The 1027759-nt window shown below is 51.8% G+C and overlaps 1 protein-coding gene across 2 annotated transcripts; it reads left to right on the top strand.

The window, feature by feature from the left end:
- The first annotated feature begins 64425 nt into the window (after positions 1–64425).
- SLC25A21 (solute carrier family 25 member 21) lies at positions 64426–1021727 on the top strand. 2 transcript variants are annotated; one of them, XM_085627461.1, is made up of 11 exons: positions 64426–65138; positions 115438–115846; positions 473947–473995; positions 757766–757849; positions 881000–881066; positions 920548–920607; positions 929801–929902; positions 946883–947047; positions 1008718–1008899; positions 1016012–1016064; positions 1021356–1021727. In XM_085627461.1, exons 2-11 carry the CDS (start codon positions 115780–115782, stop codon positions 1021418–1021420), a joined length of 894 nt encoding a protein of 297 aa, XP_085483587.1. In that variant the 5' UTR covers positions 64426–65138; positions 115438–115779; the 3' UTR covers positions 1021421–1021727. The 2 variants fall into 2 exon arrangements, with proteins under 2 accessions (XP_085483587.1, XP_085483588.1); XM_085627462.1 differs by lacking the exon at positions 920548–920607.
- Positions 1021728–1027759: the final 6032 nt, after the last annotated feature.

The raw sequence follows: 1027759 nt of genomic DNA, 5'->3' as shown, positions 1-1027759 counted from the left end.
CTGTCTCTACTATTAAGAGCGTCCAATGGTGGCTGCACCCGTTTGCGATAAAAGTCCAGTTCTCTATGAACTTTTGATTTTTAACAAATACCCAGGTTCATTTGTGACTTGTAAGCCTCTGGGTAGAATGCCCTTTTTGCAATATTCGATTAAAAAATCCACGTGCAGTTCTGTTCTTTCTTATAATTCCATAAATGTTTCCATACTTCATCACTATTAGTAATTGTGAGAGAGGAAATATTTTTAGTGTTGCCATTAATAATTTCGTTAAATTGATCCTCAGTGTAACCATATGTTCTGAGGGCATCCATTTAGATTATGGGGTAAGTATACATATTAGATAATGTTTGCAACTCCCAGCTAACAAGGTGTTCAAAACTTAAAAGGAGAGGAGGAACCCTTACTCAATAGGGACAGGGTAAATGTAAAAAAAAAAACTTTAGAGAGTCCTGTTGAAAAGATGATCCTTCAAGGTTGAATAATAAATGAATAACTCTTTATTGGAAGCACATTCAATATGCATCCACAGGGGTGTGGAAATTTGTCAAAAATCTACTTGGCCAATGGACAAACTTTTACAGAAATCTACTTGTCCTGGGAAGATATCTGCTTGCCCCACCTATTCCATAAATCACTATGGTGGGTCTGCACGGCGAGAACCTGCACTGTAATCAGTGCAACATACTGTGTAACATTATTTCAAGCGCAAGTCCAATTATGCAGTGCATGGTCATGCATCCTTAAATGCAACTGTTGTAGTGGCAGGTTGTACAGTATGTGGGTGGATGTGTCAGTGTGCACTGCTCCCAATTATCAACCAGTATGCATGTGACAAAATTTCAATTGTAGAGAGAGTACCTAAAGACCGTCTATGCCAAGTATACTTCAGTTACTTCAATTAATGTAGTCAATTACCAGTCTGCACTGTGTCGGAATATGAACCTGTAGCACAGAAGGGTGTTCTTCATCCTAGGGCGAACTCATAGCTGTCCAGCTTCAAATATACTCACATGTGAACATGATCTGATAAACGTGTGGATAGGAATAACTGCACTTTTTGGAAGAGCTTATGAACTATTCCTGGGGCAACCAAAATGGTGTGGTTCACTGAGGCAGTATCCACAAGTACAAATTCACAAGAGGCAGTACTGGGCAGTTAAATCAATCTCTCCTTTTACATTCCTTGGCAGGTGAGGTGTGATTATACTACTGTGCACTCACTGATAAATCTCCACATTCTTCTCCCACACAAGGAGCATATGCAGCACAGGCAGTAGCAACAGGGTTCTCTTGTGCACAGTAGTGGTATAGTAATGGAACCGGAAGAGTAAGCTCCGAAAACATGAATAGGTGCAGCTCCACAATAGATGTGCAAGTTTGTCTCACTTAAATTTGAGAAGAGTTCACTTTTTTTCTTTAAAATCCAAGTTCTCTGCCACTTGTCTCTCTCCTTCCAATGTCCCCAGCCCCCCACTGCCCACCCAGATGTGCCAGTTATATTCTTGGAAACTCCTGTAATTCTGTTGGCGGATGCTGACATACGAGTATTGGTAAGCCTGGTGAAAGATAAGGTTTTAACGTTGCAGCAAAGTGTGCAATCAGTTGGGTTTTTCAGAAGCTGAGCGTTCTGAGGGTCTAAGTGATGATGCTAGGATATTTCGAAATGGGCATATGCATAAAGAAGGCACAAAGTCCAGCACACTGGACAAACGCTACTTGTCAAATCATGTAGGGAAAGAAAAACAATCCTTTATGTCTACATAGGATGAATACTCACACAGGGGGCAGTGTCAATTTTCCTTGGATCTGGTAGGGGCTCATTTTTACTGCTGACGTAACTGTGCAACAAAAATGCAATACAGCGGTTGCATAAAATTAAGGTGGGAATATTGTATAATTTCATGCAGTTGTCAATAAAACGTGATTGTGAGACCTACAAATGTAAATTCTGATAATTTCTGCTTTATATTGAACTCGGTTCTGCAATTTTTGCCATTTTACATCGTTGCAAATGACAGATGGTCCCCCACTGATGGCAGGTCCTGTGTACGTGCGTGATCTATAACAGTCACTCTAATAATGAGATTCTACAGCTGAGACGTTTTCCTCATAATTTGCCACATAATCATGCTGCCTAAACTGCATATTTTAACAAAAATGTTGATTCTAGCTCAAATAGATCAAAAGTTTCTAAAAAAGAGGGTATACCATCCTGCCACACAGTGAAAAGCCCATGACAAGTAGTGAGGTCACTTTTACATTGCTATTGCTGTATTTGGGTGTTAATCTGAAAGTAATAAGGCAAAACATTTATACTGACAGTGTTAACGTATACAGATGTAAAAAACATGAAGTAATACGATAAACAAAAATGTGCTGCATTCTGCTACATAATTCTACATTTTTTTGGCCACATAATTTAGTCAACCCTGCGCATAATTTAGACCTCTCTGCAGCTTCATTACAGTGGCTCTGTTTATTTAGCACAAACTGCCAGAGCACTTTGCATGGTGGGGGCTGTTTACAGTAGGTAGAGGAGACGGGAAATGCAACCAAATAGAGGTACAGGGCGGCTAACAGGAATGAGCCCAAAATTTGAAGAATAACCGGTTTCTTGCCAGATTAAGTCTGTAAAATTGACACGGACGTGAGGCTCTTCCTCTGCTGCAGTGGCAAGGTTGGAAAATAAAGTGGGGGCACTGATTAAGCGAGAAGCAGTGAGGGAAGGTGGAGGTAATGGAATAAGGAAAAGGCAAGAAAGACTGTGGGGGATGGTATTAGGAACGGAGACTGCAGGCAAAAATGTGACATTGCGATGTTTCAGACACCAAGAGTGGCCCACGTTTCAGTGAACTGTGTGAAATACACTGCACACATAACATTGCCTGGAATGAGAAGATTCTTTCTGCCTGCTTCATTATGTGGCCTTTCTTTTATTCAAATTCAGCTTTATTTTTTAACCCCAGGAAAAAAGATGCCGTTTAAAAAATGTTTCCATTGACAGCGCACGCATAATCTTGCAAGGCTGTCTTTTCTGTAAGACTGCCAGGTGTTAAAGTATAATGGTTAACTCCGTGCCCCCGAATGCGACCTCGTCCATAAAAGCAGACTGACAAAGTAAAGGTCAATGTCTCTAAATAGTGAGACTCCATTTGTTGTGTTTTCAGTCATTATGAAAGCTGAACTGGTTGCATTGTAATAGGCGCCTGCCGCGCCTCATTGATCAGCCCATAGCAGTGGAGAAGTTCCCGCCTTACTGTAAATTATTCCACACATTTGACCCTGCCCCCACGCCCACTGATAACAGTCCATTCCATGGAGCATAACACTTAACATACTTTTCTTAAGGCTCTGACCGCTGCAAAACCCATTATTAGGTTGACTCGCCTGCTGGTGAAGTATTCACTGTGTCAGAGACGGCGACTTTCCGCTCCCGATTCCAGGAAGTGCCTCGCAGCGCACCAAAGATGAGTGGACTGCCCTGGACGGATCCCAATGGACAGGGTGATCGAGCCCTGCATCAATCAGTGACAGAGAGACCACAAGGCCAACCGGCCCGCAGCGCTGGGACCCAGACAGAGGCAAATGTGTTTCGTGCCTCAGCGCCCGCCATTTCATGTTCATCAGCCGGGTTCTAAGAGCAGGTGGGCTGAACCAGTGTGGAACTCACGCTAGAACACTGACGTCTAGCGTAAGACTCCCCCAGCCAATCACTGACTAGATAGAGCCCAGTCATGGGCTTCCAGCCATTCAGAGGCCTCCAAAGGCTTTTCAATTGCCTGTGAGCCCCAGAGCGCCCGCAGCTCATTTCTTTTTTGTGATTTAATGTCTACTTGTCCGCCGGACAAAATAGACAATAAATCTTCTTGCCCTTCATAAAATTCTTGTTGGTTCGGGCGTCGGGCGATATGATTCCCCCACCCCTGCATCCAACTGCTACAGATACCAAGTTCTTTTACCACAACAGTTGTCCTGCCATCCCAGGTCTCCATCTGGAATGTGGAACCCCAATGAAAACATCACATGTCGCATGCAGTGGCATGCGACACTGAACCCGACTTGAAGATACATGCACCTAACTCTTAATGTATGTAACATATCTCCCTTATTTAACAAAATAATAACAGCAAAAAGATAAAAGCATGATAACATCCCAATTAGCAATTACATATCATTTGCATATCTTTTGGGAACTCTAATTTCTCGTTTGCAGTCTTTGACTCTGTGAGCAACAGAATCACCCTTATTGTGATCATCACTCTTGTTGAGTGAAACATCTTTTGTGGCATAAAATTTTATACATTTCGCCAACTTACCCACATTCCAAATTTTGCCATCTTGTGTCATAACACTGTTTTCAAAAACTTTTTTTACTTGAATAGGATCACCAAACTTATTATCACCTTTACAAATTAAACCCTGCTTTAGTATCCTCACCCAATCTCCTTCTTGAAACTCATGGGGCCTTGCCTTCCATTTATCATCATATCTCCTTTTGGTTATAAACTGTTTAGCTTCCACACGTTTAGCAACCACTTCCAAATTCTCCTTATCTGAATTAAAATAATGAGACTTTTACTTTAACCACCAAGGTAACACCAATGAGGCCGGATCCCTTCCTTTAAAAAGTTTAAATGGACTAACTTCAGTTGTAGTATGTGGTGTAATCCTATAAGTCCATAACCGTTCTCTCAAAGCACTTATCCAATCTGCTCCAAACTTTACCGCTTCAGTGACAAAACCCTTCAAAACTCGATTAAATCGTTCTACTTGTCCATTCTCATGTGGTTCGTATAAAGAAGTAAATCTATGAGTAATATTGCATTTTTTTAAGAACTCACCCATTTCTCCCGAGGTTAACTGAACCCCATTATCAGTGACCAAACATGAGGGACAACCTTCTCTGGCAAAAACATCTTTGAAAAATCCAATGACCGCTTGGTGGTAGCCTTCGGGACAAATTTCACTTCAGGCCACTTTGAATGATAATCAACTATCACTAAAGCGTAACGTGAACTTTCTGGAAGAATATGGAAAGGACCTGAAATATCAAAAGCTATTTTTTTCCAAGGTACGGACGGCCATTTGACCATTTTAAGTGGTGGAGTATGAACCTTAAGCGTTCTTTCACTAGATACGCATTCAGGACATTCCCTGACTATCTTATCAATAAATCTATCAATGCCTGGCCACCAGAAAAACAATCTAATTAAACGCTTCATTGATGAAATGCCCGGATGTGTCTTGTGAGCAATTCCCAATATCACTTCATACATTCCTTCTGGTGGAATACACTTTCCTGACTTAAAAATAAAATCACCATCTAGCTCTAATTCTTCCATTACCCTGAAAAATGGTATAACTTCTGGACTTATTCTATATTTCTAGGCCAGCCATGTTTGATGTAGTCTTTTAACAATAACCACTTAGCATCCTTCAGCTCACAATCCTTCCAATGGGTTTCAGAAATGTCTTGAAATTTTCCTTGAAGTACATCTTCAATAGTCATCACAACATCAACCTCACCTACAGAATTAATTCCACTCTGTTTGCACGGTAGGCGTGACAAACAGTCTGCAGTGACATTCTTCTTGCCAGGAACATATACCGTACTGAAATTATATTCCTGCAATTTTGACATTAACCTGGCAATTCTGGCCGTGGAATTCCACCCTCCACCAACCGATAAAATGTTTACTAACGGTTTGTGATCCGTTAGTAATATAAACTTAGAACCCCACACATATAACCTGAAATGCTCAATGGCCCAAACGCAAGCTAACAACTCCCTCTCAATGACGGAATACTTGCGTTCACATTCATTGAGAGTCCTTGAGGCAAAAGCTACATTCCATTCCTCCTTCTTCTCCTTTTGTGACAACACCGCACCCAAACCATATAAGCTTGCATCAACAGTGATGACACATTCACTGTTAATGCGAAAAGGTTTAAGTGTGGGTGCATTGACAATATCATATTTGATCTCTTCCAAAGACCGTTGTTCTGAATCACCCCACAGATATTTAACTCCTTGCCTCAAAAGTCTCCTCAAAGGCTCCATCCTGGAGGCAAAATTCACAACAAACTTACTGTAATACTCACACATTCCAGCGAATGAAAGTAAATGATCCCTATTTTCTGGAGACGGGGCTTTGGATATAGCTTCCACATTAGATTTTTTGGGAACAACACCCTCACCTGAAAGTGTATGCCCTAAATATTCTACAACAAACAAATGATGGACGGAATGCTGACAATGCAGACATTCTCGCCCAGTCAAGAGATCTGGGTTAAATCCATCGTTCTTTTGCCCACTATGCCACCCCAGTTCAGACATGGCCATATGCAAATCAGTCTTGACCCTGTGCCTCATGGGAACAGTCCAGCCCGAACTGCCAAGCCATGTCTTCCCTGGACCGGAATCAAGCATCCTAGGACCGGTTTCTGGCTATCAGCCGTCATCAGCCAGGATAGCTTGACTCCAGTGGCGTAGTGAGCACGGGTCCCACGTCTGGGAATATCCATCCCACTTAGGGCGAAAAGCGTTACAACAAACAAATGATGGACGGAATGCTGACAATGCAGACATTCTCGCCCAGTCAAGAGATCTGGGTTAAATCCATCGTTCTTTTGCCCACTATGCCACCCCAGTTCAGACATGGCCATATGCAAATCAGTCTTGACCCTGTGCCTCATGGGAACAGTCCAGCCCGAACTGCCAAGCCATGTCTTCCCTGGACCGGAATCAAGCATCCTAGGACCGGTTTCTGGCTATCAGCCGTCATCAGCCAGGATAGCTTGACTCCAGTGGCGTAGTGAGCACGGGTCCCACGTCTGGGAATATCCATCCCACTTAGGGCGAAAAGCGTTACAACAAACAAATGATGGACGGAATGCTGACAATGCAGACATTCTCGCCCAGTCAAGAGATCTGGGTTAAATCCATCGTTCTTTTGCCCACTATGCCACCCCAGTTCAGACATGGCCATATGCAAATCAGTCTTGACCCTGTGCCTCATGGGAACAGTCCAGCCCGAACTGCCAAGCCATGTCTTCCCTGGACCGGAATCAAGCATCCTAGGACCGGTTTCTGGCTATCAGCCGTCATCAGCCAGGATAGCTTGACTCCAGTGGCGTAGTGAGCACGGGTCCCACGTCTGGGAATATCCATCCCACTTAGGGCGAAAAGCGTTACAACAAACAAATGATGGACGGAATGCTGACAATGCAGACATTCTCGCCCAGACTCTCTGAATAGCTTGCATTTGTGTGCTTTGAGAGTCAAACCATTTTGTTCCAGTCTTTTACACACTTCTTGTAAATGTATTTGATGCTCATGTGTATCTTTTGAGAAAACCAAAATATCATCTTGGAAGCATTTAACATATGAATCAATATCCTTGAAAATCTGGAACATAATCCTTTGAAATACGGAAGCTGCGGACGCCAAACCAAAAGGCATGCGAGTGTACTGAAACAAACCTTGTGGAGTGATGAACGCAGTGTATTTCCTAGAGTCTTCAGTTAGTTCTATCTGATGATATGCCGATCTGAGATCGAGAGTAGAAAATATCTTTGCACCATGTAAGAATGATACAAGTTCATTAATGTTTGGCAAAGGGTGGCAATCAACGATAATATTAGAATTTAACGCTCTTAAGTCCACACACACTCAACTTTTTGTCAGGTTTCCGTACCAAAACTATGGGAGAACTATTCTGATGACTCTATGGGCCGCCGAGCGGAGACGAGCGAGGACTGCACTACAATCCCCAGAAGCCCCAGCGCCCTGCCGCGTCATGTGCTAGCGCCAGGAGGCGCTCAAAAGCAGCATTACCACGATCGAGTGGGTGGAAACTTTCCTGACTGCTGAACAGTAGAAGCGTGTGCTGCCATTTTTCGTGCACTTACTGCCTGGGGATAATTTCTCTGCCCGTGGACCTCCTACCGCTTGTCTTCCGCCGCCCTTCGCTCTCCTGAAAACTGAGCGGGGCCGCCGAGCGGAGACGAGCGAGGACTGCACTACAATCCCCAGAAGCCCCAGCGCCCTGCCGCGTCATGTGCTAGCGCCAGGAGGCGCTCAAAAGCAGCATCACCACCGTCTCGCGGGACGCCGGGCGAAGCCCGGGCAAAGGGCGGGCCCTCTGTGGCCCTCAGTGGCCGAGGTAGGCCGGGCAGGGCCCTGTTATTTTTATTTTAAGTAAATCCTGACAGTGACCGAAGGCGAGTAAACTGTGAAGGAGATATATCTATTGACTGGCCGCATATTTACTTCTTTTTCTCCGTGGATTCATAGCTTATTAACTGTTTATTTATTCATATAAATGTAAATACATTCACACATTCCGTTTAAAAAAAAAAAAACTGCTGCTTGGTTAGTCATTTTCCACACAAAATGACAGCAAAGAAATTACGCTCTGGAAGAGTCCTAGGGGGGAGGTCATGTATAAAAACCAGATCCAACCCCTTGAGGAATAAATATGAAAATAGCGTACAACTTAAGGGACAGATGCAGTTGTTGAAATTATGGGAAAAACCAGTGAACAAATATATGGAAGTTCCAATAATCACTGATGAGATGATAACAATGACGGAACCGCATTTAGAAGTAGTGAACGATACTAATCCTGTGCTAACTACGGAAAAAAACTCGCCCACCCGGTCTCTGACTAAAGATGTAGACCTCCCAGTATGTTTATCCAAAGGAGACAACTCTGATCTTATGAAAGCAAATTCGAAAGTTCTTCAGCTTAACACTCTTAAGAACACAGAAAATCAGGAGGTGGATATAAAAGAAATCTCTATTCCGTCCAGTATCGATCTTGAATTGTGTGGTCGCTATATGGACGAGAGAATCTTGAAACAGCCTGAACCTAGTAAAACTCCAAATGGAGCAACGCCATCAGGATTACTGTTATATAGTAGCACTCCTTCTATAACATCCAATGATATTCCCTCAATGCAGAGTGATTTGAAATCTCCGCAATTCAATTTATCAGGTATCTGCTCTCTCACTGCATCTGGATATTCAAAAAATGATAAACCAATTTCTGATTCTCTGATAGCACTTGAACATTTATTGGCTTCCATATTATGTTTATTGGGTAAATTTGTTGGGAGTTCTGACTGCATTTTGGGCTCAGTTACTGAGATATTGAAAGTATTAATTGCTAAAAATGCTGAGAATGGGTCTATTTCCCCTATTGAACCTGTTGTCCAGAATGTTCCTGACAGCAATAATTCATTGAGAAAAAATGTACCAGTGGGGATGTCATTAAAAGTAGATATTCATGAGCCCTCTAAGACTCCTACTCCATTCCCTTTAAATTGGAGGAAAGATTTGGAACCGACTTTGAAGGAAGAAAGTTTGGTAGAGGTTAATCAAGCCGCTGGAAACGAACTTTTTCCCATTTTTAATCAGGATAAAAAAGAACCTGAAGGAACCGTAGTGACTAAGGGGATAGTAAAAGAAAAAAGTAGAAAGAACAAAGGGAAAAATAGGAAACCTGTTCGCAAATATAAGAAGAAAAGACAGAGGCAAAGTATTTTTCAAAAGCACGTAAATACAGAAGCACTTGATATTATAGAAACTCCAGATAGTTTATTATTGGATTCTTCATCTAATGGGGATGCTGGTTGTTTCACTAACCCTATAGCAGAAGGTCCCCTTGATGACAGCACTATGAATGGGGGAGTCCTATGTCCTGAGGTTAATGAGATAGAGCCTCCGGCACCAATGGATGAAGTTACAAGAAATATGCCTACTGTAACAAGGGTACTTAATCCATCGGCACCTATTTTTCGGCCCCCAGCTGATGTGACCACAAATTTAACTATTGCACCTCTAAAAAAATTTAATCCATGTGTGGATACCTTGTCACTGGATTTTCTTCCCTTATTTGATTCAGACCTAAATTTGAACAGATCATGGTTGCTCAATTGCTTTAAGGATATTGAAAGCTTAAAACTTATTTTGTCAAGTGATATTGATTTGGTTTCAGTAATAAGGTTTGAAAATGGGCAACGAGCAAGGGTAAAATTCTGTTAAAAAATAATTGCTAATCTTGTCCTCCAACAAGCGGAAACATTCCAACGTAGAGGGATTGACGTGTTACCCTTTTTTAACCCCTTCCATGCTGCGCGAATTCCGCCGCTGTGCTGACGGTTTCTTGCGCGGGCGTGGTCATGACGGAACGGTTCCGTCATGAGCACAGCTCAACCGACGCTCATGACGGAACCGTTCCGTCATGAGCACCGAAGGGGTTAATAATGGAAAGCGTATTTTCTCCAGAGAAGGAGTTTCAAAGTTGGGTTTTCGGCAGGAAGACCCGTCCATCCACATTAAAGATCTAAAGATCTGGGTCTCTAGAGGTAAACGCATGGTTTCTCAGGTACTCCCACCCCCTGAGAATTTGGATATTCCTCTAACAGAAGATAATCAACATTGGAATTGGCTACCAGGAGTCTTATCTAATAACACATCGAATAATCCAAGACTGTTTCAACATCTTTAACAGACAATTAAAAGTCATATCTTGGAATGCAGCAGGATTATATAATTGCCCAGAGAAGCTTGATTATCTATTCTCCTTGAACGCAGATGTGCTATGTATTCAGGAAACATGGTGTAAAAATATCCTATATGGGGGGAAAGATTATTTTGTCTTCGAGGCCGCCGCTATACCCTCAATAAAAGGTCATGCGAAAGGTGGAATTGCCTGTTTTTTATCTAATTCATTACAATGGCAATTTTCCCATTATAAGGACACTAGTAATCTCTTTCAATCAATAACTATCAATAATCTAGCGTCTGTAGGTAGACGGACTTCTCTTGTAATTTTAAATGCATACATACCACCTGAAGATATTTTTAACATTATCTTGAAGCGAATGTTTTCCTATGTAAAACAATTATTAGAGCTTGATCAGCCCCCATATATCTTACCCATGGGTGACTTAAATAGCAAAGTGTCCACTTCAAGTATAGATATGTTTAGAAACAAATTTAAGGAAGAAGCATATAATATACCCCAAGCAATCTTTCCTAGTAAAATAAAAACTAATAAAAGAGGAAAGATATTACTTGAAGAACTTAGTTATTTAGAGGGGCTAATCGTAAATGGTAGGATGCCTTCTGACATTCCAGCTAAATTTACACATAAGTCATTTAGGGGTGAATCCATCCTGGATTATGTAATTACGGACTATGATACATTCTCTTATATTCGAGACATAATGATCTCTCAATCCTTCTTGAGCGACCATAATGTGATTAATATAACTGTCTCATTACAACCTCCAGATACTGACTCTTGGTCTTTAATCAATAAAGGTGTTTCTATTCATTGTAAGTCTGGAAGGTGCTTCTGGGACCCTTCCACTATGAAGGATGTACAAAATATTCTTGCCCAAACTTTATTTGAATTAGATGAATGGCACCGTAGGGAATTCTCACACTTTGAAATTTTTAAGAAGAAGCTTACCATGACAGCTAAGAAATCAAGAAATCCTAAGAAGTTACACTTCCCTCCTAGTATATTACTACCTTTAAATAAGGAAATAAATAAACTTGTGTGGCAACAGTACCTTAGTAGATCTAGGGAAAATGAGCATAAGTTAGCCTTACTAAGAAGAAGGAGGGCCAGACTTAGAACAAAATTAAAAAGAGAAAAAGAAGATTCTCTCTGGATTAGGTTAAGAGAGGCATCGGCCTTTAATAAATCTAGAGAATTCTGGTCCATAATAGGGAAGGGATGTGGTGCAAGAACTTCCCCCATCCCCATCTCTATCGCTGAAGATGTCTGGATACTATTTATATCTAGTTTGTACGCATCTAACAGTGTAGAGGGTGATAACTGGGACCTAGCCCCGAATAGTGAGCCTAATATAGAGCTTCCGACCGAGAAAACCATAGCTTCGGTGATAAAGAGTATGTGCGCTTCCGGAGCTATGGGTCCAGACGAGTTGCCCATGTCAATAATAAAGCAAGATGTCACTTCCTGGAGTAGGATTCTTCTTCCAGTGTTTCATGCATGCTTCCTATCGAGATCAGTCCCGAACTCTTGGAGGGGAAGTATATTAATTCCCATATTTAAAAAGGGAGAGCGGGATAATCCTGCGAATTATCGTCTAATAGCTCTATTGGACTCTATAGGAAAAATCTTTGCTAAATGTCTTTTGATTTTAATTACTGAACGGATAGAATTAAATGATATTTTACCCTTGGAACAAACTGGATTTCGCAAAGAGCATGGTACACTTGATAATTTAACAGCATTACAGGTGATCGTTGATAAATACGTACGTGTTCGAGGTGGTGGAATATATGCGGCATTTATCGATTTCTCCACAGCGTTCGACAAGGTAGATCGTCCAACGCTGTGGAGAAAGCTTGCTACATTAGGCATGCCAATACAGTTACTTGAACTTGTAAAATCTCTTCACTCGAACACGTGGTGTAAGGTACTACAAGGCGGAGAAAGGGGTCTTTCTCAATCTATCCCTTCTCCGAACGGGTTGAAACAAGGGTGCATACTGGCCCCTATATTGTTTTCACTATATACGGTAGACCTACCTACTTCCATTTCAGTGTGTGGTGGGATAGCCCCGATAATTGGAGGATCATCAATATCTGTTTTAATGTATGCAGATGATATCCTCATATTAGATTTAACCCCGAAGGGCTTGTCTAACCGCCTACATGCATTAAATCAATTTGCAGAAGCACATTACATGAAGATTAACGCTTCGAAAAGTAAAATTATGTGCATTTTTGGAAAGAAAAAATGTAGGTCTGAAAACTATAGATGGGCCATAGGAGGACAGAAACTAGAGGTGGTTAAAACCTAAATCTTCTTAGGTAAAATAATTTCAGCAAACCTAAGTGAGAAACCCCACATTGAGCATAATTCGCGTAAAGCATCGGCTCATGGTATGGGGTTATGTTCCTTGTACAATGCTACAGGGAAGAGACATTTCACACTATTTTTGGATGTATTTAGAGAAAAGATCCCTGCAACTCTACTGTACGGATTAGAATTAGTGGAGTTAAAACACTGGGGATTCTTGCATAAAATGGAAGGAAAGGTACTAAGAAGAATTTCTTCTTTTAACACAGCTTGCACTGTATCTTCATGCAGGCTGGAATTCGGACTCCGAAGTTGTTGGGTACAGGGGTTGATTGCCCTCGTAAGGTGGGTAGCTTGCTTAGCTAGAGGTAAATCGGATTCCTTACGGGAAGCCATTAAAAAATGAGCTCCTGGGCAATTTTAACGAGTTTTCCCTGTTAGTAAAAAACTTTAGAAAAGCAGTAACTTTGTTAGAGTTGGATGTAAGCACTTTGTTTTTACTTACTCCCTCTAAACTAAAGTCTAAATTAAAAAGTGCATCTTGGGAACTCAGTTATAAATTGGATATGATTGCCCAACAAGGAAAAAAAGAAAGGCAATTACTCCTAAACACATACACACCAAAGCTGGCACAACAATACCTTACCTGGAATATCCCCCACAGAGTCCGTAGGTTATGGTACCTTTTAAGACAAGATTTGCTCCCACTAAATCTCCTTTTTGCAAAATGGTATGGTGTATCTCCAATATGTAATCTTTGTTATAATACTGTACAGGATCGTAATCATGTCTTGTTTATTTGTCCCGCACTACGCTCATTGTGCTATAAATGGTTAAAACCTATTTGTCTACAATTTGGAATTTTAAATGTCAAAACTTTTCCATGCACTTTATTGTCCGCCAAATGAAATGTTCTGTTTCAGAATTTTTAACTTTTTTAAAGGGTTTTTAGATATTTATTAATGATGCATAGAGAAATGTTAGACGACTGTTCGACTAGTGAATATGAAGTATTACCTTTTTTCTGTCTTTTTTGTGATTTTATTGTAATTAATGTTGTATAATTGTGTGTTTATTTTTTGTGTGGCCCTCATTTGAGAGCCAAAAACATAATAAACTGTGAAACTGTGACTATGGGTTCAATGATGCCCTCTCTAAGTAATTCATCTAACATCTCCTTGAGTTCATCCCTGATGTTAATGGGAACATTTCTAAGTTTTTGTATGACAGGCATGTGTTTACTCTTAAGTACAATTCTATGTGAAAAATCTTTGAGCTTACCCAACTTATCCATAAAGACTTTCCCAAAACTTCTAATGAGTTTGCTTGCTTGGTCCTTATCTATAGTATTTGTTTCTTCCACCTGACTCTTCTCAACTGCCGATACTGAATTCATGAGATGATCCTCACATAAGGAAACTGGTTCTATGGATCTTGCATTTAGTATGATAACAAATTTCCATTGATCCAACCATCCCAACACATTTACCCCTTTTTGTGAAATGTATAATTTGACATTTGGCATTCTGTGTTTGAAATGTAAGCAAACTGAAAAAAAACCAATCATGTCAATCCTTGTCCCACAAAAACTCTCAGCAACTATGTCAGGTTCTTCCAACTTGTCCAACGGAAGAACATTTGCCAAAAAACTGAAATGTAATATTCATGAGATATAATGGTCCAAGGGGAACCTGAATCTACCATAAGCAATAGATCAACACCACAAACTTGGAAAACACATTTAGGAGAACTGATATGCTTTGGAATATGATCGCCCACTACAGAAACAACAAAACCATGCTCTTTGACTGTATTGATACAGGTGTTGTCTTCCTCTGAAATTGACGAAATAGGTCCCTGCTTTTGGAATTGTGCACGTCTGTCTCTACACATATTGCTGAAGTGTCCAATCCTATTGCAGATTTTACATTCTCTCTTCAACGCTGGACATCCTGGAAATGAAGCATAATGATTTTTGTTTCCACATCTGAAACACATTCCTTGGTTGTTAGTTCCTTCAAAATATTTTTGATAGTATTGCTTTGATTTATTAAAACTTTGCTTCCCAAAGTTTTGTGTTGCGTTTTGTTTTGTTGTAACTTTACTGCACATATTTCCTCTTCCGTTATTTTTTGATCAGTATTCTTTTTTATAGTGTCCATCCATAGATCCGACTGTTCTTGCGCTTTAGCTGTGGCAATAGTCTCATTTAAATTTGGGTCACCCATCACCCATAATTTATCCTGAATTTTTTTACATTTAATATGAACTATTATTTGGTCACGTATCATTTCGTCTGACATGCTTCCAAAATTGCAGTGCATGCTCAAAGACCTTAACGATGTCAGAAAATCGTCAAACGATTCCTCCTCTTTTTGTTTCCTGGTGTAGAATTTAAAACGATTTAGAGCTACACTAATGTTTGGTTTGAATCTTTTTTCTAATCTTGCCAGAGCTTCTGTGTAGACGTTCACTGAGTCACCACTTGCATTTGGAATGTTAATCTGAGGAAGTGACCTGAAAATGACTTGACCTTCTGAACCTAAACAATGTAATAATATACTCTTTTTCCTTTACGAACCCATCCTTTCACCATCAATTGCTTTCATATAATTTAAAAACTCTTCTTTCCATCTTGGCCATGGCATGGGTGGATCTCCTTTAACTTGTAAAAATTTTGCAGGAGGATCAAATTGCATTTTTATGTTGCTAGTGACTTCTTCATTTTTCATACACATATTTTATGTTGTTGTTTAAAATTTGAAAGTGTTCAATTTTAGAATAATAGAGTATGAAAAAACCCAAATAAAACTCCTTGACCACACTTTGTATTATATATTTCTACCTTTGCTTACTCATTGTATGTCCTTTAAACGTTTCCAATTCTATACAAGTTGTTGCTCCAAAAATTAATAGCTAACCTTTAGTTACTTGTGCTGTTTATGACGAAAAAAAAAAATCTCTTGTTCTCCCTTTTTTTTTTGTTTAAACGAATAAAAGTTAGTACAGTACTTACTTCACACGCTTTATGCACCTAACGCGTTGCTCTAACTTCGGTTGTTGGCTTGGAAACAACTTGCTTACGTGCGTGTGATCCTTTGCGCACCAACGTGTTGGTTGTTGTGGCCGTTGCTTGGCAACACACCTTCGTGCGTGTGATCTCATGCGCACGTATTCGTCACTCCATGCGTGACGACAACGAAAGGGAATGGAAGGTTGAGGGAGCCGCTGAGTAAGTTTAAAAAATGCAAGATGATGTTATTAACTTACAATTGTGCCGAACCTCTCACAAAAGCTGTCGTATTCTTTGGTCGAATATGAGACATTACATCACCCTGAAATAACGGGCTGCAATGCGTTTGGTATGATGATGATCCCAAAGCTGTAACTCGGCAAACCTTTTCTTCTTCTCATCAAAATTAAACGCCAAGCAATCCAAAATAATTATGTACGCAAGAGTCTTTGAGCTCCCCTGTGCGATTTACTCCCACAAATAGACAACACAAACTAACTTCTGGGAATACGCTGCGTTCTCGGTCTCCGTATTTCTTCCCCGGAACGAAAACATAAACACAGGCAATTGCTGCTGATCAAACGCAGGTGTCACCACTTTTCCACAGAAGCCGCCGGTACTATTAATGTACATTAATTGTTCAAATTCTTTCTCAATGAGGTGAAAATCGCCGAAAATTGTTCAACCACTGAATTACTCTGTGCTGCCCAGTGGTTTCCCGTCGTCGCCAATGTTGAAAAGATGATCCTTCAAGGTTGAATAATAAATGAATAACTCTTTATTGGCAGCACATTCAATATGCATCCAACTGCTACAGATACCAAGTTCTTTTACCACAACAGTTGTCCTGCCATCCCAGCTCTCCATCTGGAATGTGGAACCCCAATGAAAACATCACATGTCGCATGCAGTGGCATGCGACACTGAACCTGACTTAAAGATACATGCACCTAACTCTTAATGTATGTAACATAGTCCCTATCTAATCATTATATGGATCATGTGTTGTATTGAAACAGAGTTATAGATTCACAGCATTACATATTCATACACATTTTCTTTTCATATGGGAAGGATCAAAGGAATCCCTTATGGAATTTATTGAATGGCTCAATCTTGGAGACCCAAATTTGCTTCTGCCATTAACAAACTGAGCTGCGATTTCCTAGATATTAAGATCAAAGATGGCAATGGCCAACTTCAAGTGGAACTTTTCACAAAGCCCACTGATAGAAACAGTATCCTTCATTACAATAGCAACCACCCTACCAGTCAAAAGTATAGTATTCCATTTAGCCAATTTCTAAGAATCAGACGAAATTGTAGCGACATCAATGACTACAAAATACACGCAGATACCCTCACTAAAAAAACTCTTAGATGGGGGTTATCCTAAGAAACTGATCAAACGCGCATATAAACGTGCCAAATATTATAACAGGGATTCTTTTTTTGTACCCAAACAGGCCAACAAAGAGGTACCTAGTTTACTCATAATCTTTGTTACCAATCACCGCAATATCAGTAACAAGGTTAAAAACATCATCAATAGGAACTGGCACCTTATAGGGAACCATGGAAACTCCAAGCTGAGAAAACCCATGTTCTCATTTCGCCGTAACAGAACCATCAGAAACTGTCTAGTCCACACCCATAGGAGTGACAACCCGGACAAACAAATGAGCATCAATAATACACCTTTACCCACTGGTACCTTTCCATGCAGTTCATGCAATAATTGCAAAAACATCATAAAAGGACCAAACATTACCCACAATGATGTCACTCATAATTTTAAAAAGATGGCCAATTGCCGTACCACAAATCTCATTTATATAATCAAGTGCCCTTGCAACTTGGGGTACGTTGGAGAAACATACAGGGAAATCAGAGTTCGAATTAACGAACACAAGTGCGCTATCCAGACTAATAAGAGAAGTGCACCACTTGTAGAACATCGGATAGAGAAGGGACACAAAGTGGAACAATTTAAGTGGTGCGTTATTGAAATCATAGAGAAACATATGTGGGGGCGACCTTAACACCAAACGGAAAAAACGGGAACAGTTCTACATTTCTAAATTTAAGACCTTTAGACAGGGTCTAAACAGTAAAGAAGACTGGGAAAGACTTCTCTAAACTGATAATATTTCTAATTGTTTACACGTTTTTCCCTCTCTATATCAGATGGTTCAGAAAATATATGAAGAGTTGGTAGTGCTAAAAAAAATCTTTTTTTGAGTTACGAATAACAAATAGAATTTAAAAAAAAAAATAATAATTATTGTTAATCTCAGATTACTTGAATATCCTACCATCTCCCTATATTCAGGTTGAGTATTTTGATATAATGTATTGTGTCATCCTCACATTAACGTTGTAAAGAAACCACAATAAGTAGTGGTTTGAATATAATGTAATACACCATCCTTACATTAGCGTTGTTAAACTATAACAAGCAGTAGTTCAGTATTAGATTAACCCTTTTTAGGTCTCGCCTGGCGTAAGACTGCGCAGTCTCGCTGGCGAGATTTAACGTTTTGGTTAGATTTCTCTAGTGGGCTTTTAGCCCCGCCCCTCCTTTAAATTGGCTGTTGTCACCGTTTATGCTAAACGGTGGACAGCCATTGGAAAGGAGCGTCTCGTGACGTACACTTTTCTCTTTTAGAGCCGTCCCAGTTGGACTGGCTGCCCCGACTTTCTGCTGGCGTAAAAAGTTTTTTATCTTTATGGGGCCAAACACATGGCCCCATAAAGATAAGAAACCAATCATGCAAGGCAGTCCAACTGGGATGCTATAAGAGAGTTGTTGTTGGCGTTGCAGCGCGCACCTGCTATGGCGAGGACCCGGGCTCACTCCTCTCGTCAGGCGCTGCAGCAGTTGAACGCAGGGCAGCAGCAGAGGCTCTCCTGCCGGGTTTCCGACGGCGTCTCGGCCTTCGCTTTCCCCGGCTTACCTCCGGTCTTGTCGCCGCAGCTGATATGGCGGACGCGGAGTCTGCGCTGGAGCCCACACCTTTGCTTTTTTTTTTTAACAGCATGACCACAAACGCTCTTGAAAAGATGGTCTTTTATACCATTTGCGAGAACACCGTTTTGTCCCTTAAACCCGGAGTGGTAACAGGCTCTTTTTCGGTTGATATTCACTCACCAGGAAGACCCACGCAATAAGTGTGAGTGCTGAAATAATTTTACACAGACACAGTATCCTGCCAGGTTAGGCACTAGAACATGACATATTCTCTGCAGCCGGGTACCGCGAGCCAGCTTCGAATTCAGCACTCAATGCCTCTTTGTTATCGCCCCCCCTGCGGAAGCTGAGTGGTGTGGTTTGAAGCGGGGGACCCGATCCCAACCGGGTCGTTTTATGTGCAGGTAACTCGCACAGCTACGCAGCATGCGCCTTAACCGAGTGACTTAACTCCCTACAGTACTGGGGCCTGTGGCATGTTAAGATAAACTTCGCAGCTGACGTGAACCTCTTGAGCTATCTGACTGGAATTGAAACCTGTTGAGTTTGGGCACTCGGCTGTCTGCAGTAGGCGCCTTAAGCACCCTAATAGGCTCTTAAAATAAATCCAAAATGTATTAAACGTAGTGCCCTGAAGACCTGGAAAATTCAATAGTATGCCAAAATCAGGGCTAATCAGTGAATATTTCTGTCAGCCGTTTCACCTCGTGGACTTCCGGCCTTGAGCCACACCGTGCAGCCAAATGCACGGAAAACAATAGGGAATTTAAAGGGGGGGGGAGGGCTGGAGGGGGGTGGGGGTCGGGCGGAGTGCAAGCATAGCTTTCATTGACTCTCACCCAACTCATTTTTATGTTCTCGAAGAAGACCAAGCTCCCCTTCCAAGTGCCAAGAAACGTGTTGCCATGTTCCACAGTTGTGTTTTTCTTTGTTGTTGCAGCGAGCACCAGGGTAGATACTGGAGAGGCGAACAGGCGCTGACTCACAAGAGCGTGGCAGGTCCTCGTGAAACAAGAGGGTCACAGCTCCAGGGATCTCCCACCTGGCTGTGAACGGCCCAGACAGCCCTGGGGGTTTCATTATATGGCTTTGCATCCCGGCACTTGTTGCCTACATTTGTAACTGGAAATGCAAATCTGTAACTGGGAGAGCGCAGAGTGGTGTGAGGTACAAAGCCAGGCCTGACAGAATACCTCACATCAGAATTAGGCCAACTTCAGGACATCGGCCCTCCTAGCAGTGTGGTCACTCCTCAAAGCAGGGTGAGCTCCCTCAGGGAACTGTGAAGTCAGGGCTTTAAGTGGGGATGAAAAAACTGGAGGGTCTCTTAAAGGGGCGTGGTCAATGTAATTAAGGGCGTGGTTTAAAAACACATAAGCTAAAAATCTGTCTTTAGCACAGTGTGTCGCCCTAATTGTGTTTTGCTGTTCCTGTCACTGCGTCCAGATATATGATACAACAAGTCACATCATACCTACAAGTCAGGACTATTGGCTTTGTCAATGGTTGCTAGTTGCATAATATAAACAAGCATTGAAAATGCAATGGGCCTCGCCTTTTATTAAGTTAAAGCCATTTGCTTTGCTATATAATACCATTAGCAAAGCAAATGGCTTTAACTTAATAAAAGGCGAGGCCTATTGCATTTTCAATGCTTGTTTACGATAGCCACCATCATTACTATAAAAGATTAGAATATCGTTTTCAACCTTGAGGTTTTACACATCTTAAAAAGGCCGCCATAAACATCGGAAGAGACGAGCAGTGTTCCTCGAGACCTATGTCCGATGCATTATTCAAACATTGAAATTGTTAAACGTCTGATTCTTCCATCTCCCTGAATCTAGGATGAACAATTTTGTACAAAGTAATATTATTTATCTCACTTGTAAAGCGCACTATCACCTAGCAAGCATCCTGGCGCTGACAAACACGAGTGCACAAATTGTGGGTAAATCCCTGGGAGCTAACAACAAACTAGATATTGGGGAATAGCCAGGTTTATAATCTCTTCCTGAAAGGGAAAAGGTCCCTGACTTGTCTCAGTTCCAGCGGAAGTTCATTCCATAGTCTGGCAGCTGATACACCAAAGGCTCTGCCGCCTGATTTGACTTTCTTGTCTCTAGGTATTTTCACCAGTCTAGCTGATGCAGAGCGCAGGCATCTCCCTGGAGTGTACCATTCAAACTTTCTCTGCATGGAGAAGGCCCGGTCCCATGCAGGGCCTTGAACACCAAGCAGAGAGATTTAAACTGGATTCTCTGTCTAATTGGGAGCCAATGCAGCTCCGCCATAGCCAGTGAGGATGAGGAATCTCTAGGCCAGCCTAGTACTAGCTTGGCTGCTGTTGACTGAATCCGCTGAAGTCTGTCTAAAAGATATTTTGGGGATCCAAGTAGCAGCGCATTGCAGTAATCTAATCTGCTTAGTATAGTACTTTGTACTACTGGCGCTCGTGCCTGGGAAGGCATTAAGGGAATGATCTTTCACAGAGTTCGAATAATGGCAAAGCAACTTCCCACTGTTTGGTTAACCTGAGCCTCCAACGTTAGTTTGTTATTACACATAACGCCCAGGTTCCGAACCTTCTCCACCGGTCGTAATGCGGTAGGTGAATCTAAAGGCCAAATGTTTACAGGCAGCACAGAAGGAACCTTCCCGACTGAATAATAAAGGACCTCGGTCTTTCCAGCATTAAATTGCAAAGAGTTTCCCCTCGACCAATGAGCCATGGCCCACATGCAGCTATGAAACACTTCCAAAGAAGTCGACTGATCTCCCTCTTAGGAGAGAATCAGTTGCGTGTCATCTGCATAATTTACTATATTAATATTATGCGCCCTAATGACAGCGATCAGGGGTAACATGTAAATATTAAAAAGAATAGGGCTAATTGCAGAACCCGGAGGTACACCATGCGTGATGTTAGTAAAGGCAGATTGGTAAGGAGGAAGGGCCACTGCTTGACTCCTATCTGAAAGAAAGGATTGGAACCAGCTCAGAGCGAGGCGAGTCACCCCAACCTCCCTCAGCCTCCTCAACAAGATGGCATGGTTGACCGTATTGAATGCGGCAGACAGGTCAAGCAGAATAAGAACTGCTGCCTGCTCTCTGTCTGCCCGCATCCGAAGCTCGTCCATCACGGTCACCAAAGCCGTCTCAGTGCCATGCGCAGGCCGGAAGCCAAATTGTACATCCTCTAAGATTTTGTTTATTTCGAGGTGTTTTGAGAGGTAGCTTCCAACCACTCTTTCTACAATTTTGGCCGGAAAAGGCAAGAGGGAGATAGGTCTATAGTTGTTGGGACTGGCAGGGTCCAGAGTGGACTTCTCTAACAGAGGAGTCACCAGTGCCTGTTTCCACTGAGACTTGACCACGCCACTAAGGAGAGACTGATTACAGATCAGCCGAAGTGTAGGAAACAGCTCTGCTTCAAACTCCTTCCAGAATTTCTGTGGCGGGGGTCCAAAGGTGAACCCGAAGAAATCCCTAGGGCCACCTTACCAAAGTCTTCTGCTGAGAGTATCGCAAACTCAGTTAGATTATCAAAAGGCTGACTCTCCGAGCCTCTAGGTATGGTTTCATTACCACCCAAAGAGCAGCCACTAAGACCGTTGAATTCTGGACTTTCTAACTCAGAGTGCCGAGGATCCTCACCCAGGTCAGCAATAATAGTTTTAATTTTGTCATGAAAGAAACTTGCCAGACTATCGCATAAATCTTCCATCCTTACATTAGCGTTTTAAAACAAACCACAATAAGCAGTGGTTTTGCAAAACTATATCTACCGTTCTTTAAGATGGCCGCCATAATCACGATAAAGGATTAGAATTTTTCTCCTGACCTCTATGCTCCACACACCTTAAAAATGGCCGCCACAAATATTGAAAGAGAAGAGCAATGTTTGTTTGCATGATTTATGTCCGATGCATTATTTCAATGTCCTTTATCATCCAATAACTCAAAGTATAAATAGGGATGATATGATAAAGGTCTTTTTTGTTAAAATACTGTGAAGGTTTTTCTCGCGAAATTCAAGATTTATTGAAGTCACGTGACCCGGTAGTTCTTAACGATGTCACATGACTCATAACCTTAATACTTAAGAGCCTTCCCAAGTGCAGGAAATTCATATATCCTGCCCCGGAAGTTGTTCGTAGAGAGTAGGGAGGCCGTCTCACTTCTATCAGATATGCACTGTCGCTCTGCGCTCGCTCTCATCGTAACCACATAGCTCGGAAACTTCAAGCTGCATAAGCTATCCTTATTTATATAAAGAATCCTAGTCTGTATATCAGACTGTTTGCTTTTTTAAACTTAAATAGAACCCTGCTATAATAGTAAATATGTTAAACACTCCAATTAAAATCATTGCTTGCCTCACTCATGATGTTTAAAGAGCATGCCCACATGGGGTGGTTTTAAACTCCAACGAAGCTGTATATTAGGTTATGCTTCTACGTGGTTTTAGCTAAAATCGTTCTTGCCTTGATTTCTTATACGCCATATAAATATCAAGCTCACTCGGTGTTTCTCAAACTCTACTGAATCTGCAAACCAATCAATGTTTCCACATGTTGACAGTCTCCCGTCATTTCAGGACGCTGTTCAACTATTTAACACCATGTAATATAAATAGTTCAAATATATTCGAAAAGGGACATCTAGGACAAAAAGTTGAACAAATGTTTTCCCTTTTTTCAGATTTTATTTTTCTCCGCTTGGCGTATTTCACAGATAGCGACAAGGTATTTATCATTAAAAACCTTCTATATTAAAATTACAAGCTACTAAAAGATTATTTTTTTTAAAACATTTTAATACTTTAATTTTTGTTTCTGTCAAGTCTCACCCTGTCAAATATTACAGAAGACATCGAGACTTTAACTACAGGCATCATCAAGGCTCACCTGTATTGTGTATGAACGCCCCTGTTTTTTAATGGTAAATTGTTAAAGTCTGTTTTGGGTGATTACCTGCTTAATAGAATCGTAATCTGATGGGTACACCGTTTGAGAATTGTTTTCTAATTTGTTTCTAATTTTTATATTGCAAAGGTCACTATATAAGATATCGGTGCCTCCCTACGAACGCATTGAAGGAATAGTACCACATTTAATAAGGTATGAGAGGGGATAATTTAAACTTCTATTTTTTTTCTCTTTATACATTAGATAATGATGTGGGCACTATTATATGGATAATTTAAAATTCCCTTTGCCTGCTATACCATAATATACAGGCTCCTGGAACATAGAAATTCCACTGACCGCTGTAGTGATAGAGGTTTCATTTCCTCCTTATTTACTCCTTTTTTCAGGTTATTCCTGATTTTTATCAATACCAAAAACAAGGTGGTTCCCTAATTGAACAAGGGATTTGAGACCTTAGTGTCTCCTGCATATGAATAGGTAGGTTAATTTTTAATGGATCATGTGTGGATTTGTTGTAGTAGTTATAGTGTTGTATTACTCATAGTGACGTGACCAATAGATAATATTTTGATCTCGTGTGTAGCAATTGTAATATATGGGATAAGCAAATGTTTTATATGATGATGAATATTCAAGTGTAATATCTAATACATTGGTATATTTTCTAAATTTTGTTTTTAGAAAACTGTCCTGAAGAAGGTGTTGATCTATGTCTCACCAAAACGTTGCGTCGACAACTTTGTAGTTTTCTTTGTTTCTTTTATAATATTGCTGTGCTATATTTTTATCAAATTGTTTTTAATCTGTGTAATGTACAAAGACCCTATGGTCTCTAAAGAAAATCTTTTTAACAAATATGATGAATAAAATTTGATTTGTAACATACCATATGTTTTTCTGCTCTCTTGTGCTATACACTAATTCAAATAAATGTTTTACTGTTAGCATTTTCCCTTGACTAAATGTGTATGAATATTTAATACTGTGAATCTATAACTCTGTTTCAATACAACACATGATCCATATAACGATTAGATAGGGACTCTCTAGAGTTTTTTTCTTTCTAAGAAGCAAGCTATTGGCTGCCCCATCTATGTCTGGGCAGGTAGTGAACCTGGATGGTGGTGCTGAAGGCCTCTGAGGGGCGGTAGGCGTTAGTTCTGTGCTGGAGGCAGAGCTGGATCAAAGCGGTTTCTCTGGACCTGACCCTGGAAGGTCAGACTGAGATCTATAGAAGACAAGGGCTTCAACGAAGAAAGCCCAAGACAACTCATGTAAGAACCTTTCAAAATAACCCCAGGGATGTCGGAGCCATTGGAATCCTGGGTCCAGTGGGCCCTCGTCCAAGTTATTTATTGCTCTCACCGACACTTTCTCATGTTAGCCTGTTTGCATCGATAGTAGGGTAGACACGGTGCTAGAATTTCTTGATTGAGATTTTTGTGACTCGTGGACTACTGTGAGAAACTGAATTATTATTTGGGATGGTGCTTTGCTCCGCCTTTCAGATAATATAGAGTTCTACAAGTTCCACTTTCACAAGGTGGCTCAAACACGGCGGAGCAGGAGACAAAACACAACATAACCTAGAAAAGGGTTTCCCTTTACAAAATGCAAATACTCTCTTCTTAGGTCTCGGCTAGCTAAGGCTGCGCTTGCGCAGTCTCGCTTGCGAGATTTAATGTTTTCTAGTAGTGGGGCTTGAACCCGCCCCTCTTCTCCATTGGCTGGCTTCCTAAACGGAGGCCAGCCATTGGTGGAGAGGGGCGTCTGTCCATTTAAGCCCTGTCTTTTTCGGATTCGGGGGCGTGTTTTTTTAGTTTCTTTCTCTCCTCTGGAACATAAACATTCCAGCCAATGGAAGAGGAGAGAAAGAAAAACACGCCCCCGGATCCGAAAATGACGCTGCGTTTCTCCGAAGCATTTCTGCTTGACCTCGGAGAAAGATTGTGGTGTTCATGGCGTCATCCCCGTCCACCATGGTACCTCGTACACGGCCCGGCTGGTGCTCGTCCCCTGCCCCTGCTCTCGGCTCCCTCTGTGCTCCTGTGTCCGGCTGCTGCTCTGGTCTCCTCCCGCTGTCCTCTCCGGCTGGCGCTGTTCGCTCTCCTCCCCCTGGCGCTCGACTAGGGCAGCCAAGGGCAGCCGACATTGCAGCTGGGGAATCGGGTTCGAGTCTCGGTGAGAGGTTCAATCACTCAGTCTCCCCGTGGCTAAAAATTAATGTGTCCGTCTGTAATGCAAGTGGTGCGCATGCAAATTGCACCAATACCCTCTGTGCGGTACACGCCGTCCTTAAAACCGCGGGGCTGCAGGAACCCTGCGCTGAAAAGAAAGCCTACTGAGCTGTCATGTGACTCCGTGCCCCATGTGATGCCGGCTGCAGCTGCCCAGGCATTTTACCCAACAAAACTTTGCATGCTGGGATTATTACTCCACTCCCCACGAGGTCAAAAGCAAAACTACAACCCCCAGAATGCAGAGTGCAGTGCTTCATGGAGTTCTTTGGGCATCAGTGGCGTAAACCTCCTCAGAACAGGTGTGCCTTGAGCAGACACCTGCAGGTTAATGTGCCTGCTGCGGAGAGGTCTGCCCCAGCAATAGGACATAGTAAATTCTAATGGTAGCGGGGCATAGTCTTATCTTTCCGGTGGAGGATGAAATGAGTGCCCTTGACTTCAGTTCATGCTAATGGATGCTGTTTCACATCTAGGTGCGAGTAAACAGGGCCAGGACAACTGATTCTTGACTCTCTAGTGAACGTTTGTGTTTTTGCTTTCCGGTGTGGTTTTGAGGTATTGCAGCATTTGCATAGCACCTCGTACCCCCAGTTCGCTTCCGGGTGGGCGAGTAAGAGATTACCCTGTTCCTTGTGCACTGTTGGTAGAGTGGGGGTTTATAGTTTGAGGAATGTGTGACGTGTCTTTGTGCGTCACATCCTTGTGGGACGGGTCTTTATGTGTGGGTTTCAGGGGGTGCTCAATATGTGGTGGGAAGCACGTGCTGGTGCCCCCAAAGCATGAAGTGAAGCAGCCAGATGTGGGGGATAGCGCTGCGATGCATGCCCTAGACGTGCTTGGGCAGCTGGGCAGTGGCGTTTGCCTGCTGCAAGAAACAACACTTCTTTTTAAATAGAGTAAAAAGTATGCTTACACCCCTTTCATGAAAATGTTTTGTATCATTATCCATGCAAATGTATTGTCACACCACAGACGCTCTAAAAAGAAACACCATTTGCTAAAATGCTCTAACTTGGAAAAAGATGAGACCATTGCATTGTAAATACTTGTTAGAATAAGGCTTGGGGTTTTATTTACACAATGCTCTCTAACAGAAAGGTTTCCCCAGATATCAAATGAACCACATTCAAATGTATATAGAGATATATATTTATATGCAAGCAATAATAACACACTTGTAAAATGCAACAGTTAAATTGCATGGATCATACTAAATGAATAAACAAGCAACAAAGTACATTCTGCAAGAAATAATCAGAAAGAAATATACACTAAATACATCAAATGAATATTTTGGATGTGCACCTCACTCATTCACACATCACAAAGAAAACACTTCAAATGACCACAGCCACTAGAACCACACATCACAATGGCAATAATCAAAACTCAACACTTCACCTGGTACAAACACTGCATCTTAGCCCACTCCGGACCGAGGGATTTAACAGCCAGGGATAAGAGCCTCAGCAACCAGGGTTCCACTGTACCGAAGTTGACGCGTCCGTCCCCATTCGGATTCCAAAAGCCGGATTTCTAAGTCAACAACCCTCAGCTTTATAATCTCAAATCACACACTAGAAGGTTTCGAGAGTCTTCCCCTCTGCTCCAAGGAAACTTATTAGCCAGCTTCCAGGCAAGCATTCCACGGCAGGAAGGAGTTCCCACGTTCCCTCTAAATTCTCACATGTTCCAGCCTTTATCTTAAACAAGCTTAAGAAAGACTTCCAGGATACAGGAAACCATTTTTCACAAAACAGACCTTGAATGTGATTAACCCAAACAACTTCCAAGCCTGTCTGGGCGTGCAGAAAAGCTCAAGCAAGGCAGAGTCAAAATTCAGGATGACATGCGGCCATGTCAAAGCCAATAGTAAGAACTTCATAATACCTCCCCATGTACAAAACAGTGCACATTTATGCACCACTGCTCATAACACTGCACTTCGAGACCCAAAAGTACATTCCACACCGCTCTTATGCTTTCAAATGCACATCCCATACGTTCTGTTCTTGCCAAGGCTGTTCTACTGTGACAGCTCCCACTGCAAGATTATGAGAGAAAAACCTTTAAGAGAAACAAGGCATATGCAGGACGCCATGCATTCAGGCTAGGATACAGTAAAACACCAAAGTCAATTAAAATGATGGTAGTCAAAGGTCATCACGTGGTGTCAGAACACAAGAGTGCCTCTAGCACTACAAATGGTGACAACCCACCTCAAGAACTAATCACAAATATGGTCAGCAAGAACCCTCAAAGTTACTAAATTAACCGGCGTTCGAGCCTCTACTTGCTATGGGAAAAAGTGTTCAAGCTTAACTTAGGGCAATGAGGAAAACACTTAAGGAGTACTAAAAAAACATTAATATAATCAAAATTCAAGAACCAAAATCAAACTGGATAAGAAAATTAGAGTAATTAATAAAACAAAATGACATGTTTTCAGTAGGCATAGCGCCAAGAAGCACAATGTGCCAATGATACTGAATGGTCATGGTAGAGCAAGGCATAGATGAAATCGGAGGCTGACCACCATGGAGGAGGAATTGGATATACCAACCAGGTTCGTCCTGATCAAAGATTTCAGCTTATGGATTGGTCCTTTAAGCCACACACTGCCACTGGAGTAGACATCTAAAGCCCCCCACGACTTCAGGGGAGATACTTAGAGAGTCACAGGGTATTAGGCAGGGGTCAACAGCAGAGTTCAGCCTAGGTCCAATTACCACTGGTCAGCTGGGCAGTTTTGTATCCCTGTAGCATTAACAGGAAGTCAGCCATGTGACCATTGGAGTCCGCTCCCGTGTCCTGGGCACAAGAGGAAGCAGGTCCAGTCCTTCAGTAGTCCTCAAAGGTCACAGACAGTAAATCCAGTTCTCTTCTGTTTTTCCTTAGGCTCAAGAGAGTTCTGAAGTGGGAGATGCCACATTTATGCCCGACATGAGTTAGTGGGTCAGAATGGCTTCTGGGCTTATCCTAACCAATGGGACAAAAGTTCCCGGGGCCAACCCTACCCACTTTGGGCATTTTCAAGATGGTGGAAGTCTTCGGTCACACTAAACCTGGGCTCTGAGGGCTCGGGTGAATATGGGAAGTGTACTAAGTTTCCTCGAACATGAAATGAAATGATATGAAAAGTAGATTTATAGAGCGCGGTTGCTGCCCAGGGGCGTCCAAGCGCTAGAGACCAGAATAGAAATAGCTTGACAGAGGTAACTTGCTGAAGTTACTGAGGGGGGTTAAACAGAAAGGTCTTCAGCTGTTTTCGGAATGAGGAGAGGTTAGGGTTGGATCTAAGATGAAGAGGGAGTGAGTTCCAGGTCTTGGCGGCATTATAGGTGAACTTCCTGCCGCCCGTCCTTGCCTTTTTTATTCTCGGAGCTATAGCCATAAAGGCCTGGCTAGATCGAAGGTTTCTGCTGGGTTGGTACTGTTTTACTAGGTCGCGGGTAATCATAGGACCTGTGTCCCAAAAGGCCTGATGGGCAATACACATGGCCTTGAAGATGATTCTCTGTCGCACTGGTAGCCAGTGCAGGCTGATCAGACCAGGTTTGGCTGATTGTCTGCGTGGGAGCTGTAACAATGTGCGGGCCGCACAGTTCTGCACTATCTGTAGTCTACGCAAGGTGTACTCCGGGGCGCCAAGGTAGAGGACATTGTTGAAGTCTAAGCGGGACTGTATCAGACCCTGGATGGCCACCTGCTTTGCCTCCATAGGTAAAAGAGGGAGGACTTTCTTTAGCATCCTAAGAAGTCCGAAGCAGGGAGCCGAGAGTTTTGTAGCCTGGATGTTAAATGAGAGGGTCTTGTCCAGCCACACCCCAAGGCTCTTAATATTGTCCTTGGGTACTGGGGGGGTACCTAGACAAGGAGGCCACAAGGAGTTGAAGAAGGTGGGGTTTGAGGGGCCCAGGAGCATCAGCTCCGTTTTGTCCCCATTGAGCTTAAGGGATGAGGAGGTCATCCAGCCCTTTACCTCCTCTAAGCACTTTTTTAGCACATCTGACATCAAAATCTAGCTTGAAGCAGCCACTGTACCCCCAAAAATCAGTGATAAAAGTGTGGTAGTATAATACAGAGTTTATCAGCACCCCAACAGTGGATATACAATAACTTTCTAGCCACCCAGTTTTCTTCCTTTTAAGCGCGCTCCTGGTGTTGTATATAAATCTGGCAGACCAGTCCAGCAGGATTTGACAACGCAGTACCAAAAAGAGGGCTCACATCCCCACCCACATTTTCTGTGAGCTTCAGAGGCATAATGTCTGCTCATTCAGGTCAGCCTGTTTGTTCCTGGGAGGCATTTCACACCTATTCAAATGCTAATTACTGGCTGGAAAAACTTGGAGAGCTAATGCAAATTTAGCCTCCAAAAACTTCAGGCAGGGAAAAGATACTTTCCAAAAGTTACTTTTCATTTATATTTATTAAAACAAATCAAATTTCACCACTGAACTGGATTATTAATAACTATCAAAAGGTGTTGTCCAATTATTTTCTAGCTAGTTTCATTTCCAAAATACAGTATTCGTATTATATACTGTACTCAGGTTTTCTAAATGGAAAAAAAAGTATTTGAATACCACACATCTGGAAAATCATTGAGACTGTCAATCATCAGATTAAATGGTCGTGTGTATGTAAAATCCTTCAATGTGAAATCAGTCCAACTAATGGTGAGACTCACAAACTCACTTGTAAATATTTATAATAATCAAGTCCTCATTTTAGTAGTGCAGGTTGGTAAATCCTCCTGAGTATGAGGTGTGCTATATCAACAATAAATGCGTCCCCAATCATTTTACTGCCCGGAAGTGCTAGACATTATGGACAAATGACTTCCATTGAAAGATCGGCTACGGACGACGGTCATGAGACAATTTACAGACGGTCCGTGTGATACCTTTGGATTTATTAAAAGGATGAACGAGTCTAACCTATTTTCAAGGCTAACACGTGCTATTTAAGATTGAGCCCCTGATGAAGGGCGCAGCCTGAAATGCATTTGGCACATTCAATTTAAAGATATAGGAGTTTGAACTAAAACAATTTTACAAATGAATATGGAAGCTTCGATTTGAAAATGAATTTGATTGTGGAAAGAAAATAAAGGAATTTCTTGCAATAACGAAGTACATTTTGAAAAAAATATTTTGAACTTTAATTTCGAGTGTGGATTGGGGATGCTCCCCACAAGTTGGGTATATCGTATTTATTGGTAAATCCTTCAATGTAACATAGCCACAAAGATGGTGACTCGGGTCGCACAATGTGCCCATTTTACATGTGTAAAGTAAACACAGCTATAAGAATATGCTCCTCGCGCACGGCCCACACAAGAGAAAAGCGGATGCAGCATGGAACGGTCCTTAGGAGGGTCCAGCACACATGGATGGCAGGACTGCTGCATCAACTCTGCAGGAGATTGAACCCAAGGCTCCCAGCACAAGGCAGTATGAACTGGCACTTTGGCTCCTGAAATAGACAGTCTGCTTAAAGCGATCCTGTGTTATAGTTAAAATGGTGGCTTTTTAGGCTCCTCATGATCTAATTCACAAATTAAAATTACTTTGACATTCCTTCAAAAAGTACTTGGTGCGTGGAATTCACATTCCAATAACTGTCCACTTCCAGACTCGATGTGCGGGTGCAGTGACCTCGCTGCAGTGCTATCACATCAAAGATCACCATCTTCCATGAAATCTAACTTCTTTATTGGTTCACTGGAACACCACAAACCAAACGATAGCCTCACACAGCGGTTCTGTCAAACTGGTCACTGACTCCCAATTCCAGCATCCCAGGAATCACAACAGGATTCTGGGATAGGGAATAGGACAGGACTTGTGCCAAACAGAATACTGAAGTGCTAAGAACATAACAGAAGGCCCCACTAGGGACTCCAGGGGGGCCCAGGCAATACTCCACACAAGGAAAGGAAGAAGAATGGACCTAGCAGTGATCTTGCAGGACTGTCCACTGTTTGCAAACCCATGTCCGATGTCCTGAACAAGGCCGTAAATTCAGAATAAAGCTGATGCCGACAACACAAGGCTCTCGTTGAGAGAATGAGCAGTGAACTACATGTCTCTACATCTGTCAAGATTCTAAAAGTGATGTCAACCCATCAGCACTGGGTTTCAGGCTTCCTCATACGCCTGAATCCTGAATGACGATGGCTTCAGCAGCTCAAAGCTTGTCACTTAAAATAATTCAGTCAAATATTGCCCTAATTGGCAGCAACCAGTACTCCATGCTACCGCCTGCCTTGGAAGAACAGCTGCTGCAGAAAGGAGAACTTAGTACAGTGGATTGTTCAAGAAACAATGAAACAGAGGTACAATGAAACTAACAGCAAGAACTCAGTGCATCCGAGAGCATGGTGCATAGAAAGAGCAATCCTTGGCAGCCAAAGAGAAAGCAATTTACCAAAAGATTTATCTCCAGCACAATATGAATGCATGCTATACTAGGCACACTACAAAAGTTATTCACTTACACAGCTTGTACACTTTCTCCCTGAAGGTTTGCTCTTAATCTACTCACCGTACTAATATCAGGAAGTGTTATGTTAGAGTCGCTTTATTTATTTACATATTTTTCTATAGCGGCACAAAATTGTCCTTCTGATGCAATTGTCTTATAATACATTGGATTCATTAATCCCTGTATAAATTGCACGTCTCTAATGTCTATATAAAACAGTGACTAGCGATGTATTGTCACCAATTATAAAGAAAAGACGTCAGAACTTGACTAAGTTATTACAGTCGAGTTCCGACATCACAATGCCTGCTGAGCTGAAAGACAGATCGGGTCACGGAGCATAATTGAAGCAACTGTTTAAAGCAACAAGTGTAACATTGGTTTTCTTTCTTCTGTTATATTTTAATAGCCTAAAATGAGAAGCAGAAACTCACACAAAGAATTGTTCAGAATCCTTAAAGAACTCACTAATCCCAAATCCTGTGAAGAGTCCATCCTGGCCTCTCCGTACTTGGTAGAAGAGTTGGCGGATTTTGTGGATAACATTACTAAATTCTACAACACCTTTGCAAAGGAGAAGGAAAAAACTAAATGAAAATGGAGTATAGTAGGATGGAAAACACCCGGCCAGTTTTACTGAAGGAATTCACTATGGTAACGCAAGCAGATATCAGTGCCTTAATAAATAGGGTTAAGTCAGGATCATCAGAATGCCTTCCTCCTCCTTACATCAGGTCTACCTTGGCCTCTGTCTACTGCACAGCCTTAGCTTAATCGATCACTGAACTTGGAATCCGTTCCAGTAAAATTGAAATAGGCAAGGGTTAAACCTATTCTTAAACAAGCATTTGCAATGCAATAGGTCATGCATTCGCGAGAGTTTAAACTCTTGTAAATGCGAGACCTATTTCACTTCAAAGATGCGGCCGCCGTTCTTCCGTACTGCCTGGAAAGTGAAAGCGCGCTGAATGTTGCAGGAAAGCATGTCGTGCCTTCAGTAGGAGAAACACATTAAAGAAAATAGTGCTTACAGACTAAATAAGACACACCATGTAACAACAGACAAACATTATTCATGGCAATATCTGGTAACATGGCAAGCAGATTAATATGTCCACACACACACTATTAAATTACACCCACATGTAGTGTTGTGGTAAAATCTAAAAGATAATGTTTTATAGCGAAAAATGTAACAATTCTTTCACCAATAAATTTTATAAAGTGGATTCTATTCTAGATAAACGTGGATCAGAAGCATCTTGCAGGCTGCAGGAACCAGGCGGGATAAGAAATACTGATTATGCTTCCACAATATTCCTATAACAAAACAAGTTAGCAAAGGACTTGGGGAAGGCTCTGAGATATCGCTACTCAGTTTGGACTCAACGACCATGTCACACATGAAGCAAGAGTGATCAACCAAGTACTAATTTACCGAAGCAATAGGGAATATTTTATCGCCACCACAGTTATACGGATTCCTTACATTCCACTAAATAACTTCAATTTGAATTCTGCATTCAGCTCTACAACGAATTATGCTCATGCAAGACAAGGTTTTCTTTTGGGAAAGAGGGACCTGTTGGGAACATGTGCGAAGTAAAATGCTTCAGGACAACAACCACACTCCAAATTAACTTTCAACTGCTGCTTTAACACCTCTAAGGCTCTACTTCTTGAAGTGCTTCTAAGGGATCGTACTAGCCCCATTCCACTAATGCAACACAACAGCAAACAACATATATGGACACATGTATAGCATAATGAGCCTGAGAGAAAAAGCCGACCAAGAATAATTGATAAGACCGCTCATTTTTACTAGGCACTCCGAGAAACAAAACTATTTTTTTTAAACAGTTGCTTACTGCGCATCATTACTTACAAAGCCCAAAGTTCAGTATTGTAAAGACAGATTGGTATTGTATGGTTACTTGTTCCCCTGGTAGCGCCTATTGCACATAATTTTCACAACCAAGCGTTACGTGTCTCGACACTTAAGAGCATCGCTGTAAATGTTGCCCAACTAGACGTACATAACACAGAGTCCTGGAACTTGGAAAATAGTGCTGGTACACACTAACCCAAGACCAGTTTGTTAACACGAAGTTCTGGTACTCTCCTATTAAAGTATTTAATCCCTACTGAAAAAATGCAGGTGTTCCCATTTCAAATTTAAGTGCAGATTCTCAGTGCCTGCCCATTTAAAGCAATGATCCCAGGACATGCTTTATTAATTCTAACACGCTAAAACAGTACGCTAGCGGCCTGTGTGCATACAAGAGAGAAGACGTAAAAATACTTATTCAACTTGAAAAATAAACAAAACCACTACCAAAAACTTGCAGGATCCACAAACGACATGGACAAAGATCGGGCTATATCTATGACGTGTATCGGAAATTAGCTCACGGTATTAGGAAGATGTCCCATAGCGGAGATACATTTCTACCTCTGTTGCAGGTCTAACAAGGGCTCTAGTTGGCCTAAGGGACGTGAACCTTCCGAGTGGCATCAAGGTGTGAGCGAAGAGAGGTGGCTACAATCTATATATACTAGAATATGGGCAGTTCTTCGCTGATATCAGAAGAGCATGTTGTAAGCTTCGGTGTCTCGCGTTCACATGGCTGAGCAGATACACGGCCCACCCACCCTGGAGCCACAGAGGGTGTAAGTAATCGAGCAGCGAGGGACGGAAACTGGTGTTCGGGAGACAACTCGGGACTGACTGGAAAAACATAGTGTGTATGGAGTTATATAGGACACCATGTAACGCCGCCAGTACACAATCGAGTCTGGATGGGCCGTCTCAAAAGGCGACAGGGCGGGAACAAACAAGCCTCATTTTAAATCAGAGGCCAGCATTTACCATAAAGGATGACGCCAGTTAATGAAAATAATGGCCGGGGCTTCCACTCCACTTCGGAAATCTGCTAGATTACAAAAAGCCTCGAGCAGCGCATGCGCGCTGCAACGCAGGTCTGCGAGACCTAAAAAACAATGACAGATCCTAAAGAACTAGTACATTTTAGACCTATCTCCTTCCTTTTCTGGAGAAAGATATGGAGCCATTGGTGAACACACAATTGATGGCATTTTTAGAAAGCTGCCAACTGTTTGACCCTTCCCAGTCAGGTTTCCAGGAATGGCACATCATGGAGACAGCACAAGCGGCAGTATCGGACAATATAAGACTTTCTCTCGATGATGAACACTCAGCAATGTTAGTATTATTGGATCTGTCAGCTGCATTCGACACCATCTGCCATGCAGTCCGAACTAAAAGACTAGAAAAGATTGGTGTCAGCAGGAAAGTCATAGGCTGGTTAAGGAACTTTGAGTGAACGGACACATACGGTGCGGTTAGAGTCCTATCTCTCGAGAACCTTATCCCTAGACAGGGGAGTGCCACAGGGATTGGCATCGAGCCCTACTATTTTTAATATAAAACGTGGTACCACTTGCACAAGTGATAAAACCATATGGCTTCAATGTCATCTCTTACACTGAGGACACTTGTCATCACAATGGGACCAAAGCCAGAGGATACTAAAGTAAGGTTCCGAGACTGCATGAATCATATAGCTACTTGGAGGAAGCAGAACTGTCTGCAACTTAATGCAAGCAGAACAGAGGTTGTACTGTTTGGGAAAACCTGCGAGTTCTGAGCAGATGACTGGTGGCATACAAGTCTAGGCACTGTTTCCATTTCAGAGGCAACAGTAAGAAACTTCGGAATTATAGTGGAGGAGAAACTGTCAAAGAAGGAACATCAATGGCACATGTTTTGGTATCATGCACGCTTTAAGGAAAGTATTTTAATAGACACCAGTTCGATCAAGAAAATACCTAGTCCTGGCCCCTATGATTAGTTGCCTTGACTATGGAAACACGTCAATGGCCTCCATGAACAAAGGAGTGTTTCACACATCTCCTTCAGGACCCATCCAAAGAAGCCTATATTGCCTGCCAATAAAAAAGTGTGCATGATATAAACTCCACTGTTTGGCCCACAAATCTATCTAAGGCAATGGTCCCCAGTATTTACAGAAAACCCTCAAAGTCCTGTGGGAAGCATCTGCTACATCCCCTCCAGATTTGTACCACCAGAACTCGGGTAGATCATTTTCATATTTAGCCCCTCAATACTGGAAACAGCCCCCCTTACATCTACGTGCTAGTACCAATCACAGGCAGTTCAAGAAAGCTTTTAAAACATGGATGTTTTAGACCCATCTTAGTTTGCTGTCAATGTCCTTCTCCTGCCTGAAGACTCGCAGCAGCGCTTAGAGACCCTTTCAGGGTGGTTTGTAGTGCTGAATAAGTTCCAATAATAATACATTTATTTTTTACACTACTTAGATAGAGAAAAGCTCAAATCTTTCTGCATGATTCTAAACGTTCCGAGCTACTGCAGCTTTTTTTTTCTAAACGGACATATTGAACTGTTTTTAATATCTGTTTGCAACACATATCTAACAGCCTTTGGAGTTGTTTAATTTTGCAATAAAGGTTTTATTTTTATTCTTCATGTTTGCAAACATGCTCGATCTTTCATTTAAAAGAGCTCGCACTACAAAGGTGACGGTGTGACCATGTATGATATGGTATAAAGACTTCTTGATAGAGTCTAAACTATTGGAATCAAGGCAACTGCCCTGAAGTGGCTCTCCTCCTTTCTGGAAGCAAGAAGCCCAGAAGTTTGGGTGCCTCGTTTTGCTTCCAAGGATCGTCAGCTAACAGTTGGAGAGCCTCAGGGCGGGGGACTCAGCCCTACTTTGTCCAATGTTTACCTCATGCCGTTAACTGTTTTAGCGGAAGCTTTGGGAGCTAAAGTAATCTCCTATGCTGACAATACCCAGCTTCTCATCTCCCGTGGGAAGGGAGAAGATCTCGCTGGGGAAGCCATAAAAAATTGCCTATCTAATGCATTCCACTGGGTTTCTATTACCAATTAAACTAAAACCTGGATAAAACAGAGATTATGTTTTTTGGCCTCTACAGACCTATGGAGTGCATTCTGGCCAAAGGAAGCCCCTGCTCTCTGGCCCACAATAGGGTGCCGTAACAAATGTAGGCTTAAGTTCAACAGTGCTCTCTCCTTTTAACGCGAGAGCCAGGCACTGACAGGTTATGGTCCCTGAATGAGTTACTTCCTCTTCTGTCAGATGACAATAAATAACCTCCAGGCTGGACTATGGGAATGCACTATACCTGGTTTCCCTGAGTACCTGCTTGGCAGGCTTCAGGTGGTGCAGAACACAGTGGTCTGGATCCTCTTTAATCTTCCAAGAACACATATGTCCTCTTTGCCATTGGTCGAAGTGGGGGAAGAAAATAGGGGAACTGTGGACGGAGAATCAGAGGGCGGGACTCACCCGAGGACGGATCAGTGGGTGGAGTCAGAGGCTTGGCCAGAATGCCCAAAACATCCCAATTTTTTGCATTTGTTTGGCATTTCACTGACCAGTTACAGCTTATTATGTTATTTAATTCAACCAATAGATACACGTGATTATTTAAAGTTTAATGAGTTATTGACATTAAAATACATTCACAAAGTGGGATGTTTCCAATCACAGAATGTCCCAAATACGCTTAAAAGTGGAAGCACAAGCCATTTGTCTCTGTGCCATGGAGTTTGTCATCATCACTACTTCCTTTTTCCACAAGAGCAGTTCAAATATGAATGCCAAAATATCCAAGTTTGCAAATGTATTCTATATAATTATGGCTCTGCCATATTTGCCACATAATACAACATCTGCTGCATAATCTGACAATTTTAACTAAAAAATAGTTTGTAGCTCAAAATTTACCCCAAAAAAGAGGGACTTCTTTTGCTGTGAAATGGACAGCCCTTTGCAAAGGTTGACTGATCACATTTCTCACTGCTGCAATTGTATTAAGTCTGGGCAGTGAACTCCGCTGCGCTTGTGGAGTTTTCCACTCTCTGCGTTACGCTGAGCTGGAGCACAGTATGTTTTCCTTGCTTGCGCTTGTCAACATCAAGTTTCAGCATCAAGTTGGTGAGCGAGAAAAATCCACCTCCTGGCAAGATTTTTCCTTATTCGCACTCGTAAACACCAAGTTGGCAAGCGCGAGTGAGAGAAATCAACCTCCTGGTGAGATTTCTCAACGCAGGCAGTCGGATTTCTCAATTCGAGTGGCCGCGTATGCTCACGACCGCTCGTGTTGAGAAACTGTCAGTTTGCTTTGAGAAAGCTGCAGCTCGAGTAAAAGATCTACTTGAGTGATAGAAAGGAAGCAGCGCCCGCTTGCGCGGTGCATGGTGCCATTTGTGAAAATTTCACTGCACTGACAAACACCCGGCGCTGAAAATTACCGCAAACTTAATTTTTTCTAACTCACTTCGTTGCTTGTGGAGCTCTGCGTAGCGTGGCAGTTTTTTTTTTGCACTTCTGTGAACTCCGCCCTTAATTTGTAAGTTACTCTGGTACTAATACAGCAAAATCCTTCCAGAGACTGTTAGCATGTGTAAAAATAATCAAGTATAAGAAACTATACTGCATTACGCTGCAGACGTTTTTTTGCTGCGTAATTTAGTCAACACTGCAGCATAATTCTTTCCTCCTTTGCAGCATAAAGCCAGTGGCCCCAAAGCAAACAGCACATTTGAAAAGTGCTTGTTCATGAAGCAGAGAGACTGAAGTTTGCAAATTTATTTTGGTGTGCATGCAAATCCTGCATTGCTGATCCCTGGCGAGGTGCAGCAACTACTGCTGAAACAAGGCAATGGAGGTACCAATGAGTGAGGCGGACTGACCAAAAGGGCAGGGCCGGCTGTAGCGCTGGTGGCACCTTGTGCAACAACGTTTGTTAGTGCCCCCCAATGACCACCTCTGCCGCAGATTCCCTCACTACCACCCTTTAACAGTGCCCCTCAAGTCTCCATAACCACACTCTCTCTCTCTCTCAGATGCATTTAATTTGATTTACAGTGCCACTCATACCAGTGTAGGGTGTCAGAGCACTTTACATCACACACATTACACAGAGACAATCAATTAAATGTGTGTAAATCACTGTATAGGAAATGCTACATAAGACTAAGGACTACAAGGTGTAGGAATCACATGACAACCATACTAGTAGGCAATATAGTTGGTCTGGAGAAACACAAACTCAGAATGTAAAACGTAATTCCATGGTTGGGGAATTTCTATAATAATCAGAATTGATTTCTATCAACATTCGGGCCGAGCAGGACTAAGACAGGTCCAACGCGGGAGTGTGCGAGCATGGAAATACTATAGCTCACTACCCCCCTCTTGGACCCATGATGTTTGTCGTACAATGCATACGAAATTTAGTAGCCCAGGAATAACGAGGAGGCAAAGCGGTAGAACCGCAAGTTTTACCACTACCAAAATTCCAAAGGTCAGGGTGCGCCTTAGCGTGTGCATACCGCCGTGGATTTTCATCTGGTCCTGAAGAATGCTTCGCTAAATTGGCATTACAAGCAAAAACATGTCGACCATTTCTTTGCACTGACCTTAACCGGACAACCTGTGGTTATCCTAACCAACCAATTCTTGTCCGTCTCACTTGATTTTTAACGGTCTTTGGTTTACCTTGAATAAAAATTGTTATTGGTTAAAACCATCTACCTTTTAAATTCACGTCCATCACCACCTATCCATCAAAAACCAGCTCCGCTGTAACTCAGGCGTCGCAGCACACCAGGGAGGCACTCGGCCTCCTTGGTGGGAACCCGATGATGAAGCATGTCACCAACTAGGTTGGTGAGTGAGGGTTCTTCTATAAAATCCTTTTGGTTTTTCCCACGCTGTTGTTTTACATTAGCCTTTTCTTAGTCCTAATTCACTCTTTCGTTGTTTATTCAGATTTTCTATAATAATCAGAATTGATTTCTATCTTAATTAACATTTTTTGCAACATTAGGATAATCAAAGACTGGGGGGGGGGTGGGGGGAACATAACGCTCTAATTTATACCTCACAATTTGCATGCAGCTAATTGATGACAGGTAATAGCTCACTGCTCTGTTTTAGGATTTAACTTATAAACTGCAAGTAACAAAAGGATCTCTCTGACAAAAGCAGTACGCCACTGACCTATTTAAATTAAGTGCATTTTGTAATCTGCATGGTACATGTTATTGGCAGCAGCCACATTAACCCTATGGACTACCTTTCCATGAGTCAAAACTTATTTTAGACAAAACTGCAATTTCTCTGTAGGAAGAACATTAATCACTGGAGTTATCATGACATTTTTATTGTTGCCGCAAATTGCTGGAGGCTAGGAAGGAAGTAGCAAGCACTTTCAAAACCATAATATACTTGTAAACACGATCCCTACACCCAAAGTCAGCACAATGCTCACACCGGAGCAGGCCCTTCTCAAGGGTCCTGTGACCTCAATGGCAGAGTCACTGTCGCTCTAGGGTGTGCTGCTTCATAGGCCTGCACGCAAGACTGGAGGTGAACTTCAGTATGGATTGTGGTTTACAGGCCTTCAAGGTTAATCTACACTTGCCACTGCTAGGGTCCACCAGCTGGTGCTAAACACCAGGGCTTTTAGGATCTTGCAGGGCCTTCTAAGGTCTAGCATGGGAATGTGCTCCCTCAGGAGTGTGGTCTGGGGGACTGTTCATGAAGGCTGGGCCTGGTTCCCTAGTTGCAAATTAGGCAGCTCTGACCATAGTGCCACATCCTCTCCCCCACAAAACACCAAACTGCCCCACTGAAAGAAACTTGCACTGCCTTTAGCTGCAACCCAATTGTGACCCGCTATAAACACTGGGATGCGAATCCATTCAAATTACACACTCGACAAGAAAAATATGCTGCCTAAAAAAAAAACAAGCATTGGCATAAACAATAGGCCTCGCCTTTGGGACCTTGTAAGTGTTTAGCCATGCAACACTTGATGTTGTTGCACCAAGGATATTGTGCTGGATAACTAAACACTTATAAAGGTCCCAAAGGCGAGACCTATTGGCTATGCCAACGCTTGTTGCAGTTGCAATGGGCTACCCGTGGTTTATGTGGCTTCATGATGTATTGGAATTATGTTCTAAAGCTTCCCTTATTAACCATGTGGAATACATGCTAAATGTGTGGTAAAGCAATAAAATGTCCGCTGTGATTTATATTTTAACTACATTTCTCTTTTGTTAGGTTGGCACAGCACCCAGGATAATGTGCTGCATGGCCCAGTGTGTGGTAATTGTACAGCTCTTCAATCCCTGGCGGCACAACACCCAGGATAATGTGCTGCATGGCTAAAAACTTATGAGGTCCCAAAAGAGAGACCTATTGGCTATGACAATGATTGTTTGGGTTCTGTCCTGACACAGTCCCTGGCCTCGAGCCTATCGCTGGTCCTGTTATCGGTTCTGTCTGAGATTCTGTCTTTTCTCGTGTCACCGGTGCTATGTTCCAGTCCTTGACAGAATCTAAGATTGCGCCTCGAGCCCGCGGCCTGTCCACGGTTCCCTCAATGGTAAGAGACGAAGGGTATAGAGGTATAGCAGAGACATGGTATGGCTGTAAGACATTATGGGGGGGGAGATACGGGTGAGGGAGGCAGGCATAAGCAGGCTAGGGATGGAGGAGAGTAGGAAGGGTGGGTTGGGAGGAGGGATAGAGAGAACAGCACGGGATGAACAGAAAAAGATGGGACGGGTAGAGGAGGAAGAGTCAATGGAGGAAAGAGGGAGAGATTGTTGCGCTAATATAGATAGTGGTTAGAGGAAGACATGGAAGGCAAGAAAGAGTTGATGGGTGGAAATGAAAAGGGAATACCCTCGAGAAAGTCTGGAGAAGGGAACCTACACCGGACAACAGGACCTCCTTCAAGCTTGCCACCCGGAAGCACCACCAGCTGATCCGCGCCGCCCAGAAAACAGCATTCAAAGACCGGCTGGACAACAACGCACACAACTGCAAGGAACTCTTCAACATCGTGAAAGAGCTTTCCAACCCCAGCGCAGGAAACAACGACATCACCCCATCGCAAGACCTCTGCAACTCCCTCGCTTCACACTTCCACAACAAGATCGCGGACATACACAACAGCTTCAACACCCAACCAACGCACACCATGACCGAACAATCACCCCCCACCACCACCCTCCTCGCCTGGACCCCGATCAGCACCGAAGACACCATCCGCACGATGAACTCCATCCACTCCGGATCACCGACCGACCCCTGCCCTCACCACGTCTTCAACAAGGCCGACGCTGTCATCGCACCCCACCTACGAGACATCATCAACACATCCTTCGTCACCGCCACCTTCCCTGAGAGCTGGAAACACGCAGAACTCAGCGCTCTACTCAAGAAACCAACAGCGGACCCCACCGAACTCAAGAACTACCGCCCCATCTCGCTCCTCCCGTTTCCAGCCAAAGTCATCGAGAAGACCGTCAACAAGCAGATGGCCGCCTTCCTCGAGACGAACGGATCCCTCGACCCCTCACAGTCCGGCTTCCGAGCCAATCACAGCACCGAGACCGCCCTCATCGCCGCCACCGATGACATCCGAGCCCTGATGGACAATGGAGAAACAGCGGCCCTCATCCTCCTAGACCTCTCCGCGGCTTTCGACACGGTCTGCCACCGCACCCTAGTACAGCGCCTCAGCAACATCGGGATCCAGGACAAGGCGCTGGAATGGATCATCTCCTTCCTCGACGGAAGAACACAGAGAGTCCGCCTACCACCGTACAAGTCAGAGGCCTCCGAAATCATCTGCGGCGTCCCTCAAGGTTCATCTCTGAGCCCCACCCTCTTCAACGTCTACATGAGCCCCCTCGCGGCCATCGTACGCAAACACAACCTCAGCATAATCTCCTACGCCGACGACACCCAGCTGATCCTCTCCCTGACCAACGACCCCACCTCCGCCAGAGCCAACCTGCACGAAGGGATGAAAGAGGTAGCCGAGTGGATGACGACCAGCCGCCTGAAACTGAACTCTGACAAGACGGAGGTCCTCATCCTGGGCTCTTCACCCTCCGCCTGGGACGACTCCTGGTGGCCTCCCGCCCTGGGCACCGCACCCAAACCGACAGACCATGCACGCAACCTGGGCTTCATCCTGGACTCCTCCCTCTCCATGACCAGGCAAGTCAACGTCTCCTCGGCGTGCTTCAACATCCTACGCATGCTACGGAAGATCTTCTGGTGGATCCCCACCGAGACCAGGAAGACCGTCACCCAGGCCCTCGTCACCAGCCGACTGGACTACGGCAACGCCCTCTACGCCGGTACCACCGCCAAGCTCCAGAAGAGACTCCAACGGATCCAGAACGCCTCAGCCAGACTCATCCTCGACATCCCACGAACCAGCCACATCACCGGACATCTGAGAGACCTTCACTGGCTCCCCGTCAACAAAAGAATCACCTTCCGCCTCCTCACCCACGCACACAAAGCCCTACACGACCAAGGCCCGAGCTACCTCAACAGCCGGATCAACTTCTACGCTCCCAAACGCCACCTCCGATCAGCCAACCACGCCCTCGCCGCCGTCCCCCGCATCCGAAGAGCGACTACAGGAGGAAGGGCCTTCTCCTACCTGGCCGCCAAGACCTGGAACTCCCTCCCGACCGACCTGCGCCTGACCCAAGACCACCTCTCCTTCAGGAAGAAGCTGAAGACCTGGCTGTTCGAGCAGTAGCGGTACCCCCCCCCCCCCCCCCCCCCCAGCGCCTTGAGACCCTACGGGTATGTAGCGCGCTATATAAGTGTCACTGATTGAAGAAATGAGGTAGAGTGACGGGGTGACAGAGGGATGGAGAAGGGAGGAAGGTAAAGGGAGTGGAGAGAGTGATAGGAAGGCAGGGATAGGTATGCCTGGGTATTGGAGTGGGTGAAGGAACGGGGGTGGGGGGTTGCATAATCCATCGAAATAACAGAGATGGTTAAAGATAGGGACAGAGAGGGTAGGCTTCACAGTTCAGCAGATAGTGACGGCTGGGGTACAGGAACTACCTAAAAGAGGGAGAGGAGAGTGTCGAAGCCGGAGAGGATGTGGTGTCTTGGGGGCGTGGCAGTGTTTGAGGTGCCGTGTTTGAAAAAATGAGGGTACCCCTGAAACAAATCCTAAATCAGGGTGCTTCTAACAGTTGTAAGCAAAACAATTTAGGAAGAATGATTAAAATAGAATGGACCTAGAGAGCAAACAAAGAAATGTATACATGTACTAATAGGTACAAAAATATGATCTTCTTTATTTCATAACAATGTGTGTTTATAGAAAAGATTACATATCATCATTGCATATTTTCATATATCCCACATGAGTCAAAACAGAAAAAAATTATTTGGAAGCGGTGGGCGGATTATCGGGGCCTGTGGCTGGAGCCCCCTGCTGTGACTGACGATATCCCAGTGGGAGTGGGGTAGGACTAGAGTGATGGGGGCTGTTCTTTGGGGAGTCGGGTGCCATAGGGGTGCGGGGGCGGCCTGGGTGAGTCGGGTCTCTACCAGGGTGGATAGGTCGTGGTCCTTACTCCCTTTCTGTGGTTACCGGGCGCGGGTGGGTGAGCGATCTTCAGTGAGCGAAGCGCAACTTGGGGGGGGGGGGGGGTGGTGGGAGGGGGGGTGGAGATCCGAGACTATACTATAGATCAAAGAATGTAATTGCTTGGTTTGTTTTCGGTGTTCTGTTTTTCTTTCCCAAAAAACACAAAACAAATTGTCCTTTGCGTTGTATCTCCATGTAACTCTGTGCGGTAGTGGCTTCTGGGGTTAGAGAGCCCTGCCTCTTATGTGCAAATGACAAATAAAATCTGTTGTTAAAAAAAAAAAAACAGAAAAAAATATATGTAAATCACCCATGTAGTTAGCAAATATTTAAACACAAATTCAATTTTTTCAAAAAAAACACATATGGGCAATGGTTCTAGACATGAAGTACATATAGGTTCTAACTTCTATCTATATTAAATCTGTAAGAAGCAATAAATCCATTTTGGCATGGCTCTGTAGATGTTGACTCCTACGCGCGTTTCGGCTAGAAGCCTTCATCAGGACGCCATGTATATATATTTTTCATATGACCTAAACAAAATACATGTAAACAAAAATAAATATCAATGTTGCAAGGCGGTCCTATTTAAGAAGAATTTTATATACATCCCTAACCTGGGTGGAGTTTTTTGGCTAAATAGCCCATCATTGTAAGTAACAATTCTTACAACTTTATTAAAACAACATTAGTCCATCTATTACACAAATACTAGAAAAAAGAGGAAAATAATGTCATTTATACATTTGTATTGCTAAATGCCTTATAGCCCTGAACCCGTGAGAGATTCCATGCAACTAGGAAAGTGAAAAATGTGAAGTGCGTGATTTACCGCCACCAATCTAAACTTCCAAGCAGCATCACACATATGAGATACACCTTTGAAGACTGGTTCAATGTCGGACATTTTGACATATGGAAGATGTGAGCCAGATGATAGTGTATCAAAAATGACACATAGATAATAAGTGAATAGGAAGGTACTTTAGGCAAAAGAGTGGAAATTGTATAAAGGAGTATGAAAATATGAACCGTAGAATAACCTGAAAGTTACCTGAAATAAGTATCAGGATGGAAGAGAGGATATATCAATGCGACAAATAGGTAAGTATTAAATCAAGCCCGACACTGTGGTCTGACCTGGGTAGGTTCTGATCCCTGTAGAGACAGAGCGGTGTATTACTGTCCTAACAATATCAAGAAACACTTTTTTTATTATGCAAAAATCCACTACTCGAATCTAATAGTAAAATATTAGGATGAAGTACCTTAGATGTATATTATAATGACGTTATTAATTCATAGGTCCATGCGTATATATAAATGGACTATTAGTCTCACATATATGCAAATTATTGAAATGGACAAAAGATGGAACTTATAAACCTATGTGTCCACACTTTGGAGTGTAGTTGAAGAAGGAGAATAATAAAGTAAATATGGAGGGTAAAATTGAATATACCTCGAATTGAGTCGAGCAGTGAGTTCCCCTCGCCTTCAGCATGTGGAAAAAGCTAGTTGTTATAAGGTCACCATGGACTGGGGGGGAGAGAGGAGAAATAGGACAATGTTGGCTAAAAATAGTTCAGCAAAAGTCCAAACAAAGTATGTTAAGTAAGTGGAATAACCACTTACCCAGTAGTTTTAGCGTGAAAACCAGGATATGGTAAGTGACTCCAAAGTGAGTACGTTAGCAACGGTTGATGGCGGGTAATAATGGTCTGCAACAATAAAACCCAGGAAGAAGGTATAACAGACTGCTGTGTCTATAGGATCGAAAATAGCCAGTAGTGCGGAACAGTGAAAGACGCGCCTGGTACTTACTTCTACCGTCCGAATGTCCGCCGTCAGAAAAAACAGGCCGTAAGGTGGTGCTATACAAGGGAGGATTGTAATGGACCCCCGCTGCCTTTGAAAATAACAATTGAGCGACATTTCCATCTTTGCCACAGCTAAACAAGCGTGTCTATGTGAACGCAACAAGTGTTCCTCAACTCTGCACAACGCGGACGAAATACACAGCTCCTAAGGACTTAAATTAACAAGAATCACACGGAGCTCTGTTAAAGCTCAAAGAAGGGATACATAAAGGTTCGAATTGAGCCTATGAATTGTCTTGAAAAAGATGGCTCTATAAGAAAATACCATCGAAACGCGTTGACGCAAGTTACATACACAATCCAGGGGACCACCGTAGCGATTTGGAGATATAATTGTGTCTAACATATCACAAACTACGGATACATATCGATGGCCATGCAGGATGTGTAATATATGACAAAGTGCACTGTCTGTTCAGGTTTTCTGTTATGCGGGCTCATAACAGGTTGTGATTTGTATTTTGATTTACAATAGTGTAAATGATGTGTTTTTAACATGTTTTGGGACAATGTATAATTGATTTTAACTGTGATACATGTAAGCTTTTTATAATAAATGTGATAAACATTGGGATATTGAATTGCTTTTGTGTGGTATCGTGTAACAGTATTGTACCATTGTGTATTGGTAAAGGGATTGCCATTGTACAAAAGTATGTAACTTGCCAGGAGTTCAGGATGAAATGGAGTTGATCCGGAAATAGAAACTGAGGGGATGAAGAGCGATGATGTACTTTCATACGAAAGCAGCGGCCATCTTAGAATAGTCAACCTGTATAGGTATATATATCAGTCTAAAGATAGTTGGTTGAACTAAAGAAAAAACCCAAGTGGACACAGAACATGATTGTATTAAAACATCAAAGGTAAATATATTGTTCATGGGAAAATATTCGCATAATTCCTCGAATGGAGTGTAATATAGATGATGGAATTCAGGAAAAGTATGAACTCGAACAGAATTCTAGATACAGAGTGAAAAGTCTGACCAGGCACGAGATCTGGAATTATATGTGCTGGAATTATATGTTCTGGAAGAACCAGGTGTATATATGATGACCGGAAAAGTAGAATCTCAGATCTGAAGTGTGATATGAACTGCTCTAAAGAAGGGGTAATCTGAAAGTTAATTGCAATTATGTTTGAGTACCTGGTCCCATGGAATTTCACTATTCATCCCATTTTGGTAGGTGTTGAGTGAACAAATCCAGAAGACCTCTCGACATTTACGTATGTGTATGCTGGAACTACCAGTATTCATGCGGATTTTCTCCAAGATCAACCATCTTATTTCATCCTCATTGTGTTGTGCTCACATATAGTGTCGCACTAAAGGAGCTTGAATTTTCTGTGTGCGAATGGCTGACCTATGTTCAGTAAGTCGTGTGGCCATGGTGCGTGCAGTCTCACCTACGTAACCATTTTGGCATGGGCACAGGAGTAGGTAGATGATGTTCGATGTTTTGCAATTAGTTAAGGTTTTAAGCTTTAGATTGATTTTATTAAAAGTAAATGTGGGTGTTTCTATTGCAAATTGACAAACTGCATAAGACAGGCATTTGAAATTACCTGGAGGTCTAGTGTGACTAGTCAGTGATGTTTGGATCATCTGCCTAGTGGTGATTAGCATCCGAGAGCGAACAATTAGATCCTTTAAATTCTTGTTTTTCCTATACGCGTATAGGGGTTTAGGTATCGCATTTTATATGCCAGTTGGAGTTTATGATGTGTCGAATCTTTTCGTTCATGGTGGAGTGTCTAGTAACAAAAACCATCCTGGAATTGGTTTGTTTAGGCTGCGTTGTTAACAGATGTTGCCTATCAAAGAATCTCGCTCTTTTGTATGAATCTCGCACTAAGCGTTCTGGATAGCCACGAGCTAGAAACTTTGTTTTCATCTGTTCAGCTTGAGTGTCGAAATCATGCACGTTGGTACAGTTCCTACGAAGTCGTAGGAACTGTCCAAATGGAATGCTGGTCTTGTGTATGAGGATGATAGCTATCAAAATGTAGCATGGTGTTGCGTGCCGTGGGTTTAACATAAAGATCTAACTCTAGGTGATCTGGTCTACTCTGGATAAGGATATCTAGAAACTCTACTTTGTGATTACTTGTATTAGCTGTAAACCGTATATTCTGATCACATAAGTTAAGCCAGGACACAAAATTTGTGATGTCTGTGTTGTCATCTAGCCAAATGAAAAAAACGTCATCTATATACCTGGACCATAAAAATATGGACTCACTGTAAGGGGCAATTTCATTATAGATGTACCCTTTTTCGTAGAGGGCCATGAAAATGTTCGCTACTGTGGGGGCACAAGACGCCCCCATACTGACGCCTTTGATCTGTTTATAAAGTGTCCCATTGAACTCGAAGGTATTTTCTACGAGGACAAGGTGAAGACAGTCTAAAACAAAAGTTCTAGGACAGTCTATATCAAAATTGTTCATGAACCAGGTGACAGCTTCCATGGCTCCTTCTTGTGGGATATTAGAGTATAACGCTTCTATATCCATGGTGACCAAGGTGTGTCGGTTGATATTAAACTGGAGATGTTCTACCTTGTTAATGATATCTCATGTGTCCCTAACGTATGATTGGATCTGTGAGACATAAGCTCTCAAAAGAGTGTCCACATATTTGGACAAAGGTTCTGTGACTGACCCAATAGTCGCAACTATGGGTCTATATGGTGGATTGTGACTGTTTTTATGAATTTTGGGAACCCCATAGATAGCAGCCATTTTGGGTTGTTGTACATTGAGAAATTGCCATTCCTTGTCACAGATCCAATTGTGACTCAGCGCTTGATTGGTTATGGAAAGTATGGATTTTTGTACTCTTTTAGTTGGATCTTTTTGTATAACAACATAATGAAGCTGATTGGATAGCATTGCTTTCATGTTCAGGATGTATTGATCTCTGTCAAGTACTACTATTCCACCGCCTTTGTCGCAACATTTGATAGTTATTTCATTGTTGGAGCTGAGAGTTTGTAATGCTTGATGTTCTTCACAGGATATGTTATACTTTGGTTTAGGGATATATCTAGTGGCAGCCTTGAGTTTGTTGAAAACCACATGTTCAAACGTGGATATTTCTGGCACCACTTGATCTAGTGTGGGCAAAAAGGTAGATGGAGGTTTAAGACCAGACTTATTCTCAATTTGTGACATATCTTCACAGTGTCCATCAAAGAAGTTTTGGAGTCTAATTTTTCTGAAAAAGACCATTAAGTCTTTGAAAATTTCAAACTTGTTGATGGTGTTGTGTGGTACAAACGAAAGACCTTTAGTAAGAAGAGATTGTGTGGCATGATCTAGAATATGTTTACTTAGGTCAAAGATGGGGATTTCTTCTAATCTCGCCAGTATTGTGCATGTCTCGTTACCAGGTAACGATCCTGGTTGGTATAGGTGTTCGGACCTTGCTGGTAATTCTGAGGTGGAGGGTATGACTGATGTTTGAGGTGCCATCGGTGTGAGGCGCCTTCAGTTGCAGAAGGTGAGGTGCCCCACATGTGTCAAAGGGCTCGCCGAAAATGTGCATGGGAGACCTTGGCCTGCGCGTGTGCACTTGAAGAGTCTCCGCTTGCAAGCAGCATCAGCCCCTGTGCTAGGACCCCAGATCTAGGCCAGCTCCCACAGAGAGGTGCCTCATATGGAGCCAAAGGGGTCTCAGTCCGCTGACGCTGATCATTGTAAGACTGTCTAAGAATCCGCTAGGTGCACTTAGCGTTATTTTACGGGCACTTTGTGAATGCATACATGCGCGCAGGATGTTGTGGCATACAGGGAAGGTTGGTGGTTTAAAGACCTGGGCACGGTAGATAAGTTGTTGCCCATTGCAAGTAAAAACAAGCGCGCGCTCGCCACATCTAGAGTTGCCAACTAGTCTCACGAGTCACGCCACAACTGACGACATCAGCCAGCCTTGTGTTTTTTACCAACGGCACTGAACGCTGTGATTTTTGAACCCATAGCCCAGGCCCAAAATTTACTGGCCGAACCAGGACCAACTATGGTCATTCTTCCACAGAAGAAAACGCTGCAGGCCGCACAACTCAAGGCCATTGACAGTCACCTGCTCACCTCCAAACAGGGTCCCACGATGTTTCTATACACCAGAGCACGTGTGAACTCAACGCCAATAAAGCACTGAATTGGTGGGAAGCACACTTGGATTGGTCGAATTACCGCATGTGCTCCAATCGTAGATCACTTTACACAATTTCCTCCGAAACAAAACACTTAAGTTATGTGTTTAACCGTGGGATTGGCTGTTTGCGACCTGGAAGTACTAAAACACCACGGAAGAAAACATACTGTTTCATTAAAGATAACTAATTGTCAACGGACATTAGGCTGAATTTACGAACTGCCCGTGTAAGTAGGGCATGTGTGCTTACTTTACGGGATTTACGTAAAACCTAAAAAGGGATTGCGATCAAAGACAGATGGCGGCTGCATGCTCGCGTGAACGCAAGCGCGAGGCCACCAAAAGCCTGTGGCAGCACTTTGAAAACCCACACACTAAAAGTCTCGCCAGACCAGCGCATGAGCTGGGTCAGGCGAGACCTAAAAAGTAACAATATCCTGGAAAAAGCAAACACTGAAGGGAATGCAAGATTAAGTAAAGCATGTGAAATGCAAGAAAGAACAACATGGTTATCATAACGCTTTTACACTCAATCAGAAATCAGAGAGTGCTTTTCCCTGAAAAGTTAAGGCCATGACTATGGGGCCCGTGAGGGACCAGTTTCAATATTCATTGCTTATATCCTTACAAAATGTAAGCAGTATGGTTTAAAGAGACCACCTCTCTGAACACGGAGCCGCGGTACAAATTGTGTTTTCCAATCCACCCATAAAGCAGGTATTGCAGTAGCTGCAGAAATGGTGCACATCTTCATCAGGGGAAAACAATGCTATTCAAAGAAAGGCAAGAAAACAAAAGTAGTGCTTCACTGGCAAACTCTGTAAAGTGGCGCTAATGTGTTTGGGTGTGAACAAAATCAATCTGGCCGCTTTACGACCACTCTGTGTTGCTTTATTTCGTTATTTATTTTTTGTTCATATTTTTAACCTTTTATTGCCGAGACCGACTTTTAGAATAGAAAAAGTCCACATTTCCAGCAAAAGTGTTTTTCTTTTTTTAGATACATTGCACAGGGGAACAAATAAACGAAAGGAGGAAAGAGAGGATGAGAACTGTTTCCTGAAGTCACGGTTTTCAATAAGTCAGGAGAAGTGAAACAGAAAGAAAGAGGGAATAAGAGGAGAGAATAAGAGGAAGAAAGAGGAAGAAAGAGAGGAGTGCGCCAGCAAAAGTGGACACTGTCCTTATCTTCTCTGGGCAAGAAGGAAAAGAGCCCTTTTTCTTCTCTGCCCACCCACCTATCCCTGAACGGCCACGAACGCCGAGACTTATCTGTAGGCCTTGGCTATTTCTGCCATCCTGGGACGCTACTTTAAAATCAAACAGTAAGGGAACGGAATCTATTGAATTAAAGAGTTAGGGGCATGCTGTGCCCTGTCGATCCCGCCCACTGATCCTTACACCCTAAATCTCTGCACTAGTTTCTTATTTGAACAAGCATTGGCATAGCCAATAGGTCTCACTTTTGGGACCTTATAAGTGGACTACTGTTAACAAGTAGGCAGTAGCGCTTGTATATGCTATGCCTGCTCTGTCTCTTAACTACAGGTCAAACATTCTTCATCGATGACAACTGAGATCTGCCGACTGTGTACCCCAGAAAAAACAACTGAAGAAGAGGGGAGCACACGGATTGAGATTGAAACAACTTCTGTAACATCAGTGCAATGCATGACTAGTTTAATTGACCTATTCGCTCAATTAATTTGACTTAACTGGACGTCGAGCAGCAGACTGCACTGGCTTACAGAAGTGCAGCCCAGGGCTGGGGCATAGTGCTCCTCGTGACCCCGTGCCCTCTGGTAACCCTACTCTTTAATAGAGTGTAAACACACTAGATGGCGGAGTCTGCTCAACGAGGGCAAAGCCATGGTGGAAACGACACAGAGGACCAGTGGAAGGGTCACTGCAAGGGCAAAGCCATGGTGGAAACGACACAGAGGGCCAGTGGAGAGGTCACTGCAAGGGCAAAGCCATGGTGGAAACTACACAAAGGACCAGTGGAGAGGTCGCTGCAAGGGCAAAGCCATGGTGGAAACGACACAGAGGACCAGTGGAGATGTCACTGCAAGGGCAAAGCCATGGTCGAAACGACACAGAGGACCAGTGGAGAGGTCGCTGCAAGGGCAAAGCCATGGTGGAAACGACACAGAGGACCAGTGGAGAGGTCGCTGCCAGGGCAAAGCCATGGTGGAAACGACACAGAGGACCAGTGGAAAGGTCACTGCAAGGGCAAAGCCATGGTGGAAACGACACAGAGGGCCAGTGGAGAGGTCACTGCAATGGCAAAGCCATGGTGGAAACGACACGGAGGACCAGTGGAGAGGTCACTGCAAGGGCAAAGCCATGGTGGAAACGACACAGAGGACCAGTGGAGAGGTCACTGCAAGGGCAAAGCCATGGTGGAAACGACACAAAGGACCAGTGGAGAGGTCACTGCAAGGGCAAAGCCATGGTGGAAACGACACAGAGGACCAGTGGAGAGTTCACGGGAAGGGCAAAGCCATGGTGGAAACGACACAGAGGACCAGTGGAGAGGTCGCTGCAAGGGCAAAGCCATGGTGGAAACGACACAGAGGACCAGTGGAGAGGTTGCTGCAAGGGCAAAGCCATGGTGGAAACGACACAGAGGACCAGTGGAGAGGTCACTGCAAGGGCAAAGCCATGGTGGAAACGACACAGAGGACCAGTGGAGAGGTCGCTGCAAGGGCAAAGCCATGGTGGAAACGACACAAAGGACCAGTGGAGAGGTCACTGCCAGGGCAAAGCCATGGTGGAAACGACACAAAGGACCAGTGGAGAGGTCACTGCCAGGGCAAAGCCATGGTGGAAACGACACAGAGGACCAGTGGAGAGGTCACTGCAAGGGCAAAGCCATGGTGGAAACGACACAGAGGACCAGTGGAGAGTTCACGGGAAGGGCAAAGCCATGGTGGAAACGACAAGGAGGACCAGTGGAGAGGTCGCTGCAAGGGCAAAGCCATGGTGGAAACGACACAGAGGACCAGTGGAAAGGTCACTGCAATGGCAAAGCCATGGTGGAAACGACACAGAGGACCAGTGGAGAGGTCGCTGCAAGAGCAAAGCCATGGTGGAAACGACACAAAGGACCAGTGGAGAGGTCACTGCCAGGGCAAAGCCATGGTGGAAACGACACAAAGGACCAGTGGAGAGGTCACTGCCAGGGCAAAGCCATGGTGGAAACGACACAAAGGACCAGTGGAGAGGTCACTGCAAGGGCAAAGCCATGGTGGAAACGACTCAGAGGACCAGTGGAGAGGTCGCTGCCAGGGCAAAGCCATGGTGGATACGACACAGAGGACCAGTGGAGAGGTCACTGCAAGGGCAAAGCCATGGTGGAAACGACACAAAGGACCAGTGGAGAGGTCACTGCAAGGGCAAAGCCATGGTGGAAACGACACAGAGGACCAGTGGAGAGTTCACGGGAAGGGCAAAGCCATGGTGGAAACGACACAGAGGACCAGTGGAGAGGTCGCTGCAAGGGCAAAGCCATGGTGGAAACGACACAGAGGACCAGTGAAGAGGTCGCTGCAAGGGCAAAGCCATGGTGGAAACGACACAGAGGACCAGTGGAGAGGTCACTGCAAGGGCAAAGCCATGGTGGAAACGACACAGAGGACCAGTGGAGAGGTCGCTGCAAGGGCAAAGCCATGGTGGAAACGACACAGAGGACCAGTGGAGAGTTCACGGGAAGGGCAAAGCCATGGTGGAAACGACACAGAGGACCAGTGGAGAGTTCACGGGAAGGGCAAAGCCATGGTGGAAACGACACAGAGGACCAGTGGAGAGGTCACTGCAAGGGCAAAGCCATGGTGGAAACGACACAGAGGACCAGTGGAGAGGTCACTGCAAGGGCAAAGCCATGGTGGAAACGACACAGAGGACCAGTGGAGAGGTCGCTGGAAGGGCAAAGCCATGGTGGAAACGACACAGAGGACCAGTGGAAAGGTCACTGCAAGGGCAAAGCCATGGTGGAAACGACACAGAGGACCAGTGGAGAGGTCACTGCAAGGGCAAAGCCATGGTGGAAACGACACAGAGGACCAGTGGAGAGGTCACTGCAAGGGCAAAGCCATGGTGGAAACGACACAGAGGGCCAGTGGAGAGGTCACTGCAAGGGCAAAGCCATGGTGGAAACGACACAGAGGACCAGTGGAGAGGTCACTGCAAGGGCAAAGCCATGGTGGAAACGACACAGAGGACCAGTGGAGAGGTCACTGCAAGGGCAAAGCCATGGTGGAAACGACACAAAGGACCAGTGGAGAGGTCACTGCAAGGGCAAAGCCATGGTGGAAACGACACAGAGGACCAGTGGAGAGGTCACTGCAAGGGCAAAGCCATGGTGGAAACGACACAGAGGACCAGTGGAGAGGTCACTGCAAGGGCAAAGCCATGGTGGAAACGACACAGAGGACCAGTGGAGAGTTCACGGGAAGGGCACAGCCATGGTGGAAACGACACAGAGGACCAGTGGAGAGGTCGCTGCAAGGGCAAAGCCATGGTGGAAACGACACAGAGGACCAGTGGAAAGGTCACTGGAAGGGCAAAGCCATGGTGGAAACGACACGGAGGGCCAGTGGAGAGGTCACTGCAAGGGCAAAGCCATGGTGGAAACGACACAGAGGACCAGTGGAGAGGTCGCTGCAAGGGCAAAGCCATGGTGGAAACGACACAGAGGACCAGTGGAGAGTTCACGGGAAGGGCAAAGCCAAGGTGGAAACGACACAGAGGACCAGTGGAGAGGTCACTGCAAGGGCAAAGCCATGGTGGAAACGACACAGAGGACCAGTGGAGAGGTCGCTGCAAGGGCAAAGCCATGGTGGAAACGACACAGAGGACCAGTGGAAAGGTCACTGGAAGGGCAAAGCCATGGTGGAAACGACACGGAGGGCCAGTGGAGAGGTCACTGCAAGGGCAAAGCCATGGTGGAAACGACACAGAGGACCAGTGGAGAGGTCGCTGCAAGGGCAAAGCCATGGTGGAAACGACACAGAGGACCAGTGGAGAGTTCACGGGAAGGGCAAAGCCATGGTGGAAACGACACAGAGGACCAGTGGAGAGGTCACTGCAAGGGCAAAGCCATGGTGGAAACGACACAGAGGACCAGTGGAGAGGTCACTGCAAGGGCAAAGCCATGGTGGAAACGACACAGAGGACCAGTGGAGAGGTCGCTGGAAGGGCAAAGCCATGGTGGAAACGACACAGAGGACCAGTGGAGAGGTCACTGCAAGGGCAAAGCCATGGTGGAAACGACACAGAGGACCAGTGGAGAGTTCACGGGAAGGGCAAAGCCATGGTGGAAACGACACAGAGGACCAGTGGAGAGGTCACTGCAAGGGCAAAGCCATGGTGGAAACGACACAAAGGACCAGTGGAGAGGTCGCTGGAAGGGCAAAGCCATGGTGGAAACGACACAGAGGACCAGTGGAGAGGTCACTGCAAGGGCAAAGCCATGGTGGAAACGACACAGAGGACCAGTGGAGAGGTCACTGCAAGGGCAAAGCCATGGTGGAAACGACACAGAGGACCAGTGGAGAGGTCACTGCAAGGGCAAAGCCATGGTGGAAACGACACAGAGGACCAGTGGAGAGTTCACGGGAAGGGCAAAGCCATGGTGGAAACGACAAGGAGGACCAGTGGAGAGGTCGCTGCAAGGGCAAAGCCATGGTGGAAACGACACAGAGGACCAGTGGAAAGGTCACTGCAATGGCAAAGCCATGGTGGAAACGACACAGAGGACCAGTGGAGAGGTCGCTGCAAGGGCAAAGCCATGGTGGAAACGACACAAAGGACCAGTGGAGAGGTCACTGCCAGGGCAAAGCCATGGTGGAAACGACACAAAGGACCAGTGGAGAGGTCACTGCCAGGGCAAAGCCATGGTGGAAACGACACAAAGGACCAGTGGAGAGGTAACTGCAAGGGCAAAGCCATGGTGGAAACGACACAGAGGACCAGTGGAGAGGTCGCTGCCAGGGCAAAGCCATGGTGGATACGACACAGAGGACCAGTGGAGAGTTCACGGGAAGGGCAAAGCCATGGTGGAAACGACAAGGAGGACCAGTGGAGAGGTCGCTGCAAGCACGTTCAACGAGTGTTCTTACTTCGAATTGGAATGAAATCATTTCACAAAACCGCTGCCTGCTGTTAATGTTTTCATTTCTCCTGGACTTGGACATTGATGAATTTACAGCATCCTTCACTGAGACTTTTTAGGAACCATATTCAAACTGTATTTAGTGCGTTCACAGGAAATGGCCTAGAGAGCAGGAGGTGCAGTGTGTAGATGCATTACAGTGCCAATGCCTTCTCGCTGTATAGGCAAAAGGACACATTTTAGAGCGGCCCTTTGATCTCTAAGAGATGTGCCTGTACAGTGCACCTCCTGTCCATTCTCAAGTCATTTCCCGTTTCAGAAGGTTGAAGACAGTTCAAGATACAGAAGTCAGACTATGACTTAAGAAAATACTTAAAACAATTTAAAATAACCAAGATGGAGAGACATGTTACTGGTAAATCTGGCAGAATGTAAACCTCAGTAGTGCGGCAGCACCTGTTTCGTGAAAGTTCTTGCTTCCTCCTGACATCCGCGTGCTCTGCAGATCACAAGTTCAAATCTAATTCCCAGCCTTTCAAAAACAATACATTTTGTACCCTTAAAATATGTAATAATAATATTTACAGCGCCAAGAGGAGGCTGAAGTGTGGCATGACCTGCACATTATCATTAATGAAACAAATCACCAGATTTTGACTGACAAGAAAGACCGCGTGTGTTTTCTGCAAGGTGGATGCCAGTGTGTCCCTGTTGGATAGCATGGGCAGCGCCCATCTCAAAGGGGTGCAAAGCGCCCTGAAGGGTGAGTCTTAGGCACCATCCTGAGGATGGGCACAGGTACAGACAGCTGGTCCCTCCTGCTGAGACCCAAGGATACAGAAAGGGTTAAGATCATACCCGGCTGGTGCCACCCTGCTCCTTCTGGACTGCAAGGCACAGCCACCATAGTGTGCGCGCGACACATACTACTCCTACAACAGGAAAGCAGAACACAATGCAAGTTACAGCTCTAAAGAGTCAAAAGAGAAGTTTAAGATACGCTTACACATGGACGAACTGGTGATATTCGGCATCTGTGACATGTGATGGAGCGCGTGACTCCCTCATGTCCACCACACAGCACCAGAGCCATGCAGATGGCAACACACTACCAGCTCACAGCACTTCCTGCACCACACGTCTAAGCACCACTCAGAGAATGTTAGTTTAAACATACCATGCCCTCAAGCACCTAACATCGCATCAGTTCTGTTTACCTGGCTGTCTCAAAAACACTCTGCGCAGGTCAGATAGGGACAGTCACCACGGTCAAAAAGAACAAGCAAACACCAATCCGTACACATAACAAGCGCGGCGACGCTAAATAAAACAGATGGCCCCTGCGCGCTGCTGCTGGCCCAGAGAGCAAAACACTCTGGGACTAAAGATTTCACAAGAAGCTTGGACATCGACACGCCTTTGGCCAATTGAGTACTAAAGCCAGACGCAAAGGCCAATAGCGTGTGAGCACCACACGCACGAGCTTCTACGAAAGCTGAAGTGATTTCAAGAGATTGTTTTCCTTGAGCAGTGCATGCGCACTGCCCTATGCTCGACCTAAAAAGGATTTGTTTTAAATGCCTGGTCTTGGTCCACAAAGATCTGCGCGATTTGGGAGCTGGCTATTTGAGAGAGAGGATTCATGACTACGTCCCTTGTAGAAACCTATGCCCCTCCTCTGAGCATCTGGATAGAGTTCCTAAAATCCATAGAGCCAGAGCTGGTGGCAAGCTTTTTTTCCTATCTTGGGCTGGTCACAGGGAATAAGCTCCCTCTGGAGCTTTGAACCACAACAGAATTTTACTCTTTCAAGAAAAAGATTACAAAATGGCTCTTCCAGAAAACCAAACAGGACATGCAGATACGGCATGAAGCAGTGCTGGGACACTCTTGAGTAGCCGTGCGTGATACAAATCCCGCTAACAAAGGACACTCCGGCGTACATGATAAACTCAGAGTTCAATAACCTCTTCAGCCACGTTCCTCTATATGGTTATGGAACTCCTCGGTGACTTGCAACATCCTTGTAACGTACGGCAGGGTGTAATTTGTCCCTCATAATGTGGGCAGGGAGTACTTTATCCCTTATAATGTGGGCACAGCAGGGGGGGTACTTTATCCCTTATATTTTGGACAAGTGGTACTTTATCCCTTATATTCTGAGCAGGGGATACTTTCTCCCTTATATTGTGGGCAGGGGGTACTTTATCCCTTGTATTGTTGGATGGGCATGGGGTACTTTATCCCTTATGATCTGGGCAAGGGGTCCTTTATCCCTTATGATCTGGGCAAGGGGTACTTTATCCCTTATTTTTCTGTGCTAGGCAGGGGGTACTTTATCCCTTATGTTCTGTGCAGGGCAGGGGGTACTTTATCCCTTGTGTTCTGGGCAGGGGGGTACTTTATCCCTTATGTTCTGGGCAGGGCAGGGGGTGCTTTATCCCTTATGTTCTGGGCAGGGGGGGGGGGTACTTTATCCCTTATGTTCTGGGCAGGGGGGTACTGTATCCCTTATGTTCTGGGCAGGGGGTACTTTATCTCTTATGTTCTGGGCAGGGGGTACTTTATCCCTTATGCTCTGGGCAGGGGGTACTTTATCCCTTATGTTCTGGGCAGGGGGTACTTTATCCCTTATGTTCTGTGCAGGGCAGGGGGTACTTTATCCCTTATGATCTGGGCAGGGGGTAATTTATCCTATATGATCTGTGCAGGGGGTACTTTATCCCTTGTGTTGTGGGCAGGGGGTACTTTATCCCTTGTGTTCTAGGCAGGGGGTACTTTATTCCTTGTATTGTGGGCAGGGGGTACTTTATCCCTTGTGTTCTGGGCAGGGGGTACTTTATCCCTTATGTTCTGGGCAGGGGGTACTTTATCCCTTATGTCCTGGGCAGGGGGTACTTTATCCCTTATGTCCTGTGCAGGACAGGGGGTACTTTATCCCTTATGTTCTGTTCTGGGCAGGGGGTACTTTATCCCTTATGTTCTGGGCAGGGGGTACTTTATCCCTTATGTTCTGGGCAGGGGGTACTTTATCCCTTATGTTCTGGGCAGGGGGTACTTTATCCCTTGTGTTCTGGGCAGGGGGTACTTTATCCCTTGTGTTGTGGGATGGGCAGGGGGTACTTTATCCCTTATGTTCTGGGCAGGGAGTACTTTATCCCTTGTGTTCTGGGCAGGGGGTACTTTATCCCTTGTATTGTGGGATGGGCAGAGGGTACTTTATCCCTTGTGTTCTGGGCAGGCGGTACTTTATCCCTTGTGTTCTGGGCAGGGGGTACTTTATCCCTTGTGTTCTGTTCTGGGCAGGGGGTACTTTATCCCTTATGTTCTGTTCTGGGCAGGGGGTACTTTTTCCCTTATGTCCTGTGCAGGGCAGGGGGTATTTAATCCCTTATGTCCTGTGCAGGACAGGGGGTACTTTATCCCTTATGTTCTGTTCTGGGCAGGGGGTACTTTATCCCTTATGTCCTATGCAGGGCAGGGGGTATTTTATCCCTTATGTCCTGTGCAGGACAGGGGGTACTTTATCCCTTATGTTCTGTTCTGGGCAGGGGGTACTTTATCCCTTGTATTGTGGGATGGGCAGGGGGTACTTTATCCCTTGTGTTCTGGGCAGGGGGTACTTTATCCCTTGTATTGTGGGATGGGCAGGGGATACTTTATCCCTTATGTTCTGGGCAGGGGGTACTTTATCCCTTGTGTTCTGGGCAGGGGGTACTTTATCCCTGGTATTGTGGGATGGGCAGAGGGTACTTTATCCCTTGTGTTCTGGGCAGGGGGTACTTTATCCCTTGTGTTCTGGGCAGGGGGTACTTTATCCCTTGTATTGTGGGATGGGCAGGGGGTACTTTATCCCTTGTGTTCTGGGCAGGGGGTACTTTATCCCTTGTATTGTGGGATGGGCAGGGGGTACTTTATCCCTTGTGTTCTGGGCAGGGGGTACTTTATCCCTTGTATTGTGGGATGGGCAGAGGGTACTTTATCCCTTGTGTTCTGGGCAGGCGGTACTTTATCCCTTGTGTTCTGGGCAGGGGGTACTTTATCCCTTGTGTTCTGGGCAGGGGGTACTTTATCCCTTGTATTGTGGGATGGGCAGGGGGTACTTTATCCCTTATGTTCTGGGCAGGGCAGGGGGTACTTTATCCCTTATGTTATGTTCTGAGCAGGGGGTACTTTATCCCGTGTATTGTGGGATGGGCAGGGGGTACTTTATCCCTTATGTTCTGGGCAGGGGGTACTTTATCCTGTGTATTGTGGGATGGGCAGGGGGTACTTTATCCCTTGTGTTCTGGGCAGGACAGGGGGTACTTTATCCCTTATGTTCTGTTCTGGGCAGGGGGTACTTTATCCCTTGTGTTCTGGGCAGGGGGTACTTTATCCCTGGTATTGTGGGATGGGCAGAGGGTACTTTATCCCTTGTGTTCTGGGCAGGGGGTACTTTATCCCTTATGTTCTGGGCTGGGGGTACTTTATCCCTTATGTTCTGTGCAGGACAGGGGGTACTTTATCCCTTATGTTCTGTTCTGAGCAGGGGGTACTTTATCCCTTGTATTGTGGGATGGGCAGGGGGTACTTTATCCCTTGTGTTCTGGGCAGGGGGTACTTTATCCCTTGTATTGTGGGATGGGCAGAGGGTACTTTATCCCTTGTGTTCTGGGCAGGCGGTACTTTATCCCTTGTGTTCTGGGCAGGGGGTACTTTATCCCTTATGTTCTGTTCTGGGCAGGGGGTACTTTATCCCTTATGTTCTGTTCTGGGCAGGGGGTACTTTTCCCTTATGTCCTGTGCAGGGCAGGGGGTATTTAATCTCTTATGTCCTGTGCAGGACAGGGGGTACTTTATCCCTTATGTTCTGTTCTGGGCAGGGGGTACTTTATCCCTTGTATTGTGGGATGGGCAGGGGGTACTTTATCCCTTGTGTTCTGGGCAGGGGGTACTTTATCCCTTGTATTGTGGGATGGGCAGAGGGTACTTTATCCCTTGTGTTCTGGGCAGGCGGTACTTTATCCCTTGTGTTCTGGGCAGGGGGTACTTTATCCCTTGTGTTCTGTTCTGGGCAGGGGGTACTTTATCCCTTATGTTCTGTTCTGGGCAGGGGGTACTTTTTCCCTTATGTCCTGTGCAGGGCAGGGGGTATTTAATCCCTTATGTCCTGTGCAGGACAGGGGGTACTTTATCCCTTATGTTCTGTTCTGGGCAGGGGGTACTTTATCCCTTGTATTGTGGGATGGGCAGGGGGTACTTTATCCCTTATGTTCTGGACAGGGGGTACTTTATCCCTTATGTTCTGTGCCGGGGGTACTGTATCCCTTGTGTTCTGGGCAGGGGGTACTTTATCCCTTATGTTCTGTTCTGGGCAGGGGGTACTTTATCCCTTATGTTCTGTTCTGGGCAGGGGGTACTTTATCCCTTATGTCCTGTGCAGGGCAGGGGGTATTTTATCCCTTATGTCCTGTGCAGGACAGGGGGTACTTTATCCCTTATGTTCTGTTCTGGGCAGGGGGTACTTTATCCCTTGTATTGTGGGATGGGCAGGGGGTACTTTATCCCTTGTGTTCTGGGCAGGGGGTACTTTATCCCTGGTATTGTGGGATGGGCAGAGGGTACTTTATCCCTTGTGTTCTGGGCAGGGGGTACTTTATCCCTTGTGTTCTGGGCAGGGGGTACTTTATCCCTTGCATTGTGGGATGGGCAGGGGGTACTTTATCCCTTATGTTCTGGGCTGGGGGTACTTTATCCCTTATGTTCTGTGCAGGACAGGGGGTACTTTATCCCTTATGTTCTGTTCTGAGCAGGGGGTACTTTATCCCTTGTATTGTGGGATGGGCAGGGGGTACTTTATCCCTTGTGTTCTGGGCAGGGGGTACTTTATCCCTTGTGTTCTGGGCAGGGGGTACTTTATCCCTTGTATTGTGGGATGGGCAGGGGGTACTTTATCCCTTGTGTTCTGGGCAGGGGGTACTTTATCCCTTGTATTGTGGGATGGGCAGAGGGTACTTTATCCCTTGTGTTCTGGGCAGGCGGTACTTTATCCCTTGTGTTCTGGGCAGGGGGTACTTTATCCCTTGTGTTCTGGGCAGGGGGTACTTTATCCCTTGTATTGTGGGATGGGCAGGGGGTACTTTATCCCTTATGTTCTGGGCAGGGCAGGGGGTACTTTATCCCTTATGTTCTGTTCTGAGCAGGGGGTACTTTATCCCGTGTATTGTGGGATGGGCAGGGGGTACTTTATCCCTTATGTTCTGGGCAGGGGGTACTTTATCCCGTGTATTGTGGGATGGGCAGGGGGTACTTTATCCCTTATGTTCTGGGCAGGGGGTACTTTATCCCGTGTATTGTGGGATGGGCAGGGGGTACTTTATCCCTTGTGTTCTGGGCAGGGGGTACTTTATCCCTTGTATTGTGGGATGGGCAGGGGATACTTTATCCCTTATGTTCTGGGCAGGGGGTACTTTATCCCTTGTGTTCTGGGCAGGGGGTACTTTATCCCTGGTATTGTGGGATGGGCAGAGGGTACTTTATCCCTTGTGTTCTGGGCAGGGGGTACTTTATCCCTTATGTTCTGGGCAGGGGGTACTTTATCCCTTATGTTCTGGGCAGGGGGTACTTTATCCCTTCCATCGTGAGCTGGGATCAGGATCTTCCACGTGTCTTGCTTTGGAGACCTCCCTTTGTTTGCTCTCAGGGGCCCACTCTGATAGTGATCTCGAATGCCCATCTCGCCGACAGCCAGGCTGGGTAGGCCGCCCTTCCAGGGGTCACAGAGGGGCTCTGGGGGCGAAGGGGAGCAGCACGTGAGGGGCCTTGGTAGACACGTCCGAGGCGGCGGGGGGGGTCTTCTCGTGAGACCCCCTTCAGCCGCCACAAACTGAACAGCCTCCAGGCTCTGCCAGTGGTGCCGCCCGCTGCCCGCAGGGTCCCTCCTCCGTCCCCAGGCCTCCGGTGCGCCTCCTGCCCCCGCGCCCGCTGCTCACAGCGCTCCCCCGCTCTCACCTCTGACGGTTCATCTGAGCCTCCTCGGCCGCCTTCGCCGGCTGCTGTTGTTGCCCGGTGACAGCGCCCCCACTTTTCCACCAATCGCAGCGGCGTACCTAGGCCACGTGTGTGGTGTGCTTAGGGTGGAGTTAACGCGCACGCGGCGGGAATTGTCTGTTTGTATTAGTGTATGGAGCGCCACCACTGGTTACATTCAGAAAGAGGCGGTCATGCTTTCTCAAAGAGAGGCTTGGCACGCAGAGGTGTGGGCTTCGCTGTACGCAGAATTCTACGGCTGCCCGGAGGGGTCAGAGCCACGTGTGTTCTACAGGAGCAGGTAGGGGTGGGGCGTTGTTAACCCCGCCCATAAGTGCCCAGCTGCTGCCTCTGGGTGCCAGGAAGAGAGTGAGAGAGACAGGCAGGCAGAGAGGGAGAGTGGGGTTTGAGACGTGCATGGTTACAGTGAGTGGAGATCAGAGACACAGGACTGTAAGAGGTAGAGAGTCTGGAAGAGACACCCAGTGAAACTCAGAGAGACGGTCTGAGACACACACAGGGCTAGAGTGGGTGTACATCAGCCTGCTAGAGACACTAACCGGAGTCAGTCTCTTAGAGACACCCAGGGAAACTCAGAGATAGGCAATCTGAGACACACAGCTCTAGAATCAATCTGAAGCTCTCTCAGAGACGGTCTGTGAGAGAGAGTCTGAGACACACAGGACTGGCGGGAGTGTGCATCATCTTGATCCTTAGCAGTAGAGACAGTCTGAGGGACTCAGAGAGGAAGTCGCTGAAACTCAGAAAGAGTCTGTGACACTCAGGGTTAGAGACAGCCAGTGACCGAGAGAGACATCCAGCATTAGAAACCTGATGATGAGAGAGCCTGCCAGATACCCAGCTCAAAGTCACTGCAGTAACCACAACTGATCCACCTGAAGAGCCACCATCACAGCCCGGAGAGCCTTGTGGTACACTTACAGGTGAGAGTCTCAGCACCCCTCCTTAAACTGCTCTTGGAGAGTGTTCAACCATCTCGGTGCAGGGCTGACAAGTGGCCCCATGTCACGTGTGACTAGGGTTGCCACCTCTACCAGAGACAAATCCAGACGTTACACATTTTACATTTCTCAAAGGACCAGACTTGATTCCTAAGTAGTACTTTACAGAAAATAGTCAATATTCATTTTGAGGTCTTTCTGTCTGGGTTATTGTTTACAATAAATGGCCTTCAGCCTCTCTATTGCTTACCATTAGTTGGCTTCATTGTCACTCTTTTTTGCTGCCTCCTAATTGACTAGCATGTGCTATGTGTCACCTTCTTTCTTTCTGTGGAGCATGGGCCAAGCACGGATTGCTTCCTCTTGATTAGTATCAATCCTCTGCTATCTCAGTGATTGACATGCTATTTTTTCTTTCCCTTACACCCACACTTTGTCTTGTTCTTCACCCTCCCACCGCCTCTCTGTTTTCCTTCTTCCATCTCCCACCCACTCCTTCTATGTATTGATGTCCCCTATTCCTACACAATGTCGTTGTTTGCCGGTACACTTAACCCTTCCCCTGTCCTTGCTTGCCCTCCCCACCCCAAAAAAACAATATGCCACGGCCGCAGCTCTGTCCATATCATAGTACTTTTTCTAACTTTGCTTTTATCCATGCGGCTATTCATCATGGCTAAAAGACATTGGCAAAGCTAATAGCTCTTTAATAGGTGAGACTAACTGGCTTTGTCGATGCTTGTTAACTTGGTCTTTCCATCTTCTTCCTTTTTTTTTCCCTATAACTTTCATTATTAGTCCAGGATCATTAAGGTAGCACTGGAACACTTTTTAATTTGCTTTCTTCTTATATTTACTGTATACCTGCTTTAGAAGACTTTCCAATATTACTACCAGTTGTGACATTAAAATACAGGTCATGGCGATAAACAAAACAGCCAGGTGGCAACTCTATAAGATGACACATTCAACCACTTTTGGCTTTGTATCTAATAACGTGCCTTCTGATATTTTAAAGACCACACCTGCAACCTGAAAAGTGAAACTACAAGTGCCGGAATGCAAACTGTCATTGGTTTAAAAGCAGTACTTTTGCAACATTTGACACAAGATGTGTATCACTTTGAAGGTATGTAGGAGAAACTTCATACTTACCTCTAGGTTATCTGTAGAGCAGCTTGATTTATACTTCCCAAGGGGAATGGCTCAGACCTCTCCAATACAAAGGTAGTGATTGTGACGTTTCAAGCAGCTCACAGACTACTATTACCTTTGCTCAGTGCATTTTGGGCCGGATTGTAACCTGCTGTGGTTCCCTCCAAGGTACTGGAGTCTCACTGGGCAGTTCCCACAGTACCATATTTGTGTTTCTGTACAATGTACCAACGTCTTTATGCACAGTTCCTTCTGTATCAGTACTTGCAGTTCTATACAATGTACCATTATCTCCGTAGGCAGCTGTTGGACTTGGCCCTTCTGGCAAGTTCACCCCTAAAACTTTTTGCATTTATCCTAGCCTTTTCCTATGTTGTATTAGTGGTTTTAGGCCTCTTGGCGCTTTTACACTGTGTCCCAGTGGAAAGTGCATGCGCTCTGTGTATGTTTTAGTGAGACTGACCTGCCCTCCCATAGGAATGCATGGGGGATCTGAGTGACCGTGTTAAGACCTGATGTGAGAGGAGTGCAGGGTCGAGTGCAGGGTCGAGTTTGGTATGTGCGAACTCGTGAGATTGAATGCTGCGCGATGATGTGTGCGGCGTTACTGTGTCTAGTGTAGAAGTGCTACTTCTAGAAGCTGGCATGTCTGTGTAATAAATGTGAAGTGACTGTCTGGCTTGTGATTGGCTGGTGTGCCTGGCTCCAGGAGTCAGGATGGGTCTGCCCCGGTGGTGAATGGAGAGATCTGCATGTTGATGGCAGGGAGGAGTATACCTGGGACCTGAATAGGGCTGGGCATTTCCTCCACAATGCTGGCTCCGCCCCCTGTGGTGCGTCTTATGTCCCTGGCCTGTCCTGTGAATAGGGAGAGGGGCTGAGCAAAACAAAGTGCTCAGGAACCAGTTCCATCTGGTTAGCCCCTTCCCAGCACATTTGGAGACAAAGGATTTTGTGTATAAAAAAGGGGCTGTGACCCCATGAAAATGTTCTTGTTCTTGGACTGATGCTGGGGCCCAGGGGAAGGCTGGCCTCTCTGGGCCCTGCCCAGCCCCTGGATGCCTGATGGACTTGTGGGACCTTTGTGGATTTATTTTCTTTGCCCCAGGACCTTTGCATTCTTCTAGCGCCTGGGAGCGCTTTAACTTAATTGGCCCCCTTTGATTTGAGAGGGAGCCTCTGTGCCGTGTCCTTGCAGCGCTGGGCTGCGATCATTTTCGAGGGAATCCCGATATAGGGATTCCCCCGCTGTCGCTGATTTCATAGCGGCAGCCCACCCCGCGTCATGGCCGCATTAAATATGTTCTGTTTCCTGGATGCGGGTGCCCACCCCGCATTGTCCGCCCTAGCGGGTGGCTACCCCGCTTTTATATCATTTTTAACGAACGGGAGCCTACCCCGCTTTTTGTTTAAACTTTGAGAGGGAGCCTACCCCTCTTTTCTGCCGAGATCGCCGCTGCCATCCGCGGCCCGCCTGGTTGTGGGCGGGGCCGCCGGACGGAAGCGGAAGTAGCCGGCGTAACGTGCTGACGCGGGGCTCCCATGCCCGAGGGAGAGCCCCGCGGTGGCGGCCGGATAGAGGAAAAGCCCCGGGTCCCTTTGAGTGTTGAAGTGGCGCCGGCGCCTGTTCCCGCGGAGGGGGCGCGAGGCACATTGTCGGTGCCTGCCCCCGCCGCATCCAGGAGAGGAGTCTCTGTGCCGGAGCCTGGTGAGTAAGGGCTGGGCAGGGGACAGGGCTGTATATCACTCCCCACTCCACAAAGGGAGCAGGTTTTGTTTTCGGTGCGAGGCACCGAGTCAGAGCGGCCCCGCCTGTCAGCGGGCCTATCCACCGAAGGGGGCATTATTATTCTAGAGCCCAGAGAGGCTCCAACGAGGGGCCCATGCTTTGATTGTTTAGGGGCATAGTGATTGCCAGAGCCCCCAGAGGCTCCAACGACGGGGCATAATTGTTCTGAGAGCCTACGTGGCTCCAACGGTGGGTACATTTGTTTCCAGAGCCGGTGTGTGGCTCCAACGGTTGGGGGGCATGTAACTTGTAGAGCCTCTATGGCTCCAACGCTCGGGCCATAGTTATTCACGGAGCCAGTGCGCTCCAGAGGGCGTGCGTATTTCCAGAGCCAGATGGCTCCAACGTGGGGCACATTGGTTTCCTCATATTTGACTTCCACAGCTGCGCAGCACTTAGTGCCAGCTGCAGCGTTTAGGACCTGTTCTTGTCCCCAGCTGCCCAGCAAGTAGTGGGCAGCTGCTACGTTTAGGTTCTGGTGCAACCGGACCCTAATGTGATTGAAGTACTATTGTGGTTTAATGCTTTGGGTGTTAGGAAATGTACCATGTGTAGTATGTTTTGCGCACCCTGTGTTAATGCTATGGTGTTAGGAAATGTACCGTGTGTAGTATGTTTTGTGCACCCTGTGTTTTATACCTCTAGATATGATTTCTGCATAGGAGGTTGTTTTACCTGTTTAGGTTTATGTTAGGGAGAGTATACTTCCCTGTGTGATGTACGCCCCTAATGTAATTATACTTAGGAGGTAGGGTTCAATGCGTTAGACTTGTGAGAAATTGCATAATGTGTTTATGCCCCTGTGATGTATACAGGATAGGTTTTATACCTGATTCTATTATGATAATGCTGAGGTCTTTATTGCACCAGTAGTTACTGGTTGTGCTCTACAGTTATAATTTGTGTTACAGTTGGTATATGTTCTACATTTACAATTGGTGATTTGTGCTAATTCTGACAGTGGTCCATGTGGCCCTGTCTTGTGTAAATAGTCCCCTGTAAAATTCTGCCCAGTGCCAGTTGGCACCGTGTAAATTATGTGATTATCATCTAATGTGTTTATTATAATACAAAGGCTATTTTTTATACATAACCTTGTGTGGAGTTTCTTTTGTGGTGGGCCTAGGGTGTTGTTGCTGTGTGCGCGCGCGCAAACGCTTTACACATTGCCTCCAGGATAAGCCTGACTGCTCGTGCCAAGTTACCAAGGGGGTGAGCTGGGGTTATCTTTGGCGTGTAACTCCCCAGCCCTGACTTGAGTGTTGGTCTCTGCCTGGCTTTGGCGCAAGCCTTAGCCAACCAGAGATCCCATTTCTAACAGCAGCTTTTTGCTGTACCATTGCTTGTGGTTCTATTTTTGTTAATTGGGAAGATATTGTAATTAAGGCCCCTGTTCCTATTTCCTGGTCTGACCACTTTCTTGTGCCTTTTACAATAAATATCCCTCTTGACAATGTTCATAAGATTACCAACTCTAAATATATGAGTCGACTGCTTTCTCTAAATCCAAGTTTGATATGGCCCTTACTAAAGACGGCAAACCAGGAGGTGAGGATGCTACATCTGCATCTCAGAGACTAGAAGCTCGCATTAATAAGGCTTTAGATGATACTGCCCCTCTTTGCCACAAAAATCCGTATAGTAGGCTCCAGAAATCTTCCCCTTGGTACAGCAAAGAACTACGCTCAGCAAAAGCAGAGTGTAAACAACTTGAAAGGCAATGGAGAACGGCCTATCTCGATCAAGCAAAACTTAGATATACAGATAAACGTAGAGAATACCATACCCAGATTAGGCGTGCCAAAACTACTTATTTTTCAGGTAGGATAGGAGAAGCTAATAATTCTACCAAGGAGCTCTTTAAAATCTATAAGGAAATTGCCCTTTGTGGCTCTTTGGTTGATCCGTCCCTGGTCTCAGAAGAATCCTGTAACTGCATCACTGCCTTCTTTTCTGATAAAGTGGTTACTATCTACTCCACTCTCTCGGGAGGTAAGGAAAAAGGAATTGTATTTAACGAGAGCCTATTAGTCGATGTGGGTACGAACAGCCTGACTAATTTCCTTGTTCCATCTTCGGACGAGCTCCAACGGATCTGCCGTTCGATCAAGTCAGGATCCCCACGAGACCCTGCATCCCCTAAGCTTTTGGCAGAGAGTATTGAGATCCTTGAACCTTATATTAGGGATGTTCTGGATCTCTCCTTTAGTTCCGGTGTCGTACCTCAAGGCTGGAAACAAGCTGTAGTACTCCCGCTTCAAAAAAAGCCCAACCTCAGCTGGGATAAGATGGATAATCTTCGACCCATCTCACTCCGCCCCTACATGGCTAAAGTGGCAGAAAAGGTGGCCAACCTTCAACTTATGGCCTTTGTGGAGAAAGCCAACCTGCTTCACGCCACTCAGTTTGGCTTTCGTGCCCGCCATTCTACGGAGTCTGCACTACTCTTGGCCACTGAGACCATTAGAAAAGGGGTCGACGAGGGGCACACTATGGCCCTCATTCTACTGGACCTTAGTGCAGCCTTCGACACTGTAGCACATTCCACCTTGCTACAGTGTCTTAATAAAGGAGGAATCACGGGCTCAGCGCTCAGGTGGATCCAATCCTTTCTCACTGACAGGGGCTTTCAGGTTAGACAGGGAGATCATTACTCTCGTATGCTCACTCTTGATCAAGGGGTTCCTCAGGGCTCTGCCCTTAGCCCCACCCTGTTCAACCTTTATGTCTCCCCTGTGGCCACTATTGTGGAAAGTCACGATCTTCAAGTTGTATCATACGCCGATGACACACAGCTGGTCATCTCGCTGTCACGAGCACCTGATGTTGCGGCATCCAGCTTCAGTGCCTGCATGCAGGAGCTTGCATCCTGGATGTCTAATAACTGCCTGAAGGTGAATGGGTCCAAAACGGAAGTGCTCGTGGTGGGGGGTGCACCGAATGTGTGGTCATCGGCTTGGTGGCCAACGTGCTTGGGATCCACTCCAGTGCCTTGTCAGCAGGCAAAAAATCTGGGAGTGTTGTTTGATATCGACCTCTCATTCACTGCCCAGATTAATCGGGTGGTTGGAATATGTTTTGGCATGCTTAAGAGCTTAAGGAAGATTCTTGATTTACTTCCAGTTAGTGCCAGGCAGACCCTTGTTCATGCCTTGGTCACATCCAGACTCGATTATTCTAATCTTCTGTATCTGGGCGTTACAGCAAAAAGCCTTAACCGTCTCCAGGTACTTCAAAATGCCACAGCCCGGCTGGTACTGAGGCTTCCTAGAAGATCGCCCTCCAAAGCTGCCTTGAAGTCCCTTCATTGGCTGCCGGTCAAGGAGAGAATTATCTTCAAGGCACTCTGCATGTGCCATCGCATCATTATGAATAGGGCGCCTTCACCCCTTCACAATCTCATTACCCCCTATAGACCGGAACGGATGCTCAGATCTTCGGGCACTGGACTAGTAGCTGTCCCTAAAATTTGTAAAGCTCGAATGGGGGGGGGAGATCTTTTAGATTTCTTGCAGCTAAGAATTGGAACTTGCTCCCGATGGAGCTGCGCCTCGAACCCTCAGAGACCAAATTCCGTAAAACATTAAAAACTCACCTCTTCCGCTCTACACTGATGTGACCTCCTTGCTCTAGCCTCCTTTTTCTTCTCAGCGCGGGGACATGCCGGGGTGCGTAACCATGCGCTTTACAAACTGCCATAATAATAATAATAATAATAATACAATGTACTGACGTCTTTGTTGGCAGATCTCGTAGTACCGCTACCTGCAGTTGGGGCAGCTACAAATGGGGGTGCACCAGGTAAAATAGTCCAATGCACTTAAGTTGTATCAAATGCCTGTATTTCAATTTTTAATCCTTTCCTTAGGTTAATAGCACAAACAGTTCAGCCAGTGTGTTTTGTTCCCTCAAGGAGAACTTCATCAGGGCTTAATATCACGTAGGTGTAAAATTCTGTGTTGCTAGCATCCAAGGTCAGCCATCCAGTGTTAGTGTGCTGGATGCAAGGAAAGTTGCCTGCAGTTCTATACAAGTTACTGGAGTCTCCATGGGCAGCTCCTGCAGAAAGTAAGGTTCTAAACCTATAGATATATTGACAATTGGGATGAAAATCAAGCCCTCTGAATGGCCTAAGAGGCTTTGTTAGCATGCACACTCTGGTTTTTGGCCACAACATGAACAGAAATGTAGCAGCCATTACAGGACTTGCAGACTTGGTCCTGAAATTGTTTTTAAAACAGGATATAAGGTGGCGGGGGGGGGGGGGTAACCATACCCAGCTTATGACCTCACATATTGGAACACTCAGGGCTGTTTTGTGTCATCATTGATAACATCTCCGATGGCAACTGAAATGTCATCATTGATGACAACACTGTGTATGGGAGCGGTGCGAGGTAGAGTTACTTGAAATAAATATTAAGTGGTGAATTTCAGTGTTTTTCTTTAGTTTAAAATGTTAAGCTGACATTTTAACTTACTATAACATCACTAATACGGTTGGTTTTTCTGAGGTTTTTAGAACAATTCAAAGTAAGATATTACTATCACACCTAACTGTGTGTGTGTGTGTGTGTGTGTGTATGTGTATGTGTTGGACCTGGCACCATTGGCGTGGGTCTCCCTTCCATTTTTCGCTGTTGTCTCCTCTGTTTTTGCTGGTGTTAGATGCTCTGGGCGCTGTGCCACTGCCATCCAGTGCCACAGCGCGAATGCGCCCTATGGTAAATTGACTGTATGAATTGGTATTCCCATAATTGGCTCATTTGATTTACCTGTTAGTCCCTAGTAGAGTGCACCGTGCGTGCCCAGGGCTGGTAGAGCAAATGCTGGTGATGGGCCTGCAGCGCTGATTGCGCCACCCACAGAAGCAGCTTGAAAAGTGTGTTTCAGACCTGCCATTGCAGAGTCTGTGTGCTGTCCAGAACTACCATGTTGACTGTGAAGTGAACCCACTTCCTAGCCCTGAACCTTCCCTTGGCATCATGTGAGTCAACCCTATGGCAGGGTGCATTGTATGTGAAAGGTAGGACATGTCTTGGTGTGTGTAGCATGTCCTGGTAGTGAATTACAGCCATTTTCGTTTTTCACTACTGCAAGGCTACCTGTTCTCCATTGGCCAGAATAGGCAGTTTGACTATTACATTCTATAGTCCTAACTGACCCCAGGAACATGGTAGAAAAACGAATTTAGTATGCCTGGGCTCAGAATATTAAAATACATCTTTTAGTGAAGTTTATTTTTATATTCTGTGTTTGAAAATACCACTTTTAGAAAGTAGTTCTTTTCCTTGCCTAAGCCTTCCAGTGTGCTCTGCTGTTATGTGTATTGGCTGTCTGGTTTTGGAGGGACAGGGCAGGCTGAGTCAGACCTGGATTGATTAGAGAGATCTGCATTTGGAGTAGGGGAGGGGTGACCCTTTGATCTGAGCAGGGCTGTGTCTGGCAAGGTGAATGCTGGCTCCACCTCCCGCTGTGCATCTGATAGCAGACCCCCTCTTTCTGAAAGGAAGGATCCAGTCTTGTAAACAAAGTGCTCCAGGACTGAGCAGAACCGGTTGTGGCTGGTTTCAGTGACTTGTGACTGTTTAGAACAAAGACTTTTGGGGTATAAATATCCGTGCTGAAAGCCCTACAATTGGTATTACTTCTGGATGTCAAGACGAACCTCTGCCCGTGTAACCAAGGAATCTGCAGGAGTTGGACTGCCCCCTGCGCCAGTGCGCTGTTTCTGGGGTTGGCCTGCAATGGTTACCAGTGGACTTGGAAGAAGAGAGGCAAGGACTTGGAGAGAACTTTCATAGATCTTGCTGAAGCAATCACCCAAGGGCTTGAATTGAGCTTGCCTCCTGTCGAAGTCTCAGGCACATTAGACTTCACCATCAGCCTTCTGAATCCTCCCAGCGAGGACTTCTATTTGCAGGTGAGGCGCCTGTTGAGGATTCCAGGACCGCTAGTTCCACTGCAGAGAACGCGGGGCTGAAAACACGGCTAACACACGTTTGCGAGCCGCTGCAGCCGAAAGCGCCACTTTGGGAATCGCGCTGCTGCCGCCGAGCGCTCGCAACGTAAAATCATCGCACAGCACGTTTGCGGGCCGCTGCAGCTGAGAGTGCCATCGAGAATCATCACGCTGCTGCCGCTGAGTGCTCGCAGCATCAAGATCATCGCATCGCATCAAGAGCGTCGCATCCCAGTGATCGGCGCATCATGACATAGCACCGCGGACGCCATTTCCATCGCATCGTAACGAGCGCCGCTACCGAGCGGAGTGCCCTTTCTTTGCATCGCAACCTGCTCGCAGCACGCATCAGCAGGCCGTCGCATCGTCTCCTCCCTCGCGGCAAGGATTCATCGCATCAACAGCCTCGCGTGCAAAAGTTCAACGCATCGCCTTCCCTCGCATCAGCAGATCGGCGCATCACCTCCTCCCTCACGGCAAGGAATCGACGTATCACCGGCGTCGCGTGGAAAGAATCGACGCTACAGCTTCATTGCGACATTTTGTTTATTTGCACTGCCAATCCAGGTACTTTATGAGTAAAAGGGTCGCAGAGACCACTGCTTTGAACTGAACTCCTTTTTGCACATTTTGAACTATTTTTGCAGCAGTCTAAGAGTATTTCCATTTTACAGTATTGTGGCTTTTTGTCGTTTTGGGTCTTGTGATAAGTCTATATAAAGATACTTATTTTTTATATACCTACTTATGTGGTGTCCCTTTGTAGTGTTCTTCACTGTGTTGCTGTGTATGGTCACAAATGCTTCACACACTGCCTCTGAGATAGGCCTGTCTGCTCGTGCTACGTTACCACAGGGTTGAGCAGGGGTTATCAAAGGGTGTAGCCTCCTTACTCTGACTTAGGAAGAAGGGTCCCTACTTGGACAGTGGGCAGCCATTGCCAACTAGCGACCCCTATTTCTGACAGTATGTGTGTGTGTGTGTGTGTGTGTGTGTGTGTGTGTGTGTGTATATATATGGATATATATATATATATAATAGAAACACCAAAGGTTAAAGGGACATTATAGTTAGTTGAAGATGTCAGTTAGAAATGGCTGTTGTAAACGTACAAAAACATTGAAGTTCACCAGCCCCATCCATGACCCTCCCAAGGGAGCCTGTGTTTTATTTTTTCTTTCCTTAGCTCAGCGCTGCAGATCCGATTTAACAACAAATAATAATGAATTGGCCCAGTACGGGTCCCTTCTGGCGTGGAGAGGCAGGGTTTCCCTTCCCTGACCCCTATATGCTTTTTTAATCCTTTTTTGTAGGACAGGACACTGAGTCCTAAAATGGTTGCTGCCACATCTTTGTTGATGTGGTGGCAGCCAATCAGGTCATATATTTTGAGCCTTTAGATCCCCGGATTTCCACAGCGTGGTAGATACATACTTTTTGAATTTTACTTTCTCAAAAAATACTGAACAGAGTACAGCAAATAACAAAAGGCGGGCTTTCTGGACCAACATCTTGGTTTCTTCCAAATGTGGTGTAAATCCGTTCAGCTGTTTTTGCGGTATCGCTGTTCAATTTTCCCATGGATGATTGCACGGGGAAGATGCATATATGTCTGTGTACATATAGTGTCAGTTTCATTAATGACGTGAAAAGTGTATTTAATCAACTCCATATAGTAACAATAATTGAATAACTGAACACAAAGCAGTTAAATGGAAGAGAGAAGGATGTTAGCCTGCAATCTCTGAAGTGCACGAAAAGCCGTCCTGGACTCAGATCTTGGCTTCCCGACTTGTAGATTGTGTGATCCATGCCTATTGCTTTATTTCACTTTGCATCGTTTCCCTTAACTAACCAGTTTGAGAGCGCATTGAAGTAATTTACATCATTTACATAGAGCTAATCTAAAATAATCTTGCTTCACTTTTAATAATAATATAGGGTATATAAATATATGATGTGACAAGCGGAAACATTTTGGGTAGCTTGTGGTAACATCATCAGGGCTCTGGGCTATTCTTGAATGTTCCATGTTCATAAATGTTAGTTATAAATGTCAGTCAGTTCTGTGATATAATCATGTGTATTTAGTTTAAACACTGAGACATGTTGAGAAATATATATATATTTTTTTTCATTTTAAAGTCTATGTTACATGTTTTCCTGATATTTGCTGCCTGGTTTACATCTTTTGATTGGTCAGCTCGTGCTTTTACATATTTTGATTGGTCGGCTCGTGCTTTTTCTCTTTGCTGTGCTCTCCCCAAGGCTGTCTGCCCCTCCCCCAAAAAGAAAATGTTTTCTCATTTGCCCTTGATACGAGCCCTGTCAATCTGCTTTACTTTTTTCCTGATTATAAGTTTCCAACCTTTATCATGCCCCAGGGATCCTCAGGGGAAAAGTTCTGTGTCTGCTCTGCAGGGGGCTAAGGCCTCTGCAGGTCCAGAGGTGACCCTTGTACCTGTGGTCTCAGGTGACTACCTCTCTCTCTCGCCTGCTGGCTGCCTGGTGTCAGTAGGAAATGGATATCGGCTCCTGTTCTAGAGGAGTTCACTGCACCCTGTGCTCTCACCAGCTCCTTCTTGCCTGCTGGCCTTTCTATGGCAACCTGGGATTGATAGCAGCTCTTGTACTACTTGCTAAGAGGGTGAAGACATCCATTGGATAATGTCTCATAGATAGAATCGCATTGTCCTCATTGTGGTCAGGGAGGGTGAATGTGATCGGATAAGATCCAACGATAGAATCTCATTGGCCCCATTGTTAGCTGTTGAATGTGCATGTAATTGGATAAGATCTGTACAAATAAGGATAAGGGGTAGCCCAGTACCCCGGGAACTGGGTCATCAAGTCCTAAAGAGAAGCAGTGGTCCCTCAAGGGGAAGTGTGAACCTCTACTTCATTGGAGAAAATTATTTTGACCATCAAAAGATCGGTTGCATTACTAAACAAGACTGCTTTTTTCAGTTTATTCAATGATAGAAAAAAATCATTGTGTTTTATAAACTCAAGCCAAATGGAGCTGGAGTCGCGGAACTAGTTAGCATGGAGGAGTCTTGTTCAAATCGGAAGTAACCAGAAAATGGCTCCACCAACTAAGAACGGCCACTCACCACCACCCACAGAATCAAGAAAGAGCTATCCATCCTTGAATCCTTTCCGTGTCCAGGTTGTGTGAGGTTACCTGTGTGCCTGACTGAAATCGCCCACTGGATGAAGACCAGTTGTCTGAAGATGAACACGAACAAGACTGACATTGTGATCTCCAGGGAGAGCACTTCACAGTGGGACTGGTGGCCAACAGAGCAGGGACCGATTCCCACCCCCACCACCTATGCCAAGAACCTAGGGATCGTCAATGACCAGAAATGCAACATGACCGCCCAAGTTAACACCTTCAACCTCAATGTTGTCCCCCATAAAGATGTTAAGGAAGATTTTCAAATGGCACCCAGGAAACCGTCATGCACGACCTGGTCACAAGCAAGATGGCATACGGGAATACCCTTTATGCTGGGCTAAAAAAAAAACTCACAAGAAGGCTGCAGACCGTTCAGAACTCGGCAACCAGAATCACTCTCAACCTCCCACTCCACACTCGCATCACATTACACCTGGAGGAGCTCCGCTGACTCTCCATACACAAACGAGCACAATTCAACCTCCCACTCCACACTCACATCACATTACACCTGGAGGAGCTCCGCTGACTCTCCATACACAAACGAGCACAATTCAACCTCCCACTCCACACTCACATCACATTACACCTGGAGGAGCTCCTCTTGCTCTCCATACACAAACGAGCACAATTCAACCTCCCACTCCACACTCTCATCACATTACACCTGGAGGAGCTCCGCTGACTCTCCATACACAAACGAGCACAATTCAACCTCCCACTCCACACTCGCATCACATTACACCTGGAGGAGCTCCGCTGACTCTCCATACACAAACGAGCACAATTCAACCTCCCACTCCACACTCACATCACATTACACCTGGAGGAGCTCCTCTGACTCTCCATACACAAACGAGCACAATTCAACCTCCCACTCCACACTCACATCACATTACACCTGGAGGAACTCCTCTTGCTCTCCATACACAAACGAGCACAATTCAACCTCCCACTCCACACTCACATCACATTACACCTGGAGGAGCTCCTCTGACTCTCCATACACAACAGAACCACGAGTCTCCTGAGGCGGAAGCCGGGAGTGAGCCTAACTTTTTTAAAATTGTCTGTGCATTACTTTGTTTTTAAAAATACCTACTCACCTCCTGGTCACGAACAGCGTCTTCAGCGCTGCAACGATTTCTATCATCGCCATTACCGAGGGCGAGGCGCGTCCTTAGACACGCCCACCTCAGCTGGCCACGCCCCCTGATACCGGCTATAAAAGTGCGCGCAGCTGATAGCGCGACACAACAGAACCACGAGTCTCCTGAGGCGGAAGCCGGGAGTGAGCCTAACTTTTTTCAAATTGTCTGTGCATTACTTTGTTTTTAAAAATACCTACTCACCTCCTGGTCACGAACAGCGTCTTCAGCGCTGCAACGATTTCTATCATCGCCATTACCGAGGGCGAGGCGCGTCCTTAGACACGCCCACCTCAGCTGGCCACGCCCCCGTGACGCCCCCCCCCCTCAGGCATAAACTATGTGCCTCGCTAGGAAGCGCAGCGGACGGGCGCAGCGGGCGCGCCGTCAGCGCGCCGAAGGCACGCCAAAGGCAAGCCCGTCTGGGCCCGTCCGGGCCTGGACTGGGCCCAGGGCCAGTCCCCCTGTCTGTTCCGCTGATTCCGCTCGCACGTGCTGGACCAATTCCCAACTTCATTCACTCAATCCCTCCCACTGCGCGGCCACAACCCCCTGCAACCCTAACCACTTAGAATCTGCTCCTTTTCATTGCCCTCAATGCAACTTTACTCTCCCGCCCTATCCTTTTCATTTTCCTTCTCATCCCACGCCGCAGCTCCCCGCATCTAACCACCGGATGCTGAAAGCAGGCTTGGTCAACTGCCGGTCTCTCCCCCGTCATGCCAACGACATCTGGCTGTCGATTTCCTCCGACGAGTGGGATATTTTATTTCTCACTGAGTCCTGGATAACTGATTCCTCCTCTCCGGACATCTATCTGGCCATCCCACCAGGCTATGACATAAAATGTATTAACCGGGCTGGGGGTAAATCGGGAGGCGGACTAGCAGTCATTTTCAAATCTCATCTTCAGCTGACCACCACCAAACTTACCAACATTGGTATAATTGAAGCCCTATACTTCTCTGTATCCGATTCTGCGGGAGTTATACTGGCTGGTTCACTAATCTATAACCCCCCCACTGCTGCTTCCCTTTCTCTTATCGCTCTCACCCACCAGCTGGCCAATCTATCCCTTAAACATCAATGCTTTTTAGTTTTAGGTGATTTTAACCTCCACGTTGACAACCCTCTCTGCGCGAAAGCGAATAATCTGCTGGAAATCATGGGTAGTCTTAACCTCACTCAACTAGTCACCGGTCCTACTCATGTGGCTGGTCACACCTTAGATCTTATTTTCGCCAATTTCTCCACTATCACTGTCTCCCCTCCCCTCCCCCTTACGTGGTCCGACCACTACCTCATCCCCTTTTCTTTGGCCTTAGACCGGAAATCTGTTCCTCCTGCACCCAGGAAGGAGCTGGGAAGGAAGTGGCACAAAGTAACATGCGCCACCCTGGACCCGGTATTCCACTTCCAGACGGATCATCTATCCTCTGATATCGACGGAAATATCGCCAGGCTTAATACCGCCCTCATCAATGCTATCGACCACATTGCTCCCCAGAAAATCATTGCCTCTACTAGATCTCGCCCCTCTGCTCCTTGGTTCTCCACCTCTCTCTGTGAGGAAAAAAGCAGATGCAAAGCACTCGAACGGATGTGGAGACTAAATTACGACCCCGAAGCTAAGCTTGCCTACAAAGCTGCCCTGAAAAAATTTCTCAAACATAAAAAAATCACCATGAAAGATTATTTCTCGCTTCAAATTGCCAAGGCTAAAAACTCTTCAAAAACCCTCTTCACCATCGTTAAAGATTTCATCAATCCTCCGGCCAGGGCCACTCAGAACTCAGCTAGTCAGACCCTGTGCGAAGGACTGTCGGACTTCTTCCTTGAAAAAATCAACAAGCTATGCATCTCCTTCCCTAAAGGGCCAATATCCCGGCCTCCGTCCACAAGTCCCCCTGCTTTACCGTCCTTTCTCGCTTTTAATAAACTCACCCAGGAGGATGCCATCAGACTACTCATTCATTGCAAGTCTGGTGCACCCTCTGACCCTGTCCCTGCCAAACTCATGGGTGAGCTGGCCCCCTCGTTAGCCGACTCTCTCCTCACCATCTGGAACGCCTCCCTGCACCATGGCTTTTTCCCTACCACTTGGAAGGAAGCCTTGGTGATCCCCATTCTAAAAAAGGCAGATGCTGATCCCACTGTCTTCTCCAACTACCGCCCCATTTCCCTTCTCCCCAAACCCGCAAAGGTCTTGGAAAAAGCCGTGCAGTTGCAACTCACGGAGTACTTGGAAAGCAACTCACTACTGCACGACTCACAATCTGGATTTCGGGCGGGATACAGCACAGAGACGGCTCTGCTGGAAGTATCGGAGACAATCCGGGAGTGCGTGGACAGGGGCGAGGAGGCCATGCTAGTCCTCCTCGACCTGTCCGCTGCATTCGATACGGTCTCTCACCCCATCCTCCTTGACCGACTAAAACAGATTGGCATTGGCGGCACTGCCTTTAGCTGGATTGAGTCCTTCCTCTCAGGAAGAAGTCAGAGGGTATTGTTGCGGCCTTTTAAATCGGAGGAAAAACCCCTGTCTTGCGGTGTGCCACAGGGCTCTGCCCTCAGCCCTCTGTTTTTTAACATCTATCTTGCCCCACTGGCCGGCCTGGTGGAGTCCTACGGAGTCAGGGTGGTCTCCTATGCTGATGATACCCAGCTAGTGTTTTCCTTCAGAGACCACTCTGACTCCGCGTTCTCCAACTTCCGCCTGTGCCTCAATAACATCAGTGGTTGGATGTCTGAAAACCATCTAAGACTCAATGCAGACAAGACAGAGGTGCTGTTTTTTAACCAGAAAAACTCCATCCCATCCTCCTGGTGGTGGCCCGCGGCACTTGATCCCGCTCCCTCTCCCGTCCACTCGGCCCGCAACCTGGGTTTCCAGTTGGACGACTCCCTCTCATGCAAGACTCAGATTAATAAAGTGACCTCTGCCTGCTTCCTGAAGTTGCGCATGATTAGAAAAATACTTCCCTATCTCCCTCTGGACTCCCGCCGTACAGTTACCCATGCCCTCATCACGTCCCACCTGGACTATGCTAATAGCCTCTATGCTGGTGCTCCCCAATACCTGATTGACCGGTTGCAGATTGTTCAGAATGCGGCGGCCAGACTGATTGGCAATATTCCCTACCGTCAATCAGTAACCGCATATCGTAAGGAACTGCACTGGCTACCTGTGGCCAGCCGTATCCAGTTCAAGATCCTCACTCTGACTCACCGAGCCATCAACGATCGCGGACCAAACTACTTGAAAAAACGTGTCTCAATATCCCGTTCCATCAGATCTTTGAGATCCAATGACCTACGCCTTCTGATTTCTCCCCGTTTCAGACTATCCAGAATGGGTGGCAGAGGGTTCAGTGTCATTGCGGCAAAACTATGGAACGCGCTGCCAGTCGATCTTAGATTCTGTCCCTCCGTATCCATCTTCCGGGCCAGACTCAAAACTTGGCTCTTCTCTGGACTCTGATTTACTACGCTACTTCCCCTTCTTGCTCCTCTCCTCTCCTTTGGAGGTTCAGGTTCTAGCGCCGGGACACCCCTTCGGGGGTAGCTGTGCGCTCTACAAACTACATAAAATAAAATTTAAAAAAATACACAAACGAGCACAATTCAACCTCCCACTCCACACTCTCATCACATTACACCTGGAGGAGCTCCTCTGACTCTCCATACACAAACGAGCACAATTCAACCTCCCACTCCACACTCACATCACATTACACCTGGAGGAGCTCCGCTGACTCTCCATACACAAACCAGCACAATTCAGCCTCCCACTCCACACTCACATCACATTACACCTGGAGGAGCTCCGCTGACTCTCCATACACAAATGAGCACAATTCAAACTCCTCACCCACACTTCAAGGGACTACGTAACACTGGCCCAGCATGCCTCAGTGATCACATCTGCTTTCACAATCCTTCCAGCCTCCTACTTGGATTCATCCAACACATACGGATGGTCCTACATCCCAGGCATACGGATTGTCCTACATCCCTCCTAAAGCGTGGAACAACCTGCACTGCACATAAGTGCCTCCTCCACACTTCTTGATTTCTGCAAGAAGCTAAAGACCTGACTTTTCAAGTAGTCCCACTGGGCCTAGGTTTTTCTGGGCTCTCACCTGCTCAGCGCCAGGATACGCTCCCGAGTGATAGTGCATACTCCTAGTCTGCACAATGTAACATACCGTTGTTGGCACTGGGGTGCGAACGCCACTGGATAAGATCACACAAGTAGAATAGCCTTGTCTCCATCGTTGGTACTGGGGTACAAAAGACACTGGATAAGATTACGTGGGTAGAATACCCTTGTCACCATTGTTGGCAATGGGGTTTAGTTTCAAGTGTTGTCTTCCATTGGAATCTTATTGGAATACTTGTTCTCTAAATCACTCTACCCAACTAAATTACAGACTGCACCATGGGCAACTCTACACAGTGGCACTCCCTTAGTGAAGCATGCAACCTTGTGAAGAGCAAAGGCTGGGCTTGGCATGTGCCCACTTTTCTCAACCAATCTCGAGCAATAGACACGTGTGTGCAGAATACTACCAAACAAACCACCCTCTTGTGAAAGACAAACCACTGCAGGCACATACCCATGAATCATCCCTCCTGTCCTGCAGTCTGCTTATTACTATGGTGATGGCTCAGTGAACTAATGCATCTACTGTGGGGGTCTCTTCTATTCAAATCCTTCTGCAAGCACTCACCCTTTCACCCTCGAAGTTGATAAAAGGAGTACTGATATGTTGTGTGACATTAAACATCTGTTATATAGACCCAGAAGACCCTGCCGAAATGTGGATTTTGTGAATATACATGTTATCTTACTATGGCTCATTGGACTGAGCACTCAGCTGCAGAGCTTTGTCAAGCGTGCGGATGGACCTGGCTCTGCCTCTCTTCCTTCAGCGCGTGTTAAAATGGGTACAGTTAGCCGGTCATGGGGGGGACGCCTGTGCATTACACCTCAGGGGTCACATAAGCTTCTGATAGGTGCCATGTAATATTTAGTTTGTAAGTCCGCCTGTCTAGGACCACTGATAGTGGGTCTCAGTAGCCATGTTCCGCTTTGTCTCACTCTCAGTTCAAGGTCGCACCGGACGCTCAGAGCCTACCTCCCACATGTGTCTCAGGTGTGCTCCAGTGACAAACTTCCCTCTGGTGCCTTCTTCCTTACCACCAGCGACACACCTGTGCCACAGATAACGCCACCCCACCAATGCCTGTGCTTCTGCACAGGCTTTGGTGCCTTCCACCTTACCTTCACTGACACACCTGTGCTGCAGGTAATGTCACCTCCAGTACCTCTGGTGCCTTCCTCCTTACCATCCCCGACACACATGTGCTGCAGGTAATGTCACCTCCAGCACCCCTGTGCCTCTGCACAGGCTCTGGTGCCATCCTCGTTACCATACATGGCACACCTGTGCTACAGGTAATGTCACCTCCAGCACCCCTGGGCCTCTGCACAGGCTCTAGTGCCATCCTCGTTACCATAAATGGCACACCTGTGCTACAGGTAATGTCACCTCCAGCACCCCTGGGCCTCTGCACAGGCTCTAGTGCCATCCTCGTTACCACCACAGACGCACCTGTGCCACAGGTAACGCCACCCCCACCAATGCCTGTACCTCTGCACAGGCTCTGGTGCCATCCTCCTTACCACCACTGACACACCTGCGCTACAGGTAATGTCACCTCCAGCACCCCTGGGCCTCTGCACAGGCTCTGGTGCCATCCTCGTTACCATAAATGGCACACCTGTGCTACAGGTAATGTCACCTCCAGCACCCCTGGGCCTCTGCACAGGCTCTGGTGCCTTCCTCCTTACCACCACAGACGCACCTGTGCTACAGGTAACGGCACCCCCACCAATGCCTGTACCTCTGCACAGGCTCTGGTGCCATCCTCCTTACCACCACTGACACACCTGCGCTACAGGTAATGTCCCCTCCAGCACCCCTGGGCCTCTGCACAGGCTCTGGTGCCTTCCTCCTTACCACCACTGACACACCTGCGCTACAGGTAATGTCCCCTCCAGCACCCCTGGTGCCTTCCTCCTTACCATCCCCGACACACCTGTGCTGCAGGTAATGTCACCTCTAGCACCCTTGGGCCTCTGCACAGGCTCTGGTGCCTTCCTCCTTACCACCACTGACACACCTGCGCTACAGGTAATGTCCCCTCCAGCACCCCTGGTGCCTTCCTCCTTACCATCCCCGACACACCTGTGCTGCAGGTAATGTCACCTCCAGCACCCCTGTGCCTCTGCACAGGCTCTGGTGCCTTCCTCCTTACCACCACAGACGCACCTGTGCCACAGGTAACGGCACCCCCACCAATGCCTGTACCTCTGCACAGGCTCTGGTGCCATCCTCCTTACCACCACTGACACACCTGCGCTACAGGTAATGTCCCCTCCAGCACCCCTGGGCCTCTGCACAGGCTCTAGTGCCATCCTCGTTACCATCAGTGGCACACCTGTGCTACAGGTAATGTCCCCTCCAGCACCCCTGGGCCTCTGCACAGGCTCTAGTGCCATCCTCGTTACCATCAGTGGCACACCTGTGCTACAGGTAATGTCACCTCCAGCACCCTTGGGCCTCTGCACAGGCTCTGGTGCCATCTGTCGCGGCCTCGGATCCTCCGGGTCGTATGTTGCTCTTTATGGTCCACCTCTCGATGCCACCACGGTCTGGTTAGAATTACAGACTCAATGGAGGGATCAAGCGGGGGAAGGGAAGGATGGGAACTGCGGGGAGGGAGACCTGTAAAGGGTAACTCCAAATAAGTCACAGTAATCGCACATAGACAGAGGTAACAAAATATATATACATATATATATATATATATATATATATATATATATATATATATATATATATATATATATATATATATATATATATATATATATATATATATATATATACTACAGACCCCTTGTACTCTGTAATTGTACCTGTAAAAGAAAAAAGTCTTCTGCTTGTTTTGTCAGCAGTCAGTGGTTATCAGGCTTCACGCACATCTATGAACAAAACCACATGTTATTACCACGAGCATACCACCACATTGCCCTAGCACTGTATTGCTGATGACAACACCTACCCCAAGATGTGCAGAGCTTGGCTTAACAGGGGTGCTGGGCTGACTTGTATGCACGTGCCCCTGCAGTGAAACAACACAAAATAGGACCCACTCACCGCTGTTTAAATATATGATGTATCAACCCTGAGTTCCTTGGTGCAGACAATGAGTAGGTAATGTAACTCCTCAGGCAATAATGCTTAACAACATAAATGTTAGACTCACAGGTGTCTGATACGTCTCAGATGACAATTATGACTGAAAGCTCAAGTCGTTCTTTTCTATACGAAATAAATGGCTTCTTTATCACGGTACGTCCACACACACTCAAATTGCTCAACGGAATTGATATCCAAGGAAGGTACACACAGAGCCTTTCACCAGAGCCTGGCCTTGATTTGACTACAACGAGAAATGATGCGTGATGACAGCACAGTTACGCTTTGTCCCTTTTTTCAATCCCTCTGCTTTAGTCCCTGCCAGAGGTAAAAACCACCCTGCTACGAGGGGCGGGGAAAGGAAGGATGCACCTCCCTTAGTAGCGCCTGGAAAAAGCACCCAGCCGGGAGAGCCCCCTTTGAAGCACCAATGTGGTTGAATCGCCCTCCCGCAAGAACCCAACAAAGGGTTCAGCCAACGGGAAAGCACAGCGGTTCTGTCAAAAGCTAGCGTGCCGCTTCCGCTGAGAAGCTCAGAGCAAGACGAACAAAGAATTGTTTTGGTGCGTAGTGCACCCTTGCCGGACCTCTAGAAGCTTCAGCGTCTCAGCGGCGAGAGTAACCGTCACCTGCTGCTTCTACTCTGCCATGGAAATACCTTCCTTCCGAGTGCGCGTTGACGTCAGTGACGCGTCCCCGCATGGATTCCTGGGTAGAGTAGTCCCGGATGCTTATGAGGCTCGGTTGCTTCCTGCTGCCTTGTCAGTGTCTTCTAGCGTGGCCCCTGACACCATCACACCTCCTTCTGACCTCCGGGGCTTCTGACACTTTTCATCATTTCTAAGTCTCGGAAGTCTGAGGTACCAAGGGACCTTAGTTGCTGAAGTCTGAGAGGTCTGGGGCCCCAAGGGACCTCAGAGGCTAAAGTCTGAGAAATGTTGGGTCCCAAGGGACCTCAGAGCGCAAAGTCTCAGAAGGCTAGAGGCCCCAGGGGCCTCGGAGGCTGAGGTCTCAGATTGGAGCCCCTGGGGATTCGAAGGCCGAAGTCTCAGATTGGAGGCCCGGGTGCTTTCGGAGGCTGAGGTCTCAGTTTGACGCCCCGTGGGCCTCGGAGGCCGAGCTCTCAGATTGGAGCCCCGGGGGCTTCGGAGGCCGAGGTCTCAGATTGGAGCCCCAGGGGCCTCAGAGGCTGAAGTCTCAGAACAGAAGACTGGAGGCATCCGGGACCTCCTAGGCTGAGGTCTCAGATTGGAGCTCCTGGGGCCTCGGAGGCTGAGGTCTCAGATTGGAACTCCGGGGGCCCCGAAAGCAGAGGTCTCAGATTGGAGCCCCGGGGACCTCGGATGCTGAGGTCTCATATTGGTTCCCGGGGTCCTCAGAGGCTGAGGTCTCATATTGGTTCCCGGGGTCCTCAGATTGGGGCCTCGGAGGCCGGCGTCTCAGATTGGGGCCTCGGAGGCCGGCGTCTCAGATTGGGGCCTCGGAGGCCGGCGTCTCAGATTGGGGCCTCGGAGGCCGGCGTCTCAGATTGGGGCCTCGGAGGCCGCGGTCTCCGATTGGGGCCTCGGAGGCCGCGGTCTCCGATTGGGGCCTCGGAGGCCGCGGTCTCCGATTGGGGCCTCGGAGGCCGCGGTCTCCGATTGGGGCCTCGGAGGCCGCGGTCTCCGATTGGGGCCTCGGAGGCCGCGGTCTCCGATTGGGGCCTCGGAGGCCGCGGTCTCCGATTGGGGCCTCGGAGGCCGCGGTCTCCGATTGGGGCCTCGGAGGCCGCGGTCTCCGATTGGGGCCTCTGGAGGCCGAGGTCTCCGATTGGGGCCTCTGGAGGCCGAGGTCTCCGATTGGGGCCTCTGGAGGCCGAGGTCTCCGATTGGGGCCTCTGGAGGCCGAGGTCTCCGATTGGGGCCTCTGGAGGCCGAGGTCTCCGATTGGGGCCTCTGGAGGCCGAGGTCTCCGATTGGGGCCTCTGGAGGCCGAGGTCTCCGATTGGGGCCTCTGGAGGCCGAGGTCTCCGATTGGGGCCTCTGGAGGCCGAGGTCTCCGATTGGGGCCTCTGGAGGCCGAGGTCTCCGATTGGGGCCTCTGGAGGCCGAGGTCTCCGATTGGGGCCTCTGGAGGCCGAGGTCTCCGATTGGGGCCTCTGGAGGCTGAGGTCTCCGATTAGATTAGAGTCCCGGGCCTCGGAGGCTGAGGTCTTACTGCGGTCTCAGGTTGGGGCCCCAGAGGCTGCGGTCTCAGGTTGGGGCCCCAGAGGCTGCGGTCTCAGGTTGGGGCCCCAGAGGCTGCGGTCTCAGGTTGAAGCCACAGGGACCTCAGAGCTGAGGTCTCAGATTGGAGTCATGGGGGCCTCAGAGCTGAGGTCTCCGATTGGAGCCCCGGGGGCCCCGGAGTCTGAGGTCTCAGATTCGGGGGCCCCGGGGGCCCCGGAGTCTGAGGTCTCAGATTCGGGGGCCCCGGGGGCCCCGGAGTCTGAGGTCTCAGATTCGGGGGCCCCGGGGGCCCCGGAGTCTGAGGTCTCAGATTGGGGTCCCAGAGGCTAATGTCTCAGATTGGGGTCTCTAGGAGAGTAGGGTCTGCTATCCTATGGTCACCCCAAATTTTTGCTTCACTGGTTTTTGACATATTGAGGCTGTGGGCCTGCTAATCAGACCCCCAGCCTGTTGTTCTCTCTACTAAATTGACACTATGCACTCTAGTTGCATAACCAATTGGAATTGGATCACCCTGTGAGCCCCTGTACCAGTGTACACTAGGTACCCAGGGCATTGGTGTATCTAAGGCCTACCAGGGGCTGAAGCATGTATTGTGCCACCCCTGGCCTGGCCTAGCAATTTGACACAACTGGCTGATCGCTCAGCTGGGGTAAGTCGGTGTAACCACCTCTTACTTAGGTGTAGTATACCTATACCTAACCTTAAATGGGACACATGTTAACCTATAAGTCACTCCTATGGCAGGCCTTAACAATCCTGAAGGCAGAGTGCTTGGTTCCATGTGAGATGGTGCTCTGGCATGAGCTGAGCCTGTCTGCAGTGGTAGGAACAACTTCCTTCTACCGTTTCCAGATATCGCCATACCATATACTCTTAAGTGCATTATGAACCTCCCGGTTAAATGCTATCTTTGGTTTGGCTTTATCAAAACATGTCGAGTAAGGTGTCATACGAATTGGAATACTAACCCCTCGCCAATTCTGGCGACGGGGTTAGCATTCCACCCTTCTAGAGGGACACGACATGTACAGAACCTGAAACCCGGGTAAAATCAGACATAGCCTCAGCTCCACAAAATGGACGCTGCCACCACCGACACAAGTCTGCCCTCCTGCTGCTGGGAGTCCTTCCAGCTTGGGAGACGTGGACCAAGGGTTTCCTGCCAGGGGAGGTGCGTGCACCACCCCAGACAGGATTTTGTGTATTGGTCAGGTAGGGCTTGAATGGAATCAGACATACCTGAGGCTCACAAGGGGCCTCGGTGCATATGCCAGTTCAAACCGGTCTTGGGGCACACCAGCCCCAGACCTGGGGCGAGCTGGACAAAGGATTGGGGGTGTAACCACCCCCCTTCCTGGTCCCACCCTTAGGGAGGGACCTAGCAGGTAGTCCGGCCCCTAGAATCCACTTAAAGGTAGGAGCTGTGTCCTAAGACTTCAGACATCCTGGAATCAACTTAACACTAAGAAGAAGACGGGAACTTCGACGTTCTGCTGCACAGAAGACTGAAGGAAATCTCCCCTATGGTCAGGGAGTGACCATCTTGCTAACGCAAGCACCAACCAGCGAATCGACGTCTGCTTTGCCGCCGCCTCCCGCCGGTGCCCGAGCCCAGAGACCGACAAGACCTGGACCTCCAGACCTCTCGCAGCCCGATCCACAGTCCCTGCACAGAAGGAACCCGTGGAGGCACCGAGACACGTGGAGCCAGCCATCTTGGAAGACACTCGACAAGCTGCAAGCGCAGCAACAGAGGCTCCCTCCAAGTTGTGCTTTGGGTCCTGAGAAGCCCAACATCCGAGCAGCATCTGCACCAAAGGTGAGCCCTCCAGCATCTCCACGATCTGCGTGGGGCCCCTCTGCACTTTGCGACTCGACGCGCCTGCCCGGTCCCTGGCCCGTTGGCTAGTGGCCATTTTGGCGAACCTTATTTAAAACTAGGACGCTGGTCTGGTTGCTCCAGACTGGCCCCTGCTTCCCTCCAAAGGAGCAGCCCCTCTGACCTTGCTTGTCAGAGTAATCAGCTTTCTTCGATTCCTGCGACTCCTGCTTTTGCCAAGGCTTGTTTGCTTCTTTTGAGTCGCCGACACCGCCGACAGTGAGAGCCTGCATGGGACAGCTCGTGAACCGACTCCTGGACGTCGTCGACCTTTAGAGACCACGTGGCTGCAGAGACAAGCTACACCTCTTCACCTGTTTGCACCCGACATCGCCTGGTACCTACCTGGTGCCACACCGGTAACTGGCTAGTGACTGTGAACACTGTCCCCTCTGCTTACAGGTCTTCTACAACTCCGATCCACCCTTGGATCCACCGCATCTCTTCTGGACCGACCGCCTGCAGCATCTTTGTCATCAGGCTCCTTTGAACAGATAGACGAAACCCGACGCACTTCGAGACCTATGCACCCGCTTCCTGTGGGTGAGGTAAAGCTGGCACTCCGGTGCACAAGTGTAGAGAAACATCTCTAATGTCTAGGTTTTAAGTCTTAAGTTCGTAGTCCATCCAGAAGACCCTTCTAGCAGTAACATTTGAACTTTTACGCACCCATTGAAAACCTATGGGAGCTTCCGTGTAACTTTCCTCACTGCACACGCGACCCGTGGACCTCCTGGTCACTAACTGAAGTTAGCTCCTTGTAGGCCCAGCGATTCTAGAGGCCCTAGGCCTTTTCCCTTTCCTGTTCGTGGTACTTATACCACTATTTTAGTATATGGTTTGAGCGGCCACCAGGGCCTATCCATATAAAGTGCAACTTCTGTATATTGTAATACTTTCTTGTTTAACGATTTGTGCTCCTGTGCTCATAAAGAGTCTAGGGCAGTGTTTCCCAAACTGTGGTCTGGGGACCCCCAGGGGTCCCTGACACTTTCCCAGGGGGTCCGCAGGCAGCAGTTTAAAAAGCACTGCACTTGTATAATTAGCAGTTTTCCAGCAACAATAAAAGTGTCAAGATAACACAGTGATTAATGTACCTGCTGGAGAGAGATTAGAGTTTTGTCCTGTGGCAGCTTTGAGTTATCTAATGTAGCACAGAGGGTTAATATGCCTATTGCAAAGAACGTGTACCATGCATTTTAAATAACAGTATTTTATGTGCATAGGTGAGTGGGTTACTGCTTTTGTCACAAAGATTACTTTGTTACTGTGCAGTACATAAGTGACAACCGTAATCTAGCACAGTGACCTATAAACTGTCATCAAAGAGCTGCTTGCAAACTGCATGGTACAAGTTAGTAACTTATGTTTTTTCCCGGTCTTTCATTATCCCGATGCTGCTAAAAAGGTTTATCAGGGTGGAAAAACATTTTTATTGTTAAAGTCAATGCTAACCACTGTCTTATGTTCTGAATCCCGAGTTTTTTGGGCTTCTCCAGACCAAGCACTCTTTAAAAATGCCTACCAGTATAAATGACATGTGAATCCTACACCTTGTAGTCCCCTTTGCCTTATGTAACATTTTCTATACACTGATTTACACTTATGATTAATTGTCTCTATATGTGTGTGATGTAAAGTGATAAACGTGTTGTAGACTGCAGCATTGTTTTCTAAATTTCTTTGGGGGTAGAGACTCTCAAAGCCCCCTTTGTAGTGGTCATTCACACTCAATGCACTTGGTGTGCACCGTATGGGGACTGTTCTGAAAACATTTGCCAGGGCTGCTTTGGGTTTCCAGTCTGGCCCTGGCAGGTGTAGGAGTCTCGTACTGCGAAATAAAACCAACCATTTAAAAGTTAGTCATAGAGATGCAGCACCAACCTTCCCATTAAAATTTTAGTTTTTTGCAAATTCTTTCTGTTGGAAGGCGGACCCCGAGGAGTCGGTGAGACCACCAAGGGGGGGGCCCTCTCACTGCACGAAGTAGCCGAGCGCTGCCGAGAAGTCTCCTGAGAGATCCTTCTCCTATCACGTACTAGCACAGTAACACCACCACACCGGACTCAAGGAGGTTGTCTTGTGACAAGCAATTCTTTATCAACAATAAAAAGGTTACGAGGTCAATATTTACACGAAGGGATCAAGGGATCCACCAAAAGTCTCAGTGTCTCTTTGGAAGGGTCGGGGTAGCGGAACAGTCTTTGGCAGGAATGCGGTACGAGGGTACCTGGGGCCCAGTTCTTATCCTCAAGCTGGAGGACCTCCGGATCTCGGAGGGGTCGAGCCGCGACGGCGTCAGCAGGGCTCTGGCGTACAGTTCGTGGAGAGCCGCGATTCAATCAGCAGGGCTTTCAAGATGGTTTCTGCTCAGCTCGAGCCGCGACGTCGTCAGCAGGGCTCCGAGGGAGGTTTCAGCGAGGTTGGGCCGCGACAGCGTCAGCAGGGCTCCGATGTTCCAGGTGGTTCAGAAAGAGTTCACAAGCAGGAGCCGCGACGCAGTCAGCAGGGCTCGTGATGGTTCCGACAAGAGTTCTTCTCCGTAGGGTCAGCCGCGATTCAATCAGCAGGGCTCTCGACTCCGGGATACAACTGCCGAGCTGTGGTGGGGTCGCCCCAGATATAGGTCTGGAGCCCTTTGATGTCCGGACCTACGCGCCCGAGGGGGCGGAGTGGCCGGGTGGAGGTGGCCAGACGCCCAGCAGGAGAGGCGCCAGGCCCATGGGAGTTGCCGGGCGATCACACCTCGAGAGGGGAGGACAGTTGGGAGTCCCATCGATACTGTCCTCCGCCGGGGGCGATGAATGGTTCCTGCGGCACCCCCTGGCTAGTTCGTGGTGCCTCGATGTCGGGGCTTCGCTGGGGTCGAGGCCGGGTTGAGCGGGGTCGCGCCGGCTGGTGCACGGGGTGACGTGTATGCCACCAAGATGGCGGAGCCACGAGGAGTATGCGACCACGTGCAGCTCCGGGTGAAGGGCCTTGGTGCAGTTCAGACGGGTGGCCCGTGAAGGCCGGGGCGGGGAACGGGCACAATCCAGGGGGTTAAGGACCACGCCACGAGGCCGGGTCCAACAGGCGTCCCCCCCCCAGCCGAAGGCATGGAGAGTCACCCATCTCCTTGGGGATTCTCCTCGTCAAGGCGGAAGAAGCGGGACAGGCCGTCGGCGTTGGCGTGGTCATTGCCGGGCCGGTGTTCGACGTCAAAGTCCATCCCTTGTAGCGAGATGGACCACCGCAGCAGCTTGGGGTTCTCGCCCCGCATTTGCATTAACCATTGCAAGGGCCGGTGGTCGGTCTGGACCCGGAAGTGGGTGCCAAAGAGGTAGGGCCGGAGCTTCTTGAGGGCCCACACCACAGCGAAGGCCTCGCGCTCAATAGTGCTCCAGCGTTGCTCTCGGGGCAGTAGTCGTCGGCTGATGAAGGCCACTGGTCGGTCGAGCCCCTTTTCGTCGGCTTGGGATAGGACGGCCCCGATCCCATACTCGGAGGCGTCCGTCTGTACCACGAACTCCTTCTGGTAGTCCGGGGCCTGCAGCACCGGAGCAGTACACATGGCTGTCTTTAGGGTGTCGAAGGCTGTTTGGCAGCGGGGTGTCCAGTGTACCTTCTTGGGCTGCTTTTTGGACGTTCACTCTGTGAGGGGGCCAACAATGCTCCCATAGTCCCGGATAAACCGCCGGTAGTATCCGGTGAGGCCCAGGAAGGCCCGGACAGCGGTCTGGGTAGTGGGGGGTTCCCAGGTCTGGATGGCATCTATCTTCGCTTGGAGGGGGGCCACCTGCCCGCTCCCCACTTGATGGCCCAGGTAGGTCACGGATCCGTGGCCGATTTGACATTTGCTGGCCTTTATTGTGAGCCCGGCCTGCTGGAGGGCGGCCAGGACGGCCTTCAGGTGGAGGAGGTGCTCGGCCCAGTGGTTGCTGTACACGGCAATGTCATCTAAGTAGGCCGCGCTGAAGGCCTCAAGCCCGGCCAAAACCTTGTTCACCAGTCTTTGGAAGGTGGCCGGGGCGTTCTTCATTCCGAAGGGCATCACCCGAAAGTGGTAATGCCCATCCGGAGTCGAAAAGGCGGATCTTTCTTGGGCGCCGGGGGTGAGCTGGATTTGCCAGTACCCGGCGGTGAGGTCCAGCGTGCTCAAGTAGCGAGCGGCCCCTAGGCGGTCGATGAGTTCGTCGGCCCGGGGTATCGGGTGTGCGTCTGTCTTGGTTACTGCATTCAGGGCTCGGTAGTCCACGCAGAACCGCAACTCCGGGGGGTGACCGGGAGCTGCGGCCTTGGGCACCAGGACGACAGGGCTGGCCCACGGGCTGTCGGACGGCTCGATGACCCCCAGGGCCAGCATCTTCGCTACTTCGGCCTGGATGCAGGCCCGCACTCGGTCAGGCACCCGGTAGGCTCTGTGTCGTATGGGGGGGCTCTCCCCGGTGTCGACGTCGTGGACGCACCAGTGGGTCACCCCCGGGGTGAGAGAGAAGAGGGCTGCGTAGTCCCGCAGTAATTGCTGGCAGTCGTTGCGCTGTTCCGGGGTCAGGGACGAGGCGAGTTGGACCCCTTCGATCGATCCATCGTGAAGGTCGGATTGCAAGAGGTCGGGCAAGGGCTCGGAGTCGTCCTCGCCCCCCTCGTCGGTCGCCAGCAGCAGGCTCAGTTCGGTCCGGGCGAAGTGGGGTTTTAGCCGGTTAGCATGTAGGACCCGGAGGGGGTTCCGGGGGGACTCCAGATCGACCAGGTAGGTGACGGGACTCTTCTTCTCCACCACCTTGAAGGGCCCGGTCCACTTGTCCTGGAGGGCGCCGGGTTCGACCGGGGCCATGACCCATACTTTCTGACCTGGCTCGAATTCTATAGTAGAGGTGTTGCGATCGTACCACCGCTTCATGTCCTCCTGGCTGGCCTCGAGGTTGGCTTCGGCCACGGCTCGGAACTTGCGGGTCTGGTTTCGGAGGGTCAGGAGGTATCGGTAGACGTCAGGAGGGGCGCCTCGGGGCTTCATCTCCCAGCCCTCCTTGACCAGGCTGAGCGGTCCGCGGACCGGGTGTCCATACAATAGTTCAAACGGGCTGAACCCCAGGGACTTCTGCGGGACCTCCCGATAGGCAAACAGGAGGCAGGGCAGCAGGACATCCCATTTCCGCCTGAGGGGTTCTTCCAGGCCCTGGATCATCCCTTTTAATGTTCGGTTGAACCGCTCAACCAGTCCGTTCCCCTGAGGGTGATAGGGGGTCGTGAACTTGTATGTGACTCTGCACTGTTGCCACAGGGACCGCATGTACCTGGAGATAAAGTTTGTGCCGCGGTCGCTCACCACTTCGCTGGGGAACCCCACTCGGGAGAAGATCCCCATCAAGGCCCGGCCTACCACAGGGGCCGTTATAGTTCTTAGCGGGATTGCCTCCGGGTACCTGGTGGCGTGGTCCACGAGGACCAGGATGAAGCGGTGGCCCAGGGCGGTTTGGGGGTCCAGGGGTCCCACAATATCGATTCCGACCCGTTCGAACGGGGTGCTGACGGCGGGAAAGGGCTGGAGGGGGGCCTTGACCCGACCCCCCGTCTTTCCGCTGGCTTGGCAGGTCTGGCAGGACCGGCAGTGGGTGTCCACATCTCTCCGCATCCGGGCCAGTAGAAGTGGGTCACCAGACGACTGTACGTTTTGTCTTGCCCCAAGTGTCCGGCGAGAGGCACATCATGGGCCAGGTTGAGAAGGAACTCCCGGAAGCGGAGGGGGACCACCAACACGCGGCTGGCCCCGAGTTCTGCTACTTTCTGTTCACTGTACAACAGGCCCTCGGCCCAGTAGATCCAGTGGGTGCCGGTCTGGTCACCGTTGGTTTGCGCGGTCGCCTGTTGTCGGACCCCTTCGAGAGAGGGACAGGACTGTTGTTCGTGCTGGAACTGCTCTCGGGTGGGGCCCCCTTCGTGTCGCCATTGTGTCAGCTCTGGTAGGGCGCTCAGAGAAGCCATCTCTTCGGGGGAGGATTCGCTGGGTCCAGGGTCGGTGTCCGCCGCCTCCTCGCTGCTGGTGGGAGGGGGTGTGAGCCCCTTGGGTTGGCCGGTCCCGGAGGTCGAGGATGAGCGGGGGGCCTGGGCGGTCATGGACCGGGTGACGGCGCAGGCCCAATCAGCCAGTCCCAACATTCGGAGGTGCTCTCGTCGCTCTACTTGAGCCCAGGGGGAACTTTCCAAGTCGTTCCCCAGGAGGCAGTCGACCGGGGCGTCGTCGCGCACTGTCACCTTCAGCAGGCCCGTCACCCCTCCCCACTCGAAGGGGACCAGGGCCATCTGGCATAGGCTTTCACTGTTGTCGGCCGTCCGTACGGGGCACAGCACATTCGGTAGAATCTGTTCCGGGGTCACCAGGTGGCAGCGGACAGCGGTGATACTGGCGCCTGTGTCACGAAGGGCTTCGGCCCGTTGTCCATTGACCGTGACCTGCTGCCGGTACTTCTGGGTGTTGGTTGGGATGGGGGTGCAGGGTACCATCTCTCGGCTCCCCAGGCAGACCAGGGACATGGCTGCCGGCTCCCACTCAGTGTCCTCTCGGTCGAGGGCCTCCTCTTCCTCTTCTCCTCCCCCCAAGGCGGCGGCCGTCAGCTGCCGGGGCGGGGGCCCGCCGGCCCCGTTTCTTCGGTTCAGAGGGCAGGCCGGATCGCTGGCAAAGTGTCCGGTTTGTTGGCAGCCGTAGCAGGTCCCTGGTGGCCGTGGTCCGGGTCGGGCCGGGCCCACCCTTCGGGCTAGGCTCGGGGAGAGATGTGGCTGCGGTGGCCCTCGAGGGGGACTCCTGGGGGCCCCGGCGGGAGGGTCTCGGTTCCTGTTCGGCCCTCCCCCCCCCACCGCGCTGGCTGGGGGGGCTGGGTTCCTCTGGTACTCCCCCATTGAGTTCCGGGGGACCCGGGAGTTGACCCATAGATCGGCCTCGACGGCAAGTTTTCACGGGTCGGTCATTTTGCTGTCGAGGAGGTGCTGTCTCAGTTCCACGAAGCAATTGTTGGAAAGGTGTTCCCACACGATGAGGTCGACCAGCTGCCCGTAGGTGGTTACTTTGCTCCCTTTGATCCACCCTTCTAGGGCCCGACTGAAAAAGTCCACATATTCCACCCATGTGGTACCCGGGATTTTCTTGCAGTCTCTGAACCGCTGGCGGTACATTTCCGCTGTTAGTCCGTAGCGGGTGAGCAGGGCCTCCTTCATGTGATCGTAGGAGGTCATCACCTCCTCCGGTAGCTGGAGCAGCGTGTCCCGCCCTTCACTCAGGAACCGCCCCCACAGGCCCGCGCCCCAGTCTTTTCGGGGCACCCGATGAGAGGCCATGGCCACCTCGTAGGCCTTGAACCATTGTTGGATGTCGTCATTCTTGTAATACTCCTTGACGACCTCTTTCGGGATATGTACCTTGGCCTCGGAAGGCGGTAGAGTGTCTCTAGTACCGGGGGTGTCGGTCCCTCCGTTCTTGGCCTTGATCTCGAGTTCCTTGAGACTGCGCTCGTGCTCAAGAGTTAGTTTCTTGGAGGAGCCAAGATGGCGACCGGAGCAGACGCTTGAGCGCCCGGCTCCGTCGGTCCGTGGCCTCGGACTACTATCCTGATGCCCATCCTCGCCGATTCTCGAGGTGCACCGTGTGCGAAGACGCGCTGACCGCGCTGCTGCTTTCCCGGAGTCTCAACCCGCCCGGATGCCCGAGTTCTGGGTGCTTTTGTCCTCGGCACTGAAACCCTGCGCCCTTACGGCCTTTGCCGGCCTCCTGGAAGCTCCGCAGTTACCGGACCAGCTAGCGCTAACCTGAGCCTTGCGGTCCCGATCTCGCCTCGCACCATGGATCGTTGCCGGATGAGCCCGGGGAGAGACGGCCGGACACCTTCTGCACCCTGTGCCTGACGGGCTGGAGCTGTGGGGTGGGCCCCGGTGCTGTGAGTCTCCTGCCCCGCTCTGAGGACCGAGCTGTGGGGGGCTGCTGCCCCCTTTGCCTATTGCCTAGCCAGCGGCGGGGGGGACCGGCGAGAAGATAAGCGACTGTCGGCCTTTCCTGTTGCGGCGTAGACCTGAGGGGAATTGACCCCTTGCCACGACCCCCCCCCCCTGGCCATTGCACCGTATAGCGGCAAAACATGGCGTTGAGTGCCTGCTCGCGGCTGGGGGGTGATACTCCGGTCTCGCCCGCTGCCCACTTCGCCCTCCCTCTTCCGGACACCAGCTCCACAGTGCCGTCCCGGATTGCTGCCGATGTTGGGGCCCAGCTTCCGCTGACATGCGGCTCCGTTCTGGCTGTCCTGCGGGACTTTCAACTACAGATGTGCGCTGGCCTGCAGGCGCTGAGTGAGAGGTTTGACCCCATACTGTCGGCTGCGGGCCGTGAGCGCACTGTTTGTCATCCACAGGGCGTGGGTCTCCCGGTGCTCTTGTCCTCTTGCGGGGACGCAGCGGCGGTGTATGATTGTGCTACACTGGTGCCTTCATCTAGCGCTCCCGGCGCCCAGGGTCCACCGCTCTCCACCTCAACTGCGGATACTTTGTCCCCCTGGTCATGGCTGCCTGCTTCATTGTTCCCTGCCTCACCGCGTCCGCGAGGCTATCCTGCTGAGCGATACCTAACGGCTTCGAGGGACCGTCCGCGGTGGCCCACTGCTGCCTTTTTGTGGAACTCCTGTACCTTACTTGCCAGGTTTGGATTTTATGTGGTGCAACGAGGGACCTCAATCGATGGTCGGCGGCCATTTCGTGATCCTACTTCACCATCCTCTCACAAGTGGCCATCTTGTCTTTGTCTGCTCGGGACACGGGGCCTTCACGCAGGAGCCGGTTTAATCCCAAGCCCGCGATCGGGCCAGGGCTAGACTGACTTCTATCGCTATGGTTTATGGACGGGCTGGCCTGGGACTGGGACTGTATGTATGTTTTGCGCGCACTCGTCGCGACTTGTATCCCTTGCTTAAACTGTGGTGCCATGGTATCTTTGCATGCCGTTTTTTGGCGTAGAGGGCTCTCAGTGTGTGGGGGCCATAACTGGCTGATGGTTCGGGGCGCTCTGGTGTCCAGTGGGCTCCTCCCCACCTTCTTTTCTGTTTTCTTCCCTTCTTTACTCTGTTCCTACTTTCTCTCTTCTCTATATTTCGGGTTCATTGGGCGACAGGCACTATGCTGGGGGGGGGGTAGGCCGTAGCCTCCGCATTGGTGTAGGGTGGGGGGGTAATACTCTGTTCTCAATTAGTTCTATGGGCCTTTCTTCTTTTATGTCTCTGTGCTCTACTTTCTTCGATTCGGGGTCCGGGTGTGGGGTGGATCGAGTGGGGGCGGCTCTGGAGGGGCGCGTACTTGCTCATGTGACAATCCTGATATATCTCTGCACCGCCTCACTGATTGAGATTTTACTCCCATTGTTGTTCTTACTGATGTTGCTGCTCGCCCGTGTGGTGAAGCTATCTTGCGGACTCGAATCTACTTTGCTCTTATCCTTCATTGAATTTTTTTTCTCTGATAAAATTATCAAAAAACTTAAAATTAACCTTCACCTCTCCTTCCCCGGGTTTCGAAGATATCTCCAGTATGTGACTCATAACCTGTTGTTAATCCTGACCGTTGATGCACGGGGGCTGTAATGTGGGTATCAGTGCTTTACTGTATCGTGGCCGGCCTGACAGTTGTAGGCCCGTATTTGTTGTTTTAAGATGCACGAATAAAGGTTTTTAAAAAAAAAAAGAGTTAGTTTCTTTTCCTCCAACTCCCGGTGTCGTCTCTTCTCCTCTATCTCTTCTTGAAGGCGTAGCTGCTCTAGGGCCAGTTTCTTTTCTGCCAGCTGGAGTTCGCCGTCCAGCCGCAGTCGGGCGAGCTCTAGCTCGTGGCCCTGGACCTTTTCCCGCTCTCGTATTTCTTCTTCGGAGAGGCCGGTTTCTAGGCTCTTTCTTCCTCCGGTTGCCGGAGTCAGTGCGGTTGCTGTGGTCTCAGTCAGGGGCAAGGGCCCTTCTTCCTGGGAGGGGCCTGCCCTGGCCTCCAACCATGCCCTCAGAGCTTTCTGCATCTCCTCTTTGGTACCTAGGCTGGTGGTTGCAATGCCTTTGTCTTTGCAGAACTGTTTTAATTCTTTGTGCGTATATTCCGTTTCGGGCTGGAACTCCATTGTCGCGTTGTTTTCCTGGCTGCTCATGATGCTGTTCGTTTGGATGGGTAGCTAGTGGGTACTGGCTGGTACGTACTGCGTTCGGCTCGGATCCCGCCGCTGGCCACCAAATGTTGGAAGGCGGACCCCGAGGAGTCGGTGAGACCACCAAGGGGGGGGGGCCCTCTCACTGCACGAAGTAGCCGAGCGCTGCCGAGAAGTCTCCTGAGAGATCCTTCTCCTATCACGTACTAGCACAGTAACACCACCACACCGGACTCAAGGAGGTTGTCTTGTGACAAGCAATTCTTTATCAGCAATAAAAAGGTTACGAGGTCAATATTTACACGAAGGGATCAAGGGATCCACCAAAAGTCTCAGTGTCTCTTTGGAAGGGTCGGGGTAGCGGGACAGTCTTTGGCAGGAATGCGGTACGAGGGTACCTGGGGCCCAGTTCTTATCCTCAAGCTGGAGGACCTCCGGATCTCGGAGGGGTCGAGCCGCGACGGCGTCAGCAGGGCTCTGGCGTACAGTTCGTGGAGAGCCGCGATTCAATCAGCAGGGCTCTCAAGATGGTTTCTGCTCAGCTCGAGCCGCGACGTCGTCAGCAGGGCTCCGAGGGAGGTTTCAGCGAGGTTGGGCCGCGACAGCGTCAGCAGGGCTCCGATGTTCCAGGTGGTTCAGAAAGAGTTCACAAGCAGGAGCCGCGACGCAGTCAGCAGGGCTCGTGATGGTTCCGACAAGAGTTCTTCTCCGTAGGGTCAGCCGCGATTCAATCAGCAGGGCTCTCGACTCCGGGATACAACTGCCGAGCTGTGGTGGGGTCGCCCCAGATATAGGTCTGGAGCCCTTTGATGTCCGGACCTACGCGCCCGAGGGGGCGGAGTGGCCGGGTGGAGGTGGCCAGACGCCCAGCAGGAGAGGCGCCAGGCCCATGGGAGTTGCCGGGCGATCACACCTCGAGAGGGGAGGACAGTTGGGGGTCCCATCGATACTGTCCTCCGCCGGGGGCGATGAATGGTTCCTGCGGCACCCCCTGGCTAGTTCGTGGTGCCTCGATGTCGGGGCTTCGCTGGGGTCGAGGCCGGGTTGAGCGGGGTCGCGCCGGCTGGTGCACGGGGTGACGTGTATGCCAACAAGATGGCGGAGCCACGAGGAGTATGCGACCATGTGCAGCTCCGGGTGAAGGGCCTTGGTGCAGTTCAGACGGCTGGCCCGTGAAGGCCGGGGCGGGGAACGGGCACAATCCAGGGGGTTAAGGACCACGCCACGAGGCCGGGTCCAACACTTTCAATATAAAATACTAAGGGGGATATTTACAAAAGTAGTGGTGGAGCGTGTTGTTAGCCTCTGTGGCTTAACGACACGCGCCGCCACTTCAGAAACGCAGGGCTGCACCATATTTACAAGAATTTAGTGCAGCCCTACATTTCGCCCTGTGCTGGTGCTACACTTAGCAGTGTAGCACCAATGCAGGCACCCTTGCAACACAGTGCAAGGGTGTCTGCGTGCAGGGGAAGATTGTTTATGTAAAGGAAGGTCCCCCCCTTCCTGCACATAAACAATCTTGAAATGGGGTTTTGTCACTTGTATGCGTGCTGCTTAATGCAGCACACATGGAAGTTACAAAATGCCATTTTTTTAATGATAATTTATGTGCAGGAAGGGTCACCTTCCTGAACATAAACAATGCAAGGCGTTTTGCTTTTTCCATGTGTGCTGCACAAGGCAGAACACATGGAAAAAGCAAAAATGAGGAGAAATAAAGCATTTCTCCTCGTTTCGCCAAGTTAAGACCTGGTTTTCCCTGGTGTTAATTTTGGTGCTGCCTTCTATTTATGCTGCCCCTGTGAATAGGGGGCAGCATCAAAATCAATGGATCAATGGACTGCAAAACCCACTACCCACCCCTTTCACGCTAAGCATTGCGCGAAAGTGGGCCTTATTTAAAAGACAGCGTTAAGCCATGTTAAGTGGCTTACCGCTGCCTTGTAAATAAGGCGAAGCCCCTATTGACACGCGAACGTTGTAAAAAGTGATGTTTCCATGGTGGTAGGGGTTTGTAAATATGCCTCTAAAATCCTTAGTAATTCGAGTATTTGTTTTGTGTGCACACGTGTTTATTTTTTTCGAATTACAGTTTTAACGTTTGAAATTTAAATCATACAAATTGCTTGGGGGTCCCTGACTTCCAGTGGTGACTCAGTGGGGTCCTCAGGAGTCAAAAGTTTGGGAACCACTGGTCTAGGGGATACTTTGAGTAATAAATACATATATATTTTGAATATATATCTGTGTGGTGTCCTTTCATTGGTATAAAAGGGGGTTACATATGGTAAAACAGCTTGCTTCACATGCCTAAACGAGTTTAACCTGAAAGACTGCTTAGCCTACGCTACCACTAGGGCAGCTGGTCCGAAAAGGTTGACTTACAACCACACCATAAGGGTTGCTTGGCATGGTACAAGGTGGTCACTTTAACTAGTGAAAATCATATACCAGGCCAACTTCTCACAGGGTCCCAGAGACTGATGTCTCAGATTGGGGTCCCAGAGACTGATGTCTCAGATTGGGGTCCCAGAGGCTGAGGTCTCAGATTGGAGCCCCGGAAGCTGAGGTCTCAGATTGGAGGGCCGAGGTCTCAGATTGGAGCCCCGGGGGCTTCAGAGGCCGAGGTCTCAGATTAGAGCCCCGGGGGCTTCAGAGGCCGAGGTCTCAGATTAGAGCCCCGGGGGCCTCGGAGGCCGAGGTCTCAGATTAGAGCCCCGGGGGCCTCGGAGGCCGAGGTCTCAGATTAGAGCCCCGGGGGCCTCGGAGGCCGAGGTCTCAGATTAGAGCCCCGGGGGCCTCGGAGGCCGAGGTCTCAGATTAGAGCCCCGGGGGCCTCGGAGGCCGAGGTCTCAGATTAGAGCCCCGGGGGCCTCGGAGGCCGAGGTCTCAGATTAGAGCCCCGGGGGCCTCGGAGGCCGAGGTCTCAGATTAGAGCCTCGGAGGCCGAGGTCTCAGATTAGAGCCTCGGAGGCCGAGGTCTCAGATTAGAGCCTCGGAGGCCGAGGTCTCAGATTAGAGCCTCGGAGGCCGAGGTCTCAGATTAGAGCCCCGGGGGCCTCGGAGGCCGAGGTCTCAGATTAGAGCCCCGGGGGCCTCGGAGGCTGAGGTCTCAGATTGGGACCTCGGAGGCTGAGGTCTCTGATTGGGGCCTTGGAGGCTGAGGTCTCAGATTAGAGCCCCGGGGGCCGAGGTCTCAGATTAGAGCCTCGGAGGCCGAGGTCTCAGATTAGAGCCCCGGGGGCCTCGGAGGCCGAGGTCTCAGATTAGAGCCCCGGGGGCCTCGGAGGCTGAGGTCTCAGATTGGGACCTCGGAGGCTGAGGTCTCTGATTGGGGCCTTGGAGGCTGAGGTTTCTGATTGGAGCCCCCAGGGCCTCGTAGGCTGAGATCTGGGGTTCCAGGTGGCCTCTAAGTCTCAGACGTCTGACGCTCCAGGGAACCTTAGAGGCTTAAGTCTTTGCCTTGGGCCACAGAGAGGCTGAAGTCCTATATATCTGATGCCCCATGAGACCTTAGACCCTGAAGTTTAGGGTCCCGGGGGACCTCATAAGCTGAAATCTCCGAAGTCTGGGCCCCAAGGGGCCTCAGAGGCTGATGTCTCAGAAGTCTAGGGCCCCAAGGGACCTTAGATACTGAAATCTGAAACCACAAAGTGCCTCAGAGGCTGAAGTCTCAGTCTGGTGCCTGAGATTATCTCAGAGGTTGAAGTATCAGAAGTCTGAAGTTGGGTAATTTTCTGTTCATTCCATCTCAGATCAAGCATGAATTGTGGCATTGATTCATCGTCTCCACTCATTGTGTGAAAGTGCCATCTTTCTTGCACGGTATGCTCCCACTTTTTGCTGAATTGCAGATGTACTTTGACTGAGTGTGCCCTGGGCTCCTGCCAATCGGGTGCCCAGGGCCTGTGTTCCTTCCCTAAAACTGTATTGAAGCCTAAACCCAATTGGCATCTCTGGCCACATGTCAGCCCCTGGTAAATGGTACCATAGGTACCCAGGGCCCTGTGACCAGAGAAGGCCCCTAAGGGCTGCAGCACTTATTGTGCCACCCTTAGAGGCCCTGTCCCCTGACACACACACACACACACTGTCTTTGAAGGCTGAGTGTCTTGGTGCAGAACAAAACGGAGAGTCGACATTGCACACATCCATGTGTGCCATGCCCACAAACACTGCCCTGGCATACCTCAGTCACCCCTCTAGCTGGGTGCACTATGCCAGTGGTGTGAGTACAGGTGCATGAGCCCTGTACCTCTACAGTTCCCAGGTCCACTCCTGGGCACTGTAAGTGCAGTGCTGCCATTAAGAGTATATGGTGCTGGGAGGTCGTCATTACGAACTCCACAGCACTATAATGGCTACACTGAACACTGAGAAGTTTGATATCAAACTTCTCAGCACATTAAACCCGCACTGATGCCAGTGTGGGATTTAATGTAAAATGCACGACAGAGGGCAACTTGGAGTTGGCCCCTGAAACTAACCAACAACCCGTGTCCTGACTGAGACGCTGCATAGGCTGCCACCCAGCAGGCAGGTTGCTGGCCCCCTGGGTAGAGAGCCATTCGCTCTTGTGGGCCTGCAACAATGCACATCCTGGGGCGAGGTGCCAAGCCTCCTCCCCCAGGATGGGCAGTGGAAGCTTCAAAGGCATGCTGCCTTTGTGAGCCGCCCCAGACCACTTGCTGTACTCAGCAACTGGTCCCCACCGGTTCTGACCCCCACTCTGGCGGGAAGACTGGCGGGAAAACCCAAGGGAGGAAAGGGGGTGTGCCAGCCTCTGCCAACCCCACTCCTCAGGTGGGGGAGGCGAGGTGAAGCACAACTCCGGGCTCTCGCCATTTCGAGGATGGGGAGCCCTACCAAATCAGGACTAGGCTCCTGCCCCCCTCCCACTGTAGAGTGGCAGTATAGGGGGTGTACCCACCCCAGGGAAGGGACCCATTGGTCCCTGACCTTTCCCTACCTGTAACGCCCCTAAATTTAGACTTAGGGGCACCCTGAACCTCCTTCCTCAGATCCCGATTCCGAAACTACCAAGAAGAAGAAAGAAGACCTCCCGTGCAGCTGCTACCAAGAGGACAACACCAACTGACCTGACCCCAGCCCTACAGGCCTGTCGACCCTTGAACCTGCTCCTGCTATACCCCGGCGTCTCCAGTGGTCAGCAACCTCGAAAATCCCGGCAGACCTGACTGCCTTGCTTATCTAAAGACTGGGACTCCCACGAGCAGTGGTTCTGCTCAAACAGCAACAACCCCTGGTGCCAAGCCAGGAACTGCGAATCCAGCACACTCTGCACCCGCCCAGCCCGGCCTGTGCCTGAGTCACGAGGGCGTCCCCCCGGCAACTGTGACCAAGAATCCAGCACCCAAGGACTCTCCTCGACTCTCCTGACGACACCTGCAGCCTCACAACCAGGGACCCCCTCCAACCGCGACCAGCAGAGGGTAAGATTTCCCGACATCAAAAGACACCCCTGCACCCGGCGCCCTGCGGCCCCCTGTTCCCAACTCCTGGGTGCCTACCTAACCTACAGCTCCCCAACTTACCTCTCGAAGTGGTGGTCGCACCTGAAGAATCTTCGTCCCCGAGCTTGCAGCCTTTGTTCGTCTTGCAGCTTTCCCGTTGAAATACATTGAGCGCCCGGCGGCTCAAAAGCACCCTGCACCCAGCAGCCTGAGTGCCACTGGAAGTGCAATATCTGTTCTATCCTACTTCCCCACTTGCTCTGTGTAAGTGACCAGGAGCTCAGCTCCCACAACCGCGTGGCCTGCTAGTCAGCAGCCACCAATCAAAGGCCCCCTGCCCGCCATAGGCTAACATTGGGCCTACTCTCGCTGCACCCGGCTGCCCCTGTGCCGCTGAGGGTGTAACAACTGTACCTACCTGACCCTGGGAGACCCCTGAGTCTATGCCCAGAACCTTAACTCTGCCAGTCGAGTACTTACCAGAAAGCCGATAACTTGCATTTTCTCCATAGGGTAACATTGACTGGTTTTCACTTGGAGTTTGAAACTCTAAAATATTCACTAAAAATCAACCACTCAACGAAAATGAAATTACTCACCTGTTACCAGTAGAGATCCCAGTGCTGGATCTTTGTGCCCAGGACTGACCCTGAAAAGCAATTACAACTGTGATTTTCCGATAACCAAACCTTCCTCCATAGGGTAACATTGCCTGGTTTTTGCCAGAAATTCTTCTAAGTGTCGATTTTTGAAACCTACAAAGATTTCTTAAAAATCACCTGTGTAACAAAAACGATTTCTTTCAACTGTTTACAGGAGATGCACCAGGGCTGAATCCAGGATCCAGCCCTGAGTAAGAAAAACCTATGCAAAGTAATTGATATTGCGTTTACTTAAAAATTCCCATTGAGCTCAATGTTATAATTGTGTTTAACTTGTGTTGCCTATTGCAACAACTGTAACTATTGCATTTAAAAGTCTGTTGCTTATTGAAAGTATTTATCTAAAGCATCTCATTCTGAGAAAGTATTTTGATACCTACTTGTGGTTCTAAAATAAAACTATATATTTTAATATACAAAACCATTGGCCTAGAGTTCAGTTCTTGAGTGTGAGACCATTTGCTGACTGAGTGTGTATAACAAATGCTTTATACGGTCCTCTGATACTGCCTTACTGCTCTATCAAGCTACCACTTTAGAGAGTAAGGTTATATCTAACTTTAACCTCTGGGGACTGTGGACTCTGTGCACCCTGTACCTTACTTTGGTACAGTATATACAGAGCCACTTTCTTACACTCATGCCCATCTGAAACGAAACATTTCCTCCTCTTCTGCTGCTAAGCTGGTGAAATCCTTGTCCACTCCTGCCCCTTTATAGCACAACAGGTCCAGCAGGAGAAGCCTCCGTGCCCTCCATCGATTCACGGAGGGTCTTGAGTTTATTCGAATCAAATGTCTCCAAAACAGAAAGCTGTATGATTAATTGTCCATGCATCCCTTCACCCATCCATCTATCCATGCATCCCTTCATCAATCCATGCATCCCTTCATCAATCCATGCATCCCTTCATCAATCCATGCATCCCTTCATCAATCCATGCATCCCTTCATCCATCCATCCATCCATCCATCCACCCACCCATCCATGCATTGCTTCGTCCACCCACCCGTCCATCCACCCCACCCATCCCTTCATCCACCCCACCCATCCCTTCATCCACCCCACCCATCCCTTCATCCACCCCACCCATCCCTTCATCCACCCACCTACCTATCCATCCATCCCTTCTTCCACCCCATCCATCCCTTCTTCTACCCCATCCATCCCTTCTTCCACCCATCCATCCCTTCTTCCACCCATCCATCCCTTCTTCCACCCATCCATCCCTTCTTCCACCCATCCATCCCTTCTTCCACCCATCCATCTCTTCTTCCACCCATCCATCTCTTCTTCCACCCATCCATCTCTTCTTCCACCAATCTATCCCTTCTTCCACCAATCTATCCCTTCTTCCACCAATCTATCCCTTCTTCCACCAATCTATCCCTTCTTCCACCCATCCATCCCTTCTTCCACCCATTCATCCCTTCTTCCACCCATTCATCCCTTCTTCCACCCATCCATCCCTTCTTCCACCCATCCATCCCTTCTTCCACCCATCCATCCCTTCTTCCACCCCACCCATCCCTTCTTCCACCCCACCCATCCCGTCATCCACCCACCTACCTATCCATCCATCCCTTCTTCCACCCCATCCATCCCTTCTTCTACCCCATCCATCCCTTCTTCCACCCATCCATCCCTTCTTCCACCCACCTACCTATCCATCCATCCCTTCTTCCACCCCATCCATCCCTTCTTCCACCCATCCATCCCTTCTTCCACCCATCCATCCCTTCTTCCACCCATCCATCCCTTCTTCCACCCATCCATCCCTTCATCCAACCCACCTACCCACCCATCATCCCTTCTTTCACCCATGCATCCCTTCTTCCACTCATCCATCCATCCATGCATTGCTTCATCCACCCACTCACCCGTCCACCTACCTACCTACCTATCCATCCCTCCCTCCCTCCATCCTTTTCCAGATTAGCACTCTCATCATGGCCTGAAGCCCAAAGTCTCTCCTTGCTGAGACGTATTCGATGGCTGAAGCCCTGGGCGGTGCATTCTGAGGAGGGGCGGTTTGTGGGGGTGCAGAGGGCTTTGCTTGGGGCCTGCACCTCTATAGGACTGACCTCTGGTGGCCGGTACCTGCTTCTCGGTGGGCAGTTCATTGATCTGTCCTGAGAGCTTAGGTGTCTTCTGTGCCCCCTGGTGCTGGGGCAGTCTGGGAGTGCAGATGCGGGTGTCGGCACAGGTGAGCCTGGGGATGAAGGCTGCTGTCATCTGGTGTGGGGGCACCAGACCTGGGCAGATGCTCAGGCAGAGCCAGCGTGTCTGTGCCGCTTGACCAGTTCCCCCAGCGGTGTGATCTGTGGCAGCCACAACCCCGGTGCGCATCCCTAGGGTTCAGGAGTCGTGGCTGGTGCCGGTGGCGTTGCATCTCTGGGGTTTAGGAGTCGCGGCTGGTGCTGGTGGCGTTGCATCTCTGGGGTTCAGGAGTCGTGGCTGGTGCCGGTGGCCTTGCATCTCTGGGGTTTAGGAGTCGTGGCTGGAGCCGGTGACGTTGCATCCCTAGGGTTCAGCAGTCGTGGCTGGTGCCGGTGGCGTTGCATCTCTGGGGTTTAGGAGTCGCGGCTGGTGCCGGTGGCGTCGCATCTCTGGGGTTCAGGAGTCGTGGCTAGAGCCGGTGGCGTTGCATCCCTAGGGTTTAGGAGTCGTGGCTGGTGCCGGTGGCGTTGCATCTCTGGGGTTCAGGAGTCGTGGCTGGTGCCGGTGGCGTTGCATCTCTGGGGTTCAGGAGTCGTGGCTGGTGCCGGTGGCGTTGCATCTCTAGGATTCAGGAGTCGTGGCTGGTGCCGGTGGCGTCGCATCTCTGGGGTTCAGGAGTCGTGGCTGGTGCCGGTGGCGTTGCATCTCTAGGATTCAGGAGTCGTGGCGGGTGCCGGTGGCGTTGCATCCCTAGGGTTCAGGAGTCGTGGCTGGTGCCGGTGGCGTTGCATCCCTAGGGTTCAGGAGTCATGGCGGGTGCCGGTGGGGTTGCATCTCTGGGGTTCAGGAGTCGTGGCTGGTGCCGGGGGCGTTGCATCTCTGGGGTTCAGGAGTCGTGGCTGGTGCCGGGGGCGTTGCATCTCTGGGGGCTGCGGGTGGTGGGGTGGAAGCAGGAAGGGAGACTGTCACTTTGAATGTATTTCTTGTGGTGGGGGCTGCGGGTGGTGGGGTGGAAGCAGAAAGGGAGGCAGTCACTTTGCAGGTATTTCTTATGGTCCTGTGGTGGGGGTGGAAGCAGGAAGGGAGGCGGTCACTTTGCAGGTATTTCTTATGGTCCTGTGGTGGGGGTGGAAGCAGGAAGAGAGGCGGTCACTTTGAATGTATTTCTTGTGGTCCTTTGTGTAGGAGAGTAGGATCTGCTTAACATGGGTACCCCCACTTTTTGCTGGTGTTTCACTGTTTTTCGACCTTAGTCTGTCTGTGGCCCTGCTAATCAGGACCCAAGCCTAGCTGCTTCCTCTCTAAAATGATTTCCATGTACATTAGGTACATATCTAATTGGATTCTGGAGTGCCTTATAAGCCCCTAGTAAATTGTATAATATGTACCTAGGGCCTAGGTACCTCAGAAGTCTACCAGGGGCTGCAGCATGTATTATGCCATCCCTGGGAAGCACTCCAAAATGGCACCACATGTCTGCTACTGCAGCCTGGGTAAGGGTGTGCTTGCACCCCTTACAGTGGTATAGGCTACCTATATCCAAATATATATACAGACTCATATAAACCTATAAACCACTTCTATGGCAGGCCTTGACAATCCTGAAGGCAGAGTGCTTGGTTTTGTGTGAGAGGGTGCCCAAGCATGAGCTGAGCCCTTCTGCAGCTTTCGGAAATACTTCCTTATGGCTGTTCTGTGATACAGCCATACCATATACTATTAAGTGCATTATAACCTCGCGGTAAATGCTAACTTTGGAATGGCTGCATCAAAACATGTCGCGTTTGGTGTCAAACATCTTGGAATACTACCTCCCTCGCCAGTTCTGGCGGCGGGGGTAGCATTCCACCCTTCTAGAAGGAGAGACATGTTCACACTGGTCAAACCCGGTAGGACTTTTCTGAGCCCTGGCATCACAATATGGATGCCTCGGCCACAGAAACGGGTCTAGCCTCCTGCTGCTGACTGAAACTCCGGCAGGGGAAGCCTGGACAATAGGTTTCGTGCCGAAGGGAGGTGTAACTGTGAGAAGGTGGCCTGATATATGCTGCCCACTAGTTCTAGTGGGCACCTTGTATCAGTCCAAACAACCCCTTATGGTGATAGGTTAAAGACAACCTTTATTGAAAGCTATACTAGTAGTAGCTATGCAGAGCAAACTTCAGGCTAAGTCTTGAAGGAATGTAAAGCAGCTTATTTTACCAGTCTATAATCTCTTGAATGATCAAATGAAAAGACAACCACACCAGGTATATATTTAAAATATATGTATTTAGGTTAACACACACCCCTCTAGTCTCTTTATGAGACTGGAGTTCGAAGTACTTAGTTTACAAGTCAGCAATTATCAGTAATAGCACAAATACACATTTGGGCCCTAGGGGCGTATCAAACCATATACCAAAAAAGTGGTATAAGAACCACGACTGGGATAGACACTAGGCCTATAGCCTCTAGAATCGCTGGGACCCCAAGGAACCACCCAAGGTAGTGACACAGGGGACCCACGGGGGACTGTATGCAGTGTGTAAACTCAACCGCGGCTTCCCGTTATCTTCTATGGGCAATGGCGCGGTTTGAAATTTAAAGATTAGGGACAATTCTAATCGAGTCAAGACCAAACCCTTTTGGACTGAGGAAGTTCTAGGGCTAGCACCCACGTGAGCTCTGGAGTACTCGAGTTACCTCACCCAGGGAAGCCGGGTGCATAGGTGCCTTTTAGTGTTGGGTCGCGTCGTCTATTTCATTGGGAGCCTCCAAAGAACCGCTGCTGCCGTGAAGAGAAGTGTCCGGAGAGATCCAAGCCTGGATCTGGGATGTAAGGAACCTCAAAGCAGAGGGGACAGAGTCTGGGTCACTAGCCAGTGACCTAGGGCAGGATGAACCAATGCCTACAGATGTTGGGTGCTTCAGGTGAGTTGATGGGTGTCTTGACTCTTCAGCCACAAGGTCCAGGAGGTGTTGACGAAGTCCACGAGCCGGATTCGAGCTGTCCCATGAAGTCTGTCGAGTGCTGCGGTGTCGGCGACCAGAATGGACCAAACAAGCCTTGACAACGGCAAGTCACAGAAATTCAGAGAAAGGACTGCGGTGCAGACCAGCAAGGTCTGAGGGACTCACCCAGCGAGGGTAAGTCAGGGCACGTCTGGAGCAACCAGGAACGCCCAATCAGAAAAGGAGTTGCCTTCGTGGGGACCTGCTAGCCAACGGGCTAGTGATCGCGAAGGAGCCTCGAGCGGTCGCACTTGAAGCTGGCCCACGGGTCACTCGTGGAGTGGAGGCCAACAATAGTCGGTGCAGGAGGTGCTCAAGGCGGGGGCTTGTCGGAGCCCAAAGCACAACATCGAGGAGGACCAGGAAGATAGTGTTGCTGCAAAAGTTCACGGTGTCCAGTGGTCACGGTTCCACGTCACCCACGATAGCCACGGGCGTCAGCTTTGCTGTGGACTCAGGGTAGCCTCGGGGAAGTCTGGAAATCCACCTCTGGGGATGCAAAGACTTCGGCGTCTGGCGGGAGCTTCAGCAATGCAGACCGGTCAGTTGCTTCTTTGGTGCCTGCCAAGCAGGGGAGTCACTCCTTGACCCCAAGGGAGATATCTTCAGTCCTCTAGTCAGGATAGAACGTCGAAGGTCCAGGATGTACGTTGCAGAGTTTCGTCCAGGGTAATCTAAAGTCCTAGGGACTGGATTCCTATACTTATAGTAAGTTTAGGGGATGGACTAACTCTAAGGCCCCACCTATGGGTGGGCTTGGAAAGAGGGGTGGTTACACCCATTTCCTTTGTCCAGTTTCGCGCCAGAGCAGGGGCAGGTAGCCCCTTCAACCGGTTTGAACTGGGCTATGCATAGGGACAGCAAACGTGCCCCCAGTGCAGGACTTCAAAGCACCAGAGAGTGCTCCCGCCCAGCCCCAATACACATCAGCCTGTCTGGGGAGATGGTCACACCTCCCTTCGACAGGAAACCTATTGTCCAGGCCTCCCCTGCCGGAGTTTCGGTCAGCAGCAGGAGGCCAGACCCATGTCTGTGGCAGAGGCATCCATTTTGTGATGCCAGGGCTCAGGAAAGTCCTACCGGGTTTAGCCAGTGTGAACATGTCTCTCCCTCTAGAAGGGTGGAATGCTACCCCCGCCGCAAGAACTGGCGGGGGGGTAGTATTCCAAAGCTTTTGACACCAAACACTATATGTTTTGATGCAGCCATTCCAAAGTTAGCATTTACCGCGAGGTTATAATGCACTTAAGAGTATATGGTATGGCTGTATCACAGAACAGCCATAAGAAAGTATTTCCGAAAGCTGCAGAGGGGCTCAGCTCATGCTTGGGCACCCTCTCACATAAAACCAAGCACTCTGCCTTCAGGATTGTCAAGGCCTGCCATAGGAATGGCTTATAGGTTTATATGGGTCTGTTTAAGGTAGTGATATAGGTAGCCTATACCACAGTAAGGGGTGCCAGCACACCCTTTCCAAGGCTCCAGTAGCAGACCTGTGGTGTCATTTTGGAGTGCTTCCCAGGGGTGGCATAATACATCCTGCAGTCCCTGGTAGGCCTCTGAGGTACCTATGCCCTAGGTACATAGTATACCATATACTAGGGGCTTATAAGGCACTCCAGAATCCAATTAGAAATGTACCTAATGTACATGGAAACCATTTTAGAGAGGAAGCAGCTAGGCTGTGTTCCTGATTAGCAGGGCCACAGCCAGACTAAGGTCGAAAAACTGTGAAACACCAGCAAAAAGTGGGGGTACCCATGTGAAGCGGATCCTACTCTCCTACAGTAACCACCTCCCCAGACAGGCAGATGTGTATTGGGGCTGGGCGGCAACACTCTCTGGTACTTTGAAGTCCTGCACTGGGGGCACATTTGGTGTCCCTGTGCATAGTCTAGTTCAAACCGGTTGCAGGGGCTAACTGCCCCTGCTCTGGCACGAACCTGGACAATGGAAATGGGTGTAACAACCCCTCTTTCCAAGCCCACCGATAAGTGGGGCCTTCGAGTTAGTCCAGCCCCTAAACTTACTATAAATATAGGAATCCAGTCCCGAGGACTTTAGATTGCCCTGGACGAAACTCTGCAACATATATCCTGGACCTTCGATGTTCTACTTTAACTAGAAGACTGAAGAAATTTCCCTTGGTGTCAAGGAGTGACTCCCCTGCTTGGCAGGTAACAAAGAAGCAACTGACCGGTCTGCATCACTGAAGCTCCCGCCGGATGCCGAAGTCTTTGCATCACCAGTGGTGGATTTCCAGACTTCCCCGAGGCTACCCTGAGTCCACAGCAAAGCTGAGGCCCATGGCTATCGTGGGTGACGTGGAACTGTGACCCCTGGACACAGTGAACTTTTGCAGCAACACTATCTTCCTGGTCCTCCTCGAAGTTGTGCTTTGGGCTCCAAGTAGCCCCAGCCTTGAGCACCTCCTGCACTGAAGATTGTTGGCCTCCATTCCACGAGTGACCCGTGGGCCCGCTCCAAATGCGACCGCTCGAGGATCCTTCGTGATCACTAGCCCATTGGCTAGCAGGTCCCCACGAAGGCAGCTCCTTTTCTACTTGGGCTTTCCTGGTTGCGCCAGACGTGCTCTGACTTACCCTCGCTGGGTGAGTCCCTCAGACCTTGCTGGTCTGCACCGCAGTCCTTTCTCTGAATTCCTGTGACTTGCTCTTGCCAAGGCTAGTTGGGTCAAATCTGGTCACCGACACCGCAGCACTCTACAGACTTCGTGGGACAGCTCGAATCCAGCTCGTGGACTTCGTCGACGACTCCTGGACCTCGTGGCTGAAGAGTCAAGACACCCATCAACTCACCTGAAGCACCCGACATCTGTGGGCATTGGTCCATCCTGCCCTAGGTCACTGGAAAGTGACCCAGACTCTGTCCCTCTGCTTTCAGGTTCCTTCCACCCCAGATCCAGGCTTGGATCTCTGCGGACACTTCTCCTCTTCACGGCAGCAGCAGTTCTTTGCAGGCTTCCATTGCAATCGACAACGCGACCCGACACCAAAAGACACCTATGCACCCGGCTTTCCTGGGTGAGGTAACTCTAGTACTCCAGTGCTCCTGTGGGTGCTACACCTAGAACTTCCTAATTCCAAAAGGGTTTGGTCCTGACTCGATTAGAAGTGTCCCTAATCTTTAAATTTCCAACCGCGACATTGCCCATAGAAGATAACGGGAACCTGTGGTTGTGTTTACACCCTGCATACAGTCCCAGTGGGTCCCCTGTGTCGCTACCTTGGTTGGTTCCTTGGGGTCCCAGCGATTCTACAGGCTCTAGGCCTAGTGTCTATTCCAGTCGTGGTTCTTATACCACTTTTTTGGTATATGGTTTGGTACGCCCCTAGGACCCAAACGTGTATTTGTGCTATTACTGATAATTGCTGACTTGTAAACTTAAGTACTTCGAACTCCAGTCTCATAAAGAAACTAGAGGGGTGTGTTTTATCTTAAATACATATATTTTGAATATATACCTGGTGTGGTTGTCCTTTCATTTGATCATTCAAGAGATTATAGGCTGGTAAAACAAGCTGCTTTACATTCCTTCAAGACTTAGCCTGAAGGCTGCTCTCCATAGCTACCACTAGGGTAGCTTTCGATAAAGGTTGTCTTTAACCATTCACCATAAGGGGTTGTTTGGACTGATACAAGGTGCCCACTAGAACTAGTGGACAGCATATATCAGGCCATATATCAGGCCACCTTCTCACACTGTGGTGGGGGCTGGGGGTGGAAGCAGGAAGTGAGGCGGTCACTTTGCAGGTATTTCTTGTGGTCCTGTGGTGGGGGCTGCGGGTGGTGTGTGGGGGCGGTCACTATGAATGTATTTCTTCTGGTCCTGTGGTGGGGGCTGCGGGTTGTGGGGTGGAAGCAGGAAGGGAGGCGGTCTCATTCAGGTATTTCTTGTGGTCGTGTGGTGGGGGCTGCGGGTGGTGGGGGTGGAAGCAGGAAGGGATGTGGTCACTTTGAATGTATTTCTTCTGGTCCTGTGGTTGGGGCGGCGGGTGGCGGGGGTGGAAGCAGGAAGGGATGCGGTCACTTTGAATGTATTTCTTCTGGTCCTGTGGTGGGGGCTGCGGGTGGTGGTGGTGGTGGGGGGGGGGTTGGAAGCAGAAAGGGGGGGGGCATCACTTTGCATGTATTTCTGCTGGTGAGGCAGAGCTCCTGCGGGGAGTGTTCATAGCCCGATGACGTGCAGCGCCGCAGAGGACGGGGCAGGTTCTGAAACGTGTCCTTTCTTTCACAGGTGGAAGAACCGGGAACGGCACCCCCTCCCTGAGCCCCATCTCTGCTAAGAAGACCCCACGTACCTCTCCTGTGGTCCCGCTCTCCCCTTCCTCCTCCTCCTCTTTGTTTCCTTTCAGCTCTCCTGTCCCCTCTGCCCTTCGCCTCTGTGCTCTCCCATCCTTCACCTCTGTTCTGCCTTCTCTTAGCTGTTGACTTCCTCGTCTTCTTCTTCGCCCTCTCTCCTTTACTCCTCCTCTCCCCCTCTCCTCCTCTTCCTCATCCTCTCCCTCCTCCTCTCCTCCGGCTGTTCCTGCCCTCTTCTCTCCTGCCCTTACCTTCTGCCCTCTCCCTCCGCGGCAGGATGCCGGCTGAAGGTGTGAGCCTGGGCACCGAGGCGGCCCAGCAGGTGCTGGCAGGAGGATCTGCAGGTGAGTGCTGCTGGGGGGGGGAGGGGGGAGGTCATATTATATCATATTATGCCACCCGTGGGAAGCACTCCAAAATGACACCACAGGTCTGCTACTGCAACCTGGGTAAGGGTGTGTTTGCACCCCTTACTGTGGTGTAGGCTACCTATATCACTACCTTATTCAGACACATATAAACCTATAAGCCACTCCTGTGGCAGCCTTTAACAATCATGAAGGCAGAGTGCTTGGTTTTTATGTGAGAGGGTGCCCCTGCATGAGCTGAGCCCCTCTGCAGCGTTCGGAGACCCTTATTTGATGCTGTTTATTTGTTTGGTTTCTAACCAAACTGTAAATGCAGGGTCATCCCTCAACTTTTTTGTTTGCCTTCCTCCTGTATTTTTTCTGACCTGTTGTTGGCTGTTTTATGACTCTAGGCACTTTACCACTGCTGATCAATGCTAAAGTGCATATGCTCTCCCTATTGTAAAATGTATATGTTGGTTGGATTCCATGTTTGGCTTATTTGGTTTACTATCAGCCCCTAGTAAAGTGCACCAGGAGTGCCCAGGGCTTGTAAATACAAATGCCGCTGGTGGGCTTGCAGCACTGGTTGTGCCACCCACAGAAGCGGCCTAGTAAAATGTGTCTAGGGTCTGCCACTGCAGAACCTGCATGCAGTCTGGTACTGTCATGCTGACTGGGCAAGTACACCCACTTGCCAGTCCCTAAACCTTCCCTTAACTTCATGTTGGTCACCCCTATGGTAGGCCCAAGGGCAGGGTGCATTGTAAGCATAAGGTAGGACAAGCCCTGATGTGTGTGGCATGTCCTAATAGTGAATTACAGCCATTTTCGTTTTTCACTATTGTAAGGCTACCCTGTACTCATAGGCCAGAATGGGCTGTTAAGATTGTTACATCCTATGATTATAACAGACCCAGGGAACATGATAGAAGATCGAGTTTATTATGCCTAAACTCAGAATAATAAAATACATCTGTTAGCAAGGTTTATTTTAATGTTCTGTGTTTGCAAACGCCACTTTTAGAAAGATGGCCTTTGCTTGCCTAACTGTTAGAAATGAGGGGGCTCTGGTTGGCGCAGGTAAGTACCAGCGACAAGCAGGGACCCTTTACTTCTAGTCAGGGCGAAGGATGGCTCTTTAGAATAACCCCTGCTCACCCTCTAGGTGCGTGGCGCGAGCAGTCAAGGCTAAACTTCAGGGCGTACACAGTTAAGCACTTGCAATTATAAACACAGCAAATACCTTGCATGCACCACAAACGGACACCAGGCAGGTTGTATACAAAAATAAGGCTTTTATATATTTTAAGCAGACTTAGTACAAGACCCAGTAACGGTGAAACGGTGGGGCCACGATCACTATGATCACGGAAAGTTCTTTTATACGGAAATTTCTTCTTATGCGGGGCAACAAGGTGAACTGTGGGTCTTAGCGCGCTTCGCGCAGAAACGGTGACCTAGTAGCACTCGTCCGACGGCAGGGAAAACAAAACGTTGCGGTCCCTGGATCCGACGCGAGCTCGCGGTCGAGTGCGTATGTTACAGTACATTATTTCTTTTAGTAAAGGCGGGTGCAGGGCGTCCAGCGGCTCTTCAGAAGGGCGAGTCGGCGTCCGGGGCTCCCACGCTTTACAGGGGGATCTGGTCCTTCAGGCTCACAGGAGGAGTGGTGTGTTCAGGTTGGCAGCTGAGCAGAGCGGGGCAGCCGGGTTCGTTTTCCACGTCCGGGCCGTCCGAGGCTTTGGAGATGCTCACAGCGCCGATACCGGCGGGAGGGGTGAAGGTGCGCTGCGGGCCTCCAGCGAGCGAGGTGACGGGGGCAGCCCAGCACGGCGTAGGGAGAGCGGCTCGGATTGAGCGAGGCTCTTCCCAAGGCAGGGGTGGCTAAGCAGTCCGGGGGCAAGCTCGCTTCCAGGCCCTTGGAGATCGGTTTTTGAAAGCACAAGGTTCTTGAAATACAAATGAAGCAAAGTCTTAGTAAAGAGTTCCTCTTCTCTCCTTTGGCAGCAAGGTCACCACTGCAGGCCAGTCCCCCAGGATAGGGACAGTCTTCCTCCGTACAGCTTTCCTGGCGCCTCCTCCTCAGGCAGAGATTCTTCTTGGTTCAAAGCGGATCTGATTTCTTAGGAGCAGGGCTCCTCCATTTATACTACATTTCTTTTGTTCTCCCAGTCCAGGGGGGCCCTTGCCTAGTTCAGTCCAGTTCTGGAGCACTTTGTTGGTGCGATGCAGGCTTTTTCTTTCAGGGTGCAGGGCAGAGCCATCCGACGCTCCACAGGGGGCGGAGCCGGCATTGAGGTGGCAGAGCACTGTCCTATTCAGAGCCCAGGTGTACTCCTCCCACCCATCTACAGGTCAATCTTTCTATTCACCACCAGGCTACCTAGCCCTGCCCATCTGGGTTTCCCCAGCCCTGTCACTCTCACAAGCCAGACAGCAGATACACATCACGCATAGGCGGGCTGAAATGGTTAGGCAAGCAAAGGCCAACTTTCTAAAAGTGAAGTGAATAAACCAGGACCTGGTAGTTCTGGACAAAGTAAGCACTACCGGGGGTACTCAATCATGAGTGTTCACAAATTATCCATTCAATAATCTGAATGTTGGAAACGGGTAGCGTGGTGCAGAGCGGGCGGGCCAAACTCCGGAGGAAATGTGCAAAGCATCCATGCAGTACACACAGGCGACACACAAGGCACACTACAAAAAGAGACACCACACCAGTTTAGGTAAAAAGAACTTTTGTATTGTCCAAAACCACAAGGTGTCAATAGGCAATCTCTGTACTGCGCCAACTGGCGCTCGGTTAACATTTACAGGGGGGGAATTATGTACAGGGCAGGGCCAATCGGGCCCCTGCCGGAATCATTGCGATTTAGAAGATATTAAAAGTAAGTCCATTAGCTGCAACCTGCAATAAAGTCAACTCAGGGCATAACCTTAGGCGTTAGTCCGGACCACCTGTAATAAAACACATCATGACCTGACCATATCCCTTAACAACCTGGAGGTCCCCTGAGGCAGGAATCAAAATAGGCAGTTCATTCACCTTAAAACCTGGCATCTAGACATAGCGCTGCATACAACACATGACTAGCACTTTAAATCCTAGCCATTGACATAGCACTTAAGAGCATGACATTTGAATATAGCGCCGCACATATCACGGCGAAAGCGCTTCAAAACATAGCCATTGACATAGCGCTTAAGAGCATGACATTTGAATATAGCGCTGCACATATCACGGCGAAAGCGCTTCAAAACATAGCCATTGACATAGAGCTTAAGAGCATGACATTTGAATATAGCGCTGCACAACTAGCATTGACCATAGCGCTTTAAATATGGCATTATAGCATAGTGCTACACCTGGCAGATCATAGGGCCCTCACTGGGAGCATTCAGCATAGCCAGCTCTTGGGGCAGTAGACTTGGCAAGCTCTGGGAGCATCAACCATGGCCAGCCACTGCAGCGCTAGGCATTGCATTTAGTCCGGGCAGGTCCGTGGGCACTCCGAGGTGTCCACCCCCTCCAGCATCCCTCTAGGCCGTTGCAGCTGCCCACTGTCCTGTGGGGCAGCTGTGCAGGCTCCTGGCACCAGGGCCGGCAATGTACCCCGTTGCCCCCCCTCCTCCACTACCAGTCCCACACGATGCCGGGGGCGGGCACCGACAATGTGCCCCGACACACCCTCCAAGTGCGCCCCCACAAGGTCCCAAAAATGTGAAGGGTCCCCGGGGCGGGCACCGATAATGTGCCCCGTTGCCCCCTCCACGCCACTGGTTCCCCCAATGCCCCACTCACCGGGCTCTCGGCTGCAGGCGTCTCGGCGGCCTCCCAGCAGCAGGCTGTCACTCTCTCCGGCTGCAGGCACAGCCACTTCAAAGATAGCGCTCACCAAATCCAGCGCTCTCCTTCCAGGGGCAGCTTGGAAATAGCGCTCTCCTTTGTAAATAGCGCTCTCCTTCCAGGGGCAGCTTGTAAATAGCGCTCTCCTTTGTAAATAGCGCTTCTCCTTCCAGGGGCAGCTTGTAAATAGCGCTCTCTGGTTCCTACCCCTTGTTTGAGGGTCTCTTGAGGGGGGGAAGTTGCGTTGGAGACTGAAGGCGGACTAATTAGTCTCTGCCTGTCGTCCCTGGATTCTCCTCTCGCCGGGCCAGATCAGTGGGTAGTTCAGGATCCCTCACTCACTTAAAGGGCAGCGCCTAAACCCTGTCACCTTCAGAGGCATAGGTCCCTGACTGATCCTACCGCCTAAAACTCCTGCGAGGGCTTCTCCAGGTTTGCGTTGCCCCAACTATATCTTTCCCTCGCCCTGTGGACAGTAGGGGGGGGTAGGTAGGCTCAGGGCCCAGCACACAGGCCTATGTGGCGGTAACCCCTGGCAGCAGGTCCCCTCTCTCCCTGGTCCACCCTCTGACTGACTGCATGGCAACCCAGCTCCTCCCTTTAGACGCCCCTCATCCCACCTTCCAGACAGTGCCAGAAGCTTCTAGAAGCGTCTGGGGAAACTGGCTCTAACTGGCCTAGGGGGAGGGGTAGAGCACCCTGGATGCCAAGCTTCCCTCCAAAAGCTGGGGCTGCTGGGAAATAACGCCTAGACTGTCAACCCAGCTCAGTCAACCGGCGCAACCACACAGCTTTGGCATCCATTTTAAGTTATATTTTTAAAATGGGGGAAACTCAGTCTGCACACATTCATACAGCATTCATATATCATTTAGTTTCCCCGAAAAGCGAAAAATTTCAGGAAAAAGGGCCAAGTCCAACACTGAACCATGAAAAACAAAGTTTTACATTTAAGTGCGTGAGTCCAAAAGTACAATCTGGTACACAGAGAAAGTAATAATTAATCAAAACGCCGATAGGCGAATTTCTCCAATCCTTCTTTTATTCAGAAGAGAATTCATACATTGTCGTGAAGATCTCAATTTTGATGATTTCAAACAGTTGATATTCAAAGAAAATCTGTTCCCAATGCATTTCGGGTGTGCTAAGCACCCTTCTTCAGGGGAAGTCTACAATGAATATATACAAATTTACATGAATATTTCTGCATAAATAAATACATAATGATAATGTTGCCTTATATTTCTCGGGAGAAAAACATTCAAATATAGAAAGATTTAGTAGTTGGAAGGTGAAAACAACATTCACAAAAGAACAGCCGGATGGAATGACCAGAAACACCACGTGACTCTCATGCGTTGGTTCTGTCGACAATTAGATGATTAAAGTGCAAATAGAATGTGATGCAAAGGAACCTGCAAGCGAACCGTGCTTGCATCTATCCTCTACGAGCCGTACTGCCCAGCGTACGCACCTTTCCCCTGCTTTGGAAAGGCTGCGGTGCGTACGGTAGTCGCGTACGTCTCCCCTGTGCGGAGCGTACTGTTCGCTTGTGTCCAGCACTTCAACTCAAGATTGCCGATTTCATGGTACGGCGCGAAAGCCGCAACGAACATTGAAAGCTCCGTACCTACGCACCGTCCCCTGAAGCTCTGCACACCCAAGATCCAACGTACCGTAGTACGCACTGCACCAGGAGGACAACGCACCGTACAGCGCGCTTGATGCCCATGCAGCCTTCGTGACGAACTCACCGAAGACAAAGGTACCGTGCCTGTTCGCACCGTAGGGTGTACGCTTCATCCCGAAGCGCCAACAGTGCGTGTAAGACCCGTTCCCCAAGCCTATTTTTGACGCGTACAAAGCATACTGAAAGGAACGAAGCGCACAGAACATTAACGCTACGCTAAAGTAAAGAACTCTTTTTGTAAATCTTATTGTGGGCCGTTTAAACGTTATCTGGTCTTGTGCTAAGCCTAAATCTATATATATAAAGTGCAATTTGTTATATATCCCAGTGTGGAGTCCATTTGTGGGGTTGTCACTGTGTTACTGTGTGTGTGTTCACAAATGCTTAACCTAAACGCTCTGAGATAGGCCTTGTCTGCTCGCACCAAGCTACCTAGAGGGTGAGCAGGGGTTATTGTTGGAGTGTAACGCCTGACTAGAGGAAAGGTTCCCTGCTTGACACAAGTACCTACCTGTGCCAACCAGAGAACCCGGATTCTAACATATATGAATTGTGTGTGTATGTATGTATGTATATATATACATATACGTGTGTGTTTATTTATTTATATGTGTGTATGTGTGTGTGTGTGTATATATATATATATTCAGAAGGTCACTATTTTGAGCTGAAATCCATTGACTTTTCGAATTGCCTGACTTTAAGATGGTGTCCTTCCTTGATTCTTATTGTCCGTATTTTTCCTGGTTTCAATATGGCCACCACTGCAAATCCCACTTGTAATCTTGCAGTACTTTGCAAGTTGAGCAGTCAACGACCGCAAACAATATGCCGTTTTTAAGCTTTTTTTCCAGCAGATACACAATTTGACACCTTACCAACAGTGCACACAACAGTTCCTACCTATGTCCAAGTGTCTGCACTGTACATCCTGCAAAACCAGCCCACTGGACACAACCTCCCATCGGGAGACTTGCTTTGGGAGGATTTGACACTCTTTTGTCGCACTTGAGTCCTCAAAGTAAACGTAGTCCTGCTCCCTCATCTCCAAAATTGTAATGTAAGGCGGCAGGAATAAATCAAAGATAGGCTCGTAATATCCTCAAGATGTTTGTTTATTTCAGCAGCTTCTTTCAGATGCTGTCACCTAAGCACAGCTTCAATTATAACTGCCTAGCTTTCTAACATAAACATTCCTAACCTAGCTACTATTCTATATTCCTTGTACCTTAAAGTACCACTGCACAATATCACAGCTATCCTGTTTCACAAATGACTGCCTGTTCACATTAAAGAAACATGGTCTGATGAGCTTGGCGGTTACGTTTTTATGCATATCTGGTCTCCGGCCAGACCTAATCATTGTATCAATCCTCCCCATCCCCCCAGAGGAATGAAACGATCATGGCTAGCATGGATACAACGGCTTCTGGTAGAGTTTGGCTCCCATAAACTCATTGTCGGAGACTGAAACCTAAAATTAGATCTTTTCCATGCGTACCTTGGACCTCCATCTGACCCTTACCAGGGCACAAGCATGGCGACTAAATGCAACACGATCATGATCCCTGGAGGAGATAAGCTGTCTTAAATGATTACCTGGCCCTCAACTACTCCACCATTGACTCTAAGCAGCTCTTCTGGGCAGCAGGGAAAGGCTTAAGTAAACGTGATGCTATTGAAAGACGCCGGCATAGGAAGATCTGCCGTGGCTGTGAAGACTAGGGCACTGGAGGCAGACCTAAAGACTCCTGAGGACGCCTGTCACACCCATGCTACTCCGGAATGCCTGAAAGTCCTGATGAATAAGAAGTTTGACCTCCACAGTATTTACTGCCCGGCAGCAGAAAGGCTCTTCTCCTGCATTAGTCGAGTGCTTATGAATACGGCGAGAAAGCAAGACGACTGTTGTTGATGCAATTTAAACAGAGGGACGCCCATCCTGCTATTTGTGTGGCTTCCGGTGGGCCTCTGGGCCTCATGTGGAAATTTACTGCTTTCTACTCAACGGAATACCCAGCGGACACCACCCATGAAACTGCGTTCATGTTATGCCTCCGGTTACCCACCTGCCGCGCGACCGCTAGAGAGGAGCTGGACCTAAACATAAGTCACAGAAACCACTAAGGCCTTGGATATGGGGAAAGCACCTGGGGAAGACAGCTTTCTGCTAGAATTCTTTAAGACTACGGAAGACCGAGTTGTCCTGCTGCTTACTGAAATGTTCTAAGAGACCGAAATTGCTCACTCCCTCCAGTAGGAATTTAACTGGAAACACTCCTCAATCATCCTCAGACAGGGTAAAGATACTTTATCCTGTGCCATCTAACGTCTCATCTCACTGCTGAACTGTAAAATGAAGTTACTGTCCAAAATCTTGACCACGAAACTTGACCCATGATTTGGCTATTGATACATGACAATCAGGTCAGTTTTGTCTCTTACAGGTCCTCTCGCAATCATCAGTGGACTTCGGCATATATACTTTGGTCCACCAGAAATTAGTGGACAACAAACTCCACATTCTCTTGACGTAGAGAAGGCATTTGACCATGTCGAATGGCCTTACCGTTCCTGTACTATGACTAAAAACTTTATCCAGGTTGTCTTCTGGCTCTGTCATGCCATTACGGCTTCGATAAACTGCAACGGCCTCCACTAAGAACCAATTGCCATCATCTGTGGCACAAGGCAGGGGTGTCCGCTCTCACGCCTTCTCTTCCTCCTTGCCTTAGAACCCACATGGACCTCAGAACATCGACGCTGATCATGGAGATGGACACCCAGACTGGGGAACTGAAACTACTATATGTGGCTCATGTGCTCCTGACGCTGAGTAACTCAAGGGCCTCGATCCTGGCTCTTATAAACCTGGTCAATTTATGTGCTCGCTTATCCGGGTTTATAATGAACGGGGGCAATGCTGCGGACACCCTCGATTTCCAGGTGCTCTCTATTTCATCTGCAAGCTAAATGGATACCGAGTGGATTGACGTACCTGGGCATCCTTGTAAGGACTGACTTCGGTGCTATGATCAAACATGACATCCTACATTTACTGCAGACCTCGAAAGCGGACTTTGCCTAAAGGTCGCCCCTCCAATTATCGCTCTGTGATAGGGTCCAGACTGTCAAAATGGTTACGGCCGCCAGAATGAACTACCCGTTTGCCATTATCCTTTTCAATATCCCTGTCAGAATAATTTTGCTGTCAGTTCTTCATGATACCTAGGACCAACCAGAGCTTACCGACCATGAAACGCGCTGGATGGATACGGTTCTAACAGTGACTTGAGACTGTGGCCGTGTCGGCCAATCATGAAACACGCTGGATGGATATGGTTCTAACAGTGACTTGAGACTGTGGCCGTGTCAGCCATCCATGAAAGTTTAATTTACAGGTTAAAAAATCAATGATATCCAGCACTCCTTCCTTCACTAGACTTTTGCTACAGATCCTACTGTAGATTGCCTTTGTGCACATCTGCCTGGTAACAGTTCTACCCCTTTTGTTTCCATCAGACTTTTCCACATCCCAAAAGGTGCTTTGAGACGACTGTCTTCTTCTATCACCCCTTACTACTTACCAGTGAGAACCGATATCTTGCCGAGATTGGCGTGGCCTTTACACACTTTGTAGGACGCTGGCTCTCTATATTGTGCAGTAAATCTAAGTGCACTGTGCAGAGTCCAGTGGGTCCTAGACTGGTTTACAGAAGCAAAGGTAGATACTAACGCTCTCTTTTGATGTCGTTTGGGCGAGCAGTTAGGCTTATCGGACGGTAGTGCTAAGCATTTGTTGTACTCACAGAGGCTATAAATGAGACGCACTCAAATAATCTGAGACCAAATTGGAAAAACAACACTTCTTTTTATATATTTCAAAACCAAAAACCTCCGTTCAAATGTAAGTACTGTTTTCATTAGAACTGTACACAGGTAAGGAAAATGTTCAGATCTGGTGGGGAGACAGATCTGACCTTCCAGAGCATGAGTACCTTCTGCTGGTCATCTGCAGCATTGATTGGGCTGGGGAACTGCGAGGTGGTGGACCAGACTCTGCTGGTCGGTGCCTGCGGACTGCAGGGGAGTACCTCAGGATACCCAAGGCATTGGTAGCTGTCCAACTTGCAGGACAAGTCACTCTTCTACGATTGTTGAGAGAGTTGCGAGCAAGCAGGGTTACGCTCCAAAAGTTCCCAGCTCTTCTGTTCTTGCAAGGCAGGGACTGTTCTTCATCCTTCGTCTCTTGATCTGTCAAATCTGAGTTCTTGGGTTCAGGGATGCCACCTAATGCTCAATTTAGGGGTGTTATGTGGAGTGACCGGTAGTAGCTAATAGCCTACCTAACTTTAAGGTGTCTACACCCTCTATATGACCGATCCTATAATGCTAATTCTGTCCAAAACAAGATGGAGGAATATGGAAAGTGGGGGCTACACCAGCAAGTCCACCTGATGGGTGGGTCTGGCTTGCTTGATATGGGCACTCCTGATCTTACAAATTTTCCCACCTGTCTTGCCACCAGAAATTGGGGTCAGGAGAGGGTGAGTGGGTGTCTCCACCATCCGGTCCGGAGAGACCTGGGCAGGATGAAAAAGGCAGCTGGGACTTTGAAGCTTTGAGGCAGTTCCTGCATGGAGGAGGTGTGAGCACCTCCGCCCAGAGCAGTCTTTGTTCCTGACCCCTGAGAGCGAAAGCTCTCACCTCGGGGAGGGTGGTCAAAAACGTGTCTAGGGTGCCTTCCTGGTCGAGCTCAGTCAGTGAACACACTAGGGATCAGTAGGTATTCAGGGGGCGACCTGCGTGCATTTATTAATAAATCCAGCGCTGGCATTAGTGTGGGTTTATTAAGACAAGGGGTTTGGTGCCAACCCCTTTAGGTACAGTGAAGCCATCATGGAATCGGGAAATCGTAATACCGGGTGTTGGACTTGGCCCTTCTGGCAAGTTCACCCCTAGAACTTTTTGCATTATCCTAGCCTTTTTCCTATGTTGTACTAGTGGTTTTAGGCCTCTAGGCGCTTTCACACTGTGTCCCAGTGGAAAGTGCATGCGCTCTGTGTATGTTTTAGTGAGACTGACCTGCCCTCCCATAGGAATGCATGGGGGATCTGAGTGACCGTGTTAAGTCCTGATGTGAGAGGAGTGCAGGGTCGAGTTTGGTATGTGCAAACTCGTGAGATTAAATGCTGCGCGATGATGTCTGCGGTGTTACTGTGGCTAGTGTATAAGTGCCACTTCTAGGTCGCTGACATAAATGTGCAGTGACTGTCTGGCTTGCGATTGGCTGGTGTGTCTAGCTCCAGGAGTCAGGATGGGTCTGCCCCGGTGGTGAATGGAGAGAGCTGCATGTTGATTGCAGGGAGGAGTATGTAAGGATTTGATGATGATGATGTTTTAGAATGCAGGTCAGTCATCAGTGACATATGTGGGATCTGGAATGTTGGGGAATCAGAAGTTGGACTGTGCCTGCTGGGGATGCTGTTTATACTCAACTTGGAGCTATTAAACTTGAACTTGGATTTACTTCATGAGAGTAACGACTATCTTTACATTGGCGACGAGTTAAGTAAGGGAAGACGATAATCGACTCTCAACTGTGCAGGGAACAGTGTCTGCATCCTCACCCTGGAAAACGTTCATAACGAGCAAGAAAGAAAAACAAGCTCAAGCGGAACTAAAGTGAAAGAAAACGGAGGTAATTCAGAAGAAACGGAGGCAAGTGAAACCTTATGCTATTTTTGAGGCATTTTATTCACATTTTACAAGTCTTAGTGGCTATTTGTTTACGAACTAAAACGGACTAGCGCGTGCTCGTCATATCTGTCAGCGCATGCATTGTTAACGCGTGACTGCCACCGTGTGGAATATCAGTGAAGCGCATGTTCTTAAGCGCGAGAGTATTCCAAGCACGAGAGGATATGCATTCCATCTGAAGTCACTGAGGACAGCGCGAGGGTGATTGCTAGCACGAGATTGCTCAACACGTTCCCAGCATTCCGAGTGAAGTCATAGAGCACAGCACAAGAGTGATTGCTAGCGCGAGAATTCTGCTGAAATAGACAGAGCATTGTCAGCACATCCTCTACTATGGCGCGCATAATTAAATGATTGCCAGCAGCTTCGTGACAATTCATTGTACTGCTTATTAAATTACAAATATTTTAAATAACTTTACTACGACTGCTGCATTGACTCTTGCCTCCTAAATGCCAATAAATCCCTCCAGGACTGAATATATAAGGCGCATATCGATTTATACAAAGTGACCAAAGGATCAAGAACAATTTAAAACACGTTTGCCATAAAATATTGATCATGGGTGATCAAACAATGGCCTCTCCTCCTCCTTTTTTATCATCTCCTGGTGACCCACCTGTACCCTGGAAGCAGTGGAAAAAACTTTTTGTGACGTATCTTTTAGCAATTGGTGGTGATCGCTACGGACCCCTCAGACGTCAAGCAATACTCCTACATCATTTGGGAATAGAAGGCAGACGAATATATGAGGACTTACCAGAAGTGTCATTGGGCATGGACGATGGACAACCAAACAATCTCTATGATATGTCTATGCAAATGCTTGAAATTCAATTCACCCCTAAGACAAATCTAGTCTTGGAACGCCATAAATTCTTTTCTAGGGCACAAAAACATGATGAGGATATAGCATCGTATGTAGCTACTCTAAGAGGTTTATCCTTAACATGTCGGTTCGAGCAGTTGGCTGATTCTTTGATTAGAGATCAGATAGTCAGATGCACTAATAACAAAAGAATTAAAGAAAGGTTATTGATGAAAGATCCAAGCTTAGACGAAACCATCAAAATTGCTAAAGGGATGGAACATACTGCTATATGGCTTAAAGAGATTGATGGTTCCAGTAAAGAAGTTAAGGAAAATTTGGTCGCAGAAGTGGGGGTGGTACAGAATAAGGAAAAGAACACCCCAAAAGTGGGATCAGAATCAAAAGTAAAACAGGATACGCAGGTTAAACAATCTAGCCAAGAGTGGAGAGAAATAAAATGTTATCGTTGTGGTGCTCCTGGACATATTGCGTCCAGTAGCAGGTGTGCTGTAAGAAATTCAATTTGCAGAAAGTGCGGTAGAAGGGGACACCTTGCAAAAATGTGTAAGACTAAAATGGATTATAAAAAAATTCAAGAAGTGGAATCACATATGGGTGATTTGTGTGACGAGGGTGGTGAATTGATCTCTACCGTAGAAGTTATTTCTATGGTAGATGGTCACGTACTTAAAGAAACATGCGTTATCAGTCAGAAACATGGTGTAAGACCTGATGGGGTGAAATTAGAAAGTACTGGTAATTTGGAGAAACCTCATTGTCAAGTTCTCCTCGATGGTGTTCCGGTGAGAGTGTTGGCAGATTCCGGAAGCCTGTTCACCTTAATATCAAAGAAGGTATTTGAGTTAACATGGGATGTAAATTCGTTAGCCAAACCTGATATTAAAGCTGTAGGGTATGCTGGAAAAAGGATCGAGATTTTGGGTATGAGATGGTTAACTATCGATTTTAAGGGAGAAAAGGTATATGGGAGAGTATACATTAGTGATTATGGCTCGAATTTATTGGGTTGGCGTCACCAACGTGATCTGGGCATAATCATTAATCCCAATGCTCCTGAACCTGTGATGTTGTCAATTCAAGGGGAAGTGAAGGAGATTGATGTTGCGTTCAATGAAGATCTCATTGAAAAATATTCAGATGTATTTTCTGAAAAATTGGGTCTATTGAAAGGTTTTTCACACAAAATAATATTAAAGAGCGGAGTGAAACCTGTGGTGCATAAGGTGAGAAATGTACCTAATGCCATGAGGGATCTCTTAAAAGTGGAGTTAGACAAATTGTTGGAACAGGGAATCATTGAACGCATCGAGGCTTCTGAGTGGTTGGCACCAATTGTTGTGGCACCCAAACCGGAAGGCAAAATTCGCTTATGCATTGATCTTCGCGATCTAAACAAAGCAATTTGGGTAGATAGACACCCGCTGCCCAATATATCGGAAATGATGACAATGAATGGTGGTGGTACGGTTTTCAGTGTCCTGGACATGTCGTCTGCTTATCACCAAGTGGATTTGCATGAGGAGTCCAGGCATTTGACTTCTTTTGTAACGCCCTTGGGGGCTTTTCGTTACAAAAGAATGCCTTTTGGATTGGCCTCGGCCTCTGCAGTGTTTCAGAGGATAATGGATAATATATTTGGAAATCTTAATCATGTGTTATGTTTCCAAGATGATATATTAATCATTGGTAAAAATAATTCTGAGCACGATGTATTGTTTGAAGAAGTAATGTCGAGGCTACGCAAACATGGGATGACAATAAAGAAAGAAAAATGTCAGATTAGGAAAAAAGAAGTGCACTATCTTGGACATACTATAAACAGTGAAGGAATAACTCCAAAGAGGAGTATTGTCAGTGCTATTGAAAAGGCAGGGAGACCATCTACCAAAGATGAATTGAAGTCGTTTTTGGGACTAGCAGAATACTGTGCTAAATTTGTAAAGGGTTTCACAGAAATTGTAGAACCATTAAGGAAGTTGTTGAAGAAAGGAGTTGAGTATGTTTGGTCTAATGAGTGTGAACAAGCGTTCATTAGTATAAAAGAGTGTATTAGTCATGCTCCAACACTTGGACATTTTGATGTTAGTGCAAGAACGTATGTGACAACTGATGCTAGCAAGGTTGGGGTTGGAGCAGTACTATCACAAATTAAGGAAGGGGTTGAGAACATAATTGGATTTGCTTCTAGGAGGTTGCAAGGAGCAGAGTGTAATTATTCAGTGATTGAAAGGGAGGCTCTGGCTTGTTGTTGGGGGATCAACAGGTTCAAGTTTTATGTCTGGGGTATTCCTTTCAGGTTGAGGACAGATCACAAGCCATTGACGTATATTTTTAAAGGAGGGAGAGGACTGGAAGGGAATGTAACACCACGTATATCAAGATGGTTGCTGTCAGTAATGGACTACAATTTTGAAATAGAGTTTGTGAAAGGAGTGAACAATGTGGTTGCCGATTTCTTATCAAGGGCCCCTGAAGATGGTGGAGATACTGAAATTGAGGAAATATCTATTGGAGAGTTGGCTGTAATGCCGGAGGAGTGGATGGCAGCTAGGAGTGTGGATAAGGGAATGGATGTCGTTGAGGAAAAGGTTGTGCATGGGTGGAACAATGAAGATGAAGTGAATTCTGTGTTAAAGGAATATTACAGAATTAGGGAGGAATTAAGTATAGTTGATGGGAAATTAATGAGAAGGAATCAATTAATACCTCCTATGGGCATCAGGAGTAGGATTCTTAATATCGTCCATGAGGGTCATTTAGGGCGTGGAATTATTAAGAGGAAGATAAGACAATCATATTGGTGGCCCGGTATGGATCGGGATGTGGAGGAAAAAGTAAAACATTGTTCGATCTGTGCTAATAGTGATAAATCGAAACAAGTCAAGGAACCTCCGTTGGAGATAGTAAATTTTCCGGAGAAACCTTGGGAGGAATTGGCCATAGATATTTTGGGACCTATAGTAAAGTTGGGTTCAAGGAGCAAATTCATTATCATCCTGGTAGATATTCACAGCAAGTGGTTCGTTTTCAAAGATGTGGGAGAAGTAAAGAGTTCACATATTATTGAATTCTTAGAAGATGTTTTTGTTGAAGAGGGAGTGCCAAGGAGAATTGTATCGGATAATGGAGCGCAATTTATATCTAGGGAAATGAAGGAGTATCTATCGGGTATGGGTGTGCAACATGATAAGGTGGCACTTTTCAGACCTCAAGCTAATGGGGTTGTAGAGAGAGTAAACCGCTTGGTGATGAGTAACATTCAGTTGTCTCTTGCTAATCATCTTCCGTGGAAAAGGGAATTGAGAAGAATGATATGGACTCATAGGACTAGTCCTCACTCAACAACGGGGGTTTCTCCTTTTGTTTCTTTGAAAGGGAGGAATCCTGGAGTGAAAGAATGTCCAGTATGGTTGAAAAAGGCAAGCAGTGTGAGAGTTGACAGAGCGGAAATTTTAAGAAATGTGTTAAGATCACAAGTGAAAAACATGGAATATTATAACAGAAGGAACAGTGTGAAACGTTGTTCCGTTAAACCAGGAGATTTGGTAGTTGTTAAGTTAAGAAGGTTTGTTCACAAGGGTCAGAGCAAGTACTCTGATCCTTGTAAAGTAAGGGAAGTCAAACGCAATGTGGTAATTTTGGAAAATGGGACCACAAGAAGTATGTGTGATGTGTGTAAAGTCTAGACCTAGTAGAATATTGAATATAAATTTAGAACTGATAGGATATTAGATATTAAGTTTAGGCCTAGTAGAATATGGAATGTAAAGTTTAGATCTAGTAGAATATTTGATGTTTTGTAATAATTTATTGTTTGTATTGTTAAGGGGGAAAGATATGTAAGGATTTGATGATGATGATGTTTTAGAATGCAGGTCAGTCATCAGTGACATATGTGGGATCTGGAATGTTGGGGAATCAGAAGTTGGACTGTGCCTGCTGGGGATGCTGTTTATACTCAACTTGGAGCTATTAAACTTGAACTTGGATTTACTTCATGAGAGTAACGACTATCTTTACAGAGTACACCTGGGACCTGAATAGGGCTGGGCTTTCCCCACACAATGCTGGCTCCACCCCCTGTGGTGCGTCTAATGTCCCTGGCCTGTCCTGTGAATAGGGAGAGGTTCTGAGCAAAACAAAGTGCTCAAGAACCAGTTGCATCTGGTTTGCCCCTTCCCTGCACCTTGAGACAAAGGAAAATGGTGTATGTTGGACAGGCCACACAAAGGGCTTGCTCCCCCCCCCGCACGACAGGGCCCGAGCTCCGGCCCACCCGGCATACCCCCGTGACAAGCCCCTGTACTCCGTCTCCCGACGGACCCTCTGCCCTCGGACCCCTACTCATCACGGGGTCCAGCCCCACCGGCTTCCCCGGCCGGGTCAAGCCGCCATCTTGGGCCCTGCACCACGCGGCCGCGTGGCCTCACCTCGACCCTAACCCCGGGCCTGGCCGGCCCCGACATCCCGGCACCACCATCCACCCAGGGGGTGAGCGGACCACTTGGCAGGTCAATGGGAGAACGAAGCGTCAAGAGCTCTTCCCCCGCCAGGTGCCGATCACCTCCAGCAACCCCCAGGCGCTGGCTCCACCCCCTGCTGGGTGTCTGGACACCTTCATCCCGGACCCTCCGACCTCCCTCCGACCTCCAAGTGCGAGGGTCCGGACATCAAAGGGCACCAGCCCTATAACTAAGACAGCTCCGGAGCAGGAAGGCCGTTGTATCCTGGAGTCGAGAGACACCGAGTGAACTCAACCCTGACGGTCTACTGGCGCTGCCGTAGCCCGCTCTTGTGAACCATCGTCCTGCCTGCTGGCGCTGCCGCGGCCTTCTGCTACCTTCATCTTCCTGGGACCTGCTGGCGCTGCCGCGGCCCGTTGTAACGACCATCCTCACCGGGACCTGCTGGCGCTGCCGCGGACCGTCATCTTCCTGGGACCTGCTGGCGCTGCCGCGGCCCGTTGTAACGACCATCCTCACCGGGACCTGCTGGCGCTGCCGCAGACCGTACATCTTCCGGGGACCTGCTGGCGCTGCCGCGGCCCGTGGTATCAACCATCCTTACCGGGACCTGCTGGCGCTGCCGCGGACCGTACCACCTAAACCCCAAGCTCGAGGATTGTGAGCTCATCATCATCTCATCCGAACTACCTGATTGGTAAATAGACTGACCCGCTACCCCCTTCCCTACCTTACGAGACTCTAATCGAGGGGACCCCGGCGTCCAGACCTCCTTGTACCATTCTACCGTATCGTAACTAAGTACCTATAAAGAACACTGAACCGTATCCGTGTGTGATTCCTGTCTGTGGGGGGGGGGAAGTTACTTGTCTGTACGATCGCTGGAGACGGCTCTCTCCGGAGACCTCTCCCCCTGACCCCGGCCGACCCTCCCGGTCCGTCTACCTTTTCTAACATTGGTGGCCAGCGGCGCGATCCGAATCAACGCGTAAGCGTACAGAGAGTAGCTCACCCCACGACAAAAACACGATGTCGACCAAAGATAGCAGCTCCACCGAGAAATTCCAAATGGAGAAATTAGAAGAATACAACCACCGCGAACTGAGACAATTTTGCATAGAACTTGGCATTGCTACCACCGGCCTGAGTACCAAGGATGATCTAAAGCGCGCTCTGGAGTCATGGACAGAAACGGGGGTCACAGGACCCTCCGACCAAACCAGCATCACACCAGAGGGGAACGCCACGGCTCCCGAGGAGCGGGGAACGGGCCTTCCGCAAGAGGAGATCCGAGAAAGAGACAGAGTCAGATTACACGAGTTGGAGATGGCACGACTCAAGATGGATGGGGAACTCAAGTTAGCTGAACAGAAACTTAACCTCGAGCATATGCGGCTTCGAGAGGAACGAGAAGAAAAGCAGAGACAGAGAGAGCTGGAAGAGAAAAAAATAACGCTCGAGCACGAGCGCCGACTAGCGGAAATAGAACTGCGCAAACAGAATAAGGAACTGGGGGTGCCTGAGCGACCACACACCCCGGGGCCAAGTGAGAAAAAAGTTCACATCCCCAAGGATGTTGTCCGCGAATATGTCCGAGAAGACGACATACAACAGTGGTTTAAAGCCTATGAGATCGCAATGACCTCCCACCGAATCGACCGGAGTGATTGGGGAGCCGGACTCTGGGGGAGATTTATCAACGAGGGTCGCGATGCCCTGCTGCAGCTCCCCGATCACCAAATGTCGTCCTACGACCACATGAAGGCTGCCCTCCTCACCCGCTACGGCCTCACGCCCGAGATGTACCGCCAGAGGTTCAGAGATTGCACCAGGATCCCAGGTACAACGTGGGTAGAATACGTGAACTATTTCAGCCGGGCATTCGAAGGGTGGATCAAGGGAAGTCAGGTCACCACTTACGAACAACTCTTCAACCTTATGGTATGGGAGCACCTGTCAAACAACTGTTTCGTCGAGCTCCGGCAGCACCTACTCGACAGTAAGCTGACCGACCCCCGGCAGCTCGCCGCCGAAGCTGACCGGTGGGAAAGCACCCGAGTGGGCCGGAGAGGGCCCCACGACCAGAACAGAGGCAACCAAGGCCAGCACCGTCCTCGAGGAGGAGGGGGCCAGGGGCGAGGGAGAGACGCCTTACCAACAACACCCGTGGCCAGCACCCCGCCTCCGGCCGGCCGGGGCAACCCCCCGTTGCGGCCTGGGTACCGAGCCAACGTCACGTGCCACCGGTGCCAGCGACTAGGCCACTACGCCAATGACCCGAACTGCCCGCTAAATCAAACACCCAAGCCCCGCCAGGTAGCGGCCGCTGCCCTAGGGGAAGAGCAATCCTCGGAGGGACCCGAAGAGTACGAGCCGGCCCAGCAAGGGTGGGAACCGGCCGCCATGGTCCTGGCATGCCTAGGGGGAAGAGACATGGTTCCGCGGGCTCCCCTACCCGCCAACACCAGAAAATACGGTCAGTGGGTGACCATTAATGGACAGAGAGCCGAGGCCTTGCGTGACACCGGCGCCAGCGTGACGGCCGTCCGCTGTCACCTGGTGAAGCCCGAGCAGATCCTGCCGAACATTCTCTGCCCCGTCCGCTCGGCAGATAACTCTGAGAGCATGTGTAAGATGGCCTGCGTCCCGTTTGAATGGGGAGGGGTCTCCGGCCTACTGAAGGTGACGGTCCGGGACGATGCCCCCGTGGACTGCCTCCTGGGGAATGACCTCGAGAGTTCCCCGTGGGCCACCGTCGAGAAAAGAGAGCACCTGGGGATGCTGGGCCTCCCGGACTGGGCCTGCATAACCACCCGATCCATGGCCGCCCGGGCCACCCCCCGATCAGAAGAAACCGAATGGCCGGCACCTCCGCCCCCGGTTGCCCCCGTCGAGGACAACAGCGAGGCCGACCTCCCGGACCCGACTATCGAAGCAGACGCACAACACCAGGACCTTCCGGATCTGGCTCAGTGGCGTCAAGAGGGGGGGCCCACCCAAGAACAGTTCCGCCAGGAACAAAAGACCTGTCCCTCCCTCGAGGGACTCCGCCAACAAGCCGATACCCAAAACGCAGGGGACACCACCGGAACCCACTGGGTCTACTGGGACAACGACCTGCTCTACAGCGAGCAAAGAATCGCCGAGCTGGGGGCCGGTCGAGTTCTGGTGGTACCGCTCCGCTTCCGAGACTTTCTGCTCAACCTGGCCCACGATGTCCCCCTGGCTGGACACCTGGGCCAGGACAAAACATACAGTCGCCTGGTGACCCACTTTTTCTGGCCAAAAATGAGGAATGACGTCCTGAACCACTGCCGATCTTGCCCCACGTGCCAAGCCAGCGGGAAGAGTGGTCGGAAGCTGAAGGCCCCTCTGCAACCCTTCCCGGTGGTCACCACCCCGTTCGAGAGGGTGGGGATAGACATTGTGGGGCCTCTGGACCCCCGCACGGCACAAGGACACAGGTTCATCTTGGTACTAGTGGACCATGCCACCCGCTACCCCGAGGCGGTGCCCCTACGGACAGTGACAGCTCCGGTGGTTGGCCGGGCCCTGATGGGGATCTTCTCCAGGGTAGGCTTCCCCCGAGAAGTCGTCAGCGACCGAGGTACGAATTTCATATCTAAATACATGAAGTCCCTCTGGCAACAATGCGGGGTCACCTACAGATTCACGACCCCCTATCACCCCCAAGGGAACGGACTAGTGGAGCGTTTTTACCGCACTCTCAAGGGGATGATTGGGGGATTGGAAGAGCCTCTCCGTCGCCAGTGGGATGTGCTGCTCCCGTGCCTCCTCTTCGCCTACCGAGAAGTCCCCCAGAAGTCCCTCGGCTTTAGCCCTTTCGAACTCTTGTACGGGCACCCTGTGCGAGGGCCCCTCAGCCTAGTCAAGGAAGGTTGGGAGATGGCCCCCTTAACGACCCCTCCCGACGTCTTCAAATACATCCTGGCCCTACGAAACCAGACCCGGCGCTTCAGGGAGATGGCCAAGGCGAACCTCGAGGCCAGTCAGGAGGACATGAAAAGGTGGTATGATCACAATGCCTCCTCCGTTGAGTTCGAGCCTGGGCAGCCAGTATGGGTGATGTCCCCCACCGAACCACGTGCCCTGCAAGACAAGTGGACGGGGCCCTTCAAAGTGGTCGAGCGTAAAAGCCCCGTCACTTACCTCATCGACATGGGGTCCACCCGGAACCCCCTGCGGGTCCTCCACACCAACCGGCTCAAACCACACTTTGTGCGCTCCGAACTAAGCCTCCTGATGGCGACCGACAGTGGTACAGAAGAAGACTCCGAGCCCCTCCCGGATCTCTTAAAGACTCAGGAGAAGGACGGCTCCGTGGATGGGGTCCGGCTCTCCGACGCCCTCACTTCGGAGCAACGCCAGGACTGCCGGGACCTCCTGCTGCAGTTCGCGGCCCTGTTCTCCCTCACCCCCGGGGTCACCCCTTGGTGTTTGCACGACGTAGACACCGGGGACAGTCCCCCTGTCCGGCACCGGGCCTACCGCGTACCAGATCGGGTACGGGCCTGCATACAGGAGGAAGTGGCCAAGATGCTCACGATCGGGGTCATCGAGCCCTCGGACAGTCCCTGGGCCAGTCCGGTGGTATTAGTTCCCAAGGCCGCTGCCCCCGGCACCGCCCCTGAACTGAGATTCTGCGTCGACTACCGGGGCTTGAACGCTGTCACCCGGACCGACGCTCATCCCATCCCCCGAGCAGACGAGCTGATCGACCGGCTGGGGGCCGCCCGCTACCTTAGTATCTTCGACCTAACGGCGGGCTACTGGCAGATCGGCCTCACACCCAGGGCTCAGGAACGGTCAGCCTTCTCCACCCCCGATGGCCACTATCAATTTAAGGTCATGCCCTTTGGCATGAAGAATGCCCCCGCCACGTTCCAACGCCTTGTGAACCAGGTCTTGGCAGGGCTCGAAGAATTCAGCGCTGCCTACCTGGACGATATCGCTGTATACAGCCGCCACTGGTCCGACCACCTCCGTCACCTCCAAGAGGTCCTCCAAGCCCTCCAGCGGGCCGGCCTCACCATTAAAGCCGGCAAGTGCCAAATTGGCCAAGGGTCTGTGACCTACCTTGGGCACCAAGTGGGAAGCGGGCTGGTGGCCCCACTACAACTTAAGATTGCTGCCATCCAGTCCTGGCAGCCCCCCGTCACCCAGACCGAGGTCCGAGCCTTCTTGGGGCTCACCGGCTACTACCGGCGGTTCGTGAAGGACTACGGCAGCATCGTGGGGCCCCTCACGGGACTCACATCCAAGAATCAACCGAAGCGGGTCCACTGGACTCCTGATTGTCAAGCGGCCTTCGAGGAGCTGAAGGCCGCCCTGTGCACCGCCCCGGTGCTCCAGGCCCCCGATTACAGTCGGGAATTTGTAGTGCAGACCGACGCCTCCGACCACGGCATCGGGGCCGTCCTCTCTCAGCTGAACCCCGAAGGTCATGACCAGCCGGTGGCCTTCATCAGTCGACGTCTCCTGGCCCGAGAACAGCGTTGGAGCACAATCGAGAGGGAGGCATTTGCAGTAGTGTGGGCCCTCAAAAAGCTCCGACCCTATCTCTTCGGTACCCACTTCCGGGTACAAACCGACCATCGACCCCTGCAATGGCTGATGCAGATGCGGGGGGAGAACCCAAAACTCTTGCGCTGGTCCATTTCCCTGCAGGGAATGGACTTCACTGTGGAGCACCGGCCAGGCCAAGACCACGCCAACGCGGACGGCCTGTCCCGCTTTTTCCGCCTCGACGAAGAGAGTCCCCAAGGAGATGGGTGACTCTCCCCGCCTTCAGCTGGGGGGGACGCATGTTGGACAGGCCACACAAAGGGCTTGCTCCCCCCCCGCACGACAGGGCCCGAGCTCCGGCCCACCCGGCATACCCCCGTGACAAGCCCCTGTACTCCGTCTCCCGACGGACCCTCTGCCCTCGGACCCCTACTCATCACGGGGTCCAGCCCCACCGGCTTCCCCGGCCGGGTCAAGCCGCCATCTTGGGCCCTGCACCACGCGGCCGCGTGGCCTCACCTCGACCCTAACCCCGGGCCTGGCCGGCCCCGACATCCCGGCACCACCATCCACCCAGGGGGTGAGCGGACCACTTGGCAGGTCAATGGGAGAACGAAGCGTCAAGAGCTCTTCCCCCGCCAGGTGCCGATCACCTCCAGCAACCCCCAGGCGCTGGCTCCACCCCCTGCTGGGTGTCTGGACACCTTCATCCCGGACCCTCCGACCTCCAAGTGCGAGGGTCCGGACATCAAAGGGCACCAGCCCTATAACTAAGACAGCTCCGGAGCAGGAAGGCAGTTGTATCCTGGAGTCGAGAGACACCGAGTGAACTCAACCCTGACGGTCTACTGGCGCTGCCGTAGCCCGCTCTTGTGAACCATCGTCCTGCCTGCTGGCGCTGCCGCGGCCTTCTGCTACCTTCATCTTCCTGGGACCTGCTGGCGCTGCCGCGGCCCGTTGTAACGACCATCCTCACCGGGACCTGCTGGCGCTGCCGCGGACCGTCATCTTCCTGGGACCTGCTGGCGCTGCCGCGGCCCGTTGTAACGACCATCCTCACCGGGACCTGCTGGCGCTGCCGCGGACCGTACATCTTCCGGGGACCTGCTGGCGCTGCCGCGGCCCGTGGTATCAACCATCCTTACCGGGACCTGCTGGCGCTGCCGCGGACCGTACCACCTAAACCCCAAGCTCGAGGATTGTGAGCTCATCATCATCTCATCCGAACTACCTGATTGGTAAATAGACTGACCCGCTACCCCCTTCCCTACCTTACGAGACTCTAATCGAGGGGACCCCGGCGTCCAGACCTCCTTGTACCATTCTACCGTATCGTAACTAAGTACCTATAAAGAACACTGAACCGTATCCGTGTGTGATTCCTGTCTGTGGGGGGGGGGGGAAGTTACTTGTCTGTACGATCGCTGGAGACGGCTCTCTCCGGAGACCTCTCCCCCTGACCCCGGCCGACCCTCCCGGTCCGTCTACCTTTTCTAACAGTGTATAAAAGAAGGGGCTGTGACCCCAGAAAAATTTTCTCTTTTGGATCCTGACAGAGGGGGGCTTGCTGCTGGTGGGGCCCAGGAGGGACCGCCATGGGGGCTACCTCCCTGCTGGAGGGCCCTGTGTGCTGGCCCCTCGGCCCTACCTTGCCCCCTGGATGCCTTCAGGGCCTTTTGGACCTTTTTGCTGGTCCTTTTACTCTGCCAAGGCTTGATGCTGCCTTTTTGCGCCTAGTGAGCGCTTTATTTTCCTCTCTAGGGAACGCTTTACTTTCTCCCTGCAGCGCTGGATTGCGCGCCGCTGCTGAGAGGGGATCCCCCAGCCTAGGGATTCCCCCCTCCTTGGGGGCCTTTGCGGGTGCCCACCCCGCTTATTTCTCTTCAGTTAAGCAGATGCCCACCCTGCGTCATGGCGTGTATTTTTAATTGATGCGCGGGTGCCCACCCCGCTTCTACATTTATGTTCTATCTCGAGGGAGCCCACCCCTCGTTTTACGCCACAGAAGAAATCACCGCCGCGGCCCACGGCAAAACCGGAAGTCAGGCGGACAGACGCCTGGAGCGGGGCGGGACTTCCGCTTGAGGGAAGGAAGTCCCGCTCGCCGCCGGAGAGCGCGAGTGAGGAGTTCTATGCGGAGGGGACGGGAGCCCACCCCGCCTCCACGAGGTCCAGCGTGTTAAGTTCCGGGTCCCAGGAGGGGGCCCGGGTGAAGGCCGCCGATGCCAGCGAGGCTCTCAGGAGTGAGAGAGCCCCGCAAGAGAGGAGTCCCCGGAGACCAAGTCCTGCCTCCGCCCCCCCAGCCGGTGAGTGTGCAAGGGAGTCCGGGTGGGGAGAGGCAGAGTAAGAGTGGCCCCGTCTGGCAGCGGGCCGCTCCAACGAGGCGGGCATGTTTGTTTAAGCACCCCGCCGCTCCCACGGGGGCACGAGTGCTTTAGAGCCCCAGATGGCTCCAACGTGGGCATAGAGAGTTTCAGAGCCTACGTGGCTCCAGCGCGGGGCACAGTTGTTTCTCGAGCCTGCGTGGCTCCCACGGGCATAATTATATTTAGAGCCTGAGTGGCTCCAACACTTGGGGGGCATTAGTCATGTTTCAGAGCCTGGTGTGGCTGCAACGTTTGGCCCCATTATTTACAGAGCCCCGTGTGGCTCCAACGAAGGGGGCACATTTGCTTTAAGGGCCATTGAGAGCCCATGCCTTATTTTAACATTCCCAGCTGCCCAGCAAGTAGTGGGCAGCTGCACCGTTTAGGTCTTGTTTTTCTGTAGGGGACATGGTTAAGCAAGGAGTGAGACGCACTCCTTTGCCTGCTCAGCTGCGCAGCACTTGGTGCCAGCTGCAACGTTTAGGCCTGTGTAAAAGTGCGCACTTTGACTTTCGCTGCCTTTGCAGCGTGCCCTGACTGTTGGGACACAGGGCATTTGAGCCCCTCCTTTGCGATGGCCAGTTGGCCAGGGGGGCTGTTGGGATTGTTAGGTTTATAGGGCGCCAGGCCCTAATGTGATTGGGGTGTTAGGAAATGTACCGAGTGTAATATGTTTTGCGCACCCTGTGTTTTATGCCTCTAGATATGATTTCTGCATAGGAGGTTGTTTTACCTATTTAGGTTGATGTTAGGGAGATTATACTTGCCTGTGCGATATACGCCCCTAGTGTAATTATGCTTAGGAGGTAAGGTCTAATGCGTTAGACTTATGAGAAATTGCATAATGTGTTTATGCCCCTGTGATGTATACAGGATAGGTTTGATACCTGATTCCATTGTGATAATGCTGAGGTCATTATTGCGCCAGTAGTTACTAGTTGTGCTCTGCAGTGATAATTTGTGTTACAGTTAGTATATGTTCTACATGTACAATTGGTGAGTTGTGCTGATTCTGACAGTGGTCCATGTGGCCCTGTCCCGTGTAAATAGTCCCTTGTAAAATTCTGCCCAGTGCCTGTTGGAACAGTGTAAATTATGTGGTTATCATCTAATGTGTTTTGGTATAATACAAAGGCTATTTTTTTATATATAACCTTGTGTGGAGTTTCCTTTGTGGTGGGCCTTGGGTGTTGTTGCTGGGTGCGCGCGCAAACGCTTTACACATTGCCTCCGGGATAAGCCTGACTGCTCGTGCCAAGCTACCAAGGGGGTGAGCAGGGGTTATCTTTGGCGTGTAACTCCCCAGCCCTGACTAGAGTGGTGGTTTCTGCCTGGCTTTGGCGCAAGCCCTAGCCAACTAGAAATCCCATTTCTAACACCGGGTAACCAGCCCATGTACTCTGTTGGTTTCCCTCTGCACTGGTGACATCTAAGGGTGAACTCCGATATCACAGGGACACATCCACCCATGCCAATATGCCCACACTGGGAGAACAACCTTTACAACGCACTACCATTACAACGAAACTGTTACAACGCGAGTGCATTGACAATGCAGGACATTTCAACGCAAGTCTTTACATCGACTTGCACTAGATGGCGTGCTAACATTAAAAATAGTGTAGTTTACTATCCCAACACCTTCCCTACTGTTACGTGGACTGGAGTTGGAATAGTAAATTACACTTTTTTAATGTTAGCACGCCATCTTGTGCAAGTCGATGTAAAGACTTGCGTTGTAATGTCCTGCGTTGTCAATGCACTCGCGTTGTAAAACTTTCGTTGTAACAGCATGCGTTGTAACAGCATGCGTTGTAACGTCATACATCCCTACACTGTGCACCCTGCCGTAGGGCTCTGAGGCCTGCTGTACAGGTGACTTACCTATACCACACACAATGCTGGGTAGGCATGGCACACAGGGATGTGTGCCATGTCGACTCTTCAGTTTTCTCTGCACCAAGACACGCAGCCTGCAATGGCAGTTTGGATGAGCCTGGACAGGTGTCCCTCAGGGTGGCACAATTTGTGCTGGCGCACTTTAGGTCCATTGCCCTCGGTATCACGGGTACCATTTATCGAGGGCTTGCATGGAGCCTAAAGTGGGGCCAGTTGTGGAACTATGGTGCATCAGATACCAGGCAAAAGGTAGGGCTCACCACGTCACTTTCCCACACACTACGTATGTGACTACTAGACAGTCCATTCCCACCCTCGCTACCTTCCTACCTGCGCTGGATGGCTACATATTCCTAGCTCCTCCATATTAAGATGCTACCCTAGGGCTTGACTAGTCCTGTCCGATGATGTGCAACAGCCAATGCGGGGAATCCCTAGGAGGTTGTGGCACCAGTAATGCTTGATGTTTGTTATGTTTTGTTTTTTCAACGCCAATAAAAAAATTCAAACGCAACATAATAAAAATGCTGGTCCAGAGAGCAGAGCTCAGTTAAAACTGTACCTGTTGTGCAGCAACTTCTGAATGCAGGTTAATTATTTGAAGTTCAATGGGAAGAAAGCTGAGGGTGTCTCAGTCAAGACACCAACCGCTGCAAAGGAAGTGCTCTTCCACTTGGCTGTAACCTGTTTCGCTCCTCTGCGGCCCACAGTTAGGAATCTCAGTGTCAAACTTGTAAAAACTTTCACTTATACCACAAAGTAACACAGTTGTTAATTCCTTCAAAGTCAGCCTAAAAGTGCCCCACAAAGTGCTCTCTCTTCTCCCTGAAGACCAAAGGGGACGAGTAACTATTACTACTGCATTGGAGTATATGTTAGGCCCCTAGAATGCCAACTAACAACATCCCACCACACCCCTGTTCTGGTGGATCATGTAAACACCATTATAACCGCAAGAGCACATGTGAGCCCACTCCATAGCCCCCTTCACTGGCTCCCTGGCGACCCACGGATCCTGCTCGAAGTTCTTAACACAGACCTTTACGCTTCTTACTGCGTAGAACATACGTGTTGTGAGAATGACAAAACTATATCAACTCAACAGACCCCACAGCTCAGGTGTCCACTACCTTTTTCAAATGAAGGAAGCCATTTGGCAGCCTGACAATCTCTGCTGTTCTGGCCGATAACTAGAGTGCCAACTCCCTCTCCCTAAGACTAGTTAATGATCACTGGGAGTTCAAGAGAAGATGAACCTTCATCCTCCACCCACCACCCTCCCCAGTGGATACTCCTTCGAAGCCTAGAGCATGGCAGGTTTTTTTCTTTTAGCACCAGGGAATGATGTGGTCAACAAACTCTCTCCATGACTAAAAAAAATATATATATCCCTCTCCCCTAAGGTTAGACACAAGCTACAACAGAATAAAGCACAGGACCCATGAGCAGACGCATAACACTCCCAGAGATGCACAGAGCAGAAACTGGAAGACCAATAACCAAGCAGTGACTGTAATGACTGCAAAACATTAACCCAGTGCCAGTCATGAGCACACATACAGACACCACTGCACTCAGGCAGCCACAAGCAATTGTCCTAGTGCTTGAAACCACACACAAAGCATTGTCCACAACCAGTTCTAGAATTCACACCAACAAAATACTGCACTCTCCGTTGTAGTCACCCACTGTCAAACTAGAATGGCACAAGGTGCACTCAAACTAACCAGCAGAACCCTGCTCCGAGGCAGCCACACGCCGAGCCCTGCTCCCGGGCAGGTCGCACGCCGAGCCCTGCTCCCGGGCAGGTCGCACTCCGAGCCCTGCTCGCGGGCAAGTCGCACTCCGAGCCCTGCTCGCGGGCAAGTCGCACGCCGAGCCCTGCTCGCGGGCAAGTCGCACGCCGAGCCCTGCTCGCGGGCAAGTCGCACGCCGAGCCCTGCTCGCGGGCAAGTCGCACGCCGAGCCCTGCTCGCGGGCAAGTCGCACGCCGAGCCCTGCTCGCGGGCAATTCGCACGCCGAGCCCTGCTCCCGGGCAATTCGCACGCCGAGCCCTGCTCGCGGGCAAGTGGCACGCCGAGCCCTGCTCGCGGGCAATTCGCACGCCGAGCCCTGCTCCCGGGCAAGTCGCACGCCGAGCCCTGCTCCCGGGCAAGTCGCACGCCGAGCCCTGCTCGCGGGCAAGTCGCACACCGATCCCTGCTCCCGGGTAGTCACTCACCGCTCCCAGGCAGGTGCAGACAGGGCCCCGCTCCCAGGCAGGCGCAGACAGGGCCCCGCTTCCAGGCAGTCGCACACCGATCACCGCTCCCAGCCTTTCGCACACCGCTCCCAGGCAGTCGCTCACCGCTCCCAGGCAGTCGCAGACGGGGCCCTGCTCCCCGGCAGTCGCACAGCGCTCCCCGGCAGTCGCACAGCGCTCCCCGGCAGTCGCACACCACACCCCGCTCGTCGCACACCGCTCCCTACTCCCCGGCAGTCTCACACCGCTCCCTGCTCCCCGGCAGTCTCACACCGCTCCCTGCTCCCAGGCAGTCTCGCACCGCTCCCTGCTCCCAGGCAGTCTCGCACCGCTCCCCGCTCCCAGGCAGTCTCGCACCGCTCCCCGCTCCCAGGCAGTCTCGCACCGCTCCCAGGCAGTCTCGCACCGCTCCCAGGCAGTCTCGCACCGCTCCCAGGCAGTCTCGCACCGCTCCCAGGCAGTCTCGCACCGCTCCCAGGCAGTCTCGCACCGCTCCCAGGCAGTCGCACACCGCTCCCAGGCAGTCGCACACCGCTCCCCGCCAGTCGCACACCGCTCCCCGCCAGTCGCACACCGCTCCCCGCCAGTCGCACACCGCTCCCCGCTCCTGAAGGAGTCGCACACCGCTCCCCGCTCCTGAAGGAGTCGCACACTGCTCCCCGCTCCTGAAGGAGTCGCACACTGCTCCCCGCTCCTGAAGGAGTCGCACACTGCTCCCCGCTCCTGAAGGAGTCGCACACCGCTCTCCGCTCCCGGGCAGTCGCACACCGCTCTCCGCTCCCGGGCAGTCGCACACCGCTCTCCGCTCCCGGGCAGTCGCACACCGCTCTCCGCTCCCGGGCAGTCGCACACCGCTCTCTGCTCCCCGCCAGTCGCACACCGCTCCCCGCCAGTCGCACACCGCTCCCCGCCAGCCGCACACCGCTCCCCGCTCCTGAAGGAGTCGCACACTGCTCCCCGCTCCTGAAGGAGTCGCACACTGCTCCCCGCTCCCGGGCAGTCGCACACCGCTCTCCGCTCCCGGGCAGTCGCACACCGCTCTCCGCTCCCGGGCAGTCGCACACCGCTCTCCGCTCCCGGGCAGTCGCACACCGCTCTCCGCTCCCGGGCAGTCGCACACCGCTCTCCGCTCCCGGGCAGTCGCACACCGCTCTCCGCTCCCGGGCAGTCGCACACCGCTCTCCGCTCCCGGGCAATCGCACACCGCTCTCTGCTCCCGGGCAGTCGCACGCCGCTCTCTGCTCCCGGGCAGTCGCACGCCGCTCCCCGCTCCCGGGCAGTCGCACGCCGCTCCCCGCTCCCGGGCAGTCGCACACCGCTCTCCGCTCCCGGGCAGTCGCACACCGCTCTCCGCTCCCGGGCAGTCGCACACCGCTCTCCGCTCCCGGGCAGTCGCACACCGCTCTCCGCTCCCGGGCAGTCGCACACCGCTCTCCGCTCCCGGGCAGTCGCACACCGCTCTCCGCTCCCGGGCAGTCGCACACCGCTCTCTGCTCCCCGCCAGTCGCACACCGCTCCCCGCCAGTCGCACACCGCTCCCCGCCAGTCGCACACCGCTCCCCGCCAGTCGCACACCGCTCCCCGCTCCTGAAGGAGTCGCACACTGCTCCCCGCTCCTGAAGGAGTCGCACACTGCTCCCCGCTCCTGAAGGAGTCGCACACTGCTCCCCGCTCCTGAAGGAGTCGCACACCGCTCTCCGCTCCCGGGCAGTCGCACACCGCTCTCCGCTCCCGGGCAGTCGCACACCGCTCTCCGCTCCCGGGCAGTCGCACACCGCTCTCCGCTCCCGGGCAGTCGCACACCGCTCTCCGCTCCCGGGCAGTCGCACACCGCTCTCCGCTCCCGGGCAGTCGCACACCGCTCTCCGCTCCCGGGCAGTCGCACACCGCTCTCCGCTCCCGGGCAGTCGCACACCGCTCTCCGCTCCCGGGCAATCGCACACCGCTCTCCGCTCCCGGGCAATCGCACACCGCTCTCCGCTCCCGGGCAGTCGCACACCGCTCTCCGCTCCCGGGCAGTCGCACACCGCTCTCCGCTCCCGGGCAGTCGCACACCGCTCTCTGCTCCCCGCCAGTCGCACACCGCTCCCCGCCAGTCGCACACCGCTCCCCGCCAGCCGCACACCGCTCCCCGCTCCTGAAGGAGTCGCACACTGCTCCCCGCTCCTGAAGGAGTCGCACACTGCTCCCCGCTCCCGGGCAGTCGCACACCGCTCTCCGCTCCCGGGCAGTCGCACACCGCTCTCCGCTCCCGGGCAGTCGCACACCGCTCTCCGCTCCCGGGCAGTCGCACACCGCTCTCCGCTCCCGGGCAGTCGCACACCGCTCTCCGCTCCCGGGCAGTCGCACACCGCTCTCCGCTCCCGGGCAGTCGCACACCGCTCTCCGCTCCCGGGCAATCGCACACCGCTCTCTGCTCCCGGGCAGTCGCACGCCGCTCTCTGCTCCCGGGCAGTCGCACGCCGCTCCCCGCTCCCGGGCAGTCGCACACCGCTCTCCGCTCCCGGGCAGTCGCACACCGCTCTCCGCTCCCGGGCAGTCGCACACCGCTCTCCGCTCCCGGGCAGTCGCACACCGCTCTCCGCTCCCGGGCAGTCGCACACCGCTCTCTGCTCCCCGCCAGTCGCACACCGCTCCCCGCCAGTCGCACACCGCTCCCCGCCAGTCGCACACCGCTCCCCGCCAGTCGCACACCGCTCCCCGCTCCTGAAGGAGTCGCACACTGCTCCCCGCTCCTGAAGGAGTCGCACACTGCTCCCCGCTCCTGAAGGAGTCGCACACCGCTCTCCGCTCCCGGGCAGTCGCACACCGCTCTCCGCTCCCGGGCAGTCGCACACCGCTCTCCGCTCCCGGGCAGTCGCACACCGCTCTCCGCTCCCGGGCAGTCGCACACCGCTCTCCGCTCCCGGGCAGTCGCACACCGCTCTCCGCTCCCGGGCAGTCGCACACCGCTCTCCGCTCCCGGGCAGTCGCACACCGCTCTCCGCTCCCGGGCAGTCGCACACCGCTCTCCGCTCCCGGGCAATCGCACACCGCTCTCCGCTCCCGGGCAGTCGCACACCGCTCTCTACTCCCGGGCAGTCGCACACCGCTCTCTACTCCCGGGCAGTCGCACACCACTCTCCGCTCCCCGCCAGTCGCGCACTGCTCCCCGCCAGTCGCGCACTGCTCCCCGCCAGTCGCGCACCGCTCCCCGCCAGTCGCGCACCGCTCCCCGGCAGTCGCACACCGCACACCGCTCCCCGCCAGTCGCACACCGCACACCGCTCCCCGGCAGTCGCACACCGCACACCGCTCCCCGCCAGTCGCACACCGCACACCGCTCCCGGGCAGTCGCACACCGCACCCCGCTCCCGAAGGAGTCGCACACGGCTCCCGGGCAGTCGCACACCGCTCTCCGCTCCCGGGCAGTCGCACACCGCTCTCCGCTCCCGGGCAGTCGCACACCGCTCTCCGCTCCCCGGCAGTCGCACACCGCTCTCCGCTCCCCGGCAGTTGCACACCGCTCCCCGGCAGTCGCACAGCGCTCCCCGCTTCCCGGCAGTCGCACAGCGCTCCCCGCTTCCCGGCAGTCGCACAGCGCTCCCCGGCAGTCGCACAGCGCTCCCGGGCAGTCGCGCACCCCGCTCCCCGGCAGTCGCACACCACTCTCCGCTCCCCGCCAGTCGCGCACTGCTCCCCGCCAGTCGCGCACTGCTCCCCGCCAGTCGCGCACTGCTCCCCGCCAGTCGCGCACTGCTCCCCGCCAGTCGCGCACCGCTCCCCGCCAGTCGCGCACCGCTCCCCGCCAGTCGCGCACCGCTCCCCGGCAGTCGCACACCGCACACCGCTCCCCGCCAGTCGCACACCGCACACCGCTCCCCGGCAGTCGCACACCGCACACCGCTCCCCGCCAGTCGCGCACCGCTCCCAGGCAGTCGCAGACGGGGCCCTGCTCCCCGGCAGTCGCACAGCGCTCCCCGGCAGTCGCACAGCGCTCCCCGGCAGTCGCACACCACACCCCGCTCGTCGCACACCGCTCCCTACTCCCCGGCAGTCTCACACCGCTCCCTGCTCCCCGGCAGTCTCACACCGCTCCCTGCTCCCAGGCAGTCTCGCACCGCTCCCTGCTCCCAGGCAGTCTCGCACCGCTCCCCGCTCCCAGGCAGTCTCGCACCGCTCCCCGCTCCCAGGCAGTCTCGCACCGCTCCCAGGCAGTCTCGCACCGCTCCCAGGCAGTCTCGCACCGCTCCCAGGCAGTCTCGCACCGCTCCCAGGCAGTCTCGCACCGCTCCCAGGCAGTCTCGCACCGCTCCCAGGCAGTCGCACACCGCTCCCAGGCAGTCGCACACCGCTCCCCGCCAGTCGCACACCGCTCCCCGCCAGTCGCACACCGCTCCCCGCCAGTCGCACACCGCTCCCCGCTCCTGAAGGAGTCGCACACCGCTCCCCGCTCCTGAAGGAGTCGCACACTGCTCCCCGCTCCTGAAGGAGTCGCACACTGCTCCCCGCTCCTGAAGGAGTCGCACACTGCTCCCCGCTCCTGAAGGAGTCGCACACCGCTCTCCGCTCCCGGGCAGTCGCACACCGCTCTCCGCTCCCGGGCAGTCGCACACCGCTCTCCGCTCCCGGGCAGTCGCACACCGCTCTCCGCTCCCGGGCAGTCGCACACCGCTCTCTGCTCCCCGCCAGTCGCACACCGCTCCCCGCCAGTCGCACACCGCTCCCCGCCAGCCGCACACCGCTCCCCGCTCCTGAAGGAGTCGCACACTGCTCCCCGCTCCTGAAGGAGTCGCACACTGCTCCCCGCTCCCGGGCAGTCGCACACCGCTCTCCGCTCCCGGGCAGTCGCACACCGCTCTCCGCTCCCGGGCAGTCGCACACCGCTCTCCGCTCCCGGGCAGTCGCACACCGCTCTCCGCTCCCGGGCAGTCGCACACCGCTCTCCGCTCCCGGGCAGTCGCACACCGCTCTCCGCTCCCGGGCAGTCGCACACCGCTCTCCGCTCCCGGGCAATCGCACACCGCTCTCTGCTCCCGGGCAGTCGCACGCCGCTCTCTGCTCCCGGGCAGTCGCACGCCGCTCCCCGCTCCCGGGCAGTCGCACGCCGCTCCCCGCTCCCGGGCAGTCGCACACCGCTCTCCGCTCCCGGGCAGTCGCACACCGCTCTCCGCTCCCGGGCAGTCGCACACCGCTCTCCGCTCCCGGGCAGTCGCACACCGCTCTCCGCTCCCGGGCAGTCGCACACCGCTCTCCGCTCCCGGGCAGTCGCACACCGCTCTCCGCTCCCGGGCAGTCGCACACCGCTCTCTGCTCCCCGCCAGTCGCACACCGCTCCCCGCCAGTCGCACACCGCTCCCCGCCAGTCGCACACCGCTCCCCGCCAGTCGCACACCGCTCCCCGCTCCTGAAGGAGTCGCACACTGCTCCCCGCTCCTGAAGGAGTCGCACACTGCTCCCCGCTCCTGAAGGAGTCGCACACTGCTCCCCGCTCCTGAAGGAGTCGCACACCGCTCTCCGCTCCCGGGCAGTCGCACACCGCTCTCCGCTCCCGGGCAGTCGCACACCGCTCTCCGCTCCCGGGCAGTCGCACACCGCTCTCCGCTCCCGGGCAGTCGCACACCGCTCTCCGCTCCCGGGCAGTCGCACACCGCTCTCCGCTCCCGGGCAGTCGCACACCGCTCTCCGCTCCCGGGCAGTCGCACACCGCTCTCCGCTCCCGGGCAGTCGCACACCGCTCTCCGCTCCCGGGCAATCGCACACCGCTCTCCGCTCCCGGGCAATCGCACACCGCTCTCCGCTCCCGGGCAGTCGCACACCGCTCTCCGCTCCCGGGCAGTCGCACACCGCTCTCCGCTCCCGGGCAGTCGCACACCGCTCTCTGCTCCCCGCCAGTCGCACACCGCTCCCCGCCAGTCGCACACCGCTCCCCGCCAGCCGCACACCGCTCCCCGCTCCTGAAGGAGTCGCACACTGCTCCCCGCTCCTGAAGGAGTCGCACACTGCTCCCCGCTCCCGGGCAGTCGCACACCGCTCTCCGCTCCCGGGCAGTCGCACACCGCTCTCCGCTCCCGGGCAGTCGCACACCGCTCTCCGCTCCCGGGCAGTCGCACACCGCTCTCCGCTCCCGGGCAGTCGCACACCGCTCTCCGCTCCCGGGCAGTCGCACACCGCTCTCCGCTCCCGGGCAGTCGCACACCGCTCTCCGCTCCCGGGCAATCGCACACCGCTCTCTGCTCCCGGGCAGTCGCACGCCGCTCTCTGCTCCCGGGCAGTCGCACGCCGCTCCCCGCTCCCGGGCAGTCGCACACCGCTCTCCGCTCCCGGGCAGTCGCACACCGCTCTCCGCTCCCGGGCAGTCGCACACCGCTCTCCGCTCCCGGGCAGTCGCACACCGCTCTCCGCTCCCGGGCAGTCGCACACCGCTCTCTGCTCCCCGCCAGTCGCACACCGCTCCCCGCCAGTCGCACACCGCTCCCCGCCAGTCGCACACCGCTCCCCGCCAGTCGCACACCGCTCCCCGCTCCTGAAGGAGTCGCACACTGCTCCCCGCTCCTGAAGGAGTCGCACACTGCTCCCCGCTCCTGAAGGAGTCGCACACCGCTCTCCGCTCCCGGGCAGTCGCACACCGCTCTCCGCTCCCGGGCAGTCGCACACCGCTCTCCGCTCCCGGGCAGTCGCACACCGCTCTCCGCTCCCGGGCAGTCGCACACCGCTCTCCGCTCCCGGGCAGTCGCACACCGCTCTCCGCTCCCGGGCAGTCGCACACCGCTCTCCGCTCCCGGGCAGTCGCACACCGCTCTCCGCTCCCGGGCAGTCGCACACCGCTCTCCGCTCCCGGGCAATCGCACACCGCTCTCCGCTCCCGGGCAGTCGCACACCGCTCTCTACTCCCGGGCAGTCGCACACCGCTCTCTACTCCCGGGCAGTCGCACACCACTCTCCGCTCCCCGCCAGTCGCGCACTGCTCCCCGCCAGTCGCGCACTGCTCCCCGCCAGTCGCGCACCGCTCCCCGCCAGTCGCGCACCGCTCCCCGGCAGTCGCACACCGCACACCGCTCCCCGCCAGTCGCACACCGCACACCGCTCCCCGGCAGTCGCACACCGCACACCGCTCCCCGCCAGTCGCACACCGCACACCGCTCCCGGGCAGTCGCACACCGCACCCCGCTCCCGAAGGAGTCGCACACGGCTCCCGGGCAGTCGCACACCGCTCTCCGCTCCCGGGCAGTCGCACACCGCTCTCCGCTCCCGGGCAGTCGCACACCGCTCTCCGCTCCCCGGCAGTCGCACACCGCTCTCCGCTCCCCGGCAGTTGCACACCGCTCCCCGGCAGTCGCACAGCGCTCCCCGCTTCCCGGCAGTCGCACAGCGCTCCCCGCTTCCCGGCAGTCGCACAGCGCTCCCCGGCAGTCGCACAGCGCTCCCGGGCAGTCGCGCACCCCGCTCCCCGGCAGTCGCACACCACTCTCCGCTCCCCGCCAGTCGCGCACTGCTCCCCGCCAGTCGCGCACTGCTCCCCGCCAGTCGCGCACTGCTCCCCGCCAGTCGCGCACCGCTCCCCGCCAGTCGCGCACCGCTCCCCGCCAGTCGCGCACCGCTCCCCGGCAGTCGCACACCGCACACCGCTCCCCGCCAGTCGCACACCGCACACCGCTCCCCGGCAGTCGCACACCGCACACCGCTCCCCGCCAGTCGCGCACCGCTCCCCGCCAGTCGCGCACCGCTCCCCGGCAGTCGCACACCGCACACCGCTCCCCGCCAGTCGCACACCGCACACCGCTCCCGGGCAGTCGCACACCGCACCCCGCTCCCGAAGGAGTCGCACACGGCTCCCGGGCAGTCGCAGACCGGGCCCCGTTCCCGGGCAGTCGCGGACCGGCCCCGTTCCCGGGCAGTCGCGGACCGGCCCCGTTCCCGGGCAGTCGCGGACCGGGCCCCGCTCCCGGGCAATCGCGGACCGGGCCCTGCTCCCGGACAGTCGCAGACCGGGCCCCGCTCCCGGGCAGTCGCGGACCGGGCCCTGCTCCCGGACAGTCGCAGACCGGGCCCCGCTCCCGGGCAGTCGTAGACGCACAGCTCAGCATACTGTAGTCAGTGTAAAGCTCTACTGACAGGCAGTAAAACACAGCCCTCCCTACAGGTAAACACACAGGTCGACACACAGATGATGGGGTTCATCCCTGCTTGCAGCCGTTTGCAGAGTAGCCGTGCCCAGTAGATCCAGAGGCAGCACATATTCTTTTCCTGTAACATGCAACCTTTGACCCTTGAGGAACCTCCCCTCAGTTGCTGCTTTTCTGTGTACTTTGGAGTTTGAAAGTTCATTTTACTGGGTATTTGATGCTTCTAACTGCTAAACCAGCACACTTGTGCAAAGTGAATCATTGTCCCACATGGCAGCATTCACGCTGCACTGACGAGCTGTCACTGCGTGGCAATGAACACATTCACACATTGGTTTCTTTTCCTGATGAAGGGCCATAGAGTTGGTGCTAAAGTGGAAATGTGTCTGTGACCGCACGAACTTCTGTAGAAGCAGAATAATTGCGATTGACCAGGCAACCCCCTAAAAAATACTTGAAAGGTCAGGGAAAAAGGGGGAAAGAAACAACCAATAATGCAAAAATACTTTCCCTCTACACATACATTTATTTTTTATCGGCTCTACTGAGCTCAGTTTTGGGGCATAGAAAATCTTCTCCACGCAAGGTAATTGGAAACTATTCCATATTTTATTATAATTGATTCCTTTTTTTTTCTTTTTTATATTTCACATTTTAAATAGCATCATTTTATTGACTTTCACAATATTTTACATGAATATAGCTGTCCTAATGGTACATATTGAATAGTATACATACAGTGCAATTAATCTCAACACCTATTGGTAACGGCTGACTAAATACAATAAAATCAATTGACACAACACCCCCACACAGACTCGCACCTCTTTCATCTCTACTAACATATCCCTTGCACACTGTACACTCTCACTCTACACCACAGAGCAACACTGCATGCACAGATGGAAATATCCGGGTGATGAAATCAACCCTCAGTTGCTGTGCTGGTAGCTGGGGTCTCTCTCTCTCTCTCTCTCTCTCTCTCTCTCTCTCTCTCTCTCTCTCTCTCTCTCTCTCTCTCTCTCTGTCTCTGTCTCTGTCTCTGTCTCTGTCTCTGTCTCTGTCTCTGTCTCTGTCTCTGTCTCTGTCTCTGTCTCTGTCTCTGTCTCTGTCTCTGTCTCTGTCTCTGTCTCTGTCTCTGTCTCTGTCTCTGTCTCTGTCTCTGTCTCTGTCTCTGTCTCTGTCTCTGTCTCTGTCTCTGTCTCTGTCTCTGTCTCTGTCTCTGTCTCTGTCTCTGTCTCTGTCTCTGTCTCTGTCTCTGTCTCTCTGTCTCTGTCTCTGTCTCTGTCTCTGTCTCTGTCTCTGTCTCTGTCTCTGTCTCTGTCTCTGTCTCTGTCTCTGTCTCTGTCTCTGTCTCTGTCTCTGTCTCTGTCTCTCTGTCTCTGTCTCTGTCTCTCTCTCTGTCTCTCTCTCTGTCTCTGTCTCTGTCTCTGTCTCTGTCTCTGTCTCTGTCTCTGTCTCTGTCTCTGTCTCTGTCTCTGTCTCTGTCTCTGTCTCTGTCTCTGTCTCTGTCTCTGTCTCTGTCTCTGTCTCTGTCTCTGTCTCTGTCTCTGTCTCTGTCTCTGTCTCTGTCTCTGTCTCTGTCTCTGTCTCTGTCTCTGTCTCTGTCTCTCTCTCTCTGTCTCTCTCTCTGTCTCTGTCTCTGTCTCTCTGTCTCTCTCTCTCTCTCTGTCTCTCTCTCTGTCTCTCTCTCTCTGTCTCTCTCTCTCTTTCTCTCTCTCTCTCTCTCTCTCTCTCTCTGGTCGACGTACGTTTCAATGGAATGAATAATTGTTCTCCATCTTCTTCAGGACCTACTATTTTATAATTTATAACGGATGGAAGGGTAGGGGGTACAATCTGTAACGATAATGGAGAAGAATATTACTCTAAATGTTACTTAATGGGCCCATAGAGATATCTTACATTTCTCCTTTGGTATATTAAAAATACAAGCGAATGTGCCTCTGCAAACCACATATCCGGAGTGTTCACAATTTTTGTTGTGTATGAAAATTACGAGTATTCATGCTTTTGAAAAGTTTTTAGAAAAGAGAATAGTTAGTAGTTCTCTGCTACTTACCATGCAGAGAAACCATATTTGATTCTACCCCTGAAAAATATGGGGCAGATATAGTAAGGTGAAAGAAACCAAAAAGGAACAAAGAGGTGACAAATCCAGTGTGCTTTCATGCATTATGGTGCTAATATCCCAAATCTATGTAAAATAGGCCTACTTTGGAGTATTTGTGTAGCCTGAAAGAGAAAGAAAGAGATCAAATAAAGCGAAGAAGAGGAAAAAGCTAAAGAGAAGAAACAGAAAGACCGGAAAAAAAACGGAGGGAAAAAAGGAAAAAGGAGAAGAGAGGGAGGGAGAGGAAAATAAATACGGGTCATACTGCTAGCCGTAGATCAATATATAGGGCTCCCTCTATTTAACTATTGTTATGCATCTTAATTAAAACCAATTTTGTGGAAAAGAAACCTTCTATCACAGATTACCAACTATAGTCGTAGAAGTTACCTGTTCAAATAAAACAATTCCCTTTTGTGTCTGTATTGATTCACAGTACCAAATAGAGTTTACACTGAACCAAAGGATATCACCTATACTAAATATCATAACACATTTTTTTCTGTTTAAAATTATTTTATTCACACATTTTTAAGTTGTATTATTGTTAAAATGTTTTATGTACACAGTTTAAAACATAAAATCAGTACACAGTATCAGAAACCCAAATGCACATAAGAAGGCAGTTCTATTCCTAATTGCTTACAGTGGGTCAAACTAAAGACTCTAGCCCTACTTAATCGCTCAAGCAAAGACCTACACCAATAAATAAAGGCCCAGCCTTAGTTTGTTAATGCATATTCCATCTTTTGCATTATCAATTTTCATATAGCCTATTTTACAATTTTTAAAAAACAATACATTTATTTCATCACAATTTTAAAATGTAAACCAACTTAAAAAAACAAATGTTATATTTGTCCAAATGTCGACGCGTTTCAGTGTCTTTATGTTCATGTACACCTTCCTCAAGACTTTTTTAACACTCTGTATTTCAACATCCCAGATCAATAATATCTAAAAGTAAATAATACAACAATTCCTTACAATCTTATATCGTGTGTTCTCAGTTTGCATAGTTTGGTTCAGTATATCCTAAATTTATAAATGGTGCTAAATATCCTCATTCATATTTGTTATCCATTATTAATATCTTATTGAAGGGAACATCATACTTTATACGATTTCCTAGAGGTTGGTAGTGACTATTGCTTAACATGTTCCAAAATTCAATCCATCTCTTTACCATCGATGACATTTTTGTTAATTATAACCTGGTTGTCAACCAAATGTCAATATGTCAAATTTCTTACCCTAATTTTGACTTTATTTTTTTATATATTTATTTATTACTCCACAGTATCAAAACAAAATATTACAACAAAATTGTTTCATACATTCATATCGCAAAATGCCCCCAAGATACACATTCCAATCTTCCGTTTCCTTGCCCCTTTTGCCAAATACAAACTCAATTCTAAGCTAAATAAATTTATACATTTTAGCATGCCATCTCTCGAACGGGGGGGGGGGCTCAACCTCAAGCCAATCAGCATCGATGCACAATCGAGCTATGAAAATCAAATAACGATGTTTAAACGTAGGGGTCCCCTTTTCTAAATCTGGCCCAATGCCTAATAACATTATAGCAGGAGTAATTTTAATCGCTATCCCAGTAATCCTTGACATTGACAAAAAAAATTCTATATCATCACATACCTAGACAGCTTACAACAGCTAAAGAAAATTTGTAGACTATCCGCATTGTCCCACCCACAACGAAAACATTTGCCATCATACCTCCTCCCCCCCCCCCCCCATTTAAACATGCGTGCCGGAGTGTAATATAAATTAAAAACAGTTTTAAAGCACTGAGATTTTAAATTAGCAGATGGAAGAGTTTCCCTGGACATTGCAATGGCTTTCCCTATAGATATATTATGTTCCCCCAATACTATAGACCATTGAGCATTATGTTACTCCAAATCATCCGTTCTGAAAGATAGTAACATCTTATATAGCACCCCAATTTTCTCCTGCCGTCTTACAGCCTCAATAAATGGGTTTGATGTCAATACCAAATTTTCTCCGACCAAGAAAATCACGGATTTGAAGAAATTTAAAAAATTGCGTTTTAGGCAAATTATATTGTCTAACTAAATCTTGATACATTGGGAATAACCCCCCAGCCTCCTAGGAATCTCCAATCTGTAAAATGCCCTTATTCCTCCAGCTTAATGCCACCCTATCCCAAAAAATGGGTGGAAGCATCTTTAAAGCATTTGTGGGTGTATAATATGTTAGCCCTTCCAGCAAGAGTAGTTTCCGAGTATTTCTCCACACCTTAAAAGCAGCTTCCATTACTTTAAACCGTGTCCTTTTGAAGTAGTTGCCGTCAATTTCCTTAAACAAACCATTTCTTGTCTCAGAACCCAGCATCAACTGAAATATTGAGGGAGCCTCTGCTATATTACTAACATCCTCCCCAGTCAATAGTACTCGCATCTTTAATAAAAAAACAAACATAATGGTAAAATATGAAATCCGGTATCGCCCATCCCCCCCGCTCTCTCTTGGTAAGGTCATAAATCTTGTAGCATGCCTAAGTTTGCCTGGGGCCCAGAGAAATTTAGTACACAAAGACTGTAATTGTTGAAGCTGGGCCCGCGTCACTTCCAGGGGGATAGATCTAAATAATTATAACACCCTTGGTAAGATGTTCATTTTTATGATGTTACCTCTGCCAACCAATATCAAATGTAATCGCCTCCATCTTTCTAGCGATTCCCTGGTGCTACGTAATATGGCCAACCAATTAGCATGAACCAGTTCTAACATCAATGTTCTAATTTTGATACCCAAATACGTGACTTCTCTTACCAGTCTAACATCGTTTGACACAATGTTACCCGTACATAGCATTTGCGTTTTAGTTACATTGAGTTTATAACCAGATATTTGACCGAATTCATTGGCTAGACGCTCGATTTCCTGAAGTGAAGAGATTGGGTCAACCGTATTAATAGCTATGTCATCCGCATATGCGAAGATAGAATGTGGGATCTCCTGCACTATAGAAGGTTCAATTAAGGGGCTATTTCCCAGCGCATCTAAAAATGGGTTTATGTATAGAGCAAACAACAATGGGGAACAAGGGCATCCTTGCCGAGTTCCTCTAGTGATCCTCACTGGCTCTGAAACCAAACCCATTGCAGCAATTTTAGCAACCAGCACCTGTAAAGCAGTCACAAACCCCCTACCAAATCCTGCCTAATGCATCAATTTCCACAAATAGTTCCACTCCACACGGTCAAATGCTTTTTCAGCATCCAATAAAATTAACCCTCGTTCCCGTTTTTCAGCCTGAACTTAGTCCAAGAGCGTCACTACCTTATTCACATGAGTAACCGTCCCGCGAGCAGGTATAAACCCATGCTGATTCACTGACACTAATGGACAAATAATCTTTGCCAAACGATTGGCCAGAATTTTCGAGTAAATTTTGCAATCACAATTCAACAAAGATATTGGACGATATGATCCCGGCAAATCCGCTGCTTTCCCCTTCTTCCTAAAGACCACAATAGTGGCCTCTTCCCATGATTTGGGAGTTTGCCCGTTCTGTGCTGCCCTAATGGTGGCCAACATTTCGGTCTTAATCTGATTAAAAAATACCTTGTAAATCTCTCCCGGACGTTTGTCAGGTCCTGCGGCTTTCCCCATCGCCAAACTATTAACCGCCGTTTCTAATTCCTCCATAGTGATTGGGTGATCCAATTGCTCCACCTCCTCTGGGTCTAATTGTGGTATATTCCCCCCTATAAATATATTATTGCCCACATCCCCCACTTCCTGGTGTGTGTACAGTTTCGTATAAAACTGATGAAGAATTGCCAAAATCCCTTGAGGATCTTGACATGATACACCTACATTATCCTTTAACTCCAGTATGCGGTGGGAGGCTTCTTTCATACGCAACCGTAAAGCTAGGCCCCGACCAACTGCTTCCCCATACTCATGACATTGCTTTTAATATACCAAATATTTTCTCGCGTTCTCCCTATTCCACACCCCATTAATTTTGGCCCGACATCTAGCAGTATCATTCTCAAGATCCAGAATATTTCCCCGCTGTGCTATCCCCGGAGACAATTTTCCCTCAGCCAATCTCAAATTAGAGTATGGTTCCTGTATCTCTAATATGTTTTTTTTGCATGATATAGACCAATACTCAATACTTCGCCCCTGAAACAAGCCTTAAAGGTATCCCATATGATTGCCAGATGGGCTGATTGTCTATTTCATTAAAAAAATACTTTAATCCAACTAGACATACGCTTCCGATCAAAAGAGAAAGCTCTAGGTATAGAATTAAGAGCTATTGCCTTTATTTCTAATACACTTGGTGCATGATCTGATGAGATCCTAGGGAATAATTGAGCCGAGGCTCCTGCTGGATATACAGTAGATTAAAAAAAAAAAATAATAATCCAGCTGTACCAGTTTCTTATGGGGGAAAGAGTAAAACGTGTATCCCGGATCCATAGGATATAAGTTTCCCCATACATCAACCAGACCATGATCATGCATAAATTTGTATAAGGCATTGAAGACCCGCGGTTTGTGTCCCTTATATCCTCGTGGTCCTACCTGCAGCTCCTTATTAGCCAAGTTAATATTTATATCCCCACATACAATCAACGATGCGAGTTACAAATTTAAATCCTCCAAGACTGCCGACTCATCTAAATTAGACCCATAAATAGTATAAACCGTACATTTACTACTGCCAAACATACACTCAACAATGGCCCAACGGCCTAACTTATCCGCGAGGCAGCGATCAGTTGTCTGCACATTCGCTTTAGCAAGTATTGCAACACTGCGGGTCATTGAAGTTTGCAGAGAAGCCACTAAGAGGGAAAACCCATCTCTTTTAAGATATTACGTTTGCTCCAGGGTATATGCGTCTCCTGGACACATACCAAATCCGGTTGAATAGTACGAAGTTCAGCAGCAACCCTTTTCCTCTTGTTGAAATTATTGAGGCCAGAAACATTTAAATAACACATTTTAACCCCCCTGGAAGCCATAGTAGAACCAGAAAGAAACCAGTGTCAATAACCATTCCAAATATGCTGCATTTACATATACCAAACACCATCCTTGAGGCTGTATCATTATTTTGTTACCATTTATTATTTTTGGTACTGTGGATTTTTTACCCCACCTAGGTGCCCCCCACCAATCCCCCCCCCCCCCCCCCCACCAGTCCCCAACGCCGCACCCCCGCATTAACGAGGCTTTAGGACCCATGGTCCTGTAGATGCCAAGCTTCCGTGCACCCCCTGCCTTTGCTCGCAAGCCCCTCCAGTCATGGGAGAGAATCTGCCCTCCCCCATGATTGGGTGGGAAACACATACACATAACTATCTACTATAGAGGGAGTATAGCCGCTTAAGAAAGAAAAAAAAGAGGGAGGGGCAGGCCCTTGCATTGCACACAAAAACAAACTACTTATGCCTGATCCCATATACCTTATCCTCCCTACCCACTATTATACATCTGTCCTATGGCAGAAAAATCCCTATATAGAATTCAAATACTCCTTAGCAGACCCTTCATTGGTAAAGAATCGAGTACGCCCCTGAAAAATCACTTTTAATTTTGCCGGATTCATCAGGTATGCTTGAGCCCCTTTGCCCAGATTCCGCATCTTGTAGCTGTGTTTGTTTGTCTCCTCCAATATTTGCAGCCTGCATACTGACTACTTCATTACGGTCCATGACACCAAGATCTGAACCTCCTATTGTCAAACCTGTCCCGCGAAGACCAATAGAGATTTGTAGTGGAGCCTCATTGCGACCATCTAATTGCACTCTATCATTTTCTGCCTGATTTTCATCATCCACCACGGGGGTTAATACTGAGGTTGTTAAATCTGTATTCAGCTCCCCAACATCCCTGGTTTCCGTGATTTCTGAACTCTCTGCCGACATATGAGCAAGCTTTTTGCCTTTCAGTTTGTCTTTAGCAACAGAAAATATCGCTGGAATAGTTTTGTTAGTATCCATATCCGTTTTAGCCTTCAAATCACTTTTAGCATTTTACCTTGATTACCAGGCGTTTTATCATTCACCCCAGCATTGCCATCAGTCTGTACCTCTTCTTGAGCCCGCGGTCTCCCGGGCGTTCCTTTCCATTCGCATTACCATCGGGCACTCGACTCTCCCACAGTGCACGCCGCGCTGTCCCAAGGTGGAATCAATCAGCGTGCTCCATAGCCAATGCGAGGCATACGCCCAGCGGCTCCGTCGGCACCTATTCAGCCACACTGCGAGTTCTAGCAAAATGTTCAACATTTACTGCCGGCAGAGGTAACAGCTCGTAAATCAGCCCAACCTGAACCGTAAGTTGTCGAGAATATCACTCTTGAATAGTCATCGGCAGACTGATGGGTTTTTTTAATCGCACAATTAACTCTGTCTCCCTTCAAACTATCACATTTGCGAGCTCTGGCAGGAGCGATCAGCTCACACGTCCACTCGCGTGGATGCCATCTTGCCTCTTGGAAAGATCCTAATTTTGACTTTATAGGATAATCATAATCACTCATATGGTTTTCTAGACTTTTCCATCTATAGCAGCGTTCTCCAAAGTCGGTCCTGGAGGGCCGGATCCATGCCAGATTTTTAAGTTAACTACATTTATCTAAATAGGGAAATGCTAAAAATCTGGCATGGATCCGGCCCTCCAGGACTGACTTAGGAGAACCCTGATCTATAGCATTTCCATCTCCTCGTGAATAATAAAGGAGCTCCTCCTGCAAACAAGATATCTTATATTAGTTGTTTATTCACAATCCATTCTAATGTTTTACTCCTTACATCGTCCCATTTACTTACTTTGAACAAGGTCAGAAATGTAATTCCTGGGTAGTTCCGTATTACTTTTCTTTGGTCGTATACCCTATTAGTATTAAATATTGTTCATAAAATTTTGCTTATTTTTTATACACAAGTTATTACTCTTTAAACGACCTCCAATGCCACTAAACTTACCAAGGTTGGATCAATTCTTCCCTTAAAACATCTCTTGTTGTTGTTTTATTCACGACTGATTTTGTCAATGGAGTTAATTACCATTCTTATTTGAGAGTTAAATGCGGTTGTTCCTCCTATATTGTCGTTTAAAAGAAAAAGGAGAGAAAAGGCAGACGTTGCCAATTGCCCTAATTTTATAATGAAACAAAAAAACATGAGCTCTGCCTATCACTAGATTAGAAAGGAAGCTCTCCTCTATGCCTTTGTTGTCTTATATTCTTATTTCAAACATTCTCATTAAGGTACCGCTCAATTTGGACCATTACTTAACTTGTCACCTTATACTTTGAACATTTATAGCTCGTTTTTGAAAAATCAACTTCGATTCTTTTCTAACTATTTACTTGGTCGAGATGTGGAGCTTCATTTCTATGCCCACACACGTCATAGTGTTGGTGCTAGAAAATTTCATAGCAGGATATTTCATTGTCGAGCTACATTTAGCTTATTACCTTGTATTTTAACATTTGTAGCCCGTCTTTTTTGAAAAATAAAATTGGCTTGAAACACTCTAATCCTAGCGATTCCTTACTGACTATTCTCTTAGCAGGAATGTGGGGCTTCATTTCTATGCCCTCGCCTCCCATTATATTAGTATTAAAAATTTGCATGGCAGGTTATTACATGGTCAAACTACAAGTTCTCGCAAAAGCCCTCTACTCAGCGATCCTTCCTTAATAGCATTACGGCACTCACCTTTTCAATTTGGAGTAGCGTTCTCTCTGACCTGGAGTCTGGTATTATTGTTTGGGGATTTAATAGACTTCCTCCGACTTCCGCTATTTATGCGGGCGATGCGTTATGACGTTTTGCGTACTACGCGGCGGCCATCTTAGGTCTGGATCAAATACGGTTTTCATATGTTTTGAGCATATATCTAAACTACTCATAGACCATTTATTTTAGGATGTTATTTCCTATATTATCATTATCTCCATTTTAATTTAGGGAAAAGTATTTTTTATACGATCGTACATTTATATTTCAATTAAAGTACTTTATTTTGAAGTTTATCATTTCATATAATTGTCTTATTTTGTCCTCTTCATATGTATGCCACGAGACGCATCTCTCTTTTATTAAAACAACCCTGTTCATAAATCTTTTTAGTCCACCCTTAATTACTAAAACTATATTGAGATTACTGTGGGTGCCATATTAGAGTGTTCTAATTGTTAGTTCACACACACTATGTCTGACTACCCCAGTTCTATTTATGGACTCAAGTTGTCATCTTATGAGCACTACAGTTTGTTTATATTCCTATTAGAGTCTTAAAGCAATTTCTTATTCTTTTATTGATCTAATAAGCCTTTCCCATTTTTCTCTGCTGTTTAGCTCCTGATTATATGTTCTGAATTTCGACATAAAGAACTGTTCTCTTTGTTTCCTTTTTTTATCGGTATCTCCTCCTCTTGTTGAAACTTTGCATTTCTCTAAAATGAACCATTTGAGATCATCCTCCTTATGGTTCTTTTCCACCCAATGTTCTACTAGTGGGGCATTCTTTTTCTTAATTCATATGGCAGATCAATGCTCATTAAGTCTGTTTCTCATTTCTCGCCTAGTTTCCCCTACATAGCCTTTTTGGCAGGGACAGATGATCAGGTAAATCACATTTGTGGTCCTACAATTTACCATCTTGTTCATCTAATGTCGACATTGGATGAATGAGATGGTGAATTGCATATAATCAGGGGCTAAACAGCAGAGAAGAATGGGAAAGGCTTATTAGATAAATAAGAAATTGCTTTAAGACTCTGATAGGAATATAGGAATACAAACAAACTCTAGTGCTCATAAGATGACAACTTGAGCCCATAAATAGAACTGGGGTAGTCAGACATAGTATGTGAACTAACATTTAGAACACTCCAATATGGCACCCACAGTAATCTCAATATAGTTTTAGTAATTAAGGGTGGACTAAAAAGATTTATAAACAGGGTTGTTTTAATAAAAGAGAGATGCATCTCGTGGCATACATATGAAGAGGACAAAATAAGACAATTATATGAAACGAAAAAACTTCAAAATAAAGTACTTTAATTGAAATATAAATGTACGATCGTATAAAAAATACTTTTCCCTAAATTAAAATGGAGATAATGATAACCTAGGAAATAACAACATCCTAAAACAAATGGTCTATTTTGAGTAGTTTAGATATATGCTCAAAACATATGAAGACCTTATTTGATCCAGACCTAAGATGGCCGCCGCGTAATACGTAAAACGTCATAACTCATCGCCCGCATAAATAGCGGAAGTCGGAGGAAGTCTATTAAATCCCCAAACAATAATACCAGACTCCCGGTCAGAGAGAACGCTACTCCAAATTGAAAAGGTGAGTGCCGTAATGCCATTAAGGAAGGATCGCTGCGTAGAGGGCTTTTGCGAGAACTTGTAGTTTGACCATGTAATAACCTGCCATGCAATTTTTTAGTACTAATATAATGGGAGGCGAGGGCATAGAAATGAAGCCCCATATTCCTGCTAAGAGAATAGTCGGCAAGGAATCGCTAGGATTAGAGTGTTTCGAGCCTATTTATTTAAAAAAAAAAAGACCGGCTACAAATGTTAAAATACAAGGTAATAAGCTAAATGTAGCTCGATAATGAAATATCCTGCTATGAAATTTTCTAGCACCAACACTATGACGTGTGTGGGCATAGAAATGAAGCTCCACATCTCGACCAAGAAAATAGTTAGAAAGGTGTTGGAGGGAGGACCCCCGGGTAGTCGGAGGGACTATTCCGGGGCGCCTTCCTACCGCAAAGTTATAGCCGAGCGCCGCTGAGAAGCCCCCTCGGGGAGGTCTTTCTCCTAGGATCGTACTAGGCCCAGTAACACCACCACACAGGACTCAATATCAGTTGCGTGACTTGGTTCTTTATCAGCAGTAGTACGTTCAATATTTACAGTGGGATCGAGGGATCCTATAAGAGTCTCAATGTCTGTTAGAGGGATAGGGTAGCGGGACAGTCTTAGTACCAACCAAGTATGGGAGGGCTCTGCGCCAGACCTTGTGTGCTGGTCTCAGAGCGGCTCGGACGTGGGGAGCCGCGACGGCGTCTGCAGGGCTCGGGTGGCAGTTCCGCTTAGGTTGAGCCGCGACACAGTCAGCAGGGCTCCGGTGGTAGGTCCGCTTCGGTCGAGCCGCGACGAGGTCAGCTGGGCTCTGATGGTAATGTTCAACAAGGTCGGGCCGCGACAGCGTCAGCAGGGCTCCAAAGGTTCGTGAAGGTCTTTAAGCACGGTGGAGCCGCGACGTCGTCAGCAGGGCTCAGAGGGTGGGTTCAAGGTGAGTCTTCTTCCGTAGGGTCAGCCGCGATCCGATCAGCAGGGCTCTTGACTCCAGGATACAACTACTGTCCTGTTGTCGGGTCGCCCCAGATATAGGACTGGAGCCCTTTGATGTCTGGACCCTTGTGCCCGGAGGGGGCGGAGAGGCCGAGTAGGGAGCGGCCAGACGCCCAGCAGGAGAGGCGCCAGGCCCCAGAGAGCTGTGGGGCGATCGCACCTAGGTGTGGAAGGACGGTTGGGGGTCCCATCGATACTGCCCTCCGCCGGGAGTGGGAAGGGTTCCCGTAGTATCCCCCGGGCCAGGGGTTGGCGCCTTGATGTCGGGCCTCGCTGGGACAGAGGCCGGGTGAAGCGGGGTCACGCAGGTGGTCACGTGGAGTGACGTGTAATCCAAAATGGAGGAGCCCCGAGGTGCATGGGACCTTGTGCGGCTTAGCGCGGGGAAACAGGACCACGCCACGAGGCCGGCTCCCACATGCGTCCCCCCCCAGCTGAAGGCAGGGAGAGTCACCCATCTCCTTGGGGGTTCTCCTCGCCGAGGCGGAAGAATCGGGACAGGCCGTCAGCATTGGCGTGGTCGTTGCCGGGCCGGTGTTCCACAGTGAAGTCCATCCCTTGCAGCGAGATGGACCAGCGCAACAGCTTGGGGTTCTCGCCCCGCATTTGCATGAGCCACCGCAAGGGCCGGTGGTCAGTCTGGACCCTGAAGTGGGTACCGAAAAGGTAGGGCCGGAGCTTCTTGAGAGCCCATACCACAGCGAAGGCCTCCCGCTCGATGGTGCTCCACCTCTGTTCTCGCGGCAGCAGTCGGCGGCTGATAAAGGCCACCGGTCGGTCGAGGCCCTTGGCGTCCAGCTGGGAGAGGACCGCCCCGACCCCGTACTCCGAGGCATCGGTCTGGACTGCAAATTCCTTGCTGTAGTCGGGGGCTGGTAGCACAGGGGCAGCGCACATGGCCGCCTTGAGAGCATCAAACGCGGTCTGACATCGGGGCGTCCAGCGCACCGCCTTGGGCTGTTTCTTGGAAGTGAGTTCCGTAAGGGGGCCCACAATGCTGCCATAATCCTTGATGAATCGTCGGTAGTAGCCTGTGAGGCCTAGGAAGGCCCGGACAGCGATTTGGGTTGCGGGGGGCTCCCACGCCTGGATGGCGTCGACTTTTAACTGGAGGGGCGCCACCTGGCCACTCCCCACCTGGTGGCCCAGATAGGTCACAGATCCTTGACCGATCTGGCATTTACTGGCCTTAATGGTGAGCCCGGCTCTTTGGAGAGCGGCCAGGACTTCCCCAAGGTGCCCTAGGTGCGCGGCCCAGTGGTCGCTGAAGACAGCAATGTCGTCGAGGTAGGCCGCGCTGAAGGCTTCTAGTCCGGCCAGGACCTTGTTTACTAGCCTCTGAAAGGTCGCTGGGGCGTTCTTCATACCGAAGGGCATTACCCGAAAGTGGTAGTGCCCATCGGGGGTGGAAAAGGCTGGTCGTTCTTGGGCGCCGGGAGTGAGCTTTATCTGCCAGTACCCAGCGGTGAGATCAAAGGTGCTTAGGTAGCGGGCGGCCCCTAAGCGATCGATTAGCTCGTCTGCTCGTGGCAAGGGGTGGGCATCGGTCTTGGTGACTGCGTTCAGGCCCCGGTAGTCGACACAAAATCTGAGTTCGGGGACAGTGCCGGGGGCGGCGGCCTTCGGCACCAAGACTACCGGGCTGGCCCACGGGCTGTCGGAAGGCTCGATGACTCCGAGGGCGAGCATCTTGGCGACCTCGGTCTGTATGCAGGCTCGTACTCGGTCAGGTACTCTATAAGCGCGGTGTCGTACAGGGGGGCTGTCCCCCGTGTCCACGTCGTGGACGCACCAGGTGGTCACCCCGGGCGTGAGAGAGAAGAGGGCAGCAAAAGGTTGCAGCAGCTTCTGGCAATCATGGCGCTGTTCTGGTGTCAGGGTGGCGGAGCGGCGGACGCCCTCCAAGGAGCCGTCTTGGCCCGAGGACCCCAGGAGGTCTGGTAGGGGCTCGGAGTCACTTTTGCCCCCATCGTCGGTAGCCAGCAGTAGGCTTAGTTCAGTTCGGGCAAAGTGGGGCTTGAGCCGGTTGGCGTGCAGGATCCGGTGGGGGTTCCTCGGGGACTCCATGTCGACCAGGTAGGTGACGGGGCTCTTCCTCTCAACTACCTTGAAGGGCCCGGTCCACTTGTCCTGCAGGGCGCAGGGGTCCACGGGTGACATGACCCAGACTTGCTGGCCCGGCTCGAACTCGATGGCTGAGGCATTTTCGTCATACCAGCGTTTCATGTCTTCTTGGCTGGCTTCGAGGTTGGCTTCTGCCAGGGCCCGGAACTTCAGAGTCTGGTTCCGCAGGGTCAGGAGGTACCGGTAGACGTCGGGGGGGGCATCTTGGACGTTCGCCTCCCAACCCTCCTTGACCAGGCTGAGGGGCCCTCGGACGGGGTGCCCATACAACAGTTCGAAGGGGCTGAAGCCCAGGGATTTCTGTGGTACCTCCCGATAGGCGAACAGGAGGCAGGGCAGCAGGACATCCCATCTCCTCCTCAGGGGCTCTTCCAGGCCCTTGATCATCCCCTTCAGGGTTCTGTTGAACCGCTCGACCAGTCCTTTCCCCTGGGGGTGGTAAGGGGTGGTGAATTTATAGGTGACCCCACATTGTTGCCAGAGGGATCTCATGTACTTCGAAATAAAGTTCGTACCCCTGTCGCTCACCACTTCTCGGGGGAACCCCACCCTGGAGAAGATGCCCATCAGGGCCCGGCCCACCACTGGAGCTGTCACAGTTCGGAGGGGGACGGCCTCGGGGTACCGGGTGGCGTGGTCGACCAGTACCAGGATGAAGCGGTGCCCCAGGGCGGTTCGGGGGTCGAGGGGCCCCACGATATCGATTCCCACCCGTTCGAACGGGGTGTGGACGGCTGGGAATGGTTGGAGGGGGGCTTTCACTCGTCCCCCAGTCTTCCCGCTAGCTTGGCAGGTCGGGCAGGACCGGCAGTGCTGGTCCACGTCTCTTCTCATTCGGGGCCAATAGAAATGGGTCACTAGGCGGCTGTAAGTCTTGTCCCGCCCGAGGTGTCCGGCGAGGGGCACGTCATGTGCCAGGTTCAGGAGGAACTCTCGAAATCGGAGGGGGACCACCAGCACCCGGCCGGCCCCTAGTTCGGCGACTTTCTGCTCGCTATACAATAAGTCATTGTCCCAATAGACCCAGTGGGTTCCCGTGGGGTCCCCCGCAGCCTGTGCGGCCGCTTGCTGTCGGGCCCCCTCGAGGGACGGGCAGGCCTTCTGCTCTTGCTGGAATTGTTCGCGGGTGGGGCCCCCGTCGTGGCGCCACTGGGCCAGCTCGGGGATCTCGCTGAGGGGGGCGGCCCCGTTGGGAGACAGTTCGGATGGCCCGGCCTCCTCGTCAGGTTCCTCCGTGCCGGAGGAGGGTGATAGTTCGGGGCCCGTCGGCTGGTCGGGGGCCGTGGCAGCGGCTGGTTGGGCGGTCCTGGACCGAGTGGTGGCGCAGGCCCACTCGGGTAGTCCTAGCATCCCCAGATGCTCTCGGCGTTCCACCTGGGCCCAGGGTGAGCTCTCTAGGTCGTTCCCCAGGAGGCAGTCCACCGGGGCGTCGTCGCGGACAGTTACTTTTAGGGTGCCGGACACTCCTCCCCACTCGAAGGGGATCCTGGCCATCCGGCATATGCTCTCGGTGTTGTCCGCGGTCCGGACAGGGCATAGGACATGCGGCAGGATTTGTTCGGGGGTCACCAGGTGGCAGCGGACAGCGGTCACACTGGCCCCAGTGTCCCGGAGGGCCTCGGCCCGTCGCCCATTGATGGTGACCCACTGTTGGTACTTCTGGGTGTTGCTTGGGATGGCGGCTCGGGGCACCATTTCTCGGGAGCCCAGGCATACAAGCGACATGGAAGCAGGTTCCCACTCGGGGGACCCGTCGTCGTGGTTTTCCTCCTCGTCTTCTCCCTCCCCCAGGGCTGCGGCGGCTATTTGTCGGGGAGGGGGCCCAGCGGTCCCGTTCCGTCGGTTCACGGGGCAGGCCGGGTCACTCGCATAGTGGCCGGTCTGCTGACAGCCGAAGCAGGTTACTGTCGGTCGTGGTCCAGGCCGTGCGATAGGGGTCCCCCTTCGCCCCTGGGTCGGGGAAGTGTGGTTGGTGGCTTGACCCCGTGGCGGGCTTCGGGGCGGCCCGGCCGGGAATTCTCGACTGCGGTGGGACCCCCCTCCGCCGTCTCGCTGGCGGGGAGGTCCCGTGGTACTCCGTGTGTAGTCCCCCACGGGGTTCCGGGGGACCCGGGTGTTGACCCATCGGTCCGCTTCGGCGGCGAGCTTCCGGGGCTCGGTCAGTTTACTGTCCAGGAGGTGTTGCCTTAGTTCAACAAAGCAGTTGTTGGCGAGGTGCTCCCAGACAATGAGGTTGAACAGTTCATTATATGAGGTGACCTTGCTTCCTTTTATCTATCCTTCCAACGCTCGGCTGAAGAAGTCCACGTATTCGACCCATGTGGTACCGGGGAGCTTCTTGCAGTCCCGGAAGCGTTGCCGGTACATCTCGGCTGATAGTCCGTAGCGTGTGAGTAGGGCTTCTTTCATGTGGTCGTATGAGGTCATCACCGCGTCGGGGAGTTGCAGCAGGGTATCCCAGCCCTCGCTGAGGAACCTCCCCCATAGGCCGGCACCCCAATCCTTCCGAGGTACCCGATGGGAGGTCATTGCTACTTCGTACGCTCGGAACCATTGCTGGATGTCGTCATTTTTATAGTACTCCTTGACGACATCCTTGGGGATGTGAACCTCTGGCTCTGTCAGGGGCAGAGCGTCCCGGGCTCCGGGGTTGCTGGTCTCCCCTGTTTTAGCTTTTAGTTCAAGTTCCTTAAGGCTCCTCTCGTGCTCGAGGGTTAGCCGTCTCTCCTCTAGTTCCCGATGCCGTTTCTTTTCCTCGATTTCCTCTTGCAGCCGTAGTTTCTCCAAGGCTATCTTCGTCTCCGCCAGTAGGAGCTCACCGTCCAGCCGGAGTCGGGCGAGGTCCATTTCGTGTGTCCGGACCCTTTCCCGTTCTCGTATTTCTTCGTGGGAAAGGCTGGTTTCTGGGACGGTTCGCTCCCCATCTGTCGGGGTTGGGGTCGGCAGGTTTCCGTCCCGGGCCGAGGTCCTTTCGGCTCGGGGTGGAGTGGTCTCGGGTTCTGCCCAGGCTTTCAGGGCTTTCTGCATTTCCTCCTTGGTGCCCAATCCTGTGGTTGGGATCCCTTTGTCCTTGCAGAATTGTTTGAGTTCTTTGTGGGTGTATTCTTCCAGTTTTTCCAACTGGAAGGTTGCGGCCACGGTTGCGTCTTGGCCGTCCATGGTTCCCTTTTTCTTTTTCCGTCCGGTCAGGTAGTGGGTGCGTTACTTGCCTGTACGATTGCGTCTGGCTCGGATCCCGTCGCTGGCCACCAAATGTTGGAGGGAGGACCCCCGGGTAGTCGGAGGGACTATTCCGGGGCGCCTTCCTACCGCAAAGTTATAGCCGAGCGCCGCTGAGAAGCCCCCTCGGGGAGGTCTTTCTCCTAGGATCGTACTAGGCCCAGTAACACCACCACACAGGACTCAATATCAGTTGCGTGACTTGGTTCTTTATCAGCAGTAGTACGTTCAATATTTACAGTGGGATCGAGGGATCCTATAAGAGTCTCAATGTCTGTTAGAGGGATAGGGTAGCGGGACAGTCTTAGTACCAACCAAGTATGGGAGGGCTCTGCGCCAGACCTTGTGTGCTGGTCTCAGAGCGGCTCGGACGTGGGGAGCCGCGACGGCGTCTGCAGGGCTCGGGTGGCAGTTCCGCTTAGGTTGAGCCGCGACACAGTCAGCAGGGCTCCGGTGGTAGGTCCGCTTCGGTCGAGCCGCGACGAGGTCAGCTGGGCTCTGATGGTAATGTTCAACAAGGTCGGGCCGCGACAGCGTCAGCAGGGCTCCAAAGGTTCGTGAAGGTCTTTAAGCACGGTGGAGCCGCGACGTCGTCAGCAGGGCTCAGAGGGTGGGTTCAAGGTGAGTCTTCTTCCGTAGGGTCAGCCGCGATCCGATCAGCAGGGCTCTTGACTCCAGGATACAACTACTGTCCTGTTGTCGGGTCGCCCCAGATATAGGACTGGAGCCCTTTGATGTCCGGACCCTTGCGCCCGGAGGGGGCGGAGAGGCCGAGTAGGGAGCGGCCAGACGCCCAGCAGGAGAGGCGCCAGGCCCCAGAGAGCTGTGGGGCGATCGCACCTAGGTGTGGAAGGACGGTTGGGGATCCCATCGATACTGCCCTTTGCCGGGAGTGGGAAGGGTTCCCGTAGTATCCCCCAGGCCAGGGGTTGGCGCCTTGATGTCGGGCCTCGCTGGGACAGAGGCCGGGTGAAGCGGGGTCACGCAGGTGGTCACGTAGAGTGACGTGTAATCCAAAATGGAGGAGCCCCGAGGTGCATGGGACCTCGTGCGGCTTAGCGCGGGGAAACAGGACCACTCCACGAGGCCGGCTCCCACAAAAGGGAATCGCTAGGATTAGTGTTTTCAAGTTGATTTTTCAAAAACTAGCTATAAATGTTCAAAGTATAAGGTGACAACTTAAGTAATGGTCCAAATTGAGCGGTACCTTAATGAGAATGTTTGAAATAAGAATATAAGACAACAAAGGCATAGAGGTGATGCTTCCTTTCTAATCTAGTGATAGGCAGAGCTCATGTTTTTTTGTTTCATTATAAAATTAGGGCAATTGACAACGTCTGCTTTTTCACTCCTTTTTCTTTAAAACGACAATATGGGAGGAATAACCGCATTTAACTCTAAAAAAGAATGGTAATTAACTCCATTGACAAAATCAGTTGTGAATAAAACAACAAGAGATGTTTTAAGGGAAGAATTGATCCAACCTTGGTAAGTTTTGTGGCATTGGAGGTCGTTTAAAGAGTAATAATTTGTGTTTAAAAAATAAGCAAAATTTTATGAACAATATTTAATACTAATAGGGTATACGACCAAAGAAAAGTAATACGGAACTACCCAGGAATTAAATTTCTGACCTTGTTCAAAGTAAGTAGATGGGACAATGTAAGGAGTAAAACATTAGAATGGATTGTGAATAAACAACTAATATAAGATATGTTGTTTACAGGAGGAGCTCCTTTACTATTAACGTGGAGTTGCTAATGCTATATATGGAAAAGTCTAGAAACCATATGAGTGAACATGATTATCCTTTAAAGTCAAAATTAGGGTAAGAAGTTTGACATATTGACATTTGGTTGACTACCAGGTTATAATTAACAAAAATGTCATTGATGGTAAATAGATCGATTGAATTTTGGATTATGTTAAGCAATAATCACTACCAACATGTAGGAAATCATATAAAGTATGTTCCTTTCAATAAGATATTCATAATGGATAAAAATATAAATGAGGATATTTAGTACCATTTATAAATTAAGCATACACTGAACCAAACTATGCAAACTTAGAACACACGATATAGGATTGTAAGTAATTGTTGTATTATTTACTTTTAGATATTATTGATCTGGGAGGTTGAAATACAGAGTGTTAATAAAGTCCTGAGGAAGGTGTACATGAATATAAAGACACCGAAACGCGTCGACATTTGGACAAATATAACATTTGTTTTTTAAAGTTTTTTTTTAATTTTAAAATTGTGATGAAATAAATGTATTGTTTTTTAATAATTGTGAAATAGGCTATATGAAAATTGATATTGCAAAAGATGGAGTATGCATTAGCAAACTAATGCTGGGCCTTTCTTGGTGTAGCTCTTTGTTTGAGCGATTAAGTAGGGCTAGAGTCTTTAGTTTGACCCACTGTAAGCAATTAGGAATAGAACTGCCTTCTTATGTGCATTTGGGTTTCTGATACTGTGTATTGATTTTATGTATAAAACTGTGTACAGAGAACATTTTGACAATAATACAACTTAAAAACGTGTGAATAAAATAATTTTAAATAGAAAAAAATGTGTTATGATATTTAGTATAGGTGATATCCTTTGGTTCAGTGTAAACTCTATTTGGTACTGTGAATCAATACAGACACAAAAGGGAATTTTTTATTTGAATAGTTTCGATACCCGGTCCCTTTTTGGTCCTATTAGAGAGTTTGGTAACTCTGATTTTTGGTTGCGTAGAAGTTACCTGTGACAACTGCGTGTGTCGCTTTTTGTAAGGACACCGGCTTGTAGGTGTTTGTAACAGACAAATTGTTATGATGATGACTGTGCAGGTCCACACTCCACGGAATAAAACAAATATCTGGAGAAAATACAATGGAACAAACAGAGAATCCTCTCTATTGAGTCTCAGATGTTAAACAAGAATCTCTAATGTAATGATACTATTTGTCATGCGGACACTCATCTTTGTATCCCATACTAGCTATCTGTGGGTTTGCTGATATGCTCACAGATATAACGGTTTTCTAATACAGAGATATAAGTACAAATGCGGCTCCCTTATAGCACTATGACAACCCTATGTTCACCGATCTCACTGATGGCGATCCTTACTACTTAGTCAGGAGTTTATAATTGTCTCCGAGTCACAGAAAAATGGACTCTTCCCTGCAAGCGTTATATTATCTTAGAACTGTTAAAGCTAGAAACTCGAGGCTCGATGCTGGTTGCACGGTAGGCAGTCTCCCATGCTTATCTCATTTCGCCATGGTGCTTACCCGCAGTAGATGTCGCGTATCATTCGTCCTTCTTCTCCGTTGCACCAAAAATGTTTGTGTCACTTACGTGTCTATTATATACCCTGGGTAATGTATGTACGCTACTGTTTTTCGCGTCTGAAGCGCCGTTGGAGGTGTCCTTTCCGGGGTAGGCGTAACTATTTACGTTAGATGTATCCACGTAAATCTCTAGTTCTAATGATACTTGACGCCATATTGGACTAGTGTTGTTTATTGTAATTCGGCATACAAAAATAACATGTCCATAGAGTACTGTCATGTTTTATTGCGTTTATTGTCCAGCTTCACCTATCAAAGGCACATATATGTTAATGACTGCATGGTACTGACATATGGTACTGTATAGAAAGTGTTTTTCCAAAAAAGAGAAAAACATATATTCGTAAGACTGTGGGGGCCATCTTGCAATGGGGATATGATTACAATGCCCCTCTAATGTTTTGTACTCTGATCTGAATTGTAGACATCCTACAAAAATGTTTTAACAGTGTTTTCGCAGCGGGTATGTGGCTCAATAATCCAAGAAGAAGAATATTTCAAAGAGTATCCATCCTGCTTAACCACAATGTGTTTATATTTAATCTTGAAAGACGACGGGGAACCGCAGATATTGCCAGTCACTCAAAGACTCTGGTGTTATAGAGGTATCCTATCATATCCTCTACAGGATCACACAGTTTGGCAGGCAAATTTAAATAGTGGGCGTGTCACGATGGTGACAGATCAGGCCCACAGATTTTCTTATTTTTTATTTTTTTTACAGTGATGATTTAAAAGAAATCATTATCAAAACATGCTTGCTACATGCTAATCTAGCACTGATGACGATGAGAACCGTTATCAGTGTACAATGAGCACTGTTATCAGTGTACAGTGAGAACCATTATCAGTGTACAGTGAGGGACATTATCCGTATACAGTGAGAACCGTCATCAGTCGAGGTGAGAACCGTTATCAGTATACAGTGAGAACCGTTATCAGTCGAGGTGAGAACCGTTATCAGTATACAGTGAGAACCGTTATCAGTATACAGTGAGAACCGTTATCAGTCGAGGTGAGAACCGTTATCAGTATACAGTGAGAACCGTTATCAGTATACAGTGAGAACCGTTATCAGTGTACAATGAGCACTGTTATCAGTATACAGTGAGAACCGTCATCAGTATAGAGTGAGAACCATTATCAGTGTACAGTGAGAACCGTTATCGGTATACAGTGAGAACCGTTATCGGTATACAGTGAGAACCGTTATCGGTATACAGTGAGAACCGTTATCAGTATACAGTGAGAACCGTTATCAGTATACAGTGAGAACCGTTATCAGTGTACAATGAGCACTGTTATCGGTATACAGTGAGAACCGTCATCAGTATAGAGTGAGAACCATTATCAGTGTACAGTGAGAACCGTTATCAGTATACAGTGAGAACCGTTATCAGTATACAGTGAGAAGCGTCATCGGTATACAGTGAGAACCGTCATCAGTATACAGTGAGAACTGTTATCAGTGTACAGTGAGAACCGTTATCGGTATACAGCGAATATCTCGAGCCCTTATTTTTCCATTTGTTACTTTGCCAATCTGTTGTCTGTTCCTATGACTGTCTGGTACTGCAATCGGCATTCTTGAACTCCCTACTATAGGTATTGACTCGGATGTCGGCGACGCAACTATACAACCATGATTCAGCTAGACCACTGCAAAACACCACACAGCATGTTTACACTCCACATAATACCACTCAACAACCCAATTCAACTCCACCTAATTAGACTCTATGCAATATCACATAAGTCCACTCTATGCTACATAACAATCCACATAAACACACTCTGCACCGTACCACATTCCGTGCCACACAATTCAACTCCTCAAAATTCCATTCCAAACCACCTAATTCCGCACCAAACCACATCATCCAACTACACAACACAATTCCCCTGCATTCCACATATATCCAATTCACAACACATAATTACACACCATGCTACAAAATTCAACACTGCAAAACTCCACTACATGTTACTCCGTGACACACAATACCTTTCCACATAATTACACCCCATGACACTCAATCCCACTCCACATAATTCCAGTACACTCAATGCCACATAATTTCTATCTACATGATTCCACTGCACATTTTAGCACATAATTCCACTACACACAACTCCACTCACACCCCACAATTCAAAACCACACTATTGCACAACAAACAATTCAAATCCAACCCACACAATTCCAAACCACACCACATACATCCAATTACTTCATAACACTTGGCTAAAACACATTAACATTGACCATGCCAATAGTGCTAAAACAGAAAGCTAGCAACACAGTTCCACGCCACACAATTCAACTCCACACATTTCCAATCCATACCACATAATTCTACACCAAACCACCTAATACAACACAACAGCACAATCACCAACACATCACATGCATCTAATCTATACTACATAATTAAACATATTGTTCCACAAAATTCAACCACAGACCACATAATTAAACTCCACGACATACCACTCCACAACACAAAATATCATCCCACATAATTACACTCCATAACACACAATCCCACTCCATATAATTCTAGAACACCCAATACCACATAATTACTATCCACATAATTCCACAACACACCATGCCACAAAATTCTACAGCACAAATCCACTCCACACCATTCAATTCCACGCCACACAACTGCATAACTAACTAATCCAATCCAACCCTCATAATTCCACTAAACACCACATACATGCACTCCATAACACATAGGTAAAATACATTGCCATTTAAAATGCCAATAGCTCTAACTCAAAAAATTGTGAGTCCAATTGCATTTTCATTGCTTCGAATATGAAAAGGCATGTGTGTGATTGGTTTGAGAAGGACTGTAACTTATTAAATAAGATACAGCTTTTTAAATCTAATGTATAAAATAATGGCTTTTTAAAAAAAATGCAGTTCCCTGTTAAATCGCTTTCCTTAAAGAGTGTACTTAAAAAAATAGAGAAGTAAAATATAAGGTTGTCCAACATCGCTCCGTCAGTGAGACTGGATCCGTGCCAGATTTTCAGGACATGCTGTGGCAATGTAAACAGTTGTCATGTAGATTCATGGGTTGTGTTTTCTGCCTGGATGTCCTGTAACTGTGACATGGATCTGACCCTTCTGAACAAAGGCTGTGTTTATTTGCTCCCTGGGTTTTATCTAGCTACAGGGTGACACTGTTCATCATTCTACAAAGATCAGTCCTCAACCGTCAATCATTCTACAAAGATCAGTCCTCAATACATGGTATTTGGCAAAATGTTATAGATCGAAATGAATCAACGAAAGATAAGAGGGTGTATGGCGCTTAGGAGAGCAGGGATGTGACCTCCGTGTTCTAGTGCTTTGAAAACAGTAATCATCCATTCACTCGTGAGTCAGTGCTTTCCTGTGAGATGTCGTCCTCTGGCTCTCTGAGAATCCTCGTCTGTGAGACTTCCTCTCGAGTCAGTCGAAGAGCTGCTGCATTGTGTCAATGGGTGCTGGGCCATGCTGATACAGCGAACTCGGTATCCCCTCGGTTGGCAGCTCCACACTCTTGGCCTCCTGAGCGCAAGTGTTGTGTCCGGACTCGGTATCTTCTCGAGTCTGGCAGCTCCAGACTCTTGGCCTCCTGAGGCCAAGGGTTGTGTCCAGACTTTTGGCCTCCTGGGGCCAAGGGTATGTCCAGACTCAGTATCTTCTCGAGTCTGGCAGCTCCAGACTTCTGGCCTCCTGAGGCCAAGTATTGTGTCCAGACTCTGTATCCCCTCGGGTCAGGCAGCTCCACACTCTTGGCCTCCTAAGCCCAAGTGTTGTGTCCGGACTCTGTATCTTCTCGAGTCTGGCAGCTCCAGACTCTTGGCCTACTTAGGCCAAGGGTTGCGTCCAGACTCCGTATCTTCTCGGGTCGGGCAGCTCTACAGTCTTGGCTCCTGAGGTCAAGATTTGTGTCCAGACTCGGAATCTCCATGGGTCGGCCAGCTCCAGACTCTTGGCCTCCTGAGGTCAAGTGTTGTGTCCGGACTCGGTATCTTCTCGAGTCTGGCAGCTCCAGACTCTTGGCCTCCTTAGGCCAAGGGTTGTGTCCAGACTCTTGGCCTCCTGAGGCCAAGGGTTGTGTCCAGACTCCGTATCTTCTCGGGTCGGGCAGCTCTACAGTCTTGGCTCCTGAGGTCAAGATTTGTGTCCAGACTCGGAATCTCCATGGGTCGGCCAGCTCCAGACTCTTGGCCTCCTGAGGTCAAGTGTTGTGTCCGGACTCGGTATCTTCTCGAGTCTGGCAGCTCCAGACTCTTGGCCTCCTTAGGCCAAGGGTTGTGTCCAGACTATCACAATATCAGATGGGCCCACAACACTGTGTCGGAAGCTCACCGTCTGGGTCGCCCTGCTGTGGTCCTGCTGGCGGACATAGATAAGGCGTACGACTCGCTGAGCTGGACCTATCTTGGAGGCCGTCAACCTGGGTCCTTGCTTTCGGGCCTATGTGAAATTATTATATAAGGACATTACTGCATAGATTCGTGCGGCCGGACATTGCTCGGCCCCCTTCCCCATTCGCAGGGGAACGAGACCGGGGTACCCCCTTTCCCCTCTTTCATTTGCCTTGTCGATCGAGCCATTAGCCGTGTGGGTGCGCATAGACTCTGCTTTTCGGGGACTGGACAGGTCGCCGGAGTGCTCGGACAGGATCGTGCTGTATGCTGACGACGCCCTGTTCTTCATATCAGATCCTTGGGCCTCCGGGCCACGTGTGCTCCAAATCCTGCGGATTTTTGGAGAGACTTCTGGGCTATGCGCTAACCCATCCAAATCTATCCTGTTCCCCATTTGCGGTGAGCAGAAGAGTCAGGCTTGGGCCTCGCAACTCCTCGTCGCTGACGCGGACTTTAAGTACCTTGGGGTATATATATCATGCGGTGACCTAACTAGGCTTGGTCGCATAATATCGCCCCACTGCTCCCTGCGGTCCGTGACTAAACAACGGTGTGGTCTCACCTGCCCCTTTGGGAATACGGCAGGTCCGCCATTTTCAAAATGGTGTCTTTACTGCACATACTGTATCGGCTGCAGAATTATCCGAATCCTAACCCCCCCGCCCCCCCCCCCCCCGTCGTGGTTCCTCCAAATGAATGCACTCCTGAATAGTTTTCTCTGGCAGGGCGGTGCGGTCCGGGTGGCACTTACGTGTATACAGTCTACGTACTGTGGTGGGATTGCGGCGGCCGATGTACGGGCATATTACTGGGCTTCGCATCTCCTGGTAATCAATGAATGGTGGTATGGTTCTCAGGTGGACCCAGCCTATGCCGTGGAAAGGCTCTTCATGGCGGATACCCCACCGCTCTACCTCTTGTACAGCTGCTCGTACTTGGAGGCGTTTCCCCCGGCCTGCCGGACAGTTATTCAGATATGGAGACAGGTGGTCCGGTCTATGAGTTGGTGGGTTATGCTGACCGGGGCTACTCCCCTCTGGCAGGGATCTCACCTCAGGCCTGTCTCGTCACTAGAGGGGTTTCGTAGGTGGGACAATATTGGGATATCCACTCGGAAATATTATGCAGGGGTCCACGTTGAAATCCTTCCAGAGGTTGCAGGATGATTTTGACCTTCACAAATCACATGTCCATAGGTATTTACAGCTCCGCCATGTCCTGTTCCCCCTGATACGGCGTCTCACGCCTCTACCCGAGTTTCACCCGTTGGAGGGTCGGTTGTTGATGGGTGATCTGTGGGCCCACAAAATCCAGCAAATCTATCAAACGCTCACTACACACTCAAAAAACACTATACATCGGACCCTAGCGGCACGGGAGACAGACTTGCCCGCTCTGATAGATAATGATTGGGCCGAGGCGCTGGCTAGCCCTAGGTACTCCGCTGTTTCCACTAAATACAGGCTGATCCAATTTAAATATCTCCACAGGATATATTACACACGCCTCCGCATCTGGAAGATTAGGGCTATTCAGTCTCCGCTGTGACTTGGAAAAGGGGTCGTTTCTTCATACGGTGTGGAGTTGTGGGGCGCTGCAACACTTCTGGTCGGGCGTCCTGTCTTGCATGGGGTGGGTATTGGTATGGGACATTCCAAAAGACCCTAGATTGACACTTCTTCTATAAAAGACACCTTCTGTTCTTGGGCTTTACATTGGCGAAATGAGACATCGCCCAGCACTGGAAGGCTACGTCCCCACCATGTGTAGCGAATTGGAAAAAGGACATGGATAGGTGTATGTCTGCGGAGATTGCGGTGTTTCAGGGGAGGGGCTGTCCACAAACACATGGGAAGATCTGGGCCAGGTGGGCCACATATTGAGGTATTGATTTGTCCTTAATGTTACAACCTGTGAACCAAGATCCCCTTAAAAAACTAGTGGTAAATGACTTGACACTTTAATGTATTAGAATCATATAGATGTGTATGGAAACTCACTCGATGTGTTCGTGCTTCGTTTCGGATGGTATGTATAGTGCGTGGTTGGGGGAGGAGGGCGGGGGCTGTTTCGAGTCTGATGTTCTGCAGATCTTCTGGATTAAAAATCTTCAGTACCTAGAGTTTTTACAATATGCCTTTCAACTGTATGGTGCTTGCCGGGCTTGGCCCAGCTGGTACTACTGAAAATCAATGAAATCTGTTGTTTATAAAAAAAATAGGGGGAACAACAAAGCAAAATGAAAAGGCAGGAGGCTTCCTTGGGGCATAGTTCAGTCACTGTCTGCAGAGTCCTTGTCAGCTGCCGGGCCTGGGTGCTGACTTTTTTTGTAATAACTTTTTATTGGTTTTCTCAGAACATACATTAAAATATGTGACATTGCATACCTCGAGAAACAGTACCTCCGTAACTGTAGTGGCAGTACACATCAAAAACGACAGCACAAACATTATCATGTACTGTAGAGCAAACACATGTAGGATTGCACTGGCTAAGAGCCCAGCTGCACCCGCCCACCCCTCCGCCCGTCCCCCAGAATGCCTAATCACTAAGCTCTTGATCAGAGTTCTCCCTTGGGGGCTCACAGATGTCCCCTAGGTAACTGTTCCATTTCCCCCATATTTGTGTCCATTTCTTGGGACACCCCCTATGTATATACACTGCCTTTTCAGCAACCATGATGGAGTCCATGTCCCTACACCACTTGGGGAGGGTAGGGGATTGACTGGACCCCCACCTCTGCGCTATATTTCGTTTCGCCACCAGCATGCCTATTGTTGCCCACGTTTGCGTTGCGCGGTTGAGGTCGGTGGACTCCCATATATTGAGGAGACACCTCCTGGGTTCCGGGAGCAGCGTGACGTGTGTCGCCTGTGATAGTGTACGCATGACCGCCTTCCAGTATTGGCAAACTACGGGGCATGTCCACAGGGTATGAAAGAGGGTCCCATCCTTCCCGCATCGCCGAAGACAGAGGGGAGAGTCAGTCCGGCCGAGCCTATAGAGGAGAGTCCGTGTGTAATATGTGCGGTGTAGAATTTTGAGCTGTATGAGTTTGAATGTGGATGGTATCGCAACCTCCCTAGGGGAGGCTATGCCCTCCTGCCACTCCGTATCATCAAAGTCGCCAAGCTCTTCCTCCCACCTCGCTTTTAGGGCCACCAAAGGGTCTGGCTGATTGTTTATGATCTTGCGGTACGTCTGAGATATGGCTTGTTTAGTAAGGTGGTCCGTAAGGAGTCTGTCCTCCAAGGGCGATGCCTCCGCCAACTTCGTGCCCGGCGCGATCTGTGCCATAAGCGCATGTCGGACCTGGATGTACCGGAATCTTTCGGCAGAGGCCATATCATACTCAGTCTGGAGCTGCTCGAATGTTATCACCCCTCCCTTCCTCCAGAGGTCCCCCACACGCGAGATCCCTATCAGGTCCCACTGCTGAAAACCTTTGGTATTACGCAGGCTACCCAGCCTACGCACGTCCCACAGCGGCATAGCCTGTGTTATTTTCCCGTCCCAGCCCAGGTCTTTCTGAACCGCATGCCACACCTGTACCGTGTACGCCGTCGGGCCCGTAAGATTATGTCTCTTATTTTTGTTATACAATGCCCCCATGATGCCGCCATCTCCTAGCAGCATCCTGTCCATGCGGTACGCTGGCTCATCTCCCGGCGCGTGGAGCCATTGGTTAACCACCGCAAGTTGCGAGGCCCAGTAGTAGATTTTTATATCTGGGAGGGCAATGCCTCCATCGTAGCAACATTTCGTCAATTTGCGCATCGCTATTCGTGGTGCCTTCCCCTCCCATAATAAGCTGGTAACCTCTGCATTGATCGAGGCAAAATACTTGGGGGAAACCGGAAACGGCGTGTTTTTCAGGATATACAAGAAACGGGGGAGGGCCATCATTTTGAAGAGGGCCGCTCTCCCCAACAGTGTCAGCGGCAAGGAGCGCCAATACTTCACATCACGACGAAGCCGCGTAAGGGGCTCTACAAGGTTCTTCGCGACGAAGTGCGCCGTGTCGGCGGTGACATATATATCCCCAGATATTTGAACCCCTCCTCCGTTATCTGCATCCCGCATCCTTGCGGAAGCTGAGGCGAAGGGGCCCCGGAGCACATAGAGACATGATTTCTCCCAATTAATAGTATATCCGGATACTCGGCCATAGGACGTGCATATGTCCAAGAGGCAATTAATGGAGCGCGCCGGTGACGCCAGGTATAGCAGGATATCATCCGCATATAGGGATATGCGGTCCTCCCATCCTCTTGCCCATTGTAGACCCCGGATAACCGGGTCCTGCCGAATCTAGGCCGCCAGCGGCTCCAGCACCAGCGCAAAAAGAAGCGGCGAGAGGGGACATCCTTGTCTCGTTCCCCTTCCCAGCGGGAAAGTGGAGGACACATGGCCGTTCACTACGACCTTAGCTAGAGGGTGTGAGTAAAGTAATTGGACTCAAGCACAGAATTTTGGACCTAAGCCAACATGCCGAAGAACCGCAAAAAGAAAGGGCAACTCCACCAGGTCAAATGCCATTTTGGCGTCGAGTGACAGAATAACCGCCTTTTCCTCAATAGTGACTCGCCGTGCAAGGACCCCGTGGAGACGCCTAAGATTCAGGGCGGTATTTCTATTAGGCATGAAGCCCGATTGATCCGGGTGTATTATGGTGGCTAAGTGGGCCTGCAATCTGGTGGCCAATACTTTTGCCAAAATCTTCGCTTCCGCATTGAGAAGGGAGATCGGCCTATAGGAGGCACACTCGTGTTGGGGTTTATGGGGTTTGTGGATAGCCACAATCGTGGCCAGTCGCTGATCTCGGAGCAAGGCCCCCCTGTCCAGGCTGTCCGTGTACATATTCAGCAAGTGGGGCACAACCTGTGCCGCCGCCCGTTTATAAAATTCTACAGGCAGACCGTTAGGTCCCAGTGCCTTCCCCGGATGAAGGGCAGCAATCGCCGCCGTAAGCTCTTCGGGGGTCAGGTCTGCGTCTAGGGTGGCCACTGCCGAAGGGGCCAGAGCCGGCATGCGAATATCACGGAGGAAGGCCAGGTTGTCGTCCACGGTATTCGCGGCTTTCGAAGTATAGATTCCGCGATAATGCAACGCAAGCGCCTCTGCTATCTGCTGTGGCTCTGTCGTAGACGTGCCGTCGGCCAGTTGAATTCTCGCAATCCATCTATTGGCCCGGTCCCTGCGGTCCAGCCACGCCAACAACTTTCCTGCCTTATCCCCCATTTCATACACTGTGTGTCGCGTCTCCGTGAGCCTCGCAGTCGCCAGCCCCCAGACATATGCCTTGTATTCCTGCTGTGCCAGGTGCAACTGGTGTGTCGTATGCTCATCTACCTGTAGCGCATGTGCCGCTTCCGCCCGGGACACCCTTTGTTCCAGCCCCTCGACCTCCTTTTTCTGGGATGCTTTGTGATCTGCCACCATATCGTCGGGGACTGAACCGAGCTTTTATTCTCCACAAAGTAGCGTTTCGTAGTCAATAGAAGTCCCTTGGCGATTTTCGGGACTTTGAGATACCCAGGAGACAGCGGGAAGACCCTTCCCCTCCGGGGGCCCGGCGCCGTGTAGGTGATTAGAACTGGAGAATGATCGGAAATGCCTCTAGGGAGGTGCGTCACCTCCGCAACCCCCCTTGTCCCGGTCGCCAATGTGAAAATATAGTCTAGTCTGGAAAGGCTGTTGTGTACCCCGGAATGGAATGTGTACTGTCTTAGAGTGGGGTGGTGAAGTCTCCACACATCCACGAGCCCTAGAGCCTCTGTGAATTCAAGCAGTTTAGTACTGGCAGTGTTAGTCCCCCGGGATGGCTGTCTATCTAGGGACGTGTCCATGGTGGCGTTAAAGTCTCCCCCAAGTATTATGTCGCCATGTGGACGGGATAAGAGAAACTCCCCCAGCGCACGCAAAGTGGTGTGATGCAGCGTGGGGGGATGTAGACCGTCACTATGTTGTACATCTGCCCTTCCCATTGGCAGGTTACCGCCGCAAAGCACCCCTGGTCATCTTTCCGGGAGTCTGTGACTATCAGCAGGAAGCGCTTATTTACCAATATTCCCACTCCCCGCGAACCCATGGTAAAGTCAGAGGCGGGCGCGCAGGGGGTCTGTTCGTGGCCTACCCGTTCAGCCATTGGGGTCTGCTCTCGTAACCTGTCTGCCCCCCATCTCCCTGTAAAACCCTCCCGAGGTGATCGTGGCCCCAGTCGCAGCCGCGCTGTGGGTGTCGTCCATGAGGATCTTATGCGCCACAACAATACTTCCAAGCAAACCAATAGTAACTTTTAGTAAACGTGTCCCCCCCCTGCACCCCCCTCCCTGCTCCCCTGCCCGGCGGATTTCGAACTACCCGCCACCCCAACTCAGCAGAGTGCTTGATTCCCATAACTGTATACTTGCGTAGGGGGGAAAGAGTCACTGCGTGCCGCACTACCATCGCCGATTTGCAGCAGGAGTCTTGGCAGGAGCCTGAGAGTTCAAGAAAATACACGTGTCTGGGACCACCCAGCATATGCCGGGTCACAGTTAGGTCCAGTTGCGGCAGCGTTCACAGCCTGCGCCCATGCGCCAGCCGCACCCCATCATTCCGCCGTGTGGACGTCCCTCATCTGCGCCCCGTCCTCCGGTTCCGGACTGTTGCCACCTGTGGACTGCGACGTCTGGGGCCTCGACACGCGTGCCGCATCTGCACGCCGGATGTCGTGTGCTGGTCTCCAGCCCTCCAACCAGTCAGAGGCCTCCTCGGGCGTGTTAAAGAACCACGTCTTCCCCTCCGCTTCTACGCGCAGTTTTGCAGGATAGAGCATTGCATATTTAAGGTCACGGCTGCGCAGCTCCTTTTTCACAGACATGAAGTCCCGACGTTGTTTGGTCACCGCTGCCGTGTAGTCTGGATATAGCGTGATGGTACTGTTTTCGAGCCTTAAAGGGGGGGGGGGGCGGTGCGCGCCCGCTGTAGGATAGCGTCTCGGTCCCTGAAGTTAAATATTCTGGCCAGGATCGGTCGCGGCGGGCGCCCGGCCTGGGCCTGCCCCCGGGCACCCGATGAGCCCACTCCACTGAAAAGAAATTGGAGAGTCCGCGAGGCTGCAGTTGATCCAAGATCAGCTTCTCGACGAAGAGGTCCAGAGCCGGGCCCCGCACGGTCTCCGGCACACCCACTAGGCATATGTTGTTCCGCCTTGCCCGCCCCTCCTGACCTTCCAGCTTGTCACGCAGTTCCTTCTGCATCTTTTCCAACACTTGTATCTGACTCCTGAAGGCGGCAGCATCTTTGGTCAACTTCTCTGTGGTGGCTTCCACCTCCTTGACTCGGTCGGTCATTTTGGAGAAGTCCGCACGAAGCAGCCCCACATCCGTCGAGATCGTCCCCATCGTGCCATTCATCTGCGTTAGCGCCGCCATCACATCCTTGAGGGTAATCTCTGGCGTCGTCTCAGGCGACTGGTCCGGGCCCGCCGGGCCCGGCGGAGACGACGTCCCCGCACCCCCTTTGTGGTACGCGAACTTTTCCAGCTTGTTGTGGGATGAAGAACGTTGTCCCTTGCTCCCCATCGTGTCCAGGGGCGGGGGCGAGGTCTTACCCCTCTTGGAGTCCTCGATAACGCTGAGACCAGGCTGTCGCCGCCGCCTGCCACGGGGGAGTCCTCACGCGCGGCCTGTCGGTTTCACCGGTCCTCAGTGGGCAAGATTATGTGGGGGGTTCGACCGCCCCGGCCCCTCCAGCCCTTTGCGTGTCTTCTAGTATGCTGCCAGCGTCCACTTGCGTCGTCCGCTTGCTCCCACCACCGATTTCAGGGGTCGGGTCTACGGCGTCCCCGCGCCGTGAGGCTGCACCGTGATGCCTCTTGTTTCACCAGCGCTGCGCCTCTCAAGACCCCCCCGGGGCCTCTGAAGCACCATAGACTCCTATATCCACGTCGTGCTGGGCAGTAGGGTGGCGCGGCAGGTCACCCCCCGCAGGCACTCCAGGCAGCGTCCGCCGCGCGGTCCAGCAAGAGGCCGCCAACCAATGTTCGGGGCAGTTCACCACCTCCTCGCCGGGGCCTGCCCCACCCTCGTTGCGCCTCCTTAGTGTGAGCCCTGGGCCCACTGGTGAGCGGTCTTTCTTCAGCGCACACACACAAGCTCAGTGCGCCGTCTCCTCACCGTCGCCAGGTACAGGCTATCGCTCCTCCAGTCACTCGGACACCCAGGGGGGGGGCCCGCCGCGCTCCTCACCTCGCTCCGGCTCTCTTTACGCCGATTCCAGTGCCTCCAGACCGCCGCTGCGTCTCCCGCCGGCCGCCGTCAGGCCACGCCTCCGGAGGATTGAAACTCAAGGCCCCAGCTTCCACGAGGCCACAAGGCCGGAGCCCGCAGGTCCCGCTCCGCCGTGTCCAGAAGCCCGCCCGGGGCAGATAAGGCACCAAGGTCGGCACCGCGGGCTCTCAGGGCGTCCCCGCCGATCGGGACTCTCAGGCTGGAGTGGATAATCAACAGGATTGTGCGGCGGGCAGAGTTGCGGCACGGAGCTCCTCTAAGCTGCGGCCATCTTCAGTGGTTGCTGGCCACGCCCCCACCCCCTGGGTGCTGACTTGATCGTTTCCTGGTGGTCTCAGCCAAGTCCGCTGGAGAGAGGGAGCTGGGGGTTGTACAGCCCTCGTGGAAAAGAAGCAAAACAATAGTCAGTTCTATAACTAAGGAGGGGGAGTATACTGTCACCTGTACCCGGGGAGGTGGTAGTGCAGGGTCTTTAGGGGCTAGGAGTGAGGGGTTTTAGTGCAAACTATCTGGGGTGTGATTAGACTCCCAGTTTCCACCACCCCGCAGTGAGGTAAGAGATAAAAGGCACTTGCCTGGAGCCACGGCCCTCCTGGATCGTGGCAGAGGAGTCTCACCGCCCTCCTCTTCTCCGGGTCAGCTGGACTCTTAACTCGTTGCCTCTGGGCGGTTCCAGTGGTCGTTTTGGGTCCTCTCCTCAGCAGGCTCCTTCTCCCTCCTCGGGGTTCCGTCGTGATTCTCCTGTCTCTGGTTCCTTCCTCAGGACGACGAGCTCCACTTCTCCTTCCTCTGCGTTCTTTTCAGCCCCGTCCTGCTCCTGCTTACGAGCGCACGTCCCGCTGGGTGCGACATCTAGAACGCTCACCTCTCATTCCTGGCTGCTTACTACGGGCGCCATGTTGGAATCCCAGCTCCGGAACAGCGTGGGATTACACTGCCACAGACTGTTTGTGTACATAGTATTATTTGTGTGTGTCCAGATACCCTCACAGGCGTCCACCCAGCAGGGCGCTTCCTGATAAAAGGGAGCGTCATGAACATGTTCTTTTGTGGGTGCATGGTTTGGAAACCTCCAAGAAGGGTTGGTGCTCAGTGATGGCTCAATCTATCGTTGCCCAGGTTGCTGCTCTTGTTTGGACTTCTGGCTCTGTTCCTCCGGTGTTGCTTGCCCTTTGTCCTCCATCGTAACCTGGGCATGGAGTGGAGCAGGAAGGCAGCTCCATGCGCTCTCCTGATAATAACAATTACAAAGAATTTTATATAGCTCACACCTACTTCAACCGAATTGTCCCGGCACTGAAGGTCCAGCTCCAATGATGCAAAACTGTAAAGCAGACCAGAGGAATAGAACAGCCTATCTGAACAAAAAGGTGTTTACGGAGTCTGGTAGCGCTTCATCAAACCTGCTCCAAAAAGGGAAGCAGAAGACCTCCAAAGTTCTGAGTTCTGAAAATTGTATTGAGGCAAAGAGATCCCTAGTTTACTGGGGCCACCAGTTTATGGATTCTGTTTTCGGAGCTGAGTAGGGCCCAGCTTCAAACCTGTTGTGCTGCCTATTTCCATCTTCAACAGATTGGCCACTGGTGAGGAGTCCACACTTGGATGTTTTGTTATTGACACTCTTGTAACGTGTTTGCATTTATGCTGGATGCTTGGGATGCTTCCGCAGCTCTGGTTGGTCCTGGCGCCTTCACACTTGATTGGGAGACAGATCTGACTTTCTGAAGCATGAGTACCTTCTCCTTGGCGTCTCTGGCATTGGTCGGGATGGGGAGTTGCAAGGCGGTGGAGCGGACTCTGTCGGTGCCTGCGAACTGCAGGGGAGTAGCTTTTCTACTCCAAGGGGAACTGTTTGCCATTTTCGAAGTGCTGGCAGGCTACTCGAGGCTTTCGTAATGGTCCAGCTTCGCAGGATGAGTCACTCTCTTGCGATTGTTAAGAGAGTTGCCAGCAGGCAGGGGTTCACCCCAAAAGTTCTCAGCTCTTTTTTTTCTTGCCAGGAAGTGAATCATCTTCGTCCTTCTCTTGATCCGTCGAATCTCAGTTAATTGGGTTCAGGGGTGCCACCTAAATACTAAATTTATGGCTGTTGAGGGGAAAGACAGGTAGCAGCCAGTGGGCCACCTACGTTAAGGGTGTCTGCACCCTCTGAATGACCACTTCCTGTGGGAAGTGGGCATAACCCTGACCCTAGAATGCTAATTTGGTCCAAAACAAGATGGAGGATTCTGAAAAGTGGGGTTCACATCAGCCTTGGGGGTGGTGCTGGCTTGATGTAGGCACACCTCCTAATCTTACTAATTTTCCTGTCTGTCTAGCCGCCTAAAAGTGGGGCCAGGAACTGGTCAGGAAAGAGGGGTAGGTATCTCCACTATCTTTAGAAACCTGGGTCGCGTAACAAAGGCGGCTGGGACTTTGAAGCTGCCCGCTCTGAAAGGCAGTTCCTGCTTGAAGGTGTCAACACCTCTGCCCAGAGCAGGCTTTGTTCCTGAACTCCGATACAAAGCCTCTCTCCTCAGGGGGTCAGAAACTTGTGTAGGGTGGCTGGCTGGTCGAGAACAGTCAGTGAACACACTAGGGATCTGTAGGTTTTCAGCAGGCACCTCTGAGGTGCCCTCTGGGTGCATTTATTAATAAATCCAGCACCTGCATCAGTGTGGCTTTATTAAGATGAGGTGTTTGGTACCAAACACCTTGGGGTACAGTGAAGCCATCATGTAGCTGGGTAACTCGTAATGATGAGTAACCAGCCGTTGTACTCGGTATGGCTTCCCTCCACACTGGTGGTATTTAAGGATGAGCAAAGATATCACAGGCACACATCCACTCATGCAGATATACCCACTCATAGGTATAGTGCACGCTGCCTCAGGGCTGTAAGGCCTGCCGTCGGAGTGACTTACCTCTGCCACACGCAGTGCTAGGTAGGCATGGCACACAGTCGACTCTTCGTTTTTCTCTGCACCAAGACACGCAGGCTGAAATGGCAGTTTGCCTGAGCTTGGTGTGTGGTCCCTTAGGGTGCCACATTTTGTGCTGCAGCCCTTAGGGACCCTCTTTAGGTCCAATGCCCTAGGTACCAGGGGTGCCATTTACTGAGGGCTTGCATGGAGCTTAAAGTTCCACCAATTCTGCAGTAATGGTACAGTTTTAGGGAAAGAACTCTGGTGCTGGGGACCTGGTTAGCAGTAACCCAGCACACTTTGGTCAAAGTTGCTTCAGATCCCAGGCAAAAGTGGGGGTAACCATGGCAAAAAGGGGCACTTTCCTGCAGGAAAGTCGAGGCCAGGTAAAGAGTTGAATAATCCAGCGATACGCATGCGGTGAACCTCCCTCCTGCCTCAGTTTAGGGCTTTGCCGTGGGTAAGACGGAACAAGGCACCTATCGGGGTCCCCTCGGCTCCCACCTCTTAAAGAAAGAACAGACCGTAGACATTGGCCATGAATTCCCCTCCCCGTTTGCCTCTTGGCTCTGCTTTTACTCCCCCAAGAACATCTTGCAATCCAAACACAGAATAAGCGTAAATGAATGTATCTCGCGGCGTTATCTGGGGCTACGTTACCACTGGTGCCCCGGGGGTACAATGGGTGTTTACACCCTTTTCCTGCACCCCAAAGACAATGATTGTGCAGACGAAGGCACGGGCACTTGTGTGCCGTCTTCTGTAATACATATAGCACCTGTTGTGCACATGCAACACAGGCGCTATCTTCAGCGGATGTTCCCTCATTAGAAAAGGGGCGTGGCCCTGTGCTAATGCAGGGCACACTTTGCCTCTGCGCTCACGTCCTATTATGGACACCTTCAAGAGTGTGCCAGGCGCAGAGGAACAGGGAGCCCTATTACCAGCAATGTGCTACCCCAGGCGCGCCCTAAATGCAAACGTGAAAATATGGAGCGGTGCACTGAAGCAGCTGGTACCCAGAAAACGGGCGCACAGGCCCACGACCCCCCGCCCCCTGGCACTCAGAAAACGGGCGCACAGGACCACGACTCCCCCCCTCCCCCCCCCCCCCCCCCCCCCGGCACCCAGAAAAGGGGCGGACATGCCCACGACCCACCCTGGTATCCATAAAAGGGGCGCACAGGCCCACGACCCCCCTGGCACTGTCTGTAATACGCCCGCGTGTCCTCCCAGCAAAACAGGAGGCTGACATCCCTGAGCTGTGGGTTCCTTCCGCTCCTGTCCATGTTACTTCATTGTCCTTTCCTGACTGCAGGATCCTGCTGAAGGCTCTTGGACCCCCGGATCCAGGCTGCTGTGGGGCAGAGAATGGATGATGCTTGTTCCTACAGTTAAGACTGGCAGATCGACCCCGCTGTGAATGACCCTACACTTCTGCATGTCCTACAGCAAGCACCTATGTGCGGATCGGCGTTGTTCCCGCCCGGGGCAGTTCCAGATAAAGGGCTGAAAAGGGGAGGGAGTTCCGGATTGAGCGGGAACGGCTGGATGATTTACATCAAAGTTGGCATGAAAGTAGAACCTTACTCAAAAAGCGTCTGTTGGACTTGGCCCTTCTGGCAGGTTCACCCCTGAACTTTTTTTGCTTTTTACTGGTGACTTGATGTGGTGATTTTTTTTGGTGTCTGCGCACTTTCCCTGTGTCCCAGGGTAAAGTGCGTGCATGCTCTGAGTGCATGTGGTGAGATAGGCCTGCCCTCCCATAGGAATGCATGGGGAATGTATGTGTCCCAGCAGTTCCTGATGCGTGGGGTGTGCAGGCCCGAGTTTGGTATGTGCGGACTCGTGTGAGTGAATGCTGCGCGATGATGTGTGCGGCGTGCATGTACCTAGTGTGGAAGTGCCACTTCTAGAAGTGGGCACTTCGGTGTGCAGTGTGAAATGTGTGCCTTGTCGCGTGATTGGCTGGTCATGTCATGTGATGGGCTAGGGATTCCCCAGAGTCAGGATGAGTCACCCAGTGGTGAATGGGGAGATCAGCAGCTGGATGGGTGGGAGGAGTACACCTGGGTCCTGAATAGGACAGGGTTTTCCACACACAATGCTTGCTCCGCCCCCTGTGGTGCGCCTGACGACCCTAGCCCTGCCAGTGAATAGAGTGAGGGGCTGAGCACATCAAGGGTGCTCCCCAACCAGCTGCGACTGGTTTTCCCCCTCACCCTGAACCCAGAACAAAGGGGTTTGCTGTATAAAAATGGGGCTGTGTCCCCACAGAAACTGTTCTCTGCCAGGATCTTACCTGAGGGGGGGCTGCTGCTGCTGCTGGACCAGAGGACCGCCACCTGGACTACCTCCCTACCTGGAGGCCCAGTGAGCTGGCTCTGGGTCCAGCCTTGCCCCCCACCCCTGCCCTGCTGCATGCAGGGGAGAACTTTGCTGGACTTGGTGTCTGTGGGCATCCCTAAGCGCCTGGAAGCGCTTTTATTTTCCTTAGCGCTAGAAGCGCTTTATTTCTGAAAGCCGGGGCCCACCCGGAGTTTGCCCCGTATTTGCCGATTCTAGAGTCTCCTGGCAGGTGCCCACCCTGCCAGGAACATTGCCGTAACTGTAAGCGGGTGCCCACCCCGCGGAACATTGTTTTATTATCACGAGGGAGCCTACCCCTCTCATTGCCAAGATTTAAAAATCACCGCTGCAGCCCGGGACATCCAGGAAGTCAGGCGGGCCGGGGGCGGGCTGCCGGGACAACCGGATCAGGAAGTAGGAGGGCGGGAGCCTACCCCGCCTCCCACCGAAGACTGGCGGTTTGATTCGAAGCCCCGGAGCAGGCAGGAGCCTACCCTGCACCCCGGGGCCCTCAGGAGAAGCGCCGTGTCCCCCACCCAGGCGGGATCCCACCCCGCACTGGGACGCGTGGCCTTCGTGTTCGGGGCCCGTAGGCTCCGCATTACCGACCAAGCCCCGCAGTCCAGAGAAGTCGGAGCGCTGTGTGCTCCGCTCCAGATCGGCCCAGCGGAGATCGACCCACCAGCGTGAGCCTTCCCCGCCGCGAAGAGTCTGGTGAGTGGGGGGGGGCTCCTGGCTGCCCGGTGACTGGGGGGTGCGCTCCAACCCCGGGGGCATTGGCGCATTGCTGGATTTAGAGTCCGTAGGGACTCCAACGTTAGGGGCCAGCATTCTTTGCCTGGGAGCCCACGAGGCTCCACCGCATACGGGGGCAGTTCTTTTGGTGCGCAGAGCGGCCCCGGAAGGCAGCGGGCCGCTCCGTTACCCCCCCACATTTGTGCACGAGCCCATCGAGGCTCCAACGGCGGGGGACATTCTCGTTATTCAGAGCCCCGTGAAAGCTCCAACGACGGGGGCATTTCGTTTATGCTCAGAGCGGCCCCGGAAGGCAGCGGGCCGCTCCTACGTTATCTGGGGGCATAATTCTTTCTATTAGAGCCACGAGGCTCCATCGTCTGCCCCCCTCCTTTCTGTAAGAGCCCAGAGGGGCTCCACGCTGGCGATATGTTCTGAGAAGGCACAGTGGTGCCCCAGCATTACTCCAGTCGCCCAGCACTTAGTGGGCAACTGCCACGTGTAGGTTGTGCTTTGTGCTCCTGGCTGGCGCAGCCTGCGCCGCTTGCCCCTGACTTTGCTGGGACATAGGGCGTCCTAGCCCCGACAAGGCCAGTTGGCCTAGGGACTGCCACAGTGGTGGCTTATGTGAGTTTTTGCGCTGTTGTTCCTACCGGCACCTCTGAATGTATGTTTATGCGTCATGTGCCTTGTTTGACACCGCTGAATGTTTTTAGGCATCATGTGTTTTCCTTTCCTACACCTCTGAATGTGATACATCATGTGTAATGTGCGTTTACCCCTACAGGTATTGTGATACTTAGGTGGTTGTTTTCTCCTAGTACAGGTGGTGCTAGTGAGGTCCTGGTTCCCTGCGTGACATTCTCCTAAGGTGGTTAGGGTTGCGTAGGTGGTACTTACCTTTACCAGTAATTACTGGTTGTGTGCTACATGTGTTATTTTGTACTACAGTATTATTCCTATGTTCTAAGAGTGCTAATTCCGGACAGCGGTCCATGTGGCCCTGTCCCCTGTACATATAATCCCTTGTAAATTCTGCCCGTGCCTGTTGGCACATTGTAGAGTGTGTGTTCTTATCTAATGTGTTGTGGTATAATACAAAGGTTATTTTTAGGTCTCGGCTGCGAAAGGCTGCGCTTGCGCAGTCTCGCTCCGAGATTTAATGAGTTGGAGTGACTTTGAGAAGAGGGGCTTGCACCCGCCCCTCTTCTCTCCTGTTCTCCATTGGCTGGCCTCTTAAATGCTGGCCAGCCACTGGAGAAGAGGTCCAGTCACTCCGTTGAAGCCCCGTCCTTTTCGGATCGGGGGGGTGTTTTTTGCGAGAAGTCTCAGGGAGGAGACAACAGCAAAACACGCCCCCAAATCCGAAAATGAGGCTCCCTTTCTCCGAGGCATTTTTGCTGTGCCTCGGAGAAAGGCGGTGGTGTCTTTCGGTGCCCTCGGCTTGTTAATCCAGTCACAAGCTTTACGTGGGGGTGCGCGCGCGCTGCTTTGAGGTCCCCCTTTCCCGCAGAATCGCTGCTCGTGGTTTGGCTGCCTTGCTTCCCGTTTGAGACCAACTTTGATCCCGACCGGGGCGGAACTCTGCGTGTCTCTGGGAGCAAGCACATTGGAGCAAGTTGGTGTCCGAGGGGAGCTCCGGCGATCTTGGGAAAGCGAGCATGAGCCGCACGGATTACTATGTTTATCCTATCTCGGATTACCTCTGAGCTACACAGCCTGCGGACGACGAATACGAAGACCTCTAGGAAACCTCGGACAAACTGCACCGGGCAAGCAAAAACATGGATCTGCGAGCACGTAAGAAACTTCGTCAGCTGTCGCTGCCCCCCGCGAGCCCTTTGCAGGCTCTGCTGGTGGCAGCGTTGGCCCTAATGGGGTGTTTTCGGCATTCAACTGGTTGCTGGCGCTCATTGCTTGTGGGGGAAAGCTGATCTGTTTTTATTTCTGTGTATGATCCGCAGTGTTGGAAAGTGTATTTTTAGCGTGAATGAGACGTGATTGCGAAGAGCTGGTGCAGAGGTGCAGGGACACTTTGTCCCGGTGCTGCACTATTATTAAACGTGTGGAGGGAGTGTAGCTCGAACACACAAGTCCTCGTGAAAGGGCGCACGTCGCTTTCGTAATAGGAAACCTTTGGAACAGGTCTCCGGTGGCGCTGTTAATGTCTTTAGTTTCGTGGTACCGCAGACTTACCTTCATTGTCTGTGCCGCTGCCATCATGATACACTGCGTCTGGTCAGGAAGTCTCGGCCGCTTGGAGGGCTGCGCGGTTATCATGGTAGAAGGAGGCGGCGTTTTCTCTGCAGATACCCCTACAGAATGTCGGTGTCCAGTAATACCAGCACTTTAGTTTTTCGCTAGAGCGTCTGCGATAGTGTTAAATGTAATCACCTAATTAAACATTTAATGGACTTCTTTTGATAAGATACGCCTCTCTTTTACACCCATTCCAACATGGCCGCCGCTTTCATCGGACGCCCTGCAGAAGGCGCGGCGATATGGCTTTTTATCCTTCGCAAGCGACAGCAAGCAACTTTAAAGTAAATTTTGATGGTGTTTCTGACTGTGCGAGTGGGGTTGGTTGCAGGGAGGGAGGTTGTAAAGGGTTTGTGTTTTGTATTGTGATTTACCTGTGTTAGGTTTATCAGAAAAAGTTATCCTGGTTTTTGATTTTTATACTTCAACTTTCCGTTGTTTTTTTTTAATCTGCTCCAAGTTATGTGTTTTTTACTTGTGAGCGTTTAGGAGCAAACCACGAACAGAGGGCGGGAGGCATCGGAAGGGATGAACGGGGGGGGGGGAGGGTCATAAAGACGTGTGCGCGTGTAGGGCTAGGAGTGACCCACAAACTGGACCTTTATTCCAAACCTCGCTGCCGCGAGCCAGGCCGGCCTCTGCCCTCGAAGCCTTCATTCAATGCTGATCATGAATGAGCCCCGTCACTTGTGTTTGGTTTGAGGGGGGAGTGGAGGGGGCGGGCGTGGACTCCTCGGACACAGGTCCACCTCTGCGCCTCGGTTTCTGTGAGCGCTTTTCCCAGAGCGATGGTCGGGCGTGTTCAATGCTTGTTGAACCTGGCATTCTATAAGTTACTTAAATGTCTCCTCGCCTAAAATGTCAATTATGCTGTGTATTTATTTCGTATTGTTTTTTTCAATGAAAATTGCCTTTTTGAACGTTTTTTCAATCGGCATCGATTTCTATTTACACCCGCTGCTAAGTTCTGAATGTTTTATTTCGAAGTTATAGGGGCAAATCAACAGTGAAAACGGGGCAAACAAACGCTAGAGAGCGGTCGAGGGCGATCTCTAAACCCGCATTAAAATGCAGACAATTGCTATTACATTTTTCATATTGGGTTACTTCAAGCCAGCCAGAACTGCAACACCCAGAATGCACTAGGTTGTTTCATGAAATGAGTTGGAACGTTTCAGGCATGGCATAAATCCGTTCTAGTTAAACGCAGCACATTTATGGCGCGTGTTCGGGACATTGGTGTATTCAGGATGGATTTTAGCTCGGTTTCTTGAAGACCCGCGCCACTGGTGAAACGTCACATCCGTTGTAGTGAGCAGGCCCAGACTGACGCATCCCCCGCTGTTCTGGTGTGTGTGTGTGTACTTGCTGGGGTGCAACAGTCACGGTGGGAATTTTAAAAATTCCTGCTTTGAAAAAGCTTGTTTTAAACTTGTACGGCTTGTGCTGAACGGGTGTGGTTAGAAGGGGGTCCCGTGTCCAAAATGGGTAGATTTTGTGTACAAATGGTAGGAGCCCGTTCATACAAGCACAGCATATAAACACAAGTTTCTTAATCTGACATGTTGCTGAGTCGACTGTTCGTTTTTTTTTTTAGCCCATCTCTGGTAATGTGAGTGGGAAGTCAGCCTTCGTGGCAGTGCTTAATTTGAAAAAAAAAAAAAAAAAGTAAATTCAGTATGCTGAGTCATTTCTTCCCTGATTTTGCACTCAGGTTTTCTGATTCTACATCCGAATCCCAACCCAGGCAAAGTTGTTTCTGCAATTTTGCTACTTGCAGTGTACACCATCATACATTCAGGATTAGGATTTTCGGAAGTCATGCATGAAAAATGTGGAAACATGAAATATCCTGTGGTTCAAATATGTGAGAGACACCCTAGGCAAGATTGGGTGTAGTGATCTATGGGAAGCATGCAAGAACCACCCAGCCAACAGCAAATCCACGATCAAACCCAACTATCAGTTTAAATTGGGTCAGATTCCAATATAGGCACTATGAGGGACCAATTTCTCAAAGTTAAAGTATCCAACAGCCTTGAATTTTTCTTTGATGCTATCAAGCCCCTAAAAAAACTGCCTTTAATGGGACGTTTTTGCCCCACTTGTGGAGCAGAGAGGGAAACTATAGAGCATGTATTCTTTCTCTGCCCCACCTATACATTATCCAGGAAAAAGTGGCTTATCCCTATTTGCCAGGTCATGGGCACCACAGCTCATATTATTGCATTCCAAATATTTAAGAACGATGTAAGTTACTTAACTGTCTATGCAGTATCCCGTTTTCAATTGGCAATGTGGAGAATCAGACTGTGGTGTACACAAGATAGAACGTCCCCAGCCCGTAGTGTACAGGCTTCTTTTAACATAAAACTAGATGGGTTTATTCATACATTTTTAAATTAAATTGTCCCAGTCGTGTTTATATTTTCTCCAGTCCTGTGAATTTGCTCAAAGATAAAAGCCAAATAATCATTAAGAAGGGAACTAATGGATGAACTATTACATATTTTTAACATGAGGACGCCTGACTAACAAGGGCTATAATTAGTGACTGCTTGAATTGTGACAAAGGTATGTCAATCCCATGGTTGGCTTACGTGAAAAGCTCTTTTGATGAGGATGGTCTGTCATATACTTTTTCTGATACCACCACACATGTATCCATTAATAAAAGAAAAGTTTCATCAATGTTATTAGCACAATCGCTTGATAAGAGGGTTTTGGAGGAGTATAGGAAAGCATTGATTGGAAAATATCTGTCCGTGAATACGGAGGTTACATCAGGTAGCTACATATCGAAACCAAGGAGGACCTGGGAGCGCTCTCTATTATTTAGATCCAGGGCAGACAGTAAAAGACCTACTTTGCTTTCCAATACGGTATCACACCAACTTAGATGTGATTGCATGCCTGTGTTGTAATGGTGTTACTCAGTCTATGATTCACTTACTCTTATTCTGTAAATTTTACGTGTTATACACGTAAAGCTTCTTGGCTCCATTAATAGGGAGAGAATGTGGCCTAACGGCTAGGGCGGTCACCTCGCAGCTGGGGAATCGGGTTTGAGTCTCAGCAGGGACGCTCCACATTCTGTGATTCTGGGCAAATCACTTAATCGCCCGTGCCTACCCAAAACAAGCATTTACAATGCAACGGTCTCGGCATTGTTAAAGTTAGAGCTATTGCCATTGCTCATGACAATGCCGTTTCTTTAAATGTTTTAAAAACAAAAAACATAAACAAAAATAATGTCATGAGCAATGCCAATAGCTCTAACTTTACCAATGCCGAGACCATTGCATTGTAAATGCTTGTTATATAATACCTTGTGTGGAGTTTCCTTTGTGGTGGGCCTTGGGTGTTGTTGCTGGGTGCGCGCGCAAACGCCTTACACATCGCCTCAGGGATAAGCCTGTCTGCTCGTGCCAAGCTACCAAGGGGGTGAGCAGGGGTTATCTTTGGCGTGTAACTTCCTTGCCCTGACTAGAGTGGTGGTTTCTGCCTGACTTTGGCGCAAGCCTTAGCCAACCAGAAATCCCATTTCTAACAGCGTCCCTTCTCTGCGCTGTGAACCCACTGATCAGCTTTTGGAGATATTAGCACCAGGGCTTTAAGTGGGATGAAAAACCTGGGGCGTGGCCAATGTAATTAAGGGCGTGACTTAAAACACCGAAGCTAATATTTTGCTGTTCCTGTCATTGCGTCCAGGTATGATACAACAAGGCACATCATACCTACAAGTCAGGACTATTGGCTTTGTCAATGGTTGTTAGTTGCATAAGATAAAATGGCTTGTCTATAGTATTGAAAATACTTCCACTCAAAGCCCCGATGACACCACGGCAATGTTGCCGCTCCTAAGTTTCAAAAAGAGAAGGGACATCCAGAGAGAAAGTAACTCTCTTTAAAGGATTTCCCTCCCCTACAACGCTCACCCCGCGCACATCGATGCGCCTGTTGTCGCTGCAGTCCGGAAAAAAAAAAAAACCAGACCGACCGGCCTGCGCCAGGGCACAAAACAGAGCCGGAGAGAGACCCGTTTCAAAGCCACCTTAAACAAGCATTGGCATAGCCAATAGGTCTCGCCTTTGGGGCCTTGTAAGTGTTTAGCCATGCAACAGTTGCATAACTAAATACTTATAAGGTCCCAAAAGCGAGACCTATTGGCTATGCAAAGCTGACGTGCGGCCGCGAAAGTGAAAGTAATCGCGGCGCACGCGCACATGCACTGTAGCTCTAGGCTGGCCTGGTAGCACTTTTTGGAGCCCTCTCAATAAGTCTCGCCAGGGCAGCGCATGCGCTGGGTCAGGCGAGACCTAAAAAACTGCTGGTACTCCGACCCGTTGAGACCCTGCCCACTTAAAGCCCTGATTAGCACAGTAGTCGAAGTCCATTAAAAAAAGTGTGGGAACTGTGAAGTTGTGCAAAATGGGGGCAGGGTGAGCGAGCATGGGGCCGGGGTCAAAGGTGTGGCTAAAACTCAAACTATTCTCAAGCTTTTTAAAAAAAAAATTTAAGCTCTTTCACCTTAAAGTAACTACATAAAAAATACTCGTACCGGACATGAAAAATAAATGCAAGTTAAGTTAATCCGTGGAAAATGCGCTATTGTACATTATGAAGCCTCTACTAGTGAAAGCACTGCTGCGGTCTATGTCTGTGACCGGAGAGACGCGGACTAGAATCCTAGTTGGTGCTGTGGATAATAGTGACTTGTGTGTGTTTAGTGCATGGGTACTCGCAAACATTTGCCCCAGGGCCACAAAGTACGGTCTGTGGTGTGTCCGAGGGCCCCACTGAAGCCAGCAGTTTGACGGTAGGGGGTCTGGGTGGGTCAGGGATTCTATAATGAGGTCTAGAAAAATGTTAAATAAACGGGCAGGCATTTATTTGCAGTTTAATAAATGCGTGACCGTGTATAGCTGTTCACCGGGGGGGGCTGCATGTAAAGGGCAAGAGGGCCACAAGTGGCCCCTGGGCCGTACTTTGAGTATCACTTGTCACAGTCTGGGACCTTGTAGCACTAAACCAAAGACATTGTGAATCCGTAAGTCATTCTGTTAAACTTACATTACACACACTATAAGATAGGCTGTTGCATAATGTGCAAAAGGATTAAGATAACAAGCATTTTCAATGCAATAGGTCTCGCATTATTAAAGTTTGAGCTGTTGGCATTGCTAATAATAATGCAACACCAATAGCAGCTCAAAGATTCAGTAACGTCAGACCTATCGCATTGCAATTGTTTTTTTAAAGTTTTTTTTTTATGTAGCACGAACTTGAGTGAAAGGTGTGTATTTATGTTGCATTGAGTACAGTGTAATTATGTGTTGTGTTATTATGTGGCCCAGAGTGGTATTGTGTGGAGTGTATTTATCTTGCATTAAGTAGAGAGTAATTATGTGGCGTGCAATTATGTAGTACTGAGTGGTATGTGGAGTGTATTTATGTTGTATTGAATACAGTGTAATTATGTGTTGTGTTATTATGTGGCACAGAGTGGTATTGTGTGGAGTGTATTTATCTTGCATTAAGTAGAGAGTAATTATGTGGCGTGCAATTATGTAGTACTGAGTGGTATGTGGAGTGTATTTATGTTGTATTGAATACAGTGTAATTATGTGATGTGTAATCACACAACCACACACACACAACCTCACACACACAAATCCACACACAACCACAAACACACACACCCACAACCACACACACACCCACAACCACACACACAACCACACAACCACCACAACCACACACACAACCACATATACATTTCTAATGGGATTTTGCCTTCCCAGACACCTGCTACTAACAACATGTTGCTTTCCGTGTTATGGAAATACAAACTGCCTGTCGTGCTAAAATGTTTACAGCTCCTAGGAAATATGTACATGATTTGTATACATGGGGGCCTGCATCTATTTCTTCTTGTTTATTCGATTATTTATTTGTTTATTTATTTATAAGGAATTCCAGTTTAGATGGGATTAGTTATTTATTTATAAGGAATTCCATCCAGTTCAGGAGTCCGCTGATGCATTTAAAATAACTCAGACGAAAGCTATCACAGTGTACATATGTCCCATTACAACGTGCATGCTTTTCTATAGGCTGGCTTCAAAGTCTCGTCATGAATAACGCTAAACAAATGCAATTTCAATTCAAGGTGCCCCGAATTAAGTGTCCATACACAGCTGTGGGCTTTAGTGTATAAGCAGCATTGTATATATTTTGAATTCTATGAATTAGGGGAGATTTAAGTACCTTGATCGTAGCACTGGTACTTATGTGTGGATTTAGCTAGGATTTAATGACATTTTTCCATTTTTTAAAATTCTGATGACATTCATTAGACAAAAATAAAAAATGGCAATCTTCAAAAAAAAAAAAATTACCTTAAAAAACAACTGTCACCTATAGTGAAGAACAAAGACTGAGGTAAAGGGCATTTCATCAATGGTCCGTGATCGGCTAAAGGGGTTAAGGGTCTTGACAGTGTTTCTCTGAACACTACTTAGATAACAGAGTACGCTTTACAATAAAAGTGCATTACCAATGCACGACAAGAGGCCAGTAGCGTAACGCAAAGTGATGGGGGGCCCTGCAGAATATGAGGGTGGGCCCCTGAGTCTGCCGTATCTCATTGGGTTTGGGCTGAATGTGAGTCTCCTGACGGGGATGGGGGCACCCTAACAGGTTGGACACCCCTGAATAGTGCCACCCACCCCCCTGCACTGCAAGTGTTGCAGGGACCTGCTTTAAGGCCCTGCTATAAGCAGCGGCCATTTCAGTAGGGTGGGAGCGTATCAGCCGTATATTAAGCAGTTTACATTGGCTAGCAATTGCTGATTAGATATAAATGAGCCTAGATAATGTTGCATGAAGTAATCCATCATGCACTCACCATCACTCCAGTTTGAGGGTCGACACATAGTGTACACAAGCGGCTGCACATCGAATAGAATTTAATTGACCTGCCTTGCTTTTAATGCCTACATCATATCCAGAGCTTGGTGTACAGCTGTGCAGGATGCCGGAAAAGTGGCTTCTGGTTTTGGAATGGAGCATGGGAGACCGCTTAGGTTTAGGGGAGGGCGGTGGTGGAGAGAAGGCGCTCGCGGTATTGTACATGAAACGCGTGCCCTTGTGCTCTGCGCTCCTAATCACCGCCGTCTGGCTGGGTGCTTTTATGGGATCTTTATTAGGGCCATTAATGGGAACAGTAGGCGTTATTGGGGGGGATGACTGCTTTACAGGCTCTTGGAAGTTCACAAAACTGCATCAGGGGGGATGTTACCAGGCCTGAGCAGAGTGGGTCCTCATGTGTGAGCTGCCAGTCTCCCGGAGCTCCTACAGGCCCTGATCAAGCATGTTTAAACTCAAACCTCGCTTTTTACACCTTCACACACCGACCGTGTTTGAGCTGTTCTTTGTTTCTCGCCTTTAGAAGTGGAATGTGATAGGAATGAAATAATAACAAAAAGCACGCAAGACGTCGGCGGTCCTTTCATTTAGTTGCTTCCCCGTGAAATGGGTCCAAGAAGCCCGCGAGTGGTGCGCGCGCACGCCACAGCGAGACATATGTTTTCAATTATCGCGCTCGTGTCTGGGCACGATAATTGAAAACATATGAGCTTTGGTGCGCGTAACAGACACCAATAGGCTGTGGGTGAAGCAATGCGCCCGCCTTTGGCCTTTTGCGTGCTCTGTTGAAACAAAACACGCACTCAAAGCCCAATTACAGACCCCAAAACAGATAACACATGCACAAGCATGTTTGATTCCAGGGTCCATTTCTGAACCCCGGACAAAAAGACTCTCGCCTGCGCGTGCACTGCTGCGCAGTGCAACGCAGGTCGTGAGACCTAAAAAAGTACATGGTGCCATTTTTTATTTTTTTATAATTGAAATAGAAACACAGGCTCCACAGCTCAGCTGGTAACTAAAGAAATAGATCTGTGTCATCAGGAAGCTTCAAGGGCCTCCATCAATTAAAGCCAATACCAGGGTTCCAGGCACCCTTTGCATTTATAGATTGACCAGTTGTGCACATTTACATTTCTTTCAGGCGGCAGTACCCTGGCAGGAAGGCTTGGTTAGCTGTCTGCCCCTCCCTCGGTTTCACAATACAGGAGACTCCCTCCCTTACACTTCAGCTGAAGCATTAAAGGTTTTGGAATTAACTATCACACTGATTGTCTTTTCACAAAAAGCAGGGGAACTGTTTTCTTACATTAAACAAGCATTGGTAAAGCCAAAGGTTACGCCTATATGAGAGCTATTGGCTTTGGCAATGTGTTCTAGCCATTATGTAGTTTAGGGTCGAGTCGGGTGGGGTAGATTGACAAAGAGTGGAGAGGGAGTAGAATGGAGTGAGGTGGTTTGGGGTGAGGTACATTAAATTGGGGTGGATTGGGGTAGATTGGAGTAAAGTAGATTGGGGTAGATTAGAGTGGGATAGATTGAAGTTGGGTGGATAGGAGTAGGGTAGATCGGGATAGATTGGGGAAGATTGGAGTGGGCTAAATTTCAGTGGAGTGAGGTTGATTGGGAGGATTTAAGTAGGTTAGAATGGAATGGGGGTCCATTGGAGTAGTTTGGAGTGGGGTAGATTGGGGTGAATTGAAGTGAGGTAGATTGGGGTAGTGGCATAAATTGTGATGAGGTGGGGTAGACTGGAATTGGGTAGATTTAAGTAGGGTAGATTTGAGTGGGGTGGGGTAGAGTAGTTTTGGGTAGATTGGAGTGGAGTCGATTGAAGCGGAGGGTGGGTAGTTTGAATGGGGGAATGGAGTGGAGTTAATTGGAATGGAGTAGATAGGAGTGGGATACACTGTGGTAGAGTGGGGAAGAATTTAGTGGGGCAGAATAAGGCAGGGTAGGGTGGAGTGGTGTAGATTGGAGTGGGATACATTGGGTGGATTATTGTAGGGTACATTGGAGTGAAGTGGGGTAGATTTGAGTGAGATAGGAGTAGGTAGGATGGGATATATTGGGGTGGGTAGACTGGAGTAGAGTTGGATAGAGTGCTGTGGGGTAGATTAATTTGGGGTAGGGTAGATTTGTTTAGGGTAGAGTGGAGTGGTGTAGATTGGGGTAGATCCGAGTGGGACTGATCGGATGGGGGAGACTGTACTGGGGTAGGGTAAAGTGGAGTGGGTTCAATTGGATTGGGGTGGGGTAGATTTGGTGGCATGTGGTAGATTGAAGTGAGGTTGAGTAGATTGAGTTGAGTGGGTACATTAGGTGGATTGGGGTGGAGTGGAGTAGGATGGATTGCAGTGGAGTTGAGACTGGAGTGGGGTAGATTGGGTGGATTAGAGTAGGGTAGATTTGAATGCAGTGAGGTAGATTGGAGTGGGGGAGATTAAAGAGGAGTTGTGTACATTGAAGTAGGTTGGGTTGGTTTAGAGTGGGGTAGAGTGGTTGGGATAGACTGCAGTGGGGTAAATGGGGTATATTGGGGTGGGGTATATTGGAGTAGGGTAGATTGGGGCAGGGGTGGGGTAGATTGAAGTGGGTTGAGTGGGTTAGATTTGAGTGAAGTGTGGTAGATTGTAGTGGGGTAGATTGGAGAAGAGTGGGGTAGATTTGGGTGAAGTGGAGTGGAGTATGGTACAGTGGTGTAGGGTTGATTAGATTGGAGTGGGGTAGGTTATAGTAAATTGGAGTTGGGTAGATTGTAGTTGAGTGGGGTCGATTAGAGAGGAGTTGGATAGATTGTTGTGGAGTTTGGAGTGGGGCAAATTGGACTAGGGTAGATTGGAGTGGAGCAGATTGGGGTACATTGGAGTAAAGTGGATTGGGGTAGATTGCAGTGAGTGGATTGGAGTGCAGTGCGGGGATTGGAGTGCAGTGCGGTAGATTGGAGCAGGGTGGGTAGATGTGAGTGGAGTGCGGTAGATTGGTGTGGAGGGGGTAGATTAGGGCGGGGGGATTGAGGTAGATTGGATAGAGTGGAGTAAATTGAAGTTAATTGGAGCAGGGTAGATTGGGGTAGATTGGATCGGAGTGGATTGGGGTAGATTGGATCAGAGTGGATTGGGGTAGATTGGATTGGATTGGAGTGGAGTGGAGTGGATTGGGTTAGAGTGGGTTAAATTGGAGTTAAGTGGGGTAGGTTGGAGTGGAGTAGATTGGGCAGATTGTAGTGAAGAATGGGGAGGTGGGGTGGATTTGGGGTGCAATGTAGTGGAGTGGGATAGATTGGAGTGGGGTCAGTTGTGTGGAGGGCGTAGATTGGAGTGGAATGCTGTGGTGTGAGTGTCGTAGATTGGAGTCGCTTGTAGTAGAGTGTCTTAAAGTGGAGGGGTCTAGAGTGGAGTGGTGTGTTGTAGAATGGAGTAGTGTGGCATAGCGTTGAAGGGTGTGGTGTGGCATAGTGTGGAGTATGCATGGTGTGGTATCGCACTACCATTACAGACACCACATTTTCAATTGAAATGACTATTCCATTTGCACCGAAATAGGGTTTTACTGCACACAAACGATAATGTGTTCAAATGTCATCACCTATTGTAGTGATGTTTTGATCCTATTCAAACATGTTTCCACCACAATTCAGATTAAAAAAAAAAGTTGCTTCATTTGTCTGAAATCTGATATATTCAGAAACATTATCACAGTTCATTTTTAGGTCTTGCTTGAGCCAGCGCATGCGCTGCACTGGCGAGACATTTAGTAAGCGGCTTTTCTCAGTGCTACCAAAGCGGCCACCAGATTGCGGTCACGGGCACAAGCGCGCGCCACACTCCGCCTCTCCATAACTGCTGCGCACGCATCCCTTGTTTTCTTTCACTTTTGCGCAAACCGCGGGTGCCGCGATCATAGCAAAAGTAAAGAAATAGATGTTTTTTTCAATTTCTTTACTTTTGCTATAATCGCGGCACCCGTTAAAAGTAAAGCGCTGGTGCTGCGATTATAGCAGAAACCAAGAAATAGAAAAAATATATATTTCTTTACTTTTGCTATAATCGCGGCACACACGCTTCACTTTTAATGTTAAAAGTAAAACGCGGGTGCCACGATTATAGCAAAAGTAAAGAAACACTCTGACATACTCCTCATTCTTGGCCCATACGCTGCAGTCCTGTTTGTGTATATGCTTTGGGCTTCCTCCTGCTGCTTTGTGCTCATAGTCTAGGCGCTATAATAAAGTTGTATGAATAATGCTAGTGAGTTGGGAACTTTCACGTTTATTTACATATTGACTCTGTGATGGGCAACAGAATATGGTGGTCTGGCCTCATGAACAGCAACTTGGCTAAAGCTCAGTCGACCTCAATGTTTTGGAAACCATGTGAACATGAACTGTGGGAGCTGCTACCACCGCAATAAATTGTGTTCTATAAATCTCTCGAGGCATAGTTCCTCTGCTTTGCCTAACCTGACATCTGATACAGGTCTCAAATGTGATGTTTGCTCCTAGCCTAACGCACAGACATCATGGCTGAAACACAAGGCGCACCGTGCTACAAATAAACCATTGTCCACAACATCTTTTTGAGTATAACACATTCTGTTGTTTATTGAAATGTAACTAAATAGGCCACAGACTCTTGATTGGCTTGAACGGTAGAGAGCTTAACCTTGATGTAAGTTAGGCTTGTACCTTACATTTGAGTGAAACCATTGACTTATAAGGTCCCAAAAGCGAGACCTATTGGCTATGCCAATGCTTGTTTTTTGTGCTAGAAAAAACATCCTACACACCTCCCCTCTTACATGGATGCTCATCAGGGTTGCCACATAAATTCTCTCACTTTGAAGTCAGAGAAAGAAAAAGAAGATAGCTTGACGGTTGACCTCTCTCTTTGAATGCACAGCAAATGTGACCAGATAAGAACAGGTTTAAAGGCCTGTTTAATGAAAGTAGTTTAATGGAAGGATACAGTAAACAAGGATTTGGCAAGGGAAGTGGCAAACTCCAGCTGGAGAAGCAAACAAAGCCATCAAATAGAAAGCCAGAAAATGTTTGTTACAAACCACAAAGCCAGTGGTAAGCAACAGACGGAATGCATTCCTAGGTCAGCTTTCTGAACGCCCCCAAGAAGTCTTTCTTCCGCAATCTGGTAGGCTGTGAACTTAAAACCAGGGGCACTTTGTACCCCTCAGATCCTGCCCACTTCGATCACTAGATCAGCATTTTTAAAGTTGCCTGGCGGCATTGCAAGTGTTGACACTTTTGTGCATCTCTGCCGTTTTAACTCCTGTAAATCACTTATTTTTTTATATATTTTACAAAACGTGATTGGTTCAATTTGGGCGCACAAGTCTGTCCGAATCAACTTACAAGTTGTGTGCTATGAAAATAATTCCATGCCCATGGCGGCCAGTCCAAGAGGGATGAACCAGGGGCGCCAAGAGGCTGAAGCTGCGCTTCTCAGCACTGCCTCTGGGGGCACCAGAGTCCACACTTTCATGTGCGTCGTTGTTACCGGTGGCTTCGCATTCGGCACAACAGTGCAGGGTGTATTGTCACGTTTCTTCGCCCTTCCTTTGCAGCACAGAAAATCTGTTTACGTAATTGAAAGTTTTATGTAGCTGCTCGTCGCCCCATGAACCCGTCGGAGCGCTGTGAGACAGCTCTGAGGTCTGGAGGAGGCTGCTCTGAACAGCTCCGTTAGGTGTTTGTTTCCTTGCGATCGGTGTGTTTTTCCCTCAGGGCTGGGGTCCGAGGGCAGTGGAGACTTGAGGTCTTCATTCAGTGGGTTTGCTAGTTAGTGAGGGGTGCGTGTATCTCATGCACACCTGAGAGAGCAGCGTTGGGTGCACACACAACCCTTTAAACACATGTTCAGAGCCCGCCCACCTTATGAGCTCTGCTTTGGAAGTGTCTGCCATATAAACACAAGTGATTTGTTCTTAACGCACTGGAGTTTGCTTATTGTACGTCATCCAGCTACAACACATGTTTCCTTCTAAACATGTTTACGTTTACCAGTGACTGGTGCGCACAATTCCGTGAAAACTCTGCCGATGGCGCCTTTGTTCTAAAGTCACTCCGGGAATTTAATTCATACGGTTACAGTATATAAACACGAAACATCTCCTTCTTCCAGTGTCCCCAGAAATCTAATCGTATCCTTTGTGCACATTTATTGATTACTTTTTCGCATTCATTTAACATGTTCCTGCTGTGCACTTGCTGCGCAGTGCACGCAGTGCACGGTGAGTGTGAGCTCCAGACCCTTGTCACATTGTTCCCTCGTGCTCCAGGCTTCACACTCGTTTGTATGAACATGGGTTTTTTCTTCTCCTGGATGTTATAAGTCCCAGATATTCTGCACCTGATCTCGTGACTCTTCCACTGCCTCCCAGTAACACACTCACGGGTTCTCCTGGTGCACACATCCCTGGTGTTCACAGGGTGGCAGCTCGTGTTGTCCTGGTGCACACATCCCTAGTGCCCACATCCCTGCTGTACACAGATTGCCAGCTTGTGATGTCCTGGTGCCCACATCCCTGCTGTACACAGGGTGGCAGCTCGGTTTGTCCCGGTGCACACATCCCTGCTGTACACAGGGTGGCAGCTCAGGATGTCCTGGTGCACACATCCCTTCTGTACACAGGGTGGCAGCTCCGGATGTCCTGGTGCATGCACCCCTTCTGTACACAGGGTGGCAGCTCGGGCTTTCCTAGTGCACACATCCCTAGTTTACACAAGGCTGCAGCTCGCGCTGTCCTGGTGCACACATCCCTAGTGTACACAGGGTGGCAGCGCGGGCTGTCCTGGTACACACATCCCTTGTGTACACAGGGTGGTAGTTCGGGCTGTCCTGGTGCACACATCCCTAGTGTACACAGGGTGGCAGCTCGGGTTGTCATGTTATACACATCCCTGGTGCACACATCCCCAGTTTACACAGGGTGGCTCCTCGGGCTGTCCTGGTGCACACATCCCTGGTGTACACAGGGTGGCAGCTCAGGTTGTGTTGGTGCACACATCCTGCTGTACACAGGGTGGCAGCTTGGGTTGTCCTGGTGCACACATCCCTATTGTACACAGGGTGGCAGCTCGGGCTGTCCTGGTGCACACATCTCTAGTGTACACAGGGTGGCAGCTCGGGTTGTCCTGGTGCACACATCCCTGGTGTACACAAGGTGCCAGCTCTGGTTGTCACGGTGCACACATCCCTGCTGTACACAGGGTGGTAGCTCCGGTTGTCCCGGTGCACACATCCCTGCTGCACACAGGGTGGCAGCTCGGGTTGTCCTGGTGCACACAAGGTGGCCACGCGGGATGTCCTGGTGCACAAATCCCTGCTGGACACAGGGTGGCAGCTCGGTTTGTCCCGGTGCACACACCCCTTCTGTACACAGGGTGGCAGCTCGGGATGTCCTGGTGCATGTGAGAAGTTTGCCTGATATATGCTGTCCACTAGTTATAGTGGGCACCCTGTACCAGTCCAAACAACCCCTTATGGTGAATAGGTTAAAGACAACCTTTATTGAAAGCTATCCTAGTGGTAGCTATGGAGAACAGCCTTCAGGCTAAGTCTTGAAGGAATGTAAACCAGCTTGTTTTACCAGTCTATAATCTCTTGAATGACCAAATGAAAGGACAACTACACCAGGTATATATTTCAAATAAAAGTATTTAAGATAACACACTCCCCTCTAGTCTCTTTATGAGGCTGGAGTTCGAAGTACTTAAGTTACAAGCCAGCAATCAACAGTAATAGCACAAATACATGTTTGGGCCCTAGGGGCGTACCAAACCATATACCAATAAAGTGGTATAAGAACCACGACTGAGCTAGACACAAGGCCTAGAGCCTGTAGAAGTGCTTGGACCACAAGGAACCACCCAAGGTATTGGCACAGGGGACCCACGGGGGGCGCGTGCAGTGTGAGAAAACAGCAGCGAAATACAGTTTACTTCTATTGGGGAATGTAGCAGTTGGAAATTTAGAGTTTAAGGACACTTAGATTATATCTACGAGCGAACCCTTTTGGGCTTAGAGGTGTCCAGGACCAACACCCACGGGAGCACCGGAGTACTCCAGTTACCTCACCCAGGGAAGCCGGGTGCATAGGTGTCAAATGGTGTCGGGTCGCGTTGCTGTTTTCAATGGAAGCTGCTCAGGAAGTGCTGCTGCCGTGAAGAGGAGAAGTGTCCGGAGACATCCAAGCCTGTATCAAGGATGGAAGGAACTTGAAAGCAGAGGGGACAGAGTCTGGGTCACTTAGCAGTGACCAAGGGCACGATAGACCAATGCCCACAGATGTCGGGTGCTCTAGGTGAGTTGACGGGTGTCTTGACTCTTCAGCCACGAGGTCCAGTAGGCACCGATGACGACCAGGAGCTGGATTCGAGCTGTCCCACGAAGTCTGTCGAGTGCTGCGGCGTCGGCGACCAGATTGGATCCAACAAGCCTTGGCAACTGCAAGTCACTTGGAATCAGAGAAAGGACGTCGGTGCAGACCAGCAAGGTCTGGGGGACTCGCCCAGCGAGGGTAAGTCTGGGCATGTTTGGAGCACCGAGGAAAGCCCAATCAGAAGAGGAGTTGCCTTCGTGGGGACCCACTAGCCAACGGGCTAGCGATCGCGAAGGAGCCTCGAGCGGTTGCACTGGAAACTGGCCCACGGGTCACTCGTTGAGTGGAGGCCAGCAATCTTCAGTGCAGGAGGTGCGCAAGGCTGGGGCTACTCGGAGCTCAAAGCACAACTTCGAGGAAGACAAGGAAGATGATGTACCAGCAAAAGATCACGGTGTCCAGGGGGTCACGGTTCCACATCGCCCACTATAGCCACGGGCCTCAGCTTTGGTGTGGACTCAGGCTAACCTCGGGGAAGTCTGGAAATCCAACACTGGTGATGCAAAGACTTCGGCGTCCGGCGGGAGCTTCAGCGATGCAGACCGTTCAGCTGCTTCTTTGGTGCCTGCCAAGCAGGGGAGTCACTCCTTGACCCCAAGGGAGATTTCTTCCGTCTTCTAGTCGTGATAGAAAGTCGAAGGTCCAGGATATATGTTTCAGACCTCCCTGTGGCAGGATGCCTATTGTGCTGCCGTCCTCTGCTCGAGCTTGGCTCAGCAGCAGGAGGGCAGAAATTTGTCTCTAGTCAGCAGCATCCATTTTGTGCTGACCGGGTCGAGAAGGCTGGCACCGAATAGACCAGTGACTCCACAAAGTTAGCTTCAGAAGGGTGGAATCATACCTCCCACACCGGTTACCGGTGTGGAGGTATGATTCCAAGGTGTTTCATATCAAACACAACATGTTTTGTTTCAGCTGTTTAAGAGATAGCATTTACCGCGAGGTTATAATGCATTACTACCTATATGTCTGGCTGAGTCACAGACAACACGGGAGAATCGTCTCCGAAGGCTGCAGAGGGGCTCTGCTCATGCAGGATCACCCTCTCACTTAAAAGCCAGCACCCTGCCTTCAGGACTGTTCAGGCCTGCTTTAGGGGTAACTTATACGTTTTGAGTGTAGTGACCTATAGATATAGTGAAAATAGATCTAAAGTGAGTGATGCAAGCACCAGCTTACACAGGCTGCAGTAGCAGACTTGTGGTGTCATTTTGAATGGCCTCTCATGGGTGGCATAATACATGCTTCAGCCCATGGGAGGCCTCTGGGGTACCTATGTCCTGGGTACATGAGTACCATATGCTAGTGAATGACAAGGGTACCCCAGTATCCAATCTGGAATGTACATAAAGTACATGCATAGCAATTTAAGGGAGAAAGCAGATAGACTGGGGTCCTGATTCATACTAGTCAAAACAGTGTAACATCAAGCAACAAGCATTGGCATAGCCAATAGGTCTCGCCTTTGGGACATTATAAGTGTTTAGCTATGCAACAGTTGCATAACTAAATACTTATAAGGTCCCAAAAGCAAGACCTATTGGCTATGCAAAGCGGCCATGCGGCCGCGAAAGTGAAAGTGATCGCAATCGCGATCACGATCAAACATCATAGCGGCCGTACGGCCGAGTAAAGTGAAAGTAATAGCGGTAAAGCGCGGCGCGCGCTCCCGCGCACATGCACTGTACCTCTAGGCTGGCCTGGTAGCACTTTTTGGAGCCCTCTCAATAAGTCTCGCCAGACCAGCGCATGCGCTGGGTCAGGCGAGACCTAAAAAGTGGGGGTAACCATAAGAAGCAAATCCTACTTGCCTACAGAGCGCTCACTAGTGTCGGAGGAGCGCTCACTAGTGTCGGAGGAGCGCTCACTAGTGTCGGAGGAGCGCTCACTAGTGTCGGAGGAGCGCTCACTAGTGTCGGAGGAGCGCTCACTAGTGTCGGAGGAGCGCTCACTAGTGTCGGAGGAGCGCTCACTAGTGTCGGAGGAGCGCTCACTAGTGTCGGAGGAGCGCTCACTAGTGTCGGAGGAGCGCTCACCGGTGTCGGAGGGGCGCTCACTGGTGTCGGAGAGGCGCTCACTAGTGTCAGAGGAACACTGAAGTGTCAGGAGCGCTCACTAGTGTCAGAGGAGAGCTCACTAGTGCCAGAGTAGTCTTTACCATGTGTCGGTTGCACTGCTGTCAGAGGGGCGCTCACTGGTGTCAGAGGGGTGCTCACTAGGGTGCTCACTAGTGTCAGAGGAGAGCTCACTAGTGTCAGAGGCACTCACTGCTGTCAGAGGCACTCACTAGTTTCAGAAAGCAGATAGACTGGGGTCCTGATTCATACTAGTCAAAACAGTGTAACATCAAGCAAAAAGTGGGGGTAACCATAAGAAGCAGATCCTACTTTCCTACAGAGTGCTCACTAGTGTCAGAGGAGCGGTCACTAGTGTCAGAGGAGCGGTCACTAGTGTCAAAGGAGCGCTCTCTAGTGTCGGAGGCGCTCACTGGTGTCTGAGGCGCTCACTGGTGTCTGAGGCGCTCACTGGTGTCTGAGGCGCTCACTGGTGTCTGAGGCGCTCACTGGTGTCTGAGGCGCTCACTGCTGTCAGAAGCACTCACTGCTGTCAGAAGCACTCACTGCTGTCAGAAGCACTCACTGCTGTCAGAAGCACTCACTGCTGTCAGAAGCACTCACTGCTGTCAGAGGGGCGCTCACTGCTGTCAGAGGGGCGCTCACTGCTGTCAGAGGGGCGCTCACTGGTGTCAGAGGAGCGCTCACTAGTGTCAGAGGAGCGCTCACTGGAGTCAGAGGCGCTCACTGGATGTTCGAGGCGCTCACTGGATGTTCGAGGCGCTCACTGGTGTCAGAGGCACTCACTGGTGTCCGAGGCACTCACTGGTGTCCGAGGCACTCACTGGTGTCCGAGGCACTCACTGGTGTCCGAGGCACTCACTGGTGTCCGAGGCACTCACTGGTGTCCGAGGCACTCACTGGTGTCGGAAGGGATCACTGGTGTCGGAAGGGATCACTGGTGTCGGAAGGGATCACTGGTGTCGGAAGGGATCACTGGTGTCGGAAGGGATCACTGGTGTCGGAAGGGATCACTGGTGTCGGAAGGGATCACTGGTGTCAGAGGGTGTCGGAAGGGATCACTGGTGTTGGAAGGGATCACTGGTGTCGGAAGGGATCACTGGTGTCGGAAGGGATCACTGGTGTCAGAGGCGCTCACTGGTGTCAGAAGGGATCACTGGTGTCGGAAGGGATCACTGGTGTCGGAAGGGATCACTGGTGTCGGAAGGGATCACTGGTGTCGGAAGGGATCACTGGTGTCGGAAGGGATCACTGGTGTCAGAGGAGCGCTCACTGGTGTCAGAGGAGCGCTCACTGGTGTCAGAGGAGCGCTCACTAGTGTCAGAGGAGCGCTCACTAGTGTCAGAGGAGCGCTCACTAGTGTCAGAGGAGCGCTCACTAGTGTCAGAGGAGCGCTCACTGGTGTCCGAGGCGCTCACTAGTTTATTTAGTATTGCTTGGTTAATTATAACCTTTGTGGGAGAAGTTGGCCTGGCATATGCTGGTCACTAGTTATAGTGGCCACCTTGCACCAGTCCAATTCTACTCTTATGGTAGATAGGTTTAAGACAACCTTTTAAAGAAAGCTATCCTAATGGTAGCTGTGGAGAGCAGCCTTCAGGCTAAGTCTCTGAGGAATATAAAGCAGCTTGTTTTACCTTATAATCTCTTGAATTACCAAATGAAAGGACACCACTCAGGTATATATATCAAATATATATGTATTTATTTCTGGACACACTCTACTAATCTCTTTATGAGATTAGAAGTCAGGAACATGTGCAAAAATCAATGTTTCACAACAAATTAAGCACTAATATGGCTGGGGCCCTAGGGGCGTACCAGACCATATACTAAAAAAGAGGTACAAGAAGAACGACTTGAGAAGGGAGAAGGCCTAAGGTTTTCAGAAGCGCTGGGGCCTCACTAATCCACCCAAGGCAGGTAAGTAAAGGACCCACGGGAGACGCATGCAGTGTGAGAACACAGCCGCGGATCCCAATAGACTTCAAAGGAGCAAGTCGCGGTTAGAATTTTAAAGTTTTAGGGTACTTCGGGAGAGTCTACAAGAAAGTCACTTACAGGGTAAGTAGTTCGAGGTTCAGTCAAAGAGGAGCCAAAGAGGGAAAATGTGCCAGAACGCCCTCCAATCAACAATAGTTTCAACACAAAAAGTACTGGCACACTGTAGCAAACATTTATTTTTATTCTGGAATGAGTGGAGGAAGTGTGTTTTATCACAAACCACCCATGCTCATTATATTGTATAGAATCACCCCATCCAGAATGCTACAAAATTAAAAATTGTATAAGTCAGTAAAGTCAGAATGAAAGAAATGTGAAGTCAGTCCGCAGATAGAAAAACTCTACACACACCCTCGATGATGAAGAGGTGAAAAATGTGTAAGAGAGAGAGTACCTCACGTGCGCACCACCAGAGGAGCTACTGGTTGGTTCTCACCAGCTTGCCCACGTCAATTTCATCATTGGTGACTCTCTCTCAGAAAAAAGTGTGCAGTGTCCAGTGAAACAACACATAACACAAGACGGTGTAGTGTGAAAACAAAAAAACACAAACTGTGCGAACAAGAACAGGAAAAAATGGGGAGGGGTATTAGACTCTCAAATAATTGTTTATTCTGGTTAGGAGTCTATCCCCCTATTTAAAAACACAGCATGTTGCATACCTTAATAATGACGGCCAACATGTTTCATTGCCAGTTGATTTGTGGCAAATTCATCAGGGCAAGAAGGGGTCAAAGATCGCCCTCTCTGGACACACACCTTTAAAAATGGACTGACAAACACAAAAGAGACAACACACAGCTTAATTGGTTCAGCGGGAAATATATACACTGTGCATCCCAAAAAAGGTTAGGATTATGAGCTCAGATCCATTACCTAGTTGGGGCTATGGGCCCACATACCAGCCACCAACCAGTCGCAGGGGCGTTCTAACCTCTTTACTTTCGCCTTCCTGCTCTGCAAAGCACGACCATAGTTAGTGCCTGCACCTGTGAAAAGAGTATGTCGATAATGTATGTCTAACCCAACAAGACACGATCCCTAATCTTGTAATGCTCCTAGAGCTCTCATGGATGCTTCACCTGACGAATCGAAAGAGCAAACTGACGGCAATTCACCCATTTGTATAATATACCGCAAGAATACCCAGTTCGTAGCTATATCTTCCTAAGTCCCCAAGCTGGCTTAAAAACAACCCTCTAGCACGTGCCATGATACAACAAAGCTCGGGTTCTACACACCATAAACTTCCATGCGACACTCTAAAATACGGGCAGCTTTCTCTCAGTGGCTCGTGTACCCCCCGCTTACCCTGTAACTTTACTGCCAGGCGGAAACTCAGCACTGGAACAGATTGCAGCCCGACCGTGTCTGTTTTCAAGACGGCTCTAGCCCCATCTCGCGAGACTCGGCGGTTTCACATCTCGTAACGATATGTTCTAGGAAATGCGGCGGCCATCTTAGAACTATCTCTGGTCCTATTTACAGATAGTAACAGCCTAATTGGAAGGGATGTTCCCAGCCACAGAGGGATAGTTGAGGGTGTGCCATTTTACTTTCCAACTACGGGCATACTCATTACCCATACCAATAACAACCGTAGGGTAAACAAACGAATCTCGACCATAGGGTGAGAAACGGGGCAGCCATCTTTACAGTGTGTTAGATATCGGAAGATATAGTCACCTCAAATTTTTTCAATAAAGTGTACCCCAGACTATAGCACAAAGCTCAATCATGGGTAAGAGGACACGATCATAGACCACTTGATATATTGCATAAAAGAAGGTCTCAGCAGTCCAAAGAAAATTGTCCCACAGGCCCGGAAGAGACCATTTCAGGGACAACATCAACCCCAATTAATCAATTCGGATCATAAGGCTACACCTATTGTGTGTTAGGCTGCACTCAAATTATCACACATAGAACATCAAGAAATGGCGAATGTCGTGGGGTCGTGTTTGCATGATGTTATTGTTGGAAGGCGTTCCCCGGGGAGGCTGCGGAGTGTGCTCCCGTCCACCCTGGGGCCCACTTTTCCCAGAATTAGGCCGAGCAAGAGCAGAGAGGCCCTGCCTGGCAGGGTCTCGCACCTAGGATCGCATGCACTGCGCTTACTCTCTCTTCGGATAGAGGGACACCACACAGTAGGTCGTTTATAAGGCAATAAGTCTTTATCGGTAGTTGTCAGGGATCTTTATGATCCGGTAAGCAGGTGCCAAAGTAAATGCCACAAGCGGCAGCGATTTTGTGATGAGGGAAAGGGGGGTAGCGGGACAGTCTTTGAATCAGTGTCTCTGCGAGTTATCCGGCGCCCAGCTCTCAATCCTCGAGCTGAGGGGATGTTGCTTCTCTCGGCGATCTCTACCGATCTTCTTGGAGGAACGGGCCGCGAGTCACTCAGCAGGCACCGGAGGGTCTTAGTTCAGGAAGCCGCGACGGCGTCAGCAGGGCTCAGATGGATCAGAGTTCGGGGAACCGCGACGGCGCCAGCAGGGCTCAGATGGTCTCAGGGTTCGGGGAGCCGCGACGGTGTCAGCAGGGCTCAGATGGTTTCAGAGTTCGGATAGCGATCTTCTGTTCGGTGATCGATCGAGCCGCGACCAGGTCAGCAGGCTCTCGTCAGTCCAGGTCTTCTCTGCCTCTCGTCCCTTCAGCACCCCTTGTTATACTCCCCTTCCTCTTTGAAGTCCGGGGTCCTCGCGGAGAGGGGTCTGGTGCCTGGGGGGCGGTGTGTCGGGGTTTCCTGTCGCTCAGCCCCTTGATCTGTTCAGATGTGTCCGGGAGGGACTCCAGACGCCCAGCAGGAGAGGCGCCCGCTCACCGGGGGCCTGGTGGCCGATCGAAACCTCCCTCGGGGAAGAGACCAGAGGTGTGACAGAGTCGGCGCCTCTCGGTCTGGTGTGGGGGGGTGTCGTTCTCCCTCGGCCGGGCATGCGTGTTGGGGATCTGTTCGGCCCTCGGGATGTTGGTCCACGGAAGCCGAAAGGCCGTGCCCACGAGGTTCGGCGTGTTTGTAGTGTGACTTGCTGGTCGGGAGGGCCCACGCCACGAGGCCGGTCTCACAGTTATACTAAACTTACAGATGACCACCTATCTGCTCACTTTGTTCCACTCAATTTGGTCATTAAGACCGATGGTATCCCCCTTCTCTGAGTAGATCCAGCGAGCCTCCTTCACAGCCAATTTTTTGTCTATTTCGCCAATGTCGCCAAAAACTTTTTCCAGAATGACCCATTTTAGAGATCTAAAGGGATGTTGCTGGTCTCGATAGTGTTGTACCAAGCGTGTGGTGAGCTTGCCGGCCCTGATCGTGCTCAGATGTTCCTGTATGCGAACCTTGACCTTCCTAGATGTTAGACCAATATAATGTAAGCCACATGGGCATGTCAGTCTGTAAATTACATGACACGTGTTGCAATTGGTAAACTGACGGAGAAACCAGGTTCTGCCACTACCTAGTACAATCTCAGTTGTTTTCTCCGTCAGTCCACACACCGAGCAACTACCACAGGGATGATGTCCTGGGGGAAGGCTTACATTCTTCTTCCCATGTACAGGTCTCGTATGCACCAGTCTGTCTTTTAAGTTTTGCGTCCTTTTGAACGCAAATCTGGGCTGGGGCATCTGAAAATCGCTGGTCGATAGCAGTGACCAGTGTCGCCTGATTATTTGTCTGATCTTGTTAGACAAAGGGTCAAACGTCAGAACTACTGGCAAGCTCTCCCTTGCTTCCTTTTTGTTCCTTTCAAGTAAGGCCTCCCTGGGTGTATTGTGCGCCCTTTTGCGAGCTCTAGTAATGATTCTCTTAGGGTAAGCACGTTGCGCCAATTTCATACTCAAAACTTCTTATTGATGCAGATAGTCTGTTGTAGAGGAACAATTTCTGCGATATCTCAGAAACTGGCCAACCGGGAGGTTATCCCTTAGAGCTGTAGGGTGGTACGACTGGTAATGTAATAAGGAGTTTTTGTCAGTAGGCTTGTGATGAACGCTGGTGCTGAGTCTATCATCAACCACAATGATGTCAAGGTCAAGGTACGTTGCCGTTTCTCTACTGAACTGCCAGGTGAAATTTAAACAGGTATCGAGCGAGTTAAGCCATTCCAGAAATTCACAGAGGCGTTGTTGAGTGCCCGTCCAAATACATAGAACATCGTCTATGTATCTCTTCCAGAGGCAAATGTGCCCCTGGAAGGGATTGGAAGAATGGACCAGGTAATGTTCCTCGAATTGGCCGACATAGATACATGCCAGGCTCGGCGCGAAGGTAGCGCCCATAGACGTCCCAGAGGTTTGTAAATATAGGGCATCTTTGTGGCAGAAGTAGTTCCGAGTAAGGGCCAACTCCACACATTGCATGACAAAAGATTGGGGAGTATCGTAGAACCACTCCTGAGTCTCCAGGGCGCGAGCTGCTGCCACCAGCGTCGCGTCCTGGGGTATGCTAGTGTACAAGGACTCGATGTCGATGGTCACAAGTAACTGCTGAGAGGGATCAAAGTCCATTTCGTTGATGATGTTCAGGATATCAGTCGTATCCTGAACATATGACTGTTGAGTGATCACAGACTCCCTGAGAAAGTAATCAGCAAACTGGGAAAGGGGCTCAAGTACTGAGGAAATTCCCGACACAATCGGGCGACCAGGGGGTGGACGCTGGGCCTTATGAATCTTTGGCAGAATGTAGAATGCCGGTATCCTGGGGTTGACGTTGACAAGGAACTCTGCCTCTTTAGCAGTGATCCATTTCTTCTCCCGCGCCTGTGCTACAATGATGGTAATCTCTTGCAGCAATTCAGCCGTGGGGTCACGTGCAAGAGGACAGTAGTTCCTCCTGTCACCCAACAACCTCAGCACTTCCGCCTCATAGTCGCTGGTATTCATAAGAACCACAGCGCCCCCTTTATCAGCAGATTTGATGGTCAATGCAGCGTTATCCTGCAGTGATTTCACTGCAGCCCAATCCAGTTTGCTCATGTTATTAAAGGTGTAAGTCTGTTGAGATTCCTCAAGTAGTTTAATCTCATTCAAAACCTTGTTCTCGAAGACTGCCACCTCAGGGCCCACTGAGGATAGTGGTGGGCAGAACTGGGAAGGACGGTGTAAATCCGTTGAAAAAACTGAGGCAGGAGTCTGTTCTTTGTTCGCAAAGAATTTTCTGATCTTAATTCTTCTCATCACTTCATGGAGTTCAGTCCGGCATTTAAAAGAATCATGTTTGGGGGTCGGGACATACCCAAGACCACGGTTCAGTACTTTTAGTTGGCCTGCTGTTAGCTCATGATCAGAAAGGTTCACAACAATGTTATTTACATCTACATCGGGGCTCGACCTCGACTGCGAGTTTGACGCGGGGAGAACATTTGCCAGTTCTGAGACTGGTTCTGTCTGGCTCTGCCCCGTCCTCTGTGACCTCCCCCTCTGTTGCCTTGTTGTGCAGATGCCCCAGCCCAGATTTGCGTTCAAAAGGACGCAAAACTTAAAAGACAGACTGGTGCATACGAGACCTGTCCATGGTCAGAAGAATGTAAGCCTTCCCCCAGGACATCATCCCTGTGGTAGTTGCTCGGTGTGTGGACTGACGGAGAAAACAACTGAAATTACACTAGGTAGTGGCAGAACCTGGTTTCTCCGTCAGTTTACCAATTGCAATACATGTCATGTAATTTACAGACTGACATGCCCATGTGGCTTACATTATATTGGTCTAACATCTAGGAAGGTCAAGGTTCGCATACAGGAACATCTGAGCACGATCAGGGCCGGCAAGCTCACCACACGCTTGGTACAACACTATCGAGACCAGCAACATCCCTTTAGATCTCTAAAATGGGTCATTCTGGAAAAAGTTTTTGGCGACATTGGCGAAATAGAAAAAAATTGGCTGTGAAGGAGGCTCGCTGGATCTACTCAGAGAAGGGGGATACCATCGGTCTTAATGACCAAATTGAGTGGAACAAAGTGAGCAGATAGGTGGTCATCTGTAAGTTTAGTATAACATCATGCAAACACGACCCCACGACATTCGCCATTTCTTGATGTTCTATGTGTGATAATTTGAGTGCAGCCTAACACACAATAGGTGTAGCCTTATGATCCGAATTGATTAATTGGGGTTGATGTTGTCCCTGAAATGGTCTCTTCCGGGCCTGTGGGACAATTTTCTTTGGACTGCTGAGACCTTCTTTTATGCAATATAAAAAGTGGTCAAAGATCGTGTCCTCTTACCCATGATTGAGCTTTGTGCTATAGTCTGGGGTACACTTTATTGAAAAAATTTGAGGTGACTATATCTTCCGATATCTAACACACTGTAAAGATGGCTGCCCCGTTTCTCACCCTATGGTCGAGATTCGTTTGTTTACCCTACGGTTGTTATTGGTATGGGTAATGAGTATGCCCGTAGTTGGAAAGTAAAATGGCACACCCTCAACTATCCCTCTGTGGCTGGGAACATCCCTTCCAACTAGGCTGTTCCTATCTGTAAATAGGACCAGAGATAGTTCTAAGATGGCCGACGCATTTCCTAGAACATATCGTTACGAGATGTGAAACCGCCGAGTCTCGCGAGATGGGGCTAGAGCCGTCTTGAAAACAGACACGGTCGGGCTGCAATCTGTTCCAGTGCTGAGTTTCCGCCTGGCAGTAAAGTTACAGGGTAAGCGGGGGGTACACGAGCCACTGAGAGAAAGCTGCCCGTATTTTAGAGTGTCGCATGGGAGTTTATGGTGTGTAGAACCCGAGCTTTGTTGTATCATGGCACGTGCTAGAGGGTTGTTTTTAAGCCAACCTGGGGACTTAGGAAGATATAGCTACGAACTGGGTATTCTTGCGGTATATTATACAAATGGGTGAATCGCCGTCAGTTTGCTCTTTCGATTCGTCAGGTGAAGCATCCATGAGAGCTCTAGGAGCATTACAAGATTAGGGATCGTGTCTTGTTGGGTTAGACATACATTATCGACATACTCTTTTCACAGGTGCAGGCACTAACTATGGTCGTGCTTTGCAGAGCAGGAAGGCGAAAGTAAAGAGGTTAGAACGCCCCTGCGACTGGTTGGTGGCTGGTATGTGGGCCCATAGCCCCAACTAGGTAATGGATCTGAGCTCATAATCCTAACCTTTTTTGGGATGCACAGTGTATATATTTCCCGCTGAACCAATTAAGCTGTGTGTTGTCTCTTTTGTGTTTGTCAGTCCATTTTTAAAGGTGTGTGTCCAGAGAAGGCGATCTTTGACCCCTTCTTGCCCTGATGAATTTGCCACAAATCAACTGGCAATGAAACATGTTGGCCGTCATTATTAAGGTATGCAACATGCTGTGTTTTTAAATAGGGGGATAGACTCCTAACCAGAATAAACAATTATTTGAGAGTCTAATACCCCTCCCCATTTTTTCCTGTTCTTGTTCGCACAGTTTGTGTTTTTTTGTTTTCACACTACACCGTCTTGTGTTATGTGTTGTTTCACTGGACACTGCACACTTTTTTCTGAGAGAGAGTCACCAATGATGAAATTGACGTGGGCAAGCTGGTGAGAACCAACCATTAGCTCCTCTGGTGGTGCGCACGTGAGGTACTCTCTCTCTCTTTACACATTTTTCACCTCTTCATCATCGAGGGTGTGTGTAGAGTTTTTCTATCTGCGGACTGACTTCACATTTCTTTCATTCTGACTTTACTGACTTATACAATTTTTAATTTTGTAGCATTCTGGATGGGGTGATTCTATACAATATAATGAGCATGGGTGGTTTGTGATAAAACACACTTCCTCCACTCATTCCAGAATAAAAATAAATGTTTGCTACAGTGTGCCAGTACTTTTTGTGTTGAAACTAAGTAGTTCGAGGGCCAACACACACAGGAGCACCGGAGTGCGCGAGTTACCTCACCCAGGGAAGCCGGGTGCATAGGTGTCTTTTGGTGTCTGGTCGCGGCGCCGTTTTCAATGGGAGCCAAAGAAGACTTGCTGCTTGTGAAGACAGGAGAAGTGTCTGGTGGACCCGGGGCCAGGAAGATGGATGCCCCCGGTAGTCGGGTGATTTCAGGTGATTCACAGGTGTCTTGACTCTTCAGCCACAAAATCCAGGAGGCGTCGAAGACGACCAGGAGCTGGATTCGGAGTGTCCCACGAAGTCTGCAGCTTACTGAGGTGTCGGCAACCGGATTGGAGCCAACAAGCCTTGGCAACAGTAAGTCTCGTGGAATGTGAAGAAAGTCAGCAGTGCAGACCAGCAAGGTCTGAGGGACTCACACAGCAAGGGTAAGTCAGGGCAGGCCTGTAGGAACCAGGGGAGCCCTTTGGTTCGATGAAAAAGTCTTCAGGGGACACACAAGCCAACCGGCAAGGGATTGCGAAGATGCCTCGTAAGGATACACTTCACAGGAGCCCACGGTCACTCGGGACGAGGTAGGCCTCTGATTTTCGAGGGAAATCCTGCTAGAGGGTTGGACCACACGGGGTCTGTAGGAAGGTGGATATCTGACTATGGTTACCCCCAACTTTTTGCCTAGTGTCTAGCTGGTTTTTCGACTTAGTTGGCCTGAGATCCTGCCATTCAGGGTCTCAGGCTGTCTGCTCTCTCTTTAAAATGGACTCCATGTACCCTAGGTACATAACCAATTGGTAAGGATCACCTTATTGGACCCTGTACAGTGTACCCTAGGTACCCAGGGCATAGGTGTACCCTAGGCCTCCCAGGGGCTGCAGCATGTATTATGCCACCCCTGGTCTGGCCTTCCAATCAGACACAACTGGCTGATCACTCAGCTGGGGCAAGGTCGTGTAATCACCCCTTGCTTAGATATAGTATGCCTATATCTACCCTTATATATAGACACATGTGTACCTATCAGTCACTCCTATGGCAGGCCTTAACAATCCTGGAGGCAGAGTGCTTGGTAACATGTGAGATGGTGCTCTAGCATGAGCTGAGCCTGTCTGCAGCTTTCGGAACCTTGTCCTTATAGCTGTTCTATGATATAGCCTACCATATACTTTTAAAGTGCCTTATAATCTTAAACGGTTATGGTAACTATGGTTTGGCTTTATCAAAACATGTCGTGTAAGGTGTCTAACACTTTGGAATAATACCCCCATACCATTTCTGGTGATGAGGATATTATTCCCCCCTTCTAGAGGGAGAGACATGTTAAAATCCTACTTTGCTGTTTAACTCTAACCAAAGCCTCAGCATCACAAAATGGATGCTGCTGCCACAGACACAAGTCTGACCTCCTGCTGCTGGGAGTGATCCCAGCCAGGGAGGCCTGGACAATAGGTTTCCTGCTTGGGGAGGTGCTAGCACCTCCCCAGACAGCCTTTAGTGTATTGGGGCAGGGTGGGCTGAAAGGAATGAGACATGCCTGGGGCACACAAGGTGTTCCTTGCATAGTCCAGTTCAAACCGGCGCTGGGGCACTCCAGCCCCAGCTCTGGCGCGAAACTGGACAAAGGGAAGTGGGTGTAACCACCCCCTCCCAGGTCCCACCCATAAGGCGTGACCTAGCAGGTATCCCAGCCCCCCAGATTAGTAGAAGAGTGGGAGTTGGGCCTCAAGACTTTAGATTATCCGGAACCTGCAAACTTGAACAGAAACTCTGGACCTTCGACATTCGACGAAAGAAGAAGACTGAAGAATCTCCCTTGTAGCCAAGGAGTGGCTACCCTGTGCAAACAGGCACCATCAAGAGACTACCCTTTGCTTTGCCCACGTTCTACGAGGAACCGACTGCAGAGCCCGACCAGAGCCTTGACTTCCAGACTTCTCCGACCCTGATCCACATCGACAGCAAAGCTGAGATCCGTGGAGGCGACGAGCGACGTGGGACCGGCTACCTGGAAAAAGTGGCTAGTAACTTAAAGCGCAGCTTCTGAGGTACCCTCGAAGTTGTGCACCGGGGATTGAGAAGCCCCAACCCCAAGCACCATCTGCACCGAAGATCAGCCCCCCACACTCCACGAGTCCTGCGTGGGGCCCTTCTGCATTTTCCTGCTTGCCGCGTCTGTCCGGTTGCTTGCCCGCTGGCTAGTGGCCTTTGTGACGACGCTCCCTGAAATCTTCTGCGCTGGTTTGGCTCCTCCAGACTGGCTCCCGCTTCTCTGCAAAGAAGAAGCACCCCAGACCTTCCTGGTCTGCACCAGAAGCAAGTCCTCCGTTCTTCGTGGGTTCAGCTTGCCAAGGCTTGGTGAGTCCTAGTCCAACTTCGACGCCGCCGACAGCAAGAGCCTTCGTGGGACAGCTCGCCTCCTGGTCCTGGTCGTCCTCGACGCTTCCTGGTCCTCCTGGCTGCAGCGACAAGCTTCACCTTCACCTGCAATCTTCACGACATCGCCTGGTTCCTTCCTGGTTCCACGTGGTCACTGGCTAGTGACCTTGACTCTGTCCCTTCTGCTTGCAGGTTTCTCCTCTTCTTGATCCCAGCCTTGGGATCCACCGGACACTCTTCACTGACTGCCTGTCAGCATCTTTCTTCAGGCATCCATAGGAGTCGACGACGAAAACGACGCATCTTCACCCCTATGCACCCGCAGCCTGTGGGCTAGGTAACTTGGGTACTCCGGTGCTCATCAGGATAGTGACTATCCTAGTGTCTAGTTTTCAAGTCTCAACTTCCTAGCTACTCCGGAAGTGTCCTAAATCTACCGTTTTCTAAACTGTACTATTGCTATTGACTTTTACGCATTACGCGTGAGTGTTTCCACTCTGCACACGAATCCCGTGGGCCTCCCACTTCCTAACTAACGCTAGTGTAGTGTAGCCCCAGCGATTCCCTAGGCCTAGGCCTATTCTATTTCCGTGACAGTGGTTCTTATACCCCTTACTTAGTATATGGTTTGCGTGGCCCCTAGGGCCTAACTGTATTACTTACCTGTGTGACTTAATGTATGCTTAAATAAGACTGTGTTGTACTTACCTCTAATCTCATAAAGAGTGCTGAGGGTTTGACTAGAATAAATACACTTTATTTTATATATATATCTGTTGTGGTGTCCTTTCATTTGGTATTCAAGGGATTATATATGGTATCACAGCTGGCTTCACATGCCATTCAGAGTTTAGCCTAAGACTGCTCTTGTCCATGCTACCACTAGGATAGCTGGTCTATAAGGTTGACTTTACAACCAATCACCATAAGGGTATTTGGACTGATATAAGGTGTACACTAGAACTAGTGACCTCATACATCAGGCCAACTTCTCACAGGGTCCAACGCACAAGTTCGTAGAACGTCGTGAAGGGGTTGCACTCGACAATAGTGCACGGTACCCGGGTATTGCTGTTCCTCGTCACTCGGGGGGGGCCACTCGCCTCAGGTTTGCTGGGAACTCACAATGGCCGTCGAAGTCAGGAAATCCACTTCCGGGGCTGCAGGGACTTCGGACTTCGGACTTCGGACTCCGGCGGCAGCGGGAAAGGTTGCGACCATTGATGCAAAGTTTTAGTGCCTGTCAAGCAGGGGAGTCACTCCTTGACTCCAAGGGGGATTCTTCAGTCTTCCAAAGGTAGTGGAACGTCGAAGGTCCAGGATTCTTCTTGTAGAGCGTCGTCCAGGGATATCTAGTTTGAAATGGCAAGGGTTCCCTATCTTGTACTAAAGGAAAGGGAGGGATTAGCTCTATGACTACTCCTCTGGGAGGGTCAGGGGAGTGGGTGGTTACACCCACTTCCCTTTGTTCAGTTTCGTGCCAGAGCAGGGGCAGGTAGCCCCTGAACCGGTTTGAACTGGCATATGCACAGAGGAGCCTACTGCTCCCCCAGTGCAGGATTTCAAAGCACTCTAGGAGTGCACCCACCCAGCCCCAATACACTAACTCCTGTCTGGAAGGTGGTGACACCTCCCTGTGAGAGGATGCCTATTGTTGGGCCTCCTCCACTGCGAGGTTTGGTCAGTGTTGGACCCGGCCTCGTGGCGTGGTCCTGACTTCCCGGGGGTTCGGCCCGTGCCCCGCCCTAGCCCCCACGAGCTACCCGTTCGGGCCGCACGAGGTCACCTACACCTCGGGGCTCCGCCATTTTGCCGCCTACCACGTGACCCTGCACACCAGTCCTCATGACTCCGCTCAACCCGGCCTCGGCCCCAGCAAGGCCCAGACATTGAGGCACCAAGAACTGGCCAGGGGGTATCACGTGAACACCTCATCGCCCTGGCAGAGGGCGGTATCGAGGGGACCCCCAACTACTCCCACACACCGAGGTGCGATCGGCCTCCATCTCTCCTGGGCCGGGCGCCTCTCCTGCTGGGCGTCTGGTCACTCCCAACCCGGCCTCTCCGCCCCCCGGGCGCAAGGGTCCGGACATCAAAGGGCCCCAGACCTATATCTGGGGCGACCCCGCCACAGACCGGCAGTTGTATCCCGGAGTCGAGAGCCCTGCTGATTGAATCGCGGCCGACCCTACGGAGAAGAAACCCTTGCTTGAAACCACCACGAGCCCTGCAGACTGCGTCGCGGCTCCTTCTTGCTGAAACCTTGGAGTCCCCCGGAACATCGGGGCCCTGCTGACGCTGTCGTGGCCCAACCTCGCTGAAACCTCCCTCGGAGCCCCGCTGACGACATCGCGGCTCGAGCTGAGCAGAAACCATCTTGAGAGTCCCGCTGACCTGGTCGCGGCTCCCCACGAACTGAACGCCAGAGCCCTGCTGACGCCGTCGCGGCTCGACCCCTCCGAGACCCGGAGGTCCTCCAGCTTGAGGACAAGAACTAGGCCCCAGGTACCCTCGTACCAAACCCCTACCAAAGACTGTCCCGCTACCTCTTCCCTCCTAAAACGAGACACTGAGACTTTTTGCGGATCCCTTGATCCCCCTTTTCTGTACATATTGATCCCGTAACCTTTTAAGTGCTGATAAAGAATTGCTCATCTTGAGACAACCTCCTTGAGTCCGGTGTGGTGGTGTTACTGTGCTAGTACATATTAGGAGAAGGATCTCCCAGGAGGCTTCTCTGCAGCGCTCGGCTACTTCGTACAGTGTGGGGGCCCCCCCCTGAGTGGTCTTGCCGACTCCTCCGGGTCCGCCTTCCAACATTTGGTGGCCAGCGACGGGATCCGAGCCGAACGCAGTACGTACCAGCCAGTAACCCACTAGCTACCCATCCAGACAAACGGAAGTCATGAGCAACCAAGAAAACAACGCGACCACGGAGTTCCAGCCCGAACGGTTGGAGGAATACACGCACAAAGAATTGAAACAGTTCTGCAAGGACAAGGGCATTGCAACCACCGGCCTAGGTACCAAAGAGGAGATGCAGAAAGCCTTGAGGACCTGGCTGGAGGCAGAGGCAGGCCCCTCCCAGGAAGAAGGTCCCCTGCCCCTGACTGTGGCCACATCCACCACACCGACTCCGGCAACCGGAAGAAGAAATAGCCTAGAAACCGGCCTCTCCGAAGAGGAGATACGAGAGCGGGAGAAGGTCCGGAACCACGAACTAGAGCTCGCACGACTGCGGCTGGACGGCGAACTCCAGCTGGCGGAAAAGAAACTGGCCCTAGAGCAGCTACGGCTACAAGAGGAGATAGAAGAGAAGAGACGGCACCGAGAGTTGGAGGAAAAAAGACTGACCCTTGAGCACGAGCGAAGTCTCAAAGAGCTCGAGATCAAGGCAAAGCAAGGGGGGACCGACACCCCCAGTAATAGAGACACCCTACCGCCTGCCGAGGCCAAGGTACATATCCCGAAAGATGTCGTCAAGGAGTACTATAAGAATGACGACATCCAACAATGGTTCAAGGCATACGAGGTGGCCATGACCTCCCATCGGGTGCCCCGAAAGGACTGGGGCGCCGGCCTGTGGGGTCGGTTCCTTAGTGAAGGTCGAGACACACTGCTCCAGCTGCCAGAGGAGGTGATGACCTCCTACGACCACATGAAGGAGGCCCTGCTCACCCGCTACGGGCTAACCGCGGCAATGTACCGCCAGCGGTTCAGAGACTGTAAGAAGATCCCGGGCACTACCTGGGTGGAATATGTGGACTTTTTCAGCCGGGCCCTAGAAGGATGGATCAAGGGTAGCAAGGTCACCACCTACGGGCAGCTGGTCGACCTCATTGTTTGGGAACATCTCTCCAACAATTGCTTCGTGGAGCTGAGGCAACACCTCCTCGACAGCAAGCTGACCGACTCACGAAAACTCGCCGTCGAGGCCGATCGATGGGTCAACACCCGAGTCCCCCGGAACTCGATGGGGGAGTACCAGAGGAGCCCCACCGGACCTCCCCGCCAACGCGGTGGAGGGGGAGGGCCGAACAGGAACCGGGACCCCCCCGCCGGGGCCCCCAGGAGCCCACCTCGAGGGCCGCCACAGCAACACCTCTCCCCGAGCCCAGCCCGAAGAGGGGCGGCCCCAGCCAGAACCGGACCACGGCCCCCAGTAACATGCTACGGCTGCCAACAAACCGGACACTATGCCAGCGATCCGGTCTGCCCCCTGAACCGAAGAAGCAGGGCCAGCGGGCCCCCGCCCCGACAGCTGGCGGCCGCCGCCCTGGGGGAAGGAGAAGAAGAAGAAGAAACCCTCGACCGAGGAACCACCGAATGGGAGCCGGCGGCCATGGCCCTGGTCTGCCTGGGCCGCCGAGAAATGGTGCCCCGCACCCCCATCCCAAACAACACCCAGAAGTACCGGCAGCAGGTCACCGTCAATGGACAACGGGCCGAAGCCCTTCGTGACACCGGCGTCAGTGTCACCGCTGTCCGCTGCCACCTGGTGACCCCCGAACAGATCCTACCAAATGTGCTGTGCCCCGTCCGGACGGCCGACAACAGCGAAAGCCTGTGCCAGATGGCCCTGGTCCCCTTCGAGTGGGGAGGGGTGACAGGCCTACTAAAAGCGACTGTCTGCGACGACGCACCAGTAGACTGCCTCCTGGGGAACGACCTGGAGAGTTCCCCCTGGGCTCAAGTGGAGCGACGAGAGCACCTCCGAATGCTGGGACTGTCCGAATGGGCCTGCGCCATCACCCGGTCCATGACCGCCCAGGCCCCCCGCTCGTCCCTGGCCCCCGGTGCCGCCCAGCCCGAGGGGCTTGCACCACCCCCCGCCTGCAGCGAGGGGAAGGCGGACACCGACACTGGACCTACTGAACCCTCCCCCGAAGAGATTGCTTCCCTAGGCGCCCTACCAGAACTTGCACAATGGCGCCACGAAGGGGGCCCCACCCGAGAGCAGTTCTAGCACGAGCAACAGTCCTGTCCCTCTCTCGAAGGGGTCCGACAACAAGCGTCCGCACAAGCCAACGGGGACCAGACCGGCACCCACTGGGTCTACTGGGCCGAGGGCCTATTGTACAGTGAACAGAAAATGGCAGAACTCGGGGCCAGCCGCGTGTTGGTGGTACCCCTCCGCTTCCGGGAGTTCCTTCTCAACCTGGCACATGACGTGCCCCTCGCCGGACACCTAGAGCAAGACAAAACTTACAGCCGTCTGGTGACCCACTTCTACTGGCCCCGGATGCGGAGGGACGTGGACCACCACTGCCGGTCATGCCAGACCTGCCAAGCCAGCGGGAAGACGGGGGGTCGGGTCAAGGCCCCCTTCCAGCCCTTTCCAGCCGTCAGCACCCCGTTCGAACGGGTCGGGATCGACATCGTGGGGCCCCTGGACCCCCGGACCGCCCCGGGCCACCGCTTCTGTCACGGCTCCCCGAGTCTCCTTCAGGATCTGGGCGATGCTTAAAGGGGTCCCCCTCCAGACATCCCCACACTCTGATTGAATAAGGCTACAGAGTGTTGAGGCGATCAGGTGAGGGAAAGGAAAGGGTAGGATCTGCGTGGGAAGGGACACCTGCAAAACAAAGAACATGTGATTACTATCTTCTCTCACTGTTCCCTACTCTCATAAGGTCTCACTAGTGGATTCTCATACCTGCCACTGTGGCTCCCTGAACTCCAGTCTTCTCTCAGAAATGGCAGGGCACTATATATACTGCAAAACAAAAAGGCAAACACTGTAACACAGGAATCCCTGACAATTCATTCCTCTACCCCTTCCACACGCCTTCGTCCTCATACGTACCAAACAACTCCTCCCCACACGCCTGGTATTTATGAACCAAAGAAAAAATAACAGAACAGTGTCTTGGAGAACCCTTTTTGTCAGGGCTTCTCTCTCACACCAATAGGTCTCGAATACCTCGATGTCGAACCCAGCTCCCACTCCGTGGTTTTACTGCAGGCTCCAGATATTCATCAAACAAAAAGAAAGCACTGGGCCGGCTCCACCCACATGGCTGCCCGGTGGCCCCTAACAAGAACACAGCTATAACAAAGAACTCCAGCAACGGTTTAGTTCGCCGTGTGCTCGTCCCCGGTTTACCTGACACGGTGTGCGGGTTTCCTAGCAAGCTGCTCCGGAGAAGCTGAGAGAGAGGGAGGAACTCCCCGTCAGTTGAGCCTCAACGGCGCCTTGCCGCGAACCACGCCGTTATCCGGAAGTGTTCCGTTGAAGAGTCCTGGGAACCTCGGCCGATAACCCACGGCGGTTCCCAAACGGTTTTCACGAAAGTCTCCTCCTGGCAGTGGAGGCTTGAAATAGTTGAGCCGCAGCAGCTCACAACTCCGCTGCTGCCTCCTGGTTCCAGAATCACGAACAACGCGTCCGGGCGTTGTTCGTGTCTATAAAGTCATTAGCCCCTCCCCTCCTCTGGGGTTGCTGGGACTTGTAGTTCCGTCGGAAAGATACTCGAAACAATGTAGGCGCCCTGGCTCTCAAACCCTGACAGTACGCCCCCCTCCCCAGCGCCTCCTTGACCCTGGCTTCTCCGGATTGCGGGCATGAAACCTACGGACCGCCTGAGGGGCATGCACGTTTGTACTCGGTTCCCATGAATCATCCTCGGACGGGTACCCCTTCCAAGAGACCAGGTACCACAAACGACCGTGCCTGTATTTCGAGTCCAGAATGCGGCGTACTTCATACTCCAGCTGGCCGTCCCGTACCATAGGCGGCGGCGTTCGGCTCCTGACATTCCTCGCTGGTTTCAGAAGGCTACAGTGAAACACCGGATGTATTCGTAAGGAGGCAGGCAGTTTCAACTGATACGCCACAGGGTTAATCTTTCGTACCACCGCATACGGGCCAATGTACCGGGGATGAAAGACACTGCGCCACCGAAAGCGGATGTTCTTCGTGGAGAGCCACACTCGGTCTCCCACCCGGTAAACCGGCCCCTCTTGTCTGTGACGATCGGCCCATTTCTTGTACTGTTGCTTGGCTCGTCTCAGGGTGGTCTGGAGTTTTGTATGGAGCAGGAGGAGTCTGTCCACTTGTTCCTTTACCGCGGGCTGATTTCGTACGTCGCGAGGGATCACCACCGGCAGCGTTGAGGCATGAAAACCATGATTAGCTCGGAAAGGCGTTTCTTGAATAGAGCTGTGCCAGGTGTTGTTGTACGACAGCTCCGCCAACCACAACAAGGAAACCCACGAGTCTGTCGCTTCCTCTGAAAAACAGCGCAAGTATTTCTTGAGAGTTTGATTGAGGCGCTCTGTCTGCCCATCAGTTTGCGGGTGAAAACTGGTGGACAGAGCGGCCTCCACCTGAAGTGCTTTGCACCACATGCGCCAGAATCTTGCCACGAACTGGGGGCCCCTGTCGGAAATGATCACACGCGGTAGGCCATGCAAACGCACCACCTGTGCCAAGAGCATCTGTGCTGTTTGCCCTGCCGTGGGAAGGTTCTTGCAAGGAATAAAATGTCCCATCTTAGTTAGGCTATCTACCACCACCAAGATGGCGGTAAATCCTTGATCCTGGGGCAGGCCTAGAACAAAATCCACACTGATTGTGTGCCATGGTTGGGGCGGTGTCGGCAACGGCAACAGTTTCCCTCTAGCCTTGCCGTGTCCTCCTTTAGCCCGGGCACAGGTCTCACAGTGAGACACCCAGCGCTTGACATCTGCCACCATACTCTCCCACCAAAAATGTCTTCGTACCAGGTGCAGCGTTTTCTGGTTCCCAGGGTGTCCGGCCAGCATCGTATTATGACACCAATTGAAAGCCTGTATCTGTAGCTCTTGTGTGGGCAGAAACAGCCTGTCCTTGTGGAGCGGAATGCCGTGTTTCAGGACCCGACAGGGGTCTTGTGTCACCCAACGCTGCCACCTCGTCGGGGATCTACTGGCTTTGACTTGATCCACGAACTTCTCCGCTGTGACCACACACACGACCTTCTCCGGAGAAACTATGGCTTCCAAGGGTTGTTGAGGCACTGCCTCGCTTTCTCCGATCCTCGACAGGGTGTGTGCTTTTCGGTTATCCGAGCCGGGACGAAAAGTCACCACAAACTCGTATTCAGCAAAAAACAACATCCAGCGGAGCTGTCTCTGCGATAGAAGCCTTGCCGTTTTCATATATTGCAGGTTCTTGTGATCTGTATATACGGTGACCGGATGAAGAGCCCCCCATAAGTAGTGTCTCCACTCCTGGAAGGCCCTCTTGATTGCCAACAGTTCTTTCTCGGCAACTGAGTAATTGATTTCCGCAGGACCTAGCTTTTTTGACAAGAACGCCACCGGATGTAACTGGCCTGTCTCCTTGTCTCGTTGAGACAACACTGCCCCCACAGCAACGTTGGAGGCGTCCGCCTCTACAATGAATGGAACGTCGATTTGGGGGTGTCGCAAAATGGGGGATGTACAGAAGGCTACTTTCAGTTGATTAAAGGCTTCCATGGCTTCGGGTGTCCAAATGAAGACGGCCCCCTTTCTCAACAACCTTGTGATGGGAGAAGCTAGTTGAGAGAAATGGGAGATGAACCTCCGATAATAATTGGAGAACCCAAGGAAGCACTGTACTTCTCTCACACAGCTAGGCACAGGCCACTCCTGAACCGCTTTCACCTTCCTCTCAGCCATTCTAAACCCCCACGGACTCAGATTCACTCCCAGGAACTCCACTTCCTTAACTCCAAACTCGCACTTGCTAATCTTGCAATAGAGCCGCTGTTCTTGTAAGCGTTGGAGAACTAATAGAACATGACTCACGTGTTGTGCAGGTGACACTGAGAAGACCAGAATGTCATCGATATAAACGATGACAAATCTGTCTATGTACTCTTTCAAGACATCATTTACGAAATATTGAAATGCCGCCGGGGCATTACACAGCCCGAACGGCATCACAAGATATTCGAAAAGACCGAACCTGGTTTTGAACGCTGTTTTCCACTCATCCCCCTGGCGGACTCGGACCAAATGATAGGCCCCTCGGAGATCGAGCCGGGTGTAAATGGTGGCCTCTTTCACCTGGTCCAGCAACACGGGGATGAGTGGCAACGGGTACCGATTCCTGATGGTGTTTTTATTCAACATGCGATAATCTATGCACGTTCGAAGATCGCCGTTCGCCTTCGATATAAAGAAAAGGGGGGATGCGGCGGGCGAGCGGGAAGGGCGAATGAACCCCAGGGCACAGAATTTGTCTATATATTCCCGCAGGTGTTTGGTCTCGGGCTCCGATAAGGCATACACCCTACAAGAGGGCATTGCCGCCCCATCCACCAGGTCGATCCTGCAATCGTACTCGCGATGAGGCGGCAGGCTCTCCGCTTCCTTTTCGCTAAATACACTCCGATATCGGGCGTATTCCGGCGGTAACTCGGTCTCTTTTTCAACTGCCGTGGCCACTTGCCAAATCGGGGCCAGGGCAAGCGTATGTGAGACAGACACCCTATCCCTCATACACTGCTCTAGGCACTCTGTTGAGTTGAAGCAAATGGTTTTATTTCTCCAATCCATGGTCGGATTATGTCGCCATAACCAAGGCATCCCCAAAATTATTTCGTATTGAGGGGCCTCAATGATGTTCAACCGGATATCTTCCACGTGATCTTGTTTCTCACCGTGGAGAACCAGTTCTATCTCCTCCGTCTGTTCGGTGATGGGACCAGAGGCCAGAGGAGTCCCATCCACTGCTAACACTTTCTCAGGCTTGAGAACTGGAACCCTACCCAAACTCAACTTGCGTACCATCCCTTCATCCATAAAGTTGCCCGTGGCTCCTGAATCAATCATAGCCAGAACCGGATGTGAGGTTGATCCGTTCTTCAGGAGCATGGGCAGCACGATATGGGTTTCTGTCGTCTTGTTCTCACCCCCCGCTAGTGAAGGCAATCTCCACTCTGTCGCGCCGGCTTCGCTATCGGCTTTTTCTGACGGAGCGACTTCTCCCCTGGCAGTGACGGCCACCCTTTTTCCCATGAAACCGGTAGGTCTTTTCTTGGGCTTATGGGGGCACTCCCTCACATAGTGGCCCTTCTTCCCACAGTACATGCAGAGTCCCAGGGCTCTGCGGCTTTCTCTCTCGGTTTTTGACAACGGAGGCCGAAGTGCTCCCACTTCCATAGGTTCAGGTACGGTCTCCCGAACTGCCTGCGGGGCCCGCCTGTCGGGCTCCCATCCTCCTGAGACCCTCTCACCTTTTCTCCTATCTCCCCCTCTCTCTGTGATCCTATGATCGAGACGTAGCGTTAGGTTAATTAAATCCGTACAGGTCCTGGGTTGGGGATCTATCTGCGCCAGTACGTCTTTAAGGTCATCCGTCAACCCTTGATAGTACAAGGCCATTCTTTTTTCCTCGGGCCATGCTGTCTCCCCCACTAGTCTGTTGAACATCGTCATATACGTTACCAAGTCTTTCTTGCCCTGGCGCAATTCCAACAGCTCTCTGTCTGCACTAAGAGTGGTAGCCCTTCGGTCGAACACCCGTTCGAACTCCGTACGGAAGGCGTCCCAGTCGGTCAGTAATGGATCATCGTTCCTAACCAAAGGAACCGCCCAATTGGCGGCGTCCCCCGACAGGTACGATACCGCAAACGCTACCCTTGAATGATTCGTTGGGAACGACGAAGGACGACACGAGAAGTGAAGCGTGATTTGTGTGAGAAAGGCCTGTATTTTTAAAGGATCTCCCGCATACCTCTCGGGACTAGCTAAAGGAATGGGCGGGGGTACTGTGACCTGAATTGGTAGCTGACCAGCCCCCACATCAAAAGGGTTCCTAGCCTGTCTATCCACCCTGTCTCGTAAGGCTGCCGTCTCTGCTCGGGAGGTTACCAACTCTTGTTGCACGGCCGCTAAGGCTTGCAACACAGTTTCTAATGTGGCCATCTAAGTTATGAGCCCAGACCGGGAGGAGAAACTATCTTGGGTTCGTGATTCTGTCACGGCTCCCCGAGTCTCCTTCAGGATCTGGGCGATGCTTAAAGGGGTCCCCCTCCAGACATCCCCACACTCTGATTGAATAAGGCTACAGAGTGTTGAGGCGATCAGGTGAGGGAAAGGAAAGGGTAGGATCTGCGTGGGAAGGGACACCTGCAAAACAAAGAACATGTGATTACTATCTTCTCTCACTGTTCCCTACTCTCATAAGGTCTCACTAGTGGATTCTCATACCTGCCACTGTGGCTCCCTGAACTCCAGTCTTCTCTCAGAAATGGCAGGGCACTATATATACTGCAAAACAAAAAGGCAAACACTGTAACACAGGAATCCCTGACAATTCATTCCTCTACCCCTTCCACACGCCTTCGTCCTCATACGTACCAAACAACTCCTCCCCACACGCCTGGTATTTATGAACCAAAGAAAAAATAACAGAACAGTGTCTTGGAGAACCCTTTTTGTCAGGGCTTCTCTCTCACACCAATAGGTCTCGAATACCTCGATGTCGAACCCAGCTCCCACTCCGTGGTTTTACTGCAGGCTCCAGATATTCATCAAACAAAAAGAAAGCACTGGGCCGGCTCCACCCACATGGCTGCCCGGTGGCCCCTAACAAGAACACAGCTATAACAAAGAACTCCAGCAACGGTTTAGTTCGCCGTGTGCTCGTCCCCGGTTTACCTGACACGGTGTGCGGGTTTCCTAGCAAGCTGCTCCGGAGAAGCTGAGAGAGAGGGAGGAACTCCCCGTCAGTTGAGCCTCAACGGCGCCTTGCCGCGAACCACGCCGTTATCCGGAAGTGTTCCGTTGAAGAGTCCTGGGAACCTCGGCCGATAACCCACGGCGGTTCCCAAACGGTTTTCACGAAAGTCTCCTCCTGGCAGTGGAGGCTTGAAATAGTTGAGCCGCAGCAGCTCACAACTCCGCTGCTGCCTCCTGGTTCCAGAATCACGAACAACGCGTCCGGGCGTTGTTCGTGTCTATAAAGTCATTAGCCCCTCCCCTCCTCTGGGGTTGCTGGGACTTGTAGTTCCGTCGGAAAGATACTCGAAACAATGTAGGCGCCCTGGCTCTCAAACCCTGACAGCTTCATCCTGGTCCTCGTGGACCACGCCACCCGGTACCCGGAGGCGGTCCCGCTAAGAACTGTAACGGCCCCCGTGGTGGGCCGGGCCTTAATGGGGATCTTCTCCCGAGTGGGATTTCCCCGCGAAGTGGTGAGCGACCGGGGCACAAACTTAATCTCCAAGTACATGCGGTCCCTGTGGCAACAGTGCGGGGTCACGTACAAATTCACAACCCCCTATCACCCTCAGGGGAACGGGCTGGTCGAGCGCTTTAACAGAACCCTGAAGGGGATGATTCAGGGCTTGGAAGAGCCCCTCCGGCGGAGATGGGATGTCCTACTACCATGCCTCCTGTTCGCCTATCGGGAGGTCCCGCAGAAGTCCCTGGGGTTCAGCCCGTTTTAACTATTGTACGGACATCCGGTCCGCGGACCGCTCAGCCTGGTCAAGGAGGGCTGGGAGACGAAGCTCCAAGGCGCCCCTCCTGACGTCTACCGATACCTCCTGACCCTACGAAACCAGACCCGCAAGTTCCGAGCCATGGCCGAAGCCAACCTCGAGGCCAGCCAGGAGGACATGAAGCGGTGGTACGATCGGAACACCTCTACCATTGAGTTCGAGCCAGGCCAGCAAGTCTGGGTCATGGCCCCTGTTGAGCCCTGCGCCCTCCAGGACAAGTGGACCGGGCCCTTGAAGGTGGTGGAGAAGAAAAGCCCCGTCACCTACCTAGTCGACCTGGTGTCCCCCCGGAACCCCCTCTGGGTTCTACATGCTAACTGGCTCAAACCCCACTTTGCCCGGACCGAACTGAGCCTGCTGCTGGCGACCGACGAGGGGGGCGAGGACGACTCCGAGCCCCTACCCGACCTCTTACAGAACGACGTCCACGACGGATCCATCAAAGGTGTCCAACTCGCCTCCTCCCTGACCCCGGAGCAGCGTATCGACTGTCAACAACTGCTGCAGAACTACGCAGCCCTCTTCTCCCTCACCCCGGGGGTGACCCACTGGTGCATCCACGACGTCGACACCGGGGACAGCCCCCCCGTGCGACACCGAGCCTACAGGGTACCCGACCGAGTACGGGCATGCATCCAGGCCGAAGTAGCGAAGATGCTGGCCCTGGGGGTCATCGAGCCCTCCGACAGCCCGTGGGCCAGCCCTGTCGTCCTGGTACCAAAGGCCGCAGCCCCGGGCCATCCCCCGGAGTTACAATTTTGTGTAGACTACCGAGCCCTGAATGCTGTGACCAAGACGGACGCCCATCCTATACCCCGGGCCGACTAACTCATCGACCGCTTGGGGTCCGCCCGCTACCTGAGCACGCTGGACCTCACCGCCGGGTACTGGCAGATCCAGCTCACCCCCGGCGCCTGAGAAAGATCCGCTTTTTCTACCCCTGATGGGCATTACCACTTTCGGGTGATGCCCTTCGGCATGAAGAACGCCCCGGCCACTTTTCAGAGACTTGTAAACAAGGTTCTGGCCGGGCTCGAGGCCTTCAGCGCGGCCTATTTGGATGACATTGCCGTGTACAGCAACCACTGGGCTGAGCACCTAATTCACCTCAAAGCCACCCTGGCCGCCCTCCAAAGGGCCGGGCTCACGATCAAGGCCAGCAAATGCCAGATCGGCCAAGGATCGGTGACCTACCTGGGCCATCAGGTGGGAAGCGGTCAAGTGGCCCCTCTCCAGCCAAAAATCGATGCCATCCAGGCATGGGAACCCCCCAATACCCAGACCGCTGTGCGGGCCTTCCTGGGCCTCACTGGGTACTACCGGCGGTTCATCCGGGACTATGGGAGCATTGTTGGGCCTCTCACAGAGCTCACCTCGAAGAAACAGCCCAAGAAGGTGCACTGGACTCCCCGCTGCCAATCAGCTTTCGAGACTCTCAAGGCAGCAATGTGCACTGCCCCTGTGCTCCAGGCCCCTGACTACAGTAAGGAGTTCATCGTGCAAACAGACGCCTCCGAATATGGGATCGGGGCCGTCCTGTCTCAGGTTGATGAGAAGGGACTCGACCGCCCAGTGGCCTTCATCAGCCGACGGCTGCTGCCCCGAGAGCAACGATGGAGCACCATCGAGCGCGAGGCCTTCGCCGTAGTGTGGGCCCTTAAGAAGCTCCGGCCCTATCTCTTCGGTACCCACTTTCGGGTCCAGACCGACCACCGGCCCTTGCGGTGGTTAATGCAAATGAGAGGCGAGAATCCCAAGCTGCTGCGGTGGTCCATTGCCCTGCAAGGGATGGACTCTTCGGTTGAGCACCGACCCGGCAATGACCACGCCAACGCGGACGGCCTGTCCCGCTTCTTCCGCCTTGACAAGGAGAATCCCCAAGAAGATGGGTGACTCTCCCTGCCTTCGGCTGGGGGGGACGCCTGTTGGACCCGGCCTCGTGGCGTGGTCCTGACTTCCCGGGGGTTGGGCCCATTCCCCGCCCTAGCCCCCACGAGCTACCCGTTCGGGCCGCACGAGGTCACCTACACCTCGGGGCTCCGCCATTTTGCCGCCTACCACATGACCCTGCACACCAGTCCTCATGACTCCGCTCAACACGGCCTCGGCCGCAGCAAGGCCCAGACATTGAGGCACCAAGAACTGGCCAGGGGGTATCACGTGAACACCTCATCGCCCTGCCAGAGGGCGGTATCGAGGGGACCCCCAACCACTCCCACACACCGAGGTGCGATCGGCCTCCATCTCTCCTGGGCCGGGCGCCTCTCCTGCTGGGCGTCTGGTCACTCCCAACCCGGCCTCTCCGCCCCCCGGGCGCAAGGGTCCGGACATCAAAGGGCCCCAGACCTATATCTGGGGCGACCCCGCCACAGACCGGCAGTTGTATCCCGGAGTCGAGAGCCCTGCTGATTGAATCGCGGCCGACCCTACGGAGAAGAAACCCTTGCTTGAAACCACCACGAGCCCTGCAGACTGCGTCGCGGCTCCTTCTTGCTGAAACCTTGGAGTCCCCCGGAACATCGGGGCCCTGCTGACGCTGTCGCGGCCCAACCTCGCTGAAACCTCCCTCGGAGCCCCGCTGACGACATCGCGGCTCGAGCTGAGCAGAAACCATCTTGAGAGTCCCGCTGACCTGGTCGCGGCTCCCCACGAACTGAACGCCAGAGCCCTGCTGACGCCGTCGCGGCTCGACCCCTCCGAGACCCGGAGGTCCTCCAGCTTGAGGACAAGAACTAGGCTCCAGGTACCCTCGTACCAAACCCCTACCAAAGACTGTCCCGCTACCTCTTCCCTCCTAAAACGAGACACTGAGACTTTTTGCGGATCCCTTGATCCCCCTTTTCTGTACATATTGATCCTGTAACCTTTTAAGTGCTGATAAAGAATTGCTCATCTTGAGACAACCTCCTTGAGTCCGGTGTGGTGGTGTTACTGTGCTAGTACATATTAGGAGAAGGATCTCCCAGGAGGCTTCTCTGCAGCGCTCGGCTACTTCGTACAGTGTGGGGGCCCCCCCCTGAGTGGTCTCGCCGACTCCTCGGGGTCCGCCTTCCAACAGTCAGCAGCAGGAGGGCAGCCCAGTGTCTGTGCTGGTGGCATCCATTTTGTGATGCCAGACTCTTTCAGATTTCTACCGTGTTTCCACAGTAGGTACATGTCTATCCCTCTAGAAGGGTGGGATCATACTACCACACAAGTTACTGGTGTGGGGGTATGATTCCAAAGCGTTTGACACCAAACACAACATGTTTTGATGCAGCCATCCCAAAGTTAGCATTTACCGCTAGGTTATAATGCACTTAAGAGTATATGGTTTAACTGCATCCACAAACAGCCACAGAGAATAGACTCTGCCAGCTGCAGAGGGGCCCTGCTCATGCAGAGGCACCCCCTCACATTGCCACCTTCCCTGAGGATTGATAGGGCCTGCCTTAGGGGTGACTGATAGGTTTATATGTGTGTGTAAGGTGAGATATAGGGAACCTATACCTCAGTGAGGAGTCTTAACACTACCTCACCCAGGCTGCAGTAGCAGGCCTGTGGTGTCAGATTTAGTCTGCTTCCCAGGGGTGGCATAATACATGCTTCAGCCCCTGGTAGGCCTTTGAAGAACCTAGGCCCTTGGTACCTAGGGTACCATATACTAGGGGCTCATAAGGTTACCACAGTATCCAATCACTAGTGCATCTAATATGCACACCAAGTTGTTTAGAGAGAACAGAGAGACTGGGGCCCTGATTAGCAGGGACCCAGCCAGACTATAGCCAGAAACCAGTGTAAACATCTGAAAAAAAAGTGGGGGCAACATAAGTGCAGATCCTTCTCTCCTACACTTACCCTCACTCACACCCCTCTGTGCAGTCACGTCCTGACCCTCCCTCACGCCCCTCTGTACAGTCACATCCTCACCCTCCCTCACGCCCCTCCGTACAGTCACGTCCTGAGCCTCATGGCCCCTCTATACAGTCACGCCCCTCTGTACAGTCATGTCCTGACCCTCACTCACGTCCATCTGTACAGTCACTCCCTGATCCTCACTCATGTCGCTCTGTACAGTCACTCCCTGACCCTCACTTCCCTCTGTACAGTCATGCCCTGACCCTCCCTCACGCCCCTCTGTACAGTTATGCCCTGACACACCCTCACGCTCCTCTGTACAGTCATGCCCTGACACTCCCTCACGCCCCTCTGTACAGTCACACCCTGACCATCACTCACGCCCCTCTGCACAGTCATGCCCTTACCCTCACTCACGCCCCTCTACACAGTCATGCCCTTACCCTCACTCACACCCCTCTGCAGTCATGCCCTTACCCTCACTCGCGCCCCTCTGCACAGTCATGCCCTTACCCTCACTCACGCCCCTCTGTACAGTCACGTCCTCACCCTCACTCATGTCCCTCTGTACAGTCGCATCCTGACCCTCACTCACGTCCCTCTGTACAGTCACATCCTGACCCTCTCTCACGCCCCTCTATACAGTCATGCCCTGACCCTCACTCATGGCCCCTCGTACAGTCACGCCCCTCTGTACAGTCATGCCCTGACCCTCACTCAAGCCCCCTGTAGTCACGCCCCTCTGTACAGTCACGCCTGACCCACCCTCACGCCCCCTGTACAGTCCGCCTGACCCTCACTCACGCCCCTCTGTACAGTCCCGCCCTGACCCTCACTCACGCCCCTCTATACAGTCACGCCCCTCTGTACAGTGACGCCTGACTCTCACTCACGCCCCCTGTAGTCACGCCCCTCTGTACAGTCACGCCTGACCATCCCACACGCCCCTCTGTACAGTCCAGCCTGACCCTCACTCACGCCCCTCTGTACAGTCCAGCCTGACCCTCACTCACGCCCCTCTGTACAGTCACGCCTGACCCTCACTCACGCCCCTCTGTACAGTCACGTCTGACCCTCACTCACGCCCCTCCATACAGTCACGCCCCCCTGTACAGTCACGCCTGACCCTCACTCACGCCCCTCCATACAGTGACGCCTGACCCTCACTCACGCCCCCTGTAGTCACGCGCCTATGTACAGTCACGCCTGACCCTCACTCACACCCCTCTCTACAGTCACACCTGACCCTCACTCACGCCCCTCCATACAATCACACCCCTCCATACAGTCACGCCCTTCTGTACAGTCATGCCTGACCCTCCCTCATGCCCCCTGTACAGTCACGCCTGACCCTCACTCCCGCCCCTCTGTACAGTCACGCCCTGACCCTCACTCACGCCGCTCCATACAGTCACGCCCCTCTGTGCAGTGACACCTGACCCTCACTCACGCCCCCTGTAGTCACGCTCCTCTGTACAGTGACACCTGACCCTCACTCACGCCCCCTGTAGTCACGCTCCTCTGTACAGTCACGCCTGACCCTCACTCACGCCCCTCCCAACAGTCACGCCCCTCTGTACAGTCACACCTGACCCTCACTCACGCCCCTCCATACAATCACACCCCTCCATACAGTCACGCCCTTCTGTACAGTCACGCCTGACCCTCCCTCATGCCCCCTGTACAGTCACGCCCTGACCCTCACTCACGCCGCTCCATACAGTCACGCCCCTCTGTACAGTGTCACCTGACCCTCACTCACGCCCCCTGTAGTCACGCTCCTCTGTACAGTCACGTCTGACCCTCACTCACGCCCCTCCGTACAGTCACGCCCCTCTGTACAGTCACACCTGATCCTCACTCACGCCCCTCCGTACAGTCACGCCCCTCCGTACAGTCACGCCCCTCCGTACAGTCACGCCCGACCCTCACTCACGCCCCTCCGTACAGTCACGCCCGACCCTCACTCACGCCCCTTGTACAGTCAGCCACGCCCCCGCCCCCACATGTGGCTCTGGTTAGCGCCACGGATGCCCCGCAGCAGCCGCGCCTGACAAGGGGCTTTTCATGTAATTTGCCTTAAGTAGCGCGCGGGCCCCTCTGTTGGCTCGGGGCTGACAGGCTGTTTATGCTCCAGAGGCTGGTGATGAATGGCGCGCCCTCCATGCTAATTAGTCCAAATTGTTCCTGGAGATGGCCGCGCGCTTGGCCGTGCTTTTGTTTCTGCTTTGTACAGATTTGGAATAATTGAAGGGCCCTGGAGGCATCCATCCTGGCCCTGGGCCCGGGGAGGGGGTCCACGGGCCCTGCGGATGGAAGACCTCGCTTTCGGCCTCAATGAGGTGCGACGAGGGCCGGAGGGGGCGGACCTGTGAATGTCACGGTATAAAGAGGGACACACGACCCTCGCCCGGCCGCGGAGAGCCTGCGCCGAGCTGGAGGGGGAGTTTGAGGACTCTGCAGGCCTCCCTGCCCTCAGTTCTGAGGGGTCCCTCCAAGCTCTCCTGCCCCCACCTCCCTGCAGCTGTCCTCTCCTCCTTACTAGCTTCCAGGTCTCCTGTCCATCTCCAAGCTCTCCTCTTCCTAGTCCTCAGTCCCTCCCTTCCCTCTGTACCTCCAAACGCCCCCTGCAATTTCACCTCTCCTTTCTGTGCATCTCCCTCTGCAGACCCTCGTGTTTCTCTCCAGACCTTCGTTTCTCACTGCAGACCCTCATTTCTGTCTGTAGGGCTTCCTAGTGCCAATATCGGCAACACTCAGTTCTCATACAGCAGCAAACATGAATTAACCACACGACACCTTGTTAGTGGAGACATTTGCTGCAGGTTTATTTGCATAACAAATATGCCAACATGGTGGGTTATCTTACGGGCGATCTGAGGGCATGCCAGCCCCTATGCCGCCTGCCCATCATTTCTCTCTACAGAGCCTCATTTCTCTCTACAGACCCTAATTACTCTCTGCCGACCCTCATTTCTCTCTGCACACTCTTGTGTTTCTCGTCAGACCCTCATTTGTCTCTGCAGACCATCATTGTTCTCTGCAAACCCTTGTGTTTCTATGCAGGCCTTATTTATCTCTACAGAGCCTTGTTTCTCTCCTCAGTCCCTCATTTCTCTCAACAGAGCCTCTCTCCCAGGTCCTGCCCCTCTCTCTCAGGTCCTGCTGCCCCTCTCTCTCAGGTCCTGCTGCCCCTCTCTCTCAGGTCCTGCTGCCCCTCTCTCCAGGTTCTTCCCTCTCTCCAGGTTCTTCCCTCTCTCCAGGTTCTTCCCTCTCTCCAGGTTCTTCCCTCTCTCTCCCAGGTTCTTCCCTCTCTCTCCCAGGTTCTGCCCCGGTCTCCCAGGTTCTGCCCCGGTCTCCCAGGTTCTGCCCCGGTCTCCCAGGTTCTGCTCCGGTCTCCCAGGTTCTGCCCCGGTCTCCCAGGTTCTGCCCCGGTCTCCCAGGTTCTGCCCCGGTCTCCCAGGTTCTGCCCCGGTCTCCCAGGTTCTGCCCCGGTCTCCCAGGTTCTGCCCCGGTCTCCCAGGTTCTGCCCCGGTCTCCCAGGTTCTGCCCCGGTCTCCCAGGTTCTGCCCCTCTATCCCAGGTTCTGCCCCTCTATCCCAGGTTCTGCCCCTCTATCCCAGGTTCTGCCCCTCTATCCCAGGTTCTGCCCCTCTCTCCCAGGTTCTGCCCCTCTCTCCCAGGTTCAGTCCCTCCAAGTTCAACCCCCTCTCTCCCAGGTTCGGCCCCTCTCTGCCAGGTTCTGCTCCTATCTCCCAGGTTCTGGCCCACTCTCTCTCCCAGGTTCTGGCCCACTCTCTCTCCCAGTTTCTGGCCCACTCTCTCTCCCATGTTCTGGCCCACTCTCTCTCCCAGGTTCTGCCCCTCTATCCCAGGTTCTGCCCCTCTCTCCCAGGTTCTGCCCCTCTCTCCCAGGTTCAGTCCCTCCAAGTTCAACCCCCTCTCTCCCAGGTTCGGCCCCTCTCTGCCAGGTTCGGCCCCTCTCTGCCAGGTTCGGCCCCTCTCTGCCAGGTTCGGCCCCTCTCTGCCAGGTTCGGCCCCTCTCTGCCAGGTTCTGCTCCTATCTCCCAGGTTCTGGCCCACTCTCTCTCCCAGGTTCTGGCCCACTCTCTCTCCCAGGTTCTGGCCCACTCTCTCTCCCAGGTTCTGGCCCTTCTCTCCAGGTTCTTCCCCACTCTCCCAGGTTCTTCCCCACTCTCCCAGGTTCAGGTTCTTCCCCACTCTCCCAGGTTCTTCCCCACTCTCCCAGGTTCAGGTTCTTCCCCACTCTCCCAGGTTCAGGTTCTTCCCCACTCTCCCAGGTTCAGGTTCTTCCCCACTCTCCCAGGTTCAGGTTCTTCCCCACTCTCCCAGGTTCAGGTTCTTCCCCACTCTCCCAGGTTCAGGTTCTTCCCCACTCTCCCAGGTTCAGGTTCTTCCCCACTCTCCCAGGTTCTTCCCCACTCTCCCAGGTTCTTCCCCACTCTCCCAGGTTCTTCCCCACTCTCCCAGGTTCTTCCCCACTCTCCCAGGTTCTTCCCCACTCTCCCAGGTTCTTCCCCACTCTCCCAGGTTCTTCCCCACTCTCCCAGGTTCTTCCCCACTCTCCCAGGTTCTTCCCCACTCTCCCAGGTTCTTCCCCACTCTCCCAGGTTCTTCCCCTTCTCTCCCAGGTTCTTCCCCTTCTCTCCCAGGTCCTGCCCCTTCTCTCCCAGGTCCTGCCCCTTCTCTCCCAGGTCCTGCCCCTTCTCTCCCAGGTCCTGCCCCTTCTCTCCCAGGTCCTGCCCCTTCTCTCCCAGGTCCTGCCCCTTCTCTCCCAGGTCCTGGCCCTTCTCTCCAGGTCCTGCCCCTTCTCTCCAGGTCCTGCCCTTTCTTTCCAGGTCCTGCTGCCCCTCTCTCCCAGGTCCTGCCGCCCCTCTCTCCCAGGTCCTGCCGCCCCTCTCTCCCAGGTTCTGCCCCTTCGCTCCCAGTTCCTGCCCCTCTCTCCCAGGTCCTTCCCCTCTCTCCCAGGTCCTGCCCCTCTCTCCCAGGTCCTGCCCCTCTCTCCCAGGTCCTGCCCCTCTCTCCCAGGTCCTGCCCCTCTCTCCCAGGCCCTGCCCCTCTATCCCAGGTTCTGCCTGTAGTAAGGTGGAATCTGACTATATGGTTGCCCCCACTTTTTGCCTGGTGTTTTGCTGGTTAATGAGTTAGATGAACTGCGATCCTGCTATTCAGGACCACAGCCTAGCTGCTTACTCTCTAAAATGGTTTCAATATGCACATTAGGTACATATCCAATTGGATTCTGGGGTGCCTTATAAGCCCCTAGTATATGGTATACTATGTACCTAGGGCATAGGTACCTCAGAGGCCTACCAGGGGCTGCAGCATATATTATGCCACCCCTGGGAAGCTCTCCAAAATGGCACCACAGGTCTGCTACTGCAGCCTGGGTAAGGGTGTGCTTGCACCCCTTACTGTGGTATAGGCTACCTATATCCACATATATATACAGACAGATATAAACCTATAAGCCACTCCTATGGCAGGCCTTGACAATCCTGAAGGCAGAGTGCTTGGTTTTGTGTGAGAGGGTACCCAAGCATGAGCTGAGCTGAGCCCCTCTGCAGCTTTCGGAAATACTTTCTTATGGCTGTTCTGTGACACAGCCACACCATATACTCTTAAGTGCATTATAACCTCGCGGTAAATGCTAACTTTGGAATGGCTGCATCAAAACATGTCGTGTTTGGTGTCAAACGCTTTGGAATACTACCCCCCGCCAATTCTGGCGGCGGGGGTAGCATTCCACCCTTTTAGAGGGAGAGACATGTTCACACTGGTCAAACCCGGTAGGACTTTCCTGAGCCCTGGCATCACAAAATGGATGCCTCTGCCACAGACACGGGTCTGGCCTCCTGCTGCTGACCGAAACTCCGGCAGGGGAGGCCTGGAATAGGTTTCCTGTTGAAGGGAGGTGTAACCACCTCCCCAGACAGGCTGGGCGGGAGCACTCTCTGGTGCTTTGAAGTCCTGCACTGGGGGCACACTTGGTGTCCCTGTGCATTGTCCAGTTCAAACCGGTTGCAGGGGCTACCTGCCCCTGCTCTGGCGCGAAACTGGACAAAGGAAATGGGTGTAACCACCCCTCTTTCCAAGCCCACCTATAGGTGGGGCCTTAGAGTTAGTCCGTCCCCTAAACTTAGTATAAGTATAGGGATCCAGTCCCTAGGATTTTAGATTACCCTCGACGAAACTCTGCAACATATATCCTGGACCTTCGACTTTCTTTCACGACTAGAAGACGGAAGAAATCTCCCTTGGGGTCAAGGAGTGACTCCCCTGTTTGGCAGGCACCAAAGAAGCAACTGACTGGTCTGCATCACTGAAACTCTCGCCGGACGCCGAAGTCTTTGCATCACCAGAGGTGGATTTCCAGACTTCCCCGAGGCTACCCTGAGTCCACAGCAAAGCTGAGGCCCGTGGCTATCGTGGGTGACGTGGAACCGTGACCCCTGGACACCGTGATCTTTTGCAGCAACAGCATCTTCCTGGTCCTCCTCGAAGTTGTGCTTTGGGCTCCAAGTAGCCCCAGCCTTGAGCACCTCCTGCACCAAAGATTGCTGGCCTCCACTCCACGAGTGACCCATGGGCCAGTTTCAAGTGCGACCGCTCGAGGCTCCTTCGCAATCGCTAGCCCGTTGGCCACGAAGGCAACTCCTTTTCTAATTGGGCTTTCCTGGTTGTTCCAGACGTGCCCTAACTTACCCTCGCTGGGGAGTCCCTCAAACCTTGCTGGTCTGCACCGCAGTCCTTTCTCTGAATTCCTGTGACTTGCCGTTGCCAAGGCTTGTTGGGTCCAATCTGGTCGCCGACACCGCAGCACTCGACAGACCTTGTGGGAAAGCTTGAATCCGGCTCGTGGACTTCGTCGACACCTCCTGGACCTCGTGGCTGAAGAGTCAAGACACCCATCAACTCACCTGAAGCACCCGACATCTGTGGGCATTGGTCCATCCTGCCCTTGGTCACGGGCTAGTGACCCAGACTCTGTCCCCTCTGCTTTCAGGTTCCTTCCATCCTAGATCCAGGCTTGGATCTCTTCGGACACTTCTCTTCACGGCAGCAGCAGTTCTTTGCCGGCTTCCATTGAAATCGCTGACGCAACCCGACACCAAAAGACACCTATGCACCCGGCTTCCCTGGGTGAGGTAACTCTAGTACTCCGGTGCTCCCGTGGGTGCTAGCCCTAGAACTTCCTAAGTCCAAAAGGGTTTGGTCCTGACTCGATTCGAAGTGTCCCTAATCTTTAAATTTCCAACCGCGACATTGCCCATAGAAGCTAACGGGAACCTGCGGTTGTGTTTACACACTGCATGCAGTCCCCGTGGGTCCCCTGTGTCACTACCTTGGGTGGTTCCTTGGGGTCCCAGCGAATCTACAGGCTCTAGGCATTGTGTCTAGTTCAGTCGTTGTTCTTGTACCACTTTTTTGGTATATGGTTTGGTACACCCCTAGGGCCCAAACGTGTATTTGTGCTATTACTGGTGATTGCTATCTTGTAACTAAAGTACTCCGAACTCCAGTCTCATAAAGAGACTAGAGGGGTGTGTTTTGTCTTAAATACATATATTTTGAATATATACCTGGTGTGGTTGTCTTTTCATTTGATCATTCAAGAGATTATAGACTGGTAAACCAAGCTGCTTTACACTCCTTCAAGACTTAGCCTGAAGGCTGCTCTCCATAGCTACCACTAGGATAGCTTTCAATAAAGGTTGTCTTTAACCTATCACCATAAGGGGTTGTTTGGACTGATACAAGGTGCCCACTAGAACTAGTGGACAGCATATATCAGGCCACCTTCTCACACTTCCCCTCTCTCCCAGGTTCTGCCCCTCTCTCCCAGGTTCTGCCCCTTTCTCCCAGGTTCTGCCCCTTTCTCCCAGGTTCTGCCCCTTTCTCCCAGGTTCTGCCCCTCTCTCCCAGGTTCTGCCCCTCTCTCCCAGGTTCTGCCCCTCTCTCCCAGGTTCTGCCCCTCTCTCCCAGGTTCTGCCCCTCTCTCCCAGGTTCTGCCCCTCTCTCTCCCAGGTTCTGTCCCTTCTCTCCCAGGTTCTGTCCCTTCTCTCCCAGGTTCTTCCCCACTCTCCCAGGTTCTTCCCCACTCTCCCAGGTTCTTCCCCACTCTCCCAGGTTCTTCCCCACTCTCCCAGGTTCTTCCCCACTCTCCCAGGTTCTTCCCCACTCTCCCAGGATCTTCCCCACTCTCCCAGGATCTTCCCCACTCTCCCAGGATCTTCCCCACTCTCCCAGGATCTTCCCCACTCTCCCAGGATCTTCCCCACTCTCCCAGGTTCTTCCCCACTCTCCCAGGTTCTTCCCCACTCTCCCAGGTTATTCCCCACTCTCCCAGGTTATTCCCCACTCTCCCAGGTTCTTCCCCACTCTCCCAGGTTCTTCCCCACTCTCCCAGGTTCTTCCCCACTCTCCCAGGTTCTTCCCCACTCTCCCAGGTTCTTCCCCACTCTCCCAGGTCCTGCCCCTTCTCTCCAGGTGATGCCCCTTGTTTCCAGGTGATGCCCCTCGTTTCCAGGTCCTGCGCCTCGTTTCCAGGTCCTGCCCCTCGTTTCCAGGTCCTGCCCCTCGTTTCCAGGTCCTGCCCCTCGTTTCCAGGTCCTGCCCCTCGTTTCCAGGTCCTGCCCCTCGTTTCCAGGTCCTGCCCCTCGTTTCCAGGTCCTGCCCCTCGTTTCCAGGTCCTGCCCCTCGTTTCCAGGTCCTGCCCCTCGTTTCCAGGTCCTGCCCCTCGTTTCCAGGTCCTGCCCCTCGTTTCCAGGTCCTGCCCCTTGTTTCCAGGTTCTGCCCCTCGTTTCCAGGTCCTGCCCCTTGTTTCCAGGTTCTGCCCCTCTCTCCCAGGTCCTGTCCCTCTCTCCCAGGTCCTGTCCCTCTCTCCCAGGTTCTTCCCCTCTCTCCCAGGTTCAGTCCCTCCAGGTTCCGCCCCTCTCTCCCAGGTTCTGCACCTCCCTCCCAGGTTCTGACCCTCTCTCCCAGGTTCTGACCCTCTCTCCCAGGTTCTGCCGCCCTCTCTCCCAGGTTCTGCTCCTCTCTCCCAGGTTCTGCCGCCCTCTCTCCCAGACTCTGTCCCTCTCTTCCAGGTTCGGCCCCTCTCTTCCAAGGTCCTGCCCCTCTCTTCCAAGGTCCTGCTCCTCTCCTCCAAGGTCCTGCCTCTCCCTCCCAGGTCCTGCCCCTCTCTCCCAGGTCCTGCCCCTCTCTCCCAGGTCCTGCCCCTCTCTCCCAGGTCCTGCCCCTCTCTCTTAGGTTCTGCCCCTTCTCTTCCAGGTCCTGCCCCTTCTCTTCCAGGTCCTGCCGCTCTCTCCCAGGTCCTGCCGCTCTCTCCCAGGTCCTGCCCCTCTCTCCCAGGTCCTGCCCCTCTCTCCCAGGTCCTGCCCCTCTCTCTCAGGTCGTGTCCGTCCAGGTTCAGCCCCTCTCTCCCAGGTCCTGCTCCTCCCTCCCAGGTCCTGCTCCTCCCTCCCAGGTCCTGCTCCTCTCTCCCAGGTCCTGCTCCTCTCTCCCAGGTCCTGCTCCTCTCTCCCAGGTCCTGCTCCTCTCTCCCAGGTCCTGCTCCTCTCTCCAAGGTCCTGCTCCTCTCTCCAAGGTCCTGCTCCTCTCTCTCGGGTTATGCCTCCCTCTCCCTTGTTCTCCCCTCTCTCCCTTGTTCACCCTTGTTCTCCCCTCTCTCCCAGGTTCTTCCCATCTCTCCCAGGTTCAGTCCCTCCAGGTTCAGCCCCTCTCTCTGAGGTTCTGCCCCTCTCTCTGAGGTTCTGCCCCCCTTTCTCCCAGGTTCTGCCCCCCTTTCTCCCAGGTTCTGCCCCCCTTTCTCCCAGGTTCTGCCCCCCTTTCTCCCAGGTTCTGCCCCTCTCCCACAGGTCCTGTCTTCTCTCCCAGGTTCTGTTCACTCTTCCACGTTCTCCCCTCTCTCCCAGGTTCAGTCCCTCTCTCCCAGCTTCTGCGCCTCTCTCCCAGGTTCTGCCCTTCACTCCCAAGTTTTGCCCCTCCAGGTTAAGCACCTCTCTCCCAGGTTCTGTCCCTCTCTCCCAGGTTCTGTCCCTCCAGGTTCAGCCCCTCTCTCCCAGGTCCTGCTCCTCTCTCCCAGGTCCTGCTCCTCTCTCCCAGGTCCTGCTCCTCTCTCCCAGGTCCTGCTCCTCTCTCCCAGGTCCTGCTCCTCTCTCCCAGGTCCTGCTCCTCTCTCCCAGGTCCTGCTCCTCTCTCCAAGGTCCTGCTCCTCTCTCCAAGGTCCTGCTCCTCTCTCCAAGGTCCTGCTCCTCTCTCCAAGGTCCTGCTCCTCTCTCTCGGGTTATGCCTCCCTCTCCCTTGTTCTCCCCTCTCTCCCTTGTTCACCCTTGTTCTCCCCTCTCTCCCAGGTTCTTCCCATCTCTCCCAGGTTCAGTCCCTCCAGGTTCTGCCCCTCTCTCTGAGGTTCTGCCCCTCTCTCTGAGGTTCTGCCCCCCTTTCTCCCAGGTTCTGCCCCCCTTTCTCCCAGGTTCTGCCCCCCTTTCTCCCAGGTTCTGCCCCTCTCCCACAGGTCCTGTCTTCTCTCCCAGGTTCTGTTCACTCTCCCACGTTCTCCCCTCTCTCCCAGGTTCAGTCCCTCTCTCCCAGGTTCTGCGCCTCTCTCCCAGGTTCTGCCCTTCTCTCCCAAGTTTTGCCCCTCCAGGTTAAGCACCTCTCTCCCAGGTTCTGTCCCTCTCTCCCAGGTTCTGTCCCTCCAGGTTCAGCCCCTCTCTCCCAGGTCCTGCTCCTCTCTCCCAGGTCCTGCTCCTCTCTCCCAGGTCCTGCTCCTCTCTCCCAGGTCCTGCTCCTCTCTCCCAGGTCCTGCTCCTCTCTCCAAGGTCCTGCTCCTCTCTCCAAGGTCCTGCTCCTCTCTCCAAGGTCCTGCTCCTCTCTCCAAGGTCCTGCTCCTCTCTCTCGGGTTATGCCTCCCTCTCCCTTGTTCTCCCCTCTCTCCCTTGTTCACCCTTGTTCTCCCCTCTCTCCCAGGTTCTTCCCATCTCTCCCAGGTTCAGTCCCTCCAGGTTCTGCCCCTCTCTCTGAGGTTCTGCCCCTCTCTCTGAGGTTCTGCCCCCCTTTCTCCCAGGTTCTGCCCCCCTTTCTCCCAGGTTCTGCCCCCCTTTCTCCCAGGTTCTGCCCCCCTTTCTCCCAGGTTCTGCCCCTCTCCCACAGGTCCTGTCTTCTCTCCCAGGTTCTGTTCACTCTCCCACGTTCTCCCCTCTCTCCCAGGTTCAGTCCCTCTCTCCCAGGTTCTGCGCCTCTCTCCCAGGTTCTGCCCTTCTCTCCCAAGTTTTGCCCCTCCAGGTTAAGCACCTCTCGTCCAGATTCTGCCCCTCTCTCCCAGGTTCTGCCCCACTCTCTTTCAGGATCTGCCCCACTCTCTTTCAGGATCTGCCCCACTCTCTTTCAGGATCTGCCCCACTCTCTCCAGGTTCTGCCCACTCTCTCCAGGTTCTGCCCACTCTCTCCAGGTTCTGTCCACTCTCTCCAGGTTCTGTCCACTCTCTCCAGGTTCTGTCCACTCTCTCCAGGTTCTGTCCACTCTCTCTCCAGGTTCTGTCCATTCTCTCTCGGTCCTGCCCCTCTCTCCCAAGTTCTTCCACTCTCTCTCCGGTTCTGCCCCACTCTCTTTCAGGATCTGCCCCACTCTCTTTCAGGATCTGCCCCACTCTCTCCAGGTTCTGCCCACTCTCTCCAGGTTCTGCCCACTCTCTCCCAAGTTCTTCCACTCTCTCTCCGGTTCTGCCCCACTCTCTTTCAGGATCTGCCCCACTCTCTTTCAGGATCTGCCCCACTCTCTCCAGGATCTGCCCCACTCTCTTTCAGGATCTGCCCCACTCTCTCCAGGTTCTGCCCACTCTCTCCAGGTTCTGCCCACTCTCTCCAGGTTCTGCCCACACTCTCCAGGTTCTGTCCACACTCTCCAGGTTCTGTCCACTCTCTCCAGGTTCTGTCCACTCTCTCCAGGTTCTGTCCACTCTCTCCAGGTTCTGTCCACTCTCTCTCCAGGTTCTGTCCATTCTCTCTCGGTCCTGCCCCTCTCTCCCAAGTTCTTCCACTCTCTCTCCGGTTCTGCCCCACTCTCTTTCAGGATCTGCCCCACTCTCTTTCAGGATCTGCCCCACTCTCTCCAGGTTCTGCCCACTCTCTCCCAGGTTCTGCCCTTCTCTCCCAAGTTTTGCCCCTCCAGGTTAAGCACCTCTCGTCCAGATTCTGCCCCTCTCTCCCAGGTTCTGTCCACTCTCTCTCCGGTTCTGCCCCACTCTCTTTCAGGATCTGCCCCACTCTCTTTCAGGATCTGCCCCACTCTCTCCAGGTTCTGCCCACTCTCTCCAGGTTCTGCCCACTCTCTCCAGGTTCTGTCCACTCTCTCCAGGTTCTGTCCACTCTCTCCAGGTTCTGTCCACTCTCTCCAGGTTCTGTCCACTCTCTCTCCAGGTTCTGTCCATTCTCTCTCGGTCCTGCCCCTCTCTCCCAAGTTCTTCCACTGTCTCCCAGTTTCTTCCCCTCTCTCCCAGGTTCAGTCCCTCCAGGTTCCTCTCCCAGGTTCTGCCCCTCTCTCCCAGGTTCTGCCCCACTCTCTCCCATGTTCTGCCCCACTCTCTCCCATGTTCTGCCCCACTCTCTCCCATGTTCTGCCCCACTCTCTCCCATGTTCTGCCCCACTCTCTGCCCCACTCTCTCCCATGTTCTGCCCCACTCTCTCTGTTAGAAAAGGTAGACGGACCGGGAGGGCCGGCCGGGGTCAGGGGGAGAGGTCTCCGGGGAGAGCCGTCTCCAGCGATCGTACAGACAAGTAACTTCCCCCCCCACAGACAGGAATCACACACGGATAAGGTTCAGTGTTCTTTATAGGTACTTAGTTATGATACGGTAGAATGGTACAAGGAGGTCTGGACGCCGGGGTCCCCTCGATTAGAGTCTCGTAAGGTAGGGAAGGGGGTAGCGGGTCAGTCTATTTACCAATCAGGTAGTTCGGATGAGATGATGATGAGCTCACAATCCTCGAGCTTGGTGTTTAGGTGGTACGGTCCGCGGCAGCGCCAGCAGGTCCCGGTAAGGATGGTTGATACAACGGGCCGCGGCAGCGCCAGCAGGTCCCCGGAAGATGTACGGTCCGCGGCAGCGCCAGCAGGTCCCGGTGAGGATGGTCGTTTCAACGGGCCGCGGCAGCGCCAGCAGGTCCCAGGAAGATGACGGTCCGCGGCAGCGCCAGCAGGTCCCGGTGAGGATGGTCGTTACAACGGGCCGCGGCAGCGCCAGCAGGTCCCAGGAAGATGAAGGTAGCAGAAGGCCGCGGCAGCGCCAGCAGGCAGGACGATGGTTCACAAGAGCGGGCTACGGCAGCGCCAGTAGACCGTCAGGGTTGAGTTCACTCGGTGTCTCTCGACTCCAGGATACAACTGCCTTCCTGCTCCGGAGCTGTCTTAGTTATAGGGCTGGTGCCCTTTGATGTCCGGACCCTCGCACTTGGAGGTCGGAGGGTCCGGGATGAAGGTGTCCAGACACCCAGCAGGGGGTGGAGCCAGCGCCTGGGGGCTGCTGGAGGCGATCGGCACCTGGCGGGGGAAGAGCTCTTGACGCTTCGTTCTCCCATTGACCTGCCAAGTGGTCCGCTCACCTCCTGGGTGGATGGTGGTGCCGGGATGTCGGGGCCGGCCAGGCCCGGGGTTAGGGTCGAGGTGAGGCCATGCGGCCGCGTGGTGCAGGGCCCAAGATGGCGGCTTGACCTGGCCGGGGAAGCCGGTGGGGCTGGACCCCGTGATGAGTAGGGGTCCGAGGGCAGAGGGTCCGTCGGGAGACGGAGTACAGGGGCTTGTCACGGGGGTATGCCGGGTGGGCCGGAGCTCGGGCCCTGTCGTGCGGGGGGGGAGCCAGCCCTCTGTGTGGCCTGTCCAACATGCGTCTCCCCCAGCTGAAGGCGGGGAGAGTCACCCATCTCCTTGGGGACTCTCTTCGTCGAGGCGGAAAAAGCGGGACAGGCCGTCCGCGTTGGCGTGGTCTTGGCCTGGCCGGTGCTCCACAGTGAAGTCCATTCCCTGCAGGGAAATGGACCAGCGCAAGAGTTTTGGGTTCTCCCCCCGCATCTGCATCAGCCATTGCAGGGGTCGATGGTCGGTTTGTACCCGGAAGTGGGTACCGAAGAGATAGGGTCGGAGCTTTTTGAGGGCCCACACTACTGCAAATGCCTCCCTCTCGATTGTGCTCCAACGCTGTTCTCGGGCCAGGAGACGTCGACTGATGAAGGCCACCGGCTGGTCATGACCTTCGGGGTTCAGCTGAGAGAGGACGGCCCCGATGCCGTGGTCGGAGGCGTCGGTCTGCACTACAAATTCCCGACTGTAATCGGGGGCCTGGAGCACCGGGGCGGTGCACAGGGCGGCCTTCAGCTCCTCGAAGGCCGCTTGACAATCAGGAGTCCAGTGGACCCGCTTCGGTTGATTCTTGGATGTGAGTCCCGTGAGGGGCCCCACGATGCTGCCGTAGTCCTTCACGAACCGCCGGTAGTAGCCGGTGAGCCCCAAGAAGGCTCGGACCTCGGTCTGGGTGACGGGGGGCTGCCAGGACTGGATGGCAGCAATCTTAAGTTGTAGTGGGGCCACCAGCCCGCTTCCCACTTGGTGCCCAAGGTAGGTCACAGACCCTTGGCCAATTTGGCACTTGCCGGCTTTAATGGTGAGGCCGGCCCGCTGGAGGGCTTGGAGGACCTCTTGGAGGTGACGGAGGTGGTCGGACCAGTGGCGGCTGTATACAGCGATATCGTCCAGGTAGGCAGCGCTGAATTCTTCGAGCCCTGCCAAGACCTGGTTCACAAGACGTTGGAATGTGGCGGGGGCATTCTTCATGCCAAAGGGCATGACCTTAAATTGATAGTGGCCATCGGGGGTGGAGAAGGCTGACCGTTCCTGAGCCCTGGGTGTGAGGCCGATCTGCCAGTAGCCCGCCGTTAGGTCGAAGATACTAAGGTAGCGGGCGGCCCCCAGCCGGTCGATCAGCTCGTCTGCTCGGGGGATGGGATGAGCGTCGGTCCGGGTGACAGCGTTCAAGCCCCGGTAGTCGACGCAGAATCTCAGTTCAGGGGCGGTGCCGGGGGCAGCGGCCTTGGGAACTAATACAACCGGACTGGCCCAGGGACTGTCCGAGGGCTCGATGACCCCGATCGTGAGCATCTTGGCCACTTCCTCCTGTATGCAGGCCCGTACCCGATCTGGTACGCGGTAGGCCCGGTGCCGGACAGGGGGACTGTCCCCGGTGTCTACGTCGTGCAAACACCAAGGGGTGACCCCGGGGGTGAGTGAGAACAGGGCAGCGAACTGCAGCAGGAGGTCCCGGCAGTCCTGGCGTTGCTCCGAAGTGAGGGCGTCGGAGAGCCGGACCCCATCCACGGAGCCGTCCTTCTCCTGAGTCTTTAAGAGATCCGGGAGGGGCTCGGAGTCTTCTTCTGTACCACTGTCGGTCGCCATCAGGAGGCTTAGTTCGGAGTGCACAAAGTGTGGTTTGAGCCGGTTGGTGTGGAGGACCCGCAGGGGGTTCCGGGTGGACCCCATGTCGATGAGGTAAGTGACGGGGCTTTTACGCTCGACCACTTTGAAGGGCCCCGTCCACTTGTCTTGCAGGGCACATGGTTCGGTGGGGGACATCACCCATACTTGCTGCCCAGGCTCGAACTCAACGGAGGAGGCATTGTGATCATACCACCTTTTCATGTCCTCCTGACTGGCCTCGAGGTTCGCCTTGGCCATCTCCCTGAAGCGCCGGGTCTGGTTTCGTAGGGCCAGGATGTATTTGAAGACGTCGGGAGGGGTCGTTAAGGGGGCCATCTCCCAACCTTCCTTGACTAGGCTGAGGGGCCCTCGCACAGGGTGCCCGTACAAGAGTTCGAAAGGGCTAAAGCCGAGGGACTTCTGGGGGACTTCTCGGTAGGCGAAGAGGAGGCACGGGAGCAGCACATCCCACTGGCGACGGAGAGGCTCTTCCAATCCCCCAATCATCCCCTTGAGAGTGCGGTTAAAACGCTCCACTAGTCCGTTCCCTTGGGGGTGATAGGGGGTCGTGAATCTGTAGGTGACCCCGCATTGTTGCCAGAGGGACTTCATGTATTTTGATATGAAATTCGTACCTCGGTCGCTGACGACTTCTCGGGGGAAGCCTACCCTGGAGAAGATCCCCATCAGGGCCCGGCCAACCACCGGAGCTGTCACTGTCCGTAGGGGCACCGCCTCGGGGTAGCGGGTGGCATGGTCCACTAGTACCAAGATGAACCTGTGTCCTTGTGCCGTGCGGGGGTCCAGAGGCCCCACAATGTCTATCCCCACCCTCTCGAACGGGGTGGTGACCACCGGGAAGGGTTGCAGAGGGGCCTTCAGCTTCCGACCACTCTTCCCGCTGGCTTGGCACGTGGGGCAAGATCGGCAGTGGTTCAGGACGTCATTCCTCATTTTTGGCCAGAAAAAGTGGGTCACCAGGCGACTGTATGTTTTGTCCTGGCCCAGGTGTCCAGCCAGGGGGACATCGTGGGCCAGGTTGAGCAGAAAGTCTCGGAAGCGGAGCGGTACCACCAGAACTCGACCGGCCCCCAGCTCGGCGATTCTTTGCTCGCTGTAGAGCAGGTCGTTGTCCCAGTAGACCCAGTGGGTTCCGGTGGTGTCCCCTGCGTTTTGGGTATCGGCTTGTTGGCGGAGTCCCTCGAGGGAGGGACAGGTCTTTTGTTCCTGGCGGAATTGTTCTTGGGTGGGCCCCCCCTCTTGACGCCACTGAGCCAGATCCGGAAGGTCCTGGTGTTGTGCGTCTGCTTCGATAGTCGGGTCCGGGAGGTCGGCCTCGCTGTTGTCCTCGACGGGGGCAACCGGGGGCGGAGGTGCCGGCCATTCGGTTTCTTCTGATCGGGGGGTGGCCCGGGCGGCCATGGATCGGGTGGTTATGCAGGCCCAGTCCGGGAGGCCCAGCATCCCCAGGTGCTCTCTTTTCTCGACGGTGGCCCACGGGGAACTCTCGAGGTCATTCCCCAGGAGGCAGTCCACGGGGGCATCGTCCCGGACCGTCACCTTCAGTAGGCCGGAGACCCCTCCCCATTCAAACGGGACGCAGGCCATCTTACACATACTCTCAGAGTTATCTGCCGAGCGGACGGGGCAGAGAATGTTCGGCAGGATCTGCTCGGGCTTCACCAGATGACAGCGGACGGCCGTCACGCTGGCGCCGGTGTCACGCAAGGCCTCGGCTCTCTGTCCATTAATGGTCACCCACTGACCGTATTTTCTGGTGTTGGCGGGTAGGGGAGCCCGCGGAACCATGTCTCTTCCCCCTAGGCATGCCAGGACCATGGCGGCCGGTTCCCACCCTTGCTGGGCCGGCTCGTACTCTTCGGGTCCCTCCGAGGATTGCTCTTCCCCGAGGGTAGCGGCCGCTACCTGGCGGGGCTTGGGCGTTTGATTTAGCGGGCAGTTCGGGTCATTGGCGTAGTGGCCTAGTCGCTGGCACCGGTGGCACGTGACGTTGGCTCGGTACCCAGGCCGCAACGGGGGGTTGCCCCGGCCGGCCGGAGGCGGGGTGCTGGCCACGGGTGTTGTTGGTAAGGCGTCTCTCCCTCGCCCCTGGCCCCCTCCTCCTCCCCGAGGACGGTGCTGGCCTTGGTTGCCTCTGTTCTGGTCGTGGGGCCCTCTCCGGCCCACTCGGGTGCTTTCCCACCGGTCAGCTTCGGCGGCGAGCTGCCGGGGGTCGGTCAGCTTACTGTCGAGTAGGTGCTGCCGGAGCTCGACGAAACAGTTGTTTGACAGGTGCTCCCATACCATCAGGTTGAAGAGTTGTTCGTAAGTGGTGACCTGACTTCCCTTGATCCACCCTTCGAATGCCCGGCTGAAATAGTTCACGTATTCTACCCACGTTGTACCTGGGATCCTGGTGCAATCTCTGAACCTCTGGCGGTACATCTCGGGCGTGAGGCCGTAGCGGGTGAGGAGGGCAGCCTTCATGTGGTCGTAGGACGACATTTGGTGATCGGGGACCTGCAGCAGGGCATCGCGACCCTCGTTGATAAATCTCCCCCAAAGTCCGGCTCCCCAATCACTCCGGTCGATTCGGTGGGAGGTCATTGCGATCTCATAGGCTTTAAACCACTGTTGTATGTCGTCTTCTCGGACATATTCGCGGACAACATCCTTGGGGATGTGAACTTTTTTCTCACTTGGCCCCGGGGTGTGTGGTCGCTCAGGCACCCCCAGTTCCTTATTCTGTTTGCGCAGTTCTATTTCCGCTAGTCGGCGCTCGTGCTCGAGCGTTATTTTTTTCTCTTCCAGCTCTCTCTGTCTCTGCTTTTCTTCTCGTTCCTCTCGAAGCCGCATATGCTCGAGGTTAAGTTTCTGTTCAGCTAACTTGAGTTCCCCATCCATCTTGAGTCGTGCCATCTCCAACTCGTGTAATCTGACTCTGTCTCTTTCTCGGATCTCCTCTTGCGGAAGGCCCGTTCCCCGCTCCTCGGGAGCCGTGGCGTTCCCCTCTGGTGTGATGCTGGTTTGGTCTGGGGTGACGCTGCTTTGGTCGGAGGGTCCTGTGACCCCCGTTTCTGTCCATGACTCCAGAGCGCGCTTTAGATCATCCTTGGTGCTCAGGCCGGTGGTAGCAATGCCAAGTTCTATGCAAAATTGTCTCAGTTCGCGGTGGTTGTATTCTTCTAATTTCTCCATTTGGAATTTCTCGGTGGAGCTGCTATCTTTGGTCGACATCGTGTTTTTGTCGTGGGGTGAGCTACTCTCTGTACGCTTACGCGTTGATTCGGATCGCGCCGCTGGCCACCAATGTTAGAAAAGGTAGACGGACCGGGAGGGCCGGCCGGGGTCAGGGGGAGAGGTCTCCGGGGAGAGCCGTCTCCAGCGATCGTACAGACAAGTAACTTCCCCCCCCACAGACAGGAATCACACACGGATAAGGTTCAGTGTTCTTTATAGGTACTTAGTTATGATACGGTAGAATGGTACAAGGAGGTCTGGACGCCGGGGTCCCCTCGATTAGAGTCTCGTAAGGTAGGGAAGGGGGTAGCGGGTCAGTCTATTTACCAATCAGGTAGTTCGGATGAGATGATGATGAGCTCACAATCCTCGAGCTTGGTGTTTAGGTGGTACGGTCCGCGGCAGCGCCAGCAGGTCCCGGTAAGGATGGTTGATACAACGGGCCGCGGCAGCGCCAGCAGGTCCCCGGAAGATGTACGGTCCGCGGCAGCGCCAGCAGGTCCCGGTGAGGATGGTCGTTTCAACGGGCCGCGGCAGCGCCAGCAGGTCCCAGGAAGATGACGGTCCGCGGCAGCGCCAGCAGGTCCCGGTGAGGATGGTCGTTACAACGGGCCGCGGCAGCGCCAGCAGGTCCCAGGAAGATGAAGGTAGCAGAAGGCCGCGGCAGCGCCAGCAGGCAGGACGATGGTTCACAAGAGCGGGCTACGGCAGCGCCAGTAGACCGTCAGGGTTGAGTTCACTCGGTGTCTCTCGACTCCAGGATACAACTGCCTTCCTGCTCCGGAGCTGTCTTAGTTATAGGGCTGGTGCCCTTTGATGTCCGGACCCTCGCACTTGGAGGTCGGAGGGTCCGGGATGAAGGTGTCCAGACACCCAGCAGGGGGTGGAGCCAGCGCCTGGGGGCTGCTGGAGGCGATCGGCACCTGGCGGGGGAAGAGCTCTTGACGCTTCGTTCTCCCATTGACCTGCCAAGTGGTCCGCTCACCTCCTGGGTGGATGGTGGTGCCGGGATGTCGGGGCCGGCCAGGCCCGGGGTTAGGGTCGAGGTGAGGCCATGCGGCCGCGTGGTGCAGGGCCCAAGATGGCGGCTTGACCTGGCCGGGGAAGCCGGTGGGGCTGGACCCCGTGATGAGTAGGGGTCCGAGGGCAGAGGGTCCGTCGGGAGACGGAGTACAGGGGCTTGTCACGGGGGTATGCCGGGTGGGCCGGAGCTCGGGCCCTGTCGTGCGGGGGGGGAGCCAGCCCTCTGTGTGGCCTGTCCAACACTCTCCCATGTTCTGCCCCACTCTCTCCCATGTTCTGCCCCACTCTCTCCCATGTTCTGCCCCACTCTCTCCCATGTTCTGCCCCACTCTCTCCCATGTTCTGCCCCACTCTCTCCCAGGTTCTGCCCCACTCTCTCCCAGGTTTTGCCCCTCTCTCCCAGGTTCTGCCCGTCTCTCCCAGATCCCGCCCCTCTCTCTCAGGTTCAGCGCTCCTCTTTCCCAGGTTTAGCCGCCCCTCTCTCCCAGGTTCAGCCGCCCCTCTCTCCCAGGTTCAGCCGCCCCTCTCTCCCAGGTTCAGCCGCCCCTCTCTCCCAGGTTCAGCCGCAGCCGCCCCTCTCTCCCAGGTTCAGCCGCCCCTCTCTCCCAGATCCCCCACCTCTCTCCCAGGTTCAGCCGCCCCTCTCTCCCAGGTTCAGCCGCCCCTCTCTCCCAGGTTCAGCCGCCCCTCTCTCCCAGGTTCAGCCGCAGCCGCCCCTCTCTCCCAGGTTCAGCCGCCCCTCTCTCCCAGATCCCGCACCTCTCTCCCAGGTTCAGCCGCCCCTCTCTCCCAGGTTCAGCCGCCCCTCTCTCCCAGGTTCAGCCGCAGCCGCCCCTCTCTCCCAGGTTCAGCCGCCCCTCTCTCCCAGATCCCGCACCTCTCTCCCAGGTTCAGTGCTCTTCTCTCCCAGGTTCAGTGCTCTTCTCTCCCAGGTTTTGCCCCTCTCTCCCAGGTTTTGCCCCTCTCTCCCAGGTTCTGCCCCTCTCTCCCAGATCCCGACCCTCTCTCTCAGGTTCAGCGCTCTTCTCTCCCAGGTTTTGCCCCTCTCTCCCAGGTTTTGCCCCTCTCTCCCAGGTTTTGCCCCTCTCTCCCAGGTTTTGCCCCTCTCTCCCAGGTTCTGCCCCTCTCTCCCAGATCCCGACCCTCTCTCTCAGGTTCAGTGCTCCTCTTTCCCAGGTTCAGCGCTCCTCTTTCCCAGGTTTAGCCGCCCCTCTCTCCCAAGTTTTGTCCCTCTCTCCCAGGTTTTACCCCTCTCTCCCAGGTTCAGCGCTTCTCTCTCTCAGGTTTTACCCCTCTCTCCCAGGTTCAGCGCTTCTCTCTCTCAGGTTTTGCCCCTCTCTCTCAGGTTTTGCCCCTCTCTCTCAGGTTCAGCCCCTCTCTCTCAGGTTCAGCCCCTCTCTCTCAGGTTCAGCCCCCCTCTCTCAGGTTCAGCCCCTCTCTCTCAGGTTCAGCCCCTCTCTCCCCGGGTTTGCCCCTCTCTCCCAGATCCCGCGCTTCTCTCTCCCAGGTTTTGCCCCGCTCTCCCAGATCCCGCCCTTCTCTCTCCCAGGTTTTGCCCCGCTCTCCCAGATCCCGCCCCGCTCTCGATCCCGCCCCGCTCTCCCAGGTTCAGCCGCCCCTCTCTCTCAGGTTCAGCCCCCCTCTCAGGTCCTGCCCCTCTCTCCCCGGTCCTGTCCCTGTCTCCCCACCGCCTCCCCCCTCCAGTCCGATCAGCTGTCCCTCCGCAGCCCAGGACCCCCCTCCCCCCCTCCTATTATGAACTTATCTCTCCTGTGATTATGATCTGAGATGGGATCCGCCGCCCTGAGGGGCATTTTTGGAAGGTGACGTTTCTTAACGTGAGGTTTGGACGCTGCCCCATGCGCGGTGTGTGATCCTCGGCGCTCGTGTTTCACTAATGCAGGCCTAACCGAGGCGCAGAGGCAGGGATGGCTTAATCGGAATCAGGGGCTCGGGACCTCCCTGCTCCCCACCTTGGCTCCCGCACCTGGTCCTAATCTATCCTCCAGCGGCTTCCATTACCGAAGATTGGGGGGGGGGGGGGGGGGGGGGGGGGGGGTGGAGGCTGAGCCCTGTACCGGCCTGAGAAGGGCATCCGAAGGGCAGGTAACCGGGTCCCAGGTCTTTGAACCCTACACTAGCCTGCCACGGGGTATCTGGAAGGGCAGTTGACCCTTCACTTTCTTGCCATGGGGTATCTAGAAGGCAGATACCGGGTGCCAGGGTTGTTAAACCTTCACTGGTCTGCCACGGGGTATCTGGAAGGGTAGATACTGGGGTGCCAGGGCTTTAACCCTTCAAGGGCCTGCCACGGGGTATCCGGAAGGAAAGATAGCGGGGTGCCAAGGCAGTTAATCCTTCAAGTGCCGGCCATGGGGTATCTAGAAGGCAGATACCCGGGTGCCAAGGCTGTTAACCCTTCACTGGTCTGCCATGGGGTATCTGGAAGGGTAGATACTGGGGTGCCAGGGCTTTAACCCTTCAAGGGCCTGCCATGGGGTATCTACAAGGCAGATACCCGGGTGCAAAGGCTGTTAACCCTTCACTGGTCTGCCATGGGGTATCTGGAAGGGTAGATACTGGGGTGCCAGGGCTTTAACCCTTCAAGGGCCTGCCATGGGGTATCTACAAGGCAGATACCCGGGTGCAAAGGCTGTTAACCCTTCACTGGTCTGCCATGGGGTATCTACTTGGCTGATACCGGGGTGCCAGGGTTGTTAAACCTTCACTTGTCTGCCATGGGTTATTTAGTTGGCTGCTACCCGAGTGCCAGGGCTGTTAATCCTTCACTGGTCTGCCATGGGATATCTGGAAGGGTAGATTACTGGGGTGCCAGTGCTTTAAACCTTCATGGGGCGTCTAGAAGGGTAGATGACAGGGTGCCAGCGCTGTTAACTCTTACTTGCTCGGATCTCCAGAAGACCGATACAAGGGTGCCCGGGCTGTTAACACTTCATTGGCCTTCCATGGGTTATCTAGAAGGCAGATACCGGGGTGCCAGGGCTTTAACCCTTCACCGGCCTGTCATCGGTCATCTAGAAGGGCAGGTACCAGGGCTGTAAACTCTTCACAGACTTACAATGGGGTATCTAGAAGGCATATACCGGGGTGCCAGGGCGGGTAACCCTTCACTGGTCTGCCATGGGGTATCTAGAAGGCAGATACTGGGGTGCCAGGGCTGTTAACCCTTCACTGGTCTGCCATGGGGTATCTAGAAGGCCTCCTCCTACATGCTCCATCAACATGCGCCCTCTGGGCCTGATTCATAAAGGTAAGGCTAGACCTGAAGTGTACGGCTTAGACCTGAAGTGTACGGCTTAGCCCTGAAGTGTACGGCTTAGCCCTGAAGTGTACGGCTTAGCCCTGAAGTGTACGGCTTAGCCCTGAAGTGTACGGCTTAGCCCTGAAGTGTACGGCTTAGCCCTGAAGTGTACGGCTTAGCCCTGAAGTGTACGGCTTAGCCCTGAAGTGTACGGCTTAGCCCTGAAGTGTACGGCTTAGCCCTGAAGTGTACGGCTTAGCCCTGAAGTGTACGGCTTAGCCCTGAAGTGTACGGCTTAGCCCTGAAGTGTACGGCTTAGCCCTGAAGTGTACGGCTTAGCCCTGAAGTGTACGGCTTAGCCCTGAAGTGTACGGCTTAGCCCTGAAGTGTACGGCTTAGCCCTGAAGTGTACGGCTTAGACCTGAAGTGTACGGCTTAGACCTGAAGTGTACGGCTTAGACCTGAAGTGTACGGCTTAGACCTGAAGTGTACGGCTTAGACCTGAAGTGTACGGCTTAGACCTGAAGTGTACGGCTTAGACCTGAAGTGTACGGCTTAGACCTGAAGTGTACGGCTTAGACCTGAAGTGTACGGCTTAGACCTGAAGTGTACGGCTTAGACCTGAAGTGTACGGCTTAGACCTGAAGTGTACGGCTTAGACCTGAAGTGTACGGCTTAGACCTGAAGTGTACGGCTTAGACCTGAAGTGTACGGCTTAGACCTGAAGTCTAAGTCTTTAGCTGTAGTTTAGGGTTGGGCCTGAAGTCTGAAGGTTGGGCCTGAAGTCTGAAGGTTGGGCCTGAAGTCTGAAGGTTGGACCTGAAGTCTGAAGGTTGGACCTGAAGTCTGAAGGTTGGACCTGAAGTCTGAAGGTTGGACCTGAAGTCTGAAGGTTGGACCTGAAGTCTAAATTTGACTTCAGGTTTAAAGTGTGCATGTAAGGAGCAAAGAAGCCACGAGCAGAAGAACTTTTACCCAGAGAGGCGCCCAAGCAGCCTTCCTCTGAAGCAAGCGGTCCTTGCCCTGCTGCCGAGTTAATGCTGCCAACCCTGCTGAGCCTAGCGAGAGGTCACGCTCCGAAGGGGAGAGAGCTCTCTCAATCAATCAGCATGTGTATAGTGCTGCACTGTCACTCCTAGGGGTATCTGGGCGCTGTGGTTCGAAATACAGATCAGAAACGAGCCGAAAGAGGCAGAATAAAGGTGAGAAACGAGCTGAAAGAGGCAGAATAAAGGTGAGAAACGAGCTGAAAGAGGCAGAATAAAGGTGAGAAACGAGCTGAAAGAGGCAGAATAAAGGTGAGAAACGAGCCAAAAAAGGCAAAAGGTTTACGGAGTCAATACTTTCTGAAGCTTACAAATATTTTGAGAGCGTGAGCCTCATTGGGCGTGCAGATGAGCAGGATACATCACAGTGAACCATGAAGGGCACGCCAGGCAAGAACCCTCCGCACGTATTCTGCATTAACAGCTTCCCTGCTGGACACGTGCACCACTACAGAGGCCGTTGCACATACAAGTTTAGCTCATCTGTGCACACGGCCTGATGAACAGTGCATATTCACATAACTCGAATGTAGTATGACGGGGAGATGTGAACAAGGTGAGTAAAAAAACTATGTATTTAGGCCCAGATCTCTGTACTGGGGTGAATGTATGACATTGTTCTGCATTCTGTCCATCAGCTGTTGTTTTTGCATTTGTCACCCCGAGTGGGACGGGTATGCTCAGACGTGAGTCCCGTGCTCTCCATGCCACTGGAATCAAGCTATCCTGACTGAAGAGGGGCGAAACCCCAAAACCGGTCCTAGGATTCTTGGTTCCAGTCCAGGGAGGACCTGGCTTGGCAGTTCGGGCTGGACTGTTCCCATGAGGCACAGGGTCAAGACTGATTTGCATATAGCTGGGTTGAAACTGGAATGTCATGGTGAGCAAAAAAACGATGGATTTAGGCCCAGATCTCTGTACTGGGGTGAATGTATGACATTGTTCTGCATTCTGTCCATCAACTGTTGTTTTTGCATTTGTCACAGGGAGATGTGAACGTATGTGGAAGTTTTCTACATTTGAACTCCATGTGTGCATTAATATTAGGTGCTCCACGTAAGAATTCCTGCCTGTGTTAGCACAGAGCTTTTGGAACTAAATCCCGATGTGTCTGCGGGTGCTTTTCTGGCCTGGGTTCACTGGCCCTCAGTTTGGCCTCGACGCCATCTTTGTTGAAACTGCAGCCATATCATGATGTTCATTCTGTGTGTATCGTTTCCCGCTTCGTACCACATGCAGCAAGATGTGACGTCTGTTTTGTATGAGATATTGTTGTCACTGGAGGAAGCCTCTTGCGACTCCCCAAGGCTACTCCTGCGTGCTCTCTAGTGCATTTATTCACAGTTGTTTTCTGGTGGTGGTGTGACTATTTTATTCTCTCACCTCCGGATGGCTTAAGCTCATAAGGACCGAATTAACATTAATGGAATAGGTCAGTGCTAAGATGGGTGGGTTGTGCGACGTTCAAAAATATAAAATTGATATGCGGTAATAATGTTCACGCCATGCTGACTTTGCAGTTTCTCACGCCATGCTGACTTTGCAGTTTCTCACGCCATGCTGACTTTGCAGTTTCTCACGCCATGCTGACTTTGCAGTTTCTCACGCCATGCTGACTTTGCAGTTTCTCACGCCATGCTGACTTTGCAGTTTCTCACGCCATGCTGACTTTGCAGTTTCTAGAACCATGCTGACTTTGCAGTTTCTCACCGCATGCTGACTTTGCAGTTTATCACGCCATGCTGATCTGGTAATTTTTCACGCAATGCTGACTTGGCAGTTACTGATGCCATCATGACTTGGCTGTTTCTTGCACCATGCTGACTTGGCAGTTACTGATGCCATGCTGACTTTGCAGTTTCTCACCCCATGCTGACTTGCCAGTTTCTCACACCATGCTGACTTGGCAGTTTCTCACACCATGCTGACTTGGCAGTTACTGATGCCATGTTGACTTAGCAGTTTCTTACGCCATGCTGATCTGGTAATTTTTCACGCAATGCTCACTTGGCAGTTACTGATGCCATCATGACTTGGCTGTTTCTTGCACCATGCTGACTTGGCAGTTACTGATGCCATGCTGACTTAGCAGTTTCTCACGCCTTACTGATCTGGTAATTTTTCACGCCATGCTGACTTGGCAGTTACTGATGCCATCATGACTTGGCAGTTTCTCGCTTCATGCTTACTTGGCAGTTTCTCGAGCCTTGCTGACTTGGCAGTTTCTCACGCCATGCTGACTTGGCAGTTTCTCACGCCATGCTGACTTGGCAGTTTCTCACGCCATGCTGACTTGGCAGTTTCTCACGCCATGCTGACTTGGCAGTTACTGATGCCATGCTGACTTGGCAGTTTGTTACACCATGCTGACTTGGCAGTTTGTTACACCATGCTGACTTGGCAGTCACAATGATTTTCTATGCTTGAAATGGCTATATAAACCCTTGAATTTTGGGGCAACCTGTGATCTTTTAAGACTCTCCTGGGGATGCTTCCCGATTTTCTATAGAGTTGGTGCACGTCAGACTTAGCCTGTTTTCCTGATTTTTGCTCATTATGGCATAACTTTGAAAGCTAAGAGCCTTTTTAGGTCTCGCCTGACCCAGCACATGCGCTGGTCTGGCGAGACTTTTTGTGAGGGCTCAAAAAATGCTACCATGGCCAGGCTAGAGCTACAGTGCATGTGCGTGGGCGCGTGCTTAGGAGCAGAGGCTGGCAAACCTCGTCTTGCTCATTAAGCGCCCGCGATCACTTTCACTTTGGCCCGCAATCACTTTTGCGGCGCCCCTTTGATGTTCTCGTTCAAAGAATGTCAAAGAACATGTTGTTGTGTTAATGCTTTGCTGCACCCGTTTGACTTACAATGTGCTTTCTCTTTCCACAAACTCGATGTTTGTGTTCCTTTATTTTGAGATGCTTTTAGAATTACTGTTTTGTGACTTAAAGAACATTAAGGAAATGTTACTGTGAAACCGGACAACGTTCACAGTCTTTATTTCTGATCGCAGCGACTGCTTCATGTCCGTTGCACCATTCAGGGAGTCCTTTCGTTGGCGCTTTCATGAGGACATGAGGAAGCTGAAAACTTTTGGCACATTGTCTTTGAAAGCAAAGCATGTTGGCGACTGGTTAATCAATTAGACCTATGTAGCGCTTTAGATCTCAAAGCGCTATGGTGGGTGCAGCAGTTACAACTCATGAAATATGGGGTGCAACTCAGAAGGAGGGGGCAGGTTTGAGTGCACTTTGTCTGCAATCTAACTCTTAAGATGATGGGCTGTGTGTATCCATTATCAGCACTCCACCTTCGCTAAGTGATCTTGTTTGTTTTGTTGTTGTGTTAATGCTTTGCTGCGCGCCCGTTTGACTTACAACATGCTTTCTCTTTCCACAAACTCGATGTTTGTGTTCCTTTATTTTGAGATGCTTTTAGTATTGCTGTCACACGCACAACCACACGCATAACCACACACACAACCACACAACCACACACACACAACCACACAACCCAACACACAACCACACACACACACACAACCACACTACCACACACACAACCACACACACAACCACAACCACACACACAACCACAACCACACACACAACCACAACCACACACACAACCACACATGACACACACAACCACACACAACCACAACCACACACACACCCACACCACCACACCCACACACGCAACCACACATGCAACCACACATACAACCACAAGCAACCACACACAACCACACACACACAACCAGAACCAAACACACAACCACACGCACACAACCACAACCACACACACAACCACACACACAACCACACACACACACAACCACACACAACCACACACACAACCATGCACACAGCCACACACACACCCAACCGCACACACAACCACACACCCACCCACACACCCACCCACACACCCAACCACACACACACACAACCACACACAACCACACACCCAACCACAGACACAACCCCACACACACAACCACACCCACCCACAACCACACACCCACAACCACACACCCACCCACATCACCCCACACCCAACCACACACACAACCACACACACAACCACACACACACACACAACCACAAGCAAACACACAACCACACACACAACCAGAACCAAACACACAACCACACACAACCACAACCACACACAACCACAACCATACACAACCACACACAACCACAACCACGCACACAACCACACCCAACCGCACACACCCACACAAACACACACGACCACACACACACACGACCACACACACACGACCACACACACACGACCACACACACACGACCACACACACACGACCACACACACACGACCACACACACACGACCACACACACAACCCCACACACAACCCCATACACAACCACACACACAACCACACACACAAACACCCACACCCACACACAACCACACACACACACAACTGCACACAACCACACACACAACCACACACACAACCACACACACAACCACACACACAACCACACACACACAACCACACACACAACCACACACACACAACCACACACACAACCACACACACAACCACACACACAACCACACACACAACCACACACACACAACCACACACACACAACCACACACAACCACACACACACACAACCACACATACACATACAACCACACACACACAACCACACACAACCACACACACAAACAACCACACACCCAACCACACATCCAATCACACACCCACAACCGCACACACAACCACACACACAACCACACACACACAACCACACGCACACACAACCACACACAACCACACGCACACACAACCACACACACACAACCACACACACACAACCACACACACACAACCACACACACACAACCACACACACACAACCACACACACACAACCACACACACAACCACACATACACATACAACCACACACACACAACCACACACAACCACACATCCACACACACACCCCCAACCGCACCCCCAACCGCACCCCCAACCGCACCCCCACCGCACCCCCAACCGCACCCCCAACCACACCCCCAACCACACCCCCAACCACACCCCCAACCACACCGCACCCCCAACCACACCGCACCCCCAACCACACCGCACCCCCAACCGCACCCACAACACCACACACAACCACACACACACAACCACACACACACACCACCACCACACCCACACAACCACACCCACACAACCACACACACACAACCACACACACACAGCCACACACACACAGCCACACACACAACCACACACACTCACAACCACACACACTCACAACCACACACACACACAACCACACACCCAACCACACTCACACACCCAACCACACTCACACACCCAACCACACTCACACACCCAACCACACTCACACACCCAACCACACTCACACACCCAACCACACTCACACACCCAACCACACTCACACACCCAACCACACTCACACACCCAACCACACTCACACACCCAACCACACTCACACACCCAACCACACTCACACACCCAACCACACTCACACACCCAACCACACTCACACACCCAACCACACTCACACACCCAACCACACTCACACACCCAACCACACTCACACACCCAACCACACTCACACACCCAACCACACTCACACACCCAACCACGTACAAAACCACACACACACAACCACACACAACCACACATCCAATCACACACCCACAACCGCACCCACAACCGCACCCACAACCCCACACACAACCCCCCCCACACACATCCCCCCCACACACCCACACACAACCACCCACACACAACCACCCACACACAACCACCCACAACCACCCACACACAACCCCCCACACACAACCACCCACACGCAACCACCCACACGCAACCACCCACACGCAACCACACACACGCAACCACACACATGCAACCACACACACACAACCACACACACACAACCACACACACACAACCACACCAAGCATTGGCATAGCCAATAGCTCTCGCCTTTGGGACCTTATAAGTGTTTAGCCACGCAACAGTAGATGTGGTTGCACCAAGGATATTGTGCTGCATAACTAAATACTTAGAAGGTCCCAAAAGCGAGACCTATCGGCTATGCCAATGCTTGTTTGCAATTGACTTCTGTGCACAATGATTGATTCACTGCTGCGTTTGCATTTTTTCTATTTTCTGTATTTCACTTGACATTTTTATTAACCTTCATGGTTTTCTCAATTTCTGACCTCAAATGCCCTTTTTAGGTCTCGCCTAGCGGTGCAGCGCATGTGGTGCTCGCTTTGCGAGGCATGCAGTATACACAATAGGTGAGGGAAACCCTGCCCACTTTTTCATTGGCTTGTGGCTTTTTCCTTTCTAAATGCTGCCTTCTGATTGGTTTAGAGGCTGCTAGTCCCACCTTATGACGGCCATGTCTCCATCCACGGCTATTGGCCCCTTTTACTGTGTTTCCTGAACACTATTTTCCCATGCCACCCCTCCCGCTGTCCGAGCCTTCTCTCCTGCCCCTCCCACTTCCGTTGTTCGTGCCTTATTTTCCTTTCCATTCAGCCCTTTGCCCTCCCTGACGTGGCCCTGCGCCACCTCTCAGGTGCACACGCTCGCTAAACCCTTTCCTCAAAAGGAGGACGCTGCTGAGGGATCCTCGCCGAAGCATGTCCGCGATGCCGGCCGTATTGGAACGGGTCTGGTCTCGTTGTAAAGAACGAACTGGAATACCGTTTACTTGACAGCAGAGGCACACCTAAAGTAGATGGAACATTAAGTATTTTGGTATACACAGAATGCAGCTATAGTAAGGATAATAATTGGTTACATTTTAACTAATAATTTTGAAAACACTGTTTTCGACAATAAGTATATAATCACATTATCCAATCTGCGCGGCTGTGAACGTTGCACCGGATAAAGAACGGACGCACTCCGTGTTTCCTTTGCGCCCCGGCTCCGCGGGAAGGGCTCCATTCCAAGATGGCGGCGGCTGCGCGCGCGGGGGGGGTAGGGCCACGCGCCAGCCCCGCCCTCTCCATGGCACACCCCGCTGTCACCTTGCCGCTGTCTCTGCATCACCATGGGCGCCCCGGAGGAGAGCGCGAAGCCCCGGACCTCCCCCAAGGCCATCAAGTCCCTCTTCGGGGGCCTGGCAGGGTAAGGCATGGCTGTGGCACCCTCAGGGAGCCTGACACCGCCAGCCGGGGAGGGGGTGGCTTCAGGGCATGGTACCCTGCACCCCAGGACCCTACCTGCCCCCCCCGAACACTACCCGCCCCAGCCCCCGACACTGGAGTGAGTCTGTAGTACCCGGTATCCAGCCACTGGCACTCAAGAGTAACCTGCACAGTCCGCAGGAGGCGGCGCGTGGCCCCCACCTCCAAACCTCGCCCCCCTCCCAAACCTGGCCCAGATACTGCCCACAGCGCCCTGAAGACCCTGCCCCAAGGACCCCTACACCCAGTGCTTTAAACGGGCCGGTACTGAGCACCGGCACATGGTCATTTTGAGAGGGAGAACTCCTGCCCTTCTCAAGAAACAAGAAGGTGCTCTGTTACAGAGGCACAGAGAAGAGTGATGTATCGCTGTGTGGATGGATGCATGTGTTAAGCATGTCAAGGGAGCCATAGACCTCTCTACATGTGATTATTGTTTGTGTAGCTGCAGTGTCCTGTGTAAGAGAGAGGTGTTACAGAGGTGTGCAAGAACAAAGATGGGTGGGTGTGAGCGGATGCAGAGCTGATCACAGGTGTGACTGCACTGAGTCTGGGTGAGTGGCAGGCAGGTAGTTACAGATGAGATAAGGGAAGACAGATTTACAGGATGCTGAGCGGGTGGTGAGTACGAATGTAGCGCTCGGAGCCGTCACTTGCTGGGATAGCGCTATAAAGAGCGCAGAGAGCTCTCCGACACCGCTCAGGTGGCCTCGGAGTTACACAGCGACGATGTGGTTCTAAGAGGAGGGTGTTAAGCCCCCTCCTGTTGAGGTGAAGGGTGTGACCTGATGCACGTGGACTGGGGTTTATTTCCAACCCCCGGGGCACAGGACGAGACTGCTTGGCATCTGTTCGTGGTGCTCTTGCACATCTGGGATTCCAGCTCCGCTCTTCCGCTGCACATGTTACTGCCCACGGGAGGCTTTGGTGCTGTCTGGCAGGCACCTTGGGGTGCCTGGTCGCTTTGTAGATGATGCCGCTGGATGTGAAGCATTACAACAAACAAATGATGGACGGAATGCTGACAATGCATACATTCTCCCCCAGTCAAGAGATCTGGGTTAAATCCATCGTTCTTTTGCCCACTACACCACCCCAGTTTAGACATGGCCATATGCAAATCAGTCTTGACCCTGTGCCTCATGGGAACAGTCCAGCCCGAACTGCCAAGCCATGTCTTCCCTGGACCGGAATCAAGCATCCTAGGACCGGTTTCTGGCTATCAGCCGTCATCAGCCAGGATAGCTTGACTCCAGTGGCGTAGTGAGCACGGGTCCCACGTCTGGGAATACCCATCCCACTTAGGGCGAAAAGCGTTACAACAAACAAATGATGGACGGAATGCTGACAATGCATACATTCTCCCCCAGTCAAGAGATCTGGGTTAAATCCATCGTTCTTTTGCCCACTACACCACCCCAGTTTAGACATGGCCATATGCAAATCAGTCTTGACCCTGTGCCTCATGGGAACAGTCCAGCCCGAACTGCCAAGCCATGTCTTCCCTGGACCGGAATCAAGCATCCTAGGACCGGTTTCTGGCTATCAGCCGTCATCAGCCAGGATAGCTTGACTCCAGTGGCGTAGTGAGCACGGGTCCCACGTCTGGGAATACCCATCCCACTTAGGGCGAAAAGCGTTACAACAAACAAATGATGGACGGAATGCTGACAATGCATACATTCTCCCCCAGTCAAGAGATCTGGGTTAAATCCATCGTTCTTTTGCCCACTACACCACCCCAGTTTAGACATGGCCATATGCAAATCAGTCTTGACCCTGTGCCTCATGGGAACAGTCCAGCCCGAACTGCCAAGCCATGTCTTCCCTGGACCGGAATCAAGCATCCTAGGACCGGTTTCTGGCTATCAGCCGTCATCAGCCAGGATAGCTTGACTCCAGTGGCGTAGTGAGCACGGGTCCCACGTCTGGGAATACCCATCCCACTTAGGGCGAAAAGCGTTACAACAAACAAATGATGGACGGAATGCTGACAATGCATACATTCTCCCCCAGTCAAGAGATCTGGGTTAAATCCATCGTTCTTTTGCCCACTACACCACCCCAGTTTAGACATGGCCATATGCAAATCAGTCTTGACCCTGTGCCTCATGGGAACAGTCCAGCCCGAACTGCCAAGCCATGTCTTCCCTGGACCGGAATCAAGCATCCTAGGACCGGTTTCTGGCTATCAGCCGTCATCAGCCAGGATAGCTTGACTCCAGTGGCGTAGTGAGCACGGGTACCACTACAGAGGCCGTTGCACATACAAGTTTAGCTCATCTGTGCACACGGCCTGATGAACAGTGCATATTCACATAACTCGAATGTAGTATGACGGGGAGATGTGAACAAGGTGAGTAAAAAAACTATGTATTTAGGCCCAGATCTCTGTACTGGGGTGAATGTATGACATTGTTCTGCATTCTGTCCATCAATTGTTGTTTTTGCATTTGTCACCCCGAGTAGGAAGGGTATGCTCAGACGTGAGTCCCTTGCTCTCCATGCCACTGGAATCAAGCTATCCTGGCTGACGAGGGCTGAAAGCCCGAAACCGGTCCTAGGATGCTTGTTTCCAGTCCAGGGAGGACCTGGCTTGGCAGTTCGGGCTGGACTGTTCCCATGGGGCTCAGGGCCAAGACTGATTTGCATATGGCTGGGTTCAAACTGGAATGGCATGGTGAGCAAAAAAACGATGGATTTAGGCCCAGATCTCTGTACTGGGGTGAATGTATGACATTGTTCTGCATTCTGTCCATCAATTGTTGTTTTTGCATTTGTCACCCCGAGTAGGAAGGGTATGCTCAGACGTGAGTCCCTTGCTCTCCATGCCACTGGAATCAAGCTATCCTGGCTGACGAGGGCTGAAAGCCCGAAACCGGTCCTAGGATGCTTGTTTCCAGTCCAGGGAGGACCTGGCTTGGCAGTTCGGGCTGGACTGTTCCCATGGGGCTCAGGGCCAAGACTGATTTGCATATGGCTGGGTTCAAACTGGAATGGCATGGTGAGCAAAAAAACGATGGATTTAGGCCCAGATCTCTGTACTGGGGTGAATGTATGACATTGTTCTGCATTCTGTCCATCAATTGTTGTTTTTGCATTTGTCACCCCGAGTAGGAAGGGTATGCTCAGACGTGAGTCCCTTGCTCTCCATGCCACTGGAATCAAGCTATCCTGGCTGACGAGGGCTGAAAGCCCGAAACCGGTCCTAGGATGCTTGTTTCCAGTCCAGGGAGGACCTGGCTTGGCAGTTCGGGCTGGACTGTTCCCATGGGGCTCAGGGCCAAGACTGATTTGCATATGGCTGGGTTCAAACTGGAATGGCATGGTGAGCAAAAAAACGATGGATTTAGGCCCAGATCTCTGTACTGGGGTGAATGTATGACATTGTTCTGCATTCTGTCCATCAATTGTTGTTTTTGCATTTGTCACCCCGAGTAGGAAGGGTATGCTCAGACGTGAGTCCCTTGCTCTCCATGCCACTGGAATCAAGCTATCCTGGCTGACGAGGGCTGAAAGCCCGAAACCGGTCCTAGGATGCTTGTTTCCAGTCCAGGGAGGACCTGGCTTGGCAGTTCGGGCTGGACTGTTCCCATGGGGCTCAGGGCCAAGACTGATTTGCATATGGCTGGGTTCAAACTGGAATGGCATGGTGAGCAAAAAAACGATGGATTTAGGCCCAGATCTCTGTACTGGGGTGAATGTATGACATTGTTCTGCATTCTGTCCATCAATTGTTGTTTTTGCATTTGTCACCCCGAGTAGGAAGGGTATGCTCAGACGTGAGTCCCTTGCTCTCCATGCCACTGGAATCAAGCTATCCTGGCTGACGAGGGCTGAAAGCCCGAAACCGGTCCTAGGATGCTTGTTTCCAGTCCAGGGAGGACCTGGCTTGGCAGTTCGGGCTGGACTGTTCCCATGGGGCTCAGGGCCAAGACTGATTTGCATATGGCTGGGTTCAAACTGGAATGGCATGGTGAGCAAAAAAACGATGGATTTAGGCCCAGATCTCTGTACTGGGGTGAATGTATGACATTGTTCTGCATTCTGTCCATCAATTGTTGTTTTTGCAGCTGGATGTGAAGCAGGCACAGCTGTTCTTTGGAGGTTGGTATGTGGGCACCATAGCCTCTGAACAGATGAGCTCCAGCATGCAGGACACTAGGGGAGACTGGTGGGTCTCGGGGATACCAGCTGTTGGACAGGCCACATGAAGGGCTTGCTCCCTCCCCGCATGACAAGGCCCAAGCCCCGGACTCCCAGGTGTTACCCACAAGAGCAACCCGCACCCCGTCTCCCGACGGAACTCCTGCCCCCGGACATCCATGTATCATGGGGCCGAACCACTACCGGCTCCCCCGGCCGGATCAGCCGCCATCTTGGACACTGCGCCACGAGGCCGCGTGGCCTCAGCTCGACCCTAACCCTGGACCTGGCCCGGCCCCGACATCCCGGCACCACCATCCACCCAGGAGGTGAACGGACCACTTGGCAGGTCAATGGGAGAAAGAAGTGTCGATGGCTCTCCCCCGCCAGGTGCCGATCGCCCTCCAGCTCCCTCGGGCGCTGGCTCCACCCCCTGCTGGGTGTCTGGACTCCCTCATCCCGGACCCCCCGACCTCCAAGTGCGAGGGTCCGGATATCAAAGGGCGCCAGACCTATAACTAGGGCAGCTCCAGAGCAGGAAGGCAGTTGTATCCAGGAGTCGAGAGACACCGAGAAGAACTCAGCCTTGACGGACTACTGGCGCTGCCGTAGCCCTGCCTTGTGAATTATCGTCCTGCCTGCTGGCGCTGCCGCGGCCTTCTGCATCATCCATCCTCGTCGGGACCTGCTGGCGCTGCCGCGGACCGTTGTAACGACCACCTTCATCGGGACCTGCTGCCGCGGACCGTGTAACGACCACCTTCATCGGGACCTGCTGGCGCTGCCGCGGCCCGTGTAACGACCACCTTCACCGGGACCTGCTGGCGCTGCCGCGGCCCGTTCAAGCTAGAACACCGAGCTCGAGGATTGTGAGCTATCCACCATATCCTCTCAGCTACCAGATTGGTAACCAGACTGTCCCGCTACCCCCTTTTCCCAAACCAAGAGACTAGAATCGAGGGGACCCCTGAGTCCAGACCTCCTTGTACCATTTCATCGTACCTTAAGAAATCGCCTATAAAGAACGTTAAATCCTATCCTTGTGTGGTGTATATCTGTGGGGGGGAAGTTACTCATCTGTACGATCACTGGAGACGGCTCTCCCCGGAGACCTCTCCCCTTGTCCTCGGCCGACCCTCCCGGTCCGTCTAACATTGGTGGCCAGCGGCGCGATCCGAATCAACGCGTAATCGTACAGAGAGTAGCTCACCCCACGACAAAACCACGATGTCAACCAAAGAGAGCGGATCCACCGAGAAATTCCAGATGGATAAATTGGAAGAGTATAGCCATCGTGAACTGAAACAATTCTGCATGGAACTAGGCATTGCTACCACAAGCCTGAGTACCAAAGACGATTTTAAGCACGCCATTGAGTCGTGGGCAGAAACCGGGGTCGCCGGATCCTCAGACCAAAACGGTGCAGCATCGGAGAGGAACGCCACGGCTCCCGAGGAGCGAGGAACGGGCCTCTCTCAGGAAGAGATCCAAGAAAGAGAAAAAAACAGATTACATGAGTTAGAAATGGCACGACTCAAAATGGACGGTGAACTAAAATTAGCCGAGCAAAAACTGAACCTAGAACATTTGCGGCTCCGAGAAGAACGGGAAGAAAAACAGAGGCAGAGAGAGCTCGAAGAAAAAAGACTAACATTCGAACACGAGCGCAAACTGGCAGAAATAGAACTACGGAAGCAGAACAAAGAACCGGAGGTGCCCGAGCGACCGCGCACCCCGGGAGCGACAGAAAAGAAAGTCCACATCCCCAAGGATGTTGTCCGAGAGTATGTCCGAGAGGACGACATACAACAGTGGTTCAAGGCCTACGAGATCGCCATGACCTCCCACCGGATCGATCGAAGTGACTGGGGAGCCGGCCTATGGGGGAGGTTCGTCAACGAAGGCCGCGATGCCCTACTGCAGCTCCCAGACCATCAGATGTCATCCTATGACCACATGAAGGCTGCCCTCCTCACCCGATATGGGCTCACACCCGAAATGTACCGCCAGAGGTTTCGGGACTGCACCCGGATCCCGGGTACAACGTGGGTGGAATATGTCAACTATTTCAGCCGAGCCTTCGAGGGTTGGATCAAGGGAAGCCACGTAACGACCTACGAGCAACTTTTTAATCTCATGGTGTGGGAGCACCTGTCTAACAACTGCTTCGTCGAGCTCAGGCAGCACCTCCTCGACAGTAAATTGACTGACCCACGGCAACTCGCCGCCGAAGCTGACCGGTGGGAAAGCACCCGAGTTGACCGGAGAGGGCCACACGAGCAGAACCGGAACAACCAAGGTCAGCACCGTCCCCGAGGAGGAGGAGGAGGCCAGGGGCGAGGGAGAGACACCGTCCCGGCCGCTCCCGCTGCCAGCACCCCGCCCCCGGCCAGCCGGGGGAACCCCCCGATGCGCCCGGGGTTCCGAGCCAACGTCACGTGTCACCGATGCCAGCGAGTCGGCCACTACGCCAATGACCCGAACTGTCCACAGAACCAAACTCCAAAACCCCGCCAGGTAGCTGCCGCCGCCCTGGGGGGAGAACAAATCTCCGAAGAACAAGAAGAATACGAGCAGGCACAACAAGAGTGGGAACCGGCCGCCATGGTTCTAGCGTGCCTAGGGGGAAAAGACATGGTCCCGCGGGCCCCCCTACCCGCCAACACCAGAAAATATAGCCAGTGGGTGAACATTAATGGGCACCGGGCCGAAGCCCTACGTGACACAGGGGCCAGTGTGACGGCCGTCCGCTGTCACCTGGTAACACCAGAGCAGATCCTGCCGAACATTCTCTGCCCCGTCCGCTCAGCCGACAATTCCGAGAGCCTATGTCGGATGGCCTGCGTCCCCTTCGAATGGGGAGGGGTCTCCGGCATGTTGAAGGTGACGGTCCGGGATGATGCCCCCGTGGACTGTCTCCTGGGGAATGATCTTGAGAGTTCCCCGTGGGCCGCCGTCGAAAGAAGAGAGCACCTGGGGATGCTGGGCCTCCCGGACTGGGCGTGCGTAACCACCCGGTCCATGGCCGCCCGTGCCATCCCCCGACCAGAAGAACCAGAATGGCCTGCACCTCCTCCCCCGATCGCTCCAGTAGAGGACACCGACTATACCGACCCCCCCAGAGCAAACCCCCGAAGGGGTCGCCCAGCCCCAGGACCTTCCCGGCCTGGCTCAGTGGCGTCAAGAAGGGGGGCCCACCCAGGAACAGTTCCGCCAGGAGCAGAAGACCTGTCCCTCCCTCGAGGGACTCCGCCAGCAAGCCATCGCCCAGAGCGCAGGGGACTCCACCGGAGCCCATTGGGTCTATTGGGATAACGACCTGTTATACAGTGAACAGAGAATCGCGGAGTTAGGGGCCAGTCGAGTGCTGGTGGTGCCCCTCCGTTTCAGAGACTTCCTGCTAAATTTGGCCCACGATGTCCCTCTGGCTGGACACCTGGGCCAGGACAAAACCTACAGTCGCCTGGTGACCCACTTTTTCTGGCCGAGGATGCGAAACGACGTCCTCAACCACTGCCGGTCCTGCCCCACGTGCCAGGCCAGCGGGAAGAGCGGCCGCAAGCTCAAAGCACCTCTGCAACCCTTCCCAGTTGTCACCACCCCGTTCGAGAGGGTGGGAATAGACATTGTGGGGCCCCTGGACCCCCGCACAGCACAAGGACATCGGTTCATCCTGGTACTGGTGGACCACGCCACCCGCTACCCCGAGGCTGTGCCCCTGCGAACTGTAACAGCTCCGGTGGTCGGCCGGGCCTTAATGGGGATCTTCTCCCGGGTGGGCTTCCCCCGAGAAGTCGTCAGCGACGAGGCACAAACTTTATCTCGAAATATATGAAGTCCCTCTGGCAACAGTGCGGGGTCACCTACCGATTCACGACCCCCTATCATCCTCAAGGAAACTGACTAGTTGAGCGATTCAACCGCACGCTCAAGGGAATGATTGGGGGTTTGGAAGAGCCCCTCCGTCGCCAGTGGGATGTACTACTTCCGTGCCTCCTCTTCGCCTATCGAGAAGTTCCCCAGAAGTCCCTCGGTTTTAGCCCTTTCGAACTCTTGTACGGGCACCCTGTGCGAGGGCCCCTCAGCCTAGTCAAAGAAGGTTGGGAGATGGCCCCCCTAAAGACCCCTCCAGACGTCTTCAAGTACCTCCTGGCACTACGCAATCAGACCCGGCGATTCAGGGAAATGGCAAAAGCGAATCTTGAGGCCAGTCAGGAGGACATGAAAAAATGGTACGATCAAAATGCCTCCTCCGTCGAATTCGAACCTGGTCAACAAGTGTGGGTGATGTCCCCCACCGAACCATGTGCCTTGCAGGACAAGTGGACGGGGCCCTTCAAAGTGGTCGAACGCAAGAGCCCCGTCACCTATCTCATCGATATGGAGTCTCCCCGGAACCCCCTCCGGGTCCTCCACACCAACAGACTCAAACCCCACTTTGTGCGCTCGGAACTCAGCCTCCTGATGGCTACAGACAGTGGGGCGGAAGAAGACTCCGAGCCCCTCCCTGATCTCCTTAAGACTCAGGAGAAAGACGGTTCCGTGGACGGGGTCCGGCTCTCCGATGCCCTCACCCCAGAGCAACGCCAAGGCTGCCGGGACCTCCTGCTGCAGTGTGCTACTCTGTTTTCCCTCACCCCAGGGGTCACCCCCTGGTGCTTGCACGACGTGGACACTGGGGACAGTCCCCCTATCAGACACCGGGCATACCGCGTACCAGATCGGGTGCGGGCCTGCATCCAAGAGGAAGTGGCCAAGATGCTCACACTCGGGGTCATCGAGCCCTCGGACAGCCCCTGGGCCAGCCAGGTCGTGCTGGTCCCCAAAGCCGCTGCCCCCGGCACCACTCCTGAACTCCGATTCTGCGTCGACTATCGGGGCTTGAATGCTGTCACCAGGACCGACGCTCATCCCATCCCCCGAGCGGATGAATTGATCGACCGCATGGGGGCTGCCCGCTACCTCAGCATCTTCGACCTGACAGCGGGCTACTGGCAGATCGGTCTCACACCCCGAGCCCAAGAACGGTCCGCCTTTTCTACCCCCGATGGCCACTACCACTTCAAGGTCATGCCCTTCGGCATGAAGAATGCCCCAGCTACTTTTCAGCGACTAGTGAACCAGGTCTTGGCGGGGCTCGAAGAGTTCAGCGCCGCCTACCTGGACGATATCGCTGTGTACAGCCACCACTGGTCCGACCACCTCCACCACCTCCGAGAGGTCCTGCAAGCCCTCCAGCGGGCCGGCCTCACAATCAAGGCCGGCAAGTGCCAAATTGGTCAGGGGTCCGTGACCTACCTCGGACACCAGGTGGGAAGCGGTCTGGTGGCCCCTCTGCAACTCAAAATCGCTGCCATCCAGTCCTGGCAACCCCCAGTCACGCAGACCGAGGTCCGAGCCTTCTTGGGACTCACCGGCTACTACCGGCGGTTCGTGAGGGACTATGGCAGCATTGTGGGGCCCCTCACGGGTCTCACGTCCAAAAACCACCCGAAGAAGATTAACTGGACCCCCGACTGTCAAGCGGCCTTCGAGAAGCTGAAAGCCGCCCTGTGCACCGCCCCTGTGCTCCAGGCCCCTGATTACAGTCGGGAATTCATTGTGCAAACGGGCGCCTCCGACCACGGCATCGGGGCGGTTCTCTCCCAGCTGAACCCCGAGGGTCTTGACCAGCCGGTGGCCTTCATCAGCAGACGCCTCCTGGCCCGAGAACAGCGCTGGAGCACAATCGAGAGGGAGGCCTTCGCAGTGGTGTGGGCCCTCAAAAAGCTCCGGCCCTATCTCTTCGGTACCCACTTCCGGGTGCAAACCGATCATCGACCCCTGCAGTGGCTAATGCAGATGCGGGGGGAAAACCCAAAACTATTGCGCTGGTCCATCTCCCTGCAGGGGATGGATTTCACTGTGGAACATCGACCGGGCCAAGACCACGCCAACGCAGATGGCCTGTCACGCTTTTTCCGCCTCGACGAGGAGAGTCCCCAAGAGGATGGGTGACTCTCCCCGCCTTCAGCTGGGGGGGACGCATGTTGGACAGGCCACATGAAGGGCTTGCTCCCTCCCCGCATGACAAGGCCCAAGCCCCGGACTCCCAGGTGTTACCCACAAGAGCAACCCGCACCCCGTCTCCCGACGGAACTCCTGCCCCCGGACATCCATGTATCATTTTGCCGAACCACTACCGGCTTCCCCGGCCGGATCAGCCGCCATCTTGGACACTGCGCCACGAGGCCGCGTGGCCTCAGCTCGACCCTAACCCTGGGCCTGGCCCGGCCCCGACATCCCGGCACCACCATCCACCCAGGAGGTGAACGGACCACTTGGCAGGTCAATGGGAGAAAGAAGTGTCGATGGCTCTCCCCCGCCAGGTGCCGATCGCCCTCCAGCTCCCTCGGGCGCTGGCTCCACCCCCTGCTGGGTGTCTGGACTCCCTCACCCCGGACCTCCCGACCTCCAAGTGCGAGGGTCCGGACATCAAAGGGCGCCAGACCTATAACTAGGGCAGCTCCAGAGCAGGAAGGCAGTTGTATCCAGGAGTCGAGAGACACCGAGAAGAACTCAGCCTTGACGGACTACTGGCGCTGCCGTAGCCCTGCCTTGTGAATTATCGTCCTGCCTGCTGGCGCTGCCGCGGCCTTCTGCATCATCCATCCTCGTCGGGACCTGCTGGCGCTGCCGCGGACCGTTGTAACGACCACCTTCATCGGGACCTGCTGGCGCTGCCGCGACCGTGTAACGACCACCTTCATCGGGACCTGCTGGCGCTGCCGCGGCCCGTGTAACGACCACCTTCACCGGGACCTGCTGGCGCTGCCGCGGCCCGTCCAAGCTAGAACACCGAGCTCGAGGATTGTGAGCTATCCACCATATCCTCTCAGCTACCAGATTGGTAACCAGACTGTCCCGCTACCCCCTTTTCCCAAACCAAGAGACTAGAATCGAGGGGACCCCTGAGTCCAGACCTCCTTGTACCATTTCATCGTACCTTAAGAAATCGCCTATAAAGAACGTTAAATCCTATCCTTGTGTGGTGTATATCTGTGGGGGGGAAGTTACTCATCTGTACGATCACTGGAGACGGCTCTCCCCGGAGACCTCTCCCCTTGTCCTCGGCCGACCCTCCCGGTCCGTCTAACACCAGCGTGTAGTGATTCCACTGTCAAGGCCTGTGCATAGTCTCCTGGTGCGAAGGGATTCACCTCGAGGCACTTGTGTCCAGTTCAGTTCTAGTGATTGGATCAGCAACAGACACAATCGGATCCAAAGGGTCTTTATGACACATTGGGCATCTCAGCCTCTCTAGTGCTGAGGACGTGACCTAGACGTCCTAAATGATGAATGAATGGATTTTTTCTAAAGAGCATGGCTACTCAACCGAGTGTTCCGGTGCTAAGTCTAGGGGAAAGACTCAATACCAAAACGTAAAGAGGAAAGTCCCTTATAAACCGATGTGAATAGCCACGTTTTCAGCTGTCTATGGAAGACGTCCTCCGAAGGATGGCACCAGAAGTCCAAAGGAGCTGGTTCCAGGTTTTAGCAGGTAGAATTGAGAGCGCCTTGCCTTCTTCTGCACACCCTTAATTTGAGGCACTCCCACCAGAGCTACCGACGCTGACCGCAAGGATCTAGCAGGACAGTAGGGAGGAATCTCTCTGCACGTTGGCCAGGACTGGCTTGAAACAAAACACGATGAGCCAGAGGCAGGGGTTTGAAAAGATTGCGCTTCTTAGTAGGCGGCCAGTGTGGAGACCTTAACAAGGCGGAGGTCGATGTCTGTCTAAGAAGTCTCCGAAGAAGGTGAGCCGCTGCATTCTGCACAACATGGAGGCGACGCAACAAAGCTTCAGACACCCCCAGGTAAAGATGACTGGCGTAGTCCATACTGGAACTGGCCAGCGCATGTACCACCGACTTCCTGCAGGCAGTACGTGCAAACATTTCTTGAGGGTCTGGAGCAAACCAAAGCAGGTGCTGACCACAGCCGAAATCTGAGGTGACCCAGGGAGTTCATTGTCCAGTCTGACTCTCAGATTGTTAATTACTGAAGATGAGGAAGGGGCGGTAAAGAGGGAGGCTAGGCCGCTTCCCATAAGTTAGCTGTGTGCGACCCTAACAGAAGACTTGGAGTTTTGTCCACATTATGGCTGATGAGGGTTATGAACCCGAAACCGGTCCTAGGAAGCTTGTTTCCGGTGCAGGGAAGACATGGCTTGGCAGTTCCTCCTGGACTGTTCCCATGAGGCACAGGGTCAGACTGATCTGCATATGGCCATGTCTGAACTGGGGTGGTGGAGTGAGCTAAAGAATGATGATGGATTAAACCCAGATCAGTTGACTGGGGGTGAATGTTTGATTAGCTCAAACGCTCCGTCCATCATCCCCTTTGGTATCATGTGTGTGTCTTGGGCAGTTATTCACAACTTTGTCAATGAGCAAGAGATGTCCAGCCAGTGATTTTTGAGGGCACTGACTTCTCATTTGTGGGCTTCAAGCAGGGCCACTGGAATTATGCGATACTGCTGCGATTATTGCATACTTATAGCTTTACCGCATTAATCCATCATCTGAAGCATTATCTGCAGATTAAAAAAAAAAAGATTTTGTTTCTAGCTCAAACGGTTCAAAAGTTAAAAGAAATGTGACGTGTTGCTGTGCAGTGGAAGGCCCTTTGCAAAGCTGGACTGGTCCCCTTTCTGTTGCTTATTGCTATGTGTGGGTGTTCAACTGGTACTAATGAGGTGCAGCCAATGCCCAGAGACTGTTACCAATTTTAAAAATGATGAAATAATAAACCAATACTATTACAAAATGTGCTGTATAATGCCGCATAATTTACCCTTTCTTGCTGCATAATTTACTCAACGCTGCCGCATAATCTGGCCCTCTCCTGTTGCATAATTCCTGTGGCCCTGGCTTTGAGTTACTTTACAATTGTGAAGATGACGTCATCATAGCTCATAAAATGGCCAAGGCGTCCTTAGAACAGGGCTATGCCGCCAGCGGACAGTAGGCTGGCAGCGTCGCGGGACCGTTTCTCGGGGTGAGGAAGGTCATCGAGGACACAGCACAGCTATACACAGCGTAGAAGGGTGCTCACAGCCCCTCGTTGTTGGTATAAAGGCGGTCACAACAGGTCCTAAATAGAACAGATTTCCTAACGTCCCAAAGCGACTCCTGCGAACTGGTTGCAGTAAGGCTTTCTGGTCACATTGTGGATCCTTACTGCGACACGATCCGCTGGCTTGTGCCCCGTCCATCTGCTCTTCTATTAAGACCCTGGCGGTCTCGTGATTACAGAGCTATGCTCGTACAGGGCCTGTGTTGGGCAGCTAACAATGCAGCAAAAACAGGCTCGCCCCTGGCCATAGAATCTTCTTCAGAGAGGGACAGGCAGTGAGCGACAACATCGGCCCAGAGTGTGAGGAGGGGGTCGGAGCACTTGCAGTGTATTCGTCTCGTGGCTCGGGGTGTCAAGTTAAATAAATAATGCAATTCTTTCGACAGCTTGTGTTTGCTTCAAATGCATAATCAACAAATTGCACGTTTCTGTATCCCAAAACAAAGTATAATTATCACGCCCCCTTCTATTAGGGCAAATAACACAAGTTCCAAAATAAACATGGCAGGATTTTGTTTCGTTTGAAAGCTATGTGACTCTGCGGTCCAGATGTGTGAACAATACAAGCTAGAACAAGCATTTGCAATGCAATAGGTCTCACATTTACGCGAGTTTGCACTATTCACATTGCAAACGAAAATGCCTTTTATTTTTGTTTTCGTTTTAAAAACATAACTAAAAGGCATTGTCATTTACAATGCCAATAGCCTAAACTCGTGTAAATGCGAGACCTATTGCATTGCAAATGCTTTTTTTATTTTTCTGGTAACTCTCTAATTAACTTTCTTGATAGAAAACGACCAGCAGAGGTCAGTAAAATACCAGAATCACTGTAGCATTCTCTAGATTCCAGTCCATAGAAATTGTCTCCCACGAGCACCCGTAGAGAATAATATTTTTTTCAAATCTTGTATTTTCAGTGATATGATCACCGAAGGCCCTGATTTTATTTTAAAAACTGAGCTTTGGATTATACCATTTCCCACTGAAAGGCAATATTTCTCTCCCTGTGTTCCCATACCTGGCGCGTCACGCAGTTTGGAGCTTACTTTCCCTCCATGTTAAAGAACAGTAGATGTTTCAGCACCCAGGCTAATGTGCTGCATAGCTAAATACATATAAGGTCCCAAAGGCGAGACCGATGGCATTGCAAATGCTTGTTCAGTCCGTCCTTACTTATTGATTGTATGTTGAATATGCTGTTTTGAATCTTGTTTCTAGGGACACATTACTGCATAGTCCTGGAGGTTGTCACTGTCCCAGACCCCCGCAATATTCAGACTCACTACAGTCTTCAGATTAATCAAGCGATAGCGCATACCCTCACACGTCAGAGTAAACCTGGTTCCGGGGGGTGAGGAGTGGTCATTCCAGGACCGGGATGATCGGGTCAGTTTGTGCCCAACCACAGACCCGTGTGCTTCTGGACACATGCACACATTTCCTTTGCATGTTTCTAGTCCGAGTACGATTGCCTGGGGCCTAATGTAATTATTATGGGGAGAGGGCAGTAGGCTGTCCCCAAGCCTTTATAAGGCCCTGGGGATCCCATCCCCAAGGGTGTGACTTTGAGGAAAAAAAAGAGGGGCAGCAACGCCCCCTCCCTGAGACTTTCATGGCCCCTGGGGGCTTGCTCACTTGCTGTCTCCCGGGAAGCCCACACCTGGGACACAGCAGTTTGCCTGCCTGCACCGGCGCAGTCAGGGGAATTTGTTTTTGCTCCCGCCTGGCGCAAGCATTTTCAAAACTCCCACCACACGGAAGCAAAGACTGCTCCCAGGGGCGGGAGCTTTAAAAATGGTCCATCTGGCTGGGAGCAGCCTTGAGATTTCTTTCCCTGCCACACTGATGCGGGCAGGGAAACCTAATAACTAGCTCCCTCCAGCTGCTCCCTCCGGGAGGGAGCCGTGCTGGCTTCTGCAGCATGGGCCCTGGGGCACCCCGCAGCCCCAAACGTGTTCCCCTCTCTCATAGCGTTAATGTAGGATTGACTGGTTGAGAAACTGGATTCACCTCAAATTCCTTTTATTTCTGCCAAGATTTTTAGCTTTTTGTTTTTATTTGTCTTTAGAGGCATGTGTATAGATCTTCCGATGTATTTAGACCCCCTGGATGTTTGGAGTCTAGTTCTAGAATGTAGCGAGTCTCCACGTTTTCTTTTTTTTTTTACCTACTCGCTCTATTTCCCCCTCTTCTGCTGGGTGGAACCGCATCAATGAGGTAGTACTTGAGATCTTGTGTGTTCGAACTGTGTAGGTCCTTGAAATGCCGTGCTACTAAGTATGTGTCATCTTGATTTGTTATTGCTCTCATGTGTTGCAGTATCCTCGTGTGTGCTTGGAGTTTAGTACTTCCTATATATTGTAGGTCACACGGACACTACAAAACATGGATGACGTGGTCAGTTTTGCATCTCAAGACTTTAGTGATCTTCCTTTCTTTGTCGCCAAACGGGGTCCGAATAGTTGTTTTGTTCACACCTTATTGGCAAGCTCTGCGTGTTTTACATTTGTAGAAGCCTTTGCGTTGTGCCAGCCAACTGGTTCCCGCAGTGGGTTCCGGGCTGGTTTTAACAAGGCTTTCTCTCATAGAGGGTCCCCTACGGTGAGTGATTGCTACTTTGTTTGGTAGCGTAGGTCCAATCACTGGATCACGGAGCACCAGGGGCCGATCCCGTTTAATTATGGCCCTCGGCCTTTGCTCCTGTTGGCTGAAGCCCAGGATTATTCTAAACTCTTTGGCCTCCCGCTCCTCTTTGCTGGGGTACTCTTGCCAGCGGTTTGAGCACCGTTACCCATGGGGTTGCTGTTTTTGTTCCTCAATAAAACAGCCCTATCTAGTGTCGTAGGTTCGTGATTGCCCTGTTTATTACTTTAGGCGGATAACCACGCTCCAAGAATCTGATTTTACTAGCAAGGTGAGCAGACTTCGAGTCCTCGTAGTTGCTACGGATTCTTCTCAATCTTAACATCTCCCCGTAAGGGGCGCTGCTACTAGATGTCTGGGGTGGGCGCTGCTAGTGTGCAGAATTGAATTCCCCGCAGTGTCCTTGCGATAAACCCTAGTTTCAGTTTTCTCCCACAGAATGTTTACTTGTACATAAAGAAAATGTACAGTTTGATCACGGATTGTCGCGGTGACATGCAAATTGATGGCATTATTATTGATGGCTGTTAAACATTCATTAGCTATTTCCTTTGTGCCTTTCCAAATAATAAATACATCATCAATGAAACGCAGCCGTAGCATCACATTGTCTTTAGATATACACTGTGTGTGGTGCCGAGAACCTACTCCTCCCACCAGCCCATGTGCAAACACGCGTCGCCGGGGGAGAAGCAGACTCAAATGGCTACCCTTGAGTTTGTTGGTATAAAATGTTATTAAACATAAGACATTGTTATTTAGACAAAAGTTAACCATGTCTATTAACATTTTGCTTTGTTGTGGCATTTGTACCGGTCTTCTCCGCAAGGAATGTTCCAAAGCTCTCACTCCATCTTTATGGTTAATACTTGTGTATAATGATCTTACATCGGGAGCTATAAGTAGATAATCTTCTTTCCACTCACAATTACTCAATTTCCTTAAAAAGTTGCTGGCGTCCTTGATATACGAGGGTAATGACTGTACGTGTTCCTGCAAAAAGTAATCCACATACTGCGAGGTGTTTTCATGTAGGCTGTCACTTGCCGAAATGATAGGTCTTCCGGGTGGCTTTGATGGATTTGCGTGTACTTTTGGGATAAAGTAGATGGTGGGTACCGGTGGTATACATAAATACATTATAAAACTGCAGAACTTTCTACTCCACTCTACGCTAATCTCCTGTATGCCCCTCCACTTTACGCCACTCCACTATTCCAGTGTACGTCTTTCCACTCTACTGCACTCCACTTAACAACACCCCACTGTGTTATTGCACTCTATGCTACTCCACTCTACACCACTCTGCTATATGTCACTCCACTCTACGGCACTCCACTATACTCTATTTCACTCTGTGCCACTCCTCTCTACAGCACTGCACACCACTCCACTGTACGCTGTTCCACTGTACCCCACTCCAGTATACGTCACTCCACTCTACACCACTCCCCTATATGTCACTCCACTCTACGGCACTCCACTATACTCTATTTCACTCTATGCCACTCCTCTCTACAGCACTGCACACCACTCCTGTACGCTGTTCCACTGTACCCCACTCCAGTATACGTCACTCCACTCTACACCACTCTGCTATATGTCACTCCACTCTACGGCAGTCCACTATACTCTATTTCACTCTGTGCCACTCCTCTCTACAGCACTGCACACAACTCCACTGTACGCTGTTCCACTGTACCCCACTCCAGTATACGTCACTCCACTCTACACCACTCCCCTATATGTCACTCCACTCTACGGCAGTCCACTATACTCTATTTCACTCTGTGCCACTCCTCTCTACAGCACTGCACACAACTCCACTGTACGCTGTTCCACTGTACCCCTCTCTACACCACTCCACTATATGCCATTCCACTGTGCTAATTGACTGTATGCGACCCCACTATACGCCATTACGCTCTACACTATTCCCCTCTATTCCACTCTGCGCCACTCCAGTCTACGCCATTACGTTGAGCGGCACTCCACGCCCCCTGTCCCACTCTTTGCTGTTCCATTAAACAGTGGATTTCCAGCTCGTTTTCGCAAGTTTTATACAGTCAAAGTCCATTAAAAGCTGTGAAACACCCCTGGTCATCGGCGACAGCCTAATGTCCTTTTGTTTTGGGTTTTTGGGAGGGGTGGGGGGGCTTGGTGAGGGGCTGAGTACCTCTTGGATAGCTCTCGGTGCCATGCCCCGCCTCCTCTAAGGCCACGCCCGTCATCACAAAGCGAAGTTATTCTGCAAGTTGGCAGGTATGTGCGAGGGCTGTGACCGTGGAGTCTCAGAGTTAGAGCCATGGGAGTGAGTCACTCTCTCTTGGAAGGAGAGTCCAGCGGCGGTTCTTACAGACCACCCATGCACAGACCCCTGACACACACGCTGCCGGCTGGCACTCTGCCACCAGGGAGTGAGTGATGACAATCACAGACTCCAGCTGACGCCCTGCAAGGAAACCGAGCAAGTTAAGGAGGTGTCCAGGGACTCACTGATTGAGTGAGGGCGGACGGGGATCGAGTGAAGGTCCTGGGTGTGTTTCATGACGTCAGGCCCTTTCCAAGAGCTTCACAGCTGATCCCTGTGAGAGGGCTCAACAAAAAGTTGTCATCATTACAGAAGTCTACGACGGCTCATTTTTTGAAGGTCAATGTTTCCAAAAGTAAAATTTTAATTATGAAAAGTGACCGAAGCAGAAAATTAAGTAAATGTAATTGGCATATTGGTCTTGAAAAGTTGGAGGTGGTTGATTCATATTTATTTCTAGGGAAATTAATTGCGAGCAATACGAAGAATAAACTTCATATTGAACACAGCCACGCTACTGGTCTGCGCATTTTTTTACAATACAATGGGTAGAAGGCATTTTCTACAGCTACTGCCGGTGTTGAAAGCTAAAATTCCATCAACCTTACTCTATGCTATTGAATCAATCCCTGTAAATTAATGGAGGTTTTTAGAGAAGATAGAAGGCCAGATTTGACGAAAATTATGTAATTTTAATACGTTAGTTTCGCCAGCTGCTATTAGATTGGAATTTGGACTGATAAGCACCTATATTCAAGGCATTTCCAGAGTTTTATGCTAGGGATACCAGTTAAAAAATAGTGAATTTTATTCTCTAAGAGGTTTCATGAGTAAGGACATTTTCGGTGGTATGGGGAAGAAATACTCTTTAAATCGAGATTTCTCTCTGGCTCTAAAATTGTTTTGTGTTCAGGAGGAATCTGTGATTTCTCTCCCGCTATTAGAATTCAAATCCTTTTTCAAAAACTTAAGTGGTAAGATCAGCTTTAATCGAGATATTGAGTTCTGTAATACTAAAGAGAGACTAAAGGTAATAGCAAAGACTACTTCCCCGAAACTTCCTCAGAAATATTTAACTTGGAACTTAGATCATGGAACAAGACGCTGGTTCTCCTTATTTAGATTAAATCTCCTATCTCTAAATGATTTAACAGCGCACTCGTCTCAGAATCCGAAAAATGGAAAAAATTGCAATTTTCGTGAACTGAGCATCCAGAGCTTGGATCATGTTGTGTTCGTTTGTCCGGCACTGGCCTTTCATCGCCGTCGCTGGCTTAGGCCGATGTTTTTACAAAATGATGTTAAGGATGTAGCTTCAGCTCGCAAATTTCTTTTTAATCCCAAAAATGAAGCAGTGTGTGTAAAATTGTTAAACTTTTTAAAGGAATTTATGTACATATTTTAACTGTATATTTTCCAAGTGGGATATAATTTCTGAATCGTTGACTTCTTTGTAGTCATTTTATCCTCTCTTAATAACGAATGTATTTCGCATTGTTCTGTCTTCCATTCTAAAGGCTTTATGCTCATCTCATTTTTAACCTTAATTTGTAAATTTGCACATGATCCGGTTGCGTTCTACTTGTTATTTTCACATTTCTGGATATGCCCTGTTCCCTCCTTGTTGGCTGCTAATTTCAAACTTTGATCCATGAAGGCGCTTTATGTTGTCCCGGCTCCTTTCTAATTGCTTCTTGCACAGCTCAGGATATGCGCCGTTTCCTCATTGTTGGCTGCTAAATTCGAAATGTTATCCCTTGATACTGCTACATGTTGAAAACAAAAATGTATTCGGAAGGCCTTGTCATTCTGTATTCTCCCGTGGTTTTATTGCACTTTATGTATTCATTGGTATGGATCCTTTTAAGTGGACCTCATTGGAGTCCAAAACTTTAATAAATTGAGTTGAATTGAGAGGACTCGTCCAGAGGGGGCCTTTTTGGCCTGCGGAGTTGAGTGACCACTGCTACCCGGCTGATGCTGGTGTCTCAAGATACCGCCCCCTGTGCTCCTACCGAGGCTGGTGTCCCAACATACTGCCCCCTGTGATCCTGCCGAGGCTGGTGTCCCAACATACTGCCCCCGTGGCCCTGCCGAGGGTGGTGTCCCAAGATCCTGCACCCTGTGCTCCTGCCGAGGCTGGTGTCTCAACATACTGCCCCCTGTCCTCCTGCCGAGGCTGGTGTCCCAACATACTGCCCCCTGTGCTCCTGCCGAGGCTGGTGTCCCAACATACTGCCCCCTGTCCTCCTACCGAGGTTGGTGTCCCAAGATACTGCCCCCTGTGCTCCTGCCGAGGCTGGTGTCCCAAGATACTGCCCCATGTGCTCCTGCCGAGGCTGGTGTCCCAAGATACTGCCCCATGTGCTCCTGCCGAGGCTGGTGTCCCAACATACTGCCCCCTGTCCACCTACCGAGGCTGGTGTCTCAAGATACTGCCCCCTGTCGTCCAACCGAGGCTGGTGTCCCAAGATACTGCGCCCTGTCCTCCTACCGAGGCTGGTGTCCCAAGATACTGCCCCCTTTCCTCCTGACGAGGCTGGTGTCCCAAGATACTGCCCCCTGTGCTCCTACCGAGGCTGATGTCCCAACATACTGCCCCCTGTGGCCCTGGTGAGGGTGGTCTCTGGGGATTCTGCCCCCTTTGGCCCTGCTGAGGGTGGTCTCTGAGGATTCTGCCCCCTGTGGCCCTGATGAGGGTGGTCTCTGAGGATTCTTCCCCCTGTGGTCCTGCTGAGGGTGGTCTCTGGGGATTCTGCCCCATGTGGCCCTGGTGAGGGTGGTCTCTTAGGATTCTGCCCCCTCTGGCCCTGCTGAGAGTGGTCTCTGATTCTGCCCCCTGTGGCCCTGCTGAGGGTGGTCTCTGAGGATTCTGCCCCCTGTGGCCCTGCTGAGGGTGGTCTCCCAGGGTACTGCCTCCTCGGGTCCTGCGGAGGGTGGTCTCCCAGGTTACTGCCCTCTGCGGCCCGCTGAGGGTGGTCTCTGGGGATTCTGCCCCATGTGGCCGTGATGAGGGTGGTCTCTGGGGATTCTGCCCCATGTGGCCCTGGTAAATGTGTTTGTACTTGTATAGCGCACTGCCACCCCCAACGGGGGCATCCTGGCGCTTTTACTCATACCGCTGTGGAACCCTTCCTGGCTTTCCATGTGAGGTGTCCACTCCTGGGCACCCCCATGGTGAGGCCAGGCATCCCAGCGCTGTTGGGGCCGTTGTGGAGATTAAGCAAGCTATTGCCCAGAGTTGCAGCGTGGGACCCATGATTAGAATAGGCACTGAGGCGAGAATATCCGGTCCGCGGAATTTATAGCCCGAGACCCTGCCGTGACGGGAATCGAACCCTGGTCCCGGACCAGTGCTCTGCATCGAGGTCTGCCACTCTAACCATTGAGCCACACTTCTCCAGGGTGGTCTCACAGGGTAATGCCCTCTGTGGCCCTGCTGAGGGTGGTCTCTGAGGATTCTGCCCCATGTGGCCCTGCTGAGGGTGGTCTCTGGGGATTCTGCCCCATGTGGCCCTGGTGAGGGTGGTCTCCCATGGTAATGCCCTCTGTGGCCCTGCTGAGGGTGGTCTCTGAGGATTTTACCCCCTGTGGCCCTGCTGAGGGTGGTCTCTGAGGATTCTGCCCTCTGTGGCCCTGCCGAGGGTTGTCTCCCAGGCTACTGCCTCCTTGAGTCCTGCTGGGGGTGGTCTCCCAGGGTACTGCTCCATGTGGCCCTTCTAAGGGTGGTCTCCCAGGGTACTGCCTCTTCTGGTCCTGCTGAGGGTGGTCTCCCAGGGTACTGTCTCCTCGGGTCCTGCTGAGGGTGGTCTCCCAGGGTACTGTCTCCTCGGGTCCTGCTGAGGGTGGTCTCCCAGGGTACTGCTCCATGTGGCCCTTCTAAGGGTGGTCTCCCAGGGTACTGCCTCTTCTGGTCCTGCTGAGGGTGGTCTCCCAGGGTACTGTCTCCTCGGGTCCTGCTGAGGGTGGTCTCCCAGGGTACTGTCTCCTCGGGTCCTGCTGAGGGTGGTCTCCCAGGGTACTGCTCCATGTGGCCCTTCTAAGGGTGGTCTCCCAGGGTACTGCCTCTTCTGGTCCTGCTGAGGGTGGTCTCCCAGGGTACTGTCTCCTCGGGTCCTGCTGAGGGTGGTCTCCCAGGGTACTGTCTCCTCGAGTCCTGCTGAGGGTGGTCTCCCAGGGTACTGCCCCATGTGGCCCTTCTGAGGGTGGTCTCTCAGGGTACTGCCTCTTCTGGTCCTGCTGAGGGTGGTCTCCCAGGGTACTGTCTCCTCGGGTCCTGCTGAGGGTGGTCTCCCAGGGTACTGTCTCCTCGGGTCCTGCTGAGGGTGGTCTCCCAGGGTACTGCCTCCTCTGGTCCTGCTGAGGGTGGTCTCCCAGGGTACTGCCCCATGTGGCCCTGCTGAGGGTGGTCTCTGAGAATTCTGCCCTCTGTGGCCCTGCCGAGGATGGTCTCCCAGGCTACTGTCTACTCGAGTCCTGCTGGGGGTGGTCTCCCAGGGTACTGCTCCATGTGGCCCTTCTAAGGGTGGTCTCCCAGGGTACTGCCTCTTCTGGTCCTGCTGAGGGTGGTCTCCCAGGGTACTGTCTCCTCGGGTCCTGCTGAGGGTGGTCTCCCAGGGTACTGCCTCCTCGGGTCCTGCTGAGGGTGGTCTCCCAGGGTACTGCCTCCTCTGGTCCTCCTGAGTCTGACCCTTGCGCCAAGGCCGGGAGACATAGCAGGACCAAGAGCAGATTCTAAGCTGTTGTTTTCTTGAGCCCCCTCTACGGAGGAACTCAAGGCCCAGCTCCCGAACTGTAGTCATGCCATCCCACATCCTGAAGACTCTTGCGGATTCTATTGCCCCTGCCTGCAAAGGAGCTATTTGCCATGTCCGTCCACTCTGACGTTATTCCTGATGACTGGACAAAAGCACATTTTATTCCCTTGCTCAGATTGTTATTGATTGGGTTGAACCCCCTCCCCGGCTGGGCAGGAGCCTGGCCCAACAGCGTCCCCTCACCACCCCCTCCAAAGGCAGTGGCCAGAAATCTGGGTGTTATGTTCGACTCTCAACTATCCTTCAGCGCCTGGTGTCGGCAGTGGAGAAATCTTGCTTCTGGATCTGCTGCATGCTCCGTAAACCCCTCAACCTCCTGCCTCGTGATGCGCGAGTCGTCGCGGTCGGGCGCTGAGGCTCTCAAGGTTGGACAATGTCAGTGTTCTGTACTTGGGCCTTCCCGAATATCTGGTTCAGCGTTTACAAGCAGTGCAGAGCATGGCAGTCCGCCTGCTCTATAAACTACCCAAGCACGCTTCGGTATCTCGGCTTTGTCAAACGCCGCATCGGTTACTGGTCCATAACGCCATTGTGTACAAGGCTCTGAGACCGACACATCAAGCCCCGAGAAGAACGGGCCATGTATTCGAATGAGAGGATCATGGAATAAAGGCCTGGAATGTCACTGCGCTCACAGTCCCCCGTTTTAAAACCATCATTTGCAATGCGATCGGTCTTGCCTTTGGGATTTTATAAGTGTTTGCACATGCATTATATTATCTTATTGTTAGAAGGTGGTTCTGACACTATGGGCCGCCCGGATTTTTCACTTTTTGAGCACCTAATTGTTGAGCTTTTCCTGTGGGGGAGCCTCATAAGTTGGGACTCACCCACAGTGAACTCAGGATGTAAGAGACTGCATGGGGATTTTACTGGTGTTTCCCTGGCTTGACCAGGCCACTGCGCAGCAGCTGGAGTAAGGGACACCGGGCTAGTTACATGCAGACACATGTGTACATGCATGTGCACACGTGTACGGGCTGCGCAGGGGAGATTCCTAGTGTGCGCAGTCCAGGAGCAGCTACAAAGTGAATGGTGTGGCAGGACTTATGCAGTATTGGGTGGTGACATGGAATAGGCTTTATACACTGAAAAGAAACATGCCAGGGAAAGTCAGTGTGTTTTACTGTTTTTTCACTTCCTTATTCCCCTATGGGAATGTGGAGCCAGGGGCTAGATTAACTTCCATTAGGCCTACAGATTCCAGACACGCACTTAAGTCCAATGTAGCGAATGTGAAAAGAAGTATTCTGCAGAGTCCAAAGTCATATTTGTACTGCTTTTGGGCCATCCAGAACTGTCATATTTCTCTGAGCCAGTCATGACCAGACCCAGGCTGAGGGCTGACCTCAGCTGGATGGATTGATAACCGTTCTTCCGCAAGCGAGGGCCTCCTCTCCACGAAGAGAAGATGGGTGGGGCTACAGGCCAATCCATCAACCGCTGTCCCTGGGTGCCAGGCACCAGGCTGCACCAAGGAGGGAAGGCAGCTTGGGGGGAAGGTGCTTCCGATACATGTGTCCGAGACCCTGGACGATGCCATTTTGTACAAACCCAGAGGCTGGACAAGAAGGAGGGAGCAGGGGCAGGAAAGTGATGTGTCGCTGTTTGATAGGACCAACAGGGACTTCCTGCCAGCCCCCTACTCAACTTTTAAAAAGTGCTTGCACAGGAAGAGAAGCTCTCTGGGGTGTGGTCTGCTGAAGGTGCTGGAGCTTGGCGCAATGGGCAGTTGGAAGGAGAGACCCCCTGACTGCCCCCAGGACCCTAATAGCACCAGAAGAAGAGCCCAGGACCGGTGCGCAGGAGCAGTGGCCTCTGCGCAGGGAGAAGAGATGCCACGGAGGAGAGCCAGGCGAAAGGCTGGCGCAGGGAGCCAGTGAAGACAGCACACTGCTGAATCTACCCTCTAAGAGACCCAGAGGGCGGAGGAGAGTGTTCCCAGTGGCTGGGGCTGGTAAAGAGGAGCATGAAGCGCCCCATAATGCCTCGCCAGGCATTTGGAAATGTGCTGTCTTGGTGCTTTGTGGCCCCCAGAGGAGGGGGGGGGGTCACCCTTACTTGTGAAAAGGTGCTGGGGGAGCTGCTGGAGAAGCGCAGTCAGGGTCATGTGTCACCAAGGCAGGTTTACCCCTTTTTAATGCTTGTTGAGGTAATGGGGTGGGTCGCCGCTGGGATGGTGCCAGTGCGCAGGGCCCTCGCTCCAGGTTATGTTCAACTATCTGCATTGGGGGCAAGTTGATGTGCATACATGGGAGTGGTGGTACCAGACCCCACCCCCCCTGCGGGAGGGGTGGAGATGTTATGCAATGTCACAAAGTAATTCCAACAGGTTATGTATATTTGTAAATTGGTGCATAGTATTGAGCAGTGTGTGTGTTTAATAAATGTACTCTTACTTTTATAAAGCAAAGTACAGACTGGACAATCAATTATTGAGTGTTATTTCTGCGCACCTGCAAATGGCGATTACTAGCCCACACCACCTCCCTTGAGTAAGCCTCAGACTGCTCTGCAACGCTACCCTCTGAGAGTCAGGCGCTACAATTGGGTGTTTGGTTCCCAGCGAAGGACAAATGTAGTCATGTTATTTGTGCAGGCCTCGCAGACGCTGCCTCGTTTTCCAACACTTGTATTACTTTATTATTATTATTATTATTATTACCATTTGTAGAGCTCCCTCCAACGGGGGTGTCCTGGCGCTAGTAATGGCAACAGCAGCAGGATTTAAGCCATATGAGGGATTTCAGGGAAGGTGAAACAGCCACGTTTTCAATGTTGTTCTAAATAATCTGTCTGTCTTAGCCTTCCTGATGTGTAATGGCATGGGACTCCACATGGCCGCCGTTTTTGCTGAAAACGAGCACTCGCCAATCCTGGATCTTTTGAATCGTGGGGTAAACAGCAGTTCCTGAAGATTGGATCTTAGGACCCTGGTCTGGGAATCATTTTCAGGTATTTTGGACCCTTCCCCGCCAGTGCTCTGTACGCCAGGGTCAGAGCTTTAAATTCGATTCTTTTCCAACTGGTCGCCAATGTAAGCTTCGTAGATGTGGGGAGATGTGGTGGCGGAGTGGCACGTTCCTGATCAGCCCTGCAGCCGAGTTTTGGATGGTCTGCAGTTCCCTGATCAGATATGCGAGGGGGCCCAAATACAGACTGTTGGCATAGTCTAATTGTGATGTAACCAGTGCGTGCACCACCGTTCTCCTACAGCCCATAGGGAGATAGTGGAGGAACCTTCGTAGAGTTTTTAGTTCCCAGAAGCACTGGGAGGAGACATGGCTGATCGGAGCTTTACCTGTTGGTGTGGACTCAAATTTAAAACCGAGGTTTCTTGCAGACCTCACAGGTACGGGGGGGATTAAGCTCTACAGGCCACCAGAGTTCTGCCTTTGGGGGATGTACTTGGTTAAAAAACAAATTCCTGCTATGGACTATGTGGCAGTGGCCAATACTATAAGCCTGGAGGCGGGCGATCATAGTAGCAGCGACATGGAGGCAAGATTCAAGAGATCTGAAAACCTATTTATTCAACTTTACGGATTGTAGGACTCCCGAAGAACCATGCCACTATTTCCTTCTCTGACTGGTAATCTCCAAGACAGTACTGGAGTAGCCTTGTGCTATATAAGAGCCACTCATTCATGTTTTAGTTTTTAAAAGCGTGCGATTACCATCCGGTGTCCAGGCGCTAACCAAGAAAATAGACAAAGAGAAGTGCTGCATTCCAAACAGGAGGTGTGCTTAAGAGCCCCCCCGTAGTGAAGGTGGCCTGGATTATCATGGAGGTCAGATGGCTGCTTGGTCCAGCTCTGGGCAGTAAGGATGAGAAGGCTAGACCTCCCTTGCGCTCTCTGTGGGACCGTGGTGCATTAACAAGCAGAGCAGGTCTGACTCCGCTCCCTGTGGGACCGCTGTTCATTAACCAGCAGAGCTGGCCTGACTCAGCTCTCTGTGGGACCGTGGTGCATTGACCACCAGAGCTGGCCTTGTTCAGCTCTCTGTGGGACCGCGGTGCATTAACCAGCAGAGCTGGCCTCACTCAGCTCTCTGTGAGACCGCGGTGCATTAACCAGCAGAGCTGGTCTGACGCCGCTCTCTGTGGGACTGTGGTGCATTAACCAGCAGAGCTGGCCTGACTCAACTCTCTGTGGGACCGCGCTTCATTAACCAGCAGAGCTGGCCTGACTCAGCTCTCTGCGGGACCGTGGTTCATTAACCAGCAGAGCTAGCCTCATTCAGCTCTCTGTGGTACCGCGGCTCATTAACCAGAAGAGCTGGCCTCACTCAGCTCTCTGTGGGACCGTGGTGCATTAACCAGCAGAGCTGGCCTGACTCAGCTCTCTGTGGGACCGCGGTGCATTAACCAGCAGAGCTGGCCTCACTCCGCTCTCTGTGGGACCATGGTGCATTAACCTGAAGAGCTGGCCTCATTCCGCTCTCTGTGCGAGCGCGGTACATTAACCAGCAGAGCTGGCCTGGCTCAGCTCTCTGTGGGACCGTGGTGCGTTAACCAGCAGAGCTGGCCAGGTCATTAACCAGCAGAGCTAGCCTCACTCAGCTCTCTGTGGGACCGTGGTGCATTAACCAGCAGAGCTGGTCTTGTTCAGCTCTCTGTGGGACCGCGGTTCATTAACCAAAAGAGCTGGCCTGACTCAGCTCTCTGTGGGACCGCGGTGCATTAACCAGCAGAGCTGGCCTGGCTCAGCTCTCTGTGGGACCGTGGTGCATTAACCAGCAGAGCTGGCCTGACTCCGCTCTCTGTGGGACCGTGGTGCATTAACCAGCAGAGCTGGCCTGACTCCGCTCTCTGTGGGACCGTGGTGCATTAACCAGCAGAGCTGGCCAGGTCATTAACCAGCAGAGCTAGCCTCACTCAGCTCTCTGTGGGACCGTGGTGCATTAACCAGCAGAGCTGGCCTGACTCAGCTCTCTGTGGGACCGTGGTGCATTAACCAGAACAGCTGGCCTCACTCAGCTCTCTGTGGGACCGTGGTGCATTAACCAGCAGAGCTGGCCTGACTCGGCTCTCTGTGGGACCGCGGTGCATTAACCAGCAGAGCTGGCCTCACTCAGCTCTCTGTGGGACCGTGGTCCATTAACCAGCAGAGCTGGCCTCACTCCACTCTCTGTGGGACCGTGGTGCATTAACCAGCAGAGCTGGCCTGGCTCAGCTCTCTGTGGAACCGCGGTTCATTAACCAGCAGAGCTGCCCTGTCTCAACTCTTTGTGTGACGTTGGTGCATTAACCTGGCCTCTCTGGATGAGTGTGGGGTGCAGACCCCATGCCCATGGATTGCCAGGCCTCTCTGGGTGAGTGTGGGGTGCAGACCCCATGCCCATGGATTTCCAGGCCTCTCTGGGTGAGTGTGGGGTGCAGACCCCATACCCATGCATTGCCTGGCATCTCTGGATGAGTGTGGGGTGCAGACCCCATGCCCATGGATTGCCAGGCCTCTCTGGGTGAGTGTGGGGTGCAGACCCCATGCTCATGCAATGCCTGGCCTCTCTGGATGAGTGTGGGTTGCAGACCCCATACCCATGCATTGCCTGGCATCTCTGGATGAGTGTGGGGTGCAGACCCCATGCCCATGGATTGCCAGGCCTCTCTGGGTGAGTTTGGGGTGCAGACCCCATGCTCATGCAATGCCTGGCCTCTCTGGATGAGCGTGGGATGCAGACCCCATACCCATGCATTGCCTGGCATCTCTGGATGAGTGTGGGGTGCAGACCCCATGCCTATGGATTGCCAGGCCCCTCTGGGTGAGTGTGGGGTGCAGACCCCATGCCCATGGATTTCCAGGCCTCTCTGGGTGAGTGTGGGGTGCAGGCCCCATGCTCATGCAATGCCTGGCCTCTCTGGATGAGTGTGGGGTGCAGACCCCATACCCATGCATTGCCTGGCATCTCTGGATGAGTGTGGGGTGCAGACCCCATGCCCATGGATTGCCAGGCCTCTCTGGGTGAGTGTGGGGTGCAGACCCCATGCCCATGGATTGCCAGGCCTCTCTGGGTGAGTGTGGGGTGCAGACCCCATGCTCATGCAATACCTGGCCTCTCTGGATGAGTGTGGGGTGCAGACCCCATGCCTATGGATTGCCGGGCCTCTCTGGGTGAGTGTGGGGTGCAGACCCCATGCCCATGGATTTCCAGGCCTCTGTGGGTGAGTGTGGGGTGCAGGCCCCATGCTCATGCAATGCCTGGCCTCTCTGGATGAGTGTGGGGTGCAGACCCCATACCCATGCATTGCCTGGCATCTCTGGATGAGTGTGGGGTGCAGACCCCATGCCCATGGATTGCCAGGCCTCCCTGGGTGAGTGTGGGGTGCAGACCCCATGCCCATGGATTTCCAGGCCTCTCTGGGTGAGTGTGGGGTGCAGACCCCATGCCCATGGATTTCCAGGCCTCTCTGGGTGAGTGTGGGGTGCAGGCCCCATGCTCATGCAATGCCTGGCCTCTCTGGATGAGTGTGGGGTGCAGACCCCATACCCATGCATTGCCTGGCATCTCTGGATGAGTGTGGGGTGCAGACCCCATGCCCATGGATTGCCAGGCCTCTCTGGGTGAGTGTGGGGTGCAGACCCCATGCCCATGGATTGCCAGGCCTCTCTGGGTGAGTGTGGGGTGCAGACCCCATGCTCATGCAATACCTGGCCTCTCTGGATGAGTGTGGGGTGCAGACCCCATGCCTATGGATTGCCGGGCCTCTCTGGGTGAGTGTGGGGTGCAGACCCCATGCCCATGGATTTCCAGGCCTCTGTGGGTGAGTGTGGGGTGCAGGCCCCATGCTCATGCAATGCCTGGCCTCTCTGGATGAGTGTGGGGTGCAGACCCCATACCCATGCATTGCCTGGCATCTCTGGATGAGTGTGGGGTGCAGACCCCATGCCCATGGATTGCCAGGCCTCCCTGGGTGAGTGTGGGGTGCAGACCCCATGCCCATGGATTTCCAGGCCTCTCTGGGTGAGTGTGGGGTGCAGGCCCCATGCTCATGCAATGCCTGGCCTCTCTGGATGAGTGTGGGGTGCAGACCCCATGCCCATGGATTGCCAGGCCTCTCTGGGTGAGTGTGGGGTGCAGACCCCATGCTCATGCAATGTCTGGCCTCTCTGGAGGAGTGTGGGGTGCAGACCCCATACCCATACATTGCCGGGCATCTCTGGATGAGTGTGGGTGCAGACCCCATACCCATGCATTGCCTGGCCTCTCTGGATGAGTGTGGGGTGCAGACCCCATACCCATGCATTGCCGGGCCTCTCTAGGTGAGTGTGGGGTGCAGACCCCATACCCATGCATTGCCAGGCCTCTCTGGGTGAATGTGGGGTGCAGACCCCATACCCATGCATTGCCAGGCCTCTCTGGGTGAGTGTGGGGTGCAGACCCCATACCCATGCATTGCCGGGCATCTCTGGATGAGTGTGGGGTGCAGACCCCATACCCATGCATTGCCTGGCCTCTCTGGATGAGTGTGGGGTGCAGACCCCATGCCCATGGATTGCCAGGCCTCTCTGGGTGAGTGTGGGTTGCAGAACCCATACCCATCCATTGCCAGGCCTCTCTAGGTGAGTGTGGGGTGCAGACCCCATACCCATGGATTGCCAGGTCTCTCTGGGTGAGTGTGGGGTGCAGACCCCATACCCATGCATTGCCTGGCATCTCTTGATGAGTGTGGAGTGCAGACCCCATGGATTGCCAGGCCTCTCTGGGTGAGTGTGGGGTGCAGACCCCATGCTCCTGCAATGCCTGGCCTCTCTGGAGGAGTGTGGGGTGCAGACCCCATACCCATGCATTGCCTGGCATCTCTGGATGAGCGTGGGGTGCAGACCCCATGCCTATGGATTGCCAGGCCCCTCTGGGTGAGTGTGGGGTGCAGATCCCATACCCATGCATTGCCGGGTCTCTCTGGGTGAGTGTGGGGTGCCGACCCCATGCCCATGGATTGCCAGGCCTCTCTGGGTGAGTGTGGGTTGCAGAACCCATACCCATCCATTGCCAGGCCTCTCTAGGTGAGTGTGGGGTGCAGACCCCATACCCATGCATTGCCGGGCCTCTCTGGATGAGTGTGGGGTGCAGACCCCATATCCATGCATTGCCAGGCCTCTCTGGGTGAGTGTGGGGTGCAGACCCCATACCCATGCATTGCCGGGCATCTCTGGATGAGTGTGGGGTGCAGACCCCATACCCATGCATTGCCAGGCCTCTCTGGGTGAGTGTGGGGTGCAGATCCCATGCTCATGCAATGCCTGGCCTCTCTGGATGAGTGTGGGGTGCAGACCCCATACCCATGCAATGCCTGGCCTCTGGATGAGTGTGGGGTGCAGACCTCGTGTTCTAGTCCTCGCTTGGCCTCTTCAGCTGAATGTGTAGCTCCACCCATTGTTCCTTGGCTTTGCTGGGTGTGTGCTCATGCATTGCCTGGCCTCTCTGGGTGTGTGCTCATGCATTTCTTTGTGTCTGTGGCTGAGTTGCGAGAGAACCCTCCATGCCCATTCATCGCCTGGCCTCTCAGGGCGAGCGTAACGTGCAGACGCCTGCCTATGCTCTGCTTGGTCTCTCTGTGCAGGGCTGGTCCCTGGTTAGTGTTTGTGGTGCCGAACTGTGGGTTCCTTCCTGCCCGGGCCCCTGCAGTCGCAGCGCTGGGAGTGGATGTAAACTGTGTATTTCTGTCTGGACCTTGTGCTACGTTGGGGTTGGCGGTGGGAGCCCGCGGCCCCCACACGCCCCCCCGGAGCGGGATTACGATAATTGCGGCCTTGATTGGCTCAATAGGAAACTTTCCAATTAGTCTGAAGCCGGGAGGAAGCGGCTCCGTGCTGAACCCGAGCCGGCGCAGCTGCGCGCCCACCCTGCGCGGATTAGGGCCGGGGCGCAGGGGCCGCCCCGGGCGCTCGGTCATCGATATGGGCTGTGGAGGGATCACTTTGGGGGGGGGGGGGGGGGAGGGGGGAGGGGGTTCTGTCTGAGCCCCGGCCTGCCACCCCTGAAGGGTGTTCACAAACCTCGGGGGGCCTTGTACATGCGGTCTTCACCTGAGCCCCCCCCCCTTGTCCGATCAGCCCTGCCATCGATACATGGCGTATTTACCAATCTCGAAGGGGTGCAGGGCATGGGAGTCCCCATAGACCCCTCCTTTCAAGGGCCCCCACACTCCCGGTCCTGTGACATCCGCGGATCTCCGCTGGAGGTTTGCGGTCGCTGGACCCCTTAGATGCCCGGATCCTTTTATTGCACAGAATACAGTGGTGCAAAGAGCCGTGTTTTGCAGGCACCCCTGAGGTGTGGACACCGCTTCAGTCAAGTGAAGTGCGGGTTTCATCATCCCCGTGGCAGACCCAACCCAACCCGCCCGTTGTTGAATCAACCTTCTGTTCATGAAGGGTTAGCTGGTGCCCGCATGTCCTGGACTGGCAGCGACCTCTGATGCCACGCAGGCCTGGTTCCGGGAGTTTTCATCTGGGTGGCCGAATATTTGCCACTTGTGGCGATGGCTACACGCCCACGATGACGTCAGATCTCCTTCCAAGCAGGCACACAGTGCGCCTCGAGAGGTATTTGCGAGGGAGCGGATGTGTACGCACCGACCCGTGTCACTCCCCTCGCCTCAGCACCCGCACCAGGATCATAGTATTTCAAGGTTATGGGGGCCCTGTTACCCCACCAAGGCCTTGACAGCTCGCACTAGCAAGACTGTCCCTCATTCCTTGCAGTTTGCCCCACACCTCTTTCTTTGAACTCTCTGACCTTTGTAACTGTTTCTTTTCATGTCATTCTTTTGGGGTCACTTTCATTGATGAAAAGGTTAAAAAAAAGAGCAACGCGGGAAAAAGAAAGCGGTCGAGGCAGCCCCCCCCCTACCCCCCCCCCCCCCCTCTGGGCCCTGGTTACAGAAGGGGCCGCAGACGCTTGTGCTGGACTTTGTGTAATGCTGACAGCACTGGCACGCGTGTGTAATACTGACAGCACTGGCACTTTGTGTAATACTGACAGCACTGGCACGCGTGTGTAATACTGACAGCACTGGCACGCGTGTGTAATACTGACAGCACTGGCACGCGTGTGTAATGCTGACAGCACTGGCACGCATGCGTAATGCTGACAGCACTGGCACACGTGTGTAATGCTGACAGCACTGGCATGTATGTGTAATACTGACAGCACTGGCACGATACTGACAGCACTGGCACTTTGTGTAATATTGACAGCACTGGCACGCGTGTGTAATACTGACAGCACTGGCACTTTGTGTAATACTGACAGCACTGGCACGCGTGTGTAATACTGACAGCACTGGCACGCGTGTGTAATACTGACAGCACTGGCACTTTGTGTAATACTGACAGCACTGGCACGCGTGTGTAATACTGACAGCACTGGCACGCGTGTGTAATACTGACAGCACTGGCACGCGTGTGTAATGCTGACAGCACTGGCACGCATGCGTAATGCTGACAGCACTGGCACACGTGTGTAATGCTGACAGCACTGGCATGTATGTGTAATACTGACAGCACTGGCACGATACTGACAGCACTGGCAATTTGTGTAATATTGACAGCACTGGCACTTTGTGTAATACTGACAGCACTGGCATGTATGTGTAATACTGACAGCACTGGCACGATACTGACAGCACTGGCACTTTGTGTAATACTGACAGCACTGGCACTTTGTGTAATACTGACAGCACTGGCACTTTGTGTAATACTGACAGCACTGGCACGCGTGTGTAATACTGACAGCACTGGCACGCATGTGTAATACGGACAGCACTGGTACGCATGTGTAATACTGACAGCACTGGCACTTTGTGTAATACTAACAGCACTGGCACGCGTGTGTAATACTGACAGCACTGGCACGCGTGTGTAATACTGACAGCACTGGCACGCATGCGTAATACTGACAGCACTGGCACACTTTGAGGCCAATAAAAGTGGGTGACAAGCCTTTCAAAGGTCTTGTCCTGCCCCAAATGCCCTGCCAATGGCACATCGTGAGCCAGCCCCAGTAGGAAGGCTCTGAAGTCCTGGGGTACCACCAGCGCACGGGCTGACCCAGGCTCAGCAACCTTAGGCTCTGTATATAGGAGGTCATTCTCCCAGTAAATGAAATGTGACCCAGGCTGATCACCTGCGGCCTGGTCTGCAGCCTGCTGCCGCATACCCACGAGAGAAGGGCATTCTTTCTGCGCCTTACAAAAGTCCTCCCTGGAGGGGCCTCCTTCCTGCTGCCAATGGGTCAGCTCCGGCAGGTTCCCCAGTTCAGCTATCTGCTCCCCTGTAGGCTCCAGGGCATCCCCCTGAAGGTCTGCTTCCTCATGGACCGTGGGAACTTCAGGGGCCGGCTTCCTGCGCCCCCGGCTCCTTCCCTCTCAGGCTCCAGGACCTCTTGAGTACCTCTACTTGCTGCCATGGACCGTGTGGTGACACACGCTCAATTCGGCATACCCAACATCTCCAGGTGAGCACTCCGCTCCACCTTAGCCCAAGGTAAGCTCTCCAAGTCGTTCCCTAACAGACAGTCTACAGGCATGGCGGGCCTCACAGCTACCTGAAGAGTACAAGAGACCCCCCCCCCCCCACTCAAAGGGAACCTGAGCCACCTTGCAGTGACTCTCTGTGTTGTCAGCGGCAACAACTGGATAGAATGCTCCTGGGACCACCTGCTCTTGAGACACCAGGTGACACTTGACAGCTGTCACACTGGCTCCTGTATCTCTCAGAGCTTCTACTCTACGGCCATTGATGGTCACCCACTGCCTATATTTCTTAGTGTTATCAGGCACCGGTGTTTGGGGGACCATCTCACAGTCTCCTAATGAGACAAGGGACATCTCTGCGGGACCCCACCCACCTTGGACTGCCATCTCCTCCCCCAAGGCTACACTAGCCACCTGCCGGGGTGGAGCACCAGTGGGTGCTGGTTTACCATACAAAGGACACTTTACATCAGAGGCAAAATGCCCCAGGTTACCACACTTGTAATATTTCAGGGGCCCCTTCTGAACAGGAGGCCCTGTCGGGGCCCCGGTCTGTCTCAGGGGTGGGGGAGGCTGAGAACCTTTCCCTTGGTTCCTTTGGGGATTACTTTGGGGCCTTTTTGGGAACTCCCTCTGGTTACCCCTGTCCCCCCCCCCCCACTCTTCTGCTGGGGACCCTGCCCACCTTTGGCGGAATCTCCCACGTGACCCTTGTGGACCCTGGTACTGACCCAGCGGTCCGCCTCCTCAGCAAGCTTCCTAGGGTTAGTCAGCCTACTATCAATCAGGTGCTGGCGTAGCTCAGGAAAACAATTACTGGACAAGTGCTCCCATGCCATTAAATCAAGAAGCCCTTGATAATTATCAACCTTGCTACCCTTTACCCAACCATCCAGTGCTCTGCAAAAAAAAGTCACATACTCCACATACGTACTATTGGGAATCTTAGTGCAACCCCTGAACCTCTGCCTATACATTTCAGAAGTTAACCCATACCTAGCCATTAAAGCATCCTTCATATGGGGGTAAGAGTTATACACATCTGCGGGCAAATCTAGCAGTGTGTCCCGCCCTTCACTCAAAAACCGCCCCCACAACCCCGCTCCCCAATTCTTCTCTGGGACCCGGTGGGAGGACATGGCTACTTCGTAGGCTTTAAACCACTGCCCTATGTCATCATTTAAAAAAAATTCCTTCACTACATCTTTGGGTATGTACTCTCTGGACTCTACCCGCACTGGGGGTCTGCTGCCACCAGAGGGAGTGCTTCCCAAGCCCTGGGCTTTCAACTCCAGCTCCCTCAATTTCACCTCATGCTCCATTTGGCTTCTTCTCTTCCATTTCTAGCCTTTTTCTTTCCATTGCCAGTTGTCCATTTAGTTTCGCCATCTCTACCTCATGAGCTCTGGTTTCCTTCCTGTCTGCCAACTCCTCTGGCGACAGGCCTCTGCCCAAGCTAGCGATGCTCTCTGCCTGCTCAATTTCCTCCATCTCATCAGAGTCTTTTCTTGACTCTATCCAGGCCCTCAGCGCCTTGCAAAGATCTACTTTGAGCTTACATCCAACAGTGGGGACTGAACTTCCTGCAGAAGCCCTTCAGCTGGGCCCTGGTGTAGCTCTCTAATCTCTCCTCTTCCCATTCAATACCTTCAATGTCAGAGACTACAGATTCTGCTCTCTCCACAACGCTTGAACCAGGCATAATTCTTTTAACAACTGGCGATTTCCACAAAAATGCGACTTAAAAGTAAGTGGTTGCACTATTGGTCTGCCTTCACTATGTGGCGTTCACTAATCACTGTATTTGTATCACAAATGCTAATTCGTAATCCCACCGCTGACCACCAATGTTGGAATCCGGATTCTCTGATTGGCACAGGTAGGTACCTGGGACAGGCAGAGGGTCCTTCTTCTAGTCAGGGTAGGGGGTACACTCTAGAAATAACCCCTGCTCACCCTCTAGGTAGCTTGGCGCGAGCAGACAAGGCGTTATCCCAGGGCGTTTAGGCTAAGCATTTGTGAATACCCACACAGTATTACAGTGACCCTCCACAGATGGACTCCACACTGGGTATATATCAAAAAAATACTTTATATAGAGTTATCAGGCTTAGCACAAGACCAAAATAACGTTTTAAATGGCCCACAATACTTCTTGGCAAGAGTTCTTGGTTTCAGCGTTATTTTCCAGTTCTGTGCGTGTCGTCCCTCTTCGTACGGGTCGCACGCGATAGACACAGGCTTTGGGACGGGTCGTACACGCTCTGCAGGCGCTTCAGATGAAGCGTACACCCTACGGTGCGAACTGGCACAGTACCTGGATTCTTGGTGAGTTCGTCACGGACACTTCCTTGGTAGCAGGCGCACAGTACGGTGTGAAGTCCACCGGGCGGCGCATACTACGGTACGGGAGACCTTGGGCGTGCGCGGCTCAGGGGACGGGGCGAGAGTACGGCTCGTACTGCCAGACGTTCGGGTACGCGACGTACCGGGATCGCAGATCTTCACTTGAACTGCTGAGACTGGCGAACAGTACGCTCCGGGCAGGAGACGTACGCGACCACCACACGTACCACAGCCTTTCCCAAAGCAGGGGAGAGGCTTGTACGTTGATAGTACGGTCCGTAGGGGGGTGCAAGCTGGTACGGTGATGTCCTTCAGTGACGGTGCGAGCTACGGCTCGTAAGGGCAGCAGGTCGCGTTGCTCAGACTGGCAGTACCTTCCTTTGCGGTGGGAGCTACGGCTCGTAGAGGGGCCACAGACGCGTAGTTCGTGCCGGACAGCGGGCAATCCGCTCACGGGGTGTACGCTGAGATCAGCGAGACGTACTCAGCAGTTCGAAGCGCAGAGGCGAGGAAAACGGTCCGTTTTCCAAGGCGATTCCACGGCGGTGAAATCCACTGGTCCTGGGACTTCGTTCAGGGGGCAAGCTCACTCAAGCCCTCGGAGATCTTTCAGCACAAGTAAAAAATAAGAGTTTCTTAAGTCTTTGTCTTCCTCTTCTTCAGCAGCAAGGCAACCACTGCAGGCCAATCCCCCAGGTCAGGACAGTACTCCTCCTACAGCTTTCCCAGTTCCTCCTCGTCAGACAGAGGTTTCTTCTTGGCAGGACAGGATCTGATTTCTTAGGAGCAGGGCTCCTACATTTATACAGCAATTCTTTTGTTCTGCCAGGCCATGGGGCCCTTGCCTAGTTCAGTCCAGTTCTGGAGCACTTTGTTGATGCGATGCAGGCTTCTTCTTTCAGGGTGCAGGGCAGAGCCATCAGACGCTCCACAGGGGGCGGAGCCAGCATTGTGGTGGCAGAGCACAGCCCTATTCAGAGTCCAGGTGTACTCCTCCCACCCATCTATCTGTCAATCTTTCTATTCACCACCAGGCTACCTAGCCCTGCCCATCTGGGTTTCCGCAGCCCTGTCACTCACACAAGCCAGACAGCAGATACACATCACGCAGAGGCGGGCTGAAATGGCTAGGCAAGCAAAGGCCAACTTTCTAAAAGTGGCATTTGCAAACGCAGAATATTAAAATAAACCTTACTAAAAGATGTACCTTATTATTCTGAGTTCAGGCATACTAAACTCTATTTTCTACCATGTTCCCTGGGCTTGTTAGGATCATAGGATGTAACAATCTTAACAGCCCATTCTGGCCTATGAGAACAGGGTAGCCTTACAATAGTGAAAAACGAAAATGGCTGTAATTCACTATTAGGACATGCCACACACATCAGGGCTTGTCCTACCTTATGCTTACAATGCACCCTGCCCTTGGGCCTGCCATAGGGGTGACTAATATGAAGTTAAGGGAAGGTTTAGGGACTGGCAAGTGGGTGCACTTGCCCAGTCAGCATGACAGTACCAGACTGCACGCAGGTTCTGCAATGGCAGACCCTAGACACATTTTACCAGGCCGCTTCTGGGGGTGGCACAACCAGTGCTGCAAGCCCACCAGCGGCATTTGTATTTACACGCCCTGGCACTCCTGGTGCACTTTACTGGGGTCTGATAGCAAACCAAATAAGCCAATCATGGAATCCAACCAACATATACATTTACATAGGGAGCACTTGCACTGTGGCACTGGTTGGCAGTGGCACAGTGCTCTGAGCGGCCAACACCATTAAAAACACATGAGGCACAGCGACAAAAAGTGGAAGGGAGACTCACGCCAAGGTGCCAGGTCTAACAGTAATACTGACAGCACTGGCACGCATGTGTAATGTTGACAGCACTGGCACTTTGTGTAATACTGACGGCACTGGCACGCGTGTGTAATAGTGACTGCAATGGCACTTTGTGTAATACTGACAGCACTGGCACACATGCGTAATACTGACAGCACTGGCACACTTGTGTAATACTGACAGCACTGGCACGCATGTGTAATACTGACATCACTGGCACGCATGTGTTATACTGACAGCACTGGCACTTGTGTAATACTGACAGCATTGGCATGCATATGTAATACTGACAGCACTGGCACGCGTGTGTAATACTGACGGCACTGGCACGCGTGTGTAATACTGACGGCACTGGCATGCGTCTGTAATACTGACGGCACTGGCACTTTGTGTAACACTGACAGCACTGGCACGCAAGTGTAATACTGACAGCACTGGCACGCGTGTGTAATACTGTAATACTGACGGCACTGGCACGTGTGTGTAATACTGACGGCACTGGCACTTTGTGTAATACTGACAGCACTGGCACGCAAGTGTAATACTGACGGCACTGGCACTTTGTGTAATACTGACAGCACTGGCACTTTGTGTAATACTGACGGCACTGGCACACATGTGTAATAGTGACTGCAATGGCACACATGTGTAAGAGTGACGGCACTGGCACTTTGTGTAATACTGACAGCACTGGCACGCATGTCTAATACTGATGGCACTGGCACGCATGTGTAATACTGACGGCACTGGCACGCAAATGTAATACTGACGGCACTGGCACTTTGTGTAATACTGACAGCACTGGCACGCAAATGTAATACTGACGGCACTGGCACTTTGTGTAATACTGACAGCACTGGCACGCATGTATAATACTGATGGCACTGGCACGCATGTGTAATATTGACGGCACTGGCACGCATGTATAGCCAGCGCTACATTCGTATGATGTTCCCTCATTTGCATGGGGTGTGACCCTACGCATGCGATGGAATCATTTTGTGTCTTAGCTCCTCCATATTATGAACGTGGGCGCAGAGGCGAACAGGCACACCCTGCATGAGAAACTAAGCAACCATCCAGAGTAACCGAAAGCTCCCGCATGGTTGCGTTGTGTATCAGTTTGCCCTCAATGCTCAAATCAAGAGCGTTTGCTTCTCTCCAGTCATGTCATGTTATGTTGGCTTGTGAGGTGCACTCTCACGCAGGAGGGTTTCATGGTGCTGAGCCGGTGTGAGACTAGCCAAGCCTAGGGCCTGAAATGGCTTCTCAAAGAGCCAGGACTTCAGCTTCTTATGGAATTCAAGAAGTGAGGAGGAAGCTCGGATGTGTGCGGCACATCATTTCACGCTTTAGGAGCGATGTGGGAGAAGGCGCGACTGTCGGATGTGGTTTTCCATATGCGTGGGGTGTGTGCAAATGTGAGTCTTGTCGAGCTGAGCTACCTGGAAGGTTTGTGAAAGCAGATGGTATTGTGGAGGTGTGCTGGGCATGAGTGCCTTGAACGTTTGTGCGAGTGGTTTGAAATGTGCTCTTTTGGGCATGAAGCCAGTGTAGCCCTTGAGGTGAGATGTGCGAGTGTTGTGTGAGGTTGGGTATGGATAGCTGGTGTAGCTCCTTGAGGCGAGGTGAGATGTGGGAGTGTTGCGCGAGGTTGTGTATGGATAGCTGGTGTAGCTCGGCGAGGCGAGGTGAGATGTGCGAGTGTTGTGTGAGGTTGGGTGTGGGTAGCCGGTGTAGCTCCTTGAGGCGAGATGTGCGAGTGTTGTGAGGTTGGGTATGGGTAGCCGGTGTAGCTCCTTGAGGCGAGGTGAGATGTGCGAGTGTTGTGCGAGGTTGGGTATGGGTAGCCGGTGTAGCTCCTTGAGGTGAGGTGAGATGTGCGAGTGTTGTGTGAGGTTGGGTATGGGTAGCCGGTGTAGCTCCTTGACGCGAGGCGAGGTGAGATGTGGGAGTGTTGCGCGAGGTTGTGTATGGGTAGCCTGTGTAGCTCCTTGAGGTGAGGTGAGATGAGATGTGGGAGTGTTGAGCGAGGTTGTGTATGGGTAGCTGGTGTAACTCGGCGAGGCCAGGCGAGATGTGCGAGTGTTGTGTGAGGTTGGGTGTGGGTAGCCGGTGTAGCTCCTTGAGGCGAGGTGAGATGTGCGAGTCATGTGTGAGGTTGGGTATGAGTAGCCGGTGTAGCTCCTTGAGGCGAGATGCGCGAGTGTTGTGCGAGGTTGGGTATGGGTAGCCGGTGTAGCTCCTTGAGGCGAGGTGAGATGTGCGAGTGTTGTGCGAGGTTGGGTATGGGTAGCCGGTGTAGCTCCTTGAGGTGAGGTGAGATGTGCGAGTGTTGTGTGAGGTTGGGTATGGGTAGCCGGTGTAGCTCCTTGACGCGAGGCGAGGTGAGATGTGGGAGTGTTGCGCGAGGTTGTGTATGGGTAGCCGGTGTAGCTCCTTGAGGTGAGGTGAGATGAGATGTGGGAGTGTTGAGCGAGGTTGTGTATGGGTAGCTGGTGTAACTCGGCGAGGCCAGGCGAGATGTGCGAGTGTTGTGTGAGGTTGGGTGTGGGTAGCCGGTGTAGCTCCTTGAGGCGAGGTGAGATGTGCGAGTCATGTGTGAGGTTGGGTATGAGTAGCCGGTGTAGCTCCTTGAGGCGAGATGCGCGAGTGTTGTGCGAGGTTGGGTATGGGTAGCCGGTGTAGCTCCTTGAGGCGAGGTGAGATGTGCGAGTGTTGTGCGAGGTTGGGTATGGGTAGCCGGTGTAGCTCCTTGAGGTCAGATGTGTGTTGCACGAGGTTGTGGATGGGTAGGTAATTGAGGTGAGATGTCTGGGTGTCGTGAGACGTTGGGAGTGATTCTGGCTGCCGGTGTCTGGGTCTTCTGCAGCCCCCTGACGCGGTGCCTGTTTATCCGGCATGGAGGGTGTGCTTGTTGCCCAGGTTGCTGGTGGCAAGAGCGTGGGTGATCATGTTCCATGTTTTGACTGGAAGCCATTTTAAAAGCGCCCTCCGCATCTTCAGTCTGTGGAAGCAGAAGGGAATGATGGGGCTGACGAGGGCTCTGATGTGTTTCTGATGGAGGCTACATCGAGGGTGCATGACCTGAGGGATTTAGTTCTGAGAGAAGTCTAGATGATGAGGTTATGTCACCTTGTGTCTATGTCCCACAGCGTACCACCCGTGGTAGCCCCTTATTGAACTGAATTACGACCCGTGCCACTGCCAGCAGATGTGGATAGACCGAGTTCCACCAGTGTGCAGAGCTGGCTCAATTATGCTGCAAGAGAAGGCTAATTATGTGGTGTTATGCAGCAACATTCTGTGATAGTGTAACGTCAGGATTTTGTTTAGATTCGTGAGCACGGCCTATGCCGCGCCTCATTAGCACACGTTTTATGCATCGCAATAAGCAAGTGAACGGTGCACAGTCGGCCTTTGCCAAGGGTCTCCAGCTTTGTGGAGTAACTTTTGATCCCTTTAAGCTAGAAACGGTTTGTTTCAAATCTGCAGATGTTGCACCAGATGATAGATTATGTGGCAAATACACAAGTTTGCAGAAAAGAGCACAGCTATAAAACGGCATCATTTCGGTGGCAGTGACTTTAACCTGGGAATTGTAACAAGATCTTCGAAGCTGGAACGCTCATGCTTGTAACACAGCCATACTGGTGAGAACAGCCAGCCCAGCACAAGGCCTTCCTTGAGACAACCCCGCGTCTGCAGAAATCAGACCGACGCGCTCATCACCTCATTCACAAAGATAAACATAGGCGTTTGGGTAAGGTTACTCGTTTTTGGGATTCGTAAACGACAGGTGTAATTTTACCAATAGTAACTTTACGATGCGAGAGACTCCGCGCTGATGCCACGGGCTCCCCACATAAAAGTGAGGCCTGTGCTGTCTTTATGTGCGGAGCTCTCCACGCCGACCGCGGCATCTCAGGAGTCACAAAAGGAGTTACTAGACATAAACTCGTAGTTCTTGAATAAGGAAAATAGTAAACTTACACAAAAGTGTAAGTTCACCTTTTGTGAGTCCGGTTCTCACTCTGAGGTGTTTTAATTCCACCTTAATGCTTGGTGGCCCTTTGCAATCCCCTCGCCCTGGTGGCTGCTGTCCAGTGAAAAGAACAATTGATGGACAGAATGCAGAACAATGTCATACATTCCCCCCAGTGCAGAGATCTGGGCCTAAATCCATCGTTTTTTTGCTCACCATGCCATTCCAGTTTGAACCCAGCCATATGCAAATCAGTCTTGACCCTGTGCCTCATGGGAACAGTACAGCCCGAACTGCCAAGCCAGGTCCTCCCTGGACAGTAAACAAGCATCCTGGGACCGGTTTCGGGGTTTCACCCCTCTTCAGCAAGGATAGCTTGATTCCAGTGGCATGGAGAGCACGGGACTCACGTCTGAGCATACCCGTCCCACTCGGGGTGACAAATGCAAAAACAACAGTTGATGGACAGAATGCAGAACAATGTCATACATTCACCCCAGTACAGTTCCCCAGTTCTTTGCAGGCTTCCATTGCAATCAACTCGACACCAAAAGACACCTATGCACCCGGCTTCCCTGGTTGAGGTAACACGAGTACTCCGATGCTCCCGTGGGTGCTAGCCCTAGGACTTATTAAATCCGAAAGGGTTCGGTCTTGACTAGATTCTAAGTGTCCCTAATCGATAAATTTCCAACCGCGACATTGCCGATAGAAGCTAACGGGAACCCGCAGTTGTGTTTACACACAGTCCCCGTGGGTCCCCTGTGTCACTACCTTGGGTGGTTCCTTGGGGTCCCAGCGATTCTACAGGCTCTGGGCCTTGTGTCTAGTTCAGTCGTGGTTCTTATACCACTTTATCGGTATATGGTTTGGTACGCTCCTAGGGCCCAAACGTGTATTTGTGCTATTACTGATAATTGTTGACTTGTAAACTAAGTACTTCAAACTCCAGTCTCATAAAGAGACTAGAGGGGTGTGTTTTATCTTAAATACATATATTTTGAATATATACCTGGTGTGGTTGTCTTTTCATTTGATCATTCAAGAGATTATAGACTGGTAAAATAAAATGCTTTACACTCCTTCAAGACTTAGCCTGAAGGCTGCTCTCCATAGTTACCACTAGGATAGCTTTCAATAAAGCTTGTCTTTAACCTATCACCATAAGGGGTTGTTTGGACTGATACAAGGTGCCCACTGGAACTAGTGGACAGCATATATCAGGCCACCTTCTCACACAGGGCTCGAGTGTCTGGAGGAAGATGGTTTTCTCTGAGCAGATGTGTACCATGTGCAGTAGTGGTTACCCATCTATGTGTGGTTGGTAGTTAACATACACGGCACAGGGTCAGTTTTGCACATAGCAGAAGCTTCCTTTACCTAAGTGCGTTCAATCTGTGATGCTTCATTAGATTCCGAGCTCGAATGCCGTACTCGGTTATAGAGGGATGTGTACAAAAGTAGCTTGGATGATGTGATCAGTAACTCGAAGAGAAAACATAAGACGACCAATCAGCACTCTGCCCCGTCCCACTACTCTTGATATCCTTAGACGTTCTTTAGTCTGGATATGAGAAGCCGGTGTAGGAGAGTGGGATCTGCTTTGTATGGTTACCCCCACTTTTTGCTGAGGTATCACTGTTTTCGACTTAGACTGACAGGAATCCTGCTATTCAGGACCCAGTCTAGCTGCTTTCGCCTCTAAATTGATTGTATGTACTTTAGGTACACTCCGAATTAGATACTGGAGTACCCTTATCAGTTCTTAGTACATGGTACACCATGTACCCAGAGCATAGGAACCCCAGAGGCCTCCCAGGGGCTGCAGCATGTATTGTGCCACCCCTGAGAGGCCACTCAAAATGACACCACAGGTCTGCTACTGCAGCCTGTGTAAGGAGGTGCATGCACCCCTAACTTAGATATAGGTTACCTATATCTATTCTAAATCACTTCACATATAAACCTGTCAGTCACCCCTATGGCAGGCCTTATCAATCCTGAAGGCAGGGTGCTGGGTTTTATGTGAGAGGGTGCCCCTGCATAAGCAGGGCCCCTTTGCAGCCTTCGGAACCTATTTTACGGGGTTGTCTGTGATGCAGCCAACCATATATATTTAAGTGCATTATAACCTCGCGGTAAATGCTAACTTTAAAACGGCTGCTTAGAAACATGTCATGTTTGGTGTCAAATATCTTGGAATCATACCTCCACACCAGTAACTACTGTGCACCGTGTGCTTTTGCAATCCCGGAGGCTGTGCTCTTGACTACTTGTAGTCCTGACCCCGAGCAGTATTTCCGCTGAAGTTTTCCGGCCTCCACTCCAGACATGCCCTGACTCCCCTTAACTTGGAGAGTCCCCAGGACTTTGCTGGTCCACATCGTAACCTGTTTCCCCTGTCCGCGTGGGTTGCCTTTGCCAAGGATTGTTGGTGTTCAATCCGGACACTGACCCCTCAGCACTCAACATCCTTCGTGGGACAGCTCACCTCTGAACCCTGGTCGTCGTTGACGTCTCCTGGTCCCCGTGGCTGCAGAGTCAAGCATCCAATCTTCACACCTAAAGCACCCGACATCGGTGGGCATTCGTCTATCGTGCCCCTGGTCACCCTGAAGTGACCCAGACTCTGTCCCCTGTGGAAATATGGATTTTTCTGGTCAGTTATGTCCCCTATCTTGGACCCCAACGGTTCTATGTGCATGTTACAAGTACATGTATGCTCCCTCCAGTTCCAGTTATGAAGACGCAAATACATGTGCGTCCACCGTTAACATGTCCTCTGTTGATCCGCCATGAATGGGCCGGATATTCCATTCCTAAGTACGAAAGGCCACCGCCTTTATATGGTTCACTTATGCCATTTTACAGTCCAGGCAAGTAGGCCCTGATTCTGTCATCAAGCTTCTCTTGTCTTCTGCCTCTGAAAGCTCCAGTCCGAGCCTGCATCTGTGACCATGAACTTTGTCTCATTCTCTGCGCGGCTCACGAAGCCTGACATCAGCTTGCTGCCTGCCAAGAACTGTATTTCACCTTCGAAAATTATCTGCTCCGTTCCCTGCCCGATGCATTCCTGTCTAGTAGTTTAAGTAAACATTCTTCCAGCTACCGAGCAAAGGCTCGGCTTCTCTGTCTTTATGCAAGTAATTCATAGCCCTGTTACTATGGAAAATTCCTGCCCTCGCATCTAGTGTAGACACTTAGACGCTTGTACACGCACTAACAGTCAGTATAGTCAGTATAGAATAAGATTCCACTCGAAGAGACCTCTCTTTTGGATAACATAGTTCTTTAAACATAGGATGTTAGATATGATTTGGGATTAGGTTGACTTGACCCTCCAGACTTCTGTCGCCACATGTAGAGCTAAATGTCAAGTCCCCTTCACCCCCTAGTTGCACGTCAATCACACGTCATACTGTTGCGCGCGCATCTATGCCAAGTATTATCTTATAGATCCACCTATATATGACATCATAACCAATTATGTTCCTTTTTACTCCTTATTACACCCATTTTCGGTTACGCATATGAATCGTCATTTTCCTTATCAATTGTTACGCCTACTGCATTCGCTTCATTGTAATGTATGTACTATAAAAGTCATTTCTTGTCAATAAAGTATGTACTTCACTTCCTGAACCTTCGTGGTGACGGAACTTGGAGCAACCGATTATAATCGATCATTGGAATAAAGCCCATTCCGAACCTCTAATACCACGGATTCTGCCTCTTATTTACTGAGCTATTTTATTATGTTTCTGTATCAAATTAAGTCCCGGTAATGAATTTTATTTACCACGTGAATGGCGCCCGAATAGGGACACTTTCTCATCTCACGCGCCGGCGGTGAGTTGCAGGCCCGGTCTCCTGCCACAGCTGGACGGACAATAACGCGTACCAGCAGGATTTCCTGTATCTCCCTCCGGTCAAGCGGGGGCGACTGAGGCTGCGATCAACACCCAGACGAGGCGGTGAGAAGTGCGAAGTATCCCGACCAGAGCCTAGCTGAGAGAGCAAGATCCGAGGTATACAGAGGCCCACCAGTTTCCGAAGTCCCAAGTCGAGTCCAGTGTCCGAAGTGTTCGAGTCGAGTCCAGTCCGGTTCAAGTTCAGTCGAGTTTCTGAGGCCTTCCGTTTCCGAGCTACCTGGTGAGTACCATTACTGGGGAGGCGTTCTGGCGTGCACATAAGTTGTGCCGGTCCAGACGGGTTTGGGTACACAAATCCGGTCTGCACTGTTTCAGCAGTGTATCTGTACTGTTTAGCAGTATATCTAGTATATCAAGTATATAAATTCAGGAAAATTCAGTTCAAGTCGAGTATCATGTTTAATGAGTAAGTTTTCTTAGATCATCGTCATCATCACTGTTGCTCAGTTAAATGTTAAATGTTTATAGTACGTTCTGCATATTGTGGTATGAATGACTGTTCATTATTGTGTTTATGGTATTAAGTTTGTTCAAAATCAAGTATCAGATCAGTTTTCAATATGCCACTCTTTTCGAAACTAAGACAGATCACAACTAGAAAAGGGGTACTCGAAGAAGCTGTTCCCATTCCTCCTAGGGACACTCCAGGGTACTTCATGTATCACAAACATGGCCTAGACGCCATATTATTTCTCGATCTATGGGTAGACTACACTAAGGAATTACCAGAAAGTCAGAGGTGGCCCGCAGCGGGGACCTGGGATGCAGAGTGCATCGTGAAAGTAGAGGAAGAATTATGGAAAAAGAAAGCTAGACAATCACAGAAAGACGCCATTGAATTATGGCGTAAAGAATCACATAGACGAACAGAAAAAGCACGTAGACAGGAAGAGAAGAGTAAAGAAAAATCAAATGAAGTCCGAGAAAATCTATTAATTGAAGAAGGTGCACGAGTGAAATCAGAACAAGTAGACAGACAAAGAAATGCCCTTATGAATGGTATGTATCCCCTTCTGGCTGAAGGATTACCTAAGGCTACTCCAGAAATACCAAAAGACTTGCCAACCCCATTATTTCCAATAAAGGTACATCCTAAGGGGCATCCTAGAACCGCAGAAGATGTTTTTCTTTCCTCATATTTAGATGACGCAGCTCCCGAGTATGCTAACCCCGCCCCACATAGACCGTTGGCCGGGGAGGTTCAACGCCAAGATCCTGTACCTGTACCCTTACAGCATCAAGTTCTGACACAAGTTCCGGCAAGCACATCTGTTTCTGCATCTGTCCCTACAACTACTTCTATAGCTGTATCCACACCTATAGTTGCTGTATCACGTTCAACGAATCCTTTCACACCCGATACCCCTGATGGGGCTACCGGAGGTGCTACCAATATCTTTTCTACGCCACCTAGAAAAAATAAACTTACTTTTCAAGAGTCAGCACATTCACGTACCCCCAAACTCATAAATGCCCGTACGCTTAAGGAACTTCTTATAGATTGTAGATATGACCCTGTGCCCGGAAAAGAGGACGAAATGACCCTAGCATCATTACGTATCAGACGAGCCGCAGTGTATTTAGGGAAATTACCAGGAATGACTGCACATCTAGATAATATATATCATTTTGTCCAAACCGGGCGAGATTCTGAATGTATTAACAGAGCTATGGAATACCAGAAAGTGGAAATACAGGGGGAACTGTTGCGTTTCCTCATAAATTGTGTGATCAGAAATCAAGACCGACCGGGGGTAGACCCGGAAGCAATGCAGATTCTTACCAGATGGAGCCAGAATATATCAGAAGGGAGACATGATAAGCAAAACTGTATAATAGCCATGTGCCGAAAGATCCGTAAAGAAATAGAACGCCTACACGAAGAAAGATTAGCGGTAGACCAGTTCGAACAAAGCGAGGAAGAAGCATCAGGACTGCCCACAGGACAGTCAGAAACTATAGCCTATGTAGGTAGAAGAAAATATTGTAATAGTACTAGATGTCTTACTGATCCGATGCGTCCGATGTGTCTAGAAAATAACAGGAAATCTCAAACACCAATAATAAATATAAGGTCTAACGAGCATTCATTCCAAGCAGCAGATAAATTACTCCGAGAACGAAGGGGTTTATCATTTTCTCGATTCTATGGATGAACAAGATTTAGCTAGGGCAGCTGTCCATTGGGTGGACAGTCCCGGAAAATATAGTGATGACACAGTAGCACACACATTTTTGAATCTCACCCCAGATGAACAGCGTTTAGCTGGGATTTATATGATTCAACAACTTCTTATACTATATAAAAGCCAACATTCAGATCCTGGTCCCTTACCTGATATATTGACTGAATTACTCATGAATAGATGGAGAGGTTCAGGTACTAAATTAATTAAAGAAATTCTAGAATCAAGAAAGCAGTATATTCTTTTTGTATGTTCAGACCGTGTCTCATTGCCCATCAAGGAAAGAACCACGTATTACATGGATAGACAGAATCCCTTACGAGAAGTGCACCCAATAAAGGGCGAGGACAACGAGTTTAAGCGCGTATTTGTATATACGCCCATATCAAAAATAGAATTGTTAGAAATGAAGAAAGTGGTACCCAGTCATGACAAAGATCCAGCGGGTTTCCACCGAGAAATTAAAGACATGCTACTCATGGGAGAGTATACCTATCCCGACATTATGACAATATTAAAGGTATTGATGCCTGCTGGCATTTATGAGAAACTCAGGGAAAAAGAGTGGGAGGTAGGAGACCAAAAGATAGAATGGTCAGTATTAGAAGCAGAAGAAAAGGCCCGAACTGCAGGAGCAGGACTCGGGGATAAAACTAAAGCACTACCAGGTTTATTAGTACAGGTACTGCCACGTTTATTAACTACGAAAAAGGAAGATTGGGGTACAATTTCAGCCTGTAAACAGAAGCAAGATGAAGACACTAGTGATTACTATGCCCGATTTGAAAAATGTTTTGGTATAAATAGTGGCATAAAAGCAAGTAGCGAATCATACCCACATCTGTTTGTAACAAAATTAGTGGAAAATGCCCTGCCCCAAGTAAAGAATAGAGTATTAAAGTTCGAGAGTACCTGGCAAGGTAACACTCCATCACAAATGTTACAAATGTTACAATACCATCACAATAGAATTAGAGAGGAACAAGAACATGAACACAGACGCATGAAAGACACAAAAATGAAAATGCTAGTTTCTCAGACAGTTCCAGCTGAGGGACATAAAAAGGGTATGACACATTCCGGTGATTCAGCAGGACCTGTAAAAGGGACATGCAATTATTGTAAAAAGCCAGGTCATTACGTACACGATTGTCCAGTTTTGAAACATAATATCGCCATAGGTAATACAAAAGAAAGACCACGGCCACCTAGACAGGATCAGAATGAACAAGGAGCCATGCAACATGCACAATCCATGCCAGCTCCACCCCAGTCTGTACAGTTTGTGCCAGCTGCACCAGCGCTGCCCGTTGCTGCCACACAAACCACGACACGACAACTGTACCAGACCGCACAGTACGACTATCCTGATTACCAACGATACGCATGAACCAGCCTAGAGAGGGAAGTTGACTTACCCCTTATCGAGATCCCAGTAGATCAAGAAGGACCTTATGTACATAGTGAATTGTTAGGCCAAGACAGAAAATTTTTACTCGATACAGGGGCAAGTCGAACGACCATAAAACGTAGTGAAGTTCCAGGGGCACCCCTCTCAGGCTCTCAGAATATTTCCCTTGGTTTTTCAGGAAAACCTATTATTAATGAAGTGTCACAACCTCTTCCCCTTACGATAGGACCTTTGACCCGAACTACCGATTTATTGCTTACTAAATCATGTCCAGAAAACCTGTTAGGAATAAAAACATTGAAAGCTCTAGGAGCTATAATATGTTGTTCTCCGGAAGGAGTAAGATTGTTTTTACGTGATTTTAAAGGTCATTATGTGTCTAGAGACATGGATCCCCGATTGCAGACTTTTCCTACGCATCTATGGGCACAAGGCCCTACTGATGTTGGTTGCATGAATATTACACCATATCGAGTTACACTAAAGGCAGGAGTGGTACTACCACGAATGCGACAATACAAGTTACCACCAGATGCTGTAGTGGCTTTACTACAAATCATTGACGAGCTCATTGCCCAAGGAGTGGTTGTGGAAACAGACTCCAATGTATGTAATTCACCAATAATTCCGATTCTTAAACGAACAGATCCAAAGGCCCCGCCAGTATATCGATTGATTATTGATCTGCGCGAATTGAATAAGTGTATTGTGCCACAATTCCCTGTGGTCCCCGATATCTCATCATTACTGACAGCTATTGATTCCGAAGCAACATTCTTTACTGTAATTGATCTCAAAAATGCCTTTTTCAGCGTCCCAATAGATCCGGAAAGCCAATATTTGTTCGGATTTAGTTTAAATGGACGTAGCTTTAAATTCTCACGCGCACCTCAAGGATTTACAGAAAGCCCCAGCATCTATAGCCAAGCACTGAAACGAGAACTTGACAGTATCCACATGCCAGTTAACACTGCTTTGCTTCAATATGTCGATGATCTGCTGATCACCGCCCGAAGCGAACCTGAATGTGAAAAAGCATCACTGACAGTTTTACAATTTCTAGCCGAAAAGGGGCACAAGGTGTCCCCTTCTAAGCTGCAATTCTGTGTCCAGCGAGTTATTTATCTTGGACACTCGCTGTCCAAGGAGGGAAGGCAGCTTACACCAGACCGCATTCAGTTAATAGCTAACATGCCAATACCCAAGACACAAAAGGAGGTGCGGGCTTTTATAGGCCTCACTTCATATTGTAGACAGTGGATCCCCCAATATGCATTTCTAGCAAAATCACTCATTCAGTTGACAACCCAGGAGGCAGCCACATCGACTGTTGTCCCTTGGGCTCAGGAACATACACAAGCTTTTGAAAGCCTAAAGAAAGCTTTATGTCAAGCACCTGTTTTAGCAACGCCATGTTACAGAAAACAGTTTACACTCTTTGTTACAGAACGCGAAGGTACTGCCCTGTCAGTACTCACACAGGAACAAGCAGGAGCGCACAAACCATGTGCTTATTTTTCTAGCACATTAGATCCAGTAGCTCAGGCTCTGCCTGCGTGCCTGAAATCAGTGGCAGCGACAGCATTAGCAATCAGACAAAGCGATGCCATAGTGTTAGGACATCCATTGACAGTACAAGTACCACATGCAGTGGAGGTTCTTGTGAATCGAACGCAAACACAACACTTGACTATTGCGCGACTTACAGGGTACGAACTTACATTGTTCCAGCCACATATAGAAATCAGACGCTGTAACACATTGAATCCTGCCACACTTTTGCCAGTAATCGGAACAGACCCACTAGCCCATGACTGTATTGATGTTATTACAATAACGACGAAACCCAGACAAGATTTAACCGATGTCCCGTTGTCAGATCCAGACCTGACATTGTATGTAGATGGTTCATGTATGAGAACAAATACAGGAGAGTTAGTGGCTGCTTACGCAGTCACAACAGATACTGAGGTCATTGAAACAAATCATATAAATACTTTGTCCGCTCAAGCAGCAGAGCTCGTCGCTCTGACACAAGCCTGTATTCAAGCTACAAATAAAAAAGTCAACATATACACTGATTCACGTTATGCATTCGGAGTTGTACATGACTTCGGCGTACTGTGGCGAGAGAGAGGTTATTTAACTTCTCACGGTGCCCACATTCAGCACGGACCCCTCATTCATGCTTTATTAGATGCGATACATCTACCGATTGCAATATCGATTATGAAATGCAAAGCACATACGAAAGTTACTGATGTCATTTCTCAAGGCAATGATTTAGCTGACAGAACAGCTAAACAGACTGCTCAAACACGAACATCCGACATGACAAAGACAATAGTCCCGACACACTGTATGACAGTTAAAGATCCTACTTTTGACGTAATTGACATCCAGACACATGCTACATCAGAAGAAATAAAGAAATGGACTGAATTAGGAGGGATTCAAACGGATCAAGGATGGATGATGAAGGAAAAGTCCGTGTGGTTCCTTCCTGATTCAATGGTCCAAGTTATAATTAACACTATACATAGTCCAGCACATCTAGGAGAAAAAGCTATGCTAGACAGCATTCAACACATTTGGTTCAATAAACATTTACGAGCAGCAGCCAAACAAAAGGTCCGTACCTGTATGATCTGTTGCCAGTTCAACCCAGGAAAAAGTGTTCCCGTAGAACAGGGTGGATTTCATCCTCCTGATCACCCTTTTGAAGTACTCCAGATGGATTATATCCAGATGGAACGATGTCGAGGATTCAAATATGTTCTCGTAGTTGTCTGCGCTCTGTCCCGCTGGACGGAGGCATACCCGGTTTCAGATTACACTGCCCCGACTACTGCCAAACAGTTAGTTCGAGAATTCTTCCCACGATACGGTTTACCACGTGTTGTTCACTCAGATAACGGCCAGCCGTTCTCATCCGAATTAATGAAACATGTTTCACTTTTGTTAGGATATCAGTGGAAATTCCACTGTGTCCGACACCCTGAGGCAGCAGGTCTCGTAGAAAGACATAATCAGACACTGAAAATTAGATTGTCCAAAATATGCAGGGAGAAAGGTGTCGACTGGGTAGTAGCACTACCAGTTGCACTCTTTTTCACAAGAATGGTAGCACACTCTCGAACAGGGCTATCCCCGTATGAGGTGATCTTCGGCAGACCACCAAATATGTGGGGGACGCCTATACCACGCAAAATAACTGATATTGACTGTAATATGCTGACAGATTACTTGGCTTCCTTGATGTCTGCACTACAATCTTGTCGTTCACAGGTAGCTGCAGCCTTTCCCGACAACACTGAGGTGAAACCCCATGACGTAGTTCCGGGGGACCTTGTGCTTGTGAGAAATTTCGACCGAAAGACCCAGCTGGAGCCCAGGTGGAAGGCACCCAAATAGGTCCTGCTGACCACAAGGACAGCCGTGAAGATCGAGGGCAGGAAAGGATGGGTGCATTCAAGTCATATCAAGAAATTTCATGGACTTCCTTCAGATGTAAACAGCCCACCTCGTGTGTCCTCACCAATTGACTCAAAACTACCTCTGGCTGAGGCCGACAGTAAAGAACTCTATAATCTAAAATTAAGGCCTAGGCCGTCGGACGATTTGAATGTTTAAGTCCTCTCCTAGGTGAAGCGGTTGAATCTGTCTCCGACATGTATCGCCTAGACCTGAATCATGGACAGTCGCGAAAAATGATGAAACGACAGGCGTATTGTAAATCACTGCGTAGCCATTGCATAGTGACATTAATAATCTTGTTTTTCTTGAGTCTTTTAATAATTACTGCAAGTATATTGTTGCACATATATTACCCTATTGCCAGAAACGTTTACAATGTTACTGCTGAACATTCTTTTAGTGACTTACCCCCGCATGAATTGTCTTATAGACTTGCGCTGCGCAATAACACTTTCATTAGTATGTTACATCATTCCCATCAGACTAGTAATGCAACTAATTGTTGGGTGTGTGGCCGGCTCCCTCCCTATCAGAATTATGAAGGAGTCCTGCCTTTCTTTCCACATCCGTTTACACATAATGGCTCCTGTGGAGCATGGTTCAGTTTAATCAATTCCATAGACTCAGATACAGCCGTCTACCAAGACCAGTGGGTATGGGGAAATCTGAACCTAGTTTTATTCAAAGTCTGTTACCCTGACAAGGAGGGTCGCCCCAAAGGAACAGGAACTGATCTAGAAAATGAAGTATATGGATTAGGTAACTTTACTCCTAATCTCATGGTCCTAAATGTCGAATCCGAAGTTGAACTAGTTTTACCAACCATGTCAGTATTCCCAGCGAAAGGTGAATTGTGTGTAAGAAAAGTTGGTTCCATACATATGGGCCATAGTAAATGCACTACTACAGTAGAATTCAGTGATCAAGGTAAATCTTCATTTAGAGCTTATCGCCACTCCTACTTTATATGTGGTCAGACTGCATATATGCGTCTACCTCTAGATTGGGATGGTACCTGCTACATTGCATTCCTTTTGCCACCTGTTTTCCTAGCTCCTCCTGATTATTATAGAAATATTCATTTAGTACACAACAGAGAGCGGAGAGATCTCCCGATTGTCGACTACACTGAAACAGCATGGGAAAAATACACAGATTTCAATAAAGGCATCTTTCCCTATATAGGTACTGTTACTAATAGTAAGCTGATACGTAGATTAACTAGAACCCTTGAAGCAGTAGTGAATGAAACTATTTCCGCCTTAGGCAATTTAACAGAAGAGCAGTCTGCTATGCGGATTGTTGTGCTTCAAAATCGTCTTGTCCTTGACGTCATCCTGGCTGATAGGGGCGGAGCTTGTAGGGTCATCGGATCAAGCTGCTGCGTATTCATACCAGAAAATTCGCCATCTGTATATAAAGCTATAACTCGCCTTCATAAGATTGTAAGCCAGATACACCAGAACCCAGGCACTTGGACTTGGTCCGGTTGGTTTTGGAGTGTGATATCAGCCTGGGGATGGAGAGTTCTATCATTTCTAGGTATTGGCCTTCTCATACTATTCAGTTGCTGCCTATGTCTACAATGTGGACCAGCGATCTGTGGTCTGTGTACCACATCGTGCATTCCACATCAAGATTTTCATTCAAGATCCCGGAAGAAGAAAGAAGAACAAATGATGCTATATGAACAGATCAATGGATTAATGAAGATTGATACCTCTTGACGGGCAAGTAGGGGACAAGGAGGGAATGTGGAAATATGGATTTTTCTGGTCAGTTATGTCCCCTATCTTGGACCCCAACGGTTCTATGTGCATGTTACAAGTACATGTATGCTCCCTCCAGTTCCAGTTATGAAGACGCAAATACATGTGCGTCCACCGTTAACATGTCCTCTGTTGATCCGCCATGAATGGGCCGGATATTCCATTCCTAAGTACGAAAGGCCACCGCCTTTATATGGTTCACTTATGCCATTTTACAGTCCAGGCAAGTAGGCCCTGATTCTGTCATCAAGCTTCTCTTGTCTTCTGCCTCTGAAAGCTCCAGTCCGAGCCTGCATCTGTGACCATGAACTTTGTCTCATTCTCTGCGCGGCTCACGAAGCCTGACATCAGCTTGCTGCCTGCCAAGAACTGTATTTCACCTTCGAAAATTATCTGCTCCGTTCCCTGCCCGATGCATTCCTGTCTAGTAGTTTAAGTAAACATTCTTCCAGCTACCGAGCAAAGGCTCGGCTTCTCTGTCTTTATGCAAGTAATTCATAGCCCTGTTACTATGGAAAATTCCTGCCCTCGCATCTAGTGTAGACACTTAGACGCTTGTACACGCACTAACAGTCAGTATAGTCAGTATAGAATAAGATTCCACTCGAAGAGACCTCTCTTTTGGATAACATAGTTCTTTAAACATAGGATGTTAGATATGATTTGGGATTAGGTTGACTTGACCCTCCAGACTTCTGTCGCCACATGTAGAGCTAAATGTCAAGTCCCCTTCACCCCCTAGTTGCACGTCAATCACACGTCATACTGTTGCGCGCGCATCTATGCCAAGTATTATCTTATAGATCCACCTATATATGACATCATAACCAATTATGTTCCTTTTTACTCCTTATTACACCCATTTTCGGTTACGCATATGAATCGTCATTTTCCTTATCAATTGTTACGCCTACTGCATTCGCTTCATTGTAATGTATGTACTATAAAAGTCATTTCTTGTCAATAAAGTATGTACTTCACTTCCTGAACCTTCGTGGTGACGGAACTTGGAGCAACCGATTATAATCGATCATTGGAATAAAGCCCATTCCGAACCTCTAATACCACGGATTCTGCCTCTTATTTACTGAGCTATTTTATTATGTTTCTGTATCAAATTAAGTCCCGGTAATGAATTTTATTTACCACACCCCTCTGCTTTCAGGTTCTTCTCACCTCAGATCCAGGCTTGGATTCCACCGGACACTTTTCATCTTTCCCGCAGCAGCACTTTCTCGCATCACGCCATTGAAAACGACGAGGGTTTCCGACACCACTTGACCCCTATGAACCAGTCTTCTCTGGGATAGGTAACACGGGTACCCCGGTACTCACAAGGGTGCTGGCCTTAGAACCTTGTATGTTCCAAAGGGTTTGCTTGAAGTCCTCTCCGAAGTGTCCTTAAACTGTAATTTTCCAACCGTGACTTTCCCATAGAGTTGTACGGAGCTCGCGTCTGTGTTCTCACACTGCACCCGTCCTCCGCGGGCTCCCTGTGTCACTCCTAAGGGTGGATCCTTGGGGTCCCAGCGATTCTACGTGCTCTAGGCCCTGTGTCTAGTGAAGTCGTGGTTGTAATACCACTTTCTTAGTATATGGTTTGGTCTCCCCCTGGAGCCCGCTGTGTATTGTGCTATTTGCTGTCGTTCTAGTGATTTAATATTGTGTGCTTTGTGCTCTAATCTCATGAAGAGGTTAGTAGAGAGTGTTTAGTAATAAATGCATATATTTGATATAACACTTGTGTGGTTCTCCTTTCATTTTATTACTCGGCAGGTTCTGATCTGGTAAAACAAGCTGTGTTACATTCCTTCAAGACTTAGCCTGAAGGCTGCTCTCCTTAGCTACCACTAGGATAGCTTTCAATAAAGGTTGTCTTTAACCAATTCACCATAAGGGGTTGTTTGGACTGATACAAGGTGCCCACTAGAACTAGTGGACAGCATATACCAGGCCAACTTCTCACAGCCGGGTCAGTATATGGTATTCACTTATGTAAGTGTTGCATCCTGCACTAACCTGGGCAGCCCTTATGGTGATTTTAGGGGTTTAGATAACCATAGAAAGCTCTCTAAGTAGAAGCTGTGGAGAGCAGCCTTCAGACTTGGTCCAGGAGGAGTGTAGAGCAGCTCGGTTTACCACTGTCCTATCGTTTAGTGTAGGCCAAAGGAAAAGAACCACACAGTGTACTCATAAAAACAGATATTTATTACAATCACTCACTAACACATTACAATATCTTCTACCCGGATATATTGACAATGCGCACAATATTTTGGATGTAGAACAGCAACTAGCACCAATATACAGTGGTCTCCAGACGGGAGACCAGACCATATATCAAAATAGTGAGATACGAACCATGACCTAAGTCGAGCTTGGACCCAGGAGATGTAGGAGTGTCGGGGACCCAAGGAACCACCCCAGGTCTAGGAACCCCAGGATGGTCGGGTGAGAAGAAGATACCCAACCACGTACTCATTATTAATCAGCGGGTACATCGCAGTTGAAGTCTTACCACAGAAGGACAAAAGAGTTTGTTGGAACCCAGAAGTGAGTTCGAGTCAAAGAGTACCTGAAAGCAGAGGAGACAGTCTCTGCCACACCGGGACGTTCAGGAGGCACGGAAGATGAAGGCCACTCGAGTTCAATGAAACAGGTTAGATGAAGAGGCTTCAAGTTTGGGTACACCGAATCGGTAGCTCTGCTCGAGCCACCGGGATGCTGAAGATAACAGAATCGGTCCGTCCAAGCAACCGCGTCAGCACGGGTCAGTTACAACGGGGACAGGCTCGTCTACAGAACCTCTCGGTGATGTGTCCGACTGTTGGCACAAGTCGGTGGTGGTACCCATTGTGGTCACCAGATGATTAATGCAATGCAGCGACACGGTGCACAGGGGTTTGGTTACAGGGCATTCTACGGAAGATGCTGGCCTCAACTTGACGAGAGGACAGCTCAGGCCTCCGCAGATTCACCACCTGTGTTTCAGAGCCTTGTGGAGTCTGTGGGAGCCCAGGTTTGGCAAACCAGTCGATCGTGTTACAGTGTCTGCAGATGCAGGAAAGCGACTCGTTCACTCCAAGGGAGATACCTTTAGATGTCCACAGGCCCAGGACTGAACCTGTATGGAGCACGGACACTGATGGTGCAGCGAGCTTGCAGGACGACAAGGTCAGGAGTCGACAGAGCCTTCTTCGTTGCAGTCTTGGTCCCAGAGCAAAGTATGATGCGATCTGTTTGGCACACTCAGCACGACACGGCCAGGATGTCCAGATGGTAAAAGAAGAAGTAGAGTTGGATCTGAATTGAATCCCATGAGGCATCTAGGGACCCACCCACAGGTAAGCCCTTAAGTACCCTTGGGTGTGGGTTGGGACGATTCGGGGGTCTCTCCCAGAGGAGGGGGCTGGACAGTGGGGAGGATACTCCCATGTCTTTTGTCCAGTTTCGCACCAGAGCGGCGAGTCAACGGGTCTCTGAACTGGTTTCAACTGGAGCATGCAAGGAGGTACTCAATGTGCCCCACCCCAATACAATAAACCCTGTCTGGGAGCTGGTCACACTTCCCTGTGACAGGAAACCTATTGTCCTACCTTCCCAGCAGCAGGAGGGCAGAACCATGTTTGTGGTCGGCAGCAGCCCTAGGTTGCTGTCAGGCTCTGTAAGATCGGTCCCAGGAGCATGGAGGGCCTCCCGGAGGGGCCCTTCTGAGGATGGAATCTTACCTCCAACATGCCCAGGTTCGTTCCAGCCAGTCTAGAGATGGTCCTCGCGTAATGACGCATGGCCTCTCTATCCTAATGCCTGATTTACTTACAAAGTCTGGAGAGTGGACACTGGGGTTTGTAGGGGGTCTGCTCATGCAGTGCCACCCTCACACTTGGAACCAAGCACCCTGCCTTGGGGACTGAAAGGCCTCCTAGAGGAGTGACTTATAGGTTCCAAGGGCAGTGACGTTCTATATAAGGAATCATATATCTTTCGTGAGTGGTGCATGCACCATCTGCAGGTGAAAGTGGACCAGGAGCATTGTCAGTTCTCTGTTCCTTACTAGCTCCTCTCAGGTGTTCACGAAAGTGATGGTGGTGGTTGCAGCTCATCTTCGGAGAGTGGGTGTATAGTCCAGGCCCATTCATTACTCTGCCTCTCGGAGTGGGTGGGTGTAAAGTCCAGGCCCATTCATTATTCTGCCTCTTGGAGTGGGTGGGCGTACAGGCCAGGCCCATTCATTACTCTGCCTCTTGGAGTGAGTGGGAGTAGAGGCCAGGCCCATTCATTACTCTGCCTCTCGGAGTGGGTGAGCGTAGATGCCAGGCCCATTCATTACACTGCCTCTCGGAGTGGGTGGGCGTAGAGGCCAGGCCCGTTCATTACTCTGCCTCTCGGAGTGGGTGGGCGTAGAGGCTAGGCCCATTCATTACTCTGCCTCTCGGAGTGGGTGGGCGTAGAGGCTAGGCCCATTCATTACTCTGCCTCTCGGAGTGGGTGGGCGTAGAGGCCAGGCACATTCATTACACTGCCTCTCGGAGTGGGTGGGCGTAGAGGCCAGGCACATTCATTACACTGCCTCTCGGAGTGGGTGGGTGTAGAGGCCAGGCCCATTCATTACACTGCCTCTCGGAGTGGGTGGGCGTAGAGGCCAGGCCCATTCATTACACTGCCTCTCGGAGTGGGTGGGCGTAGAGGCCAGGCCCATTCATTACTCTGCCTCTCGGAGTGGGTGGGCGGAGAGGCCAGGCCCATTCATTACACTGCCTCTCGGAGTGGGTGGGTGTAGAGGCCAGGCCCATTCATTACTCTGCCTCTCGGAGTGGGTGGGCGTAGAGGCCAGGCCCATTCATTACACTGCCTCTCGGAGTGGGTGGGCGTAGAGGCCAGGCCCATTCATTACTCTGCCTCTCGGAGTGGGTGGGCGTAGAGGCCAGGCCCATTCATTACTCTGCCTCTCGGAGTGGGTGGGCGTAGAGGCCAGGCCCATTCATTACTCTGCCTCTCGGAGTGGGTGGGCGTAGAGGCCAGGCCCATTCATTACTCTGCCTCTCGGAGTGGGTGGACGTAGAGGCTAGGCCCATTCATTACTCTGCCTCTCGGAGTGGGTGGGCGGAAAGGCCAGGCCCATTCATTACACTGCCTCTCGGAGTGGGTGGGCGTAGAGGCCAGGCCCATTCATTACACTGCCTCTCGGAGTGGGCGGGCGTAGAGGCCAGGCCCATTCATTACTCTGCCTCTCGGAGTGGGTGGGCGTAGAGGCCAGGCCCATTCATTACTCTGCCTCTCGGAGTGGGTGGGCGTAGAGGCCAGGCCCATTCATTACTCTGCCTCTCGGAGTGGGTGGGCGTAGAGGCCAGGCCCATTCATTACTCTGCCTCTCGGAGTGGGTGGGCGTAGAGGCTAGGCCCATTCATTACTCTGCCTCTCGGAGTGGGTGGGCGGAAAGGCCAGGCCCATTCATTACACTGCCTCTCGGAGTGGGTGGGCGGAGAGGCCAGGCCCATTCATTACTCTGCCTCTCGGAGTGAGTGGGAGTAGAGGCCAGGCCCATTCATTACTCTGCCTCTCAGAGTGGGTGAGCGTAGATGCCAGGAGCATTCATTACTCTGCCTCTCGGAGTGGGTGGGCGTAGAGGCCAGGCCCATTCATTACTCTGCCTCTCGGAGTGGGTGGGCGTAGAGGCCAGGCCCATTCATTACACTGCCTCTCGGAGTGGGTGGGCGTAGAGGCCAGGCCCATTCATTACTCTGCCTCTCGGAGTGGGTGGGTGGGCGGAGAGGCCAGGACCATTCATTACACTGCCTCTCGGAGTGGGTGGGTGTAGAGGCCAGGCCCATTCATTACTCTGCCTCTCGGAGTGGGTGGGCGTAGAGGCCAGGCCCATTCATTACTCTGCCTCTCGGAGTGGGTGGGCGTAGAGGCCAGGCCCATTCATTACTCTGCCTCTCGGAGTGGGTGGGCGTAGAGGCCAGGCCCATTCATTACTCTGCCTCTCGGAGTGGGTGGGCGTAGAGGCCAGGCCCATTCATTACTCTGCCTCTCGGAGTGGGTGGGCGTAGAGGCCAGGCCCATTCATTACACTGCCTCTCGGAGTGGGTGGGCGTAGAGGCTAGGCCCATTCATTACTCTGCCTCTCGGAGTGGGTGGGCGGAAAGGCCAGGCCCATTCATTACACTGCCTCTCGGAGTGGGTGGGTGTAGAGGCCAGGCCCATTCATTACTCTGCCTCTCGGAGTGGGTGGGCGTAGAGGCCAGGCCCATTCATTACTCTGCCTCTCGGAGTGAGTGGGAGTAGAGCTCAGGCCCATTCATTACACTGCCTCTCAGAGTGGGTGAGCGTAGATGCCAGGAGCATTCATTACTCTGCCTCTCGGAGTGGGTGGGCGTAGAGGCCAGGCCCATTCATTACTCTGCCTCTCGGAGTGGGTGGGCGTAGAGGCCAGGCCCATTCATTACACTGCCTCTCGGAGTGGGTGGGCGTAGAGGCCAGGCCCATTCATTACTCTGCCTCTCGGAGTGGGTGGGTGGGCGGAGAGGCCAGGCCCATTCATCACACTGCCTCTCGGAGTGGGTGGGCGTAGAGGCCAGGCCCATTCATTACTCTGCCTCTCGGAGTGGGTGGGCGTAGAGGCCAGGCCCATTCATTACTCTGCCTCTCGGAGTGTGAGTGAGTGCAGATCCCATGCGCTTTCATTGCTTGGCCTGTCTAGGGTAAGAGTCGGTGTACAGCCCTTGCCCATTCAATGCGTGGCCTCTCTGTGAGTTCAATTCTAGCATGTAAGAGTGGGATGTGTTAGTCATGAATTCCTTTACCTCTGGGCGGTAGGTGGAGTACTGTATAACTTCTGCCGAGGGGTGTCGCTATGCCCAGTTAACGCACTGGCCTGTCTGGGTGAGTGTGGGGGAAGAGGGTTAGCGCCTAGATGCGAGCGATCATGCTTGTTACGAGCTCTGGGTGACTCTTGCCCTTCTCCGGGCCCTTCGAAGCCACGCTTCACCCTCAGTCTCATTAATAGCTGCCTGCGGCGGTGCCCCCGGGGTACACACGGGGACCAGAGGTGAATGCCGCCCCGGTCACATCCAAGGTGCCCGGAGACCCCGGAGTCTGCGGCGGAGGTGGGGGTACAGCTACGGCATAGACCGCTTCCTGCAGCTGAAACAAAGACCTCGTTTGTCCCATTCCGGGGAGACAACTCGTGACCCCCATTAACTCACAGGAAGATGCCCACCAGAATAGAGCCCATGAGTGTGGACTGCTGCCCCCTCCCTCCCTGGCCCTGTGCCCAGTGTGGACAGGCAGACTCCTCCCCTCCCTCACCTGTCCCTCAGAGTCCCTCCTCGTCTCACATGGAGTCATGCCTCCTATCCCTCTGTCTGACCTCTGCCCTCGCCCTCCCTGTGTCCAGTGTGTGGACAGGCAGACTCCACCCTTCCCTCACCTGTCCCTCAGAGTCCCTCCCCCTCCTCTCACATTGAGTCATGCCTCCTCTCCCTCTGTCTGACCTCTGCCCCCGCCCTCCCTGTGTCCAGTGTGAGGACAGGCAGACTCCACCCCTCCCTCACCTGTCCCTCAGAGTCCCTCCCCCTCCTCTCACATTGAGTCATGCCTCCTCTCCCTCTGTCTGACCTCTGCCCCCTCCCTCCCTGGCCCTGTGCCCAGTGTGTGGACAGGCAGACTCTCCCCTCCCTCACCTGTCCCTCAGAGTCCCTCCTCCTCTCACATTGAGTCATGCCTCCTCTCCCTCTGTCTGACCTCTGCCCCCTCCCTCCCTGGCCCTGTGTCCAGTGTGAGGACAGACAGACAGTGGCGAGCCTCCGTCACTCCCTCACCTGTCCCTCAGAGTCCCGCCTTTTCTCTCCCATGAACTCACTCCCTCCTCTTTCTCTCATGACGTCTTCCACCCCGTGGCTCTAACCCCTGCCCTGGCCTCTGCACCCCTCCCCCTCTCTGCTGGTCGATCCTTTTCCTGTATTTATGAGTTTGTTAAAGCTGGACACACAGGGTCAGGGTCAGCCTCCACTTCCGGTTCCGCTGCCCGCACACCCAGCCCCTGGTGATGTCTGTTTCTGCTGCGTGACAGCTTGACTGATGGCTGCCCCGAGGACGGGAGCCAGGCGGCCATGCCAGCCTTCCTCGTGCCCCCAAAGCAGCCAGTGTTGTATCTCGGGGGGGGGGGGGGGGAAATCCATTACTTCAGGTCCTCGCAGCCCCCAGTGGACCCGCAATGGGTGAAGAGCTCCCCCCCCCCCCACCCCCCGCTGCTATACACCATAGTAGTACATTGTACCTGTGTTCATGTAGCGCTTACTTCCCCAGGCGAGGAGTGGAAGCGCTTTACCCCGGGCAGCGCGCTGCTCTGGAATCCAAGGTTAGCCCTGTTCGAGGTTCTTGGCCATTGGGACTAGTCTTGTGGGCTCAAGCAATTCATTGATTGGAGTCCCTCTCGGTGCCGGCTGGGCTAGCACCGCTTGGCTTGGCCTGGCCTGCAGTGGTCCAAGGCTGCCTGCCCAGTGCTGGTCGGACCCGAGACCTGTGTCCCTTCGGCACCATCAGGCCATCGTCTGGCCAGAGCGCTGCTCTCTTACCGGCTCTGGGACCGCAGTGTTCCATGCGCAAGGGCTCGACTGCCACTGGCTCCAACATGTTTGGATGGAAGAGGGCACGCCATCCCACGGTGGCTCTGGGCATTCCGGGCTTTTTGTCCCACAAGCTTCGCTGTCACATTGTTGGATAGACATGGCCTCGATGCACCCACTTGTTCTGGCATCACATTGTTGGATACACAAAGCCTTGATGCACCCTGTGGTTCTGGCACCACATTGTTGGATAGACATGGCCTCGATGCACCCACTGGTTCTGGACACACATTGTTGGAAAGACGTGACATTGATGCACCCCGTTTTTGTGGCACGACATTGTTGGATGGACATGGCCTTGATGCACTAACTGGTTCTGGGCCCGCATTGTTGGATAGACATGGCCTCGATGCACCCACGGGTTCTTGTACCACATTGTTGGATAGACATTGCCTTGATGCACTCACTGGTTATGGCACCACATTGTTGGATAGACGTGGCCTTGATGCACCCACTGGTTCTGGGCACACAATGTTGTATAGCTATGGCCTTGATGCACCCACTGGTTCTGGCACCACATTGTTGGATAGACGTGGCATTGATGCACCCCGTAGTTCTGGCACAATTTTGTTGGATGGACATGGCCTTGATGCACTAACTGGTTCTGGGCCCGCATTGTTGGATAGACGTGGCCTCGATGCACCCACTGGTTCTGGCACCACATTGTTGGATAGACGTGGCATTGATCCACCCCGTGGTTGTGGCACAACATTGTTGGATGGACATGGCCTTGATGCACTAACTGGTTCTGGGCCCGCATTGTTGGATCGACATGGCCTCGATGCACCCACGGGTTCTGGTACCACATTATTGGATAGACATGGCAGTGATGCACCCCATGGTTCTGGCACGACATTCTTGGATAGACATGGCCTCGATGCACCCTCTGGTTCTGGGCACACACTGTTGGATAGGCAAAGCTTTTATGCAACCTCTGGTTCTGGTACCACATTGTTGGATAGACATGGCCTCGATGCACTCACTGGTTCTGGCACCACATTGTTGGATAAACGTGGCCTTGATGCACCCACTGGTTCTGGACACACATTGTTGAATAGACATGGCCTTGATGCTCCCACTGGTTCTGCCACCACATTGTTGGATAGGCATGGCCTTGAGGCATCCACTGGTTCAGAGCACAGATTGTTGATTAGACGTGGCCTTGATGCACCTTCTGGTTCTGGGTCCACATTGTTGGATAGACATGGTTTTGATGCACCCACAGGTTCTGGGCACCCATTGTTGGATAGACATGGTCTTGATGCACCCTCTGGTTCTGGGCACACATTGTTGGATATACATGGCCTTGATGCACTCACTGGTTCTGGGCCCACATTCTTGGATAGACATGGCCTTGATGCACTCACTGGTTCTGGTACCACATTGCTGGATAGACATGACCTTGGTGCACCCACTGGTTCTGGGCACACTTTGTTGGATAGACATGGCCTTGATGCACCTCCTGGTTCTGAGCACAGATTGTTGGATAGATAAAGGCTTGATGCACTCACTGCTTCTGGTACCACATTGTTGGATAGACATGGCCCTGATGCACCCACTGGTTCAGGGCACAGATTGTTGGATAGATAAAGCCTTGATGCACTCACTGGTTCTGGTACTACATTGTTGGGTAGACATGGCCTTGATGCACTCACTGGTTCTTCAACCACATTGTTGGATAGACATGGCCTTTATGCACCCTCTGGTCCTGGTACTACATTGTTAGATAAACGTGGCCTTGATGCACCCTCTGGTTCTGGGCACACATTGTTGGATAGACATGGCTTTGATGCATTCACTGGTTCTGGCCACACATTGTTGGATAGACATAGCCTTGATGCACCCTCTGGTTCTGGTACCACATTGTTGGATCGACGTGGTCTTGATGCACCCACTGGTTCTGGCCACACATTGTTGGATAGACATGGCCTTGATGCACCCTCTGGTTCTGGGCACACATTGTTGGATAGACATGGCCTTGATGCACTCACTGGTTCTGGGCACGCATTGTTGGATAGACGTGGCCTCGATGCACCCACGGGTTCTGGCACCACATTGTTGGATAGACATGGCCTCGGTGCACCCACTGGTTCTGGCATTACATTTTTGGATACACAAAGCCTTGATGCACCCTGTGGTTCTGGCACCACATTGTTGGATAGACATGGCCTTAATGCACCCACTGGTTCTGGTTCGACATTGTTGGATAGACATGGCATTGATGCTCCCACTGGTTCTGCCACCACATTGTTGGACCGGCACGGCCTTGATGCACCCACTGGTTCTGGGCACACATTGTTGGGTAGACATGGCCTTGATGCATTCACTGGTTCTGGGCCCACATTGTTGAATAGACATGGCGTTGATGCACTCACTGGTTCTGAGCACACATTGTTGGATAGACGTGGCCTTGATGCACCCACTGGTTCTGGCGCCACATTGTTGAATAGACATGGCCTTGATGCACCCACTGGTTCTGGGCACACATTGTTGGATAGACAAAGCCTTGATGCACCTTCTGATTCTGTGCACACATTGTTGGATAGACATGGCCTTGATACACCCTCTGGTTCCGGTACGACATTGTTGGATAGACAATGCCTCGATGCATCCACTGGTTTTGGGCACACATTGTTGGATAGACAAAGCCTTGATGCACCTTCTGGTTCTGGCACCACATTGTTGGATTGGCATGGCCTTGATCCACCCTCTGGTTCTGGCCATACATAGTTGGATAGACATAGCCTTAATGTACACACTGTTTCTGGTACCACATTATTGGATAGACATGGTCTTGATGCACCCTCTGGTTCTGGGCACACATTGTTGGATGTACATGGCCTTGATGCACTCACTGGTTCTGGGCCCACATTCTTGGATAGACATGGCCTTGATGCACTCACTGGTTCTGGTACCACAGTGCTGGATAGACATGACCTTCAACTATTCAACACTTACGTGGCACATCGCTCCTTCCTGGTGTTCCGGACCGGCGTATTTCTTTGCCTGCTCCTGTTGCCCTGCTCCCTGCAGCTGTCCCGATCTCCCACCGCTGCGTTGACACTCATCGCGGCCGCAGTGGGGAGACGGGACCACACGCCCCAGCAGCCCTAGCGGACACAACCAGCTGACCAATAGGAGCGCGCCAGGAGGCGTTCAAATCTTCGGCGCTGCTCCGGCAGAGCAGGTCAACTATCCAACACTTACGTGGCACATCGCTCCTTCCTGGTGTTCCGGACCGGCGGATTTCTTTGCCAGCTCCTGTTGCCCTGCTCCCTGCAGCTGTCCCGATCTCCCACCGCTGCGTTGACACTCATCGCGGCCGCAGTGGGGAGACGGGACCACACGCCCCAGCAGCCCTAGCGGACACAACCAGCTGACCAATAGGAGCGCGCCAGGAGGCGTTCAAATCTTCGGCGCTGCTCCGGCAGAGCGGGTCAACTATCCAACACTTACGTGGCACATCGCTCCTTCCTGGTGTTCCGGACCGGCGGATTTCTTTGCCTGCTCCTGTTGCCCTGCTCCCTGCAGCTGTCCCGATCTCCCGCCGCTGCGTTGACACTCATCGCGGCCGCAGTGGGGAGACGGGAGCACACGCCCCAGCAGCCCTAGCGGACACAACCAGCTGACCAATAGGAGCGCGCCAGGAGGCGTTCAAATCTTCGGCGCTGCTCCCGCGTCGCGGGATCGCGCGCGGGTAGCGCCGGTAGAAGCCCGGGACAAGGGCGGGACCGTCTGTGGCCGTCCGGGGCCGATTGCGGCCGGGCTGGGCCCCATCTCTTTGGTATAGTTGTACTGTAATTCATTATTTTATTAGTGTTTTACTGTCACACTACAGACTTGTGTGTTTTGTTAGTATCTTCTGTGTAGACATTTGTCTCTTTTCCTATATCAATCAAGGCGTCAACCAAAGTCTGCTACTGCTTACCGCATCGACCGTGTTCATGGGGAAGCACAAGGTTCAACATTCTCATAACGACATAGGCCAAATTAATACACCATTGCCAACCTTGACTGCTATTGACCGTATGCTTCAAAAAACAATTGGGGTGGTTGCCTCGGCCATCGAAAGTACTGAAAGGCGTCTTTCGCTTCCTGCTGGCCTGCCCCCCCCCTCTTTCCGTAATCAATGCATCGGTCTATACTACAATGTCCCATGACTCCTTAATTGTACCATCTTTTATCGATCTCCCACCATCGAGAGCACAACAAGATTTAGGGAATTTAGCATTTTCCCAACAGCAGACAGCTGATGATGTGTTGCCTACTCAATCCAGGCTCTCCCTGTCCCCGGCTATCTTTTCTATACAGGATTCCCCTGATATTTCACCCATGCATGACGATCCACTAGTACAGCCGGATATTGAACCACCTCTAAGTCCAACCTCTATTATTGGCTCAGAGCAAAGTACTTCTACTGGAATACCGCAAATGAGAACCAGAGGCCAGAAGGCGAAGAACAAGTCCAAACATTGTGATAAGGAAGGTCCGCAGTCAATAAAAGCTAAACAAAAGATAACTGCTAAACCTTGTAAATCTGCCATCAAACTTAATATGGAACAAGGTCAAAATGAAAAGAATATATCTTCAGCTGCTCCTCCTAATATTTCTTTGAGTGATTTGTGCACAGGAGAGAAATTTTGGCAAAAAATGGAGGACATGTTGACTTTCTTGATTACACCTATTTTATCCAAATTAGCACTCATTGAAGATAGGGTGAATAATATGGAGACTCATGTGGTGGGGGCTTTAAAAGTCTCAAAGGTAAATGAAGTTTCTTCCCTACAGTCTGTTGCACCCCAACTACCTGTTTCTGACATACCTAGTAACTTTGTGAAAACTTCAGAGACATTTGGTGGATGTCAACAGAAAGATTGTATTGGTATCCATGTTACTAGTTTAGAGGGAACAAATGGACAAGGTTCCTCTAATTCAGTTCCTAATCTAGTTCCAGCCATTGCTAGACACGTTGTAGATACCAGGGAAAAAATTATCACACCCACCTTACCTACATTAAACTTACCTCCCGAGGCTCGACCCTATACCGTGGTGTTAGCAAATGTTCCACCTCTTGCCCCAGACACTCTTGAGCATTGGTCAACTCTGAGGAACAAAGCCCTTCACTATTTGTCAATCAAATTTGGGTCAAATACTGCTCTTTTTTCAAATTTTAAGATGGTTAGAAGAGTCCACTGGCTTGGATCGTCAACAAAATTTTTGAGAGGGGACTGTGTGATTGTCTCGTTTCGGTCCCCCTTGTTGGTTAATCACATTTTGGAAAAATGTTATACTGGCCACTTAGCTTCCGATTATGTTAATATTGTGCCCCTAGACTTTTTTTTTTTTATCCTTCAACTCATTATGAAAGGTCACGGGGCCGTGGCCATCAACTCTATAATTTGGGTTTTTCCGAAGTACAAAGATTTAACATACCAACATTTAACCATTTTGATATTCTTAGTGGACTAGACAATAATGACTGACAGCAAACCTATCCTCTTCACATTGCCCCTTCTGCTATCACGGATCCTAGGTTTGATCCCAGGAATGATATTTTGTCTGATTCGGATACAGTTCTATGCCCATTACAGGCAGATGATAATGTAGGATGTTCAGTCGCTATGGATTTGGGACCAGGGGTAGGTTGTGAGATGGGCTCAATACCTTCTACGGTAGATTCTACTATGGCTCCTATCGTCTGTCCCTCACTTGGATCTCTACCTTGTAGCATTTGTTCTTGGAACATTGCGGGTATTAAGTCTAAAATTGGCAACCCACTTTGGCAAGATTTTATTAATTTACAAGATCTTGTTTGCCTGCAAGAAACCTGGACCACAGACCCGATACATTTAAATGGGTTTAAAACGTTCCATACTCCGGCTGTGGATACCCTTCATGGTAGAGCCAAGGGGGGTCTGACAACATATATATCAAATAATTTGCATTTAATTAAGATAACGGAGCCAGTTAAAGATCCTTACTTCCAGGTTTTGACAATAATCATGGATCTCGCAACCCCCATTGTTTCGATTAATCTCTATAATAATATGACTTCCGGGGAAGTTTCTAGCATATGCAAGAAAATAGTTAATGTAAACCTCTCACAGGAAAAAATCCTGGGATTTAACACGCTTATACTCCTTGTGGGAGATTTTAATTGCTCTTTATGTAATCTGATTGCAGACAATAGATGCAGTCATGGTAAAGACGTTGATGATGATGGTTTACTTTTGTCTCACTTTAACCACTCTATTTTGGGTGAACAATTGAATGAACTCATTGGCCAATTGGATCTGGGCTTTGTCAATGAGGTTTGCCCTATACCATTTCATCTTCCACCAACCTTTAATGAGCGAGGCTGTACCTCCACGATTGACTTTGCACTCATTACAAACAAGCATGCTTCCAATATATCAACTTTTATTGTATCTGATATTGTCTTAAGCGATCATTTTCCACTTTGTATTTCCATTTTGATTCCAAAACGGTCTGCCCCAAAAAAAGGCTCGGACCAAGATATACTCTGGAACAATCTTGCCATTGGCTCCTACAATGGCTTTACGCTTAAATGGGACAAGGTGGATCAATCTAAAACGCTTAAAAGGGTATGCACTAACTGTGCCCCTGATTTTTTAGCATGCCTAACTATGGATGTTATTCCAGACAATATACTAGCATCCTTTTTGTCAATTTGCAAAGAGATCAGATCTTCTCTGACAAGACAATGTAGATTCAACAAAGCCCCAAAGGAGGGTTGGTTCAACTCTAGGTGTACCAAGGCGTACTCCCTCCTAAAGGAGGCATTACACAAAAAACCTAGGTGTTTAGAAGTTGTACGCACACTCTGGACTCAATATAAACTTGCTATTAAAGAAAGGAAAGATCAGATAAGAAAGGAATCTTGGGAGGCATTGCATGAGGCCTCGACACGTAAAGATAGTGCCAGTTTCTGGAAGATTATCAGGAATCCTTTATTCACTGAAAAGTCTTGTCCCTCTCTTGAAATAGCAATTTCCGAGGACGAGTGGATCAACCATTTCTCAAAAGTCTATGAGGGGGATAGAATGTTCTCCTCCTCTTGCACTCCTTCCAACTATCCATCTTTGAAAAATATGCAGTTCGCCCTAACTGAGGTCGAAAAGGCGATCTGTGCAAGCAAGAGTGGGAAGGCCCCTGGCCCTGATGGCGTACCCATAGACGTATTTAAGGCTGATTTGACTCTGTGGGCTCCCCTGCTGGTGCAGGTGCTGAATGCCTGTTGTGTGTCAAAACTCTTGCCCACTTGGGTGGAGTCCATAATTGTCCCTATTTTTAAGAAAGGGGATCGACATAATCCGGTCTCTTATAGACCGATTTTCCTTTTAGATTCTTTTACAAAAGTAGCTGGACGAATAATCCTGGACCGCCTACTTTTATGGGCTGAGGATAACTCAATTTTATCCGACTTACAATATGGTTTTCGTACTGGGCTAGGCACAGTGGAACAGGGTCTAAACTTCTTGATGATAACAGGGAAATATACCAGGGCAAGAAGGGAGAACTTGTGTTGGACCTGTCAGCCCTAGGGTGGTCTCCCCTTCTATTTTTGTATCGTGCCTCATTTTTTCCACCCTCATTTTTATGTTGGACTAGGTCTCCGGGCACCTTTTCATTGCTAATCAGTGTTAAGGTGCAGGTGTTCCCTTCTCCCAAGATGGCTGCCACAGACCCCTGCTACTGCAGGGTGGTCGTTTTTCATAGTAGCACCCTAGCTGCCAGGAGCTGGCTGGGACCCACAACAATGTTGCGACACCAGCCCGCCTTTTTGTCCCATAGGTAGAATGGGGAAGCTCCTGGAATGTGCTGGAACCTTCTAGAAGGGAGGTGGGGTTTTACTTTTGCCGCCTTGGCTAGAGGTCACCTGACCTAGGGCTACTTAAGAGTGGGAGGGAAGCTTTTGTGGTGAGTTGGCCATTGGGGTGAAGCAGAGCTGGAAGAATCCACCAGGAGTGTAGGCGGTAGGGCCTAGCCAGGGACTTATGCCTCTGAGAGTGACAGGATTTAGATACTGCCTCTTAAGTGAGTGAGGTGCCCTGTGAATCCCACTGATCTTGCCCAGTAGTAGGAGGACCCAGAGACTCTCTGCCAGCCTGACTAGGAAGGACCTAGTCGCCCTCTCCATCCCTACCCCTGTAACAGAACGCCTTAAGGACGCCAGATACATCTGTGCCAAAAGACTTCATCTGTCAACTGAGAACTGAAACCTAACTTTAAGAACTGAGACTGCATGACAAGAGCGAGCTGTAAGCCTTGAATGCCAGAGCTGAGACTGCGTGTCCAAGCTAACCTATTGAACTAATTGCTAAACCGATTGCCAAGCCACCGGGGATCGACCAGGTACTAGCGCTGTGACCCCCGCGCTCCCTGCCCTGGTCTGGGACCCCCGGCAGCGTGCTCCGCTGAGCACTTTACCCCATCCTTAATTTGAGCCCCCCCCCCCCCCCCTGCGACGACGAAGCCAGCGCGCTCACCGCCGCGGCCTGGAGGAGTGCCCTGCTGTGTCGCGAGGCCCAGGCGAAGCCCGGGACCCCGTCTCTGCCGTCGCAGCCGTGTGAGGAGGTGCGCAAGGTCGGGGCCGAGTTCCCCCAACGTTGTGAGGACGGACGCCTGCTGACGCCGAGACGGAGGTAAGCCCGGAGGCCGAGATCCCCCCTGGTGCGCCCCCTGCTGGTCTGGAAACCACACCGCACTTGGCCCGGGTTGTCCCCTCTGTGGGAGTCCCCTCCCCTGCCTGCGCGACGGAGAGACCCCGCCGAGGGATCCTGTCCGTGTCCCCCCTTTTGTAATACTGAGCGCGGTGCTCTGTGAACTGCACCGGAGCATAGGGACCCGCTCCTCAAGTCCGGTCACCCTCCCCGCTGGAAGCCGCCCAAAGAACTGACTGACATTTCCCTCGGGTGGCGCTTCACGCCACCGACCCTGCTTCCCCAGCCGGAGAGACCGGGACTGCGAGTAGCGCACTGTGTTATCTGCTCTGCTCGAAAGTAAATTACATGCCAAGGAATGCGAGTAGCGCACTGTGTTATATGCTCTGCTCGAAAGTAAATTACATGCCAAGGAATGAGAGTAGCGCACTGTGTTATATGCTCTGCTCGACAGTAGTTACATGCCAAGGAATGCGAGTAGCGCACTGTGTTATATGCTCTGCTCGAAAGTAATTACCTGCCCAGGAACGCGAGTAGCGCACTGTGTTATATGCTCTGCTCGAAAGTAAATTACATGCCCAGGAACGCGGGTAGCGCACTGTGTTATATGCTCTGCTCGACAGTAGTTACATGCCAAGGAATGCGAGTAGCGCACTGTGTTATATGCTCTGCTCGAAAGTAAATTACATGCCAAGGAATGCGAGTAGCGCACTGTGTTATATGCTCTGCTCGAAGGTAATGATATGCAACTGATTACGAGTAACGCGTTGTGATAACTGTTCTACGCAAACGTTTCCACATGTAATTGATTGCGCGTAGCGCTGTGTTTTATGTGCCTTGCTTCACAGTACTAGGGGCCAGTGGTCACGAGGAGCGCTCAGTTCGACAGGCACCATGTTGATGAACCCAATGTTCCCCCTTACAAGTAGTACGCTGTGTTAGACGGCCTGTTCAGGGAAAGACTTTACATAAGCGCGCACAGCGCTAGAATCTCCCGCATTTAACCAGCGGGCGTGGGTACATGAACGAGGTTAGGCACTGCATAGATATCACCCAGAGTGTCGCATGTACTGAACGATGGTATTATGATTCATGTATACCCTTGTTATTTCCTGAACTGCAACTGACCAGCTATACTTGGATAAACTTGAAGTATTTGCATAATTTAAACGGTGTGGCGTCCCTTATTGTGTGTGACTCTAGTCCATGAGAAGCGTGTGGTGTATGGTTGCTTAACACATAGCCCTCTGATTGCCTGACCGGCTCGCGCCACGTTACCGCCCTTAGGGCCTGGTGAACCCAGGTTCCTACAACTTGTTTGTGGCATTTGTAGACCTCTCAGCTGCTTTTGACTGTGTGATTCATTCCAAACTGTGGATATTACTGGAACAAATTGGGGTTGAAGCTAATATTATTTATTTTCTTAAATGTTTTTATAGTGATGCATCTGCGTCCATACGCTATGGAAAAAATGGGGAACGCACGGGCAAAATACCAATAAGGAGCGGGGTAAGGCAGGGGTGTGTCCTTGCCCCCTTCCTTTTTAATTTATATATAAATGGATTGGAGAAAGCTCTGTGCAAAAATAATAATTTTGATCCCCCTCGTATTGCTGGTCGTCCGATCCCGCTATTAATGTATGCGGACGATGCTGTACTGATGTCCCGTACCCAATTGGGACTACAGCGCGTGGTTACAAGTTTTGCCCTCTTCATGAAAGAATTGGGCCTCAAAGTTAATATTGCCAAAACATTTATCATGCACTGCGGCAGAAATGCCAAATCAAAGAAGTCCATTTTTATTGAAGGTGAGCGACTAGTTTTTACACAGCAATTCTCCTACCTAGGTATTTTATTTACCCAAAAGGACTCTTGGGGTGAGGCACTGGCTGCAAAAAAACAAGCAATGATTCGTTCGACTGCCGCCCTCAGGTCCTTTTCTGGGAAATTAGGTACCTGACCCCCCGCAGAGTTACTTAAAATTTACAAAGCTAAATGCGTTTCCGGCGCTATGTATGGTAGCGGGATATGGGGTTTTGTGGATCCTATTCAGCTCCAGGTAGTTGAGAATACCTTTTTGAGGTTTATCCTTGCGGCCCCTAAGAGTTCCTTTAACTTTAATTGCCATACAGAATTGGGGCTCTCTTTCATATCAGATTTTATTAAGCTAGAACCCATATTACTGTGGCACAGGATATGGTCCAAAGAAGAACCTAAGCTTAATCGTGATATTCTTCTAGATGTTTTAAAACTAGACGGCCACATGAGGATACCATGGCTGTGTTATATTCATAAATTTTTTTCTGACATAGGAAAATTGGACTATTTTACAAAACCTACTACTATCTCAGCGGTCTCCCGGAAGGACCTCAAAAAAGAGGGTTTGTCATTTCTAGAAACACGTAGGTGTACTGTGGAGGTTCTAAAACCTACTGTTTCTCAACATGAATTAATTTTAACTTCTTTTAACATTCAACCCTATTTGTTATATGTTCCTGGTAATTACGATAGATTTTTATTGTGTCGTTTTAGATTTGCTGTTTTCCACAGATTGGTTAGTTTCCCCACGATGAATGATTGGTCTCATGATTTGCCTCCATGCCCCTGTGATGAAATTTCCCCTCAAAGCACGATGCATGTTATATTATTCTGTAAATTTTATAATCATGACAGGCGAACCCTATTATTGCCATTATTGAGGATGATAGGCTATCGCCAATGTCGTCGTGCGTTTTATGAGATTCAACGCCTTGATAATCACTTCTGTGTTGCTACGCTTAATCTATACTTAAAAAAAGTGATTTTTATTAGGAAAAGGATGACATTTTAATACATTTTATCTATTGATGTTATAATTGTTTGGGATCATATATTTCATAAATAGTTTTCTGTAATTATGTATGTATTACTATAATGAATTTTTATGCACACTTTTATGATTGTTTGATTTCAATCGAATAAAGTTTTTCTGATTCTGATTCTGACATGACGTTGGTGCACCCACTGGTTCTGGGCACACTTTGTTGGATAGACATGGCCTTGATGCACCTCCTGGTTCTGAGCACAGATTGTTGGATAGATAAAGGCTTGATGCACTCACTGCTTCTGGTACCACATTGTTGGATAGACATGGCCCTGATGCACCCACTGGTTCAGGGCACAGATTGTTGGATAGATAAAGCATTGATGCACTCACTGGTTCTGGTACTACATTGTTGGGTAGACATGGCCTTGATGCACTCACTGGTTCTTCAACCACATTGTTGGATAGACATGGCCTTTATGCACCCTCTGGTTCTGGTACCACATTGTTGGATAAACGTGGCCTTGATGCACCCTCTGGTTCTGGGCACACATTGTTGGATAGACATGGCTTTGATGCATTCACTGGTTCTGGCCACACATTGTTGGATAGACATAGCCTTGATGCACCTTTTGGTTCTGGGCACAGATTGTTGGCTAGATAAAGCCTTGATGCACTCACTGGTTCTGGTGCCACATTGTTGGATAGACGTGGTCCTGATGCACCCACTGGTTCTGGCCACACATTGTTGGATAGACATGGCCTTGATGCACCCTCTGGTTCTGGGCACACATTGTTGGATAGACATGGCCTTGATGCACTCACTGGTTCTGGGCATGCATTGTTGGATAGACATGGCTTTGATGCACTCACTGGTTCTGGGCCCACATTGTTGGATAGACATGGCCTTGATGCACTCACTGGTTCTGGGCCCACATTGTTCGATAGATATGGCCTTAATGCTCGCACTGGTTCTGTCTGGCACCACATTGTTGGATTGGCATGGCCTTGATCCACCCTCTGGTTCTGGCCAGACATAGTTGGATAGACATAGACATGTACTCACTGTTTCTGGTACAACATTCTTGGATAGACATGGCCTTGCTGCACCCACTGGTTCTGGGCACACATTGTTGGATAGGCATTGTAGGAGAGTAGGATCTGCTTCTTATAGTTACCCTCAGTTTTTGCTGAGGTATCACTGTTTTTGACTTAGTCTGCTTGGGATCCTGCTATCCAGGACACCAGTCTAGCTGCTTTCGCCTCTAAATTGAGTGCATGTACTTTAGGTACACTCCATATTGGATTCTGGGGTACCCTTATCAGTCCCTAGTACATGGTACACCATGTACCCAGGGCATAGGTACCCCAGAGGCCTCCCAGGGGCTGTAGCATGTATTGTGCCACCCCTGAGAGGCCATTCAAAATGACACCACAAGTCTGCTACTGCAGCCTGTGTAAGGTGGTGCATGCACCCCTTACTTAGATATAGGTTCCCTATATCTATTCTAAATCACTACACATATAAACCTATCAGTCACCCCTATGGCAGGCCTTATCTATCCTGACGGCAGGGTGCTGGGCACCCGCTCATTTATGTGAGAGGGTGCCCCTGCATGAGCAAAGCCCCTCTGCAGCCTTCGGAACCTATTTTCCTGGGTTGTTTGTGATGCAGCCAACCATATATATTTAAGTGCATTATAACCTCGTGGTAAATTCTAACTTTAAAACGGCTGCTTAGAAACATGTTGTGTTTGGTGTCAAACACCTTGGAATCATACCTTCCCGCCAGTAACTGGAAGGGGAGGTACGATTCCACCATCCTAGAGCGACTTATGTGAAACACTGGTACACCCAGTACCAGGTTTCTCGACCTGGGCATCACAAAATGGATGCTGCCAGCCACAGACACGAGTCTTCCCTCCTGCTGCTGAGCCAAGCTCGAGCAGAGGAAGGCCTGACAATAGGTTTCCTGTCACAGGGAGGTATGACCACCTCCCAGACAGGCTTTAGTGTATTGGGGCTGGGTGGGTGCACTCTGAGAGTGCCAGAAAGTCTGCACTAGGGGCACATTTGGTTTCCCCATGCATAGTCCAGCTCAAACCGTTTGCAGGAGCCATTTGCTCCTGCTCTGGCGCGAAACTGGACAAAGGACATGGGTGTAGCCGCCCCACTGTCCTGACCCTCCCCTGGGAGGTACCCCAGAGGTAATCCAACCCCTTCCCTGGGTATAAAGTGGGAAACCTGATTTACAGGACTTTTGATTTTACATGGACTAAACTCTGCAAGCAGAAACAAAGTACTTTGACGGTCTACACTTCATTGGACGAGAGAAGAATCTTCCTTGGAGTTAAGGAGTTCCTCCCCTGCAGCAGCAGGCACCTAAACGCATCTGACCGGTTTGCAGCTCCTGAGGCCTCCGAAGATTTCTGCAACACAGGAGGTGGGTTCCCGAGCATCTCTGAGGTCGATGTGTTCGCTCCACAATTCTGAGACCAGTATCCCTTGTGGGGACCGTGCAACCCGAACCCCTGTGCACCATGAACTTTTGCAGCAGCATATGCTTTTTGGCGATCCCTGAGGCTGTGCTTTAGACTACTTGTAGTCCAGACCCCTAGCAGTATTCCCACCGAAGATCTCCGGCCTCCACTCCATGAGTGCTCTGTGGGCTGGTGCTTTGTGATTCCGCTCAAGGTCCCTTCACGATCCCTAGTCCGTTGGCCTGTGGGTCCTGGCGAGGGTCACTTTGATTTTCCTTGGGCTTCCCTGGTTGCTCCAGACATGCCCTGATTCCCCATAGCTTGGAGATTCTCCCGGACCTTGCTGGTCCTCACCGTAACCTATTTCCTCTGCCCGCGTGGGTTGCCTTTGCCAAGCATTGTTGGTGTTCAATCCGGACACTGACCCCTCAGCACTCGACACCCTTTGTGGGACAGCTCACCTCCGGACTTTGGTCGTCGTCGAGGTCTCCTGGTCCCTGTGGCTGCAGAGTCAAGCATCCTATCTTCTCACCTGAAGCACCCAACATAGGTGGGCATTCGTCTACCGAGCCCCTGGTCACCCTGAAGTGACCCAGACTCTGTCCGATCTGCTTTCAGGTTATTCTCAGCCCCCGTCCAGGCTTGGATTCCACTGGACACTTCATCTTCCCGGCAGCAGCACTTCTTTGCATCTTGCCATTGAAAATAACGAGGCTTTCTGACACCACTTGACATCTATGCATCCAGCTCCTCTGGGATAGGTAACACGGGTGTGAGAAGGTGGCCTGATATATGCTGTCCACTAGTTCTAGTGGGCACCTTGTATCAGTCCCTTATGGTGAATGGTTAAAGACAACCTTATATGAAAGCTATCCTAGTGGTAGCTATGGAGAGCAGCCTTCAGGCTAAGTCTTGAAGGAATGTAAAGCAGCTTGTTTTACCAGTCTATAATCTCTTGAATGATCAAATGAAAGGACAACCACACCAGGTATATATTCAAAATATATGTATTTAGGTTAACACACACCCCTCTAGTCTCTTTATGAGACGGGAGTTCGAAGTACTTAGTTTACAAGTGAGCAAGCATCAGTAAAAGCACAAATACACGTTTGGGCCCTAGGGGTGTACCAAACCATATACCAAAAAAGTGGTATTGGAACCACGACTGGAATAGGCACTAGGCCTATTGCCTCTAGAATCGCTGGGACCCCAAGGAACCACCCACGGTAGTGACACAGGGGACCCACGGGAGCCGTACGCAGTGTGAACACACAACCGCGGGTTCCTATTATCTTCTGTGGGAAATGACGCGGTTGGAAATTTAAAGATTAGGGACACTTCTAATCGAGTCAGGACCAAACCCTTTTGGACTTAAGAAGTTCTAGGGCTAGCACCCACGAAAGCACCGGAGTACTCGAGTTACCTCACCCAGGGAAGCCGGGTGCATAGGTGTCTTTTGGTGTCGGGTCGTGTCGTCGATTTCAATGGAAGCCCGCAAAGAACTGCTGCTGCCGTGAAGAGGAGAAGTGTCAGAAGAGATCCAAGCCTGGATCTGGGATGTGAGGAACCTGAAAGCAGAGGGGACAGAGTCTGGGTCACTTGCCAGTGACCGAGGGCAGGATGGACCAATGCCCACAGATGTCGGGTGCTTCAGGTGAGTTGATGGGTGTCTTGACTCTTCAGCCACGAGGTCCAGGTGGCGTTGACGAAGTCCACAAGCCGGATTCGAGCTGTTCCACGAATTCTGTTGCGTGCTGCGGTGTCGGCGACCAGAAAGGACCCAACAAGCCTTGGCAACGGCAAGTCACTGGAATTCAGAGAAAGGACTGCGGTGCAGACCAGCAAGGTCTGAGGGACTCACCCAGCGAGGGTAAGTCGGGGCACGTCTGGAGCAACCAGATAAGGCCAATCAGAAAAGGAGTTGCCTTCGTGGGGACCTGCTAGCCAACAGGCTATTGATCGCGAAGGAGCCTCGAGCGATCGTATTTGAAGTTGTTCCACGAGTCACTTGTGGAGTGGAGGCCAACAATCTTCGGTGCAGGAGGTGCTCACCTTCTGCAGCCCAAAGCACAACTTCGAGGAGGACCAGGAAGATAGTGTTACTGCAAAAGATCACGGTGTCCAGGGGTCACGGTTCCACATCACCCACGATAGCCACGGGCCTCAGCTTTGCTGTGGACTCAGGGTAGCCTCGGAAGTCTGGAAATCCACCTCTGGGGATGCAGAGACTTCGGCGTCCGGCGGGAGCTTCAGAATTTCAGACCGGTCAGTTGCTTTTTTGTTGCCTGCCAAGCAGGGGTGTCACTCCTTGACCCCAAGGGAGATCTCTTCAGTCTTCTAGTCAGGATAGAACGTCGAAGGTCCAGGATGTACGTTGCAGAGTTTCGTCCAGGGTAATCTAAAGTCCTAGGGACTGGATTCCTATACTTATAGTGAGTTTAGGGGATGGACTAACTCTAAGGCCCCACCTATGGGTGGGCCAGGAAAGAGGGGTGGTTACACCCATTTCCTTTGTGCAGTTTCACGCCAGAGCAGGGGCAGGTAGCCTCTGCAACCGGTTTGAAATGGAGTATGCACAGGGACACCAAGTGTGCCCCCAGTGCAGGACTTCAAAGCACCAGAGCGTGCTCCCGCCCAGCCCCAATACACATCAGCCTGTCTGGGGAGGTGGTTACACCTCCCCTTGACAGGAAACCTATCCAGGCCTCCCCTGCCGGAGTTTCGGTCAGCAGCAGGAGGCCAGACCCGTGTCTGTGGCAGAGGCATCCATTTTGTGATGCCAGGGCTCAGGAAAGTCCTACCGGGTTTAGCCAGTGTGAACATGTCTCTCTCTCTAGAAGGATGAATGCTACCCCCACTGCCAGAACTGGCAGGGGGAGGGGGTAGTATTCCAAAGTGTTTGGCACCAATCACGACATGTTTTGATGCAACCATCCCAAAGTTAGCATTTACCGCGAGGTTATAATGCACTTAAGAGTATATGGTATGGCTGGATCACAGAACAGCCATAAGGAAGTATTTCCGAAAGTTGCAGAGTGGCTCAGCTCATGCTTGGGCACCCTCTCACATAAAACCAAGCACTCTGCCTTCAGGATTGTCAAGGCCTGCCATAGGAGTGGCTTATAGGTTTATATGTGTCTGTATAGGGTAGTGATATAGGTAGCCTATACCACAGTAAGGGGTGCAAGCACACCCTTACCCAGGCTGCAGTAGCAGACCTGTGGTGTCATTTTGGAGTGCTTCCCAGGGGTGGCATAATACATGCTGCAGCCCCTGGTGGGCCTCTGAGGTACCTATGCCCTAGGTACATAGTATACCATATACTAGGGGCTTATAAGGCACTCCAGAATCCAATTAGATACATACATAATGTACATGTAAACCATTTTAGAGAGGAAGCAGCTAGGCTGTGGTCCTGATTAGCAGGGCCACAGACAGACTAAGGTCGAAAAAAAGTGAAACACCAGCAAAAAGTGGGGGTACCCATGTGAAGCAGATCCTACACTCCTACAACGGGTACATCGGTACGCCCAAGGGTTCTGGCCTTAGATCCTTCTATGTTCCAAAGGGTTTGCTTGAAGTCCTCTCCGAAGTGTCCTTAAATTGTAATTTTCCAACCGCGACTTTCCCATAGAGTTGTACGGAGCATGCGTCTGTGTTCCCACACTGCACCCGTCCTCCGTGGGTCCCCTGTGTCACTACCTTGGGTGGTTCCTTGTGTTCCCAGCGATTCTACGTGCTGTAGGCACTGTGTCTATTTAAGTCGTTGTTGTTTTACCATTTATTTAGTATATGGTTCGGTCTCCCCCTGGAGCCCGCTGTGTATTGTGCTATTTACGAATGTTCTATTGATTCAGTATTGTGTACTTTGTGCTCTAATCTCGTATAGAGTTTAGTAGAGAGTGTTTAGTAATAAATACATATTTTTTATATAAAACTTGTGTGGTTCTCCTTTCATTTGATCACTCAGGAGGTTCTGATCTGGTAAACCAAGCTGCTTTACATTCCTTCGAGACTTAGCCTGAAGGCTGCTCTCCATAGCCACCACTAGGATAGCTTTCAATAAAGGTTGTCTTTGACCTCATACATCATAAGGGCTGTTTGGACTGGTGCAAGGTGCCCACTTTAACAAGTAGACAGCATATACCAGGCCAACTTCTCACAGGCATGGACTCGATGCAGCCTCTGGTTCTGGGCACACATTGTTGGATCGACGTGACCTTGATGAACCCACTGGTTCTGGCACCACATTGTTGGATAGACATTGCCTTGATGCACTCACTGGTTCTGGCACCACATTGTTGGATAGACATGGCCTTGATGCACCCACTGGTTCTGGTTCGACATTGTTGGATAGACGTGGCCTTGATGAACCCTCTGGTTCTGGTCCCACATTGTTGGATAGACATGGCCTTGATGCACCCACTGGTTCTGGTTCGACATTGTTGGATAGACGTGGCCTTGATGAGCCCTCTGGTTCTGGTCCCACATTGTTGGATAGACATGGCCTTGATGCACCCACTGGTTCTGGTTCGACATTGTTGGATAGGCGTGGCCTTGATGAACCCTCTGGTTCTGGTCCCACATTGTTGGATAGACATGGCCTTGATGCACCCACTGGTTCTGGTTCGACATTGTTGGATAGAAGTGGCCTTGATGTACCCACTGGTTCGGGGCACACATTGTTGAATAGGCATGGACTCGATGCACCCTGTGGTTCTGGGTACACATTGTTGGATAGGCATGGCTTTGATGCATTCACTGGTTCTGGTACCACATTGTTGGATAGACATTGCCTTGATGCACCCACTGGTTCTGGTTCGACATTGTTGGATAGGCATGGACTCGATGCACCCTGTGGTTCTGGGCACACATTGCTGGCTAGATAAGACCTTGGTGTACTCTCTGGTTCTGGTACAATTTTACCAGTCCTGCAAGTCTAGTGACTATTCGACCTACCTATAATACACTTGACCCATACACTGGCCTCAGATTGTGTGATCCTAGGGAAATGTTTTATTTTATTTATTTTACTGACTCACTTTTTTGTTATTATAAATTAGAGCACCTTGAAATGTGTGATTTCAGTCCATCTGCATTAAAAAAACTCCTTTTTGACCTATTAGACTAAACCTTTGCTCTATTTATTTTAAAAATCTAACCCACATACAGGATATACATGACCCCTAACGTGTTTCTTTGTTTAGTAATAGCATTGTCATCCGGGTGTGGCAGGATATAAATATTTTACTAAAGCATGATGTGCTATCGCGGCGTCATGATGTGGTATCGCGCCGTCATGATGTGGTATCGCGCCGTCATGATGTGGTATCGCGGCGTCATGATGTGGTATCGCGCCGTCATGATGTGGTATCGCGCCGTCATGATGTGCTATCGCGCCGTCATGATGTGGTATCGCGCCGTCATGATGTGCTATCGCGCCGTCATGATGTGCTATCGCGCCGTCATTTACAATCGCACATTTTCCATTGAAATGGCCGCAGATGGCCACAGATGTTCCCACTGCCATGCAGTTCAACTGATACCACCACACGGAGTGCACATGGTGACGTGTGGGGGGCGGGGCTGACTCTAATATCGATCGCTTGCACCTCACTCAGTAAAGTGCTCGGATTTGTTTTGATGCTGGTAAAATCTTTGTTTCCAACATGCTTCAGAATTACCCCAAAATGTGCACTCCTAGTTGCTGATACATTTTGAAATATTTGTGGTTTTCGTTTAGTAGCTGTTGAAATGTGTGTTAGAAAAGCAACTGACACGCAACACTTTTATTTCAAGCTCCCTCACGGGGGAAGGGGGGGGGGGAGGGGGGACACGCTCTACAAATGGACCAAACCCTTTTGGACTTAAGAAGTTCTAGGGCTAGCACCCACGGGAGCACCGGAGTACTCGAGTTACCTCACCCAGGGAAGCCGGGTGCATAGGTGTCTTTTGGTGTCGGGTCGCGCCGTCGATTTCAATGGAAGCTGGCGAAGAACTGCTGCTGCCGTGAAGAGGAGAAGTGTCTGGAGAGATCCAAGCCCGGATCTGTGATGTAAGAAACCTGAAAGCAGAGGGGACAGAGTCTGGGTCACTTGCCAGTGACCTAGGGCTGGATGGACCAATGCCCACAGATGTCGGATGCTTCAGGTGAGTTGATGGGTGTCTTGACTCTTCAGCCACGAGGTCCAGGAGGTGTTGAAGAAGTCCACAAGCTGGATTAGAGCTGTCCCACGAAGTCTGTTGAGTGCTGCGGTGTCGGTGACCAGAATGGACCCAACAAGCCTTGGCAACGGCAAGTCACTGGAAATCAGAGAAAGGACTGCGGTGCAGACCAGCAAGGTCTGAGGGACTCACCCAGCGAGGGTAAGTCAGGGCATATCTGTAGCAACCAGGAAAGCCCAAGCAGAAAAGGAGTTGCCTTTGTTGGGGACCTGCTAGCCAAGGGGCTAGTGATCGCGAAAGAGCCACGTGTCACTCGTGGAGTGGAGGCCAACAATCTTCGGTGCAGGAGGTGCTCAAGGCTGGGGCTACTCGGAGCCCAAAGCACAACTTCGAGGAGGACCAGGAAGATAGTGTTGCTGCAAAAGTTCACGGTGTCCAGAGGTCACGGTTCCACGTCACCCGCGATAGCCACAGACCTCAGCTTTGCTGTGGACTCAGGGTAGCCTCGGGGAAGTCTGGAAATTCACCTCTGGGGATGCAAAGACTTCGGCATCCTGCGGGAGCTTCAGCGCTGCAGACTGGTCAGTTGCTTCTTTGGTGCCTGCCAAGCCTGGGAGTCACTCCTTGACCCCAAGGGAGATTTCTTCAGTCTTTTAAGCAAAGTAGAACGTCAAATGTCCAGGATATCTGTAGCAGAGTTTCGTCCAGGGTAATCTGAAGTCTTAGGGACTGGATTCCATATTTATAGTAAGTTTAGGGGATGGTCTAACTCTAACGCCCCACCTATGGGTGGGCCTGGAAAGAGGGGTGGTTACACCCATTTCCTTTGTCCAGTTTCGCGCCGGAGTAGGGGCAGGTAGCCCCTGCAACCAGTTTGAACTGGGCTATGCACAGGGACCGCAAACCTGCCCCCAGTGCAGGACTTTAAAGCACCAGGGAGTGCTCCCGCCCAGCCCCAATACACATCAGCCTGTCTGGGAAGGTGGTCACACCTCCCTTCGACAGGAAACCTATTCTCCAGGCCTCCCCTGCTGGAGTTTCGGTCAGTAGCAGGAGGCCAGACCCGTGTCTGTGGCAGAGGCATCCATTGTGTGATGCCAGGGCTCAGGAAAGTCCTACCGGGTTTAGCCAGTGTGAACATGACTCTCCCTCTAGAAGGGTGGAAGGCTACCCCTGCCGCCAGAACTGGCGGGGGGGTAGTATTCCAAAGCGTTTGACAACAAACACAACATGTTTTGATGCAGCCATCCCAAAGTTAGCTTTTACCGCGAGGTTATAATGCACTTAAAAGTATATGGTATGGCTGTATCACAGAACAGCCATAAGGAAGTATTTCCGAAAGCTGCAGAGGGGCTCAGCTCATGCTTGGGCACCCTCTCACACAAAACCAAGCACTCTGCCTTCAGGATTGTCAAGGTCTGCCATAGGAGTGGCTTATAGGTTTATATGTGTCTGTATATAGGTGTGGATGTAGGTAGCCTATACCACAGTAAGGGGTTTTGTTTGCAGTAGTGGACCGACAGTACATATTTTGCAGCAGTGCACCATCGACAGCTCATAGTTTCCAGCATTGCACCAGCAACAGCGCTTCATTTGCAGCAGTGCACCATCAACAGCCCATTGTTTGCAGCATTTCACCATCGACAGCGCATCGTTTGCAGCTGTGCACAATTGACAGTGAATCATGTGCATCAGTTCACCATTGACAGCTCATAGTTTGCAGCAGTGCACTATCAACACCACCCGTGGATGTGCTTGAGGCAGGTGCTCAGTCCTTAGATGTCCTCAGTTGGCACTCAGTCCCTGGATGTGTTCAGTTGGGGGTCAGTCCCTGTATGTCCTTAGTTGGCGCTCAGTGCCTGGATGTCCTCGGTTGGCACTCAGTCCCTGGATGTCCTCAGTTGATACTCAGTCCCTTGGTGGCTTTGTTTGGCTCTCAGATCCTTTTTGTCCTCGGTTGGCGCTCAGTGCCTGGATGTCCTCGGTTGGCGCTCAGTGCCTGGATGTCCTCGGTTGGCGCTCAGTGCCTGGATGTCCTCGGTTGGCGCTCAGTGCCTGGATGTCCTCGGTTGGCGCTCAGTGCCTGGATGTCCTCGGTTGGCGCTCAGTCTCTGGATGTCCTCGGTTGGCGCTCAGTCTCTGGATGTCCTCGGTTGGCGCTCAGTGCCTGGATGTCCTCGGTTTGCACTCAGTCCCTGGATGTCCTCAGTTTATACTCAGTCCCTCGGTGGCCTCATTTGGCTCTCAGATCCCGTTTGTCCTCGGTTGGCGCTCAGTCCCTGGATGTCCTCGGTTGGCGCCCAGTCCCTGGATGTCCTTGGTTGGCCCTCAGTCCCTCTATGGCCTTGGTTGGCCCTCAGTCCCTGGATGTCCTCGGGTGGCGCTCAGTCCCTGGATGTCTTCGGTTGGCGCTCAGTCCCTGGATGTCCTTGGTTGGCGCTCAGTCCCTCTATGGCCTTGGTTGGCCCTCAGTCCCTGGATGTCCTCGGTTGGCGCTCAGTCCCTGGATGTCCTTGGTTGGCGCTCAGTCCCTGGATGTCCTCGGTTGGCGCTCAGTCCCTGGATGTCCTCGGTTGGCGCTCAGTCCCTCTATGGCCTTGGTTGGCGCTCAGTCCCTCTATGGCCTTGGTTGGCCCTCAGTCCCTGGATGTCCTCGGGTGGCGCTCAGTCCCTGGATGTCTTCGGTTGGCGCTCAGTCCCTGGATGTCCTTGGTTGGCGCTCAGTCCCTCTATGGCCTTGGTTGGCCCTCAGTCCCTGGATGTCCTCGGGTGGCGCTCAGTCCCTGGATGTCTTCGGTTGGCGCTCAGTCCCTGGATGTCCTTGGTTGGCGCTCAGTCCCTCTATGGCCTTGGTTGGCCCTCAGTCCCTGTATGTCCTCGGGTGGCGCTCAGTCCCTGGATGTCCTCGGGTGGCGCTCAGTCCCTGGATGTCCTCGGGTGGCGCTCAGTCCCTGGATGTCCTTGGTTGGCGCTCAGTCCCTCTATGGCCTTGGTTGGCCCTCAGTCCCTGGATGTCCTCGGGTGGCGCTCAGTCCCTGGATGTCTTCGGTTGGCGCTCAGTCCCTGGATGTCCTTGGTTGGCGCTCAGTCCCTCTATGGCCTTGGTTGGCCCTCAGTCCCTGGATGTCCTTGGTTGGCGCTCAGTCCCTCTATGGCCTTGGTTGGCCCTCAGTCCCTGGATGTCTTCGGTTGGCGCTCAGTCCCTGGATGTCCTTGGTTGGCGCTCAGTCCCTCTATGGCCTTGGTTGGCCCTCAGTCCCTGGATGTCCTCGGGTGGCGCTCAGTCCCTGGATGTCTTCGGTTGGCGCTCAGTCCCTGGATGTCCTTGGTTGGCGCTCAGTCCCTCTATGGCCTTGGTTGGCCCTCAGTCCCTGGATGTCCTCGGGTGGCGCTCAGTCCCTGGATGTCTTCGGTTGGCGCTCAGTCCCTGGATGTCCTTGGTTGGCGCTCAGTCCCTCTATGGCCTTGGTTGGCCCTCAGTCCCTGGATGTCCTCGGGTGGCGCTCAGTCCCTGGATGTCCTCGGTTGGCGCTCAGTCCCTGGATGTCCTTGGTTGGCGCTCAGTCCCTCTATGGCCTTGGTTGGCCCTCAGTCCCTGGATGTCCTCGGGTGGCGCTCAGTCCCTGGATGTCCTCGGTTGGCGCTCAGTCCCTGGATGTCCTTGGTTGGCGCTCAGTCCCTCTATGGCCTTGGTTGGCCCTCAGTGCCTGGATGTCCTCGGGTGGTGCTCAGTCCCTGGATGTCCTCAGTTTATACTCAGTCCCTCGGTGGCCTCATTTGGCTCTCAGATCCCGTTTGTCCTCGGTTGGCGCTCAGTCCCTGGATGTCCTCGGGTGGCGCTCAGTCCCTGGATGTCCTTGGTTGGCCCTCAGTCCCTCTATGGCCTTGGTTGGCCCTCAGTCCCTGGATGTCCTCGGGTGGCGCTCAGTCCCTGGATGTCTTCGGTTGGCGCTCAGTCCCTGGATGTCCTTGGTTGGCGCTCAGTCCCTCTATGGCCTTGGTTGGCCCTCAGTCCCTGGATGTCCTCAGTTGGCGCTCAGTCTCTGGATGTCCTCGGTTGGCGCTCAGTCTCTGGATGTCCTCGGTTGGCGCTCAGTGCCTGGATGTCCTCGGTTGGCGCTCAGTCCCTGGATGTCCTCGGTTGGCGCCCAGTCCCTGGATGTCCTTGGTTGGCCCTCAGTCCCTCTATGGCCTTGGTTGGCCCTCAGTCCCTGGATGTCCTCGGGTGGCGCTCAGTCCCTAGATGTCTTCGGTTGGCGCTCAGTCCCTGGATGTCCTCGGGTGGCGCTCAGTCCCTGGATGTCCTTGGTTGGCGCTCAGTCCCTCTATGGCCTTGGTTAACCCTCAGTCCCTGGATGTCCTCGGGTGGCGCTCAGTCCCTGGATGTCTTCGGTTGGCGCTCAGTCCCTGGATGTCCTTGGTTGGCCCTCAGTCCCTCTATGGCCTTGGTTGGCCCTCAGTCCCTGGATGTCCTCGGGTGGCGCTCAGTCCCTGGATGTCTTCGGTTGGCGCTCAGTCCCTGGATGTCCTCGGTTGGCGCCCAGTCCCTGGATGTCCTTGGTTGGCGCTCAGTCCCTGGATGTCCTTGGTTGGCCCTCAGTCCCTGGATGTCCTCGGGTGGCGCTCAGTCCCTGGATGTCTTCGGTTGGCGCTCAGTCCCTGGATGTCCTTGGTTGGCGCTCAGTCCCTCTATGGCCTTGGTTGGCCCTCAGTCCCTGGATGTCTTCGGTTGGCGCTCAGTCCCTGGATGTCCTTGGTTGGCCCTCAGTCCCTGGATGTCCTCGGGTGGCGCTCAGTCCCTGGATGTCTTCGGTTGGCGCTCAGTCCCTGGATGTCCTTGGTTGGCGCTCAGTCCCTCTATGGCCTTGGTTGGCCCTCAGTCCCTGGATGTCCTTGGTTGGCCCTCAGTCCCTGGATGTCCTCGGGTGGCGCTCAGCCCCTGGATGTCTTCGGTTGGCGCTCAGTCCCTGGATGTCCTTGGTTGGCGCTCAGTCCCTCTATGGCCTTGGTTGGCGCTCAGTCCCTGGATGTCTTCGGTTGGCGCTCAGTCCCTGGATGTCCTCGGTTGGCGCTCAGTCCCTGGATGTCCTTGGTTGGCGCTCAGTCCCTCTATGGCCTTGGTTGGCCCTCATTCCCTGGATGTCCTCGGGTGGTGCTCAGTCGCTGTATGGCCCCGGGTGAGTAGCGATACAGAGCTGGTGCTCTCTGCGCACTGCAGCATCTTGATGTCGCTGTTTGCGCTGACTCCCCCCACGGGTGGCATGTAAACGTAAGTGATGGGTGAGGGGAAGGGGCCCTAGGGGGCTTCACAGATCTGGTAGTTCTTCACTGAACAAGTGGATTTCAGTTAGTGAGATACAAAGTAACTCATTCTACGGCTGATGGTGAAGCCAGTGGGAGGCGTTCAGTGCTGTGCACCGTCTGTGATATTGCGTTTCTCTTGTGCTTCTGTGAGAGTCCATCATCTCTGCTAATCCATGTCTGTGGCAGTCCATCACCTGTAGTAGTGCGTTGCCTGCTGAAGCTGCATGCTTGCGATACTCCTTCACCTACAGTGGTCCACCCTTGCCATAATGTACCACCTGTGGTCATGCATCACCTGTGGTCGTGCCTCACCTGTGCTAAAGTCTCAATTGGAGTAGAACATCTCCTGTTGTAGTGCCTTCCCTGTGATAAAGCCTCAAGGCGCCCGCAAGTAGATCGCCTCCTTCCTTACAGGACGCACACAGATCATCCGAGTACCCTCGTCACCATCATATGCGGCGTACCACAAGTATCATCTCTCAGCCTCACAATATCTACATGACCCCCCCCTCCCCCCTGCAGACATCAGATCCCACCGACTCAACATCATCTCCTATGCAGATGACACTCAACTAATCCTTTTACTTACCGAGTACCCCTCCAACGCCAAATCCAACTTCTGTGACACCATGACCAACGTAGCCAAATAGATCAGAGACAACTGACTCCAACTCTTCCGACAAAAATCTTCGGAAAGAACACCTCCACCTGGGACCACAGCTGGTGACCAGTGGCCATCTCCATCCTAAGAGGACTCCAGACCATACAGAACGCTGCCCCCAGACTCATCCTGGACCTCCCCAAACTAACCCACATCACCCCCCCCACCTGAGAGCTCCACTGGATCCCCACCCAGAAGAGGCCAGTTAAATTTCCTCACGCACACTCCACGACCTACGCCTGCCTACATCAACCATCGACTGAATGTCCACTCGTCCATTACACACCTGCGCTCCTCGTCACTCACCCTTGCACACACACACACACACACATCCGTCGCAGTGCACTGGTGGCCGCTCGTTCCCCTACATCGCAGCCAAGCCCTGGAATGGCCTTCCGCCGGAGCTCTGTACGGCCCCCCCTTGCTAGCAAACTTCAGAAAGAGACTCCAGACCTGCTTCTTCGACTGAGACTCAGCCCCCAGATAGCCCTCAGGGTGACAGTGCTGCGCTTTACAAATGATGATTCATTTAATGATTGATTTTGTCTGTTATAAACCCTCACCTGCAGCAGTACCACACCTGTAGGATAGCCTCACCTGCGCCAGTGCCTGCCTGTGGCAAACCCTCACCTGCAGCAGTACCACACGTTTGGGATAGCTTCACCTATGCCAGTGCCTCAAGTGTGGTAAACTGACCTGCAGCAGTACCACACCTGTAAGAGAGCCTCACCGGTGCCAGTGCCTCACCTGTAGGATAGCCTCACCTGTGCCAGTGCGTCAGCTACAGCAATTCCACACCTGTAGGTTAGCCTCACCTGTGGCAGTGCTTCGTCTATGGTAAACCCTCACCTCTAGCAGTGCCACACCTGTAGGATAGCCTCAACTGTGGCAGTGCCTCGCCTGTGGCAAACACTCACCTGAAACAGTACCTCACCTGTAGGACAGCCTCACCTGTAGGACAGCCTCACGTGGGACAGTGCCTTGGCCGTGGTAAAACCTCACCTGCAGCAGTGCCTCACCTGTATAATACCCTCACCTGTGTTAGTGCATCACCTGTGGTAAACCGTCATCTGCAGCAGTACCACACCAGTTTGACAGCCTCACCTGCGGCAGTGCCTTGCCTATGGTAAACCCTCACCTGCAGCAGCACCTCACCTTTAGGATCGACTCACCTGTAGCAGTGCCATTCCTGTAGGATAGCCTCACCTGCGCCAGTAACTCGCCTGTGGTAAACCGTTACCTGCAGCAGTCCCAGACCTGTAGGACAGCCTCGCCTTCGCCAGTGCTTCACCTTTGGTAAACCCTCACCTGCAGCAGTGCCACACCTGTAGGATAGCCTCACCTGTGACCGTGCCTCGCCTGCTGTAAACCTGCAGCTGTACCACACCTGTAGGATAGCCTCACCTGTGACCGTGCCTCGCCTGCTGTAAACCTGCAGCTGTACCACACCTGTAGGATAGCCTCACCTGCGACAGTGCCTCACCTGCGGTAAACCTGCAGCAGTACCACGCCTGTGGGATAGCCTCATCTGCGACAGTGCCTCGCCTGCGGTAAACCTGCAGCAGTACCACACCTGTAGGATAGCCTCACCTGCGACAGTATCTCGCCTGTGGTAAACCGTCACCTGCAGCAGTGCCACACCTGTAGGATAGCGTCACCTGCGACAGTGCCTCGCCTGTGGTAAACCTGCAGCAGTACCACACCTGTAGGATAGCCTCACCTGCGACAGTACCTTGCTTGTGGTAAACCTGCAGCAGTGCCACACCTGTAGGATAGCCTCACCTGCGACAGTGCCTCGCCTGCGGTAAACCCTCACCTGTAGCGCTTCGTCCGCCCTAATTAGCTCCCTTCCTGTTTCAAGCACTATATAAAGACGTCCTCTTCGTGTTCAGATGAGTCAGTGCCGCGACGAGAGGCAGTCGAGGCTCCGTGCACGGGTCTGGGGAGGCCCCGTGTGTCATGAGGTACAGGTCGGCAGTGTGCGTTCAAGTGTCAGTCTCCCGACTGTTGGGGGTCACAAGAAGGGTCTGTGCCTCAGCAGGCACAGACTGCGAGGTGGAGGCACACTGTCGCCTGGCTCGGCTCGACCTCCTCCAGGAACCTCGAGCCCGAGCTGAGCTTTCACAGGAGGCAGGTGGCTCTGTGGCTACACATGCCAGGTTTGAACCCCTGCCTCAGCTCGGCATCTGTTCAATCCGGCGAATCTGCCTCTGTCGTAAAAAACATAAAGTAGCCAAAAATAAAATCTGCATTCCGCTGTCACCGATATTCTAATCTCGTCTTCCAAGATTCTACCCTGATGTCAGAGATGCCCTTTTACTGGCTGAAGTGCACAGGGTGATCAATCCCAGCTTCCCTGCTTGACCGGTTGGTGATCTTCGGCATAGTACCCCCAGGGGCACCCCGCTTACCCCCCTCCCCCAAATTAGGTTACCCAAAGAAGACACAAGAAACAGTTGTAGATGGGTAACAAATGCTGCAGGATTTATTACATAATTTCCAGGATATGTAATAGGTGGGTTATCTTACGGGCGATCCAAGGGCAGGCGGCCATCTACTTCACCTGCCCCGCCTGATGAGCCGGGCAGCACGGGAACGACCCGCAGGTGCTGCCCCCCAAGTGATTCTTTTTCGATCACGTGCCGTTGAGATTCTACTCACACCCCCCCTCTCGGGGCGGAGCGTCGCATAGCAAACCCCCGGTTGTTCAGGCCCACAACCGCCCACAGGCCTAGCGGGGCGCCGACCGGCTTCCGGGACCTCTCTGGAGGCTCCTCGTTTTGGCTCAGGCACCACGTGGTGCCGCGCAGAGGTACCCTTTGTACCGGCCTGCTTCCAGATCGCCCTGTAACTCCGCCTGCAACGAAAAGAAAACATTAAAACGTTCAGCCAAAAACCCCACCCCACCACACCACGCCGGGTAAGCGGTAGGGAGGGTAAAAGGGCGAGGTGGGCGACAAAGAGGTCGCCAGTGAGGGTGGGGGAAGGCTAAATAGCCTTCCCCTCACACCTGGGCCCGGAAGTGACGCGCCTTTCGCGTCACTTCCGGCCCCCTACACGGAGGGGGGCACGATCAGGAACCCTGCCCCCGCCCCCCCCGAAGTATGGAGTGGGGAGGGGTGACCGGGGCCCCGGGGCCACTAAGGCGCCGACCGCCGAGTGGCCCCCTGCGGGGGCCGCGGTCAGCGGCATAGTACCCCCAGGGGCACCCCGCTTACCCCCCTCCCCCAAATTAGGTTACCCAAAGAAGACACAAGAAACAGTTGTAGATGGGTAACAAATGCTGCAGGATTTATTACATAATTTCCAGGATATGTAATAGGTGGGTTATCTTACGGGCGATCCAAGGGCAGGCGGCCATCTACTTCACCTGCCCCGCCTGATGAGCCGGGCAGCACGGGAACGACCCGCAGGTGCTGCCCCCCAAGTGATTCTTTTTCGATCACGTGCCGTTGAGATTCTACTCACACCCCCCCTCTCGGGGCGGAGCGTCGCATAGCAAACCCCCGGTTGTTCAGGCCCACAACCGCCCACAGGCCTAGCGGGGCGCCGACCGGCTTCCGGGACCTCTCTGGAGGCTCCTCGTTTTGGCTCAGGCACCACGTGGTGCCGCGCAGAGGTACCCTTTGTACCGGCCTGCTTCCAGATCGCCCTGTAACTCCGCCACAGCCCTGGAGGCGGCTAACCGTCGCAGCCAGGGCCCCCCACCAACCCGCTATAGTCTTACCTGCCACCTCTCCTATCTAGGGCTTCCTGCGACTAGCTGGAAGGGAACCGTCCTAGCAGAAGGGAGAGTTTGAAATTCTGCCACTTCATGACAGTGTGACAGCGCTAGCGGGGCTCAAACCTTGTGAGATCCCTTATATCCACAGGCCAAAAAGATGATTCTGAAGTTTTGCCACCTTATGACACTTTGACAGCGTTTCCTGGACTCGAACCCTTGTCCTGTGGGACCATTACAACCGTAGGCACAAGACCTACCATTGAGCTATGGCTCCAGGTTGTTGAAGAGTTTGAAATTTGCCAACTTCTGACACTTTGACAGCGTTTACGGGACTCGAACCCAAGACTTACCAGTGAGCTATAGCTCCTGGTGTTGTAGATGGCCCCATCAAGGCCCCCAAGGCCCGAGACGCTATCCTAATCGGAATAGGATCTGCTGAAATAAAGGACCCATTGGGCCTGGGGAGATGTGCCAAAAACTATTCGCCCCCCATGCGGGCAGGTTACCCTCTTCACAATTATGGGCCTGCCCTCTTAGGCTATGAAGGCGAGAAGGGGTTTACTTAACCTTTGGCCAGCCCCTCTGATTGCTAAACCCGGGGCACAGGAGAGCTCCTCGCTGCCAGCGCCTGACCATGGGCACCATCCCCTATTCCTTATGGGAATTATGCCCCTACAGATCCCTCAGTGATGTATCCCCTAGGCGTACCAGCTTCGGGAATCTATCCAGCTTAAACATTGCGCGCTGACAGTAAAGTTCACGCGTTGAGGATTGACTAAGTCCTGCTACGCCCTTCCCATCATGCTCCTCAGAAGGAGGGTGGCGGGGGGTGCCCCCCACCACAACCCAGAGCATCCCCAGCGGTGCCAAATTCCTGCTCCGTTGAAGTAGAGATTCAGTGCACCCTGGGCGTGACCAATGTTCTATTGCCATAATGTCCCCTTGTGTTTGCCCCGCTGACACCCCAGTTATTGGGACAGCAGCCCCCATATGCTGGCTGGCGGCGCCCCCTGAGAACGGTAAAAGTGTCCGTAACCAGGATCCCAGTCTCCGCAGCTGCAGTACGCGACCAGTGATTCCGGTGGAGAATGCCACCAGCCGCAATGGTCCTCTAGGCATTATGAAAAGCACTATTTTACCTGGGCCTATCTCCAAATGATGGTGATTTCACCCAGCTGACGGCCGGAGGCCCGCCTCTGGAGCCTATTCACCTGTTTTGCTACTCGGGCCCCCTTCTGGGTGGGCCTCCGAGTTAGGGCAACGCGCGTGCTCCCCGGGCACGGTGCTGCTGACCCAGTGCGCACGCTGGTACCTTATCTGTTGCTAAATGCCCTACCGCTGGAAGCTTCCCAGGAAAAGTAGACTTCGAGGTCCCACCTGAATTGATCCCATCGCCTGGGGGGAACCCAGTGGTGGCAGGACCTGTATGGTAACTCCATCCCGGTGTAGCTGTCGCTTATTTGTGCCGCCGAAGCAGGCAATGCCCCCTTAGTCTCAAGTTCTACCCCTAGAGAATAACCTTGGGGGCAGACAAGTCTGTGGGAACCAACCGGAAACTTTGGTGCAAATACCGGCCCTTATTCTGAACGTTGCGAATGCTGCACGGTCAATAAAGCCCTGACGCCCTGGGGCTCTACGTGGTCTTTACCAAACTTTGAACGACCGCACACTTGCTATATAACAACTATACCACCCACAAACCGGGTGGAAGGTCTTCATCGAAGCAACCCGAAATCTGTCTTTGGTTGCATGGGAATGCCCCCCAAAGTACATCTGGACCTATTCCTATATGGTTCCTTCAGCTACTCCTCCTGCATGCCTAACTCTTGGTTATGGTGCCCCGCTCAGTGTTCTGCAGGCTAATCGGCTTAACCATGAACTATCGGTCGATTTGAGACAGAGGTAAACCCCGGGTTGCCATCCGCTCGCGAGCGGCGCACCCGCAACCACTTGGACAATCACGCTGGTAACCTTGTGCCGTGATTTAAGCCCTAGTGATGCGCTATGTGGTGACCACTTATTCTTTGCCGCTAAGTCAGAGCGTCCCCGTATTCAATGCGATTGGGGCACTGAGCTGCACCCATATCTAACCCATCTAGTGGCTCAAACCAGACTTCCTTTAGCATTAGATAATAACTACCATTCTATCTTGGTTGCGTAGCCCTGCCCGACTAGGCACCCACCCGGGTGTCTAGGTTACAGTTAGATATGTGTGAGTTCCCCATATCAGTGACCGTTGAAGGCTGCCCACATAAGCATGTTGGCGGGGCCGAGTTGCAGGCTTAAGCATACCTCTTTTAGACTGTCGGCAGCGACCCGTGTGTAACTGCCACTAACATGGCAATGACCGTTCTACGTTAGGACTATCTCCACATGGTCCGCCCTGCCCAAGGACTGATGCACCTGGGAGGGCGAGTCCGTAAGGAATGGGGGGTGGGTGTCGAGGCCAAACAACAATGACAAACGACCCAAGCCCCCTTTCAGCAAAAGGTTGGAGACGAGCGACACGTGGTCACGTGTGGTCGGGATCGGACTGCGCGACCCTTGCTGTAAGTAGCACTTTTATGACGCGCGAGCTCGACCCGAAGTTATGGCAACGCTGTGCATGAGCAACATATTTACACACATATTCGGGCACGGGAGTGAGATCATGAGCCGCCAGGTCCACCACCCTCGGGAACCCAGGCATACCAGGTCCAGCAGCTCGCATACATATTCGGGCACGGCGATATTCATTGATTTACCTAGCATCGCAACCCAGCGTGAACTCTATCCGAAGGTAATCGCGCGCCGTTCATGAGCACTGTATATACATGCATCATCGGGCACGTGGATATTAAATTATCTTCCCAGAGTCCCAGCGTGACCCGCCCGAAGGTGTTGGAGTGCAGTACATGAGCCATAGGTATTAACATACGTACTCGGGCACGGTCGATTAGTGATTAGCTCAAACCGTAATGTGCGCGAAATTAATCGAGCACCGGGCACAAGCACCGACTGAATAACCTATTCGGGTGCAGGGGGTGTCGTAATGCCCGTATTCATTTACTGCGCGCGAATGTGGGCACAAGCAATTCTTGTGAATAATACGTGCACTTGTATCATGTGTCTGCATTATAGGAAACCAGCAATACATGCTGCATATTTATCTAGCGTGAAATCGACCCGAAGGTATTGGAGCAAAACTTGCGAACTATGCCTGCACTTTTATCAAGTATCTGCCTTATAGCAAGCCAGCACATACACGTTGCATATTGTATTTGCGCGAACCAGACGCCAAAGGTATTGCACCGCTTCACATGAGTAATGTCTTTACGTTACAAATACAGGTACGGGGGGCGTGAGAGATACGTACCATAGAACACGATCCCCATTCCAGGTCACGCGAGGACCGCACCAGATTAAGCCTTGAGGTGCGTGGGGGGATTAGTAATACCCGTAATCGCCTGATGTGAACAGTGCATGTACTGGTATCATGTAGCTGCCTCATCGGAAGCCTGGAATTACATGATGCATATTATATAGTGCGAACTCGACAATAAGGCATTTGGAGCACTTTACATGAGCACCGTATTTACATTACATCCTCACGCAGGGGGTGCTTAAGAAATTCGTATTATATTACCCGATCCCCAAAACCGGATCACGCGAGCACCGCACCCGATTTTCCATTGAGGTGCGGGGGTTTTATTAATGCCCATAATCGCGTATGTGAACAGTGCACGCACTTGTGTCATTTATCTGCCATATAGGAAGTCAGCAATACATGTTGCAGAATTATATAGTGCGAACTGACCTGAAGGTGTTGGAGCGCTTTACCTGAGCACCTTATTTACATTACACATTCAAGCACGGGGCTCACAAGATTCGTGTCATACTAAACGATCCCCGTGCCAGGTCCATTGCGCCTGCCGCACGCAGCCCACTGCATGCCCCCCCCCACCCTCAACGGCAGCGTAGCCGACGGGAGGGGGGGCGATAACCTTAACCTTAACCAGGGAGAGCCACCGGGGTTGCACTTTCCGCGATCAGCGGGGACCCAGGCAGCTCCCAGCCTTGCAGTGCTGGTGCATTGGGGCTGTGAACCCACGCTAGACTCCTACCGGCTCCCACGGCACAGGGTATGCGGCCTCAAGCCGTCCGCACCCCCTTTAATTTACTTCGCTCGCGAGGGCGACCGCCATTGCAAAGTATGCCCCGCGGGCGAAAGGCCGACGGACCCGCGATCACTAAAATGTGCGCCCTGCCGGACGGTAATTGATCCTTTACACCGCGCTATAGCTCCCGCCTTAAATAGCACCGTCTGTACCTTTCCGATTCAGGCACGGGAGGATAAGTGATTTGCCCAAAATCACAGGAATGGACGCGACTACGAGGCTCGAAACCTGCCAATGAGTCCTCGCGCCTACTGCGTGGATCAAACCCACGACGGTGAATTGAAACCCACGACGTTGCAATTAAGTGTTTCCCGCTCTACCAAACTGAGCTATCTGCAGAACTATTCCCGCACCAATGGCGGTAGCGCAGCCGACGGACCACACCACCGTCAAGGAGATTCCGTGATGTTCAATTTTTGGAGCGCCTTAACTTGGCACCACACAACACTTTGCACCTTTAGTTTTCAAACTAAAACTGCTCAATCAGCGAGGAATTGGCAAGCCTAATAGACGTAATGCCGAGCCATCCTAACCAGGGAGCTCTATAATGGCACCATCTATCCAGCGCGACCGATTTGGAGCGCTTCCCCTAGCACCACGTATGCAGATGGAGCTGGAGCTCCCTATCGTGTCACACAATTGTCTGCATTGTCACCGTCTGTACATTAATCATTCAGGGACGGGGTAACAGGTGCTAGACGCGCCACTATGCTCAACTAGTAATTATTTGCTTTGGTAATCATCACGCGAGGTCGCCCGGGTGTATGGGACACCTTACCCGGGGAAAATAAGTGATATATTCCTTATCTAGCTTGAACTCGACCCGAAGGTATTGGGGCCCGTAGCACCGTATTTACATACACATTTAAGCACGGGGGGATTAAGTGATTTGTCCCGAATCACAGCATGTGGACGCGGCCTCGCGGCTCGCCCCCTGTATTCCTGCACCAGAGGTGGCAGCGCAGCCGACGGACCACATCCCTTCCCAAAAGGGGAGACGCGAGCACAAAGTCACAGGGAGATTGTGATTACCCAGAAACACAGGAGGATCAGCGTTGAAACCGAACTCGAACCCCGGTCCCCAGACCCAAGCCTGCTAACGTGGCTCGACACAATGGCCTCACTAAAAGGCACACTTTACTTCAACTATCCAGGGAAACCGAGAACGCACCTCGCACCCTGTGCCCACTGAATGCAGTGGAACATAATTTATGACTACAACCTCCCGCGGCGTAGCGATCTCGTTCAGGCTGTTACGGTCCCCCACTGCGCATCGGAAACATTGCTGCTTCCGGACTCCCTGCCCTGCCCCTGGCCAGAGACTGCAGAAAGCACTGGTTAGCCCCAGAGGGAGGCCACGAGGGACTCGCTGCCCCCCCCGTCCTCCCCAAAAGCAATGACCCTCAGGAGCAGTCGTGTGGTGCTGTACACGAGCACCGAAGACAGTGCCAGGAGATGGAGCGCTGTGCGTACGCCCCGTGAAAATTGGACCGGGGCACGTGAAGATGAATAATTCGCCCAAGACCACACTGACTGTGAAATGGTGCAGACGGCTAGACCCAGGCACATAGAGAAAGACGGAGACTAATAGAAATAGATAAGAACAAATAAAAAGATCTAGAGATAACTAAAGAATGGACACAACCACATTTGATGAGCTGTGTAGTGTCAAAGAGAGAGAGAGCAGCACAGCACCATTTTGACTAAGATATTGTGTGTTTCTCCCTGTCTGTGCTGGAGCACTTTTGTCTGCCTTGTGCTACGCACTATTGTGCAAAGCCATCTCTGTAATGTACCGCCTGGGTTTTGGACTGGAAGTGTACCCTGCCACTATAAAATTTTGTGCTTACACATAATTTAAAATTGTTATTCATTAGAGCACCCCATCCAGGGCCATCCCCCCCTTGTGCCGAAGGGCGGGACGAAGTGCTCGCCCAGGCCATACCTAGCAACCCGGAACCCCGCACCCGATGCAGTGCCGCTAGCAAGGCACTGCTCAACGATACCAGATTGAAAGCATGACCGGGCGCGGGTGTCCCAAGAAACAGCTGGCACAAAGCTGAGAACCCTGGGCGTTTCTGTGATAATCCCGCGGCCCCTGAAAACAGAACGGGGGGTGACTGGCCACGCGGCGTGCCACAGAATAGAATTTAAAAGCACGTCTCCGTAGAGACAGAAACGTTTCCCCTGCGCCTTGGTTCTACCATAAATAGCAGCAATGATATTCAAAACCCACGTCTCCGTAGAGACAGAAACGTTTCCCCAGCGCCTTTGACCTCTCGACGGCTTTACCATATGCTCATTTGCCCCCTGAGCTGTCCTGCCTGCTCAGCCCTCTCGCGCCTCGCTGCGCCGTAATTGCAGGCTGATACCCCCCAACTAAGCGCCGACATGCCCCGCCGAGTGTGGGGGGGGGGGGGGGGGGGTCACCGGAGACCGACCAAATATTCGCAACCGGCCGACAATCCCCGCACAAAAGGACGGGCGTAAATTCCCCCCCCCGGCCAAGACCCAGGAGAGGCTAGCCACCCAACGCACATCCGACACAAAGGCCCTGAGCCATCGTGGCCCAACTTGCGCCCTCCCCGCCCGCGGCTATCCGGGCCGCAGGGCCCCGTCGACCTGGTACTGCCCAGGGACGGGGCCGGGGCGAGAAGGGTTAAGCAAGACTCACCTAGACAACAAATGGTGACGGTGGGACCCGCGAGGCGATGTCGACGGCCACAAAACCCCGAGACAGCGACGACCGACCGAGGTGGGTAAAAGGGCGAGGTGGGCGACAAAGAGGTCGCCAGTGAGGGTGGGGGAAGGCTAAATAGCCTTCCCCTCACACCTGGGCCCGGAAGTGACGCGCCTTTCGCGTCACTTCCGGCCCCCTACACGGAGGGGGGCACGATCAGGAACCCTGCCCCCGCCCCCCCCGAAGTATGGAGTGGGGAGGGGTGACCGGGGCCCCGGGGCCACTAAGGCGCCGACCGCCGAGTGGCCCCCTGCGGGGGCCGCGGTCAGCGGCAAATACATTGTCACTAAGCCTCCTTCTCTCCTATCAGAGAACCTTTAATTGCGTGAGATCGGGACGTTCGCCGTACACACCTCTCTCCTGCGTTTGATGTATTGACCTATAATGCTGCTCTGTGTAATAGAACTATCGAGGCCACATATAGAATCCAGACGACAGCTGACGCCCTCTTAGCTCACTCCGAGTAGTGTCATCAGAGCGGAGCCAGGACTGACTCCCAGTGTCTGTGTGAAAACCATCACTTCCAGTTAACCCTTCTGGATACAGAGGTAGGTATCATCTGATGTTCTGGGATAAAGCTCTTTTTGTGTTAAAGAAATCTGCTTTCTGAAGGGGCATCATATCGTGACATGAGGGTCGATGCACGATTCACATGCCACGTGCCACGTGTTTTCAGGGCTGGCTCCTGTATGGGCTCCTCGAGCCAGAGCTGGCCCTTGGCTCGGCTCTCTCTGCTAATTCGCTGCCTCGCCCATCTCTGATCATGTCTTGTTCAAGTGTGAGGCCAGGCTCTGCGGCCTCTGTAGGTGAGGCCAGGCTCTGCCTCTCTGTAGGTGAGGCCAGGCTCTGCGGCCTCCATAGGTGAGGCCAGGCTCTGCGGCCTCCATAGGTGAGGCCAGGCTCTGCGGCCTCCATAGGTGAGGCCAGGCTCTGCGGCCTCCATAGGTGAGGCCAGGCTCTGCGGCCTCCATAGGTGAGGCCAGGCTCTGCGGCCTCTATAGGTGAGGCCAGGCTCTGCGGCCTCTATAGGTGAGGCCAGGCTCTGCGGCCTCTATAGGTGAGGCCAGGCTCTGCGGCCTCCATAGGTGAGGCCAGGCTCTGCGGCCTCTATAGGTGAGGCCAGGCTCTGCGTCTCTGTAGGTGAGGCCAGGCTCTGCGTCTCTGTAGGTGAGGCCAGGCTCTGCGGCCTCTGTAGGTGAGGCCAGCCTCTGCGGCCTCTATAGGTGAGGCCAGCCTCTGCGGTCTCTGTAGGTGAGGCCAGGCTCTGCGGCCTCTATAGGTGAGGCCAGGCTCTGCGGCCTCTATAGGTGAGGCCAGGCTCTGCCTCTCTGTAGGTGAGGCCAGGCTCTGCGGCCTCTGTAGGTGAGGCCAGGCTCTGCCTCTCTGTAGGTGAGGCCAGGCTCTGCGGCCTCCATAGGTGAGGCCAGGCTCTGCGGCCTCCATAGGTGAGGCCAGGCTCTGCGGCCTCCATAGGTGAGGCCAGGCTCTGCGGCCTCCATAGGTGAGGCCAGGCTCTGCGGCCTCTATAGGTGAGGCCAGGCTCTGCGGCCTCCATAGGTGAGGCCAGGCTCTGCGGCCTCCATAGGTGAGGCCAGGCTCTGCGGCCTCTATAGGTGAGGCCAGGCTCTGCGGCCTCTATAGGTGAGGCCAGGCTCTGCGTCTCTGTAGGTGAGGCCAGGCTCTGCGTCTCTGTAGGTGAGGCCAGGCTCTGCGTCTCTGTAGGTGAGGCCAGGCTCTGCGGCCTCTGTAGGTGAGGCCAGCCTCTGCGGCCTCTATAGGTGAGGCCAGGCTCTGCGTCTCTGTAGGTGAGGCCAGGCTCTGCGGCCTCTATAGGTGTGGCCAGGCTCTGCGGCCTCTATAGGTGTGGCCAGGCTCTGCGGCCTCTATAGGTGAGGCCAGGCTCTGCCTCTCTGTAGGTGAGGCCAGGCTCTGCGGCCTCTATAGGTGAGGCCAGGCTCTGCGGCCTCTGTAGGTGAGGCCTGGCTCTGCGTCTCTGTAGGTGAGGCCAGGCTCTGCGGCCTCTATAGGTGAGGCCAGGCTCTGCGGCCTGTATGGGTGAGGCCAGCCTCTGCGGCCTGTATGGGTGAGGCCAGCCTCTGCGGCCTCTATAGGTGAGGCCAGCCTCTGCGGCCTCTATAGGTGAGGCCAGGCTCTGCGGCCTCTATAGGTGAGGCCAGGCTCTGCGGCCTCTATAGGTGAGGCCAGGCTCTGCCTCTCTGTAGGTGAGGCCAGGCTCTGCCTCTCTGTAGGTGAGGCCAGGCTCTGCCTCTCTGTAGGTGAGGCCAGGCTCTGCGGCCTCTATAGGTGAGGCCAGGCTCTGCGGCCTCTGTAGGTGAGGCCAGGCTCTGCGGCCTCTATAGGTGAGGCCAGGCTCTGCGGCCTCTATAGGTGAGGCCAGGCTCTGCGGCCTGTATGGGTGAGGCCAGGCTCTGCGGCCTGTATGGGTGAGGCCAGGCTCTGCGGCCTCTATAGGTGAGGCCAGGCTCTGCGGCCTCTATAGGTGAGGCCCGGCTCTGCGGCCTCTATAGGTGAGGCCGGGCTCTGCGGCCTCTATAGGTGAGGCCGGGCTCTGAGGCCTCTATAGGTGAGGCCAGGCTCTGCGGCCTCTATAGGTGAGGCCAGGCTCTGAGGCCTCTATAGGTGAGGCCGGGCTCTGCGTCTCTATAGGTGAGGCCAGGCTCTGCGTCTCTATAGGTGAGGCCAGGCTCTGCGTCTCTATAGGTGAGGCCAGGCTCTGCGGCCTCTATAGGTGAGGCCAGGCTCTGCGGCCTCTATAGGTGAGGCCAGGCTCTGCGGCCTCTATAGGTGAGGCCAGGCTCTGCGTCTCTGTAGGTGAGGCCAGGCTCTGCGTCTCTGTAGGTGAGGCCAGGCTCTGCGGCCTCTATAGGTGAGGCCAGGCTCCCTGGCCTCTGCGGCCTCTATAGGTGAGGCCAGGCTCTGCGGCCTCTGTAGGTGAGGCCAGGCTCTGCGGCCTCTATAGGCGTGGCCAGGCTCTGCGGCCTCTATAGGCGAGGCCAGGCTCTGCGTCTCTATAGGTGAGGCCAGGCTCTGCGTCTCTATAGGTGAGGCCGGGCTCTGCGGCCTCTATAGGTGAGGCCAGGCTCTGCGGCCTCTATAGGTGAGGCCAGGCTCTGCGTCTCTGTAGGTGAGGCCAGGCTCTGCGTCTCTGTAGTTGAGGCCAGGCTCTGCGGCCTCTATAGGTGAGGCCAGGCTCCCTGGCCTCTGCGGCCTCTATAGGTGAGGCCAGGCTCTGCGGCCTCTGTAGGTGAGGCCAGGCTCTGCGGCCTCTATAGGTGAGGCCAGGCTCTGCGGCCTCTTTAGGCGTGGCCAGGCTCTGCGGCCTCTATAGGTGAGGCCGGGCTCTGCGGCCTCTATAGGTGAGGCCAGGCTCTGCGGCCTCTATAGGTGAGGCCAGGCTCTGCGGCCTCTATAGGTGAGGCCAGGCTCTGCGGCCTGTATGGGTGAGGCCAGGCTCTGCGGCCTCTATAGGTGAGGCCGGGCTCTGCGGCCTCTATAGGTGAGGCCAGGCTCTGCGTCTCTGTAGGTGAGGCCAGGCTCTGCGTCTCTGTAGGTGAGGCCCGGCTCTGCGGCCTGTATAGGCGAGGCCAGGCTCTGCGACCTCTATAGGTGAGGCCAGGCTCTGCGGCCTCTATAGGTGAGGCCGGGCTCTGCGTCTCTATAGGTGAGGCCAGGCTCTGCGTCTCTATAGGTGAGGCCAGGCTCTGCGTCTCTATAGGTGAGGCCAGGCTCTGCGTCTCTATAGGTGAGGCCGGGCTCTGCGGCCTCTATAGGTGAGGCCAGGCTCTGCGGCCTCTATAGGTGAGGCCAGGCTCTGCGTCTCTGTAGGTGAGGCCAGGCTCTGCGTCTCTGTAGGTGAGGCCAGGCTCTGCGGCCTCTATAGGTGAGGCCAGGCTCCCTGGCCTCTGCGGCCTCTATAGGTGAGGCCAGGCTCTGCGGCCTCTGTAGGTGAGGCCAGGCTCTGCGGCCTCTGTAGGTGAGGCCAGGCTCTGCGGCCTCTATAGGTGAGGCCAGGCTCTGCGGCCTCTATAGGCGTGGCCAGGCTCTGCGGCCTCTATAGGCGAGGCCAGGCTCTGCATCTCTATAGGCAAGGCCAGGCTCTGCGTCTCTATAGGTGAGGCCAGGCTCTGCGTCTCTATAGGTGAGGCCGGGCTCTGCGGCCTCTACAGGTGAGGCCAGGCTCTGCGGCCTCTATAGGTGAGGCCAGGCTCTGCGGCCTCTATAGGTGAGGCCAGGCTCTGCGGCCTCTATAGGTGAGGCCAGGCTCCCTGGCCTCTGCGGCCTCTATAGGTGAGGCCAGGCTCTGCGGCCTCTGTAGGTGAGGCCAGGCTCTGCGGCCTCTGTAGGTGAGGCCAGGCTCTGCGTCTCTGTAGGTGAGGCCAGGCTCTGCGGCCTCTATAGGTGAGGCCAGGCTCCCTGGCCTCTGCGGCCTCTATAGGTGAGGCCAGGCTCTGCGGCCTCTATAGGTGAGGCCAGGCTCTGCGGCCTCTATAGGTGAGGCCAGGCTCTGCGGCCTCTATAGGTGAGGCCAGGCTCTGCGGCCTCTATAGGTGAGGCCAGGCTCTGCGGCCTCTATAGGTGAGGCCAGGCTCTGCGGCCTCTATAGGTGAGGCCAGGCTCTGCGGCCTCTATAGGTGAGGCCCGGCTCTGCGGCCTGTATAGGCGAGGCCCGGCTCTGCGGCCTGTATAGGCGAGGCCCGGCTCTGCGGCCTGTATAGGCGAGGCCCGGCTCTGCGGCCTGTATAGGCGAGGCCCGGCTCTGCGGCCTGTATAGGCGAGGCCCGGCTCTGCGGCCTGTATAGGCGAGGCCCGGCTCTGCGGCCTGTATAGGCGAGGCCCGGCTCTGCGGCCTGTATAGGCGAGGCCCGGCTCTGCGGCCTGTATAGGCGAGGCCCGGCTCTGCGGCCTGTATAGGCGAGGCCCGGCTCTGCGGCCTGTATAGGCGAGGCCCGGCTCTGCGGCCTGTATAGGCGAGGCCCGGCTCTGCGGCCTGTATAGGCGAGGCCCGGCTCTGCGGCCTGTATAGGCGAGGCCCGGCTCTGCGGCCTGTATAGGCGAGGCCCGGCTCTGCGGCCTGTATAGGCGAGGCCCGGCTCTGCGGCCTGTATAGGCGAGGCCCGGCTCTGCGGCCTGTATAGGCGAGGCCAGCCTCTGCGTCTCTGTAGGTGAGGCCAGCCTCTGCGTCTCTGTAGGTGAGGCCAGCCTCTGCGTCTCTGTAGGTGAGGCCAGCCTCTGCGTCTCTGTAGGTGAGGCCAGCCTCTGCGGCCTCTATAGGTGAGGCCAGGCTCTGCGGCCTCTATAGGTGAGGCCAGGCTCTGCGTCTCTGTAGGTGAGGCCAGGCTCTGCGTCTCTGTAGGTGAGGCCAGGCTCTGCGGCCTCTATAGGTGAGGCCAGGCTCTGCGGCCTCTATAGGTGAGGCCAGGCTCTGCGGCCTCTATAGGTGAGGCCAGGCTCTGCGGCCTCTATAGGTGAGGCCAGGCTCTGCGGCCTCAATAGGTGAGGCCAGGCTCTGCGGCCTCAGTAGGTGAGGCCAGGCTCTGCGTCTCTGTAGGTGAGGCCTGGCTCTGCGTCTCTGTAGGTGAGGCCGGGCTCTGCGTCTCTGTAGGTGAGGCCGGGCTCTGCGGCCTCTGTAGGTGAGGCCGGGCTCTGCGGCCTCTGTAGGCGAGGCCGGGCTCTGCGGCCTGTATAGGCGAGGCCCGGCTCTGCGGCCTGTATAGGCGAGGCCCGGCTCTGCGGCCTGTATAGGCGGGGCCCGGCTCTGCGGCCTGTATAGGCGGGGCCCGGCTCTGCGGCCTGTATAGGCGGGGCCCGGCTCTGCGGCCTGTATAGGCGAGGCCAGGCTCTGCAGCCTCTGTAGGTGAGGCCTGGCTCTGCGGCCTCTATAGATGAGGACTGGCTCTGCGGCTTCTATAGGTGAGACCAGGCTCTGCAGCCTGTATAGGTGAGGCCAGGCTCTGCGGCCTGTATAGGTGAGATCAGGCTCCGGAAACCGCTGCCTCTAAAGCGTCAGAAGCGAAGCATCACCAAGGTGGTATAATGATCTCACTGCCTGCTCTCTGACAGGCAGTCTCTCCTGTCCTCTAGTGCTGCCTGATCCCATGCCTGCTCTGTGTGTGGCAGACTGCAGTTAATTCCTACACCCAGCACTGAGGTAGACCAGACCGCTCAAGCAGGCTCCACTCATCCAACACAGCTTTCTGCCTGCTCTATACCAGGCTGGTCAAATGCCCTGCTCTTTGACAGTGAGCTTACATTCCCTGGTCTGTGGCAGAAAACTCTCTTCCCTGGTTTGTGGCTGAAGAGTCAAGACACCCATCAACTCACCTGAAGCACCCGACATATGTGGGCATTGGTCCATCCTGCCCTTTGTCACTGGTAAGTGACCCAGACTCTGTCCCCTCTGCTTTCAGGTTCCTTCCATCCTAGATCCAGGCTCGGATCTCTTCGGACACTTCTCCTCTTCACAGCAGCAGCAGTTCTTTGCAGGCTTCCATTGAAATAGACGACGCAACCCGACACCAAAAGACACCTATGCACCCGGCTTCACTGGGTGAGGTAACTCAAGTTCTCCGGTTCTCCCGTGGGTGCTAGCCCTAGAACTTCTTAATTCCAAAAGGGTTTGGTCCTGACTCGATTCGAAGTGTCCCTAATCTTTAAATTTCCAACCGCGACATTGCCCATAGAAGCTAACGGGATTCGCGGTTGTGTTTACACACTGTATACAGTCCCCGTGGGTCCCCTGTGTTCCTTGGGGTCCCAGCGATTCTACAGGCTCTAGGCCTTGTGTCTATCTCAGTCGTGGTTCTTATACCACTTTTTTGGTATATGGTTTGGTACGCCCCTAGGGCCCAAACGTGTCTTTGTGCTATTACTGATAATTTCTAACTTGTAAACAAAGTACTTCGAACTCCAGTCTCATAAAGAAACTAGAGGGGTGTGTTTTATCCTAAATACATATATTTTGAATATATACCTGGTGTGGTTGTCTTTTCATTTGATCATTCAAGAGATTATAGACTGGTAAAACAAGCTGCTTTACATTCCTTCAAGACTTAGCCTGAAGGCTGCTCTCCATAGCTACCACTAGGATAGCTTTCAATAAAGGTTGTCTTTAACCATTCACCATAAGGGGTTGTTTGGACTGATACAAGGTGCCCACTAGAACTAGTGGACAGCATACAGCAGGCCACCTTCTCACACCCATGTGAAGCAGATCCTACCCTCCTACACCCCCGTGATCTGTGCCCCGTTTTTCCTTCTGTGCCCCTGTGATCTGTGCCCCATTTCCTTTCTGTTCCCCCGTGATCTGTGCCCCGTTTTTTCCTTCTATGCCCCTGTGATCTGTGCCCTGTTTCCTTTCTGTGCCCCCGTGATCTGTGCCCCCTTTTTTCTTCTGTGCCCCCGTGATGTGTGCCCCGTTCTTTCTTGTGTTCCCGTGATCTGTGCCCCTTTTGTTTCCTTCTCTGCCCCGTGATCTGTGCCCCTTTTGTTTCTTCTGTGCCCCCGTGATCTGAGCCCCGTTTTTTCTTCTGTGCCCCCGTGATCTGTGCCCTGTTTCCTTTCTGTGCCCCCATGATCTGTGCCCCGTTTTTTCTTCTGTGTCCCCGTGATTTGTGCCCCTTTTTTTCTTCTGTGCCCCCGTGATCTGTGCCCCGTTTTTTCTTCTATGCCCCCGTGATCTGTGCCCCGTTTCCTTTCTGTACCCCCATGATCTGTGCCCCGTTTTTTTGTTCTTCTGTGCCCCTGTGATTCTGTGCCCTTGCCCCTGTGCCGTCCACCGCTCCCATTCTCGCCGCTGCAGTCCCTGCGGCCCCGCCCCCCTGATTGTCCATTCGCTGCCCCTACCTCCCAGCTGCTCCTCCCTTCCTCCTCCCCCTATATGGCTTCCGCTGCGTGGTGAGGTGAGCGACCCTTGACCTTGTTAGGTAGGTCGCTCCCCCTCCGCACAGCAACGCCTGGGCATCCTGTCCCAGCTGCTGCTGTTGAGGTAAGTTCTGTGCCCCCGTGATCTGTGCCCCGTTTCCTTTCTGTGCCCCCGTGATCTGTGCCCCATTTCCTTTCTGTGCCCCCGTGATCTGTGCCCTCGTGATCTGTGACCCATTTCCTTTCTGTGCCCCCGTGATCTGTGCCCTGTTTTTTTCTTCTGTGCCCCCATGATCTTTGCCCCGTTTCCTTTCTGTGCCCCGTTTCATTTCTGTGCCCCCGTGATCTGTGCCATGTTTCCTTTCTGTGCCCCCGTGATCTGTGCCATGTTTCCTTTCTGTGCCCCCGTGATCTGTGCCCCGTTTTTTCTGCTGTGCCCTCGTGATCTGTGACCCATTTCCTTTCTGTGCCCCCGTGATCTGTGACCCGTTTTTTCTTCTTTGCCCCGTTTCCTTTCTGTGCCCCCGTGATCTGTGCCCCGTTTTTTTCTTCTGTGCCCCCGTGATCTGTGCCCAGTTTTTTTCTTCTCTGCCCCGTGATCGTTGCCCCTTTTTTTCTTCTGTGCCCCCGTGATCTGTGCCCCGTTTTCTCTCTGACCCCCGTGATCTGTGCCCCGTTTTTTCTTCTGTGCCCCCGTGATTTTGTGCCCTTGCCCCCATGCCGTCCACCACTCCCGCCGCTGCATCCCCTGCAGCCCCGCCCCCCTGACTGTCCATTTGCTGCCCCTACCTCCCGCCTCCCAGCTGCTCCTCCCTCCCACCTCCCCTTATATGGCAAGCCTGTCTGCGCCCGTCCGTGGCTGGACCGCGCCCAGCACCAGGACCCCTTGCCAGTGCGAACGCCACGATGCCCGCCTCTGCTACGACTCCAGAACCCTTCACGCACTCAACGCCGAACGATCACGCACCTGCTGCCTTGCCGCCCCGAAGCGCACCCAAGGACCCTTCTCCTGCCGGAACTGCGGCTTCACCAGCATCCGGCCCGCCAACCCACCTACCAAAGAACCCAACCACCTCAGATGCATCCTTCTCAACACCCGCTCCGCACGCAAACACGCCATGGAACTCTGGAACCTACTGGACTCCAACACCCTAGACATGGCCTTCCTGACGGAGACCTGGCTGAACCCCTCCTCGGCACCCAACATCACCATAGCCATCCCGGAAGGCTATAAAATCACCCGCAGGGACCGCACCAACGGAGTAGGAGGAGGAATCGCCATTGTCCACAGGAACTCAAAGTCTCAACCAACACCGACGACACCCACCGCACCGCCGAACACCCGCACTTCCAGATCCACACCGATCCCAACACCACCCTCAGAGCAACTCTCATCTACAGACCCCCCGGACCACGAGCACAGTTCAGCGACTCCATCACCGACCTCGTCAGCACACACGCCCTCGCCTCCACGGACTACATCCTCCTCGGGGACCTGAACTTCCACCTCAAGAACGACGACGAAACCAACTCCTCCACCCTGATCGCCAACCTCGGACCCAGACAACTCGTCACTACATCCACCCACTCCGCCGGCCACACGCTTGACCCCATCTTCTCCGCAAGCTCCCACGTCTCCTTCAACCACACCACCGAGCTCCACTGGACCGATCACCGCTGCATCCACTTCACCTTCCGGAAACCCACCACGCACCACTGCACCCAACAGATGCCGCGCCGCTGCTGGAGCAAAGTCACCGAAGACCAGCTTTCCACCTTCCTCGCCCGGAACCCACCCACAGACCCGACCGACCCCGACACCGCCGCTCGCATCCTTAAACAGTGGATCAACGACTGCGCCAACACCCTCGCCCCCCTCAAGAAGTCCTCCAACACCCACACTAGCAAGAAAGTCAGCTGGTTCACCGAAGACCTCCAGGCCTCCAAGCGAACCTGCCGAAAACTCGAAAAAACCTGGATCTGTGAACGAACACCAACAGAACACCACCCGCAGACACCACCACCTCATCAGATCCGCCAAAAGGACCTCCTTCAAAGACCGCCTAGACAACAACGCACACAACAGCAAAGAGCTCTTCAACATCGTGAAGGAACTCTCCAACCCCAGCTCCAACACCAAAGACATCCCACCTTCACAAGACCTGTGCGACTCGCTGGCCACCTTTTTCCATCGCAAGATCGCAGACATCCATGACAGCTTCAACGCCACAACCACACCGACAACCACTGAAACCCCCGCTCCCACGACCACCACCCGCACCAACTGCCTAATCTCCTGGACCAACCTCAACGACGACGACACCATCAAGATCATGAACACCGTCCACTCCGGATCCTCGGAAGACCCCTGCCCACACCACATCTTCAACAAAGCCAGCAGCACCATTGCACCCCATCTCCGGAAAACCATCAACATCTCCTTCGAGACAGAGACCTTCCCGGAGAGCTGGAAGCACGTAGAGATCAACGCCTTACTCAAGAAACCCAAGGCGGACCCCAAGGACCTCAAGAACTTCCGTCCCATCTCCCTGCTCCCGTTCCCGGCGAAGGTCATCGAGAAGACCGTCAACAAACAACTGATCCGCTACCTCGAGGAGAACAGCATCCTGGAGCCGTCCCAGTCCTGGTTCCGCAGCAACCACAGCACTGAAACTGCCCTCATCGCTGCCACCGATGACATCAGGTCCCTGCTAGACAATGGAGAAACCGCGGCCCTCATCCTCCTGGACCTGTCAGCCGCCTTCGACACGGTCTGCCACCGCACACTACGAACACGCCTCTACGACGCCGGAATCCAAGAGAAAGCCCTGGACTAGACCTCCTCCTTCCTCTCCGGCAGAACACAGAGCGTCCGCCTCTTCCCCCACCCCCCCCACCCCCCCACCCCCCCACCCCCCCCCCCTCTGCTCCGAAGCCACCGAGATCATCTGCGGCGTACCCCAAGGCTCATCCCTCAGCCCAACGTTGTTCAACGTCTGCATGGCACCACTCGCCCACATCGCACGACGGCACGACCTCAACATCATCTCCTATGCCGACGACATCCAGCTGATCCTCTCCCTCACCAAGGACCCCCACACCACCAAAACCAACCTCCACGAATGATTGAAGGCCGTCGCCGACTGGATGAGGAACAGCCGACTGAAGCTGAACTCTGACAAGACGGAGGTCCTCATCCTCGGATCCACCCCCTCGGCCTGGGACGACTCCTGGTGGCCGACTGCACTAGGAACACCCCCCAACACCCACTGACCACGCATGCAACCTAGGGGTCACTCTCGACTCTACCCTCTCCATGACGAAGCAGGTCAACGTTGTCTCCTCCTCCTGCTTCAACACCCTCTGCATGCTTCGCAGGATCTTCAAGTGGCTCCCCACCGAAACAAGAAGGACGGTCACCCAGGCCCTTGTCAGCAGTAGACTGGACTACGGAAACGTACTGTACGCAGGAGCCCCGGCCAAACTCCTGAAACGGCTTCAACGCATCCAGAACGCCTCGACATCCCTCACCACAGCCACATCACACCCCACCTGAGAGACCTACACTGGCTCCCCGTCAACAAGAGGATAACCTTCAAACTCCTCACCCACACACACAAGGCACTCCACAACATCGGACCAACGTACCTCAACAGCCGACTCATCCTCTACACCCCCACCCGCCAGCTCCGCTCCGCAGACCGCTCCCTCGCCACCATCCCCCGCATCCGAAGAGTGACCGCCGGCGGCAGATCATTCTCCCACCTCGCCGCCAAGACATGGAACACCCTCCCCATCCGCCTGTGGCAGACCGAAGACCACCTAACCTTCAGGAGATTTCTCAAGACCTGGCTCTTCGAATAGTAGCAGCTCCCCTCCCCCCCCCCAGCGCCTTGAGACCCTCGCGGGTATGTAGTGCGCTTTACAAATGCCATGATTGATTGATTGATCCTCCTCTGGACAGGCAGCCAATGTAGGCTCTCGCAGCTCTAGTCTGTGACTGGCATCTCTCTGGCCCTGGTCCGCGAGTGGCGGCTATCAGGCTCTGGTCTGTGACAGGCTGATCTCGGGCCCTGGTCTATGAGTGGCAGCCCTCTGGTCCTGGTCTGTGACAGGCAGCTCTGATGTCCTGGTCTGTAACAACAAGCTCTCAGCTCCTGGTCTGTGACATGCTGCTCTTGGGTCCTGGTCTGTGACAGGCTGCTCTTGGGTCCTGGTCTGTGACAGGCTGCTCTTGGGTCCTGGTCTGTGACAGGCTGCTCTTGGGTCCTGGTCTGTGACAGGCTGCTCTTGGGGCCTGGTCTGTGACAGGCTGCTCTCGGGGCCTGGTCTGTGACAGGCTGCTCTCGGGGCCTGGTCCGTGACAGGCTGCTCTCGGGGCCTGGTCCGTGACAGGCTGCTCTCGGGGCCTGGTCCGTGACAGGCTGCTCTCGGGGCCTGGTCCGTGACAGGCTGCTCTCGGGGCCTGGTCCGTGACAGGCTGCTCTCGGGGCCTGGTCCGTGACAGGCTGCTCTCGGGGCCTGGTCCGTGACAGGCTGCTCTCGGGGCCTGGTCCGTGACAGGCTGCTCTCGGGGCCTGGTCCGTGACAGGCTGCTCTCGGGGCCTGGTCCGTGACAGGCTGCTCTCGGGGCCTGGTCCGTGACAGGCTGCTCTCGGGGCCTGGTCCGTGACAGGCTGCTCTCGGGGCCTGGTCCGTGACAGGCTGCTCTCGGGGCCTGGTCCGTGACAGGCTGCTCTCGGGGCCTGGTCCGTGACAGGCTGCTCTCGGGGCCTGGTCCGTGACAGGCTGCTCTCGGGGCCTGGTCCGTGACAGGCTGCCCTCGGGGCCTGGTCCGTGACAGGCTGCCCTCTGGTCCTGGTCCGTGACAGGCAGCCCTCTGGTCCTGGTCTGTGACAGGCAGCCCTCTGGTCCTGGTCTGTGACAGGCAGCCCTCTGGTCCTGGTCTGTGACAGGCAGCCCTCTGGTCCTGGTCTGTGACAGGCAGCCCTCTGGTCCTGGTCTGTGACAGGCAGCCCTCTGGTCCTGGTCTGTAACAGGCAGCCCTCTGGTCCTGGTCTGTGAGTGGCAGCCCTCTGGTCCTGGTCTGTGAGTGGCAGCCCTCTGGTCCTGGTCTGTGAGTGGCAGCCCTCTGGTCCCGGTCTGTGAGTGGCAGCCCTCTGGTCCCGGTCTGTGAGTGGCAGCCCTCTGGTCCCGGTCTGTGAGTGGCAGCCCTCTGGTCCCGGTCTGTGACAGGCAGCTCTCGGCTCCCGGTCTGTGACAGGCAGCTCTCGGCTCCCGGTCTGTGGCAGGCTGCTCTCGGGTCCCGGTCTGTGGCAGGCTGCTCTCGGGTCCCGGTATGTGGCAGGCTGCTCTCGGGTCCCGGTCTGTGACAGGCTGCTCTCGGGTCCCGGTCTGTGACAGGCTGCTCTCGGGTCCCGGTCTGTGACAGGCAGCTCTCGGGTCCCGGTCTGTGACAGGCAGCTCTCGGGTCCCGGTCTGTGACAGGCAGCTCTCGGGTCCCGGTCTGTGACAGGCAGCTCTCGGGTCCCGGTCTGTGACAGGCAGCTCTCGGGTCCCGGTCTGTGACAGGCAGCTCTCGGGTCCCGGTCTGTGACAGGCAGCTCTCGGGTCCCGGTCTGTGACAGGCAGCTCTCGGGTCCCGGTCTGTGACAGGCTGCTCTCGGGTCCTGGTCTGAGAGTGGCAGCTCTCAGGCCCCCTCTGCTCTGCGGTGGACTCTGGTGCATTCAGGCCCCTCCCTGAATCCGTTCAGACCAGTCTCTCCGGGTACCGCTCTCACCTTCCTGCGCTGTTGAAAGGCTGAGCCGCACCTCTGCCTCTGAGCACCAGAGGGCAGTGCAGCTCTTCCTTTCACCTCATCCACAAGCGCCCGTGCATCTGCGGCTTCGGGGTTCGCTGAGTGCACCTACAGTGGTCAAAGTTCACCGTGCACAGATTGCACAGGAGGAGGCATAGCTCTGCTGTCTGAGGTGGCACGATCGGGTTGCAATCCTACGACCCCCCCCCCCCCCGAAAAGTAGAGAGGGCAGGGTCCCCAGGGGAGATGGGGCTGCGAGGGGTGGTTTTGAGTAATTGTAATCTGTATTTTACGCGCAGGGTGTGTCCGGCGTTTACTATTTTTAGAAAGAATTGTTGCTGCCTGTGCAATCCGTGCAATGCGAGGGAGAGCTCCGCTGTCCCGTTATGTGCAATCCGTGTAATGCGAGGGATAGCTCCGCTGTCCCGATATGTGTAATGCGAGGGAGAGCTCCGCTGTCCCGTTATGTGCAATCCGTGTAATGCGAGGGATAGCTCCGCTGTCCCGATATGTGTAATGCGAGGGAGAGCTCCGCTGTCCCGTTATGTGCAATCCGTGTAATGCGAGGGATAGCTCTGCTGCGTGAGTCTATGAACATCTCTGCACTCTCTCCTGTTAGGGGTAAAAACCCGTGTTTTTTTAAATTTATTTTTATTTTGCAGATTTTATATAGCGCGAACTCGGCCCGAAGGTATTGGAGCGCTGTACATAGCACCGTATTTACATTACACATTCAGGCACGGGGAGATGAAGTGATTTGCCCAGAATCACCGGATGTGGACGCGACCTCGAGGCTCGAACCCTGGTTTCCTGCACCAGAGGCGGCAGCGCAGCCGACGGGCCACATCCTCTCCCCGTTTCCACAGTTACCCTGGGGGTAATTGTACTGCCCAAGGCCTCCATCTAAGCCTGGGGTGGGCGCGTCTGTTCCTGCCGTCAGTCTGAGAGATAGCTCTGCTGTTGCATCTGGTGAGATCCGCTTGGGTACTGCCCCCTGTTGCTGGGGTACAGCGCAGTTCACTTTTGTGCAGGGTCACACATTGTCACCTTCAGCGCGCTGCCTTCCTGGTAACTTTAGATCCAGTTCTGCGCGGCGAGAAGGTCACACATTGTTGTGCAAAGTGTGACCCACGTGCGGGTTGTGCAGTGAATCCGCGTCTCCGCTGCTTCCCGTGGGCATCGGGCCAGTCACCTGGTCTCACGTCCCGAGCCGTGGAGAGCGCCTAGAGGTGCGGTGCTATGCGAGGCGCTGCACATGACACACCATTGCATTAATAACATTATTCCTAATATCTTATAATGTCACCTCGCCTCTACATACCCGGCCCTACAGGCTGAGCCCAGCAACGCCTGTCAATCACCTAAAGAGATGAAATGCAAGGAAACTTCATGTATGACACACCCGGAGCAGAACAACAACCAAAGGAAATACAAGAGACCTCACCCTGCGACTCACACACGGTGCAGAACACACCAGCGAAGATACAACTCCATCAATAAACACACCACGGAAATACAAGAGACCACACCCTGCAACTCACACACGGAGCAGAACAACAACCAAAGGAAATACAAGAGACCACACCCTGCGACTCACACACGGTGCAGAACAACAACCAAAGGAAATACAAGAGACCACACCCTGCGACTCACACACGGTGCAGAACAACAACCAAAGGAAATACAAGAGACCACACCCTGCGACTCACACCCGGTGCAGAACAACAACCAAAGGAAATACAAGAGACCACACCCTGCGACTCACACACGGTGCAGAACAACAACCAAAGGAAATACAAGAGACCACACCCTGCGACTCACACACGGTGCAGAACAACAACCAAAGGAAATACAAGAGACCACACCCTGCGACTCACACACGGTGCAGAACAACAACCAAAGGAAATACAAGAGACCACACCCTGCGACTCACACCCGGTGCAGAACAACAACCAAAGGAAATACAAGAGACCACACCCTGCGACTCACACACGGTGCAGAACAACAACCAAAGGAAATACAAGAGACCACACCCTGCGACTCACACACGGTGCAGAACAACAACCAAAGGAAATACAAGAGACCACACCCTGCGACTCACACACGGTGCAGAACAACAACCAAAGGAAATACAAGAGACCACACCCTGCGACTCACACACGGTGCAGAACAACAACCAAAGGAAATACAAGAGACCACACCCTGCGACTCACACACGGTGCAGAACAACAACCAAAGGAAATACAAGAGACCACACCCTGCGACTCACACACGGTGCAGAACAACAACCAAAGGAAATACAAGAGACCACACCCTGCGACTCACACCCGGTGCAGAACACACCAGCGAAGATACAACTCCATCAATCAATCAACACACAACGGAAATACAGGAGACCACACCCTGCAACTCACAATGGTGCAGAACACACCAGCGAAGATACAACTCCATCAATCAATCAACACACCACGGAAATACAAGAGACCACACCCTGCAACTCACACACGGTGCAGAACACACCAGCGAAGATACAACTCCATCAATCAATCAACACACCACGGAAATACAAGACAGACCCATTGCAACTCACAACGGTGCAGAACACACCAGCGAAGATACAACTCCATCAATCAATCAACACACAACGGAAATACAGGAGACCACACCCTGCAACTCACACACGGTGCAGAACAACAACCAAAGGAAATACAAGAGACCACACCCTGCGACTCACACACGGTGCAGAACAACAACCAAAGGAAATACAAGAGACCACACCCTGCGACTCACACACGGTGCAGAACAACAACCAAAGGAAATACAAGATACCACACCCTGCGACTCACACACGGTGCAGAACAACAACCAAAGGAAATACAAGAGACCACACCCTGCGACTCACACCCGGTGCAGAACACACCAGCGAAGATACAACTCCATCAATCAATCAACACACAACGGAAATACAGGAGACCACACCCTGCAACTCACAATGGTGCAGAACACACCAGCGAAGATACAACTCCATCAATCAATCAACACACCACGGAAATACAAGAGACCACACCCTGCGACGCACACACGGTGCAGAACACACCAGCGAAGATACAACTCCATCAATCAATAAACACACCACGGAAATACAAGAGACCACACCCTGCGACGCACACACGGTCCAGAACACACCATCGAAGATACAACTCCATCAATCAATCAACACACAACGGAAATACAGGAGACCACACCCTGCAACTCACACACGGTGCAGAACAACAACCAAAGGAAATACAAGAGACCACACCCTGCGACTCACACACGGTGCAGAACAACAACCAAAGGAAATACAAGAGACCACACCCTGCGACTCACACACGGTGCAGAACAACAACCAAAGGAAATACAAGAGACCACACCCTGCGACTCACACACGGTGCAGAACAACAACCAAAGGAAATACAAGAGACCACACCCTGCGACTCACACCCGGTGCAGAACACACCAGCGAAGATACAACTCCATCAATCAATCAACACACAACGGAAATACAGGAGACCACACCCTGCAACTCACAATGGTGCAGAACACACCAGCGAAGATACAACTCCATCAATCAATCAACACACCACGGAAATACAAGAGACCACACCCTGCGACGCACACACGGTGCAGAACACACCAGCGAAGATACAACTCCATCAATCAATAAACACACCACGGAAATACAAGAGACCACACCCTGCGACGCACACACGGTCCAGAACACACCATCGAAGATACAACTCCATCAATCAATCAACACACAACGGAAATACAGGAGACCACACCCTGCAACTCACACACGGTGCAGAACACACCAGCGAAGATACAACTCCATCAATCAATCAACACACAACAGAAATACAAGAGACAACACCCTGCGACTCACACACGGTGCAGAACACACCAGCGAAGATACAACTCCATCAATCAATCAACACACAACAGAAATACAAGAGACCACACCCTGCAACTCACACACGGTGCAGAACACACCAGCGAAGATACAACTCCATCAATCAATCAACACACCACGGAAATACAAGAGACCACACCCTACAACTCACACACGGTGCAGAACACACCAGCGAAGATACAATTCCATCAATCAATCAACACACCACGGAAATACAAGACAGACCCATTGCAACTCACAACGGTGCAGAACACACCAGCGAAGATACAACTCCATCAATCAATCAACACACAACGGAAATACAAGAGACCACACCCTGCAACTCACACACGGTGCAGAACACACCAGCGAAGATACAACTCCATCAATCAATCAACACACAACGGAAATACAAGAGACCACACCCTGCAACTCACAAACGGTGCAGAACACACCAGCGAAGATACAATTCCATCAATCAATCAACACACCACAGAAATACAAGAGACCACACCCTGCAACTCACACGGTGCAGAACACACCAGCGAAGATACAACTCCATCAATCAATCAACACACCACTGAAATACAAGAGACCACACCCTGCAACTCACACGGTGCAGAAAACACCAGCGAAGATACAACTCCATCATTCAATCAACACACAACGGAAATACAAGACAGACACATTGCAACTCACAACGGTGCAGAACCAACACACAACGGAAATACAGCGCACAGCAACAACCAACGGAAATACAATAGAAACACCCTGCAACTCACACACGGTGCAGAACACACCAGCGAAGATACAATTCCATCAATTAATCAACACACAACGGACATACAAGAGACCACACCCTGCAACTCACACACGGTGCAGAACACACCAGCGAAGATACAACTCCATCAATCAATCAACACACCACGGAAATACAAGGGACCACACCCTGCAACTCACACACGGTGCAGAACACACCAGCGAAGATACAACTCCATCAATCAATCAACACACAACGGAAATACAAGAGACCACACCCTGCAACTCACACACGGTGCAGAACACACCAGCGAAGATACAACTCCATCAATAAACACACCACGGAAATACAAGACAGACACATTGCAACTCACAACGGTGCAGAACACACCAGCGAAGATACAACTCCATCAATCAATCAACACACAACGGAAATACAAGAGACCACACCCTGCAACTCACACACGGTGCAGAACACACCAGCGAAGATACAACTCCATCAATCAAACAACACACCACGGAAATACAAGACAGACACATTGCAACTCACAACGGTGCAGAACACACCAGCGAAGATACAACTCCATCAATAAACACACCACGGAAATACAAGAGACCACACCCTGCAACTCTCACACGGTGCAGAACACACCAGCGAAGATACAACTCCATCAATCAATCAACACACAACGGAAATACAAGAGACCACACCCTGCAACTCACACACGGTGCAGAACACACCAGCGAAGATACAACTCCATCAATCAATCAACACACAACGGAAATACAAGAGACCACACCCTGCAACTCACACACGGTGCAGAACACACCAGCGAAGATACAACTCCATCAATCAATCAACACATCACGGAAATACAAGAGACCACACCCTGCAACTCACACACGGTGCAGAACACACCAGCGAAGATACAACTCCATCAATAAACACACCACGGAAATACAAGAGACCACACCCTGCAACGCACACACGGTGCAGAACACACCAGCGAAGATACAACTCCATCAATCAATCAACACACCACGGAAATACAAGAGACTACACCCTGCAACTCACACACGGCGAGCGCAGAACCGACACCCCAGTGAAAATACAATTCAGAGCAACAACCAACGGAAATACAAGAGACCACACCCTGCAACTCACACACGGTGCAGAACACACCAGCGAAGATACAACTCCATCAATCAATCAACACACAACGGAAATACAAGAGACCACACCCTGCAACTCACACACGGTGCAGAACACACCAGCGAAGATACAACTCCATCAATCAATCAACACACAACGGAAATACAAGAGACCACACCCTGCAACTCACACACGGTGCAGAACACACCAGCGAAGATACAATTCCATCAATCAATCAACACACAACGGAAATACAAGACAGACACATTGCAACTCACAACGGTGCAGAACACACCAGCGAAGATACAACTCCATCAATAAACACACCACGGAAATACAAGAGACCACACCCTGCAACTCTCACACGGTGCAGAACACACCAGCGAAGATACAACTCCATCAATCAATCAACACACCACGGAAATACAAGAGACCACACCCTGCAACTCACACTCGGTGCAGAACACACCAGCGAAGATACAACTCCATTATTCAATCAACACACAACGGAAATACAAGACAGACACATTGCAACTCACAACGGTGCAGAACCAACACACAACGGAAATACAGCGCACAGCAACAACCAACGGAAATACAATAGAAACACCCTGCAACTCACACACGGTGCAGAACACACCAGCGAAGATACAATTCCATCAATTAATCAACACACAACGGACATACAAGAGACCACATCCTGCAACTCACACACGGTGCAGAACACACCAGCGAAGATACAACTCCATCAATCAATCAACACACAACGGAAATACAAGAGAACACACCCTGCAACTCACACACGGTGCAGAACACACCAGCGAAGATACAACTCCATCAATAAAGACACCACGGAAATACAAGAGACCACACCCTGCAACTCACACACGGTGCAGAACACACCAGCGAAGATACAACTCCATCAATCAATCAACACACCACGGAAATACAAGGGACCACACCCTGCAACTCACACACGGTGCAGAACACACCAGCGAAGATACAACTCCATCAATCAATCAACACACAACGGAAATACAAGAGACCACACCCTGCAACTCACACACGGTGCAGAACACACCAGCGAAGATACAACTCCATTAATAAACACACCACGGAAATACAAGAGACCACACCCTGCAACTCACACACGGTGCAGAACACACCAGCAAAGATACAACTCCATCAATCAATCAACACACAACGGAAATACAAGAGACCACACCCTGCAACTCACACACGGTACAGAACACACCAGCGAAGATACAACTCCATCAATCAATCAACACAGCCACTGAAATACAAGACAGACACATTGCAACTCACAACAGCTCACAACAACAACCAACGGAAATACAAGAGAGACCCTGCAACCCACACATAGCAGGCGCAGAACAGATTTCCCAGCGAAAATACAACTCACAATTCGGAAAAACACAGAACGGAAATACAAGAGAAACTCCATGCAACCCATACACAGGGCAGAAGAAAGACACTACGGAAATGCAAGAGAAACACACTGTAACCCACACAGCACCAGCACACAACGCAAATACTAGAAAAAAGACAAACCGCAGAACCAATGCAACTGGAGTATAAAGGACACCGGAAGTTAGCGCTGCCCCAGCACTAGACACCCACGTGACCATAAAAAGGGATGTAACAACGATGAGCGCCCAGAGGCGCACTCCGGGCGTTTATTGTCTGAATGACACAACCTCGCATGTATGAGAGCAACATCCGGGATCCGCGAACCACACACTGAATGTACAACCCCTGACCGCCAGACAGACACCAATGACGCCGCGGGGTTAGATCCTATGTGATGCGACATACAAATAAAATACCAGAACAGGAGCACAGCGCAATCACAGTTCATCGCCGATAGTACACAACGAATACAATACACACAAATACAGTACTCAACGAATACAGTACAACACACAGAGAAACAAACCAATGCAGCACAACACACAACCAGCGCAAACACAGTATACATCGAATGCAATACAACACAAACGGAACAGCAGAAATGCAATACATATCAAATACAACCCAAACACGGTACACCAAAAAACACGGTAGGACGCAACGAGTACAGTAGGTATACATCAGAAATGAAATACAATACAAACGCATAACACAAAAAGACAACACCGCGAGAACAGACACCAATGACAGCAGCACCCGAAGGCAGTCTGACTCAAACAGAGCACGGCTCAAATGTAACACAACACACACAGTTCAACGTAAATGGAACATCACTCAAACGACGCACACACAAATAGAGCTTAAATAAATAACACAAAACACACGAGTGCAATACAACATTGAATACAACACCACTCAACAAGTCAGACAGCGTAAACCAGATGTGCAGCGGTGCACCGCCTTCACATTCAACACCTTTACAGCAAACAAGCATTTACACAACATGAAACAACTGTCGTTCAAGGGGTAGCAGCTGTAATTCCAATATGGTGCAACAGCCATCGCATGCGGCACAACCACGTGCACACGGCACGCGCCGCAGCCCACGTACAACAAGCAGGTTGTGGTGTGACCCTGGGCGCAGGGTGTGACCCTGGGCGCCTGCGCTGGGCTCCGTTACCCGAGACCGGGGCAGCTGCTGGTTTCGGGGTGGGGTCCCCCTGCACCCCGCTGTCTCCTGCCTTCTCCCTCACTCTCCGAGCCGGAGTCCCTTCTCCGAGGGCAGCGCTCCCCCCCTCGCCCTGTCTTTAAAGACCTCTCATTTCACGTCTCTTCATCGCTGCCCTCAGCGCACCTCTGCCGCCGCCTCCCCGCACTTCAGCCTGCTCGGTTCATTTTTTTCTCTCGTTCTTCTTTTCCCGTTAAGAATGTGCTCTGCTTTTTTTTATATCGCACCTTTTAGCGTTTTTTATCTATTATGTTTCATGATTATTTGCTCCCTGATTTTCCATTTAGGTTTTGTTTTTTAATTGCATTATTTTATGTTTTTTCTTATTATTTCATTTTAGATGTTCTTCTTTTCTTATTATTGATGTCCAAGTTACCTTTTTTTTTTGATGTTTGGTCTCGCATATTTTGTGAATAAGTATCTCGTTTTTCCTTTCACCCGTTTCTTTTTGGTGTGTGCCTTTCCTGTGAGTTTTTTTCTCGGTGTATTTCGCTTTCTTGTATTTCTCGGCCGATGTGAATCCCTCGTTTCGAATTCTATTAGTGTTTATTCTCCTCTTTTGCTTGTTTATTAGTTTCATTTTTTCCTTCCCAAGATCGGGCCTTTTTTTCTTTCTTGTTCTGTTTAAGCTGCGGGCGGCTTCTTCTCCCAGCCGAGCTTGGTTTTCTTTGTCTTACATTTTTATTGTTTTCGCTTTTCTGGGGGTGACGTTCCAGAGGCTGCTGATAGCTGGTATTTAAGACCCTTTATTGCCCTGTCGGTGGCTCGGGGCGGCTCTCAGCCCCCCATTAAGGTGTCAGCACAGGTTAGACGTTGCACTTCGGGTAATAGAAAACATGCATTTATTTCAGCTTTCTCTCGGCGGGCCCTGGGCTCTGCCTGTTCCACGCCGCGGACCCTGGGCTCTGCCTGTCCCACGCCGCGGACCCTGGGCTCTGCCTGTCCCACGCCGCAGGCCCTGGGCCCTGCCTGTCCCACGCCGCGGAGGAGCTCGGGCTCTGCCTGTCCCACGCCGCGGACCCTGGGCTCTGCCTGTCCCACGCCGCGGACCGCGGGTCTCCACACATTTATACCCCGCTTATGAACGAGGAGGTTTAATTTTGTTTTCAAATGCCAAATATATTAAATTGATGTCCAAGCGGGGTTATTTAAACCCCGTTACCAACCTGTGTGACCCGGTTTATTTTACATCCCGTATTTGCTCCATAGGCGAGTGCTTAGAAGCCGCCTTAATTAGCGCTGCGTAAAGCACAAGCGTCGCTTCACCTTCTCATTTGTTGAATTGGACATCAGCAGAGTTGTGCAGTCCGCTGCTGGCCTCGGTTCCAAGTCAGTTTGTTTTTTTAAGTTTTTCTTATAAAGTCGGTATTATGTGATATATCGTGATATCGCGCAATTCTGCGGAAAGTAATGTGTGTGTGTGTATATTTATGTGTGTGTGTGTGTGTATATATATATATATATATATTTATCAAACAAAGTGCCCGAGTGCTCCTCTAAAGCTCTTGGGCACTTTGATAAAATTAGCACACGGCAGCCCTGCCGTGAGAGGAGCACCATCTCGTGATGAAAGAGGCTGTGATCAGGAACTTTTCCACAATCTGCCAGCACGGTGAACCAAATAGGAGCAACTCGCATCAAACCTACTTAAGGACTTGTAAATAGCTGCAAAATACTGAATCTGGCGCTTGGGACCCACTTAGGGATTTAACTGCAGGCTCGAGGGACCACATGTCCCATAATGCTTTATGACAACAACAACACTCAGTGAGGCCCAGGAGGGGGCCAACAAACCAAACAGAGCACTCACCGAGCCTTTTCATGACAGCCATCAGCCTTTGAAAACGAGGTTTACAGCCATCAGCCTTTGAAAACGAGGTTTACAGCCATCAGCCTTTGAAAACGAGGTTTACAGCCATCAGCCTTTGAAAACGAGGTTTACAGCCATCAGCCTTTGAAAACGAGGTTTACAGCCATCAGCCTTTGAAAACGAGGTTTACAGCAAGCAGCCTTTGAAAAAGAGGTTCTTTACCTCGAAACGCGTCAGGCTAACGAAATGAACCAGAACTTTAAGGCAAGTTGATCAACAGTCCCGGATGGGAGGCGAGCCGTCGAGTGCTCCTCTAAAGCTCTTGGGCCCTTTGTTTGATAAAAAAAAAATATATATATATATCAATAGAAGTCCAAGCCCGTGAACGGGGGATGCAGTTCAGCCCAAAGGCTTCGGGAGGCGCCATGAAGTCCTTCCCTCTTGCGCATGTCTGGGGGGCTGCGCCCCGAGAGGGCCTTAGAAGGGGTTCGAGCGCTGTACTGCACCTTCCTGGAGGTACAGCTGGATGTCAGCCATTATAACGTGGCTGTGATGAGCTATACTTGGGCGGCACAAGAAACCAGCTGAAATTAAGAATGTTCCAACATAGGTGAGCGATCAGAAGTGGGGTAAGACCCGCCCGGCGCCTGCCACTGTGATCAAATGCACTATCGATCCTTGTGCCCCTTCCCTTATGGGGGTATGAGACGCATCCCCCTGCGGAGGGGAATCCCGACTGATGCTAGTGATGGGAACAGAAACACCTCGCGGCCATAACAAAGACGCAGAGCTCTCGCGCACTCATGGAACTACATACATGTGAACTGTGGAAGGAGGGAGACATGTCCGCGTTGGTATGAAGTTCTAAATGTGCAGAATCACGTTTCTGTGTGTGTAGACACTGAAATATAGGGTTGTGTGGAATGTATCTCATAAATGGAGTAGACGTTAAGGAACACACACACACCTACGTATATGAAGCTTACATTTCAAACTGAAGAAGAGAAAATGAAAATTCCAAGAGAACATATGTATTTTGTATCAACAAGTCTTGTAGTATAGATGCCACCCGGGCAGACGAAGGAGAGCATTTCTCCGCCCTTTCTTTAGGCGCTTCCGCAGTCTATGCTGATCAGATGAAAGGGGCCCTCAGACAGAGAGGGGCCGAGTGTATATACTATAGCCTGTAGGGTCAGCAGCGCTGTAGTCCTCAATGGTGAGGGGTTGAATAATAATGGCGCCGCATCTTATCCGCGAGGCGGGTGCGCGAGTCCAGCCTCGACCGAGCATCCGTCACTTTAATGTTCTTGAAGAGTCCGAGGAAAGACGATGCTCCGGTATTTGTGGGGCTCGACCTCCTGAAGTGGGATTCAGTGATGGCGCGTGGCGCTTTGAGGACCCTTGGAAGCGGACATCTATAATTGATAAGCACGAGGCACTTTAATGTCCACGTGCAGGTATTAAATCTTAACGAATAGAAAATGCAAGAGAGAGAACAATTTGATGGTTCGTGGAATAGTTGATTTATAGCTGTGTTTTCTCTTTGATTTGTATCTTGATGAAATGTAATATAATAATAAGTGTATTGTAAGTAAAAACAATAAGGGGACAAAAATTAAAATTCATCACATGAAAATCTGGAAAACGGACTAGAACCACATGAAATGTTAAAAAAGAAAGAGAAAATAAAAGAAAGACAGAAACCCAGTGGGAGGCCATGCGCCGAAACGCGTCGGTCCGGGATTGTAAACCGAAGGACTGCGTGAGGTCGATTCTTAAAGCCGAATAAACATGAATTTTTACACCGACCTGAAAAGAGGAGTCAGAGCTGGTGTTTGTTGGACGGGTGCGCTGGATCGGGTGCGCCGGAGGAGGAACACCAAATATATATATATATATATATAATGTGTTAACAGGGCAAACGTGGTGCGCTGCTTTCGCACACACCTCCCCACGCCCTCGTTGTTGTGCACTCTCTGACACAGATACAGGTGTGCAGGCATCACACTCTCTGACACCGATACAGGTGTGCAGGCATCACACTCTCTGACACACAGGTGTGCAGGCATCACACTCTCTGACACCGATACAGATGTGCAGGCATCACACTCTCTGACACACATACAGGTGTGCAGGCATCACACTCTCTGACACACATACAGGTGTGCAGGCATCACACTCACTGACACACATACAGGTGTGCAGGCATCACACTCTCTGACACACATACAGGTGTGCAGGCATCACACTCTCTGACACAGATACAGGTGTGCAGGCATCACACTCTGACACACATACAGGTGTGCAGGCATCACACTCACTGACACACATACAGGTGTGCAGGCATCACACTCACTGACACAGATACAGGTGTGCAGGCATCACACTCACTGACACAGATACAGGTGTGCAGGCATCACACTCTGACACACATACAGGTGTGCAGGCATCACACTCACTGACACACATACAGGTGTGCAGGCATCACACTCTCTGACACATACAGGTGTGCAGGCATCACACTCACTGACACAGATGTGCAGGCATCACACTCTGACACACATACAGGTGTGCAGGCATCACACTCTCTGACACAGATACAGGTGTGCAGGCATCACACTCACTGACACAGATGTGCAGGCATCACACTCTCTGACACACATACAGGTGTGCAGGCATCACACTCTCTGACACAGATACAGGTGTGCCGGCATCACACTCACTGACACAGATGTGCAGGCATCACACTCTCTGACACACACATACAGGTGTGCAGGCATCACACTCTCTGACACAGATACAGGTGTGCAGGCATCACACTCACTGACACACATACAGGTGTGCAGGCATCACACTCTCTGACACAGATACAGGTGTGCAGGCATCACACTCTCTGACACATACAGGTGTGCAGGCATCACACTCTCTGACACACATACAGGTGTGCAGGCATCACACTCTCTGACACACATACAGGTGCGCAGGCATCACACTCACTGACACACATACAGGTGTGCAGGCATCACACTCTCTGACACAGATACAGGTGTGCAGGCATCACACTCTCTGACACACATACAGGTGTGCAGGCATCACACTCTCTGACACACATACAGGTGTGCAGGCATCACACTCTCTGACACACATACAGGTGTGCAGGCATCACACTCTCTGACACACATACAGGTGTGCAGGCATCACACTCACTGACACAGATGTGCAGGCATCACACACTGACACACATACAGGTGTGCAGGCATCACACTCTCTGACACACATACAGGTGTGCAGGCATCACACTCTCTGACACACATACAGGTGTGCAGGCATCACACTCACTGACACAGATGTGCAGGCATCACACTCTCTGACACACATACAGGTGTGCAGGCATCACACTCTCTGACACACATACAGGTGTGCAGGCATCACACTCTCTGACACACATACAGGTGTGCAGGCATCACACTCTGACACACATACAGGTGTGCAGGCATCACACTCTGACACACATACAGGTGTGCAGGCATCACACTCTCTGACACACATACAGGTGTGCAGGCATCACACTCTCTGACACAGATACAGGTATGCAGGCATCACACTCTGACACACATACAGGTGTGCAGGCATCACACTCTCTGACACACATACAGGTGTGCAGGCATCACACTCTGACACAGATACAGGTGTGCAGGCATCACACTCTCTGACACACATACAGGTGTGCAGGCATCACACTCTCTGACACACATACAGGTGTGCAGGCATCACACTCTCTGACACACATACAGGTGTGCAGGCATCACACTCTGACACACATACAGGTGTGCAGGCATCACACTCTGACACACATACAGGTATGCAGGCATCACACTCACTGCAGCGCACAAAGCAAGCAGCTCGGGTTTGAATGCGCCTGCCGCAATAAAGGTGGCCTCTGTAAAGCGCCTCGCACTATATAAAATGCCTGTATTAAATCGAAGTGGCTGTGCTGCGGTAGCCATGCTCGCTGCAGAGTGGGGTCTGTGCTGTAGGCGAGGTCAGCCTGCCCTAGGCCGTGGCGTGTTCTGCTCCGAGGCCAGGAGGGTCGGGGCTGCTCCCCTGGGTCCATGCTCCGAAGCAGAGTCTGGAATTACTAAAAGGGTCCGGGGGTCCATGAGCCCCCGGTGCCGCGGCCTCTGGAATAGGCCCTTAGGGTCCGGGGGTCCATGAGCCCCCGGTGCCGCGGTCTATGGATACAGACAGCCCTTAGGGTCCGGGTATCCATGAGCCCCCCCGGTGCCACGGCCTCTAGATACAGCCCTTAGGGTCCGGGGGTCCATGAGCCCCCCGGTGCCGTGGCCTCCGGAATCGGCCCTCAGGGTCCGGGAGTCCATGAGCCCCCCAGTGCCGCGGCCTCTGGATACAGCCCTTGGGGGGTATGCGGCGGCCGCTTCTAGGCGCAGGGTTGGAACGTGTCATGCGCCTCAGTCTAGAACCGCAGCGCCTTGACTCTCAGTTCAGACGCACTGGCGCTGGGCAGGGGTCTAGAGCCCACCTGTGCTGTGGGAGGGGGTCCTTTGCTCTAGAGCCCTGCCCTGTGGCATGACGTGTTAGAGCTCTCCCAACCCTTGATGTGTCCTGTCCTAGTGTGTCTGCCCTTCTGGGACCAGGCAGTGGGACGCAGAACATGTCAGTCCTTGAACCAGTGCAGTGGTCCAGTGAGGCAGCACTGCCTGGATCGTGCAGTGCATTGACCCAGTACTCAGCACTGCCAGGACCAGGTCGTGCATTGGCCCAGTACAACAGCACTGCCAGCACCGTGCAGTGCATTGCCCAGTGCGGCTGCACTGTCAGCACCGTGCAGTGCATTGCCCAGTACGGTAGCACTGCCATGACCGGGCCGTGCAGTGGCCCAGTACGGCAGCACTGCCAGGACCATGCATTGGCCCAGTACGGCAGCACTGCCAGCACCGTGCATTGACCCAGTACTCAGCACTGCCAGGACCGGGCCGTGCAGTGGCCCAGTACGGCAGCACTGCCAGGACCCTGCAATGCATTGGCCCAGTACGGAAGCACTGTCAGGACCGTGCAGTGCATTTCCCAGTGCGGTAGCACTGCCAGGACCGTTTAGTGCATTGCCCAGTGCGGCAGCACTGCCAGGACCGTGCAGTGAATTGCCCAGTACGGCAGCACTGCCAGGACCGGGCCGTGCATTGGCCCAGTAGGGCATGCCAGGACCGTGCAGTGCATTTCCCAGTGCGGCAGCACTGCCAGGACCGTGCCGTGCATTGGCCCAGTACGACAGCATTGCCTGGACTGTGCATTGGCCCAGTACGGCAGCACTGCCAGGACCGTGCAGTGCATTGACCCAGTACGTCAGCACTGCCAGGACCGGGTCGTGCATTGGCCCAGTACGGCAGCACTGAGAGCACCGGGCCGTGCATTGGCCCAGTACGGCAGCACTGCCTGAGCCGGGCCGTGCATTGGCCCTGTACGGCAGCACTGCCAGGACCCTGCATTGGCCCAGTACGGCAGCACTGACTGGACCGGGCCGTGCATTGGCCCAGTGCGGCAGCACTGTCAGCACCGTGCAGTGCATAGCCTAGTACGGCAGCACTGCCAGCACCGTGCAGTGCATTGCCCAGTACGGTAGCACTGCCATGACCGGGCCGTGCAGTGGCCCAGTACGGCAGCACTGCCAGGACCATGCATTGGCCCAGTACAGCAGCACTGCCAGCACCGTGCATTGACCCAGTACTCAGCACTGCCAGGACCCTGCAATGCATTGGCCCAGTACGGCAGCACTGCCAGCACCGTGCATTGACCCAGTACTCAGCACTGCCAGGACCGGGCCGTGCAGTGGACCAGTACGGCAGCACTGCCAGGACCCTGCAATGCATTGGCCCAGTACGGCAGCACTGTCAGGACCGTGCAGTGCATTTCCCAGTGCGGTAGCACTGCCAGGACCGTTAAGTGCATTGCCCAGTGCGGCAGCACTGCCAGGACCGTGCAGTGAATTGCCCAGTACGGCAGCACTGCCAGGACCGGGCCACGCATTGGCCCAGTAGGGCATGCCAGGACCGTGCAGTGCATTTCCCAGTGCGGCAGCACTGCCAGGACCGTGCAGTGCATTGCCCAGTACGGCAGCACTGCCTGGACCGTGCCGTGCATTGGCCCAGTACGGCAGCATTGCCTGGACTGTGCATTGGCCCAGTACGGCAGCACTGCCAGGACCGTGCAGTGCATTGACCCAGTACGTCAGCACTGCCAGGACCGGGTCATGCATTGGCCCAGTACGGCAGCACTGCCTGAGCCGGGCCGTGCATTGGCCCAGTACGGCAGCGCTGCCTGGACCCTGCATTGGCCCTGTACGGCAGCACTGCCTGGACCGGGCCGTGCATTGGCCCAGTACCTCAATCCCTCCAGACCCGTTCCGCTGGATTTCTGACCTCTCGGCCCAGCATGTCCTTGCCCGGTAAACCCAGTCGTCAGTGCAGTGAAGTCCAGAAGGTCCCAGTTCAGAGATACTCGGCTCCAGCGTTCTGTTAAACTGCAGCGCCTTGAGGCGTCAAACACAGGGCGAGCCCTTCTATTCATTAAACTGATAACTCGCACCGAGGAGCCCCGCCCCCTTGTAGCTGCTACCAGATGCGGTACTGCTTCCTGGCGCTCGTGTTATCGACGCAGGAAGGATGGACGTCTGTTTGAATCCAAGGTTCCGACCTATGATGTGCAGGCACCCCCGCAGTGGATACATTAACCTGAGCTCTCCCCCCCCTTCCCCCTCAGGTAGGCCGAGAAGCCGCCTGAGAAGTGTGAATTATACGGTGAATGCGGACCGTTGCGGAGCATGGAGCCGGCACCTGAAGGGGGTGCCGTCATAGGGGGCTGCATTGAATCATTCATTCATTCTGCTTCTGACCCTGCTGTGTCCCGGGCAGGGGACTCCTGGACAACCGTTTTTGTCTGTATTGGGGGGGTGGGGGTTTGGGGTGACTCGAAGGTATCAGAGCGCTTTACATGAGCACCGGTTGCTTTATCTAATGGTACATTCATTTCCGTTAGGCTGTTTGAAGGGATTGAGAGTTTTGGAGACTGATGATTTGCCCAGAATCACAGGATGTTCAGCGTCCCTGCCGAGACTCGAGCCCGGTTCCCCAGATTCGAGGTCGACCGCCCAAGCCGTTAGGCCACATCCTCTCCCCACGTGTGTCCCTCCCTGGGTCCCCTTGGCGAACCCCCCGCCCGCTAACACCCCCCACCCCCCTTCCATGCCTGTAGCTTGCTCGTTAACGTAGTCCCCCCTACCCCCCCCCCCCCCCCCATATGCCGTGCTGCCCGGGAGCTGAATAGCGCCGAGAGGCCTGGCACGTGTAGGGACAATACTGTCTCTTTGCCCCCTCCCGAATAAGGGGGGCGAGGCCAGCGTCCACCTGCCTGCGAGAGGGGAGTGCAAGGACACCGCTTGTGCACCTGGTGATACTCACTTTTATACCCAAAGCCGGAAGTCGCATTGATTGGCAGCTGTGAACCTGCGCAGTGAACAGTGTATACGATTTATGTGGTAAAGTAATCGTGAAAACCGCAGCACACGAGGGTTTCTGGACACAACTCGTGTGAAAAGACTCCGACCCCGAGCATCAGCAGAGTTAGGGATGTTACCTGTTCACCCGCCCGCGGCCTCAGGGGCCATGTTTGACACTGCTTACGTGTAACACTTATCGCTACTCACCTCTCGCTGCTGTGTAACACCTCACTGCTCACGTGTAACACCTCTCACTGCTCACGTGTAACACCTCTCACTGCTCACACGTAACACCTCTCACTGCTCACGTGTAACACCTCTGACGTGTAACTGTTATCACTGCTCGCCTCTCCCTGCTGGTGTAACACCTCTCACTGCTCACACGTAACACCTCTCACTGCTCACACGTAACACCTCTCACTGCTCACACGTAACACCTGTTACTGCTCACACGTAACACTTATCACTACTCACCTCTCGCTGCTGTGTAACACCTCTGACGTGTAACTTTTACCACTGCTCGCCTCTCCCTGCTGGTTTAACACCTCTCACTGCTCATGTGTAACATCTCTCCTTGCTTGTGTGTAAGATCTCACTGCTCACACATAACACCTCTCACTGCTCACACGTAACACCTGTTACTGCTCACACGTAACACTTATCACTACTCACCTCTCGCTGCTGTGTAACACCTCTGACGTGTAACTGTTATCACTGCTCGCCTCTCCCTGCTGGTGTAACACCTCTCACTGCTCACACGTAACACCTCTCACTGCTCACACGCAACACCTCTCACTGCTCACACGTAACACCGCTCACTGCTCACACGTAACACCTCTCACTGCTCACACGTAACACTTATCACTACTCACCTCTCGCTGCTGTGTAACACCTCTGACGTGTAACTTTTACCACTGCTCGCCTCTCCCTGCTGGTTTAACACCTCTCACTGCTCATGTGTAACATCTCTCCTTGCTTGTGTGTAAGATCTCACTGCTCACACATAACACCTCTCACTGCTTACGTGTAACACTTATCACTACTCACCTCTCGCTGCTGTGTAACACCTCTGACGTGTAACTTTTATCACTGCTCGCCTCTCCCTGCTGGTGTAACACCTCTCACTGCTTACGCGTAACACCTCTCAGTGCTCACGTGTAACACTTCTCAGTGCTCACGTGTAACACCTCTCACAGCTCACGTGTAACACCTCTCACTGCTCACGTGTAACACCTCTCACTGCTCAGGTGTAACACCTCCCACTGTTCACGAGTAACACCTCCCACTGTTCACGAGTAACACCTCCCACTGTTCACGAGTAACACCTCCCACTGCTCAGGTGTAACACCTCCCACTGCTCAGGTGTAACACCTCTCACTGCTCACGTGTAACACCTTTCACTGCTCAGGTGTAACACCTCTCACTGCTCAGGTGTAACACCTCTCACTGCTCACGTGTAACACCTCTCAATGCTCAGGTGTAACACCTCTCACTGTTCACGAGTAACACCTCTCACTGTTCACGAGTAACACCTCTCACTGCTCACGTGTAACACCTCTCACTGCTCACGTGTAACACCTCTCACTGCTCATGTGTAACATCTCTCACTGCTCACGTGTAACACCTCTCACTGCTCAGGTGTAACACCTCTCACTACTCACGTGTAACACCTCTCACTGCTCAGGTGTAACACCTCTCACTGCTCAGGTGTAACACCTCTCACTGCTCACGTGTAACACCTCTCACTGCTCACGTGTAACACCTCTCAGTGCTCAGGTGTAACACCTCTCACTGCTCACGTGTAACATCTCTGTGCTTGTGTGTAACACCTCTCACTGCTCATGTAACACCTCTTACTGCTCCTATGCATAACCTCTAACTACTCATGCGTAACACCTCTCACTCTTCATGTGTAACAACTCACTGCTCACATGTAACACCTCACTGCTCACGTGAAGCACCTCTCACCGCTCATGTGTCTTTACCCCTGTGCACTGCAGCAAAGGCTCACACCCTGCGCGCACACGTCCTTAGCACTGTGCACTGCAGAGAATGCTTGCTCCCTGTTTCCACGTGCACACATCCTGTATGTAAGTGTTTGTGTGTAGTGGGGGAGGGGTTCACGCCTATGTGCACTGCAGAGAACCCACATTCCCTGTGTGCACTTGCTCACCTATCCTGTAGGTAAGGGCTTGGGTTTGGTAGGGGGCGCTCTCTCCCACGTACACTGCAGAGAAGGCTCGCCCCCGTGTGCACTTGCTCACACATCCTGTAGTTAACGGCTTGGGTTTGGTAGAGGGGCGTTCACCCCCACGTGCACTGCAGAGAAGGCTCGCCCCCGTGTGCACTTGCTCACACATCCTGAAGGTAAGGGCTTGGGTTTGGTAGGGGGCGTTCTCCCCCACGTGCACTGCAAAGAAGGCGCACCCCCGTGTGCACTTGCTCACCTATCCTGTAGGTAAGGGCTTGGGTTTGGTAGGGGGCGCTCTCTCCCACGTACACTACAGAGAAGGCTCGCCCCCGTGTGCACTTGCTCACACATCCTGTAGGTAAGGGCTTGGATTTGGTAGGGGCGTTCACCCTTGTGTGCACTGCAGGGAAGGCGCGCCCCTGTGTGCACTTGCTCACACATTCTGTAGGTAATGGCTTGGGTTTGGTAGCGTGGCGTTCACCCTTGTGTGCACTGCAGGGAAGGCGCGCCCCCGTGTGCACTTGCTCACACATCCTGTAGGTAATGGCTTGGGTTTGGTAGAGTGGCGTTCACCCTTGTGTGCACTGCAGAGAAGGCGCGCCCATGTGTGCACTTGCTCACATCCTGTAGGTAAGAGCTTGGGTTTGGTAGGGGGCGCTATTCCCCCACGTGCACTGCAGGGAAGGCTCCCCCTCGTGTGAACTTGCTCACACATCCTGTAGGTAAGGGCTTGGGTTTGGCAGGGGCGTTCACCCTTGTGTGCACTGCAGAGAAGGCGCGCCCCCGTGTGCACTGCAGAGAAGGCTCGCCCCCGTGTGCACTTGCTCACACATCCTGTAGGTAAGGGCTTGGGTTTGGTAGGGGGCGCTCTTCCCCCACGTGCACTGCAGGGAAGGCGCGCCCCCGTGTGCACTTGCTCACACATCATGTAGTTAAGGGCTTGGGTTTGGTAGGGGCGTTCACCCCTGTGTGCACTGCAGAGAAGGCGCGCTCGCCGTGTGCTCGTGCACCGGAAGCCCCTCCCCTGCCCGTGTGCACCCTGCCCTGCACACGCATGTCACCCCGGCCTGCAGCTCACCTCCCCTCACCCTCCATTCACCTGATCCTTATCTGCAGGGAGTTTATCTGTCTCGAGTTCTCTTCTGGGTGGAAATGGCAGTGGCAGGCCCCAAGTGCTTCCTGTTGTGGGTTACTTGGAGGTGGTGAGGGGGGAGAACCTGAAAAACCTCTTGTGAGTTCCCCAGTATCCGTGAGTTCACGAGTGTCTGTCTGAGAGAGTGAGGGGGGAGTGAGAGGGGAGGGAGGGCGGTGGGTGTTGGGTTGGAGGGAGGTGGACGTAGCTGGTTGGAGAGTTGCTGGGGGGGCATAGACCCGCCAGGGGGGCCCATCACTGGACCCTGGGACAACTCTGGGCAGCGGGTCTGGTGTGCTCTGTGGTTGCCACCGGGGTTTCGGGGAGCTACAGAAGCCTGGCATGGTGCCCCCCCCCCTATGAATGACATCCAGGGGGCAGCGGGTGACTGTCAAGGTCAGTCCAGAAGGAGGGAGTGTTGAATGTATAGAGAGGAAAGCTGGTGAGTCAGAAACACACAACCCTAAGGCCGTATATGACTCTCACAAGGGGCACTGAGGTTCTATATGACTGTAACAAGGTGCCCTAATACCGTATGTGACTAACAAGGCGCACTGAGGTGCTATACGACTGTAACAAGGCGCCCTAAGGCCGTATATGACTCTAAGAAGGGACATTGAGGTTCTATATGACTGTAAAAAGGCGCCGTAAGGCCGTATATGACTCTAAGAAGGGACATTGAGGTTCTATATGACTGTAAAAAGGCGCCGTAAGGCCGTATATGACTAACATGGGGCACTGAGGTTCTATATGACTGTAACAAGGAGCCCTAAGACCGTATATGACTCTAACAAGGGGCACTGAGGTTCTATATCACTGTAACAAGGTGCCCTAAGGCCGTATATGACTAACATGGGGCACTAAGTTCTATATGACTGTAACAAGGCGCCCTAATGCCGTATATGACTAACATGGGGCACTGAGGTTCTATATGACTGTAACAAGGCGCCCTAAGGCCGTATATGACTCTAAGAAGGGGCACTGAGGTACTACACGACTGTAACAAGGCGCCCTAAGACCGTATATGATCTAAGAAGGGGCACTGAGGTTCTATATGACTGTAACAAGGAGCCCTAAGGCCGTGTATGACTAACAAGGGACACTGAGGTGCTATATGACTGTAACAAAGCACCCTAAGACCGTATATTATTCTAACAAGGGGCACTGAGGTTCTATATGACTGTAACAAGGCGTCCTAAGGCCGTAAATGACTAACAAGGCGCACTGTGGTGCTATATGACTGTATCAAGGCGCCCTAAGGCCGTATATGACTCTAACAAGGGACACTGAGGTGCTATATGACTGTAACAAAGCACCCCAAGACCGTATATGACTAACAAGGGGCACTGAGGTGCTATATAACTGTAACAAGGAGCCCTAGGCTGTATATAACTAACAAGGGGCACTGAGGTTCTATATGACTGTAACAAGGCTCCCTAAGGCCGTATAGGACTAACAAGGGACACTGAGGTGCTATATAACTGTAACAAGGAGCCCTAAGGCTGTATACAGCTAACAAGGGTCACTAAGGTTCTAAACGACTGTTTCAAGGGGCACTGAGGTGCTATATGGCTAACACGGGTCCCTATGGTGCTACATAATTTTAACAAGAGGCCTTAAGGTGCTGTGCATCAAAAACAGGGACCATAAGCTGCTATCTGACATTAACAAGGGCCCTAAGAGTCTATATGATCTAATAGGGGGCCCTAAGGTGCTACATAGCTATAACAAGGGGCCTTAAGGTGTAATTTTCTGTTCCTAAGCGGGGAGTAGCACGTCCAGGAAAGATAGGAGGGCTTCTCTTCAGTATTGCTACTGGTGAATTTGACGGTAGGATAGAAACTCTTGATACAAGCTGTAAAATCTTCTAATTTCGTCCATCAACAGACTCGTGCCACTCAGCATGCATTATTTATTTGATTCAGGGCCAACGCTGAAGAAACTATATGTTTCCCAAACAGTGAATGATCTCCGTACACGATTCATAAGCCACAAATCAGCAATAAGTGATAAGAAACTTGCCCAGCCTGTTCCCAATCATCCCAACCCCGTGGGCCGTTTGCTTTCAGACTTGAAGATTTTCCCTGTGGATCATGTCTAAAAGGAGGACCTCCTGGACTCCAGAGGAAACCTCTGGATGTACAATTTCAAATCACTGCACCCAGACGGACTGGACATCACTGGCAATACCACCTGATGATTGCACATCTCCCGACTCGCTCGATTCCACATTCCAAATGGACTCTTCGCTCTCTGTGGTTTTTGAAAATTCATTATCTGTGCAGCCTCTGAGCAAACATCGTGTACTACCCGAGGAAGGAGGAAGCTGAAACGCTGTAGTGGAAATATATTTTTGTTCTTTGGTGAATCCATCTGTTTGAGCCACTTCTTTCTCGGATATTCCATTGTTTTGTGACGCGTATCCTTTGGGCTCCATATGTTTGTCCCAGCTGGCTGTTTTCTTGTGATCCTTCATCGTCGAGTGGACTGTTTTGGGATTACAAACCTGTATCCTCTCTGGATCCGATGCTCAGGCCAGAAGCAACCACCACGTCAAGAATAAATCTTCATCCTAGATACGCACTGTTCACCCAGGAGGAATTCAGAAAGTGCCGACTCACGCGAGCACATTTACAAATCCATACAAAGACGACCATCCATCCCATGGGTTTGGAGATTAAGTGTAAACCGCTGTTTAACTGACTAACTGTGAATGGTCTGCTTTGGGGAATATTTCAGTACATAACTCATCAATGGCCGTCCTATCAGCATCTGTTGAAGTAACCATTAAAAAATGCAGATGCTTAAAATCAAATTACCAAAAGAACTGGAACTTTTCTAACTCACCCCTTCATAAATCATTCTGTTTTTGGAGATTCTGTTATCGTTGTAAGTCCTGTGAGTAAACAGCATTAAAAGAAAAGAAGGCTTAGAAGACAAAAAACACTGCATAGCATCAGCCGGCTACAAACCTTCCTGACGTCAGACACAGCTATTGACTGAACTGGACGGCTCCTACCTGCACCTCTGAAACAAAGGCCTCTGTTTGTCCTGTACTAAGGACCAAAATACGGCCAACCCGATGAGATACCTAAAAACCTTTGTGAGAAGATGCAGACTTGCAGAATACTCTAACAATAATTCTAATGTTGATCTGCACGCTGCTTTCCGGATCCTTTAAGTTCCACCACCCCAAATCATGGACTCTCTGATGTGGTAGGAATCCTGTTCTTGATGCAGACATTTTGTCCATGAACAGACTCATCAATGGATCAACACTTAAAATGATTTTGGATTACTTTGCCACAGAAGAAAGAAAAGCTGTCCGCCACCTTCAACAGACAATGGATGTCATCATAAAACTAGCAGATAAAGATGGTGCCGTGGATGCCCTGAAAGTAAGTGATTATATTGAGGAGGGAATGAGAAAAAGAATGGTTACCAACACTTAGAAACCTTTAGAAACTGATTCCACTGAAGACTTGAATAAATAAATTAAGAACATGGTTGTAAGGTGCAGGAGCTAAAACCTCATTGATGAAACAAAAGCAGATGTGCTTGTTCAACCTAAACCAAGAGCTGGGAGACTTTATATGCTTCCTAAAATTCTCAACATGAGCAATCCTGGGCATTCCACGCCTCTGGCAATGACACGGCCACTGAGAGAGTATCTTTGTCGACCTGCACCTGCAGCCTATTGTACAGGAACTTCCATCATTTGTTAAAGATGCCAGTCCCTTCCTTCAGATTATTGAAAAATAAACCAAACCTACACGTTTGATGATGACAATCTTCTGGCTACTTTTGATGTTCCGTCATACACCAGTATACCACATGATGATGGGCTTGTGGCATTATTTGAAGCTCTTAATAAAAGAACTGTGAAAAAGCCATCAACAAATGTGCTTACCAACTTTGCAAGAATTAACCTTAAATTAAACAATTTCACATTCAATGGTAAATGGTAAACACCATCTGCAGATACAAGGGACGTCCATGGGCACTCGAATGGCTCCATCCTATGCAAATATCTTCATGGGCAAACTAGAGAACTGTATACTTGCTACTTCTAGCATCAAACCACTGGTATGGCTATGATACATTGAGGACATATTTATAATATGACATGCAGGAGGTGGAACATTAGAAGAATATACATCTTATATCAACTGTATCCATCCTACCATCAAATCTACCAGCAGCAATACTTAACAGAAGCATCATATCCCTTTTCTGGATTTGCTGCTCACCGTTCACGAACAAAAAATTGAAACTGGTCTGTACCACAAGCCAACAGATGCTCATTTGTATCTAAACTGGACTTCATGTCACCCACACCACACTAAACTGAGTATCATCTACAGCCAAGCACTCAGAATAAGACACATCTGCAGCAACAAGGATAACTGAAAACACCATCTACAGGAGCTTGCTCCTTTAATTAAAAGGCGAGGCGATCCTTTGCAAATCATACAGCAACAGATGGACAAGCCTTTGCAATAACCCAGGGATGGGAAGGCCTTATTTGGAATTCCAGCAGCTGACACTAAAGTGACAGAACGCCATCTGTGGTTGACCCTCACCCATCGGCTCCTTACTACAGAAATATAATGCAAAAAACATTTCCCGATTATCCACTTGTAGAAAAATGCATAAGGTTTGTATAAAACCACCAATCATTGCTCACCGCAGAGCTCCTAATTTACAATCTCTTATTGTGAGAGCTGATCTCAAGAAAGGGTTCATTGCTGTGACTCTAAAAGGTGCATCACGTGTGAAAACCTTTTACAAACATCACCATTTACTGGTTCTGTTAAATGAAGATAATATGGTATAAGACAACATCTTGCATGTCGCTCAAGTGCATTATTAATAGGGTTCCCCTGTGGAAAATGTCTAAGAAGAAGATCTACTGGACTCCAGAAACGTAATGGAAATATATCTTTGTTCTTTGGTGAATCTTATTTGAGTCACTTCTTTTTACCAATAGCTCTCACTACCTGAGACTGTCACTACCAGTGGCTCTCGCTGCCTGACACTCTCACGACCAGTGGCTCTCGCTGCCCAAGACTCTCACTACCAGTGGCTCTCGCTGCCTGACCCTCTCAGTACCAGTGGCCGTCACTGTCTGAGACTCTCACTACCAGTGACTCACTGACTGTGACTCTCACTGCCTGGGACTCTCACTACCAGTGGCTGTCACTGCCTGGGACTCTCACTACCAGTGGCTGTCGCTGCATGGGACTGTCACTCCCAGTGGCAGTTGCTGCATGGGACTGTCACTACCAGTGGCTGTCGCTGCCTGGTACTGTCACTGGCTGTGGCTGTCGCTGCCTGGGACTGTCACTGGATGTGGCTGTCGCTGCCTGGGACTGTCACTACCAGTGGCTGTCGCTGCCTGGAACTGTCACTGCCTGTGGCTGTTGCTGCCTGGAACTGTCACTGCCAGTGGCCCTCGCTGCCTGGGACTGTCACTGCCAGTGGCTGTCGCTGCCTGGGACTGTCACTGCCAGAGGCCCTCACTGCCTGGGGCTCTCACTACAAGTGACTTTCACTACCAGTGGCTGTCACTGCCTGGGACTCTCACTGCCTGGGACTCTCACAGTCTGGGACTCTCACGGCCTGGGACTCTCACGGCCTGGGACTCTCACGGCCTGGGACACTCACGGCCTGGGACACTCACGGCCTGGGACACTCACGGCCTGGGACACTCACGGCCTGGGACTCTCAGGGCCTAGGACTCTCACGGCCTGGGACTCTCACGGCCTGGGACTCTCACGGCCTGGGACTCTCACGGCCTGGGACTCTCACGGCCTGGGACACTCACTACCAGTGGCGCTCACTGCCTGTGTGTCTCCCTGCCTTGGACCCAAAACGTCAGAAGCCGTGCAGTTCAGTAATCTGTGCCTCGGATCCCCAAGACCAGGACCAGAGGAAGATCCTTCTCCTACCTCGCCGCTAAATTCTGGAACTCCCTGCGCCTCCGCCTCTCCCCGTCTCTGGCACAATTCAGGAAGGACCTCAAGACCTCGAATAAACCACAGTGCCCAGTCGGACCTGCTCCCCTCACACCCTCCTCCAGCGCCTCGAGACCCTCACGGGTGAGTAGCTGCGCTTAACAAGTACTGATTGATCGATTGATTCATGTGACCTTGCAGCTAAACAATATAATGAAAAACACATCTTACAAACGTAACACCTAAAATGTAAAGATTTACATTTTATTAAAAGCATAGCTCCCAGGTCCTTACCGGTTACTTGGTGAACTCGGGACAGAGTGTTCGCCGTTTCAAACGCGGCAGCAGCGCTTCCCCTTGCGTTGCATTCCTCATGCCATTTTTAGGCCGAGCCTGGGCAGCGCATACACTGCTCTGCGAGGCATGCTGTATTCGGTATATGGACAATCGGGGTTAGGACACCCCCACCACTTTTGGTAGGTTAGTTGGGATGCTTTTTTAAATTCCTTTTCTCTGGTTGGTTAATATTGTGCACCTGTCCTGCCTTTCGGTGCTTGGTTTCCTCTCAGCGGACATCAAACATTGATTTTTTTTGTTGGCCAGCTCTTGCAATCTCTTGACTCCTCGCTTGCTCATCCTCCCTCCCCTCCCACATGCAAATGCAGCCTCCATCCATGTTGTTATCTGATGGGGGAACATTTAGGCCCTTTTCTACAGGCCAATAGCCTGCTGAAGACAGTCATGGGATCCTGGAGGTTGGATCAAAATTAAACAAGCACTTGCAATGCAATAGGTCTCGCATTATTGAAAGTTTGACCTATTGGCGTTGTAAATAATGCAATACCAATAGCTCAAAGTTTCAGTAATACGAGACCTATTGCATTGCAAATGCTGTTTCTTTTGGCTGCTGCTGTATGGTATTGGAATCCAGTATTGGCAAAGCCTAAAGGTCTCACCTATGCAAGAGCTATTGGCTATGCCAATGTGTTTTAGCCATGTTTACACCTGCGTGGCTGCTGTTCCACATGCCTTAAAGTTAGTGGCGTGTAGCAGAGTGGAGTGGAGTGGAGCGGAGCGGAGCGGAGCGGAGTGGAGTGGTGTGGTATAGAGTGGCATGGTGTAGTGTTGCGGCAAGGCGCACAGTAGTGTGGCATAGATTGTAATAGGGTGAAGTGTCGTACAATGGTTAAGAGTGGCGTGTAGTGGAGGGGCATGGTGTGGAGTGGCATAGTGTGGACTGGTGTAGAGTGAATGGGAGCAGAGTGGAGTGACGTGGTGTGGAGTAGAGTGGCGTAATGTCTAGTTGCTTGAAGTGGAGTAGAGTGGAGTGACACCTTAGGCAATCAGCGTCCCTGCCACAATTCAGGACCTCCCAGTCTGACCTGCAGCTCCCCACCCCGCCACCGATGCTTTGAGACCCTCACAGGTGAGTGGCGCACTTTACAAGCCCCTGATTGATTGATTAATTGATTTACATGGTGTAAAGTAGTGTGGAGTAGAGTGGCGTAGCATCTAGTGGCTTGAAGTGGAGTAGAGTGAAGTGGCACTGCATAGAGTGGCATAGGGTGGAACGCATAGAGTGTACATGAATTAAGTGGCATGTAGAGTGGTGTAGAGTAGTCTGGCATATGGTGCAGTAGCGTATAGTAGAGTGGCGTAGAGTAGACTGGCATATGGTGCAGTAGCGTATAGTAGAGTGGCGTAGAGTAGACTGGCATATGGTGCAGTAGCGTATAGTAGAGTGGTGTAGAGCACTCCATTGTACGCCTGAGTAGACTAGCATAGAGTTCAGTGGCATAGAATGCAGCAGTGTAGAAGGCAGCGGCGTAGAATACAGTGGAGTAGAGTAGAGTGGCCTAGAGAGTAGTGGGGTATAGCGCAGTGGCATGGAGTAGAGTGGTGCAGGGTTGAGTGTGGTGGCGTAGAGTGCATAAGTGTAGAGTGCAGTTGCATAGAGTCAAGTGGTGCAGAGTAGGGTGACATCGAGTGCAGTGGCGTAGAATGGAGAGTTGCAGAGTAAGTGGCTTAGAGTACAGTGATGCAGTGTAGAGTGGCCTTGAGTGCAGCGGCACAGAGTAGAGTGGCATAGAGTTCAGTGGCAACAGAGCAGTGACGCATAGTAGAGTGTCGTAGTAGAGTTCAGTGGTGTGATTTAGAGTGGCTTAGGGAGCAGTGGTTCAGAGTGGAATAGAGTGGCAAAGATTGCAATGGTATAGCGTAGAGTGGCAGAGATTACAGTGACGTAGAGTGCAGTGGCGTAGAATGCAGTGGTCTTTAGTAGAATGATGTCGAGTAGGATGGGTAGAGTACAGTGGAGTAGAGTGTAGTGGCGCAGTGCAGAGTGGCATTGAGTGCAGTGGTGCAGAGTAGAGTGCAATGACATAGAGTGCTGAGACGCAGAATGGAGTGGCCCAGAGTTGAGTGGTGCCGAATAGAGTTGAGCGTGCATGGTATGTTAGCGCACTGTCTTTACAGACAACACATTTCAGTTGAAGCGACCATAGCTTTTGCAGAAACATGTGTTTTACTAATAAAACGATGCAACGCAAAAATGATAAAGTGTGGAAATGGCATCACCAACTGGATTGATTTGCTTTGATCATATTAAGTAGTGGTTTCCCCCACACTTCAAATTTACAAAAAATGTTGTTCTGTTGTGCTTTCTTAATTCTGATATATTCTGAAATATATGCACAGTTAATTTACAGTCATCTTAATTTTGTTAACATAAGAATCAGAGGTGCACCACATTTACAATAATGACAAAGATTGAGAAATGTTTCCACATAATTCCACCCTTGGTGTAATTATTCACTTTGTTTTTTTCTTAAAATTGCTTCACATGTACACAGCAAAACTAGCCAGTGTGTTTCGTCCATATACAAACGGACTTCTTCAGGGCTGTAATGTAATAAATACAATAAACAACAGATACAGATAATATATAACAGACCCCAATGACATCACATATTAACACAAACAACCATAAAAGTGACTCTATATATTGAAAAGAACAGCAATTACATAACATATTAACACAAACAAATTACATGCATGGATATGCAGAATACCACAGGACAGAAGTCATTATGTTATTCAGAAACATAAAACATAACCAAGAGACAACAAGAAAGACCGCATATAGATTGACATAACTAAGGAAAAATGTGAACAAACCTACAAATGTTAAAAATCGTCGGAATCGATTCCAATGCCAAAAACCAAATTATGATTTTTTTACTCAGTCTGTGACTAACACAAAGTATTTGAACCCCATACTCTCTAGACAAGTCACATCCCACAAGAAACAATTTATGCTGAAGTAAAGTCAAAGGCATGTGTTTGAGGGAAGTGTCCCTTAATCACCCCAATACTTCACCATGCATGTGTGTGTGCGGATGAGGAACACATTAGAAATAAGGTAGGTGGAATCCAAACCATTCAAGCCAGAGATAAAAGAATTAAATGGGCATGAGAAGACAGCAAAAAGAAGAAAAAGAGAATAAACGTATGATCCTACCACAGTAGAAATGCGATGTCTGAAACACGAACCCTTAGGCGATATGTAGACAAATATTTAAAAAAATATTATTACTAAAGGGGAGACATCTCCTTGCAGTCCTTTAGTAAAATATCAGCCTCCAGGTACATTGAGAAAAAAGTTTTTTTATTCTATGCAAGACTAAATGCTGCATTGTCTATGAAAGACTATAAGAACTTATTAATATTGGTAAAACGAAATGAATACTGAAAGGTTCCAAGGAATGGATGTGCATGCAGACATGGCTGCCACAACATTGGTATTTGCACCAAGAACTCTGTTAGTCCTTCGTTGTTACTTATTTCATGCACTCCTCCAATGAAATCACTCGTGAAGCAATTTAAACCTGTGTAATTTTGACGGCATTTAAAATGAGCACAGAAGAAGGCAGTGCGCCGAAATGCATTTGCTCTATTAAAACAACGAATGTCCCGTGAGTGCTGTGTGCCTGTTTTTGGAGCTGGAGTATTGTACGTGATTCACCCTCACGTTTGCAGGAGAAGGCACCCGTCCTGAGTTCTGGCAGATAGTTATAGTTAGCACCGTGTTTCCATAGGAAATTCGCAACATTCTATTTGGAATAACTTTGGCGCCGGTTGACGAATCCTCGCGAAAGTTTCAAAATAGGTGGGGCGCGCCGCTCCGCTCCTACCCTGAAAGTCTCGGGGGGGATTCGTCAAGCGGGGGCTGAGAAAAAAGGGGGGTCCCAAAACACGTTTTCCCCATGCAATTTTCCATAGGGACCTTTAGTCCAAGGTACAGCCCGAACGGCTGAACAGAATTACTTGAAATTTGGCAGAGAGGTAGTCCTCAGGTCAGGGAAGTGCCTTTTGCAGGTCTGGTGTCAATCTGTTCAGTAGTTCCTGAGAAAATCAAAAGTAAAATCATATATATATGTGGGCGGAGCCTAACCACACATCTCATCCTGAGATCTGATTGGCTGTCAGCACTTCATCCAAGAAGTGTTGGCAGCCATCTTGGGACCAATATACATGATAGCACCTCATTAAAAAGCATTGCAGTTAATAGAAGATTTTAAGACTTTAGTTACATTATAAATCATTTGTTGATGGTACCATACTCATTTTAGGAATTGTGGTATGTTCTAAGGTGATTTCACCATGTGAAAAAGCCTTCTGCTGGGATATCATGATTGAGAGAAAAATATTTTCTCATGCTTTTCCCACAGAGGTTTGGAAGGTGATCTATAAGCTAAACTGAGAGCTTATTTTCTGTAAATTCACATTATCTTTCTCAGTCATGTGAGAATGAAGTCTGACATTCTCAGTAAAACATGTACATCCAACAAGGGCAGAGACTGTCAGTTGATTCCTTTGTGTTCTACTGCAGCTTCCCAGAGTGTTCCAAAGAACAACTAGAGTGCTAACAGTCCTACTTATGATAAACGTATGGCACACCTGAAGCCATCTTGCTTGGATTAAAGTGGTAACTCTTAAAACATTTAATTTAAAAAGGAACAACATGAGGGGGTTCATTTTTCCATAAAAAGTATGATTAGTGCTGCAGAAAGAAAAATTAGGGCACATTTTGAGTGACTTCTCAATTCCTCTTCTATTTCATTAAAAAATTCTGACATGCAGACTGAAACATGCACTTTCAATACCAGCAGCAGTTTTCCCTGGTGAGCAGTAGCTTTACTACAGTGATCTAATGAGCAAAAAGAGTGCTAACATTCTGAATTTATGGCAAATGTGTGACACATCTGAATGCCTTTGGAATCAAAGTAAAAAACTGAAAGTATTTCCTACTGAGGAGCCTGCAGTACATGAGGAAATTAGGAAACTTCATAACAAATAAATCTCCCAAGATGGCCACCGGAGACAAAAGAGCCCAAATGTAGCCAAAAATCACCCAGATGTAGCCCAAATATAGCCCAATGACAGAAGTGTGCAAAACACTTATTATTTTGTGTTTTTGCAGTGTTATATAGTGCAGACTTGTCAGGTATTGGAGTGCTTTACATGAGCATTGGTTACATCACACAAGAACAAATTCATGTTGGTTGTAGACATGGGGAGACTAAGTGATTTGACCAGAATCACAGAATGTCGAGCTGAAGCAGAAACCCCAACCTGGTTCCCCAGTTGCAAAGTCTGCAGTTCTGGAAGTAACACCACATCCTCTCCCCTAAGTGCAACATTTAATCAAGTGGTCAACTGGATAAAAAAACATAAAGGTAACAAATAATTTAAAAGTGCTTTGTCGCTATTTGAAAACTCAGAAAATATGTCCTTATTTTAGTCTTTTAGAGCACTAACCATAATTTGGATGCCAATAAGACCCTCTCATATATGTAATTTCTAAAGGAAATGCTCTAGGTATTAGTTTTGATTACATCAAGATGACGTCAGGCGTTCCACACTTTTGTAATAAATATAGAATGTTAGCAATCTAGTTGTTCATTAGGATACTGTTGAGAGGCAGAGGCCAGGGGCACGGACTCTGAAAATTGAAGGCAGGTAGGAGGGTGCAAAGGCAACAATTTAACCACACTGAGCAGGCAGGAAGGGTCGTGGCAGCACAACAGACTATGGAGGGCAGTGGAAAGGGGGGCAGGGGCAACAAACCAACAATACAGGACGTGCAAGAGAGGCTGTGGCAATGTAATAGACCATTGTGGGCAGAAGGAAGAGGCAATGGTAGTACAACCATACATGCCAACAGACCCGATTCAGCCAGGAAACGTCCAATGTTTTTAAGCTCAAATGGGCTTTATTTGATCTGTCTCCTGTCTACAATCTCCTCTTTTTCAATGTAACTCAAAGGGGAAAATCAATACCCCAGCTTTTTTTCAAAATCTCCCTCTTACCAAGTTCAAAATGTTCGCAAGTATGGTACATTGGATCATGGAAGGAAATGGATTCAAGGGGACTTAATCTCTCAACTTAGAACAGCCACAGGGCGCGTTTACACATTGGTGAAGGGAGGGGACAGGGCCTGAGGTGACGTGTGCAAAAACGCCCTGTGGCCTGTTTTAAGAGGTAGTTTTAATCCCCCTGCCCTATTATATACTAGGGGCTTACAGAGGAGGTCATGCTAATCACAGGGGGACCCCAACGCATAATGTTCCCTGGTGTATGTAGGTGTTTTCACTGTATTCTAAGTGTCTTTTAACATAGCACTGGCTCTAGGACTGGTTAGTCAGACTCAGTTACCACCAGTATCCGTCTGAAAAAGTTGAGGGTACAGGATGATTTTGCAACAAGGCTTCTTTCTGCACTTCTTTTTGTTCTTTCTGCACGTTATCCTTCTTCCTGCACTTTTCTTCGTCTATGAGGACTTCTGTTGCTTCTTTCTGCACTTCTTTTTTTTCTGTGCATTTTTTCTTCTTTCTTCACATGTCCTATCTCTCTAGGTATAGTTAGAAATTAGCATTTAAAAAACCTTTGAAATTCACAGAAAAAACCATAGGTTTCAAGCACGTTATAGTTAGGAATTAGCATTTAAAAAACCTCAGAAACCTGTATGAGTACATATGATGAGTGAATACATGTATGAGTGACTGTATAGGACTGTTGGTGAATGAGTGGATGTGTATGTGGATCTTAGAATTACTGAAGAGGTTGTTGTAACTGGTATTGGTATGTCCATTGTTTTGAAAATTTTAGTCTCTATTTTTGAATGTGTGTATCAAAGGTTATATTAGGGTGAGAGGAGGTCTGCCACTCTATCACAAGGATGATGTCATCAGTGATGTCATCAGTGATGTCATTTGAGATGTCATCAGTGATGTCATGAGTGATGTCACTGACCATGTCATGAGTGATGTAATATGTGACGTCATCAACAGTGTATTGCGGGCGCGTGAGTTATAGTTAGCTGAACTAACTATAACGGGGGAATTTCAATGGTTTTGTACAAGTGAAAAGTCCAGCTAACTATAACACCCCTGAAACCTATGGTTTTTTCAGTGAATTTCTGAGGTTTTTTAAATGCTAATTCCTAACTATAACGTGCCTGAAACCTATAGGTGAGTGCATTAGGCCTCACGTTTTGATGGGTTGCATGTAACACATGCACGGCTACACGGCAGGGACCTTAAAGAATAAGGCACAGAGACATAACGCCCTGACTAAGGCCCTCAGACCGGACTGGGCTACCCATATGGGCCGAAAAATGTTGGCACAAAGTTGAGGGTATATTTGAACAAAATTAAGTTCAAAATAACCCCAAGAATAAGTTTGTAGTGATACCATGAGTGCCCGTGAATAAAGGACTCATAAAAGGGTACACTCATAGGTATTTTTAAATCTGATCTGGTTCCCTGCTTAACCAGTTATTCATTTATCTAAGCACTCCCATTACATCTTTGGTTGAGTCCGCCCAGAGAGTACCACCTTCTCTGGGTGTGGAGTATTTGCCTATGATGAAGCATGTCACTATTATGGGAGTGAGGCTTTTACTTCAATATCTTTGATATTCCACCTGAGAAGTAGGTAGTTGAATAACATTCTAACACATCCTTAGATCGGGTTATTCTGCCAGTTTAACAGTAGTTGCTGATTGTGTAAAAAAGTTTATTTGGGAGAACGCAACTACGTTGTTTATTCTCTCACTCTCTATATGTGAAAAACAGCTGGGAGAAGCTCCCATGCATCTTGTCCTGTCCGTGAGAGGCTCTTATGAGCCATGCGTCAGATGCGAGAAGCTTCCATGCATCTTGTCCTGTCTGTGAGAGGCTCTTGGGAGCCATGCGTCAGCTGAGAGAGGCTCCCATGCATCTTGTCCTGTCCGTGAGAGGCGCTCTTGTGAGCCATGCGTCAGCTGGGAGAGGCTCCCATGCATCTTGTCCTGTCTGTGAGACGCTCTTGCGAGCTATGTGTCGGCTGGGAGAGGCTCCCATGCATCTTGTCCGGTCTGTGAGAGGCGCTCTTGCTAACCGTGTGTCAGCTGCGAGAGGCTCCCATGCATCTTGTCCTGTCCGTGAGAGGCGCTCTTGTGAGCCATGCGTCAGCTGGAAGAGGCTCCCATGCATCTTGTCCTGTCTGTGAGACGCTCTTGCGAGCTATGTGTCGGCTGGGAGAGGCTCCCATGCATCTTGTCCTGTCTGTGAGAGGCGCTCTTGCTAACCATGTGTCAGCTGCGAGAGGCTCCCATGCATCTTGTCCTGTCCATGAGAGGCTCTTATGAGCCATGCGTCAGCTGGGAGAAGCTCCCAGGAATCTTGTCCTGTCTGTGAGAGGCTCTTGCGAGCCAAGTGTCAGCTGGGAGAGGCCCCCATGCATCTTGTCCTGTCTGAGAGGCTCTTGTGAGCCAAGTGTCAGCTGGGAGAAGCTCCCATGCATCTTGTCCTGTGTGTCAGCTGGGAGAGGCTCCCATGCATCATGTCCTGTTTGTGAGAGGCTCTTACGAGCCATGTGTCAGCTGGGAGAGGCTCCCATGCATCTTGTCCTGTTGTGAGAGGCTCTTGCAATGCAAGCGTCAGCTGGGAGAAGCTCCCATGCATCTTGTCCTGTCCGTGAGAGGCTCTTGCGAGCCGTGTGTCAGCTGCGAGAGGCTCCCATGCATCATGTCCTGTTGTGAGAGGCTCTTATGAGGCATGCGTCAGCTGGGAGAACCTCCCATGCATCTTGTCCTGTCCGTGAGAGGCTCTTGCGAGCCAAGTGTCAGCTGGGGAAGCTCCCATGCGGCAGCTGGGAGAAGCTCCCATGCATCTTTTCCTGTCTGTGAGAGGCTCTTGCGAGCCATGCGTCAGCTGAGAGAGGCTCCCATGCAACATGTCCTGTCTGTGACAAGCTCTTATGAGCCATGCGCTAGCTGGGAGAGGCTCCCATGCATCTTGGCCTGTCCATGAGAGGCGCTCTTGCGAGCCATGCGTCAGCTGGGAGAGGCTCACATGCATCTTTTGTTCTGTCTGTGAGACGCTCTTGCGAGCTATGCGTCGGCTGGGAGAGGCTCCCATGCATCATGTCCTGTCTGTGAGAGGCGCTCTTGCGAGCCATGTGTCAGCTGCGAGAGGCTCCCATGCATCTTGTCCTGTTTGTGAGAGGCTCTTATGAGCCATGCGTCAGCTGGGAGAAGCCCCCATGCATCTTGTCCTATCCGTGAGAGGCGCTTATGAGCCATGCGTCAGATGCGAGAAGCTTCCATGCATCTTGTCCTGTCCGTGAGAGGCACTTATGAGCCAAGTGTCAGCTGGGAGAAGCTTCCATGTATCTTGTCCTGTTTGTGAGAGGCTCTTATGAGCCATGCATCAGCTGGGAGAAGCTCCCATGCATCTTCTCCTGTCCGTGAGAGGCTCTTGCGAGCCAAGTGTCACCTGGGAGAAGCTCCCATGCATCTTCTCCTGTCCGTGAGAGGCTCTTAAGAGCCATGCGTCAGCAGGGAGAGGCTCCCATGCATCTTGTCCTGTCCGTGAGAGGCGCTCTTGTAAGCCATGTGTCAGCTGGGAGAGGCTCCCATGCATCTTGTCCTGTCTTTAAGACGCTCTTGCGAGCTATGTGTCGGCTGGGAGAGGCTCCCATGCATCTTGTCCTGTCTGTGAGAGGCGCTCTTGCTAACCATGCGTCAGCAGGGAGAGGTTCCCATGCATCTTGTCCTGTCTGTGAGACGCTCTTGCAAGCCATGCGTCAGCTGAGAGGGGCTCCCATGCATCTTGTCCTGTCCATGAGAGGCTCTTATGAGCCATGCGTCAGCTGGGAGAAGCTCCCAGGCATCTTGTCCTGTCTGTGAGAGGCTCTTGCGAGCCAAGTGTCAGCTGGGAGAAACTCCCATGCATCTTGTCCTGTCTGTGAGAGGCTCTTATGAGCCAGGCGTCTGGGGGAAGCTCCCATGCATCGTGTCCTGTCCGTGAGAGGCTCTTGCGAGCCATGCATCAGCTGGGAGAGGCTCCCATGCATCTTGTCCTGTCTGTGAGAGGCTCTTATGAGCCATGCATCAGCAGGGAGAGGCTCCCATGCATCTTGTCCTGTCTGTGAGACACTCTTGCGAGCCATGCATCAGCTGCGAGAGGCTCCCATGCGTCAGTAGGGAGAGGCTCCCATGCATCTTGTCCAGTCTGTGAGACGCTCTTGCGAGCCATGCGTCGGCTGGTAGAGGCTCCCATGCATCTTCTCCTGTCCGTGAGAGGCACTCTTGCGAGCCAGGCGTCAGCTGGGAGAGGCTCCCATACATCTTGTCCTGTCCGTGAGAGGCGCGCTTGCGAACCATGCGTCAGCTGGTAGAGGCTCCCATGCATCTTGTCCTGTCTGTGCGACGCTCTTGCGAGCCATGCGTCGGCTGGTAGAGGCTCCCATGCAACTTGTCCTGTCTGTGAGAGGCTCTTATGAGCCATGCGTCAGCAGGGAGAGGCTCCCATGCGTCAGCTGGGAGAAGCTCCCATGCATCTTGTCTTGTCCGTGAGAGGTTCTTCCGAGCCATGCATCAGCAGGGAGAGGCTCCCATGCATCTTGTCCTGTCTGTGAGAGGCTCTTGCGATCCATGTGTCAGATAGGAGAAGCCCCCATGCATCTTGTTCTATCCGTGAGAGGCTCTTATGAGCCATGCGCCAGATGCGAGAAGCTTCCATGCATCTTGCCCTGTCCGGGAGAGGCTCTTGAGAGCCAAGTGTCAGCTGGGAGAAACTCCCATGCATCTTGTCCTGTCCGTGAGAGGCTCTTGCGAGCCAAGTGTCAGCTGGGAGAATCTCCCATGCATCTTGTCCTGTCTGTGAGAGGCTTTTATGAGCCATGCAACAGCAGGGAGAGGCTCCCATGTGTCAGCTGGGAGAAGCTCCTATGCATCTTGTCCTGTCTGTGAGAGGCTCTTATGAGCCATGCGTCAGCTGAGAGATGCTCCCATGCATCTTGTCCTGTCTGTGAGAGGCTCTTATGAGCCATGCGTCAGATGCGAGAAGCTCCCATGCATCTTGTCCTGTCCGTGAGAGGTTCTTATGAGCCATGCATCAGCTGGGAGAAGCGCCCATGCATCTTGTCCTGTCCGTGAGAGGCTCTTGCGAGCCAAGAGTCGGCTGGGAGAAGCTCCCATGCATCTTGTCCTGTCTGTGAGAGGCTCTTGCGAGCCAAGTGTCTGCTGGGAGAAGCTCCCATGCATCTTGTCCTGTGTGAGAGGCTCTTATGAGCCATGCGTCAGCAGGGAGAGGCTCCCATGCGTCAGTTGGGAGAAGCTCCCATGCATCTTGTCCTGTCTGTGAGAGGCTCTTATGAGCCAACCCATGCGTCTGGGAGAAGCTCCGATGCATCTTGTCCTGTCTGTGAGAGGCTCTTATGAGCCATGGGTCTGGGAGAAGCTCCCATGCATCTTGTCCTGTGAGAGGCTCTATTGAGTCCTGCGTCAGCATGAAGAGGCTCCCATGCGTCAGCTGGGAGAAGCTCCCATGCATCTTGTCCTGTCCGTGAGAGGCTCTTATGAGCCATGCGTCAGCAGGGAGATGCTCCCATGCATCTTGTCCTGTCTGTGAGACACTCTTGCGAGCCATGCATCAGCTGCGAGAGGCTCCCATGCGTCAGTAGGGAAAGGCTCCCATTCATCTTGTCCTGTCCGTGAGATGTTCTTATGAGCCATGCATCAGCTGGGAGAAGCGCCCATGCATCTTGTCCTGTCCGTGAGAGGCTCTTACGACCCAAGAGTCAGCTGGGAGAAGCTCCCATGCATCTTGTCCTGTCTGTGAGGGGCTCTTGCGAGCCAAGTGTCTGCTGGGAGAAGCTCCCATGCATCTTATCCTGTCTGTGAGAGGCTCTTATGAGCCATGCGTCAGCAGGGAGAGGCTCCCATGCATCAGCTGGGAGAAGCTCCCATGCATCTTGTCCTGTCTGTGAGAGGCTCTTATGAGCCATGTGTCTGGGAGAAGCTCCCATGCATCTTGTCCTGTCTGTGAGAGGCTCTATTGAGTCCTGCGTCAGCATGAAGAGGCTCCCATGCGTCAGCTGGGAGAAGCTCCCATGCATCTTGTCCTGTCTGTGAGAGGCTCTTATGAGCCATGCGTCAGCAGGGAGATGCTCCCATGCATCTTGTCCTGTCTGTGAGACGCTCTTGCGAGCCATGTGTCGGCTGGGAGAAGCCCCCATGCATCTTATCCTGTCCATGAGAGGCGCTCTTGCGAGCCATGCATCAGCTGGGAGAGGCTCCCATGCATCTTGTCCTGTCCGTGAGAGGCGCTCTTGCGAGCCATGCGTCGGCTGGTAGAGGCACCCATGCATCTTGTCCTGTCCGTGAGAGGCGCTCTTGCGAGCCATGCGTCAGCTGGTTGAGGCTCCCATGCATCTTGTCCTGTCCATGAGAGGCGCTCTTGCGAGCCATGCGTCGGCTGGTAGAGGCTCCCATGCAACTTGTCCTGTCTGTGAGATGCTCTCATGCGTCAGCAGGGAGAGGCTCCCATGCATCTTGTCTTGTCCGTGAGAGGCTCTTGCGAGCCATGCGTCAGCTGGGAGAGGGTCCCATGCATCTTGTCCTGTCCGTGAGAGGTTCTTGCAAGCCATGCATCTTGTCCTGTCCGTGAGAGGTTCTTGCAAGCCATGCATCTTGTCCTGTCTGTGAGAGGCTCTTGCGAGCCAAGTGTCAGCTGGGAGAAGCTCCCATGGATCTTGTCCTGTCTGTGAGAGGCTCTTATGAGCCATGCGTCAGCAGGGAGAGGCTCCCATGTGTCAGCTGGGAGAAGCTCCCATGCATCTTGTCCTGTCCGTGAGAGGCTCTTGCGAGCCATGCGTCAGCTGGGAGAAGCTCCCATGCATCTTCTCCTGTCCGTGAGAGGCTCTTGCGAGCCAAGTGTCAGCTGGGAGAGGGTGCCATGCATCTTGTCCTGTCCGTGAGAGGTTCTTGCGAGCCATGCATCTTGTCCTGTCCGTGAGAGGCTCTTGCGAGCCAAGTGTCAGCTGGGAGAAGCTCCCATGGATCTTGTCCTGTCTGTGAGAGGCTCTTATGAGCCATGCGTCAGCAGGGAGAGGCTCCCATGTGTCAGCTGGGAGAAGCTCCCATGCATCTTGTCCTGTCTGTGAGAGGCTCTTATGAGCCATGCGTCAGCTGGGAGAAGCTCCCATGCATCTTGTCCTGTCCGTGAGAGGTTCTTGCAAGCCATGCATCTTGTCCTGTCTGTGAGAGGCTCTTATGAGCCATGTGGCAGCAGGGAGAGGCTCCCATGCATCAGCTGGGAGAAGCTCCCATGCATCTGGTCCTGTCCGTGAGAGGCTCTTGCGAGCCATGCGTCAGCTGGGAGAGGGTGCCATGCATCTTGTCCTGTCCGTGAGAGGTTCTTGCGAGCCATGCATCTTGTCCTGTCCGTGAGAGGCTCTTGCAAGCCAAGTGTCAGCTGGGAGAAGCTCCCATGGATCTTGTCCTGTCTGTGAGAGGCTCTTATGAGCCATGTGTCAGCTGGGAGAAGCTCCCATGCATCTTGTCCTGTCCGTGAGAGGCTCTTGCAAGCCAAGTGTCAGCTGGGAGAGGGTCCCATGCATCTTGTCCTGTCCGTGAGAGGTTCTTGCGAGCCATGCATCTTGTCCTGTCCGTGAGAGGCTCTTGCGATCCAAATGTCAGCTGGGAGAGGCTCCCATTCATCTTGTCCTGTCCGTGAGAGGTTCTTATGAGCCATGCATCAGCTGGGAGAAGCGCCCATGCATCTTGTCCTGTCCGTGAGAGGCTCTTACGAGCCAAGAGTCAGCTGGGAGAAGCTCCCATGCATCTTGTCCTGTCTGTGTGGGGCTCTTGCAAGCCAAGTGTCTGCTGGGAGAAGCTCCCATGCATCTTGTCCTGTCTATGAGAGGCTCTTATGAGCCATGCGTCAGCAGGGAGAGGCTCCCATGCGTCAGCTGGGAGAAGCTCCCATGCATCTTGTCCTGTCTGTGAGAGGCTCTTATGAGCCATGCATCTGGGAGAAGCTCCGATGCATCTTGTCCTGTCTGTGAGAGGCTCTTATGAGCCATGCGTCAGATGCGAGAAGCTCCCATGCATCTTGTCCTGTCCGTGAGAGGTTCTTATGAGCCATGCATCAGCTGGGAGAAGCGCCCATGCATCTTGTCCTGTCCGTGAGAGGCTCTTGCGAGCCAAGAGTCGGCTGGGAGAAGCTCCCATGCATCTTGTCCTGTCTGTGAGAGGCTCTTGCGAGCCAAGTGTCTGCTGGGAGAAGCTCCCATGCATCTTGTCCTGTGTGAGAGGCTCTTATGAGCCATGCGTCAGCAGGGAGAGGCTCCCATGCGTCAGTTGGGAGAAGCTCCCATGCATCTTGTCCTGTCTGTGAGAGGCTCTTATGAGCCAACCCATGCGTCTGGGAGAAGCTCCGATGCATCTTGTCCTGTCTGTGAGAGGCTCTTATGAGCCATGGGTCTGGGAGAAGCTCCCATGCATCTTGTCCTGTGAGAGGCTCTATTGAGTCCTGCGTCAGCATGAAGAGGCTCCCATGCGTCAGCTGGGAGAAGCTCCCATGCATCTTGTCCTGTCCGTGAGAGGCTCTTATGAGCCATGCGTCAGCAGGGAGATGCTCCCATGCATCTTGTCCTGTCTGTGAGACACTCTTGCGAGCCATGCATCAGCTGCGAGAGGCTCCCATGCGTCAGTAGGGAAAGGCTCCCATTCATCTTCTCCTGTCCGTGAGATGTTCTTATGAGCCATGCATCAGCTGGGAGAAGCGCCCATGCATCTTGTCCTGTCCGTGAGAGGCTCTTACGACCCAAGAGTCAGCTGGGAGAAGCTCCCATGCATCTTGTCCTGTCTGTGAGGGGCTCTTGCGAGCCAAGTGTCTGCTGGGAGAAGCTCCCATGCATCTTATCCTGTCTGTGAGAGGCTCTTATGAGCCATGCGTCAGCAGGGAGAGGCTCCCATGCATCAGCTGGGAGAAGCTCCCATGCATCTTGTCCTGTCTGTGAGAGGCTCTTATGAGCCATGTGTCTGGGAGAAGCTCCCATGCATCTTGTCCTGTCTGTGAGAGGCTCTATTGAGTCCTGCGTCAGCATGAAGAGGCTCCCATGCGTCAGCTGGGAGAAGCTCCCATGCATCTTGTCCTGTCTGTGAGAGGCTCTTATGAGCCATGCGTCAGCAGGGAGATGCTCCCATGCATCTTGTCCTGTCTGTGAGACGCTCTTGCGAGCCATGTGTCGGCTGGGAGAAGCCCCCATGCATCTTATCCTGTCCATGAGAGGCGCTCTTGCGAGCCATGCATCAGCTGGGAGAGGCTCCCATGCATCTTGTCCTGTCCGTGAGAGGCGCTCTTGCGAGCCATGCGTCGGCTGGTAGAGGCACCCATGCATCTTGTCCTGTCCGTGAGAGGCGCTCTTGCGAGCCATGCGTCAGCTGGTTGAGGCTCCCATGCATCTTGTCCTGTCCATGAGAGGCGCTCTTGCGAGCCATGCGTCGGCTGGTAGAGGCTCCCATGCAACTTGTCCTGTCTGTGAGATGCTCTCATGCGTCAGCAGGGAGAGGCTCCCATGCATCTTGTCTTGTCCGTGAGAGGCTCTTGCGAGCCATGCGTCAGCTGGGAGAGGGTCCCATGCATCTTGTCCTGTCCGTGAGAGGTTCTTGCAAGCCATGCATCTTGTCCTGTCCGTGAGAGGTTCTTGCAAGCCATGCATCTTGTCCTGTCTGTGAGAGGCTCTTGCGAGCCAAGTGTCAGCTGGGAGAAGCTCCCATGGATCTTGTCCTGTCTGTGAGAGGCTCTTATGAGCCATGCGTCAGCAGGGAGAGGCTCCCATGTGTCAGCTGGGAGAAGCTCCCATGCATCTTGTCCTGTCCGTGAGAGGCTCTTGCGAGCCATGCGTCAGCTGGGAGAAGCTCCCATGCATCTTCTCCTGTCCGTGAGAGGCTCTTGCGAGCCAAGTGTCAGCTGGGAGAGGGTGCCATGCATCTTGTCCTGTCCGTGAGAGGTTCTTGCGAGCCATGCATCTTGTCCTGTCCGTGAGAGGCTCTTGCGAGCCAAGTGTCAGCTGGGAGAAGCTCCCATGGATCTTGTCCTGTCTGTGAGAGGCTCTTATGAGCCATGCGTCAGCAGGGAGAGGCTCCCATGTGTCAGCTGGGAGAAGCTCCCATGCATCTTGTCCTGTCTGTGAGAGGCTCTTATGAGCCATGCGTCAGCTGGGAGAAGCTCCCATGCATCTTGTCCTGTCCGTGAGAGGTTCTTGCAAGCCATGCATCTTGTCCTGTCTGTGAGAGGCTCTTATGAGCCATGTGGCAGCAGGGAGAGGCTCCCATGCATCAGCTGGGAGAAGCTCCCATGCATCTGGTCCTGTCCGTGAGAGGCTCTTGCGAGCCATGCGTCAGCTGGGAGAGGGTGCCATGCATCTTGTCCTGTCCGTGAGAGGTTCTTGCGAGCCATGCATCTTGTCCTGTCCGTGAGAGGCTCTTGCAAGCCAAGTGTCAGCTGGGAGAAGCTCCCATGGATCTTGTCCTGTCTGTGAGAGGCTCTTATGAGCCATGTGTCAGCTGGGAGAAGCTCCCATGCATCTTGTCCTGTCCGTGAGAGGCTCTTGCAAGCCAAGTGTCAGCTGGGAGAGGGTCCCATGCATCTTGTCCTGTCCGTGAGAGGTTCTTGCGAGCCATGCATCTTGTCCTGTCCGTGAGAGGCTCTTGCGATCCAAATGTCAGCTGGGAGAGGCTCCCATTCATCTTGTCCTGTCCGTGAGAGGTTCTTATGAGCCATGCATCAGCTGGGAGAAGCGCCCATGCATCTTGTCCTGTCCGTGAGAGGCTCTTACGAGCCAAGAGTCAGCTGGGAGAAGCTCCCATGCATCTTGTCCTGTCTGTGTGGGGCTCTTGCAAGCCAAGTGTCTGCTGGGAGAAGCTCCCATGCATCTTGTCCTGTCTATGAGAGGCTCTTATGAGCCATGCGTCAGCAGGGAGAGGCTCCCATGCGTCAGCTGGGAGAAGCTCCCATGCATCTTGTCCTGTCTGTGAGAGGCTCTTATGAGCCATGCATCTGGGAGAAGCTCCGATGCATCTTGTCCTGTCTGTGAGAGGCTCTTATGAGCCATGCGTCTGGGAGAAGCTCCCTTGCATCTTGTCCTGTCTGTGAGAGGCTCTATTGAGTCCTGTGTCAGCATGAAGAGGCTCCTATGCGTCAGCTGGGAGATGCTCCCATGCATCTTGTCCTGTCTGTGAGAGGCTCTTATGAGCCATGTGGCAGCAGGGAGAGGCTCCCATGCGTCAGCTGGGAGAAGCTCCCATGCATCTTGTCCTGTCCGTGAGAGGCTCTTGCGAGCCATGCGTCAGCTGGGAGAAGCTCCCATGCATCTTCTCCTGTCCGTGAGAGGCTCTTGCGAGCCAAGTGTCAGCTGGGAGAGGGTGCCATGCAGCTTGTCCTGTCCGTGAGAGGTTCTTGCGAGCCATGCATCTTGTCCTGTCCGTGAGAGGCTCTTGCGAGCCAAGTGTCAGCTGGGAGAAGCTCCCATGCATCTTGTCCTGTCTGTGAGAGGCTCTTATGAGCCATGCGTCAGCTGGGAGAATCTCCCATGCATCTTGTCCTGTCTGTGAGAGGTTCTTGCAAGCCATGCATCTTGTCCTGTCTGTGAGAGGCTCTTGCGAGCCAAGTGTCAGCTGGGAGAAGCTCCCATGGATCTTGTCCTGTCTGTGAGAGGCTCTTATGAGCCATGTGGCAGCAGGGAGAGGCTCCCATGCGTCAGCTGGGAGAAGCTCCCATGCATCTTGTCCTGTCCGTGAGAGGCTCTTGCGAGCCATGCGTCAGCTGGGAGAGGGTGCCATGCATCTTGTCCTGTCCGTGAGAGGTTCTTGCGAGCCATGCATCTTGTCCTGTCCGTGAGAGGCTCTTGCAAGCCAAGTGTCAGCTGGGAGAAGCTCCCATGGATCTTGTCCTGTCTGTGAGAGGCTCTTATGAGCCATGTGTCAGCTGGGAGAAGCTCCCATGCATCTTGTCCTGTCCGTGAGAGGCTCTTGCAAGCCAAGTGTCAGCTGGGAGAGGGTCCCATGCATCTTGTCCTGTCCGTGAGAGGTTCTTGCGAGCCATGCATCTTGTCCTGTCCGTGAGAGGCTCTTGCGATCCAAATGTCAGCTGGGAGAGGCTCCCATTCATCTTGTCCTGTCCGTGAGAGGTTCTTATGAGCCATGCATCAGCTGGGAGAAGCTCCCATGCATCTTGTCCTGTCTGTGAGAGGCTCTTATGAGCCATGCGTCTGGGAGAAGCTCCGATGCATCTTGTCCTGTCTGTGAGAGGCTCTATTGAGTCCTGTGTCAGCATGAAGAGGCTCCCATTCATCTTGTCCTGTCCGTGAGAGGTTCTTATGAGCCATGCATCAGCTGGGAGAAGCGCCCATGCATCTTGTCCTGTCCGTGAGAGGCTCTTACGAGCCAAGAGTCAGCTGGGAGAAGCTCCCATGCATCTTGTCCTGTCTGTGTGGGGCTCTTGCAAGCCAAGTGTCTGCTGGGAGAAGCTCCCATGCATCTTGTCCTGTCTGTGAGAGGCTCTTATGAGCCATGCGTCAGCAGGGAGAGGCTCCCATGCGTCAGCTGGGAGAAGCTCCCATGCATCTTGTCCTGTCTGTGAGAGGCTCTTATGAGCCATGCATCTGGGAGAAGCTCCGATGCATCTTGTCCTGTCTGTGAGAGGCTCTTATGAGCCATGCGTCTGGGAGAAGCTCCCTTGCATCTTGTCCTGTCTGTGAGAGGCTCTATTGAGTCCTGTGTCAGCATGAAGAGGCTCCTATGCGTCAGCTGGGAGATGCTCCCATGCATCTTGTCCTGTCTGTGTGAGGCTCTTATGAGCCATGCGTCAGCAGAGAGATGCTCCCATACATCTTGTCCTGTCTGTGAGACGCTCTTGCAAGCCATGCGTCGGCTGGGAGAAGCCCCCGTGCATCTTATCCTGTCCGTGAGAGGCGCTCTTGCGAGCCGTGCATCAGCAGGGAGAGGCTCCCATGCATCTTGTCTTGTCCGTGAGAGGCTCTTGCGAGCCATGCGTCAGCTGGGAGAGGGTCCCATGCATCTTGTCCTGTCCGTGAGAGGTTCTAGCAAGCCATGCATCTTGTCCTGTCCGTGAGAGGTTCTTGCAAGCCATGCATCTTGTCCTGTCTGTGAGAGGCTCTTGCGAGCCAAGTGTCAGCTGGGAGAAGCTCCCATGGATCTTGTCCTGTCTGTGAGAGGCTCTTATGAGCCATGTGGCAGCAGGGAGAGGCTCCCATGCGTCAGCTGGGAGAAGCTCCCATGCATCTTCTCCTGTCCGTGAGAGGCTCTTGCGAGCCAAGTGTCAGCTGGGAGAGGGTGCCATGCAGCTTGTCCTGTCCGTGAGAGGTTCTTGCGAGCCATGCATCTTGTCCTGTCCGTGAGAGGCTCTTGCGAGCCAAGTGTCAGCTGGGAGAAGCTCCCATGGATCTTGTCCTGTCTGTGAGAGGCTCTTATGAGCCATGCGTCAGCAGGGATAGGCTCCCATGTGTCAACTGGGAGAAGCTCCCATGCATCTTGTCCTGTCTGTGAGAGGCTCTTATGAGCCATGCGTCAGCTGGGAGAATCTCCCATGCATCTTGTCCTGTCTGTGAGAGGTTCTTGCAAGCCATGCATCTTGTCCTGTCTGTGAGAGGCTCTTGCGAGCCAAGTGTCAGCTGGGAGAAGCTCCCATGGATCTTGTCCTGTCTGTGAGAGGCTCTTATGAGCCATGTGGCAGCAGGGAGAGGCTCCCATGCGTCAGCTGGGAGAAGCTCCCATGCATCTTGTCCTGTCCGTGAGAGGCTCTTGCGAGCCATGCGTCAGCTGGGAGAGGGTGCCATGCATCTTGTCCTGTCCGTGAGAGGTTCTTGCGAGCCATGCATCTTGTCCTGTCCGTGAGAGGCTCTTGCAAGCCAAGTGTCAGCTGGGAGAAGCTCCCATGGATCTTGTCCTGTCTGTGAGAGGCTCTTATGAGCCATGTGTCAGCTGGGAGAAGCTCCCATGCATCTTGTCCTGTCCGTGAGAGGCTCTTGCAAGCCAAGTGTCAGCTGGGAGAGGGTCCCATGCATCTTGTCCTGTCCGTGAGAGGTTCTTGCGAGCCATGCATCTTGTCCTGTCCGTGAGAGGCTCTTGCGATCCAAATGTCAGCTGGGAGAGGCTCCCATTCATCTTGTCCTGTCCGTGAGAGGTTCTTATGAGCCATGCATCAGCTGGGAGAAGCTCCCATGCATCTTGTCCTGTCTGTGAGAGGCTCTTATGAGCCATGCGTCTGGGAGAAGCTCCGATGCATCTTGTCCTGTCTGTGAGAGGCTCTATTGAGTCCTGTGTCAGCATGAAGAGGCTCCCATGCGTCAGCTGGGAGATGCTCCCATGCATCTTGTCCTGTCTGTGAGAGGCTCTTGCAAGCCAAGTGTCTGCTGCGAGAAGCTCCCATGCATCTTGTCCTGTCTGTGAGAGGCTCTTATGAGCCATGCGTCAGCAGGGAGAGGCTCCCATGCGTCAGCTGGGAGAAGCTCCCATGCATCTTGTCCTGTCTGTGAGAGGCTCTTATGAGCCATGCGTCTGGGAGAAGCTCCCTTGCATCTTGTCCTGTCTGTGAGAGGCTCTATTGAGTCCTGTGTCAGCATGAAGAGGCTCCCATGCGTCAGCTGGGAGATGCTCCCATGCATCTTGTCCTGTCTGTGAGAGGCTCTTATGAGCCATGCGTCAGCAGAGAGATGCTCCCATACATCTTGTCCTGTCTGTGAGACGCTCTTGCAAGCCATGTGTCGGCTGGGAGAAGCCCCCATGCATCTTATCCTGTCCGTGAGAGGCGCTCTTGCGAGCTGTGCATCAGCTGGGAGAGGCTTCCATGCATCTTGTCCTGTCCGTGAGAGGCGCTCTTGCGAGCCATGCGTCGGCTGGTAGAGGCTCCCATGCATCTTGTCCTGTCCGTGAGAGGCGCTCTTGCGAGCCATGCGTCAGCTGGGAGAGTCTCCCATGCATCTTGTCCTGTCCATTAGAGGCGCTCTTGCGAGCCATGCGTCGGCTGGTCGAGACTCCCATGCAACTTGTCCTGTCTGTGAGAGGCTCTTATGAGCCATGCGTCAGCAGGGAGAGGCTCCCATGCCTCAGCAGGGAGAGGCTCCCATGCATCTTGTCTTGTCCGTAAGAGGCTCTTGCGAGCCATGCATCAGCTGGAAGAAGCTCCCATGCATCGTGTCCTGTCCGTAAGAGGCTCTTGCGAGCCATGCGTCAGCTGGGAGAAGCTCCCATGCATCTTGTCCTGTCCGTGAGAGGTTCTTGCGAGCCATGCATCTTGTCCTGTCTGTGAGAGGCTCTTGCGAGCCAAGTGTCAGCTGAGAGAAGCTCCCATGGATCTTGTCCTGTCTGTGAGAGGCTCTTATGAGCCATGCGCCAGCAGGGAGAGGCTCCCATGCGTCAGCTGGGAGAAGCTCTCATGCATTTTGTCCTGTCTGTGAGAGGCTCTTGCGAGCCATGCGTCAGCTGGGAGAAGCTCCCATGCATCTTGTCCTGTCTGTGAGAGGCTCTTGCGAGCCAAGTGTCAGCTGGGAGAGGGACCCATGCATCTTGTCCTGTCCGTGAGAGGTTCTGGCGAGCCATGCATGTTGTCCTGTCCGTGAGAGGCTCTTGCGAGCCAAGTGTCAGCTGGGAGAAGCTCCCATGGATCTTGTCCTGTCTGTGAGAGGCTCTTATGAGCCATGCGTCAGCAGGGAGAGGCTCCCATGTGTCAGCTGGGAGAAGCTCCCATGCATCTTGTCCTGTCCGTGAGAGGCTCTTATGAGCCATGTGTCAGCTGGGAGAAGCTCCCATGCATCTTGTCCTGTCCATGAGAGGCGCTCTTGCGAGCCATGCGTCGGCTGGTAGAGGCTCCCATGCAACTTGTCCTGTCTGTGAGAGGCTCCCATGCATCAGCAGGGAGAGGCTCCCATGCATCTTGTCTTGTCCGTAAGAGGCTCTTGCGAGCCATGCATCAGCTGGGAGAAGCTCCCATGCATCGTGTCCTGTCCGTGAGAGGCTCTTGCGAGCCATGCGTCAGCTGGGAGAAGCTCCCATGCATCTTGTCCTGTCCGTGAGAGGTTCTTGCAAGCCACGCATCTTGTCTTGTCTGTGAGAGGCTCTTGCGAGCCAAGTGTCAGCTGGGAGAAGCTCCCATGGATCTTGTCCTGTCTGTGAGAGGCTCTTATGAGCCATGCGTCAGCAGGGAGAGGCTCCCATGTGTCAGCTGGGAGAAGCTCCCATGCATCTTGTCCTGTCTGTGAGAGGCTCTTATGAGCCATGTGGCAGCAGGGAGAGGCTCCCATGCGTCAGCTGGGAGAAGCTCCCATGCATCTTGTCCTGTCCGTGAGAGGCTCTTGCGAGCCATGCGTCAGCTGGGAGAAGCTCCCATGCATCTTGTCCTGTCTGTGAGACGCTCTTGCAAGCCATGCGTCGGCTGGGAGAAGCCCCCATGCATCTTATCCTGTCCGTGAGAGGCGCTCTTGCGAGCCGTGCATCAGCTGGGAGAGGCTTCCATGCATCTTGTCCTGTCTGTGAGAGGCTCTTATGAGCCATGCGTCTGGGAGAAGCTCCCTTGCATCTTGTCCTGTCTGTGAGAGGCTCTATTGAGTCCTGTGTCAGCATGAAGAGGCTCCCATGCGTCAGCTGGGAGATGCTCCCATGCATCTTGTCCTGTCTGTGAGAGGCTCTTATGAGCCATGCGTCAGCAGAGAGATGCTCCATACATCTTGTCCTGTCTGTGAGACGCTCTTGCAAGCCATGCGTCGGCTGGGAGAAGCCCCCATGCATCTTATCCTGTCCGTGAGAGGCGCTCTTGCGAGCCGTGCATCAGCTGGGAGAGGCTTCCATGCATCTTGTCCTGTCCGTGAGAGGCGCTCTTGCGAGCCATGCGTCGGCTGGTAGAGGCTCCCATGCATCTTGTCCTGTCCGTGAGAGGCGCTCTTGCGAGCCATGCGTCAGCTGGGAGAGTCTCCCATGCATCTTGTCCTGTCCATTAGAGGCGCTCTTGCGAGCCATGCGTCGGCTGGTAGAGACTCCCATGCAACTTGTCCTGTCTGTGAGAGGCTCTTATGAGCCATGCGTCAGCAGGGAGAGGCTCCCATGCGTCAGCAGGGAGAGGCTCCCATGCATCTTGTCTTGTCTGTAAGAGGCTCTTGCGAGCCATGCATCAGCTGGGAGAAGCTCCCATGCATCGTGTCCTGTCCGTAAGAGGCTCTTGCGAGCCATGCGTCAGCTGGGAGAAGCTCCCATGCATCTTGTCCTGTCCGTGAGAGGTTCTTGCGAGCCATGCATCTTGTCCTGTCTGTGAGAGGCTCTTGCGAGCCAAGTGTCAGCTGAGAGAAGCTCCCATGGATCTTGTCCTGTCTGTGAGAGGCTCTTATGAGCCATGCGTCAGCAGGGAGAGGCTCCCATGTGTCAGCTGGGAGAAGCTCCCATGCATCTTGTCCTGTCTGTGAGAGGCTCTTATGAGCCATGCGCCAGCAGGGAGAGGCTCCCATGCGTCAGCTGGGAGAAGCTCTCATGCATCTTGTCCTGTCTGTGAGAGGCTCTTGCGAGCCATGCGTCAGCTGGGAGAAGCTCCCATGCATCTTGTCCTGTCCGTGAGAGGCTCTTGCGAGCCAAGTGTCAGCTGGGAGAGGGTCCCATGCATCTTGTCCTGTCCGTTAGAGGTTCTTGCGAGCCATGCATGTTGTCCTGTCCATGAGAGGCTCTTGCGAGCCAAGTGTCAGCTGGGAGAAGCTCCCATGGATCTTGTCCTGTCTGTGAGAGGCTCTTATGAGCCATGCGTCAGCAGGGAGAGGCTCCCATGTGTCAGCTGGGAGAAGCTCCCATGCATCTTGTCCTGTCCGTGAGAGGCTCTTATGAGCCATGCGTCAGCTGGGAGAAGCTCCCATGCATCTTGTCCTGTCCGTGAGAGGTTCTTGCGAGCCATGCATCTTGTCCTGTCCGTGAGAGGCTCTTGCGAGCCAAATGTCAGCTGGGAGAAGCTCCCATGGATCTTGTCCTGTCTGTGAGAGGCTCTTATGAGCCATGCGTCAGCAGGGAGAGGCTCTCATGCGTCAGGTGGGAGAAGCTCCCATGCATCTTGTCCTGTCCGTGAGAGGCTCTTATGAGCCATGCATCAGCTGGGAGAGGCTCCCATGCATCTTGTCCTGTCCGTGAGAGGCACTCTTGCGAGCCATGCGTCGGCTGGTAGAGGCTCCCATGCATCTTGTCCTGTCCGTGAGAGGCGCTCTTGCGAGCCATGCGTCAGCTGGGAGAGTCTCCCATGCATCTTATCCTGTCCATGAGAGGCGCTCTTGCGAGCCATGCGTCGGCTGGTAGAGGCTCCCATGCAACTTGTCCTGTCTGTGAGAGGCTCCCATGCATCAGCAGGGAGAGGCTCCCATGCATCTTGTCTTGTCCGTAAGAGGCTCTTGCGAGCCATGCATCAGCTGGGAGAAGCTCCCATGCATCGTGTCCTGTCCGTGAGAGGCTCTTGCGAGCCATGCGTCAGCTGGGAGAAGCTCCCATGCATCTTGTCCTGTCCGTGAGAGGTTCTTGCAAGCCACGCATCTTGTCCTGTCTGTGAGAGGCTCTTGCGAGCCAAATGTCAGCTGGGAGAAGCTCCCATGGATCTTGTCCTGTCTGTGAGAGGCTCTTATGAGCCATGCGTCAGCAGGGAGAGGCTGCCATGTGTCAGCTGGGAGAAGCTCCCATGCATCTTGTCCTGTCTGTGAGAGGCTCTTATGAGCCATGTGGCAGCAGGGAGAGGCTCCCATGCGTCAGCTGGGAGAAGCTCCCATGCATCTTGTCCTGTCCGTGAGAGGCTCTTGCGAGCCATGCGTCAGCTGGGAGAAGCTCCCATGCATCTTGTCCTGTCTGTGAGAGGCTCTTGCGAGCCAAGCGTCAGCTGGGAGAGGGTGCCATGCATCTTGTCCTGTCCGTGAGAGGTTCTTGCGAGCCATGCATCTTGTCCTGTCCGTGAGAGGCTCTTGCGAGCCAAGTGTCAGCTGGGAGAAGCTCCCATTGATCTTGTCCTGTCTGTGAGAGGCTCTTATGAGCCATGCGTCAGCTGGGAGAAGCTCCCATGCATCTTGTCCTGTCCGTGAGAGGCTCTTGCGAGCCAAGTGTCAGCTGGGAGAGGGTCCCATGCATCTTGTCCTGTCCGTGAGAGGTTTTTGCAAGCCATGCATCTTGTCCTGTCTGTGAGAGGCTATTGCGAGCCAAGTGTCAGCTGGGAGAAGCTCCCATGGATCTTGTCCTGTTTGTGAGAGGCTCTTATGAGCCATGCGTCAGCAGGGAGAGGCTCCCATATGTCAGCTGGGAGAAGCTCCCATGCATCTTGTCCTGTCTGTGAGAGGCTCTTATGAGCCATGTGGCAGCAGGGAGAGGCTCCCATGCGTCAGCTGGGAGAAGCTCCCATGCATCTTGTCCTGTCCGTGAGAGGCTCTTCCGAGCCATGCATCAGCTGGGTGAAGCTCCCATGCATCTTGTCCTGTCCGTGAGAGGCTCTTGCGAGCCAAGTGTCAGCTGGGAGAGGGTGCCATGCATCTTGTCCTGTCCCTGAGAGGTTCTTGCGAGCCATGCATCTTGTCCTGTCCGTGAGAGGCTCTTGCGAGCCAAGTGTCAGCTGGGAGAAGCTCCCATGGATCTTGTCCTGTCTGTGAGAGGCTCTTATGAGCCATGCGTCAGCTGGGAGAAGCTCCCATGCATCTTGTCCTGTCCGTGAGAGGCTCTTGAGAGCCAAGTGTCAGCTGGGAGAGGGTCCCATGCATCTTGTCCTGTCCGTGAGAGGTTCTTGCGAGCCATTCATCTTGTCCTGTCCATGAGAGGCTCTTGCGATCCAAGTGTCTGCTGGGAGAGGCTCCCATGCATCTTGTCCTGTCTGTGAGAGGCTCTTATGAGCCATGCGTCAGCAGGGAGAGGCTCCCATGCGTCAGCTGGGAGAAGCTCCCATGCATCTTGTCCTGTCTGTGAGAGGCTCTTATGAGCCATGCGTCTGGGAGAAGCTCCGATGCATCTTGTCCTGTCTGTGAGAGGCTCTTATGAGCTATGCGTCTGGGAGAAGCTCCCTTGCATCTTGTCCTGTCTGTGAGAGGCTCTATTGAGTCCTGTGTCTGCATGAAGAGGCTCCCATGCGTCAGCTGGGAGATGCTCCCATGCATCTTGTCCTGTCTGTGAGACGCTCTTGCAAGCCATGCGTCGGCTGGGAGAAGCCCCCATGCATCTTATCCTGTCCGTGAGAGGCGCTCTTGCGAGCCGTGCATCAGCTAGGAGAGGCTTCCATGCATCTTGTCCTGTCCGTGAGAGGCGCTCTTGCGAGCCATGCATTGGCTGGTAGAGACTCCCATGCATCTTGTCCTGTCCGTGAGAGGCGCTCTTGCGAGCCATGCGTCAGCTGGGAGAGGCTCCCATGCATCTTGTCCTGTCCATGAGAGGCGCTCTTGCGAGCCATGCGTCGGCTGGTAGAGACTCCCATGCAACTTGTCCTGTCTGTGAGAGGCTCTTATGAGCCATGCATCAGCTGGGAGAAGCGCCCATGCATCTTGTCCTGTCCGTGAGAGGCTCTTACGAGCCAAGAGTCAGCTGGGAGAAGCTCCCATGCATCTTGTCCTGTCCGTGAGAGGTTCTTGCGAGCCATGCATCTTGTCCTGTCCGTGAGAGGCTCTTGCGAGCCAAGTGTCAGCTGTGAGAAGCTCCGATGCATCTTGTCCTGTCTGTGAGAGGCTCTTATGAGCCATGCGTCTGGGAGAAGCTCCCGTGCATCTTGTCCTGTCTGTGAGAGGCTCTATTGAGTCCTGTGTCAGCATGAAGAGGCTCCCATGCATCTTGTCCTGTCTGTGAGACGCTCTTGCAAGCCATGCGTCGGCTGGGAGAACCCCCATGCATATTATCCTGTCCGTGAGAGGCGCTCTTGCGAGCCGTGCATCAGCTGGGAGAGGCTTCCATGCATCTTGTCCTGTCCGTGGGAGGCGCTCTTGCGAGCCATGCGTCGGCTGGTAGAGGCTCCCATGCATCTTGTCCTGTCCGTGAGAGGCGCTCTTGCGAGCCATGCGTCAGCTGGGAGAGGCTCCCATGCATCTTGTCCTGTCCATGAGAGGCGCTCTTGCGAGCCATGCGTCGGCTGGTAGAGACTCCCATGCAACTTGTCCTGTCTGTGAGAGGCTCTTATGAGCCATGCGTCAGCAGGGAGAGGCTCCCATGCGTCAGCAGAGAGAGGCTCCCATGCATCTTGTCTTGTCCGTAAGAGGCTCTTGCGAGCCATGCATCAGCTGGGAGAAGCTCCCATGCATCGTGTCCTGTCCGTGAGAGGCTCTTGCGAGCCATGCGTCAGCTGGCAGAAGCTCCCATGCATCTTGTCCTGTCCGTGAGAGGTTCTTGCGAGCCATGCATCTTGTCCTGTCTGTGAGAGGCTCTTGCGAGCCAAGTGTCAGCTGGGAGAAGCTCCCATGGATCTTGTCCTGTCTGTGAGAGGCTCTTATGAGCCATGCGTCAGCAGGGAGAGGCTCCCATGTGTCAGCTGGGAGAAGCTCCCATGCATCTTGTCCTGTCTGTGAGAGGCTCTTATGAGCCATGCGGCAGCAGGGAGAGGCTCCCATGCGTCAGCTGGGAGAAGCTCCCATGCATCTTGTCCTGTCCGTGAGAGGCTCTTGCGAGCCAAGTGTCAGCTGGGAGAGGGTCCCATGCATCTTGTCCTGTCCGTGAGAGGTTCTTGCGAGCCATGCATGTTGTCCTGTCCGTGTGAGGCTCTTGCGAGCTAAGTGCCAGCTGGGAGAAGCTCCCATGGATCTTGTCCTGTCCGTGAGAGGCTCTTATGAGCCATGCGTCAGCTGGGAGAAGCTCCCATGCATCTTGTCCTGTCCGTGAGAGGTTCTTGCGAGCCATGCATCTTGTCCTGTCCGTGAGAGGCTCTTGCGAGCCAAGTGTCAGCTGGGAGAAGCTCCCATGGATCTTGTCCTGTCTGTGAGAGGCTCTTATGAGCCATACGTCAGCAGGGAGAGGCTCTCATGCGTCAGCTGGGAGAAGCTCCCATGCATCTTGTCCTGTCCGTGAGAGGCTCTTGCGAGCCATGCGTCAGCTGGGAGAAGCTCCCATCGCTCGTCATGTGGCCTGGCTGGAAGAGGTTTCTGTGTGGCATGGGGTGGCTGGAAGAGGGGTTTGTGTGCCATAGCATTCCTGGAAGAGGTTTGTGTGCCATGGCCTGGTTAAGGAAAGGGGTTATGTTTGCCACGGCCTGGCTGGAAGAGGGTTCTGTGTCCCATGGCCTGGCTGGAGGAGGGCTCTGTGTGCCATGGCCTGGCTGGAGTAGGGTTCTGTGTGCCATGGCCTGACTGGAGGAGGGCTCTGTGTGCCATGGCCTGGCTGGAGGAGGGTTCTGTGTGCCATGGCCTGGCTGGAGGAGGGTTCTGTGTCCCATGGCCTGGCTGGAGGAGGGTTCTGTGTCCCATGGCCTGGCTGGAGGAGGGTTCTGTGTCCCATGGCCTGGCTGGAGGAGGGTTCTGTGTCCCATGGCCTGGCTGGAGGAGGGTTCTGTGTCCCATGGCCTGGCTGGAGGAGGATTCTGTGTCCCACGGCCTGGCTGGGACAGGGTTCTGTGTGCCATGCCCTGGCTGTAGGAGGATTGTGATCCCTGGCCTGCCTGGAAAGGGGTTATATGTGCCCTGGCATAGCTGAGAGAGGGTTCTGTGTGCCCTGGCCTGGCTGGGAGAGGGTTCTGTGTACCGTGGCCAGGCTCGGAGAGGCTATTGTGTGCAATGGCCTGGCTGAAATAGGGTTCTGTGTGCCTTGATCTGGCTTCTGTTGGCGGGAGCCGGACGGGAAGAGGCTCCCGGTGACACGGCCAGGCTGCCCGGTAGTCGAGCTCACTTTGTTCCCTGACAGGGGAGAGAAGAGAGGAACAGGTTTCTGTAAGCGATAGTTTGTCAAACAGTTAGATATGATTAATGGGCGCCCGTTCTGCCCCTGTTGTTGCGGCCTCGCCTCTTGTAAAAACTCCAGGAAGTATATTAATAAATAATTAGCGGTGATTGTTGAGAGAGATGTGAGCGATATTTAGCTTGGAACCGTTCCCAGAGTTTACGGACAGTGTGTTTGCACCTGTCACAGCTGCATTAATCTGGCACGGCTACCTGGCAGTGTGCAGAGCTGGGCCAGGCCTGGAGGGGGCAGTCTGTGTGCAGAGTTGGGCCAGGCCTGGAGGAGGCAGTCTGTGTGCAGAGCTGGGCCAGCCCTGGAGGAGGCAGTCTGGGTGCAGAGTTGGGCCAGGCCTGGAGGAGGCAGTCTGGGTGCAGAGCTGGGCCAGGCCTGGAGGAGGCAGTCTGTGTGCAGAGTTGGGCCAGGCCTGGAGGGGGCAGTCTGTGTGCAGAGTTGGGCCAGGCCTGGAGGGGGCAGTCTGTGTGCAGAGCTCGGCCAGGCCTGGAGGAGGCAGTCTGGGTGCAGAGCTGGGCCAGGCCTGGAGGAGGCCTGTCTGTGTGCAGAGCTGGGCCAGGCTTGGAGGAGGCTTGTCTGTGTGCAGAGCTGGGCCAGGCCTGGAGGAGGCCCGTCTGTGTGCAGAGCTGGGCCAGGCCTGGAGGAGGCCCGTCTGTGTGCAGAGCTGGGCCAGGCCTGGAGGAGGCCCGTCTGTGTGCAGAGCTGGGCCAGGCCTGGAGGAGGCAGTCTGTGCGCAGAGCTGGGCCAGGCCTGGAGGGGGCAGTCTGTGTGCAGAGCTGGGCCAGGCCTGGAGGAGGCAGTCTGTGTGCAGAGCTGGACCAGGCCTGGAGGGGTAGTCTGTGTGCAGAGCTGGGCCAGGCCTGGAGGGGGCAGTCTGTGTGCAGAGCTGGGCCAGGCCTGGAGGGGGCAGTCTGTGTGCAGAGTTGGGCCAGGCCTGGAGGAGGCAGTGTGTGTGCAGAGCTGGGCCAGGCCTGGAGGAGGCAGTCTGTGCGCAGAGCTGGGCCAGGCCTGGAGGGGGCAGTCTGTGCGCAGAGCTGGGCCAGGCCTGGAGGAGGCAGTCTGTGTGCAGAGCGGTCGTGGGACTGCGGGCAAACTGTGTGTGTGGGGGGGGTTGGTATTGTGCAGAGTATGACAGCGTGTGCAGGAGTTGGCTGTGTGCAGAGTTAGGCTTGGCTCTGGGGGCTGGAATTTTGCAGAGTTGGCTCCTCTGTGTGGGCACAGGATGGCATTGTGCAGAACTAGGCTGGGCTCTGGGAGGTCTATGCGCGTAAAAAGCTGGCCTCAATCTGAGCACCATTTCTGCTGGACCTGGGGCTCACCCCCTAGAGTGTTAGCTGGCTTTAGAGGAGCTATGCAGTGCCACAGCATCGAGGAGCTGTGCAGTGTCACAGCATCGAGGAGCTATGCAGTGTCACAGCACCGAGCAGCTATGCAGTGTCACAGCACCGAGGAGCTATGCAGTGTCACAGCACCGAGCAGCTATGCAGTGTCACAGCACTGAGCAGCTATGCAGTGTCACAGCATCGAGGAGCTATGCAGTGGCACAGCATCGAGGAGCTGTGCAGTGTCACAGCATCGAGGAGCTATGCAGTGTCACAGCACCGAGCAGCTATGCAGTGTCACAGCACCGAGCAGCTATGCAGTGTCACAGCACTGAGCAGCTATGCAGTGTCAGCATCGAGGAGCTATGCAGTGGCACAGCATCACGGGGGAGGTCTTAGTTTGTCTTGGAATGTCTCCTCGTCCATGGGCTCCTCTGAGCTGCCAAGGGCCATCATGGTGTCTGGCACACATTCAACGGATCCTGTCAATTCAACTAACAGACTGCTGCATTGTGGGACATTTTGCCTATTTTAACATTATAGGTTTGAAAAGACAAGCACCAGAGAGCCCCGGCTGACTGGGGGTGGTGCCCGTGACTCCGCCTCTGACCTCCTGGCGCAGAACCAGCACCACTGCACCTGAGCGATGACGGAGGAACACACCATGGCAGTGGGAAATGTACAACTGGGCTGTAAACAGGCAGAAGGGAAGTGGAGGAAGGGGTATGCAGACGAGGATAAGGCCGCCTGGAAGGAGAACATTTAAAGTTAGAAGAAAGACATCATTCTGAAGGCCCCGAGCAGTATCAAGAGGATCTTTACAATTCTGAAGGACATTGCTAGTCCTGAATGCACAAAGAAGAAGGTTCTTCCCACACAAGAGTTATGTGATAGGTTGGCCGATGGAAATGATCGAAGGGCCGGAAGTGGATAGCTCTGCTGGTAGGGACAGCAGACCACCATCGGATATGCAGGAGGGCCGGGCTGGTGTGAATAAGCCACCGGATCAGAGGGTTGTTTTTAGATCATTTGCGAAGCCCTCGAGGAGGACTCCAACAAACCCGCTCTAGGTGTCTCCTCAGGGTCACCCAAGGACCCTCTTCCCCATAAGATTTGGAAAGAGCTAGGCTCTGAATTATCTCCGCTTCTGAGACAGTTGTGTGGTCAATCTTTCTGCAGCGGGTCGGTACCGACCGACCGTTGTGTGGTCAATCTTTCTGCAGCGGGTCGGTACCGACCTGCTGGAGACACGTAGTTATATCTCCACTTCTGAAAAAAACCTACACTCGATCCAGCCTGCCTTAAAAGTTATAGGCCCATCTCTCTCCTACCTTATCCAGTGAAGATCATGAGGCGCTTGGTAAGCAAAGCGCTTTCCCAGTTCCTGGAGGCTAACAATAAGCTGGAGGACGTGCAATTCGGGTTCCGCCCAGGACATGGGACGGAGACTGCTTTGGTGACTGTGTTGGACGATCGTCGAATGCGAGCGGACAGGGGACAATCGGCTATATTGATCTTGCTGGACCTGTCTGCCGCATTCGACACGGTCAACCACAAGGTCTTTCTGGCGAGGCTGGAGGGAGCTGGGGTGGTGAGCGTGGCGTGGCGTTGAAATGGCTCCAATCCTACCTGTTCGATAGACGTCAGGCAGTAGCTCTGTCCCCTGTCAATCAAACCTTGTTGATATTCGGCATGGGGTCCCTCAGGGATCTGCGATCAGCCCTATATTATTCAACACGTACATACGTCCTCTGCTTGCCGTCATTAAGTCCCATGATATCCGCTTGGTGAATTATGCTGACGATACACAGGTTATCCGGTCACTGGAGGGGGAGCAGTCAACCACATTAGGTAAATTCCACGCCTGTATGCAGGACACGGTACATTGGCTGAAAAATAACTCCCTGCAATTTAATGCTGACAAAACAGAGATTCTATGCTGTCCTGCTGGGAAAGGGCCATGTCCTCTCCCAATTGATTTTTGGCCTATTTCCTCAGATACACCACTGGTACCCTCTGAGACGGTTCGCAATCTGGGAATCTGGTTCAATGACAAGATGAGCCTAAAAACTCAAGTCAATATGTTATGTTATGTTATGTGCTTATAAAGCGCACGGTCACCATAAGGTTTCATGGCGCTAAGATCGTTGGGAGCAGTTTCTCCCTTTATAGAGAACTCCGGAAGATTCTTCCGATGCTACCAACCCAGGCACGTGCATTGGTGGTAAGGAGCGTCATCATGAGCAGGCTGGGCTACTGCAATGCCCTGTTGCCGGAGTCCCCCAAGTATCTGATTGGGAGACTACAGAGAAGTCAGACTGTGGCGGCCATGCTTGCTCTGATGAGACCACGACGCACCTCTGCGTCTCAGGCCCTTGCAGAGCTCCACTGGCTCTGATGAGACCACGACGGGCCTCCGCGTCTCAGGCCCTGGCGGAGCTCCACTGGCTCTGATGAGACCACAACGGGCCTCCACGTCTCAGGCCCTTGCAGAGCTCCACTGGCTCTGATGAGACGACGACGGGCCTCCGCGTCTCAGGCCCTGGCGGAGCTCCACTGGCTCTGATGAGACCACGACGGGCCTCCGCGTCTCAGGCCCTGGCGGAGCTCCACTGGCTCTGATGAGACCACGACGGGCCTCCGCGTCTCAGGCCCTTGCAGAGCTCCACTGGCTCTGATGAGACCACAACGGGCCTCCACGTCTCAGGCCCTTGCAGAGCTCCACTGGCTCTGATGAGACGACGACGGGCCTCCGCGTCTCAGGCCCTGGCGGAGCTCCACTGGCTCTGATGAGACCACGACGGGCCTCCGCGTCTCAGGCCCTGGCGGAGCTCCACTGGCTCTGATGAGACCACGACGGGCCTCCGCGTCTCAGGCCCTTGCAGAGCTCCACTGGCTCTGATGAGACCACGACGCGCCTCCGCGTCTCAGGCCCTTGCAGAGCTCCACTGGCTCCCAATATTGCAGAGGATACAAGTTAAATCGCTCTGTATAGTGTTTAAGGCTCTGCCCGGTATGGGGCCTGAACCGTTGCAGAACAAGTCCGCTTGGTATGCTCCCATTCGTAATCTCCGTTCGTCCTCAGCCAATTGGGTGAAAGTACCTAGGACTAGAAGAGCAAAACTGGGGGGACGAGCTTTTAGCGTTGTGGCAGCACGGCTTTGGAATAGTCTTCCCATGGACCTGCGACAGACTGAAGACCTGTTGCAGTTTAGAAATAAAATAAAGACCTGGCTCTACCCCAGAGTATCATTTCTGTCTTAATTCTGCTCCTAGTGCACCATGGTTTTCTATTTTGTATTTATTTTGGCAGGTCACATGTCTCTCAGCGCCAGGATACCCGTTGGGTCACAGTGCGCTTTATAAGTAGTGATAACATTAACGTTAATATCATAGGCAGCATTGGCCACATCATGGGCAGCATTGGCCACATGATGGCTGTGTTGGCCATATCCTGGGCAGCATTGGCCACATCCTGGGCAGCGTTGGCCACATCCTGGGCAGCGTTGGCCACATCCTGGGCAGCGTTGGCCACATCCTGGGCAGCGTTGGCCACATCCTGGGCTGCGTTGGCCACATCCTGGGCTGCGTTAGCCACATCCCGGGCAGCATTGGCCACATCCCGAGCAGTGTTGGCCTCATCCTGGGCAGCGCTGGCCTCATCCTGGGCAGCGTCGACCACATCATGGGTAGTGTCGGCCACATCATGGGCAGCATCGGCCACATCATGGGCAGCATCGGCCACATCATGGGCAGCGTCGGCCGCATCATGGGCAGCGTCGGCCACATCATGGGCAGCGTCGGCCGCATCATAGGCAGTGTCGGCCGCATCATGGGCAGCGTCGGCCGCATCATGGGCAGCGTCGGCCGCATCATGGGCAGCGTTGGCCGCATCATGGGCAGCGTTGGCCACATCATGGGTAGTGTCGGCCACATCATGGGCAGCATCGGCCACATCATGGGTAGTGTCGGCCACATCATGGGCAGCATCGGCCACATCATGGGCAGCGTCGGCCGCATCATGGGCAGCGTCGGCCACATCATGGGCAGCGTCGGCCACATCATGGGCAGCGTCGGCCGCATCATGGGCAGCGTCGGCCGCATCATGGGCAGCGTTGGCCGCATCATGGGCAGCGTTGGCCGCATCATGGGCAGCGTTGGCCGCGTCATGGGCAGCGTCGGCCGCGTCATGGGCAGCGTCGGCCGCGTCATGGGCAGCGTCGGCCGCGTCATGGGCAGCGTCGGCCGCATCATGGGCAGCGTCGGCCGCATCATGGGCAGCGTCGGCCGCATCATGGGCAGCGTCGGCCGCATCATGGGCAGCGTCGGCCGCATCATGGGCAGCGTTGGCCGCATCATGGGCAGTGTTGGCCGCATCATGGGCAGCGTTTGCCACATCATGGCAGCATTGGGCACATGATGGCAGCATTGGGCAAATGATGGCAGCATTGGACATATCATGGCAGCACCGGCCACATCATGGGCAGCACCGGCCACATCATGGGCAGCATCGGCAAAATCATGGGCAGCTTCGGCCAAATCATGGTCAGCGGCTGCTGCATCATGGGCAGTGTTGGCGGCTTCATGGCAGCGTTGGCCACATCATGGCAGCTTTGGCCCCATCCTGTGCAGCTTTGGCCTCATAATTTGCAGCGTTGGCCTCATAATTTGCAGCGTTGGCCGCATCACGGGCAGCGTTGGCCGCATCACGGACAGCGTTGGCCGCATCACGGACAGCGTTGGCCGCATCACGGACAGCGTTGGCCGCATCACGGACAGCGTTGGCCGCATCACGGACAGCGTTGGCCGCATCACGGACAGCGTTGGCCCCACATTGGCAGCGTTGGCCCCATCATAGGCAGCGTTGGCCCCATCATGGGCAGCGGTGGCCCTACATTGGCAGCGGTGGCCCCATCATGGGCAGCGGTGGCCCCATCATGGGCTGCTTTGGCCGCATCCTGGCAGCGTTGGCCGCATCATGACAGCATTGGCATCATGGAGAGCGTTGGCGGCATCATGGGCAGCGTTGGCGGCATTATGAGCAGCTTTGGTCACATCAGGGCACCTTTGACCCTCTTTCTGGTGAATGTGGCTCTGGCTTTACTTGTGTTGAGGTTTATCTGCTAGTCGTGTTTCCATCCAGAAATTCTGCTGAGGAGTCTCTCAAGGGTCTTGGCCGGTTTCTTTTCACTACAAATCTGGGAGAAGATGGAGACATCTTCACCGTAATGAGTGAGGCCTGTCTTTAGTTTTCTGGGAATGTCCTTTGTAAATAGATTATAGAAAAATAGAGAAACTGAGAAACTCTAGCAAGACTAGGGCGCACTGGTGAGCGTTCCCCTCGTACCCCACGTAACCAGTGCATTCTTCTAGGTGGCTAGTCAGATGGTTTACCAGGTAGCTAGTCAGCAGGTTTGCCAGGTAGCTAGTCAGCAGGTTTGCCAGGTATCTAGTCAGTAGATTTTACCAAGTAGCTAGTCACCAGGTTTACTAGGTAGCTAGTCAGCAGGTTTGCCTGGTAGCTACTCAGCAGGGATACCAGGCAGCTAGTCAGCAGGCTTTACCAGGCAGCTAGTCAGCAGGCTTTACCAGGCAGCTAGTCACCAGGTTTACTAGGTAGCTAGTCAGCAGGTTTACCAGGTTGCTAGTCAGCAGGTTTACCAGGTTGCTAGTCAGCAGGTTTACCAGGTTGCTAGTCAGCAGGTTTTACCAGGTTGCTAGACAGCAGGTTTGCCAGGTAGCTAGTCAGCAGGTTTACCAGGTAGCTAGTCAGCAGGTTTACCAGGTAGCTAGTCATCAGGGTTTCCAGGTAGCTAGTTAGCAGGTTTCCCAGGTAGCTAGTTAGCAGGTTTCCCAGGTAGCTAGTCAGCAGGTTTTCCAGGTAGCTAGTCACCAGGTTTTACCAGGTAGCTAGTCACCAGGTTTTACCAGGTAGCTAGTCAGCAGATTTTACCATGTAGCTAGTCAGCAGACTTTACCATGTAGCTAGTCACCAGGTTTGCCAGGTAGCTAGTCACCAGGTTTGCCAGGTAGCTAGTCACCAGGTTTACCAGGTGGCTTGTAGATCAGTCCTGTGTGCCATACTCCGGCAAATGCGTTGGTCACACCCAGAAACACCCTCGAGTTGATTCGTGGATGCTAAACCTGTGACGTATTGTGTACACCACTCTGGGACAATGGTGATTGGTTGAATGTGGCCTCGTTCCTCCCCGAAGTGAGGCTGGAGCCACATATAAGAACCACCCCTCCCCGTTGGCCTCATTCCTCCCCTGAAGTGATGCTGGAGCCGCATATAAGATCCACCCCTCCGAGTTGGCCTCATTCCTCCCCGAAGTGAGGCTGGAGCCACATATAAGAACCACCCCTCCCCGTTGGCCTCCTTCATCCCAGGAAGTGATGCTGGAGCCGCATATAAGAGCCACCCCTCGATGTTGGTCTCATTCTTCCACAGACGTGATGCTGGAGCCCGATATAAGATCCACCCCTCCTCGTTGGCCTCATTCCTCCCCTGAAGTGAGGCTGGAGCCGTATATAAGAGCCACCCCTCCGCATTGGCCTCATTCCTCCCCGGATGTGATGCTAGAACTGCATATAAGAGCCACCCCTCCCCGTTGGCCTCATTCCTCCCAGGATCTGCGGCTGCCCTGGCGCCCGCAGGGTGCCCTAGAAGGGCGGGCCTCTAGTGCCAGCAAGGCACCAGCCCGGCCCCCTTCCTCTAATTATGGGGACCCCTCGGGGAGGAGTCCCCCTACACTGGCAGCCAGGGACTGCAGCGCGCGTCATTTCCGGGGCGCAAGGAACAGGGGGTATATAGGCCTCCCCCCACCCTCTGTCCTTCCTCTTTTGCGCCCTGGACACGCTGTCTGTAGTGCTTGGCCCTCGGTCGCTCCGCTGGGCGAGGTCCGCCCGTGTCGCCGTTTGGCCAGGAAGTTGCATGTTTGGTTTTGCGCGGTGAATGAGGTGAGGGTCCGATTGCGACAGCACCATTTGGGCCGGTTGTTGTCCCGGGCATGTTTTTAGCAGTATCGCGGCACAGCGTCTTGTTTGTGGTTGTATGGGTAAGGCTCTTTAATTGCGGTGACTGCGTCTGCCCTCCGCTGACCCCTCTGGGGGGGGTTGCGGGGGAATTGGTCGGCGCCATTTGCCAGGACACACGTGGTCTCTTGTCCCAAGGGTGGCGGACAGCGCTGGGACAGTGGCATAGTTAAACTTGAGGGCCACCTCCTAAGACTGCGCTACCAGTGCTGCCATGCTCCCTAGTGGCCCGGGTTCGATTCCCGGTCAGGGAAGGTGTACTTTGGACAGAACTTTCATGCGCGAAAAACAAAGTTACAGTGCACACCAGTATTTTCAAGCTTCTCTTTTTCATATTCAAACTTAGTTCATTGCTTATCTAATTTGGCGTGCAACCGGGACAGCAGGATCCACCCTGGCATCCCACGTTTGTATACAACATCAAAGCAAGGAGAGAAATATCCTCTCCAGTCCGGTGCACAGCCTTTAAAGTCATTCACCATATGTCTTTGTCAAAAACTCCAAATTTAACCAAAATGATCGTTCCAGAATATTCCAAATGAATTTCAAGCGTAGTTTTGATTTCACCTTGACAATCACACGTGCGGTGCAGTAGCATTTAAATTGCTTCTTATGCTACAGATATGCCCATCTGGGCCTTTTTCTGAGCAGGTAATAAATACACAGTACATCCTCAGTCACAGAATTTCATGTACCCAATGCATTTCGGGCCGACTTTGGCCCTTCTTCAGGGGTTCACTATGAGTAAAAAGAACAATGTGTTAAAATGCCATCTTAAAAAAGAACGTTTGTGCATATGCCATATTATGTTTGGTTAACCCAATTCAGCGTTCTCCCTCTAATATAATACACTCCAACAACAAAACTGTCTGTGCCAGCCTCTCTAGTAATTCGTACCTAATCTCATTTCACTATCTCATCCACAGGTAACCGCCCAAGTATGTAAACCCTTAATTTATCTTATTCTCCTGTACTTATAATACACATTGCTAGATCAGAGCAAGCCTTGAACCACCCCTTGTACCTTGGTGATTTCGAACGATGTGGTCTGTTTCCCTGCAAGATCTTCACTGCTGAACGCGGTGCTTCAAAAGCGTTACTCCTACTTCCCACTAATTAAATTTAAACATCGTGACTCCACCCCTCTTCAACACCCAATCTCCTTAATCATGATCGTACTCTGTGGTTCTTAAAAACTTCATTACCCATAATGCACAATTTTGACCCTCCATGAATGTGGACCCAACTCACATGGGTCATGTACACTGGGTGGGCATTCCTCTGCAGCCCAGGGCAGGTATCGGGTCGCTCCAGTTAAGACATATTCACCCGCGCTTTAGCCAGGGCAGCAGGCAGGTGGTAGCAGTTTTCATACAACAACTGTGCTGTGGTACAGAAAAGTTTGTAAACATTGTGTAGAGTCAATCGGCAACAGGGTACTATTGACCTTTTGGCATCCCGATTATTCAGGTAAGGGCAGGTGGTGCGCAGAATGTTACCCCTGGTTCCCACTGACTCGTCTGCTCCCTGGTTATCCTTCTACGGGCTAGTTGGAAATGGGAATTTGAAGGGTTTTTGTTCTCACCATCCCAGGAGCTTTATGAAAGGGTTCTGCCTTTCAGCAGGCTGGGAAGATGTAGTCGGAGCACAATTGCCGATAATCACCCGTACAGTTGGCATTTCTATTTCAGAAGGGGCAGGTATAGTTGTTTATGTTTTACTCCCTGTCCTCATATCCAATTACATTGTCTAACTTTTTGGCACGCTGGGTTAGAGCCTAATGGCGACAGGCTATTATAGACCACCTGGCTTTCCCAATTTCCGGGCAAGGGCAGGTAGTTGCTCAGAATGTCCCCTCGGTTTCCCACAGACTTGTCTGCCCCCTGGGTCATCCCTCCTTTAGGCTAGAACTGAGACGGGTAGGGGCACCTTCTGCTACCGGTGTCCCAACTACGTTGATAGTCAACGCTGGGGTAGACGTACACTGGAGGGCAGGATTACGAATATAGGGTTGTTCCTAAGTTTTGGGGTCAAACTAGGTGGGAGCTTTAGGTCCAAAGTCCTTAGGAAGCAGCCAGAATTCATTTTACCCTACTAAGGGCAGCAGCGATAGATAAGTATCAGCGAGTGGGTATCCTACACCGGCCTTCCAGCGACATCGTGCCCCGCGGGCATGATGGCATGCCCCGGGGGCACGATGTGTAAAGCCAGTCTCATGTAGAGGTATGCCCAGGTGTATATTGGGTGCTCTTAAGGGTCTAGCCACCAATTTGGACTGTGGTATCCCCCAGCAGATCCACTGAAAGTATGTAATACACCTTTGCGAGTTCAAGCTTCCAGGGTCTGAGATAGTTTGCAGGCACTGGCATCTGCGAACCAACGTCTGTTAAGCAAGCAAGGTCACTGCATAAGTTGTCACTACATGAAAGGGTGAGGTGTCCCCTATAGCGGGAAGAACACTTACATGGTCAAACCTGATTCCACACCTATAAGGTGTTCGCCAGGGTTAGCATTCAAAGGGGTCTGTGCAATTGTCTGGTCAACGGGGGGAAGTAAGTGCACTCCAGAACCAAGGGCAGGTGACGTGTTGCTGCAGTTAAGCTCAAAAACCCTGCACGGTCAGCTAGACTAGCCATGCTTGGTGGGGACGCGGTCAGCCAACATAGTGTGCTGCCATCCCAATAAATGGGGTAACAAGGTGTCAAGCACTTGGGCTACTATGTCAATCGAACATTTGGCACGTCCAGTGATCACAAAAACCATACTTTTCAGGGCAGGTAATTTCCAAAGCTGGGGATGCTCCGGGGTGGCCGTGGGTACCTCTCCGGCCCCCCCCCATTAGGGAATATTCGAGGATGGGGGTAAGTAGGACTTAGTCTGCCTTTAATGTTCGGCACCACATTGCAGACATGGCGCTTTGTGCAAAGTAGAAACTGTCCCGCCCAGAGTGGGGACGGGCCAGATGTCATGTGACGCAGTGGAACTTTCCCGCGTGAGGTGTATAGTGCTTGCACAGCTTCACAGGCCGATAGGGCGCCTTGTTTCATCAGACACTGCTGTTCCAAGCGCCCGGCAAGGGCGTACTGCTTTATCAGTTAAATTCTCTAAGCCGTTTGCCAGGGGGTTCCACCACGGGGATACTGAGCAGTCAAATACCTAACATCAAGCTAACATCAAATCACATTGACATGACTGTTTTAAAATTCCACCAGCTTGCAGGTGCAATTATTTCCAAGCACAGATCTTCATTGACTAAGCCAATTAGGCCTGCCTTGGAAGTTTATAACATGAAAGTTATTAGTGCATCGCTGTATGGTTCGGAGTTATGGGGGTTTGCAAATCTAAGTAGCTTACGGCTGGCTGAAAATAAATTCCTGCGCAGCCTAACAGGTGTTCCCCAAAGTACCCCAACGATCCCATTAAAATACGATCTAGGGAGGAAAAAAATTGAGGATTTGGCACAATTACGTCCACTTCTGTATTGGCGGCGGATCATGACAACGCCGGAACTTGAACATTATGCTAGTGCCCTGAAGGACATAATTAGGGCTGATTGTTTTCATTCCATCACTTGGCTTAAAGAAATTAAGAATTTGCTTACAAAATTGGAGCTAGGGTATTTATGGAATGATGTAAACAGTGCAAGTATCCCATCAAAGTCAATCCTCAAGAAATTGTATTGGGACATGACCCTGACATCTGCCTCTTGTGCTGGCCAAGGCTCTAACTTGACTGGCCGTTTCTTTGATATAAAATTTTTACCATCTTATGAGGCATATTGGGATATTATAGAGAGGCCCATGGATAGGAAATTGTATTTCCAGTTCAGGATCGGATCTCTCCCAGTAAAAGCTTTCACCCATAAATGGTCAATCTCAAAGGATGATAAATGTCACCATTGTTTAGACTTGATTGAGGATGCTGGTCACTTGTTGTTTGTGTGTCCGCTATACATTGTCCCCCGCCGTAGATGGATAAAGCCAGTATGCCTAAATTTGGGAACACGTAGCTACAAGGAAGCTCTAAGAATTTTAGAATCTGATTGCACCCCCTGCTTGGTAATTGCTGTTGCTAAATTTTTGGGGTGGGCTTGGATATTGCGCCTTCAATGATCAATGAGTGTTTTGCCACCAGGAAATGTCTATTAATTTTATTTAATGTTTGATCTTTATGATCTTTTATCTATTGATGATGTTTTTATCTGATGTTATCCGCCAGCACAATGATTTAATCTATTTTTAAACTATTTTATCTTAGTATTTATGGAACTGTTAGGATGTATTTGCTTTTATGACATGCTGTCAAATAAAGCTTTTGAAACTTGACTTGCTAACATCAAGGGCTTTGGGATATAGATGGGGTCGTTTATACTAACCATCTAGAGGGGGCTCTAGACAGGAGAGTTAGCGGACAAGACTATAGCTATTTTGGTGGGGGGCTCTGGCGGCGACGGTGGCTGCCTCCAGAGCTGTGGCGGAGTTACAGGGCGATCTGGAAGCAAATGGGTACCGAAGGGTACCTCTGCACGGCACCATAGGGGGTGCCAGAGCCCAAGAGCCTCATGGGAGGTTCCTGGAAAACCGTGTTGGTGCCCCGTTAGTCCTTCCGGCGGTTGTGGGCCTGAACAACCGGGGGCTTGCCTTGCTACGCTCCGCCCTGAAAGGGGCGTGAGTAATAAGGGACGTGATCCGGGAAGAGGATCACCGAAGGGGCAGCACAGATGGGGTTCGCCCCGGTGCTGCTTGGCTCATCAGGCGGGCAGGCGGCCCAGATGGATGCCTGCCCTTGGATCGCCCGTAAGATAACCCACCATATTACATAACGGTGTATGTAATAAACCTGCCACAGTTTCTTACCCAAACAAAATCTGTGTGGTGTGTTTTATTTATGCGTAGAACATGCATGCTACTGTGGGGGGTGGGGACTGTTGCCTCCTGCTGGCGCTATGATGCTGGAGCCGCATATAAGAGCCACGCCTTGGCGATGGCCTCATTCCTTCCCGAAGTGATGCCGGAGCCACATATGAGCTCCCCCTCCGCGTTGGCATCGGTTCCTTTCTTTCCATGTCAGCTCTTGCCCCCTCATTCTTCCCATCAGTTGACGAGATTTTTCCCAGTTTCATGTATTCTGCAGTGCGCAAGAGAGCAACGGTCCCACCTAAACCTACAGGGTTCAAACCTTGTAGGGATGTTTACAAAGAAATGTCTGTGACAGAGCCCTTAAAAATATGTTGGGAATGGAAGCATGCTTCAAACTCGTTCGAGTGCCCTAATCCTCTGAAGGTGATCCGGAGCGTGAAGCCGCGCTCGTGCTCCCAGTCCAAGGGGCGTTCCTGTGTCTGCTCTCGAGCCCTTTCCTCCTCTAGGCTCTCGTCTCGGCCCAAGTCTTCCCGAAGTGAGAGCGAAAGAACAGAAAGGCCAAGCGACTCGTCTCCATCCCATCACTCTCAGCCAGAGAAGACACAAGGAGCTCAGAAGGGCTGTTGGTCTCGGCCCCATTCCTCCACCCAGGAGCGGATCCAGATGCAGCCAGAGTTTCCTGGGCATCGGTGGCATGCAACAGATTGAGGCCTGTAATAATTAAAGATGTCTCGTAGACAGGTGGCTTAGAACAGATTGTAGGTTTATTGGTTAGCCATAAAGTCCATGTAGATCTCATGTAAGGCCTCAGCTAGGCCCCAGAAAAGTCCCTGTAAAGCCCCACCAGGAGCAGCCTCCCTGCTGCTCAGCCCCATCTCATCCAACTGCCAACTCCTCCAGTCCCTCACACCCAACATTCTAAATGACATCACACACATGGCTGAGCAGCAAGGGACAGAGTAGCAATGAGGAAGATGCACATAACACAACAGGTTATAACACATCTCCCTTCCTTACGAAAACAAAGCATAAAGATACAAATGCATAAAATCAAGATGTAACCAAAATACCATTGCAAACATTAACAGAAAATTCATTATGCAAGTAAACATACAACAGATCAGAAAATACTTGCAAGACAATCCATAACGAACCCCATCCCCCTCCCTAGGGAAATAATTAGATGGGTACACACTACCAAAAAGAACACCTCCCTAAGACACATAAAACATAGAAATAGGGAAACGCACCTCCCTATGAAACTCCAAATACTGTAATAGGGAAAAACACCTCCCTATAGGGGAAAACACCTCCCTTAGACACATAGAACATTGAAATAGGGAAACGCACCTCCCCATGACACTCCAAATACTGTAATAGGGGAAAACACCTCCCTATAGGGGAAAACACCTCCCTTAGATTCATAGAACATAGAAATAGGGAAACGCACCTCCCCATGACACTCCAAATACTGTAATAGGGGAAAACACCTCCCTATAGGGGAAAACACCTCCCTTAGATTCATAGAACATAGAAATAGGGAAACGCACCTCCCTATGAAACTCCAAATACTGTAATAGGGGAACACCTCCCTATAGGGGAAAAACACCTCCCTTTTGAAAAGGAACACAAGTCCCTGTGAACTGAATTAGGGCACATAGCTCCCAAAACGTCTCAAATTGAACAAGAACACACACAGCTCCACAACTCCATGAAACCTCACCATAAAATTGTACACAACACCTTTAAACTAGGACTAAGGCACACACTACCCCACAGCCTCAACATAGAGAGACACACCACACTATGAACTAAATCAGAACACACACACACACACCACCCCCACAGGATAAAAGCACTCACTCACACCCCCACAAAACAGTACTTTCCTCCCCCCAGTTGACGCCACACCCATCCAACCACACCCTAGTAAGCTACAACAAGGAAGTGTGCGCATCACCGCGCAAATACAAGCGATCAAATTTACAAAGAGAGCTGTCTCCTGCTCGCTCCATTGTGCTCAGAAAATTGTCACCTTACAACACCTCACGTGTTGGCTCTTGTAACGCTGCTGGGGTACTGAATGTTCTGGGTATTAATACTGCTTGGGGCACTGCTCTCCTGTGGGCTCCTGTAATGCTGGTCGGAAACTGAACTCATTCCAGAGGAAGTGTGCGCATCACCGCGCATGTTCGGGGAAAGATTAGCTTCGAGCTTGGTGCTTCCTGTTCCCAATGCGCATGCGCCAGCTTCAAAACGTCTCATTTCGCCTCTCAGACCAAAACTTGCTATCGTCGTCACTTCTGTAACTCGAGAACAGAGGAAATCTCTTTGCCATGGATCAAGCGAACGACAACAACTCATGTCGTCAAGGTAACCAACCAAGGTGACGAAAACGAATGGCCACGGAGCTGCTCCCCGCGGCAGTTGAAGCTGGTAAGACGGCGCGCTCTGAGCGAATGTCATGAGGCTCGTGGCATGTTTGAAAGAGTAAATGATACTGAACCAAAACCGCCACCGCACAGTGAAACCAAACAGCCAAAAAACTTTTCCATTTTGCCACGATGATTTCAATTGTTAAAAGAGCACAGCCTCTTACATTTCGTCTTTAGTCCTCACACCTCACATGCACAGTTCATCTTCCTTACAGCGCGTACAATGCAGTGGGCACAATCCACAACCTCACCAGCCAGTTAAGAGGCAATCAGTGGTCGATTACTTGCACTGCTCCACAATAAATTATCACAGAAGTGTCGACAGTAGTTCCTTTGAAAACAGTTAATTACCAGTTAACGCTGAGGCTCAATCAGTGCCATAACCACACAAAAAAAAAATATATATTCCACCGAGGCTCGACACATGCCCCCGATCACAGAATCAGACGGTCCGGTCACCACACATTGGGATATATTAACTAAAGAAGGACCGTTAACACCGGAGCTCTTTAACGTCATGTAGGTTCACGAATCTCTTGCAACACAGTACAGAAAAAAGATACTGGCACTTACATATTAGGGCGACCGATGGAGTGGTCACTGGTGGGGCTCTTAAGTGTCAGTTTCCTCAAAATACGCAATTACTCTTGAAGTTACTTGAAGTCCTTTTACTTGAATAACTCTTGAAGTTCCTTTCTCTTGAAAATCCTTTAAGCTTCATAAAGCATAACCCAGAACACGCGTTAGTTCCTCCAAATCGTCGCCAGTGTAATAATTAAAGATGTCTCGTAGACAGGTGGCTTAGAACAGATTGTAGGTTTATTGGTTAGCCATAAAGTCCATGTAGATCTCATGTAAGGCCTCAGCTAGGCCCCAGAAAAGTCCCTGTAAAGCCCCACCAGGAGCAGCCTCCCTGCTGCTCAGCCCCATCTCATCCAACTGCCAACTCCTCCAGTCCCTCACACCCAACATTCTAAATGACATCACACACATGGCTGAGCAGCAAGGGACAGAGTAGCAATGAGGAAGATGCACATAACACAACAGGTTATAACAAGGCCTTGTAAGAGGCCATGTTGAAATCTGTGTCTCTACCGGCCCCTCTGACGCGCCTTTGGGCCCCAGGGATTTTCAGAGGCCTCCCGTTGGGTACCATTGGCAGATCCCCCTGTGTGCTGTCTGTGCCTCCTGAACTCGTCTCGGGGTCTGCTCCAGCTCCGCAGGAGACCTCCGACCCGGCGCCAAGGTCCATGCTTGGCCCTCTGCTGTGGGCTCCGGCCCCTCTGACGCGCCTTTGGGCCCCAGGGATGCTCAGAGGCCTCCAGTTGGGTACCATTGGCAGATCCCCCTGTGTGCTGTCTGTGCCTCCTGAACTCGTCTCGGGGTCTGCTCCAGCTCCGCAGGAGACCTCCGACCCGGCGCCAAGGTCCATGCTTGGCCCTCTGCTGTCGGCTCCGGCCCCTCTGATGCGCCTTTGGGCCCCAGGGATGCTCAGAGGCCTCCAGTTGGGTACCATTGGCAGATCCCCCTGTGTGCTGTCTGTGCCTCCTGAACTCGTCTCGGGGTCTGCTCCAGCTACGCAGGAGACCGCCGATCCGGTGTCAAGGTCCATGCTTGTCTGTCTGCTGTCGCCTCCGGCCCCTCTGACGCGCTTTGGGCCCTAGGGATGCTCAGAGGCCTCCAGTTAGGTACCATTGGCAGATCCCCCTGTGTGCTGTCTGTGCCTCCTGAACTCGTCTCGGGGTCTGCTCCAGCTACGCAGGAACCCTCCGATCCGGTGTCAAGGTCCATGCTTGTCCGTCTGCTGTCGCCTCCGGCTCCTCTGACGCGCTTTGGGCCCTAGGGATGGTCAGAGGCCTCCAGTTAGGTACCATTGGCAGATCCCCCTGTGTGCTGTCTGTGCCTCCTGAACTCGTCTCGGGGTCTGCTCCAGCTACGCAGGAACCCTCCGATCCGGTGTCAAGGTCCATGCTTGTCCGTCTGCTGTCGCCTCCGGCCCCTCTGACGCGCTTTGGGCCCTAGGGATGCTCAGAGGCCTCCAGTTAGGTACCATTGGCAGATCCCCCTGTGTGCTGTCTGTGCCTCTTGAACTCGTCTCGGTGTCTGCTCCAGCTCCGCAGGAGACCGCCGATCCGGCACCAAGATCCATGCTTGGCCCTCTGCTGTCGGCTCCGGCCCCTCTGAAGCGCTTTGGGCCCCAGGGATGCTCGGAGGCCTCCAGTTGGGTACCATAGGCAGATCCCCCTGTGTGCTGTCTGTGCCTCTTGAACTCGTCTCGGGGTCTGCTCCAGCTCCGCAGGAGACCTCAGATCCGGCACCAAGATCCATGCTTGGCCCTCTGCTGTCGGCTCCGGCCCCTCTGAAGCGCTTTGGGCCCCAGGGATGCTCAGAGGCCTCCAGTTGGGTACCATTGGCAGATCCCCCTGTGTGCTGTCTGTGCCTCTTGAACTCGTCTCGGGGTCTGCTCCAGCTCCGCAGGAGACCTCAGATCCGGCACCAAGATCCATGCTTGGCCCTCTGCTGTCGGCGCCGGCCCCTCTGATGTGCCTTTGGGCCACAGGGATGCTCAGAGGCCTCCAGTTGGGTACCATTGGCAGATCCACCTGTGTGCTGTCTGTGCCTCCTGAACTCCTCTCGGGGTCTGCTCCAGCTCCGCAGGAGACCTCCGATCCGGCGCCAAGGTCCATGCTTGTCCGTCTGCTGTCTCCTCCGGCCCCTCTGACGCGCCTTTGGGCCCCAGGGATTTTCAGAGGCCTCCCGTTGGGTACCATTGGCAGATCCCCCTGTGTGCTGTCTGTGCCTCCTGAACTCGTCTCGGGGTCTGCTCCAGCTCCGCAGGAGACCTCCGATCCGGCGCCAAGGTCCATGCTTGTCGTCTGCTGTCGCCTCCGGCCCCTCTGACGCGCCTTTGGGCCCCAGGGATGTTCAGAGGCCTCCAGTTGGGTACCATTGGCAGATCCCCCTGTGTGCTGTCTGTGCCTCTTGAACTCGTCTCGGGGTCTGCTCCAGCTCCGCAGAAGACCTCCGATCCGGCGCCAAGGTCCATGCTTGACCCTCTGCTGTGGGCTCCGGCCCCTCTGACGCGCTTTGAGCCCCAGGGATGCTCAGCGGCCTCCAGTCAGGTACCATTGGCAGATGCCCCTGTGTGCTCCGGCCCCCTCGCCGCCAACGGTGGAGGAGGACTCCTGTCCGACTCCGAGCTGGTTCATCTCGGACTCCACTGAGGTTGTGTCCTGAATCGGTTCTCAGGCTCTCAGTCGCAGTTCAGCTCGATTCAGAGAGAGCCATGACTTTACCTCAGGCCACACTCCTGCGCTCCAGCAGCGTTACGGTTCAGAGTCGGGTTCGAGCTCACAATCTCTCAGATGGGGAGGGTCTCCCCCCACACTGTGGTCACGGCCTGTAGGTGGATTCGCAGGAGGCCAGTGGGTTCGATGCCTCCCAGACACTGAACTGTGGTCTTCCCTTGGACACTCGATGGAAGAGAGCTTCCCTTGGACACTCGACGGAAGAGAGCTTCCCTTGGACACTCGACGGAAGAGAGCTTCCCTTGGACACTCGACGGAAGAGAGCTTCCCTTGGACACTCGACGGAAGAGAGCTTCCCTTGGACACTAGACAGAAGAGAGCTTCCCTTGGACACTCGAAGGAAGAGAGCTTCCCTTGGACACTCGACGGAAGAGAGCTTCCTTTGGACAGGAGAGCGCTTCCCTTGGACACTCGACTGAAGAGAGCTTCCCTTGGACACTCGACGGAAGAGCGCTTCCCTTGGACACTCGACGGAAGAGCGCTTCCCTTGGACACTCGACGGAAGAGCGCTTCCCTTGGACACTCGACGGAAGAGCGCTTCCCTTGGACACTCGACGGAAGAGCGCTTCCCTTGGACACTCGACGGAAGAGCGCTTCCCTTGGACACTCGACGGAAGAGAGCTTCCCTTGGACACTCGACGGAAGAGAGCTTCCCTTGGACACTCGACGGAAGAGAGCTTCCCTTGGACACTCGACGGAAGAGAGCTTCCCTTGGACACTCGACAGAAGAGAGCTTCCCTTGGACACTCGAAGGAAGAGAGCTTCCCTTGGACACTCGACGGAAGAGAGCTTCCTTTGGACAGGAGAGTGCTTCCCTTGGACACTCGACGGAAGAGAGCTTCCCTTGGACACTCGACGGAAGAGCGCTTCCCTTGGACACTCGACGGAAGAGCGCTTCCCTTGGACACTCGACGGAAGAGAGCTTCCCTTGGACACTCGACGGAAGAGCGCTTCCCTTGGACACTCGACGGAAGAGCGCTTCCCTTGGACACTCGACGGAAGAGAGCTTCCCTTGGACACTCGACGGAAGAGCGCTTCCCTTGGACACTCGACGGAAACGAGCTTCCCTTGGACACTCGACGGAAGAGCGCTTCCCTTGGACACTCGACGGAAGAGCGCTTCCCTTGGACACTCGACGGAAGAGCGCTTCCCTTGGACACTCGACGGAAGAGAGCTTCCCTTGGACACTCGACGGAAGAGCGCTTCCCTTGGACACTCGACGGAAGAGCGCTTCCCTTGGACACTCGACGGAAGAGCGCTTTCCTTGGACACTCGACGGAAACGAGCTTCCCTTGGACACTCGACGGAAGAGAGCTTCCCTTGGACACTCGACGGAAGAGAGCTTCCCTTGGACACTCGACGGAAGAGAGCTTCCTTTGGACACTCGACGGAAGAGAGCTTCCTTTGGACACTCGACGTAAGAGAGCTTCCCTTGGACACCCCTTGGACACTCGACGGAAGAGAGCTTCCCTTGGACACTCACGGAAGAGCGCTTCCCTTGGACACTCGACGGAAGAGCGCTTCCCTTGGACACTCGACGGAAGAGCGCTTCCCTTGGACACTCGACGGAAGAGCGCTTCCCTTGGACACTCGACGGAAGAGAGCTTCCCTTGGACACTCGACGGAAGAGAGCTTCCCTTGGACACTCGACGGAAGAGAGCTTCCCTTGGACACTCGACGGAAGAGAGCTTCCCTTGGACACTCGACGGAAGAGAGCTTCCCTTGGACACTCTCGACGGAAGAGAGCTTCCCTTGGACACTCTCGACGGAAGAGAGCTTCCCTTGGACACTCGACGGTAGAGAGCTTCCCTTGGACACTCGACGGAAGAGCGCTTCCCTTGGACACTCGACGGAAGAGCGCTTCCCTTGGACACTCGACGGAAGAGAGCTTCCCTTGGACACTCTCGACGGAAGAGAGCTTCCCTTGGACACTCTCGACGGAAGAGAGCTTCCCTTGGACACTCTCGACGGAAGAGAGCTTCCCTTGGACACTCTCGACGGAAGAGAGCTTCCCTTGGACACTCTCGACGGAAGAGAGCTTCCCTTGGACACTCTCGACGGAAGAGAGCTTCCCTTGGACACTCTCGACGGAAGAGAGCTTCCCTTGGACACTCGACGGAAGAGAGCTTCCCTTGGACACTCGACGGAAACGAGCTTCCCTTGGACACTCGACGGAAGAGAGCTTCCCTTGGACACTCGACGGAAGAGAGCTTCCCTTGGACACTCGACGGAAGAGAGCTTCCCTTGGACACTCGACGGAAGAGAGCTTCTCTTGGACACTCGATGGAAGAGAGCTTCCTGTGTTGGGGCCATGAGACCTGTGGCTGAGGTATGAGATATACAGCTGCCATCAGCTGCCATCGAAGGAAGTGGACTCTGACGTGCTCACAGGAGGTCAAAGAGAAACACAAAGCTACAGGCGTGAGAAAGACAAGGTTCAAAGTGTGAGAAGGAGAACGCTTACAGGTGTGAGAAGGACACAGGTACAGGTGTGAGGAGTGCGATAGAAAGTAAGAGGTGGGTGGGACGTCCCCAAAGATGCCGTCTTCATCTGAGCTCCGCCAGGGGGTGTTGACCTGAGCTTTAATTCCACTAAATACAAAGCCAACAAAATCTAATTTCTTCTACGTGATTTATCAAATTTCGGGAAAATTCCTTAAGTATTTTTTGAGAAGTAATTCTAATAATCTATCTGGTTTATTTTATGGGTATAATTTTATTTCTATCTGACCATTTCGTTCATGAATGATTTGCGCACTTTTGGTTTTTGAACCGCAAATTCTAAAATTTGACAAAAGTAAAGGAGTTTCCTTCCGCTGCTGGTGTTCATGAAAACCTAAGGCGATGCTCGGAGCTTTCAGCTGCTGTCATCACTGGAAGGGAGGCGGAGACTGCACGGTTCACGCAGGAGCGTCCAACGCCAGGGAGATTCCTGGCAGTGGGAGACTCCTGGCAGTGGGAGACTCCTGGCAGTGGGAGACTCCTGGCAGTGGGAGGTTCCTGGCACTGGGATGTTCCTGGCACTGGGATGTTCCTGGCACTGGGAGGTTCCTGGCACTGGGAGGTTCCTGGCACTGGGAGGTTCCTGGCACTGGGAGGTTCCTGGCACTGGGAGGTTCCTGGCACTGGGAGGTTCCTGGCAGTGGGAGACACCTGGCAGTGGGAGACACCTGGCAGTGGGAGACACCTGGCAGTGGGAGACACCTGGCAGTGGGAGACTCCTGGCAGTGGGAGACTCCTGGCAGTGGGAGACTCCTGGCAGTGGGAGACTCCTGGCAGTGGGAGACTCCTGGCAGTGGGAGACTCCTGGCAGTGGGAGATTCCTGGCAGTGGGAGATTCAAGGAGGATGGGAATGATGACTCAGGGTCGGTTCAGTCGTTACATAAAGGACATCACTCGTGAGATGAGTCACCACTTGCTGTTTGCAGACAGTCACTCCAGTAACTGCAACACGTTTTCGCACCAAGCAAAGCGGCGGAAGGGATTTACACTGGAAGACTTCGATGTCCCTCTTCTTCAACCCCCTTAATGCTTCCACAGATCTCTTCCTCTCATCCAATGATCTTCTAGCAGCAGTCAGCGCGCGTGGGCAACATCTGTACACCCCTCCTCCGTTCACTGAAGGCTGTGACGTTTGCTGCTCGCCCAAGTGTCGTCACGTGGATTTGGAGAAGGGACGTTTGTGACCAGATGGGGGCGAATGTTGAATATTGCATGGGTCGTGGGACACTGCACATGTACCGTGGTCTCGGATTGGCGGAGGTGTGCTGGTCTGTTGTCTGGTGGTTGTAGGACGGAAGCTGCGAGGGTGACTGAGCGCCGACTGCTGCAGAGAGACCGCCTGGAATGAATGACTGGGGCGAGTTCCAAGTGCACCCGTGTCTCCTGATGCGATGGACAGTAGGACGCTCGCCATGACAGGCTGACGCTTCAGTGGCATTAGGCCTGCTGGTGGCACCTTTAGCGCAGTGCACTTTGGAATGTACTTGTATTATGAGTGAATCATTTCCTCTTCCATAAAACTGCCCGTCCTGGCCTCTGCCCACTCATCCGCTGGGCAGCTGGCTAAAACAACAAGAGGGTGTGGCTTAACAGCCAGGGCGGCCGACTGTGGATCCAGGGGTCCGAGGCTCAAACATCCTGTGAGTCTGGGCAAATCACTCCACTCCATGTGCAAAAAAAACCATATGCAATAGATTTCACATTTACGAAACTCATAAAGGCGCGACGTATTGTATTGCAAATGCTTTTTTGTAAAAGTGTGCATGCCGCGCTTTCACTTTAATGTTGGCCGCGCCCCTTTCCTTACATGACCCCTGTCTAACGAAAGGGGCGTGGCAACCATTAAAGTGAAAGCACGGTATGGGGCAAGTTTTTTCACTTTAATGGCAGCCATGCCCTTTTCCTAAGATTACCTGTGTCTAAGGAAAGGTGTGGCCACCATTAACGTGAAACTGCGGCATGGGCAGTTTTTAAAAGAAAAGTTAATAAATAGTAAAAAAAAATAAAAAAAATGTTAACTATACGGCCGCATTTGGCACTGCAAATAAACCAAAGGCCGCCACCGTATGAGCGTGGCATGCCGAGCTATGAAAAAGAAAAAAAAAGGCATTGCAAGAGAGCGTGGGCTGCCCGCAACAGTAGGCAGGTAAAAACCATTTAACATAATAGTGCTCGCAGGCTGGTATTAAAGCCTACCGAGTAACAACACATGTAACGGGCGGTCCTCATGGGAGGGTACAAAATGAGACAAAGCAGGACTAAGGCGGGACTACTAAGCCTATTGACCAATGAAAATCCAGAGTTTCCAAAGCACAACGAAACAAGCCAATGAAAATAAGGGCGGAGCTTCAAGTCCATACCTGAATACAGTATGCCTCGCAGAGCAGGGCGTGCGCTGCCCAGGCTCAACCTAAATATAACACTTCTTTTTGTATATATGCTTTAATACCAAGAACTTCATTCAAAGGTAAGCACTGTTTTCGATAGCAATGTTCACAGGTAACTAAAAGGTTCAAACCTGCACGCTTTTGCGCACAATTCAATCTTAGGGGAAGAAAAGTCGGAGTTACGTAACGGGATGCACAGTCAGTTTCATAGGTTCGGCTTCAGGGTTCAGAGTTGTAATGGGCCAAGGTCCAAAGTACTTCCAGCAGTTCTTCAGGAACGGCCCGGGTTTGGCCAGGAGCAGGGTGCTGGTGAGGCTGGTAGATGGCGCTAGAGAGAAGGGGGCCACCCAAAAGCAGGCTGCACAGGGGGGCTTATGGACAAGACTGAGAGCTCCCGACCGGGTGCTTGGATCGCAAGGGGTCTCGGAGCACAGGGCTACAGCCGGTTTGCCGGGACCCAGGCCAGGCCGCTCGGGAGCAGAGTGGTTAGGTCGGCTAGGCTGGTGCGCAAAGATGCACCTCGCGGTCACGGCAGAGGAGAAATCAAGGCAGCTGGGCCACTCTCGAAGTGGGTCTCAGTGATGCTGACGTCCCTCTGTGGCTGCTCGGTCCTGGTGCAGTGAGAATCTGGACTGGACTCTCATTGTTGGTGTCTGGTACAGGACGTCCGGCACCCCGGGGGTTGGTGCTGCAGGCTCCGGTTGGTCCTGATGTCTCTAGTCGTTGGGGAGACAGATCTGACCTGTCGGAGCATGAGTACCTTCTCCTGGTTGTCTGTGGCGTCGGTCGGGCCAGGGAGCTGCAGGACAGTGGACTGGACTCTGCTTGTCGGTGCCTGTGGATTGTAGGAGAGTAGCTCCTCTCCTCAAAGGGAGACTGTAGGTGATTTCGAAGTGCTAGCACGCTGCCCAAGGCTTTGGTAGCTCTCCAGTTTGCGGACGGGTCACTCTGTTGCGAGTGTCGAGAGAGTGGTGAGTCACTCTGTTACGAGTGTCCAGAGAGTGCTGAGTCACTCTGTTGCGAGTGTCGAGAGAGTGCTGAGTCACTCTGTTGCGAGTGTCCAGAGAGTGCTGAGGACTCTGTTGCGAGTGTTGAGAGAGTGCTGAGTCACTCTGTTGCAAGTGTCCAGAGAGTGCTGAGTCACTCTGTTGCGAGTGTCCAGAGAGTGCTGAGTCACTCTGTTGCGAGTGTCCAGAGAGTGCTGAGGACTCTGTTGTGAGTGTCCAGAGAGTGCTGAGGACTCTGTTGCGAGTGTCCAGAGAGTGCTGAGTCACTCTGTTGCGAGTGTCCAGAGAGTGCTGAGGACTCTGTTGCGAGTGTCCAGAGAGTGCTGAGTCACTCTGTTGCGAGTGTCCAGAGAGTGCTGAGTCACTCTGTTGCGAGTGTCCAGAGAGTGCTGAGGACGGCAGGGCTTCTCACCGTGCATTGACTCTTCTTCGTCCTTCCCTTCATCCGTCGAATCTGACTTCTTGGATTCCCGGGTGCCACCTAAATGCTCAATTTAGGGGTGTTAAGGGGAGTGACAGGTAGTAGTCGTGTGTGCCATGTCGACTCTTCAGTTTTCTCTGCACCAAGACACGCAGCCTGCACTGGCAGTGTGCCTGAGCGTGGTGAGGGGTCCCTTAGGGCAGCACAATTCATGCTGCAGCCCTTAGGGACCCTCCTTAGTTCCGAGGCCCTAGGTACTACGGATACTACTTACTTGAGTCTTACAAGGATCCTGAAGGGGTGCCGTTTGTGGAACAATTGTACAGTTTGGGAAAAGAACACTGGTACCGAGGGCCTGGTCAGCAGGAACCCAGTGCACTGTCACTCAGTTGCACCAGATGCCAGGCAAAGTGTATGTGGTAACCATGTCAAAAGGGTCACTTTCCTACATAATGCACGAACCAGACCTTTTGCCTCCGACGTAACTTTTTATATTAAAAGGGCCGATATGCCGCAGTGAACTTGGGGGTCTCAGTAAACCATTCAGCGTTAGTCATCCGCTTGTCACCATAACCGACTCAGGCCTCGTGTGTGAATTGTGAGCTCCCCACACGGCTCATTCACTCATAAAATTACTAAAGTGTTCAGAATTAGTTGTCAAAGTAAACTACTCTCTCTCCTAAGAGGATCTAAGGAGGTCCGGAGGGCAAATCTTCTCCTCCCAGGGACTGGCAGAGGGGACCCAAGACCAAACTCCATGCCTACTACCAAAGTCTGTAAGATTCTGCGCATCACAATATGTATCTGTAGGTTTTAATAGTAATCACGAGCCCAAATTAAATGCCTATTGACTTTAACACGTCCTTTTCACAATAAATACGCCGGGCCTCCTGCCTTTGTCATCCCTTTCATAATAAGCAGACCAGGCCGATGGGCCTGGGCATGGACCTGTCACCATAGATAGCACGGTGGGAAAGAGTGCCATAAGAGACGCCCCTTCCAGCGGACGCACACAGCTTCCGTCCAATCAAATGCCGTGGCCAAGGTCCCCAACATGTGCCCAGAGGCTCTTTCGTAGCACTGCTGAATGCTCGTTTCCTGTTGATGCCATAAGGTCTTTCAAGCGACATCACAGATGACGTCAGAGATGACATCACTTGGTGACATATGTGACACTTAAAGGACATCCTGCTAGTAATGTTTTTCTTTGACAGGTGTGTTAATGTTCGCTGCTGTATTGCACCTCCCTAAGACAGTGCAGATTACACGTGTTGTCCTGGGCACTCGGTATCCGGGGTGTTGTCCTGCTTCCGTTAGGAGGCTGGGAACCAAGGGCCCCCCGGGGAGCAGGAGCCTGCACCCCCCCTCTGCGTCCTGCTGACTTCCCCCGAGGCTGCACCACTCCAAGGGGGCGTGGGTCCGAGTCAGGACCGAGGGCGACTCTCCTTAGGAGCTCGGCCTCTGGGAGGGAGGATAGAGGTGCCCCCCCCCCGTCCCCCGGGGTCTAGAGGCCATGACCTGGCCCTCGCCTAGTCTCGGAAGGGCGCTGTTCACTGAATCCCTTCTGCTCTGGTGCCCCTATGGTCCCGGTGCCCTATTCCTTCAGTCCCCTATACACCCAGGCCCCTATACTCACAGGCCCCTATGCTCACAGGCCCCTATGCTCCCAGGCCCCTATGCTCCCAGGCCCCTATGCTCCCAGGCCCCTATGCTCCCAGGCCCCTATACTCCCAGGCCCCTATGCTCCCAGGCCCCTATGCTCCCAGGCCCCTATGCTCCCAGGCCCCTATGCTCCCAGGCCCCTATGCTCCCAGGCCCCTATACTCCCAGAGCCCCATTCCTTCAGTCCCCCATACTCCCATTACCCCTATACTCCCAATACCCCTATACTCCCAGGCGCTTATGCTCCCAGGCGCTTATGCTCCCAGGCCCCTATGCTCCCAGGCCCCTATACTCCCAGGCCCCTATACTCCCAGGCGCCTATACTCCCAGGCCCCTATACTCCCAGGCGCCTATACTCCCAGGCGCCTATACTCCCAGGCGCCTATACTCCCAGGCGCCTATACTCCCAGGCCCCTATACTCCCAGGCCCCTATACTCCCAGGCCCCTATACTCCCAGGCCCCTATACCCCCAGGCCCCTATACCCCCAGGCCCCTATGCTCCCAGGCCCCTATGCTCCCAGGCCCCTATGCTCCCAGGCCCATATACTCCCAGAGCCCCATTCCTTCAGTCCCCTATACTCCCAATACCCCTATGCTCCCACGCCTCTATACTCCCAGGCCCCTATGCTCCCAGGCCCCTATGCTCCCAGGCCCCTATGCTCCCAGGCCCCTATGCTCCCAGGCCCCTATGCTCCCAGGCCCCTATGCTCCCAGGCCCCTATGCTCCCAGGCCCCTATGCTCCCAGGCCCCTATGCTCCCAGAGCCCTATGCTCTCAGGCTCCTATACACCCAGGCCCCTATGCTCTCAGAGCCCTATGCTCTCAGGCCTCTATGCTCTCAGGCCCCTATGCTCTCCGGCCCCTATGCTCCACGAGCCCTATACTTTCAGTCCCCTATACTCCCAGGCTCCTATGCTCCCAATACCCCTATACTCCCAGGCGCCTATGCTCCCAGGCCCCTATGCTCCCAGGCCCCTATACTCCCAGAGCCCCATTCCTTCAGTCCTCTATACTCCCAATACCCCTATGCTCCCACGCCTCTATACTCCCAGGCCCCTATGCTCCCAGGCCCCTATGCTCCCAGGCCCCTATGCTCCCAGAGCACTATGCTCTCAGGCTCCTATACACCCAGGCTCCTATGAGTTTGAGTTTAAAATATTTATAAAGCGCACGGACACCTGGCGGTTTCATGGCGCTATGAAGTACTGAGCCCAAGAGGGCAAGAGGGTCAGGGAGGAGGGGAAAAGTAAAACCATTATAGTGGGAAAGCCTGTGAGAAAAGCAAGGTTTTGAGCGCCTTGCGAAAGTGCGGGTATGCTCTCAGGCCCCTATGCTCTCAGGCCCCTATGCTCTCAGGCCCCTATGCTCTCAGGCCCCTATGCTCTCAGGCCCCTATGCTCTCAGGCCCCTATGCTCTCAGGGCCCTATACTTTCAGTCCCCTATATTCCCAGGCTCCTATGCTCCCAATACCCCTATACTCCCAGGCGAATAAACTCCCAGGCTCCTATACTCCCAGGCTCCTATGCTCCCAGGCTCCTATGCTCCCAGGCTCCTATACGCTCAGACTCCTATACGCTCAGACTCCTAAACGCTCAGACTCCTAAACGCTCAGACTCCTATACTCCCAGGCTCCTATACGCTCAGACTCCTATACTCCCATGCACTTATACTCCTAGGCTTCTATACTCCTAGGCTCCTATACTCCCAGGCTCCTGTGCTCCTATACTCCCAGGCTCCTATACTCCCAGGCTCCTATACTCCCAGGCTCCTATACTCCCAGGCCCCTATACTCCCAGGCCCCTATACTCCCAGGCCCCTATACTCCCAGGCCCCTATACTCCCAGGCCCCTATACTCCCAGGCCCCTATACTCCCAGGCCCCTATACTCCCAGGCGCCTATACTCCCAGGCCCCTATACTCCCAGGCCCCTATACTCCCAGGCCCCTATACTCCCAGGCCCCTATACTCCCAGGCCCCTATACTCCCAGGCCCCTATACTCCCAGGCCCCTATACCCCCAGGCCCCTATACCCCCAGGCCCCTATACCCCCAGGCCCCTATACCCCCAGGCCCCTATACCCCCAGGCCCCTATACCCCCAGGCCCCTATACCCCCAGGCCCCTATACTCCCAGGCCCCTATACTCCCAGGCCCCTATACTCCCAGGCCCCTATGCTCCTATACTCCCAGGCTCCTATGCTCCTATACTCCCATACTCCCAGGCCCCTATGCTCCCAGGCGCCTATGCTCCCATAGCCCTGTACTCCCAGGCCCCTGTGTTCTCTGTGCTCTCTCCTCCGGGGCACTATATTCAGAGGCCCCTGTGTGCTGAGGGCCTGTTCTTTGAGACCTCTGGGCACTGATGTTCCTATTCTCTGAGGTCCCTGTGCTCCTAGGGCCCATTCTCTGAGGCTCCTGTGCTCCTAGGGCCCCCTTCTCTGAGGCCCCTGTGCTCCTAGGGCCCTATTCTCTGAGGCCCCTGTGCTCCTAGGGCCCCATTCTCTTAGGCCCCTGTGCACTGATACCTCTTCTCTAAGGCCCCTGTGCTCCCCTTGGTTGGACTACTCAAATTCCATCTATTTGGGGCCCCGTTATCCACCACTAAAGTTCTACAGATCGTACAGAACTGTGCAGCCCGACTGCTGCTAAATCTCCCCAAACGTCTATCTGCTAACACTCTCCTCTTTACACTGGCTTCCCATTCAGGAGAGGATTACATTCAAAGTTACGTGTATCATACAAAACCTCTGACTGGAAAAGGCTCTACTCTGATAGAGGACATGATACACCTTCATCTCCCTCAAAGAACATTGAGATCGAAGGGTAAATATTTGCTGACAGTTCCTAGAATAAAACGCACCAGATGTGGAGGTCGTAGGTTTTGCTATTGTGGTGCGAAGCTTTGGAACTCTGTTCCCATCCATATCCGTTCACAAAACAATCACTCCATCTTTCGCAAACAACTAAAAACACGACTTTTTCCCTGAAGCACTTTGAAGATTAGAATGTCCATTAGCGCGGGGATGCCTACGGGTGAGCAGGCGCCCTATAAATGCTTTTCAATTCAACTCAATGCTCCTCGGGCCCCATTCTCTGAGGCCCCTGTGCTCCTCGGGCCCCATTCTCTGAGGCCTCTCTGCTCCTAGGGTCCTGTTCCCTGAGGCCCCTATTCTCTGAGGCCCCTCTGCTCCTAGGGTCCTGTTCCCTGAGGCCCCTGTGGTCCTAGGGCCCCATTCTCTGAGGCCTCTCTGCTCCTAGGGTCCTGTTCCCTGAGGCCCCTATTCTCTGAGGCCCCTCTGCTCCTAGGGTCCTGTTCCCTGAGGCCCCTGTGGTCCTAGGGCCCCATTCTCTGAGGCCCCTCTGCTCCTAGGGTCCTGTTCCCTGAGGCCCCTGTGGTCCTAGGGCAACATTCTCTGAGGCCCCTCTGCTCCTAGGGTCCTGTTCCCTGAGGTCCCTGTGGTCCTAGGGCCCCATTCTCTGAGGCCCCTTTGCTCCTCGGGCCCCATTCTCTGAGGCCCCTGTGCTCCTCGGGCCCCATTCTCTGAGGCCTCTCTGCTCCTAGGGTCCTGTTCCCTGAGGCCCCTGTGGTCCTAGGGCCCCAGTCCCCGAGCCCCTTATGCTCATCGGGCCCTTTTCTCTGATACCTCTATGCTCGTATGACCCGTTCCCTGAAGCCCGTGTGCTCATGGGGCCCCATTCTCTGAGGCCCCTGTACCCATAGTGCCCTATTCTCCGAGCCCCCTGTGCTCCAAGAGTCCCATTCTCTAAGGCCCCTGTGCTCCTCGGGCCCCTCTCTCCGAGGCCCCTGTGCTCCTCGGGCCCCTCTCTCCGAGGCCCCTGTGCTCCTCGGGCCCCATTCTCCGAGGCACCTGTGCTCTTGGCCCCACCAGCGCTTGGGGTGGATTGAGTGCCACAGATGTAGGCGCTAGGCTGCCACTCTCTGCCGCGTGTAGTGAGGGGCCCTACATTCATAACTTTCTTGTTAGTGTTTGTTTTCTTCTCTTCCTTTTGTTGTTTTCACTTTTTTATTTGTATAAAGTGAGCCCCGATGTACAGAAGTTCAGTCTGCTGGGCGCTGCGAGTCTCCCTGCCCTGCAGGCCTCGCAGCGCTAGCTCTGGGCTCCGAGGCGCTGCACGGACACTAAGTCTCTCCCCTCTGTCTTCGCAGGTCTGGTGGAAATCTGCCTGATGCACCCCCTGGACGTGGTGAAGACCAGGTAAGGGAGTATCGACTCTGCCGCCCCCCCAGGCCCGAGCTGGGGGGGGGGGGGAGGGAGCGGGGGAGGGGGGCCAGGGGCAGGGCCTGCCCTGGGGGCTTCATCCTCTGGGGTCGGGGTGGGGAGGTGGGCACAGCGGCTTCACCCTACAAGGGCGTGTCTCTTCAGCTGCGTGTCTGCCGGGTGACGGCTGACTGTGGGGTCTGGGGGCCCCGGGAAGAGGTCACCCCACTCTGACACGTGCTTTCATGTGGAAACCAGACTTCCGGGTCCATGGCAGCAAAAGACGACTTTCAGGCTTCCCTGAAACAGACTGCGGGACTGTCTCTTATACATGGGGGTGGAGCTGCGGGACTGTCTCTTATACATGGGGGTGGAGCTGCGGGACTGTCTCTTATACATGGGGTGGAGCTGCGGGACTGTCTCTTATACATAGGGGTGGAGCTGTGTGCTGTCTCTTAGACATAGGGGTGGAGCTGCGGAACTGTCTCTTATACATGGGGGTGGAGCTGCGGGACTGTCTCTTATACATGGGGTGGAGCTGCGGGCTGTCTCTTATACATGGGGGTGGAGCTGCGGGACTGTCTCTTATACATGGGGTGGAGCTGCGGGCTGTCTCTTCTTCATGGGGGTGGAGCTGCGGGCTGTCTCTTATACATGGGGGTGGAGCTGCGGGACTGTCTCTTATACATGGGGTGGAGCTGTGGGACTGTCTCTTATACATGGGGTGGAGCTGCGGGTTGTCTCTTATACATGGGGTGGAGCTGTGTGCTGTCTCTTAGACATAGGGGTGGAGCTGCGGGTTGTCTTTTATACATGGGGGTGGGGGTGGAGCTGCGGGCTGTCCAGGCCCGGCTCCAGGAATTTATATTTGGGTGGGCCAAGGGTGCATTCGGGTGGGCCACTGCTGGCCCGATTCATCGCTTATATATCTAGCCTGGCCTGCTTCCGGGCCCTCCTTTAGCTCTTCTTAGTCTTACAAGGCCCAGTAAAACACACTCGTTTTCCAAGTCTCTTTCTAAATGTTATCACTCTCAAAGTGTTTTTTCCCATGTAATGTCCCGTTGATGGGAAGAGGAGGTTTCTGAGGTGGGAGTTTCAGGCAAGCGACACTACTCGGGCCCCCTCTGTGCGAGCCTTCAGGTAGAATCCCTCTTCATTACTACCTCCACCTGACCCCGGACTCTGCAGCGCACTCCCTTACAGGCTCCCTCTGTGCGAGCCTTCAGGGAGAATCCCTCTCCATTACTACCTCCACCTGATCCCGGACTCTGCAACGCACTCCCTTACAGGCTCCCTCTGTGCGAGCCTTCAGGGAGAATCCCTCTTCCTTACTCCCTCCGCCTGACCCCGGACTCTTCAGCGCACTCCCTTCTCTGGCTCCCTCTGTGCGAGCCTTCAGGGGGAATCCCTCTTCATTACTACCTCCACCTGACCCCGGACTCTGCAGCGCACTCCCTTACAGGCTCCCTCTGTGCGAGCCTTCAGGGAGAATCCCTCTTCATTACTACCTCCACCTGACCCCGGACTCTGCAGCGCACTCCCTTACAGGCTCCCTCTGTGCGAGTCTTCAGGGAGAATCCCTCTTCATACCTACCTCCACCTGACCCCGGACTCTGCAGCGCACTCCCTTACAGGCTCCCTCTGTGCGAGCCTTCAGGGAGAATCCCTCTTCATTACTACCTCCACCTGACCCCGGACTCTGCAGCACACTCCCTTACAGGCTCCCTCTGTGCGAGCCTTCAGGGAGAATCCCTCTTCATACCTACCTCCACCTGACCCCGGACTCTGCAGCGAGCTCCCTTACAGGCTTAATTATCCACCACCCCTCTCCATTGCATCGTATCTCACAGCTGACCTTAGGCCCCAGCTCCATATCAGCCACCAATCGGTTCCACTTTCATTAGTCCCAGAAAAAAACAATAGTAAAATCACCTTCAAACTTGAACATTGAATATAGCAGTGAATGTAATTAGCAGGCACTTTAAAGTATGCTCCACAGTTGTCTTAATCACCCGACTGTTAATTAAATAAACGAAAACAGAAAGGCTGTGACAGGGCCGGCTTTACTACTGGTGTGGAAGTCTTTTTTGGCACCACACCAATGACCTCTTTCTCTGTAGATAACTTAACTACCACCCTCCACCAGTGGCCCTCATCTCTCCGTAGCCCCTCCCCCTCATGGCCTCCTCCTCAAACTCCCTCACTACCACCCTACACCAGTGCCCCTCATCTTTCTGTAGTTCCCCCACCCCATGACTGCCTTCTCAGATTCCCTCACTGCAACCCTCCACTAGTGACCCTCATCTCTCTGTAGTTCCCCCCCCTCCCACCCGATGACCTCCTCCTCAGGTTCCCTCACTGCCATCCTTGCCCCTCATCGCTCTGTAGTTCCCCCCACCCCATGAACTCCCCCTCAGAAGCCCCCACTGCCACCCTCCACCAGCGCCCCTCATCTCTCCGTAGTTCCCCCCCACCCCATGACCTCCTCCTCAGATTCCCTCACTGCCACCCTCCACCAGCGCCCCTCATCTCTCCGTAGTTCCCCCCCACCCCATGACCTCCTCCTCAGATTCCCTCACTGCCACCCTCCACCATGCCCCTCATCTTTCTGTAGTTCCCCCCACCCCATGACCTCCTTCTCGGATTCCCTCACTGCCACCCTCCACTAGTGCCCCTCATCTCTCTGTAGTTCCCCTACCCCATTACCACCTCTTCTGCTTCCCTCACTGTCACCCTCCACCAGCACCCCTCATCTCCGTAGCTCACCTCACCCCTTGACCTCCTCCTCGGATTCCCTCACTGTCACCCTCAACCAGCGCCCCTCATCTCGCCGTAGTTCCCCCCCACCCCATGACCTCCTCCTCGGATTCCCTCACTGTCACCCTCAACCAGCGCCCCTCATCTCTCTGTAGTTCCCCCCACCCCATGACCTCCTCCTCAGATTCCCTCACTGCCAATCTCCACTAGTGACCCTCATCTCTCCGTAGCTCCCCCCCCCTCCGCCCCTTGACCTCCACCTCGGATTCTCTCACTGCCACCCTCCACCAGCGCCCCTCATCTCTCCGTTGCCCCTCTATCATATCCATTTCATTTGTTGTATAGCGCTACTCATATCCGTGTAGGATATCACAGTACTTTACATAACAGCACACGTTATACAGAGACAATAAATCCGTCTACGGGGAATGACACATAAGACAATGAGGATTACAAGGTGTAGGAATCACACGTCATCCATACTGGTGGGCCGGACATTTTACGAGGGTTTGGTCTGGAGAAGCTCAAACTCAGGATTTAAAGGGTACTCCAGTGGTTGGGGGTCAGCTTTACTGATAAAAATGTAGAACTTCCCAAAAAAACATTTTTTAGCAACATTAGAATAATGAAAGACTGGAGAAGTTCTAACTATATCACAACACAAAAAAGTGAAGTTTGTCTGCAGCTCTTTGATGACAGTTCATAGGTCACTGTCCTATGTTAGGATAGTAACTTCTGAACTGCAAGTAACACACGGATATCTGTGACAAAGGCAGTAACCCACTGAGCTATTCCCTTAAAATGATGTCTATCCGCATTTAAAAACTACCAGCAGACACATGGTTGCTCTGCAGCAGGATCGTAAATCACCAGTTATCTGATTTTTTTTTTTTATTGCTGTTGTACATCGGTGGCAGATTCACTGCGAGTGCCAAGGCTCACGTTTGGGTGGGCCTGGGGCTGTCTCTTATACATGGGGGTGGAGCTGCGGGCTCTCTCTCAGACATGTGGGTGGAGCTGCGGGCTGTCTCTTATACATGGGGTGGAGCTGCGGGCTGTCTCTTATACATGGGGTGAAGCTGCGGGCTGTCTCTTATACATGGGGGTGGAGCTGCGGGCTGTCTCTTAGACATGGACTTGGGGGTGGAGCTGCGGGACCGTCTCTTATACATGGGGGTGGAGCTGCGGGCTGTCTCTCAGACATGGGGGTGGAGCTGCGGGCTGTCTCTCAGACATGGGGGTGGAGCTGCGGGCTGTCTCTTATACATGGGGTTGGAGCTGCGGGCTGTCTCCCAGACATGGGGTTGGAGCTGCGGGCTGTCTTTTAGACATGGGGGTGGAGCTGCGGGCTGTCTCTTATACATGGGGTGGAGCTGCGGGCTGTCTCTCAGACATGGGGTGGAGCTGCGTGCTGTCTCTTATACATGGGGTGGAGCTGCGGGCTGTCTCTTATACATGAGGTGGAGCTGCGGGCTGTCTCTTATACATGGGGTGGAGCTGCGGGCTGTCTCTCAGACATGGGGGTGGAGCTGTGGGCTGTCTCTTAGACATGGGGTGGAGCTGGCGGCTGTCTCTTATACATGGGGTGGAGCTGCGGGCTGTCTCTTAGACATGGGGGTGGAGCTGCGGGCTGTCTCTTCTTCATGGGGGTGGAGCTGCGGGCTGTCTCTTATACATGGGGTGGAGCTGCGGGCTGTCTCTTAGACATGGGGGTGGAGTTGCGGGCTGTCTCTTCTTCATGGGGGTGGAGCTGCGGGCTGTCTCTTATACATGGGGTGGAGCTGCGGGCTGTCTCTTAGACATGGGGGTGGAGTTGCGGGCTGTCTCTTAGAGCTGTGGGCTGTCTCTGCGGATAGACTCTCGCGGCGGTGGTCCTGTCTCTACAGCAGAGGTCTCCAACCTTAGCTATAATGAGAGCTACTTAAGTTTGTAGGGTCGGCTCCACACAGGAGAGCTACTCGTTGCAGAAGTCTGCTCTACGGAAATGCCCAGCCAGATAAAAGGGGGACTCTGAGAGTGCCTCTTAGGCACACGGGGTCGTAGGCACCGGACGTACGGGTCCGGGGGTGCTGCAGCACCCCAAAAATAACCATGCTACAGTTCCAGGGGCGAATGAGCAATAAAGATGGCTTTACATGCTGTTTTTGTCTTGTCACATGTCTTGAAAGGCTTCTGGCACGCTGCTCATACTTTTAACCTAGAAACTGGTGTTTGCTTCTCTTTCTCTGACTGCTGAAGTGAATTATGCGTCAGTCTTTCTGGCGTGAAAGGTGAGGCTGTAGGATGTTGTTTTCTTAAAGCGCACAACAACTTTTAAATATCTGTAAATGAACTGTACAACTATTTCAAAATTAATAAACAGGAAAAAACAAACGCGGCTTGGTTTTATACCTTCCACAGCTCACTTTTAGCAAATTATTTTTTCTTGTAGTGTAAGCATTCCAGGAGAGTGCACCTGTTTTTCAGCTGTCTCCTCATGCTTCAATTCCCCACCTGCACCCCACGGTGCTCTCTCTCTCACCTATGTACTTATCTTCCCCACCCGTGTGCATCTCACCTCCATGTGCCACGCTACTCTCTCAATTGTGTTCTCCCCCATGTGCCATGCTGCTCTCACCCATGTGCCACGCTGCGCTCTCTCACCTGTGTGCGCCCTCAGTGCACCACGCTGCTCTCTTACAAGTGTGCTCTCCCATGCACCGCGCTGCTCTTTCACCCATGTGCTCCCCCATGTGTCATGCTGCTCTCTCACCTGTGAACTCCCCCCATGCACCACACTGTTCTCTCTCACATGTGCGCAGCTGAAGGAAGTGACCCGTTTAGGGCCACCGGGTCACTGATGACCACCTCTCAGCCTTCTGTACTAAATGAAGAGTCGGGCAGACAGTGGAGAATACAAACCAATACCTGTTTATGCATAAGCACTCGGAGTGGAGCCCCGTCTGTCCAGTCGCTAGGAGTGCTGCAGAGGGACTGACATCAACGAGCATCAAGATACATTATGTACGTTTCATAACCGGGCGAAAGCACGCCTGCAGTGGAATGTTCCAAGCAGGTGCAGTTAAACAGCGAAATACAGAAAAAAATGGTCAGCGCTCATATCTTACATAAACTAATATACTCCAAGGTCGTTCCAGCCGGAGCCCGTAACCAGACAAGGGGAGAGGGCCTCTATCTAATGAGAAGGCTACGCGCTGACATGAACAGTGTAGACATTACTGAAACAAAACCTAACGTTCAAGAAACGAAACTCAGGAGAGGGCATTTCTCGGAACTGAACAAGATCAGTTTCGAAAAGCCTAAAATGGGGGCTGAAAAGAAAATGGCGCCGCGAATGCTAACTTACATGGAACACTGCGTGAGCATAAACAGTTTCTATTCTAACAGACCCTCTTTTAGCATGAGCTAAAACATTTTCTAACCGCAACAAGAGGAAACAAAACTGCAAACAGTAATAAGAAATCTCATTAATAAACAGCTATGAGCACTCCATGCTATCGGCATCAGAACGTGAAACAGCAAGGCGGGAGGAATTCTCGAATATTCATCATACCGCAATATCCTTTTGAATCATTCTAGCTGCATTTGTGTCGTGAAGTGATTTCTTCTTTTTAGGGGTGAGAATAATGGTACAATAGGAGCAGCAGAAGGGGAGACATTGAATAAGGGCACAGCAAAGCCCCAATATCCCGATCAGATAGATCACAGTTTCAAGAATCCAGCCCAGCCGCCAAAAAGAGAGCAACTCCCGTTCCCACTCTCCATTCCTTTGACGTTTTCAAGGATATCTGACATGTGTTTGGTAATATCCTTTTACATATTCTTGGTCCCGACCATACACTGATCGCCCACCACCGCTCTTAGCTAGAATGAAACCAACTGCATATCTGCTCTGCTCTGAATATATCTGCATACTCTCCAACGGAGTGGTGATGTCACGCAAAGCTGCTACCGTGGTATTAGATAACATTTGCAGCTCACATCCGAAGTATTCTCTAGCGTTCTCACCCCCCCCCCCCCCATGGAAGTACCGCCCAAGGTGAAGCTAGAAGAAAGGATGGACCCAAAACTGATGCCGTTACTATAACAATCGACCTCTATGTTGGTCACTCCCTCGCAGAATTTTTTTCTTCAGAGTCCCTTGAACCCATCGTATGTTAGGCTTGGCATATTTACAAGGCACACCCAAGGGCAATACCATTCCAAGAGCTACATTATCTGTACCATTATGAACATTAGAATCCGTCCCATTAGACAAAAAGAAAAACCCTGGGTGTGCATAAATCGATGCTGCATAATCCAGTGCTGCATACCTAGAGTTCATTCCGAAGGTACTTGGATACTCGTCATTCACCAAGGGGATCGTATTTTTGTACAGCACTATTCCCGAACAATTTATAGATAGTGAAGTATCGGTGTTATTCACAATGGGACAACAAGCAGGATAATAACTGGCCTCTCGGGTAGCTATCAAGGCCTTGTAGTGCCAACCCACCAAGGTGACAGTCTGTTTCTCCATATAAAAACTGTTGCAATATGTATTGTTATCACAAACTGGATAAACCATTCCCAGTGGCTTTCTATGATATAGATATGGCCCGGATAATTAAACCAAACACTCCTTCCACTTCTGTGAACTGGGGTGGCCGAGTATGTGTAATTTACAAGTGACAATGGATAGCAGGCCACAAACTCATGACAGATTGGGTGGGGTAACAAGCTGTCCCCTCCCCCGAAGAACCTCTTATGTGTTTCTAAAAATACATTATTACTCGGGCTGTTCTTTTATTTTTTTTCAGGAAGATAACCTTACCCTTCTACGCAAAGGCATACTTTGATCATTTTCCATAATCCATGACACCCCACACAGTATTATTATCAGCAAGACCAAACAAAAAGACCTATTATTCTGTGTTTCCGTGTCCTCACCACATTATGCTGTGCAACAAGACCATTGGCTGTTCCTCTTCAGCAACCTTCCCACCAAAGAGATGCTAATTGATCAAAACAAAAAAAGAAAATTCAAGAAAAAATACAAGTTCCCAGAGTCCGTCAGAGCCTCACTGGTACAGGCTCCTGTTGTCTGTTAATAAGTTGGCGCTCTTGAGCACCGACAGTGGCGCTTGCTCTGTCCTAAGCTCTTTTAATCTATCCCACGTCGATAAAGATGGTATACCTTCAAGATATACTTCTGCTCTCTCTAGATAATGTTCGAACAACAAAGGCAAAGTGAGCACAACATTTCCACCAATTTCAGTTAATGCCGTTGGTACTGTGACTCAGCACTACCTATCTTACACAGTCCATCCTTAATCTTTCTTCTCCTTGGACTCAGTATCCCTCAGCCGAGGGCGCAAATTGTACTTGGCACTGTGTGATCAATAAACAAAGGCTCCTGGATAGCTCGTATTTCTGGTGGGACAGCCTCATTCAAAACATCATTGTTGTTCTTATCTGTGTCCATGTCAACTTGGCGTCGCTGAAGGGAACAAACCTGGACACCTGCTCAGACTCCGTGTCGCCAACGCCCTCTTGGACCCACTGGTTGTATGGCAACGGCAAAGGAATCCTCCGGCAGTTCTTTCGACCAGCAACCTTTACAGCCGTCCGTGTCACCAACGGAACCTGCTCAAGACCTTTCCAGCACAGCTCCAAACTTTTCTTCCGCTGAAAATTCCTTATGAGAATAATATCCCAGGCTGAATGTCGCGGACAGGCCCCTCTGGTACAGAAGGTACAGCCTCCCGGACCTGTTGGCGAATAGAACGTTAACATTCTGTTAACTGGACAAGATAATCAAGCAACACAGGATATTCAATATCTGAGTATTTACAAGGACGTGGGTCGCCGCAGACATTCGCGGGGTGGCCGAACACGACCTCATAAGGTGACAATACTGTTCTAGAATGAGCTGTGGTTCTTGTCGACAGAAGAGCTAACGGTAGAGCATCTGGCCATTTCAACCCTCTTGTCTCTTGAATTTTTGCTAATTTCAGTTTGAGAGTACCATTGTACTTCTCAACCAAACCTGCAGACTGTGGATGATTGGCAGCATGAAATTTCTGTTTAACGTGCCAACATTCACAAATCAATTTAATCACTTTCCCATTAAAATGACTTCCGTTGTCACTCCAGATAATCCGGGGCAAGCCGAAACGAGGAAAGTCCTCTTTGAGGAGTACCTTCGCCGTCGTAATAGCCGTATTGCCTTTAGTAGGGTAGGCCTCAACCCGTTTACTGAACGCACATGCAACCACCAAAACGTACTTAAGATTATTACATCTATCTAATTCAATATAGTCCATTTGGAGGACTGCAAAAAGAAACGTAGGTGGTGCAAAATTGCCAGGTGGTGTAGGGGTACTCTTCCCTAGATTATGCTTCATACAGACCATGCAGTATTTCACCAAATGCGCAGCTGTCTCAAAGATGTTATCATTATGCCATACATGGTCTAATACTTTACAAATGTCCTTTAGACTAATGTGAGCTGGACCATGTGCCATACTAACCACAGGAAGAACGTATGCATCCGGCAACATCCATTTCTGTTGTTCAGATTTATCAATCCAACACCCTTCCTCGTTCAACTGTGCTGTACTCACCTGCCATTTCGCTAGTTTTTCTATTGTGGTTTCAATTTGTATCTCCTTTACACTCTCAAGGGTATTTTCAAACGTAACCTCGGGAACCCATCTAGCTAGACCTGCAACAAGCATACGTTTCATTTTACTTCGGGCCGTTTCCTTAGCTACCTGATCTGAAAAAGCATTGCCTCTACCCACATCATCAATAACCTTTCTATGGACACTGCACTTGATTATTGCCGATTTCTTGGGGAGCGTTGAAGCAGTCAAAAGCTGCAATATAAGGTGGCCCATGCTGAGTCTTGGTACCATGAGAGGTAAGAAACCCTCTTTCTGCCCAGAGTCGCCCATAATTATGCGTGGCCCGAATGTGTACGGTTTGTCAGTATAAATATTGATAACCAACCCTTCACTCAATCCGCAAGCTCGAATAAGGGCAGCAAGCTCAGCAGCTTGAGCCAACTGAAAGGCAACACCGTATGCAACGTAGTGATAGCATAAGCTGCAGTAGTGGTGCCATCTGGTAATTTGAAATGTTTGTCGACTGCATCATTGTCAGAAGGGAGGGGTAGTAACGTGGCTGGATTCAGAGTGGCGCATCTTTTGATTGTAATATGTTTAGCAAACATTGTCTATTCATAGCCAGTAAGATGTGCGCTGGTGAGGTGCTGTGTCTGTGTCTTATTCAAAAGTGTATCTACAGCATGGGGTACCATAACTGTGAGGTCAGTATCAAGTACGAGTCCAGCCGACTGTCTAATTGAAGTGGCCACAGCCACGACCGCTCTCCGACAACTCGGAAGGGCTCTTGCGACAGGGTCAAGCACAGTGGAAAAGTAAGCGCAAGGTCTCTGTTTGTCCCCAAACTTTTGTGTTAAAACAAAGTGCGCAACCAGCCATCTCATGAACATCGAGCACAAACGGTTTGTTACAATTCGATGTGCCAAGCACCGGAGCCGAACAAAGTGCAGTTTTTAATTGCTCAAAGGACTGCTGCCATTTGGGCGTCCAAGGCAAAGGCTCATGCACTGCTTTCGTTGTTAGTAGAAGCAAAGGTTTGATTAGTAATGAATAGTTTGGGATCCACTAGCGACAGTAGGAAGAAATACCTATAAAAGCATGTACATCTTTCTGAGTTAGTGGAATAGGCATTTTAACAATAGTACTTCCTACCCTCCTTCGACAGTAGGTGACCATGATAGGTGACCTCTTATTGACAATATTGAAATTTCGATGGAGAGACCCTATGTCCATGACGTACCAAATGCAGCAACAATTTCACTGTACTCTCTTTGCAGCCCTGTTCCGTATCATAAGCAATTAACAAGTCATCAACATACTGCACCAATACGTTACCTGGAGAAAGTGATAGTGAATCTAACTGATTTTTTAATGCCGGACTATAAATACTAGGACTCTCTGTATAGCCTTGAGGAGCACGACAGAATTTAAAGCTTCTGCCGGCTAGTGTAAATCCAAACAAATACCTACTGTCTGGGTGGATAGGAATACTAAAAAATGCACTTTTCAGATCAATGACAGAAAATAACTTAGCAGTAGATGGAATCATCGTTGAAAGCGTAGTGATATCAGGAACCAACAGAAACTGAGGAAGTACAATTGTATTAACCTCTTGCGAGACTTTCCTACCTGATAGCTGGCATAATCTGAGGCGTTTTCTCTATCCAGGGCACATTCCCTCTTCTGCTGCCCGTCTCCCTCCCGCCGCCGCCACTCTAACGCGGCCGCCGTGTGGAGGGGGACCACAGTTCCCATCATTCCCAGCGGCGGAAACAGGAAGCCGCATCCCGTAGTCTCGCGCCTGGAGGCGCATAAATTTCAGCACAGCCGCTGGCGGAGCGGGCGAGACTTTCCTACCTGATAGCTGGCATAATCGGAGGCGTTTTCTCTTTCCAGGGCACATTCCCTCTTCTGCTGCCCGTCTCCCTCCCGCCGCCGCCACTCTAACGCGGCCGCCGTGTGGAGGGGGACCACAGTTCCCATCATTCACAGCGGCGGAAACAGGAAGCCGCATCCCGTAGTCTCGCGCCTGGAGGCGCATACATTTCAGCACAGCCGCTGGCGGAGCGGGCGAGACTTTCCTACCTGATAGCTGGCATAATCGGAGGCGTTTTCTCTTTCCAGGGCACATTCCCTCTTCTGCTGCCCGTCTCCCTCCCGCCGCCGCCACTGTAACGCGGCCGCCGTGTGGAGGGGGACCACAGTTCCCATCATTCACAGCGGCGGAAACAGGAAGCCGCATCCTGTAGTCTCGCGCCTGGAGGCGCATAAATTTCAGCACAGCCGCTGGCGGAGCGGGCGAGACTTTCCTACCTGATAGCTGGAATAATCGGAGGCGTTTTCTCTTTCCAGGGCATAGTCCCTCTTCTGCTGCCCGTCTCCCTCCCGCCGCCGCCACTCTAACGCGGCCGCCGTGTGGAGGGGGACCACAGTTCCCATCATTCACAGCGGCGGAAACAGGAAGCCGCATCCCGTAGTCTCGTGCCTGGAGGTGCATAAATTTCAGCACAGCCACAGCCTCGCGGGACCGCGCGCGGGCGGGGCCGGGCGAAGCCCGGGAACGGGCGGGCCCGTTTAAGCCCGTTAAAGACCGGTTAAGACTGGACTGGGCTCCCCCTCTTATATTTGCTTTATGAACTGCCGTCCTGTCTCTTGATTTATTTCTTCCAACTGCTGAACTGTTAACTGCTAATTCTTGGTTTCACTACCTGGTAGTCCATATTGTATTATCATTGGTATGATGGCTAGGGGTAGCAGGAGCAAAACTGCACATGGGGCAGTGCATACATCTGGCCCAATTGATCAATATACTACTAGGGCTAATGAGGCGATAAATCAAGGTATATAACTTTTGGAGCGTAGGGTTTCTCAGGATTTGGCTTTAGCCAGGCGATCTTCAATAGGCCCTTTAGCATTAGCCAAGACACCCACAAACCTAAGGGATATTAGGCCTCTAATTGAAGTTCAAGTTGAAACACATAGTGTGCCAAACATGGTTGATCTTTCGGCATCTCTGGCTCTTTCGGATATGCAATTAAGTGAGGCGCTTGAGAGGACGTCTGAACTTTTTACGAGCCCGAGGCAGGAGGTCCCCAATATTGAGCATTTAAGGGGGAAGAGGGAGGGTGCTATCCCAAAACGAAAGAAGCCTAAGGAAGCGATAAAATGTAAACGCAAATCCAATAAAAAACCTCCCACTACTCATACGCCATGTAAAAATGCACTCACACAGAGCGGCACAATTAATATAGTTACGGATATATCAGCCCTTTCCTCGAACCCAACTAATCATAGTGAGCCTGGTAGTTTGGGTGAGGGCTGTAAAGTTTGCGAGGCAAACAATCAACTACTACTCGGATTAGGAGAACTCATTAAAATTTATATGCAACCCATAGAACTATCTCTTTCAAATATTGAAAAGCAGATAGCTTCCATGAATGCATCTTCTAAGTTTCAGACGGGTGCCGGGTTGGCTAAACCAGGGCAGCTAAAAGCAGATAACATAAATCCAACGGCGGAGCTGAAAGTGTCAAAAGCACCTTCTAATGAGCCAAATACAAAATCAAAGCTACCGCCAGCCGTATTGAAGAAGGTTGTAGAGCCATCTAAATCCCCAGTCCCTTCCGATAACACGAAAGCTATACCATTCAAACCATCTGGGCCACTGCATAATAATGATAAGAATAGGGGTGAGAGCGGGCACCCTATACATTTACCATTAGAAGCAGACCCATATGTTGTAATTATGACCGGTGTTCCCGAGTTAAGCCCAAACACAGAGGAACCGACATGGTCCTTAAAAAACAAGGTACAGCATTGGCTCACTATTAACAGACCGCTCCCACTTCATTGCGGTAGCAGGATCTTAATGGTGCGCAGGGTGCCCTGGTTAGGAAACGAAAAGAAAGTGACTCGGGGGGGACGGGGGGGGGGGGGGGGGGGATTGCGTCATAGTCAACTTTCACGACCCGCGTACGGCTGACTATATTTGCCGTCGGGGTATGTGGGCAAAGAATGATGGAATAGAGACGAGAAGGCTCTCTTTCTTCTATCCCCCTACAAATTGTTGCACTGTCACCCCTGATAGGAGCAGGCCACAAGCAAGTAATTGGAATAGAAGAAGGGAGTGGGATGATTGGTCTGGTTATGAGGGTAGAGACATAGCTCCTTCTGTAGGTTGGAGAGACATACCAGTTGCTAATAGATTCAGCTGCCTAGAAGCAGTGGATTGACCATTATCGTGTACAGGATATGGCCCTGAGGGCATTGAACACACCAGTCCCAAATTTCCACAATCTATAGTTAGCTCTATGACTAATAAAAGCATAGATATTAACTATATAACTCCAACTTTGCAGACAATCGATCAAGAAATCTTGCAGGTTACAGCTCTATGCCCCTGCCCTATTTCCACATCAGGGCTTAATATTGCACAGTCTATGCCCTCTACTGACTTTGTCTCCTGTTGCACCCATGGCCTCTATTGAATACCCGGGTCCCCAAAATAGCGATGTTCATGATCTTAGGGGTACTCTAAAGATCCTAAGTTGGAACCCAGCAGGCATCCAAAGGAAATTGTGCTTACCTGAGTGGAATGCCTTAGTGGAGGCGCATAAGATCTGTCTGTTTCAGGAGACTTGGAGTTTAGAACCACTCTATCGAGTTGGATATGTTACATATTTTGTCCCTGCAGTACTCCCCAGAAATGGGAAGGGTCGCCCCTCGGGAGGCCTTCTCATTTGGGTAAGCATTGCCTTAAACTGCTGCATAAAACTTAAGCTAATCAATAGCCCTGACATTTTAGGAATTTCTTTGAGAGGCCCTCGTAGGGGATTAACCCTCGATTTGTTCAATATATATGTCAGAGGCACTAAATATGGGTCTATGTCCCCGATAGTGACCATTCTGGAAACGGAACTTAGTGAAAATACAGTAGATGCCCAAGTCCTGGTTGCGGGAGACTTTAATTGCACCTATGAGCCTCTCACAACAGATGATATTCTGGACCCGGGTGAGGATGATGCTAGATGGGGTATCCCAGCCCTAACTATTCCTCCGATTAAAAAATGGTCCCAAAGTGCGATTCAGCTGAACGCTGTAACGTTGGAGTTCGGTCTAAGAGCCACTAATGGCCGTACAAGTTTAGACCCCACGGGTGCCGTCACATTTAAAAGAGTCAACCATACCTCAAGGATTGACTACATCCTGCTAGATTTTTCACTTTGGGGTCTGGTACAGGATATGGTAGTCTTACCTACTGTGGAAAGCGACCATAACTCCCTTTCCTTGTCTCTCAGAAATCCTTGGCTCAATGAAATAATTAAAATATCCCCTAAGCAAGCTCACAAAATTTCTGTCTCCTCTTGTGGGAGACGCTTGAAGTGGAATTTAGTTTCAGCTGATGAAATTAAACTTAACACTATCAATGCAATGCTTATAGCCTCACAAATGGAGTTGGATAACATCGATCCGGCCCTGTCAACTTTTGGAAGGGTCACATCCATTTTTGAGGGAACACTTAGGCTTATTGGGAATGTATTTTTGAAAAAGGAGTGTGTGGGTAAGAATACGGCAATTCGGAACCCTAGGGGTAAGCATGAATGGTACACATCTGCATGCAGGCATGCAAAAACTCTTTTGATTGGGGCTTTCAAAAGCAAATCCCAAGTAACGATACAGGGAGCTAGAAATAACTATAAGCAAACCCTGGCAAGTGCACGAAAGGAGTGGGAAGAAGAGTACTGGTGCACCTTAAAAGAGGCAAGGTCTGGGAAAGATTCAAGGCGCTTCTGGGATACAATTAGAGCTAAAAATAGACCAGACAGCGACCTTATAACATGTAATATCACCAGCCAAGTGTGGGTTAATCACTTTTCTAAATTGTATACTCGCCAAACTGGTGATATCACCACAGCTATCTCCAATGATGAACAGGGCTGGGGGGTGGCTCTAGTAAATTCTGACCTTCCAATAAAAAGAGTAGAGCATGTTACTGGTACTATTTGTACTATTATGCCCCAAAAGGACTGGGAGGTAGATTTAGCAGATCCTGATTTTTCTATAAAAGAAGTAGAGTATGCCATTAGTACTATCATGCCCCAAAAGGCGGCCGGCCCAGATGGTATCCCCGGGGATCTGCTACGTTCAGATATCCCGAAATGGGGTAAACTTATCTACTGCCTGCTTAATGCTATCAGTAGGGGTGCACCGATTCCCACATCTTGGAAAGGGGCGGAGGTTGTTCCTATCTTTAAAAAGGAGGCCAGGGACGACCCATCGAACTATAAACCCATAAGCCTGCTGGACATAACCCAAAAGGTAGTCGGCAGGGTGTTGTTGGTTAGAATATTACAATGGATCGGTGAAAACAACATCCTTTCTGACTACCAGGCAGGTTTCAGAGCAGGCACTGGCACAATTGAACAAGCTTTTAGATTGTTGTTAGTGTACTGGAAGGTGGTGGTCATAGGCAAAGGCAGTCTCTACCTCGCGTTTATCGATTTAAAGACTGCCTTTGACCTAGTACCTAGGGAGACTCTTTGGAGAGTCCTTGCTGACATGGGGATACCCCATTACATTCTACTGTTAATTGTAAGGCTCCACGAAAATACCTTTGCCCAGATTAGATGGGGCAGGGACGGAGAGAAAACTAGCAGAATCCCGGTAGAGAGAGGGGTTCGCCAGGGATGTGTTCTAGCTCCCACCCTTTTTTCTTTGTATGTCAACGGTGTGGTCGAGCATCTGTTGAAAGATCCTTCAGATGAACCATCCCTGGCGGGGGGCGTATCCCTACCCTCCTCTTTGCGGATGACACGCTCTTACTGTCCAAATCCCCAATGGGCCTTCAAAAATTACTTAATAACTTCCAGCTTTTTTGCGCAGAACGGGGCCTGGTAATCAACACTGATAAAACAAAATATCTTGTGATGAATCCCCCCAAAAAACCTGTGCGTCCCCCGAAGTTGAACGCCGTACCTTTGGGGAGGGTGGATGTATTTGATTATCTAGGGATCCGTTTGTCGCACAATATGCAGTGGGATCCTCATTTATGTAAAATGCTGCTAGCCCATAAGAGGGTAACAGGGGCTCTTCTGAAGGAGCAGCGCTCCTGTGCCATTAGACCTATAGCCCCTGTTATTGAAATCTATGCAGCAAGCGGAGTTAGCTCTGCTCTTTATGGGGCAGAACTGTGGGGCTCATGCAACACTAGCGAACTGTCAAGATCTGAGAGGAAGTTCTGTAGGGCCATTATGTCACTTCCCCAAGGTACCCCTATGATTCCATTAATGCTTGACTTAGGTTGCCGTCCCATTGGTGATTTGGCAAAATTTCGACCTCTACTTTTATGGGCTCGGTTGTGGCGAGTCCCGAAGCTAGCAAAATATGCTAAAGGCCTCTCTGAAGTAATGTCACTTCCCGGGTGGCACAGGATAACATGGCTGAGAGACATGAAAGCCCTCCTGTGCAATCTGGGGCTAAGTGTAGCCTGGGAAAATAGGTCTTCCCCCCCCCCCCCCCCCCCCCCCCCCCAAAAGCAACACTTAAGAGTTTATACTGGAGCTGGATTGCGACCCAACGGAGCACTAACTGCACATTGGGCAGACTCACGGAGGACTTTCTGAAATTCAAGGACTTGCCGATCAGGGAATTCTATCTAGACATTATTGAGAGACCTTTTGACAGGACCCTTTATTTTAAATTTAGGACCGGGACTCTTCCACTTCATGCTTTTACATCCCGGTGGAAACCCCCAGCTCAGACCACAGAATTTTGCCCCTTTTGCACATCTAGACAAGAGTCTGTGGCACACTTCTTGTTCGCATGCCAGGAGTATGTACATCCAAGAAGTAGATGGCTTAAGCAACTGTGTCGCTCGTTAGGAACCAGGCATCACATTGAGGCACTACGTATTTTAATGTCGGACTCTCGCCCCTTGTATGCTTGTGCCCTTTCAAAAATTTTATCATGGGCCTGGTGTATCAGAAGCAAAAGGTTTAATCTGATTTTAACAATTATTTATGATGTGCTTCTTCCTTCTACTGAAAAAGTAGGATTTTAAGGTTAAATGTAATCAAATTCTTTCTTTTTAATTGCGAAGCTTTTATGATAAGTTTTTATCGAAATAAAGCCTTTGACTTGACTTGATTAACCTCTTGCAAATCAATTACAAAGCGATAGACGTCATGGATAGCATCAGGGGTACCCGAAGGTGTCCTCTTAAGGGCCTGGAGAATAGGACCTTTTCTCAACTACTCCCTTCCGTATCAAATCCTGAATAATTTGAAGGAGGGCCCGTTTCCCTGACTGCGGTATTTTATATTGATGAATACGGGGCAGAATAGCATTATCTTTAACTTGTATAGAAACTGGCGGTATATGCAACAGACCCACGTCTGTATCACCTGTGGCCCATACTGTGGGTGGTGCCTGAGCAAATTCAGCTGGAAGGGGCGCATCCTAGGGCAAACACTGCCCTGTACTCACTTCCGAACCCATAGTAATATAAACACCTGCAGGGGAGCAATACATAGTAGCATCCAATTTCTTCAACAAATCCAAACCCATCAAATTTTCACCACAATTAGAAGGTAACAAGAACAGAGATTCCACAGTAAAAGGACCAACAGTCAATGCAAGGGGGCATGAAATGGGGCTTACAACCGGTACACCTGAAAAACCTACCGAAACATTAAACTTAATTCAGAGAAATCCGAAATAGTGATTTTTGGCGACCTCCAACCCAGATGGGATTGCATCTGGAGGCCTACAGAGGAGGGGAGTTGCCAAAGCCAGTGGAAAAAGCAAAATCTTGGTATTTTAATTATCAAGAAATTAGCATTCGCCCAGCAAACAAATGCAATGGTTTCCACCACGTTTTACTAGCTCAAGAAATTGAGGAAGGTCCTTCCTTATATCCCTATGGATTCTAGGAAGGCGGTGGTGACTGCACTAGTGTTATCAAAATTAGATTATTGTAAAGGGTTATACCTGAACATGCAAAGACAACATTAAAAAAAACTGCAAATGTTGCAGAATGAAGCCGCAAGACTTCTCCTTAACCTGCCCCGGTACAAATCAGTTTCGACCGAAATTCGAAGACTCCACTGGCTTCCTGTTGCAAATCGCATCAAGTTTAAGATGCTATGCCTGGCTTTTAAGGCCTTGAATAATATGGGAGCTACGTTCCTAAGAAATATATTTTCCTGCTATCGTCCGGGTAGACAGCTTCGCTCTACTGGCACCAAAGTTATGATGGTTCCCAGGAATCGTACCTCCAGCTGGGGGGACGAAGCATTTGCTATGGCACGGCAAAGCTATGGAATACGCTTCCTATGCATATCAGATCTACAAGTTCCTTAGCCTTATTTAGAAAGAGTCTGAAGACATGGCGATTCCTGAATTAATGCAAGAGTTTCTAGGGATTACTGTAGTTCTTTAGTACCAAGACGCCTCCGGGTATTCGTGCGCTCAATAAGTTATATTAACATAACATAACATTATGACCAGACAGAGCCGCCCCAGGGACCATATGTCGAGAAACAGAACTTTTTGTAGCACCTGTGTCCACCAAAAATTCCTTAGTCAAGCCTTGCAAATCTTATGTGACATAAGGACCACGCTGAACCACAGGTATATGAACACTTCCCGCACCCTGGTCCTAGCTGTCCTAACTGTAAGACATACCTGCCACATCACCCATATCATAATAATCATGATAATACTGTCCATCTCTCGGGTCATCAATATAATTAATATCAGAATGGCCCACCGGTGCTGCAAAATTCTGATTCCTATCTTTCCCACGACCCCTACCACCAGAACCTCATTCTCTGGGGGAACGCCACCTTCTGTAAAAGCACAGGGCACTGGCTATACCAATGTCCTTCCTCCTTATAGTACACACACTGATTCTGCTCCAAAGGTGTCGTGGAAGGCTGCCTAGTACGTGGCAGTTGTTGAAGGACCTCCTCATCCCCTATTATTTCCCCTAAATGCTTGCTGCAACAACCCCTTCGCCTTCAGATCCTTATGTTTCTTATCGGTTTTATCCTTTTCCTCCTGATCTCGATGTTCATAATTTTGAGCCATTTTCTAAATAGGAGAGGGAGAAGACGTAGATCAAGTACTCTCAGACGCCTGCAAACGAGTCATGATTTCAGGAAGAAGATTAGTAACAAACCTGTCAACAAACAAACAAACTCCTCCCTCTGTGGACATATCCTGTCAATTCTAATCCAAAAACGTGTCTTCAAATTGAGTGAAGAAATCAGACACACTCTTATCCTTCTTCTGTCGACAAGCCGTCAATCTGTCCCAACTTACCTTCTTAGGTGGAATAAGTGTGTGCATATACGTAATATTACGACCAGGCAAAGCAAGTATCTCAGCACAGGGTTTATCTCCCGCCTTCCTTTTCTGATCCTATCCTTTAATCACATTCCACGTACCCCCTAATTCTGCAACATGATTTTTTGAGTATGCACCTGTCTCCAAATATCAACCGGAACAAGAAGACCAAAAGACATTTCAATATCAGCAAGAGTCATCACAGTAGAAGAAGCAGCCTCTGTTAATTCCTTTTAAAAGGCAGTGGGAGTTTTCCTAGGGTCGGGCAACGTAGCCTTAAGTGCTAAAATCGTGCTTCTTTTCCATGGAGTATAAACCCATTGCTCCTGAACACGGGCAGCTACGGCCGGTCTGGTACTGCTCCATTCCGATCCGTCAACACGAGAATTTCTGGATGATAAATTGGTTGGACTTCTCGCATAGGGAACTGCGTTATCTGAGTAGGACTCCTATCATACAACCGACCTCCATAAGAGACTATGGTAGTAATATTAACAAACACTTGTCCCGGTTCCAAGTCAGTAACATACACACGATCTCTAATATCAAACAGTATTTGGGGAGCCTCGGACCCAATGTGGGTATGCCACAGATCAATCAATGTAGCAGACATATGTTGAAGGGCATGTTGTAGTAAAAACGGCTCAAAATAACACATAACTCGCCAAATATCTTCTACACTGTAAACTGCATTACGAGCCCACCGCATTGCCTGACTTGCTATTGTCCTCTTCTCTTCCTCCCCTATTTCAGACCGCTTCAATGGACCTATGAGTTCCCTAAATCTGGCCAAATCCCGGTCTTCGAACCCACGTACAGGGGTATCAGCATCCAAAAGTAGCAGAGGATGAATAACCGCAGGAGGAGGAGTGATCGGAGTAGTAGGTAGAACTGTAGTCAATGATTGCACCCGAGATGAAAGAACAGAGGGCACAAGAGTAGGGGCAGTGGATGTAATAGAGGTCACAGTCGTCAAGGATGGCGAGGGAAAAGAAAGAATAGGAGGCGCGGTAACCAGAGCTGTGGGTATAACAGTCGTAGATACAGGGGCAACTTTAGCAGACGAGACAGGCTTCTGTGTCTGCAAAGAGACAACAGGGTATATCCTCTGCTGGCTATAAGGAGGCGGGGGTCGAGTATCTAACAACTCTTCTACAAAGGTATCATCATCCTCTTTGACCACATAAGACTTTTCAATATGCAACCAAAATCTCCTATCTGCGCATTCTATTCCTGACTCCTGCTTTTCTCTATCATGCGCTACAGCTTTCTGTGTAAGAGTCTGCATCCTGCCTTTCCGTGCGTCTTTCTCCTTCTGCCAAGTTCGAAGGGAATTAAACATCGACTGTCTACTTCGTCTCCTAAACAACTGTTCTTGTAAAAACCCAATCTTTTTCTCATCAAAAGAACCTGTCAAAGGCCACTACAACCCAGCATTGTCCCTCGTATATTTGTGCCAAAATGTACTAAACATAATAGGGCCAAGACCATGTTTCACATACATGTTAAAATTAGGGCTGCCTTCAGGAGGCGCAGGTTGAGCTTCTTCCAATCGAGCATCTGCAGAACCACAATGACAACACAAATTCCAAAACGTACTTAGACCAGGCATTTCAAAACAAAGTTTTAATTTACCGGACAAAGTGTGCGCAAACACTTTTTGTCAAGACATTCCTTAGACCGTAAAACCACAAAGGTACTATATCCACAAAGAACCAAAACTAACTCACCTGATATCAGTAGTACAAATGAACCAGTTCTTCGCTGCTGACTCTTCAGACCAAACGGTCAGATTCAAGGATTTCGCCTTTCAGGACTCCAGTCGGGCTGACCACTGGGCGAGGCACCGTCCGGCAGGACAGAAGGAGCAGCTGCGAGTAACAGACACTCTTCTTGCAGGGATCCCTGAGCCATCACTCCGACCCGACGATGTCTTCGGCCTCCCCCATCCCCCGTTGGCAGAAAGGGGATGGATCAATCACCCGAAGGAGTCCCTGTTCGGGCGCCAACTGAAGGAAGTAACCGGTTTAGTGCCACCCGGGTCACTGATGACCACCTCTCAGCCTTCTGTACTAAATGAAGTGTCAGTGATACAGTAGAGAATACAAACCAATTATTATTTATTCATATACACTCAGAGCTGAGCCCCATCTGTCCAGTCACTAGGAGTGCTACACAGGGAACTGAAATCAACAAGCAAAAAGATACATTATGTATGTTTTGAAATGCAGGAAAAAAAGGTTTCAGTGTTCATATCTTATACAAACTAACATAGTCCAAGGTCGTTCCATCCGGAGCCCGCCACCAGACAAGGGGGAAGAGAGCCTCTATTTAGTGAGAAAGCAATGCGCTGACATAAACAGTGTACTCATTACTGAAACAAAACCTAATGTTCAAGAAACAAAACTCAGGAGAGGGCATTTCTTGGAATTAAACAAGATCAGTTTCGAAAAGCCTAAAATCGGGGCTGAAAAGAAAATGGCGCCGCGAATGCTAACTTACATGGAGCACTGCGTAAGCATAAACAGTTTCTATTCTAACACAGCTCACCCCACCCGTCACTCTGCTCTCTCTTACTTGTGTGCTCCCCATGCACCATGCTGCTCTCTCACATATGTGCTCCCCCATGCACCACGCTGCTCTCTCTCATATGTGCTGCAGCTCACCCCATGAACCATGCTGCTCTTGCTCACCCGTGTGCATCTCAACCCCATGCGCCACGCTGCTCTCTCACACGTGTGCTACTCCATGTGCCATGCTGCTGTCACCCGTGTGCTCCCCCATGTGCCATGCTGCTCTCTCACCCGTGTGCTCCACCAGGCACCACGCTGTTTTCTCTAATACGTGTGCAGCTCACCCCATGTGCCACGCTGCTCACTTTCACCCGTGTGCTCTCCCCATGCACCACGCTGCTCTCTTTCACCACTGGGCTCTCCCCATGCACAACGCTGCTCTCTTTCACCCGTGTGCTCTCCCATGCACCACACTGCTCTCTTTCACCACTGGGCTCTCCCCATGCACAACGCTGCTCTCTTTCACCAGTGTGCTCTCCCATGCACATCGCTGCTCTCCCATGCACATCGCTGCTCTCTTTCACCCGTGTGCTCTCCCATGCACCACACTGCTCTCTTTCACCACTGGGCTCTCCCCATGCACAACGCTGCTCTCTTTCACCAGTGTGCTCTCCCATGCACATCGCTGCTCTCCCATGCACATCGCTGCTCTCTTTCACCCGTGTGCTCTCCCATGCACATCGCTGCTCTCTTTCACCCGTGTGCTCTCCCATGCACCATGCTGCTCTCTTCCCCGTGTGCTTGTCTTCCCCTCCACCCGAGCTGGTGTTGCTCTCATCCATGTTGTTGGAGGGAGGACCACCGGGGGGTCAGGGGGCCCACTCCGGGGCACCTTCCTACCGCAAATTTATAGCCGAGCGCCGCTGAGAAGCCTCCTAGGAGAGGTCTTTCTCCTATGATCGTACTAGGCCCAGTAACACCACCACACAGGACTCCGTATCAGTTGCTTATCTAGGTACTTTATCAATAGTAGCACATTTGAAATATTTACAGGGGGATCGAGAGATCCAGAAAGAGTCTCAATGTCTTTGTAGGGACAGGGTAGCGGGACAGTCTTAGTACCAACCTGGTACGGGGAAGCTCTGCGCCAGACCTTGCGTTAGGCCGAAGGTGGCTCCGGGGATCGGAGCGGCAGGTGCTGGTCTCAAAGCAGCTCGGACGTGGAGAGCCGCGACGGTGTCTGCAGGGCTCGGGTGGTAGTTATGCTTGGGTCGAGCCGCGACACAGTCAGCAGGGCTCCGGTGGTAGGTCCGCTTCGGTCGAGCCGCGACGAGGTCTGCTGGGCTCTGATGGCAAGTTCAACAAGGTCGGGCCGCGACAGCGTCAGCAGGGCCCCAAAGGTTCGTGAAGGTTTTTAAGCACGGTGGAGCCGCGACGTAGTCAGCAGGGCTCAGAGCGTGGTTCCAGGATGAGTCTTTCTCCGTAGGGTCAGCCGCGATCCGATCAGCAGGGCTCTTGACTCCGGGATACAACTGCTGTCCTGTTGCAGGGTCGCCCCAGATATAGGTCTGGAGCCCTTTGATGTCCGGACCCTTGCGCCCGGGGGGGCGGAGAGGCCGGGTCGGGAGCGGCCAGACGCTCAGCAGGAGAGGCGCCAGGCCCAGGAGAGCTGTGGGGCGATCGCACCTAGGTGTGGGAGGACGGTTGGGGGTCCCATCGATACTGCCCTCCGCCGGGAGTGGGGAAGTGTTCACGTGGTACCCCCTGGCCAGTTGTTGGTGCCTCGATGTCGGGGCTTGCTGGGGCCGAGGCCGGGTTGAGCGGGGTCACGTAGGCTGGTGCGCAGAGTCACGTACAATCCAAAATGGAGGAGCCCCGAGGTGCAGGGGACCTCGTGCGGCTTGACGAGGGGGAACAGGACCACGCCACGAGGCCGGCTCCAACACATGTGCTCCTCCCTTTGCCCCTTTGTTGTTTTCCCTCGTGTGCTCCCGCCGCTCCCTCCATGTTGCTTTCCCCACCTGCTTCCCTGACATGTGCTTTACAGCTTGGATAGGTCAATTGAAAAATATTGGGCAGCGCTGTCACGCACGGGATGTGTCATTGCATTTTGTTCTTGTTTAGGTCTTACCTGAGACCGCGCATGCGCTGTGGTGCACAGCGATCTATTGGTTCTAAGCAGATCAGACTCTCGAGAGGGGCTTTCAGCCCCCATTACTTACCCTTCTTTCACTTCCTGGCCAGTCTTACAGTCACTGGTGAGCGCGTGTCTGCGCGTGTCTGTGCGTGTGTCTGTGCATGTCTGTGCGTGTCTGTGCATGTGTCTGTGCTTGCACCTTTACCTTTACCAACTCGCAAATCAACGATCTACCGCGAACCACCCCAAACCTTCAAGTCACCCTCGCCTCCCTTTACCCACCCCTGAGCCCTCAAGTCACCCTCACCTCCCTTTACTTCTAGCCACCCATGAGCCCTCAAGTCACCCTCACCTCCAGCCAACCCTGAGCCCTCAAGTCACCCTCACCTCCATTTACCTCCACCCACCCATGAGCCCTCAAGTCACCCTCACCTCCCTTTACCTCCACCCACCCATGAGCTCTCAAGTCACCCTCACCTCCCTTTACCTCCACCCACCCATGAGCCCTCAAGTCACCCTCACCTCCCTTTACTTATAGCCACTCATGAGCCCTCCAGTCACCCTCACTTCCCTTTGCTTATAGCCACCCATGAGCCCTCAAGTCACTCTCACCTCCCTGTAACTCTACCCACCCCAAACCCTCAAGTCGCCCTCCCCTCCCTTTACCTCTACCCACCTGTGAGCCCTCAAGTCCCCCTCATCCTCTTTACCACAACCCAGCCACGAGCCCTCACTTCCCTTTAACTCTACCTACCCCAGAGCCCTCAATTCATCCTTATCTCTTTCTCTGTTTTCCCATAAGCCATAGTGTCGCCCTCACCTCCCTTTACCTCTACCCACACCTGAGCCCTCGTCACCCTCACCTACCTTTACCTCTACCCACACCTGAGCCCTCAAGTCACCCTCACCTACCTTTACCTCTACCCACCCATACACCCTCAAGTCAACCTCACCTCCCTTTACTTATAGCCACCCATGAGCCCTCAAGTCACACTCACCTCCCTTTTCCTCTACCTACCCCTGAGCCCTCAAGTCACCCTCACTTCCCTTTACCTCTACCCACCCATGAGCCCTCTAGTCACCCTCACCTCACCTCTACCCACCCATGAACCCTCAAGTCACCCTCACCTCCCTTTACTTCTAGCCACCCCTGAGCCCTCGTCACCCTCACCTCCCTTTACTTCTAGCCACCCCTGAGCCCTCAACTCACCCTCACCTCCCTTTACCTCTACCCACCCATGAGCCCTCAAGTCAACCTCACTTCCCTTTACCTCTACCCACCCACGAGCCCTCAAGTCACCCTCACCTACCTTTACCTCTACCAACGTGACCCCTCAAGTCACCCTCACCTCCCTTTACCTCTAACCACCCATACACCCTCAAGTTAACCTCACCTCCCTTTACTTATAGCCACCCATGAGCCCTCAAGTCACCCTCACCTCCCTTTACCTCTACCTACACCTGAGCCCTCAAGTCAACCTCACCTTCCCTTTACTTCTAGCCACCCATGAGCCCTCGTCACCCTCACCTCCCTTTACCTCAAACCACCCCTGAGCCCTCAAGTCATCCTTACTTCCCTTTACCTCTACCCACCCCATAGCCCTCAGGTCACCCTTGTAATGGGTCTGAGTTAGGCCTGTATGGAACCGATGCCATCTTTCATATTGACATGTTTTCTTAAGTTGCCTTCCCCTTTACACCATAACCTTTTACACACATTTGCATGCCTGACAATTTTGGATTTGTGTCTCTGAAACTGCTCCACTTATAGGTTTTGCTTCGATTAATATTATCACGATTCCTTGAGCACCTCATACAAGGTCTCGACACACATTGTGCAAAAGTTGTTCTACTGTTCATCCACGGGGTGACACGGCTATCTATAGACTAAAACAATGCTGGCTTGCACAGGACTCACGAGGATGCTTTTATTTATAAATAAACAAGCATTTCCGGTGTTTACCCTGAGGAGCACTTTGCTGTCATTGGCAAGGTCTCTACATGCTGAAGCTTCGGCCCAGCAGCTGACTCCCCCTTCCAAGGGTGTCTAGCTCGTGACCACGACGGGGACTTACATTCTTTCCCCTCAGGTTACCGGGGTTGGATCTTCCAGTACCGAGATTCTTGGCTGCACACTCCGGGGCGGCGGCCCTGTGTGACTCCATCTGGTTTTTCCTCTGCTGTCTCTCTGGCAAGACGACATCCCCACCTCACTGTAGCTCCTGCGGCGCTCTGCCGCCTACACTGACCATTAAAAGTGGTGCATCGCTCCCTATATCTTCCTGCTTTGTTTACCCCCGTCGGCCAGTGACACGGGGGGGTCTGCCTCTGCGGGCTGGGTGGCCCATGGATGGACCTTATCAGAACCTCATCAGAACTCGCATCAAGGTCCACTGCCCAAATACGGTGGATGTTTAAAAACTGTTGGGGAGCCCTCATGAGCTAATTAAACTTCGCCTCTCTGGAGTTAGGAATTGTTTGGTCTTCACTTCGAAGGTGGTTGTGCTGCTGTTGCACCTTGTGCCCGGCTCTCAGGCGCCTACACTGCATGGTGAAATGGTGGCACAGGCACCTGCATGATCACACGACTTACATACATGTCGACCTCACTGTACCCTTGACTACGCAGCTGGGCTGTTCTCCATTGCCTGACTACTCCTGTAAGCGGCAAGATTGCATCACAATGATGATGAAACCCAAATCTACTAAATCAGTTTCCACTGCCGCTGGGGAGCCAACGTCTAATCCAACACCCACGGAAAAGTCTCTTGACAGCCTGTGTCAACTGGAAGCTACCCTTCAAACTCATTCTTCGCAATTTGACAGGGTCCTCCAACCCATCACGGACACTAAAATGTCTCCGGAGACCCGCATTGACCCGGTCGCCCAAGAAGTCAATTTGCTCTGAGCGGATCAGCACTAGTTGGCAGACCGAGTAGTTGAGGCGGAGTCTGCCTTGGCTGCAGTGGGGCCATCGGTGCAAGACCTACAGGGCCGGCTGAAAGACCTGGAAGGTGAGGTTGCCAATCTACATCGCAGAGCAGAGGATACTGAAGGGGAGGTCAAGATGTAACAACACTCGCCTGATAGGGTTCCCCGAACACTTGAAGGGTCCATGTGTTGAACTGTTTTTGGAAGAGTGACTGGCAAGGACGGTGCTGAAATATAAGAGACTGACATTTTTCTCCATAGAATGTGCGCACCAGACGCCAGGTCGTCCACCCCACCCTGGTGCCCATCCGCGCCCAATTATCGCCCACATCCTCAGTTATCAAGACCGAGACCTGTTGCTCCAACGATTTTGCACGAAGGGCCCCTGGCGCTATGAAAATGCTACATTTTCAGAGTACCCCGACTTCACCATGGATTTGCAGCGCTGCCGGAGTTCCTTTACCAAAGTCAAGCAGCGCCTCCGCATACTGGAACTTAAGTATGGTTTGCTATTTCTGACAAAACTCAGAGTGATCGATGGCGACTGTTAGAAGGCGACCCCAGGAGAGTCAGGGAGGTTACCTGAACACTCTGAGACCTACCCTCGGGGTATCGTAGCCGGGCACTGGCAGGAGACTCCTAAGGGGGAAGAGTCTCGTATCTAGGATCGCACACACGGCACCACACGCCAAAGAGACACCACACAGTAGGTTCTTGGGAACAGATCTTTATCTATTCAGTTTCGTCAGATCTTTATGATCACTAAGGTAGATATGTACAAAATAGAGCTCGGGCTCAGAGAGTCTCGGTAGGGAAGGGGGTAGCGGGACAGTCTTTGGGGGATCTGGATGGATGCAGGGGTGTACCCAACGCACAGCTCACAATCCTCGAGCCGGGAGATACGCTGCGGTCCAGCCGGACCAGAGGAGTCTTTAGGAGCCGCGAGTCACTCAGTGGGGCTCAAGCACAAGTTCGTAGGTCTTACGATCTTCAGGGGAGCCGCGAGTCACTCGGCAGGGCTCAGCACAAGTTCGGCGGTCTTACGATCTTCAGGGGAGCCGCGAGTCACTCAGCAGGGCTCAGCACAAGTTCGGAGGTCTTACGATCTTCAGGGGAGCCGCGAGTCACTCAGCAGGGCTCAGCACAAGTTCGGAGGTATTACGATCTTCAGGGGAGCCGCGAGTCACTCAGCAGGGCTCAGGTGTTCCAAGGTTGCCAGGGAGCCGCGACCACGTCAGCAGGGCTCTCGTCGTTCCAGAGTCGAATCTGCCAGATAGCCCCAGAACACCCCTTGATATAGGTCAGCTCCTCTTTGATGTCCGTAGTCTGTGTAGGCCAGGGTCTTAGCACCTGGGGGTCGCTCGTTGGAGCTTCCTACCATGTCGTCCTTTGACCCTGTCAGGGTCGGGTCGTGAGGAGTCCCAGACACCCAGCAGGCGTGGAGCCAGCCCTCAGGGAGGCCAGAGGGCCGATCGAAACCCATCTCCCGAGGGGAGGTCAGAGGTGTGATGGAAACTGCTCCTCCCTCTCTCACTCTATGGGAGCGCGATGTTCCCCAGCCGGGGTGGCGCCTCTAGGCCGGGGTTGTGCTGGGGCCGGGCGGCCATCGTAGGTGCAGGAAGTGGGCACGCGGGCCCGGTGGTGCTGGGAAGATGGAGGGCACGGACAGGAAAGTCCGGGTTGGGTGTGTGTGGGTCCTGGTGGGCAGGACCGGCTAGGCCGTGTACTGGGGACTGAATGAGGTGTACGGGTCAGGGGGAGTGGCCAGGGGTCAGGGATGGCCATGCCACAAGGCCGGGTCTAACACGCGTCCCCCCCCAGCTGAAAGCCGGAGAGAACTACCCATCTTCTTGGGGGTTCTCTTCGCTGAGGCGGAAGAACCGGGAGAGGCCGTCGGCGTTGGCGTGGTCAGTACCAGGGCGGTGTTCCACGGTGAAATCCATCCCCTGGAGGGAGATTGACCACCGCAATAGTTTGGGGTTTTCCCCTCGCATCTGCATGAGCCATCGCAGGGGGCGATGGTCGGTTTGGACCTTGAAATGGGTGCCGAACAGATAGGGTCGCAGTTTCTTGAGGGCCCAGACTACGGCGAGCGCCTCGCATTCAATGGTGCTCCACTTCTGTTCTCTGGGTAACAACCTTCGGCTGAGGAAATCTACGGGCTGGTCTAGGCCTTGGTCATTCACCTGTGACCGGACTGCCCCAATGCCATGCTCGGAGGCATCAGTCTGTACCACAAACTCCTTGGAGTAGTCGGGGGCCTGGGGCACGGGGGCAGTACACATGGCCGCTTTCAGGGCATCGAACGCCTCTTGGCAGGCAGATGTCCACTGCACCTTCTTGGGCTGTTAATTGGATGTGAGTTCCGTGAGGGGACCGACCAGGCTGCCATTCTCCCTGATGAATCTTCGGTAGTAGCCGGCGAGGACCAAAAAGTCTCGGACCTCCGTTTGGGTAGTGGGTGGTTCCCAGGCTAGGATGGCGTCGATCTTAGGCTGCAGAGGGGCGACCTGCCCGCTTCCGACCTGGTGCCCGAGGTAGACCACCGAACCTTGCCCAATCTGACATTTGCTGGCTTTTACGGTGAGACCTGCCTGGCGCAGGGCCGTTAGCACCCTCTGGAGGTGGTGGAGGTGCTCGCTCCGTTCGGAACTGAAAACCGCAATATCGTCGAGATATGCGGCGCTGAACTTTTCCAGCCCGGCCAGGACTCTATTCACCAGTCGCTGGAAAGTGGCCGGGGCATTTTTCATCCCGAAGGGCATCACGCAAAAGCGATAGTGTCCATCCGGGGTGGAGAAGGCGGACCGCTCCTTGGCTCCTTCCATGAGCGCAATTTGCCAGTATCCGCAGGTCAGATCGAATGTGCTGAGGAAACGAGCCGACCCGAGGCGGTCAATGAGCTCGTCTGCTCGGGGGATGGGGTGAGCGTCGGCTCGGGTGACTTCATTGAGTCCCCGTTAGTCCACACAGAATCGGAGTTCTGGGGCGACACCGGGGGCTGCTGCTTTCGGGACCAGTACCACGGGGCTGGCCCAGGGGCTGTCTGAGGGTTCGATCACCCCTAAGGTCAACATCTTCGAGACCTCGGCCTGGATGCAGGACCGGACTCGATCAGGTACTCGGTAGGCTCGTTGCTTCACCGGCGGGCTGTCTCCGGTGTCCACGTCATGGACACACCAGTCGGTGACTTTGGGGACGAGAGAGAATAAGTCAGGGAATTGCCCTAAGAGCTGGCGGCAGTCTTCGCGTTGCTGGGAAGTGAGGGATGGAGAGAGGTTCACTCCTTCCATGGAGTCATCCTTCTCCTCGGTCCACAGGAGGTCAGGGAGGGGATCTGACTCCTCCTCGGCCCCGTCATCTGTGGCCAGCAGCAGACTCCGCTCCGTCCGCACAAAGTGGGGCTTGAGGCGGTTCACGTGAAGGACCCGAAGGGGGTCCCGAGGGGTCTGGACGTCCACCAAGTACGTGACCTGGCTCTTCTGCTCAACGACTTTGAAGGGCCCGGTCCATTTATCCTGGAGGGCGCAAGGTTTCACGGGGGCCATGACCCATACCTGCTGGCCCGGCTGGAACTCGACCAGAGTGGCGTTCTGGTCGTACCAGCGTTTCATTTCTTCTTGGCTCGCCTCCAGGTTGGCCTCGGCCATTTCTCGAAACTTCCTAGTCTGGTTTCGGAGGGTCAGGACGTATCGGAACACCTCTCGGGGGGGGGGGTCCCGGGGCGCCGCCTCCCACCCTTCCTTGACCAAACTGAGGGGCCCCCGGACGGGGTGCCCGTAGAGTAACTCAAAGGGGCTGAACCCCAGGGATTTCTGGGGGACTTCCCGGTAGGCGAACAAAAGGCAGGGGAGCAGGACGTCCCACTTGCGCCGGAGGGGCTCTTCCAGGCCTGCGATCATCCTCTTCAGAGTCCGGCTAAACCGCTCTACTAGGCCATTCCCTTGGGGGTGGTACGGTGTGGTGAACCTATAGGACACTCCACATTGTTGCCACAGGGACGTCATGTATTTAGAGATAAAGTTCGTCCCGCGGTCGCTTACGACCTCGCGGGGGAAACCCACCCGGGAAAAGATCCCCATCAACGCCCGGCCCACCACGGGGGTGGTGATGGTGCGTAGGGGGATGGCCTCCGGGTATCGGGTGGCATGGTCCACTAGGACGAGGATGAAGCGGTGACCTTGGGAGGTCGGGGGGTCCAGGGGCCCCACGATGTCGATCCCTACCCGTTCGAACGGGGTATTGACGACCGGGAAGGGTTGGAGGGGAGCCTTGCGCTTTCCTCCACTTTTCCCACTAGCCTTGCACGTGGGACAGGACTTGCAGTGGGTTTCTACATCTGCTTTGATTTTCGGCCAGTAAAAGTGAGTCACTAGGCGACTGTATGTTTTGTCTTGGCCCAAGTGGCCTGCGAGGGGGACATCGTGGGCCAAGCCCAGGAGGAAGTCTCGGAAGCGTAGGGGTACCACCAGCACCCGGGCTGATCCTAGCTCCACCGACTTCTGTTCACTGTACAAAAGGTCATTTTCCCAATATAGCCGGTGTGTCCCAGACTGGTCGCCCGCGGCTTGGGCTTCTGCTTGCTGCCGGGGTCCGACCAGGGAGGGACAGGTAGCTTGCTCTTGGGGAACTCCTCGCGGGAGGGGCCCCCCTCGTGGCGCAACTGGGCCAACTCGGGCAGAACGCTTAACTCTGCGATCTGTGCGGGGTCGGACGGTAGGGGTCCGTCGTTGGTGACAGATTCTTCATGTGGGGAGATGTGGGGGACCTCAGCTGGGACAATCCTGTCCTCGTTGGCAGGTGCGTCCTCGACTTCCCCAAGGAGGGGCAGTCGGGCCGCCATAGATCGGGTGGTGGCGCACACCCACTCGAGGAGACCCATCATCCCTAGGTGGGCTTTGCGCTCGACTTGCTGCCAGGGGGAACTTTTCAGGTCGTTTCCCAGGAGACAGTCGACCGGCTGAGAGATTCTTACGGCTACTTTCAATTTACCGACCACTCCACCCCATTCAAAAGGCACCAGGGCTACCTGACAGAGACTCTCCGTGTTGTCAGCTGCAATTACAAGGCAAAATACATTGGGGAGGATCTGATCTTTGTGGACTAAGTGGCTGAGGACACCGGTGATGCTCGCCCCGGTGTCACAGAGGGCCTCTACCTGTTGGCCATTGATTGTCACTAGCTGCCCATATTTCTTCGTGTTGGAGGGCAGGAGGCTCCCAGGGACCATTTCTCTGTCTCCTAATGATACCAAGGCCATGGCGGCGGGTTCCCATTCTACAGTCTCCTCAATCTCCTCCCCTAGGGCTACGTTAGCTATCTGTCTGGCGGGCGGGGCTGTAGTGGGGACGCGCAGGGCCATGGGGCATTCAGGGTCATTGGTGTAATGCCCGGGCTTCTGGCAACGGAAACAAGTGATGGTCACCCGGTGCCCCCGTCTCACGGGTGGACCGGATACAGCGGGTGGGGGTGCCGGGAAGTACAGAGGTTGGCTTTTCGGGGGACTGGACGGGGATTCCCTCTGCCCTCCCTGGTTCCCCCCCCCCTCTCTGGCGAGGTGGTCCCTGACTTGCTCGGGGGTATTCTCCTACAGGGCCCCGGGAGACCCGGGTGTTGGTCCAGTGATCCGCCTCGACAGCCAGCTTCCTCGGATCCGTGAGCTTGCTGTCGAGCAGATGCTGGCGTAGCTCCACAAAGCAGTTCGCCGCCAGGTGTTCCCATAACATGAGGTCGGTTAGTTCGTCCAGGGTGGTGACTTTGCTGCCCTTAATCCACCCGTCGAATGCACGGCTGAAAAAGTTCACATACTCCACCCACGTGGTACCGGGGATCTTCCTGCAGTCCCGGAACCGCTGGCGGTACATCTCCGGGGTGAGGCCGTACCTTGTGAGGAGGGCCTCCTTCATGTGACTGTAGGAGGTCTGCATGGAGGATGGGAGGTCGAGCAGGGTGTCTCTCCCCTCGCTCAAGAATCGTCCCCACAACCCGGCCCCCCAAACTTTCTGCGGGACTCAGTGGGAGGTCATGGCGACCTCGTAGGCCTTGAACCATTGTTGGATGTCATCGTTCTTGTAATATTCCTTGACCACATCTTTGGGGATGTGGACCTTCTGTTCCGCCTGTGGTGGCGCCCCCCGGTTCTCCGGGGGTCGATTTTCTTCGCTCCTTGACTTGAGCTCGATTTCTTTCAAGCTTCGTTCGTGCTCCAGTTGAAGTTTTCGTCCTTCGTGCTCTCGTTGGAGTTTCTTCTCTTCTAGTTCGCCTTGTACTCGCATCTGTTCCACTGCTAGCTTTTTCTCAGCTAATTTCAACTCTCCCTCAATTTTTAGTTTGGCCAGTTCGAGTTCGTGATTGCGACTTCTCTCTCTGTCTGCGAGTTCTTCCGGGGATAGACCCCCGTCTGGTACGAAGCTTCGTACCTGGTTGCTGCTGCTTTCCCTTGGGGAGAGTCCAGCTTCGTCGTGGAGCTCCACCGCTCCTTCTGGGCGGGGGGCTCCGGATTCCACCCAAGCTTTCAGTGCCTTCTGCATATCTTCTTTGGTGTTGAGACCAGTGGTAGTGATTTTTAGTTCTTTGCAGAATTGCTTCAATTCTTTGTGCGTGTACTCTTCAAGTTGTTCCGCCTGGAACACAGCACTCGCGTTGGTTTCTGCGAGGCTCATGTTGTTTTCTTCTGCCGTTTTTGCCGGTGGTGCGTCCGCTGCTTATGGTACGATCTCTAGATGATGGGCCCGAATCCCGTCGCTTGCCACCAATGTTAGAAGGCGACCCCAGGAGAGTCAGGGAGGTTACCTGAACACTCTGAGACCTACCCTCGGTGTATCGTAGCCGGGCACTGGTGGGAGACTCCTCAGGGGGAAGAGTCTCGTATCTAGGATCGCACACACGACACCACACGACAAAGAGACACCACACGGTAGGTTCTTGGGAACAGATCTTTATCTATTCAGTTTCGTCAGATCTTTATGATCACTCAGGTAGATATGTACAAAATAGAGCTCGGGCTCAGAGAGTCTCGGTAGGGAGGGGGGTAGCGGGACAGTCTTTGGGGAATCTGGATGGATGCAGGGGCATACCCAACGCACAGCTCACAATCCTCGAGCCGGGAGATACGCTGCGGTCCAGCCGGACCAGAGGAGTCTTTAGGAGCCGCGAGTCACTCAGCGGTGCTCAAGCACAGGTTCGGAGGTCTTACGATCTTCAGGGGAGCCGCGAGTCACTCAGCAGGGCTCAGCACAAGTTCGGCGGTCTTACGATCTTCAGGGGAGCCGCGAGTCACTCAGCAGGGCTCAGCACAAGTTCGGAGGTCTTACGATCTTCAGGGGAGCCGTGAGTCACTCAGCAGGGCTCAGCACAAGTTCAGAGGTCTTACGATCTTCAGGGGAGCCGCGAGTCACTCAGCAGGGCTCAGCACAAGTTCAGAGGTCTTACGATCTTCAGGGGAGCCGCGAGTCACTCATCAGGGCTCAGGTGTTCCAAGGTTGCCAGGGAGCCGCGACCACGTCAGCAGAGCTCTCGTCGTTCCAGAGTTAAATCTGCCAGATAGCCCCTGAGCACCCCTTGATATAGGTCAGCTCCTCTTTGATGTCCGTAGTCTGTGTAGGCCGGGGTCTTAGCACCTGGGGGTCGCTCGTTGGAGCTTCCTGCCATGTCGCCTTTGATCCTGTCAGGGTCGGGTAGGGAGGAGTCCCAGACACCCAGCAGGCGTGGAGCCAGCCCTCAGGGAGGCCAGAGGGCCGTTCGAAACCCATCTCCCGAGGAGAGGTCAGAGGTTATGTTATGTTATATGTTATATGCGGATTTATAACGCGCTCAAATAGTCAAGACTGTCCTGGCGCGGGAACGAAACTGAGTCAAGGTGGTAAAAAGGGGTTGGCTATTCGTGGATTTGAAAGAGGTGCGTTTTAAGCAGTTTCTTAAAATTAGACAAGTTGGAAGAGTGTCTGAGAGCGTCTGGCAGGGCGTTCAACCATTGAGCACCCTTTACCGTCAAAGATTGTCCACCCAGGCGAACTCTTTTAAATCTGGGGACGACCACCTGCTTTCTGGAGGTGGATCGCAGCTGACGGGTCGGGAGGTAGAGAGTGAATCTTTTGGCTAGATAGGCAGGGCACGGTCCATTAAGGGCCTTATAAACGAGGACCAAAGTTTTAAAGTGCACTCTTTGGGCCACAGGGAGCCAGTGTAGATCCTTCAACTGTTTGCGAACGCTAAGTCTCCTTGAGATGTTAAAAATGAGTCTCACCGTAGCGTTCTGGACTACCTGTAGCCTTCTGATCAGGTAGTCTGGAGCCCCTACATAAAGGGCGTTAGAGTAGTCCAGACGGGAGAGCACCAGAGCTCTGGCTACCGTTTCTTTCTTTCAGAGGTGTGATGGAAACTGCTCCTCCCTCTCTCACTCTATGGGAGCGCGATGTTCCCCAGCCGGGGTGGCGCCTCTAGGCCGGGTTTGTGCTGGTGCCGGGCGGCCATCGTAGGTGCAGGAAGTGGGCACGCGGGCCCGGTGGTGCTGGGAAGATGGAGGGCACGGACAGGGAAGTCCGGGTTGGGTGTGTGTGGGTCCTGGTGGGCAGGACCGGCTAGGCCGTGTACTGGGGACTGAATGAGGTGTACGGGTCAGGGGGGTGGCCAGGGGTCAGGGATGGCCATGCCACAAGCGACAGCGACACCACCCACATATTCCACCACCCGGAGGATGTATGGACCTGGCTCCACGCTAAGGAGTTAATGCACCCTTCAGCTGATGAATCAGGTGCAGGAGATTGGTTGGTGCCTAAGTCAAGATGTCACAAACGTAAATCTCCCAAAACAAAATAGACAAAGGAACAAGCGGCTGCAGAACAGGCCTGTGAGGTGTCCGAGACCCCCTCCACAGCATGAACGTGTTCGCTCCCCTGAGTTCGGAGCCATTGTCGGCATCCGGGTCGGATTCAGGTGGTTGACATCCTCAAATGCTGGAGTCCATCGAGGCCCGAAGGTCACCCCCAAATTATTTGTGTGAACGTTCCTTCATTTCATGGGGTTCCAGAACTGACATGGTGGGGTCTCTAGTGGGATTGACTTGACCTATGCTGGCAAGCCGTGCTGTGTGAGTGGTGGTTGGATGACTCCTCATCCGATAAGGGACCACTTGAGATGGTGGGACGGGACTTTTACTGTAGGGCCACTCTCCAGCGACTCTCTCATGTGGAATTCTACAATTGTTATCTTTCTTTCTCATACTGTTTTCGTTCTCTGATTGGGGTTTGATGGACGGGCTCCATTGGAACATCTTTCCTGGGGTTAACTTGGTTATCCTGATTGTTACTAGTTGTCTTTATTTTCAGCGTGACTCTGGTGCCACCAAGTATTTGGATAGTTTCTTACGTGCTTGTCCTTTGGGTGTGTGGGCGCGAGTGGTGGGGGCTCTAATAAGAGGTTGTCTGTTGATGTGTGGATGTCTGTGGGGCTTTCTTCGCCCTTTTTAGGTCTCACCTGGCGTAGGCTGCGCACATGCGCAGTCTCGCTGGTGAGATTTAATGAGATGTGGTATTTTCTGTAAGGGCCATTAAGCCCCGCCCCTATTTTCCATTGGCTGACGTCACCGTTTATGCTAAACGGTGGCCAGCCATTGGAAAAGAGGTGTCGGTGACGTCTTTGCTCGGCTTTCTGGACGGCCTCACCTGCTTTGTGTTCGTCGCAAAAGGTTTCTTATCTTTATGGGGCCAAACACATGGACATAAAGACAAGAAACCTTTTGGCAGGCGAGGGACGGCAGATAAAGCCAGCAAAATACGTCATCAGTCACGGTGTTTACACGAGCCATTCGGCTCTTTGATTGGGCCTCTATTACAATCACTCTGCCTTCATGCTGGCGTTACTGTCCCTCATCCCTGCTGCAGCAGCATTGAGGCATCGCCATACGAGGGGGGCTCCCGGGACAGGGGGCCGTGCGTGTGCCCTCCTGTCTCTGCGTGGTTATTTTTTAATTAAGTAGCTGAACGATTTGCGCATGGGCTGCTTTTACTTTTGCGGTCCTCTGATTTCTGCCTGGCGTGTATTATCGCGAAGCAGGGATAGCCCATGGGCGCACAGGGAGCGGCAGAGCTGCAGCAGCCAGTCCAGAAAAGCAGGCACGGAGCTCAGAGGCGCACAGGGTAACTCCAGGTCTTCAGCTCCCCTGCACAGCGCCTCAATTCCTTCATTTATTCAAGGTTTCATGCAGCGTGAGGCTGCGCAGGTCTTCAGCCCCCCCCTGCATAGCACCTCGATTCCTTTCTTTATTCAAGGTTTCATGCAGCGTAAGGCTGCGCTGTGCTTAGGATGGCGGCTGCAGTGACTGTCGCACACTGTGACCTTGGTGAGTCGCACAGGGTGCGGTGTGTGCCACGAAGCCAAAAGTGGTCATCAGCGCTTGAAGTGCAGGTGTGTGTGGGAGGGGCAGAGCCTGGGACAACGAAACTCTGGCGATGGCGTCACTTCCTCATTCTTTCCAGGTGTCTCTCCATTGTGGTGATACCCCCCTCCCCCGGCTCTCAGACCTGTCCAGCCCCCTGTTCTCTGCTCTAAGCAGTCTCTTGTGTGTAGCATGTCACTGGGTGTCTTCTGTCATCTCTCTAATTCCCCTCTCACTGCCTGTCTTCTTACTGTCCCTCTGTTTCTTTTGTTCTTCCACGTACCGGTTTTAAATAGGACCGGTGCAGCGCTGCACAACACAACTCAGAACTCCTTTTCGACCTCTTCCTAAGTAGCGCGTTCATACAGACGGTTGCATTTAAACAAGAAAAATAACTCGCCAGAGATTGCAGTTGGATGAAGCAGCGCAGCCATAGACCACATCAGTCAGTTAAATTTGAAAGACTGCTTCAAAGAAACTGCTGCAACAACTTCAGACAACCCTTGGTAGTATGCCTTGCAAACTAGCATTAACGCCGTTCTCACTAGACATCACACTACATAGCCTGCTGCCTCCCCCTCCCCTAAAACCCTTCATTTGTTCAAACGACGTACAATCTTTCCTCCCTCATCTACCCAATTCTGCGCATACTGAAACTCTAAATAACAATCCCTTTTACTATTATAAAAGGCATTGCCATTTACAATGCCAATAGCTCAAAATCTCGCAATTGCGAGACCTATTGCATTGTGAATGCTTGTTGCTGTTCTGCTCACTCCTCCATGGCGGGAGTAGCACCTTTCACACATGTCCGGCCTCCCCACGTCCACACATGGAATGTGCGGGGCATGGCCCCCCCAATCAAGAGACAGAGTGTGCGTGCTCCCCTGAAGCGCCATCGCATACATATACCGCACTACTCCAAGAAAAGCATGTTACTGCGTCACAATGACCTAAAATGCATGCGAAGTGCAGGGAGCTTTGCGGGGGAGGGTCTTATCTGGATGGCACCGGGGGTTCCCTTTGTTGTGCACTCGCAGAGGGTGGTCGCTGGCAGATGCCACGTGACCCTAGAAGGCCAACTGGGCGGTGCGTCCCTCACTTTGGTGGGGATGTATGCACCAAACACCACCCAGACGGGATTCCTGGACACCCTCGCGCCAGCGCTATTTCGGGACCCATCGTCTCCCGGTCTAAGGGGGGGGGGAGGTTTAATCGTGTTCCGGATGTAAGTCTGAGTCGAAAACCCTCCAGTGGTGTACCTAGGGGGGGCGGTCCACCCCAGGGTGGACAAAGGCTCGGCTTACTTTCGTGGACGTTCGGGGACGGGCAGAGAAGGAATAGGACTCGGGCAATGTCCTCTTCTTTTTTGTGCTGGCAGCTGCCGCTCCCCTCTCTTCCTATTATTCCCCCTCTTCCTGTCTTGCTCCTCACTTACTGAAAACCGTAACTTGAAGAAACGATTCACAACCTCTTTCCTTCTTTCATTTAGTTGCTTCCCTGTGAAATGGATCCAAAAAAGAAAAACACTCTTGCGGGAAATGCCCTTTTTCTGACATTTTTCTATTCCAAAGTGCAGCGGGATGGAGAGAAATAGAAGGTTTTAAATATGTAAAATAAATACATAACTAAATAAAGCAAGACAGAGTGGGTGCAAAGTGGCCAGATTGGTTTTATTCACATCCAAACACATCAGCCTCACTTTACAGACTTTGCAGTGAAGCGCTACTTTTGTTTTCTCGTCTTTCTTTGAACAGCATTGTTGTCCCCAGGTGGGGAAGTGCACCATTCCTGGAGGTACTGCAATACCTGGTTGATGGGTGGATTGGAAAACAAAATGTGTACCATGGCTCTGTTTATGGACGTGGTCTTTTTATACCATACTGCTTACGTTTATTAAGGATATAAGCAATGGACATTTAAACGGTTCCCTTCAGGGCCCTCTAGTCATGTCCTTAACTTTTCAGGTAAAACAACTCGCTGATTTCTGAATAGTGAGTGAGAGATCGTTAAGGTAACCATGTTGTTTCTGCTTACATTTCACATGCTTTACTTAATCTTGCATTCCCTATGAGTGTTTGTTTTTACTTTTTATTTTAGGCATCATATTACTCTTATCAAGGGCATAATTTGAATTGAGCCACATCCAAGTGTTTATAGCGGGCACAATTAAGTTGTAGCTGAAGGCAGTGAGAGTTTCTCTCAGTTGGGCAGTATGGTGTTCAGTGGGGGAGAGGATGTGGCACTATGGCCAGAGCTGTCGAATTTGGAACTGGGGAACTGGGTTCAGCCTTCATGACCAGTCCCCCAGACCACTTGTGAGAAGTTGGCCTGGCATATGCTGGTCACTAGTTATAGTGGCCACCTTGCACCAGTCCAATTCGACTCTTATGGTAGATAGGTTTAAGACAACCTTTTAAAGAAAGCTATCCTTGTGGTAGCTGTGGAGAGCAGCCTTCGGGCTAAGTCTCTGAGGAATGTAAAGCAGCTTGTTTTACCTTATAATCTCTTGAATTACCAAATGAAAAGGACACCACACAGGTATATATTTCAAATATATATGTATTTATTTCTAGATACTCTACTAATCTCTTTATGAGATTAGAACCCAGATACACATTCAAATGTCAACAGTTCTCAATAAATTAAGCACAAATATGGCTGGAGCCCTAGGGGCGTACCAGACCATATACTAAGATAATGGTTTAACAAAGCCGACTTGCAAAATGACAAAGCCTAGGGCCTTGGGAATCGCTGGGGCTTCACTACTGCAGTGTTAGTAGGTAAGTAACAAGCCCACGGGAGACGCGTGCAGTATCTAAACACAGCCGCGGGTTTCCTATAGGTTACAATGGAGCAAGTCGCGGTTTGTAAATTACAGTTTTAGGGCACTTCGAAGAAGTCAACAAGCAAGCCACTTACAGGGTAAGTATTTCGAGGGCCAACACGCACTTGGGCACCGGAGTGCACGAGTTACCTCACCCAGGGAAGCCGGGTGCATAGGTGTCTTTTGGTGTCAGGTTGTGATGCTGTTTTCAATGGAGACCAGTGAAGACTTGCTGCTTGAGACGACTGAAGAGGTGTCCGCTGGAATCCGAAGGTGGATTGAAGATGAAGAGGACCTGACAATTGAGGGGACAGTGTTCAAAGTCACTTGCCAGTGACCGGTGGCCAGCAGGATGGATGACCACTGATGTCGCGTCGTTTCAGGTCGTCGATGGTGATTTGTCTCTTCGCTCACGAGGTCCAGGAGGGATCGACTATGACCAGCAGCTGGATTCGGAGGGTCCCACGACGTCTGCAGCTGATGACTGTGTCGGCAACCGGATTGGAGCCAACAAGCCTTGGCAACTGCAAGTCTCGTGTGGACTGAAGATAGTCTGTGATGCAGACCAGCAAGGTCTGATGGACTTACCCAGCGAGGGTAAGTGAGGGCAGGCCCGGAGCAACCAGGAGAGCCCTTGAAGTTGATGAGAAAGTCTTCGGGTGAGTCACTAGCCAACGGGCAAGCAACTGCAAAGATGCCTTTGCAGGAAAAGTTTCACGGGAGCCCACGGTCACTCGGGACGGGGTAGGCCGCTGATTTTCGGAACCAGACCTGCTAGGGACTTGGACTACAAATGGTCCAAAGCACAAGTTCGTAGAACGTTGTTTAGGGTTTGCACTCGAAATCAGTGCGCGGTTCCCTGGTATTGCTGTTCCTCGTCACTCGTGGGGTCCAGATGCCACAGCTTCGCTGGGGACTCAAAATAGCTGTCGAGAGGTCAGGAAATCTGCTTCAGGGGACGCAGGGACTTCGGACTCCGGCGGGAGCGGTGAAGTTTGCAACCGTCGATTGAAGTTACAGGTGCCTGCCAAGCAGGGGAGTCACTCCTTGACTCCAAGGGAGATTCTTCAGTCTTCCAGAGATAGTGGAATGTCGAAGGGCCAGGATTCTTCTTTGTAGAGCGTCGTCCAGGGTAATCTGAATTGCATTGGCAATGCTTGCTATCTTATAGTGAAGATAGGGGAGGGACTAGCTCTATGACCACTCCTCTAGGAGGGTCAGGGTAGTGGGTGGTTACACCCACTTCCCTTTGTCCAGTTTCGCACCAGAGCAGGGGCAAGTAGCACCTGAACCGGTTTGAGCTGGCATATGCACAGAGGAGACTACTGCTCCCCCAGTGCAGGACTTCAAAGCACTCTAAGAGTGCACCCACCCAGCTCCAATACACTAAATCCTGTCTTGGAGGTGGTGACACCTCCCTGTGACAGGATGCCTTTCGTTGGGCTTCCTCCACTGCGAGTTTCGGTCAGCAGCAGGAGGGCAGCCCAGTGTCTGTGCTGGTGGCATCCATTTTGTGATGCCAGGGCTCTAGGAGATTTCTACCGTTTAGTACAGTGGGTACACGTCATCCCCTCTAGAAGGGTGGGATCATACTCCCACACCAGTTACTGGTGTGGGGGTAGGATTCCAAGTTGTTTGACACCAAACACGACATGTTTTGATGCAGTCATTCCAAAGTTAGCATTTACCGTGAGGTTATAATGCACTTAAGAGTATATGGTTTAACCGCATCCACAAACAGCAGCAGAGAATAGACTCTGCCAGCTGCAGAGGGGTCCTGCTCATGCAGAAGCACCCCCTCACATAGTAAACCAAGCACCCTGCCCTCAGGATTGTTAGGGCCTGCAATAGGGGTGGCTGATAGGTTTATATGTGTGTGTATGGTGAGATATAGGAACCTATACCTCCGTGAGGAGTGTTAACACTACCCCACACAGGCTGCAGTAGCAGGCCTGAGGTGTCAGATTGTGAATGCTTCCCAGGGGTGGCATAATACATGCTACAGCCCCTGGTAGGCCTGTGAAGTACCAATGCCCTAGGTACCTAAGGTACCATATACTAGGGGCTCATAAGGTACCACAGTATCCAATCACTAGTGCATCTAATATGCACACCAAGTTGTTTAGAGAGATCAGTGAGACTGGGGCCCTGATTAGCAGGGACTCAGCCAGACTATAGCCAGAAACCAGTGTGTACATCAGAAAAAAAGTGGGGGCAACAAAAGTGCAGATCCTACTCTCCTACACAACCCCCCCTCCCCAACGCAGGGACATTAAACTAACCTTGACCAGTTGAGTCCATCTGCATTGGCATGTTGGGTCCCAGGTCTATGTTCCACTGTATAGTCCATCCCCTGTAGGGAAATGGACCACCTGAGCAGTTTAGGATGTTCACCTTTCATCTGTTTGAGCCATAGGAGGGGCTTATGGTCAGTCTGAACTATGAAGTGAGTGCCAAACAAGTATGGCCTCAGCTTCTTCAGGGCCCACACCACAGCAAAGGCCTCCCTCTCAATAGCTGACCAACGTTTCTCTCTAGGGGTCAGCCTTCTGCTTATGAAAGCTACTGGCTGGTCTTGACCTTCATCATTAAGTTGAGACAGTACAGCTCCCACACCCAGCTCTGAAGCATCTGTTTGAACAATGAACTTTTTTTTGTAATCTGGACTCTGTAAGATGGGGGCAGTGCACATTGCCTGCTTGAGGTCATCAAATGCCTTTTGACAGCTAGCTGTCCACTGAACCTTTTTTGGCATTTTCTTGGAGGTCAGATCATTTAAGGGGGTCACTATAGATCCATATCCCTTAACAAACCTCATGTAATACCCAGTCAGGCCCAAGAAGGCTCTCACCTGTGTCTGGGTGGTTGGAGCTACCCAGTCCATTATGGTCTGGATCTTGCTCTGCAATGGTTGAACCTGGCCTCCACCTACAAGGTGGCCCAGGTACACAACCTGACTCTGACCTATCTGGCACTTAGTGGCCTTGATAGTGAGGCCTGCTTTCTGCAGGGCCTCCAGTACATTCCTGAGGTGGACCAGGTGATCCTGCCAGGTAGAACTAAAGACAGCAATATCATCAAGATAAGCTGAGCAATAGGTTTCCATACCAGTCAGAACTTTATTCACCAACCTCTGAAATGTGGCAGGTGCATTCTTCAAACCAAAGGGCATTACCACAAAGTGATAGTGCCCACCAGGGGTCGAAAATGCTGTTTTAGCCTTGGCATCATCAGCTAACTTGATTTGCCAATAGCCAGCTGTTAGGTCAAATGTACTGAGATACTTGGCTGAGGCCAAAGTGTCTATTAGTTCATCTGCCCTTGGGATTGGGTAGGCATCAGTCCTGGTGACTGCATTGAGGCCCCTGTAGTCAATACAAAACCACATCTCTTTCTTGACACCCTGGGTGTGAGGTTTTGGGACAAGGACTACTGGGCTAGCCCAAGGGCTATCTGAGGGCTCAATAACACCTAGTTCCAACATTTTCTGGACTTCAGTCCTGATACAATCCCTGACATGGTCAGGTTGCCTGTAGATTTTACTCTTTACAGGCAGACTGTCTCCAGTGTCCACCTCATGGGTGCACCAGGAAGTCTGACTTGGGGTCAGGCTAAACATATGTCTAAACTGATGTAGCACTTGTCTACATTCAGTCTGTTGATGTTCAGTGAGGCTGCTTGCCAAAGCAACACCATCAACTGACCCATCATCAGGGTTCTGTGAGAGCAGGCCAGGGAGAGGGTCACTCTCCTCCTCCTGGTCCTCATCAGTTGCCATGAGCAAGCTCATGTCAGCCCTGTCCACATATGCCTTAAGTCTGTTGACATGGAGCACCCTAAGGGGGCTCCTGGGCGTGCCAAGATCTACCAAGTAGGTGACCTCTCCCTTTTTCTTAACAATTGTATGGGGGCCACTCCACTTGTCCTGGAGGGCTGCTGGGGCCACAGGCTGCAGCACCCACACTTTCTGGCCTGGCTGGTAAACAGTCAGGACAGCCTTTTGGTCATGCCAAGCTTTTTGTAGTTCTTGGCTTGCCTCAAGGTTTTTAGTGGCCTTCTTCATATACTCTGCCATCCTGGAGCGGAGACCAAGTACATAGTCCATCACATCCTGTTTGGGAGGTTTGAGAGGTAACTCCCATCCCTCCTTCACCAGACATAATGGTCCTCTAACAGGGTGCCCAAACAGAAGTTCAAAAGGGCTGTAGCCAACCCCCTTCTGAGGAACTTCCCTGTATGTAAACAGAAGGCAGGGAAGTAAAAGGTCCCATTTTCACCTAAGCTTTTCTGGGAGGCCTTTAATCATTCCCTTTAGGGTTTTGTTGAATCTCTCAACTAACCCATTGCATTGTGGGTGATAGGGAGTAGTGAATTTGTAGTTGACACCACACTCCTTCCACACTGCAGTTAGATATCCTGACATAAAGTTAGAATCTCTGTCAGAGATGACCTCCTTAGGGAAACCCACTCTGGAGAAAACTCCAATGAGGGCTCGTGCTACCACAGGAGCTGTGGTAGTCCTTAGGGGTATAGCTTATGGATACCTGGTGGCATGATCCACTACCACCAGTATAAATCTGTGCCCAGATGCAGTTGGTGGGTCAAGGGGACCAACTATGCAAATCCCTACCCTTTCAAAGGGAACCCCCACCACAGGTAGTGGTATCAGGGGGGCCTTTGTTGTGCCACCTGTCTTGCCACTGGCTTGACAAGTGACACAGGAGCGACAAAATTCCTTGGTGTCCTCAGACATGTGTGGCCAATGGAAATGTGGTACAAGCCTGTCCCAGGTCTTGTTTTGGCCCAAGTGTCCTGCCAATGGGATGTCATGTGCTAGGGTCAAGAGGAACCCCCTAAACTTATGAGGAATTACCAACCTCCTGGTGGCTCCAGGGGTAGGATCTCTAGCCTCAGAATATAGGAGCCCCTCATCCCAATAAACCTTATGGGACCCACTATCACTCCCAGCAGCCTCAGCAGCAGCCTGCTGTCTGAGGGGTTCAAGAGTGGGGCAGCACTGTTGCTCTTTGCTCAGATCTTCCCTGGAAGGCCCCCCTGCCCCCAAGAACTCAACCTGACCAGGCTCAAGTTCCTCTGGGGCAGTTCCTTCTTCAGGCTCTGCTTCTCCTCCCTCAGGAGGGGAATCTGAGATCTGAGACAGAGGGGAAGGCCCAGCCTTAACCCTACTGCTCCTCCTCTTGGGTAGCATCTGGTCCATAGTTTCAGGATCCAGAGCTGGTTTAGCTGTATGCATTTTGGCTTGTGACCTGGTCACAGCAAATACCTCTGCAGGTATGCCCAACATCTCAGCATGAGTCCATAATTCTACTTCAGACCAGGCTGAAGTCTCCAGATCATTGCCCAACAAACATTCGACAGGGAGGTCTGCACTGACTACTACCTTTTTGAGGCCAGTTACCCTTCCCCAGGAGAAATTCACAACTGCCAGGCTATGGTTGGTCCTGGTGTTGATTGCATTGGTAACCTGGTGCATTTCACCCAGGATGATCTGCCCAGGGTCCACAAGATCCTCTGCCACCATGGTGACACTAGCCCGTGTCCCTGAATGCCAAAGCCTGTTTGCCATTTATGATAGGCTGCTGTTTGTACTTGCCCAGATTACTGGGGCTCACTAGGAAGGACATATCAAGGTCTCCCTCACAAACTAGCAATGCCTATGTTGGTACTCTGACTAGGCCAGAGTCCCATCAGAACCCAGGGTCAACCCTACTACACCCTTATTCTGAGTATTACCTCCACCAATGACTGCACTAGGGGGAACAGTTGCCTTAGGGGCTGGAGTGGTGGTGGTTTGGTCTTTGGACTTTGCACAGTCAGAAGTCCAGTGCCCTTTCTGTTTACAGAATTTGCACCAGGGCTTCTTTTGGCCTTTTCCCTTTGCAGATTGTGACTACCCACCAGATGCAGATTTTTGGGGCCCTTGTGAAGACTTCTGGTCTTTAGATTTATCTCCACCTTTATCTGAGCCTTTAGGATCTTGCTTCTTAGTGTCACCACCTTGGTTCTGGATTTTCTGCCTCACCCTGGTTCTGACCCATTTGTCTGCCTTCTTTCCCAATTCTTGGGGAGAGGTCAGATCAGAGTCCACCAGGTGCTGATGCAACAACTGGTTCTGGCAATTATTAAGGATCTGTTCTCTCATTATAAGATTATACAATCCCTTAAAGTCAGTTACTTTACTACCAACCAGCCAACCTTCTAGAGCCTTGGTTGCACAATCAACACAGTCAGTCCAATCCTGAGTCTGTGCTTTCTGGGTGTCTCTGAACTTCAACCTGTACTGTTCAGTGGTTAAGCCAAACCCATCTATCAAAGCACTCTTCAGGGCTTCATAATCATTAGCATCCTCTTCTCTAACAGTGAGGAGCTTGTCTCTACCTTTATCTGAAAAGGAGAGCCACAAGATTGCTGCCCACTGTGTCTGGGGGACCTGTTGAACTTTACAGGCCCTCTCCATAGCAGTTATCCATTTGTGAATATCATCCCCACTCTGGTAGGGAGGAACAACCTTGGACAGGTTCCTATGGTCTGGAATGTAATCTCTGCCTCTAGGGACACTGTTGCTGCCACCAGGGGTATCTAACCCCTCCTTCTTAGAAGCTCTTTGGAGCTCGAAGGCTTCCCTATCTAAGGCCAATTGCCTGATTCTGAGGGCAAGCCTAGCTTCCTCATACTGGAGCATCTTGAACCTTCTGTCAGAGGAGGTCTCCCTGGGATAGGTGGAGTTCCTCTGTTGCACAAAGTCTCTTCCAGAGTGGTATGAATGGTCAGATTCCCTTGAAGGGGACCTGGTCCTATCTCCCACTTTGTCAGCTCTCTTAAGGAGAATTCCTCTGTTCTGTTCAGACCTTTCTGGGTCTGGCCCTTCAATCACAGACTCCAGGTCATCTTGATTTTCATCATCAGACCCAGAGCCTATGGCTGACCCACTCCCTGATGCAGACCCACTAGCTCCTAGAGCTTGTTTCAGGTCATCTGCTACTAACAGATCTATCAGGTGTTGTGAGGAGGGACTCCTGCCCACCCTCAGTTGTCTTTCAAAGAATAAGGCCTTCAGGTCAGTGTAGGCTATGTCTTTGTACTGAGATGGTGTGGACCCACTGGCTCCACCTTGGTGAGACATACTAGTGTTGTGCAGTGTTGTACTACCTACACTAGTTGAGGCCTACTGAACCTACCTTGAGCTGTAGCAAGGGTGTGCTTATCCCTTCACAAACAGCTCTAAGTTCAGTAGAACTTATTGATACTAGCTTGAATTTATATGTACCTTGAGTACCTTTAGTGGTTTTCAGTTAGTAATTCAAATAGGGATTTTCTGGTAAAACAATGTCAAGCTGGAATCCCACACGCTGCCCACCAATGTGAGAAGTTGGCCTGGCATTTGCTGGTCCCTAGTTATAGTGGCCACCTTGCACCAGTCCAATTCGACTCTTATGGTAGATAGGTTTAAGACAACCTTTTAAAGAAAGCTATCCTAGTGGTAGCTGTGGAGAGCAGCCTTCAGGCTAAGTCTCTGAGGAATGTAAAGCAGCTTGTTTTACATTATAATCTCTTGAATTACCAAATGAAAAGGACACCACACAGGTATATATATCAAATATATATGTATTTATTTCTAGATACACTCTACTAATCTCTTTATGAGATTAGAACCCAGATACACATTCAAATGTCAACAGTTCTTAATAAATTAAGCACAAGTATGGCTGTAGCCCTAGGGGCGTACCAGACCATATACTAAGAAAATGGTTTAACAAATCCGACTTGGAAAATGACAAAGCCTAGGGCCTTGGGAATCGCTGGGGCTTCACTACTGCAGTGTTAGCAGGTAAGTAACAAGCCCACGGGAGACGCGTGCAGTGTCTAAACACAGCCGCGGGTTTCCTTTAGGTTACAATGGAGCAAGCCGCGGTTTGTTTTTTAAAGTTTTAGGGCACTTCGAAGAAGTCAACAAGCAAGCCACTTACAGGGTAAGTATTTCGAAGGCCAACACACACTTGGGCACCGGAGTGCACGAGTTACCTCACCCAGGGAAGCCGGGTGCATAGGTGTCTTTTGATGTCGGGTCGCGATGCTGTTTTCAATGGAGACCAATGAAGACTTGCTGCTTGAGACGACTGAAGAGGTGTCCGCTGGAATCCGAAGGCGGATTGAAGATGAAGAGGACCTGAAAATTGAGGGGACAGTGTTCAAAGTCACTTGCCAGTGACCGGTGGCCAGCAGGATGGATGACCACTGATGTCGCGTCGTTTCAGGTCGTCGATGGTGATTTGTCTCTTCGCTCACGAGGTTCAGGAGGGATCGACGATGACCAGCAGCTGGATTCGGAGGGTCCCACGACGTCTGCAGCTGATGACGGTGTCGGCAACCGGATTGGAGCCAACAAGCCTTGGCAACTGCAAGTCTCATATGGACTGAAGATAGTCGGTGATGCAGACCAGCAAGGTCTGATGGACTTGCCCAACGAGGGTAAGTGAGGGCAGGGCCGGAGCAACCAGGAGAGCCCTTGAAGTCGGTTAGAAAGTCTTCGGGTGAGTCACTAGCCAACGGGCAAGTAACCGCGAAGACGCCTTTGCAGGAAAAGTTTCACAGGAGCCCACTCGGGACGGGGTAGGCAGCTAATTTTCAGAACCAGACCTGCTAGGGACTTGGACTACAAATGGTCCAAAGCACAAGTTCGTAGAATGTTGTTTAGGGTTTGCACTCTAAATCAGTGCATGGTTCCCTGGTATTGCTGTTCCTCGTCACTCGTGGGGTCCATATGCCACAGCTTTGCTGGGGACTCAAAATGGCCGTCGAGAGGTCAGGAAATCCGCTTCAGAGGACGCAGGGACTTCGGACTCCGGCGGGAGCGGTGAAGTTTGCAACCGTCGATTGAAGTTACAGGTGCCTGCCAAGCAGGGGAGTCACTCCTTGACTCCAAGGGAGATTCTTCAGTCTTCCAGAGATAGTGGAATGTCGAAGGGCCAGGATTCTTCTTTGTAGAGCGTCGTCCAGGGTAATCTGAATTGCATTGGCAATGCTTGGTAACTTATAGTGAAGATAGGGGAGGGACTAGCTCTATGACCACTCCTATGGGAGGGTCAGGGGAGTGGGTGGCTACACCCACTTCCCTTTGTCCAGTTTCACGCCAGAGCAGGGGCTGGTAGCCCCTGAACCGGTTTGAGCTGGCATATGCACAGAGGAGCCTACTGCTCCCCCAGTGCAGGACTTCAAAGCACTCACCCACCCAGCCCAAATACACTAAATCCTGTCTGGAAAGTGGTTACACCTCCCTGTGACTGGATGCCTATTGTTGGACCTCCTCCATAGCGAGTTTCGGTCAGCAGAAGGAGGGCAGTCCAGTGTCTGTGCTGGTGGCATCCATTTTGTGATGCCAGGGCTCTTCAGGATTCTACTGTGTTTCCACAGTGGGTACATGTCTATCCCTCTAGAAGGGTGGGATCATACTCCCACACCAGTTACTGATGTGGGGGTATGATTCCAAAGTGTTTGACACCAAACACGACATGTTTTGATGCAGCCATTCCAAAGTTAGCATTTACCGCTAGGTTATAATGCACTTAAGAGTATATGGTTTAACTGCATCCACAAACAGCTACAGAGAATGGACTCTGAGAGCTGCAGAGGGGCCCTGCTCAGGCAGAGGCACCCCCTCACATGGAAACCAACCACCCTGCCCTCAGGATTGTTAGGGCCTGCCTTAGGCACTTGAGTAGTACTAACGTTTTAGAAACGGCCACGCGTCCCAGGGGAGAGAGGAACAACAAGCGTCAAAAGGGCAGGGTTTGAGGGATTGAGCTAACGGTCTACCACCTTGGAGATCACTCTCCGTGCGATATATTCACTCACCTAGGTACTTGGAGGTGTCGTAGCACCACTGTAAGCGACTCCTCGTGAGCTCCACCCATTGTATATCCTGCCTGGGCACTAGGGGAAATAAATAGGCAGATTTGGGCCGGTTCACATGTAAGCCGGAGACGTCCCTGCTGAAATCGTCAAGTAGACGCATTAGGTCAGGGAGTGCAGACCGCATGCCACGAAGGTAAACCAGTGCGTCATCTGCATACAGTGAGACCACATTGACCCCCGGGCTGCCCCATTGCAATGCTCGCAGGCGAAGAGGACAAGCCCGCGGCTCCAAAGCCAGTGCAAAGATGAGTGGGGACAGGGGGCAGCCCTGTCTGGTGCCCCGTCCAATATTGAAACTGTCAGAGCGTCTGGACAGTTTTCACCCTTGCAGTTGGGTTAGCATAAAGAGTGCGCACTCAGCCGAGGAACCCCGGGACAAACCCCACGCGGGTGACGGTCAAGAGAAGGTAATCCCAGCTCAAGGTGTCGAACGCCTACTCTGTGCCCAGCGAGACCCCCACATATGCCAAGGTGTCTGCCGGAGTGGTGTGTAATATGCCTTGAAGTCGGCAGATGTTCAAAAACATGTTGCGACCCGGCATGAACCCTGATTGATGAGAGGGAAGCAGCGAGTGGATTATCGACAGCAGGCGATTGGCCAGCACTCTGCCCAGGATCGTGCAGTCAAGATTGAGCAGGGAAAGGTGGCGATATGAGGAGAGGTGGCGATATGAGCAAAGGTCCAGCGGGCCTCTGCTGGGCCTAGGAAGAACCAAGATCAACGTCTACCGAACCATAGCACCAGCAGAAGGCAACACTCCCCTCCCCCCCACAATAGCATACATGTTCTACGCATAAATAAAACACACCACACAAATTTTGTTTGGGTAAAACTGCTGCAGGTTTATTACATACACCGTTATGTAATATGGTGGGTTATCTTACGGGCGATCCAAGGGCAGGCAACCATCTGGGCCGCCTGCCCACCTGATGAGCCAAGCAGCACTGGGGCGAACCCCATCTGTGCTGCCCCTCCGGTGATCCTCTTCCCGGATCACGGTCCCTTATTACTCACGCCCCTTTCAGGGCGGAGCGTAGCAAGGCAAACCCCCGGTTGTTCAGGCCCACAACTGCCCGAAGGACTAACGGGGCGCCCAAACGGTTTTCCAGGAACCTCCCATGAGGCTCCGGGGCTCTGACACCCCCTATGGTGCCGCGCAGAGGTACCCTTCGGTACCCATTTGCTTCCAGATCGCCCTGGTGCAAAAGAGGGAGGCCAGTGGGAAGGGGGAGGCCCATATACCCTTGCGCCCCGGAAATGACGCGTCCTGCGTGCCGCAGCCCCTGGATGCCAGAGGCTGCGGGTACTCCTCCTCGAGGGGTCCCCACACTTAGAAGAAGGGGGATGGGGTGGTGCCTTGCTGGCACTAGAGGCCCGCCCTCCTGAGGGCACCCTGCGGGCGCCAGGGCAGCCGCAAATCCAGAAGGGACCCTGTGTTTTAGGCGCACTGAAAATTTAAAAACTCCTATGAGTGATCAGGGTGGTGAAAGAGCCGTAATACTTCATTGGTGGGGCATCAGTGCTCGGGGCCAACTTCTCACGCTGGCTCCCCATACAGGCCAGAGTTACCTTTAAGGCCTTGTGTTTTAGCCACAGGATCTTCTATAAGAAAGGTCCTAACTTCCTGCACCCCCTTCTTACCGCCTATAGACCTGCACGTTGCCTAAGATCCTTGGGCACGGCAAAGGTGATTGTACCTAAGGTGAGCAAGGTATGGGCTGGTGGGAGCTCTTTTGGCTTCCTTGCGGCGAGAGCCTGGTATGAACTACCTGTTGACTTAAGGGCGTGCCCGTCTGAGACCTTGTTCCGAAAAAAACGTAAAACGTGGCTCTTCCAGCACCCCCTTGGTGGCCAGAAGTAGGTCTCTGTAGCTGTTCCTCGGGCGGCTCAGGCTGTAGGGAGGGTGGGTGGCTCAGGCCAGTTGTCAAGGCATTGTTGGTGTTCTAGCGCGTGGACACTCCATTGGAGAAACCAGGCACTCTATAAGCTGAATAATAATAATAATATGTTCCTTCGGACGCTGTCTGTTTAAAAATGGTCGCTTTACAAAATCAATCGATTTTCTTGATTTGCCCGAAGAAATTGTCGGTGAGTGCGTGTGACCGGTTGGACCGGCACACCATTGTTTGGCCTTTCTGGAGATATATCAAATATTTCTAGATGTAATTATTTTTCTGAACCGTAATTTATTTTGGTACGGCTCTTCCTTCGGCTGAATCGTTGGACTCTCCGATGTGATTAATTCACTCATCAGTAGGTTGCTCATTTTAAATTTGAGAGCATGCCGCACTGTAATAACTTGCACATCTTGGCTTTCTGAATAGTCAACACATGAGCTGGAAGTTTCCTTTGCTTCTCTTAAGCATGTCGGCATTTCTGATGGACTCTATTCTATATTTTTTATTATAAAAAAAATGTGTTTATGACTTTTTGACTGCGGCACATTCATTTGGTTGGTGACTTGAGCCTGCCTGCTTCAGCTTTTTACCTCTTTTTAGCCCTTGGTCGGGCCTTTTCCTTTCTTTTGTATTATGACCTTAGGATCCCTGACATTTGCAGATGTTATAATTTGAATTACAGATTTTCTGATTATTGCTTTCAAAAATATTTTGTTGTGTCCTGATGATGAACTTTTGAGGGACAAGGTCGAAACATGTCGACGTTCCCTTTGGCAACTAAAGGGGACGCAGTTGCTGCATTATCGATCTTATGATTGAGTAGACACCTTGTTTATCATTCCTCTGCCATTGTGTTTGTTTGTATACGCCGCATTTTATATTTTTTGTCTTTCTATGTTTATTATGTGTAACCCCATGAGCACCCTGTTATGTCTTCTGATTCCTTTTATGTTTTCTAATAAGTTATTCTAATATTACGAAGTTGTTTTCAAGAAAGTTCTGTGTGCGATTACCTTTATTTGCACTTTATCTGTACTTTTGTATGTGGTTAAACTCAATTCTTATGTAAAACTACTTCCCTGAATCCACTGTACCTATTATACTATCACTCTCACCAGCATATGTTGATTAGCCTGGAGCCTGGAACGCTGGCGATGCGGAGCCGAATATTTCAGAGATACCGCACACGATTCTATCCGCAATGGGCACACGGCACACCACCACTTCCCTTTATACCCCTCAGAACACCCCCCCCGCCTGCTCGTGCAGCTGGACCACGCACGAAATGGGATGCTGCGATCCAGCATCCTCCGACGGATGCAGCCTGGGCTCGGGCCCTGCAGTCAGTGACGGGGACCTCCCAAACCCTAGGTTCTGTTTCACTCAATGTAATTATGTGCACCAAACCTACCTATCGCCTCACTGCATACAACGCATGTCCTGTCGCACTCCCCCGAATGCCCCCGTTTTCTTTCATATGGTGTGGTCCTGTACGGTGCTGCATCCGGTACGGCAGGAGGTGGCAACCTTGTGTCCGAGCTGCCTTCACATTCCCTTACACCTACTCCTGACGCTCACAGATCAGGGGGCACAAACACATGCATCGCTTCATCGATCCGGCATTCACATAGCCATGGCATGGAAGGCCCCTGCCCCTCACCAACTCTGGCAGTTTCTCAGAGCACTGGCTTCCCCCACTGTCCACGTTGGAGGGCATTGGTGCAAAACACTCTCTGACTATCCCCGCACCACATAACACTTTACACATGACCCCTAAAACTCGCACACATTGTTGGCACCAGGACAGTACTGTTCGGTTTAACCTCTTTGTTTCCCTTCTACCAACTCGCTTCCCTTTCAGTTGTGAAACAATATTCTTTTGTTCAATTATATTGACTCCGTTATGGTTTAATCTTGCAATGCTTCTATACAACTACACGATTGGCGCTTCCTCTCCAGGCAGGTCTTTGTAACATCGTAATTGAAGTCTCTTCTGTCAAAACTGCACTGAGATATGCATCACTTTAATAAACACATAAAAAAAGTTCCGGTGTTGCCAGAAATCATTTGCTGCTCATCTGGGTTTAAGGGGTCTTATGGTGGCTCTGTAAGCTAACTGGTCTCACAGACCACATATCCTGAGGTGGTGCATAGAATCAGTCGGGCTCCATCCCAAAGTTTATGCTGTCCACAAACATGTAGTTCCTACTGTAGAGTGGAAACTACACAATATCCTCACCTCCCTTTACCAATACACACCGCTTAACCCTCAAGCAACTCTCACCTCCTGTAGGAAGGTGGAATCTGACTGCATGGTTGCCCCCAATTTTTTTCTGGTGTTTTGCTATTTTTTTTACTTTGTTTGGCTGGGATCCTGCTATTCAGGACCCCAGCCTATCTGCTGTCCCCTTTAAATTGATTACCAGTACTTTGGGTACACTCCAGATTGGATTCTGGGGTACCCTTGTTAGCCCCTAGTATATGGCATACCAGGGGCTGCAGCATGTATTATGCCACCCCTGGGAAGCCTTCCAAAATGACACCACAGGACTACTACTGCAGCCTGGGTAAGGTGGTGCATGCCCCCCTTACTGAGATATAGGTTCACTATATCTCTCCATATCACTGCACATATAAACCTATCAGTCACCCCTATGGCAGGCCTTACTAATCCTGAAGGCAGGATGCTGGGTTTTATGTGAGAGGGTGCCCATGCATGAGCAGAACCCCTCTGCAGCCTTCGGAACCTTTATTCAGGGGTTGTTTGTGATGCAGCCAAACCATATACTCTTAAGTGCATTATAACCAAACGGTTAATGCTAACTTTGAGATGGCTGCGGGGAAACATGTTGTGTTTGGTGTCAAATACCTTGGAATCATAGCCCCACACCGGTAACTGGTGTGGGAGTATGATCCCACCCTTCTAGCGGGAGAGACATGACAGCACCGGTATACCCGGTACCAGCTAACAGAGACCTGGCATCACAAAATGGATGATGCCAGCCACAGACACAAGTCTGCCCTCCTGCTGCTTGATGAAACTCTAGCAGGGGAGGCCTGGACAATAGGTTTCCTGTCACAGGGAGGTGTCACCACCTCCCAGACAGGCTTTAGTGTATTGGGGCTGGGTGGGTGCACTCCAAGAGTGCTTTGAAGTTAAGCACTGGGGGCACATTTGGTGTCCCTGTGCATAGTCCAGCTCAAACCGGTTGCAGGGGCTACCAGCCCCTGCTCTGGCGCAAATCTGGACAAAGAAAATGGGTGTAGACACCTCTCTGTCCTGACTCTCCCATAGGTGGATCCCTAGAGTTTGTCCCACCCCTTCCTTGGGTATAAGATAGGAACCCCTGGCTACAGGACTTTAGATTACACCTGGACGAAACTCTGATACTGAATCCTGGAACTTCGATGATCTATATTGAACTAGATGACTGAAGAATCTCCCTTGGGGTAAAGGAGTTACTCCCCTGCAAGGCAGGCACCAAAGACGCATCTGTCCTGTTTGCATCTCCAAAGCTCCCGCCAGACTCCGAAGAATTTTGCAACACAGGAGGTGGGTTTCCGTGGTCTAGGAGGTCGATCTGTGCACTCAGCAGTTCTGAGGCCTGTATCCCTCATGGAAGACCGTGCAACACGAACCCCTGGACACCGTGACCATTTGCAGAAGCATCAGCTTTCCAGCGACTCCTGCAGCTGAGCTTTAGGTTACTTGTAGCCCTGAGTCTGAGCAGCATTTGCACCAAGGACTGCCAGCTTGCACTCCACAAGTGTTTCGTGAGCTGGCCTTTTGTGTTTTCTCTCGATGTCCCTTCAGGATCCCAAGTTCGTCTACCGGTGGGTCTGTGTGAAGGCAACTTTACTTCTAATTGGGCTTACCTGGTTGCTCCAGACGTGCCCTGACTCTCCCTCGCTTGGGGAGTGCCCAGGACCTTGGGGGTCTGTACCGAAGCATCTTTTCTCTTCCTGCGTGGTTTGCTGTTGCCAAAACTTGTTGGGTCCAATCCGGGCACCCACACCGCAGCACTCGACATCCTTCGTGGGACAGCTCGAATCCAGCTCCTGGTCATCGTCGACGCCTTCTGGTCCTCGTGGCTGCAGAGTCAAGCTTCACCTCTTCGCACCTGAATCACCCGACATCGCTGGGCATTTGTCTATCGTGCCCCTGGTCACTGGCATGTGACCCAGACTCTGTCCCCTCTGCTTTCAGGTTCTTCTGATCTTCGATCCAGGCTTGGATCACACCGGACACTCTCCTCCTTCCCAGCAGCATCACTTTGCAGCAGATCGCTATTGAAATCCACGACGATTCCAGACACCATTTGACACCTATGCACCCGGCTTCCCTGGGTGAGGTAACTCGAGTACTCCGGTGCTCTTGTGGGTGTTGACCCTAGAACCCCCTAAGTCTAAAGGGGTTTGCTCAAAGTTCTCTCCTAAGTGTCCTTAACTTCTAAAAATCTAACCGCGACTTTCCCCATAGAAGCTAACGGGAGCTCACGGCTGTGTTCACACACTGCACACGTCCCCCGTGGGTCTCCTGTGTCAGTACCTTGGGTGGTTCTTTGGGGTCCCAGTGATTCTACAGGCTCTAGGCACTGTGTCTAGTCAAGTCGTGGTTCTTATACCACTTTCTTACTATATGGTTTGGTCCGCCCCTAGGGCCCATTGTATATTGTGCTATTTACTGTTGTTTTAGAACTGTATTATTGTGTATCTTGGACTCTAATCTCATAAAGAGATTAGTAGTGAGTGTTTAGAAATAAATACATATATTTTATATATACCTTGTGTGGTTTTCCTTTCATTTAGTGATTCAAGAGGTTATAATCTGGTAAAACAAGCTGCTTTACACTCCTTCAAGACTTAGTATGAAGGCTGCTCTCCATAGCTAGCACTAGGATAGCTTTCAATAAAGGTTGTCTTTAACCTATCACCATAAGGGGTTGTTTGGACTGGTGCAAGGTGCCCACTTAGAACTAGTGGACAGCATATATCAGGCCACCTTCTCACACCTCCCTTTACTAATACCCACCCCTGAACTCTGGGGTCACAGTCCTCTCCCTCTACCCACCCCTGAACCCTCAGGTCATCCTCACCTCTCTTAACCTCTATCCATCCCTAAACCCTAAAATCATTTTTTTAAATAACATTAAAAGTATGTTATTTAAAAAACATATATTCAGTTTTCCTGCGTAATAAAGTATTGTGCATTAAAAGTACAAATACTTACCTGTGTTTTCCTCACCAGCATGGTAACGGTTGAGTGTAAAAGGGTGCTTTACTTCAGGCAGGACAGATCCCCGTCCCTTTCTTAAACAATCTCCTGCCTTTACCCTAGCACCCCTAAATAGCTATCAGTTGTTTTCTGCCCTTCAGTATGTTTGCCGGGCACCTTTGCCTCTTTGACAGTTTGCTCCCTCCGCCCTGCCCTCCTTCATTGGTTGGCTTAATCGTCACTCTAATTTCCTTCTGTCTCTTTGTTGAATGCGTGATGGCTTCACTTCCTCTCTTTATGTCTTTCTTTCTACCCTGGAGCATGGTCCAAGTACTGCTTCCCTTGCTCGGTGTCATTCCTTTGCACACTGCTGTCAGATGTACTTTTTTCTCATTTTTGCTCCCCTTCCTCTCTCGCCCCTCGCGCAGTCTCTTATTTTCAGCTGGGCAGACTGACTCTTGGTTGTTCCTGAATTCAAGGAAAGGACATGACCAGATGATTGGCATGCATGGCGTGATCTAGTTTTTTTTAGCTGGCTCTAAATCCAAATCCCCTGCGGTGAATGGGTGGTCCGCGCCCTTTCAGGGGCCCCTCTTTCAACCTAAACCTATGAGTATCTAAAAGATATGGTAGTTTCGGGACCAGTGGCCACATTTTGCAGAAGGTGAACATTGTTTTGTGAAGACACTGGGCCACGCCAGGCAATGCTGCCTGGCCCGCCTTCGCTGCAGAAGCCGTGCCATTATTTGGATTAGAAGTGTGTGCCGCTATCTATTAGTAATTCTTCAATGTGAAAGAGACTTCTAAACACATACCCCTCACCTTTTCACATACCCCTCACCTTTTCACATACCTCACCTTTTCACATACCCCTCACCTTTTCACATACCTCACCTTTTCACATACCCCTCACCTTTTGAATATTCCACAGGCGTCAGAGTGGATCCGGAAATGCAAAATGCCACTCCCTAGGGAATGCGCTCTTGATACCGGTCTGGGCAATTTGCTTGCTTTCCAGACATTGCTTCACAGGGTAAGTAAGCGGTAAGCACTCATGCTGGAGCCATACCTGCAGACACACAAGGACATGGTAGTCATGAGGACCGACCCACTCTTTCTACCCAAAGGTCATATCTCACTTTCACATAAATCAGACCATCCAAATACTGAGTTTGTTCCAAGACTCGTGCACATAAAGCGCTGCGTTCACTGACGTCTGTATGGCGATAATGGATTATCGGGAGAGAACAAAATCAATCAGGAAAGGGAAACCGCTCTTTGTATCATTTGCAGACGGAAACAAAAAGAAACCAGTCACCAAAAACACCATCACAATGTGGATAACGCGGACAGTTCAAATGTGTCACAAAAAGTTGGCACACTAAACCAAAAGCTCACGCGACAAGAAGGAACGGAGCTACGATAGCCTTCCTGGCAAACGTTCCAATAAGTGTGGCAGTCACATGCTCGTCAGTACACACGTTCACAAGACACTACTGCATCAACATGCAGGCGAACATAGAGGCACAAGTGGGGCAGAGATTACTGACGCACTTGTGTACAAGCTGCACCTCATTTCCAACCCACCACCACAGTGAGGAAACTGCAGTGTAGATGGACTGACGCGGTTCTGCACATGCCCGTAGCGGCTGCATGCGCCTTTGGTCTCTGAGAACGCCGTTAAATAGACTAACGGATCGTCGATTCTGATAGATCAAGTCATTTGGATTTTGGATCACTGCATGTCGGAGCCACCACACTGCCTGTGCAACCACACTGCCTGTGCAACCACACTGCCTGCGTTACCTTTCCCGAGATCAGTATGGATTGCACGGATCGTTGTGCGCCCACGCAGTATTCCAGTTCCCCGCCTCCAGACTAATCGCTTTGTGCTTTTATTCTCGCATTCAGCCTCCCTCCCCTCAGGCTGGGTGCCCGGCCGGGTCCCATGTGAGTGATCCATTATCCCTCTCACCTCCTTGTGGCTGAAGCTGCTGCACAACCAAACCCTCAGATGTCCCTACATCACTAGGTCCTGAAGAGACCCTTCATTGCACAAAGGGTCGAAACGCCGTCGACAAAAAATTAAAGCGAACCATCAACCAGCACTTTTTATTTTATAAGGACGCTGTTCCCATTTTTCTTATTATTTACGATGGTCGACTTAACAAAATATTTGAAACCAAATGTATATGTCACAAATATGTCACCAATGTTTTAGGTTCCATGTTCACTGGGGACACTACGCACTATTGCTCTGTTTTTGAAAAATACTGTATACTCTTTCCTACATAAATTACGACTCTAATAACCAGATATAGAGGTGTATATGATTTCTTCTCCTTTTGATATGTACGTAACCATGTTTATTGCGATTCTGCATATATTATCAGAGATTGTTCAATTATTCCACAGGAACCACTGCTTCTGTTTAGAGGTAATCGACGCACAGCATGTGAATCCAGAAAAGATTCACATTGCGAGTCGAAGTGCTTACTCACCTGTAGGAGCAATTTTGCAGCTTGAAGATGGTTTTTTTGGGGGGGAGCTTGGTGCATGGGGCATAATGGCCTCTTAAGTACTCCCTGCACCGTGCTCCGCCCCCACCTCGGCCAGCCCCCTCCTCACACAATTCTATTTGTAGCTGTCAGGTCTGTAGTGTCCTGAACCCAATGTGAAAAAAATGCAGGTTTTAGGACTTTCTGGTTCTAAACTAACAGTTACCACATTGTGGACAAAACTGGAAAGTACTTGTGGTGACGCGAGGTCTGAGGATGACGTCACTACGCTTGGATCCCGGTTAGTGGAGATGACCTTGACGTGACATATAGGGGTGACTTGGGTACCCTGACCAGGCCATCAGCACTCCTGGCCTGGAACTCCGTAACTCCAGCCAGTGCTAGGAGGCCCGCGTTTCAGTGTGCTAGGCGACGCCCAGAGTCGGGCCATGCCCCCGGCTCCCTGAGAGTTGTGGCCATGCCCCCCACCCCTGGCTCCCTGAGAGTTGGGCCATGCCCTCCACCCCCCGGCTCCCTGAGAGTTGTGGCCATGCCCCCCATCCCCCGGCTCCCTGAGAGTTGTGGCCATGCCCCCCACCCCTGGCTCCCTGAGAGTTGGGCCATGCCCCCCACCCCCCGGCTCCCTGAGAGTTGTGGCCATGCCCCCCATCCCCCGGCTCCCTGAGAGTTGTGGCCATGCCCCCCACCCCTGGCTCCCTGAGAGTTGGGCCATGCCCCCCATCCCCCGGCTCCCTGAGAGTTGTGGCCATGCCCCCCATCCCCCGGCTCCCTGAGAGTTGGGCCATGCCCCCCACCCCTGGCTCCCTGAGAGTTGGGCCATGCCCCCCTGCCCCCGGCTCCCTGAGAGTTGTGGCCATGCCCCCCACCCCAGGCTCCCTGAGAGTTGGGCCATGCCCCCCTGCCCCCGGCTCCCTGAGAGTTGTGGCCATGCCCCCCACCCCTGGCTCCCTGAGAGTTGTGGCCTTGCCCCCCACCCCTGGCTCCCTGAGAGTTGGGCCATGCCCCCTGCCCCCGGCTCCCTGAGAGTTGTGGCCATGCCCCCCACCCCTGGCTCCCTGAGAGTTGGGCCATGCCCCCCATCCCCCGGCTCCCTGAGAGTTGGGCCATGCCCCCCATCCCCCGGCTCCCTGAGAGTTGTGGCCATGCGCCCCACCCCTGGCTCCCTGAGAGTTGGGCCATGCCCCCCTGCCCCCGGCTCCCTGAGAGTTGTGGCCATGCCCCCCACCCCAGGCTCCCTGAGAGTTGGGCCATGCCCCCCACCCCAGGCTCCCTGAGAGTTGTGGCCATGCCCCCCACCCCCTGTCCTCACGGGGTCACTCTGCAACGTTTCTAAAAGCAGGAGGACAGCACCGAGGAAACCGCAGCTCCTCGTGTGCCAAGGGTGGTGGACTCTAGCCCACAGAAAGAACAGTACTGGGCAGGCCTTGGTGTAGAGAGCAGCCCCCCCCCCTTACAGCGCAGCCACTCCCTGCAGTACTGGTCAGGCCTTCCTGTACAGGGCAGCACCCCTCTTATAGCGCAGCCAGTTTATCCTGTAATGGTCAGGCCTTGCTGTCCAGGCCAGGCCTTGCTGTCCAGGCCAGGCCTTGCTGTACAGGCCAGGCCTTGCTGTACAGGGCACCCCCCCCCCCCCTTACAGCGCAGCCAGTCCCTGCTGTGCTGACCAGGCCTTGCTGTACAAAGCAGGCCCGACGCCCCTGCTGTACAGCCTCGGAAGTCCCGTACAGCAGTTTCCTGGCCCCAGCAGGAGTGGATTTCCAAACACAACGAGACCATAAAGTTTCTAAACTTTCTAGGGGGGGCGGATCGGGTGACAATTAACTGCGGGTTTGAAGCCAGCGGCAGCTTTAAGAGCCCCGCAAATCATGTGCTAATGTCCTCATCACATGAAACGGGCTTTACCAGGGCTGCGGGCCACGGGGGTGGAGTGAGGGGGGCTGCGGGCCACGGGGGTGGAGTGAGGGGGGCTGCGGGCCACGGGGGTGGAGTGAGGGGGGCTGCGGGCCACAGAGGGCCCTGTGCGGTGGCGGAGGGAGAATGTGGGCCACGGAGGGCCCGGTGTGGGGGGGGGGGGGCTGTGGGCCACGAGTGCCCTGTGCGGGGGGGAGGAGGGGTGCGCGGGGGGGCAGTGGGCCACGGAGGGCCCAGTGTGGGGGGGTTGCTAGCCACAGAGGACCCTGTGCGGCGGAGGGCCCGGTGTGGGGGGGTGGGGGGGGGGGGCTGCCGGCCACAGAGGGCCCTGCGCGTGGGGCAGGGGAAGCAGTGGGCCACGGAGGACCCGGGGTGGGGTGGCTGCCGGCCACTGAGGGCCCTGTGGGGGGTGCCTGTGGGCCACGGAGGGCCCTGTGTTGGGGGGAGGCGGGCTGTTGGCCACGGAGAGCCTGGTGTGGGGGGGGGGGGCTGCCAGCCACAAAGGGCTCTGTGCGTGGGACGGGGGAAGCAGTGGGCCACGGAGGGTCCAGTGTGGGGGGGCCGCTGGCCACAGAGGGCCCTGTGTGGGGGGCTGTGGGCCACGGAGGGCACTGTGCAGGGGGAGGGGGGCTGTGGGCCACGGAGGGCCCGGTGTGGGGGGGGGCTGCCAGCCACAGAGAGCCCTGTGCAGGATGGGGGGCAGCTGACCCTTCCGATAGGCCTTCTGCCCTAAAGCAGGGTGCACTATATCCTAAGTGTGGCATATCAGCAGGGGCAGATTTGCCCCTACTATGTGCAGTCCGTTCTGGGATATTGTACGGGCACAGGGAAGCCAGAGAGAGTACATGGGCTGGATACGGGTCAAAGCGAGTTTCCTAGCTCCATGATGGCTTCACTGATTTCTAAGATCTCTGGTACCAAACGTCATCTCTCAATAAATCCTCATTGATGCCAGTGTTGGATTTATTAATGAATTCCCACAGGAGTCTCCTCTAGAGGGTCTACAGAATCCTACCGACCACTGGTGTTGTCCCTGTCTAGTTTTGCACCCCTTCATCTCCAGGGATTCCGCTACACCCGTCTTTACGCCTCCTTCATCTGTAGAGATTCACCTACACCCCCTTCATCTCCATGATTTACCTACACCCCTCTCTATACCCCTTTGTCTCCAGGGATTCCCCTACATCCCTCTTTACACCCCATTCATCTCCAGGGATTCACCTGTACCCCTACCTTCATCTCCAGGGATACCCCTGCACCCCTCTTTACATCCTCTTCATCTCTAGGGATTCCCCTACACTCCTCTTTACACTCCCTTCATCTCCGGGGATTCCCCTGCACCCCTCTTTGTACCCCTTCATCTCCAGGGATTCACCTTCACCTCTCTTTACAGCAGTTCGTCCCCAGGGAATCACATGCACCCCTCTTTACACTCCCTTCATCTCCAGGGGTTCGCCTGCACCCCTCTTTGCACCCCTTCATCTCCGGGGATTACCCTACACCCCTCTTTACACTCCCTTCATCTCCAGGGATTCCCCTGCACCCCTTCATCTCCGGGGATTTCCCTACACCGCTCTTTACACCCCTTCGTCCCCAGGGAATCACACGCACCCTTCTGTATACCCCCTTCATCTCCAGGGATTCCCCTGCACCCCTCTTTGTACCCCTTCATCTCCAGGGATTCCCCTACACCCCTCTTTACACCCCTTCATCCCCAGGGAATCACACGCACCCTTCTGTATACCCCCTTCATCTCCAGGGATTCCCCTGCACCCCTCTTTGTACCCCTTCATCTCCAGGGATTCCCCTACACCCCTCTTTACAGCAGTTCGTCCCCAGGGAATCACATGCACCCCTCTTTACACTCCCTTCATCTCCAGGGGTTACCCTAGAGATGGTTGAACAAATCGGGTGTTCACAGGAGGCAAAGTCTTTTCTTTGGAAGGCAGAGCAGGTCCTCTGGGTTCTTTAGGTTGCTGGCTGCAGGACTCACCAGAGTTTTGCTTCTACAGGTTCAAGGTGGGGACAGGCCGCTAGGGCTGGGGCCAAGTCAGTGGGCGTACTCATTCTTAGCTTTGGCATGGCTGTTTGGTCCTATTTTTCTTCTTGGTCGTTTTTTGTCTTAGGAGGCAAGGTTCAGTGGTGCCCCTAAATACTAGGTCTAGGAGCCTTACAGGTAAGTAAAAGGTTGGGACCAATGGGTCTCTTCCTTGGGGTGGGTACACTCCCTATTATGCCACCCTCCAGTGGGAGGGGGGCATATGCCTCACTCTGGTTGGCTGGGTCCCCCATGTGCAAGATGGCGGGGACAGAGAGTTGTGCTTCACCTCGCCTCCCCCACCTGAGGGGTGGAGTTGGAAAAGGTGGGCACACCTCTCTTCCTCATTTGTTTTTCCCACCGGTTCTCCCGACCAAAATGGGGGTCAGAACCAGCAGGGGCCAGTTGCTAGAAGCAGCAGTGGCCTGGGGAAGTTCATAAAGGCAGCAAGCTTTTGAAGCTTCCCCTTCGTGGACCCTGCCCCTCCTGGGGAAGGAGGCTTGGCACCTCGTCCCAGGATGTGTATTGTTTCAGGCCCCCTAGAGCAGCAGGCTCTCAACCCAGAGGTCCAGAAAACAGTCTGGGGCAGCAGCTGGGGAACAGCCACTCAGCCTGGACACTAGTCTTAGGTCATTTTTCAGGGAGCATCTCTAAGATGCCCTCTGTGTGCATTTTTCATTAAATCCCACACTGGCATCAGTGTGGGTTTAATGTGCTGAGAAGTTTGATACCAAACTTCTCAGTTTTCAGTAAGGCCCTTATGGTGTTGTGGAGTTCGTAATGACAAACTCCCAGCACCATATACTCTTAATGGCATTACTGCACTTAGAATGTCTAAGAATTGGCTTAGACACGGTAGGGGTACAGGGCTCATGCCCCGGTACCCTCACCACTGGTATAGTGCACCCAGCTAGAGGGGTGGCTGGGCTATGCCAGGGAAGTGGGTTGTAGGCATGGCCATGACATGACATGGCATGGCATGGCCCTTGAGGGTTTTGTTGAACCTTTCAACTAACCCATTGCATTGGGTGGTAAATTTGTAATTTACTCCACACTCCTTCCACATAGCAGTCAAGTAACTAGACATGAATTTTGGACCTCTGTCTGATACTACCTCCTTAGGAAAACCCACCCTGGAAAAGATTCCCAGGAGGGCTCTAGCCACAACAGGAGCTGTGGTAGTCCTAAGTGGAATGGCTTCTGCGTACCTAGTGGAATGGTCCACCAGCAGTATAAATCTGTGCCCAGATGCAGTTGGAGGATCCATGGGACCAACAATGTCAATCCCAACCCTCTCAAAGGGAACCCCCACCACAGGTAGTGGTATCAGGGGGGCCTTTGTAGTACCACCTGCCTTAACACTGGCTTGACAGGTGATCCAGGAGCGACAACACTCATTTGTGTCCTCTGACATGTGTGGCCAAAGAAAGTTAGGGACAAGCCTGTCCCAAGTCTTGTTTTGGCCTAGGTGACCTGCTAATGGGATATCATGTGCCAGTGTCAATAGGAAGCCCATAAACTTCAGAGTTATAACCAACCTCCTTCTAGCACCAGGCTTGGGGTCTATACTCTCTGAGTATAAGAGTCCATCATCCCAGTAGATCCTAAGGGACCCACTGGCACTCTCAGCAGCAGCTTGCTGTCTGAGGGGTTCAAGAGAGGGGCAGCTCAGCTGCTCCTGGCTCAGATCTGCCCTGAAAGGCCCCCCTGTCCCCAAGAACTCAACCCGATCAGGCTGAAGTTCCTCTGAGACAGTTCCTTCTTCAGGACTAAGGTCATCTCCCTCAAGGGACTGATCTGCATTCTGAGGCGGGGGGAGACACTGCCTTACCCCTACTGCTCCTCCTCTTGTGAGGCACCTGGTCCATTATTCCAGGATCCAGGGCCTGTTCAGTGGAAGACGTTTTTGCCTGTGACATAGTCATAACAAACAAATCTGCAGGGATGCCTTCATTTTCTGCATGTGTCCTGAGTTCCACCTCAGCCCAAGCTGAAGTTTTTAAATCATTGCCCAACAAGCATTCAACAGGGAGGTCTGCACTTACCACAACCTTCTTAGGGCCAGTTACCCCTCCCCACGTGAAATCAACAACTGCCAAGGAATGGTCTGTCCTGACATTGCTTACGTTGGTCACTTGGTACATTTCACCAAGTATGATTTGCTCAGGGGCCACAAGATCTTTTGTCACCATTGTGACACTTGCTCCTGTGTCCCAGAATGCCGAAGCCTCTTTTCCATTTATCAAAGGCTGCTGTCTGTATTTGCCCAGATTACTGGGACTGACAAATAAGGAGGCAATATCCATGTCTTCATCACAGACTAACAAAGCCTGAGTTGGAACTCTGACTAGGCCAGAGTCCACCTCAGATCCCAGGGTTAACCCTACTACACCCTTACTCTATGTACCACCACTTGGAGCTGAACTAGGGGGAACAGTTGCCTAAGGGGCAATGGTGGCTGGAGTTGAGTCCTTGGACTTTGAACAATCATTTGTCCAATGGGTCTTCTGTTTACAGATATGACACCATGGTTTCTTCTTGCCTTTCCTCTTGTTTGATTGTGACTCCCCACCAGATGAAGACTTTTGGGTCCCTTGGGAAGACTTCTTGTCTTTACCCTTCTCTCCACCCTTATCTGAGGTTTTAGAATCTTTCTTCTTGGAGTCACCACCTTGGTTCTGAACTTTCTGCCTCACCCCGGTTCTGACCCATTTGTCTGCCTTCTGGCCCAATTCTTGGGGAGAGGTCAGATCAGAGTCCACCAGGTACTAATGCAACAACTGATTTTGACAATTATTAAGGATCTGCTCCCTCATAATTAATTTGTGCAATCCTTTAAAATCACACACTTTACTGCCAAGTAAACAGCCTTCCAGAGCCTTAGTAGCACAATCTACAAAGTCAACCCAGTCCTGAGTCTGTGCCTTCTGGGTGTATCTGAACTTAATCCTGTATTGTTCAGTGGTTTGGCCAACCCCCTCTATGAGAGCACTTTTCAGGACTGTATAATTATCATCATCCTCTCCTCTAACAGTGAGGAGCTTATCTCTACATTTGTCAGCAAAGGAGAGCCACAAGATAGCTGCCCACTGCTCCTGATGGACCCTCTGTACCTTACAGGCCCTTTCCAGTGCAGTTATCCATTTGTAGATGTCATCCCCAATCTGGTAGGGAGGGACAATCTTGTTCAAGTTCCTGTGGTCATTAGTATTTTCTCTATCTCTAGGGACATTGTTGCTGCCACCATGGGGCTCTAGCCCCAACCTTCTGGAAGTTCTCTGGAGCTCTAGGGATTCCCTGTCTAAGGCCAATTGTTCCCTCTTGATTCTGAGTTTGGTCCTCTCATACTCAAGTAACTGACACTTCTTCCCATTAGAGGAGTCCCTTTTATGAGAAGCAGAGGTCCCTACAGAAGTACCAGAATGATTAGATTCCTGAGGAGATCTTGATCTTCTTGGTAAACTGTTTAATCTTCCTGGTGGAGTAAGCAGGGGGCCACCGGGGCCTTCTCCCCCACCTGAAGGAAGAGTTGTATTTTCCATGTTAGAATCCTCTTGATCCTCCTGGTCAGCATTTGAGTCCATTTCATAGAAGTGTTCACTTCCTGGTTTGTCATAATCTGCTGCCCCATCCAACTTGCCTGCCTCATCAGACCCTGGGGTCTTTCTGAGGTCATCTAAAAGCAAAGTCTCTATGAGTCGTTGAGTGCTTGCATTTCTCCCTGTCCTCAGCTTTTTAGATGCACACCTATTTCTCAATTCCTGAAATGAGAGATGGTCATACTTAGTTGGCAAGGAGCCACTGGCTTCCGGCCTAGAAGACATACTAGTGTTATGTGGTGTAGGCACCTACCTAACCTAGTGGGAGCTAAACTCTCTTGTGTTGGAGAAAGGGTGTGCTAGACCCTTAACGACCCAACTCCAAGTTCAGTAGAACTTACTTATTCTAGTCTTGATTAATATGTACCGAATATCTTTAGTGGTTTTCAGTTAATCACTCAATGAGATTTATCTGGTAAAACAATAGCAAGCTTAAATCCCAACCGCTGCACACCAATGTGAGAAGGTGGCCTGGTATATGCTGACCACTAGTTATAGTGGGCACCTTGTACCAGTCCAAACAACCCTTATTGATGATTAGGTTAAAGATAACCTTTATTGAAAGCTATCCTAGTTGTAGCTATGGAGAGCAGCCTTCAGGCTAAGTCTCGAAGGAATGTAAAGCAGCTTGTTTTACCAGATCAGAACCTCCTGAATGACCAAATGAAAGGAGAACCACACAAGAGATATATAAAATGTATTTATTTATTACTAAACACTCTCTACTAACCTCTTTATGAGATTGGAGCACTAAGCACACAACATTAAATCACTAGAACGACAGTAAATAGCACAATACACAGCGGGCTCCAGGGGAAGACCGAACCATATACTAAGAAAGTGGTATAACAACCACGACTTAACTAGACACAGTGCCTAGAGCACGCAGAATTGCTGGGACCCCACGGAACCACCCAAAGTAGTGACACAGGGGACCCCCAGAGGACGGGTGCAGTGTGTGAACACCGGCGCGAGCTCCGTACAATCCTATGGGAAAGTCGCGGTTGGAATTTTAAAGATTAAGTACACTTTGGAGAGGACTCTAAGCAAACTCTTTCAAACATAGGAGGTTCTAAGGCCAGCACCCTTGTGAGTACCGAGATACCCGTGTTACCTATCCCAGTGGAGCCGGGTGCATAGGGGTCAAGTGATGTTGGAAACCTTTGTCGTTTTCAATGGCGTGATGCGGAAAAGTGCTGCTGCCGGGAAGATGAAGAGTGTCCGGTGGGATCCAAGCCTGGATCCGAGGTGAGAAGAACCTGAAAGCAGAGGGGACAGAGTCTGGGTCACGATAGACGAATGCCCACCGATGTCGGGTGTTTCAGGTGAGATGAGGTGAAGCTTGACTCTGCAGCCACGGGGACCAGGAGACGTCGACAATGACCAAAGACCGCAGGCGAGCTGTCCCACAAAGGATGTCGAGTGCTGGGTGGGTCAGTGTCCGGATTGGAGACCAACAAGCCGTTGCAACTGCAACCCACTCGGTCAGAGAATAGATGCTTTGCTGTGGACCAGCAAGGTCCTGGGGACTTCCCAAGTGATCTAGAGTCAAGGCACGTCTGGAGCAACCAGGAAAGCCCACTGAAAGCTAAAGTTGCCTTCACAGGAACCCACAGGCCAACGGATCAGGGATCGTGAAGGGACCTCGAGCTGAATCACAAAACCCCAGCCCCCGGAACACTCGTGGAGTATAGGCCGGTAATCTTCAGTGGAAACACTGCCAAAGCACAGCCTCGGGGATCGCCAAAAAGCATATGCTGCTGCAAATGTGCACGGTGTCCAGGGATACAAGCCTCAGAGTTGCTGAGCGCACAGATCTACCTCAGAGACCTCAGGAACCCACTTCCTGTGTTGCGGAAATCTTCAGAGTCCTCAGGAGCTCGTGAGATACAAACCAGTCAGATGCGTTTAGGTGCCTCCTGCTGTAGGGGAGTAACTCCTTTACTCCAAGGGAGATTCTTCAGTCATCCAACAAAGTGTAGATAGTCGAAGTACTTGGTTTCTGTAGCAGAGTTTTGTCCAGGTAAATCCAAAGTCCTGTAGCCAGGGGTACCTACTTTATACCCAAGGAAGGGGCTGGGGACCCACCTATGGAAAGGTCAGGACAGAGGGGTGGCTACACCTATGTCCTTAGTCCAGAGCAGGGGCAAATGTCTCCTGCAACCGGTTTGAGCTGGACTATGCACAGGGACACCAAATGTGCCCCCAGTGCAGGACTTCAAAGCACTCTCAGAGTGAACCCACCCAGCCCCAATACACTAAAGCCTGTCTGGGAGGTGCTCACACCTCCCTGTGACAGGAAACCTATTGTCAGACCTTCTCCTGCCAGAGTTTCGTCCAGCAGCAGGAGGGCAGACTCGTGTCTGTGGCTGGCAGCATCCATTTTGTGATGCCAGGGTCTGTGAAGTTGGTACCGGGTGTACCGGTGCTGTCATATTTCTCTCTCTAGTAGGATGGAATCATACTTCCACACCAGTTACTGGCTTGGAGGTATGATTCCAAGGTGTTTGATACCAAACACAACATGTTTCTAAGCAGCCGTTTTAAAGTTAGTATTTACCGCGAGGTTATAATGAACTTGAATAAATATGGTTGGCTGCACCACAAACAACCCCGGAAAATAGGCTCCGAAGGCTGCAGAGGGGCTCTGCTCATGCAGGGGCACACTCTCACAGAAAACCCAGCACCCTGTCTTCAGGATTGATAAGGCCTGCCATAGGGGTGACTGATAGGTTTACATGTGCAGTGATATGCAGAGATCTATGTAACCTATATCTCAGTAAGGGGTGCATGCACCACCTTACACAGGTTGCTATAGCAGTCCTGATGTGTCATTTTGGATGGCTTCCCAGGGGTGGCATAATACATGCTGCAGCCCCTGGTAGGCCTCTGGGGTACCTATGCCCTGGGTACACAGTATACCATATACTAGGGACTTATAAGGGTACCCCAGAATCCAATCTGGAGTGTAGCTCAAGTACATGCAATCTATTTAGAGGAGAAAGCAGCTAGACTGGGGTCCTGGATAGCAGGATCTCAGTCAGACTAAGTCGAAAACAGTGATACCTGAGCAAAAAGTGAGGGTAACCATAAGAAGCAGATCCTACTCTCGTAAACCCTTCATCTCCAGGGCTTCAGCTGCACCCCTCATTACACCCCTTCATTTCCAGGGATTCTCCTTTACAACCCTCTTTACACCCCTTCATTTCCAGGGATTCACCTGCGCCCTTCTTTATACCCCTTCATCTCCCGAGATGCACCTGCACCCTTCTTTACACCCCTTCATCTTTAGGGATTGACCGTCACCCCTCTTTACACACCCTTCATCTCCATGGATTCCCCAGCACCCCTCTTACACCCCTTCATTTCCACAGATTCACCTCCACCCCTCTTTACACCCCTTCATCTCCAGGATTCAGCTGCACCCCTCTTTACACCCCTTCATCTCCAGGGATTCCCCTACACCCCTCTTTGCACCCTTCCTCTCCAGGGATTCCCCTAGCCCCCTATTTACACCCCGTCATCTCCAGGGATTCCCCTATACCCCTCTTTACACCCCTTCATCTCTAGGGATTCACCTTTGCACCCCTCTTTACACCCCTTCATTTCCACGGATTCCCCAGCACCCCTCTTACACCCCTTCATTTCCACAGATTCACCTGCACCCCTCTTTACACCCCTTCATCTGCAGGGATCCCCTGCACCCCTCTTTACACCGCTTCATTCCCACGGATTCACCTGCACCCCTCTTTGCACCCTTCCTCTCCAGGGATTCCCTTATTTACACCCCGTCATCTCCAGGGATTCCCCTATACCCCTCTTTACACCCTTTCATCTCTAGGGATTCACCTTTACACCCCTCTTTACACCCCTTCATTTCCACGGATTCACCTGCACCCCTTTTTACAACCCTTTATCTCTAGGGATTCCTCTATACCCCTCTTTTCACCCCTTCATTTCCAGGGATTCACTTCCACCCCTCTTGACACTCCTTGATTTCCACTGATTCCCCTGCACCCCTCTTTACACTCCCTTCATGTCCAGGAATTCACCTGCCCCCCTCTATATACCCCTTGATTTCCACGGATTCACCTTCACCCCTCTTTATACCCCTTGATTTCCATGGATTCACCTTCACCCCTCTTTACACTCCTCCATCTCCATGGATTCACCTGCCCCCCTCTTTACACCCTTTCATTTCCATGGATTCACTTTCACCCCTCTTTACACCCCTTCATCTCCATGGATTCATCTGTACCCCTCTTTACACCCCTTCATTTCCACAGATTCATCTGCACCTCTCTTTACACCCCTTCATTTCCACGGATTCACCTGCACCCCTCTTTACAACCCTTTATCTCTAGGGATTCCCCTGCACCCCTCTTTACACTCCCTTCATCTCTAGGGATTCCCCTGCACCCCTCTGTACACTCCTAGCATCTCCAGTAATTCGCCTTTCCAGGACACAAGTTCTAAAAGCGAAGTGGGGGGACTAACTAAATTAGGCAGAATGCAAGTGACATCATGGCACGTGACATCACAGTGTGTGACGTCACTGCACGTTACACCGCATGTGGTATCACAGGAAGTGACACCAGCTCTTAAGGCCTCAAATATGAGTACATTTGAGCGCATTACAATATTTCACAAATGGGATTTTGCATCGGGGTTGTACCTCAAAGAAATTGGCAACCAGGAGAAATGTGGCAGTAAACCTGTTCTGCTTAAGTTGTTGCAAATTCTACATTTTAAGACATCTTTGGGGTTAAGGCGCCTTCTCCAGATATTTCTGTGTGTCCAGTAAATCTCAGGGAATAATAATGATGGTAGGATAACTCTGGAGGTCAATGCACCTGCCCGGGAGGGCTGTGTCTTGTCTAGTCCCAGTTTTGAATCAAAGTATCACAGAGGATTGACATGTCTCCCCAAAGCACATCATGTGACACACAGATGACAGATGTGTATTTTTTATTGGGTTTGTGGGTTACTTCTTTTATGGGAAAGATCCTTTTGTTACCTGCAGTTCATAAATTGTCATCCTTCTAACACACCACAGTGAGCTCTGAAGGACACGTGACCCTCACTGCCTGAGGTAACACGCCCTCTGCATTGATTTACACACATCTGATGTATTGTGTAGTCTGTACGTGTGATGTAAAGCGCTCTGACGCCGTAGATTGGAATGAGTAGCGCTGCAGCATTATAAAAGAAGTAAAATAAAATGGTGCCCTTGACATTCTTGCAGTGTATGTATAGATCTCTTATATACAGGGGTGGAATAAAGTCCACAGCACACCCCCTGCACCTGTGAAGTGAAGCTGAGAGCCTTTGTTCCCCTCCATTGCATGTGGGGTGAGACCAGTGGTCGAAGTGGGCGGGATCGGCAGGGCACGGCGTGCCCCTACTTCTTCAATTCTAAGGATTCCGTTCCCCTAGTTTTTAGGTCTTGCCTGACCCAGCGCATGCGCTGGTCTTGCGAGACTTATTGAGAGGGCTCCAATAAGTGCTACCAGGCCAGCCTAGAGCTACAGTGCATGTGCGCGGGCGCGCGCACCACGCTTTACCGCGATTACTTTTGCGGCCGCACGGCTGCTTTGATGTTTGATTGCGATCACTTTCACTTTCGCGGCCGCACGGCCGCTTGGCATAGCCAATAGGTCTCGCTTTTGGGACCTTATAAGTATTTAGTTATGCCACTGTTGCATGGCTAAACACTTATAAGGTCCCAAAGGCGAGACCTATTGGCTATGCCAATGCTTGTTTATTTTGAAAATGCGTCCCGGGACGCAAGAAATCACCATCGCCTTTAAATAAAGCTTGGCGTTTCCTGGCGTTCGAGGACAGGCGGCAGAGAAGTAACAGCACTCTGTCTTTTCCTTCTTGCTCAGAGAAGAGAAATACAGTGTCCACTTCTGCTCTGTCGCTTCAGCCGCCCCTCCCCCCCCCACTCTTTCCTTCTTCCCTCTCTTTCTGTCTAGCAGTTCTTCTCTTACTGAAAACCGTGACTTCAAGATGGGGTTCACACTCTTTCCGATCCTTTCTTTTATTTGCTCCCCTGTGAAATGGATCCAAAAAAGAAAATCATTTTTGCTGGAAATGTCGTATTTTAATTCCAAAGTACAGCATCTGGATTAAAAGGTTAAAAATATGAAAAATAACTAAATAAAGTAAGACCGAGTGGGAGCAAACTGGCCAGATTGATTTTATTCACACCCAAACACATTAGCGCCACTTTTACAGAGTTTGCGAGTGAAGCGCTATTTTTGTTTTCTTGTCTTTGTTTTCCCCGGGCTTGGAACTAGTGCCCCAATCCTGGAGGTACTGCAAAGTGTGGATTGGAAAACAAAATGTGTACTGCGGCTCTGCGTCCAGGGATGTGGTCTTTTTACCATACTGCTTACGTTTTGTAAGGATATAAGCAATGGACATTGAAATGGGTCCCTTCCGGGCCCTGTTGTCATGTCCTTAACTTTTCAGGCAAAAGCACTCACTACAATGTTGTTCCTGCTTGCATTTCACATGGTTTGCTAAATTTTGCATTCCCTATGAGTGTTTGCTTTTTCCAGGATGTTGTTACTTTTTTTGTGGGCCACATATTGCTCTTGTCTATTGCGTCATTTAAATTGAGCCGCATCCAGGTGTTTATAGCTGGCAGTGGGGCAGTATGGTGTTCAGTGGGGGAGAGGATGTGGCACTATGGCCAGAGCTGCTGAATTTGGAACTGGGGAACCAGGTTCAGCCTTAATAACCAGTCCGCCAGACCACTCTCCTGACAGAGCACAATCCCATGCTAGACCTCAGAAGGCTTTGCAAGACCTTAGAAGCCCTGGTGTCTTAGCACTAGCAGGTGGACCCTAGCATGACAAGTGTAGTTTAACCTTCAAGGTTTGTCCACCACAATCCATACTGAAGTTCACCTCCAGTCTTGAGGGCAGGCCTATGAAGCAGCACACCCTAGAACAACAGTGACTCTGTCACTGAGGTCACAGGGCCCTTGAAGGGCCAGCTCTAGGGCAGTGCAACCGGTGTGACTGGGCGCTGAATTTGGGTGGAGACATTATGTTTGCAAGTAAATTAAGGTTTTAAAAGTGCTTGCTGCCTCCTTCCTGGCCTCCAGCAATTTTCGGCAACAATACAAATGTCATGATGACTCTGGTGTTTAATGTTCTTCCTAGAGAGAGATCGGAGTTTTGTCTATTGGAAGTTTTGACTCGTGGAAAGGTAGCACATAGGGTGAATGTGCCTGCTGCATAGAACATGTACCATGCAGATCACAAAGTGCACATAATGTAAAAAGGTCAGTGGGCTACTGCTTTTGTCAGCAAAATCCTTTTGTTGCTTGCAGTTTATAAGTTAAAATCCTAACATAGAACAGTGCGCTATTAACTTTCATCTAAGAGCTGTATACAAACTGCAAGGTATAAATTAGAGCGTTATGTTTTTTCCCCCCAGTCTTTGATTATCCTAATGTTGCACAAAGTATTCTTTTGGACAGAAATCAATTCTGATTTTTTAAGAGAACCCCGAACCATGGTATTACGTTTTAAATTCTGAGTTTGTTTCTCCAGACCAATCATTATTAAACTATGCGGCCTACTAGTATGGTTGTCATGTGACTCCTACACCTTGTAGTCCTTAGTCTAATGTAACATTTTCTATACAGTGATTTACACACATATTGATTGTCTCTGAGTAATGTGTGTGATGTAAAGTGCTCTGACACCCTTCACTGGTATGAGTGGCGCTGTAAATCAAATTAAATGCATCAGAGAGAGTGTGGTTATGGAGACTTGAGGGGCACTGTTAAAGGGTGGTAGTGAGGGACTCCGTACCAGAGGTGGTCATTGGGGGGGCACCAACAAACATTGTCACACAGGGCACCACCAGTGCAAAGGCCGGCCCTGCCCTTGAGGCCAGTCTGCCTCACCCATAGGTACCTCCATTGGCCTTGTTTCAGAAGTAGTAGCTGCAACTACCAGGGATCGGCAATGCAGGATTTGCACGCACACCAAACTAAGTTCACACACTTCACAGTCTCTCTGCTTCATTCACAAGCACTTCTAACATGTGCTGCTTGCTGTGGGGCCACTGGAATTAAATATGCAGCAAAGGAGGACAAAATTATGCCGCAGTGTGGACTAAATTATGCATTTAAAAAAGGCTGCAGCGTAATGCAGTATGTTTTCTGATATTTTATTATTTTGACATGTGTACAGATCTCTGGAAAGATTTTGCCTGATTAGTACCAGTGTAACATACAAATGCAACAGTGAGAAAGGTGATCAGTCAACCTTTGCAATAAGCCATCCACTCCGCAGCAAAACAAGTCACATTTTTTATTAACGTTTGATACGTTTGAGCTACAAACAATTTATTAGTTTAAATGATCAGATCATGCAGCAGATCTTGCATTAGGAGGCAAATATGGCAGAGCCATGATTATATAGAAAACATTTGCAAACTTGGATATTTTGCCATTCATGTTTGAACTGCTGTTGTGGAAAAAGGGAGAAGTGCTGATGATAAACTCCATGGCTCGGAGACAAATAGCTTGTGCTTCCAAATTTTATCGTATTTGGGACATTCTGTGATTAGAAGCATATCCCACTTTGTGAATGTGTTTTAATGTCAATAACTCATTATAACCATATATAATCATGTGTATCCATTGGTTGATTAAACTGGGCTGTGAAATGCCAAAAGAATACTAAAAATTGAGATGTTTGCGCATTTTGGCCACACCTCTGGCTCCGCCCACTGAGCCAATCCTTGGGTTATTCCCGCCCTCTGATTCTCCGCCCACAGTTCCCCTACTCCCGTCCCCCCCCCCCCTCGCCACCCCCCCACTTCGACCACTGGGTGAGAATCCCCATAGCTCCCAGCCAGGACACTAGAACAAAGGGATGCCTGTGGCCCCTTGACTCCGGGGCCCCTGCCCTGCCTGCACCATGCTGCTGCAGGAGGGCTTAAAGTGCCCCATTACCCCGGGACAGGAGCAGTATATTTCTGTGGGGCCCACCTCATGGCAGGGGAGACGCCGCCCACCCTCTGAAAATAGTGGGGAGCCGCTGTCTACCCCGTGTACCCCCGACTTGTGCCTAGGTTACATCCCTCTTCGCCTCTCAAATCCTTTCTGACTGCAAGGCCTGGCTCTACCCCTGAAGGGGCGGTTGGGAGTGGGGGCAATCCCCCCCGCCCCCCACCTCCCCCGAGCAGCTCCCCACGAGGGCCCTGTTGATTGAGGGGCCCAGGAGAGAGGCCCCTGCACAGACTCCCCTGCGAGCCGGCCCCAGATGAGGGGTCGCCCCTGCGCTGGAGCCCCCTGATCCGTGACCCCTCCTATGATGGATGACTCTGGAAGTGACGGACACGCTCCGCTGCCGCCCAGATCCGGAGTTACTGACAGGTGCCACCACAGACATGGCCCAGCCTCCAGGCGCTGTCCTGGCTTTGCTGTCAGCGGCTGCACTGCGCTCTTGGGCACAGCAGTCCAGCCCCCACCCCCTCTCCGTTGCGTTTACCTCCAGCTCCCTCTCTACAGTTGTTGGGGCGCCCTTCCGACCCCGGTGTTACACCCCCTCCCTAGCGTGTCTGCTCTCACTCCCATCCCTTTCTCTTCCTTACTTTACTCCCTCCGCACTCCCTGCGGTTACACTGCTATCCATGCGTTTCCCTGCCCAGGAGCCCTGCGCTCCCTGCTTTTACACCACTCTAGACCACATAACACTCATGTGCCTGTAGACAAGATGGCCTGTACACCAGTTAACACACATGTGCCTGTAGACGAGATGGCCTGTACACCAGTTAACACAAATGTGTCTGTAGACGAGATGGCCTGTACACCAGTTAACACACATGTGCCTGTAGACGAGATGGCCTGTACACCAGTTAACACACATGTTCCTCTAGACAAGATGGCCTGTACACCAGTTAACACAAATGTGTCTGTAGACGAGATGGCCTGTACACCAGTTAACACACATGTGCCTGTAGACGAGATGGCCTGTACACCAGTTAACACACATGTTCCTCTAGACAAGATGGCCTGTACACCAGTTAACACATGTGTCTGTAGAAAAGATGGCCTTTAGACCAGTTAACACACGTGTCTGTAGACAAGATGGCCTGTGGACCAGTTAACACACGTGCCTGTAGACAAGATGGCCGGTACACCAGTTAACATGGCCTGCTCTCAGGCCAGGTCCGCTCCCCGCCGCGCCAGCGTTCCCTGCTGGCGCTCTGCCGGCTCCCCCGCCGCTGCTGCTGTTGGAAGTTCGAGGCCCTCCTCCACCCGCAGGCGCCCGCCCGCGCCTCATCCCTGGTGGCCCAGTGGTGGGCGGTAAGTATCGTGTCTGACCTCTTCCTCTGTCCGTCTTTCTCTCTCCCGATTTCCCTCCTCCTGCTTGTCTGCTGCCCTTAATTGTATTCTGCCTTTGCCAGTTTCATTTTTCGTAAGCTTTTCTGCCTTTAGCCTGTCTGTTTTTTCTCTCACTCTCTGTTCTTCAGTGCTGTTAGTCTTTTTTCAGCGCCCTTCTCCCCCCGCCCGCCCCCCGCTCTCCTTTCCCGCCGCTGCCTCCCCTGCGGCCCCGCCCCCATCCTCTCCCATTCGCCACCCGCCTCCCAGCTGCTGCTCCTCCCTCCCTCCACCCTTCTTAATGCAGGCCGCTGCGCGGCCGCGCGCAGTGGGCGCGCCAGAGGCAAGCCCGTCTGCACCCGTCCGCGCCTGGACCGCGCCCAGCGCCAGGACCGCGCCCAGCGCCAGGACCGCGCCCAGCGCCAGGACCGCGCCCAGCGCTAGGACCCCTGGCCCCCGACGATGCCAGTCCACACGATGGACTTACAACGCTGCCACCCTCAACGCACTCAAACCCGGCAGGAACCCCGCCTGCTACTGAGCCACCCCGAAACGCACCCACGGACCCTTCACCTGCCAAGCCTGCAATTTCACCTGCCTCCGGACCTGCACCGCACCTGAAAGGCCAGACACCAGCAACATCTACCTCAAGTGCATCCTGCTCAAGACCCGCTCCATCCACAGACACGCCGTCGAACTCTGGAACCTGCTCGACACAACTTCACCAGACGTCGCCTTCCTCACGGAAACCTGGATGAACGCCTCCTCAGCCCCCGACATCGCCATAGCCATCCCGGACGGATACAAGATCACCCGGAGGGATCGCGCCAACCAGACCGGAGGAGGCATCGCCATCATCCACATGAACACCATCCGCATCACGACCAACTCCGACGACACCCTCACCGCCGCCGAGCACCTTCACTTCCAGATACACACCGACCCCAAGACCACCCTCAGAGGCATTCTCATCTACGGACCCCCGGGACCACGCACACAATACAGCGAAGCCATCGCAGACTTCATCAGCCCGCACGCCCTCACCTCCTCTGACTACATCCTCCTAGGGGACCTGAACTTCCACATGGAGAACAACAATGACAGCAACATCACCACCCTGCTGGACAACCTCGCCAACCTCGAACTCAAGCAACTGGTGAACACCCCCACCCACTACGCCGGCCACACGCTTGACCCCGTCTTCTCCTCCAGCAAGCACATCTCCTTCAGCCACTCCACCGAACTTCATTGGACTGATCACAGCTGCGTCCACTTCAACTTCAGGAGAACCACGACCCACCACCACCCGCAACAGGCTCCCCGCAGGAGCTGGAACAAGATAACCGCTGACCAACTCACCACCTCCCTCAGCCAGAACCCTCCCGCTAGCGCAACAAACCCCAACCAAGCAGCCCGCAACTTCACACAGTGGCTCACCAACTGCGCCGACGACCTCGCACCTCTGAAGAACCCACCCAGCAGACCCGGCAGCAAGAAAGCCTTGTGGTTCACCAACAAACTCAAAACATCCAAGAAAAACTGCTGCACCCTTGAAAAAGCCTGGCACCACGACCAGACTACAGAAAACATGACAGCCCTCAAGAACGCCACCCGCATACACCCCCAGCTGATCCGCACCACCAAAAGAACAACATTCAGAGAACGACTGGACAACAACACCCACAACAGCAAGGAACTCTTCAGCATCGTCAAAGAGCTCTCCAACCCCAGCGCCGGAAACTACGACATCACACCCTCGCAAGACCTCTGCGACTCACTCGCCTCATTCTTCCACCGCAAGATCGCTGACATACACAACAGCTTCGGCGCACAGACCACGCACCCAACCACCAAACCAACGCCCCCCACCACCACCCTCTGCAACTGGACCCCGGTCAGCACCGAAGACACCACCCGCACGATGAACACCATCCACTCCGGATCCCCTGCCGACCCCTGCCCCCACCACGTCTTCAACAAGGCCGACTCCATCATCGCACCCCAACTCCGGGACATCATCAACATCTCCTTCACCACCGCCACCTTCCCGGAGAGCTGGAAGCATACCGAGCTCAGCACCCTCCTGAAGAAACCGACAGCGGACCCCACCGACCTCAAGAACTTCTGCCCCATCTCGCTCCTCCCTTTTCCTGCCAAAGTCATCGAGAAGACCGTCAACAAACAGCTCGCTGCCTTCCTCGAGACGAACGGATCCCTCGACCCCTCACAGTCCGGTTTCCGAGCCAACCACAGCACCGAGACCGCCCTCATCGCAGCCACCGACGACATCAGATCCCTGCTCGACAACGGGGAAACAGCTGCCCTCATCCTCCTGGACCTCTCTGCAGCGTTCGACACAGTTTGCCACCTCACACTAATACAGCGCCTCAGCAACACCGGAATCCAAGAGAAGGCACTGGAGTGGATCATCTCGTTCCTCGCCAGAAAAACCCAGAGAGTCCGCCTCCCCCCGTTCCGTTCCGCAGCCACCGAAGTCATCTGCGGCGTACCTCAAGGATCCTCGCTCAGCCCCACCCTCTTCAACGTCTACATGAGCCCCCTCGCAGCCAGCTGATCCTCTCCCTCACCAACGACCCCGCCACCGCCAGAGCCAGCCTACACGAAGCAATGAAAGACGTCGCCGAGTGGATGGAGAACAGCCGCCTGAAATTGAACTCAGACAAGACGGAAGTCCTCATCCTGGGATCATCCCCCTCCGCCTGGGACGACTCCTGGTGGCCCCCTCCCCAAGCCAACGGACCACGCACGAAACCTGGGCTTCATCCTGGACTCCTCCCTTTCGATGACCAAACAAGTCAACGCCGTCTCGTCATCCTGTTTCAACACCCTGCGCATGCTCCGAAAGATCTTTCGATGGATCCCCACCGAAACAAGGAAGACGGTCACCCAGGCACTCGTCACCAGCCGACTGGACTACGGGAACACCCTCTACGCGGCATCCACAGCCAAACTACAGAAAAGACTCCAGCGCATACAGAACGCCGCCGCACGACTCGTCCTGGACATCCCCCGCCACAACCACATCTCCGCCCACCTGAGAGACCTGCACTGGCTCCCCGTCAGCAAGAGGATCACGTTCAGACTCCTCACCCACGCACACAAGGCTCTCCACGACCTGGGCCCCAAGTACCTCAACAACCGCCTCACTTTCTACACGCCCACCTGCCAGCTGCGATCGGCCAGCCTCGCCCTCGCCACCGTTCCACGCATTCGCAGAGCCACCGCCGGAGGAAGATCCTTCTCCTACGTGGCGGCCAAGACATGGAACTCCCTCCCCATCCACCTACGGCTGACCCAGGACCATCTCTCCTTCAGGAAGCAACTCAAGACCTGGCTTTTCGAGCAGTAACGGACCCCTCCCCCCAGCGCCTTGAGACCCTAGCGGGTGAGTAGCGCGCTTTATAAATTGTTTGATTGATTGACACACGTGTCTGTAGACAAGATGGCCTGTACACCAGTTAACACACATGTGCCTGTAGACAAGATGGCCTGTACACCCGTTAACACACATGTGCCTGTAGACAAGATGGCCTGTAGACCAGTTAACACAAATGTGCCTGTGGACAAGATGGCCTGTACACCAGTTAACACGTGTCTGTAGACAAGATGGCCTGTACACCAGTTAACACACATGTGCCTGTAGACAAGATGGCCTGTACACCAGTTAACACACATGTGCCTGTAGACAAGATGGCCTGTAGACCAGTTAACACACATGTGCCTGTGGACAAGATGGCCTGTACACCAGTTAACACACGTGTCTGTAGACAAGATGGTCTGTACATCAGTTAACACACATGTGCCTCTAGACCAGATGGCCTGTACACCAGTTAACACAAATGTGTCTGTAGACAAGATGGCCTGTACACCAGTTCACACACATGTTCCTCTAGACAAGATGGCCTGTACACCAGTTAACACAAATGTGTCTGTAGACAAGATGGCCTGTACACTAGTTAACACACGTGTCTGTAGACAAGATGGCCTGTAGACCAGTTAACACACATTTGCCTGTAGACAAGATGGCCTGTGGACCAGTTAACACACATGTGCCTCTAGACAAGATGGCTTGTAGACTAGTTAACACAAATGTGTCTGTACACAAGATGGCCTGTGGACCAGTTAACACACACGTGCCTGTAGACAAGATGGCCTTTAGACCAGTTAACACACATGTGCCTGTAGACTAGATGGCCTGTGGACCAGTTAACACACATGTGCCTGTAGATAAGATGGCCTGTAGACCAGTTAACACACATGCATCTAGACAAGATGGCCTGTGGACCAGTTAACACACATGTGCCTGTAGACAAGATGGCCTGTAGGCCAGTTAACACACATGTGCCTGTAGACAAGATGGCCTGTAGACCAGTTAACACACATGTTCCTCTAGACAAGATGGCCTGTGGACCAGTTAACACAAAGGTGTCTATAAACAAGCTGGCATGTAGACCAGTTAACACAAATGTCTCAGTAGACAAGATGGCCTGTAGGCAAGTTAACACATATGTGCCTGTAGACAAAATGGCCTGTACACCAGTTAACGCAAATGTGTCAGTAGATCAGATGGTCTGGCCTACCCTAAAGTGCCCTCCCTCCAGCTCCACATCCCCCTCCCCCCCACTATGCCACCACACTCTCCCCCCTTGCACAAGTGCCTTTCACCCTCTGAGGGTCTTCGCAGTGAGGCCTCGTGGGTGAGCCGTGTGATCACTCCCTGAGTCCCCTTCTGCCTTCGTCCTGCTCCCCTGAGATATCTTCTGCAGCTGCGTCCTTCATCTCACTACGAGTCACAATACTGCCCCTCACCGCACAACCTTCCTGCGCGTCTGTAATATCAGCGCCTCATCTTGAGGGCTCTGTGCCTCTTGCACCAGGCTTATAGGTGCACAGTGAGTCCAGCGCCTCATCTTGAGGGCTCTGTGCCTCTTGCACCAGGCTTACAGGTGCACAGTGAGGCCAGCGCCTCATCTTGAGGGCTCTGTGCCTCTTGCACCAGGCTTACACGTGCACAGTGAGGCCAGCGCCTCATCTTGAGGGCTCTGTGCCTCTTGCACCAGGCGTACAGGTGCACAGTGAGACAGTGGGGCCAGCTCCTCATCTTGAGGGCTCTGTGCCTCTTGCACCAGGCTTACAGGTGCACAGTGAGGCCAGCGCCTCATCTTGAGGGCTCTGTGCCTCTTGCACCAGGCTTACAGGTGCACAGTGAGGCCAGCGCCTCATCTTGAGGGCTCTGTGCCTCTTGCACCAGGCTTACAGGTGCACAGTGAGGCCAGCTCCTCATCTTGAGGGCTCTGTGCCTCTTGCACCAGGCTTACAGGTGCACAGTGAGGCCAGCTCCTCATCTTGAGGGCTCTGTGCCTCTTGCACCAGGCTTACAGGTGCACAGTGAGGCCAGCGCCTCATCTTGAGGGCTCTGTGCCTCTTGCACCAGGCTTACAGGTGCACAGAGAGGCCAGCGCCTCATCTTGAGGGCTCTGTGCCTCTTGCACCAGGCTTTCAAGTGAACAGTGAGGCCAGCGCCTCATCTTGAGGTCTCTGTGCCTCTTGCACCAGGCTTACAGGTGCACAGTGAGGCCGGAGCCTCATCTTGCGCTATCTGTGCCTCTTGCACCAGGCTTTCACCGGCGCAGCCATGACAGCGCCTCATCTTGAGGACTCTGTGCCTCTTGCATAAGGCTTACACCGTATGCAGTCATGTCAGTGCCTCCTCTGACAGTCCCCCCATGCCTCCTGTATCAGGGTCATGACACAGGCCTCTCAAAGCCTCCTCCTGTGCTCTCAATGTGTCTTTTTGGGTGAGCCTCAGATTGTGATGGTGCCTTATTCAAGAACTTTCTGCACAGCTTGCAGTCATGTCAGCGCCTCACTGCAGGTCCTTCACACAGGCCTTGCAGTGAGGCCAGTTCCTTCTTGCAGTACCTTCGCACAGGCCTTGCAGTGAGGCCAGTTCCTTCTTGCAGTACCTTCGCACAGGCCTTGCAGTGAGGCCAGTTCCTCCTTGCAGTACCTTCGCACAGGCCTTGCAGTGAGGCCAGATCCCCCTTGCAGTACCTTCGCACAGGCCTTGCAGTGAGGCCAGTTCCTCCTTGCCGTACCTTCGCACAGGCCTCGCAGTGAGGCCAGTTTCTCCTTGCACGACCTTCGCACAGGCCTTGCAGTGAGGCCAGTTCTTCCTTGCACAACCTTCGCACAGGCCTTGCAGTGAGGCCAGTTCTTCCTTGCACGACCTTCGCACAGGCCTTGCAGTGAGGCCAGTTCCTTCTTGCACGACCTTCGCACAGGCCTTGCAGTGAGGCCAGTTCCTCCTTGCACGACCTTCGCACAGGCCTTGCAGTGAGGCCAGTTCCTCCTTGCCGTACCTTCGCACAGGCCTTGCAGTGAGGCCAGTTCCTCCTTGCACGACCTTCGCACAGGCCTTGCAGTGAGGCCAGTTCCTTCTTGCACGACCTTCGCACAGGCCTTGTAGTGAGGCCAGTTCCTCCTTGCAGTACCTTCGCACAGGCCTCGCAGTGAGGCCAGTTCCTCCTTGCCGTACCTTCGCACAGGCCTTGCAGTGAGGCCAGTTCCTCCTTGCACGACCTTCGCACAGGCCTTGCAGTGAGGCCAGTTCCTCCTTGCACGACCTTAGCACAGGCCTTGCAGTGAGGCCAGTTCCTCCTTGCAGTACCTTCGCACAGGCCTCGCAGTGAGGCCAGTTCCTCCTTCCAGTACCTTCGCACAGGCCTCGCAGTGAGGCCAGTTCCTCCTTGCAGTACCTTCGCACAGGCCTTGCAGTGAGGCCAGTTCTTCCTTTCACAACAGTACCACCTTCGCACAGGCCTTGCAGTGAGGCCAGTTCCTCCTTACCGTACCTTCGCACAGGCCTCGCAGTGAGGCTAGTTTCTCCTTGCACGACCTTCGCACAGGCCTTGCACTGAGGCCAGTTCCTTCTTGCAGGACCTTCGCACAGGCCTTGCAGTGAGGCCAGTTCTTCCTTGCACGACCTTCGCACAGGCCTTGCAGTGAGGCCAGTTCCTTCTTGCAGTACCTTCGCACAGGCCTTGTAGTGAGGCCAGTTCCTCCTTGCACGACCTTCGCACAGGCCTTGCAGTGAGGCCAGTTCCTCCTTGCCGTACCTTCGCACAGGCCTTGCAGTGAGGCCAGTTCCTCCTTGCACGACCTTCGCACAGGCCTTGCAGTGAGGCCAGATCCTCCTTGCACGACCTTCGCACAGGCCTTGCAGTGAGGCCAGTTCCTCCTTGCAGTACCTTCGCACAGGCCTCGCAGTGAGGCCAGTTCCTCCTTGCAGTACCTTCGCACAGGCCTTGCAGTGAGGCCAGTTCTTCCTTGCACAACAGTATCACCTTCGCACAGGCCTCGAAGTGAGGCCAGTTTCTCCTTGCAGTACCATTACACAGGTCTTGCAGTGAGGCCAGTTCCTCCATGCAGTACCTTCGCACAGGCCTTGCAGTGAGGCCAGTTCCTCCTTGCCGTACCTTCGCACAGGCCTTGCAGTGAGGCCAGTTCCTCCTTGAACGACCTTCGCACAGGCCTTGCAGTGAGGCCAGTTCCTCCTTGCAGTACCTTCGCACAGGCCTCGCAGTGAGGCCAGTTCCTCCTTGCAGTACCTTCGCACAGGCCTTGCAGTGAGGCCAGTTCCTTCTTGCAGGACCTTCGCACAGACCTTGCAGTGAGGCCAGTTCCTCCTTGCAGGACCTTCGCACAGGCCTTGCAGTGAGGCTAGTTCCTTCTTGCAGTACCTTCGCACAGGCCTTGCAGTGAGGCCAGTTCCTCCTTGCCGTACCTTCGCAGAGGCCTTGCAGTGAGGCCAGTTCCTCCTTTCACTATAGTACCACCTTCGCACAGGCCTCGCAGTGAAGCCAGTTCTTCATTGCACAACCGTTAAAACAGGCCTTGAAGTGAGGCCAGTTCCTCCTTGCACGACCTTCACACAGGCCTTGCAGTGAGGCCAGTTCCTCCTTGCAGTACCTTCGCACAGGCCTCGCAGTGAGGCCAGTTTCTCCTTGCAGTACCTTCGCACAGGCCTTGCAGTGAGGCCAGTTCCTCCTTGCAGTACCTTCGCACAGGCCTTGCAGTGATGCCAGTTCCTCCTTGCACGACCTTCACACAGGCCTTGCAGTGAGGCCAGTTCCTTCTTGCACCACCTTGCAGTACTTTCGCAAAGGCTTTGCAGTGAGGCCAGTTCCTCCTTGCCGTACCTTCGCACAGGCCTTGCAGTGAGGCCAGTTCCTCCTTGCAGGACCTTCGCACAGGCCTTGCAGTGAGGCCAGTTCCTCCTTGCACAACAGTACCACCTTCGCACAGGCCTCGCAGTAAGGCCAGTTCTTCATTGCACGACCTTCACACAGGCCTTGCAGTGAGGCCAGTTCCTCCTTGCAGTACCTTCGCACAGGCCTCGCAGTGAGGCCAGTTTCTCCTTGCAGTACCTTCGCACAGGTCTTGCAGTGAGGCCAGTTCCTCCATGCAGTACCTTCACACAGGCCTTGCAGTGAGGCCAGTTCCTCCTTGCAGTACCTTCGCACAGGCCTTGCAGTGAGGCCAGTTCCTCCTTGCACGACCTTCGCACAGGCCTTGCAGTGAGGCCAGTTCCTTTTTGCAGTACCTTCGCACAGGCCTTGCAGTGAGGCCAGTTCCATCTTGCAGAACCTTCGCACAGGCCTTGCAGTGAGGCCAGTTCCTCCATGCAGTACCTTCACACAGGTCTTGCAGTGAGGCCAGTTCCTCCATGCAGTACCTTCACACAGGTCTTGCAGTGAGGCCAGTTCCTCCTTGCAGTACCTTCGCACAGGCCTTGTAGTGAGGCCAGTTCCTCTTTGCATGACCTTCGCACAGGCCATGAAGTGAGGCCAGTTCCTCCTTGCACGACCTTCACACAGGCCTTGCAGTGAGGCCAGTTCCTCCTTGCAGTACCTTCGCACAGGCCTCGCAGTGAGGCCAGTTTCTCCTTGCAGTACCTTCGCACAGGCCTTGCAGTGAGGCCAGTTCCTCCTTGCAGTACCTTCGCACAGGCCTTGCAGTGATGCCAGTTCCTCCTTGCACGACCTTCACACAGGCCTTGCAGTGAGGCCAGTTCCTTCTTGCACCACCTTGCAGTACTTTCGCAAAGGCTTTGCAGTGAGGCCAGTTCCTCCTTGCCGTACCTTCGCACAGCCCTTGCAGTGAGGCCAGTTCCTCCTTGCCGTACCTTCGCACAGGCCTTGCAGTGAGGCCAGTTCCTCCTTGCAGGACCTTCGCACAGGCCTTGCAGTGAGGCCAGTTCCTCCTTGCACAACAGTACCACCTTCGCACAGGCCTCGCAGTAAGGCCAGTTCTTCATTGCACAACCGCTACACAGGCCTTGCAGTGAGGCCAGTTCCTCCTTGCAATACCTTCACACAGGCCTTGCAGTGAGGCCAGTTCCTCCTTGCAGTACCTTCGCACAGGCCTCGCAGTGAGGCCAGTTTCTCCTTGCAGTACCTTCGCACAGGTCTTGCAGTGAGGCCAGTTCCTCCATGCAGTACCTTCACACAGGCCTTGCAGTGAGGCCAGTTCCTCCTTGCAGTACCTTCGCACAGGCCTTGCAGTGAGGCCAGTTCCTCCTTGCACGACCTTCGCACAGGCCTTGCAGTGAGGCCAGTTCCTTTTTGCAGTACCTTCGCACAGGCCTTGCAGTGAGGCCAGTTCCATCTTGCAGAACCTTCGCACAGGCCTTGCAGTGAGGCCAGTTCCTCCATGCAGTACCTTCACACAGGTCTTGCAGTGAGGCCAGTTCCTCCATGCAGTACCTTCACACAGGTCTTGCAGTGAGGCCAGTTCCTCCTTGCAGTACCTTCGCACAGGCCTTGTAGTGAGGCCAGTTCCTCTTTGCATGACCTTCGCACAGGCCATGAAGTGAGGCCAGTTCCTTTTTGCAGTACCTTCGCACAGGCCTTGCAGTGAGGCCAGTTCCTTTTTGCAGTACCTTCACACAGGCCTTGCAGTGAGGCCAGTTCCATCTTGCAGTACCTTCGCACAGGCCTTGCAGTGAGGCCAAATCCTCCTTGCAGTACCTTCGCACAGGCCTTGCAGTCAGGCAAGTTCCTTCTTGCAGCACCTTAGCACAGGCCTTGCAGTGACGCCAGTTCCTCCTTGCAGTACCTTCGCACAGGCCTTGCAGTGAGGCCAGTTCCTTCTTGCAGGACCTTCGCACTGGCCTTGCAGTGAGGCCAGTTCCTCCTTGCAGTACCTTCGCACAGGCCTTGGAGTGAGGCCAGTTCCTCCTTGCAGGACCTTCGCACAGGCCTTGCAGTGAGGCCAGTTCCTTCTTGCACAACAGTACCACCTTCACACAGGCCTTAGAGTAAGGCCAGTTCCTCCTTGCATAACAGTACCACCTTCGCACCGGCCTCGCAGTGAGGCCAGTTCCTCCTTGCAGTACCTTCGCACAGGCCTTGCAGTTAGGCCAGTTCCTCCTTGCAGTACCTTCGCACAGGCCTTGCAGTGAGGCCAGTTCCTCCTTGCAGGACCTTCGCACAGGCCTTGCAGTGAGGCCAGTTCCTTCTTGCAGTACCTTCGCCCAGGCCGTGCAGTGAGGCCAGTTCTTCCTTGCACAACAGTACCACCTTCGCACAGGCCTCGCAGTGTGGCCAGTTCCTTCTTGCAGTACCTTCGCCCAGGCCTTGCAGTGAGGCCAGTTCCTCCTTGCACGACCTTCACACAGGCCTTGCAGTGAGGCCAGTTCCTCCTTGCCATATCTTCGCACAGGCCTCGCAGTGAGGCCAGTTCCTCCTTGCCGTACCTTCGCACAGGCCTTGCAGTGAGGCCAGTTCCTCCTTGCAGGACCTTCGCACAGGCCTTGCAGTGAGGCCAGTTCCTCCATGCAGTACCTTCGCACAGGCCTCGCAGTGAGGCCAGTTCCTCCTTGCAGGACCTTCGCACAGGCCTTGCAGTGAGGCCAGTTCCTCCTTGCAGGACCTTCGCACAGGCCTTGCAGTGAGGCCAGTTCCTCCTTGCCGTACCTTCGCACAGGCCTTGCAGTGAGGCTAGTTCCTCCTTGCAGGACCTTCGCACAGGCCTTGCAGTGAGGCCAGTTCCTCCTTTCACAACAGTACCACCTTCGCACAGGCCTCGCAGTGAGGCCAGTTCTTCATTGCACAACCGTTACACAGGCCTTGCAGTGAGGCCAGTTCCTCCTTGCAGTACCTTCGCACAGGCCTCACAGTGAGGCCAGTTTCTCCTTGCAGTACCTTCGCACAGGACTTGCAGTGAGGCCTGTTCCTCCTTGCAGTACCTTCACACAGGCCTTGCAGTGAAGCCAGTTCCTCCTTGCAGTAACTTTGCACAGGCCTTGCAGTGAGGCCAGTTCCTCCTTGCAGGACCTTCGCACAGGCCTTGCAGTGAGGCCAGTTCCTCCATGCAGTACCTTCGCACAGGCCTCGCAGTGAGGCCAGTTCCTCCTTGCAGGACCTTCGCACAGGCCTTGCAGTGAGGCCAGTTCCTTCTTGCAGGACCTTCGCACAGGCCTTGCAGTGAGGCCAGTTCCTCCTTGCAGGACCTTCGCACAGGCCTTGCAGTGAGGCCAGTTCCTCCTTGCCGTACCTTCGCACAGGCCTTGCAGTGAGGCTAGTTCCTCCTTGCAGGACCTTCGCACAGGCCTTGCAGTGAGGCCAGTTCCTCCTTTCACAACAGTACCACCTTCGCACAGGCCTCGCAGTGAGGCCAGTTCTTCATTGCACAGCCGTTACACAGGCCTTGCAGTGAGGCCAGTTCCTCCTTGCAGTACCTTCGCACAGGCCTCACAGTGAGGCCAGTTTCTCCTTGCAGTACCTTCGCACAGGACTTGCAGTGAGGCCTGTTCCTCCTTGCAGTACCTTCACACAGGCCTTGCAGTGAAGCCAGTTCCTCCTTGCAGTACCTTTGCACAGGCCTTGCAGTGAAGCCAGTTCCTTCTTGCAGGACCTTTGCACAGGCCTTGCAGTGAGGCCAGTTCCTCCTTGCCGTACCTTCGCACAGGCCTTGCAGTGAGGCCAGTTCTTCCTTGCACAACAGTACCACCTTCGCACAGGCCTCGCAGTGAGGCCAGTTTCTCCTTGCACGACCTTCGCACAGGCCTTGCAGTGAGGCCAGTTCCTTCTTGCAGGACCTTCGCACAGGCCTTGCAGTGAGGCCAGTTCTTCCTTGCACAACAGTACCACCTTCGCACAGGCCTTGCAGTGAGGCCAGTTCCTCCTTGCACAACAGTACCACCTTCGCACAGGCCTCGCAGTGAGGCCAGTTCCTTCTTGCACGACCTTTGCACAGGCCTTGCAGTGAGGCCAGTTCCTCCTTGCCGTACCTTCGCACAGGCCTTGCAGTGAGGCCAGTTCCTCCTTGCACGACCTTCGCACAGGCCTTGCAGTGAGGCCAGTTCCTCCTTGCAGTACCTTCGCACAGGCCTTGCAGTGAGGCCAGTTCCTCCTTGCACAACAGTACCACCTTCGCACAGGCCTCGCAGTGAGGCCAGTTTCTCCTTGCAGTACATTCGCACAGGTCTTGCAGTGAGGCCATTTCCTCCATGCAGTACCTTCGCACAGGCCTCGCAGTGAAGCCAGTTCTTCATTGCACAACCATTAAAACAGGCCTTGAAGTGAGGCCAGTTCCTCCTTGCACGACCTTCGCACAGGCCTCGCAGTAAGGCCAGTTCTTCATTGCACAACCGCTACACAGGCCTTGCAGTGAGGCCAGTTCCTCCTTGCACGACCTTCACACAGGCCTTGCAGTGAGGCCAGTTCCTCCTTGCAGTACCTTCGCACAGGCCTCGCAGTGAGGCCAGTTTCTCCTTGCAGTACCTTCGCACAGGTCTTGCAGTGAGGCCAGTTCCTCCATGCAGTACCTTCACACAGGCCTTGCAGTTAGGCCAGTTCCTCCTTGCAGTACCTTCGCACAGGCCTTGCAGTGAGGCCAGTTCCTCCTTGCACAACCTTCGCACAGGCCTTGCAGTGAGGCCAGTTCCTTTTTGCAGTACCTTCGCACAGGCCTTGCAGTGAGGCCAGTTCCATCTTGCAGTACCTTCGCACAGGCCTTGCAGTGAGGCCAGTTCCTCCATGCAGTACCGTCACACAGGTCTTGCAGTGAGGCCAGTTCCTCCTTGCAGTACCTTCGCACAGGCCTTGCAGTGAGGCCAGTTCCTCTTTGCACGACCTTCGCACAGGCCTTGAAGTGAGGCCAGTTCCTTTTTGCAGTACCTTCGCACAGGCCTTGCAGTGAGGCCAAATCCTTCTTGCAGTACCTTCGCACAGGCCTTGCAGTGACGCCAGTTCCTCCTTGCAGTACCTTCGCACAGGCCTTGCAGTGAGGCCAGTTCCTTCTTGTAGGACCTTCGCACAGGCCTTGCAGTGAGGCCAGTTCCTCCTTGCAGTACCTTCGCACAGGCCTTGCAGTGAGGCCAGTTCCTCCTTGCAGGACCTTCCCACAGGCCTTGCAGTGAGGCCAGTTCCTTCTTGCACAACAGTACCACCTTCACACAGGCCTTAGAGTAAGGCCAGTTCCTCCTTGCACAACAGTACCACCTTCGCACAGGCCTCGCAGTGAGGCCAGTTCCTCCTTGCAGTACCTTCGCACAGGCCTTGCAGTTAGGCCAGTTCCTCCTTGCAGTACCTTTGCACAGGCCTTGCAGTGAGGCCAGTTCCTCCTTGCAGGACCTTCGCACAGGCCTTGCAGTGAGGCCAATTCCTCCTTGCAGGACCTTCGCACAGGCCTTGCAGTGAGGCCAGTTCCTTCTTGCAGTACCTTCGCCCAGGCCTTGCAGTGAGGCCAGTTCTTCTTTGCACAACAGTACCACCTTCGCACAGGCCTCGCAGTGTGGCCAGTTTCTTCTTGCAGTACCTTCGCCCAGGCCTTGCAGTGAGGCCAGTTCCTCCTTGCCCGACCTTCGCACAGGCCTTGCAGTGAGGCCAGTTCCTCCTTGCAGTACCTTCGCACAGGCCTCGCAGTGAGGCCAGTTCCTCCTTGCTGTACCTTCGCACAGGCCTTGCAGTGAGGCCAGTTCCTCCTTGCCCGACCTTCGCACAGGCCTTGCAGTGAGGCCAGTTCCTCCTTGCAGTACCTTCGCACAGGCCTCGCAGTGAGGCCAGTTCCTTCTTGCAGGACCTTCGCACAGGCCTTGCAGTGAGGCCAGTTCCTCCTTGCAGGACCTTCGCACAGGCCTTGCAGTGAGGCCAGTTCCTCCTTGCCATACCTTCGCACAGGCCTTGCAGTGAGGCTAGTTCCTGCTTGCAGGACCTTCGCACAGGTCTTGCAGTGAGGCCAGTTCCTCCTTTCACAACAGTACCACCTTCGCACAGGCCTCGCAGTGAGGCCAGTTCTTCATTGCACAACCGTTACACAGGCCTTGCAGTGAGGCCAGTTCCTCCTTGCAGTACCTTCGCACAGGCCTCACAGTGAGGCCAGTTTCTCCTTGCAGTACCTTCGCACAGGACTTGCAGTGAGGCCTGTTCCTCCTTGCAGTACCTTCACACAGGCCTTGCAGTGAGGCCAGTTCCTCCTTGCAGTACCTTCGCACAGGCCTTGCAGTGAGACCAGTTCCTCCTTGCACGACCTTCACACAGGCCTTGCAGTGAGGCCAGTTCCTTCTTGCAGTACCTTCGCACAGGCCTTGCAGTGAGGCCAGTTCCTTCTTGCAGTACCTTCGCACAGGCCTTGCAGTGAGACCAGTTCCTCCTTGCACGACCTTCACACAGGCCTTGCAGTGAGACCAGTTCCTCCTTGCACGACCTTCACACAGGCCTTGCAGTGAGGCCAATTCCTCCTTGCAGGACCTTCGCACAGGCCTTGCAGTGAGGCCAGTTCCTTCTTGCAGTACCTTCGCCCAGGCCTTGCAGTGAGGCCAGTTCTTCCTTGCACAACAGTACCACCTTCGCACAGGCCTCGCAGTGTGGCCAGTTTCTTCTTGCCGTATCTTCGCACAGGCCTCGCAGTGAGGCCAGTTCCTCCTTGCTGTACCTTCGCACAGGCCTTGCAGTGAGGCCAGTTCCTCCTTGCCCGACCTTCGCACAGGCCTTGCAGTGAGGCCAGTTCCTCCTTGCAGTACCTTCGCACAGGCCTCGCAGTGAGGCCAGTTCCTTCTTGCAGGACCTTCGCACAGGCCTTGCAGTGAGGCCAGTTCCTCCTTGCAGGACCTTCGCACAGGCCTTGCAGTGAGGCCAGTTCCTCCTTGCCATACCTTCGCACAGGCCTTGCAGTGAGGCTAGTTCCTGCTTGCAGGACCTTCGCACAGGTCTTGCAGTGAGGCCAGTTCCTCCTTTCACAACAGTACCACCTTCGCACAGGCCTCGCAGTGAGGCCAGTTCTTCATTGCACAACCGTTACACAGGCCTTGCAGTGAGGCCAGTTCCTCCTTGCAGTACCTTCGCACAGGCCTCACAGTGAGGCCAGTTTCTCCTTGCAGTACCTTCGCACAGGACTTGCAGTGAGGCCTGTTCCTCCTTGCAGTACCTTCACACAGGCCTTGCAGTGAGGCCAGTTCCTCCTTGCAGTACCTTCGCACAGGCCTTGCAGTGAGACCAGTTCCTCCTTGCACGACCTTCACACAGGCCTTGCAGTGAGGCCAGTTCCTTCTTGCAGTACCTTCGCACAGGCCTTGCAGTGAGGCCAGTTCCTTCTTGCACCACCTTGCAGTACCTTCGCACAGGCCTTGCAGTGAGGCCAGTTCTTTCTTGCAGTATCTTCGCACACGCCTTGCAGTGAGGCCAGTTCCTCCTTGCCGTACCTTCGCACAGGCCTTGCAGTGAGGCCAGTTCCTCCTTGCAGGACCTTCGCACAGGCCTTGCAGTGAGGCCAGTTCCTCCTTGCACAACAGTACCACCTTCGCACAGGCCTCGCAGTAAGGCCAGTTCTTCATTGCACAACCGCTACACAGGCCTTACAGTGAGTCCAGTTCCTCCTTGCACGACCTTCACACAGGCCTTGCAGTGAGGCCAGTTCCTCCTTGCAGTACCTTCGCACAGGCCTCGCAGTGAGGCCAGTTTCTCCTTGCAGTACCTTCGCACAGGTCTTGCAGTGAGGCCAGTTCCTCCATGCAGTACCTTCACACAGGCCTTGCAGTGAGGCCAGTTCCTCCTCTCAGTACCTTCGCACAGGCCTTGCAGTGAGGCCAGTTCCTCCTTGCACGACCTTCGCACACGCCTTGCAGTGAGGCCAGTTCCTTCTTGCAGTACCTTCGCACAGGCCTTGCAGTGAGGCCAGTTCCATCTTGCAGTACCTTCGCACAGGCCTTGCAGTGAGGCCAGTTCCTCCTTGCAGTACCTTCGCACAGGCCTTGCAGTGAGGCCAGTTCCTTCTTGCAGGACCTTCGCACAGGCCTTGCAGTGAGGCCAGTTCCTCCTTGCAGTACCTTCGCACAGGCCTTGCAGTGAGGCCAGTTCCTCCTTGCAGGACCTTCGCACAGGCCTTGCAGTGAGGCCAGTCCCTTCTTGCACAACAGTACCACCATCGCACAGGCCTCGCAGTGAGGCCAGTTCCTCCTTGCAGTACCTTCGCACAGGCCTGACAGTGAGGCCAGTTCCTTCTTGCACCACCTTGCAGTACCTTCGCACAGGCCTTGCAGTGAGGCCAGTTCCTTCTTGCAGTACTTTCGCACAGGCCTTGCAGTTAGGCCAGTTCCTCCTTGCAGTACCTTCGCACAGGCCTTGCAGTGAGGCGAGTTCCTCCTTGAACGACCTTCACACAGGCCTTGCAGTGAGGCCAGTGTCTCCTTGCAGTACCTTCGCACAGGCCTTGCAGTGAGGCCAGTTCCTCCTTGCACGACCTTCGCACAGGCCTCGCAGTGAGGCCAGTTCCTCCTTGCACGACCTTCACACAGGCCTCGCAGTGAGGCCAGTTCCTCCTTGCACAACAGTACCACCTTCGCACAGGCCTCGCAGTGAGGCTAGTTCCTCCTTGCAGTACCTTCGCACAGGCCTTGCAGTGAGGCCAGTTCCTCCTTGCAGTACCTTCGCACAGGCCTTGCAGTGAGGCCTGTTCCTCCTTGCAGTGAGGACCTACGCACAGGCCTTGCAGTGAGGCCAGTTCCTCCTTGCACAACAGTACCACCTTCGCACAGGCCTCGCAGTGAGGCCAGTTCCTCCTTGCAGTACCTTCGCACAGGCCTTGCAGTGAGGCCGGTTCCTTCTTGCACAACAGTACCACCTTCGCACAGGCCTTGCAGTGAGGCCAGTTCCTCCTTGCACAACAGTACCACCTTCGCACAGGCCTCACAGTGAGGCCAGTTCCTCCTTGCAGTACCTTCGCACAGGCCTTACAGTGAGGCCAATTCCTTCTTGCAGTACCTTTGCACAGGCCTTGCAGTGAGGCCAGATCCTCCTTGCACGCCCTTCGCACAGGCCTCGCAGTGAGGCCAGTTCCTCCTTGCAGGACCTTCGCACAGGCCTTACAGTGAGGCCAATTCCTTCTTGCAGTACCTTCGCACAGGCCTTTGCAGTGAGGCCAGTTCCTTCTTGCACCACCTTGCAGTACCTTCGCACAGGCCTTGCAGTGAGGCCAGTTCCTTCTTGCAGGACCTTCGCACAGGCCTTGCAGTGAGGCCAGTTCCACCTTGCAGGACCTTCGCACAGGCCTTGCAGTGAGGCCAGTTCCTCCTTGCAGGACTCCTTGCAGGACCTTCGCACAGGCCTTGCAGTGAGGCCAGTTCCTCCTTTCACAACAGTACCACCTTCGCACAGGCCTCGCAGTGAGGCCAGTTCTTCATTGCACAACCATTACACAGGCCTTGCAGTGAGGCCAGTTCCTTCTTGCAGGACCTTCGCACAGGCCTTGCAGTGAGGCCAGTTCCTCCTTGCAGTACCTTTGCACAGGCCTTGCAGTGAGGCCAGTTCCTCCGCGCAAGACCTTCGCACAGGCCTTGCAGTGAGGCCAGTTCCTTCTTGCACAACAGTACCACCTTCGCACAGGCCTCGCAGTGAGGCCAGTTCCTCCTTGCAGTACCTTCGCACAGGCCTGACAGTAAGGCCAGTTCCTTCTTGCACCACCTTGCAGTACCTTCGCACAGGCCTTGCAGTGAGGCCAGTTCCTCCTTGCAGTACCTTCGCACAGGCCTTGCAGTGAGGTGAGTTCCTCCTTGCAGTACCTTCGCACAGGCCTTGCAGTGAGGCCAGTTCCTCCTTGCACGACCTTCACACAGGCCTTGCAGTGAGACCAGTTCCTCCTTGCACGACCTTCACACAGGCCTTGCAGTGAGGCCAGTTCCTTCTTGCAGTACCTTCGCACAGGCCTTGCAGTGAGGCCAGTTCCTTCTTGCACCACCTTGAAGTACCTTCGCACAGGCCTTGCAGTGAGGCCAGTTCTTTCTTGCAGTATCTTCGCACAGGCCTTGCAGTGAGGCCAGTTCCTCCTTCCCGTACCTTCGCACAGGCCTTGCAGTGAGGCCAGTTCCTCCTTGCAGGACCTTCGCACAGGCCTTGCAGTGAGGCCAGTTCCTCCTTGCACAACAGTACCACCTTCGCACAGGCCTCGCAGTAAGGCCAGTTTTTCATTGCACTACCGCTACACAGGCCTTGCAGTGAGTCCAGTTCCTCCTTGCACGACCTTCACACAGGCCTTGCAGTGAGGCCAGTTCCTCCTTGCAGTACCTTCGCACAGGCCTTGCAGTGAGGCCAGTTCCTCCATGCAGTACCTTCAAACAGGCCTTGCAGTGAGGCCAGTTCCTCCTCTCAGTACCTTCGCACAGGCCTTGCAGTGAGGCCAGTTCCTCCTTGCACGACCTTCGCACAGGCCTTGCAGTGAGGCCAGTTCCTTCTTGCAGTACCTTCGCACAGGCCTTGCAGTGAGGCCAGTTCCATCTTGCAGTACCTTCGCACAGGCCTTGCAGTGAGGCCAGTTCCTCCTTGCAGTACCCTCGCACAGGCCTTGCAGTGAGGCCAGTTCCTTCTTGCAGGACCTTCGCACAGGCCTTGCAGTGAGGCCAGTTCCTCCTTGCAGTACCTTCGCACAGGCCTTGCAGTGAGGCCAGTTCCTCCTTGCAGGACCTTCACACAGGCCTTGCAGTGAGGCCAGTTCCTTCTTGCACAACAGTACCACCTTCACACAGGCCTTAGAGTGAGGCCAGTTCCTCCTTGCACAACAGTACCACCTTCGCACAGGCCTCGCAGTGAGGCCAGTTCCTCCTTGCAGTACCTTCGCACAGGCCTGACAGTGAGGCCAGTTCCTTCTTGCACCACCTTGCAGTACCTTCGCACAGGCCTTGCAGTGAGGCCAGTTCCTTCTTGCAGTACCTTCGCACAGGCCTTGCAGTTAGGCCAGTTCCTCCTTGCAGTACCTTCGCACAGGCCTTGCAGTGAGGCGAGTTCCTCCTTAAACGACCTTCGCACAGGCTTTGCAGTGAGGCCAGTTCCTCCTTGCACGACCTTCGCACAGGCCTCGCAGTGAGGCCAGTTCCTCCTTGCACGACCTTCGCACAGGCCTCGCAGTGAGGCCAGTTCCTCCTTGCACGACCTTCGCACAGGCCTCGCAGTGAGGCCAGTTCCTCCTTCCACAACAGTACCACCTTCGCACAGGCCTCGCAGTGAGGCCAGTTCCTCCTTGCAGTACCTTCGCACAGGCCTTGCAGTGAGGCCAATTCCTCCTTGCAGTACCTTCGCACAGGCCTTGCAGTGAGGCCTGTTCCTCCTTGCAGTGAGGACCTACGCACAGGCCTTGCAGTAAGGCCAGTTCTTCCTTGCAGCACCTTCGCACAGGCCTTGCAGTGAGGCCAGTTCCTCCTTGCACGACCTTCACAAAGGTCTCGCAGTGAGGCCAGTTCCTCCTTGCACAACAGTACCACCTTCGCACAGGCCTCGCAGTGAGGCCAGTTCCTCCTTGCAGTACCTTCGCACAGGCCTTGCAGTGAGGCCTGTTCCTTCTTGCACAACAGTACCACCTTCGCACAGGCCTTGCAGTGAGGCCAGTTCCTCCTTGCACAACAGTACCACCTTCGCACAGGCCTCGCAGTGAGGCCAGTTCCTCCTTGCAGTACCTTCGCACAGGCCTTACAGTGAGGCCAATTCCTTCTTGCACTACCTTCGCACAGGCCTCGCAGTGAGGCCAGTTCCTCCTTGCAGGACCTTCGCACAGGCCTTACAGTGAGGCCAATTCCTTCTTGCAGTACCTTCGCACAGGCCTTGCAGTGAGGCCAGTTCCTTCTTGCACCACCTTGCAGTACCTTCGCACAGGCCTTGCAGTGAGGCCAGTTCCTTCTTGTAGGACCTTCGCACAGGCCTTGCAGTGAGGCCAGTTCCTTCTTGCAGTACCTTCGCCCAGGCCTTGCAGTGAGGCCAGTTCTTCCTTGCACAACAGTACCACCTTCGCACAGGCCTCGCAGTGTGGCCAGTTTCTTCTTGCAGTACCTTCGCCCAGGCCTTGCAGTGAGGCCAGTTCCTCCTTGCACGCCCTTCACACAGGCCTTGCAGTGAGGCCAGTTCCTCCTTGCCGTATCTTCGCACAGGCCTCGCAGTGAGGCCAGTTCCTCCTTGCTGTACCTTCGCACAGGCCTTGCAGTGAGGCCAGTTCCTCCTTGCACGACCTTCGCACAGGCCTTGCAGTGAGGCCAGTTCCTCCTTGCAGTACCTTCGCACAGGCCTCGCAGTGAGGCCAGTTCCTTCTTGCAGGACCTTCGCACAGGCCTTGCAGTGAGGCCAGTTCCTCCTTGCAGTACCTTCGCACAGGCCTCGCAGTGAGGCCAGTTCCTTCTTGCAGGACCTTCGCACAGGCCTTGCAGTGAGGCCAGTTCCTCCTTGCAGGACCTTCGCACAGGCCTTGCAGTGAGGCCAGTTCCTCCTTGCCATACCTTCGCACAGGCCTTGCAGTGAGGCTAGTTCCTGCTTGCAGGACCTTCGCACAGGTCTTGCAGTGAGGCCAGTTCCTCCTTTCACAACAGTACCACCTTCGCACAGGCCTCGCAGTGAGGCCAGTTCTTCATTGCACAACCGTTACACAGGCCTTGCAGTGAGGCCAGTTCCTCCTTGCAGTACCTTCGCACAGGCCTCACAGTGAGGCCAGTTTCTCCTTGCAGTACCTTCGCACAGGACTTGCAGTGAGGCCTGTTCCTCCTTGCAGTACCTTCACACAGGCCTTGCAGTGAGGCCAGTTCCTCCCTGCAGTACCTTCGCACAGGCCTTGCAGTGAGACCAGTTCCTCCTTGCACGACCTTCACACAGGCCTTGCAGTGAGGCCAGTTCCTTCTTGCAGTACCTTTGCACAGGCCTTGCAGGGAGGCCAGTTCCTTCTTGCACCACCTTGCAGTACCTTCGCACAGGCCTTGCAGTGAGGCCAGTTCTTTCTTGCAGTATCTTCGCACACGCCTTGCAGTGAGGCCAGTTCCTCCTTGCCGTACCTTCGCACAGGCCTTGCAGTGAGGCCAGTTCCTCCTTGCAGGACCTTCGCACAGGCCTTGCAGTGAGGCCAGTTCCTCCTTGCACAACAGTACCACCTTCGCACAGGCCTCGCAGTAAGGCCAGTTCTTCATTGCACAACCGCTACACAGGCCTTACAGTGAGTCCAGTTCCTCCTTGCACGACCTTCACACAGGCCTTGCAGTGAGGCCAGTTCCTCCTTGCAGTACCTTCGCACAGGCCTCGCAGTGAGGCCAGTTTCTCCTTGCAGTACCTTCGCACAGGTCTTGCAGTGAGGCCAGTTCCTCCATGCAGTACCTTCACACAGGCCTTGCAGTGAGGCCAGTTCCTCCTCTCAGTACCTTCGCACAGGCCTTACAGTGAGGCCAGTTCCTCCTTGCACGACCTTCGCACACGCCTTGCAGTGAGGCCAGTTCCTTCTTGCAGTACCTTCGCACAGGCCTTGCAGTGAGGCCAGTTCCATCTTGCAGTACCTTCGCACAGGCCTTGCAGTGAGGCCAGTTCCTCCTTGCAGTACCTTCGCACAGGCCTTGCAGTGAGGCCAGTTCCTTCTTGCAGGACCTTCGCACAGGCCTTGCAGTGAGGCCAGTTCCTCCATGCAGGACCTTCGCACAGGCCTTGCAGTGAGGCCAGTTCCTCCTTGCAGGACCTTCGCACAGGCCTTGCAGTGAGGCCAGTTCCTTCTTGCACAACAGTACCACCATCGCACAGGCCTCGCAGTGAGGCCAGTTCCTCCTTGCAGTACCTTCGCACAGGCCTGACAGTGAGGCCAGTTCCTTCTTGCACCACCTTGCAGTACCTTCGCACAGGCCTTGCAGTGAGGCCAGTTCCTTCTTGCAGTACCTTCGCACAGGCCTTGCAGTTAGGCCAGTTCCTCCTTGCAGTACCTTCGCACAGGCCTTGCAGTGAGGCGAGTTCCTCCTTGAACGACCTTCGCACAGGCCTTGCAGTGAGGCCAGTGTCTCCTTTCAGTACCTTCGCACAGGCCTTGCAGTGAGGCCAGTTCCTCCTTGCACGACCTTCGCACAGGCCTCGCAGTGAGGCCAGTTCCTCCTTGCACGACCTTCGCACAGGCCTCGCAGTGAGGCCAGTTCCTCCTTGCACAACAGTACCACCTTCGCACAGGCCTCGCAGTGAGGCTAGTTCCTCCTTGCAGTACCTTCGCACAGGCCTTGCAGTGAGGCCAGTTCCTCCTTGCAGTACCTTCGCACAGGCCTTGCAGTGAGGCCTGTTCTTCCTTGCAGTGAGGACCTACGCACAGGCCTTGCAGTGAGGCCAGTTCCTCCTTGCAGCACCTTCGCACAGGCCTTGCAGTGAGGCCAGTTCCTCCTTGCACGACCTTCGCAAAGGCCTCGCAGTGAGGCCAGTTCCTCCTTGCACAACAGTACCACCTTCGCACAGGCCTCGCAGTGAGGCCAGTTCCTCCTTGCAGTACCTTCGCACAGGCCTTGCAGTGAGGCCGGTTCCTTCTTGCACAACAGTACCACCTTCGCACAGGCCTTGCAGTGAGGCCAGTTCCTCCTTGCACAACAGTACCACCTTCGCACAGGCCTCACAGTGAGGCCAGTTCCTCCTTGCAGTACCTTCGCACAGGCCTTACAGTGAGGCCAATTCCTTCTTGCAGTACCTTCGCACAGGCCTTGCAGTGAGGCCAGATCCTCCTTGCACGCCCTTCGCACAGGCCTCGCAGTGAGGCCAGTTCCTCCTTGCAGGACCTTCGCACAGGCCTTACAGTGAGGCCAATTCCTTCTTGCAGTACCTTCGCACAGGCCTTTGCAGTGAGGCCAGTTCCTTCTTGCACCACCTTGCAATACCTTCGCACAGGCCTTGCAGTGAGGCCAGTTCCTTCTTGCAGGACCTTCGCACAGGCCTTGCAGTGAGGCCAGTTCCACCTTGCAGGACCTTCGCACAGGCCTTGCAGTGAGGCCAGTTCCTCCTTGCAGGACCTTCGCACAGGCCTTGCAGTGAGGCCAGTTCCTCCTTTCACAACAGTACCACCTTCGCACAGGCCTCGCAGTGAGGCCAGTTCTTCATTGCACAACCATTACACAGGCCATGCAGTGAGGCCAGTTCCTTCTTGCAGGACCTTCGCACAGGCCTTGCAGTGAGGCCAGTTCCTCCTTGCAGTACCTTTGCACAGGCCTTGCAGTGAGGCCAGTTCCTCCGCGCAGGACCTTCGCACAGGCCTTGCAGTGAGGCCAGTTCCTTCTTGCACAACAGTACCACCTTCGCACAGGCCTCGCAGTGAGGCCAGTTCCTCCTTGCAGTACCTTCGCATAGGCCTGACAGTAAGGCCAGTTCCTTCTTGCACCACCTTGCAGTACCTTCGCACAGGCCTTGTAGTGAGGCCAGTTCCTCCTTGCAGTACCTTCGCACAGGCCTTGCAGTGAGGTGAGTTCCTCCTTGCAGTACCTTCGCACAGGCCTTGCAGTGAGGCCAGTTCCTCCTTGCACGACCTTCACACAGGCCTTGCAGTGAGACCAGTTCCTCCTTGCACGACCTTCACACAGGCCTTGCAGTGAGGCCAGTTCCTTCTTGCAGTACCTTCGCACAGGCCTTGCAGTGAGGCCAGTTCCTTCTTGCACCACCTTGAAGTACCTTCGCACAGGCCTTGCAGTGAGGCCAGTTCTTTCTTGCAGTATCTTCGCACAGGCCTTGCAGTGAGGCCAGTTCCTCCTTGCCGTACCTTCGCACAGGCCTTGCAGTGAGGCCAGTTCCTCCTTGCAGGACCTTCGCACAGGCCTTGCAGTGAGGCCAGTTCCTCCTTGCACAACAGTACCACCTTCGCACAGGCCTCGCAGTAAGGCCAGTTTTTCATTGCACAACCGCTACACAGGCCTTGCAGTGAGTCCAGTTCCTCCTTGCACGACCTTCACACAGGCCTTGCAGGGAGGCCAGTTCCTCCTTGCAGTACCTTCGCACAGGCCTTGCAGTGAGGCCAGTTCCTCCATGCAGTACCTTCAAACAGGCCTTGCAGTGAGGCCAGTTCCTCCTCTCAGTACCTTCGCACAGGCCTTGCAGTGAGGCCAGTTCCTCCTTGCAGTACCTTCGCACAGGCCTTGCAGTGAGGCCAGTTCCTCCTTGCACGACCTTCGCACAGGCCTTGCAGTGAGGCCAGTTCCTTCTTGCAGTACCTTCGCACAGGCCTTGCAGTGAGGCCAGTTCCATCTTGCAGTACCTTCGCACAGGCCTTGCAGTGAGGCCAGTTCCTCCTTGCAGTACCTTCGCACAGGCCTTGCAGTGAGGCCAGTTCCTTCTTGCAGGACCTTCGCACAGGCCTTGCAGTGAGGCCAGTTCCTCCTTGCAGTACCTTCGCACAGGCCTTGCAGTGAGGCCAGTTCCTCCTTGCAGGACCTTCACACAGGCCTTGCAGTGAGGCCAGTTCCTTCTTGCACAACAGTACCACCTTCACACAGGCCTTAGAGTGAGGCCAGTTCCTCCTTGCACAACAGTACCACCTTCGCACAGACCTCGCAGTGAGGCCAGTTCCTCCTTGCAGTACCTTCGCACAGGCCTGACAGTGAGGCCAGTTCCTTCTTGCACCACCTTGCAGTACCTTCGCACAGGCCTTGCAGTGAGGCCAGTTCCTTCTTGCAGTACCTTCGCACAGGCCTTGCAGTTAGGCCAGTTCCTCCTTGCAGTACCTTCGCACAGGCCTTGCAGTGAGGCGAGTTCCTCCTTAAACGACCTTCGCACAGGCCTTGCAGTGAGGCCAGTTCCTCCTTGCACGACCTTCGCACATGCCTCGCAGTGAGGCCAGTTCCTCCTTGCACGACCTTCGCACAGGCCTCGCAGTGAGGCCAGTTCCTCCTTGCACGACCTTCGCACAGGCCTCGCAGTGAGGCCAGTTCCTCCTTCCACAACAGTACCACCTTCGCACAGGCCTCGCAGTGAGGCCAGTTCCTCCTTGCAGTACCTTCGCACAGGCCTTGCAGTGAGGCCAATTCCTCCTTGCAGTACCTTCGCACAGGCCTTGCAGTGAGGCCTGTTCCTCCTTGCAGTGAGGACCTACGCACAGGCCTTGCAGTAAGGCCAGTTCTTCCTTGCAGCACCTTCGCACAGGCCTTGCAGTGAGGCCAGTTCCTCCTTGCACGACCTTCACAAAGGTCTCGCAGTGAGGCCAGTTCCTCCTTGCACAACAGTACCACCTTCGCACAGGCCTCGCAGTGAGGCCAGTTCCTCCTTGCAGTACCTTCGCACAGGCCTTGCAGTGAGGCCTGTTCCTTCTTGCACAACAGTACCACCTTCGCACAGGCCTTGCAGTGAGGCCAGTTCCTCCTTGCACAACAGTACCACCTTCGCACAGGCCTCGCAGTGAGGCCAGTTTCTCCTTGCAGTACCTTCGCACAGGCCTTACAGTGAGGCCAATTCCTTCTTGCACTACCTTCGCACAGGCCTCGCAGTGAGGCCAGTTCCTCCTTGCAGGACCTTCGCACAGGCCTTACAGTGAGGCCAATTCCTTCTTGCAGTACCTTCGCACAGGCCTTGCAGTGAGGCCAGTTCCTTCTTGCACCACCTTGCAGTACCTTCGCACAGGCCTTGCAGTGAGGACAGTTCCTTCTTGCAGGACCTTCGCACAGGCCTTGCAGTGAGGCCAGTTCCTTCTTGCAGTACCTTTGCACAGGCCTTGCAGTGAGGCCAGTTCCTTCTTGCAGTACCTTCGAACAGGCCTTGCAGTGAGGCCAGTTCCTCCTTGCACGACCTTCACACAGGCCTTGCAGTGAGGCCAGTTCCTCCTTCCATTACCTTCGCACAGGCCTTGCAGTTAGGCCAGTTCCTCCTTGCAGGACCTTCGCACAGGCCTTGCAGTGAGACCAGTTCCTCCTTGCAGTACCTTCTCACAGGCCTTGCAGTCAGTCCAGTTCCTTCTTGAAGGACCTTCGCACAGGCCTTGCAGTGAGGCCAGTTCCTTCTTGCAGTACCTTCGCACACGCCTTGCAGTTAGGCCAGTTCCTCCTTGCACAACAGTGCCACCTTCGCACAGGCCTCGCAGTGAGGCCAGTTCCTTCTTGCAGTACCTTCGCACAGGCCTTGCAGTACCTTCACACAGGCCTTGCAGTGAGGCCAGTTCCTCCTTGCAGTACCTTCGCACAGGCCTTGCAGTGAGTCCAGTTCCTTTTTGAAGGACCTTCGCACAGGCCTTGCAGTGAGGCCAGTTCCTCCTTCCAGTACCTTCGCACAGGCCTTGCAGTGAGGCCAGTTCCTCCTTGCAGGACCTTCGCACTGGCCTTGCAGTTAGGCCAGTTCCTCCTTGCACGACCTTCGCACAGGCCTTGCAGTGAGGCCAGTTCGTCCTTGCACGACCTTCGCACAGGCCTTACAGTGAGGCCAGTTCCTGCTTGCACAACAGTACCACCTTCGCACAGGCCTTGCAGTGAGGCCAGTTCCTCCTTGCACAACAGTACCAACTTCGCACAGGCCTCACAGTGAGGCCAGTTCCTTCTTGCAGTACCTTCGCACAGGCCTTGCAGTACCTTCGCACAGGCCTTGCAGTACCTTCACACAGGCCTTGCAGTGAGGCCAGTTCCTCCTTGCAGAACCTTCGCACAGGCCTTGCAGTGAGGCCAGTTCCTTCTTGCACAACAGTACCACCTTCGCACAGGCCTCGCAGTGAGGCCAGTTCCTCCTTGCACAACAGTACCACCTTCGCACCGGCCTCGCAGTGAGGCCAGTTCCTCCTTGCACAACAGTACCACCTTAGCACAGGCCTCGCAGTGAGGCCAGTTCCTCCTTGCACAACAGTACCACCTTCGCACAGGCCTCGCAGTGAGGCCAGTTCCTCCTTGCACAACAGTACCACCTTCGCACCGGCCTCGCAGTGAGGCCAGTTCCTCCTTGCACAACAGTACCACCTTTGCTCAGGCCTCGCAGTGAGGCCAGTTCCTCCTTGCACAACAGTACCACCTTCACACAGGCCTTGCAGTGAGGCCAGTTCCACCTTGCACAACAGTACCTCCTTCGCACAGGCCTCGCAGTGAGGCCAGTTCCTCCTTGCAGAACCTTCGCACAGGCCTTGCAGTGAGGCCAGTTCCTTCTTGCAGGACCTTCGCACAGGCCTTGCAGTGAGGCCAGTTCCTCCTTGCACGACCTTCGCACAGGCCTTGCAGTGAGGCCAGTTCCTCCTTGCACGACCTTCGCACAGGCCTTGCAGTGAGGCCAGTTCCTCCTTGCAGGACCCTCGCACAGGCCTTGCAGTGAGGCCAGTTCCTCCTTGCAGGCCCTTCGCACAGGCCTTGCAGTTAGGCCAGTTCCTTCTTGCACAACAGTACCACCTTCGCACAGGCCTTGCAGTGAGGCCAGTTCCTCCTTGCACAACAGTACCACCTTCGCACAGGCCTTGCAGTGAGGCCAGTTCCTCCTTGCAGGACCTTCGCACAGTCCTTACAATGAGGCCAGTTCCTTCTTGCACAACCTTCGCACAGGCCTTGCAGTGAGGCCAGTTCCTCCTTGCACGACCTTCGCACAGGCCTCGCAGTGAGGCCAGTTCCTTCTTGCAGTATCTTCGCACAGGCCTCGCAGTGAGGCCAGTTCCTCCTTGCACGACCTTCGCACAGGCCTTGCAGTTAGGCCAGTTCCTCCTTGCACGACCTTCGCACAGGCCTTGCAGTGAGGCCAGTTCTTCCTTGCACGACCTTCGCACAGGCCTTACAGTGAGGCCAGTTCCTCCTTGCACGACCTTCGCACAGGCCTTGCAGTGAGGCCAGTTCCTCCTTGCCATACCTTCGCACAGGCCTTGCAGTGGGGGCAGTTCCTCCTTGCAGTACCTTCGCACACAGGCCTCGCAGTGAGGCCAGTTCCTCCCTGCAGTACCTTCGCACAGGGCTTGCAGTGAGGCCAGTTCCTGCTTGCAGGACCTTCGCACATGCCTTGCAGTGAGGCCAGTTCCTCCTTGCAGGACCTTCGCACAGGCCTGTCCGTGAGGCTTGTTTCTCCTTGCACAACAGTACCACCTTCGCACAGGCCTTGCAGTGAGGCCTGTTCCTCCTTGCACAACAGTACCACCTTCGCACAGGCCTCGCAGTGAGGCCAGTTCCTTCTTGCAGTACCTTCACACAGGCCTTGCAGTGAGGCCAGTTCCTCCTTGCACGACCTTCGCACAGGCCTTGCAGTGAGGCCAGGTCCTCCTTGCAGTACCTTCGCACAGGCCTTGCAGTGAGGCCAGTTCCTCCTTGCAGTACCTTCGCACAGGCCTTGCAGTGAGGCCAGTTCCTTCTTGCAGTACCTTCGCACAGGCCTTGCATTGAGGCCAGTTCCTTCTTGCAGTACCTTCGCACAGGCCTTGCAGTGAGGCCAGTTCCTCCTTGCAGGACCTTCGCACAGGCCTGACAGTGAGGCCAGTTCCTCCTTGAAGGACCTTCGCACAGGCCTTGCAGTGAGGCCAGTTCCTCCTTGCAGTTCCTTCGCACAGGCCTTGCAGTGAGGCCAGTTCCTCCTTGCACAACAGTACCACCTTCGCACAGGCCTCGCAGTGAGGCCAGTTCCTCCTTGCAGGACCTTCGCACAGGCCTCGCAGTGAGGCCAGTTCCTCCTTGCAGTACCTTCGTACAGGCCTCGCAGTGAGGACCTTCGCACAGGGCTCGCAGTGAGGACAGTTCCTTCTTGCAGTACCTTCGCACAGGCCTTGCAGTGAGGCCAGTTAATTTTTGCAGGACATTTGCACAGGCCTCGCAGTGTGGCCAGTTCATTCTTGCAGGACCTTCGCCCAGGCCTATCCCCACCTTCGCACAGACCTTGCAGGACCTCTGCACAAGCCTAGCACTATCTTCGCACAGGCCTAGCGCCACCTTCGCACAGGCCTAGCACCACCTTCGCTCAGACCTATCAGCACCTTCGCTCAGACCTATCAGCACCTTCGTTCAGGCCTAGCACCACTTTCGCACAGGCCTAACACCACTTTCGCACAGGCCTAGCACCACCTTCGCTCAGGCCTAGCACCACCTTTACTCAGGGCTAGGACCACCCCATTGCTCAGGCCTATCAGCACCTTCGCACAGGCCTAGCACCACATTCGCACAGGCCTAGCACCACCTTCGCACAGGCCTAGCACCAGCTTCGCACAGGCCTAGCACCAGCTTCCCACAGACCTTGCAGGACCTTTGCACAGGCCCAGCACCACCTCGCACAGGCCTAGCACCACCTTCGCTCAGGCCTAGCACCACCTTCGCTCAGGCCTAGCGCCACCTTCGCACAGGCCTATCACAACCTCGCACAGGCCTAGCACCACCTTCGCTCAGGCCTATCGGCACCTTCGCACAGGCCTAGTGCCACCTTCGCACAGGCCTATCAGCACCTTCGCACAGGCCTATCAGCACCTTCGCACAGGCCTATCAGCACCTTCGCACAGGCCTATCGGCACCTTCGCACAGGCCTATCAGCACCTTCGCACTGGCCTAGCACCACCTTCGCTCAGGCCTAGCACCACCTTCGCTCAGGCCTAGCACCACCTTCGCTCAGGCCTAGCACTACCTTCGCTCAGGCCTAGCACCACCTTCGCACAGGCCTAGCACCACCTTCGCACAGGCCTAGCACCACCTTCGCACAGGCCTAGCACCACCTTCGCACAGGCCTAGCACCACCTTCGCACAGGCCTAGCACCACCTTCGCACTGGCCTTGAACCACCTTCGCTCAGGCCTAGCACCACCTTCGCTCAGGCCTAGCACCACCTTCGCTCAGGCCTAGCACCACCTTCGCTCAGGCCTAGCGCCAGCTTCGCTCAGGCCTAGCACCACCTTCGCACTGGCCTATCACAACCTTCGCACTGGCCTAGCGCCACCTCCGCACAGGCCTATCACCACCTTCGCTCAGTTCTAGCACCACCTTCGCTCAGGCCTAGCACCACATTTACTCAGGGCTAGGACCACCCCATTGCTCAGGCCTATCAGCACCTTCGCACAGGCCTAGCACCACATTCGCACAGGCCTAGCACCACCTTCGCACAGGCCTAGCACCAGCTTCGCACAGGCCTAGCACCAGCTTCCCACAGACCTTGCAGGACCTTTGCACAGGCCCAGCACCACCTTCGCACAGGCCTATCAGCACCTTCACACAGGCCTAGCACCACCTTCGCTCAGGCCTAGCACCACATTTGCACAGGCCTATCACCACATTCTCACATGCCTAGCACCACCTTCGCACATGCCTATCACCACCTTCGCACAGGCCTATCCGCACCTTCGCACAGGCCTATCCGCACCTTCGCACAGGCCTATCCGCACCTTCGCACAGGCCTATGAGCACCTTCGCACAGGCCTAGCACCACCTTCGCACAGGCCTATCACCACATTCTCACAGGCCTGTCACCACCTTCTCACAGGCCTGTCACCACCTTCGCACATGCCTATCACCACCTTCGCACATGCCTATCACCACATTCGCACATGCCTATCACCACATTCGCACATGCCTAGCACCACCTTCGCACAGGCCTTGCACCACCTTCGCACAGGCCTTGCACCACCTTCGCACAGGCCTTGCACCACCTTCGCACAGGCCTTGCACCACCTTCTCTCTGGCTTTGCACCATTTTTGCACAGGCCTGGCACCATCTTCGCACACCACCTTTGCACTGGCCTTGCACCACCTTCGCGCAGGCCTAGCACCACCTTCGCTCAGGCCTAGCACCACCTTCGCACTGGCCTAGCACCACCTTCGCACTGGCCTTGCACCACCTTCGCACTGGCCTTGCACCACCTTCGCACTGGCATTGCACCACCTTCGCGCAGGCCTAGCACCACCTTCGCTCAGGCCTAGCACCACCTTCGCACAGGCCTAGCACCACCTTCGCACAGGCCTAGCACCACCTTCGCACAGGCCTAGCACCGCCTTTGCACAGGCCTAGCACCACCTTTGCACAGGCCTAGCACCACCTTTGCACAGGCCTTGCACCACCTTTGCACAGGCCTAGCACCACCTTTGCACAGGCCTAGCACCACCTTTGCACAGGCCTATCACCACATTCTCTCTGGCCTATCGCCTCCTTCAGACAGGCCTAGCACCACCTTCGCACAGGCCTAGCACCACCTTCGCTCAGGCCTAGCGCCACCTTCGCACAGGCCTAGCGCCACCTTCGCACAGGCCTAGCGCCACCTTCGCTCAGGCCTAGCACCACCTTCGCTCAGGCCTAGCACCACCTTCGCTCAGGCCTAGCACCACCTTCGCTCAGGCCTAGCACCACCTTCGCTCAGGCCTAGCACCACCTTCGCACAGGCCTAGCACCACCTTCGCACAGGCCTAGCACCACCTTTGCACAGGCCTAGCACCACCTTTGCACAGGCCTAGCACCACCTTTGCACAGGCCTAGCACCACCTTTGCACAGGCCTAGCACCACCTTCTCTCTGGCTTTGCACCACCTTTGCACAGGCCTAGCACCACCTTTGCACAGGCCTAGCACCACCTTTGCACAGGCCTTGCACCACCTTTGCACAGGCCTAGCACCACCTTTGCACAGGCCTAGCACCACCTTTGCACAGGCCTATCACCACATTCTCTCTGGCCTATCGCCTCCTTCGGACAGGCCTAGCACCACCTTCGCACAGGCCTAGCACCACCTTCGCTCAGGCCTAGCGCCACCTTCGCACAGGCCTAGCACCACCTTCGCTCAGGCCTAGCACCACCTTCGCTCAGGCCTAGCACCACCTTCGCTCAGGCCTAGCACCACCTTCGCTCAGGCCTAGCACCACCTTCGCACAGGCCTAGCACCACCTTCGCTCAGCCCTAGCACCATCTTTGCACAGGCCTAGCACCACCTTTGCACAGGCCTAGCACCACCTTTGCACAGGCCTAGCACCACCTTTGCACAGGCCTAGCACCACCTTTGCACAGGCCTAGCACCACCTTTGCACAGGCCTAGCACCACCTTTGCACAGGCCTAGCACCACCTTCTCTCTGGCTTTGCACCATCTTTGCACAGGCCTAGCACCACCTTCGCACTGGCCTTGCACCACCTTCGCACAGGCCTAGCACCAGCTTCGCACAGGCCTAGCACCAGCTTCCCACAGACCTTGCAGGACCTTTGCACAGGCCCAGCACCACCTTCGCACAGGCCTATCAGCACCTTCGCACAGGCCTATCACCACCTTCTCACAGGCCTTGCACCACCTTCGCTCAGGCCTAGCACCACATTTGCACAGGCCTATCACCACATTCTCACAGGCCTGTCACCACCTTCGCACATGCCTAGCACCACCTTCGCACATGCCTAGCACCACCTTCGCACATGCCTATCACCACCTTCGCACAGGCCTATCAGCACCTTCGCACAGGCCTATCAGCACCTTCGCACAGGCCTATCAGCACCTTCGCACAGGCCTAGCACCACCTTCGCTCAGGTCTAGCACCACATTTGCACAGGCCTATCACCACATTCTCACAGGCCTGTCACCACCTTCGCACATGCCTATCACCACCTTCGCACATGCCTATCACCACCTTCGCACATGCCTATCACCACCTTCGCACATGCCTATCACCATATTCGCACATGCCTATCACCACATTCGCACAGGCCTAGCACCACCTTCGCACAGGCCTTGCACCACCTTCGCACAGGCCTTGCACCACCTTCTCTCTGGCTTTGCACCACCTTCTCTCTGGCTTTGCACCATCTTTGCACAGGCCTGGCACCATCTTTGCACAGGCTTGGCACCATCTTCGCACACCACCTTCGCACTGGCCTTGCACCACCTTCGCACTGGCATTGCACCACCTTCGCGCAGGCCTAGCACCACCTTCGCGCAGGCCTAGCACCACCTTCGCTCAGGCCTAGCACCACCTTCGCTCAGGCCTAGCACCACCTTCGCACTGGCCTAGCACCACCTTCGCACACAGGCCTAGCACCACCTTTGCACAGGCCTAGCACCACCTTTGCACAGGCCTAGCACCACCTTTGCACAGGCCTAGCACCACCTTCTCTCTGGCTTTGCACCATCTTTGCACAGGCCTGGCACCATCTTCGCACACCACCTTCGCACTGGCCTTGCTCCACCTTCGCACTGGCCTTGCACCACCTTCGCACTGGCCTTGCACCACCTTCGCACTGGCCTTGCACCACCTTCGCTCAGGCCTAGCACCACCTTCGCACAGGCCTAGCACCACCTTCGCTCAGGCCTAGCACCACCTTCGCACAGGCCTATCACCACCTCGCTCAGACCTAGCACCACCTTCTCTCAGGCCTATCAGCACCTTTGCACAGGCCTATCAGCACATTTGCACAGGCCTATCAGCACCTTCGCACAGGCCTTGCACCACCTTCGCACAGGCCTTGCACCACCTTCGCACAGGCCTTGCACCACCTTCGCACAGGCCTTGCACCACCTTCGCACAGGCCTTGCACCACCTTCGCACAGGCCTTGCACCACCTTTGCACAGGCCTAGCACCACCTTTGCACAGGCCTATCACCACATTCGCACAGGCCTGTCACCACCTTCGCACAGGCCTATCACCACATTCTCACAGGCCTATCGCCTCCTTCGGACAGGCCTAGCACCACCTTCGCACAGGCCTAGCACCACCTTCGCTCAGGCCTAGCACCACCTTTGCACAGGCCTAGCACCACCTTCTCTCTGGCTTTGCACCATCTTTGCACAGGCCTGGCACCATCTTCGCACACCACCTTCGCACTGGCCTTGCTCCACCTTCGCACTGGCCTTGCACCACCTTCGCACTGGCCTTGCACCACCTTCGCACTGGCCTTGCACCACCTTCGCTCAGGCCTAGCACCACCTTCGCACAGGCCTAGCACCACCTTCGCTCAGGCCTAGCACCACCTTCGCACAGGCCTATCACCACCTCGCTCAGGCCTAGCACCACCTTCGCTCAGGCCTATCAGCACCTTTGCACAGGCATATCAGCACATTTGCACAGGCCTATCAGCACCTTCGCACAGGCCTTGCACCACCTTCGCACAGGCCTTGCACCACCTTCGCACAGGCCTTGCACCACCTTCGCACAGGCCTTGCACCACCTTCGCACAGGCCTTGCACCACCTTCGCACAGGCCTTGCACCACCTTCGCACAGGCCTTGCACCACCTTTGCACAGGCCTAGCACCACCTTTGCACAGGCCTATCACCACATTCGCACAGGCCTGTCACCACCTTCGCACAGGCCTATCACCACATTCTCACAGGCCTATCGCCTCCTTCGGACAGGCCTAGCACCACCTTCGCACAGGCCTAGCACCACCTTCGCTCAGGCCTAGCACCACCTTCGCTCAGGCCTAGCACCACCTTCGCTCAGGCTTATCACCACATTCGCACAGGCCTATCACCTCCTTCGCATGGGCCTATCACCACCTTTGCACAGGCCTATCACCACCTTTGCACAGGCCTTGCACCACCATCGCACAGGCCTTGCACCACCTTCGCACAGGCCTTGCACCACCTTCGCACAGGCCTTGCACCACCTTCGCACAGGCCTAGCACCACCTTCGCACAGGCCTAGCACCACCTTCGCACAGGCCAAGCACCACATTTGCACAGGCCTATCAGCACCTTCGCACAGGCCTAGCAGCACCTTCGCTCAGGCCTAGCGCCACCTTCGCACAGGCCTAGCGCCACCTTCGCACAGGCCTAGCGCCACCTTCGCACAGGCCTAGCGCCACCTTCGCACAGGCCTAGCGCCACCTGCGCCACCTTCGCACAGGCCTTGCACCACCTTCGCTCAGGCCTAGCACCACCTTCGCTCAGGCCTAGCACCACCTTCGCTCAGGCCTAGCACCACCTTCGCACAGGCCTAGCACCACCTTCGCACAGGCCTAGCACCACCTTCGCACAGGCCTAGCACCACATTCGCACAGGCCTAGCGCCACCTTCGCTCAGGCCTAGCACCACCTTCGCACAGGCCTAGCACCACCTTCGCACTGGCCTAGCACCACCTTCGCACTGGCCTAGCACCACCTTCGCACTGGCCTAGCACCACATTCGCACAGGCCTAGCACCACCTTCGCTCAGGCCTAGCACCACCTTCGCACAGGCCTAGCACCACCTTCGCACAGGCCTAGCACCACCTTCGCACTGGCCTAGCACCACCTTCGCACAGGCCTAGCGCCACCTTCGCACAGGTCTAGCGCCACCTTCGCACAGGCCTAGCGCCACCTTCGCTCAGGCCTAGCACCACCTTCGCACAGGCCTAGCGCCACCTTCGCTCAGGCCTAGCACCACCTTCGCACACGCCTAGCGCCACCTTCACTCAGGCCTAGCACCACCTTCACACAGGCCTAGCTCCACCTTCGCACAGGCCTAGCGCCACCTTCGCACAGGCCTAGCGCCACCTTCGCTCAGGCCTAGCGCCACCTTCGCTCAGGCCTAGCGCCACCTTCGCTCAGGCCTAGCACCACCTTCGCACACGCCTAGCGCCACCTTCGCTCAGGCCTAGCGCCACCTTCGCCCTGGCCTAGCGCCACCTTCGCACTGGCATTGCACCACCTTCGCTCAGGCCTAGCACCACCTTCGCTCAGGCCTAGCACCACCTTCGCTCAGGCCTAGCACCACCTTCGCACTGGCCTAGCACCACCTTCGCACACAGGCCTAGCACCACCTTTGCACAGGCCTAGCACCACCTTTGCACAGGCCTAGCACCACCTTCGCACAGGCCTTGCACCACCTTCGCACAGGCCTTGCACCACCTTCGCACAGGCCTTGCACCACCTTCGCACAGGCCTTGCACCACCTTCGCACAGGCCTTGCACCACCTTCGCACAGGCCTTGCACCACCTTCGCACAGGCCTTGCACCACCTTTGCACAGGCCTAGCACCACCTTTGCACAGGCCTATCACCACATTCGCACAGGCCTGTCACCACCTTCGCACAGGCCTATCACCACATTCTCACAGGCCTATCGCCTCCTTCGGACAGGCCTAGCACCACCTTCGCACAGGCCTAGCACCACCTTCGCTCAGGCCTAGCACCACCTTCGCTCAGGCCTAGCACCACCTTCGCTCAGGCTTATCACCACATTCGCACAGGCCTATCACCTCCTTCGCATGGGCCTATCACCACCTTTGCACAGGCCTATCACCACCTTTGCACAGGCCTTGCACCACCATCGCACAGGCCTTGCACCACCTTCGCACAGGCCTTGCACCACCTTCGCACAGGCCTTGCACCACCTTCGCACAGGCCTAGCACCACCTTCGCACAGGCCTAGCACCACCTTCGCACAGGCCAAGCACCACATTTGCACAGGCCTATCAGCACCTTCGCACAGGCCTAGCAGCACCTTCGCTCAGGCCTAGCGCCACCTTCGCACAGGCCTAGCGCCACCTTCGCACAGGCCTAGCGCCACCTTCGCACAGGCCTAGCGCCACCTTCGCACAGGCCTAGCGCCACCTGCGCCACCTTCGCACAGGCCTTGCACCACCTTCGCTCAGGCCTAGCACCACCTTCGCTCAGGCCTAGCACCACCTTCGCTCAGGCCTAGCACCACCTTCGCACAGGCCTAGCACCACCTTCGCACAGGCCTAGCACCACCTTCGCGCAGGCCTAGCACCACCTTCGCGCAGGCCTAGCACCACCTTCGCGCAGGCCTAGCACCACCTTCGCTCAGGCCTAGCACCACCTTCGCTCAGGCCTAGCACCACCTTCGCACTGGCCTAGCACCACCTTCGCACACAGGCCTAGCACCACCTTCGCACACAGGCCTAGCACCACCTTCGCGCTCAGGCCTAGCACCACCTTTGCACAGGCCTAGCACCACCTTCGCACAGGCCTTGCACCACCTTTGCACAGGCCTAGCACCACCTTCGCACAGGCCTTGCACCACCTTCGCACAGGCCTTGCACCACCTTCGCACAGGCCTTGCACCACCTTCGCACAGGCCTAGCACCACCTTTGCACAGGCCTATCACCACATTCGCACAGGCCTGTCACCACCTTCGCACAGGCCTATCACCACATTCTCACAGGCCTATCGCCTCCTTCGGACAGGCCTAGCACCACCTTCGCACAGGCCTAGCACCACCTTCGCTCAGGCCTAGCACCACCTTCGCTCAGGCCTAGCACCACCTTCGCTCAGGCTTATCACCACATTCGCACAGGCCTATCACCTCCTTCGCATGGGCCTATCACCACCTTTGCACAGGCCTATCACCACCTTTGCACAGGCCTTGCACCACCATCGCACAGGCCTTGCACCACCTTCGCACAGGCCTTGCACCACCTTCGCACAGGCCTTGCACCACCTTCGCACAGGCCTAGCACCACCTTCGCACAGGCCTAGCACCACCTTCGCACAGGCCAAGCACCACATTTGCACAGGCCTATCAGCACCTTCGCACAGGCCTAGCAGCACCTTCGCTCAGGCCTAGCGCCACCTTCGCACAGGCCTAGCGCCACCTTCGCACAGGCCTAGCGCCACCTTCGCACAGGCCTAGCGCCACCTTCGCACAGGCCTAGCGCCACCTGCGCCACCTTCGCACAGGCCTTGCACCACCTTCGCTCAGGCCTAGCACCACCTTCGCTCAGGCCTAGCACCACCTTCGCTCAGGCCTAGCACCACCTTCGCACAGGCCTAGCACCACCTTCGCACAGGCCTAGCACCACCTTCGCACAGGCGTAGCACCACATTCGCACAGGCCTAGCGCCACCTTCGCTCAGGCCTAGCACCACCTTCGCACAGGCCTAGCACCACCTTCGCACAGGCCTAGCACCACCTTCGCACTGGCCTAGCACCACCTTCGCACTGGCCTAGCACCACATTCGCACAGGCCTAGCACCACCTTCGCTCAGGCCTAGCACCACCTTCGCACAGGCCTAGCACCACCTTCGCACAGGCCTAGCACCACCTTCGCACTGGCCTAGCACCACCTTCGCACTGGCCTAGCGCCACCTTCGCACAGGCCTAGCGCCACCTTCGCACAGGTCTAGCGCCACCTTCGCACAGGCCTAGCACCACCTTCGCACAGGCCTAGCGCCACCTTCGCTCAGGCCTAGCACCACCTTCGCACACGCCTAGCGCCACCTTCACTCAGGCCTAGCACCACCTTCACACAGGCCTAGCGCCACCTTCGCACAGGCCTAGCGCCACCTTCGCTCAGGCCTAGCGCCACCTTCGCTCAGGCCTAGCGCCACCTTCGCACTGGCCTAGCGCCACCTTCGCTCAGGCCTAGCACCACCTTCGCACACGCCTAGCGCCACCTTCGCTCAGGCCTAGCGCCACCTTCGCCCTGGCCTAGCGCCACCTTCGCACTGGCATTGCACCACCTTCGCGCAGGCCTAGCACCACCTTCGCTCAGGCCTAGCACCACCTTCGCTCAGGCCTAGCACCACCTTCGCACTGGCCTAGCACCACCTTCGCACACAGGCCTAGCACCACCTTTGCACAGGCCTAGCACCACCTTTGCACAGGCCTAGCACCACCTTTGCACAGGCCTAGCACCACCTTCTCTCTGGCTTTGCACCATCTTTGCACAGGCCTGGCACCATCTTCGCACACCACCTTCGCACTGGCCTTGCTCCACCTTCGCACTGGCCTTGCACCACCTTCGCACTGGCCTTGCACCACCTTCGCACTGGCCTTGCACCACCTTCGCTCAGGCCTAGCACCACCTTCGCACAGGCCTAGCACCACCTTCGCTCAGGCCTAGCACCACCTTCGCACAGGCCTATCACCACCTCGCTCAGGCCTAGCACCACCTTCGCTCAGGCCTATCAGCACCTTTGCACAGGCCTATCAGCACATTTGCACAGGCCTATCAGCACCTTCGCACAGGCCTTGCACCACCTTCGCACAGGCCTTGCACCACCTTCGCACAGGCCTTGCACCACCTTCGCACAGGCCTTGCACCACCTTCGCACAGGCCTTGCACCACCTTCGCACAGGCCTTGCACCACCTTTGCACAGGCCTAGCACCACCTTTGCACAGGCCTATCACCACATTCGCACAGGCCTGTCACCACCTTCGCACAGGCCTATCACCACATTCTCACAGGCCTATCGCCTCCTTCGGACAGGCCTAGCACCACCTTCGCACCGGCCTAGCACCACCTTCGCTCAGGCCTAGCACCACCTTCGCTCAGGCCTAGCACCACCTTCGCTCAGGCTTATCACCACATTCGCACAGGCCTATCACCTCCTTCGCATGGGCCTATCACCACCTTTGCACAGGCCTATCACCACCTTTGCACAGGCCTTGCACCACCATCGCACAGGCCTTGCACCACCTTCGCACAGGCCTTGCACCACCTTCGCACAGGCCTTGCACCACCTTCGCACAGGCCTAGCACCACCTTCGCACAGGCCTAGCACCACCTTCGCACAGGCCAAGCACCACATTTGCACAGGCCTATCAGCACCTTCGCACAGGCCTAGCAGCACCTTCGCTCAGGCCTAGCGCCACCTTCGCACAGGCCTAGCGCCACCTTCGCACAGGCCTAGCGCCACCTTCGCACAGGCCTAGCGCCACCTGCGCCACCTTCGCACAGGCCTTGCACCACCTTCGCTCAGGCCTAGCACCACCTTCGCTCAGGCCTAGCACCACCTTCGCTCAGGCCTAGCACCACCTTCGCACAGGCCTAGCACCACCTTCGCACAGGCCTAGCACCACCTTCGCACAGGCCTAGCACCACATTCGCACATGCCTAGCGCCACCTTCGCTCAGGCCTAGCACCACCTTCGCACAGGCCTAGCACCACCTTCGCACTGGCCTAGCACCACCTTCGCACTGGCCTAGCACCACATTCGCACAGGCCTAGCACCACCTTCGCTCAGGCCTAGCACCACCTTCGCACAGGCCTAGCACCACCTTCGCACAGGCCTAGCACCACCTTCGCACTGGCCTAGCACCACCTTTGCACAGGCCTAGCGCCACCTTCGCACAGGTCTAGCGCCACCTTCGCACAGGCCTAGCGCCACCTTCGCTCAGGCCTAGCACCACCTTCGCACAGGCCTAGCGCCACCTTCGCACAGGCCTAGCACCACCTTCGCACACGCCTAGCGCCACCTTCACTCAGGCCTAGCACCACCTTCACACAGGCCTAGCGCCACCTTCACACAGGCCTAGCGCCACCTTCGCACAGGCCTAGCGCCACCTTCGCTCAGGCCTAGCGCCACCTTCGCTCAGGCCTAGCGCCACCTTCGCACTGGCCTAGCGCCACCTTCGCTCAGGCCTAGCACCACCTTCGCACACGCCTAGCGCCACCTTCGCTCAGGCCTAGCGCCACCTTCGCCCTGGCCTAGCGCCACCTTCGCCCTGGCCTAGCGCCACCTTCGCTCAGGCCTAGCGCCACCTTCGCACTGGCCTAGCACCACCTTCGCTCAGGCCTAGCGCCACCATCGCACTGGCCTAGCACCACCTTCGCACAGGCCTAGCGCCACCTTCGCTCAGGCCTAGCACCACCTTCGCACAGGCCTAGCGCCACCTTCGCTCAGGCCTAGCACCACCTTCGCACAGGCCTAGCGCCACCTTCGCTCAGGCCTAGCACCACCTTCGCACACGCCTAGCGCCACCTTCACTCAGGCCTAGCACCACCTTCACACAGGCCTAGCGCCACCTTCGCACAGGCCTAGCGCCACCTTCGCTCAGGCCTAGCGCCACCTTCGCTCAGGCCTAGCGCCACCTTCGCACTGGCCTAGCGCCACCTTCGCTCAGGCCTAGCACCACCTTCGCACACGCCTAGCGCCACCTTCGCTCAGGCCTAGCGCCACCTTCGCCCTGGCCTAGCGCCACCTTCGCTCAGGCCTAGCGCCACCTTCTCACTGGCCTAGCGCCACCTTCGCTCAGGCCTAGCGCCACCTTCGCACTGGCCTAGCACCGCCTTTGCACAGGCCTAGCACCACCTTCGCTCAGGCCTAGCACCACCTTCGCTCAGGCCTAGCACCACCTTCGCACTGGCCTAGCACCACCTTTGCACAGGCCTAGCACCACCTTCTCACTGGCCTAGCACCACCTTTGCACAGGCCTAGCACCACCTTTGCACAGGCCTAGCACCACCTTTGCACAGGCCTAGCACCACCTTTGCACAGGCCTAGCACCACCTTTGCACAGGCCTAGCACCACCTTCTCTCAGGCCTAGCGCCACCTTCTCTCAGGCCTAGCGCCACCTTCGCTCAGGCCTAGCGCCACCTTCGCTCAGGCCTAGCGCCACCTTCGCTCAGGCCTCTCTGTCCCATCAGCGCCTCCTCTCTCGAGCAGCCCAGGAGCTGGAAGTGATGAGTCGGGATGAGTCTGGCCAGGACATTCCTACAGCTGCTCGGCTGGACCCCGGACTGCTGAGGATCAAAGGCGGCGCTGCTATAAAAGCCCGGGACACCGACAGCCGCTTTTCAATAAAGTCCAGTGAGTTATGGCGAGCCTGGGGCCGGAGCGCCGGACAGCAGCGGGGCAGGCTGCAGGAACCCCTCTAATTGTGCGTCCAGCTACCGTGGAGCCCGGCTTGGGAAAGCTGGCGGCTGCCAGGAAGTGCTCTGGAGGCCTCCTGGTGAAACATGGCAGCCCGGGCTTCCGTCTGCACAGCGGGGCCCGCAGGCTGTCGTCACCGATGGCTTCTTTCATCCATGCTCCGCATTTCATCTGAAGCTTCCAGTCGACCCTCCTTCTCGGTGCAGAGGCAAAATACAGCCGACACCAGTTTGTTTACCTGGCCTTGTCTGGCTCACAAAAGACCCCGTCACCCGCGGACACCCCCAAGGACCCCCAGGGCTCCATCCTGTCTCCTGTCATCTCCAGCCTTTACATGGAGCCAATGGGCGCTTTACTGATAGACACCAGCGTCAGGATTCACTAATGTGCCGATGATACACAACGCTGCGTGAAAGTCTCTGCGTCGGACATACACCCATGCGTGAAAGTCTTTGCACCAGACACACAACGCTGCGTGAAAGCCTCCGCGTCAGACATACAACGCTGTGTGAATGTCTCTGCCTCAGACATACAACGCTGTGTGAATGTCTCTGCCTCAGACATACAAAGCTGCGTGAGTCTCTGCCTCAGAAATATAACGCTGCGTGAAAGACTGCGTCCGACATACAACGCTGCGTGAAATTCTCTGCGTCAGACATACAACACTGCGTGAAAGTCTCTGCGTCAGACATACAATGCTGCCTGAAAGTTTCTGCATCAGACATACAGCGCTGCGTCAAAGTCTCTGCCTCAGACATACAACGCTGTGTGAAAGTCTCTGCGTCAGACACATAACGCTGCGTGAAAGTCTTTACATCAGATATACAGCGCTGCGTGAGTCTCTGCCTCAGACATACAACGCTGCGTGAAAGTCTCTGCCTCAGACATACACTACTGCGTGAAAGTCTGCCTCAGACATACAACGCTGCGTGAAAGTCTCTGCATCAGACATACAACGCTGCATGAATTTGTCTCTGCCTCAGACATACAGCGCTGCGTGAAAGTCTGTGTCAGACACACAATGCTGCGTGAATGTCTCTGCCTCAGACATACAACGCTGTGTGAATGTCTCTGCCTCAGACATACAACGCTGTGTGAATGTCTCTGCCTCAGACATACAACGCTGTGTGAATGTCTCTGCCTCAGACATACAAAGCTGCGTGAAAGTCTCTGCCTCAGACATACAACGCTGCCTGAAAGTCTCTGCGTCAGACATACAACGCTGCGTGATTGTCTCTGCGTCAGACACACAACACTTCGTGAAAGTCTCTGCGTCAGACGTACAACGCTGCGTGAAAGTCTCTGCCTCAGACATACAGTGCTGCGTGAAAGTCTGCGTCAGACACACAACGCTGCGTGAAAGCCTCCGCGTCAGACATACAACGCTGTGTGAATGTCTCTGCCTCAGACATACAACGCTGCGTGAAAGGATCTGCCTCAGACATACAGCGCTGCGTGAAAGTCTCTGCCTCAGACATACAGCGCTGCGTGAAATTCTCTGCGTCAGACATACAACGCTGCGTGAAAGTCTCTGCGTCAGACACACAACACTTCGTGAAAGTCTCTGCGTCAGACATATAACGCTGCGTGAAAGTCTGCCTCAGACATACAATGCTGCGTGAAAGGATCTGCCTCAGACATACAGCGCTGCGTAAAAGTCTCTGCCTCAGATATACAACGCTGCGTGAAAGTCTCTGCCTCAGACATACAACGCTGCGTGAATGTCTCTGCGTGAGACACAACGCTGCGTGAAAGTCTTTACATCAGATATACAGCACTGCGTGAGTCTCTGCCTCAGACATACAACGCTGCGTGAAAGGATCTGCCTCAGACACACAGCGCCGTGTGAAAGTCTCTGCCTCAGACATACAACGCTGCGTGAAAGCCTCTGCCTCAGACATACAACGCTGCGTGAATGTCTCTGCGTCAGACATACAACGCTGCGTGAATGTCTCTGCGTCAGACATACAACGCTGCGTGAAAGCCTCTGCGTCAGACATACAACGCTTCGTGAAAGTCTCTGCGTCAGACATACAGCGCTGCGTGAAAGTCTCTGCCTCAGACATACAACGCCTCAAACACTGCACGTCTTGCACATCTCCAGACCTGCATGTCCAGCTCCACCCGAAGGTCAACTCAACCAAGACAGGCTTCCTGTAGGAGAGTAGGGTCTGCTATCCTATGGACACCCCAAATTTTTGCTTTTTGCTTCACTGGTTTTTGACATATTGAGGCTGTGGGCCTGCCAATCAGACCCCCAGCCTGCTGTTCTCTCTACTAAATTTACACTATGCACCCTAGGTGCATAACCAATTGGAAGTGGGTCACCCTGTCAGCCCCTGTACCAGTGTACACTAGGTACCCAGGGCATTGGTGTACCCAAGGCCTGCCAGGGGCTGAAGCATGTATTATGCCACCCCAGGCTTAGCCTAACAAATTTGACACAACTGGCTGATCACTCAGCTGGGGTAAGTTGGTGTAACCACCTCTTACTTAGGTGTAGTATTTATTTATTTACGTAATTTTTATAGCGCAACAAATACCCTGGGGTGTCTCGGCGCTGTGGAGCTGTTGCAGGGATTCTGCTTATACACAGAACTATGCTTAGAACCCCAGGACCTCAGTGAATTGTGGTGTACCAGAAACTCACCTCAGAACCCAGAACCCAGTATCCGGCTAGCATAAGTGTCCCATTCGTTATCCAAGATTTAGCTCAGAGATCCCAATGAATAGACAACCCAGAACAAGCGACTCAGTGTACTCTCAGGAATGGTGGGAATCGGAAATACCTGTTCGTATATTATTCTCACATCAGTCCACAACAATAATCAACAGAGACACGTTTGTAAATAAAAGGGGTTTATTTTTATAGACCACGTGTCCTAAGATGCAGTACTTTGGCTAATACAAGCAGACAAATGATTAATATCAAAACCAGCAACATAGTTACAATACCATAGAATATAAAAGGGGTGATCATATTATAATGACAGTGGATACTACCACCTTCCCTTGACTAAGAAGCTAATATTATTATTATGCTAATAGAAGGTCTCTTAGGCTTGAATAGGGGACCCCATACCTCAAAGATCAGCTTAGTGAAATCACATCACAGGAGCATCAGGAGACTTCTCGCAGGAAGGCTCGTCTTCGGTCTGAATAATAAACATGATGTCTGTGATATTAAAAGCACCAACTTTCAGGTATGTGCAGCTGCGCGTGTGTTATGGCTAAATAGTGGGTCGATCAACCTAGAGTGGAAAACATGCATTGTGTAATATTCCAGACTGTTTGTCACACCATGTACAGACCAAGGTCGCTGCGCAGAGCTTGGGATGGTAACAACAGATTGCTCTCGTGTGAAGCAAGTCTCGAGTCAGCAGTTTATTTAAGAAATAACATGTAAACGCAGTGTCGTGTGCAAAAGCAGAAAGATGGCATTCTAACATCTAACGTGGTTATGCTAACTTAACAATGTATGTGCGTATTCAGGAAGAACTCACTACACGCCCCCTTGATCGAAGCACTATCGAATAGGCAAGAAAAGAGAGAACGCAGAGTTCAGTGTCGTCAGAGCAGAACAAGGCGTAACCAATGCAGAGTTTCAGAATGCGCCAAAGTCCGAAACTACAAAAATATAAACCAGTGTTGTTTAATAAAAAAATTGGAAGTAAAAAAAAACTCAAAACGACCATCAGGAAAAAAAAGAGAAAGAAAAGAAGAAATGCTGCGCTAGGGTGCTGTCCAGTAGCACAGGCGCAAAGGACGACTGTCCAGTTAATCCATGAATGTATAGGCAGCATATGTGGCCACTGCTTCCAACAAAAAATCGTTTGCAGGTCCACTGAAAGTCTCAGCCATCCAATCCATCAACGAAAAGGAACATACGTGTTCCTCAACCATCGGAGCCTCTAGCACGATCAGAGGGCACCCGGAATGTTCCTCCAAATAGCTCATAGCCAAGAAGTTGTAGGCAGCTGTTGAGATGTCCCAATTACCCAGGATACCATGCGCCGCACCACAGGCCATAATCCGGACACCAGAACAGGCCAACTCGTGAGACACTAAGGGCCTCATCAGTCGATCGAAATCCGGCACCGGAGACACCAGGTTGGTCAAGCACAAATCCAAAGGCCATTCAAAGGGACAATCCAGGCAGTGAAATACAGGCTGCACGCAGGTGAAGTAGGAATACCTGAAGGATAATCCATATGCCAGGCTTAAGGTCGCCAACGGCAGAGTTCCATAAAAGTCAAGCATCCTATCACGAAGAAGATGCAGGCGGGACAGGCGCTCGTGTGGCACAGAAGGAGCAGCCATTCCGTAGTATGAAAAGTAAAAGCAGCACACCTGCCACAAGCGCCAGAAGCAGCGGAACACCTCCAAAGATGCTCGAGAAAAGTGAATGAAAAAATGCCGGAATCACACCAAAAATAGTTTTGAAAGAGGTCACGAGACCCGAGCCCACAAGTTTAAAAAAATGAGCCAGGCCGGTCGTGGACGAGGCATTAAAAATAGTTTGGATCAAAGTGCCGAAATGTAGGGGGAGATCAGTATTCAGAAGCGCCTGTACCTCAGTGCGCGTATTAGCAACGTGAAGGACAAATGTTTCACGAGAGGAAGTCAATGGCACCTCTTTTTGGGACAATAGAGCTCTTATTCTGCTCAACTTGTTGAACTCTGCTTTCAAGGTTGGAAACGAAGGCCAGATTGAAACATCCAGCTGCCCATGCGGGGGTGGAAAGAGAACATTATTGCAGCAGACAACTTTCTGCGAGACAGTTACTATGTACGGGATTCCCACTAACATCCCGCAGCAAGCTTCATTATTCAAAATTAAATAACTACCGTTTGCAAGCAGTGTGAAAGAAGGCGTAATCACAGGCACTGGGATACCTCGTAGGACGCAGGCCAAGTTCGGGGCTTGTACATTGCATGCGCCGTGTAATTGAATGTGCCTACATACCAAGGAATGGTCTGGTGTCGTGGTACATTCCTCGCCTTTCAAATAAACCTCAGTGCCGTCCCTAGTACATCTATACGTAAAGGGGAGGGACCAAACCTCATGTATGAAAGCGGTGCCCAGCGGTTCATATCTACCCAAAGCATAATGTTTCATACAAGAAGTGAACCTAAAAAGCGCGAAAGGGAGAGTTATCAATCCGTGGACTAACCACGTAGCTGAATTGATCTCCGCTACAGAAAAAGGCAATGGTTCTAATTTTTCAATATGTAACAATGAATATGTAGCATCCTTCATGGACATAAATCGCTGCTTGTCAGTAAGGTTAAAGGGAAGAAATAACGATGTAGTGTTAAGATAGTCCCAAGGGACTCTCCCCGCCTTTAACGTCTGCAATGTCCATGCAAACTGCATAACAGAACGCAACTGGTTTTGACCATGATATAACACAGACATATCATCATGCACAATATCAACAACAGAAGAAACAATATTATCTAATGTATAAATCCTAGAAGAGAGAGTGCTAATGCTATTATCTATAACGGCTAAAACCTTCTCCATGTTTGCTTGGTCAATAGCTCTCAACCTGGAAGCTGCCTCAATCTGCGACAACTTCCAGACTTCGTTGTAAATAGCATACGCCCACCTTTTTGTTCTGCCACCCACAGGACCTTTAACAAAATCATTCAAATCTATTTTGTCATGTAATTGTGATAAATGAACTTTGACAGACGCCAAGGTGGAATGTCGCAGCCAAGATTGGCATAACTTGCCCACAGAGTATGTAGTTACAGTATGTGAAGACTCAAACCGAGGGTCTACGCGTTCCTGAGTATACCCCGGTTTCAGTCCCAAAAAGCGACGTTGACAGGCGTCTGAACTGCTTTGCCAAACTAACCAACCCTCACTATGAAATTTCGAAATGTTGAAAGATGTATTTGAAACTAAGGATTGCAAAGCAGTAAGGGATAGATCTGTGTGGTTATCCCAAGTGGGATAAGCGCCCAGATCCGGCACAGAAGGTGACTTTAACTGTTTAGAAGTAGCCAATCCAAAACAGGTGGTTTGGAAGATGGATGAATTTAAAAATAAAATATGACTTGGTATAAGACAAGCACGATGCAAAGCCTCTGTACCCTGTACCTGCCACGGCTTGGAACCCCAAACCGACTTTAGATCAATAGTAGCCTTCCATACATCATAACCTTTGATTGACAACTCGTCCATAAAGGACTTAGAATAAAGTAGCTTTGTGTGTGTCAGTCTAACCTTTGCGGCAGACTCAGGCAGCACCTTAAAATAAAACGCTGCCGGGTCGGAAACACTGAAATCAGTAAAATAAGAATACTTGTTAACTAGTGTTTGTGAACTTCCGAACTCGGGAGTAGGACAGTGTTCCCATTGGGTAAAATTTACAAAATTTCTAAATGTATTTGCTTTATGCAGGAAATGATTGCCATAATGTTGAAAACAATACTGTTCCGCATAATTAGCCGCATTTTCATATAAATCTTCAGCATCAAAAGCGGCATAATATTTCAAATCAGAAAACAGTGATTCAATGGCGTGTACATCCCAATCATCAGAACGTATGTTCTGCCTAACCACATCACCCATAGAAACACGAAATACATTAGGTACATTAATGACCTCTGTAGGCCCATGAATTTGGAATTTAACAGCATCCCATGCGATTCCATCCAAGACGGGCCAGGCAGTAATATTCACAAAAGTCTGGTCCCTTTTCATGATGTGGGACGAGGAGTGGGGGGCCAAAGTTCCATTGATAAGTCTAATTGTCGATCTCTCACTCAGATAGTGGCCATCCACAAGACGGAAAAAAACTATTACAAATCCAATTGACATAAACAAAAAAATAGTAAAAAGCATCAACCAGATGTATGTCCAAGGGGTAATCAAAAAATGTCTCTTAAACCAGCTGAAAAAAACAGCAATGTTTGATGGGGGGCTTGAGGGTAACGAGTTAGTGTCAAAGGAAAAACGGGACTGGCCAATTACTGTAGATTGTAAAACAGGCGAGGGACCACGTGTAGGATAAGCATACTCAGTCTCTTCGGGCAAACCACCAGCCGATGGTATCAACAAGGGATCAGTAACAGATTGCATCTCGATGGCCACCTCAGGCAAGGTGTTAGAAGCAAGAGCCAACATTGAATTTCTTTGCATCGTCTGGCATGAAACTGCTGGAGTCATACTAAGAAGTATCGGCCACTCGCTGAAGTTTGACATTGTCAATAGAGATGTACCTGTTTTCTTTGCGACCAGGAAGTGGAGGTAAAATGACTGTTCTTGTACCCTGCACTCCAAGCACTGGAACCGGTGCACGATAAGAGGGGCCAAACTCCTTCTTGTTCTCCACCTTCTCACGGACCAGGTCTCCAACTCGGGGTAGCCAGCCGACTACCGGAACCTGAACTTCAACTTCAGATGTGGAGGGCAAATGTTCCTTCGAAAGAGTGTCTCTGGCTTCTTGTAGAGTCTGTAAAACAGCACAGTGATCATCTACGTCAAAGGGTGCGGTCGCCGCCGCCATGTCTAGACCATCAAGGTCTGGGACAGACATTCTGATTCCGAAGAGCATCATGTACGGGGTCCGCCCACCCAGAGACCTTCTAGGGAGATTATTAAGTGCACGTTGGACGTTATACAAATGGGCTAGCCAGTTCCGGCCTGTGCCCAAAACACGTGCTGTCAATGATTGCTTTAAGTCACGGTTCATTCGCTCCACCACACTATTACCCTCAGGTCGGTAGGGGGACGAAAATTTGACAAGGACCCCCAAATTTCTCATAGCCTCCTTGTAAGCCTTAGAGGCGAACGCAGGGCCCTGATCAGAATGGAAGGTACCACACGCAAAAGTTCCCACAAAGACACGCAAATCCCTGATGACAGTCCGCGAGTCAGCACTCCTTTGTGGCCATACCCATAGAAAACGTGTGCACGAATCCACTGCAACCAAGATGTACTTGTACGCAGTATCAGAGGAAAAAGGACCGCAGTGATCCAAATAAACACAACCAAATGGCTTATTAGAGATGTACAGCTGTGTCTGTGGTGGGCGCGCAACAGTAGAAGGTTTAATCTGTTGGCAAATGTCACAATCAAGAACATAAGCGCGCGCTTGTTTATATAAACCAAACCACCAGTAACGTTGTTGTAGCAGAGATATTGTAGCTGACACACCGGCGTGGGCAGACGCCAACCCCTCATGTGCAGCCAAGATCAGTGCTGGCCTGCAGTCCGCGTTGGGAATAATTCTGTCACCAACGTCATTAATCCTCACTAATGGGACATTATCAGGACTTAAATGGTAAATGTAACGAGAAGGAAAACCCTTCGGGTAATCGCCTCCCTTTTCTGTAGCAGCAATAGCTGCCAAGATGTCATCATCAATCTTACTTTTGGATCTTGTAACTGCTGCCACTAAGTATGTAGCCACTGCTGTTTTTGCTGCCTCGTCAGCCAAGCTGTTACCGACAGCATGGACACCAAGTCGTTGGTGACCAAGAGTGTGAATAACATTCACGAGAGGGAGACGTTCTTTAAAGTCTGCCACTCGAACCCAAAGCGTTTTATGCTTAATTGTGCTACCTTTTGTGTCTCGATAATCATTCTGAGACCAGAAATGTAAATTGTCATTATAGGACTGGACACAGTAGAAGGAATCACTCACTATAAGAGTAGTGACTCGGGGATCAGCAAACTCCAGTGCAAGCACTAGAGCCCGGAGCTCCGCCAATTGCGCGGTACAATCACCCAATGACTGCGTATGCACTGCATCAGATTGGAATTCACCATTTACGAATGTACCTACGACAATAGCGCAAGCCGCTGAGTAAGCGTGCTACGATCCAACCGCGGGCTGCGCAGACCCGTCAGTGTATATGACACAATGGTATTCTTCGAGCGGGCGCAAAGACAGAGGTGCCGGATGAACGAATTCATACTGCAAGAACTCTTGAGTCTGTAATGAGGCATCAAAGATGTAGGTGACGTCTGGCGACGTCAGTGTTGTGGCCCATTGTATCCACCGAGGATGCAAAGCTTTAGAATTTGGTACACTTGCCTTTGTCACTGCTTCTAAGGCAGGATAGGGTGTTACAACCAGAATCTGTTTCCCATGTGACAGTGCGCGCTCTTTAAGGATCGCCATCTGTACAGCAGTCAGAACTTTTTCGACCGTGGAAAAACGTAATTCAGCAGAGGTGTACAAGTGGGATTTGTACGCAATGGGGACTGTATCGCCCTCATTAAACGTCAAATACGTGAAACCCACGGCGCCTGGCACTATTCTTATTACCAGGTTAGTGCGGTTATCACGTGTCAGTAAATATTGTGAAGCAAGAAGGTCAGCCTGTAAAGACTGTAAGATTTTAGAATGTTCCAGCTGCCAGCTAGACTTCGAAAATGTGGGTTGTACCAAGGCGTAAAGCGGCTTGATACGCTGGGCATAATCAGGAATGTACGTACGGCCGAAATTCAGAAAGCCCAGCAGAGATTGTAATTTCTTTAGCGTCGTTGGCGCACTTAAGCATGCGCACTTTTCCAGAAAGTGGGGAGCTAACCCCTTTCCTTCATTATTGAGCTCGTAGCCCAAAAACAACACTGTATATTCCGCGATGTGAGACTTCGCAAAATTGAATTTGTAGCCATAGTCAGCAAAACTCACTACAATATTGTCGACTCGAGACAGATGCGGCAACAGCTCATCATCCGTGAGGTAGATATCGTCAACATAGGAGTATGCCTCGGGGTCTATTCTTTCTAAGAGAGAAACCACGCGAGCGGAAAAGACGCCAGGGCCATTTTTGTACCCCATGGCCAATCTGGTAAACTGTTTTTGTTTCCCGCCCGAAGTAAACGCTGTCCACTGGCTACTCAGTGTGGACAGGTTATGGCTAAAAAAGCCATTGGAAATGTCAAGTGTCGTTTTAAATCTCTTACGCACGAGACTGTCGACTAGAGCCGAGCTATGTGTATTTTGTACCGCGCAGGTCCGGCAATGGGAGTTTAGGTGCCGGTAATCCAAAACTAAACGGTACGAGCCGTCAGGCTTCGTTACAGTGAATAAAGGGTTATTCATAGGGGACACACAACTTTCAATAACACCCTGATATTCCAATTGTTCAAGGATCGCCGCGACGTGGGGTCGAGCTTCACGACGCATGGGATACTGGGGCTGAGGCTGGGGCATAGACCGTAATGGAATCTCATGGCAGGGGGACAACCGGTCCCAACCCACTTGAGTACGATATACCGCTGGCGCAAGCGCCTGCGCCCACTCACCAGCGTACATTTCAGCTTGGTCCTTAGGCACCGTGTGCGCAAAGGACGGGAGGATTTTCTCCTCCCCTCTAGGAGCTTCCAAAATGAAGGCTGGGGGCCAATCTGCCTCCGCTAGGAGGATATCATAGGTGGTGGTCAGATTATCCCAAAAAATCCCTTTTATAGTACGTTGTATGTCACCCTCTATTAATAAGACTATTTCATAAAGTCTATCAGGGGGAGCCACTCTGGTGTCAGCTGTTTCAACAGTAACTAATACATCAGTTGCTGTCGCCGCCAGAAATGGACGCAGAGCTTGACGGACTATGGTAATTTCTGCCGCGCTGTCCAGTAGCGTCAGCGCCCATGTCCGGTTCTGAAGCTGTGTCCGCACTATCTGAGGCATATTTTGCCGTCAGAGCCGCCACTTTCTTCTTCTGAAACGGGGGTCTTTGTCGAGCAAACTCGTCCTGCTTGCCTTTACCCTCAGTCTGTCGGGGTTGGTCACGCTGTTGTGGAGCACCCCGACCCTTGCCACCGCCTCCGCCACCAGACTGTGTAGCCGATGTTTCCTGTGAAGAACGAGGAGAACGCGGTTCAGAAACCTGAAATCTATCAGGAGACTTAATAGTAGCACGATCGCGCAGATCATAAGTGCGTTCACTACTTGACTGTACGGGAGAGGCAGGCCGAGAGCCCTGTTTCTGCTGCTGCTTTCCCTGTTGTTTAGTCCGCCAAGGTTGTTTTGGAAAAATTGGCCGACCATCCTTACCAGAAGTTTCTGCCTTACCCTGCTGCCTAGAATCGGGATTTTTGATCACAGGCTTAACTCCTAAAGAGCTACGACCCAAATCACGATATGCTTCTGAAATTATTTTTGCAAATTCCTGCGGCTTGTCCTCTTCAGCAACTTTCTTCAGTTCATTACGAACCTGAAAGTGCAACGCATCACCCTTAAGGTTTCCCATTATCATGGTAGCCACCAGGCCAAAATCGCCGAGGAGCCGCATCCCCAATTCTATCGCAGACTCCGCTCCATGGTCCTCTTGAACCTGTTTAATAATGGAGGGCAGCTGCAACATCGACGGAGTGCCAAAGCACTGCGCGTACGTCGCAGCAAAAATCTTACCCCAGGATACACAATCATCCATATGGGGAACTAAGTCTTTAGGCAAACTAATGGTGAGGATCCTGTGTTTCTCCACAGGAGTTGTATGCGGATAAACCGCCTCTATTTGGTCAAATTTTTCAGCAAGCCAAAAAGGATAATCATCCCTTGTGAGGGGGCGCTTGCCCATAACAGAATTAACCATAACAGGACTAATGACCACCGCGTGACGATCACTAGGTTGTCCCGCACTAACAGGCGCCCCCGCCTGTACAGTGCGCGACACATACTGCACCAACGCCCTATATACTGATATAAGGGCAGTGTGTAGTACACGCAATTCAGCCACCGTCACCGTGAGGTAACGGGGATGAGGCGTAAATCCGGCTAGTACCGGCCAAGTGGCCCCTGCAATTGATAAAGGGCCCATTCTCGGCGGTATAACCACATGGGGGAGGGCGCCATTAAACCAAATCTGATGTTGCCAAGCAGATATTGGTATCTCCTGTGTCCTATACGGTGCATAGTTAGCAGGCACGGCAGTAGCAGTGTAAGAATGAAAGGTATCGTCATCCCCACTGACTGCCGGAATCGTCACCCAAGAATAGAATAACTCAAATGGGTGAGCCGCATCGGCTCCCACCACAAAGATGACGTCCATGCCCGTGTCCGGCACACCATACTGCGTCAAATGACGTTTCAGTGCCGCGCGGCTATGCGCCGCAATGTCTACTGCCATAAGGACAAGCTATACTTCAAGTAATTCAGTAGCACAAGGGTTCAATAACCTTTTTAATGATCAAGCTTGAAGGAACCTATATCAATAGAACTAGGTAGGTTTAAATCCGTCAGACTTGTTATCTGGAAACAAGAATGAGGGTGCTGTGGACTAAATGTAAGCACTACTAAGGCGTTTCAACTCATAGACCAAACGTTAGGTGCGCCATGTTGCAGGGATTCTGCTTATACAACGAACTATGCTTAGAACCCCAGGACCTCAGTGAATTGTGGTGTACCAGAAACTCACCTCAGAACCCAGAACCCAGTATCCGGCTAGCATAAGTGTCCCATTCGTTATCCAAGATTTAGCTCAGAGATCCCAATGAATAGACAACCCAGAACAAGCGACTCAGTGTACTCTCAGGAATGGTGGGAATCGGAAATACCTGTTCGTATATTATTCTCACATCAGTCCACAACAATAATCAACAGAGACACGTTTGTAAATAAAAGGGGTTTATTTTTATAGACCACGTGTCCTAAGATGCAGTACTTTGGCTAATACAAGCAGACAAATGATTAATATCAAAACCAGCAACATAGTTACAATACCATAGAATATAAAAGGGGTGATCATATTATAATGACAGTGGATACTACCACCTTCCCTTGACTAAGAAGCTAATATTATTATTATGCTAATAGAAGGTCTCTTAGGCTTGAATAGGGGACCCCATACCTCAAAGATCAGCTTAGTGAAATCACATCACAGGAGCATCAGGAGACTTCTCGCAGGAAGGCTCGTCTTCGGTCTGAATAATAAACATGATGTCTGTGATATTAAAAGCACCAACTTTCAGGTATGTGCAGCTGCGCGTGTGTTATGGCTAAATAGTGGGTCGATCAACCTAGAGTGGAAAACATGCATTGTGTAATATTCCAGACTGTTTGTCACACCATGTACAGACCAAGGTCGCTGCGCAGAGCTTGGGATGGTAACAACAGATTGCTCTCGTGTGAAGCAAGTCTCGAGTCAGCAGTTTATTTAAGAAATAACATGTAAACGCAGTGTCGTGTGCAAAAGCAGAAAGATGGCATTCTAACATCTAACGTGGTTATGCTAACTTAACAATGTATGTGCGTATTCAGGAAGAACTCACTACAGAGCTACTGGGGTCAGTCATCCTCTCACTGGTTAAATAACCACGTTTTTAAGAGCCTGCGGAAGCTCATCAGATTCGGGGCAGTTTTGATGGAATGTGGCAAAAGATTCCAGAGTTTTGGGGTGGCCACCAAGAAACGTCTATCTCCCCAGGTGGCCGTTCTTGTGCGTGGAACAGTGAGGAGGTTGGTATTGGCCGATCTTAATTGCCGTCTAGGAGTGTATGGCTGAAAGGCTTCCGTCAGGAACCTGGGTCCTATGCCGTGTACTGCCTTATATGCAATGCAGAGGGCCTTGAATTTAATGCGGCTCTCTACTCTCAGCCAGTGGAGTTGACGAATGACAAGAGTGGTGGAGTAGTAGTAGTATACCTATACCTAACCTTAAATGGGACACATGTTAACCTATAAGTCACTCCTATGGCAGGCCTTAACAATCCTGAAGGCAGAGTGCTTGGTTCCATGTGAGATGGTGCTCTGGCATGAGCTGAGCCTGTCTGCATTATGAACCTCGCGGTTAAATGCTATCTTTGGTTTGGCTTTATCAAAACATGTCGAGTAAGGTGTCATACGAATTGGAATACTAACCCCTCGCCAATTCTGGCGACGGGGTTAGCATTCCACCCTTCTAGAGGGACACGACATGTACAGTACCTGAAACCCGGGTAAAATCAGACATAGCCTCAGCTCCACAAAATGGATGCTGCCACCACAGACACAAGTCTGCCCTCCTGCTGCTGGGAGTCCTTCCAGCTTGGGAGGTGTGGACAAAGGGTTTCCTGCCAGGGGAGGTGCGTGCACCACCCCAGACAGGATTTTGTGTATTGGTCAGGTAGGGCTTGAAAGAAACCAGACATGCCTGTGGCTCACAAGGAGCCTCGGTGCATATGCCAGTTCAATCCGGTCCTGGGGCACACCAGTCCCGGGCCTGGGGCGAGCTGGACAAAGGATTGGGGGTGTAACCACCCCCCTTCCTGGTCCCACCCACAGGGAGGGACCTAGCAGGTAGTCCGGCCCCTAGAATCCGCTTAAAGGTAGGAGCTGTGTACTAAGACTTCAGACATCCTGGAATCAACTTGAAACTAAGAAGAAGACGGGAACTTCGACATTCTGCTGCACAGAAGACTGGAGGAAATCTCCCCTGTGGTCAGGGAGTGACCACCTTGCTAACGCAAGCACCATCCAGCGAATCAACGTCTGCTTTGCCGCCGCCTCCCGCCGGAGCCCGAGCCCAGAGACTGACAAGACCTGGACCTCCAGACCTCTCACCGCCCGATCCACAGTCCCTGAAAAGAGGAGACCCGTGGAGGCACCGAGACACGTGGAGCCAGCCATCTTGGAACGACGACGACTAGCTGCAAGCTCAACAACCGAGGCTCCCTCCAAGTTGTGCTTTGGGATCTGAGAAGCCCAACCCTCGAGCAGCATCTGCACCAAAGGTGAGCCCTCCAGCATCTCCACGATCTGCGTGGGGCCCTTCTGCATTTTGCCACTCGACGCGCCTAACCGGTTGCTGGCCCGCTGGCTAGTGGCCATCTTGGCGACGAACTTCAAGAAATACACCGCTGGTCTGGTTGCTCCAGACTGGCCCTTGCTCCCCTCCAAAGGAGCAGTCCCTCTGACCTTGCTGGTCAGAACCATCAGCTTATCTTGTTCTCCACAACAATCGCTTTTGCCAAGGCTTGTTTGCTTCGATCAAGTCACCGACACCGCCGACAGCGAGAGCCTGCGTGGGACAGCTCGTGAAACGACTCCTGGACGTCGTCGACCTCCAGGGACCACGTGGCTGCAGAGACAAGCTACACCTTTCTTCCTGTTTGCACCCGACATTGCCTGGTACCCACCTGGTGCCACGCTGGTCACTGGCTAGTGACTGTGAACACTGTCCCCTCTGCTTACAGGTCTTCTACAACTCCGATCCACCCTTGGATCCACCGCATCTCTCCCGGACCGACCGCCTGCAGCATCTTTTTCCACAGGCTCCATTGACCCGATAGAAGAAACCCGACGCACTTCGACACCTAGCACCCGCTTCCTGTGGGTGAGGTAAAGTTGGCACTCCGGTGCCCAAGTGTAGAGTAACATCTCTAGTGTCTGTGTTTCCAATCTTAAGGTCATAGTCCATCCGGAAGATCCTGTTTGCAGTAACTTTGTACTTTTTACGCACCCATTGAAACCTATGGGAGCACGCGTGTGACTATTTGCTCTGCACACGCCACCCGTGGACCTCCTGGTCACTAACTGAAGTTAGCTCCTTGTAGGCCCAGCGATTCTAGAGGCCCTAGGCCTTTTCCCTTTTCTGTTCGTGGTACTTATACCACTATTTTAGTATATGGTTTGAGCGGCCACCAGGGCCTATCCATATAAAGTGCAACTTCTGTGTATTCTACTGTAATCTTGTTTGACGATTTGTGCTCCTGTGCTCATAAAGAGACTAGGGGTTACTTTGAGAAATAAATACATATATATTTTGAATATATATCTGTGTGGTGTCCTTTCATTGGTATAAAAGGGGGTTGCATTTGGTAAAACAGCTGGCTTAACACGCTTCACAAGTTTAGCCTCAAAGACTGCTTAGCCTACGCTACCACTAGGGCAGCTAGTCCGAAAAGGTTGACTTACAACCACACCATAAGGGTTGCTTGGCATGGTACAAGGTGATCACTTTAACTAGTGAGCATCATATACCAGGCCAACTTCTCACACTTCCTCTTAGTGGCCAAGAACAACTGACAGAATACAGTTTAAACCTGGCTCGATGACGTGAGCCTTCAGTGCTTCGAAGCCCCATGTTCACTGACTGAGAGCCAGGCATCTCCCGCGCGCCAGGATGCGCAGCATGTAGGAGCTATACTGGTCGAGCGGGCCCTGCCATCTGGCCCGCTCCAGGTGCTGGTGCTACATGTACAGCTGCTCAGCTGACCGTATGGCCTAATTATAGAAATCTGATCGTTATTATTGAATTCTACATACACAATACATAGCAGAGGGACTCTACAGTCATACATGGCAGAAACATTGACCACAAGATAGGGTAAGAGCCGTATCCCTATCCACTCCGATCCATTGGGGGCCCTCCCTCTGCCCCTCACTCCGACCCTCCCTCCGCCCCTCACCCGGCCCCTCACCCGGCCCCTCACCCGGCCCCCACTCTGCCCCTCACTCGGCCCCTCACTCGGCCCCTCACTCGGCCCCTCCCTCTGCCCCTCACTCGGCCCCTCACTCACTCGACCCCTCACTCACTGCCCCTCACTCACTCCCCTCACTCGGCCCCTCAGCTCCTCACTCGGCTCCTCATTCTGCCCCTCACTCGACCTCTCACTCACTCGGCCCCTCACTCACTCGGCCCCTCACTCGGAGCCTCACTCGGACCCTCACTCACTCGGCCCCTCACTCACTCGGCCCCTCACTCGGACCCTCACTCACTCGGCCGCTCACTCTGCCCCTCACTCGGCCCCTCACTCGGCCCCTCACTCGGCCCCTCACTCTGCCCCTCGCTCACTCGGCCCCTCGCTCACTCGGCCCCTCGCTCACTCGGCCCCTCACTCACTGGACCCCTCACTCGGCGCCTCACTTACTCGGCCCCTCACTCGGCGCCTCACTCGGCGCCTCACTCGACCCCTCACTCGACCCCTCACTCGACCCCTCACTCGGCCCCTCACTCGGCCCCTCACTCACTCTGCCCCTCACTCGGTCCCTCTAGGTAGTAGTGCTACATGTGCTTGGGGAGAGGATGTGGCCTAACGGTTAGGGCGGTGGACTTCAAACCTGAGGAACCGGGTTCGAGTCTCTGCAACGACGCTGACGCCCAACATCCTGTGATTCTGGGCAAATCACTTAATCTCCCCGTGCCTAACAAAAATGAATGTGTCCTCATGTATTGCAACTGATGCTCATGTAAAGCCCTCTGATACCTCATTTCGGGTCAAATTCGCGCTATATAAAACTTCATTAAAAAAATAATGTTTAATAGAACATCCCTGCTCCTTTCCTACGGGAAAGTTGTACCCGCACTGGGTACCCTGCGGTCCCAGCGTGCGGACAGGACCCTATGATGAAGCATGTCACCCTAGGGTGAGTGAGGCTTCGTGTCCGAAAACAACCAGTGTTCCACATTCACCCATATTCCTCCATACTTCTACCCCCATACCTAGCGTGAGTTTGAGATTTTAGTTTGGAGCAGTACATATGAATTTGGGTAATCCATGCTCCTCCGAGACCCCCTTCACGTGAGATTCACTGACTGAGAGGTCACTTGGTTTCAACCTGGACACCAATCTCACCTCAAGGAACACATCGCCAAGCACCGGCTCTCTTTTGTATAGAACGTCCAACCTCATCTCAAGGAACACATCTCCAAGTACCGGCTCTCTCTTTTAAAGAACGTCCGACCTCACCTCAAGGAACACATCGACAAGTACCGGCTCTCTCCTCTAAAGAACGTCCGACCTCAACTCAAGGAACACATCGCCAAGTACCGGCTCTCTCTGCTGTAGAACGTCCGACCTCACCTCAAGGGACACATCGACAAGTACCGGCTCTCTCCTCTAAAGAACGTCCGACCTCAACTCAAGGAACACATCGCCAAGTACCGGCTCTCTCTTCTGTAGAACGTCCGACCTCACCTCAAGGAACACATCGCCAAGTACCGGCTGTCTCTTCTGTAGAACGTCCGACCTCACCTCAAGGAACACATCGACAAGTACCGGCTGTCTCTTCTGTAGAACGTCCGACCTCACCTCAAGGAACACATCGACAAGCTCTCTCCTCTAAAGAACGTCCGACCTCAACTCAAGGAACACATCGCCAAGTACCGGCTCTCTCCTCTAAAGAACGTCCGACCTCACCTCAAGGAACACATCGACAAGTACCGACTCTCTCTTCTGTAGAACGTCCGACCTCACCTCAAGGAACACATCGCCAAGTACCGGCTCTCTCCTCTAAAGAGACATGACCCTCCTACCGGTGCTCTCTCCTCTAAAGAACGTCCGACCTCAACTCAAGGAACACATCGCCAAGTACCGGCTCTCTCTTCTGTAGAACGTCCGACCTCACCTCAAGGAACACATTGCCAAGTACCGGCTGTCTCTTCTGTAGAACGTCCGACCTCACCTCAAGGAACACATCGCCAAGTACCGGCTCTCTCCTCTAAAGAACTTCCGACCTCACCTCAAGGAATACATCACAAAGTACCGGCTCTCTCTTCTGTAGAACGTCTGACCTCACCTCAAGGAGCACATTGCTGAGTACCGGCTCTCTCTTCTAAAGAGACATGTCCCTCCTACCGGTGCTGTCATGTCTCTCCCTCTAGAAGGGTGGGATCATACTCCCACAACAGGTACTGGTGTGGGGGTATGATTCCAATGTGTTTGACACCAAACACAAAATGTTTCCGTGCAGCCATCCTAAAGTTAGAATTCACTGTTTGGTTATAATGCACTTAAGAGTGTATGGTTTGGCTGTGTCACAAACAACCCCAGAATAAAGGTTCCGAAGGCTGCAGAGGGGCTCTGCTCATGTATGGGCACCCTCTCACATAAAACCCTGCACCCTGCCTTCAGGATTAGTAAGGCCTGCCATAGGGGTGCCTGATAGGTTTATATGTGCAGTGATAAGGAGAGATATAGGGAACCTATATCTAAGTAAGGGGTGCATGCACCACCTTACCCAGGCTGCAGTAGCAGTCCTGTGGTGTCATTTTGGAAGGCTTCGCAGGGGTGGCATAATACATGCTGCAGCCCCTGGTAGGCCTCTGGTGTACCGATGCCCTGGGGACATAGAATACCATATACTAGGGACTTATAAAGGGACCCCAGAATCCAATCTGGAGTGTACCTAAAGTACTGGTCATTAATTTAAAGGGAAAAGCAGATAGGCTGGGTGTAGGAGAGTAGGATCTGCTTCACATGGGTACCCCCACTTTTTGCTGGTGTTTCACTGTTTTTCGACCTTAGTCTGGCTGTGGCCCAGCTAATCAGGACCACAGCCTAGCTGCTTCCTCTCTAAAATGGATTCCATGTACATTAGGTACATATCTAATTGGATCCTGGAGTGCTTTATAAGCCCCTAGTATATGGTATACTATATACCTTGGGCATAGGTACCTCAGAGGCCTACCAGGGGCTGAAGCATGTATTATGCCACCCCTGGGAAGCACTCCAAAATGGCACCACAAGTCTGCTACTGCAGCCTGGGTAAGGGTGTGCTTGCACCCCTTACAGTGGTATAGGCTACCTATATCCATACCTTTATACAGACACATATAAACATATAAGCCACTCCTATGGCAGGCCTTAACAATCCTGAAGGCAGAGTGCTTGGTTTTATGTGAGAGAGTGTCCAAGCATGAGCTGAGCCCCTCTGCAGTGTTCGGAGTACCTCCTCGGATGCTGTTTGTGGTGCAACCTGACCATATACTCTTAAGTGCTTTATAAACTCAAAGTAAATGCTAACTTTGGATGGCTGCACGGAAACATGTCGTGTTTGGTGTCAAGCGCTTTGGAATACTATTCCCCCGCTAGTTCTGGCGGCGGGGGTGGCATTCCACCCTTCTAGAGGGAGAGACATGTTCACACTGCCACAGACACGGGTCTGGCCTCCTGCTGCTGACCGAAACTCCGGCAGAGGAGGTCTGGACAATACGTTTCCTGTCCCAGGGAGGTGTAACCACCTGCCCAGGCAGGCAGATGTGTATTGGGGCTGGGCAGGAGCACTCTCTGGTGCTTTAAAGTCCTGCACTGGGGGCACACTTGGTGTCCCTGTGAATAGTCCTGTTCAAACCGATTGCAGGGGCTACCTGCCCCTGCTCTGGCGCGAAACTGGACAAAGGAAATGGGTGTAACCACCCCTCTTTCCAAGCCCACCCATAGGTGGGTCCCCAGAGTTTGTCCAACCCCCAAACTTTGTATAAGTATGGGAACCCAGTCCTTGCGACTTTAGATTACCCTGGACGAAACTCTGCAACATATATCCTGGACCATTGACGTTCTACTTTGCTTAGAAGACTGAAGAAATCTCCCTTGGGGTCAAGGAGTGGCTCCCCTGCTTGGCAGGCACCAATGAAGCAACTGACCGGTCTGCAATTCTGAAGCTCCCGCTGGACACCGAAGTCTCTGCATACCCAGAGGTGGATTTCCAGACTTCCCCGAGGCTACCCTGAGTCCACAGCAAAGCTGAGGCCCGTGGCTATCGTGGGTGACGTGGAACCGTGACCCCTGGACACTGTGAACTTTTGCAGCACCATCATCTTCCTGGTCTTCCTCGAAGTTGTGCTTTGGGCTCCGAGTAGCCCCAGCCTTGAGCATCTCCTGCACCGAAGATTTCTGGCCTCCACTCCACGAGTGACCCGTGGGCCAGTTTCCAGTGCGACCGCTCGAGGCTCCTTCGCGATCGCTAGCCCGTTGGCTAGTGGGTCCCCACGAACGCAACTCCTCTTCTGATTGGGCTTTCCTGGTTGCTCCAGACGTGCCCCGACTTACCCTCGCTGGGTGAATCCCCCAGACCTTGCTGGTCTGAACCGCAGTCCTGTCTCTGATTCCAAGTGACTTGCCGTTGCCAAGGCTTGTTGGGTCCAATCTGGCCGCCGACACCGCAGCACTCGACAGACTTCGTGGGACAACTCGAATCCAGCTCCTGGTCGTCATCGGCGCCTCCTGGACCTCGTGGTTGAAGAGTCAAGACACCCGTCAACTCAACTGAAGCACCCGACATCTGTGGGCATTGGTCAATCGTGCCCTTGGTCACTGGTAAGTGACCCAGACTCTGTCCCTCAGCTTTCAGGTTCCTTCCATCCTAGATCCAGGCTTAGATCGCTTCGGACACTTCTCCTCTTCACGGCTGCAGCACTTCTTTGACAGCTTCCATTGAAATCGACGACGCGACCTGACACCAAAAGACACCTATGCACCCGGCTTCCCTGGGTGAGGTAACACGAGTACTCCGGTGCTCCCGTGGGTGCTAGCCCTAGAACTTCCTAAGTCCAAAAGGGTTTGGTCCTGACTCAATTAGAAGTGTCCCTAATCTTTAAATTTCCAACCGCGACATTGCCCATAGAAGATAACGGGAACCCGCGGTTGTGTTTACACACTGCATACAGTCCCCTGTGTCACTACCTTGGGTGGTTCCTTGGGGTCCCAGCGATTCCAGAGGCTATAGGCCTAGTGTCTATCCCAGTCGTGGTTCTTATACCACTTTTTAGGTCTCGACTGAGCCAGCGCTTTAGCGCTGCTCCGGCGAGAGCTATAGAAAACGGGGATTTGGAAGTGCAAACGAGTGCTTTTCATGCCCCCAACTACAGTGAATGTGCGCCGGGCGCGCGCACCAGTTGGCAGCCTGCGTGTACATTTCGCGGGCGCTTTGATGTTCTCAGTGAGCCGCGCGGCCACTGCGAACATCAAAGCGCCCGCGAAATGATTACTTTCACTTTAACGTTCGCACCTACTTGGCAGACTGGTTCTCTGTTGCTCTTTCCTCCTCTGCTCTCTCTCCTCAGAGTCCGTCCCTCCCCCTGTTGCAGCAGCTGGCATTACACGGGGGAGGGTGGCTCTTCGTGCCTACCAGGCCTGTGGCGCTCTTCGTAGTCGCATTAGTGGCACGAAGCGCTTTATAAATTCTATATTGCAGTAGTAATCGGAGTTACACGCCTCAAAGCGCTTCAGCGCCTCGTCAGAGGCAATAAGCGCTATATAAATCCAGTTACAGTACAATATTTCCGCAGAAGCCCCTTATAACGCAACCAAACCTTCTTCGGGGCCCAACTCGTGCAGAAGGCATGAATGGTGTGCTCAGGTGTGGGCCCCAGGGGCCCATACTGAGGCTTGAAGGCCTCACCGGCACCAGCACGCTCCAGGGGCAGGCCTTCCCGTGCAGCCGTCTCTGCACCTCCGTGCCTCTTTGCTTAAACCGAAGCCCCGCTCCCCCCCCACCCTCCCCCACTTGTCTGTTATCTCTGGCTTAGGGCTAGTACCATACAACTCTCTCTTCTCTGATAAGGCAGGTCTCTGGTTTGAGTTCTCGAAGAACAAACAATACGTTTTTTTATTCTTTCCTTTCTGAAATATTTTACAGCCCTGTTTATGAGGGAATTACCAGACACTATTTATATTAGGGAACGTAAGATGCTTTTCTTAGTCTGCGGTAAAAGACTTCAAAAAGAAAACACCGTTTGCCTGCTATCGAAAAGTACATCTAAAGGAAAATGTGTCGGCTTTTCACTTGCAGATGGAATATTGTATTTTTTATTTTTGTAAAGTGCTGCACAGTGACACATGGTCTTTACTACACGTGATTAGCTTTCATAAGTGGATACACGCAATGTTTAGATTATACTAACATTTACCTAAATAAAGCATCTATCGCCTTAAATTAGACATATATAACAATAGAGTGATAACACAGCCATGTTATACGGTTCCGCGGCTTTTTGGCCCTGTAAAAAGCGGGTGTTACAATAACCTAGTTAAACAAGCATTTGCAATGCAATAGGTCTCACAGTTATACGAGTTTGAGCTATTGGCATTATAAATGACAGTGCCTTTTATTTATGTTTTAAAAAAACCAAACTTAAATAAAAAGCATTGTCATTTACAATGCCAATAGCTCAAACTCCTATAAATGCGAGACCTATTGCATTGCAAATGCTTGTTTGGTATATGGTTTGGTACGCACCTAGGGCCTAAACATGCATTTGTGCTATTACTGATATTTGCTGACTTGTAAACTGAGTACTTCGGACTCCAGTCTCATAAAGAGACTAGAGGGGTGTGTTTTATACTAAATACATATATTTTAAATATATACCTGGTGTGGTGGTCTTTTCATTTGATCATTCAAGAGATTATAGACTGGTAAAACAGGCTGCTTTACATTCCTTCAAGACTTAGCCTGAAGGCTGCTCTCCATAGCTACCACTAGGATAGCTTTCAATAAAGGTTGTCTTTAACCTATTCACCGTAAGGGGTTGTTTGGACTGATACAAGGTGCCCACTAGAACTAGTGGACAGCATATATCAGGCCACCTTCTCACATTGGTGTGCAGCGGTGGGATTCCAGCTTGCTGTTGTTTTACCAGATAATCTCAATTGAATTGATCAACTGAAAACCACTAAAGGTACCTGAGGTACATATAATATCAAGTTTAGCTACAGTAAGTTCTACTGAACTTAGAGTTGTGTGTTAAGGGATAGCACACCCTTTCTACAACTCAAGAGAGTTTAGTAGGCCACACTAGTGTAGGTAGTGCAATACACCACTCCACATTAGTAGTGTGTAATCAGCCAGGAACCAGTGGGTCCCTAACAGGAACCAGTGGGCTTCAACCCTATACATATGAGGATCTCTCCTTTGCACAGCTAAGGGCCTTATGTTCCATTAGGAAGCTGAAGACAGGCAAAAGTCCATCCACCCAGCATCTCTTAAAGATACTCAAGCTGGATGATATCTCAGGGCCTAGTGGGCCTGGTGGGGTAGGCAGAGTGGGTGGGGAAGCAGCTGAGGGTGGGTCTAGGGGTAGAAACTCCCCTGACCCTACCTCTAATGCTGACCAGACTGATGGCAATGATCAGAATCTGGTGAACACAGACCACCAGGATGAGGATGAGGAGGATGACAACAATGTTCCCTCCTTTATTCCTCCAGGAAGAGTTGAAAGTAGGGCTAGAAGGGATAGATCTCAGACTCTCAAGGGGATCTGTCCAGTCTAACTCCTCTATAGCGACCCCTGTCTCTTCTCACATAGGGAGGGAAACCTCCCAGGAGAGGAGAGAGAGACTGCTGAAGTATGAGCAAGACAAGTTCAACCTCAGAAAGCAGCAGATGACCTTAGAGAGGGAAGCCCTGGAGCTCTAAAGAGCTAGTAAAAAGGAGGAACTAGAGTCCCTTGGTGGCAGCAATTTCCCTAGTGATAGGGAGAGGTCTTATGACCATAGAAACCTAAGTAAGATTGTCCCTCCCTACCAGAGTGGGGATGACATCCACAAAGGGATAACTGCCTTGGAGAGGGCCTGTAAAGTACAGAAGGTCCCTCAAGGTCAGTGGGCAGCAATCGTATGGCTCTCCTTTGCAGACAAAGGTAGAGATAAGCTCCTCACTGTGAGAGAAGAGGATACTGATGACTACAAAGTCTTGAAAAGTGCACCGATAGATGGGTTTGGCCTAACCACTGAACAATACAGGTTAAAGTTCAGAGACACTCAAAAAGCACAACATCAAGACTGGGTTGACTTTGTTGACTGTGCTGCTAAGGCTCTGGAAGGTTGGTTATTGGGCAGTAAAGTGTGTGACTTCATAGGATTGTACAATCTGATAATGAGGGAGCAGATTCTTCATAACTGTCAAAATCAGCTGTTGCACCAGTACCTGGTAGACTCGGATCTGACCTCTCCCCAAGAATTGGGAAAGAAGGCAGACAAATGGGTCAGAAACAGGGTGAGGCAGAAGGTACAGAACCAAGGTGGTGACCCAAAGAAGCAGGATTCTAAGAACTCTGACAAGGGTGGGGGAAAGGGTAAAGACCAGAAGTCTTCTCAAGGGCCCCAAAAATCTTCGTCTAATGGGGAGTCACAGTCAAACAAGGGAAAAGGCCAAAAGAAACCTTGGTGCAAAATCTGTAAACAGAAAACTCACTGGACCAGTGACTGCACTGTGAGAAGGTGGCCTGATATATGCTGTCCACTAGTTCTAATGGGCACCTTGTATCAGTCCAAACAACCCCTTATGGTGATAGGTTAAAGACAACCTTTATTGAAAGCTATCCTAGTGGTAGCTATGGAGAGCAGCCTTCAGGCCAAGTCTTGAAGGAATGTAAAGCATCTTGTTTTACCAGTCTATAATCTCTTGAATGATCAAATGAAAAGACCACCACACCAGGTATATATTTAAAATATATGTATTTAGTATAAAACACCCACCTCTAGTCTCTTTATGAGACTGGAGTTCGAAGTACTTAGTTTACATGTCAGCAATTATCAGTAATAGCACAAATACATGTTTGGGCCCTAGGGGCGTACCAAATCATATACCAAAAAAGTGGTATAAGAACCACGACTGAACTAGACACAAGGCCCAGAGCCTCTAGAATCGCTGGGAACCCAAAGAACCAACCAAGGTAGTGACACAGGGGACCCACGGGGACTGTATGCTGTGTGTAAACACAACCGCGGGTTCCCGTTATCTTCTAAGGGCCATGTCGCGGTTGGAAATTTAAAGATTAGGGACACTTCTAATTGAGTCAGGACCAAACCCTTTTGGACTTGAGAAGTTCTAGGGATAGCACCCACATAAGCACCGGAGTACTCGAGTTACCTCACCCAGGGAAGCCGGGTGCATAGGTGTCTTTTGGTGTCGGGTCGTATCATCGAGTTCAATGGGAGCCTGCAAACAACTGCTGCTGCCGTGAAGAGGAAGTGTCCGTAGAGATTCAAGCCTGGATCTGGGATGTAAGGAACCTGAAAGCAGAGGGAACAGAGTCTGGGTCACTTGCCAGTGACCTAGGGCAGGGTGGACCAATGCCCACAGATGTCGGGTGCTTCAGGTGATTTGATGGGTGTCTTGACCCTTCAGCCACGAGGTCCAGGAGGCGTCAACGAAGTTCATGAGCCGGATTCGAGCTGTCCCACGAAGTCTGTTGAGTGCTGCAGTGTCGGCGACCAGAAAGGACCCAACAAGCCTTGGCAACAGCAAGTCACTGGAATTTAGAGAAAGGACGGCAGTGCAGACCAGCAAGGTCTGAGGGACTCGCCCAGCGAGGGTAAGTCAGAGCACGTCTGGAGCAATCAGGAAAGCCCAAGCAGAAAAGGAATTGCCTTCTTGAAGACCTGCTAGCCAACGGGCTAGAGATCGCGAAGGAGCCTTGAGCGGTCGCACTTGAAGCTGGCCCACGGGTCACTCGTGGAGTGGAGGCCAACATTCCTTGGTGCAGGAGGTACTCAAGTCTGGGGCTACTCGGAGCCCGAAGCACAACTTCGAGGAGGACCAGGAAGATAGTGTTGCTGCAAAAGTTCACGGTATCCAGGGGTCACGGTTCCACGTCACCCACGATAGCCACGGGCCTCAGCTTTGCTGTGGACTCAGGGTAGCCTCGGGGAAGTCTGGAAATCCACCTCTGGTGATGCAAAGACTTCGGCGTCCGGCGGGAGCTTCAGCGATGCAGACCGGTCAGTTGCTTCTTTGGTGCCTGCCAAGCAGGAGAGTCACTCCTTGACCCCAAAGGAGATTTCTTCAGTCTTCTAGTCAGGATAGAACGTCGAAGGTCCAGGATATCTGTAGCAGAGTTTCATCCAGGGTAATCTAAAGTCCTAGGGACTGAATTCCTATACTTATAGTAAGTTTAGGGGATGGACTAACTCTAAGGCCCCACCTATGGGTGGGCCTGGAAAGAGGGGGGGTTACACCGATTTCCTTTGTCCAGTTTCGCGCCAGAGCAGGGGCAGGTAGCCCCTGCAACCAGTTTGAACTCGGCTATGCACGGGGACAGCAAACGTGCCCCCAGTGCAGGACTTCAAAGCACCAGAGAGTGCTCCCGCCGAGCCCCAATATACATCAGCCTGTCTGGGGAGGTGGTCACACCTCCCTTCGAGAGGAAACCTATTGTCCAGGCCTCCGCTGCCGGAGTTTCGGTCAACAAACAAATGATGGACGGAATGCTGACAATGCAGACATTCTCCCCCAGTCAAGAGATCTGGGTTAAATCCATCGTTCTTTTGCCCACTACACCACCCCAGTTTAGACATGGCCATATGCAAATCAGTCTTGACCCTGTGCCTCATGGGAACAGTCCAGCCCGAACTGCCAAGCCATGTCTTCCCTGGACCGGAATCAAGCATCCTAGGACCGGTTTCTGGCTATCAGCCGTCATCAGCCAGGATAGCTTGACTCCAGTGGCGTAGTGAGCACGGGTCCCACGTCTGGGAATACCCATCCCACTTAGGGCGAAAAGCGTTACAACAAACAAATGATGGACGGAATGCTGACAATGCAGACATTCTCCCCCAGTCAAGAGATCTGGGTTAAATCCATCGTTCTTTTGCCCACTACACCACCCCAGTTTAGACATGGCCATATGCAAATCAGTCTTGACCCTGTGCCTCATGGGAACAGTCCAGCCCGAACTGCCAAGCCATGTCTTCCCTGGACCGGAATCAAGCATCCTAGGACCGGTTTCTGGCTATCAGCCGTCATCAGCCAGGATAGCTTGACTCCAGTGGCGTAGTGAGCACGGGTCCCACGTCTGGGAATACCCATCCCACTTAGGGCGAAAAGCGTTACAACAAACAAATGATGGACGGAATGCTGACAATGCAGACATTCTCCCCCAGTCAAGAGATCTGGGTTAAATCCATCGTTCTTTTGCCCACTACACCACCCCAGTTTAGACATGGCCATATGCAAATCAGTCTTGACCCTGTGCCTCATGGGAACAGTCCAGCCCGAACTGCCAAGCCATGTCTTCCCTGGACCGGAATCAAGCATCCTAGGACCGGTTTCTGGCTATCAGCCGTCATCAGCCAGGATAGCTTGACTCCAGTGGCGTAGTGAGCACGGGTCCCACGTCTGGGAATACCCATCCCACTTAGGGCGAAAAGCGTTACAACAAACAAATGATGGACGGAATGTTGACAATGCAGACATTCTCCCCCGTCAAGAGATCTGGGTTAAATCCATCGTTCTTTTGCCCACTACACCACCCCAGTTTAGACATGGCCATATGCAAATCAGTCTTGACCCTGTGCCTCATGGGAACAGTCCAGCCCGAACTGCCAAGCCATGTCTTCCCTGGACCGGAATCAAGCATCCTAGGACCGGTTTCTGGCTATCAGCCGTCATCAGCCAGGATAGCTTGACTCCAGTGGCGTAGTGAGCACGGGTCCCACGTCTGGGAATACCCATCCCACTTAGGGCGAAAAGCGTTACAACAAACAAATGATGGACGGAATGCTGACAATGCAGACATTCTCCCCCAGTCAAGAGATCTGGGTTAAATCCATCGTTCTTTTGCCCACTACACCACCCCAGTTTAGACATGGCCATATGCAAATCAGTCTTGACCCTGTGCCTCATGGGAACAGTCCAGCCCGAACTGCCAAGCCATGTCTTCCCTGGACCGGAATCAAGCATCCTAGGACCGGTTTCTGGCTATCAGCCGTCATCAGCCAGGATAGCTTGACTCCAGTGGCGTAGTGAGCACGGGTCCCACGTCTGGGAATACCCATCCCACTTAGGGCGAAAAGCGTTACAACAAACAAATGATGGACGGAATGTTGACAATGCAGACATTCTCCCCCGTCAAGAGATCTGGGTTAAATCCATCGTTCTTTTGCCCACTACACCACCCCAGTTTAGACATGGCCATATGCAAATCAGTCTTGACCCTGTGCCTCATGGGAACAGTCCAGCCCGAACTGCCAAGCCATGTCTTCCCTGGACCGGAATCAAGCATCCTAGGACCGGTTTCTGGCTATCAGCCGTCATCAGCCAGGATAGCTTGACTCCAGTGGCGTAGTGAGCACGGGTCCCACGTCTGGGAATACCCATCCCACTTAGGGCGAAAAGCGTTACAACAAACAAATGATGGACGGAATGCTGACAATGCAGACATTCTCCCCCAGTCAAGAGATCTGGGTTAAATCCATCGTTCTTTTGCCCACTACACCACCCCAGTTTAGACATGGCCATATGCAAATCAGTCTTGACCCTGTGCCTCATGGGAACAGTCCAGCCCGAACTGCCAAGCCATGTCTTCCCTGGACCGGAATCAAGCATCCTAGGACCGGTTTCTGGCTATCAGCCGTCATCAGCCAGGATAGCTTGACTCCAGTGGCGTAGTGAGCACGGGTCCCACGTCTGGGAATACCCATCCCACTTAGGGCGAAAAGCGTTACAACAAACAAATGATGGACGGAATGCTGACATCGGTCAGCAGCAGGAGGCCAGACCCGTGTCTGTGGCAGAGGCATCCATTTGGTGATGCCAGGGCTCAGGATAGTCCTACCGGGTTTAGCCAGTGTGAACATGTCTCTCCCTCTAGAAGGGGGGAATGCTTCCCCCGCCGCCAGAACTGGCGGGGGGTGGGTAGTATTCCAAAGCGTTTGACACCAAACACAACATGTTTTGATGCAGCCATCCCAAAGTTAGCATTTACCGCAAGGTTATAATGCACTTAAGAGTATATTATATGGCTGTATCACAGACCAGCCATAAGGAAGTATTTCCGAAAGCTGCAGAGGGGCTCAGCTCATGTTTGGGTACCCTCTCACATAAAACCAAGCACTCTGCCTTCAGGATTGTCAAAGCCTGCCATAGGAGTGGCTTATAGGTTTATATGTGTCTGTATAGGGTAGTGATATAGGTAGCCTATACCACAGTAAGGGGTGGAAGCACACCCTTACCCAGGCTACAGTAGCAGACCTGTGGTGCCATTTTGGAGTGCTTCCCAGGGATGGCATAATATATGCTGCAGCCCCTGGTAGGCCTCTGAGGTACCTATGCCCTAGGTACATAGTATACCATATACTAGGGGCTTATAAGGCACTCCAGAATCCAATTAGATATGTACCTAATGTACACGGAAACCATTTTAGAGAGGAAGCAGCTAGGCTGTGGTCCTGATTAGCAGGGCCATAGCCAGACTAAGGTCGAAAAACAGTAAAACACCAGCAAAAAGTGGGGGTACCCATGTGAAGCAGATGCTACACTCCTACATGCAACAAGCCCAAAGAGTCTACTCCAGCCACCATTGCCCCTAAGGCAACTGTTCCCCCTAGTACAGCTACAATAGGTGGTGGCAGTGTCCAGAATATGGGTGTAGTAGGGTTGACCCTGGGTTCTGAGATGGACTCTGGCCTAGTCAGAGTTCCAACTCAGGCTGTGCTTGTCTGTGATGGGGGCATGGATATGTCCCCCTGTGTGAGTCCCAGTAATCTGGGCAAATACAGAGAACAGCCTTTAATAAATGGAGTAGAAGCTTGGGCATTCAGGGACACAGGAGCAAGTGTCACAATGGTGACAAAAGATCTTGTAGATCCTGGGCAGATTATACTTGATGAATTGTACCAAGTGACCAATGCTAGCAATGTCAGAACAGACCATTCTCTGGCAGTTGTTAACTTCTCCTGGGGAGGGGTAACTGGCCTTAAGAAGGTTGTGGTAAGTGCAGACCTACCAGTACAGTGCTTGCTTGGCAATAATCTAGATACTTCAGCTTGGGCTAAAGTGGAGCTCAGGACACATGCAAAAATGGTAGGGATCCCTGCTCATGTCTTTGCTGTGACTAGGTCACAGGCCAAAATGTCTAAAGCTGGACAGGCCCTGGATTCTGGAAAAATGGACCAGATGCCTCACAAGAGGAGGAGCAGTAGGGTTAAGGCAGAGCCTTCCCACCTGCCTCAGAATGCTGATCAGTCTCCTCAGAGAGATGATCTTGAGCCTGAAGAAGGAACTGTCCCAGAGGAGCTTGAACCTGACCAGGTTGAGTTCTTGGGGACAGGGGGCCCTTCCAGGTCTGATCTGAGCCAGGAGCAGAAAACCTGCCCCTCTCTTGAATCCCTCAGAAAACAAGCTGCTGATGAGGCTGCTGAAAATGCTAGTGGCACCCATAATGTTTATTGGGATGATGGACTCCTTTACTCAGAGAGTAGAGACCCCAAGCCTGGTGCATCAGGAGGTTGGTTATACCTCTGAAGTTTAGAGGCTTCCTATTGACACTAGCCCTTGATATTTCCCTAGTAGGACACCTGGGTCAGAACAAGACTTGGGACAGAATTGTCCCTCACTTTCACTGGCCCCACATGTCTGAAGACACTAAGGAGTTTTGTCGCTCCTGTGTGACCTGCCAAGCCAGTGGCAAGGCAGGTGGAACCATAAAGGCCCCCCTCATACCACTACCTGTGGTAGGGGTTCCCTTTGAGAGGGTTGGGATTGACATTGTTGGTCCCATGGATCCTCAAACAGCCTCTGGGCATAGATTTATACTGGTGGTGGTGGATCATGCCACCAGGTACCCGGGGGCAATTCCCCTAAGGACCACTACAGCACCTGTGGTGGCAAGATCTCTCTTGAGTGTGTTCTCAAGAGTAGGCTTTCCTAAGGAGGTAGTATCTGACAGGGGTGCAAACTTCATGTCTAGTTACTTGACTGCTATGTGGAAGGAGTGTTGAGTGAACTACAAGTTCACCACACCCTATCACCCACAATGCAATGGTTCAGTTGAAAGTTTCAACAAAACCTTAAAGGGCATGATTAAAGGACTCCCAGAAAAGCTTAGGCGAAGATGGGACATACTCTTACCCTGCCTTTTAATTGCATACAGGGAGGTGCCTCAAAAGGGGGTTGGCTACAGCCCTTTTGAACTTTTGTTTGGTCACCCTGTCAGGGGTCCATTGTGTTTGGTGAAGAAAGGATGGGAGTTAACTCTCAAGCCCCCAAAGTAAGACATAGTGGACTATGTACTTGGTCTCCGTTCCAGGATGGCTGAGTACATGAAACAGGCAACAAAAACCTTGAGGCTAGCCAGGAACTGCAAAAAGCCTGGCATGACCAAAAGGGTGTACTGACTATTTACCAGCTGTAGGAGAGTGGCATCAACTGCATAGTTGCCGCCAACTTTTTGCTGATGTTTTGACTGTTTTATGACCCTAGCCAGGCTGTGGCCCTGCTATCCAGGACCCCACCCTATCTGCTTCTTCTCTAAACTGATGTGAGTACCCTAGGTACCTACCAATTGGATACTGAGGACACCCTGCCAGCCCCTTGTAGATGGTACCCTAGGTACCCAGGGCGTGGGTCCCTCAGAGGCCTACCAGGGGCTGCAGCACTTATTGTGCCACCCCTGGGACAGCCATACAAACTGACACCACCAGACCACTACTGTAGTCTGGGTAAGGTGGTGCTTGCACCCCTTATAGGGATATAGGTATCCTGTATCCCACTTAATACAACACATATATCCTCATATGTTATGTTATGTTAATGGGTTTTTGTAGCGCGTACAGCTACTCCTGGGAGTGTCCCGGCGCGAGCCTGTGAGGATCCAAAAGAGGAGAGGAGTTAAAATAGGAAGGTTTTAAGCTGCTTTTTAAACTGATTAATCTCTTTGATGGCCCGTAGAGAGACGGGGAGTGAGTTCCAAGCCAATGCTGCCTTAATCGCAAAGGATCTGCCCCCCATTCTCTGAAGGCGCACCCGAGGAATCCTTGCAAGCAGCAGAGAAGATGATCTTAGAAGCCGGGTTGGCACATAAAAAGCAAAACGTTTCCTGAGATATGGCGGACCACCAGCATATAAGGCGCGATGGGTTATCACCAAAGCCTTAAACTCCACGCGCTTCCTAACCGGGAGCCAATGAAGCGTGTGTAGATGATGAGCCATGCTTGACCTCAACGGGATGTTCAAAACCAAACGGGCTGCCGCATTCTGGACTACCTGCAGTTTTTAAAAAATATATTCAGGGAGGCCCAGATACAGCCCATTGGCATAATCCACCCGGGAGAGGATCAGCGCCCGCACCACTGATTCCTTAGCTGGTCTTGGCAGCAGAGGAAGAAACTTCTTAAGGGACTTAAGAATCCCAAAGCAGCTCCCCGTCAGTCTTTTGATCTGGGATGAAAAAGACAGCTGCTCATCGAACCAGACCCCTAAATTTTTTGCTGGGAGTCCTGAACACAGGGGTAGGGGAAAATCAGAAGGCCAGAGGGATTCCCGAAACCGCGGGGGAAAGTTACCGTAAAGAAGGATCTCGGTCTTTTCCTCATTGCATTTAAGTTGAGCCGCCATAAGCCAATGAAAAACAGCCCTCAAGCAGTCCTGCACCTTTGTGGTGGAAAAATCCGATTTACTCCAGGTAAACAAAAACTGGGTGTCGTCGGCATATGCCACAACCTTTGCGCCCCACGCCTCTGCTAAAAGAACCAGAGGGGTGACATAAATATTAAACAACAGGGGACTCAAAGAGGACCCCTGTGGAACACCCGTGGTAACTGTCTGCTGAAGAGATGAGAACGGCGGCAGCCAGACCTGTTGAGACCGTCCCTCTAAAAAAGACTCCAGCCACTTCAGGGCTCTACCGGTGACACCTATATTGGCAAGCTGAGTCAAGAGCAGAGCATGAGGGACGGTGTCAAATGCTGCCGACAGGTCCAACATTATGAGGGCTGCCCTCCCGCCCGAGTCTAAACACTCGCGAATAGCTTCCGAGACCTCTCTGAAGCCCGACTGGGCAGGATGCAAGAGACTGAAGCCTTCGACAAAATCAGTAAGCTGTTTATTAACCGCTTTTTCACAGATTTTTGCGAGGCAGGGAAGTAGAGAGATAGGACGATAATTCCCTGGAACTCCCGGGTCCAATGAGGGTTTTTTAAGCAATGGGAGGATTTTGGCTTCTTTCCACTCTAAGGGAACAACTGCCTCTTGAAGGGAGAGGTTAATAAGCACGTTAACCTCATTATTCACTACCTCAGCGGTAGAGGCCAGAAGTCTAGCTGAACAAGGATCCGCCGGAGACCCCGATTTCATGGATTTCAAAATTCTCAGGGTTTCCGATGGGTCGACAAAGGCAAAGGCAGAAAGCGTAGGGCCAGCACTAGGGGCCACATCCACATCCTGGTTCTGGCCAACAAATGACCTTTGTATGGTCCGTATTTTATCAATAAAAAAATTAGACAGTGTTTCACACCAAGTGGCAGAAGTCGGAAGTTTAGACGCCATAGCCTTAGGGGCCATGAAGCTCTGAACGATAGAGAAGATTTTGCTTGAGTTATTATGGGCCGACTCAATCCGGTCAGCGCAATAAAGACTTTTAGCCTTCCTAATGGCCTGGTAGTACACCTTCTGAGCTTCTCTGAGGGCTTTTTTTGCCGAAGCGCAGAAATCAGCACGCCAACTGCGTTCCAGCTTTTTACATTGTCGTTTGAGCAGTCTAAGTTCAGTCGAGAATCAAGGTTTGGAGGGCGTAGCCCTCACGCGATGACGCCAGGAGGGGGAGGAAAGAGTATCCACTGCCCGCTCTATCCAGCCAGTAAAACAGGCCAATGCCCCGCTCAAATCAGCCGGGAGATCAGATTTTGAAGTCTCAAGGAGAGTGGAGAAAGCAACCGGATTGATTTTAGCAGTGGCAGGCCACGCATTGACCTGACCCTCAACCGCCTCACCTCCTAAAAGCCATGTGAAGCAGGAGAAAAAATGATCTGACCAAGAAACAGGAAGAGGGAACTCCATGTGGATGGGAAAGTTGGAGCAGATGGGATCTAGAATATGGCCACCACTATGGGTTGGGTGCTTAACCCATTGAGAGAGCTGGGCCAGATCTAAAGAATCCAGCAAAGACTGGGTATGAGCCAGGTCAGTCTGATCAAGGTGAATATTGAAGCCGCCCAAAAGAAGATAGTGGGAAAAACGCAAGGCACGTGGAACGATGACTTCCTCCAAGCCATTGAGAAAAGGACCCGCAGGGCCGGGTGGTCTGTACACCAATGTCCCACCCATCGGGAAGTGGGCCGAAAAGACAATAGTGAAATCCAAAAATTCACCTAGTCCCAGTGAAATACTAGGCTCTTGGGAAACCTCCCACACATCTCTATACTCAATGGCAACGCCACCCCCTACCAGTAGAACGATCAGCCCGAGAGATTAGATAGCCTGCTGGGACAGCCATTTGGACAATAGGATTAGAGAAAGTATTCAACCAGGTCTCAGTGATAAAAAGGAGATCCAACTGATGGTCCAAAACAAGATCAAAGATGTCCTGATAGTGTCGTAGCAGCGACCTACAATTAATCAGGCCGGCTTTAATAAGAGTACACTCTTGAGTTTTCTGTGAGGAGGCGGACCCGACCTCTGATCTATCCAAACCAACGTCGAGATGAAAATTACATTCAGAACAAATAGGGTGCCGACCGCAGCCGACATCCCAGCTGGACGGAGCGGAGCAGCTAGTGGGTCTCAAGGAAAGCAATTCCCCCCGAGTATAACCAATGATGCCGCCCGCCACCCCAGGACTGCGGACAGCATACCTGGCGCACGGCGCTTTCGGGACGCTGACGGGCGCAGACGGGCTTGCCTTGTGCGCGCCTTCGGCGCGCAGGCGGCGCGTCCGCTGCGCGTCCGAGCCTTGCCCATTAAGTAGGGAAGCGTGGACGTGTGGAACGTGCGAGCACTAGAGCGCTACTCGGAAAAAAACATGGCACAGATAAAATGGACGCAAACGCGGTGATAACACCCCACCAAAGATCGGGAAATAATGTGGCTGGCGATTTGAATAAAATAACCAAAGTAAAGGAGGCACAAATTAGATAAAACTAATTAGCAGCGTTTGTGTCTTAATAAAGAATGTCTTCCACTCTAAAAAGCAGGCCTTGCTAATCCTACAAGGCAAGGTGCTGAGATATGTGTGAGGGGGGACCCCTACCTGAGTAGGGCCCCTCTGCAACCTTCGTAAAACTATTGCTGGGTTGTTTGTAGTGCAGCCACACCATATACTCTTAACCGCATTATAAGTAATCACGATAGCGTGATAACTTGAGAGTGGCTGCACAGAACCATGTCGTGTTTGGTGTCAAACATGTAGGAATCATACCCCCAGTCCAGCCATGGGCATGAGGGCACGATTCCCCCCTGCTAGAGGGGTGATATGGTAAAAGCAGCAGATTTTAGACACCAATTTAAAAGTGAACACGTAGTACAAAATGGATGCTACCCGCCACCCACACGACTCTGGCTGCCTGTTGCTGGGCAGAACTCCAGCCACGGCAGCTGGACAATAGGGATCTAGTTGCAGGGAGGTGCTCCCACCTCCCCAGACAGACTATGTGGATTGGAACTGGGTGGGTGCACCATAGGATGTCTTTCAGACTTGCACGCAGGCTTCTCCAGTGCATACTTCTGCATACACCGCCTCAAACCGGTTCAGGGGCATCCTGTCCCCTGCCCAGGCAGGAAACCACACAAAGGGGAGAGGGTGTAGCCACCCTTTCCCGCCTGAACTCTCATTGGCGGGCTCTGATCTGGACACTCCCCTAATCTTTGGATAAAGGTGAATACAGGGTCCCCAGAGCCTCAGATTATTCTTGGACTTTACAGACTTGAACTTCGACTTGCTGCCGCACAGCTGAATGAAGAAATCTCCCTTGGGGTAAAGGAGTTACCCCCCTGCTTGGCAGCCAACTGAAACACTGCAAGTGACCTTGTTGGAACTTCGCTGCTCCTACGGACATCGACGACTCTTTCCTACTTTGAGGTGGGTTTCCAAGCATCCCAGAGGCTAGTGAGTGTGCACAGCAAAGCTCAACACCATGGACCCCGTGGGTGCCGAGATCCCCAATACCCCAGGACACCGGCCACCTCTTGCACAGCACCCGACCCCGACGAGTGGGGAAGTTGTGCTTTGGCCCAATATTGAGCCAACCTCTCAGCATCATCTGTGCCAAAGATCGACGCCCTAGCCCGCTCCGGCGACCTGTGGGCGCATCTTTACGCACGTCAAATTGCTGCCTCCCGCGGTCCCTTGTCTCTCGACTGGTGGGCCCTGGCGGAGGTCAATCTTCACTTCCAAGAGTTCCCCTGGTTGCTTCAGGCCTGCTCTTCAGCCTCCTCGCTGGAGACCTCGCTCAGACCTTGTGGGTCTGCACCAGTAGCTGTTTTGTGATTCTTGCGTGGGTTGCGGTTGCCAAGGCTTAGTGGATACAATCTGGACACTAACACCGCAGCGACCCTCATCCCTCGTGGGACAGTTGCCCTCCAGAAGCTGGCCTTCCTTGACGCCTCCTGGACCCCGTGGCTGACGATCCAAGCTACACCTCTTCCACCTGGAAGCACCCAACATTGAAGGGCTCTTTCTCCTGAGCCCCCTGGTCCCTGTGCCGTGACCCAGACTCTGTCCCCTCTGCTTTCAGGTCCTTCTCTTCAAGATCTACATCTTCAATCTTCACGACATCGACAACGCTTCTTGCTAGCAGCAGTTCTTCACGTTTTGCCATTGAAAATCAGCCTGCGACCCGACATCGAAAACGACCTATGCACCCGGCTTCCCTGGGGCAGGTAACAGTGGTACCTCGGTACTCTCGTGGGTGTGGGCCCTTCAAAAGCTTAACTCTAAAGTTTTGAACTTGAACTCCTGCTAGAAGTGTTTTTAAACTTGTAAAATTCAACCGCAACATTCTCCATAGGGTTTAATAGAGATCCCGACAGTAGTTTATACCACTGCACGCGTCTCCCGTGGGTCCCCTTCCTCACTACCTTGGGTGGTTTCACAAGAGGCCAGCGACCCTAAATGCCCTAAGCATTGGCTGTAGAATTGTCGTGGTTCTTATACCACTTTTTTGATATATGGTTTGGTCCCCCCCTGGGGCCCTATGATTCCAGTGCTATTTATTGTAAATATCAATGCTTGTTTGAATTGTATCTTTACCTCCAGCCTCATAAAGAGACTAGTGGGATTATTCTTAGAATAAATACATATATTTTATATATATATCTGTGTTGACAACTCTTTCATTTGGTCATTCAAGAGGTTATCTATTGTAAACCAATAAGCTTAACACTCCTTCAAGACTTAGCCTGAAGGCTGCTCTCCACAGCTACCACTAGGATAGCTTTCTTTAAAGGTTGTCTTTTAACCTATCACCATAAGAGTCGAATTGGACTGGTACAAGGTGTCCCCTATAACTAGTGGACAGCATATGCCAGGCCAACTTCTCACACCAGCCAGGACAGAAAGTGTGGGTGTTGGAGCCTGTGGCCCCAGCAGCCCTCCAGGACAAATGGAGTGGCCCCCTGTGAGAAGTTGGCCTGGTATATGATGTTCACTAGTTAAAGTGACCACCTTGTACCATGCCAAGCAACCCTTATGGTGTGGTTGTAAGTCAACCTTTTCGGACTAGCTGCCCTAGTGGTAGCGTAGGCTAAGCAGTCTTTGAGGCTAAACTCGTTAAAGCGTGTTAAGCAGGCTGTTTTACCAAATGTAACCCACCTTTATACCAATGAAAGGACACCACACAGATATATATTGAAAATATATATGTATTTATTTCTCAAAGTATCCCCTAGACTCTTTATGAGCACAGGAGCACAAATCGTTAAACAAGACAACGTTATAATATACAGAAGTTGCACTTTATATGGATGGGCCCTGGTGGCCACTCAAACCATATACTAAAATAGTGGTATAAGTACCACAAACAGGAAAGGGAAAAGGCCTAGGGCCTCTAGAATCGCTGGGCCTACAAGGAGCTAACTTCAGTTAGTGACCAGGAGGTCCACGGGTCGCGTGTGTAGTGAGGAAAGTTACACGCGGGCTCCCATAGGTTTTCAATGGGTGCGTAAAAGTTTAAAAGTTACTGCAGAAAGGGTCTTCTGGGTGGACTACGATCTTTAAATTCAAAACACAGACACTAGAGATGTTTCTCTACACTTGGGCACCGGAGTGCCAGCTTTACCTCACCCACAGGAAGCGGGTGCATAGGTCTCGAAGTGCGTCGGGTTTCTTCTATCGATTCAATGGAGCCTGATGACAAAGATGCTGCAGGCGGTCGGTCCAGAAGAGCTGCGTTGGATCCAAGGGTGGATCGGAGTTGTAGAAGACCTGAAAGCAGAGGGGACAGTGTTCACAGTCACTAGCCAGTGACCGGCGTGGCACCAGGTAGGTACCAGGCGATGTCGGGTGCAAACAGGCAAAGAGGTGTAGCTTGTCTCCGCAGCCACGTGGTCCCTGAAGGTCGACGACGTCCAGGAGTCGAGTCACGAGCTGTCCCACGCAGGCTCTCGCTGTCGGCGGTGTCGGCGACTCGAAAGAAGCAAACAAGCCTTGGCAAAGGCAGGAGTCGTGGAAAGAGAAGAAAGCTGATTGTTCTGACCAGCAAGGTCAGAGGGGCTGCTCTTTTGGAGAGCAGCTAGGGCCAGTCTGGAGCAATCAGACCAGCGTCGTTGATTTCAAGTTTCGTCGCCAAAATGGCCACTAGCCAACGGGCCAGGGACCGGGCAGGCGCGTCGAGATGCAAAGTGCAGAGGGGCCCCACGCAGATCGTGGAGATGCTGGAGGGCTCACCTTTGGTGCAGATGCTGCTCGGGTGTTGGGCTTCTCAGGACCCAAAGCACAACTTGGAGGGAGCCTCTGTCGCTGAGCTTGCAGCTTGTCGTCGGTCTTTCAAGATGGCTGGCTCCACGTGTCTCGGTGCCTCCACGGGTTCCTTCTTTTCAGGGACTGTGGATCGGGCGGTGAGAGGTCTGGAGGTCCAGGTCTTGTCGGGCTCTGGGCTCGGGCTCCGGCAGGAGGCGGCGGCAAAGCAGACGTTCAATAGCTGGTTGGTGCTTGCGTTAGCAAGATGGTCACTCCCTGACCATAGGGGAGATTTCCTTCAGTCCTCTGTGCAGCAGAGCGTCGAAGTTCCCGTTTTCTTCTTGTGGTTAAGTTGATTCCAGGATGTCTGAAGTCTTAGGACACAGCTCCTACCTTTAAGTGGATTCTAGGGGCCGGACTACCTGCTAGGTCCCTCCCTAAGGGTGGGACCAGGAAGGGGGGTGGTTACACCCCCAATCCTTTGTCCAGCTCGCCCCAGGTCCGGGGCTGGTGTGCCCCAGGACCGGTTTGAACTGGCATATGCACCGAGGCTCCTTGTGAGCCTCAGGCATATCTGGTTTCTTTCAAGCCCTACCTGACCAATACACAAAATCCTGTCTGGGGTGGTGCTCGCACCTTCCCTGGCAGGAAACCCTTTGTCCACGTCTCCCAAGCTGGAAGGACTCCCAGCAGCAGGAGGGCAGACTTGTGTCTGTGGTGGCAGCATCCATTTTGTGGAGCTGAGGCTATGTCTGATTTTACCCGGGTTTCAGGTAGATGTCGTGTCCCTCTAGAAGGGTGGAATGCTAACCCCGTCGCCAGAATTGGCGAGGGGTTAGTATTCCAATTCGTATGACACCTTACTCGACATGTTTTGATAAAGCCAAACCAAAGATAGCATTTAACCGCGAGGTTCATAATGCACTTAAGAGTATATGGTATGACGATATCTGGAAACGGTAGAAGGAAGTTGTTCCGACCACTGCAGACAGGCTCAGCTCATGCCAGAGCACCATCTCACATGGAACCAAGCACTCTGCCTTCAGGATTGTCAAGGCCTGCCATAGGAGTGACTTATAGGTTAACGTGTCCCATTTAAGGTTAGGTATAGGTATACTACACCTAAGTAAGAGGTGGTTACACCAACTTACCCCAGCTGAGTGATCAGCCAGTTGTGTCAAATTTGTTAGGCCAAGCCTGCGGTGGCATAATACATGCTTCAGCCCCTGGCAGGCCTTAGATACACCAATGCCCTGGGTACCTAGTGTACACTGGTACAGGGGCTCACAGGGTGATCCACTTCCAATTGGTTATGCACCTAGGGTGCACAGTGTCAATTTAGTAGAGAGAACAGCAGGCTGGGGGTCTGATTAGCAGGCCCACAGCCTCAATATGTCAAAAACCAGTGAAGCAAAAAGCAAAAATTTGGGGTGACCATAGGATAGCAGACCCTACTCTTCTACACCCCCATACAATTGTTGAACAGAAAGGGGAGGTCACCTACTTGGTAGACCTTGGAACCCCTAGGAGTCCTCACTGGGTACTTCATGTCAACAGGCTGAAGCCATATGTGGACAGGGAAGACATGGGCTTGCTCATGGATACTGATGAAGGACAGGAGGAAGAGAGCGACCCACTCCCTGACCTGCTTTTTCAGAACCCTGATGATGGGTCAGTTGATGGTGTAGCCTTGGCAGGCAGCCTCACTGTCCAGCAGCAAACTGACTGCAGAAAACTTCTCAGCCAGTTCAGACATATGTTTTCTCTGACTCCAATTCAGACCACCTGGTGCACTCATGACGTGGACACTGGGGACAGTCTCCCTGTGAAGAATAAGATCTACAGGCAACCTGACCATGTCAGGGACTGTATAAGGACAGAAGTCCAAAAGATGTTGGATTTGGGAGTTATTGAACCCTCAGTTAGCCCTTGGGCTAGTCCAGTAATCCTGGTACCTAAACCTCACACCACAGATGGCAAGAGAGAAATGAGGTTTTGTGTAGACTACAGGGATCCCAGTGCAGTCACTAGGACTGATGCCCATCCCATCCCCAGGGCAGATGAGCTAATAGACACTTTGGCCTCAGCCAAGTTTCTAAGCACATTTGACCTGACAGCTGGCTACTGGCAGATCAGACTAGCTGATGATGCAAAGCCAAAGACAGCTTTTTCTACCCCTAGTGGGCACTATCAGTTTATGGTAATGCCCTTTGGTTTGAAGAATGCACCTGCCACTTTCCAAAGGTTGGTGAATCAAGTTCTTAGAGGCCTGGAAGACTATAGTGCAGCATATCTAGATGATAATGCTGTCTTCAGCTCCACCTGGGAGGCTCACCTGGTCCCCCTGAGGAATGTTTTGGAGGCCCTGCAAAGGGCAGGCCTCACTATCAAGGCTACGACGTGCCAGATAGGACAGAGTCAGGGTGTGTACCTGGGCCACCTTGTAGGTGGAGGCCAGGTTCAACCATTGCAGAGCAAAATCCAGCCCATCATGGACTGGGTTGCTCCAACTACCCAGACTCAGGTGAGAGCCTTCTTAGGCCTGACTGGGTACTATAGGAGATTTGTCAAGGGGTATGGATCAATAGTGACACCCCTGAATGACTTAACTTCAAAGAAAATGCCCAAAAAGGTTCAGTGGACAGCTAGCTGTCAAAAGGCATTTGATGACCTGAAGCAGGCCATGTGCACTGCTTCCATTCTGCAGAGTCCTGACTACTCCAAGAAGTTCATTGTCCAAACAGATGCATCTGAATTGGGGGTAGGGGCTGTACTGTCACAGTTGAATGATGAAGGTTAGGATCAGCCAGTAGCTTTCATAAGCAGAAGGCTGACCCCTAGAGAGAAACGTTGGTCAGCCATTGAGAGGGAGGCCTTTGCTGTGGTTTGGGCTCTGAAGAAGTTGAGGCCATACTTGTTTGGTACTCACTTCCTTGTTCAGACAGACCATAAGCCCCTCTTATGGCTGAAACAAATGAAGGGTGAAAACCCCAAACTGCTTAGGTGGTCCATTTCCCTACAGGGGATGGACTCTGCAGCGGAACATAGACCTGGGAGTAACCATGCCAATGCAGGTGGACTCTCTAGGTATTTCCACTTAGAACATGAGGACTCGACTGGTCAAGGTTAGTTTAATGTCCCAGCGTTGGGGGGGTGGGCAGGGGTTGTGTAGGAGAGTAGGAACCTAGTGTGTAATGTGAGAGAACTCAGACAGCACATCACATGGTGCCCTAGTGTGTAATGGGCGTTGTAGGAGAGTAGGATCTGCTTCACATGGGTACCCCCACTTTTTGCTGGTGTTTCACTGTTTTTTTACCTTAGTCTGGCTGTGGCACTGCTAATCAGGACCCCAGCCTAGCTGCTTCCTCTCTAAAATGGTTTCCATGTACATTAGGTACATATCTAATTGGATTCTGGAGTACCTTATAAGCCCCTAGTATATGGTATGCTATGTACCTAGGGCATAGGTACCTCAGAGGCCTACCAGGGGCTGAAGCATGTATTATGCCACCCCTGGGAAGCACTCCAAAATGACACCACCGGTCTGCTACTGCAGCCTGGATAAGGTGGTGCTTGCACCCCTTACAGTGGTATGGTCTACCTATATCACTACCATTGCACACACATATAAAACCTATAAGTCACTCCTGTGGCAGGCCTTAACAATCCTGAAGGCAGAGTGCTTGGTATTTATGTGAGAGGGTGCCCCTGCATGAGCAGAGCCCCTCTGCAGCGTTCGGAGTACCTCCTCTGATGCTGTTTGTGGTGCAGCCTCACCATATACTCTTAAGTGCTTTATAACCTCGCGGTAAATGCTAACTTTGGGATGGCTGCACGGAACCATGTCGTATTTGGTGTCAAATGCTTTGGAATACTAGCCCCCCCACCAGTTCTGGTGTCGGGGGTAGCATTCCACCCTTCTAGAGGGAGAGACATGTTCACACTAGTCTAACCTGGTAGGACTTTCTGCAGCCCTGTCATCACAAAATGGATGCCTCTGCCACAGACACGGGTCTGGACTCCTGCTGCTGACTGAAACTCCGGCAGGGGAGGCCTGGACAATAGGTTTCCTGTCCCAGGGAGGTGTAACCACCTCCCCAGATAGGCAGATGTGTATTGGGGCTGGGCGGGAGCACTCTCTGGTGCTTTAAAGTCCTGCACTGGGGGCACACTTGGTGTCCCTGTGCATAGTCCAGTTCAAACCGGTTGCAGGGGCTACCTGCCCCTGCTCTGGCGTGAAACTGGACAAAGGAAATAGGTGTAACCACCCCTCTTTCCAAACCCTCCCATAGGTAGGTCCCCAGAGTATGCCCAACCCCCAAACTTTAGAAGACTGAAGAAATCTCCCTTGGGGTCAAGGAGTGATTCCCCTGCTTGGCAGGCACCAAAGAAGCAACTGTCTGGTCTGCAATTCTGATGCTCCCGCCGAACGCCGAAGTCTCTGCATCCCCAGACGTGAATTTGCAGACTTCCCCGAGGCTACCCTGAGTCCACAGCAAAGCTGAGGCCTGTGGCTATCGAAGTTGTGCTTGGGGCTCCGAGTAGCCCCAGCCTTGAGCATCTCCTGCACCGAAGATTTCTGGCCTCCACTTCACGAGTGACCCGTGGGCCAGTTTCCAGTGCAACCGCTCGAGGCTCCTTTCCGATCGCTAGCCTGTTGGCTAGTGGGTCCCCACGAAGGCAACTCCTCTTCTGATTGGGCTTTCCTGGTTGCTCCAGACGTGCCCCGACTTACCCTCACTGGGTGAGTCCCCCAGACCTTGCTGGTCTGAGCCGCAGTCCTGTCTCTGATTCCAAGTGACTTGCCGTTGCCAAGGTTTGTTGGGTCCAATCTGGTCGCTGACACCGCAGCAGTCGACAGACTTCGTGGGACAGCTCGAATCCAGCTGCTGGTCGTCATCGGCGCCTCCTGGACCTCGTGGCTGAAGAGTCAAGACACCTGTCAACTCACCTGAAGCACCCGACATCTGTGGGCATTGGTCAATCATGCCCTTGGTCACTGGTAAGTGACCCAGACTCTGTCCCCTTGGATCGCTTTGGACACTTCTCCTCTTCACGGCAGCAGCACTTCTTCTCCAGCTTCCATTGAAATTGACGACACGACCCGACACCTATGCACCCGGCTTCCCTGGGTGAGGTAACACGAGTACTCTGCTGCTCCTGTGGGTGCTAGCCCTAGAACTTCTTAAGTCCAAAAGGGTTTGGTCCTGACTCATTTCTAAGTGTCCCTAATCTTTAAATTTCCAACCGCGACATTGCCCATAGAAGCTAACGGGAACCTGCGGCTGTGTTCATACACTGCACACGGCCCCCGTGGGTCCCCTGTATCACTACCTTGGGTGGCTCCTTGGGGTCTCAGCGATTCTACAGGCTCTAGGCCTTGTGTCTATCCCAGGCGTGGTTCTTATACCACTTTACTGGTATATGGTTTGGTACGCCCCTAGGGCCCCAACCGTGTATTTTTTCTATTACTTTTGATTGCTAACTGCTATATGTGTTTTATCTTAAATACATATATTTTATATATATACCTGGTGTGGTTCTCCTTTAATTTGATCATTCAAGAGATTATAGACTGGTAAAACAAGCTGCTTTACATTCCTTCAAGACTTAGCCTGAAGGCTGCTCTCCATAGCTACCACTAGGATAGCTTTCAATAAAGGTTGTCTTTAACCATTCACCATAAGGGGTTGTTTGGACCGATACAAGGTGCCCACTAGAACTAGTGGACAGCATATACCAGGCCAACTTCTCACAGAAAGGACACCACATTTGACACATTTGTGGGGTAGGAAGAGTCACTCACGCTTCCTGTCCTGACCAAGCGCCTCTCTGTTCTGAAGGGCCCCCCACTGTTCACGAGTTGACTGACTTTCCCTGGGGTCCCTGGAACCTCCTCTGCCCCGTTCTCTTTAGCGCCCTCCCTGCTGTGATTCATGTTGTCTGTGTATGTCGTCTGGGTATGTTTGTAAGTCTCAGCTGTTTCTACGTGTCTGTGTGTGTGTATGTCAGTCTGTGTGTCCCTGTCTGTATACCTTTCCCTCTAAGTGTGTGTCAGTGTATTTCTGTTTAGGGTTGTGTGTCTGTGTGTGTTCCAGGATGTCTCTGCGTGTCTGTGTTCGTGTTCCTGTCTGTATATCTTTCCTTGTAAGTGTGTGTCCGTGTATTAGTGTCTTGGGTGTCTGTGTGTGCGTCTGTCTATATGTGTGTGTGTCTATGCGTGTCTGTGTGCACACTGAACACCGAAGCAGCTCCCTTGCGGTGGGTTCTCTGGCTGGAGTCAGTGTGTGTTCTCAGCGCCTCGCACATTCCTGCCCTCCTTATGGGGGGCCGTGGCGCCACCCGATACTTTACTCACTCCTGAACATGCCAGGAAGGAGCACGCGCTGCCCTGAAATATTGAAGCACTAGAAGCCACTGAGACTGAAGAGGTCTGGCCCAAGGGGCCCCTCAGAGCCTCCCCTAAGTATCAGTAGTGGGGTTCTACCCCCTCCTAGGAGGTCAAGCCCCCGGGGCTCCTCAGAGCCCCTCAGAACCTCCCCTAAGTATCAGCAGGGGGTGTGTCTACCCCGTCCTAGGAGGTCAGGCTCTCAAGGCCCCTCAGAACCTCCTCTAAGGATCAGGGGGGTGTACCCCCTCTTAGGAGGCCTGGCACTCAGGGTCCCTCAGAACCTCCCATAAGAATCAGCGGGGGGCCCTTACTCCCTTTTAGGAAGTCAGGCCCTTACGGCCCCTCCCTCCGTTCTTGCTATCAGCAGGGGGGGGGGGGGCCGGGGGGGGAGGGCGAATCACTCTCTCTCTTATTTGTAGAATTTTCTAAAGTGTCTGTCCAGGGCCGGGTGCTCCAGAAATCTGCTCGTCCTGTACACGTCTGCCTGTTCCCTTTGGTGTCAAGCAGTGCGGTGGCATATTTTCCAGCACTATCCTCATTATTTCAACGTTCTGTAGTTGGCCCTTAGATTATGATGGGGCCCTTATATGGCAGGGCTGCGGCTCTCACGAGCTCCTCTTTTGCCACCCTCTGCAGATCCACACAAGGCGCTTGGAGTCGGTAGGAAGCGCTAGGGCCAGCGCCGAGGTCCACCTGGAGTCTGTGCCGCTCACAAACTAACCGTTTTATGGGTTGTGACCAGTCCGCTCTCCTCCAATCTCTTCCCACGCTGGAACAGGTTGTAAATTTACACCCTACAAGGGAAGACATTTTTAAAAAGGGTGCAGGGGAAGTGGATTTGAACCACTCAGATTTTCTCATGATCAAAGGCACCTGTGTATGTTTTCTCTTGCGAGAAAGGATTTCACGGAAGTAGGCAGGAGTGTGGTTTTCTAGGCCTACTTCAGTAACTCACGTACCTTCCTACAAGTCGAAATCTTCACCAGTGCAAGGACACATACCTGTGGGTGACTTCTGGAACAAGCGGGCTCTAATTTATTTTCAAGTTGCCCACATTGTTGTACATGATGGTTTTAGTAATCTTGCTTTAAATAACGGTCGTGCATCAAACACTTTTCCCAAAATGATGCTGTGGACTTGGCCCTTGCAGGGTTATCTCAGAACTTTTTGCCTTTCTCCTGTATTTTCAGGTCTAGCCTAGCGTTGGAGCGTGCATGCGCCTCTCGCTCTGCGAGACTTTGTGTAATCAAGCCAATTTCAGAAGTGGAGTCTAAGCTCCACCCCTTATTTCCATTGGCTGGCGTCATCGTCTATGGTAAACGCTTGATTCCTATTGAGAATGAGGCTTGTTAGTCCCTTCTTGTTACCGCCCTGTCTCCTTTTGGGACGGCCCATCAGGACTGGATCTTTTACTTGTGGCCTGACACGGTCTCCTTCATAAGTCGGGAAGCACTCTTTTAATTTTACTTTCAGCGTGGTCCGCTTCGGCCGTGCTTGTTTCTTTATTTAATTATTTTCTTGCAACGGCTCTGTGCGAGCAGGGCAGGATTACAGGGCCTTGTTTCCTCTGGTATTCAAACGCACATTGCTGAATCGACCTGTTAAGCAATAGAAGTTTCCTTAATTGACGAAAATAGTGTTTTGCAGCCATGGAGAGTGATACTTGCGGGCGATGTTCTGCACTGTTTTGTGCCTTCGGAAGCAACCCCTGAATAGTTGCAGGTAACAAATGGTGTTGCGTATAATAAGAGGTGGCTTGAAAGGAGCCACGCCAGTCTGGACTTCTTAACAAACCGACCACCGCGTCTTTCTGGAAAGCAATGCATCTTAGACGCGGCGTGAGCTCTCTTGCGTGCTGGGCGCGTCACTTTTTGCTCCACACAAAGTTTCCTTGACACTGATCCAAGCCTATCTGTTACACACTAGGGTCATAATCTTTACCAACAGAGCCACATTAATTATTAGTCTGTTTGAAAACTGAACCAGCTCAATCCCTGGGGGTTCATTGTAGTAGTCAGAATTTGCCAAGTTACACGTACTAGTGGCACTGACTTTAGTCTTGTGTGTGCGATTGTCTCAGGAGACCAAGGGCTAAATAATGCAATGATTAATTGTTGTTTGCAGCATTTATCGAAACGGTTCTTTCTTTTCCAGAGCGGTTAACCCTTCGCAGGCAGATGTGCATCCCTCATTGTCAATATGCCTTTCTGGCGCGTGAAAAGGTATCTTTGCCCATGTTCACTGCGGTGGCTTCTGTCTCTGAAAGGCAGTAGCTGTCATGGCAAGTGCTCTACAATTGAGTTTATTGTAGCAGGTCTTTAGGCTGCACTGTTGCCGGTATGTGTCAGGATGTGATTGCCTGGCACTCCTCGATAAATACAGACTTAAACGATAAAACAAAGGGAGGACATTGGACTTTTAAAAGAGAAGGAAACAATTCATGGATGCAGACGAGACAAGGCAACAACTGAAGATGAGGTGGAAGTTGAGACTTTGTTCTTTTAGGCAGATACATGTGTCAAAAATTAAGGCATCTGCTTTGATGCGGGTTGATCGATGCACTGGGGTATTGTGCGGTACTAGGAGGGTGAGGGTCCCGTCTCACACACCCAGACAGACTTCCAGGGCGCAGATGACAGGTGGTTGCGTGCTGTCTCTCAGGACACTGAGCGCCGTGCTACGACCCCCATCCCTGGGTTGCATGAGCGTTTCTCCTCTTGACATTCTGTGTGATCCTCGGCAAATTAATCCAACTTCCTACGCTTCCTTTCAATGACATCCTTCATAGTTAATGATTTATTTTTGTATAAGGCAGAGCAATCCTAACAGACACACTTTGCTCAGCAACGTTCTATTCATAGCTGTTATGGTAGTACAGTTTGTGTAGTAATAAGCAGTAGGGTGATGTGCTTGAGGATAATCGATGAGATAAGAGACGTGGGAGCATTGACGTCTTTTAGAAGTACCCAGGGGTCGCATCTGCGACCCCTGGCTCATCTCTTGGGACCACTAGCTTCAAAGGTGACAAAATCGGTGCCAGGAACACGGGGAGGCTCGTCCTTATGCACATCCTTGTTTTTTGTAATTTTTTATTAACACTAGTGAATAACAATATTCACTAGTAGTGTGATAAAAAAATGGAGTGAAATTAGTTGGAATATGACCCTCCCTGTTAGCTGAAGTAAGTAAAAAATGCTTTTAAATGTATGTGGTGAGTGTGTTTATATAAGAGTGTGTGTATTAGTGATTGTGAATGTATGTATAAGCATGTGTGTGGGAGTGAACGTAAAGGTCCAATAGCATGTGATGTCACTTCCGCTACCCCTAACCTTTTGGTGAACTGAAGTCCATGCATGGGGGGTAAATCAAACATAACAAGCATTTGCAATGCAATAGGTCTCGCATTTGCGAGAGTTTGAGCTGTTGGCTTTGTAAATGACAATGCCTTTTTTTTTACGTGTTGGTTTTTAAAACCTAAATAAAAGGCATTGCCATTTACAATGCCAATATCTTAAACTCTCGCAAATGCGAGACCTATTGCATTGCAAATGCTTGTTTCTGACCTGTTGTTGATGGTTTTATGACTCTGGGCTCTTAACCACTGCTGATCAGTGCTTAAGTGCATGTGCTCTCTGTGGTAAACTTAGTGAGATTGGTCTACACCTGTTTGGCATATTTAATTTACCTATCAGTCCCTTGTAAAGTGGTATCTCAGATACCCAGGGGCTGTAAATTAAATGCTACTGGTGGGCTTGCAGTGCTGTTTGAGCCACCCACCGAAGTAGCCTTTCAAGCCTGTCTCAGGCCTCTGCCATTGCAAGTCCTGCACGGGCAGTTTACTGCCACCATGAAATGGCATATAAAGTGGTTGCCACATCTTCAACTCCCCTTTTACTACATCTACGTTACCCCTAAGGTAGGCCCTAGCTAGCCCTGTGGACCGGGTACAGTGTAGGTAAAAGGTAGGACATGTGCATTAACTGTGTGGCATATCCTAATAGGGACAACCAGCCTATATGGTTTCTCACTGCTGTGAGGCTGCCCTCTCATAGGGATGCATTGTGGATTCCCTGAGATGTGCTTCAGTGGTAATTTCTCATCTGAGAGGGATAGCGTGACCATGTTTGGTATGTTTGGAATAGTAGTGATAAATCCTGCTTATTAGTGACAGCAGATTTATTATTACTATTTTAGAAATGTCACTTTTAGAAATGGGCATTTATGTGTGTTGTGTGTCTTTGTGCCTGCCTGATGTGTATTGACCTTCTGGTTCTGACTGACAGGGGAGAGGGAAGGTGCATTCACTCCAGCCAGTCCCTGGGGGGGTTGAGGTGTGTCCTGCCCTGCCTGGGTGACTCAGCGCTAGGCTGAATAGACCTTGGCTGAATTTAGAGCAGTGGGAGGGGTTTCCCCTTGCACCTGAATAGGCCTGGTCTGCATTTGGAGTGGTGGGAGGAGTACCGCCTGCACCTGAATAGGGCGGTGCCTGCCTTCCACAATGCTGGCTCCGCCCCCTATGGTGTCTGGGGCCTGGGCTGAAAATGGGTATAGGGGCGTTGTGCACTTGAGTAGTGGTTGAAGTGCCCCCCAGAACAAAGACACTAGGACTATATGTAAAGGGGCTGTGACCCCGTGTGGAAAGGGAAGAGACACTGCGGAGACTTGTGGCGCAGCGCTGCTGGTTCTAAACCAGAGGATTGCTGTGTGCTAGGAGGAACCGCCATTTGGATCACCTGCTTGATGTCCTGAAGGGACGCCCCCTTTGCAAGCTGACTGTCTGTATAGGCCTGCCTGCCTGCTGTTCCTGTGCGTGTGCCCCCAGTGCTCTAAGGGCGCTTCAGAACTCTCCTCGGGTTAAGCATAGAAACACTGCACCCTATGAAGCGGTCAGGCCCTCAGTGCCCCTCAGTATCAGTAGAGGGACACTACGCTGTCTGAAGAGGGCTAGTCATTAGGGCCCCTAGCAACCCCCTCAGTATAAACAAAGCGACAATACGCCCTCAGAAGAGGTCAGGCCCTCAGAACCCTCCCTCAGTATCAGAGGAGGGACACTACGCCCTCTGAAGAGGTAAGGCCATCAGAGCCCCTCAGAACCCTCCCACAGTATCAACAGAGGGACACTACGCCCTCTGAAGAGGTCAGGCCATCAGAGCCCCTCAGAACCCTCCCACAGTATCAGCAGAGGCACACTACGCCCTCTAAAGAGGTCAGACCCTCAGTGCCCTTCAGAACCCTCCCTCAGTATCAACAGAGGGACACTACGCCCTCTGAAGAGGTCAGGCCATCAGAGCCCCTCTGAATCCTCCCTCAGTATCAGCAGAGGGACACTTCACCCTCTGAAGAGGTCAGGCCATTAGAGCCCCCCAGAACCCTCCCTCGGTATCAGCAGAGGGACACTACGCTGTGAGAAGTTGGCCTGGCATATACTGTCCACTAGTTATAGTGAGCACCTTGCACCAGTCCAAACAACCCTTATTGATAATAGGTTTAAAGACAACCTTTATTGAAAGCTATCCTAGTGGTAGCTATGGAGAGCAGCCTTCAGGCTAAGTCTTGAAGGAGTGTAAAGCAGCTTGGTTTACCAGATTATAACCTCTCGAATTACTAAATGAAGGAGGCACACAATAATACAGGTCTAAAACGACAGTAAATAGCACAATATACAATGGGCCCTAGGGGCGGACCAAACCATACATTAAGAAAGTGGTATAAGAACCACAACTTGACTAGACACAGTGCCTAGAGAACGTAGAATCGCTGGGACCTCAAGGAACCACCCAAGGTAGTGACACAGGAGACCCACGGGGGACGGGTGCAGTGTGAGAACACAGCCACGAGCCCCGTACTATTATATGGGAAAGTCGCGGTTGGAATTTTAGAAGTTAAAGACTCTTAGGAGAGGACTTTGAGCAAACTCCTTTAGACTTAGGAGGTTCTAGGACCATCACCCACGGGAGCACCTGAGTACTCGAGTTACCTCACCCAGGGATGCCGGACGCATAGGTGTCAAATGGTGTCGGGGATCGTCGTTGATTTCAAAGGCGATCTGCTGCAAAGTGCTGCTGCCGGGAAGGAGAGAAGTGTCCGGTGTGATCCAAGCCTGGATCGAAGATCAGAAGAACCTGAAAGCAGAGAGGACAGAGTCTGGGTCACTTGCCAGTGACCAGGGGCACGATAGACAAATGCCCACCGATGTCGGGTGTTTCAGGAGTGAAGAGGTGAAGAGGTGAAGGTGACTCTGCAGTCACGAGGACCAGGAGGCGTCGACAATGACCAGGAGCTGGATTCTAGCTGTCCCACAAAGGATGTCGAGTGCTGCGGTGACGGTGCCTGGATTGAACCCAACAAGCCTTGGCAACAGCAACCAACGCAGGAAGAGAAAAGATGCTTCGGTGCGGACCAGCAAGGTCCTGGGGACTCCCCAAGCGATGGAGAGTCAGGGCACGTCCGGAGCAACCAGGTAAGCCCAATTAAAGTAGAAGTTACCTTCACAGGGACCCACCAGTCGACGGACCAGGGATCGTGAAGGGACCTCGAGAGAAAACACAAAGGGCCAGCTCACGGAACACTCGTGGAGTGTAGGCCAGCAATCTTCGGTGCAAATGCTGCTCGGGTCAGGGCTACAAGTAACCCAAAGCTCAGCTGCAGGAGTCGTTGGAAAGCTGATGCTTCTTCAAATGGTCGCGATGTCCAGGGGTTCAGGTTGCTCGGTCTGCTACGAGGGATACAAGCCTCAGAATTGCCAGGCCATGACTTGGGCAGCCAAGTGTAGGCCTTGCTCCCGCACACAAAATAGGTATTGAGCGAAGTCACCAGAGCTGTGCGAGTCGAGCCATTAAGCTGGAGAGTGTAGGTGCAGTCACTCCCCCCCCACCCATACTGTTCCACTGCTCTCGATGCAGTATCGTCCAGAATGTGGATAGACAGGGAGGTCCCTGAGGGGCGGCAGCTGTTGTCTTCCTCCACTGCCGGTGAGGCTCAGCGGATAGAAGACCTGTGGTTGTTCTCATATTCATCCTTTTCGGGTGAAGTCCTATTCATATTTGGCCACTCCGTAGCCAAAATGTGGGTGAATGCTTGCTTGCTACTATTTTTCCCTGGGGATCGCGTAGATGGTTTACCTGAATAGAAGGCGTCAAAGAATACCTTAAACCATCTGTAGGCTGAACCGGCTCGAGAAAAGGGAGCGGGAATCAGGGGCATCCCTGTGCCCGCAGTATGGGGCAGCAACCCACATACCCAACAGTTCGTTGTATTCACCACAAGCTGGTGATGGTGTAACATCTGAATGAAAGTATAGTTATAAAATTCTGCCCTTCTTGTTTGCACGTGGAGGCGGCAATGACACGTGCTGATGAGACGATTCTGTAGAGGTAGGAGACTCAGGTGCTGCAAGGGCAGCGTGTGTTATCCACCCGAGGCAGGCCAGTACAAGTAAAATAATTATGAGTACAAGTAGACAGATCGTGTACCGGCCAGGTATTATCTTTATGTACTTTCTCTTCTTCATTTTCCTGTCCTTTAAGCTTTCAGCATTCATTTTTGTCACCGTCATGCCTCACCCGGTCTTCCCTGGTTGCTGCCTGTGATTGTTGGTTGCTTCACCGGACAGTGATTTCAGCAGTCCTATTGACACACTCTAGTCCACTGCACCGGTACCGGTCGGATATATCCGCCGGCAAATCTCACAGCCCTGCAGCGAACGTCAGGCCAGGTGAGGTAGAGGGCAGAGACCTTTGTCTCTTCAGTCCTTTTTTCTGGGTCGAAGGTTGTACCTGGTGGACCCGGGCATTGTTTGATCAGGAAACAAAGGCTCCGGCTGTTGAGAGTCCCGCAGCCTCAAACGCGGAGGAACAGCAGCTTGCAGGATGTCGTCGTCCTCTCGCTCAGATGAAGCCCAGGCAACATTAGCGTCTCTGAAGGGTACAAAGCGTGGGACTTGTTCACATTCGTCGTCTCCCAGGCCCTCCTTGACCCACTGGTCGTATGGCAGTGGCAGAGGCACTCGTTTGCAGTGCGTCGCGTGTAGCCAATTCCTTCTTCCTGCCACTTTCACTGCAGACCTGGTAGCCAACAACACTTGGTGGGGCGCTTTCCACCTCGGCTCCAGGTTCTTGGTCCTCTGGAAGTTGCGGAGGCAGACCCAATCACCTGGCTGGATGGTGTGGCTAGGGCCCTCGGGTTTGGGTGGCAGGATGTCCTGTACCTGACGAATAAGATGCAGGTTAGTGGTCAATTCATGTAAGTAATCAATCAACAATGGGTATTCGATATCAGAATATTTCTGTGGGCAGGGCACTCCCCAAACATTAGCTGGTCGACCAAACTCTATATCATAAGGATATAGTCCGGTTCGGGAATGTGCCGTGGCTCTAGTGTATAAAAGGGCAAGGGGCAGGGCGTCCGGCCAAGACAGTCCTGTGTCAGCCTGTATTTTAGCCAATTTCAATGTCCCATTGTGGCGTTCAACCAGACCCGCTGACTGGGGGTGATTGGCGGCATGGAACTTCTGTTTGATCCCCATCCCTACGCACACTCTCTTCATTATTTCTCCTGTAAAGTGACTTCCGTTGTCGCTCCAGATAATTCTGGGCATTCTGAATCTGGGAAAGAATTCCTTCAACAGGACCTTAGCAGTGCTGATAGCAGTGTAGTCCTTAAGGGGGTATGCCTCAACCCACTTACTAAAGGCACACACAACCACCAGGACATATTGGAGTTTGTTGCATCTTTCCATCTGAATATAATCTACTTGGAGCTCCTCGAAGGGGCAAGATGGGGCGCAAAATTCCCAGCAGGTGTTGGTCTGCCCTTATCTGGGTTATGCATCAATCAAATCATGCAATTCCTGACTAGCCTCTCAGCATATTTTGGGATGTGCTTATTTTGCCACACCGGAGCTAGCAGTTTGCAAATACCTTTTGCACTAATATGAGCTGGGCCATGAGCCATAGTGATCACTGGAAACATAGGCATCTGGTAAAAATTGGGTATCCATTGGCGGCAGTAGGAGGTGATACCAATGAAAGCACGCTCCTCTTTCTGCGTTTTTAGTGGGGGCATTTTTCTGATAGTCTGTATTCGTTCAGGGATGAGGCGGCGTCCCTCCTTCGACAGGAGATGACCTAAGTAGGTAACCTCATGTCGACAATATTGGAGCTTGGAGAGGGAAACTTTGTGATTGAACTGTGCCAAATGCAGGAGCATTTCATTGTAGCTTATTTACATAATCGTTACAACAAACAAATGATGGACGGAATGCTGACAATGCAGACATTCTCCCCAGTCAAGAGATCTGGGTTAAATCCATCGTTCTTTTGCCCACTACGCCACCCCAGTTCAGACATGGCCATATGCAAATCAGTCTTGACCCTGTGCCTCATGGGAACAGTCCAGCCCGAACTGCCAAGCCATATCTTCCCTGGACCGGAATCAAGCATCCTAGGACCGGTTTCTGGCTATCAGCCGTCATCAGCCAGGATAGCTTGACTCCAGTGGCGTAGTGAGCACGGGTCCCACGTCTGGGAATACCCATCCCACTTAGGGCGAAAAGCGTTACAACAAACAAATGATGGATGGAATGCTGACAATGCAGACATTCTCCCCCAGTCAAGAGATCTGGGTTAAATCCATCGTTCTTTTGCCCACTACGCCACCCCAGTTCAGACATGGCCATATGCAAATCAGTCTTGACCCTGTGCCTCATGGGAACAGTCCAGCCCGAACTGCCAAGCCATATCTTCCCTGGACCGGAATCAAGCATCCTAGGACCGGTTTCTGGCTATCAGCCGTCATCAGCCAGGATAGCTTGACTCCAGTGGCGTAGTGAGCACGGGTCCCACGTCCGGAATCAAGCATCCTAGGACCGGTTTCTGGCTATCAGCCGTCATCAGCCAGGATAGCTTGACTCCAGTGGCGTAGTGAGCACGGGTCCCACGTCTGGGAATACCCATCCCACTTAGGGCGAAAAGGGTTACAACAAACAAATGATGGATGGAATGCTGACAATGCAGACATTCTCCCCCAGTCAAGAGATCTGGGTTAAATCCATCGTTCTTTTGCCCACTACGCCACCCCAGTTCAGACATGGCCATATGCAAATCAGTCTTGACCCTGTGCCTCATGGGAACAGTCCAGCCCGAACTGCCAAGCCATATCTTCCCTGGACCGGAATCAAGCATCCTAGGACCGGTTTCTGGCTATCAGCCGTCATCAGCCAGGATAGCTTGACTCCAGTGGCGTAGTGAGCACGGGTCCCACGTCTGGGAATACCCATCCCACTTAGGGCGAAAAGCGTTACAACAAACAAATGATGGACGGAATGCTGACAATGCAGACATTCTCCCCCAGTCAAGAGATCTGGGTTAAATCCATCGTTCTTTTGCCCACTACGCCACCCCAGTTCAGACATGGCCATATGCAAATCAGTCTTGACCCTGTGCTTCATGGGAACAGTCCAGTCCGAACTGCCAAGCCATATCTTCCCTGGACCGGAATCAAGCATCCTAGGACCGGTTTCTGGCTATCAGCCGTCATCAGCCAGGATAGCTTGACTCCAGTGGCGTAGTGAGCACGGGTCCCAGGTCTGGGAATACCCATCCCACTTAGGGCGAAAAGCGTTACAACAAACAAATGATGGACGGAATGCTGACAATGCAGACATTCTCCCCCAGTCAAGAGATCTGGGTTAAATCCATCGTTCTTTTGCCCACTACGCCACCCCAGTTCAGACATGGCCATATGCAAATCAGTCTTGACCCTGTGCCTCATGGGAACAGTCCAGCCCGAACTGCCAAGCCATATCTTCCCTGGACCGGAATCAAGCATCCTAGGACCGGTTTCTGGCTATCAGCCGTCATCAGCCAGGATAGCTTGACTCATACTTTACATAATGCCTCTGTGTCTGCTGCTATGAGCAAATCATCAACGTACTGGAGTAATGCGGTACCTTGAGGTAGGGACAGGGAATCAAGTTGGCCCTTGAGGGCCTGACTATAAATGGAAGGGCTCTCTGTATATCCTGGTGGAGCTCTACAGAACCGGAAACTTCGACCTGCCAATGAGAATCCGAAAAGATGGCATTCTTCAAATCAATAACAGAAAAGAAACATGACGACGGGGGGCTCATAGTGAGTAAGGCAGTGATATCTGGGGCCACAGGAAACTGGGGAACTACTATTTTATTTATTTCGCGTAAATCAATGACAAAACGATAAACAGGGGGCTTGGAAGGGTCGTGTGTTTGAGGATAGGCACAATTGGGCTGTTACACACATTGCCTCTTGTCTCTTCAACCACGCCCTTGTCAACAAGTTCAGAAATTATCTGGAATAATGCCCTCTCCCCTTCTTTGGGTATTTGGTATTGGGGAAGTCGAGCATTTTCCTTTAGGGTAACAGAAAAGGGTGGTATGGACAAAAGGCCTACATCAGTATCACCTTGGGCCCAAAGGGTGGGAGGGACATTTTGAAGTTCCTGGGGAAGGGGATCTGAGGAGTCTAAATATACTGGGTGTGTGGTAGGGGGGCCATAGTGATGTAAACACCATCAGGAGAACAGTATATGGTGGCATGTAATCTTTTCAATAGATCTAAACCCAACAAGTTTTCGCCACATGTGGAAGTCAAAACCAGAATGAACCGTGTAGGGTCCTATCGTTAGTTCCAGTGGTTGTGAGACGGGGCTAAACACTGGGGTACCAGAAAACCCCACAGAAACTTTATTTGCGCCAGACAAGGGGGCCCAGGGACTTTAGACCTAGCAATAGAACTTTTGGTTGCACCAGTGTCGACCAAGAATGGTTCCGTAGAACCCAGTGTTGTAACATGAACATACTGTCCCTTCTGGTCAACAGGAATAGGCACGGGTCCCTTTCCTTGTCCTTGGCAATCCTAGTGGGACAGAAACCCCGTCCCTTCTTTGGGCTCAATCCTCAGTAAAATAATTGTGATCTTCATAATTGGTTGTATCAAATCTATTCTCGTGCATGAGGGGACGCCTGTCCTGTGACTGTGTTCTAAGTCCGCCTTGTCCTCTCTGGGGCCGTTGCCCTGTGAAGCGGTCAGCAGGAGCAGAGTGGTATGGGACCAACAAGGGACACTCATCGCGCCAATGACCCTCCTGGTGACAATAAGCGCACTGATTGGACCCCAGCGGTGGGCGAGGAGTCACGGGGGCAGGTTTCTGAGCAGCTCGTTGAAACTTCGGGGCACCCCTGTTTTGGGTCTGGGTCGGGTATGCCTGTTGGAGTAATACCTTTGTTTTTAGTTCTTTAGTTTTCTTCTCTGTTTTGTCACGCTCTTCATTCTCCCTATTCTCATAATACTGTGTCATTGTCAAAATGCCAGACGGGGTGGAAATGGGCCAGACACTTTCCGACATTTTGAGCTTAGTCCCAAGTTCTGGTAACAAATTGGACACAAATTTATCCACAAACAGTCGCTGTCCTCCCTCTGAAGTCATATCCTGTCCACTATAGTCAGTGAACGTGCTTTCAAATCGTGTGAAAAAGTCTGAGACACTTTCATCTTTCTTGTGCCTGCAAGCAGCTAATTTATCCCAATTAATACGGTGAGGTGTCAACATCTTTTTCATGGCGGTAAGTATCTGGGCCAGAAGGGCCAAGATCATGGGATCAGGTTTCTCACCGCCAGTTCGAGCTCTGTCGGCCTCCCCAAGTTGTTGCCAAGTGAGGCCAAATTCTGCCTGATCATTATGACGTATTTTAGACTATACTTCAGTCGGTACTTCCTGTCCCATTAACATATCAATATCTGCTAAAGTCATCACGCAAGACTGGAGGGTCTGAGTCAATTCCTTGTAATAACCCGCTGGATTTTTACGCGGGTCAGGCAATTGGCTTTTAAGCTGGAGGACATCAGACCTTTTCCAAGGGACTGTCAGGATCTTACCGGAGATGGTTCTGCAGGAGCGCCACCGAGTTCCCACGATGCTGTCGCTAATTCCCAACCTTCCACTCTCACACTGTGTATCTATCAAACCCTAGAATACACAGGTAAGAAGGGAAAGAGGGGAGACAAAACAAGGAAAGGGGGGTAGCATCCAGAGATTTGCAGTCTTCACCTTCTCTGTGGTCCTGGGAATGCGGAACTCTAGAAAAGCACAAGGAATATTTGAATAATGAAGAGAACTACTGTGAATGTACCTAGATACCCCCTCCCACTTGTATTTATTAACCAAAAGGCAGCTCGCCTACCTAGCGGGGGGAACAGTGATGGTTGCAAAGGTGAGTCCTAAGGAGTCTACCGGAACAGGCACTGGTACGATGTGAGACAAAACACCTGATTTCCCAGCGTCTTATTCTAAGGAAACCTTAAAGCCAAACAATACAGGGATAAGTAGTGCGTCCTATATGTACATGCTAAACCCTCTAACTCCCCCGGCACAGTACCTTGGATTCGAAAGAGCAGAGCCTTGAACGTAGTCAGGAACACCACAGCAAGACGCCGCGAAGGATCCTCCACCTAAGTGATGAATAATGCGGGTCTCTGGAGGACTGGAGAAGTTTGGCTGAAGTGAAAAGGGTATGCAAAGAAAGGGTGGAACTAAAAGGGGTATCGGAACGGGGGGAGAGGGAGCGGGAGCGGTTAAACCCGGCCGGCCCACAAGACAATATCCGGTAAGGTGGGCGGAGCACACCGCTGCCCGTTACTGACTGTCGAGACTTATGGGAGAGGGAGCAAGGGAACAAAGGCGCCAAGCGGCGCGTATAGGAAAAATGCCCCGAGCGGGAGGAACTAGGCTCGGATGTCAGAGCTCTGACTAAGAGGCTGGCGGCAATCGTAAGCAAACCGCTGAATCCTCTTATGGGAATTGGCAAAGAGCAAGGGCGTAGAAAATGACTACAGAATAGTCCAGGAACTCAGAACGTTGGGGCAGGTATCGCAACAGCCTGAGGAGCCACACCGGAACGCGAAGCTCCGAGCTCACCGGAAGTCAGGCTTTTCAACTTGCCTGACCGCGTTGCACCTGCGCAGTCGTGGGCGGCCATCTTGTAAGGGAGCGCACTCATCCGGGGACTGTAATCGGCAATCGTGACAGGGACATGGACCCACATTTGCCTAAAAGCCGCCGGTATGTCAGGCTGGTCACCCACGCCAGCAACGCGGTGCCTCCAAACAGGCTATACCTCCCTCATTGGAAAACCCTTATTCAGCATCTGTTGGACAGGCCACATGAAGGGCTTGCTCCCTCCCCGCATGACAGGGCCCGAGCCCCGGCCCCCCAGGTGTTACCCACAGAAGCAACCCGCACCCCGTCCCAAGACGGGATTCCTGCCTCCGGACATCTCTGTATCATGGGGCCGAACCACTACCGGCTCCCTCGCCCGGCCCGGCCGCCATCTTGGACACTGCACCACGAGGCCGCATGGCCTCAGCTCGATCCTAACCCTGGACCTGGCCAGGCCCCGACATCCCGGCACCACCATCCACCCAGGAGGTGAACGGACCACTTGGCAGGTCAATGGGAGAAAGAAGTGTCGATGGCTCTCCCCCGCCAGGTGCCGATCGCCCCCAACTCCCCCGGGCGCTGGCTCCACCCCCCTGCTGGGTGTCTGGACTCCCTCATCCCGGACCTCCCGACCTCCAAGTGCGAGGGTCCGGACATCAAAGGGCGCCAGACCTATAACTGGGGCAGCTCCAGAGCAGGAAGGCAGTTGTATCCTGGAGTCGAGAGACACCGTGAAGAACTCATCCTTGACGGACTACTGGCGCTGCCGTAGTCCTGCCTTGTGAACTATCATCCTGCCTGCTGGCGCTGCCGCAACCTTCTGCATCCTTCATCCTCGTCGGGACCTGCTGGCGCTGCCGCGGACCGTTGTAACTACCATCCTCGTCGGGACCTGCTGGCGCTGCCGCGGACCGTTGTAACTACCATCCTCGCCGGGACCTGCTGGCGCTGCCGCGGACCGTTGTAACTACCACCTTCACCGGGACCTGCTGGCGCTGCCGCGGTCCGTCCATCTCGAACGCCGAGCTCGAGGATTGTGAGCTATCCATCATACCATCGCATCTACCTGATTGGTAACAAGACTGTCCCGCTACCCCCTTTCCCAACCAAGAGACTAGAATCGAGGGGACCCCTGAGTCCTGACCTCCTTGTACCATTCTATCGTACCTAAAGATTGCTTATAAAGAACGTTAAACCTTATCATTGTGTGATGTACCTCTGTGGGGGGGAAGTTATTCGTCTGTACGATCGCTGGAGACGGCTCTCCCCGGAGACCTCTCCCCTTGTCCTCGGCCGACCCTCCCGGTCCGTCTACAGCATCGCATCAGATAAAGAGTCCCTAAAGGCTACTAACGTGATCAGATCGCAGAATTGTGCGGGGGCCCTGAATGTCCACTTTCGCAACCTTATTGCGGAGGTCAGACAGATGCAGGGGTGGACCTGATTCTACCAAATCTACCCACATTTGGGTCAGTATGTCACACATATCACAAAAAGTGTCAATCTGTTGGATGCGCGTCCACTGATCCATGGTCATCCATATATCCTGAGCGGTGTACATAGTGCCATTTCCCATCCACATACGAGCCTGTTGACTCATAGCGAGTTGTTCCTGTGTATTACCTATCTGTCTGCGCAAAGTACGTCATCTGGGAGTGGGTGGTCTATGCAGAGTTACATAAGGGATATAATCACGGACCACTGACCAAGCATTTGCTAATAGCCCTGCACTGGGGGAAGGTGTCGGATGACTGTCAACAAGAAACGGATTATTTGTGACAGGAGTTAAAGGCACATTGGGTTGGACAGGCACGGGACCAGTGGAAGGAGCAACAAGGGAAGGGGAAGGGTGGACCTGCACCAGTACAGTGGCCTGAACAGTCAGGGCATTGGGAACGAGTGGCTGAGGAATCGGACGAACCAGGGCATGGGCAGGGGCAACAACTGGAGCGGCAGCGAGGGCCAATTTTGCGGGATCAAGGGCCGGATACATGGTGGGAGCATAAGGTGGAAGGGTGTCCAACATGGTGGACATGAGAGGGTCATCCTCCTTGTCCCGGGCCTTTTCGGGGACCTTCTTGGTAACGTAACATCCGTCTGTCTGCATTCGATGTAATCTATCATTTATCACTATACCCTCTTCTATTTTCTGATCATCATGATTCTGGGCCTTCTGAATCACACTCATACGCATTGTTTTAGCTTCGCTCTTTTTGAGTTTGATTTCCTTCTGCTTGGACTCCTTGCGCCAAACCCGAAAGGAATCAAACATCGCAGGTCTTACTTTTCTTTGAAACACTTTCTCCTCCAGATTGTCTAATACAGGACGTTCAAAACTACCATGCATTGGCCATTGTGACTCAGCATTACCCTTTGTGTTTTCCTCACTCTGGCACAAGTATACAATCGGGCCAATACCATGTCTAACATAGACTTCATGATTAGGGGTCCCCAAGGGAGGAATCGGACAAGATTCCTCCAATGCGGAGTCCTGTGCACAACAACAACAACAACACCATTTCCGAAATGTACTAAATCCAAGCATCTCTAGACGCGTATCCTGGTTCCAAACATCAAAGGGTACAATCGAACAGTTACAGCATATGACTGTACTTACCCCTTGGCTTCGGCTGTTGCAAAAGTCTAACAATACCCAAAACCAAATACAGTTCACCAAAGAAGTGGGTCACTCCCACTCTTACCTGACCGTTAATCTTTCCTCGCACGGCAAGTGTCACAAAGGTCTCGATCTCCAAAAATTAGGAACCAGAACTGGGGCGTCAGTCGGGCCGCAGTCGAATAGCCCCTAGGAGGGAGGAATCACGCAATCGGAGACCTCGGGCCCACAAGGACAATTTTCAGCCGATGTAGTGGCGCGCCTCCCTTGGAATTCGATCACGGACCCCTCAAGACCACCAGGCTCGATGAAGACCACCGAAAACACCCCACGTTTGGGCACCAATTGTAGAACCGGCTTTTGGAGACCCCTCCCGACTGGAGGGTCATAGCCATCGGTGCAGGGGACACCTAGAATCTACGGGTTCACCTTGATTACTCGTGTATTACCAAAGAGACCAGGACAACTTAGCTGTGGAGGAAAGTAAATTACTTTATTAGCTCGAGCTAAGGACAGGGTCCCAGAATGGTACAAAGACAATTCTAAGGAGACTGCTGCTTCACTCCGCAGCGCAGCCTCTTGCTTCAGCGCCCAGATGGCGTGGTCACGGAGTACAGCTGTTGGTGTAAGAGGCTGAGTTACCAACAGTGGACAGGATGTGGCTGAGTCTCTGGCACAAACGGGGGGGTGCAAGGTACACAAGCAGCTTCTGGAATCGGCTCAACCACAAGGAGTGAGGAGGGTTAAGCAAATTCTAACAGGGACATAGAAAGCAATTCTTCACCAGGTTGCCGAGAACATGGCAACACGAAATGGAGTCTTTGGCCATTTTAAGCATAGTTCAACAGCAGCATCCATTTTGTGATGCCAGGGCTCTGTTAGCTGGTACCGGGTATACCGGTGCTATCATGTCTCTCCCTCTAGAAGGGTGGGATCATACTCCCACACCAGGTACTGGTGTGGGGGTGTGGTTCCGTGAATTCTGAACCCATTCAATGAAGGTTGTCGTATCGTGATGATTTTGGTATCAGCGAACCGCGACTGACCAGTGCGGTATGCGTAAGCATTTTTGTCATGCTACACCAATGGATTCACTGTGTATTTGACGATCTAGTCTGCACCCGTGGGTTCCATTTTGTGCATAACCGCCATTTTGTGGTTGCCCTCACATAGGCTAATGACTGCAGGATGACTGTGGCCAAGCGAGCCGCTAGGGACGCATACACCTTAGTTTGAGTTCGTGCTGACTTCAGTTTGACCTGAGTCAACTGACCCTGTTGCCCGAGGCTAAACTTGTTGAGCCAGTACCTTGTTAAGCAGCTGGTCAGATAGAGATCAAAGAGCAGGACATTATTGATTCTATGGCACACGCACACACCCCTCTATCTTTCCCTTCATCTGTTTCTGCTCCTTCCTTTTATGGCCTTATGGCCTAATTATTGATTTGGGTTGAGGTCTTTTATGATGGGCCCGTCCGGCCTGTTCGAACAAGAATGCTGGATTTTTACCTTGTCATTGGCGAGGGGTTGGATAACTGAAAGTGGGTTTGTCGTTATGTGATGCCTCTGTAAATATCATCCTCTGATTGGTCAAATTTGTGAGTAATTGATGCTAGCTAGGAACGTGGTTTTTGGCATAAAAGACGATGCTCCGCTCTATTATGTTGAGCAGTCTCCTGAGAACATACACCGTGTTGTACTTCTAGGACCTCTGTTACTGGCTGCAGCTAATAAAATTGATCTTTGAAGTCAACAGAAGAATCCCGTGTCTCTGTACTCTAAGACAGGTGAACCCGAAGACTTCGGGTGTGTCCCCTGCGCCGCTGGGTTTAAATCCTGATTCTTCAGTTGGCGCCCAACTCTGGGGCGACTTCAGCGGTACTGGTCCAAGCCTGAAGATCGTGAGGAGCTTCGTGTGAAAATTCTGGAGGGAGGCCTACCACTTAATCGACCCTTGTATGTCGTTGTGGTCCGAAAGACTTTGCTGCGAAGTTCCCCGCATTCCGACGGCTACGAAGGACTGCTGCCCTGACCATCGCCCTGTCTTGGAGCCTTTGATGACTTGTAAAGCGAGACGATAGACGGGTCTTCTGGCGACGTCATCGATATTTCAGTTAAGTATGAGTGGAGCGTCTCCCAGTCCTTAGTTTGTTTTGGTATCCTTTGGGATCGCTTTGATTTGGTACCTGCAGGCCCCAAAGCCGAGGGACTCGTGTATTCACGAGGCTATCGTTTTGATATTCCCTTGAAGTTTGAAGCTAGACTAGTGAACGAAGATGCCTGGTCTTAGCAGACTTGGAAAGATATTTTGTTATGGTTGTAATAAGGATTCCCGATTGGAGGACTCGTGTCCGGTGCCTCCGATTGGAACTCCGACCTATGAGCTCTATTTAAAACATGGCGTGGGCCCCATCACGTATAATGATGTATGGATTAGGTATACTAGGAAGGATGGTGTCCTAAAGTGGCCCCAATATGGTAGTTACGAGACGGAAATTTTAGATAATTTGGAAGTCAGACTCTTCAAAAAGAAAGCCCGGCCGGCAATGTTTGACTCTTTCCGCCTTTGGCGAAAGGAAGCCAAACAAAAGGAAATTAAGTTAGCGAAACGAAATAAGCGTGCACGAGGTATGTCGATGGTGCAGGCTGCTATACAGTTTAAGGATAATGAGGAAGAGCAAGAAAGCGAACAGATGTTTAGGCAACGTAAATTAGCGGTAGACAAATGTTATCCAGCTTTGCCGCCTCAACAGCAAGAAGAAAAGAAAGATCTTGCGAAAGATCCTTTAATGTCGCATCTATTAAGTTCACCACCCCCTTATGCTCAGAGTGCTACCGCACCTCCGCCACTTATAGTTGTGCAACCCCCGGTTGTTTTACCTCCAGTGGTTCCTCAACAGCCAGCTCTCCCTCTATTGGCTACTACTGCCTCGGCGCAACCTTCTCAAGGGCCGCCGTCTTTGCTACCTCCTTCATCTGCTACTCCTATACCTGTGTTGTCTGTTCCCTCTGTCACTGTTCCGACGTCGGTTCCTTCTCATTCTGCTTTGTCTCCTGTTCTTTTGTCACCTTCTCCTTCTGCTCGACGGAGGATGACTGATGTGGTTGCTAGTCTTTTTTCTCCTCTAATGGGTTCATTGGGTATGTCTCCTGTTGTAGAGCGTAAGCAATTGCGTAGTCAATTGCCTGGTCCTGATGAACGGACAGTGTTAGATCACTTGGTGCGTAAATGGGTTACCTTTCCTTCGCACTATGATCTTGAGGGTGTTATGGATGTTTTCCATCAATGGGAAGCACCGAAACAGAGATACGCATTTGATATGATGTGTTCTTTCCTTCGTGAACAGTGGGAAGATAGCGAGGTAGGGCAGACTCCGCATGAGTTGTTCCGTGTGCGGTCCGAGTTTGCGAAAGGAACTATAGTGGGTCTTGATGTTGAAAGAGCAGTCGCGACATTGTTGTCGTTTAGGAGTGAGTTTCCTTCTAGGTCGTTATTTGAGCCTGATTCTTCAGTTAGGAGAAAGGCACGTCAATACCCGATGCGTTAGGTTCCTCCCGTTTGGAGACCTGGTGATGCGAATGCTAATCCACCTGTTCTGGCACATTTCCAGCGCGTTTGGGTACATGTTCCATGGAAGCGTGCCGAAGTCCTAGCTCTAAAGCAGATTCTGCCTGATGCACGTAAAAATCCTGCAGGGTTTTATAAGGAGCTATCTCAAACTGCGGGTTCATGTATTATGAATTTGGCCGATATAGATATGTTATTTGGGAATGTTGTTCCACAGCCTATATGGAGTAAGATTCGTCATACGGATCATGCGCAGGAATTAGGAGATACATGGAATAACCTTAGAACTACAGATGAAAGACAAATAGGTGGTACTAAACCCGAGAATGTGATTGCTGATCTCCCTGGTAGAATTATTGATTATATGAAGACTTTAATGCCTGCTATGCGTGTCAATTGGGACAAGTTGTCTGCATGCAAGCAGAAGAAAGACGAAACTGTGTCCGACTTTTTCACTCGATTTGAAGAGACATTTGCAGACCACAGTGGTCAAGACATGAGTACAGAAGGTGGTCAAAAAGGTTATTCGTTGACAAGTTTGTGCACAATTTGCTTCCCGTGTTGTGCAATAGGTTGAAGGATTCTGAAAGTGCCTGGGCTGTTTCTTCGTCAGCACAGATATTGGCTATTGCCCAGTACTATGAGAATAGAAATAAGGATGAGATAGAGAAAGCGGATAAAAAGACTAAGGAATTGAAGACTAAGGTTCTTTTGCAGCAGGCATACCCGCCTCGCAATACCCAGCGTGATTACCAGCAACCCCAACAATATCAGAGAAACTCTCAAAGGTTCGAGTCTTCTCAACAGCGTTCTTCTGTAGGTCCTAATCAGTGTGCGTATTGCAAAGAAGAGGGTCACTTTAAGAATAGTTGCCCGACTTTATTACAGCGCACGAATGGTGTTTCTGGTATGAGAGGTCGAGGTGTTCAACAAGCTCCGCGAGGACGTGGTATGTCTCAGATTGCGCGTTCCTTGCCTCCGCAGAATACGATGAATTGTTTTGATCAACAGAATGGTGCGTCTGGTAGGACGGCTCAATACTATGCGGATGATTATTACGTTGAAGGTGAGAATATGGAAGGAACGACTTGTTGAAGAGATTGCATGCGACGCTTTCTCCTTCAGGAGTGCAGCTTACATTGGGAAAGAGAGTGATCTCTCCGATGTATTTGGCCGGTTTAAACGCGCTCTTCAAGGCTATTGTGAGAGTCCATCGATCTATAGTCAAGCCTTGAAGACGCAACTTGATGTGTTGGTTTTACCTGATGGTGCTGCCCTTATTCAGTATGTTGATGATCTTTTAGTTGCTGCTGACAATGAAGAGACTTGTAGAGAGGCTACTCTGTCGTTGTTACGTCACTTGTCTGATTTCCATCATAAGGTTTCTCTTTCAAAGTTGCAATATTGCCGACAAGAAGTTACCTACTTAGGTCACCTCTTATCGAAGGAGGGAAGAAGATTGACCCCAGAAAGAATTCAAGCGATTGCGAAAATGAGTGTGCCTACGACACAGGGAGAAGTGCGTGCGTTTCTAGGTATTACATCGTACTGTAGACAGTGGATTGCTAATTTTTCGTTGCTTGCAAAACCTTTGATAGCTCTTACTGTTAAGGATACTCCGAATGCTATTCCTTGGACTGACGAATGTCAGAAGAGTTTTTCAGAATTGCGTGATGCGTTGTGTTCGGCTCCTGTGTTGGGTACTCCCGATTACGGTAAACCCTTCACATTGTATGTCCACGAGAGAGAGGAATGTGCATTGTCAGTTTTGACTCAACAGTTTGGCGTTAAGCAACGTCCATGTGCTTATTTTTCGTCGACTTTGGATCCGGTAGCTAGAGCGTTGCCGAGTTGCTTGAGAGCTACAGCGGCAGCGGCTGTTTCAATCCGACAGTCTGCTGGTTTGGTGATGGACAATACACTGATCGTGATGGTTCCACATGCAGTGGATACCTTGTTGAACAGTACCAAGACACAGCACTTAACTAGTGCTCGGTTGTCAGGTTACGAATTGACATTGTTAGCAAGTCATGTACATATAAAGAGATGCAACACGTTGAATCCAGCCACGTTGTTGCCGATCTCAACTGAGACAGATGATACCGAACAGCATGATTGTTTTCTTAGGACTGAGGAAGAAACGAAAGGGAGGATAGACCTTAGGGACACTCCTCTTGCGGAATGTGATGGTACTTTATGGGTTGATGGTTCGTGCTTCAAGCTTCCGAATGGTGATACGACTGCGGCATATGCGGTTACGACTTTGCATACGATTGTTGAAGGTGCTCGTATCCCACATAATTCAGCACAAGCGGCAGAGTTGATTGCATTGACAAGAGCGTGTGTGTTGTTGAAAGGGAAAACAGTGACTGTGTACACTTAGCTTTGGACGATTGTGGAGAGAACATGGGTTTCTGACTTCGCATGGGACCAAGATCCAACATGGTCAATTGGTGAATGAACTTCTTGAATCTCTTACTCTGCCGTTGCAAGTTGCGATCGTGAAATGCAGTGCGCATAAGAAAATCACGGATGATGTTGGTCGTGGTAATGCGTTTGCAGACGAAGTCGCGAAAGAGACTGCGAGAGATGTGATGAGTCGAATGTACGTTCCGGGTCCGGCAAGATGGGTTCCAGATAGAAGTATGTGTGAAGATACGATTGAGAGTGTGAAATCCATCCAAGCTGAAGCTACAGAGAAAGAGTTGAATGAATGGAGAGAAAGCAAGGGTAAATTGGACTCGAATGGTTGTTGGGTTGAGTTGTCAGAGCATCAGCGATGGTTGTTGCCTGACGCGTATGTACTTCCAGTGGTTACGATGGCACATGGAATGGCCCATATCAGCGTGAAAGGAATTTGTAAGTTGTTGGCCCCAGTATGGCAAAATGCTGGAATTCCTAAGTGTGCAGAGAATTTGGTCAAGAACTGTATGGTTTGTTTGATGTACAATCCTGGTAAGGGAACTCCAACTCCAGCTGGTCATTTTGCTCCTCCCACGTATCCGTTTGAGGCTTTGCAGCTAGATTTCATCCACATGGAGAGGTGCAACAATCTGAAGTATGTCTTAGTGGTTGTTTGCTCTTTTTCTAGATGGGTGGAAGCCTACCCTTTGAAGGACAATACTGCCTTGTCCACAGTTTAAGCCCTTATTAAGGAATTTTTCCCTAGGTATGGGTTGCCGAGAATGGTCTGGAGTGACAATGGGAGTGAATTTGTGGGTCAAGTGATGAAGAGAGTGTGTGATGGGTTAGGAATCCGGCAGAAGTTTCACGCTGCCAATCATCCCCAGTCAGCTGGTCTAGTTGAGTGCTACAATGGCACGTTAAAATTGAAATTGGCCAAAATTCAAGCGAGCTCTGGTCTACAATGGCCTGATGCTTTGCCGTTAGCCCTTCTGTCCACAAGAATGACTGTGCATTCGCGAATGGGTCTGAGTCCTTATGAGGTTGTGTTCGGTCCCCCGGCAAATATTTGGGGAGTGCTGCGGCCGACAAAATTTAGTGAGATAGAACACCCTGTATTGCTTGACTACCTGTACGAATTGACGGCTAAATTGCGTGTTCTGCATCAACAGGTTCATGATACTTTGCCACAGGTTTCTGAAGATCCAGGGCACACCATTGAACCTGGCGCGTGGGTGCTCGTGAAGAATTTTCAGCGAACCAGGAACGAGCAGCCCCGCTGGACAGGACCGTACCTAGTATTATTGTCCACCCGTTCTGCGGTACGAGTGCACGGTAAAAAGAACTGGATTCACGGCATACATTGTAAGAGGGCCCCTTTGCCTCTGCCGTACGACCGGTGGGTCCAAAAAGGACTTCCTGATTCTGAGACTGAGACCGTGCGTCGTTTTCTGCCTTTCAGTGATGCCCGTTTGATTGGAACAAACACTGAGCCAGAAAGCGATAATCTTCTTCAAGAAGCTGTGCCTCCATCGAACCGTTTGAACACTGTTAAACCTGAGCTACTTTTCCGATAACAGACATTGCCTGGCAAAGAGCGTTATAATTTGCGACCAAGAGTCGCGGGACAAATAACAAAATAAGTTCCTGCTTTGCTATTTTTTTAAGGTTAGCTCTCCTCCGAGAAACTATTTTGATTTTTGTTTTTCGAACCACCATCCGGGTTCAGCTGTAGGGTCGCGGTGCCAAGTCCTTGGAGTGCAAGCCGAAGACGTTAGGTCGACGGTTCTGGTTGGTCTAAGGGCGTTCCCTGGACCAACAGGCGCATTCCTTAGCACGGAACACCCATCCGTCGCGAGCAGCACGGTTAGAGGATGGAGTTTTTCGGGATGGAGAGACCTACTAAAAGAATGAGCTTCAAGAACGAAATGTGTATAATAATGAGTAGAAAAAGTTTTTTAATATTATGTCTGTTTATACTGTTTAGTTTAATTATGTTTTTAATTGGATATGTGACATTCTTTATTCAAGTGACATTCATGCCCACTGCACAACCCATGCCTCCTCCTACTGTCTCTTTGCATTCTTTTCACCCCCTGCCCGAACATGAGTCCATTAGGAGAATGGAATTCGCTAATAATTCCTTTGTTCAGCTTCTGCACCAACACCAGCTAGTAGTGAACACAACTAATTGTTGGGTGTGTGGCCTTATGCCCCATACTACCGATAAAGGTATTCCTTACCTGGTCCTGCCATTTAGCTACAATGGTTCTGTGTGGGCATACAGAACAATGTTCATTTATGCCCGTGAAGTCAACCCCCTACGTTCTGTGAAGGATAATCCGAAGAATAGTGCTCTGGTCAAGGGAATAATCGACATGATTAGAGGAATAGGTTCTTATGAGGCTATCCCGAGAGATGAGACGCTAGCGTATATTGGATGGAACGTTACTGGATATGGAGTTAGTCTGAGTGGGAGCCAGCGAGCGAAGAGATCCTCTCCGATTTGGATAGTACCCCATCAGGGTCATTACTGTCTGCAAGGCAATGGCAAGAATCCTAGAGCTCAGTTAGGGAAGAGTGTTTGCATTGAGACATATGTTTTTGCATCCGAGACTTCCCCACCGTTTCTAGCAGCTAAGGGTACCTACTTCATTTGCCATGACAGAGCGTATACATGGTTGCCCCCTGATTTCTCGGGCACATGTTTTGTCTCGTTCTTGTTACCCCCCACATTTACAGATGCGGCAGATTACCACAAGATGAGAGTCGTTAGAGGTGTCTTCAGAAAGGAAGATACCGCAGGACAAGAATTGGGAGATTTCTCGAAGGGTTTTCTGCCGTTTTGGGGACCTATGGTTAACAGCAGGAACATACAGCAATTGACGAGAGTAGTTGAGTCCACCATAGTCGAGACTGCCGGCGCCCTTAGTAACTTGACTGCTGAGCTCCAGTCGGATCGCCTTATGACTCTTCAGAACAGAGTTGCGTTAGATGTCATACTTGCAGATAGAGGAGGGGTCTGTAAATTGATCCAATCAAGCTGTTGTGTTTTCATTCCAGACAACGCTCCGACAGTTTTCCAAGCCATCTCCAAGCTACATAAGCTCTCCGGGTCCGTACATGTGGACGAAGGAGATTGGTCGTTAATGGGATGGTTCTGGGGATTGTTATCCACCTGGGGATGGAAGATTCTGATGGTCATTGGGATGGTATTAGCTATCCTTTTTCTGTTCTGTCTTTGTATACAGTGTGCTCCTGCTATCTGTGGCCTTTTTGCTACCTCGTGTTCGAGGAGACCTGTCCAGAGAGAGTTACTAAGTACCAGGATGATGCTACAGCAACATCTCAATGATCTGATGAATATAGACCTGGACTCAGATTGACGTGAGTTTAGGTTATTGCCTATGTACGGGCAAAAGGAGGGTCTGTGGTTCCGTGAATTCTGAACCCATTCAGTGAAGGTTGTCGTATTGTGATGATTTTTGTATCAGCGAACCGCGACTGACAAGTGCGGTATGCGTAAGCATTTTCGTCATGCTACACCGATGGATTCACTGTGTATTTGACGATCTAGTCTGCACCCGTGGGTTCCATTTTGTGCATAACCGCCATTTTGTGGTTGCCCTCACATAGGCTAATGACTACAGGATGACTGTGGCCAAGCGAGCCTCTAGGGACGCATACACCTTAGTTTGAGTTTGTGCTGACTTCAGTTTGACCTGAGTCAACTGACCCTGTTGCCCGAGGCTAAACTTGTTGAGCCAGTACCTTGTTAAGCAGCTGGTCAGATAGAGATCAAAGAGCAGGACATTATTGATTCTATGGCACACGCACACACCCCTCTATCTTTCCCTTCATCTGTTTCTGCTCCTTCCTTTTATGGCCTTATGGCCTAATTATTGATTTGGGTTGAGGTGTTTTATGATGGGCCCGTCCGGCCTGTTCGAACAAGAATGCTGGATTTTTACCTTGTCATTGGCGAGGGGTTGGATAACTGAAAGTGGGTTTGTCGTTATGTGATGCCTCTGTAAATATCATCCTCTGATTGGTCAAATTTGTGAGTAATTGATGCTAGCTAGGAACGTGGTTTTTGGCATAAAAGACTATGCTCCGCTCTATTATGTTGAGCAGTCTCCTGAGAACATACACTGTGTTGTACTTCTAGGACCTCTGTTACTGGCTGCAGCTAATAAAATTGATCTTTGAAGTCAACAGAAGAATCCCGTGTCTCTGTACTCTAAGACAGGTGAACCCGCAGACTTCGGGCGTGTCCCCTGCGCCGCTGGGTTTAAATCCCGGTTCCTCAGGGGTATGATTCCAAGGTGTTTGACACCAAACACAAAATGTTTCCGTGCAGCCATCCTAAAGTTAGCATTTACTGTTTGGTTATAATGCACTTAAGAGTAAATGGTTTGGCTGCATCACAAACAACCCCGGAATAAAGGTTCCGAAGGCTGCAGAGGGGCTCTGCTCATGCATGGGCACCCTCTCACATATAACCCAGCACCCTGCCTTCAGGATTAGTAAGGCCTGCCATAGGGGTGACTGATAGGTTTATATGTGCAGTGATATTGAGAGATATAGTGAACCGATATCTCAGTAAGGGGTGCATGCACCACCTTACCCAGGCTGAAGTAGCAGTCCTGTGGTGTCATTTTGGAAGGCTTCCCAGGGGTGGCATAATACATGCTGCAGCCCCTGGTAGGCCTCTGGGGTACATACATACATACCTATGCCCTTGGGACATAGTATACCATATACTAGGGCCTTATAAGGGGACCCCAGAATCCAATCTGGAGTGTACCTAAAGTACTGGTCATCAATTTAAAGGGAAAAGCAGATAGACTGGGGTCCTGAAAAGCAGGATCCCAGCCAAACTAAGTCAAAATCCAGCAAAACACCAGGAAAAAAGTGGGGGCAACCATGCAGTCAGATTCCACCTTCCTACCGACGCCCTCTGAAGAGGTCAGACCCTTAGTGCCCCTCAGAGCCCTCCCTCAGTATCAGCAGAGGGACACTATACCCTCTGAAGAGGTCAGGCCATCAATAGGTGTAGGGGTGAAATGCTGGTGAATGCTGGTGATGCAAATGCTAATGTGTTCAAGTGATGCCCATTGCCATCTAAGAAACTGTGCTTGCATATCATTTGATTAGATAAAACTGATTAATTTGCATTGATCTTACTGTGTGGCGTCCCTTATTGTGTGCGTTTCCTGCTTCAGGGGATGTGTGTGTTGTATGGTCGCTTTACACACAAGCCTTTGGGTGCCCAACAGCTCGAGTCACGTTACCCCCTTAGGGCCCGGTGACCCCAGGTCTTACACTGCTCAATTAAATACAGCCAGTAAGGGATTGGGACCACTCACCCCTACACCTATTGAAGATAATGAGGGACTGACACCTTCAGAACGAGTAGTGGTCACCTGCTGATACTGAGGGTGGGTTCGGAGGGGCTCAGCGTGGGACTGACTCGGGGGATCCCAGGCCAGGTCGGAGAGCGCAGGGGTCACAGCGCTAGTACCTGGTTGATCCCCAGCAGTCAGTTGCAGTTTAGGTTTCAATAAGGAGCTTCAGCATTAGATCTCATCATTCAGTTTCAGCATGAAGTTCCAGCGTTCAGTTTCAGCATGAAGGTTCAGCATTCAGTCGTAGCAGTCTTACTGGCGCAGATGTCTCTGGCGCCCTTAGGGGTTCTGTTCCTTGGGGGGTAGGGATTGAGTTGGTGACTAGTTCCCTCCTAGGCAAGCTTGGCAGAGGGTCCCTGGGTTCTCCTACCACTGGGCTAGATCAGTGGGCTGTACAGGATCCCTCACTCACTTAAAAGGCAGTACCTAAGCCCTGTCACTCTCAGAGGCATAAGTCCCTGGCTAGGCCCTACCGCCTAAAACTCCTGCGTGGATTCCCCAGCTCTGCTTTACCCCAACTGGCCAACTGACTAGAAAAAGTTCCCTCCCTCACTTAAGTATCCCTAGGTCAGGTGACCTCTATCCAAGGCGGCAAAAGTAAAAACCCCACCTCCCTTCTAGAAGGTTCCAGCACATTCCAGGAGCTTCCCCATTCTACCTATGGGACAAAAAAGGCGGGCTGGTGTCACAACATTGATGTGGGGTCCCAGCCAGCTCCTGGCAGCTAGGGTGGTACTAGTAAAGACCACTCTGCAGTAGCAGGGGCCTGTGGCAGCCATCTTGGGAGAAGGGAGCACCTGCACCTTAACACTGGTTATTTGATCTAACATGCATTAAAAAACAAAAGAAAATTCAGGGAAAAAGGGCCAAGTCCAACAAGCAGAATATAGTGAGTGTACTTGTCCTTGACAAGAGGGATACCCCTATCCCCCTGGAAACAAGAAACTTCTGAGAGGAGGTCTGGACAAGTAAAGATTTAAGTTTTCGCAGGAAAAGATTCCAGTACACGGTTTGCACTTGGTGATTTTGATATAATCTGACTTGTTGGATTTATCAAGTCAGTACATAAGAGACAGCCAACAAGTGTTTCCCCCCTATACATGGCCATCAGGCCTGGGGCTTCCTCAGTGCGTATTATTTTGAGATAGTGCTGCTGCCGTCAGACCAAACGAAACGTCCACGGGATTTAGCCCGCAACACTAGAGATTGATTAAAAGTTTGGAATTAACAGGACCCTACAGCCCTATCTCAAAATAATATGCCCTGAGGAAGCCCCAGGCCTGATTTCCTGCGAAAACGTCAATCTTTACTTGTCCAGGCCTCCTCTCAGAAGTCAGTCCCTCATTAGCAGCAGAACCTCCCTCAGTATCAGACTGGGTGCCCCACGATTCCCTCTAAAGTCAGGTCCTTTGGGGCCCCCAGAATCGCCCTCAGTATCTGCAGTGGAGGACCCAGGCACCAGCGGCACATCTGAAACAAAACATCACCTTGCATGGTCTGGATCCAGGTCCCTAAGAGGGACAGATTCTGCTTCGGCCAACGCTTGAGAAGATCAAGTCACCGCCCTGGAAGATGGTTAACAAGCCGCCTTTATAGGTGTAACGCCCTGAACGTCTCAGGATCGTTTAACAGACACGATAATGAGAACGCAACCACTTGTGAAGGTTTAGTTATTTTAATGAAGGCAAAAATAATACAAGGAATAAACAAAGGTTATAGTCACTGGAATCCTCCAGGCTAAGTACGTTACCAGCCCACAGCACGGATGGTCCTAACCGTCCTCTGCATATACGCCGATCCCGGCGTATGCCAACAGAGGGCAGAAATGAAATGGCCGACAATGCCAATCGGTAGGCTGTGAGGGGCACGAAGAGTGTTGGGGAGAATCGAGGAGTCAGGGAAACACCCAGCCGGGGTCTCTACCTGAAGGGAGCAGCCGCTCAACCTCTTCCTCAGACTGCACCGGGACGCGGAGTCACCTCCTGGTGATGCGTCACCGATACCCCAATCACAAGCAAAGAAGACTGAACCGAGAGCAGCCGCTCGATCGATCCTGTGGACTTCCGAGTCTAACGCGGCAAACACCTCCTGGTGTGCGTTACAGCTGGCAGTCCCTGTATCTCTGGTCGGGCTGGGAGTTACGACTCCAACCAGCAAAAGTGCCACTGCGCTTTGACTCAGCCGAGTCAAAAAGCGAAGCTCAATGGTTATCCGGTAGAGCTTCCGGGTCCTTCACAGGTGACGATGGGGCAAGACACGGCCCAGGGAGTAACGACTCGACCTACCTCCGTTCTTGCCTTACTGGAGCACCACTCCAGAACACTGCTCTTCACTAAGCAGGTACGTCGGTGTAAACACAATATCCGACAGCGTTGTACCTCCCGGTTCCTCCCTTTATAGGGCGTGTTTTCCTTGAGTTATGTAACAGCTCTCCTGTTTACATAAGGGCGTGTTTCCTTGAGTTATGTAACAGCTCTCCTGTTTACATAAGGGCGTGTTTTCCTTGAGTTATGTAACAGCTCTCCTGTTTACATAACCTCTCAACCGCTAAGCATCCTGGGAGATGTAGTCCGTTTTCGCTGGTTACCGTTTTCCTCCCCTCGCATGACAGGAATTCTTGACAGTACATCCTCCCTCTCAGCGGCACCCCACGGGTCCAGCGCTGGCAGGAAAACGCCGATGGAACAAGGAGACCAAGCGCGGAGCATGAACCCCTTCAGCCGGTTCCCATGACTGCTCCTCCGGGCCATAGCCTTTCCACGCAACCAGGTACCACAGCTTCCCCCTGCGCCATTTGGACGCCCGTATGCCCGACACTTCATACTCCACCTCCGACTCCACGCATACCGGCCTAGGTGTCCCAGACGGCTTGGAGGGTGCTGGTTTGAGCAATGATACATGAAAGACAGGGTGTATCCGCAATGACTGGGGCAAGCACACCTTCACGTTCACGGGACCCATACACTTGGTAATTCGACAGGGGCCCATGTACTTGGGATGGAACACACTGTTCTTTCGAAACCTCATGTTTCTTGTGGATATCCAGACGTAGTCTCCAGTGCGGTACAGTGGCCCGGGCCTTCTCTTCCTGTCTGCCGCAGCCTTGTATCTTCTCTTGGCCTCTATTAGGACAGCCCTTGAGCGCATCAACGTGTCTTTTATGTGTGCCACCCTGTCCGCTGTGGCGAGAATCCTGTCCTCTCTGAACGGATGTAGAAATGGCAAGAACCTGGGATGTTGGCCATAGTTGCTATAGAACGGAGATGACTGTGTGGAGCTGTGAGTGGCGTTGTTATAGGCTATCTCTGCAACCCATAGCAAGTCGACCCATTCTTCCCTGCCCTGGTCCACAAAACATCGCAGATACTGTTTGAGCGTTTGGTTCAGGCGCTCGGTTTGGCCGTCCGTTTGAGGGTGGTAGCTGGTGGACAGGGCGGTCTTAACATGCAGCGCAGTGCACCAAGTCTTCCAGAATTGCGCAGTAAACTGCGACCCCCGGTCCGACACGATCACCCCAGGTAATCCATGCAGTCGTACCACATTCTTTAGGAGTAGTGACGCCAATTCCCCGGCCGTAGGGACTCTCTTGCAGGGGATGAAGTGCCCCATTTTCGTCAAGTAATCCACCACCACCAGTATTGCCGTCATCCCCTGGTCTACCGGTAGGCCCACCACGAAGTCCAGTGATATGCTATCCCATGGTCTATCCGGGGTCGGAAGTGGATGTAAGAGCCCTTGGGTTCGGCCATGGTCGGCCTTCATGGTAGCACACGTAGGACACTCCTGTCCCCACCTCCTGACATCCACTCTCATGGTTGGCCACCAGAAATGCCGTCCCATGCTAGCCACCGTTTTTTCAAAGCCCAAATGACCTGCGCATGGAGAGTCATGGCACCAGATGAATGCTTGTTTCCTTAGCCTAGGCGTGGGTATCAATAGGCACCTGCCCTTCAGGGGTATCCCGTCCTTCAGCTGCCATTCTCTGTGACTGAGGAGCCACCTCCGCCATGCGAATGACCTGATCCCTCTCTTTATTCCCCTCAGGAAAGTATCCGGTTGGATAACCCCCAATACCATCCTCGGGGAAATGATGGAATGCTCGGTCGCAGGCAATGGTTCCTTAACTGCAGATTGACGGGACAGGGCGTCCGCCTTCCGGTTTTCTGTCCCCGGCCGATATGTGATGCGGAAGTTGAACCCCGCAAAGAAGATCATCCACCGCAGCTGTCTGGGAGAAAGGTGTCTTGTGGCCGTCATGAACTGTAGGTTCCGATGGTCCGTGTACACCGATACCACATGTCTTGCCCCCATCAACCAATGCCTCCATTCGGTGAAGGCGTCCTTGATTGCGAGAAGCTCCTTCTCCGCAATATGGTAGTTGCGTTCGGCGTCGTTGAGTTTGCGGGACATGTACGCAACGGGATGAAGCACCCCTGTGTCGTGGTTGCGTTGGGACAAGATAGCCCCCAGCGCCACATCCGATGCGTCCGCTTCCACCACGTAGGGGAGATCCGGATCGGGGTGAGCCAACACCGGCGCCTTACCAAAGGCGCTTTTCAGGGCCTCAAAGGCTGTGTTCGCTTCAGGGGACCAGACAAACTCCTTGGACTTCCTCAGTAGCTGTGTGATTGGGGCCGCCAATCTTGAAAATCCATCTATAAACCGCCTGTAAAAGTTGGCGAAGCCAATGAAACTTTGGACGTCCTTCACGCTTTGGGGCACCGGCCATTCTTTCACCGCCTTGATCTTTCGTTCTGCCATCTCCTGTCCCTCTGGACTCAGCATCACTCCGAGGAATTCCACGGATGTGACGTGGAAGTCACACTTGCTGAGTTTACAAAACAGCATGTTTTCCCTCAGCTTTTGGAGCACAGCCTTGACGTGGTGTACGTGCTCCTCCACACTGGACGAATAGATGAGGATGTCGTCGATATATACGACCACGTAGATATCCAACTCCTCTCTGAATACCTCATTCAAAAAGTACTGAAAGGCTGCCGGGGCGTTGCACAGACGGAAACGGCATGACGAGGTACTCAAAAAGGCCGAACCTGGTCTTAAAGGCGGTCTTCCACTCGTCTCCGTCCCTCATGCGCACCAGATGGTATGCCCCTTTCAAATCCAACTTGGTGTAGATACAAGCTTTCTTGACCTGTTCCAGAAGTACACTGATGAGAGGCAAGGGGTACCGATTCTTTACGGTTATCGCATTCAATGCCCTAAAGTCCACACAGGCTCTCAGCTCCCCATTAGCCTTCGGGATGAAGAAGAGTGGCGAGGCGGCCGGAGACTTGGACGGGCGGATGAATCCTAGCTTGAGGAGTTTATCCAGGTACCCCCGGAGATGCACGTTTTCAGGCTCCGTCAGGGCATACAGCCTGCCGCTGGGAACGCTGGCCCCTGGCACCAGGTCGATCTGGCAGTCAAACTGTCTATGTGGTGGTAGCACTTCCGCCTTTACCTCATCAAATACATCCTCAAAACTGTGATAAGCCTGGGGGAGAGCCACATCTTTTTCTGCCGCTGTAGCCACCGTCTGACTCCCGCTCTCATCTGCGTCAAGGGATTCCGTTCTTATTCCACAATGCAGGATGCAATACGGTGACGTCAGTTCGATGCGATGTGTTGGCCAATCCACAGAGGGGTTGTGTTTCTGTAGCCACGGCAATCCCAATATGACGCCATATTGGGGCGCTCGGATGATGTTAAAATCGATTTGTTCCAAATGGTTCCTCCCACATCTCATCGGAAGGACCCCCGTGTGCTGCCCGATGGGCCCCGTCACCAATCGCCTTCCGTCTACAGCATAGACGTCTTCGGGTACAGCTTTGGGAAGAAGCACTAGCCCTAGCCTGCATGCCTCGTTGTGGTCCATAAATATGCCAGTGGCCCCTGAATCCACCATGGCCACAACGGGTATCCACTGGTCATGCACTCCCACGTGCACTGTGAGAAACAGGTGTCGTTGTCCCTTAGTGACCGAGTTGGAAAGTGAAGGGATGGATGAGTGACTCCGAGATGCCCCTTCTTTGGTCTGGGAGTCCTCTAGTTTTCCGCCGGTACGTCCACCACGGCTGTTACCGACCGGTTGGCCCGATAACGTGACGTCTTCGGTTTGGCAGGGCATTCACGTACGTAGTGGCCTTTTTTGCCACAATATAGGCACAATCCTTGTTTACGGCGTGACTCTTTCTCCGTGGCTGTGAGGCTCGCTCGTATTGCGCCGATGTCCATGGGTTCTCCCTTGGATGCGGTGGAAGTTTCAGGACTTCCCACTGTCACATAGGATGGAAGGGAGTTTCCTTTTCTCCCATGATCCCCCTTTCTTTCACTTAGCCTATGTTCCAGCCGTAATACCAGGTTGATAAGGCCCTCACATGTCTTGGGTTGTGGGTCAATATGAGCCACGGCGTCCTTGAGCTCATCGCACAGCCCGTGATGGAAGAGCGCCGTCTGTTTAGCAACAGGCCACTTGGTTTCCGCAACCAGCCTTCGGAACGCGTTGAGATGCTGCCCCAGGTCGTTGGATCCCTGTCTCAACTCAAGCATTTCACGGTCCGCCGTGTACGAGTCAGCCCTTCTGTCGAAGACTTTCAGGAATTCCTCGCGAAAAGCACCCCAATCACATAAGATGGGGTCGTCCCTGCTCACCAGAGGTACGGCCCATTGTGCCGCGTTTCCAGCCAAATAGGATATAAGGAAAGCCACACGAGCCTGACTCGTGGGGAACGCCCTTGGTTTGCACGATAAATGTAGCGCCACTTGTGTGAGGAATACCTGCACTGTGTTAGGATCCCCACTGTACCTCTCTGGTGTTGCCAAGGGGACGGCTACCGGCATTTCCACTACTACCGCAGGGGTCTGGTTCGTGAGGGAGGTGCTGGGCGTGAGCGGGTCCAATTGGATAGCATCCAGTCTGGCTTTTACATCGGCTGTTTCTTGCCTGGAGGCAGCCAATTCAATTTGCACGGTCGCTAAAGCAGCCAGCACATCATCAAGTGTTGCCATGTCTGTTATCGACCGGGAGACAGTTAGTGTTATTAAGGTCGGATATTTTGTAACGACCTGAACGTCTCAGGATCGTTTAACAGACACGATAATGAGAACGCAACCACTTGTGAAGGTTTAGTTATTTTAATGAAGGCAAAAATAATACAAGGAATAAACAAAGGTTATAGTCACTGGAATCCTCCAGGCTAAGTACGTTACCAGCCCACAGCACGGATGGTCCTAACCGTCCTCTGCATATACGCCGATCCCGGCGTATGCCAACAGAGGGCAGAAATGAAATGGCCGACAATGCCAATCGGTAGGCTGTGAGGGGCACGAAGAGTGTTGGGGAGAATCGAGGAGTCAGGGAAACACCCAGCCGGGGTCTCTACCTGAAGGGAGCAGCTGCTCAACCTCTTCCTCAGACTGCACCGGGACGCGGAGTCACCTCCTGGTGATGCGTCACCGATACCCCAATCACAAGCAAAGAAGACTGAAATGAGAGCAGCCGCTCGATCGATCCTGTGGACTTCCGAGTCTGTAACGCGGCAAACACCTCCTGGTGTGCGTTACAGCTGGCAGTCCCTGTATCTCTGGTCGGGCTGGGAGTTACGACTCCAACCAGCAAAAGCGCCACTGCGCTTTGACTCAGCCGAGTCAAAAAGCGAAGCTCAATGGTTATCCGGTAGAGCTTCCGGGTCCTTCACAGGTGACGATGGGGCAAGACACGGCCCAGGGAGTAACGACTCGACCTACCTCCGTTCTTGCCTTACTGGAGCACCACTCCGGAACACTGCTCTTCACTAAGCAGGTACGTCGGTGTAAACACAATATCCGACAGCGTTGTACCTCCCGGTTCCTCCCTTTATAGGGCGTGTTTTCCTTGAGTTATGTAACAGCTCTCCTGTTTACATAAGGGCGTGTTTCCTTGAGTTATGTAACAGCTCTCCTGTTTACATAAGGGCGTGTTTTCCTTGAGTTATGTAACAGCTCTCCTGTTTACATAACCTCTCAACCGCTAAGCATCCTGGGAGATGTAGTCCGTTTTCGCTGGTTACCGTTTTCCTCCCCTCGCATGACAGGAATTCTTGACAATAGGCCTTGACCCTCAGCTCCAGCCAACACCAGAGAAGATCAATTCACCACCCTGGAAGAAGGTCAACAAGCAGCCGTTATATGCCATGACCGTCAGCTCTGGCCAACACCAGAGAAGATCAAGCCACCGCCCAGGAAGTAGGTCAACAAGTGGCTTTATAGGCCTTGACCTTCATCTTCGGCCAACACCAGAGAAGATCAAGCCACCGCCCCGGAAGAAGGTCAACAAGCAGCCTTTAGAGGCCTTGAACTTCAGCTCTGGCCAACACCAGAGAAGATCATGCCACCGCCCTGGAAGTAGGTCAACAAGCGGCTTTATAGGCCTTGACCTTCATCTCCGGCCAGCACTAGAGAAGATCAAGCCACTGCCCCAGGAGAAGGTCAACAAGCGGCCTTTATTGGCCTAGACCTTCAGCTCCGGTCAACACCAGAGAAGATCAAATCACCGCCTTCGAAGAAGGTCAACATTCGGGCTTTATAGGCCTTGACCTTCAGCTCCGGCCAACACTACAGAAGATCAAGCCACCGACTTGGAAGAAGGTCAACAAGCAACCTTTAGAGGCCTTGAACTTCAGCTCTGGCCAACACCAGAGAAGATCAAGCCACCGCCCTGGAAGTAGGTCAACAAGCGGCTCTATATGCAATGACCTTCAGCTCCAGCTAACACCAGAGAAGAGCAGATCACCGCCTTCGAAGAAGGTCAACATTCGGGCTTTATAGGCCTTGACCTTCAGCTCCGGCCAACACTACAGAAGATCAAGCCACCGACTTGGAAGAAGGTCAACAAGCAGCCTTTAGAGGCCTTGACCTTCAGCTCTGGCCAACACCAGAGAAGATCAAGCCACCGCCCTGGAAAAAGGTCAACAAGCGGCCTTTATAGGCCTTGACCTTCAGCTCCGGCCAACACTACAGAAGATCAAGCCACCGACTTGGAAGAAGGTCAACAAGCAGCCTTTAGAGGCCTTGAACTTCAGCTCCGGCCAACACCAGAGAAGATCAAGCCACCGCCCTGGAAGTAGGTCAACAAGCCGCTTTATAGGCCTTGACCCTCAGCTCCAGCCAACACCAGAGAAGATCAAGCCACCGCCCTGGAAGTAGGTCAACAAGCGGCTTTATAGGCCTTGACCTTCATCTCCGGCCAACACCAGAGAAGATCAAGTCACTGCCCTGGAGGAAGGTCAACAAGCAGCCGTTATATGCCGTGACCCTCAGCTCTGGCCAACACCAGAGAAGATCAAGCCACCGCCCCGTAAGAAGGTCAACAAGCCGCCTTTATAGGCCTTGACCCTCAGCTCTGGCCAACAACAGAGAAGATCAAGCCACCGCCCTGGAAGAAGGTCAACAAGCGGCCTTTATAGGCCTTGACCTTCTGTTCCGGCCAACAACCGAGAAGATCAAGCCACCGACTTGGAAGAAGGTCAACAAGCAGCCTTTAGAGGCCTTGAACTTCAGCTCCGGCCAACGCCAACACCAGAGAAGATCAAGTCACTGCCCTGGAAGAAGGTCAACAAGCGGCCTTTATATGCCATGCCCCTTAGCTCCAGCCAACACCAGAGAAGATCAAGTCACCGCCCTGGAAAAAGGTCAACAAGCGGCTTTTATATGCCATGACCATCAGCTCCAGCCAACACCAGAGAAGATCAAGCCTCCGCCCCAGAAGAAGGTCAACAAGCGGCCTTTATAGGCCTTGACCTTCTGCTCCGGCCAACACCAGAGAAGATCAAGCGACCGCCCTTGAAGAAGGTCAACCAGGAGCCGCTCTATACCTTTGCCTTCAGCACCAGAGAAGATCAGGTCACCGCCCTGGAAGAAGGTCAACAAGCGACCTTTATAGGCCTTGAACTTCAGCTCTGGCCAACACCAGAGAAGATCAGGTCACCGCCCTGGAAGAAGGTCAACAAGCGGCTTTATAGACCTTGAACTTCAGCTCTGGCCAACACCAGAGAAGATCAGGCCACCGCCCTGGAAGTAGGTCAACAAGCGGCCTTTATAGGTCTCGACCTTCAGCTGCAAGTGACACAACTGACCAGAACACCCTGCTCAAGGGGCCGAAAGAATGGGCCGAAATGTCAGCCCCGGTTGAATCTATTTTTACTTGTACATTGTTACCAAAAAATTCAAAGTGGGTCCTTGGTTTCACCAAGGCAAATGCCAAGCAAAGCCCGCCGGGTGTCGGCCTCCTTGTCCCAGTGCACCTCCTCCCCTCAACTAGGGACACTTTTACATGCAGGCCTGTGACAACCAGATCCGCATTAGTGGCTGCAAAGCTCGACTCATTTGCTTTTGGGTACTTACGCAAAATTCCACTAAATGTATGCAAAATGTTATGAAATGCAAAACCGTCATTTAGTGCTATGTTTAAATGCATGACCTGTCAGAAAATCCAATTTGGATGTGAGGACGCATATCGAAGTAAAAAAAGAGCAAAAAATCGAAGTACTGCGAACAGTGGCTGCTTGTGTTCTTTTCGTGAGTTTTGTCCCTGAGCTTCGCGCCACGTTGGCGTAATATCATAAATCATGGAATTCTGTAATGTCCAGGTGTAGCCAGGAGGACCTCTCCTGCTCAGGTACAGTCCAAGGAGCCCCTCCTGCCCAGGTACAGGCCACAGCTTCTGTAATGTCCAGGTGTAGCCCAGAGCGTCTCTCCTGCTCAGGTACAGTCCAAGGAGCCCTTCCTGCCCAGGTACAGCCCAAGGAGCCCCTCCGGCCCAGGTACAGTCCAAGGAGCCCCTCCTGCCCAGGTACAGTCCAAGGAGCCCCTCCTGCCCAGGTACAGTCCAAGGAGCCCCTCCTGCCCAGGTACAGCCCAAGGAGCCCCTCCTGCCAGGGTACAGTCCAAGGAGCCCCTCCTGCCCAGGTACAGCCCAAGGAGCCCCTCCTGCCCAGATACAGTCCAAGGAACCGCTCCTGCCCAAGTACAGCCCAAGGTGACTCTCCTGCCCAGGTACAGTCCAAGGAGCCCCTCCTGCCCAGGTACAGCCCAAGGAGCCCCTCCTGCCCAGGTACAGTCCAAGGTGCCCCTCCTGCCCAGGTACAGTCCAAGGAGCCCCTCCTGCCCAGGTACAGTCCAAGGAGCCCCTCCTGCCCAGGTACAGACCAAGGAGCCCCTCCCGTTCAGGTACAGCCCAAGGAGACCCTCCTGCCCAGGTACAGTCCAAGGAGCCCCTCCTGCCCAGGTACAGCCCAAGGAGCCCCTCCCGTTCAGGTACAGCCCAAGGAGCCCTTCCTGCCCAGGTAAAGTCCAGGGAGCCCTTCCTGCCCAGGTACAGTCCAGGGAGCCCTTCCTGCCCAGGTACAGTCCACGGAGCCCCTCCTGCCCAGGTACAGCCCAAGGAGTCCCTCCTGCCCAGGTACAGCCCAAGGAGCCCCTCCTGTCCAGGTACAGCCCAAGGAGCCCCTCCCGTTCAGGTACAGCCCAAGGAGTCCTTCCTGCCCAGGTACAGTCCAGGGAGCCCCTCCTGCCTAGGTACAGTCCAGGGAGCCCCTCCTGCCCAGGTACAGCCCAAGGAGCCTCTCCTGCCCAGGTACAGCCCAAGGAGCCCCACCTGCCCAGGTACAGCCCAAGGAGCCCCTCCTGCCCAGGTACAGCCCAAGGAGCCCCTCCTGCCCAGGTACAGCCCAAGGAGCCCCTCCTGCCTAGGTACAGCCCAAGGAGCCACTCCTGCCCAGGTACAGTCCAAGGAGCCCCTCCTGCACCGGGTACAGTCCAAGGAGCCCCTCCTGCCCGGGTACAGTCCAAGGAGCCCCTCCTGCCCGGTTACAGTCCAAGGAGCCCCTCCTGCCCAGGTACAGCCCAAGGAGCTCCTCCTGCCCAGGTACAGCCCAAGGAGCTCCTCCTGCCCAGGTACAGCCCAAGGAACCGCTACTGCCCAAGTACAGCCCAAGGAGCCCCTCCTGCCCAGGTACAGTCCAAGGAGCCCCTCCTGCCCAGGTACAGAGCAAGGAGCCCCTCCCGTTCAGGTACAGCCCAAGGAGCCCCTCCTGCCCAGGTACAGTCCAAGGAGCCCCTCCTGCCCAGGTACAGCCCAAGGAGCCCCTCCCGTTCAGGTACAGCCCAAGGAGCCCTTCCTGCCCAGGTACAGTCCAGGGAGCCCTTCCTGCCCAGGTACAGTCCAGGGAGCCCCTCCTGCCCAGGTACAGCCCAAGGAGCCCCTCCTGCCTGGGTACAGTCCAAGGAGCCCCTCCTGCCCAGGTACAGCCCAAGGAGCCCCTCCTGCCAGGGTACAGTCCAAGGAGCCCCTCCTGCCCAGGTACAGCCCAAGGAGCTCCTCCTGCCAGGGTACAGTCCAAGGAGCTCCTCCTGCCCAGGTACAGCCCAAGGAACCGCTCCTGCCCAAGTACAGCCCAGGGTGACCCTCCTGCCCAGGTACAGTCCAAGGAGCCCCTCCTGCCCAGGTACAGTCCAAGGAGCCCCTCCTGCCCAGGTACAGACCAAGGAGCCCCTCCTGCCTAGGTACAGCCCAAGGAGCCCCTCCTGCCAGGGTACAGTCCAAGGAGCCCCTCCTGCCCAGGTACAGTCCAAGGAGCCCCTCCTGCCCAGGTACAGTCCAAGGAGCCCCTCCTGCCTAGGTACAGCCCAAGGAGCCCCTCCTGCCAGGGTACAGTCCAAGGAGCCCCTCCTGCCCAGGTACAGCCCAAGGAGCTCCTCCTGCCAGGGTACAGTCCAAGGAGCTCCTCCTGCCCAGGTACAGCCCAAGGAACCGCTCCTGCCCAAGTACAGCCCAGGGAGCCCCTCCTGCCCAGGTACAGCCCAAGGAGCCCCTCCTGCCTAGGTACAGCCCATGGAGCCCCTCCAGTTCAGGTAAAGCCCAAGGAGCCCCTCCTGCCCAGGTACAGCCCAAGGAGCCCCTCCTGCCCAGGTACAGTCCAAGGTGCCCCTCTCGCCCTGGTACAGGCCGCGGCTTCTGTAATGTTCAGGCCAGGTGTAACTCGGGGTATGTTCCCTGCTCAGTTATAGCGCCTGCTTCCTCTCCTCACACCTCTAGCCGATGGTGTATATGCTTCCAACTGTAGCCCAGAGATTTTCTGCCCCACTCGGGCACATCCTGGGCCTTCTCATCTGCTCGGGGGTCACTCTTATTTTTACTCTTCTTCGGGTATAGGCCGGAGTCTCTGACGCAAAAGGCCATGCCTGTGTGATCTTCTGCAGAGTAGATCCTAGCAGTCTATATTATTTGTCTCTCGCACCTTTCTTCTCCCTTCCGCCCAGATGCCCCCATGAGAGCTCTGTCCGTGCACCCGAGAATGCGGGAAACAGATTGTTCATATATAAGGCGCTTCCTTACGTGCCACCGTCTCAGAGCGCTAGGACCTGTTTGCATTGCGCTGCAGCCCCGGGGCTGTGGGTCCAGGGTCACTCAGTGGCTTGTGCTCTGGAGGAACCGCTGCCAGGGAAAGTCATTTGTTGATGTCACTCGGGGCGAACTTGTTGGAAAGGAAAGTGAACACGTTTAATAATAACACGAGTGTTTCCCTGCAAACCCCAGCGGCAGGTTCATTATCTGAGGGCCTCCGGGGGCTCTGGCCTCCCCGCGAGAGTACAGCCGAGGCAGCGAGAGAGGGGCCGGGCCTGCGGGGACCTGGGGTCTGCCTAGAGAGAGACCTAGGTGTGCTGTGACCTGGGCTCTGCAGAGAGAGAGAGGGTGAGAGGGCCTTGGCCTGCTGTGATGTGGAGGAGGGGGCGAGGGGGAGAGAGAGAGAGAGAGAGAGAGAGAGAGAGAGAGAGAGAGAGAGAGAGATGCCTGAGCCTGCTGAGACCCGGAGTCTGCTGAGAGAGAGAGAGCGATCTACCTACCAGCTGTGACTTGGAGTCTGCTCATAGCGAGGTCCTAGGCCTGGAGTCTGCTGAGAGAGAGGCCCTCTGCTGAGAGAGAGGTCCTAGGCCTTGAGTCTGCTGAGAGAGAGGCCCTAGGCCTGGAGTCTGCTGATAGCGAGGCCCTAGGCCTGGAGTCTGCTGAGAGAGAGGCCCTAGGCCTGGAGTCTGCTGAGAGAGAGAGAGCGATCTACCTACCAGCTGTGACTTGGAGTCTGCTGATAGCGAGGCCCTAGGCCTGGAGTCTGCTGAGAGAGAGGTCCTAGGCCTGGAGTCTGCTGAGAGAGAGGTCCTAGACCTGGAGTCTGCTGAGAGAGAGGTCCTAGGCCTGGAGTCTGCTGAGAGAGAGGTCCTAGGCCTGGAGTCTGCTGAGAGCGAGGTCCTAGGCCTGGAGTCTGCTGAGAGCGAGGTCCTAGGCCTGGAGTCTGCTGAGAGCGAGGTCCTAGGCCTGGAGTCTGCTGAGAGCGAGGTCCTAGGCCTGGAGTCTGCTGAGAGAGAGGTCCTAGGCCTGGAGTCTGCTGAGAGAGAGGTCCTAGGCCTGGAGTCTGCTGAGAGAGAGGTCCTAGGCCTGGAGTCTGAGAGCGAGGTCCTAGGCCTGGAGTCTGCTGAGAGAGAGGTCCTAGGCCTGGAGTATGCTGAGAGCGAGGTCCTAGGCCTGTAGTCTGCTGAGAGCGAGGTCCTAGGCCTGGAGTCTGCTGAGAGAGAGGTCCTAGACCTGGAGTCTGCTGAGAGAGAGGTCCTAGGCCTGGAGTCTGCTGAGAGCGAGGTCCTAGGCCTGGAGTCTGCTGAGAGCGAGGTCCTAGGCCTGGAGTTTGCTGAGAGAGAGGTCCTAGACCTGGAGTCTGCTGAGAGAGAGGTCCTAGGCCTGGAGTCTGCTGAGAGAGAGGTCCTAGGCCTGGAGTCTGCTGAGAGAGAGGTCCTAGGCCTGGAGTCTGCTGAGAGCGAGGTCCTAGGCCTGGAGTCTGCTGAGAGCGAGGTCCTAGGCCTGGAGTCTGCTGAGAGAGAGGTCCTAGGCCTGGAGTCTGCTGAGAGAGAGGTCCTAGGCCTGGAGTCTGAGAGAGAGGTCCTAGGCCTGGAGTCTGCTGAGAGAGAGGTCCTAGGCCTGGAGTCTGAGAGAGAGGTCCTAGGCCTGGAGTCTGAGAGAGAGGTCCTAGGCCTGGAGTCTGCGGATAGCGAGGTCCTAGGCCTGGAGTCTGCTGAGAGAGAGGTCCTAGAGGGGCCTTCAACTCTACTCTTGCGGGGGGGAGGATGTTTAATAACTCTTATCCCCACAGTGTCGAAGTGCCGGGATAGTGAGTGCCTCCGGCCCCATCTTGCTTTGACCAGTTTCAAGAATGTAGAAATCCCTGGGGCAAAGGGGCAGTTAAAAAGGAAAGTTACCCAGCTGGGACCAGAGTCGCTTTACACCTAGGTTTGCACAAGGGTTCTAAAGTCTGCCTATGGGTTTACTCAAGGGTTCTAAAGCGCGCCTATAGGTTTACTCAAGGGTTCTAAAGCCCGCCTATAGGTTTACTCAAGGGTTCTAAAGCGCACCTATGGGTTTGCACAAGGGTTCTAAAGTCCGTCTATAGGTTTACTGAAGGGTTCTAAAGAGCGCCTATAGGTTTACTCAAGGGTTCTAAAGCCCGCCTATAGGTTTACGCAAGGGTTCTAAAGCGCGCCTATGGGTTTGTACAAGGGTTCTAAAGCGCGCCTATGGGTTTACTCAAGGGTTCTAAAGCGCGCCTATGGGCTTACTGAAGGGTTCTAAATCGCACCTATGGGTTTACTCAAGGGTTCTAAAGCGTGCCTATAGGTTTACTGAAGGGTTCTAAAGCGCGCTTATAGGTTTACTCAAGGGTTCTAAAGCGCGCCTATGGGTTTGTACAAGGGTTCTAAAGCCCGCCTATAGGTTTACTCAAGAGTTCTAAAGCGCGCCTATGGGTTTACTCAAGGGTTCTAAAGCGCGCCTATGGGTTTACTCAAGGATTCTAAAGCGCGCCTATGGGCTTACTGAAGGGTTCTAAAGCGCGCCTATGGGTTTACTCAAGGGTTCTAAAGCGCGCCTATGGGCTTACTGAAGGGTTATAAAGCGCACCTATGGGTTTGTACAAGGGTTCTAAAGCGCACCTATGGGTTTACTCAAGGGTTCTAAAGCGTGCCTATAGGTTTACTGAAGGGTTCTAAAGCGCGCTTATAGGTTTACTCAAGGGTTCTAAAGCGCGCCTATGGGTTTGTACAAGGGTTCTAAAGCCCGCCTATAGGTTTACTCAAGAGTTCTAAAGCGCGCCTATGGGTTTACTCAAGGGTTCTAAAGCGCGCCTATGGGTTTACTCAAGGGTTCTAAAGCGCGCCTATGGGTTTACTCAAGGATTCTAAAGCGCGCCTATGGGCTTACTGAAGGGTTCTAAAGCGCGCCTATGGGTTTACTCAAGGGTTCTAAAGCGCGCCTATGGGCTTACTGAAGGGTTATAAAGCGCACCTATGGGTTTGTACAAGGGTTCTAAAGCGCACCTATGGGTTTACTCAAAGGTTCTAAAGCGTGCCTATAGGTTTACTCAAGGATTCTAAAGCGCGCCTATGGGCTTACTGAAGGGTTCTAAAGTGCACCTATGGGTTTGTACAAGGGTTCTAAAGCGCGCCAATAGGTTTACTGAAGGGTTATAAAGCGTGCCTATGGGTTTACTGACGGGTTCTAAAGCCCGCCTATGGGTTTACTCAAGGGTTCTAAAGCGTGCCTATAGGTTTACTGAAGGGTTCTAAAGCGCGCTTATAGGTTTACTGAAGGGTTCTAAAGCGCGCCTATGGGTTTGCACAAGTTTGCCTCTGATGGCATAAGGTTGCCGGAGTCTTTCTGGGGCCACGGCCGGTGCTGTCCATAAACCGGTGGTGATAAAACTCACTAGCCTGTAAGAACAGTCGAGCTTGCCGTGTGTGAAGGGCCCCCAGGCTGGAGGGGCAGGTTTCTTTTACACTTTGACCTTACTAGAGCCTCTATTCCTGTCTCTTCTGAATAATCACTTACTTGTGCTCATCCGAGTCGACCTTCAAATTGTGTCGCTGGAATGTTCGGTGTTTCGTGGGAAAAGATCTAAGATTTCACTCAACTAACTCTACTCGTCCGCAGTGGGCACGGCAGCTCCAGGCGATGCGCCTGTGCCGTGTTTGAGCTGCTTCAGGCCGCACAGGAGTCCAACCCCCCCTAGGCCTTGCTTTACATCCTATATGGCAGCTCTCGGTGCCCATGTGTTAATCCTGGTCCCATCTGTGCTCAGAACAAGACTTTGCAATGCAAACATCCTGGATTTCTGCTCCAGTTACCTCTGGATCCAGAGCCCTGGGGTGTGATGTCCACTTATTTCATACGTGATCTGGGTCTTCGTCGCCACTGTGATGTTTCATAAGATGATGGGTCTTGGTTTCACACGTGATCTGGGTCTTCGTCGCCACTGTAATGTTTCATAAGATGATGGGTCTTGGTTTCATACGTGATCTGTCTTCGTCGCCACTGTGATGTTTCATAAGATGATGGGTCTTGGTTTCACACGTGATCCGTGTCTTCGTCGCCACTGTAATGTTTCATAAGATGATGGGTCTTGGTTTCATACGTGATCTGTCTTCGTCGCCACTGTAATGTTTCATAAGATGATGGGTCTTGGTTTCATACGTGATCTGTGTCTTCGTCGCCACTGTAATGTTTCATAAGATGATGGGGTCTTGGTTTCATACGTGATCTGTGTCTTCGTCGTCACTGTGATGTTTCATAAGATGATGGGGTCTTGGTTGCATACGTGATCTGTGTCTTCGTCGCCACTGTAATGTTTCATAAGATGATGGGTCTTGGTTTCACACGTGATCCGTGTCTTCGTCGCCACTGTAATGTTTCATAAGATGATTGAGTCTCTTATCCACCCTCAGCTGAACCTTCTGATTATAGTTCGACTCTTGGTGCCAAGAAAGTTTCTCCCTTTTTCTGCTTTCAAGGTTCCGGCCCAAGGATCTGTCCTTGTTTACCTCATGTTTCTCTTCTAATTCCAACTTCTTCTGATCTTGTGAAGCCCTCACGGGAACAAAGACGACTCATCCCCCACACTTTGAATCCCTCAAAGCCCAGGAGGGAAGCTTGTGAGGAGTCCAGATTGACGTCTTCCTCTCGTGTTCCTGCTACAAGGGTTCTTTCTCACTTTCTTCTTGCTCACACTTTACCAGAGAGCCCCTCTCTCCATTACTCATCAGATCCGTCCTACAGGTGTTTGCTCAAGTGCCTCGTGCTTGTGGAACTCACCCTGCCCTTCATCCTACACAGGTTTGACCTTGTGTCAGTGATTCTTCTCGTGGGTCACCTCCTGGGCCCCCTCCCGTGAATAAACCCGTGGTTCCGAATCTGCTAGATTCAGACGACTCCGCGCTATCGTGCCCCCTTGTTACGCCGCCGTCTCTTTCCTGATAGCCCAGAGCTCACCGGGAGGGGGTACTTGAGGGAGGGGGGGAAGGTACTCTTGTATCTACAGACAGCACTTACTAGAGTCCGCTCCCTGGTCCGCAGGTGGTCCTGTGAGTCCACCTCCGGAGGCGGAAGGGCCGATGAGAGGGCAGGCAGGAGGGGAGGGCAGACGGGAGGGCACTGGGCAGATGAGCGGACAGGCGGAAGGGCAGATGAGAGGGCAGACAGGAGGGCAGGGCAGATGAGCGGACAGGCGAGAGGGCAGGCGGCAGGGCAGAGGGGAGGGCCGATGAGGGCAGAGGGGAGGGCAGACGAGAGGGCAAGCGGCAGGGCAGAGGGGAGGGCAGTTGAGGGGGCAGACGGGAGGGCGGAGGGCAGGGTAGGCAGGAGGGCAGATGAGCGGACAGGCGAGAGGGCAGGTGGCAGGGCAGAGGGGAGGGCTAATGAGAGGGCAGGCGGGAGGGCAGACGAGCGGGCAGGCGGCAGGGCAGAGGGCAGTTGAGGGGGCAGACGGGAGGGCGGAGGGAAAGACAGGCAGGAGGGCAGGTGGGAGGGCAGGGCAGGCGGGAGGGAGGGCAGTCCCCTCGGTGTGGAGGAAGGGTTGGTTCCCTGCCGGCTGCTCCTTAAACCCACGGCTGGCACTGGCCTGCTTGTGGCCACGGTGACCTGACGGTCCCCTCAGGGGGGCTGCAGGATGTCCTGAGAGCTTGACAGGAGGAGGACAGTGCAGCGGAGGCTCAAAGCCTCCTGGGGGCCCAGTCGCAGGACGCCGGACCCCGGCCCTAAAAGGGCACCGCCATGTTCCTGTGGGGACAGGTGAGGTTAGGGTTATATTGACTTTTATCTACCCCCAGTGGTGGTGCCAGAGCTCCCCAGACCAAAATGGTGTTGGATGGTGTTATGATGACGTCATGTCCTGTCCTGCTCACATCTAGGGGGCTCGCCTTTATGAAAGATGCTTTGCAGCATGTTCCACTGCCTCCTCAGGTTCTACCTGTGACTGAATTTGACTCAGTTTTTAGCTCTCGCCTAGCGTTGCAGCGCATGTGCAGCGCGCTTGGCAAGATTTATTGTTAACAAGGACTTTGAGAAAAGGGCTTGAAGCTCCGCCCCTCATTTCCATTGGCATGCGTCACCGTTTATGGTAAACGGTGGGCTGCCATTGGAAATGAGCTTTCTGGGTTGCCTCCCTTTGGCTTTTTGGTCCGGCCCACCCGGACTGGCTCGCCTGCTTTCCTTCTGTCGTAAAGCTTTTTCTTATCTTAGTGGGCGTGTTGTATTAGATATCGTGTTTTCGTGTTCACTGGACCGTTGCGGGTGCTTAGCTGTTTGCTGATGCCATAATAGAAGAGGGAGGAGCGCATCCACAACAAGGTAAGGCAAGGTTTTTTTTCGAGATTTTTTCTTTAGTGTTGTTGTATTATATGCTTGTTTCTTTTTAAATGTGTTTTAAATGTCTTTTTCCTGGTGGAGCGGGGCTGGGTACCATCATGGCCGTGCAGGCTGCTCTGATTCCCTTGCCCAGCTGGTGCCTCTGCAGCCCGCAGCCGCTGCGCTCTGTGTGTGCTCCTCCAGCTCTTTGTCCTCGTCCACGCCTCTTCCTCACCCTCCCCATGCCTTGCTGCTCCGACCGCAGCCTCAGCTGCCCCTCCAACCATCTCCAGTGCAGGACTCTTCTGGCCAGAGCCCCTGCTGCCAGCGGCATCCAGCGCCCCCACCCCTGGCAGCGGCAGCGCGGGGAGTGGCATTAGCATGGGGGGGACGCGGCTGCCATCCGATTCTTTGAACGAGACACGTTGGTAGATCACGGAGATGCGAGTTCCCTTCGTGCGGGGAAGTGCAGGGCGCAGTTAGTATGTGAAAGAGATTGTGCGAAAGGTGCAGGAAACACCCGGTCATGTAGGCATTTACAGGCTATAGCTGCATTTGCCTACTTCGTAGTAGCAGCCAGCAGTAGATATAACAACTCAAACACACTCACTACATGAATGTGTTTTTAGGAAGTAGTCACGGGGTGTTCTGTGTGTGGTGTCACGTGGCGAGTGAATGACAACACAGCTGGTCTGAGGGTATGTGAGTGCAAACTGATTCCCGTACCTCGCAGGTTGCCTGAGTGAGCGCTGCGGGCTCTTCCCAGCCCACCCCCCCCCCCCCCCCCGGGGGCTGTGTGGAGACGTCTCCCAGAGAGGGTCTGCTAGCTTTAGATTCGGCACCAAGCATGTATATGAAGACGTCTCTCTCGGCAGCCAGCGTGGCTGCGTCCGGGCAGCGCGTGCCATGCAGTGTACTGACATCGAGGACACACACTCCATGGAGTGCTGGAGCCTCCGAGACGCCTGCCTGACGCCGCTGCACGGCTGAGGGTTTCCGTTCCTCGAGGGCGTCATTCCCCTCGGGGTGTCCTGACGATGTTTCCTGGCTCCTCCTGTGGGAGAGAGTCGTTACAGGTGTAGGGTGCGTGGAGTACGGGGCTCCCCAGTCCCTTCTAGAAGAATAGGTGGAAACAAGAGCACAGGGGAGCTCCTCTCTTCCAAAGGAGGTTTTATTTAAGGAAAGGGGGTTTCTTTTGCCCCCGATGCCCCTAACTTAAAGGCCATTATTGAAGGGAACTAAACAGTTACCCAGGGCTTTAAGTGGGATGAAAAAACTGGGGGGGTCTCTCAAAGGGGCGTGGCCAATGTAATTAAGGGCGTGGCTTTAAAACACCTAAAAATCTGTGTTTAGCACAGTGTGCCGCCCGACTTGTATTTTGCTGTTTTTATCATTGCATCCACATATATGATACAAGAAACATCATACCTGTAATAGTCAGGACTATTGGTTTTGTCAATGGTTGTTAGTTGCATGCGATAAATAGGCAGCAACCATGGCTTGTAAATAATATTGGAAAAGCTTCCACTGAAAGCCCTGGTGACACCAGACAATGTTGCTGCTTCCGAGTTTCAAAAAGAGAAGGAAAGCCAGAGAGAAAATGACTCTCTTTGAAGGATTTCCCTTCTCCCTACAACGCTCCCTGGCATGACGTCACGCCGTAACTTCTAAACTAGTGAGAAGTGAGCAGTGTGAGCAGCGCACACTAGTGAGAAGTGAGCAGTGTGAGCAGCGCACACTAGTGAGAAGTGAGTAGTGTGAGCAGCGCACATCGATGTGCCTGCTGACTCGAAACGGGTCTCTACCGGGCTCTGTTTTGTGCCCTGAAACTTTTTGCCGGACTGCAGTGACAACAGACTGCAGTCACGGCAGTCCGGGAAAAAACAGACCTCCTGTGCCAGGGCACAAAACAGAGCGCGATAGAGACCCGTTTCGAGGCTCCCTTTAAACAAGCATTTACAATGCAATGGTCTCGGCATTGTTAAAGTTAGAGCTATTGACATTGTTCATGACATTATTTGGGTTTATGTTTTTGTTTTTAAAACATTTAAAGAAACGGCATTGTTATTTACACTGTCAATAGCTTAATTACTCCCAAATGCGAGACCTATTGCATTTGCACCCACACACAGAGCCACACACACAAATGGAGCCACCCGCACACACAGAGCCACCCACAGAGAGCCACTCACATAGAGCAACCCACACACAAATAGAGCCACCCACAGAGCCACCTACACACACGCACCCACACACACACACACAGAGTTATTAAAAGGTGTTTATGATGGCGGGACAATCGTCTGCTCTAAATACACAAACACAACCGGTATAGCCATTCGCCGCAAAGCACGGATACACATTAGGGTTTTTATTATCTTTAATAAAGTTTTATTTTCTTACAGCCTCACAAGCACGCACAAGAAAGGCACACAAACTTCAACAAACACACATTTGTGCATACGAGTGCACCTTCATTGGCATAAGGAACCGCGCTCAACGCTTAAACGCATTTCTATATCCAAAATCATCCTAACACAATAGTTAACACAACCACAACGCATGCGTGCATTTCGCAGCACACATAACGGCATAACACTGACACCACACACACACACCGGTAAATGTGAACCGGTGGTTGCAGGTGGCACTCACCGGCACTCATTTTTTTATTTTTAGTTCTGCCCTGACTGCCCAGCAGGACACGCTCTTTCCAGGGCAAAAGTAAACTGGCCAGTGTGCAAAACTCTGCTCCGGGGAAGATCGCGCAACGTCTAATAGTTATCGAGACTTTTAATGGACAAGCAAAACGGTTCCAACTTGGGGGGTGAGCGAGCACTACTCAATACAGCCTTCTATAAAGCAGCAACGGTCATAAGAAACATTCCCATAATGCATTCATCTGAATCTGAGAGCGGATGTGACGTAACAGGCAGAGCTGCAGACTTTGGACTTGGGGAACATGACATGGGCGTCAGCACCACATCCTGTGATCCTGGGCAAATCACTTTAATTTTCCCGTGCCTAAAAAAATGAGCGTGACTTTATGTAAGGTAATTGATGCTCATATAAACCGTTTCAATACCCCCCCCCTCCCCTCCCAACACCTCTTCCACCCCAAAGGGGCATACTTTGCAGGAAAAACTGGCTTGCGCAACCCTGCATGATCCCGATGTTACATGCAGCGTGACGCATAAGCAAAGGATATTTCAATTTATGTTTAGGCAAAAGGAGGCTAGTTTTTGCGGGGGATAAACATTTATACCAAAATTCCATTAAATACGAGCGCTGAACCAGCATTTATTTCAACGTAAAAAAATTCTACTTTCAACATTCTGCACGTCGAGACAACCCGAACTGCCAACATATCATAATAGTTGCCCTACAACTTGAGTGCTTGTACAAACGTGTAGTTCCGAGCGCCCCCCTCCTCCCTCTGTAAAGTGCACGGCCATGACACAGGAATTGAAACACGCAGCTCGCTGACTGTACATTCCTCCTCACACACACATACCTCCTTCCAGCGTGAGAGCTGGTCTGGTTTTCCAAGGGTCGTCCTGTAGCCGACCGCTGGAAGTTAAGCGTGCTCCCTACTCAACGGCAGACGCGCGTCTGCACCCCAGTTCCCTGCAGCTGAGCACGCGACCCGCAGTGTGCCCCTCCACGGCCGAGACCCGCGCTGCTCCTCACCCCGCGCCTGCTGTGCAGCAGCAGCATGACTGCATGCTCTGAGTCACCGGCTGAGCGCACACACCAGCAAGCGCAGTAGGAGGCCCTTGCTGCTTGCGGGGTAAGGATTACACAATCCGGACCCAAGGGGCCGTCGCTGCCCGTGCAGCCTCGGTGTCAAGACTGAAACCAGCTCTTCCACTCCACAGCGGCGGGAGCGTCTTGTGACCCACGCGCCCTCCTCCCTGCAGCATCGGGCTCTCGCCCTCTTCCTGTGAACATATAGGGCGGATAAACCCGGCTCAGCCGGGCGGGCGCTCGCCAATGAGCTGGGAATTTCCAGGCATACCACAGCACGGCTGCTTCCAGTGGCCCTGAGAGGCTGGAGTCTGTTCTCCACACCCTCATTCCCCGCAGCGCTCAATCCACCGCCTGTTCAATGAGCGCGGGTGTGCAGCCTCCCCGTGGCACGCACTGACTTCCCCCAATTCTGCGGAGGAGGGGGGCGTTTCTGATGAAACTATCAGAAACTCAGTCTGCGATGTAAACACGGCCCCTTTCCTGCCGTTTCAAGGGCAGGGTAAAGAGCGAACGTCTTCGAAAGCGCACACTTTGCATAGAGAGGTTTCTACTCTCCCCATCAAAAGCAGGCCGAAGAGTCAAGCCTGCCTGGCATGTGTTTGACGCTGCTTGGTGCAGTGACGGTGGGGAAAGAAGACCACATTACAAGAGCACGCTAAGACAAAGCCAATGGGTTTCTCGTAGTACAGTGAGAGTAAAACGCTTTGTGTATATCGTTTTGAAATACTGTGCATGTGAAGAATGTGGTTACACTTGTTTTTACAGCTCTCTTTGTACTCCCCTGCGTTCTGAAGTGGCCATAAGCAGGCAGGGGCAGCCTTTGCGGTTAGCGCCTCACGTGAAACCACCTTTGACACTCGCATAACTTTTGAGGAAAAACGTTCCCCACATTTCTGTTAGCTTAGTAAATATGTTTTTTTTTTTTTTTTTTTTTTTTAAAGAAACCTTTATTTGACTTCAAAGAGTTACAGACATGGGCCTACACCCACTTGGGCCGGCCGCTGATTAGTACGAAATGTGTTATTTCACCGTTATACAGACATGTCAATCAAAAGATCCCGTTAGTCCATCAGCACTCTGAGTGAAGGCAGCAGTTGTAGTCGAATAACAGTATTAAAGACGGTTTCATCTTTCAATTTAAAACTATAAACATTTCACACAAACAAGGCAATAAGAATTGTAAGTATCAGTACGTGCTCCCCGGGGTAGGAAATTCCACTTTATACAATAATCATGAATGGTCTGTGACAGAGGAGGGGGGGGGGCCTGGAAATATGTTTTTTTTTTTTATTGCATCCTGCAATTTAGTATCCCGCATTTGTGAGTGGAAAAACAACTGCAAGTAGCACACTGTAAAGAGAAAACACAGAACTTAATTACTACGAACAATGAACCAGGCTTACCAGGACGAGCACACCACCGCCTTTCTCCGAGGCGAAGCAGAAATGCCTCGGAGAAAGGCAGCGGCGGTTTCGAATTCGGGGGCGTGTTTTTCTTTTCTCTCCTCTTGCCATTGGCTGGAGGAGATAATTAGAAAAGTTGCAAAAAACACGCCCCCGAATCCGAAAAGGACGGGGCCTGTTCGGAGAGACAAACCTCTTCTCCAATGGCTGGCCAGCATTCAAGAGGCCAGCCAATGGAGAAGAGGGGAGAAGAGGGGCGGGCTCCAAGTCATTAAATCTCGCGAGCGAGACTGCGCAAGCGCAGCCTTCGCTAGCCGAGACCTAAAAACTGCCAGTGCTGAGACCCGGAGAGACCCGGCCCACTTAAAGCCCTGCAGTTACCTATGTGTGACAAAGTCACGAAGACACCACCGAAGTGCTTCGAAAGACCAACAGGGCCGATGTTCATGGTGGGCGCACTTCGGGGGTGTAATCCAAGCCTGGATGCGAGGAGTACCTCTAGCGACATCAAATGCTGGAAACAAAAGCACCAGACGCAGTGATGCTTTAACCGCACCTGAGGCTGGAATTCAGCATTTAAAATAAACACAGGGTGTACTTACTACCTGTAGGAAGGTGGATATCTGACTATGGTTACCCCCAAATTTTTTGCCTAGTGTCTAGCTGGTTTTTCGACTTAGTTGGCCTGAGATCCTGCTATTCAGGATCTCAGCCTGGCTGTTCTCTCTTTAAAATGAACTCCATGTACCCTAGGTACATACCCAATTGGTTGGATCACCCTGTCAGCCCCTGTACCGGTGTACACTAGGTACCCAGGGCATTGGTGTACCCAAGGCCTGCCAGGGGCTGAAGCATGTATTATGCCACCCCAGGCTTGGCCTAACAATTTGACACAACTGGCTGATCACTCAGCTGGGGTAAGTTGGTGTAATCACCTCTTACTAAGGTGTAGTATACCTAACCTTAAATGGGACACATGGTAACCTATAAGTCACTCCTATGGCAGGCCTTAACAATCCTGAAGGCAGAGTGCTTGGTTCCATGTGAGATGGTGCTCTGGCATGAGCTGAGCCTGTCTGCAGTGGTCGGAACAACTTCCTTCTACTGTTTCCAGATATCGTCATACCATATACTCTTAAGTGCATTATGAACCTCGCGGTTAAATGCTATCTTTGGTTTGGCTTTATCAAAACATGTCGAGTAAGGTGTCATACGAATTGGAATACTAACCCCTCGCCAATTCTGGCGACGGGGTTAGCATTCCACCCTTCTAGAGGGACACGACATGTACAGTACCTGAAACCCGGGTAAAATCAGACATAGCCTCAGCTCCACAAAATGGATGCTGCCACCACAGACACAAGTCTGCCCTCCTGCTGCTGGGAGTCCTTCCAGCTTGGGAGGTGTGGACAAAGGGTTTCCTGCCAGGGGAGGTGCATGCACCACCCCAGACAGGATTTTGTGTATTGGTCAGGTAGGGCTTGAAAGAAACCAGACATGCCTGTGGCTCACAAGGAGCCTCGGTGCATATGCCAGTTCAAACCGGTCCTGGGGCACACCAGTCCCGGGCCTGGGGCGAGCTGGACAAAGGATTGGGGGTGTAACCACCCCCCTTCCTGGTCCCACCCATAGGGAGGGACCTAGCAGGTAGTCCGGCCCCTAGAATCCGCTTAAAGGTAGGAGCTGTGTCCTAAGACTTCAGACATCCTGGAATCAACTTGAAACTAAGAAGAAGACGGGAACTTCGACATTCTGCTGCACAGAAGACTGAAGAAAATCTCCCCTGTGGTCAGGGAGTGACCACCTTGCTAACGCAAGCACCATCCAGCGAATCACCGTCTGCTTTGCCGCCGCCTCCCGCCGGAGCCCGAGCCCAGAGACTGACAAGACCTGGACCTCCAGACCTCTCACCGCCCGATCCACAGTCCCTGAAAAGAGGAGACCCGTGGAGGCACCGAGACACGTGGAGCCAGCCATCTTGGAACGACTACGACAAGCTGACCAGTGCAACAACCGAGGCTCCCTCCAAGTTGTGCTTTGGGTCCTGAGAAGCCCAACACTCGAGCAGCATCTGCACCAAAGGTGAGCCCTCCAGCATCTCCACGATCTGCGTGGGGCCCTTCTGCATTTTGCCACTCGACGCGCCTAACCGGTTGCTGGCCCGCTGGCTAGTGGCCATCTTGGCGACGAAATCTACGACAAACACCGCTGGTCTGGTTGCTCCAGACTGGCCCTTGCTCCCCTCCAAAGGAGCAGTTCCTCTGACCTTGCTGGTCAGAACCATCAGCTTATCTCCTTGCCTACAACAATTGCTTTTGCCAAGGCTTGTTTGCTTCGATCAAGTCGCCGACACCGCCGACAGCGAGAGCCTGCGTGGGACAGCTCGTGACTCGACTCCTGGACGTCGTCGACCTTCAGGGACCACGTGGCTGCGGAGACAAGCTACCCCTCATCACCTGTTTGCACCCGACATCGCCTGGTACCCACCTGGTGCCACGCTGGTCACTGGCTAGTGACTGTGAACACTGTCCCCTCTGCTTACAGGTCTTCAACATCTCCGATCCACTCTTGGATCCACTGCATCTCTCCCGGACCGACCGCCTGCAGCATCTTTGTCTTCAAGCTCCACGGAACAGATAGAAGAAACCCGACGCACTTTGAGGCCTATGCACCCGCTTCCTGTGGGTGAGGTAAAGCTGGTACTCCAGTGCCCATGTGTAGTAATACATCTCTAGTGCCTGTGTTCCAAATCTTAAGTTCCTAGTCAACCCGGAAGATCTCCTTTGCAGTAACTTTGTACTTTTTACGCACCCATTGAAACCTATGGGAGCACGCGTGTGACTATTTGCTCTGCACACGCCACCCGTGGACCTCCTGGTCACTAACTGACGTTAGCTCCTTGTAGGCCCAGCGATTCTAGAGGCCCTAGGCCTTTTCCCTTTTCTGGTCGTGGTACTTATACCACTATTTTAGTATTTGGTTTGAGTGGCCACCAGGGCCTATCCATATAACGTGCAACTTCTGTGTATTCTGTGATAATCTTGTTTGACGATTTGTGCTCCTGTGCTCATAAAGAGACTAGGGGTTACTTTGAGAAATAAATACATATATATTTTGAATATATATCTGTGTGGTGTCCTTTCATTGGTATAAAAGGGGGTTGCATTTGGTAAAACAGCTGGCTTAACACGCTTCACGAGTTTAGCCTCAAAGACTGCTTAGCCTACGCTACCACTAGGGCAGCTAGTCCGAAAAGGTTGACTTACAACCACACCATAAGGGTTGCTTGGCATGGTACAAGGTGATCACTTTAACTAGTGAGCATCATATACCAGGCCAACTTCCCACACTACCAAATCGAACATATCACGCAGCTTGCAAGCAGTCACCATCGGCTATTGATTACATTTGTGTTAGGAAATGTCTCGGGTAGAATGGTCTCTGAAGTACACGTGCACCAGTGACCCGGGAGGAGGAACACGCCCGACAGAGAGTGTCTTTAGATGTAACCTTTCTTCTGAGGGATCAGTTCCATGGCCCCATTCGGCCCCCATACACTCTGCCCCATGGTGGGCGAGAATCAGGGGCCTCTTAGAGGTGTCCCCCTCCCAGTATGAGCCAGAAGACAGGTCCCTTGGTGGGGTGAACTTCCGTGCCTTCTGAAAGGCCAGTCACTTGAACCCCACTGAGCCCCGAGACACATCCACACAGTGGGCAAGGGTCCGGTCCTCTGAGAGGCTAGTCACTTGAACCCCACTGAGCCCCGAGACACATCCACACAGTGGGCAAGGGTCCGGTCCTCTGAGAGGCCAGTTACCTGCCCCCCACTGAGCCCCGAGACACATCCACACAGAGGGCAAGGGTCCGGTCCTCTGAGAGGCCAGTCACTTGAACCCCACTGAGCCTCGAGACACATCCACACAGTGGGCAAGGGTCCGGTCCTCTGAGAGGCCAGTCACTTGAACCCCACTGAGCCCCGAGACACATCCACACAGTGGGCAAGGGTCCGGTCCTCTGAGAGGCTAGTCACTTGAACCCCACTGAGCCCCGAGACACATCCACACAGTGGGCAAGGGTCCGGTCCTCTGAGAGCCCAGTCACCTGCCCCCCACTGAGCCCCGAGACACATCCACACAGTGGGCAAGGGTCCGGTCCTCTGAGAGGCCAGTCACTTGAACCCCACTAAGCCCCGAGACACATCCACACAGTGGGCAAGGGTCCGGTCCTCTGAGAAGCCAGTCACCTGCCCCCCACTGAGCCCCGAGACACATCCACACAGTGGGCAAGGGTCCGGTCCTCTGAGAGGCCAGTCACCTGCTCCCCACTGAGCCCCGAGACACATCCACACAGTGGGCAAGGGTCCGGTCCTCTGAGAGGCCAGTCACTTGAACCCCACTGAGCCTCGAGACACATCCACACAGTGGGCAAGGGTCCGGTCCTCTGAGAGGCCAGTCACTTGAACCCCACTGAGCCCCGAGACACATCCACACAGTGGACAAGGGTCCGGTCCTCTGAGAGGCCAGTCACCTGCTCCCCACTGAGCCCCGAGACACATCCCCACAGTGGGCAAGGGTCCGGTCCTCTGAGAGGCCAGTCACTTGAACCCCACTGAGCCTCGAGACACATCCACACAGTGGGCAAGGGTCCGGTCCTCTGAGAGGCCAGTCACTTGAACCCCACTGAGCCCCGAGACACATCCACACAGTGGGCAAGGGTCCGGTCCTCTGAGAGGCCAGTCACCTGCTCCCCACTGAGCCCCGAGACACATCCCCACAGTGGGCAAGGGTCCGGTCCTCTGAGAGGCCAGTCACTTAAACCCCACTGAGCCCCGAGACACATCCACACAGTGGACAAGAGTCCAGTCCTCTGAGAGGCCAGTCACTTGAACCCCACTGAGCCCCGAACACATCCCCACAGTGGGCAAGGGTCCGGTCCTCTGAGAGGCCAGTCACTTGAACCCCACTGAGCCCCGAGACACATCCACACAGTGGACAAGGGTCCAGTCCTCTGAGAGGCCAGTCACTTGAACCCCACTGAGCCCCGACACATCCACACAGTGGGCAACGGTCCGGTCCTCTGAGAGGCCAGTCACTTGAACCCCACTGAGCCCCGAGACACATCCACACAGTGGGCAAGGGTCCAGTCCTCTGAGAGGCCAGTCACCTGCTCCCCACTGAGCCCCGAGACACATCCACACAGTGGGCAAGGGTCCGGTCCTCTGAGAGGCCAGTCACTTGAACCCCACTGAGCCCCGAGACACATCCACACAGTGGGCAAGGGTCCGGTCCTCTGAGAGGCCAGTCACTTGAACCCCACTGAGCCCCGACACATCCACACAGTGGGCAAGGGTCCGGTCCTCTGAGAGGCCAGTCACCTGCCCCCCACTGAGCCCCGAGACACATCCACACAGTGGGCAAGGGTCCGGTCCTCTGAGAGGCCAGTCACCTGCTCCCCACTGAGCCCCGAGACACATCCACACAGTGGGCAAGGGTCCGGTCCTCTGAGAGGCCAGTCACTTGAATCCCACTGAGCCCCGAGACACATCCACACAGTGGGCAAGGGTCCGGTCCTCTGAGAGGCCAGTCACTTGAACCCCACTGAGCCCCGAGACACATCCACACAGTGGGCAAGGGTCCGGTCCTCTGAGAAGCCAGTCACCTGCCCCCCACTGAGCCCCGAGACACATCCACACAGTGGGCAAGGGACCGGTCCTCTGAGAGGCCAGTCACTTGAACCCCACTGAGCCCCGAGACACATCCACACAGTGGGCAAGGGTCCGGTCCTCTGAGAAGCCAGTCACCTGCCCCCCACTGAGCCCCGAGACACACCCACACAGTGGGCAAGGGTCCGGTCCTCTGAGAAGCCAGTCACCTGCCCCCCACTGAGCCCCGAGACACATCCACACAGTGGGCAAGGGTCCGGTCCTCTGAGAGGCCAGTCACCTGCTCCCCACTGAGCCCCGAGACACATCCACACAGTGGGCAAGGGTCCGGTCCTCTGAGAGGCCAGTCACTTGAACCCCACTGAGCCTCGAGACACATCCACACAGTGGGCAAGGGTCCGGTCCTCTGAGAGGCCAGTCACTTGAACCCCACTGAGCCCCGAGACACATCCACACAGTGGACAAGGGTCCGGTCCTCTGAGAGGCCAGTCACCTGCTCCCCACTGAGCCCCGAGACACATCCCCACAGTGGGCAAGGGTCCGGTCCTCTGAGAGGCCAGTCACTTGAACCCCACTGAGCCTCGAGACACATCCACACAGTGGGCAAGGGTCCGGTCCTCTGAGAGGCCAGTCACTTGAACCCCACTGAGCCCCGAGACACATCCACACAGTGGGCAAGGGTCCGGTCCTCTGAGAGGCCAGTCACCTGCTCCCCACTGAGCCCCGAGACACATCCCCACAGTGGGCAAGGGTCCGGTCCTCTGAGAGGCCAGTCACTTAAACCCCACTGAGCCCCGAGACACATCCACACAGTGGACAAGAGTCCAGTCCTCTGAGAGGCCAGTCACTTGAACCCCACTGAGCCCCGAACACATCCCCACAGTGGGCAAGGGTCCGGTCCTCTGAGAGGCCAGTCACTTGAACCCCACTGAGCCCCGAGACACATCCACACAGTGGACAAGGGTCCAGTCCTCTGAGAGGCCAGTCACTTGAACCCCACTGAGCCCCGACACATCCACACAGTGGGCAACGGTCCGGTCCTCTGAGAGGCCAGTCACTTGAACCCCACTGAGCCCCGAGACACATCCACACAGTGGGCAAGGGTCCAGTCCTCTGAGAGGCCAGTCACCTGCTCCCCACTGAGCCCCGAGACACATCCACACAGTGGGCAAGGGTCCGGTCCTCTGAGAGGCCAGTCACTTGAACCCCACTGAGCCCCGACACATCCACACAGTGGGCAAGGGTCCGGTCCTCTGAGAGGCCAGTCACCTGCCCCCCACTGAGCCCCGAGACACATCCACACAGTGGGCAAGGGTCCGGTCCTCTGAGAGGCCAGTCACCTGCTCCCCACTGAGCCCCGAGACACATCCACACAGTGGGCAAGGGTCCGGTCCTCTGAGAGGCCAGTCACTTGAATCCCACTGAGCCCCGAGACACATCCACACAGTGGGCAAGGGTCCGGTCCTCTGAGAGGCCAGTCACTTGAACCCCACTGAGCCCCGAGACACATCCACACAGTGGGCAAGGGTCCGGTCCTCTGAGAAGCCAGTCACCTGCCCCCCACTGAGCCCCGAGACACATCCACACAGTGGGCAAGGGACCGGTCCTCTGAGAGGCCAGTCACTTGAACCCCACTGAGCCCCGAGACACATCCACACAGTGGGCAAGGGTCCGGTCCTCTGAGAGGCCAGTCACCTGCCCCCCACTGAGCCCCGAGACACACCCACACAGTGGGCAAGGGTCCAGTCCTCTGAGAGGCCAGTCACCTGCCCCCCACTGAGCCCCGAGACACACCCACACAGTGGGCAAGGGTCCAGTCCTCTGAGAGGCCAGTCTCCCTCCCGCACGCCTCATCGCCTTGTGGGGCCAGTATCCCATTCTGAGAGGTCATCTCCGCAGAGCCACGAAATACACGTACCCACGCGCACACACGCACACACACACAGCGCCCCACAGCGAGTACATTCCAAGCATCTTGTCACTGAATTGATTGACTCATGGAAAGAGCACACTTTCGAACCTAGTTTCTCACGTTCATTAGTTTCTTTTGAGAGTTTATCTCACATATTTCGCACAAAAAAGTTCTATTCCATTTCAGCAGTACTCCCGGTATCTTCGAAGCCCGCATGTTTCGGGGGTACATCCGTAAAAAAAAATACAGCTGGTGGGATTCCCACTCCTGTCGTGGCACTCTTCCCGTCAAGCAATACGAGGTCCATAAAGGACCCTTGATTTTAGCCTCAGAATGCGAAGTTCTAGGAGTGTGACTGGCAGCCATCGTTCATTCTGTTCCACACGTGACCCCTCAGCGTGGGAATGCCCCTCCCCCGCCCCTCCCAGACGCGTAGCTTTAGGCAATGGACAGTGGCACATGGCGGCCCTTTCCTCGGCTGCAGGCAGAGTGCGCTCGCCGGTGCCATCTGTGATGCCATGCTCAAGCACACGTGCTCTCGCCACCGTGAAACACTGAATATTCACACAATTATTATATCGACGTTTGTTGTTTCCGCTCCAAGGCCAACCCGCTGTTTGCCTGGCCTGAGTAAACGACACTAGACTTTTTCCCATAATTCATTGTGCAAGCGTTATGCAATCGTATGCCATAAGGCTGTGGCACCTTCCTGCCCCCGTACACCAGTGATGGGGGTTGTGATCACAGTCTTACAAAACTCATAACAAACAAACCCTGCTCATTTCACGAAACAAAAGGTGATATTCCATATTTTCCAAGAAGGGGACCCCAGAACTAATGTACCCCGAAGAGGTCAGGTGCCTGAACCTTCAGATCATAGAGTAATGTAATGTAGAGCGTCCAAGAACACATAAAACATGCCACAACAAAACCTAACACATAACTAAGCACAAGGTTACATAACGTATTTATTATATTCCAGAACTAACCAGGCAAAAGCTAAATAGCTCCATGTTTATTGCATTTATGCAGTTTGAGCTATCTTCAAACAAGAACTAAAATCCACCCGGGAAGGGTTTCTCTGCCCTTTGTAGCTCTTGAGTCCTAACCGAGACCCTCTTAAGCAGCAGCGTGCCAAGTGCAGGGTGGCATCGCGGAGAAGTGCAGGGTGGCATCGCGGAGAAGTGCAGGGTGGCATCGCGGAGAAGTAAAGGGTGGCATCGTGGAGAAGTGCAAGGTGGCATCATGGAGAAGTGCAGGTGGCATCGTGGAGAAGAGCGGGGTAGTATCATGGAGAAGTGTGGGGTGACATCGTGGAGAAGTGCAAGGTGGCATCATGGAGAAGTGCAGGTAGCATCGTGGAGAAGTGCAGGGTGGCATCATGGAGAAGTGCAGGGTGGCATCATGGAGAAGTGCGGGGTAGTTTCGTGGAGAAGTGCAGGTGGCATCGTGGAGCAGTGCGGGGTGGCATCGTGGATAAGTGCGGGGTGGCATTGTGGAGAAGTGCGGGGTGGCATTGTGGAGAAGTGCGGGGTGGCATTGTGGAGAAGTGCGGGCTGGCATCGTGGAGAAGTGAAGGGTGGCATTGTAAGGGTGGCATTGTAAAGAAGTGCAGATGGCCTCGTGTGAGGGTTGGGATAAGGTTACAAACAGAGGGGGGGGGTAAATGAGGATGAAACATTGCTCGCTTATATCATACAGGAATCAGGGTCGACATGTTTCAGCCTTACTTCCTCAATAGTCAAGTGGCTTTCACCAGGACCAGGGGGAGCAGATCCCTGCTCTACGTGTCAGGACAGTTCCCTATTCTCATGTGTTATACAACTAGCACCCCTGCTATCTCGTGTGTTATACAACTAGCACCCCTGCTGTCTCGTGTGTGTTATACAACTAGCACCCCTGCTGTCTCGTGTGTGTTATACAACTAGCACCCCTGCTATCTCGTGTGTGTTATACAGCTAGCACCCCTGCTCTCTCGTGTGTTATACAGCTATCACCCCTGCTATCTCGTGTGTGTTATACAGCTAGCCCCCTGCTATCTCGTGTGTGTTATACAACTAGCACCCCTGCTATCTCGTGTGTGTTATACAGCTAGCCCCCTGCTATCTCATGTGTGTTATACAGCTAGCACCCCTGCTCTCTCGTGTGTTATACAGCTAGCACCCCTGCTATCTCGTGTGTTATACAGCTAGCACCCCTGCTATCTCGTGTGTTATACAGCTAGCACCCCTGCTATCTCGTGTGTGTTATACAACTAGAACCCCTGCTTTCTCGTGTGTGTTATACAGCTAGCCCCCTGCTATCTCGTGTGTGTTATACAGCTAGCACCCCTGCTATCTCGTGTGTGTTATACAGCTAGCACCCCTGCTCTCTCGTGTGTTATACAGCTAGCACCCCTGCTCTCTCGTGTGTTATACAGCTAGCACCCCTGCTCTCTCGTGTGTTATACAGCTAGCACCCCTGCTCTCTCGTGTGTTATACAGCCAGCACCCCTGCTATCTCGTGTGTTATACAGCTAGCACCCCTGCTCTCTCGTGTGTTATACAGCTAGCACCCCTGCTCTCTCGTGTGTTATACAGCCAGCACCCCTGCTATCTCGTGTGTTATACAGCAGGCACCCCTGCTATCTCGTGTGTTATACAGCTAGCACCCCTGCTATCTCGTGTGTGTTATACAACTAGAACCCCTGCTTTCTCGTGTGTGTTATACAGCTAGCCCCCTGCTATCTCGTGTGTGTTATACAGCTAGCACCCCTGCTTTCTCGTGTGTTATACAGCTAGCACCCCTGCTATCTCGTGTGTTATACAGCTAGCACCCCTGCTATCTCGTGTGTGTTATACAGCTAGCACCCCTGCTCTCTCGTGTGTTATACAGCTAGCACCCCTGCTCTCTCGTGTGTTATACAGCCAGCACCCCTGCTATCTCGTGTGTGTTATACAGCTAGCACCCCTGCTATCTCGTGTGTTATACAGCAGGCACCCCTGCTATCTCGTGTGTGTTATACAGCAGGCACCCCTGCTATCTCGTGTGTTATACAGCTAGCACCCCTGCTATCTCGTGTGTGTTATACAGCTAGCACCCCTGCTTTCTCGTGTGTTATACAGCTAGCACCCCTGCTATCTCGTGTGTGTTATACAGCTAGCACCCCTGCTCTCTCGTGTGTTATACAGCCAGCACCCCTGCTATCTCGTGTGTGTTATACAGCTAGCACCCCTGCTTTCTCGTGTGTTATACAGCTAGCACCCCTGCTTTCTCGTGTGTTATACAGCTAGCACCCCTGCTATCTCGTGTGTTATACAGCTAGCACCCCTGCTATCTCGTGTGTGTTATACAGCTAGCACCCCTGCTTTCTCGTGTGTTATACAGCTAGCACCCCTGCTATCTCGTGTGTTATACAGCTAGCACCCCTGCTATCTCGTGTGTGTTATACAGCTAGCACCCCTGCTCTCTCGTGTGTTATACAGCTAGCACCCCTGCTATCTCGTATGTTTTATACAGCTAGCCCCCTGCTATCTTGTGTGTTATAAGCCAGCACCCCTGCTATCTCGTGTCTGTTATACAGCTAGCACCCCTGCTCTCTCGTGTGTTATACAGCCAGCACCCCTGCTATCTCGTGTGTGTTATACAGCTAGCACCCCTGCTATCTCGTATGTTTTATACAGCTAGCCCCCTGCTATCTTGTGTGTTATAAGCCAGCATCCCTGCTATCTCATGTGTGTTATACAGCTATCACCCTGCTCTCTCGTGTGTTATACAGCTAGCACCCCTGCTATCTCGTGTGTTATACAGCTAGCCCCCTGCTTTCTCGTGTGTTATACAGCCAGCACTCCTGCTATCTCATGTGTGTTATACAGCTAGCACCCCTGCTCTCTCGTGTGTTATACAGCTAGCACCCCTGCTATCCCATGTGTGTTATACAGCTAGCACCCCTGCTCTCTCGTGTGTTATACAGCTAGCACCCCTGCTATCCCATGTGTGTTATACAGCTATCACCCTGCTATCTCGTGTGTTATACAGCTAGCACCCCTGCTCTCTCGTGTGTTATACAGCCAGCACCCCTGCTATCTCGTGTGTGTTATACAGCTAGCACCCCTGCTTTCTCGTGTGTTATACAGCTAGCACCCCTGCTATCTCGTGTGTTATACAGCTAGCACCCCTGCTTTCTCGTGTGTTATACAGCTAGCACCCCTGCTATCTCGTGTGTTATACAGCAGGCACCCCTGCTATCTCGTGTGTTATACAGCAGGCACCCCTGCTATCTCGTGTGTTATACAGCTAGCACCTCGGCTATCTCGTGTGTTATACAGCTAGCACCCCTGCTATCTCATGTGTGTTATACAGCTAGCACATCGGCTATCTCGTGTGTGTTATACAGCTAGCACCCCTGCTATCTCGTGTGTGTTATACAGCAGGCTATCTCATGTGTGTTATACAGCTAGCCCCCTGCTATCTCGTGTGTTATACAGCTAGCACCCCTGCTATCTCCTGTGTTATACAGCTAGCCCCCTGCTATCTCGTGTGTTATACAGCAGGCACCCCTGCTATCTCGTATGTTTTATACAGCTAGCCCCCTGCTATCTTGTGTGTTATAAGCCAGCATCCCTGCTATCTCATGTGTGTTATACAGCTATCACCCTGCTCTCTCGTGTGTTATACAGCTAGCACCCCTGCTATCTCGTGTGTTATACAGCTAGCCCCCTGCTTTCTCGTGTGTTATACAGCCAGCACTCCTGCTATCTCATGTGTGTTATACAGCTAGCACCCCTGCTCTCTCGTGTGTTATACAGCTAGCACCCCTGCTATCCCATGTGTGTTATACAGCTAGCACCCCTGCTATCTCGTGTGTTATACAGCCAGCACCCCTGCTATCTCGTGTGTGTTATACAGCTAGCACCCCTGCTTTCTCGTGTGTTATACAGCCAGCACCCCTGCTATCTCGTGTGTGTTATACAGCTAGCACCCCTGCTATCTCGTGTGTTATACAGCTAGCACCCCTGCTTTCTCGTGTGTTATACAGCTAGCACCCCTGCTTTCTCGTGTGTTATACAGCTAGCACCCCTGCTATCTCGTGTGTTATACAGCAGGCACCCCTGCTATCTCGTGTGTGTTATACAGCAGGCACCCCTGCTATCTCGTGTGTTATACAGCAGGCACCCCTGCTATCTTGTGTGTGTTATACAGCTAGCACCCCTGCTATCTCGTGTGTTATACAGCTAGCACCCCTGCTATCTCGTGTGTTATACAGCAGGCACCCCTGCTATCTTGTGTGTGTTATACAGCCAGCACCCCTGCTATCTCGTGTGTGTTATACAGCTAGCACCCCTGCTATCTCGTGTGTTATACAGCAGGCACCCCTGCTATCTCGTGTGTTATACAGCTAGCACCCCTGCTTTCTCGTGTGTTATACAGCTAGCACCCCTGCTATCTCGTGTGTTATACAGCAGGCACCCCTGCTATCTCGTGTGTGTTATACAGCTAGCACCCCTGCTATCTCGTGTGTTATACAGCTAGCACCTCGGCTATCTCGTGTGTTATACAGCTAGCACCCCTGCTATCTCGTGTGTGTTATACAGCAGGCACCCCTGCTATCTCATGTGTGTTATACAGCTAGCACCCCTGCTATCTCGTGTGTTATACAGCTAGCCCCCTGCTATCTCCTGTGTTATACAGCTAGCCCCCTGCTATCTCGTGTGTTATACAGCTAGCCCCCTGCTATCTCGTGTGTTATACAGCAGGCACCCCTGCTATCTCGTGTGTTATACAGCTAGCCCCCTGCTATCTCGTGTGTTATACAGCTAGCACCCCTGCTATCTCGTGTGTTATACAGCTAGCCCCCTGCTATCTCGTGTGTTATACAGCTAGCACCTCGGCTATCTCGTGTGTTATACAGCAGGCACCCCTGCTATCTCGTGTGTTATACAGCTAGCACCTCGGCTATCTCGTGTGTTATACAGCAGGCACCCCTGCTATCTCCTATGTTACACAGCTAGCACCCCTGCTGTCTCCTGTGCAGCAGGCAGACTCTTGTAATCAATCAATCAGGGACATTTGTAAAGCGCACTACTTACCCGTGAGGGTCTCAAGGTGCTGGGGTGGGACTGCTGCCACTGCTTAAAGAGCCAGGTCTTGAGGAGTCTTCTGAATGTCAGCAGGTCTTGGGTCTGCCGTAGGGGGATGAAGAGGGTGTTCCAGGTCTTGGCGGCGAGGTGGGAGAACGATCTGCCACCGAAGGTCTCTCTTCGGATGCGGGGTACTGTGGCGAGGGCTAGGTCGGCGGAGCGAAGCTGGCGGGTGGGGGTGTAGAAGCTGAGTTGTCTGTTGAGGTACGCTGGCCCGGTGTTGTGGAGTGCCTTGTGTGCGTGGGTTAGGAGCTTGAAGGTTATCCTCTTGTTGACGGGTAGCCAGTGCAGGTCTCTCAGGTGGGGTGTGATGTGGCTGCGGCGAGGGATGTTGAGGATCAGGCGTGCAGAGGCGTTCTGGATGCGTTGAAGTCGTTTCAGGAGTGTGGCTGAAGCTCCTGCGTAGAGGGAGTTACTGTAGTCCAGCCTGCTGCTGATGAGGGCCTGGGTGACTGATCTTCTCGTCTCGGTGGGGATCCACTTGTAGATCTTGCGGAGCATGTGGAGGGTGTTGAAGCAGGAGGATGAGACGGCGTTGACCTGCTTAGTCATGGAGAGGGTGGAGTCGAGGATGAACCCTAGGTTGCGTGCGTGGTCGGTGGGTGTTGGATCGGATCCCAGTGCGGTCAGCCACCATGAGTCGTCCCAGGCCGATGGGGTGGATCCGAGGATGAGGACTTCTGTCTTGTCCGAGTTTAGCTTCAGTCGGCTGTTCATCATCCACTCGGCGACGGCTTACATTCCTTCATGGAGGTTGGTTTTGGCGGTGTGCGGGTCCTTGGTGAGGGAGAGGATTAGCTGGGTATCGTCGGCGTAGAAGATGATGTTGAGGTCATGCAGTCGGGCGACGTGGGCGAGCGGTGCCATGTTGATGTTGAACAGTGTTGGGCTGATGGATGAGCCCTGGGGTTCGCGGCAGATGATCTCGGTGGCTTCGGAGCAGAAAGGGGGAGGCGGACGCTCTGGGTTCTGCCGGAGAGGAAGGTTGTGGTCTAGTCCAGAGCCTTCTCTTGGATCTCAGCGTCGTGGAGGCGTGTGCGTAGAGTGCGGTGGCAGACCGCGTCGAAGGCGGCAGACAGGTCCAGGAGGATGAGGGCCGCGGTTTCTCCGTTGACTAGCAGGGCCCTGATGTCATCGGTGGCTGCGATGAGGGCAGTTTTGGTGCTGTGGTTGCTGCGAAAACCCGGACTGGGACGGGTCCAGGATGCTGTTCTCCTCGAGGTAGCGGGTCAGTTGTTTGTTGACGGTCTTCTCGATGACCTTCACCTGGAAAGGGAGAAGGGAGATGGGCCGGAAGTTCTTGAGGTCCTTGGGGTCCGCCTTGGGTTTTTTGAGTAAGGTGTTGATCTCAGCGTGCTTCCAGCTCTCCGCGAAGGTCGCTGTCTCGAAGGAGATGTTGATGGCTTTCCGGAGATGGGGTGTGATGGTGGAGCTGGCTTTGTTGATAATGTGGTGTGGGCATGGGTCTGACAGAGATCCGGAGTGGATGGTTTTCCTGATTTTGATGGTGTCGTCGTCGTTTATGTTGGTCCAGGAGAGCAGGCGGTCTGTGCGGGTGGTGGTCGTGGGGGTGGAGGACTCCGTGGTTGTTGGGCGGTTGTGGCATTTTAGCTGTCGTGGATGTCTGTGATCTTACGAGGGAAGAAGGTGGCAAGGGAGTCGCACAGGTCCTGCGAGGGTGGGATGTCGTTGGTATTGGAGCTGGGGTTGGAGAGTTCCTTCACGATGCTGAAGAGCTCTTTGCTGTTGTGTGCGTTGTTGTCTAGGCGGTCTTTGAAGGGGGCCCTTTTTGCGGATCTGATGAGGTAATGGTATCTGCGGGTGGCGTTCTTGCAGGCTGCGTAGCTGTCCGGTGTCCGTTCACAGTGCCATTTCTTCTCTAGCTTTCGGCAGGATTGTTTGGAGGCCTGGAGGTCTTAAGTGAACCAGCTGGCTTTCTTGCTGGTGTGACTGTTGGATGGTTTCTTGATCGGGGCGACAGTGTTGGCGCAGTTGTCGATCCACTGTTTGAGGATGCGGGCGACGTTTCTGGGTCGTGGGGTCGGCGGGTGGGTTCCGGGCGAGGGTGGTGGTTAGCTGGTCTTCGGTGACTTTGCTCCAGCAGCTACGGGGGATTTGTAGGTTGCGGTGGTGCATGGTGGGTTTCCGGAAGGTGAAGTGGAAGCAGCGATGATCGGGCCAGTGGAGTTCGGTGGTGTGGTTGAAGGTGATGTGATAGCTTGCAGAGAAGATGGGGTCAAGTGTGTGGCCGGCAGAGTGGGTGGGTGTTGTGACGAGTTGTCTCAGTCCGCAGCTGGCGAGGTTGTCGATCAGGGTGGTGGAATTGGTGGTGTTGTTGTTCTCGAGGTGGAAATTCAGGTCACCGAGGAGGATGTAGTCCGTGGAGGCGAGGGCGTGTGTGCTGACGAGGTCGGCGATGGAGTCGCTGAACTTTGGTCGGTGTCTGGGGGGTCTGTAGACGAGGGTTCCTCTGAGGGTGGTGTTGGGATCAGTGTGGATCTGGAAGTGCAGGTGTTCGGCGGTGCTGAGGGTGTCGTCGGTGTTGGTCGAGACTCTGATAGTGTTCCTGTGGACGATGGCGATTCCTCCTCCTCCATTGGTGCGGTCCCTGCGGGTGATCTTGTAGCCGTCCGGGATGGCTATGGCGATGCCGGGTGCCGAGGAGGGGTTCAGCCAGGTCTCCGTCAGGAAGGCGACATCTGGGGTGGTTGAGTCGAGTAGGTCCCAGAGTTCAACGGCGTGTTTGCGGGCGGAGCAGGTGTTGAGAAGCATGCATCTGAGGTAGTTGGGTTCTTTCAACTCCTCGAGGGTGTTTTATGTCACCCACGGCCTTTCCATGCGCTCTTTCTTGCCTGATAGGTTGTGGTGTAGGTGGCAGGCCCTGTAGCCACACATTTGTCAAGGGAACCGTCCAGGGCATTTACCTAGCGAGACCCCCACATCCTGCATGTGCACTAGTGGGTCAGGATCTCGGCCCCCCCTTGATGTTTGGCCACACATACCTTGGACCAGTGATGCTACTTCACTCGACTCCGGAAGTGATGTTCTTCTCAAGACTTCTCAGGAAACAGGCCTGGCTCCGAGCTCTGGCTTTACTGTCCTGCCAAGCGGAGCTCCCTCGCCTGCAGTTTCTCCTCTCCCGTCCTTCGGGAGCTCCTGTCTCCTCCTACAGCTGTTGCGGCTCTTTTTTTGTCTCTGCTCCCTTTCTTCTTTCTAGCACCTATACCCTTAGAGTAGTTCCCGTCTCTTACTAGCTCCTCTACCCTTCAAGTAGTTCCTCTGCCCTCCCTGAGCACAACTCTTTCTTTTCTCTGCCCTCTTCCCTCAGGAGTTTGTATCCTCAGTAGTTGTTCTCTTCTTCCATGATCTCCCTGTTCGCTCACAGTTCTGTGACTTCAGTAGTTCCCCTCGCCCCTCAGGAGTTCTTATCTCCTCTCAGTAGTTCCTGTCTTCTCTCATGAGTTTCCCTCTCCTCTCAGTAGCTCCCCTTGCCCCTCTCAGTAGTTCCTCTATTCTCCCATTAGATCCCCTCTCCTCTCAGTAGCTCTCCACTCCTCTCAGTAGTTCCCCTCTTCTTCCACGAGTTCCCCTATCCTCTCAGTAGCTCCTCTTTTCTCTTCTCTCTTCTGTTCCCCTCTCCCCTCAGTAGTTTGTATCTCCTCCCAGCATCTCCCCTCTCCTCAGAGTAGCTCCTCACTCCTCTCAGTAGTTCCTCTCTTCTCCCTTGAGTTCCCCTCGCCCCTCATGATTTCCCTTCTCCTCTCAGTAGCTCCCCACTCCTCTCATTAGTTCCTCTCTCCTCTCAGTAGCTCCCCACTCCCCTGAGGAGGTCGTATCTCCTCTCAGTAGCTCCCCTCGCCTCTCAGTAGTTCCTCTCTTCTCTCTTGAGTTCCCCTCACCCCTCAGGAGTTTGTCTCTCCTCTCAGTAGCTCCCCTCTCCTCTCAGTAGCTCGTCACTCCTCTCAGTAGTTCCCCTCACACCTCAGGAGTTCTTATCTCCTCTCAGTTGCTCCCTTCTCCCATGGGTTCCCCTCTCCTCTGAGTACCTCCCCACTCCTCTTATTAGTTCCTCTCTTCTTCCATGAGCCCCCCTCTCTCCTCAGGAGTTTTTATCTCCTCTTGGTAGCTCCCTTCTCCTCTCAGTAGTTCCCCTTTCCTCTCAGTAGCTCCCCACTCCTCTCGGTAGGTCCTCTCTTCTCTCTTTTGTTCCCCTTTCCCCTCAGGAGTTCTTATCTCCTCTCAGTATCTCCCCTTTCCTCTCAGTAGCTCCCCACTCCTCTCAGTAGCTCTTCACTCCTCTCAGTAGCTCCCCACTCCTCTCGGAAGGTCCTCTCTTCTCTCTTTTGTTCCCCTTTCCCCTCAGGATTTCTTATCTCCTCTCAGTATCTCCCCTTCCCTCTCAGTATCTCCCCACTCCTTTTAGTAGCTCCTCTCTTCTCCAATGAGTTCCCCTCTCCCGTCAGGAGTTCATATCTCCTCTGAGTAGCTCCCCACTCCTCTCATTAGTTTCTCTCTTCTTCCATGAGCCCCCCTCTCCCCTCAGGAGTTTGTATCTCCTCTCAGTAGCTCCCTTCTCTTCTCAGTAGTTTCCCTTTCCTCTCAGTAGCTCCCCACTCCTCTCAGTAGGTCCTCTCTTCTCTCTTTTGTTCCCCTCTCCCCTCAGGTGTTCTTATCTCCTCTCAGTATCTCCCCTTCCCTATCAGTAGCTCCACACCTCTCAGTAGCTATCCACTCCTCTCAGTAGCTCTTCACTCCTCTCAGTAGTTCCTCTCTCCTCTCAGTAGTTCCCCTCTCCTCTCAGTAGCTCCCCTCTCCTCTCAGTAGCTCCCCTCTCCTCTCAGTTGCTCCCCTCTCCTCTCAGTAGCTCCCCTCTTCTCTCAGTAGCTCCCCTCGCCTCTCAGTTATTCCTCTCTTTTCCAATGAGTTCCCCTCTCCTATCAGGAGTTCTTATCTTGTCTCAGTAGCTCCCCTCTCCTCTCACTAATTCCTCTTTTCTTCAATGTTTTCCCAGTTCGCTCAAAGGAGTTCAGTGACTTCAGTAGTCCCCCTGTCCTCCCAGTACCTCCTCACTCCTCTCAGTAGTTCCTCTCTTCCCCCAGGAGTCCCCCTCTACCCTCAGGAGTTCTTATCTCCTCTCAGTAGCTCCCCACTCCTCATATTAGCTCCTCTCTTCTCCCTTGAGTTCCCCTTTCCCTTAAGGAGTTCTTCTCTCCTCTCAGTAGCTCCCCTCTCCCTTCAGTAGCTCCCCACTCCTCACAGTAGCTCCTCTCTTCTCCAATGAGTTACCCTCTCCCCTCAGGAGTTATCTTCTCTCAGTAGCTCCTCACTACTCACAGTAGCTTCCCTCTCCTCTCAGTTGCTCCTCACTCCTCTCAGTAGTTCCCCTTCCCTCTCCTCTCAGTAGTTGCTCTCTTCTTCCGTGAGTTTCTTGTTCGCTCACAGGAGTTCAGTGAGTTCAGTAGTCCCCCTCTCCTCTCAGTAGGTCCCCTCTCATCTCAGTAGCTTCTCACTGCTCCCATTAGTTTCCCTCTCAGGAGTTCTGATCTCATCTCAGTAGCTCCCCTCTCTTCTCAGTAGCTCCTCGGTCCTCTCACTAGTTCCTCTCTCCTCCCATTAGTTCCCCTCTCCTCTCAGTAGCTCCCCACTCCTCTCATTAGTTTCTCTCATGAGTTCCCCTCTTCCCTCAGGAGTTCATATCTCCTCTCAGCATCTCCCCTCTCCTCAGAGTAGCTCCTCACTCCTCTCAGTAGTTCCTGTCTTCTCCCTTGAGTTCCCCTCGCCCCTCATGAGTTCCCCTCTCCTCTCATGAGTTCCCCTCTCCTCTCAGTAGCTTCCCACTCCTCTCATTAGTTCCTCTCCTCTCATGAGATCCCATCTCCCCTCAGGAGTTCGTATTTCCTCTCAGTAGCTCCCCGCTCCTCTCAGTAGTTCCTCTATTCTCCCTTGAGTTCCCCGCACCCCTCAGGAGTTCTTATCTCCTCTCAGTAGGTCCCTTCTCCCATGAGTTCCGCTCTCCTCTGAGATGCTCTCCACTCCTCTCATTAGTTCATCTCTTCTTTAACGAGTTCCCCTCTCCCATCAGGAGTTTGTCTCTCCTCTCTGTAGCTCCCGTCTCCTCTCAGTAGCTCGTCACACCTCTCAGTAGTTCCGCTCACACCTCAGGAGTTCTTATCTCCTCTCAGTTGCGCCCTTCTCCCATGGATTCCCCTCTCCTCTGGGCAGCTCCCCACTCCTCTCGTTAGTTCCTGTCTTCTTCCATGAGTCCCCCTCTCCCCTCAGGAGTTTGTATCTCCTCTCAGTAGCTCCCTTCTCCTCTCAGTAGTTCCCCTTTCCTCTCTGTAGCTCCCCACTCCTCTCGGTAGGTCCTCTCTTCTCTCTTTTGTTCCCCTCGCCCCTCAGGAGTTCTGATCTCCTCATTAGCTCCCCTCTCTTCTCAGCTCCTCAGTCCTCTCACTAGTTCCTCTCTCCTCCCATTAGTTCCCCTCTCCTCTCAGTAGCTTCCCATTCCAATAGCTTCCCACTCCTCTCAGTAGCTACTGAGAGGAGTGGGGAGCTAACGGGGGTGTGACGTACGCTGCCGGATGCCTTTAGCCGATGCCTGTAACTGATTGAATGCCCAGTCCGGCCATTAAAGTCCAGTTAGATGTTCTCGGGCCCCCGGGGGGCCTGTGAAGCCCGGACTTCAGGATATTTACAGGGACATTCCGTGCATAACGCTGAAGCTTGTCCATATGTGTGCTCCCTGCCCCTCTCCCATTCTCTATGCAGGAAAGAGGGCTGAGAAGACTGCCATGGCGCTCCTGTGTCTGAGGGTCGCCATAGGGCTCCTGTGTCCGAGGGTCGCCATAGGGCTGCTGTGTCTAAGGCCATAGGGCTCCTGTGTCTTAGGGTCGCCATAGGGCTCCTGTGTCTAAGGCCATGGCGCTCCTGTGTCTTAGGGTCACCATAGGGCTCCTGTGTCTGAGGGTCGCCATAGGGCTCCTGTGTCTAAGGCCATAGGGCTCTGTGTCTGAGGGTCGCCATAGGGCTCTGTGTCTGAGGGTCGCCATAGGGCTGCTGTGTCTAAGGCCATGGCGCTCCTGTGTCTGAGGGTCGCCATAGGGCTCCTGTGTCCGAGGGTCGCCATAGGGCTCCTGTGTCTAAGGCCATAGGGCTCCTGTGTCTGAGGGTCGCCATAGGGCTGCTGTGTCTGAGGGTCACCATAGGGCTCTTCTGTCTGAGGCCATAGGGTCTCTGTGTCTGAGTGTTAACATAGGGCTCTTAGGTCTGTATCTGAGGATTGCCATAGGGCTCCCGTCTCTAAGGCCATAGGGCTCCCAGCCCTGTGTATGAGGGCTGCCATATGACTGCTAGTGCTGTACCTGAGGGTTGCTGTAGGGCTCCTGTGTCTGAGGATCGCAATAGAGCTGCTCTGTCTGAGGGTCGCAGCAGGGCCCCTATGTCTGAGGGTCGCCATAGGGCTCCTGTGTCTGAGGGTCGCCATAGGGCTCCTGTGTCTGAGGGTCGCCAGAGGGGCCCGGTGTCTGAGGGTCACCATAGGGTTCCTGTGTCGGAGCCTATAGGGTTCCTGTGTCTGAGCCCATAGGGTTTCTGTGTCTGTGGCCATAGGGTCTCAGTGTCTGAGCGTTGACATAGGGCTCTTAGGTCTGTATCTGAGGATTGTCATCGGGCCCCTGTCTCTAAGGCCATAGGGCTCCCAGCCCTGTGTATGAGGGCTGCCATATGACTGCTAGTGCTGTACCTGAGGGTTGCTGTAGGGCCCCTATGTCTGAGGGTCGCCATAGGGCTTCTGTGTCTGAGGGTCGCCATAGGGCTTCTGTGTCTGAGGGTCGCAATAGGGCTGCTGTGTCTTAGGGTCGCAATAGGGCCTCTGTATCTGAGGGTCACCATAGGGCTTTTGTGTCTGAGGGTCGCCATAGGGTTCCAGTGTCTGAGGCCACAGGGATCCTGTGTCTGAGGGTCGCCAGAGGGGCCCTGTGTCTGAGGGTCGCCGTAGGGCTGCTGTGTCTGAGGGATGCCGTTGGGCTCCTGTGTCTGTGACCATAGGGCTCCTGTGTCTGAGCCCATAGGGTTCCTGTGTCTGAGGCCATAGGGTCTCTGTGTCTGAGTGTTGACATAGGGCTCTTAGGTCTGTAGCTGAGGATTGCCATAGTGTTCCTGTCTCTAAGGCTATAGGGCTCGCCGCCCTGTGTATGAGGGCTGCCATATGGCTGCTAGTGCTGTGCCTGAGGGTTGCTGTAGGGCTCCTGTGTCTGAGGCCATAGGGTTGCTGTGTCTGAGGGTCACAATAGGGCTGCTGTGTCTGAGGGTTGCAGCAGGGCTCCTGTGTCTGAGGCCATAGGGCTCCTGTGTCTGAGGGTCGTCATAGGGCTCCTGTGTCTGAGGGTCACCAGAGGGGCCCGGTGTCTGAGGGTCACCATAGGGTTCCTGTGTCGGAGCCTATAGGGTTCCTGTGTCTGAGCCCATAGGGTTTCTGTGTCTGAGGCCATAGGGTCTCTGTGTCTGAGCGTTGTCATAAGGCCCTTAGGTCTGTATCTGACGATTGCCATAGGGCTCCCGTCTCTAAGGCCATAGGGCTCCCAGCCCTGTGTATGAGGGCTGCGATATGGCTGCTAGTGCTGTGCCTGAGGGTTGCTGTAGGGCTCCTGTGTCTGAGGGTCGTCATAGGGCTCCTGTGTCTGAGGGTCGCCAGAGGGGCCCGGTGTCTGAGGGTCACCATAGGGTTCCTGTGTCGGAGCCTATAGGGTTCCTGTGTCTGAGCCCATAGGGTTTCTGTGTCTGAGGCCATAGGGTCTCTGTGTCTGAGCGTTGTCATAAGGCTCTTAGGTCTGTATCTGAGGATTGCCATAGGGCTCCCGTCTCTAAGGCCATAGGGCTCCCAGCCCTGTGTATGATATGGCTGCTAGTGCTGTGCCTGAGGGTTGCTGTAGGGCCCCTATGTCTGAGGGTCGCCATAGGGCTTCTGTGTCTGAGGGTCGCCATAGGGCTTCTGTGTCTGAGGGTCGCCATAGGGCTTCTGTGTCTGAGGGTCGCAATAGGGCTGCTGTGTCTCAGGGTCGCAATAGGGCCTCTGTATCTGAGGGTCACCATAGGGCTTTTGTGTCTGAGGGTCGCCATAGGGTTCCAGTATCTGAGGCCACAGGGATCCTGTGTCTGAGGGTCGCCAGAGGGGCCCTGTGTCTGAGGGTCGCCGTAGGGCTGCTGTGTCTGAGGGACGCCGTTGGGCTCCTGTGTCTGTGACCATAGGGCTCCTGTGTCTGAGCCCATAGGGCTCCTGTGTCTGAGCCCATAGGGTTCCTGTGTCTGAGGCCATAGGGTCTCTGTGTCTGAGTGTTGACATAGGGCTCTTAGGTCTGTAGCTGAGGATTGCCATTGTGTTCCTGTCTCTAAGGCTATAGGGCTCGCCGCCCTGTGTATGAGGGCTGCCATATGGCTGCTAGTGCTGTGCCTGAGGGTTGCTGTAGGGCTCCTGTGTCTGAGGCCATAGGGTTGCTGTGTCTGAGGGTCACAATAGGGCTGCTGTGTCTGAGGGTTGCAGCAGGGCTCCTGTGTCTGAGGCCATAGGGCTCCTGTGTCTGAGGGTCGTCATAGGGCTCCTGTGTCTGAGGGTCGCCAGTGGGGCCCGGTGTCTGAGGGTCACCATAGGGTTCCTGTGTCGGAGCCTATAGGGTTCCTGTGTCTGAGCCCATAGGGTTTCTGTGTCTGAGGCCATAGGGTCTCTGTGTCTGAGGCCATAGGGTCTCTGTGTCTGAGCGTTGTCATAAGGCCCTTAGGTCTGTATCTGACGATTGCCATAGGGCTCCCGTCTCTAAGGCCATAGGGCTCCCAGCCCTGTGTATGAGGGCTGCGATATGGCTGCTAGTGCTGTGCCTGAGGGTTGCTGTAGGGCTCCTGTGTCTGAGGGTCGTCATAGGGCTCCTGTGTCTGAGGGTCGCCAAAGGGGCCCGGTGTCTGAGGGTCACCATAGGGTTCCTGTGTCGGAGCCTATAGGGTTCCTGTGTCTGAGCCCATAGGGTTTCTGTGTCTGAGGCCATAGGGTCTCTGTGTCTGAGCGTTGTCATAAGGCTCTTAGGTCTGTATCTGAGGATTGCCATAGGGCTCCCGTCTCTAAGGCCATAGGGCTCCCAGCCCTGTGTATGATATGGCTGCTAGTGCTGTGCCTGAGGGTTGCTGTAGGGCCCCTATGTCTGAGGGTCGCCATAGGGCTTCTGTGTCTGAGGGTCGCCATAGGGCTTCTGTGTCTGAGGGTCGCAATAGGGCTGCTGTGTCTCAGGGTCGCAATAGGGCCTCTGTATCTGAGGGTCACCATGGGGCTTTTGTGTCTGAGGGTCGCCATAGGGTTCCAGTATCTGAGGCCACAGGGATCCTGTGTCTAAGGGTCGCCAGAGGGGCCCTGTGTCTGAGGGTCGCCGTAGGGCTGCTGTGTCTGAGGGACGCCGTTGGGCTCCTGTGTCTGTGACCATAGGGCTCCTGTGTCTGAGCCCATAGGGCTCCTGTGTCTGAGCCCATAGGGTTCCTGTGTCTGAGGCCATAGGGTCTCTGTGTCTGAGTGTTGACATAGGGCTCTTAGGTCTGTAGCTGAGGATTGCCATAGTGTTCCTGTCTCTAAGGCTATAGGGCTCGCCGCCCTGTGTATGAGGGCTGCCATATGGCTGCTAGTGCTGTGCCTGAGGGTTGCTGTAGGGCTCCTGTGTCTGAGGCCATAGGGTTGCTGTGTCTGAGGGTCACAATAGGGCTGCTGTGTCTGAGGGTTGCAGCAGGGCTCCTGTGTCTGAGGCCATAGGGCTCCTGTGTCTGAGTGTCGTCATAGGGCTCCTGTGTCTGAGGGTCGCCAGAGGGGCCCGGTGTCTGAGGGTCACCATAGGGTTCCTGTGTCGGAGCCTATAGGGTTCCTGTGTCTGAGCCCATAGGGTTTCTGTGTCTGAGGCCATAGGGTCTCTGTGTCTGAGCGTTGTCATAAGGCCCTTAGGTCTGTATCTGACGATTGCCATAGGGCTCCCGTCTCTAAGGCCATAGGGCTCCCAGCCCTGTGTATGAGGGCTGCGATATGGCTGCTAGTGCTGTGCCTGAGGGTTGCTGTAGGGCTCCTGTGTCTGAGGGTCGTCATAGGGCTCCTGTGTCTGAGGGTCGCCAGAGGGGCCCGGTGTCTGAGGGTCACCATAGGGTTCCTGTGTCGGAGCCTATAGGGTTCCTGTGTCTGAGCCCATAGGGTTTCTGTGTCTGAGGCCATAGGGTCTCTGTGTCTGAGCGTTGTCATAAGGCTCTTAGGTCTGTATCTGAGGATTGCCATAGGGCTCCCGTCTCTAAGGCCATAGGGCTCCCAGCCCTGTGTATGATATGGCTGCTAGTGCTGTGCCTGAGGGTTGCTGTAGGGCCCCTATGTCTGAGGGTCGCCATAGGGCTTCTGTGTCTGAGGGTCGCCATAGGGCTTCTGTGTCTGAGGGTCGCAATAGGGCTGCTGTGTCTCAGGGTCGCAATAGGGCCTCTGTATCTGAGGGTCACCATAGGGCTTTTGTGTCTGAGGGTCGCCATAGGGTTCCAGTATCTGAGGCCACAGGGATCCTGTGTCTGAGGGTCGCCAGAGGGGCCCTGTGTCTGAGGGTCGCCGTAGGGCTGCTGTGTCTGAGGGACGCCGTTGGGCTCCTGTGTCTGTGACCATAGGGCTCCTGTGTCTGAGCCCATAGGGCTCCTGTGTCTGAGCCCATAGGGTCTCTGTGTCTGAGTGTTGACATAGGGCTCTTAGGTCTGTAGCTGAGGATTGCCATAGTGTTCCTGTCTCTAAGGCTATAGGGCTCGCCGCCCTGTGTATGAGGGCTGCCATATGGCCGCTAGTGCTGTGCCTGAGGGTTGCTGTAGGGCTCCTGTGTCTGAGGCCATAGGGTTGCTGTGTCTGAGGGTCACAATAGGGCTGCTGTGTCTGAGGGTTGCAGCAGGGCTCCTGTGTCTGAGGCCATAGGGCTCCTGTGTCTGAGGGTCGTCATAGGGCTCCTGTGTCTGAGGGTCGCCAGAGGGGCCCGGTGTCTGAGGGTCACCATAGGGTTCCTGTGTCTGAGCCTATAGGGTTCCTGTGTCTGAGCCCATAGGGTTTCTGTGTCTGAGGCCATAGGGTCTCTGTGTCTGAGCGTTGTCATAAGGCCCTTAGGTCTGTATCTGACGATTGCCATAGGGCTCCCGTCTCTAAGGCCATAGGGCTCCCAGCCCTGTGTATGAGGGCTGCGATATGGCTGCTTGTGCTGTGCCTGAGGGTTGCTGTAGGGCTCCTGTGTCTGGGGACATCCACGAAATCCCATAGCAATGAGGAACAGTCTGTCAGGCCAGTGGAAACCCATGAAGACATGTTAAAGCCATGGGCTGTCTCAGTGCTCCCTCTGTCCCCCAGAAGCTTCATGAAACCGGAGAAGGCGGGGACCCTAGACCAGAGGGAGGAGCCACACTCGGCTACTCCAGAAATGTTATGCAGCTGGAGTGGGAGGGGACCCTAGACCAGAGTGAGGACCCACGCTCAGCCCCTCCAGGAACCAGCGGAATCCAGGCTCCACATCAACCTTCTGGAGCCCCGGGCGATCTGGCTAGAGTTGAAATCCTTTCTACTCTCCAACAAGTGAATGCTAGTGCAGGGGTCACAGACAGCACCGCCCCCATGTGGTACTGCAAGAAACAGGGCAGAGTGGGGTTGTGAAACCTTTATCATGAGGCCCTGCTCCTCTTGACAAATGGAACGTCGGGCATGTCCCTGGTGGTATCACGAATGGCGTCTCCATCCGGAAGTGGTGCACGGTCTCTTTCAGCAGTGGGAAGAGCCATAGTTAGAGCTGTTATCGACCACGGAGAATGTGCAATGTCAGCAGTTTTGCACTCTGCAGTTTCCAAGGCGGCTCATGCTCGGAGACACTTTTCGTCTCGAGTGCAGCTCTGGGCTCCAGTATGCCTTTCCCCCATGCCTCTCCTTCCAAGAATTCTCACAATCGGGAATGACCGGGCGCAGGTCATCCTTGTGGCTCTGGACTGGGCTCAGAGAGTTTGGTATCTCAAGCTGTTCGGCATGGCGATCGGTCCTCCAATGAGACTGCCCCTTTGGAACGATCTTCTGTCACAGAAGCAGGGAGAGTACTCCTCCCGAACCCATGAAAACTCCCCCTTCATGCGTGGTGGTTGGGCAGAGTCATTTGTCAGCCTTCAGACCGAAGTCTACAATGTTATCTTGCCACCAGGCGTCCCTCTACCATGACAGGATAAGTCTGCCACTTGGGTACATTTGTGACATTGTGTGCAGAGAAACAGGTTAACCCTCTTTCGCCCCCCTCATTCAGGCCCTTCGCTTGCCCGGCAGGGCTCTGCTCTGGGCATTTAAAGGACTATCTTTGTGACATTTCAGCCATTCTGCGGTTCCCAGATCAGCCTTCCGTGTTCAGATCACCTGCTGTAAATAGGTTCTTGAAAGGTCTGCAACACGTTTCCACCTTCACCCTTCATCATGCCTCACTGGGACCTTAATCTAGTCCTCACTTTTCTGATGTACTCTCCCTTTGAGACACTGCACAACTGTCCTCTCAGGCTCCTTACCAACAAGGCTGTTTTCCTGGTAGAAATAACATCTTCCAAGAGAGTCTGTGAGCTTCAGGCTTTGCCTTACAAGCCTCCATACCTGAACATCTTCCCAGACAAGCTGGTTCTTCGAAACTAAAGCTTCCTTTCTGCCGAAAGTTGTCACTCCCTTTCATGTAGGCCTGTTCATCACCTTGCCTACCTTGTAGACTCCGCCACACCCCTCTAAGGAAGAGGAGTGACTCCAACGGCTGAAACTAAAAAGGCGTTGCTGTTCTACCCCGACTGCACGTAAGAAGGGAAAGGTGTTGCAGAAATGGACCACCTCCCGATGGCTCGTGCTGTGCATAAAATCTGCTATCCATTGGCCAAGAAGAAAACCCAGAGGACTTTTAGGCTCATTCCACCAGAGCGAAGGCCGCCACCACATGCTTTGCCGTTCTGGTCCCGGACACCTGCCAAGCAGCAACCTGGACTTCTCTGTACACATTCACCAAGCACCACTGCCTGGACAGTCAGGCCCGTGGGGATGGACCCTTTGCCTGTTCGGTTGTGCAGGGCATTTTCGTGTAAAATTGGTCTGCAGATCCACCTCCGGGAAAGTATTGCTTGGGTATCTATTCTAAGGTAAGGAATCTGAAGCTAGAAGTCTCTATCAGATGAGCAAGCTGCTTACCTTCGGGAGTGCCTTATCTAGTAGAAATCTATCCACCCGCAGAATCCTTACCGACTCACCGATCCTCCCCGCTCTGCGAACGTATTTCTAGGCTCAGGGCTGTTCCCCTTTCAGGGCCCTAGTTTTCCGCACCAGCGCTCAGTGTTCTTCATGGCTCCGCGATCCTGGTGGAGAAAGTCGCGAAAAGAACTGACATCAGTGCACTTGGGTGGCGCCTACATAGGCACCGCACACGTCACTTCCAGTGCAGGCAAAGTGGTCGATGCCACGCGGAGCCACACAACGCCACACACCAGCGCTCAGGGGTACTGCTCACCAAATATTTCTGGATCCAGTCTTATGCCTGGAGGTAATTCTAATGTATGTAATCTGCAGCTAGGTGGACTACCAGATAAGGTGTTGCCGAAGGCAAGTAAATTGTTCTTTAGTGGCCATCCCACACACCATGGTGACGCTTCTCACAGAGGCTGAAAGTGAAGACAATACACTTACAATTACAAACCCCACATGGTGTAGCGTGCTCTCCATGTGGACAAGTGCTTCTTCGCCCCATATGTGATTTATAAGTTTATATGTATGTGATATTTCTGTAGCGTGAGTCTAGCCAAAAGGGGCACTGTCCAGGGTCAAAATATCCAGCATAACCTCAACAAGTGATGCTAGAGGGAGCTGGTTGTGGACGGTTGATGCATTGTAATGTAGTGTTCTCTAACAAGTTGAATCCTCAACTGATTCCCAAACTGGAGCAGCGTAGGGGCGGGCCTGATGGATACGGGGATGTTGTTCCAGATGCTGGGCGTATAGATGACAAAGGCCTGCAGTGTGACCGGATGTGACGCTCTCGCCTGTAGCATGTCGCGAGATACCCTGAGGCCATTGACACCCGCCACTAGTCCTGTCCCCACAGTTGTCAGGCCCTCAAGCTATGTTCTCATTTGACTTCTCATTTAATTGTAATTATAATTGCATTTATCAAGCGCTTATTACCACTGACAAGGTGTCGAAGCACTTTTTGGCGAGTAGCACGCTGCTCCGCGGACCCAAAAAGGATTAGTGGTGGATTAGTATAGGGAGATATGAGGTCATTTGAGCTGTGGACATGCAAGTCTGTTATTTGGATTGAATAGCATAATGGGGGGATTGTAGAGCGAAGAGTCTAGAAAGTGTTATTGGGGAGATCATAGTAGTAAGATAGGATTTGGAATGAGTAATGTTTATGTTTATGGAATTTATAAAGCGCACGTATACCAACGGTCTCATGGCGCTCTGGGGAGAGGGGAGCTGTCCTCTAGGACTCTAACAATAGGCTTGGGTGAATAACCATGTTTTTAGCTTTTTCCTAAAACTGGTATATTCTGAGATTAATCTGATTTCGATTGGTAGGGAATTCCAGAGTGTGGGGCCTAGTACCGAAAAGCGCGAGCCACCTGTTCTCTTTCGTTTAATTCTAGGAGTCGTCAACATGTTCATTGGGGCCGATCTATGATTCCGTTTAGGCAAGTATCGTGAGATCTTAGTGGATATGACCTTGGGACCTGTATCATGTAGTGCGTTAAAGACCATGCAACCCGTCTTTAACATAGAGCACAGGAAGCCAATGAATCTGCTTCATCAGCGGATGAGTGTGGCAGTGTCTCGGTTGCTGAAAGACCAGCCTGGCCGCTTGATTTTGGATAAGCTGTAACCTATAAGTTTGGTTAGCAGGGAGTCCTAGGTAAATGGAATTGGCACAATCCAACCGGGACATTATTAGGGCAAGCAAAATAGCTATGCTGGCCTCCCTGGAGAAAAATGTCCTGATTTTCTTGAAGGTCCTCAATTGATAGGCTGATCTGGACCTGCATGGAATTTATAAACGCATTCGTATGAAACCAGGCTGATCTGCACCTGCATGGAATTGATAAACGCATGCGGATGAAACCAGGCTGAGCTGGACCTGCATGGAATTGATAAACGCATGTGGATGAAACCAGGCTGATCTGGACCTGCATGGAATTGATAAACGCATGCGGATGAAACCAGGCTGATCTGGTCCTGCATGGAATTGATAAACGCATTCGGATGAAACCAGGCTGATCTGGACCTGCATGGAATTGATAAACGCATGCGGAAGAAACCAGTCTGATCTGGACCTGCATGGAATTGGTAAACGCATGCGGATGAAACCAGGCTGATCTGGACCTGCATGGAATTGATAAACACATGCAGATGAAACCAGGCTGATCTGGTCCTGCATGGAAAGATTAGAGTTTATCTTGATTCCCAGACTTTTAACAGAATCTTTGGGTATGGGAGGGGTACCCAATGCAGCTGGCCAATGTTCTTGTGTCCAATGTTCTATTCTGTTATTGTTTTACCAGAGTTTAATTTGAGATAATTGAGTCATCCGCTCCTTGATGAAAAGCATAGTATGTTGAAATAAGCCCTTGGAGTCATTTGTATCATCAAGCGAGAATATCAACGGCATGTCATCTGCATAATTATATACCTTCACTCCTTTTTCTTGGAGCGCATGAATCAGAGCACAGATATATATATTAAACAGATGGAGCGAAAGGGAGGACCCCTGAGGTACCCCACATGTGGTGTGAACCCGAGAGGAATTGAAGGGAGCCAGTCTAACGGACTGGGAGCGTTCCCCTACGAAAGAAAGCATCCAATCCAGAGCTGTGCCCCTCAGACCTGCCGCTGCCATCCTCTCCGCCAAGATGGAATGATCCACGGTATCGAAGGCAGCGGACAAGTCTAAAAGTACCAAGGCCTGTGTACGCCCCCTGTCTGCTCCTTCCTTCAGGTCATCCATAACACTCAAAATAACTGATTCTGTAGAGTGAAATGGACTAAAACCTGCCTGATGGGAATTCAAGAAGTTAGATTCTTCGACGAAGGCACATAGAAGTTCAGCCACATGTGCCTCCAGCAATTTGGCCAGGTACAGAAGGAGCGAGATGCGCCTATAGTTGCTCAGCATGCTTGGGTCTACTCCTGCTTTTTTTTTTATGGCACTAACACTGCCTCTTTGAAGGCGAGTGGGACTACCCCTTGCCCTAGAGAGGTATTTAGAAGAGAGAGAAAGGTAGCCGGGAAATGAGAGAGCAGTTCTTTTTGTATCCTAGCAGGACAGTGGTCAGTGGAAGAGCCAGACTGAACCTTGTTTCTAAGTTCTTCCAGTCGAACTGGGGTGATCTTTTGGAAGTTGGACATCGTTGTTGGATTTTCGTATGGCTTATGAGATTTCCATTCCAGATGACTGGTGGAAAGGGAGTTCTGGATGGCCTTGATTTTTTTCAACAAAGAAGGTGTTCAGCTCGTCACACAAGGCCTGAGAGGGAGTGATGGCCAAGGTAATTCGGTCAGGACTAGAAAGCTCTCTAACAATTTTAAAAAGATCTCTAGATTTGTTGCTAGAGCTGGGCACCCAAGTAGAATAGAAGGCCTTTTTTGCCTCCACTATGGCAGCCTTGTATTCAGTGAGCGCTTTTTCATAGCTTTTTCTTTCTGTCGCAGTGTAACTTCTCCGCCATTTACGTTCTGCTTGGCGCGTTTTAAGTTTTATAAGTTTTAACTCCTCTGTAAACCAATTGGAGTTTTCATGCCACCTAGGGGACCTTTCTTTCCTCTGTAGGGGGGCAGGCGCCTCGCATGCTTGAAACTGCCAGTCAGAGATGGCTCTCTCCATCTCATTAACATTGGTTGTAATAGGCGGAAGAGTAGAATGCAACATATTAAAAAACTCGCGTAGGCAAGTCCGGTTCCAATTCCTGGTCATTGGTTTCATGTCGCTCCGTGGTTTGACTATGGATCGACCATGTATTGCAAAGTGAATGAGATGATGATCCGACCAAGTGCATGGCTGCACCAGTAAGGCGAGGAGCGAGAGGTTAGCGGTCCATAAATGGTCTACTGCATGACCTTCAATATGGGTGGGTTGTGTTCTATGTCCTTCTAGATTCATATTAATTAGCAGGTCAGTGAACTCTTTAGAGCCCTGACTCTCCCCTTCTTCAGATGGCCGGCAGTTCAAGTCACCGATTACCACTATTTTGCCAAAGTCTATGGTGAGTGGAGTCAGATAATTAGCTAATTCAGTGACAAACCCTCCCATGGCGATAGAGGTCTGTATATCAGTATGCACACTAAGGTCAGTTTGGGAAAACTGAGTTTTATTGTGAGACTATCTACTGAACTCATTTCGAAAGAGGCTATGGAAGTGGCTGACAGTGCTTTCTTAATAACAGCGGCCACCCCTCCTCCTCCATCCTAATGGCCTGCATCAAGTCATAGGTGCCTGGGAGGGCCGCTAGGATGTCAGGCGTGGATTCCGTGGTCAGCCATGTTTCTGTGATCAGAAGTATGTCCGGGGCCACAGTATCTAGAAGATTAGGTAATGGAGAGCTGGAGGAGGGGAGAGTCTCTAGAAAAGGCTGTTTGGGAGTTCATACTAGTAAAATGAGGTTGGGGATGAGCCAGAGAGTGGCGGCAGAGGGTATATATTGCGAGAGGTATAGGCTGAGACATGGAGTAGTGCATTGGAGAGAGACAAATGTGTGTGTGTTCTACCGGGTGTCATTATCTCTGCATCTCCCCCGGTGCTTTGGCCCCAGCTGGTCAGCCAGTGTGAATGTGCTGCGTGGGGTGTTGGAGTGGTGATGGAATGGAATGCTCGGGTGTTTTATCGGGTGTTATTATCTCTGCATCTCCCCCGGTGCTTTGGCCCCAGCTGGTCAGCCAGTGTGAATGTGCTGCGTGGGGTGTTGGAGTGGTGATGGAATGGAATGCTCGGGTGTTTTATCGGGTGTTATTATCTCTGCATCTCCCCCGGTGCTTTGGCCCTAGCTGCTCAGCCAGTGTGAGTGTGCTGCGTGGGATGTTGGAGTGGTGATGGAATGGAATGCTCGGGTGTTCTATCGGGTGTTATTATCTCTGCACCTCCCCTGGTGCTTTGGCCCTAGCTGCTCAGCCAGTGTGAGTGTGCTGCGTGGGGTGTTGGACTGCACGGTGGTGGAATGGAATGCTTGAGTGCATGTGCGTTGAGTGTCAGTTGGAGGACGGGCTGAGCAGCAGGGAGGCTGCTCCTGGTGGCGCTCTGCTATGGACTAAGCCAAGAGCCTGCTATGAATATTCTAATCTGCAACTAAGACAAATAAATCATCTTCTAAAACTGCACCTCGGCACCGACCGTCGTCGCACCAGCGTGTGTGTGTTTTTTAATGGCTTCTCCTACAGTAGAAGTAAAGTAAAAAGAAACATAACTACATAGAAAGGGTGTGTTGCTGAACTTGGAGTTAATTTATTTGTGTATTTTTATATTTTTTGTTTGTTTTATCTTTTCCTCAATATTTCCGTAGTTAAGCACTTAAAGATAAAATAATTATGATAATATTGACATATTGTGATACATAAATGAAACAGAAACCCCAAATCATCTAATTAAATAACGTATATGAAAACTATGCAGAGACCTATAAACCTGTTGAGTATAGAATAATATATGCTCAATATAATAAATAGTAATATATGCATTTGTTAAGCAGACCGAAAGAATATGGATATATTTTAATAACCTTACTTAATAGACTTATTTGTTCAAAGAGATGCACATATCTAGATACAGACATATAATCAAATTATAAATGTTTACACACAGCTATATGCTGAACATTAGTGTTTGAGTATGGTGGTTATGTGGGTTAGAGCCAACTCTTGAGTAATCTTCTGAGGATAAGATAGTTATCAGTGGATCTTATGTTTCGGGGTAATGAATTCCATAGTTTGCCTGCTTGAGCAGAGAAGGATGTGCCACCCATGTGTTTTTTTTCTTGTATGGTGGGATTTTGAGGCGAGGTGCCTCTCTAGAGCTGAGGTTACTTTGTTGAATGTGTTTGGTGACTTTATTCCTGATGTTGAGCGGTCCCGTTCCATGCTTCGCTTTGTGCGTGATTCAAAGCAGCTTGAACGTGGATCTTTTGGCAACCGGTAACCAATGCAGGGCATTTAAGGCAGGGGAGATGTGGTCTCACGGTTTGACATGCAAGAGTAGTCTGGCAGCCGAGTTCTGAATCCGTTGTAGTCTTTTCATGGTCGTTAAAGATGATTCATGGTAGAGGGCACTGGCATATTCAAGTTTGGACAGAACAAGAGAGATGGTAGCCTGGACCTTGTGTGGATATTCCAGGTGTGGGGAAGATGCGTTGCAGAGTTTTCATGGTAAAGAAGCTTTATCTTGCCAATTTGCCCACTTGGGCGATCATCGATAGCCTGGAGTCCATGGTAATTCCAAGGTTTCTTACCTCTTTAGATATTTTAGACCGTGTTTACGGATCATCAGGGCAGCCGCAGAGTGGGTCATAATTTTTCCAGTCGCACACATGAGTATTTCTGTTTCGGAAGTATTGAACTTGAGATGGCTCCAAGTCATCCACTAATCCCTCTTTGCACGCTGCCCTCCTCTCTGCCCTCAGTGACCTCCTCTCTGCCCTCAGTGACCTCCTCGCTGCCCTCAGTACCCCCCATGAGGGACTGACCCCCATCTCCCGGTGGTCACTCTGCCCAGAGCTCCCTCTCTGCCCTCAGTGACCTCCTCTGTACCCTCAGTAACCTCGTATCTGCCCTCAGTGCACCCCCCCCACGGACTGACCCCCCCATCTCCCCGGTGGTTACCCTGCTCCAGCTCCATCTCTGCCCTCAGTGCCCCCCCTCTCTGCCATCAGTGACCTTCTCGCTGCCCTCAGTGCCCCCCCTCTCTGCCATCAGTGACCTTCTCGCTGCCCTCAGTGCCCCCCCTCTCTGCCATCAGTGACCTTCTCGCTGCCCTCAGTGCCCCCCCTCTCTGCCATCAGTGACCTTCTCGCTGCCCTCATTGCCCCCCCTCTCTGCCATCAGTGACCTCCTCGCTGCCCTCAGTGCCCCCCCTCTCTGCCATCAGTGACCTTCTCGCTGCCCTCAGTGCCCCCCCTCTCTGCCATCAGTGACCTTCTCGCTGCCCTCAGTGCCCGCCTCCCCCATGAGGGACTGACCCCCCATCTCCCCGGTGGTCACTCTGCTCAGAGCCCCCTCTCTGCCCTCAGTGCACCCCCCCCCCCCCACGGACAGACCCCCCCCCCCCATCTCCCCGGTGGTTACCCTGCTCCAGCTCCATCTCTGCCCTCAGTGCCCCCCCTCTCTGCCATCAGTGACCTCCTCGCTGCCCTCAGTGCCCGCCTCCCCCAGGAGGGACTGACCCCCCCCATCTCCCCGGTGGTCACCCTGCCCCAGCCCCTCTCCCCGATCCCCGGATAAGCGGTCGCGCGCGCTGCACCCCTGGAGCCGGCTCCGGTTGCTTGTTATGGTTTCTCGTCTTCATTTCTCTAATGGCTCCCATGGCTTCTGGGATTTGCCATTAAAATAAACTCCTCTCTTATCCCGCGAACCTACTTAGCCCTCATCCTGTAAGCAATATCAACAAGCCGAGGAAACGTCTGCCAGGGCCGGGATCACCCGTTACCCAGGCCCGCTTCAGCATATCAGGTTTTACATGCAATCTAAGCGCGCTTATTGGGACCATATGGGCCGCCACTGCCCTGGGACCCTGTGGGCTGGAGAGGGCCCTCTGAGCCAAGGCAGCGACCGCTGGTCCAGGCCGGGGCCCCACATCCCTCCAGATCCCGCCAGCATCCTTCTAGAGCAAGCTAGCATTCTGCTGGTCTGTGCCAGCATCCTTCTAGAGCAAGCTGGCACCCTTCTGCAGTGTGCCAGCATCCTTCTAGAGCAAGCTGGCATCCTGCTGCAGTGTGCCAGCATCCTTCTAGAGCAAGCTAGCATTCTGCTGCACTGTGCCAGCATACTTCTAGAGCAAGCTGGCATCCTGCTGCAGTGTGCCAGTATCCTTCTAGAGCAAGCTAGCATCCTGCTGCACTGTGCCAGCATCCTTCTAGAACAAGCTAGTATCCTGCTGCACTGTGCCAGCATCCTTCTAGAGCAAGCTAGCATTCTGCTGCTCTGTGCCAGCATCCTAGAGCAAGCTAGCATTCTGCTGGTCTGTGCCAGTATCGTTCTAGAGCAAGCTAGCATTCTGCTGGTCTGTGCCAGCATCCTTCTAGAGCAAGCTAGCACCCTTCTGCAGTGTGCCAGCATCCTTCTAGACCAAGGTAGCATTCTGCTGCAGTGTGCCAGCATCATTCTAGAGCAAGCTAGCATCCTGCTGCACTGTGCCAGCATACTTCTAGAGCAAGCTGGCATCCTGCTGCAGTGTGCCAGTATCCTTCTAGAGCAAGCTAGCATTCTGCTGCACTGTGCCAGCATCCTTCTAGAGCAAGCTAGAATTCTGCTGGTCCGTGCCAGCATCCTTCTAGAGCAAGCTAGCATCCTGCTGCACTGTGCCAGCATCCTTCTAGAGCAAGCTGGCATCCTGCTGCAGTGTGCCAGTATCCTTCTAGAGCAAGCTAGCATCCTGCTGCACTATGCCAGCATCCTTCTAGAGCAAGCTAGCATCCTGCTGCACTGTGCCAGTATCCTTCTAGAGCAAGCGAGCATCCTGCTGCAGTATGCCAATATCCTTCTAGAGCAAGCTAGCATCCTGCTGCACTGTGCCAGCATCCTTCTAGAGCAAGCTAGCATCCTGCTGCACTGTGCCAGCATACTTCTAGAGCAAGCTGGCATCCTGCTGCACTGTGCCAGCATCCTTCTAGGGCAATCTAGCATCCTGCTGCACTACTGTGCCAGCATCCTTCTAGAGCACACCAGCATCCCCTAGAGGAAGGTAGCATCCTGCTGCAGTGTGCCTGCATCCTTCTAGAGCAAGCTAGCATTCTGCTGCACTGTGCCAGCATCCTTCTAGAGCAAGCTGGCATCCTGCTGCAGTGTGCCAGTATCCTTCTAGAGCAAGGTAGCATTCTGCTGCAGTGTGCCAGCATCATTCTAGAGCAAGCTAGCCTCCTTCTAGTGTGCCAGCATCCTTCTAGAACAAGCTAGCATCCTGCTGCACTGTGCCAGCATCCTTCTAGAACAAGCTAGCATCCTGCTGCACTGTGCCATCATCCTTCTAGAGCAAGCTAGCATTCTGCTGCACTGTGCCAGCATCCTTCTAGGGCAAGCTAGCATTCTGCTGCTCTGTGCCAGCATCCTTCTAGAACAAGCTAGCATCCTGCTGCACTGTGCCATCATCCTTCTAGAGCAAGCTAGCATTCTGCTGCACTGTGCCAGCATCCTTCTAGAGCAAGCTAGCATCCTGCTGCACTGTGCCAGCATCCTTCTAGAACAAGCTAGCATCCTGCTGCACTGTGCCAGCATCCTTCTAGAGCAAGCTAGCATTCTGCGGGTCTGTGCCAGTATCCGTCTAGAGCAAGCTAGCATTATGCCGGTCTGTGCCAGCATCCTTCTAGAGCAAGCTAGCACCCTTCTGCAGTGTGCCAGCATCCTTCTAGAGCAAGGTAGCATTCTGCTGCAGTGTGCCAGCATCATTCTAGAGCAAGCTAGCATCCTGTTGCACTATGCCAGCATACTTCTAGAGCAAGCTGGCATCCTGCTGCAGTGTGCCAGTATCCTTCTAGAGCAAGCTAGCATCCTGCTGCACTGTGCCAGTATCCTTCTAGAGCAAGCTAGCATCCTAGCTAGCAGTGTGCCAGCATCCTTCTAGAGCAAGCTAGCATCCTGCTGCACTGTGCCAGCATCCTTCTAGAGCAAGCTAGCATCCTGGTGCTCTGTGCCAGCATCCTTCTAGAGCAAGCTAGCATCCTGCTGCTCTGTGCCAGCATCCTTCTAGAGCAAGCTAGCATCCTTCTAGTGTGCCAGCATCCTTCTAGAGCAAGCTAGCATTCTGCTGCACTGTGCCAGCATCCTTCTAGAGCAAGCTAGCATTCTGCTGCACTGTGCCAGCATCCTTCTAGAGCAAGCTGGCATCCTGCTGCAGTGTGCCAGCATCCTTCTAGAGCAAGCAGCGAGCAAGCTAGCATCCTGCTGCACTGTGCCAGCATCCTTCTAGAACAAGCTAGCATCCTGCTGCACTGTGCCAGCATCCTTCTAGAACAAGCTAGCATCCTGCTGCAGTGTGCCAGCATCCTTCTAGAGCAAGCTAGCATTCTGCTGGTCTGTGCCAGTATCCTTCTAGAGCAAGCTATCATCCTAGCTAGCAGTGTGCCAGCATCCTTCTAGAGCAAGCTAGCATCCTGCTGCACTGTGCCAGCATCCTTCTAGAGCAAGCTGGCATTCTGCTGCAGTGTGCCAGTATCCTTCTAGAGCAAGCTAGCATCCTGCTGCGGTGTGCCAGCATCCTTCTAGAGCAAGCTAGCATCCTGCTGCACTGTGCCAGCATCCTTCTAGAGCAAGCTAGCATTCTGCTGCACTGTGCCAGCATCCTTCTAGAGCAAGCTAGCATCCTGATACAGCGTGCCAAAATCCTTCTAGAGCAAGCTAGCATCCTGCTGCAGTGTGCCAGCATCCTTCTAGAGCAAGCTAGCATCCTGCTGCAGTGTGCCAGCATCCTTCTAGAGCAAGCTAGCCTCCTTCTAGTGTGCCAGCATCCTTCTAGAACAAGCTAGCATCCTGCTGCACTGTGCCAGCATCCTTCTAGAACAAGCTAGCATCCTGCTGCACTGTGCCATCATCCTTCTAGAGCAAGCTAGCATTCTGCTGCACTGTGCCAGCATCCTTCTAGGGCAAGCTAGCATTCTGCTGCTCTGTGCCAGCATCCTTCTAGAACAAGCTAGCATCCTGCTGCACTGTGCCATCATCCTTCTAGAGCAAGCTAGCATTCTGCTGCACTGTGCCAGCATCCTTCTAGAGCAAGCTAGCATCCTGCTGCACTGTGCCAGCATCCTTCTAGAACAAGCTAGCATCCTGCTGCACTGTGCCAGCATCCTTCTAGAGCAAGCTAGCATTCTGCTGGTCTGTGCCAGTATCCGTCTAGAGCAAGCTAGCATTATGCCGGTCTGTGCCAGCATCCTTCTAGAGCAAGCTAGCACCCTTCTGCAGTGTGCCAGCATCCTTCTAGAGCAAGGTAGCATTCTGCTGCAGTATGCCAGCATCATTCTAGAGCAAGCTAGCATCCTGCTGCACTGTGCCAGCATACTTCTAGAGCAAGCTGGCATCCTGCTGCAGTGTGCCAGTATCCTTCTAGAGCAAGCTAGCATCCTGCTGCACTGTGCCAGCATCCTTCTAGAGCAAGCTGGCATCCTGCTGCACTGTGCCAGTATCCTTCTAGAGCAAGCTAGCATCCTAGCTAGCAGTGTGCCAGCATCCTTCTAGAGCAAGCTAGCATCCTGCTGCACTGTGCCAGCATCCTTCTAGAGCAAGCTAGCATCCTGGTGCTCTGTGCCAGCATCCTTCTAGAGCAAGCTAGCATCCTGCTGCTCTGTGCCAGCATCCTTCTAGAGCAAGCTAGCATCCTTCTAGTGTGCCAGCATCCTTCTAGAGCAAGCTAGCATTCTGCTGCACTGTGCCAGCATCCTTCTAGAGCAAGCTAGCATTCTGCTGCACTGTGCCAGCATCCTTCTAGAGCAAGTTGGCATCCTGCTGCAGTGTGCCAGCATCCTTCTAGAGCAAGCAGCGAGCAAGCTAGCATCCTGCTGCACTGTGCCAGCATCCTTCTAGAACAAGCTAGCATCCTGCTGCACTGTGCCAGCATCCTTCTAGAACAAGCTAGCATCCTGCTGCAGTGTGCCAGCATCCTTCTAGAGCAAGCTAGCATTCTGCTGGTCTGTGCCAGTATCCTTCTAGAGCAAGCTAGCATCCTAGCTAGCAGTGTGCCAGCATCCTTCTAGAGCAAGCTAGCATCCTGCTGCACTGTGCCAGCATCCTTCTAGAGCAAGCTGGCATTCTGCTGCAGTGTGCCAGTATCCTTCTAGAGCAAGCTAGCATCCTGCTGCAGTGTGCCAGCATCCTTCTAGAGCAAGCTAGCATCCTGCTGCACTGTGCCAGCATCCTTCTAGAGCAAGCTAGCATTCTGCTGCACTGTGCCAGCATCCTTCTAGAGCAAGCTAGCATCCTGATACAGCGTGCCAAAATCCTTCTAGAGCAAGCTAGCATCCTGCTGCAGTGTGCCAGCATCCTTCTAGAGCAAGCTAGCATTCTGCTGCTCTGTGCCAGTATCCTTTTAGGGCAAGCTAGCATCCTGCTGCAGTGTGCCAGCATCCGTCTAGAGCAAGCTAGCATCCTGCTGCACTGTGCCAGCATCCTTCTAGAGCAAGCTAGCCTCCTTCTAGTGTGCCAGCATCCTTCTAGAGCAAGCTAGCATTCTGCTGCACTGTGCCAGTATCCTTCTAGAGCAAGCTAGCATTCTGCTGGTCTGTGCCAGTATCCTTCTAGAGCAAGCTAGCATCCTGCTGCACTGTGCCAGTATCCTTCTAGAGCAAGCTAGCATTCTGCTGGTCTATGCCAGCATCCTTCTAGAGCAAGCTGGCACCCTTCTGCAGTGTGCCAGCATCCTTCTAGAGCAAGCTAGCATCCTAGCTAGCAGTGTGCCAGCATCCTTCTAGAGCAACCTAGCATCCTGCTGCACTGTGCCAGCATCCTTCTAGAGCAAGCTGGCATCCTGCTGCAGTGTGCCAGTATCCTTCTAGAGCAAGCTAGCATCCTGCTGCACTGTGCCAGCATCCTTCTAGAGCAAGCTGGCATCCTGCTGCAGTGTGCCAGTATCCTTCTAGAGCAAGCTAGCATCCTAGCTAGCAGTGTGCCAGCATCCTTCTAGAGCAAGCTAGCATCCTGCTGCACTGTGCCAGCATCCTTCTAGAGCAAGCTGGCATCCTGCTGCAGTGTGCCAGTATCCTTCTAGAGCAAGCTAGCATCCTGCTGCAGTGTGCCAGCATCCTTCTAGAGCAAGCTAGCATCCTGCTGCTCTGTGCCAGCATCCTTCTAGAGCAAGCTAGCATCCTGCTGCTCTGTGCAAGCATCCTTCTAGAGCAAGCTAGCATTCTGCTGCACTGTGCCAGCATCCTTCTAGAGCAAGCTAGCATTCTGCTGCACTGTGCCAGCATCCTTCTAGAGCAAGCTAGCATCCTGATACAGCGTGCCAGCATCCTTCTAGAGCAAGCTAGCATCCTGCTGCAGTGTGCCAGCATCCTTCTAGAGCAAGCTAGCATTCTGCTGCTCTGTGCCAGTATCCTTCTAGGGCAAGCTAGCATCCTGCTGCAGTGTGCCAGCATCCTTCTAGAGCAAGCTAGCATCCTGCTGCACTGTGCCAGCATCCTTCTAGAGCAAGCTAGCCTCCTTCTAGTGTGCCAGCATCCTTCTAGAGCAAGCTAGCATCCTGCTGCACTGTGCCAGCATCCTTCTAGAGCAAGCTAGTATTCTGCTGCACTATGCCAGCATCCTTCTAGAGCAAGCTAGCATCCTGCTGCACTGTGCCAGCATCCTCCTAGAGCAAGCTAGCATCTTGCTGCAGTGTGCCAGCATCCCTCTAGGGCACACCAGCATCCTCTAGAGCAAACTAGCATCCTGCTGCAGTGTGCCAGTATCCTTCTAGAGCAAGCTAGCATTCTGCTGCTCTGTGCCAGCATCCTTCTAGAGCAAGCTAGCATTCTGCTGCTCTGTGCCAGTATCCTTCTAGGGCAAGCTAGCATCCTGCTGCAGTGTGCCAGCATCCTTCTAGAGCAAGCTAGCATCCTGCTGCACTGTGCCAGCATCCTTCTAGAGCAAGCTAGCATCCTGCCGCACTGTGCCAGCATCCTTCTAGAACAAGCTAGCATCCTGCTGCACTGTGCCAGCATCCTTCTAGAGCACGCTAGCATGCTGCTGCAGTTTGCCAGTATTTTTCTAGAGCACGCTAGCATCCTGCTGCAGTTTGCCAGTATCCTTCTAGAGCAAGCTAGCATTCTGCTGTACTGTGCCAGCATCCTTCTAGAGCAAGCTAGCATCCTGCTGCTCTGTGCCAGCATCATTCTAGAGCAAGCTAGCATCCTGCTGCACTGTGCCAGCATCCTTCTAGGGCAAGCTAGCATTCTGCTGCACTGTGCCAGCATCCTTCTAGAGCAAGCTAGCATCCTGCTGCACTGTGCCAGCATCCTTCTAGAACAAGCTAGCATCCTGCTGCACTGTGCCAACATCCTTCTAGAGCAAGCTAGCATCCTGCTGCTCTGTGCCAGCATCCTTCTAGAGCAAGCTAGCATTCTGCTGCTCTGTGCCAGTATCCTTCTAGGGCAAGCAAGCATCCTGCTGCAGTTTGCCAGCATCCTTCTAGAGCAAGCTAGCATCCTGCTGCACTGTGGCAGCATCCTTCTAGAGCAAGCTAGCATCCTGCTGCACTGTGCCAGCATCCTTCTAGAGCAAGCTAGCATCCTGCTGCACTGTGCCAGTATCCTTCTAGAGCAAGCTAGCATCCTGCTGCAGTTTGCCAGTATCCTTCTAGAGCAAGCTAGCATCCTGCTGCTCTGTGCCAGCATCCTTCTAGAGCAAGCTAGCATCCAGCTGCACTGTGCCAGCATTTTTCTAGAGCAAGCTAGCATCCTGCTGCACTGTGCCAGCATCCTTCTAGGGCAAGCTAGCATTCTGCTGCACTGTGCCAGCATCCTTCTAGAGCAAGCTAGCATTCTGCTGCTCTGTGCCAGCATCCTTCTAGAGCAAGCTAGCATTCTGCTGCTCTGTGCCAGTATCCTTCTAGGGCAAGCTAGCATCCTGCTGCAGTGTGCCAGCATCCTTCTAGAGCAAGCTAGCATCCTGCTGCACTGTGCCAGCATCCTTCTAGAGCAAGCTAGCATCCTGCCGCACTGTGCCAGCATCCTTCTAGAACAAGCTAGCATCCTGCTGCACTGTGCCAGCATCCTTCTAGAGCACGCTAGCATGCTGCTGCAGTTTGCCAGTATTTTTCTAGAGCACGCTAGCATCCTGCTGCAGTTTGCCAGTATCCTTCTAGAGCAAGCTAGCATTCTGCTGTACTGTGCCAGCATCCTTCTAGAGCAAGCTAGCATCCTGCTGCTCTGTGCCAGCATCATTCTAGAGCAAGCTAGCATCCTGCTGCACTGTGCCAGCATCCTTCTAGGGCAAGCTAGCATTCTGCTGCACTGTGCCAGCATCCTTCTAGAGCAAGCTAGCATCCTGCTGCACTGTGCCAGCATCCTTCTAGAACAAGCTAGCATCCTGCTGCACTGTGCCAACATCCTTCTAGAGCAAGCTAGCATCCTGCTGCTCTGTGCCAGCATCCTTCTAGAGCAAGCTAGCATTCTGCTGCTCTGTGCCAGTATCCTTCTAGGGCAAGCAAGCATCCTGCTGCAGTTTGCCAGCATCCTTCTAGAGCAAGCTAGCATCCTGCTGCACTGTGGCAGCATCCTTCTAGAGCAAGCTAGCATCCTGCTGCACTGTGCCAGCATCCTTCTAGAGCAAGCTAGCATCCTGCTGCACTGTGCCAGTATCCTTCTAGAGCAAGCTAGCATCCTGCTGCAGTTTGCCAGTATCCTTCTAGAGCAAGCTAGCATCCTGCTGCTCTGTGCCAGCATCCTTCTAGAGCAAGCTAGCATCCAGCTGCACTGTGCCAGCATTTTTCTAGAGCAAGCTAGCATCCTGCTGCAGTGTGCCAGCATCCCTCTAGGGCACACCAGCATCCTCTAGAGCAAACTAGCATCCTTCTGCAGTGGGCCAGCATCCTTCTAGCCCACATCAGCATCCTGCTGCTCTGTGCCAGCATAATTATAGAGCAAGCTAGCATCCTGCTGCTCTGTGCCAGCATCCTTCTAGAGCAAGCTAGCATCCTGCTGCTCTGTGCCAGCATCCTTCTAGAGCATGGGTACTCACAAACCTTCTCTCAGGGGCCAAATTTACAGTGTGGTTTGTGGCCGAGGGCCGCACTGGTGGGGGTGGGGTCAGTGGGGAAGGGGGCGGGGCTAGAGCAAAAAGGGTTAAACACAGGCCCCTGCATCGGACGCCTTTGTCCACTGAGCCACCAGACCCGGCATACACACATCTCCCTCTCTCTGTCTCCCTCTCTCTGTCGCGCTCCTCCCTCTGTCCCCCTCCCTCTCCGTCTCTCTGTCTCTGCCTCTGTCTGTCTCTACCTCTGTCTCTATCTCTGTCTGTCTCTGCCTCTCTGTATCTGTCTCCCTCTATCTATCTCCCTGTCTCTGTCTGTGTCTGCCTCTATCTGTCTCTATCTGTCAGCCCATTTCCCTGTCTCTGCCTCTCTCTCTCTCTGTCTGTCCGTCTGTCTCTATCTCAGTCTGTCTCTGCCACTATCTGTCTCTGCCTCTGTCAGTCTGTCCCTGTCTCTGCCTCTATCTAGCTCTCTCTGCCTCTGTCTATATCTGTCTCTGCCTCTATCTGTTTCTGTCAGTCTGTCCCTGCCTCTGTCTGTCTCTGTCTATCTCTATCTGTCTCTATCTGTTTCTGTCTCTATCTGTCTTTGTGCCTCGATAAACGTCACATCACAGGCTCTTAACGCACACCTCATCCGGCTCTCACTCCCTGCTGCCCTCCGTCACCTCACCCGGCTCTCACTCCCTGCTGCCCTCCGTCACCTCACCCGGCTCTCACTCCCTGCTGCCCTCCGTCACCTCACCCGGCTCTCACTCCCTGCTGCCCTCCGTCACCTCACCCGGCTCTCACTCCCTGCTGCCCTCCGTCACCTCACCCGGCTCTCACTCCCTGCTGCCCTCCGTCACCTCACCCGGCTCTCACTCCCTGCTGCCCTCCGTCACCTCACCCGGCTCTCACTCCCTGCTGCCCTCCGTCACCTCACCCGGCTCTCACTCCCTGCTGCCCTCCGTCACCTCACCCGGCTCTCACTCCCTGCTGCCCTCCGTCACCTCAGCCGGCTCTCACTCCCTGCTGCCCTCCGTCACCTCACCCGGCTCTCACACCCTGCTGTCCTCTGTCACCCTATAATTTCACAGCTTAGATCAAAGTGCATATAATTAATTGTACTAAAACCCAGGACTTATGTTTGTGCTCGCTTTCAAATTCTACACACCAGTATCTTCATGTTCCAATTGGCGATTGCTATGTTTGTGATCGTATTACTTGTTTTGTTGATGGGCTGTAACTGGAAAACAAACTTCTCTCTCTCTCTAACTCTCTCTCTCTCATTCTATTTCTCTTTCTCTCTTCTGCTGTCTCTTTTCTCTTTATCTGTGTCCCTCTTTCTCTTTACCTTATTTTCCTGCCTGTGACTGTTTCCTCATGTATTCTCTTTTCTAGTTTTTTGCTCTATCCACCCCATCATTTTTAACAGGACACACTGACATAGCTTGCATGTCTCTTATTAATGGAAAATCCAAGAGAAATGCAGGGCCACATGCAGCATCACCTAGTTGGCTTTGACATTGATGTGATTATTCCATGTTACTTTCTGGCACACTTAATACCAAGTTAGCAATTTAACCCTTCATTATACAGCAGCCCCCAATTTCCTTTGCAGTTTGCCACCAACCTTCACCCTCTGTCACCTCACCCCGCGTGTGTGTCAACCCGGGCTGAGACAGCTTCCCCGGCGCACACAGAGCCGCACCCGAGTACTTCACAGGTCTTAAAAAGATCATTTACTGCGAACGAGGCTTTGTTTTATTTAACCTCTTCTTAGCGCCCCTGCATCTCCACTCTGACTAGAGCTGGAATCGCCCAGCCCACATAGAGCAGTGTCTCTTGGAGTCTGCACTTCTGCAACCAGCGGTGTTTGCTGACACTAGTTAAAAAAACCAAACACAGGTACTATGTCTGTAAGGTCCGCGGGCCGCCAAGGAAGGCTTGTTGGGCCGCTGGCGGCCCGCGGGCCGTACTATGAGTACCCGTGTTCTAGAGCAAGGTAGCATTCTGCTGCAATGTGCCAGCATCATTCTAGAGCAAGCTAGCATCCTGCTGCACTGTGCCAGCATCCTTCTAGAGCAAGCTAGCATTCTGCTGCAGTGTGCCAGCATCCTTCTAGAGCAAGCTGGCACCCTTCTGCAGTGTGCCAGCATCATTCTAGAGCAAGCTAACATCCTGCTGCACTGTGCCAGCATCCTTCTAGAGCAAGCTAGCATTCTGCTGGTCTGTGCCAGCATCCTTCTAGAGCAAGCTAGCATCCTGCTGCACTGTGCCAGCATCCTTCTAGAACAAGCTAGCATTCTGCTGCACTGTGCCAGCATCTTTCTAGAGCAAGCTAGCATTCTGCTGCTCTGTGCCAGCATCTTTCTAGAGCAAGCTAGCCTCCTTCTAGTGTGCCAGCATACTTCTAGAGCAAGCTAGCATTCTGCTGCTCTGTGCCAGCATCCTTCTAGAGCAAGCTAGCATCCTGCTGCACTGTGCCAGCATCCTTCTAGAGCAAGCTAGCATTCTGCTGCTCTGTGCCAGCATCTTTCTAGAGCAAGCTAGCCTCCTTCTAGTGTGCCAGCATACTTCTAGAGCAAGCTAGCATTCTGCTGCTCTGTGCCAGCATCCTTCTAGAGCAAGCTAGCATCCTGCTGCACTGTGCCAGCATCCTTCTAGAGCAAGCTAGCATTCTGCTGCTCTGTGCCAGCATACTTCTAGAGCAAGCTAGCATTCTGCTGCTCTGTGCCAGCATCCTTCTAGAGCAAGCTAGCATCCTAGCTAGCAGTGTGCCAGCATCCTTCTAGAGCAAGCTAGCATCCTGCTGCTCTGCGCCAGCATCCTTCTAGAGCAAGCTAGCATCCTGCTGCTCTGCGCCAGCATCCTTCTAGAGCACACCAGCATCCCCTGGAAAAAGCTAGCATCCTGCTGCAGTGTGCCAGTGTTGCAGCGTGGAATTTCAAATCCTCCCTTCGTCACAGACCAAATATCACACTAACGCTTTCACTCAATACATTCATTGGTGGGGCCCATAACACCAATACTCACACTTCATTGGTCTGCTCTTACGGGAGAGATAAGTGTTCCAAACGCTGACGTGAAAAGAATACCTTATAACCTAAAAGAATTTTATTTACATAAACATACACTAAGTATCCTTAATCCAGCACATCTTAATCCTGAACCTCTAGATATTCCTTCCATTTAGCCGATGGATCAATTAGTTGAGTTGGAGAAGTGATTTTAATCCTCTTTCATTTATATTTAAATCTTTATCAATTCCTTCTCAATAAATAACCCAACACATTTGCTTGTTAATCAATAATATTGTTTATCTAATTAATGCAAATTTTAATAAAACGTTAATCAAACCATAGAACATCATATTTACCTAATCTGGCTATTAGTCGTCCTCTAAGTCAATCAAGTCGTCATGCAGCACGCTACAGTCCCAAAGATTTGGTCTGGACCATAAGCGTGTACGCATCAATCAATGCCCATTAGTTTAAGAGTCCTCAGTTCATCAGGGAAATGGGCAGCAATTTAGTCTATCAAAGATTCAGGGAAACAGCTGTCCTGCAGTGTCACCGTCCTCTCCGTCAGCATAACGTCAGGAAAAAAAGAAAAGGTCCGCACAACTCACTATTCTACCATCTTTTATAATGAAAGTAATGACTAAATGTAATGAAAGTCAGTTTTGGGCACTTCTGATTGGTTGGTTAAGATGGTCCGTTTCGGTCTCTCAAAGTCTATGATGTCACTCCGTCAGACATGATCCATCCGGTTGTCAAAAATTGTCCATTGTTAAATCTCTTGGCAAAAGTCCATTCGTGACCTTGTTTGGGTACAGGCTGTGTAGGTCATCTTGAGGCTACTTGTTCAGGAGCCTGGGACATGCGCACTTGCTCTGAAACCTCGTGGAATGGTAGCTGTCTCGTCGTGTACGTTGGTCGGCCATTTTGTCATAGGCCCAATCAGTCAACATAAGCGAAACAAACACAAAAGAAATTAAAACATGGAAATAACGAATAAAATGTTTAACCCTCACTAATTCACCTATGTGTATGTAATTATCTAGCATAATTGCGACGTTTAAAGCGTTTATATTCACCCAATTATGACATCTTGTGCAACTTACAATTACGTTACAAAAGCAACATACATCATAAAATATTCTATCTTTCTAGTATTAGTATGCGTTCGTATATTAGTTTACAAATTATTTTAACCATGCAAAATGCAAATCCCACGTGTAATTCATACATTAGTAAGGTTAGTTAAGTACCACTCAAAACACATTAATATTATTACAATTAATAGATTATTCTAATTAGTATGAACATGCAGAAATAGGGGAGGTATACAAAATGTTGTACTACCCGCTCCATCAATCCCCCATTTGGTGATTATATCACCACACCATCAAAATTTTGCATTCCTTTTATGGAGTTTCAAAGTGATTTCCTATTTTTAATTATAATTCAGTTTCCCCTGTCTCTTCTCTTTTCGCTGACTTATACATACTCTCCTTAACTTCCTCTAATTCTATTTCTTCCAATTCTCTCTCTTGTTTCTTACCTTTTCTCCTTAAAGTTTCTCTTTTTAACTTTTTCTGACTTTTATTCCCTTTACGACAGATACACCCTAATCTCATTATTAATACTATGAAAATCACACAGGTTAATGGAAATAAGATTTTACCTAAAAAGGTACTACCTAAGTTTACTAAGAAATCTTTAATAGCTAATATTTTCTTTCCAATCTTTTCCCAAACACCTTCAACCTCCAGTGGTGCAATTTCGTCATGCAGTTCAGTTATATTTTAATATAAATTTTCAAATCTTTACTTTCGTCTGGAATGTAAGTACAACAATGTTGAACTTTCAGCATTCCACAGACTCCACCCTCCTTTGCCAATAATATATCAAGGGCAAGTCGATTTTGCATTACCATAGCACGCATGGCAACCATTTCAGTGTTCACCAATAAAAATCCTCCAGCGGTGCTTGTTGACAAGCGATCCTCTACTGTTGAAAGTCTTCTAATTTTGTTTGCATTCAGAGATATTCCCACTGCTGGTATCAATGCTCCAAAGATGTCACCCACAATATCTGACCAAGATTCTCTCTTACTACGTGCTAAATAACTACCTAAACTATGTACACCATCTTCTCCTCTATCCATATGAAAAATCTTCGGGAAAACCAGGCCTACATAACATCTGCCATACCAATGGTCTGGCAAACAATAAAATATGTTTTGCTCCCGCAAATGAAATATAATCCAGGAATAACTGGATCTTTTCCACCTTTAAATCCCCATCCACCCATGATTCGGTATGTATCATGGCACTTACTATTACCTACAAAATAAATATCATCTGCTGTTTGATTCCTTCTAATACACAATTTCCCTTTCTGAGGCAAATCCAAAGCCAAAGTTGGACTAGCCTCACCTTTCAAGTGTTTTTCCCTTTCTACATCCCAGACTGTCTTCTCCACCTTTCCTTCAGATGCCTTTCTTTGTATTTTCAGTCTCCTTTCTTCAACAATATCTAAAAATGTATATTCCTCTTTCTTTAAACTGCAAGTCAAATTGTTTTTAATTATATATTCTAATGTTAGTTCTTTATTCTCTAAGAAAAATTCACCTAATACCTTTGCAGGTTTTACCTTGTTTAGCTTATTAATTGATGGTACTTGTGAAAATATGTTATCTACATCTGAAAAATAATACTCTAATTTCCCTGTTTGATAAAATAAACTAGCTATTACACTACAAGTTATTCCATAAGTTACTGGAAGGTGGTGATAAGTCACTCCCTCCGATACAGAGGCAGGTAGTTGCATACAAACGTAGCAGTCCCTTACGTACATTGTCTTTACATATTCATACAACAATTTCGGAAACACATTATTAGAAAAATCAGTTATAGACCTGTCTTTATGCAAATAGTTTCTATCTATTCTAGTTGGAACTACCTTTTGAATCTTTTCTATATTAGTTTTGTTTTCACTATGTCTTTCTATTGTATCTATAGTAACCTTAAATGAGATCAGGAGAGCAAGTATGCTCCACAGAAGCATTAGTAATCCTGTACAACAACAACACATTTTACACCATCTTTGCAAAACTATACATCTACCTTTTCTACTATCTGTGTTTGCCATTTTTGTTAAAATGGACAGTGTCTTTTGACTTAGCCTCTTCTACTTCACAACTAGTTTTTCTAACCCAAGGCTCTAAGCACCTACTTGTTTCTACCAGTTTTTGTCTTTTTCCGTATCTTGTTATCTTTCCATTAGCAGCTTTCTGGTCTCATTCAGTTTGGCATCTCGTCATCTTTCGCCTTTCCCTCGTGATCTGAATACAGACTGTCCTGAACATCCGCTTCTTCTCCAATATCGAACTAGATCACTCTCAGGATTTCCGATTCTTCGTCCTCCTCAACCACTTCTGGCACAATCACCTCTGAATTTCCTTGGCTATCCGCCTCTTCTTTCACTTCAGGCAGGGCCACATACGTCCATTCTGGTGACTTATACTTCTGGTTGGGTTTTCTTATTCTTTTGCTTTCTTTGATTACAATGGTTTCTTCGTCTTTTAATTTCTCCTGACTCGTCACTTCATTCACATGTTCAGCCCTTGGTGAATTTACTCGTGTCAGTCGATATCTCAGTCTTTTTAATTTATTCGGCCAAACGTCGTCTTTTGCTGCTCTTTTCAATTTTCTTCCTTTATCATTCTTTTCAGTTCTCCAAGCTCTCTTTCTTAGAACTCGACCTTCAGGTACTTCATCTTCGCTTTCCTCTGACTCTGTTTCAACTTGCTTTTTACTCTCAACAGCTTCTTTTTCCACCACTTCTTTTGTTTTTCCTACTTCTATCCCTCCTCGTATCTCCGGCACACAATCTTCCTGCCGACTACTTGTCCCTACTTCTGACTGAATGTTGGAGTTCCCTACACCTCCTCGGGGGTCTTCCGCAGTAATCTTTCCCTCTCTCTCTGTATCTAGCACCTGTCCATCTAAATGTGTTATTTCAGGTGGAATCTCTGTCAATCTTTCGTCTGGAACTTCTCTTTCAGTCATTTCTTTTATTGTCTCTTCACTGTCTTTTTCTTTGTCTTTTCCTTGTCTTTTCCTAGAACATTGAGGTTTTTTTTCAGTCTCTGAGTCTGAGCTGGTTCAGAAATCTTTAACCTTCTTCTCAAGGAAATACTTCTGGGGACAAATGTTAGACTTGGTTCTGACTCCCCCCTTCCATGGTTTTCTTTTGTATTTGGCTCTCCCTCATCCGATTCAGTACTGGATTCTGATTCATCAAAATACTCCTTTTCTGTGCTATCCACTGGATTTGGAATTCTCAATGTATGATTTGCATGAATCCAGTTTTTCAGTCCAACACACTTCACAGCTGATGTTGTGGTCAAGATGACTTGTCGTGGTTTTCCCCACCTTGGTACCAAACAGTTTCTTCTTCTGTGTACTTTTATTCTCACCCAGTCCCCTGGGCTCAGATCATGGGCTTGCTTCTTTTCAAGGGTGGTGGCATCCGCTCCAACCTGATGAAACACAGAATGAACTGCGTCAGCCAGGCTTTTACAGTATTCCAACACCATGTCATCAGTTATAGTCATCAGCTTGTTGACTGGTATGAACACATATTGCATCGCCCGTCCCATGATAATTTCATGGGGGCTCAACCCTGTAGTTCTGTCTGGAATTGATCTAATAGTCATGAGTACCAGAGGCAAGACATCAGGCCATTTCATACCTGTGGCTAAACACTTTTTCCCTATCCTGTTTTTGATAGTACCATTCATCTGTTCCACCACACCAGAAGCTTCTGGTCGGTAGGCACAATGTAGTTTTTGTCGTACATTTAATGCTTCACAAATCAATTTTATGATCTCATTATGGAAATGTCCTCCTCGGTCTGATTCAATTGTTACTGGGAATCCGAATCTAGGGATAAATTCCCTCAAAAGTAATTTTGCCACTGTCATTCCATCATTTCTTCTTGTTGGGAATGCCTCTACCCATCTAGAAAACAGGCAGACCATAACTAGAACGTACCTCAACCTGTTACAGGGAGGCATCTCAATGAAATCCACTTGCATTCTGGTAAAAGGCCCTCCTTCTCGACCTATAGTTCCTAGGCTCACTACTGTCTTTCTCCCAGGATTGTGTTGCTGACATATTAGGCATCTCTGACAAAGACTTTCTGCTACAAGTCTGAATTTTGCATTGTACCAGGTCTGCTTAAATGACCTGATCATAGCATCTCTCCCTATTTGTCCCTAACTGTTAGAATCCGGTGTCTCTGGTTGGCGCAGGTATGCCCTTGCAACACGCAGGGACCCTTTCCTCTAAGTCAGGGCAAAGGATTACTCTTGAAAAATAACCCCTGCTCACCCTCTAGGTAACGTGGCGCGAGCAGTCAGGCTAGATTCCAGAGGGCATGAGGTTAAGCATTTAGGGTGTCCCACAATAACCACCAACCCACCACACAGAGACACAAGACTGTATTTATCAAAATAAAGTTCTTTATATAATTTCTTCAAGCGGGCTTCAGTTACAGTCTTTACTTTTAAATAAGGTTCCAGTTACTTGTTTAGAATGTTTAAGGATGCCACAGTTCTTTAAAAAGGTCAATTTGGGTGCAATCTGCACCTTTTGGGGGTCTGTGCGCTTCGAAGTGCCTTCTGTACGCGTCGTACCGGCGTTGGTACGCTTCATACTATTCCTCACGCTTCTCGCGCGAGCAAGCGTACCGAGACTCAAGCCGCACGGGCCGTACTGTCGTAGGTACGCTCCGAACGAGGCTGGGACAATTCTTGCTAACCCTCACGCTTCCCGCGTGAGTAAGCGTATGGGGATTCAAGCCGTACGGGCCGTACCGTCGTAGTTACGCTTCGTACGGTGCCGAACACTCTTCCGGACGTTCCTTTCAATAGCTCACGCTTGTGGCATGAGCAAGCTTACGGGGACGCTTCGTACAGAACCGTACGGGCCGTACAGTCGAGGGGACGCTTCGTACAGCGTTATTCGGGGCGCACAGTACCTCAAATCTTGGTGGGGAGTTCGGGGCGGCCTCAGCAGTCTTCAGAGGGGCGTCTCGCGTTGCGTTGCAGTCCCACTTGGTCAGAGGACGTCAATGCTTCGTGGGGTGCCTCAGGACTTCCACAGCTCACCTCGAGGTGCGAGGAAGGAGGGGCGGCTCGGGGGTGAATTCAGCAAGCAGCGCTGCAACGTCGTCAAGCGATGGCGAGCTGGTGGGCGTCAGACCATGCGATGGGCTCTACAGCTCGGGGGCCACAGAGCCTCGGTGCTCAGAGGAGACGAGCCTGTCTCACGGTGCGAGCTCCGGCTCGAGGGGGCAGCAGTTCACTTTTAGGGCAGGCCGTCACGGTGCTCACAGCAGCACAGTCGGGCAGAGGTCGCGGTGCTCGGCAGGATGGGGCGCACAGGTTCTCTGGAGTCAGGAGGGCAATTCACCAGCAGCAGCTTCCTTTTCCTCTTGGGTGGGTAGCGCCCACTGTTCCTGGGGCGCAGTTCAGGGGGCAAGTTCACAAGCAAGCCCTTGGAGATTGTTCACTCAGCACAAGTTGATTCAAAAGTCTTTCTCAGTCTTTTCCTCTCTTTCCTGCAGCAAGGCACCCACCACAGGCCAGTCTCTCAGGCTTAGGGACAGTAGTCCTCCATGTAGCTTTCCCAGGTCCTCCTCTTCAGGCAGAGTTTCTTCTTGGCGCAAACAGGATCTGATTTCTTAGGATCAGGACTCCTTCTTTTATACACAATTTCTTTTGTTCTTTGTCGCCAGGGGGCCTGTGCCTGGCTCAGTCCGGTTTTGGAGCACTTTGTTGTGGTGACTCTGCTCTTTCCTTTCAGTGCACAGGGCAGAGACATCAGCCGCTCCACAGGGGGCGGAGCCAGCATTGTGGTGGCAGAGCACCGGTCTATTCAGAGTCAAGGTGTACTCCTCCCACCCATCCTGGTGTAATCTCTCTACCCACCACCTGGCAGCCAGCCTGTCTCCTGGAATTCCCCAGCCCTGCCCCTCGCTGAAACTAGGCAGCACACACACACAAAGCAGAGGCGGACTGAAATGGCTAAGCAAGTAAATACTAACTTTCTAAAAGTAGTACTTACAAACACATGATATTAAAATAAACTTTACTAAAAGAAGTATTTTATTATTCTGAGTTCAGGCATACTAAACTTGACTTTCTACCATGCTCTCTGAGTCCGCTGGGATTATAGCGTGTAATAATTCCAGCAGCCCATTCTGGCCTATGGAGAGCAGGTAGCCTTTCAATAGTGAAAAACGAAAATGGCTGTAATTCACTATTAGGACATGCCACACACATCAGGGAATGTCCTAACTTATGCCTACAATGCACCCTGCCCTTGGGCCTACCATAGGGGTGACTAATATGCAGTTAAGGGAAGGTTTAGGGACTGGCAAGTAGGTGCACTTGCGCAGTCAGCATGACAGTACCAGACTGCACGCAGGTTCTGCAGTGGCAGACCTTAGACACATTTTACTAGGCCGCTTCTGTGGGTGGCACAACCAGTGCTGCAATCCCACCAGCAGCATTTGTATTTACAAGCCCTGGCACTCCTGGTGCACTTTACTAGGGGCTGATAGTAAACCAAATAAGCCAAACATGGAAACCAATCAATGTATACACTTTTCAAAGAGAGCACTTGCACTGTGGCACTGATTGGCAGTGGCACAGTGCCCCGAGCAGCTAACACCAACAAAACACATGAGGCACATCAGCAAAAAGTGGAAGGGAAACTCACGCCAAGGTGCCAGGTCTAACACTGACCATTGATACATCCGGGCCATGGCAGACATCATGCTATCAGGCATAACTGGTCTTCCATCCCGATAGACCCACACATGGTCCCTCTCTCTTGGTGCACATCCTGCTTTTACCCACTGCTTCATTTCCTCATCTCCTGCTTCTTCCTGTAATTGTCTCACTTCTTCCCAGGTACCCACAATGTTAGTAAACATCAAAGAACAATAAATCACCTCTTTCTCCTTGGCCCGATTAATGGAATTCTGATTACGTGCACAGTATTGAGCCATGTCGTTGGCATATTTATTGCCAGTGGCGATGTAATCACCACTTTGACTATGGGCAGCACACTTCACAACAGCCAATTGTCTAGGCAGCTGTATCGCCTCAAGCAATTTTCCAACCACTTCAGCATTCTTAATGGGAGTTCCACTTGATGTCAAAAACCCTCTCTGCAGCCATATTTGACCGAAGTCGTGTACGACTCCGAAGCCATACTGGCTGTCAGTTATCACAGTCACTCTCACACTTTTCCCAATCTTGCATGCTCTCGTCAAGGCAACAAGTTCAGCTACTTGGGCAGATTTTACTCTTTTCAGATAGGACGCTTCCATCACTGCTGCAACTGTGCATACCGCATATGCTGCACTTAACACTCCATCATCTGTTCTCAAACAAGACCCGTCCACAGACATGACAAAATCCCTTTCTGATAAAGGTTCATCTTTTATGTCAGGTCGTGGTTTTGTACAGAAATCGAGTACATCCAGACAGTCGTGATCTGCTTCATCTCTGACTTCTACATTCTCAGCATCAGGCAGCAATGTTGAAGGATTCACATTCAAACATCTCACAAGACTTACATTCATTGCACCTAATATAACTTTCTCATACTTAGTCAGTCGACTATGTGCCATATACTGAGTGTGACTCTTTGTTAAAAGGATTACCACATCATGAGGTACAAACACTTTCACAGGATATCCCATTACAATTCCTTCACTCCGGCAGGTAGCAGCCACTGCTTTCAAACAGCCGGGTAGGGCTACCGCTACTGGGTCCAGCATTGATGAGAAATATGCAATTGGTCTCCTCAGTTTTCCATGCTTCTGTATTAGAACAGAGAGTGCACATCCATTCCTCTCACTGCAGTTCAACTCAAACTCTTTCTCATAATCAGACATACCTAATGCAGGTGCTTCACACAACCCATCTCTCAATTGTTTAAAAGCTGCCAATTCTTCTTTGTTCAAATCAATGGGATCTCTCACATCACTTCTTGTCAATCGTACCAAAGGTTTTGCAATCAACGAAAAATTGCTGATTGATTGACGACAGTATCCAACCATTCCAAGAAACATTCTCACCTCTCTTTGGGTCATGGGTGCTCTCATTCCTTTTATGATCCTGATTCTGTCTATTGTTATCTTTCTCGCTTCTTTTTCGATATTGTGGCCTAAATATTGTACTTCTTTCTTGTAAAATTGTAATTTTGATGGGGACACTTTAAGTCCTCCATCTGCCAGATGATTCAGCAAGGCTATAGTGTCTAGCTCACAAGCTTCACGGGTTTTCGACACCACAAGAAGGTCGTCGATGTATTGAACTAACACTGAATTTTCTGGCATTTCTAGACTTTCCAGAGACTTTTTCAATAGCTGATTAAATATTGAGGGGCTTTCTGTATACCCCTGTGGAATTCGGCACCAAGCCAAAATACGCTCAACGAAACGCAAAAATTTGCTGGCTGTCATGGTGCAATGGGATGGAAAAGAAAGCATGGCATAGATCAATCACTGTATACCATTCTGCATCATGGGGAATCTGATACAAAATCACAGCTGAATTTGGTATAATAGGAAAGCAAGACACAACAATTTTGTTTATCTTTCTCAGATCTTTTTCTATCCTGAACTTCCCATTAGGCTTTTTCAGTCCCATAATTGGTGAATTACATGGACTACTCATTATTTTTCTCAGAATGCCTTGTTTTATCACTTTTTCAATCACCGGAGTAACTCCTTCAATTACTTCAGGGGTCAATTTATATTGAGGGACATTTGGATAGCTTACTCCTTCCTTCACTGTTATTTTTACTGGGTCCACATTTCTCATTAGTCCCACATCTTCTCCTGTGAAATCCCAAATTTCTGCTTTTACAGACTGTTTCAATTCTTTAGGTAATTCATCAGGATTCAATACAGCATAGGTTTCAGTAACCTCATTTTCCCTGTTTGCCATTGTCATTTTATACAACACATCTTCATCCGGGGTCTCAAAGGCTATCCCATCAGGGGTACAGAATATAGTGCAATTCATCTTACACAACACATCCCTACCTAATAAATTCACAGGACTGGTATCGCACACAACAAAGCGGTGCATTTTGGAAAATTTCCCTATGCTAATTTTCACTGGCTCTGTAAAATGAGTTTTAATCTGTCTGTTGGATACACCAACTACTTGGATCTTTTCGTCCGAGAGAGGAAGGTTCTTAACAACAGCTGACCTGACTGTTGATCGAGTAGCACCAGTATCAACTAGGAAAGTAATGCTTTCATCATTAATCTTTCCATCTACAAATGGGCCTGACTGGTCTACCTCTAGAGTTGCGCCAAGTACGCACTCTTCTTCCTTCCTTTGGCACCATCAATAACTTTCCTCTGAATCACTCTCATCGCGTTGCAACCAATATTGCGAAACAGCGCTAGCGCGCGGCAGCTTATTTACCTGTTCTTCGTTGTAGAATCCTGTTTCGTTACTATATTTCTGGGAGTTTTTGCTCTGTGGAAAAGGCGGTTTTGGCACCTGATTCTGTTGGGTTACAGCCTGCTGCTGTCGCTGCGGTTGACCACTCACCTCATTCTGCACCTGTGGATTCAATGATGCATTTTCATTGTTAGTACTTGGGGGAAATTTACACTCGGATTTCCAGTGCCCTATTCTACCGCAATTATGACATGGAAATTTCTTTTTAGCTTCTTCTATATTAAAATTTCCCTTACCTTTCCCAGGAATGAACTTTTGTCTCGGGCCTGTATTATTCACTTGTTCCGCTAATTGAGCTTCCTGTCTCTCTGCTACCTTTACTTGTGCCCACATGGCCTTTTCTTTTAATTTTTGCTGTTTTGCTTCAATCTCATCACTGAAATATTTTGCATGTCTCAATACTTCGTCTATTTTCTTATTTTGCCAGTCTACAGTATGTTGTTTTATCATTTCACTAATCTCTGGACATAGACCATAAACAAATCTGTATACAAAATGACTTAAATCCTTTTCACTTAAATTTTCATCACCACTAAACTGTTTGAAGGCCAAAATCAGCCTTTCGTAATATGCATGTACTGACTCTTTGCTTTCCTGATGTGTTCTGTCAATTTTCACCTAATCTGTCTCTTTAGGAGGTACTTTGTTTTTCAGAAAGGCAATAACCTGTTCCTATTTCTTCATTACCTCGGGATCAGGGGCTCCAGTTTTTGGATCTCTAGGGTATTCCTGAGTTGGCCAATTGATCATTAATTTGCACTCTGTCCACAAATCTGCTGGTACTATTATGTCAAATAGACTATTCAGATCAATCCATAATACTTTAGACAACTTCACAAATCTGTCCACTTGCCTATACCACTCGACAGGCTTTTCGCGTAGTCGAGGGAAATCATTTGTAAAAGACAAAATATCCTGTCTTGTCCATGGAACATGCACATATCCTCCTCCTGGAACTTCTCTCATGGAGCATTCTGTTACTACCTTTTCTTTTTCTCTTACAGTGAATGCTGCAAACGTTTTATCTGGGGCATCATCTCGTTTTCGGTACCACCTGCTTCTCCATTTATCCACATCTCCCCATTTTCTCAGCAAGATAATTATTTCCTTAATCCTGTGGTGTTCAAATTTTCAATATCTTTTTCAGTGAAATCTATTCGATATGGTTTTTGTAAGGCCTTTACCTTTTCAATATCTATAACCATTTCATTTGCTACTTCTTCTAGTCTTTCGTGCAGATTTTTCGCTCTCCACGTTACACTTTTGCACAAAAATAGTAATTCCTCATCTTGATAAGTTTTTTATTTCTCTGTGGGGATAGTTCCTACTATTAACTCTTCCAGTACCATTTTTAATTTGGCCACATCTATTGATTGGGATTCTTTGTCTTTTCTCTGCAAGTTTCTCAACCACTCACTTAATTCATCTGTAGATGGACCTACTGGTTTTTCTACATTACCTCGTTCTGAATCCTTTTGCGTTTCTAATATTGATTCCACTGTCATTGTATGTCTTTCCGCTAAATTTTGGCCTATAAAAGGGTTACTCGAAACATTTGGTTCGATCATACTCATTGTCTCCATGGGTTTTCATTCTGGCTCTGCTTTGGCTTCTCAATCTGTTTATTGCTATTATAAGGAACTGTTAAACAATGTGCGCTATCTTTCTGTTTATCAAAAATAGGGATCACAGGGCCTATCGTCACTGGAACAGTCACAGCTTCTAGATTTTTAGTCAATTCTCGTATCTTTTCAGTTAATTCTAAAGTTGTTTTTGCTAATTCTGCCGAATTTTCACCATTTACCTTACCATCTGATTTTCTCTCTACCTCTCTAATGGAATTACCTTTCTCTAAATCTTGGGACTCTGGTTCTGACTTAATGATTCGTAAAGTTTCTCTCATTGGGGCACTTGGTGTCAACATTTCTGGTTCTGGTTGATACGTAGGTGGATTTTTTATAAAACATGTCATCAAGAACATCATCCTCCGATTCATTCACTCCATACCGACTTGATTCAACATTATGCTTTTATTCTGTGCATTTTCTACCTCCAATTTCTTCTGCGGTTCTTACAGGAAATAGACCTTCAGTCATACTCGCATTCCGCCACCTTCTCATTCTGTCGTCATGATTCTCATGTACATATGATCTACCAAACATGTACCTATATCTTCCGCCACTCCTCTGTCTTTCTCTGTCATGCATCTCATCTTCCCATTCTGTCAATGCTTCAAAATGTGTGGGTCTAGGTCTTGGTTCTAGATTCATCATTTTCTCTCTCAAATTTCTCAAAACTGCTAAATTAAATGAACCATGCTCTGGAAATGCCAAAACCCTGTTGTTCTTGATATATTTGACCCAGTTGTCTAACCAAATACAAATATGATATCCGTATTTCGCAACCATAAAGGATGCGGGGGTTTTAGGTGGAGGAAGTAATTGTCCTTCCCTAGTCACAATCGGTTTGTCCTTCTTAAACCACTTTTTAATTCTCACAAACCAGGACTTTTTCTCCTTTTCTGGTGGATCGTAATACATCTTTTTTGTTTTTTCGTATATCACTAGTCTCTCCTTATAACTGTACCACTAATCTGACCAATCATAGCGCGACTCACACTAACGCACCAATCCGGAGCATCTACGTCACCTTTGCAATTCTCCAATCCTAGCGTGGCATACACTAACGCACCAATCAGGAGCGTCTACGTTTCTAACTGACTGGCCAATCCCAGTGCGGTCTTTCTGACGTCAGCAGCCGCTGCCGCAGCTCTTGCTCCTCTTGACCCCTCCTTTACAAAAATTCTCTTGGTAAGCTTTTTACGTTTTTCGAATCTACAAATCTGTTAGTAACAACATGAAAACACCACCATTGTCCTCTTCGCTAACCAAAGAATAGCAAAAGACCTTTTTCACAAGAATTCCATCTTTCCCGAGAGCAGGGCTTACCTCTCTGCCCTACTACAGAATCATTACTTCCGTTGATAAAGTAGCACATCCCTCTACCTTACCTTCTAGCAAGCATTTCCTAATTGTTTCTCCAGAATTAAAACACCTTGTTGGAGACCCAATGCTCCTGAGAAATAAACCCAGAGTTTCACAATTAACCAGAATGCCTTTTCATTCACGTACTTTCACACATAAAATGTAGTACATTCATACAGAATTCTGTCTTTCCCGAGAGCAGCGAACAGTCTGCCCTACTACAAAATTATACCATTCGTTAACAAAATAGCACTTCCCTCTACTTTGTCCTTCTAACAAGCTTAGAGAATACCTGCTACCTTTCCAGTGATAAGCGTTATCAGAGTACCTTCTGGCCTCCTGGTACCTAAGAGCAAAATTTCACAGGTGACCTTCACTATCATGCACTCTTCCCTCATACAGAAAATGTTTCTGATGGCAACACACGACGATGCTACCGAATCGAACCCAGACAATGCGTCGTGCAACTTCAATCGTTACACGTTTCCCCCGTGTACCTACAGGGTAACAACAATTCCGTCTTTCCCGAGAACAGCGCTTACCTCTGCTCTACTACGGAACTGTTACAAACTTCCGACTTCCTACATCCCAGAAGCCGTGCAGACAACATAAAACTTGACGCAACTCAACATAAGAGTGTTAATACATAAACCAATACCAATCAATAATCAATATCAATAAGCAATGTACAAGCAATAATTACCTAAACCAAAACAATAATAACCATCATCCTGCTACCAGAAAAACTGTTGCAGCATGGAATTTCAAATCCTCCCTTCGTCACAGACCAAATATCACACTAACGCTTTCACTCAATACATTCATTGGTGGGGCCCATAACACCAATACTCACACTTCATTGATCTGCTCTTACAGGAGAGATAAGTGTTCCAAACGCTGACGTGAAAAGAATACCTTATAACCTAAAATAATTTTATTTACATAAACATACACTAAGTATCCTTAATCCAGCACATCTTAATCCTGAACCTTGAGATATTCCTTCCACTTAGCCGATGGATCAATTAGTTGAGTTGGAGAAGTGATTTTAATCCTCTTTCATTTATATTCAAATCTTAATCTATTCCTTCTCAATAAATAACCCAACACATTTGCTTGTTAATCAATAATATTGTTTATCTAATAATGCAAATTTTAATAAAACGTTAATCAAACCATAGAACATCATATTTACCTAATCTGGCTATTAGTCGTCCTCTAAGTCAATCAAGTCGTCATGCAGCACGCTACAGTCCCAAAGATTGGGTCTGGACCATAAGCATGTACGCATCAATCAATGCCCATCAGTTTAAGAGTCCTCAGTTCATCAGGGAAATGGGCAGCAATTTAGTCTGTGAAAGATTCAGGGAAACAGCTGTCCTGCAGTGTCACCGTCCTCTCCGTCAGCATAACGTCAGGAAAAAAAGAAAAGGTCCGCACAACTCACTATTCTACCATCTTTTATAATAAAAGTAATGACTAAATGTAACGAAAGTCAGTTTTGGGTACTTCTGATTGGTTGGTTATGATCGTCTGTTTCAGTCTCTCAAAGTCTATGATGTCACTCCGTCAGACATGATCCATCTGGTTGTCAAAAACTGTCCATTGTTAAAGCTCTTGGCAAATGTCCAGTCGTGACCTTGTTTGGGTACAGGCTGTGTAGGTCATCTTGAGGCCACTTGTTCAGGAGCCTGGGACATGCGCACTTGGTCTGAAACCTCGTGGAATGGTAGCTGTCTCGTCGTATACGTTGGTCGGCCATTTTGTCTTAGGCCCAATCGGTCAACTTAAGCGAAACAAACACGTTTTCACCCTAGTTTTCATCTAGTATTAGTATGCGTTCGTATATTAGTTTACAAATTATTTTAGCCATGCAAAATGCAAATCCCACGTGTAATTCATACATTAGTAAGGTTGGTTAAGTACCACTCAAAACACATTAATATTATTAAAATTAATAGATTATTCTAATTAGTATTAACATGCAGAAATGGGGGAGGTATACAAAATTTTGTACTACCCGCTCCATCACCAGCATCGTCCAGAGCATGTCAGCATCCCCTAGAGCAAGCAAGCATCCTGCTGCAGCGTGCCAGCATCCTTCTAGAGCAAGCTAGCATCCTGCTGCAGCGTGCCAGCATCCTTCTAGAGCAAGCTGGCATCCTGCTGCAGTGTGCCAGCATCCTTCTAGAGCACACCAGCATCCCCTGGAGCAAGCAAGCATCCTGCTGCACTGTGCCAGCATCCTTCTAGAGCAAGCTAGCATCCTGCTGCAGCGTGCCAGCATCCTTCTAGAGCAAGCTAGCATCCTGCTGCAGCGTGCCAGCATCCTTCTAGAGCAAGCTAGCATTCTGCTGGTCTATGCCAGCATCCTTCTAGAGCAAGCTGGCACCCTTCTGCAGTGTGCCAGCATCCTTCTAGAGCAAGCTAGCATCCTAGCTAGCAGTGTGCCAGCATCCTTCTAGAGCACACCAGCATCCCCTGGAGCAAGCAAGCATCCTGCTGCAGTGTGCCAGCATCCTTCTAGAGCAAGCTAGCATCCTAGCTAGCAGTGTGCCAGCATCCTTCTAGAGCACACCAGCATCCCCTGGAGCAAGCAAGCATCCTGCTGCAGCGTGCCAGCATCCTTCTAGAGCACACCAGCATCCCCTGGAGCAAGCTAGCATCCTGCTGCAGCGTGCCAGCATCCTTCTAGAGCACACCAACATCCCCTGGAGCAAGCTAGCATCCTGCTGCAGCGTGCCAGCATCCTTCTAGAGCAGACCATTACCGTCTAGAGCAAGCTAGCATCCTGCTGCAGCGTGCCAGCATCCTTCTAGAGCAAGCAAGCATCCTTCTGCAGTGTGCCAGCATCCTTCTAGAGCAAGCTGGCATCCTGCTGCAGCGTGCCAGCATCCTTCTAGAGCTGACCATTACCGTCTAGAGCAAGCTAGCATCCTGCTGCAGCGTGCCAGCATCCTTCTACAGCACGCCAGCATCCTTCTAGAGCACGCCAGCATCCTTCTAGAGCACACCAGCATCCCCTGGAGCAAGCTAGCATCCTGCTGCAGTGTGCCAGCATCCTTGTAGAGCACACCAGCCTCGTCTAGAGTAAGCTAGCATATTGACCTACTTACTGTAGGGGTATTTTTGTGGCTACCCTCTAGTCCTCTTTCTTTTTGTCCTTGTCCCAGGGGACCAGAGAATAGAACGTTTGTGGCCCCCTGTAGAGAATTTAAGTTCACTTTTCCTGTCATATTGCACTCTGTCCTCAACCACCCCCTGCTTCGTCCCTCAAAAACACCTTGCCCTAGAAGAGGTTTTCCCTCCTCCACCCACCTTTCATTTTGTGGGGCACTAAGCCCTGATAACCACACTATACCAGTGTTTGGGATTGTTTTTCTCCCACCTTCCCTCCTGTGATGATGCGTGTTTTCGGTGAGTTTATACAATGGGTGGATGTAGTGCCATCCGAGACAGAAGGACCTGGCTGTGGAGTCGCGTGGCGCCTAGTGATGGAGACACGTTGCATGGGCACGAGTTGGTGCCAGGTATTGGCGCATGTAGTGCCATCCGAGACAGAAGGACCTGGGAGTGGAGTCGCGTGGTGCCTAGTGATGGAGACACGTTGCATGGGCACGAGTTGGTGCCAGGTATTGGCGCATGTAGTGCCATCCGAGACAGAAGGACCTGGGAGTGGAGTCGCGTGGTGCCTAGTGATGGAGACCCGTTGCATGGGCACGAGTTGGTGCCAGGTATTGGCGCATGTAGTGCCATCTGAGACAGAAGGACCTGGCTGTGGAGTCGCGTGGCGCCTAGTGATGGAGACACGTTGCATGGGCCCGAGTTGGTGCCAGGTATTGGCGCATGTAGTGCCATCCGAGACAGAAGGACCTGGCTGTGGAGTCGCGTGGCACCTCCTCCTGGTGCAGGAGAGCTGTAATGAGGGAAAGGGTTGTGGGTCCAGTCTGAGGCCAGGAGGGTCTTCGTAGAGCGAGGAAGATACAGTATCAACTAGAAATAGTGATACTGAAGGTAATTCACTTTTTTCTTTTTCATTACTTTAATAAGAATCACCAAATTGTGTTTAAATGTAAGCAGATATATCTGAGAAGAGGGTTTAAAAAGTTCACACTGGAAACCGGCAGCCAGTCGGGGCGACTGCTCCATTTGAGCACGGGTGCGTCACCCCACAAACAAAAGCCCCAGACCAGAGCTAAAAAATACAATGGGAATACAGTTTGCTTATTACCATTTTATTTTTCAGCAACTGACCCGTCCTGAACTGAGCGTCAGGACGGGGCGGGGTCACTGCTGCTGAGTGGCTGCAGCAGGGACCTCTGTGCTCTCGAGTTTGAAATGCGCATGTCTCTTCGGCCAGCTGTCTTGCACCGGCCAGCCAGACATGCGCCTTTTAAACCTCTCTGACTCCGCTGGGGTTTAGAGAAAGCAAAGGCCTCCAGTGCTCTTGTGAGCGCTGATAGAGGCCGCTCCCACCAATCCCGGCGCTGCTCTCATGCTGCATGAGAGCAGCGCCAGGATAGAGGCCGCTCCCACCAATCCCGGCGCTGCTTTCATGCTGCATGAGAGCAGCGCCAGGATAGAGGCCGCTCCCACCAATCCTGGCGCTGCTTTCATGCTGCATGAGAGCAGCGCCAGGATAGAGGCCGCTCCCACCAATCCTGGCGCTGCTTTCATGCTGCATGAGAGCAGCGCCAGGATAGAGGCCGCTCCCACCAATCCTGGCGCTGCTTTCATGCTGCATGAGAGCAGCGCCAGGATAGAGGCCGCTCCCACCAATCCTGGCGCTGCTTTCATGCTGCATGAGAGCAGCGCCAGGATAGAGGCCGCTCCCACCAATCCTGGCGCTGCTTTCATGCTGCATGAGAGCAGCGCCAGGATAGAGGCCGCTCCCACCAATCCTGGCGCTGCTTTCATGCTGCATGAGAGCAGCGCCAGGATAGAGGCCGCTCCCACCAATCCTGGCGCTGCTTTCATGCTGCATGAGAGCAGCGCCAGGATAGAGGCCGCTCCCACCAATCCTGGCGCTGCTTTCATGCTGCATGAGAGCAGCGCCAGGATAGAGGCCGCTCCCACCAATCCCGGCGCTGCTTTCATGCTGCATGAGAGCAGCGCCAGGATTGGCTTTGGAAACGGGAGCCTGCCTGCTTCGAGAAGAACATCGCGCTCATAGCAAAGGGAACTGCCTTTTATGTGACTCACCACCTTCGGACATGCCAGCCGCCACTGCAGCCAGTCTTGGCTCATAAGCTGCACACGTTGAGTTCTAGGCCCTGGTTTAGAGTTTGACAGACTGTGTACTCCGTCGCACTGGCCTGTGGTCCTTCAAGCTCAAAACCAGCCCTTTATGCGTCTTCAAAAGCTCCGAGCCTGCTAGCAGGTGGCAATATCTTAGTTGTTGTTACCCAAGTTCCTCTCTCAGTTTGTGTGCTCCCATGGATGTTTTCCCTTTCTTTTCATCCGCTTCCATTGTCTTTTTGCAGGTTCCAGATTCAGCGAGGAAAGGCTGACCCCACCAGCTACAAGAGCCTGGGAGACTGCTTCAGGACTATTCATCACAATGAGAGGTATGTTCATGAATCATAGTGACCGGTACTGGGCAGGGCAGGCTGGTGCAGCGGAGCCTGGGCATGGCCCATGGGGGCTAGTGCCTTTGTCCTCTAAAGCCGGGGGCCTTGGGGTACTGGCCGATAACCTTGTGTCCCCTGAAACTCTGAGGCTTAGAGAATAACCCTCAGGGCACGGAGCCTGTGTCTTCCAAAGCTGGGGGGCTCATATGATGGGCACCGGGGTTTAGAGACTGGCTCCTCAGAGCCTGGAGGGCTGATAGAGTTTGCACAGAGATCTGTCTTCTGTGAAACTGGGAGGCCAGGTAGTTGGCCCAGATATTTGTCTCGCATAAAGCTGGGAGGCTCAGAGGGTTGGCACGGGGGCCTAAAATCTGTCTTTTTAGGGCGAGCCTGGGTGGCGTGTGCGCTGTTCTGCCAAGCATGCTGTATTCAGGTAGGGGCTGGAAGCTCCGTCCACTCTTCGCCCATATTGTTTTGGGCTTGTGTCATCGTCCACTGTAAACTGTGGCTGTTCATTGGTCAATAGACTTAGTAGTCCCTCCTTAGTCCCGCCTTGTCTCATTTTGTAACCTCCCATGGAGACACCCCCCGTTATGTGTGTTGTTACTCGGTAGGCTTTAATTACTCAACAGCTTTGTCGTGCCTGCAACACCTCTTTCCTAATGCTTTCTTCACCAAGAATGGTGATGGATCAAACCCAGACGTGAGTCCCTTGCTCACTTTGCCACTGGATTCAAGCAAACCTGGCTGAAGACGGCTGAAATGCCAGAAACCGGTCCTAGGAAGCTTGTTTCCTGTCCAGGGAAGGCATGGCTTGGCAGTTCGGGCTGGACTGTTCCCAAGAGGCACAGGGTCAGACTGATTTGCATATGGCCATGTCTGAACTGGGGTGGCAGAGTGGGCTAAAGAATGGTGATGGATCAAACCCAGATCTGTTGACTGGGTGTGAGTGTTTGATTGGTTCTGATGCTCCGTCCATCACCACCCCCTTTTGTACGCTTTGTTCGCCATAAGTTGGCAGGGTATGCTCAGACGTGAGTCCCTTGCTCACTTTGCCACTGGATTCAAGCAAACCTGGCTGAAGACGGCTGAAATGCCAGAAACCGGTCCTAGGAAGCTTGTTTCCGGTCCAGGGAAGGCATGGCTTGGCAGTTCGGGCTGGACTGTTCCCAAGAGGCACAGGGTCAGACTGATTTGCATATGGCCATGTCTGAACTGGGGTGGCAGAGTGGGCTAAAGAATGGTGATGGATCAAACCCAGATCTGTTGACTGGGTGTGAGTGTTTGATTGGTTCTGATGCTCCGTCCATCACCACCCCCTTTTGTACGCTTTGTTCGCCATAAGTTGGCAGGGTATGCTCAGACGTGAGTCCCTTGCTCACTTTGCCACTGGATTCAAGCAAACCTGGCTGAAGACGGCTGAAATGCCAGAAACCGGTCCTAGGAAGCTTGTTTCCGGTCCAGGGAAGGCATGGCTTGGCAGTTCGGGCTGGACTGTTCCCAAGAGGCACAGGGTCAGACTGATTTGCATATGGCCATGTCTGAACTGGGGTGGCAGAGTGGGCTAAAGAATGGTGATGGATCAAACCCAGATCTGTTGACTGGGTGTGAGTGTTTGATTGGTTCTGATGCTCCGTCCATCACCACCCCCTTTTGTACGCTTTGTTCGCCATAAGTTGGCAGGGTATGCTCAGACGTGAGTCCCTTGCTCAATTTGCCACTGGATTCAAGCAAACCTGGCTGAAGACGGCTGAAATGCCAGAAACCGGTCCTAGGAAGCTTGTTTCCGGTCCAGGGAAGGCATGGCTTGGCAGTTCGGGCTGGACTGTTCCCAAGAGGCACAGGGTCAGACTGATTTGCATATGGCCATGTCTGAACTGGGGTGGCAGAGTGGGCTAAAGAATGGTGATGGATCAAACCCAGATCTGTTGACTGGGTGTGAGTGTTTGATTGGTTCTGATGCTCCGTCCATCACCACCCCCTTTTGTACGCTTTGTTCGCCATAAGTTGGCAGGGTATGCTCAGACGTGAGTCCCTTGCTCACTTTGCCACTGGATTCAAGCAAACCTGGCTGAAGACGGCTGAAATGCCAGAAACCGGTCCTAGGAAGCTTGTTTCCGGTCCAGGGAAGGCATGGCTTGGCAGTTCGGGCTGGACTGTTCCCAAGAGGCACAGGGTCAGACTGATTTGCATATGGCCATGTCTGAACTGGGGTGGCAGAGTGGGCTAAAGAATGGTGATGGATCAAACCCAGATCTGTTGACTGGGTGTGAGTGTTTGATTGGTTCTGATGCTCCGTCCATTACCACCCCCTTTTGTACGCCTTCTTTAAATTTTATAGCACGTGCGCCAAATGCATTTGCAATGCAATAGGTCTCACTTTAGTTAGAGTTTAAGTTATTGGCGTTGTAAATGACATTGCCTTTTATTTGTCTGTTTTAAAACAACACAGAAAAGAATGGCATTGTCATTTACAATGCCAATAGCTCAAACTCTCATAAATGCGAGACCTATTGCATTGCAAATGCTTGTTTTACACTGGAGGACTGCAGTAGTAGACAAAGGGGTCTGTCACTGGTAAATCAGACCCTGTCTCGTCTATAGCTGAAAGGCTCAGGGAACTGGCCCTGGGTGTAGTGTCTTCCTCTCCTAACTCGAGTTGAGATGGACAATAAAGCCATCCAATTAGCAAACAGCAAGGGGCTGACTGAAATTCTACTCTGTGTATTGTGTTTTAGACCTTAGATCTTCCACAACAGACTTCTAAAGCTGTCTGCGGGCCAGGCCTAAGGACAGTACTAACAGAATACTAACAAATATTGCTTATCTCCCCAAAATACCCCATGCTGTGGTTTAGACACCACTCCCTCAGGAAGGAAAGCTTCAGACCCGAGGGCAGGGGCAGCTCTCTGAAGCTTAGCGCTTTCTAAAACTCCTGAATACCTCAACCTTTGAGGCACATCCTGTGCCAGAGTAAGCAACTCCATACCCCTGTGTCAGCTCTGAGACGGCAGCTCGCTGTGCCACGGTCTGACCGCGGCGTGGACGATCCTGGGCCTTCGTGTTGCACCTCCACCCCCCTCCAAGGAGCACAGCTGCATTACAAGATGTCCACACACAAGCCTGGCCACCCTAGTTGGTTTTGGCCAAGGCAGGGATGCATTGTTGTAGGCTATAGATCTCTGCCCACAATAAAAAGGCAAGCCTTATTGGCCTTGCCACTGCTTGTTTATATAGCTCTTGGTTCTGCAGTTTTTGTGTTTTTGAGGCACAGTACCTTTGAGATGTTACGTTAACTCATTGTTGAGGGCAGCTCGTGACCTGGTTACAATATCAGCATTGTTTATGCAGCGCTATGCTGCTTCCAGGAGCTATATCTGTGTTGAGGTGGGCTTAGGAGGTTTTCATTTAGGTGTGTTTACGAACTTTCCCATTTGCGAGGAAATATGTGGTTTGGAGTATAACATTTGTCGGCCCCACCAGCCTCAGTGAAACTATTTTGCATGATGGTAAAAGAGGTAGTACAAAAAGGTTCTAGCTGTGAATTGTTAATTTAAATCTATTCCTCTTATTTCTTATTAATGTCATTTAACACAAAAACAGTTGCCAACTGGTGTTTCGGCACCTTCTCATAAGTATAATGCTTCATCAGGGCCACGATTACTTTCTTACTTTAAAGAATATTTGTTTTGATTTCATATTATAAAAGATACTATTTTCTTTTCAAGACAATCTTGCTGTTCCAAAGCCACCCATTCCCTGGTTTTGCAGGTCCTGTCTCTTGACTCTGCGGTGCTGGTCTTGCTAACAGCTGCCTTCGTCTCCAGCACTTCGGCGGGGAGCTAAGGGTGCCCCAGGCCCAGGATGTCAATGAACCGCTGGCTTTAGGGGGCGTGAATACCAGGAGCACATCACCTGCAAGTGTGTATTCCAGCCCCACCCGCCAATAACCTCCTCAAGGGCCAGAGGTGGGCATCAAGGGCCAACTTTGGGCACCACCCACCGATGACTTTTTCAAGGGCCACAGGTGGGCATCATGGGCAACAGGTGGGCACCACCCGCCGATGACCTCCTCAAGGGCCGGAGGTTGGCATCAAGGGCCACAGACCGGCCACCACCCGCCGATGACCTCTTCAAGGGCCACAGGTGGGCACCATGCTACTCTACAGAGGTGTACCAGGGTGGCCAAGGGTGTAGCATGCCATCTGCTCCAACAGGTTCCATGAGTGGCAGTGACACCTCAGGGCTGGCCAGTAATCACAATGGGGTGACCCAGTATTGTGCAGAACCTGGGGATAGGTACAGTATAGGAACAGTGGTTCTGCCACATCAGAAGTTTCTTTAAATTTTATCTTTCACTCCTGATGGGACTTCACAACATATGTATAAAAAGCACACAACCATAAATGATTTCGGCAGTGACTCTGAGCAGCGCTGCCGGAGATTTGGAGGTCTAATACCTTACGAGAGGGGGTACAATAGAACCTAGGCGGGTTCAGGTCTATCAGGAGATGCTTTTTTGGTGATTCATTTCGAATCGCTCCGAGCCTTTGAGCCGGAGATAACCGTGGTTGGGGCGATTGATTGATCAATTCGGAACGTCCTCGCTATCAGGAACAAGACGCCTGACATATTTGGGATGTCAGACATTAATAATCGGATGGAATTTGAATCCTTCCATACTTTTTCATAGGGGCATACACAATCGGTTATGGTCCTGAGGAAGACCCCGCTGGGATTTTCTTGAAACAAGCACTATATTAGGGGTCGAAACGTTGACGTTCAACAAACTAGCATAATTCCTGCCCAGCAATATCTATAGAACCAAAGTAGTCTTGCTAGGGTCTTTGTATTTGCTAGAAATAATAGAAGGAATATGATTTCAATTTTGGCGTATTTGTTTTTCTCTTTCTATTTGTGGAGTTTTTGACGTGGTTTGTCATAAATGGAATACTCTGCAAAATATCCTAAATATATGTTAGATATCATTTAGTACCAGGTTGACATTAAATCCCACAAATGCAAGTTTTCTTGCACTTTTCTTCCTTTATGGTTCCATTAAAAAAATGTCCAGAGAGGCACTCTATTCATTTTTCTATCATAGAAACCGTTCAAGTCAGCCAACAGGTTTCATTCCCTTAGGAACTTCTTCAGGGTTGTGAGTAGCGTAAATATATGCACAGTTTATCCTTTATTTTGTAAAACAGATTATTTCTTACAACAAATACATTTATTGCTTTCTGTTTATCATTGTATTTTCTTACATTAGTACTAACGTTTCTCTGTTTTTTTTTCTTATTTTATTTGTGAGAAGCTGGCTTGGTATATGATGCACACTTATGTAAGTGGGCACCCTACACCAACCCAGACAGCCCTTATGGTGATTGTAGTGGTCTTACACAACCTTGGGAAGCTCTCTGTGGTAGCTGTGGAGAGCAGCCTCCAAGCTTAGTCCTGAAGGAGTGTAAAGCAGCTTGTTTTACCACAGCATAATCTTATTGATAAAGATTAGGTGAAAAAGAACCACACAGTTTATTTATAAAAATATGCATTTATTATAAGACACTCACTAACATATGCAAATATCTCCTAGCCAGAGATATACACAATGCACACAGTACTTTTCAATAGGAACAGGTAAGTAGCACATAATACACAGTGGTCACCAGGGGGAGACAAAACCATATACTAAATTACTGATATGCGAACCACGACTCAAGTCAAGACTGTGTCCTGAAGACGTAGAATTGTCGGGGACCCAAGGAACAGCCTGAAGTAAGTAACTAGGAACCCGACAGAGGTTGTGTGCTAAGTGGGAACACGACCGCTTGATCAATACAAGTCAATGGGTAAGTCACAGTTGCAATTTTAAAGAAGATGGACCCTTCCCAGCGGACCCTGAATAAACCCTGTGAAAGACAGAAGGTTGAAGAGCCACCCCATCCGTGGATACCTTTGGAACCAGGATACCCATACCAGGAAAGCCGGGTGCATAGGTGTGAAGTGGCATCAGAAACTGCTGTCGATTCCAATGGAGGACTTCAGAAAGATGCTGCTGCTCGGTAAGGTTAAAGTGTCCGGTGGAACCCAAAGGTGGATTCAAGATGAGAAGTACCTGCAAGCAGAGGGGACAGGGTCTATGCCACTCAGGAGTTACCAGGAGGCCCCTAAAGACGAATGCCTACGAATGTCGGGTGCTGCAGGGGAGCTGACGGTGACCCTAGAACTGCATCTGTACGGACAAGTCGACGCTGTGGAAGACCTGGAGCCATATACAAGCTGTTCCATGTCGGATGTCGAGAGTTGAGGGGTTGATGTCAGGCGGGAGCATCAACAAGCCTAGGCAACTGCTACCAACGTGGAAGTGTGAAAAAGTGCAATATTGGGACCAGCAAGGTCCAGGAGACTCACTACAAGCAGGAGAGTCAGGGCAGTCCCGAGCAATCAGGGTGCCCAAGGAATACAAAGATGGCCCTCAAGAGGACCCACAGGCCCGAGGCACTGGTGTTGCAAGAGGACTTCGAGCAGCTCACCAAAGATGCAGGCCCATGATGCAAGAGATGTGGTGAGGATGAAGATCTTGGTCACTAGAGATCCTTGAGGTTGGGGCTACTTGGACCTCGAAGAGCTTGGTGGGATGAGGCCAACAAGCCTTTGCAACTGCAAGTCAACGCAGTGCACAGGGATTCGGTTCCTGCGACTCCGACGAGGGATATTGGCCTCAAACTTGGTGAAAGCACAGGGCAGGCTTCGAGGGATGTGAAGAACCACCTCCTGTGCTGCTGAGCCTTTCCAAGTCTGTGGGAGCTCAGGATCAGCAGACCGGTCAGCTTAGTTGTGGTGCCTGCAGATGCAGGGAAGTGACTCCTTCACTTCAAGGGAGATTCCTTCAGGTGTCTTGGGTGCCTACAGGCTTTGGAAGGTTCCTGTATGGTGCACAGGCATGGACCTTGAGGCAGAAGAGCAGGGCGACGAGATCAGGGGCAGCAGGAGTCTTCCTGGTTGCAGTCTTGAGGCCCAGAGCGAAGTCGAGAATGCCCAGACGGTCGAAGAAGAAGTGGTGTCGGAAATTAATCTTGTCCTACGACAAATCTAGGGACCCACCCACATGTAAGCCCTTAACTACCTTAAGGAAAGGATTGAGACGATTCAGTGGCCCCTCCCTAAGGAGGGGCTGGACAGTGATGAGTATACTTCCCTGTCCTTTGTCCAGTTTTGCGCCAGTGCGGGAGCTAAGAGCTCCCTGAACTGGTTTGAACTAGACTATGCATGGAGGACACCAAGTGTTCCCTGCACGCAGACTGAGTGGCGCTGGCAGCGTCCCCACCCTGTCCCAATACACTTAACCCTGTCTGAGAGGTGGTCGCACCTCCCTGTGACAGGATACCTATTGTTCTGCCTTCCCTTGCCCTAGTTTGGCTCAGCAGCAGGAGGGCAGAATCATGTCTCTGGCCGGCAGCAACCCTGGCTTGCTGTTTGGGTCTGGAAGACTGGTCTGACAAACAAAAGGAGGGGCGAATAGGGCTTGTGTAGGTCCAACATACGTGCCCTGCGCTCAGTCTACAAAAAAAAAGGGTTCGAAGTTCCTTGGCGGTATATTACCCACTCAAAAAAATATAATAATATATGTACTACAGGTAGTAAGGAGGTGGGGGATTCCTCCTGTCGGAACTAGGGCCCTCACACACCCAGCAAGCTAGATGTCATGCTTCATCATATGGGCCTGCTCATAAACGGGGGTAACCATGAAAGCAGATCCTACTTTCCTACATTATTTACACCCAATCAGAAGTAACACACTCTACATATGATAAATTAATATTCATGTCGGATCACTCAGGAGACTATCTAATAGTGTTAGACACTCTTCCCGTTAACCCCTTCGCTGCGGCGCGAATTCCGCCGCAGCGCTAGGGGGATTTGGGGGGTTTGCGGCGCCGCTCTGCTCATGATGGAACCACGCCGTCAGGAGTCACGGGCGAGCTGTGCTCATGACGGCGTGGTTCCGTCATGACTCCACCCACTTGCGCTAATCGCCCGCACAGGCGGGGAATTAGCGCCGCATGGGCGGAGCGGCCGCCAACGGCCGCAGCATGACGGAACCACTCCGTCATGAGCACACGGCGCCCGTGGCTCATGACGGAGTGGTTCCGTCAAGGGCATGCAAGGGTTTAATAATCTTGTTATTAATCACAAGGTGGTCTCCCCTTCAGTAAGGGTTTGTAATGATATTTACTATAGCAGTGCCTCAACAAATTGTCTTCAGTCCACAAAGACATACGTAAATAATGCTGTATTCATTCACAACACGAACAGTGGGAGAGTCACTGGCATGGTTTTCTTCTGGGGCCTTTCATCGACATGATATTGTACAGCAAAGGGCCGCATTTTCGCTGCACCTGAAAGACAGCCGGTCTGTCACGTTTTTGTTAACAAAAATGGCTTTGAATCCAGCAACATGTTAAGATACTAAACTAAGATTAAGAAATGCACAAAATGATAGTGAATGGCACTGTCATTATGACAGGCTAAAGTATCAAACAGCATGCATTTCCTGAACAAAAAGGCCATAAATCAAGAATTAAACTGTTGCTGTGTCGGCAAAGTAAATGTCTAAAAGCCCCCCTCTGGTGTCCCCAACACTCACTGGCGTTCCCAGACTCGAGTGTTCTCAGCACCCCATGTCACCAGCACCCCAGATGTTCCCTGGACCCCTGGTGTCCCCCTGCCCTCCTGTGTCCCCAGTGTGGTCCAGGCCTGCATCTCCCTGTAAGGTGTGGCCCTTGCACACGTCCTTGGCGCTCCAGGAAGTAACATTACAAAATTCAAGGACACTTGAACATAGATGTGGAGACAAGTGCATGGAGAAGGGGGAACCCCCGGGGTGCATGGGGGGTCTTTCAAGGAAACCTTGGCTGTGCCCTTTTCAAAGTGATTTGGCCTTGTTAGATAGCTTTATAATTAGCCTAAATGTGTCTGTTTCTGCAAACACACAAGGATTTGGAGCTGCGTCTCCTTGTTCAAACTACGAACTGTCTCCACTCACCCCGCCTCTCTGATGGTGTGCCCCCCCGCAGACTGGTGTGGCCAGAGCTTTGTCCCTATGGCATGACTAGGTTATCTTATGTGAGACCTCCAGCCAGGCCTGGCTTTGTTTGTTAATAGCACTTTGTATGTTGTGACTTGCGGCCCTTGACAACAATAGGGAATCTGAAAGTGCATTTACCAGGCACTACCACGCCCAAGAGGACTCCTAGCTACCACCATCCAAATCCACAGCGACTACTTGTGACCACTATCCAACCTGGCGCTATCGAACTCCATCCCGACTCCCTGCGACCACTATCCCACCTGCAGACCACCATCCAAGTCGACTCCTTGCAACCTCTGCCGAGGAACCCCCAGGGTAGCTGTGCGCTTACAAATCTTTCAAATAAATAAATAACCACCATCCACCCTGGTGACCACCAACCAAGACCAAGACGACTGCTGTCAATCACTATCCAACCTGGGAACAACTATCCAAGGCCAAGATGACTCCTTGCAACCACCATCCATCCTGGAGACCGCCAACCAAGTGTAAGAGAACTACTGGCAACCACCATCAAAGTCAAGGAAGACTCCTATCAACCACTATCCAACTGGACAACCCCTATCCAAGTCGACTCCTTGCAACCACCATCGAACTCCAAGATGACTTCTGGCGACCACTATTCAACCCCCCAAGCATTATCCAAGCCCAAGACAAATCCTGGTAACCACTGTCCAACCAGGTGACCACTATTCAAGTCAAAGAGGACTCCTGGCGCCCACTCTCCATCCTGGCGACCACCATCCAAGTCAAAGATGACTCCTTGCAACCCCCATCCAACTTGGCGACCACCAACCAAGTCTAAGAGAACTCCCGGAAACCATTATCCAACCTCACAACCACGAACAAAGTCAAGGATGTCTCCTGTCTACTACTATCGCCTACTAACTGCCTCTCGCTCTGAGAGCGCCCCTCAGCTGCGGGCGGTGCTTATTAATGCCCGCTCTTTAGTCAAACGTGCCCTAGATATCCTCGAACTCCTTTCTGATAATAACTTGGATTTGCTATTTGTTACTGAATCCTGGCTTAATGACTCCTGTGCCCCAGTGATTGAGGAAGCCATTCCCTCGGGATACAAAATTGCCAGAGCCGACCGTTTAACCGGTAGAGGGCGAGGGATTGCTGTAGTGCTAAGAGACACTTGGGTTTTCACTAGTGAGGTGACAGCTGGGCTGGTGGAAGGGAAGGCTCTTGACTTCACCATTGTTCTGTCGCCACACTCTGCGTTGGGTGGCACGTTGGTTTACCGTCCCCCCGGCCCTTCGAGCGCTTTTCTGAAGAGCCTGAATGACAGTATTGTCCCTTGTGCTCTCCGCTTTACAAACTTTCTCCTTGTGGGTGATTTTAACATCCATATGGATTGCCCCGGGTCTCTGGGCACTAAGGAATTAATGGATCTTCTTGATCCGGCGCAACTAACTCAGTGGTTGAAAGTTCCCTCCCACCCAGGAGGCCGTACGATTGACCTGGTGTGCTCTATGGAGGGCCCTATCCAGGTTACTTGGTCTGACCATTTCTTGGTCCATTTCTCCTGGCCAATGGAGATGTCGCTGCCCCCCAGTGCCTCGGCCCAATGCAAACCTCCACGTAAAATTGAAATCCCAGCCCTTTACACGGCCCTCTCACTCTCCCACCCGGTGCTTTCTTGTGACTTGGGTGAGGCGGTAGACGGCTTAGCTACTTGGATTAGGCAGGGTGTCCGCTCCGTCTCCCATCCTATTTTTAAAAAGCGGCCGCGCTCCTCTCCATCTCATCCTTGGTACACCGGTTCACTAAGAGAGCTCAGATTGGGCTGTAAGAAATTGGAACGCCCGGGGGAGCTTGGAGTACTCTTCATCAGCAAAATCTGTCTTGCGTAAAGCTCAAAGTGATTACTACGCGGCCATTACGTTGGCAAAGAGTAGCTTCGATGCAGATCGCATTGCTAAAGCTAAAAACAATGGTAGAGAGATTTTCTCCTTTGTCAGAAGCTTCTTGACACCTTACGCCGAACAAGCGGCTTCTCCCGCATCACTTCAATGGTGTGAGGAGCTTTCCTCCTTTTTTATTGGGAAAATACAATCTATCCAAGAGAGTCTGATGAAGAATGTTCTGGGGCTTAGTGTCCCCTACCATCTGCCCCATACCCCTCCGCTTCCCGCGCCACCTATATTCACTGGCTTTTCCCCTACAACTGGGTCAGATTTATCGGTTATTCTTAAAACCCTTAAATCAGGCTCACCTTCTGATCCATGCCCTGCCAGAGTTCTGTCAGGAGTTGCCGAGGTCGTCTACTCTGAAGTGACATCAATTATTAATCTGTCTTTATGCACGGCGCGGGTTCCTTTGCCTTGGAAGCAGGCTAAATTATTGCCACTTCTAAAGAAGCCCTCATTAGATCCATTACAAGCTGTTAATTACTGCCCCATTTCTCTTCTTCCAGCTATGTCCAAGGTCTGCGAAAAGGTAGTCTTCCGTCAGCTTGACACCTTTATCGAAACTTCTGGCGCCCTCCATCTGATTCAGTCCGGATTTAGGAAAACTTATAGCACAGAGACTGCTCTAGTGGAAATGGCAGAAACAACCAGGGAATGCCTGGACGCGGGCGGCAGGGCGGCCCTGGTATTGCTCGATCTCTCTGCCGCCTTCGATACGGTACCCCACCATCTTCTCCTTACCCGCCTGGCAAACATCTGCATCGCAGGCTCTGCCCTGGACTGGCTTAAATCTTTTTTGGAAGACCGCTCTCAGCAGGTTTGGTCACCTCCGTTTTCTTCAGCTGCCAGGAAAGTGACCACGGGAGTACCTCAAGGCTCTACCTTGAGTCCTTTACTCTTCAAATCTATCTGATGCCCCTAATTTTCCTGGCAGAGGGCAAAAATAATTGCCTATGCCGATGACACCCAGCTCCTATTTACTTGGAAGAATGACGGCATGTCAACTTCTCTGACGCAGACCTGCCTCTCCTCTGTGTTTCAGTGGCTGGCTCGTGCCCAACTGAAGTGCAATGTGGATAAGTCGGAGGTCCTTCTATATGGTTCATTTCCACCTGCCTTTCGAGAAAACATGTGGCCGCCTGATTTCCCTCGCCCTAAGTCAGCGGGCACGCCTGCTAAGAACTTGGGGATCTGGTTTGGCGACGACCTTCGCTTTTCAGTGCAAATCAAGAAACTCACCGGAGTTTGCTTCAGCACTCTCAAATCACTTAGAAGGTTTTTCCCCCTACTTCCCAGGCATGCCAAGGAAACGGTCGTCCGGGCACTCATTCTCTCACGCTTGGATTATGCCAATGCCCTATACTGTGGCATCCCTGGATATCTGCTGAGTAAACTGCAGACCATACAAAACGCGAGACTTCTATTTAACATCTCTAGAAGATCTAGCGTGAGACAGCATCTGCGTGATCTGCATTGGCTCCCGGTGGCCCAAAGAGTGCAATTTAAAGTCCTCACGGTGGCCCATAGAGCTTTGCATGGTTCAGGACCTTTATACATCAGGAAGCAGTTCTGCTTCTATGTCCCCAGCAGAGCTTTGCGCTCAGCCACCCAACGTCGGATGACCATTCCCCGATTTCGCAGGTCCTGGTTGGGAGGTCAATCCATCTCTGTCAAAGCTGCTTTGGCTTGGAATTCTCTCCCACTAGAAATACGAAATACTCAGGATCTTGGACTCTTCAAGAAAAGGCTCAAAACTTTTCTCTTTAATTAGCTGATCCATGCTTTCCACTCCCTTGGGTTTTGATAACTGCACGCGCCAGGACACTCTTGAGTATTTGAACGCGCTATAAAACCCTTTATAACATAACATAACATAACTATCCAACCTGGCGACCACCATCCAAGATGAGTCCTTGCAACTACCGTTTGACCTGGTGACCAAGTCTAGGAGAACTCCGCGCAAACATTATCCAACCTGGCAACCACCATCAAAGTCAAGGATGACTCCTGTCAACCACTATCCAACTGGACAACCACTATCCAAGTCCAAGACAACTCTTGGCAACCACTATCCAACCTGGCGACCACAATTCAAGTTCAACAGGAATCTGGGCAGCCACTATCAAACCTGGTAACCACCATCCAAGTCTAAGATCCAACCTGGCAGCCACCATCAAAGTCAAGGATGACTCCTGGTAACCACTATCCAACTCCAAGATGACTCCTGTCAACCAACCTGGCAACCACCATCCACGTCCAAGACAACTCCCGGCAACCACTATCCAACCTGGCAACCACTATCCATGTCAACTCCTGGCAACCACTGTCCAACCTGGCGACCACTATTCAAGTTCAAGATGACTCCTGTGAATCACTATCCAACCTGGCAAGCACTATTCAATTCCAAGACAACTCCTGGCGACCACTATCCAACCTAGCAACCACTGTCCAGGTGGACTCCTGGTGACCAGTGTAGGAGAGTAGGTTCTGCTTCACATGGGTACCCCCACTTTTTGCTGGTGTTACACTGTTTTTCGACCTTAGTCTGGCTGTGGCCCTGCTAATCAGGACCACAGCCTAGCTGCTTCCTCTCTAAAATGGTTTCCATGTACATTAGGTACATATGTAATTGGATTCCGGAGTGCCTTATAAGCCCCTAGTATATGGTATACTATGTACCTTGGGCATAGGTACCTCAGAGGCCTACCAGAGGCTGCAGCATGTATTATACCACCCCTGGGAAGCACTCCAAAATGACACCACAGGTCTGCTACTGCAACCTGGGTAAGGGTGTGCTTGCACCCCTTACTGTGGTATAGGCTACCTATATCACTATCCTATACAGATACATATAAACCTATAAGCCACTTCTATGGCAGGCCTTGACAATCCTGAAGGCAGAGTGCTTGGTTTTATGTGAGAGTGTGCCCAAGCATGAGCTGAGCCCCTCTGCAGCTTTCGGAAATACTTCCTTATGGCTGTTCTGTGATACAGCCATACCATATACGCTTAAGTGCATTATAACCTTGCGGTAAATGCTAACTTTGGGATGGCTGCATCAAAACATGTAGTGTTTGGTGTCAAACGCTTTGGGATAGTACCCCCCTGCCAGTCCTGGCGGCGGGGGGTAGCATTCCACCCTTCTAGAGGGACAGACATGTTCACACTGGCTTAACCCGGTTAAATCTTTTCAAAGCCCTGGCACCACAAAATGGATGCCACTGCCACCGACACGGGTCTGACCTCCTGCTGCTGACCGAAACTCCGGCAGGGGAGGCCTGGACAATAGGTTTCCTGTCACAGGAAGGTGTAACCACCTCCCCCGACAGACAGATGTGTATTGGGGCAGGGTGGGTGCATTCAGTGAATGCTTTTGAGACACTGCCTGGGGCACACAAGGTGTCCTGGTGCATAGCCCAGTTCAAACCGGTTGCAGGGGCTCTCAGCCCCTGCTGTGGCGCGAAACTGGACAAAGGGGAAGGGGTGTAACCACCCCCACCCCAGTCCCACCCATAGGTAGGGCCTTAGAGTTAGTCCATCCCCTAAATTCAGTATACGTATAGGAATCCAGTCCCTAGGACTTTAGATTACCCTGGATGAACCTCTGAAACATATATCCTGGACCTTCGACTTTCTATCATGACTAGAAGACGGAAGAAATCTCCCTTGGGGTCAAGGAGTGACTCCCCTGCTTGGCAGGCACCAAAGAAGCAACTGACCGGTGTGCATTACTGAAGCTCCCGCCGGACGTCGAAGTCTCTGCATCCCCAGAGGTGGATTTCCAGACTTCCCCGAGGCTACCCTGAGTCCACAGCAAAGCTGAGGCCCGTGGCTATCGTGGGTGACATGGAACTGTGACCCCTGGACACTGTGAACTTTTGCAGCAACACTATCTTCCTGGTCATCCTCGAAGTTGTGCTTTGGGCTCCGAATAGCCCCAGCCTTGAGCACCTCCTTCATCGAGGATTGTTGACCTCCACTCCATGAGTGACCCGTGGGCCAGCTTCCAGTGGGACCGCTCGAGGCTCCTTTGCGATCAGTAGCCCATTGGCTAGCAGGTCCCCACGAAGGCAACTCCACTTCTGCTGGGGCTTTTCTGGTTGCTCCAGACTTGCCCTTACTTACCCTCGCTGGGTGAGTCCATCAAACCTTGCTGGTGTGCATCGCAGTCCTTTCTCTGATTTCCTGTGACTTGCCATTGCCAAGGCTTGTCGGGTCCTTTCTGGTCACCGACACCGCAGCCCTTGACAGACTTCGTGGGACAGCTCGAATCCGGCTCGTGGACTTCGTCGACGCCCCCTTGACCTCGTGGCTGAAGAGTCAAGACATCCATCAACTCACCTGAAGCACCCGACATCTGTGGGCATTGGTCCATCCTGCCCAAGGTCACTGGCAAGTGACCCAGTCTGTGTACCCTCTGCTTTCAGGTTCCTTACATCCTAGATCCAGGCTTGGATCTCTCCGGACACTTCTCCTCTTCACGGCAGCAGCAGTTCTTTGCAGGCTTCCATTGAAATCGACGACGCGACCCGATACCAAAAGACACCTATGCACCCGGCTTCCCTGGGTGAGGTAACTCGAGTACTCCGGTGCTCTCGTGGGTGCTAGCCCTAGAACTTCCTAAGTCCAAGAGGGTTTGGTCCTGACTCAATTAGAAATGTCCCTAATATTTAAAATTCCAACTGCGACATTCCCCATAGAAAGTAATAGGAACCTGCGGTTGTGTTTGCATACTGCATACAGTTCCCGTGGGTCCCCTGTGTCACTACCTTGGGTGGTACCTTGGGGTCCCAGCGATTCTAGAGGCAATAGGCCTAGTGCCTAATCCAGTCGTGGTTCGTATACCACTTTTTTAGTATATGGTTTGGTACGCCCCTAGGGCTCAAACGTGCATTTGTGCTTTTACTGATGCTTAATCACTTGTAACTTTAGTACTTCGAACTCCAGTCTCATAAAGAGACTAGAGAGGTGTGTTTAACCTTAAATACATATATTTTGGATATATACCTGGTGTGGTTGTCCTTTCATTTGATCATTCAAGAGATTATAGACTGGTAAAACAAGCTGCTTTACATTCCTTCAAGACTTAGCCTGAAGGCTGCTCTCCATAGCTACCACTAGGATAGCTTTCATATAAGGTTGTCTTTACCCATTCACCATAAGGGGTTGTTTGGACTGATACAAGGTGCCCACTAGAACTAGTGGACAGCATATATCAGGCCACCTTCTCACAACCAGTATCCAATCGGGCATCCACCATCTAAGTCAAGGATGACTTCTGGCAAGCACTATCCAACTAGGAAACCGCTATCCAAGTCCAAGATGACTTCTGGCAACCACTATTCAGCCTGACACCCACCATCAAACTTAAGGATGACTCCTGGCAACCACCATCAAGATCACGGACAACTTCTGGCAACCATTATCCAACTGGACAACCACTATCAAAGTCGACTCCTGTCAGTCACTATTCAACCTGGCAACCACTGTCCAGATCCAATACAACTCCTGGCAACCCCTATCCAACCTGGCAAACACCATCAAAGTCAAGGACGCCTCCTAATAACCACTATCCAACTGGACAACCACTATCCAAGTTTAGGATGACTCCTTGCAACCACCATCCAACCTTCCAGTATCCAATTCCAAGACAACTCCTGGTGACCACTATCCAACCTCGCAACAGCTATCCAAATCCAAGACAATTCCTGTCAACCACTATGCAAGTCAACTCTTGGCAACCATTATCCAACCTGGCAACCAACATTAAAGTCAAGTATGACTCCTGGCAACCACCATCCAAGTCTAAGACGATTCCCGGCGACCACTCTCCAACCTGCAGACCAATATCCAAGTCCAAGACGACTCCTGTTGACCATTATCCAACCTGGCAACCACCATCCAAGTTGACTCCTGGTGACCACTATCCAACCTGGCAACCAGCATCCAAATCCAAGATGACTCCTGTTGATCACTATCCAACCTACCAACCACCATCGAAGATGACTCCTGGAGACCACTATCCAACCTGGCAAACACCATCCAAGTCGACTCCTGGTGACAACTATTGAGAACCTTGCAACCACTAGCCAAGTCCAAGATGACTCCTGGCAACCACTATCCTATGAGGCGACCAGGATCCAAGTCCAAGACAACTCATGGTGATGGGAACCCCACAGAGAGCGTGCGCAGTGTGGGAACACAAACACGTGCTCTGTACAAGTCTATGTGGAAGTTGCGGTTGGATTTTTAAAGATTAAGGACCCTTTCCAGTGGACCCTGAAGAAACCCTGAGGAAGACAAAAGGTTGGAGGGCCACACCACCGGTGTATACCATGGTACCCAAGTTATCTATCCCACGGAAGCCGGGTGTATAGGTGTGAAGGGGCGTCGGGAAACTCCATCAAACCCAATAGAGGACTTCAGGAAAGTGCCGCTGCTGGAAGAGGAGAAAATGTCTGTGGGAATCCAAATGTGGATTCTTGAAGAGGAGTACCCGAAAGAAGAGGGGACTGTCTGTCACTCACGGGTGACCAGGAAACTTGGAAGACGAATGTCCTCCGATGTCGGGTGCTTCAGGATAGATGACGAGAACATTGACTCTGCAGCTGTGCAGACCAGGTGATGCAGAGGAAGACTAGGACCCGGATATGAGCTGTCCCACAAAGGATGTCGAGTGCTGAGGGGTCGGTGCCCGGCGGGAGCACCAACAAGGCTTGGCAAAGGCAAGCCACGCAGGAATCCAAGAAGGAGAAACATCGGGACCAGTAAGGTCCAGGGGACTCTCCAAAGGCAGGGAAGTCAGGGCAGGCCCGACAAACAGGGGTGCCCAAAAAAAACAAGTGTGACCCTTAATTAGACCCACAGGCCGGAGGCACTGGAGTCGCGAGAGGACCTCAAGCAGCTCACCAAAAGATGCAGGCCACGATGCACACAATGCGGTGTGGCCAAAGGCTCTGGTCGCAGGAGATGCCTGAGGTTTGGGCTACTTGGGGCCCAAAGATCTTTTTTGCAAAGAAACCAACCAGTCTTTGCAACTGCAAGTTGGACGCAGGACCCAGGGGTTCGGTTATTGCTACCCCCGCGAGAGATGCTGGCCTCAAACTTGGTGAGAGGGTAGAGCAAGCCTCAGGAAATGTGGAAAACCACCACCTGTGTTGCAGAGCCCACGGAGTCCGGAGGAGCTCAGGATCTGCAGACCGGTCGACTTAGTTGAAGTGCCTGCGTGTCCAGGGGAGTGACTCCTACTCTCCAAGAGAGATTACTTCAGTTGTCCTTGATGCTTCACAGAACTGGTAGGTTCCTGCATGGTGCACAGGCACAGATGATGCAGCAGACTGGAAGGGAGACTAAGTCAGGCCCAAATGAAGTCCAGCGAAGTCCAGAGTGCCCAGACAGTAGAAGTGCAGTGGTGTCTTATCTGAATCTTATCATACGATGAAGCTAGGGACCTACACCCAAGTAAGCCCTTAAGTACCCTAGGGAAAGGGTTGCGAAGATTCAGGAGACCCTCCCAGGGAAGGGTTTGGACAGGGGGGAGATTACTCCCATGTCCTTTGTCCAGTTTTGTGCCAGAGCGGGAGCCAGCGGCTCCCAGAACTGGTTTGAACTGGACTATGCACGGGGACACCAAGTGTGGCCATCATGCAGAACTTTCAGGTGCTGGCAAGCTCACCTACCTGGTCCCAAAACACTAAATACTGTCTGGGAGGTGGTCACACCTCCCTGTGACAGGATGCCTATTCTTCCACCTCCCTCTCCTCGACCTTGGCTCAGCAGCAGGAGGGCAGAAATGTGTCTCTGGTCGGCAGCAACCATTGTGTGCTGTCCGGGACTAGAAGGTTGGCACCTGGGACACTAAGAGCCTAATGGAGGGCTCTTCCAGTGCTTGGAATCATACCTCCCACACCATTTATGGTGTAGGGGTATGATTCCAACATGTTTGATACCAAACATGATTGGATTTGTTGCAGCTGTTTTCGAGACGGTCATCGCGTAATTTCGCGGTGCCCCTCTATATAGTATATGGCTGCTTCACTGACCACACGGGAGAATGGACTCTATGGACTGCAGGGGTGTCCTGTTCATGCAGGGGCACCCTCACACTTAGAACCAAGCACCCAGCCTTCAGGATTGCTAAGGCCTGCTATAGGTTTTACGTGCAGTGATCCTTAGATACAGTAAACCTATATTTTTAGTAAGTGGTGCCTGCACCAACTTACACAGGCTGCAATGGCAGGCCTGTAGTACCATTTTGAATGGTCTCTCATGGGTGGGATAATAGACCATGGGAGACCTCTTGGGTACCTATGCCTTGGGTACATGGGTACCATATACTAGGGACTGACAAGGGTACCCCATAATCCAATCTGGGGTGCACCTAGGTACTGAACACAACCATTTAGGGAGAAAGCTGATAGACTGGGGTCCTGATTAGCAGGATCCCAGTCAGACTAGTCAAAAACCGCATCACATCAAGCAAAAAGTGGGGGTAACCATAAGAAGCCAATCCTACTTTCTTACAAACCTGCTGACAAGTATCCAAGTCCAAAACGACTCTTGGCGAGCACTATCCAACCTGGCAACCACCATCCAAGTCGACTCTTGGTGACCACTATCTTACCTGCCGACCAGTATCCAAGTCCAAGACAACAACTGGCAACCACTGTCCAGAGTAGACAGTTCCTTGCGCCCGGCCTTCCACGTCTCACTAAAATTGATGGTTGTGAAAACAAGGGCTGGGGGGTGCAGGTCTCTAGCCCTTCTGCAGACCCTGGTGGTGTTGCATCTCATGATGTTCCTCCTCCCTCTAATCTGGTTCTCATGAGGTTCCTCCTCCCTGTAATCTGTTTCCCATGAGGTTCCTCCTTTCTGTAATCTGGTTCTCATGAGGTTCCTCCACCCTGTAATTTGTTCTCGGGTGGTTCCTCCTCCTTGTAAACTTGTCTCATAATGTTCCTCCTCCTTGTAATCTGGTCTCACAAGATGCCTCCTCCCTGTAATCTGGTTCTCTTGGGGTTCCTCTTCCCTGTTATAAGGTCTCACAAGGTTCCTCCTACCTGTAATCTGGTTCTCATGAGGTTCCTCCTCTCTGTAATCGTGCCTCATGAGGTTCCTCCCTTGTGTAACCTGTTTCTCGTAAATTTCCTCTTCTCTGTAATCTGCTTCTCGTGAAGTTCCTTCTCTCTGTAATCTGGTTCTCATTAGGTTCCTCCTCTCTGTAGTCGTGTCACATGATGTTCCCCCCTTGTGTAATCTGGTTCTCGTGAGATTCGTCTTCTCTGTAATCTGGTTCTCATGAGGTTCCCTCTCTGTAATCTGGTTCTCATGAGGTTCCTCCTCTCTGTAATCGTGTCTCATGAAGTTCCTCCCTTGTGTAACCTGGTTCTCGTAAGTTTCCTCTTCTCTGTAATCTGGTTCTCATGAAGTTCCTTCTCTCTGTATTCGTGCCTCTTGAGGTTCCTCTTCTCTGTAATCTGGTTCTCATGAAGTTCCTTCTCTCTGTATTCGTGCCTCATGAGGGTCCTCTTCTCTGCAATCGGGTCTCATGAGGTTCCTCCTCTATGTAATCGGGTCTCGTGAGGTTCCTCCTCTCTGTAATCTGGTTCTCATGAGGTTCCTCCTCCCTACAATCATGTCTCACGGAGTTTCCCCTCTCTGTAATCTGGTTCTCCCGAGGTTCCTCCTCTCTGTAATCTGGTTCTCATGGGGTTCCTCCTCCCTGTATTTGGGTGTAATGGAGTTCCTCGTGTCTGCAATCTGCTCTGATGAGGTTCCTCCTCCCTGTAATCGGGTCTCGTGTGGTTCCTCCTCTCTGTATCCTGGTTCTCATAAGGTTCCTCCTCTCTGTTATCGGGTCTCATGAGGTTTCTCCTCTCTGTAATCGGGGCTCGTGCAGTTCCTCCTCTCTGTAATCTGGTTCTCATAAGGTTCCTCCTCTCTGTATTCGGGTCTCATGAGGTTCCTCCTCTCTGTAATCTGGTTCTCATGAGGTTCCTCCTCCCTATAATCAGGTCTCACATGGTTCCTCCTCTGTAATCTGGTCTCGTGAAGTACCTCCTCTCTGTAATCTGATTCTCGTGAGATTCCTCCTCTCTGTAATCTGGTTCTCATGAGGTTCCTCATCCCTGTAATCTGGTTCTCATGAGTTTCCCACTCCCTGTAATCTGGTTCTCATGAGGTTCCTCCTCCCTGTAATCGGGTCTCACATGTTTCTTCCTCTCTGTAATCTGGTCTTGTGAGATGCCTCTTCCTTGTCATCTCGTTCTCATGAGGTTCCTCCCTTGTGTAATCTGGTTCACGTGAGGTTCCATCACTCTGTAATCGTGTCACATGAGTTTCCTCCCTTGTGTAATCTGGTTCTCGTGAGATTCCTCTTCTCTGTAATCTGGTTCTCATGAGGTTCCCCCTCTCTGTAATCGTGCCTCATGAGGTTCCTCCCTTGTGTATCCTGGTTCTCGTAAATTTCCTCTTCTCTGTAATCTGCTTCTCATGAAGTTCCTTCTGTCTGTAATCTGGTTCTCATGAGGTTGCCCCTCCCTATAATCGGGTCTCATGAAGTTCCCCCTTGTGTAATCGGGTCTCATGAAGCTCCTCCTCTCTGTAATCGGGTCTCACGAAGCTTCTCCTCTCTGTAATCGGGTCTCATGAAGTTCCTCCTCTCTGTAATTGGGTCTCATGAAGTTCATCCATCCTTTAATCAGGTCTCATGGAGTTCCTCCTCTCTGTAATCTGGTTTGATGAGGTTTCTCCTCTATGTAATCTGGTCTGATGAGGTTTCTCCTCTCTGTAATCTGGTTCTCATGAGGTTCCTTCTCTCTGTAATCTGGTTCGCATGAGGTTCCTCCTCTCTGTAATCATGTCTCATGAGGTTCCTCCCTTGTGTAACCTGGTTCTCGTAAATTTCCTCTTCTCTGTAATCTGGTTCTCATGAAGTTCCTTCTCTCTGTATTCGTGCCTCATGAGGTTCCTCTTCTCTGTAATCTGGTTCTCATGAAGTTCCTTCTCTCTGTATTCGTGCCTCATGAGGTTCCTCTTCTCTGTAATCGGGTCTCATGAGGTTCCTCCTCTCTGTAACCGGGTCTCGTGAGGTTCCTCCTTTCTGTAATCTGGTTCTCATGAGGTTCCTCCTCCCTACAATCAGGTCTCACGGAGTTCCCCCTCTCTGTAATCTGGTTCTCCCGAGGTTCCTCCTCTCTGTAATCTGGTTCTCATGGGTTTCCTCCTCCCTGTATTTGGGTCTAATGGAGTTCCTCCTGTCTGCAATCTGCTCTGATGAGGTTCCTCCTCCCTGTAATCGGTTCTCGTGAGGTTCCTCCTCTCTGTAATCTGGTTCACATTAAGTTCCTCCTCCCTGTAATCGGTTCTCGTGTGGTTCCTCCTCTCTGTATCCTGGTTCTCATAAGGTTCCTCCTCTCTGTATTCGGGTCTCATGAGGTTCCTCCTCTCTGTAATCTGGTTCTCATGAGGTTCCTCCTCCCTATAATCAGGTCTCACATGGTTCCTCCTCTGTAATCTGGTCTCATGAAGTTCCTCCTCTCTGTAATCTGATTCTCGTGAGATTCCTCCTCTCTGTAATCTGGTTCTCATGAGGTTCCTCCTCCCTGTAATCTGGTTCTCATGAGGTTCCTCCTCTCTGTAATCGGGTCTCACATATTTCTTCCTCTCTGTAATCTGGTCTTGTGAGATGCCTCTTCCTTGTCATCTCGTTCTCATGAGCTTCCTCCCTTGTGTTATCTGGTTCACGTGAGGTTCCTTCTCTCTGTAATTGTGTCACATGAGGTTCCTCCTCCCTATAATCAGGTCTCACATGATTCCTCCTCTGTAATCTGGTCTCGTGAAGTACCTCCTCTATGTAATCTGGCTCTCATGAGGTTCCTCCTCCCAGTAATCGGGTCTCATGAGGTTTCTTCTCTCTGTAATCTGATTCTCGTGAGATTCCTCATCCCTGTAATCTGGTTCTCATGAGGTTCCTCCTCCCTGTAATCGGGTCTCACATGTTTCTTGCTCTCTGTAATCTGGTTTTGTGAGGTGCCTCTTCCTTGTCATGTCGTTCTCATGAGGTTCCTCCCTTATGTAATTTGGTTCACATGAGGTTCCTTCTCTCTGTAATCGTGTCACATGAGGTTCCCCCCTTGTGTAATCTGGTCCTCGTGAGATTCCTCTTCTCGGTAATCTGGTTCTCATGAGGTTCCTCCTCTCTGTAATTGTGCCTCATGAGGTTCCTCCCTTGTGTAACCTGGTTCTCGTAAATTCCCTCTTCTCTGTAATCTGCTTCTCGTGAAGTTCCTTCTCTCTGTAATCTGGTTCTCATGTGGTTCCCTCTCTGTAATCTGGTTCTCATGAGGTTCCTCCTCTCTGTAATCGTGTCTCATGAGGTTCCTCCCTTGTGTAACCTGGTTCTCGTAAATTTCCTCTTCTCTGTAATCTGGTTCTCATGAAGTTCCTTCTCTGTATTCGTGCCTCATGAGGTTCCTCTTCTCTGTAATCTGGTTCTCATGAAGTTCCTTCTCTCTGTATTCGTGCCTCATGAGGTTCCTCTTCTCTGTAATCGGGTCTCATGAGGTTCCTCCTCTCTGTAATCGGGTCTCGTGAGGTTCCTCCTCTCTGTAATCTGGTTCTCATGAGGTTCCTCCTCCCTACAATCAGGTCTCACGGAGTTCCCCCTCTCTGTAATCTGGTTCTCCCGAGGTTCCTCCTCTCTGTAATCTGGTTCTCATGGGGTTCCTCCTCCCTGTATTTGGGTCTAATGGAGTTCCTCCTGTCTGCAATCTGCTCTGATGAGGTTCCTCCTCCCTGTAATCGGTTCTCATGAGGTTCCTCCTCTCTGTAATCTGGTTCACATTAGGTTCCTCCTCCCTGTAATCGGGTCTCGTGTGGTTCCTCCTCTCTGTATCCTGGTTCTCATAAGGTTCCTCCTCTCTGTATTCGGGTCTCATGAGGTTCCTCCTCTCTGTAATCTGGTTCTCATGAGGTTCCTCCTCCCTATAATCAGGTCTCACATGGTTCCTCCTCTGTAATCTGATTCTCGTGAAGTACCTCCTCTCTGTAATCTGATTCTCGTGAGAGTCCTCCTCTCTGTAATCTGGTTCTCATGAGGTTCCTCCTCCCTGTAATCTGGTTCTCATGAGGTTCCTCCTCTCTGTAATCGGGTCTCACATATTTCTTCCTCTCTGTAATCTGGTCTTGTGAGATGCCTCTTCCTTGTCATCTCGTTCTCATGAGCTTCCTACCTTGTGTTATCTGGTTCACGTGAGGTTCCTTCTCTCTGTAATTGTGTCACATGAGGTTCCTCCCTTGTGTAATCTGGATCTCGTGAGATTCCTCTTCTCTGTAATCTGGTTCTCATGAGGTTCCCCCTCTCTGTAATCGTGCCTCATGAGGTTCCTCCCTTGTGTAACCTGGTTCTAGTAAATTTCCTCTTCTCTGTAATCTGCTTCTCATGAAGTTCCTTCTGTCTGTAATCTGGTTCTCATGAGGTTCCCCCTCCCTGTAATCGGGTCTCATTAAGTTCCCCCTTGTGTAATCGGGTCTCATGAAGCTCCTCCTCTATTTAATCGGGTCTCATGAAGCTTCTCCTCTCTGTAATTGGATCTCATGAAGTTCATCCTTCCTTTAATCAGGTCTCATGGAGTTCCTCCTCTCTGTAATCTGGTCTGGTGAGGTTTCTCCTCCCTGTAATCTGGTTCTCATGAGGTTCCTTCTCTCTGTAATCTGATTCTCATGAGGTTCCTCCTCTCTGTAATCATGCCTCATGAGGTTCCTCCCTTGTGTAACCTGGTTCTCGTAAATTTCCTCTTCTCTGTAATCTGGTTCTCATGAAGTTCCTTCACTCTGTAATCGTGCCTCATGAGGTTCCTCTTCTCTGTAATCCGGTCTCATGAGGTTCCTTCCTTGTGTAGTCTGGTTCTCAAGAGGCTCCTTCTCCCTGTAGTCTGGTCTGTTGAGGTTCCTCCTCCCTGTAATCTTTTTCTCATGAGGTTCCTTCTCTCTGTAATCTTGTTCTCATAAGGTTCCTCGTCTCTGTAATCGGGTCTCACAAGGTTTCTCCTCCCTGTAATCTGGTTCTCATAAGGTTACTCCGCCCTGTAATCTGGTTCCCATGAGGGTCCTCCTCCCTGTAATCGGGTCTCGTGTGGTTCTTCCTCTCTGTAATCTGTTTCTCATAAGGTTCCTCCTCTCTGTAATCTGGTCTCATGAGGTTCCATCTCTCTGTAATCGGGTCTTGTGTAGTTCCTCCTCTCTGTAATCTGGTTCTCATGCGGTTCCTCCTCCCTGTAATCAGGTCTCACATGGTTCCTCCTCTGTATATTGGTCTTGTGAAGTACCTCCTCTATGTAATCTGGTTCTCATAAGGTTCCTCCTCTCTGTAATCGGGTCTCATGAGGTTCCTCCTCTCTGTAGTCTGGTTCTCACGAGATTCATTCTCCCTGTAATTGGGTCTAATGGAGTTCCTCCTCTCTGCAATCTGGTCTGATGAGGTTCCTCCTCCCTGTAATCTTGTTCTCATGAGGTTCCTCCTCTCCGTAATCGGGTCTCATGAGGTTCCTCCTCCTTGTAATCAGGTCTCACATGGTTCCTCCCCTGTAATCTGGTTTTGTGAAGTACCTCCTCTATGTAATCTGGTTCTTATGAGGTTCCTCCTCTCTGTAATCTGGTCTCGTGAGGTACCTCCTCTATGTAATCTGGTTTTCATGAGGTTCCCCTCCCTGTAATCGGGTCTCATGAAGTTCCCCCTCCCTGTAATCGGGTCCCATGAAGCTCCTCCTCTATGAGGTTCCTCCTCTCTATAATCTTGTTCTCATGAGGTTCCTCCTCTCTGTAATCGGGTCTCACAAGGTTCCTCCTCCCTGTAATCTGGTTCACATGAGATTCCTTCTCCCTGTAATTGGGTCTTGTGCGGTTCCTCCTCTCTGTAAAATGGTTCTCATAAGGTTCCTCCTCTCTGTAATCGGGTCTCATGAGGTTCCTCCTCTCTGTAATTGGGTCTTGTGCGGTTCCTCCTCTCTGTAATCTGGTTCTCATAAGGGTCCTCCTCTCTGTAATCGGGTCTCATGAGGTTCCTCCTCTCTGTAATCTAGTTCTCATGAGGTTCTTCCTCCCTGTATTTTGGTCTAATGGAGTTCCTCCTCTCTGCAATCCGGTCTGGTGGGGTTCCTCCTCTCCATTATTGGGTCTCATGAGGTTCCTCCTCCCTGTAATCAGGTCTCACATGGTTCCTCCTCCCTGTAATCAGGTCTCACATGGTTCCTCCTATGTAATCTGGTCTTGTGAAGTACCTCCTCTATGTAATCTGGTTCTCATGAGGTTCCTCCTCTCTGTAATCTGTTCTCGTGAGGTACCTCCTCTATGTAATCTGGTTTTCATGAGGTTCCCCCTCCCTGTAATCAGGTCTCATGAAGTTCCCCATTCCCTGTAATCCGGTCTCATGAAGCTCCTCCTCTCTGTAATCGGGTCTCGTGAAGTTCATCCTTCCTTTAATCATGTCTCATGGAGTTCCTCCTCTCTGTTATCTGGTCTGATTAGGTTTCTCCTCCCTGTAATCTGGTTTTTAGGAGATTCCTCTCTTGCATAATCTGGTTCTCATGGGGTTCCTCCTATCTGTAATCGTGTCTCATAAGGTTCCTCCCTTGTGTATTCTGGTTCTCATGAGTTTCCTCCTCTCTGTAATCTGGTCTGATGAGGTTCCTCCTCTCTGTAATCTGGTTCTCACGAGGTTCCTCCTCTCTGTAATCTGGTTCCTATGGGGTTCCTCCTCCCTGTAATCGGGTAAAATGGAGTTCCTCCTCTCTGCAATCTGGTCTGATGAGGTTCCTCCTCCCTGTAATCTGGGTCTCGTGAGGTTCCTCCTCTCTGTAATCCGGTCCCATGAGGTTCTTTCTCTCTGTAATGTGGTTCTCATGAGGTTCCTCTTCCCTGTAATCTGGTTCTCATGAGGTCCCCCCCCTGTAATCGGGTCTCATGAAGTTCCTCCTCTCTGTAATCGGGCCTCATGAAGTTCATCCTTCCTTTAATCGGGTCTCATGGAGTTCTTCCTCTGTAATCTGGTCTGATGAGGTTCCTCCTCTCTGTCATCTGGTTCTCACGAGGTTCCTCCTCTCTGTAATCTGGTTCTTATGGGGTTCCTCCTCCCTGTAATCGGTTCTAATGGAGTTCCTCCTCTCTGCAATCTGGTCTCATGAGGTTCCTCCTCTCTGTAATCTGGTTCTCATGAGGTTCTTCCTCCCTGTATTTTGGTCTAATGGAGTTCCTCCTCTCTGCAATCTGGTCTCATGAGGTTCCTCCTGTCTGTAATCTGGTTTTGTGAGGTGCGTCCTTCTGGCCATCTGGTTCTCATGAGTTTCCTCTCTTGTATAATCTGGTTCTCACGGGGTTCATCCACTCTGTAATCGTGTCTCATAAGGTTCCTCCCTTGTGTATTCTAGTTCTTATGAGTTTCCTCCCTCCCTGTAATCTGGGCTCATGAGGTTCCTCCTCCCTGTAATCTGGTTCTCGTGAGGTTCCTCCTCTCTGTAATCGGGTCTCATGAGGTTCCTCCTCTCTATAATCTGGTTCTCATGAGGTTCTTCCTCCCTGTATTTTGGTCTAATGGAGTTCCTCCTCTCTGCAATCTGGTCTGGTTAGGTTCCTCCTCTCCATAATTGGGTCTCATGAGGTTCCTCCTCTCTGTAATCTGGATATCATTAGGTTCCTTCTCCCTGTAATTGGGTCTAATGGAGTTCCTCCTCTCTGCAATCTGGTCTCATGAGGTTCCTCCTCCCTGTAATCGGGTCTCACATGGTTCCTCCTCCCTGTAATCAGGTCTCACATGGTTCCTCCTCAGTAATTTGGTTTTATGAAGTACCTCCTCTATGTAATCTGGTTCTCATGAGGTTCCTCCTCTCTGTAATCTGTTCTCGTGAGGTTCCTCCTCTCTGCAATCTGGTCTCATGAGGTTCCTCCTCCCTGTAATCTGGGTCTCGCGAGGTTCCTCCTCTCTGTAATCCGGTCCCATGAGGTTCCTCCTCTCTGTAATGTGGTTCTCATGAGGTTCCTCTTTCCTGTAATCTGGTTCTCATGAGGTCCCCCCCCCCCCTGTAATCGGGTCTCATGAAGTTCCTCCTCTCTGTAATCGGGTCTCATGAAGTTCATCCTTCCTTTAATCGGGTCTCATGGAGTTCCTCCTCTCTGTAATCTGTTCTGATGAGGTTCCTCCTCCCTGTAATCAGGTCTCACATGGTTCCTCCTCCCTGTAATCAGGTCTCACATGGTTCCTCCTCTGTAATCTGGTCTTGTGAAGTACCTTCTCTGGTTCTCATGAGGTTCCTCCTCCCTGTATTCTGGTTCTCGTGAGGTTCCTCATCTCTGTAATTGGGTCTCATGAGGTTCCTCCTCTCTGTAATCTGGTTCTCATGATGTTCCTCCTCCCTGTAATCTGGTTCTCATGAGGTTCTTCCCCCCTGTAGTCTGGTCTCATATGGTTCCTCTTCTCTATAATCTGGTCTTGTGAGGTGCCTCCTCCTTGTCATCTGTTTCTCATGAGTTTCCTCCCTTGGTTTATCTGGTTCACATGAGGTTCCTTCTCTTTGTAATCGTTTCTCATGAGGTTCCCCCCTTTTGTGATCTGGTTCTCGTGAGATTCCTCTTTTCTGTAATCTGGTTCTCACGAGGTTCCTACTCTCTGTAATCTGGTTCTCATGAGGTTCCTCCTCTCTGTAATCGTGTCTCTTGAGGTTCCTCTTCTCTGTAGTCGGGTCTCATTAGGTTACTTCCTTGTGTAGTCTGGTTCTAATGAAGCTTCTCCTGCCTTTAATCTGGTCTCATAAGGTTCCTTCTCTCTGTAATCTGGTTCTCATGAGGTTCCTCCTCTCTGTAATCGTGTCTCATGAGGTTCCTCCCTTGTGTAACTTGGTTCTCCTGAGATTCTTCTTCTCTGTAATCTGGTTCTCATGAGGTTCCTCCTCTCTGTAATCGTGTCTCATGAGGTCACTCTTCTCTGTAATCGGGTCTCATGATGTTTCTTCCTTGTGTAGTCTGGTTCTCATGTGGCTTCTCCCTGTTATCTGGTCTCATGAAGTTCCTCCCCCCTGTAATCGGGTCTCACATGATTCCTCTTCTCTATAATCTGGTTCTCATAAACTTCCTCCTCCCTGTAATCTGGTTCACATGAGGTTCCTCCTCCCTGTAATCTGGTTTCATGAGGTTCCTCCTCTCTGTACCGCAGACATCAGCCCATCCCAAGACCTCTGCGACAAGCTTGGAACCTATTTCCACCTCATGATCAAAAACCTCTACGACAACTTCATCGACCATCCACCAGGCACCACAGACGGCCCCCTATAAACACCAGCCAGCCCACCATCTCCAACTGGACACAGATCACGGATGAAGACACCGCCTCAACCATGAAAAGCATCCACTCGGGGGGGGCCCCCACCGAACCCTGCCCCCTCACATCTACCACAGAGCCGTGGCCGCCATCGCACCCGAACTACAATGCACCATCAACACCACCCTCAAAACAGGCATCTTTCCAGAAGACTGGAAGTGCGCAGAAGCAAGACCCCTGCTCAAGAAGCCCACAGCCGACCCCACTGACCTCAAGAACTATCGGCCCATCTCGCTCCTCCCCTTCGCAGCCAAAGTTGCAGAGAAAACAGTCAACAGGAAACTGACACAATTCATTGAAAAGAACAGCATCCTCGACCCGTCCCAATCCGGATTCCGAAGCAACCACAGCCCTAATCGCTGCCACAGACGACATCCGCACTCTCCTGGACCAAGGCCACTCCGCAGCCCTCATCCTACGCGACCTATCAGCGACCTTCGACACCGTCTCCCACCGCACACTAGTCGCCAGACTACACGGCGCAGGCATACAAGGAACAGCCCTGGACTGGATCTGATCATTCCTCACCGGAAGAAGCCAAAGGATCAGACTCCCACCCTTCCTCTCCGACCCCACAAAAATCCCCTGCGGAGTCCCACAGGGTTCATCACTGAGCCCCACCCTCTTCAACATCTACATGGTCCCCCTCGTAGCCATTGTACGACAACACGGCCTCAACATCGTATCCTGCGCCGACGACACACATCTCATCCTCTCCCTCACCAAAGACCCCACCACTGCCAAACTCAACTTCCAGAAAGGAATGCAGGACTTTGCAGTCTGGATGACCAACAGCTGCCTGAAGCTCAATGCATAGAAGGCAGAAGTCCTCGTCCTCGGTACCACCCCTTCTGCATGGGGCAGCAACTGGTGGCCAACCGGCCTCGGAAGCCCACCTACCCCCTCAGACCACGCCAAGAACCTCCGCATCGTACTCGACTCATCACTCACCATGAACCGACAGGTCAACGCCGTCACGTTCAGCTGCTTCAACACCCTCCGCAAGACCTTCAAGTGGTTCCCCCCTGAGTCAAGGAAGACAGACACCCACGCACTCATCACCAGCAGACTGGACTATAGAAATGCACTCTATGCCGGCATCATCAAGTCCCTACTCCGCAATCTCCAGACAATACAGAACACCACCACCAGAATCGTCCTCGGCATCCTCCAACACGAACACATCAGCCAACACCTACGAAAGCTCCACTGGCTCCCCGTGGAGAAAAGAATCACGTTCAGAATCCTCACTCACGCCTACAAATGCCTACACAACAACGGACCCACATACCTCAACGACCGAATCAACTTCCACGTACCCAAAAGAAACCTCCTACCTTCCAACCTCGCACTGTCCGAAACCCCGCGCATCCACAGAGCCAGAGCAGGCAGAAGATCCTTCTCTCACACTGCAAGACCTGTCTCTTCGGCTAAACAGATCTACGGACTCCCCCCCCCCCCCCACCCCCCCCCCCATAGCGCCTTAAGACCCTCACGGGTGAGTAGCGCGCTTACAATTCCCTGATTGATAGATTGATTGACAGCTCTATGCACCCCTCTGTATGCTGACTGCCGCAAGCGCCTCTCTGTATGCCGGCAGCTCCATGCACCGCACTGTATGCTGACAGCTCCATGCGCCTCCTTCTATGTCAACAGCTCCTTGTGCCTTTCTGTATGCTGACAGTTCCATGTGCCTTTCTGTGTGCTGACAGCTGCATGCGCTACTCTGTATGCTGACAGCCCTATGCGCCCCTATGTATGCCGACAGCTCCATGCACCTCTCTGTATGCCGACAGCTCCATGCGCCTCTCTGTATGCCGACAGCTCCATGCGCCTCTCTGTATGCCGACAGCTCCATGCGCCTCTGTATGCAAACAGCTCCATGCGCCCCTCTGTATTCTGACAGCTCCATGCGCCCCTCTGTATACCGACAGCTCCATGCGCCCCTCTGTATTCTGACAGCTCCATGCACCTCTGTGTATGCCGACAGCTCCATGCGCCTCTGTATGCCGACAGCTCCATGCGCCTCTCTGTGTGCGGACAGCTGGACGCACTACTCTGTTAGCGATGTGGATTCAACCAGGGACTCGATGCAAGACAACACTAGATCTACTTTGAAATTTGGATGCTATAAAAACAACGTTCCGTTACAATCTTGGAAATGTACAAATTAAACGTTGAGACAGTGTTTGCTTGAACAATATGACTAGCCTTGAGAAAGCCCTGGCTTTACCCGCCACACAGGGAGAAACACGTGTCGGCTGTTCTCTTTCCTTAACAACGTTTGCTATGAAAAATGTATAATGAGTGAAATTGACTTAATCAAGTGGTGAATAAAAAGAACTTTTCTCACTCAGATCTACTTGTATTGCATTCAAATAATGAATTACCCTATTGACCGGAATACACACCTCTGAAAAGGAGGAACATGCTCACAACCCCTTCCCTACTTGTTCTTTCGAGACTGAAAAGGTCCAGAGCCTTGAACAAAGTTCCTCCAGAAATCTAGGGATTCATATCCGATTCGGGATCTCTGGACCGTTCTCCTTTACCCTAACCGCTACTCTGTATGCTGACAGCTCCATGCGCCTCTCTGTATGCCGGCAGCTCCATGCGCCTCTCTGTATGCCGACAGCTCCATGCGCCTCTGTAGGCCGACAGCTCCATGCTCCCCCCTGTATGCCGACAGCTCCATGTGCTTCTCTGTATGCCGACAGCTCCATGCGCCCCTCTGTATGCCGACAGCTCCATGCGCCCTTCTGTATGCCGACAGCTTCATGCGCCCCTCTGTATGCCGACAGCTCCATGCGCCCCTCTGTATGCCGATAGCTCCATGCACCCTTCTGTATGCCAACAGCTCCATGCGGCCCTCTGTATGCCAGCAGCTCCATATGCCCCTCTGTATGCTGACATCTCCATGCGCTTCTCTGTGTGCCGACAGGTCCATTCGCTCCTCTGTGCACCCATAACTCCATGCGCCTCTCTGTGTGCCGACAGCTCCATGCGCACCTCTGTATGCCGACAGCTCCATGTGCACCTCTGTATTCCGGCAGCTCCATGCGCCTCTTTGTATGCCGGCAGCTCCATGCGCCTCTTTGTATGCCGACAGCTCCATGCGCCTCTCTGTATGCCGACAGCTCGATGGGCTTCTCTGTATGCTGACAACTCTCTGTGCCCCCCTGTTTGCTGACAGGTCTATGCACCTCTCTGTATGCCGACAGCTACATGCGCCTCTCTGAATGCCAACAGCTCTATGTGCACCTCTGTATGCCGACAGCTCCATGCGCCTTTCTGTGTGCCGACAGCTCCATGTGCCTTTCTGAGTGCCGACAGCTCCATGCGCCTCTCTGAGTGCCGACAGCTCCATGCGCCTATCTGTATGCCGACAGCTCCATGGGCTTCTCTGTATGCTGACAATTCTATGTGCCCCCCTGTTTGCTGACAGGTCCATGCACTCCTATGTATGCCGACAGCTCCATGCACCTCTCTGTATGCCGACAGCTCCATGCGCCTCTCTTAGTGCCAACAACTCCATGCGCCCTCAGCTCCATGCGCCCTTCTGTATGCCGACAGCTCCATGCGCCCTTCTGTATGCCGACAGCTCCATGCGCCCCTCTGTATGCCGACAGCTTCATGCGCCCCTCTGTATGCCGACAGCTTCATGCGCCCCTCTGTATGCCGACAGCTCCATGCACCCCTCTGTATGCCAACAGCTCCATGCACCTCTCTGTATACTGACAGCTCCATGCGCCTCTCTGTATTCTGACAGCTCCATGCGCCTCTCTGTATTCTGACAGCGCCATTCGCCTCTCTGTATTCTGACAGCTCCATGCGCCCCTCTGTATGCTGTCGGCTCCATGCGCCCCTCTGTATGCTGACAGCTCTATGCGCTCCTCCGTATGCTGACTGCCGCATGCACCCCTCTGTATGCCGCATGCACCCCTCTGTATGCCGACAGCTCCATGAACCCCTCTGTATGGTGACAGCTCAATGCACCTCCTTGTATGCCGACAGCTCCATGCACCTCTCTGTATACTGAGAGCTCAATGCGCCTCCTCGTATGCCGACAGCTTCATGCGCCTCCTCGTATGCCGACAGCTCCATGCGCCTCCTTGTATGTCGACCGCTCCATGCGCCTCCTTGTATGTCGACAGCTCCATGCGCCTCCTTGTATGTCGACAGCTCCATGCGCCTCCTTGTATGTCGACAGCTCCATGCGCCTCCTTGTATGTCGACAGCTTCATGCGCCTCCTTGTATGCTGACAGCTCTATGCACCCCTCTGTATGTCGACAGCTCTATGCGCCCCTCTGTATGCCGACAGCTCTATGCGCCCCTCTGTATGCCGACATCTCTGCGCCCCTCTGTATGCCGAAAGCTCTATGCTCGCCTCTGTATGCCGAAAGCTCTATGCGCCCCTCTGTATGCCGAAGGCTCTATGCTCTCCTCTGTATGCCGACAGCTCAGTGCGCCTCTCTGTATGCCGACAGCTCTATGCGCCCCTCTGTATGCCGAAAGCTCTATGCGCCCCTCTGTATGCCGAGAGCTCTGTGCGCCCCTCTGTATGCCGACATGTTAGAATCGGGGGTGATCTCTCAGCACGCAGCGCTGTCGCATCGGCGAACCAGGGTGCCGTCGGTCCTTACAGTGATCTCCACGGCCAGGGGTCGCAGAGGCTCGGCGCTTGGACGCAGGCAGTCTCTTCTTTATGTTGCGAGCTACGGCTCGAGGGGGCAGCTGTTTACTTTGTTTCAGCCAGGCAGGGTAGGCCTTCACGGTGCTCACAGCAGCACAGGCGGGCGGAAGTCGCGTTGCTCAGCGAGATGGGGGCACACAGGTTCTCTGGGCTCAGCGTCCGTGATCCACCCACAGCAGCTTCCTTCTCTTCCAGGGAGGGGTAGTGCCCACTGTTCCTGGGGCGCAGTTCAGGGGGCAAGTTCACAAGCAAGCCCTTGGAGATTGTTTTAAAGCCCAAGTTGAATTCAAAGTCTTTCTCAGTCTTTTCTTCCCTTCCTTCCAGCAGCAAGGCACCCACCACAGGCCAGTCTCTCAGGCTTAGAGACAGTACTCCTCCATGCAGCTTTCCCAGATCCTCCTCTTCAGGCAGAGTTTCTCCTTGGCGCAAACAGGATCTGATTTCTTAGGATCAGGGCTTCTTCTTTTATAGCAAGTTTCTTTTGTTCTTTGTCGCCAGGGGGCCTGGGCCTGGCTCAGTCCAGTTTTGGAGCACTTTGTTGTGGTGACTTTGCTCTTTCCTTTCAGCAGCAGGGCAGAGACATCAGCCGCTCCACAGGGGGCGGAGCCGGCATTGTGGTGGCAGAGCACAGGTCTATTCAAGAGTCAAGGTGTACTCCTCCCACCCATCCTGGTGTCATCTCTCTACCCACCACCTGGCAGCCAGCCTATCTCCTGGAATTCCCCAGCCCTGCTCCTTTACTGTTGCCAGGCAGCACACACACACAAAGCAGAGGCGGACTGAAATGGTTAGGCAAGTAAATACTAACTTTCTAAAAGTAGTATTTACAAACACAGGATATTAAAATAAACTTTACTAAAAGAAGTATTTTATTATTCTGAGTTCAGGCATACTAAACTTGACTTTCTACCATGCTCTCTGAGTCCGCTGGGATTATAGAGTGTAATAATTCCAGCAGCCCATTCTGGCCTATGGAGAGCAGGTAGCCTTCAATAGTGAAAAACGAAAATGGCTGTAATTCACTATTAGCACATGCCACACACATCAGGTCATGTCCTACCTTATGCCTACAATGCTCCCTGCCCTTGGGCCTACCAGAGGGGTGACTAATATGTAGTTGAGGGAAGGTTCAGGGACTGGCAAGTGGGTGCACTTGCGCAGTCAGCGTGACAGTACCAGACTGCACGCAGGTTCTGCAGTGGCAGACCTTAGACACATTTTACTAGGCCGCTTCTGTGGGTGGCACAACCAGCGCTGCAAGCCCACCAGCAGCATTGGCATTCACAAGCCCTGGCACCCCTGGTGCACTTTACTGGGGACTGACAGTGAATCCAATAAGCCAAACATGGACACCAATCAATGTATACATTTTACTATAGGGAGAGCATATGCACCTTAGCACTGATCAGCAGTGGTAAGGTGCCCAGAGTCATAAAACAGCCAACAACAGGTCAGAAAAAATAAAGGAGGAAGGCAAAAAGTTTAGGGATGACCCTGCAAAAGGGGCCAAGTCCAACACGACAGCTCAGTGCGCCCCTCTGTATGCCGACAGTTCAGTGCGCCTCTCTGTATGCCGACAGCTCTATGCACCCCTCTGTATGCCGACAGCTCTATGCGCCTCCTTGTATGTCGACAGCTCTATGCGCTCCTTTGTATGCCGACTGCTCTATGCACCTCCTTGTATGCCGACAGCTCTATGCGCCCCTCTGTATGCCGACAGCTCCATGCGCCCTTCCGTATGCCGACAGATCCATGCGCCCTTCCGTATGCCGACAGATCCATGCACCCCTCTGTATGCCGACAGCTCCATGCGCCCCTCTGTATGCCGACAGCTCCATGCGCCCCTCTGTATGCCGACAGCTTCATGCGCCCCTCTGTATGCCGACAGCTCCATGCACCCCTCTGTATGCCAACAGCTCCATGCACCTCTCTGTATACTGACAGCTCCATACACCTCTATGTATGCAACAGCTCCATGCGCCTCTCTGTATTCTGACAGCTCCATGCGCCTCTCTGTATTCTGACAGCTCCATGCGCCCCTCTGTATGCTGTCAGCTCCATGCGCCCCTCTGTATGCTGACAGCTCTATGCGCTCCTACGTATGCTAACTGCCGCATGCACCCCTCTGTATGCCGCATGCACCCCTCTGTATGCCGACAGCTTCATGCACCCCTCTGTATGGTGACAGCTCAATGCACCTCCTTGTATGCCGACAGCTCCATGCACCTCTCTGTATACTGAGAGCTCAATGCGCCTCCTCGTATGCCGACAGCTTCATGCGCCTCCTCGTATGCCGACAGCTCCATGCGCCTCCTCGTATGTCGACCGCTCCATGCGCCTCCTTGTATGTCGACAGCTCCATGCGCCTCCTTGTATGTCGACAGCTCCATGCGCCTCCTTGTATGTCGACAGCTTCATGCGCCTCCTTGTATGCTGACAGCTCTATGCGCCCCTCTGTATGTCGACAGCTCTATGCCCCCCTCTGCATGCCGACAGCTCTATGCGCCCCTCTGTATGCCGACAGCTCTGTGCGCCCCTCTGTATGCCGAAAGCTCTATGCTCGCCTCTGTATGCCGAAAGCTCTATGCGCCCCTCTGTATGCCGGAGGCACTATGCTCTCCTCTGTATGCCGACAGCTCAGTGCGCCTCTCTGTATGCCAACAGCTCTATGCGCCCCTCTGTATGCCGAAAGCTCTATGCGCCCCTCTTTATGCCGAGAGCTCTGTGCGCCCCTCTGTATTCCGACATTTTAGAATCGGGGGTGATCTCTCAGCGCGCAGCGCTGTCGCATCGGCGAACCAGGGTGCCGTCGGTCCTTACAGTGATCTCCACGGCCAGGGGTCGCAGAGGCTCGGCGCTTGGACGCAGGCAGTCTCTTCTTTATGTTGGGAGCTCCGGCTCGAGGGGGCAGCTGTTTACTTTGTTTAGGCCAGGCAGGGCAGGCCTTCACGGTGCTCACAGCAGCACAGGCGGGCGGAAGTCGCGTTGCTCAGCGAGATGGGGGCACACAGGTTCTCTGGGCTCAGCGTCCGTGATCCACCCACAGCAGCTTCCTTCTCTTCCAGGGAGGGGTAGCGCCCACTGTTCCTGGGGCGCAGTTCAGGGGGCAAGTTCACAAGCAAGCCCTTGGAGATTGTTTTAAAGCCCAAGTTGAATTCAAAGTCTTTCTCAGTCTTTTCTTCCCTTCCTTCCAGCAGCAAGGCACCCACCACAGGCCAGTCTCTCAGGCTTAGAGACAGTACTCCTCCATGCAGCTTTCCCAGGTCCTTCTCTTCGGGCAGAGGTTCTTCTTGGCGCAAACAGGATCTGAATTCTTAGGAGCAGGGCTCCTTCTTTTATACACAGTTTCTTTTGTTCTTTGTCGCCAGGGGGCTTGTGCCTGGCTCAGTCCGGTTTTGGAGCACTTTGTTGATAGTATGCCGACAGCTCTATGCGCCCCTCTGTATGCCGACAGCTCTATGCGCCCCTCTGTATGCCGACAGCTCTATGCGCCCCTCTGTATGCCGACAGCTCTATGCGCCCCTCGGTATGCCAACAGCTCTATGCTCTCCTCTGTATGCCGAAAGCTCTATGCTCTCCTCTGTATGCCGACAGCTCAGTGCGCCTCTCTGTATGCCGATGGCTCTATGCGTCCCTCTGTATGACGAAAGCTCTATGCGCCTCTCTGTATTCCGACAGCTCTATGCGCCCCTCTGTATGCCGACAGCTCTATGCGCCCCTCTGTATGCCGACAGCTCAGTGCGCCTCTCTGTATGCCGACAGCTCTGTGCACCCCTCTGTATGCCGACAGCTCTATGCGCCTCCTTGTATGCCGACAGCTCTATGCGCCCCTCTGTATGCTGAGAGCTCTATGCGCCGGGGTAGTTGTTCGGGTCCCCGGGGCAGTGGGGGCTCCTCATTGTAGGAGATCAGTTACTTGGCTAGTTCTTGGAGTCCTTGGTGCAGTAGTGGGTCTTTGGGGTCTGGGTAGTTCTTGCCCCCCCCCTCCTTAGGCTCCAGTCCAGGAGTGTAAACAGTCTTTCCAGAGTGGCCCCTGGTAAAGGAGGTGGTGTGAGGTGGCGGCACCAGGGGTCCCGGTACTAGCTAGGGTGGAGGGGGCCTCGTGCTTTACTTACACCCCTCACCTCGTTAATCGCCCCCGGGTGCTGGGGCGGTGAGGGCTGGACCGGTCGGGCCGCTAGAGGAGGGGTGAGGAGAGGTGGGCGTGTAATAAGACGTGCATCGCACACACCAGAAACACATCAAATCCATGCAGTAGCTGACGCGAGAGGGAACAAAGGCCGCAGTGTCCGCAGCCTCCCAGCAGGGTGACGCACTCAGCGCAGAATGACAGGCGTCCGGGGCTTTTCACCTATTTCTGTTACAGTAGCGCGTCATCAGAAGTACTAAAAGAGGGCGTGGCATGTGCATTATTCAGTTTATGTACAGGTACCGGAGAGACGGCGGCAGGCCAAGCTTTCTCATTACATGGAACAGGTACAGCAGCAGTGCAAGTCCTACACACACACAAAAATCAGCAGAGACAGCGGTAGGCCCAGCTTTCTTATTACATGGAACTGGTACAGCAGCAGTTCACACCCTCCATACAAACACACACAGCAGAGACGGCGGCAGGCCAAGCTTTCCCATTACATGGAACTGGTACAGCAGCAGTGCAAGTCCGGCACACAAGCACACACAGCAGAGACGGCGGCTGGCCAAACTCTCTTATTACATGCAACTGGTACAGCAGCAGTTCACATCCCTTCATACAGACACACACAGCAGAGACGGCGGCAGGCCAAGCTTTCTCATTACATGGAACAGGTACAGCAGCAGTGCAAGTCCTACACACACACAAAAATCAGCAGAGGCAGCGGTAGGCCCAGCTTTCTTATTACATGGAACTGGTACAGCAGCAGTGCAAGTCCGGCACACAAGCACACACAGCAGAGAAGGCGGCTGGCCAAACTCTCTTATTACATGCAACTGGTACAGCAGCAGTGCAAGTCCTACACACACACAAAAATCAGCAGAGACAGCGGTAGGCCCAGCTTTCTTATTACATGGAACTGGTACAGCAGCAGTTCACACCCTCCATACAAACACACACAGCAGAGACGGCGGCAGGCCAAGCTTTCCCATTACATGGAACTGGTACAGCAGCAGTGCAAGTCCGGCACACAAGCACACACAGCAGAGACGGCGGCTGGCCAAACTCTCTTATTACATGTAACTGGTACAGCAGCAGTTCACATCCCTTCATACAGACACACACAGCAGAGACGGCGGCAGGCCAAGCTTTCTCATTACATGGAACAGGTACAGCAGCAGTGCAAGTCCTACACACACACAAAAAAAAAGCAGAGGCAGCGGTAGGCCCAGCTTTCTTATTACATGGAACTGGTACAGCAGCAGTGCAAGTCCGGCACACAAGCACACACAGCAGAGAAGGCGGCTGGCCAAACTCTCTTATTACATGCAACTGGTACAGCAGCAGTTCACATCCCTTCATACAGACACACACAGCAGAGAAGGCGGCTGGCCAAAAACTCTTATTACATGCAACTGGTACAGCAGCAGTTCACATCCCTTCATACAGACATACACAGCAGAGACAGCGGCAGGCCAAGCTTTCTTATTACATGCAACTGGTATGGCAGCAGTTCACACCCCCCATACAAACACACACAGCAGAGACGACGGCAAGCCAAGCTTTCTTATTACATGGAACAGGTACAGCAGTAGTGCAAGTCCGGCACACAGCAGAGACGGCGGCTGGCCAAGCTTTCTTATTACATGGAACAGGTACAGCAGTAGTGCAAGTCCGGCACACAAACACACACAGCAGTCTGATGCCTCTGAGTCTAGTTCGCGCCATATAAAACTACAAAAAAAGAATAAAAAGAGACAGCGGCAGTGCAAGCATTCTTATTATATGCAACAGGTACAGCAGTAGGCAACACCCTGCATACAAAGACACACAACAGCAGGCCAAACTTTCTCGGCGGATGGCAGGGGGGCTTGAAAGCTTGGAGACAGGTGAAACGGTCTGTCCGGGTGCCTGTTTATCTGAGGGGAGTGAAAGGTTTTGCTCTGGTGCCGGCCCGTCTAAGGGGAGTGAAAGGTTCTGTCCTGGTGCCGGCTTGTCTGAAGAGAGTGAAAGGTTTTGCTCTGGTGCCGGCCTGTCTGAAGAGAGTGAAAGGTTCATTTCTGGTGCCTGCCTGTCTGAAGAGAGTGAAAGGTTCTGTCCTGGCGCCAGCCTGTCTGAAGAGAGTGAAAGGTTCTGTCCTGGCGCCAGCCTGTCTGAAGAGAGTGAAAGGTTCTGTCCTGGTGCCGGCCTGTCTGAAGAGAGTGAAAGGTTCTGTCCTGGCGCCAGCCTGTCTGAAGAGAGCGAAAGGTTCTGTCCTGGTGCCGGCCTGTCTGAAGAGAGTGAAAGGTTCTGTCCTGGTGCCAGCCTGTCTGAAGAGAGTAAAAGGGTTGGCTATGTTGCCGGCCTGGGTGAGGGGAGTGAAAGGTTGGGCCCTGGTGCCGGCCCTTCTGAGGGAAGTGAAAGGTTTACTGCTGGTGTCGGCCTGTCTGAGGGGAGTGAAAGGTTTTGCTATGGTGCCGGCCTGGGTGAGGGGAGTGAAAGGTTCTGCCCTGGTGCCGGCCGTTCTGAGGGAACTGAAAGGTTCTGCACTTGTGCCGGCCCTTCTGATGGAAGTGAAAGGTTTACTCCTGGTGCCGGCCTGTCTGAGGGGAGTGAAAGGTTCAGTCCTGGTGCCGGCCTGTCTGAGGGGAGTGAAAGGTTCAGTCCTGGTGCCAGCCCATCCGAGGGGAGTGAAAGGTTCTGCCCTGGTATTTAAAAGTAGGATATGTAGTAATTTAATGTTAGCATGTCTTTACAGTGACTAGCACCCAAAAACTATTTCTCTCTGTTGCAGGCCTGCTGGCCTATGTAGAGAACAAGACTACAAATTAAAATCCCGGTACTTTACCTCAGGAATGGCACTTGCTATAAAAATTATTAAATACCTTTTTTCAGTTATTGAAAATCTAATTAAATAGTGAAGTCAGGATTTTATTAAGTATTAACAAAAGATAACTTTGAAAAAGTTGCCTTTTCTCTGCCTGAAGCTCCTGGAGGCTAATTTGCATTAATTCCCCAACTTTCCCCAGTCTCTACTTGGCTTGAATAATGCGTGAATGAGGTATGAATTCCTCCCAGGAGCTACATAATAGGTCACTACGGATGATGGACAGAGATGATGCCTTTGAGCTCAGCAGAAGGGTGTGAGCATCCTTTTTGACAATAGAATCTGCCTGAGTGTTAAATCCAGCTGACGTGTCTTCTGGGTTCACACACAACTTGTGAGAAGTTGGCCTGGCATACGCTGGTCACTAGTTATAGTGGCCACCTGGCACCAGTCCAATTCGACTCTTATGGTAGATAGGTTTAAGACAACCTTTTAAAGAAAGCTATCCTAGTGGTAGCTGTGGAGAGCAGCCTTCAGGCTAAGTCTCAGAGGAATGTAAAGCAGCTTGTTTTACCTTATAATCTCTTGAATTACCAAATGAAAGGACACCACACAGGTATATATATCAAATATATATGTATTTATTACTAGACACACTCTACTAATCTCTTTATGAGATTAGAAATCAGGTACACATTCAAATGTCAACGTTTCACAATAAATTAAGCACAAATATGGCTGGAACCCTAGGGGCGTACCAGACCATATACTAAGAAAGTGGTTTAAGGATGTCAACTTGCAAAATAACAAGGCCTAGGGCCTGGGAAATCGCTGGGGCTTCACTACTGCAGTGTTAGCAGGTAAGTAACAGGCCCATGGGAGACGCGTGCAGTGTGTGAACACAGCCGCGGGTTCCCTATTGGTTATAAAGGTGCAAGTCGCAGTTAGGTTTTTAAAGTTCTAGGGCACTTCGAGGAAGTCTACAAGCAAGCCACTTACAAGGTAAGTACTTCGAGGGCCAACACACACTTGGGCAACGGAGTGCACGAGTTACCTCACCCAGGGAAGCCGGGTGCATAGGTGTCTTTTGGTGTCAGGTTGCGTCGCTGTTTTCTATGGAGACCAAAGAAGACTTGCTGCTTGAGACGACTGAAGAGGTGTCCGCTGGAATCCGAAGGTGGATTCAAGATGGAGAAGACCTGAAAATTGAAGGGACAGTGTTCACAGTCACTTGCCAGTGACCGGGGGCCAGCAAGATGGATGACCACGGATGTCGGGTGATTCCAGGTCGTCGATGGTGTTTTGACTCTTCGCTCACAAGGTCCAGGAGAGATCTACGATGACCAGCAGCTGGATTTGGAGGGTCCCACGACGTCTGCAGCTGATGGCGGTGTCGGCAACCAGATTGGAGCCAACAAGCCTTGGCAACTGCAAGTCTCGTGTAGACTGAAGAAAGTCGATGGTGCAGACCAGCAAGGTCTGATGGACTCACCCAGCGAGGGTAAGTGAGGGCAGGCCTGGAGCAACCAGGAGAGCCCTTTGAGTCGATGAGAAAGTCTTCGGGGGACCCACTAGCCAACGGGCAAGTGATTGCAAAGACGCCTCTTCAGGAAATGCTTCACAGGAGCCCACGGTCACTCGGGACGGGGTAGGCCGCTGATTTTTGGTGCAAGACCTGCTGGAGGCTTGGGCCACAAATGGTCCAATGCACAAGTTCGTAGAGCGTTGTTTAGGGTTTGCACTCGACAATAGTGCACGGTCCCCGGGTATTGCAGTTCTTCGTCACTCGTGGGGTCCACTCGCCACAGGTAATCCAACTCCGCCGGGAGCGGTGACGTTTGCCACCGTTGATTAAGGTTTTTGGTGCCTGCCAAGCAGGGGGGTTACTCCTGGACTCCAAGGGAGATTCTTCAGTCTTCCAGAGATAGTGGAACGTCGAAGGGCCAGGATTCTTCTTTGTAGAGCGTCGTCCAGGGTAATCTGAATTGCATTGGCAATACTTGGTATCTTATAGTGAAGATAGGGGAGGGACGAGCTCTATGACCACTCCTCTAGGAGGGTCAGGGTAGTGGGTGGTTACACCCACTTCCCTTTGTCCAGTTTCGCGCCAGAGCAGGGGCAGGCAACCCCTGAACCGGTTTGAGCTGGCATATGCACAGAGGAGCCTACTGCTCCCCCAGTGCAGGACTTCAAAGCACTCACCCACCCAGCTCCAATACACTAAATCATGTCTGGAAGGTGGTGACACCTCCCTGTGACAGGATACCTTTTGTTGGGCCTCCTCCACTGCGAGTTTCAGTCAGCAGCAGGAGGGCAGCCCAGTGCCTGTGCTGGTGGCATCCATTTTGTGATGCCAGGGCTCTATAGGATTTCTACCGTTTAGTACAGTGGGTACATGTCATCCCCTCTAGAAGGGTGAGATCATACTCCCACACCAGTTACTGGTGTGGGGGTATGATTCTAAGTTGTTTGACACCAAACACGACATGTTTTGATGCAGTCATTCCAAAGTTAGCATTTACCGCAAGGTTATAATGCACTTAAGAATATAGGGTTTACCTGCATCCACAAACAGCCACAGGGAATAGACCCTGCCAGCTGCAGAGGGGCCCTGCTCAGGCAGAGGCACCCCCTCACATAGTAAACCAAGCACCCTGCCCTCAGGATTGTTAGGGCCTGCAAGAGGGGTGGCTGATAGGTTTATATGTGTGTGTATGGTGAGATATAGGAACATATACCTCTATGAGGAGTGCTAACACTACCTCACACAGGCTGCAGTAGCAGGCCTGTGGTGTCAGATTGAGTCTGCTTCCCAGGGGTGGCATAATACATGCTTCAGCCCTGGTAGGCCTGTGAAGTACCAATGCCCTAGGTACCTAAGGTACCATATACTATGGACTCATAAGGTACCACAGTATCCAATCACTAGTGCATCTAATATGCACACCAAGTCGTTTAGAGAGAACAGAGAGACTGGGGCCCTGATTAGCAGGGACCCAGCCAGACTATGGCCAGAAACCAGTGTATACATCAGAAAAAAAAGTGGGGGCAACATAAGTGCAGATCCTACTCTCCTACACATCTCTTCGGGGGACTTTTGCCATATTGAAGATGTCCCACGTCGTCCAGCGTCGTAGGGTTGGCCACCTCAAACTTTTACCAATTTGTTAGGGCGGGCCCATGTGTCATTCGCACCCACTAGCTCATGCCAGGCATAATTGTGGCATTACTAGGGACCCACATAAGAACACATTAGGGCCTGAGGAAGAACATAAGAGGACTGGCCCTGCTCACTGTGACCCGAGAGGAGCCCTTAGGGACTGGCCCTGCTCACAGTGACCCGAGAGGAGCCCTGAGGAACTAAACCTGCCGTCTGTGACCAGAGAGGAGCCCTGAGGTACTGACCTGCCGTCTGTGACCCGAGAGGAGCCCTGACGGACTGGACCTGCCGTCTGTGACCCGAGAGGAGCCCCGAGGGACTGGGCCTGCCGTCTGTGACCCGACAGGAGCCCTGAGGGACTGGACCTGCCGACTGTGCCCCGAGAGGAGCCCTGAGGGACTGGCCCTGCTCACAGTGACCCAAGCGGAGCCCTGAGGGACTAAACCTGCCGTCTGTGACCCGAGAGGAGCCCTGAGGGACTGGACCTGCCGTCTGTGACCCGAGAGGAGCCCTGAGGGACTGGACCTGCCGTCTGTGACCCAAGAGGAGCCCTGAGGGACTGGGCCTGCCGTCTGTGACCAGAGAGGACCCCTGAGGGACTGGACCTGCCGTCTGTGACCCGACAGGAGCCCTGAGGGACTGGACCTGCCGACTGTGCCCTGAGAGAAGCCCTGTGGGGACTGGACCTGCCGTCTGTGACCAGAGAGGATCCCTTAGGGACAGTGACCTGCCGTCAGTGACCTGAGATGAGTCCTGAGGGACTGGACCTGCCGTCTGCGACCAGAGAGGACCCCTGAGGGACTGGACCTGCTGTCTGGACCCGAGAGGACCTCTGAGGGACTGGACCTGCTGTCTGTGACCTAAGAGGAGTCCTGAAGGACTGGACCTGCTGTCTGGACTGGAGAGGGGCTCCGAGGGACTGGCCCTGCTCACAGTGACCCGAGAGGAGCCCTGAGGGACTAAACCTGCCGTCTGTGACCAGAGAGGAGCCCTGAGGGACTAAACCTGCCATCTGTGACCAGAGAGGAGCCCTGAGGTACTGACCTGCCGTCTGTGACCCGACAGGAGCCCTGAGAGACTGGACCTGCCGACTGTGCCCCGAGAGAAGCCCTGTGGGACTGGACCTGCCGTCTGTGACCAGAGAGGAGCCCTGAGGGACAGTGACCTGCCTTCTGTGACCTGAGATGAGTCCTGAGGGACTGGACCTGCCGTCTGTGACCCAACAGCAGCCCTGAGGAACTGGACCTGCCGACTGTGACCCGAGAGGAGCCGAGGGACTGGGCCTCCCATCTATGACCTGAGAGGAGCCCTGAGGGACTGGACCTGCCATCTGTGAGAAGTTGGCCTGGTATATGCTGTTCACAAATTAAAGTGGGCACCCTGTACCAGTGCAAACGACCCTTATGGTGATTAGGTTAAAGACAACATTTATTGAAAGCTATCCTAGTGGTAGCTATGGAGAGCAGCCTTCAGGCTAAGTCTTGAAGGAATGTAAAGCAGCTTGTTTTACCAAATCAGAACCTCCTGAATGACCAAATGAAAGGAGAACCACACAAGTGTTATATAGAATATATGTATTTATTACTAAACACTCTCTACTAACCTCTTTATGAGATTAGAGCACAAGACACACAATACTTAATCAATAGAACAACAGTAAATAGCACAATACTCAGCGGGCTCCAGGGGAAGACCGAACCATATACTAAACAAATGGTATAACAACTACGACTTCACCAGACACAGTGCCTAGAGCCTGTAGAATCGCTGGGACCCCAAGGAACCACCCAAAGGAGTGACATAGGGAGCCCACGGAGGACGGGTGCAGCGTGAGAACACAGATGCGAGCTCCGTACAACTCTAAGAGAAAGTCGCGGTTGGAAAATGACAGTTTAAGGACACTTCGGAGAGGACTTCAAGCTAACCCTTGAGAACATAGAAGGTTCTAAGGCCAGCACCCTTGTGAGTACCGAGGTACCTGTGTTACCTATCCCAGAGGAGCCAGGTCCATAGGGGTCAAGTGGTGTCGGAAACCCTCGTTGTTTTCAATGGCGTGATGCGAAGAAGTGCTGCTGCCGGGAAGATTAAAAGTGTCCGGTGGAATCCAAGCCTGGATCCGAGGTGAGAAGAACCTGAAAGCAGAGGGGACAGAGTCTGGGTCACTTCAGGGTGACCAGGGGCTCGGTAGACGAATGCCCACCGATGTCGGGTGCTTCAGGTGTGAAGATAAGATGCTTGACTCTGCAGCCACAGGGACCAAGAGATGTTGACAATGACCAATGTCTGGAGGTGAGCTGTCCCATGAAGGCTGTTGAGTGCTGGGGGGTCAGTGTCTGGATTGAACACCAACAACCCTTGGCAACGGTAAACCCACGTGGGCAGAGGAAACAAGTTACGGTGAGGACCAGCAAGGTTCTGGGGAATGTCCAAGCAATGGAAAGTCAGGGCGCCTCTGGAGCAACCAGAGAAGCCCACTGAAAGTCAAAGTTACCTTCACAGGGACCCACAGGCCAACAGACCAGGGATCGCAAAGGGACCTCGAGCTGAATCACGAAATACCAGCCCGCGGAACACTCGTGGAGTGTAGGCCAGAAATCTTCTGTAGAAAAACTGCTCGGGTCAGGACTACACGTAGTCCAAAGCACAGTTTTAGGGATCGCCAAAAAGCATATGCTGCTGCAAAAGAACATGGTGCACAGGGGTTCGGGTTGCACAATCCCCACAAGGGATACTGGTCTCAGGATTGCTGAGAGAGCAGATTGACCTCAGAGACCTCGGGAACCCACCTCCTGCGTTGTAGAAATCTTCGGAGTCCTCAGGAGCTCGGGAGATGCAAACCGGTCAGATGCATTAAAGTGGCTGCTGCTGCAGGGCAGTAACTCCTTTACTCCAAGGGAGATTCTTCTGTCGTCCAGCGAAGTGTAGACCGTCGAAGTACGTGGTTTCTGCTTGCAGAGTTTAGTCCATGTAAAATCTAAAGTCCTGTAGTCAGGGTTTTTACTTTATTATACCCAAGGAAGGGGATGGACAAACTCTGCGGGACCCACCTATGGGAGGGTCAGGACAGAGGGGTGGCTACACCCAGGTCCTTGGTCCAGTTTCGTGCCAGAGCAGGAGCAAATGACTCCTGCAACCGGTTTCAGCTAGATTATACACAGGGACACCAAATGTGTCCCCAGTGCAGACTTTCTGGCACTCTCAGAGTGCACCCACCCGGCCCCAATACACTAAAGTCTGTCTGGGAGGTGGTCACAGGAAACCTATTGTCAAGCCTTCCTCTGCTCGAGCTTGGTTCAGCAGCAGGAGGGCAGACTCGTGTCTGTGGCTGACAGCATCCATTTTGTGATGCCAGGGTCTGTGGAGCTGGTACTGGGTGTACTGGTATTTCACATAAGTCCCTCTAGAAGGGTGGAATCGTACCTCCCCTGCCAGTTACTGGTGGGAAGGTATGATTCCAAGGTGTTTGACACCAAACACGACATGTTTCCAAGCAGCCGCTTTAAAGTTAGCATTTACCCGGAGGTTATAATGCACTTAAATATATATGGCTGGCTGCATCACAGACAACCCCGGAAAATAGGTTCCGAAGGCTGCAGAGGGGGTCTGCTCATGCAGGGGCACCCTCTCACATAAAACCCAGCACCCTGCCTTCAGGATCGATATGGCCTGCCATAGGGGTGACTGATAGGTTTATAGGTGTAGTGATTTTGAATAGATATAGGAAACCTATATCTAAGCGGTGCTGTGCCGGCCTGTGGCATGTTTGATGCACTCTGTGAGCGGTGCTGTGCCTGCCTGTGGCATGTTTGATGCACTCTGTGAGCGGTGCTGTGCCTGCCTGTGGCATGTTTGATGCACTCTGTGAGCGGTGCTCTGCCTGTGGCATGTTTGGTGCACTCTGTGAGCGGTGTTCTGCCTGTGGCATGTTTGATGCACTCTGTGAGCGGTGCTCTGCCTGTGGCATGTTTGGTGCACTCTGTGAGCGGTGCTGTGCCTGCCTGTGGCATGTTTGATGCACTCTGTGAGCGGTGCTCTGCCTGCCTGTGGCATGTTTGGTGCACTCTGTGAGCGGTGCTCTGCCTGTGGCATGTTTGATGCACTCTGTTAGCGGTGCTGTGCCTGTGGCATGTTTGGTGCACTCTGTGAGCGGTGCTCTGCCTGTGGCATGTTTGATGCACTCTGTTAGCGGTGCTGTGCCTGCCTGTGGCATGTTTGGTGCGCTCTGTGAGCGGTGCTCTGCCTGTGGCATGTTTGGTGCACTCTGTGAGCGGTGCTGTGCCTGCCTGTGGCATGTTTGGTGCGCTCTGTGAGCGGTGCTCTGCCTGTGGCATGTTTGGTGCACTCTGTTAGCGGTGCTGTGCCTGCCTGTGGCATGTTTGGTGCACTCTGTGAGCGGTGTTCTGCCTGTGGCATGTTTGTTGCCTGCGTGGGGTGATTGATGGCGCCTGTCACTGCTTTCCCTGTCTGACTTGTTTGGTGAACTCTCCTTGAATACCTGTGGTGTGCGGCGTTGCCCCCTCCCTACCCCCCTGCTAGCTGCCCCCGCACCCCTTCCCCCCCCCCCCCTTTCCTCGGGCAGAGCCTCTCCTGGTATCTTCACCCACTCGAGGAGAGTTCCTGCTTTGTTGAGCTGTTTGCCCGGCTGGCAGAGAGCCTGCTTGGCATCGGTGGCGGCACACGCACCGGGTCACGGGGGTCACAAATATCCTTAGAGCAAGAGATTAGAGCGGGGGAGGGGGAGGGGCGTCTAGGAAGAGCTTCGGCCCCTATCTTCGGATCTCAAACTGGATGTACAACTTCTGAAACGCACCTCATCCGGGGTCGGGCGAGTCTTTGCCAATGTTTGTTTTCTTTCGGCAGAAGGAGGCAGAAAGTGAATCTCTGGAGGAACTGCTCTGCCCCGGGCCCTCTCTCCAGGAATCTGCCCGTGTGAGGGCAGAAGGGCAGTGGGCGTCCCCTCATAGCCCCCATCCTGCGGGGAGACAGAAGGTAGTCCGCCTACCCCCCCCCCCCCCCTCCATTGCCCTTCGGCACTTTATTAATGTATCATTTGGATATAGCGGGAACTTGACCCAGAGGTGTCAGGGCGCTTTACAATAGAACAAAGGAAATGACCTAAGGAATGAAGCGCAGCGTGGGAGCAGGTGACGCCACTTACAGGCACTTGTGGAAGTTACACAAACAATACGTTACAGACACATTCAAGATTATAAGAGAAGACGAGGTGGTGCCAGTAGGGTGGCACAAGTACAGAATACATCTTTACAACAAGCATTGGCAATGCCAATAGGTCTCGCCTATGTAGGGTGACCAACTGGCATTGGTGCAAATTCAGGACGGTGAGTGTAAAAATTCAGGACAAAGGGTCAAAATTCAGGACACAAATTCAGGACAGGAGGTCAAAATTCAGGACAAAACTTCAGGACAATAGGTACGTTTTACAGACCCATCAGAGGAGGTCGCGCAATAGTATATAAGTAAGCCCAGCCACATAAAACATATTCAACCATTTGCAAACCTATCCATCATGCATCCTTCCATCTATCATTTCACTCATCCATCCATTAGCCACCCTTTCACCCTATCCATCTGTACACTCATCCATCCACTCTTCTACCCATCCATCCAGCCATTTATCCTTTCACCCATCCAGCCATCCTTTCACTTACTCATCCATCCATCCACCCAGTCACTCATCCTTCCACCCGTCCACCCTTTCAGTCATCCATCCTCCCTTTCTCTCTCCATCGACCCTTTCACTTAGCCATCCTTCCTTCCTTCCATCCACCCACCCATCCATCTACTCATCTACTCATGAATCCATCCATTGACCCGATCACTCATCCATCCTTTTTCTCATCCATTTATCCTTTCACTCCTTCACTCATCTATTCATCCTTTTGTCCATCTACCCTCCCTTTCACTCACTCATCCATCCTTACATCCACCCTTTCACTCATCCGTCCATCCATTCACCCTTGCACTTATCAATTCATCAATCCATCCATCATTTCACTCATCCATCCACCCACTCACTCATCATCCACCTTTTCACTCATCCATCCTTTCACTCATCCATCCACTCTTTTACCCATCCAGCTACCCTTCCACCCATACATCCAGCTAGTTACCTTTTCTCTCATCCATCCTTCCACTCACTCATCAATCCATCCTCTCTCATTCTCCATCTATTCAATCTTTCATTCATCCATTCACCCTTTCACTAATTCATCCAGCCATCCCTTCACTTACTCACTCGCCAACCTTTTCATATTAATTTTGAGCTGAGCCTTTTTGAGAAGAGGCCCACCAAGAACTTCACCCTCGCTGCAGGAGCCATTCCAGGACTGGGACAGAAGCCACCCAGGGCGGAGACAGGATCCACCACAGGGGGGACAGGAGCCATCACAGGCGGGTGGGACAGGAGCCACCACATGAGGGGACAGGAGCCATCACTGGAGGGGGGGGCGCAGGAGCCATCACAGGAGGGGGAACAGGATCCACCAGGGTGGGCACAGGGGTGGGCATGCAGTATTTTAGTATCATCTTGGCCCCTCCAGGGTGGGGTAGGGCTCCTCACCCCCTCCTGGACAAGACAACGAGAAGACAGGCTCTCTTTCCAAAATGTTAGTTTTGCCATCCCCCACTGTGATGTACAGTACTTAAAGGAGATACTCCAAGAGAACTGATTTAACTGATTGTCCTCCATACTTTGTTAATCAGTGTGGGTGCGATTGTGCCATTTCTTAATTTTATTACATTATAGACTGCATGTTTGCAGAACCGAGGTTTGCTTACAATTTAGTGACAGTGATTACGCTCTGTGAAGAGAACCACGTGCTGCCTCGGTGTAATCAGGGACGGTTCTAGGATGTTTGGGGTCCTGGGCAGAAAGGGAATGTGTGAGGCCCCTCTAGATTGCAGAGACATGAGGCATTGTTGGAAGGCGTTCCCCGGGGAGGCTGCGGAATGTGTTCCTGACCACCCTGAGGCCCACCTTTCCCAGAGTTAGGCCGAGCAAGAGCAGGGAGGCCCTTCCTGGAAGGGTCTCGCACCTAGGATCGCACACGCTACGCTTCTCTCTTCTGCGGATAGAGGGACACCACACAGTAAATCGTTGCAAGATAATAAGCTTTTATCGGTGGTTATCAGGGATCTTTATGATCCGGCAGGCAGGTGCAGGATTAATGCCACAAGCGGCAGCGATCTTATGATGGAGGGAAAAGGGGTAGCGGGACAGTCTTTCAATCAGTGTCTCTGCGAGGTATCCGGCGCCCAGCTCTCAATCCTCGAGCTGAGGGGATGTTGCTTCTCTCGGCGATCTCTGCCGATTCTCTTGGAGGAGCGGCCGCGAGTCACTCAGCAGGCACTGGAGGGTCTTAGTTCAGGGAGCCGCGACGGCGTCAGCAGGGCTCAGGTGGTTCAGAGTTCGGGGAGCCGCGACAGCGTCAGCAGGGCTCAGATGGTTCAGAGTACGGGGAGCCGCGACAGCGTCAGCAGGGCTCAGATGGTTCAGAGTTCGGGGAGCCGCGACAGTGTCAGCAGGGCTCAGATGGTTTAGAGTTCGGGGAGCCGCGACAGCGTCAGCAGGGCTCAGATGGTTCAGAGTTCGGGGAGCCGCGACAGCGTCGGCAGGGCTCAGATGGTTCAGAGTTCGGGTAGCGTTCTTCTGTTCGGGGAGCGATCGAGCCGCGACCAAGTCCGCAGGCTCTCGTCAGTCCAGGTCTTCTCTGCCTCTCGTCCCTTCAGCACCCCTTGTTATACTCACCCTCCTCTTTGAAGTCCGGAGTCCTCGCGGAGAGGGGTCTGGTGCCTGGGGGGCGGTGTGTCGGGGATTCCTGTCGCTCGGCCCCTTGATCTGTTCAGGTGTGTCCGGGAGGGACTCCAGACGCCCAGCAGGAGAGGCGCCCGCTCACCGGGGGCCTGGTGGTCGATCGAAACCTCCCTCGGGGAAGAGACCAGAGGTGTGACAGGGTCGGCGCCTCTCGGTCTGGTTTGGGGGGGGGGTTCGTTCTCCCTCGGCCGGGCATGCGTGTTGGGGATCTGGTCGGCCCTCGGGATGTTGGTCCACGGAAGCCGGGAGGCCGTGCCCACGAGGTTCGGCGTGGTTGTAGTGTAACTTGCTGGTCGGGAGGGCCCACGCCACGAGGCCGGTCTCACACGTGCCCCCCCCAGCTGAAAGGCGGGGAGAACTACCCATCCACTTGGGAGTTCTCCTCGCTGAAGCGGAAGAATCGGGACAGGCCGTCCGCGTTGGCGTGGTCAGTCCCGGGGCGATGTTCCACAGTGAAATCCATCCCCTGGAGAGAGATGGACCAGCGTAGCAGCTTGGGGTTTTCCCCTCGCATCTGCATCGACCACCGCAGGGGTCGATGATCTGTTTGCACTCGGAAGTGTGTTCCGAACAGGTAGGGCCGTAGCTTTTTGAGGGCCCAGACTACTGCGAACGTCTCTCGTTCAATTGTGCTCCACCGCTGTTCCCGGGGCAGTAACCTTCGGCTGATGAAGGCTATGGGCTGATCTATGCCTTTGTCGTCGTACTGTGAGAGGACTGCCACGATGCCGTGTTCCGAGGCGTCCGTCTGGACCACAAACTCCTGGGCGTAGTCGGGTGCTTTGAGCACTGGAGCCGCGCACATTGCGGCCTTTAGGGTGTCGAACGCCTTCTGGCAGGAGGGAGTCCAGTGTATTTTCTTGGGGTGTTTTTTGGAGGTTAGTTCTGTGACAGGGCCTGCGATGCTGCCATAGTTTTTAATAAACCTTCGGTAGTAGCCGGTAAGGCCCAGGAAGGCCCGGACTTCCGTTTGGGTTGCAGGGGGTTCCCAGGACAAGATGGCGTCGATCTTCGGCTGGAGGGGGGCGACCTGCCCACTCCCCACCTGGTGCCCCAGATAGGTTACGGAGCCGTGCCCAATTTGACATTTGCTAGCTTTGACGGTGAGGCCGGCTCGGCGCAGAGCCAGCAGGACTTGACGGAGGTGCTGGAGGTGCTCGGTCCATTGGGAGCTGAAGACCGCTATGTCGTCGAGGTATGCTGCGCTGAACCCCTCTAGTCCGGACAGGACCCTGTTCACCAGCCGCTGGAAGGTGGCCGGGGCATTTTTCATTCCGAACGGCATCACCCTAAAGCGGTAGTGCCCATCCGGGGTGGAGAAGGCGGAGTGCTCCTTGGCTCCCTCGGTGAGGGCAATCTGCCAGTACCCACTGGTCAGGTCGAAGGTGCTGAGGTAGCGGGCGGCCCCAAGGCGGTCAATGAGTTCGTCGGCACGGGGGATAGGGTGAGCGTCTGCTCGGGTGACCGCATTGAGGCCTCGGTAGTCCACGCAAAACCTCAGCTCGGGGGCAACACCCGGGGTAGTAGCTTTCGGAACTAGGACTACCGGGCTGGCCCAGGGGCTGTCGGAGGGTTCAATCACCCCGAGGTCTAACATCTTTGCCACCTCGGTCTGGATGCAGGTCCGGACCCGATCAGGGACCCGGTAGGCCCGATGTCTCACTGGCAGGCTGTCTCCGGTGTCCACGTCGTGGACACACCAGCTGGTGACCCCGGGGGTCAGGGAGAAGAGGTCCGCGAACGGTCCTAGTAGCTGGCGGCAGTCGTCGGTCTGTTGGGCTGTGAGGGCGGTCGACAGTCTCACTCCCTCCACGGATCCATCGGTTTCCTTCGCCCCCAGGGGGTCTGGAAGGGGCTCGGTGTCTTCTTCGGCCCCATCGTCGGTGGCCAGGAGTAGACTTAATTCGGTCCGTACAAAGTGGGGCTTGAGGCGGTTCACGTGGAGAACCCGGAGGGGGTTCCGCGGGGACTGCACATCGATGAGATATGTGACTTGGCTCTTCCGCTCGACCACCTTGAAGGGCCCAGTCCATTTATCTTGGAGAGCGCAGGGTCTCACCGGGGCCATGACCCAGACTTGTTGGCCCGGCTGAAACTCGACCAGCGTAGCATTCTGGTCATACCAGCGCTTCATTTCTTCTTGACTGGCCTCGAGGTTTGCTTCTGCGAGTTCCCTGAATTTTCGGGTCTGGTTGCGGAGCGCCAAGATGTATCGGAACACGTCCGGAGGGGTCCCCCGGGGGGTTGTTTCCCACCCCTCCTTGACCAGGCTCAGGGGTCCTCGGACGGGGTGTCCATATAATAGTTCGAATGGGCTGAACCCCAGGGATTTTGGGGGAACTTCCCGGTAGGCGAACAGGAGACATGGGAGGAGGACGTCCCACCTCCGGCGTAGGGGTTCCTCGAGGCCCATGATCATTCCTTTCAGCGTTTTGTTAAAGCGCTCGACTAGTCCGTTTCCTTGGGGGTGGTACGGGGTGGTGAATTTGTACGATACTCCGCACTGCTGCCAGAGGGATTTCATATAACGGGAGATAAAGTTCGTACCCCGGTCACTCACGACTTCGCGGGGGAACCCCATGCGGGAGAAGATCCCCATCAAGGCCCGGCCCACCACGGGGGCCGTCACGGTGCGGAGAGGGATGGCCTCGGGGTAACGGGTGGCATGATCCACTAGGATGAGGATGAACCGGTGGCCCTGGGCGGTCTTGGGGTCCAGCGGTCCCACAATGTCGATTCCTACCCGCTCAAAAGGGGTACTGACGATGGGGAAGGGCTGTAGCGGAGCCTTGCGCTTGCCCTCGCTCTTTCCGCTGGCCTGGCACGTGGGGCAGGATTTGCAGTGGGTCTCCACATTTGCTCGCATCTTGGGCCAATAGAAGTGGGTGACGAGCCGTTGGTAGGTCTTATCTTGGCCTAAGTGTCCGGCCAGGGGTACATCATGGGCCAGGCCCAGGAGGAGACTTTGGAAGCATAGGGGTACCACTAGTACCCGGGCCGATCCCAACTCGGCCGACTTCTGTTCGCTGTACAGGAGGCCGTCCTCCCAGTATACCCAGTGGGTGCCAGTCTGGTCGCCTGCTGCTTGTGCCTCGGCCTGTTGTCGGGGTCCGATGAGGGACGGGCAGGTGGATTGTTCTTGGCAGAATTCTTCACGGGAGGGGCCCCCTTCGCAGGGCCACTGGGCCAGTTCTGGCAGGTCCTCGAGGTGAGTCAGGGTTTCGGGGTCGGAAGGCACTGACCCTTCGTCGGGAGCGGTCGGCTCGTCCAGAAAGGGGTCGTTGGCCTCTGGTGGTGTATTCTGGATCTCGGGGGTAGTGGCGGTGTCTAGCGGCATGGGCTCTTCCCCCTCGGAGGGAGGTGCCCGGAGAGTCATTGAGCGCGTGGTGGCGCATACCCACTCGGGGAGGCCCATCATCTCGAGGTGGGCTCTTCGTTCCACTTGTCCCCACGGGGAGTTCTCAAGGTCATTGCCCAGGAGGCAGTCCACGGGCTGGGAGGTTCGGACCGCCACCTTTATCTTGCCGGTGACTCCCCCCCCATTCGAAGGGGACTAGGGCCATCCGACAGAGGCTCTCGGAATTGTCTGAGGAGATGACGGGGCAAAAGGCGCCAGGCAGGATCTGATCCTCGGAGATCAGGTGACAATGAACCGCCGTGACACTCGCCCCCGTATCCCGGAGGCCCTCGATGCGGTGACCGTTGACCGTCACCTGCTGTCGGTACTTCTTCGTGTTGGCGGGCAGGGACGTTCCGGGGACCATCTCTCGATCCTCTAGGGAGACCAAGGCCATGGCGGCTGGTTCCCATTCTTCGGAGTCTTCTATCTCTTCCCCCAGGGCTACGGAGGCCATCTGTCAAGTCGGCGGGGTTGTTGTGGTGGACCGCTGGTACAGGGGACACTGGGGGTCGCTGGCATAGTGTCCGGTCTGTTGGCAGCGGAAGCAGGTGATCCTCACTCGGGGCCCCGGCCTCCCTGGTGGCCCGGTGCTGGCCGGAGGTGGAGCTGGAAAGGGCGGAGATTGTCCTCTGGGAGGGCTGAGCGGGGATCCCCCCGGAAGCTCCCTTTGCCGGCCTTGATTCCCTCCGCCCCTCTGGCGGGGGGGTCCCTGACTGTGGCGACCGTAGTCCCCCACGGGGCCCCGGGAGGCCCGGGTGTTCACCCATCGGTCAGCCTCGACGGCCAGTTTTCGAGGGTCTGTGAGTTTGCTGTCCAGGAGGTGCTGGCGCAGCTCTACGAAGCAATTCGCGGACAAGTGTTCCCATGCGATTAGGTCGAACAGCTCCTCGAAGGTGGAGACCTTGCTGCCCTTGATCCATCCGTCCAAGGCTCGGCTGTAGAAGTTCACGTACTCCACCCAGGTGGTACCGGGTATCTTTTTGCAGTCTCTAAACCGTTGCCGGTACATTTCAGGGGTGAGCCCATATCTGGCTACTAGAGCCTCTTTCATGTGACTGTAGGAGTTCATCACGGTGGAGGGCAGGTCCAGCAGGGTATCTCTCCCCTCGCTCAGGAACCGGCCCCACAGTCCAGCCCCCCAGTCCTTCTGCGGGACTCGGTGGGAGGTCATGGCGACTTCGTAGGCCTTGAACCATTGCTGAATATCGTCGTTCTTATAGTATTCTTTCACCACATCTTTGGGGATGTGGACCTTTGGTTCCACGGTGGAGGAGATGGGTTGGGTTTCCGAGGGTCGGGCCTCCGCCTTCTTAGCCTTGAGCTCAATTTCTTTTAGGCTACGTTCGTGCTCTAGTTGCAGTTTTTTCTCGTCGTGTTCTCTCTGTCGTTTCTTTTCCTCTAGTTCTCCTTGTAGGCGTAACTGTTCCACCGCCAGTTTTTTCTCAGCCAGCTTTAGCTCTCCTTCGATTTTTAATTTTGCTAGTTCTAGTTCGTGGTTGCGATCTCTTTCTCGGTCCGCTAGTTCCTCTGGGGATAGGCCCCTCTCGGGGGCGCCGTTCCTCCCCGGGTTGCTTCGTGGTTCGTTGGGAGGTTCTCCTTCTGTTTGTGTCCGGGGAGTTTCTGCCTCGACCCAGGTTTTTAATGCCCCCTGGAAGTCCTCTTTCGTGCTTAGTCCGGTGGTAGCGATTTCAAAGTCTTTGCAAAATTGTTTCAGTTCTCGGTGTGTATAAGATTCTAACTGGTCTTTTTGGAATGCCGTGCTCGGGTTGGTGCCTGCGGCACCTAGGGAAGTTTCTCCTTCCATCCTTCTTGGTAGTGCGTATGTCGTCTACTGCACGATCTCTAGGTGTTGGCTCGGATCCCGTCGCTGCCACCAAATGTTGGAAGGCGTTCCCCGGGGAGGCTGCGGAATGTGTTCCTGACCACCCTGAGGCCCACCTTTCCCAGAGTTAGGCCGAGCAAGAGCAGGGAGGCCCTTCCTGAAAGGGTCTCGCACCTAGGATCGCACACGCTACGCTTCTCTCTTCTGCGGATAGAGGGACACCACACAGTAAATCGTTGCAAGATAATAAGCTTTTATCGGTGGTGTGGGAGCCGGCCTCGTGGCGTGGTCCTGTTTCCCCGCGCTAAGCCGCACGAGGTCCCATGCACATCGGGGCTCCTCCATCTTGGATTGCACGTCACTCCACGTGACCACCTGTATGACCCTGCTCTACCCGGCCTCGGTCCCAGCGAGGCCCGACATCGAGACGCCAACCCCTGGCTCGGGGGATACCACGTGAGCCCTTCCCACTCTCGGCGGAGGGCAGTATCGATGGGACCCCCTACCGTCTCTTCACACCTGGGTGTGATCACCCCACAGCTCTCTGGGGCCTGGCGCCTCTCCTGCTGGGCGTCTGGCCGGCCCCTACCCGTCCTCTCCGCCCCCTCCGGGCGCACGGGTCCGGACATCAAAGGGCTCGCGTCCTATATCTGGGGCGACCCGACAACAGGGCAGTAGTTGTATCCTGGAGTCGAGAGCCCTGCTGATCGGATCGCGGCTGACCCTACGAAGAAGACTCACCCTGAACCACCCCTTGAGCCCTGCTGACGACGTCGCGGCTCCACCGTGCTTAAGACCTTCACGAACCTTTGGGGCCCTGCTGACGCTGTCGCGGCCCGACCTTGTTGAACCTGACCACCAGAGCCCAGCTGACCTCGTCGCGGCTCGACCTAAGCGGAACTACCATCCGAGCCCTGCAGACGACGTCGCGGCTCTCCACGTCCGAGCCGCTCTGAGACCAGCATCCAAGGTCTGGCGCAGAGCCCTCCCGTGCCTGGCTGGCACTAAGACTGTCCCGCTGCCCTATCCTCTTGAACGAACACTGAGACTCTGACAGGATCCCTCGATCCCTCTGTAAATATTGCACGTATTACTGCCGATAAAGAATCTAATCTCGCAACTACTATTGAGTCCTGTGTGGTGGTGTTACTGGGCCTAGTACGATCATAGGAGAAAGACCTCCCCGAGGAGGCTTCTCAGCGGTGCTCGGCTATAACTTTGCGGTAGGAAGGTGCCGGAATAGTCTCCCCGACTACCCGGCGGGCCTCCCTCCAACATTTGGTGGCCAGCGGCGGGATCCGAGCAAACGCAATTGTACAAGCAAGTAACGCAACCACTACCTGACCAGACGAGAAGAGAAAAAGAGAACCATGGATGGCCAAGAAGCAACCATGGCCGCAACCTTCCAGTTAGAGAAACTGGAGGAATACACCCACAAGGAACTCAAACAATTCTGCAAAGACAAAGGGATCCCAACCACAGGATTGGGCACCAAGGAGGAAATGCAGAAAGCCCTGAAAGCCTGGGCAGAACCCGAGACCCCTCCACCCCGAGCCGAAGGGACCTCGGCCCGGGACGGAAACCTGCCGACCACGGCCCGACAAACGGGGAGCGAACCATCCCAGACACCAGCCTTTCCCCCGAAGAGATACGAGAACGGGAAAGGGCCCGGACACACGAAATGGATCTTGCCCGACTCCGGCTGGACGGTGAGCTCCTACTGGCGGAGAAAAAGATAGCCCTGGAGCAACTACGACTACAAGAAGAAATCAAGGAGAAGAAAAGGCATCGGGAGCTAGAGGAGAGACGGCTAACCCTCGAGCACGAGAGGAGCCTCAAAGAACTTGAACTAAAAGCTAAAGCTGGGGAGACCAGCAACCCCGGAGCCCGTGACGCTCTGCCCCCGACCGAGCCAAAGGTTCACATCCCCAAGGATGTCGTCAAGGAGTACTATAAAAATGACGACATCCAGCAATGGTTCCGAGCGTACGAAGTCGCCATGACCTCCCATCGGGTACCCCGGAAGGATTGGGGCGCCGGCCTATGGGGGAGGTTCCTCAGCGAGGGACGGGATACCCTGCTGCAACTCCCCGACGCAGTGATGACCTCGTACGACCACATGAAGGAAGCCCTACTCACACGCTACGGACTGTGGGCCGAGATGTACCGGCAACGCTTCCGGGACTGCAAGAAGATCCCCGGTACCACATGGGTCGAATACGTGGACTTCTTCAGCCGAGCTTTGGAGGGATGGATCAAAGGGAGCAAGGTCACCTCATATAACGAACTATTCGACCTCATTGTCTGGGAGCACCTCGCCAACAACTGCTTTGTGGAACTAAGGCAACACCTCCTGGACAGTAAACTGACCGAGCCCCGGAAGCTCGCCGCCGAAGCGGACCGATGGGTCAACACCCGGGTCCCCCGGAACCCCGTGGGGGACTACCAACGGAGCACCACGGGACCTCCCCGCCAGCGCGGCGGAAGAGGGGGGTCCCACCGCAGTCGAGAATTCCCAGCTGGACCGCCCAGAAGTCCGCCACGAGGGCAAACAACCAACCCCGCTTCCCCGACCCAGGGCCGAAGAGGGACCCCTATCGCCCGGTCTGGACCACGACCGACAGTAACCTGCTTCGGATGCCAACAGACCGGCCATTATGCAAGTGACCCGGCTTGCCCCGTGAACCGACGGAACGGGACTACGGGGCCACCTCCCCGACAAATTGCCGCCGCAGCCCTGGGGGAGGGAGAGGACGAGGAGGAGAACCACGACGACGGGTCCCCCGAGTGGGAACCAGCCGCCATGTCGCTTGTATGCCTAGTGTTAGAAATGGGATTTCTGGTTGGCTAAGGCTTGCGCCAAAGTCAGGCAGAAACCACCACTCTAGTCAGGGCAAGGAAGTTACACGCCAAAGATAACCCCTGCTCACCCCCTTGGTAGCTTGGCACGAGCAGTCAGGCTTATCTCTGAGGCGATGTGTAAAGCGTTTGCGCGCGCACCCAGCAACAACACCCAAGGCCCACCACAAAGGAAACTCCACACAAGGTATTCTATAAAAATAACCTTTGTATTATACACAACACATTAGATAAAAACACACACTCTACAATGTGCCAACAGGCACGGGCAGAATTTACAAGGGATTATATATACAGGGGACAGGGCCACCTGGACCACTGTCAGGAATTAGCACTTTTTAGAACATAGGAATAATACTGTAGTACAAAATAACATATGTAGCACACAACCAGTAACTACTGGTATCAGGTAAGTACCACCTACGCAACCCTAACCACCTTAGGAAAATATTGCGCAGGGAATCAGGACCTCACTAGCACCACCTGTACTAGGGAGAAAACAACCACCTAAGTATCACAATACCTGTAGGGGTCTAAGCACATAAACACATGATGCATAACATTCAGAGGTGTAGGGAAGGAAAATATCATGAGGACATTGCGCAGGCGCAAAAGTAAATATATGCAAATCATCAGGTACCCTGGGCGAGGGCACAACACAAAATAACTGTCCCCAGGCCCACTGGCCTCTCAGGGGGGGGCAGAAATGACCAATATCCAAGAATGTCAGGGCGCGACTGCGCAGGCTGCGCAAGCCAGGCGCACAATGCCCAACCTAAACGTGGCAGCTGCCCACTAAGTGCTGGGCAGCTGTAGGGACTGAGGCCTGGGCACCTCTGGGCCCTTAGAACAGTTATTGCCCCCTGAGCCTCGCAGGCAGGCTCTAAAACAAGGAATGCCCCTGAGCCTCGCAGGCTCTAAAACAAGAAATGCCCCCGTCGTTGGAGCCCTCTCAGGCTCTTTAAACAATGGCCTCGTTGGAGCGCACTGAGCTCTAAAACGAATATGCCCCCTTTGGCGGTAGCCCTTCTGGGCTTGAGAGGAATACTGCCCCCTTCGTTGGTGCGAGTCCCACTCGGGGGACTCTCTACAATACTGATGGCCCCTTCCTCGGCGGGAGCACACCGGCAGTTTCCTCGGGATCCCCGTGGGGGGGGGGGGGGCAGGCACTGGAAACGTGCCCCGGCTCTCTCTCACCCCCCCCCCCCCGGGCCCCTCCTCACCTGGTCGGCGGTTGCAGATGCGCGGGGTGGGCTCCCGTCTGCCTCCTGCTCGTGTCGTTGGGCAGCGCGGGACTCTCCTTTCCCCAGGGGAGCTCCGCTGTCCTCCGCTGGCTTCTTCCGATCCGCTCCCGGGCAGATAGCCGGAACTCCCGTCACGCTGGGCCAAGCCCCGCCCACGTCAGCACCAGGACTGCCTGACTTCCTCTCTAAGCCCGGACCGGGCTGCAGCGGTGATTTGTCCGATCGCGGTGATGCGGGGTGGGCACCCGCGAGGGGGGTGAAACTAGAACGGCAAGGTCCCTGGCGGGGTGGGCACCCGCTAGGGATATTGACTCTTCAATAAAGCGGGGTAGGCTCCCGCTCGGGCGCCACAATGCGGGGTGGGCACCCGCTTCGCTTTTATAATTCAAAAAGATCGAGGTGGGCACTCGATATTGCGGCAATGTCCCTGGCAGGGTGGGCACCTGCCAGGGGATTCTAAGATTTGCAGAGAACGGGGCAAATGCCGGGTGGGCACCGGCTGGCAGCAGTAAAGCGCTCCTGAGCGCTAAAGGCAAATAAAAGCGCTTCCAGGCGCTTAAGGACACACATGAAGCGCTCCCAGCGCTTTAAAGGAGGATCCCCGTAGAATCCAGCAAAGTTCTTCCCTGCATGCAGCAGGGCAGGGGTGGGGGGCAAGGCTGGACCCAGAGCCAGCTCACTGGGCCTCCAGGCAGGGAGGTAGTCCAGGTGGCGGTCCTCTGGTCCAGCAGCAGCCCCCCTCAGGTAAGTCCTGGCAGAGAACCGTTTCTGTGGGGACACAGCTCCATTTTTATACAGCAAACCCCTTTGTTCTGGGTTCAGGGTGAGGGAAAAAACCAGTCGCAGCTGGTTGGGGAGCACCCTTGATGTGCACAGCCCCTCACTCTATTCATTGGCAGGGCTAGGGTCGTCAGTCGCACCGCAGGGGGCGGGGCCAGCATTGTGTGTGGAAAACCCTGTCCTATTCAGGACCCAGGTGTACTCCTCCCACCCATCTAGCTGCTGATCTCCCCATTCACCACTGGGTGACTCATCCTGACTCTGGGGAATCCCTAGCCCGTCACATGACATGACCAGCCAATCACGCGACAGACACACTGCACACAGAAGTGCCCACCTCTAGAAGTGGCACTTCCACACTAGGTACATGCACGCCGCACACATCATCGCGCAGCATTCACTCCCACGAGTCCGCACATACCAAACTCGGGCCTGCACACCCCACGCATCAGGAACTACTAGGGACACATACATTCCCCATGCATTCCTATGGGAGGGCAGGCCTATCTCACCACATGCACTCAGAGCACGCACGCACTTTACCCTGGGACACAGGGAAAGTGCGCAGAAGCCAAAAAAAATCACCACACCAATTCACCAGTAAAAAGCAAAAAAAAATTCAGGGGTGAACCTGCCAGAAGGGCCAAGTCCAACACCTAGGCTCCCGAGAAATGGTGCCCCGCGCCACCATCCCAAGCAACACCCAGAAGTACCAACAGTGGGTCACCATCAATGGGCGACGGGCTGAGGCCCTCCGGGACACTGGGGCCAGTGTGACCGCTGTCCGCTGCCATCTGGTGACCCCCGAACAGATCCTACCACATGTCCTCTGCCCTGTCCGGACCACCGACAACACCGAGAGCATGTGCCGGATGGCCCGAATCCCCTTCGAGTGGGGAGGAGTGTCCGGCACCCTAAAAGTGACTGTTCGCGACGACGCCCCGGTGGACTGCCTCCTGGGGAACGACCTAGAGAGCTCCCCCTGGGCCCAGGTGGAGCGCCGAGAGCATCTGGGGATGCTAGGACTACCCGAGTGGGCCTGCGCCACCACTCGGTCCATGACCGTCCAGCCAGCTGCGGCCCCGGCCCCCGACAAACCGGTGGGCCCCGAACCATCCACCTCCTCCAGCCCGGAGGAACCTGACGAGGAGACCGGGCCCTCCGAACTTTCTTCCAACGAGGCCGCTCCCCTCAGCGAGATCTCCGAGCTGGCCCAGTGGCGCCACGACGAGGGCCCCACCCGTGAACAATTCCAGCAAGAACAGAAGGGCTGCCCGTCCCTCGAGGGGGCCCGACAGCAGGCGGCCGCCCAGGCTGCGGGGGATCCCTCGGGAACCCACTGGGTCTATTGGGACAATGACTTATTGTATAGCGAGCAGAAAGTCGCCGAACTAGGGGCCAGCCGGGTGCTGGTGGTCCCCCTCCGATTTCGAGAATTCCTCTTGAACCTGGCACATGACGTGCCCCTCGCCGGACATCTCGGGCGGGACAAGACGTACAGCCGCCTCGTGACCCATTTCTATTGGCCCCGAATGAGACAAGACGTGGACCAGCACTGCCGGTCCTGCCCGACCTGCCAAGCTAGCGGGAAGACTGGGGGACGCGTGAAAGCCCCCCTGCAACCATTTCCAGCCGTCCACACCCCGTTCGAACGAGTGGGGATAGATATCGTGGGGCCCCTCGACCCCCGGACCGCCCTGGGCCACCGCTTCATCCTGGTACTGGTCGACCACGCCACCCGGTACCCAGAAGCTGTTCCCCTCCGAACTGTGACCGCTCCAGTGGTGGGCCGGGCCCTGATGGGCATCTTCTCCAGGGTGGGGTTCCCCCGAGAAGTGGTGAGCGACAGGGGGACAAACTTTATCTCGAAGTACATGAGATCCCTCTGGCAACAATGTGGGGTCACCTATAAATTCACCACCCCTTACCACCCCCAGGGGAACGGACTGGTCGAGCGGTTCAACCGAACCCTGAAGGGGATGATCAAGGGCCTGGAAGAGCCCCTCAGGAGGAGATGGGATGTCCTGTTGCCCTGCCTCCTGTTCGCCTACCGGGAGGTACCACAGAAGTCCCTGGGCTTCAGCCCCTTCGAACTGTTGTACGGGCACCCCGTCCGAGGGCCCCTCAGCCTGGTCAAGGAGGGTTGGGAGGCGAACGTCCAGAGTGCCCCGCCCGACGTCTACCGGTACCTCCTGACCTTGCGGAACCAGACTCGAAAGTTCCGTGCCCTGGCAGAAGCCAACCTTGAAGCCAGCCAAGAAGATATGAAACGCTGGTATGACGAGAATGCCTCAGCCGTCGAGTTTGAGCCGGGCCAGCAAGTCTGGGTCATGTCACCCGTGGACCCCTGCGCCCTGCAGGACAAGTGGACCGGGCCCTTCAAGATAGTTGAAAGGAAGAGCCCCGTCACGTACCTGGTCGATATGGAGTCTCCGAGGAACACCCTCAGGGTCCTGCACGTCAACCGGCTCAAGCCCCATTTTGCCCGAACTGAACTAAGCTTACTACTGGCTACCGACGATGGGGGTGAAAGTGACTCCGAGCCCCTACCAGACCTCCTGGGGTCCTCGAGCCAAGACGGCTCCTTGGAGGGCGTCCACCTCTCCGCCACCCTGACACCAGAACAGCGCCATGATTGCCAGAAGCTACTGCAACCCTTCGCTTCCCTCTTTTCTCTCACGCCCGGGGTAACCCCCTGGTGCGTCCACGACGTGGACACGGGGGATAGCCCCCCTGTACGACACCGCGCTTATAGAGTGCCTGACCGAGTCCGGGCCTGCATAAAGACCGAGGTCGCCAAGATGCTCGCCCTCGGAGTCATCGAGCCTTCCGACAGCCCGTGGGCCAGCCCGGTAGTCTTGGTGCCGAAGGCCGCCGCCCCCGGCACGGCCCCCGAACTCAGATTCTGTGTCGACTACCGGGGCCTGAACGCAGTTACCAAGACCGATGCCCACCCTTTGCCACGAGCCGATGAGCTGATTGATCGCTTAGGGGCTGCCTGCTACCTAAGCACCTTTGATCTCACTGCTGGGTACTGGCAGATCAAGCTCACTCCCGGCGCACAAGAACGATCAGCTTTCTCTACCCCCGACGGCCACTACCACTTCCGGGTGATGCTCTTCGGCATGAAGAACGCCCCAGCGACCTTTCAGAGGCTGGTAAATAAGGTCCTGGCCGGTCTCGAAGCCTTCAGCGCGGCCTACCTCGATGACATTGCTGTCTTCAGCGACCACTGGGCCGCGCACCTAGGACACCTTGGGGAAGTCCTGACCGCTCTCCAAAGAGCCGGCCTCACAATTAAGGCCAGCAAGTGCCAGATCGGTCAAGGATCTGTGACCTATCTGGGCCATCAGGTGGGGAGTGGCCAGGTGGCCCCCCTCCGGTTAAAAGTGGACGCCATCCAGGCGTGGGAGCCCCCCGCCACCCAAACCGCTGTCCGGGCATTCCTGGGCCTCACAGGCTACTACCGACGCTTCATAAAGGACTACGGCAGCATTGTGGGCCCCCTTACGGAACTCACTTCAAAGAAACAACCCAAGGCGGTGCACTGGACGCCCCGCTGTCAGACCGCATTTGATACTCTCAAAGCAGCCATGTGCGCTGCCCCTGTGCTACAGGCCCCCGACTACAGCAAGGAATTTGTAGTCCAGACCGATGCCTCGGAGTACGGGGTCGGGGCAGTCCTCTCCCAGCTGGACGCCTTGACCGACCGGTGGCCTTTATCAGCCGCCGACTGCTGCCGCGAGAACAGAGGTGGAGCACCATCGAGCGGGAGGCCTTCGCTGTGGTATGGGCTCTCAAGAAGCTCCGGCCCTACCTTTTCGGTACCCACTTCAGGGTCCAGACTGACCACCGGCCCTTGCGGTGGCTCATGCAAATGCGGGGCGAGAACCCCAAGCTGTTACGCTGGTCCATCTCGCTACAAGGGATGGACTTCACTGTTGAACACCGGCCCGGCAACGACCACGCCAATGCTGACGGCCTGTCCCGATTCTTCCGCCTCGGCGAGGAGAACCCCCAAGAAGATGGGTGATTCTCCCTGCCTTCAGCTGGGGGGGACGCGTGTGGGAGCCGGCCTCGTGGTGTGGTCCTGTTTCCCCGTGCTAAGCCGCACGAGGTCCCATGCACATCGGGGCTCCTCCATCTTGGATTGCACGTCACTCCACGTGACCACCTGTATGACCCTGCTCTACCCGGCCTCGGTCCCAGCGAGGCCCGACATCGAGACGCCAACCCCTGGCTCGGGGGATACCACGTGAGCCCTTCCCACTCTCGGCGGAGGGCAGTATCGATGGGACCCCCTACCGTCTCTCCACACCTGGGTGTGATCACCCCACAGCTCTCTGGGGCCTGGCGCCTCTCCTGCTGGGCGTCTGGCCGGCCCCTACCCGTCCTCTCCGCCCCCTCCGGGCGCACGGGTCCAGACATCAAAGGGCTCGCGTCCTATATCTGGGGCGACCCGACAACAGAGCAGTAGTTGTTTCCTGGAGTCGAGAGCCCTGCTGATCGGATCGCGGCTGACCCTACGAAGAAGACTCACCCTGAACCACCCCTTGAGCCCTGCTGACGACGTCGCGGCTCCACCGTGCTTAAGACCTTCACGAACCTTTGGGGCCCTGCTGACGCTGTCGCGGCCCGACCTTGTTGAACCTGACCACCAGAGCCCAGCTGACCTCGTCGCGGCTCGACCTAAGCGGAACTACCATCCGAGCCCTGCAGACGACGTCGCGGCTCTCCACGTCCGAGCCGCTCTGAGACCAGCATCCAAGGTCTGGCGCAGAGCCCTCCCGTGCCTGGCTGGCACTAAGACTGTCCCGCTACCCTATCCTCTTGAACGAACACTGAGACTCTGACAGGATCCCTCGATCCCTCTGTAAATATTGCACGTATTACTGCCGATAAAGAATCTAATCTCGCAACTACTATTGAGTCCTGTGTGGTGGTGTTACTGGGCCTAGTACGACCATAGGAGAAAGACCTCCCCGAGGAGGCTTCTCAGCGGCGCTCGGCTAGAACTTTGCGGTAGGAAGGTGCCGGAATAGTCTCCCTGACTACCTGGCGGGCCTCCCTCCAACAGGTGGTTATCAGGGATCTTTATGATCCGGCAGGCAGGTGCAGGATTAATGCCACAAGCGGCAGCGATCTTATGATGGAGGGAAAAGGGGTAGCGGGACAGTCTTTCAATCAGTGTCTCTGCGAGGTATCCGGCGCCCAGCTCTCAATCCTCGAGCTGAGGGGATGTTGCTTCTCTCGGCGATCTCTGCCGATTCTCTTGGAGGAGCGGCCGCGAGTCACTCAGCAGGCACTGGAGGGTCTTAGTTCAGGGAGCCGCGACGGCGTCAGCAGGGCTCAGATGGTTCAGAGTTCGGGGAGGCGCGACAGCGTCAGCAGGGCTCAGATGGTTCAGAGTTCGGGGAGCCGCGACAGCGTCAGCAGGGCTCAGATGGTTCAGAGTTCGGGGAGCCGCGACAGCGTCAGCAGGGCTCAGATGATTCGGAGTTCAGGGAGCCGCAACAGCGTCAGCAGGGCTCAGATGGTTCAGAGTTCGGGGAGCCGCGACAGCGTCAGCAGGGCTCAGATGGTTCAGAGTTCGGGGAGCCGCTACAGCGTCAGCAGGGCTCAGATGGTTCAGAGTTCGGGTAGCGTTCTTCTGTTCGGGGAGCGATCGAGCCGCGACCAAGTCCGCAGGCTCTCGTCAGTCCAGGTCTTCTCTGCCTCTCGTCCCTTCAGCACCCCTTGTTATACTCGCCCTCCTCTTTGAAGTCCGGAGTCCTCGCGGAGAGGGGTCTGGTGCCTGGGGGGCGGTGTGTCGGGGTTTCCTGTCGCTCGGCCCCTTGATCTGTTCAGGTGTGTCCGGGAGGGACTCCAGACGCCCAGCAGGAGAGGCGCCCGCTCACTGGGGGCCTGGTGGTCGATCGAAACCTCCCTCGGGGAAGAGACCAGAGGTGTGACAGGGTCGGCGCCTCTCGGTCTGGTTTGGGGGGGGGGGGGGTTCGTTCTCCCTCGGCCGGGCATGCGTGTTGGGGATCTGGTCGGCCCTCGGGATGTTGGTCCACAGAAGCCGGGAGGCCGTGCCCACGAGGTTCGGCGTGGTTGTAGTGTAACTTGCTGGTCGGGAGGGCCCACGCCACGAGGCCGGTCTCACAGGCATGCAGGGCTGTTTGCATCTGAATAGATGCCCCTGCTCCTGAAGCTGCAGCCCCTCCCTCTCAGTCACCTTCAAGCCCCTCTTAACAGCTCATCAAGGGCTGAAGGTGTGAGGGTGGCCATCACGCTGCGCCTCTCCAATGCTGCTGGGGATTTGAGCTTTGGTACCGCATCAGAGTCTGTTACACCGACCTCAGCAGCATCGGAGTCAAGCAGGGAGGTGAGTGGAAGCTGTGCCGGATTAGGGTGGTGCGAGGGGTGCCCGGTTAAAATTACGGACAAATGGCGTCCGTTAAAGAATCCTTCACGGACAACGGACAGACGGCCGAAATTACGGACTGTCCGTGAAATTTACGGGCAGTTGGTCACCCTACGCCTATGTGAGATATAATGGCATTGGCAATGTTTATTTAGACATGTTGCAGAGCAGCGCGAGCTTCTGTGCAACATCGCTTAAAGCAAAGAAAAAAAACGTATATTATGCGACCAGCGGCCGTGTTTTTCTTTGTTATTGCGTGTTGCACAGCAGCCAGCGCTGCTGTGCAATGTTAAAAACCAAAAAGGCTGGGGTCAAGCTGTGCAAGAGAGGTGTGTGGAAGAGGGAGTGAACAGCACCAATGGAGAGCGGAAGGGGTAAAGCAACACGAGAAAGGCACGAGGAAGGCATGGCGAAGGCGGGTGGCTGACTGCAAGAGGGGGAAGGGGGAGAAAGCAACACAAGAGGGGGACGGAGGAGGGAGCAGCACCAATGGAGAGCGGAAGGGGTGAAGCAACACGAGGAAGGAGGGTGGCTCGCTGCAAGAGGGGGAAGGAGGAGGGAGCAGCAATAAAGGATAGAGGAGGTGAGGGGGGAAAGCAAAATGCAGGGGACAGGGGTGGCAACACGGATTAGTGGGTGGGAGGGGAAAAAGCCCCATCCACAGGATGGAGTGGGGGAAGGGAAGAAATAGTACCTCCTCACACCGTGACCATAGGACGTGCTCTAAATCAGTTGAATTAATTCTGTGCTGGGTCCCTGCGCCACAGAAAGGAAGTCACTTTTGGCATGCGCTGGTTCATTAGGAGGCAAAGGAGTGACAGCGCCCTTTATTGGGAACAATAAGTCTCGCAAGCAAGAGAGCATGCACTCACACATGCATTGGCCGCGCCTAGTAAAAGTAAGGCCGCGTGGCCCTAAAAGCGAAAGTCATCGCAATCACTCTGAAAGCGAAAGTGATCGCAATCACGATGATGCGCTAAAGCACGCTAGGGATGTGCGCGCAACAGTGGGGGAGGGGCGGAGGCAGAGAGCAAGCAAGAGGAAAGACAGATGGTACTGAAGGCTGGCAGATCGCTCATGCACGCTCGCGTGAACACAAGCTTTTCACCAGCCAGCAGCACTTTGAAAACTCACCTACTAAAGTCTCTCCGAGCAACGCATGCGCGCTGACTCAGCGAGACCTAAATATCAAGCTCTCCTGAGTGTCATGTGGCAATCAGGGTCATGACCTGGGATGAGGAGAATCATTCACAGAAGTGTCTTTGGGAGAGAAGAGTCTGAAAGTCTGGAAGGAGGCGGCGTTCCAAAGGAGCGAGGCAGCGAGTTCCAGATTCTAGACTCATTGCTCGAGAAGGAGGGGCCATGAGTCTTCCACTTTTGAAAGTTGCAGGTTCGAGCAGTAGATTTCCATTTGTAGAAAACCAAAGATTGGGGAGAAGAGTTTGCCTAACGGCTAGGCCGGTTGACCCTCGAATCTGGGGATCTGGGTTCGAGTCTCGGCAATGATGCTGAACATCCTGTGATTCTGGGCAAATCACCCCGTGCCTAACAAACAAAAAAAAATGTGTTCTCACGTGACCCGCTTTTAGGTCAAGTTTGCTCCATATAAAACTCTGTATAATAAAAAAGAATAAATTGTACACGAGTTTTAAGGTCTCGCTCAGGAATGAAACGCCGAACCCCCCAGAGAGTAGTATGCACTCTTAAGCACGGCCATTATTTTTACATGACAATGTTTTACTTACAAAGTTTTATTTCTGAATAACATCCGAAAGAATAAACAAATCAACAAAAAATAGAAACCCCAGTAAAAATAGAGTGGCAACCTGACAACCCGAAGAACAATCTCCCCGTGTGAGGCGGGCGGGGCCTTGAATTGGGTGAGGTCTCCTGCCAAGAAGTGCCTTCGAGGCCCTTTTGAACCCCACCCCTACCCCCAAGCCCCCTCCTCCCAAAAAAAACTTGCTTTGGCTGGTGCCATGTCCTGGGGTGTTGGCACGCCCTCTAACGGACATGGGCTGTTACTGCATCAGAAAAGGAGCTGGAACCCAGTATTTTCTGTGGTTTTCAGCTCGTTTTCTCTGCCACCGTTTGATAGGAGCCCCTGTGATGGAAGACGATATCGTGTGTCACACGATGGCACTGGCACCTTGTGAGTGGCAGGTAAGGGGGTATGAAAGGGTTACCAAAATAAAGTGGAGAGGGAACGGAAAATGGTCAAACGGGATTCAGGGAGAGGTCTTCTCGTAAGAAAAAAAAAATAATAAAGTGGAAAGAAAAAGAGGAACCTCAAACGAGATCAGGGTGATAAGTAAAAAAAAAAGATAAAAAGGAAACGAGCGTTGCAAACTGTGTTTGAATGTGCTGTTCCGCGTACACATGCACCACACGCACATTAATGGCCGCTGGAGCAGGGAGTTAGGGCAGGAGTTGTAAAGTAGTTCCCTGCACAGCTAAGTGCAAGCATAAGATTGGAGGCGGAAGGATACAAACAAGCAGCGCTAGGATGCGTGAGAGGCGATTCTGTGCTGAGCCCAGCCTAGAAGTAATTGACAGTGTCTCCAGCCAATAGTGGGAGGAGGCTGCTCGAAGAAAGCCAATGGATAAAAGGGGCGGAGCGCGGGCCCAGAGCTTACTCAATGTGTCTTGTAAGCAGTAGGCCTATTTGATAGCAGCACTGCCAAATGCCAGCCATATAAGAATTGGCAAAGCGTTTTACCCCAAGACGGAAAACCGGTGTAGTAAAGAAAAGAAAAAAAGAAAAGGAAAAAAATTGTTGACACTAAAAGGGGCCACAGAGGAGAGGGCAGTGTTGGAGAAGTAAACAAATTAATACTCTCGCAGAAAAACCACAAAGAATATTGAGAATTAACGAAACTGTGGTGATGAGGTACATTCCAGTATCCAGCGATCACCTCTAGCTACTAAGTAGGTATATTCAAGAGGGTGGGCGGAGCCTGCTCACACTCACGCTCTGAACCACCTGTTTCCAGGGACTGTTTATTGGATGAGAAGGGCCCTCACTGTCCACTCTTACTCGCTCCTTGAACCATCTGCACCCAGGCACCGCCTCGCGAGTGAGAAGGGCACTCAGTGTCCACTCACCCAGGCACCGCCTCTCGAGTGAGAAGGGCACTCAGTGTCCACTCATACTCGCTCCTTGAATGATCTGCACCCAGGCACCGCCTCTCAAGTGAGAAGGGCACTCAGTGTCCACTCATACTCGCTCCTTGAATGATCTGCACCTAGGCACCGCCTCTCGAGTGAGAAGGGCACTCAGCATCCACTCACCCAGGCACCGCCTCTCGAGGGAGAAGGGCCCTCAGTGTCCACTCATACTCGCTCCTTGAACCATCTGCACCCAGGCACCGCCTCTCGAGTGAGAAGGGCACTCAGTGTCCACTCATACTCGCTCCTTGAACCATCTGCACCCAGGCACCGCCTCGCGAGTGAGAAGGGCACTCAGTGTCCACTCACCCAGGCACCGCCTCTCAAGTGAGAAGGGCACTCAGTGTCCACTCATACTCGCTCCTTGAATGATCTGCACCCAGGCACCACCTCTCGAGGGAGAAGGGCACTCATGTCCACTCACCCAGGCACCGCCTCTCGAGGGAGAAGGGCACTCAGTGTTTACTCATACTCGCTCCTTGAACGATCTGCACCCAGGCACCGCCTCTCGAGGGAGAAGGGCACTCAGTGTCCACTCATACTCGCTCCTTGAACCATCTGCACCCAGGCACCACCTCTCGAGGGAGGGCACTCAGTGTCCACTCATACTCGCTCCTTGAATGATCTGCACCCAGGCACTGCCTCTCGAGTGAGAAGGGCACTCACTGTCCACTCATACTCGCTCCTTGAACCATCTGCACCCAGGCACCACCTCTCGAGGGAGGGCACTCAGTGTCAACTCATACTCGCTCCTTGAACCATCTGCACCCAGGCACCGCCTCGCGAGTGAGAAAGGCACTCATTGTCCACTCACCCAGGCACCGCCTCTCAAGTGAGAAGGGCACTCAGTGTCCACTCATACTCGCTCCTTGAATGATCTGCACCCAGGCACCGCCTCTCGAGTGAGAAGGGCACTCAGTGTCCACTCATACTCGCTCCTTGAATGATCTGCACCCAGGCACCGCCTCGCGAGTGAGAAGGGCACTCAGTGTCCACTCATACTCGCTCCTTGAACGATCTGCACCCAGGCACCGCCTCTCGAGTGAGAAGGGCACTCAGCATCCACTCATACTCGCTCCTTGAACGATCTGCACTCAGGCACCTCCTCTCGAGTGAGAAGGGCACTCAGTGTCCACTCATACTCGCTCCTTGAACCATCTGCACCCAGGCACCGCCTCTCAAATGAGAAGGGCAGTCAGTGCCCACTCATACTCGCTCCTTGAACCATCTGCACCCAGGCACCGCCTCGCGAGTGAGAAAGGCACTCAGTGTCCACTCACCCAGGCACCGCCTCTCAAGTGAGAAGGGCACTCAGTGTCCACTCATACTCGCTCCTTGAATGATCTGCACCCAGGCACCGCCTCTCGAGTGAGAAGGGCACTCAGCATCCACTCATACTCGCTCCTTGAACGATCTGCACTCAGGCACCGCCTCTCGAGTGAGAAGGGCACTCAGTGTCCACTCATACTCGCTCCTTGAACCATCTGCACCCAGGCACCGCCTCTCGAGTGAGAAGGGCACTCAGTGTCCACTCATACTCGCTCCTTGAATGATCTGCACCCGGACCCCGCCTCTAGAGGGAGAAGGGCACTCAGTGTCCACTCACCCAGGCACCGCCTCTCGAGGGAGAAGGGCCCTTAGTGTCCACTCACCCAGGCACCGCCTCTCGAGGGAGAAGGGCCCTCAGTGTTTACTCATACTCGCTCCTTGAATGATCTGCACCCAGGCACCGCCTCTCGAGGGAGAAGGGCCCTCAGTGTCCACTCACCCAGGCACCGCCTTTCGAGGGAGAAGGGCCCTCAGTGTTTACTCATACTCGCTCCTTGAATGATCTGCACCCAGGCACCGCCTCTCGAGTGAGAAGGGCACTCAGTGTCCACTCACCGCCTCTCGAGGGAGAAGGGCACTCAGTGTCCACTCATACTCGCTCTTTGAATGATCTGCACCCAGGCACCGCCTCTCGAGTGAGAAGGGCACTCAGTGTCCACTCACCCAGGCACCGCCTCTCGAGGGAGAAGGGCCCTCAGTGTCCACTCATACTCGCTCCTTGAACCATCTGCACCCAGGCACCGCCTCTCGAGTGAGAAGGGCACTCAGTGTCCACTCATACTCGCTCCTTGAATGATCTGCACCCGGACCCCGCCTCTAGAGGGAGAAGGGCACTCAGTGTCCACTCACCCAGGCACCGCCTCTCGAGTGAGAAGGGCACTCAGTGTCCACTGACTCACGCCTTGACTTCATTATGTTTAGGTAACAGGGCGAGGGTCACTGCACCTCCAGGCTCCCAGGTGACCAGATGCTCTCGCGTGCTCTGGCCCTGGCAGAGGTTAGTTTGCTTCATAGGTTCCCAGGTCACAAGAGGCGTCTCCGTGACCTGCCCTGGGGTCTCGCAGAAGCCTCTCAAAGTCCAGCACTGCGGCCTGGCAGGGGCTACTGGACCCCACAAGCTTCCTATGACCAGCATGACCTTTCTGGCCACAAGAGGCCTTTCCATGAACAGCACTGGGGCATTTCACCTCACTGGCAGGGTCACTGCACCTCACTGGTCATAATAGTTCTCTCCGTGGCCTGCACTGAGGCCTGGCAGGGTCACTGCACCTCACTGGTCGTAAGAGGTCTCTCCGTGACCTGCACTGAGGCCTGGCAGGGTCACTGCACCTCACTGGCCACAAGAGTTCTCTCCGTGGCCTGCACTGGGGCCTGGCAGGGTCACTGCACCTCACTGGCCACAAGAGTTCTCTCCGTGGCCTGCACTGGGGCCTGGCAGGGTCACTGCACCTCACTGGCCACAAGAGGTCTCTCCGTGGCCTGCACTGGGGCCTGGCAGGGTCACTGCACCTCACTGGCCACAAGAGTTCTCTCCGTGGCCTGCACTGGGGCCTGGCAGGGTCACTGCACCTCACTGGTCGTAAGAGGTCTCTCTGTGGCCTGCACTGAGGCCTGGCAGGGTCAGTGCACCTCACTGGCCACAAGAGTTCTCTCCGTGAGCTGCACTGAGGCCTGGCAGGGTCACTGCACCTCACTGGTCGTAAGAGGTCTCTCTGTGATCTGCACTGGGGCCTGGCAGGGTCACTGCACCTCACTGGTCGTAAGAGGTCTCTCTGTGATCTGCACTGGGGCCTGGCAGGGTCACTGCACCTCACTGGTCGTAAGAGGTCTCTCTGTGATCTGCACTGAGGCCTGGCAGGGTCACTGCACTCCACTGGTCGTAAGAGGTCTCTCTGTGATCTGCACTGGGGCCTGGCAGGGTCACTGCACTTCACTGGTCGTAAGAGGTCTCTCCGTGGCCTGCACTGGGGCCTGGCAGGGTCACTGCACTTCACTGGTCGTAAGAGGTCTCTCCGTGACCTGCACTGAGGCCTGGCAGGGTCACTGCACCTCACTGGTCGTAAGAGTTCTCTCCGTGGCCTGCACTGGGGCCTGGCAGGGTCACTGCACCTCACTGGTCGTAAGAGGTCTCTCCGTGACCTGCACTGGGGCCTGGCAGGGTCACTGCACCTCACTGGCCACAAGAGTTCTCTCCGTGACCTGCACTGGGGCCTGGCAGGGTCACTGCACCTCACTGGTCGTAAGAGGTCTCTCCGTGACCTGCACTGGGGCCTGGCAGGGCCACTGCACCTCACTGGTCGTAAGAGGTCTCTCCGTGACCTGCACTGGGGCCTGGCAGGGTCACTGCACCTCACTGGTCATAAGAGTTCTCTCCGTGGCCTGCACTGGGGCCTGGCAGGGTCACTGCACCTCACTGGTCGTAAGAGGTCTCTCCGTGACCTGCACTGGGGCCTGGCAGGGCCACTGCACCTCACTGGTCGTAAGAGGTCTCTCCGTGACCTGCACTGGGGCCTGGCAGGGTCACTGCACCTCACTGGTCATAAGAGTTCTCTCCGTGGCCTGCACTGGGGCCTGGCAGGGTCACTGCACCTCACTGGTCGTAAGAGGTCTCTCCGTGGCCTGCACTGGGGCCTGGCAGGGTCACTGCACCTCACTGGTCGTAAGAGTTCTCTCCGTGACCTGCACTGGGGCCTGGCAGGGTCACTGTCCTTTACTGGTCGTAAGAGGTCTCTCCGTGACCTGCACTGGGGCCTGGCAGGGTCACTGCACTTCACTGGTCGTAAGAGGTCTCTCCGTGACCTGCACTGAGGCCTGGCAGGGTCACTGCACTCCACTGGTCGTAAGAGGTCTCTCCGTGAGCTGCTCTGGGGCCTGGCAGGGTCACTGTCCTTCACTGGCCACAAGAGTTCTCTCCGTGACCTGCACTGGGGCCTGGCAGGCACATGGTTGTCTCCTCCCTCAGCGCCCCTCTGGGCAGGGACATGACCTCCCCTGTGGGTACAGAGATGCCCGCATCTCCTGGGAGGGGCAGCTGGCGCACGGCCAGGGCGCTGGGGCAGAGGGCGCTGACGGATCCCAGGGCTGTGGGCTGTATAGGGAGGGCGCTGGGCCAGGACTGCGGGCGGAGAATGCCGCTGGTGTACTCAGCTGCAGGTATGTGCGCCAACAGGTGGGGTCAGCCAGGGAAGGAGGGAGCGCCAGCAGGCTCTTGAAAGACTCGCTAAGAAGGAGGTAAACAGCACATGAGGGATCCGTCAGCGCCTTTCAGCCGCCCTGCATCTGCGGATCATTCTCAGATGAGAGCTTCCTGGCACGGATGATGATCCGGGCTCGTGCGAAGGCACTTGCGCTCACAAGTTGTCGCTTGTGATCTGGGATCGTGCGAAGGCTCCAGTGCTCACAAGCTGTCACTGGTGAGCTGGGCTCGTGCGAAGGCCCTTGTGCTCACAAGCTGTCACTGGTGAGCTGGGCTCGTGCAAAGACCCTAGTGCTCACAAGCTGTCACTGGTGAGCTGGGCTCGTGTGAAGACCCTTGCACTCGCAAGCTGTCACTGATAATCCGGGCTCATGCAAACGCACTTGCGCTCACAAGATGTCACTGGTGAGCTGGGCTCGTGCGAAGACCCTTGCACTCGCAAGCTGTCACTGGTGATCCAGGCTTGTGCGAAGGCCCTTGTGCTCACAAGCTGTCACTGGTGAGCTAGGCTAGTGCGAAGGCCCTAGTGCTCACAAGCTGTCACTGGTGAGCTGGGCTCGTGGGAAGACCCTTGCGCTCGCAAGCGGTCGCTTGTGATCCGGGCTCGTGCGAAGGCCCTAGTGCTCACAAGCTGTCACTAGTGAGCTGGGCTCGTGCGAAGACCCTTGCGCTCAACCGCTGTCACTTGTGATCCGGGCTGGTGCGAAGGCCCTTGCGCTCACAAGCTGTCACTGGTGAGCTGGGCTCCTGCGAAGACCCTTCCGCTCGCAAACTGTCACTGGTGATCCAGGCTCGTGCGAAGGCCCTTGTGCTCACAAGCTGTCACTGGTGAGCTAGGCTAGTGCGAAGGCCCTAGTGCTCACAAGCTGTCACTGGTGAGCTGGGCTCGTGGGAAGACCCTTGCGCTCGCAAGCGGTCGCTTGTGATCCGGGCTTGTGCGAAGGCCCTAGTGCTCACAAGCTGTCACTAGTGAGCTGGGCTCGTGCAAAGACCCTTGCGCTCACAAGCTGTCACTTGTGATCCGGGCTCGTGCGAAGACCCTTGCGCTCACAAGCTCTTACTTGTGAGCTAGTGTCTTGCAAAGGCTCTACACTGACAAGCTATCACTGGTGATTCAGGCTCATGCGAAGGCCCTTGCACTCACAAGCAGTCTCTGGTGAGCTGGGCTTGCGCGCAGGCCCTTACGCTCACCAGTGTTTGCTGGTGACCTGGGCTCATGTGAATGCCTTTGTGCTCACAAGCCGTCACTGATGAGCTGGTGTCTTGTGAAGGCATTACACTCACAAGCCATCACTGGTGATCCAGGCTCATGTGAAGGCCCTTGAACTCATAAGTTGATTCTGGTGAGCTGGGCTCATGCAAATTCCCTTGTGCACACAAGCTGCCTTTGGAGAGTTGGACTTGTGCGAAGGCCTTTGCGCTTACAAGGTATTGCTGGTGACCTGGGCTCATGCAAAAGCCTTTTCGCTCATCAGCTTTTATTAGTGAGCGGGAGTCTTGCGAAGGCTCTACACTCACAGGCTATCACGGGTGATCCAGGGTCATGCGAAGGCCCTGGTGCTCACAAGCTGCCTTTGGTGATCCAGGCTCATGTGAAGGCCCTTGCATTCAGAAGCTGCCTCTGGTGAGCTGGGCTCATACGAAGGGCCTTGTGCTCATAAGCAGTTACTGGTGACCAGGGCTCACAAAAAAACCTTTGCGCTTACAAGCTGTCACTGGTGAGCTGTGGTCTTGTGAAGGCTGTAAACTCGAAAGCTATCAAGGGTGATCGAGGGTCGTGCAAAGGCTCTTGCACTCACAAGCTCCCTCTGGTGAGCTAGACTCGTGATAAAGGCCCTTTTGCTCACAAACTGTCACAGGTGAGCTGTGCTTGTGTTAATGCCCATGCACTCATAAGCTGCCTCTGGTGAGCTGGGCTTGTGCGAAGGACCTTGTGCTCACAAGAAGGTACTGGTGACCTGGACTCGTGCTAAGGGCCTTGTGCTCACAAGCAGTCACTGGTGAGATGGAGTCTTGCAAGGGCTATACACCCACAAGCAATCACGGGCGATGCAGGCTGGTGCAAAGGCCCTGGCCCTAACAAGGTGCCTCTGGTGAGCTGTTCTCGTGTGAAGGCCCATGCACTCATAAGCTGGCTCCGGTGAGCTGGGCTTGTGCGAAGGGCCTTGTGCTCACAAGCAGCTACTGGTGACCTGGGCTTGTGCGTAGGCCCTTGCGCTAACAAGCTGGCTCCGGTGAGCTGTGCTCCTGTAAAGGCCCTTGTACTCACGAGCTGCCACTGGTGAGCTGTTCTCGTGTGAACGCCCTTGCACTCACAAGCTGCCTCTGGTGAGCTGTTCTTGTGTGAAGGCCCTTGCACTCACAAGCTGCCTTTGGTGAGCTGTTCTCGTGTGAAGGCCCATGCACTCATAAGCTGGCTCCGGTGAGCTGGGCTTGTGCGAAGGGCCTTGTGCTCACAAGCAGCTACTGGTGACCTGGGCTTGTGCGAAGGCCCTTGCGCTAACAAGCTGCCTTTGGTGAGCTGTGCTCTTGTAAAGGCCCTTGTACTCACGAGCTGCCTCTGGTGAGCTGTGCTCTTGTAAAGGCCCTTGTACTCACGAGCTGCCTCTGGTGAGCTGTTCTCGTGTGAAGGCCCTTGCACTCACAAGCTGCCTCTGGTGAGCAGTTCTTGTGTGAAGGCCTCTGCACTCACAAGCTGCCTTTGGTGAGCTGTTCTCGTGTGAAGGCCCATGCACTCATAAGCTGGCTCCGGTGAGCTGGGCTTGTGCGAAGGGCCTTGTGCTCACAAGCAGCTACTGGTGACCTGGGCTTGTGCGAAGGCCCTTGCGCTAACAAGCTGCCTTTGGTGAGCTGTGCTCTTGTAAAGGCCCTTGTACTCACGAGCTGCCTCTGGTGAGCTGTTCTCGTGTGAAGGCCCTTGTACTCACGAGCTGCCTCTGGTGAGCTGTTCTCGTGTGAAGGCCCTTGCACTCACAAGCTGCCTCTGGTGAGCAGTTCTTGTGTGAAGGCCTCTGCACTCACAAGCTGCCACTGTCGAATCAGGTACTGCTAAAGACCCACCACTCTTATCCGCCTTTGTGTGAAGTGCTTGCACTTACAAACTGCCTTTGGCAAGACAGGCTCGTGTGAAGTTCCTTAACGACGCAGGCTGGCACTGATAAGCGGGGTCACTCTGGTCCCCCATCAAGTTACTGCCTACAGGCTTGGACAGCAGATTTTGTACCAGGTTTTCTCAGGAAAGTGCCCAACATGCAGACTTTGAGGGTTCATTTCATGTAAGAAGCTGCTGCCTGTTGGCTTGATGAACGAGTCACCCCCTGCCAAGGGGCACTGGCAGCAGAGCTCACGTGGCACGGCTGCCAAGAAGAGAGAGAGTTCTTTCTTTGAGGAGCAGCCGATGCAAACATGCGCCACACAAATCCTCCCATGACCCAGAGCTTCAACGTAGGCTGGGGCGAAAGGTTTGCTACGCCGGATGCGTAATTTCACATTACTCTTGTTACTCGAACCCCCCTCCAAATGACGCTGTGTTACCTTATTACAGAGGGCCGTCCCCTGAATTCTGCTCTCACGTGGGTGCCCTTCAAATGTCCATGGAGGCTCGGAGGCCTGAAGAGTGCAGGACAGAAGAGAATCTGCCTTCAGGGCGGTGGGGAGGGGGGGGGGGGCGCGGAGGTGGGGGGAGCTGCTGGAGGTGGCCTCGAGCTGAGGAGAGCACCAGGCACCCGACACACCACAGGCCCTAAGGGGAGAGAACAGAAGAAGACGCCACCTCCCTATGACGTGACATATTTTACAGACCAAAAGGCCTGGAACCTGCGACCAGGAACAAAACACCTCGGCCCAAGGGGGCGCCCAGTAACCCCTTGAGAGCTGGATACGTGTAAACCAGGACAAAGGGATCTTCAAACCCTAACTCATGACATGTAGATTCGATCAGCAATCTATGTGCAGAGATACCTCTTAGTGCCAAGCATCAAAGTGATCAAGAAAACAATTCAACATTCGGGTCCACACAACAAAACACAATGATTTACTTAAAAAGTGAAGCAAAGACACCTACAGAAAGGAGACGTGACAGAAATCCCAGCAGTCAAAGGACCCACAATGTTCCCAAGTGCAGAGGTCGGGCCGGAAATACCCTTGACCCACTCTTACCGGAAGAGAGTTCGACCCGCACCGAACCCTTTGATAACAAAAGGATTTGTGTTTTGAAAAAGGCCAAAGCGGGTTCACAGAAGCGAGTAGTGGACGGCCGATGCTGGTATGATTAACATCCAAGCCCCCCCCCCCCCCCCCCCTGGGACAACGCTTGGAAACAAAGTACCCCGAAGGTGTGACGCCATCCTCGGTAGAGCAGCGAAACGCAAGGATATGACGTCTGAAGAGGGTTGGAAGCAACTAGAACGCAGCCCGGGCCCAGCTGTGCTTGTGCCCCCCCCCCCCCCCACTGCTGGAGCGGGGCCACCACGCCGCATCACTCCCGCGCAACCAGTGGGATTTTGTCAACACACAAATAATTCTGTTATCAAAGGACTCGAGCTATCTTCTTGTAACAATCCTTTTGGCCCCGTCTGTGGGCTTGATGGGACAGTTTCGGGTCTTTAGTCCATTGAATGCTGGAATGTGTTCAAGTCCCTATTTCGGTTTGTTTCACCTCTTGAGTTTACAACATTTGTTTTTCTTGTATTCGCCGAGTGTTGCCTTGTTTTCTTTATCACTTTGATACTCGCTTCTAAGAGAGGTCTCAGTGTTCGGATTGTTGATCAAATCTATTTATATTTCTCGAGTTGGGGTTTGAGGGAATCCCTCGTCCCCTTTTGTTGTCCGGTCTGTTGTGCCGAGTGGCTCATTTGCAGATTTGCCATACTGCCCGAGGGCAGGCCCCCCCCCCCCAGGGCTACTCTGGAAGTGCTGGGGGGGGCACTCAGAATGCTGGTGCCCCCCGTTTCACGGAAGGCGCCTTTGCGTTGGGATGCCCGCGTCCCCGGTATCTCTTGGGGTGGGGGGCAGTGGCCCCTGGAGATCTCCCCTTAGTTTCAAGCACTCCGAGGCCTGATGTGCGCCCGAGGGCTCCGGGGCGGAGGGACCCCTGTTCAAGGAGTTGTAAAGGTGCACTTAGACATGTTTAGGAGGCGAGGCTCTCACACGCGTGCTTTCCGTTGGACGTTGAAATGTCTCACATGCCCGGATGAGACTCCATGTGAGAGGGCCCCTCCTAACCCCTTCTAAAGGGCTCACGTTGGATTATTACGGCCTATTTCTGCAATTATGAATGTTGTGACACCTCGACAAAGCAGTAGGCCTGCCTCCTGATCATGCCCCATTGTATTCTGCCCGATATATGTGGGTTTCAGGGCTCGCTGGGGGTGTGACCTGGGAGGAGGGCGTCGCCATACATATTTTCACCTGCCATTCTTTGTATATATCCAGCATTGAGTCGTGTGTGCGTAAAAAAGGACTTTTCCTTTTTATTAGTGAACACACTGACTGTGCGATGAATGATCGAGTGGTGTTCGTTCCGTGCCTGCAGATGGGGTGCTAGCCGCACCCCCTTCCCTGGGGAGGCCGTGGACGGCTCTGCCTCGCTATCCTGCGCGAGCCCCGTGCTTCGGCAGCGTCCTCGGGTCCCAGTGGACAGAAGGTTCTAGACTTCTCGCTTCTTTCCTTCACCCTTTCTCACAGCCGCTGATCTGAGCTCTCACTGCCTCCCACCGGTGGCCATGGCTTGCTAAGCGCCTCGACCCCCACACATCGCCCCCGCGAGGGCTGCCACTCACACTCGGTTCCACTACAGTGCACCATTCTTGTGCTCATAGTATCAAAGCTCCACTTCCCTCGCTCTCAGGTCTGGCTCGCTAGAGGCAGCTCCGAGCTCTAAGGAGCACGGCTGAGGGGAGGAGCTTGTCTCTATAACAGGCCTGACGCCCTAAGGGCACAGTTTGATTGGACAGAAGTGTGTGCTTCCACTGGACAGATAGTGCTTGCCTTGCACGGGTTGCCTTGTGGGAACACGTCTCCTCGGTGCAGCTGCAGGGGGTTGGTTTTAGTGACTGGCATCATCTGTTCATTATAAAAAGTGATGATCGAGTCGGAGGCTAAGACTTACTTATTGTGAAAAGTGTTACGTTAAAGCCAATAGGCACCTAGGCTGGATTGTTACTACACTGTGTTAAAGAACGAAGGCAGGCATTGCGCAACGCTAGGGTAGGGAAGGGTTTTGTTAAGGAGTACCCACTCTGACAGACCCTGGGGGCAGAATACCGGCCCGGTGCACTCTCACTTTACTGCCTGAGGTAATGGCTCATGCCAGCCCCTCGGGATGCAAACAGGTGGCCCGGTGCACTCTCACCTTACTGCCTGAGGTAATGGCTCATGCCAGCCCCTCGGGATGCCAACAGGTGGCCCGTGCACTCTCACCTTACTGCTAGTGGTTGGTACATCTTCAGGGCCTGAGGTAATGACCCTGTGCCAGCCCCTCGGGATGCCAACAGGTGGCCCCTGCATTCTCACTTTACTGCTAGTGGTTGGTACATCTTCAGGGCCGGAAGTAATGCCCCGTGCCAGCCCCTCAGGATGCCACAATCTCTTGAGTGTTTGTTGCACCCGATCCCTGTAATGAACCCTGATCCCTCATTGGCTGACCCCCGTCCCAGGTCTCCCGCCCGGGAGTGCCCGGTCAGACAAGGGCCGGTCCAGGGCTGCACTGACCCTGGGGCTCGGCGGGAGCGGCGGGGAGAGGAGCCCCTCTCTGACATCCTCCACCGGCTCTTCTTCCAGGGCGGTGGGACACCGAGCCCTTCTGCGGCTCTCACATCCGCTCGGAGCCCCGCCAGGGTCTTCTGGGAGCTATAAAGTTGCTGTTCGTTTGAGGTCAGCATTGAGAAGCTGCGCGCGGCAGTTCCAGGGGCCGCCTTCGCTTCCTCGCCCTGGAATGCTCTAATTGTCAAATGTTGACATTGGGTTTTGGGGAATAGAGTTACCTGTCAGAGGAGGGCTGGAGGCGATGTTCATCCGCGGCAGGATGCAAAGAGCTGCTGTTCTCTGCTGCTCCGGAACCGGAGAGCGCCTGGGACGGACCTGGGCTAATTGGGAGCAGATGCCAGTCCGTGCGTCGGTGCCAGGTGCCCCCGTGCCAGGACACATGAGTCAGGCCTTCCAGGGGCGGAGCGCGCGCCAGGAGGGTCCCATGTTCATATAACAACTGCCGCATCCACGAGGGCAGGAGGGAGGGCGTGGAGGCGGCTGGCTGTGCACAAGACCCACCACAAACACACTGCACACACCGAGCCCCCAACACACACCACAAACACACTGCACACATCGAGCCCCCAACACACACCACAAGCACACTGCACACATCGAGCCCCCAACACACACCACAAACACACTGCACACACCGAGCCCCCAACACACACCACAAACACACTGCACACATCGAGCCTCCAACACACACCACAAACACACTGCACACACCGAGCCCCCAACACACACCACAAACACACTGCACACACCGAGCCCCCAACACACACCACAAACACACTGCACACACCGAGCCCCAACACACACCACAAACACACTGCACACATCGAGCCCCCAACACACACCGCAAACACACTGCACACACCGAGCCCCCAACACACACCGCAAACACACTGCACACATCGAGCCTCCAACACACACCGCAAACACACTGCACCGTGGGCCATCGGGCCCCCAACACACACCACAAACACACTGCACACATCGAGCCTCCAACACACACCGCAAACACACTGCACCGTGGGCCATCGGGCCCCCAACACACACCACAAACACACTGCACACATCGAGCCCCCAACACACACCACAAACACACTGCACCGTGGGCCATCGAGCCCCCAACACACACCACAAACACACTGCACACATCGAGCCCCCAAAACACACCACAAACACACTGCACACATCGAGCCCCCAACACACACCGCAAACACACTGCACACACCGAGCCCCCAACACACACCACAAACACACTGCACCGTGGGCCATCGAGCCCCCAACACACACCACAAACACACTGCACACACCGAGCCCCCAACACACACCACAAACACACTGCACACACCGAGCCCCCAACACACACCACAAACACACTGCACACATCGAGCCCCCAACACACACCGCAAACACACTGCACACACCGAGCCCCCAACACACACCGCAAACACACTGCACACATCGAGCCTCCAACACACACCGCAAACACACTGCACCGTGGGCCATCAGGCCCCCAACACACACCACAAACACACTGCACACATCGAGCCCCCAACACACACCACAAACACACTGCACCGTGGGCCATCGAGCCCCCAACACACACCACAAACACACTGCACACATCGAGCCCCCAACACACACCACAAACACACTGCACACATCGAGCCCCCAACACACATCGCAAACACACTGCACACACCGAGCCCCCAACACACACCGCAAACACACTGCACACATCGAGCCTCCAACACACACCGCAAACACACTGCACCGTGTGCCACCCAGCACCACAAACACACTGCACACATCGAGCCCCCAACACACACCGCAAACACACTGCACACACCGAGCCCCCAACACACACCGCAAACACACTGCACACACCGAGTCCCCAACACACACCGCAAACACACTGCACACATCGAGCCCCCAACACACACCGCAAACACACTGCACACATCGAGCCCCCAACACACACCGCAAACACACTGCACAGTGTGCCACCCAGCACCACAAACACACTGCACACATCGAGCCCCCAACACACACCACAAACACACTGCACACATCGAGCCCTCAACACACACCGTAAACACACTGCACACATCGAGCCCCCAACACACACTGCAAACACACTGCACCGTGAGCCACTCAGCACCACAAACACACTGCACACATCGAGCCCCCAACACACACCACAAACACACTGCACCGTGTGCCACCCAGAGCCACAAACACACTGCTCTGTGTGCCATTCAGCACCAAACACCACAAGAAAACACACTGCACCATGTGCCACCAAGCCCCCACACACACCACAAACACACTGCACACATAGAGCCCCCAACACACACCACAAACACACTGCACACATAGAGCCCACAACACACACCACAAACACACTGCACCGTGTGCCACCCAGCACCACAAACAAACTGCTCTGTGTGCCATTCAGCGCCCAACACACACCAAAAACACACTGCACCGTGAGCTATCCAGCTCCCAACACCACACCACAAACACACTGCACTGTGTGACACCCAGCGTCCAACACACACCACAAACACACTGCACCATGAGCTATCCACCTCCCAACACCACAAACACACTGCACTGTGTGCCATCGAGCTCTCAGCACCACACCACACACTGCACCGTCTGCCACCCAGCGCCCAACACCACACCACAAATACACCGCACTGTGTGCCATCGAGCCCCCAACACCGCACCACACACTGCACCGTGTGCCACCCAGCACCACAAACACACCGCACTGTGTGCCATCCAGCGTCCAACACCACAAGAAAACACACTGCACCATGTGCAAAGCAGCACCACAAACACACCACACTGTGTGCCACCCAGCACCACAAACACACTGCACACATCGAGCCCCCAACACACACCGCAAACACACTGCACTGTGTGCCATCCAGCACCCAACACCACAAGAAAACACACTGCACCATGTGCCAGCAAGCCCCCAACACACACCACAAACACACTGCACACATCGAGCCCCCAACACACACCACAAACACAATGCACCATGTGCAACCCAGCACCACAAACACACTGCTCTGTGTGCCATTCAGCGCCCAACACACACCAAAAACACACTGCATCGTGAGCTTTCCAGCTCCCAACACCACACCACAAACACACTGCACTGTGTGCCACTCAGCGTCCAAAACACACTGCACCGTGTGCTATCCAGCTCCCAACACCAAACCACAAACACACTGCACTGTTTGCCATCGAGCTCTCAGCACCACACTACAAACACACTGCACCGTTTGCCACCCAGTGCCCAACACCACACCACAAATACACCGCACTGTGTGCCATCGAGCCCCCAACACCACACCACACACTGCACTGTGTGCCACTCAGCACCACAAGAAAACACACTTCACTGAGTGTCATCCAGCACCACAAACACTCAGCACCGTGTGCCATCGGGCCCCCAACACACACCACAAACACACTGCACCGTGTTCGAACCAACACCACAAGAAAACACACTGCACCCTTTGCCTCCCAGCGCCACATGAAAACACAGTGCACCGTGTGCCATCCAGCATTACAAACACACTACAAACACACTGCAGTGTGTGCCACCAAGCTCCCAACACACACCACAAACAAACTGCACTGTGTGCCACCCAGCGCCCAACACCACACCACAAACACACTGCACTGTGTGCCACCCAGCTCCCAACACCACACCACAAACACACTGCACTGTGTGCCATCTGTGAGAAGGTGGCCTGATATATTCTGTCCACTAGTTATAGTGGGCAACCTGTATCAGTCCAAACAACCCCTTATTGTGATAGGTTAAAGACAACCTTTATTGAAAGCTTTCCTAGTGGTAGCTACGGAGAGCAGCCTTCAGGCCAAGTCTTGAAGGAATGTAAAGCCGCTTGTTTTACCAGTCTATAATCTCTTGAATGACCAAATGAAAGGACAACCACACCAGGTATATATTCAAAATATATGTATTTAAGATTAATCACACCCCTCTAGTCTCTTTATAAGACTGGAGTTCGAAGTACTTTAGTTACAAGTGTTTAAGCATCAGTAAAAGCACAAATACACGTTTGGGCCCTAGGGGCGTACCAAACCATATACCAATAAAGTGGTATAAGAACCACGACTGATCTAGACACAAGGCCTAGAGCCTGTAGAATCGCTGGGACCTCAAGGAACCACCCAAGGTGTAGGAGAGTAGGATCTGCACTTATTTTGCCCCCACTTTTTTTCTGATCTATGCAGTGGTTTCTGGCTATAGTCTGGCTGGGTCCCTGCTAATCAGGGCCCCAGTCTCTCTGTTCTCTCTAAACAACTTTGAGTGCATACTATATGCACTAGTGATTGGATACTGTGGTACCTTATGAGCCCCTAGTATATGGTACACTAGGTACCAAGGGCATAGGTACTTCACAGGCCTACCAGGGGCTGAAGCATGTATTATGCCACCCCTGGGAAGCAGACTAAATCTGACACCACAGGCCTGCTACTGCTGCCTGGGTGAGGTAGTGTTAGCACTCCTCACTGAGGTATAGGTTCCTATATCTCACCATACACACACACATAAACCTATCAGCCACCCCTATGGCAGGCCCTATCAATCCTGAGGGCAGGGTGCTTGGTTTACAATGTGAGGGAGTGCCTCTGCCTGAGCAGGGCCCCTCTGCAGCTGGCAAGGTCTATTCCTTGTGGCTGTTTGTGGATGCGGTTAAACCATATACTCTTAAGTGCATTATAACCTACCGGTAAATGCTAACTTTGGAATGACTGCATCAAAACATGCCGTGTTTGGTGTCAAACAACTTGGAATCATACCCCCACACCAGTAACTGGTGTGGGAGTATGACCCCACCCTTCTAGAGGGGACGACATGTACCTACTGTGGTAACACAGTAGAAATCTGAAAGAGCCCTGGCATCACAAAATGGATGCCACCAGCACAGACACTGGGCTGCCCTCCTGCTGTTGACTGAAACTCGCAGTGGAGGAGGCCCAACAATAGGCATCCTGTCACAGGGAGGTGTCACCACCTTCCAGACAGGATTTAGTGTATTGGGGCTGGGTGGGTGCACTCTTAGAGTGCTTTGAAGTCCTGCACTGGGGGAGCAGTAGGCTCCTCTGTGCATATGCCAGCTCAAACCGGTTCAGGGGCTACCTGTCCCTGCTCTGGCGCGAAACTGGACAAAGGGAAGTGGGTGTAACCACCCCCTCCCCTGACCCTCCTAGAGGAGTGGTCCTAGAGCTAGTCCCTCCCCTATCTTCAGTAGAAGATAGGAAACCTTGCCATTGCAAAGTAGATAACCCTGGACGACGCTCTACAAAGAAGAATCCTGGCCCTTCGACGTTCCACTACCTTTGGAAGACAGAAGAATCTCCCTTGGAGTCAAGGAGTGACTCCCCTGCTTGGCAGGCATCAACGGTCGCAAACTTTCCCGCTCCCGCCAGTGTCCGACGTCCCTGCAGCCCCGGAAGTGGATTTCCTGACTTCTCGACGGCCATTGTGAGTCCCCAGCAGAGCTGAGGCGAGTGGACCCCACGAGTGACGAGGAACAGCAATACCCGGGTACCGTACACTATTGTCGAGTGTAACCCCTTCACAATATTCTACGAACTTGTGCTTTGGACCACTTGTGGCCCAAGCCTCCAGCGGGGTTTGCAGCGAAAATCAGAGGCCTACCCTGTCCTGAGTGACCATGGGCTCCTGTGAAGCATTTCCTCAAGAGGCGTCTTCGCGATCCCTTGGCCGTTGGCTTGTGGGTCCCCCGAAGACTTTCTTATCGAACCAAAGGGCTCCCCTGGTTGCTCCAGGCCTGCCCTCACTCTCCCTGGCTGGGTGAGTCCCTCAGACCTTGCTGGTCTGCACCATTGACTAAATTCACTTTCCACAAGACTTGCTGTTGCCAAGGCTTGTTGGCTCCAATCCGGTTGCTGACACCGCAGTCAACTGCAAACGTCGTGGGACACTCCGAATCCAGCTGCTGGTCATCGTCGATCCCTCCTGGTCCTCGTGAGCGAAGAGTCAAAACACCCTTGATCACCTAAAATCACCCGACATCCGTGGGCATTCATCTTTCTGGCCCCGGGTCACTGGCAAGTGACTGTGAACACTGTCCCTTCAATTTTCAGGTCATTTTCATCTTGAATCCAGACTTGGATTCCACCGGACACTTCTTCAGTCTTCACAAGCAGCAAATCTTCTTTGGCTTCCATAAAAAACAGCGACGCGACCCGACACCAAAAGACAACTATGCACCCGGCTTCCCTGGGTGAGGTAACTCGTGCACTCCGGTGCCCTAGTGTGTGCTGGTCCTCGAATGACTTACCTTGTAAGTGGCTTGCTTGTAGACTTCCTCGAAGTACCCTTAAACTTTAAAAATCAAACCGCGACTTGCTCCATTGTAATCAATAGGGAACCCGCGTCTATGTTCTCACACTTCATTCGTCTCCCGTGGGTCTGTTACTTACCTGCTTTTACTGCATTAGTGAAGCCACAGCGATTCTACAGGCCCTAGGCCTTGTCATTCTGCAAGTCAACTTTCCTAAACCTTTTTTAGTATATGGTCTGGTACACCCCTAGGGCCTCAGCCATATTTGTGCTTAACTTATTGCGAAACGTTGATATTTGAATGTGTTCCTGACTTCTAATCTCATAAAGAGATTAGTAGAGTGTGTCTAGAAATAAATACATATATATTTGATATATATACCTGTGTGGTGTCCTTTCATTTGGTAATTCAAGAGATAAGGTAAAACAAGCTGCTTTACATTCCTCAGAGACTTAGCCTGAAGGCTGCTCTCCACAGCTACCACTAGGATAGCTTTCTTTAAAAGGTTGTCTTAAACCTATCTACCATAAGAGTCGAATTTGACTGGTGCAAGGTGGCCACTATAACTAGTGACCAGCATATGCCAGGCCAACTTCTCACACAGGCGACCCACGGGGGCCGTGTGCAGTGTGTAAACACAACTGCGGGTTCCCATTAGCTTCTATGGACAATGTCGCGGTTGGAAATTTAAAGATTAGGGACACTTAGAATCGAGTCACGACCAAACCCTTTTGAATTTAGGCAGTTCTAGGGCTAGCACCCACGGGAGCACCGAAGTACTAGAGTTACCTCACCCAGGGAAGCCGGGTGCATAGGTGTCTTTTGGTGTTTTGTCGCGTCATCGATTACAATGGAAGCTGACGAAGAACTGCTGCTGCCCTGAAGAGGAGAAGTGTCCGAAGAGATCCAAGCCTGGATCTAGGATGGAAGGAACCTGAAAGCAGAGGGGACAGAGTCTGGGTCACTTGCCAGTGACCAAGGGCAGGATGGACCAATGCCCACAGATGTCGGGTGCTTCAGGTGATTTGACGGGTGTCTTGACTCTTCAGCCACGAGGTCCAGGAGGCGTCCACAAGCCGGATTCGAGCTGTCCCACGAAGTCTGTCGAGTTCTGCGGTGTCGGCGACCAGAATTGACCCAACAAGCCTTGGCAGCGGCAAGTCTTGTGGAAAGAGAAGAAGGACGTCGGTGCAGACCAGCAAGGTCTGAGGGACTCACCCAGCGAGGGTAAGTCAGGGCACGTCTGGAGCAACCAGGAAAGCCCAATTAGAAAAGGAGTTGCCTTTGTGGGGACCTGCTAGCCAACGGGCTAGTGATCGCATAGGAGCCTCGAGCGGACGCACTTGAAGCTGGCCCACGGGTCACTTGTGGAGTGGAGGCCAATAATCTTCGGTGCAGGAGGTGCTCAAGGCTGGAGCTACTTGGAGCCCAAAGCACAACTTCGAGGAGGTCCAGGAAGATAGTGTTGCTGCAAAAGTTCACGGTGTCCAGGGGTCACGGTTCCACGTCACCCACGACAGCCACGGGCCTCAGCTTTGCTGTGGACTCAGGGTATCCTCGGGGAAGTCTGGAAATCCACGTCTGGTGATGCAAAGACTTCGGCGTCCGGTGGGAGCTTCAGCGATGCAGACCGGTCAGTTGCTTCTTTGGTGCCTGCCATGCAGGGGAGTCACTCCTTGACCCCAAGGGAGATTTCTTCCGTCTTCTAGTCGTGATAGAAAGTCGAAGGTCCAGGATATATGGTACAGAGTTTCGTCCAGGGTAATCTAAAGTCGCATGGACTGGGCTACCATACATATACAAAGTTTGGGGGTTGGACATACTCTAGGGACCCACCTATGGGAGGGTTTAGTAAGAGGGGTGGTTAAACCCATTTCCTTTTTCCAGTTTTGCGCCAGAGCAGGGGTAGGTAGCCCCTGCAACCGGTTTGAACTGGACTATGCACAAGGACACAAAGTGTGCCCCCAGTGCAGGACTTCAAAGCACCAGAGAGTGCTCCCGCCCAGCCCCAATACACATCTGCCTGTCTGGGGAGGTGGTTACAGAGTATGTCCAACCCCTTCCTTGGGTATAAAGAAGGAACCCCTGACTACAGGACTTTAGACTACACGGAAGAAACTCTGATACTGAATGCTGGAACTTCGACGATCTACATTGAACTAGATGACTGAAGAATCTCCCTTGGAGTAAAGGAGTTATTCCCCTGCAAGTCAGGCACCAAAGATGCATCTGTCCGGTTTGAATCTCCGAAGCTCCCGCCGGACTACGAAGAATTTTGCAACAGGAGGTGGGTTTCCGTGGTCTTAGTGGTCGATCAGCGCCCACAGCAAGTCTGAGGCCCGTATCCCTTATGGCGACCATGCAACCCGAACCTCTGGACACCGCGACCATTTGCAGAAGCATCAGCTTTCCAGCCACTCCTGCAGCTGAGCTTTGGGTTACTTGTAGCCCTGACCCGAGCAGCATTTGCACCGAAGATTGCCCGCTTACACTCTACTAGTGTTCCGTGAGCTGGCCCTTTGTGTTTTCTCTCGAGGTCCCTTCGCGATCCCTAGTCCGTTGACTGGTGGGTCTCTGTGAAGGCAGCTTTACTTCTGATTGGGCTTACCTGATTTCTCCAGATGTGCCCTGACTCTCCATCGATTGGGGAGTCCCCAGGACCTTGCTGGACCACACTGAAGCATCTTTTCTCTTCCTGCCTGGGTTGCTGTTGCCAAGGCTTACTGGGTCCAATCCGGGCACCGACACCGCAGCACTCGACATCCTTCGTGGGAGAGCTCGAATCCAGCTCCTGGTCGTCATCGACGCCTCCTTGTCCCCGAGGCTGCAGAGTCAAGCTTCACCTCTTCGCACCTGAAACACCCGACATTGGTGGCAAGTGACCCCGACTCTGTCCCCACTGCTTTCAGGTTCTTCTGATCTTCGATCCAGGCTTGGATCACACCAGACACTTCTCTCCTTCCCAGCAGCAACACTTTGCAGCAGATCGCCTTTGAAATCAACGACAATTCCCGACACCATTTGACACCTATGCACCCAGCTTCCCTGGGTGAGGTAACTCGAGTACTCCGGTGATCCCGTGGGGGCTGGCCCTAGAACCCCCTAAGTCTAATGGGTTTTGCTCAAAGTCCTCTCCTAAGAGTCCTTAACTTCTAAAATTCCAACCGCGACTTCCCATAGAATAGTACGGGTCTCGCGCCTGTGTTCTCACACTGCATGCGTCCCCCCATGGGTCTCCTGTGTCACTACCTTGGGTGGTTCCTTGGAGTCCCAATGATTCTACGTGCTCTAGGCACTGTGTCTAGTCAAGTTGTGGGTCTTATACCACTTTATTAATATATGGTTTGGTCCGCTCCTAGGGCCCATTGTATATTGTGCTATTTACTGTCGTTTTAGAACTGTATTATTGTGTGCCTTTCTCTCTAACTTCATAAAGAGGTTAGTAGAGAGTGTTTAAAAATAAATACTTATATTTTATATATATATACCTTGTGTGGTTCTCCTTTCATTTAGTAATTCAGGAGGTTATAATCTGGTAAACTAAGCTGCTTTGCACTCCCTCAAGGCTTAGCCTGAAGGCTGCTCTCCATAGCTACCACTAGGATAGCTTTCAATAAAGGTTGTCTTTAAACCTATCATCAAGGTTGTTTGAGCTGGTGCAAGGTGCCCACTATAACTAGTGGACAGCATATGCCAGGCCAACTTCTCACATTGGTGGCAGCGGTGGGATTCAAGCTTGCTATTGCTTTACCAGTTAATCTCTTTGAGTGACTAACTGAAAACCACTATAGGTACATATAAATCAAGTTTAGAATACAGTAAATTCTACTGAACTTAGAGTTGTGTGTCAAGGGCTTAGCACACACTTTCTATGACGCAAGAAAGTTTAGTAGTCCTCACTAGAGTAGGTAGGTCCATACACCACACTAGTCATGTCTTCCCATCTAAGTATGATCTATGACATACCAAGAGTTGAGGACAATGTGTTCCTCAAGGAAATTGAAGACAGGGAAAAGCCCAACAGCACAACATCTAATAAAGATGTTGCTTGCAGATGACCTTAGGAAGACCCCAAGGTGTGATGAGGTAGGCAAGATGGGTGGGCCAGCAGAAGAGGAAAGGCCAAGAGGTGACTACACCCATGACCAGGACTCTGACGCTGACCAGGAGGATCAAGATGATTCTAACCTGGAAAATCCAAACCACCCTGAAGGTGAGGGAGAAGGCCTCAGTGCCCTCTCTATACCCCACCTGGAAGGGTTGGTGGTGTGCCAAGAAGATCAAGATCTCCTTCAATGGAGTCTAATCATTCAAGTGCATCTGGAGGGACCTCTTGTCTCTCATAGGACCATTTCCCCCCGGAGGAGGGAGTCCTCTTATGAAAGAAGATGCAGACTGATCTAGTTTGAGGAAGCTAAGCTTAGGATCAAGAGAAACCAGTTAGCATTGGACAGGGAATCCCTGGAGCTCCAAAAAGCTTCATATAGATGGAGGCTAGAGCCCCATGGTGGCAGCAACATTGTCCCTAGAGGTAGAGCGCATACCCATGACCATAGTAACCTGAACAAGATTGTCCCTCCCTACCAGAGTGGAGATGACATCCACAAATGGATAACTGCACTGGAAAGGGTCTGTAAAGTACAGAGGGTCCCTTAGGAGCAGTGGGCAGCAATCTTGTGGCTCTCCTATGCAGACAAAGGTAGAGACAAGCTCCTCACTGTTAGAGAAGAGGATGCTGACAATTACACAGTCTTGAAGAGTGCACTGATAGATGGGCGTGGCATAACCACTGAACAGTACAGGTTGAAGTTCAGAGATACACAAAGGGCACAGACTCAGGACTGTGTTGACTTTGTAGATTGTGCTACTAAGGCTCTGGAGGGCTGGTTACTTGGCAGTAAACTGTGTGATTTTAAAGGATTATACCATTTGATCATGAGGGAGCAGATCCTTAAGAATTGTCAAAATCAGCTGTTGCATTAGTACCCGGTGGACTCTGATCTGACCTCTCCCCAAGAATTCGGTCAGAAGTCAGACAAATGGGTCAGAACCAGGGTGAGACAGAAGGTTTAGAACCAAGGTGGTGACTCCAAGAAGCAGGATTCCAAAAACTCTGACAAGGGTGGGGACAAAGGTAAAGACCAGAAGTCTTCTCAAGGGCCCCAAAAATCTGCATCTGATGGGGAGTCCCAATCTAATAAAGGAAAAGGCCAAAAGAAACCAAGGAGTAAAATCTGTAAACATAAAACCCATTGGACAAGTGATTGTACCAAGTCCAAAGACTCAACTCCAGCCACCACTGCCCCTAAGGCAATTGTTCCCCCCCCCCCTAGTTCAGCTCCAAGTGGTGGTACTCAGAATAAGGGTGTAATAGAGTTAACCCTGGGTTCTGAGGTGGACTCTGGCCTAGTTCGAGTTCCAACTCAGGCTATACTGATCTGTAATGGAGGCATGGATATGGCCTCCTTTGTGAGTCCCAGTAATCTGGGCAAATATAGACAGCAGCCTTTGATCAATGGAAAAGAGGCTTTGGCATTCAGGGACACAGGAGCAAGTGTCACAATGGTGACAAAAGATCTTGTGGCTCCTGTGCAGATCATACTTGGTGAAATGTACCAAGTGACCAATGCTAGCAATGTCAGGACAGACCATTCCTTGGCAAATGTTAATTTCTCCTGGGGAGGGGTAACTGGCCTTAAGAAGGTTGTGGTAAGTGCAGACCTCCTTGTTGAATGCTTGCTTGGCAATGATTTGGAAACTTCAGCTTGTGCTGAAGTGGAGCTCAGGACTCATGCAGAAATGTTGGTAATCCCTGCACATGTGTTTGCTGTGACCCGGTCATAGTCAAAAATGTCAAAAGCTGAACAGGCCCTGGATCCTAGAAGAATGGACTAGGCGTCTACCAAGAAAAGGAGCAGCTGGGTTAAGGCAGTGTCTTCCCCCCTGGCTCAGGAAGCAGAACAGTCTCTTGAGGGAGATGATCTCAAGCCTGGAGAAGGAACTGTCCTAGAGGAGCTTGAACCTGACCAGGTTGAGTTCTTGGGGACAGGGGGCCCTTCCAGGGCAGATCTGAGCCAGGAGCAGCTGAGCTGCCCTTCTCCTGAACTCCTCAGACAACAAGCTGCTGAAGAGGCTGCTGGGAATGCTAGTGGAACCCATAAGATATATTGGGATGATGGACTCCTGTACTCAGAGAGTAGAGACCCCAAGCCTGGTGTCTCCAGGAGGTTGGTTATACCTCTGAAGTTCAGGGGCTTCCTATTGACACTAGCCCATGATATTGCATTAGCAGGACACCTGGGCCAAAACAAGACTTGGTACAGAATTGTCCCTCACTTTTATTGGCACCACATGTCTGAAGACACCAAGGGGTTTTGTCGCTTCAGTGTCACCTGTCAGAGTCACAGAAGCGTTATTCGATTGATAAGTTATTCAATCATAAAAGCACATAAGAAAGAAATATGTACAGTAGGTAAGAATTAATTAGTTAAAACAATAGAAATTTCATAATTATTATAACACAGTCTTCAGTACATATAAAGGGACATAAATATGAGGCTAAAAATCAATTAAACATGCATAAGCTTCCGATAAATAAAAACTTGTTTTAAAAAGATCACGATTCTAAAAACACTATGCTCATTGTCAAGATATTGCAGAGCCTGAAAGGCTGGTCGACATTGGCGGAAACCGAACATTTTTAAAACGGGCACAATATACAGTTTTCTTAAGTGGGTATACAATTTACAGAAGAGTAGAACATGTATCGTTGATTGGGAGGAACTATTATCACATAGGCAAGGCTGAAGGTTTCTCGACCAATCATTCATCTATGGTAATGACACTAATCTGTGAAAAACCCCAGTCTAAATCTTGTTAGAATTAATCCATCGTATACACCAGGTACAAAGGTTAGATAGGGTTGAATTTTAAATGTGGTTAAAATCATCTGATTTTGGAGGACGGTCGGTTTTAATGAATCATTTGTCATTCTGTGGCTTTCCAGAAGCAGTAGCCCTTCTCTTCTCAAGTCCTTCCTTGAAATAGTCCCAAGTGAACTCGGGTTATTAAAATTCTCCAAACGACCAAGGTCATTTAAGAAGTTACGTACGTACGCAATCCAGGGGATGTTCAAAAACCCATCCAGTTTACAAATATCTAAAATAATATCCCGATTCAATTTTGCCTCTTCCTTAATCCAGAGCCTATGCCATAAAAGGATAGGCTTTAGCTTAATTAAATCAGAGATAAAGGTAAGCCCCAGTTCTGCGTGACATACGGTAGAAGAAGTACCACTTGGGACTGATAGAAGGTATTTGAGAAATGAGTTCTCAACATGCTGAATTTTATTCACATCTGCTAGCCCCCAGAGCCCCGCTCCATAGGTGGCTAATGAGACACCCTTGGCCTTATATATTTTTATGAGTTCCACCGGTGGTCTTTTACCCAATCTTTTAGCGAAGTTAATAAGGGCAGTGGTGGCTCTAAGTAAAGCCAGTTTATTGGCGTCAGCCGCTTGCGCCCATGTGTCACCGTGCGTAAAAAGAATCCCCAGATAAGAGAATTTGGCAGTAGCCTCGATCTTGTGTCCTGCAACAAACATTGTATTAAATTTCTTTATCCTTCGCCCACAGGGCATAGAGTACGTTTTAGACGTGTTTACTCTCAAGGCTAAATTCTTCATAACATTCGTAAAGCTGTCCAGCACCCTCTGAAGGCCCACCTGCGTTCGGGACATCAGAACTGCATCATCTGCGTATAGGAGTGCTGGGATGGGTCTCCCAGCCACAAGAGGACAGTCATTGTTATTTTCAAGTAGGGCCCCTTCCAAACCATTAATATAAAGATTAAAAAGGAAAGGGGCAAAACACAACCCTGCCTAACACCACTATTTATCGAAAAAGCGTCTGACCGTTCCCCATTTACCCCACAACGGACACGAGCCGTAGCTTCATTGTAAAATCTTAAGATAATAAATAATCCTATCTTCTACCCCCAATTTTTCTAAAATGGCCCAGAGTTTACTGTGGATCACACAGTCGAAAGCGGCTGTTAGATCCACAAATACTAAAAACAGATTCCCCTTTTTATTTTTTGCCCTTGTGTATTTCCCAATCAGTAATGACAGATTAAGACCCTGTTCAACAGTGCCCAAGCCTGCACGGAAACCGTATTGGAGGTCTGATAGGACAGAGTTTGCCTCCGCCCAGTCCTGAAGACATTCCAAAATGACACGGCCCACAACTTTAGTTATAGCATCCAACAAAGAGATAGGCCTATAACAGCCTGGATCTTGCCTGTCCCCCTTCTTAAAAATAGGCACGATGATTGATTCCACCCAGGTGGGTAAGAAAGCCGAGTTACAACTTTCAGACAACACCTGAAGAATGATGGGGCCCCATCGTAAGATTTGAAAAAGTCAATTGGGACCCCATCGGGGCCAGGAGCTTTGCCTCCCTGGCTAGAAGAGAGAGCCCGCTCTATTTCATCCAGAGTGAAATCTAGATTCACAACCGCAGGAAAAGAGATTAACTGCTGTTTCTCATATTCATTATTATGCAAGATATCCGGATTTTCCTCACTTTTATAAACTGCTGAAAAATGGCAAATCCATTGGTCGCCAGTAATGGAGACTTCAATGAAAGGGCCAGGATCACTTATGAGGAAAGGTGCCTTGACCGCCTTGCAAAAGGCCTGGCCATCACCTAGCAATGAGGCTTCGTGTAAGGCTTCCCAAGCATCTCTCTTCAGCGTAGCTTTCCTATCCCTAATAGCTTTCCTATATTCCCCTCTAACGTGTCTTATACCATTTTGATTTCTCGGTACCATGTGCAACACTTTTTTCATGATAGAATATGATTGTGGAGTCGAACCAACCATTAGACTTCCTAGAGCTCCTTTTCTTTCTAAGGAGAGATGCCTGGATTGTACTAGAAATCTCCTTAAAAGAGTTTAAAATACTATCTGGGCTAGCAATCTCAGACACCTCTCGATAGCATCCACATTTACCTATCACATACTTAACTGTGGCGGTCTGGTCAACCATTTACCAGCGTACCGAGTAACCGTTAAGACTACCCAGAGCAACATTCTCCAGTAACCTATCGCTACCTGACGGCCTAGTAATTCTATTTGAAGGAAGTGTAATCGCCGTACAAAGGGGGAAGTGATCACTCAGTGCAATCCCTGAGACGCTAAATGATTGAATAAAATTAGCGTGGTTACTTGAGATTAGGGAAAGGTCTATTGTGGAACAAAGTCCGCGCCCACTAAAAGTCCAGGGCATAGACAGGGGGGGGGGGGGGGTACACAATTCATTAACAAGCCATGATCGAGACTGAAAATTAAGTCATTATACAAATCTCCCACTGCAGAATGTTTTAAGTGAGAGGTGGGGGCTCCATCCTCCTGCAACCTACAAATATTATCATCAAAGTTAGGACACAGTGCACAATTAAAATCTCCAACCAGCAACAAAATTGTTTCTTTTGCCTTATTTACACCTACATTTTTTAATCGTTTGCCTAGATCTTTTATGACGAGACTAACTTTGTCAGAGGGAATATTATTATAAAAATTGGTCAGAACAAGGCGATACCTTGCATCAATATCTATTGGGACCACTTGAAAATAAGGGTCGCTAACTAATAGTGTTACCTCCTTCACATTTAAATTACTAGAAGTATAGGTACATATCCCACCTTTTGCCCTCCCACTTAATGAATCCATGGCTGGGGTGTGAAATGTCCTATACCCATTTATGTAAATCGCTTCCTGGGTCCAAGTTTCCTGTAAACACAGGATGTCTGATTGGGAAATAAAAGCTTGCCAAAGCGGGTTGTCTAACTTAGGGCGAATACCAGCGATATTCCAAGAGACAATATGACAAACAGCGCGCTTATCGCTGTCAATCATTGTCGTGTGGAATACCGGGAGGGGAGGGGCGGGGCCTCTAGAGGAGCTGATGATCCAGTTTGGTCGGCACACAAATGAGATACAGGGCCCTGAAGTTCGTCTGGGGTGTTAGCAGTTTGGGAATGTGTAATCGTAGCTTTACCCATTGTCAGTTTTCCAGCATCATTGCTCCTGGTAGACCCAGTAGCGGCTAAGTTTAAATCAGTAACCATCCCCTGGCCCAGTCAATCAATGGCCTCCAGCGAGTTCAAAGCATCAAATCGATTGCTCACAGGGCACATGTACCTTAATTCTCCCCTACCTTGGTAGTTTTCCACCCCAAACCTAGGCCTACGTGGTCTAATCGGTTGGTAAAAATAATATAGTGGAAGAATGTTAATCTCGGTGGGATTAACAGGCCCGTTACTGCTCCTTTCCAAAATTGTGTGAACCAAGTGAGGTGAATTAAAAGTTACCACTATGCAATCTCCGTGGAGAGTCTTGATGGAGTTTCCTACCCATCCAATTCTTCTTACCATTTTAAATTCAGAAAAAAGAGCATTGCTGATGCCTGTCCTTGACGCAATCAAGTATAAGGACTTGTTACGCAAAGTAGACCAATGCTCCAAGGAGTTGACTGGGACTGGGGGAATATTCGTTAAAATAACTGTGTAGGGGGCTGTTTCTGGAGGAAGATTTAAATTTCTAGTAGGATTCAGGGATTTAACTCGAAGAAGTTGGTGGTTTGACCCCTTTTTTTCCTTTTCCTCCACTACGTGAGGTCCTTTCTTCCCAGCTTCTCTATTACCTTTACCAGAAACTATGTTCCTATCAGATGTTGTATTGGAAGGTAACATAGTTGTAGAAGGGGTCACGATACGAGTCTCTATAAGAGTCAAATGGTTCACAACACCCAGAATGACAGGATTCTCATTACGCTCTAGTGCCCCTTTATTAATAGTTACTGGGTTAACCATCCTCTTCCCTTTTTCCGCAGAATCTACAACACATGTACTAATATTGGGACGCACAGAGCCTGTTACAGACGATTTACTGGAGACCAATTGCTCTACTATAATAAGCCTCGCTTCTATCAGAGTTATCTTTTGGAAAATGGGTTCTAATAGAACGGACATCATAGTTTCTAATCTCCCCCCAAAAGATCCGTCTTCACTGATAACAACAGGACTCCCTCTGGGTGTGGACGGGGCGGTAACCGGGGGGAATTCCACAGGAACTATTTCCTTTGTCTCCGGTCTTAAATTTCCCCCGGTTGCTTTTTTTGCAGGTTTGCTAGGTTTGGTAGGACCTTGACTCTTCCTTTTCTTTGGCAGCGGGGCTACAGTACGAACTGCTCTCGATTTTGTTTTTTGACCTCTAGTGGAAACTGTGGGCCTGTCAACAGAGGTATCTAATTTAGAGGAAGAGGAAGCAATCTCAGTAGCAATCTCTTTCTCATTCAGGGCATGCTCAGCCGTACAAGGTCGCAGGAAAGAAGTGGCTTGGGTAACTGGTGGACTCGGTCCAGGGAAAGCAGGGGTTAGGGAGAGTCTACTTTGGGCGAATAAGGGCGAGTCCAGCGACAGTCTACGTTCAGTGAGCTCGATCTCATTAATTAGAACGGATTCTGCTCTTGATAAAAAAGCATCGAGGGTCCCTGCAGCACCCTGACCTTTTCCCAGTTTACACCTATTCATTTTTAAAGAGGTAAATGCTAGCACAAATTAAAAGGGTTAGACCTTATTACAGACAATAGAAATCCCTCAATGAGCAAAATATTACAAGAGTCCGCCGTCTGTTAGTCTTAGATTGTACAACAGTACCTTGTTGTGTTAGGTGAATGGTTCAGTCATAATCCAGAGTCCATAATCCAAAAGAGATAAAAGGGGCTGATACCCTTAGACACACAACCAAGGGAGGTGGCCCTGCCCTGCCTCTTCCTGGTAATGACGGGCAAGGACGCGCTCGCCCTTGGCCCGGGCGCTGCCCGTGCGCGTCCCGCGCTGCGTGGGTTTGGCGCTGCTTAATTCGCGCATCCAGGCGCGCTCTGCCGTGCCAGCCAGGTGACGAAGCAGGGAACTGTGGGGGATGTGGTTCCCGGTCCTGCGTGAGCCAAGGGAGCCGTTCCCCTCACGGCTGGAATGTAGGCGCCTGCTGCAATGGCCGTTTCCCTCACGGCGATGGTAAGTTCCCCCAGGCTGTGGACTGTCTCATTCAGAGACCTTAAGATAGCACGTCCCGCACTGCGTGGGTCTGGCGCTGCTTAAATCACGCCTCCAGGCGCGCTCCGCCGCGTCAGCTGTCAAGCCAGTAGTAAGACAGGTAGTACAACAAAGGCCCCCCTGATACCACTACCTGTGGTGGGGGTTCCCTTTGAGAGGGTTGGGATTGGCATAGTTGGTCCCATGGATCCTGAGACAGCATCTGGGCACAGATTTATACTGGTGGTGGAGGATCATGCCACTATGTACCCAGAAGCCATTCTCCTTAGGACCACTACAGCTCCTGTGGTGGCAAGGCCCCTACTTGGAATCTTTTCCAGAGTGGGTTTCCCTAAGGAGGTAGTATCAGACAGGGGTGCAAACTTCATGTCTAGTTACTTAACAGCAATGTGGAAGGAGTGTGGAGTAAATTACAAATGTACCACCCCTTATCACCCACAATGCAAAGGGTTAGTTGAAAGGTTCAACAAAACCCTAAAGGGCATGATTAAAGGTCTCCCAGAAAAGCTTAGGCGTAGATGGGACATACTTTTGCCCTGCCTTCTATTTACCCATTGAGCTTCTGTTTGGACATCCAGTTGGGGTCCGTTGTGTCTGGTGAAAGAGGGATGGGAGTTACCTCTCAAACTCCTAAACAGGATATTGTGGACTATGTACTTGGTTTCCGCTCCAGGACCGCTGAGTACATGAAGAAGGCAACTAAAAACTTTGAGGCTAGTCAGGAATTACGAAAGGCCTGGCATGACCAAAAGGCAAACAGTCAGGACAGCTGGTTAGGCAGAAAGTATGGGTGTTGGAGCATGTGGCCCCAGCAGCCCTCCAAGACAAGTGTAGAGGCCCCCATACAGTACTTGAACAGAAGGGAGAGGTTACTTACCTGGTGGACCTAGGAACTCCCAGGAGCCCCCATGTCGACAGGGCTGACATCGGCTTGTTCATGGCAACTGATGAGGGACAGGAGGAAGAGAGTGAGCCACTCCGTGACCTGCTCTCTCAGGACCCTAATGATGGGTTAGTAGATGGTGTATCCTTGGCAGCAGCCTCACTGTCCAGCAACAAACTGACTGCAGAAAAGTTCCCAGCCATTTTAGACATATGTTCTCACTGACTCCAAGTCAAACTACCTGGTGCACTCATGAAGTGGACTCTGGGGACAGTCTGCCTGTTAAAAATAAGATTTACAAGCAACCCGATCATGTCAGGGACTGTATCAGGGCTGAAGTCCAGAAGATGTTGGAATTGGGAGTCATTAAACCCTCAGATAGCCCTTTGGCTAGTCCAGTGGTCTTAGTGCCCAAACCTCACACCAAAGATGCCAAGAGAGAGAGATGAGGTTTTGTGTAGACTACAGGGGTCTCAATGCAGTTACTAGGACTGATGCCCATCCCATCCCAATGGGCAGATGAACTTATAGATACTTTGGCCTCACTCAAGTTCTTGAGCACATTTGACTTGGCAGCTGGCTACTGGCAAATCAGACTAGCTGATGATGCAAAGCCAAAGGCAGCATTTTCTACCCCTAGTGGGCATTACCAATTTGTGGTGATGCCCTTTGGTTTGAAGAATGCACCTGCCACTTTCCAAAGGTTGGTGAATAAAGTCCTTACAGGCACGGAAGCCTATAGTGCAGCATATATAGATGATATTGCTGTCTTTAGCTCCACCTGGGAGGATCACCTGGTCCACCTGAGGAATGTTTTGGAGGCCCTGCAAAAAGCAGGCCTAACTATCAAGTCTACTAAGTGCCAGATAGGGCAGAGTCAGGTTGTGTACCTGGGCCACCTTGTGGGTGGAGGCCAGGTTCAACCATTGCAGAGCAAAATCCAGACCATAAGGGACTGGGTTTCTCCAACCACTCAGACTCAGATCAGAGCTTTCTTGGGCCTGACTGGGCACTACACAAGATTTGTAAAAGATTATGGATCCATAGTGACCCCATTGGATGACCTTACTTCTAAGAAAATGCCCAAGAAAGGTCAGTGGACAGTAGGCTGTCAAAAGGCATTTGATGACCTAAAGCAGGCCATGTGCAGCTGACACAATAAAGAAAGAGGATATGAATTTGGTATAAGCCCTTTTGATAATATAACTATAAAGCCATACCATATGCCTTTATTCTTTTGCCCAAGCTAACCCCTTTGACATACAACACAACAGTTCGGTTGGATGCTTATGAACATACCCCAACACCATAGCCGCTTATCTTTGCGACATTCCTCCTCACAAATGTAGTAGGCGTTTTGCGCAGGGCCAACCACATGTAACACGGGTGATACATCCCCTGAATATCTGGGGAGGTGTTCGGTTTGTTTTATTGCAACACTTACAGGTGCACGGCGCCGTTTATAAACAAAACACGAACAGCTAGTAGGACAAATATTCACCCCGGCAGCGAGGCATGTGAACTAACTAACTAAATTGTGAGTCACACTTTCATCAGCTGCCTCTGCGCTCGGCGCCTCATTCACAACTTTGCATAGCGCCTCCGTGCCACCTCATTACAACAGACTTTCGGGCACATAACGATAGCTCTCCACAACTGTGCGGGCGGAAAACATGCAACACTCGGCCCAATATCGTGCCAGTTAATCACGTTCCTGGTTAGGCCACCTATAGTACATCTTGGTTTACGCTGTCCTACACAGCGTCTCCATGCCAACCCTTGACAACAGACGCTTGGGCACATAACGAGAGCACTTCATAACTGCGCTGGCGAAAACGTGCAGAATTCCACCCAACAGCGAGCCAGCCTATCACATTCTTTGTTGGGCCAGCCTCACCGCCTACAGGATTTCTTGTCACACGGAATCCTGCGGGCAGGCATGGGCGCGTCCAATGATCGGGCTCCCTTCCCCTCACTACTCCGCCTCCCGATCACGGGCCTCCGCCTCGCAGTGCCTCCTCCAATTGCAGAAGGACGTTTGACACACCACGAATGGGGCCCTTTCTCTCAATCACGCCTTGAACCGACATCTTTAACACAGGCTCGGCGCTCTTCCGACACCGGGAATCCCGCACCTGAATATGTTTAGCGGTCAATTGACCAATTAATACAATCGAACTTCATATATAAGACGGCGCCCGCTCCTTCCATTTCTCACAATCGGGAGGATCGAGCGGACGCTAAGGACAAAGGAGCTTTCCACCTTGTGTCACAGTAAGAGTATGGGTGTTTCGAGAGACTAATGAGCGTGCGTGCATATGAGTGTGTATTCCCACCCAAACAACTAACCAACAATACCGACTGTGTGTCTTCTATGTCTTCCATTTAAATTTGCTCAATAAGAGTTCTTTTGTATAGACTTATTACTCTGTCTGTGCAGTAATTCTTCGGTACGTTTTGATGGAGCCCTCGGTTCTATGTTTTTCTCCTACAGAAGTGACCAACAGTGGATTACCCCCGTCCCCCATCCCCCCTTGGGACAAGTTGTCTATCTGATTAGAGTAAGATTGGCGGCAGCATTGTCTGCCTCCAGCCTCAAAGTTTCACAAATGCGTACACAAATAGAGTGTCACAAAGTCACATACACTTTTTTCACTCCTAGATATCAATGCATGCATTGTATTTCCTTTTTTCTTTACAGGTACGTCCGACCCAACGAGTTCCAACTAACCTTTGTTTCTCACATATTTTTTGTCTCATAGGCTTCACCATTGGAAGCATTCTATGAAGTGAAGTGTGGCCTTCGCTACACTCACTCAGTGGTAGCGTCTTACCAGCACTTGGTAAGAACGGAGCCCCCATTTATAATTAGGTCCTGATGAATGCCATGGACCCAACAGGGCCACTCCGGCAGAAACATGTTGACCTCCCACAAGACGGTTAGGGGACACTAATTACCCCATTCACCGTCACATTTTAATATCATATAGTTTTCAGTCACATTAAAATTACCTCTGATTACTATAATGATTTTTAACCTCACTCACAATTTCACGGGCCCCCACTCAGTCATTTAGAAAGTGCATCTTTGTCGTCAAGTGCATGCCCGCCCTCTATCAAACGAAGGTTTTAGAGGGCGAGGACTGGTCAATGATGAAGCATGACACCAGGTGGTGTGTGAGACCAGTCCGTAACTTTTTGTGAGATGCCCACACTTACGACGTTCTTGTAACTCGTTTGGGTTATCACACTAGGAGCGGCTCTTTGTGGTAAACATGTGCACTGCTCCCATTCTGCAAAGTCCTAACTACTCCAAAGAATTCATTGTTCAAACAGATGCATCGGAGTTGGGGGTTGGGGCTGTGTTATCACAATTGAATGATGAAGGTCAGGATCAGCCAGTAGCTTTTATTAGCAGAAGGCTGACCCTCAGAGAGAATCGTTGGTCAGCCATTGAGAGGGAGGCCTTTGCTGTGGTTTGGGCTCTGAAGAAGTTGAGGCCATACTTGTTTGGCACTCACTTCATTGTTCAGACAGACCATAAGCCCCTCTTATGGCTAAATCAGATGAAGGGTGAAAACCCAAACTTGGAACATAGACCTGGGAGTAACCATGCCAATGCAGATGGACTGTCCAGATATTTCCACTTAGAACATGAAGACTCAACTGGTCAAGGTTAGTTTAATGTCCTTACGTTTGGGGAGGGAGGGTTGTGTAGATGACTAGGATCTGCTTCTTATAGTTACCCCCACTTTTTGCTGATATTTCACTGTTTTTCTACTTTAGTCTGGCTGGGGCCCTGCTAATCAGGACCCCAGCCTAGCTGCTTCCTCTCTAAAATGATTTCCAGTACTTTAGGTACACTCCAGATTGGATTCTGAGGTACACTTATAAGTCCCTAGTGTATGGTATACTATGTACACAGGGCACAGGTACCCCAGAGGCCTACCAGGGGCTGCAGCATGTATTATGCCACCCCTGGGAAGCCTTCCAATATGACACCACAGGACGGCTACTGCAGCCTGGGTAAGGTGGTGCATGCCCCCCTTACTGAGATATAGGTTCACTATATCTCTCCATATCACTGCACATATAAACCTTTCAGTCACCCCTATGGCAGGCCTTACTAATCCTGAAGGCAGGGTGCTGGGTTTTATGTGAGAGGGTGCCCATGCATGAGCAGAGCCCTTCTGCAGCCTTCGGAACCTTAATTCCGGGGTTGTTTGTGATGCAGCCAAACCATATACTCTTAAGTGCATTATAACCAAACGGTTAATGCTAACTTTGGGATGGCTGCACGGAAACATGTTGTGTTTGGTGTCAAACACCTTGGAATCATACCCCCACACCAGTAACCGGTGTGGGAGTATGATCCCACCCTTCTAGAGGGAGAGACATGACAGCACCGGTATACCTGGTACCAGAATGGATGCTGCCAGCCACAGACACGAGTCTGCCCTCCTGCTGAGGCTGATGGACAAAACTCCGGCAGGGGAGGCCTGGACAATAGGTTTCCTGTCATAGGGAGGTGTCACCACCTCCCAGACAGGCTTTAGTGTATTGGGGCTGGGTGGGTGCACTCCAAGAGTGCTTTGAAGTTCAGCACTGGGGGCACATTTGTTGTCCCTGTGCATAGTCCAGTTCAGACCGGTTGCAGGGGCTACTAGCACCTGCTCTGGCGTGAAACTGGACAAAGGAAATGGGTGTCGCCACCCCTCTTTCCTTACCCTCCCATTGGTGGGTCCCCAGAGTATGTCCAACCCCTTCCGTGGGTATAAAGAAAGAACCCCTAACTACAGAACTTTAGACTACACCTGGACGAAACTCTGATACTAAATCCTGGAACTTCGACGATCTACATTGAACTCGATGACTGAAGAATCTCCCTTGGAGTAAAGGAGTTACTCCCCTGCAAGGCAGGCACCAAAGACGCATCTGTCCGTTTTGCATCTCCGAAGCTCCCGCCGGACTCCAATGAATTTTGCAACACAGGAGGTAGGTTTCCGTGGTCTTAAAGGTCGATCAGCGCCTACAGCACGTCTGAGGCCCATATCCCTCCAGCTTCTAACACCACACCACAAACACACTGCACTTTGTGCCACCCAGCGCCCAACACACACAACAAACACACTGCACTGTGTGCCACCCAGCACCCAACACCAAACCAAAAACGCACTGCTCCCAACACCCTAAAACAGACTGTACTGTGTGCCACCCAGCGCCACACCACAAACAAACTGCACTGTGTGCCATCCAGCTCCCAAAACCAAAAGAAAAGACACTGCACTGTGTGCCATCCAGCTTAAACACCACACCACACACACTGCAGTGTGTGCAACCCAGCTCCCAACACCACACCACAAACACACTGCAATGTGTGCCACCCAGCTCCAAACACCACATACACACTGCACTGTGTGCAACCCAGCTTCATACACCACAAGAAAACACACTGCACTGTGTGCCACCCAGCACCACACCACAAACACACTGCACTGTGTGCCATCCATCTTCAAACACCACAAGAAAACACACTGCACTGTGTGCCACCCAGCTCCCAGCACCACACCACAAACACACTGCACTGTGGGCCATGCAGCTCCCTACACCACAAGAAAAAACACTGCACTGTCTGCTGTGAGAAGTTGGCCTGGTATGTGCTATCCACTAGTTAAAGTGGGCACCTTGTACCAGTCCAATCAACCCCTATTGATGAATAGGTTAAAGACCACCTTTATTGAAAGCTATCCTAGTGGTAGCTATGGAGAGCAGGCTTCAGGCTAAGTCTCGAAGGAATGTAAAGCAGCTTGTTTTACCAGTCTATAATCTCTTGAATGAAAAGACAACCACACCAGGTATATATTTAAAATATATGTATTTATTACTAAAGACTCTCTGCTAACCTCTTTATGAGATTAGAGAACAAGGCACACAATATTAAAGCACTAGAACGACAGTAAATAGCACAATACACAGCGGGCTCCAGGGGGAGACCTAACCATATACTAAATTAATGGTATAACAACTACGATTTCACTAGACACAGTGCCTAGAGCACGTAGAATCGCTGGGACCCCAAGGAACCACCCAGAGGAGTGACACAGTGGGCCCACGGAGGATGGGTGCAGTGTGGGAACACAGATGCGTGCTCCGTACAACTCTATAGGAAAGTCGCGTTTGGAAAATTACAATTTAAGGACACTTCGGAGATTACTTCAAGCAAACCCTTTGGAACATAGAAGGTTATAAGGACAGCACCCTTGTGAGTACTGAGGTACCCGTGTTACCTATCCAAGATAAGCCGGGTGCATAGGGGTCAATTGGTGTCAGAAACCCTCGTCGTTTTCAATGACGTGATGCGAAGAAGTGCTGCTGCCGGGAGGATGAAAAGTGTCCGGTGGGATCCAAGCCTGGATCCAAGATGAGGAGAACCTGAAAGCAGAGGGGACAGAGTCTGGGTCACTTCAGGGTGACCAGGGGCTCGGTAGACGAATGCCCACCAATGTCGGGTGCTTCAGGTGAGAAGATAGGATGATTGACTCTGCAGCCATGGGGACCAGGAGACGTCGACGACGACCAAAGTTCGGAGGTGAGCTGTCCCACGAAGGATGGCGAGTACTGGGTGGTCAGTGTCCGGATTAAACACCAACAAGCCTTGGGAACGGCAACTCACGTGGGCAGAGGAAACAAGCTACGGTGAGGACCAGCAAGGTCCTGGGGACTCTCCAAGCAATGGAGAGTCAGGGCACGTCTAGAGCAACTGGGGAAGACCAAGGAAATTCAAAGTTTCCTTCACAGGGACCCACAGGTCGACGGACCAGGGATCGCAACGGGACCTCGAGCTGAACACGAAATTACAGCCCACGAAACACTACTGGAGTGTAGGCCGGAAATCTTCGGTGGAAATACTGCTCGGGTCAGGACTACACGTGGCTCAAAGCACAGCCTCAGGGGTTGCTAAAAAGCATATGCTGCTGAAAAAGTACACGGTGCATAGGGGTTCGGGTTGCACGGTCCCCATGAGGTATACTCTTCTCAGGATTGCTGAGAGGTCAGATAAACCTCAGGGACGCTCGGGAATCCACCTCCTGTGTTGCAGAAATCTTTGAAGTCCTCAGGAGTTCGGGAGATGCAAACCGGTCAGATGCGTTAAGGTGCCTGCTGCTGCAGGGTAGTAGCTCCTTTACTCCAAGGGAGATTTTCTGTCGTCCAGCAAAGTGTAGACGTCAAAGTACGTGGTTTCTGCTTGAAGAGTTTAGTTTAAGTAAAATCTAAAGTCCTGTAGTCAGGGTACCCACTTTATACCCAAAGAAGGGGTTGGACAAACTCTGGGGACCCACCTATGGAAGAGTCAGGACAGAGGGGTGTCTACACCCATGTCCTATGTCCAGTTTCGCGCTAGAGCAGGAGCAAATGGCTCCTGTAATTTGAGCTGGACTATGCACAGGGACACCAAATGTGCACCCAGTGCAGACTTTCTGGCACTCTCAGAGTGCACTCACCCAGCCCCAATACACTAAAGCCTGTCTGGGAGGTGGTCACACCTCCCTGTGACAGGAAACCTATTGTCAGGCCTTCCTCTGCTCGAGCTCGGCTCAGCAGCAGGAGGGCAGACTTGTGTCTGTGGCTGGCAGCATCCATTTTGTGATGCCCAGGTCGAGAAAGCTGGTACCGGGTGTACCGGTGTTTCACATAAGTCCCTCTAGAAGTGTGGAATCATACCTCCCCCTCCAGTTACTGGCAGGGAGGTATGATTCCAAGGTGTTTGACACCAACCACAACATGTTTCTAAGCAGCCGTTTTAAAGTTAGCATTTAACGCGAGGTTATAATGCACTTAAATATATATGGTTGGCTGCATCACAGACAACACCGGAAAATGGTTCCGAAGGCTACAGAGGGGCTCTGCTCATGCAGGGGCACCCTCTCACAGAAAACCGAGCACCCTGCCTTCAGGATTGATAAGGCCTGCCATAGGGGTGACTGATAGGTTTATATGTGCAGTGATTTAGAATAGATATTGGCAACCTATATTTAAGTAAGGGGTGCATGCAATACCTTACACAGGCTGCAGTAGCAGACCTGTGGTGCTATTTTGAATGGACTCTCAGGGGTGGCATAATACATGCTTCAGCCCTTGGGAGGCCTCCGAGGTACTCATGCCCTGGGTACCTGGTGTACCATATACTAGGGACTGATAAGGGTACCCCAGTATCCAATCTGGAGTGGAACTAAAGTACATGCAATCAATTTAGACGAGAAAGCAGATAGACTGGGGTCCTGAATAGCAGGATCCCAGTCAGTCTAAAAGTGGGGGTAACTATAAGAAGCAGATCCCACTCTCCTACATGTGCCACCCAGCTCCCAACATCACACCACAAACACACTGCACTGTGTGCCCTCCAGCTCCCACCACCACAAAAAACACACTACACCGTGTGCCACCCAGCTCCCAACACCACACCACAAACACACTGCACTGTGTGCCCTCCAGCTCCCAGCACCACAAAAAACACCCTGCACCATGTGCCACCCAGCTCCCAACACCACAAACACACTGCACTGTGTGCCACCCAGCACCCAACACCTCACCACAAACACACTGCACTGTGTGCCCTCCAGCACCACAAAAAACACCCTGCACCATGTGCCACCCAGCTCCCAACACCACAAACACACTGCACTGTGTGCCACCCAGCACCCAACACCTCACCACAAACACACTGCACTCTGTGCTAGCCAGCGCCCAATAACACAAGAAAATACACTGCACTGTGTGCTATCGAGCCCCTTCACCACACCACAAATACACTGCACTCTGCGTCACTCTGCGTCACCCAGCCCCCAACACACACCAAAAACACACAGCACTGTGTGCCATTCAGTGCCCAATACCACACCACAAACACACTGCACTGTGTGCCATCCAGCGCCACACCACAAGAAAACACACTGCATTGTGTGCCATCCCCTTTCCCGCACCACACCAAAAACACAATGCACTGTGTGCCATCCAGCTCCCACCAACACGCCACAATCACACTGCACTGTGTGCCATTCAGCACCCAATACCACACCACAAACGCACTGCACTGTGTGCCATTCAATTCCCAATACCACAAGAAAACACACACTGTACTGTGTGCCACCCAGCGCCCAACACCACACCACACACACTGCACTGTGTGCCATACAGCGCCCAATACAACACCACAAACACACTGCACTTTGTGCCATCCAGCACCCAACACCACAGCATAAACACACTGCACTGTGTGCCACCCAGTGCCCAACACACACCACAAACACACTGCACTGTGTGCCATCCAGGTCCCAGCACCACACCCAAAACACACTGCACTGTGTGCCATCCAGCTCCCAGCACCACAAACACACTGCACTGTGTGCCATCCAGCGCCGAATACCACACCACAAACACACTGCACCGTGTGCTATCCAGCTCCAAACACCACAAACACACTGCACCGAGTGCCACCCAGCTCCCAACACCACAAGAAAACACACTGCACTGTGTGCCATCCAACTCCCAACACCACACAAAAAACACACCACACTGTGTGCCATCCTGCTCCCACACCACACCACAAACACTGCAGCGTGCGTGTCACGTGCCCCTAGGGGTGAGTCTATCCACTGGGTTCTTAAAGTAAGGAGTAGGCCGTAATGGTTGGATTAACAGGTTTTTATTGTCATAAAGAAAATGATAGTAAGGACTACTGGTTCCTGCTGTGGAGATATCAAATGTCTCTATCCTTGGGCACTTCCGTGAAAGCTTGCAAGTACTCGCGGAGGGGCCCGTTCTCCTTTGCTCTGACAGGGACTGTCCCAAAGCAACAAAAAGAAAAGAAAGAAACCACTGGTCAGCGGAAAGTACTGTGAGCCACTGTTTTTCAGGGGGGCGTGGGGGGAGTGTGAGGGTTCACCGAGGCCCGCCACAACATGTTCCGGCAACAGAACCCAGTGCCCACCCACAAAGTGCTACCCGTTCCCTCTCCGTGTAATAGAGAAACCCCGTATACGCCGACGTACCTGCTCCAGCCACACTCCTCCTGCAGAGTGGCAGGCGGCGCGTGGGGTTGTTGGCCTCCTGGTGTTGATCCGCTTCCCAGCTTCTCTGGTTGGACTCCTGGACATTCATGCTCCTGGGATCCCGTTGCTGTTCTTCGGGTTTCTGCTCCTTCTCGTCGGCTTCACTTCTGGTTCCTCCGGCTGGCGCGCTTCCACTTCCATGATCCTCCCCTTTCACCTCGGCGGGACTTCCTGATAGGTGGGTAGTCGTCATCCCTCCTGACTCCTCCTGCCAGTGGTTCCAGGTAGAATTAAAGGGGCCACTCCAGTCCTGCACACGAAGGAGTGTCAAAGCGTCAATATCGGTAGGGATCTGAGGGTTCCATTCCCCAGGGATTTCCTGACAGTGCGCCATCAAGCTCCAAACACCACACCAAAAACACACCGATTGGCTCCCAACACCACACCAGGTGGCAGGGTAAAGCTTAAAATATCCGGGAAGAACGTCATCAGTGGTTTAACAAGTCCTTTGGTATTGTGGGCGTTGGTGAAGATTCTGTCCTGGAGGAATTTCTTCCTTGTGGATTTGATGAGTTGGTGGTGTGTTGTGGTCGCTGCTCTCTAGGCGGTGCGTGTTTCTGGGGTTCTGGTGGTCCTCCATGTTTTTTCAAGTCATCGGCAGGAGTGCTTGGATTCTTGGAGTGCAGGGGTGAACCAGTGTGCTTTCTTGTTGTGTCGTCCTGTGTCTTTCTGGAGGGGAGCAAGTGTGTCGGCACATTTGGTGATCCAACAGTGGAGGTAGCTTGCCATGGTGTTGCCGTCTGGCGTTGTTGGAGGTGGGTTGCTGATGAGGGCAGAGGTGAGCTGGTCTTCTGTGACCTTTTTCCAGCTTCTACAGGGGAGGCAGTGGGCGTGCTTGTGTGCGGTGGCTTTTCTGAAGGAAAAGTGAATGCAGTGGTAGTCTGTCCAGAGGAGTTCGGTGGTGTGGCTGTAGGAGACGCTATTTCCTTCTGTGAAGACGGGGACGAATGTGTGTCCGCTGAGTGCGTGGGGGCGGTGACCAGTTGCTTCAGTCCTCTGTTGCAAGGTTATTTAGGAGGGTGGTGGTGTTGGGGTTGTCGTGGTTGTCCAGGTGGAAGTTTAGGTCTCCAAGTAGGATGTAGCCAGTGGAGGTGTGGGCGTGGGGTGCGATGAGGTCAGCAATGGTTTTGGGGAAAGGAGCGCGGTGGCTGGGCAGCCTGTAGATGAGGGTTCTGCGGTGGATCATTTTACAATTGGTCTGGATCTGGAAGTGGAGATGTTCCATGAGGGTCGTAGTGTCGTCCGGGCCGGTGGTTGTCATGCGGAGTGTGCTTTTGTGGATGATGGCGATGCCTCCTCCTGGGCTGAGTCGTATCTGAGGCGGGTCGGAGGACCAGGGTCCCTGGAGATGGTCGAGGGCCGGTCGCAGATGGGCACAGACAATATAGATATGTAATACACTATAATCAATATATAATACTACAAGCAACATTACACCTACAGCAAGCCAAGACGACTGGCTTTGTCAATGGTTTTTAGTTGCATAAGATGAACAAGCAAGAACTATGGCTTTGTTGTATATAATATAGAAAATGCTTCAGATCTGACCTGATCAGTCTTTAAAAGAACTGTAACGAGTCTCTTTGAAGCTACACCAAAGGCAGTGAAGACTGGTGCTGCTGCTGAGGTGAGATTGTTTCTGTTTCATCCTGAGGGTGAGGGCAGAAACGGAGAGCCCCATAAGGACCCGCCTCAGCAGCTGCTTTTTAGAACTGCTGGTGCAGAGCACCGGCAGGACCCGGCCCAATTAAAGCCCTGACTTGTCCTATCAACAAAAAGGAACAGTCACTTTGAACAATAAGTAGAAACCAGACTCTAATCAAAGTTCAAATGACTAAAGACTGATGTCATTGAGGACCGGAGCATCGGGCTGTCCTCCACCCTGCAGAGACTGCCCCGTGCTGCCGTGGGCGCTTTGAGTCCTGGAGTGGCCGTCTGGTCCTGGGTCTGGTGCTGGGTCTGGTCCTGGTTCTGGTCCTGGGTCTGGTCCTGGTTCTGGTCCTGGGTCTGGTCCTGCTTCAGCCGCAGCTACAGTTCGAGGGATGTGATTGTGGCTGATGCACTGTCGGAGAAAAGTCTGACTTCAGATGAACTGGGCGGGGCCTACAGGTGAACTGGGTCCCGGGACTGTATAGTTATTCATTTCCGACACCCTGGGTCGGGAGGATCCTCCCTTAAGAAGGTTCAGTCCAGACAACAATATATGAGCAGTCGAGACGGGCGAGCGGTCGCCGTCCCCTCAGGTTTCTTCTGCAAACTTCCTCCTGTATTTGCTCACACACTTTTCCTCAATAAATCTCCCCCTGCATTTGCCGAGGCCTCATTCTGTATACACATTTACTAAGGGTCCAACAGTAGCCTGTACGAATCAATACGCCCCGCTTTGTAGCCTCGGCTCCCAGGATTGGCCGAATGTACGTGGAGGGTTAGAAGCCGACGACAGGGTGAGAAGCCCGAAGAGCGGGGGAATAACATCGGTGATCGAACCAAAAGAGTGATCGATAAGGATCAGGAGTGGCTCGATGGCGCTAAGTCATCACACTGACGGTGTCTCCGGGAGCCAAGGCTCACCCAAGATCCATACATTGAGGGCCACACCCTCGGCATCTGGGGAGCGAAGGGAGGCGGGCGATCCTTATCCACTACGGGTCCCCTTACTGCCAAGGGGCGCTCCCAGCAATGGGCAAAGATCGACCCTTTATTGTAGTGATCTATTGTAATATCTTTAACGCCTCCCGGTGTAAGGTTGTGGCGGAGCAGGGGAAGTACAAAGGGGATGGACCATGAATACACATGTATGTGGGTGGGGGTTTCAATACCTGCGTCTGCAGATATCCAGGGATGAGTGTTTGCGGATCCACCGAGGTGACTGCGATTCACCAACCCATTACCACAGGATAGTTACGGGTGATTCATGACCTCCTGCGTGACTATAATCTTGAAGCTTTAGTGTCCAGCGAGGCAGAGGGTGAATTATCAAGAACAGCCTTCCAGGGGAGCGGTAACTTAACATGTATTGACCACACTAGAGTGTCTACCAAAGGTCTGAAACACGATGGGCCATTCCTGATTGAATTCACTGGATCTAGCGATCGCGCTTCCCTGACCCTGTCCATAAACGTTAAAAGAAATAGGACAAACTACTGTTGCTAAGTGTGGGTGGGAAAACCGCAGCAGCGTAGAAGGGTCCGGGAGAAATGGAGGCAGCGTGTTGCACAAGGTGGCCAAAGACAGCAGAGGAAGCCTCTATCTGCACTGACTTAACTCCTCTGCTGATAGGCTGTGGACGCATCTGATAAAATGACAATGGCGCTCGCCTCGAACCCAAGAAAAGATGCCTCTGTGAATAAGAGGCGGACAAAAGGAGGGTTTGATCACGACTGCTTCGGGCCAGACAAGAATGAAATAGAACCTTACACACAACCCTAGAGATCGGCTAGAAATCAAGCGAAATGGATCAATACATGATCAGGCTTTAAAAAGAAGGAAAATGGAGGCACAAGAGCAGGCTTGGTCCAAACTGACCGGGCGGCGGACACCAGCGACTCCACCTTATTTTGGGAGCTGGTAAACTCGCGATGTGGGGAGAAGAGCAGGGCCCCATCATTTGAATCCGTTATTGCCCCGAATGATTGGCCGGCACATCTCCATGGAAACTTGAATCCTTCCGCTAACAGCAAAGGAGACTCAGTCTTCACCGCTCCAATGCCCCTACATAGGGTGACCAACCGTCCGTAAATTTCACGGGCAGTCCGTAATTTCGGCCGCCTGTCCGTTGTCCGTGAAGGATTCTTTAACGGACGCAATTTGTCCATAATTTTAACCGGGCACCGGTCGCACCACCCTAAAGCCGGCACAGCTTCCACCCACCTCCCTGCTTGACTCCGATGCAGTTGAGGTCGGTGTAACAGACTCCGGTGCAGGACCAAAGCTCAGATCCCAGCAGCATTGGAGAGGCTCAGCGGGATGGCGACCCTCACACCTTCTGCCCTTGATGAGCTGTTAAGAGGTGCTTGAAGGTGACTGGGAGGGAGGGGCTGCAGCTTCAGGATCAGGGGCATCTATTCAGATGCAAACAGCCCTGAATGTGTCATGCTGCAATCTAGAGGGGCCTCACACATTCCCTTTCTGCCCAGGGCCCCAAACATCCTAGAACCGGCCCTGATTACACCTAGGCAGCACGTGGTTCTCTTTACAGAGCTTTGTTACTGTCACTAAATTGTAAGCAAACCTCGGTTCTTCAAACGTGCAGTCTATAATGTAATAAAACAAAGAAATGGCACAATCGCACCCACACTGATTAACAAAGTATGGAGGACAATCAGTTAAATCAGTTCTCTTGGAGTATCTCCTTTAAGTACTGTACATCACAGTGGGGGATGGCAAAACTAACATTTTAGAAAGAGAGCCTGTGGTCTCGGTGTCTTGTCCAGGAGGGGGTGAGGATCCCTACACTACCCTGGCAGAGACCAAGATGATACTAGAATACTGCATGCCCACCCCTGTGCCCACCCTGGTGGATCCTGTTCCCGCTCCTGTGATGGCTCCTGCCCCCCCGCAGTGATGGCTCCTGTCCCCCCATGTGGTGGCTCCTGTTCCCCCATCCCCTGTGATGGCTCCTGTACCCCCCTGTGGTCAGGGCCGGATTGGAAACCAAAACCGGCCCTGGCAAAGTGCTCGGCTGCCCCCCTTCCCTTACCCCCGCAGGAGGTTGGGGGTGCCGCTGAGCTCTTTGCCAGGGCCAGTTTTTGGCCAATTTTGTTACAAGTCCGATTTTGCAGCTATGCTTCAAAAACGGCCCTGTAACAAAAACGGACCCCAGTGGCCCAAACAGGCCCTCACCCGTGCAGCGCACCGGGGGATTGCCCGGTGCCCGCTATGGCCAGTTCGGCCCTGCCTGTGGTGATTCCTGTCTCTGCCCTGGGCGGCTTCTGTCCCAGTCCTGGAATGGCTCCTGCAGCGAGGGTGAAGTTCTTGATGGGCCTCTTCTCAAAAAGTCTCAGCTCAAAATTAATATGAAAAGGTGAGCGAGTGAGTAAGTGAAGGGATGGGTGGATTGCTGGATGAATTAGTGAAAGGGTGAATGGATGAATGAAAGATTGAATAGATGGATAATGATAGAGGATGGATGCATTGATTAGTGAGTGGAAGGATGGATGAGAGAAAAGGTAAATAGCTGGATGTATGGGTGGAAGGGTAGCTGGATGGGTAAAAGGGTGGATGAGTGAAAAGGTGGATGAGTGAGTGGATGGATGAGTGAAATGATGGATGGATTGATGAATTGATAAGTGCAAGGGTGAATGGATGGACGGATGAGTGAAAGGGTGGATGTAAGGATGGATGAGTGAGTGAAAGGGAGGGTAGGTGGACAAAAGGATGAATAGATGAGTGCAGGAGTGAAAGGATAAATGGATGAGAGAAAGGATGGATGAGTGATAGGGTCAATGGATGGATTCATGAGTGGATGAGTAGATGGATGGGTGGGTGGATGGATGGAAGGAAGGATGGCTAAGTGAAAGGGTTGATGGAGAGAGAAAGGGAGGATGGATGGATGACTGAAAGGGTGGATGGATGAGTGACTGGGTGGATGGATGAGTAAGTGAAAGGATGGCTGGATGGGTAAAAGGGTAAATGGTTGGATGGATGAGTGGATGGATGGGTAGAAGAGTGGATGGATGAGTGTACAGATGGATAGGGTGAAAGGGTAGATGAGGTGAAAGGGTAGATGGATGGATGGATGAGTGAAAGGATGGATGAAGGGATGGATGAGTGAAATGATAGATGGAAGGATACATGATGGATAGGTTTGCAAATGGTTGAATATGTTTGGCTATGGCTGGGCTTACTTATATACTATTGTGCGACCTCCTCTGATGTGTCTGTAAAACTTACCTATTGTACTGAAGTTTTGTCCTGAATTTTGACATCCTGTCCTGAATTTGTGTCCTGAATTTTGACCCTTTGTCCTGAATTTTTACACTCACCGTCCTGAATTTGCACCAATGCCAGTTGGTCACCCTACCCCTACAACAGACGGGGCTCAAGGAGGAAGCGTCGGCAATTACCAATGTGAAGCAGGGAAAGGCCCAATGGGGGCCCGCCGATGCATACAAAAACCATATTAACTCAGGTCTGCAACGCAGCCGCTGAAGGCCGCGTACCTGACACATGGACTGATGGCATGATAATGGCCCCCATTTTTAACAATGGCCATGGGGGGGATGTGAGATGCTACCGCCCGTATCCGTCCTAGATTCATCAGTGAAGATCACGGGGCGAATAGTCCTTGGGAGACGACGGCGTGGGCTACTGACAGTGACACCGTGACAGATTCTCCATATGGATTCAGGAGGGAGATGGGGACAGTAGGACCGTGCATACATTTGAATCTCATTTCTGGTAAATGTACGCTGGCCATGGAAGAACGCATTCCTGTATGCTTCGCAGACCTAAGCTCTGCCTTCGATTGTGTAAACCACGCTAAGTTGTGGTAAGCGATGACTGATACGGGCGTCCCAGGTGACTGTTTCATTTCTATCACAGCTTTACGCAAGGCTAACATCTAGAGTGAGGTACAGGAGGGGAGTGCACCCCAAGCTTTAATGTGTCCATGGGAGTAAGACAAGGCTGGGTCATTGCAGACCTCGTCTTTTTATCATATATTAATGGGCTAGACGGAACCCTCCAAGGACTGAAAACTGATGTCCCGAAAGTAGGCTCCCGCCCAACCCCTCTGCTCCTGTAGGCAGACGATGCAGTCTTAATACCTAGAACTGCAAACGGACTACAAGTGGTCGAAGCTTTCGCCTCATACATGCAGCACAAAGACCTCAAGTTAAATCTTACTAAAACGGTCGTGATGGTCTACGGATGGGGTAGCGCTAAGAAAAATGTCCATCGTGTGAGGGAACATAAGCCGACTGAAGTCCAAAGCTTCTCCTATCTGGGCATTCGATTCTCCTCTAATAGTAATCGGGGCCCTCATACCGACCAGACAAGACTTAAACTAATCCGAGCCATGGGGGGTATTTTTAGATTTTGTAATAAGATAGGAAGCAGACCTATACATGAGATGCTGTAAGTATATGGCAGCAAATACTCATCGGTAGCAACCAATGGTTCTGTAGTGTGGGGCCACACCAGTGTAATATACTACAATCCTGTGAAAACTCCTTTTTCTGTCCTATACTGGCAGTACCAAGCAGCGGCGTAACGAAAGTTGAGAGGGCCCCCCTGCCACGCACATGGAGGGGCCCCGTTCTGAAATTAATCTGGAGATATTGGGCCTAAGCACTGAGCTTAGGGGGGCACCTGCAGCTCAGGGGCCCCCGCACTGCAGGGGCTGCGGGGGCCTGTGTTATGGCCCTGGTACCAAAGTCTACATCCCTATATCTCCTACACAACAAATTGGATGGCCCATATGTAGCCGATCTAATACAAACCAGAGCCTTATGATCTTGCCATAACATTCGGTGCACGGAGGGAACAAGGTTTACCAGGGACATAACTAAGGATTGTTTAGCACTGGAGCATTTTAATAAAATCCCATGGCTAGCGTATATGGATAAGCCACTGAAGGACATTGACAAAGATTTAGCAGTGACAAAATCCACTGGAATACTGCAATATGTTGAAAATGTAATTAAAAAGATCTATAGGAACAAACAAAGTAACGAAAGAGCCAGTAGAGAAGAGAAAAAATCAGATGTGTCAAGACACATGACTAGTATAACGCGCTCTGGTCTACCTGAGTATCGAGGGAAAGTTACCCAGGACAGATGTCACCTGACGAGGCTACGATTGGGTCCTGTCCGTGAACTGCTGGCGTGCCCATTTTATCAATCAATCAATCAATCAATCAATCAATCAATCAATCGCATTTATAAAGCGTGCTACTCACCCATCAAGGGTCTCAAGGCGCTGGGAGGGGGGTGGGGGGGGTCAGTGCTCGAAGAGCCAGGTCTTGAGCTGCCTTCTGAAGGAGAGGTGGTCAGGTATGGCGCGAAGGTGGCTGGGCAGAGAGTTCCAGGTCTTCGCTGCTAGAAAAGAGAAGGATCTACCTCCGGCGGTGGCTTTGCGGATGCGGAGTACGGCTGCCAGGGCCTGTCCGGTGGAGCGCAGAGTGCGCGGGGGAGTGTAGAAGGAGACGCGGTTGTTGATGAGTTTGGGTCCGAGGTTGTGAAGGGCTTTGTGTGCGTGGGTGAGTAGTCGGAAGGTGATCCGCTTGTTGACGGGTAGCCAATGGAGTTTTTTCAGGTGTCCGGAGATGTGGTGGTGGCGAGGGATGTCCAGGATGAGTCTTGCGGCAGCGTTCTGGATCCGTTGGAGTTTCCTCTGCAGCTTGGTGGTGATGCCGGCGTACAGGGTGTTCCCGTAGTCCAAGCGGCTGGTGACGAGGGCGTGGGTGACGGTCTTCCTGGTGTCAGTGGGGATCCAGCGGAAGATCTTGCGGAGCATGCGGAGGGTGTTGAAACATGCCGAGGTCACCGAGTTCACCTGTCTGGTCATGGTGAGGGAAGAGTCCAGGATGAAGCCGAGGTTGCGCGCGTGGTCGGTGGGTTGGGGAGTGCTGCCTAGGGCGGGGGGCCACCAGGAGTCATCCCATGCGGTGGGAGTGGGGCCGAGGATGAGGACCTCCGTTTTGTCTGTGTTCAGTTTCAGACGGCTGTCTGTCATCCAGTTCGCCACTTCCTTCATGCCTTCATGTAGTCTGGTCCTAGCTGATGTGGGGTTGTTAGTGAGGGATAAGATGAGCTGGGTGTCGTCGGCGTATGATATAAGGTCGAGTCCGTGTTTGCGTGCGATGTTCGCCAGGGGGGTCATGTAGATTTTATGCGCAGAAAATAGCTCACAGGGGCCCATGGGGTGGAAAACCACTCGGTGCACGATGCTAAGCTGTCCTGCACGTTTTATCGAGATTTAAGGCGAATGTGTTTACGGCCAATCTTTATGGCAAATAAACCTTTCTTTTGTAGCGACGCCATGAATGTTATATGTCCTCTTGATATGTCGAGCTGCTGCTGGATTTATAAGCCGGGGCTATAAAAAGAAGGACATTCTGGACAACTTATCCCACGAAGTTGATGGACAGGTGATTTTAGACGGATAACTCTTTTTAAAACTTTAAGAAGAAAAGATGACTCGTATGCATGAAGTTTTAACAATTCATTGAATGAGTTTTATTTGTGTGTGATGTATATTTTATCCAAAGTACCTATGTGGATCCGTTGTACTTTCATCGATCGATAGAAATGACTCCGAATAAAGTTTTTTTGATGCCCCAGCACTGCTGCAGTGAAGAGCCGATGGGGGAGGGGGGGCAAGTTTTCTCCATCCCGCGGCAAAACGCATTGAAGAGGAGGGGGGGTTACTCGCTATTGGTGCCCCGAGGCAGCAGGTAAGAGCGGGGGCGGCCGTCGCCCCCAAAACTCGTGCCGCCTGGGGCGGGAGTCCCCTCCTCCCCCCTTCACACCCCCCCCAATAAGACCAATGAGGCAAGCTCCGAGGCGAGGCAGGACGCACGGGAACGCCCTCCTGCAGACGTCCCCTGGCTAAGTGTTCACTAAGACGCGGGCGGGGGATGGGGGGGCAATGGGAGGTGCGCAATGATCCTCAAAAACTAACAAACCAGTGCAATTTTATCTGAGTGCGCTGGAACCTGAAAACCTCACCTCAGGTGCGACAGGTGGGCAACTAGAGCCAAATTTCGGGGGGGGCTGAAAAAGATTTCGGGGGGGGGGGGGGCTAAGTCTTCCAGCCATAGGCAGAGTGGCTGTAAGAAGGGGTGAAACCAAAACAAAAGCCTCATTAACGAGTAAATGGTCTTTTAAAGACCTGTGAAGTACTCGGGTGCCGCTGCAATTAGACGGACGCCAGCCCGCGAGGCTGTCTCAGCCGGGCTGACACACATGAGGCCACCATGGGGGGGGGGGGGGGGGGGGCTGAAGCCCGGTGAGCCCAATGGGTGTTGCGCGCCTGGGTGCGAGGGCACACCCAGTGAACCGCGTGAGCGGAAGCTTAGCAGCTGCTGCTACTGTCCGCAAGCTTTTCACTGAATAGTGTGTCGTTGCACACGCATTATGCACTACTGCCTTGTGAGCGCCACAGCCCCCCTGTCGCTGCCTCAGCTGACATCAGAGGTTGCCTTTTCAATCTTTCAGAAGAGTTTACGTTGGCATGTGGTGGCTGCAGCATAAGGGTGTAAAGCAGTTCATGGCATCAGTGCAGTGCCGAGGCCACTCACGTGGGGGTGTAAATGCGCACTGCAGCCCACGCGTGAGTGACATCTGAGGTTCGCGCCACTAGTGCACTTTCTGCTCACTATACCGTGGTCCTATTTAAAAGTAACCTATGCCAGCAGGGATTAGCCAATGCTTGACTGTGTTTCAAGGTGAGAGCACGGGCCCCGGAGCTGCGCAGCATCCTTCCTGTGTTCAGGTGTTTAATGCTAACTCTGTCGCTGTTGAATTGCCGGTGGCCCCTCCCCCTTCACCCTCGCTGTAATGTCACCCTCGATGTCCAGAGTCTGTTATGTCTCCTTCTGTGCACACCCTGTAATCTCCTCCTTAGTCTACAAAGTCTGTAAAATCCAACCCAGTGCCCAACCTGCCAATCCCTTCTCTTCACTGGTTTGCAAATAAATCATTTCCACTTTCTTTCTATAATTTCAATGGTTAAGTTCTGTTCCACTGACATGTCTTCATTCCTTTCATAGGATATTTGGTTTCTACAAAGGAATCCTCCCTCCGATCCTGGCAGAGACCCCAAAGCGAGCTGTGAAGGTAAGGCGCTGAGACGGGAAGGACCGTGCAACTCGCTGTTATAGTTGGGTTCAGATTTTACACCCACAGAACCATAGAAACTCAGCAGGTACCGTCATCTCAAGAAACTATAACTCATGCCCTTAGGTAACTATTACTCACGCCCTCACCACGCACCGCTAATTACCCCAGATATGACATCACTCATCTTCTATGACATCATTGATATATCGCTGCCATATTTGCTTTAAAATTATTGATGGGAACACCGTGCTTGGCGGAGGTGCAAGTTATATTTACTTGCAATAACTGTTATGTTATGTTATGTTATGTTATACAGGTTTTTTGTATAGCGTGCGGCTACTCAAAAGAGTGTCCCGACGCTTTGAATTGCATACTAATCTCAAAACACAACAGGAAAAATGAACAAAAACAGAAAAAGAGGAAACCGGATAGGACCTGAAACTAAGAAGTGAAAAGCCAAGTTTTAAGCCCCTTCCTAAAGGCCAACAGGTTAGGGGAGCTGCGCAGGGACACAGGCAATTTGTTCCACAGCTGAGGCGCTAATAATTTAAAGGAGCGGCCACCGATGCCAGCTCTCTTCACGCGGGGCACCGCAGCAAGAAACAAGGCTTCAGACCTAAGCGATCTGGCAGGACGGTAAAAGGACAGCCTTTTCTGAAGATATTTTGCTCCAGATGTGTGCAAGGCTTTGTGTGCCAGGGTGAGAGTTTTAAAAACTATCCGCTTCCGGACAGGAAGCCAGTGCAGAGCCTCCAAAAGGCCCGAGGCTCTGGCACGGCGAGATAGTCCAAAAATAGCACGTGCTGCCGAATTCTGAACAACCTGTAATCGTTGAAGCAGGTATTCTGGCAGGCCGAGATAGAGGACGTTGGAATAGTCTATTCTCGAGCCTATCATCGCCTGCACCGTGATCTTCCTGTGTTCCTCCGATAACAAGGGAAGGAACTTGCGGAGCATCCGGAGTAAGCCAAAGCAGGTGCCTGTGAGACCGATTACCTGCGAGCGTAGTGTGAGGCCATTGTCGATCTTAATCCCAAGGTTTTTCGCTACCTGGGACGAACTTGCTGGTGGAAACATGTTCTCAGGCCACCACACTTTCCAATCCGGGTCCGATCTGCACCCAAAAAAGAGGACCTCGGATTTATCCGAGTTGCACTTGAGGCTGTTATGATGGAACCACTGAAACACAGCCTCAAGGCAACCCTGGATCCTACCTCCATCGAAGTCCGCACCCCTCTCACAGGTGAAGAGGAGCTGGGTGTCATCGGCGTAAGAAACGATCTGGGCCCCGAAAGACTCCGCCAGGGCCGCCAGAGGGGTCATGAAGATATTAAATAGAGTTGGGCTCAGGACAGAGCCCTGAGGAACTCCTACACCCAATGGCGACATCTCGGCGGAGCAAGCAGAAGCCCAGACCGATTGTCGACGGCCTGCCAGGAAAGATCGAAACCACTGGAGCACCGTCCCTCGAAGACCAATCTCTGAGAGTCTAGCGAGCAGACCCTCATGAGGGACGGTGTCAAAGGCCGCCGACAGGTCTAACATCACCAACATCGCTCTCCCACCCGAATCCAGCACCTCCTTTATCGCCTCCGAGACTTCCAGGAGGGCTGTTTCGGTGCTAAGATTGGCGCGGAAACCCGACTGTGTAGGGTGCAGTAGGTCGTGGGCCTCCAAGTAATCGGTAAGCACCTTCTGCACGTGCTTTTCAATGACCTTCGCCAAAGCCGGCAGGAGCGAGATAGGTCTATAATTCGCTAACACCTCCACATCCAGACCAGGCTTTTTAAGCAGGGGAATAATCATTGCCTGCTTCCAGGACTGGGGAACCACACCCTGTGCAAGAGAACAGTTCAACAGGGGGTTCACGAGTGGATTAATGACAGCTGCCATTTTAGCCAGAAATTTTGCGGGGCAGGCATCCCGAGGGGAACCTGACTTTAGTCCCACCATCAGGTCAAATGAAGCTGTCAGCGAGAGAGGAGGGAAAGCTGCCAAGGCCACACCGGCGTTCGGACGGGTAACAGCGGCATTCTCCGCCCGACCTGGTACCTCAGGATCCAACACAAGGAAGGAGTCCTGGATCCGCTGGATCTTAGAGGTGAAAAAGTCCGCAATCGCCCTGACCCAAGGCGCAGGAGGGGGGGTCTGGGCAGGCGCTGCGCGAGAGGCTGTAAACTCCCGCACAATGGCGAAAAGCTCCTTACAGGAGTTGGAAGCGGCTTCAATTTTTCTAGCAAAATAAGCCTTCTTCTCCGCGAGGATGTTCCGATGGTACGCTTTCGCCAGAGACCTGTAGGTGAGTTTCGCCGTCGCGTCGTATTTCACGCGCCATGCTCTTTCCGCTACCTTGCATTGCCGACGAGAGGCCGCCAATGCTTCCGTAAACCAAGGGGCAGAAGCACCTTTTTCGGGTTTGCGGAGGGGTCTCAGAGGAGCAAGATCATTGAGCCTCTCTGAGAGCCAGACCTGCAAACGCTCCACATCCTCCTCTAAGTTCCCGGTTAAGGCACAGGGGTGATCGGCGCAGGACTGTGCCAACAGTTCCGGAGTAATCCGGTGAAGTGGCCTGAATCCCACGGCAGTCTGCCGGGGGACACCGGCAGGCTTCCCAGCATCTGAGAGATAAAATCTCACCAGCCTGTGGTCAGACCAAAGCACCTGGGTGGGGGCCAACATCTCTATAGGGGTCGTATAGAAGGTCAAATCCAGGGTATGTCCCTTCTCATGGGTCGGCCCAACATGATAGGGAACCAGGCCCATAGGGGCTGTGACCTCCAACATTTTCAACGCATCGGGATCCGTTTCCACGTCCATATGGACGTTGAAGTCCCCGGCAACAATGCAATGTTCTGATGTAAGTAACAAAGAAGAGGTCACCGACTGGAGCTCTTCAAAAAAAGAGCCCATGGGCCCTGGCGGCCGATAGACTAGAAGACCCTTCATCGATTGGTGTGATGAAAGGACAATGGCGAAGGCAAGGGATTCGCAATCCTTGATCGCGTCCGATGGAATGATGGTACACGAGACCATTTTGTTGACTATTAATGCCACCCCACCTCCACGCCCCTTCGGCCTATCCTGCCTGAACATGTTATACTCGGGCGGGATAGCAGTGGCAATATCTGGGTTGGACGCCTCGCCGAGCCACGTCTCGGTGAGCATTAGGAACAGGGGTTTTTCTGACTCTAGCAAATCAAAAACATCCAGAGCGTGCCGGCCCAAAGATCGAGTGTTGAGCAGTAGGCCCAGATGTTTAGCGCAAACCGCCGCCTTCTGTGGCGCATCGCCAAGATGTTTCTGCGGGCGCCAGCCACACTCAGGGCAGCAATGCTTGCCCTTGTGGCGAGCAGGAAAAACCGTCCGGCCGAAACCATTTGTGTGCTGCCAAGACCAAAGTTCCGGACCCGAGTAGTGTAGCATAGTGCTCAAAAAAGCAAGCTAACTCGAGCCGAATGGCCGCGTCCTGCCCGTCGCCTCAAACGCCTCCGGGACGCTGACGGGCGCAGACGGGCAGGACTCTGGCACGACTCCGGCTAAGCGAACGGCGTCCCGCTGCGCGATACCGCTGCGCGGACGAGTCCGCCTTAAATAGGCGTCTCCCACATCCACTCGAGCGTCGGGACGCTCCAAGATGGCGCCCGCGCCCACACACACTCAGCCCAACCAAAGATGGCGCCCGCAAAAGAAATCCGCCCCGGAACCCGGACCCACCAAATGGCGGTGTGTTTTCCTGATTTAAATGCAGGTAAGAGGACAGCAAGCCCAATATAGCGGCAGTAAAAGCAGGGGTTAAAAAACCAAAATAAACAAAGATGGGCAAAAGGGAGATAAAAAGACCAGTTGTCCGAGCTAGATGATAGCGCGACCAGCGCTCGTGTAGCAATCAGCAGAGAGCCTGAAAAACGAGTCCACCTTAAATAGGCGTCTCCCACATCCACTCGAGCGTCGGGACGCTCCAAGATGGCGCCCGCGCCCACACACACTCAGCCCAACCAAAGATGGCGCCCGCAAAAGAAATCCGCCCCGGAACCCGGACCCACCAAATGGCGGTGTGTTTTCCTGATTTAAATGCAGGTAAGAGGACAGCAAGCCCAATATAGCGGCAGTAAAAGCAGGGGTTAAAAAACCAAAATAAACAAAGATGGGCAAAAGGGAGATAAAAAGACCAGTTGTCCGAGCTAGATGATAGCGCGACCAGCGCTCGTGTAGCAATCAGCTGAATTTCAGTATAAATGTATATATATACATATATATTGAAAAAAACAAAGGTTCCAGGGACGTTATAGTTAGGCCCAGACTTCACTCATACAAAACCACTGAAATTCAGCAGTTATAGTTACCTCAGCTAACTTTAACTTATGCCCCCACAATGCACTGCTTATGACCTCACATATTACATCACTCATGACATGGTCAGTGACATCATTGATGACATCTCAAATGACATCACTGATTACATCATCCAGCGAGTGTAAGTCTTTTCTAAGAGTTTGATTGTTAAACAAATATACCAATCTACTACAAAAGTTAAATTAGTACATTAGGTGTACCACTAATGAGGGAAACTACTTCTAACATATGTTATGTGAGTGACTGTGTAACTGGGTGAGTGGGTGTGAGTGGCTGTATTGATGTGTGAGTGGCTGTATCGGTGAATAAGTGGGTGTGTGAGTAGGTGTGTGGGTGAGTGAGTGGCTGTATTGGTGAGTGAGTGGCTGTGTGAGTGGCCTGTATGGGTGAGTGTGTGGCTGTGTGAGTGACTATCAGTGAGTGAGTGGGTGTATTAATTGTATTATAAGTGAGTAACTGGGTGTTTAAGTGGCTGTATGGATGAGTGAGTGGCTGTTTGAGTGGTGGGTGGTTAAGTGAGTTGATGTGCCAGGGGCCGATTCACAGAAGTAATCTGAGACAAAATCCTAAATTTACTACTTTTGGTATTCACAGAAGGCATTTAATAGTAGTAAAGTTAGGATTTTGTCTTAAGTTTGACTTAAGATAAACTTAAGATAAACTTGAGACAAACTTAGGACAGATTTAAGACAAAATCCTAACTTTACCACTACTAAATGCCTTCTGTGAATACCAAAAGTAGTAAGTTTAGGATTCTGTCTCAGATTACTTCTGTGAATCGGGCCCACAGTGTCTGTATTGGAGAGTGATTGTGTGAGTGGCTTTATGGGTGAGTGAGTGGATATGTGAGTTCTTGTATGGATGTGTGAATGGGTATTTAAGTGGTTGTGTGGGTGTGTGAATGAGTATGTGAGGGCTTGTATGGGTGAGTGAGTGGCTATGTTGAGAGACTGGTGAGTAAGTTGGTGTATGAGTGGCTTTATAGGTGTGAGACCGGCCTCGTGGCGTGGGCCCTCCCGACCAGCAAAGTACACTACAACCACGCCGAACCTCGTGGACACGACCTTCCGGCTCCCGTGGACCAACATCCCGAGGGCCGACCATATCCCCAACACGCATGCCTGGCCGAGGGAGAGCGAAACCCCCCCAACCCAGACCAGACCGAGAGGCGCCGACCCTGTCACACCTCTGGTCTCTTCCCCGAGGGAGGTTTCGATCGACCACCAGGCCCCCGGTGAGCGGGCGCCTCGCCTGCTGGGCGTCTGGAGTCCCTCCCGGACACACCTGAACAGATCAAAGGGCCGAGCGACGGGAAAACCCCGACACACCACCCCCAGGCACCAGACCCCTCTCTGCGAGGACTCCGGACTTCAAAGAAGAGGGGGAGTATAACAAGGGGTGCTGAAGGGACGGGAGGCAGAGAAGACCTGGACTGACGAGAGCCTGCGGACTTGGTCGCGGCTCGATCGCTCCCCGAACAGAAGAACGCTACCCGAACCCCGAACCATCTGAGCCCTGCTGGCGCTGTCGCGGTCGCGGCTCCCCGAACTCTGAACCATCTGAGCCCTGCTGACGCTGTCGCGGCTCCCCGAACTCTGAACCATCTGAGCCCTGCTGACGCTGTCGCGGCTCCCCGAACTCTGAACCATCTGAGCCCTGCTGACGCGGTCGCGGCTCCCCGAACTCTGAACCATCTGAGCCCTGCTGACACCGTCGCGGCTCCCTGAACTAAGAACCTCCGGTGCCTGCTGAGTGACTCGCGGCCCGCTCCTCCAAGAGAATCGGCAGAGATCGCCGAGAGAAGCAACATCCCCTCAGCTCGAGGATTGAGAGCTGGGCGCCGGATACCTCGCAGAGACACTGATTGAAAGACTGTCCCGCTACCCCTTACCCCTCATCACAAGATCGCTGCCGCTTGTGGCATTCATTCTGCACCTGCCTGCCGGATCATAAAGATCCCTGATAACCATCGATAAAAGTATATTCTCTTACAACGACTTACTGTGTGGTGTCCCTCTATCCGAAGAAGAGAGTAAGCGCAGCGTGTGCGATCCTAGGTACGAGACCCTTCCAGGAAGGGCCTCCCTGCTCTTGCTCGGCCTGGTTTTGGGAAGGGTGGGCCTCAGGGTGGTCAGGAACACATTCCGCAGCCTCCCCGGGGGACGCCTTCCAACAATAGGTGAATAAGTAGGTGTGTGAGTAGCTGTATGGGCGAGTGTGGCTGTGTGAGTGACTATATGGTTGAGTGAGTGGTTGTATGAATAGCTGTATGGGTGAGCGAGTGGTTGTGTGAGTGGCTGCATGAGGGAGTGTGTGAGTGGCTCTATGAATGAGTGAGTGGTTGTGTGAGTACTTGTATCAAGTCGGAGGCCTTACGACCGGCATCGTCGGTTTCAATTATAACCGGCTGATTTTGATTCAGCCGCTCGGAATTGAAACTGGCCGGTCATTCCAGCTGGCTTCCGAAGGGCTCAAGGAGCCCGTTGGCCAGCCAGAACTGGCCCTTAATGCATATGGACTGCGCTTTTACGCCGTCAGGATTACGATGCTCGGTTTCTGGCAGGGTTTCCATGCTGGCCTTTCCGAAATGGAAACCCTGTCGGAAAGAATGTTTGGGGTCCCCGTGCAGGGCCCCCTTTCCTTTGCATCATCCTATGGTGCCCCCGCGGGGGTTAAGGGATTAACACCATCTCACATTTCCCTATGGGAGCATGTACTACTGCTGGTTTACGGCCGTAACATACTTTCGCATAGGGAAATGTCGGAATATGGCCGAACACGGCCACATCATAATAAGGCTGTCGGGTCTGCTGACCAGAGGTCGGTCGGTGGGTCGGTCCCATTTTCGAGAGGTAAGAGGCCCCTCTGTTGCACAAAAGGCATACACAATTAATGTGTCTGTACCCACACTGCTCCCAGTGATTACACAGCCACATAGGTGCACACACACGATGCAGGTGTTTCCAGGTGGCGTTCACTGCACACAAGGCAGGCTGAACTTCCAGAGCGGAAGTCGCTGTCACCTGAGCCCGAAGTGTTGGGGACCTGCCCTCCCTGCTGGATTCTGTTCTGGAGGCAAATGTGGTGTTTGCATGACATGCAAAGGTGCCAGCCTGCTCTTTACATAACACTCCAGGGGGGGTAATGGGCCCCCACCAACCCCCAGGCCAGCCTGCTCTTGACATAACACTCCAGGGCTCAATGCAAACACCAGGGGTCGGGTGAGTGGGCCCCACCACGCCCAGGCCAGCCTGCTCTTTACATAGCACTCCAGGGGGGTGCTGGGGCCCCACCACCCCCAGGCCAGCCTGCTCTTTACATAGCACTCCAGTGGGGTGATGGGCCCCCACCACTCCCAGGCCAGCCTGCTCTTTACATAAATAACACTCCAGGGCTCAATGCAAACACCAGGGGTCGGGCGTATGGGCCCCACCACTTCCCAGGCCAGCCTGCTCTTTACATAACACTCCAGAGCTAATGACAAACATCAGGGGGGTGGGGGGATGAGGGGCCCCATTACCCACCAGGCCTGTCTGCTCTTTACATAACACTCCAAGGCTAATGGCATAAAACAGGGTGGGGCGAGGGGCCCCCAACACCACCCAGTCCAGTCTACTCTTTACATAGCACTCCTGGGCTCATGGCAAACACCAGGGGGGTGGGGGGATGAGGGGCCCCCAACACCACCCAGGCTAGTCTACTCTTTACATAACACTCCAGGGCTAAAAACAAACACGGGGGGCGTGGGGCCCACAACACCACCCAGGCCGGTCTGCTCCTTATATAACAGCCCAAGTCTAATGGCATAAAACAGGGTGGGGCGAGGGGACCCCTCCACCGCCAAACAAGTCTGCTGGAAGTTGGCAGTACTATCACCGCTCTGACGTCATCACGACCACCATACCAGCAATAGTGATAACTTAACATTTATATACCTCTTTGGGCCGCACAGATGTTACTGTTACTGCATGCTCATCAAACTACTGTCCTCGGAAGGATGAAGGGCTGACTCAGCCCTGCAGTGATTGGAATTTATGACCTGCAGTTTAGCAGTGGCGTTATATTGCACGTCACCTGTGACCGAGCTATCTACAGTAGTACTGTAGAGGTTTTTTGGCAAAATTGTGGAGAACAAATATCGTGATCCAAGAATATAGTGTCAAAAGTATCAAGGGACAGAATAACGAAGGGGTGAACATGTTTTTGTCATATAATAACGTTTTTTAAAATATTGTTTTGTAATTAATAAAAAAAATAATAGTCATATTAGTTATTGTATTATTATGAGGTATTTTAATGTAGTATGATTTTATTTTAGTATCGTTTGTAATTGTGACATTTATTTTTCATAAATTGAAGTAGTAACTTTTAAATTTAATATAGAGTTGTTGGACAGGTAGGGGTTCGTGTGGGATGTTATTTAAAATACAAATTATTGTTTTTTTATTTTTTATTAATTTTTATCTCTTTTAAATTAATTGCTAATTAAATGATTGTTCGGTTTATTTAATTTAAAAATTAGAAAATTAGTTTTATATTTACCATTTATTTACATTTTAATTCTTTTATTTAACAATTAATTTGATATTAATATTGTTCAATTTTTAAGTTTTATAATTACTTTTACTTGTTTGTTGGTGTTTTTGGGGTAGTAGGGAGGAAACTATAGTTATTTTAAATGTTTTTAATTATGTATATTTGTATTTATTTTGCAATATAACATTTGTATTAATTTAATTTAATTGTATTTATCTTTAATGGACTTTTGTTTAAAGATGTTTAAATATTTGTATTTTGCTTTAGATTTTAATGTTTTTTTTTTTAATGTTTAGGAGTGCAAATAGTAAATCTAATCCCTCGAATGTCCAACACTTTCCCTACAGTTGCTTGAATTGGAGTGGGAATCGAAAACCATACTCCACCAATATCTAACACTTTCCCTGCTTTTGTTTACATTGAAGTAGTTGTAGGACGTTTGACCACTTCAAAGTCCAAGACTTTCCCTACTGTTGCTTATGTTGGAGTTAAAATACCAAATCTGACTCCTTAAGGGCCCGATTAGGACTTTGGTGGTGCGGCACCAGACCCGATGCGCTGCTGCACTGCCATAGCCGTGGTCAGACCGCCCGCCAGATTAGATTTTCTCCTGTCTGAGGAGCTTTGTTTTTGATCTTCCTATGGCGGTGCCCTGAAAATGGGCACGGCAATGAGAACACCAAAAACAGTTCCTGCACAGCATGGATTGAAAAGTCCATGCCATGCAGGAACTGGTGTGCATGAACACAGGGGGGCACATCTTGTGCCCCCCTGTATGCATCCACAGGGCGTGAGGCACCAGGATGTTCTGTAGGCCCCTCCCCCCCTTTGTCTCATCTCTGCCACGATTTTCATGGCTGTGGCGGTCCCGCCACGCACATTACTGCCTCCTGACTGCTGCAACACCACCAGGGAACTGTGGTTTCCTGGCGACGGCGGCGGGGTGTGGTGCTCCCACTGCCCATATCGTAATAGGATGATCAGGAGACCGCCACCGCCGTGCCCTTGCAAGTCTGGCCGGTCGGTTGACTGCTGCACTCGTGATGGGTGCCTTAGTGTCCAACAGTTTCCCAGCTATGCTTTAGTTTTGGCTGGTAATATATATATTTTTTTTTTATTTCTTTAGTGTATATATATATATATATATTCACAGAAAAAACCATAGGTTTCAGGCACGTTATAGTTAGGAATTAGCATTTAAAAAACCTCAGAAATTCACTGAAAAAACCATAGGTTTCAGGGGTGTTATAGTTAGCTGGACTTTTCACTTGTACAAAACCATTGAAATTCCCCCGTTATAGTTAGTTCAGCGAACTATAACTCGCGCGCCCGCAATGCACTGCTGATGACGTCACATATTATATCACTCATGACATGGTCAGTGACATCCCTCATTTCCTTCCATGATCCAATGTACCATACTTGCGAATATTTTGAACTTGGTAAGAGGGAGATTTTGAAAAAAAACTGGGGTATTGATTTTCCCCTTTGAGTTACATTGAAAAAGAGGAGATTGTAGACAGGAGACAGATCAAATAAAGCCCATTTGAGCTTAAAAACATTGGACGTTTCCTGGCTAAATCGGGTCTGTTGGCATGTATGGTTCTACTACCATTGCCTCTTCCTTCTGCCCACAATGGTCTATTACATTGCCACAGCCTCTTGCCGGTCCTGTGTTGGTGGTTTGTTGCCCCTGCCCCCCTTTCCACTGCCCTCCATAGTCTGTTGTGCTGCCACGGCCCTTCCTGCCTGCTCAGTGTGGTTAAATTGTTGCCTTTGCACCCTCCTACCTGCCTTCAATTTTCAGAGTCCGTGCCTCTGGCCTCTGCCTCTCAACAGTATCCTAAGGAACAACTAGATTGCTAACATTCTATATTTATTACAAAAGTGTGGAACACCTGACGTCATCTTGATGTAATCAAAACTGTAATACCTAGAGCATTTCCTTTAGAAATTACATATATGAGAGGGTCTTATTGGCATCAAAATTATGGTTAGTGCTCTAAAAGACTAAAATAAGGACATATTTTCTGAGTTTTCAAATAGCGACAAAGCACTTTTAAATTATTTGTTATCTTTATGTTTTTTTATCCAGTTGACCACTTGATTAAATGTTGCACTTAGGGGAGAGGATGTGGTGTTACTTCCAGAACTGCAGACTTTGCAACTGGGGAACCAGGTTGGAGTTTCTGCTTCAGCTCGACATTCTGTGATTCTGGTCAAATCACTTAGTCTCCCCATGTCTACGACCAAAATGAATTTGTTCTTGTGTGATGTAACCAATGCTCATGTAAAGCACTCCAATACCTGACAAGTCTGCACTATATAACACTGCAAAAACACAAAATAATAAGTGTTTTGCACACTTCTGTCATTGGGCTATATTTGGGCTACATCTGGGTGATTTTGGGCTACATTTGGGCTCTTTTGTCTCCGGTGGCCATCTTGGGAGATTTATTTGTTATGAAGTTTCCTAATTTCCTCATGTACTGCAGTCTCCTCAGTAGGAAATGCTTTCAGTTTTTTACTTTGATTCCATCATGAAGGTATTCAGATATGTCACACATTTGCCATAAATTCTGAATGTTAGCACTCTAGTTGCTCATTAGATCACTGTAGTAAAACTACTGTTCACCATGGAAGTCTGCTCCTGGTATTAAAAGTGCATGTTTCTGTCTGCATGTCAGAATTTTTTTATGAAATAGAAGAGGATTTGAGAAGTCACTCAAAATGTGCCCTCATTTTCTTTCTTCAGCATTAATCATAATTTCTATGGCAAAATGAACCCCCTCATTGTGTTCCTTTTTAAGTTAAATGTTTTAAGTGTTACCAGTTTATTCCAATCAAGATGGCTTCAGGGGTGCCATACTTTTGTCATAATGAAGACAGTAAGCGCTCTAGTTGTTTTTAAGAACACTCTGGGACATTCTGTCATTGGGCTATACTTAGGCTACATCTGGGTGATATTTGGGCTACATTTGGGCTCTTTTGTCTCTGGTGGCCATCTTGGGAGACTTATTTGTTATGAAGTTTCCTAATTTCCTCATTTACTGCAGTCTCCTCAGTAGGAAATACTTTCAGTTTTTTACTTTGATTCCATCAAGAAGGCATTCAGATGTGTCACACATTTGCCATAAATTCAGAATGTTAGCACTCTTTTTGCTCATTAGATCACTGTAGTAAAGCTACTGCACACCAGGGAAAACTGCTGCTGGTATTGAAAGTGCATGTTTCAGTCTGCATGTCAGAAATATTTAATGAAATAGAAGAGGATAAGAGAAGTCACTCAAAATGTGCCCTAATTTTTCTTTCTGCAGCACTAATCATACTTTTTATGGAAAAATGAACCCCCTCATTTTGTTCCTTTTTAAATTAAATGTTTTAAGAGTTACCACTTTAATCCAAGCAAGATATGCTTCAGGTGTGCCATACGTTTATCATAAGTAGGACTGTTAGCGCTCTAGTTGTTCTTTGGAACACTCTGGGAAGCTGCAGTAGAACACAAAGGAACCAAGTGACAGTCTCTGCCCTTGTTGGATGTACATGTTTTACTGAGAATGTCAGACTTCATTCTCACATGACTGAGAAAGATAATGTGAATTTACAGAAAATAAGCTCTCAGTTTAGCTTATAGATCACCTTCCAAACCTATGTTGGAAAAGCATGAGAAATTATTTTTCTCTCAATCATGATATCCCAGCAGAAGGCTTTTTCACATGGTGAAATCACCTTAGAACATACCACAATTCCTAAAATGAGTATGGTACCATCAACAAATGATTTATAATGTAACTAAAGTCTTAAAACCTTCTATTAACTGTAATGCTTTTTAATGAGGTGCTATCATGTATATTGGTCCCAAGATGGCTGCCAACACTTCTTGGATGAAGTGCTGACAGCCAATCAGATCTCAGGATGAGATGTGTGGTTAGGCTCCGCCCACATATATATATGATTTTACTTTTGATTTTCTCAGGAACTACTGAACAGATTGACACCAGACCTGCAAAAGGCACTTCCCTGACCTGAGGACTACCTCTCTGCCAAATTTTAAGTAATTCTGTTCAGCCATTCGGGCTGTACCTTGGACTAAAGGTCTCTATGGAAAATTGCATGGGGAAAACGCGTTTTGGGACCCCCCTTTTTTCTCGGCCCCCGCTTGACGAATCCCCCCGAGACTTTCAGGGTAGGAGCGGAGCGGAGCGCCCCACCTTTTTTGAAAATTTCTCGAGGATTCGTCAACCGGCGCCAAAGTTATTCCAAATAGAATGTTGCGGATTTCCTATGGAAACGCGGTCCTAACTATAACTATCTACTGGCGACTGCCAGTAGATAATATATATATATATATATATATATATTCACTGAAAAAACCATAGGTTTCAGGGGCGTTATAGTTAGCTGGACATTTCCCTTGTACAAAACCCTAGAAATTCCCCTGTTATTCATTCGTTCCCCTGTTATAGTTAGTTCAGCTAACTATAACTCGCGCCCCCGCAATGCACTGCTGATGACGTCACATATTACATCACTCATGACATGGTCAGTGACATCACTGATGACATCACGGATGACATCTCAAATGACATCACTGATGACATCACTGATGACGTCATCCAGTGAGTGTGTGTATCTGTAAATTTTAAATATGTTTAATATATATATAGGGAAAAACCTATGGAAGAATGAGTGGGTGTATAAGTGTGTGAATGGATGATTTAGTAGGTGCGTCACTGACTATAAGTGAGTCATTAAATGTATCTTACTGCAGACTAGTGACTAAAGTGTGTGAATGTCTGTATCTGTCTGTTGGTGTATAAGCGGCTGCATGATTTTGTGAATAGCTATATGAGTGTCTATATGGGTTATTGATTGGTTGTTTGAGTATCTGTATGGGTGTCTGAGTGTTTGTGTGGGTAGGGGGTGTGTGACTCTATGCATAGATGTGTGAGTGGGTGATTCTATGGGTGCATAGTTTTAAGAGTGCATCTGTGATGGACTGTATGGTTGAGTGAGTGTATGTATGGGTGTGTTAGGGATTGAATGTATATCTCAGTGGTACATGTGTGAGTAACTACATATGTGAAAGGCAGTATATATGTGTGTAAGAGTATATAAGTGGGTATATGTGAGAGTGTGTGATTGTGAGAGTGGCTGTATGGATGAGTGTGTGCTTGTATCAGTGATTGTATAAGAGCGTAAGAATGTGGTACTATTTTAATGAGTAAGTGAACTTGTGTGTGTATAACTGCATAGGTGAGTAAATGGGAGTGTGATTAATTATTTGCATGACTGACTAGGTGTGAGAGTACCTCTATGGAAGATTGGTGGTGTGTGAGTGTCTATGTAGGTGTATAAATGCATATGATAGTCCTGTACTGAGTGACTGTAAGTATGTGTGTCTGTACAGGTGAGTGAGTGGATGTGTGTGTAGATCTAAGAGTCAATGAGTGGGTATGTAGTTATTGGTATTGGAGTATCTATGGTTTTGAGAATGGACGTCTGATATTCTGATTGAGTATATCAAAGGGTGTGAGAAGATGCACTAATTTATCACATGGATGACGTCATCAGTGATGTCATCAGTGATGTCATTTGAGATGTCATGAGTGATGTCATCAGTGATGTCACTGACCATGTCATGAGTGATGTAATATGTGACGTCATCAGCAGTGCATTGCGGGGGCGCGAGTTATAGTTAGCTGAACTAACTATAACAGGGGAATTTCTAGGGTTTTGTACGAGGGAAATGTCCAGCTAACTATAACGCCCCTGAAACCTATGGTTTTTTTAGTGAATTTCTAAGGTTTTTTAAATGCCAATTCCTAACTATAACGCCCCTGAAACCTTTGTTTTTTTCAGTGAATTTCAAAGGTTTTTTAAATGCCAATTCCTAACTATAACGTGCATGAAACCTATGGTTTTTTCAGTGAATTTCAAAGGTTTTTTAAATGCTAATTCCTATCTATAACTTATCTCTAAAGATATCATGTTTAATGATTTTCATTGGATTTCTTTATTTTTCAAATTCAGTGTCAATTTCATTAATTATATTTTTTTGAAATTCTTTTTTATCACCATTTTTTTAAACTTATTTTTTCAATTAATTCTTTTAAAAATGAAAAAATATTATTTGTTTTTATTGGGTTTTTCAAACATATTTTATTTTATTTTTAAAAATATTTTTTTAATTATATGTTCAAAACTTTATTTTATATATATTTTCCATGTTTTTGGATCCGCGCAACCTATGCGCACCGTTCTCGATCCCTGCGCGATAGCATCCGCGCATGGTATGCGTTGGGTACGTGTTTAGTGTGCGATCGCACTACGACCGGTACGCGACTCCCAGGCTATACGCGACACGTTCGATATACGTAACGCGATGTTTACGCGCTTCCGCGATGCGTCATCTGCGTCTATGACGCGGTAGGTGCGCGGATCCCGCTAAATATTTAACATTTAAAAAAACATATATATGTATTTCATGTGAATATTAATTGAAGACAAACTCTAAACTAGTCCTAAAACTATTATATTTTTACATCTAATCCTATAATTTTTTTTAATTCAATTTCGCGGATGCGCGCAGGGTGCGTGCTGCCTATGCGCAGGGTGCGTGGATCCCATGTGACCGGTAAAAAAAGAGATTTGATTGGTTCATTACACTTCCTCTTCTAACTATTGAAAGACCCCACCGAATTCAATCATTCTTCTTTGACCTTCTTTGGAGGAGCATCTCTTTGCAGAGAAGAAGATTTTTTTAGACTAAGTTTACACTTACCTCTAACTTTTTTCAACTAAAAATAGCTTCAGGGCAGCAGGCATCACCTGCATCTCCTCATACATCTGAGGATGAATTTTTGGAGGAGGCACCACACAAAGAACGTTTTTCTTCAGTGGTGTGGAAATTTTGTACTTTTCCCGAGGGGCAAACAAAGACCAATGCCACCTTGGTCACATGCAAGATTTGCAAAAGAGTGCTGTCGCAAGGGGATCCTAACAAGAAATACTCGTGCGGCACGGCTAGTATGATGAAGCACCTAAGGACCCTTCATCCAAACAATCTTGCACGAGAAGAGTGCAAACGGATGAGAAACACTCCTGCTCCTGCGCCTTCCACCTCATCGCAGCCGAGCACTTCAAGAGTGCATCCATCAGCCCAAAATTTGGACATCCGTCCTCAATTTCAATATTTAAAAGTGCTCTGCACTAAGTGCACTGCGACTTTGTGTTACGGTGAGCAGTCGATCGATCTGATCTGTCGCCGGCAAGAAAGTCACATTTGCTATTTTTTTTTATTTATTTTTTATTTTTCCCTGAAGTTCATTGTTTGGTTCCTCCTGTTTTGTTTTTTGTTTTTTTTATCTAAAAAATCCCAAAAAATCACAAAATTGTTGGAAAAACCCATAAATAAATAAAAAAAAAAAGAAGAAAAAAAAAAGTTCTTGTAAGAACTAACTTTCCTGGTTTAAAAAAAGAGCTACATTTCTTTGTTAGTGTTAGTTTAGATGAATGTATGTGTAGTATGTAATTGACTGAATGAATGCATTAGTAGCGTATGGTGAATGTATAAGTGCAGAACTATGAGGAAGTGCTGCAGCATCACACAGTAACCTCTTTAACTGCAGTGTGCTGTAGTACTTCCGAAGCACAGGGATGCAACATATGTACATAAAATAAATATGTTGCAAATCTATGCTTCTCTCTGCACAGCTGCTTAAACTGCAGCCATGTGCTGACACAGGCACCCTTGCACCATAGTGCAAGGATATCTGTGTCATGTGCTGTTTGTTTTTGTGCAGGAGGACACACCTTCCTTCACAAAAACAATCAGTAAATGCATTTTTCTCCTTCAATGTATGCTGAACATTTCAGCATGCATTGAAGATATAAAAATGTGGAGAAATTAAAACAGTTCTCCTTGTTGTGCTTTCCTACACCAATTGTAGAATGGTGCACCATTCACACACATATCGAGATTTATGATTTCTGATAAATCTAGACATGTGTCTTGTTCTATGAGTATTCAGTGCAATCATGCACAGCAACACTTATAGAACACCCTTTCAACGCAAAGTGGTGTGCATAATGAGGTTGTATTTACATGGAGTATAAAAAGTGCACAGAGTGCCCTTTCCTCTCTTTGTAAATATGAAAGAGTGTCTTGCGCAATAACTGTTACAAAAAGTGACATATTTCCAGTTTTAAAATTCCTTGCGAATGATAGAAGGTAAGCACAGAGTTTTGTCTGCAAAGATGTTCAAAGAAGAATGATTGAAATGATTGCGGTCCTTCAATAGCTACAATGGGAAATATTATGAACCCCTCAAATCTTTTTTTGCAGGTCACATGATATCTGATTATGGTCAGATTTAAAAACTACATAGGTATAAACAGAGTGTTTTTAGAAACGTGTTTCAACTTTGTAGCTTCTTGCAGACCTCTTCATTCTGCATATTGAGACTTAGTTAAACTTACCTTCACAGTAATAGCAATAAAAAATGGTGTACATTTTTTTCAGATTTTCATTGCAATCTAAATTCATATAAATTTCTTATTTTTACATTTGGATCCGTGAAAGAAAAGGAAAAAAAAATTATAACATGTAATAATACATTTTTTACAACACAGCATAATTTCCACAAAGTAATTTGTTTGCCTTTTTTGCTGTTCTCAGAATATATTGAATTTCACTAAAAATAGTGATTTCACTCGTACTCATCACTTAACAGCGGGCAAAAAAAAAAAACAATCAGAAAGATTGTTAAAAAAACAACAACATGCTATTCTCAGCAAAATACCACAAGATACAAATCACAGATATCTAAAATGCTTACGGCTAACAAAATGTTATAAGTTTAACTTACAAAAACTGTAAATGTTGTCGCTTTAAAATATTCACCGAATCTAAGGATGAATTTTTGGAGGAGGCACCACGCCCACAAGGTTTTTCTTTAGTGCTGTGGAAATTTTTTACTTTTCCCCAGGGGCAAACAAAGACCAATGCCACCTTGGTCACATGCAAGATTTGCAAAAGAGTTCTGTTGCGAGGGGATCCTAACAAGAAATACTCGTGCGGCACGGCAAGTATGATGAAACAACGAAGGACCCTTCATCCAAACAATCTTGCACAAGAAGAGTGCAAACGGATGAGAAACACTCCTATTCTGTATCTGTAAAAAAGAATCACAAATAAATGTATTATAATAACTTTCAAATTTATACTATTCCATTACTGTACAAACACATTTTATATAAAAACTGGTTAAGAAACTATAACCCTGAACCACAAGTGTGACGATGGTTAAAACACTACATGCATAGTGCATACTACTTTGAAGCAGTTCATGCCCTAAAGCCTACCTCACTAAAAGACTACATGCTAACTGACTGAATGATTACAGTACTATAAGGAGACACACTGGGTGAGTAACAGGGTGTTTGCTAGAAGTGTATGAATACAGACTGGGGAATTGAAGGTGTGAAAGACAACTGTATAGGTGGTTAGAGGCCTGCATGCGTAGTGAATAGGCATTTGAAGCAGTCTATGTGCTAAGGCCTGGCTCACTGCATGAGTACTTGGGAACTGACGGAATGATTAGAGTACAGCAAAGAGAGTACCTGGGTGAATTTATAAGTGGTTGGCTTTTGACATAGTGAATGGATTAGTACTTGGTAATGAATGGGTCACTAGAGGAGTGCAAAGGGAGTGACAGGATGTTTGCTGGACTGTATGGATACTGACTAGGGAATTGAAGATATGATAGACAAGTGTATAGTATGTTAGAAGACTGCATGCATACTGCATAGACATTTGAAGCAGTCTATGTGGTAATGTATGGTTCACAACATGAGTACTTGTAAACTGACTAAATCATCAGACTACTGCTAGGACAGTGCCTGGGTAAAACTTTTACATTTTCAGTTCTGGCACAGTGAAGAGAATAGTACATGGTACTGCACTTTAGTGTCAAACCCTGACTCATTTTATCAATGTATAAGCACAGAATAGCTTCTAAAGCTACTAAAACTTGACAAAATGACCGGTTTTAAAACCGTTATCTGTCAGCAAATACACGATGTTACCAAATGCTTCTATCACAATCCTTCCCAAATGCACACAGACTCACAGTGTGATTTTAGACAAGCAACACTATCATAGGAGTTTACCAAAACTCATTCACTAGTCTAGAAGTGGTAAGGGTACTGCACCCAATCTACATATTTAAGTACAGCACATTAGTGTCAAAGCATGACTCATTTAATCAATGCATAAGCAAAGACTGGCTTCTAATGCTACTAAAACTTGACAACATGACAGGTTTTAAAACAGTTATCTGTCACCAAATACACAATGTTACCAAATGCTTCTCTCACAGTGGTTCCCAAATGCACACAGACTCACAGTGTGATTCTAGACAACAACCACTATTCCTAGGAGTTTACCAAAAATCATTCACTACTGTGGAAGTGGTAAGGGAACTGCACACAATCTGCATATTTCAGGACTGCACTTTTGTGTCAAAGCCTGACTCATTTAATCAAAGCATAAGCAAAGACTGGCTTCTAATGCTACTAAAACCTGACAACATGACAGGTGTTAAAACAGTTATCTGTCAGCAAATACACGATGTTACCAAATGCTTCTCTCACATTGGTTCCCAAATGCACACATACTCACTGTGTGATTCTAGACAAACAACACTATCCCTTGCACTATACCAAAACACATTTCTTCATCTAGAAGGAGTACTACATTTTAGTATAGAAACATAACATAACTCATTTCACAAATTCATAAACAATGACTGGTTTCTAATTCTACCAAAATATAAAAACAGCACAGTTATCTGTCTGCAAACACATGAAAAACACAAATGCTTATCACAGAATGGTTTCTACATGCACACACACTGTCAATAAGATTGTAGATAAAAAAGAGTACTCCCTACACTTTAGCAGGAGAAATACATTAGTCTGATTAAAATCAAAATAGTCTACATACATCCCCTCACAATTAAATAAATCACCATTCAAGTTGTTTTGTAGATTAAGAAGTATATCAGTCACACACCAGATTTTCTTTTACAGAATCTCTGCACTGTGCACCTCTCAGCAAAAACAAAGAATGGAAAAGTTTCTCTTTCATTTTCCAAACATATACATGTAAACATCAAATCACAATCCTTCACACATAAATTCAAAAGCAAACACACATTTCTATTGGTTAAACATTTCAACCCTTTCCAAATGAAATACATTTCAACCCTTCCCCCAATCTGCCTTCTGCCTGTTACCATAGAAACAGGTCATGGAACACTGCACTGAGCACACAGGTCACAAGTTCAGCACACAATGTTGCTAAACAAGACAGCAAGTGTGCTTGACTTTTCAACTTATCATATATAATGTTCCTTACAATCAGTTTTTGTTAACCAATAAGAATCATGCCTTTAAAAAACAGAAATATACACCCTACCTTTCAGTGTAGAAAGTTATCATACAACCATTGATTTCTTGTCTTTTTTCAATTTTTTTTTCCTTGGATCCGCGCACCCAACGCGAGAGAATCCGTGCACCCAACGCGTTAGAATGGGCGCACCCTGCGCGCATTTTGCCGTTGTTTTTTTTAAAAAGGGGACCCCAGGGAGCACCGCTAGAGGGTCAGAGTATTTCCACTCTGCCCCCTTTATATGTTTTACACACTTATTCCCCTTGCTTCTTCAGCCTCGCTTCTACCGAGGCAGAAAATGGCCGCCAACAGGTCCTGGTTTCGAATGTAGACAGACACTCGACAGCCAATTAGCATTCAGCGCGCGATCGGGAGGCTGCGCCCTCGGTTCGGGGAGGGTGCGCTTATGGTGCGGGTAGGGTCCGCGGATCCTCCCCGGCCATAGATATCACTAACGTTTTTACCCGAATTTTCTCAGGAACTACTGAACAGATTCACACCATTTATGCAAAAGGCACGAGTCTGAACTGAGGACTACCTCTTTGCCAAATTTGGTATCATTCCGTTCAGCGGTTCGGGCTGTAGCTGCGACAAAAGATCCTATGGGAAATTGCATGGGGAAAACACATTTTGGGACCCCCCCTTTTTTCTCGGCCCCCGCTTGACGGATCACCGCGAAACTTTCAGGGTAGGAGCGGAGCGGAGCTGGCCAAATGTTTGGAAAATTTCGCGAGGATTCATCAACCAGCGCCAGACTTATTGGGAATAGAATGTTGCAGATTTCCTATGGAAAATAGGTCCTAACTATAACTATCTACTGGTGGTTACATATCAGTCAACATTCGAATCGGTTGAAATCAGGAAGTGTCGGCCGCCATTTTGTGTGTGACAGTGAAAAACAAAGGTGGAGAACGTGAAAAGGGGGCAGGGTAGAGAGTTCCTTCCCCCTAACGGGGGAATTTCAATGGTTTTTTACGAGTGAAATGTCCAGCTAACTATAACATGTGTGAAACCTATGGTTTTTTAAGTGAATTTGCAAGGTTTTTTAAATGCTAATTCCTAACTATAACGTGTGTGAAACCTATGGTTTTTTAAGTGAATATATATATATATGTGTGTGTATAGATACTTATATAAAAGTATATTTTTTAATGTTTTATTTCTATTATATTTAATTTTGTTGGTTCTGTGCTAACTAAATGTATTTTTCAATAATATTTGGAATGGGCTTTTGGTTTGTTTTTTAATGTTAGTATTTTATTATTAATATTTTAAATGTATAATTTGCCGAGTTTCCAGACGGCACAGAAATCATCGGCAAGTGGCATTGGAAACAGCGATGTAAGATCGTTAATCTGGAAAAACTCTTAAAAAACGAACTCACAAAGTGGTGGGAGAAGAAATCATTGGAAAAATACAGAGACGCCAATAGAGTACCTAGGGGTTTCCGTGTTCCTATTGCCCCCACGTTCGAACACCCTAACTCCTCTATGAATATGGTAATATACTTATCAAATACACGGAGATTGATAGACAAGCAATCTTACTTGAAATAGAGCATATTAATGGATTGTTAGATGCTACTGGAGAAAACGATCTGAAAACTAAAGGACGTGCAGACATCGATATTACTATTATAAAGCATGAAGAAGTTATTAAGACTCGTAAGGCATTCAAATTTGCATGCGATTTAAATGACTATCAAACTGGGAGAATCTTTACATTGTCGAGAAAGTTCGACAGCTATAAACGACAAGCATTCACTGGTAGGTCACCAGAAGCAGTTGTGGGAGTAACTCAGCCAATGATGCCGACTCTGATGGTAACTCTCTCACATCCAGTAGTGATTCAGACGACGTTCAGCAGGGTACATTGAGGGTAACAACAGGAAACGTTAGCAATCTGACATTGGCAAAATAACTAAATTTTATCAGAGAGGATCGGAGACAAACCTTGCGCCCGAGGAATCCTCAGCAAAAGCAAAGACAACACACAACGAATGCAGGAGGGAGAGGCGATCAAAGTCTGCAAAAAATACCAACAGAGGGAACATGGCGAAGAAATGGAGATAATGTCAAATACTTCTAATGAATGTAAAAACAACAGTTGATGGACAGAATGCAGAACAATGTCATACATTCACCCCAGTACAGAGATCTGGGCCGAAATCCATCGTTTTTTTGCTCACCATGCCATTCCAGTTTGAACCCAGCCATATGCCAATCAGTCTTGACCCTGTGCCCAATAGGAACAGTCCAGCCCGAACTGCCAAGCCAGGTCCTCCCTGGACTGGAACCACGCATCCTAGGACCGGTTTCGGGGTTTCACCCCTCGTCAGCCAGGATAGCTTGATTCCAGTGGCATGGAGAGGAAATACTTCTAATAATACAGTGATCAATTTAACCGAGGAAACTTTAACAGCTGCTGAAGTCCAGATTCTAACTTTGGGATTTACATTTTACCCGGTCAACACTTTTTCCTATAATCAAACTAGGATTGACATTTTCAAATTTATTAGGAAGATCAAATTGATGAAATATTTCCAATTGAATAAATATTATCCAGCTCCCGCCAATGTCTCGTCCAATACAAATACACCTGAAATCAATCTACAGGTAAAAGATGTTTCCCTGTTACAGACACTTCAACAACTATCTCACTCTAACAACACCAACATCGAATTCGAATCCACTCCGGATGTTATGAGCAACATGGGCCTCATCACCAATCAAGCGATCAATAGTCCTTTCCGTCCTCCCTCGACATTTCTACCTCTTATGCCTAGAGATGCGGTGGACATTTTTAACGAAAGGGGGGATGATGGTTTGAAACCCCTAAACAACACTCTAAACACCAGACAACGTCATAGGAAATGCCCAATACCACGCCTTGATGAACAAACGGAAGAAAAATCACGACATTATTATAAACCCCCAATCCTTTGTCCAGCTCGCCCCAGGCCCGGGACTGGTGTGCCCCAGGACCGGTTTGAACTGGCATATGCACCGAGGCTCCTTGTGAGCCACAGGCATGTCTGGTTTCTTTCAAGCCCTACCTGACCAATACACAAAATCCTGTCTGGGGTGGTGCACGCACCTCCCCTGGCAGGAAACCCTTTGTCCACACCTCCCAAGCTGGAAGGACTCCCAGCAGCAGGAGGGCAGACTTGTGTCTGTGGTGGCAGCATCCATTTTGTGGAGCTGAGGCTATGTCTGATTTTACCCGGGTTTCAGGTACTGTACATGTCGTGTCCCTCTAGAAGGGTGGAATGCTAACCCCGTCGCCAGAATTGGCGAGGGGTTAGTATTCCAATTCGTATGACACCTTACTCGACATGTTTTGATAAAGCCAAACCAAAGATAGCATTTAACCGCGAGGTTCATAATGCACTTAAGAGTATATGGTATGACGATATCTGGAAACGGTAGAAGGAAGTTGTTCCGACCACTGCAGACCGGCTCAGCTCATGCCAGAGCACCATCTCACATGGAACCAAGCACTCTGCCTTCAGGATTGTTAAGGCCTGCCATAGGAGTGACTTATAGGTTACCATGTGTCCCATTTAAGGTTAGGTATAGGTATACTACACCTAAGTAAGTGGTGATTACACCAACTTACCCCAGCTGAGTGATCAGCCAGTTGTGTCAAATTGTTAGGCTAAGCCTGGGGTGGCATAATACATGCTTCAGCCCCTGGCAGGCCTTGGGTACACCAATGCCCTGGGTACCTAGTGTACACTGGTACAGGGGCTGACATGGTGATCCACTTCCAATTGGTTATGCACCTAGGGTGCATAGTTTTAATTTAGTAGAGAGAACAGCAGGCTGGGGGTCTGATTGGCAGGCCCACAGCCTCAATATGTCAAAAACCAGTGAAGCAAAAAGCAAAAATTTGGGGTGACCATAGGATAGCAGACCCTACTCTCCTACACAACCCCCCCCCCCCAAACGCTGGGACATTGAACTAGCCTTGACCAGTCTCGTCTTCATGTCCTAAGTGGAAGTACCTGGAGAGACCATCTGCATTCCCATGGTCAGTACCTGGCCGGTGCTCCACTGTAAAGTCCATCCCCTGTAGGGAAATGAACCACCTAAGCAGTTTGGGATTTTCACCCTTCATCTGATTTAGCCACAAGAGGGGCTTATGGTCGGTCTGAATCTTGAAGTGAGTGCCAAACAAGTATGGCCTCAGCTTCTTCAGGGCCCACACCACAGCAAAGGCCTCCCTCTCAATAGCTGACCAATTCTTCTCTCTGGGGGTCAACCTTCTGCTAATAAAAGCAATGGGTTGGTCTTGACCATCTACATTAAGTTGTGACAGCACAGCTCCCACACCCAACTCAGAAGCATCTGTTTGGACAATAAACTCTTTGGAGTAGTCAGGACTTTTCAGGATAGGTGCAGAGCACATGGCCTCCTTCAGGTCATCAAATGCCTTTTGACAGCTTACTGTCCACTGAACCTTTTTGGGCATCTTCTTGGATGTCAGATCATTAAGAGGAGTCACAATGGACCCATAGTTCTTAACAAACTTCCTGTAGTACCCAGTCAAGCCCAAGAAAGCTCGAACTTGAGTCTGGGTGGTTGGAGGGGACCAGTCCTTGATGGATTGTATCTTACTCTCCAGTGGTTGAACTTGGCCTCCACCTACAAGGTGGCCCAAATATACAACCTTACTCTGCCCTATCTGGCACTTAGTGGCCTTGATAGTGAGGCCTGCCCTTTGCAGAGCCTCAAGAGCCTTCTTCAGGTGGATCAGGTGATCCTCCCAGGTGGAGCTAAAGACAGCAATGTCATCAAGATATGCTGCGCAAAAGTCATCCAACCCAGTAAGGACTTGGTTCACCAGCCTTTGGAAGGTGGCAGGTGCATTCTTCAGACCAAAGGGCATCACCACAAACTGGTAGTGCCCACCTGGGGTTGAGAATGCTGTTTTGGCCTTAGACTCCTCAGCTAATCTGATTTGCCAATAGCCAGCTGTTAAGTCAAATGTGCTCAAAAACTTTGCAGAAGCTAGTTTGTCTATGAGCTCATCTGCCCTTGGAATAGGGTGTGCATCTGTCCTGGTGACAGCATTGAGACCCCTGTAGTCCACACAGAACCTCATCTCTCTCTTGCCATCTTTGGTGTGAGGTTTGGGGACCAGAACCACTGGGCTAGCCCAGGGGCTCTCTGAGGGTTCAATGACACCTAATTCCAGCATTTTATGTACCTCAGCCTTTATACAGTCCCTGACGTGGTCAGGTTGTCTGTAAAGCTTGTTCTTTACAGGCAGACTGTCACCAGTGTCCACCACATGGGTACACCAGTCAGTTTGACTAGGTATCAAGGAAAACATATGTGAAAATGATTGTAGAACCTGTCTACATTCAGTCTGCTGATGGGCAGTGAGGTTGCCTCCAAGGGTCACTCCTTCAACTGAGCCATCTTCAGGGTTCTGAGACAACAGGTCTGGGAGAGGGTCACTCTCTTCCTCCTGTCCCTCATCTGTAGCCATGAGCAAGCCCATGTCTGCCCTGTCAACATATGCTTTAAGCCTGTTAACATGGAGTACCCTGTGGGGACTCCTGGGAGTTCCTAGGTCGACCAAGTAGGTGACCTCTCCCTTCTTTTCCAGGATTCTATGTGGTCCAGACCATTTGTCTTGGAGTGCTGCTGGGGCCACTGGCTCCAACACCCATACCTTCTGTCCTGGCTGAAACTCAACCGAGACAGCCTTTTGGTCATGCCAAGCTTTCTGTAAGGCCTGGCTTGCCTCAAGGTTTTTGGATGCCTTCTCCATATACTCAGCCATCCTGGAGCGGAGACCAAGTACATAGTCCACTATGTCTAGCTTAGGCTTTTTGAGAGGTAACTCCCATCCTTCCTTCACCAAACACAGTGGGCCTCTTACAGGGTGCCCAAACAACAATTCAAAGGGGCTGTAGCCAACTCCTTTTTGTGGGACCTCTCTGTAAGCAAACAGAAGGCAGGGTAGAAGGATGTCCCATCTTCGCCTGAGCTTTTCAGGTAATCCTTTGATCATACCCTTTAGGGTCTTGTTGAATCTCTCAACAAGCCCATTGCATTGTGGGTGATAAGGGGTGGTGAACTTGTAGTTGACACCACATTCCTTCCACATAGCTGTCAAGTATCCTGACATAAAGTTGGTACCTCTGTCAGATACTACCTCCTTAGGAAACCCCACTCTGGAGAATACTCCCAGCAGGGCCCTGGCCACAACAGGAGCTGTAGTGGTCCTAAGGGGAATTGCCTCTGGATACCTGGTGGCATGATCCACTACCACCAGTATAAATCTGTGCCCAGATGCAGTGGGAGGATCCATGGGACCCACTATGTCTATTCCCACTCTTTCAAAGGGGAGCCCCACCACAGGTAGTGGTATTAGGGGGGCCTTTGTTGTGCCACCTGATTTGCCACTGGCTTGGCAGGTCACACAGGAGCGACAAAACTCCTTTGTATCTTCATTCATATGAGGCCAGTGAAAGTGAGGGACAAGCCTGTCCCAAGTCTTGTTCTGGCCTAAGTGTCCTGCTAAAGGAATATCATGGGCCAAGGTAAGAAGGAAGCCCCTAAATTGCAGAGGTATAACCAACCTCCTGGTAGCACCAGGCTTGGGGTCTCTAGCCTCTGAATAAAGGAGCCCTTCATCCCAATACACTTTATGGGTACCTTGAGCATTCCCAGCAGCCTCAGCAGCAGCCAGCTGTCTGAGGGGTTCAAGAGAGGGACAGGATAACTGAGCCTGCCTCAAGTCAGCCCTTGAATGTCCCCCTGTCCCCAGAAACTCAACCTGATCAGGTTCAAGCTCTTCAGGGACAGTTCCTTCAGGGTCCTCTAGATCAGCTTCCTGGGAAGGCTGATCATCACTCTGAGGCAGGGGGGAAGGCACAGCCTTGACCCTCCTGTTCTTCTTCTTGGTAGGTGCTTGGTTCATTGTTCCAGGATCCAAGACCTGAGGTTCAGTGAGGCACTTTTTGGCCTGTGACCTGGTCACAGCAAGGACATGTGATGATATACCTAACATCTCTGCATGAGTCCTGTACTCCACTTCTGACCATAGAGAACTCTCTAGGTCATTGCCCAACAAACATTCTACTGGGAGGTCTGCACTAACAACAACCCTTTTGAGGCCAGTTACCCCTCCCCATGAGAAGTTAACAACTGCCACACTATGTGAAGTAGTGGCATTGCTGGCATTGGTCACCAGGTAGTTCTCACCTGGTATGTACTGTCCAGGGTCCACAAAGCCTGGTGTCACCATAGTGACACTGGCACATGTGTCCCTGTAGGCTTGAGCCACTTTGTCATTAATTAAAGGAGTCTGTCTGTACTTGCCCAGGTGTAACTGAAGTTAGCTCCTTGTAGGCCCAGCGATTCTAGAGGCCCTAGGCCTTTTCCCTTTCCTGTTTGTGGTACTTATACCACTATTTTAGTATATGGTTTGAGTGGCCACCAGGGCCCATCCATATAAAGTGCAACTTCTGTATATTATAACATTGTCTTGTTTAAAGATTTTTGCTCCTGTGCTCATAAAGAGTCTAGGGGATACTTTGAGTAATAAATACATATATATTTTGAATATATATCTGTGTGGTGTCTTTTCATTGGTATAAAGGGGGGTTACATTTGGTAAAACAGCCTGCTTAACACGCTTTAACGAGTTTAGCCTCAAAGACTGCTTAGCCTACGCTACCACTAGGGCAGCTAGTCCGAAAAGGTTGACTTACAACCACACCATAAGGGTTGCTTGGCATGGTACAAGGTGGTCACTTTAACTAGTGAACATCATATACCAGGCCAACTTCTCACATTCGGTTTTTAAATCGAGGATACAAAAAAACTTTATTAGTGCCGGCCTTGGACAAAGCAAACAGATTGACAAGGGAGGAATTATTGAGTCCTAAAAACGATCGTGAGACAACTTGGTCCCCGCACTTACTAACGATACTGAGGAAGAGAAAAGCAACATCCGACTGATCACAACTTAGTCAACAGGAGAGCAACATTCGTAAAATAATCTACTCTCAATGGCCAATAGTATTGACAGATATAACACTTAACTCCATCTTGCCACCATTACCCACTACTACATTCAGGAGGGCACCCTCTCTGAGGGATGCCCTTCTTAAATCGAGCCCTGAAATAACATAGAAAAATACACGGAAAGGATTTTTGAAGTGTAATTCGTGTCGCGCATGGACTTTCGCTAAAAACACTATGGATTATCAAGCAGCATTTAGTGATAAAAAGATTCCTACTAGGGAACATCGAACATGTTGCACCGAATTTGCTGTTTACAAGCTACGTTGTACATGTGGCTTAGATTACATTGGTAGTACGAAGCTCCCTGTACACAAGCGTATTCTCCAACATGTGAGGGCCATTGTTAATTCCGACCCTAACTACCCAGTGGCCAGACATTTTAAGTTGGTCCACAATAATAAACTAAAGGATTTGGAATATACTGTATTGGGGGCTGTTCCCATTTCCAGACGAGGTGGAAACCGTGGAAAAAGCCTACGCCAATTAGAGTCTCACTTCATCTTGGCACTTGATACCAAGATGCCGAATGGCCTCAACAATAGTGAGGACCTGTACAATTTCCTCTAAACAGTATATTTATTCTGTTTTCTAGGAGGGAGGCCTCACTATTCATCATTCGATTATCTGCTCTGTACGCTAGGTACCGATTTCTAACCCAACCCCCCAAGCATCGCAGGGCCCTTTGTAGGGACCAGTCTCTGGGGTGTAGAGGGCGTAGGCAGGAACCCTTCAGAAGTGCCGGGAACCCCCTCCCCTTCCAGCTGTAAAGTACTTTGTCTCTTGGCCAATCATGCTTTATGGATGTCTGACTGATGTTCGAATGAGTTCTCTGATTATTGTGTACAGGGCAGTGGCGCGAGTGCAGAGCCCTTCTCCTGTAGTAGTGAAACCTTCGGCTTGGCATTGATTTGTGAATCTGTGAGTCAGTCTTGGCCTCTTGTGTTCACTCCCCAGAAGGCCAAGTGCTGAGGAGCCACACCCAAGGCCAACCCAGGGGGTCAGTCATTGGGTGAATCTCAGGTCACCAGTGAGAGAAGCTCACTCCAGCTCTGTGCCCTCTGTCTGGACTGCTGAAAGGGATCCCTCACTCACAGACACATCAGTGCAACAACCTCACCGACATCCAGCACCACAGCCTCACCAACATCCAGCACCACAGCCTCACCGACATCCAGCACCACAGCCTCAACGACGTCCAGCACCACAACCTCACCGAGATCCGACACCACAACCTCACCGACATCCGGCACCACAACCTCACCGATATCCAGCACCACAACCTCACCGGCATCCAGCACAACAGCCTCACCGACATCCAGCACCTTAGCCTCACTGACATCCAGGACCACAACCTCACCGGCATCCAGCACCACAGCCTCACTGACATCCAGCACCACAGCCTCACCAACGTCCAGCACCACAACCTCACCGAGATCCAGCACCACAACCTCACTGACATCCGGCACCACAACCTCACTGATATCCGGCACCACAACCTCACCGGCATCCAGCACAACAGCCTCACCGGCATCCAGCACCTCAACCTCACCAACGTCCAGCACCACAACCTCACCGGCATCCAGCAGAACAGCCTCACCGACATCCAGCACCACACCCTCACCGGCATCCAGCACCACAGCCTCACCGACATCCAGGACCACAACCTCACTGGCATCCAGCACCACAACCTCACCGGCATCCAGCACCATAACCTCACCAGCATCCAGCACTACAACCTCACCAGCATCCAGCACCACAGCCTCACCAACATCCAAGACCACAACCTCGCCAGCATCCAGCACCACAGCCTCACCAACGTCCAGCACCACAGCCTCACCGACGTCCAGCACCACAACCTCACCGAGATCCAGCACCACAACCTCACCGAGATCCAGCACCACAACCTCACCGAGATCCAGCACCTCAACCTCACCGACATCCAGAACCACAAGCTCACCGGCATCCAGCACCACAGCCTCACCGTCATCCAGCACCACAGCCTCACTGACATCCAGGATCACAACCTCACCGGCATCCAGCACAACAGCCTCACCGATATCCAGGACCACAACCTCACCAGCATCCAGCACCACAGCCTCACCGACATCCAGCACCACAGCCTCACCTACATCCAGCACCAGGACCTCACCGGCATCCAGCACCACAGTCTCACCGACAACCTGGACCACAACCTCACCAGCATCCAGCACCACAATCTCACTGACATCCAGCACCACAACCTCACCGACATCCAGCACCACAGCCTCACCAACATCCAGCACCACAACCTCACCAACATCCAGGACCACAACCTCACCAGCATCCAGCACCACAGCCTCACTGACATCCAGCACCACAGCCTCACCGACGTCCAGCACCACAACCTCACCGAGGTCCAGCACCACAACCTCACCGACATCCGGCACCACAACCTCACTGAGATCCAGCACCACAGCCTCTCCGGCATCCAGCACAACAGCCTCACCGACATCCAGCACCTTAACCTCACTGACATCCAGGACCACAAACTCACCGGCATCCAGCACCACAGCCTCACCGACATCCAGGACCACAACCTCACCGACATCCAGCACCACAAACCTCACCGACATCCAGCACCTCAACCTCACCGACATCCAGAACCACAAGCTCACCGGCATTTAGCACCACAGCCTCACTGACATCCAGGACCACAACCTCACCGGCATCCAGCACCACAGCCTCACCGACATCCAGGACCACAACCTCACCGACATCCAGCACCACAAACCTCACCGACATCCAGCACCTCAACCTCACCGACATCCAGAACCACAAGCTCACCGGCATTCAGCACCACAGCCTCACTGACATCCAGCACCACAACCTCACCGGCATTCAGCAACACAGCATCACTGACATCCAGCACCTTAGCCTCACTGACATTCCAGCACCACAGCCTCACTGACATCTAGCACCTTAGCCTCACCGACGTCCAGCACCACTACCTCACCACAGCCTCATTGACATTCCAAACACATAGCCCACACAACACTTTAGAGCCACAACCTCACTTTTCTGCACATCAGCCTAACTTCACAGACACTTCAGTGCCACCGCCTCACTCACACTTCAATGCCCCAGCCTTGCTAACACTTCAGTGCAATAACCTCACTTTCAAATACCACAGTCTCACTAACGCGTCTAGCCTACAGACTTACCAACACTTCTTGCCACAGCCTCACTGACACTACAAATCCTCTGCCTCACTGACACTTCAGTGCCACAGCCTCACTGACATTCAATGCAACAACATCACTGACACTACAAACCCGCTGCCTCACTGACACTTCAGTGCACATCCTCACTGACACTTCATGCCACAGCCTCACTGACATTCAATGCAACAACCTCACTGACACTTCACTGCCACAGCCTCACTGACACTTCAGTGCAAAAAACCTGACTTTCAAACACCACAGTTTCACTGATCCTTGTAGGCGACAGACTTACCGACACTTCCTGCCACTGTGTCACTCACACTTTATCACCACATACTTAATGGCGCTTTAATCCAACCTTTTCTGTAGTAAAGCTACTTATGTTCAATGCACATCCTCCTGAGCTACTAATATCCTCAGAGATGTAACAGTGACCACATCAGATCAGATGGCATGAGTGGCTGCCTTTGAGGGATTACCAGCAGCGCCTCCTTCTGTGCTCCAGGCAGGGTCGCCAGCAGCGCCTCCTGCATCGCTCCAGGCAGGGTCACCTGCAGCGCCTACCACTGTGCTCTAGGCAGGGTCGCCAGCAGCACTTCCCGCCATGCTCCAGGCAGGGTCGCCAGCAGCGCCCCCTGCTATGCTCCAGGCAGGGTCGCCAGCAGCGCCTCCCGCCATGCTCCAGGCAGGGTCGCCAGCAGCGCCTCCCACTGTGCTCCAGGCAGGGTCGCCAGCAGTGCCTCCTGCTATTCTCCTGGCAGGGTCGCCTGCAGCGCCTCCCACTGTGCTCCAGGCAGGGTCGCCAGCAGTGCCTCCTGCTATTCTCCAGGCAGGGTCGCCTGCAGCGCCTCCCACTGTGCTCCAGGCAGAGTCGCCAGCAGCGCCTCCCGCCGTGCTCCAGGCAGGGTCGCCAGCAGCGCCTCCCACCGTTCTCCAGGCAGGGTCGCCGGCAGCGCCTCCTGCATCGCTCCAGGCAGGGTTGCCAGCAGCGCCTCCCTCCGTACTCCTGGCAGGGTCACCAGCAGCTCCTCCCGCCGTGCTCCAGGCAAGGTCACCAGCAGCGCCTCCCTCCGTGATCCAGACAGGGTCGCCAGCAGCGCCTCCTGCCATTCTCCAGGCAGGGTCGCCTGCAGCGCCTCCCACTGTGCTCCAAGCAGGGTCGCCAGCAGCGCCTCCCTCCGTGCTCCAGGCAGGGTCGCCAGCAGCGCCTCCCGCCATTCTCCAGGCGGGGTCACCAGCAGCGCCTCCTGCGTCGCTCCAGGCAGGGTTGCCAGCAGCTCTTCCCGCCGTGCTCCAGGCTGGGTCGCCAGCAGCGCCTCCCGCCTTTCTCCAGGCAGGGCCGCCAGCAGTGCCTCCTGCCGTTCTCCAGGCAGGGTCGCCTGCAGCGCCTCCCACTGTGCTCCAGGCAGGGTCGCCACCAGCGCCTCCCGCCGTGCTCCAGGCAGGGTCGCCAGCAGCGCCTCCCGCCGTTCTCCAGGCTGGGTCGCCAGCAGCGCCTCCTGTGTCGCTCCAGGCCGGGTTGCCAGCAGCGCCTTCCTCCGTGCTCCAGGCAGGGTCGCCAGCAGCGCCTCCCGCCGTTCTCCAGGTGGGGTCGCCAGCAGCGCCTCCCTCCGTGCTCCAGGCAGGGTCGCCAGCAGCGCCTCCCGCCGTGCTCCAGGTGGGGTCGCCAGCAGCGCCTCCTGCATCGCTCCAGGCAGGGATGCCAGCAGCGCCTCCCTCCGTGCTCCAGACAGGGTCACCAGCAGCGCCTCCCTCCGTGCTCCAGGCAGGGTCGCCAGCAGCGCCTCCCGCCATTCTCCAGGCGGGGTCGCCAGCAGCGCCTCCTGCATCGCTCCAGGCAGGGTTGCCAGCAGCGCCTCCCGCCGTGCTCCAGGCAGGGCCGCCAGCAGTGCCTCCCGCCGTGCTCCAGGCAGGGCTGCCAGCAGTGTTGTAAAAGATGCTCTGTCCATGTGGAATGCCTCTGCATGGGTAATACATAAGAGCTACAGCTGCAATTACTCTAAGCTCCAGTTCATAAAAATAGGAATGGTCTCCACAACACTCTTTGAATTTTTTTCACTCAAATATCAGCTTTAAAGTCTTCTGGAAAATGTAACTAGTTTTCTCAAAACATCAGCATATGAATTCCGAAAATCACACATTTTCATTTTCAATGCATGCTTTTCAATTTTGGTATATGTATATAAATTAAACCTAGCAAACGCTTCTAAATTACTTCACTGGGCTGTGTTGGACTTGGCCCTTCTGGCAGGATCACCCCTAAACTTTTTGCTTTTACTGGTGACCTGGTGGTAGTGATTTTTAATTTTTGCGCACTTTCCCTGTGTCCCAGAGTAAAGTGCGTGCGCACTCTGAGTGCATGTGGTGAGATAGGCCTGCCCTCCCACAGGAATGCATGGGGAATGTGTGTGTCCCTAGTAGTTCCTGATGCGTGGGGAGTGCAGGTGCGCGTTTGGTATGTACGGACTCGTGTGATAAAATGCTGCGCGATGATGTGTGCGGTGTCCATGTAGCTAGTGTGGAAGTGCCACTTCTAGACGCTGGCATAAATGTGCAGTGACTGCCTGCCGCGTGATTGGCTGGCTGAGGTCATGTGACGGGCTAGGGAATCCCCAGAGTCAGGAGGAGTCACCCAGTGGTGAATAGGGAGATCAGCAGCCAGATGGGTGGGAGGAGTACACCTGGGTCCTGAATAGGGCTGGGCTTTCCCCACACAATGCTGGCTCCGCCCCCTGTGGTGCGACTGATGACCCTGGCCTGTTCTCTGAATAGGGAGAGGGGCTGAGCAAAACAAAGTGCTCAGGAACCAGCTGTAACTGGTTCGCCCCTTCCCTGCACCTTGAGACAAAGGAAACCTGTGTATAAAATGGGGCTGTGACCCCAAGTAAAATGTTCTCTTCTGATCCTAAATTGAGTGGGGCCTGCTGCTGGGCGCCAGGAGAGACCGCCACTGGGGACTGCCTCCCTGCTGGAGGGCCCTGTGAGCTGGCCCCTGGGCCCAGTCTTTGCCCCCCTGCATCTGAAGACTTCACCTTTACTTGCCTCCAAGCGCCTGGGAAGCGCTATCTCTTTATTTACCAGGGAGCACCTGCATTATGGCCAGCAGCGCTGAGCTGCGATAATTTGCGAGGGAACCCCGACGTAGGGATTCCCCCGCTGTTTGCCCGTGTTTTGTGGCGGGTGCCCACCCCGCATTGTGGTGCTCGCTCGCGGGTGCCTACCCCGCTTATTTAATTATTTCTATGGCGGGAGCCCACCCCGCATACTGGTGCTATCGCGGGGGCCCACCCCGCTTATTGCCTTGTTTTGATTGAGGGAGCCCACCCCTCATTGCCGCCGTGAAGAAAGTCACCGCCGCGGCCCCTGCAAATCCAGGAAGTGAGGCAGTTCGTGTTGGGACGTGGGCGGGACTTGAACTACCCCGCGCTCCTGTAGCCGGAAGAGGAAGAGGAAGCAAGAAGTCCGGAGCTCGGCCGGCTCCGATCCAAGTCCCGGGTCCCAGGAGGGGGCCCGGGTGAAGGGAGGTCCGCGCCGCAGAGGAGACACCCGAGAAAGGAGACGCCGCCTCTCAAGTCAACGGTGAGTGCGGGTGTCCCCGTGGGTTCCTCCTCCGCCTCGCGCAGTGTCTCCCCGGCTGTGGAGCCCTGAGAGGGACTCCAACTGCGGGGGTATTTCTGTTGTGCCTGAGCAAGGCACCGGAGCATTATAAGTATCGGGCGGCCCCGGAAGGCAGCGGACCGCCCCAACGTGTTTGGGGCCAATTGTCAAGAGCCCAGAGAGGCTCTAACATAAGGGGGCCATCAGTATTGTAGAGTCCCCCGAGAGGGACTCCAACGCGGGCCACATTGTTTAAAGAGCCTGTGAGGCTCCAACAAGGGGCACATTATTTTGCAGAGCCTGTGAGGCTCCCACGTCTGGCAGCATTTGATCTTGCTGAGTCCTAGCAAGGGACTCCAACATCGGGGGCAGTGTTCTTGAGCCCCTGAGAGGCTCCAACGTTACTCTGGGCCAATTGGTGTCTTGAGCCCACGAGGCTCCAACGTTTTGGGTCATATTTGTGTTCTAAAGCCCACGAGGCCCTCCTACGCGCTGCACAATTGGTTTACAGGCACAATGGTGCCCACGCTCATTTTTCCAGCTGCCCAGCACTTAGTGGGCAGCTGCAACGTTTAGGCTGTGCCCTTTACGCTTTGGCTTGCGCAGCCTGCGCAGTCTTGCCCTGACTCTGCTGGACAAAGGGCGTTTGAGCCCCTGAAAGGCCAGGTTGGCCTGGGGACCGTTTCCCTGTGTTGTGCCCTCCCCCAGGGTACCTTGTGATTCTTATATAGGTACTTTTGCGTCTGCGCAATGCCTTTATGCTGTGTTTAGTTCTAGCTGTACCTATGCGTAGGAGAGGGTTTTTCCTAGTATAGGTTATGCTAATGTGTTCATGATGCCCTGCGTAATATTTTCCTAAGGTGGTTAGGGTTGCGTAGGTGGTACTTACCTGTTACCAGTGATTACTGGTTGTGCGCTACATTCATTATTTGTTCTACATTTCTACATTTTCTAATTGGTGCTACAGTTATTGTAGGTGCTAGTTCTAAAAGTGCTTATTCCTGACAGTGGTCCTTGAGGCCCTGTCCCCTGTACATATAATCCCCTGTAAATTCTGCCCGTGCCTGTTGGCACATTGTAAAGTGTGTGTTTTTATCTAATGAGTTTTGGTATAATACAAAGGCTATTTTTATAGAATACCTTGTGTGGAGTTTCTTTTGTGGTGGGCCTAGGGTGTTGTTGCTGGGTGCGCGCGCAAACGCTTTACACATTGCCTCCGGGATAAGCCTGACTGCTCGTGCCAAGCTACCAAGGGGGTGAGCAGGGGTTATCTTTGGCGTGTAGCTCCCCAGCCCTGACTAGAGTGGTGGTTTCTGCCTGGCTTTGGCGCAAGCCCTAGCCAACCAGAAATCCCATTTCTAACAGGCTGCAAACAGGAGGGCTACTTACAGGGAGCTAGAGACCTGCCCGTGGCTCACGACCTGGAGACAGGCGAGCTACTTACAGGGAGCTAGAGAGCTGCCCGTGGTTTACGAGCTGGAGACAGGCGAGCTATTTACAGGGAGCTAGAGACCTACCCGTGGCTCACGAGCTGGAGACTTGAGAGCTACTTACAGAGAGCTAGAGACCTACCGGTGGCTCACGAGCTGGAGACTTGAGAGCTACTTACAGGGAGCTAGAGACCTGCCCGTGAGCTGGAGACAGGAGACATGAGAGCTACTTACAGGGAGCTAGAGACCTACCCGTGGCTCATGAGCTGGAGACTTGAGAGCTACTTACAGGGAGCTAAAGACCTACCCGTGGCTCACGACCTGGAGACAGGCGAGCTACTTACAGGGAGCTAGAGAGCCGCCCATAGCTCACGAGCGGCACACAGGAGAAGCCTGCTTTAAAGAAACAGCCGCGCTGACACTTCCATGTCACAGCCTAACAGGCACTTCAACCCCAAAGCATCACTGACACTTCAACCCTGAAGCATCACTGACACTTCAACCCCAACACTTCACTGACACTTCAACCCTAAAGCATCACTGACACTTCAACCCCGAAGCATCACTGACACTTCAACCCCAACGCATCACTGACACTTCAACCCCGAAGCATCACTGACACTTCAACCCCAAAGCTCCACTGGCACTTCAACCCCAACGCATCACTGACACTTCAACCCCAAAGCTTCACTGACACTTCAACCCCGAAGCATCACTGACGCTTCAACCCCGAAGCATCACTGACACTTCAACCCCAACACTTCACTGACACTTCAACCCCAACGCATCACTGACACGTCAACCCCAAAGCTTCACTGACAACTCTACCCCGAAGTATCACTGACGCTTGAACCCCGAAGCATCACTGACACTTCAACCCCGAAGCATCACTGACACTTCAACCCCAAAGCTTCACTGACACTTCAACCCCGAAGCATCACTTACACTTCAACCCCGAAGCATCACTGACACTTCAACCCCGAAGCATCACTGACACTTGAACCCCGATGCATCACTGACACTTGAAACCCGAAGCACCACTGACACTTCAACCCCGAAGCAGCACTGACACTTCAACCCCGAAGCTTCACTGACACTTCAACCCCGAAGCATCACTGACACTTCAACTCCAAAGCATCACTGACACTTCAACCCTGAAGCTTCACTGGCACTTCAACCCCAATGCATCACTGACACTTCAACCCCGAAGCATCACTGACACTTCAACCCCGAAGCATCACTGACACTTCAACCCCGAAGCATCACTGACACTTCAACCCCGAAGCATCACTGACACTTCAACTCCAAAGCATCACTGACACTTCAACCCTGAAGCTTCACTGACACTTCAACCCCGAAGCATCACTGACACTTCAACCCCGAAGCATCACTGACACTTCAACCCCGAAGCATCACTGACACTTCAACCCCGAAGCATCACTGACACTTCAACCCCGAAGCATCACTGACACTTCAACCCCAAAGCTTCACTGAAACTTCAACCCCAAAGCTTCACTGACACTTCAACCCCGAAGCATCACTGACACTTCAACCCCAACGCATCACTGACACTTCAACCCCAAAGCTTCACTGACACTTCAACCCCAACGCATCACTGACACTTCAACCCTAAAGCATCACTGACACTTCAACCCCAACGCATCACTGACACTTCAACCCCAAAGCTTCACTGACACTTCAACCCCGAAGTATCACTGACGCTTGAACCCCGAAGCATCACTGACACTTCAACCCCAAAGCTTCACTGACACTTCAACCCCGAAGCATCACTGACACTTCAACCCCGAAGCATCAATGACGCTTCAACCCCGAACCATCACTGACACTTCAACCCCGAAGCATCACTGACACTTCAACTCCGAAGCATCACTGACACTTCAACCCTGAAGCTTCACTGGCACTTCAACCCCAATGCATCACTGACACTTCAACCCCGAAGCATCACTGACACTTCAACCCCAAAGCTTCACTGACACTTCAACCCCGAAGCATCACTGACACTTCAACCCCGAAGCATCACTGACACTTCAACCCCGAAGCTTCACTGACACTTCAACCCCAAAGCATCACTGGCACTTCAACCCCAAAGCATCACTGGCACTTCAATCCCAAAGCATCACTGACACGTCAATCCCGAAGCTTCACTGACACTTCAACCCCGAAGCATCACTGACACCTCAACCCCGAAGCATCACTGACACTTCAACCCCGAAGCATCACTGACACTTCAACCCCGAAGCATCACTGACACGTCAACCCCGAAGCTTCACTGACACTTCAACCACGAAGCATCACTGACACTTCAATCCCAAAGCATCACTAGCACTTCAATCCCAAAGCATCACTGACACGTCAACCCCGAAGCTTCACTGACACTTCAACCCCGAAGCATCACTGACACCTCAACCCCGAAGCATCACTAACACTTCAACCCCAAAGCATCACTGACACTTCAACCCCGAAGCATCACTGACACGTCAACCCCGAAGCTTCACTGACACTTCAACCACGAAGCATCACTGACACTTCAATCCCAAAGCATCACTAGCACTTCAATCCCAAAGCATCACTGACACGTCAACCCCGAAGCTTCACTGACACTTCAACCCCGAAGCATCGCTGACACTTCAACCCTGAAGCATCGCTGACACTTCAACCCCGAAGCTTCACTGGCACTTTAACCCCAAAGCTCCACTGACACTTTAACCCCAAAGCTCCACTGACACTTTAACCCCAAAGCTCCACTGACACTTCAACCCCAAAACTCAGCTAAAAGTATATGCCTCAGTCTGACCCTTTACACCACAGACTCATCTGCACTTTTTCTGCCTTTTCTTGCAGTTTTTTACCTTCGAACAATATAAGAAGCTACTGGGCGTCTTGGCGCTACCCCCGGGACTGGTAAGTGTGAACCGAAGGTGTGGTAAAGTGGGTGTTGGTGAAGAGAGAACTAACATTCCCCTAAGTGTGAGGCCTGACATTCTTTCATTGTCTGAACCCTGCCATCTGAGGGACTATGCTCCCTGGCACAGACTGAGTTTGGGGATGTAACATCGAGTGCTTCTGTCATAGTGCAAAGAGGCCGCTTTCCAGGGATAGCGCTTGACAAATGATGACATAGCACCACCATTGGCAACACAACCCACCCCACCACACATAGCATGCATGCTAATAAATAAACACACCGCACAAATTTTGTTTGGGTAAAACTGCTGCAGGTTTATTACATACACCGTTATGTAATATGGTGGGTTATCTTACGGGCGATCCAAGGGCAGGCAACCTTCTGGGCCGCCTGCCCGTCTGATGAGCCAAGCAGTGCTGGGGCGAACCCCATCTGTGCTGCCCCTTCGGTGATCCTCTACCCGGATCATGGTCCCTTATTACTCACGCCCCTTTCAGGGCGGAGCGTAGCAAGGCAAGCCCCCGGTTGTTCAGGCCCACAACCGCCCGAAGGACTAATGGGGCGCCAACACGGTTTTCCAGGAACCTCCCATGAGGCTCCTGGGCTTTGGCTCTGGCACCCCCTATGGTGCCGCGCAGAGGTACCCATCTGTACCCATTTGCTTCCAGATCGCCCTGTAACTCCGCCACAGCTCTGGAGGTGGCCACCGTCGCCGCCAGGACCCCCCACCAAAACAGCTATAGTCATACCTGCAAACTCTCCTGTCTAGAGCCCCTTGCAAATCTAGATGAAAGAGAACATCCCTACTGGTTATAGATGCCCCATCTATATCCCAATAGCCCTTGACGTTAGCCTGGATCAACCCGGATTATACTTAACCTTTGAACAGCCTCTTTGCTTACTAAATCATGACGCACAGGAGTGTTCATAACTAGATGTGTGAGACAGTGGGCAAGGGGCCCGCCTGCCCTTGCCATGTATACCTTATTCCTTATGGGTATTATGCCCGTTCAGTTCCCCCTGTGGTGGAACCCCCTAGGCATACGTCTTAGAGAATCTTTCTGATTTAAGCAGTACGCCCTTGACGTTAGCTTGGATCAGCTAGTGTCTGATGAAATAAAACGCCCTTTTGGCCTGTGAAGTTGTGCCAAGCACTATTCACCTCACGCCGCAAAGTTCCACTGCATCACATGACTCAGCCCCGCCCCAACTCTGGGCGGGACAGTTTCAGACACCCTGGCTCACGATGTCCCACCTATTGGCTGATCACTCTGGCTGCCGCCCTTCTAGCACCGTGTGTGTCTGGACACATGTGTCTCCCATCTCTGGGACAGCAGCTCACTTGTTAGGAGACCGTTCCTACTCCCGCTTGCCAACTTAGGCTATACGGGCGAGGGGGATTATGCACGGTCCCTTTACTTGCTAAATCCATGCGCACAGGAATGTCCATAATAGGCGTATGAGACAATGAGCACGGCTGCCCTCCAGCACTTGCCCTGCGTCCCTTATTCCTTATGGGAATTTCGGACGCTCAGCTCCCTCTGGTGAAGCCCCCTTGGCATACCCGCTCAGAGAATGTCTGATTTGATACAGGGCGCATTGTCTGTCTTCTACTGCCTAACATTTGATGTGGGAGATGCCACACACCGCCTAGGTCATGGGAACCTAAAGGAGCACGCCATTTTCCCCGGCCGTACCTCTAGATGGGACTGGCTCCACCCAGCTGTAACACCAGAGACACACATCTTAAACCTCTTTACTGTTTTTTTGCCACTTGGCACCCTTCTGGTTGCAGCTCTGTGTATTTGTAAAGCGCGCGTGCCCCCGGAGCACGATGCCGCTGACTAGCCAATGTATGTTACCCACTCACTGATACTTATCTGTCGCTAACTGCCCTTACTTGGATTGAAGGGTTGCTGGATGCTATCCCAGGACTGAAGACTTAATGCTCCAACCCAGTTTGACCCCAGGACTTGGGGACAACCCAAGTAATGACCATGCCTTACATGGTACATGTACCTCAGCGCTTGACTATCAATGTGTTAGGGATCCTAGTCCCAAAAGATGCCCCTTCTATTGTCTGGTTCTAGCCAGCAGAAGGATAACCCAGGGGGGCAGACAAGTCTGTTGAATCAGAGGGGAGTTATGTGCAAATACCTGCCCTTTCCTGAATTTTGGGACGCCAAAAGGTCGATAATACCCTGTCGCCATTTGGCACTAACGCAGTGTTTACCAAACTTTTCTGCGCCACAGCACACTTGTTAGCTGACAACTACCACCACCCGCCTGCTGCCCTGGTTAAAGTGCGGGTGAAAATGTCTTAACAGAAGCTACCTGATACCGGCCCTTGGCTGCAGGGGAATGCCCACCCAGTGTACATAGTACCTGATTCTATCTGATGCCCGCAGGTGTTCCCCATGAAGGCCATCGTAGCCAATTGCACAATGCAGTCTCAGTATTTCGCAGTGCCTCTCTTTGCGTTGAAATTTCCTGAGTAAGTGTAAAATTATACTTTCCCACCATAGGCTGGTAACCGGTGGCAAAGGCAGACTGTTATTTTGCGGATTCTGACATTGCCTCCAGGTATATACTATAAAACCACAGTACATACAACATGCCAGTACCCTTGGCTTTAACAATGCTTGTTAGTTTTATAAGATAACTGAAGCCACAATTCTGGCTTCCCTGCGTAGCATCTTGAAAATGCTTCCATTCTGAACTGGTGGGACTGTCACCTTAACGTGTTGAACATTCATTAAATGTCTCCCTTCGATGGATAGCGAGCTGAATTGCAAATGGGACCAATACACTAATCAACTTCCGCAACAGCCTAGCAGGTTACGTGGGCCAGGTGCCGAAAGCTGAAAGCGGGAGCCCTTTGGAAACGGAATAGCGGCTCACAAACCCCGCGTTAGAGACAAAATTGACCTTGTTGTACTGCGAAAGAGGCACATGCGGACACAAAATACTATTCTTTGCAAAACAGAGCCTGTCCGTAACTTTTGTCTATATTGGGCCAAAGGATGAACCATGGTAATATCACTGATCAAGTCTGTGATGTCATATACGCTACCTCTGGCATATTTCTCATAATTCGCCATATATGACTGACACGCACTCTCCTCCTGTGATTTGTGTGATCTTCGCCCACTTTGGTGTGAGCAGAGCCCCGTGAAGTATACTTGCGTTCTAGGCCGATAATGCACAAGTGTTAGGTGAGAAAGATTAAACCATACTTGCCGAGCCCCAGCCTAAGCCGACAACCATTTTACCATTTGTCATCAGTGGCACATTCATCAATGGGACATTGAGAAGGGCCACATGCATAACTCCTGGTGGCAAAAGGGCCATGTTGGCCAAGCAGCGAAATCTTCGCTCAATGCAATAATACGAAACAGACTTCTCACGGCGCATGCCACCACCCAGGCGCCAAACAGGACACCGAGGTTTACACCGAACATCCCAACTCCAAAGGAAAGGCACCACAAACCCAACCCCTCGCGCAAGTCACTCACCAAGGCACCAAGCTGGACCTCTTCGCTCCACATGGTGTGCTGCATAGTTCTGTCTCTTCTACCCTTGTGTCCAGATATATAATCAACCGTAACAGGACTGTTAGAATTGGGAATCTCTGGTTGACACAGGTAAGGACTTGTGTCAAGCAGGGATCCTCTCTTCCAGTCAGGGTAAGGGGTTACACTCTAACAATAACCCCTGCTCACCCTCTAGGTAGCTCAGCGCGAGCAGACAAGGCTTATCTCAGGGCGCAACGGTTAAGCATTTATGACCACACACAGTAATTCAATGATACCCCCACAAATGGATTCCACACTGGGTTTTATCAAAAATAAGTATCTTTATATAAGCAGATTTATCACAAGACCCAATCACGTTAAGCGGATCCACAATACTCTGAGCAATAAGCAGTTTGTGATGTTTATGCGTATTTCTGGAGTTCTGTGCGCTGCGTACGATTCGTACAGGCTGGTAGATGCTTAGGAGCGGGGCTCACACTGCTGCAGGCGCTCCGGGCGGAGCGTACACTTTACGGTGCAAGCGGACACAGTACCTTTATCTTGAGGAGTTAGTCACAGACGATGCTTTAGAAATCAGTGCGTTGTACGTCGCGTTGTCCTCCTGTCGCAGGGCGTACTACGGCACGTTGGGCCTTGGGTCGCGTTGCTCGAGGGGACGGTGCGGAGGTACGGTGCTCTTGAGTTTTGTAGCGGCGTACGCGCCGTACCGTGAGATCAGCGCTCTTCTTTGAAGTCCGATGAGGAAGCGAACCATACGCTTCGCTTGGGGGAGACGTACACAGCTACCCTACGCACCGCAGCCTTTCCAAAGCAGGGGAAAGGAGCGTACGCTGAGTAGTACGGTTCACAGGAACTGAAAGTAAGTACGGTGCAAAGTCCGTCCTTTACGTTGTGAGCTACGGCTCGCAGGGGCCTGTTAGTCGCGTTGCTCAGGCAGGACAGGTCCTTCCTTTGCGTTGCGAGCTACGGCTCGTTGGGGGGCCTCCAGTCACGTTGTGCGGGCAGGACAGCGGGGTACAAGCTTTCGAGGGTACGCTTTGATCGTTGAGACGTACACAGCAGTTCGCTTCTGCTTTACGGGGAAAACAGCAGTTTTCCGGTGCTCCTTTCACGGCGGTGAAGTCCACTGGTCCTGGGACTTCGTTCAGGGGGCAAGCTCCAGCACAAGCCCTTGGAGACCTTAAACAGCACAAGTTAAAGCAAAGTTTATCAGCCATCTTTCTCCTCTCCTTCAGCAGCAAGGCAACCACTGCAGGCCAGTCCCCCAGGTCAGGGACAGTACTCCTCCTACAGCTTTCCCGGTTCCTTCCCCTCAGGCAGAGGTTCGTCTTGTAGCAGGATCTGATTTCTTAGGAGCAGGGCTCCTATACTTATACTACATTTCTTTTGTTCTTGCAGGCCAGGGGGGCCCTTGCCTAGTTCGGTCCGGTTTCTGAGCACTTTGTTGACATGATGCAGGCTTCTGCTTTCAGTGTGCAGGGCAGAGTCATCAGACGCTCCACAGGGGGCGGAGCCGGCATTGTGGTGGCAGAGCACAGCCCTATTCAGAGTCCAGGTGTACTCCTCCCACCCATCTATATGTCAATCTCTCTATTCACCACCAGGCTACCTAGCCCTGCCCCTCTGGGATTCCCCAGCCCTGTCACTCACACAAGCCAGACAGCAGATACACATCACGCAGAGGCGGGCTGAAATGGTTATGCAAACAAAGGCCAACTTCCTAAAAGTGGCGTTTGCAAACCCAGAACATTAGAATAAACCTTGCTAACAGATGTATTTTATTATTCTGAGTTCAGGCATACTAAACTCGATTTTCTACCATGTTCCCTGGGTCTGTTAGGATCATAGGATGTAACAATTCTAACAGCCCATTCTGGCCTACGAGAACAGGTAGCCTTACAATAGTGAAAAACGAAAATGGCTGTAATTCCCTATTAGGACATTCCACACACATCAGGGCTTGTCCTACCTTATGCTTACAATGCACCCTGCCCTTGGGCCTACCATAGGGGTGACTAACATGAAGTTAAGGGAAGGTTTAGGGACTGGCAAGTGGGTGCACTTGCCAGTCAGCATGTCAGTACCAGACTGCACGCAGGTTCTGCAATGGCAGACCTAGACACATTTTACCAGGCCGCTTCTGTGGGTGGCACAACCAGTGCTGCAAGCCCACCAGCGGCATTTGTATTTACAAGCCCTGGGCACTCCTGGTGCACTTTACTGGGGTCTGACAGTAAGCCAATCATGGAATCCAACCAACATATACATTTTAACTAGGGAGCACTTGCACTGTGGCACTGGTTGGCAGTGGCACAGCGCTCTGAGCAGCTAACACCAGCAAAACACATGAGGCACAGCGACAAAAAGTGGAAGGGAGACTCACGCCAAGGTGCCAGGTCTAACAATGACCCCTACAGCAAGCCGGGACCCTTGACTTTCAATGGGTGATAGTTGCATAAGGTAAATAAGCAACCACTTATGGCTTTGTTGTAAGAATATGGACCATGACCTGTGCGAGGGTTAGTAGATAACACTGGCTCCCGCTAAACTGCCAAAGTGAATGCACCATGCGCACAAGAGGGGCCCTATGTGAAACACGGATGCAGCAGAACCCGGCCAGTTATAAAAGACACCAGCAGCGCAATAGAAGCCATGGCTAAGCTTCTGGAGAGCTACTCCAACCAGATGCATCCCAAGGGTTGGGTAACAAACCGAACATGAGAGACCATAATTAACAGTACAGGTTAAGTGAATGAATCGTGCCTGACCATTGCCCACGAGCAGAGTGCCAGTCATCAGTGCCTCGCAGGCAGACCACGGGCAGAGCCACCGACCCGCAGTGCACCCCGTTCTGAGGCCGGGATTATGAAGCAGTCCGAGCCCCCGCCAAACAACACTGGGAGCAACAGACCCCACCTCGCTCTGCACTCACAACCACAGACGCCCGACGCCAGACGTTTCGTAAAATCTTGCCCCACTCTTGGTCTTATACCAACAACATCCCTGCACGTAGTCGTGTGTCCTAAAATTGCAAGTATCTTTGCACATTGTCAACGTATTGTCAAATATTAGTGACCCCTGCCATTGATAATTATGTGTAGAGACAAGGCCTATGAGCGCCCGTCTCAAACACCACTCAAAGATTAACAAGTCAGTCAATGCCCCACGCAATGGGGTTTGTCCAAGGAGGGAGGGATAAGATCGTGCCCTGCTCTGGAACACCAGCAATGGCTGGTCTCTCTCGGTGTCTGGCCACTGTAATTAAGGTTGTGGCTTACACCCGTGGGCTAAGAGTCTGTGCTTCGACTAGTGTCCCGCCCCACTTGTATATGGCTGATTCTTTCGTTGCATCTAGGGTGTGCTATAGCAAGTAACATCAGTCCTCCCCAGTACAGTCCTGTCGGCTTTGTCGTTTGTTGCCTAAGATAATAAGCAGCGCTCGAGATGGGCCGAAATCCTGACTCCCGCTAGAGCAGACCAGGGCTGGGACAGGAGCCCTGTGGGGGAAACATGAAAACAGCTGGCCAGTGTGAACCCTAATGAAAGGCCAGGATAATTGTGACCCGAATTGGGGGAAGTTAAAAGCAGCGCGCTATGAGAATGTCTAGAGAAAAGGAGGCCAACACAGGTGTACGGGCCCCTAAGCTGTACGATCGAACATGGGGGCCCAGGCACCCGACACCGGCCGCGCCTGATCTAGCCACCCCCATCCCTAGCTGCCAGGTTTCTGATAGCTATGTGTGGCATTCTCATACTTGCAGCAACTATGGATGGCCATTCAAAGACTACGAGAGACACTGTCTAGCGAGCGAACCAAACAAAGGCACAGGGGGAACATGTCCATATCAGGACTTACAGCCATCGCAACGAAATTCCAATAAGACCAGGTGTTGAGGCTGCTTTTTGTGAAACATTTCCAAGTTTGGAGTGTGCCTATGTGTTATTATACCTAGACTGCTCCAGGTGACGGGGGACGTGCGGACCAGGGCCGGCTTTAACTCTGGAAGCGCCCTGTGCAACAATGTTTGTTGGCGCCCCCCATGGACTCCCTCACTAGCGCCCCCCCAACAGTGCCCCCTCAAGTCCCCCCAACCACACTCCCTCAGATGAATGACCACCCTTCAAACTGTCAGCAGTAGCCGCGCTCCTCCAATGCGACACCACGAGGGCAACATGCATACCCCCTGGTGGCAAAAAGACCCTGTAGGCCAAACAGCGAAGCATTCGTTCAATGCACTCACCACAGGCCCCACTCTTCCTGCACCCTTCGGCCCAAAATAGCACCAGTCAAGTCAAGTCAGTGCCAATGAGAGACCCCAGCCCCCACTGCACCCTGGCAGAGCAAACCGTCAATGCGACCGGCACCCATCAATCCGAAATGCCACCTGGCGCCACCCCATTCGCACAACGGAATGCTGGGCAATACCAACCGAACGAACCCGGAGGCCAAGCAAACCCATGCCTTGGGTGGTGCTGCGGAGGGAACCACCCATGGCTCCACAGGCTGCCACCCTCTCACACAAACACTGACACTGCCTCTGATCCAGCGACAAGACTCTAGCCTGTGCCTGCAGCAGCCAAGGTGGTCGCACTGGCTGCAGTGGCATCCTCCTCGCGGGTGCGAACTCACCAAGCGCCAGGGGCCGCACAGACCCGTCCTAGTTGCGCCCACCGAAGTTGGAGCCCCCCCCAGAAAAGAATGCCCAGAGGCAAACAGTGGAGACGGGCACCGCCAGGAGAAAAACTGCCCCCAGAAGTGGGCCCCTGACTCACCACAACACAGGGTGACAAGAACTCTAAAGCCAAAAACCGGTATATCCCACAAAATAGAAGAAGGACTACAATTTACTTCCAGCGAGCGCACAGAATTACGGCGCTCCTCAGCAGAGAACGAATGAGCAGGCAGCAAGAACATACATAAAATGCAACTCTGAAACCCAGCAGCTTGCTGTCTTGAAACAACTGCTAACTATCCCTGCTTTGCAAAACACAAAAAAGCCCCTCCCGCAGTTTTCAGTCGGCTCTCCTTAAAAACCGGGACATGAGCTACATTTTCCGAAATCTGCCGGGACCGCCGGCGAAAACGTGGGACCGTCCTGGCAAATCTGGGACGCCTGGTCACCCCACCAGAACAACACTGACGCCCCACGCTGGTAGGCCACCGGGCACGAGGCACCCTGCAAAACCACCGCAGGACCACTCGATCTGTGGCTTCCCTGGTACATCGCGCCAAGCACCACAAACTACCAAGCACTGCAGCGCGCAAAGCCGTCCCGAACACCACCCAAACCCCTGCCCCGCCTATCGTGATACACCGCCAATCCCGTTGCACTCCCCAGGCCCCCCAGCGCTCGGACCCTCTTCCTCACTGTGCCAGCCCCTCTCCCTCCTTGCCCTTTTTTAACTCATTGTGCCAGCTCCTCTCGTGTGTGGAAGGGCTGCATCGCTACCAGCTCGTCTTCCTCACTGCTTAGACTGTGGTTTGTGGCTTCCCTCATTTTCCTGCCTGTTGATGTTTGGTTTCTGGCCCAAGAGGTTGGTACTTAAGGCTGGGCCCTGGGTGGCAGCTGAAGGACATTGCAGCTCTCTCTATGCACTCAGGGGCCCCTCTCTCCCTACCACTGCCAAGCCTCCTCTTCTTTCTCCACTCCAGGTGTTTGCCATGGCCGGACTGGGCTCAGGACTGACAGAGGCAGTGGTGGTCAACCCCTTCGAGGTGGTGAAGGTCAGCTTACAAGCCAACCGTGGCACACAGGTACAGTACCACCTGGGGGCGAGGGAACAGTATCACCTGGGGGCGAGGGGACAGTATCACCTGGGGGCGAGGGGACAGTATCACCTGGGGGCGAGGGGACAGTATCACCTGGGGGCAAGGGGACAGTACCACCTGGGCACAGTTCCATCTGGAGACACATGTACAGTAGCACCCGGGCACAAGGAAGCAGTATCACCTAGGGACAGTACCACTTATGGACATGGGGGGGTACCACCTATGGGCATTAGTGCTGTATACCCTGGAAACAGTACTACCAGGGGACACAAGGCCAGTATCACGAGGGGACACAACGATAGTGCCACCAGGGGACACAACAATAGTGCCACCAGGGGACACAACGATAGTGCCACCAGGGGACACAACAATAGTGCCACCAGGGGACACAACGATAGTGCCACCAGGGGACACAACAATAGTGCCACCAGGGGACACAACGATAGTGCCACCAGGGGACACAACAACAGTCACACCTGGGGACACAACAACAGTCCCACCTGGGGATGCAGGGACAGAACCACCTGGGGACACAGGAAAAGTATCACCTAGGGAAACATGGACAGTAGCACTTACGGACATGGTAGCAGCCCCACCTGGAGACACCGCGAGACAAGGGGACAATGCCGCACTGTTTCAGTACAATCTGAGGACACAGCAACAATACAGCCTCTGAGGATAGTGACTGTACCACCTGGGGACACAGAGTACGAACCGGGCACAGTACTTCCTGGGAACATTGAGACAGTACCACCATGGAACACAGAGTACCAACTGGGGAGAGGACTACCTGGGGCCGGGGGTACAGTATCAACTGGTAACACAGAGTAGCAACTGGGGGCACGGGTACAGGACCACCTGGAAACAGTACAATAGTCATACTAGGGAGCACCAGTACAGTGCCAAGTAAAGATACCAGGGGACACATGTACAGTGCCATACTGGTCACAAGGATAGTACAATGCGGAGATGGACAGTAGCGCCTATTAACACAGGTTGAGTGCCGCCTGGAGGGACGGGGGCACTACCAATTGCGGACATGGGGCCAATACCTCCTGGGAACAGTACCACCTAAAGACATAAAGACAGTATCACCTGTGGACAGTACCGTACCATTTAGGGACACAATACTTCCAGCAATGGGAGGTGCTGAGTGTGCTCCAGCAGTGGGGGTTGTTAAGTGTGCTCCAGCAGTGGGGGTTGTTAAGTGTGCTCCAGCAGTGCGGGTGGTGAGTGTGCTCCAGCAGTGGGGGGTGTTGAGTGTGCTCCAGCAGTGTAGGGTGTTGAGTGTGCTCCATCAGTGGTGCTGTTCAGTGTGCTCCAGCAGTGGGGGCTGTTGAGTGTGCTCCAGCAGTGGGGGGTGTTGAGTGTGCTCCAGCAAAGGAGAATGCTGAGTGTGCTCCTGCAGTGGGGATGTTGAGTGTGCTACTGCCGTATGTGTGCGGGGGGTGTTGAGTGTGCTCCAGCATTGTGTGTGGGGGGGTGTTGAGTGTGCTCGAACAGTAGACATGTTGACAGGTGTTGTGAAGGTGTCTGGTGGTGGCACTGTGGTGACAGAAGTAATGTGGTGAAGGTGTGTTAGTGGACAGTTGTTTCTGTGACTGTTCACTAGTGAGGCCGTTCTGTCTGTGAATGTTTACTAGTGAGGTGTTTCTTTCTGTGAATGCTTATTAGAGGACAGTTCTTTCTGTGACTGTTCACTAGTGAGGCCGTTCTATCTGTGAATGTTCACTAGTGAGGTGGTTCTCTCTGTGAGTGGTCACTATTGAGGCGGTTCTCTCTGTGACTGTTCACTACGGAAGCCGTTCTTTCTGTGATTGTTCACTACTGAAGTGATTCTGTCTGTGATTTCTCCTTAGAGTAATGTTCTGTCTGTGACTGTTCACTAGTGAGGCGGTTCTCACTGTGACTGTTCCCTAGTGAGGCCATTCTGTCTGTGAGTGTTCACTAGTGAGGTGATTCTGTCTGTGATTGCTCATTAGAGGACAGTTCTGTCTGCGAGTATTTACTAGTGAGGCGGTTCGCTCTGTGAATGTTTACTAGTTAAGCCTTTCTGTCTGTGACTGTTCTCTAGTGAGGCCAGTCTGTGAATGTTCACTAGTGAGGTGATTCTTTCTGTGATTGTTCATTAGAGGACAGTTGTGTCTGTGACTGTTCACTATTGAGGCCGTTTTGTCTGTCAATGTTCACTATTGAGGTGATTCTGTCTGTAATTGCTCATTAGAGGACATTTGTGTCTGTGAGTGTTCACTAGTGAGGTGATTCTGTCTGTGATTGCATATTAGAGGACAGTTGTGTCTGTGAGTGTTCATTAGTGAGGTGATTCTGTCTGTGAATGTTCATCTGTAAGCGGTTCTGTCTATGAGTGTTCACTAGTGAGGTGATTCTGTCTGTGACTTCTCATTAGAGGACAGTTGTCTGTGACTGTTCACTAGTGAGGCCGTTCTATCTGTGAATGTTCACCAGTGAGGTGATTCTGTTGATTGCTCATTAGAGGGAAGTTGTGTTTGTGAGTGTTCACTAATGAGGTGATTCTGTCTGTGATTGCTCATTTGAGGACAGTTGTGTCTGTAACTGTTCACTAGTGAGGCCGTTCCATTTGTGAGTGTTCACTAGTGAGGCGGTTCTCTCTGTGAGTGTTCACCAGTGAGGTGATTCTGTCTGTGACTGTTCGCTAGTTAGGTGGTTCTGTCTGTGAGTGTTCACTAGTAATGTGAGTCTGTCTGTTATTGCTCATTAGAGGAAAGTTGTGTTTGTGAGTGTTCACCAGTGAGGTGATTCAGTCTGTCTGTTCGCTAGTTAGGTGGTTCTGTCTGTGAGTGTTCACTAGTAAGGTGAGTCTGTCTGTGATTGCTCATTAGAGGAAAGTTGTGTTTGTGAGTGTTCACTAGTGAGGTGATTCTGTCTGCGAGTGTTCACCAGTGAGGCGGTTCTCTCTGTGAGTGTTCACCAGTTAGGTGATTCTGTCTGTGACTGTTCGCTAGTTAGGTGGTTCTGTCTGTGAGTGTTCACTAGTAAGGTGAGTCTGTCTGTGATTGCTCATTAGAGGAAAGTTGTGTTTGTGAGTGTTCGCCAGTGAGGTGATTCAGTCTGTCTGTTCGCTAGTTAGGTGGTTCTGTCTGTGAGTGTTCACCAGTGTGGCGGTTCTCTCTGTGAGTGTTCACCAGTTAGGTGGTTCTGTCTGTGACTGTTCACAAGTGAGGTGAATCTGTCTGCGATTGCTCATTAGAGGAAAGTTGTGTTTGTGAGTGTTCACTAGTTAGGTGATTCTGTCTGTGAGTGTTCACCAGTGTGGCGGTTCTCTCTGTGAATGTTCACCAGTTAGGTGGTTCTGTCTGTGACTGTTCACAAGTGAGGTGAATCTGTCTGCGATTGCTCATTAGAGGAAAGTTGTGTTTGTGAGTGTTCACTAGTGAGGTGATTCTGTCTGTGAGTGTTCACCAGTGTGGCGGTTCTCTCTGTGAGTGTTCACCAGTTAGGTGGTTCTGTCTGTGACTGTTCACAAGTGAGGTGAATCTGTCTGCGATTGCTCATTAGAGGAAAGTTGTGTTTGTGAGTGTTCACTAGTTAGGTGATTCTGTCTGTGAGTGTTCACCAGTGTGGCGGTTCTCTCTGTGAGTGTTCACCAGTTAGGTGGTTCTGTCTGTGACTGTTCACAAGTGAGGTGAATCTGTCTGCGATTGCTCATTAGAGGAAAGTTGTGTTTGTGAGTGTTCACTAGTGAGGTGATTCTGTCTGTGAGTGTTCACCAGTGTGGCGGTTCTCTCTGTGAGTGTTCACCAGTTAGGTGGTTCTGTCTGTGACTGTTCACAAGTGAGGTGAATCTGTCTGCGATTGCTCATTAGAGGAAAGTTGTGTTTGTGAGTGTTCACTAGTGAGGTGATTCTGTCTGTGAGTGTTCACCAGTGTGGCGGTTCTCTCTGTGAGTGTTCACCAGTTAGGTGGTTCTGTCTGTGACTGTTCACAAGTGAGGTGAATCTGTCTGCGATTGCTCATTAGAGGAAAGTTGTGTTTGTGAGTGTTCACTAGTGAGGTGATTCTGTCTGTGAGTGTTCACCAGTGTGGCGGTTCTCTCTGTGAGTGTTCACCAGTTAGGTGGTTCTGTCTGTGACTGTTCACAAGTGAGGTGAATCTGTCTGCGATTGCTCATTAGAGGAAAGTTGTGTTTGTGAGTGTTCACTAGTGAGGTGATTCTGTCTGTGAGTGTTCACCAGTGTGGCGGTTCTCTCTGTGAGTGTTCACCAGTTAGGTGGTTCTGTCTGTGACTGTTCACAAGTGAGGTGAATCTGTCTGCGATTGCTCATTAGAGGAAAGTTGTGTTTGTGAGTGTTCACTAGTTAGGTGATTCTGTCTGTGAGTGTTCACCAGTGTGGCGGTTCTCTCTGTGAGTGTTCACCAGTTAGGTGGTTCTGTCTGTGATTGATCATTTTAGGACAGTTGTGTCTGTTTACTAGTGAGGCGGTTCTGTCTGTGATTGCTTCTTTTCTCTTCCCCTTTGCCCTCCTCCCCTTTCTCCTCCTCCCCTTTCTCTCTCGTCCCCCACACTTTCTTCCTTCTCTCTCTCTTCTCCCACACTTTCTTCCTTCTCTCTCTCTTCTCCCATCCCTTTGCTCTTTCCACGGCTCCCTTCTCTTTGGTTCGCCTCTCCTCCCTGACGTCTCACCTGCCCTCTCCCCCCGCCCCCCCCCTTTCATCCTCCCCGGTCCAGGAATGCCACGGCCCATTGAGAGTCAGCCTCTACCTCACTCTCCGAAATGGAAACCGGCAAACAAATGAGTTTAGTAAAATGAGCCTCGCTTCCGAGCCCTTGTCGAGGCTGCGTTCATTCCCGCCTCCCACCCATGAGGCGCCTGCTTTGCCTTTTCGGCGCTGTATTTGGTTACGAATCGGGGATGAAATGCGCTTCCCTTTCAGCGCATGGAGTCATCGGGTTACCTAACAGTGCAGGGCGGAAGCTTTGGTTGGCACGGCGGTGGGCAAGGGGCACCCCCCCCGGAGGGCTAGCTACAGTGCGCATCTCATGTACCCTCTGAGGGGTGCTGTCAAGTTCCCCTCCCGAGAGACCCCCCATCCTGTGGTAAACCACATGTGTGCTAGCCAATTGCAGCTGCCAGGGGCTATATTGTGTGCCACGTCCTCGGGTCCCCTGCCAGCAGCTCATCAGGCCCCCCCCCTCCACCCCCACCCCACCGGGGCACACCTGAGGGACCCTCCTCAGGAAGCCTTTCCTACAGCAGTGATGAGGGGTCCCGTTCCAGAGGCCCTCCCCACTGAAGGAAACAGGTGACTGGTATCTACCAGCGCTGCATTAAGGGACCCTCTTTGGACATACATTCACTCCTCTCTCCAACCGAGCGGTAGTGGTGACGCTGGTGAGGGGGCCCTCGTCATGGGGAGCTCCCCAGGGGCCCTCTCCAGCGACGCACCGAGTGGCCCACTCCCGCGGTGCACTCGAGGGGCCCTCTCTAACGGTCACCTGAGGGGCCCTCTCTAACGGTCACCCGAGGGGCCCTCTCTAACGGTCACTCGAGGGACCCTCTAACGGTCACCCGAGGGGCCCTCTCCAGGGGTGCACCAGTGTCCCTCTCCAGCGACGCACCAAGTGGCCCACTCCTGTGGTGCACCCGAGGGGCCCTCTCTAACGGTCACCCAAGGGACCCTCTCTAACTGTCACCCGAGGGACCCTCTCAAGTGGTGCACCTAGGGGCCCCCTCCAGCGGGGCACCCGAGGGACCCTCTCCAGCGGTGCACCGAGGGCCCCCTCCAGCGGGGCACCCGAGGGGCGCCCCCCAGCGTGGCACCCGAGGGGCCCTCTCCAGCGGCGCACCCGAGGGGCCCTCTCTAACGGTCACCCGAGGGACCCTCTCAAGCGGTGCAATGGGGCCCCCTCCAGCAGGGCCCCCGAGGGACCCTCTCCAGCGGTGCACCGAGGGGCCCCCTCCAGCGGGACACCCGAGGGGCCCTCTCCAGCGGGGCCCTCCAGCGGCGTACCGAGGGGCCACCTCCAGCTGGGCACCCGAGGGACCCTCTCAAGCGGTGCACCGAGGGGCCCCCTCCAGCGGGGCATCCGAGGGACCCTCTCCAGCGGTGCACCGAGGGCCCCCCTCCAGGGGGGCACCCGAGTGGCCCTCTCCAGCGGCGCACCCGTGGGGCCCTCTCTAACGGTCACCCGAGGGGCCCTCTCTTGGGGTGTAGCAGAGTGTCCCTCTCCACGACGCACTCGAGGTGCCCTCTCCGGGGGTGCCCCAGAGTGTCCCTCTCCAGCGGCGCACCAATGGGCCCTCTCCCGCGGTGCACCCGAGGGGCCCTCTCTAACGGTCAACCGAGGGGCCCTCTCCGGGGGTGCACCAGAGTGTCCCTCTCCAGCGGCGCACCCGAGGGGCCATCTCCGGGGGTGCACGACAGTGTCCCTCCCCAGCAGCGCCCTCTCTAGCGGTTACCTGAGGGGCCCTCTCTAACGGTCACCCGAGGGACCCTCTCTAACGGTCACCCGAGGGACCCTCTCTAACGGTCACCCGAGGGACCCTCTCTAACGGTCACCCGAGGGACCCTCTCTAACGGTCCTCGAACGGTCACCCGAGGGACCCTCTCTAACGGTCACCCGAGGGACCCTCTCTAACGGTCACCCGAGGGACCCTCTCTAACGGTCACCCGAGGGAACCTCTCAAGCGGTGCACCTAGGGGCCCCCTCCAGCGGGGCAACCGAGGGACCCTCTCCAGCGGTGCACCGAGGGGCCCCCTCCAGCGGGGCACCTGAGGTGCCCTCTCCAGCGTGGCACCCGAGGGGCCCCCTCCAGCTGTGCACCCGAGGGGCCCTCTCTAACGGTCACCCGAGGGACCCTCTCAAGCGGTGCAATGGGGCCCCCTCCAGCAGGGCCCCCGAGGGACCCTCTCCAGCGGTGCACTGAGGGGCCCTCTCCAGCGGGGCCCTCCAGCGGCGTACCGAGGGGCCACCTCCAGCTGGGCACCCGAGGGACCCTCTCAAGCGGTGCACCGAGGGGCCCCTTCCAGCTGGGCATCCGAGGGACCCTCTCCAGCGGCGCACCCGTGGGGCCCTCTCTAACGGTCACCCGAGGGGCCTTCTCTAGGGGTGCAGCAGAGTGTCCCTCTCCACGACGCACTCGAGGAGCCCTCTCCGGGGGTGCACCAGAGTGTCCCTCTCCAGCGGCGCACCAATGGGCCCTCTCCTGCGGTCAACCGAGGGGCCCTCTCCGGGTGTGCACCAGAGTGTCCCTCTCCAGCGGCGCACCTGAGGGGCCATCTCCGGGGGTGCACGACAGTGTCCCTCTCCAGCAGCGCACACGAGGAGCCTTCTCCGGGGGTGAACCACAGTGTCCCTCTCCAGCGACGCACCGAGGGGCCCTCTCCCGCAGCGCACCCGAGGGGCCCTCTCTAAAGGTCACACGAGGTGCCCTCTCTAACAGTCACCCGAGGGGCACTCACTGGGGGTGCACCCGAGTGTTCCTCTCCAGCGGCGCATCCGATAGGCCCTCTCTGGGGGTGCACCTGAGTGTCCCTCTCCAGTGGCGCATCTGAGGGGCCCTCTCGAACGGTAACCCGAGTGGCCCTCTCCGGGGGTCCATCAGAGTGTGCTTCTCCAGCAGCGCACCCGAGGGGCCCTCTCAGGGGGTGAACCAGAGTGTCCCTCTCCAGCAGCGCACTGGAGGGGCCTTCTCTAGCTGCGCACCGAGGGGGCCTCTACCGCGATGCACCCGAGGGGCCCTCTCTAACGGTCACCCGAGGGGCCCTCTCTAACGGTCACTCGAGGGACCCTCTCTGGGGGTGCACCAGAGTGTCCCTCTCCAGCGGCGCACCAATGGGCCCTCTCCAGCGGCGCACCCAAGAGGCCCTCTCCAGCCGGGCACCCGAGGGGCCCTCTCTGACGGTCACCCGAGGGGCCCTCTCTGGGGGTGGATCAGAGTGTCCTTCTCCAGCAGCGCACCCGAGGGGCCCTCTCTGAGGGTGAACCAGAGTGTCCCTCTCCTGCGGCACACCCGAGGGGCCCTCTCCGGAGGTGCACCAGAGTGTCGCTCTCCTGCGGCGCACCCGAGGGGCCCTCTCCGGTGCTGCACCAGAGTGTCCCTCTCCGGTGCTGCACCAGAGTGTCCCTCTCCAGAGGCGCACCCGAGGGGCCCTCTCTAACGGTCAACTGAGGGGCCCTCTCCGGGGGTGCACCAGAGTGTCGCTGTCCTGCGGCGCACCCGAGGGGCCCTCTCCGGTGCTGCACCAATGTCCCTCTCCCGCGGCGCACGGAAGGGCCCTCTCCCGCGGCGCACCCGAAGGGCCCTCTCTAAAGGTCACCCGAGGGGCCCTCTCTAACGGTCACCCGAGGTGCCCTCTCTGGGGGTGCACCAGAGTGTCCCTCTCCAGCGGCGCACCCGAGGGGCCCTCTCCGGGGGTGCACCAGAGTGTCCCTTTCCTGGGGTGCACTCGAAGGGCCCTCTCCGGGGGTGCACCAGAGTGTCCCTCTCCAGCGGCGCACTGAGGGGCCCTCTCCCGCGGCGCACCCGAGGGGCCCTCTCTAACAGTCACTCAAGGGGCCCTCTCTGGGGGTGCACCAGAGTGTCCCTCTCCTGCGGCGCACCCGAGGGGCCCTCTCCCACAGTGCATCTGGGGGGCCCTCTCTAACGGTCACCTGAGGGGCCCTCTCCGGGTGTGCACCAGAGTGTCCCTCTCCTGCGGCGCACCTGAGGGGCCCTCTCCGGGGGTGCATCAGAGTGTCCCTCTCCAGTGGCGCACTGAGGGGCCATCTCTAACGGTCACTCGAGGGGCCCTTTCGGGGGGTGCACCAGAGTGTCCCTCTCCAGCGGCGCACTCGAGGGGCCCTCTCCAGGGGTGCACCAGAGTATCCCTCTCCAGCGGCGCACCGAGGGGCCATCTCCCACGGCGCACCCGAGGGGCCCTCTCCCGGTCATTCGAGGAGCCCTCTCCCGGGGTGCACCAGAGTGTCCCTCTCCAGCGGCGCACCCGAGGGGCCCTCTCCGGGGGTGCACCAGAGTGTCCCTCTCCAGCGGCGCACCGAGGGGCCCTCTCCCGCGGAGCACCCAAGGTGCCCTCTCCAGCGGCGCACCGAGGGGCCCTCTCCTGCGGTGCACCCGAGGGGCCCTCTCTGGGGGTGCACCAGAGTTTCCCTCTCCAGCAGCGCACCCGAGGGACTATCTCTAAGGGTCACCCAGGGGCCCTCTCCGGGGGTGCACCAGAGTGTCCCTCTCCAGCGGCGTACCAAGGGGCCCTCTCTGGGTGTGCACCAGAGTGTCTCTCTCGGGCAGCGCACTGGAGGTGCCTTATCTAGCTGTGTACCGAGAGGGCCTCTCCCACGATGCACCCGAGGGGCCCTCTCTAACGGTCACCCAAGGGGCCCTCTCCAGCGGCGCACCGAGTGGCCCTCTCCGGGGTTTCACCAGAGTGTCCCTCCCCAGCGGCGCACTTGAGGAGCCGTCTCCGGGGGTGCACCAGAGTTTCCCTCTCCAGCGGCGCACCAAGGGGCCCTCTCTAAAGGTCACCCGAGGGGCCCTCTCCGGGGGTGCATCAGGGTGTCCCTCTCCAGCGGCGCACTCGAGGGGCCGTCTCCGGGGGTGCACCAGAGTTTCCCTCTCCAGCGGCGCACCAAGGGGCCCTCTCTAAAGGTCACCCGAGGGGCCCTCTCCGGGGGTGCACCAGAGTGTCCCTCTCCAGCGGCGCACCGAGGGGCCCTCTCCGGGGGTGCACCAGAGTGTCCCTCTCCGGCGGCGCATTCGACCTCTCCGGGGGTGCACCAGAGTTTCCCTCTCCAGAGGCGCACCAAGGGGCCCTCTCTAAAGGTCACCCGAGGGGCCCTCTCCGGGGGTGCACCAGAGTGTCCCTCTCCAGCGGCGCATCCGAGGGGCCCTCTTCGGGGGGTGCACCAGAGGGTCCTTCTCCAGCGGGTGCTCCCAGACCCCTGAGAGCCCCCAGTCTCCATGCTGTGGTGCTCCCAGACCCCTGAGAGCCCCCAGGTTCCATGCTGCGGTACTCCCAGACCCCTGAGAGCCCCCTGTCTCCATGCTGTGGTGCTCCCAGACCCCTGAGAGCCCCCAGTCTCCATGCTGTGGTTCCTGCAGACCCTTGAGAGCCCCCAGTCTCCATGTTGTGGTGCTCCCAGACCTCTGAGAGCCCCCAGTCACCATGCTGTGGTGCTCCCAGACCCCTGAGAGCCCCCAGTCCCATGCTGTGGTGCTCCCAGACCCCTGAGAGCCCCCAGTCTTCATGCTGTGGTGCTCCCAGACCCCTGAGAGCCCCAATCTCCATGCTGTGGTTCCTGCAGGCTCCTGAGAGCCCCCAGTCTCCATGCTGTGGTGCCTGCAGGCTCCTGAGAGCCCCCAGTCTCCATGCTGTGGTTCCTGCAGGCTCCTGAGAGCCCCCAGTCTACATGCTGTGGTGCTCCCAGACCCCTGAAAGCTGTAGTCTCCATGCGGTGGTCCTGCGAGTCCCTGTGGGAGACCCCCATGCTCCATCCTGTTGGCCCTGGTCGGGAAACAGCCTTTACTATGCAACCGTTACAACGCATGCCATTACATTACATGCCGTCGCAACGAAAAAGGTGTGCAGCAGTGGGTAGAAGGTGTTGGATTTAACTCGAACACCTTCCCTATTGTTGCACACACTGGAGTTGGAATAGAAAATTAATCTACTCCAACATCCAGCACTCCCCCGACAGAAAGTCGGGGTAAAGGTTGGCGTTGCAACGGCATGCGATGTAATGGCATGCGTTGTAACGTCACCTATTCGCCCTGGTCACCATGATCAGTGGGTTTATTAGAAGGGGGCCCCAAGTTTCTCTCCAGCCATTCGAGAACCCCAAACGCTGCCTGCTGCAGACTCGTCCCTGCTCACCTGGCCCCGCAGAAGAGGGAAGAGCCCCAGGTAAATGTGCTACAGTTGGACATATTTGTGGCAGCCCTTTACAATCCATGAACAGCAACTGAAGTTCCAACATGGCGTCTGCACATGCAACACAGAAAGCTACAAGATGGCATCTGTACATGCAATAACACAGGAAGCTGCAAGATGGCATCTGTACATGCAACAACAAAGGAATCTGCAGGATGGCGTCTGTACATGCAACACAGGATGCTGCAAGATGGCGTCTGTACATGCAACAACACTGAAAGCTGCATGATGGCGTCTGTACATGCAACAACACTGAAAGCTGCATGATGGCATCTGTATATGCAACAACACAGGAATCTGCAAGATGGCGTCTGTACATGCAACAACAAAGGAATCTGCAGGATGGCGTCTGTACATGCAACACAGGATGCTGCAAGATTGCGTCTCTACATGCAACAACACAGGAAGCTGCAAGATGGCGTCTGTACATGCAACAACACTGAAAGCTGCATGATGGCATCTGTATATGCAACAACACAGGAAGCTGCAAGATGGCGTCTGCACATGCAACAACATAGGAAACTGCAAGATTGCATCTGTATATGCAACAACACAGGAATCTGCAAGATGGCGTCTGCACATGCAACAACATAGGAAACTGCAAGATGGCGTCTGTACATGCAACAACAAAGGAATCTGCAGGATGGCGTCTGTGCATGCAACACAGGATGCTGCAAGATTGCGTCTCTACATGCAACAACACAGAAAGCTGCAGGATGGCATCAGTACATGCAACAACACAGGAAGCTGCAAGATGGCGTCTGTACATGCAACAACACTGAAAGCTGCATGATGGCATCTGTATATGCAACAACACAGGAAGCTGCAAGATGGCGTCTGTACATGCAACAACACAGGAAGCTGCAAGATGGCCTCTGCACATGCAACATCATAGGAAACTGCAAGATGGCGTCTGTACATGCAACAACACAGAAAGCTGCAGGATGGCGTCAGTACATGCAACAACACAGGAAGCTGCAGGATGGTGTCAGTACATGCAACAACACAGGAAGCTGCAAGATTGCATCTGTAAATGCAACAACATAGGAAATTGCAAGATGGCGTCTGTACATGCAACAACACAGGAAGCTGCAGGATGGTGTCAGTACATGCAACAACATAGGAAACTGCAAGATGGCGTCTGTGCATGCAACACAGGATGCTGCAAGATTGCGTCTCTACATGCAACAACACAGGAAGCTGCAAGATGGCGTCTGTACTTGCAACAACACTGAAAGCTGCATGATGGCATCTGTATATGCAACAACACAGGAAGCTGCAAGATTGCATCTGTATATGCAACAACACAGGAAGCTGCAAGATGGCGTCTGCAAATGCAACAACATAGGAAACTGCAAGATGGCGTCTGTACATGCAACAACACTAAAAGCTGCATGATGGCATCTGTATATGCAACAACACAGGAAGCTGCAAGATTGCATCTGTATATGCAACAACACAGAAAGCTGCAGGATGGCGTCAGTACATGCAACAACACAGGAAGCTGCAGGATGGTGTCAGTACATGCAACAACACAGGAAGCTGCAAGATTGCATCTGTATATGCAACAACACAGGAAGCTGCAAGATGGCGTCTGCACATGCAACAACATAGGAAACTGCAAGATGGCGTCTGTACATGCAACAACACAAAGCTGCAGGATGGCGTCAGTACATGCAACAACACAGGAAGCTGCAGGATGGTGTCAGTACATGCAACAACACAGGAAGCTGCAAGATTGCATCTGTACATGCAACAACATAGGAAATTGCAAGATGGCGTCTGTACATGCAACAACACAGAAAGCTGCATGATGGCATCTGTATATGCAACAACACAGGAAGCTACAAGATGGCATCTGTACATGCAACAACAAAGGAATCTGCAGGATGGCGTCTGTGCATGCAACACAGGATGCTGCAAGATTGCGTCTCTACATGCAACAACACAGGAAGCTGCAAGATGGCATCTGTACATGCAACAACACAGGAAGCAACAAGATTGCATCTGTATATGCAACAACACAGGAAGCTGCAAGATGGCGTCTGTATATGTAACAATACTGAAAGCTGCATGATGGCATCTTTATATGCAACAACACAGGAAACTGCAAGATTGCATCTGTAAATGCAACAACATAGGAAGCTGCAAGATGATGTCTGTACATGCAACAACACAAAAAGCTGCAGGATGGCGTCAGTACATGCAACAACACAGGAAGCTGCAGGATGGTGTCAGTACATGCAACAACACAGGAATCTGCAAGATGGCATCTGTACATGCAACAACACAGTAAGCTGCAAGATGGTGTCTGTACAGGCAAAACAGGAAGCTGCAAGATGATGTCTGCAGATGCAACACAGGAAGCTGCAAGATGGTGTCTGCACATGCAACAACACATGAAGCTGCAAGATGGTGTCAGTACATGCAACAACAGATGAAGCTGCAAGATGGCTTCTGTACATGCAACACAGAATGCTGCAAGATGGCTTCTGCACATGCAACAAAACATGAAGCTACAAGATGGCGTCTGTACATGCAATCACACGGGAAGCTGCAAGATGGCGTCTGCACCTGCAACACAGGAAGCTGCAAGATGGCATCTGCACATGCAACACAGGAAGCTGCAAGATGGGGTCTGCAGATGCAACTCAGGAAGCTGCAAGATGGCGTCTGCACATGCAACACAGGAAGCTGCAAGATGGCATCTGCACATGCAACACAGAAAGCTGCAAGATGGGGTCTGCAGATGCAACTCAGGAAGCTGCAAGATGGCGTCTGCACATGCAACAACACAGGAAGCTGCAAGATGGCGTCTGTACAGGCAAAACAAGAAGCTGCAAGATGGTGTCTGCAGATGCAACAATAATAGTGCACCCCTCATTCTTTTTCTGTGGGTCTGTGAGGGATCCCTAATTCTTTCACCGTGAGTCTGTGAGGGATCCCTCATTCCTTCACTGTGGGTCTGTGAGGGATCCCTCATTCTTTCACCGTGGGTCTGTGAGAGATCCCTCATTCTTTCAGTGTGGGTCTGTGAGGGATCCTTCATTCTTTCACCGTGGGTCTGTGAGGGATACCTCATTCTTTCACCGTGGGTCTGTGAGGGATCCCTCATTCTTTTCACAGTGCACCCTGGTGCACCCCCTATTCTTTCATTGTGAGTCGGTTGCTACTGAGGGATCCCTTCTTCATTCACCAAGACTATGTAGCTACTGAGGGACCCCTCATTCTTTTCTGCTAGCTTAAGTGAGTGATTTGGTGGATTATGTGAGTGGGTGGGGTGTGAGTGGGTAGGTGGCTTGAGTGGATAGGTTGAGTGAGTTTGTCGGGGTGGTGGTTTGAGTGGGCAGAAGTGGATGGGGTGGTGGGTTGAGTGGACAGGTGGTTGAGTGAGTAGGTCGGGTGGTGGATTGAGTATGCAGGTGGTTGAGTGAGTGGGTCAGGTGGGTGGTGGGTTGAGTGGGCAGGTGGTTGAGTGGGTCGGTGGGTGAGGCAGTGAACTGAGTGCGCAGCTAGTTGAGTGAGTGGGTGAGGTGGGTGGGCTGGTGGGTTGAGTAGGCAGGTGGTTCAAATGAGTGGATCAGTGGTTTGAGTGCATCAGGTGGGTTGAATGGGCAGGTGGTGTTAGTCGTTGTGTTGAGTGGATCAGTAGGTTGAGTGAGTGGGATGAGTGAGTGGGCAGGTGTGTTGACTGGGCTGGTGGATTTAAAGTGCAGGGTGTCTACATGTGAGTGAGTCCGTGGTTTGAGTGCCTCAGGTGGTTGGGATGGTGATTTGAGTGGGCATGTGGTTGGGTGAGTGGGTCAGGGTGGTGGGTTGAGTGGGCAAGTGGTCGAGTGAGTGGGTCTGGGTGGGTGGGGTGGTGGGTTTAGTGGGCAGGTGGATTAGTGAGTGGATGGGGTGGTGGGTTCAGTGGGCAGGTGGTTGAGTGAGTGAGTCAGGGTGGTGGGCTGAGTGGGCAGGAAGTTGAGTGAGCAGGTCGGGTGGTGGATTGAGTATGCAGGTGGTTGAGTGAGTGAGTGGGTCGGGTGGGTGGGTGATCTGCGGTGGTGGGTTGAGTCGGTAGGTGTTTGAGTGAGTGGGTCAGGAGGGTTGGGTGGTGGGGTGGTGAATTGAGTGTGCAGATAGTTGAGTGAGTAGGTCGGGTGGGTGGGCTTCTGGGTTGAGTAGGCACGTGGTTCAAGTGAGTGGTTCAGTGGTTTGAGTGCATTGGGTGGGTTGAATGGGCAGGTGGTGTGAGTCGTTGTGTTGAGTGGATCAGTGGGTTGAGTGAGGTGGATGAGTGGGAGTGTGAGTGGGATGAGTACATGCAACAACACAGGAAGCTGCAAGATTGCATCTGTACAGCAGGTGTGTTGACTGGGCCGGTGGGTTGAAAGTGTGTGGTGTTCACGTGTGAGTGAGTCCGTAGTTTGAAAGCCTTAGGTGGGTGGGACGGTGATTTGAGTGGGCATGTGGTTGGGCTAGTGGGTCGGCATGGTGGGTTGAGTGGTCAGGTGGTCAAGTGAGTGGGTCTGGTGGGTGGGGTGGTGGGTTTAGTGGGCCGGTGGATTAATGAGTGGGTGGGGTGGTGGTTCAGTGAGCAGGTGGTTAAGTGAGTGCGTCGGGGTGGTGGGTTGAGTGGGCAGGAAGTTGAGTGAGCAGGTCAGGGTTGGGTTGAGTGGGCAGGTGGTTGAGTGAGTGGGTCGGGGGTTGAGTGGGCAGGAGGTTGAGTGAGTGGGTGGGGTGGTGGGTTGAGTGGGCGGGTGGTTGAATGAGCCGGTCGGGGTTGGGTGAGTTGGTCGGGGGGTGGGTTGGGTGGGTAGGTGGTCAAATGAGAGGGTCAGTGGATGGGGTGGTGGGTTCAGTGGGTGGGTGGTTGGGTGGGTGGTGTGGTGTATTGAGTGGGCAGGTGCTCGAGTGAGTGGGTCAGGGTGGTGGGTTGAGTTGGCAGGTGCTAGAGTGAGTGGGTCAGGTTGGTCGGTTGAGTGGGCAGGTGGGTGAGTGAGTAGGTGGGGTGGTGGGTTGAGTGGGCAGGTGGTTGAGTGAGTGGGGGGGTGGGTGGTGAGTTTGAGTGGGAAAGTGGTCGAAGGAGTAGGTCAGTTGGTGGGGTGGTGGGATGAGTGGGCGGGTGGTTGAGTGAGTGGGGTGGGTGGAGTGGTGTATTGAGTGGGCAGGTGCTCGAGTGTGTGGGTCAGGGTGGTGGGTTGAGTTGGCAGGTGCTCGAGTGAGCGGGTCGGTGGTGTGTTGAGTGGGCAGGTGGTCGAGTGAGTGGTTCAGCGGGTGGGGTGAGTGGGCAGGTGCTCGAGTGAGTGGGTCGGTGGTGGTGGTGAGTTGAGTGGGCAGGTGCACAAGTGAGTGGGTCAGTGTGGTGAATTGAGTGGGCAGGTGGTTGAGTGTGTTGGGTGGGTGGAATGGTGTACTGAGTGGGCAGGTGGTCGAGTGAGTAGGTCAGCGGGTGAGGTGAGTGGGCTGGTCGAGTGAATGGGTCAGCGGGTGGGGTGAGTGGGCTGGTGGTCGAGTGAATGTGTCAGAGGGTGGGGTGAGTGGGCTGGTGGTTGAGTGAATGGGTCAGCGGGTGGGGTGAGTGGGCAGGTGGTTGTGTGTGGTGCAGGTGGGGTGGTGTATTGAGTGGGCAGGTGGTTGTGTGTGGGGTGGTGAGTTGAGCTGGCAGGTGGTCGAGTGAGTGGGTCAGTGGGTGGGGTGAGTGGGCTGGTGGTCGAGTGAGTGGGTCAGCGGGTGGGGTGAGTGGGCAGGTGGTTGTGTGTGGGGTGGGTGGGGTGGTGAGTTGAGTTGGCAGGTGGTCGAGTGAGTGGGTCAGTGGGTGGGGTGAGTGGGCAGGTGGTTGTGTGTGTGGGGTGGGTGGGGTGGTGTATTGAGTGGGCAGGTGTTTGTGTGTGGGGTGGTGAGTTGAGTTGGCAGGTGGTCGAGTGACTGGGTCAGCGGGTGGGGTGACTGGGTCAGCTGTATTGACTGGGCCCATGTGTTGAATGTGTGGGGTGTGCACGAGTGGGTGGGGCTCGTGGGCGTGTTTCTCTCTCACCACAGCCTGCTCTCTCCCTCTTTCCTCCCTCGCAGACACACTCCAGCTTCGCCCAGGCCCGGCGGATCGCTCGCACCGACGGCCTCGGTCTGCGCGGCCTCAACAAGGGTCTCTGGGCCACCCTGGGCCGCCATGGGGTCTTCAACATGGTGTACTTCGGGTTCTACTTCAACGTGAAAGGCCTGGTGCCCGCGATGCAGGTGAGAGGGGCATGGCACTGCCAGGGCCGCACCCAGAGGGTGGCACTGCAAGATGGCGGCTGTGAGCACTCAGGGGGCGGCCTGATAATAGAGTGAGGGGCTTCTGTGAGCTATAGTGAGCTCGAGACTCCGAAACTCTCACAGGCTCGGAGCTTCTCCTACCACAAATACACTCGACAACGGCAGCATAATGGAGTGTCGGTGAGTCTCACACCGCATGTTCAGGGAGACCCTCTCACTAACAAACCATTCCCACCCTCAGGCTCCAGTTCACCCTACTGTACCCCTGAGACGGAGGGAGACTCTCTCACTAACAAACCATTCCCACCCTCAGGCTCCAGTTCACCCTACTGTACCCCTCAGACGGAGGGAGACCCTCTCACTAACCAACCATTCCCAGCCCCAGACCCCAGTGCACCGTCCTGTACCCCTCAGGGGCAGGGAGACCCTCTCACTAACAGACCATTTGCCCCTCAGACTCCAGTGCACCGTCCTGTACCCCTCAGACTGAGGGAGACCCTCTCACTAACAAACCATTCCCACCCTCGGGCTCCAGTCCCCCATCTTCTACCCTCAGAGTCAGGGAGACTCTCTCACTAACAAACTGTTCCCAGCCTCAGACCCCAGTGCACCGTCCTGTGCCCTTGGGGCCAGTGAGACCCTCTCACTAACAAACCATTCCCCTCTCAGGCTCCAATGCACCGTCCTGTACCCTCGGGGGGGGGGCAGGGAGACCCTCACTAACAAAGCATTCACAGCCACAGACTCCAGTGCACCGTCCTGTACCCCTCAGAGGCAGGGAGACTCTCTCACTAACAAACTGTTCCCAGCCTCAGACCCCAGTGCACCGTCCTGTGCCCTTGGGGCCAGTGAGACCCTCTCACTAACAAACCATTCCCCTCTCAGGCTCCAATGCACCGTCCTGTACCCTCGGGGGGGGGGGCAGGGAGACCCTCACTAACAAACCATTCACAGCCACAGACTCCAGTGCACCGTCCTGTACCCCTCAGAGGCAAGGAGACCCTCTCACTAACAAACCATTTCCACCCGCAGTGTGAGAAGTTGGCCTGGCAAATGCTGTCCACTAGTTATAGTGGCCACCTTGCACCAGTACAATTCGACTCTTTTGGTGATAGGTTAAAAGACAACCTTTAAAGAAAGCTATCCTAGTGGTAGCTGTGGAGAGCAGCCTTCAGGCTAAGTCTTGAAGGAGTGTTAAGCTTTTTGTTTTACCATAGATAACCTCTTGAATGACCAAATGAAAGAGTAGTCCACACAGGTATATATTCAAAATATATGTATTTAGTCTAAGAACAAATCCCACTAGTCTCTTGTGAGGCTGAAGGTAAAGATACAATTCAATAAAGCATTTATAACAACAATAAGTAGCACTGGAATCACAGGGCCCCAGGGGGGGACCAAACCATATATTAAACAAGCATTTGCAATGCAATAGGTCTCGCATTTACGCGAGTTTAAGCTATTGGCATTGTAAATGACAAAGCCTTTTATTTATGTTTTTAAAACTAGAACAAAAATAAAAGGCATTATCATTTACAATGCCAACAGCTCAAACTCGCGTAAATGCGAGACCTATTGCATTGCAAATGCTTGTTGCATTTGTCGCCCCGAGTGGGACGGGTATGCCCAGACGTGGGTCCCGTGCGCTCCATGCCACTGGAATCAAGCTATCCTGGCTGAAGAGGGGTGAAACCCCGAAACCGGTCCTAGGATGCTTGTTTCCAGTCCTGGGAGGACCTCGCTGGCATAATTTTTTGCCTTTGTGCCAATCTGTACCTCAGCCTGTAAGAGATAACTGGTCTAAAGTTTGTGTAGTTTCTGCTCGGGTTTCAGGTCTCAATTGCTCTTTCACTTCCTCTCTACATCATGGGGTGTATGTATTCAGTAGTTAACAATATCCCCATCTTAAAAAAAAAAAAAACACTTGAATAAATAAAGAAAAATGGTACACGACTTCTGGTTAGGTCACCAATTCCCATCCTTAGCTCGCAGGTGTCCTTTTGTTCCTTCAACAACCCCTCCACCCGGCATATGTATTGTTGGCTCTTTTGTGATTTACCCCCGGTTTTGGTGACCGTGCCCACAGCATCCCGCTGCCCCCATGGCTAAGCTGGTGAGTCCTTATAATTTGCGTGTCTCTCTCTCACACAAACCCTCATCCATCACACCTCCAGGCGCTGCATCCCATAAGACTGTAGGTGCACCTCGTGGTCATCACACACGACAAGAAAACACTCCCAGTAGAGGCTCGGGTATAGGTGAAGCTTGACATCAGGGCGAATTAAGCGCTTTAGTGCCTCATATACGGGGAGTAAGCGCTATACAAATGCTGCTGTACAATACTGCCCTCATGTTTGCTTTATGCTTATTGGAGGTTCTGCTCACTCCTATGGAGTACATTTTAGTCATTCTTTGCGATTCCCAACATTATCAATGTTTGTCCGACCGATAATGTGACATTCCTAACAATATTCGCAATAACATGCCAACATTACTGGTAAAGATATGAATGAAGTTATAATGTACAACTGAAAGGAAGGGATTCGAGTTCCCCAAGAAAGTTGTGCTGCGGAGATCGGTTGCATCAGGTCTCGAGCACGTCTCCTGGCCCGAGGCTTGTCACCAAAATACTTCCCACATAAACTGTGCTAATAAACACTCTACCGTGCATACACAAGCGGAGGAGCTGCACATTCCACCTAACAGAAAGCGCACAGAGAATATCAACGGGCAGGAAAGCGCTACACAAATTCTACAATACAGTAGACTGACTGATGGCAGGGTTAAGTGAAAAGTGCCAGGGCCGGGACGATAAAGTTACACAAATTGCTATTTAAACGCATCCAGTGGGCACCAGTAGCACATGGAAAATAATGGACCCCGAAGAGAGCCGTGTTCAGTCCGAATGTAAACAGAAAAGTTGGTTGAACTTAAAAATAAGAGCGTCCGAGCTGTGAAAATTGTTCAATGTACTGCAAACAAGCAGAAATAAGTTCCAATTAGTTCTTAACAGAGGCGCAACTAGAGCCAAATTTCAGGGGGGGCTGAGCAAAAATTTCGGGGGGGCTGAACTGTAAGCAATAGGCAGAGTGGAGCTGCAGGGGCTCTTAGAAGGGGTGAAACAACAGCGAGGCCTCATTAACATGCAAATGGTCTTTTAAAGACCTGTGAAGTGCTCGGGTGCGGCTGCTTTTTTGCCCGGGAAGGTGTCTCATCCCGGGCTGCCACACAGGACGGGGGGGGGGGGGGGGGGGGGGGGGGGGCTGAAGCCCTTTGAGTCCAATGGGTGTTGCGCGCCTGGTTCTTAACGACATCGAACTCCCTCATAATCGCATTAGTGTTATGCAAAAACCTAGGGCGGGCAGTCTATAGCAGCAATGGCCGTGAAACATAGCCTTAAAACTAGAAAAGAGTGGCGAGATAGATATTTCAGCTCTAAGCTCTCCCCTCAAAAAAATGTATCCATGTTCTAACTTTTGGAAAGTTTTCTTCACAATACAAACTGCATGCAGCTTTTCGAACACACTGCCAGGCAGACAATCCTCAAAAATCCAACATAAAGCAAAAGGATTAACAGGAGAAAAGTGCGTGGTGGAACGATGAATGTATTTGGTCGCGATAGTTTTCTGTCTCGCTCGTCCTAATAAACTACAACGCTCTTTGAGTGGGGTGTTTACAAGAGTACATGCAGCTCTGTGGCTCCTTTAACTTACCAGGGCAGCATTACCCACGGCACTCGCGTAAACATTTGCATATAAACCGACATAGCGAATAGACGTTTAGGGCGTCGTTTCGCGGCTCAGGGCTCCTGCCGGTGCGTCCCGAAGCTGCTGTAGGTGAGAGGTGCCTTCGAGATACACAAACCAACACGATCCGCAACTAGCCCAACCGGGCGGCTCCGCACGCACTCTCCGAAGAAACCACTTCGGCGCCGCCGTCTCTGCCGCAAATTAAAACAAGTTGACTGAACCTCGAAGGGATGCAGGAAAGTTGAGGATGGAGACTGGAAATTGTTAATTTGTGCTGATGGTTTTCCCGCATCTTCAGGCTCCCTACAATTGGTACAACTTTTGGGAAACAATGTGCATGTAAAATGAAGGGGTAACAAAAGGGTGCTCTTAATAGAGTTGCTGCTATAGGGTGCCCCAATGATTGTATGGGGCTAACATAAGCATGTAGCCTTAGGGTTAGAGCGGTGGACCTCGGAGCGGGGGAACCGGGTTCGAGTCTCGGCAAGGACGATGTAACAAAAATTAATGTGTCAATCTGTAACAAAACTGGTGCTCATGTAAAGCGCTCTGATACCCGATGTGTGGGGTCTAGTTTGCGCTATATAAAGCTCCAAAAATAACAAGCAAATCGCTGGGCAGAAAGGTAGGGAAAGCAGGAGCTTCTGAAGGAAATAGAGATAAGGGACTAACGAGGGTAAAGAGAATGTCTCCGTGAGCCTTGTGCTCGGCTGGGGCCTCGGGCATGTTTACTACGGGAACACATGGGAATGCAAAGCCATTAATCAAGCAGGATGGCTCTGTCTCCCTTCACGCCCAGGGAGGAGGGAGATGCGAGCAGAGCATCAAAGGGCTGGGTGAGAAGGGAGGGGGGAATGCAAGGGTCAAAGCGGCGAAAGTGAAAGTAATGGAGCAGAGCATCAAAGGGCTGGGTGAGAAGGGAGGGGGGAATGCAATGAGCAGAGGAGCAGCTGTGCACGTGCATGTGATCGTGCACTCAAGGTTTAGGCCAGCCAAAAGACTGTGGGTAGCACTTTGAAAATCCCACATATAAAATGTCTCTTCGAGCCTTTGGCTCGCGAGACCTAAAAAGTGGTATAAGAACCACAACAGTTCTGCAGACAGTGCCTAGGGCACTTAGGATCGTTGGCGGGAAGCGTCGTCGATGTCGTGGAGATTGAAGATGTAGATCTTGAAGGGAAGGATCTGAAAGCAGAGGGGACAGAGTCTGTGTCACTAGCCAGTGACCAGGGGCCTTTGGAGAAAGAGCCCTTCAATGTCGGGTGTTTTCAGGTTGAAGACGGGTAGCTTGGATCAGCAGCCATGGGGTCCAGGAGGCTTCAAGGAAGGCCAGCTTCTGGAGGGCGACTGTCCCACAAAGGATGAAGGCCGCTGCGGTGTTAGTGTCCAGATTGGATCCACTAAGCCTTGGCAACCGCAACCCACGCAAGAATCAAGAAACCGCTACGGTGCAGACCCACGAGGTCTGAGCGAGGTCTCCAGTGAGGAGACTGTAGAGCAGGCCTGGAGCAACCAGTGGAGCCCTTTAAAGTGAAGATTGACCTCCGCTAGGGCCCACCAGTCGAGAGACAAGGGACCGCGGGAGGCAGCAATTTGGAGTGCGTAATGATGTGCCCACGGGTCGCCGGAGCAGGCTGGGGCGTCGTCCTTTGGCACAGGTGATGCTGAGAGGTTGGCTCAATAATGGGCCAAAGCACAACTTCCCCACTGGTCGTGGTCGTGTGCTGTGCAAGAGGTGGCCGGTGTCCTGGGGTATTGGGTATCGCGGCACCCACGGGGTCCACGGTGCTAAGCTTTGCTGTGCACACTCACTGGCCTCTGGGATGCTTGGGAACCCACCTCAGTGTAGGCAGAAGTCTTCGTTGTCCGTAGGAGCAGCGGAGTTCCAACCGGGTCACTTGCAGTGTTTCAGGTGCCTGCCAAGCAGGGGGGTAACTCCTTTACCCCAAGGGAGATTACTTCATTCAGATGAGCGGCAGCTCGTCGAAGTTTCAAGTCTTTGAAGCAAAGTTCTCGTCCAAGTTTAATCTGAGGCTCTGGGGACCCTGCACCCACCTTTATCCAGGGATTAGGGGAGTGTCTGAATCAGAGCCCACCAATGGGAGTTCAGGCGGGATAGGGTAGCTACACCATCTCCCCTTTGTGTGTTTCCCGCCGGGGCAGGGGACAGGATGCCCCTGAACCGGTCTGAGCCGATGTATGCAGAAGTAGGCACTGGAGAAGCCTACGTGCAAGTTTGAAAGACATCCTAAGGTGCACCCACCCAGTTCCAATCCACATAGTCTGTCTGGGGAGGTGTGAACACCTCCCTGCAACAAGATCCCTATTGTCCAGCTGCCGTGGCTGGAGTTCTGCCCAGCAACAGGCAGCCAGAATCGTGTGGGTGGCGGGTAGCATCCATTTTGTACTACGTGTGCTCTTTTAAATTGGTGTCTAAAATCTGCCGCTTTTACCATATCGCCCCTCTAGCAGGGGGGAATCATGCCCTCACTCCCATGGCTGGATTGGGGGTATAATTCCACGATGTTTGACACCAAACACGACATGGTTCTGTGCAGCCACTCTCAAGTTATCACGCTATCGCGATTACTTATAATGTGGTTAAGAGAATATGGTATGGCTGCACTACAAACTACCTCGCAATAGTTTTAACGAAGGTTGCAGAGGGGCCCTACTCAGGTAGGGGTTCCCCCTCACACACATCTCGGCACCCTGCCTTGTAGGATTAGCAAGGCCTGCCTTAGGGGTGACCTATGAGGATATATGTGTTGTATTTAGGGGGATACAGGATACCTATATCCCTGTAAGGGGTGCAAGCACCACCTTACCCAGACTACAGTAGTGGTCTGGTGGTGTCAGTTTTTATGGCTGTCCCAGGGGTGGCACAATAAGGGCTGCAGCCCCTGGTAGGCCTCTGAGGGACCCATGCCCTGGGTACCTAGGGTACCATCTACAAGGAGCTCACAGGGTGTCCTCAGTATCCAATTGGTATGTACCTATAGTACTCACATCAGTTTAGAGAGGAAGCAGATAGGCTGGGGTCCTGGATAGCAGGGCCACAGCCTGGCTAGAGTAAAAAACAGTCAAAACATCAGCAAAAAGTTGGGGGCAACTATGCAGTCGATGCCACTCTCCTACACTCAGGCTCCAGTGCACCGTCCTGTACCCCTCAGACGCAGGGAGACCATCTCACTAACAAACCATTTCCACCCTCAGGCTCCAGTGCACCGTCCTGTACCCTCGGGGGCAGGGAGACCCTCTCACTAACAAACTATTCCTTCCTCAGGCTCCAGTACACCCTACTGTACCCCTCAGACAAAGGTAGACCCTCTAACTAACAAACCATTCCCACCCTCGGGCTCCAGTGCACTGTGCTGTACCCTCAGACGGAGGGAGACACTAACAAACCATTCCCAGCCTCAGGCTCCAGTACACCGTCCTGTACCCTCGGGGGCAGTGAGACCCTCTCACTAACAAACCATTCCCACCCTCAGGCTCCAGTGCACCCTACTGTACCCCTCAGAAGCAGGTAGTCTGTTAGAATCCGGATTCTCTGATTGGCACAGGTAGGTACCTGGGACAGGCAGAGGGTCCTTCTTCTAGTCAGGGTAGGGGGTACACTCTAGAAATAACCCCTGCTCTCCCTCTAGGTAGCTTAGCGCGAGCAGACAAAGCGTTATCCCAAGGCGTTTAGGCTAAGCATTTATGAATACCCACACAGTAATACAGTGACCCTCCACAAATAGACTCCACACTGGGTATATCAAAAAATAATACTTTATATAGATTTATCAGGCTTAGCACAAGACCAAAATGACATTTTAAATGGCCCACAATACTTATTGGCAAGAGTTCTGGGTTTCAGCGTAATTTTCCAGTTCTGTGCGCGTCGTCCCTCTTCGTAGGGGTTGTACGCGGTAGACACAGGCTTTGGGACGGGTCGTACATGCACTGCAGGCGCTTCAGATGAAGCGTGCACCCTACGGTACGAACGGGCACAGTACCTGGATTCTTGGTGAGTTCGTCACGGACACTTCCTTGGCAGCAGGAGCACAGTACGGTGCGAAGTCCTCCGGGCGGCGCGTACTATGGTACGGGAGACCTTGGGCGTGCGCGGCTCAGGGGACGGGACGAGAGTACGGCTCGTACTGCCAGACGTTCAGGTACGCGACGTACCGGGATCGCTGGGCTTCACTTGGGCTGCTGAAACAGGCGAACAGTATGCTTCGGACAGGAGACATAAGCGACCACCATACATACCGCGGCCTTTCCCAAAGCAGAGGAGAGGCGCGTACGTTGATAGTACGGTCCGTAGGGGGTGCAAGCTGATACGGTGATATCCTTCAGTTACGGTACGAGCTACGGCTCGTAAGGGCTGCAAGTCGCGTTGCTCAGGCTGGTAGTACCTTCCTTGGCGGTGCGAGCTACGGCTCGTAGAGGGGCCACAGACGCGTTGTTCCTGCCGGACAGCGGGAAATCAGCTTACGGGGAGTACGCTGCGATCAGCGAGACGTACACAGCAGTTCGAAGCGAAGATGCGAGGAAAACGGTCCATTTTCCAAGGCGATTCCACGGCGGGGAAATCCACTGGTCCTGGGACTTCGTTCAGGGGGCAAGCTCACTCACAAGCCCTTGGAGATCTTCAGCACAAGTCAAATAAATGTCTTTGGGGTCTTTTCTTCCTCTCCTTCTTGCAGCAAGGCAACCACTGCAGGCCAATCCCCCAGGTGAGGGACAGTACTCCTCCATGCAGCTTTCCCGGTTCCTCCTCGTCGGACAGAGGTTTCTTCTTGGCAGGACAGGATCTAATTTCTTGGGAGCAGGGCTCCTACATTTATACAGCAATTCTTTTGTTCTGCCAGGCCAGGGGGGGCCCTTGCCTAATCCAGTCCGGTTTCTGAGCACTTTGTTTACGCGATGCAGGCTGCTTCTTTCAGGGTGCAGGGCAGGGTCATCAGACGCTCCACAGGGGGCGGAGCCAGCATTGTGGTGGCAGAGCACGGGTCTATTCAGAGTCCAGGTGTACTCCTCCCACCCATCTATATGTCAATCTTTCCATTCACCACCAGGCTACCTAGCCCTGCCCATCTGGGTTTCCCCAGCCCTGTCACTCACACAAGCCAGACAGCAGATACACATCACGCAGAGGCGGGCCGAAATGGTTAGGCAAGCAAAGGCCATCTATCTAAAAGTGGCATTTGCAAACGCAGAATAATAAAATAAACCTTACTAAAAGATGTACCTTATTATTCGGAGTTCAGGCATAGTAAACTCGATTTTCTACCATGTTCCCTGGGCCTGCTAGGATCATAGGATGTAACAATCTTAACAGCCCATTCTGGCCTATGAGAACAGGTAGCCTTACAATAGTGAAAAACGAAAATGGCTGTAATTCACTATTAGGACATGCCACACACATCAGGGCTTGTCCTACCTTATGCCACAATGCACCCTGCCCTTGGGCCTACCATAGGGGTGACTAACATGAAGTACAGGGAAGGTTTAGGGACTGGCAAGTGGGTGCACTTGCCAGTCAGCATGACAGTACCAGACTGCACGCAGGTTCTGCAATGGCAGACCTAGACACATTTTACCAGGCCGCTTCTGTGGGTGGCACAACCAGTGCTGCAAGCCCACCAGCGGCATTTGTATTTACACGCCCTGGCACTCCTGGTGCACTTTACTGGGGTCTGATAGTAAACCAAATAAGCCAATCATGGAATCCAACCAACATATACATTTTACATAGGGAGCACTTGCACTGTGGCACTGGTTGGCAGTGGCACAGTGCGCTGAGCGGCCAACACCATAAAAACACATGAGGCACAGCGACAAAAAGTGGAAGGGAGACTCACGCCAAGGTGCCAGGTCTAACAGAGTCCCTCTCACTAACAAACCTTTCACATCCTCAGGCTCCAGTGCACAGTCCTGTACCCCTCAGAGACAGGGAGACCCTCTCACTAACAAACCATTTGCCCCTCAGACTCCAATGCACCGTCCTGTACCCCTCAGAGGCAGGGAGACCCTCTCACTAACAGACCATTCCTAGCCACAGACTTCAGTGCACCGTCCTGTACCCCATATACGGTGGGAGACCCTCTCCCTAAACCAACCATTCCCAGCCCCAGACCCCAGTGCACCGTCCTGTACCCCTCAGGGGCAGGGAGACCCTCTCACTAACAGACCATTTCCAGCCACAGGCTACTGTGCACCTTCCTGTACCCGCGGGGCAGTGAGACCGTCTCACTAACAAACCGTTCTCACCCTCAGGCTCCAGTGCACCGTCCTGTGCCCTTGGGGCCAGTGAGACCCTCTCACTAACAAACCCTTCCCCCTCAGGCTCCAGTGCACCGTCCTATACCCTCGGGGAGGCAAGACCCTCTCACTAACAAACTGTTCCCAGCCTCACACCCCAGTGCACCGTCCTGTACCCTTCAGACGGAGGGAGACCCTCTCACTAAAAACCCTACCCACCCTCAGGCTCCAGTGCACCGTCCTGTACCCCTCGGGGGCAGGGAGACCCTCTCACTAAAAACCCTACCCACCCTCAGGCTCCAGTGCACCGTCCTGTACCCCTCGGGGGCAGGGAGACCCTCTCACTAACAAACCATTCCCAGCCCCAGACCCCAGTGCACCTTCCTGAACCCTCGGGGGGCAGGGAGACCCTCTCACTAACAAACCATTCCCAGCCCCAGACCCCAGTGCACCTTCCTGAACCCTCGGGGGGCAGGGAGACCCTCTCACTAACAAACCATTCCCAGCCCCAGACTCCAGTGCACCTTCCTGAACCCTCGGGGGGGGCAGGGAGACCCTCTCACTAACAAACCACCTCCACCCTCAGACCCCAGTGCACCGTCCTGTACCCCTCAGACGCAAGTCGGCCCTCTCACTAACAAACCATTCCCAGCCTCAGACTCTAATGCCCCGTGTCCGCGCGCCTCGAGGCTCAGAGCTGCTTCTTGGCTCTGCTCCCTGGATTCTGGAACAGCGGGGTCATTAGCCCAATAATGATTTTGAGAAAAGCGAGTCTATAAAAGGTTCCCGCTGAACCGAGTTTGTACGGATGGTTTTTTAATGTATGAGTGACGTTTTCTCTAAATTGGTCTGTTGAGGAAACGGGGCGCTGACTAATGGGTATTGCAGAGGGGGGGGGGTGGGGGCTGGGGCCGTAAGTGAGCCCGGGTTCTGGCAAGTGAACACTTCTCTCACTAACGCAGGCCCAAAGCCGGGATGACAAGTTAAGCAGGCGCAGGTGTGATATCCGGGGGTGCCGGCCATTAACATCAAACCCCGCCGCAGAAACACCTTGTTGTGCCCCAGGGCTGGCGCGCTCTCCGCCCCGGCCTCTGCTTCCAGAAGCTTCCACCGTGGAGTGTGGGGCCTGGCGCGTGTCGAGACGTGGGGCTGTGGGCACTGCAAGGCGTGGGCCCCGGGGACCCGACAGGCACCCAGAGGGTCTTCATCTGTGACCCCATTGTGTGCCTTGACCGCTTCCCAGGTCCCTGCAGTGAGCTATCAATAGTGCAACAGGTGCAGTGGCACCGGGTCCTCTGGAGCCTGAGAGGCACCCAGAGGGGTTTTTATCTGTAACCTCCACAGTGTGTCTCTCCCGCACCCAGATGCAGGCAGTCCGATATCTATAGTGGAGCAGGTGCAGTGGCACCGGGGGCCCGAGAGGCACCCAGAGGGTCTTCATCTGTGACCACATTGTGTGCCTTGACCGCTTCCCAGGTCCCTGCAGTGAGCTATCAATAGTGCAACAGGTGCAGTGGCACCAGGGGCCTGAGAAGCACCCAGAGGGTGTTCATCTGTAACCTTCAGTGTGTCTCTCCCGCCTCCCAGATACAGGCAGTCCGATATCTATAGTGCAGCAGGTGCAGTGGCACTGGGTCCTCTGGAGCCTGAGAGGCACCCACAGGGGTGTTCATCTGTAACCTTCAGTGTGTCTTTCACCTCCCAGATGCAGGCAGTCAGGTATCATTAGTGCAGCAGGTGCAGTGGCACCAGGAGCCTGAGAAGCACCCAGAGGGTGTTCATCTGTAACTCCCAGTGTGTGCCTTTCTATTTTTTGAGATTTGTATAGCGCATGGCTACCCGAAGTCTTCCCCGCACTGACGATGGGAGCTGAGGTGAGCGCCAGAGCCCTTAGTGTGTTAGCGGGAATAGCCAGGTCTTCAACTTTTTCCTAAACATCAGTTTGTTTTGCTGTCCTCTAAGGTCCAAGGGGAGCTCATTCCACAGTTTTGGAATCAGGTGTGAGAAGGATCTGCCTCCCCATCTATATTTTTTTAATTCTGGTGGTACGGAGGACCAAACCGATCTGGTGGGGGCATATGCCGAGGTCAGGAGTATGAGTTTTAGGGGGCCTTTATTATTTACTGCCCTGTGCTCAATACAGAGGGCTTTGAATTTCACTCTTGCCGCGATGGGGAGCCCGTGTAGTAGTTTCAGGGATTCTCTTGCGGACGTGTGTCTGTGGAGTTTGAGCAGGAGCCTGGCCGCCGCGTTCTGCACCGTCGGGCCCCTTGATCACATACTTGGGTGAACCCAGGGAAAGAGAGTTTCCATAGTCCAGACGGGAGACGATCAAAGACTGGAGGACGGTTTTCCTAAGTTGCTCCGGGATACGTTCCAATATCTTTCGGAGCATCCTCAGGAGTCCGAAGCAAATGCCTGACAGTTTGCTTGCCTGTTCGTTCATTGAGAGTGAGCTGTCGAACCAGATGCCTACGTTTTTTACCACCCATTTAGGGACCGGAGCGCCCCCATGCAGGGTGGCCAGTTGTCTAGTGGCCTAAGGATGGCCCTGTTGCCTAAGATCATGAGTTCGGTCTTCTCGCCATTCAATTTTAGATAGTTGTTTGAGATCCAGTGGGCCAATTTATTAAGACATGGACCCAGTGGAGAGTTACCCTGATTGTAATCTTGGGGTAGAGCGACAATCAACTGGGTGTCGTCCGCATGTGATATGCCTAGGATGCCAAACTCCTGCGTGAGGGTAGCAAGCTGTCTAACATACATATTAAATAGAGTAGGGCTTAGGGAGGAGCCCTGCGGCACTCCGAATTTCATAGGCAGGCTGTCCGAGAGACAGTCCTAATCCATAACTTGGAACGCCTCCCAGGTCCCTGCAGTGAGCTATCAATAGTGCAGCAGGTGCAGTGGTACCAGTAGCTCGAAAAGCGCTGAGAGAGTGTTCATGTGTGTAACCCCCAGTGTGTGCTTTGAACGCCTCCCAGGTCCCTGCAGTGAGCTATCAATGGTGCAACAGGTGCAGAGGTACCAGTAGCTCGAAAAGCGCTGAGAGAGTGTTCATGTGTAACCCCCAGTGTGTGCTTTGAACGCCTCCCAGGTCCCTGCAGTGAGCTATCAATGGTGCAACAGGTGCAGTGGTACCAGTAGCTCGAAAAGCGCTGAGAGAGTGTTCATGTGTAACCCCCAGTGTGTGCTTTGAACGCCTCCCAGGTCCCTGCAGTGAGCTATCAATGGTGCAACAGGTGCAGAGGTACCAGTAGCTCGAAAAGCGCTGAGAGAGTGTTCATGTGTAACCCCCAGTGTGTGCTTTGAACGCCTCCCAGGTCCCTGCAGTGAGCTATCAATGGTGCAACAGGTGCAGTGGTACCAGTAGCTCGAAAAGCGCTGAGAGAGTGTTCATGTGTAACCCCCAGTGTGTGCTTTGAACGCCTCCCAGGTCCCTGCAGTGAGCTATCAATGGTGCAACAGGTGCAGTGGTACCAGTAGCTCGAAAAGCGCTGAGAGAGTGTTCATGTGTAACCCCCAGTGTGTGCTTTGAACGCCTCCCAGGTCCCTGCAGTGAGCTATCAATAGTGCAACAGGTGCAGAGGTACCTGCAGCTCGAAAAGCGCTGAGCGAGTGTTCATGTGTAACCCCCAGTGTGTGCTTTGAACGCCTCCCAGGTCCCTGCAGTGAGCTATCAATGGTGCAGCAGGTGCAGTGGTACCAGCAGCTCGAAAAGCGCTGAGCGAGTGTTCATGTGTAACCCCCAGTGTGTGCTTTGAACGCCTCCCAGGTCTCTGCAGTGAGCTATCAATAGTGCAACAGGTGCAGAGGTACCTGCAGCTCGAAAAGCGCTGAGCGAGTGTTCATGTGTAACCCCCAGTGTGTGCTTTGAACGCCTCCCAAGTCCCTGCAGTGAGCTATCAATAGTGCAACAGGTGCAGTGGTACCAGCAGCTCGAAAAGCGCTGAGAGAGTGTTCATGTGTGTAACCCCCAGTGTGTGCTTTGAACGCCTCCCAGGTCTCTGCAGTGAGCTATCAATAGTGCAACTGGTGCAGTGGCACCAGCAGCTCGAAAAGCGCTGAGAGAGTGTTCATGTGTAACCCCTAGTGTGTGCTTTGAACGCCTCCCAGGTCCCTGCAGTGAGCTATCAATAGTGCAACAGGTGCAGAGGTACCTGCAGCTCGAAAAGCGCTGAGCGAGTGTTCATGTGTAACCCCCAGTGTGTGCTTTGAACGCCTCCCAGGTCCCTGCAGTGAGCTATCAATAGTGCAACAGGTGCAGAGGTACCTGCAGCTCGAAAAGCGCTGAGCGAGTGTTCATGTGTAACCCCCAGTGTGTGCTTTGAACGCCTCCCAGGTCTCTGCAGTGAGCTATCAATAGTGCAACAGGTGCAGAGGTACCTGCAGCTCGAAAAGCGCTGAGCGAGTGTTCATGTGTAACCCCCAGTGTGTGCTTTGAACGCCTCCCAAGTCCCTGCAGTGAGCTATCAATAGTGCAACAGGTGCAGTGGTACCAGCAGCTCGAAAAGCGCTGAGAGAGTGTTCATGTGTGTAACCCCCAGTGTGTGCTTTGAACGCCTCCCAGGTCCCTGCAGTGAGCTATCAATAGTGCAACAGGTGCAGAGGTACCAGCAGCTCGAAAAGCGCTGAGCGAGTGTTCATGTGTGTAACCCCCAGTGTGTGCTTTGAACGCCTCCCAGGTCTCTGCAGTGAGCTATCAATAGTGCAACAGGTGCAGTGGTACCAGTAGCTCGAAAAGCGCTGAGAGAGTGTTCATGTGTGTAACCCCCAGTGTGTGCTTTGAACGCCTCCCAGGTCCCTGCAGTGAGCTATCAATAGTGCAACAGGTGCAGAGGTACCTGCAGCTCGAAAAGCGCTGAGAGAGTGTTCATGTGTGTAACCCCCAGTGTGTGCTTTGAACGCCTCCCAGGTCCCTGCAGTGAGCTATCAATAGTGCAACAGGTGCAGAGGTACCAGCAGCTCGAAAAGCGCTGAGCGAGTGTTCATGTGTGTAACCCCCAGTGTGTGCTTTGAACGCCTCCCAGGTCTCTGCAGTGAGCTATCAATAGTGCAACAGGTGCAGTGGTACCAGTAGCTCGAAAAGCGCTGAGAGAGTGTTCATGTGTAACCCCCAGTGTGTGCTTTGAACGCCTCCCAGGTCCCTGCAGTGAGCTATCAATAGTGCAACAGGTGCAGAGGTACCTGCAGCTCGAAAAGCGCTGAGAGAGTGTTCATGTGTAACCCCCAGTGTGTGCTTTGAACGCCTCCCAGGTCCCTGCAGTGAGCTATCAATAGTGCAACAGGTGCAGTGGTACCAGCAGCTCGAAAAGCGCTGAGAGAGTGTTCATGTGTAAGCCCCAGTGTGTGCTTTGAACGCCTCCCAGGTCCCTGCAGTGAGCTATCAATGGTGCAGCAGGTGCAGTGGCACCGGGGGCCTGAGAGGCACACAGAGGGGTGTTCAACTGTAACGTCAGTGGTGTGTCTCTACCGCAGCCCATGTCCACCAGTGAGCTATCATTAGTGCAGCTGGTGCAGTGGCACCGGGGCCTCAGGAGCCTGAGAGGCACCCAGAGGAGTTTCATCTGTGACCTTCATGGTGTGTCTCTAGCACCTCCCACGTGCAGGCAGTGTGGGGGCATCTCTTGTCCTGGTTGTGAGCTATCAATAGTGCAGCAGGTGCAGTGGCACCAAGACCCATGGCTTTGAGGGCCCATTGAATCTCTACTATGGCTGTGTTCTCCTACTGAACCGAGGTGCAGGGCCCTTGGATTGAATGGCAGCCGTAGGGTCGGTGCAGAGGTCAGCATACTTTGTCCCCCAGCTGTGTGAACCCCGGAACCATAGACACACCGGGACGGATTATACAGCGTTTTTGCTGATCTGAAAAGTGGGAAACCATTTGCACCAGTGTTGCTGACTTCTGGTGGGGGCGGGGTAATAGAATGGGCACCAGGGCATCTATGGCGCAAACATTTTATAGCCGTAGTTCTGTGGATGCCTTCGTTTATTTTGGAGCACCGAAGGATGTGGAGCAAAGGAAAGCTTTGGAGCCTGATGGGTGGTGTGTGGTGTGTGGGCACCACCACTGGGCAGCGTCGAGGCCACTTGGAAGGCAGCCTGGCCAGCTCAGCTTGCAGACATTCCCTGACACACCTGGGGTTTAGTTCTGCTCTCTGCTTTGGGTTCAAAGCGCTCCATGGTCTGGACTTTGCTCTTCCCGGGTCGAGGCTGAATGTTTGTTGGGGGTGAAATGTGCAGTCGCTAAATGAAGGTTCCGCCATGGGGTGCGGTGTGGTACCACTGTCTGCGGGTCTTCTGGGCGTGAGGCACCAAAGAGTTTATGAACAGCGACGATATCCGTGTACCTGATCGGTGTGTCCACGCGGGGCCATTGAAGCACTGCAGCCCCCCCCCCCCCCCACCGACCCCTAGTCCAGTGTGTGTGCTGCGTTTACATGATAACAAGTGTACAAGGCATGTTTTCTCCACTGTGAAGGACTGGAGGGGTCTCCATGGCGCCCTGCCTGGTAGCTTCCACAGATGCAAAGCAGGCAAGATAGCTGATTTGGCTAATGCACCAACTGCCGAGATCTGTGCACCCTCAGAATCACTGGCAACGACCGTAAACCCTTCATCCTTCGGATGTTGCTAACATGAGTGCCGTTGAAGTTGGTAATAATTAACACTTGTTATGAGTGTTTTGAGGCGAGACAAGCTGTAAAATGTATAATGCTTTGATGTGCTGGTTCGCTAGACAGTGACACTGCAGTCTAGCAGCACCGTCAGACCAGTTGTCACCTGCACAAGGACTGTCAGACCAGCCTTTATCTGTACAAGAACCATCACAGCCACCGTCACCTGTACAAGGACCGTCACAGCCGCCGTCACCCGTACAAGGACCGTCACAGCCCCCGTCACCCGTACTAAGACCGTCACAGCCGCTGTCACCTGCACAAGGACCGTCACAGCCCCCGTCACCCGTACTAAGACCGTCACAGCCGCTGTCACCTGGACAAGGACCGTCACAGCCGCTGTCACCTGTACTAAGCCCATCACAGCCGCCGTCACCTGTGCTAAGACTGTCACAGCCGCTGTCACCTGTACTAAGACCGTCACAGCCGCCGTCACTTGTACAAGGACCGTCACAGCCGCTGTCACCTGCACAAGGACCGTCACAGCCGCCGTCACCTGCACAAGGACCGTCACAGCCGCCGTCACCTGTATAAGGACTGTCACAGCAGCCGTCACCTGCACAAGGACCGTCACAGCCACGTCACCTGTGCTAACACTGTCACAGCCGCCGTCACCTGTACAAGGACCGTCACAGCTGCCGTCACCTGTACTAAGACCGTCACAGCCGCTGTCACCTGTACAAGGACCGTCACAGCCGCTGTCACCTGTGCTAAAACCGTCACAGCCGTCGTCACCTGTACAAGGACCATCACAGCCGCTGTCACCTATGCTAAGACTGTCACAGCCGCCGTCACCTGTGCGAAGACTGTTACAGCTGCCGTCACCTGTACTAAGCCCGTCACAGCCCCCGTCACCTGTACTAAGACTGCCACAGCTGCCATCACCATCACTAAGCCTGTCACAGCTGCCGTCACCTGTGCTAAGACTGTCACAGCCGCTGTCACCTGGACAACGACCGTCACAGCATCCGCCACCTGCACAAGGACGTCAGTCGCCGTCACCTGTGCTAAGACCGTCATAGCCGCCGTCACCTGCACAAGGACCATCACAGCCACCGTCACCTGCACAAGGACCATCACAGCCACCGTCACCTGCACAAGGACCGTCAGACCAGCCATCGCCTCCCCGAAGAGCCGGATTGTTGGAGGGGCTTACCCTAAACTATGTGCACCGCTTAGGCCTAAGAAAGGGCGCCGCCATCTGCGCATGTGTTCGTAGCATTTTTAGTGTGCTGAGGTAAGCATTAGCGTCACTTGTTCCATCAGATGGGGGCGTCCTCGAGCTTCTGGCCTCTCTTTCAATAAATCAATAATTTAAAAAAATTACTGCAAATCACCCATGAGGGTCTCAAGGCGCTGGACTTGCTAACTCATTCCTGGTGTCCCCCTCAAAGAGTCAAAAACAAGTAGAAAGCAGTGAAAACAAGGGGAAAGGAAGCAGACACGATCCGCTGCCTCTCTGACTCAGACCCACCTGGCCAGGGCTTTAAGTGGGATGAAAAAACTGGGGGGGCTCTCAAAGGTGCGTGGCCAATGTAATTAAGGGTATGGCTTAAAAACACCTAAGCTAAAAATCTGTGCTTAGCACAGTGTGCCGCCCGACTTGTATTTTGCTCTTTCTGTCATTGCATCCAGATATATGATACAACAAGTAGCATCCTTCCTACAAGAAGTCAGGACTATTGGCTTTGCCAATGGTTGTTAGTTTCATAAGAAACATAAGCAGCTACTATGCCTTGTATATAATATTGAAAAAGCTTCCAGTTAAAGCCCTGGTGACACCAGACAATGTTACTGCTCCTGCGTTTCAAAAAGAGATGGGAAATCCAGAGAGAAAATGACTCTCTTTAAAGGATTTACATTCCCCTAGAACACCGCTTTCCAAACTTTTCATGTTGGTGACACACTTTTTGGAGATGCATCATTTTAGGCCACAGTAAGGCAGTTTAGTGAGCGAGTCCGAACCACTTAAGGGGCATTCGGGGGGGTTCTCCCCCCGGAAGAAAATTTAGAAATAAAAGTGGGCAAATGGTGCATTTTCAAGCAAATTTGAGACCATGAGGTTGAACACAGGCCTCTGCAGCGGATGCCTTCGTCCACTGAGCCACCAGACCCGGCATACACACATCTCTCTCTCTCTCTGTCTCCCTCCCTCTCTCTATCTCTCACTCCCTCTCTCTGTCTCCCTCTCTCTCTCTCTCTCTCTCTCCCTCTCTTTCTCTCCCTCTCTTTGTCTCCCTCTGTCTCACTCACTCTGTCTGTCTCCCTCTCTCTCTAACTGTCTCCCTCTCTCTGTCTCCCTCCTTCTCCCTCCCTCTGTCTCCCTCCCTCTCCCTCCCTCTGTCTCCATCTCTCTCCCTCCCTCCCTCTCTCTCCCTCACTCTCTCACTCTGTCTGTCTACCTCCCTCTGTCTCCCTCTATCTGTCTCGCTCCCTCTGTCGCCCTCCTCTCTCTGTCTGTCTCCCTCTGTCTCCCTCCCTCCCTCCCTCTGTCGTCACCCTCTGTCTCCCGCCCTCTGTCTCCCTCTGTTTCTGTCCCTGTGTCTCCCTCCCTCTCAATCTCTCTCTCCCTCTGTCTCCCTCTCACTCTCCCTCTGTCTGTCTCCCTCTGTCTGTCTCTCTCTGTCCCTTTCTCTTTCTCCCTCTCTCTTTCTCCCTCTCTCTTTCTCCCTCTCTCTGTCTCCCTCTCTCCGTCCCTCTGTCTCCGTCCCTCTGTCTCCGTCCCTCTGTCTCCGTCCCTCTGTCTCCGTCCCTCTGTCTCCGTCCCTCTGTCTCCGTCCCTCTGTCTCCGTCCCTCTGTCTCCCTCTCTCTCTGTCTCCCTCTCTCTCTATCTCCCTCTCTCTCTGTCTCCCTCTCTCTCTGTCTCCCTCTCTCTGTCTCCCTCTCTCTCTGTCTCCCTCCCTCTGTCTTCCTCCCTCTTTCTCCCTCTGTCTGTTTCCCTCTGTCTGTCACCCTCTGTCACCTCACCCCAGCTTCTGGGGCACACACACAGCCACACTTGGCAGGTCTTTAAAAGACCATTTACTGGGAGAGGATATGCAATAGATGAGGCATAGTGAGAACAAAGCTTTCAAAGGAATGCCTCTTAATTAGCAGCAGTTATGTGCTAAGTGCCCTTAATACCAGTGTCATCCCATCCCACGACACACCCACCATTTGCAGGCAACAGTTTGGAAAGCTATGCCCTAGAACCTCACTAGGCATGATGTCACGCCGTAACTTCTCCACTAGTGAGAAGTGAGCAGTGTGAGCAGCGCACATCCATGTGCCTCCGTCACTGCAGTCCAACTGTTCCAGGGCACAAAACAGAGCCTGATAGAGACCCGTTTCGAGGCCCCCTTTAAAAAACTGCTGGTGCTCAGACCCGGTGAGACCCGGCCCACTTAAAGCCCTGCACCTGGGTCACCCCTTTCTTCAACCAATCCGCACCTTTATACTTTTCTCGAATCCAAAACCCACTGACCCTGGGCCTGGGGCCCTCGCCGCTGCTCAACAGGGAGCAGTGCTGGTTTGTGAGGGTGCTCGGGTCCGCGGAGCCCTCGCCCCGGGAGGTGGAGGTTGCGCGTGGGCGCAGGAGGGCGCGCAGCCCATTTAGTGCCGCCGAGAGCGGACGTCTTGGCCTGGCGCCCTCATCACAAGCTCGGGCCCTTTCTGCCCCCCTATGCCGCCCCCCCCCAGATCCCACGCTCACGGTCCGCTAGCTGTGATCCGCATCAGCCGGGCCATCCTAGATCCCCATCCGTGCGCCGTGAAGCCAGCCCCCCAGGCGCGTCTGCGCTTCCAATCAGCCCCCGCCGCCTGGGCTTGGGCCGGGTCTGGGCTGCAGAGGCTCGTCAACACCGCAGACCTCAGCAGGTCATCGGGGAGATAAAGCGCCTAACCAGAGGCACCAGGAGGTTGTCAGAGAAGGCGCTTCACTGTCGATAGACACTTTCAGATGTCCTGGAAACTGACTGATTATCAGACACACTCAGCTGCCCTAGGAACCGACTGACTATCGGAGATATACAGCTGTCCTAGGAACCGGCCAAGTATCCGAAACCCCAGGACCCGACTGATAATCAGACACAACCAGCTGTCACAGGAACTGACTATCAGATGCAATCAGCTGCCTTAGGAACTCAGTGATTATGAGACACAATCAGCAATCCTAGAAACCTAATGATTATCAGACACTATCACCTGTCCCAGGAACTGACTGATTATCAGACACAGTCAGCTGTCACAGGAACTGACTGTCAGATACAATCAGCTGCCTTAGGAACTCAGTGATTATGAGACACAATCAGCAATCATAGAAACCTAATGATTATCAGACACTACTATCAACTGCGCCAGAATAAACTGATTTTTAGACACAGTCAGCTGTCCCAGGAACTGACTGATTATCAGACACAATCAGCAGCCGCAGGACTGACTATCGGACATATACAGCAGTCCTAGGAACCGGCTAATTATCTGACATCCCAAGACCTGACTGATAATCAGACACAACCAGCTGTCACAGGAACTGACTATCAAACATAATCAATCAGCAGCTTTAGGAACTGAGTGATTATCAGACACAATCAGCAATCCTAGAAACCAAATGATTATCCGATACTATCACCTGTCCCAGAAACTGACTGATTATCAGACACAGTCAGCTGCCCTAGGAACCGACTGACTAGCGGAGATAGGAACCGGCTAAGTATCCGACACCCCAGGACCCGACTGATAATCAGACACAACCAGCTGTCACAGGAACTGACTATCAGATACAATCAGCTGCCTTAGGAACTCAGTGATTATGAGACACAATCAGCAATCCTAGAAACCTAATGATTATCAGACACTACTATCAACTGCGCCAGAATAAACTGATTTTTAGACACAGTCAGCTGTCCCAGGAACTGACTGTTTATCAGACACAATCAGCAGCCGCAGGACTGACTATCGGACATATACATCAGTCCTAGGAACCGGCTAATTATCTGACATCCCAAGACCTGACTGATAATCAGACACAACCAGCTGTCACAGGAACTGACTATCAAACATAATCCATCAGCAGCTTTAGGAACTGAGTGATTATCAGACACAATCAGCAATCCTAGAAACCTAATGATTATCCGATACTATAACCTGTCACAGGAACTGACTGATTATCAGAGACAATCAGCGGTCCCAGGAACTGACTGATAATTAGACACAATAAGCTCTCCCAGGAACTGACTGATTATCAGACTCAATCAGCTTTCCCAGGAACTGGCTGATTATCAGACACAATCAACGTTCCCAGGGACACGCTGATTATCAGACACAATGAGTTGTCCCAGGAACTGACTGATTATCAGACTCAATCAGCTTTCCCAGGAACTGGCTGATTATCAGACACAATCAACATTCCCAGGGACAGGCTGATTATCAGACACAATCAGCTTTCCCAGGAACTGGCTGATTATCAGACACAATGAGCTGTCCCAGGAACTGACTCATTATCAGACTCAATCAGCTTTCCCAGGAACAGGCTGATTATCAGACACAATCAGAGTTCCCAGGGACAGGCTGATTATCAGACACAATGAGTTGTCCCAGGATGTTTAGACCCAATCAGCAGCCACAGGACTGACTATCGGACACGAGCAGCTGGCCCAGGGAGTGACTATCAGACACATGGAGTGGCTATCAGAAGGGCCCCTCAGTGACCATTCAAATCCTTGATGGCGTGCAGTGTCCTACATTGTAAGCAAGGACAGATTCGCCTCAGATGTAAGAGGGTTTGCTGGACTCTCAACCCTACTCAGAAGTTATATACGATCAGATATGCTAAGAACAGATGTACGTGGTACCTGTGTGTGACTAACCACGGAGTGTCTTTAGTACTTGCGACCTGTGTGTTGAAATAACCACAGTGTCTTTAGTTCTTACAACCTGTGTTTGACAATAACCACAGAGTGTCTTTATTCCTTGCGACCTGTGTGTTGAAATAACCAGAGTGTCTTTAGTCCAACCTGTGTGTGACAGTAACCACAGTGTCTTTAGTCCTTGCGACCTGTGTGTGACCGTAACCCCAGAGTGTTTTTAGTCCTTGCGACCTGTGTGTGACAGTAACCACAGTGTCTTTAGTCCTTGCGACCTGTGTGTGACAGTAACCCCAGAGTGTTTTTAGTTCTTGCGACCTGTGTGTGACAGTAACCACAGTGTCTTTAGTCCTTGCGACCTGTGTGTGACAGTAACCCCAGAGTGTCTTTAGTCCTTGCGACCTGTATGTGACAGTAACCACAGAGTGTCTTTAGTCCTTGCAACCTGTGTGTGACAGTAACCACAGTGTCTTTAGTCCTTGCGACCTATGTGTTGAAATAACCACAGAGTGTCTTTAGTCCTTGCGACCTGAGTGTGACAGTAACCCCAAAGTGTCTTTAGTCCTTGCGCCCTGTGTGTTGAAATAACCACAGAGTGTCTTTAGTCCTTGCGACCTGTGTGTGACAGTAACCACAGAGTGTCTTTAGTCCTTGCGACCTGTGTGTGACAGTAACCAGTGTCTTTAGTCCTTGCGACCTGTGTGACAGTAACCACAGTGTCTTTAGTCCTTGCGACCTGAGTGTGACAGTAACCCCAGAGTGTCTTTAGTCCTTGCGCCCAGTGTGTTGAAATAACCACAGAGTGTCTTTAGTCCTTGCGACCTGTGTGTGACAGTAACTACAGAGTGTCTTTAGTCCTTGCGACCTGTGTGTGACAGTAACCAGTGTCTTTAGTCCTTGCGACCTGTGTGACAGTAACCACAGTGTCTTTAGTCCTTGTGACTTGTGTGTGACAGTAACCCCAGAGTGTCTTTAGTCCTTGCGACCTGTGTGTGACAGTAACCCTAGAGTGTCTTTAGTCCTTGCGACTGTCTATGACAGTAACCACCGAGTGTTTTAGTCCTTGCGCCCTGTGTGTGACAGTAACCCCAGAGTGCCTTTAGTCCTTACAACCTGTGTGCGACCATAACCACAGAGTGTATTTAGTCCTTGCGACCTTTGTGTGTCAAGAACCACAGTGTCTTTAGTCTTTGCGACCTGTGTGTGATAAGAACCAGAGTGTCTTTAGTCCTTGCGCCCTGTGTGACAGTAACCACAGTGTCTTTTGTCCTTGCGACCTGTGTGACAGTAACCACAGTGTCTTTAGTCCTTCCGACCTGTGTGTTGAAATAACCAGAGCGTCTTTAGTCCTTGCAACCTGTGTGTGGCAATAACCACAGGGCGTCTTTAGTCCTTGCGACCTGTGTGTGCTGGCAGGCGATAAGAGAACCGTGTAAGGCGAGGATGAGGATGGAGGGTCTCATGAGAGAGACGGTTTGTGCTAAATATAGTATTAAAAAAGAATATCTCAAGGAGCAGCTAAACAAGCATTGGCATAGCCAATAGGTCTCGCTTTTGGGACCTTATAAGTGTTTAGCCATGCAACAGTTGATGTTGTTGCACAAAGGATATTGTGCTGCATAACTAAATACTTATAATATCCCAAAAGCGAGACCTCTTGGTTATGCCAATGCTTGTTTAATCCTGTGTTCATGAACAACTACTGGCATCTGTTGTCAACCATTTGCTGTCTTTTAGCGTCTGGAATTTTAAGTGTTTAGATGGCTTAGCCAAAGTTATGTGTTTGCTTGAAATTGATCTAAATGTGTGTTATAAATGTTGAGGATATTTGGGATTGTCTCTTTATGAATTGGGTAATGTGCAATATTTCTGTAACCAACACCAAAATGTTGATCCTTTTAGCTGCTTTAGCTTTTACTCATTGGGTTGTTCACGTTTTTGGGCAAATGCACCAAAATGTTAGTTTTAACCCCTTGCATGCTTCTGACGGAACCACTCCGTCATGAGCCACGGGCGGCGTGTGCTCATGACGGAATGGTTCCGTCATGCTGCGGCCGTTGGCGGCCGCTCCGCCCACGCGGCGCTGTTTCCCCGCCTGTGCGGGCGATCAGCGCAAGTGGGTGGAGTCATGACGGAACCACGCCGTCATGAGCACAGCTCGCCCATGACTCATGACGGCGTGGTTCCGTCATGAGCATGCCGGCGCCGCGCTCGGCCCAAACCCCCCCAGCGCTGCGGCGGAATTCGCGCCGCAGCGAAGGGGTTAAACGATTTTGGGAAGCAATGACTTATTTAAAAAGGGAAGCATCAGTTATAGTTTGTTAATTTGCTCTCATTGTGGAACTGGCAAAAATAGGGGGGGCGAACATAATAAAAAGTTAGCCTTTTTGTTCAACAGTCTGCATTAAAACGCTGCAGAGAAATCAAACAGTACTGGTAATTTCAAAGTCCAGTTTTGCAATTTCGAGTATTGTGTGTGTGTGTTTTGTCCCTGCAGTGCGCTTTGGCCTGTGTAAAGGTATTTGCATATGTGTATTTGTGCACGTATGTTTGTGTACGTGTGCATCCACTCATAGTGTGCCTGTTTGTGTTTGGGGGACCATTTATGTCTGTATATGTATGTATCGATCGGTTATAAGGCTTGTGTGTGTACGCCAATAACAGCGAAAGTCAACCACAACCATAGCCCCTATGTTCCAGGAATGCCCATTAAACTAAGTGCAGTGTAAACTAAGTACCAAATATGGCTTTGTGTCAGCTGGCACCGGGTGAGTGTTGAAGGATCTTTAGAAAGAGTTGCCATGCAGGGCACGGTTTTACATCCACTGACACAACGCAAGCAAGCACTGTTGTAAACACAGCCGCAAGGAGCAGATTCAGCCCTCAGACAAACGCATTAAATACAAAACAGCAAAGAGAGGAGACATAATATGTTTTTCTGCCCACTGGTGAATTATTCAAAGTGCATTTCACCAGCAGTCAGCGGAGCGTGTAACATGCAAATGATGAGTTTAACCAACAGGGGGTGTCAGGCATGAATGTGAATTCTGGTGAAAAAATATTCTTGCGCCAAAAAAACGAGTGGTGCGGGCGAGCAGCAGGCCGAAGTGGATGCCTGCTTGTGCCCCAGGGGGACTGCTGAGTGCGAGTGGTGCATTGGCCGCGCGGCCGTGAAAAGTGACGCGGTCCGTAATTTTAACCGGGCACCGGTCGCACCACCCTAATCCGGCACAGCTTCCACCCACCTCCCTTCTTGACCCCGATGCTGTTGAGGTCTGGTGTAACAGACTCCGATGCAGCACCAAAGCTCAGATACCCGGCAGCATTGGAGAGGTGCAGCGGGATGGCGACCCTCACACCTTCCGCCCTAAAGCTCAGATACCCAGCAGCATTGGAGAGGCGCAGCGGGATGGCAACCCTCACACCTTCAGCCCTTGATAAGCTGCTAAGAGGTGCTTGAAGGTGACTGAGAGGAGGGGCTGCAGCTTCAGGATCAGGGGCATCTATTCAGATGCAAACAGCCCTGAATGCTAGAAGGGCCTCACACATTCCATTTCTGCCCAGGGCCCCAAACATCCTAGAACCAGGCCCTGATTACACCGAGGCAGCACGTGGTTCTCTTCACAGAGCTTAATTACTGTTACTAAATTGTAAGCAAACCTCGGTTCTTCAAACATGCAGTCTATAATGTAATAAATAAATAAACAAGCATTTACAATGCAATGGTCTCCGCATTGTTAAAGTTAGAGCTGTTGGCATTGCTCATGACATTATTCTTGTTTTTGTTTTTAAAACATTTAAAGAAACGGCATTGTTATTTACAATGTTAATAGCTTAATCACTCTCCAATGCGAGACCTATTGCATTAGCACTCACACACAGAGCCACACACACACAGCCACCCAAACACAGAGCCACCCACACACACAGAGCAACCCACACACAAATAGAGCCACCCACAGAGCCACCTACACACACAGTTACCCACACACAGACAGAGCCACCATGCATAGAGCCAGACACACAGCCACACACACAGAGCCACACATACACACACAGTGGCTTCCACAAACCTTCCAGCACCTGTGACGAGATTAGCAATAAATCATTTAACAGTGTTTAAGGCACGAGAAACCTAAAAAGGGTGCCAGGTAGTTGAAGCTCCCCCCACAGCCGAGCATCACAGCGAAGACCTGGTCTCTTGGTAACACCCACTAGGAGATATATGTCCCTTCCACTCTGGAACCATCACGCCCCACATCCCCTTTCCCGTCACACGTTCAAGGGTACCCCCTCGCCCGCCTGGCAACCGCATCCCATGGCCACCCCTTCCTTGCCCAGCTCATACATTCACAAAGCTTCCCCAGCTAGAGCCCTCCTACTACCCCTCCTTCCCTCCTCTCATTTTCACCTTCAAAAGATGGCGGGCAGGGAAGAAAAAAAATTCCCTCCCGTGAGCAACGCTCTTCTTCCTGCAGTTCTGGGAGCCATGCACGGAGAGCCTCCCCCCGTCCCCGCCGCCACGGCCTGCGCAGCCCCGGGAGCGGTGGAGGCGGCGCAGCGGCGCCCAAGGATGCCCGCTTCGGGGGAGCGGAGAAGCCATGTATAAGCCAGGCTTGTCGTCCGCTCCGAAGCGCGCCCGGGCGGCGCTTTGTTACATTGTTGCGGCGCACAAAGGCTGCGCGGACACACATAGATTACTTGCACCACCCCCGGCCGCTCCTGCGCCGTGTGCCTTGCGCTCCCTCCAGTTGCTGTTCTTTTTTTTATCCTCGCCGAAGCAGCATAACAGACGCGCTCCTTCGAACACCAGAGCGCCTGCGTAGCACTGGCCCGAGCGCACGCTGGGAGCTGTAGTCCCATGGGTAGCGACGGCGTGATGCCACAGAACGTCTTCAAGTGCGAGGAGGACTACAAGCCCCAGGTTCCTCTATAACCGCTCGCCCCTTCCCTTCGCTGTTTGCCAGGAGGGCCTGGGAGCAGGAAGGGGATGGCGGTTAGTGTATTGGGGTTCTAGGCGCCATTAATCCAGGATGCCCAAAGCCTGTACTATGTTCAGTGCCCATGTACGCTCTGTGGTTTTACAGTGCTCAGCGTGGACGATATTTGAGGGCATACTTTAAATCAACAGACGCAACTCGATTTTCACCCATGGTTTCCAAACTTCTGCAGAGGTAAAACAGGACCGTTCTTAAAGCGGCAGTGCTGGCGTACCCTCAAGACCGTACTGAGATAATGTGACAACCCAAACAAGGCAGAGCAAAAGGCAAGCACACCACTGCCTTTCTCCGAGGCAGAGCAGAAATGCCTCGGAGAAACGCAGTGGCGGTTTCGAATTCGGGGGCGTGTTTTCCTTTACTCTCCTCTTGCCATTGGCTGGAGGAGATAATTAGACTTCTTGAAAAAAACACGCCCCCGAATCCGAAAAGGACGGGGCCTGTTCAGTGTGACGGACCTCTTCTCCAATGGCTGGCCAGCATTCAAGAGGCCAGCCAATGGAGAAAAGGGGAGAAGAGGGGCGGGTTCAAGCCCCTCTTCTCCAAGTCATTAAATCTCGGATCGAGACTGCGCAAGCGCAACCTTCGAGCCGAGACCTAAAAAGAAATGGTGCAATCGCACCCACACTAATTAACAAAGTATGGAGGACAATCAGTTAAATCAGTTCTCTAGGAGTATCTCCTTTAAGTACTGTACATCACAGTGGGGGATGGCAAAACTAACATTTTGGAAAGAGAGCCTGTCTTCTCGTTGTCCTGTCCAGGAGGGGGTGAGGATCCCTACCCCACCCTGGAAGAGACCAAGATGATACTAGAATACTGCATGCCCACCCCCAGTGATGGCTCCTGTCCCCCATGTGGTGGCTCCTGTCCCCCCCCCCGCCTGTGATGGCTCCTGTCCCCCCCTGTGGTGGATCCCGTCTCTGCCCTGGGTGGCTTCTGTCCCAGTCCTGGAATGGCTCCTTCAGCGAGGGTGAAGTTCTTGATGGGCCTCTTCTCAAAAAGGCTCAGCTCAAAATTAATATGAAAAGTTGGGCGAGTGAGTAAGTGAAGGGATGGGTGGATGGCTGGATGAATTAGTGAAAGGGTGAATGGACGAATGAAAGATTGAATACATGGATAGTGAGAGAGGATGGATTGATGAGTGAGTGGAGGGATGGATGAGAGAAAAGGTAAATAGCTGAATGCATGGGTGGAAGGGTAGCTGGATGGGTAAAAGGGTGGATGGATGAGTGAAAGGATGGATGAGTGAAAAGGTGGATGATGAGTGAGTGGGTGGATGGATGAGTGAAATGATGGATGGATTGATGAATTGATAAGTGCAAGGGTGAATGGATGGACGGATGAGTGAAAGGGAGGGTAGATGGACAAAAGGATGAATAGATGAGTGAAGGAGTGAAAGGATAGATGGATGAGAAAGGATGGATGAGTGATAGGGTCAATGGATGGATTCATGAGTGGATGAGTAGATGGATGGGTGGGTGGATGGATGGAAGGAAGGATGGCTAAGTGAAAGGGTCGATAGAGAGAGAAAGGGAGGATGGATGGATGTCTGAAAGGGTGGATGGGTGGAAGGATGAGTGACTGGGTGGATGGATGAGTAAGTGAAAGGATGGCTGGATGGGTGAAAGGGTAAATGGCTGGATGGATGCGTGGAAGAGTGGATGGATGAGTGTACCAATGGATAGGGTGAAAGGGTGGATGGATGGATAATGGATTGATGAGTGAAAGAATGGATGAAGGGATGGATGAGTGAAATGATAGATGGAAAGATACATGATGGATAGGTTTGCAAATGGTTGAATATGTTTGGATATGGCTGGGCTTACTTATATACTATTGCGCGACCTCCTCTGATGTGTCTGTAAAACTTACCTATTGTCCTGAAGTTTTGTCTCACCGTCCTGAATTTGCACCAATTCCAGTTGGTCACCCTAATAACACCCTGATAACACCTGCATTGCCTATCCACGAGGCTGGCAGTTCATTCCACAGTCAGATCCCACTGAGAGAGTCGAGTGACAGATCTTCAAGATGTACATAAGATTTGTGAAGCAGAACAGAGACTTATTTGGAAACAGAAATTTATTTGGGAAGATCGGAAACTGGAAGACAAATGTATTGTGTTAACCTTGGGTGTATGATGTAAGTTTTAGACAAAATTGTATATACACTAAATCATAATTTGAATGTTTTAGAGCATTCCTCCAACTAACTAATTAGTTTTCAGGCTAGCCTGGCTCATGAGGGGTGATATCCCGAAACCGGTCCTAGGATGCTTATTTTCCGGTCCAGGGAGGACCCTGGCCTGGCAATTCGGGCTGGACTGTTCCCATGAGGCACAGGGTCAGACTGATTTGCATATGCCTGGGTCCAACCTGGAATGGCGTGGCGTGCAAAATAACTATGGATTAAACTCAGATCTGTGACTGGGGGTGCCTGTTTGACAATGTTCCGCCCATCATCTGTTTGTGTTGCACCTTTTTAAAAGTAAACAGTTTCCCCCAAGGGTAAGTAATAAACTCTGCTGCGGTGGCTTCCAGGAGATGCTGGACACTGCAGGTAAAGGAAGGGCACCGTTCAACCAGGGCCCGAATTCAGCATTCAAAATCCTTCCATGAAAAGGGTTGAGAGGCCAAGCCTGCCCAGATCAGAACCTGCAACTAATGGGCAGCCAAGAGACCTTCTTCTGCAAGTGACCCCAAAGCTGGTCTGCTTCACACAGCTGGCACTCTGAGAAGGTCAAGGGAATGATGTTGGGGTGAGTTCTGGCACACTAGTTCCTTGCATCCGCGACACTTTTTTTCTGTTGCCAATTATGTTATGGTGACTGGTGTGCATCCACCCTGCATGTATCACACTTCTGCTATGCCAGAAGACAGCTTGGGTATATGAGATACACCTCACATGGCAATATTTCTACTGTGCTATATGGCTGTGTGCGTGCTCCTGTATGGTACACTGTGCATTTTTTATTTTCTGTCCTGTGATTGATTATATGAGTGTGTGTGCTACACCATGCATTGCCACATCTCTTCTGTGACTTGGCCGGTCTGAAATCTACGATTGTATCCTACACCTGCCCCTAAAGAAGTATTCTCGCGCTCCCCTGGAGAGGTGGTGCCAGGGGGCAGTCCTCAGGGACACACCGCTGCCCCTGCTCATTCCACCCTCATGGGTGGTGCCAGGGAGCAGTCCTCAAGGACACACCGCTGCCCCTGCTCATGCCACCCTCATGGGTGGTTCAAGGGAGCAGTCCTCAGGGACACACCGCTGCCCCTGCTCATTCCACCCTCATGGGTGGTGCCAGGGAGCAGTCCTCAGGGACACACCGCTGCCCCTGCTCATTCCACCCTCATGGGTGGTGCCAGGGAGCAGTCCTCAGGGACACACCGCTGCCCCTGCTCATTCCACCCTCATGGGTGGTGCCAGGGAGCAGTCCTCAGGGACACACCGCTGCCCCTGCTCATTCCACCCTCATGGGTGGTGCCAGGGAGCAGTCCTCAGGGACACACCGCTGCCCCTGCTCATTCCACCCTCATGGGTGGTGCCAGGGAGCAGTCCTCAGGGACACACCGCTGCCCCTGCTCATTCCACCCTCATGGGTGGTGCCAGGGAGCAGTCCTCAGGGACACACCGCTGCCCCTGCTCATTCCACCCTCATGGGTGGTGCCAGGGGGCAGTCCTCAGGGACACGCCGCTGCCCCTGCTCATTCCACCCTCATGGGTGGTTCCAAGGAGCAGTGCTCAGGGACACACCGCTGCCCCTGCTCATTCCACCCTCATGGGTGGTTCCAGGGAGCAGTGCTCAAGGACACGCCGCTGCCCCTGCTCATTCCACCCTCATGGGTGGTTCCAGGGAGCAGTGCTCAAGGACACACCGCTGCCCCTGCTCATTCCACCCTCATGGCCCACACTGTGCCGTCCCAGAGCTGAATGAGCCCTCTGCTATACATCTAGAATCTGTGCTGGTCCTATCACGAGATGTCCTGGAGTTGGATGAGCCCTCTGCTCTACAGGTGGGATTTGTGTAGGTTCTGTCATGCTATGTGCTGGAGTTCGATGAACCCTCTCCTATACATCTGTAATCTGTGCTGGTCCTATCACATGTGCTGGAGTTTGATGAGCCCTCTGCTATACAGCTGGAATCTGTGCTGGTCCTATCACGACATGCTGGAGTTGAATGAGCCCTCTGCACTACAACTGTGCTGGTCCTGTCACGCCGTGTGCTGGAGTTCGATGAACCCTCTGCTCTACAGGTGGGATTTGTGCAGGTCCTGTCATGACATGTGTTGGAGTTGGTTGTGTCCTCTGCTCTACAGCTGGAATCTGTGCTGGTCCTATCACGACATGTGCTGGAGTTGGTTGTGCCCTCTGCTGTACAGCTGTCTTCTGTGCTGGCCCTATCACGACATGTGCTGGAGTTGGATGAACCCTCTGTTCTACAGCTGTTTTCTGTGCTGGCCCTATCACGACATGTGCTGGAGTTGGATGAGCCCTCTGCTCTACAGCTGTTTTCTGTGCTGGTCCTATCGCGGCATGTGCTGGAGTTGGATGAGCCCTCTGCTCTACAGCTGTTTTCTGTGCTGGTCCTATCGCGGCATGTGCTGGAGTTGGATGAGCCCTCTGCTCTACAGCTGTTTTCTGTGCTGGCCCTATCACGACATGTGCTGGAGTTGGTTGTGCCCTCTGCTGTACAGCTGTTTTCTGTGCTGGCCCTATCGCGGCATGTGCTGGAGTTGGATGAGCCCTCTGCTCTACAGCTGTTTTCTGTGCTGGTCCTATCGCGGCATGTGCTGGAGTTGGATGAGCCCTCTGCTCTACAGCTGTTTTCTGTGCTGTCCCTATCACGACATGTGCTGGAGTTGGATGAACCCTCTGCTCTACAGCTGTTTTCTGTGCTGGCCCTATCACGACATGTGCTGGAGTTGGATGAGCCCTCGGCTCTACAGCTGTTTTCTGTGCTGGCCCTATCACGACATGTGCTGGAGTTGGATGAACCCTCTGCTCTACAGCTGTTTTCTGTGCTGGCCCTATCACGACATGTGCTGGAGTTGGATGAGCCCTCTGCTCTACAGCTGTTTTCTGTGCTGGCCCTATCACGACATGTGCTGGAGTTGGATGAACCCTCTGCTCTACAGCTGTTTTCTGTGCTGGCCCTATCACGACATGTGCTGGAGTTGGATGAGCCCTCTGCTCTACAGCTGTTTTCTGTGCTGGCCCTATCACGACATGTGCTGGAGTTGGATGAACCCTCTGTTCTACAGCTGTTTTCTGTGCTGGCCCTATCACGACATGTGCTGGAGTTGGATGAGCCCTCTGCTCTACAGCTGTTTTCTGTGCTGGCCCTATCACGACATGTGCTGGAGTTGGATGAGCCCTCTGCTCTACAGCTGTTTTCTGTGCTGGTCCTATCGCGGCATGTGCTGGAGTTGGATGAGCCCTCTGCTCTACAGCTGTTTTCTGTGCTGGTCCTATCATGACATGTGCCGGAGTTGGATGAACCCTCTGCTCTACAGCTGTTTTCTGTGCTGGCCCTATCACGACATGTGCTGGAGTTGGATGAACCCTCTGCTCTACAGCTGTTTTCTGTGCTGGCCCTATCATGACATGTGCTGGAGTTGGATGAGCCCTCTGCTGTACAGCTGTTTTCTGTGCTGGCCCTATCACGACATGTGCTGGAGTTGGATGAACCCTCTGCTCTACAGCTGTTTTCTGTGCTGGCCCTATCACGACATGTGCTGGAGTTGGATGAGCCCTCGGCTCTACAGCTGTTTTCTGTGCTGGCCCTATCACGACATGTGCTGGAGTTGGATGAACCCTCTGCTCTACAGCTGTTTTCTGTGCTGGCCCTATCACGACATGTGCTGGAGTTGGATGAGCCCTCTGCTCTACAGCTGTTTTCTGTGCTGGTCCTATCGCGGCATGTGCTGGAGTTGGATGAGCCCTCTGCTCTACAGCTGTTTTCTGTGCTGGTCCTATCATGACATGTGCCGGAGTTGGATGAACCCTCTGCTCTACAGCTGTTTTCTGTGCTGGCCCTATCGCGGCATGTGCTGGAGTTGGATGAGCCCTCTGCTCTACAGCTGTTTTCTGTGCTGGCCCTATCACGACATGTGCTGGAGTTGGATGAACCCTCTGTTCTACAGCTGTTTTCTGTGCTGGCCCTATCACGACATGTGCTGGAGTTGGATGAGCCCTCTGCTCTACAGCTGTTTTCTGTGCTGGCCCTATCATGACATGTGCTGGAGTTGGATGAACCCTCTGCTCTACAGCTGTTTTCTGTGCTGGCCCTATCACGACATGTGCTGGAGTTGGATGAGCCCTCTGCTCTACAGCTGTTTTCTGTGCTGGCCCTATCACGACATGTGCCGGAGTTGGATGAACCCTCTGCTCTACAGCTGTTTTCTGTGCTGGCCCTATCATGACATGTGCTGGAGTTGGATGAGCCCTCTGCTCTACAGCTGTTTTCTGTGCTGGCCCTATCATGACATGTGCTGGAGTTGGATGAGCCCTCTGCTCTACAGCTGTTTTCTGTGCTGGCCCTATCACGACATGTGCTGGAGTTGGATGAACCCTCTGCTCTACAGCTGTTTTCTGTGCTGGTCCTATCACGACATGTGCTGGAGTTCTTTGTGTTTTAGCATAGTTTGTACTCGCCCTAGCACGACTGGCGGGAGGTCGTTGCCTTGACAGCTTGGGTTTGTGCTGGTCCTATCACGTCACTGGCTGGAGATGATTGTCATGAGGTGGGTTCCCTGCTCCTGTCGTGACAGGAGCAGGTTCTCGCTGATATTACGAGTCCTGCTTTGCTGTTCAATGCTGGAAGCCGACCTTCCTCTGCTCTGCCAGCCAGGTGATGGTGAGTGCCAGCTGGCGGTACCAGCCTTCAATTCTCCTCACATTCGGGGGTCCGGCGCACACGTGGGCACTGGAGCGTGCCGGTGGGGGTGGGGTCGGGGGCTGCGGCCTGCTGTCATTTGTAAAATATTCTGACCAATTAGCTGACGGCGCGCTCGCTCCTGTGGTACAGTAATACTGGGTACATTGTGGAGGCCAATTACTCAAATCAAGCCCATATGGTGGCGGGGGCTGCGTGCCCCCCACAACTGTGCGCGCGAGCCTTGTGTGAGGAGGAAGCAGCGCTACAACAAGGACCATGTGTCAGAGGAGCTGCAGCCCCGGGGCATGATGGGATGCGAAGCCTGGCATGGCTGCGTGGGTGCGTGCAGCGAGCTCTGCACACCTAGAGGGCCTTCTTTACCTTCTACTTGGCTCTGCCCTTCTACCCTCGAGATCCGTGCCAGCCTGGCACACTCAGGGCCAATGTTACCTGCACAGCCATGCCCTGCCCTGCTACACACCAGGTGCCGTGCCAAACGTGTCGTAGCCACCCAGATCCGTGGCAGCCTGGCACACTCAGTGCCATTGTTAACTGTATAGCCATGCCCTGCTACACATCATGCGCCATGCCAACCTTGCACACTCAGTGCCATTGTTAACCTCATAGCTGTGCCCTGCTACACACCAGGTGTTGCGCCAGTCTGGCACACACAGTACCATTGTTAACTGCACAGCCAGGCTCTGCTACACACCAGATCCACGCCAGCCTGGTAAAATCAGTGCCATTGTTAACCTCATAGGCATGCCCTTCGACACACCATGTGCCGTGCCAACCACATCACATGCTGTGTCCTACCCACCCAGATCCATTCCAGTCATTCTGCTCAGTGCCACTGCCAGTCGCATGGCAGTGCCATGCTGACCACATCAGGCACGCTGCCTTCTCTGACTCTGCGGCATTGCCATTCACATGGCGCTGCCATCTTAGAAACCAAGGTCCAGGCTAACCCCTTTACTTGCTGAATAAATTACTTTACCCTGCTACCCACCGAAATCTGTGCCACCGTTCGTACTCAGAGCTGCTGCTGATGTCATGGCTGTGCCTTGCTACCTGCCACGGACAAGACCAATCTTGCATAATCAGAGCTGTTGCTAATCACCTGGCAATGCCCTACAGTGGTCAGTGGACTCTGCCAGCCTTTACACTTGTTATTACCAATCACATGCCTGCTTGCTGCTACCCACCCCGCTTCTTGCCAGTTCTTGCAATATGCTGCCTCTTGCCGTTGCTGATTACATGGCCATGCCCTCCTACCCACCGAGGGTCATGCCAGCCCTTCACACTCTGGGCTATTATCTGTGACATGCATGTGTCCTCCTACCCACCGGGGGTCATGCCAGCTCTTCTCACGGGCTATTATCTGTAACATACATATGTTCTACCCAAAGAGTCATGCCAGTCTTTTGCGCACTATGCTATCATCTGTAACATACATATGTCCTCTTATCCACCGATGGTCATGGCAGCCCTTAACACTGTGGGCTATTGTCTATAACATACATATGTCCCCCTACACACCAAAGTTCATGCCAACCCTTCACTCTCTGGGGTATTATTTGTAACATACATATGTCCTCCGACCCACAGAGGGTCGTGCCAGCCCTTCATACTCTGGGCTATCATCTGTCACATACATGTGTCCTCCTAACCACCGAGTGTCATGCCATCCCTTCTCACTCTGTGCTATCATGTCATGTCAATAGGAATTTGTAGAGCGCGCGTACACCGGGGAGGTTTCATGGCGCTAGTTTGGCAGAAGTTCAGGTCCCTGAGAAAAAATTTCACTCTCTGGGGTAACATACATGTCCTACTACCCACAGAGGGTCATGCCAGCCCTTCGCGCACTGTGATATCATCTGTAACATACATGTGTCCTCCTACCCACCGATTGTCATGCCAGCCCTTCATACTCACTGGAGTGGATTCCCTCATTCTTATGAGTGTCATGCCAATTCTGCACACTCTGGGCTATTTTCCTACCCACGGATGGCCATGCCTGCTCGCTGCTACCCACCCGCATCTTGCCAGCCCTTGCAATATGTTGCCTCTTGCCTCTGCTGATTACATGGCCAGGCCCTCCTGACCACCGAGGGTCCTGCCAGCCCATCACACTCTGGGCTATCATCTGTAACATACATGTCCTCCTACCCACCACAATTTATGCCAGGCCTTCACTCTGGGGTATTATCTGTAACATACATGTGTCCTCCTACGCACCGAGGGTCATGCCAGCCCTTCACACTCTGGGCTATTACCTATAACATCCATATGTCCTACATCCCACCGAGGGACGTCAGCCCTTCAAACTGGGATATTATCTGTAACATTCATATGTCCTACTACCCACCGAGGGTCATGCCAGCTCTTCTCACTCTGTGCTATCATCTGTAACATACATATGTCGTACTACCCACAGAGGGTCATGCCAGCCCTTTGTGCACTGTGATATCATCTGTAACATACATAAGTCCTATTATCCACCGAGGGTCATGCCAGCCCTTCACACTCTGGGCTATCATCTGTAACATACATATGTCCTCCCACCCACCAAGGGTCTTGCCAGCCCTTCACACTCACTGGAGAGGATTCCCACATACTTAAGAGGGTCATGCCAATTCTGCACACTCTGGGCTATTATCTCTAACATACACATGCCTTCCTACCCACCGATGGCCATGCCTACTCGCTGCTACCCACCCCGCTTCTTGCAAGCCCTTGCAATATGTTGCCTCTTGCCTCTGCTGATGTCATGGCTGTGCCCTGCTACCTGCCACGGACAAGACCAATCTTGCATTATCAGAGCTGTTGCTAATCACCTGGCAATGCCCTACAGCGGTCAGTGGACTCAGCCAGCCTTTACACTTGTTATCACCAATCACATGCCTGCTCGCTGCTACCCACCCCGCTTCTTGCCAGCCCTTGCAATATGCTGCCTCTTGCCGTTGCTGATTACATGGCCATGCCCTCCTACCCACCGAGGGTCATGCCAGCCCTTCACACTCTGGGCTATTATCTGTGACATGCATGTGTCCTCCTACCAACCGGGGGTCATGCCAGCTCTTCTCACTGGGATATTATCTGTAACATACATATGTCCTCCTACCCACAGAGGGTCATGCCAGCCCTTCGGCCACTGTGCTATCATCTGTAACATACATATGTCCTCCCACCCGAGAGTCATGCCAACCCTTCACACTCTAGGCTACTATTTGTAACATACATAAGTCCCCCTACCTACCGAGGGTCTTGCTAGCCCTTCACACTCACCTGAGTGGATTCCCACATACTTATGTCAGGGCACCTAGAAGTATGCACTGCACTTCATTACAGTGCATAACTCTCGTTGCCTTTACCTAAGTAAGTAAGGGCACCAAGGGGTAAGCACTGGAGTGGATACCTCTCTGCGGCCTTACATTCTTATGTAAGGGCACCGGCGGGTGTGCACTGCAGTGGAGTAGGGAACTGAGGAGTATGCACTTCAGTGGAGTAACTACCTCTCGGTGCCCTTACATACTTAGTTAATAGCAGCGAGGGGTATGCACTGCACTGGAGTGGATACCCTTCTGTGCCTTTATATACTTATGTAAGGGCACAGAGGGGTACACACTGCACAGGAGTGGATACCCCTCGGTACCCTTATAAACTTATGTAAGGGCAGTGAGGGGAATGCCCTGCAATGGAGTGGATAGCCCTTGGTGACCTTACATTCTTACATAAGAGTACCGAGGGGCATGTAATGCACTGCAATGCAGTGCAGCACATACACTTCGTACCCTTACATAAGTAGGTAAGGGCACCAAGGGGTATGCCCTGCACTGAAGTGGATACCTCTCTGCGGCCTTACATTCTTATGTAAGGGCACCGGCGGGTGTGCACTGCAGTGGAGTAGGGAACTGAGGAGTATGCACTGCAGTAGACTAGGGCACCAAGAAGTGTGCACTGCACTGGAGTGGATACCCCTAAGTACCCTTATGTGTAAGGGCACTGAGGGGTGTGCACCGCAGTGGAGTAGGGTACCAAGGGGTATGCACTGCACTGGAGTGGATACCCCTCAGTGCCCTGACATACTTATGCAAGGGCACCTAGGGGTGTGCACTGAAGTGGAGTAGGGTACCAAGGGTTATTCACTGCACTGGAGTGGATACCCCTCGGCGCCCTTACATACTTATCTCAGGGGACCAAGGGTTATGCACTGCTCTGGAGTGGATACCCCTTGGCACCCTTACATACGTATGTGAGGGCACCTAGGGGTGTGCACTGCAGTGGAGTAGGGCACCGAGGTGAGGAAATATGAATTTTTTATGGTCAATTGTGTCCCCTATCTAGACCCCAACGGCTCCATGTACATGCTACAAGTACATGTATGTTCCCTCCACTTCAAGCTATGAAGACGCAAATACAATTGTGTCCAACGTTAATATGTACTCTTTCATATCGGCCATGAATGGGCCAGATATTCCGTTCCTAAGTATGCCTTGCCACCGTCTTTATATGGTATACTTTTCACGTTTTCCAGCTCTGGCAAGGTAGGCCCTGAATTCTGCCATCAAGCCTTTTCCTGCTTCTGCCTCTGAATGCTCCAGCCTGGACCTGCATCTGTATCCATGAACTTTGTCTTACTTCCTGCGCAGCTAACGGTGCCTAGCCCGGCCTGTTGCCTGCCAAAATTGTATTCAGCCTTCAAGTTATCTGCTCCGTTCCTCAAGAAATGCATTCCTGTCTAAATAGCTTAGGTAAACATCCCTCTAGCTGCAGAGCAAAGGGCCCGGCCTTACTGTCTCCGTGCAAGTAATTCATGACTCTCGTTACCATGGTAGGCCCATGCCCCCTCGCATCTCATGTAGACACTTAGACGCTTGTACACGCACTAGCAGTCAGTATAGAATAGGATCTGTCCGAGAAGACCTTTCCTTCTAGATAATATAGTTCCTTAAACACAAGATATTAGATATGATTTAGGACTAGGTTGTCCTGACACCCCAGACTTCTGTCTCCACATGTAGGGCTAAATGTCAAGTTCCCTTCACCCTCTAGTTACACGTCAATCACACGTCATGCGGCTGCGCGCGCATCTCTGCCATGTATTTTTCGCTGACTTTGCAGGATTCTCTTATGGATCCACCCATTTGTGTCACCATCATAATGACGTTTTTAGTATACGCCTCTATGCACGCCTATTATAACGCCTTTTTCATTACGTATGTATATTCTTATCTGTATTATCAGCTGTTACGCCTCCTGCATCTGTCTTAATGTAATGCATTTCGTATATATACTATTACTTGTCAATAATGTATTGCTGATCCCTTCCTGAACCTTCGTGGTGACGGAACTCGATTGCCTGGTTCGAACCATCATTCCTTTGTAAAGGAATAAATACACTATTATACCCTCGAATACCACGGATTCTGCCTCTTATTTTTACTGAGTTATTCGTATTGTATTTTACCGCATAAAAATAGTACAGGTAATTTAAATTTACCACATAATTGGCGCCCGAACAGGGACACCTCTCACACCCCACGCGCCGGAGGTGCGTTGCAGACCCGGTCTCCTGCCACAGCCGGACGGACAATTACGCGTACCCGCAGGATTTCCTGTATCTCCCTCAGGCCAACGGGGGCGACTGAGGCTGCGATCAACACCCAGACAAGGCGGTGAGGAGTGCGGAGAATCCCGACCAGAGCCTAGCTGAGAGAGCAAGATCCGAGGTATACAGAGGCCCACCAGATTCCGAAGTTCCGAAGTATCTAAGTCACGAGTCGAGTCCAGTCCAGTTTGGTCTAGTCCAGTCCAGACTTCCGAGGCCTTCCGTTCCGTGCTTCCCGGTGAGTACCGTTGCTGAGGACGCATCTAGACGTGCACATTAGCTTGTGCCGGTCAAGACGGGTCTGGGTACACAGACCTGGTCTGCACTGTTTTAGCAGTGTATCTGTACTGTTTAGCAGTACATACAGTATATTTAGTATTATGCAGTTAACTAGTTTTATTCTAATTATTATTGTTCGTTCTAAAATGTTTTGATATGTTTTAAATGTCGTGGTATGAGTGATTGTTCGATCTTCATTATTGTGTTTATTGTAATTATTGTGTTCAAAAACCAAGTAAGAATTAAGTAACAAGGTTCAAGATGCCGTTATTTTCAAAATTAAGACAGATAAAAACTAGAAAAGGGATACTCGAGGAAGCTGTTCCTATCCCACCTAGGGACACTCCAGGGTACTTTATGTACCATAAACATGGCCTAGATGCCGTATTATATCTTGATCTATGGGTGGACTACACCAAGGATTTGGCAGAGAGTCAGAGATGGCCCGCTGCTGGAACATGGGATGCAGATTGCATCATGAGAATAGAAGAAGCGTTGTGGAAAAAGAAAGCCAGACAGTCACAGAAGGATGCCATTGAACTATGGCGTAAAGAATCGCATAGGCGCACAGAGAAAGCGCTCAGAAAGGAAGAGAAAAGTAGGGAAGATTCAGAAAAAGCCCGAGAAAACATATTAATTGACGAAGGTACCCGAGTAAAATCAGAACAAGTAGACAGACAACGAAACACTCTTATGAGTGGTATGTATCCTCTTCTGGCCGAAGGTTTACCTAAGGCCACTCCGGAAATACCGAAAGATCTGCCACCTCCATTACTCCCGATTAAAGTACATCCCAAGACCGCAAAAGACATTTTCCTCTCTTCCTATTTAGACGATGTAGCTCCCGAATATGTTAATGTTCCACCACACACACCACCTGTCGATGGTGCTCAACCCCAAGATCATCCGCCCTCAACTCCGCAACAACAAACTCCTCCTCACATTCCAACAGTTTCATCTGTTTCTACCACTTTTCCTACATCTACCGTCTCTACCTTACATTCAACCAATCCTTTCGCGCCTAGCACCTCAGAAGGTGCGACAGGAGGTGCGACAGCAATTTTTTCCACGCCACCGCAAGGAAATAAATTGTCCTTTAGAGATTTAGCATATCAACATACACCTCAAACAGTAAGATCCGGTATGTTTAAGGAACATCTTGTGGATTGTAGATATGATCCAGTGCCCGGTAAAAATGACAGAATGCTGCTGTCATCACTACGTATACGACGAGCGTCCACATATTTAATGACACTACCAGGAATGGTTGCTCATCTGGACGATATATACCACTTTGTCCAATCAGGGCAAGGCCCTGAAAGTATTGACAAGGCCATGGAATACCAGAAAGTAGATATACAGAAACTACTGTTAAGCTTCCTCATAAACTGCTTGATCAGAAACAGAGATAGGCCTGAGGTAGATCAGGATGAAATGCAAGTGCTTACCAGATGGGGTCAGAATATATCAGAAGGGAAACATGATAAACAGAAGTGTATAGTAGCTATGTGCCGAAAGATCCGCAAAGAAATAGAACGAATACATAAAATAAGATTAGAGGCAGACAAAACTGAATCAGAGGGAGAGGAGGAGGAAGAATCAGAAATGTCCACGGGACTATTAGAAACGATAGCTTATGTAGGTAGGGGAAGATCTTTTAACAATACCAGACACTTCAATGATCCAATGCGTCCGATACGTCCAGAATGTAACAGACATTTTCAAGCCCCTATGTTAAATACGAGGTCCCCTGAACACCTATTCCAGGCTGCTGATAAATTACTCCGAGACCGAAGGGGGTATCATATGCTCGATTCTATGGATGAACAAGAATTAGCCAGGTCAGCAGTACAATGGGCTGACAGTTCTGAAAAATATAGTGATGATGCGCTAGCACACACGTTTCTGAATCTTACCCCAGACGAACAGCGTTTAGCTGGTATATACATGATACAACACCTCCTTATATTGTATAGAAGCCAACACTCCGATCCTGGTCCCCTACCTGATATACTGATAGAATTACTCACGAATAAATGGAGAGGTTCAGGTACTGATTTAATTAAAGAAATTCTAGAATATCGACATCAGTACATTGTCTTCGTATGCCCAGAACATGTTTCAGTTCCCACCGTGGAAAGAAAAACGTATCACATAGACAGACAGAACCCCTTACGCGAAGTACACCCAGTCAGAAATGATGACAATACGTTTAGACGCGTGTTTGTGTACACGCCCATAACTAAAATAGAATTATTAGAAATGAAAAAATTAGTGCCCAGCCATGACAAAGATCCAGCAGGTTTTCACCGTGAACTAAAGGACATGTTACTCATGGGTGATTATACCTATCCTGACATTATGAAAATATTGAAAGTATTATTGCCTGCCGGTATTTATGAGAAACTCAAGGAAAAAGAATGGGAGGTGGGAGACCAAAAGATTGACTGGACCGCATTGGAAACTGAAGAAAATAGCAGAACTGCAGGCGTAGGGCTTGGGGCCAAAACAAAAGCATTGCCAGGGCTATTGGTACAAGTATTGCCACGTTTATTAACTACGAAAAAGGAAGATTGGGGAGCAATCTCAGCTTGTAAACAGAAACCCGATGAAGACACTAGTGATTTTTATTCCCGATTTGAAAAATGCTTTGGTATTAATAGCGGCCTGAAAGCAAATAGTGAGTCATATCCACACCTTTTTGTAACAAAACTAGTCGAGAATTCCCTGCCACAGGTTAAAAACAGAGTATTGAAAGTTGAGAGCACTTGGCAAGCTAACACTCCTTCACAAATGTTGCAAATGTTGCAGTATCACCAGAATAGAATTAGAGAAGAACAAGAACACGAAACAAGGCGTATGAAAGACACGAAAATGAAAATGCTTGTCGCTCAGTCAGTTCCAGCTGACGGTCATAAAAAGGGTGCGACACAGTCCAGTAATTCAGCGGTTCCCGTTAAAGGGACATGCAACTATTGTAAACAGCCAGGTCATTATATAAACGATTGTGCAGTTCTAAAACATAATATCTCCACGGGTAGAACCAAGGAGAGACCGCGTCCGCCTAGACAGGATCAGATCCAACAACAAGTACCTCAGAATATACAGCCTATGCAAGCTGCACAACAGACCGTACCACAACAACAACAACAGCAGCCACAGCCTATTGCTGCGACACAAAACACGACACAACAGATGTACCAGTATGCACAAAATGACTATCCAGAGTATCAGCGCTACACATGAAATAGCCTAGAGAGGGAAGTTGGCTTACCCCTTATTGAGGTTCCTGTAGACCAAGAGGGTCCTTATGTACAGAGTCAAGTATTAGGGAAAGACAGAAAGTTTTTACTTGATACAGGGGCAAGCAGAACAACTATAAGTCATGATGAAGTTCCAGGGGCACCCCTCTCAGGCTCACAAAATATTTCCCTTGGTTTTTCAGGAAAGCCCACTATTAACGAAGTATCGCAACCACTTGCATTTACAGTCGGTCCATTAACACGGACTACAGATCTATTGCTTACGAAATCATGCCCAGAAAACTTGTTAGGTATTAAAACATTGAAAGCTCTAGGAGCTATAATATGTTGTTCTCCGGACGGAGTACGACTATTTTTGCGTGACTTTAAAGGTCACTACGTGTCTAGAGACATGGATCACCGGTTACAGAATCTACCTGCACATTTATGGGCGCAAGGCCCCACTGATGTAGGTTGTATGCACATTACACCATATCGAGTCACACTCAAAACAGGAGTGGTACTACCACGAATGCGACAATACAAGTTACCGCCAGATGCTGTAGTGGCTTTACTGCAAATCATTGACGAGCTCATTGCACAAGGAGTGGTTGTAGAAACCGACTCCAATGTATGTAATTCTCCGATTATTCCGATTCTTAAACGAACTGATCCAAAAGCACCCCCAGTATATCGATTAGTTATTGATCTGCGAGAATTAAATAAATGTATTGTACCACAATATCCCGTGGTCCCAGATATCTCTTCATTACTGACAGCTATTGACTCAGAGGCAACGTTCTTTACTGTAATTGACCTTAAGAACGCCTTCTTCAGCGTCCCAATAGATCCGGAAAGTCAATATTTGTTCGGATTCAGTTTAAACGGACTTAGTTTTAAATTCGCACGCGCACCTCAAGGATTTACAGAAAGTCCTAGCATCTACAGCCAAGCACTGAAAAGACAACTTGACAGTATCCACATGCCTGCTAACACTGCACTGCTTCAGTATGTCGATGATCTGCTGATCACCGCCCGAAGCGAACCCGAATGTGAAAAAGCATCACTGACGGTTTTACATTTCCTAGCCGACAAGGGGCACAAGGTGTCCCCTTCAAAGCTGCAATTTTGTGCCCAGCAAGTTGTGTACCTAGGGCACTTGCTGTCCAAATGGGGGAGACAGCTCACACCTGATCGTATCCAGTTAATTGTAAACATACCACCACCCAAGACACAAAAGGAGGTACGGGCCTTCATAGGCCTCACTTCGTACTGCAGGCAGTGGATCCCCCAATATGCATTTTTAGCAAAACCACTCATTCAATTGACAACCCAGGAGGCAGCGACATCGACTGTCCTCCCTTGGACTCCAGAACATACACAAGCTTTTGAAGACTTAAAGAAAGCTTTATGCCAAGCACCTGTTTTAGCGACACCATGTTACAGTAAGCCTTTTACACTCTTTGTTACAGAACGTGAAGGTACTGCTCTGTCAGTACTCACGCAGGAACAAGCAGGATCACACAAGCCGTGTGCTTACTTTTCTAGCACATTAGATCCCGTAGCTCAGGCTCTTCCTGCGTGTCTGAAATCAGTTGCAGCGACAGCTCTAGCGATCAGACAAAGCGATGCCATAGTATTAGGACATCAATTGACAGTACAAGTACCACACGCAGTAGAGGTTCTCTTGAACCGGACACAGACACAACACTTGACTATAGCACGACTGACAGGTTACGAACTCACATTGTTTCAGCCACACATAGAAATCAGACGTTGTAGTACATTAAATGCTGCCACACTTTTGCCATTAAGTGGAACAGACCCACTGGCACATGATTGTATTGAAGTCATTACTATTACGACGAAACCCAGACAAGACTTGACAGACGTCCCATTACCAGATCCAGACCTGACACTTTATGTAGATGGTTCATGTATGAGAACAAGTACAGGAAAGTTAGTGGCCGCCTATGCAGTCACGACAGACACCGAAGTTATTGAAACAAATTGTATCGACACATTATCAGCTCAAGCAGCAGAGCTTATTGCTCTGACACAAGCCTGTGTTCAAGCCAAGAATAGAAAAGTTAACATATACACAGATTCACGTTATGCTTTCGGAGTCGTACACGACTTCGGAGTCCTTTGGCGAGAGAGAGGTTATTTGACTTCTCACGGTGCCAACATTCAACATGGTCCCCTCATTCAAGCTCTATTAGATGCAATACATCTACCTACTTCAATATCTATCATGAAGTGCAAAGCCCATACAAAAGTCACCGATATTATTTCCCAGGGTAACGACCTAGCAGACCAAACCGCTAAGCAAACAGCACAGAATCAGACTCATGCAACTGACTTGACAAAGACAATAGTTCCAACGCCGACACACTGCATGACAGTTAAGGATCCCGCTCTTGATGTAATTGACATACAGACACATGCTACACCAGAGGAAATAAAGAAATGGACTGAATTAGGAGGGATCCAAACCGATCAGGGATGGATGACGAAGGGAAAATCTATTTGGTTTCCCCCCCGACTCAATGGTTCAAGTTATCATTAACACAATACATAGTCCAGCACATCTAGGAGAAAAAGCCATGTTAGACAGTATTCAACACATTTGGTTCAACAAACACTTACGAGCAGCAGCCAAACAGAAAGTCCGAACTTGTATCATTTGTTGTCAGTTCAATCCAGGTAAAGGCGTACCTGTAGAACAGGGTGGATTCCAACCTCCCGATCACCCTTTTGAAGTCCTCCAGATGGATTATATCCAGATGGAACGATGTCGAGGATTCAAATATGTCCTCGTAGTTGTATGCGCTCTTTCCCGTTGGACAGAGGCGTATCCCGTCTCAGATTACACTGCCCCGACTACTGCCAAACAATTAGTTCGTGAATTCTTCCCACGGTATGGTTTGCCCCGTATCGTGTACTCAGATAATGGCCAGCCGTTCTCATCCGAGCTAATGAAACACATTTCACTCTTGTTAGGCTATCAATGGAAATTCCACTGTGTCCGACATCCCGAGGCAGCAGGTCTCGTGGAACGTCATAATCAGACCCTGAAAATACGGCTTTCCAAAATCTGTAGAGAGAAAGGTGTCGACTGGATAGTAGCCTTACCGGTTGCACTATTTTACATGAGAATGGTAGCACATTCTCGCACAGGGCTATCCCCGTACGAGGTGGTCTTCGGTAGGCCACCAAATATGTGGGGGACGCCTATACCTCGTAAAATAACTGATGTTGATTGTAATATGCTGACAGATTACCTGGCTTCCTTGATGTCTGCACTACAATCTTGTCGTTCACAGGTAGCTGCAGCTTTTCCCGATAACACTGAGGTGAAGCCCCATGACGTGGTTCCAGGCGACCTAGTGCTTGTGAGAAATTTCGACAGAAGGAGCCCGCTGGAGCCTCGTTGGCAGTCACCCAAGCTCGTTCTTCTCACCACAAGGACAGCCGTGAAGATTGAGGGTCGTAAGGGGTGGTTACACTCGAGTCATATCAAGAAATTTCATGGACTACCATCGGATTTAAACGTCCAGCCCTGCATTCCCTCACCGACTGACTCAAAACTCCCCCTGGTTGAAAAGTCAGAAAAAGAGAACTATAAATTGAAACTAAGGTCTAGCAAGTCAGACAATTCGATTGTTTAAGTCCTCTCCAAGGTGAATCGGTTGAATTAAAGTCTTTGACATGTATCCTCTAGACCGTATGAGAGAGAAAAATAGACAGAAACAGCTCAAGAAACATGCATACTGTAAATCACTTCATAGTCACTGTATAGTGACATTGTTGATTATGTTTTTCCTAAGTCTTTTTATTATTGCTGTAAGTATACTGTTACATATGTACTATCCTATTTTCAAGAGTGCTTACAATGTTACTGCCGAACATTCTTTTAGTGAACTACCTCCACATGAGTTGTCCTATAGATTTGCGCTGCGCAACAACACATTCATTAGTATGTTACATCATTCCCATCAGACCAGCAACGCTACAAATTGTTGGATATGTGGCCGACTCCCTCCCTATCAGAAATACAAAGGAGTTCTGCCTCTCTTTCCATATCCGTTTACACACAATGGTTCCTGTGGAGCATGGTTTAGTTTGATTAACTCTTTAGATTCAAATACTGTAGTATACCAGAGCAACTGGGTATGGGGAAAACTGAACGTAGTTTTGCTTAAAGTCTGTTATCCTAACAAGGAGGGACTTCCCAAAAGAACAGGAACTGACCTAGAAAATGAAGTATATGGATTAGGTAACTTTACACTTAACCTCATGATCCTAAATGTTGAATCTGAAGCTGCACTAGTCTTGCCTGCTATGTCCGTATTACCAGTCAAAGGTGAATTATGTGCAAGAAAGAATGGTTCAGTACACATGGGCCATAGTAAATGTACTACTGTGATCGATTTCAGTGATAAAGGCAAGTCTACATTTAGAGCTTCACGTCACTCCTACTTTATCTGTGGTCACACCGCATATATACGCCTACCTCTAGATTGGGATGGTACCTGTTACATTGCATTCCTTCTGCCACCTGTTTTCCTAGCCCCTCCTGATTATCATAGAAATACCAATCTAGTACACCATAGACCCCAGAGAGATATCCCGATTGTTGACTACACCGAAACAGCATGGGAACAATATACAGACTTCAATAAAGGTCTCTTCCCTTACATAGGTGTTGTCTCAAACAGTAAACTGATACGTAGATTAACTAGAACCCTTGAAGCAGTAGTGAATGAAACTACCTCTGCCCTAGGCAACTTAACAGAGGAGCAGTCTGCGATGCGGATTGTTGTTCTCCAAAATCGTCTTGTCCTTGACGTCATCCTAGCAGATAGGGGCGGAGCTTGTAGGGTCATCGGATCAAGTTGCTGTGTTTTTATCCCAGAAAACGCGCCATCCGTATATAAAGCCATAACTCGTCTTCACAAGATTGCAAACCAGATACATCAGAATGCAGGCACCTGGACATGGTCCGGTTGGTTCTGGAGCGTGTTGTCAGCCTGGGGATGGAAAGTCCTATCCTTCCTAGGTATTGGCCTTCTCATAGTATTCAGTTGCTGCCTATGTCTACAATGTGGACCAGCGATTTGCGGCCTGTGTGCCACATCGTGTATTCCACGTTCAAGTTTTCATTCAAGATCCCGGAAGAAGAAAGAAGAGCAAATGATGTTACATGAACAGATTGATGGATTCCTGAAGATTGACATTTCATGAGGGTCCGTAGGGGACAAGGAGGGAATGAGGAAATATGATTTTTTTATGGTCAATTGTGTCCCCTATCTAGACCCCAACGGCTCCATGTACATGCTACAAGTACATGTATGTTCCCTCCACTTCAAGCTATGAAGACGCAAATACAATTGTGTCCAACGTTAATATGTACTCTTTCATATCGGCCATGAATGGGCCAGATATTCCGTTCCTAAGTATGCCTTGCCACCGTCTTTATATGGTATACTTTTCACGTTTTCCAGCTCTGGCAAGGTAGGCCCTGAATTCTGCCATCAAGCCTTTTCCTGCTTCTGCCTCTGAATGCTCCAGCCTGGACCTGCATCTGTATCCATGAACTTTGTCTTACTTCCTGCGCGGCTAACGGTGCCTAGCCCGGCCTGTTGCCTGCCAAAATTGTATTCAGCCTTCAAGTTATCTGCTCCGTTCCTCAAGAAATGCATTCCTGTCTAAATAGCTTAGGTAAACATCCCTCTAGCTGCAGAGCAAAGGGCCCGGCCTTACTGTCTCCGTGCAAGTAATTCATGACTCTCGTTACCATGGTAGGCCCATGCCCCCTCGCATCTCATGTAGACACTTAGACGCTTGTACACGCACTAGCAGTCAGTATAGAATAGGATCTGTCCGAGAAGACCTTTCCTTCTAGATAATATAGTTCCTTAAACACAAGATATTAGATATGATTTAGGACTAGGTTGTCCTGACACCCCAGACTTCTGTCTCCACATGTAGGGCTAAATGTCAAGTTCCCTTCACCCTCTAGTTACACGTCAATCACACGTCATGCGGCTGCGCGCGCATCTCTGCCATGTATTTTTCGCTGACTTTGCAGGATTCTCTTATGGATCCACCCATTTGTGTCACCATCATAATGGCGTTTTTAGTATACGCCTCTATGCACGCCTATTATAACGCCTTTTTCATTACGTATGTATATTCTTATCTGTATTATCAGCTGTTACGCCTCCTGCATCTGTCTTAATGTAATGCATTTCGTATATATACTATTACTTGTCAATAATGTATTGCTGATCCCTTCCTGAACCTTCGTGGTGACGGAACTCGATTGCCTGGTTCGAACCATCATTCCTTTGTAAAGGAATAAATACCCTATTATACCCTCGAATACCACGGATTCTGCCTCTTATTTTTACTGAGTTATTCGTATTGTATTTTACCGCATAAAAATAGTACAGGTAATTTAAATTTACCACAGAGGAGTATGCACTGCAGTGGACTAGGGCACCGAGAGGTGTGCACTGCACTGGAGTGGATACCCCTCAGTGCCCTGAGATACTTATGTAAGGGCACCTAGGGGTGTGCACTGCAGTGGAGTAGGGCACCAAGGGGTATGCACTGCACTGTATTGGATACCCCTCGGCGCCCTTACATACTTATCAAAGGGCACCAAGGGTTATGCACTGCACTGGAGTGGATACCCCTCTGTGCCCTTACATACGTATGTGAGGGCACCTAGGGGTGTGCACCGCAGTGGAGTAGGGCACCAAGGGGTATGCACTGCACTGTATTGGATACCCCTCGGCGCCCTTACATACTTATCTAAGGGCACCAAGAGGTGTGCACTGGAGTGGATACCCCTCAGCACCCTTACATACGTATGTGAGGGCACCTAGGGGTGTACACCGCAGTGGAGTAGGGCACCAAGGGGTATGCACTGCACTGTATTGGATACCCCTCGGCGCCCTTACATACTTATCTAAGGGCACCGAGAGGTGTGCACTGCACTGGAGTGGATACCCCTCGGCACCCTTACATACGTATATGAGGGCACCTAGGGGTGTGCACTGCACTGGAGTGGATACCCCTTGGCGACCTTACATACTTCTCTCAGGGCACCAAGGGTTATGCACTGCTCTGGAGTGGATACCCCTTGGCGCCCTTACATACATATGTGAGGGCACCTAGGGGTGTGCACCGTAGTGGAGTAGGGCACCAAGGGGTATACACTGCACTGTATTGGATACCTAGGGGTGTGCACTGCAGTGAATACCCCTCGGCGCCCATACATATGTAAAGGCACAGACTGGTGTACACTGCAGTGCAGCACATACCACTTGGTGCCCTTACTTAAGTAGGTAAGGGTGCTGAGTGGTATGGACTGGTGTGGATACCCCTCCTGGCCTCCTATACTTAGGTAAGGGCACCAAGAGGTGTGCACTGCACTAGAGTGGATACCCTTCGGCACCCTTACATACGTATGTGAGGGCACCTAGGGGTGTGCACTGCAGTGGAGTGGATACCCCTTGGCACCCTTTCATACGTATGTGAGGGCACCTAGTGGTGTGCACCGCAGTGGAGTGGATACCCCTCGGCACCCTTACATACGTATGTGAGGGCACCTAGAGGTGTGCACCGCAGTGGAGTGGATACCCCTCGACACCGTTTCATACGTATGTGAGGGCACCTAGGGGTGTGCACCGCAGTGGAGTGGATACCCCTCGGCACCCTTACATATGTATGTGAGGGCACCTAGGGATGTGCACTGCAGTGGATACCCCTCGGCGCCCTTACATATGTAAAGGCACAGACTGGTGTACACTGCAGTGCAGCACCTACCCCTCGGTGCCCTTACTTAAGTAGGTAAGGGTGCTGAGTTGAATGGACTGGTGTGGATACTCGTCGTGGCCTCCTATACTTAGGTAAGGGCACCGAGGGGTGTGCACTTCACATTGCCGTGCCCACTCTGCCCCGTCACGAAATTCCATGGAATCTTGCAAAGTTTTTGTGTAATTCCGCAGGTTGAAACTCAGCCAGTTCTGCCCACCACTAGTTTTGGGTTTTAGAGGTAGGTAGAGATAATGGGAGGTAAGGGTTTTTTAGGGTTCATGGGCGGGTAGAGGTAAAGGGAGGAAATGTTTTTTACCGTCCATAGGCAGAGAGCGGTAAAGGCTTTTTGAGGGGTTGGCAGATAGACGTAAAGGGAGGTAAGGATTGTTTAGGGTTATGGGGTGGGTAGAGGGAAAGGGAAGCAAACGTTTTTTAGTGTTCATAGGTGGGTAGATCTTAGGGTAGTTCCATGTTTTTAGGGTTCAGGGGTGGGTAGAGGTTAAGGGAGGTAAGGGATTTCTAGGGTTCCGGGATGGGTAGAGTAAAGGTGTTTATAGGGTTCAGGGGCAGGGAGAGGTTATGGGATATAAGTGTTTTTTAGCTTTCATGCATAGGTAGAGGCTAAGGCAGGTAGGCAGTTTTTAGGTTTCAGGGGAGGGTAGCGGTAGAGGAAGGTAAGGGTGTTTTAGGGCTCAGCGGAGGATAGCGGCAAAGAGAAGTAAGTGTTTTCAGGGTTCAAGGGTGGGTAGATTTAAGGGGTTTTTAGTGTATCGGGGCTAGTAGAGGTTAAGGGAGGTAATCGGTTTTTAGGGTTCAGGGGTGGGGAGAGGTACAGGGGTGGGGTAAGGTGTTTCAAGGGTTTAGGGGCAGGTAGAGCTAAAGGGAGGTAGGATTTTTTGGGGGTTCAGGCACGGGTAGCGGTAAAGGGATTTTGTTTTGGGGTAACAGATAAATAATCACAATATATACACATATGTTAGACCTGGCACCTTGGCGTGAGTCTCCCTTCCACTTTTTGTCGCTGTGCCTCATGTGTTTTTATGGTGTTGGCCGCTCAGAGCACTGTGCCACTGCCAACCAGTGCCACAGTGCAAGTGCTCCCTATGTAAAATGTATATGTTGGTTGGATTCCATGATTGGCTTATTTGGTTTACTATCAGACCCCAGTAAAGAGCACCAGGAGTGCCAGGGCGTGTAAATACAAATGCCGCTGGTGGGCTTGCAGCACTGGTTGTGCCACCCACAGAAGCGGCCTGGTAAAATGTGTCTAGGTCTGCCATTGCAGAACCTGCGTGCAGTCTGGTAATGACATGCTGACTGGCAAGTGCACCCACTTGCCAGTCGCTAAACCTTCCCTTAACTTCATGTTAGTCACCCCTAAGGTAGGCCCAAGGGCAGGGCGCATTGTAGCATAAGGTAGGACAAGCCCTGATGTGTGTGGCATGTCCTAATAGTGAATTACAGCCATTCTCGTTTTTCACTATTGTAAGTCTACCCTGTTCTCATAGGCCAGAATGGGCTGTTAAGATTGTTACATCCTATGATCCTAACAGACCCAGGTAGAAAATCGAGTTTAGTATGCCTGAACTCAGAATAATAAGGTACATCTTTTAGTAAGGTTTATTTTAATATTCTGCCTTTGCAAATGCCACTTTTAGAAAGTTGGCCTTTGCTTGCCTGACCATTTCAGCCCGCCTCTGCGTGATGTGTATCTGCTGTCTGGCTTGTGTGAGTGACAGGGCTGGGGAAACCCAGATGGGCAGGGCTAGGTAGCCTGGTGGTGAATAGAGAGATTGACATATAGATGGGTGGGAGGAGTACACCTGGACTCTGAATAGGGCTGTGCTCTGCCACCACAATGTGGAGCGTCTGATGGCTCTGCCCTGCACCCTGAAAGAAGAAGCCTGCATCGCATCAACAAAGTGCTCCAGAACTGGACTGAACTAGGCAAGGGCCCCCGTGGCCTGGGAGAACAAAGGATTTGTGGTATAAATGTAGGAGACCTGCTCCTAAGAAACTATATCCTGTCCTGCCAAGAAGAAACCTCTGTCCGACCTGAAGGAACTGGAAAAGCTGCATGGAGGAGTACTGTCCCTGACCTGGGGGATTGGCCTGCAGTGGTTGCCTTGCTGCTGAAGAAGAGGAAGAAAAGACTCAAGAAACTTTTATTTGACTTGTGCTGAGAGATCTCCAAGGGCTTGTGAGTGAGCTTGCCCCCTGAACGAACTCCCAGGACCAGTGGACTTCACCGCCGTGAGATCGCCTTGGAAAACGGACCGTTTTCCCCGCATCTTCGACTCGAACTGCTGCGTACGTCTCGCTGATCGCAGCGTACCCCCTACAAGCTGGTATCCCGCTCTCCGGCCCGAACAATGTGACTAAGGCCCCTCTACGAGCCGTAGCTCGCACCGCAAAGGAAGGTATCGTCCGGCCTGAGCAACGCGACTAACAGGCCCCTACGAGCCGTGGCTCGCACCGTAACGGAAGGACTGCGAACCGTACTTGCTACTATCCCCTACAAACCGTTCTGCCAGCGTATGCTCCTTTCCCCTGCTTTGGAAAGGCTGTGGTGCGTACGGTAGTTGCGTACGTCTCCCCTGTGCGGAGCGTACTGTTCGCTTGTATCCAGCGCTTCGAATCAAGATTGCCGATCTCATGGTACGGCACGAACACCGCGACGAACCTTGAACGCACCGTACCTACGCACCGTCCCCTGAAGCCCTGCACGCCCAAGGTCTAACGTACCGTAGTACGCATCGCACCAGGAGGATAACACACCGTACATCGCGCTTGATGTCAGCGCAGCATCCGTGACGAACTCACCAAAATTAAAGGTACTGTGCCTGTTCGCACCGTAGGGTGTACGCTTCATCCCGAAGCGCCTACAGTGCGTGTGAGACTCGTTCCCAAGCAGTTTTTACCGCGTACGAAGCGTTCGGACAGGAACGAAGCACACAGAACTTTAAAACTACGCTAAAACCATGAACTCTTTGTTTAATAAGTATTGTGGGCCGGTTAAACGTTATCTGGTCTTGTGCTAAACCTAAACTATATATATATAAAGTATTATTTTTCTATATCCCAGTGTGGAGTCCATTTGTGGGGTTGTCACTGAGTTACTGTGTGTGTGTTCACAAATGCTTAACCTAAACGCTCTGAGATAGGCCTTGTCTGCTCGCGCCAAGCTACCTAGAGGGTGAGCAGGGGTTATTGTTGGAGTGGACCCCCCTACCCTGACTGGAGGAAAGGTTTCCTGCTTGACACAAGTACCTACCTGTGCCAACCAGAGAACCCGGATTCTAACAACATACATATATGTGTGAGCATTGCACAGTGGTGGTCGTCACTGTGTAGTTATACGTAAGTCAGAGTTTCCCTACGAAAAGCTTTTTTGGTTTGCTAATTATTTTGGCACTGTTTGATGAACATGCACAAAGCTTTCCAAAACAAAAGATCATTCATATCCGCTCCTTTCTGGTAAGTTTCAGATGGATCCATCAAGCGGGGGCCAAGAAAAACTGGGGGTTTCTTTAACAGTTTTACCCCATGTAGTCTGCATAGTAAAAATTAGACAAAGATATAGAAAAAAAGGCTATACAGAATGACACCAAATTTGGCAGATAGCTAGATTTGTACTCAGAAAGTGTATTTTATGTGATTTGGGGTAAATCTATCCAGCTGTTTTTGAGAACGTAAGCTTAAAAATAGTGACATCTAGTACAGCCAATTAGGAAAACAAAGGCTTCTGATTGGCTGGTCCTGTGGAACAGAACAATCTGATTGGCTGCCCACAACATGGATAGAAATGTTGTGGCCACCATTACAGGACTCGAGGGCTTGGTCCCAGAACCCTACAAGAAACATTTGAAATAGAATATAAGGGCCACTAATGGGATACCCTATACTCTGGGCTTCAACTAAATAAAGAAATTAGGTCATCACAGTCCAGAGACACTCAACATGGCCCTCTGTGTACTCTTGCTGGTGTCCAGCTGGACTGGCAAAATAAATAAGAAATGTATAACATCTCATATGAAGGGCTCTGTGAGGCGGTGTCTGACCAAACGGGATAGGGCACCGGGCAGGCCCTGCAGCCAACCTTTATCACGCACAGCCAAAGGCCACACTAAAGTTTTTTTTTAGCTTTAGTAGACCTACGTATCACTCCACTTTAACCTTTAGTTTTTTCAGTAAATATATTGATATATCTATATCTGCATTACACAGTAGCGGTCGCCACGCTGTAGTTATATGTTGGGTCAAAGTTTCTGTAGAAAGAGCACTTTTTATTTTGCTAATAACTTTGTCATTGTTTGATGACGCTTCAGAAAACTTCCCCAAAACAACGTTTATGCACCTTCCTGGAACGTTTTGGGGTGATCCTTCAAGTGCAGACCAAGAAAAAGGTGTCGCCCGAAACACGTTTTTCCAATGTTAATTCCAATTGGAAGTTTGGGAAGTGATAGAGAAAGTACGACTGAACAGAATTACACCAAATTTGGCAGAAATCTAGATCTTTTATAAGAAAGCGTGTTTTCTGTGATTTGGCGTATGTTCATTTATCTCGTGTAGAGAAATTAATGTTTAAATTCTAGTGATATCTGGATGGTTAGTCCCACAAATTAAAAAAAATAGAACACTGATTGCCGAGGGCTGTTTTTCCCATAAAAAAATACTGTGGGCACCATTTCAGGACTTGGGGAATCCATCCATGTATCCTGTGTCTTCATTAAAAAAAAAAGGATATAAGCAGACAGGGTAGGAATACCCTGGCCCTTACAAGGGAGGCCATAATAAAATAAGTATCATACCACATGTTGAACTTGGCCTTCTCTCGAGGATCATCTTCAAACTTTTTACGTTCACCCTCCTGTTTTCTGGAGTTGTTTTAGTTGGCTTTTACTTCTGTGATTGTTACCACTGCTAACCAGTGCTAAAGGGCCTGTGTTGTCTCCCTTAAACTTGGTGAAATTGACTTACACCTAACTGGCACATTTAATTTACTTATAAGTCTCTAGTAAAGTGGTACTACATGTACCCATGGCCAGTATATTAAAATCTACTAATGGGCCTGCAGCACTCATCATGCCATCCACTTAAGTACTCTTTTGCTAGTTGAGCCAGTGTATGCAGTTTCACACTGGCAATTTGCCTGGCAAAACCCTTCCTTTTTAATACATCTGTAACCCATATGATAGGCCCTAAACAGCCTATAGGGCAGGGTGCAGTGTATTTAAAATGTTCGCATGTACTTCTAAGTTTCACATGTCCTGGTAGTAACAAATTCTTACATTCATTTTTTACTACTGCAAGGACTACCTCTCCCGTAGAATAACATTGGGATGCCTTGTTATATTTATTAAGTGATAATGTTTGATTGGGAGCAGGTAGGAATGTCGTGTTTGATGTCTGAGGAATTGTAACTTAAAGCCCTCTTAGATGGTAATGTCGGATTTTAAGTCACAATTCTGAAAATCCCACTTTTAGAAAGATAGCATTTTCTTGTCTTAACCGTTTGGTGCCTGCAGCCTGTTCCCAGGTCACATGACTTAGTGTAATTGCCAGCTGGCTTTTGTGTATTACTCCCAGCCAGTATCACAATAGAGGGTATGGGTGTTGGCAGGATGATGGGGCAGAGCTGTTTACCACAATTGTACCTCAAAGGACCTTCTCCAGCACACTCACAAAGGATTTCACACTAGTCTATTGTGACCCAAGACAATCTGGGGCCAGGGCAGGGAGGAAGAAAGTTCCAGACACATCTGTGGGGGATAACTCTGTAAGCTTCTCCTTCTTCAAAATGGACACCAGGTATAAATAGAGGGCCCTCGGGCCCAATTCTTCAGATCACTTCTGGACCTATGTAAGACTCAGAGGATTGACTGCTGCCTTGCTGCTCTCCTACAAGAAGGACTACCCAGCTTCTCTGCCTGTAAGAAGGACTGCCCAGCTGCTCTGCTGCCCTGATGCTCTGCCTGTAAGAAGACTGCCCCGCTGCTCTGCTGCCCTGATGCTCTGCCTGTAAGAAGACTGCCCCGCTGCTCTGCTGCCCTGATGCTCTGCCTGTAAGAAGACTGCCCCGCTGCTCTGCTGCCCTGATGCTCTGCTTGTAAGAAGACTGCCCCGCTGCTCTGATGCTCTGCCTGTAAGAAGGACTGCCCAGCTGCTCTGCTGCCCTGATGCTCTGCCTGTAAGAAGACTGCCCAGCTGCTCTGCTGCCCTGATGCTCTGCCTGTAAGAAGACTGCCCAGCTGCTCTGCTGCCCTGATGCTCTGCCTGTAAGAAGACTGCCCAGCTGCTCTGCTGCCCTGATGCTCTGCCTGTTAGAAGGACTGCTCTGCTGCCTGAGGAAGAAGAGTCTGAACCCACACCTTGAACCCAGGACCACCAGAGTGACTCCAAGGGTTAGTTGGCTGGCCTCCGGTTTTGAGCTACGGGGACACAACAGGCTCCACTGAGCCGACGCATCGACGCAGGACTGTGCATTGAAGCTTTTGTACTGCGGCTTTGCAAGTACCGACCCAGTGAAATGCATCTAGACACCGACCACTGGGCCAGCTTGACGCATCTCGACTCAGCGCAAGCATCTCGAAGCAAGGCTTCGCCCCACTAGCAGCTTCATCGGCCTTGACGCAGCTCAGAGCACCTCGACACCCGCATCACAGCTCCTGAATCGATAGCGTCACCAGCACAGACACAGCATGATGCATCTTGACGCAGGGTCTTGCACCGCAAGCTCCCACCGACAGCTCCTTAATGCCGCGCAGGCCAACACAAGGACCTCGCATCTCGACACCCAGGACACAAGGTACTTTTAACTGTGGACTGAACTCCGTACTGTATCCGGTCTGCGCTTCATTGTAGTCAGCCTGAGTATGTGACTTAGGCCCAGTCCATCGATACCGGATAACCGCAATTCACAGTTCTTGCTTCTAAGCTCTACTTTTCTTCACTACCCTTACAATTTGCATATCTGTGGTTCTACTAATTGGAGTTTTGTAGTTTTTGTCTTAAAATTATTTGTTAAAGTTTAATCTATTTGTCTAGAGTCATTTGGGATTTTTCTTGTGTTGTTTTTCACTTTATTACTGTTTGAAGTGCTGCATACGTACTTGATACATTGGCTCTAAGTTGAGCCTGACTACTTTATGCCTAGCTGTCAGAGGGTTATGCTCATATTAATTTGGGGTCTGCTTGTGTTTCACCCTGACAAAAAGTGTGGTTATTAGTTGAGGGGGATTTTAACCACCCTCAACCAATAGCCCAATTTGTCACACCACAGTTCCCATGGTCTCCCGAAGGACCCAGCACGGACTCCCATGAAAGTGTGGCATCAGCAAGGGAGGTTTGCACAGTCTCACATCAGCACTGTTGGCACCTCAGTTATGGTACCACGGGGGAGTATTTGTGGTGGGAGTACATGGTCTGTTAGCTTCTTGACGGGGTTGCATGCCCGTGGAGGGTTGAGCAGAACGTGGCCTGCAGCCAGGTCCTGTGATGCGCACCACACACAGTCTAAAGCTATCGTCAGTGAGGGAGGTTGGTGAATAGGATTTTTAAAAAACAGATATTCACTGAAAAACTTATGGTTAAAGTGGCGGTATAGTTAGGTATGGGAATCAGATTTTACTCAACATTAACAAAACCTTGAAAACTCACTGAAGAAGCTAAAGGGTAAAGTGATGGTATCGTTAGTTAAGTTGATAAGATTTTATTTATGGTTAAAAATATTAGAAATTCACTGAAAAAACATAAAGAGTAAAGTGATGTTCTAGTTAGGTCTTGTAATAATATAACAACTACTATTTAAAAAAGAAAAAAAGTGAGATTCACCAGTTCTACTTTACCGCGCTAACTATACCGTGCTCCTCACTATGCACTGCTCATGACCTCACAGATGACATCAATCCTGGCATGTTAAATTACATCATTGATGACATCACCAATTAAATCTCAAATGAAAGATTATGACCTCACTGATGACATCATCCAATAGATATGACAGTTTGGTGTAAGTCTTTCATGCTGGAAGGTGTTCGGCAAGGTAGACGTGGAGCCAGTTTTCCATAACATTTGTAGCACTAATGGGCGAATCCTTTCGCAACAAGCAGAGTATGACGCACATCTGCGAAATCTCCCACAAGAAGTAGGTATTATACTCATTTTTTAATGCTGTCGAGGTACGTGTTGGACCCGGCCTCGTGGCGTGGTCCTGGCCCCCTTTTCAGGCCGACCGGGGACCCCTTCACCCTTCGGGGTCCCCCCTGGATTGTACACATCTACCCACACCAGCCGACGTGACCCGGCCTCCCCCCGGCCGCGGCCCCAGCGAAACCCCGACATCGAGGCACCAAGATCCGGCCAGGGGGCACCACGTGACCAATCCCCCGATCCCGGAGGAGGGGATTATCGATGGGACCCCCTACCGTCCCCCAACGCCTGGGTGCAATCGCTCTCCGGCCTCCCTGGGCACTGGCACCTCTCCCGCTGGGCGTCTGGCCTCTCCCAGCCCGGCCTCTCCGCCCCCTCCGGACGCAAGGGTCCGGACATCAAAGGGCTCCAGACCTATATCTGGGGCGAACCCGCACCAGGACAGTAGTTGTATCCTGGAGTCGAGAGCCCTGCTGATCAGATCGCGGCTGACCCTACGGAGAAAAGACTCTTATCTGGACCTGTACCTCGAGCCCTGCTGACTGCGTCGCGGCTCCACCTTGCTGAGAACAAGACCCTCACGGAACCATCGGAGCCCTGCTGACGCCGTCGCGGCCCAACCTCGCTGAACGACCATCGGAGCCCTGCTGACGCCGTCGCGGCCCAACCTCGCTGAACGACCATCGGAGCCCTGCTGACTTTGTCGCGGCTCAACCTCTTCGAGCTGCCCTTGTGTCCGGCACCCGACGCTCCAACTCCCGGAGCCCCTCCCAGCTTGAGGCTTAATACCTGGGCGCAGGGTACCCCCGTACCAGGCTGAAACTGAGACTGTCCCGCTACCCCTTCCCCACAAAGACATTGAGACTCTCTTGCGGATCCCTCGATCCACCTGTACATATTGCCAAAGAAACCTACGATAATTACTGATAAAGATATATGAGAACTGAAACTCGTTTCGAGTCCTGTGTGGTGGTGTTACTGGGCTAGTACGATTATAGGGGAAGGACCTCTCCTCGGAGGCTTCTCAGCGGCGCTCGGCTACTTCCTTGCAGTAAGGAGGCCCACTGGGTGGTCCCGCCGACTCCCCAGCGGTCCGCCTTCTAACAGTACGCAAGAGATGTAAAGGCTGTGCAGACTTGAATTAGATCGGCAACTTATTAAACCTTGAACAGGGTCTCAAAAACAGTGTTTGGTTATAACTTATTGCTTACCGTAATGAGATGTTCCTGTAAAATATCTCATCTGTCGTAGAATTTGAACAGAACGCTTCACTTCTATACATTAGCCAATTATAAACAAGGTCTTATTCACAGCTTTCCATGGTTTCTAGAAATGAGTTGTGCGTATTCCTTACATGAGCAGAAGGGCGCACACCATTAGAACAGGCCTCGAAGCATACCGCTGGGAGTGAGCCACCCATACATTATACATTCTTCAGCAAAGTAGAATGTCTCAGAACATTCACTGAACGTATCGGAGCAAATGTCAGCCCCTTATACCTGTCCTGGATCGATAGACATCTCTATAGCATCACAAGACACCTCATGAGCATCAGCAGACACATCACAGGCTCTGGTCGCTGCAGAAGACTCTGCCAGGCGCAGGTCAGCCACTAGAGAGAACCCTTCCTGGACAGACATCACAGGCTCTGGTCGCTGCAGCAGACTCCTGCCAGGCTCAGGGCAGCCACCAGAGAGAACCCTTCCTGGACAGACATCACAGGCTCTGGTCGCTGCAGCAGACTCCTGCCAGGCTCAGGGCAGCCACTAGAGAGAACCCTTCCTGGACAGACATTCACCTACCCGGGCTCGCATAGGTTCATCCAGATGGCCCCTTATACTTGTACGTGGCTTGCTCATCGCTGAACTTTATCAGGGGGGTCTTCGCTGCTACCAGGGTGTGGAAGTACCGTCGCCTGCTCACCAGACTATGGTGGGGTTGTTACCCAGTGCTCCCTGCTGCCCCTTATCTGTACCATGAATGGCGTTTCGTCAGACCACGTGTTCTACTGGGTGCAGCGGGTGGCTAAAAGGGGTTGACCTATGGACCATCTCTCTCTTTCCCTGCCCAGCCCCCATACTTCCCCGCTGTCTTTTTCTTCCCCTCATGCTCCAACCTTTTTTTTCCATAGGATCCCACGTTGGAGTTCTTCCGGAAGTTTGGGATCGGATTGGCTTCCGGAACCCTTGCCTCCATCGTCAACATCCCATTCGACGTCGCGAAGAGCCGAATCCAAGGGCCACAGCCGGTCCCCGGAGAGATTAAGTACCGCAGCTGCTGGAAAACCCTGAGGACCGTCTACAGTGAGGAAGGGTGAGAAGACCACGTGATTGCGAGTCTGCAGGGGGAGGGGTGCAGACAACAGGGGTGCTACTCTCTGCACCTACATAGTGTGAATGTACGGGGACACGTGTATATTTACTCCTGCACCAAGGTGGTGGGAGTCTACACTTTTCCATTACTCACCCTTTCTGATCGTAGATTGATACTGAGTGCAAACTTGCATCTCCCCACAACTTAAAATCAGGTGTGAGACGTCCAAGCCATCATGTCTCCACCACCGGCACAGAGACCTCCCAATGGGCAAACATAGGGCTAAATAATAGAGTTATTAAGTAAGTTAATATAAAATCATTATTACTAATCTAGAACTAATACAATAACATGTTACAGCATGTTAAAAGATCAAAAATGTAATATTTAAATTATAGTATTTTAATTTATTAATATTATTTTTCAAACATAAAACTCACCCTCACTTGCATTTTAATATTTAATTAATATTTAGTAAATTTAGCATTTATTCTTTTTTTATTAAATGTAATCATTTATTTTTAACTACCATTAACTTTCTTCAAATAAAGTTAATAACACATTTTTCAATTCTAAGATTGTGGCTGCAGCCTCCGTGCTGGGGAAGGAGGAGAGAGCTTCCGGGGACTGCCGCTTCCCCATCGCCTAGCCCCGCTAGGTTCAGTTTTTGACTCTGAACCTTGGTATCTGATTCTGGGGCTTAATATCGGATTCTTAAGTTTTATACTTTACTTTGAACCTTAGAATCTGATTCCAGGCCTTAGTATCTGATTATAAGGTTTTCTATGGTGTCACAACGTAGTGAACTTGTTTACAAGTGGAATCCAATCATTTTCCTTCCGAATGCCCCCCTTAACCTCGTCCTATTCCTCATTTCCAGCTCCTACATTGCTAAAGCCTTAGTAATGTTCTGAAAAGAAGAGACCTGTCTGATTCTGAGGCGTAGTATCAGATTCTGAGGCTTAGCATCTGATTCTGAGGCATAGTATCGGATTCTGAGGCTTAGTATCTGACTGTGAGGCTTAGTATCAGATTCTGAGGCTTAGTATCGGATTCTGGGGCTTAGTATCTGATTCTGGGGTTAGTATCTGATTCTGAGGCGTAGTATCGGATTCTGAGGCTTAGTATCGAAATCTGAGGCTTAGTATCGGATTCTGAGGCTTAGTATCGGATTCTGGGGCTTAGTATCTGATTCTGGAGTTAGTATCTGATTCTGAGGCGTAGTATCTGATTCTGAGGCTTAGTATCTGATTCTGACTTTTACTATCTGATGTCAAGCCTGAATATCTGATTCTGAGGCGTAGTATCAGATTCTGGGGCTTAGTATCTGATTCTGGGGCTTAATATCTGATTCTGAGGCTTAGTATTGGATTCTGAGGCTTAGTATTTGATTCTGGGGCTTAGTATCTGATTCTGGGGCTTAGTATCTGATTATAAGGCTTAGTATCTTATTCCGAGGTGTAGTATCTGATTCTGAGGCATAGTATCTGATTCTGAGGCTTAGTATCTGATTCTGAGGCGTAATATCGGATTCTGAGGCTTAGTATCGAAATCTGAGGCTTAGTATCGGATTCTGAGGCTTAGTATCTGATTCTGAGGCTTAGTATCGGATTCTGAGGCTTAGTATCGGATTCTGAGGCGTAGTATCTGATTCTGAGGCGTAGTATCTGAGTCTGAGGCTTAGTATCCGATTCTGAGGCTTAGTATCCGATTCTGAGGCTTAGTATCTGATTCTGAGGCTTAGTATCGGATTCTTAGGTGTAGTATCGGATTCTTAGGTGTAGTATCTGATTTTGAGGCTTAGTATCCGATTCTGGGTCTTAGTATCTGATTCTAAGGCTTAGGATCTGATTATGAGGCTTAGTATCTGATTCTGAGGCTTAGTATCTGATTCTGAGGCGTAGTATCTGATTCTGAGGCGTAGTATCGGCCTCTGAGGCTTAGCATCTGACTCTCGGCTTTGCTATCTGATATCAATCCTTAGTGTCTGATTCTAGGGATTAGGATCTGATGTTAAGCATGAGTATCGGTTTCTGAGGTTTAGCATCTGATTCTGAGCAATAATATCGGTGTCAGGTGCTTAGTATTTGATTTATACCTTTAGTATCTGATTCTGAAGCTTAGTATCTGATTCTTAGGCTGAGTGTCTGATGCTGAGGTTTAGTATACGATTTCAAGGCTTAGTATCTGATTCTGACTTTTACTATCTGATGTCAAGCCCGAATATCTGATTCTGAGCCTTAGTATTTGATTCTGCGGCTCAGTGTGTGATTACAAGGCATAGTGTCTGATTCTGAGGCTTAGTATCTGATCCTGAGGCTTAGTATCTGATGTCAAGCCTTAGCATCTGATTCTGAGGCGTAGTATCGGATTCTGAGGCTTAGTATCGGATTCTGAGGCTTAGTATCTGATTCTGGGGCTTAGTATCTGATTCTGAGGCTTAGTATCGGAATCTGAGGCTTAGTATCGGATTCTGGGGCTTAGTATCTGATTCTGAGGCTTAGTATCTGATTCTGAGGCTTAGTATCTGATTCTGACTTTTACTATCTGATGTCAAGCCTGAATATCTGATTCTGAGGCGTAGTATCGGATTCTGAGGCTTAGTATCTGATTCTGGGGCTTAGTATCTGATTCTGAGGCTTAGTATCTGATTCTGAGGCTTAGTATCGGATTCTGAGGCTTAGTATCGGATTCTGAGGCTTAGTATCTGATTCTGGGGTTAGTATCTGATTCTGAGGCGTAGTATCGGATTCTGAGGCTTAGTATCGAAATCTGAGGCTTAGTATCGGATTCTGAGGCTTAGTATCGGATTCTGAGGCTTAGTATCGGATTCTGGGGCTTAGTATCTGATTCTGGGGTTAGTATCTGATTCTGAGGCGTAGTATCTGATTCTGAGGCTTAGTATCTGATTCTGAGGCTTAGTATCTGATTCTGACTTTTACTATCTGATGTCAAGCCTGAATATCTGATTCTGAGGCGTAGTATCTGATTCTGGGGCTTAGTATCTGATTCTGGAGCTTAGTATCTGATTCTGAGGCTTAGTATTGGATTCTGAGGCTTAGTATTGGATTCTGGGGCTTAGTATCTGATTCTGGGGCTTAGTATCTGATTATAAGGCTTAGTATCTGATTCTGAGGTGTAGTATCTGATTCTGAGGCGTAGTATCTGATTCTGAGGCTTAGTATCTGATTCTGAGGCGTAGTATCGGATTCTGAGGCTTAGTATCAAAATCTGAGGCTTAGTATCGGATTCTGAGGCTTAGTATCTGATTCTGAGACTTAGTATCGGATTCTGAGGCTTTGTATCGGATTCTGAGGCTTAGTATCCGATTCTGAGGCTTAGTATCTGATTTTGAGGCTTAGTATCGGATTCTTAGGTGTAGTATCGGATTCTTACGTGTAGTATCTGATTTTGAGGCTTAGTATCCGATTCTGGTTCTTAGTATCTGATTCTAAGGCTTAGGATCTGATTATGAGGCTTAGTATCTGATTCTGAGGCTTAGTATCTGATTCTGAGGCGTAGTATCTGATTCTGAGGCGTAGTATCGGCCTCTGAGGCTTAGCATCTGACTCTCGGCTTTGCTATCTGATATCAATCCTTAGTGTCTGATTCTAGGGATTAGGATCTGATGTTAAGCATGAGTATCGGTTTCTGAGGTTTAGCATCTGATTCTGAGCAATAATATCGGTGTCAGGGGCTTAGTATTTGATTTATACCTTTAGTATCTGATTCTGAAGCTTAGTATCTGATTCTTAGGCTGAGTGTCTGATGCTGAGGTTTAGTATACGATTTCAAGGATTAGTATCTGATTCTGACTTTTACTATCTGATGTCAAGCCTGAATATCTGATTCTGAGCCTTAGTATTTGATTCTGCGGCTCAGTGTGTGATTACAAGGCATAGTGTCTGATTCTGAGGCTTAGTATCTGATCCTGAGGCTTAGTATCTGATGTCAAGCCTTAGCATCTGATTCGGAGGCTTAGTATCTGATTCTGAGGCGTAGTATCGGATTCTGAGGCTTAGTATCGGATTCTGAGGCTTAGTATCTGATTCTGGGGCTTAGTATCTGATTCTGAGGCTTAGTATCGGAATCTGAGGCTTAGTATCGGATTCTGGGGCTTAGTATCTGATTCTGAGGCTTAGTATCTGATTCTGAGGCTTAGTATCTGATTCTGACTTTTACTATCTGATGTCAAGCCTGAATATCGGATTCTGAGGCGTAGTATCTGATTCTGAGGCTTAGTATCTTATTCTGGGGCTTAGTATCTGATTCTGGGGCTTAGTATCTGATTCTGAGGCTTAGTATCTGATTCTGAGGCTTAGTATCGGATTCTGAGGCTTAGTATCGTATTCTGAGGCTTAGTATCTGATTCTGGGGCTTAGTATCTGATTCTGAGGCTTAGTATCTGATTCTGAGGCTTAGTATCGGATTCTGAGGCTTAGTATCGGATTCTGAGGCGTAGTATCGGATTCTGAGGCTTAGTATCGGATTCTGAGGCTTAGTATCTGATTCTGAGGCTTAGTATCTGATTCTGAGGCGTAGTATCAGATTCTGAGGCTTAGTATCGGATTCTGAGGCTTAGTATCTGATTCTGTGGCTTAGTATCTGATTCTGAGGCATAGTATTGGATTCTGAGGCTTAGTATTGGATTCTGGGGCTTAGTATCTGATTCTGGGGCTTAGTATCTGATTATAAGGCTTAGTATCTGATTCTGAGGCATAGTATCTGATTCTGAGGTTTAGTATCTGATTCTGAGACGTAGTATCGGATTCTGAGGCTTAGTATCGGATTCTGAGGCTTAGTATCGGATTCTGAGGCTTAGTATCTGATTCTGAGGCTTAGTATCGGATTCTGAGGCTTAGTATCTGATTCTGAGGCGTAGTATCTGAGTCTGAGGCTTAGTATCTGATTCTGTGGCTTAGTATCCGATTCTGAGGCTTAGTATCTGATTCTGAGGCTTAGTATCGGATTCTTAGGCGTAGTATCTGATTCTGAGGCTAAGTATCCGATTCTGGGTCGTAGTATCTGATTCTAAGGCTTAGGATCTGATTATGAGGCTTAGTATCTGATTCTGAGGCTTAGTATCTGATTCTGAGGCGTAGTATCTGATTCTGAGGCGTAGTATCGGCCTCTGAGGCTTAGCATCTGACTCTCGGCTTTGCTATCTGATATCAATCCTTAGTGTCTGATTCTAGGGATTAGGATCTGATGTTAAGCATGAGTATCAGTTTCTGAGGTTTAGCATCTGATTCTGAGCAATAATATCGGTGTCAGGGGCTTAGTATTTGATTTATACCTTTAGTATCTGATTCTGCAGCTTAGTATCTGATTCTTAGGCTGAGTGTCTGATGCTGAGGTTTAGTATACGATTTCAAGGCTTAGTATCTGATTCTGACTTTTACTATCTGATGTCAAGCCCAAATATCTGATTCTGAGCCTTAGTATTTGATTCTGCGGCTCAGTGTGTGATTACAAGGCATAGTGTCTGATTCTGAGGCTTAGTATCTGATCCTGAGGCTTAGTATCTGATGTCAAGCCTTAGCATCTGATTCTGAGGCTTAGTATCTGATTCTGAGACGTAGTATCGGATTCTGAGGCTTAGTATCGAATTCTGAGGCTTAGTATCTGATTCTGGGGCTTAGTATCTGATTCTGAGGCTTCGTATCGTATTCTGAGGCTTAGTTTCTGATTCTGGGGCTTAGTATCTGATTCTGAGGCTTAGTATCGGATTCTGAGGCTTAGTATCGGATTCAGGGGCTTAGTATCTGATTCTGAGGCTTAGTATCTGATTCTGAGGCTTAGTATCTGATTCTGACTTTTACTATCTGATGTCAAGCCTGAATATCTGATTCTGAGGCGTAGTATCGGATTCTGAGGCTTAGTATCTGATTCTGAGGCTTAGTATCTGATTCTGAGGCGTAGTATCGGATTCTGAGGCTTAGTATCGGATTCTGAGGCTTAGTATCTGATTCTGGGGCTTAGTATCTGATTCTGAGGCGTAGTATCTGATTCTGAGGCTTAGTATCTGATTCTGAGGCGTAGTATCGGATTCTGAGGCTTAGTATCGGATTCTGAGGCTTAGTATCTGATTCTGGGGCTTAGTATCTGATTCTGAGGCTTAGTATCTGATTCTGAGGCTTAGTATCTGATTCTGGGGCTTAGTATCGGATTCTGGGGCTTAGTATCTGATTCTGAGGCTTAGTATCTGATTCTGAGGCTTAGTATCTGATTCTGACTTTTACTATCGGATGTCAAGCCTGAATATCTGATTCTGAGGTGTAGTATCGGATTCTGAGGCTTAGTATCTGATTCTGGGGCTTAGTATCTGATTCTGGGGCTTAGTATCTGATTCTGAGGCTTAGTGTCTGATTCTGAGGCTTAGTATTGGATTCTGGGGCTTAGTATCTGATTCTAAGGCTTAGTATCGGATTCTGATTCTTAGTATCTGATTCTGAGGCTTAGTATCTGATTCTAAGGCTTAGTATCGGATTCTGATTCTTAGTATCTGATTCTGAGGCTTAGTATCTGATTCTGAGGCATAGTATCAGATTCTGAGGCCTAGTATCAGATTCTGAGGCGGATTCTGAGGCTTAGTATCTGATTCTGGGGCTTAGTATCTGATTCTGAGGCTTAGTATCTGATTCTGAGGCTTAGTCTCGGATTCTGGGGCTTAGTTTCTAATTCTGAGGTGTAGTATCTGATTATAAGGCTTTGTATCTGATTCTGAGGTGTAGTATCTGATTCTGCGGCATAGTATCTGATTCTGAGGCTTAGTATCTGATTCTGAGGTGTAGTATCAGATTCTGAGGCTTAGTATCGGATTCTGAGGCTTAGTATCTGATTCTGAACCTTAGTATCTGATTCTGAAGCTTAGTATCTGATGTCAAGTGTTAGTATCTGATTCTGAGGCTTAGTATCTGATCCTGAGGCTTAGTATCTGATGTCAAGCCTTAGTAGCTGATGTTGAAGCTTAGCATTTAATTACAGGCCTTAATATCTGTTTTGGCTCAAGTTTGTGAACCTATTCTGGAAGTTGAATCCAGTTAGAGCTATAATTGAGCAGAACCATATAAAAGTTCTTCCTCCGGTGACAACAGTCTTCTGTCTTCCAGGTTCCTGGCCCTTTACAAAGGTTTGCTGCCAAAGATCATGCGGCTCGGACCAGGTAACTATTAATTGGGACCAGGCACCTCTTGGTTGGTGGATGTTTTTCACAGCTTTGAGTTAGGAGGGTTAATAAATAGCTTTGACAGTACACCATTGTTATGTTTTAATGTTATGATATGTTATGTTATGTTACGTTACATTGTATGTATTGATATAGCACACTACTCACCCAGTAGTGTCTCCTGGTGCTGTAGGCATACACAAGGTTGTGTGGCTCACGGTTGGATGTTTGATCAATCAAAAGTCAGTGTGGGTCATGTGTGGTTGGTGGGAATGGACTTCCACACTTTGGTAACTTGTCATATTAAGAAAAATGAAATCCAGCTACCCAACATGGCTTCACCAGGGTGGCTCTTTGGCCCACTTAGCATCAGCTTCACCAGAGATTTCTCGTCACCTCCAATGTTTTACAGTTGCCTGTGGTTCTCCACAGGAGGCATGGTCGGTATGGCTCTGAACACTTGAGCTGTTCTTTGACCTTCCATTTGCACCCATTGACAGTCCCTGGGATTCTTATTTCAGTCTTCATTGGGCCATCCAGCGATTTTTTTTCTTTGGCTCTTCCATTTGGCCAGCCTATGACCATCCTCGGCCCAATTAGATCTTCTGTTTGGCCGTCAATGTGGCCACTCATCTGACCATTTTTGGGCCCCTCTGGGTCTTCTGTTTAGTCCCCCTCTGGGTCTTCTGTTTGTCACCCCTCTGGGTCTTCCGTTTGGCCCCCCTCTGGGTCTTCCGTTTAGCCCCCTCTGGGTCTTCCGCTTGGCCCCCTCTGGGTCTTCCGCTTAGCCCCCTCTGGTTCTTCCGTTAGGCCCTCTCTGGGGCTTCCATTTGGCCCCCTCTGGGTCTTCCGTTTGGCCCCCTCTGGGTCTTCCGTTTGGCCCCCTCTGGGTTTTCTGTTTGGCCCCCTCTGGGTTTTCTTTTTGGCCCCCTCTAGATCTTCCATTTGGCCCCACTGGGTCGTCCGTTTGGCCCACTCTGGGTCTTCCGCTTAGCCCCCTCTGGTTCTTCCGTTAGGCCCTCTCTGGGGCTTCCATTTGGCCCCCTCTGGGTCTTCCGTTTGGCCCCCTCTGGGTCTTCCGTTTGGCCCCCTCTGGGTTTTCTGTTTGGCCCCCTCTGGGTTTTCTTTTTGGCCCCCTCTAGATCTTCCATTTGGCCCCACTGGGTCGTCCGTTTGGCCCACTCTGGGTCTTCTGTTTAGCCCCCTCTGGTGCTTCTGTTAGGCCCTCTCTGGGGCTTCCATTTGGCCCCCTCTGGGTCTTCCGTTTGGCCCCCTCTGGGATTTCTGTTTGGCCCCCTCTGGGTTTTCTGTTTGACCCCCTCTGGGTTTTCTGTTTGGCCCGCTCTAGATCTTCCATTTGGCCCCCTCTGGGTCTTCCGTTTGGCCCCCTCTGGGTTTTCTGTTTGGCCCCCTCTGGGTTTTCTGTTTGGCCCGCTCTAGATCTTCCGTTTGGCCCCACTGGGTCTTCCAATTGGCCCACTCTGGGTCTTCTGGTTGGCCCCCTCTGGGTCTTCTGTTTGGCCCCGCTCTGGGTCTTCCGTTTGGCAACCTCTGGGTCTTCCATTTGGCCCCCTCTGGGTCTTCCGTTTGGCACCCTCTGGGTCTTCCGTTTGGCCCCCTCTGGGTCTTCCATTTAGCCCCCACTGGGTCTTCCATTTGGCCCCCACTGAGTCTTCCCTTTGGCCCAATCTGGGTCTTCCTTTTGGCCCCCTCGGGGTCTTCCATTTGGCCCACTCTAGGTCTTCTGGTTGGCCCCCTCTGAGTCTTCCGTTTGGCCCCCTCTGGCTCTTCCGTTTGGCCCCCTCTGGGTCTTCCGTTTGGCCCCCTCTGGGTCTTCCGTTTGGCCCCCTCTGGGTCTTCTGTTTGGCCCCCTCTGGGTCTTCCATTTTGTACCCTCTGGCCCTTCCGTTTGCCCCCCTTTGGGTCTTCCATTTTCTACCCTCTAGGTCTTCCATTTGACCCCCTCTAGGTTTTTGTTTGGCCTCCACCGGGTCATCCGTTTCGCCCCCACTGGGTCTTCTGTTTGGCACCCTCTCGGTCTTTCGTTTGGCCCCCTCTGGGTCTTCCGTTTGGCCCCCTCTGGGTCTTCCGTTTGGCCCCCTCTGGGTCTTCCATTTGGCCCCCTCTAGGTCTTCCGTTTGGCCCCTTCTGGGTCTTCCGTTTGGCCCCCTCTAGGTCTTCCGTTTGGCCCCTTCTGGGTCTTCCGTTTGGCCCCCTCTGGGTCTTCCGTTTGGCCCCCTCTGGGTCTTCCGTTTGGCCCCCTCTGGGTCTTCTGTTTGGCCCCCTCTGGGTCTTCCATTTTGTACCCTCTGGCCCTTCCGTTTGCCCCCCTTTGGGTCTTCCATTTTCTACCCTCTAGGTCTTCTATTTGACCCCCTCTAGGTCTTTTGTTTGGCCTCCACCGGGTCATCTGTTTCGCCCCCACTGGGTCTTCTGTTTGGCACCCTCTCGGTCTTTCGTTTGGCCCCCTCTGGGTCTTCTGTTTGGCCCCCTCTGGGTCTTCCGTTTGGCCCCCTCTGGGTCTTCCATTTGGCCCCCTCTAGGTCTTCCGTTTGGCCCCTTCTGGGTCTTCCGTTTGGCCCCCTCTGAGTCTTTCATTTGGCCCTCTGGGTCTTCCGTTTGGCCCCACTGGGTCTTCCGTTTGACCCCCTCTGGGTCTTCTGTTTTGTACCCTCTGGGTCTTCCGTTTGGCCCCCTCTGGGTCTTCTGTTTGGCCCCCTCTGGGTCTTCCGTTTGGCCCCCTCTGGATCTTCCGTTTGGCCCCCTCTGGGTCTTCCGTTTGGTCCCTTCTGGGTCTTCCGTTTGGCCCCTCTGGGTCTTCCGTTTGGCCCCTTCTGGGTTTTCCGTTTGGCCCCCTCTGGGTCTTCCGTTTGGCCCCCCTCTGGGTCTTCCGTTTGGCCCCCCTCTGGGTCTTCCTTTTGGCCCCCTTCTGGGTCTTCCGCTTGGCCACCTCTGGGTCTTCCGCTTAGCCCCCTCTGGTGCTTCCGTTAGGCCCTCTCTGGGGCTTCCATTTGGCCCCCTCTGTGTCTTCCGTTTGGCCCCCTCTGTGTCTTCCGTTTGGCCCCCTCTGAGTCTTCCGTTTGGCCCCCTCTGGGTTTTCTTTTTGGCCCCCTCTAGATCTTCCGTTTGGCCCCACTGGGTCGTCCGTTTGGCCCACTCTGGGTCTTCTGCTTAGCCCCCTCTGGTGCTTCCGTTAGGCCCTCTCTGGGGCTTCCATTTGGCCCCCTCTGGGTCTTCCGTTTGGCCCCCTCTGGGTTTTCTGTTTGGCCCCCTCTAGATCTTCCGTTTGGCCCCACTGGGTCTTCCAATTGGCCCACTCTGGGTCTTCTGGTTGGCCCCCTCTGGGTCTTCTGTTTGGCCCCGCTCTGGGTCTTCCGTTTGGCAACCTCTGGGTCTTCCATTTGGCCCCCTCTAGGTCTTTTGTTTGGCACCCTCTGGGTCTTCCGTTTGGCCCCCTCTGGGTCTTCCATTTAGCCCCCACTGGGTCTTCCATTTGGCCCCCACTGAGTCTTCCCTTTGGCCCAATCTGGGTCTTCTTTTTGGCCCCCTCGGGGTCTTCCGTTTGGCCCACTCTAGGTCTTCCGGTTGGACTCCTCTGGGTCTTTCGTTTGGCCCCCTCTGGGTCTTCCGTTTGGCCCCCTCTGGGTCTTCTGTTTGGCCCCCTCTGGGTCTTCCATTTTGTACCCTCTGGCCCTTCCGTTTGCCCCCCTTTGGGTCTTCCATTTTGTACCCTCTAGGTCTTCCATTTGACCCCCTCTAGGTCTTTTGTTTGGCCTCCACCGGGTCTTCCGTTTGGCCCCCTCTGGGTCTTCCGTTTGGCCCCCTCTGGGTCTTCCATTTGGCCCCCTCTAGGTCTTCCGTTTGGCCCCTTCTGGGTCTTCCGTTTGGCCCCCTCTGAGTCTTTCATTTGGCCCTCTGGGTCTTCCGTTTGGCCCCACTGGGTCTTCCGTTTGACCCCCTCTGGGTCTTCTGTTTTGTACCCTCTGGGTCTTCCGTTTGGCCCCCTCTGGGTCTTCTGTTTGGCCCCCTCTGGGTCTTCTGTTTGGCCCCTTCTGGGTCTTCCGTTTGGCCCCCTCTGGGTCTTCCGTTTGGCCCCCTCTGGGTCTTCCGTTTGGCCCCTTCTGGGTCTTCCGTTTGGCCCCTTCTGGGTCTTCCGTTTGGTCCCTTCTGGCTCTTCCGTTTGGTCCCTTCTGGCTCTTCCGTTTGGCCCCTTCTGGGTCTTCCGTTTGGCCCCCTCTGGGTCTTCCGTTTGGCCCCCCTCTGGGTCTTCCGTTTGGCCCCCCTCTGGGTCTTCCGTTTGGCCCCCCTCTGGGTCTTCCGTTTGGCCCCCCTCTGGGTCTTCCTTTTGGCCCCCTTCTGGGTCTTCCGTTTGGCCCCTTCTAGGTCTTCCGTTTGGCCCCCCTATGGATCTTCCGTTTTGGCCCCTCTGGGTCTTCCGCTTAGCCCCCTCTGGGTCTTCCATTTGGCCCCCTCTGTGTCTTCCATTTGGCCCCCTCTGGGTCTTCCATTTGGCCCCTTCTGGGTCTTCCGTTTGGCCCCTTCTGGGTCTTCCGTTTGGCCCCTTCTGGGTCTTCCGTTTGGCCCCTTCTGGGTCTTCTGTATGGCCCCTTCTGGGTCTTCCGTTTGGCCCCTTCTGGGTCTTCCGTTTGGCCCCTTCTGGGTCTTCCGTTTGGCACCCTCTGGGTCTTCCGTTTGGCCACCTCTGGGTCTTCCGTTTGGCCACCTCTGGATCTTCCGTTTGGCCCCCTCTGGGTTCCGTTTGTCACCCTCTGAGTCTTCCGTTTGGCCCCCTCTGGGTCTTCCGTTTGGCACCCTCTGGGTCTTCCGTTTGGCCACCTCTGGATCTTCCGTTTGGCCACCTCTGGATCTTCCGTTTGGCCCCCTCTGGGTTCCGTTTGGCCCCCTCTGGGTCTTCCGTTTGGCCCCCTCTGGGTCTTCCGTTTGGCCCCCTCTGGGTCTTCCGTTTGGCCCCCTCTGGGTCTTCCGATTGGCCATCCTTTGGGCCACCCCATGATCTTGCACTAGTTCCACCATTGCTCCTTTCACGGGGTTGTTTAATGAACCGTCCACTGGGGCATCAGTTGGGTGGACCAATAGCAGTCCGTCAGGCCATCCCTTAGGTGACGCCAAGACTCCATATTTGGCCCTACCTTTCCCCTGTCCTTTTAATAAAGCTTTGGCCGTCCACAGGGCTGTCTTTATGCCATCCCTGGGGGCCCTCCTTTAGCCATTACTGTCGAGCACTTCTGGGTCAAAGGCTGAAGGTAACATCCTGTTCTTTCCTCTAGGTGGCGCTGTCATGCTCTTGGTTTATGAATACTCCTACGCCTGGCTCCAGAAGCACTGGTGGTGAGCTGCTGATTCGCTGGTCCGGCTGTGACGTGAGGGACCGTCAGACCAATCAGGACATCCTTGACACCCAAAAAATGGAAGCTGGAAACAGAGAATGGATTTAGATCATGTGCTCTTGAAGCGTTGAAAAACTGACAGTGACAAAAAGAAAACAAAATGAAAAGTTATCAGATATCGATGAAATGTCTCTAATGAAGGCCTCACCTGCCAGATACGCGGGCTGACGCTCAAAAATCATGTTTATCCAAAATAACGCTAATCATGTTCACAGGCTGCCTTAATTTTTAATAAAATATAAAAGAATGGAACATGTCAGATATTTTATTTTCCTGATAGTCTGATCATGAATGAATGAAGGAGCAGAGGTAAGAAGACGCAGTAGCCCAGGTGAGGTGTAGGACGAATGCAGCAGCACAGGTGGGGCGTAGAATGGATGCAGCAGCATAGGTGAGGCGTAGAGTGGATGCAGCAGCACAGGTGAGGCGTAGAGTGGATGCAGCAGCACAGGTGAGGTGTAGAGTGGATGCAGCAGCACAGGTGAGGTGTAGGACGAATGCAGCAGCACAGGTGAGGCGTAGAGTAGATGCAGCATCACAGGTGAGGCGTGGAGTGGATGCAGCAGCACAGGTGAGGCGTAGAGTGGATGCAGCAGCACAGGTGAGGTGTAGGACGAATGCAACAGCACAGGTGAGGCTTAGAGTGGATGCAGCAGCACAGGTGAGGTGTAGAGTGGATGCAGCAGCACAGGTGAGGTGTAAGACGAATGCAGCAGCACAGGTGAGGCGTAGAGTGGATGCAGCAGCACAGGTGAGGTGTAGAGTGGATGCAGCAGCACAGGTGAGGCGTAGAGTGGATGCAGCAGCACAGGTGAGGCGTACAGTGGATGCAGCAGCACAGGTGAGGTGTAGGACGAATGCAGCAGCACAGGTGAGGCGTAGAGTGGATGCAGCAGCACAGGTGAGGCGTAGAGTGGATGCAGCAGCACAGGTGAGGTGTAGGACGAATGCAACAGGACAGGTGAGGCTTAGAGTGGATGCAGCAGCACAGGTGAGGTGTAGAGTGGATGCAGCAGCACAGGTGAGGTGTAAGACGAATGCAGCAGCACAGGTGAGGCGTAGAGTGGATGCAGCAGCACAGGTGAGGTGTAGAGTGGATGCAGCAGCACAGGTGAGGCGTAGAGTGGATGCAGCAGCACAGGTGAGGCGTACAGTGGATGCAGCAGCACAGGTGAGGTGTAGGACGAATGCAGCAGCACAGGTGAGGCGCAGAGTGGATGCAGCAGCACAGGTGAGGCGTAGAGTGGATGCAGCAGCACAGGTGAGGCGTAGAGTGGATGCAGCAGCACAGGTGTTGCATAGGATGGATGCAGCAGCACAGGTGAGGCGTAGGACGAATGGAGCAGCACAGGTGAGGCGTAGGATGGATGCAGCAGCACAGGTGAGGTGTAGAATGGATGCAGCAGCACAGGTGAGGCGTAGGACGGATGCAGCAGCACAGGTGAGGTGTAGGGTGGATGCAGCAGCACAGGTGAGGCGTAGGACAGATGCAGCAGCACAGGTGAGGCGTAGGGTGAATGCAGCAGAACAGGTGAGGCGTAGGACGAATGCAGCAGCACAGGTGAGGCGTAGAGTGGATGCAGCAGCACAGGTGAGGCGTACAGTGGATGCAGCAGCACAGGTGAGGTGTAGGACGAATGCAGCAGCACAGGTGAGGCGCAGAGTGGATGCAGCAGCACAGGTGAGGCGTAGAGTGGATGCAGCAGCACAGGTGAGGCGTAGAGTGGATGCAGCAGCACAGGTGAGGCGTAGAGTGGATGCAGCAGCACAGGTGTTGCATAGGACAGATGCAGCAGCACAGGTGAGGCGTAGGACGAATGGAGCAGCACAGGTGAGGCGTAGGATGGATGCAGCAGCACAGGTGAGGTGTAGAATGGATGCAGCAGCACAGGTGAGGCGTAGGACGGATGCAGCAGCACAGGTGAGGTGTAGGGTGGATGCAGCAGCACAGGTGAGGCGTAGGACAGATGCAGCAGCACAGGTGAGGCGTAGGGTGAATGCAGCAGAACAGGTGAGGCGTAGGACGAATGCAGCAGCACAGGTGAGGCGTAGAGTGGATGCAGCAGCACAGGTGAGGTGTAGAGTGGATGCAGCAGCACAGGTGAGGCATAGGACGAATGCAGCAGCACAGGTGAGGCGTAGGACGAATGCAGCAGCACAGGTGAGGCGTAGAGTGGATGCAGCAGCACAGGTGAGGTGTAGAGTGGATGCAGCAGCAAAGGTGAGGTGTAGGACGAATGCAGCAGCACAGGTGAGGCATAGAGTGGTTGCAGCAGCAAAGGTGAGGCGTAGGACAAATGCAGCCGCACAGGTGAAACGTAGGACGGATGCAGCAGCACAGGTGAGGTGTAGGGTGAATGCAGCAGCACAGGTGAGGCGTAGAGTGGATGCAGCAGCACAGGTGAGGTGTACGACGAATGCAGCAGCACAGGTGAGGCGTAGAGTGGATGCAGCAGCACAGGTAAGGTGTAGGACGTATAGCAGCACCTCAGGTGAGGTGTAGGACGAATAGAGCAGTACTGGTGAGGCGTAGGGTGAATGCAGCAGTACAGGTGAGGTGTAGGGTGAATGCAGCAGCACAGGTAAGGCGTAGGGTGAATGCATCAGGACAGGCAAGTTGTAGGACGGATGCAGCAGGACAGGCGAGGCGTAGGACGGATGCAGCGGCACAGGTAAGGTTTAGGACGGATGCAGCAGCACAGGTGAGGTGTAGGGTGTATGCAGCAGCAAAGGTGGGGTGTAGGGTGAATGCAGCAGCACAGGTGAGGCGTAGAGTGGATGCAGCAGCACAGGTGAGGCGTAGGGTGAATGCATCCGGACAGGCAAGGCGTAGGGTGAATGCGGCAGCAGCGGTGAGGCGTAGAGTGGATGCAGCAGCACAGGTGAGGTGAAGGGTGAATGCAGCAGCACAGGTGAGGCGTAGAGTGGATGCAGCAGCACAGGTGAGGCGTAGGGTGAATGCATCAGGACAGGCGAGGCGTAAGGTGAATGCAGCAGCACAGGTGAGGCGTAGAGTGGATGCAGCAGCACAGGTGAGGTGTAGGGTGAATGCAGCAGCACAGGTGAGGTGTAGGGTGAATGCAGAAGCACAGGTGTGGCATAGAGTGGATGCAGCAGCACAGGTGAGGCGTAGAATGGATGCAGAAGCACAGGTGAGGCGTAGGGTGAATGCAGCAGGACAGGCGAGGCGCAGGACGGATGCAGCAAGACAGGCGAGGTGTGGGACGGATGCAGCAGCACAGGTAAGGTTTAGGACGGATGTAGCAGCACAGGTGAGGTGTATGGTGAATGCATCAGGACAGGCGAGGCGTAGGACGAATGCAGCGGTACAGGTTAGGCGTAGGACGAATGCATCAGGACAGGCAAGGCGTAGGGTGAAAGCAGCAGCACAAGTGAGGCGTACAGTGGATGCAGCAGCACAGGTGAGGTGTAGGGGGAATGCAGCAGCACAGGTGAGGCGTAGAGTGGATGTAGCAGCACAGGTGAGGCGTAGGGTGAATGCATCAGGACAGGCGAGGCGTAAGGTGAATGCAGCAGCACAGGTGAAGCGTAGAGTGGATGCAGGAGCACAGGTGAGGTGTAGGGTGAAAGCAGCACAGTTGAGGTGTAGGGTGCATGCAGCAGAACAGGTGAGGCGTAGAGTGGATGCAGCAGCACAGGTGAGGCGTAGGGAGAACGCAGCAGGACAAGCAAGGCGTATGACGGATGCAGCAGGACAAGCGAGGCATAAGACGGATGCAGCAGCACAGGTAAGGTTTAGGGCGGATGCAGCAGCACAGGTGAGATGTAGGGTGAAAGCAGCAGCACAGGTGAGGTGTATGGTGAATGCATCAGGACAGGCGAGGCGTAGGACGGATGCAGCAGCACAGGTGAGGCGTACGGTGAATGCAGCAGCACAGGTGAGGTGTAGAGTGGATGCAGCAGCAAAGGTGAGGTGAATGGGTGAATGCAGCAGCACAGGTGAGGCGTAGAGTGGATGCAGCAGCACAGGTGAGGTGTAGGGTGAATGCATCAGGACAGGCGAGGCGTAGGGTGAATGCAGCAGCACAGGTGAGGCGTAGAGTTCAATGCAGCAGCACAGGTGAGGTGTAGGGTGAATGCTGCAGCACAGGTGAGGCGTAGAGTGGATGCAGCAGGACAGGTGAGGCGTAGGGTGAATGCATCAGGACAGGCGAGTCGTAGGGTAAATGCAGCAGCACAGGTGAGGCGTAGAGTGGATGCTGCAGCACAGGTGAGGTGTAGGGTGAATGCAGCAGCACAGGTGAGGCGTAGAGTGGGTTGCAGCAGCACAGGTGAGGCGTAGGGTGAATGCATCAGGACAGGCGAGGCGTAAGGTGAATGCAGCAGCACAGGTGAAGCATAGAGTGGATGCAGCAGCACAGGTGAGGCGTAGGGTGAATGCATCAGGACAGGCGAGTCGTAGGGTAAATGCAGCAGCACAGGTGAGGCGTAGAGTAGATGCTGCAGCACAGGTGAGGTGTAGGGTGAATGCAGCAGCACAGGTGAGGCGTAGAGTGGATGCAGCAGCACAGGTGAGGCGTAGGGTGAATACATCAGGACAGGGGAGGCGTAGGGTGAATGCAGCAGCACAGGTGAGGCGTAGGGTGGATGCAGCAGGACAGGCGAGGCGTAGGGTGAATGCAGCAGGACAGGCGAGGCATAGGGTGAATACAGCAGGTCATGTGCTCCAGTCACAGTACTCCTGATGCGGTCTCTGTCCTGGCAGCCTGCTCCAGACACAATACTCCTGAGGTGGCCTCTTTCCTCGCAGCCTGTTGCAGACACAGCACTCCTGATGTGGCATCTGTCCTGGCAGCCTGCTCCAGACACAGTACTCCTGATGTGGTCTCTGTCCTGGCATCCTGCTCCAGTCTACTCCTGATGCGGTCTCTGTCCTGGCAGCCTGCTCCAGACACAATACTCCTGAGGTGGCCTCTTTCCCCGCAGCCTGCTGCAGACATAGTACTCCTGATGTGGCCTCTACCCTGGCAGCCTGCCCCAGTCACAGTACTCCTGATGCGGTCTCTGTCCTGGCATCCTGCTCCAGACACAGTACTCCTGATGCAGTCTCTGTCCTGGCGGCCTGCTCCAGACACAGTACTCCTCATGCGGGCTCTGTGCTGGCAGCCTGCTCCAGACACAGTACTCCTGGTGTGGTCTCTCTCCTGGCTCCCTGCTCCAGACACAGTACTCCTGATCTACCCTCTCTCCTGGCAGCCACCTCCGGACACAGTACTCTTCATGTGGCCTCTGTCCTGGCAGCCTGCTCCAGTCACAGTACTCCTGATGTAGCCTCTATCCTGGCACCCTGCTCCAGTCACAGTACTCCTGATGTAGCCTCTCTCCCGGCAGCTTGCTCCAGACACAGTACTCCTGGTGTGGCCTCTGTCCTGGCAGCCTGCTCCAGTCACAGTGCTCCTGATGTAGCCTCTCTCCCGGCAGCTTGCTCCAGACACAGTACTCCTGGTGTGGCCTCTGTCCTGACAGCCTTGCTCCAGACACAGTACTTCTAGTGCAGCGTCTCTCCTGGCACCCTGCTCCAGAGACAGTACTCCTGATGTGGCCTCTGTCCTGGCAGCCTGCTCCAGACACAGTACTCCTGATGCGGTCTCTGTCCTGGCACCCTGCTCCAGACACAGTACTCCTGATGCGGCCTGTGTCCTGGCAGCCTGCTCCAGACACAGTACTTATAGTGCAGCCTCTGTCCTGGCACCCTGCTCCAGACACAGTACTCCTGATGCGGCCTGTGTCCTGGCAGCCTGCTCCAGACACAGTACTATTTGAGGCAGCCTCTGTCCTGGCAGCCTGCTCCAGACACAGTGCTCCTGATGCGACCTGTGTCCTGGCTGCCTGCTCCAGACACAGTGCTCCTGATACGACCTGTGTCCTGGCAGCCTGCTCTTGACACAGTACTCCTGATGCAGCCTCTATCCTGGCAGCCTGCTCCGTACGCAGCACTCCTCATGCGGCCGCTCTCCTGACAGCCTGCTCCAGACACAGTACTCCTGAGGTGGCCTCTCTCCTGGCAGCCTGCTTGTAGGAGAGTAGGATCTGCTTCACATGGGTACCCCCACTTTTTGCTGGTGTTTCACTGTTTTTCGACTTTAGTCTGGCTGGGACCCTTCTATTCAGGGCCCCAGCCTAACTGCTTCCTCTCTAAATTGATTGCATGTACTTTAGGTACACCATAGATTGGATCCTGATGTACCCTTGTGAGTCCCTAGTATATGGTATACTATGTACCCGGGGCATAGGTACCCCAGAGGCCTACCAGGGGCTGAAGC

This window comes from Triturus cristatus, chromosome 9, assembly GCF_964204655.1.
Source record: "Triturus cristatus chromosome 9, aTriCri1.1, whole genome shotgun sequence".
NCBI lineage: Eukaryota > Metazoa > Chordata > Amphibia > Caudata > Salamandridae > Triturus > Triturus cristatus.
The sequence above is the reverse complement of the archived record's forward strand: the minus strand, read 5'-3'. Positions and strand labels throughout refer to the sequence as shown.

Excerpts from the sequence above, each read along its gene's own strand:
- SLC25A21 (XM_085627461.1), top strand. The coding sequence starts at position 115,780 with ATGCCGGCTGAAGGTGTGAGCCTGGGCACCGAGGCGGCCCAGCAGGTG. Across the intron at positions 920,608-929,800 it reads TGGCGCTACCCCCGGGACTG|GTGTTTGCCATGGCCGGACT; the intron begins GTAAGTGTGAAC and ends TCTCCACTCCAG. Across the intron at positions 947,048-1,008,717 it reads GCCTGGTGCCCGCGATGCAG|GATCCCACGTTGGAGTTCTT; the intron begins GTGAGAGGGGCA and ends TTTTTTCCATAG.